Source organism: Stegostoma tigrinum, chromosome 25 (assembly GCF_030684315.1).
Source record: "Stegostoma tigrinum isolate sSteTig4 chromosome 25, sSteTig4.hap1, whole genome shotgun sequence".
In the NCBI taxonomy this organism is placed as follows: Eukaryota; Metazoa; Chordata; class Chondrichthyes; order Orectolobiformes; family Stegostomatidae; genus Stegostoma; species Stegostoma tigrinum.
The window spans coordinates 13,546,874-14,700,306 of record NC_081378.1 but is presented as its reverse complement, the minus strand read 5'-3'; the positions used below and the strand labels follow the sequence as shown (position 1 = coordinate 14,700,306).

Here is a 1,153,433-nt window from a genome sequence, read left to right as displayed (position 1 = left end):
CATTATAGGAGAACTACCTGTACTTTTTTACAATTAGAAAACTACTCGCCTCAATTACAACCTCTAGCAGTACATTTGAGAACGCCACCAGTCTCTGCGTGAAAACGTTTTTCCTCAAATCCTCTCTAAGCCTCTGCTTTTCACTTTCAAAAGTACAGCCCCTTGTTTTTGACCCTTTGGCTAAGGGCAATAGCTGCTTCCTTTTCATTCCTTCAATAACATCACACACCCTCTATCAGGTACCCCTCAACCTTCTGTGCTCCAAAGAAAACCCAAGTTTATCCAGTCTCAGAGATAATGGGAACTGCAGATGCTGGAGAATCCAAAATAATGAAGTGTGGAGCTGGATGAACACAACAGGCCAAGCAGCATCTTAGGAGCACAACAGCTCCTAAGATGCAGCTTGGCCTGCTGTGTTCATCCAGCTCCGCATTTTGTTATCCAGTCTCTCTTGATTGCTTAAAAAGAAGTGTTCCATGCCAGGCATCATCCAGGTGAATCACCTCTGCACCCCTGCTAGTACAATCTCTTCCTGTAAATGGAGACCAATGATACTTATCTGCTGAATATTTTTAGGATTTTGTCAAATCTGAAGTATTTTCATTTTCATCATCCTGAGAGTACCTGAGCCAGTTCTTTATTTCTCATGTTATTTATAACAGGAATCTATTATTGGGTGGGAAGCTGCGGAGGCAATAACATCTGAAGACCATCCAGTTTTCACATCTGTTACAAAAGGAACGGAGGATAAGTCTTCAGTTTTGAACTGTGAACTAGTTAGGAGCAACATTAAAATTCTTATTGCTAACTAAGTGCTCAGATTAATCCCAGTCTATTACAAACATTTGTCTTAGAAAATAGCCCAAGGCATCAAAGGTATGCAGTTATTGTAATGAATTCATTATCAAGCACTGGAATCAAGTATCCCTGAACAAAAAAAATGAACATCACGAATATTTAGAGTCACTGTACCCATTAATTCCACACATTTAAATGCAAATTGTTTTACAGCCCCTGGCAATCCTAAAGTCCCAAGGGAGAAACTAGTCTGCAGAAGAAATTGGTCATCACATCCAAATCTGCAAGAGCTCCGGTTCGTCAAACATGTGCTATGGTGAATTCCAATATGATGTTCTCTAGCAACAAACCCACATTACATAAAATTAAGGCACTTGTCTGCCCTTGAAAACATAATAGTAATAGCTCAAAGAATAATCTTCAAAATTAGTCACGCACTGTGTTTGTCTTCATGTATCTAAACAATTCTTTGTTACAAAAAGAGTGATCTAATAGGATAGCTCAAATCCTGGGTTTCTTTTGGAATTTTTGTGCGACTATAGAGCACTCATTTCTGTAGATATGACTATTGTGAGATTGGCCAGCAATGCCTGTTAAATCAGCATTCTTTATTGCTACAGTCTCTGGGCCAACATGTGAGAAAGGCTCACTAGAGGCAAACAAAAATTTCAGACACTGAAACGCACATAACCTGGGCAGGAAACAAACTCATTTGAGTTATGATGCATTTTTGAATGATCCAAAGTTTTCATAACAAACGAACAATTATGTTAGTCTGCCCAGCAAGTTTCTTAAGTGTATCAATTGCAAGTTTCCAAGTTTAGAACCCCATGGTTTGGTAATAATTGTCACCTCAAATGTTTACCTTTTTCTTTTCAGAAATACTAAATACAAAATGCAGAGTAAACATTACCCAGTAATCTATGAAATGCAAGAATCATGCCTTTTTTTGAGGAAAATTAGCTGTTTCAAAAACTGGTATTGAGCATTATTACAATTATTTGGTTCGTGACACAGAAATCAAATCAAAATATTAAATTGGCACATTTATATCTAGCAAAGTACAATAATGGCAGGCTACACGCCTGCTTTCATATTTGCTAACAGGTCACATTCTTTTATTGCCTTCTAGAAGGGTCACAGAGACATCAGGATGCAAACAGACCTTTAATTGCTACAGAGATAGTAGGAACTGCCAATGCTGGAGAATCTGAGAAAACACGGTGTGAAGCTGGATGAACACAGCAGGGCAAGCAGCAGAGGAGCAGGAAAGCTTGACGTTTCAGGTTGAGACCTTTTTTCAGAAATGGGGGAGGGGAAGGGGATTCTGAAATAAATAGGGAGAGATGGGGAGGCGGATAGAAGATGGATAGAGGACAAGACAGGGTGAGAGGAGACAGACAGGTCAAAGAGGCAGGGTTAGAACCAGTGAATGTGAATGTAGGTGGAAAGTTAGGGAGGGGATAGATCAGTCCAGGGAGGATGGACAAGGAGGCGGGATGAGGTTAGTGGGGAGGAGATGGGAGTGGGGCTGGAGGTGGGAAGAATGGTTAGGGAGGCGGGGGCTAGCTGGGCTGGTTTTGGGATGTGGTCGGGAGAGGGGGAGAATTTGAAGCTTGTCAAGTCCACATTGATACCCTTGGGCTGCAGGGTTCCCAAGCGAAATATGAAATGCTGTTCCTGCATCTTTCAGGTGGCATCATTGTGGCAACGCAGGAGGCCTAGGATGGACATGTCATCTGATGGGGGGGGGGGGTGGTGGGAAGAGAGTTGAAATGGTTTCTGCCTGCTTAGCCACCAGGATACATGAACATCAACTAGCCACAAGACGACAGGACCCACTATCACTCGTATCCTTACATACACATGAGGATGGACACCACTTTGATTGGGACAACACATCCATCCTAGGACAAGCCAAACACAGAAACGCACGAGAATTCCTAGAAGCATGGCATTCCAACGGGAACTCCATCAACAAACACATTGGCTCCAAATCAATCTACCATCCTCTGAGAAGAACAGGAAATGACATCACCAACCCAAGGAAACCTAAACAGATAAATAGAAAGCGGGACATAACACCAGCGCTTCGGAGGCTCACTGATGATGTTACCTAGAATGGTGACGAAACGTCTGAAAACTAACCTTCCAGCTCAGCGAGCAAACTCACATCCAGTTAAAAGGAGTTGTTGTTGAGGGTGAGGATGAGTTTGGATAAGCAGATTAGGGTGTCAGTGGAGGGGGACTGGTGGGGCCTGCAGGACAGTAAGAAGCTGAGGGCTTTTAGGCCATCTGCATGGGGAATGTTGAAGCTTTCTTTGTATGTTGTACATTTAAATTTAGGGGAAGGGTGATGGTTACAGAAGATTTGGATGAATTCTTGTAGTTCTCTTTCTGTGCAAGTCTAAACATCCTCCACATCAACACCGATACACAAGGCCATGTTGTGATGTTACTACGTCAACTAATGGATGAATTAGTAAACAATTTTTTTTAAGAAAAGACTTTTAATTGCCTTATCAATTTGTTCAATCATCCGCATTGTCTGGCTGGAGCGTGCAAGAACAGCCTATTCACACCTCCACAGGAACCTCTCAATATTCGCCGAATTTCAAAAAAAAGCCTCTTCCTGAGATAAGACAGTCTAACCCCAGTACCAAACCGAATGCCAGGGCACACCTGTAACTTCTGGAATCCATTATCTTGGATTGTGTGTCCATTCAAAAAAAAAGAGATTCTTCTACTTTACAAAATATGAATGATAATTTACACAGTTGTGCCAGCAACAAAGCATTCCAATTTTGAAACAGCAGGTAATTCAGTGGCAACAGCCATCAGGGAAAATGATAAATTACTTTTGCTATTGGCTGAAGCATTAACACACAATTGTCATCACCCCACCAAATAAGTACCTTCACAGATATCTGATCATCTTAAGCTCAAACTAAATAAGCATGAAGAATCCCTACAGTGTGGAAACAGGCCCTTTGGCCCAACAAGTCCACACCGACCCTCAGAACATCTCACACAGACCCATCCCCTATAACCCACACATCCCTGAACACTACGGGCAATTTAGCACAGCCAACCCACCCAGCCTGCACATGTTTGGACTGTGGGAGGAAACCAATACTCTGCACAGAAACAAAATATTGCTGACGTGCAACAAATGTGAAAGGACGACAATTGTGCTAACCTTAATTCTGAACACATTTGTCAAAACGCATGTTTTTCACATCAAATCCCGTGGGTTTAGGCCTCAGAGTCTCAGCCCAATATGTAATGCATCACACTTCTTCTCAATTGACATTTAACCTGTACTATTCAGCTGATAGATTGAATCTCGCTGAGTGCCATGAATGGCAAAGTCCAAAGTACCTCACAATGAATAGCAGCAGTTTTAAATGATCAATCTAGTGGAATAGTCTGTTCCAATTTTGGAATCTCAATTGGAGGTTAAAATTGATTAAAATGCATCTGCCATGTGCAGCAGCATTTCACATTTTTCTTTATTTCATTCTTGTCCATCCTCTATTATCATTCAGCAACAAAGAGCTAAACACTGCATTACAGAAGAGATTTCTAAACAGCATCTTACATACTGGAACAAAAGTCAAAATGCACAAAACGAAACCCACTGGAGAGAACGCAGCCATAATAATGCTACACACATGGAAACAAATGAAAAATAATTAATGAAGGAGATTTCTCTGGTAAAACAAAATTTGAAATGTTTTACTCAGAGGGATATCAGCTTGCCCAGTTGAGGTGTTCTGTTCCTTCAATTTTTCACATTTAAGCACTGCTGAGCACATCAAAACAAGTTTTCCTAATTCGTATTGTAAAAGTGTGTTGTTTTTCCAAGTTTAATGTTCATGTTTAACCTGATATACAAGTGAAATTCAGTTTCAGATGATTCAAAGGCAGAATCATTTTGCAGCCTGGTTACTTGTTCAAGTCCAGTCCAGATCTTCTGGCAGGAAGATAGCAAAGACTGAAACTGCAGATTAGGACCATGTGGAAGTCCCAGCATAGTTGACTCTGCTGAAGGTACCCAGCAAGTGTGAAGTTTTGAGTGGTAATCACCTGGTACCTGCAACCCTCTGATGAAGTCAACTCTGTATGAGTCGGAGTTGAGAAGTACTTTCACAGATATCTGATCATCTTAAGCTCAAAAGTTACCCAGAAAATGTCACAGGAATAATGTCTGCTCTTATTCCTGGATGACGATCTAACGCACCATTTATCTCCTGCTCCACTGACATCCGTTGGATACAACTTTGCCATGCCACTCACTCAATCTGACAAATGTCCTCACTCCACCCTCACCCAACAGCCCATTCACCAACAGCTTTATCACTTTAGATATTAAAACAAAACCATTATCTGAACTTACAGCATCTCAACTCAATTCTTCACAGCAAATCTTCCAAGAAGGAAACTCATGTGTACAAAGACCACAAAAGCTGCTACTTGCATACTCTTCACTCAAACTTAACACTGCTAAGTTAGTGCTAACCTTTCTTGACAATTTACTACATTACATATACTAGTTGAGAAAAGCCTACAGGTGACATTCACTTACTGAGAGTTAAGGGTAGTAGCCATGCTTCTGATCAGAAGGCATTGGATTAAGAACCATGGTCAAAGTGGGGTTCAACTGCTTTATAAAAACTGAAAGAACTGCAGATGATGTAAGGCAGAAACAAAAATATAAACTGCTGGAAAAGCTCAGCAGGTCTGGCAGCATCCACGGAGAGAAAGCAGAGTTAACATTTCGGGTTGAGTGACCTTTCCTCAGAACTGTCCACGTAAATGACACTGTAGAAACTCATTCACCTGCATTAAATGCACCATTTCTAGCCATAAAAAGATGGGCTTTGGAAACAAAAAAAATATATACTTTGCAACATTGTGATAAATATTTTCTTGTTTGAAATTCAGTTGATCACAGTGACAAATGGCCACAATACGGCAAATAATGGGAAAGCAAAATACTGTAGATGCTGGATACAGAGAACAACTTCTTTTTCCAGGAGCTATTTTTGATTTTCAGGGATTTTTAAAAACAAAATTTGTTCACTAATTCATCTATTAGGTGATGTAGTCACATCAAAACATGGCCTTGTGTACTGCTGATGATGTGTAGGATATTTAGACTTACACAGAAAGATCTACAAGAAATCATCCAAGACTTCAATAATCATCACCCTTCCCCTAAATTTAAAAGTACAACACACAAAGAGCTTCAACATCCTCGATACAACAATATTTAAATTGGCAAAGACAATAGTCACAAGTTAGCAACAACTCCACCCGCTCCCACAATGACCGACTTTTGCATAAGAGGCCTTTACCCTACATATATGTTTCATTTACTGGTGAGGTCACAGTGATTTCATTTTCATTACATATGCAGAAAGCTAGAAAACATTTACAGTGTAGGTACTGCAACTCAAATATAAATTTAACAATCATAACTTCGTTATAATAGCATCAACTGCTTTTTCCCTTCATTTGTAATTACTGAATGTGAAGCCTTAAGCTAAATATTTCACATTTTTTGCAAGCAATTAATTACAACCGATTTATTACAACCCAATCACTTACAACCATTCCTGTTTAACCGCCAGTATTCCAACCCTCTTGTAGACTCATTTGCTTCACCAAGACTGTGCAACAGCCAACCGACCACCCCCCCCCACCCCCCCACCAACCCCAAAATAAGGTTGGCAAAACTTTGCAATATCAGCTTAGTTGCTGCACCCGAGCAATAAATGACTTCATCTTTTCTCTCAATGTCAGCCCTTCCAGTCCTAATTAGTTGCTGCTCCTCCAACAACATGCTGCTTTTCTTTTGCCCTTAGTGCTGATAAGGTCATTATTAAAAACTTATCAGCAGCAAGTGGTACAACCTATGAACAGAGGAATTGCTCTTTACTGATTCTACATATTTGGGTGACACTTCTCCAATTGGATGCCATCATGCTTGAATTTTCCAGGGCCCTTGCTTGGGATTTTGTATGCTGAATAACTCTATGAAGGCCAGCATCCTGTCACCAGGTCTACCTTTAATTACACGTGCATAGAAGACACAGACCCAGCATGGTCAGAGCCGGTTCAGAGTGAATAGAACCCCTGACATTCCTGTTTATATTGGTCATCCAAGACTCCCTAATTGGACCAGGCTGACAGCCCCAATCAGGGAGCACATTCAATGAGGTCCACTAGCTGACCTCATTCTAATCACTACTTGTGTATTCTGAGCATTGTTGACAGCTCTTGTTCTTTAGTGGATCCACGAATGCTCAACGCTAAGTGCTGCTTAAGGATGGGCTACATTATTAGAATGCATTTTTGCTATCCAAAATATGGCCACAGGGACTTGGAGTCTCAGTCCAGAGCAACTAGAACTTGATTTACAAAGCAGCTCCAACAAGTATGTATTTCTCTGCACATCATGACCGATGAGGGGGAGGGGCCTGGGAAGCCAGAGAACACCTTTAAAAACCACCAAACACAAGATGAAATATGTCAATAAGCAAGCTAATAGTATAAAAACAAGATTGCAAGAGTTTTGTTTTTACAAAAGAGAAAGAGAGAGAAGCAAGAGTGGATATTGGACTACTAGAAAAGAGAGGGAGTAGTAGTAATGGGGAATAAGTACTAAATAGGTACTTTGTATCAGTCTTCACAGTGGAGGACACCAGTCGCAACTAGAATGTCAAGACAGTCATGGGCAGAGGCAAGTGTTGTGTCCATTACTAAGGTGAACGTGCTAGGGAAGCTGAAAAAGGTCTGATAGTGGATAAATCATCCAGATCAGATAGACTACACACCAAAGTTCTCAAAGAGATTACTGAGGAGATCTTTCAGGAATCACTGGAGTCTGAGAGGGTCCCAGAGGACTAGAAAATGCTATTGGAATACCCCAGTTTATGAAGGAACAGGAGGCAGAAGATGGTAAAATGACAGGCCGATTAGCCTGAACTTGGTTATAGGTAGGATGTTAGAGTCCATTATTAAAGATGAGGTTGTGGGGCTCCTGGAGGTGCACGGCAAAATAGGACTGAATCAGCACCGGCTTTTTCAAGGTTAGATCTTGCCTAATAAATCTGTTAGAATATTAAGGAGGTAACAAACAAGTTAGACAAAGGAGCTTGCTAAATCAGATAAGAGCCCATGATTGTGTTAAGGGCAAGGTACTTGCATGGACTGAAGAATGACTGACTGGCAGAAGGTAGAGTGTGTGAATAAAGGCATCTTTTTCAGGATGACAGTTAGTGATTAACAGAGTTCCACAGAGGCCATTATTGGGACCACAATTACCTATATAATATAGAAACAAACAATCTGAACGAAGGAAGTGAGAGCATTGCTGCTAAGTATGCAGATGACAATAGATAGGTGGAGGAACAGGGAGTGTTGAGGAAGTGGGGGAATTGCAGCCTTGTAAAGTGGGAAAAGTAGTGGTAGATGGAATACATTGTGAGAGGTTATGCACTTTGGTAGAAAGGACAGAGACACAGATTATTTTCTAAATGGGGTAAGGCTTCTGAAAACTGAAGCACAATGGGTCTTGGGAGAGATAATGGGAACTGCAGATGCTGGAGATTCCAAGATAATAAAATGTGAGGCTGGATGAACACAGCAGGCCAAGCAGCATCTCAGGAGCACAAAAGCTGACGTTTCGGGCCTAGACCCTTCATCAGAGAGGGGGATGGGGGGAGGGAACTGGAATAAATAGGGAGAGAGGGGGAGGCGGACCGAAGATGGAGAGTAAAGAAGATAGGTGGAGAGGGTGTAGGTGGGGAGGTAGGGAGGGGATAGGTCAGTCCAGGGAAGACGGACAGGTCAAGGAGGTGGGATGAGGTTAGTAGGTAGCTGGGGGTGCGGCTTGGGGTGGGAGGAAGGGATGGGTGAGAGGAAGAACCGGTTCGGGAGGCAGAGACAGGTTGGACTGGTTTTGGGATGCAGTGGGTGGGGGGGAAGAGCTGGGCTGGTTGTGTGGTGCAGTGGGGGGAGGGGATGAACTGGGCTGGTTGAGGGATGCAGTGGGGGAAGGGGAGATTTTGAAACTGGTGAAGTCCACATTGATACCATATGGCTGCAGGGTTCCCAGGCGGAATATGAGTTGCTGTTCCTGCAACCTTCGGGTGGCATCATTGTGGCAGTGCAGGAGGCCCATGATGGACATGTCATCAAGAGAATGGGAGGGGGAGTGGAAATGGTTTGCGACTGGGAGGTGCAGTTGTTTGTTGCGAACTGAGCGGAGGTGTTCTGCATGCTCAAAAGGTTAATCTGCAGCTTTAGTTGGCAGTTAGGAAGGTAAATGCAATTTCAACATTCAGCTTGGGATGGCTAGAATACAAAACAGAGATATACTGCTGAGTTTGTATAAGAGTCTGGTCAGACTGCATTTGGAGTATTAAGAGCAGTATTGGCCCCTCATTGGAGAAAAGATGTGATAGCCTTGCAAAGGGTCCACAGGAAGTTCACAAGAATGATTCCAGGAATGATGGGCTTGTCATATGAGGAGGGGTTGAGGACTCTGGGTCTGTCGAAGGTTATGGGGAGATCCTACTGAAACTTACAGAATACTGAGAGGCCTGGATACAGAGGATTCAGGAAAGATGTTCCCACTAGTAGGGGAGTCTAGGACCCAAGACTGCAACCTCAGACTGAAAGGACGATCCTTTAGAACACAGATGCAGAAGAGTTTCTTCACCTAGAGGATGGTGATTCTGTAGAAATCATTGCTACAGAATTTGTAGGGCAAATCACTGAGTGTTTTTAAGACAGAGATGGACACATTCTTGACGAGTAAGGGGAGCAAGGGATACAGAGGAAAGGCAGGAGAACGGGGTTTTAAAAACCTATTATCCATGATTGAACAGCACAGCAAACTCAATGTCCTTATTCTGTTCCTACCTTGTATGGTCTTCTGGGTGGCACTACACAAGTCTGGTCTCTCCAGAATGGGTGAGCCTTAATTGATCAGCAGTGTAAACAGTCCCCTCTCCTGTGCTCAGACTGGAATTTCCTTATTTCAAAATTGGGCACAGCAAGGTGAATGCTAAAGACGACTCTATTCTTGAACAATAAAGGTAATTTCTCAGCAGAGGAATCCAGCATCCTGCTCAACATTTATTATTCCTTAGCTAACATCACCAAAATGTATGTCATCATTTCCTATTTATTAACATGTTCTTTGGGAGGCTTACTCCATGCAAAGCAGCTGCAGAATCTGCAGACATAATAGTGCCTGTACTATTGAAGTGCAGAAAGGCAGCTGAAGAAGACAAAGCACAAAATGAATGCACATTTTTCTTCTTTCAGAGTAAGGAATGAGACGGGCTGAGGAAAATAAAGGAAGACTGACTCAGTGTACTGCTATTAAATTTCAGACACACACTGACTTCAATAGCAATGATTAAGAATAAGATCCAAGAATGCGGAAAGGAACGCATTTTCCAGGAAAAATATCAGATTTCCTCAGGTTAAACTAGTCAATTCAAAAATCCATATTTTAAAATCCATTTGTTTACTCACATCAGTGGAGTTAATCCATTGTACATTTAGACTAAGTTGGTTAGCTCTAAATTTAGTTAAATACTCTGAGGAAACAACTATATTGCAGAAATAATAGAAACTGTGTCTCTGGGTCCAACAGATTTCCTCTTCCAGCATTTCCTGCACCCTTTCTATAATCAACAGCAAGTCAGCAATATATATTGTCAAGTACATGGTTACTAAAATACACACAAGGAAATTGCAGGCTGGCTCAACCTCATCGGTGCTTGTTTTTGTTCAATGTCTTCCTTATTAACAAAGATAAGCAGCCGACCATATGGGAAATTGTTAGGAATAATGATTCATATTCTACGGCACCAATTTTCTCTGCTACTGTGTCATTCTTGAATATTTTTGACATCTTTGAAACTGCCATTTTTTGATTGGATTTGTACTTTTTTTTAATAAAACACTGACAAAAAATATTGACTTCTAAACACTGAAAAACAATACATTTTTCTCAATCCAACTTTCCTAATTTAGCAGTATATTAAAAGATATATGGTTGCACTTTTCATATTATGAGGTTGAAACCAGAGTATCCAATTTAACATATTAACATTGAAGTATCATTTTCACCAAATCAATTTGCATGACACAAAAGTCAGGTAATTTTGCCTTGGTTAAAAAAAGACAAACACAAACACAGTGTGTCAATAGGGCAGAACCAAAATATCCCGTGTTATGCTTCTCTACGAAGAGGTCTATCATACTAAATGTGCTTGAACTCCATGTCCCTGTCATATGACAGTTACACAGAGTTTCATATGGCCATTATTATTTCAAGCAGAAAGGAAATACGTTCAGGCAACGAATGTAAATGATCATCAAGGTATCTACTGGACTTGTTAAAAATCTTCTAGACATTGCTTGCTTGCTAAAGAAGTGGTCACCATTTTCCTACATTACTTCCCCTTGAAATTGTGATAAATGAAACACTTATGGTGAAATCAATCATGAGAAATACCTCATCTATAAAGATGCTGTGCAAGAAGAACTGAAAAGGTAGCTGAGTATAAAGTTGCCAGTCTCAAGCAAAAATTAAAAGTCGAATGAACTGGACACAAAATTACTTACAGTCGTCGTAATGTGGAATAGCATTCCAAATTACATCCTGAATGATTTAAACGTCTTTAACAAGACATTGATGAATATTTGGGTATAAAGATGAGTTCAAAGTTTGTAGTTCAACATATCTTGAGATTACCACTTGACGTGAAAGAATTGGAGTTCTTGAATGGTGGGTCCATACTGTTCTGTGAAGGAACCCAACTAGCCTAGCTGGTAAAATACAACAGCAAGAATGGAAAGTTCAATGGATACTTTGGAGTTGTTCAAAACACAAAAAGGAGACAAGATAAAAAGATAATACTATTTTATTTGTGAAAACCGAAGAAATGTGAATGTTGTAAATCAGGAACAAAAATAAAGTTGCTGGAAAAGCCCAGCAGGTCTGGCAGCATCTGTGAAGGAGACAGAGTTAATATTTTGGGTCCGGTGACCCTAGCTCAGAACTGATGGCGGCCAGGAAAATGTCAATTTATATGCAGATAATAGGGAGGTGGGCGGGGTAGGGAGTAAAGAGTAATAAAGACAGCTGGTCAGACAAAGGAGTTGCTAACGATCAGGTTGGGAGGGCAAATAGTTGTTAATGGGTTCAGAGATAGTAGGAACTGCAGATGCTGGACAATCCGAGATAACAAGGTGTAGAACTAGATGAACAGAAAAATTTTCTGAAGGGTCTAGACCCGAAGCGTTAGCCTTCCTGTTCCTCTGATGCTGCTCAGTCTGCGGTCTTCATCCAGCTCTACACCTTGTCATCTCTAGCTGTTAATGGGGACTGGTTTTCACCCGGTCTGCCATTACACACTGTTCTGAGGAAGTGTCACCTGACCCAAAACGTTAACTGTTTTCTCCTCTACAGATGGTGCCAAACCTGCTGAGCTTTTCCAGCAACTTCGTTTTTGTTCCTGCCACTCCATATCCCCTATTGTTAGTCACTAACAGTCCCCATTAACAACTATTCACCCTACCAGCCTGATTGTTAGCAACTCCTTTGTCTGTCCAAGATGATAAAATGTGAGGCTGGATGAACACAGCAGGCCAAGCAGCATCTCAGGAGCACAAAAGCTGACGTTTCGGGCCTAGACCCTTCATCAGAGAGTCTAGGCCCGAAACGTCAGCTTTTGTGCTCCTGAGATGCTGCTTGGCCTGCTGTGTTCATCCAGCCTCACATTTTATCATCTTGGAATCTCCAGCATCTGCAGTTCCCATTATCTCTCTCTCCTTTGTCTGTCCAACTAGCTTTCTCTTTCTTTGGGCTCTATCCTATCATTTACTCCCTACCCCACCCACTTCCCTGTTTTCTGCATATAAACTGACGTTTTCCCAGCCACCATCAGTTCTGAGCTAGGGTCACTGGACCCAAAATGTTAACTGATTTTTCCCTTCACAGATGCTACCAGACCTGCTAAGCTTTTCCAGCAACTTTGTTTCTGGTTCTATTTTATCTGTGTCTGTATGCACATATGGGGAAGGGCTTCAGTGATAAGAGGGTTAGAGTTTTAACTAGTAGAGTATTATCAGTGGTTCATAATTATTCATCTGTAGTTAGAATCATTTTTATTGTAATGAACGGCAATTCGTAAAGGACAGAAACTTGGGCTATGCATTCTACCAACCTAGGTTGAAGAGACAGGTAAATTGGGGAATTTTGCATACTTTTAAAATCTTGAAATTTTGTGATAATTCTGGCAGGAATACGGCATGATTTCCAATATGCCTGATGGTATGGTGAAAAAGCAGAAGGAACATCGCTACATCCATTGTTCTGACAGAAAAATGGCAATATGCCAACATCTTGAAGTTTCAGGTGTCCACCAGACTGTTTCCAACAGGAAGGAGTTCTAAAATCTCATTCCAAAAATTGGCTGGTGCTCCTTACCAAAATCACTAACTTCACCAGCCATCCAGTAAATATACAGCCTACAGTTTCAACAGCATCCTTTCATGTTTTAATTTGCTCAAATTCTAGAGTCTGGTATAAACGATTTCAGTGAGAAATACTTGAAGTAACAAGTTCAAAGCTTTCCGTAGAGAAAAGCAAGCAAGCTTAGCACACAAGTAGAAAGTTGATATTTATTTTAAAAAGCTTATATATTGGGTTCCTGATTTTTCAAGCTAAAACAGTATGCACAGGTAATGAGCGTTCCATCTACCAAATAATTTGGAAACTTCATCTCAGTGAAAAGTAATTGTGCAAAGAAGAATGCAATGACTTAGATAATAAAAAAATGAAATACTAAAAATTCAGTCATGGAAGATTAAGAAAACCCAATTAGTTAGATATGACTAAGCACAGTCACTGCAAATACAGTTTATTAGCTTGACTAGTCTGCAGATTCATAAGAGAGATTGTATCACTGAAAATTAACTAAGGTTGAGAGCAAGGCTTTAATCCAACCTTGCATTACTCTAGCAAAATCTTGAACCCTGTTTTAATATCATACCATTTCCATTTATGATTCTTGTTTACCTTTACATCCTTAGCTTCCAAAGCCAAAAATAAATCACAATTAGAGAGTGGGGTGGGGGGGGTCCGCAATTCCAGAGTATTCAATGTTTTTCATCAGAATAGTGCTTCTCATGAAGAAATGAGAGCAAAGAGCTCAATAATTAGAAATACTGTCTTTTCATTTGCAATGTGCCTAGGTTATGTGGAAGATAGTTACTACTCTTCATATACAGCATCTGCTACATGACTGCTTTCCAGCAAGAAAAGCATCTTTAAAAATAAGGCACAAAGCAGAGCGGAGCTGATGTAGTGGATGTGTGAGATTTTGCCAAGGAATACAAAGCTAAAACAAAAGATTTTCAATCAGGATGTTGTGGACAGGCAGCAAATGTGACTCAAATGAATTATGAACTTATGTCAGACAAAATAAGGACAGTTAAGTTTGAACAAATCAGAATTTATGTAGGAATAAACAGGAGAATATTAAGTATTAGAGTGCAGAGGTGAATAAAAGAAAAAGTGAATAGTAACCATGCTTTCAGTAGCAACCCAAGAATGCAATAAAAGTGGTGGAACACAATTGCCTGGACAACATTAAGTGGTTTTGGTTATGGTAAGGACCGTGGGTTTAAAGCACAGGTCTGAGCTTACATAAGGAAGAGGCAGGAGAGGGAGCCATCTCTTGTACCACAGATAGCAGTGCATAATTTCAGGCCTGTAGTATGGGGTCCAAATGAAACTGCTGTGGCTGTCCAACTAAATACATTGGCAATTACCATTGACATGATTTGGCGCTTGCCAACAACGAAGATAAGTAACTGAGCACCTTCTGATCAATCAGGTGAAGGCTGGTATGGCCAGAGGTTTGAATATTTGTGCTATGGAAGACAAAATCAGCCAAGGCTTCTTGGTTCTGATTACCGAGTCTGCTACAGAGCATAAATATACATATTATTTTTCCATAATGATACAATGAATCTCTTGGCAATATCACCAACCCGATAACAGGCTGCACAATTGTGAATAGTCATAAGTACCCGGTGGACTATCAGCCCTTACATACTCATACCTCAGGTTGAAACAGGGTTCCGGTAGAGAAAAGAATAAAAAGAAAGTGCAAAAGCCAAATCAAAATTAGACTGAGACTGATCTTCGGGACATGTTATTCTTCAGTATTTCATTCCGGTAGTGAATATTAAAATAGAGAGTTAACAACATTAGTTGTAGCGATAAACAAATTTGGAGTGTATAAGAAAAAGTGAAAAGATCCTGATCCCTCAGCACTGCACCAGAACAATTCAAGGTATTATGCAGTCGAATAGTTTGTGCGCTCACCTCTAAGGCTCATATACCAAAAGTGATCAGCCAAAAGCCAGATATGCCCATGTATTCTAATCCACTAAGGCAGTGAATTCTGACAAGAGAGGTGGCAAGTCAGGACAGAGAACTGAAGGAGAAAAAAAGAAAGCAGTAACTTAAATATTTAAATCAGTTCCCTTCAAACAGGTCCTCTGAATTACACCTCTGGTTGCAGTCAAAATGGTCTTCACTAATTTGTACCTCGGAGCTACAAATAAAAAAAACACTTAACCATAATAACAATGATGCATTAAAAAAAAATTTAATTTCAGTTTTGAAACAAAAAAACGCCCTGATTGCTCCTATGGGCATTTCTGCAGTGAAAACGTAGAAAGTTTGAGATTATACAGGAAACGCTAACAGCACTTGTTTTCCCCCCAATCTGCTTAGTTTCTGCTACATTTTCTTCCTAAGTGTGCCTCAGCAGTAATGAGAATTAAGTCTGGATGTGAGTAGCCAGTTATCCAAAATATAACATGACACGCAGGTCCTGAGCCAGACTGGACTACTTGTACTATTGAATGAGCAATCAATTTACCAGCTAACACAACATTACTGCACATGCAAATGGTGGCTGGAGATAATTAGTCTAAAATGCATTTTAGCATGAATATTTTAATACACAGAACAAAACTCGTTACCGAGAGAAATGAGTAAGTCAGAATGTCTGAAATAAGCCATTCCAGTGATCAGTCAGAACTTGATAAGCCCTTCCAGAATGAGCATTTACCAATGTTTCAAGACAGTGCTTCCAGTCTGTAATAAAATAAAATGTTCTGCATGTAACACATATTCAGCCTTTCAAGAGGTGAAAACATTTTCAGCCATGAATTTTTTTTTATTTTTTGCCTAAATCAGTCTTCTTTCTCCGATCCTGGCATAATTGATGCTTCAAGTCACTGAAAAAGTCTAAAAGAACCATAGAAAGCAGTTATGGACAAAAGCCACAAGCTCAGAGTGGGGGAGTCGGGCAGGAAATCTGCAATTAACTTCAAACTCAACAGGGTCCAAGTGTGTTCTTAATCAGCTCAAATGAACCATCCTTCCATTCTTTGAAAATTATTCATTTATTACACTTTTGCATTGGAAGACAGCACAAAAATGTCAAGAAAATCATTAACATAACTTGGAACTTAAACATACAATGCCTTTTTCAAGACCTGGCCATAACACATGAACACAAACCACACACTGCAGCATTGTAAACAACATTGGAAAGACACACAGAGGGATAGAGAATCACTTGCAAGGAGCACAAAAGTCAATCCATGGTAACAAATATCATGTCAAATTACTGTTACCAAGGAAAATGATGTCAAACAAGTGTCTCTAAAGAGCAAGATAATAAAATGTGAGGCTGGATGAACACAGCAGGCCAAGCAGCATCTCAGGAGCACTAAAGCTGACGTTTCGGGCCTAGACCCTTCATCAGAGAGGGGGATGGGGGGAGGGAACTGGAATAAATAGGGAGAGAGGGGGAGGCGGACCGAAGATGGAGAGTAAAGAAGATAGGTGGAGAGAGTGTAGGTGGGGAGGTAGGGAGGGGATAGGTCAGTCCAGGGAAGACGGACAGGTCAAGGAGGTGGGATGAGGTTAGTAGGTAGCTGGGGGTGCGGCTTGGGGTGGGAGGAAGGGATGGGTGAGGGGAAGAACCGGTTAGGGACGCAGAGACAGGTTGGACTGGGTTTTGGGATGCAGTGGGTGGGGTGGGGGGGAAAGAGCTGGGCTGGTTGTGTGGTGCAGGGGGGGGGGGGGGGGGAGGGGATGAACTGGGCTGGTTTAGGGATGCAGTAGGGGAAGGGGAGATTTTGAAACTGGTGAAGTCCACATTGATACCATATGGCTGCAGGGTTCCCAGGCGGAATATGAGTTTCTGTTCCTGCAACCTTCGGGTGGCATCATTGTGGCAGTGCAGGAGGCCCACGATGGACATGTCATCAAGAGAATGGGAGGGGGAGTGGAAATGGTTTGCGACTGGGAGGTGCAGTTGTTTGTTGCGAACTGAGCGCAGGTGTTCTGCAAAGCGGTCCCCAAGCCTCCGCTTGGTTTCCCCAATGTAGAGGAAGCCGCACCGGGTACGCTTCCTCTACATTGGGGAAACCAAGCGGAGGCTTGGGGACCGCTTTGCAGAACACCTGCGCTCAGTTCGCAACAAACAACTGCACCTCCCAGTCGCAAACCATTTCCACTCCCCCTCCCATTCTCTTGATGACATGTCCATCATGGGCCTCCTGCACTGCCACAATGATGCCACCCGAAGGTTGCAGGAACAGCAACTCATATTCCGCCTGGGAACCCTGCAGCCATATGGTATCAATGTGGACTTCACCAGTTTCAAAATCTCCCCTTCCCCCACTGCATCCCTAAACCAGCCCAGTTCATCCCCTCCCCCCCACTGCACCACACAACCAGCCCAGCTCTTCCCCCCCCCCACCCACTGCATCCCAAAACCAGTCCAACCTGTCTTTGCCTCCCTAACCGGTTCTTCCTCTCACCCATCCCTTCCTCCCACCCCAAGCCGCACCCCCAGCTACCTACTAACCTCATCCCACCTCCTTGACCTGTCCGTCTTCCCTGGACTGACCTATCCCCTCCCTACCTCCCCACCTACACTCTCTCCACCCATCTTCTTTACTCTCCATCTTCGGTCCGCCTCCCCCTCTCTCCCTATTTATTCCAGTTCCCTCCCCCCATCCCCCTCTCTGATGAAGGGTCTAGGCCCGAAACGTCAGCTTTTGTGCTCCTGAGATGCTGCTTGGCCTGCTGTGTTCATCCAGCCTCACATTTTATTATCTTGGAATCTCCAGCATCTGCAGTTCCCATTATCTCTAAAGAGCAATTCTTTTTCATTTTCTGAGAATAAATATAGTATAAGAGATTCAAGAATTGCCTCATTATTAAGGATTTGTAAAATAATACTCTTGTTCTGTTATAATAGTATCTTAAATATTAATTATTTTGTAAAGGTTGATGCCTTAACATTTGTATGCAATTTGGATTAAATCCCAGCATCTGCAGACTGACTTGAACCAGCATTTTCAGGACATTATACATTCCAAAAAGAATTGTGACACTAATGCAACAGTACTTGCTCAAATTCTTCTGCAGATCTAATTTTAGAATAAGCTGGAAACCGTTCAACATTCACTTCAGACAATTGCTAACAAAATAATTTGTTTTTCTAACTATAATCTTACACAGTCAAAGTTTATCATTTAAACAATATAAAAGAAATTATAAAGCACATTGTACTTAAAGTACAATGAAGTTGGGGAGCCCCAAATACTTGGAAAGGAGTCTGCAGCCTTGAACAGTGCGGAGGGAATAGCCAAATGGGTAAGTGCTGCAAATTTTGCCAGTGTATGTAAAGGTGCCATGGAGGTGTTGGGAATGGAGTAGGAGTGATCTAGTTAAGTCCCAGAGCAATGGCCCCTGTAGAATGCTGACAAGGGGTAGTTTCTATTTCTATTCTCCAGGACCTATCTAAACTCTGTATCAGTGTCTTTTCAAAAGAAGTACCATTTGGAAACAGAAAGCCATTGCCATTTTCACAATCAATGTTTACTTCTCAGAAGCTTTAACATGTGTCTTCTCACTGCTTCCTACAGTAAGCACTGTGTACAGCCAATAATCCTCAATATCTCAATTTCAATTCATTTCTTTCCCATCAATGCAGATGAGTGTGGTTATTTTTGGGAAGATCACCTATTGTTCATTATTGTGCAGATTCTGAGCTGTGCTCCTAAACTAAATATCTTTTGAAATACAACTTTAGCATTTTGATTTTAGAGCTTCCGTGACTGTCTGAAGATGACTTCAAACACAGAAGTAGATATACAGCTATATCACTGTTGTCTCTTCACTGAGCACTACTAATTAGAAAATATTCTCCACAGACATTTCCCTCATCTTGATTCATAACATTTACTGACCCTTCAAACCTTAAAGGATCCTGCATTTCTCCAACTGTGCTTTCTTGTGGATCTCCCACTTCTTCCATCCCAAATTTAAGGGCTTTGCCTAAATACTCCTGAAGAATTAGGAAATTCACTGAAAGCCCCTGCCCTCCTCTCAATCCTGAAGTTGCACTTTAAAACCTATCTTTGTCGCAACATTTTCAGTCACTTGACATATTACCTGCATTTCTAAGTTTGTGCAATATGTCTATTTGATTATGCTCATATCAAGTGTTCTGAAATGCTCTGCTGTGTTCAAAAATGTAAGGCAAATTTAAGTTGTTATTGTATGGCTCAGGAGCCACACGTGTCCTCAGAAATACTTTATAAAAACGTGCTGCTCCTGACGACTTGTACAAAAAATTTAAGCCTTGATACAAAGGTGATTATCTGGGATGTGCGTCTGGCTATCACTGCCATAACCTTCACCATGGCAGAGGCAGAAGCATGAGTGTATGACACACAGACATCAGGAGCAAAGAAAGCACCAAATTATTTATTTGCCCCTGAGCTTCAAATAAATGGGTATAAATGTTCAATACAGCATCTGCATACTGAAACTTCTAATCCGTCAATGACCTAAGGTGAATTGTGAGGGAGATGTTTAATCACATTTTAACATGGGATAAAACGATTATGTTCTCAAAGTCCAACTTATATTGACCTGTCAAATAGAAGCCCATGACCAGGCCACATTCCAGAACTTTAAGATGGGGCAATGATGTTCTTGAGAAGTTTTTTTTTTCCCCATTTGGGAGAAGCAGATTCTACGTTAAGTCTTCAAACCTATTCAATTAATATATAAAAATAATGTGCAACCTTGTTTATGCAAACATTTCCAGCAGTATCCCAGATCTGGATTGAGTTAAATTGAGAACCTGAATTGAGGTTATGCTGCTTTTGCATCCAATTGCACAAGGAAGGGTTTAATTCCTCCAACATGTCTGCCAAAACAGTTTGAAGTTGTGTGGTGGCTGGAGAGATGGTGCAAGGGGGAGGTTTCAGATGCCTGGGGCATTAAGGCTAGTTTCTGGAGAGATAGTACCAGCACAGGTGGACAGGTTGTACTGCACAGGAATGGAACTTATGTCCTTTAGGGAGTGCTTGCTGGTTCAGCTGTGGATAGTTTAAACCAAAGTGGCAGAGGAATGGGAATCTATATAGGGAGATGGAACAGGGAAATAAGGACAAAAACAATTAAGAAATGATAGATAGGGCAAGACTCAAACAGAGCCACTGAGGTAAAATAATGCAAATAGGATTAAGAATGTTAAAAAGAGAAGCATTGAGGTCTCCAGTGCTAATGCATGGAACATTTGTAATAAAGTGGATAAATTCATCAGGCAAATTGATATGAACAGGGATGTTACAGTTGGGATTATTATCACAATAAGAGCTTATCCCAGAAAGGGTATTAGCTCCCATAAAGTAAAATCTGTATGACTAGAGGTTAGAAACAGTAAAAAGGTGCAGAAAATGACAGTGGGGTTTGTACATGGAATCCTGAAAATATAGTAGTAAATTTTGGAAAAGCATTAAACAGGAAATTAGAAATGCCACCTAAAAAACAAACAACGTACAAATCCAATTATGGGGTGATAAATAAAGCTGGCACAGAAGACAAGTTGAGGCATGAGGCAGATCAGCCATGATCTTACTGAATGCACTGTAGACTTCAAAGGCCAAATGGCTTACTTCTCCTCATACTTATGTTCGGATACAAAAGCAGCGAGATCGAGGAAATTAGAACAGGTCACAAAATTAGCAATAAGCAGAAGCAGGATCAAAAACGTTCAATCTATCATGAAGCAGATGGTCTGTATTCATGTTCAAAGGTTAGACACATCAGTACAAAAGGGATTCTCAGGGAAAAAAATGCCAAGTATCATTACAGATTCTCTCAGTGCATAATGTGCCATTTTTTGACAAACTGGATATATACAGAAATGTGGAATTTTGCCACATGAAGATTCTATATGATTGGTTACAAAAGTCTAAAATCATTTGACAATACAAAAAAAATTCTTGAGCTCTGAACACCTGTAACATCATCAACGTAAATCCCAGCCTGTGTATTCTAATATCATGCTCGACAGAACCTTCGCCTACAGAAAACACTTTATTAAAGGGGGCATTGGCATGGTAGGTAGTGTTTAGGCTCCTTAGCCTGTCCACACTCCAGGCTGATGACATCCTTCTCTTTCTTACCTTTTTCGCACTTTTCTCTGTCTTTTTCTTTTCTTCATCTTCTGACATTGCAGGGAAGCCAGAGTGGTGTCAGCAAGGCTTCAGCTGCAGGGGTAGGAATGCCCAGAGCGAGGACTCCTGGCTGAGGGAGACCAAGAGTGTTGACTCAGTAGGTCACTGGCTGCAGCAGTGCTTGGCAAATCATTGGCTAAGACTGTGGTGATTCCACCTAGCAAAGGTTCCTGGATGTGGTAGGTCCGGAGCAGGGGCTCAGGCACTCGGTGGGTCTTTGGCTGTTGTAGTGACAGTGCCTAGGGTGGGGACTCCTGGCTGTGGTATGCCTGAAGGATAGACTCTTGGTAGTGTTGTCATTGCTGTACCTGGAGCTGGGCCTGAGGCTCAGGGCACTGTGCAAAGACCTGTAGAAGCCCTAGAGCAGTGTTTGAAGGTCCCGCATACAGACAATGAACTGTATTTATGTAATTTTTTTAAATTCTTAGTCAAAATGGTGCTGAACTGTGGTGACAAAACACTTTGCACCGTATATTTCTAGATCTACGTCACATAAATAACTCCTATGCATATACAGTCCTCAAACAATTCACCTACCCTGGATCCCTGTATTGAGTAGCATTGCTCCACCAAAACCACACCTATCGTGACGGTATGTGTACGAGGTAAGTTGTTGGAGAAGGTCACCTCCAACACAAGACCATGCATATTCAATGATCTCTTCAACATACCTACTCAAACCTCTCCATATGGTAAAATTCATCATGCCAAAAAGCAATGAACTTTATGCCTTAGTGCAGCGTCCAGAAACCTACCAGAAGCCATTTTCGTTTTGTAGGCACTGCTTATTGTCCACCCAGCCTTAATTCTCTCACAATGAGTCCCTTAACACCCTTTCTTGACTGACAAACGCCTCTGGACATTCACCGAATGTCCGGAGCTGCCACGAGCATCCAAGTTAAAACTGTGATGCAATCCTTAACAGTACCACAAAACATTGAGATGTTCATTGAATAAATTTAAAGACAGACATAAAAAGTGTTCCGTCAAGCCACTGACAAAGCTATTGCTTGGCTCTGTGACTATGCACACACAAATAAATACATGCTACTTAACTAAGTGCACCTGTTTACATCTTAAATTTAATAAAAACTTCAAATACCTGTGCGCTCCAATGTGATTTTCTCAAACTTGAAATGTGGCCTTACGCAATAAACCGTCAATTTCCAAATTCTTGTTTTAACATCCGCACATGTAATCTTTACCGATACTTGCACACACATCTAAAATTTGTTAAATTAAGTATTCTATATTGATATACATACTGAAAAAATTAATATAAAACATACTCACATTTGCTCTATTAAAGTTTAAAAGCCAGAAATATTTGGAAGCTTGTTAACATTATACAACATCTTGTTCTCTTATAAACTACTACAATTTGCTTTTAAAAACAGGTGTCTTGAGCCCAAATGATTACACACAAAACAAGGTCACCACTACGTTTAAATCACCTGCACAGTTTACAACTTTTCACCTGATGTAACGTTAAGATGCATCCAAACAAACAGGCAAATCGAAGAAATCAAATTACAGCAATTTTACAACGTTATGCCCCTGTAGTCTGTAGCAGTATTCCTTCATTAAATGCTGAGATTTTTAGCGTTTTACTGTGATGTCAGTCAGGGATTGGTATATTTCTGTTGATATAAAATAATAATACCTGGCTCTTAAATGTTTTGAGCTAGTCAGTTAAAGCGCTCAGCAGCTAGATTAAACTGGAGTTCACCCAGGGTCAAGTACAGTTAAAAAAATTCCTTGGTACTGGTCTCGGAGAAAAAGCAAATAATAAATTGCCCATAGATAATGGGAACTGCAGATGCTGGAGAATTCCAAGATAATAAAATGTGAGGCTGGATGAACACAGCAGGCCAAGCAGCATCCCAGGAGCACAAAAGCTGACGTTTCGGGCCTAGACCCTTCATCAGAGAGGGGGATGGGGAGAGGGAACTGGAATAAATAGGGAGAGAGGGGGAGGCGGACCGAAGATGGAGAGTAAAGAAGATAGGTGGAGAGAGTGTAGGTGGGGAGGTAGGGAGGGGATAGGTCAGTCCAGGGAAGACGGACAGGTCAAGGAGGTGGGATGAGGTTAGTAGGTAGCTGGGGGTGCGGCTTGGTGTGGGATGAAGGGATGGGTGAGAGGAAGAACTGGATAGGGAGGCAGAGACAGGTTGGACTGGTTTTGGGATGCAGTGGGGGGGGGAAGAGAGAAAGAGCTGGGCCGGTTGTGTGGTGCAGTGGGGGGAGGGGGACGAACTAGGCTGGTTTAGGGATGCAGTAGGGGAAGGGGAGATTGCCCAGTTATGTGCAAGGAGAATCCAACTAAAGTACACTTGCTGAATGACAGTACACAATGATGCCTCAATTAGTAATACAATCCAAGCCAGTTGGTGGGAATTGAAAATCGAGGCCTTATCCATCTTATGGTTAAACAAATTGCTGGAGAGACTCGGGCAGGTCTGGTGATAACTATAGGGACAAAAACAGAGGCAATTCTTCCAGTCTAGTGGCCTTACAGGCCTACTGAGCTTCCCTAGCAATTTGTTTTTACTTCAGATTTCAAACATCTGCACTTCTTCAGTTTCATCATATACATCCTGTCTTTTGTGAAGTCAGTTAATTGATCTCCTCAATCTTATGGCTCATCTAACACAGTGTCACAGCTGTTATTTTTATGCCCTCAGATAATTAACAACCAACACCCCTTTCTCTCAACATTAAATAGCAACATCAACAAAAAAAAACTTACAAACATGGTTAAGTGGACAACAGAGCCCCAGTTTCTTTACATTCAAACTTTTGGTAACAATCTTTCAAAAACTAAGCACGATGCATTTCCTCTCCCTCTCTGTTACGTATTATGAAATAACCAGCAAAGCCCTAAACATCATTCTTGGAATTTGTGTGCATGCATAGAAACAATGCTAAAGCAAAACAAAAACTTGTTATCCATATTCTTTCACACAATCATTCAAGTTCTCATCACTAGATAAGACTTCCTTCTTCAAAACTATGTAATCATTTCCTCCAGTAAACATTACCTCTGTCAAAGTCTGACAATGACTAACTTCAGTCAACCCATTTGACTTTTGAAATGTCTTTTCTTTACAACATTTCCTTCACACAAACAAGGTCAACATCAAACTTTTATTCTGAGATACAGATTTTTTAAAATAAACATTGTTCCACGAAGAAAATGGTTATCCACCTAACATTCTATAGCAAATTATCCTCTGACTGTCTCAAGATTTCTTTTATTTATTAGACAAATACACCACATGAACTCTTGTTTCTGCTAATGCCAATCTTTCAGTAGCAAAAGATACTTTTAAACTTCTCATTTAATTTTCTTGACATTTGAAGCTGATGGATAACATCAAATATTCCCACCAAATGGATGGTATCTGAACAAACAGTAGGCTACTCTACCCTTCAAAGCTGTTCCACCATTCAAAAAGATCTGATCGACAAGCTAAACTGAATTTAACTTCATGTCTACGTGATTGCATATCCTAGACAATTTTTCATCCCCTTGATAATAAATAATACATGTGCCTCTGCCTTAAAAATATTTCAAGATTCTGTATCCACTGTCTTTTAAAAGGAAGGGAATTCCAATGACTCTCAATCCACTAAGAGAAAAAATACCTTCTCATCTCAGTTTCAAATGGACATCCATGATTGCCAACTTGGCAAATTTGTATTACTTCATGAAGTAGCTTGTATTTCTGAACAATATTCAGTTGCCCAAGTTTGCAACAGTCCAGGAACACCCTGGAATTAATTTGGTCTGGAAGAGCAAATACATTGATGCTTTCCAAAGAGATTAATTAAATACTAAAAGTTACAATTTTACATTTTAGGATTCAGAAGAAAATGCCTAATGTGTGATTAAACAAAAGACTATACTTTTAAGCTGCAGTTTGAATTCAAATCTCCCTTCTCTCTTCCAGCTTTTTCAGTTATTATATGGGATTACCACACTGCTGATTGATGATCTTTCTTCGCCTCCATTCATGATCAAGCATCATTTCCAATTTTGGCTGTTTATTTTTAACTGTCAAATTCCTCTTCTGCTGCTTACACACCCTAGCCAGACTACAGTATGGCATGTCAGGTGATAAGTAAAATCAAATTCCTGTTCATTTCAACACCACTCATGGAAATTCAGCACCAGTGGCTGGGTAATGTATTTTTAAGGAAATTGAGGTACTGACACATATCAAGCAGACTTCAGGACATGGGTTGGCAGATTATTGCTTGATTTTTGGTCCTGCAATCTCACACCAAAGCTGCATGCCAAAATAGTGCATCACAAAATTAGTCCTTCTTTCACCACACTACAGTCATAGGTTTTCTAAGCAAACATGAAAGCAGATGGGAGAAAACTGGGCAGTTGGCTATTTGGTGCAAAGTAAGACTGAATAATGTTAATTGAGGTCCCTCACTTGATAATTCCTCAAAGTCATCTTACCACAACAAAGACAAACATGAAATGTTTCATTTAAATATTTTTGAAGTGAATGTAGCCATACATAGTGGAAAGAGAGAGACCAACTACACTCTCCAAAATGGCAAAGTTAAAGTCATCATAGTCCCACTGGGGCAGAGGGCTACCTTCTTATTAGAGAGACATGGCCAGTAGTGGTTTAAACTGGGCGGTCACTCCGTGAAGCAAGGAGAGGGGGGGGGGGGGGGGGGGGGGGGGGGGTTGAGCAGGGTAGTCCTTGGTGGTAACTTTAGCTGATGCAGGATGTGAACCCACACTGTTGCAATTGCTTTGCATTGATAACCAGGTGCCCAGCCACCTAAGTTAACTGAGTCATATCTCCAACGTATTATAATAAATAATCAAATTCTGGCTGTTCTCTGGAACAGAGTTGTTCTCTGAATCATTTCGGTCTTACATGTTTCGTTGTAGTGTAGTTGCAAGACATTTGTCAAAAATGAGAATAAATGTTGCACTGAAGGAGTTCAAACAGGAAGGAAAACAGTTTATTAGCTCAACATAAAAGGTGTCCTGTCAAATCCACATTAACTTGAGCAATGTTTTTGACTGCAGAAAGAGCAGTGATTTTGAATCACTCAGCTAATCAAGAGATGTCAACTAAAAAGGTAAATACAACTTCTGAGTGTGAAATGATAGCTTTTCTTCTTAAGGGCTCAAGACTACTCAGAAACCATAATACCAGACAGAATCTAGTTCAGTAGGTTGTGTCTGCATAATACTGACTTCCTGGTCTTCATTTTTGCTGACATGTTTACCTGGCATGCATAAACTGCCTGCATACCTTTTAATTATTTTCAATGTTCACAAACTTATCAAACAAATTGACAGTTAAACAGATTAACAAACCCTATAAAATTTTATAAAATAATGAGTACAAGTAAGGTGATTGCAGGTGTTCTATACCCTAGGGTGGGTGATATCAAGTCTAGGGGGTCATATTTTTAAAGGTGAGAGGAGAAAGATTGAGAAAAAGACATATGGGGCATTATTGGTCGGGTGACAATAGAGATTGAGATACAGAGAGAACCAGATAAAGATAGAGAGTATTTGAAGGGAAGAGATAAATTAGAAATAATGCCTTATTTAAGAGATATTTGTGCAAAACACAAAACACTAGGTGCATTTTCATTCTGTAAATGTGCATTGTAAAGTGGGACTAATACCATATGATGTATTGAATTTCCATTATTCCTGAAAGCTCCTCAGTTACATGGGAAATGGTCAAGCTTTTAAAGAGGATAACAGTTCCTTCATGTAATCTGATGGGATGTATTAACAGCAACATTAGTACTGGGCGACTGAAGAGGAATAACCTTCTTTTAAATGAGTCCCAGTTGCATAAATTTTAAGGCAATAATTGATCACACCCATTTCTAGCCTGGCACTTCCTCCACAAAGTTCTACATATTCATTTCAGCATTCAAAAAAATTGCAGTAATGTTTCAGTAGCCAAAGCATATTGATTTAAGCATCAAAGTGGCTTATTTTGCATGATTCCCACTAAGTTAGAGGCCATACATTCAAGTCATTTGAATGATTTGAACATGTAGTCCAGAAAGATCATTTCCTAAGTACTATCACACTGCCTTTTAAGTGCTGTATTTTGTAGGATATATTATGGTAAGGCCCCTGCTCTGAGATAAAAATCCAATAGCCAACACTTTCCCTCCGAAAGCTGCTAATCTGGTAAATCAGTTTGTGCTTTAATTGCGTTGCCTTGATACATGCAATCAGATTTTGTTACTTATATCTACATATAATAGTCGGTGCATTTCAAAAATAATTCATAGATTTAAAAATATCTTGCCACAGCTAGACAATATTAAGAAAGTGCAAGGCAAGATTTTCTTTACTGGTAATGTTATCTCTTGCTTTATCTCTAGCTCCTTCACTCAAATAAGATGGTAAATGCTTGCCAAAACACAGCATATTTAACAAAGATTAGAAAAAGTTACATGAATGGTGGGACAAGACCAGTGAATCAAACAATGAACATTGCCTGCTCTTCCAAAAAAGGAAGGCGCTGTAAAAGTGGGCAATAACAAATCAAGGAAGGGAATCTTTTCTTGCCAAATAAGAAAGAGTTAGGAAAGGCAAGGTCATCATTTCCATTTTTTCAAAAAGTGCTCTATAAATTGTTCAGGTCAAATTTTAAGGACAAAAAGGATTAATTCCAACATATGCAATTGAAATTTGAAGTTACAGCATTACACTTGACCAAATATTCTATAAACCTTAAGTATATAATTTACAGCAATAATGTATTCATCAAGGGTTTAAAATAATCCTTATGATAAAATATTTGAAAAACGTTCCCTAAATGTCCTATTTAAAATTGGACATCTGTTCAATCTAATCAGAACTGAATAAGACAGCTGATTTGGAAAGGGGATGAGAGCTGAAGGCAGTGGGATTGCACGAAGTAGACCCAAGATGTTTTCAAGATAACATTCACAGCTTACAAAAAAAAAAATCCAGATTTGATACTGTATAAGCTTTTTGACCTCACTGCAACAAAGGGGCTGTGCTTTCCAATAAAATTTCAGAACAAGATCAATTTTCCTGTACACTTATTTCCTTTCAATATGATTACAGCCGATAGAACTAGTGGATGTCAGATCCTGAAATGAAACTTGGCTTCATAGAAAATTTTTTAAAATTTCATTAGTTGGTAGGGGTTTCACAGTGAAACAATTCATGCAAGGCTGCAGATTTTCTTCAACAGACGATTACTTAATTTTTGTTTTAAAAAGGCAGCTAAATATAGACGGTTATAATGATCTTTTAAATTTCCTACAGTGTGGGAACAGGCCCTTCTGCCCAACAAGTCCACACCGCCCCTTCAAACTTCCCACCCAGACCCATCCCCCTATAACCCACACACCCCCAAACATTACAGGCAATTTAGCGTGGCCGATTCTCCTAGCCTGCACATCTTTGGACTGTGGGAGGAAACCAGGGCACCTGAAGGAAACCCAGGCAGACACGGGGAGAATGTGTAAACTCCACACAGACAGTTGCCCGAGGCTGGAATCGAACCCAGGTTCCTGGCACTGTGAGGCTGCCATGCTAAACACTGAGCCACCATGCCCCTCTTAAAGCGCACAATAGGGCAAAGTTTCAAATTTGTTTCCCCATCACTATCTGATGCACAGACTCATGTTCAAAGAATTACTACTTCTACCTGAACTCAATTCGATGAATCTTTGCTGGTATGAACTTTTACATTAATCAGAGAGCTTAGAAATTCTCAATTCTACAATCTTCAGATTTCTAATCAAATTCTCCAGTTGTAAGTTTAACAAACTAAACCCTTCTGCTGAAGGGTAATAAAGTGTGAAGCTGGATGAACACAGCAGGCCAAGCAGCATCTCAGGAGCACAAAAGCTGATGTTTCGGGCCTAGACCCTTCATCAGAGAGCTCTCTGATGAAGGGTACAGGCCCAAAACGTCAGCTTTTGTGCTCCTGAGATGCTGCTTGGCCTGCTGTGTTCATCCAGCTTCACACTTTATTATCTTGGATTCTCCTGCATCTGCAGTTCCCATTATCCCTTCTGCTTTAGAGACTGGTTCTGTGAACTGTCCTAAATATCATCTGGAAGCGAAACTAAAATTTGGTGTCTTCTGAAATGAATTAAAAACTTGCTCAAATCTAAGGTTCTTCTGAAAGTAGAATAAACCTAGTGGCCTTTGATATTCACCCAACTTGACAGAAGCTTAATGTTATAAGCATCTTTCCATGAAGCCCAGAGGGGACTGGAGTTACCTGCTATCTGATAAAATACTGTTACAGAGGGCTTATGCATTTTTTTTTTACAAGAGGAAAACTATGGGCATGGAAAGCTAAGGCCCATCTGCTTCTACTTTGAAATCCAAAAATTAAGAGTGATATGAAGATCCTCTTCATCACACTTTTATGCTTTGATAGATGCACCAATAAGTTAAGCTTTTATCTGCCAATTAGTTATTCGGTGTTTTGGTGCAACTATTATTTGACAAACAACTTGACAGCTGCTGACTCGATAGTGTCAAACATAAATCTATATTTTCAAGTGTGTGTTGAGAGGAATAGGGCTTGTGGGGCCATTTTACATTTGGTGAACATGAGTAAATCATTGCGAACTGAAGAAAAAATTGGAATAAAAACCTCACTGTTCAATGTTATATTGTCTTGTTTCTCAAATGTACAATTTCCCTGCTTGATGACAGAAAATAATGCACTGGAGTGCAACCGACTTTTCTTGAGTAAAGTAGCAAATGAAAACGACTTTGTCTGAACTTATTTTTTGGGGGTATTAGGAGCCTGACTGTGTTTCAGATCAGTCAACTGCAGTTATCAGTTGTATAAAGAAAAATTTAATTTCACATGGCCAATTTATACACCAGAAGTTCCCTATAAATTTAGAGTGTGTCTCCAGATTGTGTGTCTCTGGTCCTCCATGATCACTGCATCACGTTCTCTCACATTCAAGTTGTTAACTCACAACTACACATAAAACTTCATTTAAAATTTGACAATTCAAATAAAAGTAGTTTCAGTTTTTAGGTATTCTCATATTATACAGGGCTTGAATCCCACTAAGGCAGATGGTGAAATTTGAATTTTAAAAAATCTGGAATGAAGAGTCGAATAAATACCATGAAACCATTGTCAACTGTTGGAAACACCCATTGGGTTCACAGATGTCCTTCAAGGAAGGAAATCTGTCATCCTTACCTGGTCTGGCTTACATGTGACTCTAGGCCCACAATGTGGTTGATCTCAACTGCGCTCTGGGCAATTAGGAATGGCAATAAATGTTGGCCTAGCCAGAGATGCCCATATCCTGTGAATAAATTAAAAAGGAAAGTCCTCTCACTATCGACCTTCATTAGTTTTATGAAGGATTCACATGCCCTTCAGGAACTTAAGAACCAACTTGTTTCTCTCCCACACAGGAAGTTACATCTGCGGAGAGCTGACAACCAATCAGACATCAGTAGCTTTTCAATTTTGGCATTACAGGGCTGCCAACAGTTGGTGAAGACGACAGCAGAGGCACAGGATCTTCAAGGGTCCCCTGGACAAAGGTTAGGGCAGGTCACAGACAACAATGCTCAACAGTCTGATTTTTAAATATGTTGAACTGATTAGCAAAAGACTTCTACTTCCAATAATCCCTTGAAAATTTCATTGGTGATTGATGGGCCCATCCAATGACAGTCAGCTGGATTCAGTCAGTGATTGTTTTTGATATGTCAAACTGAGCTGACATATTCACAAAGTGTAACAGGCAAGCATTCTGATCTCTATCCCATGTTTTCACATCTATGACTATTACTTACTTTAGTTTGGGAATTTAATGAATACTTGCAACTGGGTGCAGTCCTGTCTTTGAATATTTAATACATATATCACATTCTACTAAGTTCTGGTCTACAAAGGGATTCATGTGCATTATTAGAACTGTGGCATCTTTTAACAGTGGCTTCAACACTTTGTCAGCTAGACTCTTATTTGCAGGCATTAAAAACATTTCTTAACCTCATCACAAGAAACCCCTGATTGCCAAAAGAAAATAACTTCCAAATCCTATGAATCGCAAATTTACCACTTCACCAAATACAAAATGTTTTATCAATTTCGGTATCCAAAACAGATATTCGCTTTTATCAGTGCAGATATACTCCGTACTAATGTTATGTCACTCTAGGTGACCTCACTGCTTTTAGAATTACATAGTCCTGTAATTTCAAAGGCCAAGTTTCACCCTTTCAACACAGTAATGAATGATCTTTGCAGAATTTAAAGCAAGTGGAGCTTTTGTCTTCTTTGACCAGGTTTTGTCTGTTTTGTCCAATGCTTCTGAATAACAGTTCAGTCAATCGATGCCACACACTGTTGAATACAGACCTACCTAGATGGCACAATTGAAGTCAGTGATTAAGGCACTCATGGGCCAATGAACACAATATTTTCTTGCTGCTCGTCCTCAGAATTATTATTTCACAACTATTTGAGTCCTAATTCTTAGATAAATCAGGACAATGATAGGTAGACTCACATGGCAACATCTATGAATTCTTCTCCATTGATTCTGGGATCTAATTGTTGTCAGCTATCACCCCAATCCTCCATTTTCCATTGACTATGAAATCTAAGCAAGACTCCCCTCAACATTTTTCATCAATTTCATCCTTTTTCAGGCCCTTGTAATTATGTCCCCTGTGATTTTGAAAGTTTGGAATCAACATCTTTTACTCTCTGTATCGCCACTTCATTTCCTGCAAAAGTATCTGGAAACAACAGATTTGCTTAATGTTTCTTTACAGCAGGAGCCACTTGTTCAGAGTTATTCCCACATAACAGAACACCCCTCGAAACCAAAATTATATCCATCTGATAGTTCAATTACCAGCGTAAAATCCAGACTTTTAGATAGAATTTCTTTAACTTTTTTTTCATAATTGCTCAAAGTACATGGCATATTTTTCCATGGATAACTAGCCATTTTAAATTGATCAATTATTGCCCACAGCTTGTGGACTTTCAAAAACTCATCCTTTTGAAATAGTTGTGCCTAAGTCGTATTGGAATCTACAAATCATTCCTCAGTATTCAGATCAGTTATATGTTCAGTTTCAAAAGTAATAGATTGCTATTTTTACCCCTTCCTGGGTAGGATACAGTCAAACCTTACCCTGCTCTCTCTTAGGTGAGGAAATCATCAAAGTCCACTGTTTCTATTGTGTCAATTTCAAAAACAGAAGTGGATAAATCTACTCTCTGATGAAGGGTCTAGGCCCGAAACGTCAGCTTTTGTGCTCCTGAGATGCTGCTTGGCCTGCTGTGTTCATCCAGCCTCACATTTTATTATCTTGGAATCTCCAGCATCTGCAGTTCCCATTATCTCTGGATAAATCTATTTCTAGTTTCTGTGGTGTGACGCAGTGTTTCATCTCATGTCATCACGGGAACTTTTGCTTCTGCCAAGAAACAAGGAGTCCCTTCTGCTTTAGCTTCTCTTCTGAAAGGACTGAGACTAATCCTCTGCAACCATATTTAACAGATCAATATGTTGAATAATGCAGCAAAAGACTTTGAGATTTGTAAGAATTTATTTTAAGTCTATTGTTTAACGCTAATATCAGTGTCCACCAGCATCATCTGGAAGTTTACCCTATTCAAAAGAACCTGGCAATGGCCAACGGCCAACGGCATGGCTATTGAAAAACACCTGAAAGCCCTTGCGGTATTAGAAATCCTGAAGCAAGTATCCTATTGCAAAAAAAAAGTTTTTTTTTCTCCAATCTCCTTAGATGTGCTGACACAGCTGGGGGGCAGGTGAGACTTCACCCTGAGGCTTCTACCACTGCACCACAAGAGCTAGAACCCAACTTATAAACAAGGTCTCTTAAGCATCACCTGCTCTCAGCCAACTCTGAAGCTAAAATAGGATTTTACTAGGTCCTTTGAACAGGTAGTAAGTGTCTGACAAAGAGGGGCACCTGTTGGAAGCCTCCTAAAGGAGGTGGAAAAACCTTGTAGGTTTGATATAATTCTCAAGCCATCACTAAATTGCAGTGGGCTCAAAGATAATAAGTATCAACAGGCTCATTCAAAGTGGAATCTAGCTGCAGGAGACCAAGAATCCTATATGAACTCCTCCTGCCTTCTGTTTAATCTGCTAAGACTTTATGGCTACCAGAAGACCAGCAGGGGTTTCTCCTGCATTGAACTGAGCCTGGTCACTCCGGTTGCTACTGTTACAGGCTACATTAAATCTCCTCTATTGCAAGTTTGCACAAGTGAATGCAGCTTGACAGGCACTACCATCCAAGCTGCTCAAAGCAAAATCAAACAATCTTGCACCATGGGAAAAGATAGTGCAAAGAGAACCAGAGGACATGGAAGAGCATCTGCTGCAAATCCCAGTAAATCAAAAATGCTCAAGCATATTTTAATTGTGCTCAAGAATTCCTTGCAGTACAACACCACTTTTCTTAAATTCTCAGCTCCATCTGCCTTGAAATCTCACGTTTCTGGTGGTAGCACTGAAGTCATTACCCAAAATGGAACTTTGATTCTTTCCTAAACACTAATTTTTGACTGACAATTTTGCTCTGTTAATTATAATTTATTAACTTGGTATTTCTTAGTATATAATTAAACAGAATGCTGCCAGGACAAAAGGAATTGCATTGATGTTGCTTCTGATCGTGAGCTCAGAGGAAACAACACGCATTTATTAGTACTTTCAACATTAATGGAAATTCCCAGAGGGATAGAGAACAGAGTGCAGAAACATGAAATTTGTGACAGGGTTCACAGAATAGTCTGCTGTAAATATCAATTTTGAGTAGAACAGTTAAAGGTGATGAAAGGTGTTTTGCAACTCTGAAAGATTATAACTGAAACTCTGCACTAACTCAAATACAAAATGACAAAGATTAATTTGAGAATATGGTTAGGGAGCGGGATGAAGTCAGTGGCAAACAAGCATCGCATCAAGGTATCATTATACTCAGATAACCTTATTCAATGGCCCACTACACGTATTTTGGTGTCATCATCTGCAAGCTGCCTAACCCTGCCTTGTATAATCACACATTCAATAATATGAATGATGAAAAGCAGTGAACCCAGCACCAATCCTTGCGGGACACTGCTGGTCACAGGCCTCCAGGCTGAAAAACAACCTTCTACCACCACCATCTATCTCCTACTTTTAGCCAACTGGATTCAAAATTGGCTTCAGTCCCTTTGGATTCCATGTAACCTGACCTTGCTAACCAGTCTACCATGCAGAACCTTGTTGAATGTCTTGCTCTGCCTTCAATCTTCATTACCTCTGAAAAAAAGTTAGTGAGACATGATTTCCCAAACACAAAGCCATGCTGACTATCCCGAATCAGTCTTGCCTTTCCAAATGCACATACATCTATCATTCATTATTGCCTGCAACCATTTAGCCACAGCTGACATAAGGCTCACTGATCAAGAGTTCTTACCTTTTTTCCTCTCCACAACATTAAACAAACAACAGCACCACATTGGCCATAGTCCAGTTTTCCAGCATCTCACCCATGACTGTCACTGATACAAATATCTCAGCAAGTGGTCCAGCAATCTCTTCCTTAGCTTCCCACAAAGGTCTGGGATAGAGATGACCAGATTCTATCTTTAAGCATTTTGAAGACCTATAAGATGGCCACTTTTCACAACATCGCTATATATTTCCCCAAGATCCATAGCTTCCATGTCTTTCTGTACAGTAAATACAAGTGACTCAAAATATTTGTTTAGTATCTCATTTCTCTTGTCGTTCCACACAGACGGTCATGTTGATCTTAAAACGGGCCCTATTCGCTCCTTAGTTAGTCTTTTGCACTTAATGTACTTACAGAATCTCTTTAGATTCTCCTTATACCTATTTGCCAAAGCTATCTCATGTCCCCTTTTTACCGTCCTGATTTCCCTCTGAAGTATACTTGGGCTGCCCGTATACATCTCTAGGGGTTCACTTGATCGCAGCCATCTAGAACATAGAACATAGAACAGTACAGCACAGAACAGGCCCTTCAGCCCACAATATTGTGCCGAACATTGATCCTCATGTATGCACCCTCAAATTTCTGTGACCATATGCATGTCCAGCAGTCTCTTAAATGACCCCAATGACCTTGCTTCCACGACTGCTGCTGGCAATGCATTCCATGCTCCCACAACTCTCTGTGTAAAGAGCCCGCCTCTGACATCCCCTCTATACTTTCCACCAACCAGCTTAAAACTATGACCCCTCGTGCTAGCCATTTCTGCCCTGGGAAATAGTCTCTGGCTATCAACTCTATCTATGCCTCTCATTATCTTGTATACCTCAGTTAGGTCCCCTCTCCTCCTCCTTTTCTCCAATGAAAAGAGACCGAGCTCAGTCAACCTCTCTTCATAAGATAAGCCCTCCAGTCCAGGCAGCATCCTGGTAAACCTCCTCTGAACCCTCTCCAAAGCATCCACATCTTTCCTATAATAGGGCGACCAGAACTGGACGCAGTATTCCAAGTGCGGTCTAACCAAAGTTTTATAGAGCTGCAACAACATCTCACGACTCTTAAACTCAATCCCCCTGTTAATGAAAGCCAAAACACCACATGCTTTCTTAACAACCCTGTCCACTTGGGTGGCCGTTTTAAGGGATCTATGTATCTGCACACCAAGATCCCTCTGTTCCTCCACACTGCCAAGAATCCTATCCTTAATCCTGTACTCAGCTTTCAAATTCGACCTTCCAAAATGCATCACCTTGCATTTATCCAGGTTGAACTCCATCTGCCACCTCTCAGCCCATCTCTGCATCCTGTCAATGTCCTGCTGCAGCCTACAACAGCCCTCTACACTGTCAACGACACCTCCGACCTTTGTGTCGTCTGCAAACTTGCTGACCCATCCTTCAATCCCCTCATCCAAGTCATTAATAAAAATTACAAACAGTAGAGGCCCAAGGACAGAGCCCTGTGGAACCCCACTCACCACTGACTTCCAGGCAGAATATTTTCCTTCTACTACCACTCGCTGTCTTCTGTTGGCCAGCCAATTCTGTATCCAAGCAGCTAAGTTCCCCTGTATCCCATTCCTCCTGACCTTCTGAATGAGCCTACCATGGGGAACCTTATCAAATGCCTTACTGAAGTCCATGCCTATACTGATAAATCCCACCCTTTTTCTTGACCAAAGGGTGGGGCCAATCATGGATCGTAAAGGGAATTTGTGCACTGAGCCTAAACAGATAGGAGAGGTCCTTAATGAATACTTTGCTTTGGTATTCACGACTGAGAGGGGCCTAGTTGTAGAGGAGGTCAATGGGAAACAGGCTGCTAGGCTAGAAGAGGTCGATGTTAGTAAGGAAGATGTACTAGGAATTTTGAGGAATGTGAAAACAGCTAAGTCCCCCAGAACTGATGGGGTTTATCCAAGGATTCTATGGGAAATGAGGAAAGAGTTTGCAGCATCTTTGGCGATGATGTTTTCGTTCTCACTGTCCATAGGTATAATGCTGGAGGATTGGACATTGGCAAACATCATTCTCTTGTTCAAAAAAGGAAATTGGGATCATCCCAGAAATTACAGGCCAGTTAGTCTTACTTCAGTGGTGGGCAAATTATTGTAAAGGGCTCTGAGAGATAGGATTTATGATCACTTGAATAGGCACAGTTTGATTCTTGATAGCCAGCACAGATGTGTGAGGGATAGATGATGACTCACAAACCTTACTGAATTCTTTGAAGAGGTGACCAAATACGTGGATGAAGGTAGAGCAGTGGATATGGTATACAAGGATTTAAGTAATGTGTTTGATAAGGTTTCCCATGGTAGGCTCATGCAGAAACTAAGGAGGCATAGGATAGGGAGAAATGTGGCAGATTGGACTGAGAACTGGCTGACCCTTAGAAGACAAAAAGTGGTAATGGAAGGAAAATATTCAACATGGTGCTCAGTAACGAGTGGTGGGCCACCAGGATCTGTTCTGGGTCCTCTTCTATTTGTGATTTTTGTAAATGATTTGGATGTAGGAGGGGAAGGGTGGATTAGTAAGTTCACAGGTGATACGTAGGTGAGTCAAGTTGTGGGTAGTGCTGAGAGCTGTTCTAGGTTACAAAGGGATAGTGATAGGATGCAGAGCTGGGCTGAGAAGTGGCAGATGGAGTTTCACCCTGAAAAGTGTGAGGTGATTCATTCTGGAAGGACAAATCTGAAAGCAGAATACAGGGTTAATAGAAAGATTCTTGACAGTGTGGAGGAGCAGAGCAGTCTTGGGGTTCAGGTCCACAGTTCCCTAAAAGCTGCCACCCAGGTAGATAGTGTTGTTAAGAAGGCGCATGGTGTGTTAGCTTTCATCAATGGAGGATTGAGTTCGAGTTCAAGAGCCATGAAGTTATCCTCCAGCTGTACAAAAGCCTGGCTCGGTCACATCTGGAGTATCGTGTCCAGATCTGGTTGCCTCATTACAGGGAAGTTGTGGAAGCATTGGAAAAAGGTGCAGAGGAGATTTACCAGGATCCTGCCTGAAATGGAGGCTAGATCTTAACAAAGGTTGGGAGAGCTAGGGCTTTTCTCTTTAGAAAAATGAAGAATGACAGATGACTTGATAGAGGTGTACAGAATGATCAGAGGTATAGATAGTGTGGACAGCCAGAGACTATTTCTTAGGGTGGTGGTAACTATTATGAGGAGGCATAGTTTTAAAGTGAGTGGAGGCAGATACAGGGGAGACAGAGGTAGGCTCTTTACTCAGTAGTCAGAGCGTGGAATGTACTGCCAGAGAGGGTAATGGAGTCGGCCTCATCAGGGGTATTGAAGCGGCTATTAGATAGGCATATGGATGATAGTATAAAGGTAGGGGTGGACGTTAGATAGACCTTAGGATTAGGGCAAGAGTTCGGCACAACATTGTGCACTGAAGGGCCTGTACCGTTCTATGTTCTCGAGCCTTAATTCTTCTCGTCATCCAGCATTCCCATCAACTACCCTTGGCACTAACAGGAATATACTTTCTCTGAACTCCTGTTATCACATTCTTAAAGCCCTACAATATTAGGCTGCCAACCTTGCCCCTCCCTGAGCCACGTTACTACAATAGCCAAGATATCCCAGTCTCAAGTTCCCAACGATGTCCTGAGTTCATGAGCCTTATCTGTTAGGCGTCTTGCATTGAAGCAAATGTAGTTTAATTTCCTACAGTCTTGGCCATGCTCTTGCCTGCCTTGACTATGTAACTTGCTCCTCTGATCTGTTATATGTCCTAGACTTACCTCTTTTCTCATCTCTTTGGATTCCAATACCTCCCCCCAGTACTAGTCAAAAACCTCCCGAGTAACAGTAGCAAATCTCCCCCAAGATGCAGGTCCCCCTCCCAATGTAGATGTAACCCATCCTTCTCATACAGGTCACTTCTACCCCAGAAGACAGTCCAACGGTCAAAAAAGTGAATCCTTGCTCTTACACTAGCTCCTTAGCCACACATTCATTTGTCCTATTCTCCAACTTTTACTTTCACTAGCACAAGATACTGGGAGTAATCCAGATATTACTATCCCTGAGGACTTACTTAAGTCTCCTTCACTATGTAACAATACAGAATTGATGTTTATTCAACTGCATAACGGTCACTGGTTGAAATAAATAGGTTCATTTTAGTCTTTCCCATTTTTCTTGGTTGATAAGATAATGCAACATGCTCAAAACAAAATATTTTGTTACACTTTGTTGCATTCAGATCAGTAGAGGTATTCTGTCATTTTGTTTTACAAAAGGTCTTATAGCTTATGGAATATATTCTACATCCTATTTTGTCAATAGACAAAAGGAATAAATGGACATGAACAATTAAACAATAGAATTTAAACACTGAGCAAACTAAGACTCTGCAGCAGCACTGTAAGAACACTAAATAACTGGAGTGCATCTTGTCAGGCATGTTCACATTTCAAAACTTCAAAACAAAAGAAACGTCAGCGCTTCCCACACCCGAAAGGGGGGAGCGGGAGCGGGGGATTGGGGAGGGGGGGAGCGGGAGGAGTGGGGGGAGCGGGAGAGGGAAGACTAAAAAAAGGACCATACAACCTTCCCTGATAAACCTGCTGCAAAACAGTTCAATGTAAAGAGACAGAGACAGACACCAATAAACAAGCTACAATGTCTGAGAGACAGAATGGTGGGGGGCACATGGAAACGAGAATCCAGATATCAAACAAAAACATGGCCATAAAATTCTGCTGCTTCTCGGAAACATCCTCCAATGCTACAAATAAGCTAGAATATCCTCCTGTACGTCTTTAACACCCTTTGCTCCACTGTGGCAGTTGTGCTTTTGGTTGTACAGTCAAGAGCACTGAAATCCTTTCCTTAAAACGCTGTTCTTTGGCATTTTCTTGTCCATCAAGATCCTATTTAAGATCTTTACTTTATGTAAATTTTGTCAGATACCATTCCTGTGAGACGTCTTGGCACATTTTACTACATGACTGGGACTAAATAAACACACTGTTGTTGCTGTATGGTACAAGAACATATTTGAATCTAATATTTCTGTCTTCAATAATTTCTTTATAAAGTAAATGGGTTAATTCTTCCATGAAAATACTGAAGAAGAATTTTGCACTTCGACCTCACAAAGCAGTTACAGCCTAATGCAAACACAAAGAGTAATGAGAAGACTGTACAAAGGCTTCATGCAGAAATCTAATTCTGCGCTTGCATCTGGTTCTGATCATAATTTTCTGCAATGGCTGAAATGAAAGGGAATTAATATTTTTCTCGTAAATTATGTTTTCTGTTCCCTGAATCAAATCAGAAAAATGTTGCAAAATGAACTGTCAGTCAAAAACATAGCCCTCTGACACACCTGCTTCTTAACTGAAGGCGTGCGAATACCCGTGCATCACATACTAAGCAAGGCACTAATGAAGCCTGAAGCCTCAGACAGTGAATTTGTCCCTGTCCTAATAGCAAGATATGCTGCAAATCAAGTAACAAATCTATTTTACATTCAAACAATTCTGCAGCTGTCAAGTACCTGACCTCTGCCTGATATTATCATTCTCTCAATTCTTCTGATTAAAACAACTGGAGATTGAAGCTCACTACAATATTAATTGCAACCTTGCTCGCTATGAATAATCAAAAAGTTCATGCTTGGCATGAAAATGCTCCAATAATTAATTCATCACCACAACACATTTGGACTTTAATGGCCCTGATTGAAGGATATTCAATGAGAGTTGTTGGACCATCTGTAGAAAAGGCAATGAATTATAAAGAGAAATTAAAGTCCTGCTTTACAGAATCACTACATTAGGACAAAACGTAACTGAAATTTTGACATCTTTACCAAAGCATGACCAACTATCCTGGGAGACATTGGCTATAAAGGCAAGCCCTGTCAGAAACAACAGATTTTAAAGAGTCTCTCCAGTACCTTAGACCATTTTTCCATGCTGAAATAATCATTAGAGGGAGTTACATTGTTGGTGTTCCCCACATGCCCAAAAGTTGTTTTGGATACTAAAATTTTTCAGTTTTACTGCCTATGCGCAATCAACTCTTAATGCCTGTCCAGAGTACTTTCTCTCATTTGCAAGCATGCTACTGAGTGCTTGCTGGGGGTTCATTGTGGGTCTGATCAAACCCACATGCTTCAAATCTGGACTTGAATGTCAAATGAAAGGTTTTTGTTCAGAGAGATGGAGCTGTGGTGGCAGGACATAAGTCAACAACGTGCAGTTGGAAAACGGAAATCTACATTTTGCCAAAATGCACAAATGCAAAGCAAGTGATGCTTTTGCACAGATGGCATTTCCAGAACACCAGGTTTTATTGCTGTTTAAATATGAACCAGAGGAAAAGATTACGTACATCACAAATGTCTGATATGAACAGGAATATCCTCATGACTACAATTTTGGTCCAGTCTTACACAGATTAACAAACATTAAACAGTCAATGACGGATACCAGGGAGCAACTATCAAGCAGCAGCACAAGAAGCTAAAACGATTTAAATAGAAAACGTGACATACTTGTGAGTGATAGTAAGCAGTCATCCAAGTGAAGTTACTTTGAATCCAGACAGAAATGTTTGAGGATCACATATTATTAATATCTTTTCCATTACTCTTGATTCTTAGTTCAGTAGCCTTGTCAGCAATTTTAAAAGTAACAGAAAAAGTTTTAGAAATATAATCAAGAGACAAGACTAAGTTGGACCATAAAAACAGATTTAAATAAAAATTTTAGTGGACAATAATGGAAGAGAACTGATAAGTGAATACTGATCATTGGTTTTTAAAAGTAGAAATATAATATGCTAAGGTTAATAGCAAGATTCTGGAAATAAAACAAAAACTGAATAATAAATAATCCAAGCAGAGTCCATCCAGAGACAAAACTAAAAATCACTTCTCTCATCTACACTTTGAAATAACTCCACGAAGACCAGTATCCTGTCACCAAGTCACCATTTATTTATATAGCACTGATACAGTTAGCTCAGAGCTGGTTCCTTGAGTGAACAGAAACCCTGACTCTCCTGTTTATATCTGTCAGCCACGACTCCCTGGCAGAACTGGGTTTAAAAACCCTTGTCAGGGAACTCAGTCACTGGAGGTCCACCTGGCTGACCTCATACTAGTCATTATATCTCTCCCCCCTCCAAGTCTGGGTACACAAGCCCATTCATTTTCATACCAAGTCTAGTTCCTCTGACTTTGCCGGAATGTAGCTCGTTTCATGCCTAAAGTGCCTGAGCTGAAATTGATCATACCAGATGGTAATGGTATCAAGGCTGTGACATTGGTGTCTTCTCAGGAGATTCCTTCAATGCTAGGTGGAGGAGAGAACCCACGGGGTCTCACAGCCTTGCTGGATTTTCGGATGGGCTGATGGAGTAGGAGCAAAACACAGTTTCCAAGGTTACATCTTTCACATGTTTGCGTGCTTGTTCCAGACTGCCTCTCTTTTCGGCACTTTGTTACTGGATCAGACCTCACATCAACCATGTCTCTTTCATGTTCAGGGCCATTGCCACGGTTTCGACAACAAACTTCATCCCCTTAAGTAAACACCACCTTCTCACGGAGAAGTCTTGTGTCCCATATTGGTGTTTCTGATGCCAGTGCATCGCCCCCACACCTAAGGTCTGGGAAGAACAGATTTAAACTGGCATGGAGGACAGAATCTGTTCCACCACGGTCAGATGTTGTTAGTGGTGGCTGGACGCATGTCCAAAAACAGAATGGACTCATCCAGTAGTGGCACCACTCAGAGTAAGAAGCCAAATACTGAATTTGACCTGAAACTATAGATGATGTGGTTCTATGCTCTTAAACTGCCTTAGCAGGGGTTCATGGTGTGTTACTATTGCAAATTTACATCCGTAAAACACTCGCAGAACTTTCTCACACCACAGATGACGTGAAATCTTCCTTCTCTGACTAGGTGTAGCTTCGTTCAGCATTCGTCAAACTCCAGAAAGTATACACTAGTGTTCCCCGCTGCTAGGCCACCAGTAAGCCGACATTAGCCCAATACCGTATAGGGATGCATTGTACGTCAATGATACATCTTGGTTGGGATATTGATCTGCCGATACCTTAGCTGAGGATAGCTGCTTCTTCACTTCCCTGTAGGCTTACATCTTGGTTACAAGACCATGTTCAAGACTGACCCTTTTTCAATTGCAGATGCAAGCGTGCCAGAATGGAGGATTACTTATGAATTTTCCTTAATAATTCACCAACCCAAGGAAAACATGAGCTCCAGTACAGATGTGGGAGTTGGGGCACCTTCGCTTGCTCTCACTTCAACTTCCAACATGTGTAATCTCCTAAAGCTTACACCAGTCTGAAAGAAACATTTAAAACAATACGTCCGGAGTTATCTAAATGCTCTTTATTGGACTTCCCAGTTACTCATACATCATCCAGATAAATGGTGACTTAGGGTACCCTTGTACGATGCTCTGCATTGCCTACCAGAAAGCGGTACAGGTTGATGATACCTTTTGGGGTATCTTCTACGAGGGTTGGTACCAATATCGGGATTAATTGTAGCACACTAAGAATCCTTACCTAATTGCAATTGCAGGCAAACATGGCTCATCTCCATCTTCACAAAGGATGGCATGGCTACCACCCTGCCAGTTTTGCATATTAAAGTCTGTCCTCAATGTGAGGGATTGGGTATTTATTTATCCAGCTGCAACAAGCGGTTTACTGTTTGCTTAAAATCCCCACAGAGGGAACAGAGCCGTCAGACTTCACAAGTGGTATGACTAGAGCTGCCCATTCCGCAAACTGCGGAGTTTTGATGACTCCTTCACTGTCCAGCCTCCTGACTTCTGCTTCTACTTTTTCCTGTAAGGCAAATGGTACTGGACAGGCATTCTAAAATTGCAGAATGCTTCCTGGTCATTGTGTAAAAGATGGTTTGATCCCTTTGATGGTTCCAAACCTTTCCTGAAATACTCCTGGGTATTTCACTAGGACTTCATTGAGACAGCCATTTTCTAATTGACAAATGTTGAGCCCATCAAGGTGAATCTTCTTCAATCAATTTTGTCCCAGCAGGGTTTGGCCTGTGCCTCTTACTATCACCAGTAGTAACAGCACCAAATGCTCATCATCAGACCAGAACCAAAGTCATACTCTTAATTTGTAACAGATTCCCAGTCTGTTCAGTACAGCCGAGGTCCTGCACAGACTGAAGGCCTGGAGTCTTGAGCAATTCTTGGTAAAGACAGGTTGTGTAACCACAGATACAGCTGTGCTAGTATCGACCTCCATGGGAACTGGGTGATCATTTAACCAAACACTAATTTTAATTGGGGATGATTTGGACATTGCCATGCAATTTAATTGATCCAAGTCACATATAGGGGAACTTTCCAGGGTGTGCACTCTCCTGGGTACCAGCCTATGAGGTTTCTTACTCAAGTCAGGCCTTGTAGGACTCCTTTGTTATCTTGAGTCTGCATACTGGCAGCATCTCCAATGGCTTGTTGGCCTGGATCTTGTAGAACTTTTTTAGCCACTTGGCCGACACTTGGCTTTGTTGTGGAGTTTTGCTGTGGGCTGGCCTAGGGTCTCTCTGTTCAGGATATACCCTGTGAGAGGCTCTGTGGCTGCCTACACTCACAGTGTCGTCCAAGCTCAGTCAGACAGATGAGAGTGTCCACTTCCATTGGGATGCCCTGTAGTTCCCATGCTCTACTTGCCACAATTTCTAATGTCAAATCCAGTCATAGTGCCTGTTTGAAGCCCAGCTGGCTTCAGCTAGTTGGCGCTTCTGCCATCATTAATTCCACATACTAAACAGTCTCTCAGCAGCTGTCAGGGTTAACCCAAAATCATATGCCTCTGCCAGTCATGTTAACCTCACCAAAAATCTCAATTACAGATTCTCCTATTTCTCTAACAGCAGAATTAAACTGATAGTATCTCAGAATTCAAGGATTGGAGTTATAAAGTTCCTTAACCAACTCTTTAACAGTCTGACTGCCTCATGCCTTTGGGGAAATTAAGGCCCTTAAAACGGAAGTGGGTCCGCAAGCAGTCAGAAGGATTACTCATTGCTTTTAATCCACCCTAAATGTTATTAGCCTAGAGAAAAAAAAACACACATTCTCTCAGCATCCTGGGCCCAGTCTGACAGCAGGAACAAATGAGTCAAGCTTCCCGAACAAAAGCATGATGCCAGAAACGTTTACCCCAATTTCAAGACGACTGTTTCAAGCAAACGTTGTTCAGGCATGTACAGTCTCCTTGCATTGTGACTGAAATAACTGCACAGAGATTGGTATCCCGTCACCATTTATTTACTTGTGCACAGTAGACTGGTTTTGGCCATCCAGCTTGGAGGGAGTCCCCTGGACTGAGGAGTTTTTAAAATCTGTTTATGTTGCTCGGCATTTTGATTGACCTGGGTTAAACAACCCCAAATCAAGGACCTCACAGTCAAAGTCCACCTGACTCCAATCACAACAAGACCAGTATCAGTGCAGCCGCCCCTCAGTACTGTTCAGAAACATTCACTTATGTGTTCTGCATTGCAAATTCATTCTTGACCTTGTACCCAAAACACTGACTCAGAGGAAAACGTGAAACCCACTGAGTCAATGCTTACAACTATTAACCTGCAGAACAACTTACTGATACCACTTTATACTGTGTTACATGAAATTGTACATCATTCTCCTGGTGACTTTTTAAGTATGTAATTTGTTCACCCTTCTTAGCAATTTAAATTATCTTCTAGCTCAGTATCATTTGGCGGCACACCTTGAAGCACCAATGATGGGAAGACAAGGTTTGCATTTACAGCAATTAACAAGTTTTCCATCAAACCTTTCCAACTGAATTGCTTTCAACTCTTGTCATTCAATTCATTGGCCATGTAATTAAAAGTTCCAAGCAATATAATGTGTAATAGAACTTAACATAATAAAATTAGTTTGATAAAACAAATGAGGCTTTTATATAATTTTAGTGCAAAAGTATTCATTTATAAAGTTAGCTGATTAACTTCTTCGTAATTGTCATATTACTCATACAGTCCAATTCAATGGACTGTCGTTTTTAAACAGCTGCAAAAGGAGACAATTTTATATGATTAACTGACTTTCTAAGTACTACTAAATTTCGTGTTAGTGAAGTGGTTTCTCAAATTTTCACCAAACTTAAAATTTTCATTCCTGGGATACATCAATCCAATAATTAAAGCAGGATTTGATAACAAAATTCGAAAGGTGATGGTTTAATTAAGGTTGCCTTACTCTGCAATCCGACTGTCACTATGCTGAAGATTTGAGTACTTCGATTTAAGGCTGTAGGTACTTGAAAACTAAATCCCACTGAAGAAACTTGTTGCCTCAATCTTCAAGTTACTTTTCTTGATGAGGTTCAAAGGATTTTATTTGAAACTTCTGACTTATTGCTGTATCCGAAAATAAAAACAAAATATTAAATTCAAACTAAACAACAAAACTATAAATCACTTCTGCCCGATTTAGTTATGATGTTGAATGAGGGGGAATTCAATACTAAATACTGGATAATGAAGGGATAGTGTAGGGGGAGGGGCTTAGATTAGTTCACAGGTTGGTGCAACATTGAGGGCCGAAGTGCCTGTTCTGCGTTGTATTGTTCTATGTTCTAAACAAAAACGTTTTTTATTCTTTTGTTGAAAATACAACTAAATCTGCCTCAATTCATCTGATCAACAAATGCTGTCAATAAAGAGGTAGGCACTGATTAAGAAAAAAAACCTGTCTTGTTTGTACACGCAGTGGTGATTAAACTTAAGTTTCACACTGTGCCTCAGAAGTCATTCTGCTGACAAGTTTATTTTTAAAAGTCTATATGCTGAAGCAGAGTACTGAAGATGACTATATATATATATTTTATGATTCTCTCAGATTGAAAACAAAAATCATTCAAATGTACTTGATTTATAACTGAAGTATTAATAGTGCTGAATCATCATTATTCTTCAATTTTTTTTGGCACCAATGACAATTTTACTTTGGGCTCCTTGAAAGCAAAGTCTAGCCACAAGAAACGAACAATTCAACCAGGCCAAAAAACAAAATTCAGGAATAATTCGAAGTACTCTGTTTGCACGACATGCATGCAAAACATTCAAAATTTTATCTACAATCAAACAGATAAGCGTTTCCTACCTCGTACATTTCAATCACTGAGGGATAAACATTGGCAAGACAGATTAAATTCCTAACCAATATTAAGATATTCTACTCTACCAACCAAAACCTGGCACCAATTTGAGCAACTCAACAAGGCATAAATTTAGATACAACTTAACAAGTTTCTGTACTCCGATCTCCATTATGAAATGTGCAAAATATCAAGTTTTTCCACTAAGTCAATCGTTCGGTAATATTTATGTATAGATTTGTTTCTTGTGGCTAGAGTTTGCTTTCTAAGAGCCCAAAGTAAAATACTTTCAGACACAAGAATCTGACTGATGACTGATTATGATAACCACAGCCTCAAAACTCCGCTAACTCCTCAAACCTGAGGCAGGGACTAAAAGGGAATTATTACAGGCCGAGCTTTAAAATTAGTTCTGCTTTAATATTATTGATCTGGGGCAGTATTCCCACTTCACAGGTTATGTGATGCAATATGTTTAAAAAGAGGCTCTTTGCCGAAGTCTAGAAAAGATTCTTTAATGAAATATATGTTTTTAATAAAATTCTAATTAACTCAGCTGCAGTGTGGTTAAGATAATTAAATCACAAGGGATGGTCTTTACATCTTTTTGATCTTGGTGTGAATTCAATCAATTGGGTACCCATAGACACTCTAAATACTCTTCAGTAGGCAAGAGGAAAGAAATTTGTAATGCGGATAAACATCTGAATGGGGGCTACAAGCACTTTTTTTAAAAAAAATATCAAAAAATGGCTTCCCCCAACTTGCCAAAAAGTGAAAGGGTTGTCAGCTAGTTACTTTAAAGAAATGAGTCTTTAATGTTCCACAAGATAGTGGGCACCGTGAAAGCTGTCAAGTGCATGTGATGCAAATACTGACATCACTAAGAACTGATGAAGGGTCTAGGTCCAAAATGTCAGTTTTTGTGCTCCTAAGATGCTACTTGGCCTGCTGTGTTCATCCAGCTCCACACTTTGTTAGCTCAGATTCTCCAGCATCTGCAGTTCCCATTATTTCATCACTAAGAACCTGTTTTGTTTTGGATATGCCCCACATTAGGTTCTTGGGAATCAACGATAGCATCAAAGACACAGAAATTCAGGACAAACAGATTGTGCCAGCAAGCCCAAGATCAGGCAGCTGCCAACATTTCCATATGAAGCTGGAGGCCCCCTTCAGACTGCACAGGAGGCCCAGCGTCAATCATCCTCAATGTTGTATCTTCCAGATGAGTGACGCACATTCCTGCCAAAGACTGAGGATGTCACAGGACACTGTTGTAAAGCTATGACTTCCCATGGAGCAGAACTTTGTGACCTGAAGGAGGAGGTAGCCATGTTATCTTGATACCTATCGAGGTGACAGCTGTGCTAAATTTTTATATGAGCTGCTTCCAAGGATTCACAGGAAACTGTTGTACAACGCAACTCTCAGCAAACAAGTGCATCAACGCTGTTCTCAAGGTAATTAGTGACAGATCAGGCCATTTCATCTCATATCCACACGAAGTCATCAAACTACAGCCTGGATGGCAGGCTTTCCCAATATAGCTGGTTTTTCCCAGGGCTCTGTTGACAATAAACACGGAGTTCAGAGTGCAACATCAAAAAAAACGGACATTATCAGCAGAAAATCTTCTGCTGTGATCACTGGTATTGCATCCTTGAAGTCTGAACGAAGTACTCTGCAAGTTGCTAAGATGCCTGCACCCCTGAGAATCGCCTTCTGCCCAAAAAGGCCAAATCAAAACCAGCTCATTTGAAAGTTCTGCTTTTTTCTGCATTCTCTTTTGCTGGCTGACCAGCCTAATCCATCCCTGACTAATTCAACAGTTTCCAATGTTGAGCTGAGAACGTGTTATTATTTGTTTATTTATTATTAACTGTTCATTATTACTCAATAAATAAATGTTCATACCTAAGCAAATTGTTAGGTCAAACCTTCGAACTACATTTAACAGAGTCCAAAAAGAACATTTGGATACACTCTGATCCAAGACACCAATCCACCGACCCTGCACATCTTTGGGCTGTGGGAGGAAACTGGCGCACACACAGGAAACCCACGCAAATGTGGGAAAAATGTACAAAATTTCATACAGTCACCCAAGGGTGGAATGGCAGAAGAGCTAACCGCTGACCCACTGTCACCCCAGCATGAAGCAGTTCCTTTATGCTTGTCTCATACACCACCACCGCACCCGCCCCCCCCCCCCTCTACCCCCACCCCCTGCACCGCACAGTGGGTCCAGCCTGGCAACATTTTGCCTGATGCGCAGCTAAGACTTAAAATGTGGTGCCTCAGCAGAAATCCTGGAAGCTCCTGGAAGTGTTGATTATCTTGTACTAATGGGCAGTGAAAATAATGTCATAGCATAGAGGGATGGTACATACATTCAAAAGTGAACAGCAGCTAATTACGAGAGATAACTTCCTGAAAATCAGAGAAAAAACCCTCCTGAAAACAGACACTTAACTGAGTTTTTGCTCAAATTGAGCCACAAAGTTTTTAGTGATAAAAAATATTAGAAATCTTGCTCTGAGCATGTTGAAAAGACTGTTATCACTTTTAATTCACTGCAAACATTCCCTCGTTGGTAAGACTGAACAGCGGCTCAAAGGTTAGTAATGCTGCCTCACAGCACCACACCTAGTCGAATCCAGCCTTCAGTGACTGTATGGAGTTTGCACGTTCGCAGCTGGTTTTCTCCAGGTGCTCAGGTTTCCTGTCACAGTCCAAATGTATCAGAGATAATGGGAACTGCAGATGCTGGAGATTCCAAGATAATAAAACGTGAGGCTGGATGAACACAGCAGGCCAAGCAGCATCTCAGGAGCACAAAAGCTGACGTTTCGGGCCTAGACCCTTCATCAGAGAGGGGGATGGGGGGAGGGAACTGGAATAAATAGGGAGAGAGGGGGAGGCGGACCGAAGATGGAGAGTAAAGAAGATAGGTGGAGAGGGTGTAGGTGGGGAGGTAGGGAGGGGATAGGTCAGTCCAGGGAAGACGGACAGGTCAAGGAGGTGGGATGAGGTTAGTAGGTAGCTGGGGGTGCGGCTTGGGGTGGGAGGAAGGGATGGGTGAGAGGAAGAACCGGTTAGGGAGGCAGAGACAGGTTGGACTGGTTTTGGGATGCAGTGGGTGGGGGGGGGGAAGAGCTGGGCTGGTTGTGTGGTGCAGTGGGGGGAGGGGATGAACTGGGCTGGTTTAGGGATGCAGTGGGGGAAGGGGAGATTTTGAAACTGGTGAAGTCCACATTGATACCATATGGCTGCAGGGTTCCCAGGCGGAATATGAGTTGCTGTTCCTGCAACCTTCGGGTGGCATCATTGTGGCAGTGCAGGAGGCCCATGATGGACATGTCATCAAGAGAATGGGAGGGGGAGTGGAAATGGTTTGCGACTGGGAGGTGCAGTTGTTTGTTGCGAACTGAGCGGAGGTGTTCTGCAAAGCGGTCCCCAAGGCTTGGGGACCGCTTTGCAGAACACCTCCGCTCAGTTCGCAACAAACAACTGCACCTCCCAGTCGAAAACTATTTCCACTCCCCCTCCCATTCTCTTGATGACATGTCCATCATGGGCCTCCTGCACTGCCACAATGATGCCACCCGAAGGTTGCAGGAACAGCAACTCATATTCCGCCTGGGAACCCTGCAGCCATATGGTATCAATGTGGACTTCACCAGTTTCAAAATCTCCCCTTCCCCCACTGCATCCCTAAACCAGCCCAGTTCATCCCCTCCCCCCACTGCACCACACAACCAGCCCAGCTCTTCCCCCCCCCCCCCCCCCCCCCCCACCCACTGCATCCCAAAACCAGTCCAACCTGTCTCTGCCTCCCTAACCGGTTCTTCCTCTCACCCATCCCTTCCTCCCACCCCAAGCCGCACCCCCAGCTACCTACTAACCTCATCCCACCTCCTTGACCTGTCCGTCTTCCCTGGACTGACCTATCCCCTCCCTACCTCCCCACCTATCTTCTTTACTCTCCATCTTCGGTCCGCCTCCCCCTCTCTCCCTATTTATTCCAGTTCCCTCCCCCCATCCCCCTCTCTGATGAAGGGTCTAGGCCCGAAACGTCAGCTTTTGTGCTCCTGAGATGCTGCTTGGCCTGCTGTGTTCATCCAGCCTCACATTTTATTATCACAGTCCAAATGTATGCAGGTTAGGAGGACTGGCTGTGTTAAACCTGTCCAGAGTGTTCAGGGATGTGCAGGCTCGGTGGATTAGCCATGATAAATGCAAGGTTACAGGGATAAGGTGGGAGGTTGGGGGCCGGGGGTGGGGGAGGCGGCGCTCAGGGAAGGGAGACATCTGACTAACATGTTCTTCATAAGGTCGTGCAGAATCTATGGGGCAAAGGGTCTCCTTCCACATCGTACAGGTTCTATACTTGGAGAAACAAGGTTTGAACTGTTTGGCTGATACACAAAAGGGGAAATGCTGATACAATACAATTAGACGTTCTCGGGATTTCTTCCCCCCCCTACCCCCCACCAAAACTAAGACAAATAACTGCAGCACAGGAATATTTTTCATCCATTAATCATGTTCATATTAAATCTGAATTCATGCCATTGCAGTAGTAAAACAGACTGAAGACCAAATGTGGCTTCCATTTAACGTCAATTTATAACAAATTCAGTGAAGATGATAAACTCAACATAGGAAAATCAATCAACTCACATTATGTTGTTATTTCGTTGGAAAATGAACCATGACTCAATGTACTACATAAACAGAGTTAAGTCTTAATTACATTAATGACATGCATGAACATGCAATCAGCAAAACGTACCATTAGATCACTTCATGACAAGTTACAGTTCAACGATGCTGCAATGTACGGCATCATTGGTATTTGCCAGAGAATATTAACTCAAAACTGTAGTACTGTGCAGATAGATAATTTTCTATGCACCGGTATGGTACTTCACTCATCTTTAGCTAGATTAACTGTCTGCAGGGGTCCTTTTTAAAAGATCAACAAGTGACAACTCTGAAGACAATTCAGAGGAAAATACCACTATGGCATCAACAAGTGACAAGTCAAGAAAACAAATGCCACAAGCACAGAAAAGCTTTTGGCAAATCATTTACAATTCTCAGACGAGTTAACGCATATTGTTGAACAGACGTCACCTAAATCTGGTGAAGAAATGCCACTCAGTCAATTCCAATTGCATTGTCAGAGTTTTGCTACAGTGTTTTCATCCCAACTATCATTTGAAATTACGTTTTTTTTTCTACTTCTTGTCATCTGCATAGAAGATTATCTAGTAGTTTATTCCACCAGCAGGAGGAGAGACAAAATGAATCTTGGCATTCTATTGTGTGTAGAAATAAACACAAGGAAAACAGCAGCAAAATAGAGGGACACAGCAGGATAAATAATGTTTCTTCATCCCTTTTGACAGCAACTGTGATGTGCCTTCCGTCGTATAGAATTCTGAGAGTTCAAGCGCCTCCGGAGTTTTTTTTTCAAAAAGCACCTCTTGGGCCAAAGAAGCATCTCCCTTATTTTACAATTGTGGCCTTTGGTTCCAGACTCCCCAACACACAAAACGTCGTCATGCACCTACCCTATCTCTTTAATTTCATTTAAAAAAAAGCTTACAAAATACTTATTTCTCCATCTTAAACTCTAGACAGAATGCTGTAAAGTACAATTGCCGCTTAAGTATTTTATCCTTGAAGATCAATCATAAAGTCATGCACAATTGTAGAGATGTTGACAGTGAATTCAAATTTCAGATCAAATTTAGAGTTACTAATCATCATAAAAATATTTCAAGGCATGGACAAATGTTAGACTTATGACCCTTGCATTGCTCTTTATAAAACAATAACTACAATCATTACTACTCAAAACAACGTACACGTCAGGCATTTAAATTGTGTAAAAGGCAGGCTACGGGTCTTGTGAAACAGTGTCCCAACCTTTGAGTAGGGAGGCTGAGTTCAAGCCTTTCTGTTCCAGGAGGTGCGGAGTAACATAACTGAAGAGGTTGCCTCGAAATTACCCTAAGTAAGGGAAGTTCCTAAGACACATTTTAAGCCTAAAAAGTAAGAGACCCACTTACACACAAGTTATCAACAGAAAACATGGAAATCTGTTTAGGCTTATTGCTATTCACAAATGTGTATCAACAATTTGGTGGCGGTTACCAAATCTAACATGTCTAAATTTGTTGCTCTCCAAACTACATGTGATTGAGAGTAGTAAGGTGGATGTTAAGCCAATTGGGCTTGTGTGCACTGAAGTTAAGAATTAAAGGGGATTTCATTGAAACTTCAGAAGTTCTGCCAGGGCTCGATATACTGGATGCAGAAGGATGTTTCTCTTGTCCAGGGACTGTACAACAAGGGGTCATGGTCTCAGAATACAGGATAGGTCATTTCACACTGATGCGTGGAGTTTTTCCATGTCATGACAACTGCTTTTAAGTCTAAAACTCATTTCACCAAAGGCTCCTCAGCATCACTCCTTTAAAATCTTTACTCAACAAACTCAATGCTGCCTTCAGTGAACTAATCCTCCACACTAGTGTGAAAGGCTTAATTCAAGGAATGACCTGCAAAGATTTTGAGATGAAGCCTGACATTTTCACCTTTCCTAAAATCAATGAATGGAGTGAATAGTGAGCTGTCAGACAATGCATGATGGCTCAACTTCAGGTTCCTTACTGACACAATGTCAAAATTGAATGAATTGAACCTTAAACTGCAGGCAAAAGACAAAGACTTAGTAGCAAGTTGAGAAGGTTTGTAGCTTAGGTTGAGGTTCTGGATGTGAGTTTGCTCGCTGAGCTGGAAGGTTCATTTTCAGATGTTTCACCATTCTAGGTAACATCATCAGTGAGCCTCCGATGAAGCGCTGGTGTTATGTCCCGCTTTCTATTTATCTGTTTAGGTTTCCTTGGGTTGGTAATCTCAAATGACATCACCAATGCAGGAAATGACATCACCAACCCAAGGAAACCTAACCAGATAAATAGAAAGCGGGACATAACACCAGCGCTTCGTCGGAGGCTCACTGATGATGTTACCTAGAATGGTGACGAAACGTCTGAAAACGAACCTTCCAGCTCAAGGAGCAAACTCACATCCAGAACAAAGACTTACATGTGATCAGTGCTGTGAATACATTCTGAATGAAACTAGGTCTGGGTTTGTTCTAATTCAAAGCAAAATGCTGCAGCACTTTGAGAGGAAGAAATTATTAGATCAAAATCAAATACAAAGGAGTAGTAGTCCCATCCAGCCAACTTTGTGCATACCTTAAGAAGCAAGCAGAAGACTGCAACAGGTGATTTCAGCAGTTAGATGTCATGGAAGAAACTGTCATGTTTGCCTTAAATCCATTCCTTCAAGCATACAGTGGGTTAGTTTCCAAATTGATCAAATGTTTGATTTACAAAGTAGTGGAGTTGATATGGAGGCAACAACTATGCAAAATGATAGCGAGGTGAATGCCTGATCAAGGATCAGCAATCTCTGGGGACTCCAGAGAAAAAAAAAATACCCACCTGACATACCTCAGAATTAGCTGCATTTTTTTGGAAGAATGCCAAGTCCAAGTATAATACCTGTCTCTCAGGTATATCATTTGATGAACAATTTTGAGTCAGATTCATACAGAACAGAAACAGACCCTTCAGCCCAACTCATCCATACTGACCAGGTTTCCTAAACTGAAATTGTTCCATTTACCTGCATTTGGCCCATATCTCTCTAGACCTTGCCCATCCACATACCTATCCAAAAAGCTCTTAAAATGTTTTAGCTGTATCTGCATCTAGGACTTCATCTGGTCCTTCACGCCATACACACACTGCCCTGTATCCCAACTGTCTATGCCTGACATACGCCTCCTTCTCTTTCTTGGCCCGAGCCTCAATATTTCTAGTCATCCAATGTTCCCTCCTCCAGTCAGCTTTGCAGGAACATGTCCCCGAACTCTCATTATCTTGCTTTTGAAAAGCTCTCGTTTGCCAGACAGCCTCACCAATCAACTTTTGAAAGGTAATAAAATGTGAGGCTGGATGAATACAGCAGGCCCAGCAGCATCTCAGGAGCACTCCTGAGATGCTGCTGGGCCTGCTGTGTTCATCCAGCCTCACATTTTATTATCTTGGATTCTCCAGCATCTGCAGTTCCCATTATCACTGATACAACTTTTGAAAGGTCCTGTCTAATATCATCACAATAGGCCTAGGCCAAATTCAGAACTTTAATTTGTAGACCAGGTCTATCCTTTTGAATAACTGTTTTAAAACAGATTGAATTACGGTCGCTCATTCCAAAGTGTTCCTCCATTAACACTTCACTCACTGGCCCCTCTTTCCCAAGAGAAGGTCAAAATTTTGCTCCTTCTCTCACAAGGCCATCTACATATTATGAGAAAGTTTTCTTGAGCACATTTAAATCCCTCCCATCCCAGTCCTTAACAATACAGCAGTCCCAGTCGGTGTTTGGGAAGTTGAAATCCCCTTTTATTACAACACTATTATTCTTAGAGAGATGTGCTTGCGTATTTGTTCCTCAATTTCCTGCTACAGGGAACCCAATTGTACAACCCCAAAAAGTATTCACCCGCTTCTCATTTCCCAATTCTCAATTCCACCCAAGTAACTTCAGTGGACAATCCGTCAGAAATAATCTCTCTAACAACTAATGCGATGTTTTCCCCTGATCAAAAATGTCACCCCCTTTCCTGCCCTTCTTTTCTTCCGATCGCATCCAAGATGCGGAATACTGACTTGCTGGTCCTTCCCTTCCTCAGCCATGTTTCTGTAATAGCTATGATATCCCAATTTCGTGTACCCACCCATGCACTGACTTCATCTGCCTTACCTGTCAAGTCTCTTGTCTTGAAATAAATGCAGTTTATTTCATCAGCTTTCCTTTGTTCTCTGCTGTGGTCTTGTCTGACTTGTCTATTCAATTTGATCTTTTGAAACTTCTTTACCTGCCTCAACTTTCGCTCATCTCACTACTGCTGAGGTTCCTCCACACACTTCGGGCTGGACACACCAAACCATTCCCCAGCCACCACCACATGATTAAACCCTCCTGGATAGCACTAAGATGTCTCGCTGCCAGGATATTGGTTCCCCTTGATTTCAAATGTAAACTGTCCCTCTTGTACAAGTCACTTTTCCCCCAGAAGACATCCCACTGATCCAAAAATCTCAACATATGCCCCCTGCACCAGATCCTCAGCCAAGCGTTCATGTGTCCTGCCCTTTTATTCCTACTGTCACTAGCACTTGGCACTGAGTGTAATCCAGAGATCACTACTCTTGATGACTCAGATTCAAAAGTGCAACCCAGATTTCAAGACACTAACAGGCAATGTGCAATGACTGGTGACAGTCCGAGATGAGAGGAATAGAGGACAGAATGAATATTTGTGTAAACTTGGTCATGATTTTTTGCAACACTAAAAACAAATGGTTGATTCTATATTTTCTTCAGGGTAGATCCTTTTAAGCACAAGATCACGTTAAATATAACAACTTTGTGATCCATAACCAACCTCTGTTGTAACTACTGATAATGACAAAAATGCACTACCAATTTTCAGCTTAGATTGTCTGTGATTTATGTACCAGGGACCTTTCATGGGCTAAAATTTTTTTAAGGAAAAGGGAAAACTCTCATTTAAATAAAAAAAAACAAGCAGTCTATGTGAAAAGTTACAATCCTTACAAAAAGGCATTGAAACTCTTGTCTGTATCTGTTAGTTAATTCACACCCTTCTGGAAATTTCAGAGATTGAGATGAAAGTCATCTGAAGATAATCGAACTTGGGGGAAAAAAAACCCAGTGCGATGTGAGGATACAGAAGTAAATTTTATTTCAGATGACTCCTTTTGGGACAGAAGAAGGAAGGAAAATTGATTGGCAATTGCAGAAATAGAAGGCACTCTTCATTTTCCATTTTTCACCACCTACTGGCATTGTCTTCTGAGAAACTAAACTGCAGAAACATTCATTAACAAGAACTCAAGAGATAACTACAAATCTCATAACTGCTGAGACAAGTCATAAATTAATTAATCAACCATTGTCTTAGTTTAAATCTAGCACATCAAGGACTTGTCAAATGCCACACTCTCGAATTTTGTTTTTTTAAAAAAAAATTTCCCCTCTTGACACCTGATACTTACACTTGGGAGCATATCTGATGTTCATGTGTTTTATTACATGTTTCAGGGTTAGTAATATAATTCCTCTGTTTCACCCCAGAAAATCTTGAAATTGGCTTCTTAAATTTGACCAGCACTATATCTTCACTGAAGGGGAATACATTTGCATAATTTTGAAAAAGAGGAGTAAAAGAAAACTTGGTTGCAGCCAACTGAGGGTGTTAAAAAAAAGAGTCAGGAGTCAATTCATCCCTCTTCACTGGCTGCACCAAAACCAACAATATATCTTCCTCCATTCTATGAAAGGTAAAGTACATAATACCTAACAAATTTACCTTGTAGCTCACCACTCTTGCTGTATAACTCCCGTCTTTGCTCACGGAGGTATGCACTCATACTGATAGCATGTGAAGAGGATTCAAACCTGCAAATGGACAAATCTAATTGAAATAGTCAATATTGAGAGTGATTCCTCTGAGCTAATACGAAGCAATCAGCATTAATATGCCTTTGAAAGTGGAATGTTGCAATTCAGGCTCACATAATGCAACTCTAATTATTATGTTAGGAATCCAAATGTGAGAAGGGACATGAAATTCACAATATTTTCACAAGAGTGGAGCAGTCAAAGACTACAATTTTTTAAATGACATTAAAAGGTTTTAAATTGAAGCAAGACAGAGAAGTCATTTCATTAACTTGAAAATGTAGACACTAGTCAGGTGAGAGGGGTGCTGGAGCAAGGAATATTTTGGCACAGGAAGCTATCAGGCGACAGACCATTTCACCTTTTAAGCCACAAATCAAATTTGAAGTGGATGTGGGGAAAACAGGGCCATTGGAAGGTAGTGAAACAAAGGTGGGCATTGAATTACTTTGGCCAAGTAGTAAAAGTGCTGAAGAAGTCAAAGTCTGGCAGCATTAATGGAAAGGCAAAACGTTCCAAAGTAGTCATAGGTGACTTGAAATGTTCCATTTGGCTTCATACCCAGGACTGAGCTTGACAAACATTACATTAGTTTTTGATAAAGCACTTACTTTGTATTTGCTTGTGGTATGTAGCAATCAGCATTTAGTGCTCATCCCGAATTGGCCACAGAACAATTAAAAGTCAACCGCACTACTATACAGCTTTGTGGGCTGAACATGAAGTTTGACAGTGCATTATTCTTTCAGACAGTCATTGATCATGATTCAGATTTTCTAGTTTTCTGTACATTGTGTTTGATCTTTTCACTTATTACCCATTATCACCCTCTTTACTCAGCTATATCCATGTGGGATAATGTAATCTCTCCTGTCTTCTACTCAGTGCTGTTCTTTCCCCTGCATGCTACTGTCTTCATCTCTGCATTTACTAAAAATGTTTACATTTTTAACTTTTGAGTTCTTAAGAAAAGGCCATGTCAATTTCAAATATTAACTCTTCTTCTCTCCACCATTACTGCCTGGCCTTCCAAGTATTTGCAGCATTTTCTGATTTAATTCAGATCTGTAGCTGTCACAGTATTCTGCTATTGTGTTCATCTGCCTTTTCTCTTCTTGTAAATTGATAAGGCTGCTGAGTACTATCTGCATATCACTTTTTTTTTCCCCACATTATCAGCTTGGCACATTTTTTTTACCCCACCCAACTGATGAGGCTTTTATCAACAAAATCATTGCCTGTTCTAAAAAAACAATTGTACGTCCTCTCTAAAACCTTGGGCTGTCGGTACTTAGAATTTGAAAATGAAATTTTGGTTTGATCACATGGAAATGACAAAGCTAACATTTTGATTTCACACAAGCTTTCAGAAACTTGCGAAATTGTTTTAAGCATCAACCGAATAATAGTACCGCTTATGATATCACTCAAAGACCCTTTTGAAGTTATTTTTAATGCATAGTTCCCTTGTTGTAACACTTACTATTGCAATAGACAATGTTTATGATCCCTTGCTGCTGTAACACCACTGCCATGGCAGGACTCAAGCAAAAGAATTTTCAGCATCAATCCCGAACAGTGAATCTACTACACAAACGTAAAATGTGTGCCTTCTCCAAACCAAGATTTCACTATTCATTTCAAGACATGCACTGCCCTATCTGACAGTACTATCAGTGTGTTAAAATCTCGAATGCCAATGGTTCAACGAAAATTAGGTGATGGTCAATAAATGCTGGTCTCACCAATAATGTTCACATCCCAGTAATGAATAACAGACAAACAAACAATTCTCGATCTAGACAAAGCCAAATACAACGGTAAAATTTCAATACAGTTATTCCCAGAAATAAGATGCCACTCTGTGGAACGAGCCTCATGACAGCTAAACTACTGGACCGGAATGCTTTCAGTCATTTTTTTTTAAAAACTCTGATTGACAAGATTAGAAGGTGAAACATGTACCAGTCAGAAAATTACCAGGTAGTTCATATTCATGAACTTGGGTCCCTGCATGGTTCTGTTCCCATTACTCCCTTTAATTAGCAGTATAAGTTACAAGTTTCTTCGTGTTTATCACTGATGCTGCTTCCAGCTTGATCAATGGGAGAAGAAGTTCCAAGCCCTTGGTTAGCCCGACTTAAGATTTCCTTACACCAGTACATAAAAACAACACAAATTTTGAGAGAGTATATACAACTCAATTTCGCTGAAAAAAAAGGTACCCCAATAACTTCTTGCTGTTTAAAACTGAAAGACTATTAAGAAGGCATATTGTTTCTCTTCTAAAACATAACAGAACCTTTGATTCTTACTTAAAAAGAGACATTTTGGGCCTCTGAGGTCTCTTTTTGGCAAAGAATGCTGCAAAGTCACTTCCTGAGCTGGCATAGCTGAGCTGTGAAGAAGGTTCAGAGGCAGTTCGAGTATTCTTCACATCTAAGTATTCTGTCAACAGCATCTGAAATGGTAAAACATTGAAATGAAAAACATAAAACAGACTCACGATATTAAACTTTCCAAAATAATTTTTCTGCACCAAGTCATTGTTCTCACTTACTAAATATAAACCAAAAGAAACTGCAGATATAGAAATCAGAAACAAAAGCAGAAATTGCTGAAAAAAAAAACACACCTCGGCATATCTGGTGACATCTGTGGAAAGAAATCAGAGCCAACATTTCAGGTCCAGCAACCCTTCCTCAGAACCTTACATGGTTATAAACAAGAGATAACAAGGTGTACAGCTGGATGAACAAAGCAGGACAAGCAGCATCAGAGAAGCAAGAAGGCAGATGTTTTGGGCCTAGACCCTTCTTATAAACATCCAATTTTACAAACCCAAAGGGGTGGAGGGGAAATAGGGAAGCCGTTCAGAGCTCTCTGTTCACACAACATACTCGAAGTGTTTGCACTGATCAGAAAACTGCTTTTTGATGTGTTCACTGGTTTACAGGGAGGTACAGGGCACTGAAATCATGCATATTAACTCCATCTGCACTTCCTGCCACTTAATGGAGGGCAAACAATTTAATCAAAGACCCCTCCCATTCACCATTATACTCTCTTACACCCTCTTGAGATAGAAGATGCAGAAGTTTGTAAACATGTACCAACGCATGTAAGAACAGCTTCTTCCCGACTGCTACCAGTCTTATCAGTCTGATGCATTTTGGAAGGTCGAATTTGAAAGCCGAGTACAGGATTAAGGATAGGATTCTTGGCAGTGTGGAGGAACAGAGGGATCTTGGTGTGCAGATACATAGATCCCTTAAAATGCCCACCCAAGTGGACAGGGTTGTTAAGAAAGCATGTGGTGTTTTGGCTTTCATTAACAGGGGGATTGAGTTTAAGAGTCGTGAGATGTTGTTGCAGCTCTATAAAACTTTGGTTAGACCGCACTTGGAATACTGCGTCCAGTTCTGGTCGCCTTATTATAGGAAAGATGTGGATGCTTTGGAGAGGGTTCAGAGGAGGTTTACCAGGATGCTGCCTGGACTGGGGGGCTTGTCTTATGAAGAGAGGTTGACTGAGCTCGGTCTCTTTTCATTGGAGAAAAGGAGGAGGAGAGGGGACCTAATTGAGATATACAAGATAATGAGAGGCATAGATAGAGTTGATAGCCAGAGACTATTTCCCAGGGCAGAAATGGCTAGCACGAGGGGTCATAGTTTTAAGCTGGTTGGTGGAAAGTATAGAGGGGATGTCAGAGGCAGGTTTTTTACACAGAGAGTTGTGAGAGCATGGAATGCGTTGCCAGCAGCAGTCGTGGAAGCAAGGTCATTGGGGTCATTTAAGAGACTGCTGGACATGCATATGGTCACAGAAATTTGAGGGTGCATACATGAGGATCAATGGTCGGCACAACATTGTGGGCTGAAGGGCCTGTTCTGTGCTGTACTGTTCTATGTTCTATTTATGATTAGACCTCTAATATGAGAGTTCATCCTTCTCTTCCCTGCTATTGAAGCACTATATTCTGCATTCTGTTCTCGTACACTGATATACTTACGTAAAATAAGATTTGTCTGGTTAGCATGCAATACATTTCACAGTATCTCAACACATGCAACCTTAATAAATCAAATCAAATGTGTCTAGCACTTCCCCCATTGCTCAAATAAGGCAATATTTTAGGTACAACTCACAGGACTTCAACAGACGCCTTTTTAAAATTCCAACATCATTTTTCACGGCTTCCTTGAACAAAACAAGAATTTCACCCAAACCCAATATAATATACAGTGTAAAAATAAAAGTTAGCTTGACAGTGGAGATGGCCAACTTAAGATAACAGATCATTAGTTGCTAATTTTTGTTAAAAAGGTGAGGGGGTGGTGTTCTTACATGTGTTGATACATGTTTACAAACTTCTGCATCTATCTCAAGAGGGTGTAAGAGAGTATAATGGTGAATGGGAGGGGTCTTCTATGTGACAGAAAGCAGAAGGTTTTAAAAAAAGGAGCTTTATAAATCTAGATAATGCCAAAATTTATGAGCAATGAAATCTTGATTGTTTCCTGTCTTATCATAAATTAGCAGGCTGAAGAAGAATGTTCTATAAATTAATAGCCGTGTAATAATACTTATTATCTAAACAACCTGATGTTCCAGGCACGACTGGGCTTTTAAGAAAAAAAAATCACACAGATAGAAAGTTTTCATACGAATTGCTGGAAAAACCTGCTGCTTACAGTATTTTCAAGTACATATCTGGTCACATTAAACAGACTGGATACTTCTTGCAATGTGCCAAAGTTTGGTGGAAGAATCAGAAATTTTTTTTCCTGCATTAGTCAATAATTCAAGGCTACAACATGCTGAGAAGCACCAGATTTTTGAAACTGATGCGTTTTAGTCAAGGTGCCACATCAAAATCCCTTTCACTGGCTCAAGTAGGTAAGAAAATTCTACTGCCCTACTTTAAATTAACAACATAAAACAGATCATAATTCTAATTTTCTTTTTGGAATCCTGGTGTATGCTATTAGTCATATTCCTTGTGTTCTCTTTATCAAAAGGAATCAAGCGTGGCTTGCATCAATTCTATTTTAATAGGTTCTCAGATGACTGAGAAAATCAAAGCATGTTTTGCAGACTGTTGTTACAGCAAGGTTAGTGCACTTTCATTCATGCCTTCCGTTCACCACCGTGCATTTCTACTGAAGTTTCTCAATCTTCTCCATTTTCATCCGTCACAAGCCAGACTTGGCAGTGTTTGGGGCCCGGGGGAGGGGGAGGGGGAGGGGGAAGGTGGTATATTTGACTTCTTCAGGAATGTTTGGAGGACATCAAGTGTTTCCACTTTTCTCATGAGAGTTTCCTGTCGCAACACAATTCCAAGTAAAGCAGTTGACTCATGACTCTGGTCCTGAGTATACAAACAAAAAACTGCCCGGTCCATGGCACTGATTTGACTTAATAAGCACCTTAAAAGTTGGCTTGGACAAGGACACTGATGTCTCACTTCCTTTCTTGCCACCAAGTTCAGAGGATTTTCCAAGGTATTGTAGGGGGTATCTGGAGTGCTTTGGAGGTGCTTGCTGCAGATGTCCAACTTTCTAAAGCACATGGGAGCACAGGAATGACAATTACTGAGTAAAGCAAAACCTTAGTCTTTGGTTTAAGGTCTTGTTTCTCAAATACCATTTTTCCTGCACTGCAAAAGTGAGTACATTAAAAAAAATACTCTTTGGGCCGTAAAAATACGTCAAAAATGTCCATTGATTATAAAAGGCATTATGTGAATGCAAATTCTTAATGGTTTTTCTTAATGGTTTCTTTCATTGCAACAGTGTAAAGACCATAACAGAAGCACATATTGGATATAAATTAAATGCAATGCCAACTTCAAATCAAAATCTAAAATGAGCCAGAAAAGAGTGAACTAAGTATTAGCTGTTGCCTCTCAAAAATAAACAGAAAAAGAGAAGTTTGGGGCAATTACCCTGAACTTCTGAAGCCTTTAACAACCACTGACAAGGGGCCCCTAACATAAAAAGGGACCTCAGAATTTCTTTAAAAAAAAAAGGGAAAAAATAAAGGAATAAACAAAATAACATGCGAGCAGGAAAAAACAAACTGAAGATAGAATTTGTAAGGAAAATTTCTGGAAGATGTTTTTTCTGCAAGAGGAAAAGCAAAATATATGAAATCTACCTCTGAAGCAGTTATATGGAGTGACGAGATTAGCGAGTACTGACACAGGAAGGTTTCTGATTAAAAATGTCTGAGCATAGCGATCTAATGACAAAAGGAGTCTGCAGAGCACAACTAACATTTAAAGTATTAACGGTGAAGTGACCAAAAAAAAAAGAAAATTTATTATTGCTCCCCAAATACTGTTTGAAACATTAGAGTTATTCACAAGTTCAAAATACATACTGAAATGGAGTTTACTTTTCTATCAACTGCAACTTAGGATTCAAATGAGAGCTAACTTTATCTGAAAACTGTGTCTGGGTGCCAAGGGTCTATTCGATCATCAACTGGAGGATTATTGTCTTGGTTCAATTTGTCATGTCTTCATGAGGCTATCTGCTCAACAATTTCATTAATGATCTAAAAAAGGAGATTTTGTTGAATCTATGGGTGATTTAAGAGTCATAAAACTACATTGTTAGGTTTTGTGTCAACACAGATTTGAGTGGTTAAAATAATGACATTTTGTACTTGAAAATATACAGTCACTAGCACCCAACATAACTAACTTTTTAAGGTCAAGCTTGTCATAATTTCCAAAGTAAAGAAAAATGATGGATTATTGATGAAACACAGAAAAGAGAAATAACAATGACATTTAGTGCATGGCAAACCAATTAAGGTGCATGTTTACTGAGATTCTGCAGAGTTCCGTCCAAGGATCAGAAAATTCCCTCCGGTCCCTACTAATTTAAATCACTTTTTTTTTGACTGTCAGATCAAAAAACCCGAAGATACTACTTCATTTACAAGTACCTTGTCACCACAATAGTCAATGTTTAATTTTGAGATCTATTTTTCGTTATGGAGTCAGAGTCGTATAGCATGGAAACAGACCCTTTGGACCAACAGTCCATGGCTAAGATTTGGATATGCCCTGCTATAAAATATCCACGATATGATCTCAAACTAAAAACTAGTCCCACCTGCCTGTGCTCAGCCCATATCCCTCCAAACCTTTCCTATCCATCATGTATTTGTCCACATGTCTTTTAACCATTGGATTAACCATTGCACAGTTACCTGAATTTTTCTGGCAGCTCATTCCACACAAGAACCACTGTGAAAAGGTTGCCCCTTGTGTATATTTTTACAAATATTTCTCCCCTAACCCTAAAAATATGCCCCTAGTTTTGAATCCCCCCACCCAAGGAAAAAGACACTTGTCATTCACCTGAAACATGCTGCTCATGATTTTTGCAAACCTCGATAGGATCGCTCCTCAATCTCCTACACTCCAGTCAAAAAATTCCCAGACTTTCAAGTTTATTTTTATATCTCAAACCCTCAATTCCCAGCAATTTCCTGGTAAATCTTTTCTGAGACGGCTCCGGTTCAATAATATCCTTCCTACAACAGGGTGCCCAGAATTGTACACAGTAGTCCAGAAGAAGCATCACCAACCTCAAAATGAGATCCCAAAATTTATAACAAACTCAACAAGTTCTGGGAGGTCCATTTGCACAACTCACTTAAGGTAGCGCTGCAAATTGAGAAACGAGGTCCTGGGCTCTTCAGGATGCATAAGGTACAAAAGAAGCAATGAAGAACCTTCACAAAAATCTCTGGTTCTGCTTAAACTGGAAAACTGTGTCATGTTCCGTGCACACCTTAGAAAGGATAGAGGATTTGGAGGAGATGCAGTGACAATCATTTTGTTAATGGGACAGATTGGCTAAAATTTGGATATGCCCCGCTATAAAATATCTACGATGGTAACCTTAACATGCAGGCGCCAGTGTTGGACTGGTGTGGACAAGGTCAGAAGTCACATGATCACCAGGTTGTAGTTCAATAGGTTTATTGGAAATCCCAAGCTTTCGGATCACTGTTCCTTTACCTGACAAAGGAGCACCTCACCAAAGGCTTGTGATTTCAGATAAACCTGTTGGATTATAACCTGATGTTGAGTGATTTCTGAAGTGGTAAACTTGACGTCTTGACAGTACGCAAACTCACTATCTTGCACTTGACCATTACTCTCTGTTCATTAAAATACATTGATTCTCTGCTAAGTAACAGCTCATTTTCAAAATTGTCTTCCATTCTAACAATTCGTTGCAAAACTCTAAAAAGAAAATATATGGAATGGATGCCTCATGGGCTTAGGATGTTCATCCTTGGGCCGAGAGGTGACCTTGAAGAAGTTTGTACGTTCATGAGTGACACGGAAACAGTGAATAGCCAAGGTCTTTTTGTTCCTCCATTATGGATTGTCTCCCTTTTAACTGGTTTCAGCATTTCTTAGTCCTATCTATTACAGATTGCTTCTAATGTTAGAGCTTCACCAGGTTGACACCTTATTTTTTAGTATGCCTGATGCTGCTCAGGACATGCTCTACTGCATTCTTCATTGAATCAGGCTGTTGTGCAGCCTGATGATAATGATAGAGTAGGGAATTTGCCAAGACACGAAGTCACAGATATTGGTCATATACACCATTGTGCTATTGGCCCAGTGTCTCACTGACACTAGGTCTTAAGTTGCTGGACCTGTTCTATGTCCATTTCACTGAGCAAAGTAGTAGTGTCACAAAACATACCTGAATGTGGGACAGGACTCTATCTCCACAATGATTGTGTAGTGTGTACTCCAATTAATACTATTCTGAACAGATGCATCAACAATTCTATGATAAATTCTTTGGACTTCACTGAAATTTAGCTGTTCACAGGCAATTTGATCAATGCTTTCAAAAAGGTATTAGTGGGAGCAGATAAGGTGGATAGAGAAATTGCACAAATTTGTGGAGTTGAGGAACGGGAACAAATTTTTAAAATTATACCCAGATTTTAGAGAAATTGTGCAATTTTCCCATTCAGTGCAGTGCATGTCATCAGGCAGAGATGATGGAAGATTTTGGTACATTTACAACATTTATTAGGCATCTAGATGGTCTACGCATAGGAAGGGTTGAAAAGGGACTAGATTAATTTAAGATAGCTGATCAGCCTGGATGAGTTCGATTAAAGTGTCTGATTCTTTGTGCATATCTCATTTATTACAGTTTGGGCCAAATACAGTCGATTGGTTAGCGTAACTTTTGTCTCCAAATGGCTCATTACTATCTACCAGTGAAGCTCATTGGCAAAATTTGCTAGAGGTCTGCTGGGTCTCACATCTTTGGGCCAAGAAAGGATTGGTTCCCTGAAATTGACACTTGGATACAAAGTTACTGAAAAGAGGCTCAAAAGAAGACAGTCACCAAATTAAAGGAACAATGTGAAATACTCAACATGCTTCTGTATTTCACTGGAAGAGTTGGCTCCACAAATATCCCCATTCACAATGATCGAAGAACCCAGCACATCACTGCAAAAGATTAGGCATCGGGGGGCAAACTCTAATGGTTGCAGTCAAACCTGACACATAGGAAAATGGCTGTGGTTGTTAAACATCAATGTTCTCAGCTCCAGGACATCTCTGCAGGAGTACCTCAGGGTAGTGTACCAGGCCCAGCCATTTTCAGCTGCTTCATCAAGAGTAGGCCAGAAGAAAGCACTGCGGCAAGAAACTCACCTTCTGAGTCCTTAAAGTCTGTCTAACACGTACAAGGCACAAGTCAGGAGTGTGATGGAATACTCCCCATTTGCCTGGATGACTGCAGCCCCAACACCACAAGAAGGTGGACACCATCCAGGACAAAAGCAGCCCACCTGATTGGCACTTCATCCACTCCCGCCTCCACTGATGTTTGGTAGCAGTGTGTACCATCTACAAGATGCATTCCAGAAATTCAAAAGATCCACAGACAGTACCTTCCAAACCCATGTCCTTCCAGATGGAAGTGGTCAAGGGCAGCAGACCACCACCTTCAAGTTTCCCTCTAAGCCACTCATCATCCTGACTTGGATATATATTGCCATTTCTTACTGCCACTGGCTCAAAATCCTGGAATTCCCTCACTAATAGCATTGCGGGTCAACCTACAGCAGGAGGACTGTAGTGGTTCAAGAAGGCAGCTCACTATTACCTTCTGAAGGGCAACTAGGGATGGATGAGAAATGCTGGCCAGCCAGCCACACCAACACCCACAAATGAACAGAAAAGGAAAATTGAAAATTTCAACCATCAGGAGAATCATAGAATCCATACATTGTGACAACAGGTCATTCGGCCTAACAAGTCCACACTGCCCCTCTGAAGAGAATCCCACCCAGTGCTACATTTCCCTTGTCTAACCAATCTAGCCTAAAATATCCCTGGGCACTATGTGCAATTTAGCATAGCCAATCCATCTACCCTGCACATCTTTGGACTGTGGGAGGGAAACCAGAGCACCTGGAGGAAACTCACAGACACAGACAGAACATGCAAACTCCACACAGACAGTTGCCAGAGGTTAGAATTAAACAGGTCCCTGGCGCTGTGAGGGAGCAGTGCAACCCACTGAGCCACCATGCTGCCCTGTAGTATTGCTCGTGTAGTATACTGTGAGAAATTTAACATTCACTCAATTGTTTAGCTTTCCAAACAAAATAGGAGATTGAGATTATGCTGTTTAAGTAGAAGCTAATTTTTACATTTTAGTTTCATAGTTGGTCCATTGGAAGCCAGTTTATTGTGCCTCCATCAGTAACACTACAGATAAAAGTGCACAGGATAATATTGCCAGCTGCAGTGGTGTGTGTAAAACCTCCATTTACATTGCTATTCCAGAGATGAAAATTTCCATTTGATAAATCTGGCAGTTATCAAGGCACTTGTGAAATTTTACAGTGCATTCAACTGATCCAATTTATCCAGCACTATTTTTCTCCAAATCTTAATCAAATACCTTAGATGATTTATGTTCATTAATGTTTGCAGAAGATGGATATTACATGTGATATTTTTTAGAACTGCATTGGCTCGCCAAAATAAATGTCTGAAGAATCCCCAGACAATATCATGCTGCAAGTTGACTAATATGGACAATTAAAAATTGACAATAAACAAAAAAGTGAGGGCAACAATCCAAATGATAATGAGAATCTTCTCAAGAACTTGCACTATGTCACACATTTAGAAAAAGTGAAATTAACAGCAGCACTATTTTAAAGTTTCATCCAGTCCTCCAAAAAATAATTCATGGCACTGAACAGTCCAATTCGAATCGCACTGGATAAAATATAAAAAAGGTAAGAAATAGAAAATCACAGGCAAATTAAATTACAGCCTGTTATTGACATGCTGAATCAAAGAAAAAGCAAAAAAATCACCAATGCAAACAAATTCTCAAAACAAGATTTAAAAGTATATCTAAGTCACGGACCATATTAGTGAAACGGCAGGTTTTTCCCACTAAGCCGTTACTTGTGTACTTAAGTACCGGTTGTGACCAGTGCGCAAATACTAGCTCAGTTCTTCAACTACCTTCAACAAGTTTTAAAAGAATAATGCATGCTACCACACAACATGACTATGTGGAGAGATTTGCCTCCCAGCTGCCTGGTGCCATTAACAGACTGATAGAAACATGACTGGTCAGAGCAATAAAAACTTGTCAAGAATCCATTGACAACAGTCCTTAAACAGAATTTTTATTAAGAAATACTTCAAGGATATCTTAAGAAGGAAGTGCAGTGATAGGTAAGTGCAGCAAAATGTCAACTTGCAAGTATAAAACATATAGATCTTTTAAACTGAAATGAGATAAAACTAAAAAGGTAGATAAAAATCAACTCTGCTTGCTTCAATGGGGTAAACAACTATTTGGTAAGGTTCATTGCCTTGCTTTCATACATATTGTTAGTTTCTTGAATGGTCTTTTCCTTTGTCCATCTTAAACTGTACTTGCAAATCTATTCTTTAAATGCTATTCAACTTCCTGATCTCAAGAATACACATTCCTGATGAAAGTTCAAAAGTGTTCATCTAACATTAAATGCAGATTCACAGTACAAAAGCATGCTCTGATGGATTTGCATTGTAATTTGCGTCTTTTATAAACCACAGAAGGCTTTGCACAAAATAAGTCCATTTGGCCCAAAGTATGAGATAGATCTCAGATAAAGCAACTAGAAGAAAGCATCTGCATCCTTTTGTGTTGGGAGATCTTGGAGTGCCCCAAATGGTTTTCTAATTCCTCCAAAAGTACTTCTGAATTATAGTCAATTAAGGTCACTAAAAGCTTGCTGTGTGTCTAACTGCAGTGAAATAACTGAGTAGATTTCTTGGTTTAGATTGTTGTCCTTGAATAAGTCATACCAGACAAGAACTGCTTCTCTATCCACAGATTCTGACAGACCAGTTGGGTCTCTCCAAGCTTCTTTGTTTGAGATTTCCAGCATCTACAGTATTTAGCATTTACTTGGTTTAGATGCTGGTTGAGGGAGGTCTGTTTGTCAAGATATAACAGAACTCACAGCTCCACTTTAAACAGTGTCTTGCAATATTTTGTTTTCAGCAGAGAACTCAAGTTGTGCATCAGACAGGCCAAGCAATGGTGGCAGACTTCCCTTCTTTAGCAGATGAAGCAGTTGTATTTTTTGTACCGAAGTACAAATTACCAGGCCTATGCAATTCAGCTTCATAACTTGATTTGTTGCGATTTGAAGTCAGATGCATCTCATTGCTCACATCCTCATCGTGCATCAACATCTCCAAAATTATAGTCGCATTTAGCAATCACTCACTTACAAACAGTTATACATTCCCATTCTCTAAATCCATCAGCAGCTTTCCATTGAGTTCATATTTGCATTCCTTTTCTTCCAAAATACAATGCTTGACATTTTTATTCTTTGCCAACCTGACTGTGTCCACCTGAACTCTTCATGTTCATCTTACTTTTGGCAATACATGATGGAATTCTGCCACTACTGGAACCCCTGCAAGGAAATTGCTGCACTCAATTTCTCTTGTCCTCGAGCCTCTATGCAAAGACGGAAAGGATAAACCTGGAAGCTGGTACAACATGGGGCAGCTACTGGCAATAAACTTCTTCATAATAAGCTGTTAATACAGATGTGATACTGGAACTGTCTGTCTAATGGTACTATAGGTTAACCAAAACCGAATGGACTGCAGTGGTTCAAGAAGGCAGCTCACCAACACCTTCACAAGGCTATTCCTGGATGGAAAAATATGTTGGCACAGCCAGCAACGCCCATATCCCATGAACTCTTTTTAAAAAAACCTTTCTATATTAATTTGTGGGCTACAATAAGGCAGCAGACTGTCTATTAACCAGCAAGTGTTGTTTCAGATCTTCAGGAGCCCTTTCTCCAAAAATGATAAAATGCTCGACGGCCCCTGTTCACACAATCTGCTGAAATGGTCCTTCTGGTTTGTTAGGATGTGATAGTCCTTGATTCTCTTACTCCATGTATTTTCAAATGTTTACAGGAGGCATAGTAGGTCTTCTCCGGACTGCCGAGAATGCGACTCCTCTCTTAAGTAATCTACCAAAACTATACATAGTACTCAAGACGTGGTCTCACCAATGCCATACACAGCTGTGGCAAAACCTTTCTTAGCACATACTGAGTTAGAATTGCAATCATAAACAACATTCCAATTACCACCTTAACCACCTGCTTTACCTCGATATAAACTTTTTTGGTTTGTTTCTTAGGATATGTGGATTCCGCCGCATTTTTCTTTTCCCCCCCCCCCCCTCTATTTAAATTATATATCGCTCTTCTATTCTTTGCATTGGTGGGAATGCACATTTATGTATGTAGACTATGTGAAAAAACAGAAATAGTTGAACTGTTTAGACACTTTCTGGATACAAACAGGTTTTCAACCATTTGTTTTCTTTGGAAATGAAATTAACAGTTTAATTGAAGACTGGTTTATCTACTGTAATGGCTAGAAGTTGAGCAAAGCCTTTAAAAGGGCTTTGAGGCAAAGTCTTGGGTGGTATGAGTTGGATGCTTAATGGCCCTTTTGTTCTGGAAAATCTCATCACAGATCAGTCTCTGGCTGTCAGCAATTCAATTTCATCAACAAAAAACCCAAAACACCATGAAGTGTCATCAAATTCTAGACTTGGTTTTCAGGTTCTTGGTCAACAGGGTGGGGGAAGGGGTTTAAAAAATTAAATATTTTAACCACTTCATTGTCTTCCATCATCAGCTCCTCTAAAAAGATTTACACTAGCTTTGGTAATTATTTTCCTATTTAGGTGTGAATAGAAAATCCATTTTTACAATGTTTCTGAGTGTGATGCTAACAGTTTCTTTCAGTTTTGACAACAGTGCATCATACATGGATAAAAAGCTTTTCTTTCTTTCTCACGGGAATACATTTTTGCTGCAAGCTTTTAAATATTTCCATGAAAGCTGACCACTGCATTGCTATGCTCTACTTAAATTTCCCAGCTTACTTTAGTTAGTTCTGTCTTCTTAACATTATAAATGATCATTCTTTAGATTTAGAACACAAGTATTATACCCACATTTCTCTCTTTTAAACTTAATGCAAAACTCATTTCATATCATATTTTCATGTCTAACTGAAGAGGGATTAATTTTAAAAGATAGTGCTGGTAGTTCTGCTGAGTTTATCCAGCACTGTGTTATTATAAACGAATGAGATACATAACACATCACTGTTGTCTGTAAATGACCAACTATCTTTAATTCAGCTACTTATTAAGAAACATCACAGACAATCAAATACTGAAATAGTTAATTAAAATTTCCTTGCATGTAGCAACCAAAGTAAGACCCCTCAAGTAACCAAGTTAAGCCACACAAACCAACTTGGGTGTTACTCGGTTAATGGTAGAATTTAGAGATGATTCCAACCGACAGCAACAGTCTCTACCTACGTCCAGGATTTGGTTCTCTGGAATTCTGCTGCTCAAGAATCCAGAAGTTCTATTCTTCAAGGACTTGCTGCTTGTTAAGTTGTGGTGAGTCATTGTCTACGAACCTTTAAATCCATTCATTCCACGAAATTAGTCATCAAATCTGTAGCTTGCTTTCTTATCAGGAGTAGCTTATCTGTTCCATACTACATTCAGAGTTAGCAGTTTGCTCAAAACAAATCTTTTGTCCTTATGGCACAAGGCAGCCAGTTATCAAGCAGTTTTATATAGTTTCGACTCCTTGCTTTCCCAGGGATGGTTAATTGGCAATCTTGCTTTTAATTCCTTGCAGGAAATAGCCCCATCATGGACTGCTATTAAAGTACTGAAGTTTATAATATCATAGCACCGAGTGGTAGGCTGAGCCTGACATATACAGAGTCAGAGTCAGAGTCAGTCATAAGAAGGAATCCTGCGAAGTTGCTCTCAGTATATCTATTGCTGATTCACAGAGCACACAATCCAGCCCAGACTGCTAAACTTCTAAGATAAAACAAACATGGAACATCAGGTCGAGGTCATTCCTTATGTTGGATAAGGAGTCAAAAAGGTTCTAAGGATGATGTAAAATCAGTCAGAAATTCCACCTACCAATCAATGCAGCCAAAAGCATTGTTTCAGTTTCCAATAGATACTTGAAGTGTCTGTTAGCTTGTCTGATTCCTTATTAGAGAATTTAAGAGTTGATTACAAGTTGAGTATTGCTTTTTGTTCACTAAAAATGGAAAGGAACTTTTCATGCACAACCTTATTTGATTTATTACCTTTATGTGTATTTTGTTACAAATACATTGAAAAGTATATAGTGTCGCCACTCTCCAGCACCATCTTGAAACATGGAAAATAAAGGCAGAAAAGAAAGAAATAGTCTAACTCAGCTTGAAAGCTATGTCATTGTCCGAGATCTCCCACCCTGATGTGAAGACCAACCTAAACACCAAGCAATATAATAAAATGTGAGGCTGGACGAACACAGCAGGCCAAGCAGCATCTCAGGAGCACAAAAGCTGACGTTTCGGGCCTAGACCCTTCATCAGAGAGGGGGATGGGGGGAGGGAACTGGAATTAATAGGGAGAGAGGGGGAGGCGGACCGAAGATGGAGAGTAAAGAAGATAGGTGGAGAGAGTATAGGTGGGGAGGTAGGGAGGGGATAGGTCAGTCCAGGGAAGACGGACAGGTCAAGGAGGTGGGATGAGGTTAGTAGGTAGCGGGGGGTGCGGCTTGGGGTGGGAGGAAGGGATGGGTGAATCATCCCACCTCCTTGACCTGTCCGTCTTCCCTGGACTGACCTATCCCCTCCCTACCTCCCCACCTACACTCTCTCCACCTATCTTCTTTACTCTCCATCTTCGGTCCGCCTCCCCCTCTCTCCCTATTTATTCCAGTTCCCTCCCCCCATCCCCCTCTCTGATGAAGGGTCTAGGCCCGAAACGTCAGCTTTTGTGCTCCTGAGATGGTGCTTGGCCTGCTGTGTTCGTCCAGCCTCACATTTTATTATATTGCTTGGTGTTTAGGTTGGTCTTCACATCAGGGTGGGAGATCTCGGACAATGACATAGCTTTCAAGCTGAGTTAGACTATTTCTTTCTTTTCTGCCTTTATTTTCCATGTTTCAAGATGGTGCTGGAGAGTGGCGACACTATATACTTTTCAATGTATTTGTAACAAAATACACATAAAAAGGTAAAAGGAGTTGGCCTGCCTTGAGTTCCTTCACCACACAGCTGCCATTGAAACAGAATAGCCACATTACCACTATGACTCCTTGCTGGGCTGATCACGCCAATTCCACCACCACTGATGCCACTGGTGCGGCACCAGGCCAAAACTCAACCCCATCACCACTGACTAGAGTCTGTGCTGTGCTCCAACTTCACCAATGCAAACAGCAACACTACTGGGTCTTGGGCTGGGCCACTAGGCCCAAGTTCACCTCCACTGCAGGGAATCCAAAAGCTCGTCATATGTCCGTGCTTGACCCATATTGCCACCACCAACACCACCGTTCTTAATAACAAGGTCAGTTTACATGAAAAACTGAAGCAAAAGATAAAAAGGAAGAAAAGAAAAGTGGATGAAGCCTGGGCTCAGGAGCTCAAATGCTACCTGCTCCTCTACAACCATCTTGAATGGAGTCTCCATGAACTGTTATTCATTTCCCCAGACTGAGCTTTACCCATTGCTTTGTGTGAGCAACCTAAAACACAAGAGTCACAGGCACCCAGTATACATGTAAACAAATTGAGCTTTTGAGGCAGCCTTTTTCATTTGCAGTGCTTGTGAAGGAGCAAAGAGATTTAAGGGCAGCACAGTGGCTCAGTGGTTAGCACTGCAGCTTCACAGCGCCAGGGACCCAACTTCAATTCCAGCCTCGGGCGACTGTCTGTGTGGAGTTTGCACATTGTCCCTGTGTCTGCATGGGTTTCCTCCAGGTCCTCAGGTTTTCTTCCACACTCCAAAGATGTGCAGGTTAGGTGGATCGGCCATGCTAAATTGCCCATAGCGTTCTGGGGTGTGTGGGCTATAAGGGGATGGGGCTTCGTTGGATGCTTTAAGGGGTGGTGTGGACTTGTTGGGCTGAATGGCCTGTTTGCACACTGTAGGGAATCTAATCTAAATTCCACTGCTATTTAGGAGATAAAAATTAACAATGTTCACTGGAATTATTTGTTACACAAATATTCCAGTCAACAGTGGCTTTTCCAGCAAAATTTAAATATTAATATTCCAAATACTTGCCAGTGTTTGAACTAACTGCCTACTGCTCAATGTCTTATTTACTCTATTTAAGCAGATATCTTATAGCAGTTGAATAGGGGGATACTCATAAGAAATATATCCATTTTTCCTAAAAGTTTTAGAAGCTTTTTTTTCTCCCCACAGCACTTCTCAACCTCTCCCATATCCACTCCCATATTGTAATATATGGTTGATGGTTTGGTATATAAAGTCTCTTTAATTAATCTACAAACACATGAATGCTCAAAAAGGAAGTAGATGTATTCAAGCAGCTGTTCATCTTTAAAATGTAGTTTACTTAAAAGCCATCAATAGCAACAAGATGTTCCTGGAAAGTCATCCAAAGCGCAATGGAAAGGAGCAGAACAAAATGCGATTTGACATGAATGAAACTGAAAGAGAACAAATTTGAAACAGTTGCCAAAAGCAGCAAAATGGGACATGATAAAGAAATCACAGACAGTATGAACAGCTGGATGCACTGCCCAAGGGAATGTAGTGGCGGCAGGTTCAATCAAGGCATTCAGAAGGGTATTCAACCAACATCTAAGAAGAAAGAATGTACAGTGTGACATGGAGAAAGTGGGGGCATGATACAGTGGGAGCAGAAGTATCCAAGCAAGATGAAGGAGAACAGCACTGCAGTAATTAGTGATACAGCGTGAACAACGGGCCTACAGACTTACCTGGAGCACACTCTGGATCCGAGCCCAGACTTCTGCCATGTCGTACAGTTTGATCTCACTCACGTTCAAACCAGAAGGCGACACGACCATTTGATGAAGATAGCTGAGAATAATTTTATGGGCAGCAGCTACAGCATAGAACTTTTCAAACAGCAACTCTAGAAGCTCCAGCAGTAACCTAGACAAAAGTCAACGCAAAATTAATAAATAAGCTAGTTGTTAACAAAGTATGAACAGCCAGTTTCTATTTGCCATTATCCAACCCATGCTATTTTTTGCTACAAACATGATGAACACGGTCATCAATCTGGACACTGCAAGAGAAGATTTTCTGAAAAGATGATGATCAAATAGAAATCCTCTGCCCAGTGTCCATTTGCAGTTTTAATAAATGGGTTAAAACAGACCTATTATTTGAACTCAATGACAGAGGTAGACAGGAGACCCTTTAGCAGATAAATTCTGTAGCTTCAAGAGTATGAAAATGCATATTTGGAGAGCAATGCTTATTAGAAAAATTAATTTTAAACTTCCTTCTACAACTGCATGAAAAATCAATACAGCTGGCATAATGTGGTGAACTCATCAACTTGCAGAACTATACAAGTTATATCTGAACGTAAAATTTACTTTCACAATTATTGCCATTACAGTTAATAATGCAATTACTTGAATCATTTCACCATGACACAGCACACCTATGACAAATGAATTTATTACTCAAGTGAATAAAGTCATTAACCAAGAGAAAACAGTTAACCTGTTAGCTCCACAAGTGTTGGTGGTGAAATCAAAGTCTACTCCTGAATCATTCCATGCCACATGACAAACTTGCTCACAAACATTTCTGACTTGGTGTGACAATCATTAGTGAACTTAGCCAATTCCACACGTGTGAAGTAACACCTTAAATAGATGATGCCAGAAGGAGTAAGACTTAAGATTTTAAGGACAAAAGGGCTTTGACAAGAGGATTTTGAAATAAATGGGGAGACGGGGGGAGACGGACCGAAGATGAATAGGAGGAGAAGATAGGTGGAGAGGAGAGTATAGGTGGGGAGGTAGGGAGGGGTTAGGTCAGTCCAGGGAGGCTGGACAAGGGGCCGGGATGAGGTTACTAGGTAGGAAATGGAGTTGCGGCTTGAGGGGTGAGGAGGGGATAGTTGAGAGGAAGAACAGGTTAGGCAGGCTGGGACGAGCTGGGCTGGTTTTGGGATGCGGTGGGGGGGGGGGGGGGGGGAGGAGGGGAGATTTTAAAGCTGGTGAAATCCACATTGATACCATTGGGCTGCAGGGCTCCCAAGGGGACTATGAGTTGCTGTGCTTGCAACCTTCGGGTGGCATCATTATGGCACAGCAGGAGATCCAGGATGGACATGTCGTCTAAGGAATGGGAGGGGGGGCTGAAATGGTTCGCGACTGGGAGGCGCAGGTGTTTAGTGTGAACTGAGCGTGGGTGTTCTGCAAAGCGGCCCCCAAGCCTCTGCTTGGTTTCCCCATTGTAGAGGGAGCCACACCGGGTACAGTGGATGCAGTATACCATATTGGCAGATGTGCAGGTGAACATCTGCTTGATGTGCAAAGTCATCTTGGGGCTTGGGACGCGGGTGAGGGAGGTGTTATGGGGGCAGGTGTAGCACTTCCTGCGGTTGCAGGTCTAAGTGCCAGGTGTGGTGGGGTTGGAGGGGAGTGTGGAGTGGACAAGGGAGTCGCGGAGAGAGTGGTCTCTGGAAGGCAGACAAGGGTGGGGTTGGAAAAATGTCTTTAGTGGTGGGGTCGGATTGTAGATGGCGGAAGTGTCGGAGGGAAGTGTGTGAGGGATAAGGTGCAGGAAACGTGGGAGACCCGGTCGAGGGCATTCTCGACCACCGCGGGGGGGGGGGGGGGGGGGGTACGGAGCGGTAAGAGGAGTTGCAGTCCTTGAAGAAGAACAAGGACGTCTGGGATGTACGGGAGTTGTTAGCCTCATCCTGGGAGCAAATGTGGTGGAAGCAAAAGAATTGGGAATAGGGGATGCAGGAAGGTGGGTGGGAAGAGGCGTATTCCAGGCAGCTGTTGGAGTCGGTGGGCTCGACCAACACATCTCTCACCTTCCTCGACCTTTGTCTCATCTCAGGCAACCACCTATAAACCAATGTGCATTTCAAGCCCACCGACTCCCACAGCTACCTGCTTACCCTGTGAAGTTCTCCAAAGCAATATCTGGGAGTTATGCAGCTAGAGCTATGCCACTGACTAATCAAAATTCTTCATATTGATCTACCACTTTGTTTCTCTAAAATTACTTCAGGAAAAAGTGGGTTTTTCTGGTTGGGCCAGCAGTTATTGCCCATCTCTGGCTGCTCAGGAAGCCTTTAGCAACTGTTGCTGTCCGCTTTGTGAAGCGAACCACAATGCTGTAGGAAGGGAGTTCCAGGACTTCAGACCAGCAATACCCAAGTCAGAACAGAAAATGGCTTGGCAGAAAACCTGTGTGTTTGCAGCCCTTGTCCTCAGAAATGGATATGGTTGGGAATTTGAAAGATGCAGGAGGAGTCTTGGTAAATTTTGACAATGAATCTGACAAACTGTTTACACTACTGGGACTGTGTGTTGATAACAGAAATGAATGTTTCAGAATATGCGAAAAATTAAGTAGACTGCTTTGTCCTGGACACTATCAATCTTCTTTAGTAGCGTTGGATCAGCACTCATCCACGAAGATGGGAAGTATTCCATTAAAACCTTGGACTTGTCCCATGGAATTGGTGAATGGGCTTCAGGGAATCAGGATGATATGAAGAATTCTTAGCCTTTTACCAGTGCTGACACTTTCAGTAGTTTGTAGCCATTCCAGATTACTTTCTGGTTAATGGTAGTACTCGGTCATGGAATCATACCCTCTTGACAAAGTCCCAGACATCATCACAATCCATGTATATGACCTGCCTCTTGGGACAACACACCCAAAGAAGGCAGAAGCATTGTTGTATAATTTGGGGAAGGAGTTATCCTGGGAATCTTCAAAAATGACTCCATACCCCATTAAATGTCATAAGGACAAAATTGGTAAGAAAACTTCTTGCGGATTGCCACTTATTGCCTCCCCACCTTGGGTGAGGGAACAGCACATGATGAAGAACATCACATCAAAATGGCACTGAGGTCAGCAAAGGCACAAATATACTCTGGAGTCAGAAACTTCAACGTCCATCACCAAGACAAGGCTGATCAATCCCATAACTAACAGATCACATCTAAGCTCTGCAGTCCTGCCACATTCAGTTGTGATTTATGATGGGCAACCAGATGACTAAAAAAGGATGAGGGCCTAGAAATATCCAAGTGCGCAACGACGGAGGAGCCCAGCATGTTTAGCTTTTGCACTAAGCTCAATATTTACATCCCTCTTCAATCCGAAATACAAAGTGTATGATCGATCTCGATTTTTGGAGGTGTCAAACATCACTTAATGCTAGTCTTCTACCAACTTCGTTCACTCCATGCGTCATCATGAAACAGTCGAAGGCACTAACTCCTGCAAAGATAATGGGCCCTGACATTCCCATCTAGCTCCACTGGCATCTACCAGACAACGTGAAAAATTGCTGAGTAATACCCTGAGCACAAAAACAAGAAAATCCAACCTGCACAATTACTGCCCTTATGGTGTATGATTGTTCATCAAAATGATTAAAGGGCTTGTCAACAGTGCTATGAAGTGGCAATTGGCAAGGAATAATTTGCTCAATGACACTCAGTTTGGGTTCTACCAGAGGTACCAAACTCCTGACCTTGTTGCAGCCTTGATCCAAGCATGGGCAGAGGAGCTACACTCTAGACAGGAGGTGGCAATTACTGCCCTTAGCACCAACATAATATTTGACAGAGTGTGGCATCAAGGAGCCTCAGAAAAACTGGAGTTAAAACTATTATCATCGATCAAGATCTGCAGGGATGCCAAAATTCTAATGGAACAGGTAAAAGATCTATTCATTTATTTTTAACCAAGTGACAATTTGGTTCTGTAAGTATAGGGAACTAGTAATCTATGATGTGGAAAACGTAGTCAACTGACAAAGACCAAAGAACATAAGCTGAAGTTGGCATTCCATTCATCAAGTCATGGCTGCTCTGACGATCCTCAGCTCTCTTGCCTTTCCCCATAATCCTTGATTCTCAGTGATTTTTTTTTTAATCAGTCAATCAGCTTTGAAAATTTTGAACAATCCAGATTCTACAGCCCTCTGTGATAAAGAATTCCACAGATTCATTGTCTTGAGAAATTTCTTTCCTCATATCTGCCTTTAAATGAGACTTAGTCAGAGATCATGTCCTTTTCCAATTATGCCTCTTTTAACTTCTACTAGTGCCATCAAATGACCCATCCTGTTGCAAATGTTGTGTGCTGTCAGATAGCTTGTTCTTAATTCTGCCTTTTTTTAAAAAAAACAAACCACTAGTCTTGTTTCTTGAGCTTTCTACTTTCCATAATCAGCTTTATATTTATTTTATCTGAAGCTGCTCTCAGGGAGGTTAATTCACACCTCCGCAACAACTTTAGCAATCTTCCGAGTCCTGCTCAGGTTTAACCCATCTTCCTTAGGCAGGTCTTAGTTATTCCAGGACCAGCTCAATGACTTACAAATCTAAAAGCCCTGCCTCTTGCATCATGCATCTTGCATTTAACCATGTGTTCATTTGATCATTCTATATTGACAAACACATAACATTGGAAGTAATCCAGAGATGGCTGCCTTCTATTCTGCTTGCCGGTCTCATGCTAGCACCCAAAATTCTACAACAACTTTATCCCTCTTTCTACTTGTGATATTGGCACTAATGTGGACCACAACCTCTGGTGTTCCACCCTTGACCCAAAAAAAAGGTGTTCTGCAGTCATTTGGTCATATGTTAGCAACTGACAACAGTCTTATACCTCACCTGCTGAAGCAAAAATCACCCCGTCTCCATCTATCAGTTAGGGCTATCTGTTTGCTCAAGGTAATATTATTCTTGCCCAATATCCAAGCACTGCACTTTTCCAGCAGGCAATACAACAGCTTTCAGAAATATGAATTTCAGCCTTCTTACTTCCTTTCTAGTCCACTTCCTTTCATTGCCAAATATTTAAAATCTGATACAAGCCACTGCAACAGCAATTCTAATACTAGATGCAATTTTGAACTTCCATTTTCAAAATCTTTTGCTTTTGACCAGAATTTAGGGCTTCAGATGGTTTTCCTAGCCAACCTGTTCAAAAATACTATTACACACTCCTGGATTAGTTGGGAGTTGAAAATGGGCTTCATGGCTCAGATTTAGGCAGAATACTACTGAACCACAACAGCCTTTACTAACAAACATGTCATACGTCACATTATCAACATCTACCTGGTAGATTGCGGTGTGCTGTCACCAACTATCTTATCTTGATTTTTTTTTAATCCATCTGTTCAGAGGCGTATTAAATACCTCTGGAGCAGGTGGGTCTTGAAAATCAGCTTTTCTGGCTCACAGGAAAGAACACTAATATTGCACCACAAAAGCCCTGAATTTAGGGACTTGGAGAACTTGAACAGATATCAAGGGATGGAGACTAAGAGTCCCATGCTGCAACTCAAGATGTCAAGTTGGAGAAATCAACTAGGTTGCAGAGAGACATAGATAAGCTGCAGAGCTGGGCTGAGAGGTGGCAGATGGAGTTTAATGCAGACAAGTGTGAGGTGATGCACTTTGGTAGGAGTAACCGGAAGGCAAAGTACTGGGCTAATGGTAAGATTCTCAGTAGTGTAGATGAGCAGAGAGATCTCGGTGTCCATGTACACAGATCCTTGAAAGTTACCACCCAGGTTGACAGGGCTGTTAAGAAGGCATACAGTGTTTTAGCTTTTATTAATAGAGGGATCGAGTTCTGGAACCAAGAGGTTATGGTGAAACTGTACGAAACTCTGGTGCAGCCACACTTGCAGTATTGTGTACAGTTCTGGTCACCGCATTATAAAGGAGGATGTGGAAGCTTTGGAAAGGGTGCAGAAGAGATTTACTAGGATGTTGCCTGGTATGGAGGGAAGGTCTTACGAGGAAAGGCTGAGGGACTCGAGGCTGTTTTCATTGGAGAGAAGAAGGTTGAGGTGACTTAATTGAAACATATAAAATAATCAGAGGGTTAGATAGGGAGAGCCTTTTTCCTAGGATGGTGACGGCGAGCACGAGGGGGCATAGCTTTAAATTGAAGGGTGAAAGATATAGGACAGATGTCAGAGGTAGTTTCTTCACTCAGAGTAGTAAGGGAATGGAATGCTTTGCCTGCAACGGTAGTAGATTCGCCAACTTTAGGTACATTTAAGTCGTCATTGGACAAGCATATGGACGTACATGGAATAGTGTAGGTTAGATGGGCTTGAGATCGGTATGACATCGAGGGCCGAAGGGCCTGTACTGTGCTGTAATGTTCTATGTTAAATCAATTAATTAAACTGAGGTCAACGTGCAATTTGCCTGCATCGGAGCTATCAAGCTAAACCAGATTTAGAACAAGATGTTATCCCAGGCTCAAAAACTCGAAATGCCATTTGCTTACACAGTCATAGCCTTTAGGAACATTTTCTGAAAAGCTGCCGGCAGCGGTCAATAATTTCATCAATCGTGACTTAAGTTCTATAGGTTACAGCACGGTGGTCAAACATGTCACTGGGTCAAAGAGATAAGAGAGACACAAATAACAATCCCTACAGGCATTTTATAAAAAGATCAGAACTTAAAACAAAATATTTCGAGTAAAGGTTTGCAAAATGTGCTGAAAACTGACTGAGCTCTTAACAGACTAATGTGTACTGATTTCACTATGTTTCAGTATGATTACTGCCAAAAGTTTATGTGCCTCTTCACACTTCTTAACTGTAGCACTATTACCTCGGTTGATTCTCTTGTGAGACAACTTCACCTCGTTGATAAGCATGATCTGCGATCTGGGTTGTGGACCGTTTCACAATCTGTTCCAGTTCTTGATTGAAGCGTTCCTTGATGGCTTTGATTGTCTCAGGAATCTTCTTCAACTTGGCCAGGGCTTTTACCAGAATGCCCATAAAAAGTATGCTGTTCTCCTCTGGATCGCACTCTGGGTCCTCCTTTATGTCTTGAAGGTTTACCTCTTTCACTGTTAAAACAAAACAAGTTGATTAAATAAAACAAAATAACTTGATTTTCACTTTTTGGAGCTTCTTTAGATGAAAATTATTTGCCTGGAATTGGCAGTCCAGCAGTGGATGAATGGTGTTTGCAACTGTCAAATGGATTGCTGCTCAGAGTATTCAAGGGTTTATGAGTTGTTATTTCTGGCTGACTGATTTTAGAATACCCACTCCAGGGCACTCCTGTCTAGTGCACAGGCCAGGCAAGTGAGAGATGGCTTCTCAACTAGAAATTGAAGAATCCACATTGATGTAGAATGGAGCCTAAATCAAAGTTGATACAAGCAAATAGATACAATTCATTGTGAAATTATGTACAGCAAGCTGATAATACTTTTTCAGTTTATATGTAATTACAGAGCCAAACAATGGCCTTGTCAGTGGATAAGTGAAAATATTTGTGCCCAGCTTCAAATTTAATTCGTAGACAACAACCAATCCTCGAAGTCATTTTTGGGTAGCGCCACAGCTGCAGCTTGGATGGTCTTAATGGCCCAACGGATGCTGGTTGGGTGGTTCAGTGATGTGTTCCAAAATACCCAATGTCACCATGGGGCAAGTCAGAACTGGGTAGAGAAGCAATAAGGTCTACAATGACAATTTTTTTTTTGTGGTGGATATATTCTCCAAGAAACCCATCAATGGCTCTCAGCTCTTAAATAGAGAGGAAAATAAGCATTGGCGTAAGTGAAAAGGAATTCATGAAAAAAGTTAAAGTTCAAATATCCCACATTAATTCAGTTCTGAAGAAATCAGACTCCATACACTTCTAAAGTTAAATTTTAAGGGCAAGAGAGAGAATCTGCTTGGTAACAATTATAATGGCATTGCCAGCAAAAGTTGTTACATCTGAAAGCAACAATCCAAGCCTCACGTGGCACATTTTGTGGTTAACACATGGATTATGACAGCATCTTTACACCTTAACAGACAAAAGGTTAAAACACAGCTTATGAAGAAGCAGGTTGACCCAACTGAAATTACTGGACAATAAAATGTGAGGCTGGATGAACACAGCAGGCCAAGCAGCATCTCAGGAGCACAAAAGCTGACGTTTCGGGCCTAGACCCTTCATCAGAGAGCTTCATCTGAAATGCTGCTTGGCCTGCTGTGTTCATCCAGCCTCACATTTTATTATCTTGGAATTCTCCAGCATCTGCAGTTCCCATTATCTCAGAAATTACTGGACTCCTGCATTTAAAAAAATGTGGACAAACTGAAGAAGCTGCAGACCCACTAACTCCACAATAATGGTGACGTTCTTCACTGCAACTCAACATAGTCCAACACAAAATTCTTGTACAAAATCCAAGGTGATACAGCTCCTTAGATACTACAATATACCAGCCAATCTTTACCACATTTGTATGCCAGAGAGATGCACGCAACAAAATAGAAGCTGAAAAACTGCAGAACAAGTAAATTGAAATCATAAAAATGCCAGAAGATTCAGACAGAAGAGTAAAAAAAAAACTGGTGACAAAGCATACATGAAAACTGAGCCCATCAACAGCCATCCTTCCACAGGAGATACACAACTTGGTCAACTTTTGTCTTATCCATTTCTCTAAAATGGAGAAATGAGAGGCAACCCATGAGGCATTTTCACTTAATTTCAGCATTGATAATTCCTGCACATTTGATGCTCCACTTATGGAGTCTAAACAGCTGGAAGGGGCCATTTTATCAGAAAATACCTCAATAAATGTTTGTTGGTACAGATGACTACAGGTATTCCAAACCTCCTGTGACAAATAACCTTTCATCAGCCACAGAGCTGTACAGCAAGGATACGGACCCTTCAATCCAACTCATGACTACCAACAAGGTATTCTCTATTAATCTAGCCCGTTTTCCAGCATTTGGTCCATATCCCTCTAAACCCACCCATTTGTATGCCCATCCAAATGCCTTTTAAAGGCTGTAATTGTACCAGCCTCCACCATTGCCCCTAGCAACTCATTCTATACACATACCACTCTGTGAAAAAGTTGGGTCCCTTTTAAATTTTTCCCTCTGACCTTAAGCCTATAGCCTCCAGTTTTGCACCCTCCCTACCCTGGGGAAAAGATCTTGGCTATTCAGCCTATCTCCTGCCCCTCACTATTTTATGAACCTCAATAAAGGTCACCCCTACACCTGTGATGCTCGTGGCTAAAAAAACTCAGCCTTTTCAGCCTCCCCCGTAGCTGAAACCCTCCAACGCTGGCAATATCCTTCTAAGTCTTTTCTTAACCCTTTCAAGTTTAATAACATCATTACTATAGTAGGGAGACCAGAACGGCACACGGTGTTCCAAAAGTGGCCTAACCAATGTTCTCTACAGCCACAATGACTTCCCAACTCCTATACTCAATGCACTGACCAATAACAGCAAGCCTACCCAACGCCTTCTTCACTGTTTGGTATACCTGGGACTCCGCCCTCAAGGAACCATGAACCTGCATTTTGTTCGTTCAGCAATGCTTCCCCAGGCCCTTACCTTTAAGTGTATAAGTCCGGCACTGACTCGCCTTCCCAAAACGTAGCAGGTCACATTTATCTAAATTAAGCTCCATCTTCCACTCTTCGGTTCACTGGCCCATCTGATTAATGTCCCATTGTACTCAGCAGTAACCTTCTTCACGGTCCACTGCACCACCTATTTTGTGTCATGTGCAAACTTACTAACCATACCTCCTGTGTTCACATCTAAATCATTTATATTAAATGACAAAAGGCAGTGGTTCCAGCACTGATCCTTGTGGCAGACCGCTGGTCACAGGCCTCTAGCCTGAAAAGCAACTCGACACGACCATCTTCTGTCTCCTATCTTCTCGCCAGTTCTACCTCCAAATGACTAGTTCTCCCTGTATTCTAGATGATCTAACCTCGCTTACCAGTCAACCGTCAAAAACCTTGTCGAACACCTCCCTGAAGTCCATATAGATCATGTCCACCACTAAAACTCAGTCAAAATAGCGAGACAAATTTTCCACACACAAAGCCATGCTGACTATTCTTTATCAGTCCTTTCCTTTCTAAATACATGTAAATCCTGTCCCTCAGGATTTCCTTCAACAACTTGCAATCCATTGTACCTGGTGTGGCTTCCTCTACATTGGGGAAACCAAGCAGAGGGTTGGGGACCGTTTTGCAGAACACCTCTGCTCGGTTCGCAATAACTGCACCTCCCAGTCGTGAACCATTTTAACTCCCTCTCCCATTCCTGACACGACATGTCCATCATGGGTTTCCTGCAGTGCCACAATGATGCCACCGGAAGTTTGCAGGAACAGCAACTCATTCTGCTTGGGAACCCTGCAGCCCAATGGTATCGTTGTGGACTTCACAAGCTTCAAAATCTCCTCTTCCCCCAGCCCAGTTCATCCTCTTCCCCGCCATTGCATCACAAAACCAGCCCAGCCTGTCTCCGCCTCCCTAACCTGTTCTTCCTCTCACCCATCCCTTCCCCACCTCAAGCCACACCTCCATTTCCTACCTACTAACCTCATCCCACCTCCTTGAACTGTCCATCTTCCCTGGGCTGACCTATCCCCTGCCTACCTATACTCTCCTCTGCATCTTTGGTCTGCCTCCCCCTCTCTCCCTATTTATTCCAGAACCCTCTCCCCATCCCCCTCTCTGATGAAGGGACTAGGCCCGAAACATCAGCTTTTGTGCTCCCGAGATGTTGCTTGGCCTGCTGTGTTCATCCAGCTTCACACTTTGTTATCCTTTTCCATCACTGTTTTAAGATTAACAGAATTACGGTCACTGGCCCCAAAGTGCTCTCCCTACTGACACCCTGTCTTATTTTCCAAGATTAGATTAAGTTTTGCACCTTCTTTAGTAGGTACATCCAGATATTGAATCAGAAAATTTTCCCATACACACCGAGATTCCTCTCCATCCAAGTCCTTCATACTATGGCAATCCTAGTGTATGTTTAGACAATTAAAATGCCTGACAAAAACCATCCTATTATTCTTACAGATGACCGCAATCTCCTTATACAGATGCTTCTCAATTTCCTACTGACTGCTGGCATGTCTATAATACAATCCCACCAAGATGGTCACCCTTTTATTATTGCTCAGTTCCATCTAAATAAGTTCCTTGGACATATTCCCAGGAATGCCCCAAGTACAGCCATATTGTTAATCAAGAAATCCACTCCCCCTCCTCTATTACCATCCTTCCTATAGCATCCATACCCGGCACATGAATCTGCCAGTCCTGTCCACCCCTGAGCCACATCTCTGTAATCACTATGATATCCCAGTCCCATGTTCCTATCCATGCTCCTAGTTTATCTGCCTTACCTGTTAGGCCTCTTGCATTGGAATAAATGCAGTTTAGTTTCAGTCCTACTTCATACTCTGCTTTAATTCTTGCTTGATGATTTGACTTGCTCTTTTTCCTAACTGCCTATTCACAACTTTTATTGAATACTCCCATGAAACAGCTCGTTCATCTTTACTTGCAGGTAATGCCATGACACTCTGCACCTTTGTAAAAGGTCTGCACAGAGTCATATGAACATCAAGAGCTTTGGCCTCCAATTTTTTCTCATTTATTGCAGCAATTTTGTTGTCAGTTGTTAAAAGCTGTGACTATCAAAATGCATTAGTTGGTTTTCTAAATAAAGGCTTGAAACTTCATGTTGTAACTTTTCACAAGTACAAGTACATCAACAGCTCTAAAATACTTCAGGATATCCTGATATCTAGTTGAATGTTTATTTACTTAGTGCTGATAAACTAATGGACCTATTGTTAGTCAGAAAATAATACAAACAAACAGTTCAGAAATCAGACACTTAAGTGGCTAGATTACATATAGGCTGTTATCTGTTACTATCTGTCGTATATACACTCTCCAGTCAAATATGCTGCTACAGCATTGGGGATGTACACACTGAAAAAGTGAATGAAGACAGGACGACAAATGTTGCATGAGCACATTTATTTTGATGAAGGCTGATGAGTCAATTTCATCCATTTTAAAACGTCAGAAGTTATTCTAACAGCTTCAAGTGTAACCATTGACATTGCAAATCATATGTATCCTTATAGCAAAACTAATCGGTGGTGATGTTTTGCCATAGATAAAACCGCAGTTTTACTTGAATGGTACTTCCCTAGCCTCGACTTAATAGGATTTGACAATAACAAATCAAAGATTATCCTTGCAATCTGAGTCAAGTCATCTTCATGAAGTGACTACATGCCCTGGCACAAAAAATAAATCCTTCACAAGTAAAAGAACCATGGATATCTTGGAGGAAATTTCAAGCAGGAAAAAGCCTATTTCAGTTTACCGTCAGCCAACTGGGATTCTCCCAGACAAAACTATTCAATGGAAACCTGAGCAGTAACTCACAAAGACTACTTTTCCAGCAAACCCCAAACCCATGACCTTTGCCATCTAGAAAGATAAGGCCATCAAATGTATGGGAATCCCACCACCTGCAAGTTCCCCATGAATCCACACATCATCCTGACTTGGTTCACAATTGCTAGTTCAAAATCCAGGTACTCCGTCCCCAACTGCACTGTGGATGTCCCTACACTCCATGGTGTGCAACATTCAAAAGAAGCAGTGTGGCACCACCTTCCGAGGCCAACTGGGGATGTAAACAGCATCACCCGCACCTCGTGAATGTGACAGCATCTCAGTTTATTTACTTCCTCAAAAAAGGTACCTTATCAATAACTTTTTACAATTAGTGTTTTGAAGCAATATACATTCAAAACTCTTCTGGAGTATGTGGGCAATTGAAGTGACAGGCCAGACAATATTTTAAAGGCAGCTGCAGCAACTGTTGTAAAAAATGCTCGTTTATCCACCACATACTTCAGGGTTTCTGCACAACCAGACGGCAGAGAGAACACATCTAATATTGCTTGGGCATCAAAATAATATTTACTCATTTTTAGACATGGTCATACATGCTAAGCACTACTTAACTTCTCCTGAGTTTAAGAGAATCAGTTTGAGTTGTCAATATTACTACACTATCCTCTTTGAAATCACTTCTCATTTGATAGCCAATGTGACCTAAATAGACACAGCTACACTTCTATGAAAAGTTAAAGAACGTGTGGGCTCTGATTAGGAGGTAAGGAAGCAGTTATTTGTTTCTTGGCAAATGACATCCTTCCATGGAAAAATTTTAGATGCTGTTGCACCTCCCCTACACTACTCTCATTTGAACTGTGCTACAGCAGATTATCGAGACTCTTGACAGCACCTTGCAAAACTTACAACCTTTAGCACAGCAGGACAAAGGCAAATCAGCTTCAGTAGGTTCCCCTATGAGCCCTACACAATCCTGACATTGAATAATATCGCCACTCCATCACTGCTGGGAGTCAGACGTGGACTGCAGTAATTCAAGGAGGGAGCTCATGGCTGTGTGCAAAGAATATAGACACACAATCTGGCCTACAATTTCCCTCACATCCCGTAAGTAACTGAAAAAAAAAATGTTCAGTTTCTGAAAAAAATCTGAAAAATCCTGCTGTTACATGTGATTTCTGAAGACATATTAAAGGCCTGAAGTGTTGTGTAGAAACATAATGTGTGATTCACAGTCTGCTATTCTGGAGAAACTGGTCATGTCAGGTGTGCTATAATGAAAAAAAATGTTAACCACATTTTATCTTCCACTGGACTGTCAGTATCAAGTTGAGACATATCAGTCAAAATCAGATTTACTTTCTCACTGGCACTGGAATACATTACAAAGGGGTAAAATGTCAGCTTTTCTGAGCTCAATACCAAAGAATACATGTCTAAATCCAATCCTGAGTTTGTGTTTATTTTTCTATGACAGACATCTACCATAATATAGACCAAGTCTGCCAAGTCTTGACATTTAATCAATAGACATAAATCACTTAGAATGTTATTAACTGAAAGATATGTCAATGCTGACCAAGTCCTGACAGATTACACAAAAGTAAATGGAAAACTGAAGTCACTTTTAACTGAAGCAATGGCATGCAATTTTAATTTTTTTTGTTATGTTTTGTTTTACTATTTTTATTGAATACGCATTTTAAATTGAATAAATGCATTTTATTCCAATGAGGCTGAAGGTAAGCAGAGCCTATCTTAGATCTTTAATTAATACAACGCTCATTGATATGCCTTGATGGGAGAAGCTTAGTTGCATGATTAAAAATCTTGTAAGTGGATATTGGTATTTTGAAACCACCAAAAAACAGACTTGTACTGTCTTGCAGTGAACTCAAACAGTTTCATAATCAAAACAGAATAATTTGCAAGTCCTGAGTAATCAGGCAGTATCAAAGAAGAGAAACAAAATTGATGTGTCAGGTTGATGACGTTTGGCATGAGTAGTCATGGAATGGAGAATTTAAATGCAACAGCAAAATAACAGTCAGTTCTGAGGTGGAAAAGGTCCTCAATTAGTATTTGATTCAAATTGATGACATGGATCATGCAAAGCTTTTAGCAATGCTGGCTTCAAACAATGCCTAGTCTATAGACATCCTGCATTGGCATCATCTTGAGTTATGATGACCAGAACTTGAACCAAAGTAGACATATGAGTATTCTGATCACTGGCCACAACAGCAACCCAGAGGCTGCGATTCCTGCAGTGAGTAGCTTAACTCCTCACTTACCAAAGCCTCTTCACCTACAAAGACACCAGTCTGGAGCATAATGGGACACTCCAGACGTACCTGGATGTGTGTGGTTCCAACAGCACTCAAGAGGCTTGGCACCATACAGGACAAAGCAGCCCACTGCATTGCCACCACATCCACAAGCATCCATTCCCTCCAATATTGACGCTTTGTAAAGACAACTGCTACTAATAAAGATGGACTACCAAAGTTTACCATTGAATTTTCTTTAGACTGCACCTTTCAAACTTACATGCACTACCATTTAGATGACAAGGGCAGCGTATAAATGGTTACACTAACATGTACAAATTCCCCTCCAAGCTGCAAACCATCCTGACTCGTGTTGCTGGGTGAAAATCCTGCGATTCCCTTCCCAATGGCGCTGTGGGTCTATCTACAGGAAACAAACCATAGCAGTTGAAGAAGGCAGCTCATTATCGCCTTCAAGGGCGCCTAGGGAAGGTCAATAAATGCTGGCATGACGAGAGGCACCCAAATACATGCACAAATAACAATACGATTTTTTCAGAAAACAAAAACGTGTTGCTGTTCTGTTAGCACTGAAATAGCAGGAGTGTTTTTCACTAGCAGCAAATACTGCATTTTCCAAATACTGAAAATAGCAAAACTTAATTGTAAGTTGCAGCTTTGCAGTCCAAACAGAGTTTGAATCACAAATGTAAGTGAAACAAAGAACAATGGATGCTGGAAATCTGAGAATAAAAACAAATTGACAGAGAAACTTAGTAGGTCAGGCAGCATCTGTGGAGAGAAACTCGATTCAAGTGAAATTCTGAAGAAGGGTCACAACTTGATGTTAATTCTGCTTTTTTCTCCACAGATGCTGCCAGGCATGCTCAATGGGCCCAGCAGTTTCTGAATTTATTTGGAAACACAACTTAGGTTTGAGACACAGTTGCATATCACCAGCAAAAACTGCACTCAATGGGGTGGAGAGAAGACGGCGGGGCAAGGAAAGGAACGGAAAAAAAAGGAACTTTCTCCAAGTTCAACAGGCAAGAACAACATAAAAATTAGCAAAACATAATGTTCTTTCTTCGCTCACTTTGTAGAGTGCACTCGACATCTTATTTACCCATTCCTTCCAGACAGCTCATCCAGTCATAAATTACTGAATTTCCCATGTAACAAAAAGTTAACATGTACTGCTGTGTTATGGGCAATTGCCTTAACAAATGAGAAAACAGTGTCACATGCAGTAGCTACTACCATTTTAAAAATAACAAAGCAGTTCACTAACTGATTGCACCTCATTAGACCCTTCAAGCGACGATCATTTCACTTGTTGTGACACTTTGCAGTGTCCACGTTCATACCACTAGCTGAGGACCAACGGTTAAAATTGTATATTCTCAGATAGTAGTTTTATATTTCAATTTATGTGATTAACAGTAAGACAGTAATTAAGGAAAGTGGTTCTGATGATGTCAAAAGAAAAATGCAGATTGAGTTGCTTATCAACCAAATAACCAGCATTTTAATGGTCTCAAATTTAAATTAATAAATCCTGTACTTTTTAATAAAAGAACAGTACATTTCTGACATGAATAATTTGACTGATGTATATTCACTGGAGTCAAGATGGCGCAACAGGCAAAAATGACTTTTTCCCTGATGTAAACTCTGAATGTAAATAAATCCATGGACAGAGAAACTGGCTAAATGGCTAATCTCAGTGAGCAAGGGCATGGGGTGGAGTGGGGTTGGGGTGGCAGGAAGGCAAGTGAACAAAGGGAATGAATGATCGGTGATCAGGTGAAGGGGAGGCCTTCAGGTTAACTGCCAGAAGGTGGTTTCACATTCCAAAAATCACAGGCAGTGATTGGACAAAAAAAAAAGACCAGAGATGTTGTCTCCGTCTAGACACATCATGTGGAGCTGGAGGAACACAGGTCAGGCAGAGTAGGAAAGTCCGTGTTTTGGGTCGACTTGCCTACTCCTCTGCTGCTGCCTGACCCACTGTGTTCCTCCAGCTCCACACAGTTTTGTCTCTGACTCCAGCATCTGCAGTTCTGGCTCTCTTGACGTGTCTGGATGGAGGTGTGAACAGGGCATTAGCGATTTCAAATAGAAAATACAGTGAGAAACACAGGAAGTAGGAGCAGGAGTAGGCTTTTCGGACCTCAAGCCTGCTCTCCCATTTCATTTTATGTCAGTTGATCATCCCACTAAGTAACCGACACTGGCACTCTCCCCATACCCCTTGATCCTTTGACCTCTCAGAACTATAATTACCCCCTTCTTGAAAACATTTAACATTTTGGATTCAGCCACTTTCCGCAGCAAAGTATTCCATGAACTCACCATTCTCTGGGCAAATCCACAAAAATCTACCCCACCTCAAAACTAAATTGCCTACCCCATCTCCTGTACTCCCTGGTCACCGGGAACAAACTTCCTGCATTTATCTTGAATTATCCTTTTAGTATTTTATCAGTTTAAGACCATGAGAAATAGAAACAGGTTTTGGCCATTCAGCTTCTCAAGTCTGATTCGCATTTCAAAAGGATCATGCCTGACCTGCTGTTCCTCATGTTCACTTTTCTACCCTTGTGCATAACCTTTGATTCCCTGACTAATCAGGCACTTATCCAAGACTCTCCCATGAGTGAAACATCCTCAGTATTTATCCTGCCACACCCCTTTATAATCCTTTATGTTTCAATCAGATCACTTCATTCTTCCCAACTCCCATGAGTGGAGTCCCAATTTCTCCAAACGGTTTATGGATCCTTTCAAACTTGAGTCATCCTTGTTGACTTTCTCTGAATGGCCTCCAATAAAATAATAAATTTCTGAAATGGGGCGAGCAAAACTGTTCACAGCACTTCAGTTGGCAGTTAGAGGCAATGGGAAGTTACGAGAGCGAGGCGGGGTGGATGGTTTTGAGGAAGGTGGAGACAAACAGTCAGGTAGATTGCTGACCACAAAAAGTATGATAGGACAGTTGACCAGGTAGTGCAGGAATTTCCTGTGGCTATGTCAATCTCTTAGAGGTAAGCAGTTTTGAATAGTTTTTTTTTGGCAGGGTGGGGGAGTAGGGGGTTCATGGGGTCATATAACACTGACAGTCACATTTCTAATATTGTGATTGGCTCTACTCTAACGAGGGCTATGTCAAATTCCAAGCGATTGACTTGTAACAGGTGTCTCTCTAGTCTGGTGCACAGATGGACATTCCTGCGGCCGTCAGTAAGACATTGGGACAGTGTGTTTACTTCCCTGGTGCGTGTCAAAGACATCAGAAAAACAGTGCAGAATATTCAAAGGGGATAGTGATCAGCAGGAGGTCATTATACAAGTTGGCACAATGACCTAGGTAAGGAAAGGGATGAGACTCTGCCAAAGAAAAGGAGAAGAAACTAGGCAGGAGGTTAGAAAGGTAGGTCTTCAAGGCTATTAATATCTGGACTACTACTGCTGCCACTTACTAAAGGGAGTTGTAATAGAAGGACAGAGCAGAAGGATAAGAATCTGAGAGACTGGGATTCACAATTTTGAACCATTGCAATTTTTCAGGAGTAGAAAAAACCTGTATGAAATGGATAGCTGTTTTAAAAAAAAACCTAGGATTGTAATGATTAGGGATTTTAGCTTTCCAATGATGGACTGGGACTGTGATGGTATAAATGGCTAGCATGGAGAGCAAACTGTCAAGCATGTACAAGAAAATATGTTTTTCACTATGTGGATGTACCAACTAGAGAAGGAGCAATACTTGACCTTCTGTTGAGAAATAAGGCAGGACAAGGTGAATGACTGAGTTGTCAGTGGGCAGGCACATTGGGGCAAGTGATCATAATTCTATTAGTTTTGAAATAGCGATGGAAAAAGGGAAGACCTGATCTAAACATGAAATAGCTAAACTGGAGTAAAGCCAATTTTAATGCTATTAGACAAGAACTTGCAAAAGTTGATTAGAGGAGGCTATTCTCAGGTAAAGGGACAGTTGGGAAGTAGGAGGCCTTTAAGAATGAGATGATCAGAATTCACAGGCAGTATGTTTGATCATGTGAAGTACAAAGCTGGTAGGCAATGCTGGATGACTAGAGAAATTGGAGGTTCTGGTCAAGAAAAAGCTAGTATACATAGACAGCTCGAATTGAGTGACTCCCTGGAAGAGAGTAAAGGCAGTAGGAGTATACCTTGGCAAATAAAGTTAGAGAATCTCTTTGGATCCTCCTTAAGTACAGCAAGAGCAAAAAGAATAACAATGGACACAATAGGGTCCCATAAAAATCAACATAGCGGTCTATGCGTGGTACTACAGGGAGGTGGCTGAGATACTCAAATATTTTGTGTAAGTATTTACTGTAAAGAAGGACGTGAATGCTAAGGACTCGTGGAAATAAGTAGCGAAGTCTTGAAAAGCATTCACATTATACAAGAGGTGCTGGAGGTCTTTAAACATATAAAAAAAGTAGATAAATCCCAAGAACCTAAACAGGTGTTTCCCAGAACTTTGTTCAGCCTTTGCTGAGATGTTTGTATCATCTACAGCAATGAGAGGGGTGCTGGAAGGCTTTAGGGTAGCTAATATGGTGCCAGTATTTCAGAAAGGCTGTAAGAAAAAACTAGGGAACTCTAGACCAGTGAGCTTTACGTCAGTGGTGGTTAAGTTGTTGGCAGGGACTGAGTGACAGGATTTATATGCATTTGAAAGGCAAGGACTGATTAGGGACAGTCAGCATAGCTTTGTGCATGAGAAACCACGTCTCACTAACTTGCCTGAAGTTTTTTGAAGTGGCAAAGAAGACCGATAAAGGAAGTCCGATAGCTGTTACCCATATGGACCTCAGTAAAGCGTTCGACAAGGTTCCGCACGGTAGACGGGTTAGGACACTTGGGATCTGAGGGAGCAAGCCAACTGAATATAAAATTGCTTTAAAAAAGGTAGGAAACGGAGCATGGTAGTAAAGGATTGTTCATCAGACTGGAGGTCCGAGATTAGTAATAATACAACAAGGATCAGTACCAGTTTTTGTCGTTTACTTAAATTATTTAGATGTCAGTAAGAGGTATGGCTAGTAAATTTGCAGGGGAGGCCAAAATAGGTGGTGCAATGGTCAGTGAAGATTATTTCAGAGAACAATTGGCCCAGGTAATCAAGGTCCTATGGGCTGAGGAGGGACACAAAGAGTCTAATTTAGCTAAATGTGAGAAGTTGCATTTTGCTAAGGCAAACCAGGGCAGGACCTTGGTAATGGCAGATCCCGAGGGAGTATTGAAAGTGTATGGTTCCTTGAAAGTGGAGTCATAGGTAGACAGCGTGGTGAAGATAGTGTTTGGCACACTTGCCTTCATTGGTCAGCGCACTGAGTATAGGAGTCAGGAAGTCGTGTTGCAGCACTTTTGGAATACTGTGTTCAATTCTAGTCTCTCTCCTATAAGAAGGATGCTATGAAACCTGAAAAAAAACAAGGTGCAGAAAAGGTTTGGAGGTTGAGTTATGGAGAAAAGCCGAAAGGGATGGATTTTTCTTTTCCTGGAGCATGAGAGAGGGAGGGTTGACCTTATAGAGGTTTATAACATCATGAGAGACATGAATAGGGTGAATAGTCAAGATCTTTTTCCTAGGATGTGTGGGAGTCCAAATCCAGAAGGAAGAAGTTAGGGATGAGGGGAAAGCTTTAAAAAGACAAAAGCAAAAAAAAGGGAGGGACAACATTTTTATGCAGACAGTGGCACACATACGTGACAAACTAACAGAGGAAAATGGTGAAGGCAGGTACAAATACCTTGTTTATGAGACAACTGGTAATACATGAATAGGAAGAGTTTAAGAGTGATATGGGACAAATGTTGGTTGTGTATACCTCAAATATTCAAAAAGAATAAGTGCTCACTGAGAGTTTGACCATCGTGTTCCAATCATGAGAATGGAATACATTTTGTCCTGGAGGCACCTCAGACCCTAACCAAAAATTGCTGGCCTCAGCGCTACAAAGGAAAAGATGCTTAAAAGCAACCCCAAAATCCTCCAAAAAATAAACACGTCCATTTACATCTAACAAAATATAGCAAAAAAAAAAAGGCTTGCAAGACCAGCTGAACAATACAAATGTAATTCTAGGAAAATCAGATAAAATCGAAACTCCCAAAGTTCAGAGAACACTGAACAACAACACAAATTTGAATTTTGTTTTGTTTGATGAAAGCAACAAAGCCCACACTGCATAGGTAATTGATTGAAATGCTCATGTTGCCTGGAGTGATAGTGAATATTTGGGAACTATTCAGATGAAACATAAGACTGTTTACGTCATACCATTTATATCAGAAAATATCCCAAAACATCCCATGGAAGGTATAATAAAAGCTAAATAAAGGCAGAGACAACAAACACATGCAAGGTTGAATATGCCAGAATGAGAGATCATTTTTCTAAGAAAGAAGCATTAAGGTCAAATGCAAGCCCACAAATATTCCTAGATGTCTTCATGAGAGTCAGTAGAAGGTTGATAAAGCTGCACAGAGATCTGCCCAATCTGAGCAACAGCCTGAAAACCTTGTTTCTCGATTTCATACAGTTTCAATCTGGCTGAAAGTTTTATTTGAGTAATATTAAATGACAATAATAATATTTTATCCACAAATAGCTTTCCATTGTAATTAACACCTTTCCAAGAAATTATATCAAAATCTTCCATGCTGAATATCACAATTTTGCACCAAATGGAACCCAGCTAGTGTAGAAGAAAAAAAAAGTTGCAAGAACATATTTTCAAATGATTCAACAGTTGTAGACTAGAACCTAAAAAATTTAATCTTGCAAAATTGTTCCAAGTATCATACTTCCTTCTGTTATATTTTTAAGTGTAGAATAAAGTGAATACAGATACCTAACCCAACCATTGATTTACAAGCTAACTCAACTGTGCACAATGTCCCAGGCAAACGTGGAAGCCAACCTTCCATCCACACACTCCACTTACACAGCTAGCTGCCACGGAAAGGGTGCCATCAAAAACCCATCGCACTCCGGTAACAATCTATAGCCTCTTCAGTCAGAAGGTACAGAAAGCTGAACAGACACACAAGTAGGTTCAGGAACAGCTTCTTCCAGCCATCATCAGACCGATGAATGGACTCTAAATAACACTGATTTCATCTCGCACATGCCCTATGCAAAGTAACCTTCATGCCTCCAAAGTCTTTTTGATCTGTACACCCTTGAACTTACTAAGATCTGCCCATACTGCTTGTAAACAAACCAAAATACCATGAAAAGCTTTATGTGACAATAAATAAATCAATTAATATCACTTTTGAGAGCTTTCAAATGGGATTCATTCTTAAAACTGTTCATGGAAATATGGAACATTTACGTACTTGGGTTGATTGATACAATATACCAGTAACTCGAATTGTTGGCATCCGACAACTTAGACTTGCTGGTACATAAGACAGTTCCCCGATATGTGTTGACACAAAGATTCATCCAATGTAGCTATTCCATACACCCTACAATTGATTTACTAAGTTCCTGTCTAAAGCAGTTTTTAAAACCGAGTACATGTTCACATCATACTTACTGCCAGATCTTAGCAAATGCACATGAACATGAAACTAAAAGTGTCAATAATGTTCTTAAAAGAAAAAAAACGATCAAAAAGTGGCACACTAAGTGTTTCAAATTGTGTAGTGCACAATGACTGACAAAGACAGCAACCTCAGTCACACAGTTGAAAGCCTTCCAATTAAGTGGCATGAAATAGATCAACATCACATTTAGTACAATAATCCGACTGCAATGGTCCTTGAGCAGGCTTTTTCAATTATCCCCAGATTTGCTGCTCAGAGTCATACAGTAATATAGCTTTGGCCCAAACCGGTCTATGTTGACCATGGTGCCCACTCAGCTAGTTCCAATTGAATATATTTCGGTCCATATCTCTCTGAATCTTTCCCATCCATGTGCCTATCCAAATGTTTTTCACATGTTGCTATTGTACATGCCTCACCTACTTTCTCTGGCAGCCTATTCCATACACGCACCATTCTGTTAGTAGGTGTTGCCCTTCAGGTCCTTCTTAAATCTATACCCTCTCACCTTAAACCAATGCCCTGGGGAAAAGACTTTATGCATTCACCCTTTCCATGCCCCTCATGATTTAATACCCCTCAATAAACGAGAAGCCTTTAATTATGCTCTTGGAACAATACACCATGAAAATCACTGAAGTAATCTGGTCAATTTTGTTATTTTGTTTAACTTGGCCCTTTACTGTGTTTGCTTATCTGTCGGTCTTGTATGTGACTAGGGCTGAAGACAAAGGTTTTGGGTTTACAGCATAAACCAGATTATCTTGTCACTTAATTTTTACTCGCTAAAGTTACCATGTTGTTAATAAATCAATAAGTCTTTTGATCAAGATACAAACTGGTATTTGGAATTGATTGCTGGCAAAGTTTGGGATTGGTTATTCAAAAAGTCTGCTTCGGAACCTTGAGGATCAATTTTGAGTATCTTTGAAGCTTTTAATTTTACTCGTGTTGTGACTACAGAGGCAGGAAGGCGGATTTGATTCAGCTGTCTGTCTTCTATCATAGCATCAGTCCATGCTTGCATATTGTCTAGGTTTTGAGGTCAGACATGAACTGCTTTAGAGGGATCACAAATGGTGGTAAATATTATTTGATCAAATACAACACCTTTGACTTGACAATCGAGACAAGGTCCTTGATGAACTAATTGAAGACTGTTGGCATGAGGACACATCTCTGAAGAAACTCCTGCAATAGTAGTCCTGGAACTGACCTCTTAACAACCAACTTCCTATGGATGGTATGAATCCAACCAATGCAGAGCTTTTCCCTTCTGATTCCCACTGATTCTACTTTTACTGATGTTCCTTGATGACAAAAATCAAATAGTGTTTATGTCAAGGTCATTCTCACCCCACCTCTGAAATTCCACTCTTTTGGCCATATTTGAACTAAAGCTCTCATGCAGTCAGGAGCTGGATGCCCATGGCAAAACCTAAACTGAACGTCTAACAGGTTATTGAGAAGCAAGTGCTGCATGATAGCACTGTTAATCACTTTATCTATCCTTTCACCAATGGTCAAGGAGATTGACAGGATAGCTCCTGGCTGAGGTGGAATTGTTCTGCATTTTCTATAGAGGATATACCTGGGCAGTTTTCCATTTGAGCATGTGTTGTAGCTGTACTGAAACAGCTAGGCAAGGGGTGCATTAAATTCTGAACCACACATCTTCAATACCAGTGACAGAATGTTGACAAGGGCCATAGCTTTTGCAGAATCCAATGCCTTTTTGATATTGCATGTAATTAATTAAAATTGGCCGAAGACTAGCTTCTGTGGTGATCTGGATATGCTGAAGATGCATAATCCACATGATACTTCTGGTTGAAGAAGTTTGTTGCAAATGCTTCAACCTCACCTTTTGCAATAATGTGCTCAGCCCCCTCAGCATTTTGAACAGGAATATTTGTGGAGACTGAGTGAGTTGTTTAATTAGACCCATCATTCATAACTATATGTGGCAGGACTGCAGGGCTTAGATCTGATCTTTGGTTGAAGAATTGCTTATTCTTGTGATAATCTGGCATGCAAGTAGTCCCATCTTGTTGCTTCACTGGGTGGTCACCTCATTTTTAGATAAGCCTGGCATTGCAGTTGGCATGCCCTCTCGCACTCTTCATTGAGCCAGGGTTGGTCCTGTGGCTTGATTGTACATGGTACAGTGGGGCTTATGCCAGGCTACAAGATTGCAGGTCATTTTAGACTACAAAATGCTGCTGTTGGCTTGTAACATCCCAAGCATGCCGAATACTGAGTTGTCAGATCTGCTCAAAACCTAGCCTATTTGGCACAATGATATGCTCTCTCTGAAGACTGGACTTCATCTCCCTGAGGACTGAGCTATAGTCACTCCTAATAATACATCATAGACAGATATATTTGCAGCAGGCATGTTTGGCAGGATAAGGTTGAGTAGGATTTTTCCCCTCCTGGTAGTTATCTTAACACCTACCACAGAGACCCAAGTCCAGCCACTGTGTCTACCATGGCTTAACCAGCTAGATGTGCCAGTGACGATGCCAAGCCACTTGTGGTAACTAACAATGCAATTCCAAGCCCAAGTACATTCTGCCACTTAAGTGTTTCCTCCAAATGCTGTTGAATACAGAGAAGTACTGATTCATCCAAGGCGCAAGGGTGGGGGTGTAGGTTGGGGAGGCCAGTGGCAGTATGTGGTGAACAGCTGAAGGTTCCTTGCCCATGCCATAAAAACTTACTATGTCCAGTATCAAAATGTAGATGATTCCCTGGGCACCTCCGTTTTAACCTTACTTCAACCTCCAGCCATTAGCAAAAAGGATTTTGCAGGAGCATCACAGCAGAGTTTGCCATTATCGGTTCTGGTGCTTAGGTCCATGCTACTTGGTCCACCTGATTTAGTTCCTTTCAATAGCGTTTCGAAGTGTTTAAATACAACCGAGTATCTCACTAGGTTCTTTCAGAGGGCCGTTTAGCCAAAACATTGGCTATGTTTGGAGTCGTATTAGGCTAAACTGTCTAAGAACAACATATTTCCCCCTCAGAGATATTCTTGAACTAAATGGGCCTCAATGCCAACGATTCCTTCTAATTCCAGGCTTACAATTCACATTCCACAATGTGCCGTGAACAGATTCAAATCCAGCTCCGCAAGGAAATTTCCCCGGTCTTTGGATTACTAGAACAGCATTAATACCATTACACTATCACCACCCTTGATCTTATTTTAAAGAAAACAAAAGCTACCTACACATGAAAAAACAAAGCTCACCTGTTTATTTTATTTTTAGGAAAAAAAACCAAAGCAAATTCAAAAACTGATATTATACATATTATCACACATGGGCAACAAAACCAGTTACACAGAAAATACCCTTCCCAAGGCTCTCATCCATTTGATTTAAACCATACATTGGAAATGAAACGTTAACTGCAAATCACAAACAAACAAAAAAAAGCAGATAATATAACGTGCAAACAAGCTACTAGTTCAAAAAGAAAGCTCTGCATGTCAGCCGAGAAAAGATTGGAACTAAGAATGCAGAACTGAACCAAGGGAAGGTTTACTCATTGTCGCCAAAGAAAAATACCCTTTGAAAAATGTTGATTAGAAAGCAGCATAAAGGAAACAGTGAATTAAAAAAAAATTCAAACATTCACTACTTCTGATGGCTTAAGAAGCTACTAACCAATCATGATCTTGTGTTAAGACCTTGCACATCAAGGACATCTATAGGACTCTAAATTTTGTTTGTTTTTTTACAACTTCTTTTCGTACTGAATACTAACTTCATAATGACACATGCTTGATGTTACTACTTCATTATGAAATCTTCTTCCTTTAACTCAAGCAAATTTTGTAGTTGGTTACTTATTGAAACAGTAAACTAGTTAACATTATGATAAGTTAGAGAAAGATTTTGTTTCCAGCTTAAAAAAAGTGAACTTGTTGCAATCAATCAAGGGAGGTAGAGAAAAAGGGAACCAACTCACTCATCTTAGCTGAAGTTGCCTTCCTCATGGGCTGACAGGAAATAAGAAACAACTTCATGTATTCTTTTCCCCATTCATACGACTTACTCAAACTGCAAATTGGGAGTTTTCTACAAACTGCTGAAGAGGACATCCCAAGACTGCAAGGCTATAGGAAGATCACTTTCTCATTAGCCATTACGCAAAATTTCAACTGAAGCAATCATTAATTGGCATTAGAGATCAAGGACTCACCAGCTGTGCTTACTGAATTGCTGTACTGAGTGTTATCCATAAATTTCCTAGAAGTAGATCCCAAGTTGGCATCAATAACTGGAATAACAGGAACCAAAGATGCATCTTTGCCAAGTAAGCTGCACAAAAACAAAACACATCCCTGTCAAAATTTAGCCACAAATGAAGCAGCTTAGTAACAAAATCGACAAGAAAACTCAAAAGGCAAGAAAGTAGTGGAACCTCATAAATTAGATAATTCTGGAAACAGCCAACAGGTTAGGCAGCACTTCTGGAGGGAGCAATGAAGTGTTAAACATTTCTGGTCATTGGGTTATCAACAGAATGTGGTTCAAGTACCAAGGGAAGCCTGCTGTAACTTCTGCAAACTACAGGTTTCAACAGCATAGATATTACACAAAAGCAAAATCAAGGGATTGGTTTGTCTTTAATGCTTAAATCAAAATCAGCAGCGGAGGTTCAAGATCAAGCTAATCCAGTCGTTATAGATGTGGTTGACAGGACAATATTACAGCCTGAAGTAGTCATAATTAAATACTGTAATGATGCAGGTCACGACCATTCAGGTTTATAGAGCATGCCCAAGCAAGATTGAATTTAAATCTGGGTGTGACAAACTGGCTATAGAAGAAAAGCGAGGGTTCACACAACTTGGAAAAAAAAAGAGAGAGAAGCATAAAAACAATAGATACTAGATAAATATTACAAAAAGCAGAAAATATTACTCCAGGGACGAAGGAGGAAAGGGGTATAACTAATTGGATAGGTGAGAGGAAAGAGATTTAAAAATGGACCCAAGGGGCAACTTTTGTTTCTTTCAAAAAAAACGTTGGTGTATGTACGGAATGAGATGCCAGAGAAAAAGTGGTGGAGGTGGGTATAAATACAATGTTTTATATAAAAAAAGCAGCTGGATGGGCGTACGAATAAACAAGGTGGGGGGTTGGGGGGGGGGGGGGGGGGGGGGTCGGGGCCAAATGCTAGCAAATGGGATTAGATTAATTTAGGCTATCAGGTCAGCTGAAAACGAGTTGGACCAAAAAGTGTTTATTTCCATACTGTAAAGCTCTATGACAGCTTTACAGACAGTAAAAGGCTATATTCACCCCTGTTGTGCTGTATCAATTTTATCACTATAATTCACAGTATTCAATAATTCTAATTGGGTTTGTCACAACATAAATACATATTAAAGTTTGACTAGCTCAAATTATTAGTATGCCCAAAATTAGACACAAGTGGAAAACGACAACAAAAGATGCAAGACTAAAAAAGTGAAAGCAAAACTGATTCCTTGCATGTTCACAATTACTACTGGCCACAGTAGTTTTATTACTATATTCCTTCTACAAATATGTACTATTACTATGGTATAAACCTGATAAATAACAGGAGAGGTTTTTTTAAAAACTCAAAAATATATGGTTCAACATTAAAACTACACAAACACATTACCCAAGCTTGAACCTTCTTCGTCATAAATCATTCAACAGGTAATTTTCAGTTGACCACTGGGTCTTCATGCATTGGTGTCTGTGAGCTCACGTTCAAAAGAACCAGACGACCAGGATCAGTGAATGGCAAAAATAGCCTCTTTATTGCACATTCACAGCAGTACAATGTAAGGTGAAATAGAATCCCAAAATCATAGCTCAAAAGCAGTCATTTTATACAGAATTCAAGCATACATTAACATTCTAACACTTAAGTGTTAAGCAGTAACTATTGTACAAAAACTGTTTTGCAGGAAATCTGAGATGGTTTGAACATGTTATTGGTTATTGTTGAGTGTTAATGGTTATTTTAATGAGATTAGTGTGTCTGGTTTGACCTTGCATAATTCAATAGGTGTTAGTCTTGTTCTTTTCAAGGTTAGAATTTTAAAGTTAGAAAAAGGCATTTTCTTTAAATTAAAAGTCTGAGCTCCCAACAGTTTTGATTATCTGTGGCTTTTATTTACTATTGCTGGTTTAGTTAGTTTCTTGGTTGCGTCCATCTGTGGGCCCTAATTCCTATCATTCCTTCATGTCGTGGTCACACCTGTTGTAGTAGTGCTGTCAGTTTCTTTCATTCATTCATTCCTTCGTTCCTTCCTTCAAAGGTCACGTGGGTCTGGACATAGCGTATTAGTTTTATTCGTAAATTGAAGACTGCTTACATACACTGGTTACATAATATACAGGAAAAATCTGCAGGGAAGTAACATTAAAAAGGAAGAGGGCTATCCAATTATCACCTTTGACAGATGCTTGGAGCTATTCTAGAGGGAGAAGAGAAACGACTTGGTAATAGCAGCTATTCAGTTGAATTTTAATATCAAATAACACTGTTTTTTGTGTGGGGTGCAAAAAGGTTCCAAGTGTAGTGCCTATGCAGTTTTGTTAGCCATCAAGCCTGACTGCACCTTCAAAAAGGAATGCCGATCTTGTTTAAATGAAGTTGTTTACATAACTCTTGCATAATGTGCTCACTTTCAAGTGGGGTGTAACCACAAATTGAAATGGTTCTAACCTGATATGCTAGCAAGCCCCTGAATGTGGAAATCTGCAGTTAGTTTTATAACCACCAATTAATGGCTTAATAGACATGAATTATGGAGCTATGTGGAAAGTTGTTAACACCTTTGAATTCTGATATATAATGCCCAACTTCACTTTTTTAAAAATATCGGAAATGGCTGCATACAAAAAAACGTAAAGCAATCTTTCAATCCCACTACGAGTGTTGGTGACAGGAGCCAAAAGTAGTTACTTGCAATAGCTGATTGATCCTGCCAGAAAAGCATGTGATTAAGATCAAGCATTATAGCACCCAAAATCTTACAATCTCAGCTGTCAAAAACTTGCATGGACAGAGATTTGCAGCCATCTCTGTTCATTCTCACCACAGATTTTAAGTCATGTGTGAAACACAATTCTGCTCTCTCAGAATGTGCACCATTTAAGAACTGAAAGACACATTTCAACCAGTCTAAGGCTGACAAAATGCCAGTGTTCACATTACACATTTTGTTGGGTCTTGAAGGTACACTCACTGTTGTTGGCTCCCTTATTCAGGATGTCACCACACAACTCATTAATTTGCAATCAGCTGTAGTCTACAAAAAAATTACACCAAAATATTTTGGGCATATCAATATTTTAATTGCAACTCAACTTTTCACTGACCTGCTCACTCTAAAAAGGTGTTACCAAAAATATCCAGTCAAGGTATCTTAGATTGAAACTTAGTATTTTCCAGATATTCCATTATTTCAAAATAAAAACAGATTTTGAAATTAATTTCAGCCAAGTCACACAGCTGAAATTAAGTATACCAAAGAAGTACAAAATATGCAGGAACTGAACATACAAGGTAACTGAAAAGATCCTCATCAAGGTCAATGGTGGTTAATTATTTGGCAGATGGAAACATGAACACTTGGTAGGTATGCGCTTCATGGTGGCTCAGGAGTTAGTACTGCAACCTCATAGCACCAGGGACCTGGATGTGATTCCAGTGTCGGGCGACAGTCTGTGTGGAGTTTGCACGTTCTCCCTGTGTCTGTGTGGGCTTATTCTGGGCACTCTGGGCTTCCTCCCACAGTCCAAAGATGTGCCAGTTAGGTGGACTGGCTGTGCTAAATTGCCCATGGTGCTTGGCAATGTGTCGGCTAGGTAGATTAGCCATGGGAAGTGCAAGGTTACAGGCAAAGGGTAAGGTGAGAGTCTGGGAGGGGTGGGGGGGGGGGGGGGGGGTATGCTCTTCAGAGCCTCAACTCTTGTAATGATTGCAAGTGATGCTCTTCAGGCAACTGAACCGGAAATCTCCAACAACCTACCACGAAAAGTATCAGCGAAATCCATGCATCCTGAATGATATGAGATATCGACTCCCGTGCTTTCATGACAGTTATTTATACCACTACTCCCCATGGAGCACATTAGGATCTATCTTGCAGTGGAAGGAGGGGAGATTTTGAAGCTTGTGAAGTCCATATTGATACCATTGGGCTGCAGGGTTCCCAAGCGAATAGGAGTTGCTGCGAGTCCTCCCCTGACTGACCTATCCCCTCCCCACCTATCTTCTCCTCTATCCATCTTCGGTCCGTCTCCCCCTCTCTCCTTATTTATTTCAGAACCCTCTCCCCATCCCCCTCTCTGATGAAGGGTCTAGCACCAAAACGTCAGCTTTTGTGCTCCTGAGATGCTGCTTGGCCTGCTGTGTTCATCCAGCTTCACACTTTGCTGTCTGAAACTAGTTCTGTTTTGTTGTTACTTTGACTGAACCGAAAATACTGGAACTCAGCCCATTGATGGATAGGTTGTTACTTGACAGACCACAACAGACAAGACAGCAGAAATGTTGAGCAAAGTAGAATAACATCACTTCATTGGAAGCTCCACTGACGATGACACCTGGCACGGCGATGAACGAGAACAAGGCAGCTCGAGGAGCAAGTTCATAAACCCACAGACAAAGGAAATTTTAAGTGAAGCACTTCATATAACTCAAATCCTGACCTTCACAGCGAGACAACATAATGCCCAAGTCTCAGTAAGACAGGACTAGAACGCAAACAGTCAGGCTCTGAAAAGACAGCTCAGATGAAAGTCATCTGATTTGAGATTTCTGATTTTTATATGAAATAGAAAGGGAAAGCTTCACCTACTTGAGAAGAGGTTTTCAAATAATTATAATTACATATTAGAGTACAAACTGGTACAGGAATAAAAGTTTGAATTTATTAGATAATGGGGAATTAAATTTCTGAAAGCAGTTAGCCTTGCATGCAGAGACTAGTTTGCATAAACACAATTTTTTCTCCATCTGCAGGACTAGAACAACAAAAATAAAAGAAGGTACAAACAAAATAACGTCATACAAGAACCAAGAGACAAATGACAAATAACCTGGCAAGGGTCGGGGTTCGGGTGTGGGGGCGGTGGCGCAGAAATAAGTTTAAACCAGAGTTACCATAACCAAGAGAACAACAAATTGTCACTTTGCAAGTCGGATAAGAGGGAAGCTGTTCCTGAAATTGTTAAGCTTTGTCACAGATTCATAGCATAAAATTTTAACAAATTTACAAATAAAAAAAATTTTACCTTAGAGCTGACATTACAAATATTATAACAATTAGTAGAAATTAGCTACTTTATCTTCTGCACTAAGATCAGCAATGGATATATAAATACCCTGTACTTTATTGAGAAAGGAACAGTGTCACTGACCTCCGATCTGAGCTCTATTTAAGACAGCAAGCCACCATGTGAAAGCTAGATTCAGAATGGTCTCTAACCTCTCCCACACATAGTAAAGGAGTTCCAATAAAGATAGATTTTGTACTGTTGAAGGGGGGGCCTCGGTTCCCCTAAAATGCTTCTCTCACACAAACCCTGAAGCCTACTCCAACAGCTAAAAAAGGTAAATCAGTGCTAATCTGTGGTCCTCAACTCCATTTCCCAGTCACCACCTTAAATCCCAGATTCCCTGACACGTTAATAACCTGCCTCAGTGGCCTTAATTCTTTTCTCTATTCTTTACTGGGACTTGACCACCATCGTTAAGGCCAGCATTTATAGTGGCTTGCTGGGCCATTTCAGAAGATGGTTGCATCAACAGACAATTAGGTGCTGGAGTAGGCCATTCGGCCCTTCGAGCCAGCACCACCATTCATTATGATCATGGCTGATCATCCACAATCAATATCCTCTTCCTGCCTTATCCCCATAACCCTTGATTCCACTATCTTTAAGAGCTCTATCCATCTCTTTCTTGAAAGTATCCAGAGAGGTGGCCTCCACTGCCTTCTGGGGCAGAGTATTCCAGATATCCACCACTCTCTGGGTGAAGAAGCTTTTCCTCAACTCTGTTCTAAATGGCCTACCCTTATTTTTAAACTGTGTCCTCTGGTCCTGGACTCACCCATCAGCAGAAACATGCTGCCTGCCTCCAGATTGTCCAATCCCTTAATAATCTTATACGCCTCAATCAGGTCCCCTCTCATCCTTCTAAACTCAACTGTATACAAGCCCAGTCGCTCCAATCTTTAAACATATGATAGTCCCACCATTCCGGGAAATGACCTCGTGAACCTACGCTGCGCTCCCTCAATAGCAAGAGTTTGGAGACCAAAACTGCATACAATACTCCAGGTGCGGTCTCACCAGGGCCTTGTACAGCTGCAGAAGGACCTCTTTGCTCCTATACTCAATTCCTTGTTATGAAGGCCAGCGTGCTATTAGCTTTCTTCACTGCCTGCTGTACCTGCATGCTTGCTTTCATTGACTGATGTACAAGAACACCTAGATCTCGTTGTGCTTCCCCTTTACCTAACTTGACTCCATTGAGATAGTAATCTGCCTTCCTGTTCTTGCCAAAGTGGATAACCGCACATTTATCCACATTAAACTGCATCTGCCATGCATCCGTCCACTCACCTAGCCTGTCCAAGTCACCTTGTATTCCAATAACATCCTCTTCACATTTCACACTGCCACCCAACTTTGTGTCATCAGCAAGTTTGGTAATATTACTTTTAATGCCTTTGTCTATATCATTAATATATATCGTAAACAGCTGCGGTCCCAGCACCGAACCTTGTGGTACCCCACTGGTCACTGCCTGCCATTCCGAAAGGGACCCGTTTATCACTACTCTTCGCTTCAGGCCACTACTGTGGAATTGGAGACACATGTAAGATTTCCTTTACTAAAAACTCATGCATTCACCAATGTCATTCAACAATAATCACCAAGTTTCACGATCATGATTGAGACTTGCTTTGAATTCCAAAAATTTATATCAAATGCCATTGTGGGATTTGAAACCATCTGCTAAATGCACCAAGCCAAAAAGAACAGCACAGCAGATGCTGGAAATCACAAACAAAAACAGAAATTGCTGGAGAAACTCAGCAGGTCTGGCAACATCTGTGCACAGAACAGCAGAGTTAACATTTCAGTTCAGTGACACTTCTTTGGAACTGTCTTTACCTCGGAAAAGGTTGGTGTTTATGCTGGAGCTGTCAGATGGGCCAAGGGAGGGAGAAGTAAATGTTCAGTGGAAGTGGTGCCCAGAGAGCAAGAAGGAAAAAGGAACAATTGGGAATTCTGGAAAGGTCAGCCTGGAGAGAGTCAGCAGCTGCTCATGGGGGCCATAACTGGCTGACATTGGGTTATTTGCGGTAGCACCTCTTCTGCCAACAGATTTGGTGTATGGAGTTTGGTTTAGCGACATGAGAGAAGGTGCTGAAGTCCTAAAATTATTAAATGCAATACTCCATCCAGAAGGCTGCAGGTTCTCCAAGTGGAAAACAAAAAGCTGTTCTTCCAGCCTGCACTAAACTTCGCTGGAGCACTGCTCCAAGCCAGAGTTAAGACACTGGCCAGAGAACACAATATAGTGTGTTCAAATGGCAGACAACAGGAAGCTCAGGTCAATGAGGATGAAATGAAAGTGGTCTGCAAAGGAACTAGCCAGTCTGCATTGCATTTTCCCGATGCAAAGTAACCCACACCACACACAGCAAACATACAGTCAACTAGATCGAGTTAAGTGCAGATAAGTCATTGCTTCATGTGGAAGGTATGTCTGGAGAGTGGAGGCTCGGGTTGGACTGGAGCAAAGTTTTCCACATATACTGCTTCCATGAACACACCTTTGAGCTGACGTAAGTAAAAGGAGTTAGAGAATTTGTTCAAAGTGAGAATGTGCTTGACTGGGCAGAGAAGGGTGGTAAAGGATGAGCATGTTTCTAGTTGTTTTTTCCCTAGAAAGAAGGAGGACAGCCCAGAAACAATTCTATGCAGAATGGGCAAATAAAGTGAGAGATTGCATACTCCTGAAGCATTAGCTTGGGCCTCTGGATTGTTTATCTAGTGACACTATTGTCAAATACATCACTGGAAGAAAACATAAGGCCAACTTAAAGGTGAAGCTCCTTGACTTTTTAAAAAAAGGAACGAATACACAAGATCAACTCATGGAGCTTGCGACAGTTTGGGGATAACTGATATCAATCTACAAAGGTCCAATTAAAAGCTCTTCTGGTGTTAAAAAAAGTTACATTAAATAATCACAGTATAAAATGTCCAACCAGATACAGAACAGTGTGCAAAATGACATTTGGCATATTTAGCATTCTGACCCACTTGATCATCTCACCTGAAGGATTATTTTTCTTATCAGACTGTCAGTTACTGATGATACTGCTTACCACTTAGCTAGTCTTTAACAATTTCGTGAAGAAACGTCACCGAAACATTGTCAATCTTTCAAATAGCTTTTCTTCTTTCAAAATGAAACAAAAAAAGAGTCACATTCACAAAGCCTCACAACACAAGTTCAAAACACACAGAGGTGAATAAACATCAGAAAGAGCAGTCTTTTTCAACGGTGATCCCATAACACCAAAACTACAAACCAAAAGCTGCAAAAAAATGCACCAGAGAAATTCTAACAATTCTTGACTTTTAGTCTTGGGCAGTTGACATTTATGTTGCTGTTCTCACTTATATCTCATTCTTTCTCAAATCACACTCCATACTGACCCAATTTTGTTTTTATCCCGGCTTTGATTGCCCACACGACTTGTGGATTTGATATACAGATGGCGGTGTAACTCATCAATTAACACCAAATGCATGTTCAATTTCTTGCTGTGGAGCTCTAGACGCAGATCGCTCAGTCCTTCCACTTGTAGCAGCTGTCCCTCCAAAGAATCTACTGCAGAGACCTAAGACAGAAAACAAAAAGACAAAACAACACAACTGTGATTTTTGATTCCTATGTTCCATTAGTAACATTAATACTCCAAAGCTTGGGCCACCATGGCACTCAGTCTAAAACCCTGATTTCCCCCAGGCAACACTTTGATTCAGCTCCTCATTATGTAATAAGTACTGACACTCATTAACATTTATGCAGTCCCTCATCTGATTGGACACATTGGGTATTGGGAGACAGGATCAGGATCTATTCACATTTATCAGGTGAATAAACTATTTTAGCTACCAAGCAAGGACCCCAGCATCACAGATAATGGACTTCAAACAATTTGATTCACTCAACATAATATTAAGAAATCACTTAAGTTGGACTCGCAACAATTAGGCAAGTGCAGAGGACTCCTTCACACTCGTAAATTCTACTCTGGACATGGTGAACAGATTTTGGGGAGTTAAGTAGTGAGTGAGTTGCGCACTGCAGAATTCGCAACCTCTGACCTTTTTTTTTTCGGTAGCACAGCATGTATACTGCAATTAATTTTCTGGTCAGTGCTAAGTGGAAGTTCACTTAGCATGTGGAACTTCCTGGGAGTCATACAGCTGCAAGCTGATTACTTCAATAAATATCGCCACTTCAGCATAATGTGTTAATTATGATAAAGGAAAGTAATTGATGATAGTAAGTCAAGTCAATATAAAGCATGTACTTATGTTTGTCACCAAAACAGAGGTAAATTAAAATTTACACAACCCATCCTCAGAACCATGAGCCACGAGAGTTCGTTATGGATGTATTAGTTGGGTAGATTAAAGGTGAGCCAGTAGATGATGTGGTTTGCCTGGATTTTTTTGGCATGGAAATGTATCAGATGGGCATCTGGCAGCATCTGAAGAGAAAGAGTTGGCTTTTCAACTCCTATGACACTTCATGACTACATAAGTTGAAGGATTGTTTGCAGAAGGAAATAAAAAAAAGATCAGGCTTGTCTAGTCCTGAAAAGGCAGGTAAACTGCAACTCAGATAAAAGTAATTCATTGCACCGTTGCAACAAAAGGTCTGTCAGCTCTTTGCAGCCCTGCATGCAGCAAACTGGATAGTCTCACTCTGGTTTAGTACACGTCAAATAAAGTTTAAAGACTAAACAGCCTATACCATTTCTTTTTGACAATTCACTATTGCTTCCATTTGCAGAATCCTTTTCTCAGTCATTGCTCTATTGAAGCCAAAAGAAACCAATTACCTGGCTGATCAGTCTCTTAATATATCTCGTCACCTTCAAAAGATGACTACAGCTGGAATCCCAGGTCTCTGTTCCAAGTCAGAATTTACACCACACGACCAGGTTATAGTCCAACAGATTAATTTGAACACACAAACTTTCAAAGCATAGCCCTTCATGAGGCAAGGTCATGACCTGACAAAGAGGCTACATTCCAAAAGACTGATTTCAAGTAAACCTGTGGGACTTTCATCTGGTGTTCTATGACTTCAGACTTGTTCACCCAAGTCCAACATCGACACCTCCACTTCATGCCTACCAACTGTTACAATACACACTCTTGAACTTGCTATTAAGTTGACATTGCCATGAACCATTTCATTTGACCAAATGGATCACGTTGTGCTTCTCTGTCTGCTGATAATCTATGGATTCTGCTACCCAATCTGCATCATGATACAGGCAACTGATATCACTCCATTTGGAACACCTTCAATTTTGCTATAAAAATTGGGTAATTTTATTTGGCATTCCAGGATTCAAGTCATTTATAGATCACAGAACAAAAAGCAACAGTCCTTGCTTCAGGGAATACCACAATTTGCTATCCTCCCATACAAAGAAACAAAACAAACATTCAGGACGGAGAAGATGACAAGTTTCTTCACATAATTAGACAAATCTTCAATTGTCAACATGTGACGATTGTTGATATTCCAACACCGAGTACATTCAAGGCCTGGTTAGAATTCTGGTGACTCATGAAATCCAAGTATATAGGGAGTCGGGGACTAAGCAGAATTTACAGTCCAAGATTAGATACAATTGCTGTTAATACTGAAGAAGTTCAGTCTACACCCGCTCTTTCACTGGTTTGATGCATTACTAAAACATGGTTATTTAATTGATTTTGCTCTTACAATGCTTTTGGATGTGAGCATCGCTACCAAGGACATCACTTATTGCACATACAAAACTGCCCTTTCAAACGTTGTGTTCAATGGCCTTCTGGAACAAATGTAGCTCATCAACTACAAGTACATCCAATGCTATTTGGAAGTGAGCTCCAGGATGTTAGTGGCACTGAACAAATAGCAATATAGTATCACATCATGAGATATGGCTTTGAGGGGAACTCAGAAATTGTGATGTTCTCTGCTACCTTCATCCTCCCAGGTGGTCGAGGTTGTGGATTAGGAAGGTGCAGTAGAAGGGGCCCTGGTGAGTTACTGCAAAGTTTTGCTTTCTTCTTGGATCTAACGGTGGCCACTGTCCACCATTAGAAAAGGGAGAAAAATGTCGAAAGGATAGATGAGCTGCTGATTAAGAAGTCAACAATGTTCTGGACTCCTAGGTTGGAACGTTGTTGAAGCTGTATTAATCCAATGAAGTGCTGAGTATTCCATCACACTCCTGACTTGTGCATTGTAAATGATAGTCAGGCATTGGGGCAAGTTATCGGTTTCACAATTCTCAGTCTTGGACTTAGTCCTTGTCTGGTTACAAGAGCAAGTCTCTGGTCAATGGTGTCTGGCCAGATGTATACAATGGCTGATTCAGTGATGATAACGCTATTGAATTGGCAAGCTGGAGATGATGAGACTCTTTTTTGGTGCAAACTGGCACGAAATAAGCCAAAACAAAGAACATTTCTGAAACATGGCTGGACCACTTAACATCCACTATGAATGTAATGACTGGAACAACGTCAGGCAGATGACTATCAGAGTATCAGCTGCGCAATTGGGGCATGTTAACTTGATGCAAATCAGGGAGTCCTGGCTGACAAACAGGAGTGTCACGGGCACTGTTCACTCATGGAGCCAGCAAAGTAGCTGAGTCGGTACACTCAACCATGCACGTGTGAATAAAGGGTACCTTGGTGATGGGCTATTGGCATTCATAAAGTTATTCTAGTGGCAACGAGAGAAAAACATGGCCCTGAAGAGTCTCATTCACAACAGTCATTGATTGGAGGTAAACACGTCTGGCATCATGCCAGTATTTGGAAAGCTTGGCTTGATTGATCCTGTCAGAGACTGGGCCCATTTTGCGGAAAAAAAAATGTTGTTTTCCAGGCAACTGGTATTGTGGCAGACAAAAAGAAATGAGTGATTCTCCTGACAGTATGCGGACCAACAGCTTTTATGGTTATTAGGAACCTAACTTTCCTTGAAGCACCAGATACTAAAACCTTCCAAGAATCAACAGATACAGTTAAGGGATCTTACAGCCCCAAAACTCCTCTAATTCAGGGGAATCCGTGTTCGGATTTTGGACCAGGTTGAGACGGCTGGCAGAGGCATGTAATCTTGGTTTAACCCTAAATGAGATGCTGAGACTCAGTTTGCTATGTGGGATTAACGAAATCAGGCAAAAGCACCTACTCGCTGAAGCCCAAGAAGACTGCAAACAGGCACAAGTGATATCAATTGTCAGAAAACGTAGCAAGTGGGGCTTGTGAATTGTACTAATTTTCCAACAGAATTGGCAGCCACACGAGGGCAAACGCTGACTAGAGGAACCCTAGGTTAGCCCACAGTAAAAACCTCAAAACAAAGCCGAGCTTCAACCAAATGGTTAAAATTGGAGGGGATCCAGGCAAGCAGGTTGCTGCTGAAATGCAGACTCAAGACAGCAAGAGTCCCAGTAGGCCTGAAATTGACCAAGAGAATTTATAGGCCACTATCCAGGTGAGTGCACACTGAGAAGTCCACCTACTTCTGTTTTGGTGGAGTGAAATTGCTTAGCAACATCGAAATCAGAACCAAATCAAAATGAACATTTGGTTAAATGGTCACCTGCCTCTGAATGAGGTTGATACCGGTGCAGCTGTATCGGTGACTGCAGTACTAATCTTGACCAGAATTTGCTCTGGACTCCAACCGTTAAGTTTACGCAAGGCCTCAGCCAGGCAGAGAACCCCTACCAGGGAACCCCAACTCAATAAACGTACTACTTCAGTTCCAGTCTCTTAGGAGAACCAGCAGGTTTAGTTACCATTGACTGTAATAAAAGGCTCAGGCCCAAGGTTGCTGGGGCAAAATTGGTGATGATTCAACTTGTTTGGCTCAAATTTTGCCATTAGGAAATGGCTGCCTGAGCAAATTCCTAATTAAATACACAGAAGAGTTTTTCCAGATAGACTCGGGACAATCTGTGGAAAAAGCCCAACATTTTGATTTAACCTTGCCTATTCCTGAGCTCTACCCATACTGCCTCATTGCAAGATTCCTCTCATGTACCCTCCCTCAACCCAGGTGTGATGTGATCCTGATCAGCAACTCAAAATCACCACCCCCCCCCCTCACCCCTTTGTTTTCTATTCTGCCCCGTCTAAAGCAGCGATATCCTGGAATGTTAAGCTGTCAGTCTTGCCCCTCCTTTAACCGTGTCTCTGTAAAAGAAATAACATCATAATGCCATGCGAAAATCCATGCTCTTAGTTCATCGATCTTACTGGTCATACTTGCATTGAAGTAAATGCACTCCAGACTCCAGTCCCTCTGAGCACCCACTACCCACCACCCCCAGCCCCGCCCAACTTCCCTCTGCTTACTCTTACTCTGCACTATGCACACCTCAGTCTCTCCTTTGTCCTGAGTCCCTGCACTTACAGGCCTTTTGTTCTGGTTCACAGCCCCCCGTCACACTCATTTTAAACCCTCCCAAAGAGCTGTAGCAAACCTCCCGCCATGATATCGGTTTCCCCCCAGCTCAGGTGCAACCTGTCTTTGTACAGGTCCCACTTTCCTGAGAAGACATCCCAATGATCAGTATATCTAATGCCCTCTCTCCTGCACCAGTTCTGCAGCCACATGCTCAACTGTACTCTCTTCTGTTCCTTGACCACAGGCAAAGTTCCACAGCACTGGAGATTAGTGAATGTTGTTCCTTTGTTTAAAGAAAGGAAGTAGGGATAATCCAGGAAATTGTAGGCCAGTCAGTCATTTGGCATCTGTGGTGGCAAAGTTCTTAGAGACAGGATATATGCACATTTGGAGCAAAATGGGCTCGTTACCGCAGGCAGCATGCTTTCATATGTGGGAGGGGAAGGTAATGTCTCACCTACCTGATGATTTATCTTTTGTAACCACTTCAAACTAAAAAAAAATTCAAATCGATGAGGCTAGTGCTGTGGATATAGTTTATATGGACTTTAGTAAAGCATTTGATAGAGTCCCACATAGCAGATTGGTATAAAAACTAAAGTCACATGTGATTGCAGGTGGGCTGGTTAGATAGATACAATACTGGCTTGGTCATAGAAGAGAGACGATAGCGGTGGAAGGGTGTTTTTCAGAATGGAGACCGATAACTAGTGGTATTCCACAGGGATCAGTCTTAGGTCCTCTGTTGTTTGTAGCATGTACAAATGATCCGAGTGAAAATGTGGGTGGTCTGATTACTAAGTTTGCAGGTAACACAAAGATTAGTGGAGTTGCCGATTGTGCCAACATTTGTGAAAGGATATGACAAGATAGAGGTAGATTGGTGACTTGGGCACAGAAATGGCAGATGGAGTTTAATCCAGACAAAATGGGAGGTGATGCATGTTGGATGATCAAATTTAGTTGTGAAATTGACTGTAAACTGCAGAACCCTTAGGAATATTAACACACATTCTGATCTGGGGTGCTGGTCCACTAATCCCCCACAAATGGCAACACAGGTAGCCCAGTGATCAAGGCGGCGTATGGCATGCCTTATATCAGCCGGGGCATGGAGTACAAGAGTTGGCAAAACATGTTGCCGTTATATAAAACCCTTGTTAGACCACATTTGGAGTAGTGTGCGCAGATTTGGTCACCACATTATCAGAAGGATGTGGAAGCTTTGGACAGAGGGCAGAGAAGGTTCACCAGGATGTTGCCCAATCAAGGGCACTGCCTCGGAGGAAGGATTAACAACTAAGATTGCTGTCTTTCCAGTGAAAACAGCTGAGAGGAGACCTGATAGAGGTCTACAAAGTTATGGAGAGACATAAGTAGAGTGAATAGTCAGACGCTTTTCCCCCCAAAGGTTGAAGTTTCAATTACAAGGGGACACCGCTTCAAGGCAAGGGGGGAGAAGTTTAAGGGAACTGTGCGAGTAAAGTTCTTCCACGCAGAGAGATTGGCAGAAGCCTGGAATGCACTGCCAGAGGGGGTGGTGAAAGCAGGCACATTATACAACACTTAAGAGGCGTCTGGATGGTTATATGAATAGGGAGGGAATAGAGGGATACAGACCGAATAAAATGGCAGAAGGTTTTTTTTAAAAAGTTTAGTCAGGGCATGATGATCAGCCCTGGCTTTGGAGGGCTGAAGGACCTGTTCCTGTGCCATACTTCCCTTTTGTTCTTTTGGATTGAACAAACAAGTACAGGTCAGCCAACCTTAACAGTGGGAAAAAAAATTACTGATAACAATTCAGAGGAACACGATAAATCTCCATTTAGCAAGGCACGGAGTAAGCAAAGGCAAAGACAGCATTGCAGTTGCTGAAGAGAATTGCTAGTTGTGGCTGCAGTTTCCACACAGTCAAAAAATCATAGCCATCATGTCAAGGATAACCAGACAAGATAATGAAGTGCCTCATGAAAATCTTAGGAGGAAAAAAAAGTGTAGAAGGTAAAGTCTGATCCCTCCATAATCAAAGGCTTAAGTAATTGTCATTACTTGTTGTTACACAGGCAAGTATTCTGAAATTATAAAAGTGCAACAAAAAGAAAAGAATTTAGCTGACTTCTTTTATACAGGTGGCTCTAAGTAGTAGAGAGAAGCTCCCATCCCATCAACAGGAGGGATTAAAGTACAAAATAGTGCAAACACCAAACGATGCATGTCCAACAATACGAATGCCAAGGGCCACATGACATCTAGCCAAGAGTATCAACAGATAGCCTTGTGAAAGGACACTGGAAAACAGCATTCTAACAGGGCAATTGAAAAACATTACTTCGTCATTTTGACATCAGACCAGTGAACCCAGCTTCAAAAGGCAATAAACATGTACTCAGTACGATGCAGCAGGCAAAGGTCTGAGGAGCACAATGGTCAAAAGGAGAGATAGCAAGTGCTGATATCAAAGTTGCAAGTAATCACTATAATGGAGAATGTACAAATATCTGGTACTTTATTAGGAAAGGCCGAACGTCCAACAGACCTCTCCCATGCTGCAAGGCAAGGAACTCTGAACAAAGACAGGTTGCAAATGAACATGAGACTCAAGGCTCCTCTTTAAAGATCCCTCTCCAACAGTCACCATAGATTTATTCGGGGAACATCATAGCTGACTAACATGATTGCATTTCTTGAGAGTTAACAAGAAGAGTCAACCAGGATGCTGCTTTTGTTGGAAACTGTATGCATTTTAAACAACTATTGCTAAATCATGCCTGTATGTTTGCGGGATCTTAAGCACGAGTTGGATATTACAGCCTTTGCCTAAATGGGGTTGCAAGTAAGACAGGAATAGAAGAAGCTGAACATTCTGTTTACAGATCTGATCCAGAAAGTTTTGCAATATGCAAAACAAAATTATAGGGATGAGGAAGAATGATCTGGTAGGAGGAGAGATCATGAAAAGGAGGCTATTTTAGTCAAAACAAAAAGAAAGAATAGTCACTGAAATAAAAGTCATTGTATTCAAGACAAAGTGGCAGGGTGTAAGCAAAACTGGCTGATGAGCAAACTGCAAAGGATAATGATCAATGGGTGCTCATGATGGAGGGTTGTCTCCATTAGGGTGTAACAGGTCTCCATACTCATTCCTTGCTGTTGGTGTACACATTAGATTAATGTATAAGTGATATATTAAGAAAATTGCAAATAATACATTTAAAAAATTACGTGGATAATGAAGGACAAATCTATAGATGGAAAGGCATGAGGTTCATACAGACCCAGAGTTTAAGTTTTGCTTTCAGTTGTTCAAATTGGGGTATTGGAGTTGGAGTTGAAGCTGCTAGATATAGCTCAGTCTCTGCTGCCACAAAAAGCTTGAGTTCTCTTCTGCTGCTAGGTTAATTCTTTCAATTTTTCCTTTTCTTCTTGGTTCAAGAACATCAAAACTGAAGGCAATCTGTTTTGCTGAATTTGCCTTTGTCGAGGGTGTGTTTGTGGGATGCTGCTATATCGGAGCAGTTAATGATTAGTCGTTAAACAATTAGTTTGTAAAGTATTGCAATACAATTAAAGTTTGACCAAATTTTTTTTTGTTTGTAATTTAACGGTAATAAGAATAAACTGACGTTCTGCTTCAAGCCTAGTAATTTGGCCAATAAAGTCACATCCAGAATACAGTACCTTACACTTGCCTTTGAATAAGATAAAAGTTAGGTCCACGCTATCTTGTTGATATATTGTGAGACGGTTTTATTCTCATCCATAACATGGTCCTACATTCCTTTTTAGGAGGAAAGCTTTTTCTCCCCCCGCCCCACCCCCCGACCTGGCCCCAATCAGGTCTCTTCCAAAACTGCCCTAAAAGACATCAATCTATAGATTTCTCAGCTAAATTGTCCTCATGAGAAAATCTTGGAGTGTTGTTTTGGCTAGAATGAAGGAATCTGAAGGTACAAAATGGATAGGAAGAGTCACTAAACAACTTGCAATATTGAGAGGTAGTTTTCTATGATGAGAGCATCGAGAATGAGGGATCACTGAAAGCAAAAGACAACCTATTTAAGTCAGAGATTACATTATTTTCTTTTCTCTGAGCAAGTCATGGAACGCCCTTTCTCAAAAAGGCAATGGAAGCAGGCTTCAAAATCTATTTAAAGGCAGAGGCAGATTGATTCTTGATAAGCAAAAGGTATGAAAGTTTTATTTTTGTTCAGGTATAGATTGCAGTGGGAAACAGGTTCCAAAATCAGATCAGTCTTGATTTTACTCCAAATCAATAAGTTCAAAAGGCAAAGTAACCAACTGCTGCTCCTAACTGATTTATTTGTACAGCTCCGAAAGCATGCTTTTTCAAATAAGTCTGTTGACCTATAGTCTGATGCAGGGTGATTTTTGACTTTATATTCATCTCCAGTAAGCTAACAAAAATAATCCTTGTTATTATGTGCAATGATAACACTTTCAAAACATCTGTACATACTGAATGCAATTTCTCAGGCTGACAGGGGGTTTAAAGGTCAAGCGCAGATGGCAGCAGGTGAGTCAGAAACAAGCAGTAAGCCATTCAAGGATTCAACAATATTGCCCTGCCAGCAATAAGACTATGAGTAGATCAAGTGTCTGAAGTGGAAATTAGCTCTTGTCAAAACACCAAATGACCAAAAGCCACTGTTACATATGTCTAAATTTTTAGCATGCTGTGGCTGTACACTGGATAGTACAAAGAAATTAGAAGGTTATGCTATAGTCATATACAAATGAAGCAACATTATCGAACCACACAAGTGTGTTATCACGTTTCAATAAACACCGTCTCTTTTTAATCACCTGTACAATTAAAACTGGTTTCAGAAGATTCTGATACAATCTTCAGTTGTTACTTTTCTTACTGCACCTGTTCTATGAAAGTAAACAGGCTGCAATGGCTAATCTTCAACAAATCACCAACAGAAAGATTAAGCTGTACAAAAATGCCTCAGGTTGTGAAAGACATAAATGGCGCATGATCTTGGACTGAAAGCAAGAGAATTAGTTTTACAAAAAGGGTGCTGAAACTTCTGTTCACCATGAAGCATGAGGAATCCTAGAGATGCAAAAAAATCGCAATATAAAATCAAAAGGTATTTCACTTTTTGAGTATAACATATTTGCAGCAAATCGGTTTATGCAATGAGATTAGATTTCTATTCCTCTGGGGATCCAGCAATGTCTACTGTACGCACGCACTCAATAAAACAAAAAACTGTCACCATCAAGGATTTCTAAAAGATCTATCTTTCTACACCTTGTACAAGCTCAACAGAACACACTGAAATCATGAATGTCAATAGTCTCCTTTTCATCTCTATGCAACTAAAGGTTCCACACCAAGTTTTATGTGATTCATTTAATGTGCACTGAAGTACAATGAAAAGCTTAGCTTTGAGAGCAGTACAGGCAGATCATAGCAAACAAAGACATACTGATGACAGGGTACTTCAACAGGAGTAAGGTTTCAAAAGGTTATAGCTGCGCAGGAGGTGCACAAAACAAGATCGACATTATTAAATAAAGTTAGTGTCCATTCAGCAGTCTAATAATGGCAGGGACGAAGCTGTCCGTGAATCTGTCAGAGAGAGCGTTCAAGCTTCTATACCTTCTGCCTGACAGAAGAGATTGTAGGAGAGGATTACTGGGCTGGGAGGGGTCTTTGATGATCTTGGCAGCCTTTCTGCAGCCATGAGGAGTGTAAATGGAGTCCATGGATGGGAGGTTAGCTTCAGTGATGGTCGGGGCTGTGATCACAACCTTTTGTAGTTCTCAGCAGCTGTTATGCGCCCAGATAGCACGTTTTCTATGCAGTGTCTGTAAAAGTTGGGAAGAGTCCTTATGCACGTGCTGAATTTCCTAACGACCTCTTCTTCCGCAGATGGCTTGAGCCTTCTTGATCATTGCACCCCTGTGAGAAGTCCTGGGCAGGTCGTTGGTTAGTTATCATCTCTGAGGAGCTTGATGTAGACTGGGGTGTGTGCCTCTCCCTAGCTCCTGAAGTAAATGATCAGTTCTTTTGTTTTGCTGGCATTGAGGGGTTGTTATCATTATACAGCAACACCAAGCCCTCTCTTTCCTGCATTCTGACTCATTGTTGTTTGATCTCTGTCCTCTCAAAGGGGTGGTGTCATCAGCAAACTTTTAGATGATAGTTGTTCAGAATTTGGCTACATAGTCTTTGGTGTACAGAGAGTATGCTGGGACACTAAGATCACATCCTTGTGTGGCACCAATGTTGAGGGTTACCATGGAGGAGGCACTGTTGTCTATCTTCACCGATTGCGTTCTGTGAGCCAGGAAGCTTAGGATGTAGTTGCAGGTGGAGGAGCCGAGACTCAAGTCTCAGAGTTTCCCCCAATCAACCTGGAGGGGATTATGGTGCTGTAGGCACTGAGTAGGAGCTGGGTACAGGTGGTGTCCTTGTTGTCAATGTTCCAGGGAAGAGTTGAGTTTTGGGCTTGGGAAATGACATCTGCTGTGGACCTGTTTTGTCAGTAAGCATACTGCAAGGGATCCAGACAGAGTGGGAGGTTAGACTTGATGTGGGCCATGACCAGCCTCTCAAAGTACTTCACGATTATGGACATCACAGCCACTGTGTAGTAATAATTAAGGCATGTTGCATGTTGTTCCTTTGGTACTGGGATGATGCTGGTTTTCTTGAGGCAGATGGGGAATGGAAGAGGTTGAAGACGTCAGTGAATACCTCTGCCAACTGGTCCACACAGGACCCAAGCGCACAGGCAGGGTCTCCTCTAGGCCATTTGTTTCCTCAGTTTGAGTCTTAGGAAGGCTGATCTGATGTCTGCAATAGTGATAGAAGAAACAGGTGCATCCAGGGCTGCTGGGGCAGACGTCGGACCACTGGCATTCTGCTCGAACCAAGCACACAGCAGATCAGGAAGCGATGTGTAGCATGGATTCCCTCACTAACCTGACTTCGCATGAAGTTAGAGATGGCCAATTTGTGTGCCAGGAAAAATAAACCTGTATGACCAATGGACATCTTTCATTAAATCCATGTCGTAAAATAATAGATACCAGGCAGGAAAGAAAAGGTCATTAACTAGAGTCTCCAATTTCACAACAAAATCATAAAATTGTCCTAAGTCATCAAAAAATGGTTTAGCTGGGGACGACCTCAAATTAGACAAATCCATGCTGGCTTTTGTCTCAGAGTAATGCAGCTGCTTCTATTCCAGACTCTGAAATAAACCTCAGAATATGGCAAGACAACAAACACTTGGACACAGACATCTGCAGTCAGTTTGCATGCAGCCACAAAAAAAAAATCACAGATAAACCATAGCGACACATTTCTTTTTCATAATGAAACAGATCCTCAAAGAAGAAATGTCCATACTGTTTGCCAGTCCTGTACTGGGGTTTAGTAAATATGCGCTAAGCATGAGATTGGGATCATTATTGGATAATGTCAAACTGCCACACTTTGTCAGAAAAAGACAAGAATGAAATGGTCTTAAAAAAAGGAAAAAAAAACAAAAAAAGTGGGCATTGCTTCCCTAACTTTTAAGTGTTGAAAGGCCAGAAAGTTCAGAGGATAGATATCAGCATTTCACAAATGCAAAGAAATGCATTGCATTCATTGCTCACCTTTAATTGCCGAGAGAGAGTACTTAGGAGTCAACCACATTGAAGACCAGGTATGGACAGCGATTTCCTTCTCCAAAAAGGAGATTAGTGAAACAGCAAGGTTTTCCCAACAATCTGCTGACTCATGGTCATCAGTTAGACCCTTAATTCTTTTTATTTAAAAAATTGATTTCAAACCTCGACCCTGTGCCATGGTGGGATTTGAATCGGGATCGCCAGAATATTATCTGGGCCTCTGCGATAATACCATTATGCCACTATCATATTTAGAAGAACAAACATTACAAGAGTGGAGTTCAGTCTTTGTACCAGCGTGCTGATAATTTTTTGACTCATTTCAGGCATTTTGAAGTTAAGTGAATAGTTCATTTGTGACAGAAGACGCAGAAAGTGAGAGAGTAATCCTCTTAAGGATCATTAAACCAAGACAGCCAAAAGAGAGAAGTTTATATTCTGCATGTGTTGCTGGTCGTCCTGAGGAATACCCAACAAAGCAAACACAGATCTTGACAGTGCACAGGTATTAATTTCAACAAGACCTTGGATCTGAAACATTTACTCTGCTTTCTCTGTATCAGACCTGAGCTTTCCCAGCTATTTCTGTTTTTGTTTCTGATGTCCGGGATCCACAGTTCATTGTTAAAATTTCATTTTCTCAGAATGGAATTGTGATCCTGGAACAAATCTCACCACAGGTCTCCATGCCAAAATTTTAACTAGAAATGCCTCAGTTCATGAAGTCATAAAATTATTCGGGCAATGTTATGAAGATAAAAACCAAGGAGAACTGTGGATGCTGTAAATCAGGAACGAAAACAAAGTTACTGGAAAAGCTCAGCAGGTCTGGTAGCATCCGTGGAGGCGAAAACTGAGTTAACGTTTCGGGTCCGGTGACCCTTACTCAGAACTGGGTTCTGAACTCCATTCTGGGGAAGGGTCACCGGACCAGAAACATAAACTCAGTTTTCGCCTCCACAGATGCTGCCAGACCTGCTGAGCTTTTACAGTAACTCTGTTTTCGTTATGACGACAATGTCGGAATTACCGTTTCACAAGTAAAAAATTACTCAAATTAATTTAAGTGGGGAAAAAAAGGAAATTCAAGGATGCAATCCACAAAGTATTATTTGCAATCTTCAGGTGCTTACACAAGTTACCTGTATTCTTTTTGGCAAAGGTAATTTTCCAAGAAAAAAAACACGTTGTTCATAAAAATGCATAAATTCCAGAAGTACCAAAATACAGTTTTGTTTCCCCATCTATTTCACTCAGAACATATTAAAATGCTGACGGTGTACATGTCTGCAATAGAACTTAATTGACTTCATTTCTGAACACTTTTTGTGGCAAATTCCACTTAAAGCACTGTGCAATAAAGAAGCGACTTTGTGAATACTGTACGAAACTTACTTCACAAATACAAAGAACAGTTGCGCTAAAACAAAAGGTATCTGCCTTAATTAAAAGCAGACAAGATTTCCTCCCTCCACTTCCAGTTTCATCATTAGCTGTGAGGCAACAGTGGAAGTACAACAAAGTGCAAAATAAGCAAGTGTGCACAAGAACAAAGTTCTCTTCAAGCATGTCCCTGTTTGGGCCTCAAAACAGATCAATTCTAAGCACAACGCAAAAAAAAAAACTCATTTCAACAGGTGGACTCTCATATTACCCAAAATTCTGCACCTTTTCGGAGCTGCTTTCTGATGCAGTAACAGCAATTTATCAAATTAGAATACCATGCAAGACAGTTTTTCTTTTGGAACTAGCAACTGAATTTGAAGGTTAACTTCTATACCTGGAAATAAAAAAAAACAGGAAAGTTCTTCAAGTTGAAAATAAAGTACTGTACATGCTTGAGATTCTTGTTGAAACAGTGTTTATGCCATAAAGACAGGTAGCCAAAACTAAAAATCAGCCTACCTGTCCCAGTACTTGCAACAATAAAAAGTGACTCTAATATTTCCTAACCATACTTTTTGAATAACAAATACCAGACACCAAGTTTACAGCTTAAAAACAAAAGAATTAACAAAACTACTGCATTATTAGTAACTTAACAGAACAGAAGTTAAATCACAAGATAAATCTAAATGTCAAGGAGTCAAACCCTAACCTCCTTCAATGCTCTCCCACCAACTCACACAAAGGCACACACAGACAATGAAAGGATAAATCAAAAAGGATAAACAAGATGCGCCTGGCCAGTTCACTCAAGTCATTCACATGAACCGTCATCATGTCACAGGCCCATGGGATTGTAACTTGCTTGGTTTCTCAAGACATAGCATATGCCAAAAGCTTCCAGTAGACTGGGAAGAATATTCCATTTAACACTTACTGAAAGTCAGAATAGAAGAATTGGTTCTAAGTTGATAAAGGGAGGATAAACAAGGGTTGGTCATATCTCAGTCCTTTTGCAAAACACAATTCAAAACTATTTCAAACTTTTTTGTTTATCTTTGGTGGACTAATCAGACTCATCTACATCATGACAACTTTCCAATAATCATTTTGTATTATACCAGACCGCTTGGATTTCAACAGTTCTTTCCAAAAAAGCACAGAACTGATTTTTACACTGATTATTTTTTCTTCCTTAAACTCAAGCTTGAACAACAGTTTACACATGATGAATGTTAGAGTCCCTTCTGCGTCCTCCAACGTTGGAAGGAATTATTTGCCAATTGTGCAGCGGCCAGCATTGTTAAAGTAGGTCCACTTAATGATCCAACAATTGCCTGTCATAAACTTATCCCTTAATTAACTGACTATTCTCAAACACTGGGTAGACAAACCGCAGACTGAATTGCTTGCCAGCTGTTAGCCTGTTTGCCTGATATACCTGATGGCAAATGAAATCATATCTCCAGGAGTTACATTTCAAAAGGATTAATAAATTGGATTAGATGGGGATCAAAACTTTGAGCTTTGCCATCATCCAAAATAAAAAAAATGCTGGAAATAGTCAGCAAGGCCTGCGCAGAGAGAAACGAAGTTGGTATTTCAAAGAAATAAGCTCTTTATTGAACTGGGCAAGTTATTCAAATCTTTCCTCATGACTGATGGATGTCATCCTGAGCAGCATTCTTGGCTACCTCTTCTGCACTCTCCTATGCATTGAAATTTTTCCTCAAGTGTGCTGCTCCAGAGCTGTTTAAAAAAAATTCAACCGAGGTATAACCAATGTCCTATACAAATTCAGTGTCACCTCTGTTCATATACAGGCCACATCACTGAAGAAACCTAGAAACTATCCTTGTAGAAGCAGATCTCTTGACGTGCCTATCAGTTTTATTGACTTACACATATATTCATGTAGGTCTCATTGTTCCTGACACTTTTCAAAACAGTACTTATTATTTTTATTGTCTCCAAGTTTCATGTGGACCTACTTTAACAATGCTGGCAGCTGCACAATAGAAATCATTAGAAAACATTTTAGCAAATGTCCAGAAACTTGGTTATCAAGGTAAATTGGCTGGTGCTCCAAAGTGTGGAGCTGGATGAACACAGCAAGCCAAGCAGCATCTTAGGAGCACAAAAGCTGATGTTTTGTGCTTAGACTGTTAATCAGAAAAGGGGGATGGGGAGAGGGCTATGAAATAAATAGGGAGAGAGGGAGAGGCAGACTGAAGAGAGTTGCAGTGGGAGAGAGATCCCCTGAGGTTGGTCCGGAGGGAGGAGGGTAAGTTCTTCAGTTTAGGCATCCCTGGAAGAGGCTTCGCAATGGAGGTTAAAATTGTGATCAGAGATAATGGGAACTGCAGATGCTGGAGAATCCGAGATAACAAAGTGTGCAGCTGGATGAACACAGCAGGCCAAAGACCAACGTAGGAGCACAAAACCTGTCCTTTCGGGCCTGATAACAATACTCTTCCTGTTCTGCTATCAGCACAGTATCTCCCATTCTTCATCTTGCAAAAATGAATGTGCATATACACTAAGTGTGCTTTAAACACATTTCCATACAGATTTTAAATGTAAAAGCTTGCATGTCACTGACTCGGCCAGCATTTACTGTCCCATGCAAATTGCGCTCAAGAGCATAGATGTCCACTGTTTTCTTGAACAGCTGCAGTCCTTGGAGTATAGACAACCACAATGCTGTCTGGAAGTGAATGCCAGGATTTTGGCTGAGCAACAGTGAAGGAAAGATGATATTGTCCCAAACCAATGGTATTGCTTTGAAGGAATTATGGTCCCTATGGTCCCACGCATCTGTTGTCTTTGTCCTTCTAGTTGAACTAGTATATTCTCCAATGCAATGCCTATACCAATCAGCACTGTCCCACAAACAGTATAAATCCTCGTTTTCCTCTATGCTAGTATTCCTACAAATTGTACTGAGGAGCATTTAAAAAAACCTAACAAAATGTGGCTTTTTTCACAAATACTGTGAATGAAATTTCTCTTGTCAATTATATTTCTTCCAGAATATTTGGTTTGCACATTTTATGGTTTCTTATTGAATTGCATTTCTAATTTTCATGAAGTATTTTTCTGTACCCAGACATTTCTTTGCTCTACCACCTAGAGTCACAGATGTAGAGCATGGAAACAGACCCTCCAATCCAATGCATCCAAATATCCTAAGTCAATCCAGTCCCATTTGCCAGCATTTGGCCTATATCCCTCTAAACCTTTCCTATTCATGCACCCATCTAGATGCCTTTTCAATCTTGTCATTGTACCAGCCTCCATCACTTCCCTCTGGCAGCTCAGTCCATGCATGAATTACCCTGTGTGAAAAGGTAGCCCCAGAGGTCCCTTTTAATTTTTTCCCACCTCTCCTTAAACCTGGGTATAAGACCATGGCTATTCACTTTATCCGTGCACTTCATGATTTAATAAACCTTGAAAAGGTCACCACCCAGCCTCTGATGCTCCAGGGAAGGGCAGCATGGTGGCTCAGTGGTTAGCTCTGTTGCCTCACAGTGCCATGGGCCTGCATTTGATACCCTCTCGGGTGACGGTCTGTGTGGAGTTTGCACGTTCTCCCATGTCTGCGAGGATTTCCTCAGGTGCTTTGGTTTCCTCTTATAGTCCAAATATGTGCAGGCTAAGTGGACTGGCCATAGTGTTCAGCCGTGTGTGCATGGAGGTGGGTTTGGGTAATGGGTCTGGGTAGCATGCAACCCTGGCAATATCCTTGTAAATCTTTGCTGAACCGTTTCAAGTTTCATAACATTTGTCATAGAGCAGGGAAACCATAATTGAATGCATTATTCCAAATATATCAGAAGCAAAGTCCTGTACAGCCACAACATGAACACCACCGCCCCCCCCCGCCCCCAACCAACTCCTATACTCAAAATGTACTGACCTTAATTTGAAAATTAAATGCCTAACACTTGACTCAACCTGCTGCACCTATCTACATTGAAACGCATTCAGCACAGGCATGGTCAATTCTGCGAGCCTAAGATCATATCTGTTTCATCGCAGTCCTCAATAACATTTTTAAAATGCTAATCCTTATTTACCATGCCAAAACAAATTTCAGCTCGCTTCGATGGAAAGTTTAACGCTTGCATCAAAATTGAAAAGCCAGTATTTTTACACTACACTTAAAATACAGAAAGAATTAGCTTAACTGTAACTCTTGAAACACTTAACCAAACAAGATTTTTTTTTAAATTAACTAAGTAACTGTTCCAAAATAGTAACATCCCATAAACACACTCATGGCAAAAGCAAAGTCAGTAAAATTGATTGTCTCATATGCAATTCTAGCAGCAAGAAGAGAAGCCCAGCCTTTAGCCATAACAGAGCTAGGAATAAGAGCTTCCACATTCAGCTTCAAGACCCAAACACCTGCAGAAGGCTAAAAAAATCTTGGTTCTATGGGAGTTTGACCCCACCGATTCAGGCTGCTTCTATTATTCCAACATAAAAAATACCAAAGCTCAGAAGCTGTTTACTTTACTAGCTCTGAGCAGACTGCTTGGCACCTCGCGCGTTTCAGGTCTGGTGACCCTTCCTCAGGGAAGAGTTCTGAGGAAGGGTCACCGGATCCAAATGTTAACTCTGATTTTTTTTCTTCACAGATGCAGCCAGGCCTTCTACTCGATGTTCATCTTTAACATCGCAAAGACTGTATCCAACGTCCGAAGTGATTAACGAGAAAACCAAATGGCTGCCAGCAAATACACAGACTGAGACATCAGCTGACTCCAACCATTAAAAGTGCCACTGGCATCATCACACCAAAATGGTGAGCAAATACAGCAAGACGAGCACATCATCAATATAGTTCCAGGGAAGCAGTCAGTCACTTACTCAGTCCTGGAGAGATGGCTGACTGGAGGAAGGTAATAGAGGTGGCCTCGAGCCCTATTTAGTGACTCCACAGAAAACCCAAAATGGGATAGGTGCATTCAATCACTTAGGAAAACTGTGCACACACCCACAGGTGGCAGTGATACAATTCAGCTCTCTCAGCATCAATCTTTGCAGTTAAAAATAAAAGGACCTGTATAAAGAGAGAATGAATTTGTACTAAGGTACGGATAAAAACCTGGCTAGTTTTCTCCAGGAGGCAAGGCAATCAGGCACAATTCTGCAAAACTCTGTACAAAGTTCAGAGCCAAAAGCAACCTTGCTTAAATCTGATATTTTCCAGTCTACCTGAATCCATCAAAAGGAACATGATATGCATTTATAACCAAACATCACTTTGGTTTCAAAAGTAGCAGTTTTTTCAAAAAACCTTTGTCAGTAATTAGAACATGACAGGACAGGCCCTCGATGTTTTGCCGACCTGTCATATCAGTCTGAAGCCCATCTAACCTACACTATTCATGTACGTCCATATGCTTGTCCAGTGATGACTTAAATATACTTAAACTTGGCGAATCTACTACCGTTGCAGGCAAAACGTTCCATTCCCTTACTACTCTGAGTAAAGAAACTACCTCTGACATCTGTCCTATATCTTTCACCCCCCAATTTAAAGCTATGCCCCCTCGTGCTTGCCATCACCATCCTAGAAAAAAGGCTCTCCCTATCCACCCTAACTAACCCTCTGATTATCTTATATGTCTCAATTAAGTCAACTCTCAACCACCTTCTCTCCAAACGAAAACAGTCTCAAGTACCTCAGCCTTTCCTCGTAAGACCTTCCCTCCATACCAGGCAACATCCTAGTAGCTCTCTTCTGCACCCTTTACAAAGCTTCCACATCCTTCTTATAATGCGGTGAACAGAACTGTACACAATACTGCAAGTGCGGCCGCAGAGTTTTGTACAGCTGCAGCATAATCTCATGGTTCTGGAACTCGATCCCTCTATTAATAAAAGCTAAAACACTATGCCCTCTTAACAACCCTGTCAACCTGGGTGGCAACTTTCAAGGATCTGTTTACATGGACACCGAGATCTCTCTGCTCATCTACACTACTAAGAATCTTACCATTAGCCCAGTACTTTGCATTCCGGTTACTCCTACCAAAGTGCATCACCTCACACTTATCCGCATGAAACTCCATTTGCCACCTCTCAGCCCAGCTCTGCAGCTTATCTATGTCTCTCTGTAACCTACAGCATCCTTCGTCACTCTCCACAACTCCACCGACCTTAGTGTCGTCTGCAAATTTACTAACCCATCCTCTACGCCCTCATCCAGGTCATTCATAAAAATGACAAAACAGCAGTGGACCCAACACTGACCCTTGCAGTACACCACTAGTAACTGGTCTCCAGGATGAACATTTCCCATCAACTACCACCCTCCTTCAGCAAGCCAATTTCTAATCCAAACTGCTATATCTCCCACAATCCCATTCCTCCGCATTTTGTACAATAGTGACTGTGGGGAACCTTATCGAACACCTTGCTGAAATCCATATACACCACATCAACCGGTTTACTCTCATCTACCTGTTTGGTCACCTTCTCAAGGAACTCAATAAGGTTTGTGAGGCACGACTTACCCTTCACAAAACCATGCTGACTATCCCTAATCAATTTATTCTTTTCTAGATGATTATAAATCCTATCTCTTACAACCTTTTCCAACACTTAACCAACAACTGTGGTAAGGCTCACTGGTCTATAATTACCAGGGTTGTCTCTACTCCCCTTCTTGAACAGGGGAACCACATTTGCTATCCTCCAATCTTCTGGTACTGTTCCTGTAGACAATGACGAGTTAAAAATCAATGCCAAAGGCTCGGAAATCTCCTCCCTGGCTTCCCAGAGGATACGAGGATAAATCCCATCTGGCCCAGGGGACATCTGTCTTCACCCTCTGTAGGATTTCTAATACCTCTTCCTTGTGAGCCTCAATCCCACCTAGTCTAGTAGCCTGTATCTCAGTATTCTCCTCGACAACATTGTCGTTTTCTAGAGTGAATATTGTCGAAAAATATTCATTTAGTGCTTCCCCTATCTCCTCTGACTCCACACACAACTTACCACTGCTATCCTTGATTGGCCCTAATCTTACTCTCGTCATTCTTTTATTCCTTAAGTACCTATAGAAAGCCTTAGGGTTTACCCTGATCCTATCCACCAAGAACTTCTCATGTCTCCTCTTGGTTCTTCTGAGCTCTCTCTTTAGGTCTTTCCTGGCTACCTTGTAGCCCTCAAGTGCCCTAACTGAGCCTTCACATCTCATCCTAACATAAGCCTTCTTCCTCTTGAAGAGTGATTCCACCTCCTTTATAAACCACTGCTCCCGTGCTCTACAGCTTCCTCCCTGCCTGACAGGTACATACTTATCTTGGACACACAGGAGCTTTTCCTTGAAAAAGCTCCACATTTCTAATGTGCCCATCCCCTGCTGTTTCCTTCCCCATCCTATGCTCCCTAAATCTTGCCTAATCTCGTCGTAATTGCTTTTCCCCCAGCTATAACTCTTGCCCAATGGTATATACCTATCCCTTTCCATCACTCAAGTAAACATAACAGAATTGTGATCACTAACACCAAAGTGCTCACCTACTTCCAAATCTAACACCTGGCTGGGTTCATTACACAGTATCAAATCTAATGTGGCTTCACCCTTGTTGGCCTGCCTACATACTGTGTCAGGAAGCCTTCCTGCACACACTGGACAAAAACTGACCCATCTATAGAACTCGAACTATCGTGCTCCCAGTCAATATTTGGAAAATTGAAGTCCCCCATGACAACTACCCTGTCTCTCTCACTCCTATCGAGAATCATCTTTGCTTTTCTTTCCTCTACATATCTGGGACTATTTGGAGGCCTGTAGAAAACTCCCAACAGGGTGACTTCTCATTTCCTGTTTCTAACCTCGGCCCATACTACCTCAGTTGACGAGTCCCCAAACATCTTTTCTGCAACTGTAATACTGTCCTTGACCAACAATGTCACACCTCCCTCTCTTTTACCACCTTCTCTGTTCTTATGAAACATCTAAATCCCAGAACCTGCAATAACAATTGTTTCTATTCAAATAACAGAACAAGTTCAAGAATCCGGAGGTATACGCCTGCTCACAATACACTTACACAACACAGTTAGCAATTCAGAATCCTTTGCTATCAAGTGTTCCATTTGCAGAGATTACTAAAGCAACTCAAACAAACCTCTGTTCATATTTTAGGCAAGTGTCACAGGGTACCTACCAGCATGTCTGTGGCATGAAGATAATGTTTGCTTGCCATGCATCGCTCCAGCTTTTGTGGCACCTGTTTGATGTTCTCGATTTCATCGAGCAAATTTAGGACATGCTTGTGTTCAATACCTTCAATCCAAAGTTTGCGTAGCTCATCCCTTTTGCAGTGGAGCAGCATTTTGCATGAAAGCAGGTTCTCCTTTACCTGCTTGATTTTGTTACGTGAGCTGGTGATACGTTCTGTGATACTTTGGTACGTCCTGATAGCTGTGGTAAGTTCTGTATAGTGCTGTACAATCAATTCGTCTAAATCACGGTCACATTTCTCATAAGCTTCCTCAAGACGGCCCTTCTCAGCTTCTCGATCATGAATATCATCACTAGTTGACAGAGTCCTATAAAAACAGTAGAATTAAGACCATTTTTGCTGGTGTATCACAGCGAATGACAAAGAACATTTGCCAGTGACACTTCAATCTGACTGAAGTATTCCATCATCAGAACAGTAAATGGGCTTTTTCCATTTTAGATGTTGCAAAAGCTAAAATTTTGCTGTTGACCATGTTCACGAATTATTCTTGATAAGCAGTGTCAGTAATGTACCAAAAAATTTGACTGTCTCACTTTTCTGCATACCCACAAGACAAACAAACTGCACAGTGTATGAAATATTTCTAAAGGACATTGAACGTTTGCATAAACAAGAACTGAACATTTCTACAAACCCATAGTCACGAACCTACAATCACAAGTTGCTGTGCAGAATAATATTATGTCAGACATGTGCATGATCTTCCCCAGAAACTTTCATTTTAAGGGCACAAACTGGACTTTTGTGAAAAAAATTGCCACTGTGCGCTCATTAACTGCTTGTACCCCAACCATACTGCTATTACATTTTCAATTCGAACATATTAACAGAGTTGAACACAAAAAACCAAACAAACCTTTAAGTGTATTTTCTAAATCATGCATGGATACGAACTATAATTTTCAGGTGCCAAAAATGTATATTGCATGCGAAAGAGAAAAAGAAGAAATCACACTGACCATTCTCAAAAGTGGGCTACAATGCTGTAGTTTATTTTAAATTCCTCATCCCATACATCCTGTGAATCAGTGGCACTTGCCAAGCAATCAACTTCCAAATCCAATAAACAAATATTGTTATGAAATTTACCTCAATTGCCACAGACAGCAAGTAACATTCACACCACACAAATGCCAGAGACAGATTAACTACTGACCCTTGATATTTAATGGTGTTACCATCACTGAATCCCCTCATATCGACCTAATGGAAATTACCATTTAACGAAAACAATTGGATTCACTATAATCAAGAGTGGGTCAGATGCTAGGAAAACAGCACCAAGTAACTCACCTCCTTACTCCCCAAAGCCCATATACAAGGCACATGTCAGGTGAAATATTCTCCATTTGCCTGAAGGAGCACAGCTCCAACACATGCATCCTTACATGATTTACAACAAAACAGTCCATTCAATCTGCACCTGGGTGGCATGGTGGCTCGGTGGTTGGCACTGCTGCCTCACAGCATCAGGGACCCAGGTTTGATTCCACCCTCAGATGACTGTGCAGACTCCACACATTCTCCCCATGTCTGGGTGGATTTCCTCCGGGTGCTCCAGTTTCCTCCCACAGTACAACGACGTGCAGGCTCGGTGGATTGGTCATGCCAAATTGCCCACAGTTTTCAGCAATGTGAGGATTAGGTGGGTTATTGGGATAGGTCTTTGATAGGACATGGGGCTTGCTGGGCTAAAGGGCTGACTTCCACACTGTAGGTATTCTATAAATATTTTCTCCCAAATCTACAAATGTCCACCATTAACAAACAAATAAACACTCAGTAGCAGCAGCATAAAGAGTGTCAAAGATCCTCATATAGTCCCAATAAATGACTCCTACCATCTCGAAGGACAGAGGGTACATGAGAGCTGCACGTTCCTCTAAGACATGCACGTCTCAACTTGGAAATATAATCGCTGGTCCTCCACTGTTAAAATCCTGGAATTCCCACCCTCATGGCATTGTCAGTGTATCAGTTCAAGAAGGCAGTCCATCATCACTTTCAATGGCAATTAAGTGGCTGGCTCTGCTGTACAGAAGGGTGGGGAAAAAGAGTGGAAGGGCAATAGTCATTGGGGATTCAATTGCAAGGGGAGTAGATAGGCAGTGCTGCGGTCGAAAACGGGACTCCCGAATGGTACGTTGCCTCCCAGGTGCACAGGTCAGGGATGTCTCCGATCGGCTGCAGAACATTCTGAAGGGTGGGGGGGGTGAACAGCCAGTTGTCGTGGTGCATGTAGGCACCAGCGATATAGGCAGAAAATGGGATGAGGTCCTACAAGCAGAATTTAGGGAGTTAGGAGCCAAGTTAGAAAGTAGGACCTCAAAAAGGTAGTAATCTCAGGATCGCTACCAGTGCCACATGCTAGTCAGTGCAGAAATCAAAGAATAGCCAGGATGAATGCGTGGCTTGAGATGGTGTAGGAAGGAGGGGTTCAGATTTTTGGGACATTGGATCTGGTTCTGGGGAAGGTGGAGCTATTACAAATTGGATGGTCTACACTTGAGCCAGACTGGAACCAATGTCCTTGGGGGTACTTTTGCTAATGTTGTTGGGGAGGGTTTAAACTAATGTGGCAGGGGGATGGGAACCAAATATTGGACAGAACAGAGTAGTAACGAAAGCCTGTTGGGAACTAGATAATGGAGTCAGTGTGACTAAAGGGAATGGTAGTCAGGGAGCAGATGATGAACACAAAGGGACAGGTGGTCTGAGGTGCATTTATTTTAATGCGAGAAGTGTAGTAGATAAGGCAGATGAGCTTAGGGCTTGGATCAGTACCTGGAGGTACGATGTTATTACTATTACTGAGACTTGGTTAATGGAAGGGCATGATTGGCAACTAGTTGTCCCAGGATATCGATGCTTCAGGTGGGATAGAGAGGAAGGTAAAAGGGGTGGAGGAGTTGCAGTACTGGTCAAAGACAATATCACAGCTGCACTAATGCAGTAACAATGTTGGGGCTGTACTACAGGCCTCCCAACAGCGAGCGAGAGATAGAGGTACAAATAAGCAGATAATGGAAAGGTATGGGAAAAACAGGGTGGTGGTGATGGGAGATTTTAATTTTCCCATCATTGACTGGGATTCACTCAGTGTTAGGGGTCAAGACGGAGCAGAATTTGTAAGGTGTGTCCAGGAGGGTTTTCTAGAGCAGTATGTATGTACTCCAACTCGGGAAGGGGCCATACTAGACTTGGTGCTGGGCAATGAACCCAGCTAGGTGGTTGATATTACAGTAAGGGACTACTCTGGAAATAGCAACTACAATTCCCTAAGTTTTACAATACTCATGGACAAGGATGGGAGTGGTCCTAAAGGAAGAGTACTAAACTGGGGGAAGGCCGACTATACCAAGATTCGGCAGGATTTGAGGAATGTAGATTGGGAGAAACTGTTTGAAGGTAAATCCACATTTGATATGTGGGAGGCTTTTAAGGAGAGGTTGATTAGCGTGCAGGAGTGACATGTTCCTGTGAAAATGAGGAATAAAAATGGCAAGATTAGGGAACCATGGATGACAGGTGAAATTGAGAGACCAGCCAAGAGAAAAAGGAAGCATATATGAGGTCTAGGCGACTGAAGACAGACGAAGCTTTGCAAGAATAATCGGGAATGTCGAGCGAATCTGAAACAAGGGATTAAGAGGGCTAAGAGGACATGAGACATTGCTGGCAAACATGGTTGAGGAAAATCCCAAAGTCATTCATTCATATACAAGGAGCAAGAGGGTAACTAGAGAAAGGATTGGCCCACTTAAGGACAAAGAAGGAAAGTTATGCGCTGAGTCAGAGAAAATGGGTGACATTCTTCACAAGTACTTTGCATCAGTATTCTCCAAGGAGAGGGACATGACAGATGTAGAGGTTAGGGATAGATGTTTGCTTACTCTAGGTCAAGTTGACATAAGGAAGGAGGTGGTGTTGGGTATCCTAAAACACATTAAGGTGGACAAGACCCCAGGTCCAGATGGGATCTGTCCCAGGTTGCTGAGGGAAGAGAGAGAGGAAATAACCGGGGCCTTACCAGATATCTTTGCAGCATCCTTAGACATCGGTGAGGTCCCGGAGGACTGGAGACTTGCTAACGTTGTCCCCTTGTTTAAGAAGGGCAGCAAGGATAATCCAGGTAATTACTGACCGGTGAGCCTGACGTCAGTGGTAGGGAAGCTACTGGAAAAGATACTGATAGATAGGCTCTATTTGCATTTGGAAGAAAATGGGCTGATCGGTGATAGGCAACATGGTTTTGTGCAGGGAAGGTCATATCTTACCAACTAGAATTCTTTGAGGACGTGACAAAGTTGATTGATGAGGGAAAGGCTGCAGATGTCATATACATGGACTTCAGTAAGGTGTTTGAGAAGGTTCCCCATGGCAGGCTGATGGAGAAAGTCAAGTCACATGGGATCCAGGGTGTGCTAGCCAGATGGATTAAAAAAAACTGGCGAGGCAACAGGAGACAGACAGCAGCAGTGGAAGGGAGTTTCTCAAATTGGAGATCTGTGACCAGTGGTGTCACAAAGAAACAAAGAAACCTACAGGACAGGAACAGGCCCTTCGGCCCTCCAAGCCTGAGCCGATCAATACCTTACATTTGCCTGGATTGACCTCCATCTGTTATTTATCTGCCCAACTCTCCAGTCTATCTATATTCTGCTGTAATCTCTGACAGTCCCCTTCACTATCTGCTGCTCCACCAATCTTAGTGTCATCTGCAAACTTGCTGATCAGACCACCTACACCTTCCTCCAAGTCATTTACATATATCTCAAACAACAGTGGTCCCAGCACAGATCCTTGCGGAACACTTCAAAGTGAGAGGAGGAAAGTTTAAGGGAGATATGCGTGGAAAGTTCTTTACACAGAGGGTGGTGGGTGCCTGGAACGCGTTGCCAGCGGACGTGGTAGATGCAGACACGTTAGCGTCTTTTAAGATATATTTGGACAGGTACATGGATGGGCAGGGAGCAAATGGACACAGACCGTTACAAAATAGATGACAGGTTAGACTTAGGATCTTGATCGGCACAGGCTTGGAGGGCCAAAGGGCCTGTTCCTGTGCTGTAATTTTCTTTGTTCTTCTTAAGGGCAAGCAAATTAATGCCATCCAGCCAACACCACCAACATCCCACAAGAGATTTTAGAAAAACCAAAGAAGATTGACACCTTTACCACTTCAGATCTGCAGCATTTCCAATATTTTGAGGAAACACAGATCATTGCTACTTTTTAAATCTGTTAGTTAGGGGGAAAATATACAGTGGAGTGTTTTCCATAAACAGAAGTTTGACTTTTCATTGCTATGTTCAGTTTCAAAAATCCCCCACATATGTCCTCAATGAATTTGCAGAATTTCATCCTAAACTTAGCTCAATTACAAATCACCAAGAGGAAATAAAATTAACTGTCTTAATTTGACAATTTTGGAATTTGTGTACTTGTCCTAGCTTTGTCAAATTTGCACAGCAGCACTTTTACAGTGTGGACTGGCCAGGTGCATTCCAAAAAAAATCATACAATCAAGCTAAATTGTTGAAAAACGTATGCTAAAAGGATCTTCAGTTATCAAAACATCTATTCCATGTAGCCAATGATTATCATAAATAGGTCATTTATAGGTACCAAATTGTTGCAACTCGATTGGAGTTTAACTCTATTGGTATTTGTTGTGCACAGGGCCAAATCCAATAATCATTCAAAAGAAATACAAGTGCTGCTCAAACTATACCGAAGAAGCAGCAAGCATTGAGGTTTTCGGAAAAGTGACAAAGAAGCAAAGCAGTCCAAACAAATATTGTCAACAAATACACAAGTGCTGATCTATACACGTTTCATAGTGAAGAAATGATTTGAATTTACTCTTCAAAAATACAAAGTACCCTGTCTAAAAAGAAGACTTTGACTCGAGGTTCAATGAAAATGTAGTGAGTAGTCAGCTTTAATCCTCATCTCTGGAGGTGTTAATAGAGTCACAGAACTGTAATAACATGGAAACAGACCCGTCAGTCCAACTCATCTGTGCTGACCACATATCCTAAATTCATCTACACCCATTTGCCAGCATTTGGCTCACATTCCCTCCAAATCCTTCCAATTCATGTATCCATACAGATGCCTTTTAGAAGTTGTCATTGTCTCAGCCTCCACCGCTTCCTCTGGCAGCTCATTTTGTAACGCACCACCCTCTGTGAAAAAGTTCCCCGAGGTCCCTTTGAAATCTTTCCTGTCTCATCTTAAAAACTTATGCCCTCAAGTTTTGGGCTCCCCCCCCCCCGCCGGCCCCAGGAAAAAGATCTGGCTATTCACCCTATCCGTGCCCCACATTATTTTATGAAAAATCATCCCTTATCCTCTGAAGCTCAAGAGCAGATAGCTAAGCCTATTCCGTCTCTCCTTATGGCTCAAACCCTCTAACCCTGGCCACATGCTCAAATCTTTTCCGAACCCTTTCAAGTTTCACAGCACCCTTCCTATAGCAGAAAGAGGCCAAAACTGAACACAGCATTCCAATAATGGCCTATCCAACGTCCTGTACACCTGCAACATGACCTCCCAACTCTAATACTCAATGCACTGACCAATAAACGCAAGCATACCAAACGCCTTCTTCACTATACTGTCAACCTATGACTCCACTCAAGGAACTATGAGCCTGCACTCTTCATTCAGCAACACTCCACAGGACCTTACCATTAAGTGTATAAGTCCTGCCCTGATTTGCCTTCCCATAATGCAGCACCTCACATTTATCTAAATTAAGCTCCATCCTCCACTCTTCAGTTCACTGGCCCATCTGATCAATGTCCCACTGTGCTCTGAGGTAACTTCCTTCACTGTCCACAATAGCTCCAATTTTGGTGTCACCTGCCAACATTACCTCCAATGCTCACGTCCACATCATTTATGTAAAAATGACAAAAAGCTGTGGTTCCAGCACTGATCCTTGCAGCAAACCACTGGTTACTGGCCTCCAGTCTGAAAATCAACCCTGCACCACCACCCTTGGTCTTCTGCCTTTGAGTCAGTTCTGTATCCAACTGGCTAGTTCTTCCTGTATTCCACAGGAGCTAACCTTCCAACCAGTTTATCATGTGGAACCTTGTCAAACATCTTATTTGAAGTCCATATCGGTCACATCCACCACTTTGCCCTCATCAATCCACTTCACCACTATTTTAAAAAACTCAAGTTAGTGAGACACTATTTCCCACACAAAGCCATGTTGACTATCCTAAACCATTCCTAGCCTTTCCAAATACACGACATTACAGTGGAACATGGATGAATTACATGGTACAATTACAGCCGCAGAATGATATCTATCATTCCAAAATAAAACAGCAGAAGTGGGCATGTTTTAGTTGCACGTTTAAACAAACATGAAAGATTGTGTATAAACATCGTGCTCTAAAGTGCTTTAGAGACAACTGTGAAGATCATTATCATTGCAAGAGCCAATTTGTGTATAGTATACACCTAAAAAACATGATAACAATAGCCTTGTTTTGATTTACAAGTAAAATGCTGATAATGGGATAAAACCACTTGCGGACAAAGGTACAACACAGCTGGCTTTTTTCCCCCCCCACAATTGAGATCTTAGGTCTGCCCTTAAAACAGGCATCTCCCTCACTAATGAATTGTGAGCAGAGACTATGATTTGGGCTGAGAATGTATGTGCAGAATCTTAGAAACTAGGAGGAGTACACTGCTTGCCCTTTTAAGCCTGCTGCACCAACCAAACGATCACATCTGATGCACTCAAAGCCATATTTCAACTTTCTCCCATGCTCAATGATACCTTGAATATCAATTAATTTATTCATGTCTTCCTTGAATGTATTCTGTAAATAGCAGAAAGCCTGCTGTGGTAGTAAATTCCAGAGGTTCACCAGCCTTCAATGAAAAAAAGTGTTTCCTCATCCCAGACCAAAAGAGCCCACCCTATATCAAAAGGCTCATGACCCCCAGGGTGCAGACTCCCCAACCAGGGAAAAAGATCCTCCCTACATCTAGTCTGTCCAGCCCTGAATATTTTATGTTTTAATTTCTCTTCTCATCCTTATAAACTCTAGTGAATACATGATGTGAAGGTGCCAGTGTTGGACTGGAGTGGACAAGGGCTGCTCCTTCACTTGAGGGAAGCTTGAGATTTCAAGTAAAGCTGTTGGACTATAACCTAGTGTTGTATAATTGCTGACATACTGAATACAAACCTATGACAATCACACCCTTCCCAGCATCAGCTTGGTGAACCACCACTGCACTCCCTCATAGCAAGAATATATATCTTCACACAGCTCAGAACGAGACAATTCGGTTCATCATACCACCACTCATTCTATTAATTAGTGCCAATCTCCTGCTATTCCACCGTCCCCCGCTGCCCTGGCCTTTGGTAGGGAGACCAAAACTACAAGCAGTTACCTCAGTTAGTGTCTCACCATGGCCCTACCCAAGATAGGCAACAACTTTCTTACTCCTAGGTGACAACGTTATCAATTGAGCTGAAACTGATACTAGCTTATTTCGCTACAGCACCGATCTGAATGTAAAGCAAAGATAAACTGGCGATGTTTGTAAAATTGAACAAATCAATGGAATTTGTAGAACATATACGGCTATTAGCAAAGTTCACGATAAAGCATAAATAATAACCAATTCCTCACTTTTCTAACCTGTTTCTTTGGAACTGAGCTTATGATGCCAAATGACACTATAATATTCAGGGGTTTGCATCAAAACCAACGATCATGACCAAAACATTTTTTTTTAAAGACACAGATATGGAACACACATTTCCGCAATGCGCTTACCTTATAACAGAAATAAGTAAGCCTGAGGGATCTTTACTTTTGCTGATGGCACTCCTATACTTTCCGGTCTCGCTCGCCATTTTTTTTCTTGTCACTGAACCGCAGCAGTGCGCGTGCACTGACTGACGGTTTGATCACAGCCTTTCAAACCACTCAGCGTTAGGAAAGGGCGGGGCTTCGATTAAATTTGGGGAAATACACCGATATAACTAGAGGGTAGAAGATAATATTTCCAAAGAGTAACGATTTCTGCTGTTTGAAATGTGAGGACAGCCGTTGCTTTTGTTTTATATTTCGAAAAGATCAGGACAAAGAACTACAATTCCCATTTTCCCTTGGGAGTTGACAACAACCATAACTTTATTTGAAGTTTAACCGTGACTGTGATGTGTCTCGGCATTTACCTTCCTCACGGTCGGCCCGCCCCGTCCAATCTATTACTACAGTGGCAGCAAGCCAATCAACGCTCGTATTCAATCACATGCCCTCTTGGTGCGGCAGAGCTAATGCGGCGATTGACCAATCGCACTGGTTGTTACTTTGAGGTAGAATGTTCAGAGGCGTAATGGATTGGGACGTTGTTGGCGTGTGACCGGTTTGCTTGTCCCCAGTCATAACTTCAACGTTTCTGAAAGTTTTTTTCATCTGCGATTTTGCTCCCTGTTTCCTTTTTGTTTCTTTTTAATTAGTGCTGACAGCATGGGAGGTAGTGGGAGTACAAAACGCGTCTCCTTCGAAGCAGATGAAAATGATCAGATCACTGTGGTGAAGGGCGTTAGGGTGAGTGTGTCACTGTCGGCAAACTGGATTAATGTCATCTTTGTAACTTTTCTGTTAACAAATGGCTTGTTATATTTTGCAGTACCTGGTCTCTTCTCAATAAACTAACTAATAGTTATAGCTTCAGAGATAATGGGAACTGCAGATGCTGGAGAATTCCAAGATAATAAAATGTGAGGCTGGATGAACACAGCAGGCCAAGCAGCATCTTAGACCCTGGGGTCTAGGCCCGAAACGTCAGCTTTTGTGCTCCTGAGATGCTGCTTGGCCTGCTGTGTTCATCCAGCCTCACATTTTATTATCTTATAATAGTTATAGCTTATAAAGTATTTGAAAACTTAATTCAAATTTTTAGTGTTTAGGTTGAGGCCTTTTCTTGAACTGAAAACTTTTTCACACACTCTGAACTTAAGAAGGATCTAGACCCGAAACTTCATCCTCCGCCATCATCAAACCGACCCCACCACCCAAGACATTTTTCCATCCCCACCCTCGTCTGCTTTTCGGAGAGACCACTCTCTCCCTGACTCCCTTGTTCGCTCCACACTGCCCTCCAACCCCACCACACCTGGCACCTTCCCCTGCAACCGCAGGAAATGCTACACTTGCCCCCACACCACCTCCCTCACCCCTATCCCAGGCCCCAAGATGACTTTCCATATTAAGCAGAGGTTCACCTGCACATCTGCCAATGTGGTATACTATATCCATTGTATCCGGTGTGGCTACCTCTACATTGGGGTAACCAAGCGGAGGTTTGGGGACCGCTTTGCAGAACACCTCTGCTCGTTTCGCAATAAACAACTGCACCTCCCAGTCGCAAACCATTTCAACTCCCCCTCCCATTCTTTAGATGACATGTCCATCATGGGCCTCCTGCAGTGCCACAATGATGCCACCCGAAGGTTGCAGGAACAGCAACTTAGATTCTGCTTGGGAACCCTGCAGCCCAATGGTATCAATATAGACTTCACCAGCTTCAAAATCTCCCCTTCCCCCACCACATCCCAAAACCAGCCCAGTTTGTCCCCTCCCCCCCACTGCACCACACAAGCAGCCCAGCTCTTCCCCTCCACCCACTGCATCCCAAAACCAGTCCAACCTGTCTCTGCCTCCCTACCCTGTTCTCACCCATCCCTTCCTCCCACCCCAAACCGCACCTCCATTACCTACCTACTAACCTCGTCCCACCTCCTTGACCTGTCCGTCTTCCCTGGACTGACCTATCCCCTCCCCACCTATACTCTCCTCTCCACCTATCTTCTTTTCTCTCCATCTTCGGTCTGCCTCCCTCTCTCTCTCTATTTATTCCAGAACCCTCACCCCATCCCCCTCTCTGAAGGGTCTAGGCCCGAAACGTCAGCTTTTGTGCTCCTGAGATGCTGCTTGGCCTGCTGTGTTCATCCAGCCTCTCGTTTTATTATCTAGACCCGAAATGTCAGCTTTCCTGCACACCTGAAGTTGCTTGGCCTGCTGTGTTCATCCAGCTGTACACATTGTTGTGTCTCCTTTTGTAACCCGTTGCTTTTGGGCCCAAAATAGAGTTTGGTATTATTAGGGTTTCTTTCTGGAGAACAAATCTGTATTATTTTCAATAAATCGTTCTTTTTCTTGTACTTGGAATAAATTCAAGTCTTTCATAATGGACCTCATTACTGTTAAACCATACGACGTAGGCGGCATGAGGGCTGGCACTGTTGCCTCTTGGCGCCTGGGATCGTGTTTGATTTCACCCTCGTGCGATTGACTGTGTGGAGTTTTTCGTCATTGTCAGGTTAGATTAATTAGCCATGCTAAATTGCCCGTCCAGAGGCTTGCAGACATCTCATCATGGATTAGCTACGGGAAATGCAGAGATAGCATATGGGGTAGACTTTGGGCTGAATGGCCTGCTTCCACATTTAAGGGCTTCTATAATTCTGTGTTAGGAGCAGAATTAGGCTATTCAGTAATGGCTAATACATTTCTCAGCCCCATACTCCTGCCTTCTCCCTGTAATCTTTGATCCCCTTAGCAATCAAGAATCTATTTCTTTCTGCTTTGAATACACTCCATGACTTAGCTTCCAAAATCTTCTGTGGCAATAAATTCCACAGACTAACCTTTATGACTGAACTGTTTATAAAGTATTTGTGAAATTTTAGAAGAAATGCCTGTATTTTCATTGTGCCTGTTCATGACCTTGAATACTTGAAGTGCTTTACAGCACTTCATGTACTTTGTCACAAGAAGTACAGTTCAACATAGGAGCTGAGGAAATTTGTGTAAAACAGAATCCCTCAACAAATGATAGAAATAACTGTCTAATCTGATCAAGTGCTGACAGTTGATGGATCAGTTTTAGACCAATGTCCTTTCTCTCTCAAACAGCACTATGGAACTGCGTTAACTTGAGAGCACAAATGGTTTATCTCTGTTCTGATCATGTAACATTCCTTTAACAAAGAACAAAATTCAAAAATAAGACCCAAAATAATGCAAGGCAGTTGATGCTTAGCTTCAACATATTGTGCTAGTGTTGGTTATTGGAAAGGGCTGTGCAATCAACTCGATTGCCTTGCTCTTTCTCCGGAGCTCCACAAATGTGATTGAACCTTCTTACGCCACCCTTTCAGGTAATGTATTTCAGATCGTGTACTTGTCTTCCTCTTAGATGATCTTATCTTTGGTTCTTTTGACATTTAAGTTAAAATTGCTTCCTCTGGAGCAAACCAAATTTCATGATTGTTGTAACAATGAAGTTGCAACTTCATTTGCTTGGTATTAGGAATGTATTAAAACTTGAGGAACATTGATAACCTTGTTCGTTTTGTCATGTGGAAGATTTGGAGATGGATGCCTGAAGTTGAACTTGGGGTGACAGGTAGATGATAGATATGGGAGAAACCAGATAACAGACATAAAGGCTGTGAGGGAACCTTGGTTCCTTGGTAACCCTGACCGAAAATTCATTTTAAAACCTCGAGTCCCTGGAATCAGACTTTACTCGCAGTAAGGTATCTAACTTTTTTCTTTTAAACCCTTCTGTTCACCTGCCCTCCCTAGATGAATTTTCATGTCGACTCTGCTTATTAGAACATAGAACAGTACAGCACAGAACAGAACAGGCCCTTCAGCCCACGATGTTGTGCCGACCATTGATCCTCATGTATGCACCCTCAAATTTCTGTGACCATATGCATGTCCAGCAGTCTCTTAAATGACCCCAATGACCTTGCTTCCACAACTGCTGCTGGCAACGCATTCCATGCTCTCTCAACTCTCTGTGTAAAGAACCTGCCTCTGACATCCCCTCTATACTTTCCTCCAACCAGCTTAAAACTATGACCCCTCGTGTTAGCCATTTCTGCCCTGGGAAATAATCTCTGGCTATCAACTCTATCTATGCCTCTCATTATCTTGTATACCTCAGTTAGGTCCCCTCTTCTCCTCCTTTTCTCCAATGAAACAAGTCTGAGCTCAGTCAACCTCTCTTCATAAGATAAGCCCTCCAGTCCAGGCAGCATCCTGGTAAACCTCCTCTGAACCCTCTCCAAAGCATCCACATCTTTGCTATAATAGGGCGACCAGAACTGGACGCAGTATTCCAAGTGCGGTCTAACCAAAGTTTTATAGAGCTGCAACAACATCTCACGACTCTTAAACACAATCCCCCTGTTAATGAAAGCCAAAACACCATATGCTTTCTTAACAACCCTGTCCACTTGGGTGGCCGTTTTAAGGGATCTATGTATCTGCACACCAAGATCCCTCTGTTCCTCCACACTGCCAAGAATTCTATCCTTAATCCTGTACTCGGCTTTGAAATTCGACCTTCCAAAATGCATCACCTTGCATTTATCCAGGTTGAACTCCATCTGCCACCTCTCAGCCCATCTCTGCATCCTGTCAATGTCCCGCTGCAGCCTACAACAGCCCTCTATACTGTCAACGACACCTCCAACCTTTGTGTCGTCTGCAAACTTGCTGACCCATCCTTCAATCCCCTCATCCAAGTCATTAATAAAAATTACAAACAGTAGAGGCCCAAGGACAGAGCCCTGTGGAACCCCACTCACCACTGACTTTCAGGCAGAATATTTTCCTTCTACTACCACTCGCTGCCTTCGGTTGGCCAGCTAATTCTGTTAGCGAGTTTTGAGAAGATTTGTAGCTCAGGTTAAGGTTCTGGATGTGAGTTTCTCGCTGAGCTGGAAGGTTAGTTTTCAGACGTTTCGTCACCATTCCAGGTAACATCGTAAGTGAGCCTCCGACGAAGCTTCATCAGAGGCTCACTGATGATGTTACCTGGAATGGTGACGAAACGTCTGAAAACTAACCTTCCAGCTCAGCGAGCAAACTCACATCCAGAGCCAATTCTGTATCCAGACAGCTAAGTTCCCCTGTATCACATTCCTCCTGACCTTCTGAATGAGCCTACCATGGGGAACCTTATTAAATGCCTCACTGAAGTCCACATACACCACATCCACAGCTCAACCCTCATCAACTTTTCTAGTCACATCCTCAAAGAACTCGATAAGGTTTGTGACGCTTGACGTGCCCCCCTCAAAGCCGTGTTGACTGCATTTGATCAAGCCATGCTGTTCGTGTGACCTCTCATCCTGATAATTTTCCCCATTTAGTGAGGCTGCAGACCAGTAACAATATCTGCTGGTTTAGGAGCAGTACCGGCTGAGTTCTTTAAAGGCTAGCAAGTCATGGAGTTTATTTTGAGCCCCGGGCCTTCTAACTTGGATGCAAGACTGTAACCATTGATACACATCTACTCTGAAGAAGAAATATCTCCTTCATTCATTTGACCTGTTAGCCTGAAATTATTCCCTGTTTGAGATTCCACAGCCAGCGCAAGCAAGCAATCTCTCTGACTACCCTATCGTAAATATCGAGACCAAAACTACATGCACTGTTTTTCAGATGTGATCTCAATAAAGCTCTGTACAAATGTGCAAGACTACTTTCCTGGACTAAAAAAATAGAGGCCATCATGTCATTTGTCTTCCTATTTGCTTGTAGTACTTGCTTGCAAATTTTGTGTTCGTTTGAGTTCAAGACCACGCACGTGTTTGTAAGTTTCACACCATTGAAAGATATTCTGCAATTCTCCTCCTAGTATCAAAGTGCCGCAGTACAAACTTCACAAAAATAGGCATTGTACTTAATCTGCTGCATTGTTTCCATTCACTTAACCTGCAACATGCACAAAATTCACTTATCTGCAATACCTGTTTTAATTTTAGGAGACCTGGTCAGTAAGTTTGCAGATGACGCCAGAGTTACTGGTAAAGTGGGCAGTGAAGAAAGTTTCTAAGATTACAATGAGATCTTGATAAATTGGGTCAGTGGACTGAGGAGTGGCAGATGGAGTTTAATTTGGATAAAACCAACTAAGGCAGGACTTGTATACTTAATAGTAAGGCCCAGGGTTGTGTTGTCAAAGAGAGAGATCTCGTTGTTCAGGTACATAATTCTGTGAAATTTGCATTGAGTCAACAGGATGGTAAAGAAGGTGGTATGCATGCTTGCCTTCATTGCCCAACCTTGGAGTAAAGGATTTGGGTTGTCATGTTGAGGTTGTAAAGCTCATTGGTGATGCCTCTTCTGGAATACTGTTTACAGTTTTGGTCATGCTGTTATAGGAGGGATTTTTTAAATTGAAGAGGGTTCAGACAAGATTTACCAGGATGTTGCTGGGGATGGAAAGTTCGTATTAGGCTGGGATTTTTCTCATTGGAATGTAGCAGTTGAGGGGTGATGTCAAAGTGGTTTATAAAATCATGAGGGGCATAGATAATGTGATCAGTAGAGGTCTTCTTCCTAGGATGGAGGAATTCAAAACTAGGGGACATATTTTTAAGGTGACAAGAGAAAGATTTAACAAGGACATGAGGGGCATACCCAGTGGTTGATATGTGGAATGAATTGCCAGAGGAAGTGGTGGTGCACGTACAGTTACAACATTTAAAAGACATCTGGATAAGCATGTGAATAGGAAAGGTTTGTAGGGGTATGGGTCAAACACAGGTAAGTGGGACTGGTTTGGTTTGGTAACATGATCAGCATGGACTAGTTGGACTACAGAGTCTGTTGCCATCACGATATCTTGGTATGACTCAGAAGTTTCCAAGCACAGATCAACCAATGGAGTCACCTACATTCTGATAATAACCATACCCAAGATCACATAATAAAAATAGTTTTCATTTCCAGGACAGATAAAGACTTTGTCCACACCTCTTTGCAGGGCCTTTAATGTGTCCTCCTAGCAGCTTGCATTCCTTTTAATGTGTTGTGTCATTAGCTTTCTTGAATTCGTAGGGTCAGATTTTCACAAGAATGGTAATCTCGCAAAGAATGCCACTCCAGCCCTTTTACAAAAGGACAGAGCTCGACATTCCTGACACAAGACTTTGATCAGGGCTCCTTCAGAAATATATAGGGAATAGTAAGAATTGCCGATGTTGGAGTCTGAGATAACAGGCTGTGGAGCTGGAAGAGCACAGCAGGCCAGGCAGTGTCACAGGAGCAGGAAAGTTGATGTTGCAGCTCGGGATCCTTCTTCAGAAATAGGGGAGGGAAAGGGGGCTCTGAAATAGGTAGAGAAGGGGGGGCGGCGATGACAGCAAGTGGATAGTGGAGCAGATAGGAGGGCAAGAAGATGGACAAGTCAAGGAGGCAGGCATGAAGATAGTAAAGGTGAGTGTAGGTAGGAAGTGGGGATGGGGATTGGAGCAGATAGGTGGGAGAGAAAATGGACAGATCAAGGAGGTGAGATGAGGGGGTGTGCAGTCTTGCGATGAGGTCGGGGGTAGCAGGATTTTGAAGCTCATAAAGTCCACATTGAGACCATTGGGTTGTAGGCTTCCAAGGTGGAATATGAGGTGCAGCTCCTCCAGTTTCCAGGTGGCATCATTGTGACACAGGAGGAGGCCCAGGAAGGACGTGTCATCCAGGGAGTGGGAGTGGGATGGGGAGTTGATGTGGTTCACTATTGGGAGGTGTTGACATTTGTTGCGAACCGAATGTAGGTTCCTGCCTTTCACCAGGCCCCACTCCACCGCTGTCACCTCCATCCCAGGCCCAAAACAAAACCTTCCACATTAAACAGATGTTCACCTGCACATCACCTAATGTGGTCTGTTATATTTGCTGTTCCCGATGTGGCCGCCTCTCCGTCGGGGAGATCAAGTGGAGGCTCGGAGACCGTTTTGTGGAGCTCCTACGCTGGCTTCGTGACAAACGACAATGCCTCCTACTCGCTGCTGTCTGCTTTCTGTCCATAACCAATCCTCTATCTGTACTCATGTTTTACCCCCAACACCATGGGCCCTTATCCCATGTATTAACCTTTTAGTGCAGTGCCTTGTCAAATACCTTGTAAATCCAACTGCTCGTTTTCTTATCCTATTCCATCCTCAAAAGAAGTGAACACGTTCGTCGAATGTTATTTTCCTTTTATAAAACCACATCAATGTTGTCTGATCGTCTTTTAATTTTCCAAGTGTTATGAAGATTTCATTGCTAACAAATTGTAGCATTTTGCCAGCAAATGATGTGGACGTGCTGGTGTTGAATTGGGATGGACAAGATCAGAAATGAGATGATGGGAAGTTATAGTCCAACAGGTTGATTTGAAATTACAAGCTTTCAGAGCGTAGCCACTTGGTCAGGTGAGGTGAGAGAGAAGCACACAAATACAGAATTTATAGGCAGAGAGATCAAGGGGAGAGAAGGAAAAAAAAATCATACAAATGGTGTGAATGGACTGTTGAATCATAAGTCTCTGCAACTGATTTGAGGTGTCAGATGGTGTGAGTACAGTGTCGACAGTTGAGTAAGAAGTGAAGGGATGATCTGTAATTGGATTAAATGAGGCAGAGAGATAATTATAAAAAATAGGGTGGAGCTGGAGACAAACCAAATGACTGGAATTACATGATGGTTATAAGAGTCGCATACTAAGGGTCTAACCAAATTAACAAGTAATCCAAAACTATACAAACTAATTAAGGTAGTGAGATCATAACAAACTATCAAGGTGATGGTGTCAAAATAGGATAGAAGATCTTACAGATACTAATCAGTGTGGTGGGGTCAAATGTAGTATGACATGAACCCAAGGTCATAAGTATGCAATTTGGCTATTGGTTTCTGCTTGCCGATTTCTGCATTGTTGTGTACCTGGAAGGTTATCATGGAGGATGCTTACCCGAAGATCAGAGGCTGAAGTGTTCCCTGACTTGGAGGGAACATTGCTGTCTGGCAGTTGTTGTGCATTGTCCATTCATCCGTCGTCGGAGCGTCTGCTTGGTTTTGCCAATGTACCATACCTCGGGGCATCCTTGCCTGCAGCATATGAGGTAGACAGCATTGACTGAGTCACGAGAGTATCTACCATGTTCGTGATGGGTGGTGTTCCCATGTGTGATGGTAGTATCCACGTCAATGATCTGACATGTCCTGCAGAGATTGCCGTGGACTACAACCCTGCCGTGGCTACTGGTGTATCAAGGAGGTATAGTGGAGTGATTACAGAGGGCGAGGAAAATGTTTAAAAACCACAACCTCAACAGTGATGATCTTCAGATTTAATTCCAGTGCCGCGTGCTCATGAGGGTAAACACAGTAGAATATGACAGATGAATGCATGGATAAAGAAATGGTGCAGCGGGAAGGGATGCAGATTCATGGATTATTAGGATCTTTTCTGAGGCAGAGGTAACCTGTTGAAGAGGGACGAGTTGCATCTGAACTGTAGGGGTACCGGTATCCTGGCAGGCAGATTTGCGAATGCTACAAAGAAGGGTTTAAACGAGATTGGCAGGGGTGTGAGGTCCTCAGTAGCAGGAACACGACAGGGAGAAAGGCAAGCCTGCTGGATTATATTACATCTATTTCAATGCAAGAGGGCTGACAGGTAAGGCAGGTCTTTAAGGGCGTGAATAGGTACTTTGGGCTGGGATATTATTGCCATTACAGAAACATGGCTAAAGGAAGGACAGGACTGGCAGCTTAATGACGGATGAATGGAAGTGCTGTAGGTGGAGCAAAGAGGGAAGGGAAGTTTAGGTTTTGATTTGAGGGCAGTATCACAGCATTACTCAGATGAAATAACTGATGGGTCCTCTAGTGAGGCTTGTTGGGTGGAATTCAGAAGTAAGAAGGAGATGGTGATGTTTTTGGGGTTGTACTGTCGGCCCCCAAATAGTCAACAGGAATTAGAGGAACGGTATGCAAGGAGATGGCGGAGACTTAGAGAAGAAATAGGGTTGTCATAGTCGGGGTTTTAATTTTCTTAACATTGATTGGAAATGCCATAGTGTTAAAGGCCTAAATGGGGTGGAATTTATTAAATGTGTTCAGGAAAATTTCCTCGAGCAGTATATAGAGGGTCCTATTTGGAAAGGAGCAAAACTCAGCCTACTACTGCGAAATAGGGCAGGACAGGTGAAGGGGATGGCAGTGGTGGAGCACCTTGGGACCAGCAACCATAGTTCTATTAATTTCAAAAAAGTTATGGAGAAGGACAAAACCGGTCCCTGGTTCAAGTTCTAAATTAAGGCAAGATGAATTTTGATGTAATTAGACAGTAGCTTGCAGGGCTTGTTTGGAGCAGTTTGTTTGCAGTCAAAAGGTCTTCTGACAAATGGGACGCCTTTAAGAGTGTGATAGCTAGAGTTCAAGCTCTATATGTCCCTGTGAAGGTGAAGGGCAAGGTTGGCAGAAGTAGGGAACCTTGCATAACAAGAGATATTGAGGCTTTGACCAGAAAAAAAGGAGGCATAAATCAGGACAGGCAACTGGGATTAAGGGTACTCCCGGAGGTATATAGAGGATACACGAGTTTACTGAAGGAGGAAATCAAGAGGGTGAAAAGGGGGACACAAGATAGCTTTGGTTGAGAAGATTAGCGTGAATGCTAAGAAATTCTTTTAAGTATATAAAAGAAAAAAGAATAACTATAGAGAGAACAGAACCCTCAAGAACCAAAGTGGACATGCATGTGTGGAACTGCAGGGGATAGGTGAAGTCTTCAATGACTGTTTCTTCTCTGTTTACCATGGAGAGAGACATGAAGACTTGGCAACTCGGGCACGTTAGTGGCGAGATGTTTTGGATAATCCATATCACAGTCAGGGAGGTGTTGGAAGTGTTAGAATGTATGAAGGTGGATGAATCTCCTGTATCCAAGAACCCTGCAAGAGGCTAGAGAAGAAATTCTGGGAGCCCTGGCTGACATATTTGCATTACCGTTAGCCACAGGTGAGGTCTCTGAGGACTGAAGGGTAACAAATGACTAGAGTGCATGAGTTTAAGGTAAGAGGGCAAGAATTTTATGGAAACCTAAGGGGCACCTTTTTACACAGAGCATGGTACGCGTACGGAATGAGCTACCAGTGGAAGTGGTTGAGGCGGGTAGATGAACTACATTTAAAAGACATTTGGAAAAATACATGGATAAGAAAGGTTTAAAAGGGTATTGCCAAATGCACGGAAATAGATGGTCATTTTGGTCAACGTGGATCAGTTGAGATTCAAGGCCCTGTCTCTGTGCTGTAGAATTCTATGACTCTGAAAGAATCCGAATGGCTCATGTGTTCTGTTTGTGTACAGTGTAATATGCTGTCTTCTTCATAAACCTAAGCTATAAAATTGAGAGTATCAGAGTAGCACGATTGAAGGGTCCTCTGATTCAGGTTTTTGCAATGATATTCAGAATCACTTGGAAAATTAGGTTTTGAAGGATTTGATGAAATTGCTTTGTGGAAATACCTGGAGGAAGTCGTTGAAAATTGACTTGATCTGGGAGATTTTTTAAACCAGTCTTCTTGAAAATTATGACTGCTGTCTGCTTGCTTTGTTGTGAACCTCTGGAGGGGCTGTCTTGATCACTTACTGGCTTGGAAAGATCCTTGTTGTATCTGCTTCAGTTGGAGGAACACCTGCTCAGAACAAGATGCTTGGAGAAAAGTTTGCCAAGAACAAGCTACCCAGCTGATCTATCTCATGTCTGAAAAAACATCTTCCTGTTGAGTTCAGGTTAAAATTATTTGCTCCTTTGAAAGCGTGAGTAAAGAAGCACCTAAAAATTGCATTTTCTAAGCCAGCTCTATCTGCAAAATTTCAGAGACAACTGTGTATACTTGATAATTTGATCACAGTTGCCAGAATGTCAGAGCCGTGGATTCCAGAATGTTTTAAACTTTATCGTTTTACTTTCAAGGTGAATTCATTGGCTAAAGGTTTGGCTTTCAGAAAGTCAGGCTTTGCTGAGGATTTTTTGTCTTGCCCTTCCTGAACAGCATATGTTCATTTCAAGGATATTTGGATTGAAAAGCATTTATCCTTAGATTTGATTGATTGTGTGTTAGCCATGTATTGCTTTTTATTGAACAAGTTAATGTTTTCAATCAAGAACAGTTGATTAAGATATTTAATTAATAAATCTTGTTTCATGTTACATGGTCATCTTCATAATTAGACAAAGTATGTTAATTTCTCGTGGCTCATGGAATACTGGGTTGAGATTAATGGTGCACTGTTCCAGTGTGTGTCATAATGAGATTGAAAACCAATGACCGCCATGTTTGAGTGATGCCTTTTAAATTTTTCATGAAAGCTGGTATCAGATTGTTCAAGTTGGACTTGATTAACGACTTCAAAGCAACTCCTCATGGACCTCGTATAAACAGCATCCTGGCTGCAAAAAGCATCATGCATATGTGAATTTACTCTGAGTGCAATTTGTGAATTGCCCAACCTCCATATTTGATTTTTGAAGCTAACTTCAATTTTAAAACATAACTTGTATACATGTGATCTTAAAGTAATCTTCATTAAAAGCTGTCTTGGAAGTACCAATATGCTGTACAAGACTTTAAGTTTTAAATCAGTTTTCATGATGGGTGGGAAGAGATTTAGTAATTTGCTTGTTAATTTTTCCTCACTTTTACAAGCCACATGACAAAGTTTGTGTATTTCCTTCGGAATTTGAGAGTTAATCTGAAATTACCTCTCCTGATTGTTCACTCGATTTCAGTTGGTGGATAAGTGTGCAAGGCAAGTTAGCATGAGTAACTTGATATCATGTAGGTATCAGTGAAATGTGACATTCTATATCTCTGCAAGGGAGACTAAGTGGAAAATTCAAAGGCGATAAAACCGGCCTCTCGAATCGAGATATGTATCACATGTTGAAAACATAAATTTGCTGTAAAATTTGGTATTCAGAAGACTCAAGTGTGGAGATATGAAAAATATCTCCACACTTCACAGATCATGTCTGTGGTACGAAATGAGATTTCTGCAACAGAAGTTAACTTTAATATGAAGTCTCTGGGAACAGGGAACAGCGCACAGCTTAAGTTTTCTGAAGAAGTATGGTTAATGCTGTAAAAACATAACACTTCAAAATACTTTGCTAATATTGAACATTTGAGATAATAGAGGTCCTCGAAATTGATATAAACAGATTTCCACTACTTTGTCTGAATAGCTGTCTGACAGTGTTATCAGCCGTATGCGGGATGCTTCTTCGCCAGCTGAAAAACCCCAGGCGTCATCTGCAGGGCCGCCGTCTACTGGAACTTGTCCACCTCCTCCAGTCCAAACAAAAGGTATTGTCTTCCTGCATTGCTAAAGATGATATTAAGTCTGATTAAAATGTTGAAACTACAATCAATTTTGTGCATTGTTGCATCATTGTGTCAAAAGGACTTTGTAGTGTTTAAACGTAGAAGGAATAATAAGAGGTAAAGAGGGATAAAAATTGGTTAAAAATTGTTGGTTGCATTTGAGAGACAAGGAAAGAAACAGAGGATGAATCTGCAAAATATCAAGATATTGTGTAAGCGAGTAAAGCAGAAGGAAATCAAAATGCTGCTCAGCTTACAAGTATTTTCAGTTGGATGATGAATCGTGACATTGAATAAAGGGCAGTATTGGAGAAGATAATTCCCTGGAAAAGCTGATGGATATCTCAAAATGTGCAATGTTTGGATTGTTATGATATCCTCGTGAACAAACTTCTGTTAATTCATGATTTGAAGGTGTCCAGTACAATAGTGCTACCTGACTAAATCTGGATTCAAGTAATTCCAATCCTGCTTTCATGTCAATTTGTGGATGACAATGAGATTAAAATCAGTGACCAGACTAAATTCACTTTTTTTTCCACAAAATCTCCATATCCAGTTCTAGCCGTCGGTAATGCCTGCAGATCTTGTTTATTTTGTCTGTTTATTTCCACTCCTCATTCACTCCAATTGATGTGCATTAATGAGTTTATTATTTTCTAATTTAATTAATCTAACATTCTGTTTGCTTTCTACAGTTGACATAATGCATACCAATTGTTTCTCCCTTTATCAGCCATCGCCAACTTTGATTACCTTACAAATTGGTTTCAGATTTCTTTGCTTAATTTTTACTCCCTAAAACATAGCACCCTGGCATCCACACCTTCCTGCACCTGCGCATCTCTGTTTGTACTGTGAAAACACGATGTAGAGCTGGATGAACACAGCAGGCCAAGCAGCATTGGAGGAGCAGGAAAGCTGGTGTTTCGGGTGGAGACCCTTTTCTGAAGAAGGGTCTCGAACCAAAACGCCAGCTTTCCTGTTCCTCCGTTGCTGCTTGGCCTGCTGTGTTCATCCAGCTCTACACTGGAGGGACAGAAAAGGGTCTTGACCTGAAGCACCAGCTTTCCTGCTCCTCTGATGCTGCTTGGCCTGCTGTGTTCATCCTGGTCTACACCATGTTATTTCTGATTCTCCAGCATCGGCAGTTCCTACTTTTTCTGTTTATACTGTGCTATTTTGACTTTTGAGTTTGAATGCCCAACCTGTTCATTACATAATTCCAAGTTGCTATATCTCTTGTTCAAAGACTTCCTCCAAGTCATCTTCCTAATTCTGCATAAATTCCTCCTTTGAAGTTCAATTTGTATTTCCACCATCGTGTCTTTGGTTCACTACAGCTATGGTGGCACACACGTTGTTGAAGGTAATGTGTTGAAGAAGAGAGACCCAGGCCTTCAGATTCATAGTTCCTTGAAGATGGCATCACAGGGTGGGTGAAGATGACATTTCGCATGCTTGCCTTCATTGGTCAGAACGTTGTGTGTAGGACTTGGAATGCCATGTTTCAGCTGTTCAGAACATTGGTTATGCCACTTCTGGAGTACTGGGTATAGTTCTCACCCCCTGCTACATGAAAGACTTTGTTAAACTTGAAAGGGATCTGAAAAGATTGACCAGGATGTTGCCAGGAATGGGAGGTTTGAGTTATCAGAAGAGTCTGGAGTTACCAGGTAAGCTGCGACTTTTTTGTCTGGCGGTATGGAGGTTGAGGAGTGACCTGACAGAGGTTTGTGAATTTATGAGGGGCACAGATGAAGTGAGTGGCAAAGGTCAGTTTCCTGGTGTTAGGGAGCTCAAAACTAGAGGGCATAGGTTTAAGGTGAGAAGAGAAAAATATTTTGAGGGGCAACTTTTTCCACACAGGGCGCTGTGTGTATAAAATAATTTGCCAGAGGAAGTGGTAGATGCACTTAAAGTTAGAACATTTAAAAGATATTTGCATGGGTTAGAGAATAGTAAAGGTTTAGAGGAATATGAACCAAATGCAGGCGTATTGGACTAGTTATTTTGGGAGACCTCATCAGCATGTACAAGTTGGTCCAAAGGGTCTGTTTCCATGCCATTTGACTCTATAACTACCAAAAGCCCAAAATGCCATTTGTCAGTCAGCCCACAGCTTGGTCAAAGTGGTCTTAACTTTACAGTTAAGGATAAATTAGAATGGGTTATAGGGATTCGACATGCACGCCTTTGAACAACTCCAGGAATTTGAGGTGATAGCACCGGGATGGACAGAGAAAACCTATGGTGCAGGAAATCCAAAAAATTAAATTTGAACTCATTGATTTGAGGTGATGTTGGAAATCATGCTTTGTGCGCATGAATGAAATTCTTGCAAAAGCTAGGAAAATTGAAAATTTCAGAACTGAAATTATTAGGCAATTGTATTAAGGATACCAGCCCTATTAGTGTCCTGTTATAACCGTGGGCATAGTAGATTTCTAACATTATCCTTATTACAGATATAAAGCTAACTGGGCAGTAGTTTGCTACTTTCCACCTCTGTCTTTTTTTCAATAAAGGAGGTATATTGGCCATTTTCCAATCTAAAGGAACGCTCCCCAAAACTAATATTTTTTATTAAATTAAGACAAATGCATCAATTATTTAACGAGCTACTTCTTTTAAGACCAACTTCAAAATTTTTGCCCTCTTACTAACTAATATAAAATCTCCATCATAGTTCGGCAGAACAGTAATATGTTGTTTTTACGGTGTCAAATTTGGGCATATATTTTTTTCGTGGCCAAGTACTCTAATTTACTGCACTGCTGTGCTCTTCCATCTTATGCACAGATTAAAAATGCTTGTTTATCAATATAAAAGCTAATTCTGCACTTTTTGAAAGTTGAATCATTTAGTTCAGCTCAAATGTGAATCAATAGCTCTGAACATCATTTCAATTCCACTTTAAAAGTTACAAGTAAATTAACAGGTATAGGCATTGGACTGGGAAACATGTTACATCCTCAGTAATTGGTATGTAAACAATATGCTGCAGTGTCTTTGACCTCAGCCAGCAACAGTGGATTAAAGGACTGCAGTATAGAGGGACAATATACACCAAATATCACTATTTCACCACATATGAACCAATATTACTCGGCAATTAAGTTTGAAATCAGATTATGTGCGGCTTAGAAAGGAACTTCCAGCACATCTCAAACTTTCTGGATCTTGCCAGAGATGCAATAATCTAGTTAAGTGTGGAGCTCTGCGTCGCAGATATCTAAAATTAATCTAGTCCTATTTGGCCCAGAATCCTTTTAACCCTCCTATTCATATTCATACACACTCCCCAGGACCTGACCATTAAGTGTATAAATCCTGCCCTGATTTGCCTTTGCAAAATGCAGCACCTCACATTTATCTAAATGAAACTCCATCTGCCACTCCGAAGCCCATTGGCTCCATCTGATCAAATCCCGTTGTACTCTGAGGTAACCTCCTTCATTGTCCACGACACGTCCAATTTTGGTTTCGTCTACATTGGTAACATACCTGGGAAGTTCACATCCAAATCATTTATATAAATGGTGGACCCAGCACCGATCCTTGCTGGTCACAGGCCTCCAGTGTGAAAATCAGTACTCCAACACCGACCTCTGTTTCCTACCTTCTAACCAGTTCTGTGTCCAAATGGCTCGTTCTCCTGTATACCATGTGATCTAACTTTACTAACCAGTCTGCCATGCAGAACCTTATCCAACACCTATCTGAAGCCCATATCAATCACATTCATTGCTCTGCCTCCTCAGCAGTCTGCTCAGTTACTTCTTCAAAAACACTCAATCAAGTTAGTGAGACACTATTTCTTTTGCACAAAGCCATGTTGACTATTCCTAATCAGTCCTTGCCTTGCCAAATGCATGTCAACCCTGTCCTTCAGAATTCCTTCCAACAATTTGCCCATCACTGATGTCAGTCTCACTTGTCTGGAGTTCTCTGACTTTTCATTACCATCGTTCTTAAATATTGGCACCGCGTTAGCAAACCTCCAGTCTTCTGGTACTTCAGTAATTGCTGTTGATGATACAAATATCTCGGCAAGTGGCCCACCAATCAATTCCTAGGCTTCCTACAGAGTTCTAGGGTACACTTGATAAGGTTGTCAGGATTTATGCACTTTTGTGCGTTTTAAAACATCCAGCACCACCACCTCTGTAATAGGGATGTTTTGTTACATTTCAAATTCCAGAAGGCATTTGATAATGTGCTTCATCAAATGCTCCTTGCAGAAATTAAAAACCTGATGTTACGGATAATATATCGGCATGGAGAGAAGATTGCTTCCTGTTAGCTAGCCATAGTGTTGGAATAAATGGAAACAATATGCTGCGGATGTCAGCCATTTGAAACAAACACAATGCTGGAAAAACTCTTGGCAGTATCTATAGAAAGGTAAAAATCAGAGTTAGCACTTGAAATCCAGCATGACTCTTTAGAACACAGAACTTATGAAGAAAGCACATACTGGACTCCGGACATTAACTCTGTTTTACTGAGTCCATTGGTGAGACTGTTTGTGGAGAAGCATGTAAAGTACTGGCCACCACGTTTAAGGAAAAAGGTTAATTCATTGGAAGCTGCTCAGAGCAGGTTGACGAAACTACCACCTGAAATGAGCAGATTGCTTTGAGTGTGGACTAGACAGACTCGACCGATTTCATTTGGGGTTCAGAGAGATGGCTTAATTTCAGCAAAGAAGATCCTGAGAGCTTTGATCAGATGGATGCAGAAAGAATATTTTCCTTGTGGGAATATCTAGAAATATTGTGATGTTTAGCAGTGACAAATTGTCAGATTGGGGTATTTGCTGAAGATGGTGTTCAAGGAGGGAGGACTAGCGAGTGATAAGTTGAGATGAGCCCGAGACAGAGAACAAAGAAATGGGTAATGGTTAGCCTGGGCAATTCATTAGCTGTCAATGGGAACCATAAGTAGCAAACTTTGGGTAGCAGCCCAGAGGATGACACTGCCTGGTGTGTGGCAGTTGAGGGAAGGATTTGGATGAAGGTGCTCACGCCCTATAATTATTCAATTCAGTTTTGAGTCCAGAGGGCTGGATGCCCCACAAGCAGAAAATGAGTTGCTGTCCTTCCAGGTTCCAGGGTGAGTGTTACACTTCTGCAATTGCATAGATAGGTGCATGGGGTGTGAAGAAGCATTGCACTTGAAGCAAGAGTGGACCAAAATGTCCTGAAAGGAACAGTGCCTGTGGAAGGCTGACAAGGGGAATATGTAGCTGGTAATTGCAGAAATGGCAATTCATGACCTGTTGCATGTGGCTGCTGGTAATGAGGACAGGTCAACCCTATTGGTGTTGTGGAAGACAAGAGAAGGGTTGATGGCAGAAGTGTGGAAATGGATTGAACACAACTGCAGGCCGACCACAGTAATGGAGATTTCTTGATTGAGGTGAAAAGGTGGACTTCTTGGAGACCCTTTATGGGAAAAGCCAGAACAGACTGATGAAGACAGAGAAACCGAGTCAACAGAATGAAATCTTTCTAAGAAGCGGGTATGAGGATATACATTCCGGATAACTTTGAGTTAGTGGGTTTGTCATGGATGGAGGTGGCCGCCCTATCTGCAGAAATGGCAACAGATGTCAAGGAAGGGAAGGGAGACGTCAGAGGTGGATCAGGTGAAGGTGAGAGCAGGGTGGAAATTTTAAGTGAAATTGAGATGTTTTTCCAATTCTGGATGAGAGGGGGAAACAGCAGTAATGATGTTATTGATTTCCTGGACACAGAATTCTAAGGAAGGAGCTGAGTATGACTACAACAGAGAATGTTGTCCATAGCCCACAGTGGCAGCCAAAACTGGAGACCATGCAGATACCCATGGCTGCACCTTTGGTCTTCCTCCCTCCTCCCCTCACCGTCATTTACTCTTCACCTTCTCCATCCCATCTTCAATATATATAACAACCTTTTCCTAGGTACAATGAATTCTGAAGAAGGGTAACTGGACCCGAAAAGTGACGGCTGCTTTCTGTCTACTGATGTTGCCGCACCTGCAGAATTACTTGAATGCGATACATTTTTGTTTTTATCACTTTTCAAAACTTCTACAAATAAAGTATGCTTTATGCAGAAATCAATTGCAAATATCTTTCACCTTGCATGCTGTTGACGACTACTGCCTGAGAGCTGTGTTCAGCTGCTGCTGAAACACCTGTACCAAAATTGTAACGGTGATCTGCGTTACTTGTGATGTCTTAGCATAAAATGAAGAAAATGAATTGAAATGTTGCAAATCATCTGTCATAACTCTGTCTTATTTCTGGAACTCTGTCACTTTTTTATGATATTGCTGGTATTATAAAATGTCCTCAATGTCCCATAATTGAACATAGAACATTACAGCACAGTACAGGCCCTTCGGCCCTCGATGTTGTGCCGACCTGTCATACCGATCTCAAGCCCATCTAACCTACACTATTCCATGTACGTCCATAAAACATTATCCAATGACGACTTAAGTGTACCTAAAGTTGGCGAATCTACTACCGTTGCAGGCAAAACGTTCCATTCCCTTACTACTCTCTGAGTAAAGAAACTACCTCTGACATCTGTCCTATATCTTTCACCCCTCAATTTAAAGCTATGCCCCCTCGTGCTCGCCGTCACCATCCTAGGAAAAGGCTCTCCCTATCCACCCTATCTAACCCTCTGATTGTTTTATAGGTTTCAATTAAGCCACCTCTCAACCGTCTCCTCTCTAATGAAAACAGCCTCCAGTCCCTCAGCCTTTCCTCATAAGACATTCCCTCCGTACCAGGCAACATCCTAGCAAATCTCCTCTGCACCCTTTCCAAAGCTTCCACATCCTTCTTAAAATGCGGTGATCAGAACTGTACACAATACTCCAAATGCGGCGCACCAGAGTTTTGTACAGCTTCACCATAACCTCTTGGTTCCAGAACTCGATCCCTCTATTAATAAAATCTAGAACACTGTATGCCTTCTTAACAGCCCTGTCACCCTAGGTGGCAACTTTTAAGGATCTGTGTACGTGGACACCGAGATCTCTCTGCTCATCTACACTACTAAGAATCTTACCATTAGCCCAGTACTTTGCCTTCCGGTTACCCCGACTAAAGTGCATCACCTCACACTTGTCTGCATTAAACTCCATTTGCCACCTCTCAGCCCAGCTCTGCAGTTTATCTATGTCTCCCTGTAACCTACAGCATCCTTCGTCACTGTCCACAACCCCATTGCTTTTTTATCAGACGTTAATTTAAGTGTTGTGATAGTGATTATTCCGAAACTCTGGAGTAATACTGCATCCTCCAGATTTGTAGTTTCCTGATTACAGATGCTTTGCAGTATCCTCAGTTTATTTGTTCCAAACTGATTCCATAGTCGTCACGATTCTTTATGGTGGTGCAAAAAAAAATTGGAAAATGTTTTAAGAGATTATGCAATTCTTTGTTTTGCTGGCCATGGATACATGAAAAAATTTAAAGTTGCATAATCTGAACTTATTTTGTTGACTCTTGGGGGAACATTTTTTTTTCTGTTTGTTAGTTACCAAACACTTGTTAAATATTTTGCTTGCAGCTGAATGTTTTTATTTTCTCCTCAGCAGCTTGAGTCTGTCATGGAAATCATGTCAAACATATTATTTGAATGATGTATGAAAGTGATGTTGGTTCTGACAGCTGACCTATAGAGGCATTGATCAACACCCTGTGTTGTGGATGATTGAAAGAATTAAGTCCAACAAACTTCATTCAAAAAGCTGCAATTGAAAACCGTGCATGAGTGTGTGTTCTTGAAAGGTAGACCTGTCTTGACATGAATTAAGAGCCAGAGCTCCGGCAACTAATGTACTTTTGTCCAGTCTTATATACTTCATCTCCCATACGAAGGGTTAATTTTTCCCTGTTCTCCCTTGATAAATATCACCAATTTGCCACCACTGGAGAATCCGTCGCAAAGATTTACATCCAAGGCATCACTAAACGTGATTTTCATCATATTAATGAGATTGCCAAAAGCTGGGAACTTTTTCATATATTTTACCTATTTTCATTTGTGAAAAAAAAAGCTGTGCCCTCAATGTTATCTGTTTCGATATTTTTTCTGGCCAGACTAAGTTGCAGCACTGGCCATAACCAGTTAAGTTGACCAACGAGACTCTTCAGCAGTTCTCTCTCATCCTTGACTGAAGCCTCATCTTTATACCTAGATCTGGTGTGAATAACTGCAATTGGATTTGAGCTTTTCATGAATGACTCTTGGTATACGTTTAGAATTGAATCATTGTTCACTTTCCAAACCCACATACTTGAATCCTCCAGATGTTTATTTGCTAATCTTGAATTACTTGCTCATTCAACTAGTCTTTCAATCAAAGTCATTGGTCCCCGTCATCCCCACAAAAATTGTCAACATGTCATAGAAAGATGCATCATAAAGAGAATGTTGAGTTCACCTTGAGTTCTGAATACGCTTAAAAGAACTGAACTGCCCTTAGCAAAGAAAATAGCATACCCAGGAAACGTCACTTCACCTATTCATGCTTTTGGGTTTTTCTCAAGTCTTTGCTTTGAATCCTGGCATTTCCTTTTGGGGGCTGTGAGAGTACTTCTGTAATGAGAGCATGTTACCTTGGTGGAACACTGCTTTGATTTATAGTTCTGCTTGCTAACAGAACGTTATTGAACTGGCGATAAAGATTTTGAGAATTACCTTCCCAGCAATCAGAGAGTCTACCTCCATCTGTTTCTCCCCACAAACATTGCTCAAAACGAGCTAACAATCTTGCCTAACTCTTATTCATCTTATTTGGTAGACCCTTTTCCATATCCATTCACCTCTATGACAAAGCACATTAACCTCGATCATCAACTTCTGAATATTCTCTGAATTTTTTTCTGATCTGTTACTTGTAGTTTAGTCTGTTTTATCACTGGATCGTCCATTTGACTAGTAGTCACAAACACTTTAGTTTATGGGAGTTGTATTTTGATCCGTCGTCCAAGGATGCTGTCCATTACCCAATGCTACATTGTTGCTATGTCTCAGGGTAGCTTTTTCTCTTGTGGTAAGATCCTATTGGAATGGCTGCTAGAGAACCATCTTGACATGATCTTTCTGCTGAATTAAGATTGCAATTGCATCTTCTAGTTCTCCACTTGCATACACCCCACTGCCAATCCATGGCCCTCACTATTTGATCCTCATTTTGGATATCAAGCCCTTTTTTAAAATACTTTCCTTGTCTGCTTATCCCATTTCTGTGCCCACCCTCAATTATCTGCCTCAGCTAGTTGATCAACTACCAGGTGAATCTACTTTGATCAAACCCCAGGTGACCTTTTCATCACAAGATTAAGGGTAACATATATAAATGCACATAACGTATGAAACAAGGTAACTGAACTTGTAGCACAGATTTAAATTGGAGGAGACAATGTTATTGGCATCAGGAGATCTGGCTGTCCAAGACTACGTTCCCATCAAAGGACAGGCAGCTGGATGGCGGTGGGTTGTTGTCAAGAAATTAAGTTGTTAGTGAGAACTAATTATAGAGTTGGAAGCCTGTGGAGGCCAAATCATTGCATATATTTAACACAGATTGGTTCTTGATTAGTGGGAGGATTCAAGGTTATATGAAGAAAGCAGGAGAATGGCTTAATTCTGCTGCTTATGGTATGCTCTTATTAGTTTACTACTGAGCTGCGTGCAAATTGCATAGGGTAAACAATAGGGTTGAGTACATGCCTTAATCATTGGTGTAGGAGAAATTGCTTTCAGTTCATAAAGCACTGACAGCAATATTGGGGTGCCAAGGAGCTGTATCCATCAGAAGGTTCACTTGAACCATTTTGGGAACAGTGTAGCTGACAAATTGAATAGAATAACTAGGGCTTTAAAATGAGTGGGCATTTGAGATGAGAAAAATGTGGGCTTGCAAACCAAAATGATATGGTGACATGGCAAGGCATGTGTTCTGATAGTTATACCCAGAGTCGGACAGGAAGGGATGGTGTATACAAGCATAAAAGTAACAGATTGGAACAAAGGGAGAACAAACAAGATCAAAGGGCAAAGTGGATGGGTCTTCAGATGAATGTTTGTAGTGTTCAGAGCATAATAGCTCAATTACAGTTGAAATTGAGGTTAATGAGTGTGGCCTTACGGCTGTTACGGAGCTACGTTTACAAGGCAATCAAAGCTGGGAACTGAACCTTCAGGGGCATATGTCCTCTCGAAAAGAAGGGCGAGAAGAAAGGATGGTGGAATGGCCATGCTAGTACAAAATGGAATTTGTACGTAGGTGAGAAATAACCTTTGATTAGATGATGTAGAAACCGTATGGGTGAAGCTAAGAATTAAGAAGGGGAAGAAGACACTGCCGAAGTAGTCTGGCCCCTAGACAGTAGACATTTGGGAGGACAGAATAAAACATGTGAAAAAGGCAGTATATTAACGGGTGATTTAATCTTTATATAAAATTGGAAAATCAAATTGGCAGAGATAGTCAGTAGGAAGAATTCATAGTGCATTCAGGATAGATTCCTGGAACATGGTATGAATCTAACCATGGATCAGGCAGTTTTAGATCTGGTCACGTGTAATGAAGCAGGTTCAATATATGACCTTGGAATAAAAGAACCCCAAGACAGTAGTGGGCATTGCATGATGGGGTTAGGTGTACATTTTGAGAGCAATGAACTTGGGTCAGAAACAGCAGTGTCATTGCCCCATGTCCTCTGTTCAATCCACATTTCTCAGCTGATCTTTGCAGTATGTCATCCTCCTCAGAACTACGATTGCTTCTTTAACCAATGTTGAGAGCTTCCTTGGTTTATCCTCGCCATCCTGTTTGAAATGGGTGTAACTGGAAAGATTGACCTGAGGCCCCTTTTAAGCCGTTTTTAAAATTCTCCATTTAAAAAGTCCAAATTGTCATCTTGTGCTTTCAATACAATCATTCTGCCTTATTTACTGGACTCTGTGCATTAAAGGATATGCTCTCAGAACAGAATTGGTTCTGGCCCTGTTGAGGTATTAACAATCAGATTTGTCCGTTCTCTTCTACCCCAGAATCAGTGTTGATGCTTCAGGAGTTAAAAGGCTTCCCTCTTGCACCCTCCCTCCATCCTGCATTATCTGAGTTATCCTGCTATTTCTGGACTCAGTAGCAGGAATCATCCATTTGAGGACCTGGTTACGTATTTATTTGCTGGTTCTCTCAACTCAGCCCATCAGATCTAAACCCCCTCTGCCAATGACCTCAAGCTGTTTAGCCTTCTATCCTCAGTAATGAAATTTTGCATTGCTGTTCTAATTGCCCACCCCAGTATAGCTGAGCCACTTTGTGTTCTGAACTTGGCCCCTGATGTACTTAATCTCCAGAGAAACTATTGGCATCACTAAGAACTGAATTTTGTTAAGAGAGCAAGATAGCCTTGCATGGGAGGGAATTCCTGCGCTACTTAGTTGGACCTCCATGTACTCTTCGGTTGCTTTCTGAACATCTTCTGACACATGCCATACAATGCAGTCCTCAGCCTCACTGCTGCACTAATGATCCCCGTTGATGCTCAAGTGCTGATATCCAGTGATAAAGGTCCTCCAGCTGACAGCATTTCCAGCATGTTGCCCAGAACTGGAGTGGTATCCATAACATCAGAATTAAACAGATTGAGGCACCCTATGTTATTTGTACTTGGAGTACCAAATTAACTCTTAAGTCATACCGCTTGTGTTATTTAACCTCTCCCTGGCATGAGTGCCCCGTGCAGTGTTTGTAGGGCCATTTTCTGAGATACCCTTCAAATGGCTTTTACTTTTCAGCAAGAACCAGGAGAAAATGGTTAAAGAAAATAATCCATAGGTTGAAAACTTTAAATTGATGGAAGGAAGTGCTCAGCATTTTGATATGAATGCAGAAGGGATTTGAGACTTCAACTTTTGCTGATGAAATTGACAGAAAATCTGTTAAGTAGATTAAAACTTGCAAATAGAAGAGTGGAATTAACGAGCAAGAGTTTATCTGGAGAGTAGTGACTACAGAATTGTTACAGATTCCTTGCTACACGTACAACCACATAAATTGCAGAAGATTGGCACTGCTTTGTGATCAAGCAATGACTGCACAGGAGGTTAGGGGAAGCAATGGCTTATTGGTATTATCGCTGGACAGTGAATCCAGAAACCCAGATAACATTCTGGGGACCCGGGTTCAAATCCTGTTATGGCAGATGGTGGAGTTTGAATTCATTAAAACATCTGGAATTAGGAATCTAATGATGACTATGAATTCATTGCTGATTGTCAGAAAAACCCATCTGGTTCACTCATGCCCTTGAGGGAAGACAACTGCTACCCTTACCTGGTCTAGCCTACATGTGACTCCAGACCCACAGCAATGTGGTTAACTTTTAACTGCCCTCTGGGCAATGAATGCTGCCTAGCCAGCAACGTCCTCATTCCATGAATGAATAAAAAAAATATTGAATTCAGAAGGATTTGGGTCAGTTAAGAACATGAGCTGGGCTAGCAGATGAATTTAATGTGGATAATCTTCTGTTGGGGCAGGAAACCCGAAATGAGGGAACAAAGAGTAATTGCCCCTCAAGGAGGATGAAACGAAACAAAACATGTCTGCTCCCATTTCAAAGTGACCTGTTAAAGTGAAGTTGTTATTGATGTTGAGGAGGTAAGAACATATATCTGCAAAGAAGTTGTAAAGTTGGCTGACGTGGGAATCAGAATTATTCATAAAGATGGCTACCATGAGATGGAATTATCTAAATCGGGGTTTTGGCACTCAGTTTGATAACTTATTATTAAGTGTCATTTATATTAAATTTACCCAGCTTTTTTAACTCCATCAAGTGTCCAAGGTATTGCACAGGGCTGTAATTAAGCAAAACTTGACAGCCAAAGAAGGAGCAGTTTAGGTAAAATGGAAGAGTAGCTTTTAAGAAGCATTCTTCAAGAAAGAGAAATAAGGAAATTTGAAGGAATTGCTAAACTATATGGTGTTGGCAGCTGAAGTCACGTCACTTGTTCTGAAAATTGGAACTGCTCAAAAGGCTGCAGTTGGAGGAACACAAGAGACTAGAGAGGCAGAAAGGCAGACTACAGAAGCATTTGAAGAATGGGATGTTGCTTATCCAGAAAACAGGGTAACGGATGAACACAACTTGGTGCAAGTTAGAACATCGTTAGAAAAGGTTTGGGCAACCTCAAGTTAATAAAGGCTACAATATTAGAACAAAAACAAAGTTGCTGGAAAAGCTCAGCAGGTCTGGCCGCATCTGTGAAGGAGTTAACGTTGCTGGTCCAGTGACCCTTCCTCCAGAGTATTGGAGACTGACCAGGATTATGTTTGAATTGTCAAGTTGAGAGGTATTTATTCCCAGGATGCGGTATTTTATCTAAGACATTGGCACTGCTCTTCGCAGTATTTAAGTGGAAGAAATTTTTATGCATTCAGTACAGGGTGTCACAGAACACATCAGACAATTCAAAGATAAAGTGTGCAGAAGGTGGTAGTGAGGGAGAGTAATGCATTTGCAGGATATGTGTGAAAACGGAAGATTTTTGGAAAATGTTGCTGAGGACTTGTATTTTTATGATTGAAACACGAGGCCAAGAATAAATAATTTGGAACTCCCAGAGGTAACTCCACAAGAGTGGAAAGAGAAGCCATTGCAGGTAATTCTCTGCTTGCTACTGAATACATACGAATCGAATTGAGCAAATACAACCCCACACATTTAAATGTCACAGTACTGTGCCTTTAAGAAGGATTTATTCTGTGCTGTTTCTCTTGCACCAACGTGTTGCCAGTGATGCTGAAATGACTGTTTACCCACTACTTTTGAAGCAGCTTTGAGCTCCCTGAGTCTGTGTTTTTAAATTAGACAAAAAGTTGCAGCAAAAAGTTGAGTCCTCCCTCTGGTGTTGGATTGTTTTCTTTCACCTGTATTGAAGGAGATAGCAAGTGAGATCTGTTTTGCTGAATTTGCCTTTGCCAAGGGTGTGTTATGAGCTGTTGCTATATTGGAATCGTTGATTATTAGTAGTTAGTAATAAACTTATTTAAATATTTGAGAAAAGTTAAAGTTGAACCCATTTTTTGTTTGTAACTTGTATTTTAACTGTGGTGGGAGAATAAAGTATGTTTTGCATAAAACTTAATAATGGACTAATCGAATTACACCTGGAACTCACCAACTTGCATTTACCTTTCTATTATGGACCAGAGCAGACTTCCTCAAAGTATTTTAAGAAGGTAGCTAAGACCCTGACTTGACTTGAGTTTTAAAGGCAAATATGAAGTGCTGTTCCAGATGCAATGCTAAAGAGTTACTGATTCTTGAGTTGAAAAGGTAACATAAAACTGTGAAATACTTCAATTACATCACTTTACTGCATTATAGCTAAAAGAATCACAGTGATTACTTGTTAACTGCACTTCGTTCCAGTTCTGAAACCTGTTTCCCTGCTGTGTTTGTGCCTTATATCATGCCCAATAGCTTTCTTATGCAGTTGTTTGTGATTTCTTACTGTTTAAGAGGGACATAAAAGTCTATGTGCACGTTTTCTTCCTTCTAAATAAATGGAATGGAAACTATTCATGAATCTGTCATAATGAAAGTAGGTTTTTGCCCTGCCTATACTGTCTGATAATACTCAGTAGCATTCCTGATACAATTCTTTGTGTTCTTAAAATGAAAACATCACAATGAAACTGAGGTTTTAAAGTAAAGGTATTCATTTCTCCAATGACATGTTTAGTTCTTTGGCTAATTCTCAAACTGCAAGAGAAAAACAGATAAGCTGTGATAACAGATGATTTAAATACAAAGTATAGATGTGAGTGATGAGAAATTTAACAATAAATGTCAACCAAGTGTTTTTGGTACTTGAGACAAATTCATGAAGTCGGAATCAACATGATAGCGGTGGTTTGTTGTAAAAGGATGTTAAGACTTGTACTTGCATCACTTTTCTCAAACAATGGCATGTCCCAAGGTGTTTGACAGCCTTTACAGTCATCACTGAATAGTGGAACACAACAGTAAATTTGTACACAGCAAGGTTCCACACACAGTAACACACTAATCATCAGTCTGTTATCATGACCTCGAACATGGGATGAACATTGGTCAGACAACCGGTGAGATTTCTCTAATGTTCATGAAGTCATGTCATAGGATCTCTTGCATCCACCAGGAGCCTGGATTTGAAAGGCAATATCTACAACAGGATACCATGATTTGAGTAATGGACTGTAGTGGTGACCAAAATGTTGATACTGACGTTGAAAGAAGGAATCCAAGAATTGATCTGGTAATTTGTACAACTATTCATACTTGCCTAATGATAAACAAAACTAACGTCATTGCCTAAAACATTGGGTTCCACTGGTCGATCATTTGGCTATTGATGCCCTGACAGCCTTGCTCCATGTATGGGAAAAAGAACTGCTCTCCAGAGCTGAGAGGAGAGTGACCACCATAAATAGCAAGACAGCATTTGACTGAGTATTAAGGACTCCTAGCAAAACTGGATTTGATGGGAATTGAGGAAAGCTCGCCACATGCTGTCTAAACTCAATGACTGGTTGGAGTCATAGCGAGCACAAAAGATGGTTATTGTTTTTGGGAGTGAATTATCTACAGAAATTTCATGGGATAGTCTTTGGCCCAGCCGTCTTCAGCTGTTTCATAAATGGCTTTCCTTGCATCCTGAAGTCAGAATGTGGGATTTTTGTCAATCATTCCACAACAACTGCACCACTTGCCACACTTCAGGTGCTAAAATAGTCTAGATAATATCTAGATTTTCTATTCAACCTTTCCAGAGACTACATTGCACACCTTTGGAGCAAGAGGGACTTGAACCCAGAATCCTCGTTCAGAAATAGGGTCATCACCATTGTACCACAAGACCCTAAATGTCAAGATGTTGGCTTGTAAATGATGAGTAATATTCGAACTTGTTGAATGTTGGATCTGTTCTTATCAAGGTGAGTGGGGAGTGTTCCATCATGGTCCCAGCTCACTACTTGAAATGGTGGACAGGCTTTGGGAATCAGGAGGTGAGTTTTTGCTGCAAGATTCCTGGCCCCTGATTTGTTCCTGTGGCCACAGAATTAATTTGGTTAATCCAGTTCAGATTTTGCTCAAGAGTAGAACCCAGGATGTTGCTAGTCAGGAAATTCAGTGATTAGTAATGACTGGGGACTTGAGTTACCCAAACACAAACTAGTCATGTGAGAGGCAGGGAAATGCTGTGTTCCTAGATTGTATTCGAGAGTTTCCTGCAGCACCTGTGTGTTCACTCTAACAAGGGAGGATGTGTTGTTGTACTTGGAAATGAAATGGACTGAGTGGCTCAACTTGTAGTGAGTTGACATTTAAGAGATGACAGTCATTGAATCTTAGAGTTCAGGATGGTGTTGGGGAAGGATATGCAACAGTACAGATTAGGAATAATCAGAGATGCGGAGCTGACTTAAATGAAGTAAGAACAGAGCCGAGGAGGGTTGTTTAGAATAGGCATTGGGAAAATCAGTAACTGAACCTTGAGCTAACTTCAAAGAGCCGTCAAGGTACATTTATTTTCAATGGAAAAGGTAGGACAAATAAACAGAGTTCCCTGGCTATGAAGGAGGTAGAAATTAACATTATAAAGCAGAATAGAATTAAGAACGAACAGAGATTCGAAAGGTTTAGAGGGAGGTCATAAAGCAAATAAGAAAAGCAGAGGAACTGTAAGAAAAGATTGACTATTACAGAAGGAAATCCCAATGTCTTCCATAGATATAAACAGTAAGAGAATGATTAAAGGAAGTAAAGAGCCAAAAAGGGGATCTAACATGAGAAGGATGTTGAATGAGGTGTTAAATGAAGTCTTTGCATCTATCTTTACAGAAAAGGATGCTGAAAGTTAAATTTTTTGATAGATGTTGGTACTCATGACCAGGACTGGATGAGATGCATCCAAGAATTTTGAAACGAGTGAGGGTGGAAATTTTGGGGGAGCTGGCTTTCAGCTTTTAGTCTCCCCTGGACTGAAGGAAGGTGTCCGAGAACGTGGACTGCAAAGATTGCAAATGTTACGTCTTTGCTCGAGAAAGATGGGGAGGGTAATCCCAACAATTACAGACCACTTAATTTAACCTCAGTGGTGGGGGTACTCCAGAAACAATTATTCAGGATAGAATTAGTGGTTGTACAGAAACAGGTAGGTTGATTCAGAAGAAGCAACACAGATTTCTGAAGTGAAATTTTTTTGAAGAGGTAACAGGTTCGAAATGGTAATGCTGTGGGTGTGGTCTGCCGAAACTTTGCAGAAAGCATTTGAAACAGTGCCTTAAGTAGACTTGAGGCAAGTTATAGGTAATGCTTCAAAAGGGACAGTGGGCAATGTGGGTACAAAATCGGCTGACTGATAAGAAACAGGAACTTTTTTTAGGCTGTAGGAAGATTTGGAGTTCCCCGTGTCAGTATTGGGATCTTGCTTTTCACAATATATGTGAATGATCCAGGCCTTGATGTACAAGGGACAATTTCAGAGTTTGCCAATGACACTAAACTTGGAACAGTTGTAAAATGTAGTCAAGACAGTTTGCAACTCCAGAAGGATTTTGCAGTAGGTGGATATGTAGCTGATGAGGTTCTTCAGTGCAAAGGAACATGAGGTGATTCACATGGAAAAACAGTATAAAATGAGGAATACAATTCTCAAGAGGATGCAGGAACAGAGGACCTCGGTGAATATTTGCAAAGATCTTAAGGTGGCAGGACAGGTGGAGAAGACTATTGATAAAACAAAGCATTTCCAGCTTTATAAATAGGGGTATAGAGTCCAAAGCAAATGAGTTGATGCTGAACTCATGCAATATGTTTGTTGGACCTCCACTGGAATGTATTTAATAGTTGTGGAAAAGATGTAAATGCATGGGAAAGATTGCAGAATCTGCTCATAAAAGGGAAAAAGAATGAGTGGGGATAGATTTCAACTCCAGGGCAAATGAAGCAAGAAAGATGTGATAAAATAATCCATTCATATAGGAAAAACTGAAGGGACGCAATGCCCTGCTTGCACGTGCAGTGGAGGTAAGTTCAGTTGAGGCATGGAACAGGGCATTGGATGATTATCTCTATTAGAAATAGTAAGTAGGAATATGGGGATAAGACAGGAGATTGGCATGAGATCATGGAACTGGTGCAGGTGCAAGTTTTTTTCGAAATAGAATCCCCACGTTGTGGAAACTACGAGCCATTTTAGCACAACTAGTCCACACTGACCATCCGAGGAACATCCCGCCCAGATTCTTTCCCCCCCCCCCACCACACCCCCCCCACCAATCCTATCCCTGTAACCCTGCATTTCTCATGGTTTATCCAACTAACCTACACATCCCTGGACACATTGGACAATTTGGCATCGCCAGTCCATCTAACATGCATGTTTTTGGACTTGAAGTTGGAGATGGTTATTGTCTTAGACTTGTGAATGTCACTTGCCATTTGACAGCCCAGTCCTGGATTTTGGTCATGGACTGCCAGAGTATCTGCAAGCGTTGAGGGGTTACATTTGCTGCCCTGTAGTCTGCAAGAATCTTTGTAGAATCAATAACATGGAGGATAATTTCCAATGTATCTGCAATTTCTATTGTTCCTTCCATCAATACTCTGGATTAATCCAGGAGATGTATAAACTAATTTCTAGTTTGCGATCTTGTCAGTAATTATCATTCCTATTAGCTCTGCAGTTACACATTTTGGTCACTCAGTATTTCTGCAGTCTACCCACATGACTTATCTCTGGAACAATTCTAATCATCTCTCCTGTATCCTCTGCATTGCCTTCCCTTCCTTCCTAAAATTTGATCCTCGAATTGGATTGACATTACCAGCTAGGACTGACAAGTTATAGTCATAGAGTGGTACTGAGGAAATTGCAGGCTGGTGAGGTGTGGGTCCTCATACATTTCATCCTCTGATTTTAAAAGAAGTGGCTAGTAGTACAGTTGATCTGTTGATTTTGATGTTCCAAAGCTTCTAAGATTCAAAAAAATTGCATTGATTGGAAAGTAATGAGTATAACTCCTTTATTCAAATTGATGATTTAGAAAGCAGGAAAATACAAGCCAGTTATCTTCAACAACAAGAAAAATAAGTTGCTGGAAAAGTTTAGCAGATCTGGCAGCATCTGTGAAGAGAAATCAGTTAACGCTTCGGATCTGGTGACCCTTTGCCAGAACTAGTTAGAACAGCAATTTACCTTAATGCCTGACATACGGAAGATGTTATGAGCCACAGGTGAACATGTTATGACAGGGCAGTCAGAGAGATTCAAGCAAATCCAAGGAATTCAACATGGTTTGTGTGAAGTAAGTCATGATTAACAAACTAATTGGAGCCCTGGGAGGAAGTCAAATGTCCTGTGGGGAGACGGGAACCAACAAATAAACTGTAATAGAAAATAAAAATTAACAGTCTAGAATGTCACAGATTGGTTTGGATAGAGATCTGACGAGCTAACAGGAAACAGTCATGAATGAGTTGCTTTCTCATCGGAAAGATAGAAACACAGAAACTAGGAACAAGAGTAGGAACTTTGCACTTTCAAATCTGCTTCACCATTCATTATGACTGTGGCTGAAAAATGGTCAATTTTGCAGGTCAGTGGTAGTTAGAGTAGAAACAAGTCCAAACAAATGCGGAGATAACAAGGTGTAGAGCTGGATGAGCACAGCAGACCAAACAGCATCCGAGGAGCAGGAAAGCTGATGTTTTGGGCCTAGAAGGGTCTAGGCCAGATGTGTCTTCCAAGCCATCACGGAAGCTGTATTTGGTTTTTGCTAGACATGAGCAAGAAATCAAGCTTTAATTTGTTAAGCTATTGTGTATTTTCTCCATTTGTAAAATTGTCCATCGCCTTGTCAGTTTTTTTTGACAAACCACCATGGGACTTGAGCGTTATAAATACTGCAAATCCTGATATCAGTTTGAGTCGTTCAGTTTTTAATCAAGGCCTTAAACAGATTCCTGTCAGTACCCCCGCTGTTGTAAATGAGTCTTATCAATCAACTATTGAATGTGACCATGTGTTCATATTCCTTTTTCTGTTAGCTCCTTGTATCAAACCCTGAGTGCAAAATCATAAAATTGACTGACAGAGTTCACTGAGCCTGACTGTTTGAGGGAGTTTGATAAATGCCGTGGGAATTTTATTTCAATGACTAGGCTACTTCATTGGTACTGTCATTGTTATTTACAATGTGACTTTTTAACTCTCCACCCCGACAGGGAGAATAATTTGGTCAGATTCCTTGTTGATGCCAAAAATCAGTGTTCAAACTGAGATATTCAAGAGACCAGAAACAAAACAAAGGAATTTCAGTTCGATGTTGCAGTTTGCTGATAGTTTGACCATGAGAACACTTCTCTGTTCCTATCTACATTGTACTGAATTGGAAGGACTTTAATGTAAAGCACTCCATCTTTTTTACAGCACCGATTAGTGGGAATACTCTACAATCGGTGTAACAAATGTGATAACTGCCATTAGAATTTTGCTGTGCAGACAAACTTCTGTCTTCTAAACATCCTGCTGACTAGTGATAAAGGGAACTGCAGATGCTGGAGAATCCAAGATAACAAAGGGTGGAGCTGGATGAACACAGCAGGCCAAGCAGCATCCCAGGAGCTCCTGAGATGCTGCTTGGCCTGCTGTGTTCATACAGCTCCACACTCTGCTGACTATTATTTGATTTACAGGTATTTTTATACTGCACTGAGCTAACTGAATACAGCGTATGATTAAGTTTGCTTAAGTTTTTAGCAACAATTTATGATGCCTCTTCCGAAGCCAGTCTTTGTTACTGCATTCAAAGATTGTTTATGAAATATAGAACCATTATATGCAAGATGCCAAGCATTAGAAGAAAGCAGAAGGTATTTTCTTTTTCAAGTGTTATTTGAGTTGAGAAGAACCTGAAGTGAACTGAGTGGTCTAATAGACTTTACCTTGGCACAATTATTCTTTGTAACATGCAGAAGTTTAGCCCGCTTACCTTCGCATGTAGGAGTTGGAATGTTGTGTTGAGGTTGTACAGGATGTCGGCGAAGCCTGTTCTGGAGGGCTGTGTCCAGTTCTCGTCTCCCTGTGAGAGGAAGGATATTAGTAAGCTGGAGATGGTGTAGAAAAGATTTGCCAGGAGTAGAGTGTTTGAGTTATAAAGAAAGACTAGATAGGCTGGGACATACTTCCACTGGAGTGTAGGATGTTGAGGATTGACCTTTATAAAATCATGAGGGGTAACTATGAGGTGAATGGCAGGTGTTTTATTTTTCCCTAGGGTGGGGATTTCAAGTCTAGGGGACATACTTTTAAAGTGAGAAGAAAGATTTTACAAAAAATATGAGGGGCATTTTTTTTGCGCTCATGTGCGGAATGAACTTGGAGAGAAATTGGTGAATGTGGGTAAATTGCAATGTTTAAAAGACATTTAGATAAGCATATGGATTGGGAAAGGTTTGGAGGGATATGGGCCAAGCACAGGCAAATAGGACTAATTTAGTTTTGGATTATTGGCAGCATGGACTGGCTGGACCGAAGGATTTGTCTCTATGCTGCATGACTGACTGTAAGCAATGATGAAATGAAGGATAATTTTGAATTGTTTCTGATTTTCAGTGGTATGTATATCAGAGGCAATCGCAGATAACTCTTGCTTCAGATGTGTGGGTCGTTATATTCCAGAACCTGAACCAGCTGCTTGAAAATGACGATAACTGTTTAATTGTGTTTTTAGTTTTTTTTGGAGAAGTCTGATTTCAACAGCCACCCATCCCTCTTTATAGTTTTAGACTCTCTTAGCAAAGGAAACTCCTCTCCAAATCTTAAATGTGTAAGATTTTGGATTCAGATACCCTTTGTTTAACTTATGTTTCTGAAGAAGAAACAATTTCAACGTGATGTTTTAGCTAAATAGACAAAAGTGTACAAGTTGTAACCATTTAATGATTAACTGGTAACAGAATAGGCTGACGGTTGACAGAGTATGTTTTTCTCTGTAACTAGCATCCTCCAGGTGAAATGTTAGGGCATTGTCCCTTGGTTTGCCTCCATCTGTTCTGGTCTACCTTCCCCCTGAAGAAGGCAGTGTTTTGATGAAGATTGCCTTCAGTTTCAAGGCATTTGTAAACATGGGATAAGTTATCAGCCCTAAGAAATAAACTGTCAATTGCCTGTTTTAACTGTTATGGGCTACAGCAAACCCCCTCACCATGTCAAGGAGCTAGCACAGACAGTAGTATTTTCCAGATACAATTCAATCGGTCAAACTACTAGACTTGAAGGAAAACACACTTCATTTGTATACATGAATACAAAAGTAGAAGAAAACACGGCTTAATTGTAACTATCAAATTATTTGACAAAATAGTAATTACTCATTAACTATTCCAATATAGTAACATCCCATAAGTGCGCGCTTAGTAAAAAAGCAAAGTCAGTAAAATTGATTGTCTCACGTGCAATTCTAGCAGCAGGAAAAACCGCAGCTTTTAGCTGTAATAGAGAAGCAAAATGGCTTCCACATCCAGCTTCAAGACCCCGCCAACTGCAGAAAGCTAAAACTCAAAAAATCCTGATTCTGTGGAATCTTGGCCCCACCCATTCAGGTTGCTTCTGCTGTTTCAATATTTTTTAAAAAAAAACCTCAGAGCCCCACAAGCTGTTTACTCTATTGACTTGAAGTAGACCGTTCACAACCTCTATCTCAGCTGTCTTCATAGGAGAAACCAGGACCAAGTATACCTCTTAAAGCTATAGTGTTGTCACAGAACCTTTCGATCCAATTAATACAGGGGACAGGTACCCATGATGCCATGATTGTCTAACTCCCTGAGCATTTTCCAGCTCAAGATCATTCTTTGGCCGTTTTGAAGTAATTGCTTAGGTGAATGGTTATACAGGGCTCTGGCCAGTTCTTACACGCCATTTGGAGATGTGATTAGAGCACTGTCTTTATCACTTTGTTGTGATCAGTCCCTGATTGGTCAGAATTGCTTATGACTTTGCAGAATGTTAAGAGAAAATCAACAATTTATGTCATGTTAGTTGCATATTGGACAAAAAATACTAATTTATTAAGGGCCTGCTTTTCTTTGTTACGTTTCATTAGGATCACCTCTAATTCGAGTTATTGCCGATTTGTCATCCTCAGATAAGCCTTTTATCCCAAGAACTAATCTATAGAAACTCCCTTTCTTTTTCCCTTCAGAAACAAGTATATCATGTCTTTGGTACAGAGATGAGAATTGTATCCAGTGCTCCAATTATACTCTTGTGTCATCTGAAAATTTTGAAATTTTGCCCTTTATATCCATGTCATTAACATATATCAAAAATACATCTTGACACCAAATCTAGTGGAACCCAACAGTCTACAAAGCAACAGTTCATCACCACCCTCAAATTTATGGCCCTAAACCAACTCTGTATCTGAACTGATTTTGCTGCTCTGATCTCACAGGCTTTAGTTTCTCAAGGCTGCCATTCTTTGTCTGGTTAGTTGTGAAGAGATACGTGAAAGTTCATGTTCACATCAACGGTGTTAGAGTCTGTGACTTTCTGAAAAATCTCAATCAAATCATAATGATTTTAAACACAGTGACCATAAATTGTTTTGTTTTACAGCAGAATAGCCACTTTTCTGCTAAGTCACATTCAACAAGGCACCAAGCAAGTGATCGCAGAATTAACTAGTTTTGAGACACTGTTCTAAAGCTTTTTCTTCCCTTCCAGAGTAGATGTACATTCTCAGGACAAAGTGATTCTTTTGGTGAAAAAGAACAATTGAAAATAGTTACATAAAGTACTGAATAATACTTCATAAGCCGTAGTCTTCTTGTGTTCGTGCTTTGGAGACATAAATACCTCCTTTATTGAGAAAAAATGCTCACTGTTTAATAGTTTTCTCAGATTGAATTGCTCCAATGGATTCTTGATGAAAGTGCACATTATTTCATCACACTGAAACAATTCATATTTAGTCCTGATGCCCAGCTTAATTTGAGTTTTACTTTACTGCCTGAAAAGATGGGTGAAAATGAACCGTCACTGACATGGCAAAAGCCTCATTAAATACATTTTTAAATGGAATAATTCCATAGATCATTCTCAAAGTCCATGGTGGTTAAATCTCAGATAATTGAAAGCAAATGTTGTCAGGATTTTTACTTCCAACCAGTGGTTCATAGCACTGTATGAGCCCTTTTACCACAGAAAGAAAAAAGATTGTGTAACATTGATCATTACTTGTTGGCCAGCACGTGAGCTGGCAAATACGAGCAATGAAATTGGCAAGAATTTGCCACAGAAATTCATTCCAGCCTGAAATATTCAATTATTGAAATGAAAGAAAATCATCGCTAACCTTTCAAGGGAACTTTGGGTGAGAATAAAAATGCTCTTGACATTTTAGAAACAGGTCGCACTTTCCTCATTGATGAGAGATAATGGGAACTGCAGATGCTGGAGAATCCAAGACAAGAAAATGTGAGGCTGGATGAACACAGCAGGCCAAGCAGCATCTCGGGAGCACAAAAGCTGACGTTTCGGGCCTAGACCCTTCATCACTTTCTTCATTAATGGGATGAAGACATCGCTGGCTAGGCAGCATTTATTGTCCATCCCAAATTGCCCAGAGGGCAGTTCAGAGTCAACAACATTGCTATGGGTCTGGCGTCACATGCAGGCCAGACCAGGTAAGGATGGCAGTTTCTTTTCCTGAAGGATGTTAGTGAAATTATCTTTTTCTAGGATTCCTTAGGTAGATTCCCACAAAATTCTGACAACTGCAAAATGAAATGTAAAACATCAGCCCTTTGAAATGTGCATGTGGATTGCCACCTCAAGGGCAACTGGGGATGAACAATAAATGCTGGCGAGCCAGCGATGCCCACATCCCATGAGTGAACATAAAAGCCCTGAAGTTGACATAATGTTCAACATATCCTATTTAAGTGATATTATTACAGTTTCTAACTAATGTTACTGCATATATTTAAACTTGTTAAGGTGTATGATTGAAATGTTTTAGAATTGTTTCATTGGCAGTAGTTATCAGAAATTCTGAATCAGTAACCCAATATCTGAAATTGTCTCATTAAAATTACCACCCTTGTTGAACTTGTTTGCTGCTACAATCAGCAATATAGACTTTGTCTGACCTGACATCATTTAATCTCTGGAGTTTGCTTTTGAGTATATCGAAAAGCGTAAACTTCTGAAGAACAGTCTAGACCCAAAACGTCACCTTTCCTGTTCCTCTGACGTTGCCTGGCCTGCTGTGTTCATCCAGCTCTACACCTTGTTATCTCAGGTTGTCCAGAATCTACAGTTCCTACTATCTTTGAAATATGTATCGACAGTTCTTGGAAAAAGAACCATTTTGCTAACTGTGATGAAATCCATAATTTTAGCATTCTCTCGTAATGTGTAAACCAGAATTCTATGAAAATTGTAGCATTTGGGCCACAGAGTTTTAAGGTGTCGCTATCTTTGACTGTCCCAAAGCAAGAGTTCTGTTCAGTCCAGTCTCGGAACAACAACAAAGCTTAATGAGAGTTTCACAATAGGTAATCTAAAACAGTTCAAAAGTCATTGAAGACCCGTCCCATTGTGATAGTCAGTGGAGACAGTGAGCGAGAGAACCGCAAGTAGGTTCCATGCAGAAGAGTGCTTCTGAGAAGGCCACTATTTCTTGTTTGGAATTTGGAGTGAACTTCCAGGAGCGGTTGGAGAGCTGTTTGCAGTTAGAACTTGACGTCCAGGGAGCTCATAGGTGGAACCAAGTGTTGGGAGTTAAGGGTCAGCAAATAAATGAGGCCTTGAGAAGCTTGGAAGAAAAATGTAATTCAGTGCAGCTGACTGTTGGTATTGAAGATCCCACAAGCAGTATTTGCTTGGTGCAATTGAGCAGGTTTAGAGTTGAGGACATAACTCAGAGGCAATACTAACTTGAAGATAGTTAGCTGTGAAAAACTGGACTTAGGCCTGGAAGTGTTTTAGTCCAGTTTCCAGAATCAAGGAGAACACAGATCCTGGAAAGAATTAGAAATCCTTGTGAAGTTTTGACAATGTTTGAAACCCATGATGTCATTCACCACTGGGGTTTGCTGAAAAATATCTGGGGTCAGTCTTGACTTGATTTAATGAGCACCAGAATGTGTGACCATAATGCACCTGTTATGGAGCAGACCAGATCCCCTCAGAAGATTAAGGTCACAACCTGGAGCCTAACTTTTTCTTATGTTAAAGGTGTACGTGAAATGCCGCGTTCTAGGTGCAAAGCGACTGGTCAAACTACTTCGTGTTAAGCAATACACAATTTCTTTAAGTACTATAATTAAAGTACAAGCAAGAGAAAGAAAAAATTATATAACAACTCTATTGGAAAGCTTAACGGAATAATAGAAACAGCAGCTATTACTAATTAACTGTTCCAATATTGTAACATCTGATAAACACACCCCTTGGCAAAAGGGTATATTCAGACATAGGTCTTCACATGCAGTTCTCCAAAGGGGGAGCGGAAGAATATCAAGAGAAAATGCCAAGACAGTAGCAGCCAAGAGACATTTACTGAAGCTTCTAATTCTGAGACCCCTGCAGCCTCTACTGATGCTGAAAAACCAAAGCTCAGAAATTCTGATCTGAGCAAGCTGGCCACTCATTCAGGCTGCTTTTTTAAAAAAAACCCCAAGCCCTCCCTGTCTGTCCACTCAAGTGGTCTTCATTAGCTAGCTTGGCAGACCTCTTGTTCAATCTGTTTCAAAAGAACGTCCTAAAACAGCAGCATTGCCACAATCTCAGGTTTTTTTTGATAGTAGAATATGAATTGCATGTATGCAGGTTAGTTAGTTGATTGTATTGCTTTTCTATCTTGGAATAGTACGATTTATTGTCGGTTTAAAACTGTACAGTTATCTTTGTAAGCCCCTGAGGTGCCATACTGAATCTACTTGTAGAGACAACAGTTACTGAGCCCTAGCCAGACCAAAAGAAATTTGGTGACCTGATTTGGGATCATAACAAAATAATTGAAAGCTGCTTTAATTCTATTTTTGTTTCATCATGTTACTAATATTGTACCCTCTTTTAATATTCTTCTGCCTGGCACATTGATGTTTGCTCTTGTAACCGCTGAAATACCCATTTGTCATTGGAGTAATTTGGCAATGTAATACTGCAGCCCAAAAGAAACAATTTAGCCATGAAATTTTTGAAATTGGCTGTTAAATAATGGTGAAATGCTGACAAACATGAAATGGCTTTGATATTCTAAATCTACAGAAGGTGCACTGTAGTCATTGCTGAGAGGTACCAATGCAGAGGAGTTTATGCTGTCTTTGTCAGTTCACGAGTTAAATAGCATGATTTAGTTTTCAAGGCATCCAGTTGGTGTATGTGATTATATAGTGTGGAGAACGAGGAGCAGAGCAGGTCAGGCAGCATCAGAGGAGCAAGAAAGTTGACTTTTCAGATCGGGCCTCTTCAGAAATGGCACATTTCTGAAGAAGGGTTCCGACCCGAAACGTCAACTTTCTTGCTCCTCTGATGCTGCCTGACCTGCAGTGGTCTTCTAGCTCCTTACTGTGTCACCTCTGACTCCAGCATTGGCGGTTCTTATCTCTGATCCAGTTGCTGTATGTTGGTCATGTTTGTGGACCTGGGTTGGATTGTGCATTCAACACAAGCAGAGATCCATAGGGATTAGCTTGACACTATGTGTACTTCATTAAATGTCACTTTCCTTTTCCACAGTTACTGATGAGGAGGTCAGAAAACGAATGTCTGAAGAGCTGGCACAAGAATCGACCAGACAAGATTTGAAACTACAAAAGAGGTCAGTTGTGTCTGTGTGTATGGCTGTGTATGTGGATTATGACAGGTTTCTTCATTCCAGCGCCTTCCCCGTTTTCCGACATGATAATGTTGGCTACTTGGTCCCACTATGAAGTCACCCCTTGTCATTACAGAATGCACCTCCAAAAAATATGAATTCTACTAATCAATATTTACTATTTCTGCCTTCTATGCCCAATTAAAATGTAATAGTTTATTCGATAATATTGTTTTCCACATTGGTGCCTATCACTTTTGAAAAATGTGTTAAATAATTCAGATGAATAAATGTTAATTTTTACAAAATTTCAATCTGCTTTGTGGTTGTGACACAAGTTCAAAATTGCAATGTTAGCAAGTGCTGAGGGTTGCAATAAATCTATAAAGTTGCTACTTTCTAGTCTATTTGCAAAATTGCATATGTTTGAGGCCACTTTAATGGCACATCTGCTTGTCAAAGATCTTATCCCTTTTATTTGAAAATGATTTGGAATAGTGTTTGATCCGCCAAACACATTGAGGGGAGATTGGCCATCAGTTGTCTAAATACTCATCCCAAGCATCGAATAATTTAATAATTTAAATTTTGCAGCCCACATGATACAATTAACAACGATAATCATGAAATTGTCACTGTTAATCAAGGAAAACATGCTGACAATCATGAAATAATTTTGACGTTCAAAGTCCACAGGAAGTGCATCTCAGTTTTTGCTGTGGGCTACCACTGCAAGAAGTTTGTGATGTTTTCCACTTGATGAAGAAAATAAAACAAGTTAGTTTTTGAGATGTCCAGTTGATACATGGTTGATGTGTTCTGTGGACCTGGTTTGAATTGTGCTTTCAATATATAGAGAGCTATGGAAGTTAGCTTCACACCAACAAATCCATGTTCAATTGATTAGAATGCAAATCTGAATGGTAATTTGATGTTGTCAATCACACAGGATTGATGGCTACTGACGACATAATTGCTGGATTTGTGCTTAAAACATTGTATCCAAAAGCAGCAACTCACATTCTGCTTTAATGTTTATTCAATTCCAGACTTGACTTCCCTGCTGCCTCAGGTCTGGGTTTTGTCCCACAGTCCAAAGATGTGCAGGCTAGGTGGAATAGGAAAATACAGGGCTACAGGGATGGGGCAAGGGGCTGAGTGAGATGCTCTTCAGAGGATTAGTGTGGACTTGATGGGCCAAATGGCCTGCTTCCGCAATGTGGGGATCCTACAATTCTACGAAGTCATAAGGATTGCACTTGAAAGGTGGAATTCCTAATGCTAAAATCAGATAACAAATTGTGCCTCAACTTCAGCCATTGAGCCACAGGTTTGCAGTTATGCCAAATGTTAAATAATAAAGGCAAATCACAAGTACCCGAAACCTGAAATTTAAAAAAAAGGGAATTGATGACAGTAATTAATTTCTGAAAAACAAGTTTCACTTGACACGTTACCTGGATTTTATCCTCAGAATCATTATCAATGGAATAATTTTTTCTTAAGCGTGTCCAAAACATGAGAGTAAATACAAAATCATGACGTCATTGGAACACAAATGCCAATTGACTTTGCACAGATTGCTGATGGTTTTAGTAATGTCAGCAGTGGTGCAGTTGTTTCTGCATCAGAAGATTATGGCTTAAGGTCCCATAAAGATTTGAGCTCAAGACTGTTGGCTGCCCCACCAAAGCAACCCTGGGGGAATGGTGTATTTCAGATGGTATGTTAAACCAAAGCCCATCACGCACACTCGTGTTCGTAGAAGATTTCATGATACTGTTTTCCTTTCGCTATTGGTATAATGTCCACGTATTCCATCTCCCTAGGTAGCCCTTTACAATTGAGGGTGGCTTACCTCCATTTAGCTTGGTTTGAAATAGCTAATAAGTCCAATGCAAAGTCTGTAGACTCTGACACATGCAGGACAGGTAGTGCTTGACAGTTCAGATAAATGACTTCCAGGGTTTATGCTCACACTCTGATACCTCAATTTTGCCTCTCCATGTTTCTGATGAAGTCTCACTACCTGTTCAACACATTCCTGTAATTTTCCCGTGAGTCACTGTGAAGTTCGACCCCTTCAGAGGTGATTTACCAAAAACCCAGAAGTGCTTTTGTTGTCCTCCTGGGAATTTCTTGCCACAAATTTGGAGTTGGGCAGTTGGTTCATGTGTCTCGGGTCTGGCACATGAACTATCTATCCTGCACAGGGAAGGTAGTTTTGAGTGATGAGCATTCAAATGCATAACATGTTGGAAATGACACTATTTGGACTGTCTTCCTTGTGCCACATTTTAAGACCTTGTGAAAGCACTGCTGGCAGTACTGCTTTTACACTTCAAGGTGCATGCTGTTGATTGCCCAGGGAATAGCAGATCTTCTACCTGGTAAAGCATGACCTTAACCATTATAAATTGTTATATAGATTGTATATCTTGGTCTTTTATCAGTTGGCCATTATCATCAATGTCAGAAATCACATGGCAACAGGTTTATTTAAAGTCCCAAGTTTTTGGAGCATCGGTCCTCCTTCAGGTATTAAAAGGACTAATGCTCCAAAAGCTTGTGTTTTCAAATAAACCGGCAGCTTCACATCACGATTATCATCAATGATCATCAAAACAGACAATTGATCATTTTCACAGTGTTATTTGCAGTGGTTATGCACAAATTGCTGACGATGTTTATTGTAATTCAAAAGAACTTTATTGGCTGATTTACCAAAAACCCAGAAGTGCTTTTGTTGTCCTTTTGTTGCTTTGCAACATTTTGAGAGTGCGTAACAGGCATTCAATAAATACAATTTTGAATTTTCTTAATAAAATGTATACTCTGCTGTAGACAGGTCTTAACAAACTCTGCTTTATTTTGGTTTGTGACAAGCTCCATAACAGTAGTAAAAAAAAAACTTGCACTTGAACTGTAGTCCCTCATACTAATTCACTGAATTAATTTAGTTCAACAGCCATTTTCCACAGAGCAGGTTCCTACAACTTGTTGTACATCAGTATTTTTGAACAAGGAGAGGCAACGTAAGCTAATGATTACACGGCTAAACAGAGCACAAGTGAGGGAGGTTGGTGTATGGGTGCTGAAATTGGTGAAAGCTGCAAAGCATGTTGAGTAAGTGGCTAAAATGGCCTACCATATCCTGGGTTGCATAATATTTGGCCTGAACTTGATCCAGTTCTAGACACTACATGTTAGGAAGGATGTGAGGGTTATAAACATGGTGCAGAAGAAATTTATGACATTGGTAGATTTGAGATGCTGGGGTTGTACTCTTGAGAGAAGAGAAGAAGATTTGATTGAAGTGTTCAAAATTGAGGTGCCTCGTCAGAGTAGATAACATTGATTGTCAAATCAACTAAAGGTGACATTGAAAAGGAATGTGGATATACTGTAAAATGTTGTAAATTCTGACGTGGAAAAGTTTGCAAATATGTGGCAAAAGAGGGGACAGCTAAACTAGTTAAATTCCGATCACGATGGCTGAGTGGTTAGCACTGCTGCCTCACAGTGCTGGTGACCCAGGTTTGATATCACCCTCAGGCGACTGTCTGTATGGAGTTTGCGCATTGTCCCTGTGTCTGTGTGGGTTTCCTCCAGGTGCTCCGGTTTCCTCCCACAGTCTAAAGTTGTGCAGGATAGGTAGATTGGCCTTGCTACATTGCCTGCACTGTTCGAGGATGTGTAGATTGTTTGGATTACAGGGGAATGGGTCTGGGTAGGATGCTTTGAGGGTTGGTGTGGACTTGTTGGACTGAGGGGCCTGTTTTCACACTAGGGATGCTATGATTCTTCTATGATTCTATGAACATATAATGATTGATTACAACTCAAAAAAAGTCAATCTGTGACCAATATGGTGAAAACTGAGAACAGAATTATAGCAGATAAGTTAGAAAATTAACACAGAATGGAAGACTTTTTAAAACAGCCTTAGAATTTTTCCCGTCAATCATTGTAGAAGTGGTCAGTTAGTTTAAAGGGTGTTAGATTGCTTGTAAAAGTTGAATATTGAGGAGCAAACAAACAGGTGTTTGCTGTATTAGGTAGTTCTGGAGACAAAACCATGGCTACAGATATGATTAGCTGATCGTTTTTTCTTCGTGTCCAAATGCAAGATTACATTATTTAGTGTTTTCCTGCATGGAATGCCAATTATTGTGGCTTTTTTTCCCCACAAAGCCAGAATACAACATTTTACAAGGGGTACGATCTCCAGGAATGGTAGATTCTCTGTGTACCACTCTGAAGTGTGAGGTTATAATATGTAATTGTGTGACTGAAACCCTCCTAGGCTAACTCAGAAATAAATGTGCCTGATAGTTGACCCCAGCTCATGTTCTAAAACGGATAAAGCTGCCAAAGGCAACTTTGAGTCCAGGAACGACTGAATAATTGGTACTTTCAGATCTTGCATATTAAAAATATTCAGTTAATTGAACAAGATTTAGAAGTGGTCCTCATGATTTGATCATAGCAATAGAATTTGATGAAATGATTTATGATTATGAGGAGTTATGTTTAATTTAAGCAAGATAAGTAGCCTTGTTTGTGTCAAAGCAGGAATAATGGCACATCTTCATATAAGCAGTTAAAAATAGAATCTGTACATTACTGGAAAAAAGAAGTGACTTAGCACTTCAGTAAGCTTGTGAAAATTCCGTTGTGTATAGTGGCAAGTGGAAACAAACCTCATTATTTTGTTCCTGTTGGATATCTCAGAGTAAACTTAAAATATGCGACTAACCTTATTTACTGGTGCAATGTCAGTGAACATTGCTGGCTAGTCCACATTTGTTTCCCTTGAAAAGATGGTCATAAACTGCAACTGTACAAGAGTACAGGCAGAGAGAGAATGAGAGATCATCAGATAATGTTGCACAGGGGTCCTGAGTGTACCATGCTTGCCAATCAGTGTTCCATTTTGGGAACTAATGGAAATTTGGTGATCGTTCCTTAGGAAACACAACTGGGCCCGTAGCCTCAATGGTGTTTCAGCTGCCCAGGAGGGGTACAAAGAAGAGAGGCAATGCAACAGTAATAGCATATTCTATTATCAGGGGATCAGACAGGTACTCCTTTGGCATTAAACATGACTTCATGATTGTGTATTGCTTCTCTGGTGCTGGGATCAAGGATGCTCCCGTCTAGCTGCAGGACATCCTTCGGTGGGGAATATGGAAGTGTGGCCCATGTTAATACCAATAATATAAGTAGGAAGGGCAGTGAGGTCCTGAAAGCAGATTTCAGATTTGGGAAGAAAATTTAAAATGCAGGACCTCAAGCAATAATTTCACAACTACCCCAGAGTCACATGCTCATAAGCATAGGAATAAGAGAGTCAACAGATTGAACTTGTGGCTGCAAAACTGAGTAGAGGGAGGGCTTCAGCTTTGAGGCACGAAGACTAATTCTCGGTCAGGCGGGACTTGTCTAAGCTGGATGGGTTACATCTAAACAGGGATAATGGGAACTGCAAATGCTGGAGAATCCAAGATAAGAAAAGCTCCTCCTAAGCTGCTGCTTGGCCTGCTGTGTTATTCCAGCTTCACACTTTGTTATCTTACATCTAAGCAGGACTGGGACTGCTAGCATCACCAGGTGATTTGCCAGAGATGATGGTGTTAATTAAGCAAGAATGTCAGTGGGAATAGAACCTGAGGGCAAATTCAAATCGGAAGGAAGTAGAGTTGTCAGAGAGCAAAGATGACAGAGGGAATTAAGGCATACATCACAAAACTCAAATATTTGAATGTGAATGATATCAAAAAGACAAAATTAAGGTCACTCCACGTGAATACAGGCAGCATTGACAGCAAAACAGTTCCTGTAAAGATATAGTAGGAACTGCAGGTGCTGGAGAATCTGAGAAGTAGTGCTGGATGAACACAGCAGGCCAAGCAGCATCAGAGGAGCAGGTAAGCTGACATTTCGGCCCTAGACCCATCTTCACAAATGTTGGCCAACACGTGAGCTGGCAAATATGAGCAATGAAATTGGCAAGAATTTGCCACAGAAATTCATTCCAGCCTGAAATATTCAATTATTGAAATGAAAGAAGGTCATCGCTAACCTTTCAAGGGAACTTTGGGTGAGAATAAAAATGCTCTTGACATTTTAGAAACAGGTAGCACTTTCCTCATTGATGAGAGATAATGGGAACTGCAGATGCTGGAGAATCCAAGACAAGAAAATGTGAGGCTGGATGAACACAGCAGGCCAAGCAGCATCTCGGGAGCACAAAAGCTGACGTTTCGGGCCTAGACCCTTCATCACTTTCTTCATTAATGGGATGAAGACATCGCTGGCTAGGCAGCATTTATTGTCCATCCTAAATTGCCCAGAGGGCAGTTCAGAGTCAACAACATTGCTATGGGTCTGGCGTCACATGCAGGCCAGACCAGGTAAGGATGGCAGTTTCTTTTCCTGAAGGATGTTAGTGAAATTATCTTTTTCTAGGATTCCTTAGGTAGATTCCCACAAAATTCTGACAACTGCAAAATGAAATGTAAAACATCAGCCCTTTGAAATGTGCATGTGGATTGCCACCTCAAGGGCAACTGGGGATGAACAATAAATGCTGGCGAGCCAGCGATGCCCACATCCCATGAGTGAACATAAAAGCCCTGAAGTTGACATAATGTTCAACATATCCTATTTAAGTGATATTATTACAGTTTCTAACTAATGTTACTGCATATATTTAAACTTGTTAAGGTGTATGATTGAAATGTTTTAGAATTTAGAATATCTGCTGGTCATTACAGGATCTTAGTTGCATGGTCCCCAGGACTGGAAACTGAATATTCAAATATGTTTCCTGTTCAGGAAGGATAGAGCAAAAGGAAGGGAGGTAGAGTTACATTGACAATGCAAGATGCAATCAGTGCATTAGTAAAGGAGGATCTAGTTCAGAAGGGCATTGTATGAAATCTGCTTGGGTGAAACAGCAAGTAACATGGGTTGGAAATTTTGATAAGCCATAAAGTGGTAATGATAGTGTATGACATGGTATAAATCAGGAGATATGAGAAACCTAGATCATGTGCAATATAATAATTGTGGGTGGCTTCACTTTTCATATAGCTTGTGAAAACAACTTGAGCACTAAAGTAGAGAGTGAGTTCCTCGAGTTTCTTGTGGATGGTTTTCTGAAGCAGCATGTTGAGGAGCCGACTAGACAACAGGCTTTTTAGATGTAGTATTAAATAATAGAATATATGATAGAATAATAGAATATATATTAAATAATAGAATAGAATATATGGACATACATGGAATAGTGTAGGTTAGATGGGCTTGAGATTGGTATGACACGTCGGCACAACATCGAGGGCCGAAGGGCCTGTACTGTGCTGTAATGTTCTATGTAAAAGCTCTTTCATAATGCCTTTACTGTCCCTCATTAGGCCATGTTTTTCCAAATGTGCATAAATCCTTTCCCTAAGAATTCCCTCCAATTAACCTCCCAACTACCAATGTCACACTCACTGGTCTGGAGTTTGCTGGATTATTCCAATTTTGCTTCTTGAATAGAGGAACAACATGAGCTAATCACCAGTCCTCCAGGACCTCTCCAGTCGTTAGGGAGGATACAAAGATCTTGGTCAAGGCCCCAGCAATCAATTCTCTTGTCTCTCTCAATAACCTGGGCAGATACAATTGGGCCCTGGGAACTGAAGCACCTTAATGTTCTTCAAGACATCCAACACCACTTCTTTGTGGATCTCAAAATGCCCTGGTATATTAGCATCTTGCACGCAAATCTCACTCTGCTCCCTGTTTTTTTTTGGGTCAAGTACTCATTTGGGATCTCACCCACATTCTCTGCCTCCAAGCACAAGTTCCTTCCTTTATCTTTGAGTGATCCTACCTTCTCCCTAGTTATCATCCTGTTTTTCATGTGCCTATAGAATGCCTTAGGATTCTCTTTAACCCTACTTGCCAAATCATTTCACGGCCCCTTCTTGCTCTCCTAATTCCCTGCTTGAGTAGTTTGCTGTTTTCCTTATTCATCACAGGCCCTGTCCAATTTTAGCTTCCAAAACCGTCCATATGCTGCTTTTTTTCCATTTTGACAAAATTCACAACCAGGTGATAGCCCAACTCTTATCCTCAAATTCCTGTCAATGAAGGCGAGCATGCCTCTTTCTGCTTTCACGCCTGTGTTTACATGTGACAAAACGTCAAGGAACTATGTACCTGCATCCCTATGTCTCTCTGTTTGATAATATTACCCTGGATCCTGCCCTGGTTTGTCTTTCTAAATTGCAACACTGTGCATTTATTTAAATTAAACTCAATCTGCTGTTATACTGTTTGAAAACCTTCTTCACTGCCCACTATACCACTAATTTTGATGTCATCTGCAAAGTTATTAGCCAGGCTGCGTCTATTCTCATCCAAATCATTTAGATAAATGACAGATGACATTAGACCCAGCACCGCTTCTTGTGGCACACTGTTGTCATAGACCTCCAGTCTGAACAACAATCGTCAGCCACCACCCTCTGTCTCCTATCATCAAGCTAATTTTCTATCCAATTGGCTAGCTCTCCCAGGATCCCATGTAATCCATCCAGTTTTACCATATGGAACCTTGTCGAAGGCCTTGCTAAAATCCATGTAGATGGCATCTGCCTTTGTCTGTAATCTGTGTCTCCTCTTGAAAAACTCAATCAAGTTTGTGAGACACAATTTCACCTGCACAAAGCCAGGCTTGAGTATCCCTGATCAGTCCTTGCCTTTCCAGATGCGTGTAAATCCTGTCTATCAGAAACGTCTCCAACAACTTGCCCACCACCATCATTCGGCTCACCAGTCTCTAGTTCCCTAGCTTTTCATTGCTGTCTTGCTTAAATAATGTCAAAACATTAACCACCCTCCATCTCCTGGTACTACATCTGTGGCTGTTGCTGATACAAATATCTCTGCTCGGTACCTTGCAATTTCTTCCTTTGCTTCCCACAATGTCCTGGGAGAAACTTGATCATGTTTCAGGGATTGAATCCACCTGCGTGTTTTAGGACTTCCAGCGCCGCCTCTGCCAAAGCTATCTCAAAGCCCTTTTTTACCCTCCTGGTTTCTCTATTAGGTCTACCGCTACAGCTCCTGTACTCTAGATTGACTTGAGTCTGTACCTGATATATGCTTCTTCCTTGACCAGAGCCTTACTATCGCTAGTAGTCGAGTGTTCCTTACACCTACCAGTCTTGCCTTTCACATGAACAGGAACAGGCTAGTTGTGAACTCTCGATATCTCACTTTTGAAATCTCCCACTTGGTAGTCTCACTCAGTGAACTTTTGAAAGTCTCTGTCTAATTTTTAAAATTGGCCTTGCCTCAATTTAGAACTTTAACTTGTAGACCAGATCCAGCCTTTTCCTTAAGTATTGTAAAACTAATAAATTTATGGCCTCTGATCCCAAAGTGCTCCCTCATTAACAGCTCAGTCACTTGCCTTACCTTATTTCACAAGACACACTTAACATATTTCTCCCTATCTAAGCCCTTGTCGCTATGGCAGCCCCAGTTGATGTTGGGAAAGTTTAAAATCTCCCACTATTACAACCCTATTATTCTTACTGCTGTCTGCAATTTCTACGTATTTGCATCTCCACTGATCACTCCCTTATTTCTCAGTTCCACCCATATAATTTCATTGGATGTTCCCTCAGGAATATCCTCTCTCAGAAATTGATTGTTTCCCTGAATGAAAATGCCTCTCTTCCCTCCCTTCTATCCTTCCTATTTCATCTATACAATGAAATGTTGAGCTGCCAGCCCTGTCCCTCCCTCTGCCATTTTTTCTGCAATAACGATGATAAACCATTCATGGCCTCAATTAATCTGCCTTACCTGTCGGGCCTCTTGCATTGAAATAAATGCAGTTTAATTCATCAGTCTTCCCTCATTCCCTGCTGTGCTTTGGCTTGCCGTGTGTATTTAACTTGCTGTTTTTAACTCCTGTACCACTCTCAACTTTCCCTTTTGGCTCACTGCAGTTTAGCGCCCCAACCCCCTCCCAAGCTAGTGTAAATCTTCCTTGAGTACCACTAGGATATTGGCCCTGCTCCAATTCAGGTACATCCCATCCCACTTAAACATGTGTCCTTTGTCCCAGAAGAGATTCTAATGATGCAAAAATCTGAATCTCTGCTCTCTGCTCCCTGCACCAGCTATTTGTCATTTGTCCCATCCTCCTATTGCTACTTAATATCTCCAGTAGTCTCGTGTTATCCAGAGATTACTATCCTTGAGGTCCTGCTTTTTGACCTCCTGCCTAACTCCCTATATCCACTGTGCAGAGCCTTAGCCCTTTCTCACCCTTTCAAAACTTTCTCGGCCCTTCACACCTGCTCCACCATTATTTGCAATTATGACTGATCGTCCGACTCAATAGCCTAATCCTGCTTTCCCCCATAACCTTTAATCCCATTCGTCCCAAGTGCTCTATCTAGTCGCTCCTTTAATCCATTCAATGTTTTGGCATCAACTGCTTCCTGTGAAAATGAGTTCCACAGGCTCACCACTCAGGTGAAGAAATGTTTCCTCATCTACATCCTAAATCGTCCACCCCAAGTGCTCAAGCTTTGTCCCCTGGTTCTGGCCTCACACACCATGGGGAACATCCTCCCTGCATCTGCCCTACCCAGTCCTGTTAGAATTTTATAAGTCTCTCAGATCTCCTTTCACCCTGACAGCCACTTCTCCTCTTCCCCAACCACCACCACCAATTCATCTGAACTCTAGCAAAAACAATCCTAACCTCGTCAATTTCCCCTCATATGACAGTCCCAGAATCAGGCTGGTAAACATTCACTGCACTCCCTTGAGACCAAGAGCATCCTTTGCATCCTTCCTCAGAAAAGGAGACAAAAGCTGCCCACAATATGCTAGGTATGGCCTTACCAAGGCCCTGTACAACTGCAACGATGCATCCCTGCTCCTGCAGTCTCTTGCAATTTAAGCCAACATTCCATTTGCTTTCTTTACTGCCTGCTGCCCCTGCATGCTTACCTTCAATGACTGGTGAATGAGGATGACCAAGTCCTGCTGCACACTCCCCTCTCCCAATTTACAGCCATTCAGGCAGTAATCTGCCTTGTTGTTTTAACTTCCAATGTGAACAACAACAATCATGCAAACAATGAAATTCATTGGGAACTTTGGCCAGGACCGTGATGTTGTAAGATGCTACGTCAGAGGAATTTCAACAGGGAATTTTAAAATTAAGTGGAATAGAAATGTGAAGTACTGACATGTTTGAGGATCCGTAAGGGGAAAAGCATATTGGAAATGTCTCAAGAACTTGAGTTAATGGATAAAGTGTGTTGTTTGAAGAGCAGTTAAATTTGCTTGCAGTCCTAAAAGAAGGAGGTCATACTTAGAATGCAAAGGAATGGTCAGTGACAGTCATTTAGTGTCTCGGAACTTAACAATAAAGACATAGTGAGAACTGAAGTCAAGAGAACACCTGTGAGTCAAGGCAAAGAAGCTGACAAAGGGTGAAATTGATGTAATGTGGAAAATACAAACATCCTGAAAAATACTGAGAGTTTAACCCAGGTAAAGAGAAAACCAAAGCAAGGAAGTTGGCATGCAGATTGACGAGTTCATCTGCAATTTAGAGTTGTGAGTAAAAGGTCGAAGGAATGGAAGTTTCCTTAAAAAAGGGATGATGCCGGAGACTTGTGGGTTTATTGTCACACTTGCTGCAAATGGAGTACAGTGCATGATGAAGTGATTCACCAGGTATGGGTCTTCTTTAGGTGGAAAAGCTTGGCACTCGAGCCACATTCCCATCAGTGCCAGATAACAGCCTTTTTCCACGAGCTATCTTATCTTGATCAAACATTTGGAAATATAGGTATTGCCTTTCCAGAAATTGAAGGCTCAGCATTAAGGCAGTGTTCATCACCTTGAAATCCTTCGATCTGCGATAATGTTGCTTTAAACATTTATGAACTTGAAATGTCTTGGAATGTTGGATGTCGTTTGATCCTAGCTACAGACATCTCTTCTTCTGAAGGACAGCAGAAAGAGGGGTCAACTGAGGTGCAGTTGACTAATGGATGTCACAGAGTGCTTTAGAAAAGCTGCAACACGTCCATGAGAGATCAAAACATGCAAGCAATCATGGCATATTTAAAGTATTGGCAAAGATCTGTGGTTCAGGTTGTAGGTGAATTTGTGGACTTGCTTGCCAAGCTGGCATGTTTTTGTTCAGGCGTTTCATCACCATGCTGGGTGACATCATAAGTGGAGCTTCCAATGAAGCAATGTTATTCTACTCCATTTGGAATTTATACCGTCAGGTCCGTTATGGTGAGTGCTATCATTTCTGGGTTGATCTGTATCGGTTTATAGGAGGTCCTTGTTCTTCATCTGGGATGTACGGGAGTGGAATGCCTCATCCTGGGAGCAGATGTGGCGGATGCGAAGAAATTGGGAATGGGGATGAATTTTTGCAGGAAGGTGGGTGGGCAGAGGTGTATTCTAGGTAGCTGTGGGAGTCAGTGGGCTTGAAATGGACATCGGTTTCTAAAGACATTTTTCCATCCCCACCCTTGTCTGCCATCCGGAGAGACCACTCTCTCCACGACTCCCTTGTCTGCTCCACACTCCCCTCCAACCCCACCACACCTGGCACTTTCCCCTGCAACTTCAGGAAGTGCTACACCTGCCCCCGCACCACCTCCCTCACTCCCATCCCAGGCCCCAAGATGACCTTCCACATCAAGCAGATGTTCACCTGCTCATCTGCCAATGTGGTATACTGCATCCGCTGGACCAGACGTGGCTACCTCTACATCGGGGAAACCAAGCGGAGGCTTGGGGACCACTTTGCAGAGCACTTAGACTCGGTTCGCAATAAACAACTGCACCTCCCAGTCACGAGCCGTTTCAACTCCCCCTCCCATTCCTTAGATGACATGTCCATCCTGGACCTCCTGCAGTGCCATAATGATGCCACCCGTAGGTTGCAGGAACAGCAACTCACATTCTGCTTGGGAACCCTGCAGCCCAATGGTATCAATGTGGATTTCACCAGCTTCAAAATCTCCCCTCCCCCCCCACCCCCACTGCATCCAAAAACCAGCCCAGCTCATCCCCGCCTGCCTAACCTGTTCTTCCTCTCACCTATCTGCACCTCCATTTCCTACGTACTAACCTCATCCCACCCCCTTGACCTGTCCGTCCTCCCCGGACTGACCTATTCCCCTCCCTACCTCCCCATTCATACTCTCCTCTCCACCTATCTTCGCCTCTATCCATCTTCAGTTTGCCTCCCCCTCTCTCCCTATTTATTCCAGAACCCTCTCCCCATCCCCCTTTTCTGATGAAGGGCCTAGGTCCGAAACGTCAGCTTTTGTGCTCCTAAGATGCTGCTTGTCCTGTTGTGTTCATCTAGCTCCACACTTTATTATCTATGGTTACTTTATCACAGTTAAAATGATGGCCTTCATTGTCTGAAGTTACAGACGTTAAGGAGAGTTCATCATGCCATTTTGCTGCTAGCTGATGTTCATGTATTTTGATGGCTAATTTACTTAAACGTGGCATATTACGACAGACCACCTGACAGGTGGAGCAACAAGTAGCAGCATTGCTGAAAGCTGATAATAACACATTTATTATGAGAAAAAGTTCAGCGAGCAGGATCCTAAATTCAGAAGTGTTTTTTTTTCTCTGCAAAATGTCAATCAAATAGGAACTTTGCTCCTCCTGAAAGCATTATTAGCTGCTGGCACATTTGTCACACATAACTACAGCGTGATGCATTTCAAGGCAACTCATGGGAAATTTGCAAACAAAATAGTCAGTCGAGCTGATAAGAGGGAGGGTTAGTAAATTAAAACTTGAAATTTTTTGCCTTGAAAACAAGTTTCCTTTTTAATACTCAAAAAACTGACTTTTGTGATGAGCTGAATAATTTCTCATTCAGTAACAATATGCACCTTAAGCAGTAGATCTGTACAGGATAGGTAACTGACCATGTGTAGTTCATATTGTCATAGGAGAGTACTGAAGGGCACTGAAGGTGATGGTGAAATAAATATACAGATGTTTTGGCAGTTGTCTTCATTCTTGCTCTGGGATACATTGAATAACTTTCACAAGATACAGCATTATCCTTTTAGCTTTTAAATATGGATCAAGTTTATTTAAGACAGGAGGGTTCTTGGTAGAAAATTAAATAAGTTTGAATTGCCTCAATTTGACGCAAGTGTCTGTGAACTAGTGGGAGAGTTAGAAATCTGTCATAAATTGGCGATGAAATGTTCCTGCTAGGGTCAGATAATTCAAATGTTTTTACTGATGCAAAGATAGTCATCTTGGACACCTGCTCAAGTATGGAATGTAGAAGGAACTGTGTCCAATGCATCTTAACACATCATATTTGACTTTTGACAATTTTAGTATTTGGAAAGCACTGCAGTTTTGCCTCAGTTCAATTAAATAATCACATTATACAAATAACATCAACTAACAATGAGATAGTAAGGACTATTAATGCTGGAGTGTGAGGCAACACAGTGTGGAGCTGGAGGAACACAGCAGACCGAGCAGGAAAGCTGACGCTTCGGGCCAGACCCCTCTTCAGAAATGAATTCGTCAGATTCCTGAAGAAGGGCCCCAACCTGAATCGTCAGCTTTCCTGCTCCTCTGCTGCCTGGCCTATTGTGTTCCTCCAGCTCCAGTGTGTGTTATCAACTAACAATGTTGGTTTTCTTGATTGTGGATTGCATTCATTTTTGACTCTGTCCTTCAGTATGTTGGATTTTATTTGCTCAAATGTGAGAATGAAGAACTGACTTTTATTGGAGCTCTTCATTTAACTTTCCCCAGAACCCTTCAACTCAAACTTTGTGTTCTCACTAAGCTGCTGAATGTTTGAAGTGATCATATGGGAGCAAGTGAATCAGGTGTTTAGGACATGAGTGAATGAGACTAGCAACTTGAATTCTTGAACCAATCAAGTTGAACAATTTGAGAAGTTAGCGATGGTTGTACAGTGGCTCTGTTAGTACAGTTAGCACTGCTGCCTCAATGCCAGGGATAAAGGTTCAATTCCAGCCTTGGGTGACTGTCAGTGTGGAGTTTGCACATTGTCCCTGTGTCCGCGTGGGTTTCCTCCAGGAGCTTCAGTTTGCTCCCGCAGTCTAAAGATGTGCAGGTTAGGTAGATTTGTGTTTGGGTCAGGATAATCAAGATTCATGGGAAAGAATTGGCTGAACTTGATCATTTAATATCACTGGGACTTTCTCTGGATTATGTAGGAAAACAAGATAAAACATGATTTCACAGAATATTTTTAACATGTTACAAACTGTATTGCACATCCAGATAGCTTGGTTAGTTTTGTTGTTGTAATCTTTTGTGCCATTCAGTTCAGTTGATAAATTCTACAGCTTCATGTGAGTAAGTTTCAATGAATATCACCACCTTAACTAAAATAAAAGTAATATGTGATCTATCAAGCCTGATACTATTCTGGGATCTGACCTGCCCAATGGTACCATCAGTTGGGATGATAATTCAGTGATGTGATAGGGAGAAAAATGTTGTGTTTCCAACACTGATGGCAATGCAACATAGACAGCAACTTGTGGATATTGTATTTTAACTGCACATTTGCTCCTTACCCTGAATTGCTGTAACATTTACCTGCAAGTAAAGGCAGACCTGGCTATTTTTATCAAAAAATCTTCCATAGTTCATTCTGTGGTTGCTGTCCTTAACTTTACACTGCATCTCTGCATTTTTTGTCCTCAACATTTCGTCACGGAAGTATGGCTTGCAAATAGGTCTCTGTGCATAAGTTAGGCAGAGCCGAACATCCCTATCTCCATTCACTGGCATTTGAAGAACTCCCACATACCTAACTCATTAAACTCTCTAACTTTGCTTTTTGAAAGTAAAACCATGCTTTGAGATGATGGCTCTGTGTTGTTTTCTTTTCCTTTTGTCTCCATTTTTGAACCTGTTGTTATGCTGATCAATTATAGAAAAAAAAATCAGAGAAAACCTTGATCCTATTCAGACAGTGGCATTGAGTAACCATTAGATGAGTCTCTTCCCCACTTCTTGGACTGAGAAAGGCTTAACTAACTGCATTTGACTGTACTGTTCCTCTCATGAAAATTAGCAAGCACAGCAGGACTACCTATTTTGAATCACACATTTCCATGTAGTATCCATTCACTAACTTAGTGAAATGTAGTGGATCTATACTGTGCCCTTCTTCACACGTGGGTAGAATGAATAAGTTTTCATATTTTTAATTTCACAGACTGTTTGCAACCTTGGCATCCTGTTAACTCAAAAATTGAAGTTGCTCCCCATTGCTTCACTGCCTGAGACTTTCCAGCTCCACTGTGGCACCTGCATCCACTTACTGGTGCACTGTTTGGAAAAACCCATTCCCATGCCTTTGTCACCTCCAAACTAGATTGCAGTATTTTGATGGCGAGCCCCTGACCGTGCAGGGTCTGTCCACTTCATGTGATATCTCGTTTATCCATCAGTCCTGTCCTTGTAATCTAAAAACCAGTTTTTTTTTAAACCCTTCATGTTATCAAAGCTTGTTGCCTCTGACTATTCCAGACCTGCATGAGCTATGCAATGGAGATAATGGGAACTGCAGATGCTGGAGAATCCAAGATAACAAAGTGTGGAGCTGGATGAACACAGTAGGCCAAGCAGCATCTCAGGAGCATAAAAGCTGACGTTTCGGGCCCAGACCCTTCATCAGAGAGCAGGATGGGGAGAGGGTTCTGGAATAAATAGGGAGAGAGGGGGAGGCGGACCGAAGATGGAGAGAAAAGAAGATAGGTGGAGAAGTGCCATCCTCCGACACTTCCGCCATCTACAATCCGACCCCACCACCAAGACATTTTTCCATCCCCACCCTTATATGCTTTCTGGAGAGACCACCTGAACCTCCGTTACTCCCTTGTTCCCTCCACACTGCCCTCCAACCCCACCACACCCGGCACCTTCCCCTGCAACCGCGGGAAGTGCTACACTTGCCCCCACACCACCTCCCTCACCCCCATCCCAGGCCCCAAGATGACTTTCCATACTAAGCAGAGGTTCACCTGCACATCTGCCAATGTGGTACACTGTATCCATTGTACCCAGTGTGGCTTCCTCTACATTGGGGAAACCAAGCGGAGGCTTGGGGACCGCTTTGCAGAACACCTCCGCTCGGTTCGCAGTAAACAACTGCACCTCCCAGTTGCGAACCATTTCAACTCCCCCTCCCATTCTTTAGATGACATGTCCATCATGGACCTCCTGCAGTGCCACAATGATGCCACCCGCAGTTTGCAGGACCAGCAGCTCATATTCCGCTTGGGAACCCTGCAGCCCAATGGTATCAATGTGGACTTCACCAGCTTCAAAATCGCCCCTTCCCCCACCGCATCCCAAAACCAGCCCAGCCTGTCTCTGCCTCCCTAACCTGTTCTTCCTCTCACCCATCCCTTCCTCCCACCCCAAGCCACACCTCCATTTCCTATCTACTACCCTCATCCTGCCTCTTTGACCTGTCCGTCTTCCCTGGACTGACCTATCCCCTCCCTACCTCCCCACCTATACTCTCCTCTCCACCTATCTTCTTTTCTCTCCATCTTTGGTCCGCCTCCCCCTCTCTCCCTATTTATTCCAGAACCCTCTCCCCATCCCCCTCTCTGATGAAGGGTCTAGGCCCGAAACGTCAGCTTTTGTGCTCCTGAGATGCTGCTGGGCCTGCTGTGTTCATCCAGCTCCACACTTTGTTATCTGACCTATGCAATGGGCTCTTCTTCCTTCCCCATTATCCCAACACAGGAGTTGTGTCTTTAACATTTAACCTCCTCATTCTACACACCATCTATCTCTCCCTCTCTCTTCCCCCTCCCCGGTCTCGCTCGCTCTCTTTCTCGCTCTCTCCCCTCAAAGTTTAATTTGATCCCATCTGATGGATTAAGCTTTTGATTACCCTTCTTAGTGTCTCCCTTAACTTTAGTATTTGTCTGATTGTACCTTTTTGGAGCAGTTGAATGCTTCTCAACTTCAGATGGTGCATTTGTTGAGGACAGATGGGCATGCCTAATATGAGTCACTTCAAATGAGAAGTTGATTTTAAGTAACTTTATATTTTATTGCATATCTTTTAATCTGAAACAATGAAATTAAAACGGAGCAAATAATTTCTTATGCTACAGTAGTTTGCTAAAAATAATTTGACGGCGCATGGTTAGCACCACTGCCTCACAGAGTCAGGGAACTGGATTTGATTCCATCCTCAGGCAACTCTGTTGAGTCCGCACACAGGCCCTGTGTCTGAGTGGATTTCCTCTGGGTATCCAGTTATCTCCTGTAGCCTAAAGATGTGCAGGTTCAATTGACTGTCCATGATATATCGCCTATAGTATCCTGAGATGTGCAGGCTAGGTGAATTAGCCACGGGAAACGTAAGGATACAGGGATATTGTTGGGGGGTAGGTGTGGGTGGGATGCTGTCCAACAAGGTGGTGTGGACTCACTGGGCTGAATGGCCTGTTTCTACACTTGTAAGAATTCTATGATTATATGAATGTTTTTATGTCCCACTTAAGTGACCCCAGCTGCTGTGCTGCATGGCCTTACTGAGACTGAAAACAATTTTTGGCACAAATCTGTGAATAAAGTACCACTGTTATAAAGATTGGTGTCTTCGTCCTGGTCAGTTGCTCATCCCAACTGTGGTTGGTAACCTCCAGCTTTAGTGTGCATTGTTATCATTTCAATCATTGGCCCTTCTTGGGTGGTCAAAATTTTTTAATGTCTATCAGGATTTTATAACAGTAACCTTCTTAGTTGCTGTCTTTAATTGTATTCTCTTAGAAATTTACAGTCAAGCATTCAAACATAATCAAATGGTGAAATTGAGCATTTTTCTTAATGCCCGTTTCATCAGTGCTTTAACTCCATGCTATTTGCTTTCATTCTAAATGTACTGTTTGCTGTTTCCGAATTATGTTTCGGTGTATAAGAAAACTCTAAGCAAGTAATAACCTGGATACAGTGAGGTTGAACAAGTCAATTTTATATTTCACATTATGTAGTTTTGGCAGCCTCCCAGCAGCTGTGCTAAATTACAGTTGATAATTAGCTTGGCTCTTGTCACCCATTAAAAACTCAATGGTACAGTTCATTTCAACCAGTTGTTAGAAGCTTGTGTTTTTAGTGCCTCAACAATTCCCTCTAACCACCTCGAGGAATTGAAGCCACTTTATTGACATTGGTTTTGCAGTCGAGAGCAAAGTGTATCTGCTGATGCTAGCATCACCAGGATCAAGGTGTCACTGAATTGAAGAGACTCCGTTCCCTTGATGAACAACCCAATTAACGGAACAGGCCCCATACTGAAGGGATTAAATTTTTCAGGGACTTATTGCTGTGCAAATGTGTCAGTAAATGATACTTTGTAATCGGCATTCATCTTTGTAGTGAGGAGGTGGCTGTGAAAAGCAGCAGATTGTGCCATGCCTCAGAACTTGAAGATGAGCTTGATATCTGGTTGTTATACTATGGCAGCTTTGAGTTCTGCTGAGGAACACTAGCCCAGTAGAACAGCATGTCTCAACTGGAAAATGTTGCCGCAGAAGGCACACAGTTGAGTTGCTTTGCAGGTGATTGGTGGGGGACTTGAACACTTGGTGTTTTAGTTCTGGGTCAGCAAACTTACATTTCTTGGTCCTTCATCCAAAGTTGCAAGCTATTCTTTACAAAAGTGAGTTAACTTTTCAGAATCAGTTTGTGTTGCTGAAACACATTTTTAAAAAATTCAGCCTTAGGACTTGGGCATCATTGACTGACCAGCATTTTTTGCCCAGCCCTGCTTGGCCGTGAGAAGGCAGAGGTGAGCTGCCTTCTTGAACCATGGCAGCCAACGTTCTGCAGTTAGTCCCACAATGCCCGTAGTAAGCAAATTACCAGGATTTTCATGCAACATCAATAAAATAACAGCAATATATTTCCAAGTCAGGATGGTGAATGTCGTGGAGGGGAATTTGCAGGTGGTGTGTTCCCATGTACTTTCTGTCTTTGCCCTTCCAAATGGAAGTGGCCATGGGTTTGCAAATTGCTGTTGAAGGATCTTTAATGTATATATGTTTCTATGTGGGATATGTTGTAATAAGCTGGAAGGCAATTTTCCGAGCATGGTGATGTTACTTATTTTAATTTGCCTGGGACCAGATACACTGTGTGTCACAAGAAGTGATGCATAAGTTCTGGACTGTTTTTACCTTTTCTGCAATTTCTTAATTGACGTGGGCACAACTGGTTAGGCACCCTTTATTGTCCATCCCCAATTGCCCAAAGGCAGTTAAGTGTTCTGGACCTACAGCCATGTGGTTAAAAATGTGTGGTAAGTGTTAGCAGACCAGGTAGGGATAAAATATTTCCTTCCCTGAAGGACCTGAGCGAGTGGAATGGGTTTTTCCAAGAATTGGCAATAGCCTCAGCACCATCGTTAGATTTGAACCCAGGTTGCCAGGACATTAGCTGAGTTTCTGGATTAATGCCACTAGACCATTGTCTCCCATTTGATGGTAACCATTTTGTTTTGAGTAACTTGGGGATATTGTTCGAAGAAGCCCTGAACCATTTGGTCCTACCTTTAGAGAATTCTAACTTAAAATGCTACCAGTGCAACATTTCACTGCATAATGAGCAAGGTCCTCAGACCTTTGGAGGTTTCCCTTTATCAAACAAGCTTGAAAATGAATGATCTTTGAAAAGTGTGTAACCATCAAGCAAGTACTTCACATTAGCCAAAAGCATGCTGTGTTCTCAAAGATAATGATTTCTCTGTTTCTCTGTGGCAAAGCTTCCCAAAGCTGTGGTACAAGTAAACCCTTGTATTCCTAGGAATCATGTCAGCTGCTACTGCCACCGTCACCCCTTCCACACCCACATGGCCCAGTGCTTTGGTTTTGTACCAATTTTTGTACATTTGGGCATCTTATTGTAAGGCTGAATTTGTTTATTTTCTGTCCTCCCTGTTCATCTGCAGTGAAACTAGTTGTTCTATCTACCTCCTCTCTTTCATTTTCTCATGATCTTTTTTAAACTGGATTTATTTCATCTATTCCCTTTTGTGTTTTCTGACACTCATCTTGCATGACCAACATTTCTCCAGATCCTTCCCTTTCTGACACAAAGAACCAAGGTTTAGCACAAATTTGTACTGTGACCTTCACATAATAAGTATCATGAAGTACGCTGGAAGACATTTTATTATCTTAAAAAGCGTTACTCAAAAAGAAATCAGCATATTCTCAGCATAGTTGTTAGATAAGACTCTTAATTTGAAACCTGTACAGCAATGTGGAGGCGCTGGCCTAGCTGTCTTATTGCTGAACTGTTAATCCATGGACCCAGACACAGTTCTGGGTATCTGGGCTCGAATCCTGCCATGGCAGAGGGTGGAATTTGAATTCAATAAATATCTGGAATTAGGAGTCTAATGACGTCCATGAATCCATTGTCAATTGTAAAACCCAGCTGGTTCACTCATGTCCTTTTAGGGAAGGAAAGTGCCATCCTTTCCTGCTCTTCCCTACGTGTGACTTCAGACCCACAACAATCTGGTTGACTCTTAACTGCCCTCTGGGAAATTAGTGATGGGCAATAAACGCTGACTGGTCAGCCAGGCCCTCATCCTGTGAACAAATTTTTTTTAAAAATGACAGGTGCCGTAAATGAGTTGAGCAGTCATATTTCAGATCTTGTATTATTAGAAAATAACTGTTCAAGGTAAATTGATTATTCCTGTGACATCTCCAGTCTCGAGCCGTCTACTTATAGATAAGCTTAACGTGGCTATGCATCTTTGTGCAATTATAAAACAATCATCAGTAAGATATCTGGATGGCTGGTTTTTGGATGCAGAGTGGCACTAACAGTGTGCATTCACTTCCTGCACTAGCTGAGTTTACTAGCAAGTCCCACTTTCTGAACCTGTTCTTTCCCTCAAGTGTGGTGACCCTTAGGCTGAACTCAGCACTGTGGCCTCTGGGATCGTAGTAACTTTACCTTGAACAGTGAGGTAAACCACAGAAATACAATGTAGAATACAACAGCACAAGAACAGGCATTTCTGTTCACCATGTCTGTGGCACCACCCGATACAGTTCTAAACTAATCTTGTGGTCTGCATCCCGATATTCCCTGTCAGTTCATGTGTCTGTCAAAATGCCTCTTAAGAGTTGCTGTCATAGCAATGTGCAAAGATAGTGTTGCTGGCATTCTCATATCCTTCAAACTCCAATTCAATATAGTCATTGATACGTCAGTAAACGTGTCACCAATTTAAGCACACCAATACCTTATTAGTAACAGCACCAATTAGTGGCCACCTACTCTTTTTGTCTTTTGGTTGAGAAGACAGCTTTCAAAGATACCAAGAAAGCCTTTAGCTGTTCCTTTTCTTGGAATACAGGCTCTCGGATACACATGAATACACTGGAAGGTCATAGATCAGCACAGACTTGATCGATCTTTTCTGTGCTGCGTGACTCCGTCTTAACCAATTTCACTTCCAGCATGTGGCCTTTAACTTAGAATGCTTCTAACATTTCAAGTGTTCATCCAAGTACTTGCTAACAATTGTGTGGATTCATGCTTCTATTGTACTTACCCAGGCATGCTGGTTTTAAAAAAAAAAGTTTCCCCAACTTTCTCTCTGAACTTCCTGCCCTTCACCCTTAAATTATGCCACCTCAGTATTGACGTTGTCAGTCTACTTAGGTGCTCAAGCCAAATTAAAAACAAATAATTATGATTCATGGCTAAGCAGCGACATGACTGCCCCACCAGCTTCCTCAGCACCACTGTTATATCGTAATCTCTCAAATTATGTCATAATTTGGTCACAAAGTGAATGATATGCACTTTGAGTGCTTAATTGTTGGGGCACCTACAGAGTAGTTACATTTGTCGCTTGTTATTGTAAATGTTACCAAGTTTAGAGTTTTTTTTTAAAAAAGGTATAGAACATAGAACAGTACAGCACAGAACAGGCCCTTCAGCCCACGATGTTGTGCTGACCATTGATCCTCAAGTATGCACCCTCAAATTTCTGTGACCATATGCATGTCCAGCAGTCTCTTAAATGACCCCAATGACTTTGCTTCCACAACTGCTGCTGGAAACGCATTCCATGCTCTCACAACTCTGTGTAAAGAACCCGCCTCTGACATCCCTTCTATACTTTGCTCCAACCAGCTTAAAACTATGACCCCTCATGTTAGCCATTTCTGCCCTGGGAAATAGTCTCTGGCTATCAACTCTATCTATGCCTCTCATTATCTTGTATACCTCAATTAGGTCCCCTCTCCTCCTCCTTTTCTCCAATGAAAAAAGTCCGAGCTCAGTCAACCTCTCTTCATAAGATAAGCCCTCCAGTCCAGGCAGCATCCTGGTAAACCTCCTCTGAACCCTCTCCAAAGCATCCACATCTTTCCTATAATAGGGTGACCAGAACTGGACGCAGTATTCCAAGTGCGATCTAACCAAAGTTTTATAGAGCTGCAACAAGATCTCACGACTCTTAAACACAATCCCCCTGTTAATGAAAGCCAAAACACCATATGCTTTCTTAACAACCCTGTCCACTTGGGTGGCCATTTTAAGGGATCTATGTATCTACACACCAAGATCCCTCTGTTCCTCCACACTGCCAAGAATCCTATCCTTAATCCTGTACTCAGCTTTCAAATTCGACCTTCCAAAATGCATCACCTCGCATTTATCCAGGTTGAACTCCATCTGCCACCTCTCAGCCCATCTCTGCATCCTGTCAATGTCCCGCTGCAGCCTACAACAGCCCTCTATACTGTCAACGACACCTCCAACCTTTGTGTCGTCTGCAAACTTGCTGACCCATCCTTCAATCCCCTCAGCCAAGTCATTAATAAAAATTACAAACAGTAGAGGCCCAAGGACAGAGCCCTGTGGAACCCCACTCACCACTGACTTCCAGGCAGAATATTTTCCTTCTACTACCACTCGCTGCCTTCTGTTGGCCAGCCAATTCTGTATCCAGACAGCTAAGTTCCCCTGTATCCCATTCCTCCTGACCTTCTGAATGAGCCTACCATGGGGAACCTTATCAAATGCCTTACTGAAGTCCATATACACCACATCCACAGCTCGACCCTCATCAACTTTTCTAGTCACATCCTCAAAGAACTCGATAAGGTTTGTGAGGCATGACCTGCCCCCCTCAAAGCCGTGTTGACTGCATATGATCAAGCCATGCTCTTCCAGATGGTCATAAATCCTATCCCTCAGAATCCTTTCTAACACCTTGCAGACGACAGACGTGAGACTTACTGGTCTGTAATTGCCGGGGATTTCCCTATTTCCTTTCTTGAAGAGAGGAATTACATTTGCCTCTCTCCAGTCCTCAGGTACGACTCCAGTGGAGAGCATGGATGCAAAGATCCTTGCAAGTGGTGAAGCAATTGCATTTCTCGCTTCCCAAAGCAGCCGAGGACAAATCTGGTCCGGGCCTGGCGACTTGTCAATCTTAATGTTTGACAAAATTTTCAGCACATCAGCTTCCTCTATCCCTATCCATTCCAGCATGCACACCTGCTCTTCAAAGGTTTCATTCACTACAAAGTTCGTTTCTTTCGTAAAGACAGAAGCAAAAGACTCGTTTAGGGCTTCCCCTACCTCCTCAGACTCCACACACAAGTTCCCTATGCTATCCCCGATCTGTGAGGTAAAAGGCCATGAAGAAGAAACAAGTGTCAGCAATTATTGTATTGTCAATAGGATTTAAATGTAATGTTTTCCACATAAAAATTCTTGAAAATCCAAGCAGAAACACTAAATCAGGACCTCCAAAACTTGTATGTTTTGTCCAATAGAACTATGAAAATAAGTACAGCAATTTTTTTTCATAACAAAAACTATCAGTGAGCATTAGATAAGCGCCATGTAATATGCAGTTGAAAAACCACTCATTGCAGCTTTGTGTTTATGGTAATTGTGTGTCAGTTTGGTTTCGGAGTTAACAGTTGTATACATGTTCCACTTTTTTGATTACGTGTCGGCCATTTGGTCTATCGAGCTTGTTCCACCGTTCAGTAAGATCAAAGCACATTGGATTATAGCCTCAGCTCTGCATTAGTAATTGTACCTGTGAGCACCAAATATAAAAGTAATTCCCAAAGTGCAGTTTTTTTCTAGAAGCATAATGGTACTAAACATAAGATTGAACAAATGTTACTATTTTAACTCTCAAAGGTAAGAAGCATGATGTAGTCCAGATCCTGAAGATGACTGACTTGAACATGAGGTTTTATTCAGAGCAGCACTTGGTTATTTCGGAGATGTTTGATAGAAAAAAAATCTTAGTATTCTGCCACTCGTCGATCTTTAGTTGTTCTTGTAAAGTATGGTTTCAGTTTTATTCTCTATTTACAATAAATAGTGTTAACAGCCTAATAGACCTTAGTTTCAGCCAAACGTGGCTTCCCACATTGCCGAGTAGAAACTCAGAAACCTCAGACATATTACAACAATTGTTAACAATATTTGAGAGGGAACAAAAGTCACACTTTCCTCTGTGAATATCTCTGCCTTGAGAAAAAGCTGGTTGATGTGGATAAGACATTATGTGAACATGACAAATGCGCTTCCATGAAATCAGTTGTTTGTCCCATTGATAAGCACATTGAAAGCTTAAGCTGGGGTGAGCAGATGATCTAAGTTCAGAACTTGTTTGCTGGTCTTGACAGAAGATCTTAGACAAGTCTCAGTAACCGAGAAAATGGAGATGTGAGGTACATACTTGTTTGCAGGGCTTTATGCTAGATACCTCTTTGGCATCTGTAGAAATTCTTGCCACTAGGAACCACTTTTGCTTGTTTCTTACAGAAGTAATTCAGCGCAGTTGCAATATAGGGTAGAATACTCAACCACACAATTAAGTTGGGACTCCTTTCCCAAAAATCCCAAGTGTCGAATTTATTCAGTTGCAAGTTTTTTTAAGGTGGGTGTAATTAGAGTGATTTTAATGTAATTATATGAGTGAAGCACAACTTCAGTACGCAAACAAATGTGTGACACTTTCAGTCACAGACTCATTCAATATGAAACCTTAGATAATGAATAGGTATTCTGTTAGATAAAGGAAAAGGCAATTGCTAGAGTAGAATTTAAGTGGGTTCAACTTCATAACAAAGATGTGCTGCTGATTGCTCCGGACTGATAATTTGTAATGATAAACTTCAGAAAGATGACAAACAATGGTGGCAATCAGTGTTGATAAACTGCAAATACGTTTCAAATTTCATAGACCAGCCAACAGAGTTTTAAAAATTGAATGGGAGAGAAACAGCATGGCGATTATTTGAAGAAATTTTTCAAGGGTTCTAAGCGTTCTTTCTGTTTTGAAGGTTTGAAGCTTTCTGCCTCATGTCAGCACATTTCAGAGACTAACGTTGTAGAGTCAAATAGATTAGCTTTTAGAAATTAAGTGGGACTGACTATTGCAAATATCATATCCTTTAGCTATTTATGTGAATTAACGCAGTGCAATTTCATAGAACAGTATAGTCGTCATGAATTCTGACAAATCTGTCATGTGACTTTTTTATTAGTTTGTTCTTTTTATATATTCTCTCTTCCTCAAAATATCTCTGGGCACTGAATGATCCCATGGGTGCTGGCTTCTTGGACCACACCATGCCACCATTCACAGGTGAGCCAAAAAACAATGTTGCACTGTTGTGTTAAATCTTAGCAAACCAAGTTAGATGCACATCTGGAATCAGAAAGGAATCTCCACTACCTTTAACAGCCAGACAACCTGCTGACTGCCCACTCCTTAAAGTGACCTGCTGCCAGGAGATGATGGGAATAGCATCAGCACAAATGGGCTTTGAATGGCTATCTCCTTTGTAGGGAAGTGAGAGAAAGCCAGAGGCTGCTGCCAGTTCTGACTTCTTGTTACGAAGGCAGCCTGGGGCCCACTGGTTTAATGAAAGACTGACTTGCACACTTTAAGACGAGTCATTCTTGGGGCAAATATCCTGCAGTTTAATATTCTGAGTGGTTAGATCAGGACTGGAAAAGTCCAAATTCAATTTTCAGAGCCCATAGCCTGGTTTTTGGCATCATTGCGTATTGATATCCACCCACATCCCAGCCAGCACCATTTCATAATGTCAGTCTACCATTCAGTTGTCCTGGGAGTTTTAAGTGCCTCAATTCTGTTGTCCATCAATATGCACTTCTCAGTAGAGGTATAAGGTAGAACGGAACTAGAATTCAGGCTTTCATGTACATTAAGAGTTAAGACCTATTATTTTCATGCTTAAAAACAAAATCTTTCAATGAGCTTCCTGCTCAGATCTGAGCAATAGTGCATATTGTATTTGGGTGAAATGAACTCTCTTAATATCTTGACAAGTCAACTTGTTGCTGGCTGTGTCCCACACTTAACATTGTATAAGACACATCTTTAATTACCCACGATAATAAAATGTGAGGCTGGATGAACACAGCAGGCCAAGCAGCATCTCAGGAGCACAAAAGCTGACGTTTCGGGCCTAGACCCTTCATCAGAGAGGGGGATGGGGGGAGGGAACTGGAATAAATAGGGAGAGAGGGGGAGGCGGACCGAAGATGGAGAGTAAAGAAGATAGGTGGAGAGAGTGTAGGTGGGGAGGTAGGGAGGGGATAGGTCAGTCCAGGGAAGACGGACAGGTCAAGGAGGTGGGATGAGGTTGGTAGGTAGCGGGGGGTGCGGCTTGGGGTGGGAGGAAGGGATGGGTGAGAGGATGAACCGGTTAGGGAGGCAGAGACAGGTTGGACTGGTTTTGGGATGCAGTGGGTGGGGGGGAAGAGCTGGGCTGGTTGTGTGGTGCAGTGGGGGGAGGGGACGAACTGGGCTGGTTGAGGGATGCATTAGGGGAAGGGGAGATTTTGAAACTGGTGAAGTCCACATTGATACCATATGGCTGCAGGGTTCCCAGGCGGAATATGAGTTGCTGTTCCTGCAACCTTCGGGTGGCATCATTGTGGCACTGCAGGAGGCCCATGACGGACATGTCATCAAGAGAATGGGAGGGGGAGTGGAAATGGTTTGCGACTGGGAGGTGCAGTTGTTTTTTGCGAACTGAGCGGAGGTGTTCTGCAAAGCGGTCCCCAAGCCTCCGCTTGGTTTCCCCAATGTAGAGGAAGCCGCACCGGGTACAGTGGATGCAGTATACCACATTGGCAGATGTGCAGGTGAACCTCTGCTTGATGTGGAATGTCATCTTGGGGCCTGGGATGGGGGTGAGGGAGGAGGTGTGGGGACAAGTGTCGCATTTCCTGCAGTTGCAGGGGAAGGTGCCGGGTGTGGTGGGGTTGGAGGGCAGTGTGGAGCGAACAAGGGAGTCACGGAGAGAGTGGTCTCTCCGGAAAGCAGACAGGGGAGGGGATGGAAAAATGTCTTGGGTGGTGGGGTCGGATTGTAAATGGCGGAAGTGTCGGAGGATAATGCGTTGTATCCGGAGATTGGTAGGGTGGTGTGTGAGAACGAGGGGGATCCTCTTGGGGCGGTTGTGGCGGGGGCGGGGTGTGAGGGATGTGTCGCGGGAAATGCGGGAGACGCGGTCAAGGACTGACCTATCCCCTCCCTACCTCCCCACCTACACTCTCTCCACCTATCTTCTTTACTCTCCATCTTCGGTCCGCCTCCCCCTCTCTCCCTATTTATTCCAGTTCCCTCCCCCCATCCCCCTCTCTGATGAAGGGTCTAGGCCCGAAACGTCAGCTTTTGTGCTCCTGAGATGCTGCTTGGCCTGCTGTGTTCATCCAGCCTCACATTTTATTATCTTGGAATCTCCAGCATCTGCAGTTCCCATTATCTTTAATTACCCACACCATTCAAAGCTTAAAAACAGATCTGTTTTAATTAAGGATCATGGGTCTCTGATTTGAGCATTTATTGTTTGCCCCTTTTAAAAGTTATGGTTCATAGTCGCAACTTTGCAACCCATTTGATCTTTGTAAGGCATTTGGAATGAAATTATCATTTGTGTTCTGCTACTTCTTTGCTCTTTGATGACGACACAATTTTGATGATACATAAATACCTACTTGGCTAACAGATGTGTTCATATTTTTGAATGTAACATTGTAACAGTTCAACTAATGAGGTTCTGACGTTATGTGCGTTGTTCCGAGAAAAATAATCAACATCTTTTTAAATCTGTATGTTGTTTAGGATGTTTATTTTCTCCACTTTGGATTACTAGGTTGAACTCAAATCACGGTGTAGGTCCACAGAGTGAGGAGATCAAATGGCCAATCAGATCAGTGCAGGCTCTTCCATAATTGCTGATACTTAATATATTGACCAAAGGACAGATTGTCTGCGTCCTCCCCTACAGCTTGAGCAAATAAACTGCATTCTTTGGAAAAAAAAAATTGTTTTGTTTATTTAATGCTAATCTTGCCAAAAATGTTTTACAGTCAAGGAATTGGACACTGTTTTGCCAATTTTACCAACAGTGACATGCAAAATTGTAATTGAGACTTGGTTTGACATAATTAAAACTAAACTGAAACAACGGTTTTACCCGGTTAATGCTACACTTTCAGTTTTGGGGCTCCTTCAGACTGAATAACTATGATGGTAGATTACCGCCCGTGGACACTTTGGCCCATTTCCTAAATGGCATATGGTACAGGAGTATTGCAATAAGCTCACTGCTGTGTTGGCAAAAATGACAACCAAGCTTAATGGAATTGAGGTTCTGTTATAAACACTGATTACGTCCATACTTAAAATTTATCAGAAATAGTTCATCTGAATTGAAAATACACAGTCAATAACAGCAGCATATAACGCAAGGTTCTCATTCATGCATATAAATGTTCATTCTGTTCAATATTTTTTAATCGAAATAAAGTTGGGATGAATGAGTCTCATTAAGAAAGAAAGCCCCTTCGGGGGACACTTGTAAAAATGAGATTCTTTCTTTGAATCGATACGGTTTGACCTTTTTTAAACCATGCTCTTTGAAATATTAACATTCATTGATTTTTATGTATGGCTGTATTTACCCGGAATCTGATTATATTAACTGAAATATGAAAACTAAATAAATAGTCCTTGAAAAGCTTAGAACTTAAATGTCTTATTTTACATAGATAAAGGACATGTGGTTACGTTAAGTAATGTGACAAAATACCAATAGAAAATTTCATTTCATGCTGACCGGAAAATTGCCTGTATAGAACTGATTCTAAACATGGGAGCTGCTTCCTCAGTTTGTTCATACGCTGAAATGATTTTTTTCTCTAAGTCTTAGTTGTGGTGAATTTTTTTTAGGGATTCCTCCTGTGAGCCCAAATGAATTTCTTAACGAACTCAGGACATGAACTGCTTACCTATCCCTTGTGGCATCTCTCAAATCTGATTCCAACCCCACCTTCCCACTTGCCCTGTACAAAACAACCCACCACTCAACAGGTGGAGTTCATTGGCATCCCTTATACTGGTGCCATCTTTAAAAGGCTGTGGCGCACCCATAAATACAGTAAAGAGCTGCCCTGTACAGCTTCTGATGTTTGACTCTGACATGGCAAATGGGGAAATGGAGGTCCTGCTGGCTGGGGAGATGAGAAGCAGGACCTCAAGTTGCCCCAGGACCAGCAGTGGAGGCCACAACACTGGACCAGGAAGCTTGTTTGAGGCTGACATATCAGATAGGACATAAACAAAAAAAAAAATCAATCCCTCTTAATTGGCGACTCACCGTTGCCGAGTGAGAAACCAGCTACGCTGCCTAATAGCAAAAGAACAAGGAGCAGTAGTAGGCAATTCAGCCTCTTGAGCCTGCTCTGCCATTCAATACAATCATGGCTGATCTCATCTCAGTTTCAACTCCATTTCCTGTCTGCTCCCATAACCCTTCAACCCATTACTAATTGAAAATATATCTATATACGACTTAAATTTAATTAGTCCTGGCATCCACTGTATGCTGGGTAGTGAGTTTTGCAGATTTGTGATCCTTTGAGAGAAGTGATTGCTTCTTATCTCTGTTTTAGGCAAAGGTGTAGCAAATTTAAAACAAAGAAATTTCATTCTAAATTGCCCCACAAAAAGAAACATCCTTTCTACTTGTACTTTATCAATCCTGTTTAGTATCTAGCACACCTCAATTAAATCTCTGCTCATTCTTCTAAACTCAAAAGTAGAGATCTAAGCTGCTCAATTCGTCTTGATAAGACAAACCCCTTGCCTCGAGTAAATCTGGTAAGTCTCCTGTGAAATGCCTCCAGTGCACCTTCAACCTCCTAAATAAGAGGGCCAAAACCTTTGTGATGCTCCAGGTGCGGCCTCGCTAATGTCTTGCAGTTGCAGTAACATCTGCTTTTGTACTCTACTACTTCAGCATTACGGCCAAAATTCCAATTGCATTCCTATTAGCTGTTGTACTTGCATACTATTTTTCTTTGAATCATTTAAACAAAAAGGATGCCCAGGTCCTTCTGCATCGAAGTACTGTGAAATTTCTCTCTATTTAGACAATAAGTTGCCTTAGAAGCATGAAAGATGGAGCAAGGTGCTGCTGACATCAAGATTGTCCTCACCAGATTTTTTTGTCTGATTCTGCCAAAATTCTTAATAATTGCACACATTGTTCTAAGCCCTGTAAGATTCCACCCTGTTTTGTTTTAGTACTGTTTGCTGAGCCAACCTGAACTGCTTAAGTGGCATAACACTTGATAATATTTCCCATTAATTTCACCAAGGGTGAATGACTGACTTAGTTTTAAGTACCTCCGCAGCTATCTAGATAAAGGGTACAGACAGTTGTGCACAGCAAGCTGCAGCAGTCAACCAGTCTGGTGAATGGCTAGATAAATCAGTTTTACTCGTGTTGGTTACAAGAGCAATCTTGGCCCATTTGATAAAGATTTGCATTTTGTTCTGATGATTAGATAATGACCATAATTATGATAAGACAGAATTCACCCTGCAGTTTGAGAGGGAGAAACTGGAATCAGATGAAATGGTAGTTATAACTAAGTAAAAGTAACTACAAAGACATGGGGGAGGAGCTGGCCAGAGTTGGAAGCTTAGCAGGGAAGACAGTGGAACAGCAATGGCAGGAGTTTCTGGAGTTAATTTAGGATTCACAGCAGAAATTCATCTTAAAGAAGAACAAACCTAGTAAGGGAGGGTGAGGCAACTATGCTGACAAAGGATATCAGGAACACCATAAAAGCAAAAGCTAGCAATGTGGTGAAGATTGTTGAGAAACCTTTAAAAGCCAGAAGACAATAACTTGAAAAATGGGGGGGAGAAAATGAAATATGACAGTAAGCAAGTTAGTAATATAAAAGAAGATTTCAGGAGTTTTTTAGATGTCTAAAACATAAGAGAAAGGTCTGAAGAATGGACATTGGAGGATTGGAAAATGAGACAGGAAAAATAGTCATGTGGAACAAAGAAATGGCAGAGGAACTGAAGAATTTGTATCAATTTTCACAGTGGAAGACACTAACATACCAGAATTTCAACAAAATCTAGGCAGAGGTGAGTGTACAGGCCATCACTAAGGAGAAGGTCCTCGAAAAGCTGAAACGTCTGAAGGTAGATAGTCCAGCTGATTTATCTCCAGAGTTATGAAGATAGCTGAAGGAGGAGTTTGTGAAGCATTGGTGACCATCTTTCAGGAATTAATGGAGTGAAGCAGGGTCCCAAAATAATTAAAATAGCTAATGTAGCCTTGTTTAAGAAGGAAGGGAGGCAGAAGACAGGAAACTATCAGCCAGCTAGGCTGCCCTCTGTCATTGGTAAAATTTGAGAGTCCATTATTAAGCACATTATTGTGGAGTACTGGGAAGTGCATGGTAAAATAGGGCTGAGTCAGCACAGTTTCATCAAGGGGAGGTCAGACCTGACAAATGTGTTAGAATTTTTTGGGGAGGTAATGAGCAAGTTTGGCAAAGGAGAGCCTGTGGACATGATTTATCTGGATTTCCAGAAGACCTTTGACAAGGTGCCACACAGGTGGCTGCTAAATAAGATGAGTCCTGGTGTTTGAGACAAGGTATTATCAACGATAGAGTATTGTCTAACTGGTAGAAAGCAGAGAATATGGATAAAGAGGTATTTTACAGGATAGCAGATGTAACTAGTGGAGTTCTGCAGGAGTTAGTGTTGGGAACTCATGTATTCATGTTATGCCTTAATGATCTGAACAAAGGTACTGAAAGCATTGTTGCTAAGTTTGCATATGACAGCAAGATAGATGGAGGTACAGGTAGTGTTGAGCAAGTGGGAAGGCTACACAAGGATTTGGACGTGCCAGGAGAGTGGGCAAAGAAGTGGCAGATGGAATATGATGTGGAAAATTGTGCTTGTGGACTTTAGTCGGAAGAAAGTGATGTAGACTGTTTTCTAAACTGGGAAGGACTTTGGAAATCTGAAGTACAAAGGGACTTGGGAATCCTAGTTCAAGATTTTCTTAAGGTGAACGTGCAGGTTCAGTTGGTGTTTGAGAAGGCAAATGCAATGTTAGTATTTATTTGAAGAGGACCAGGGTACAAGAACAGACGTACTGTTAAGGCAGACTAAGGCTCTGATCAGAGCACATTTGGAACATTCTGAGCAGTATTGAGCACTGTACCTAAGGAAGGGGGCCAGAGGAGGTTGGCAAGAATGATCCAGGGGACGAAGGACTTGTCATATGAGGGGCAGTTGGGAATTCTGGGTCCGTATTTGATGGCATTTAGAAAGATATGGGGGGATCTGATTTCAATTCGGAGAATACTGAGAGACCTAAATAGATCAGATGTGGAGAAGGTGTTTCCATTTGTCGGATAGAATGAATTTCTAGTTAAGAGATTACTGTGTGGAAGTTGCTCTTGTGAAGTAAAAGCAATTGCCAGATTTGCTATTTTCAGTCAGTGACGCAGGCAACTGTTTCGTGTTAAGCAAATACTGTGTTGAGATTCGACCAGTTATTTTTCCTGCAACTTAACTGTGCAGTTTTGCTTACTTTGAATAACAAAATAAACTCAATTTTTACATTGCTCCCACTTCAGAATCATAACCTGGTTCCGAAAGAAGTGAAATAGTGACTCTCTGCTTTGCCACACTAGAGATACTGATCTGGGAACACACCCAACAACACATTACAGCTGTAGGAATTAATCTTTTTGGATGCATTAAAGGGAATATTTCTAACTTATAAAATTGAAAAGAAGTACTTTTTCCTGATGTAATGCTATCAAAGCTTCATTTATTGTTTATCCTTAAATTCCACAGCCAGAAACTGGTGAAGACCCTTTATAGCTGTGTCATGGTTCTGCTGGAATTTGTTTCTCAAAATGTTTCAGCACCTGTATGGCCTGGAACTTTGTGCCCAGTGCAAGAAACCAATGTGGCACATCTCCAAGAGAAAGACATCAACACCTATTGTTGGTGATAACTTCTGGATTAGCCCAAGCAGAATCATCCACTTGTTTGCCAGAAATTGATTGCAAAAGTTTCTCCATTAGCTTTACTAAAACTAGAATTGGACTTAGGAAAGCCTTCATATTTATTCAGTTATAAGTTGTCATGCATTTTTCTTTGCTTTCTTTCATTTGAAATACAGGCTCGAACATGATAAACAGTACGTTCATGATGAGATTAGCAAGATTCTTCAACGTGAACGAGATACAGCAAGCGATAATCTTATAAAAGCTATTTTGCGAGAGAGAGCACTGACTGAAGAGGAACAAGCGAAAGCTAAGCATGCTGTAAGTAAAATGATGACCTTTGCTTCCTGATGTATCTTTTGGTTTTAAAGTTGTAAACTGTCATCAGATGATTGTCAGTGCTCATAGTCTGATATTTAACATGGCCAAAAATGTGTATCAAGAGTCACCTATGTTAATAAGTCCATTCCACTGAGTCCCCAAAAAATGTCTTTAGTCTGTTGGGTACAATGATCAATATTCAAGTTCGTATTGTGTCTGCAAGTCTTGATTATCATGTAATATTGATTGCTACTGTATCCGTGTTGGCAAACATGCTGCCCTTATCAAATTCCTACCTTGGAATAATAGTTGACCGGCAGTTCAGTGCAAGTCTTTATCTCCAGATAAACCAATATTTTGAGCGTATTGGTTGGATAGAAGTAACATGTTCATGATATTGTCCACTGCTATTCATAACTGACTGTAGCAGGACTGTGGAGCTTTGATTACTGATCATTGGTTTCAGGATCGCTGAGCTCCATTTACCGCATGGTCCATCTCATATTAAGCATGCATGTTATCCCATGCATATAGCTTTCAGGTTGACTCCTGACTCTCTTTGGTAAGCCTAGAACAACTGTTGATACATCTCATTGAAGAGTTGATTTTAAGGGAAGAATGAGAGTTAGATCATGCATGAGGTTTGCGGATTGTGTGAAGTATAATTCTGCAGTTGATGGTCCACAGAGCTTGGCATTATCACATGCTGTCTCTTCTCTTGGATATGCAAGCTATTCGATCAAGCTCACATTCCTCCAAGATATCTGTGCACCTCTAGTTCTCTTGAATTTTCTTTATATTAAGTGTATAACCATTACCAGTCGTGCTAACAGTTGCCTCTGCCTTCAGCTCTGTAATTTTCTCCCCAACCCCCTCTATGTGTCTTTGCTGTTTCTTTTTTAAGACATTTAAAATGTACCCTTAAGAGCAAGAATTTTTTTCTTGGATATAAAATATCTTGATGTTGCTGAGTCTCATTTTGCTTTATAATGCTCTTGTAATCTGCCTTGGGACGTTCTATTACATTAAATTCTCTGTACCAATATCGACTGTAGCTTTTGCACATTAGCTAGTTAGTGTGCCACAATTTCCGCAGTCTTCTAGTCATCCAAGTTCATCACAATGTGGAGTGTACACAGCCAAGCTGAAACATTAATTGTGCCAACTAGACATGAAACTGATCATTGGCAAAAGTCCTTATAGAATCTATTGCCATTAAAAGGAGGCAATGCCTAGTGCTCTTATTCCTAGACTATTAATCCAGAAACTCAGCTAATATTCTGGGGACCCAGGTTTGAATCCCCTGATGGCAGCTGATGGAATTTGGATTAAATAACAAGAAATCTGAAATTAACAATCTGCTGCTGACCATGAAATCGTTGTCGATTTTCACAAAAACCCATCTGGTTTATTGTTATCTGTGACAGAAGAAAATCTGCCATCCTCACCTGGTCTGGTCTGGTGTACATGTAACTGCAGACCCTCAGCAATGTGGTTGACTCTGAATTGCTTTCTGAAAACCTAGCAAGTCATTCAGTTTTATCAACGGCTACGAAGTTTCAAAGAGATGCTACCAGGCAAATCACCAGGTATCAACCTAGATACCAGAAAAGACAACTGCAGGAACAGCCCTGTCAATCCTGCAAAGTCCTCCTCACTAACATCTGGGGGCTCATACCATAATCGGGAGAGATGTCTTGCAGACTAGCCATACTCGTGGAATCATAGGGTGGCATGGTGACTCAGTGGCTCAGTGGTTAGCACTGCTGCCTTACAGCGCTAGGGACTCAGATTCAATTCCAGCCTCGGCAACTGTCTGTGTGGAGTTTGCACATTATCCCAGTGCCTGCCTGGGTTTTCTCATACAGACCAAGGTGTGCAGGTTAAGTAGAATGGCCATACAAAATTGCCCATAGTGTCCAGGGATATGTAGGCGAGGTGGATTAGCCTTGAGAAATGCGGGGCTGTGGGGATTGGGTGGGTCTGGGTGGAAGCTCTTTTAGAGGGGCGGTATGGGCTTGATGGGCCGAATGGTCTGTTCCCACAGTTGACAGATTCTGTGATATACGTCACAGACCATGTCTCAGACACCACCATCACCACCCCTGGATGTGTCCTGTTCCATTGACAGGGCAGACACAACAGAAGTGGTGACAGTGGTAGACAGTTGGGAGGCAGCCACCGTGGGAGTCCTCAGCGTTGACTTTGGGCCTCATGACATCTCTTAGCTTCAGTTTAAACACGGGCAAGGAAACTTTTGACTGATTACCACTTACCGTCCTCCCTTAGCAGATGAATCAATACTCCATGTTGAACAAGACTTGGAGGAAGTACTGAAGATGGCAAAGGCACAAATGTACTCTGGGTGGGAAATTTGTGTTCACCAGTAGTGGCTTGGCAGCAGTACTACTGATTGAGCTGGTCGAGTCCAAAAGGATATTGTTGCTCATCTGGTTCTGCATTAGGTGATGAGGGAACCGGCAACAGCGAAATGCATATTTGATCTCTTTCTTGCCAGTCAGCCAGCTGCAGCTGCATTTGCCCACTAAAATATTGATAAGAATGGCCACCACACAGTCCTTGTGGAAACAGCTTGCCTTCATTATTGAGAATAACCTCCTGTTGTATGGCATTTCCATGGTGCTAAATGAGACAGATTTTGAAGAGATCTTGCAACTCAAGACAGGGCATCCATGAGATGCTGTAGGCCATGAAGAGCAGCAGAATCTGCTCCAGCACAATCTGCCTCCTCATGGCCTGGCATACCCCCCATTCAACCATTCCATTGAACCAGGGTTGATACCCTGGCTTGATGGCAGAGTGCAGAAAGGCTGCCAACATTGTCAAAGACCCCTCCCACCCCAGTCATGCTCACCTACAATCTTTTCTGTCAGGCAAAAGATACAGAAGCTTGAACACGTGATTCTTGAGCCTGTTGGTGCTTCTTCCATCCTGTTATTACTCTAATGAGTGGACTCTCTAACTTGAAATAATGTTGATCTTGTCAATGTTAATTTTGCTCACGCGTGTGCGTGCCTCCTTCTGTCTAAACACCCTATGATCTGTCCTTGCTTACTATGATCTGCCTGTACTGCTCGCAAATAAAGTTTTCAATGTACTTAGGTGTACTTAGGTACAATAAATCAAATCAAATCAGGAAGGCATGCCAGGAGCAGCGCTAGGCATACCTGAAAACCGGGTGTGAACCTGGTGAAGCCACCAAACACAACTACTGACGTGCTAACCTGCTTTGCTGAGTTAAGTTGTTATTAGCCCTTTACAAGTTGGAAAATATCTTTATTGAGTTGCTGAAATTTCAAGCTAACTTGTTTGGAAAACATATTAAGTGTAAGGCTATCAAATGTCAAGTGCAGTTCACTCAATGACACTAAATGTAGCTGAGTCATCGCTCACTTGGGTGATGTGCTGGGAATGAAACCCCACTATTCCAGGAGTTGTCACAAAAGCTTAAGATTTCATCATCAAGTATTCAAAATTCCACCATTTACCTGGTTTTTTAGACCTGGGTTGAAGGAAAGTGTGGACAAGGTTTCTTCTCTTAAGACATTTCTGTTTGTTAGTAATAAATAGATTCCAGCTAAAGGTTAAAACAAAGGAATTGTTGGCTTTTAACTCAACCAGTCAGACTCTAACCCATCCCTTGCAACAGTGTAAATAGCTTTTAGAAGAAGTATATTTTCCCTAAACCCATATACAAAGGTAAGAACAAAGTTAGTGTTATGGGTGGGTGGATAGGGGTGATGCTGGGAAGGCACTTCAATGGCCCCTATCCACAAGATGTACTGTGATGAACTATTTGCTTGACAGGATCTGCTCTTTCTCAATCTTGCCCATGCTTTCTCACCCATTCTCTTGTTCTCTGTCCGTCTTCCACTTCTTTGGATGTGGCCCTGTTAATAGTTGTGTGACTGGTTCACAGCTTATAAAGTTTGTGATTTACAGATAAAGGCCACAATTTGCAGCCACTAGTCACTGATGAGAAGAGGAAGCTACCTCCCCTTCTGGAAGTCCAAAGGTTTTTGGCTATATCATTGACACCCACAAACTGGTCAGCTATATGGGAACCAACCATATAGTTGTTGGCAGGCAGAGAGCCTTTAGTCTGTGTAATGAGAGTCAGTTTTGATATTCACCTATTTTTTTTGGCTGACTCAGTTTTACTTTATGAAGAGTCCTAGGTGCCGGTCTGAAATCACCTACTCCTAGTGCTTGAACAAGCAACAGTGTAAAAAGCGTTTCACAGTATTGGTAGCTTACTTATAAATAATGCAGCAATCCCTCCTACAGTCCTTGGTTTTTAAAAACTAACTTTTTTCCTTTCTGGTCCACAGCAACAGACACTGAAAAATAGAAAGGCATTCTTTCCAACCACATCCAGCTTGTTGAACAGCAATTAAAGGTGGTGAAAAAGGATGTTGACTTTTTGCACTTAAACTACCTTAAATTAGAAGGAAGATAAGCAGAAATCTTGGGTCTTGAGCCAAAGTTTTGAGATAATTGGAGTGATTTGTGGTGGGGGAGCAGTGGAGTTCTTCCAAATGATGTATGGAATGAGAAACTTTGACCATGCAAATGAAGGAGAGGAGGGTTTCCACAGAGAGGGGAGTGGTGAAAATTTTGGATCCTGAGCTCTGAGGCAACAATGGCTGCCATGGAGCTCCAATCAAAGGGTGTCAAAGCACAGGGGCTATTTAAATATTATTTGACGTGGTCTGACTGATCCTTGAGATCTATTTCCTGCTGCAATGAATTGGTGGACCTGGGGAAAATCAGGTTGTACTTCTTCCTCCGGTCTTTGACAGGTCTCCACACTTTCCCACCTATGGCACTCACGAAGAGGCTGCAACAGTTTACAAACCAATGGGAAAATGTTTATGAAGTACAGGATGAGCAAAAGTAAATCGTTGTCCTTAGAGTTGAGAAAGTTAAGGGAAAGAAGAGGTGTTCAAAATATTAAGGATTCTGATAATGTAAGTGATTTTAAAAAAGTCTTTTCACCAATGGTTGGACCAATAACCAGAAGACACATTTAATATAATAAAATGTGAGGCTGGATGAACACAGCAGGCCAAGCAGCATCTCAGGAGCACAAAAGCTGACGTTTCGGGCCTAGACCCTTCATCAGAGAGGCCCGAAACGTCAGCTTTTGTGCTCCTGAGATGCTGCTTGGCCTGCTGTGTTCATCCAGCCTCACATTTTATTATCTTGGAATCTCCAGCATCTGCAGTTCCCATTATCTCTGACACATTTAATATATTTGGCAAAACATTCAGAAGAGCACTGTTTTTTTTTATATTTAAGGTGGTGACTTGTGATCTGTAATGTTCTGCCTGAAAGGATTGCGGAAGCAGATTAAATGGCAGATTTCATTTACTTGAAAAGGAAAGAATTGCAGGGCTCTGCAGCAGAAGTGGAACAAAAGAACTAATTGGATAACTTATGAGGAACCAGCAATGCACAAAGGAAGGGAGAGTTTCTTTTTGTCCTGAAGTTGTGTAAACATTATAAGAATGCAGTGGTTGTCAAGTTAAATTGCAGATAGTGATGGAAAGTTAGTTACCAATATCAGAAAAGCTGCCTAATAACACATGCAAGGCAGAAAAATGTAACATGACTTCAGGGAGCTGCAGATGCATCCAAAAATATTGTCGAAGGGGCATTATTGAACAAACGGCAGAGCTCCATGCCAGTGACCAATCTTATCTGTCATTAACGTATCACATTGAATATATCTTCATTGGTAGGCATGTTCAGAAGGCCACATTAATGTGAAAACATAAGGGTAAAGTTAAATGGTCTGTCTTAGCAAAACTTTGCGGCTTGGTGTGGATGCACTTTTCTTAGCTCACCGAGCCGGCTGTTGCGTAGTGTGTAGGCGTTTGATTACCATTCTAGGCGTCATCATCAGTGTGCCCTCTAATCGAAGTGTTGGTGATCTATTACATTCCAAATTATTTGTATGATCCTCTGGTGCGATAGGTCTTGTCACTTCCACTTTTTTTTTCGATAACAGCAGTGTGTATACAAGGTACGTTTCTGTGTTTCTTAATGGAGTCCTGTGCTGAGAACCAGGCTTCCAGAAATTCCCTTGCATGTCTGTTATTCGTTTGTCCCAGTATAGATATTTTGTCCCAGTTGAAGTGATGGCCTTGCTGACAGTAAAAAGACATGACCAATATTCATTTGTCTCGATACAACCTGACAATGAAGGCCACCAGTTTGACCGGGACTCGATTAACAAACACATAGAAATAGACTGTGGCTAAAAAACAGAACTGGAATTGACAAGACCCACCATACCAGAAGATCATACAAATTTGGAATTGAACGGGACACCAACGCTTCGATTAGAGGTCACTGATGATGTTGCCTAGAATGGTAACAAAATGTCTGCACACCATGGAACAACCAGCTTGGTTGTTAATGAACAATCGCATTAAATGACCTGGCATCACAGAACTGAACAACAAATGCTGAAGTATGTTCAGGACCAAATTCACATGATCTGTTCTTTGGCATTTTAAAGGAGAAGCATTTTCCTTCCCTATGGGCCATTTCTTTGTGTTGCCTGGTCCATAGAGTTTTTGGTTTAATCTGTATACTTGTCCACGTTTCTGTCGTGCATCTCTGAACATGAAATTAACTTGGCCAAGGCTCTTGCATAATCATAGCATACCCAAGACCGAATTTTTTTTTTGTGAGCAGAGTTTTATGCTTTTGTGTTAGGGAAGTAAGACAATGTGGATCTCAGATGATACAAACAAAAAAAAACTTTGGCACTGGGAATCTGTTCAGACCTGCACATTGTCAGACCCCTCTACACTGCACCATGTTCACATTCTGCACATTGCTAATGTGTTCTTAGTCCTCATTGTCTTTGTGAATCAACGGGTTAAAGCCACCTTTGAGTACTTTATGCGAGTAGCAATTTTTACATGTCACTACAGTCAACTGCTTCCAGTTTACAGAGACTGGTAGCGTTTCACATGCAATAATAACCAATTCACTGAGTGTGTTTTTGTTTAAAAATCTTGTTAAGAAAATCGGCATGCTTTCTTGAGTTTTTTTTAATACTGATTAACTTGATACAATAGAGCTGTAGTACAAGCCTACAAATTAGCAGATTTATTTTCAGTTTGTTGACACTTTGATCAAAACCTGTGAAATTTTTTGAATCAAAGGTTAATAGTGGGGATTGATTGAGAAAGCTGCTAAGCAAAATGATCTCACCTGATTCAACTTGGTTAGACTGCAGCCAAACAATAAATGGACAGAGATAATAAAATGTGAGGCTGGATGAACACAGCAGGCCCAGCAGCATCTCAGAGGCACAAAAGCTGACGTTTCGGGCCTAGACACTTCTTCAGCTCTCTGATGAAGGTTCTAGGCCCGAAACGTCAGCTTTTGTGCTCCTGAGATGCTGCTGGGCCTGCTGTGTTCATCCAGCCTCACATTTTATTATCTTGGATTCTCCAGCATCTGCAGTTCCCATTATCACTAATAAACGGACAGAGCTTTCTTTCTATGGGATGATTTGAATCCAGTCTCAAAGATGAATATTGGGTCCACCCTATCACCCAATTTCCCTAAGATGTTTTACTTTCTTTTGACAGACGTGATTGTTATAATTTTCATATGACAAATAAAATTGTTCTGAAACATGAATGTTCCTGTTAAAAAGAAAACTAGTAGCTTCGAAATGGGTACAAGTGCACCTAACTATGCCATCAATACACTAAATTGAATGCAGGATTGCCATTTTTCTCATTCTAGCAAGAAGCTCCATGATGAGCCAATACATATTACTTCACATCAAGATTATACACTAGAGCAGACATTTTGCATCTATGATAATGGGAACTGCAGATGCTGGAGAATCCAAGATAATAAAGTGTGAAGCTGAATGAACACAGCAGGCCAAGCAGCATCTCAGGAGCACAAAAGCTGACGTGTCGGGCCTAGACCCTTCATCAGAGAGGGGGATGGGGTGAGGGTTCTGGAATAAATAGGGAGAGAGGGGGAGGCGGACCGAAGATGGAGAGAAAAGAAGATAGGTGGAGAGGAGAGTGTAGGTGGGGAGGCAGGGAGGGGATAGGTCAGTCCAGGGAAGACGGACAGGTCAAGGAGGTGGGATGAGCTTAGTAGGTAGGGAATGGAGGTGCGGCTTGGGGTGGGAGGAAGGGATGGGTGAGAGGAAGAACAGGTTAGGGAGGCAGAGTCAAGTTGGACTGGTTTTGGGATGCAGTGGGTGGATTGGACAAACTGGGCTGGTTTTGGGATGCGATGGGGGAAGGGGAGATTTTGAAGCTGGTGAAGTCCACATTGATACCATTGGGCTGTAGGGTTCCCAAGCAGAAAATGAGTTGCCGTTCCTGCAACCTTCGGGTGGCATCATTGTGGCACTGCAGGAGGCCCATGATGGACATGTCATCTAAAGAATGGGAGGGGGAGTTGAAATGGTTCACGACTGGGAGGTGCAGTTGTTTATTGCGAACCAAGCGGAGGTGTTCTGCAAGGCGGTCCCCAAGCTTCTGCTTGGTTTCCCGAATGTAGAGGAAGCCACTCTGGGTACAATGGACACAGTATACCACATTGGCAGATGAGCAGGTGAACCTCTGCTTATTATGGAAAGTCATCTTGGGGCCTGGAATGGGGGTGAGGGAGGAGATGTGGGGGCAAGTGTAGCACTTCCTGCGGTTGTAGGGGAAGGTGCCGTGTGTGGTGGGGTTGGAGAGCAGTGTGGAGCGAACAAGGGAGTCAGGGAGACAGTGGTTTCTCCGGAAAGCAGACGAGGGTGGGGATGGAAAAATGTCTTGGGTGGTGGGGTGGGATTGTAGATTGTAGATGGCGGAAGTGTCGGTGGATGATGTGTTGTATCCGGAGGTTGGTGGGGTGGTGTGTGAGAATGAGGGGGATCCTCTTTAGGCGGTTGTGGCGGGGCCGGGGTGTGAGCGATGTGTTGTGGGAAATGCGGGAGACGCGGTCAAAGGCGTTCTCGACCACTGGGGGTGGGGGTGGGTGGTGGGAAGTTGCATTCCTTGAAGAACTTGGACATCTGAGATGTGCGGGAGTGGAATGCCTCATCCTGGGAGCAGATGCGGCGGAGGCGGAGGCATTGGGAATAGGGGATTGAATTTTTGCAGGAGGGTGGGTGGGAGGAGGTGTACCACCCAAGACATTTTTCCATCCCCACCCTTTGTCTGCTTTCCAGAGAGACCACTCTCTCCGTGACTCCCTTGTTCGCTCCACACTGCCCTCCATCCCCACCACACACGGCACCTTCCCCTGCAACCGCAGGAAGTGCTACACTTGCCCCCACACCTCCTCCCTCACCGCCATCCCAGGCCCCAAGATGACTTTCCGTATTAAACAGAGGTTCACCTGCACATCTGCCAATGTGGTATACTGTATCCATTGTACCCAGTGTGGCTTCCTCTACATTGGGGAAACCAAGCGGAGGCTTGGGGACCGCTTTGCAGAACACCTCCGCTCGGTTCGCAATAAACAACTGCACCTCCCAGTCGCGAACCATTTCAACTCCCCCTCCCATTCTTTAGATGACATGTCCATCATGGGCCTCCTGCAGTGCCACATTGCCACCCGAAGGTTGCAGGAACAGCAACTCATATTCTGCTTGGGAACCTGCAGCCCAATGGTATCAATGTGGACTTCACCAGCTTCAAAATCTCCCCTTCCCCCACCGCATCCCAAAACCAGCCCAGTTCGTCCCCTCCCCCCACTGCATCCCAAAACCAGCCCAGCCTGTCTCTGCCTCCCTAACCCGTTCTTCCTCTCACCCATCCCTTCCTCCCACCCCAAGCCGCACCTCCATTTCCTACCTCCTAACCTCATCCCACCTCCCTGACCTGTCCGTCTTCCCTGGACTGACCTATCCCCTCCCTACCTCCCCACCTATACTCTCCTCTCCACCTATCTTCTTTTCTCTCCATCTTCGGTCCGCCTCCCCCTCTCTCCCTATTTATTCCAGAACCCTCACCCCATCCCCGTCTCTGATGAAGGTTCTAGGCCCGAAACATCAGCTTTTGTGCTCCTGAGATGCTGCTTGACCTGCTGTGTTCATCCAGCTTCACACTTTATTATTTTGCATCTATGTATCTGCATAGACGTGAGGCAGTCTTAATACGCTTTCTGGTTTTCTTAAATTGTAAGCAAAACATAAATTTTATTTTTATATCCTATGCAACATTGCCTGCCATTTCACAGAATGTAAGATGCGAATCCCGACTCCATCTCTTTGCATATTCAGATTTATAGGTTTTATTATTTGATGTGGGTAATCTCAGCAATTCCATCTGTCCACCAGAACACAATATGCCTTTAACGTTTGTTTTATGACAGATGTCATTCAGTCCTGGACTTCTGTGGAAGAGAGTATATATTAACAAAAAATGTTGGCAGCACACTGTAATTTCAAACATATGCAAGTGGAAAACCAATTAAAAGCAATGTTTATATGAGTCAATACAATGGCCCAAGTACAGGAAAGTCTTTACGGAGTGAGTTATTCTTAAATTCAAAAATCATTCTTGGAAAGAACTGGATTTCTAATTCCTTGACTAAAAGACATAGAACATAGAACATTACGGCACACTACAGGCTCTTCGGCCTTCGATGTTGTGCCAACCTGTCATACCAACCTGAAGCCCATCTAACCTACACTATTCCATGTACGTCCATATGCTTGTCCAATGACGACTTAAATGTACTTAAAGTTGGAGAATCTACTACCGTTGCAGGCAAAGTATTCCATTCCCTTACTACTCTCTGAGTAAAGAAACTACCTCTGACATCTGTCCCATATCTTTCACCCCTCAATTTAAAGATATGTCCCCTCGTGCTCGCCATCACCATCCTAGGAAAAAGGCTCTCACTATCCACCCTATCTAACCCTCTGATTATTCTATATGTCTCAATTAAGTCAGCTTTCAACATTCCTCTCTCTAATGAAAACAGCCTCAAGTCCCTCAGCCTTTCCTCGTAAGACCTTCCCTCCATACCAGGCAACATCCTAGTAAATCTCCTCTGTACCCTTTCCAAAGTTTCCACATCCTTCTTATAATGCGGTGACCAGAACTGCACGCAATACTCCAAGCGCGGCCGCACCAGAGTTTTGTACAGCTGCAGCATAGCCTCATGGTTCCGGAACTCAATCCCTCTATTAATAAAAGCTAAAACACTGTATGCCTTCTTAACAGCCCTGTCAACCCGGGTGGCAACTTTCAAGGATCTGTGTACGTGGACACCGAGATCTCTCTGCTCATCTACACTACCAAGAATCTTACCATTAGCCCAGTACTTTGCCTTCCGGTTACTCCTACCGAAGTGCATCACCTCACACTTGTCTGCATTAAACTCCATTTGCCACCTCTCAGCCCAGCTCTGCAGCTTATCTATGTCTCTCTGTAACCTACAACATCCTTCTTAACTATCCACAATTCCATCGACCTTAGTGACGTCTGCAAATTTACTAACCCATCCTTCTACGCCCTCATCCAGGTCATTGATAAAAATGACGAACAGCAGTGGACCCAATACCGACCCTTGCAGTACTCCACTAGTAACTGGTCTCCAGGATGAACATTTTCCATTTACCACCACTCTCTGTCTTCTTTCAGCAAGCCAATTTCTGATCCAAACTGCTATATCTCCCACAGTCCCATTCCTCCGCAGTTTGTACCATAGCCTACTGTGGGGAACCTTATCGAACGCCTTGCTGAAATCCATATACACCACATCAACCAGTTTACTCTCATCCACCAGAGATAATGGGAACTGCAGATGCTGGAGAATCCAAGACAACAAAAGTGAGGCTGGATGAACACTGTACTCTCATCTACCTATTTGGTCACCTTCTCAAAGAACTCAATAAGGTTTGTGAGGCACGACCTTCCCTTCACAAAACTGTGCTGATTATCCCGAATAAATTTATTCTTTTCTAGATTATTATAAATCCTATCCCTTATAACCTTTTCCAACACTTTACCAACAACTGAGGTAAGGCTCACTGGTCTATAATTACCAGGGTTGTCTCTACTCCCCTTCTTGAACAGAGGAACCACATTTGCTATCCTCCAGTCGTCTGGCACTATTCCTGTAGACAATGACGAGTTAAAGATCAATGCCAAAGGCTCGGCAATCTCCTCCCTGGCTTCCCAGAGGATACGAGGATAAATCCCATCTGGCCCAGGGGACTTATCTATCTTTACACTCTGTAGGATTTCTAATACCTCTTCCTTGTGAACCTCAATTCCACCAGTCTAGTAGCCTGTATCTCAGTATTCTCCTCGACAACATTGTCGCTTTCTAGAGTGAATACTGTTGAAAAATATTCATTTAGTGCTTCCCCTATCCCCTCTGACTCCACACATAGCTTCCCACTACTATCCTTGATTGGTCCTAATCTTACTCTCGTCATTCTTTTATTCCTTAAATACCTATAGAAAGCCTTAGGGTTTACCCTGATCCTATCAGCCAGCAATTTCTCATGTCTTCTCCTGGCTCTTCTGAGCTCTCTCTTTAGGTCTTTCCTGGCTAACTCATAACCCTCAAGCACCCTAACTGAGCCTTCACATCTCATCCTAACATAAGCTTCTTCTTCCTCTTGACCAGAGATTCCACTCCCTTCGTAAACCACGGCTCCCGTGCTCTACAGCTTCCTTCCTGCCTGACAGGTACATACTTATCTCGGACACACAGGAGCTTTTCCTTGAATAAGCTCCACATTTCTAATGTGCCCATCCCCGGCAGTTTCCTTCCCCATCCTATGCTCCCTAAATCTTGCCTAATCTCATTGTAATTGCCTTTCCCCCAGCTATAACTCTTGCCCAGTGGTATACACCTATCCCTTTCCATCACTAAAGTAAACACAACAGAATTGTGATCGCTATCACCAAAGTGCTCACCTACTTCCAAATCTAACACCTGGCCGGGCTCATTAACATGTTGGAGGTTGAAGTGGCGATTAAAGTATAACTTCCAAATAGTCTGTTTTGAGGAAACATGATAAGTTTATTTGAATGCACACAAGTGCTCAACTAATAAGCCTCTCCTGAGCTCTTGACTGTCATTAGTTCCAAGTTCCAATTTTCCGCAGCTTTTGCGCATGACTCGGCCCATTTTGCCTGGACACACACTCAGCCATGTCCCCAGATCACGTGCACAGGTGTGATCAAATCTTGTTCTTTGAGCTGCTGAGTGCTGTTATTTCTAGCAACAGTGTTGCAATGTTGCACAACGATTGCTTCTGCCTAATACATTCTAACTACAGCCTCAAATGTGACCTTTACTGTTTCCTCAAGTGTACGTTGCTTTCTTGGCACAAATGTGCTAAAACTGTCTATTGATTCTTGTATTCCTAATTCATAATGTGGCATGTATGCTCCACTTAAGTGATTTTGATCAAGATTGTAAATGTTGACTTATTTTGTGCAATTTTTAACTGAAGCATCATAATGTTTGGATGTTCTGTCAATGTGGAGGACGTTGCTTGAGTATATTACACTTGTTTAGGAGGGATACAATGTAATTTTGATTAAAATCAACACTCAAGTTATTAGAAGTAGCAAGAACTACAGATGCCGGAGTCAGAGATGACACCGTATGAAGCTGAAGGAAGACAGCCAGCCAGGCAGCATCGGAGGAGCACGAAAGTTGGTGTTTTGGGTCACAACCCTTCGTATTAAATTCATTCAAGTCAAAAGTGCAAGCCTTTCAGCTGTCGGAAGTAAATAACACTGCATTTTTCATGCATATTTTTCATTAATTTGTGATCATTACAGTATCACTGGCTAGGCCAGCAGTTCCTGCTTGACCTTGATAACTTTGAGTTTAAGAAGGGAACACATTTAGTTCATGTGCTGTAGATACATATGCAGTGCTCTAATGGAGAAGGATGTTCCAAGATTTTCAGCAGCAACATTGAAGAAGAGTCATAGGAGGATGTGTGGCTTGGAGGGAACTTGTTGTAGTGATGATGTCATATGTCTGCTGTCCTTGTCCCTGTATCTGTTAAAAGGTAAAGTCGCCATAGTCCCAGAGAACCACCGAGTTGATCTCTGATTAGTGGAGAGACAGCTGGTGGTGGTTTACTCTGAGGGTCCCCAAGCCTCTGGCGAGGGGTGAGGTTAAGAAGTGGGACTTCAATCTCAGCAAGTATGGGAATTGAACTTAGGTTGTTGGTGTCACTTCGCATCACAAACCAGCCATCCAGCCACGTGAGCCAATCGACTCCTGGTTGTAGATAGTAGGGGTCGCATATATGTACGGTGTTGCGTGATAACCTTTGATCAGTTGTTTTTGCATACAAGCTCTCAACTTAGTGTTTATAATTTCAACTCGTCACCATGACTCAGATTGAGGAAGTCACTACACCTGGAGCTTCAGATAATTGAACAGTGTAATACCCTTATTTTTGGTGGAGAAGTGAATTCTTACTGAATGAATTCAAAGAAAGATATTTGATGCATGACCGTATAAGGTGTAGACAAAATAAATAGAACTTTTAGGAAAGACTGTAGGCTAAATCTTGTAATATTTACAATGCTTATGTGTTAGATTAGTCATTTCTTGTAGACTATTGTAATTACACACTGTTCAAGCCCTTCTAACTAAATAGTTTAAGTATGGCTTAGTTACAGTGCCACAGGACAGATAGCATGAGGAGATGGGAAAAAGAAGCCCTTGTGCCAAGGGAGAAGAAGTGTGTACAACCTACTTATTGTGTTCCTCGTTTGGCCCATCATCATGATGATGGAAAATCCAGTCAGTTCAGAGAAAGACAGGTGCACGACTGATTCAGAAAATGTAGCTTTTCTTGTAATGGGCAACTAATCATCAACATTGCAGCAAAGATCGTGAAAATGGTTTTGCTTTAAGTGAGTTCAATATTGAGCTGCAGCAGTAAGTTTTTTTTTTGTTCTTGGTCATTTTTCCACGCTGTTCTCAAAGTAAAAGTTCCCTCGATGACCATTCCTAATATTTTTAAGACAAATAATATCAGCAAACTTTTTTTTTATTGTGGCTTGTGCCTGAGCTGAGCCTAAATTCCACATAAGGATTATTGGATAAATTGCAAGAGTGGGAGCTCAGCCTGAATTTCTCCCACCTCTCTAACTCATGGCTATTGAGTTAATTCATAAGATGAAGTTTTTGAGCAGTGCTATTCAGGCCTTAGCTCAATGTAATCATTACAGAAAAGAATAGATTTTTTTCTTGTATTTTTAATGCAAAGTCTGTCGTTGTAGACAGCTGAGTGAAGAGGAAAATTGAAGCCCTTGCAGCCACTATGGGTTCCTAATTCTATTTAGCTACATTACATTTCAACCCATAGCTTTGCTCTAAGGACAGAATAACTTGGGTGATGAGAACAGCTGGTTGATTTCATGGTTGCATTGAGGTCGAACTTTGTGGGACAGTCAAGTTCTCCAATAATGGTAATAAGCAATTTCACTTAAGGGAGTCAAGTTAGATCCAAGCATTTATCATTCAATGAAGTACCCTAATGACACACATGCAACAGCTGGACTCTACCTTTCAGCCTGCAGAAATACTTATGGATGCAATCGGAGTATTTCTAAGGGAAGGCAATTATTTTCTTTTTTTCAAAAATTAAAAGCACTTTGATACATTTTCAACTGATCATTAATCCCTTTTCATTGACCAGAATGTAAGCTCTCTGCATTACAAGTACTCCCAGTGACAAAAGGTCAAAAGTATCTAGGATAACAAGGTGTAGAGCTGGATGAACACTGCAGGCCAAGCAGCATCAGAGGAGCAGGAAAGCTGATGTTTCGGGCCTAGACCCTTCTTCAGAAATGGGACCCATAGAACCCATTTCTGAAGAAGGGTCTAGGCCCGAAACGCCAGCTTTCCTGCTGCTTGGCCTGCTGTGTTCGTCCAGCTCTACACCTTGTTAGAACATAGAACATTACAGCGCAGAAGGCCCTTCACCTTGTTATCTCAGATTCTCCAGCATCTGCAGTTCCTACTAACTCCAGGAGTATCTAGGTTGCTTCCTCAAATCCATAAAACTGTTTTGTCAAATAGGTTCACTCTGATAATTGAAGGATTCCCATAGCAAGAGTGTTTGCAGTTAGCTCCTAACCTTCAAGATACCAGCCACGTGAGTTTAACTTTGGAGATACAGCAAGCTGATGAGCCGGAGTCCAAGAATTGGACCTCTGTCTTCTGCAAAGTACACTGCACTGGTCTTTTTAATGGCTTAATTGGAGGTTTGTACAAATGGCATGTGGATTACATTAAGTCCTAAAGAGTTTTTTTTTATTTTGGGTGACCTTTCAAGAGCATAAATTGAGTCTGTACCTCTTCTCTCAAATGAACCAGTTTTATTTTCATACAAGTCTTCAATGTCATAACATCCTTCCTAATGATGACATTTTACTAAGATGTCTCTGTTGTTCAGTAAATCATCCATGATAAAGGGACACAGAGCATTGACTTAGTAGAAATAGAGCAGTTACTTTCAGAAAGTCAATTAATTTGCACTTAACTGGACTTTATCGTACTCTCTTCACCAAAGACAGAGGGAGGAAAGTCATCAGGTCTTTGACTGTCCCCATATACATTCAGATTGATTTGACACATCTCACTCATTCAGCCACTTAAAATGGCTTTCAGGGGTCAAATGGCCGACAGTTCTTCCTACAGGAAACTCTCAGCTGCTAAAAGACATAACTGTTCCCTGCCACAAACTGAGGCGCCAAAGAAGTAACTATGAGGAACTGAATGAGGCAGAAGAGTGTCTGTTTGCGAGAGGATATCAACTCAGGAGATTCATGTCATGAATTTCATTATAGTTCTCCATTTTTGAATGTGCCCTTCATCACTTGAATGTAAAAATGGAATCTGCAGTACACTGATATGCTCCACAAAAAACTTTTGAATTTTCTTAGAGCCAACATCTGTCATGCACAAACAATATCTAGATTCATCACTTTGCTTGTACATATGTCAGTGATTTTACTTGAGGGACCCTTGAAGGTATTAAAGCAGACAGATCTATCAGTGCCCAATAGTGATTAGAAAGAACAAATTTTGAATAACATTCTCCTTTGAAATTCAAGTCAGATTTTTTTTCCCCTTCACTCACTCCAGTTAGACCTTCACAGCTCGTACTTGATTAAGCAGCACAACACAGCCAGCTGAATGAAGAGCTGTCACATTCTGTCCCTGTAAATGACACCATACCAATTCACATGTTGGATTAAACATGTTTGGGTTGACAGAAATCTTTATACAAAATATATTAGGAGCCTTTAGTGGTTATAAAGTCTGCTGGGCGACTGCAGGGTTATTTGGTAGCTGTCAGTCGCACTTGGATATCTGGGGAAACTATTGATTATGTTGTGATAAGCATTCTGTGCGCATTACACATTGACTTCTGTTCTACCTTGTTTGGCCTTTTCTAAGCAGTGAGCAGCTGTGCAGTTAGAGTTTAGATTATGCAAAAGTTAATAAAACGTTAGAACCAATGGAATTTCTGCACTGACTAGGAACAAGACTTTAATTATCACTATTTTTTGGACTCCAAAACTGTTGGAGTTTGGTTCACTAATGTCCTTTTAGGAAGGAAACTGCCATCTTTACCTTGTCTGATCTGCATGTGACTGCAAACCCTCAGCAATGTGGTTAATTCTTAACTGCCTTGTAGGCAATTAGGGGTGGGCAATAAATGCTCGCCTAACCAGTGCTGCCCTCATCCCATGAGCAATTTAACAAAAAGTAAGGGAGAGCAATAGTCAGCCTCAGTTGATAGTCTTAATAGTTATCCTGTTTTGCCTGTTAGGAAATCAGATGAAGGCAAATTCGGATTTCCTGTCATATGGGCAAATGCCCTGATGTCTGTACTACCCTGTCCCAATTCAACAAAACACCACATCATATAAACACTCCTGGAGACCAAAGAAGAAAAGAACTGATATTTTCAGGTAATTGTAAGTTAATGGTTATGGAGTGCAATTGTGATAGTCATCAGACAAATGAAATGTGTGGCAAATTTGAAAACAGTATCAGATGGACAATATTGCATCAGACCTTATCAAATACTGTTAGTTCTCAAATGGAATATTATGTTTAATTCTCAGCAACACACCCCATGTGGGAGTTAATTGTGATTGTGAAAGCACTCCATGAAGTTGCTGGAAACATTTACAGGAGACTTGGATAAATTTTTGAAGTGAAAAGATTTGCAGAGCTATCACAGGAGCAGGGCTCTGAGATGAATGAGATAACTCCACCTAAGAGCTAGCTGTGAGACAGTAGGAAAAATAGCAGCCTCCTGCACTAAATTATTTGATCATTCTATCATCATTGAAGAATTAGTTGCTTGAATAAGTAACACAGACTTTATTGTCTGACTAAACAGATACTTCAGCTGCTGTTACTCACTATAACTTGGATTAAAAGCTGAAGAAAAGAACTAAACTAAAGCTAAACAACCTGTGCAGCAAGATTTATGCAAGTGATTTGAAGATATAACGTGGTATTGAGATGCTTGAGAATTATTTTGAAATCTTCACTGAGATCATTGCCACATAATTATCACAGAGATCCATGTTTCACTGCAAATTAATCTTTAAATATTAATTTTAGGTTTGAGTAAATGTTTTCTACTGTAAGCCAATGACAGTTTTTTTAAAGATTGATTTGTAATTACCTAAGCTACTTTAAATAGAAAAGCTTGACGATTCCTGAAACAAAAACCTGAAACTACAAGAATGAAACCATTGATAGAGGATCATTGAATCGATGTGGAGGGACTTTTGGAATCTGCCGTTTGCCAAAAATCAATTTCAGCCATGTTACAATATTGAGAGTTTTCTGGGTTTGCAGAGTGGATGGTAGCTTCAGAATAATGACTATCACTTGCCTGTTCTCTTTGAGAATTGACCTTCAAGGCAAAGACTGGTAACTAGAATACATTAATTTACATTTCTTGGTTGAAGATAAGCACAACAGTTTGTTGAATCTCGTTGGGAACCAAGAGCTAACTTGGTTCAGAGAAGTAAATGAATGTGACAGCATAAAATTTGCACGTAGTGCTCTCTTATGTTCCACATTATTATGATGCAGTCGAACTATATTTAACATTGTAACATCTATAATATGAAGACCAATTTTACAGTTTCTGAATTAATGTGCTCTGAAAAGAACAAAGGCTACCTTCACCTTTTAAAACGAAGTGTCCTCAGAAGAACTTATAAGCCCCAACATATCAGGCAGCTTGCTCTGTCTGTTATCTGGATGAATGACTGGAACGAGTGAAAAAAGTACATTTTGAGAGGACGATGAGTTCAAGGATGGGAGGATGATGCCGTTCAATGTCGTAGCATTATTGCATATTAACTAATTTTCAATCAGGTGGTCAACTGTCCACAATGTATAGTGATATGTTCCTTCAACAAGCAAAGCAAGATGTCAGTGATAAGAAAGTTACTTTATTGAATTAGTTTGGTGTCAGCAGATCACCTTGGCCACCGTGACACATTTTGAATACCAGTGCAAGGTAATTGTAGAGTTAGGCGATTAAACATGGTCGCTGAGTTGGACATGTTTGACAGTAACTGACTCGTCCCACATCACTACATTTGACATGCTTTTAATGCTCCTTGAGTTATGCGTAGGTTGCGGCCTATATCCCCAATGTGTACGAGTTCTCAATCGTTTAGTATACTTTAAATTTTTCATTTATTGTTTATTTACAAAATGGTGACTTTCCATTGTGGATATGAAAGATTGAATGCAACTTCGTAGAACATGTGCATTAAACTTGGGTTTCCACTGACTTGAGTGTACTTGGTTCTACTTGGGACATAGTACAATGTGTGGCAGGCTGACCCTTAATTCCTTTGGTGTTATAGGCCAGTACCAGGTGGATATCTGTTAATTTTGTTCTATTCTTTGACCCAGACACTGGGTAGAGTGGCCTGCCAAACATTGAGCCTATCAGTTCATTTAAGGGGGTCTTTTAAGGAAGCCAAATGGTGTAAGTGTGAAATGTAGCCATTCAGTATTGTACTCACCGTGAAAACCTTCAATTAACTTTTAGAAATGTGATTAAAATTCCAGTAGTTTGAGATCCGTTAAATCATTGGTTTCACATAGGGCCTGACTTTGGTGATTTTGAGTGTAAAATTGACATTAAAATAAATCAATAAAAAGCTGGATTAGCATGCAGCCCTTCAAGCATGTTTTGCTACTTGATAAGATAAAAGCTGGTCCATTTTCTCCATGTTGCTGCCTAGCCCAATAACCTTTCACCCCTTCTTTCACAAGAATCTATCTACCTCTGCCTTAAAAATATTCAGGAACTTTCCTTCCACCATCTTTTGGTGGAACGGAGTGTCAAAGATGGTCAATTCTGAGAGTAGCAATTTGTCGACTTTGAAGTGTGAGCCTTGATTTTGAAACAATAATCCTTAGTTTTAAATTCTCCTCCAAGGCATATTCTTTTGACATATTTCCTGTCAAGACCACAAAAGATCTTCAATGTTTGTATCAAGTCATAACTTCATCTTGTCAACAATGAAGACAAGCCATTCAACCCATATTTCCATTACCAGATAAGACACAATTCCTGACATTAGTCAATTAAAGTTTCTTTGAGTTGCATTGAATGTCATTGCAACTTTTCTGAAATAAACATAGTGATTCAGATGTGGTCTCAGCAATGTTTCATATAACTGAGGCATAACCTCCCAGTTAGGTATTCAATTCACCTCGTAATTGACAATAAAGTTCTAGTTGCTTTCACGCTTAATCTTAGAGAATGTTAAAGAAGCTGAGCAGGTCTGGAAGCATCTGTGGAGAGAAATAGAGTGAATGTTTTGTGTCTGCTATGATGTATATTGCAAAGTTGTGTAGAGGACTTGTGCATTGAAAGCAAGAAGTCAGAATTTGTTTGTAAAAATGATAAGCAAAGTTGGGGGGCATGGGGAGGGTGAGCACATTGTCCCTTTAAGAGGTGATTTGCTTTTCTAAGCTTAGAGATTTAAACAAAAATGTGTCTAAGCTGCTGAAGAGGTACAGACAATTCTGAAATTGAAACGTGTCAGATGTCTGTGTGACTGGAAACCTTCGGCTTGTTTTGCTGTTTTGGCAACTAGCTTGACGATGTACCCAGAGATTGAAAACTAATCGAATTTAAATCTGATGGTTTTGATAACTTCGGGCCAATTCTATTATCAGAAAATTGACAGGTCATCAGGGGTATGTAAGAAGAGGATTTTTGAAAATTGGTGTAAGAGCAAACTGCCTTCTGAAGGGTAAATATCTGGCTCTCTCTGAAATCTCTTAGCTCTTTGAGAAAGCACCATCTCTTCATAAAGGTATGATGGCACTTCTAGCTAAAAGTTCTCACAGAAGAATTCACCAAGATAACATCCCTGACAGATGGATCAGAAGAAATGTGTGTTTGATTGGACAGACAGCAGGGAAGGCAGAACATTCCAGAAGATGCACTTTGTATGGACTTGAGAGTCCAGGTTTTCATTTGGTTTTCTTATTAGTTGGGTTTATGTAAGTGGGACTTGTGTTTATTGAGATAACATACCCAGTAGAATCATCTTCAGCTGGGGAATTGTTCAATTTGTTAGTAGTTCTGCTAGTTTGTTCACAGTTGAGATTAAATAAATAAATTATAGTTTCTTGCTTATAAGGTGAACATCAGCCATTTTATTTCACTTAACCAATCCTTTTTAATCAGATAAAGCAAGACGAAGTGAACTCTGGGTGTTTCAGGTTTAATTAACAGAAGGAGACCTCAGTACCCATAATAACAGTTTGGGGGCTTGTGTTTCAATTTCAATTATCAGAGGGGTTTGACTTCCCCTTTGTAACATATCTTCAGAACACTTGATTCTTCAGATGGCAGATGCTGTGTTCTGAAGGAATATCATACCAGACTTAAAATATTAACTGCATTTCTTTCCACAGATGTCTCCAACCCCGAGTTTCTTCAGCTTCTCGGTGTTTGTTCCACAAATCAGGCCTCCATATGACATTCAGTTAGACTCTGAACTGTTTAGCTCCCCCTCAAATCATGGCCATGTGTTAGCATGGCCACTTTTGAATATTTTCTTCTATTTTGGAGTTCTCCTGAACTGATGTGACAAGTTATTTATATTTGGAAAATTTCAGCAACCAAGAGAAGAGCCCATCTTGTTTCACTGAGGTGGCCTAACCCAAAATACAAGTTAGTCAGGCAAAGAGGTTCCTGCAACCCCGAAACACTGAAATCAGTAAAATGGGAAGCCTTTTAAAACAGCATTAAAAGATTCTTCCTGAATTATTTATGTTGGCAATATTTACTTATTAAAATGCAATGCTGTGAATTTGAGGACTGTTGTGTTCAGAGAAGAAAGGTAAGGTTAAACTGAATTTGAAGAATGTTTCATAAATTCAGTTTCAGAATCTTCAAGAAAACGAAAGGTATGGATTAAGATCAAGGACGGAAACTTTACGTTGTATTGAACGTTAATTTCTTATTTGTATGTTTGATTCTTGCTTCTTCTGCCCTTTCTTAAAAGAAGAATCTCAGATTTTTGTAGCTTCTTTCACAATATCAGGAAGACCAAAGCACTTTGCAATCAACGAAGGACATTGAAATGTAGTCACTTGTCATACCAAGGACAGCGGCCAACTTGAACACAGCTGGTTTCCATAATGGGCATTTTAGAATGAGTTTCTCTCACTTATGCTGTTTGAGGGCAAAATGTTGGCCAAGACGCTTTGGATCACACCCATTGTTCTTCCGAGGAATGCCATGAGATCTTTTGCATCACCTGATGGAGGAGATGAAATCTCAGTTGAACATCTCAGCTGAAAGGGAACACAGCGCTACAGTGCAGCATTACCATTCCAGTGCAAGACTGAGGCAATGCTCACCTTTTGTGTTCAAGTATCTGAAATAATCTGTCAAGCTTCTGCCTAAAAGCCATAGCGCTACGCTTAGTCATGACAGATGGACTAAAAGTTAGCCGATTGCTGGCAAGGAAGTCTGTGGACCCTGGATATTTTTCAGCATAAATCTTTTTCAAGCAGATTTGATAATGAAAGCTTATCAAAACAGTGTCCAGTTCTGCCTTCGTTCCCATGCCTACACTTCAGCATTTCTCAGCTGGAATGACAGGATTATGTATTCTGCCCAGTGTTTCTTCTCAAGGCCTCCCTCCCAACTAACCAGTAAAAATGGACACCCAGACTATTTATTTCCTTCTGATCCACTGGTGCTGGTGAAATCAGCTGATTTAGTGCAGATAAGCAATGGAACATTTCAGCTGCTAATGTAGATTTATTTCCAGTATAATTCAGCAGCGTAAAAGTAATTGTGCACAATGCAGTTGCTGTTTCAATTTAGTTAATACTTTGCAAATATATACAATATTTGCCACTCACTGAAAAAATTCTTATTAGCAGTGTTACAACTTGATACCGTAGACGTGTTTGTGCAAAATTATATTCAGAACTTTGCTAAATATGTAAGGCAATATGTGCAGGGGAGGAACAATTCGTTTTGAACAACATAGTAATTCCTTTAGGGCTAAACAGCTGGCTTTCCATTAGTCTCAACCATCAGCTATTGATCGTGCACAGATGAAGCATGAGAATATTTCCGTTGCAATGAAAAAAATCCGTAGTATAAAATTTTTAAAGCTGTGCACAAAATATATTCGAAGGGCATTCAGTGGTTGCTATATGACTATATATTGGAATGCGCAATGAATGATTTTGTTCATTTTGAAGTGGCCAACACCAGTTGTAATTGAGATCAGGTTTCGGGACTCTTTGAATCAAAACGCGGGGCTTTTGGGTAAATTACTGCTATTTTGGCTGATGGTCAGTACTAAGACACCGACGTAAACGATTGCAGAATTTGAGAATGAGTGGATGATGCATCTTGATTTGTGAAGGGAAGATACAGAAAATTTTACATTCAAGGTTTTGTTACACAGTTTCTTGAAGGCTGTACTTTGTTGAAGGACACTTACATGTAGGAAGTAATTACCACAATCGTGCAAAGCAGTATTCCATTGAAATTATTTCAGTATCAACGATAAAAAAATGTTCTGTAAACTTGGCTGTTGTCCTTTGTGAAGTTATTTTGGGGAATGTATTGAACAGGAATGTTTTAACATGACACATTTTAGGAATTAAAGAAACGATTTAATAATCAAAAAGAGGACGTGGATTCTGGTCGATGTTTACTGGCATGAGAGTTTGCAGCAATACTCTCCTCTTCTAATTTGGGCATCCACTTTATTCTGATTAGAGATCCCAAAGAATAACTAGTGTACATGTTTAAAATTTACATACTGAAATGCCTGTTATCCTTTAGTGACATTGGAATGATACAATTGCTTTCAAGCTGGTCATAAATATTTATAAAATAAAGGCTAATAGTTAGCAATCTAATCAAATAGATTTTTGGGGAATTTATCAGCATGTCAGCTGAGATTTATTAAATGGGCACCATCTGCGTGCTACTTGGTCCCATTTCATAAAGGCAAAATCCTGCAAATGCTGGAAATCTAAAACAAATGGTGAAAGCCGGAAAAACAGCAAGCCTGACAGCACTTCTAGAGAAAGAGACAGAATTAAGGTTTCAGGTCAGGTATGAATTAATTCTGAAGAAGAGTCACACTGGACTTGGATATATTAGTTCTGTTTCTCTCCACAAATCCTGCTTCAGTTTCTCCAGCATTCTATATGTTTGTCACAATTTGAGTATGGTGGACAAAATGACACACACACTCTGACAGCTTGTGTATCACTTCCAAAGTTAATTTTTGTGCAAAGTTTGGGGAAGTCATTGCATTGGCTTCAATTTTTTTCAACATAATCAAACTTTTACCCTTGGATAGAAACAGAAATTGCTGGAGAAACTGAGCACGTCTGGTAGCATCAGTGAAGATAAAACGGAGTTAGTGTTTTGAGTACAGTGACTCTTATTCAGACCTTTTGATTTTGATTTGATTAAGTTTTAATTTTTGGATGGTTCCAGTTTGAGTGAGAATCTCAAATTTTCAGTAATATTTTGTTTTCTTTCAACTTGCTTTGAAAGCTCTGTTCCACAATAGTAGTATCATCAGTGAGCAAGCCGTACTTAAAAGCATTCATTGCTATGTTTTTAAAAATAACTACAAGTGTAAAAATAGCTAGTGTACCCCAGCCTTAATCGTCTGCAGATTTGTTCAAGACTGAATGTTTTTGTCAATTCCTTAATGGTTAATGTTGGCTTTGTATAGAAAGGGTACAAAACTTTACCAACATTAGAAGTATTATGTTAAGTGTCTTGTAGTGCAAAGGTAATATCCCAATCCCTCTGAGAATTTTACCACTAATACTGGGCGGCACGGTGGCTCAGTGGTTAGCACTGCAGCCTCACAGCACCAGGGACCCAGGTTCGATTCCAGCCTCGGGCAACTGTCTGTGTGGAGCTTGCACATTCTCCCTGTGTCTGTGTGGGTTTCCTCCAGGTGCTCCGGTTTCCTCCCACAGTCCAAAGACGTGCAGGCTAGGTGGATCGGCCTTGCTTAAAAAAAAATTGCCCGTAGTGTTCAGGGGTGTGTGGGTTATAGGGGGATGGGTCTGGGTTGGATGCTTCAAGGGGTGGTGTGGACTTGTTGGGCCGAAGGGCCTGTTTCCACACTGCAGGGAATCTAATCCAAAAAATAATTGCCTCAGGTGAAGAAGAGTAAGACCGCTATTCAAGTACCTTCATTGTGGTGCAGTTCAAACTTGAATTGAAATGTTAATTATCATGATAACAGAATCTAGTCTGGCACCATGGAGCACCAGAAATCTTGGCATGGTAAGAAATCATTCAGTCACTTGAGGCTCCTCTTCCATCCAATTAGGTCATCATGAAGCCATACCTCAACTCTCACCTCTATGCTATACTTCTAACACAATTGTCTGCAAAAGTATAGAAATTTTAACTGTGCTTGGCTTGGAAAATGCTTCTGGACTACTGATTTGAATGTTTTGCCCAGCTATTCTGGATCTGCCCACAACATGAACCAGTTTATCATCATTAAATCCTTTTGTAGTTTTCAAACGTTCTTGTTTTCAGCGGCAGCAGCGTGAGCCAGGGGCCGCTGGGAAGGTAAGGTTTTGAGTTGTTCAGTGGCAGGAGCCCGGGAGAGAGTGCGAGGGCAGCCAGGAAGATAAGCTTTTGTCATAAAAGCCTTATCTCGCGTGACTGCGGCCTTCGGTTGTTCAGCGGAGGAGGAGTCCCAGAGCGGTGTGAGTGATCGTCTGGGTAACGGGTATCTTTCACCCAATAAATTTGGGAAGTAACTGATTAATTTTAAGTAATTAGCTAAGTAGTGATGGCAGGTCAGGTGATGTGTTGAAGCTGTATGATGTGGGAGCTAGCTAATCCCATTGAGAATGGCAGTGACCACATCTGCAGCAAGTGTTGTTTGCTTGAGGAGCTCCGGCTCAAAATTGATGAGCTGGAATCCGAACTCCAAACACTGCGGCACATCGGCAAGGGGAGAGAGCATCTAGATCAGTGGCCAGGGACAGCAGTGTGTGACTGCGAGTCAGGCAAGTAGGGGTACTCTGCAGGTAGGAACAAAGGAGCCGCAGCCCTCGACAGTGTCCCACAGGTATGAGGCACTTGCTCCCTGCGTGGATGAGGACCAGGGCTGCAGGAAGTATGTGTCACCTGACCATGGCACCATGGTTCAGGAAGCCATTCAAGAGGGGACAGTTAAGGGAAAGATTGTAGTTGTAGGGAATTCTATCATCGGGGAATAGACAGTATCCTTTTTCAGCAAGATAGACGGTTCTGCATGCCTGGCCGGTGCCAGGGTGCAAGACAGCTCTGACCGGCTTGGGAGGATACTAGCGAGAGAGGGGGAGGACCCACTTACTGTGGTACATGTAGGGACCAACAACAGAGGCAGGAGTAGGAAAAGAGACCTGTTTCGGAATTATGAAAAGCTAGAAACGAGTCAAAAACAGGCCTTAAAGGGTCATAATATCTGGATTGCTGCCCGAGCCACGTGCACATTGGCACAGGGAGGCGAGGATCAGGGAAGTAAACACATGCTAAAAGAGTTGGGTGGGAAAAAGGGTTTCCTTTTCTTGGGACACCGGCATAAGTTCTTGGACAGGAGGGATCTATACCGCTGGGATGGATTCTACCTGAACAGGGCGGGGTCCAGTGTTCTGGCGAAAAGGGTAAATAGGGCGGTCAATAGGACTATAAACTAGTAAGGACGGGGGAAGGGGAGGAGTGAGCGTACAGGGAGTAAAACAATAAACGGAAGGTAAAGCAGCAGGTTAGCAAGTGACGAGGAAGCTTCAACTCCTCATATAGGACTTGAGTAGGACTTTGGTTCGACCACATTTGGATACTACGTCCAGTTCTGGTCCCCACATTACCAAAAGGATGTGGATGCTTTGGAGAGTGTGCAGAGGAAGTTGACCAGGATGTTGCCTGGTATGTAGGGTGCTAGCTATGAAGAGAGGTTGAGTAGATTAGGATGATTTACATTAGAAAGACTAAGATTGAGGGGGGACCTGATAAAGGTCTACAAAATAAAACGTGTAGACAAGCAAGAAGCTTTTTCCCCAGAGTAGAGGACTCAATTACTCGGGGTCACGATTTCAAGGAGAGAGGGGAAAAGTTTAAGGGAGATATGCGTGGAAAGTTCTTTACACAGAGGGTGGTGGGTGCCTGGAACACGTTGCCATTAGTGGTGGTAGAGGCGGGCACAATAGTGTCATTTAAGATGTATCTAGACAGATACACGAATGGGCAGGGAGCAGAGGAATACAGATCCTTGGAAAAAAGGCCACAGGTTTAGGTAGAGGATCTGGATCGGTGCAGGCTTGGAGGGCCGAAGGGCCTGTTCCTGTGCTGTAATGTTCTTTGTTCTCCATTGAATAATACAAAAACCATTCAAGGGAAGGAAGACTCGAACTGTTAGTAATGGAGGTGATAGGACTCAAACAGAAGCTGCAGAAACTGGCACTTTATCTGAATGCTAGGAGCATCCGAAACAAGGTGGATAAGTTGATGGCACAAATCATGGCTAATGGATATGATTTAGTAGCCATTATATAGACAAGGTTGCAGGATGGTCATGACTGGGAGTTACATATCCAGGGGTATCAAACTGTTCGGAAGGACAGACAGGAAGATAAGGGAAGTGGTGTCGCTCTGATTTTGAAGGATGATATCAAGTCAGTAGTAAGAGATGATCTAGGTGCTACTGAACAAAAGGTTGAAGCCATTTGAGTGGAAATTAGGAATAGCAGAGAGAAGAAGTCACGGCCAGGTGTGGTCTGTAGGCCACCAAATAATTACATCATGGTGGGGCGGGCAATAAACATAGAAATAGCTAATGCATGTAAAAATGGTACAGCAATTATCATGGGGGATTTTAATCTACATATCAGTGGGTCAAACCAGGTTGGTCATGGCAGCCTTAAGCAGGGTTCGTAGAATACATCCGCAGTAATTTCCTTGAACAATGTGTGCTGGAACCTACAAGAGAACAAGCTGTTGTAGATCTAATCCTATGCAATAAGACAGGAATAATTAATGATCTCACAGTTAGGGAACCTCTCAGAAGGACCGATCACAGTATGGTCGAATGTAAAATACAGATTTCAGAATGAGAAGGTTAAATCCAGTACCAATGTCCTGTGCTTACACAAAGGAGATGATGAGTTGAGGGAGGAGTTAGCGAAGGTAGAATGGGAGCAAACACTTCATGTGGGTCAATTGAGGAACAGTGGAGGACTTTCAAAACGATTTTTCACATTGCTGAGCAGAAGTATGTTCCAGTGATAAGGAAGAACTGGAGGAAAAGAGTCAGCCATGGATGTCCAAGGAAATAAAGGCAAGTATCAGATTGGAAATGGAAAAAAAATATATACCAAAAAACAAAGAGCAGTGGCAAACTAGTAGATTTGGAAATGTTTAAAGGCCAACAGAAAGCCACAAAAAAAGTTACCAAGAAAAATAAGATAGATTGTGAGAGTAAACTAGCCCAGAATTTAAAAACAGGCAGCAAAAGTTTCTCTAAATATGTAAATTGGAAAAGAGTGACAAAGGTAAACATTTGTCCTTTAGAAGATGAGAAGGCCAATTTAATAACTGGGAATGAGGAAGCAGCTGAGGCATTAAACAGTTATTTTGTATCAGCCTTCACAGTGGAAGACACAAAGAACATGCCAAAAACTGATGGCGAGAAGGTTATTAGCAGTTGAGGATTGAGGTGATAACTATCGTTATCACTGAGGAGGCAGTGCTGGGCAAGCTAATGGAGCTCAAGATAGTCAAGTCTCCTTGCCCTGATGAAATGCATCCTAGGTTGCTCAAAGAGGTGATGGGGTAAAGAGCAAATGCGTAGTAATTATTTACCAAAATTCCCTGGACACTGAGGTGGTTCCCGCAGATTGGAAAACAGCCAATGTGGCGCCACTGTTTAAAAATGGAAGTCAACAAAAAGCAGGTAACTTTAGGCCAGTTAGCTCAACTTCGGTAGTAAGGAAAATGCTTGAATCTATCATTAAGGATGAAATAGCAAGACATCTGGATATAAGTGGCCCCACTGGGAACGCCCAGCATGGGTTCATGAAGAGTAGGTCATGTTTAACTAAATTGGTGGAATTCTTTGAGGACATTACTTGCATGGTGGACAGTGGGGAACCTGTGGATGTGGTGTATCTGGATTTCCAGAAAGCATTTGACAAGGTGCCACACCAAAGCCTGCAACGTAAGACAAAGTTGAATGTTATTATAGGTAATGTATTGACATGGATAGCGGATTGGTTGACAAGTAGAAAACAAAGAGTAGGGGTAAATGGGTGTTTTTCTGGTTAGTGCTCAGTGGCTAGTGGTGTGCCTTAGAGTTTAGTGTTGACACTGCAATTGTTTACAATTTGCGTAGATGATTTGGAGTTGGGGACTAAGTGTTGTGTGTCAAAATTTGCAGATGACACTAAGATGAGTGATAGAGCAATGTGTCCAGAAGACACTGAAAGCCTGCAGAGGGATATAGATAGTCTGAGTGAGTGGGCAAAGGTCTGGCAGATGGAGTACAATAAGTGTGGGGCCATCTGTTTTGGAGGAATAACAGCAAAATGGACTATGTTTTAAATGGTAAAAAATTGCAGCACGCTGCTGTGCAAAGGGACTTGGGTGTCCTTGTGCACGAATCGCTAGAAGTAGGTGATGTAGGTGCAGCAGGTAATTAAAAAAGCAAATGGAATTTTGTCTGCCATTGCTAAAGGGATGGAGTTTAAAAACAGGAAGGCTATGCTGCATCTGTAGAGAGTCCTGGTGAGGCCACACCTGGAGTACTGTGTGCAGTTTTGGTCCCTTTACTTGAGAACGGATATACCAGCACTGGAAGGGGTGCAGAGGAGATTCACTCGGTTGATTCCAGAGCTGACAGGGTTGGATTACGAGTAGAAACTGAGTAGGCTGGGATTATACTCATTGGAATTCAGATGAATGAGGGGAGATCTTATAGAAACATATAAGATTATGAAGGGAATAGATAACGTGGAGGCAGGGAGGTTGTTTCCACTCGCTGGTGAAACTAGGACTAGGCGGCATAGCCTCAAAATAAAGGGAAGCAGATGTAGGACTGAGGTCAGGAGGAACTTCTTCACCTAAAGGGTTGTGAATCTGTAGAATTCCCTGCCCTGTGAACAGGTTGAAGCTACCTCGCTGAATGTGTTTAAGGCTAGGAAAGATAAACTTTTGAAGAGTAAAGGAATTAAGGCTTATGGTGAGTAGGCGGGTGAATGAACCTGAGTCTCAAAAAAATCAGCCATGATCTTACTGAATGGTGGGGCAGGCTCGAGGGCCAGATGGTCCTGCTCCTAGTTCTTATGTTATTAAATTGACTTTTATCCTTCTAAACACAGGTGAATGCATCTCCTAAACCATCCACAACCTCATCACCTCAGGTGACCTCCCACCCTCAGCCTCCAACCTCATTGTTCCCCAACCCTGCACCACCCGCTTCTATCTCCTTCCCAAAATCTACAAACCCGCCTGCCCTGGCCCACCCATTGTCTCCACCTGCCCCTGCCCCACCGAACTCATCTCCACCTATCTGGACTCCATTTTCTCCCCCTTGGTCCAGGAACTCCCCACCTACGTCCATGACACCACCCATGCCCTCCACCTCCTCCAGAACGTCCAATTCCCCGGTCCCCAACACCTCATTTTCACCATGGATGTCCAGTCCCTATACACCTGCATTCCCCATGCATAAGGCCTAAAGGCCCTCCGCTTCTTCCTGTCCCGCAGGCCCGACCAGTCCCCCTCCACTGACACCCGCATCCGCCGAGCCAAACTCGTCCTCACCTTCAACAACTTCCCTTTCGATTCCTCTCACTTCCTACAGACTAAGGGGGTGACCATGGGTACCCGCATGGGCCCAAGCTATGTCCGCCTCTTTGTAGGTTACGTGGAACAATCCCTCTTCCGTTGCTACAATGGCCCCAAACCCCACCTCTTCCTCTCTTACATTGATGACTGTATCGGCGGCACCTCTTGCTCCCCAGAGGAGCTCATACAGTTCATCCACTTCACCAACACCTTCCACCCCAACCTCAAGTTCACCTGGTCCATCTCCAACACATCCCTTACCTTCCTGGACCTCTCAGTCTCCATCTCAAGCAACCACCTAGAAACCGATATCCATTTGAAGCCCACTGACTCCCACAGCTACCTAGAATACACATCCTCCCACCCACCTTCCTGCAAAAATTCTATCCCCTATTCCCAGTTCCTTCAACTCCACTGCATCTGCTCCCAGGATGAGGCATTCCACTCCCATACATCTCAGATGTCCTTGCTTTTCAAGGACTGCAATTTCCCCGCCAACAGTGGTCGAGAATGCCCTCCACTGTGTCTCCCGCATTTCCCGCACCTCATCCCTCACACCCCATCCTTGCAATATTCGCCAAATGAGAATCCCCCTCGTCCTCACATACCACCCCACCAACCTCCAGATCCAACACATCATCCTCTGACACTTCCGCCATCTACAATCCGACCCCATAACCAAAGACATTTTTCTATCCCCACCCTTGTCTGCTTTCCGGAGGGATGACACTCTCCGTGACTCCCTTGTCCGCTCCGCACTCCCCTCCAACACCACCACACCCAGCACTTTCCCCTGCAACTGCAGGAAGTGCTACATCTGCCCCCACACCACCTCCCTCACCCCCATCCCAGGCCCCAAGAAGACTTCCCACATCAAGCAGAGATTCACCTGCACATCTGCCAATGTGGTATACTGCATCCGCTGTACCGGATGTGGCTACCTCTACATTGGAGAAACCAAGCGGAGGCTTGGGGACCACTTTGCAGAACACCTACGCTTGGTTTGCAATAAACAACTGCACCTCTCAGTCGTGAACCATTTCAAATCCCCCTCTCGTTCCTTCGACAACATGCCCATCCTGGGCCAACTGCAGTGCCACAACGATGCCACCCAAAGATTGCAGGAACAGCAACTCCTATTCCGCTTGGGAACCCTGCAGCCCAATGGTATCAATGTGGATTTCATAAACTTCAAAATCTCCCCTCCCCCCACTGCATCCCAAAACCAGCCCCGCTCATCCCAGACTCCCTCACCTGTTCTTCTTCTCACCTACCCACTCCTCCCACTTCAAGCCGCATCTCCATTTCCTACCTTCTAACCTCATCCTGTCCCCTTGACTTATCCGTCTTCCCTGGACTGACCTATCCCCTCCCAACCTACACTCACCTCTACAGCCTCTATCCCCGCCCCTTCAACTTGTCTGCCCCCTCTCCACCTATCTTCTCGTCTATTCATCTTCGATCTGCCTACCCCTGTCTCCCTATTTATTTCAGAACCCCCTCCCCCTCCCCCATTTCTGATGAAGGGTCCAGGGCCGAAACATCAGCTTTTGTGATCCTAAGATGCTGCTTGGCCTGCTGTGTTCATCCAGCTCCACACTTTGTTCTCTCAAATACATATAGTTGTTTGTTCAAACCGTTGTCACAATTTAGTAGTCATGTAGCAATCCATGTCCAAATGTAGACTGACCTGGAGAATATCCAGGTTCAGGCTAACCAGTGTTTGTTCGAGAACCTTTTTTTCCGTGACATTCCTGCCACATAAGTACCAAGCAATGATCAAGTCCAATAAATGAAGGTCTGTCCATCATCTCACCTTCTTTGGCATAACCATCATATACCCAACTATCAATATACTGTAAATTAACATCGATAAGAAAATGAACTGGATGAACCAGATAAATTTAAGAGCACGTCAGAGGCCAGGAATCCTGCAGCAAGCAACTCTCACCCTGACTCCCCAAAGCCTCTCCACTACTTACAAGGCACGAGTTAGTAGTGTGATAGAATACTTCCCACTTTGCTGGCTCAATGCAGCTCCAAAACACTGAAGAAGCTTGACACCATCTAGGACAAAGTGGCCCACTTAATTAACCCTACATCTACAAAAATGTATTTCCTTGCAACACCAATGCTGAGTTGCAGCAGTGTTTAGCATCTACAAGATGAACTGTAGAAATTCACCAAGGCTCCTCGGACAGTGCATTCAAAACCCATGAGCACTAACATCGAGTCTACAAGAGTAGCGCACGTGTGAGTACCACCATCTGCAAGTTCTCCTCATATCACTGTTCCTTCAGTGTCACTGGAACCAAATCTTAGAATTCCCTCCCTAACAGAATTGTGGGCCTACCATTCAAAATGAATTGCAATCAGGAGGGCAGCACATACCACCCTCTGAAGTGCAGCTGGAGATAAGCGATAAATTCTGGCCCAGCCAGTGAAGCCCACGTCCAATGGGTGAATTAAAAATAAAGCTTTAGGATCTGATCTGATTCTAATTAATCTGAGCAACTCCACTTCCAAGGTTATTGTGTTTTGAAATTTGCCATCCAAAACCTGAAATCAGCACTCCACCTTGGGCGTGACCAAGCCTTGTACAACTGAGACATCTGCTCTCACTTTTTAAATTTAAGTTACACTCATTAAAGTGTCAGTCATCACTGCCTTTGTCATTTTGATTTAATTTTGTGAATTTTCATCATTTTAATGTTTGTTTTTATCCAAATAGCTACATTCCTTAGTTGCTGCATAGCTCTGAGTCCATCACTGTTGAGCCAATTAATCCTTCCAATCATTAGTTAAAGGTCAGCAGGGTCTAGGCCCGAAATGTCAGCTTTTGTGGTCCTCAGATGCTGCTTGGTCTGCTGTGTTCATCCAGCTCCACCTTTGTTATCTCGGATTCTCCAGCATCTGCAGTTCCCATTATCTCTAGATCTTACTCAGTCCTTATTTGTTTGGGAAATCAGTTAATTAATTAATTGTCAGTTTTATTGATGAGAGTTTCAGCCTGTCAATATATATTTTATTGTATGTATATAATACCACCAAATGAGTGATTTCTCCAATCACCTGATGTGTATCAAAAATAACATTTATAAATCTGTGCTTAATATATTTGCATATGAAAAGCATGCAAGCGTCACTGTACTGAGTGACAGTTATGGCAGCATGAATTATATGCATAATGGCACTCGGTACCATTGTCAGTTGACACAAACCTGTGGAACTCTAGTTCATAATTTCCTGTAGTTGGTTATACTTTAACAAATGGAAATTTGATTACAGTAAAGATTGTTGATCACAGACACATCAAACTTTCAGTCAAGCTACTGACCACGTAGACTGCCATTTTCACTAATTTTAAATAAAACTTTTCACAAGTCTTTGACATTTATCCATGTACAAAAGGCATCAGTACTCCCAGTAACTTGCCCAAGTACTCATTCGTCCTATTTTGTTTGTAAATTCTTGATTTTAGGGTACCTTGTGGAGAAGCCAGGTTTTTTAAAATTCTATGTGGGTATTCCATCACACACATCCTATTATTTGGTGGCTAGTCAACAAGCATCAGTAAAAAGCTCAGGCTCTGTGCTCCGAAAGATGGAAATAGAGCTTGTGGTGCAATGGTAGTGTGTCAGACTCCATATCAGAGTGTTGCGTAATTATTCTCATCTGGTTCACTTTAAGGGCTCTTGTGGCATGGTGGTAGTGACCCTACGTTTTGAATCAGCAGGCCTGGGTCAAGTGTGTGACAGCAACTCTGCACAGCAAGACAGCAAATGGAATGCCAAGTTATAACAGCGACATCAATTTATGGGTTCTTGAAGCATAGTGGCAGCGTCTCAAACTCTGAACCAGTAGACCTGGGTTCAAGTGTCAACCTGCTTAAGATGCATAATAATGTCTCTGTACACATCGATTAGAAAATATTTAAAGGCTGAGGGCCACTTGAGGCACCAACTGCTGTGACTTTGATATGTTGGACTTCATGTTGCACCATGCGGTGTACAACTGATAAAATCATTGCTGAGAACTGTCCGAGGAATTAAAAGCTTGAACACCTACGATGATTTTTCACAACCCAGGGTTATTCCACTTTGCATTAGAGCCAAAGAAATAGTTGCAGTTCCTGTTGTAGGAAATGCAGCAATAATTTGCGCACAAAGACCCAGACTCTGCAGTGACATGAATGGCTGAATGATCTGTTCTTGTCATGTTTCATGGGATGAGAATCAGAGCTAATGCAAATATAGTGTTTTGAAATGTAACAAAGTAAATTCTTCTTAATAAGTCACACTTTGCTCTTTGTCAATTCTGGCCTTATTTCTATATTAACTTGAACAGTTGGCAGCTCTAATACTTTTGTCAGTGTTGTTCCACTTCAGTTATTAAAGTTGTAATTGTATTTTGGAAAATTGATTCTGAAATTGTACTTTGTTGAAATTAGGTTGTCACTGGCATTCCATATTGATTTTACTGTGAAAATCTCATTTACTTAACAGATTTCAATATATTGTTGCACATGGGCAAATTGTTGGCTGTCCCCCAAGTTTGTGCTGGGAATGTTTGACAGAAATGTGTACATCTGCTTGTGTTCCATTGAAGAAGTGCGGTTTGTCTTGTTTGTTTGCATTTCAAACCTTAGTAACATTTTCAGATCTTTAGCAAATCATGCTGGATTTCATTTTATTGATTTCTAGTTTACCAAGTGGATTATTATCTCTGAAAGTTTCCCCTCTCTAAGACTGAGTGGGCTATCATGACTGAACTTGCCCTTCTATCTCTCAAAATAGGGATGTGATATTTGCATTCCTTCAGTCCCCGCCAACACTTCTGGAGCTAAAAGACAGTGCCCACAGTCTCTGGACTTTAAATCCTTGCCTCCCATCTGACCACTGACTTTTCTACATAGACAAACATTCTGGCGCTGCCAAATATTTGAGCCGCTGTTTAGCCACTTGTAATTTCCCTTTTTCGTTTGATTTTTACTTGATTAGCAGATCCTCTTCTTTAATGAAGACCTATGCCCAGTCTTCATCCAGGGCCTTAAATATGTTCTTTTCCAAAAGAAGATCATCTTTATGTCCCGAATTAGTCTCTCACATGCCTTAATAACCCACTTTTTATATGCCTATGAAGGAATTGTTGGTTCATTTGGATTTTGCCCTGTAACGTATTTTCATCCAGTTGTTGTCTGATGTGACAATGTGTTCTATCTCCAATATCATAAGGAAATAGGTATGACAATTGTGATATCAAGGAATTCAATAGATATTTATTCCAACTGTTACGTGCAGACATTGCCATCATCAGGCATGTAAATATCTGGGCTAGTTTGAAGCAATTATGTTGCAATGGAGGAGCATGCTTCGAGCAGATGGTGCATGAGATAGACATAGACATAGAACACGACAACGCAGTACAGGCCCTTCGGCCCTCGATGTTGCGCTGACCTGTGAAACCAAACTGAAGCCCACCTAACCTACATTATTCCATTATTATCCACGTTTACCCAATGACCATTTCAATGCCCTTAAACTTGATGAGTCTACTACTGTTGCAGGCAGGGCATTCCATGCCCTTACTACGTTCTGAGTAAAGAACCTACCTCTGACATCTGTCCTATATCTATCTCCCTTCAATTTAAGGTATGTCCCCTCGTGCCAGCCATCTCCATCCAAGGAAAAAGGCTTTCACTGTCCTCTCTACCTAATCCTCTGATCATCTTGTATGTCTCTATTAGGTCACCTCTTAAACTTCTTCTCTCTAACAAAAACAGCCTCAAGTCCTTCAGCCTCACTGGTCCCTCTGTGATATGGTAAGCAAGCCTTTGCAAGATGTACTGAAATACAACACACATTCTCCTTTCTTTTTGTTCACCTCTATCAAAATCTCACAACACTATGTAATAGTCCAACATGTTTGTTTGAAGATTCATGCTTTCGGAGCCTCGCACCTTCAGGTGTCAGTGAGAGAGATGGTATGAGAAACAGAATTTATAAAGAAAAGATCAAAGGGTCATAGAACTGTTGCGAATATGTTGAACAAACCTAAGATGGTTGTTAAAATCTTTTATCAGTTAGAAAGGATTAATATGCAAATTACGTATTTCTTTCAAGTCACTGCCTTGAGATAGCTAAAGGTTTTAATCCTCCAGTATGCCAGTGGTGACATCCCAGGTCAGACAATGCATTTTAGGTGCGAGGCCGTCTTTAGAATCTGGCTGTCTATCAACTTGGAGTCAGACGGATTTTATTTCCGAAGTAGGAATTTATAAAATGCTACATTGACTTTCTACAAATTGTGTACTTTTTGAACAAAATAGAATACTTCTGCAAATGCAAATTCAGCCCATGGATGCGTGAGTGCAAGGGAGACAGTGAGTCTGTGTGTGTGCGTGTGTCAGTGTATAGTATAGCAAAGTCACATGTGGTGCGACATGAACCCATGATCCAGGTTGAGGCCAACCTCATGGATACTGAGCTTGGCTGTCAGCCATTTCTTGGCAACTCTGTGTTGTTGTGTGCCCCGAACTCTGCCTTGGAGGATGTTTACCTGAAAATCCGAGGCAAAATGTTCTTGACCTGATGGGGATATTCCCTCCTAGTGAGTAGGTTGTTGTGTAGTGTCCATTCATCCATTGTCATAGCGTTTGCATGGTTTCACCAATATACCATGCCTCTGGGTATCCTTGCCTGCAGTGTACGAGATAAATTATGCTGGCCAAGCCATATGAGTATTTGCCAAGCACGTGATGGGTGGAGTTTCCACGTGTGATGATAGAATCCATGTCAATGATCTGACATTTGTTTACCTCAGTTCTGTATTAAATTATAAGCATGTATTTATCATAAGCCTCTTTTTTTCAGTTCTTGTTTCGTCTTAATTTTAGTATTTTGAGTAATTCAAGCATTGGGTGCTTTGTCTTCCCACTTAGAGGGCTTTGCCCTGTCTATAATGAAATTATTTCTTCTCTGAGGGCCTCTTATTGCCCATCTAGCACTTTACCTGCCACTCTTGTGATTTCATTATATATGGACCCATTTCAACTCACTGGATTTAGCTCTCCTTTTGTTGAATATTTTCATAGTTGAATTTCATTTTCCATTACCATTCTAAACTAAAGATACCATTTCACAGATGGGGAGAATATTCCACGATTTTGACCTAGCAACAGTGAAGGAACAATAATATATTTCCAAGTCAGAATGGTGAATGGTTTGGAGGCAGATTTCCAGGTGGTCGTGTTTCCATGTAGCTTGTCCTTTTAGATGGAAGTTATCATGGGTTTGGAAGGTGCTGTCTAAGGATCTTTGAATTTCTGCAGTGAATCTTGTCGGTAGCATGCACTGCTACTGAGTGTCAGTGGTGGAGGGAGTGGATGCTCATGGATGTGGTACCAGTCAAGTGGTTGCCTTGTCCTGGGTGGTGTCAAGCTTCCTGAGTGGTGTTCGAGTTGTGCCCACTTATGCAAATGAAGACCATTCCTTCACACTCTTAAATAAAACAGTGTGGAGCTGGAGGAGCACAGCAGGTCAGGCAGCATCAGAGGACCAGGAAAGCTGACGTTTCAGGCCAGAAATTTTTGAAGAAACGTCAGCTTTGCAGCTCTTCTGATGCTGCTAGGCCTGCTGTGTTCCTCCAACTCCACACTCTTTTCTCAGACTCCAGCATTGGTAGTTCTTACTATCTCCTTCACACTCTTGACTTGTGCCTTGTAAATGTGGGACAGACTTTGGTGAGTCTGGACGTGAGTTACTCGCTGCATTATTTCCAGCATCTGATCTGCTTGAGCCACTGTGTTAATTTGGCAAGTCAGTTGAGTTTCTAGTGTATGGTATTGCCAAGCATGTTGATAGTAGGGAATTCAGTGATAGTAATACCATTCAGTGTCAAGGGCAGTTATTTCATTCACTTTTTGGAGACAGACACTGCCTGGTAATTGTGTGGTGCAAATGTTATGTGATTCCCCAGAATTGGATCGAGAGCTGCTGCCTTCCCTGCCGTGCCAGAAACAAATTGATCAAAAAGTTATGTACCTTGCAGGAATTAGTCATCCTCTTTCTCCTTTTTGCTATGAATTTTCAAGTCTACATTCGGACAATTTAAGGACCCATTTATTCCCTGTAATTTCCACATGCACATCCAGAAAGCTAAAGCTTTCCAGTGGGAGTTTAGAATGGACTCTTCATTTTTCAGCAAATTCTTGCTCCAGGCTAGTGTGGACTCGCAATGCTTTTTGTGTTAAGGCTTAAATGCCGGAAAGCTTTTTTAAAATTTGGTGCAAATCAATCTTTAATTTAGTAGAAATCTGAAGTAAAAAGATTTGTCTGGTGCTCACTTAATCAGTTCACTCGATGAATCAGACTGTATTTGTGGGTGAAGCCATTGCAGTTGCTATGGAAACCCTGTCTGTGTAACATTGCTGCATTCCCTTATTTCTTGTGCAATTTTCCTATTCTCATGTATTGATTTCTCAACAAGACACGGCATCACTTTTCATTCGTAAGTGGCAGCGTTTAATGTCTAACATAAATATTTACATAGCATCCAATTTTGTTTTTGACATTATTCTAATTTATCTAATACTGAACAGCAAACCAGGTCCTATTCTGCAAATATCAATCATTAATCCTTGTACATTACAGTGTTCGAAAAATATACAAGGTTGTCAAATAGTGCCTCAGTTGCTGCACCTCCAATCAAAAAAGCAGATTTTTTTTTAACAAGTAAATCTGCAGCATTGCACACAGTGAGTCAAAGGTCATGTTTATGCCATGTTGGAGATGACATCAGGCTAAATGATTTGCAGCGAATTAAGTGAGATGTTCCATTTTTATGAAATTTTGGTTGTGGAATTCTTATTTTACTTCAGTTTTGTTCAACATCATTCTGTCATAGTGCTGTTTGATTTGGAACTCTCAATGGATGGAAACAAATGGAACTGTGATTTTTTTCGGGGGGGCAGTTCATATTACGTTTGTTCCCTGATATCTTGGGCTTTGGTTAGTTTGTTCCTTCAGCTAGCGTTCATTGCAGATTTTAATTTTCTATTTTCCCATGGATTTTTGAAGTAGTTCAGCTTTTAATAAAGCGATGGTCAGCATTTAAAGACAACATTTAAAAAGGCATATTTCTGTTCGGTCATCAGATTTCATTTCTGATGCACTTGAGCTATTTTGCGAGGTGCGGTCTCCTTAAGCAGGTAAAATTCTCCACACAGCATGTACAGATGAAAATAACTGCATTTCAGATGTGTCCAGTTGAAATGTAGTTCCAATAAGTGGCCACGAGGCAGCACTGTGGACTGATCTTCTGAGCAATATCCCAAAACTTTGTTGCCATTTTGTTTCTTGCCTTTGCTGCAGCTTAAAAAGAAATTAGAAATTAAAAATGATACCAGGTAGTTTTTAGCCCTGTGATTACATTTCACCATTGGATATTCAACATCCATCCCATCAGCGTGGTCCTGTATTGCACCAGGCATTTCCCACAAAGATTTTTCTTACTCCCAATAGGTAAGTTGCTGCACTTGGCTTTAGCTGACCGAGGATATTGATTCAACTGATTCCAATTTGTACCTTTTGATACTTCAACTTTTCTCCATTGGTGCCTCAGTTATATACCCAGTTCTACTTGCCCACGGGTTCACCAGAAGACCTCAATCCTGGCTGTTTGCAGCAGGGCTTCCTAGAGCGTTCGTGTAAGTTTGTTTATATTTTGGGTGTTTACAACAGGAGAGAGAAAAGATTGAAACACATGAACTTTCTTTTGACTTTAGAATAATGGAGGATTGGTTTTTGTTTTGTTTTATTCCCTGTTAATGTACTGGTCAGGTCGGATCAAAGAACAAAATCTGACTTAACTTTGTTTTGGTATGATTTTAATCGTGGTCTGTAAGTGAAACACAAAGCACACAGTTTGGCAGATTTTGATTTAACATTAAAACAAATTTATGAAGCAAACAAAATGCTAAAATGGAATAATCCAGTGTTTATTTATAATAAAACTTGAGTTTTTAAACAGAAAGAAGGATTGTAAACCCATTAATCCTAAAACACACTTCTTTTTCATATTCAACAGCAATCCTTCTTTTGTGTTGAAACCAGGATCCTTTCTCGAACACCGTGATGTTTGAAGGTGCTTGTAACCTCAACTCCTAGATTTTGTTCCTCTGATAGCTTACTCCTACAGTTGTCATTCATCTTCAGAGTTTTACATCAATGCTTCTGAACTAAGATTATCAGTAACACCTTACTCTGAGGTCATCTAGTTTTGCTATGCTCTCCCTTCTCTGGAGCACTGCTCCATACGTGTATCTCCATGCAGTGATTTCAAAGAACTCCCTGCACAAAGTAAAACTGAAACAAAAATCTTTCCCCCAAACCATGGATGAATTTTGCGCATCAACTTACAATTTATTGTCATTGTATTTTTCTTGTAAAAATGCACGTGAAAAGTGTTAAAAGTTGCCTTACCATGGCATGTATATTATTGACAGAAGTCATAAGTAAATTCATAAGTAACATTTAAAGGTAAATTAACCACCATGCCAGGGTACTGCTCCGCAGGGCCAATACTACCACGCCAGGGAAAAGACCAGCGCTCCAAACTACCAAAATCCACTGCTTAAGCCGTTAAATGAAGGTATATTGAATTTTAATGTTATAACAATATCTATACTAACTGGAAACATTAAAAACAGAGAATGGATAAAGTTGTAAAAGTGAACTGAGTAGATGAGCTACAAGCTTCTGGGCTGAGGACCCCACATGCTACGTTGTGCAGCTACTCCACTGCCACTACCTTGTACTTCCCCAAGCTTCAAAAAAACTCCCAGTCTGCAAATTTCTCAAAAGAGCTTGAGGTGCAGTTGTCTACCTTGCTAAGTTGTAAAATCCTAAAATAAACAATGAACCCATGGGGTGCCAATGTAGCCTTCAGCTTGAGCAGCATGGTAGGTCCGGCCCAGGATTCCAACGGCCTGGTGTGGTGGCCTGTTTCAGCAGCATCTTCAGTGGCATGCTGGTCTGGCCCGGAATTCCAACAGCCCGAGACTAAATGGTGGAGAATGTGATTCCTGCCTTTTTCTCAACCTTAGGAACCCATGAGCCGTGAATTGAACCAAGGTGGACTTTGTCTTAATGTTTTTAAATACTTCATTTCTCCTCTTAATGTTGGTGCTAGAACATGGCAACTTCAAGACTTTTCGCAACATTTTTTGTAAAAATATAAGTGACAATAAATGACTAATCTACAAATCTATTCTACTTAGAGAAGCCCAGAGCCCAAAGCCCAGAAAAGCTTTCGGAGCATTTGAAAGGAAACCTGACTGGAGACAGATTCAAATGTGGTCTTCAAGAAAAAGAAAATTGTTAACATAATTAAGGGAATGATTCACTTTCGGGAAAGAATTTAGTTTATGAAACTTTCAAACCAGAAACATTTGTTCAGAACTCTGCAGATGGTTATAAATTTGAGAATGTCTGAGATCCCACTTGTGGAACAAATCCTTAGAGAAAGCCTCGCTGCTCGTGGACGGGAACTGAGAAGAAGCAGTTCTTTTTGAATGTTGATTAACTGTAAAGTGATAATGTTGGGTAGTAGATAAGATTTTTTTGCCATGTGTTGAGAAATCTTCCAAATTGAATATTTAAATAGCTTGCTTTGTTTTAGTTTTGCTTGCTTTGTGCAGTGTGGTCTCAATATGTTGTGCATGACCATAACTTGACATTAATGCAGTTTCTTTTAATTCACTCTTGGGGTGTAGGCACCTCTGGCTGACCATCCCTACTTCCTTTGAGAAGGTGGTGGTGAGCTGCCATCTTAAACCACTGAAGTCCATATGCAACAGATTGACCCAATGTGTTATTAGGGAGGGAATTCCAGATTTTGACCCAGTGACAATGAAGCAATGCCAACATAATTCCAAACCCACAATCACTTTCACCTAGAATATCAACAGCAACAGATATTTGGGAACACCACTGTCTACAAGTAGCTTGAAAGTGAAATTGCAAATGGTGGTGTTCCCATGTATCTGCTGCCTTTATCATTCTAGGTCCATGTGGTTGTGGGTTTGGAGGCTGCTGTCTCCGGAGCCTTGGTGAATTTCTGCAGTGTATCATGTAAATAGTGTGCACTGCTGCTACTGCGCATTGGTGGTGAAGGGAATGAAAGCTTCTGAATGTAGAGACAATGAGGTGGGCTGCTTTATCTTTGGTGTCAAGCTTCTTAATTGTTGGAAAAGCACTCATCCAGGTGGTGAGTTGCCTGTGGCCATTTTCCTAGCCTCTGAACTCTGATTTGCTCTTAGCCTCTGTGTTTATTTGGTGAGTCCAGTTGAGATACTGATCAACTCTAAACCCAAGTAAGTAGATAGTTGGGTATTTGGTACCGATAAGACTGAATGTCAAGGCATCATGGTTTGATTGTCTCTTGTTAGAGATGGTGATTGCCTAGCATTTGTGTGGTGCAAATTTTACTTGCCACTTGTCTGCCCAAGCCTGGGTATTGCGCAGATGCTGTTGCATTTGACTGCTTCCGTATCAAGGAATTGCAAATGGGGCTGAATATTGTGCAATTATTAGGAAACATCCCCAGTTCTGACTTTATGGTGGTTGGAAGGCCATTGAAGCAGCTGGAGATGGTTGTACCTAAGACACTATCCTGAGAAACTTGCGCAGAGATGAGCCAAAGCTGTGATGATTGACCTCCAATACCATCTTCTGATGTGCTAAGAATGACTCTAACCTGCAGAGACTTTGCCCAGATTCCTCTTGATTCCAGTTTTGGTAGACCTACTTGATGCCACACTCAATCAAATGCAGCCTTTATGTTAAGGCCTGTCACTCTTCCCTCACCTCTGGAATTCAGTTCTTTTGTCCATGTTTGAACCAAAGCTGTAATGAAGTCAGGAGCTAAGTGGCACTGGCAGAACACAAACTGGGTGTCACTGAGCTAGTGCTGCTTGACTGCGTTGTTGATGATATCTTCCATCGCTTTACTGATGATTGAGAGTAGAATGATGGAGCAGTAATTTACTGAATTAGATTTGCCCTGCTTTCCACAAGCAGGACATGGGCAGTTTTCCACGTTGTTGAGTAGATGCCGGTATTTTAACTGTACTTGAACTGTGCAGGACAATATAAGCATGATGTCCTTAATTTTTGTGTTCAGTTTCACTTGTAATGAAGAATAGCGTCCACTTATTTGTCTCAATTACTTGGTGTGCCTGCACACTCACTTTTTGTGTCTCATGGTCCAAATTACCTGGATCCTACAGCACTTCAGAATTCTTATCATCTTGAATTCAAGTAAAGGGTTGTAGCCTCATAGAATTGTCCAGCACAAAACAGACCCTTGGTCCAACTTAACCATACCCACCACATATCCTAAATTAATAACTTTTTTATTCATTCATGGGATGAGGGTGTCACTAGTTAGGCAGCATTTATTGCCCATCACGAATTGCCCAGAGGGCAGTTAAAAGTCAGCCACATTGCTGTGGGTCTGGAGTCACATGGAGGCCAGACCAGGCAACGATGGCAGTTACCTTCCCTAAGGACATCAGTGAACCAGATGGATTTTTCCAACTGTCGGCAGTGGATTCACAGTCATCATTAGACTCTTAATTCCAGATATTTATTGGATTCAGATTCCACCATCTGCCCTGGAAGGATTCGAACCTGGGTCCTCAAAACGTCATCTGGGTCTCTCGATTAACAGCCCAGTGATAATACCATGAGGCCATCACCTCCCCAATCTTGTCCCATTTGCCAGCATTTGGCTCATATCCCTCTGAAACTTCCCTATTCATGTATCCATCCAGATGCCTTTAAATGTTCTTCTTTATTTAGTCTTTCTCCCAAAATGAACTATTCCTACATTATAATTTATCTGCCAGGGAAGTATTCTCAATCTTCAGTAAAGTATCACCAACATTGCTATCAAGTAGCATTTGCTTAACAATAATCTGTTCGCTGATGCTGAATTTGGGTTTCATTGGGGCCACTCAGCTCTTGATCTCATTACACACTTGATTCAAACATGAACAAAAGGACTGAATTCCAGAGGTGAGGTGAGAGCGACAGCCTTTGATATCATCGGCAACAGTTGGTCGTGGTGTGACAGAGTCTGAGCAAAACTGGAATTGGGAGACTTACCTCTGGTTGGAATCATGCCATACGCAAAGGAAGGCTGTGGTTGTCGGAGATGAGTCATCTCAGCTCCTACACACCCCTACAGGACATTATTCTAATGTCCTTAGCCCAATCATCTCAGCTGCTTTGTCGATGCAAGCTGTCTGTCTCGTGTACGCTTTGTCTCTTTGTTCAACTCCTGACTAGAAGTGGGAATATTTGCTGTTATTTGTTACCATGTTCAGCACTATTCATGACTCTACAGGTAATGAAGCAGTCTGAGTCCAAATACAGCAAGACATTTAGAATATCCATGTTTGGGCTGACAAGTAGCAAGCGACTTGCAGCTGGCAAGTGCCAGGCAGTGATCATCTCAAACAAGACAGAATCTAACTATCTTCCCTTGATATCCAGTGGCATTATCATTGTTGGATCCTCCATGATCAATATCTTGGGAGTTACCATTGTGTAGAAATTGGACTAAACAAATAAATGATCTGGCAGTGAGAACAGATCAAAGACGAAGAATGTTGCAGCAAGGAACTCTCCTGACTCCCCAGAGCCTGTCCACCATCTGTAAGGCACAAGCCAGGAGTCACATACTGGACTCTCCACTTGTCTAGATGAGTGCAGTTCCAACAGCACTCAAAAAGCTTGACATCATTCAGAGCAAAGCGACCTGTATATGATGGTCACCTCAAGTAGTGACCATCCTCAAGCAGCCCTTCTGCTAGCAGTTCTCACAACTAGCACTGTATACTACCTACAAGATCACTGCAGAAACTCGTCAAGGCTTCATAGACAGCACTTTCCAACCACACCTGTAATTACCCTCAGGTGATCAATTCACATATGAAAGGCCTTCGATTTCTGAAGAAGGGCCCAGACCCAAAATGTCAGCTTTCCTGTGTCCTCTGATGCTGCCTGGCCTGCTGTGTTCATCCAGCTATACACCTTGTTATTTAGGACTCCAACATTGGCAGTTCCTACTATCTCTGAAAGGTCTTCTGTTTGGTTCATGCTGCCTGACCCTAGCAGGGACAGGATTTGAGTGCAAAGTTGATATCACTGCCTGTGGTGTTGAGAACAGAAATAACATTGGCCACATTTCTTGTTCTTGTCTGTCATTCATGCCTTCTGCTAATAAATATATGGTTATGATTTTCAGGTGGGCATTGTATGTGATTGGGTTTTGATGTCTTCCCTCGTAATTAGATGCTTGGCAGCATTTGTTGTAATGCTTTACATGAGAATAACTTGGAGGAAGGTACTCAAGTACTAGTGAAACATGAGCAAAGGCCAAATGCGTTCAACAATTAAACAGAAAAAAAATAAAAGGGTTATATAGCTTTCAGTGTCTAGAAATTAGATGTATTGTTTAGTTTAAATAATTTTTTTGTCAATAAAATTTCTTTGTGGCCAATATTTCCTTTTAATAACAAAAATAAAATGTTTGGGAGAACAAAAGTTAAAATATGTAAGAATATCATCATTCATCCACTCATCAGAAACAGCAGGGCTGGGGTTATGGCAAGGAAAGACAACTCCACAGATCTTTAAAAATAGCAGTCAGGGCTATTTTGCACAAATCCCTGTTTTCAACAGAGCCAGTTTTTGTCAAAAAGATGAAAAGAGTAGGTGCTGAGTTCGCTCGAAGATAGCAAGAACTCCAGTTGCCGGAGTCAGTGTCAACACAGTGTGGAGCTGGAGGAACGCAGCAGGTCCTGGCCCGAAATGTCGACTTTCCTGCTCCTCTGATGCTTCCTGACCTGCTGTGTTCCCCCAGCTCCAAACTGTCGACACGCACGTGCTGAGTTCAAACTTTTTGACTGTTCCATGTGTTTTAACCATCAGTGTGAGAGTCACAAATTTATGTCATTGGTATAAATGACCTTGAAAGGTAGATATATTTGGAGCCCTGTCATGAATATGAAGTTTTTTTTAAATGCCTTGCTCTGAAAATTTTTTATTTAAAAAGATGCTTCAGCTGTCACAAAATTGAAAACTCCCTGTGTACTGCTTGAATGAGAGGCCATCTGCTACAGGTTAGAGGAAGGAAATGTAGCATCTGGTTGTGCAGTTACAGAGGAGCTGTTTTGATCTATTTTCAAGGGTATCAGTGTGTCGTTATGAATGCTTGGCGGACTATCGGAATTGTACATTCACCAGAGATTCAAGGTTCGCAGTTTCATTCACAGTTTAAAAAGGTGATGTAAGATTGACCATCTTTGTCATGGGACCTGAATTAAAATTTGTGCATCTTCTGTAAAAGATTAACCACTTGATGTAAAAGTTTGAAAGGGGTTTTTGAGTTGGCATTTTCATCATACATGAAGTGTTTATTTGTGAGAGAAGCACAAGATAGTTCCAAGTTCATTTTTATTCATCAACATGTAGTCCCATGGTGGATTTTTAGTGCATGGCTTGGGGAAGTGACATGGGGTAGGATCATGGAGCCACGTGGAGTGGGTGGAGTGCATTAGTTGGCATGGAGGCTGAGTTAAATTACTGGTCTTCAAATGGTGTTGCATAATCTTCAGTTTCTGTGCAAGCTCCTGAAATGAGTAAATGGAACTTTGAATTAAGATCCCTCCAAAGGATTGAATCTCCTGAAATGACATTTTAATTTGTTGACTTCACTTGGGTGACAGTGCACCCAATTGAGATGAGCTGATATGAGACCACAGGCCAGGAGATCAGAAGTAGCTCGTTCAGCTGATTGAGTCTGCTATGCCAGTCAATATGATCAGGGCATCATTCTTTAATACCCTTTCTCTGCCTATTAGGTAAGCCTAGCATTGAATAATGATCTGTCTAAAGACTGCAAATACTTAAATGTTTTATAACTTCCCAAAACACTCATTGTGTCTCCTTCAGGCAACTGTGTTTGGCAGCATTCTTCCTTGCTATCAATGATTTGGTAAATATCATTGCAAGCAGCTGTTTTTGTTGATAACTACATTCTGAAAATTGAGTCAAGTCGTGGTGTGAAATTGCAAGAACAGCCAAATTGCCTCATGGTGATGTTGAACAAATGAAAATCTATTGTTGCTGAGAATATCACATCTGCAATTAATCTAGCAAAAGATTAATGGTTAAGTTGCTCACCCTACTTTGAAACTGTTCTGAAAGAATAGCATTGATATGGCTGTCATTGAGTATGATGAAATATGCAACACCTCCCTGGTTAGGTGAAGCTGCATCTACAGGTCATGAGTTCATGGTTCACAAGTCTTTTTTATCTGATCCCTTGATTTGTACATAACACCTTTCACCCCGAAGCACTGATGACATGGTTACCAAGCTTACTTCAGCTATACCAAACAGAGAATATGCAGCAATTATGTACAGGGCAGGAACACCACTTCCAAATGACACATCACCATGAGTTGGGCTTATGTCACTGTTCTTTCATTCTTTGAATTCATTCTTTAAAACATTGAACATCCTATACAATGTCATAGCTAGAACAGCTATCCGAGGCACCTGAAATGCACCGTTAAAATATGTCCTCACCACTGTTGTTCACATCCTGGGATCACAGTAAGAAATAGTTGTAAATTCCCAGCTTGGTGATAACATCTGATCTACCCTGATCTTAAAAACTCAAAAAGATGGGAAATAAAGTGATTTACTAGTCCAGTGGAGAAATGAGCAACAGGGGAATCCTAAAAGTCTTATAGTCTATAGCATTAGTCTTGATCCAAGTTGTTTGGCCACGAATAATGAGATTATGTTCACTTAGAGTTATCTATTTTTGTATGAAGGAAGCATGTTTCATTTCATTAGACAAGTTCCACTTAGCACTGGGTTTGCTTGTGAACAGGGTTGCAGGCCTGCAGTGCTTCCAGCAACAAGGAGATTTGGGGTTTTAAGCCCTTTTTTCCCAATAAGTAATTAGGTAATTCTCAATTCATAAGTTGTGAAATTTATTTTAGGTTGATGTAATAATTATGGTGGAGTTGGCCAGTCCAAAGCCATCTAGAGTTGAAATTGGCAGTTTTAACTTTTATTCTTTAATTTGCTGTATCTAGGCGTAACTTCAGTAGATCATTCCTCAACCATAACCTCTTTTGTTAATTTCAAAGAACAGCTGACTTGAAACATTAGTCTGTTTCTTTCTGTATAAATGCTGCCAGACTTGCTAAGTTTAAATAGCTACTTTGCTTTTTATTTCACATAAACCTTTACAATGTCTCTTGTGCTACTTAAAAGCAATAGTAATGTTATCTTTTTGTGAAACAGAGAGATAGACCTTTTATTGTCCTTCACATTATCCATTGCACATACCTACTGTTTAGATTGTGATCCAGCTCCTAGCTGATATGAAGTTAAAATAACCGTATTCTATTTTTGTCAAATTATGTTTCACTCAATGACTGACATTTTTTTTTCCCCACTTGTCTGATCGATGAAATTTTGCTGGCAATGGATATACTAAGTTCCCAAATCATTGTCCTCTAAGCCACTCACTAGCCTGAGCTGAAAATGTGGCCATTCCATTAGTGTTGCCGGATGAAATACTTGGAACTCCCTCCCAAATGACATTTTGCATCTAGCTGCAGCTGACCCCCACCTTTTCAAGAACTACTAGGAATGGGGACCGAATGGTAGCCCATCCAGTAATGTGTATGTTCTGTGAATTAATTTTATTTTAACTCAACCATAAATCCAACTCAAGTAAACAAGTGTGGCTATGGAGTTGAACATTTATGCAGACCATTGCACTATATTCCAAACATGAGCCAATAGAAACTTTTTTCAAAGTCTCTTCTGATTTGTTTCCTAATAATGTGAAAGAAAAATATTCCATCAAAGTTTATTTTGCTGTTTCTCTTCAAAATAAACTATGTTGTTTGTTACAGTCCAATTTTAGTGGATGCAGTGAAACATTCACTGCCCAGAAGTTGAAGAATTTATTTTCCCCCTTTTATTATCTAGGTTCAGTTCACTTCAGGTGGCTGAAAGAAAATCTCAGAAGAGCTAGCTGGAAGAGGCATACATTTGTATTTTTCATTATCAGACCTGCTTTATTCTCTGTTAGCTCCATACATTGCTGTAATTCACACTGGAAAAGGTGAAACATAGCTGCCACTTCCATCTATTATAAATGATTTTCATTTGAACATGTCAAATTGCTTTTCTGTTGCAATGAAGATCAAAGGCCTCTTTCGCCACCATCACACACAGTATTTCAGCTTCTTCCTTTTAAATAATGGGAACAGGATTAATTCACTGCAGTCAGGTATCTCCCTTAGATCTCTGTCATTGTATGTGGCATTTGGATGACTGTTTATTGCAAATTGAGTGGATTTCTGACAAGAGATGTTTTCTTACTTAAGACAGGCAGGTGTTTGAGAGATATTACAGATTATAAAATTCCAGTCTTTCCAAATCTTTGGTGTCTCAGCTTTCTGCTGATGTGTTTCAGATTGTTGAAGGAGGCATAAAGGACAGTACATTTTTATAATATCTTTGGATAAACTTGTGGCACTGCATTATTGTGATCTTGTGTCAATCCACTGTCAGAGGAGCTGATGATCTGTTGAAAATTGCTTTTGCTTTTTGAAATTATGGTTTTCTTTGAATTTCAATTTAACCCATACAGTCCTTTTTGCTATAACACAATACTTGTGCTCTTGTGTGACCTCACGTTACAGAAAATCACACAATGAAACTGACAGGGCTATGGAAAAAAATAAGGTTAGGGACAGACTACCAAAAATATTCCTCAAAATTCCAGTATAAGCCTGCCTCATCCAAATTGAAAATGTGAACTAAGTTGTAGCCTTCTTCCTCAATCAGTTTTTTTCACTGTGGGAGGAAATGTCATCGCATGTTCCTCATCTGCACTGGCAGCTTCAACACTTAACTTTGTTATGAAAAGCATAGCAGTCATTAAAACCAGCCGCTGCCTAGCACTAAAGGCAGGCACATCTGCAGGATTTTCAGCTTCTTCTTCTTTAGGTCTTCATAAATTGATAAGGCTTTCTCTTCTACCGTGAGAAAGCTGATCCAAGATGGCTTTTTATTTGATCTTCTATCCGTACATTTAGAAGACACCCCATCGTTTATTCCTTTGGCCAAGATATCTCAGATTTTCTAGCACTCAGGTTTGATTGAGCAATATAAATTGCTTTAATTTTTTCTGCATTGTCTCTCATTTGCACATATCATAGACTCCTTTATTCATTTCTTTGATTATGTTCAAAATGCTTTATAACTTCTGTTCAAGTGTTCTAGCCTTTCTTTTACATTCACGACCTGCAATGTTATCACCAGAATGCTGCTTGGAAACATTCTTGTTTGTTACTTGTGGGTATTATAGCAAATTTTTCAAAAAAATGAAAATTATGAGTTATCTCTCAAAAAGTGCTTCACAATGAAGCATGGGAGTCAACTGAACATGTGATGTCAACACAGACTCTGGCATAAACATTGCATTCCTCTGTGCACTGCGACACTTAGTGTTGGGAAAGAAATCTCACAATAGCCAACACATAGATTAAAGTTTGCATTTTACAAACAGCATCACATTATAGCCAATTCACATTGACGAATCATGTGGAATAGCAGAAAGGACTGTATACATGTTGTGATGAAGTTGTGAAAAACACAGCGGCTTCCATATCAATAAGCATGCCCAGTGCAGGGAGACAAATCAGTTGACATGAATGACCATTTTCTCCCATTATGCAGAAGCCCAGAGTTGACTATGACATTCCTTAGCAAACAAAATGTATTCTTGAGGTTTTAACCATATTGCAGTCTCGCAGATTGTGTATTGTGAGGATGTTTGCTGGACTGAGCATTTTTGAGTATTGATAGGGTTCCAAGTAATCACCCAGTAGTGTTATGTTTTAATTTGATATGAAAATGCTTGCTCCCTGAGCTACTGATGTTGACATTTCAATAGAGCCACTCTTTTGGTAGATATCAACAGACTAACTCTGGCATATGACCAGAAACCTGAAATTGGACTTTTAGGCTTGGGCTTTAACAGCTGACATGAAATTTAGAATATCTGCCAAGTAGATGAAGTTTATATGATGTTTTTATTACTTCACTGTATTTTCTTCACTGATAAACACAGCAAAACTTGGAGAGACCCCCTACCCTGATGTAATTTTCAAGTAACTACAGCAACTATACAGCAATCCTTTGGACAGCTTGTATTAGTTCATTCAGGCATCATGGTTGATGTATTACAGTCTTTAATATCCTCTCACGGAAAACTATCGGTTTATACGTACATTGCATTGAGCAAGTTTTAGCCCATGTTATTAATGCATAGAAATGAAATTGGAAACAAGTTTCAAGCATTTATTTCATTGTGTTCAATGGTTTCTGTTGATGTAGAACGCATTTGTACATTGGAAATATTTAGTGTAACCCAGTGGGTTTTGGAGACTAAGCTGTGCTGAATGAAGAGATTTTTTTCCTGCTCTGTCAATTTTCAGTGCAAAATCCATAAAGCAACCATTAATTTATTTTTTTTCCCTTCATTGATGGTATTGAAAGAACTGAAAAATTCTGGGCCCTGTGGGTACAGAATCACTTTGAGCGTTGAACAAAATTCCAACTTGAACCAGAGTAAAAATTGGCAACCTGAACAGTGCTTTATCAGAGATAGCAGGAACTGCAGATGCTGTAGAATCTGAGGTAACAAGGTGTAGAGCTGGATGAACACAGCAGGCCCAGCAGCACCAGAGGAGCAGGAAGGCTGACGTTTCGGGCCGGGATCCTTCTAGGCCCGAAATGTCAGCCTTCCTGCTCCACCGATGCTGCTTGGCCTGCTGTATTCATCCAGCTCTACACAGTGTTTTATCAACTTATTTTCAGAAGACATTGCATTGCTGTTGTTGTTTAATTGGTGGTAGAACTGCTATTCGCACTCAAACTTTTTTTCTGATGGAGGTGCACTTTTGGTTGCCACTGGAGAAGAAGGATGTGGAGGCTTTGGAGATGGTACAGAAGACGTTTACCAGGATGTTAGCTGGATTGGAGTGTTTCAGCCATAAGTTTAGGTTGGAAGTTGAATTATTTTCGCGAGAGCATCGGAGGCTGAGGGGGCAACATGATAGAAGTTTTAAATTATGAGGTATGCAAGGGTGGATAGTTTTAAAAGGGTGGAAATGTCAAATATTAGATGGCGTAGGTGGGGGGGAGTTTTAAGGAGATGAGAGCCAAGTTTTTTTTTAATGCAGAGGGTGGTAGTTGCCTGGAACGTGCTGGCAGGGAAGGTGGTAGAGGCGGATACAGCAGCAAAGTTTTAGAGGCATTTATACAGACGTATGAGCAGACAGACAACAGAGAGATAGATGGGATTAATTTAGAATGGCATTGTGGTCATAAGACATGGTGGGGGAGAAAGGGCTTGTTCCTGTGCAGTGCTGGTCTATGTACTAGGATCTATCATCTATTATTACTGTCAAGTTACAGAATGATTTCTTCAAATATGTGGCATGCTCTTATATTCTTCACAAACGGAAATATCGCACTACAAGTCCATATCACTGGCTATGAAACATTTTGGGATATCCTGGAGTTAGTACTGTGGGCTATAAATGATTGTATCTTCTTTCTCTTAATGCTTTCACTTGTTTATTATAGTCTGTCTTCCTTTTACACATGTAAATGTAATTGTATTTGTCACTGTTGGCAGCATGTTATTTAGCCTTGAATAAATTGAAAGACATACAAGTAAATGGTATTATTTTATCTTTTTCAGATTTTAGGTGAATTTTTTTGCAGTTCTCTCAACCCATTGAACATCAAAAGTTTCCATGTCTCAAGTCTACTGTTGTAGCCCCTGAGGCAGAGTTTCTCTCCACCTGTCTCTGATTTCATAATCATTCATTCCTTGAAGATGTTATCCTTTTGAATGTTCGTTGATCTTGCAGAATTGGTCGAAGCTGTCAAACAGAGTCCCTGACACAGGCAACAACAAACATGAACTCTCATTTGTAGAATCTTACCTCAAAAATTGATTTGCTTGCTTTGCCTTGTTATTATCAGATTATCCTGGTTTCCTCAATAATAGCTACCATACATAGTCCCTAACTATGCAGCAATAGAACCAGTAAACATTTATGTTATAAGACACACATACTTGTTGTCAAAATTCTGTTTTAAACTGTGCTTTATAAACTTCAACCTGGAAAAGCTATTCCACTTCCAGGTTTTCAGACTTGACGCAATTTTGTCTGCTTCTAGTTTTTTTTTGTAAAATTTCATCATTCACAGTTTTATTTTCTTGATAAATTCTCTTTGAGTTGTCTGCCTGATACCTTATGCCCAATGTGTAGCCGTTTATGCGTTCTTGGCACAATTATAATTGGGATCTTTTGTACTCAACTTATGCACCCATTTTGTGTTCCTTTATTTTACACTTAAACTGAAGCCAAAATGTCTGCTGCAGAGACTTAACACTTAAATATAGGAAATTCTTTGTATCCGCAAAATCGCAAATTTGCCAATCTGTGTCTTAAAACTAGTAATAAAAATAAACTTCTGTGAGCAAAGATGACATATCCATGATATTTATAACTGCTTTAACTAAATTTTAATAAGCTCTGCACTCACAAATTTCATCATTCGCAAGAGCTTTCAGGAATGGATCTAGCTGTAATCGTGGAACCCTTACTGAGATGAGAGCTGAAGATGACCTTTGCACCATAAGCAACAGCTTTGTTTTAAAAGGGGAGAACAAACAAACTGAGACAGCAAAGTGTGAAGCTGGATGAACACAGCAGGCCAAGCAGCATCTCAGGAGCACAAAAGCTGACGTTTCAGGCCTAAACCCTTCATCAGAGAGGGGGATGGGCAGCGGGTTCTGGAATAAATAGGGAGAGAGGGGGAGGCAGACCGAAGATGGAGAGAAAAGAAGATAGGTGAAACCACAGGATTAATAGAATTAATTGGGCAACTTGACCAAAGAACCAACACAGTGGATCAAATTACCTGCTTCGCCTCTGTGTCATTTTATAATCGTTGCAAGACAATTTTGGGAGCGTTGATATTTGGAAATTTATCCCAACTACACCATCAGTCCTTCCTTCCCTCATCTGTGCACACAAGGTGTACAGGCTGTTTGAATTTTGCCGTACTTTCCACAGACAATCATTCCAAATCTGCACCTCAGCAGTAAGCTTCCAGCACAAAGGCTGTACTCATAAGAAATCTGTCCTTTCACAAAGGTCATTGAGCACAGATAAAGACTGAGGAGACCCTGCTGATATCAGATTTTAAATAAGCATTTTTTGCCAAGGTGACCTCAGTGGCAGAATGCAGCAGATTCACAGTGGAACTTTGCATATTCCATGCCTTCCAGGGAAACAATTGATAACCAGCCCTTGAATTAAACAAAAGTTTCTATTTCAACCTGCTTTATCCCTTCAATAACACAAAGCACTCCATATGTAATGTCTTGAATTATTGCCAACTGTTTTGGAGGAAAAATCAGCTTTTTGCATATAGGAAGGTCTCTGAGTATGAGTGATAGAAATTATCAGTTTCTTTTGGGATGTGGTCACTGAGGAATACAGGTAACATCACTGCTGACATAAAATTATAGGATTAGGAGTTGTCCATTGTGCTACTAGCACAGGTTGACAAGGTTTAAGATTTCACGTTTCAGTGCTCCACTTGGGCAAATCATGTTCCTGAGTGTGATTCAGACCTCAAATTTCTGACTCGTCAAAACTAAACTTCTTCATATAATGCATCTTTCAAGTTACTTTCCTCCCCATTTATTCATTTAGGGAACAGATAAAATGTTGCTTTGGAGACAAAATATAGCAAGTAAATAAGTATCTTCTGTTAGCAACCAAGTGAACCATTCCAGTAAGCTTAGTTGCAGTTGTTCGTTAGTTTGCTGGCCAGCTCTTATGTGGCGTACAAACGTTTTATTATCTATCGAGGCAACATCAGTGCGACCTCTAATCAAAGCTTCGATTAGAGGTCACACTGATGATGTTGCCAAGAGGGGTAATGAATTGTCTGCATGCCACAGAACAACTGCATCCACAACTTGAGCTATGAATTTTTGCTCAGATACTCAGCTTAGTTGTATGCATAGAATGATTGTTCGCAGATACAAAATATTAGATGAACACCGAACTTGTTATAATTACATTTTACTTCTAACACAGAAGTAATATACTCTCAAATCTTGAGGGAATGCTTTTAATACAAAAGTGATCAGTCACCAGTTTCTGGCAGTATATATTCATAACCTGTTTCTTCCTCTTGGTGCCAGTGTAAATTACTTCTCATTAGTTGGTCTCTAAGGAAGAATTTCACTATCAATCAGTAAAAGATTATATTTTGTACCTGTTCAAATTTGAATTTCTATGATTTGCTGGACAGATCCTTTATTTTGTGTGATTCTGGCACTGTGTGGTACAGGGAAAGAAAGACACTAATTTGATTCTGCTTTTTTCCACAATCTTCATGCACCCTAGGGTCTACAGTTGCACTAAGCAGTCTTGGATAATAATGGGAAAATATCAATCAAGTTTCTCACTCTTGATCAATGTCTGATGGTCCTTTTTGGAAAGTATGCCGAATATTGATAGGACAAAATCTGTTTTGGTTATGGTGCTAAAAAGTTGATGAGACACTCTATATTGCATTTGGATGTGGAAATTAAGTTTTGGACTTGTCAAAAGCGCCTTGGCACATGCATATGACTGGGTAGGCCAGCGTTTAATGCTCATTCTTTGTTGGACCATGGAATAAGCTGCCGCCTTGTACCACTGCTTTTTAGGTTAAGTAGGGATACCAAAGAATGCTATGTTGTTTTTGATCAGGATGATGTGTAGCTTGGAGGGATATTTACAGGTGGCAATGTTCCCATGCATCTGGCACACGCCTCTTTCGAGATGATAAAGTTCAATTTGAAGATACTGACTGAGGAACCGCCAACAATGGCAATTCTCTTAAAGACAAAATACTGCAGATGCTGGAAATATAAAAGAAAAGGAGAAAGTGCTGGAGAAGCTCAAAGTCTGAAGAGAAACTGAGTTAATATTTCAAATCTGAAGTAACTTCCTCTGAATTGTGCCTCTTTTTCCAGATGCTGCCAGATTTAATGGGTTTCTCCATTTTCTGATTGTACTGACCACAGTTGTCTTCCTTTGTTTTCAGTATGATTTAGCATAGAGTTTTCCCCAATTCAGTTTTGCTCCTTCATGACCCCTCTAGTTCAGGTCATTTATCACTATTTAGGCCAAGCTGTGATGAGTTCTGGCTGAATGACCCTGGCGTATTCCAAACTGAGTGTCAGTGAATGGATTAAGTTAGCTAAGTGTTGCTTGAAAGCACCACCAACAAGGCTTCCACTCACCTTGATGATTGAGAGTAGTTTAGTGTAGTTATTGGTCCGATTGAATTTGTCCTGCTTATTGTGGTTAGGCCATAACTTCAGCAATGAGCTGTTTTGCACGTTTTTGGTTGCACGTCCGTGTTGTACTGTTTTGGAGCACTTGGCTAGGAGCGTGCTTGATCCTGGAGCACAGTCCTGTTGTCACAATGTTATTAGGGCTGATCACTTTTATTATGCCCAATGCCTTCAACTGTTTCAGATAAAGTGAATAGAATTACCTGAAGGTTGACATCTAATGCTGGGCACCTCAGCAAGAGGCTGAGCTGAATTGTTCAGTTGGTTTGTTTGACTGAAGATGTTTGCAAATGCTTCAGTTTTATCAGTTAATTATGTCTAGTGCTGCTCCTGGAATGTCTTCCTGTTCTTGCAGAGTTGATCCCCCAGGTGGGTGATAATTGCAGAGTGGGATTTATGCTGGCCCATCAGTTTACATACCACAATTAAATAAATGTCTGCTGCTGTTGACCTCTCTCAATCTTCAAAAGAGGATATCCTCAATATGAAGGTGGAACTTAAGACTCCACAACGACTGCGGAAAGGTTGCTTCTCCAAGCACTCTTGTGAACACAAGCATTTGCAACAGGTGCATGGGAAGGTGAGGGTAAAATACATTTTTCCATCATCTTGGTTCTCTCAATATGTGCTACACAATCAGTCTAGTAAGTAAATAATAAAATGTGAGGCTGGATGAACACAGCAGGCCAAGCAGCATCTCAGGAGCACAAAAGCTGACGTTTCGGGCCTAGACCCTTCATCAGAGAGGGGGATGGGGGGAGGGAACTGGAATAAATAGGGAGAGAGGGGGAGGCGGACCGAAGATGGAGAGTAAAGAAGATAGGTGGAGAGGGTGTAGGTGGGGAGGTAGGGAGGGGATAGGTCAGTCCAGGGAAGACGGACAGGTCAAGGAGGTGGGATGAGGTTAGTAGGTAGCTGGGGGTGCGGCTTGGGGTGGGAGGAAGGGATGGGTGAGAGGAAGAACCGGTTAGGGAGGCAGAGACAGGTTGGACTGGTTTTGGGATGCAGTGGGTAGAGGGGAAGAGCTGGGCTGGTTGTGTGGTGCAGTGGGGGGAGGGGATGAACTGGGCTGGTTGAGGGATGCAGTGGGGGAAGGGGAGATTTTGAAACTGGTGAAGTCCACATTGATACCATATGGCTGCAGGGTTCCCAGGCGGAATATGAGTTGCTGTTCCTGCAACCTTCGGGTGGCATCATTGTGGCAGTGCAGGAGGCCCATGATGGACATGTCGTCAAGAGAATGGGAGGGGGAGTGGAAATGGTTTGCGACTGGGAGGTGCAGTTGTTTGTTGCGAACTGAGCGGAGGTGTTCTGCAAAGCGGTCCCCAAGCCTCCGCTTGGTTTCCCCAATGTAGAGAAAGCCGCACCGGGTACAGTGGATGCAGTATACCACATTGGCAGATGTGCAGGTGAACCTCTGCTTAATGTGGAATGTCATCTTGGGGCCTGGGATGGGGGTGAGGGAGGAGGTGTGGGGACAAGTGTAGCATTTCCTGCGGTTGCAGGGGAAGGTGCCGGGTGTGGTGGGGTTGGAGGGCAGTGTGGAGCGAACAAGGGAGTCACGGAGAGAGTGGTCTCTCCGGAAAGCAGACAGGGGTGGGGATGGAAAAATGTCTTGGGTGGTGGGGTCGGATTGTAAATGGCGGAAGTGTCGGAGGATAATGCGTTGTATCCGGAGGTTGGTAGGGTGGTGTGTGAGAACGAGGGGGATCCTCTTGGGGCGGTTGTGGCGGGGGCGGGGTGTGAGGGATGTGTCGCGGGAAATGCGGGAGACGCGGTCAAGGGCGTTCTCAATCACCGTGGGGGGGAAGTTGCGGTCCTTAAAGAACTTGGACATCTGGGATGTGCGGGAGTGGAATGTCTTATCGTGGGAGCAGATGCGGCGGAGGCGGAGGAATTGGGAATAGGGGATGGAATTTTTGCAGGAGGGTGGGTGGGAGGAGGTGTATTCTAGGTAGCTGTGGGAGTCGGTGGGCTTGTAATGGACATCAGTTACAAGCTGATTGCCTGAGATGGAGACTGAGAGGTCCAGGAAGGTGAGGGATGTGCTGGAGATGGCCCAGGTGAACTGAAGGTTGGGGTGGAAGGTGTTGGTGAAGTGGATGAACTGTTCGAGCTCCTCGCATTTCCCGCGACACATCCCTCACACCCCGCCCCCGCCACAACCGCCCCAAGAGGATCCCCCTCGTTCTCACACACCACCCTACCAACCTCCGGATACAACGCATTATCCTCCGACACTTCCGCCATTTACAATCCGACCCCACCACCCAAGACATTTTTCCATCCCCACCCCTGTCTGCTTTCCGGAGAGACCACTCTCTCCGTGACTCCCTTGTTCGCTCCACACTGCCCTCCAACCCCACCACACCCGGCACCTTCCCCTGCAACCGCAGGAAATGCTACACTTGTCCCCACACCTCCTCCCTCACCCCCATCCCAGGCCCCAAGATGACATTCCACATTAAGCAGAGGTTCACCTGCACATCTGCCAATGTGGTATACTGCATCCACTGTACCCGGTGCGGCTTTCTCTACATTGGGGAAACCAAGCGGAGGCTTGGGGACCGCTTTGCAGAACACCTCCGCTCAGTTCGCAACAAACAACTGCACCTCCCAGTCGCAAACCATTTCCACTCCCCCTCCCATTCTCTTGATGACATGTCCATCATGGGCCTCCTGCACTGCCACAATGATGCCACCCGAAGGTTGCAGGAACAGCAACTCATATTCCGCCTGGGAACCCTGCAGCCATATGGTATCAATGTGGACTTCACCAGTTTCAAAATCTCCCCTTCCCCCACTGCATCCCTCAACCAGCCCAGTTCATCCCCTCCCCCCACTGCACCACACAACCAGCCCAGCTCTTCCCCTCTACCCACTGCATCCCAAAACCAGTCCAACCTGTCTCTGCCTCCCTAACCGGTTCTTCCTCTCACCCATCCCTTCCTCCCACCCCAAGCCGCACCCCCAGCTACCTACTAACCTCATCCCACCTCCTTGACCTGTCCGTCTTCCCTGGACTGACCTATCCCCTCCCTACCTCCCCACCTACACCCTCTCCACCTATCTTCTTTACTCTCCATCTTCGGTCCGCCTCCCCCTCTCTCCCTATTTATTCCAGTTCCCTCCCCCCATCCCCCTCTCTGATGAAGGGTCTAGGCCCGAAACGTCAGCTTTTGTGCTCCTGAGATGCTGCTTGGCCTGCTGTGTTCATCCAGCCTCACATTTTATTATCTTGGAATCTCCAGCATCTGCAGTTCCCATTATCTCTCCCAGTCTAGTAAGTATGCTCTTTAGGACTTGGCCAGTGTGATGAATTGTAGACTAACAAAAACAGAAGTTATTGGAAGAGCTGAGCGGGCCTGGCAGCATCTGTGAAGAGAAATCAAAGTTTAATATTTCGGGTCAGGCGACCCTTCTTCGGAAAGTGAATTGTAGTGCTGCCGAGCCAAGTGGCATCGGCAAGATATTGCTTGCCCATGAGACTTCATGGGGTCTGGTGTCTACTTAGTGACTCCCAGAGTAACTCCCGATGTTTCCCCTTGTGCCTCCACCTCTCATCACTGTGTCATACAGTGAAAGGAAAGGCAATTGTGTTTTAAAATAGTAATTCTCATGAAATCATACCTTACAGATCATGTTGGGTTGTTAACAAAGTGTGGAGCTGGATGAACACAGCAGGCCAAGCAGCATCTTAGGAGCACAAAAACTGATGTTTCGGGGTTGTTATGTGGCTGATCTGTGGGTCACCTCTCCAGATTTTGTCACAAGTTCCTAGATTTCACTGTGGAGGGCTTTACAGGGTCGACAGGACTATATTTACCATTGACCTTGCCGATTCCTTGTCAGATGGTCTGCTGTCTAGAGTCAAAGATCCAAACGGTTCATGCCGACCATAATCCCAAACTAAAGTAGTTCCACCTGCCTGCGTTCAACCTATGCCCCGCCAAACATTTCTTATTCATGTACTTAACTAAATGAATTTTAAACGTAACTATACCCGCAACCATCACTTCCTCTGGAAGTTCATTCCCCAGATGAATCACTCTGGGTGGTGGGGGAGACAAAAAGTTTCCCCTCGTGTCTTTCAGGTGAGAGGAGAAAGATTTTAAAAATGTGTCCCTTAGTCTTGAAATCCCCCATCCTAGGAGAAAAACACCTGTCATTCTCCTTAGCTGTGCCCCTCAGGATTTTATACATGTCTTTAAGGTCACCCCGCAATGTCCTACGCTCCAGTGAAAATAAATTCCAGCCTCTCCTTAAAACTCAAGCTCTCCATTCTTGGCCGCACCCTGGTAAATCTTTTATGAATCCTCTCCAGCATAATAACATCCTTCCTTTAAAGGGGGTCCAGAACAGGACACAGTACTCCAGACAAGGCCTCACGAAAGTCCTTTGCAACCTCACCATGATGTACCAACTCTTAAGCAATGAAGGCAAGCATGCTAAACAGTTTAGTAATCACCCCTTCTTTATGTGACCCAAACTTCAAAAATTTATCTGCTTTAACCCTTAGGTCCTTCTGCTCGACAACGCTATCCAAGGCCCTGCTTTTAATTGTATAAGCCCTGCCCTTGTTTTACCAAAATACAATATCTGGCATTGATCCAAATTGAACTCTATCTGCCGCTGTTCAGCCCATTGACCCAACTAATCAAGACCTCTTTGTCATCTTAGATAACCTAAGGTTAATTAAAATTAATCAATGAATTAATTTTCAATCCTTAGATTAACAGTTTGATGCAACTGAAAGGCTTGCTGAACCATTCAGAAAGCCTTCAAGAGCCAACTATTTTGCTGCAATCTGGATTCATACACTGGCCAGAAATTGAGTGCAGATTTTCCGTCCCTACAGGACATCAGTGAATTGCACGGTCTTGCTTACCAACAGTAGACAATGTATTTGTCTTTACCATTAAACTAACTTTTAATTCCTGTTTCATCACATGAATTCAAACTTCACTATCACAAGTTCTTGGCATTCAATGGGCTGTAACCCATTTAGAGATAGTAAGAACTGCCGATGCTGGAGTCAGAGATAACTCAGTGTGGAGCTAGAGGAGCATAACTGGCCAGGCAGCATCAGAGGAGCAGGAAAATTGATGTTTCGGGTTGGGACGCTTCAGAAAAATGAAGAAGGGTTCCAACCCAAAACGTCAACTTTCTTGCTCCTCTACTGCTTCCTGGGCTGCTGTACTGCTCCAGCTCCACAGCTGTAGCCCATGTTCCCCATTAGCAGCTATTGATTCCCCCAGGCTGACCTTCACCGATTTCTTTGTCTTCCCAATTGTATTTCTGTCTCTCTTGGCTCTATCTCCACCAATTGTTATCTCCTCCCACATTCTATCTTCAGCACGTATGCCCACTTTTTCATTGCTAAAATCTGTTCAGAGGAAGGGTCACTGGACCCAAAGTGTCAGAACAAAACAAAGAACAATACAGCACAGGAACAGGCCCTGGGGCACTCCACCCCTGCGTCACCACATTTTACCCTTCCATGCTTAAGACTGTCTTCAGTTACGGGATTTGTATTCCTCTATTCCCTTTTCTGTATTACGTCTGCTTCCACCATCTCTGGCAGTGCATCCCAGGCACTCACCACCCTTGGTATGAAATACTTGCCTAGCACATCTGTTTTAAACTCTGTTCGCCCCACCCTTGCACATTGAACCTGTATCCCCTAATAATTGACCCCTCAACCGTGAGGAAAAAGTCTCATACTTTCCACTCTGTCCATGCCACTCTCAATCTTAGAAACGTCTGTTCGGTTGCCTCACGTTCCAGTGGGAAAAAACCCAGCCTATCCAACCTTTCTTCATGACTAAAATCCCCCATACCAGGCAACATCCTCGTCAAACTTTTCCCTACTCTCGCCAAAGCATCGACCTACTTATGGTAATGTGGTGACCAGTACTGTATGCAGTCTTCCAAGTGCAGCCTAACTAACCAGTCTATCCCGATTATGAGTGCCCTTCCAATGAAAGCAAGCATGCCATAGCCTTTTTGTTTGAAACTACCTTATCTACCCATGCTGCCCCTTTGAGTGATCTGTAGACCTATATACCCAGATCCCTCTGCATATCGATACTGTTTAAGTGTTTTGCCATTCACTGTGTATTTTCCACCTGTACTTGACCTTCTAAAATGAATCACCTCACATTTGTCTAGATTAAACTACATCTGCCTTTTTTTTAACCCATATCTTCAACTGATCTACATCCTACTGTATCCCATGACAATCCTCCTTACTGCCGGCAACTCCGCCAATCTTCATAGCGTCTGCAAAATTACTAATTAGACCAGTTATGTTTTCCTCCAAATTATTTATGTCGATTACCAACAGCAGAGGTCTCAGCACTAATCCCTGTAGAGCATTACTAGTCACAACTCTCCATTCTGAAAAGCATCCTGCTTTCTGTCTACAAATGTTGCTAGACCTGCTATGTTTTTGCAGCAAGATAACGAAGTGTGCAGCTGGATGAACGCAGCAGGCCAAGCAGCATCTCAGGAGCACAAAAGCTGACGATTCACGCCAGACCCTTCATCAGAGAGGAGGATGGGGAGAGGGTTCTGAAATAAATAGGGAGAGAGGGGGAGGCGGACCAAAGATGGATAGTAAAGAAGATAGGTGGGGAGGTAGGGAGGGGATAGGTCAGTCCAGGGAGGGCAGACAGGTCAAGGAGGAGGGATGAGGTTAGTAGGTAGGACATGGAGGTGCGGCTTGAGGTGGGAGTAGGGGATAGGTGAGAGGAAGAACAGGTTAGGGAGGCGGGGACAAGCTGGGCTGGTTTTGGGATGCAGTGGGAGGAGGGGATAAGCTGGGCTGGTTTTGGGATGCATGGGGGAAGGGGAGATTTTGAAGCTTGCGAAGTCCACATTGATACCATTGGGCTGCAGGGTTCTCAAGCGGAATATGAGTTACTGTTCCTGCAACCTTCGGGTGGCATCATTGTGGCACTGCAGGAGGCCCGTGATGGACATGTTGTCTGAGGAATGGGAGGGGGAGTTAATGTGGTTCGCGACTGGGAGGTGCAGTTGTTTATTGCGAACCGAGTGGAGGTGTTCTGCAAAGTGGTCCCCAAGCCTCTGCTTGGTTTCCCCAATGTAGAGGAAGCCACAACGGGTACAGTGGATACAGTATACCACCTGGGCATGTGTGCAGGTGAACATCTGTTTAACATGGAAAATCATCCTGGAGCCTGGGATAGGGGTGAGAGAGGAGGTGTGGGGCCAAGTGTAGCAGTTCCTGTGGTTGCAGGGGAATGTGCTGGGTGTGGTGGGGTTGGAGGGCAGTGTGGGGTGGAAAAGGGAGTCGCGGAGAGAGTGGTCTCTCCAGAAGGCAGACAAGTCTGGGGATGGAAAAATGTCTTAGATGGCGGGGTCAGATTGTAGATGGCGGAAGTGTCGGAGGATGATGCGTTGTATCCAGAGATTGGTGGGGTGGTATGTGAGGACGAGGGGGATCCTCTTAGGGCGATTGTTGCGGGTGCGGGGTGTGAGGGATGTGTTGCGGGAGACGCGGTCAAGGGCATCCTCGACCACTGCGGGGCGGGGGGAAGTTGTGGTCCTTGAAGAACACGGACATCTGGTATGTGCGGGAGTGGAATGCCTCATCCTGGGAGCAGATGTGGCGGAGGCGAAGGAATTGGGAATAGGGGATAGAATTTTTGCAGGGGGATGGGTGGGAGGAGGTGCATTCTAGGTAGCTGTGGGAGTTGGTGGGCTTGAAGTGGACATCACTTTCTAGCTGGTTACCTGAGATGGAGACAGAGGGGTCCAGGAACGTGAGGGATGTGTATTTCACAATGTGGACTTCACAAGCTTCAAAATCTCCCCTCCCCCCCACTGCATCCCAAAACCAGCCCAGCCTGTCTCCGCTTCCCTAACCTATTCTTCCCCTCACCCATCCCTTCCTCCCACCTCAAGCCGCACCTCCATTTCCTACCTACCACCTCATCCCGCCTCCTTGACCTGTCCGTCTTCCCTGGACTGACCTATCCCCCCCACCTCCCCTCCTATACTCTCCTCTCTACCTATCTTCTTTTCTCTCCATCTTTGGTCCCCCTCTCCCTCTCTCCCTATTTATTCCAGTTCCCTCTCCCCAACCCCCTCTCTGAAGGGTCTAGGCCTGAAACGTCAGCTTTTATGGTCCTGAGATGCTACTTGGCCTGCTGTGTTCATCCAGCCCAACACTTTGTTATCTTGGATTCTCCAGCATCTGCAGTTCCCACTGATACAATATTCACGGTTATGTTGCTCATGTTTAAAGGACTCTTCCCCACCCCCCCATCCCCGTTAAATTGTTGTTCATGTTTTTCCATCTCATGATAACAATCTTGCTCTATGATTCACTCATCATTGCTATTATGCAAATTGGACTTAATCTTTTATCTCTGTAATGGCTAAATGGCAAGATAATGAAATTGAAGTTAATTCAGTGTTAAGCTTGTCCTGACAGGCACAACAGGCTGAAAGAGCTCCTTTATTGCTGAAATTGCTGCGATCATCATTAGGATAATTCTGTTGAATTTCTGAAACGTTACAAATGGCACTCTTAACTTTATAGACGTAAAATAATGTTTATAAATACATGCTGGAGACAAATAACAGTCAAACTTTAAAAATAATCTCTTTATAATGTGCTAACAGTTCACAAATATTGACATCCACTAATTTCAAGAGAAGGGATATGTTGTAGTGTTCAGGTGTCCTTCAGATGGACAATTTGGAAATTACTGTAGTAATCAGTAAAACAGGCAGGTTTTTGCTGTCATATTTGATCAGATTGTTCAGCTAATAGAAGATGAGAAGGAAAAACCAAATGCAGGAAAATGGAATCTCAGGATTCAGCCTTTGGTTTCAGAATGTGGTGAAATAAACTACATTTTCCATACCATTTGATTCTTACTCAGACCGTGAATTTTTTTTCCTCTGGTATGGCTCAATGGTTGCAATTTTCTTACTAAATCAGGTGGTTACCTAAATGTTGTGTATAATTCTTAGAGTAACATGCTTTGTATGTAGTCCTAAACCTAATCCTAGAGATGAGACATGAAGTTAAGGCTTTGTCTATTTTGCTGTTCCAGATGGGCAGGATATAATTCAAAAAACAAGGAGTTTCTCCAATAAATTTGAGTGCCATGCACATTTTGACTGTATGCATGACATTGTACACCCAGTTGAACCTTATTGAAAAGTGTGGTTATGTCGACGTTGAGAACCTGCTGTATGATTATGGACAAGTACTTGAGATGTCAAAATTACTGCTGTATGCATCTTATTTAGCACGTGGTATTTCCTGTGATGAATATCTGGGTATCAGGTACTTATTATACATATTCATTGATTACTGAACTTTTTATTTGGTAGCAGAGGTTTATTGCACCAAGGTGTTTAATCATGAAATGGAAGGAACTGGAAATACTTAGGTCAGGCAGCATTTCTGCAGACAAAAACTGGGTTAACGTTTCAGGTTGATGACTTTTAATTGGATGGTTTTTATTACAGATTTTCAATCCATGCAGTATCTTGTAAACTGGAGAAACAACACCTGATATTTTGCCTTGGAAGCTTATAGCCCAATGGCCTTAACATTGACTTGACCAGCTTCAAAATCCCTGCACCCCCAGCCTTATCCCATGTCCAGCCCTCTTTCTCCCCCCGCCGCCGCACCTGACATGACCTAACCTGTCCGTCTTCCTACTCCCCTTTCTGCAGACCAATCACAATAATCCCTTACCTCCATCCATCTATCACCATCACTCTTAGTCTTCTTCTCTCCCCACCAGTCCCATTTAACTCTGGACTCCTCTCCCCCTCCCCACCCCAGGCGAAGGGTTTTGGCCGAAAATGTTGACTTTCTTGCTCCTCAAATGCTGTCTGACTTGCTGTGCCTTTCCAGCCTCTCACCTTTAGACTCTGGCTTCCAGCATCTGTAGTTCTCATTGTCTCCCAGTATCTTGTTTTGAAGTTGGTTAGTTACTGCATCCATTGAGAGATTTTCATTTTTGGAAGTGGATGTTATGTTTAAAGTAAGGTACTACTATATCACACAACATAACATGCTATTGCAATCTTTTATGTACAGGTCCTTTTTGCAACCTTTTCGGTACAGTCACTTCTCCCTGGAAAAATTACTTGACCAGAGATTGTTCTCCTTAGCATCCTTGTATACAGGTGCAAGAGTTTTATGCAGCACGAACCTCAAGCCAGGCGTCTTGAATCGCAAAGAATGACCGTCATGTATTTGAATCATTTTGCTATTACTATACATCTCACTGTGCATAATTTTCAGAAAATGCGGATTGTTTATTATGGATTTTGCTGTAATAAGTGCTTTTATAGCATATGGGGTAACAAGCCATTTTGCTGTCATTGTACTATTATTTGAATCAAGATTACAGTCATAAAGATCATAAAGTAGCCTCTGCCTATTAAAGATCTTACAGTTTTCAATAATAAGATTTGAGATATCTGGATTTTGAATGTTTATGCTGCTAATGAGAGCATTTGTTGATACTCGGTGTGTCTTTGCTTATGTGAAGTTAAGATCCCTTCTACCATATAGCAATAACATTAAATGAGTTAAGAGTAGGCCAAGTGTTTTAATATATCTCAGAACTTGAATTCTCTATATGGATAGATAATGTAAGGATTGCCTTCTCCGGACAATCATAGTCTTTTTTTTATACTGTGCTGAAGTTGGAGAAATAAGCCAAATAGCAAACCCATTAACAGCTGCTTCCTCCGATACCAAATGTTATTTATACATTTTACGTTTTGGGTGTCATGTGAAGTAATATTTACTTGTCATATTCTTCTTCTCCTCAATGGGCACCAAAAGTTTGCATCTTCTGTTAAAATGTATAATTTCCTTCAATTTCCTTTGGTAGTGACACTTAACCAACTGACTGCTAGGTTTTGAACATGGACAGACAAGTGTTTTTTGAACAGTCATTAAGTAATTGAACTTCATATTAAGATAAATGGAACCCAATGTAAAAACAATTGTCCGGAAAACAGGATTGAGTTGTACAGACATGAATGTCGTATATATGGTTTTACGTCAATATAGCCAAGTCGATGGTGTACTGAAATAATTTTAAAATGTAACTAGCTGTACATCATGATGTAGTTTGTTGTGCAATTTGTGCTTGAAGAAAGTGACGGTTGTACAATGGAATGTGCCAATCTCGCTGCTAACCAGTGAGAAGTCAAGTCCGCTAGGCTGAATCAAGTTTCACAAATTAAATTAAACTTAGTAGTCCATTGTATAAATACACTATGAATACATCAGTAGAAATGTAGTACAGTGAAACAGCTTACACAGTAAGTAGTTTTCAATGTGAAGTTACTTCCCATCAGTTGAACATAAAGAAATATCTCAATTACTTCGGGGAGGCATTGGTAGAAGTGGTGTTCGCTAGACTATTAATCTCGAAACCAAATTAACTACTGGGACCTAGGTTAAAATTCCATCATAGCAGATGGTGGATATTGGATTCAAAAACCAAATCTGGAATTAACAATCTAATGATAAACAATCAATGAAAAGCAGTTGCTGATTGTTTGGAAAAATCCATCTGATTCACTCATGCTTTTTAGAGAGGACAATCTGCCATCCTTACCTGATCTGCCTACAGTGTGGTTGATTCTTAACTTCCATCAGGGGCAATTACGGATGGACAGTAAATGTTGACACAGGTAGTAAATGTTGATGCAGGCAACGACATCTACATCCCATGAATGATTTTTAAAACTTTTCTTTGATTCAGGTCATATGATTCTGATGCTTAAATATTTATATGAAATTTCTGTCAATAATTTTTTGAAACAATCAATCTGATGAATTTAAATTAGAATGCAAAACTGGATGAGAATTAATAAATGGCTGGGGGGTGAAACAGAGAGCAAAAGCTTAAAAGCAGGTTTTGAGTAGATAGATGTGGCCAGTAGTGTTTCTAGAGATTCCATTATGGAACCACTTCTAATTACTGTGTCAACAAATGATTTGGACATTGATCTTGACACAGTTGTATAACAAAATAAGAGGCTGACTTTTCTTTTAGACCTTAGAAAGCTGTAGAGTGCTATTGATGGTGTCGAAGGGAATTTGCCATCTCTGAGTGAGTTGTAACACATTTTCGAGAAAACAGTCGAAAGCAATACTTTGTGTCAACACTGAGAGATTTGTTCACAGGATGTTGAAGCAGCAATTTAGATGGATAAGTTTCGAAAAAGAAGCTAATACAATTCTAAAATTTATTGTGACTTAAAGAACATGAAAGCCAAGCAATAATAATAGGCCTGTACAAAACATGAATAAGACTTCAGTTGGAGTACTTGGTGTAGTGATGGGTCAGCACACTATGGGAAGGATGTTGACACTGTTGAAAGGCTACTGTGCAGATTCATACTTGAGGAAATTAAAATATGATGGGAAGTATCAAAAAAATTGTATCATATTTTTATTAGACCAATGCAGATTAACAGAGTGCTATGATAGTACATTAGATAATGAAATCTTGGTTAATCTTGATAAAATATTGCTAGTACTTGATAGGTCTAAAATGAGGAGTCGTTGATGCAAGATTAGCCTAAGAGATTTGAAATCAAAAGAAAGATGAGCATCTTGATACAGGGAATAGAGAGGCTGTGAAGGACCCTTCCAGGGATAATTGTTGCAGCAATTGTCAGTATGTAAAATTATTATGGATAAGTATTTGAACGAAAGGGAAGATCCAATACTGTGTCTCATGATAAATCCTCAAAGTCACAGGATCACTGAATTGTCATGATGCAGAAAGAGGCCATTCAGCCCATCATGCCTGCAGTGGTTTAGTTGCCTAGCGCCAATCTCCTGCCTTTTCTTCATATCCCTGGCATGCCATTTCTGTGTAAGTAGTATCTAATGCTCTCTTGAATGTCTCAGTTGAAAGTGCCTGCCAGCCATTGTCAGGCTGTGTATCCCATGCTGTAACTGCTTGCTGTGTAAAAACGTTATTTTCCTCGTATCACCCTTGCTTCATTGGCACATAGCTTTAAATCTGTGCTGTCTCATTGTTTATTTCTTTTACAAGGCCAGATAGCTGTTCCCTGTCCATTAGCTCTCTTTCTCATCGACCTGACGTGCCACCTTGTAATGTTCTGTGAATCTGCTGCTGCCACCACCCTTAACTTAGATGAGCGCAGATAGCATTGTTCAACCTTACGTAACACAAGTGTGCAGTTACTGTTTCAGTTCTGAAAAGATGCAATTTTCCACTCACAAGTAGTGATTTTTCAATCTGGAAAGAGATTAGGTAAATATAATTGGCACTGTTTCATGCTGACTGACCAGGTAATGTATCCCGATTGTGTCTGTGATTGGCATGTACTTCACGTGTTAGCATGTCAGCATATCATGCTAAGAGTCTTTGCCACTATCCTCAAAACTGACTGGAAAATTTCAGAATGCATGTCAAAGCAGCATGAAAGAAAAAAGTAAGATTTTCACGTTCAGTTTCCAAAAAAAAAGAAATATCCATTTGGAAACATTGGCTGTCTTTCTGATATTTAGCCAATTATTCCTGTCCAAGCAATTTGTCCTACTCTTGAACTCGGCCATGTTCAGAATCCTCTGGGCCCTGGTCCCCACTCATTTAAACATAAAGCTCACATTTATAGTAAAATGCATCAAAATTGTTTATAATAAAGCAAATGATAATATAATGTGCAAAAAACAAGTACACTGATAGGATTCCAGTTTAAGATATCAGCAGGGCCCTTGAGGCTTTTGTTTTAAAAAGGATCATAATGTATCTTGGATGTAGAACAACCAGATTTTAAATGTTTTCCATCTTCCGTATATACAGCAGATACAATATTCAACATCTTTCATATGTCATCTTGATAAATCAGACGTGCGATGTAAGAAATGGAAGCTATTTCCTTATCGTTAATAGCCAACCAAACCTTCAATAGCCCAGTTTACATGTGGAGTCTAAGGCATGGGTAATCTCTTAACAACTGAATTTCACCTGAATTAACCGGAGGGGTGCGGTGCAGGGATTTAAATTTGCAACATTTGTAGTTAGTGAAAGAGTGAAAGAATTATTTATTTATAGCTCACAGATAGTAAGAACTGCCGATGCTGGAGTCAGAGAGTCAGATGCTGGAGGCTTCTTCATTAGAAGGGTCCTGACCCGAAACATCAGCTGTCCTGCTGTTCCGATGCTGCCTAGCCTGCTGTGTTCCTCAAGCTCCACATTGTGCTATTTACCTATAGCTGTTCTCTTTTGCTAGGTTAGAATTTTATTGAGCCCAGCAATCATTTGGATACCTTTGCTTGAGACTGCTCTTTATTTGTGATCCTGGAGAGTGAACGTGGACTTAAAGCTTACGTCCAATCTTCTTATTCAACATCTCTTTTCCAACAGTGTCAGTACATAATAAGGACCAAGACCCTGAGATTTTTATTTCACTACCAAGCTCAGACAGACCATTGTGCTTTTGCTACTGTGCCCTTGCTGACATGCGTGACTCGGCACAGACTGCAAATTGGAGACCAGCATCTTATCTGTATGGGTCAGTGCTAATAGGAAAAAAATTCATTTTGAACAGAACGTAAGCTTCAGAAGAAAGCAGTGACAGGTGGGAGAATTATTCAATTAAATAACTATTCCTGGATATATGCATTGTAGATAACTTCATTGACCTGCGTTGATTTTGTCTTGATCATGTATGGCCCTAATTTGGCTTTTGTTAATTTGTGCAGACCAAGCGTCAAATTGTATTCATGTAGCAACGTTTGTGCGATACAAAGAAGGCTGCAGTCGCAATTCTACATTGCTGAGTTTTTCAACTCTGCTTTCCCCACAGCAGTTCTACAATGTGCAGGTCACAATGGGAGAACCGAAAGGATGGATGTCAAGAATAAACTTATGACTTAGTAACAGCACAGCAGTAGTTCATGCTGAGCCTATTAGATCAACATAATTAGTAGAAAATTAGAGGCAAAGTTTCTTAACAAAAATGTTATTCCACCTTGTGGTGATGTGTCATAGAATCCCTACAGTGTAGAAACAGGCCACTCAACCCAACAAGTCCCCATGGATCACCAAAAAGCATCCCACTCTATCCTGTAGCCTGCATTTCCCATGGCTCATCTACCTATCCTACACATCCCTGGACACTATAGGCAAATTAGCATAGCCAATCCACCAAATTTGCACTCCTTTGGACTGTGGGAGGAAACAGGAGCACCTGGAGGAAACCCATGCAGGCGCAGGGAGAATGTGCAAACTCCACATAGACAGTTGGTCAAAGCTGGAATTAAACCCGAGTCCCTGAAGCTGTGAGGCAGCAATGCTAACCACTGAGCCACAGTGCTTCCCTTCTACAATGCTCCAGCTGGGAATGATTTTTGTTTTAATCCTTTGAGTATTTGATCTGTTTGTGAATCCCTCATGTGAAATGTTCATGCAGTTACATTGCTACCACGTTTTTCCTAGAACTTCAGTGATGTATAATGCTTGGTGTTTGTTTAACTGAAAACCACTCTACAGTTGATTACAGACTCTGTTCCTTTGAAACATGAACTTTTTTTGGAAAGATCCTTTGAGACACGTAAATCAAAACTCAGGCTTTCCAGCTTATAGATGGTAGGCTTAGGTAAAAATTCAGATAGTAAATTAGAGCTAGGTTCCAAGCAATACCTTGCATGATATAAATTTGACTTCAGTGTCATATTTTTCCCAAGATTCCACTACAGATTAATTTTGGTGATAATACAATTATGTTTTGTAGACTCTCAAGTAGGGAAAAAAAACAGAAAATGCAGTCGAGACAGCATTTATGGAAGGCAAAACAGAGTCCATGTTTTAGATCTATGACTTTTCTTCAGATGTTGCCAGACCCGCTAAGCATTTACAGAGGTGAATTTGTAAGCAGGGATGCTCTACTGGGAGCCAACACAACTTAGCGATCAAAGGGAATGGGAGATGATGATAACAGCAGAGTTTAGGATCTTCTCAAACTTTGGGAAGGTAAAATGTGCCAGAAGACCAGCCAGAAGTCTGCTGGGATATTCAATCCAGTGATACAAAAATGTGAACAGCAATTTCAACAGACGAGTTGAGATTGGAGACAAATATGCCAGTGCTAATAGGTGGATATGGGAGTCTTGGTGATGACACACATGTAAGTTGGGAATGTTAATCTGTGAATTAAATATGATTGCCGGATTGGGAACAAAATGTTGTCAGGGAGAGAGATCTGTTTACAAGGGACAGGAGTCTGTAGTGGGTACCAAAACAACGGCTTTTGTCTTTTAAGTATTTAATTTGAAATTTTTGCTCATCTTGTATTCGATCTTAGATAGTATTGGCAATGGCGGAGGAGTCCAGAGAAATAGTGGAGAGGTGTAATTTGGCATAGTGAGCATTCTTGTAAAAACTAATGCTGTGCTTTTGGATGAGTCTGCTGACAGGCAAAATGTAAATGAGAAATGAGAGGGGACAAGGATAGATCATCTGGAGACATGAGTGTTTTACCATGTGCATCCTTTTCTGAATACATTCAATGACTCATAGAATCCCTGCAGTGTGGAAGCAGGCCATTCAGTCTATCGAGTCGACACCACTGCTCTGAAGAGCATCCCACCCAGACTCACCCCCTACTGGACCCTGTCCCTATAATCTTGCATTTCCCATGGCCAATTCACCCCAACTTTGGACTGTGGAAGGAAACCCACGAAGACATAGAGAATAATGTTAAAATTAAAAATAATTGATTACCATCAAGGACCTAGGCATTGTGCTCTTTTGCTATCACTGTTTTTGGTCAATATTTCACCTGGTCATTAATTTTCAGTATTTAGCCATGAGATTATTACTGAATGGCTAAAATGAAGCCATCTCGCTTCCATAGGACCAAACGTGGATAACAATTATTAAGAGGAATTGACCGTGAAGTTTACTGGGATATTTTGAGATCATAAATGATGTGATATAAATGCAAGTCTTTCTTTCAACATTAAATAATGACCCTTGTGAAAGAAGTCATGAAAACAAAGATGAACCATCAATGTCATTTTTCTCATCCATTCTTTCATTTTATACCTAATTTTCTATTAGTAATGAACCCTGTTGCAATCAACTTCATGGTTGTCTAATTTTTAAAAGCCACAACATCACAGTGCAAATACAAAAAAGCAGGAATTAACAAACAAAAGGCAGTAATTCCCTACCGTTTCAATTTAGAATGACTCGTTTCAGACTCTATTTCAGAGACTTTTGGCAGTCAAATTATCAATTCTCCATAGTTATGAGATTGCTGCACATTACCAGGCCATGAAGAAGGTGCAAGAAGAAAACAAAAAAATGAACTTTTTCCATAAATGGGCCAAACTCAGTTGACAATCAACTTAAATTCATAAATAACATTGTATACTCCAGTAGGGCCTTGAATATACCTGACAAGCCAAGGTCTTCACAGGCAAAAAATGAAAAATAATAGTCAGAACAATGTTTTTCAAGTCATGCATTAATTGCATTAGGTTAAACAGAACTTCGAATTAAGATAAATCTATGCCGTGTTCAACATATACAAAATAGTCTGTAATATTGGTTAACTGACCAGCAGCGGAGTCATTTGAGGGCAACTAGCAATGGACAAGAATTGCTGAACTTCCCAAAAATACTAGATGCTGATAACAAATGTTTGACAATGTATATATTGTGTCATGTTAACTGTACAAACCAGTACTGTTGAATAAGTATACAAATGGAGATGTTCTTTCCCAGAGTCATCGGTGGGTCCATATCAACTATGTCTCTCTGGCTGAAGAGCACTTGCTTCAACACAGTATAGTGCAGAAGCAGTTGCGTAATTTGTTGCAAAATTACAGAATAAAGATATTACATGGTATTATCTATATTATAAAGCTACTCTTTTTTTAGCGCTTCAAATCGATTTACTTCCCATCATGTAGCAAAGTAAAACATTGCTGCTTAATGGTGTAATTTAGGCCAATTGGTTGCTTTGAGACACAATCACCCTGTAAATGGAATGGCAGATTGCAAGCTTTGCAATGCTTTCAACATGCTTATTCATCCACTTCACCAAAGCTAGTATAAATTATTTTCTTGATTTATGATTGGTTCATCCTGTAACACTTAATTCTTATTGCAAATCTCACACTAGTGACTTAAGTGCCAATTTCAGATCATTTAAACACTCAGTATTACCTAATTTTTTTGAAAGTAATTTTTATGTTTGTGGAAAATGTGATCAAGCTTGAATTCTTTTTATTAAATTGACACTTGAGCTTCATTTATATTTGGATTTTGGATGGTGAAATAAAACCACTGCAGTTTCTTTTCCAAAGTTCAACATTTGTTGTCTTCAATTTGAGATGGAAATAGTGATTTTGGTGAGTAGGTTCACTTATGCTGTGCTGTTCAACGCAGACAGTCCAAACCTTTCTGACGTAGCCAACACCGTCTTGAGGATTGTCTCAGTGAGCTAGGGAGCCAAATAAATAGTTTGTATTTCTGATCAGTAACTAATGACTGCTGCCAGGAAACAGGCTTGTTTCCTTTAATGCAAGTGGGAACAGCTCCAAGTTTAGCTGTAATTTACACCACACTTTTAAAAATTCCCAGATGAGATATAGCCACTTTTGAGTGAAGAATAAAATCGCTCCTGACCCTGAACTGGAAAAGCCTATCAACTTTGCTTTGAATTTCCGCCTTGACCTACTTAATATGCCCGGTCTCTATACTTTGTTTAAAAACAAATCAGGCTCTCATTTGGTGCTTTCAGGAGACAAATACAAGAAAAAAATCATTTATTGTCATGTGTGTTCAATGTAAAAATAATGAAAAGTTTGGATCTTCACCGTACACACATGGCGCCATCCACATTAACTCATAATAAGACAAGGAAACAAATTACTTAAGAATGTCCAACTTTCCTTTCCACTGCCACAGTCCCACTTTGGGCTTTCCACCCCTCCCATGCCTCTGCCAGAGTCCTGCTCCAGGCTTGGCAGCTCATGCCATTCCACTGCTGGCATCCTGCTCTAGGCTGCTTCACTGGCCTGGTTTCGCCGCTGCTGCCTCATTGGCCTACTGTCGCTACCCCATGCTTGATCTGTCACTGCAAGACACAACCCACATGTTCACCTCAACCCACGTGGTTCCTGGTCGCCACTCAGCTCCTTCCCAATTCCTTAGGTAGGTAGTTAAAAGGTGGAGAGAAAGAGAAGAAGGAAGGCAAAAAAAAGGACAAAGAAAGAAAGAGAATTTGTAAGCAGGGTGGAGCTCCGAATGGAGTGACTTACCCTGCCGCTATCTTGCTGGAATGTGATTGGCCAAGGAGGAACTAAGTGTGTTTTTGCTCATTGCTAATTAGTTCTCTTACTCTTTGGGTTATCTTAGACCTATAATGATAATCTAGATTCAGAAACAGTATGTTATAATCAATTCCAGACATTTAAGTAAAAGCAAATTATAGAGGATGCTGGAAATCTGAAGTAAAGCAAAGTACAGAAGAAACTCAGCAGGTCAGGTTGAATATGTGGTTGAGACAGATGCTATCAACTCTGCTGAATTTCTCTGGCATTTTATGATTTTATTCCAAACCTTTAAACATTTTTATTGACCTTTCTGATCATTCAGAAAATGTTGAGGTGATTTTCCTTCCTCCAGTAGGTCTGACAACATCTGAGAAGACACTACATTTAACATTTCAGATCCGGTGACCCTTCCTCAGAACTGATAGTAGTTAGGAAAATGTCAGTTTATATGCAGAAGATGGGTTGAAAGGAAGAGAGAAAGGAGTTAATGATTCATAGGGAAATAACCCAGAGAGAGAGAGAGAGAGAGAAGAACAGTTGGATGAGCAAAGGAGTGAATAATGATCTGGCTAGGAGACTGAGTAGATGTTAATGGAGACGGTTCGTGGCTAACGATGGGTAGTGGTGTATTGGGAATCTATGTGATCACAAAGCTCGGTGTGGTGGCATTGAGGACTAGGACTGGGGAGTGTTCAGGTCCTAAAATTATTTACCTTGATATTTGAATATAGTGCATTAAAGTGGCAGGCAACTGGAAGCTCAGGGTCTGTTTTTGCAGGCAGAATGTGGGTGTTCTGCGAAGCGGTCACCCAGTCCATACTTTGTTTCTCCAATGTACAGGAGACCACATTGTGAGCAGCAAATGCAGTAGACTAGATAGTGTGTCCAAGTCAAGTGCTGCTTCCTCTAGAAGATATGTTTCGGCCCTTGGAGGGAGGAAATAAATGGGCTGGTGTTACATCTTTGGCAGTTGCAGGGAAAGGGTGCCATAGGGGTATTTGGGAGTGTTGGGAGTGAAGGAAGAGTAGACCAGGGTGTGCTGGAGGGAATGGTTCCTGCCAAAAGTGGACAAGGGAGGGGGAGGGAATGTGACTGGTGGCTAGAGGTAGCAGCTGAGGTTCTTCTGGATGTGGATCCTGGTGGGATGGTAGGTAAGAGCAAGGCAAACCCTATCACTGTTGCAGGGGCAAGGGAAGGGGTGAAAGTGGAAGTGCGGAAGATGGGTCGGACCCACTTGAGCGCCCTGTCGACAACAGTGCTGTGGAATCCTTGATTGAAGACGAAGGTGGTCATTTTGGAGGCTCCCTTGTCAACCCCGCTCTCTTCTCCCAGTTCCTGCATCAAATTCCAGGTGATGCAGCACTTTGACCTAAAGTCAACACAATCTGATCTACTGTATTCACTGCTCACAGTGTGGTCTCCTGTACATTTGGGAAACCAGCACAGACTGGGTGACCTCTTTTACAGATATTCTGATGAAGCCAACTTTTCTGTCTTTGGGTTCTGTCCCCACCTATCATTTACTCCTTAACCCCTCCCCCCCACCCTATCTCGTGCTTATAATCCAACATTATCTTAGCGACAGTCAGTTCTGAGGAATGGTCACTGGACCTGAAACATTATCTCTGCTTTCTCTTCACAGATGCTGCGAGACCTACTGAGTTTTTCCAGCAATGCTGTTCTTATTGCTATTTAAATAGAACTCGGTCATTTCTGTTTTCTGTATCACTACAACTTCATATTCATCAATATATACTAGACCTGCACTTTCTCACCCACTATACTTTAGTCAGTACCTTTAGTTTGTGTCAATGTCTCCCACTAGTTTTTGAGGCTTATGCCCTCTCATGTCCAGTGTTTGAGGCTGCATGGTACCATAATTTTGTGGCAGCATACTAGGCGTCCAGGGGTTTTAAGTTCAAATCTCATCATGACAAGATATGAAATTGATTAAATCTGATTAGTGACAGTTTGTTTTGGGGAGCAAATCGTGCTAAACCAGTGCATTTGTCTTGTGATAGATGATTGACTGAAGGACCATAAGAAATAAGAACAGGAGTAGACCGTTTGTCCCCTCGCGTGTGCGCTGCCATTCAGTAGGATTATGGCTGAATCCAGTATTCATCACATCGGTTTGCCTGTCCTTTCCATGTAACCCTTGATTCCCCTGTTGATCAAGAATCTATCTCAGCCATAAATATAAACTAAGGCTGTGCCCCATAACTGTCTGTGGCAAGCAGTTTCAGAGAGTTTCAACCCTCAGAAGAAATTCCTCCTTGTTGCAGTCTTAAATTATGCCTTCTAGTCCTAGATTCTTCCATGAGTGGAAACACCCTCTCCGAAATACCCTCTCACGCCTCTTAAGAATCCTGTGTGTTTCAGTAAAACCACCTCTCTCTCTTGTAAAGTCTTAGGAATCTTATGAAACTGATTCTGCCTTTCTCTCATTAGAGTGGACAATAAATGTACTTTATCCAGTCGTGTCTAGATCTGGTGAATTTCTTGAACTATCATTTGATAATTGCCTGAGTTTATCTTTGACGAGAAAAGTGGAAAGCACAAGACTGTTCATGTTAGTCCGAAGAAAAATACATCAAATGTCACAGACGTGGGAGTGCAGAATTGGGCTTTGCCATGATTCACAATCTTCCTCTGCATCCTATTTTCTTTCAGGGTATATCAGAACAAGCATTTTGGTGAAGGTGCTGCAAGCTTTTTACCATCCTTGGACTAAATGCCAGTCCATTTGTGCCATTACCAGAGATAGTGAGGCTATTGAAAAACAACTAAAGCCTTAGGGTAAAATTCTGCAGTTGTTGATAATGTGACATGAAAACTGAGAATGCTAGAAATACCCAAGTTTTGTGTGAAGCATCAATAGCAAAAGGAACAATTTACATTGCATGTTTTAGTTCTAGAAAATGTGTGAGGTAAACTGTTCATTCGAGTCAGAGCAAGTGGAAAGCACTGTGTGTTCCCTACATCGTTAAGAACTGTAACAGTTCAAAAAATGACTACTACTTTATCCAGGATGATTTGGAATGGACAATAAATGCTGTCCGAGTGAGCAACAGTCAATTCCACAATTGAAGAAAAGATGCTGGAGATCTTGCAAAAGGAGGTAAAAGTTTGGAATTGCTGTTACTAGTGTCCTTTTTTTTGGAAACAAAAACAGAAATTGCAAGAAAATCACAGCAAGTCTTGCAACATCTGTGGAGAGAGATCAAAATTAATGTTTCGGGTCCAGTGATGCTTGTATTTGAAGGATGTGCTAAACCATTTTTGATTTCAGCATGTTTTATCAAATATGTGTGGTATGCGTATTTCAGATTTAACTAGGAGGAGTCACTGCTCAGTTGTATGTAGTTTAGCTGAGTTATTAAGCACACGATGAATTAAATGATCATAGAAGTAAAGTAGATCACTGGCTGCATCTGTATGGATGTTAACTCGCCTATATTTCACTGTCAAGCTCAGTCATTTGTCCAGTCTGTTTTTCTAATTTTCTTGTCATCACTTGATGTTTAACAATAAGATTTTGCCGCTCTGGCAATTGAACATAAAACGTTTCTCACTTGTGATTCCCTTGTGGGCCATTGTAATGGGATCTGACTTTAATCTTCCTTTCAGGATTCAGTTTGAATGTAAGTGCTGGCTGGTACTTGTGCTAGCCAAGGTGCATAGTATTGAATTAATATATCCTACTCTGTTCTCAGGAAAATAGAGCTATTCATGGTGTTCTCTGATAGTGAAATCCTAATCTTATCAAAGAGTGATTGTCAAAAAATTAACAATAACTTCAATGTAGTAAATGGACGTACATGGAATAGTGTAGGTTAGACGGGCTTGAGATCGGTATGACAGGTCGGCACAACATCGAGGGCCGAAGGGCCTGTACTGTGCTGTAGTGTTCTATGTTCTTTACAGTGAGTCTTGTGTATCTACACTACAAATAAATCTGTGCAAACTGTACTTTATCCATGCAATTTAAAAGCACCCAAGCTTTTTAACCATAGGGGTTCAGAAGAGATTTACCAGGATGTTGCTGGGTATGGAAGGTTTCAGTTATAACAAAAGGCTGGGTAGGCTGGAACTTCTTGCACTGGAGTGTAGGACATGGAGAGGTGACCTGGTAGAAGTTTGTAAAATAATGAGTGGTATAGATTTGATGATAGTTGTCTTTCCCGTAGGATGGGGGATTTCAGGACAAAGGGGGCACATTTTTAAGGTGAGAGGAGAGAGCTGTAAAAAAGACATGGGGCGCTGATTTTTTACACGGAGGGTAGTTTGCATGTGGAATGAACTTTGAGGAAGTGGTGGATGTGGGTACAATTACAATCTTTAAAAAACAGTTGGATACATACATGATTCAGAAAGGTTTAGAGGGATATGGGCCAGGAGCAGGGATTTGGGACTAGTTTAGTTTGGCATTATGTTTGAATGGACTGGTTGGACCAAAGGATCTGTTTGTGGTATATGACTCTGATTCTATGACTGTATGAATTTGTTTACTACCTGAGTTGCAAATAACGATCTTCTTTTTACTTTCAGGCTAAACAGTTGGAGGAAAAGGAGAAAGAGTTGCAAAAGCTCAATGCCTATTACAAGGAGCAAGTGACCAGACTTGAAGAAAGGGTAAGAAGGGCATTTATTTGACTAAGGTTTTTTTTCACGAAGTTGAGGGAAGGAAAAACAAACATTGGTAAATGCTGACAGTCAAACAATGTCCCCAAGGATGTTCTAAAGGACTGTCTTTTTGTATAAATTGTGCATATTTCAAATAATTACCTAAAATCTAACCGAATTATACTTGCTAGCCACCTCATTTTCACTTTTTGAAATGTGATGGGGTGAATAAATTAAGCAATAGCGAGTTTTGAGAAGATTTGTAGCTCAGGTTGGGGTTCTGGATGTGAGTTTGCTCGCTGAGGTGGAAGATTAGTTTTCAGATGTTTCGTCACCATTTTAGGTAACATCATCAGTGAGCCTCCGACGAAGCGCTGGTGTTATGTCCCGCTTTCTATTTATTTGTTTAGGTTTCCTTGGGTTGGTGATGTCATTTCCTGTTCTTTTTCTCAGTGGATGGTAGATTGATTTGGGGCCAGTGTGTTTGTTGATGGAATTCCGGTTGGAATGCCATGCTTCCATGAATTCTCGTACATGTCTCTGTTTGGCTTGTCCTAGGATGGATGTGTTGTCCCAATCAAAGTGGTGTCCTTCCTTATCTGTATGTAAGGATACGAGTGATAGTGGGTCATGTCGTTTTGTGGCTAGTTGATGTTCATGTATCCTGGTGGCTAGCTTCCTGCCAGTTTGTCCAATGTACAAACACTACATTGGACAAACTGGCAGGAAGCTAGCCACAAAACGACATGACCCACCATCACTAGTATCCTTACATACAGATGAGGAAGGACGCCACTTTGGGACAAAACATCCATCCTAGGACAAGTCAAACAGAGACATGAGAATTCCTAGAAGCATGGCATTCCAACTGGAACTCCATCAACAAACACATTGACTTGGAGCCAATCTACCATCCCCTGAGAAAAAGAACAGGAAATGGCATCACCAATGCAGGAAATGACATCACCAACCCAAGGAAACCTAACCAGATAAATAGAAAGCTGGACATAACACCAGCGCTTCGTTGGAGGCTCACTGATGATGTTACCTAGAATGGTGACGAAACGTCTGAAAACTAACCTTCCAGCTCAGCGAGCAAACTCACATCCAAATTAAGCAATTTTAAAAAGTAACATTAACTAAATTGCAGTCAATATTCTCTTCTTAAAATCTCACTTACTTTCTCCTGATGGATTGTCAACCAGTTTTTGGGAAGTTTAATCACAATAGTACCGAACATGCGTAGGGCATTTAGTTGTGATCTAGTCAGGCACAAGCTTATTTTTCAAGGAATGTTTCCATTCTCAAATCTTTGTGTTATTGAGATTACAGTGTTACTATATTCACATTTTTACATATCTTCATAAAATTGTATTATGCAATGATCTCACAAAGTGTTAGTCATTCAAGTTCCTTTTTTGTTAGTGTTTAAAGCCATTTGATATGGTACAACTCTGCACTTCCACTGTTGGTTCTTGTGTTGCGCCTCAACTATTTTCACAGCTTGGAATATTTCAAAATAACTACACTAAGTCATTCAGAAATGAACATATACATAATATAATTTCTAATACTTGAATTCTTTTATTGGTAGGCAACCTAGAAACTCTGTCATTTTCATTTTCTGTACTACCTTGAAACTCCTGGAAGCTAAACACTAGCTTAGCCCAAGTGGTTTATTCATTTCTGTACACCAAGTGCTGAAGCGGACAGTCTTCTGCTGTCGGTAGGGAGCATTGTTCACAGGATACACACCTCTGAACCACAGGTGACATGACTCTCCTAGAGCAAGATTTCAGTCATGTCTTAAATTTATTTTTCAAAATAGCAATATTAATTCTTAACGTAAGAACATGAAAAATACAAAGAGATGTACATTTGGTATTTCATAGCTACTCCACCATTCATTAATGATATGACCTTCCAATTCAATTCCATCTTTCCACACTCTTCCAGTATCTTTTGATTCAACTCATGTGCTGACATCTATAAATTTCAGTCTTCACTGTACTTAGAAAATAAATATCCCCAGCCTCTGGACATAGTAAATTCTAAAAATTATCAAGTGTTTTAACAAAGAAATTTCTCATCATTTCAGTCCCAAATGACCAGACCTTTGTTCTGAGATTACACTCAGCCTTCACAGCCTGATGAAACATTCTGCTCGCGTTATTGCTGTCAAACCACTTAAGAATTTTATACACGTCAATACAATCACCTTTTAGTCCTCATAACTGTGGAAAATATAAGCCTCATCCTCTCAATCTTTCATTACTGGGTGTTTGCTGCCCCCTCACCATCTCAGCAATCAGTCGAGTGAACTTTTTTTTTTACACGTTTTATGGCAAATGTCTTATTCCTAATGTATGGTGGTCAAAAATGTACTCTGTTCTGCAGGTGTAATTTCTGTAAAGCCTTATGTACTTAGAGTAAGACTTCCTTGTTATGAAGGATAACACGCCAGTTGTTTTCCAAAACACATGCTGTGCCTGCATTGCAATTTTGCTTTGTGCATGAGGATACCCAGGTTTCTCTGCATATCACCATTTCTTTAAAAAAAAATTGCATGAAACTGAATGCAATCACTTATTGGCATTTATTTCACATCTATTCATCAGGATGCCTCAAAGTGCTCAATGTATTACATGGCGAGGGGTATCCTGCTCCTAAAAATGTGGAAAATAGCTTGTCTTGACTGTACGTACTTTCTTCCCTTGCTATGTTATTTAATTTTTGCAGGGCAGAGGGCATTGTGCATTGAGCATAATAAGTGAATCCTCCGAGAGAGGACTTGATTTTATTTCCATCCGTGATGCCAAAAATCTTCTGCAGTCCACTAGTTTAAGCTGTATTAATTGTGCTTGGCTCAAAAGGCCATAAAATGTGTTTTTTTATATATGCCTTTCTACTTACAGAGCCTCTAACTGTTTTCACTTTTTTTGCTTGCTCTCCTCCCAAGCCCAGTGAAAACTCTTGGAGCAGTTGAGTTGGAGGGATTCTCATCCATCATGGCGAGGCATTTTAAACTTTGATCTATACACTGTTCCTAAAGCAGTGTGGTACACTGATTTTCAGTTCCATTTTTTGGAGATGTAGCCTCTGTGTTACACAAACGTTTTGCATTGCTTTTCAAATTACAGAACTTTGGCATAAGTATTTCAATGAGGGTCCAGCAAAGTGCTGCAATTGACAGCCCCTAAATCCTTATTTCAGCCTTTTTCCAGACATATTGACATTTGTGCATTGTTTCCATATTGCTTTCTTTTATCAGCATGCAATGTTTGTGCTTGCCGTGCTTTTTAAACACTTATTATGCAAGCTTGATTGTGCCTTTGCCATAACCTGTAGGGGAAGAAAATCTCAGCACAGTGAATGCTAGAAGTTATAAATGTTATAATATGCTCGGGGACAGCTTAACTATCCATTTTGTCAATGATGCCTCAAGTATTGACAAGCTGAAGCTGTTCTATTGTTAGTCAAGATAATGTTGTATATGTTTGTTGATGAAAATTGGAATTAGTTGAAGTACAGAGATGAATTAACAACCAAACAATAGGGAAAATGTGTACTCTGCCGAAAAACAGGCTTTGTTTCCCATGCTTTCTCAATTGTACTGGCAGCAGCAAATCCACAGAAAGATAAATGGTTTTTCACACATTTTATTAAATCTCATCTCGAGCTATGATATGCAACAGCGTCTTCAATGTTGGTCAGATGTATTCAAAAATAATTCAGATGACCCTTCACAACTTGCCTTTCACTAATCATTACAAACTAGTTACTTAATAATCAGCCTGTTCAGAAATCTTATTACACACTTGAGATCAGGTAAGACTTGAACTGTCCTGGTTCAGAGTTAACCACTACTACTGCACCACAAGAGTCCTCTGATTAAACATTACTTTTATTTTAATATTTGACCTATTTTACTAATTCACCTGGTTCAGAGATGTTATTACACAATTCTGGAGCAAACGGAATTTGAACCCAAGCCTCTTGATCCAGAGATGGGGACGTTACCACTATGCCACAAGAGGGCCCCCAGTGTCTACTGCACTAGGCATTCCCTGACAGTCTCCCGCCCAAGTATTAATCAGGCCTGAATGTGCTTAGCTACTGAGATCAGAGGAGAGTGGGCTTTTTCAGACAAGGCACTTAAACTGTTAATAACATTCCGCAGCTGTAATTAAACTATGGGCTGATCTGTTATTTCAGTCCTTACCAGACATTGGGTCACAACCCTTTGTGTGTAAAATCTGTCATGTAGCACTAAAGATTGCACACAAATCCTACTCTTTCTGAGCACCACAATCAACACTAATGCCCCTTTCCAGTTTAGCAAGGCTGACCTTATCTTTGTGAGTACAATCCCTACAGAAAGTATGGCTGAATCCACAAACAGAAGTCCATGTAAATCAAGCTGTTTATGTCCTGAGAACATACAGGTTAGAGACATGGATCTGAATCAATCTCACAGTTGCTCTTAGTACTTAAGATTACTGACAATCACATGCAGAATAGGGTGGGTAATGTTGTCCTAAATACTAATTGGAATTTAGACCACTGTCAAAATGGAATGATGAGTTGTTTAGATTCTTGGTTATTAAATTCCCTAAACTATTTTCCAGAGCTGCAGTCCTGACATGGTAACAAAGATGGGCAGGCAAGAACAGAAATAAAATATACTCTTGAAGACTGCTTTTAAAATCTTGCTTTATTAACTCAATACAAACATGCCTACAATACTAATTTATCTACCAGAGATAATGGGAACTACAGATGCTGGAGAATCCAAGATAACAAAGTGTGCAACTGGATGAACACAGCAGGCCAAGCAGCATCTTAGGAGCACAAAAGCTGATGTTTCAGGCCTAGATCCTTCATCAGAGAGGGGGATAGGGAGAGGGTTCTGAAATAAATAGGGAGAGAGGCGGAGGCAGACCGAAGATGGACAGAGGAAAAGATAGGTGGAGAGGAGAGTATAGGTGGGCAGGTAGGGAGGGGATAGGTCAGTCCGGGGAGGACTCAAACAGCTTGGGAACCCTGCAGCCCAATGGTATCAATGTGGACTTCACAAGCTTCAAAATCTCCCCTCCCCCCACTGCATCCCGGAACCAGCCCAGCTCGTCCCCGCCTCCCTAACCTGTTCTTCCTCTCACCTACCTCCTCCTTCTACCTCAAGCCGCACCTCCATTTCCTACCTACTAACCTCATCCCACCCCCTTGACCTGTCCATCCTCCCCCTGTGTAAGAGCCAACTACAACAGGTACGGACTTTCCAAGTAAGGCACACTTCTACAGTATCTCACCGACTCTGCTTATGAGGGCCTAGATGTACTAATGTTATCTTAAAGGAACAGAAACAGGTGCAGCAAACGTACAATAGTCTATTCTCAGTTTCTGTTTCGAGACGGTCTTTGGTATACCTGTAATGTATCCTGGGATTGTACAAACTCTGGCTGTGTCTTATTATTTGGCATCAACCAGTTTCAGTCCCCAGAAATAACACGGTGTGAAGCTGAACAAACACAGCAGGCCAAGCAGCATCAGATGAGCAGGAAAGTTTGACATTTCGGGTTGGGACCCTTCTTCCTCCTTTCTCTGAAGAAGGGTCCCTACCTGAAACATCAAACTTTCCTGCTCCCCTGATACTGCTTGGCCTGCTGTGTTTGCCCAGCTTCACAGTGTTATTTCTGGGGACTGAAACTGGCTGATGCCAAATAATAAGACACAGCCATCAGAGTTTGTACAATCCCAGGATACGTTACAGGTACACAGAAACTGAGAATAGACCATTGTACGTTTGCTGCACCTGTTTCTGTTACTTTAAGATAACATTAGTACATCTCGGCCCTCATAAGCATAATCGGTGAGATTCTGTAGAAGTGTGCCTTACTTGGAAAGTCTGTACCTGTCGTAGTTAGCTGTTTGTCTGCTGCTGTTGGCAGAGGATTTGGCTGCATCCTTTAAGAGGAGAGTTGAATCCCATTGCAAGGAAGATGAGTTTTGAAGAACTTTACAGTTGGTTTTGATTATGCATATGCTATATAGACTGTCGAGCCAATTTCTAAGACCTGTCCTTGTTGTGTCTGCCATTTAATGCATAATTTATGTTACTGCAATTTGCTGTTCGTATTTGAAATGTATTAGTTCTGGGTTTTGGAGTATAACTGGTTACAATGATAGTATCTAGTGTCTGCTTTGTTTGACACTTGCGCAGTAATGATTCATTTGTTTTAAACTGGAATTTCCTGGCTTGTTTTTTTGAGTAAATAACTGGATGTTTTCTGTGTCTTTTAAGAAAAAATGCTGCTGGTCTCAACCAAGATGATGATAAAGCCAGTGTGTCCTGGATTGCACTTATCCATTGCCTTCATGGCTTCCTTTTTTAAAAAAAAGCTAATTTTAATTTGGTCATCATACTTTATTTTTCAAAAAATGTATTGTGAATTTCTAGTGTGCACTTCTATGCCCCACTTATTTGTAAACAGCATTTTTTATGATCCCTTCTAGCAACTTCGCAAAATGAATGTCAGGCTGAGAGGCCTGTGGTAGCCTGGTTTTGATTCATCTCTTCAGGTAGCTTCCAGTTTAAGTAACTAGCCCTGATTCTATTCGACTATTGAAGGATCAGGGTCACAAAGACCATTTTTTTAAAAATCCTCCTTGAATGGATTTTTTTGTTTGGTTCTTACAAATTTGAGCACCCCTAACAATCCAAAACTAAATGATTGTCTTTTTATTAATTTACACATCATTACATATATATCTGTAACATGAGTATTGTCCAGAAGAATTATTGACTAGTGTAAAATTGTAACTCCAACTCTGCTAAAACCTGAGTCAGTTGGTATCTGCCCTGCTGTATCTTTAGTAGCTCCATGTATTTTTCATTGTCTTTTGATTTTTAGCACTGGTTTATAATTTAACAAGTGCAGTGATTATGCGGTGGTCTTTTGGACATACTAAATCAAATAATAATGAGTTGAATGACCAGATAATTTTTATTCAAGGATGTTGATTTAAGCAAGAATGCTGGCTAAGAAACTGGACTAAGACCTTGCTCGACTTCAGATATTACCACAAGACTCTAACTACCCACCTGAAGTAATCAAATGCAGATTGCTTTTAATAATTGTAGGGCTTTTTGTACTGAAAATGAATGACTGATAACCTGAATTAAGACACAAAAGTATCAATGGGACATTGACATTTCTTCCTTTAAAAAATATAATTTGGTCACATGACTAATTGAATTTGAGTAACTAATAAAGAGAGATGAATTAAGTTTTGATTTAATTTGCAGCCCAAGAAACCCATCGATATTAATTCAGTGTTCCCTTATTACTGCACAGATATTTCACTCCAGAATATGTGCTCAAGTATTGTCTTGGGGCTTGAACCTTCATGACACAAATCTGAGTGAACATAAGAATATAAGGAGGAACAGTCATAGGCCATTTGGCTCCTCAACCATGCCTGCCATTCAAAAAGATCATGGCTGATCTGCCCCAGATTCAGATCCTTTTTGCTGACAGCTCCTCTTAACCCTTGCTCCACAATATTTAAAAAAAATCTAACAACCTCATCATTATTATACTTATCTTGCCTCCATGGCTTTCTGGTAAAGAATTACAGACACTTGCTATCCTCTAGGAGAAGAAATTCCTTCCCATCTCAGTTTGCAATTAGATTCTGTAACTAGGTCTCTAGGTTTGAAACTCCCCCATTTGAGGAAACATCTTTTCAAAGTCCACCCTGCCCTCTCAGAATCTTGTATATCACCCCACATTGTCTAACCGGTCATGGATAAAGTCTAACCTGTTCAGTCTTTCTTGATAAGTCAGTCCCTTCATCCCAGGAATCAGTGTGTTGAAACTCTCTTGAACTGCCTCCTGTGCCTTTTACTAATTTGTTAAATATGGCGATAAGAATTGTACATAGGATTCAAGGATCGCCTCACTAACACACTCTATCGTTGTTATAAAACTTCACTATTTTTAAACTCAAATTCTCAAACAATAGAGGCAAAAATTCAATTTGCTGCTTTAATTATTTGATGGGGACTGCATATGCTAACATCTTGTTTCATGCACAAAGCACCTAAATCCTTCTACGTTGCATTTTTCTTGAGTCTCTTTCTATTCAAATGATTGTCTGCCTTTTGATTCATTTTGCCAAAGTGCATGATCTCATACTTGACGATATTAAACTCAATCTTCCACGATTTTGCCGACTCACTGAATGAATCTGGATCAACCTGTAGATCTCTTGTGTCCTCATAGCAGCATATCCTTCTCCCAATTTTTGTAAACTCAGCAAATTTGGTTGAATGCTCCCGCAAACACGTTCTGGATAATTGATCAAATAACATAGATTTGAAGTTCAAATTTCCACGTGCGTTATCAGCACTTAGTTGACGAACACAGAAAATGCTAATTGTACTGCATGTTTTGTGTTGATTGTTAGACTTTATTTTCTTTGCAGATTTTGTAAAGTTACACAGATATCTCAAACATTTAATTATCATCCGAACCCTTGTACAGAATTTAGTTACATACAAATAAGATCATGTACAGATTATTTTTAGAATTGTAGAAGAAGCTAAGAAATTTCTCTTGTACGGAAAATTTTAATTTTCGCCTGCAGGTTCAAGACTGCATTAACTTGAGTCTCTTGTGACAGCTAAGTGACTAGATGCTGGGTGATGTGGCTTTTAGCTATGTGGGTAAACCAGTTTTGTCTTCAATCCTTCAGCTGAGAGAGTTTATTTCGTTCAAAATGGAGGAGAGCCTTGTGTATTCGATTCTTACATCCATGGCATTATCGAAAAAAAATCAATTAAAATTTCTGTTCATGAATGATATCCAGCAACTCTTACATGCAATATCAGTGTTAAACTCATTGCTTATGATGAGACAGATGATTTCATGTTTGCCAATACCATGCATCATGAATCTTTGAGTTTGTGTGATTCAACATAACATTTGAGTGAGGTACAAGCAAACGTGCTGCTGTCTCAAATTGTATCCTAGCTGATGTCACAAAGTTTGGAAAAGAAGTGAAGGAAGAACTATAAAGTAAAGGAAAATATTGGCGAATTGTTCAACTCCATGCCTTGTGAACTAAATTGTTGACAGCATAATTTCTCACAATAATGTTTGACATGTCACAATGTATCCCATTGCATGACAACAATTCCAAAATGAACTTCCACATGTATGCCAATGGCACATTGTACTCTTACCACTGGCCTTAAGGTGTGGCAGTACTAACTAGTAGCTTCCCCCACGTCAACTCCTCGATGAACTGCAACTTACTATTGTTCAGCAAAATGAAAGTTATTTGACCAGAGTCTGTCTACTCTCGAATATTGCATGTAAACTCGCTACTTGACTCTCAATGCTGCTGAAGCTCCAGCAGCTCCTTTTCCGTTATATTATAAAACCACTGAAACATTTGCCTTGCTGCTTTTCCTGTTTCCACATATCACAAACCTCAAACAGTTCATAGCACTCCACCTTCTCTACTGCTCCATCGTCAACCCAAGCGCAGCAATTCCACATGCAGCAGTGAACACTATTGCTCTTGGTATTCCAATGTTCGTGGCCTCACTCCAACCTGAATGGAAAATTGTCTTCAACATTATCCTTGCTCTTGCACCCTTGGTCCACTGTCTCTGGATTACACCCTCCTGCCCCATAGGTTCCAGCATCCGAGCTATCCTCTGAAAGTAACCTGACATAACAGCTTCTACTTATTGCTGGTCTCAGTACTTTTGAAAATCCTCCATTAAAAAGAAAAACTTTGACCTTGACATCGGCACCTCTTAGCTTTCCCCCTCATTTGCTAATAATCCACTTCTGACCTTGTGATATCCTGTGAAGAATGCATGTTCTTTGGGAATGATGGAAGGATAATTTGCTACTGATATATAGGTAACTATTTAACTCTCAAAAACTACTCTTTTGTGAATACTTATTGTTTTCCTTGGGTGATAATTCAAAAATTATTTATACCTGACGATTTAAAGAGAAAAGACATTGAAGTATATTTCAGCCCAGTAGAAAATGAGAGCCTGTGACTTTGAATGATTAGCTTGGTAATCTGTGATTTATGTGAAGTATTCTCTTCATATTTTAGAACATGAGGTACACTGTTCTGCAGTTCATCATTGATGAGCAAGATGTCCTTTCCATAAAGATACATTTTGTATTCTAATCCATCAGCAGACCCTCTGGAGAACATTAGTTGATAGGTTTGTGGAGAGTGGTTCAATTGTAAACTAAAAAGCACCATAAATGCATGACAGCCATGTGTATTCTCCTTACCAAAACTAAACTAATTTTATTGCAAAACCAATTCAAGTGAAGCCCATCCTATACTCTAAACTACAAAGTGAATCATACTCCAAAACTAATGATATTTCTAAACTACTTTATGGCAATAATTTTCTAAGGCAGCATTGACTAGCATCGCACTGTGAGGCTTGTTGAGGACAAAGACTATTTAAAAAAATATTTAATGGAATGTTAGTGACGTTTGCATGAGAAGGCAGTTAAGAGCCAACCCCATTTCGTTAAACCTGGAATCAAATTTAGGACAGACCAGATAGGGATGGCAAATTTTGTTTTCTAAAGGACACTCGTGAACCAGTTGGGATCCTATGACTATTGATACTTTCACTAACAATGTTAGATTTTAATTCCCTGATTTATGAATTGAATTTAAATTGCCTGAAGCTGTGCCATAGGGTGATTTGAACCCATGTCTCTTGTGCGTTAGCCTGGACCTCTGGATTACTCTTGCAATGGCAGTTACATGTTGCTGCTAACATCCTGAATAACGTAGTGGTCTTAATAACTAGCACTCGTACTAGCCACATGGTAGAAGTCCTGTCAAGTATAGCTCTGCACTGGCATGTTGCAAGTTTTTATTTTGTCTTTGCAAATTGTGTAGCTGCATGCACTCATCTTTTGTGCACAACATAGTCATTTCAGAGTATAATGCCTTTTGTTTTGTCTGGCTACAAATAGACAAGTGTCTTAAATTAAGTATCTTATCAGTGACCCACCAGGTAGCTTAGCTTTCTGGTTGTTGCACAGTCAGCCATGTGTACAGCTGAATAGGATGTTGTTACATTTTAAGAAACCCCACCTTAGTAGAGGACTGGAATGTAAATTCCAGAAAGCCAATGAAATGTAGTACCAAGGGAATACCATCTTTGGAGTATAGCGTTAAATCAATTTTCTGCCTGACCAGGTGAGTATTAAAGATTCCATATGATTATTCAACACCATATAAGGAGTCTTCCCAATGTTTTAGAGTTAGTAGGAACTGTATATGCTGGAGAATCTGAGATAACAAGGTGCAGAGCTGGATGAACACAGCATGCCGAGCAGGAAAGCTGATGTTTTGGGCCTAGACCCCCCGCCCTCCAGAAAAGGGTCTAGGCCCAAAAAGTCAGCTTTCCTGCTCCTCTGATGCTGATTGGCCCGCTGTTTTCATCCACTTTGCACCTTGTTATCTTGTCCTCCCAACGTCTTGGCCAATATACATTTTGCAATCAGTACAATGAGAACATGCCTATTATTTAAGTCATCATTGTTTATGATACTTTTCTTTGTACAATTTCTTTGTTATTCATTTAAATAACAACAACCAAATATTTCAAATGTATTTCTTTTGTCTGTGAAGGACTTTGAAATGCCCTTTAAGTGTGTAACATGCTGCAGAAATATAAGAAAGAACCATAAATCATGTCATAAATTCATATTTCCATAGTTTTGCATTGATTTTAAGAGGCTGAGATTAGTGAGTTTTGGTGCTTTGATTTTGAATATATCCACCAAGTTGACCAGAATTTTCACACATGTAGGCACAAGCGGTGCCCACAAAGCAAAGCAATCAAGTAGCTTCAGGGAGTACGTGTGTGTGTGTGTGTGTGTGTGTGTGTGTGTGTGTGTGTGTGTGTGTGTGCGCGCGCGTGTGTGTTGGGGGAGGTAAATTAACTTGTTGTGTTGGATTGGCAGAAAAATATTCTGCAACACTGCGAAAGTTCAATATTGACTGTTAGCATATTTGAGCCTTTGGATCAAAGGTTACTTTTCTGAACATTAAAAAACATCCAGCAAACTCTGGAGAGAGGGACGAGTACTTGATTGTGCTAATCTGAAACTTAAGTAATATTTAAGATTTCTCTTGAGAAACCGTGATGCCTTGGCAATTCAGAATACTCAAACAAGTTGCAGCAATAATAAAATAATTTGTAACTCTAGAAAGCAGAAGTGCAAAAATTAGTGAAAGGGATAATATACGTATGCAAAAAAGTCAGCAATGAAAATACAAATACCTAGGAATGTAATGCCAACCTATCACCAGTTACAAAGAAATGTTAATGTTTAGAATGATATCTTTCAGTAGAACTGGAAAATCAAAAGTCAAGTAGTTCTCAAATAGGGCTGAATTGGTGAGAAGACGAAAAGAGAGCAACAAGTAAAAGTTGTGGGTTAGGTACGCCAATTATTTTTGGAAGCAGTAGGTTTAATGGCCTATGAATATTTATTTTAAAAAGCTGTAAAGCGTAAAGATATACCATTTAGCTATGTTAAAAAATTCATTTAACTAAAATGAAAAGTTTTACACCATTTGAAACTGTAAGTTATTCTGTGAGCAGCGCTTTGACACTTTTGTCTCTGTTCCTCTGCACAAAGGGCTAGAGTGTCAATATCAGTGAGTGAAGTTTGCAAAAGTATCCCATTGAATTCGATATTGAATCACACTTGAGTTTTCAGGGCCTTGTCATGAACGGAATTTTTTTGGAAACCATTGCTCATCAGTGTGTATTCTATTGCTGATGATATATGCAAGAGGCTCAATGACTTGAGAACAAGCACAACAAAAAAAAAATTCATTCTCACATAATGGATATCTCATTGTGATCGCTTGTATAATAGCTATGGAAGAAACAGGCCTGAGCAAAAAAAATACTTCTGCAATAGCAACCAACCCAGATCCAAATTGGAGGTGACTTTTACACGTTGTTGAATTTCTTTCTCTCTCCTCTTCCTTCTTGAGATTTGTAGGTTTGATTTTTCGAGTACTGGAAGCCAGGTAGCACCTCACACAAATGACCAGTTGAGTCTACATGCTGTGTAGCCATCAATAGTACTTAATCCCAGCTTGATCCTCATTTGACACAGTGTGCACACAGTCCACATGTAGCAAAGACAAAGGTCGGTTACTAACATCATTCTAGCACAAAACTACAGCCCCACCTCAGCTAAATAATTCAGCACGAACCCGGAATTCAGAAATGTCTCTGGTTTAGTATTTCATTGAGTGATCCTTTTACCCACTGTGCGACCTCTAATCTGAATGACAGTTGAAGTTAAGCCATGTATTACAGATCATATTGAAAATGTGGGTTAAATGTTATAGATTTGACTTTGTGCATGAGCATTGTGCCACACTCCAGATAGTTATCTGTTTGGTATGCTACTAGAAAAATATGCTGTTTTACATAATCTGCTTAAAATGCACAATTGCGCAGATAAAACTCCATTTCATGTTGCCATAATGTATAAAATGCCCCGAAATCTTACAAGACACGAAGTTTTACATTTGAATGAATAGTGTTGAAATCCACAAATACTTTTTGTGTGTCACATCGCTTAGTATAATAAGCTTTTAGTTTAACACTCATTTCTGGCATAGAGATGTTATTACTTTGTTAATTAAAAGGAATATTTGTAAATGTGCCAACACGAATGCAGATAAATTTTTCCCACAGCAGACTTTATTCTTTGAAAATAATGTGATTAATTCCTGTTTTAAAAACATAAGGTATACTGTTTCAAATAAATTTTGTTTTCTTTTAATTGCTTTGCAATCTTGGACTTGATTCGTTTGGAGATAATGGGAACTGCAGATGCTGGAGAATCCAAAGTGTGGAGCTGGATGAACGGAGCAGGCCAAACAGCATCTTTGTGCTCCTAAGATGTCTCTTGATTAGGTTAGAGTTTTTTCGTGACATTGACTTTACATGCAAATTTCATGGGACTAATAGAATATTCCCAAAACAGCTGAAATGCCACCAATAGCACCTCATCAGAAAATTGTGCACTCATAATTTTATCTTGATATTTTATGATGCCATCACAACCCTTGATGCAGTTGCTGCTTTATGCCCCGTCTCTAATCATCTGCAATCCTACAGGCTTCCAAACTGCAACAGTGAACTCTAGAAATCCTGCCCGTAGACTCTGACAAATTACTTTTCCTTCAGTTTATTACTACCCAGTTTGACAGTAGTGAACCTAGAGATTTTAGCACTATATTTTCACAAATGAAGAATAAACCCTAAACATTAACTCTGAACAAAAACTGACAGAAGTGTGCATGCTGTAAATCAGGAACAAAAACAGAAGTTGCTGGCATACTTCAGCAGGTTTGGCAGCATCTGAGAAGAGAAATGAGTTAATGTTTTGTGTCCGGTGACTCTCTTTCAGAACTGAGTTCTGAAGAAGGGTCACTGGACCCAAAACATTAACACTGATTTTCGCTTCACAGATGCTGCCACACATCCTGAGCTTTACCAGCCACTGAGATAACAAAGCGTGGAGCTGGGTGAACACAGCAGGCCAAGCAGCATCAGAAAATTTTCTGAAGATGGGTCTAGGCCCAAACTGTCAGCTTTCCTGCTCCTCTGATGCTACTTGGCCTGCTGTGTTCACCCAGCTCTACACCTTGTTATCTCAGATTCTCCAACATCTGCAGTTTCTACTGTCTCCTTACCAGTAACTTCTGGTTTTGTTAAGTCCTAACAGTGATGGTTTTTGGCAAATTAATGAAGTCCATATGACTCCATAATAGTCTTTGGGCAACCTTGTGCCACACTAAGTACAGTATGCGGTTGATTACCAAGAGTCAAATTATTTGCCATTTAGTGGCTGACTTATGATGTTGCTTGGTGCATCTTCAGATCCTATATATCAATTAAATTCACAAGGCCTCAGCACTCCTAAAATGCAAAGCTTGCAGCATGATGAGTAGCAAATGGTCATTTTTTTAAAAATTACCATAAATAGGTAGAGTGAGCAAGTGTCCAAAAACAAGTTGTTCCATCAACCATTGTTTGTATTTGGTTAAAATCATTGATTTAGAAATATAAAGCACAATTTTTTAATTCTAAATTTGACTCACTGCATAAGTACAATGCACATTTATAAGTAAAACAAAGGTTAGTTGCAAATTGCTGTCTAATTTGCCTGTTAATTTCATATTCTGTCTGAACTGAATGAATATTAGTTTCACAATTTTCAGAGTTTGAGTTAGTTATAACTACAGATAACTAGTGAGGTATTTTAATATTATCTACGTTTTACACTTGTCTAATCATGTTGTAGAAGCAAAAATGCATTATTTTAATGAAAACATTGATTCACAGATGGTTATATTCCAAGTCGTCTTTGCCCATTCTCCCATACCTTTTTAAAATCAAAGTGCACATACTTAAAGATAAAAGATTAAAGGTGTAAGTATAGCATTCATGACTTTGAAATCTAAACAAGATAGTGAGCAGAATTTCTGCATCAGACAGCATGTTTGAACATAAAAGTGGGATTTCTATTTTATTGAGCATAAATTTGGCAAGATTAAAAGATTATACAACAGGTTTGGTAAACAAGACCAACTTAACCAACTTGCCACTGCAGCAGCTAACTGCTTTAAAAACTAACCTCATGTCTATGAATGAACTACATTTACTAGCAAACCATTCTCATTGTTAATAAACTGATACTACTAAACCTTAACTTCTCAACCTTGCTAAAATTGTTCTTTTAGCTTTCTAAATATATTTGGAAATATTTTTTAGATTTGCATGCTTATAAATGTATATAGATTACAAAGCTTCTTCTGAGACATCTCACTCCCAAGCTTGTTGATCAAGTTGCTGCTTATCATTCGTCCTTCTGACATGAGTGATGAACTGAGTTGCACTCTGCTAGACAGCTTCTAAAACCTAAATGGTCTACTGTGACAGCCATCTATCACTTCACTGTGCATTATTGGACTTGCACGTGACTTTGCCCTGCACATACAGCATGGGATTATTCCTGGTTTGTTATGCCATATTAGAAGTGGGCCAAGACATGTTTACCTTAAGTTTAATACTACTGTTGAGACCAGCTTTTATTGCCTGTCTCTAATTGCCCTTGCAAAGTTCACAGCAAACTGCTGTTATGAATAACTACTATCCCATGTGAAAGTAGTCTCTCAGTGTGAATGGGGTGGAACTATGTCATGCATTTTAAAATGGCCAATGAAGGTTTATTCAGCAAAATTCTGATTTATTACTGGGAAGCCCTTTGTCTAATCTACTTTTGTGATCTTCATAATCCGTCAAGTTTGTCTCCTTGGTTCTCTTGGTAGAAAGTTTGCATCTGCATCAGGACATTATGGCTTTCAAGCCTCATTCTAGGACTAGAGCAACTTGATACGCGAATATAGTGTGACATTGTTAGAGGTACAGTCAATCAGATGAGATGTTAAACTCGGGCTGTGTCTTGCTTTCAATGAGTACCATAGATTGCATATTAAATTTTGAAGGGCAAAGAAACATCTGTTTTACCAAAATGTAACTTTCAGGTCATAATGCTGTTCTTCCCATTTTTGACTTTAAATGTTTGCAGGTGGACATAAGTTGTTTCTGCATTTCTTTTTAAAGAGGACGGAATTAGGCATATTTTGAAACTGCTTCAACACCAGTCATTCAGTCTTGCCAGGTGGTGGAGTTATTGAATAGCATACAATTGAAAATGTTTGATAATTGAGCCTCCCAAGCATATATAGTACTTGGATGCCAAGCAAATGATTGAATATGCTTGAAAGTAAGTTTGTGCACCATTCTCTTAACGAGTTCTAATTTTAAAGACTCAGAAAAGCAGCGAGGGAGTTAATGATAAATATTACCTCTTCTAAGCTTGCTTTAGTTCCCTGTTAGTCAGGATTAGTGTAACAATGATGGACAGTAAAATTCATAAATAGGAATTGTTAATTTAAAGGAATTTATCAAACACATCATACAGTCATATAAATTGTGAAGTTGTCTAATTTAAATGAGACAAAGTTAAATTAGCTGTTGTCACCATTGTAGGTGGCACCTTATCCTTCGCATCTCTTCTGAGATGTTCATCATGCCGGCCTTCATCTGTGTGATTAATTGGCTTTATGATTGTTTCAGTATCTTCAGTGTTAGGACTTCCATTTTCTGCTCTATCTTTTGGTGATTGAGTAAACACACAAATCAGCTTTGTATTAAGGTCACTGGCTGACTTTGGATTAGTGGGGGCTCAGTGTGCTCTTTATGAAGAACGATTATCACAAATATCTCCTGTCAGATGATATTTTAATAATTTAGAGCACAGAGTGTGGTGAATGTGCTCTCTCTCCTCCTAGGAGGGGAGAACAGAGATCACAAGTTGAATCATCACATGATTCTGTAGCACAGATAAACAAGCCTTTTAGAGTGCAAAACTATTGTATTCAACGTTCCTGCCATGGAATACTGGATTTTAGCATGACTGTTAGGATTTATTTGATATCCAATTTACCAGAAATTAAATTCCAATTCAACTGTGGTAAACCAACTTCATTGCTAATCGCGTTAATTTTTTTTGACTCCTCCAGCTGCGTCAATGTAGTTTAATAGATTTTCAAAGTTTCCTTTATCTTTTCTCTCCTTCCTCCCCCTCACAAAAACCACCTTACTCCAATTTTGCCGTTTCTTTTGGAACTAGAATAGATTACAAAGTTATGAGCTGATGGCCTCTGAGAAATTAACATTCAATTCAACTTTGAACTTGTATCTTCGATGCACCAAGTTGTTTAAGTTTCAGCCTAGCAGTTCCTGTTATGGCAGCCTTAACATTTAAAATTCCAACTGCCTCTGTTTTAGTCCTATATCCTGCTATTCAGCTAACTCCCCATTGCACAAAAATGAAAATTGCTTTCCTTAAGCTTCAAATCTTCTCTGATTTTACCCCACATAAACTCTCTGCCTTTCTACAGTTATCTATCCAATCCTTCCAGTTCTCTGACTTTGGCCATCTGTGGTAATGAGAATGACCTCACTTGGAACAAACATTGGTAGTGGATGTTTCAGCCACTTGAGCATTTACTATCTGATCCTATTCTTCTGATCTCAATAGTTTTGCCATTTTTCTCCCTGTCTTCATAAATCTTTGTAAAGCCCGTGTTCTCAACAAAGCTTCTGGCCATCTCCCGATTCTTTCCCACTATGGTTCATCCTTTAATTCCCTCCATACCCTGTAAAATGTCTTCAGATAATTGTTTTACCTGAAGGATACTATATGAACTGTAGGTCATAAAGAACAGAGGCTGCGTTGTTACACTACTTAGTTTTCCAGAGACAGCAACTGATGATCTGCAGGCATGAATTCAAGTCTCTCAACAGCTCAGGAATTTAAATTCAATTCATTTTAGTAAACCTGGAATGAGAATCTATTATTAATAATGGTGACCCTGAAACAACCTAGTTGTCATCTGAAACATTTGGTGTACTACTTGACTTTAGGGAAGAAAGTCTGATGTTGTTACCCAGTTTGACGTGCATATGATTGCAGACCAACAGCCATGTGGTTGACTCTTTACTCCCTTCTGCAATGGCTTGGTTAAGGCATTGTTAATAAATGGTGGCCTCGCCAAAGACATTGTTGTTCATGTTTTTCAGGCAGCTCAGATCACAAGAACAGGTATTCTTTAGAAAACGCTTTGGATTTTAATTAGCTTCATAGAACACTACAGTGCAGTACAGGATCTTCGGCCCTCGATGTTTCACCGACCTGTGAAACTAAACTGAAGCCCATCTAACCTACACTATTCCATTAATATCCATATGTTTATCCAAAGACCATTTAAATGCCCTTAAACTTGGTGAGACTACTAATGTTGCAGGCAGGATATTCCACGCCCTTGCTACTCTCTGAGTCTAGGGACTAAATTGTGACAGATGCACTTGTTTTCACTTGTGATCCTCCAATATCACTGGGCTGGAGAAGCTGTAGAAATGGATGTAATGGATAAATGACAGAAAGTAAAGATTGATGTCTTATGAAATTGGAACGACCTCTGGACCCTGGGGCTACTTGGTCATTTCCCACAGAAAAGACAAGAAGGAGTGTAGCGTTCTTTTGCAGCAGTGTTTCAACATCGTGCAACAATGCAATTGACTTAAAATATTGTTGAAACATTAGTCTCTGTCTGTATTTGGGATTGTTGGGGGTGAGGGAAAGGAGTGATATCCAATGAATTAGGAAATACATTGCATTGAAGGTGCAAATTATTCCTACTAACTCAACCAAACGCCAGTAGTAGGCCTGCCATATGTAATACAGCTATAGGTATCATGTCGAAGAACACCATTTCCTACCATTTTGATGGCTCTTGGTGTTTCTTCTGCTGGACCAACCTTGTGTGAAGTGTACCTACTTTAAAAGTGCACATGTCCAGTCAGGAGAGAATCGATCTTAACTTTGATGGGTGTCACATTCTCTTGGTCCACCAACACTTAAGCTCTGTTTTGTTTTTTGAGAAGTGACCAAATAGGCAGGTATTTGAAGGTTTCTGGCACCTGCACACTTGTACTTTGGCAAAAATCACTGGACCTCAGAAATTTTGATTTAGTGTTAATAATCAGGGAGGATTTTAAGAGAACCCATTGCCAGTGGCTGAACGGTTGATATTAGCAAGCACTGATTTTAAGATGACAGAATAAAGATCCAGAGGCAACATAAACATTTTTGCTCATATAGTGATCAAGATTTGAAATGCACAGCCTTCAAAAGCCAGTGGAATGAATACTTGATTGGCTGCGGTGGGGGTGTGGTTAATATTGTAGGGATGTGTGTAAAGAGTTGAAGAATGGACAAATTGAATTGCTGTTGGAAAGAACTAATGGGATGTAGTCAGTTAAGTGGATTTTGTCTGTGCTGAACAGTCCCATGATTCAATGAGGGAAGGAATAAAGAAAGCACAGAAGCTGGAATGAGTGAAGAAGGAAAAAAAAGTACATGTTCAATGAATGGAAAGTATTCAAAGTTGCTGGATCAGTAAAAGAGCTTGCAGCTGTAAGCTTCTATGAGGCATGTTTCTAATTTCACGCTTGTATCTATCTCACTGCCTAAACCTTGGTTGATGATCTGCTCACAATTTCAGTTTGTATCTATTTTGTTGAAGAGTGCACTTTCATAAATGATTCCAAGCATTTTCTGGATAGCTATTTTGGTTTGGATAAATGTGCCATACTGATGAGCATAAAGCCTTAATATATTATGTGCTGTGCTATTAATTTGAGCCTGTCCCACAGGTTTGTCCATCAGGAGTGTAGTCTGTACCTTCAACTTGTGCAAAGTTTTGCATTTTAAAATAGCATCTCTGCAATATCCAAGTTAGTTCACTTAAATGCCATATTCCATATAGCACTTGATGCATATGTAGTCTAAAATGTTCACTTCAGGAATCTGCTACAGAGCTTCTTTGGCTCTTAAAGTCAAAACAATTCCTTAAGGATGGAAATGATGTGGAGGTGCCGGCTTTGGACTGAGGTGGACAAGGTCAGAAATCACATGACACGAAGTTATAGTCCAACAGGTTTCATTGAAAACACATGCTTTTGGAGCCTCATTTCTCCTTCAGGTGTCGGTGAGAGAGGTAGCATCAGACATGGAATTTATAAGGAAAAGATCAAATGGTCACACCACCGATGAGAATGTCTTAAACAAACCGAAGATGATGTTAAATCCTCAATCAGATGGAAGGTTTTAATCGATCAACATGTTTATGTAAATCCCTGAATTCCTTTCAAGTTATTGTCCTGACCGAGCTAAACATTTTATCAGTGTAAAGAAGGGGTGGCATTTTGGGTCAGACGATGCATGTTAGGTGTGAGGCCTTGTTGAGGAATCTGTTTTATTTTGGAGTCAGACTGGTTTTATTCCTAAAGTTGGAATTTATAAAATGCCACATTGACTGTGTCTATAAATTGTGTACTTTTGGAACAAAACAAATTCACTCCATAGATATGTGTATGTGTGTACGTACGTGTGCGTGTGCACATGCATGTGTATGAGAGAGAGAGCGCGAGTGTGCATGCAGTGTTGTGGGACCACCTGTCGTGCAACATGATTTCAAGGTCCTGGTTAAGGCCATCCTCATGGGGACCGAACTTGGCTTTCAGCCTCTGCTTGGTGACTCTGCATTTTTATGTATCCCACGATCTGCCAGTGGAGGCTGTTTACCTGAAGATCTGAGGCCGAACATTTGAGAAGCACCATTTACTGAGATTTCTGAAAAGAGGGCACACTCAACTGTGTGCAGGCCTATAATTTTGGTCTGTTGGCTGCGGACTGTGATTAGTCCCCTGATGTGAATCCAAGAGTCGGTGTATCTGTCTTTTCTTTTAGTGGGAAAGGAACTCCAAACCAGAATAAGATTTAACATTTTTCATCTCCTGCCCCGTTATTTGTTAACAGCACAGCAAGGTCTGATATTTGCAATAATTTGCCATCCACTTTTGTTGTAACCAGAAGGAACCATTCAGAATGGCTTATGTTTATTATATCCATTTTTATAACATTAATGCAACTGCTGTGTGGAATTTAATAGCAGAAGCAAGATTCTTCAGAAAACAACATGAATGATATGCCATTTTATGATGTATTCTTAACATCTGTTGTTCATAAAATCTCAGTGTTGGCACAGCAGGAGACTGTTTACTGATTGGATAGTTCAAGTTTGATGTAATCAGACTTCTTTGTCATTTGTTCCATGTGCAAATGAAATGGATTTCACAGATATCATTTGGTACCTGTCCTTTATTGTTTACAACTTAGAAGGAGGCCATTGAACCATCAAATTTATTCTGGCTGTCTGTTAAGCAAATTAGTCGGTTCTGCTCAACATGGTAGCTCAGTGGTTAACACTGCTGCCTCACAACACCAGGGATCTGGGTTCGATTGCAGCCTTGGGCAACTATCTGTGTGGAGTTTGTACATTCTCCCCATGTCTGAGAGTTTCCTCCCCATGCTCTGATTTCCTCCCATAGTCCAAAGTTGAGCACGGTAAGTGGTTTGGCTATGCTAAATGCCCATAGTGTTCAGGGATGTTTAGGTTAGGTGGGTTAGACAAGGGAAATGTCAGGGTAGGAGAAGGGGTCTTTGTGGGTTGCTCTTCCGAGGGGTGGTATGGACCTGTTGGGCCGAAAGATCTGTTTCCACACTGTAGGGATTTGATGATTTCATTTTTCCTCTTACCATCCCTTTTGCTGTGCAAATTCATTTCTTCTAAGTGTCTAAGATAAGAAAGTGTAGAGCTGGATGAACGCAGCAGACCAAGCAGAATCTTAGGACGACAAAAGCTGATGTTTTGGGCCCAGACCCTCCTTCAGAAAAGGGGGAGGGGAAGAGGGTTCTGAAATAAATCGGGAGAGATGGGGAGGTGGATCGAAGGTGGGTAGAGGACAACATAGATGGAGAGGAGACAGACAATTTAAAGAGGCGGGGATGGAGCCAGTAAAGGTGCGTGGAGGTAGGGAGGGGATAGGTCAGTCTGAGGAGGATGGACAAGTCAAGGGGGCTGGATGAGGTTAGCAGGAAGGACTTGAGGTGGGAGGAGGGGATGGGTGAGAGGAAGAACAGGTGAGGGAAGTGGGGATGAGTTGGGCTGGTTTTAGGATGCGGTTGGGAGAGGGGAGATTTTGGTATACTGTGGTATACTGCATCCACTGTACCCATTGTGGCCTCCTCTACATTGGGGAAACCAAGCAGAGGCTTGGGGACCGCTTTGCAGAACACCTACGCTCAGTTCGCAATAAACAACTGCACCTTCCAGTCGCGAACCATTTCAACTTCCCTCCCATTCCTTAGACGACATGCCTATCCTGAGCCTCCTGCAGTGCCACAACGATGCCACCTGAGGGTTGCAGGAACAGCAACTCATTCTGCTTGGGATCCCTGCAGCCCAATGGTATCAATGTGGATTTCACAAGTTTCAAAATCTCCCCTCCCTCCACTGCATCCCAAAACTAGCCCAGTTCGTCCCCGCCTCCCTCAACTGTTCTTCCTCTCCTCTACCCCCTCCTCCCATCTCAAGCTGCACCTCCATTTCTTTCCTACTAACCTCATCCTGCCCCCTTAACCTGTCCATCCTTTCTGGACAGACCTAGCCCCTTCCTACCTCCCCACCTGCACTCACCTCTACTGGCTCCATCCCCACCTCTTTAACTTGTCTGTCTCCTCTCCACCTATCTTCTCCTCTATCCATCTTCGATCTGCCTCCCCCTCTCTCCCTATTTACTTCAGAACCCCCTTCCCTTCCCCCATTTCTGATGAAGGGCCTAGGCCTGAAACGCCAGCTTTTGTGATCCTAAGATGCTGCTTGGCCTGCTGTGTTCGTCCAGCTCTACACTTTGTTATCTTGGATTCTCCAGCATCTGCAGTTCCCATTATCTCTTCTAAGTGTCTATTCAGTTTTCTTGCGAAATAATGATTCATATTTGCTTCCATCGCCCTGGGGGCAATGAGTTTGAGCCACTACCAGTTGCTGTTTGAAACTGTGATTCCTCCAATCTGCACTGCATCTCCTGATTGAAACCAAATCTGCATATTCTTCTCCTTGTATCATCAGCTAACGAGAACACTTGTTCTTCATTTCCGGACCAATCGTGTCATCATCTTGTACGTTTATCAGATCTCCCTTCAACTTACTTTGCTGTCAGGAGAAAAATCCCAGATCCTTTAACCTAATCTTGTACTTAAAATCCCTCATCCCTACAACCATTTGGCAAAGCTTCTGACCTTCTCAAGGACCCAAACATCTTAACTAAAATATGACAACCAGAACACATCACTCCAGTTGTGACCTAACTGAAGCTTGATCACCACCCCATCCTGTAGTTATCTCCTTGCCGTTCCCTTTCCTACATACCAACAAGTAGTTCCATTCTGCTCTCATTCAACACCGTTTTGCCTGTTGGTTGATCCGCACATGTATATTGAAGGCCATGGTTTTCATTTATATAATTAGTTGCTCCTAAATGCAAAGACAGAAACTTACAATGAAGTGGAAAATGGCACATTATGGAGGTAAGTAGGATAACTAATTTGCACATAACAGAATCCCACAAACTTTATTGTGATGAATGAACATAACAGTATGATGCTGCTAATTTGTGTAACACAAATAAGATCTAAACTCAGTGGAGCTTGTGACCTTTTATACATTATTTGCAAAAGGTTTTGTTTTCTTTTAAACCAAATCCTGAATTATGGTTTTGATCCTTCACATGCTGTAAATATATTTACAAAATATTGTGAAGCTAGATTGCATTAGTAATAAGGCATGGCTGGAAAAAAATGAGCAGTGTATTCACTTTTGAAATGATTGTTTGTGCCCAGTATGATGGATTCCGAACACTTGCTTGCTCTTTTGAAGCAGATAATTTACGCAAGATCATGCCTGCCTGAGGGACTCTGTGTCGCATTCTGTATTTCCCTTTTCTATCACAATAAAAGCAGGTGGTAATAAATGTCTTCAAACATCAGGGCTGAGTGTGTAATGAGTAAATGATGGTAGAAGAGGAGTGTACGAAACAAATGATGAATCCTGTCTCTGCTGACAAATGACTTTTTGATAAGTTGGCTTGCAATCAAATTAGAAAAGCCTTTCTTTATATTGAAACCCCAACTGAGCTATTGAACAGCAACCAAAACAGCGAATAAACGATTCAAACTATCGTGCCTAAACAAAAATGAGCCTTCAAGCTGAAATAATCAAAAATTGCTATTGATTCCTAGAACTGTTGTGTTCATCTTTATTGATTCAATAACGAAAGATAAATCTGGTCCCAAATGAGATTACAGTACGTCAGTGCGTCAGACAACAAGACTGGTTTTGAGCCATTCATCACCCTGTGCAATGACCCATGCACCCCAACCAGTTGCGCTTCTGTCTAATCACATTGCCATTGATTTGTATCTAATACAGAAAACCTGGGACTGACAATCATTTGCATCCTAAGACTGTTTTGTTGGAGGGGGTGGTGAAACAAAGGCTCATCTCAGTATAATTTTTATCTGTTTTTTAATCGCTTTTATTTTCCCCCTAGAGTGCCCAATTCTACAAGCTGACTGCTGAGCAATATCAGAAGGCTGTTAGTGAAGTGGAGACCAAGTTCAAGTAAGATCTCATGTTGTAACTTATCTTTTTTGTTGAGCCTCTTCTTTCTTTAAAACAGAAGAAATCTAATGGTGCCTTTCAATGTTGTCTGTACATCTCAGTTCATCCAGCAAACATCATGATAGTTGCATCATTTCTCATTATATTGATCATTTTCATCTGAAATGAAGCAGCTCAGTTAGCAGCATGAGAGTGTGCACCACTGCTGGGATTCGCTGCTCATGCTGTAGAACCATGGGGAGGTAATGAGATAGAACTTGCAGAGCACACTATCATTTTATTTCTTTTTCCAATGATGATTCAGAAAAATGATACTTAACATTCTAAGGTTAAAGCAGAAATACTGGAAATATGTAGCAGATCATTCAGCATGTTAAACAGACTGAGTACTCCACTTCAATGTGAGGGGCATGGTCCCGGTCATTATGAAAGTGTCCCAAAAATATGTTTCTTCCTTCCCCCCCAAAAAAAAATTACTATCTTTTGTGTCATGATGACAGCTGGTGTGTTTCCAACAATGTCTGCTTTGATTTCAGACATCAGGCATTCACTTTTGCTCTTAAAATTTTTGGAGCAGTTTGTCCAAGTAAACAAACTGTCATTCAGCTGTGTTCTTGTTGATGTCAGAACTTTGAGTTATGCCCAAAACTAATGATGTGATTAAAGCTGACTCACAGTAGCTCTCCTTCTCAGAGGTAGCATTCTATCAATAGTAGTTGACTTGTAGTTGTTTGAGGTAACGGAGTAGCTTTTTTTGACTATTTCAGAAAGCAGTTAAGTGTCACCAACAAAATTAGGTGTCTGGAATCGCATGCAGACCAGAATTGTTTGTTCATTCTTGCCTGGCACAAAAACCAAAGAATTGTGACCCAAGCATGGCTGATGGGGAAAATTAGAAGAAATATTTGATCGAAGGAAGGAGTATACGTAATATGTCAAGAAAAGCAGCAGACCTGAGGATTGGGAATACCTTAGATTTCAACAAAGGACAACGGTATTAATTAAGAGATGGAAAATAGAATACCAGTGTCATCATACAGGGAATATACAAGCTTCTGTAGCTTTGTGAAGATCAAATGATTAGTCAAGACATGTGTAGGTACATTACAGTCAGAATACAAGGAAGTTACAACTGGCACCCAAGAGATAGTGATCAAGTAAGTCCAGATTGTAGCCCTGCTTTCGCAAAGGAAGGAGCAGTTAACGTCCCAAAAATGTTGGGAATGCAGGATCTAGTGAGAGGAAGGATCTGAAGGAGATCAGTATAAATAAGGACATGATGTTGGCGAGCTCGATGGGATTAAAGGATGATAACTTGCGCAAGACCCAGTAATCCACATCCCAGAGTATCTCAGGAAGTGGCCCCAGAAATAGTGGCTACATTGATCATAATCTGTCCAGATGCTGTGAACAGTCCGTGTAGAAGGCTAACTAATGCAACCCCACTAATTAGCAAGGAGGTTGAGAGAAGGGAATTCTAGATGGGTTAGCCTGATACTGGTGGTCAGGAAAATGCCAGAACACTGTAAAGGGTTTAAATGCAGTGTACTCTGAGTCTGGTCACACAACAGGCAGAATCAGCATGCATTTATGACAAGGAAATTGTGCTTGACAAATCGACTGGAACGTTTTTTGAGGATGTAATTAGAGTTGATAAAGGAAAGCTTGTGCACGTGGTTTATGTGGACTCTCAGAAGGCTTTTGATAAGGTACCACATGAGAGATTAGTGTGCAAAGTTAAAATATATGGTATTAGGGTAGTGTACTGCATGGGTAGAAAACTGGTTGACAGGAAACAAAGGTTGAAAATAAATGTCTTTTTCCCAGTGGCAAATAGTGCTGAGTGGAAGCCTGCAAGGATGGGTGCTAGGAATGTAGCTTTTGAGTTGCTCGTCGGCTCACTGAGCCGATTATCCCATGGTGTGCAGACATTTTGTTACCATTCTAGGCACCATCATCAGTGTGACCTCTAATCAAAGCATTGGTGTTCTGTTGCATTCCAAATTATTTGTATGATCCTCTGGCTTGTTGGGTCCTGTCACTTCCAGTTCTGTTTTTTTAGCAGAGGTCTATTGTTTTTTGTTTGTTTTGTAGGCATGCCTAAATGTCAGAGGACGTGGTACAAAAGAAGATTCTAGTAATGCTGCAGCAAAAATTTAGCAGAAATGACCAGACTCCTTAACCCACATGATTGCACACAAATCTACATCAACACTGCGTCAAATGTTATCAACGACTAAAGACCCCATACTGACAGTAAACACGACTAACATGATATACAGAATCCCATGCAGCAAGTGCAATAAACATCACACTGGACAAACTGAGTAAACTGATGACCAGGATATATGAACACCAGCTGGCAGTAAAAAGACATGAGCAATATTCACTTGTCTCAATACATACAGACAATGAGGGCCATCAGTTTGACTGGGACAAATGAGTAACAGACATGCAAGCGAATTTCTGGAAGCCTAGCTCTAAACTTAGGACTCCATTAACAAACACACAGACATGCTGCAACTGTACAAAATACTAGAGCGGCCTCACTTGGAATATTGCATAGAGTTCTGGTCGCCCCATTACAGGAAGGATGTAGAAGCATTGGGAAAGGTGCAGAGGAGATTTAACAGGATGTTGCCTGGTCTGGAGCGAAGGCCTTATGAAGAAAGGCTGAGGGACTTGTGTCTTTTGTCATTGGAGAGAAGAATGCTAAGAGGGGATTTAATAGAGACATACAAGATGATCAGAGGATTAGATAGGGTGGACAGTGACAGTCTTTTTCCTAGGATGATGACGTCAGCTTGTACGAGGGGGCATAGCTGCATGTTGAGGAGTTATAGATTTAAGACAGAGGCAGGTTCTTTATTCAGAGAGTGGTAAGGGCGTGGAATGCCCTGCCTACCAATGTAGTTAACTCAGCCACATTAGGGGCATTTAAACAGCCCTTGGATAAGCATATGTAGCGTCGTTGGAGATTATGCTTCCCAGGTACGTGAAGCGTTTGACCGTGTTGAGGGGGTGGCCGTCGATTGAGATTCGAGGTTGGTTGTATGTGCTGCATGGTGGCTTCTGGCACAGGATCTCCGTCTTCTTCAGACTGATTGTTAGCCCGAAATCCTTTGCAGCTTCAGAGAAGCGTGTCATTGCAGTCTGTAGTGCATCTTCTGTGTGTGTGAGTAAGGCACAGTTGTCCGCATACAGCAGCTCCATGATGGGCTCCCATGTTGTCTTCGTGCGAGCGAGGAAGCGGCGCAGATTGAAGATTTTGCCGTCCGGGCGGAAGCGAATGTAGATGATGTTCATGAAGCCCTCCTTCGCTTCCTGCAGCATCATGTTGAAGAAGATGGCGAAGAGCGTTGGTGCCAAGACGCAGCCCTGCTTCACGCTGTTGCTGATGGGGAACGGGTGTGATAGGTCCCTGTTGTATTTCACCTTGCCGCTTCGACCTTCATGATGTTGCTGTAGGATGGTTAAGAACTTAAGAGGGCATCCGAGCTTCCCCAGGATTTTCCATGGACCGTCGCGGCTGACAGTATCGAAGGCTTTGGTGAGGTCAATGAATGCCACGTACAGTCGAACGTTCTGCTCATGACGTTTCTCCTGAAGTTGGCATAGTGCGAAAATCATGTCAGATGTGCCTCTGTTCGCTCTAAAACCACATTGACTTTCTGTCAGATTGTCCTCTGCAATGGTGGGGATCAATCTGCCCAAGAGGATTCTGGAGAGAATCTTCCCGGCCGTAGACAGCAGAGTGACACCTCCGTAGTTCGAACAGTCCGATTTCTCACCCTTCGTCTCCCTGTGTAAGAACATCAGAGTCACGTAGATCAGCTGGCACCTCACCTTGTTCCCAACAGAGTGCAAATAGGTTGGTGAGTTCGTTCAGGAGCAAAGCTCCGCTTAATTTGTATACTTCTGCAGGGATTCCGTCGATGCCGGGGGCTTTGTGGAGTTTCAGCTTAGAGATGGCGGATTGAATCTCATCCAGCGTTGGTGGACTGTCGAGTTCAGATCTGATGTCCTGCTGCGGGATTCTCCCGATGGACGCTGTTTGTACTTGGCAATTGTCCTTGAAGAGGTTCTCGTAGTGTTCTGTCCATCGCTCCATTATGGCCTCTTTGTCCGTAAGCAAACTGGCACCGTTAGCAGAGCGCAAATGGGCCTGAAGTTGGCGGGTCGGTCCATTCATCGTGCGTAGAGACTCATAATAAGCTCTGGTGTTGCCAGTGTCTGCATACTGCTGTGTTTGTTCTGCCAGTTTTGACCACCAGTTGTTTTGCATTGTTCTGAGATTGGCTTGCAGGGTACTGCATGCAGCTCTGTATTCTGCTTTGGCTGTTTTGTCATCAGATCTGGAGAGCAAGGTCTGATGGGCAGAGCGTTTCTTCTGGAGTCGAGTGTGTATCTCAGTGTCATTTTCGTCAAACCAGTCTCTGTTCCTCCTAGAAGTGTGTCCAGCCACCTGAACAGCTGTATCTCGCATTGCAGACTTCAGGTGATCCCATGTCTTTCCTGTGTTGCCATCTGTGTCTGATGAGTCCTTGGATTTCAGTCTCTCCTCTAGACACAGGCGACGTCGACAATCGCCTTGCGAAAGCAAGTAGTGCCTTCGGGCGACTGCGAAAGCGTGTGCGGGGAAACCACTCGATAAGCATGTCGACGAAAATCCAGGTTTACAAGGCCGCGGTAGTCACCACACTGCTCTACGGCTCCGAAGCCTGGGTTCTGTATTGGTAGCAGATGCGGCTGCTGGAACGAATCCACCAACGTTGCCTGCACTCTATATTGGGTGTCACCTGGCAGGAACGCATCTCTAACAACGAAGTGCTGGAAAAGGCCCGGCTCCCCAGCATCGAAGCGACCCTTCTCCTGAAGCAACTTCAATGGTCGGGTCACGTATCGTGGATGGACAACACCAGAATACCCAAGACAGTGTTCTTCGGGGAACTCTGCAACGACAAAAGAAACCGCGGTGCCCCGCGCAAGCGCTACAAGGACCAACTGAAGCAACAGCTGTCTCAGGCCGGCATCGCCTCAACGGAATGGCAAAAGCTGGCGTCTGACAGGGACGCATGGCGGAAGAAAATTACGTCGGTGATGGAGCAATTCGAATGTTCGAGGAGAGCAGCGGCAGAGGACAGACGGAAACGCAGGAAGGAGCCCTCACCTCAAGCCCCGTTGTCCGGAGCATTCCCCTGCCCACACTGCCCCAGGATCTGCAGGTCCAGGATAGGACTTTGCAGCCACCAATGGTTGTGTCAACGCAATTGCTAACGAATCTCCTCCCAACTGATCTTTGCAAGCGAAGAATCTGCCATCTATTGGATAACCGTGTGGATGATGATGGGATAGTGTTGGGGATGGGCTTAGATTAGTTCACAGGTCAGTGCAACATTGAGGGCCGAAAGGCCTTTTCTGCTCTGTATTGTTCAATGTAAATAGACCCCATATACAGACTACTGCTAAGAAACAGAACTGGAGGTCACAAGATCCACCACACCACACAGTCATATAAATTTGAAGTGGAGCAGAACGCACAGCTTCAATTAGAGGTCGCACTGATGATGTTGCTGAGACTGATAACGAAATGTCTGCACACCACGGACAACAGACTCGGCGAGCCAACAAACAGCTGCACCCACGACCTAAGCTATAAGTTTTCACTAAGACCTTAAAAATGCAGCTTTTGACAACAATGTCATTGTAATTTAGATGAGGGAACTAAATGTAAAATCTGATCAGAGATAATGTGAACTGCAGATGGTGGAGAATCCAAGATAACAAAGTGCGAAGCTGCATGAACACAGCAGGCCAAGCAGCATCTCAGGAGCACAAAAGCTGATGTTTTGGGCCTTACCCCTGGTTAGGCCCAAAATGTCAGCTTTTGAGCTCCTGAGATGCTGCTTGGCCTGCTGTGTTCATCCAGCTTCACACTTTGTTATCTTAATGTAAAATCTCCCAAGTTTGCACTCGCACAAAGCTGGGTAGAAGGGTAAGTTATGATAATGCAGAGGTATCTCATGGTGATTTGGACAAGTTGGGTTACTGGGAAAATACATGGTAGATCAAGTACAAAAACTGGAAGGTCTATTATGATTTGAATGGCGACAGATTGGTAAAGGAAGAGGTGCAATGACACTTGGGTATCCGTGTGCACTTGTTGCAGAAAGTAAGCATGCGGGTGCAGCAGGTGGTTGTAGTGAGATGATTTGATTACAGGAACAGTACTTTCTTGCTGCCAATGTATACGGCTTTGATGAGACCATACCTAGAATACTGAATTTTATATCTGAGAAAGGATGTCGCATTATTGAGGACGTGCAGTGAAGATTTATCAGACTAGTTCGAAGGATGTCAAGATTGATGTTTGAACAGTGTTTGAATCAGTTAAGACTACATTTACTGAGGTATAGAATAATGAGGTAGAATGTAATAGAAAATTCTAATAGGACTAGATGAGGTGAATGTAGTAAGGATGTACCTGATGACTGGGGAGTCCAAAGTCAGGAATTAAAGTTGAAGGATACAAGGTAAGCCATTTAGGACAGAGATGACAGGAAATTTCTTGATGCAGAGTGTGGAGAGCCTCTGGATGTCTCTATCACAGACAGCGATTGAGCCCAGAACATTGAATGTCTTCAATGTTGATAAGTGTGAGGTCATCCATTTTGGTAGGAATAACAGCAAAATGGACTATGTTTTAAAATAGTAAAAAATTGCAGCACTCTGCGGTGCAGACAGATGGAAGTGTCCTTGTGCTTGAATCGCTAAAAGTAGGATTGCAGGTGCAGCAGTTAATTAAAAAGGCAAATGGAATTTTGTCTGTCATTGCAGAAGGGATAGAGTTTAAAAACAGTGAGGCTATGCTGCAGCTGTATAGAGCCCTGCTGAGGCCACACCAGGAGTACTGTGTGCAGTTTTGGTCTGCTTACTTGACAAGGGTTGTCACTGGAGGGGGTGCAGAGGCGATTCACTCGGTTGATTCCAGAATTGAGAGCGTTGGATTATGAGAAGAGACTGAGTAGATTGGGGTTATACTCATTGGAATTCAGAAGAATGAGGGGAGATCTTGTAGAAACATATAAGATTATGAAGGGAATAGATAAGGTGGAGGCAGGGAGGTTGTTTCCACTAGCAGGTGAAACTAGGACGAGGGAGCATAGCCTCAAAATAAAGGGAAGCAGATGTAGGACTGAGATCAGGAGGAACTTCTTCACCCAAAGGGTTGTGAATCTGTGGAATTCCCTGCCCTGTGAAGTGGCTGAAGCTACCTCGCTGAATGTTTCTAAGGGAAGGCTAGATAGATTTTTGAACAGTAAAGGAATTGAGGGTTATGGTGAACGGGCGGGGAGGTGAAGCTGAGTCTCAAAAAGATAATCTGACTGAATGGCGGGGCAGGCTCGAGGGGCCAGATGACCTTCTACTGCTCCTAGCTCTTATGTTCAAGCAAGAGATTAATGTACTTCTTAATGCTAAATGGATCAAACGGTATGTGGAGAAAGTGGGAACAAGGTACTGAGTCAGCTGATCAACTAAGAATGGTGGAATCAGCTCAAAGGGCTGAATAGCTTGCTCCTTCTAGTTGGTGTGTTTTTGTATAATAGTTAAGAGTGTCAGATTTCCTTCCGATGGGTTTTTATGGTAATCAATAGGGATTAGATGGTTACCATTAAATTAGTTTTTTCCAAGTTTTTTTTGAAACCAGATTTCACAATCCACCAAGATGGAGTTCACACTCATGTCCCCAGACATAAGTTTGGGTTTGAAGATTACTAGCCCAGTATCATTACCACTGCACCATCATCTCTGTTGGCTATTCTACACAATTTAAAATGTTCTTATGTTGTAGAATCTATAACATATGAGGTCATCAAACCCAAATAGCCTTGCTCGTGTTTATACTGGAAACGAGCACCTCCCATCTTCCTCCATCTCATCTTGTCAACGTATTCTTCCAATCCTTTCTCCCTCAGGTTTTTATGTAGCTTATCCTTAAATGCATCTAACAGTTGATGCACAGTAGATGATACACAGGAAAGTAGCAAATACAATGCACCTTCTTGCTCTTTATCAGCTGAGAGGGAGAAAAATGTAAGCACAGAAAAGACATCTGTATGGGCACAGTAAATATGACGAGCGAATGGAGCAGGCTCGTAATTCGAACAAAGACTTCTAATGGCACCTTGATTTATGAGAGCAAAACTGAAGCCATTTGTGAATGTCAGCATGATCCCAAGGTAGAGTTATTGATCTGCCATAGTATTTATTCTTATCATATTAAGTCTACTATTTATATACATCCAGGTGAACAACCAAGGCCTATAGTGCAGGACACGTACGAGATTGAAAAATATAAGAGAAGATGAGTTAAATCAAGTAGCAGTTTGGGTTTAAAAGCTTGCGAAGTGGAACAGGAAGGAGAGACTGAAAAAGATGCCGAACTCCACTTCTTTGAGGTCCTAGGAAAAGAAAGAGTGAGTTAGAGACAGTGCAATGGATCTCGATTTTAACACAATAAGCTCATTGGAGGAACAAGAACATGTAGGGGTGTGTATTCAAAGTTCAGTCAAAGCCAGAGAGCGAAGAAAATTTCTGAAGCACATAATTGGTAAGTGTTCTCATACGCCTTGAATAAGGAGCTACTGTCTTTTTCCTCCTCTAAAATGTGTTATGTTGTGCAATACCCTTGATTATATTTGTTTAAAAATCAAGACTGTATCACCTATCCAGAGACGTATGCTTGATCATTAAGTACGACTACATTGATAGAATTTGATATATTGTGAATTATCACTGGCAATAATGTGCATTTCAATCTTAAGAAGTCAGACCTCCAGAAATGAAGTGGGTCATTCTGTGCACATAAAAACATTTTCATTGTACAAAAGGTCAATTAGCTGTCTGGACCAGCTGTCTGAAGTAAACTCCTTAATGTAAATCCATCATCTTTAGTGCCATTTAGACCTCTCTTTTATGAGATAATATGTACAATTGCAACTCTTGGAATAATAAAAGCACTATTAGGAATTCTGATGTTTGTTATCTATCAGGGTTTCCAAAGATGTTCCTGATGTGATCCAAGCAGTTTTCATTGAAGTAGAAATTTCACAAAGAACAGTGTTTGCCCAATATGACTTGACAATAGCTCTATGAAGTAGACTAAAGAGGAGGGAACAGTAGAGAATGGTCCATTGGACAAGGCTCCTATTTCAAATAAACACATGTACTGTTGTCTTTTGATTGTTTTGCAAATATTGTAAATTTCCACTATTTTCTGAAATTGAGTTGTGAAAAGATCATTTTATATCAAATGTACTTAACTGTACACTATTTAGTATATCTTTCCATTATGTCAAATTCTTGCTTTTGTTTCAGAATCTGCAGAGTAAAGGTTAGACACTTAAGGGGAAAAGGACGAATCTGACATACATACATTCCTGATCTAGATACAGATACCTATTTATTGAAGAGCCAGTAGAGCAAAAAAATCTATGCAGAATTCAGACTGCTCTTTCCACCAGCAGTACTTGGCCCTGTGCATTTCAAACATTTTCTATTACAGATATCTAACATCTGCAGACTTTTACTTGTTGTAATTTTTGCAGAATTCTCAAACTAGTCTCAGTAGTTTTTAGGTATAATTATTACAAACTCGCAAAATAAAAGGCTGGTTTTGAAGGTGCAAAGGTTGGGTTAGGCAGTCAATTTTGAAGTATTTCAAGATACTGTAAAAATCAGAAAATTTACTGGAAGAGTTGGTCTGAAAGCCAGGTGCATCCACCAGATAAGTAAATGGAACTGAGTGAATGTAGTCCGATGACAACAGCAAAAGGTTTTGATCTGCTGGTTACATCTGCAGTTGACAGCTTCTGCTGAAGAATGAAATACTTGACTTCTTTTCATCCTGTTTGACTCCATTGACACTGGATTACAGGACAGAATGTGATCCCATGATTCCTAGCAAGAACTGTCATGCTTTTTTTTCCCCATTCCTTGGTCTTTTCCTGAGAAATGTTTTTCAAAAGCAAAAAGGAAACATTCAGAAATCTCTTTGATTTCAGAAATTCCTGGAGAGTATGGGTGGAGGATGAGATGATGGATTATGCTGCTTCTAATTTTTCCTGCTGTTGTGTTGGCCCCCAAGAGCCGTGCACAGCAGTGGCTTATGGTACTGGAAGTTAATGCATTTGCATGCTGACAGATGTGCGTGGACTCTCTGGCTGTGTAACCTCATGGCTTAGAGGGAACATTGATAATGGATTGATAATTGATACAATATTGCCTCTGATACTAATTGTGGCAAAATAGTTCCAAACAAAAAATATTCCTTTGATACTTCATATTTAGCAAAGGAGACTGTCAATCAAATGCAAATATCATAGCTCATGACAAATACATAGGGGAACACTGATCAATCATGCCAAAAGCTGAAATTGGAAGTTTAGTTTGAATACATCTTGCTTTTGAGCAAACAATTGATGCCAGTTACAATAACCTCTGCTCATTCAAAGATTGAAGTTGGATATGAAATATTAACTTGTTGCATTTATGTTGATTATGGAATTGAATTGTGAGCAAAACCCAGTGAGTGGCATCAACCGTCATGGCCTATTCAATTCAATTTTATAAATGATGATTGGAAATAATGTCACAAGATCAGCTAAATGTAAGTTAACATATAGCATTATGTCTCCTGTTTCTCTCAAATACAGTGCAGCCATTACAAATTCAAATTATTTATTGAACTCAGTGTTTCAATATTTTAAACAATGGCAGGGAAATATTTTTAAAAGGTAATGGATTAATACGTTGCTTTCAACTTTCTGTTCATTATTCCTTTACACAATTGTATATAAACAATGTAATTCCTCTTTGAATAAAAATAAGTGGTTAGGAAATTGTGTATGCAGAAGTGTGTAGAGTTCAAATGTTTGGCTTAATGCTGCCATTCTTTAAAGGCTTGTTTATTGTGAATATGCAAAGCATGATGATGATAGCAACGCACACAAAGACACCCTGTGTATTGTCATGGCCAGCCCACATCACGTGAGATATTTCAGCATTTGGAGTAATCCATTTTTGCTACGATGATTGTCTGTAATTAAAATGCAATACTTGTGAAGTGAGTTAGTTGAAACGCATCAGCTTGACATGAAACAGATTTATTTTTTAAAATTTTGGTTTACTCAATTAAAGTTGAACAAATTATCTTAAGATTTGGCCTTTCAAATGGTAGTTAAAGCAATTTTAGGGACCTGAGTATTTTCATCAAGAACTTGTCATGGAGTCATCTTGCTTTCAATGCACTCCATTTTGAACAAACAATGTGGATTTCCCAGTAGTTTGGTTACAATTTCTCATGAACATGGTGATGACATTCCACAGATATCAAAATCACAACTAATTGAAAATAAATGACTTCAACTTACAAATACTGCTGAAACCATGCTTGTGCTATCAGCAGCAAAAACAAAGTTGCTGGAAAAGCTCAGCAGGTCTGGCAGCATCTGTGGAGAAAACAGAGTTACCATTTCGGGTCCGGTGACCCTTCCTCAGAATTTGTTTCTCATAATAATAATCATAATCATAATCATCATCATCATCATCAAAATTAATTAAAACATAATAAAAGGATGCTTTTCTTTTGTGGCTTTTTAATTCTTCTGTAAAAGAGTTTCAGTGAGTCTATTTGAAAAACTTAAGTATATTCTCCAATCATTTCTTAGGACAGTTTATTAGAATTTGATATGTGTATAAGATCCCAGGCCATCTAAAAATTAGCTGCGATCAATAGAAAATGTGGATTGGTTTTTAAAAATGACCCCATGCACTATTGCAGTGAAAATCCCCGGCTTTCAGCAGGAAGCTTAATGAACAAGAAAAGCCATCAAATCTAAGAGTAGATGCAAAGTGTGCTGGATCCTGGCATTTGAATCCTGAGAGAGCTGTTACTGCACACAGGCCATCGTGATTTCATTTCCTGCACTTTATTGCTGTATTTTATAGGGGAATAAAATAGTCAAGTGCATTGTGTTTCATACACTATGAATGATAGAGTACTAGGGTGTATTATAGTTACCAGCATTGACCAGCAGATAGGAATACCTGAGAGTCATTGTGTGGCAGTGAATTATGTCACGCAGTGCAAAAATTAGGTGGAGCTTCTCTTCGGGAACATCTGCTCATGACGTTACATTACAACTTGCAAGAATCCCTCAATATCCAGACACTAGGCTTTTCACTGTAATTTTATTTTCATTTACAACTAAGTCTGTTATAGTTTTTAAGTTTACTTTTAGCTGTTTTGAATATTAATTGCATTCTGCAAAGCATGAAAGTGATACCAAAGTAAAAGAAAAGGTTGTAGTTCTTTGAATAAATTTGTTCAATATATGTTGTGGAAGCTTGGAGGTTTATTTGTACACTGAAAGGTAAAAGGTTTAGGTTTAAAACAACTATGTTAATGACAAATTGTGAGGCAAGCATTTTATGCTTTGCATTGAAGGTGTTGACCTACTGCTAGTTGTGCAACCATTGGCAAACCCAAGCTAGTCTTCATTTCGGGTCTTAAACATTGAAAGGGGTATTCGACCATGCGAGCATCATAATTGTCAGTTTCTGTTCTCAACTTTCTCACAATGGAGTAATCAAACTCAGAAATCCTAACCAGTTGTGCCATTCCTCCATGACGCTTGTTGATATCAGTAGACCTGTCATCTAATCTCAGGGCCGCAATCCGCTTGGTTCAACTCATTAGTTCTTTAATCAGCTGACCGACTGAACTAGACCGAATAGGCTGATCTGATAAAAATGCCTGCAAGATACACGTTCTGTTGGCCTGAGACAACAGGAAGTGCAGATTCCTAGAGATAACAAGGTGCAGGTGCAGAGCTGGATGAACACAGCAGGCCAAGCAGCATCAAAGGAGCAGGAAGGCTGATGTTTCGGGCCCAGACCCTCCTTCAGAAATGGGATCCTTCTGAAGAAGGATCTCGGCCTGAAACATTGGCCTTCCTTGCTCCTCTGATGCTGCATGGCCTGCTGTGTTCATCCAGCTCTGCACCATACTGTTGGCCTGCTTTTGTTTAAACAATTTGTTATACTTCTCTTTAGTTTAAAAAATAGCTAATTTCATTTCTTCCAGCTGCATTTGCTTCTTGTCCGCCTTCGCTTGCTAAGTCCTTAGTCTAACCTGTGCATGGCCTCTTGCGACCATGGGGCGAAGACGGCCATCACCTTTCAGGGCTTTTGACAATGCCATTGTTAACAAGTACCAGAAGGCTTGTTAAAACCCCCTGTTCCTCAGCCTGTGATTAGCACTTGGAAGATTGATAAGTTAGCAGAGGGAGAAGAAAGTCAGGCATTCCACCATTGTAGTTCTGTATGTTTCCATTCTTTAAAGAGTTAATTGGTTTAAGCAATGACATGGTAAACTAAAAGATTCTTTTCCAATCTCTGAACATGAACTTTATTAAGATGTTATTTGGCACCCAACAGTAGCAATGAACAAATTTGCGTTGTTAGATTAAGTGCTAAAGCGTTAGATTGAAATAGTCACGTTTCGTAAATGTATTGGAAAGTTCACACAGAACACTGGATAAGACATAATGGCACGCAAGAAAGGCGGGTCTGGTGCAGGTTTCAGCTTTTAGTGATTGATCAGATTCAAAGTTCCTGACCTCTTTTTTTTTTCTCTTGAGTAATTGGTGAAATGGCTGCTACCAGAAAGGAAAGCTGATTTAAAGGTTTTGCAGCACCCTAGACCTTAGCAACATTCTGATAATTGCTTTTCAGAAAGAATCTGTTTAATATAATTAAACTACTGATGCCTTTAAGTTCCCTACCACCCATCAAATTAACTGTTGCAACAAGCTTTCTTCAATTACAGTCAATATGATTTGTGAGGGATGCTTGTTATTTTCAAATAATAAAGTAATGTATTTTGTTTTTTTAACTCTGACTTTGTGGACTTGTACTGCTCCAGTAATGTGCCTTTGTAACTACTTCTTCCAAATCCATTAAATTAAATTTATAGGTATGGACAGACTTTAATTGTAAATACCATACATGAAAATATTGCACTTTTTGAAGTGATTAAGAAATTGTTCCTGTTGTCTGAAATGTGACTTCCCTAGTAATTATTTAGTCATTATCATTATTGATCAGTGCAACTTGCAGAGGAATAATAAGAACTCACCACTTTCCAGGCCCCATTTGAATGTTACTCGTTTCAATTACTCCTCTTCAGGTGATTTGTCAGCCACATTTCTTTGAAGCTGTAAGGGACTACATTACATCTTCTGTACCAGAATGCATCTTTATTACCTTTAATGTTTCTGTGATAGGAAGATCCAAGCAAGAACATGACCACAATCTTCACAAGTTAATGAAAGCAGACCACATTGAAGGCCTGGTGTTCAACAGTCACTACGGAGGGTGCAAAGCAGATTCACCTGCATGTTGCCTGCTGGAGCATTTTAGTTATGAAGAGAGACTATTTCAGCTCAGATAACACTGTGTGAAGCTGGACGAACACAGCACGCCGAGCAGGAAAGCTTGATGTTTCGGGTTGGGACCCTTCAGAAAGATTTTTCTGAAGAAGGGTCCCGACCCAAAATGTCAAGCTTTCCTGCTCCTCTGTTGCTGCTTGGCCGATCGTCCAGCTTCACACCGTATTCTCTCAGATTCTCCAGCATTGGCAGTTCCTACTATCTTATTTTAGCTCAGGCTGCTTTCCTTTGAACAGACCATGTTGAGAGGTGACCTGATTAAGAAGTACAAAATTATGAGAGGCATAGAGAGTGGGAGACAGAGGGCTTGGTGATAGGATACAATGAGAACAATCTGTCTCTAAATGTCAGCAAAACTAAAGAAATGATCATTGACTTAGGAAAGAAAAAAGGAGAACACACCCCCATCCACATCAACGGAATTGAAATTGAGAGGGTGAAGTGTATCAATTTCCTCGAGTGACGATAACCGACGACCCTGTCCTGGACTTCCCATGTAAATACAACAGTCAAGAAAGCACAACAATGCCTCCTCTTCCTCAGGCAGCTCAGGAAATTTATCATGTCCGTAGGGTCCCTCACCAACTTCTACAGATGCACCATTGAAGGAATACTGTCTAGGTGCGTAATGGCGTGGTATGGCAACTGCTCTGCCCAAGACTGTAAGAAACTAGAGACAGTGGTCTGCATAGACCAGGACATCACAGAAGCCAACCTTCCATCCATGGACTCTGTTCACACAGCTCACTGCTGAACATTGGCACAAACCCATGGCACCCTGGTGATGACCTCCTACAACCTCTTCCATCAGGCAGAAAATACAGAAGCCTGAAAACGTGGACAGGCAGGTTCAGGATAACAAAGTGTGAGGCTGGATGAACACAGCAGGCCAAACAGCATCTCAGGAGCACAAAAGCTGATGTTTCGGACCTAGGCCCTTCATCAGAGAGGGGGATGGGGAGAGGGAACTGGAATAAATAGGGAGAGAGGGGGAGGTGGACCGGAGATAGATAGAGGAGAAGATAGGTGGGCAGGCAGGGAGGGGATAGGTCAGTCCAGGGAGGATGGACAGGTCAAGGAGGCGGGATGAGGTTGGTAGGTGGGAAATGGAGGAGCGGCTTGAGGTGGGAGGAGGGGATAGGTAAGAGGAAGAACAGGTTAGGGAGGCGGGGATGAGCTGGGCTGGTTGTGTGGTGCAGTGGGGGGAGGGGACGAACTGGGCTGGTTTTGGGATGCAGTAGGGGAAGGGGAGATTTTGAAGCTTGCGAAGTCCACATTGATACCATTGGGCTGCAGGGTTCCCTAGCGGAATATGAGTTACTGTTCCTGCAACCTTCGGGTGGCATCATTGTGGCACTGCAGGAGGCCCATGATGGACATGTTGTCTGAGGAATGGGAGGGGGAGTTCAAATGGTTCACGACTGGGAGGTGCAGTTGTTTATTGCGAACTGAGCGGAGGTGTTCTGCAAAGCGGTCCCCAAGCCTCCGCTTGGTTTCCCCAATGTAGAGGAAGCCACACCGGGTACAATGGATACAGGAGCAGCTTTCTGGCCGCTATCAGACAGTTGACTGGACTCTAGTCTCAAATAATGTAACCTCCAAGCCTCTAAGTCTTTTTGATCTGAATATCCTTTGCTTGCTGTGATCTGCCTGTACCGCATGTGAACAAAGCTTTTCACTGTATTTTGGTACACGTGACAATCAAAATCAATCAAAGTCAATCAAGTGAAGAAAGTGTTCCCCTTTGTAGAGGGTTAGCAGTAGGGGACATAGATTGAAGGTATAGGGCAGGATATTTAGAAGAGATATCAGGATTTTCTTTTCCATCCAGCAGGTGATTAGGAATCTAGAACTCACTGCCTGAGAGTGTGGTAGAGGTGGGAACTGTTGTAACATTGAAGAAGTGTTTAAATAATCATTTGAAGCACCATAGCATTCAAGTAACAGGCCGAGTGTAGACAGGTGGTCGATGACCAGTGTGGACACAGTAGGCCGAAGGGGCTCGTCTGATGCCATAAGACTCTGCCCCAATGTCTATGGAAATAACTGGATCATCATCTTGGAGACTTCATCAAGTACCCCATCGTATGCCAATTTACAGTACATTAAGCACAACTGTTGCACATACTCTGAACTCCATCTTTCTTAATTTGATGTCCCCAGAGAGATCATTACAGACAGTGGTCCTCAATTTATTTGTAAGCCATTGCAGATTACATTCGAACTGCTGATTTTCCACATTATCCCAGTTTACAGTTTACCTGAACACGTTACATTTGGGAGCAGTACCTCAGTGCAGTTATTTCCTCACTGGCACAGCTAGTGTTTGGCAGATCAGTACTTAGCAGATTACCAACTTGTGCAAACAGTGCTGTTTTTGGACCTCGAGCAGCTTTTAAAATTACAGCAGAAGATGACCCATATGCGTGATACTGTGCAGGTACAGGAATTGCCAGTTAGAGCTGAGACAAAACGTCCACATTCAGAATTCCACAGAAGACACATGGTAGCTCGCTGACGTGGAACAAACATGATTAGAATAGAGATCCTCTGAGGTCTGCTTACATGATGGTGTCGTGGTGAGGCAGAATGAAGGACAAATCAGGTCTACTCCAAATTTTCGTGTCACTTCTCAGTCCTGATGTGTCATATGCAAGATCTCAAATGTGAACAGGTATGACGGATAATATGACTGATGACAATCACCACCGTCTCCAGACAGTCACCATTACAATTTACTGACATATGACCTAAATGTTATCAAGACTAAGGCTCACCTTTTATTGAAAGTAGTAAATCTCAATATCAGATATAGAAGTAACGGGTGATCTAAATACACAGCAACATGACTATCAGGAAAATGTTACGCAGTTAATATTTTTCCATAGTTTAGCTCATTGTTTTCTTTGCTGTGCACTTCACACACATTTTTTGTGAATTGGCAAGTGAAATCCTGCCCTATGATTTAATGCACCTTCTGGCAATGCTTCGTAAAGTTAGCGAAATCCCTTGTCACGAATGCCTACTTTTCAACATCAACAGTTTTAATATTCATACAGCACCTTTTAACACAGCGAAATGTTCCAAGCCACTTCACAGAAACAGTAAAGTGTAGAAGTTGACTGATCCTTAGTGGCGAAACTAGCCCACATGGCCAAAAGTTCCAAACAAGTCATAGCCATATGGCACAGAAACAGACTCTTCGGCCCAACTAGTCCACACTGACCATGTTCTCAAACTAAATTAGTCCTATTTGCTTGAGTTTGGCCCTAAACCTTTCTATTCATGTACTCAACCAAATGTCTTTTAAATTTTGTAACTCTACCTGCGTCCGACTCTACCTACTTCTGAAGGAGGAAAGAAAGGTAGAAAGGCATTGATTAAACAGGGACCAGTGTAGATCAGAAGGCATAGGATGATAGTGAGCAGGATATATTGAGTGTTAGGACAGGCGATAAGGTGTTGGATGACTTAAATTTTACTGATTATATAAAGTGGGAGATTGGTTAAGAAGACAGTCACATTGCAATTTGACATAAAGATTTTAGCAACAGATTAGGTCAGGCAAGTGTGGAATCGGGTCATGTTTTTGGAGGTGGAAATAGGTTAAATTAGAGTTGCCGTGACTCTGTGGTCAGATGCTCATCTTGGGATCATGTAAACAAATGCATGAACATCTAGTTCAGCCTCATAGTTGCACGGTAGAGAATGAGTTTGGTGTCTGGGAGAGCAGGGTTTTTGGCAGAAGCCAAAGTCTTCAGTTTTCCCAGTATTTATTTAGAGCAACTCTGTTCACCCAGTACTGGATGTTGAACCAGCAGCCTGACAACTTAGACAGGTTAGGAGAGACAGCAGTGAGACAAAACTGGATATCATCAGTGCGTCTGTGGCAACTAATGCCATTTCCAGAATGTATTTGCTTCGGGTCATCATGGTGAGAATTACAAGATGACCAAAATTGTCTTAGGTAATAAGCAGGGGCAGGAAGAGAAGCCATTGCAGGTTAATGCCTGCATGCCAAAAAATGGATGATTGCAGCCATCAGGGATAAATGAAGTTTGTAAGGTAATTTGCATCGTGTGTGTAACATTGCATTTTATCTGACCCACTTAGGCAAGGTATTTGAGTGTGACAGATTCAGTTTGGATAGATGAAGGTTATTCATGATTTACATATGTTTGCTGGGATAGGTCTAAGGAGCTGAAAGGCTTATTGACTACAAGTAAAATAAGTTCAGCTAATGTTCACATGTTCAAAACTACCAAACATTTGAACTGAGGCTTTGTTATCAGTAAAGATGTGGTCGCCTGACTGAAATTGCATTCTGCTGCCATTACGGTGTACCATTGTGCATAATATTCCTTATAACAAATTTACATTAACTGGCTTGCAATAAGCTGTGCTACCATAGCCTAACCAGTAAATTAAAAATGATACTCTTTATGAAAGGTTGTCTAGGGTCTGGAGGGAGAGGTTATAGTAGTTTCGGTCATGAATGTAGCAAGGTGTCTGTTTCAATTGCATTTAACACCCGTGGGCAATAGTCACAATGCTTAGTTTCAATTGGTATACCAACATGTGTCCACATGTGGTAAGTTGTTGCTGTAGAGTCTTTGGGATTGGATAAGTTGACATGTTAGCTGTCCTCATTCAGTAAAATGAGCATGATACCTTGATCTGTCGAAGTGACAGGCAAAAATGGCTTTTCAAATAAATCTGTATGGGAAGCTTTCAGGGGTAGGAAACTTGAAAGGGAGAAGATAAAGATATTATGTAGGGTCACAAAGTTCATATGGCTGTGAAAACTGAGAAGAATAGCAGTTCCAAGATCAGAACTAAGGAAAAGGAGACTGGAGACCAAAGTTAGTAAACGTATGGTGTCATTTAGTATCAGAGATAATGGGAACTGCAGATGCTGGAGAATTCCAAGATAATAAAATGTGAGGCTGGATGAACACAGCAGGCCAAGCAGCATCTCAGGAGCACAAAAGCTTTTGACGTTTCGGGCCTAGACCCTTCATCAGAGAGGGGGATGGGGAGAGGGAGCTGGAATAAATAGGGAGAGAGGGGGAGGCGGACCGAAGATGGAGAGTAAAGAAGATAGGTGGAGAGAGTATAGGTGGGGAGGTAGGGAGGGGATAGGTCAGTCCAGGGAAGACGGACAGGTCAAGGGGGTGGGATGAGGTTAGTAGGTAGCTGGGGGTGCGGCTTGGGGTGGGAGGAAGGGATGGGTGAGAGGAAGAACCGGTTAGGGAGGCAGAGACAGGTTGGACTGGTTTTGGGATGCAGTGGGTGGTGGGGAAGAGCTGGGCTGGTTGTGTGGTGCAGTGGGGGGAGGGGACGAACTAGGCTGGTTTAGGGATGCAGTAGGGGAAGGGGAGATTTTGAAACTGGTGAAGTCCACATTGATACCATATGGCTGCAGGGTTCCCAGGCGGAATATGAGTTGCTGTTCCTGCAACCTTCGGGTGGCATCATTGTGGCAGTGCAGGAGGCCCATGATGGACATGTCATCTAGAGAATGGGAGGGGGAGTGGAAATGGTTTGCGACTGGGAGGTGCAGTTGTTTGTTGCGAACTGAGCGGAGGTGTTCTGCTTTTGTGCTCCTGAGATGCTGCTTGGCCTGCTGTGTTCATCCAGCCTCACATTTTATTATCGTGTCATTTAGTAGGTGGCTATATTAAGTTTTTTTTTGTTTTGCAGTATTAACTGCTGTGTTTATTGTTATTTGTGGGGATTGTATGGGGAGCAACTGAGATATAATACAGTTGCCTGTAGAACCTGTTCCTGTCTGTGTTGCTGGACGTCATGTTGTTTCATGAACTGAGTAGATAAGTGACAGTTCCTGTGTGTGCTACAGAAACATTTGAAGCACAGCTTAATTTGGTACCTCAGCACTTGTATTGCCACGCAGTGTGTCATTGGGTCATTGTTCACCCTGCAACCTGACACATTATGCTGCGATGCATTTCTTGTATTTTGGCTTTGTCCTATTCTCCCCTAACTTACAGCTACTGTTATAGAAGTCCAATGCAAGTCCGATACTGACAAACACCATGGCTACCACACATCACTGTAAATAAGCAGGAGCAATAAGTGCACAGCAACTATGCATTCCTCAAGCAAACACTGTGAGCCAATAGTTTATCCAAAGAAATGGTACAGAAATATAATTCTTTTGAAGGCATATAAGATTAATCAAATACAAAGATTTCCATTAGTACTTAGATAAGAGAATACTGCATATTTTAATCTAACAGCATTAGATAGATGTAAGAACTGTGAGAGCAAGACCATTCTATGATGGCTTTGAAAGGAGCCATGAGCATGTATTTTCTTCACTTTTTAAGTCAATGATTGCAATCCTTGTTTGAAAACATCTTAATTGATGTAGAGAGATAATGGGAACTGCAGATGCGGGAGAATCCAAGATAACAAAGTGTGAGGCTGGATGAACACAGCAGGCCAAGCAGCATCTCAGGAGCACAAAAGCTGACATTTCGGGCTCTGATGAAGGGTCTAGGCCTGAAACATCAGCTTTTGTGCTCCTGAGATGCTGCTTGGCCTGCTGTGTTCATCCAGCTCCACACTTTGTTATGTTTGATGTATATTTTGAATATACAGAAGATTCATCCTGGCTGATGATGGGGCATATTATTGCGGGGACAGGTTTACAGAGGAATTTGTGATTGCAAAAAGTTGAAGCAAAGTAACTGATGAGTTAAGCAGTACAGTCAGGGTACGTATATGGATGTAAGGTTTTCTGAATAATAAATATCAAGCTGAACAGTAATCAATGGGTTAGTCATAAAAACTTTTTTCATGTTTAATAAGGTAGGAACAGGAATTTGTCTCTCCCACCAATGGATCGTGGCTGATTTGATCTTTTAGTTCTAAAGAACTGCAGGTGCTGGAGTCAGAGATAACAAAGCATGGAGCGGGAGGAATGCAGCAGGCCAGCAACGTCAGAGGAACAGCTCTCCCAGATACCATTTGTGAAGAATGGTCCTGACCCGAAACGTCAGTTTTTCCTGTTCCTCTGCTGCCTGGCCTGCTGTGTTCCTCCAGCTCCATACTTAGTTATCTTTGTTTTAGTTCTTTTGTCTTTGGAATTGGATAGCAGAGCATGTAACACAGGTGTAAACATAGACCTAATATTACAAATGCCAATAAAGAGACATACATTTCTCCTGTCCTGCCATCCTGGTGCTTCATTCTTCAAACCACTGCAAGCAGGTGCCAGAACTGCTAGGTAGGTTTGCCAGAGTCAAGAAAATAACTTGAGTGGGAGGATCTGAGATAACAAGGTGTAGAGCTGGATGAACACAGCAGGCCAAGCAGCATCAGAGGAGCAGGAAAGCTGACGTTTCGGGCCTAGACCCTTCACATTTTCTGAAGAAGGGTCTAGGCCCGAAATGTCAGCTTTTGTGCTCCTGAGATGCTGCTGGGCCTGCTGCGTTCATCCAGCCTCACATTTTATTATCTTGGATTCTCCAGCATCTGCAGTTCCCATTATCACTGATAAATCAATTCATATCCTTTGTGAAACCCCAAATATTAAGTTGTTCCTGTGAAATTAGCTTCCTAGTCACCATCAGCTTTGTCTCCTGAGAGGCATTGTTGTCTATTTATGATAATGCTGGAAACCACTTGAGTTTTCGTGGCATGAAACACAAAGTTATCTTCCTTTTCTCCTTTAAGCTGAAAATTTTCCTTTCTTCATCCCAGACAGAAGTCTGGTTCAAGTCTATATCTTGATGATTCTGAGTGATTGCTGGATGTAGTTCCTGACTGGGGTAGATTTGCATTATTGAACAAAGACCCAAACAAAGTCATCTTTTTATTTCCTCAATCTTATTAAGATGAGTTCTCTCTTAATAGTTTATAAATAATAACAATTCTTTGAGAGCTAGAAACACAACCTGGACAGGATACCTTTGTGTAAATTTGAAGTAAATAGCATTAGTCTTTTTTTTGAATCCAGCTAAGTGTGGAGTGCTTCTTTCTGGCTATAACCAGTAACCTTCTCAGGGCCACATCAGATTCAATATATTTGCAAGCCAGCTTTGTGATTTTTTTTTTAAAAAGTACAAAACTCCTGCATAAATCAGTTTTCTGTGATTCCCCCTGAGGACTTTCAACACATGGCAAATGGGCAGTGCAAAAGAAATAAAGGGGCCTTTATCATGATAACTGACTTGACTTCATTCTGTGACATGCATCACAAAACAGGGGAGCCAAACACTCAGTATCTTAATAGTTGGTGTTGAAACATTAGCAAATCCTTTGGGAGAAAGTCATTCCACTAGCCCCAGGTTTTCCCAGCAGACAACTACAGATGATGAAGCGATCAACGCAGGATGCCAGTACATCATCAGAACCTCATTACACACCATTGTGCATATACAGCTGCTGCAACAGCATTAGGAAACTTTGATTTAAATTCATTAGAGCTCCCATTTGACTTTCTTTGCAACTATTCCTTCCTCCCCGTGCTGGCTATAATACCATCCATTTAACGGACCATTTTTAAAAGCCTCATCAAGTCTCCAGGGTCAGTCCTTTCGTGTGCATTAGGGGCTGACATGCTATAATGTTGAGCTGGTTGTGATTTCATGGACATGTTTATGAAGATTGATATAACCAAGGTTCAGTGTTAACTTTTTACTGTCACATTTTACATTAGAATGCTTACATATTGGTTTTAGCGTTGATTTATGAGAAGATGGCTCCAAGGCAGATTATCGTTCCAGCCCTGTTGCTGTTTTACACAAACATTATACAACTGCCATAAGTGTATCAAGCAATAACTGTTATCATGTTCGTACTCATCTTCCTTCTGTGCTCCCCATTGATGTGTTATGTCTTCAGAGTTCATGAGAAAATGCCTGCAACAATGAGCCATTCCAGTGATTTTTCATTGAAGGCAGTTGGTTTAAGGGTTGCCACTCGGAATTAATAATGTTTATCACATGTCCATACTGCACTCCTCAGCAAGATACTGAGATATCTGAAGTTCTGTTAAACTGTAGATGAATGGATTCAGAATTGAACACAAGTGGATGTGATGAGCATGCGTTAAAAAATTTAGGTATGTACAGCTGGCTAATATTTGAATTTTGAACAGGCGAATGTGTCAATCACTCCTCCTCCCTCCCCACCCCTTTCACTGCCACTTTAGCATTGTTGAAATAGTGTGAGAACTTAATTCTGATGATGTTATTGATGTTTTCACAGCTCAAAGAAGTGTTGGCTAATCAAAGGAAACATCCAAAGTAAAAGATTATTGATTATTCCGAACCTAGCACTAATAAAACGTGATTAAACGTAGGATCCTCCACCCCTTAAGATTGCGCCACCATGATGCAATGATGCCTTAGTTTGTGGATTAATTTGGTTTCAGTAAAGAATGCTATGTCTGATTGTGTGTTGTTCTAAGTTTTTTTTTAATCTGTTGGGGTTTGACAATGTCAGACATTTTGGGTGATCCTTGGGTCTGAATTCTTCGAATTATTGACTTTTAAGGCTTAAAGACTAAATCCATAATGGATATTTTTTAAAGGGCTTTTGCCAATTTAATGGTGCTCTTCATGGCGAAGAGATCTTATTTGAATATGAAAAAAGTTGCTTTTGTTTTTCAGCACTTAATTTCGCAAACTTTGCCAGTGTCACTTGACTCTGTGCTAATATGGAGGACATTGTCGCTTATCTTGTTACTGTTACAGTTTTGATTCTAGCCCCCTCTGCCTCTTGTCAAAGTCTGATGTAGTTTTTACTGGCAGATGTGTTCTCTGTTTGCTGTTCATGAAACTTTTTTTGAATGACCTGTTTGAATGGAGCATATGCTGGACCATAAAGTTGTAGATTGTGCTGAACCTATTGTCTTCATGACTGCATTTTGTTTTGATACCCAAAACGACAGCTGCTACATACACTCGTGACTTAACTGGGATGTATGTGCTGATCATGGTGCACCCCACTGTTCAGTAAGCTGTTACAAAATGCAAATGACCCGAAAATGCTCGATTGACTGCCATACAAGACAAAAGCAATTCATCCCGGGTTTTGATATTAACATGCTTAAATTCAACAAATGGTAGAGCAAAGAATGGATTCATATTCTATTACTATGCAACTTAAACTACACCTCCTTTAAAAATTTAGAATACGCACACTTGTTTACAGTTGAAACAGATAAAAGACTGAGAGTTTGACTCATTATGGATGGGAAAAGAACATACGCAGGGTATATAAAATTCTGAAGATCAGAAGTTGAGATCTCAAGGATAAGCAGAATTATCTCTTGTTTTGTTTCAGTTCGGAGGATCTGCTGTTCTCTACAATGTGATGGTTGTTTTTCACTTTGATAGGTCTGCTGGATCTGCTTTCTTGAGGGAGAGAGAGGCATTCAGTTTGCAAGCTCTGGACATTTCTACTGCCACTGCACTTCCAGTTTTGTTTGAACTGCAGTTTGCTATAATCAAGGGCTGTCGCCAGACAGAATTTCTCAAACTGTGGCACTCAGTCCCCATATTTCCTTCACAAGAGGGAAGAGGTGTGTTCTCGAAAGGGTGGAATGAAAAGTAACTGGGAGAAACAGGCATTCATTTCTCCACAAGGTAGAATGGTTAGCAAGTTAGGTTACATGGAATATAGGGAGAACTAGACATATAGAACTGGCTTGAAGGAAGGAGACAGAGGGTGGTGGTGGAGGGTTGCTTTTTAGACTGGAGACCGGTGGTAAGTGGTGTGTCATAAGGATTGGTCCACTGCTTTTTGTCATTAATATAAATGATTTGGATGTGAATTTAGGAGATATGGTTAGTAAATTATCAGATTACACTGCAACTGGTGATGCAGTGGACAGCAAAGAAGTTTACGACTGAGTACAACAGAACCTTGATCAGATGGGCTAATGGGCCAAGGATGGCAGATGGAGCTTAATTTAGATAAATGTGGGGTGCTGCATTTTGGAAAGACAGATCAGGGCAGGACTTGCACACTTGACGATAAGGTCTTAGGAAATTAGGTTCATACTTTGTTGAAAGTAGAGTTGCAGGCAGACAGGATAGTGAAGGAGGTTTTTGGTAGGCTTACGTTTATTGGCCAGTACGTTGAGTATGGGAGTTGGGAGGTCATGTTGAGGCTGTGCATGACATTGGTTAGGCCACTTTTAGAATACTGCCTGCAATTCTGGTCTCCCTGCCATAGAAAGGGTGTTGTGAAACTTGAAACAATTTCAAAAAAGATTTACAAGGATGTTGCCAGGGTTGGATGGTTTGAGCTTTAGGGAGAGGCTGAATAAACAGGGTCTATTTTCCCTGGACCATCAGAGGCTGAGGGGTGACCTTATAGAAGTGTATAAAATCATGAGGGCATAGATAGTGTCGAGAGCCAGGGTCTTTTCCCCAGGGCAGGAGAGTCCAAAACTTGACGGTATTGAATTAAGGTGAGAGGGGCAAGATTTAAAAAGGACCTAAGCAGAAACTTTTTCACGCAGAGCGTGGTGCCTCTATGAAATGAACAGCTAGAGGAAGTGGTGGAGGCTGGTACAACCAGGACATTTAAAAAGCATCAGATAGGTATACAAATATGAAGGGTTTAGAGTGATATGGGCCAAATGCTAGCAAAGGGGTCTGGATTAATTTAACCTATTTGGTCGGCATATACGAGTTGCACCAAAGGGTCTGTTTCCAAACCGTATAACTTCATGACTCTACTTCTGACTTTTACTGCTTGACGTATATTAGTCTATGGCACATTTTTAAAGAGCTGTCCTGTATTACATGGAACATCGCAATCTAAGTTTTAGCCATCCATGAAAATAGCTGTTATTAATCATTTTTCATATTTTTTTCAGATGTGCATATTATCTTGCAAAATCAGTTCATAAAAGTACAACTACAATGTTTGTCTATCATGTAAAAGTTACCAAGTATACTTTTTTAGGGCAACCTTTACTCCTATGCAAGTCCGCAAACATGTTGTGATTCCATTCAATTACCTTGATTTATTGTTTAAAGATAACTTTTCCCACTAAATTGTTCTGTCTGCTTCATGTTTGCTTATTTGGCTGAAGTGGTGCATGCCTGCCTCCAGATAGTAGTTCAATAAGTGGCTTACCAGGCTACTTATAAAGTCATAGAGTTTCAAAATCATAGAAGCAAAACCTCGAATCCAACTCATCTGCGCCAACCAGCTATTCTAAACTGATCTGGTCCCACTAGCCGGCAGTTGGCCCATATCCCGCTAAACCCTTCTTTTTTGTGTATCCATCCAGATGCCTTTTAAATGTTGTAATTATACCTGCCTTCACCACCTCTTCTGGCAGCTGATTTATATATTCACACCACCCTCTTTGTGGAAAAAGTTACCCCTCACCTCCCTTTTAAATCTTTCCCCGCATACCTCAAACCTGTGCCCTCTAGTTTTGATTCCCCAACCCTGAGAAAAACATTTCAGAGGACTGATGAAAATCAACCACATCGGTGACAGAGGAAATCACCTATAAACCAGATTAGGTAAAGACAGCACATTTCTGTCCCTGAAGGACCTTGGAGAACCAAATTTGTCCATTGTTGCAGAAATCATGTTTGAATAATCAGAGTATTGAAATTAGCTTTTAGTTCCAGCTTACTGTTTCATTAGTTGAATTTAAAGTGCACTCTGCTGCCGCCTTCTCTTGACTGCTCAAGGCACCTTCACTAGCGCCTTTTTAAAACCTCAACCTCAGTCACCCAGAAACACAGGGATAGCAGATACGTGACGATATTGCCATTCTGTCACTGGGTCAAAATCCTGCAAGTCCTTCCCAATCAGTACTGTGTGTGTACCCACATCACATGGCCTGAACTAGCTCAAGAACGTGACTCTCATCATCTCATTGGAGAAGATGTTAGCTTCAGGGTCATATCACTGGGCTAGTAATCCAGAGGCCCAATGTCATGGTTTTGAGACATGAGTTTAAATGTGGGTAATGAATTAGGAACAGTATTCTAATCTCAATCATGATGACCATGGCAACCACAATCAATTCTTACAAAAAATTATCTAGTTCACTGAAGCCTTTTCGGGAAGGAAATCTGTCATCTTTACTTGGTCTGGTGTACATGTGACTCCACACCCACAGCATTGTAATTGACTCTTGATTTCCCTCAGTCTGGGAGAAATTTGGGATGAGCAATAAATCCTAGTCTTGCCACCAACGCCCACATCCTACAAAAGGTTTTAAAAAGGGCATTATTTTTCACTGGCGCCCAATTTGCGTACCACCAGGGCCACTTAACTCCTGACCTCACTACAAATATGGGCAAAAGAACTGATCAGTTTCTCCAGCAGTTTCTGAAATTTTCGATGTTCTAAAGCATTACCTTGACTACCACTCCTACCCTCAAAATCTTGCAACTTACCATTGAGCAAAAACATAAATAGACTAGCCACATAAACACTGACCACAACAGATTAGAGACTTGGAATTTCAGAATGTGTACTCATGTCCCAACTCTCTAAGTCTGCCTATCATCTATAATGCACAAATATGGAGTTTAATGAAACTTTTCAAGGTGAATGTAACTGCAATAGCATCTCAGAAGCGCAGATCATTCAGGTAAAGACAGTGTGCTTGATTTGCATCCAATTCATCCTTTACCATTCACTCCCTCCACCACTAGCATTAGTGATGAGTAATATACAGCAGCTTGCCAAGCCTCCTTGCAAACCAGGGACCTCCATGATGAGGTTAAGAGATGCATGGGACCACCACAACCCACAATATGCCCCTCCAAGCCATCCACCCCCCCACACTCCTGTCTCAGAACTATGTCGTTGCCTTTTCACTGTGTCTTGGATAAATCTTGAAACTTACTTCCTAATAGCATATGTATACCTATGCGATGTGACTGTACTCTACAAGGAATGAGTCAGCATTCTGATGCAATACTCCCCACTAATGCTCGTAGCTCACTGAAGCAAGTATTCAGACTGTGTATGCTTTGCTCCTAAATGCCTGTAGTTTGTGTGACCATGGGAGACCATCAGAGTTGAAGCCAATCCTATCCCAACCCATTCAACTATCACTGATCAATAGATTTCAACAGTTGAGGTTGGTGTAATCAGAGGCAAGAGCTCTGGCTTGTTTATTTTTGAACCAACCAAACCCCGGGGAACTGAGGCCTTATTATTAAACACTGCCCAACTCAGGCGCCCTAATTTGTCAGTTCAATCTGATTAACCTCTAACTTTCCTGGCCCATATCGTTCAGTCAAACACTAGGCAGTGTCTTATCCACAAGCTACCCAGAAAGCAGGACCAATTTTGATTTTATTTTTAAATGCTTTCTTTTTGCTAAGGAAGTGAAACTGTGCCTGTCCACTGACATGCAATCAACCAGTACCTGCAGTGAAATTATGCATCAAAACATCAATAACTACAGACAGCCTTACATCTTAAATACAACATTTAATGCTGTTCAGTAAATCCCACTAATCTTATTAAGAAACTAGCAGGACAAATGGTATTTGGAGCTTTTTGTAAGTAATCCATTTTTGTCCTGTATGATTTAATTTATTTAACATTATAAATACTAATACCTGAGTCACGCAGATTAGATTTCCTGTTTTCTTTCCTGAACTGCTGATGTAAGTGATTTATGTTAACTCATGGGAAACTTTGTTAAGAAATTTGTGCTTTTTTTGTGCATATGGTGATTCACAATACCTTCAGGACTTGAATAAGTTGCAGGAAGATGCTCAATAAAATTAAAGTACTGCAAATCTGAAATAAAAACTCAAAGTGCCAGAGAAACCTTGAACAGCTGCCCTGTGGTTTACAGTAGACAGGAGTTAGCTTCATAATTACAATACATGTTTGAGAGAACAAAACCTTGTCAAAATAACCTGCCTGCTTTTAATTTTGCCACCAAATGCCTTCTTTTCTTTTTTCCTCCCTCTCGCCCCTCCCCACCACATATCCCAATTTCTTTCCCTCCTTGTATGATAAGGTTCCGTGTGTGAGACAAGTACAATTACAACATTTGAAAGGAATCTTGATGGATACACAAATAGGAAGACCTTACAGTTATATGGGTCATATGCTGGCAAAGGGGGCTAGGTCAACTTGGGATGTCTGGCCGGTGCAGTTGAGTTAGACCGAAGGATCTGTTTCTGTGCTGTATGACTTCATGACTCCATGTTAGGCTTCTTTATAAGAGCCAATGTTGTTGTGGTAATATGTTAACACTATTAGAACTTTGATTAACTAATAGGAATTAGATAATTGGAATGGGGATGCAGTTATTTCACAGAAGTACGAATGACTTGCATGAGGAGAATTGATGTACTACAGCCAAGCTTGTTGCAGATGACACCAAGATAGGTAGCAAAGCAAATGGTGAGGATGGCAATCTTCTCTTTGAGGGTAGTGAATCTGGAATTCTACATCGCAGAGATTTGCAGAGCCTGATCCATCAAGTATATTCAAGGCTGAGATTGATTCCCAGTTAGTAATGGAATCATGGGTTATTGAGAAAAGGCTGGAAAATGGAGTTGAGGTTTATCAGATCAGCCATAGTTTCATTGAATGGTGAAACAGGATCAATGGGCAGAATGGCCTGCTTCTACATTTTATGGTTTCTTTTTTGCAGGCTGACACATGGTGAGATGCTGTTCCACAAGCATCTGTTGGCGATATTTTATTACATTGTGTTACTTAGCATGTACAGGTTGGAACTATGCCATTTGACACATGTCCATGTTGTTATTCCACACCAGCGTTATCCCATCATTGTTCATTTAATCCAATCAATATATTTTGCTTTTCCTCCCTTTCCCAGACATTGACCTAGATTTTTGTGCAGCATTGCGTTTTCTTCTCAGCCACTCCATGTGATTGAAAATTCCATATTATAATGAGCTCAGCTTCAAAAATATTATTTTCTGAATTCTTGATTAGATTTGTGCCTGACTATCTTGTATTCATAGTGCCTGGTTTTGGATTCTTCAACAAGTGAAAATAATTCTTCTATATCTTCCCAGAGAAGACGGTGAGACAGTGGCAGTGTTACCGGACTAATACTCCGAAGTTCATGTTCAGGTACACAGGCTTGAATCCCTCCAAGGCAGATGGTGAAATCTGAATTTAATAAGAATCTGGAATTAAAACATTGTCAAATTAAGACAGTGCCACCGCTGTCGATTGCCGCAAACACCCATCTGATTAATGTCCTTTAGGAAAGGAAATCTACAGACCTTACCTGATCTGGTTTACTTGTGGCTCCAGACCACAACAACATGGTTGCTTTTCACTGCCCTCTGAAATAGCTTGACAAGCCACTCAGTTCAAGTGCAGTAAGGAAGAAGAAAAAAATAATGACCCAGCTGCGATGCCCATTTCCTATGGGCAATAACTGTAAAAGATTAATAAATCTGAAATTAAATGCTGGACTCAATAATAGTGAATACAAAAACATTGATTGTCATGAAAATCCGTTTTGAGAAGGAAATCCTCTGCAGTTACCCACTCAGCCCTGCATGAGACTCCAAAGTTTTAACCATGTGGTTGACACTTAAATGTCATCTGAAATAGCCTGAAAGCCACATAGTTGTGTCAAACATTGCAAAGTCATAGGGAATGAACTCAATTCCTAACAGGACTGAGGGTGTATCACTCCATATGGATTGGAGTGGTTCATGAAGGTGGCTTACCTTCTCAAGGGCAATTAGGCATGGAAATCATCCCTGGCTTAGCCATTGCACCCATATCCAGTGAACAAATCTGAATGAAAGCTCCCAAAACTGCTGTTAATGTTGAAGATACCAAAAAACACACTCTTCAGTCTTTTTTATTCTAGAGGAAGAACCCAACTTGTCCGGTCTTTCCTGGTGATTACAAAATTTCAGTTCTGGTACCATCCCTGAAAATATTTGTTGTACCTTCCTTTGTGCCTCATTGTTATCACAATATGGGAGCCAAAACTATGCCCAGCATTCCCAAATTTAATGTAACCAAAGTTCATACATAATTAATTTAACTTCACAGTTTATTAGACAAAGCAGATATCTAATAAGAACCTGAGCTTCTAGACCTATCAAAGAGATCTCTCTCGGATCTTTAAATTGCCCATAGTCTCCAGGGATGAGTAGATTAAATGGACGAGCTATGGCAAATACCGGGTTACAGAGATGGGGAAGGGATGTAAGTTTGGGTCAAATGTCTTTGGGAGAGTTGTTGGGCTGAATGGCCTGTTTCCACACTTGCAGGGATTGTATGAAAGAGGTACACTGGGTATTTTTGCAAAGATAGCAGCCACAGCAGTAGCCTTTTGAGAGATTCATAAACAGGTCAACAGCCTGCTTTAACAGTTGAAGAACAACTGACAGGGTTGCTCACAAGCAGCTAAGGTTTTGATCACAGTTCTGTCATCTAACCCACATTTTAAAACAAAATGTTGTTTGTCAACCCAAGTAATCGGAATTAACATCCAGTAGGCTAGTTGCAGATTAGTAAATAGCTTGTAAGTTTTTAACTTTGGAGTAAAGTGCATAGACACTCTTTCTTGTAGATTGCTTTGCATCAATGATGTGTGGACTGCATTGCACGTGTAAACTGCACACCTGTTATGCAAACAAGACAGTGCGAGAGAGGAAGGAGCTGCATTAAAGCAGAACCAAGTGAGGCTGAGATTGAGGCTGGAGGCGAAAAAGATGCCATTCTGTACATATTTTTAACTAATCCTGCTTTGACAGCCATGACTTTGTTTTTGTAAACCTGTGCTTCCAAACATGTCAAGAACTGGGGATTGATGCAAATCCTGTTAGAGACGCATCATTTCTTGATAATATTTTTGAGACTGCAAAGTAATTTTGAGAACTAAGTTATCCTATGAATCGTGTAGCAATGATGTTGTACTATTGATATGACATTGACGTCTAGATATTAAAGTGGTAAATCCTCGACATGAAATCACATTGAACTGTCTTTTTAAACTTAACCAGGGTGTATTAGTTTATGTTCGTCCTCTTGTCTCCACCCTGACCCCTACCCACCCTTCTCAGGATTAGCTTGTGTTATGTTCATGCTTCTTGTGCTTCACTGGCTCCAGTATCATAGCCAAATGAGTGTCGTTCACTCATGAGCCTTGATGCTATGTGCACGTCAGCCATCTGAGCTGAGCCTGATTCTGTACTTATACAGCAAATGCACTGACTTTTTATTATTATTTTTATTACTAGAGATTATTACTAGGTTATGTTATTCAGGAACAACTAATTCCTTTTTTCTTCTTACTAGTATTGGAGCCCTCAGATGGAAATCCACTTTATCGTTTAATCACAGATGGCCCTAAGTGAACATGAGGGCTATAATTTAATCACTGCATTCAGATGATGCTGTAATCAACTACTGCCTTATTCCTGCCATTTTTAAGATCATATGAATCCCCAATTAAATTACAGCCTTGTTACATGCTTCTTCGCCATCAATAATATCCTTCCATATCCACGCAGCCTTTCAAATGAAAGGATTAGCCTCAGTGATTGACAAGTAATCCAAGATACTCTGTCTACATTCTTATTACTCTTGTTAAAATTTAATTTGTCATGAATGCACCTACACCCCGTATAAATAAAAATAACTTAACCTTGAATCCTGGAACTTTAAGCGCCTTCATTCGATGTGCACAGCAGCATCTGAAATGATCCTGGATCTCACATTGCTATTTTGTATTCTGTGTCTTTTCCTTTATAGTTTTTGTTGATGCAGAGGTAAAGGTTAATGCCTTTCAAATGGCGTACAGTGTATGCTGTATCGTGATTGCCAATACAATCAGATTTGATCTTTGTACTGTCTAATGATAAATGCAAGCAGAAACATTTGGAGCTGAAAAAGGAATGCAGCAGTTCCATTTTTAGAAGAAAAACCAGACATAAGAACGTGCTGATTGCTTATTGAAACATTGTACTTACCAGAAATATCCATTTCCATTCTCCTGCAAGTTATCCTGTGCATTATGACTTGGATAGCAAGTGGATGGGATCAATATCTCTTGTACTCCTAGTGTAGTTCTTCTGAATAATAGAGGAGTTTGCCGGAAGAAGGTGCAGAATGAATAATTTGCTGACTCTTTTAGCAATAATTGGTTTGAGTTTGATGGTGGAAAGTGGTTATGGACATATGGTGTAAGTGGATAAATCATGCCCAAAGGGAATGTATGGCACATTAAGTAACTACTGTTTTCTGGAAGCCTGTTTTTGCAGACCTGAGTCCTGCCTAGTGTCTGATTCAAATAAGTTTTTTAATTTTTTTTCGAAATGTTCAATTTACTTGGAAGGCTGAGGTGACCACAGCCTAGTAGTGGTGGTGGTCTTTGTTCATAGAGTGCAACGTGGGTTGATTGTGATTGGGTAGAGGGGTAGGCAGTAATACCTCAAGCTGAAAAACTTTTTGAACTTATTCTGGTATCACTGCAATTGAACATTTTTAATGTAGTTTGAAAGAGATTAACTGAAGCTGACAATTAGCTAGTTAGCAGAATGTCCCTTCTGTGAAGGAAAGCAAACTTCTACAAAATATTATATAATAAAGTAGGAAAATACAGTCTCGTCGAAGACTGAATGATATTTCTGCTGCCTGTTAAACAAAAGTCAGTATTTCAAACTTCTCTTGCTCCTGCCATCTTTGAACGAAACTTGTTGCCACCCGGCCACCATTTCGTAATTTGCTCAAAATCCATTCATCTTTCGTTTCCTGCACAGTGCATCACATCCTTTCACTTAAATTAATGAATGAAATTAAATCAGGATTTTCAACTCTCCCCCAACTTCCCCACTTCACCCAACCACCAGAGCCTCAGCAAGTTATCCAAGAGCTAGATGACCCTGACTACTTCAAGATTCCATCAGCAGTCCCCAATCAGTGCTTGGTGATTGATTTCTTCCTATGGTACCGTTAGGACAATAGAAACCGAGCCAAGTTTCTCCACTCCTGATCAACATCTCAGCAAAGTCTATTGGAAGTGTTTTTATGTGGGCATCCAAAGACCACAGCAGTTAAATAGGCCATTGAAGTCCACTTACTGGACTCATGAGTGGAAGGTTACCAAAATGAAACAACAGCAACAACTGAAGGAAGTGGAATGGGTGGGAAAATGCTTTAAAACATGTGAAGATAGCAAATAACAAAAGTTGTACAATCATACTTCGTAGCTTCTTTTGCAAACCAGAAGCCCATGTGTTGGCAGCTTTTGTTGGGCTTAGATTAGGTATTAATAATTAGACAGTTCACTCCTTTAATGCTGACTTTTACATACTTTTATACAATTCTACACCAGTACATCCTAGGCAAAGAACAGAATAAGTCTAGCCTGTCTGAGGAATGATAAGGGAGCACTAATTGCACCATCAAGTGATAACATGCAGCAGTTTTCATGCCAATACACAGTTCAGACACAAGCTAATACTCCACTTCTCATCACAGCCTTGATCCAGACATGAAGCAGGACCAGTGGAATGGGGTCAGGAGCTGATCTTGATATCAGGCTGGTAGTCAACAGTATGGCTCTGAGCAGCACTGGAAAACTGAGGAAAATGTTGGTCTAAGGGAAAATATTCACTGACTGGAATCGTATGCTGACATAGAAATAGACATTGTGGAAATCTGTTGTTTTTGAATCCTAAGAATGTAACTGCAGAGTTCATGAGGAATGTGTTATTGGCCCAACATTTTGAACTGTTTCATCATTATTCGCTCTATCATCGGGTCAGTTCACTTAATTTTTCATCATGTTCAAACACCATTCATAGCTTCAGTTAATGAAACAGATCATTCCAGCTTACAACAGTGCCTAAACAATATTCAAGTTTGAATGTCTGAAGTATCTTTTGCTCCATGTAAAGGGCAGATAATGTCAAAATCAAGCTGCAGAAAGTCCTTATAATACCCGCTGACATTCTATGGCACCACCACAATGATTCTAGTTATCATTTAACCATATTAACTATGTGAACACTAGCTACAATAGCAGTGGCAGGCATCAAATATTCAGGGATGAATGGTTGGCTTTCACCTCTCAAAACCTCCCCACCATTGCCAAGGCCATCAGTCAGGAGTGTGAGGAAGCTTCACTCCTTGCCTGGATGGCTGCAGCCATACTAGCACTGAAGTTCAACATCATGCAGATAAAGCAATTTCTTGTGTGTCCAACCCCTTCTCCACCAGAATAGTATGGCTGCAAGATGTACAGGAAGAGATGTGATAGCTCAATGAGATTATTTCAGTCGTTCTCCTACAGCTAACACAAAGAAGGATGAGATCTGATTGTCAAATGGGAGTGCCATCACCTTTGTATGCCAGCCTGACTTGAATACACATCTTAGTTAGTTTGGGGGAGAATATCTTCCATTCACCCAAATTAATGAAAGTGCAATCAAAATTTTTGTGGTTAGTCAAGATTCTGAGTGACCCTGGATTCCACCAGGGCCACTCAGCTCCTGACTTCATACAGCCTTGGTCCAAACATGGTCAAAATGGCTGAATTCCAGAGGTGAGCTGAGAGTGACTGCAGTTGATGTCAATGGTGCATTTGGCCAAGGGTGTGTCATCAAGGGGTCCAGCAAAACTGGAGCCATTGGAAATCAGGGGTAAACTCTCAACTGGTTGGAGTTGTACCTAAGGAAGATAGTCATGGTTACTAGAGGTCAGGCATCTCAGCTCCAGGACATCTCTGCTGAGGTTCCTTGGGATAATATCCTTGGCCCACTTAACTTCAACTGCTTTATCAACGACCTTCCCTCCATCATTCGGTCAAAAGTGGGGATGTTTGCCAATGATAGCTTAATGTTCAGCACTGTTGAAGACTCCTCAGATACTAATGCAGTCTATGCCTCAGTGCAGCAAGATCTGGACAATTTCCAGACTTGGTCTGACGAGGCAAATAACAGTCACTTTACACACATGCCAGAAAATGACTACCTAAATAAGAAACAATCTAACCACCATCCCTTGACATTCAATGACATAACCATCACTGAATTTCCCACTATCAACTTCCTGACTGTTACAATGACCAGAAACGTAACTGGACCTGCCACATAAATACAGTGGCTACAATAGCTGGTCAGAGGCTAGCAATCCTGAGCAAGTAACACGCCTCCTGACTCCCCAAAGCCTATCCACTATCTGCAAGGCACAAATCAGGAGTGTGATGGCATTCTGCATACTTGTCTTATAGGTGCATCTCAAACAACTAAAAAACTTGATACTGTCCAGGACAGTGCAGCCTCATTGATTGGCACCACATCCATAAACATGCACTGCTCCCATCACCAGTAGAACAGTGTGAATCTTGTACAAGATGCATTTCAGAAATGCTCCAAGGTTTCTTGGACACTGCCTTCCAAACCCTTGACCACTTCCATCTCAAAAAATAAGGATAGTAGATGTTTGGGAACACGAACTGCCAAATCCCTCCAAGTCATTTACCATCCAGTCTTATGAATATATCACTATTCCTTCAGTGTCATTGAGACAAAATCCTGGAACACCCTACCTAATGGCATTATGGACCTACCTGCAACAAGCGTACTGTAGCCGTTCAAGAAGTCAACTCACCACCACCTTCTTGAGGGCAAAAAGGGATGAGCAACAAATGCTGGCCTACCCATAGGCACCCACATTGTTTGGGTGAAATTACTCGTTGGAGAGTGACACAACATAATTTTTGCAAATTATGAAAAAAGAAGTGGAATTCTATCTCTTTTTGTTTTAAAGAGATTTCACTGCAATCTCTTCATTTACAGGCTGTAGCATTTCATTGGATATCACCCAGTCCAGGCTAATATTTAAGCCTCCGGGATCTTCCTTTGATGCTGTGGCTTGGCATTTTATTGTAATTGTTTTGAATTCCTAACACATGCATTTTGATGTCAAGTCCCTTTTTTTCTTATAAAAAATGTAAATTGACCAGCAGCACGCACAAGAATATCAGTTCAGTTACACTAGCAAGGAATTCAGAATTACACAAACCAAATAAATGCAATTAATTTTATCAGCTTGGGGCAGTGGTGGGGATGGGAGAATCCAAGATTGAATTTCGTAAGAAGAAGCCAATTATTAAGCTGAACATGATGGTCATGCAGTGCGTTGGAGCCTAGTTAGATAACACAGTGGATTGAGTGGTAGCGTGAGGGTGGAAGAAGTATTTATTTAACCATTTCACTCTCTGACTGCCATTGGAAAGAGTGCGTGTAGAGTCATTAATTCCCCACAAGAGTTGGGGTTAGTGGAAGAGTGAGGGACATTGTGGCCTAAGGAAGGGAATTGAAATAGATTCTTTGCTGTATTTTTTAGATGCAATTAACATGAGACAATGGAAAAGATAACAGGAAGGTGGGGAAGGGTATGCCTTTTCACTTTTGTGGAATTTGGAAATTGAAATTCAACTAACCCTAAAGTACTGTTGACAGCAACAACCTCCTCATAGAGTCACAGCAGTCTGTAGCACATAAAAAGACCCATCGACAAATCACATTTGCATTGGTCAGAAACAACAACCTAATTATTGTTGTTCCATTTTCAGCACTTGGTCAATAGCCTTGTATGCCTAGGGATCGCAAGTGTACATCTGAATCGTATGTAAACGTTATGAGGGTTTCCACCTCTGCCAGCCTCACAAGCAGGAAGTTCCAGATTCTCATCACCTTCTGAGTGGGCGGAGAAATATCTTCACATCCCCTCTAAGCCTCCTGCGCCTTACTATAAATCTATGTCCCCTGGTCATTGATCCCAACATTAAGGGAAATACTTCTTTCCTGTCTACCCAGCTGCTGCACTTGATAATTTCATGCTTCTCAATCATGTCTCATCTGCTCCAAAGAAAACAACCCCTGTCTTTCTAATCTGTTTTCACCACTGAAGTTCTCCAACCCAGGCATTATCTTGGTAATTCTTGTCTGCACCCTCTATAGTTCAAACATGACTGTCCTATAATCTGGATACCAGAACTGTATACAGTACTCAAATTTTTATACAGTTCCAGCATAATCCCCCTGCCCTAAAACTGTATGCCTTGACTAAAACAGCAAGTGTCCCATATGTCCTGACCACTTTACCTGCCTGTCCCATTTCGTAAATGAGCAGGTGGGCACGCAGACTACAGTCCTTCTGAACCTGATTTCATCCCAGGGTCCTGTTGTTCATCATGCGTTCCTTTGCCTTGTTTGTCCTGCTCAAGTGCATCACCTCACACTTCTCTGGATTGAATTCTGTATGTCACTGACCAGCCCATCTATGTCCTCTTCACTGTTTATCACACCACCAATTTTCATATCATCCACAAGTGTATTGACAATCCACCTATATTCAAGTGTAAACCAGTTATATATACCACAAACACCAAGAGTTCAACAGTAAGCTGTGCAAAATTCCACTGGATCTGGACTGCCAGTCACAAAAAACACCCCTTGACTAAACCCTCTGCTTCCTGTCACTTGGCCAAATCTGCATCCAGTTTGCAAAATTTCTTTCATCCAATGTACTATTACCTTCACTATCAGTCTCCCATATGGAACCTTATCAACAGCCTTGCTGAAGTCTAAGTAGACTGTATCTAATTCTTTACTCTTATCTATTCTCCCACTTGGACACCTCTTCAAAAAATTCAGTCAAATTGCTCTCCTTCGAACAAAACAATGTTAATTATTGTTGATTAATCCCTGTCTCTCCAAATTAAGATTAATTCTGTTTCTCAGAATTGCTTCCAAAAGTTTGAGGTTAGATTGGCTAACCTGTAGTTTCCTGGTTTATCCTTTACTCCTTTCTTGAATAATAGTACCACAGTGGCTGTCCTTCAGTCCTCGAGTACTTCAGTGGCCAGAGAGCAACTGAAAACTATTACAAGCATCCTTGCTACTTCTGTTCTTCCTTCGCACAACAGCCTCCATAAAATTTCACCCAGCCCTGAAGATTTTACCTACTTCTATGCCTGCCAGATCAGCCTTGAATCTGTTCTCTGTCTATGCTGATTTCTTGCAGTATGGGGCAGCAGCAGTGCGCTGGGCATATAACCTAGAGGCCAATGGAACAAAACCATCCTTTGCTATTTAAACATACCTATTATCAGCATAAACATGTTATCACATACTGTGGTAACATCCCTATTCCTTGGTGAGGAGGCCTGGCTTCAGTCCCAACTGCTCCAGAGGTGTGTAATAATGTCTCTAAACACGTTGATTTCAAAGTATGTATTAATCACATTACTCCTTGATTTCTATATCCAAATCATCCCTCTCATTCATCAACACTGACACAAGGTATTAATTTAGAATCATACCTACATTCTCTCAGTCTGTGCATAAATTACTTACAATGCCTTCCAAATTCTGGCTTGAAAAGCTGTCCTGGACACATTTTAAGAATTCTGCTCCCTTTAAACCTTTCATGATGTGACTATCCCAGTTAATGTTCAGGAAGTTGAAATTCCTTCTTATCACTACCCTATTATTTTCACACTTCTCTGAAATTTATCTACATCTGCTGCCTTATTTGTCTTGGGTGATTAGGGGGCTTAAACTTGACTCCCAGCAAAGTGATTGCTCATTTCTGGTCCTCAAGCTCTTCTCATATCGTGTCATTTAGGAGCCATCTGAACTGTCATCCCTCCTTACTGTTGTAATTGATTCACTAGCCATTATTATGACTGCACTCCCCCTTACTTTCTTACCTGTCCCACCTCAAGACCCCATATCCTTGAATGTTGAGCTGCCAGTTTGCCCCTTTCTGTCATGTCTCAGTGACAGCAATGACATCAAACCATAGAATTTTACAGTGCAGAAGGAGGCTATTTGGCTCCTGTGTCTCTTCCAGCTCCAGCTACCCAGCTGTTTAGCCCTCTAAGTTCATCACTTCCAAATATGTATCACATTCTAATTTGGTAAAGACAGAAGCAACATATTAATTTAGTACCTCTGCCATATCATTTGCTTCAGTAAACAACTTATTGTTCTTGTTACTTATTAGCCTCAATCTGCCCTTCTCCAATCCTTTAGATTTGAAAGACATCAAACCCCTTTCCCCCCATTGTCTTAATATGCACCCTCAACTCATCTGCTTTGTTTGTCAGACTCGTTGCATTAAAATAAATTCCATCCAACCGTGCCAAAGTCCCTTGTGCCTTAACTGCCCTATAAATTCTGTGCCTTCTTGACTCACTTGCTGTCTCTCCTAATTTTGGCCGTTCATCTCCACCTGCTGAACATTGTGCCTGGATCCCAACCCCTGCTTGTAGCATGTATAAAGAATTGGTTAATGGACAGGAAGCATACAGCACGTATAAATGTACCATTTTCAGATTTATATGTTGTAGCCAGTAGGCTGCCACAAGCATCAGTCTACACTAATGCTCTGATGAAGATAACAGCGAGTCCACCTACTACACAAAGCTAAATGGAAATGCAAGACAAAGTCTGTAGAGGAAAATAGGTTGTAAATGTCATATATAGCATAACGTGGCTAAGTGTGACAACATTCACATTCATGGTAAGAAACAATTCTTTTAAAAGGGTGTGAAATTTTGATCAGAGGGACTTGGGTGTACTGGCGTAGTGCAAAGTTAGCATGCTAGTACAGCAAATCAATTTGGACTGGAAGCAGTAAGCTGGCCTTTATTGCAAATAGTTTGGAATACAAAAATAAAGAATTCTTGCTACAGTTCTGTAGGTTTAGTGAGACTATACATAAAATAATACTGTCTCCACAGTTTCACTCTCCGTATTTAAGGAGAGACTTGCATTGGAGGCTGTGCAGGCAAACCTCATTTGATTAGTCCTTGCGATGAGAGGCTTATTCTGCGATGACATGCAAAGTAAATTACATCTGTACCCTCTGGGATTTAGAAGGAGAACCAGCCTGTTAAACCATTAAAATTCAGAAAATGTTTTGTCAACAAATCCTATCTCTTCATACAAATTTCCAATGTGGATTGTAAGTGAAACAAAGAACTGTGATGTTGAAAAGTCTGAAACACAAACAGAAATTGCTGATGACATTCAGCAAGGCTGACAGTACTTGAGAAGAGAAAGCAGAATAAATATTTCGAGTCCAGTGACCCGTCCTGAAGAAGAATCGCTGGACCTAAAACATTAATTCTGTTTCTTTCTACAGATACTGTCAGACCTGCTAAGTTTATGCAACAATTTCTGTAGATCGTAAATAGCTGGGGCCCAGCACCAGCAGTAGTTGCCCGTGGCAGACAAGTGTAGAGCGTGGGACACGGTCTCAGGGTAAATGATAATGTAGACAGTTAAGATCAAGATAAGGTGAAATTGCTTCAAAGTGTTAGGAATAAGAACTCTCCAGCCCAGAAGATGAGGCTGCTTTGACATTGAATATTTTTCAGACTGAAACACAGAACCTTGATCTCTCAGGGAAGCGAGGAATGTGGGAAAATGGGCCAATCTGTCTAATTGCTCAAACAAGATATTTCTCACTTCATATTTTTTTGCTTCCTTCCAATGTGACTAAGACTTTGCACTAGCAAACGTATGGTTTTTCTGATGGTCATTATTTAAACATTCATCTTGTTTAGGCATGTTCCTGACCCTTCTCCTGAGCAAGGACTCTATTTTTCTGCAATTAATTATTTTCATGCCATGTGACTTGTTTTCACTTCCCTTTCTGTGCATCCCCACATCTGCCTGTTTCAAAGCATGCAACATGTGCAAATGCATGGCATCACTTCTGGCTTATAGAGCAGTTCAACATAAATTTTTGCCTTTTTCTTTCCAACTATGTATCCACTTCCCTTTAAAACTGTACCCTGGATTGTGCTGCAGCTTGGTGTGGCGCATTCTATCTCCTTAACATCAAATTAAGTATTCTTAGCTTACTCTATTCCCCATTCAACTCTTGTTTTAGATCCATTTCAAACAGATGGAGAAAAGAATTAAATAAAACTCAATGTTTAAATTTTTCAGAAGTCATTATGATATAACAGTGTTTAAGGATACTATTGATCATGTCTCCTGGTGGTCTTTTATAGGATGAAACTATAGAAATATTGCTTTCCAAAGTGCTTTGGAAGTGCTGACTCTTGCAGCCACTGATTAATGAGTGAGAATTGACAGTCTGTTTGTTGCCTTGCTACTTTTGAATATTGGAAAACAGCTGATAACTATAAGTGACTCGTGCATGCGTGTAGTTCACATCCACCTGGGACTGAACTGACGCCAATTTTGGTGTTTCTGGGCATTTGTTCTGATTGCTGGATTGAACTTGTTTCCACATGTGGACAAACAGATGGAACTATTTATTATTAAGCATCACGATGGGAATTCAGACGTTTTGAGCCTAATACCCTGTTTAAACTGGAGCTGTAAATTCACATTTGTGCTGAAATCACAACTTAATGGCAATAACTAGAGATGTATGAAGAGTGGGAGAGCTGCTCTCTCTGCCTGGATTAAATTTTCCACCTTTTCTTTTCCCTGTGGGGCTACACAGCAGGCAACTGGCATTGGACTAATTATAATTAGCATTGCTTGGTGAAATGCCCAATTCTCATTTGCACATACCACTATAAATGAGAGATAAATGTTTGTCTGTTGTTTATACTGAAGTTAAGGATATTTGTGCACTGTGAGGAGGATGCTAAGAGGCTGCGGGGTTACTTGGCTGAGTGAACAAATACTTCACAATTGCAAAAGAATGCGGATAAATGTGAGGTTATCCACTTTTGTCGCAAAAACAGGATTATTATCTGAATGGTGGCAGATTAGGAAAAAAGGTGTCATGATGGAACAGTTGCTAAAGGTTGGCATGCAGGTGCAGCAGGCGGTGAGGAAAGCTAATGGCATGCTGGCCTTTGGATGTGGATTTGAGCATCTGAGTAGGGATGCCTTCCTGCAGTTATACAGGGCTGTGGTGAGGCCACACCTTGAGTATTGTGTGCAGTTTTGGTCACCTCGTCTGAGGAAGGACATTGTTGCTATCGAGCGAGTCCAACAAAGGTTCACCATCCTGATTCCTGAGATGATAGGATTGACGCGAGGAAAGACTGGATCAACTGGGCTTGAATTTGCTGAAATTTAGAAGAATGAGGAGGATCTCCTAGAAACACACAAAATCCTGATGGAACTGGACAGGCTAGAAGTGTAAAAAATGTTTCCAATGTTGAAGTCCAGAGCTAGGGGTCACAATCTATGAATAAGGGATAAGCCATTCAGAACGTCGAGGTGCTGATGTTGTACTGGGGTGGACAAAGTCAGAAGTCAGCAATACCAGGTTATAGCCCAACAGGTTTATTTGAAACCTCAATCTTTTGGAGTGGAGACGCTTTGTCTGGTGAAGTGAGAGAGAAGCACACAGGCACGGAATTTATGGGCAGAGAGATCAAAAGACCATACAAATAGTATGAGTGGAGTGCAGAATAATAAGTCCCAGCAGGTGATAGGAAGCATTCGATGGTGTGAATAATGTCAACAGCTGAATAACAAGCACAGGGATGAGTAATAATCTGATTAGATGAGGCAGAAAGATAAACACAAAAAAAATAAAAATAGGGACAGGTTAAGACTTTTTTCTTTAGAGTTTAGAGTATAGGAGACTGAAGGGAGATCTTAGAAGTGTTTAAGATCATGAGAGACATGGACAGGATGAATGCACTCTGTCTTTTTCCTAGGGTTAGGGAATCGAGCCATAGAGGAAATGAGTTTAAGGTAAGAGGGGAAAGAATATATGAGAACCTGAGGGGCAACTTTTTTACACAGACACTGGTATGCATATGGAATGAGCTGCCAGTGGAAGCGATAGAGGCAGGTACGTTAACAGCATTTAAAAGGCATTTAGACAAATACATGGATACAAAAGGTTTAACAGCATACAGGCTAAGTGCAGGGAAATGGGGTTAGAGTGGGTAGGCATTTTGGTCAGCATGGACCAGTTTGAGCGTAAGGGCCTGTCTTTTTTTAAAAAAAAGTGAAGCTGGAAATAAACCAAATGACTGGACCAACATGGTCATTATAAGAGTGTGAGCCAAGATTCAACTGAAGTCATAAGTAATCCAAAACTGTACAAACTAATTAATGTCGGGAGATCATAACAAGATCATCCTTATGCCTCCACTTCTCAGCTTCAGACAACCACTAAACCTTAAACAGACCATTGTTCTCAGCAAACTACCCAGCCTTCAGGAGAACATCAACCACAACCTTGCTGTGGTAACTTCTGCAAGATATGTTACATCATCAACATGGATACTATCATCACACATGGGAACACCACCCACCATGTACGCAGCAGAAACTCATGTGACTCAGCCAATTTTGTCTACCTCATATGCTGCAGGCAAGGATGGCCCCAGGCATGGTGTATTGGTGAGACCGTGTAGTTGCTGCAACAATGGATGTCTGTTCCACAGGAAGCTGTTGAGGCCAGTTCATTAGATATATTCACGACAGGGCTGGATATGGCCCCTGTAGTTAAAGGGATCAAGGGTATGGAGAGAAAGTGGGAATGGGATACTGAGATTACATGATCAACCATGAGAGATTACTGCACTGTAAATCACTGCAGGATATCAGACCACAATGTGTTAAACAAATAAATACATGTGTGGACCTTACTTCTTAGAGGCAAGAGTTTGAGTAATAATTGATTTTCATTTCCCTGATAGCTTCTTTGCTGGGCCTGCCTTAAACAAATTGTATCATCCCTACTTTATTACAACTCAGATCTTATTTAGAGCAGCCTAGTGACAAACTTAGTATTTGCAGTAAAAATTTAATCAGGTGATAATTGCTTGCTGAAGCCTGGATGAAAGAGAATTGCCACATGTTTGGCCTAAAGATTTTATCCTCATGAACTGACCACTGTAATGCTGTGCCTAACTGTAATCACAAGAGCACATTTTCAAGGTGTTGAATTTTAAACTGGCATGAGTTCCTTACTCAGTGCCCAAATGCAAAGTTAGATACTTTATTGGTATGAGGCTACATCAAGTGAATGTCATGTCTTTGCATATCCGATGGCTTCAAATGAGTTGACAATGTGTGATCTGATATTCAAACACTTGTGTTAATTCTTTTGTTTGCTTTAACCTCTCCTTCACTTGTTTCTTTCCCCAGGAAGTACGATTCGCAACCCATCTGTGCTGAACTCCAAGGGGAAGTCCTCCGCTGCTATCAGAAGAACCCACAGCAGACTCTCAGCTGTTCTGCATTGGCTAAGCAGTACATTCACTGTATTAACTATGCTAAACAAGTAAGTGCTGTAATGTTAGTCTCAAAACTGTACACAGGCATGAAAGAATTAAACCAGTAGAGTACTGGTATTTAAGCCTCAATAAACTGAACTTCAGTTTTCTGCGTTTTTAAAAAAATATTCATTTATCTTTAAGACTTGAGAGCTTTTAGCTTTATCACTTCACCATCCAAACTCTCTTTTTAAGTCTTTGTATAAGCCTGAATTAACACAAAAAAAGGTCAGCATGCAAGTTTTCCCTGATGACCTGCTGTGTAAATTCACAGGATAAGATCTGGTGTGGTTGTCCCACTTTCCATGGTAAGCTATCTCTTTGCTGATGCTCAATCTGTCTTTGAAGAATAGACTTATGAACAGCAGCGGAGGATTCTGATTCCAAATGGGAAAGAATTGGTGTCTTTGTGACAGAATGAATTAATAAAATATTTTTAAACCTAATTTTCAGCACATCAGTGGGCCATTTGGTCCAACTTGGCTGTGCTGGAATTTACAATCCATACATTGTGCTTCCTACATTATTTCCTCTAACCCCAGAAGTATATCTGACTTTTTTTGTCCTGGTACACTAACTTCCTCTCCTAGCACTAATGCCAATATATTTAATAGAGATCTCAATGTGATACAAGGTGCATTGAGCAGTTATATTGCTCTTTGTGTACCTATGCAGACAAAGACGTACAATTTTATTTGAATTAATTTGTGGAATCTGGGTTTTACTGACTAGGCTAGCATTAATTGTTCTTGAGATGGTGGTGGGCTGCCTTCTTGAACCGCAGCCAAACATTGGAGTGTTGATACACCAGCAGCGTTGTTACGAAAGAAGCTCCAAGGTTTTGACCCAGTGATGATAATGGAACCATGTCATAGTTCCAGGTCAGGATGATGCATGGCTTAGAGGTGAACTTGCAAATGGTAGTACTCCCATACATCGTCTCCCCTTTTGTATCCAGGTTGTAGAGGTTGCCGGTTATGGACAGTGCTATCGAGGAAGGCTTAGAGAGTTAGTATAGGCATTATTGTAGATGGTGTACACTGCTGCTTCTGCATTGGTGATGAACATTGAAGCTGGGAGATGGAGTGCCAATCAGATGGGCAGCTTTGAATTAGATGGTGTTAAGTTTTTTGAGCGTTGATGAGGTTGCACCCATCCAGACAAGTTGTGGGGTATTCCTTCAGTCCTGGCTTGTGCATTGTGGATTGTGGGCAAACTTTGGGAGTCAGGAGGGAGCTACTTGCTGCAAAAGTCTTAGCCTCTGACTCCTTGTGTAGACACAATATTTATTATAGCCCATGTATTTCAATTTCTGGTCAACAACAACCCTTCTTCTCCCCTCCACCCCCCCCCCCACCCCCATCCCATAATATTGAAAGTGGAGAATTCAGTGATGGTAATGTCATTGAAGGTGTATCTCTTTTCTGAGATGGTCATGGCCTGGCAAAGTGACATGAATATTACTTAACACTTATCAGTCCACGCCTGGATATTGGCCACGCTTTGGATACCAGCTGCTTCAAAGGAATCTCAAATGGTACTGAACATCCCTACTTGTGATTTCATGATGGGAAAAGTACATTGATGAAGTAGCTGTTGGGCCTAGGACACTACCCAGAGGAATGATAATTACTGTATTCAACTAGTTTTCAACAACGTTAATTTAGAACTTTCAACGTGACTCATTGCATTGACTATGGTGACATTGGAAAGGTATAAGTAAGTACAATAATGAATTGCCTGTGACCTGAGTAACTGAATATGTCAACATGTAATTGCAGTTGAAGATTATAGAAGCCATTCGCTGGGAAATAACTACATGCATACTCAAATAAAAGTAGAAAATCAAAAATGTAGAGTTCATTAGTCGTTACCTGTAAAGGATTTGTGTCATTTATCTGTCAGGGATGTATCTTTTCTCTTGGGCAATATATTTTTTGAAAAGCAAAAGTGGAAAGAGAACAAATTATAATTCAATTTATTACTGGCCCAGATCTTGCAGCAAAAATTACAGTGAGATGTTTGCACGCTCTCGCTGTCTATGTCTCAGGGACGATTTTCAATCTAGCTGGTTTCAGGAGCTGCACCATGAGCGAGAGGGACTGTAGCCCTTGTACAGAAACCTTGCTATTCTGAAACCCAAATGCTGTACAGCAGGCTGTATTGCAAAAGCCAAGGGAAGTTCATGAAATTGTGTTGAACAGCCCATGCCGTTCATTTGCTGTTGATCACAAGATCCAGCCAGTTGCTATACTTGGTTTTGTCCTAGTCTGTATGTTATTCTTGGCAGTAAAATACACATATTATTCAAAACAACATAAACAGTGGAATATCTGGCTCCATACATCAGGTTAAATGCAACAATACACTTGAGAAACTTCATAAATTGAATCAATACTGAAAGAAACAATGAATAATACACTTGAAAAGATGTGGCTTTAAGTCATTTGGTACAGCAGATCACTCCAGCTTTTTGCTGTCATGATAACTGTTTCTCTGTTTAGGTCGATCCTCTTTGTCTGTTCTCTTTCTTTCTGCCTTAACTTTCAGATGAGATCCTAAGCTGAGGACTCATCTGCCGACTCAGTTTTGTGACTGTTTCCTACTTCACCAATCAAATTAGAGTAGGAAACCTCCCAGTGTTTCAGTTAAAATTTCCCTAAACCAACACCACCAAAATCACTGCTTATTCAGTCATTTGCTGATGGTGGATTTTGAACTCAATAAGAAGAAAATGTGGAATTAAGAATCAAATGATGTCGATAGTCATGAAAAACCCATCTGCTTTAGGGAACAAAACTGGCATCCTTTCCTGTTCTGGCATAGATGTGACTCTAGACTCACAGCAATGCGGTTGCTTCTTAACTGCCCTCTGGGCAATTAGAAGTGGACAATAAATACTGGCTAAGCTGGGATGTCCACATCCCAGGCACACACAAAAGTAACTTTACGCCTGTGATGCAGGGAGTGAATTTTGATACCATTAAAGTTGCCACCTTCACTCTAGCTGGTGTCCAGCTAGATAAGTGCTATTGGAACTGCACTCAACCAAATAAGTATGTGAAGAATATCCTGAAGTTTCTCTTAACAGCTTTATTCCCTTACAATTAATTCATGCTTATCCAGAAAGGAGAGTCATTCCTGGTATGCCTTTTGGAATTACCTTAATTTTAAATATCCGCATCAGATTACTCCTTAATCTCTTTATCTCAAGTAAATATTACTCAAACATACCAACGGTTATTATCCTGACATCACTAGATCACACTGACGATTCATCTCCAGGATTTGGCAAAAATCAACGTCCCTTTTCGTAAGTGGAGCTTCCAAAACTAAACATAATAGTCCCTAACATTTTGTTTAATATTCCTGTTATTTTAGGCAAATGATTTAGCACAGCATTCCACCTGCTTTTAATTGCTGCACATGCTGTGTATGGTGTAATTTTCTACCTGAATGTTATTACAAAATGCTGGAATCAGGGTGGAAGTTGGTTCCAGAATGATGACAAATAGCACACTCTTGCTTGATCTGTATTTTGTCATAATTTTGTTTCAAGTTTACCTATAAAAAAAGTCCCAAAATGAAGTATAAGGACAGTAAAAGCATGAAATGAGAAATAGTCATTCTACCCAGGAAGCCTGCAGCTTGTGCGAACCTACTGTGATCTCCCTTGCCTGTCACAGTCTACAGACATTCAAAGCCCAGGAAAATGGGATACAATATTGTGGTTAATAATGTTCAATATCTAGCAGCAGCTCATACCAACCTAGAGGTAGCTGTCACTTTTCTCTTTTGCCTCATGACTCCCTGCTCTGCTGCATTCATGCAACGAGCACAAGAGAATCTGGAGTTTTAAAAAATAGTTAGTTGGCCCATAAACTTTGTCATTGCATTTTCATTTTCACATTTGAAGATATCTCAATGGTTATAGCACACAAATTCATTGTAAATATAATTTCACCATGTTCACTTACACTTTTATGGTCCTGTATTGTATTGTAGAGCACAGCTCCTCCTCTTGAAGGAGCATGGTATATGTTAGTCCTCATTAAGTTGATTGGTATAATAGGCTTATGAGTGAATGTATTATATTGATAAGATCTGTTATGTTAATGGAAGTTTGAAGAGAAGAATAAACTGCGAATTAATATATTCCTGAAAAACCAAACAATTGGTTCAAAACTACATCAAAGCCTTTAGCTTATTCTTTTGCTGTTTTAAAATCTTATGTTTTCTCACTTTAGAACCTGCTGAGCAAAGGAGGTTAACACAACCCACCATCACATCAAAAAGCCCTCATCATCAACTTCAACAGCAGAATGTCTTTCAGGAGCACTCGAGGAAGCTCAGCAAAGTATCGGGACAATATGGGAAAGAAGAAACAAAAGGCTGTTGTCACCACGGCAACAGCAACAGCAAGCACCTTAATTTAATCAGTGGGGATATGTTCAGCAGGGTTGTGAATGTCTTGACAACCTGTCATGCTTGTAGTCCCACCATGAAAATGTTCAGCTTTTCTCTAATTGTTCTGACCTGTGACATTAAATGAAATATCTCTGTTTAGTTTTGTATGAGGCCTTTAAAACATTCTAACAATAATGCAATTAAATCTATCTTTGAAAGATCAAACTGCAAACCTGTCCTTAGCTTTGTGATTTTGTTGAGTGTAATTGGGAATTGGCTATGCAACGTGTCTTGAGTTATTTTGAATGTATTTCATAGGCCAAATTCAATTATTTTGTATGTATTTCATTGGCCAAATTCAATGCTTTTGTTTAATCTGTAAAGCCACTTGTCAGTCAGCGTGCCAAACACTCTTTCAATCCTGTGATTTCATGGAAATGAACTAGAAAATGTCTATTCTGATGGTTTGTCTTTTCTTCCGTCCTCATTTCTGAGAGTTGAGCAACAGACTTCTGCTGGATTGGCCCACCCTTACAGGCAAAGCACAGAAGTGGTTTGCCGTTACCTTCTGTGGAATGGCTGACCAGAAGTCTCTCCCATTCCTGTCAACTACCGTCAGCACATTGGATGGATTTACAGCCTGATAATCAACCTGTTTGGCCATGTTACAAATGCACCTTCTATAGCCAACGGATCCAGTCCTAGAGCTCAAACCCAGAGCTTCCGATCCAGAGATGGTGCTGCCACTATTATGCCCTAAGGTCTCCTAAAGGTCATTAAGTCCATTAAATCTTGGGCTGTGGCTGAACTGCACAATTCACAATTCAAATCATTGCCCTTTTGTGTGGGAATCTGGGTCCGGTGAAAAAGAAGAACCAATTATCTGGTTCAGAGTGCCCCCGAGTTCTTCTGATTATCCTTATACAGAGCTGTTTTAGCTGCAGTCTGATATGAAATTTGTTGAGGTTAATGTGGGAATCATGGAGTAGAAGGACTGTGCTTCCTAAACGAACCCTTGCTTTTCTGTGCCATTTTGAAGGCTAGAGACAGGTCAAGGATCTTGAGGAGTGATATTTCACCAAAACTGCAATAACAGGATGTTAACTGTGGCTTTGACAACATTTTGACCCAGAGTATTCCTTAAGCCAGAATTGACACTGCATCCTGCTTATTAGGTTGGGAAAAGAGGGAGAAACTGATATCTGGGTGTCTACCCCTTGTGTGCGTGATAATTGATTCCTAGGGAGATGTGAAGAAAGTTTACCCACTGAAATAATCTAAGATACAAACATACTAGTGTGGAATTATAGCATGGCTTCCATTTCTGTCTGACCTTTAGACTGGGTTCATGTTATCCTGAAAAGTTTCCCATGTTAGGTGGGTGAATAGTGTGGCTGGAAACTACAGTCATTCAAGAATCATTTATGGGAGCTTGTCTTTTGTTCACCACTGTCGCTGCCTCAGTTCTCATGGGCCTGAGGGCCAGCAGTCATCATTTGTTTGCATTTCTCCCGTTACAATAAAAATCCCTGCACTAGGGATCCATGTATCTGTAATCAAAGATGTGAAGAGGGATTTCAGACAGCTCAAGCTGCCCAGTGTGTGCCTGCCTTCATCTGCAGACCAGTAAACAGGATTATGTGCAGCTCTGAGATTGATTGTACATGTAGGCATGATGGCCTCAGTATTGTTTGATGTTGCAAACAGCCAAGGCCAGCATACCTGTTCTCCATCGTGTTGAATGTACAAATGCTTATCAGTGCATTCCCTCTCACTACTATCTTTTCAATCTTTGTCTCAGCTACCTGGCAACAGATAATGGGCCACTCTTTCGTGCTAGCTAGGTCAGTAAAAAGCTACTACTTAGCGCAAGCATGCATCACGGAGTCAGCAAGGTAGTCGGTATATTGAGTCACTTGCAATATCAAGTGTGTTCTCAAGCCCTACAAAGACAATGTAATACTTGTTTATGCTGTGGTGCTATTGTTATGGACCAGACCAAACTCCCTCAAAATACATCGAGGAGATAACCTAGACCATAACTACTACTAATTTAAAGTCATGTTCGAGATGTGTTTCGATTGGTCCACCACCGAGCTTTCAACAAAACACACTTTGTACTTTAACTGTGTTGAAAGAAAAAGGAATAAACAAACAAAAGCAGAAATAGAGCTAGAAAGGCTCAGCAGGTCTGGCAGCATCTTTGGAGAGAGATCAGTGTCAACATGTTGAGTTCAGTAACCCTTCTTCAGAATTTTTGGTAGTTAGGAAGAAGTTACTTTTAATGCAGATAATAGGGTGGGGAATAGGGTAAGGGGTAATCGATAGGTCGAGGTAGAGCCCAAAGAGAGAGAACCGTTGGACCGACAAAGGAGTGGATAACAATCAGCCTGGGAGAATGAATAGCTTTTAGTGGATTTATTCTCAACAAATAAATGATATAGCTTTAACTCATTTGAAATACTTAAAAAATTATTATTTAATGACTGATGATTAACTGCTGCAGTATAGCAGCATCCCATAAGCACACCCTTGTCAAAGGCAAATTCAGCGAAACAGATTTTCTCACCTGCTATCTCCTCCAATCCAGGAGAAAGGAGCACTGAAAGGAAAATGTAGCAGCGGAGACAGAACTCAAGGTTTCTGCTGCAACAGAGACAGAGTTGTGTCTATCATCCTCAACTCCAAAAAACCCAGCTTAAACTGAAGGCACAATCAAAAGTAAAACCCTGGGTCTGTTTGAACCTGACTCCACCCACTCATGCTTCTTTTGTCTAATTTTTTAAAAAAACACTCAGAGCTCAAAGCTGTTTGTCCAGCATTTCTAAAGCAGTCATTCCAGTATCTCTGGCAACATCCCTCTGCAAGTGAAATAGCACAGAACAAATCATTCTTAAAGGCACGGTACGGTCACAACATCAAGTTGCAGGCTAGAATCATCTTAGCCTCTGGTATGACTCCTGTGGTGCAACTATAGTGTTGTTCCCTCTGAGCCAGCAGGCTTGGGTTCAAGTCCCATGTGCTCCAGAGGTGTGTAATGACATTTCTGAACAGGTTGATGAGAAAACATTGAGCGGCCTCTGGTTGCTGTGCTACCAAACGGGTCACTTAATGCAGTAATACTTCAAAAGTTGCCTGCAGTTGTGAAGTTTCTTTCCATTTGTTGCTTTCAGTCTCCTTTCTTAAGAACCAGGCTTTTTAGCCTGAGCAAAAGTGCTAATGAATTTTATACTTTTCAAAAGGGTCTCATTACTCCTGTCGCCCCTTTGTGACACTTGATTTTAATTGCTCACATTACTTCAAAGCTTTTGCTTCCAGTTCTGCTCCAGTTTCTGTTCCCAGATGCAGTGTGAACATTACATTTCACAAACCTGCAAATAAGTGTATAAATGGGATGATCCAAGATATTTAATTACGATTAATTCTGGCAGATCAACCCGAGATTATAAAAATTTACACCAGTAGACAAATACCAGCCCCATTTTCTTCTGTAAGTAATTAATGTTCAGTTTTCTAATCTGCATTCTTGGTACCTCTTACAACTTTTTGGAAGATTAAAATTGTGAAAGAATCTGTACGGTGTGCTTCTGTCTGATGTGTGCTACTGACCCTCTTTTTATGTTGTTTTATATTTAATCAGATGGTGAAGAATCCAATCCAGTAGGGTGGTCTGTTTAGGTGATTTTAATTATTCAGTTTGGATCCATGCATCAACTTTGGCAAAATAAGTTTCCTTAATCCAAAAAGAGGGAACCCTAACATTATTACTACCAGGGTAAGAAAAACTGGCGAGAAAAAGTAGGCCGAGCGCCTGCATTTTTGCATTTTCTGTCAGAATTTCAGATTTACAGTTTTTCTTTTATTTCGATTTTTATTTCCTATGTGAACAGCAAAATGCAAGCACACTGAAAACAGGGTGTAAAATCAATTAATCCTCATCTACCTCCATTGTGTAACAAAGCGTGTCCAAGGCCTCGATCATTCAGAACCCCCTTGAGCTCTAATTTCTTGCTGTTTATTCTTCAGCACCTGTCCAATCACTCTCTGCTGAACCTATGTGTTTATCACAAATTATGTAAATTTATTTGACCCATGCTACAGATAATTTAAACAGCACTTTTAAAAAGTATGAATTTGTGAGCACACTAAGGGTATGGCCAAGTGGTATTATTGCTGGATTGTTAATCCAAAGACCCGAGTTCGATTCCTGCTGCAGAAGGTAGTGAAATTTGAATTCGATAAAATATCTGGAATTAGGAGGCTAATGGTGACCATGAATCAATTGGTGATTTTCAGAAAAACCCATCTGATTCACTAATGTCCTTGAGAGAAGGAAACTGCCATCCTTACCTGGCCTGGGCCTACATGTGCGTGCTGACCCAAAGCAATGTGATTGAGTCATAATTGATGTCTGGGTAATTAGGACAATAAATGTTGGCCTAGCCATTGATGCCCTCATCTGTGAATGAATAATAAGCAAAATGTTAGACCCATTGAAAATGTTAATTAGGTAAGCTATTATTAAGTTCTCCTCTGTAAGCAGTATCCCTGTAGTGATTTTAACGAGGTCAACCAGGTAGACTTCAGAGAATATGAGTTCCTTAATTGGGGTTGTTAATCTGGTCCAATCAGGGAGGCCTAGCTGACATAGGAATTTCAGGGGTTCTGTTCACTCTGAAAGCTAAGGGAGCTGAATCAGTGCCATGCACTCTGTGTGTAAGTAAAGGATGACTTGGTGACAGGATACAGGCTTCTATGGAGTTATCTCAAGCCCCAGTCAAAATTTTGGCTTTGTTAATCTCGCAATCACATGCACAGGATTTTCAAGTGTTCTAAGATAATAGTATCACAGATCATCATTTTAGGTGCAGAACTGCTTTCACACATCTTATTGCAAACAGAAATGAGATTCCACCTTGACACTCCCAAATGTAAAATCACACTCCCTTACGTTAAAATGTATGCTGTAGTGTGTCCACCCTGAGAGGCATTATATGTTTCCATAATGAGTAACATCTTTCTTGCAAAACAACAAAGCCAGCAACTTTTCCAGCAATTTCTATTATTGTAAGATTTTTTTGAGTGGTTGGTTTCACTATCCCTTTCCAATGTGAGCAATTAAAATCAAGTGTCATAAAAGGGCACCGGGAACAACAAAACCCTTTAGAGGTACAAGATTCACCTCATAACTCATTAACAGCCTTTGCTTAAGTGAAAAAAAGCCTGGGTCTTAAGAAATGAAAGTGAAAGCACCAAATGGAAAAAAATGTAACAACTGCTGGCAACTATTAGAAGTAGCCCAGCATTAAATCATCCATTTATCAAATTCTCTCCCTGAGCTGGGAGACGTAGTAGTGATGTGTAAAACTTCACAAATTCCTCCAAAAGGCTGAATTTTACAATATTTTGGTTGCCAATTTTGTCAGGTTTCACAGAGGGCTTTTCTCCATGAGGCTGAGTGAGATTTCTTGCCACAAACCTGCCTCCCCAAGTACCTACCACACCCCAGTGGTGAGCCACTTATCTGATGCTAGCTAGGCTTTACCACTAACTGCAAGATGTGGCTATTATCAGGATTTCTCTCAATAGACTGGCACCCCTAACACCAGAGCCATCTTTAAAAGACCACTGTACACCATGACAAGTGCGGTCCATAGTGTCCACGCACAGTCCATGGAATTTGTCCCAGACGTGGCCGATACGGGGAAATTAGTGCCCCTCTTTGCAGTCAGACCCCTGGAGGATTGGACGGATAGGGTGGTGCTAAACAGCGCCATCCTTTTCCAATGGACCACCAGATGCTGTCACACCATCTGACCCTGCCAACCTCATTCACGGTCACTGACTGGGTCATTGTGATGATAAGCTTCCTGGCTTTGTGACAGTGTTAAACAGCAAGGAAAGACAGCAGTACTGAATAAAGTTTTGGCAAAGATCTGTAGCTCAGGTTGTGGACGAGGTTGTTGACTTGCTCACCGAGCTGGCTTGTTCTCAATTAGATGTTTCATCACTCTGCTAGTTGACATTATGAGTGGAGCCTCTGATGAAGCGATGTTATTCTACCCTGCTTGGAATTTGTACTGTCCGGTCCGTTATGGTGAGTACTGTCATTTCCAGTTTTGATCTGTACAGGTTTGTATATGGGGTCCAATTCTGTGGGTTTGTTTATTGCATTACAGGTGGAGAACCACGTCTCTAGGAATTCCCGTGCGTGTTTATGTTAGGCTTGGGCTACTACAGTTGCCTTGTCCCAGTTAAACTGATGGCCTTCGTTGTCCGAGTGTACTGATATTAAGGAGAGTGCCGTTTTGCTGCTAGTTGATGTTCATCTATTTTGATGGCTAGTTTCCTTTCTGTCTGTCTGATGTAATGTTTGTAGCAGCCGTTGCATTGTATTTTGTAAACTACGTTTGTTCTACATGTTGTGGGAATGGGGTCTTGAATCCTTGTGAGTGTTTGTCGTGGAGTGTCTGTGGACTTATGGGCTACCATGATTTCTAGTGGTCTTAGGAGTCTCGTTGTCAGTTCCAATATGTTCTTGATGTAGGGCAGTGTGGCCAGTGTGTTAGGGCATGCTGTATTCTCCTGTTGTTGTCTGTTCGTTAGGCATCTGCGAATGAAGTTGTGGGGAGAGACCTAGGGATTCAGGCACATAGTTCTTTGAAAGTTTTATCACAGGTAGACAGGGTGGTTAAGATGTTGCTCAGCACGCTTGCCTTCATGTCTCAGACCTTTGAGTACAGGAGTTGGGATGTCATATTGAGGTAGTAAAAGACATTGGTCAGACCATTTTTGGAGTATTCTGTACAGTTTAGTTGCCCTGCTGTAGGAAAGATATTGTAAAATTGGAGAGCATTCAAAAACAATTTACGAGGATATTGCCAGGACTGGAATGTTTGTGTTGTTAAAATAGGCTGGGACTTTTTTTCACTGCAGCGTAGGTGGTTGAGGGGTGACCGAGCAGAGGTTTATAAACTCGTGAGGGGGGGGTGCATAGATAAGGTAAATACCAAAAACATTTTTCCCTAGAGTGGGTGGAGGGGTTTCAAAACTCTGAGCCATATTTTGAAGTTGAGAGGAGGGACCTTAACTTAAAAGGGACCTGAAGGGGTAACTTTTTCACACAGAGTTTAGTTTATATGTGGAATGAATTGCCAGAGGAAGTGGTAGATGCAGATAGTTACAACATTTGAAAGACATTTGGACAGGTACATGAGTAGGAAAAGTTTAAAAGGATGTGGGCCAAATGCAGGCAAGTGGAACTAGTTTTTGTTTGGGATTGTGGTTGGCACAGATGACTTGGTCCAAAGGGTCTGTTTCCATGCTGTATTGCTCTATGACTCCCTGTTGGGAATTGTTAACATGTAGTTTCCTCACAGCACATAGTAGGGTAGGAAAGCTGCCTGTTAAGGAGTGAGGTATGCAGTCAATGGAGCTGATTACAAACAGTAATCCCTGTTAATTGGCATCTCATTGCTGCCCAGTGAGAATTACATATCGACACCCAGAACTCTGTTTGAAAATGCAACAGTTTTCTCCCGGTGTTGAGAAAGGCCTAGACTGACTCATCTCCGAATTCTCCTAGATGTCACACCATCACTCATGTTGCCCAATCCTGTGTAAGGTTGTGCTGTATGTATTATTCCAGTTCTGCAGGCCACGCTCAAACTTACAATGTTTTAGGCCAAACACTTCAGTTATTCTGAGATAATGGGAACTGCAGATGCTGGAGATTCCAAGATAATAAAATGTGAGGCTGGATGAACACAGCAGGCCAAGCAGCATCTCAGGAGCACAAAAGCTGACGTTTCGGGCCTAGACCCTTCATCAGAGAGGGGGATGGGGGGAGGGAACTGGAATAAATAGGGAGAGAGGGGGAGGCGGACCGAAGATGGAGAGTAAAGAAGATAGGTGGAGAGGGTGTAGGTGGGGAGGTAGGGAGGGGATAGGTCAGTCCAGGGAAGACGGACAGGTCAAGGAGGTGGGATGAGGTTAGTAGGTAGCTGGGGGTGCGGCTTGGGGTGGGAGGAAGGGATGGGTGAGAGGAAGAACCGGTTAGGGAGGCAGAGACAGGTTGGACTGGTTTTGGGGTGGCCATGGGCACCCGCATGGGCCCCAGCTATGCCTGCCTCTTTGTAGGTTACGTGGAACAGTCCATCTTCCGCACCTACACAGGCCCCAAACCCCACCTCTTCCTCCGGTACATTGATGACTGTATCGGCGCCGCCTCTTGCTCCCCAGAGGAGCTCGAACAGTTCATCCACTTCACCAACACCTTCCACCCCAACCTTCAGTTCACCTGGGCCATCTCCAGCACATCCCTCACCTTCCTGGACCTCTCAGTCTCCATCTCAGGCAACCAGCTTGTAACTGATGTCCATTTCAAGCCCACCGACTCCCACAGCTACCTAGAATACACCTCCTCCCACCCACCCTCCTGCAAAAATTCCATCCCCTATTCCCAATTCCTCCGCCTCCGCCGCATCTGCTCCCACGATAAGACATTCCACTCCCGCACATCCCAGATGTCCAAGTTCTTTAAGGACCGCAACTTCCCCCCCACGGTGATTGAGAACGCCCTTGACCGCGTCTCCCGTATTTCCCGCGACACATCCCTCACACCCCGCCCCCGCCACAACCGCCCCAAGAGGATCCCCCTCGTTCTCACACACCACCCTACCAACCTCCGGATACAACGCATTATCCTCCGACACTTCCGCCATTTACAATCCGACCCCACCACCCAAGACATTTTTCCATCCCCACCCCTGTCTGCTTTCCGGAGAGACCACTCTCTCCGTGACTCCCTTGTTCGCTCCACACTGCCCTCCAACCCCACCACACCCGGCACCTTCCCCTGCAACCGCAGGAAATGCTACACTTGCCCCCACACCTCCTCCGTCACCCCTATCCCAGGCCCCAAGATGACATTCCACATTAAGCAGAGGTTCACCTGCACATCTGCCAATGTGGTATACTGCATCCACTGTACCCGGTGCGGCTTCCTCTACATTGGGGAAACCAAGCGGAGGCTTGGGGACCGCTTTGCAGAACACCTCCGCTCAGTTCGCAACAAACAACTGCACCTCCCAGTCGCAAACCATTTCCACTCCCCCTCCCATTCTCTTGATGACATGTCCATCATGGGCCTCCTGCACTGCCACAATGATGCCACCCGAAGGTTAGGAACAGCAACTCATATTCCGCCTGGGAACCCTGCAGCCATATGGTATCAATGTGGACTTCACCAGTTTCAAAATCTCCCCTTCCCCCACTGCATCCCTAAACCAGCCCAGTTCATCCCCTCCCCCCACTGCACCACACAACCAGCCCAGCTCTTCCCCCCCACCCACTGCATCCCAAAACCAGTCCAACCTGTCTCTGCCTCCCTAACCGGTTCTCCCTCTCACCCATCCCTTCCTCCCACCCCAAGCCGCACCCCCAGCTACCTACTAACCTCATCCCACCTCCTTGACCTGTCCGTCTTCCCTGGACTGACCTATCCCCTCCCTACCTCCCCACCTACACCCTCTCCACCTATCTTCTTTACTCTCCATCTTCGGTCCGCCTCCCCTCTCTCGCTATTTATTCCAGTTCCCTCTCCCCATCCCCCTCTCTGATGAAGGGTCTAGGCCCGAAACGTCAGCTTTTGTGCTCCTGAGATGCTGCTTGGCCTGCTGTGTTCATCCAGCCTCACATTTTATTAACTTCAGTTATTCTACTAGGAAATGTTAGTCAGCATTTTCTAATTTTATTTCAGATTTCCTGCTTTGAATTTAATTCTCTCGACTTACTGGAATGGCAGATGTAATTGAGTTTTGGGGTTTTGTGCATTGTGTGAGTGACAGCTGTGACTCAGGTAGTCAACAAACACAACAAATCCTGGAGTGGTTGATGACAAAGTGTGGAGCTGGATGAACACAGCAGGCCAAGCAGCATCTCAGGAGCACAAAAGCTGACGTTTTGGGCCTAGACCCTTTCTGATGAAAGCTGTGTTCATCCAGCTACATACTTTGTTATCTTGGATTCTCCAGCATCTGCAGTTTCCATTATCTCAAATCCTCAAGTGGGTTGGCAGCAGCTGTGGAGAGAGAAACAGTCATATTTTGAGTCCAGTATGCTTCTTTGGTTAATAGACTTATGCCTCTGAATTCGAGGGCATGGATTCATTTATAATTATTGAATAAACTTTCTGCTTCCTCCAATGATGCCATAAAGATACCAAGTTCAGTCCCGGCCGTGATGTGAATTGACCAGTGCCACCGTCTCTAACCTGAACCTCCGACCTGTGACTGTGTGGGTGAAAACAGATTTGGACTTGAACCCAAAGTCTGAAATAACTTACCTCAAGAGCAGCAGCTTTTACCTTCCCACCTGCACTCCACTTTTCTCTGAAACTCCTCTCATCAAAGTTTTTCAATCGAAACCCCACTGGAATGCATCATTATCACATGTGGAAAGTTCTTAAGGAGAATTTCAAGTCTACAATATTGTTTCCAGAGATATTCAATTCAAATTTTACTGCATGGCCTCAGAACAAAAATGAAGGCTGTTAGATATAGAATCCCTGCAGTGTGGAAACGGGCCCTTTGGCCCAACAAGTCCACACCGAACCTCGGAGCATCCCGCCTAGACCCATCCACTCTATAACCCACCTAATCTACACCTCCCTGAACACTATGGGCAATTTAACATGGCCAGTCCTGCTACCCTGCACATCTTTGGGACTGTGGGAGGAAACCGGAACAAACCCACCAGACGCAGGGAGAATGTACAAACTCCACACAGTCGCCCAAGACTGGAATCGAACCCGTGTCCCTGGCGCTGTGAGGAAGCAGTGCTAACCACTGAGCCACCGTGCCGTCCGAAGGCTGATCCTTCAGTTCTCCACTGAGGGACCTGAGCATGGCTGGAGATGCTGCCTTTTGGATGAGACATTAAACCAGTTTGCCTGCTTGGCTGGTTGTTTTATCTTTGTTGCCCTGGCTGATACTTTTCACTCAATCAATTGGGTGGCAGGTCATTTTCACAAAGCTGTTTGTGGGAGTTTGCTGTGTGCATTTTGGCTGCTCTGTTTCCTGCGCAGCATCCATGATTACACTTCAGAAACAAAATTCATTCCATTTTAAAGCGCTTTGAGAAATCTGGTGAAAAGTGCAATGTCAATCCAAGCCTTTGTTTGTGTAACGAGATGGTGCTCCACTGTCAGTCTAACCTCACTTCCAGCCAACAGTAAATTCCTGTTTTAAATTGCCTCATTCAGGGTCATTCCAATATCTGCGCTATGAATATGTCAGGACCAGTGTCTGCCCTTAGCATCAGCACTTTCACCTTTAGCGCTGTTTCATGCTGGGCCCTTCAGAGCAAATATGACTCAATCGTGCCATGATAATGCAACTTACCCCACGCCATCAGATCTTCTCCTGCTACTGGAGATGCACTTCTTCATGCCACTGTCTCTTCTTGCCTCTTCCCTGCTCAATCCCCTCACTGACTGCTTCCGTGGCTGGGTCTTTTGTTTGTCATCATCCTGACTGAGCCCCACTGACCAATACCCTTATAACCTTCACAGTGAGTGAGCAAGTTGGGCAAGGAATTGGTGAGAGACAGGAAAGTGTCAGCCTGGAAGAGGTTGTCAGACATCAGGAAACAAGGAGCAAGTTAGCATCTTTCTTATATTTTTTTTCACCAACTTTTAAAGTTAATTTATTTTTGGAAATAGGAATGTACTAAGGTACAGTATTTCATCTTGCAGTGTATAATAATTTATTTTCTGACAGGGAAGGCCCTACGGAACATAACTACAGCTTTTACATTGATTTCTACATGCTGAACTTTCAGGAATATACATCCTTAAGCAAAGACTCACTGTACTGGATTTTACCAGAATAAAGCAAGGTCAACTCTAATCGAAACTAAATCCATTTCTTTTCACAGGTAGAAGCTCAATATTAATTTCCAGATGCGTACATCAGTTTTCTGTATGCATTACTAATTTGAAATAACTGTACTTAAGTTCTCATCAGTCTGTCTCATTGAAAAACATTTGACATTTAAATGCTGGAGGAAGCCACGGAATGAATTCCTTGGTATCAGATCCCTGAGTAGTGGAAACTGAAGAAACTAAAACTTCTCAGCTCTGAAGGATTGAGAGGCAATCCAATTAACAATGGTAAGTTTTGTGGACAAAGTAAATCCAAGCAATTGCATTTAAATTATGAGACTAATAGAAGGAGACAAAGGCTCAAACTAATAAAATTTAAGGATGTTAAGTTCTATTTTGAACAAAGATGGGGAAGGGACTCTTCAACAGAACCATGCAGATGAAAACCTTGATCTTTTAGGAACCTTTAGATATAATATTAGTGACTTTACCATCATTCTTTTTCATTGTAGGATGTGGGTGTCCCTGGCTGGCCAACATTTATTGCTTATCAGGAGCAAAAACAGAGTTGCTGGAAAAGCTCAGCAGGTCTAGCAGCATCTGTGGAGGAGAAAACAGAGTTAATGTTTCGGGTCTGGTGACCCAAAACATTAACTCTGTTTTCTTCTCCACAGATGCTGCCAGACCTGCTGAGCTTTTCCAGCAACTCTGTTTTTGTTCCTGATTTGCAGCATTAACAGTTCTTTTGATTTTTATTTATGGCCTACCCTGGGTGCCCGTCAGAAGGTAGTGGGGGGCTGCCTCCTTGAACTGCTGCAGAAGATGTGCCATGGGTTAACCCATAATAGCATGAGGGAAGGAAGTACAGGATTTTAACCCAGTAACATTGAAAGAATGGTGGTATATTTTCAAGTCAAGGTAGTGAATGGCTTAGAGGGGAACTTGCAGCATTCCCATGTACCTCCTGTTTTTGTCCTCCCAGATGGAAGTGGCTGTGTGTATGGATGATATTGAGTAAGGTTCTTTGGGTGAATATCTGCAGTACAACTTGCAGATAGCAGTATCTACTACTGAGCATCGGGAGTGGACGTTTGTGGATGTAGGGCTAATCAAGCGGACTGCTTTGTCCTGGACGGTGTTAAACCTCTTCAGTGTTGTTGCAGCTGTACCCATCCAGGCAAGTGGGGTGTGTTTCATCACACTCCTGACTTGTGCTTTGTACATGGTGGACAGGCTTTGGGGAATCAGGAGATGAGTTAACACAGTATTCCTAGATTCTGACCTGCTCCTGTAGCGACTGTGTTTATGTAGTGAGTCAGTTTTTCAATATGTATCAGGGATCAAATTCTCCATTCCCCACGATTGGATTCATACTTGAAAGATAGGAAGGTAATTCTTGGAGGCCAGTCAGCTCAGCTCCAGGACATCTCTGCAGCAGTTCATCAGGGTAATATCCTAGACCCAACCATTCTGAGCGGACAAATTAAGTTGGTTTTCCTCAATCGTAGCTAACTAGTGCCCTATTTATGAATCATGGGGCTGCATAGTCTTTAAGCCTTTCTGATTGTGTATGTCTTGTAAGAAGGCCTTTGATTTGGGAACATATTCCAACAAAGTGTACTTTGAGAGGTAATCCTCATTTATAATTATTGAATAAACTTTCTGCTTCCTCCAATGATGCCATAAAGATACCAAGTTCAGTCCCGGCCGTGATGTGAATTGACCAGTGCCACCGTCTCTAACCTGAACCTCCGACCTGTGACTGTGTGGGTGAAAACAGATTTGGACTTGAACCCAAAGTCTGAAATAACTTACCTCAAGAGCAGCAGCTTTTACCTTCCCACCTGCACTCCACTTTTCTCTGAAACTCCTCTCATCAAAGTTTTTCAATCGAAACCCCACTGGAATGCATCATTATCACATGTGGAAAGTTCTTAAGGAGAATTTCAAGTCTACAATATTGTTTCCAGAGATATTCAATTCAGGCAGCTAGAACTGATCCAGCAAGAAATCCAGCCAATGTGGAAAGTGACTTCAGTTGAAGTTCAGCATTTGAGACAATTGATGAACAATTCTTTTCTTCCTGATTTGAATTATTATTTGTCTAAGTATTCCAGGCTGGGAGGTTCTGTTTGTTGTCTTGTGTTTTCAAGAAGGGTACTTGTGTATATTCGCACCGTTAAAAATTTGTGTGAACAAACTATTACATCTTTGAACATGTTTGTCTGCAATAAGCTAGTTTTTAGTTGGTTAATTTAGGGAACCTAGCTAACTTATTTTATGAGACTGAGCCATATACAGCATGATTTATACATCACCTCACTTTTAAAATTCTAACATTGTTGTGATCAGTGGACGTATAGAATAGGAAACAAATCTGATCACCCCTATTGACTCGGGCATAACAGTTACAGTGCTTTGCATCAAGAAGAAACCAATAAGACATCTAATCGCAGAGGCGACGGCCTCATGTTTTTATCACTGGACTGTTAATCCAGAGACCCAGATAATGACCTGGGTTCAAATCCTGCCATGGCAGATGGTGGCAATTGAATTCATTAAATATCTGGAATGAAGAGCCTGATGATAACCATAAATCCATTGCTGATGGTCCGGAAAATCCCATCTGGTTCACTAATGTCCTTTAGGGAAGGAAACTGCCATCCTGACCTGGTCTGACCTACACGTAACTCTAGACCCACAGCAATGTGATTTACTTTTAACTGCCCTCTGGGCAATTCGGGATGGGCAATGAATGCCAGCAATGCCCTCATCCCATTAATGAATTTTAAAAAAAACTGGTTATACATTTCCACACCTCCCATAGGAATCTCTAATGATAAATCAGATAATTTGGTGTGTTGTGAGAACCATTGCATGCCGTGCAATATAGAAATATTATTCTACTGGCATTACAGCACTGTGATCTTTTAATGACCAAGTCAAGTTTACATTAAGTAATTATTAGGTGATGTGAGGGCATGATTATTCTTCAGGCTGTAATTCACAATATTTCTTTTAAATGTTTTGGTAAGGTCACTCAGTAAGCAATGAGTGACTGCCTTTTGTTCTTTATATTTTTCTTTTGAAGTGCAATTGAAATGTGAATGTGACACTTGCAAAGTGATAGTGTATTTTTGTCATGTATAAAACAATGAATTGTTCAGAATGAATTGAGGTTGGTATTGCATTGACTTGCTCCACAGATTGTGGCATTGTGGCCCACAACAGCAATTGAGGTACATGGTCTGGTTTGATATTTTGGTGCAGGATTAAGAGAGATGCTGTCCTTTAAATACAAAACTGATATCTGGTGGGTACTAAGAACACAAACAACAAAAAGACACCTGGTATTGAGAAGACTAAAACTTTCATGTGGCAAAAACCATTTTTCATTTGACCTTGTGATCTCAATTTTGTCATGGATGCTGTGTTGATAAGGAAAATAGTTTTAAACAGAGCACAATGATGTAGTTTCAATGCGGATCCACAAGAAAGCACATTAATACTGCCCTAACTTGTAACTTGGATCATTGCACCTGATGAAATAAACAGACTTTCAGCCCAAGCGTCTGATTTAGAATCAAATCCAAGTTCCAGTGTTTAAAATATCACATGCAAATTTATCATGCCACTCAAACCTTTAATGTTTGACATTTCTGTTGCTAACGTGCCAAACATTTTTAAGAGCTAATACTTTAGAACTCTAAATGCCTTCATAATTACTGAACATGGTGCACACAGCTTTAATCTGCAGAGTTTTAATCACCTAAATTAAGAATTGTAATTAACAGCTCCAGCATTCCCCTGGAAGGGAGCCATTGTCAAGTTCCACAACATCTAAATATATTAACTGCAGAGTTCTGCATTAATTACTGTATGCAAATTGAGTTTTCCACTTTTGTAGTTTGTCTGACATGACATCTGTACCGTACCAAGCACTACCTTTAATGCAGGAAAACAACCCAAAATGATTTCACAGGAATATAATTTGGTGAAAGTCCACGTGAAGCCAGAGAAGGAGATGTTGGGGTATGTTATCAAAAGTTTGGTCACAGCAGTAAGTTTTAATAAAGCTCTTGAATGAAGTGGAGAGAAGAAAAGGTTTGCAGTTCCAGAATCCACGTTATAGATGAGATGTGACAGCAGAGAAGATGTCCCAGGATGGTGCCTGGGCTGGAGAGTTTTAATTTTGAATAAAGTTTGGACAGACTGCTATTGTTTTCCTTAGAACAGAAGAGCTTGAGACAGAACGTGATTAAGACATATAACATTAGGAGGGTGGACATGAAGAATGTTTTCCACTTGATGGAGGGATCAATGACTAGGGAGCAGAGATTTAACCTAAGGAGCAGAAGGTTTGGAGGAGATGTAAGGAAAAGCTGTTTCACCCAGAAGGTGGTGTGAATCTGGAACTCATTGCCTGTAAGGATGGTAGAGACAGAAACCCTCATACCATTTAAGAAGTATTTAGGTGTACACTTGCAATGCCAAGGCACACAAAGCTGTGGGCCAAAGGACTGGAAAAATGCATCAGAATTGTTGGGTGGTATTTTGTTTCTGATCAGCATGCATGTGGTGGACTAACAGACGTTTTATCTGAGTTATCGGCCTTTATGATTCTTTGACCATGCTATTAGGGATGAAATGCCATAATATAGATGTTGCTCACAGTAAGAAGAAAATGCTGAGGCAGTATGTAGTAAAGAGCTTGAGGAATGCAAGGGTCATGGATGTAATATGGTAGCAAGAGAAATAGGGAGTGGTTGGGCCGTGTCAATATTTAAACTCTGGGATTAAATCCTTAAAATTGGAGAGTGGAAGGGCAAGGAAACAATTTAGGTCAGAATGCACAGGTATGATGGATGCTTGGAACTTGGAATAAAGGCATTGTAATTTTGGATAAGGCGAGGTTTATGGTGAATGGGAAATGGAAGGGTATCCGGGAGAATATCATCAACAGGAGTGATATCGGAAGGCAACTGTGGCGCTGGCAAGAGTTTCAGAAACAGATAAGCTGAGTTGATGCCAAAGATCAGCAATTTTCAGGGATGGAAATAGTCCATCTTTGTGATTCGGAGGATATGAGTTTGTCAGCTTGGCTTCAGATCGGATAGAATGCCAGGTTTATGAATTTTCAAGTTCACCCTAGGACAGTGGACAAAGAAATGTTGGAATCAGTGCAAGTGATTTTAGTTTGTGACAGGGCTGAAGACGCTTTGACCCTGCCAATTTGCAATTGGAATAGTTTACAGTTCATACGGAATGGGATATTTGACAAGCAGTCTGCTAAAACACGTTGCAGGGTTTCTAAAAGAGGTATATTTTAAAGACACCGCTGAGGGACAACATATATGTAAGAAGTAAGAACAGGATAAAGACAGATACTTTAAGGAATCCAGAGGATGAGGGTCAGAGCAGACTTTGAAAAGAAGCCATTACCAGCTGAGACTGAGTAGTTAAGACAGTAATTATTTGATTTGATTTTATATGATTTATTGACAAGTGTATTTTGTTTCAAAATTCAATGAAAAGTGTAGTATAGTGTTGCTTTGCTCCAGCACCATCTTAAAGCATGGAAACATAAATCAAAGCATAGACTTTAAAGGCAGAAGACTAAAGTAAAGAAAAGGTGTTCGGCCTTACAGTCCTACTTGTTAAGTGCTCCGCGACGGGCCGTGGGCCTGGTGTCAGGCAAGAGTCCCTTCACAATGCCATTGCCGCAAAGATAGGCCCATTGAACTGAACAATGGGAGAGAGGTGTTGGAAGTGTTTAGTGTGGTCAACCACATCAAATTCTGCACAGTTTAAAAATATTAAGGGAGCAGGGCACCCTGGTTACAATCATCGATGTCGTGTATGACCTGAGTTGCAGCTGATGATTAAACCAAACTTGAAAATTGGAGAAATTCAAACATAATGCTGTGGGGGACATGAGCTCAGATTTACGAAGCAACAGAGTCAAGAATGTTGAGGAATAGAGTTTGGGAGATGGGACAGTAGGACAAGAGGAGCAGAGTCAGCCTTTTGACAATGCAAGGGTTAATGATGGAAAAGATCAAAGGGTCGAATCGTACCATATTGATGGAGAAGAAAGAGTTTTAACTTGAGCGTGTACAAGGAAAGAAGGCTGACGTGAGGAGTTTGAACTTGTTAATACAGAATTTTTGGTGCCTGCTAACACAGAGAACTAAGTAAAGCTGGTGGGTCAGCAGCTGTCAAAATGATATGGCAGAGTAAAAACTTTGTTCCAACAGAAGAATGCAACGAAGATAAAACGAAATTACTCCAGGAATAATTATTATGTAGAAAGAATCAGATGTGGCATATAGTGAGGCCATACTGAAATGTTTAAAAGGACAGGGAATTGCTTGAAAATTAGGATTTAGAAAGAAAGAGTAAAGGCAGAGATTAAGTGGATGAAATGGATGACACTTAAAAAAACGAGTTGAGAAAGTTCACTGCGGTTTTTGATAAAACAAACAAAGGCAGGACTTATACAATTAATGGTGGGGCCCTGGGTAGTGTTGTACAACATAGAGATCTATGGGTTCAGGTACATAATTCTTTAAAATTTGCATCACAGAGTTGTTAAAGAAGACATTTAGCATGTTGCCTTCATTACTCAGACCATTGAGTAATGGGAATTGAGATGTCATGTTGAGGTTGTACAGAATGTTGGTGAGGCCTCTTCTTGAGTACTGTGTATAGTTCTGGTCACTCTGCTATGAGAAGAATGTTACTAAATTAAAAATGGATCACAAAACATTTACTGGGATGTTGCCAGAAATGAAGGGTTTGAGTTATAAAAATAGGATGGATAGGCTGGGACATTTTTCAATGGATCGTAGGAGGTTGCAGAGTGACCTTTATAAAATCATGAGGGGCATAGATAAGGTGAATAGCCAGGGCCTCTAAACTAGGATGGGAGATTTCAAAACTGGAAAGGATATTTTTAAAGTGAGAGGAGAAAGTTTTGTAAAGTACATGAAAGGCAATCTTTTTATACAGAGAGTGATTCATGTGTGAAATGAACTGCCAGAGGAAGTAGTAAATGCAGCTACAGTTAGAGCACGTGAAAGACATTTGGATAAGTACATGGATAGGATAGTTCGGGAACGTGGTCAGTATTGACTAGTCAGACTGAAGGGTCTGTTTCCATGTTGTATGACTCTATGATAAAATTACTATACCTGTTTCTGTGTGGTTCTGTGGATTAATTTCTTACCTCACAGCCAAGTTTCTTGGAACATTTCTTGTGGCAATTTGTATTAATGCAGATTTGGTCTTTGAAATTCATAAACTCTCTGATAATTTCCAATTATAGACCCCACCAAACCCTCCCCCACCCTAAAAAAATGTTAAGAAGATAATGCAGACCCTAAATTTTTCCGATTTTAAAGGCAAATGTAAAGTGTTGCACTCCAGATGAAATTCAATTGGTCAAACTACTCCAAGCAAAACATACTTTTGTATTTTAAATGTAGTGTAAAAATAGACAAAATAAAAATAAAAGAAAGGAATTGGCTTAACTAACTCTATCGAAATGTTTAACAAAATATTATGTATATTAACTATTCTCTCATTGATTGTTCTAATGTAGTAACATCCCATAAATGCACCCTTGGCAAAGGCAAATTCAGTAAAATAGATTGTCTCACATGGAATTCTAGCAGCATGAAGAGAACTCCAGCTTTTAGCCGTAAGTGAGAGAGGAATAAGGGCTAACACATCGCAATTTCAAGACCCTAGAAAGTGCAGAAAGCTAAAACTAAAACTCCTGGATCTGTGGGAGCTTGACCCCAACCATTCAGTCAGCTTCTATTGTTCCAAACATGTTAAAAAAAAAGGCTTTACAAGCGGTTTACTTAATTGGCTTTGAGCAGATCAATCATCACCTCTGTCTCAATATTTCTTCATTTAAAAAAAGGACAAAATTCACCTCTTAAAGCCAAAGTATTATTACACTCCCAATGGACTTGGCATTAATTTGAGAAAGGCCAGCTTTCTACACTCTAAAGAATTATCCTGACAGCAGCTACAGGAATAAAAGTGAGCAAAGAAATTCCAACACTGATGCCAAGAATTCACCACACTCCCAAAAATGAGTCATGGAAACCCCACAGTCAGGAGGCCAAAAAACTTGTAGCAAATCGACTAATAGTTCATGGTCACAAAGAAACCTGTTTAAGAGAGATAACTGGTCATATTTTCATAAAGATGGAACAATGACAACTTGCATTTATAGAGCATTTTAACATAATAAATGCCCTGAGCTGCTTCACAGGAGCATTGTCAAAAATATTGTCACGGAGCCACATAAGGGGATATTAGGACTGATAGCCAAAGACTTGATCAAGAGGGTAGGTTTTAATTAATTTCAAGGCGGGGGGGGGGAGAGAGAGAGAGAGAAATGCAGGTTTAGAGAAGAGATTCAAGAGTACAGGTTGCAGACTGCAAAATTAATGATGGAGAGAGTATGGTCAATGATGTGTGAGAATTCAAAAATGAAGAAGTGCAGAGTCTGCAGAGTATTTTTAAGCCTGGAGGTGCCCACTGAGACACAGAGAGGGGAAAACTGAAGATGGGTTTGAATATAGGGATGAGAAAGTTTAAAATTGATGCATTGTCAGATGAGTAACCAATGTCGGTCAATGAGCATGGAACAGTGTGGGTAAAGATTGGGGCAGTGATAGGTAAACATAACCTGGTGAAAGTTATGTGGCAGGTGGCAGCATTTTCAATGAGCTCAAATTTGCATAGGGTAGAAGATCAGAGGCTGATAAGGTGATCATTACAATAATCAAGTGCCAAGGAAACAGAGATATGGATGAGCAGCAGATAAGTTGATGTAGGGATGGCTTTAGAAAATGTCCCAAAGGTGGAAGTTGGTGATGGAGTGGAGATGTGTTTGGAATTCACACCTGTGTCAAATACAACAGTAAAGTTAGGAACTGTCTGTTTTAGCCTTGGGAGAATTGCCAAAGAGAGGGTTTCAGTTGCTGTCAGGAACTGAGGGCAGTAGCTTTGGTCCTTCCAATATTTAGTTGGGATAAATTTCTATTTGTCAGGAAGAACAGTCTAACAAAACAGTGGAGGAGTTAGAGAGAAATGATTGGTGAAACTGAGGACAGTGTCATCACCATACACAAGGCTGATGTTAAGGAGCAGCAAGCAATGTAAGTTTTCCTCCAGCAGAGTGTATGCCTGATGGAGCAACACTTAACTTATCCCCTCATAACATAAACCAAGTGAGAATGTCATGATATTGAAGAATCTAACTATGTTCAAATGTGTCTGTGCTGCCATTAAACTACTATTGAGTAGCATGCTTCCAGTAGAGTGACTTGTTTCAAGTGACCTGAGGTAAGATGGAGTCTGAGACCTTTATAACTTCACAGCACTTGCTATGATGCATTAATGAGATCATGAACATGTCTCTTAAAGGTATACTGACAGTGTAACAACACACAACAGTGCCGGTGAAAAATGGGAGCAGTGGTATCCACAATAGTTTCTTGGAGTTTCGAAATAACTGTGCATGAGCAGTTGTTGCATGCAATTTTCAGGCTATACATAGATAGATAAATATGGAACCAGCCAAGTGCATTCCCACACAACTTAATGATGTAGAAAAATGGTAGAGGAGGACAGGATGGTCCAGTGGACTCAGAGAAGGAAGGTAAGCAGCAGTAGCAACCAAACAGATAAGAGTGCAGCAAAGCAGTCATGTGGGTTGGACATCTTTCACCAGCTTTACCTACATAATATCCTGAGCATCAGAGAGAGAGAGCACCAGCCACGAGGGGAGAAAGCAAAATAGAGTACTGAGTTGGATGATCAGCCTACATCATATTGAATGGCAGAGCAGGTTCAAATGGCTTATGCCTGCCCCGGTAATCTACATTTCTGTAAAGAAGAGCTGCAGGGTGCTGGCCAGAGGTGCCTGAGGGATATTGCCCTGAGAGACAGGTATTTCACGATCCAGGCACATTTAGCTGGCAGAGTGATGTTAGAACGGGCACCACCAGACAGGAAAAGAAGGTGTGCTCAGCCAAAAAAGACCTGTCAAAATACACATCAAGAGGCTTTCCCAGGATGGGACACTACCTGGGCTGGGGGTGAGGAAATTGTGATAGACCAGGACTGGACTGATGGCAGACGCCTGCTTCATATTTTCAGCATGAGACCCGAGGAACTAAATCAAAGTTTAAGATTTTTGCATATAAATGAACAATCCTCAGTCTATGTTTGTTTCACTTTTAATTGAGTGGCTAGTATGTTTCTTAGGTGGACAAAAACAAAGCAGGAACATGATTCTGAATGCAGTTAAGTTTTAACTTCTTTGTCATTGGCATTGTTCATCTAGCTTTAGCTTTGTAGTGGCTTCACACTTGCTACTGTATCCTTTTGTGGTAAATTTGCCTCACTGCAAATTTTTCACTGTAATCACATGCAGCCTGTGATTTTCTCAGCAATGCCAGCTCTCACAGGGTAGCTAGTAGTAAGAGATCTGTTCAAATGGATAGGGTGTAATTATTTACTCAGGAGGAACTACTCAACATTTGTCGAAACTGTGAATTCATCACCAAGACACTGCATCTATCGTGCTAGCTTTGATTGTACGGTGCAGTGGATTATTGATGGGTGTTGCCTGTTCAGTGGATGTGAGGAGAGCAAGGTAGCACCCAAAGCAATAATTTCTTTGTATGATGTCTATGATTTCTATGTAAGTTATCAGTTGGCTAGTTGTGTGGTTTCTTATCCCTGCCTCGTCTCCTCTACCATTCAGCTCTCATTGTCCATTTTAAAGATTGAAAAACTGTAATGATATGTTGGTAAAGAAAGACAGCTTTGCATTTATATAGCACTATATGTGACTTTCCAAGGCACTTCTCAGCCAGTGGGATATTTTTTGAACTGTAATCATGTTACAACCTAAGAAACACGGCAGCCCATTTTCTCCTTAAATAGCAATGTGATAGTAAGCAGATAAGATGTTCTTCTGTGATGTTCATTGAGGGATGAGTTTTTTTCAGATCTGAAAGGCTACCAACTCTCCATATTATTACCGAATCATTTGACACACATTTTTGCACTCAAGTGGAACATGAAACCACAATCTTCTGATTAGAAGCTCAACCAATTGAGCCCCAGCTCACTGTAGTTTTGCATCTGAAGGAATGCATATGTCCCGAAGTCTCGGCAAATCAACTCCTGCAGTTTGACAGCTCCCAAATGGAAAAACTAGTCAATGATGCTTGAAGGCTGAGCATTATAAATATAATAACTCTATCCTCGGCATCATAGTTTATTACAGTAGTGTTCATATCACCGCATGATATGAAATGATGAGCCACTGTGTATAGAGTTATCTATGGCTGCTGGCACTATAAGGGTTAACATTTTGTTATGCATCCTTGGCCAGTATATGATAGTGGTTGAAAGCTGGACTGCCACTGAGACAAATGATTAAAATATAGTGCTCCCAGAGTACAAGCAGAGGATTTTTCTGGGTTCTGGAGTCAGAGATTAGCTATGTGCTCCTGGTCCTGCATAAATCAAAGCAGGAAGCAATGCAATGGTGTCCGTTCTTGCACAAATGGAATAAATGATAAATTTTTCTACTAGCAGGGCTGGGTATGTGTCATACAACTTTGTCTGTGAACTCATCACTGTGAAGATATTTATCGAGTGTCATGAGTGTCCTTCACATTCATTCATAAATTCATCAATGTTGTCGACTCATTCTCTCTGTCTCTCTCCATATCAATGCATGCATTAATTTGCCTCCATGAAAAGTCATGTGTACTGCCCTTATTTCTACATGGTACTTTGATTTTATGTTATGGTTTAGAATTAAATGAGCAACTTGTGACAATTTGGAGTTCAGAGTGGTAGAGTAAGTTGCAGAGAATTCTGGAGGCTGAGGAATGGGAGTTGCCACACCGATGTACAACAGCACTGCCACTGATGGGTGGATGAAAGTGCAGTGTGACAAGTTTACATTGATAATTTCTGTTACAAATGCACGTAAGTATAATTTCTAATGGAAAAGCAGTCGATAGAAAATGTGTGCAGATTTAAAATTATTCATACCTTCTGGAGGATAAAGATTTTATTTGCAGATCTGTGGCAATGTTGATGTAAGTCAACAGAAATGCATTTCTGTAAAACAAATGGTGTGTAAATATAAAATGTAATGGGAAATGGTCTTGAGGAATTGTTACATGCAATAAGCATGGCATTTACAAAGTGCATGTTCATCTCAAGAGAAATCCAGACAGCTATTTCATTTCCTATATAAGAACAGCACTTCAATGACTGTAAAACATTTTGAGATGTCATATGGTCTTGACAGTGCCCTACCCTATAAATACAATTTAGTTTCTACATGTAGTGGAAGATGGATGTTATAAATGATATATAAAATACATATTATGCATCAACACAGCTAGATGAACTCAACCAAACTGAGTGTCACAGACTCCTAGACCAGGTAAGACGCAGGTAGCTATTAGTGCTTTGTGTATTATATCTTCCAGAGCACTAACAAAAAAAAAATCAACTGTGGCAAAAGTCTTCTTGCCTGAATGCAAACCTTGGCTTTAATTTTTGGTATTAATATCCATTTTCATAAAGTTGTGGGCATTATATGTGCTCAGTCAGTTCTGAATTTTGGAAGAGAAGCATAGATTAACAATATTGCTTTTGCAGTAAGCGGTTACAGGCCCAAAATTGAATATTATAAACTGACCCAGAGCTGGATAACTCAGGCCTGACAGAAAATCAGCCAAACTAAATTAAACAGCAGCCAGCAGTGACAGAGAATGTTGGAAGCCAAAGTCAAGGAGATCACAAAGGTTCAGGGGAAACCACTTACAACCAACCCATGGTTGTGTATTAGAAAAGCATTGATCAGACATCTTGGCACCTTGATATCAAGCCAGTGCTCTTGACAGTGGCTTGGCAATAGTGAATGGCTCCATTGGATGAACCTGCTCATGGCCTCATTGGCCAAGGGCCAACAAACATTCAGGAAGGTATGGGACAGACGGAATGAAAACACACACCTAGAAGATACATCCTCAGTGAATACTCGCAGCAAGATTAATGGCAGAAGACCATACAGCAATGGATAAGATCCAGGAGATGATCCACCCTCACCTGTGAAACCCACCATCCTGGAGAAGAGCCAGCTCTATGACAGAGAGGAAGGGGATTCTAATAGTTCAGTTAAAGCACATAGATTATTGACTGTCCTTTCTGAGACAGAGCTGGATGGAAAATAAATATTCTGGAAATTTTTGAAATGTTCACATGGTGTTTTTAATAAAGAATACTTTGTTCATAAATTCAAGTTGAACCACAGACCGTATTATGTACCCCCTCGTCCAACTCACCAACAAGGGCACTTGGGTAAGTGTATTCAAATAGAAGCTGGTCAGGCTATACAAAGCATGGCCGGAGCATGGTGCCTCACACTGCTGCCTCTCAGCACCAAGGACCTGGGTTTGCTTCCACCCTCGGGCACCTGACTGTGTGGAGTTTGCACATTCTCCCTGTGTCTGCATGGGTTTCCTCCAGGTGCTCCGATTTCCTCCCACAGTCCAAAGATGTGCAGGCTAGGTGGATTGGCCATGCTAAATTGTCCGTTGTGCCCAGGGATGTGCAGGTTAAGAGGATTAGCCATGGGAAATGCAGGGTTATGTGGATGGGATGGGTCTAGAAGGGATGCTTTTCAGAGGTTCAGTCTGGACTTAATGGGCCGAGTTGCCTGCTTTGACATTGCAGGGATTCTATGATTCCCTGTCAACATATTTTATCGTCAATTTTCAAGTTGTCCTGCAATGATTAAGTTGCTCACTTTAGGTTTGTCAAGCAAATGCCTGCCTCCAACACACGCTGCCCCCACCACAAGCTACCCAACACAGCCAATATCTGTAAGTGATAATTCAGCGGCAAATATCTTCCATCACTAACTGTTTTTATTTTGGATAGTCAGTCTCAACAGAATTTCTCTTTTGCCTCATTGGAGTTGCCTGGAGCCTCCAAGAATTTAAAATAATGCTACAGGGCGGCACGGTGGCTCAGTGATTAGCACTGAAGCCTCACAGTGCCAGGGACCTGGGTTCAATTCCCGCCTCGGGCAACTGTCTGTGTGGAGTTTGCACATTCTCCCCATGTCTGCATGGGTTTCCTCCAAGTGCTGTGGTTTCCTCCCACAGCCCAAAGATGTGCAGGCTAGGTGGATTGGCCATGCTAAATTGCCCGTAGTGTTCAGGGGTGTGTGGGTTATAAGGGGATGGGTCTGGGTGGGAAGCTTCAAGGGGCGGCCAAAGGGCCTGTTTCCACACTGTGGGGGGTCTAGTCTACAAGCAACCCAAGAGAAACTTAAACTGGCAATGAAAATATTGAACAGTTCTTTTCTATCTATACAGCCATAGAGTCACTTACGGAGTGTACTGAAAGAGGTCATTCACCCATTAAATCTGTGCTGACTATTCACCTAAAGATAGCAGACCTGGTGGAAATCCAGTACAATTTGGATATCAGAGTCCAAAATTTGAGACCACTCTCTAACTAGAACACGTTAATAAGAAAACTATTATTACCTATTATTTTTATGTAACAAGTTGTAGTTTTAAAGAAATCGTTACCTCTTTTAGGAGTCAGGATAAACTTTGCTATATAAGTTAATTTCACAGCATGTTGAACCTTGTTACAACTGATATTCACTGTTTGGGGCAAAAGACTGCTTGGATCATTCTCAAGTGTTATTAAAGTAAGTAGACTATGCATTATGAAATTAACATGTCAGGAACTAATGGTGAGAGAGTGAGTAGAGACAATCAATTGATGGTCCTTTCATGTTATATCCATCCAGAATTGGTGATTCTGTGCTGTATAATGTTAGTAAATAATACCACATAATGTCCAAATCACTTTAGTACATGTAAACTCTCCCATTGGCAAACAATGGCTCTGGAAATAACAAATAAAGCAGATTAAGGAACTGAATGTACACAAGGTCAGCTTGAAGCTATGTTTCCCCAAATATATAAAATCCTATTTCCTTTGTAAACATGTTATCTGGATGAAGGGACTGGGGGCATTCTGGCAAAGTTTGCTGATGATACGAAGATAGGTGGACAGGCAGGTAGTACTGAGGAGGTGGGAAGGCTACAGAAAGATTTAGACAGTTTAGGAGAGTGGTCCAGGAAATAGCTGATGAAATTCAACGTGATCAAATGCGAGGTTTTGCATTTTGGGAAAAAGAATACAGGCATGGACTATTTTCTAAATGGTGAGAAAATTCGCAAAGCAGAAGTACAAAGGGATCTGGGAGTGTTGGTCCAGGATTCTCTAAAAGTTAACTTGGAGGTAGAGTCTGTGATTAAGAAAGCGAATGTAATGTTGTCGTTTATCTCAAGAGGGTTGGAACATAAAAGCAGTGATGTTCTTCCGAGACTTTATAAAGCTCTAGTTTAGCCACATTTAGAATACAGCGTCCAATTTTGGGCCCCACACCTCAAGAAGGACATACTAGCCCCGGAGCGTGTCCAGCGGAGATTCACACGGATGATCCCTGGAATGGTAGGTTTAACATATGATGAACAGCTAAGGATTCTGGAATTGTATTCATTAGAGTTTAGAAGGTTGAGGAGAGATCTAATAGAAACTTAGAAGATAATGTATGGCTTAGAAAGGGTGGATGCTGGGAAGTTGTTTCCGTTAGGTGTGGAGACTAGGACCCGTGGGCACAGCCTTAGAATTAGAGGGGGTAAATTTAAAATAGAAATGAGGAGACGTTTCTTCAGCCAGAGAGTGGAGGGCTTGTGGAATTCATCGCCATGGAGTGCAGTGGAGGCTGGGACGTTAAATGCCTTCAAGGCAGAGATCGATAAATTCTTGATCTCACAAGGAATCAAGGGCTACGGGGAGAGTGCAGGGAAGTGGAGATGAAATGCCCATCAGCCATGATTTAAATGGTGGAATGGACTCGATGGGCCAAATGGCCTTACTTCCACTCCTATGCCTTATGGTCTTATGGTCTTATGTTTTTCAGTATCTGCAAAGTGGGTGGGACCTTCAAAGTAATTGTGGTATTCCATCCAGGGTTTACATAACTGGAAGTTGCAAACATGCAAAATGTTAAGAACATTAAATTGACATCTTGTTGAACTAGTTGTTCATTCAAACAGAAATTATTTATAGCTGATTGCTAATTTGCACATTTGTAAAGCATATATAGACATGCATATCTACTAGATTTATCTACTACCTCTTGCAGGAAGCTTGAAATGCACTCACACTTTAGGGACTTAGCTTGTACTGTGATAAGCCTTAAAATTACTATGAGCATTGTTATCAGTGAGCACTTAATGTGCTTATGTTAAATTTCTCTCTGACTATTTTAAATGAGTTAATGTGCCTTTTAAAAGCAGACTGAGAAATTTAATAAGAGTGCACCACATGGTTGTACATTTGGATTACTCGAGGTAATTTCCAGATACTAACCAGTAAACCAGCAATGCTTTTGTTAGTCAATGCAGTGCAATTTGTTTGCAGTATTGAGCCAAGTACGTCAGAAGATCCCAGATCTGACCCAACAATCTATGCTGTGTGCCCCCAGAAAGAGTGCTGCAACTGACAGCATCCCTAAAGCAGGGAGTTTAAAAAAAGACTCCCATCATGAGCGCCACTGAGGGGTTTGAAATTCATGAAACTTTCTCCCAGCAAGAGTCAGCATCAGGAGAAGCTGAACTGGGAAAGAAAACATGAATATGGCCTGCATTAGTTGCAGCTATTCTATATTCCAACCACTAAAATAATATGTTTGGATGTTGCCATCACAGCAGTACAATTGATAAAGGTTTATGAAAAATTCATTAATTCATCACCTTTAACATGCACTCCATTTAAACAAATATTGTCATGCTTAACCTGACCACATTTTGAGACTTGGGAAAAGGTAATACCTTTATTAGAGTGATGGAGTGTACTTTGTGATGGACATTGTAGTCTTGGTGCTTTCGTCATTAAACTCTGAATGCCAATGTCAGAAATGTTATGGAAGGAACAATGCACCAGCGTGGAAATAAAGTGGAATAAACATTGTGCACAGTTTCCGTGGAGATGGATAAGCTTTCGCTTGAACTGATTACCTTGTCATGTTTGGACCGTATAATAATGATTAATCAATAGATCGTACATTACAAAGTGCATTCCATTTTATTTCACAGTCTTTTTGATTTTTTTTGTGTTATTATCATTGTTCTTCCTCTATGGCAAGAGGGTCAATATCAAGGGTTATTGATTTAAGATAATTAGCAAATGATCTACATCATCTCTAGATAAGAAATGTTGACACTCAGAGAATTGTAGTGATCTGAAATATTACCTGAAAGGATGGTGGAATAATTTGAAAGGAAGTTGAAAAGGTACTTGAGGTGCGAAACTTAGTTTATGTAGATTTGCAGACTTACAGATAGAAAGCAGGGATGTGGGATTAAGCATGTCTACTCTTTCAAAGAGCAACTCAATTGCCATGGAACTAGTGGGCTATTCTGTGCCATAGGTTTATCTAATTCCAGCTCAAAGAAGGGAATGTGAAGTCTCTCTAAAGATATGTAGAAGTGTAGAAATAAATGACCTTTTCTCATGAAATAAGATATAAGTATTACCGTGCCACTAGCCTATTCATTTTATTAAAATTGCTTCCTCTCTCCTTTGAAACCCTGCAGAAAACCCAGTTCTTTTGCCAAACTCTCTCTTCAGCTCTGTCCTATTCCCCAGGCCTCTGCGAAGCATCTTGAGATGTGTTTCTACATTATAGGCACTTTATAAATGTTACATAGTGGGTAGAATAAAGTCTTATGACCATATTATGGTTCTGTCCTTGAATATTGCCAACAGAAATTTCTGTTTTTAATTCATTGACTTTCTTCATAACATGCTTCCAAGATTGTGATACTGTAATTTTTTGTTATTTACAGTGGCTGGCTAGGTCATTTAACTGTCCGAGATGGAAATATGAAGTTTGTTATTCCCAGCAATACCTTTTTCATGGCTCAACCCCATCAACTGTGTGAACAAATAATGTGGGAATTGATCACAATCTTTATTTGTGGAGACAGTTCTGATGAACTTGTTTAATGCATCAATCATTTCCTGATCCTCTTTAATATGTTCCACAACTTATCCTTTAAGTGAACCATCTGGTCTTTTGTTCATCTGCCTAGCGCTCATTTAGCTAACAGGGCAATTTCTTAAGTCACTTTCAATGCCTGCAAACAACCTTGACACTTGAGAGGTTTCCTATATCACTTTCTCTTGATGTTTTTGTGACACCCAATGCTCTGGTTTTTCTTCCTTTTTTACTTCCTAAACACAATCATTTTGGGCTTCAGGTTCATTTTGGCCATTGCTTCATGTTTCTATTTTTAACTGTAGCCAAATATATTTTCTTTGCACATCCCGAAGGAAATAAGAATTGGCAGGAAAGTATTTTAGTCACTTCAAAGCACTTCCTAAGAGCTGGTTCAAGAGTGACAATGGCAAAAGCTTCATGGTAGTTAACCCCTTCATGTTGTTGGGTGGAAGATGTCTCATGACATTTGTGAAATGCGCTTAGAGAAAAACTATGAATAAAATACTTTTTTAAATGGGAAGGGGTGGAGGAAATAATGTAATGAACAGATGGCTGCAAACATTCCTGGCTGCTAAGCTGTCATGGATAAATGGTAGAGCCAGCATTCATGGCCAGATGGTGAGACAAAAGCGACATGGAAGGTGTCTGGATAGTTGTGGTTTTGAAGGAAACTTTATGTCAATGCCAGAAAATGTACAAGAGAAGAATTTTCTTTTGTAAACAAAATCTGGAATATATGAATCTCCAGAATATATGGTGAAGCATTTGTCAGATGAAATTTTAGAGGAAGACAGTTCTTTTGTCAGTGCCTGTGAATGGAGCCAATGTCTATCAGCAGTTATAATGCAAATCCTTTGACTTGTTGTGTTTTGTTAAGATTACATAGTTGTGGAATGGTAATTTTGAGGAGAAAACTGTTAAAAGCTGCTGCATTTTGGAGGTGAATCTGACTGTAACTGAGCAAGCAACAAAAAACACGCCCGTTGCAAATTACGTGACCAATTCTTCATGGATTACAGAGAGATGGGTCCAAGCATGTACAAACTCTTACCCAAGAGTAAACAATATTCTTTGATGGCTCTTTGTGAGAATGTAAATTGGACCAGGACAAGGTTTAGAACAGGTAGAGAATGAGCAATCTCCAGAATACCAATGCTTTTAAAAAAAAGACTATTTTAGCTCGCTTGCCAAGTGAGGTTCAAAAAGAGGCAAGAGATAATAGGAACTGCAGATGCTGGAAAATCTGAGATAACAAGGTGTAGAGCTGGATGAACACAGCAGGCCAAACAGCATCTTAGGAGCAGGAAAGCTGACGTTTTGAGCCTAGATCCTTTATCAGAAATGGGGGAGGGGAAGGGGGTTCTGAAATAAATAGGGAGAGGGGGGAGGCAGATCAAAGATGGATAGAGGAGAAGATAACGGGGGAGGTGTTAGAGATAGTCCAGGTGAACTTAAGGTTATGTGGAACAATCCCTCTTCCGCACCCACACTGGCCTTAAACCCTACCTCTACCTGTATTACATTGATGACTGTATCGGTGCCGCCTCGTCCTCCCACGAAGAGCTTGAACAGTTCATCCACTTCACGAACATCTTCCACCCCAACATTTAGTTCACCTGGACTATCTTTAACACTTCTCTCACCCTCCTGGACTTCTCTGTCTCCATCTTGGGCTACCACCTAGAAACCAACATCCATTTCAAGCCCACCGACTCCCATGGCTACCTAGAATACACCTCCTCGCACCCATCTTGCTGCAAACATACCATACAGTATTCCCAATTCCTTCGCCTCCACCGCATCTGCTCCCAGGATGAGGCATTCTACTTCCGTACATGTCAGATGTCCTCGTTTTTCAAGGACCACAACACCACCCTCCCAACCCCCGCAGTGGTCAAGAATGCCCTCGACCGTGTCTCCCGCATTTCCCGCAACTCATCCCTCACACCCCGTCCCGCAATAACAACCAAAAAAGAATCTCCCTTGTCCTCACATACCATCCCACCAACCTGCGGACCCAATGCATCATCCTCCGACACGTCGGCATCTACAATCCGACCCCACCACCAAAGACATTTTTCCATTCCCACCCCTGTCTGCTTTCCAGAGAGACCACTCTCTCCGTGACTCCCTTGTCCGCTCCACACTGCCCTCCAGCCCCACCACACCCGGCACTTTCCCCTGCAACAACACCAAGTGCTTCACCAGCCCCCACACCTCCTCCCTCACCCCCATCCCAGGCCCCAAGATGACTTTCCACATCAAGCAGATGTTCACCTGCACATCTGCCAATGTGGTATACTGCATCCACTGCACCCGGTGTGGCCTCCTCTACATTGGGGTACCAAGCTTTGCAGAACACCTCCGCTTTGTTAGCAATAAACAGCTGCACGTCCCAGTTGAGAATCATTTCAACTCCTCCTCCCATTCCTCAGACGACATGTCCATCATGGGCCTCCTGCAGTGCCACAATGATGCCACTCGAAGTTTGCAGGAACAGCAGCTCATATTCCGCTTGGGAACCCTGCAGACCAATGGCATCAATGTGGATTTCACAAGCTTCAAAATCTCCCCTTCCCCTACCGCATGCCAAAACCAGCCCAGCTCATCCCTGCCTCCCTAACCTGTTCTTCCTCTCACCTATCCCCTTCTCCCACCTCAAGCCACATCCCCATTTCCTACCTACTAACCTCATCCCACCCCCTTGACCTGTCTATCCTCCCTGGACTGACCTATCTCCTCCCTACCTCCCCACCTGCACTCACCTTTACTGGCTCCATCCCCGCCTCTTTAACTTGTCTGTCTCCTCTCCACCTATCTTCTCCTCTATCCATCTTTGATCCGCCTTCCCCCGCTCTCTATTTATTTCAGAACCCCCTTCCCCTCCCCCATTTCTAATGAAGAGTCTAGGCCCGAAACGTCAGCCTTCCTGCTCCTCTGATGCTGCTTGGCCTGCTGTGTTCATCCAGCTCTACAACTTGTTATCTTAAAAAGAGACAAGTTGGCTAGACAATGAGATTCCACCTTGCACCATCCAGGAGAAAACATGTACCAACAGAGAGGATGAGTGATGAAGAGAGATGAGGAGAAAGGCATCTTGAAACAGCTAGCAACCTACTGTAATGTAACTGCGCTGGTGAAACTGCAACAACTGCAGAGCCAAGAGTCTTCTCTCCTCTCCTCAAAATCTGCTGGGCTGCGGGTTCATTTGTGCAAGAAAACATCAGCTATCCAACTACAGAAGCCATCACAGCTGCTGGATCTGACTTCACGTATTTACCTCTTCACTTCAGCAACAAGGAATGCATGCACTAGACCACAATCAAATACCATAGAGAATAGTAATAGAACATAGAACATAGAACAGTACAGCACAGAACAGGCCCTTCAGCCCACGATGTTGTGCCGAACATTGATCCTCATGTATGCACCCTCAAATTTCTGTGACCATTTGCATGTCCAGCAGTCTCTTAAATGTCCCCAATGACCTTGCTTCCACAACTGCTGCTGGCAACGCATTCCATGCTCTCACAACTCTCTGTGTAAAGAACCCGCCTCTGACATCCCCTCTATACTTTCCTCCAACCAGCTTAAAACTATGACCCCTCGTGTTAGCCATTTCTGCCCTGGGAAATAGTCTCTGGCTATCAACTCTGTCTATGCCTCTCATTATCTTGTATACCTCAATTAGGTCCCCTCTCCTCCTCCTTTTCTTTTCATCTTTACATCTGTCTATTTCCTAGCTGGCAACAATCTCTCATGCATCTTTTGGGTGACATCACTGATACTGAAGGACTTGGTATCAGGAGCCTCATTTTCTCATCTCCGAGTGCTCTGCAGCCATTCACTGGTTATCAGCGGAAGGGAGGCAACCCATCATCCTGGATCTACACCTCTGACCACAAAAACACCTGCATGTTCCCTGACAAAGGTTGATGATGCAGAAAGAGGACGTTTGGCCAATCATGCTCATACCAACTCATTAAAATGAGCATGATTACTAATACTAATTTCCAGCATTTTCTCCATATCTTTGTGCATTTTTTGATGCAAGTAACCATCCAATGCCCTCTTGAATGCCTCAATTGAACCAATCATCATTATATTTGTAGGCAGTGCATTTCATACCCAACTACTCGCTAAGTGAGAGTTTTTTTTTCCTCATATCTCCCCTGCTTCATTTTCACATCTTTGGCCTCTCATTCTTGATGTGTTAACAGATTCTCCCCATCAACTTTATCCATCCATTCAGGGTTTTGGAAACCTCAAATAAGATCTCCTCTCAGCCTTCTTCTCTTCAAGAAGAACAGTCCCGATTTCTTCAATCTATCCTCCTCACTGAAGTTTCTCATTCCTGGAAGCATTCTTGTTAATTGCTTTTGTACTCTGTCCAATGCATTTATATCTTTTCTGTAATGTGGTGCCTATCACTGTACTCAAAATGCTGGCTGAGGTCCTACAAGTGTCTTGTACAACATGATCATTATCAAGCATGAAATACACCTGATGATCTCTTCAATACTTTTCATATCCTCCCTGACTGGCAAGCATCAATATCTTCTCTGTAATAATTCCTTTATGTAAGTGTTGTTTTGTATTTTTGTTTTCACCTATTTACATGTAATTTCTTGAAATAACCTCGTCTTTATCTCTAAGGAACCTTCATTAATAATTTTCAGTAAACTAACCTTCAATCTATTTCAACAAAATGCTTGATTACTGATCTATTTTAACTTGAATCATTACAAATTAAAAAGAAATTACATAAAATATATTAATCTACAGTTCTATGATCAAATGGACAATTTTATGAAGTTTCTAAAATCCTATCTTTTAGACCAAACTTATGGTCTCCTGTCCTAATGTCTCCCAATGTGGCTCAGTGTCATAATTTATTTGATATTTGCTCCTACTGTCCTGGGATGCTTTACTACATTAAGAATGCTACGTAACTGCAGACTTGGTTTGAATGTTGACATTTGTCATTCTCACGATATTGTTCATAGACAGATCCAGAAGGTTGTTCTGGTAAATCAGATTAGCGTGAATTGCCATGGAAGGTGATTTTGGATTCCTGTGTCCATAAATAATGCCCAAACGGTCACCTTGGCTTGGGTAAAGAGGCAGACACCACTGTAGATCCATTCATTTCAGGTGCTGCTGAAGTGAATATTGGTTAAATTGAAAGATATGAGTACAAAACAGCAATTGGAAGTTTATGGAGGAACAGGAACTAGATAGCCTGAAGGCAGGGCAAGTCTTCCTTTAGTTGATATGCATAAAGATTTGATACCAGTTGGCCATGTGTAGAAGAGAAGGTCTGATATCGATTTGTCACAGTTTTGTGCAGTCATTGATACCGTGCCACACTGAATGGCGGTCTCAGGCAGAGTGTGCACTTTTTAAAAAAAAGTAAAAGGGGGTGAAAGTGGTCAATGTCGCAATGCAAGATGAGCTAATAGCAAATCCACAGCCAATTTGTTACTATCTTCTTTCCACTGATGATAGCTCAGACTCTTTTTATGGTTTGAAATTAAAGAAATGTGGACATCATAAATTTCAAAATCAGCAGTAAAAAGAAAAAATCAGTTTGGCTCTGAGCCAGCTTTGCATGGCTGGATCAGTCTCGTTTCACATCCAGAGAGTCATGAGAACATCTTGACAGAGGACTGGGTGCAATTCTCTATCTACTATCTCAGTCATTGTGCATGACCCAAAGAGACAAGCAAGAAGTGAATTCAATTACGAGGTTCGATGTTGAGTACTACCTGACACATTAAGCTGCTTTTCTTTTACAGATATTGACTGACCTGCTGTGCATCTCCATCACTTTCTGTTCTGGCTTCAGAATTCCATTATTTGTGGTTTTTCCTTAAATCTGCACATTGCATACTGTTTGGTTAGTGGGACTGAGAAAATCGAGAACAATTGGGCATTGTATATGAGTGTTGCCATTAACAGGAAAAGGCATTCTACTGTAATGTCTATTGATGTATTTAAAACTGTCAGACAAATCACTTTTCCAGGGGGATTATTGAGTTATAAGAGATCATCCTTTACTAATGACCTCCTCCACTCCATCTCAAGGCACAACGGCAGTTTGATTTTGCTTAGAGTGGGCTAAAACATAATATCTGTGAGACTGTGTGTGGCTCTACCGTAGGCTGTTCTTCAGAATTTATATAATTTCTTTGACACAACCTCATCTATTTTTTTTCTAGCATTGAGTTTGTGGAGTTTTAGAAATGAGGGATATTTTGTGGATGAGATTATGTTTGGGGAGAAACATTTGAAAGACATTGAAGGTGCTGGAAATGTGCGAAAAAGTGACACTGTATTAAATACATCAATTAGATTTTATAACATAAAATTTGAAGGATTGATGGCCCGGCCATTTTATGCAATGTGATGTGTTATGACTGAGGTGGGAGGAGAACTTTTCTCTGGCCCTACTGCTCCACAGATTACAAAGTAAATTGAATTGTTTTGCTGGGTTCCCGATATGACTAGCTGAATTCTTTCTCTATTTTAGATATTTAAAAAAAATATTAACCAGGTTTTTTTTAATGAACACAGAATTATTGTATAGATTTCGTTTTGCAATATATCAAAGATACAAAGATTAGTTAGTGCACAATTTGTCAAATGAAAATATATTTGTTCTCCACTCTTAAGTAAACAAAAATAAACCCACTACGTAAGAGAAAACAAACAAACAAACCAATTTCTCCCTCCATAGCAATTAGTCGACATATCTGGGGAAAATAAAACTGTGTCGGGTAGCTGCAAACTGCCAGCATTTGTCTGGGTACATAGTTGGGCTTTAAAGATGGCCCCAGTGCAAGTAATCCTTGGAAGTCCCAGCATCATCCAATATTTCTGCCTTTGGTGAGTGGGAGAATAGGACAAATGGGCTGCTACAAAACATAGTGCATTGGTAATGAGGTGAGTTTGGGAAGATAGCATGAGAAAACACATGCAGATTCACAAGAGAAATCCTCCACGAAACTTAACCAATCTCTGGTAAAATTCAGCCCAACTTAATTCAGTGGAGTACTTTGATCTTAATGCAAGAAAGCACAATGCACTTCTTATTAAATCCATAAGATCGCAATGTATTTAGATTGATCCTTAAATAAAACAACCCTATTTAACTGAAGTGTTGCCTGGCATTTTTCTACATCCAAACATTGCACTTACAAGGAACACAAAAACATGTGTTATGGGACATGAATTAAAAAGATTTTTGTGTGGACAGATCTGATGGAATTCCCTCTGAACTCCTCCTTTTGCATAAAGCAGCTCAGCTTTGATCTTGGAACATTCCCCAGGCATAAACATCAATACAGGCACATTGATACAATAATTGATATCCTGTGCATTTCTTCCAGCTGGGTGCTGAGGTGGCTTACAGTAACAGTGTGAATAGAAATAAGAAGATGCTCAATTCGCCTTTTCACGTCTTTGAAGTTGGTCATAATTGCTCTTCAGAGCAATGCTCAATGGACACATGGATTGGTTACAAACAGCTGCTTATCAACCTTTACAGAATGGGACAGCATGATTAATCAAACAGCAGCCCGAGTCCACCATCCATGTGATCAAAGGCAAAAATGGGACATTTTTACTAAACCACATAACCACATATCAGGAAAGACTCACATCGATACATAATCAGGTACCGACTTGTGATGCAGTTCACAAGTAATTCATCAGATATGAAGTGTATTGGTTCATACTGAACGTAGTTAGAACACTATACAAAGCCGATATCTTACCCCAGTATGTCGCTTTAATTATTGAACACAGCATTTATTCAGCAGGTTTTTGATTTTCCTCAGTATTTTAAATAATTATCTCAGTTTTCTACACAGCTCTTTGAGAAGTGCAGGTTTGTGCAATGGTCTGGTTTCAGAGCAGCCTATTGGTAGGTCAATATCCCGAATGAGGTCACTTCATGCTTGGATATGACCACGAAGATAGCGGATGTAGGTAAGCTATTCAACTACAGATTGCATCAGAATCTACCCCAATCCTGTCTTGGAGATTAAGAATCCTAATTGATTATTCCCATTCACTACTAACATTGTGTCTGAGATAATAAAATGTGAGACTGGATGAACACAGCAGGCCAAGCAGCATCTCAGGAGCACAAAAGCTGACGTTTCGGGCCTAGACCCTTCATCAGAGAGGGGGATGGGGGGAGGGAACTGGAATAAATAGGGAGAGAGGGGGAGGCGGACCGAAGATGGAGAGTAAAGAAGATAGGTGGAGAGGGTGTAGGTGGGGAGGTAGGGAGGGGATAGGTCAGTCCAGGGAAGACGGACAGGTCAAGGAGGTGGGATGAGGTTAGTAGGTACAGTGGATGCAGTATACCACATTGGCAGATGTGCAGGTGAACCTCTGCTTAATGTGGAATGTCATCTTGGGGCCTGGGATAGGGGTGAGGGAGGAGGTGTGGGGACAAGTGTAGCATTTCCTGCGGTTGCAGGGGAAGGTGCCGGGTATGGTGGGGTTGGAGGGCAGTGTGGAGCGAACAAGGGAGTCACGGAGAGAGTGGTCTCTCCGGAAAGCAGACAGGGGAGGGGATGGAAAAATGTCTTGGGTGGTGGGGTCGGATTGTAAATGGCGGAAGTGTCGGAGGATAATGCGTTGTATCCGGAGGCTGGTAGGGTGGTGTGTGAGAACAAGGGGGATCCTCTTGGGGCGGTTGTGGCGGGGGCGGGGTGTGAGGGATGTGTCGCGGGAGATGCGGGAGACGCGGTCAAGGGCGTTCTCGACCACTGTGGGGGGAAAGTTGCGGTCCTTAAAGAACTTGGACATCTGGGATGTGCGGGAGTGGAATGTCTTATCGTGGGAGCAGATGCGGCGGAGGCGGAGGAATTGGGAATAGGGGATGGAATTTTTGCAGGAGGGTGGGTGGGAGGAGATGTATTCTAGGTAGCTGTGGGAGTCGGTGGGCTTGAAATGGACATCAGTTACAAGCTGGTTGCCTGAGATGGAGACTGAGAGGTCCAGGAAGGTGAGGGATGTGCTGGAGATGGCCCAGGTGAACTGAAGGTTGGGGTGGAAGGTGTTGGTGAAGTGGATGAACTGTTCGAGCTCCTCTGGGGAGCAAGAGGCGGCGCCGATACAGTCATCAATGTAACGGAGGAAGAGGTGGGGTTTGGGGCCTGTGTAGGTGCGGAAGATGGACTGTTCCACGTAACCTACAAAGAGGCAGGCATAGCTGGGGCCCATGCGGGTGCCCATGGCCACCCCCTTAGTCTGTAGGAAGTGGGAGGAGTCAAAAGAGAAGTTGTTGAGTGTGAGGACGAGTTCGGCTAGGCGGATGAGAGTGTCGGTGGAGGGGGCCTGGTCGGGCCTGCGGGACAGGAAGAAGCGGAGGGCCTTGAGGCCATCTCCATGCGGAATGCAGGTGTACAGGGACTGGACGTCCATGGTGAATATGAGGTGTTGGGGGCCAGGGAATTGGAAGTCCTGGAGGAGGTGACGGCCGACGGCACCCCGCCCACGGTCGACGCCGACGGCACCCCGCCCACGGTCGACGCCGACGGAACCCCGCCCACGGTCGACGCCGACGGAACCCCGCCCACGGCCGACGGAACCCCGCCCACGGCCGACGGAACCCCGCCCACGGCCGACGACATCATCGCTCCGCCCACAACCTCCACAGCCTGCAACCCCAGAGAAGACAGCCACACTGAGCCCTGCCGAATCTTCACCATCCCCCCAGACCTCCCACTGACTGAGGACGAACGGTCAGTCCTTAGTAAGGGGCTCACCTTTGTCCCCCTACAACCACACATCAACGAATACCAGTCACGGTCGGACATAGAGCAGTTTTTCCGCCGTCTTCGCCTGCATGCCTACTTCTTCAACCGGGAACCCAACCCACCTTCCACTGACCCCTTCACCCGCTTCCAACACAAGTCCTCCTCCTGGACACCACCTCCAGGCCTCCTACCCTCCCTCGACCTCTTCATCTCCAACTGCCGTCGAGACATCAACCGCCTCAACCTCTCCACCCCTCTCACCCACTCCAACCTCTCCCCCGCAGAACGGGCAGCCCTCCGCTCCCTCCGCTCCAACCCCAACCTCACCATCAAACCCGCAGACAAGGGTGGCGCAGTGGTAGTATGGCGTACTGACCTCTACATCGCCGAGGCCAGACGCCAACTCTCCGACACCACCTCCTACCGCCTCCTCGATCATGACCCCACACCCGAGCACCAAACCATCATCTCCAACACCATTCATGACCTTATCACCTCAGGGGACCTCCCACCCACAGCCTCCCACCTTATTGTTCCCCAACCCCGCACGGCCCGTTTCTATCTCCTTCCCAAAATCCACAAACCTGCCTGCCCCGGTCGACCCATCGTCTCAGCCTGCTCCTGCCCCACCGAACTCATCTCCACCTATCTGGACTCCATTTTCTCCCCTTTGGTCCAGGAACTCCCCACCTATGTCCGTGACACCACCCACGCCCTCCACCTCCTCCAGGACTTCCAATTCCCTGGCCCCCAACACCTCATATTCACCATGGACGTCCAGTCCCTGTACACCTGCATTCCGCATGGAGATGGCCTCAAGGCCCTCCGCTTCTTCCTGTCCCGCAGGCCCGACCAGGCCCCCTCCACCGACACTCTCATCCGCCTAGCGGAACTCGTCCTCACACTCAACAACTTCTCTTTTGACTCCTCCCACTTCCTACAGACTAAGGGGGTGGCCATGGGCACCCGCATGGGCCCCAGCTATGCCTGCCTCTTTGTAGGTTACGTGGAACAGTCCATCTTCCGCACCTACACAGGCCCCAAACCCCACCTCTTCCTCCGCTACATTGATGACTGTATCAGCGCCGCCTCTTGCTCCCCAGAGGAGCTCGAACAGTTCATCCACTTCACCAACACCTTCCACCCCCACCTTCAGTTCACCTGGGCCATCTCCAGCACATCCCTCACCTTCCTGGACCTCTCAGTCTCCATCTCAGGCAACCAGCTTGTAACTGATGTCCATTTCAAGCCCACCGACTCCCACAGCTACCTAGAATACACCTCCTCCCACCCACCCTCCTGCAAAAATTCCATCCCCTATTCCCAATTCCTCCGCCTCCGCCGCATCTGCTCCCACGATAAGACATTCCACTCCCGCACATCCCAGATGTCCAAGTTCTTTAAGGACCGCAACTTTCCCCCCACGGTGATTGAGAACGCCCTTGACCGCGTCTCCCGCATCTCCCGCGACACATCCCTCACACCCCGCCCCCGCCACAACCGCCCCAAGAGGATCCCCCTCGTTCTCACACACCACCCTACCAACCTCCGGATACAACGCATTATCCTCCGACACTTCCGCCATTTACAATCCGACCCCACCACCCAAGACATTTTTCCATCCCCTCCCCTGTCTGCTTTCCGGAGAGACCACTCTCTCCGTGACTCCCTTGTTCGCTCCACACTGCCCTCCAACCCCACCATACCCGGCACCTTCCCCTGCAACCGCAGGAAATGCTACACTTGTCCCCACACCTCCTCCCTCACCCCCATCCCAGGCCCCAAGATGACATTCCACATTAAGCAGAGGTTCACCTGCACATCTGCCAATGTGGTATACTGCATCCACTGTACCTACTAACCTCATCCCACCTCCTTGACCTGTCCGTCTTCCCTGGACTGACCTATCCCCTCCCTACCTCCCCACCTATACTCTCCTCTCCACCTATCTTCTTTACTCTCCATCTTCGGTCCGCCTCCCCCTCTCTCCCTATTTATTCCAGTTCCCTCCCCCCATCCCCCTCTCTGATGAAGGGTCCAGGCCCGAAACGTCAGCTTTTGTGCTCCTGAGATGCTGCTTGGCCTGCTGTGTTCATCCAGCCTCACATTTTATTATCTTGGAATCTCCAGCATCTGCAGTTCCCATTATCTCTGATAACATTGTGTCTGAGCTTGGTTTGTTGCACACAGTCATCTTGTTGCACAGAACAATTCCTTTAGGCTTTACCATGATTGCACACAGATTCAGTTGAAAAATTGCTGCTTGTATGTGGCTTGTTTCTAACCCCAATGCACAATCATGCAGCTTGAAGGAGATTTTGCTCCCCTGCTCCATTTTCTAGCCATGGTGACACTGAATCAAAAAGCAGAATTTAATGCCCCCTCTATCATGCACAGGAAAATGATGTATGGAATGAGCTGCCAGAAAAAAGTAGTTGAACCTGGTACAATTCTTTGAGAAGGTGACCAAACAGGTAGATGAGAGTAAACCGGTTGATGTGGTGTATATGGATTTCAGCAAGGCATTCGATAAGGTTCCCCACAATAGGCTGTTGTACAAAATGCGGAGGAATGGAATTGTGGGAGATATAGCAGTTTGGATCAGAAATTGGCTTGCTGAAAGAAGACAGAGGGTGGTAGTTGATGGGAAATGTTCATCCTGGAGATCAGTTACTAGTGGTGTGCCGCAAGGGTCGGTGTTGGGTCCACTGCTGTTTGTCATTTTTATAAATGACCTGGATGAGGGCGTAGAAGGATGGGTTAGTAAATTTGCAGATGACACTAAGGTTGGTGGAGTTGTGGATAGTGACGAAGGATGCTGTAGGTTGCAGAGAGACATAGATAAGCTGCAGAGCTGGGCTGAGAGGTAGCAAATGGAGTTTAATGCAGACAAGTGTGAGGTGATGCACTTTGGTAGAAGTAACCAGAAGGCAAAGTACAGGGCTAATGGTCAGATTCTTAGTAGTGTAGATGAGCAGAGAGATCTCGGTGTCCATGTACACAGATCCTTGAAAGTTGCCACCCAGGTTGACAGGGCTGTTAAGAAGGCATACAGTGTTTTAGCTTTTATTAATAGTGGGATCGAGTTCTGGAACCAAGAGGTTATGGTGAAGCTGTACAAAACTCTGGTGCGGCCGCACTTGGAGTATTGTGTACAGTTCTGGTCACCGCATTATAAGAAGGATGTGGAAGCTTTGTAAAGGGTGCAGAGGAGATTTACTAGGATGTTGCCTGGTATGGAGGGAAGGTCTTACGAGGAAAGGCTGAGGGACTTGAGGCTGTTTTCATTAGAGAGAAGAAGGTTGAGAGGTGACTTAATTGAAACATATAAAATAATCAGAGGGTTAGATAGGGTGGATCGGGAGAGCCTTTTTCCTAGGATGGTGACGGCGAGCACGAGGGGGCATAGCTTTAAATTGAGGGGTGAAAGATATCGGACAGATGTCAGAGGCAGTTTCTTTACTCAGAGTAGTAAGGGAATGGAACGCTTTGCCTGCAACGGTAGTAGATTCGCCAACTTTAGGTACATTTAAGTCATCATTGGATAAGCATATGGTCGTACATGGAATAGTGTAGCTTAGATGGGCTTCAGATCGGTATGACAGGTCAGCACAACATCGAGGGCCGAAGGGCCTGTACTGTCCTGTAATGTTCTATGTTCTAATTACAACATTTAAAAATCATCTGGATGGGTACACGAATAGAAGGGGGTTAAAGGGACAAATGTTAGTAAATGGAGCTGGATTAATTAAAGATATTCTGGCCAGCATGGATGAGTTGGACCGAAGGGTCTGTGTTGTACATTCCTATGACTCTATGATTCTGGCGGTGAGGTTGGATGTGGGAAAAAGTGAACATTTAATGGGATGGGAAGTTTCAGAGTGGTGACACCCCTGCCCCGACCGAATTAAATCCACGCAATGGGGAACGACGTTCCCACAGAGAAGCTCACTGAAGACCTTAAATGGGCAACTCAGGGTTTCATCTCACTGCCACTGGACCATAATAAGTAGGGGGTGGAAAAATCATTATTATCCTGGTCAATTTTGCTTTGGAGTGGGCCAGCGATTCCCCTTTCAAAGACACTCAGTACGTGCTCAAGGGACCTGTGCATTAGCAATTTGCACAAGGGTATTGGTGCAGAGAAACCCACCCTGTCCCTGCTGCAGAGAGACCCACCCTGCTCCTGCTGCAGGGAGACCCACCCTTCCCCTACTACAGAGAGACCCACCCTGCTCCTGCTACAGAGAGACCCACCCTGCTCCTGCTGCAGAGAGACCCACCCTTCCCCTACTACAGAGAGACCCACCCTGTCCCTGCTGCAGAGAGACCCACCCTTCCCCTGATACAGAGACCCACCCTTCCCCTGCTGCAGAGAGACCCACCCTTCTCCTGCTACAGAGAGACCCACCCTTCCCCTGCTACAGAGAGACCACCCTGTCCCTGCTGCAGAGAGACCCACCCTCCCCCTACTACAGAGAGACCCACCCTGCTCCTGCTGCAGAGAGACCCACCCTTCCCCTACTACAGAGAGACCCGCCCTGTCCCTGCTGCAGAGAGACCCACCCTTCCCCTGCTACAGAGAGACCACCCTGTCCCTGCTGCAGAGAGACCCACCCTCCCCCTACTACAGAGAGACCCACCCTGTCCCTGCTGCAGAGAGACCCACCCTGCTCCTGCTGCAGAGAGACCCACCCTCCCCCTACTACAGAGAGACCCACCCTGCCCCTACTACAGAGAGACCCACCCTCCCCCTGCTGCAGACAGACCACCCTCCCCCTGCTACAGAGAGACCCACCCTGGCCCTGCTACAGAGAGACCACCTTGTCCCTGCTGCAGAGAAACCCACCCTCCCCCTGCTACAGACAGACCACCCTGTCCCTGCTGCAGAGAGACCCACCCTTCCCCTGCTACAGAGAGACCACCCTGTCCCTGCTGCAGAGAGACCCACCCTCCCCCTACTACAGAGAGACCCACCCTGTCCCTGCTACAGAGACCCACCCTGTCCCTGCTGCAGAGAGACCCACCCTGCTCCTGCTGCAGAGAGACCCACCCTCCCCCTACTACAGAGAGACCCACCCTGTCCCTGCTACAGAGACCCACCCTGTCCCTGCTGCAGAGAGACCCACCCTGCTCCTGCTGCAGAGAGACCCACCCTCCCCCTACTACAGAGAGACCCACCCTGCCCCTACTACAGAGAGACCCACCCTCCCCCTGCTACAGACAGACCACCCTCCCCCTGCTACAGAGAGACCCACCCTGGCCCTGCTACAGAGAGACCACCTTGTCCCTGCTGCAGAGAAACCCACCCTCCCCCTGCTACAGACAGACCACCCTGTCCCTGCTGCAGAGAGACCCACCCTCCCCCTGCTACAGAGAGACCCACCCTTCCACTGCTGCAGAGAGAACCACCCTCCTCCTGCTACAGAGAGACCCACCCTGACCCTGCTACAGAGAGACCCACCCTGTCCTTGCTGCAGGGACCCACCCTGTCCCTGCTGCAGAGACCCACTCTGCTCCTACTGCAGAGAGACCCACCCTGCTCCAGCTACCGAAAGACCCACCCTGTCCCTTCTGCAGAGAGACCCACCCCGGCCCGCCTGCAGACACCCACCCTCCCCCTGCTGTAGAGTCTCACCCTTCCCCTACTATAGAGAGACCCACCCTGCTCCTGCTACCAAGACCCACCCTCCCCCTGCTACAGAGAGACCCACCCTGTTCCTGCTACAGAGAGACCCACCCCATCGCTCCTGCAGAGACACCCACCCTCCCCCTGCTGTAGAGACTCACCCTTCCCCTACTATAGAGAGACCCACCCTGCCCCTGCTACCGAGAGACCCACTCTGTCCCTCCTGCAGAGACCCACCCTCCCCCTGCTGCAGAGAGATACATCCTGCTCCTGCTTCAGAGAGACACATCCTGACCCTGCTGCAGAGAGACCCAGCCTGCTCCTGCTGCAGAGAGACCAAACCTCCCCTGCTGCAGAGAGACACATCCTGCTCCTGCTGCAGAGAGACACACCCTGCTCCTGCTGCACAGAGACCCACCCTCCCCTACTGCAGAGAGAACCACCCTTCCCTTGGTGCCGAGAGACCCACCCTGTCCCTGCTGTAGACATTGTTCCACAGCAATTGGATTCTACTTCTCTGTGGTCATCACACGATACTTGACGTTTCTCCTTCCAATCAATTTGACCAGTAAAATTTAATATTTCAAACGTCATCATTCAGGTCTTATATCAGCAGCAAGGGTGGAAGGGTGGGTAAGTTGGTGGCAGGGTGGGTGGGGTGAATATAAGTGAAATCCCAGAATAACTATTCCATTACTCGTGTTCTGAAGAGGGGAACTTATAGAGAGGTTTTATTGGGCTTTACTCGATATCAAAATTAACAGAAATATTTGAAAGACAATATCAGCATTTGGAAAATCATTCCTGGTGTAAGACTTTGAGGTTATTCACATGAGATGTGATAAATATATTCTGCAAATTAACTGTGGGAGCAGTCTGCAAATGTCAAGCTTAACTGCTGCATGATACGTTCCCTTTCACTTCTGTGTTGCAGGGTGTGAAGGATCTGAATCCAGATTTCAACAATTTACTGACCCCATGAGCTCTGTACAGCCCTGCCAGCTACCAGTGTGTGGCGTTACATCAGCAATGATAGAGTATGCAAGGCAGTCTAGATTTCAGCAACAGTTCAAGCCAGATATTAGGATAACGATAATTCATCCCTATATTGCCCTGTATTCTCTAAGACCAAACTTCCCTAGTGAATCTGCAGGAGTACAGAATCACTAACAAAAGCTCTTAAACCTGATTTAATCTGTTGCATGGCAATATTTCCTAATATGGGCTGCAGCTAAATTAAAATATCCTCTGGAATTCAATGATATTGTTCCATACATATGTTTATTCTGATTATATGCAACTTGAGACGTATATCTAATTCTTCCCTTTTTCTCTTAGCAAAATTGGGTTCAAGGATGATGATGTGTTTCTGGTGTTCAATGTGTCTCCATGTTTCAAATTTATTGTTGGAAGCCAAAAAATTTATAAACTTTCCTTCCTTCCTTCCATTACTGAAGGGACAAGCGTCAATTTAAAGAGGAAAACAATTTATTTCAAGTTTTTCTCCAAGTTACAAACTATACATGCCAACATTCCCTCATCATCAGTGGGTTAATATTCTGGAATTCACCAGTAAACTCCACCAGTGCAGGAAGGCTAATGGTTCAAGTAGAAGGCCTGCAGCTAACAATGCAAAACATCTGCAAAAATCTCAGGTTGTAGCAGCCACTCCTGTAAATCTCCTTCATCCTCTTGTAGACTTGCTCTCAGAAGAGCAGGAACATTCTCAGTTGTAGAAATAATATTACTAAATATGCAGATGAACCTCTGGGATATGATGCTCATTGGCTACATACAAGCACTCTGCTAGGAGGTCAGAACCTGTAAAACACAGAAGGTGTGATCAGAGATAATGGGAACTGCAGATGCTGGAGATTCCAAGATAACAAAGTGTGGAGCTGGATGAACACAGCAGGCCAAGCAGCATCTCAGGAGCACAAAAGCTGACATTTCGGGCCTAGACCCTTCATCAGAGAGGGGGATGGGGAGAGGGTTCTGGAATAAATAGGGAGAGAGGAGGAGGCGGACCGAAGATGGAGAGAAAAGAAGATAGGTGGAGAGAGTGTAGGTGGGGAGGTAGGGAGGGGATAGGTCAGTCCGGGGAGGACGGACAGGTCAAGGAGGCGGGATGAGGTTAGTAGGTGGGAAATGGAGGTGCGGCTTGAGGTGGAAGGATGGGGTAGGTGAGAGGAAGAACAGGTTAGGGAGGTGGGGATGGGCTGGGCTGGTTTTGGGATGCAGTGGGGGGAGGGGACGAACTGGGCTGGTTTTGGGATGCAGTGGGGGAAGGGGAGATTTTGAAGCTTGTGAAGTCCACATTGATAACATTGGGCTGCAGGGTTCCCAAGCGGAATATGAGTCGCTGTTCCTGCAACCTTCGGGTGGCATCATTGTGGCAGTGCAGGAGGCCCATGATGGACATGTCGTCTGAGGAATGGGAGGGGGAGTGGAAATGGTTCGCGACTGGGAGGTGCAGTTGTTTATTGCGAACCGAGCAGAGGTGTTCTGCAAAGCGGTCCCCAAGCCTCCGCTTGGTTTCCCCAATGTAGAGGAAGCCACACCAGGTACAGTGGATACAGTATACCACATTGGCAGTTGCGCAGGTGAACATCTGCTTAATATGGAAAGTCATCTTGGGGCCTGGGATAGGGGTGAGGGAGGAGGTGTGGGGGCAAGTGTAGCATTTCCTGCAGTTGCAGGGGAAGGTGCCGGGTGTGGTGGGGTTGGAGGGGAGTGTGGAGCCAACCATCTCATCATCATGAACAATTTCTCAATAAACACTGTTTAACAGAAATTTCTCAGTCTGCTCTTTGCTTGTCTGAAGTTGAAAGAACTTAACATGTTGCAACATCAATCTTCAAAAGATGTTGTGTATTTCTTGATTTTGAACATATATAGTAAACTCCCTTTGTGTGGAATGTATGGGGAATCAGGCTTGCTGGTTACAAGAATCTACTGATTGAATTTTAGAAAGCTACTAATAATAAACTTTGTTTTTCCTTGAATTAGAAGACTTAAATCTACATTTCAAAAGAGCAGTGCAATTTACTTTTTGGGTTCTGGAAACTCTGACAGTGTTTCATTAGGGCCATCAACAGAATGAGCCCTTATACTGTGGCCAGTAGATGATGTTGAGAAAATGGGGATTTAGCCCTCGAATAAATTTCTTATATCTGTCTGCTTGCATGCTTGCCTTATCTCAAGCAAGAAATGGAAATTCAGGAGGTGAAGTTGCATTGCAGCTTGTGCAGTAAAGGAGTTTTGCTGCTCAGCAAGTTTTAGAACATTTTCAAATCCTTCAGCATCAGTCTGCCATGAAATTATATCAACTCGCTCCCTCTCTTCATCACTTTCCTCTTCTTAAACTGTAGGTTTGTCACAATTCAAGGTAATGTCTATAATTTCTTCTGCATTTAATGTTATTGTAACAAGAGCATGTTGGTCAGCATCCGGCCAGTTCCTATCTGGAAATCTTAGTCCTCACATTACCACCCTACCAATCTCCAAATACAACATATCATCCTCCGATATTTCCATCACCTACAGTCAGACCCCACCATCAAAAAGATACTTCCCTTCCCATCCCACTTTGCTTTCTGCATGGACCATTCACTCTGCAATTACCTCATCAGCAGCTCCACACTCCCCACCAACCCCTCCACCACACCCACTACCTTACCCTGCAACCACAGGATATACTAAACCTGGCCTTACACCTCCCCTCTCACCTCTGTGCAAGGCCCCAAACAACCCTTCCAAATCTGGCAGCGATTCACCTGCACTTCATCCAACCTCATCTACTGTATCCATTGGTCCTGATGTGGTCTCCTCTATATCAGAGAGACCAAACACAGACTCAGGGACCGGTTCACAGAGTACCTGCACTCTGCACACACCAACTAACACAACCTTCCAGTTGCCATCCACTTTAGCTCCCCCTCCCACTCCACTGGTGACATGTCCATCCTTGGCCCCACTGTCAGAGTGAGTGAGGCCAAACATAAACTGGAGGAACAACACCTCATATTTCACCTTGGGAGCTAACAGCCCATTGGCCTGAATATTGACTTCACCAGCTTCAAGATCTCTCCTCCTCCAACTTGTCCATCTTCTAACTCACCTATCCTCTCCACGCTTCGCACTGACCAACCACAATAACGCCTTCCTGCATCCACCTGCCTCCATCTCATTTATCTTTCCCCCCGCCCACTTGCCTCCCTCTGTTTATTTCTCGGCTCCCCCATCCTGCCCGAGGCCTGATGAAGGGTTTTAGACTGAAATGACTCTCCTACTCCTCAGATGCTGTCTGAGCTGCTGTGCTTTTCCAGCTCCAAATCTTTTGACTGTGGTAACCTTTTTCATTGGATTTACAGCACTTACATAGTCAACCAATTCCATGATTTCTTTCAGGCACAGGACCTCCTTCACAAGTGTCTTCCTTGATAGAGGGATCCTTCTTCAAGCATGACATACAGCATCTTCACAGAGTTTCACTTTTCACCTGGCTCCACGCCTATGACACGTTAAAAATGGCATTATTCATAGAATACTCTGACCGAAAGTCATGTATGTTTCCTTCATGAAATGTCATAAATTCACCTGAGTGAAACATTTTCAAATTTTAGTTTACACCCTTATCCATTGGCTGAGTCAACTCTTCACATTAGAAGGGAGAAAACACACAAAGATATTACCATTAATGAGTTTCAAAGATAGTAGGAACTGCTGATGCTGGAGAATTTGAGGTAACAAGGTGTAGGGCTGAATGAACACAGCAGGCCAAGCAGCATCAGAGGTGTGTTCATACGCCATTAATGAGTTGTTGTGCAGGGGGAGTGAATGCAATAATAATCAATAGTAAACAATAGGATAGAGCCCAAAGAGAGAGAAAGACAGTTGTCAGACAAAGGAGTTGCTAACGATCAGGAGGGGAGGGTGAATAGCTGTTAATGGGGACTGTTAGTGACTAACAACAGGGGGTGTAGTGGCAGGCTATGTGGTAACAAGGCCTGGTGTGTGGGTTGGTGGTGATGGGGTGATGGGGGGCTGGGACATGGGAGAGTTTAGGCCCGAAAATAATTGAACTCAATATTGAGTCCGGAGGGCTGTATGGTCCCCAAGCGGAAAATGAGGTGTTGTTCCTCCAGCTTGCACTGGGCTTCACTGGAACACAGTAGCAAGCTGGAGACAAACATGTTGGTCAGGGAGCAGGGTAGTGCATTGAAGTGGCAGGCAACAGGTATTTCAGGGTCTTTTTTGTGAACAGAATGTAGATGTTCTACGAAGTGGTCGCCAAGTCTATGCTTTGCCTCCCCAGTGTAGAGGGGACCACATTGTGAGCAGCGAATGCAGTAGACTAGATTCTTGGAAGTGCAGGTGAAGAGTTGCTTTACCTGGAAGTTATGTATGCGCCTTTGGATACTGGGGAGGGAGGAGGTAAATGCACAGGTGTTGCACCTTCGCTGGTTACAGGGGAAGATGCCCTAGGGCTGTGGGGAGGTGTTGGGGGTGAAGTAAGTATGTACCAGGGTGTTCTGGAGGGAACGGTCCCTGTGGAAGGTGGACAAGGGAGGGGAGGGGAATATGTGTCTGGTGGTGGCATCTTGCTGGAGGTGGTGGAAATGGCATCTGATGACCTTCTGGATATGTATGCTGGTGGGATAGTAGGTGAGGATAAGGGGAACCCTATCGCTGTTGCGGGAGGGAAGGGAAGGGTTGAGGGCGGAAGTACAGAAAATGGGTCATCCCGATTGAGGCCCCCATCAACAGTGTTAACTCTGTTTTCTCCTCCACAGATGCTGCCAGACCTGTTGAACTTTTCCAGCAAATTTGTTTTTGTTCCTGATTTACAGCATCCGCAGTTCTTTCAGTTTTTATGTTAGGTGTGAGGTCTTGTTTAGAATGTGTTTATGTTTTGGTTTGGAGTCAAACTGTTTTTATTTCTAAAGTAGGAATTTATAAAACACCACATTGACTGACTGTCTATAAATTGTGTGCTTTTTGAACAAAGTAGAATGTATCTGCAAATACAAATTCACCCCATAGATTCAAGTGTGTATGTGTGTTTGTGATTGAGAGAGAAAGAAAGAGCGTGTTTGTGTGTGTGTGTGTGTGTTGAGGGGCGATGTGGGATTGTGTACTTGAGTGAGCTCCTGTGTGACAGTATGTGTACATGCATGTGTGTGTGTGTGTGTGTGTGTGCGCGTGCGCGCACATGTGCACATATGCACACTCTCACACACATTCTCTCTCAAACACACACACACACAGACAGTCTCTCTCTCTCTCTCCTTTACACACACATTCTCACACACTCTCTCTCTCACACACACACACACACACACACACACACACACACACACACACACAATCCGAACTTCGTGTTTGCAGATACATTCTGTTTTGTTCAAAAAGCACACAATTTATGGACAGTCAGTCAATGTGACATTTTATAAATTTCTACTTTAGAAATAAAATCAGTCTGACTCCAAAACAAAAGACAAACAGATTCTAAACAAGGCCTCACACCTAACATATATTGTCTGACCTAAAATGTCACCTCTTCTTTACATCGAAAAAACCTTTATTTCTCTCTGGACAGAAACTTGAGCGGTATTTGAGTATTTACCTGCATATGTTATTCGATTAAAACCTTCTAACTGATTAAAAATTTAATAGCACCGTAGGTTTGTTTAGTACCTCCTTATGAATAGTGTGATTCTTTGATCTTTTACTTATAAATTCTGTTTCTGATACTACATCTCTCACTGACACCTGAAAAAGGAACAAGGCTCCGAAAGTTTGGGTTTTCAAATAAACTTGTTGGACTGTAACCTGGTGTCGTGTGATTTCTGACCTTGCTGTCTTCAGGCATTTCTTCTAAAAATGTTCTTTCACATTCAGCACAAAACATGATGAAATCACCAAGTAAAAATTTCTGTTTCCATCTAAGCATTGCTTTGTGCTTTATAATCAACAGGAAGGTGAATTATGCTTTTGAAATATCTTGGTTTTATATATTTTCCGATAAGAGTCAATTTCACCCTACGCATTCCCATGGCATTTGCAAACACAAGCACAGCTACACAATTTTTATTTTGATTAAAACCATGAGCAACCTTTTCATCAGCACCAGCTAAGGTTGTGCTTGGAAGGCCATCTCATCAGCATTATAGATTTACTCTGCAATCAGGTCATGTTCAATCACAAGTTTATTAAGATTTTCACAAAAATCTTCAGCTCATTTCATATCCACAGATTTCTGTTCACCTGATACATCAACCCTTCAGATCCCATGCCATATCTTAAAATGACTGAGCCACCCTTGAGAAAAGGTACATCTCTGTGATTTGCATCTTTTCATAAATTTCCTTTCTCACTAGCATTGATTTAGAGATACATGCATCTTCTGACCTCTTTAATGAAAACCATTTTTACAATGCAATATCTCTGCCTTTAAGCTTAGGAGTATCAAATGTATGATGCCTCTATTCGCTGTTACCGCTCCCAGATTTCACAAAGAACTCTTTAACCTCTACAGTTTGTGCTTTAATGTCATAGATCATTGTGGAACCACCATAAAATTCCTGCATAAGGCCTTAAGATATTAGAGCAGAATTAGGCCATTCACTCCATCGAGTCTGCTCCACCATTCGATCATAGCTGATATGTTTCTCAAGCCCATTCTTCTGCCTTCTCACTGTAACCTTTGGTCCCTTTATTAATCAAGAACATATCTATCTCTGCCATAAAGACACTAAATGACCTTCTGCAGCAATGAATTCTACAGATTCACCACCGTCTGGCTGAAGAAATTCATCCTCATCTGAGTTCTAAACGGTTGTCCCTTCACTTTGAAGCTGTGCTCTTGCATCAAAGTATCTTCTACAAGTGGACACATCTTCTTGATGTTTACTCTATCCAGGCCTCTTGATATTCTGTAAATTTCAACCAGTTCCCCACTCATCCCGCTAAACTCCATTGAGTACAGATTCAGAGTCCTCAACCACTCCTCATATGACAAGCCCTTCATCCCGCGATTATTCTTGTGAGCCACTTCTGGAAGTCATCCAAAGCCAGCACATCCTACCTTAGACAAAAGGCTCAAAACTCCTCACAATATCTCAAATGTAGTCTGATTAGAGCCTTATACTCAGCTGTATATCCCTACTTTTATATTTTAGCCCACTCAAAATGAATGCTAAGACTGCATTTACCTTCCAAAAAACTATCTGAACCTGCATGCTCACCTTAGGAGAATCCTGATCTGGGACTTCTAAGTCCCTTTGTGCTTCAGATGTTCCAAAGCCTTTCTGCACTTAGAAAATAGTCTATGCCTCTATTCTTCCTACCTAAGTACATAACCTCAAACTTTCCCACATTGTATTCCATCTGCCACTTCTTTGTCCACTCTCCAAGCCTATCCAAGTCCTTCGGCATCCTCCCTGCTTCCTCAACACTACCTGCCCGTCCACCTATCTTTGTGTCATCTGCAAACTTAGCAAAAATGCTTTCACTTCCTTTGACAGATTGCTATTGCACATCGTGAATAGTTGTGGTCGCAATACTGACCCCCTGTGGAACTCCATTAGTCACCAGCTGCCGTACTGAGAAAGACACCCCCATCCCCTCTCTCTGCCTTCTGCCTGTCAGCCAATGTTCTCTCCATGCCAGTACCTTGTCCCTAACACCATTGGCTCTTATTTGATTTTGCAGCCTCTTGTGCATCACCTTGTCAAAAGCCTTTTAGAAATCCAAACAGATCATGTCCACTGGATGCCCTTTACCTAACTTTCTCGTTAGCTCCTCAAAGAATTCAAGCAGATTTATCAGGTATGACCTCTCGATGACAAAGCCATGCTGACTTGGCCCTATTTTGATGTGCGTTTCCAAGCATTTTGCAATCTCATCCTTAGTAATGGATTTGAAAATTTTACTAACAACCAAGGTGTATGAGCGACCTATAATTTTTCATCTTCTGCTTCCCTCCCTCCTTAAACACTGGTGGTACATTACCCAAAAACACATTGCGAATTTCTTCCAGTTTTTCACATACTTCAATTTCCATTTTGAAGTCAAAACAACATGTTTTCACTTTAGTCTTTGCATGCAAGTATTCTTAGGCGTCATAGCGGGTGGATTGGTGAGAGATTTCAGACATCATGCGACCACAAATTCAACTATCTTCGACAGTATTGGTGCCTGTGGCAGGATGGGGCGTGGGGGGGCAGTGGTTGGGGGGTGGGGGGACAATAAACAGCGCTACTAGTGGCAGCTGGGTGAACTACTGGTAACAGGCAATTTGCATGTCATAGAGTCCCTACAGTGTAGAAACAGGCTACCCAGCCCAATAAGTTAACACTGACTCTCCAAATGGCATCACACACAGACCCATGCCCTGCCCAATATTTCCCATGGCTAACACATCTAACCTACACATCCCTGGCCACTATGAAGCTATTTAGCATGGCCAATCCATCTAGCTTGCACATTTTTGGACTGTGGGAGGAAGGCCCACAGAGCAAGCCCACACAGACAGACGGAGAGGCGGTGGCCTAGTGGTATTATTGATGGGCAGTTAATCCAAAGATCCAGATAATGTTCGGAGGACCTGGGTTCGAATCCTGCCATGGCAGATAGTGGAATTTGAATTCAATAAATATCTGGAATTAAGAGTCTAATGATGACCAAGAATCCATTGTCAATTGTCGGAAAAACCCATCTGATTCACTAATGCCCTTCAGGGAAGGAAATTGCCATCCTTACCTGGTCCGGCCTACAAGTGACTCCAAACCCACAGCAACGTGTTTGACTCTGAGCTGCACTCTGGGCAATTAGGGATGGGCAATAGATGCTGCCTGGTCAGTGACACCCTCATCCCGTGAATAAATAAAGGAAACAAAGACAGGGGAAGAATATGTGAACTCCATGCAGATAGTCACCCGAAGCTGGAATCCAACCCAGGTCCCTAGTGCTATGTAGCAGCAGTTCTAACCACTAAGCCACCGTGCCACCCCAACATGAATATTTGTGTCCTACTGCCCTATTTCTTAAAAAAAAGACAATCACTTCCAAACTCTACACTTGCATTTGAGGGAGTCACAAACCATGTAGAACTGTTTCAGATCACTTTGTGTTAAACCCTGAAACACAACAACAGAGAATATGAGACATGAAAATCTATATGTCAAACCAAGACAACAAATTCAAAATGCCACCGTTTAAGCCTTTATGTAAAATTAGCAGAAACAAAGTGCCTCAGCACCTAATTAAATACCTCAAACAGCTGAATATCCTTCTTAATTTTTCAACTGATTTATGATATCTGACTCTTGCTAAGTGAATCATATGTGGTGTCTGTAATGTAATTAATTCATTGCCCTTCCTGTTTAAACTGTTAGAACACAGAATAGAGTATGCTGTCCTTTGAGCATTTGGGACAAAGGCAAAATATGCCTTTAAAATTATCCCTTGGGTTATGAATGAAAACTTATGAGACGGTGCCCAAATATAACGCCTCTAAAGTTTCCCTGCTCTGTAATTGCAGCCCACCAGCTTCTACCCTATGTACTTACAGGAACAATATTCCACAAATTAATATTTCCATTTCTACCTTGGTTATGTGGTGGGACGGTATCTTTCAAAGTTAATTTATTCATAGGATGTAGGCGTCGTTGGCAAGGTCAGAATTTATTGCCCATCCCTAATTGCCCACAAGATGGATAAGAGTCAACCTTACTGCTGAGATTAAAATTGATGTAACAGCAAGAATAAATCACTGAAAAAAGCAGAGAGAACAGGATGAGGGCTAAGTAAGTGAGATTAAAAATATAAGGTCATTAAATAGATATACAAGATGACATAGCAAGCACAATAGGGCTGAACTGGTTACTCCAGTTCATATTTTCCTGACAGCAGGGAGGAGAGGGAAGAAGACAAGACATGTTCACTCTTGTAGTGATAGTGTTCCCTATCCCTGGACTGGAAGGCCTGGGTTCAAATCCCACCTGCTCCAGAGGCATGTAATAATGTCTCTGAATTTTATTAGAAAAATAAGTTAAATGTTTTTTAAAAATATTGTTTTTCAATGGGATGTGAATACCACTGGAAAGGCAAATGTTTATTACCCTTGAGAAGATGGCAGTAAACCACCTTCTGGAAATATTGCAGACCCTGTCATGTAAATGCACCCACACAAAAGATGTTCCAGGACTTTGTGACCCAGCGACGATGAAGATTTTCTTTCCCCCACAGTGGTGTGAACTGTTTGTAAAACCTCAACCTGTCCAAGAACTGAACAGTGGCTTTGATCTTCTCAATATCAAACTTCTGTCTAAGGTAAAGAGAAGAGTTGGTCATCTGACTGGTAAGCGAAATAAAATCAAGTATTCTGAATCTGAAGTAAAAGTGGAACGTGCTGGAAACACCGAACAGGTCAGTCTGCATTTTTTGACCAAGAGCTAAAGAGTTTGTGTCACAGGTCAATGATGTTTCTTCGAGGAAATGTAGGTCACCCAATACCAAGTCTAAAGCTTGAGGTAATAGGAGATAAGGAACGGTTCAGAGTGCCAGAAAAGTTTTGGATATTCCATAGACTGCCTTCACGGTGACATTACTTCCTAGCTGATACAGTCCAAGTTGGCTTGGCACAGTTACTTGAGCAGGTTGGCTCTGTCGTCTATCATCTGCTGATTACACTAGTCAGCCACCTGCCACCCTCTGCACAACTGAAAGACATTGCCAATCAACGCCTACTTTATGTCTTCTGGAGCCAGCATGACATTGCTATTGAGGAAGCCATCATGGCTGCTCTTCTCAAAAATGTCAAAGAAAATTATTGCAATAACAATTCCTTCCAAAGTCCAACTTTAAATAGTGCCTTACATTTTATATAGAGTGGAAAATAACCGAAAACTTTTTATTTCTGTCTTTAAAACTATAAATATTATTAATCTTTTGTTTAAATGAGGTAAAGAAAAATATTATTTCTAATTGCTTTTACCTCGAGCCTTTTACTTGGACAGAAAAGGAAGTTATGAGGAGATTACCTACTCCACATGTTCACTTTTTGTAATGTCTGAATTAGACTGCATCTTTATCGTTATTTCTTTCCCAGTGAAGAACCTGGCCTATCATTTAACTACTAACATGAAAACACTCGGGTGTGTTGACCCTGGACCTAGGAGATGGTAAAACTGTGCAGGGACTGAGTGGCAAACAAAGGCCACTTGGGTTCCACCTGTTGTTTTATGTTACCTCACCAGTGATTAAGAGCGATTAAAGATGATCTTGACAGTGATGCTCATAGCTCAAGAAAGAATAAGCAGCTCACCACTGCATCAAGAACATCATTAATGCTCACACCATGAGGTCTGCATAATTTGTTTCTCCCCTAGTGAAGAGGAAATGAAGCAAAGAGAGACCCCAACTGATTGCCTGGCTGGTGTTCCACACATACTGCAGGGGCTCGAGCCACGTACAGCCTCTCCATTTTATGAATAGAGAAAGCTTCTATCAATGTGTAGCCAGCGTACAATGCTGATCCTATGATCATAATCAAGTGCATTTTTTTGGGACAAGTCATCAGTCAAAGGCTGTAGGTCATTTATCAGGTAGTTTATTGGTGACCAGGACTACCATGTCCCCAAACATCCCCAGCTTCCCCCAGACTCTGTTCATAGTTGATGGCTTTAGTGATGATGGTTGGAAAAAAAATGATAAAATGATGTGCATTAAACCATATGAAGTGATAGAGATATGTATAATAAACACATAAAGTTCTTATATGATGTGGCAAGGTGGATGTGTCCTCTAGCTGGTGACTCTAGAATTCAGGCGTATAATCTCAGGATAATGGCCAGGACATTTAAACTGAGACTGGGGGGCATTTCTTTATTTGGAGGATGGTGAATCTTTAGAATTCTCTACCTAGGGAACTGTGGAAACTCAGAAAACATAGATTTTGTTTTGAAAATCTAGTAGAAAACTATAATATTATTGTCATCTTAGGTTTTTAAGGTTCTTGCAGCATGTTTGATGCTTCACAATTGGCGACAGGGAAATGTGTAGCTGCTGGAACCTGAAGACAAGATTGATTAGGATAAGTGTCAGAAAGTGCAAACATCAAGTAGAAGATATAGGTCACAGAGGAAAAGAACACGATAATGAGTGGTGTGAGCTACAAGCTGATAGCATTGTTCCTAAAAGGTTGATTCAAAAATTAAGTCATTTCACTGATCTCTTTAACCCCCACACCCATGTTTCCATTCTTACAAAGGCTCAGTATATAGCTGGTGACAGGTCTTCAACACATTTGGGCGACTCCTCATGAGTGAGAGAGCCTGTTGGGCACATGCACAGGTAAAATATTCTAACAGAGGGAGTGTTTGGAATAGCAGATGTTTGATTAGCAGTGACTGCCTCCCTATACATGCTGTTCTGGTTGTTACTAGAGAGAACTTGTACTGAATGTCTTCCCTTTGCTGTCTTTGAGATGTCCATTAGGATGGACTCTGGGGTGTTATCCCTTCCTCAGCTAAATTCACCTGTCTAGCCTAGGGCTGAGTCGTTGTACTATCTGGGAAATCCCACAAACTTCTTTCTGCAGCAGCTCGCCTTATCGTTTCCCTGTTTTAGGATTGTGGAGCACTGTTTCTACCTTACTATCAGCACCATGCCTCCTAAGCTAGGAATATATCCCTGCCTTTGGAAGCTCAGAGACAATCCTTACAGCAACTAATTTCTGGAAGGGGTCATTCATTGGTGAACCCAATGAGAAGAGTCAATATTAACCTCCTCCAACTCCTCCAATTAGCACCTTGGACATTTTTTTATTCATTCACGGGGTGAAGACATCACTGACCAGGCAGCATTTATTGCCCATCCCCAATTGCCCAGAGGGCTGTTCAGAGTCAACCACATTGCTGTGGGTCTGGAGTCACATGTTGGCCAGACCAGGTAAGGATGGCAGTTTCCTTCCCTGAAGGGCATTAGTGAACCAAAGGGGTTTTTCCAACAATCAACAATGGATTCATAGTCATCCAGCTTCGTGGATGTTCATCTTGAGAATATTGTCAGGCGTTGCCAGACACAAGGTGATATGGCCTGAGGGACTGATACCTACAATTAGGATAGTATCAGAGATAATGGGAACTGCAGATGCTGGAGATTCCAAGATAATAAAATGTGAGGCTGGATGAACACAGCAGGCCAAGCAGCATCTCAGGAGCACAAAAGCTGACGTTTCGGGCCTAGACCCTTCATCAGAGAGGGGGATGGGGGGAGGGAACTGGAATAAATAGGGAGAGAGGGGGAGGCGGACCGAAGATGGAGAGTAAAGAAGATAGGTGGAGAGAGTATAGGTGGGGAGGTAGGGAGGGGATAGGTCAGTCCAGGGAAGACGGACAGGTCAAGGAGGTGGGATGAGGTTAGTAGGTAGCTGGGGGTGCGGCTTGGGGTGGGAGGAAGGGATGGGTGAGAGGAAGAACCGGTCAGGGAGGCAGAGACAGGTTGGACTGGTTTTGGGATGCAGTGGGTGGGGGGGAAGAGCTGGGCTGGTTGTGTGGTGCAGTGGGGGGAGGGGATGAACTGGGCTGGTTTAGGGATGCAGTGGGGGAAGGGGAGATTTTGAAACTGGTGAAGTCCACATTGATACCATATGGCTGCAGGGTTCCCAGGCGGAATATGAGTTGCTGTTCCTGCAACCTTCGGGTGGCATCATTGTGGCAGTGCAGGAGGCCCATGATGGACATGTCATCAAGAGAATGGGAGGGGGAGTGGAAATGGTTTGCGACTGGGAGGTGCAGTTGTTTGTTGCGAACTGAGCGACACCCACCCACTGCATCCCAAAACCAGTCCAACCTGTCTCTGCCTCCCTAACCGGTTCTTCCTCTCACCCATCCCTTCCTCCCACCCCAAGCCGCACCCCCAGCTACCTACTAACCTCATCCCACCTCCTTGACCTGTCCGTCTTCCCTGGACTGACCTATCCCCTCCCTACCTCCCCACCTATACTCTCTCCACCTATCTTCTTTACTCTCCATCTTCGGTCCGCCTCCCCCTCTCTCCCTATTTATTCCAGTTCCCTCCCCCCATCCCCCTCTCTGATGAAGGGTCTAGGCCCGAAACGTCAGCTTTTGTGCTCCTGAGATGCTGCTTGGCCTGCTGTGTTCATCCAGCCTCACATTTTATTATCCTACAATTAGGATGGCTGCCTGATCCACTATGCCATGTGCAGGAACATTAATCTCAGAACTAAGCTAATGGATTCCAATGAGATCCATAAGCTTTCCCTTGAATTTCCAGTAGGAAGTTCTGATAAGGGCTTTCGTCTCTTTTCAGCTCCCAATGCATATTCTTTGGACTTGGAGAAGATATTTGACATCTTCATTTATTTTCTTTATTAAGGCTGTTCCACCTTTTGTCATAATACACTTTCTTATCATTCCAAAGTTTCTGGGAGTTATTAGGGATGGGTCTGCCTGGGTTTCCAAGCTTACACATGAGCTCATATTCATTGGTGAGGGTGGCAGCCATTTTGTCCATTCAGGCTCTGCTCCTCGATGTGAAATTTGAAGATGGGTGGGATGCTAGTTTATAAACTCCTCAAACAAAATTGTCACCGTAGGTCTGTCTAGGCCTTACACCCAGTGGCCAAACACTGGCTGTTTAATTCCTTCAAATTGGAGAAAGGTTTGATTGGTCATTTTCTAAGACTTCTGGAATTGTTAATGCTGGTGTGAACTCATAGGCATTTAGGATAGCAGCCTTTGTATGTCACAATTTGCAGAACAGTTGATGGGCATTCAGGAATAAACTCTGTAAGCCTTCCCTCTTAAGGGATCATGCATCAGGAGAATCCAATCTTTCCCTGATCATTTTAATCTGTCAGTAAAATATTCAAGTTTTTATATTATCTCGTCAAATATTAGTTGTGCACCTTAAAGTGCTTTGGAAAATCAATACTTCTTTCTAAACTTGTGTCATTTGAATCACTGACCTGAGAAAGGGTCACCAGATGCAAAATGTTAACTTTGATTTCTCTCATGCCGCCAGACCTGCTGAGATTTTCCAGCAATTTCTGTTCTTGTTTCTGATTTGTTCTTTCGGTTTTTATTTGAATCACTAACTCTTTTTTGCTTGCATAGAAACATGCCCTTGCCTTGCTAATTTAACTTGCAGCTTTCTTTATTTGCCTAAAGTTAGTTTTAGATTAGATTCCCTACACTGTGGAAACAGGCCCTTTGGCCCAACAAGTCCACACCGCCCCTTGAAACATCCCACTCAGACTCATCCCCATATAATCCATACACCCCTGAACACTACGGGCAATTTAGCATGGCCGATCCATCTAGCCTGCACATCTTTAGACTGTGGGAGGAAACCGGAGCACCTGGAGGAAACCCATGCAGACACGGGGAGAACATACAAACTCCACACAGCCAGACACCCGAGGCTGGAATCGAACCCGGGTCCCTGGTGCTGTGAGGCTGCAGTGCTAACCACTGAGCCACCGTGCCGCCCTTAGTTCTTTCTATGGCTTTTTTACCTGGAAGGTTTGCTCCTTCTCTCATCTCTCTCTCTGTCCATCATTCTCTTCTTTCTCTATTTATCTTTTTCTTGTTTATCTCTCTCTTTCTCTTCTGTTTTCTTTTCTCTCTCTCTCCATCTCCCTCTCTCTCTCTCTTTCTCCTTTTTCTGGAATTCTAATCCTAGCCCAAGGTCATTAGGTGAAGTTCTGTTGAGATAACCTGGTCTGGGGCTCAGGCTCTGGATCCTCTTCTAGTTATGACCCTGGTTTGGGGGAGAGATGTTCATCCAGTATATTCAAAACCTTTGGCTTTCACATTTGATGATACACTGTGCATTATGTTCTATCTGTTTAGCTATAGCTTCTAGTTGCTCTGTAGTTGCAAATGTTAACCTAACCCAAGTTAAGTTCCTCTGTTGCATCCAGCTTTCACATTGAAATCAGATATCTTACTTTCTGTTAGTATTTACAATCATGCTACTGTAATTCATTTTGTTATGTGTCAATGTTTGGATCCAGAACTGGCTGCAAATAGGTCATAGCCTTCATTAGCAAACTGTCAACTATTTTCCGATATGACATCAGGGTTACCATAGTGTGCAAATATCTCCTGCAAGACCCTGAAAACTAATGATAATGACGCACAGAAACAGAAATTGCTGGAGAAACTCAGCACGTCTGGCAGCATCTGTGGAGAGAAGGCAGAGTCAGTGTTTCAGATTCAGTAATCCTTCTTCAGAAGAAGGGTCACAGGGTTCAAAGCATTTCTGAAGAAGGGTCTAGAACCGAAATGCCAGCTTTCCTGCTCCTCTGATGCTGCTTGGCCAGCTGTGTTCATCCAGCTCTACACCTTGTTATTTCAAATCAATATCTCTGTTTCTCTCTCACAGTTGCTGCTGGACCTGCCGAATTTCTGTGTTTGTTTCAGATTTCCAGCATGTGCAGTTCTTTACTTAAATGAGAATTCCTATTTATTTCAAAGTTTTCCTGAATGATTCCCTCTACCTGGGGGTGCAGTAGATGGTGTTTAATAAATGATTCCCACCTTTATCATTGCTTAATAACTGTCACCTATCTCTTCTATGGCCTTATTAATATCACCTAACTTTTTGCGTCGATTGGACCTTGTTTGCTTAAGCTCCAAATAGGCCCCGTTATTGCTTCAGTTCTGGCTTTGTCATGTTTCTGGGTCTGAGACTTTTGTTTGAATTACTTCTATCTCCCTCGATTTCCCTTATTGTAATTGTGACTCATGGTGCCTGTTCACTCCGGAAGCATCTCTCAATTTGAGCTGTCAGCACTATACTTTCTGCTTTCCCAGCCTATAATTCTGAGCCATAGTTTGCGATTTTCTTTGCTCACCAGGGGTTTTAACTTTACTCATGGATCCTTGCATAGCCCAGCTGGTCCCCAGTGTCGGACTGCTCCTATAACTGGGGAAGGCATGGTGGCTCAATGGTTAGCACTGCTGCCTCACAGCTCCAGGGACCCGGTTTCCAATACAGCTCTGGGTGATTGTCTGTGTGGAGTTTGCACATCCTCCTCATGTCTGCGTGGGTTTCCTCTGGGTGCTCTGGTTTCCTCCCACAATCCAAAGATGAGCAGGTTAGGTGCACTGGCAATGCTAAAATTGCTCGTAGTATCCAGGGATGTGAAGGCCAGGTGGATTAGCCATGGACCATGTAAGGTTACAGGGATAGCATAGACAGTGGGTCTGGGTGGGATGCTCCTTGTAGGGTTGGTATAGACCTGATGGGCCGTATAGGCTGCAGGCATTCTATGCCAAATAACCAGCACTCAATGCAACCTGTAACTGCCTTGGAGTGACCAATACTCTAGCTTCAGGGTAATAAAATGTGAAGCTGGATGAACACAGCAGGCCAAGCAGCATCTCAGGAGCACAAAAGCTGACGTTTCGGGCCTGGACCCTTCATCAGAGAGGGGGATGGGGAGAGGGAACTGGAATAAATAGGGAGAGAGGGGGAGGCAGACCGAAGATGGAGAGTAAAGAAGATAGGTGGAGAGGGTGTAGGTGGGGAGGTAGGGAGGGGATAGGTCAGTCCAGGGAAGACGGACAGGTCAAGGAGGTGGGATGAGGTTAGTAGGTAGATGGGGGTGCGGCTTGGGGTGGGAGGAAGGGATGGGTGAGAGGAAGAACCGGTTAGGGAGGCAGAGACAGGTTGGACTGGTTTTGGGATGCAGTGGGTGGGGGGGAGGAGCTGGGCTGGTTGTGTGGCACAGTCGGGGGAGGGAACGTACTGGGCTGGTTTAGGGATGCAGTAGGGCAAGGGGAGATTTTGAAACTGGTGAAGTCCACATTGATACCATATGGCTGCAGGGTTCCCAGGCAGAATATGAGTTGCTGTTCCTGCAACCTTCGGGTGGCATCATTGTGGCAGTGCAGGAGGCCCATGATGGACATGTCATCTAAAGAATGGGAGGGGGAGTGGAAATGGTTTGCGACTGGGAGGTGCAGTTGTCTGTTGCGAACTGAGCGGAGGTGTTCTGCAAAGCGGTCCCCAAGCCTCTGTTTGGTTTCCCCAATGTAGAGGAAGCCGCACCGGGTACAGTGGATGCAGTATACCACATTGGCAGCCGACGGAACCCCGCCCACGGCCGTCGCCGACAGAACCCCGCCCAGGGCCGTCGCCGACGGAACCCCGCCCACGGCCGTCGCCGACGGAACCCCGCCCACGGCTGACGGAACCCCGCCCACGGCCGACGACCTCATCGCTCCACCCACAACCTTCACAGCCAGCAACCCCAGAGCAGACAGCCACACTGAGCCCTGCCACATCTTCACCATCCCCCCAGACCTCCCACTGACTGAGGACGAACGGTCACTCCTCAGTAAGGGGCTCACCTTTGTCCCCCTACAACCACACATCAACGAATACCAGTCACGGTTGGACATAGAGCAGTTTTTCCGCTGCCTTCGCCTCCATGCCTACTTCTTCAACCAGGAACCTAACCCTCCCTCCACTGACCCCTTCACCCGCTTCCAACACAAGTCCTCCTCCTGGACACCACCCCCAGGCCTCCTACCCTCCCTCGACCTCTTCATCTCCAACTGCCGTCGAGACATCAACCGCCTCAACATCTCCACCCCTCTCACCCACTCCAACCTCTCCCCCACAGAACGGGCAGCCCTCCGCTCCCTCCGCTCCAACCCCAACCTCACCATCAAACCCGCAGACAAGGGTGGCGCAGTGGTAGTATGGCGCACTGACCTCTACATCGCTGAGGCCAGACGCCAACTCTCCGACACCACCTCCTACCGCCCCCTCGATCATGACCCCACACCCGAGCACCAAACCATCATCTCCAATACCATTCACGACCTCATCACCTCAGGGGACCTCCCACCCACAGCCTCCAACCTCATTGTTCCCCAACCCCGCATGGCCCGTTTCTATCTCCTTCCCAAAATCCACAAACCTGCCTGCCCTGGTCGACCCATCGTCTCAGCCTGCTCCTGCCCCACCGAACTCATCTCCACCTATCTGGACTCCATTTTCTCCCCTTTGGTCCAGGAACTCCCCACCTACGTCCGTGACACCACCCACGCCTTCCACCTCCTCCAGGACTTCCAATTCCCTGGCCCCCAACACCTCATATTCACCATGGACGTCCAGTCCCTGTACACCTGCATTCCGCATGGAGATGGCCTCAAGGCCCTCCACTTCTTCCTGTCCCGCAGGCCCGACCAGTCCCCCTCCACCGACACTCTCATCCGCCTAGCTGAACTCATCCTCACACTCAACAACTTCTCTTTTGACTCCTCCCACTTCCTACAGACTAAGGGGGTGGCCATGGGCACCCGCATGGGCCCCAGCTATGCCTGCCTCTTTGTAGGTTACGTGGAACAGTCCCTCTTCCGCACCTACACAGGCCCCAAACCCCACCTCTTCCTCCGGTACATTGATGACTGTATCGGCGCCGCCTCTTGCTCCCCAGAGGAGCTCGAACAGTTCATCCACTTCAGCAACACCTTCCACCCCAACCTCAAGTTCACCTGGGCCATCTCCAGCACATCCCTCACCTTCCTGGACCTCTCAGTCTCCATCTCAGGCAACCAGCTTGTAACTGATGTCCATTTCAAGCCCACTGACTCCCACAGCTACCTAGAATACACCTCCTCCCACCCACCCTCCTGCAAAAATTCCATCCCCTATTCCCAATTCCTCCGCCTCCGCCGCATCTGCTCCCACGATAAGACATTCCACTCCCGCACATCCCAGATGTCCAAGTTCTTTAAGGACCGCAACTTTCCCCCCACAGTGATCGAGACCGCCCTTGACCGCGTCTCCCGTATTTCCCGCAACACATCCCTCACACCCCGCCCCCGCCACAACTGCCCCAAGAGGATCCCCCTCGTTCTCAAACACCACCGTACCAACCTCCGGATACAACGCATCATCCTCCGACACTTCCGCCATTTACAATCCGACCCCACCACCCAAGACATTTTTCCATCCCCACCCCTGTCTGCTTTCCGGAGAGACCACTCTCTCCGTGACTCCCTTGTTCGCTCCACACTGCCCTCCAACCCCACCACACCCGGCACCTTCCCCTGCAACCGCAGGAAATGCTACACTTGCCCCCACACCTCCTCCCTCACCCCTATCCCAGGCCCCAAGATGACATTCCACATTAAGCAGAGGTTCACCTGCACATCTGCCAATGTGGTATACTGCATCCACTGTACCCGGTGCGGCTTCCTCTACACTGGGGAAACCAAACGGAGGCTTGGGGACCGCTTTGCAGAACACCTCCGCTCAGTTCGCAACAAACAACTGCACCTCCCAGTCGCAAACCATTTCCACTCCCCCTCCCATTCTCTAGATGACATGTCCATCATGGGCCTCCTGCACTGCCACAATGATGCCACCCGAAGGTTGCTGGAACAGCAACTCATATTCCGCCTGGGAACCCTGCAGCCATATGGTATCAATGTGGACTTCACCAGTTTCAAAATCTCCCCTTCCCCTACTGCATCCCTAAACCAGCCCAGTTCGACCCCTCCCCCCACTGCACCACACAACCAGCCCAGCTCCTCCCCCCCACCCACTGCATCCCAAAACCAGTCCAACCTGTCTCTGCCTCCCTAACCGGTTCTTCCTCTCACCCATCCCTTCCTCCCACCCCAAGCCGCACCCCCATCTACCTACTAACCTCATCCCACCTCCTATCCCCTCCCTACCTCCCCACCTATACTCTCTCCACCTATCTTCTTTACTCTCCATCTTCGGTCCGCCTCCCCCTCTCTCCCTATTTATTCCAGTTCCCTCTCCCCATCCCCCTCTCTGATGAAGGGTCTAGGCCCGAAACGTCAGCTTTTGTGCTCCTGAGATGCTGCTTGGCCTGCTGTGTTCATCCAGCTTCACATTTTATTATCTTGGAATTCTCCAGCATCTGCAGTTCCCATCATCTCTAGCTTCAGGGAGTTGCTAACTCTCTCACTGTACCAGATCTGATACTGCAATTTATTGTATATAGTGCTTTTTTGAACCTTGCCATGAGGTTTTGTTCTGTAGGATTCTTGAATGTTCAGTTCTTCCTGCTGCTGACTGTTGACATGAGCAGGATTCTTATAGCTGCATCTGAAGAAATTTTCAGACATCTTCCATTGCTAACGTGTGGTCTGAGGCAGCTAAGTAAAATTTGCACTGCTGCTCACCATGTTGTATGAACAATCTGACTGCTGGTTGCTGGGTTGTACGAGGCTTTCTTGCAGGTAAGTACACTATTGTTCCTATCTAGGAATCTCACTTGCGGAAAATGTCACATTGGTGTACAAGGGGTCTGACATTCAGAATGGAATTGAAGTACATTCATGGGATAAGGTTGTCTTTGCATCTGACTGGAATGAAATTTGACATGTAAACCTTGTCTATTGAAATTGGCTTTAGAAACAACAATGATTTTTTTACACCTTTAAGTTTGTGATGTTTCTCAAGATGCTTCACAGGGTTTTTGAGAAGATTTGTAGGTCGGGTTGTGGATGAGTTTGTAGACCAAGCTGGTGCGTTTGGTTGCAGATGTTTCGCCAGCCTGCTAGGTAACATTGTTAGGGCGCCTCTGGTGAAACGTTGGTGTTCTGTCCCTCTTGGTATATACCTCAGTTTGGTTGGCAAAACCCGAAGTAATACCAACGACCCCAGCAAAGCGAGGCATATAAATAACAAGCAGGACCGAACATCAACTCTTCACCGGAGACACGCTGACAATGTTACGTAGCAGGCTGATGAAGCGCCTGCAATCAAACACACCAGCTCGGCGAGCAAGTCTGCAACCTTATGCTTCACAGGGGTCTAATCAGGCAAAAAGATGCTGCTGAGCACAAGAAAATGGCATTGTTAGGTGACCAAAGATCGAGTTAAAGAAAACCAAGTGTGGGGCTGGATGAACACAGCAGTCCAAGCAGCATCTTAGGAGCACAAAAGATGACGTTTTGGGCCTAAACCCTTCATCTGATGAAGGGTCTAGGCCCAAAACGTCAGCTTTTGTGCTCCTAAGATGGTGCTTGGCCTGCTGTGTTCATCCAGCCCCACACTTTGTTATCTTGGATTCTCCGCATCTGCAGTTTCCATTATCCCTGATCTAGTTAAAGAACATAGAACATAGAACATTACAGCACAGTACAGGCCCTTCGGTCTTCGATGTTGTGCCGACCTGTCATACCGATCTCAAGCCCAACTAACTTACACTATTCCATGTACGTCCATATGATTATCCAATGACAACTTAAATGTACCTAAAGTTGGCGAATCTACTACCGTTGCAGGCAAAGCGTTCCATTCCCTTACTACTCTCTGAGTAAAGAAACTACCTCTGACATCTGTCCTATCTCTTTCACCCCTCAATTTAAAGCTATGCCCCCTCGTGCTCGCCGTCACCATCCTAGGAAAAAGGCTCTCCTTATCCACCCTATCTAACCCTCTGATTATTTTATATGTTTCAATTAAGTCACCTCTCAACCTTCTTCTCACTAATGAAAACAGCCTCAAGTCCCTCAGCCTTTCCTCGTAAGACCTTCCCTCCATACCAGGCAACATCCTAGTAAATCTCCTCTGCACCCTTTCCAAAGCTTCCACATCCTTCTTATAATGCGGTGACCAGAACTGTACACGATACTCCAAGTGCGGCCGCACCAGAGTTTTGTACAGCTTCACCATAACCTCTTGGTTCCGGAACTCGATCCCACTATTAATAAAAACTAAAACACTGTATGCCTTCTTAACAGCCCTGTCAACCTGGGTGGCAACTTTCAAGGATCTGTGTACATGGACACCGAGATCTCTCTGCTCATCTACACTACTAAGAATCTTACCATTAGCCCAGTACTTTGCCTTCCGGTTACTCCGACCAAAGTGCATCACCTCACACTTGTCTGCATTAAACTCCATTTGCCACCTCTCAGCCCAGCTCTGCAGCTTATCTATGTCTCTCTGCAACCTACAGCATCCTTCGTCACTATCCACAACTCCACCGACCTTAGTGTCGTCTGCAAATTTACTAACCCATCCTTCTACGCCCTCATCCAGGTCATTTATAAAAATGACAAACAGCAGTGGACCCAACACCGACCCTTGCGGTACACCACTAGTAACTGGTCTCCAGGATGAACATTTCCCATCAACTACCACTCTCTGTCTTCTTTCAGCAAGCCAATTTCCGATCCAAACTGCTATATCTCCCACAATCCCATTCCTCCGCATTTTGTACAATAGCCTATTGTGGGGAACCTTATCGAATGCCTTGTGAAATCCATATACACCACATCAACCGGTTTACTCTCATCTACCTGTTTGGTCACCTTCTCAAAGAACTCAATAAGGTTTGTGAGGCACGACCTACCCTTCACAAAACCGTGCTGACTATCCCGAATCAATTTATTCTTTTCAGGATGATTATAAATCCTATCCCTTATAACCTTTTCCAACACTTTACCAACAACTGAGGTAAGGCTCACTGGTCTACAATTATCAGGGTTGCCCCTGCTCCCCTTCTTGAACAGGGGAAACACATTTGCTATCTTCCAGTCGTCTGGCACTATTCCTGTAGACAATGACGAGTTAAAGATCAATGCCAAAGGCTCGGCAATCTCCTCCCTGGTTTCCCAGAGGATCCTAGGATAAATCCCATCCGGCCCAGGGGACTTATCTATCTTCATCTTCTGTAGGATTTCTAATACCTCTTCCTTGTGCACCTCAATCCCACCTAGTCTAGTAGCCTGTATCTCAGTATTCTCCTCGACAACATTGTCGTTTTCTGGAGTGAATACTGTCTAAAAATATTCATTTAGTGCTTCCCCTATCTCCTCTGACTCCACACACAACTTACCACTGCTATCCTTGATTGGCCCTAATCTTACTTTCGTCATTCTTTTATTCCTTAAATACCTATAGAAAGCTTTAAGGTTTACCGTGATCCTATCCACCAACAACTTCTCATGTCTCCTCCTGGCTCTTCTGAGCTCTCTCTTTAGGTCTTTCCTGGCTACCTCGTAGCCCTCAAGCGCCCTAACTGAGCCTTCACATCTCATCCTAACATAAGCCTTCTTCTTCCTCTTGACCAGAGATTCCACCTCCTTCGTAAACCATGGCTCCCATGCTCTACAGCTTCCTCCCTGCCTGACAGGTACACACTTGTCTAGGACACACAGGGGCTTTTTCTTGAATAAGCTCCACATTTCTAATGTGCCCATCCCCTGCTGTTTCCTTCCCCATCCTATGCTCTCTAAATCTTGCCTAATCTCATTGTAATTGCCTTTCCCCCAGCTATAACTCTTGCCCAGTGGTATACACCTATCCCTTTCCATCACTAAATTTAACATAACAGAATTGTGATCGCTATCACCAAAGTGCTCACTTACTTCCAAATCTAACACCTGGCCAGGGTCATTACCCAGTACCAAATCTAATGTGGCTTCGCCCCTTGTTGGCCTGTCTACATACTGTGTCAGGAAGCCCTCCTGCACACTCTGGACAAAAACTGACCCATCTATAGTGCTCGAACTATAGTGCTCCCAGTCAATATTTGGAAAGTTGAAGTCCCCCATGACAACTACCCTGTCTCTCTCACTCCTATCGAGAATCATCTTTGCTATCCTTTCCTCTACATATCTGGGACTATTCGGAGGCCGGTAGAAAACTCCCAACAGGGTGACCTCGCATTTCCTGTTTCTAACCTCGACCCATACTACCTCAGTTGACGAGTCCCCAAACATGCTTTCTGCAACTGTAATACTGTCCTTGACCAACAATGCCACACCTCCCCCTCTTTTACCACCTTCTCTGTTCTTACTGAAATATCTAAATCCCGGAACCTGCAACAACCATTCCTGTCCCTGCTCTATCCATGTCTCCGAAATGGCCACAACATCGAAATCCCAGGTACTAACCCATGCTGCAAGTTCACCCACCTTATTCCAGACGCTCCGGGCGTTGAAGTAGACACACTTCAAACCAACTTCTTGCTTGCCGGTGCCATCTTGCGTCCCTGAAACTTTATTTCGGACCACCCTACTCTCAACCTTTTCTACAGTCGAACTACAATTTTGGTCCCATCCCCCTGCTGAATTCGTTTAAACCCACCCGAATAGCCTTAGCAAATTTCCTCCCCAGCATATCGGTACCCCTCTGGTTCAGGTGAAGACCATCTTGCTTGTAGAGGTCCCACCTACCCCAGAAAGAGCCCAATTATCCAAGAATCCAAAACCCTCCCTCCTGCACCATCCCTGTAGCCACGTATTCAACTCCTCTCTGTCTCTATTCCTCGCCTCACTAGCACGTGGCATGGGCAACAAACCAGAGTCAACAACAAGAAGTAGCTTTTCAAAAGATTTTTGAAGATGGTGGGAGAGCTGGAGTGGTTTAGAAAGGGATTATAGAATCTTGGGATTAGGCTGAGCAAAGCAGATATGGTGAAGGGAATTAGAGGCCAAAATTTGAGGAATGTAGAAATTTTGGAGGGCTGTGGAGCTGAAAGAAGTGACAGAGATAAGGAGGGCTGAGTGAGCCCATGGAACATTTTGAAAAACAAGGATGAAAGTGTTAAAATCGAGGTGTTCGGAGAACTTAAGACAGTGAAGGTCAATGAACAAATGCTCCATTTCTGTGCACTGACAACATATGTAAATGTCTTCATGACTCAAAGAAAAGCCTCTCCAGCATGAAACAAGGTGCATACCTGATCTCTGCCTGGTGTTTGAGGGAATTACCTGAGATGATCCCTCATGATGAAATGAAAAGACTGGATTTTGTAACCTCACAGAGGCTATTAAATCCATTGGAGGTTTCGATGGAGTCAACACATTGGGAATGTTTCCATTTGTAAGGGAGAGGGCATCAATATAAGATAGCTATTAAGAAATCAGAAGAAATTGCCTAGAGAGCGGTGAGAAAGTGAAAATCAGTATTGGGAGTGTAGTGGAGGCAGGGGAAGGTTAGATAACCACATAAGGGAGAAAGGAGGAGTGGTCAATTCTAATTGAGTTAGATGATGAATGAGGGGTGGAGCTTAAGACATGGCATGAACTGTTTGGGGCAAATGGCCTGTTTCTATACTGTCTATCCCATGTAAGTTAGGCTCTCCATTAAGGAAAGTAATAGATGTGAATGATTGTGGCATGGGTGGCAATGGTTCAAATTATTTTTGTAAGATCCAGACATGCTTCTCCAGGATCCATAAAAGATTATGTAATAACACATTGACCTTGGTCAGGCATTTTATTAAGGTGCTCTGATAATTTACAACTGAAATGTTCCTGGGTCTATTTATATACTAAAATGGGGTCTGCCACCATAAAAATTCTTAAGTGTGATCATGTGTAGTCTCATCGGCCATTTACCCAACCAAAAATAATCTGGAGATGAACAGATGCTTGGCTTGCTGTGTATATGCAACATATTTAGCTTCCCATTGTCTGGAATTCCCCTTTTTATCACTACCATATTGTCTGTCCTGGAATTTTTGACCTGTGTTCCATTTTCGTCTTGTTAACTCTTCAAGATAAGTCGCAGATGAAGTCAGCAATATTACAGATATTATATCTCATCATGTCACTGCCATTTCTTTCACTTCAGATCCCATAAAATCCTCGGCCAAACAGGTTATCACAGATTTAGGCGCACACGTTCGAATTGTCAAATTAAATAAAATGTCCCAATCACAGTTGTCAGCTTTCAGCTTTTCACCTCGTGCACTTTTGAGATTCAATTACTTCAAGTCATTTTCTATCAATTGATCTTTATCTATCTGTCTTCCCAATCTTGATTTAGACGTGAACATTATATTCATCTGGTCTCAAAACTATTTTGTTGAGATCGCTTTATCTGCCTCCAAAGAATTTCTGCTTCTTACATCAAAAGGGATTTATTCAATTAATCTTCTTATCTATTAAAATTCTGAATGTCACACTTCTTAATTTTGATTAATTGATTTCTCAGATTAATTCAGCATTCATGTTTTGTGTGAAATTCTTCCAGGGTCATTTGATTCAACTTTTAATTGGTTTTCAGTCAACCCACTGGTGCATGCTCTACAGTTAGGTAGGCCTCACCAATGACAAAACACATATTGGGCTAAGCTAAAACAGTAGGTCCCAGTTAAATGCACCTCTGTCTGAATGTGGTTGGTGATCTCAGTTGGGACCGCAGCAGGGATACTGAAATTGACTACAGAGTCGTGCAACTTGATGAGGAATATTCAAAAATATTGCAAAATGGTGTAAAAACTCAGTAGAATAAAGTGATAATCTCTAGTCAGAATGGCTCTGGGCGTCAGTTTGAAATTATGACTTTGCTACTCTCCTTACATATGCTGCCAAACCTACTGAGCATCACCAATATTCTGTGCTTTTATTTTGGACTTCCAGTATCTGCAGTTTTATTTGCTTTGGCAGCTGGAAATGAATCAGGATCATTTATGATGCCTTTGGTATCTGGGTCAATGTGGGTCTCTCAACCAATATCACTGGAAAAGATTAATATAAACAGGACTTCAATTGATCAAGCACCTTTCACAGAACCACCGAATCTCAGAATTATTAGGGCACAGAAAGAGGCCATTTTATTCACTGTGCCTACACTGATCCTATTGTCGAAACCAGCTCTACCATCTAGTCCCAATCTCCTGACTTTCCCCCATATCTCTGCACACCATTACTATCTAAAAAACCATCTAACGCCCTCCTGAATATGTCAATTCAACCTGTCTCCACATATTTCTAGGCAATGCACCCATATGAGAACAACTTACTGTGTGAAAAAGTTTGTTCTCACACCACGCTCGCTTCATTTACATATCACTTTAAATCTTCTTGTTGTTTCTTTTACAAGGAGGAACAGTTTCTATCTATCTACTCTGTCTAAAGCCTCTATCAGACTTCCTCTCAGCCTTCTTCTCTTCAGGAAGAACAGACACAACTTCTTCAATCTATCCTCATACCTGGAGTTTCTCATGCCTGGAACCATTCTAGTAAATTGCCTCTGCATTCTCTCCAGTACTTTTGCATCCTTGTCTTTATTTACTGCTCTCTCCATCTGTCCTGCCAATTTCAATGATCTGTGTATGTGCACATCCAGATCCCTCTACTGCCACACCCCCTTTAGAATTGCGCTCCCATTTTGTATCTTTTTCAGAGTTTGACCAAAGCACATCACCTCACACTTCTCTGTATTGAATCTCATCTGCCACCTGTCTGCCCACTCCACCAACATGTCAATGTCCATTTGGAGTTCCATGCTGTTGTCCTCACATTTACAATTCCTCCAGGTTTAGTGGCACTGGCAAACTTAGTAATTGCCCCTCGCACACCTAGATCCAGACCAATAACATACATCATTAAAATTAAGGGTCCTTATATTAATCTCTGAGGAACTCCACTACAAACCTTTTGTAAACACAGGACATCCCAAAGCACTTTATCATCAATTAAATATTTTTGAAGTGTAATCACCATTGTAACAGAGAAAACTCAGAACGTAATTTGTACCAACCAAAATCTCACAACTAGCAACGTGTTATTGACCAGATAATTTCTTTTAGAAATGTTATTAACAAATAAACAACAGTCAGGGCCAATAGCATAACTGCACTGAACTTGTTGAAGTGTCATGGGATTTTTTACATCTGCCTGAGAGGGCAGACAGGACCATGGTTAGTCTCAAAACTGACTGCGTAGCACCCCTTCAGCCCTGCACTGGGAAGTCAACCTTGATTTTTACATTCACCTTCTGGAACAAGATCTCCTGATTTAAAGGTGATAGTGCTACCCATTAAGCCACAATAAGTGATACTGCTGTGAGCTGATTTGCTGTGATCTTTCTCTACTTTACAACAACAGCTACACTTCAAATAACACCTTGCATTCAATCAACACCTTTGAGATAGCAAAGCCTCCTAAAATGTTTGGCAGGAACACAATCAGATCCAAAGGAGGAGATATTACGAAGGGTGACTGGAATTATATGTTTTAAGAGGTGATAAATGAGAAAGGTGTAGAGGTTTAGCAACAGAACTTCAGTGTTCCAGGCTTAGGTAATTGAAAACACTGCATTGAGTAGGGGAGGAGGAGAAAGCAGTAATCTGAGAGGGTAGTAGGGCTGGAGGACGTTACAGAGACAGAACAAGGCAAGACCATGGAGAGATTTCAACGCCAGGATTAGTATTTTAAATCAGAAGTATTAATTGTCTGTGCAGCTCTCTTTAACTTTGAGACTGTGAAAAGAAAGTTACAAGTACAGAACACCTTCTACTTTTCTTTCTTTTGGATACCCTGAGTGTTACATTACACAAGAACAAAGGACATTTTGTATCTGGTTTTAGAGATACCTGGCTAAAACGAGGGGTGGAACACTGACCACACAAAATCATCCTGATTGATTGTTTTCCACTTGGCAACTAGGATTTTGTACATCAAGGTGTACAAAAGATCCTCAGACAAGACCTTCCAAACTCACAGACACATCTGTCTATAAGGACAAGGGCAGCAGATACATGGGAACACCACTATCTGCAAGTTCCCCTCCAAGTCACTCACCATCCTGACTTGGAAATATATCACCGCTCCTTCACTCAGAGATAGTAAGAACTGCCGATGCTGGAGTCAGAGATAACACAGTGTGGAACTGGAGGAGCACATCAGGCTGGGCAGCATCAGACGAACAGGAAAGTTGACGTTTTGGGTTGAGGCCCTTCTTCCGAAATGATTTTTTTTAGGGAAGGAGATAGAAATGGGCAATGTGGGGTTGGGGAATGATGAGGTTGGAGGCTGTGGGCAGGAGGTCACCTGAGGTAATATGGGCATAGATATTTCTGAAGAAATGTCCCGACCCGAAATGCCAACTTTCCTGCTCCTCTGATGCTGCCTGGCCTGCTGCGTTCCTCCAGATCCACACTGTGTTACACCTTTCCTTTACCGTTGCTGGGTCAAAAACCCTGGCCTTCCCTCTCTAAGGGCAGTGTGGGTTTACCGACAACACATGGACTGCAGTGGTTCGATAAGTCTGCAGTGGTTCACTACCACCTTCTCAAGGGCAATTAGGGATGGACAATAAATGCTGGCTCAGGGAATGACAATGATGTCTCACAAGCAAATTTTAAAAAAAGCATGAAGGCTCTATTTAATGGGGAAGCTGAATGTTCTGCTGGTAATTTTTACACCAGCTGAGCACTCACAGAGAAATAGCAGCGTCTGTGCCTGTGCGAACATCAAGTTATGTTCTGAAATTTCTGCTTAGCACAGTGCTTCTGTTAGTTTAAGAAACAAACCAAGTCAGCCAATTGTTAGTTGGATGGATCCAATCAGCTGTATTTTGGAATCCATTGTGGATTATTATAAAGCAATCAAACCCTTTAGAGTAATAAAATGTGAGGCTGGATGAACACATTTAGGGCCTGCTGTGTTCATCCAGCCTCACATTTTATTATCTTGAATTCTCCAGCATCTGCAGTTCCCATTATCACTGATACAATTTTAACCTCACTGCGAAGCCTCTTCCAGGGATGCCTAACCTGAAGAAGTTACCCTCCCCCCTCCGGACCAACCTCAGGGAATCTCTCTTCTTTTCTCTCCATCTTCGGTCCGCCTCCCCCTCTCTCCCTATTTATTCCAGAACCGTCACCTCATCCCCCCTCTCTGATGAAGGGTCTAGGCCCGAAACGTCAGCTTTTATGCTCCTGAGATGCTGCTGGGCCTGCTGTGTTCATCCAGCCTCACATTTTATTATCTTGGATTCTCCAGCATCTGCAGTTCCCATTATCACTGACACAAACCCTTTAGGGAACAGTTTAGCTCTGACCAGCTCTTGAAAACACAACAATGGTTCATTTTGGAGTTCTGCCCAAAATCAGCATAATGTTGGTGTCCACCCTAAAGGCTCAGAGCTACTTGATTGTATTTTAAAAATACCAGTTTGAGGATTGTCAGTTACATGGAGTGTCAAAGTTACAAAGTCTAGAGATATTCTCATGAACATGGTAAGTTAAGGTAGGAATTAATAAAAGGGTTTAATATCATGAAGGATGTTTGTACACTAAATAAGGAGAATGTTTCCCAAAGGTATAGTGTTTGGGAACTAGAGGATACAAACCAAAGGAACTAAATGAAGCAGTTTGGGAGAAATTGTATATGGTTTTGGTCTGGAATGTATTATCTCAAAGGGGAACAGAAGGAATAACTTTTAAGAGGGAATTAGATGAAGGCTTGAAGGAAGATAATTTTCAGGGCATTGAGAATCAGACTAATTTTCAAGCTGCTTAGAAGAATGGCAAAGGTACATTGTGCCAAATGGCCTTCTTCTCTGCTGTATCATTTTATGACTTTACAACTGAGATCCAAAGCATTTTCTGGTATAGCCTTATTTGCCACTCACAGGTGAAATGTGGAACTGGACTCATGGGAAACCAGAATACCTTACAGAAATTGTACCAGAGATAGTGGGAACTGCAGATGCTGGAGAATCCAAGAATACAAAGTGTGGAGCTGGATGAACACAGCAGGCCAAGCAGCATCTTCTGAGAATCCTTATATTAACTTAACAAAATCCGAAGCCATACTTGACAAGAAGGACTGTAAGGTTTAACATTATTTCTTATTTTTATATTGCCTTCATATTTTTCTGTCAATCGAACAGAAGATGAAATGTGGACACCAAGCAGGTGTGCCCCCTTGTGGCTGACCAGTTGACAGGAAAACCAGCTGGGAGAAGTTAAAATTTTAGAGGAAAGGGCATTGGGACTGCAAAGTTGAATTGATAGATAAACAACGTGGTTGAGCCAATCAATAATCATCACCCATGGAGTTAATCTTTCTTTAATTCATTCACGTGATGTAGACATTGCTAGAACTATCAGGGTTTATTTTTTAATCCCAGTTGCCCCAAGGAGATGCTAGTGATTTGCCTTCTTGATTTGCTGAAGTCCATTGGGGAAAATTGACACACGTTTCCTGCCAGGGGACAGCCCAGGATTCTGAACCACCAATAATGTAGGAATGACAATATAGTTTCAAGTGAGAATGGCGTGTTATCAGGAGGGAGAAATTGTGGGTTGCTGTGTCCCCAATTATCCACTGCTCTTACCCAGTCTAGGTGGTAGATATTGGTGTGGATCAGCTTGGTGTCAATAGCATGGGGTTCAGGAGGATTTGGGAAATGTCTGCTTGTCCTGTATGCGATGGAGATCGTGGTGCTAGGGATCAGATTGGCAAGGCATCAGCCGCAGTTTTGGCTGCATGGTGGATTGGGACTCCTAGCAATGTCAGCGAGGTGACAGCAGCTAGGGACTCCTGGGATATTGGCTGGATCTGGAACTGGACTCATGGGAAACCAGAATACCTTACAGAAATTGTATCAGAGATGGTGGGAACTGCAGATGCTGGAGAATCCAAGATAACAAAGTGTGGAGCTGGATGAACACAGCAGCATCTTCTGAAAATCCTTACATTAACTTAGCAAAACCCGAAGCCATACTTGACAAGAAGGATTGTAAAGTTTAACATTATTTCTTATTTTCATATTGCCTTCATATTTTTCTGTCAATCAAACAGAAGATGAAGCTCTGTTTATGTAATTTCTTTTTAATCATTTTGTAATCCAAAATAGCACCGGATTTTGCAAGAAAATAGTTTATACTGTAGTTTCCCAAATACACATGAGAATAAAATTACTCATTCATTCATTCATTCTTTGGCAAAAAACTCGTGAAGAGAAGATAGACAAGTCAACACCCAGCACAAAAAATTCAAATGTATAAATTGTGTTTATCACTGAGATTTGCATAAGGGCCTTAATACGAACGAGTGATATTTAATTATCTTGATGCACTCATTTTCTCATCTTTATGATGCAGATCAGTTTGAAGACATTAAAAGGATCACGAATCAGAAAGCAATAATTTCACTGGAGAATGGTTGACTGTCATAACAAGGAATCTGACACAATATGTACTGTAGAGCTGGTGGACATTTTTATCTTGCTTTAACCTCTGATTAGTGGTTCAGTGATATAACGGAGCACTTGGTCTGCAGTTACTTAACTGAATTATTCCAAACACTAAATTACATACATAAGATACACACAAACAACACGGATCGTGTTTCAATCCAATAGCACATTGAAGGCTTGAGGTAAGATCTTAAACAATCGGGACCAAACTTGACTTGTTCATCAGCATCATTCCTGCCCTGAGTTGTGCTTGTAGTGTGAATGTTAATTGTCTCTGGTGTTTGGAAAAAGACACCTTCTTCCTTTCTGAATTTTGGTGCATTAATTCTGAGAGGAGTTTTACATGATGTGTAGGTTGCAATCTGTGGTTTTTGGCAACATCCTTAACTTTGTCACATTTTCCTCCTGCAGGATGCTGCTTAAACCTGTCGTTTTGACCAAGAATTCTATCATCTGCTGTAATATCTCATTGAGGTTCAGTGTTGAATTTTATTTGATAATTCTCCTGTGAAGTATCTTCGGATGTTATGCTCTGTTAATTGTGCTATATAAATGCAATCTGTAATTTTTGTAGACTAGCAGTGTTTTATAGAATTTGCTGGATTTCCTAACATTTATTTCAGTACAGGTTTGAGAAGAAGGTAAGTGTTGATATGTGCAAGGTGATGGACTTTGAAAAGCCTAATAAGGGAAGATTATATCAATGGTAGATCGCCAGGGAGCACCAAGGAACAAAGGGTCCTTGGTGTCCAAGCTCATAGGCCTGTGAAAGTGCCAACACAGTTAGACAGGATGATGAAGAAGGCAAACAAGATTCTTGCCTTCACTAACTGGAGCACAGAATTTAGGTGCAAGAAAATCTTTGTACAACTTTATAGAACACTGGTTAGGCCACAGGTGGAATACTGTGAGCAGTTGTGTTCGCCACATTATTGGAAAGACATGATTGCATTAGAGAGAGTGCAGAGGAGATTCACCAGGTTGTTGCCTGGGATGGAAAGAGTCAGTTAGGAAGAGAGGCTAGATAAGCTGGGCTTGTTTTCCTTGGAGCAGTGGAGAATGAGGGTGAATCTGATTGAGGTATATAAAATTATAGAACATAGAACAAAGAACATAGAACAATACAGCACAGAACAGGCCCTTCGGCCCTCGATGTTGCGCCGACCTGTGAACTAATCTAAGCCCATCCCCTATACTATCCCATCATCATCCATTATGAGAAGTACAGACAGACTTGATTGTCAGAAACTCTTGCCCATGGCAGCTGAGTTGAAAACCAGAGGCCATAAGTGTAAGGTGAGGAGCAAATGGTTTAGAGGCGATTTGAGAAAGAATTTTTCACCCAGACGGTGGTAGAGAAATGGAAGTTGCTACCTGAGAGGATCGTGTAGGCAAATACTGTTGCAACATTTAAGAAGCATTTGGATGAGCTCTTAAAATGCTATAGTAGTCTATGGGCCAAATACAGGTAAATGGGTTTAATGCAGTTTGGGCTTTGTTAATGTGTGTGGGCTGAAGGGCCTGTTTCGCTACTGTATGACTCTATGGCTATGGCTTTACAATACTATTGTGGGCAGGAATGAGGGGTCTGCCCCACATTACTATCTTGCTTTCAATCAAACAGCCCCCTGACAAGATTTCACAGGATTGGAAGTCAACAATCTGACCCCACCGAAGGTCATTGCTGGGAGTCGCCTCCAGCATCAGCTGCAGATTGTTCCTGCCTGTCAACCAGGCTGACTTCAACTACAACACAAGGTGAAACCTGGATTTCTGAGTTCAGAATCCCCACTCTCTCCTGATGCCTGTATGTGCCCTGCAACTTCCTTCAGGAAACAGGAGGTGACTTAAAGCCCCACAGAGTTGTGTACTCTTTGTGACACTGGGCTGGGTGGAGGTGGGAACAAATCTCACAATCGACATCCAAACACTGTATCTACCAACAAAAATAAAGAAGTGCAGTGGCAGTAGTTTTACAGGAAAACATATTCAGAAAAAAATTCTATAAACAGAAAAAAAGTCAAATTTCGAGAGAGAATTCTTGAAGCATTCAACCTCCGCCACGCAGTCAGGGGTTTCCAACGCAGCAGCCCCTAAAGGCAGTGGTCAGAACTACAGTGCAAAGCTATACTTAGCTCACCGTTCAGCAGGAACATTTTCATGCCAGTTAATCACTGGCATCAGATGTCAAAGTTGTTAATTCGTGACAGGACAGAATGTCTCACTGAAATTATATTTAAGGATGGAATAGGAAAGTCAGAAAAGGAAATAGAGTGAACTAAAACAAAAGACAATAAAGAGGAGGGCAAGCAAGATTAAGAGAAAGAAGACAAATGGAAAGCAAATTTCATAAAAATAAATCTCTAGGAACAAGCTATAGCTCGTTGGATTAAAACCTCTGGACAGTCTCAAAGTGGGAGGGGGCCTGGGGGGTGTGGGGAACAGAGTAGAAATGGATGCTGCCATTGAACTCGGAGAAAGCCAAGAACAAATATTTCCTTAAAGGAAAGTCACACTTTTAGCAAACAGTGAACTCTATAATGTTATAAAAATTTTATAATGTAAGATAAAACATAAAATAAAGTATCTTTAGCTAAAACAGAACTCTCTGAGAATGAGAAAGATTTGAGTACAAAAATTGGTTCAAGTTCAGTGTGTAGGTTTTTGATAATTTTTTTCAGGATAGGGATGGAAGGGCATCATATAGGTATATAGAGCGGAAATATATAGAGATGGTGCCAAACGTACCTCTGGCTCATACCTACTTCACGTGTAACAAGGCATTTTGAAAAGAATAGCCGAAGAGAATTTTATTTCCATTGGTGGAAGGGTTGGTAATCTGAGATCACAGATTGAAGATAATTATCAAAGTATCTAGATGGAGATGATGCAAAAATTTTTCTCAGTGTGTGGCTATAATTGCGAATGTTTTGCCTAAAGAAGGTTCATTAGTGACTTTCACAAAGGAATTGAGAGAACACAATAATTGAAAAGGGAAATTCTGCAGTGCTGTTGTGGGCATGGCACTAAATGTGTAGCCCAGGCATGAAGGCTATCTTTGGTGTTGTATGATATAATGACTTCTATGACCTCAGGAAGTCAAATGTAATTTTCCCTTGATGGACAGCACAAGAAGAAATGCTTTACCTCATTGAGTTTCATGGTATGCAGACAGTGCATTTAAGCTCAGTGTTACTTGTAATACGGTCAACCTCCATTCAAACAATAGTTTCTTTCATTCTAAATTAGAGATCTGCAGCTCTTAGATACAAAAAGAAAACTGTCCAGTGGGCTGTACCAATGGACGCTGATTTAGTCTACCTCAGATCATCAGAAGTCCACACTGCTGTCCATTAACTGAAAGAAGCCTGCTTTACAAAGCAGCAAACGACAAGTTGGGTCTGTGAAAGGGAGCAACTATTTGCGTCGTCAGGCCACAACTTCTACTCAAAGATGTCCTTGAGCTCATTTTCTTTCCACCCAGTGCAGCCTTGCACAAATTTAAGTTATTATGAAATGCATGTAGAAGTGGATTTAATGCCACAAATATGTAGAATAATTGATTTCTGCTCCCCACCCAAAAAGTGTCAAATTTCTAATCTGCCAGAAGAGAGAAGTCAGAGTATTTTAAAACTCTATGCTTTACTGCTGTAATGATGGATTTCAATTATTTTTGGAATAATCCATTTTTTTTACTTCTATTATTAATACACCACTGAATTATGAACAGAATTAATCTGTTCAGTATTATAAGACCAGCTCAGTATAGTGTCACTTGTAGTGTAATCCTCTGTCAGACTCTATCACACACTTAATATGAAATTCGGGATGGAATTATACAGTCTCTGAAATAACTATGCATTCTGTAAGGACTTACATTGCCAATGATATAGTGTTAGCATTGTTCTGTCAGTATAATGCAGATTACTCTGTAAAGGCGTATAATAAGTTTCATGATCATTTGGCAAGATGACTTTCTCATTAAGATAATGAGGTCAACACAACTCTCTGGGCATACAACGTTTTGTTCAAATGATTCTTTAATTCTACATACAGGAAACTCTGACAGGACTTAACTTGGCCCTAATGTTGCCAAAACAAAATTCACTTATGGGCTCTTATCTGGCCACTACAAATATTCCACCTCATGCATATTGAAAGAGACTCTGGAAAATGTTGAGCACTTCCCATGCTTGGCAGCCAACCCTCAACAGGCCATCATTGTTGAGATGATCCAACAGTGGATAAGCTGCTCCAGTATTGCTTTCTATAAACTACAGAAGTGAGTGTTTGATAACAAAAACTTGAGCAAGTTAACCAGAATCCTTGTGCAAAGAACAGTTGTCATCACCACTCTGCAGTGAGACCAGGGCTGTGTATCAGCAATACAAAAATGTGCATGAGAAATTCCACCAGCAATGCCTGCACTTTATTCTTGAGATTCAATATAAAGGCTGTTGGAAAAACACCAACGTTCTTCTTGAAGCCAGATTCACAAGCATTCAGGCAAAAACACCTGAAAAATTGACTACAATGGATTGATCACTCTGCCTATCTTCTTTGCCAGGTCCAGTTTTCCCAACTCTAATATGACCTACATTTCGGGGGAGGACAAAGAAAATTCTTCAAAGACATTCTGAAACTCTCCTTAAAGTACAGCAGCATTGATATTAATGAGTGGGAAAGACTTGTTGCCAATTCTTCAGAATTGTGCAAGCTTATCCATCAAGTTGCATCACTTTGCGTCACAGTATTTTAAATGAGGTAGAGCAACAAGAGAGAAAGAAGTGAACGGAAGAAAACCCTGTGCTACGGATCTGAATATGTTGTGGGTCATCCTGTCCCGTGTGTCCTTAGATCAGCCAGTCAAGAATTGGCCTGCTAAAGATGCACATGAAGTCACATAAAGATGCATGACAGAAATTTGCAACCTGAGAAGATACCATCTTTTTATCAAGAAAAAGCTGTGACATCAGTACAGTCCAGACTAACTCTATAGGGATAGCACAGTATTCCTCTCTGAATCATCTCCCTGGTACAATTTGGGTCAAAATATTAATGCCTTGTACAAACTAATAACCATTTTTCATACAAATTGCAAAATGTGTCCTCTTGGCCATATATAAATTTTCTTGCTAGAGAACAGAGCATTTACTTCAATACAACTCACTGAATATGCACAAATTACTCTCACTGTTTTTCATAAGACTTCAGTACAGTTCTCAATCTATTGTTCATAATATTATTCTTTCCAGTCAATCCACCGTTGTTGTCATTATTGTTTTTCCAGTTGTTCTTTTAGTAATATTCACTCTGAATAATATGTATAATATAATCATACATTAACGTTTGATGTTTAATGTATTGTCTCAATATTTGCAAGTATCTCTAAAATAACAGGATATTATTCTCTGTCCAATTAATATGTTTTGCATGCAGTTAGTAATAAAATTTCTCAGTGGTAGTTTACTAGTCTGCTTTGTATTACAAGCTTCATACAATGTCACCAATATGGTTAGATATTGTACTACCAAACAGTATGAGAGAATGATACAGATTATTAACATCATCATATACTGAAAGTTCACCATTGTACAATATAATAAAGATTAATGCTGTGATATACAAAATGCATGAATCTTGTACTGTTTAAAAGAGTAACATAAAGGTAGTGATGAGAGGAATAATGTAAGCTATGACTCATATATCAAGATAATTGCATGAATTCCAAGATACTGTACTGTGTGAGTCATATTGATTCATTAATAAACTACCACTGCCTGATACAGGACATGTCTTTGGAGGACATAGCAACATTTCATGTCATTTGGTAGTATCTGCGCTGGAAAAGGAGCATGAAGACCTCTAGACTCTATTTTTCCACCTGTTTCCTATATGGCTGTAAATTATTGGTGGTGCTGTATTGCAACGTGGCTTATAACATTGTTGATGTGATTCCCTTTTATTTGTTTTAGTTATTCAACAATTGTAGCCACAGTAAATTTCCATAAGGACACTGAGAACATATTGAGTGTTGAGTAATACTACATTTTACAGACAGAATGGTGGTGAGAGAAAATTTCAAGACTGAGATCAATAAAATGTTATTGGTAATATTACAAATGGAGTGAGGTGTGATCAGTCCTGATCTGACTGAATGGTGAAACAATATTAAGGGCCAAATGTCCTACTCCAGAGTATTGTATCAGAGAATCCCGCAACACATCCCTCACACCCCAGCCCCGCCCCGCAACACATCCCTCACACCCCGCCCCCTCCACAACCGCCAAAAGAGGATCCCCCTCGTTCTCACACACCACCCCACCAACCTCCGGATACAACGCATTATCCTCCGACACTTCCGCCATCTACAATCCGACCCCACCACCCAAGACATTTTTCCATCCCCAACCCTGTCTGCTTTCCGGAGAGACCACTCTCTCCGTGGCTCCCTTGTTTGCTCCACACTGCCCTCCAACCCCACCACACCCGGCACCTTCCCCTGCAACCGCAGGAAATGCTACACTTGCCCCCACACCTCCTCCGTCACCCCTATCCCAGGCCCCAAGATGACATTCCACATTAAGCAGAGGTTCACCTGCACATCTGCCAATGTGGTATACTGCATCCACTGTACCCGGTGTGGCTTCCTCTACATTGGGGAAACCAAGCGGAGGCTTGGGGACCGCTTTGCAGAACACCTCCGCTCAGTTCGCAACAAACAACTGCACCTCCCAGTCGCAAACCATTTCCACACCGCCTCCCATTCTTTAGATGACATGTCCATCATGGGCCTCCTGCAGTGCCACAATGATGCCACCCGAAGGTTGCAGGAACAGCAACTCATATTCCGCCTGGGAACCTTGCAGCCTAATGGTATCAATGTGGACTTCACCAGTTTCAAAATCTCCCTTTCCCCCACCGCATCCCTAAACCAGCCCAGTTCGTCCCATCCCCCCACTGCACCACACAACCAGCCCAGCTCTTCCCCTCCACCCACTGCATCCCAAAACCAGTCCAACCTGTCTCTGCCTCCCTAACCTGTTCTTCCTCTCACCCATCCCTTCCTCCCACCCCAAGCCGCACCTCCATCTACCTACTAACCTCATCCGACCTCCTTGACCTGTCCGTCTTCCCTGGACTGACCTATCCCCTCCCTACCTCCCCACCTATACTCTTTCCACCTATCTTCTTTTCTCTCCATCTTTGGTCCGCCTCCCTCTCTCTCACTATTTATTCCAGACGCCTCACCCCATCCCCCTCTCTGATGAAGGGTCTAGGCCCGAAACGTCAGCTTTTGTGCTCCTGAGATGCTGCTTGGCCTGCTGTGTTCATCCAGCCTCACATTTTATTATCCAGAGTATTGTATGTTGTGATCAAGCTGTAAAGTTGCCGTGTTACTCTAGTGCACAGGTCACAATATATAACAACAAACAGATAATCCAGTTGCTAAATTCAGGAAAAGAGAATGGAAAAACAGACTTTGCTGCAGAAACTGGATTTCTGAAAAGTACTCTATGGCCAAGGGGTTATTCTCGAAATCAGAAAGATAACGAGCAGAGTTTTCCACAGTCTTTGGCACATGTGGTCAAGTCATTATTCAAGCATGTTTGTCTTTGGAGTTTCTGCAAACATTGCTTATTCAGGAAATACAATATTAAGATATTTCTTTGTTCCATTTTTGAAGAACCAATAGGCTTCAGCATGAACTCAAGCTGGGTCTTTCAGAAATGGGAGAGATTGGCTGGGTAACTCTTGTCCTCCAACTGAAGATCTGATAAATCAAGAATATTTGTGACTGACAGAGAGATAATACATCAATCTGTCTACTTTTTTTGGCTGTCAGTGAATCAACAGTAACAATCCTGTGATTTCTGGGAGTGATCTTGTATGTTTCCACATCCATTTTGAAACATTAACCTTCTTTACACAACATTTCATATTATAATTGCACAATCATGATATGATTAATATTTATATGATGTGATAATCATGATATGATCATTTTAAGCTTGCACAATTAAATATTAATATTTAACACTCTGTTCCAATGAAAGTTTCAAGTTTTTTTTTAACTTCGTAATACATGGTCTATGTCTCACCAGAAATCACACAACACTGGGTTGTAGTCCAATGGGTTTATTTGAAAGCATAAGCTTTTGGAGCACAGCCCCTTCGAAATATGCAGTAACATCTTCGAACTGGTTGATTAGTAAATACCACAGAAGCATCAAAAGTTTCTTGTGGTGCAGAGGTTGTGTCCCTGTCTCTGAGCCAGAAGGCTTGGGTTCAGGTCCCATCTGCACAAGATGTGTATGATGACATCTCTGAACAGATTGAACAGTGTCCATGTACATAGATCCCAGAAAGCTGCCACCCAGGTTGATAGGGTTGTTAAGAAGGTATACGGTGTGTTAGGATTTATTGGTAGAGGGATTGAGTTTCGGAGCGATGAGGTCATGTTGCAGCTGTACAAAACTCTGGTGCAGCTGCACTTAGAGCATTGCGCACAGTTCTGGTCGCCTCATTATAGGAAGGATGTGGAAGCATTGGAAAGGGTGCAGAGGAGATTTACTAGGATGCTTCCTGGTATGGAGGGAAGGTCTTACGAGGAAAGGCTGAGGGACTTAAGGCTGTTTTCATTAGAGAGAAGAAGGTTAAGAGGTGACCTAATAGAGACATACAAGATGATCAGAGGATTAGATAGGGTGGACAGTGAAAGCCATTTTCCTCAGCTTTAAATTGAGAGGTGATAGATATAGGACAGATGTCAGAGGTAGTTCTTTACTCAGAGAGTGGTAAGGGTGTGGAATGCGCTGCCTGTAGCAGTAGTAGACTCGCCAAGTGTAAGGGCATTTAAATGGTCATTGGATAAACATATGGATGATAATGGAATAGTGTAGGTTAGATGGGCTTCAGTTTGGTTTCACAGATCGGCGCAACATCGAGGGCCGAAGGGCCTGTACTGTGCTGCAGTGTTCTATGTTCTATGTTCTATGTTCTATGGCAACATCCTAATAAATCTCTGCTCTACTCTCTCAGTTGCCTCAACATCTTCCCTATTGTGTGGGACCAAAATGATCAACAATAATCTTCCTAAGATTTTATGTACATTCTCTATTACTTCTTGGCTTTTATATTCTCTACCTTGTGGTGAAATGCTGTGTTCCATTATCTGTTCATTCATAGTGTTATTGTTATGGACCAGACCAGACCCCTCAAACTATTTTCAGAAGGCTTCTTATTTTAAGGAAATATGAAGTGCTACATTCCAGATACAATTCAACTGGTCAAACTGCTTGATGTAAAGCAGAAGTCGATTTATTTAAACACTATAGTAAAATACAACAAAAGAAAGAGGAATTTAGAATAACAACTCTATCAGAAAACTGAACAAAATAGCAGATGTGGTAACAATTACTAATTAACTGTTCCAATATAGTAACACCCAATATACACACACATCACTCGACAAAAGGAAAATTCAGAAATTGGATTTTCGCACAAGCAATGCCTGCAGTAGAAAAAAGAAACCCCAGCTTCCAGCTGTAATGGAGAGAGTGGAAGAATAATTTCTATTTCTTCAAAACTCCAGCGGCTTCTGAAAGCTAACTAAAAATCTTTAAGAGCCAGTAGGAACTGCTGATGCTGGGGAATCTGAGATAACAAGGTGTAGAGCTGGATGAACACAGCAGGCCAAGCAGCATCAGAGGAGCAGGAAAGCTAATGTTTCTATGAGAGCTTGACCACACCCACCCAGGTTGCTTTTATCTTCCAACTTTAAAAAAAACCCCCAAGGCCTCACCCATTGTTTATCTTGTCATTGACTGCTCCGTGCCTGTCCACCCCCCACCACCCCAATCCCTTTCTAAAATAAACCAGGACAAAACATGCCTCTTAAAGCACAGCATCATCACATTATCTATTTGTGGAGTTGCTTTTAAGATTGTAAGAACAAAAGAAATAGGAACAGAAGTAGGTTATTCAGCGCTTTCAGCCTGTTCCACCATTCACTATGACGATGGTAGATTGCAACATTATTTCTCTGCCTGTGATAGTGGTAAAAATGCACTATCAATTTTCAACATCCATCATCTGATTTTAATATCTGAAATCTTTCACGGATTAAAATTATTTTTAAAAGATAACAACGCTGACTTATGATGGCTACAGTGGTGACTGGTCAGATTGAGCCAAACTTATGAAACCATCAATAGAAATTCACATGTCATTAAAATAGATATAACTAGTTACTCGGATCTGTGACTTCTGGTTTATTTATACATTTCAGGAAGCTATACAGAATGGAAAAAAAATCATGAAGCCAGACACAGGAATACATGAAGGAACTGTATTTTAGACAACAACTTTGGAGCAGAGCAGAGACAAAATGAAAGATTTGTCCAACAGAACAAAAAGGCTTTCTCTCTCTGTCTCTCCTTATCTTTTTCTCTCAGTCTCTTGAAGAACAAAGCCTGATGATAAAAGCAAAATAGAGAAACATCTATCTACTGAGAACTCAAATCTATCTACTACTGTCACTACTGCTGGTGACACGAGTCATCAATTAAACAACCATGGTCTCAGTTTAGACAAATCCCCAAAGGGCTTTTGGGACCCTATCAAGTCCACACAGCATTTTATATTTTTTCATATGATCGTCACTCATTCTTTTAAATTGTAATGAGTAGAGGCCTAAACTGTTTAACCTTTCCTCATAAGGCAACAGCTATATCCCAGGAATCCTAGTGAATCTTCCATGAACTGTATCTAATGACAGCATATTTCTCCTTTAGTAAGACTTGTGCAACTGAACACAGTGTTCAAGGGGTGGTCTCACTATGTTCTGAACAGTAGTAGTAAGATCTATTTTCATTCAACCCTCCATATAGTGAAGGCTGACACTTCATTTTCTTTCCTAAACATACGCTGTGCCTTTTCATTCACTTTTTGTGATTCATGCATGAGCAGCCCTCTGATCCCTGTGTTTCATAGTATTCTGCAACCTTTCTCTACTTAAATAATATTCTACTTTTCTATTACTCCTGCCAACGTGGGCAAACTCACATTTTCTCAGATTAGATCCCAATTGCCAGATTTACTGCCATTCCTCACAACTTACTTTCTAACCTGTTTTTAATCATTAACAAATTTGGCTACAATACGAACAGTCATTTCATGCAAGTCATTGATGTAGATCATAAATTGTTGAGCCCCCAGCACTGATCCCTGTGGCTCTCCGTGAGATAAATTTACTAAGTTGACAAGTTTTAATGTGTTACTAACCTGATCCTTTCTCCCACTCCAATGTATGTCTCTGGTCTTTCTCATTACACAGCTTCTCCCTACTCAAGATATAATTAGTGGCTTACATTTTTAACTACAAAGTGCCCTTACTGTTATTGAAATCTTCATTTGCCTATTCTACCATTTTGTCAATAATTGCTTGTAGCTATCTATTCTACTTCCAATGAAATTACATCTACTGATGTGGACACCATTCTATCTAGTCCTTTCTCCATGATGTTATTTTCCCATTGTGAACAGAAGCAATTTCAGGTGAGAGTCCTTTGGGACATTGCCACCCACTTCAAGCTACCTGTGAAATAGTCCTTTAATTTATATTCTCCATTTCTGACTTGGGATCATAGAATCTCTATAGTGTGGAAGGGCCAAATGAGTCCACACCGATTCTCTGAAGAGCATCCCACCCAGACTCAGCCCCCTACCGTATTCCTGTAAACCTGCATTTCCCATGGCTAATCCACCCAGCCTGCACATCGTTGGACCATGGCAAGAAACTGGAGCACCTGGAGGAAACCTGTGCAGATGTGGTGAGAATCTCAAGGCTGGAATCGAATCCAGGTCCCTGGTGCTAACCACTGAGCGACCATGTTGCCCTATTCATGGACTTCTAATCAGTCTTTAATCCAACTTGCTACTATTTCTTAACTGTTCATGGGCTTTCTGAGAGTCCATGTACACAGCATTCACTGTATTTCCCCATCAACCACAACTGCTACTGTCTCAAACATCCCTCAGGATTACTATTACATTGCATGAGAGCAATGTTACTAAATGAGAATACGTTGCAGCTGTGCAATGTGTCATGGAATGAACTGTCAGAAGAGTTGGTGGAGTCTGGTATAGTTACAATAGTTAAAAGGTATCTAGATGGGTATACGAATAGCAAGAATTTAGAGGGATATGTGTCAAATGCTCGTAAATGGGACTAGATTAATTTAGGATATCTGGTCAGCACGGACAAGTTGGACTGAAGAATCTGTTTCCATATTGTTCATTTCAATGAGTCTATGACTCTCGTGACTCATCATTGGTATCCTTTGACCCAGAATGTTTTGGTTTCAGGTCTCACTCCAGAATTTACCACACAAACTTACAGTCCAGTGTTGAACAGAGGGGATAAAGCATTGTCAGAGATGCTCTTGTTTGAATAAAATGTTTAATAGAGGATCTGACAACCCTATCCACTTAAATGTAAAGAAATCCCGTGAATTTCTGTCGAATGTAAAGAAATTTTTCTGAATAAAGGCAGTGCCAATATTTATCTCTGAATCAACATGGTCCATCATTTTGCAAATTGTGGGAACTTTCTGTGCTCAGTTTGGTGGCTGCATTTCCTGTAACAGTGACTGCATTTAATTGGTTGTAAAGAGCTTTGGGATGTCAGATGATCATGACCGGTGTGATGTGTAATTTTTGTTTTACATAATACTGGTCTAACTGAGGGTGGAGTGATTATGAGAGCTATAGTTTACATTGAGAAAAATACATTGTCAATGACACCAAGAAATTTGCTTTTGGGAATAATATTGAAAGAATAACCCTGTAATATGTAAAGCAATTTGGAATGGAAGAGCTTTGGACTAGAATGAGAAAGTAATGTGGCACCATGTTGAGTTAAACGCTCATTGTGTCATAGGTCCATTTTGTCAGCAGCACCATCTCAGAGAGGATAATAAATTAGTTTAATTCTGTGGCACAGCAGAGATAAAAAGAACCGTGAATCTTGAAAATCTGAACTGCAAACAGAAAATGCTGGAAATGTACACACGCTTGTCAGAACTGGAAATGTAAAAGACAAATTAACACCTCAACATCACTTTCCAACCTTCTCATGCTATCCTTCAATCCCAACTCGCTCTCAAAATGCAACCCCCTTTTAATGGGGCACACACAACAAAAACCCAAAAGATACAAAAGAAATAAATCAAACCAAATTATTATTACAAAATAAAAATACTGTGGAACCTGGAAATCTGAATTAAAAACAGAAAGTGCTAGGCAATTGCAGCAGAAATAGTGGCATCTGTGGAGAGAGAAGTAAATTTCAAGTCTAATATGACCTAACTTCAAAGTGTTATATTATTAATCCATGTCAACTGTGTCTTCCAGTTCAGAACACAGTTGACTCTTAACCAACTCGGGACTTTCCCCCGGTAATGTTTTCCACGTGTTTTCTTTGTTCATTCATTGGTCGTGGGTGTCGCTGGCTGTAGGGAGACCCATGATGCCCTTTGGGAGGGAATTTCAGGATTTTGACCCAGATATTTTGAAGGAACGGCAATATATTTCCAAGTCAGAATGATGTGTGGCTTGGAGGGGAACTTGCATATGGTGCTGTTCCCATGTATCTGCTGTCCTTGCCCTTCTAGGTGGAAATAGACCCGGATTTGGATTTGGATTTGGGATGAAGGGTCTAGGCCCAAAACGTCAGCTTTTGTGCTCCTGAGATGCTGTTTGGCCTGCTGTGTTCAGCCAGCTCCACACTTTGTTATCTTGGATTCTCCAGCATCTGCAGTTCCTATTACCTCTGATCACAATTTTAACCTCACTGCGAAGCCTCTTCCAGGGATGCCTAACCTGAAGAAGTTACCATCCTCCGTCCGGACCAACCTCAGGGAATCTCTCTCCCACTGCAACTCTCTTGTAATCTCTTCGGCCTTGAAACTGCTAGAACCGGGTAAAAAAGGATGAAGGGTCTTGGCCTGAAACATCAGCTTCTGTGCTCCTGAGATGCTGCTTGGCCTGCTGTGTTCATCCAGCTTCACACTTTGTTATCTTGGATTCTCCAGCATCTGCAGTTCCCATCATCTCTGGATTTGGAAAGTGCTGTCTAAGGATCTTTGGTCAATTTCTTCCAGTGCATCTTGTAGATGGTACATGCTGCTAATACTGATGTTGGTGGTAGAGGGAGTGGATGATTGTGGTTATGATGCTAATCAAGCAGACTGCTGTGTTCTTGATAGTGTGAAACTTCTTGAGTGTTTTTGGAGCTGCACTCATCCAGGCAAGTAGGGAATATTTCATCACACTCTTGATTTCTGCCTTATAAGTTGGTGATCAGGTTTTGGGAAAGTCAGGAGGTGAGTTACTCACTGCAGCATTTTTAGCCTCTGACCTGCTCTTGTAGCTTGATAAAGTGTGGAGCCGGAGAAACAGAGCAGGTCAGACAGCATTGGAGGAGCAGGAAAGTCAACGTTTCGGATCTGGATTTTTATTCAGGCCGGATGGACTTGTAGCTGCTGCGTTTATGAGGCAAGTCCAGCTGAGTTTCTGTTCAATGATAACCTCTGTGATTTTGGTAGTGGGGAATTCAGTGATGACAGCACTACAGAATGTCAAGGGGTAGTGATTAGATTGTGTCCTGTTGGAAATGGTCATAGCCTGGCATTTGTGAGGCGCAAACGTTACTTGCCACTCGTCAGCTCGCGCCTGGATATCGGAACAAAAACAAATTGCTGGTGAGACTCAGCAGATCATGGAATCAAGCCTGGATATTATCCAGATCTCCAGGGACCTTTGGAGGGAACAACTGTTCATTCCCGACGTGGAAAATGAATACTTGACTGAATGCCGGGATACAAGCGTGAAGTTTGGCTGATGCAGATTCCAACAACCCGTTCAATTCATTCTGTCACAATGGCGAATCTAGTGCAGTTCTACCACGCTCGCCGAGTGTCCTGTGTTGGGAAATATTTGTCTTTCCGTTCTGTGAACGCTTACAGACGTCTGCAGGGATAAAGCGAGTTCGAGTTGCACGCTCGCATTTGATACTCTAACGTTTTGTGTTGCTGCGCCTCTTTGAAAAGTGACGCTGTCGTTTTATTCAAGATTTTCATTGGCCTCATAGTGCACAGGTGTCAATTAAACACGAGGAGCGGATCAAATATCATTCCCCAACATGTGTTATGTGTCCGCTTTACCCTGCGCCGTGATGTTTTGCTGGTTCAACTCTATTAGACCCTTCCCTGCCTGGTGCAAGGGCAGGATGTCAGGAATGACTACGTTGGCTGTGAGGGTTGGCCGCTATCTTCAGCAGGGCTGGAGAGCTGGACCCTTTTTTTTTATCGGTCGAGCCATTTCTGTGTTAGCCTTTCCCCAGTGTCGACAGGTCGCTCGGAAGTGACAGACACGAATGAGTGAATTTCCCTTGGCCCCCTCCAAAGGAGCACCCTTTTCTGCTGAGGTTGCAAGCTACATATTGCCTCTAGGTGTCGTTGCAATGCAGGAATTCAGCGAGACAGCCTTTACCCCTCTCACAAACAGACACAGTCTGTCGCGTTCTTCCATACAAACGCTGCATTATCTCCAATGCAATCGCTGCGTTTCCTCACACGTGTTTTTCCGCAACGCATTTTTTTTCCGGGGGAGTTCCTTAAAACATGTTGGCAGGGAGCGAACGTGGAATTTAGCGATGGAAGAAACGCTGTTTTAAAGTTTGGGGAGTCTCAGAAGGTTGACACGCGCGCAAGTTGTTCCAAGTGCCCAAGACGCCCGTCTCTTTCTCCCAATGTGTAGGGCTGTCTTAAGTTGAGAGCTCAAACGGTTTGGTGACCGTGCAAGGACAGCGGAACCGGCGGTGTTGGAGATCAACACTGAATCACTGGGACTGGGCGTCTCTCAGCCCTGAAAACAGGGACTTTCCCCCTCCTTCTAACTGTATCTTCAAGTGTGCCAGTACCCATTAATATTGAGATATGTAGTCTGTGATTTATCAGCATCAATCAGTAATTTGACTCACATATTTAATACTCTAAAGGCTTTTTCTCTTGCATGGAGAGACGGGCATTGGGACAGTTCCAAACGGCCAGCATAGCACAATGGGCCGAATGTCTTCCTTTGGTTCTGTCTCAATCCATGGCTTTATTCTTCCTGGAAGAAGGGTTAACTTCCCAGAAAAAAATCGAACGTAATAGCATGCCTTGAGGATCTCGTTGTTGATTCTTTAAAGAGATAGTCATGATGGCCTCATAAAGCCCTAGGTCTTTACAGCTCCTTCGGCCCATCGTGCAGTGATGGGTGATTTTCTCTCACGGGAAACGGGATTAAGAGTGAGTGGTCCAGAAAGTTTATTTCGAAAAAAATCGATGTAGGAAGTCGCCGGATCTTAAAGCCCACAGTCTCGGGTCATTCGTTGTTAAACAAAGAATTGCGAGCGCTATGATGTGCAAATGCTAGTCACTGGGTAATTCATAATTGCAGATACTATTTCTGAAAAAAATCACCTTTTTTTCCACTGTGAAGCAGAGTTGGAAATAGCACAATTAGCAGAATAGCTAGTGGGAACGGTACGTCACTGTCGTGTGACAACAGCATTGATAGACTGAAAGTAGGTAAACACTACTTGCTCACTGCGCCCTTGGCAGTGGCTAAATGCAAATAGGTTCCACACTTGTACACTGGGCTTTTACATATTCTACACAAAGTTGGAGTCTGCAATTGATTCCCAGCTGTCCCCACCCCCCCGCCCATCTTCGGTGCATGACCCTGAGCCAGCAACACCAGTCCAAAGACGGTCCGCTCCCTACGTTACACTGGCATTGCTGTTGCTGCCGCTGTTCCAGCTACTGGAAGGCAGGCAGACGGAGCAGTGGGTACGGGAGGGGGGGCGGGTTTGGGGGTGGTTTGAAGGGCGAAACCGCTACCTGGCCAGAGACCCTGGGGGAAGCCTCGATTACACTCTCTCCTCTCCCCCACCTCTTCCAAAATGCACTGAAGTGTTCAAGTGTTAGAATGGTACTGCCGAGTGGATCACTGAGGAGGCTACAAGAGAGCTGATGACACTCTCCCTTCGTTTCCTGCCTTCACTCGGACCTGCTTTAAGTAGGCGAAGACCAAAAAGAAAAGGTTTTTCTCAATGTTTCTGTTATGGGGGTGTGGGGGAAGCGGAATATTTCTGAAGTGTTGCCCTGCATTCAGTAGCGATGTCTCAGCGGCTTGGCAGTGTGTGTGTGTGTGTGTGTGTGTGTGTGTGTGTGTGTGTGTCACTGCGGCGGTCTGCGAAAGCAAACCAGGCAGCCAGCGCAGAGTGAACTGTTACAGCCCTGTAACAGGAAGTTTGGCTTCTCCAATAGTGTCGGCTTCAAGCTCATTTGCAACTAATGGAATAATAATATTAAACAACCCACACCCCGTCAGTTCTGAAACAAAACACACACACACACCGAAAATGTAACGCGGTCGGATTCACCGAGATGTGAGCAATGCAGACGGTAGTCTCTTGGTAAGGTATATTTGGTTCCTCCTGCCCGCCCCCTTCAATCTTGCTGTTACAGAGGTATTTGTTGTGAGGAATGAGGTATTTGTGTGGTGTCAGCCGTTTGTTGCGAGTACCTTTCTGCAGGTGGCATTGTGGGCTCAGTGTGCTTTCCCTCTCTCTCTCTCTCTCTGCCATCCACAAATACACTCTCAGCTTCCCACTGCAGGAGATTGGCTACTGACTGTCACATACTTCCCCCGATATTTAAGAGCCGCGACGTATGTGTGTGTGTGCATGTGCATGGGGGCTACGGCAGGCTTCCTGAAGCGACAGTATCCTGGCTGCAGATACCTGAGCTCCATGCCTCCGTCTATCTCCTGGATGACTGTTTTATCTCACTCTGTCTAAGATGTGGGATTTCCCCGGGTTAGTTACAGGTACAAATCTCTGACCGCCCCTCGTGCCGCAGCAGAGAGACCCTGGAGGCGGCTCAGATCAATCTTGGGGGAAGCATATTTGAGGAGGAAGGGGGGGGGGGGTAAAAATGCGGAATGGAAGCTTTCTAACCAACCCCGCCCCCCCCCCACCCCGTATCCTCCTCCCAATAAAACTAAAAAACCGCGGTTTGCAAGAGCACGGACCCTATGCGGAAAAGGATTGTAGCTATCCACGTTCCCTTTCACCTGCTCAATGTGTTTACAGCGTGTACTTACACACCCAGTGTGAGGCGGGGAGGGGGGGGGTTGTTGTTGGGGAGGGGGAGTGTTCTCCTACTCGCGGACTTGTATGTTCACCCCAGGGGCTTGCACGCTGTCTGAGGCGAGCGGCGCTGTGTTATCGGTTGTCCCTGTTCAGTTTGTGAATGCTGATGGTACAGCCCCCGCTAAGTCCCTTCCCAGACACGTTTCTGCTCACTTCAGTGGGCTCCCCGTTCACCGAACAGTTCGACTGTGGACGCCGTTACCCGGTCATTGAACACTTCCCACTTCACGTTTGTTGGAATATCGTGATTGTAACCAAGGTGGGTGATACGGGGTGAAAAGCGATTGCGGGAATAAGGCAGGTGAGTGCTATTCAATTGGACCAGTGTTGTGCTGTTAAATGGGAAAAGGGGAAACCGGGAAGAGCCTGTGAACGTGTTAATCACTGCAGAGGGAACCGTTTGCCAAGGATAGGGTGAAGAATACATGGATTTATTTAAGAATGAAGGAGCGTTAGCCAAGCATTTGTGCAATATGTCCGTCAGTATGTTTGATGTAGGGGTGGTCATTGAGATTGTGTGTGTGTGTGTGTGAGAGAGAGATGATCAGATCGATTTGTACATTCCCCTCTTCCCCTCCCTGTCTGACAATTACCTGAACTCCTTCATGAGGATCGGGCATTTTCCAGACACTCCTCGCTCCTCGTTAAAGCCAATCCGGTATTCATCCGAGTTTAGCAACGATTTTCTTTTCCTTTCTCGCGTGCTGAAGGTTAGAGCTGCATCGCGCCTCTCAGAAACCTGTGACAGCTTTCCATCCAGTGGAAGGAAGTGTAGTGGCTGTCACACGTGTAGCAGAACTCGGGCTCGGTTTCTGGGAGAAGGCAGTGTGAGCTGTTCTCTACAAAACTACCTTCATCACGATGGCCGTAAAGTAAACTCGATTCTTTGCTAGATAACATTGCAACAGAGGGTGAGGACAAATATCTGCTGTTAAACCTGTCCTATTACCGAGATGAAAGGGCAATTTTCCACGTTGAGGTAATTAGGACGATTAGTGGTAATGGGAGTATCATATACTCCAAACCCTACCTTATTTTAATACATCGCTAACTTTGCATCTTACAACTGACTTTCAGTGAACTTTTGTTTTGATAACGAGGGCAGATTCCCCTTTGATAACGCTCGGGTGATCTGTTGTGTGGTTCTCTCCTGAGGAACCAGATTTCCCCCTCGTCCATAAAGTAACGTTTGGCTGGGTGGTCAGCACACTGGATGTACGGTCGGGGTGGATGCAAACTTTGTTTAAATTTCCCTTTTTTTTAAAACAATGGTGCATTAACCACGCTCCTCTGAACTGAAAGGGGATAATTTTGTTCAAATTGTAACTGATGACACCAGTATAACTCAGTGTCCTTTGTTGCAAAGGAGATAACCTGGACCCAGAGGGATGGTCAGTGGGTGTGTTCGGGTCGGTTTGGACGGTGCTCTGTTTTGCCGTTGAGTGTGAGATTGGGGAAGGAGCGGGTACACGGTTTGAGTAAAAAGAGGAGTTTCCCACTCCCCCCCCCCCCCGCGAAGCTTTTGAAGGGATGCGGGTAATTCCAACAGTTGACTGGGAGTGTGAGGAAGTGGCATCGAGCTTTTTGTACTGATCCTGGCTGCTATCCCGAACTGACTGGAGAGGACAGCCTGCCCTTGACCTTAAATTTAGCTTTCTGCAAAGTCAGAAGTGGTTGGGAGTTTGAGAGAGCCTTACAACGATGGCCAGTGCAAGGACAAATGTTTTTGTGTTGTTTATAATCAGTGAATTCCAAAGAGTGTTGCCTATGAGAATCATCGGATTTTACTGTAATGTTTACGTAAAAAGAGCCGCGTGTAACTGTTGCCAGATTTTTATCTTTTTTTTAAAAAAAGACATGCTAAACAATTGGCATCAAATGACGTGCTCGACGGCACTAGGACCCAAAAGATCCTCTCCTCGCCCTGCTCCAGTTTCTTCCTTCTCTGTGAAGAATGAACCTGTTACAGGAGGTAGTAGTGAGAATAGTCTCCAGATCTCCCACTGGCCAGCGGTAGTCCGGCGTGAGCATTGGCCGGCTCGCTTCAACCAGCTCCCTACCCCAGCCTGTCTTCCGCCGATCCCTAGCGCCCCGGGTTGGAAAAGGCGGTAGATAGAATTGATGTTTTGGCCATTCGATGCACGGCGGCGAAATTTAAAACGCACCCGTCCCTGAGGAGTTAGATTGATCGAAATGCCACCTTTCCCCCTTCCCCTGCTAATCCACATCAGGTTAACATGGGCAGAATTAAACCAAGGACCAGAATAGTTCAAGATTTATCGCGATTTGTGAGGATTTAGCTTTTCTTTAAAAGAAAACGTTGTTGGTCAGGGACACTTTGCTGAACAATTAGCAGTAAGTAAAGGGATTGATTGCTGTATGCTGTAACTGCAGTGAGAGCTGAGGACTGGATTTATGAGCCAGGTCGTTTTTTTTCTGAAGGATGCTAATTCCCAGGCTTGGTCGTGTAGGGATGGGGTAGCTTTTTCAATACTTTATGTACACTCTTGTTAGAAAATTCTCAACAATTGTTCGGCTGACACAAGATTCACCGCACGGAGAGTAACATTGTGTGCTGACAGATTGGAATCACTTATATAATCTTATTTCCCCTCTTTTTTAGAAAAAAAACCATCTCCTTGAGCAACCCTTTAGTCACCTCTCTCTCTCTCTCTCTCTCTCCTATCTTGTCTTGGAGCTATTCTCTCTGACAACCTGTTCATAGGTGTTATTGTGCACTTCTGGATCAGGTGGGACTTGAACCTGGGTCCCCTGGATCAGGTGTAGGGACGCTACAACGGTGAGCTTAACTTCATGACCAAATGCCTTTTATTTGCGATGGTGGGTGTTTGTTGGGAGGTGGTGGTCGGGAGTAGGAGCCAAACGCAGGCAAATGGGACTATTTCGGTTTAGGAAATCTAGTCGAGTTGGAGACTATTTCAGTGCTGTATGGCTCTATAAGGCGCAAATAAGTTGTTAAACCATTTTAAAATGAATGCCTTTCGTCGAACTCACGAGGAGGATAATTCCACTGTACTCCTCATTAGACAATCTTGGCATTTAAAAGAATTCGGTCCAAATTGCGCGCCATTGTTAAAGATGTGGTCAATCCGTCCTCTAATTTCACCGAATAGGTTACGAAATGAATTTGCTCAGTTTAAGGACTCTCGTCCCCCTCCCCTCATTCCTGAAGATCCTCGCGTTTACGGCGAGCAAGGTATAAAATCATTGCTCTTTCGCGCAATGCGCCGAATGATCCGATTTGTGAAACGAGTGGCTTTAGTCGCGAGAATGCAGGAAAATCTTTCATGAACAGGACATAGACAAACATGGTGTAACCACGGACTAGATAATGCATGGCTTCTTAAATCGTCTTTGAATATGTGATCTTTCAAAACATGCTCTTGTTTATAATGAACCGTAGCGAACTTCTCTCACTGTGCTTAGCTCAGATTTAGAATCGGAGATCGTTGCCGATCCCTGATTCCGGTAGAATTGGATTGATTGATTCATCTACAGAGAGATACGGAGGGGGGAAGGGAAAGGGAAAGGGAAAGGGAAAGGGAGAGAGAGAGAGAGAGAGAGAGAGAGAAAGAAAGTACTTGGATTGATTTAGAGTGGGAGGATGGATCAACAAACACCCAATTTGTTTAATTACCTAATAGGCAATTACAGTACCTCCAAGTCAATTAGATGAAATTCCAATTATAAGCAAGTCTTTCCTCGTGAGATCCATATAACGAGACCAGCGCGAGCAATAAAGAGCCAGTAAATCGCCCCAAAAGCAGGAAATTGGGAAAGTTCAATATTTAGTTTCATTTTATTTTAAGTAAAATGAACGTGCGTCGTTAGAATAGCTTCATAGAAACCCCTACACCGTGGAAGCAGGCCATTCGAGTCCACACCGACTCTTTTGAAGTGCATCCTATTCCCTACCCTAAGTATTTCACTCTAGACACTATGGGCTATTTAGCATAACCAACCCACCTAATCTGCACATCGTTAGACTGTGGGAGGAAAACCCTGACAGACACGGGGAGAGTGTGCAAACTGCACACAAACAGTTAACACGAAGCTAGGATCGAACTCACGTCCCTACCCATGTGATGTCGCAGTGCTAACCACCCGAGCCACCACGTCACCCCTATTCTTGTGGCTTGACCGACATGATTCAGTAACAGTGATAGGCTACAGATAAATACATACAACCCTTCCCATCTGTATACTTTGGGCACTATGACTGTCAATGCCATGACTTAGTGAAGGGGTTTGAGGAAGAAAAGGCACTGGGTGTAGGTAGGAGGCGGTCACAGATAACGTACCACACCCAGAGGCTGGATTGTTAGCGAGTGAGTACTGCACCCTGAAAATAAAAAAATGCTGGAGTTCACAGCAGGTCAGGCATCATTCGTGGAGGGAGTGCGAACTACCATTTCGAGGCTAGATGATTCTTCACTGCTCGTTATTACCACACTTCAACGGGCGAGAAATTTTCGCCTCTCCCGGTGACTTATCCTACAATATTGGTTCTTAAAACTGAATCTTCATCAGTCACTATTAGCTTAACAAGGACAGGAACCATATTGGGAATTAAGTTGATAAGTGATTGGGAGCTGGTTTATAATTGGAGCAGGAGTAAGTGATAGCCATTCCAACTTCTTCTTCAGTTGAAGATTTGTTCGTGACTTAATTTCCTAGCCATCGCCTTTTCAACGATAGCCTTAACATTACTAAAGAGTACACATTGAAGATCCCTGTCTCTTCCTCCTCCTCCTCCTCCAGACCGTGTGCTGTCAGTCAGGCAAAGATCATTGGAAGTTGTTCTGTGAGCTGTTGCTCACATTGAGAGACGGAGTTTAAAACTCTAGAAGTTTCAAACAATTAGACATTTGAACATTATTCAAGTAAAACATTGTTTAAAAAGTCAAGTCCTAGTGTGAAATTAGGCCGCATCTCTTGGAATCTATAACTTTCCCCGATCTGCTCCTTAGGGGCAGAGGGAGAGGTAATATTATTGGATAGAGATTTGTACTGGCTCTCAGACATACAAGGAGAATGAGATGAAGAGAAACAGATGGAGATACTCGGCAGGTCAGGCATCCACTGTGAAGCAAGTGGTGCTCCTCTGTTGCTGGATTTATTTCCAGCGGTTCCCGTTCACATTTCGGAATTCAAGTTGGGACAGGGTTTCTATTGCAAAGGGTGGGAGGAAGTGCAAAAGCGCGCATTGGTTTCTGACCACGTGCTCAGGAAGATACACCTCGTCCACGTTTGTGAAGGGGTAGCCCTAGCCCAGTGATTGGTACGTGGGCGAGTTAAGAATTCGTGGTTTCAGGTCTTCCTTGAGAGTAGGGAGTGGTGAGGAAGAGTTGATCTGAGAATATTTCCCCACTTGGTGTTTGCTTTGGAATTCAGATGAAAGGACGAATAGAAAGATAAGGAATTTCTTCTGTCGTTAGCGAATTCATGGAATTCCACTTCAGGGGGCTGTAGATGGGGGTCCGAAAGAATATTCAAGTCCTGGGCTGGCAGGCAGGTTTTTAAACTAATAAGAGGATTCAGCTATGGTGAGAAGACAGGGAAATGGAGTTGAGGATTCTCACGTCAGCTGTGATCTCATTGAACGGCTCAGAAGACTCGATGGGCCGAATGGTCTACTTCTACATCTAACTCTTCAAGGAGGCAGGAGTTAAGAGCCTGCCTGACTGCTCACCCTGCGGCCAGGCCCCACAGTGAAAATGTGCGTTCATCTTTGTCAGAAATCCTAATATCTCAGTGTGAAAGAGCCAGTCAACGTGACCCTCAGAAGTTCCAATTTCTCGGTTAAAATACAGAAGTTGGGAGGAGGAGGGTCTCGGCCCGAAACATCAGCTTTCCCACCCCTCTGATGCTGCTTGGCCTGCTATGTTTATCCAGCTCTATACCTTACCTCAGAGATAATGGGAACTGCAGATGCTGGAGAATTCCAAGATAATAAATAATAGCCTCCTGCACTGCCACAATGATGCCACCCGAATGTTGCAGGAACAGCAACTCATATTCCACCTGGGAACCCTGCAGCCTAATGGTATCAATGTGGACTTCACCAGTTTCAAAATCTCCCCTTCCCCCACCGCATCCCAAAACCAGCCTAGTTCGTCCCTCCCCCCACTGCACCACACAACCAGCCCAGCTCTTCCCCCCCACCCACTGCATCCCAAAACCAGTCCAACCTGTCTCTGCCTCCCTAACCTGTTCTTCCTCTCACCCATCCCTTCCTCCCACCCCAAGCCGCACCCCCATCTACCTACTAACCTCATCCCACCTCCTTGACCTGTCTGTCTTCCCTGGACTGACCTATCCCCTCCCTACCTCCCCCACCTATACTCTCCTCTCCACCTATCTTCTTTACTCTCCATCTTCGGTCCGCCTCCCCCTCTCTCCCTATTTATTCCAGTTCCCCCTCCCCATCCCCCTCTCTGATGAAGGGTCTAGGCCTGAAACGTCAGCTTTTGTGCTCCTGAGATGCTGCTTGGCCTGCTGTGTTCATCCAGCCTCACATTTTATTATCTATACCTTACCTCATTCTCCAGGATCCGCAGTTCCTACTATCTCAGAAACTAGGAGGAACTTGGATGCCTACAACGTAGGTCTGCTTTTTCTAATTTTGATGTGGGCAGAGGCGAGGCTAGGATTTGTTGTCCATCCATAATTATCCTCGAACTGAGTGACTTCCTAGGCCAGTTAATAGTCAACTATACTGCTTTGAGAGTCTGGAGTCACATGTAGGCCAGACCAGGTATAGATGGCAAATTTCCTTCCCTGAAGGACGATTTAGCTTTTAATTATTCACGCGATTAAAATGCAGTCTGTATATCAAATTAAATCACTTTACAATTCAGGTCAGGCATTGCTGAGATTTTCATGAATATATAATTAATGCTATTATAATTCTTAAATAAAATGCGGCGGTACTTTGAGAATTAATGGGTTTAAATCGTTCCTAAGATCTAGATTTTAGAGACACCTGGTGGAAGATGCTCTGACCTCCCATTTCAGGGATATCAGTTGGTCGCCTTTTGGAGAGGAGGGCTAGGGGACGGTTCTCTCCTTTTCGGGCTTCCTTTAAAGAGCAGGTCTTGTCTCGGTTCTTGCAGGCGATTGGCTTGACTTCAGTGCCCCGGGAATGAGCCCATGGAGCGCTTGGGAAGCCTGTGCTGTGCCGCGAGCCAGTTATTCCCCACCCCACCCCTTCGATAGCACACGTTACTCCCGGGAACGGGAATTGGAGGGAAGGGTTTCTTCTGGGGCTGAGGGAGTGTAAGGTGAAATTTTTGCTCGGCCCTGTGAGGGGGGCGGATTTGGGGATGGGGATTGCCTCAGAACGGTGGTCGGAGTGAGTGCTCAGAGAGAGGCGCCTCTACAATAGCAGCACACCCTCATTGCTGTCTGCCCCCTCCGCCCATTACTATCATTTTATTGATTTAATTCCAGATATTATTTGCAATGTTTCCTTTTTATCCTATTTGGATGAAAATTGTTCTTCCGGCTAACTTTTTTTTGGTTTATTGAAGTCCTGATTATTAAAATATTTACAGAAAGAAGGAACTGCTGATGCTGGAGAATGAGATAACAAGGTGTAAAGCTGGGCGAACACAGGAGGCCAAGCAGCATCAGAGGAGCCGGAAGGCTGACGTTTCGGGCCTAGACCTTATCTTCGTTTACACATTACTTAAATCAACTGGCTCTTTTGGGCGTGACCAATTGTTTGATTAATGAAACCTAGAAGAAGGGTCTAGGCCCGAAACGTCAGCTTTCCTACTCCTCTGCTGCTGCTTGGCCTGCTGTGTTCACCCAGCTCCACACCTTGTTATCTCATTCTCCAGCATCTGTAGTTCCTACTATCTCGTTGAGAAGCCAACCGGGCTGCTTGCTCTTGTGTTTTTTTTAAAAAAATCCCGAGGTTCTTTTGGGAGGTGGGGGAAGTTCTGCTCAGGGGGACCAATAACAGATTCCTAACCCTCATGACAAAGGGAAGGGGGCTGAAGGGACCAGAGCCTATAAAACTCAAGTGGACCCCACAGATTTGTTTGGACTAGTTATGCTTACTCAATCTGTTAAGAGAGGCTATTACACACGTCTAGCGCTAGTGGGGCTTGAACCCAGGTCTCCATGCTCAGACGTAGGGCACTACCACTGTACCACAGCGCAGAAACCCCCTTATATACACAAAGTTCACCATTCTGCATGTTATTCTTGCGCAAGGCCCATTCTAATCTCCTCTGTCCTGTTCCATGGGGCGGGGAATTTGTCAGCGGCAATTGTTATACAGAGACACAATGACCTCCTCCTCCCGGCACTGATCACGGCCGATCCTGGTTTTCAGGAGGATTTTAGTTCTAAGAAAAATCGGATGGGTTAAAATGCAAATAAGCAATAGGCTTAATGTAACCAGTGTTTAGTAACTGTACAGATAACTCAGACTTGCCTGATTATTGTTTAAATTGTCCCTCCAGGAGATTTCATTTCATGTAACGAGCGTCATAAAACGAATTGTTAAAGTTTTTATTCCTCTGTCGCTGTTGGGGTTGAGCTGACGATTCCTGCTTCTTGGACAGCTGCTATTGGATGTGAAGCTGTCAGCTTTCTGACGTGTTCGGCAGAAAATAAATACTCCAAACAACAGCAGCGAGAACCGGCCAAAATCATAGAGCATGGAAATAGACCCTTCCGTCTAACCAGTCCACTCCGACCATGTTCCTAAACGAAACTAGTCGCCCCTACCTGCGTTTGGCCCATATCCCTCAAATCTTCTCCTATTCATGTACTTATCCAAATGTCTTTTAAATGTTCTATCTGTATTTAAATTAGATTCCCTACAGTGTGGAAACAGGCCCTTCGGCCTAACAAGTCCACACCGCCCCTTGAAGCATCCCAACCAGACCCACTCCCCTATAACACACACACACCCCTGAACACCAGGGGCAATTTAGCATGGCCAATCCACCTAACCTGCACATCTTTGGGCTGTGGGAGGAAACCGGAGCACCCGGAGGAATCCCACGCAGACACGAGGAGAACGTGCAAATTCCAGACAGACAGTCGCCCGAGGCTAGAATCGAACCCGGGTCCCTGGCGCTGAGAGGCTGCAGTGCTAACCACTGAGCCGCCCCTACATTTACACCCACCACTTCCTCTTGATACTTCATCCACACAGGAACAACTCCGTGGGTGTAAAAAAAGTTACCATATGTCCTTTTTTTAAAAAAAAACCTTTCTCCTCTCACCTTAAAAATATGCCCCCTAAATTAGAACTCCCCTGAGCTATGGGTAAGCCCCTTGCCCTTCAACTTATCTATGCCCCCGCTGGTTTTATAAACCTTCATAAGATCAATCCTCAACCTCCTGTACTCCAGTGAAAGATGTCCCAGCCTATTTTAGTAACCCAAACGCTCCATTTCCAGCGGCATCCTGGTAAATCTCTTCTGAACCCTCTCCAGTTTAAATAATATCATTCCTATCTGCAGAACGACGAGAACTGGACATAATACCCCAGAAGAGGCCTCTGCACTGTCCTGTACAACCTTAACATGATGTCCCAACTCCCTGACTCAAGTGGTTTGACAATGAAGGCCAGAGTGCCAAACGCTTGCTGAATCACCCCGTCTATCTGTGGCTTAAATTTCAAAGAATTATGAACCCGAACCCCCAGGTCTCTCTATTCTACAACAGTACCCAGAGCCGTACCATTAATCATATAAGTTCTGCCGTGTTTGTTTTACCAAAATGCAATACGGCACATTTATCTAAATTAAATATATCACCACTCCTCAGACCATTGACCCTATTGATCAAAGATAACAAGAACTGCCGATATCGGAGTCAGAGAGAACACATTGTGGAGCTGGAGGAACACAGCAGGTCAGGCAGCATCAGAGGAGCAGGAAAGTCAACGTTTCGGGTCGGGACTCTTCTTCAGAAAACCCAATTGATCAAGATCTCTTTGTGACCTGAGATACCCTTCCCCAATGTCCACGAGAACTGGACTTGAAAGGGGCAAGTCATCTCGCAGTGCCCTACCAAAATATTGAGCTGCTCTCTCAAGGGAAAGAACTGGTGGTTGCTCAACAGGGTGTTAGGGAAAGGGGAATCCTTCATGGTAACCTCACCCAGTAGGGGGAATTATATCCACACCCTTGACATCACGCAATAGTGCAAACCAAACATCCAGCTAACTGAGCGAATCTAGCCCCTAGCTCATGTGCTGGGATAATAGGAACTGCAGATGCTGGAGAATCCAAGATAACAAAGTGTGGAGCTGGATGAACACAGCAGGCCAAGCAGCATCTCAGGAGCACAAAAGCTGACGTTTCGGGCCTAGACCCTTCATCAGAGAGGGCCTGAAACGTCAGCTTTTGTGCTCCTGAGATGCTGCTTGGCCTGCTGTGTTCATCCAGCTCCACACTTTGTTAGCTCATGTGCTGATGTGTGAACGAAAGAAGGTGGGGACAAAAGAGAGAGAGAAGCAATAGGGGTGAATTGACGGGAGAGAGGAACAGCTTAGTGTTCCAGAGACAGAAAGGGAACCCCCTCGTCCTCCGGGCAATCTGTGACCTAGCTGCTTCGTGACTTTTATCTCTTCCCTTTCAGACTTAACGATGCTAAGGACCGGACGTGGGTAGATCAGTAGCCGAATATCTATCTTCAGTTGGGATTTAAAAATTAAAACAAGAGGAGCCGGACCATAAACAACATCGGCCTTGCCCCTCTTCCCCCAGAAGAATGGCGGTGGGGAGATACTGCCTCTCCTTTCACCTGCTCCTCAGCCTCGCCTCTTGCTGCCGTGGGGGGTCAGTGGTTAACCAGGAGTACCGGGCTTTTAAAACGGACAACCCAGACTGGGGGTTCAACCACCTGGTCGTGGACCAAAGAACGGGCAGCGTGTACCTGGGCGCGGTCAATAGGATCTACAAACTGTCGAGTGACTTGCAGCCCCTGATCACCCACCAGACAGGGCCGGATGAGGACAACCCAAACTGTTACCCTCCCCGCATCGTGCAGCCCTGCAACGAGCCGCTGCGGCTGACCGACAACGTCAACAAGATGCTGCTGATCGACCAGGGGGAGCGGCGCTTGATTGCGTGCGGAAGCCTGTACCAGGGCATCTGCAAGCTGCTGCGGCTGGAGGATCTCTTCAAGCTGGGGGAACCCTTCCACAAGAAGGAGCACTACCTGTCCGGGGTCAACGACAGCGGCTCCGTCTTCGGGGTCATCGTCTCGGACCAGGGCTCGGACGCTAAACTCTTCGTGGCCACGGCGGTGGATGGTAAACCGGAATATTTCCCCACCATCTCAAGCCGCCTGCTCGCCAGCAACGCCGAGGCGGATGAGATGTTCTCTTTCGTCTTCCACGACGAGTTTGTGGCTTCCCTCATCAAGATCCCATCCGACACCTTCACGGTGATCCCTGACTTCGATATCTACTACATCTACGGGTTCAGCAGCGGCGCCTTTGTCTACTTCCTGACCCTGCAGCCCGAGCTGATCAACACAGGGCCAGGCTCCAGCCGCCAGCAGGTCTACACTTCCAAGCTGGTACGCCTCTGCCAGGCCGACACCACCTTCAACTCCTATGTGGAGATGCCCATCGGCTGTGTCCGGGACGGTGTGGAATACCGGTTGCTGCAAGCCGCTCACCTGGCGAAGGCTGGCCCCGTTCTGGCCAGGTCTCTGGGCATTCAGGCCGATCATGACGACGTGCTGTTCGCTGTCTTCTCCAAGGGCCAGAAGAGGCGCAGTAAAGCCCCCGATGAATCCGTCCTCTGCATGTTTGTGCTGAGCTCCATCAACGAGCGCATCAAGGACCGCCTGCAGTCCTGCTACAGAGGGGAGGGCTTCCTCGATCTGGCCTGGCTCAAAGTGAAGGACATCCCGTGCGTGCCCGCGGTAAGGCTGGCTTCTCTCTGTGTGTTTTGTGGGGCTGGGGGCGGGTGGGTGTTTAGTTGTGTACACAGAACAAAATGAAACCCCAAAGTTGCTGGAAATCAGAAACAAGAACAGCGAAAAACTCAGCAGCGTCCGTAAGAGAGAAAACAGGTAACATTTTCGACCTAGATAATAAAATGTGAGGCTGGATGAACACAGCAGGCCCAGCAGCATCTCAGGAGCACAAAAGCTGACGTTTCGGGCCTAGACCCTTCATCAGAGAGGGGGATGGGGTGAGGGTTCTGGAATAAATAGGGAGAGAGGGGGAGGCAGACCGAAGATGGAGAGAAAAGAAGATAGGTGGAGAGGAGAGTATAGGTGTGGAGGTAGGGAGGGGATAGGTCAGTCCAGGGAAGACGGACAGGTCAAGGAGGTGGGATGAGGTTAGTAGGTAGGAAATGGAGGTGCGGCTTGAGGTGGGAGGAAGGGATGGGTGAGAGGAAGAACAGGTTAGGGAAGCAGAGACAGGCTGGGCTGGTTTTGGGATGCAGTGGGTGGGGGGGAAGAGCTGGGCTGGTTGTGTGGTGCAGTGGGGGGAGGGGTGAACTGGGCTGGTTTTGGGATGCGGTGGGGGAAGAGGAGATTTTGAAGCTGGTGAAGTCCACATTGATACCATTAGGCTGCAGGGTTCCCAAGCGGAATATGAGTTGCTGTTCCTGCAACCTTTGGGTGGCATCATTGTGGCACTGCAGGAGGCCCATGATGGACATGTCATCTAAAGAATGGGAGGGGGAGTGGAAATGGTTTTGCGACTGGGAGGTGCAGTTGTTTATTGCGAACCGAGCGGAGGTGTTCTGCAAAGCGGTCCCCAAGCCTCCACTTGGTTTCCCCAATGTAGAGGAAGCCACACCGGGTACAATGGATGCAGTATACCACATTGGCAGATGTGCAGGTGAACCTCTGCTTAATATGGAAAGTCATCTTGGGGCCTGGGATAGGGGTGAAGGAGGAGGTGTGGGGACAAGTGTAGCACTTCCTGCGGTTGCAGGGGAAGGTGCCGGGTGTGGTGGGGTTGGAGGGCAGTGTGGACCGAACAAGGGAGTCACGGAGAGAGTGGTCTTTCCGGAAAGCACATGATAAGATATTAGGTTAGGTGATTAAAAGCTTGAACAGAGGCTAAATAAAAGCCAAAAGAACTGAGGATGCTATAAATCAGGAACAGAAGAAAAAAAAAGTTTCTGGAAAAGCTCAGTAGGTCTGGCAGCATCTGCGAATGAAAGAGCAGAGTTAACGTTTCAGGTCTGGTGACCCTTCTCCTGAAACGTTAACAGTTGTTTTTTCATTCACAGATGCTGCCAGACCCGCTGAACTTTTCCAGCAACTTTGTTTTTGCTTTTGATATGGTTTAAGGAGCACCCCTAAAACTGGAATATATGTTGTGACGTAACAAGTTGTAGAGCTGGATGAACACAGCAGGCCAAGCAGCATCATAGGAGCAGGAAAGCTGACGTTCATGCCTAGACCTTCATCAGGCCCTTTCTGCTGAAGGGCCTAGGCCTGAAACGTCAGCCTTCCTGCTTGGCCTGCTGTGTTCATCCAGCTCTACACCTTGTCATCTCGGATTCCGCAGCATCTGCAGTTCCTACTATCTCTGATACAATATATGTTGTGACAAACAGAGAGCTTTAGGAAGAATAATCCAAGGTGCTCAAAGATTAAAAACTACTGGCATATTCTCAGGATCTGCACAATACACTTTGTTCAATAATGACATAGTCCATTCAATGGTTCCATATACATGCCACTCGCTAGTCCCTGTGAGGATGGGGAACGTAGGCAGATCAGAGGACCTCCTTGTGGGCCTGCCCATTACAAGACTGGTTGTGGAGAAGGCTAATGAATTCAATTGCCTGCCTCTTCTGTGATTATGTCTATGCTGGTCCCAGAGAAGGAGCACCTGATTTCCCATAGGTATGCGTTAGGCATTCTGAAAAGCTCAGCTCAGTTGGCTGGATGGTAAGTTTATGATGCTGAGAATGTAGGTTCGATCTCTGTAGGGGCTGAGGTTACCATGAATGATGCTCTTTCTCAACCTCACCTAAGACTCAATGACCCTCAGGCTAAAGCACCACCAGCTACCTCATTCTGTAATAGGGCAGCAGCCCTGGGTTCCAGGAGGATTATAGTGCTTTCATGGGGCAGCATTGCAGGGATTGGAGTGTATGGTATACTCCAAAATTGGAGATTTCCATTTGCCAAGTTTCCCTTCAGGATTTGATTTCAGTTACAACACGCCTTCGAGGAAATGCCAAAATACTTGATTGATCTACTGGGTTATTGGTTTTCAAAATAGTACATACTTAACACAGGCTACATTTCCCTAAGAATACGTTAATGTGAACGAGCCTGGCACTTTAAGCTGGAACAAGTCCTGTGAACACTAGGCATGCTCCGATCTCCAGTATTTATCCCAAACTTTTCCCTACAATTAGTTCTGAAGGAGGGTCACGGGGGACCGCTTTGCAGAACACCTCCGCTCGGTTCGCAATAAACTGCACCTCCCAGTCGCAAACCATTTCCACTCCCCCTCCCATTCTTTAGATGACATGTGCATCATAGGCCTCCTGCACTGCCACAATGATGCCACCCAAAGGTTGCAGGAACAGCAACTCATATTCCGCTTGGGAACCCTGCAGCCATATGGTATCAATGTGGACTTCACCAGCTTCAAAATCTCCCCTTCCCCTACTGCATCCCAAAACCAGCCCAGTTCACCCCTCCCCCCACTGCACCACACAACCAGCCCAGCTCTTCCCCTCCACCCACTGCATCCCAAAACCAGCCCAGCCTGTCTCTGCTTCCCTAACCTGTTCTTCCTCTCACCCATCCCTTCCTCCCACCTCAAGCCGCACCTGCATTTCCTACCTACTAACCTCATCCGACCTCCTTGACCTGTCCGTCTTCCCTGGACTGACCTATCCCCTCCCTACCTCCACACCTATACTCTCCTCTCCACCTATCTTCTTTTCTCTCCATCTTTGGTCTGCCTCCCCCTCTCTCCCTATTTATTCCAGAACCCTCACCCCATCCCCCTCTCTGATGAAGGGTCTAGGCCCGAAACGTCAGCTTTTGTGCTCCTGAGATGCTGCTGGGCCTGCTGTGTTCATCCAGCCTCACATTTCATTATCTTATCATGTGGCTTTGTGTTGTAAGTTTTTATTTGCTCTGTCAAACACTTTAGGATGTTCTAAGAGTGTTACAAAGAATTTCACTAATCTAACAGTGTAAAAGTGCTGAAATAACTCAAGTGCCACATTCAAAGGTTTTGTCGGAAGAGGATGAAATGTAAAACCATTTTTAAAAAAAGACCTCTGAGACCCATTCTGACCTGGTTGGCCACGCTATCATTTGGAGTTTGGCCACTTGGATCTTTTCAGCCTGATTTGCTGCTTCTGATCTCCATGCAATGAGCTCCAGTTGAAATTGTTCATGAGTCTCTGGGAACGGGCTCAGATGATGGCAGAGCTAAATAGCCTGCCACCATTTGTTTTTGAAGAACATGTTTCTTTTTCATTCACTTGTGGGATGTGAGTATTTCTGGCTGGCCAGAATTTTATGCCTGTCCCTAGTTGCCCTTGAGAAGATGTTTATCTTCTTGAACTGCTGCAGTCTAAGTGCTGTGAGTAGATCCACAATACCATTAGGCATGGAGTTCCAGGATTTTGACCCAATGACAGTGAAGGAACAGCAATATATTTCCAAGACAGAATGGTGATTTGATTGGAAAGGGACATGTAGGTGATGGTGTTCCCATGTATTTGTTGCCCTTATCCTTCCAATAGTCATGGGTTTGGAAAGTGCTGTCTAGGGGTTCTGAGTGAATATCTGCAGTGCACCTTGTAGATAGTACATGCTACTGCTATTGAGGGTAGGTGGTGAACAGATTAGATGCTTGTGGGTGTAGTGCTAATCAAGCCGGCTGCTTCAACTTGGGTAGTATCAAACTTTATGTAGTTGGAACTGCACCCGTCCGGGCAAGTGGGGAGTAAGCTTTCACACCCCTGACTTGTGCCTTCTCAATGGTGAACAGGCTTTGGGGAGGCAGGAGGTGAGTTACTCACTGCAGTATCCAAAGCTCTGACCTGGTCTTATAGCTATTGTATTTACATGGCAAGTCCAGTTGAGTTTCTGGTCAATGGTAACCCCAAAGATGTTGATAGTAGTGGGATTCAGTGACGGTGATAGATCCATCATTGAAAGTCAACCGGCAGTGATTAGATTGTCTCTTATTGGACATGATTTTTGCTTGGCATTTGTGTGGCATTCATGTCACTTGCCACTTGTCAGCCCAACCCTGGATAATTGGTGCATTTGAACAGGGACTGCTTCAGCACCTGAGGAGTTGTGAACGGTGCTGAAATTTGAATAATCATTGGAAAACCTCACTACTTCTAACTTTATGATGGAGAGCAGGTCATTGAAGCAGCTGAAGATGGTTGGGCTTAGGACACTAGCCCAAGGAGATGTAGGACCTGAGATGACTGACCTCTAACAACCACGACCATCTTCCTATGTGTCAGGTATGACTCCAATCGGTGTGAAGAGCTCTCTCTTGGATGAAGCATTGGATCATTTTGTAATGATCCCTGCACTGATTCTTGGAGAGAGATTGAAAGCTTTTAAAACAACCAATAGAAACTAGAAGCAGGAGTTGACAATTCAGCCCATTGAGTCTGCTCTGCCATTTAATACAATCATAGCTGGCTACATCTTGGCCTCAACTCCACTTTCCTGCCTGATGTCTAACTCTTCAACCCGTTACTAATTTAAAAACTTATGTTCTCCCTAAATTTACTCAAAGTCCTAGCATCCACCACACTCTGTGATAGTGAATTCCATAGATTCATGACTTTTTGAGAGAAGTGACTTCACCTCGTATCAGTTTTAGCCTAAGAGATACCATTTAAAACAATGACCTCATGTTCTAGATTGCCCCACATGGGGAAAATCTTTTCCATGTCTCTTTTGTCAATTCCCTTCAGATTCTTGTATACCTCAAACTGATATCCTCACATTCTTCTAAACTCCAGAAAGTATATGCTTAAACCGCTCAATCTCTCAATAACACAAACCCCTCGTTTCTGCAGTCAACCCAGTGAACTTATTCTGAGCTGCTTCCAATACAATTCCATCCCTTTTCCTTTAAGCGGACCAAAAACTGTACACAATATTCTAAGTGTGATCTCACTAATGTATTGCACATGTCATGACTGACTGAGAAAACTGTCCTTTGAAGTAGTGTACATACTCTGGATACCCTATTGTAGAATGATTGATTTACTTTTGAATCACATTTTTTGCAGTTTCATTCAATTCCAACACTGGCTGAGGTCATTGTGAAGGTCTCACCTTCTCAACCTTGTCCGTTCCCTGAGGTGTTGTGACCTTCGGGTTAAACTCTCCACCGGTTGTCTCTACCAAGAAACCAGCCCTGTGGCAACTAAACTAAGAAAAGATTTTAAAAAACACAAGAATTTCTCTTTCTTGCAAGAAAGAATGACCAAGTAATTGATGTTAGCTGGCAGGATCGTTGGGTCAAAATCATGGAATTCTCTTCCTAAGGGTATTATGTGTCTACCTATAGCAAATGGACTGCAGCGGCTCAAGAAGGCAGCTCACCACCTTCTCAAGGGCGACCAGGGACAGGCAATAGATGTAAACCTAGCCAACAAAGCCATTGTCCACTGACTGGATTTTTTAAAAATTGAAAATCTGCTCAAAATACTTCCTGTTGTCCTTCAAATAGTCCTTTTCAGCAAGCATTTGAGTCTAATGACTTAATACTTAATTCAAAAGTAAGCACCTCCAGTTTTTTTAAATAAGATTATTATGAATTATAGTAGGTAATTCTACCTCAGTTGGTCTGTGCCAATGTTTATAATTTAACTCGCTCATTGTAATTTCTCTCATTATATCAACATATTCTTCCACTGCTTTTTGTTCCCACATTATCATCATATTCCCCGCCATTTTTAAATAATGGAATTGCAAGTGAGTTAGTTGACCGTCATGGAGCCCTCAGTTAAATACTCAAGTCCTCAATGGTGTTTGAATCCATGGCTTTCTGATTCTAGAGTCAGCTGGTTGTGAAGTGTGCACAGCAAGCTCTTCAGATGATGGGTAGTGCTCATTTACATTGATATGTGACCTCATTTGTACAGCAATAAAATAGTACAGTTATCTTTTAATAGCCACTTGGCATTTTACTGATTCATTTTTCTCATTTGTGAAGAAATCAGAAACCTTATTAATTTTATCATATTTGAAACTTGAAAGAGATAAATTGAAAGCCTGTGAATTTTTTTTTATAAAGCTCTACTTGTGTGGTGGATGGTGACTCATTTGTGACTTTAGGGCTTATGAATTATGCTCTTAGTATCAGGCATGGAAATTAAATGGCATGCTGGGTGTTCTGATGACTCAAGGGGGATAGATGAACCCAGTGGAGTAGAGTCAAGTTAATAGATCAGGATGAGAATGGTGACAAATCACTGTCTTGTATTAAGTTAACACACCTGTCTAATTTTATTTGATTACTTCCAATTAACTCCGCTCTGGTGTAGCTTTGCTGTTGTAGCTACTATACTTCATTGTCATCACAAGATTGTTTAGTGGTTGGCACAGTAGGCCTGAGCACCTGTACCTTTTCTCTTTGTCAGATTTATTTAACTTACCTGCACCCACTCAGACCACCCACTTTACCCTCTGCCATATTATGTGACGTTACTCCAGTTAACTTATATCCTGCCATCATCCTTTTGCATTCAGCTCATCTGGTCCAGCTAAAGGACAACTTCTGCTTTTGCTCCAACTTGTGTGCTATTTCTCCCATTAGCTGGATCATGCTGTTAACTCTGATGTTGCTTTTGTACTCTTCTTCTGGCTCCCAGTCTACTCGCCAGTTACTTCCCACTTTTCATGTTCTTCCCTCTGTTGGATCCTGGATAGTCACCCAAGCTCTCTGCTTTACCAAAGTTGCCTTTTCATAATTAAGCCGGATATTGTATAGTTGTTCTGGTTTGATTGGCAAGTTCAACCAGGGATGTGTTTTGCTACCTTTGACAATAGCTGCATTATCTGGAGTACAAATACAGTCTAAGGCTCCTCTTGATCACTGCTAATTTACGACTCCATCTTTTTACTATCTTCATTTGAGATTTTTTTTAACATACAAGAAACCTGTGGGAACATTTGTTTTCCAAATCAAGGCCATGAACTGGGATGCCCCTGCTTCCTTCAATCTTCTTGCTAAGTTTCCATCTCCACTCTTCACAAACTGTATTAAAGCATGACCTTCCAGCCTCACTACCGCCTGTTTCTAACACTGATTCTGCTTTACTCCAACAGATTGACTTCAAGGTCTGTGTCCCCATTTCTAAGTCCTGAACACTCTCCATATCCCTATTTGGATTACTGCTTTATGTTGCAATTTACTTCTGTATCCTACCTTATCCAGATCAATGAAAAATCTATCTGTTTGTGCCCTTTGTTATTTTCTTTCCCGGTTGCAGACTTGTGACGTATTCAGACATTTTTTTAAGCTAGGAATGTTACATAAATATTCTGGCCGATACAGTTGGGGTACTAAACTAGTAAGGTAATGAATTAGAAAGCAGTGTCCCGCTGATCGTAAACCAGTGGTAGTGGATATCACATTAGAGCTGGTTTTGGGTCAGTTGTGATCTTTGTGATGAAATAATTTGCCCAATGCTCTCTGACTTTCTCAATACAGAGAAAGATGAAGGAGAGTTTCTGGTGGTTAAGAAACTGCAACCACTCAATGAACTTTAGGAGAAATGAGTGTAAACTTCCTTTTGAGTAAAATGAAAATTTACGATGTACCAACAAACCTCATGTTACAACCAAGAACATTAGTGTGAAGCTTCCTTATTTCTGATTTAAAACAATGGTCAGTGCTTAAAACTTCCACTCTACTAAAACTCCAATCTTACTCGAGCTGTTAAAGGAAATGTAAGTGTTTGCCCTTCTCTGCTGGCCTCAGTTGTCCAATGGCTTCGTTGTGCTGACAGTGAGGTTACCTTTACCTATACTAGGAAACTTCCAGCCACAGGGAGTGAGAAGTTAACCTCCATCCCAGTTGGATTTAAAATTGGTTAACTGGCTGATCATTGTGTTAACCTATGCTTTACCAAGCTGTACTCCAGTGAGACCTTTCATTGCTTCTGTCATTGATATGAGTTATAGAAAGTCTAGTTTGTTTTATTTACACTTGTTTTTTTTGATTGAGCTTACAGAGGAAATAAGACTTGGCAACTATCTTTTGATTTTATTTCTCCCTTTTTTATCTACTTTATTTTCTTGCTTTTCCAGGATGTGTTTCTGACATTCAATAAATATGCAAGTTGTTTCATTTCATAATTTGTAAGGGAAAACAATAACATCTCCGAGCTACCAACCTTGTGGTGCCCTTCACTGCTATTAGTGCTGGCCCCTTGTGCATTCATCGCTGTCTAAATAAAGGCAGTGCAGACATAAATGGAAGTGAAACGTATCAATCACTATATGGTCAGCATGTGTTGGATAATTCTTTTGATTGGTCAATGAGCACATAGCAGTGCCCTGTCCCAGTAAATGAACTAAGGTCTAGAACCAAACTGGTGTCCCTTTAGTTCTTTGGGAACAAAATAGTTTTTCATTCAGTACTGTGAAAGGAATGCTGGCTTCATTCCTGGCTTGATGCCCTGTACTTCTACACCAGGCATGGATCACAACGCCTTCAGTTTGAACTGTTCCTTACTTTGCAGTTACCAAGTATTTCATCTTGGAAGGGAAATGTGACCATTTCCTAGCCCATGCTAATAGCAATAATATTTGGAATGGAAAGGCTTGAAACGTATTTTATTTCTCCTTTTATCCATGAAAAACCAGTTGGCTCTGCAGTATCTTGATTCTTTTTGAAAAAAGAAAGGCTTGTATTTTTCACCTCCAGATATCCCAAAGCATTTTACAGACAAAGAAATACTTTTTGAATTGTAATCGCTGTTGTGAAGAAAGGAATATGGCAGCATATTTGCAAACCGCAAGTTCACACGAGCAGCAATGTGATAATGGGCAGATCATCTAATCGAGATATAAGTGCAAACCTGTATTCGCAATGCCATACCAATGTCATGCCCATCTGAGAGGCTGTTTGGGACCTTTGTTGGTTCCACCTTCAACCATGCCAATTCATTCAGTTCTGCAGTGGACTGATGAGCGATTCATTTTATCTGCTGTAATCCCGATGTACAAATTAATTCCACAAAATGGCCACAGTGAGAGGAAAGTTAGTCTCTGTAATGTTTAAAGATACTTCGCCCACACAGTTAATTAACTGAGTAGGATTATTTTTAAGAGAACGATTTGCCCTTTGTATGGTGGTAATATCGCCCATCAAGCACACTGAAATGGATAAGCCTATTCAAATTATTGATTAGTATTGTGAAGTAAAATTGAAGGCCATTTCCATAAGTATGTATGGCCTCAAGTTGCACTTCAAGCTGCTAATCTAATTATAACTTCCAGCGGTTTAGTTTAGCAACCAATTCGTGTTAGTCACTCTTTGTTTTTAAAGAAAAAGTTTGGACAGTTGACATTTCAGTTGAGTACTAAAGGTGCGCTGCACTGTCTGGTGCTGTTTTTTAAGATAAAACATTGAACTGATTCCTCATCTGCATATTAGTGAATGTAATGAGCCTTCTGTCTTCCACCTTTTGAGCCAGTTCTTCATCCAAATAGCTAGTTCTAAGGACCTTTGGTGAATTTCTGCAGTGCATTGTGTAGATCGTACACACTGCTGCTAATATGTCTCAGTAATGGAAGGAGTGCATGGTTGTGAGACTGGTGCCAGTCAAGCAGATAGCTTTATCCTGGATGAGTCAAGCTTCTTGATTGTTGTTGGAGCTGCACTCATCCAGGCAAGTGGGCAAGTAACCTTCAGTGCATTGTTTTGTCGCATATTCCCTATTTCAAGGGGAGTATTTATGGAGATTTTGGGGGAAGGAAGATGCAATGATGAATGCCAAATCAAAGTATTTGATTCCATTCTGGTGCAACAAATTAAAAGAAATGACTTTTCTGAAACAAATGTTATTAGACTCAGCATAATGTTGTGGGGTCATATAGGAGGATTTATGGCCTACCTGCTGAAGGGGACAAAAATGTCATACATCATCTATAAAGATAAATATTTCATCGGGTGAATCCTACTGGCACTTCACCCAAAAAAAAACACCATTGGAATGAAAATCATCCGAGGGACAGGTTTTGTTCGGCCAATGGGATAGGCTCACATTGTCATCTATTCCATTTCCAATGGCTGATGAACATAGATTTAACATTGTTTATTGCTGAGAAACCTTTGTTTTAACAACTGTTCCTCTATTTTCTTTGCAGCCTGTTCCCATTGATGACAGCTTTTGCGGACTGGACATTAACGCTCCATTAGGTGGCTCAACTCTCATGCAGGGCATCGCCCTGTTCTTTGAGGACCGAGACCGAATGAGCTCAGTGATTTCATACGTTTATAATGACCACTCACTGGTGTTTGTGGGGACTAAGAGTGGCAAGCTGAAAAAGGTAGGAGGAGCTGGCTTTCCCTGGGGAGGTCGAGTTGATGATGTGCAAGGCAATGTGCGCATCCAAGTAGTTTAGTGCTTTTATTGCTTGTTGTTCCAAGGTGACCTTTTGTGAAGATGCACTTTCAAGGTGGTTTCTATATGGTACAAGTTCTTTTACTATAACCAGCAATTCTGTTCAGAATTTGTGAAAAAGTTAGTGTTTGTAGACTGGGAAATGGATTTTGTTGCTCACTAAAATAAAACAAGTTTTGTTGGGGCAGGATTCACACTCTACTGAGATGTTGTCCATTAGTGGGTTAGTGACTAAAGGGTCAAACGTAGATATTTTTAATTACTGTGCTCAGTTGCATTATAATACAAGTTTGGAATAGGTGAAATGTGACAGGGTAAACTGATCAGTGATATGCTACCATTCCTCAATCAACTTGGGTGAAATCTCCGTTTCAACAATTTGAAAGGTAGCCCCTCAGGGAAGCTGAATGGACAATTCCTTGGGTAGGTTTCTTTGCATGTCTCAGCTTGCTTTGCTTAGAGTTGCCACTGCAGCTTGCTGTTTGAATGGGTGGAAAGGAATTGAACAATGGAATTGCTGTTGGGTTGGGTGTGTGGGGTGCATGGGTGTTGCCCCTGGCTCCAGAGGGAGTATGGTGCTGTATTGTATTGAGTCCAAGCTAAGAGAGTGTTGGCTGCTACAATATCAGTGAGTGCTGCCCCACTCCAGCTGCTGGTTACTGATCTTGGCCCCACTCTGCAGAAATGCTCATTTTGTTTGTGAGCAGGTTATAGTTCACTGTGTATTCAAGTTGTACACAGCGCAGTGATTATCTTTAAAGCAGCCTGATACTTCCCACAAGGGTTTAGATGCCCTCCAGTCCTCGTGCAAGTAACTTGGCAAGGAGGTAACCTGGATTTCAGACAGGATTTATGTGTCAGAAGCTGAATAGCTCATGCATAGTACAGAAGAAGTAGTTAAAATTGATAACCCTGTGTACATCTTAGTCAAGTTAATGCTTGCGCTTGTACTATTCACGGATAACTGTACATGTGGAAAAACAAGCTTGAGATAAGACCCTGGGTCCGAGGGCAGAAATTGGAATTTCCCACAATTCTGATGGTCTGCAAAATCTGAGCAAAAAACTAAAGTACAGCTGTAGAGCCAACACAGTGTGGAGCCTGGCCTGCTGTGTTCCTCCAACTCTATACTGTGTTGTCTCTGACTCCAGCATCTGCAGCTCTTACTACCTCTAAAGTGTAGCTGTAACCAGGCAAGTTGAGATAGAAATTCAAAGTGATTAACTACAGGTAATGTATCATTTTTATTGTGCAGAATTGAGTTAATCTTCAGTGGGCCTGAGCCAAATGACTTGATTTTGGAAAGGGGACGTTATCCTAAAAGGTTTATATGCTCAATTGGAGTGCAACCCTAAATTAATCCCTTTGTTGTATTTTCTCTGATTACTGAGTGATAGCTAGATTCTGCTTCTAAGTCAAGTAACAAATATTTAATTTTGAGCTAATTTTAATGACTCTCAAGTGTCGGGATTAATTGTGTTTTGAGATTTCATTGACAGCATCTCTTTTATGGTGATTAATGTCAGGAGGTTTCCATCATTTGATCTACATATTAAATAGAGACTCATGAAAAAACACAGGATTGTTAAAGCAGGACAGTTCCTCAGCTCGGATTGGCCAGCCTACCAGCAGGTGGAATAAGTTCTTTCTTGAATGAGATTTTTGAGTTGGGAAAGGATGGAATAGGTTAGAGGAATCTTTGTGTAGTGTACCACAATGCTGATTGTGTGGTGAGATGTAACATTAGGTAACATTTACAGGAGAAAACCGTCCCTGCTCCGCAGCCTGTTACCAATCACGTTGCTTTGTACTTCAAGTCTTGTCACGGTAGATAAATGTTTTCTTGACCCCACGTAAGTGAACTTGTCAACCACACAGATAAAAGTGGGTACACACTTGTCCTGAAGCTAAGATTGCAGGGTGATAAGGGAAGAGCAGGGGTCTTGGTGTAACTGGATTAGCGGTTTTAAAACAACTGGCACAGACTTCATGGGCTGAAATGATCCTGTATTGCATGATTGTGTACAAAAAAACCACACAGGTTCCTCTGCTTGTCATCTAACCTCATGCCTGGGAACTTCCATCATCACTCCATAGCAGTAACTTAAGAAATACGCTGACTGTGTAACAGCAATGCTTTTAAATATGCTTTCCATCTCTTGCTCAACAATTAGGAAGCTCCTTCAGCTGCTACTAATTGGTGCTAGTGATTAGTATGCTTTGTAAACTTAAAAAAAATGCCTTGTCGGGGGCAATAAAGCCTCACTGAAAATTAATGCAGCAGAAACACAGCTCAGATTTACACAAGGTGTTTCAGCAAATAAGTCATCCATGTAACTCTGTTTATATGGTACATATCATGCACCTGACCGTGATGCTTGTTGACTTTTTGAAAAAGCTGATGGCATATTTGTACAGGTGCTTGACTGGGTAGTGTTGACTCGGCTTTCAAACCTTGTGTCTACTCTTCTTTCTCCCAGAGGTCCAACTTATGGAGCAAATAGAAATAGAAACAACCTTTTTGAAATACTTAGGCCAATGATCTGTTTTGAAACTAATGCCAAATGGCCTTCGTTTCTTTGCCTTCTCCACTTTTCCTGATGATTTCTAAGGCTTTTTGGGGTATTCAGTCAGGGACACAGAATCACAGGAATGTTACAGTGGCGAAGGCATCCATTTGGCACATCATGCTTGCACACATATAAAGTCATACAATCCCTACAGGTCCACACCAATCCTCAGAACATCCAACATACCGACCTAATTACACATCCCTGAACATAAATTGCCCTTGTGTTTGTTGCATTACAGGCAATTTTCCATGGCCAATCCACCTACCCTGCACATCTTTGGACTGTGGCAGGAAGCCAAAGCACCCAAAGGAAACTCATGCAGATGCAGGGAGAATGTGCAAACTCCACACAGTCGCCTGAGGCTGGAATCAAACCTGGGTTCCTGGCGCTGTGAGGCTGCAGTGTTAACCACTAAGTCGCCATGCCGTTCTCGAAACAAGCATCATTATTTAGTGTCAATCTCCCTTCTCCTCTTGCACACAATTTCTTTCCATATAATCAAGAGAGGATTGCTTGTATGAGGGAACGTGTCTCTTCGAAGTTTCCATAACTTTCCAAGTTGTGCCTCTGGTGCCCAGTACCTGTGCATCACTTGTTTCGCTTAGGAAATGGTTAATGGCATTGAGTTAAAACCTGCAACATGCAGCTGGATGTTGTTCTATAGTCCATTGCTATTTTCCATTTTCAGCGCTAACCTAGTTAGCAGGCTTTGATTGTAGGGGCGCTATAGTTGAGCCACATTTGTGTTGGCCTTTTTCCAGCAGCAGTTACTTGGTGACCTCAACTGGAACAGTTGCATTTCCTAGACTCATTGTCCACCCACTCACACCACCCCTCCCTCACCCTTTCAAGAGGGCAACTTAAATTCAAATGTAGCATCCTCATCATTGCCTGACAAATATTTAACTTACCTGGGACCTTAGACTCTTTATGGCACTGTTTCAAATCAAATCTTGCTTTGTGTTGCTTAGTGATCCTTGATCAAAGGCCATATTGCATAAGGTTATTGTGAGAATGGGAGTCAATTAGCCAGTTGGCACTTGTCTGAGCTTTAAAGCACAGTTACTTACATTGTGCATCCTCTTAAGAATGCATTTTTTTAACTGAATGTTTTTGAAATCTACGATGGGTCATTGGGCAAGACTGATAAGCTGGGTCATCCTATTTTGGTTTGGAAAAAGAATCAAATCGTCACTTAAATTTTGAGAGAGTGGAGGATGAAAAGGCCTACTGACTGCCCATTCCCTAAAAGAAGAGACATTTTGTTCTCCCGAGGCCAGCTATGATTGAAATTCCCTTAGGACCTGATGGAATAGCTTGTTAAAATCTTGAAGAGGGAAAGGAGAGGTGGGAAATGTTTCAATTTTCACTTGGGCATGAAGAAAAATTGGAGATATTTGAGCTTCTCAATCTTTTAAAGGAAGTGGCTGAGAGGTGATTTTGTTTTCTTAAAGAAGTGATTTTTGTGAAGATATACAAAATAATGAGGTTAATAGAAGAGGGAGATCTGGAATGCCACTCTGATTTAAGCTGTGACAATAGGATCAGGGGATGCAGAAACAATGTAGAAAAAGGCCTTTCTCGAGGGCACTCTGCAATTGGGAACAAATGACCTTGGTGAAGCATAGTTCCCATTTTTAAAAAACATCTGATATTTGTTCTGTTACACTGTGTAGCTAACTGAATTATAAAATCGCACGTACTGTTAACAAACTGTGAATGTCACAACAATAACATTTTCATTTTTTAAATGCCTGGTGCTGAACAGTCATTCAGCAACATGATTGCGATTTGATTAAAGGACAATGACAGTGGGAGTGTGTTTATGTTTGCTATTAAATTCCCTTGGTATAAAACAAAGCAAAAATACTGTAAGGCTGGTTGTATTTTCCTTGTTCCTAACCAGCTCATCCATGCAGATGTGTACTCACACGGCAGACAAAAATAGTTGATGGTATTAAATAAATTGATAAGGGACACCAATGCAGGGTATTGTTTCCTGTAATCGCTCCATTTGGAAAGGGAGCATGTGGTATCTTTTGAAATGTCAGAAGGCTGCTGTGATCAGTGTACAATATAATACTATAAAACCAAACTTTAATTTGGCTTAGTTTCTAAGTTTGCTTTTTAAGGGGATATTTTGCTTAATTTGTTTCATGGGTTTTTCTAAAGTGCTGCGAATGAAGACTATCTGCCGCTCTTCAATGGTAAGCTCTGTGCCCAGAAGATGTTCCTTGGAGAACGAATGTACAGTGTCCACTGGAATACTTAAGGCCATTTATTTTATCATTAAGAAGTGTTGTGACAAGGCCCGAACACCTGCTTGGATACCGGAGAACCATTGACGAGATGAAAGTAATTGGGACACTGAAGGATTTGGGAGCACATTCGTATTTCCTGATTTTACGCTTCAGGGATATGAGATCCTCTGATGGAAGTACACGGTTAAAATCAGCCCTTTGGTGCAAAGTAAGATGACCACATGGGCCCAATATTTTATAATGGGGGAGGTCATTGCTCTGGAAGCTTTCAAGAGGGTTTGGTGGAGGGGAGTGGGGAAAGAGTTTTACTCTTGCTTTCATCCTCCTCTGCCTCGCGCCCCTCATTCAAGCCAGGATTCCCCAATCAGCCTCATTGCTGAATCTAGTGCAGAGTACAGTGCCGATCCCTGAGCAATGCTTGGGTAAATGCCTTACTGAGCTTGATCAGGTGATTACTGTACCATCAGATGCACAGCAGCGAGGTTTAAGACTTAATCTGCTTGTTCTACATCGCTTGATCTTGTGGAGCTTGTGACTATTTCTGCAGTTTTGCTGACCCGGTCGTGCCCAATTTATTTGTTCAACACCTGCGTTGAGATATGTATGTGTCTGCATTGGATGCTGTGCTTCCAGTAATGGAGTACATCATTGGGGCTTGATGTGACCTATATCTGAAGTTTTTCTAACTTCCAGACCTGTTTTTGTATGTGTATGAGTGGTGATCAGGTGCTGTCTTGCTCAAATTTACCATTGGAACTGACGGAAGGCATGTAAGCCCCAGATAGTAGCAACGAGCACTTATAAAACACCTTTCTTGAGTAAAACATTTCCAGGAACTTTAAAAATGGTTATTACTAAATCATAATTACTCACCAATGCTCAAAGCATGACACCGTCCAGGCCAATGCGGCCACTTGATGGGCCAAAATCTTGGAACACCTTCCCTAAAGGAATTATGGTAGTACCTAAACCAAAATGACTGTAACAGTTCAAGATGACAGTTCACTGCCACCTTCACAAGGGCAATTGCGGATGGGCAGTAAATTCTAGACCAGTCAGCAACACTCACATCTCCAATGAATGAACAAAGAAAAAATTAGGATGGGTGACAAAAAAAAACTTCATCAAGTGTTAACTTCTAAGAAGCATCCTTTATAAAAGGGAGAGATGTTATGAGGGTATTCTGGAGCTTGAGACCTACATTTCTGTTTATCACTTGGCCAGTTGATGTACCAAGAGTGAATGTAGTCCCCCTGGAACTGGACATCAGGCTGAAATCCATGCCTCCAGGAGAAAATGTGCCAAATGCCTGGAGAGGAATTTGGTGCAAGAACACTTTTTTTTACCTCCCAGAAGCAGTGGATTTTCAGGGTGAATGAAAATTTTCAATATTGAAGTGAGCATTGTTTTGTTAGGCTTGTGCTTTGAGGGAACCAAGGCTGGCAGGTACATAAAATTGAAGACAATCAAATAGCAGAATCAGCTTGAGAGGCTGAATGGCCAATTCCCGTTGTGTCCTCAGCTACTGCTGCCACTTTGCCTGGAGGAGACAACGGAATTGAGGGTCTTTCACACGATCTGATGAAGTGATGATAGACACTGAGACAGCAGACAATTGAGTTTTGCCAGTGCAAATGAAACTTCAAAATGTGAAGGAATAATGGGAACTGCAGATGCTGGAGAATCCGAGATAACAAGGCTTGGAGCTGGATGAACACAGCAGGCCAAGCAGCATCTTAGGGACAGGAAAGCTGATGTTTCGGAAGGGTCTAGGCTTGAAACATCAGTTTTCCTGTTCCTCTGGTGCTGCTTGGCCTGCTGAGTTCATCCAGCTCCACACCTTGTTATTTCAAAATGTGAAGTTTGACCTGTAATTTTGAATACCCCACAGAACAATTTTTAGCAACATTTACAAGAATATTTCACATTTAAACAGCCTGATTGCCAATTATAACCCAAAATGGAAAGTGAGAAAACAGTATTCCAACAAGGACCTAATAAATTATTTATATCAAGCAATTCATGTACGTGAGGAAAAGTGATGCCTTATTGCAGCGTAGATGAGTGAGAAGGAATATTTTCTACTTGTGGGGCTGATCTGCCTATCCAAACCTGAGAAATATTTGATTTTCTAAGGGCAAAATTCATCAAGAGGTAAGTTTAGATCCAAGGTTCCCTGCTGTGAGCGAAGTGCAGAAGTTCATATCTGCTTAGACAGATAGTTAGCCCCTCATTCCAATCAGCCTCTCTGTGACAGAAATGATTTTGTTTTAGGAGAGACTGTAGAAAAATATTGCTTCTTCAGCACTTGAGAAGTGATCTTGTACTAAAAGGATTAAGGCAGGTAAATCCTGAGCATATTTTCCAAATTGAACGTTGACTTCCAAACGACAGGATGTAGGTACCAATTGATATGAGACATGTCAGTCACTGGTGTTACTCAGACCGAAGGAATGCAACTTTAACTTGAATCATTTATAAACAGGAGACTATCCTTTTCAGAAAAGGCTGAACAAAATGGGCTTCTTTTTTTCCAGAGAAGAGGGCATTGATGTGTCCTGCTAAAGGTGTTTAGAATAATTGAAGTGTTTGATATGGTAGAAATAAAGAGATTGCTTCAACCTGTGGGTGAGCCTCGAACTAGGGGTCGTAGATTTAAGGTACGTAACTTATATATCCAAAAATGACATCAGGAAAACAAAATGTGGGGCTGGATGAACACAGCAGGCCAAGCAGCATCTCAGGAGCACAAAAGCTGACGTTTCGGGCCTAGACCCTTCATCAGAGAGGGTCTAGGCCCGAAACGTCAGCTTTTGTGCTCCTGAGATGCTGCTTGGCCTGCTGTGTTCATCCAGCCCCACATTTTGTTATCTTGGAATCTCCAGCATCTGCAGTTCCCATTATCTATGACATCAGGAAAATCCTGTTTATGTGGAGAATATGGAAATCACTGTCTCAAAGCATTGTAGCGCTAAATAGCATGGAGGGAATCAGGAAGCCATGCTGGGGAAAGGAACAGAAAGGCCTGTTATTAGCATTGGATGAAATGGGACTGGGAGGAGGCTTGCGTTGAGCACACAATCCATATGCAATGGTTTGAATGCCCTGTTTCTGTGTTGTCTGCTTACTATTCCTAAATTTAGTAATAATGCTGGTGAGCTAACGTAGGCTGGATTGGTTCATGACTTGGTGTCAGTCTTTTTTTTGTGCAAGAAGGTTTAGTCCTTCTACCTGTTTTGCAGGTAGACATACTCCCTGACTTCACTTTTGAAAGTTTGTCTCTAACCTTTTATAGATTATGTCCCTTGACCTACTCTCCTCAACTCGCAACAGTTTCTGTCTAACTTGCCTATTTGTTCCCTTGAAAGTTGTGAAAACTTTGATTAAAATCATCCCTCCACTGGATTTCAGGGAATACTAACCTTGTTTGTCCAATCTCTTTGTAATTTAACCCTTGGAGTCCAAAGCCCACTATCCTACCTACGAGGGCCCAGACTGTTCACTATACTACAGTTGCGATCTAATCATAGCTTCATATGACTTTGCATAATTTCCACCTCATTGCACTCCAGTTCAATAGACATTAAGACCAGCATTCCATCAGGTTTTTTTTGAACTGGTTCGTGAAATTTCAATGATCTATGTACCTGGTCTCCTACGTCTTTTTATGCATTTCCATCATTTGGGAAATATTCTGATTTCTCTGCTTAATGCTTAAGGTGCTCATCACATTGACCTACATTAAAATCCAGTTGTCACAGTTTTTCCCATGTGATTAATTTATTAAAAACTGCTTTGTAATTTTATGCTTCCATTCACACATTTTACAATACTACCTTTTAGTTTGATTTATGGGTTTCTGTCATATGTCATAGTCATTAATCAATGTCGTAATTAGCTGGGGTCCCAATACAGATGCCTGCATGACACCACCAAACCCACAAAGAAAGGAGAAGCAGCAAGACTTATATTTTAAATTTTGAAGGCATCTATATTGCCATGAGCAAGCTGAAGTGATCTGTCGTACTAGGCTAGGGAATAGTCAATAGCAGCAGACATTAAAGGGAATATTTCAGAACATGTGGTATAAATATATTCCAGCTATAAAGAAACATCCTAAAGGGAGGGCTCACTATCCAAGGCCAACTAGAGAAGCTGGGAAAAGCACCAAACTTGAACAAAATGTGCAAAGACGAGTTGCAGGATCACTGGACCCGAAACATTAACTCCGTTTTTGCCTTCACAGATGTTACCAGACCTGCTGGGCTTTTCCAGCAACTTTGTTTTTGTTCCAGAGTATATTGTTGTTCTCCTTGTTTAAGGAAGGAAGCAAATGAGTTGGAGGCATTTCAGAGGAGGCTCACTGGATTGATATTGGGAATGAAAGGGGTTTTCTGATGAGGATTGTTTGGACAAGTTGGACTTGTTTCCACTGGAGTTTCATAGAGAGATGACTTGATTGAAGTGCATAGGGTCCTGGAAGGTTTTGACCAGGTGAATATGGAATGATGTTTTGTCTTGTGGATGAGCCTGGAAATATGGCCACTGTTTAAAAATTAGGAGTCACCATTTTAGGGCAGAGGAGAAATATTTCTGCAGATTGTGTAACTTTGGAATTTCACCTCAGGTGAAGCTAGGGGAATCAGTGAATATTTTTAAGACAGGTGGATGATTCTAGTTAGATTGAGGAATTAAAGAGTATTGGAGTCAATTAGAATGTGGCATTCAAAACCCAAAAAGATCAGCCATGACTTTATTGAATGGCAGAGCAAGTTAGAGAGGCTATATGTTCTACTTATGCTCTCATTATTTGTATCCTGGCACAAGAGGACCTGTGCAGTAGCTCTTGTCTCCTGCTGTTTGGTCCATTTCCTAACCAGCCTGGAGTGATTTTATCAAATGCCTCCTGAATATACATTTAAATAACCTCTGTAGACATCCCCCATCCATAACTTCAGTCACGTCTTCAAAAGAAAATTCAATCATGCTCATCAGCCATGACGTACTTGTTATAATTTCAGTCAGGCTTCATCTTTTCAATGTTTTCGGTCATTCTGTCCTAAATCCAGACTCCCTGATAAGATTTGTTAGACTACCTGGCTCTAATTCCCTGGATTTTCCCCTCCCTTGCCTTTCTTAAATAGTAGAATGCAATGTGACTTTCTGATCCAAAGGAAAAGCTGCTGAATTTAAGTCTTTTGGAACATCACAGTTGGGACATCTATAATATTGTCACCCCTACCTTCCTTTAACATCTTGAAATAGAAGACATCTGTGTCTGAGCATTTGACACCTGTTAACACCATTACATTCACCTTTATTACTTGGTTTGTTTTGAGTTCCTGTCCTGATTCAGTATAATTTCCACCGCATACCCTTCCTCTTCTGTAAATATTGTGCAAAATAATTATTCAACATGTCAACCATTTTTTTTGTGGCACAGTGGCTCAGTAGTTAGCACTGCTGCCCCCCCGCCCAGTGCCAGGGACCTGGGTTCGATTCTGCCCTCAGGCGACTGCGTGATGTTTGCACATTCTACTTGTGTCTATATGGTTTTCCTCTGGGTGCTCTAGTTTCCTCCAGCAGTCTAAAGATGTGTAGGTTAGGTGGCTTGGCCATGCTAAGTTGCCTATAGTGTCCAGGGATGCGCAGGTTAGATGGATTGGCTAAGGGAAATGCAAGGCGACAGGGATTGGACAGGGGAGTGGGTCTGGGTGGGATGTACTTTGGCGGGTTAACATGGTCCAGATAGGCTGAATGGCCCACTTCCACATGCAGGATTCTGTGATTTTGTTTTTTACTATTTTAATTTAGTGTCATAATTCAGTTTCCATTGGGCAAACACAACTTCTTACACTTACTTCTCTCCTTTTGAGTACAATTTTCTACGCTGATTTTGATGCCCCTTAAAGTGTTTTGTGTAGCTCTAGTTTTGTGGTTCTTGGTAAAAGTTATTATTTTTTTCCTTGGCATTTTCCACTGGAATCAGTTTTTGTAACTTGGAATTCTTTTACTTTCAATAATGTCTTGCCCTTTGTGTTTAGATTTCCATGCTTTTTGTTTAAAGCACCCTTTGGCAAGCAGAGTATTTGCTTCTTAAGGATGTAAACAAGTTCTGAATCTTAATTTTTGCTTTTAAACACATCCCACCATTGGATAAATGTTTATGCACTGTTAAACATTGAGCTAAATCTGGCTCATTACTTTTTATTCTACTAAGTTTCCATGGGATGAGAATATCATTGGCAAGGCTGATTTTTATTATTCATCCCCAATTGCCCTTGTATTGAATGGTTTGGTAGGCTATTTCAGAGGGCAGTTCAATCAGTCATATTACTGTGGATCTGGAATCACATGTAGGCCAGACTGGGTAAGGATGGCAGAATTTTTCTCTAAAGGGCGTTAAACAAACCAGAGGAGCTTTTTAAAACAATAACTGATATTGATCGTGATAAATAAACTGTGATGAGCTTTCTCTTCCAAATTTTGTTTCATGAGTTTCTGAGGAAGCGTCACTGGATCCGAAACGTTAACTCTGTTTTCTCCTTCACAGATGTTGCCAGACCTGCTAAGCTTTTCCAGCAACTTTGTTTTTGTTCTTGATTTACAGCATCTGCAGTTCTTTTTGGTTTTTATTTTGCTGAGAACATTAGGCTGGGTCTTTGGGTTATTAGTCCACTGACATTACTGCTGTTCCACCATCATCCCGTGTGACCTTTCCCTTGTTTAGGTCATAAAAGCTATCCTGCTCAGGTGTTCAGATACTCAACACTACACATCCAATTCTATTGCAGCAAATTAAATTCCTTCACTAAAACTAAACCTTTGCTTCATGTTTCTTTAAGCTCTGCACTTGTGTTCTACTACAACACAATTGTTTCTACTGAATCTGTACAACATTACAGTCTTAAATCCCCTTTCAGTTTATTTAATTCTACCCATTGCTTGCCTCTTGTTATTGCCAACTGTGACATTTTGTATAACTGGAATACCAGGTTTTCTTGACAAGGTATGGAGACCTTGACAGGTACAGGAATAGGCAGGGAATAGAAGGACATGGCCCATGTAGATGCAAGGCGTTTTAGATTAGAAAGGCATCATGTGCCAGCACAGACTTGCTGGGCTGAAAGGCCTTTTCTTATGCTGTTCTATTCATTGTTCTTTTTATTGCTTGATTGGTAATAGGAGAAATGCAAACATCTCTGGAGTCTGACAGTTGAGACGATGACATTTATTGGGAGGCAATATGGGAGAAGGTTTGCTGCATCTTGCTGCCCCACATCTTGTTCCAGGAATGTCCAATTTGACACTCTGAGGATTAAGCGTGGGGGTGTGGTGGGTTGAGATTTGCTGCTGTCTCTTGGACAACTGTTACTGACTGCAATAACCTTCTACCTCTGAACACAAAATGTAAACTAAACTGTGCAATGGCATTTTTTAACTTGATTGCAACATTATTATGGTAGATCCTCATATGACCTCGTGCCCTGGGGATCCTCTAATGTTCCCCAATGTTTGAGGAAGGAGTATCCAGCTTATGAAACTGAATGCACAACGACATTACCCTTTTTAAAACACAATATTTCTTTATTAATCAACTTCAAAGTATAGACTGTTTTAGAAATCTCTGCCAACACACTGGCTGCTGTTCTACATGCATGTTTTCAATTTTTTTTGAAGCTCTGGCTCCCGTCTGAATCTACAGTTCTGAGAATTAACCCTTTCTCTCCCCGAGTGAATGGATTTATTCCTTCCATCTCCCTTCGCAGCAAATTGGCAACATTGTCTCTTGCTCCAATCACCTCCATATCCAAGATAGTAGGCAATGCCATTGTTGGATGAATATTTATTCCTCTGAGATTTAAATGTTTGACTTCATCCCTTTACCCAACCTGAAGCAAATTTGACTTCCTGCTGTCTGAAGTGATCAGTAGAGTATTTTGAATCTTAGGGAAGTATTTGAATCATTCCTAGTGTATCTTATGTTGCATTATCTACACAGCCTCTGTTATTGTAGTTTTTGTCAAACGGAGTAATGAAAATTGTGCGAAATCACCCCTCATGTTAGGGCAGGAAATAGGCGACAGTTTCTGAGAAGCTGTCACATGATGGCTTGATCATTTTGCAGCCTTCTGAAGTTCGTGTAGGTTTGTTGAATGTGAGCAGGATCAGCTGGTGCTTTCTCCCATTTGTTGCTCAGTGGGAACCATCTCTGAGTCAGGAGGTTCCGAGTTTGGGAGTTGCTCTAGTCACTTGAGCCCATGATCCAGGCTGGTCCTTCTGAGCTGCACTCAGAAGTGCTCTCCTTTAGGTCAGACATCAATCTGGGATCTTGGCAGTCTTCCTGGTATTTTTCCAATGTTTACAAACAAGCATCAATTCAAAGAAGCCCCAATAATCATGTGGTTGTGGTCTTATTATTGGTGCAGTGTACAACCTTGATGCTTTTTTTGTTTGAGAATGACCATGGTATCTATACTTCAAAAGTCCATCATTACTGAAAAGTAATAACTGAAAGAACTGTGGATGCTGTAAATCAGGAACAAAAACAAAGTTGCTGCAAAAGCTCAGCAGGTCTGGCAGCATCTGTGAAAGATAAAAGAGCTAAACCTTCCTCAGAACCAGCGCGAAACGTTAACTTTGCTTTTCCCTTCATAAGTGTTGCCAGACCTGCTGAGCTTTTCCAGAAACTTTGTTTTTGTTCTTGACTTACAGCATCCACATTTCTTTCAGTTTTTACTGAAAAGTACTTGGGGTTCTGCTGGAAATTCTGGAAAAATTTTCATGATGCATGTCTTTCAGGGGATTAATAGAAATGGCAAGAAAAGGGCAGTGAGTTTTCAAAATGTATATCTACTGTATCAAATGCCTTCATAGAGTTAAAAATAGCAAGGTGGGTTAGCCATGATTAAAAACCAATGAGGGTTCGGTGGAGGGTCAAAGTGGAATGCTATTTGGAGGGTTGGTGCACACTCGATGGGCCGAATGACTCTTTTCTGCACTGTAGGGATTCTGTGACTCTAACTGCATCAACCCTTGAGTCACTCAATTTTTAGAGGACAAATTCCATCCTAATAGTTCTTCCCTGAGTTATGGGTTTTCTTTTTCCCAGTGCTTCCAATCATTTTGAAATAAGTTCTAAGTGCGGCCGAACCGAAGTTCGAAACAGGGTTAATGTGGCTACTCTTTCTTTGTATTTCTAAACTTACAGGGCTCGGTGTGTGATTTTTTTTTAATGTCCTTGTTGACCTTTGTTGCTCCCTTCAGTGATTTATATATCCGCTTTTCCCGATAAGTTTCACCTCAGTTCTCATATCCTTCTTTGTAAAGGTAGCAGCTATTACAGGGGTTACATCCTTTGCTGATCACTGGGCTGCTTGTGTCTTCTTTTGATGGGTCATCTGTCGTTCCTCTTGTGATATGTGCAGTTCTGTGGCGTGACTAAAATGAGGGGCCCCCTTCAGGATGAGCTGCAGCCCCCTAGCACTGAATGGAAGACTTTGTTGGAACACATGCCTCCAGTGAAGTAATTAAAAAATGTAACTGTAACAAAAAACTTTTTTGTCATCTCTTGAGCCGAGGCTTCCCAGCGGCCAAAATACTTTGTCAGTGATATCACAGTGGGAGAGGGTTTGGGGGTTGGTTCAAAGATCAGGGGCATGATGTGGCACAAAGGTCGAGGGGCATTTTGGGACTGAGCGGCAAGATGACATCCAGGCTGTTGGCACGTGCGAAACCAAGGACAGCTGGTGGGGGCCACAGAGTGTTTAAGAGCATCAAATGCAGTTCAAGTGATCCATTGTGCAGTTAATTATCCATTACCTCAAGTGTTCAATCTCTCTCTTATTGGCCGCTTCCCATTCCCAAGCCTGCCTCAAATCTTAGAGTCAGAGATGTACAGCGCAGAAACAGTCCCTTTTGGTCCAATTTGTCCATGCCGACTGTCACATTTGCCAGCATTTGGCCCAGACCCCACTAAACCCTTCCTACTCATATATCCATCCAGATGACTTTTAAATTTGATAGTTGTACCAGCCTCCACCATCTCCTGTGGTAGCTTCTTCCATACACGCACCAGCCTTTGTGTGAAAACATTGCCTCTTAGGTCCCTTTTGAAATGTTTCACCTCTCTCCTTAAACCTATGCCTTCTAGTTTTATACTCCCCAGTCCTTGGGAAAATACTGGCTATTTGTCCTATCCATGACCCCTCATGCTTTTGTAAAACTCCATTATGTCATCTCCTGATTCTCCAGGGAAAATTGCCCCAGCCTTTTCAATTGCTCCCTTAAGCTCAAACTCTCCAACCCTGGCAACATCCTTGTAAATCTTTTCTGATCCCTTTCAAGTTTCACAACATCTTTCCTAAAGCAGGGAGACTTGAACTGAACACAGTATTCCAAAGTTGGCCTAACCAATGTCCTGTACAGCCACAACTTGACCTCCCAAATCCTAATCAGAGATAATGGGAACTGCAGATGCTGGAGAATCCAAAATAATAAAGTGTGGAGCTGGATGAACACAGCAGGCCAAGCAGCATCCTAGGAGCACAAAAGCTGACACAACTCAGTGCACTGACCAAGCAGACCAAATGTCTTCTTTACTACCCTGTCTGCCTGCGACTTCACTTCCAAGGAACTATGAAACTGCTCTCCAAGGTCTCTTTGCTCAGTAACACTCCCGAGGACTTTACCATTGAGTGTATGAATTCTGCTTGTATTTCATGCAATGAGGCATAGACGGCATCAGATATCAAAACTCCCAAGTCTTTGTTCTCATGGAAACATTGAAAACAGCTTGCTTCAACTTCAAAATGTTCAGAGATGTTGGTTCAACTTTGTCGTTCGGTGACCCTTCCTCAGAAGGGTGACCTACCGTCAGTTCTGAGGAAGGGTCACCAGACCTGAAATGTTAGCTCTGATTTTTTTTCCTTCACAGATGCTGCCAGAGCTGCTGAGCTTTTCCAGCAACTTTGTTTTTGTTCCTGATGTACAGCATCCATAGTTCTTCCATCCAACCCTGCACCCTGTTCCTGCTTTCTCCCATATACTTTAGCCCTCTCCTTTTTGTTGTGCCAATTGTATTGACGGGATGAATCAAGGAGGGTCAGAGTTGGAGGGGAGAGGGGTTTGGTGTGGAGGCAGACCATTCTTTTTCATGCTGGAACATTTGTCCTTTCCCTTCGATCTGTGAAGTCTGCAGGAGACTTTGGGTAAGACTTTGGGACTTCTCCAGGAAATTGAAAGGTCTCACCCCTCTCTCTTGTTCTCGTGCTGCTGATTCCTGTCATACTGCCACAGCCACAGAGTCACTCCACTCACTAGCCATTGTCACCAAATCTCACCACCTTCCACCCCCATAAGAACACACCCCCACTTGTCTGATTCAGGGTAGGCTTCACAGGGGGCAAATCTGAAATGGAATGAACAATGGTTCACCCAAAGTTTCAGGTGTCTGGGGAGAAAATGGGCAGAACGTGATGACTCCTGTAGCCAATCAGCTTTTGCCGTTTGTGTACTGTAATCATTTGAACGACGAAAATAGCACCAAAGCAGGAAAGGAGCACTGTAGCAGAAAGTTAGCAACAAACTAAAGGTTTGGGTGGGGGAAGAAGCTGGGGATGGTGAGGAAGGGCTTCTTGGCATGGGGTCGGTATTTCAGAATGTTCCAGACGTTTTAATATGGCAGGTTTAATAGAGCTCCATCTGGTTAGGGGTGAATTGATTCCCTGAAGTACTTTGTGTGGATGATGATGTGGAATTTTTGGCAGAATGAACCCGATGGGAATAAAGAAACATCTTGCAATACTCCAGGTCACAAGACCACCCCCACTCTCCCAATGTGTGGAACAAAAATCTTAAGCCAGCGTGTAGTCCGACATATTTCTTTCCAATGATCAAGTCAGGAAGCTGATTCATTGCTCCCAACTCAGCTTCTTTTGTAATCTTAGCCTGGGACTGAAATGAATGCCTGAGTGACTGAGAACACATTAATGAAGTTTCATGTCTCACATAGAAGGGGTCATAGAGCAATAACCATTAAGAAAAGCTGCAGGTAGCAGTTGTGTGGTGAGGGAAAACACTTTATAATGATACAGTGAAACTCAACAAATCAACACCCCATCCAGCAAGGCATTCTAGAAATAGATTGGCAGCTAAATAGTTACTTAATGTCAACTGTGGCCAGAGCACTTACATTAATCAATGATTTTATTTTGGTGTGACGTCCCAAAGTTAGTATCTTTGTTCTCATTAGTACGCTGTAGTCAATTGTTTGACATAGGAAGACTCTGGTATGGTTACATGATGGCTTCATATGCCTTTAATACTGACAAAGGAAGAGAAGCCATTGATGTGGAGGTGCTGGGGTAGGACTGAGGTGGACAAAGTCAGAAGTCACACTACACCAAGTTACACTCCAATAGGTTTATTCAAAATCACAAGCTTTCAGAGCAGGTGACCTGACAAAGGGGCTATGCTCCGAAAGCTTATGATTTCAAATAAACCTGTTGGAGTATAACTTGGTGTTGTGTTACTTCTGACTTTGAAAGAATAGAAGGAGTTAAGTTTGTTCGGCTTATTGAATCTGAATCTGTGTTAGATTCGCCAAGAAGAATTCAATCAGTCTCATTCTGCTATACTCTCTCTTTCCCATTGCTTCTTTCCCTCAAGCGCTCATTGAAATCATTGAGTTAGAAATGTCCCCTCCCTGGAAGTGATGAGAAGGGATGGCAATTGAATGAGAAGGCCCTGGGTTGTGTGGTGAGAACGGGTGTTGATGGTGGAGAGGGAGAGATAGCAATATAACAAGAGAGGGACAGATAGCGACAGTCTATTTTCTCCCTCTCCCTATTCCCACCAAACACAACTGCCACCTCACCAGTTAACTTCTGGGTAAGGAAGTCCTGTGCAAACCACTTTGATTCATCATCAGTTAAGAGTCTTAAAGGCAACTATTGGCCACTTAAGGGTCACAACTAATGGCCACTTAAGGGTCCTAACTCATCAATTCCCCATCTACCTCAGAGGGGAGGAAAGGTGGCTTATTTCACAAGCTGCCTGCTGGATTAAGGGAGACCCCCAACTCTCTGGGAGCAATTGGATGGTCAACATTGATGGTGGGCAGGAATTGGCACCTCAAAGATTGCCCGCCTTCACTTCTGATTTCCCTGTATCTCACGGTCCCCTCACAGGGTGATTTAAAAATAAAACTTACCTTTTCATTGCAGCATTCCCTGAACAGTCAGCCTCAACTCACGGCCCTTGGACCCCGATAGCTGCTGACCTTTGAATCGGCAGCATCTTCTGGCAACCTGCCACAGCAATATCAAGACTTGTGATAGGTTGAGAAACTCAACCCAGGCAACTTGCCTGTCAACTCCGAATGAGTTGATTAACATGCGTGGCTGTGTTAGTCACCATGTAAGATGCTCGCTAGTGGCAAAAAAGGGAAAATTATGTCTAAGTTGTTTCTGTTGTGTACTTGTGAGGAAAAACTTGTGAAGCACTGACCTTTCCTTCCCTGAGCATAACTAGTCAGACTTGTCTGCAGAGGGACTGCCTGGCTTAAAGCGGTGCTTAAAGTGCTATTCTACTCTGTGCAGTCCTTCTGAATGCAAGTCCGACTTCAATTGTTTTTTAAGATTTATCGTGTTTTACTTGCCTGCCCTCATTGAATTACACTGGCTCCTGGTCCAGCAATGGCTCAACTTTTCAAACTTCTTGAACTCACCTTCAAATCTTCCAAGGCCCTTACCCTTTCTTTTCTCCCTCTTTCTCTCTCTCTGTTTCTGTCAATCTGTGAGTTTCTGTCTCTCTGTGTGTGTGGGAGTCTCATAAGACACTTTAAAACCTATCTCTGACCAAGCTTTGTCACTTACCTTCTTATGACTTGGTGTTAAATCTTATGTGACCCACTGTGTAGGCCTGTGGAATATTTTAATTTTTAACACACACTATGTCCAAATGCAGGTGGTTGCTTTTGGGACACTTCTGAGCTGGCTTGAGATCAGACAGTGGCACTTGGGAGAAAGAAAAGCCTTTTCATCTTGTGATTCTAAGAGGAGTATTGTTTACCCTTAAGGCTCGCTAGTCCCCATGTGACACAACTTCGCTAAGTTAAATCCAAATAAACAGGCAACCCCTTTGCAGACTGACTTTGTCACTGCATTCAGAAGCTTGGATAAGTTGTTATTTTTTTCAAAAATCGACTACTTTTGCAGCATTTATGTTGTACGTCAAGTGTTCGGTAAGTACTGGCAGATTGGGAGAGCCTTGACAGAAGACAGTTGAATAAAATTGAAGAAAACAAAAAATGGCAATGATGTGAGCATTTTAAAACACTGTAGCTTGTTTGATGGAGAGATTGACTGACAGAGGAAAGGAGTTGCGTTGTGATGAGTTCCATGAAGTTGCCTAGCATTCCCAATTCCATCACTGCATGACTAAAACCCTCCCCTCCACCTTTTGTCATTCAATCTTGACCATTGTAACTCACTAGTAGCCAGCCTCTCAAGACATACGTTTTATATAAGCAGGAGTTATCCAAAATTTTGCTCTTATTATCTGAAGGATTCACCCATCACTGTCTGTGCTCACTGGTCTGCAAAGTCTTCTGCTTCACTTCACCCAACATTTCTTAAAAACAAATCTCACTTTCAGATATGCTGGCATTTTCTAATCCATGGGGAACTTAGAATTTCTTGAGGAGAGCTCTAAATTTATTTTACTGCTTCTTCTCAACACTCTCTTGGTGCTGTTGGTTTGGAAGAAGGTCACCATTTTTGCTGAGGGACAGTTTTTCTCTCAATAGTTGGATTTATCTCAGCTCTCTGAGCAGCTGGCATTGTCCAGAGGCCGCTACACTCAGCTTGTGGCTGTATGCTTGGCTGTATGTATTCTTCCCTGGTGTAATTAAAAATTAGTCACAGGCTATATTTGACTGGGGCTTATTGAATGCTGGAACTGATGCTCTAGAATTATTCGGGATAGGAGCTGTGTTGACACTTGGTAATGAATTGTTAGACCCAAGACTAGTGTATTTTACTGGTGTAACATTAACCTAAATATTAAACTGGCTGCTGTCACAATCGGCACAGACCATTGCCTGCCTCTGAATTGCATTGAGATTACACAGCTGACACTCCAGCCTAATGTGCAGGCAAGAAATTTTTGGGTAACGCTGAATTTCTGTCTCCCGCTGACCTTGAATATTACACCCTGCTTGAGGGATAACAAAAGCAGTGTGATGTAAAAACTGTATTTCCCAGTTTGCATCAGTGTCCTGTGGCAGGTTAACTTGGACATAATCCTCTTGGATCTAATTATCTAACCAGCAGAAGCTGCTTGAGGACTCCAAATGTGGAGGCTGAAATTAAAACCTAGCAGTGAACTCAGAGACTTCATTTTCCTAGAACAGGAGCTCTTGGGGTGTTCTGAAAAGATTTGCCAGGAAATGGCCAAGAATGGAGGGCTTGAATTATAGGAAGAGGCTGGATAGGCTAGTGCATTTTTCACTGGAGTGTAAGAGGTAGAGGGGTGATTTTATAGAAATTTTATAAAATCATGAGTGGTTTAGGTAAGGTGAATAGCATGTGTCTTTTCCTGAGGGTGGGTGATTTCAAAGCTGGGGCCATGTTTTTAAGGTGTGATCGATTGTGATCTTTAGTGGAGGAGCAGGCTTAATGGGACATATGGTCCACTCCTGGTCCTAGGTTTAGTATCAGTGAATACTTGGAGAGGTTTACATAGATTGTAAGAGAGCTGTAGTCAGTGGTAGACTACCTGTTATTTTATGTTCAAGCTGTAAATGATTTCAAAGGTCACTGAAATAACTCCACAAAGGTTCATATCTCGTCACCAAGTCACCCTTTATTTATATGTGGAGTGTCCTTGACACTGATCCAACTCCCTCAGAGCCAGCTTTCAGAGTGAACAGAAACTTTTGATAATGATCCAGCTTTCCCAGAGCCAGCTCTCAGAATGACAGGATGTTTGACACTCCTGTTTATATCTCCCAGCCAGGGCTCCCTCATTAACTGCCCCAATCAGGGAACTTGAATTCTATGAAGGCCACCTGGCTGACCTTGTTACGATCGCTACCATCATACTTTACAGTTAAACTTATGTTAAGGAATTTGGTTATAGCAGAGAGAGGACGTGTGCTACTATCTTGGCGAACTGTTTTGCATGAGCCTTTTGAAGTTGCCTTTTGCTCTGGTTGTGTCAGCATCAGAGGCTAACATCTGCATTCCACCAATATTAATATGGTCTTTGCTGGGTAAACCAACATGGGGGGGCAGCGTTGTGGCTCAGTATTTAGAACTGCGGCCTCACAGCACCAGGGATCCGGGTCAATTCCAACCTCAGGCAACTGTCTGTGTGGAGTTAGCACATTCTCCCCGTGTCTGTGTGGGTTTCCTCTGGGTGCTCCGGTTTCCTCCCACAGTCCAAAAATATGCAGGGTAGGTGGATTGGTCATGCTAAATTGCCCGTAGTGCCAGGGATGTTTAGATTAGGGAAATGCAGGGGTAGGGGAATGGGTCTGGGTGGGATGCTTTTCAGAGCGGCGGAGTGGACTTGCTGGGCCAAATGGCCTGCTTCCACACTGTAGGGATTCAATAACTCACCAATGTGGCTGTCTGGCTAATGATAATCTCATGGAAAAAAAAATCTAAAGATGGGTCTTGAAGATTTGAAATGATGGGGCTCAGAATGTCTCCTTCGACAACTCATTCCAATGTAAAAGTGTCCAATGGAAGAAAGATTGGGGAGAAACTGTGCTGAAAATAATTTATTCTTTAACTTTATAGTTTGTACATGACTATCCCTTGTTTTGTTATTGCCAGAGGGCACGGATGCTCGTTTCTAGTGAATTTCCACTGGTCCGTTCCATATTTTTCGCCCCATTTTGCTGTAAATCTTTAGAATCAAACATCATTGTCCTATGGGGATACTTGGAAGTGAGGATGTCCTGTCGTCTTTGTATGAAATTAAGCCTCCTGCTCTGCTGGTGCTGGATGATCCCAACCTTGAAGAGAGTTCAAGGATGACTCTATGACTAAACAGGTTTATGAAGACAGTGACATTTCTAGGAAGGGCTTTGTGTGAGACTGTCCCCTGTGATTTTTTGTGGATAGTAAAGCACAGGATGTACACCTGCAGTTTGAGGTTCTTTCAGAAAGCATTGATCCCCTCTGGGAGAATGGGTGGTGAGGTTGTTCCTTCTCATATTTTTTTTAACTCAGTCTATCTGTCGCACACTTTCCTTCAACCTGTTGTTAGTGGCTGTTCATTCAGCTGCCCTGACATTCCTTCCCTGACCTGTGTCTCTCCAATTCCCGCTGACTAAGCTTTTGATCAGTTCTTCCACCCTGCAATGATTCAGTATGACTCTTGCATCAAAACATTATCAGATGTTATCTGCCTGTGAAGTAACTTGGAAAGTCTTGCTATCTTTGTAAAAATATTATATAAATACTAGTTGTTGATGTTAAATCGGTGATTAGAGATACTGCTGTGACCCTGCTGGGAAGCCCCACTATTTTGAATACTTACAAATATGAAATCTAACCAATTTCACCTCTGTGATGATTAATGACTAATGACTGTCTGAAATAGAGTCAGGTTTCATCAACGAACTAGAAAATCAAAACCTTAATAATCATAACAAACCTATCCTCTAATCTGTGGCATAAACAGATAATTGATTACTTATATGCAAACTCCAGTTATCCCACCATTTTTATAATCCAACAACACACATTCATTGGCACACAGAACGGACAGGACAGATGAGACACAGTTTTGGTTGGAAATGTGATCAACCAGGTACACAATCTGTGCAACAAGTGTCCATGTCAAAAGCGGGAATGAGGTAACTTTCTCACTATTCTTGTTTTGGGTGATGGTATTAGTTTGCTGACCACGGCAATCTTTGATTTTGTTTTTTAAGAGGCTGGTCAGTTGGACGTAAGTCTTGCCTTGAGTTAAAACTTTTCTTTCTTTTGTAGACTCTTTTCAGTTTTATATATTTTGTATTCCAAGAGGGAGAATGATCTCATTCGCTTGAAGGTCTTTGGAGGTCTCAATCCAGCTGCTCTCTCCCTCATCTGTTCTGTGCCAACTGCCACTTAAAACCAATCTAAAAGCTATTGCTGGACAATTTATTTTCAACCCAAAGAATCCTGTGCCAGCTTATCTCCCAAAAGTATCAAATCTAGCTTCTGGGGAAAAAATACACATTTATGTCTAACATGTGACCACACTGTTCACTTTTGCTTTGAGCTATTCAGAAAAAAAATTGGTTTATTCTCAGCAATAAAGCAGTTCAAACTTCTATTTTCCAGCTTTTTAAAATAAAATCTTTGTAATCCTTGAAATGTAGAAGACTAATTTGTACTTGTACATCTGTGTTCCGCTCGACTGAGCAACCAACTGTTCTCTTAGAGTTTCCTTTTCAGGGAGTCATTTGCTGGACCAGTTATTAGTCTTGAATCTAAGACTAACAGATTCTTTGTTAAGAAAAATGGATGAAAAAGAAAGTGAATATTGCAATACAGTGGTAACAAGAGTGGGTCAGAGACTAAGAATCATGCAACGAGTATTTTACCTCATGACTCCCCAAAGCCTGTTCACCATCTACAAGACAAGGTTAGGAGTATGATGGCATACTCCCATTTCCCTGGATGGATGCTGTTCCAACAACACAAGAAACTTGACACCATCCAAGGCAAAGCAACCCACTTAATTGGCACCATCCAACATCCACTCCCTTCGCTGATGATCGGTCACAGCAGTGTGTATCATTGGCAATAGCTCTGCAGAACTTCATCGAACATTCTGAGATAGCACTTCTAAGCCAATGACCATAATAATTCAAAAGGATAAAGATAGCAGCTATGTGGAAAGATCACTTCTAAGTTCCCGTCCAAGCCACATACCATCCTGACTTGGAAATATATCACCGAAACTTCACTGTCGCTGAGTCAAAATCCTGGAACACCCCCTCGAATTGCATTGTGGTTTTACCTACAGCACATGGACTGTAGTGGTGCAAGAAGGCAAGACGCCACCACTTCCTTAGGCAATTAAGGACAGCCAGCCAGTAATGCCCACATTCCAAGACTAAATAATAAAGTATGGTATGGTGTTTAAGATGAGTGCTGGTCTCTTGAAGTGATAGAGATCATTTAGCTCCTAGAACGTGTTCTATTAGTTCAAATGTTTCCTGTCTATTCTCTTACATTGCATTGAAACTAACGTGACGTAAAAGAATAGACAGGAGACATATGAACTAGTAGAAACCATGTAGCTCCTAGAGCCTGCTCTATCATTTAAAGAATCTGGGGTCATCTTAAACTATCTGATACCTTCTTAAAAGGATAAGGATATTACTTTAGTTTCAACAGTGAGAGGCCAATTTACTGAGTGACTCTAATTGGCAGCCATACCCTGCATTGCCTCACTCCACCTGCCCCATACCAACCTATACGGCATACATCACTATATCTCAAGCCTAACACCAAACCAGCTGTTTAATACCAAAACCAAGTAGCTTTTAAGGAAAATTTGAGCAGCCGGGCTCTGTTTTTATTGACTTTAAGAATCAACGCACGAGGGTTGAAATGATAGAACGTAAATTAAATCTTGCGGCTTGCTATTGAATTTCAGTCTAGACGAGTGCTACTGCACATCTGTGTGAGCCCGAACAGTAATGGCTAAACAGAATGAGGTAATAAAAGATCATAACGTCTGCATTTTAACCTTGTGCCCTCGATGTATCTAAAATGTTCTGTTCAGTATAAAGCGAAGACAGTTTTCAGCTGAATTGTCCCTTTGTTTTTTGCATACTGTGCTCTGATGCCTATTGATGTGATGTGTTTGTTGACTTGTTTTATTTTTTACATTTATGTGCACGTGCCATAGTTTCAGTTTCCCCCCCACAAGCAGAAATATTTCTTCTACATCCAGCCTAAGCCAGCAGTTCTTTACATGCAAAAATATTATCTGCTTTTCCTGTGTGTATTACTCATAATATATTCCACACTGGCTTATTCATTACATTCCCTGAACCATGCAGAGAATTCTGTAACAGACAATTTTAATTTAATGCTATGCAGAAGAAACAGATTAGAAAGAAGTGAGCTTTACAGTTGATCCTGATTTGCAGTGAGAAGGAGCTGGGGTGTAGGGCAGCACTGATCTGTAGCGAGGCACATGACATTTTAAGAAATTGTGGCTCAGTGATTGGAGAATGTTTCAAGACTGGAGATGGTAGCGATACTAAAGGGACTGTGTCCTTTTGCCCCGTGCTTTGATAACAGATGCCTGTAATCGCCACCTCCAGAACATGCAAAGTTGACCAACTGGGGGATGTTGGTGCTGCATCATGTGTTGAGCACTGTTAAGATTCTGCATTATGTTACTTGCCTTTTCTTCCCCTCCTTCCCTTCCCTTTTGTTTTCTCCCTAAACACAGGTGACAGAGACTGATATTGAAAAGTTATATTTCATAGAATCATAGAATCCCCACAGTGTCGAACCCGGCTGAATAGCCCATACAGATCCTCTGAAGAGACACCCTCTACCCTATCCCTGTACCCCTACATTCCCCATCGCTCATCCACCTAACCTGCACATCTTTGGACTGTGGGAGGAAACCGGAGCATGTGAAGGCAACCCACACCGTCACCGGAAGAACTTGCAAACTGCACAGTGACGGTCACCTGAGGGTAGAATCGAACCCAGGTCCCTGACAGTGCGAGGCAGTAGTGCTAACCACTGAGCCACCGTATCGGCCCCTTTCATTTAAACATGTCATGATGATCCCACCATTTCAAGCTCTCCAAAATTGCTGCTTGGTTTTACAAAAATAAAATTGCTCATTGATTTGATGTGCCTGCTGTAGTGATTATAATGAGGGCAGCCAGCTGTACCTCATGGAACAAGTTCCCTGATTTGTGCCGTTAATCTGGCTCAATCAGGGAGCCCTGGCTGACATAAAAAGTTGTGTGTCAGGGATGTTGACACTGTGGTGCCTGACCCTGTGTATGAGGCAGTACTGTAGTTAAGGAATATTCATGTGTACGTAAAGAGTGACTTGGTGATAGAATACTGGCCACTGTAGAGTTATTTCACCTGCCACGTTTCTCACGGGTGTATGAGAAGTCAGGATGCAATGCAAAAGCTGGGAAAGCATAGGCAGATTGTTTTGAGTTTGTTGCTGTGAGAGACGGGCAAGTAGGATGGTGGTGCCTTCATTTTGTTGTTGTGGCATTTCAAGTTGGGTTGCACCGTGAGGTTGTTGGCCCTCCAAAATTGCCCTCAAGTCTCCAGGAATTGATAGACCATTGCTGCAAGCAACCCAGCAGTGAGGTGTCTCCCCTTTTACAATTGTTAACAATATTATTCTGTGATAATTCAAAGTGGACACTCATCAACCCTTTACATTCACTCTGTCCTGGCTTCCCCCTCTGAGCGTCTACATTACTTCACTTGATTTTAAGCTGAGAATTGTGTTCAAACATGGCTCAATTGCTGCAGATCTCCATCATTATCAAACTCTTTGAAGTGGTGGACCACTCCCTTATCCGAAATTTTGTGTTTGAGGAGTACATGAAGAGAAAGGTCAAAGGTTGAGTAGATTAGGATTATTTTCATTAGAAAGACGGAGATTGAGGGGGGACCTGATTGAGGTCTACAAAATCATGAGGGGTATAGACAAGGTGGATAGAAAGAAGCTTTTTCCCAGAGTGGGGGTCTCAGTTACTTGGGGTCTTGAGTTCAAAATGAGAGGAGGAAAGTTTATGGGACATTTGCGTGGAAAGTTCTTTACGCAGAGGGTGGTGGGTGCCTGGAATGCGTTGCTAGTGGAGGTGGTACACGCAGACATGATGGTGTCTTTTAACGTATATCTGGACAGGTACATGGATGGGCAGGGAGCAAAGGGAGACAGACTGTTAGAAAATAGATGACAGGTTTAGACAGAGGATCTGGATTGGCGCAGGCTTGGAGGGCCAAAGGGCCTGTTTCTGTGCTGTAATTTTCTTTGTTCTTTGTTGTACTGTGGGACACCATTCTGACTGGCAAAGTGTAGGAATTGCAGAAGAGATGAATCAAAAAGTAAGCTTATTGATGACACTGGCTAGTAAAGGCCATGCTTAATGCACAGTCTGTGAGTCCCTGAGAAAATATTGGTTGCCTTTCTCTTTGAACCTCTGCAGTCTACATGCTGCTGGTGCTCTGACAGTTGAGAGGTCAAGACAGTTTGTTCTATGGTTTTCAAAGACAGAATAGTCATTTGGTTCTGACAGAAATAGTAACCCTGGTGAACACATCAGGACTTTGGGACAGTAGGAATGTTTAGAAAAGGTTCAAAACGAGAAGCAGAATAACGCCTTAATAAATTCAGTAAATCCTTTTAACATATTTATTTCAGATCCTTGAATACGTAGCTCCAAATGAGTGTTTTGGTAATTGGTGATTATTTAGATTCTGAAGTTAACTTTCTTTTTGTCAGCTGCCGTGGGGGGAGTCATTGCTCTCTGACTTCCTGGAATCTTCTACGTCAAACTGTCGAAATCTTGGTTTACATATCCTTGAAACTGCAGATTAGTGACCTGTGAAAACTCAATTGTCTTGCATTACCCAGTCCTAAATCTCTTCTCTTCAAACCTATCACTTTTACCAAGTCATTGGTTACCTGTCATAATATCTCCTCGCACATTGTCAGATTTTACTCCTGTTAAGCACATTAGGACATTTTGCCACATTTAAAAATGATGTCCTAATGTTCGTTGTTTGAATAGGGACATTACGGTTTGAGGTTGTAACTTTGGTAGAAAAGTCCTTCATCCAATTAATTTGATCATCTATTGGTGATGAGAACTTGCTAATTCTACAAGCCACTCTCAATCACTTTGAATTAGGACCATTGAGTGTCTGAATGCTGCTCTGGGATAGTGCCCTGACTTTCTATTGGAGACTTTGTACAATTCACCCGGAATGATCACTTTCCTTTGTGGATAAGGCCAGATGTGAAATTTATTTGCACTGACAGCCAAGGCGATGTGGCTGCATAACTCAGTAACAATTGCCTTTAAATTGTTTTCAGTCCAAGAATGAAGGTTCTTGTTGTATGAACCATGTTTCTGTGGGTCTGTTGTGATCTTGCTAAACCAATATAAGATTTAAGCACAATGCCGGAGTAGTGCAGAGATGCCGTTTATCCTGCACTTACTAGAGCTCTTGTTGGTGTTTCTTTGCTTGTCTGGGTTTCATTCGTCCACTATCACTGCTACCACCGGCCCCCAACACTGCCAATTAGTTGACGATCTAGGCCACACCTTGTCACTTTAACCCTCTGCTTTCTATTCTTCAGTTTCCTACAACGTGTGTGCTGGACTAGGAAGCAGCCCCAAGACGTGCACACCTCAGAAACTCAGCATTAATTGGGAGATTCACCTCCAGAACACATTCTTCTGGGAATAATAACTCCAACCTTGCTCTCAAAGTCCTTTCCCAGATTGTCATCAACCCTATTTCTTCCTCTTTGTGGTCAGTTAGCTCCTCTTGTGTAAATCAGGCAATGAATTTCAATCAACTGCTCCACAGCATGTGACACAACACACAATTTCTTCTTAATAAAATGTGAGGCTGGATGAACACAGCAGGCCCAGCAGCATCTCAGGAGCACAAAAGCTGCTGTTTCGGGCCTAGATAGACCCTCTGATGAAGGGTCTAGGCCCGAAACGTCAGCTTTTGTGCTCCTGAGATGCTGCTGGGCCTGCTGTGTTCATCCAGCCTCACATTTTATTATCTTGGATTCTCCAGCATCTGCAGTTCCCATTATCACTGATACAATTTCTTCTTAATAACCTGTTTGGTGCTTCCACTTTGGAGGGTGAGAGGCCAGTTCTCTCATACACAATCATGAAAACTCTGCTTAATATCTCTCCTCCCCCGTAAGATGTCCCGAGTAGGATAATTCCCAATGATCAACCAATGAAACATAGACTGAGTATCACGTATAGCTGCATTCGTGGTTAGTACCAAAGTCTGCACCACATCAGATTGACCACTCATCCTCTGAGCCATCACTGGGAAGTTTTAAACCATGACCTTTTCACCTTACCTCTAGCCTCTTCCATTACTACCAGAGAGTAAAGGTATCCAAATTTAGCCTTAGCGCATTAAAGAAACAAATCCGTTTGGTCTTTTGCCTAAACCTATTAAATGAGACAAAGATTAGTTGTTCTAACAGTTGTCACTGCTCCTTGCACATGTTAGAAGCCAAAGCTATCCACAAATTAAGCTGTTTGAGTTCCAGTGAAAATGTTATTACAGAGAAAGTATCAGCCAACTGATGGGAGGGAATTTAATTAAAGAACGTTAGAGGAATTTACCCGAGACGCACTTAGGGAGGCTGAAGTGTTTGAACAGACTACAGAGTAAAATCAATTTGTCACAGTGTTGTGATTTTATTGATGGTTAGTTTCTCCTCCCTTCCCTAAGAGGATTGGGAATGGTGCAAGTGTTTCTTTTAAATAAGTTATTAGAAATTAGTGATTGAAATCAAAGCTGCTCACATGACTCATGTACCTGGGTTTTGAATCCAATATTCAATGCCCTGATCCACCCCCAGTGATGTTACAAGATCACTTGCACTTGTTCTGTACCAGTTGAGTTGGAATGATCTTTTGACACTGCACAGAAAGAGAAAAAACTTACCTATGTGAGCAATTTAAAATGGTTAGATGTCCTATGTTCGGCTCATCCTCCATGTTACTTCATAGCCTTTTGTCGCCTTGATCTTTTCTCCCACAGCATCTTGATTTTGTAGGTGACTTCAGCTCCCATTATTTCAGTTCCCCCCCCTTTTCTACTGCATCCAGGTTGTTCAACTTTTTTTTTGCCATCTATCCACTACATCATTACTTACCTCCATAACATCTCCTTCTCCAATGTCAGTGGTGCTCTGCATTCTTGGCCTCTAGCCTTTTTTCTCCTTGATTTGCCGATAGTTTATTCAATAAACTTGCTCTGTATTGCAGCTGTGAGCCATACAGACTGAGACCATTCCTAAGCTAGGCTTTGAGTGTAGTTAACTAATCTGTACAAGTAGTCAAGGGAAAAGGGGTTGAATTAGAGCAGGGGAGAAATAGAATTGGACTGATGATTCACTTGGTGGCTGAGATAAGAGAAATTGAAATTTAACAGGGAGTCATATTAGGGAACCAAAGACACGGCAGACCCATTAACTACACACTTTGGTTCCGCATTCACAGAGGAGCATGCAAATAACATCCCAAAATGTTGGGGAACACGGGATCTAGTGAGAGGGAGACACTGAAGGAAATCCATATTAGTGGGGAATTCCCAGATCAATCCCCAGAGCCCAGTAATCACATTCCAGAGTCCTTACTGAAGTGGTCCTAGAAATATTATTATACATTGGTGGTCACTTTTAAGATTTTATTGACTCTGGACCAGGTCCGATGGATTGGAGAGTAGTTAACGTAATCCCACAATTCTAAGAAAGATGGAAGGGAGCAAATAGAATTATAGACTGGTCAGTCTGACATCAGTAGTGGGGGAAAATGGTAGAGTCCATTCCAAGAGCTGTGACAGCTGTGCTGTTGTAAAACAGTGATGGGATCAGACTAAGTCAACATGGATTTAAATCTTCTGGATAAATCTGCTAGAATTTTCCAAGGATGCATGTATTGGAGTTGATGAGGGGGAATCCAGTGGATATGTTTTACTTGATTTGTCCCGTCAGAGTGCTGTCGTAAGGTCCCACGTAAGAGATTAGTATGTAAATTTAAAGTATATGGGATTGGGGGTAGTATTTTGACATGGGCAGAGAAGTGTTAGCAGACAAGAAGCAGTTGGATCATTTTTTCCAAGCGGTAGCCAGTGGTTAGGGGTGGGTGGGGGGAGGCGTGGTACAGCAGGTATTTGTTCTTGGACCCTGGCTATTCATAATTTATATTAATGACTTAAATGAGGGAACTAAATCAGATTTGCAGATGCTACAAAATGTGGGAGGGTGAGCTGTGAGGAGGATGTGGAGATGTTTTTCAGTGTGATTTGGACCAGTTGAGGGAGCGGGACGACATGGCAGATGAAGTATAATGTGGATAAATGTGAGGTTGTCCATTTTGGCAGGAAGAAGCAGGAAGGCAGGTTATTATCTGAATGCCAATAGATTGGGGAACAGGGACGTGCAACAAGACTTGGGTGCCCTTGTATATCTGTCACTGAATGTAAGTGTGCAAGTGCAGTAAATGTTATGTTGGTTTTCACTGTGAGAGGATTTGATTACAGGAGCAGGGATGTCTTGCTGTAATTGTATCGAGTCTTAGTGAAGTTTATGCAGTTTTGGTCTCCTTATCTGAGGATGGATGTTCTTGCAGTGAAGGGAATGTAATGAAAGTTTACCAAAGTGATCGATTGATTCTTGGACAAGCAGGACTGATGTACGAAGAGAGACTGTGTTGGTTGGGACAATATTCAACTGGGTTTTGGAGAATGTTGGGGAATCTCATAGAAACCAACAAAATTCTAAATGCAGTAAGGATGTCTTCAATGATTGGGAGAAGGTGGGGGGTGGGGGGGGGGCACCAAAACCAGAAGTCACAGTTTAAAGTTACGGTAGGCCACTTAGGACTGAGATGAGGAGAAATTTCTTCACCCAGGGAGCGGTGAGCCTCCTCACAGCTCACCCTCCCACATTTTATAGCATCTGCAAATCTGATCTAGTTGTATTCTTTGCCATAGCAAGCAGTTGAGGGTAGAACATTGAATGTTTTCCAGAAGATGTTAGATATAGTTCTTAGGGGTAAAGAGAACAAAGGATAGGGGGAGAAAGTGGGAACAAGGTACTGAGTTGGATGGTCAGCAATGATCATATTGAAAAATGGAATGAGTCCAAATAGCTAAATGGCCTGCTCCTGCTCCTATCCTCTATGTTTCCAAATCTATGAAATTTGTCCCCGTTTTGGTGGGTGGAGGAATATAAAGTGAGATAGAAATTCCTACCTGGAGCTATTTGAATCACTTCCATAGAATGGCAGTGAAATTCTTGCGTGGGTCCCAAGTGAGGATTTTAAGGATTGTGATTATCAGCTCAAGGTAGTTTGTTTGCATTATCTGCAAAGTCTTGAAAAACATTGTTTATGCAATGATGTATGAACTACAGTGTTAGTTTGGTCTGGACAGACTACACTTTAGTTGTTATGTCCAACTTCACCATTCCACTTTGATAAGTGGTAAAGAGGAACAACAGCGATCCTGAGTTTGAGGAAATTTTTAAAAATGTGCTAAGTGGCATGAATAAGATAAAGCCAGGGAATATCAAGTTGAAAATGCAAAAGAGTAATATAAAATGAATTTTGACAGAATTTCATTAACTCTGAGTGATAAACAATTGGAGTAATCTATCACCCAGGATAATATTATTTCAAATGTAGCTAGAGGATATAATTGTGCAGGTATAATAGCTCTCCAATGAGCTTCCTTAGTCAAATGGCCATTACTCACCTTTCATTTTACTCATGTAGATGCAAACATCATTGAATTACTGATTTACAGCTGGCATTAAAAAAACAATTTTCATATCCTTTCTACTTCTTGATCATTTCTTTTTATAATGCTTGAACAGTGTCCACAACTGCTCTTCTCAGGAATGATCTGTTTCCTAATTTAAGAACTTTGACTTTTCAATGATCAATTTGAAAGTAATATCCAAAGCTCTTTAATGCCATCAGTTTCACATACGAGACCACATTGAAACCACACAGTATTGTGTAGCCTTGGGAATTGTGCTCAACATAATCATGAGATGCAAAGGACATTACATCTGATGATCACAATACCCTGAAGGAAATGCTCCTCCAGTGAATTTTCCTATTAATCATCTCCTTTCTATACTGTGGAGACCTAATATCTCTGTTCTTATCACCCTCGATCACCCCGACACTCTCCGAACCTTGTTCAAACTTTGGAGAGGCATGGTGACAAATAATTGGACACTGCATCCAAAATATTATCAGTTCACCATTGTCTTATAAAAGCAAAATGCTGCAGATTCGGAAAATCTGAAACAAAAGCAGAAATTGCTAGAAAAGCTCAGCAGGCCTGGCAGCATCCATGGAGAGAGAAATACAGTAAATGTTTTGAGTCTGATATAACTCTTCTTTGGAACTTGTTTCCTGGCTTGCTGTAGCGTTGCATGAATGAAGGAGAGTGCTTTTCAAAACCTTTTTGCCGGGGACACATTGCTTCCTTAAGATCGCTAGAAAATTGGTAAATAAGTAAATAGGAGCCTTTTTGTTTTGGGACCATCAACTTGGTCACATGTGCAACCACATGTGATGATACCACACAATAACTGGGAGCCTTGGGAGTTGTGATGAACACAAGCTAACTGTGCAATGCCAAACATGTTCTATCTGATGACCCACCATCACCCTTAAGGAAATACTGCTATTTAAAGAAGGAAAGCTAAAATGATCAACTACTGTGTCCAAGAGATTATGCACAGGTTAACTGTAGCCAAATCCTTTGGGCTAAAATCTTGTTTGGTTCAGGCTGCGTATTAAACTTTATTGTAAAAATTGTTCTCAATTGCAAACAATGTGAGTGTTATGTTAGGTGGCTCCAGATTGAATATTGGTTATTGACTCTTAAAAGGTGGCAATTGGTGCATAATATACATCCAAACACCGAAGGTTAGCGTGATTCAGAAGACAAGCGAAGAAGTCACATGACGGAAATAAAGGGCCCAGCTAGAATTTGGGGATGTCAGTCAAATAAATTTGTTGGGAGAATGGGGCAGGGAATCCAGCTGGAGTTTGGCAAGAGTTGGGGATGTGACTCAGTTAGGGTTAGAGGAATTGGGAGGGGGAGTTAGGAAATAGCATAGATTGGAGACTTCAGAAGTTAATGTTGAAGCTGAGACAATAAAAATTAAAGACTGGAATTTATAAAGTGCTTTACATGACCACTGGACTCTCGAAGCACTTTATAGCCAATATACTTTGTGAAGTGTAGTCATTAGCATCATGTTGGAAACAGCAGCTAACTTGCACATAGCAAACTGAAATAAACAACAAAAAAAAATTTGTTGATCCATGATAATAAATTTATGACCCTTTCATATGATATTAATTGAGGAATACATATTGGTCAGGATGGAAGGCATAGCTCCCCTTCTTTGAAATAGTGCTGCTTTATGTCCAAATGATCAGTCAGATCGCATCTCAGTTTAACATGTTGTCCGAAAGACACCACCTCTGTCAGTGTAACACTTGACAGTTATGATCTTTGCACTCATTCCTTGTAATGTGAATTGAACCTAGAGTGCCCGAGTGTTTCCAACTGAGCCGCAGGTCAAAAGGTTTAAGGAGGCAGTGGTTTATTTAAGTAGAGCCACTTCGCAAATTTATCTACTGTAATGTGTAATATTGAAAATGCAACAGCCAGTTTGCATACAGAAAGCTCCTACAAATAGCGTATGATGACCAGTTAATCTGACGATTTTGATGTTGATTTAAGGGATTAATATTGTTCCGGGTGTAGTGACCGGGGTTGTTAACCTGGACCAATTGGGGAGACCTGACTGATATTAAAGGATAAATGTCAGCTGAATGCCTGACTCAGTGAGATGAAGCTATGTCAAAGGCTATGCATTTTGTCAATCAAAGATGATTGGTGATTGGATGCTGGACTCTGAAGAATTATTTTATAGGATATCCAAGAAAAACTCCTCCACTCTTCTTCAAGGTAATATCATGGGATCTTTTACATCAACTCAAACAATAGGGTCTTGGCTATTTTAAATCTTAGGATGTGAGTGTTACCAATGAGGTTAGCTTTTGTTGTCCATAGCTAATTTCACTTGATGATGGTGGTGAGCCATTTGGTATATGTGTTTTTGGGAAGGGAATTTCATGAATTTTAACCCAGTGACAATGAAGGAGTAGTGATAATATTCTAAGTCAGGATAGTGTTTGATTGGAGAGGAGCTAAAATATCTGCTTCTCTTGTCATTGCAGATGGTAGAGTTTTGGTTTTGGCGTGTGCTGTTGAAGGATCCTTGGTGCATTGCTGCTCTGAATCGTAGATTGCCCAATACTGCCATTCTGGTGGTGGAGGGCATGAATACTGAAGGCGGGGATGGGGTTTCAATCAAGTGAGCTACTTTGTCCTGGATGGTGTCAGCTTCTTGGGTGTTGTTGGAGCTGCACTCATCCAGGCAAGTGGAGAGTATTCCATTACGTTACTGATTTATGTGTTGTCAGTCATTGATAGGGATTGGGGAGTCAGGAGATGCACCTACCACTCCGGAATTTCCAGTGTCTAACCTGTTCTTTTAGCCACAGTAGTTGTATGATTGGTCCAATTAGTGAAAGAAAGAAAGTGCCACATCTAGGGCAGCTTTCCCTCATTCTCCATTAGAAGGGTGGTTTGTGGTTTCATGTTTTAAGTCTTTGGAATTTGATTTGATCTCTCAACCTTGTTGCTGAATTTACTCCCAACTCAGTTGAGTAGGCATCCAGTTTCTCTATGGATGGGAATCATTTTGTTTCATTAATTTGGCTCTTAAGTTCTTGTGACCATCTTCCTGGACCATCTTGGATACGTTGAGTAGATGCATATCTACCCATCCTCTGGCTAATAACCAACTGACATGGTGATGGAAACATGTCCATATAAAGTCTTTGACATAAAATTGGCTTAAGCTTGACAAATAAGAAATATTTTATTACATACTGCTAAATATCCAGTTACATTACATCTGAGATACATGATCATCTCTTGTGAGACATCTGGCCCAACTTAAGAGTAGGTTAACATTACTAAGACATTCTTTCACAGTATTGGTGATGTAAGGACTTTTATTTTTCTGTATTTTTGATTGTGGACTGAAATAGGAAAAGGACCTCGTTCAATAAAAATTGTTGGGGTTTGTTGCACTTGGGTATCATAACGTATTATAATTACTGTTTACACTCCTTGTTCAACGTGGAGGAATATTGGCAGGAGACTAATTGGCATCAAGGGGTGTGTACAAAGTGGGATTTGACTGGCAACGAGTTGCTGATAGGTCTGCTGAGCGGTGAATGGTTGTTGATGGCAAAAACTTTTTGCTTGCCAACAACTATGATTGACTCCCAAGTAGCTGAACAGCTAATGTCATATCTAGGCTCCTTCAGACCCCTGGAAGGCAAAGTAGTGCCCATTTCTTTGCAGTAAAATAAAAGACCTAAAGAAAGCCAAATTATTTTCCCCTCACCAATTGCTGTAAACTGTGGCTTTTAACCAATAAGTTGGAGACTTTATAAATTGTGAGCCTGTTACTTAGTGCCTGTTGTAAGCAAATGAAGAAAACCTGGAGAAGAGATTGAAGGCTACCAATAAAAAGGACAATCTGAGCAAACACTGTGTGGGCAAGGCTATCCAAGTACCTTCTATGTTTTTCCCTCCGCCCATAATATCAATGTGTTTGCAGCCTGTCTGTTGCCTGTGTGTAGGGGTGCAGTTATAAGGAGATTTGAGTTTCAACTAGTAGAGCTACATGAAAAACAGTACATAGTTGCTTACCTATAGTTAGAATCTATTTCTCTATAATATATGGTAATTGTTGTTAGGTTCAGAAACATGATCAATGTTTTCCATTAACATGGGTGTGAATAGACAGGTAAATTGGAGATTTTACATGCCTTGAAAAATTTTTTAAACTTTTTAACAGGACTGGAAGATCTTTGATTTCCAGTGCTCTACACCAGTGAGATATAACAGTGACAAGCACAGAACACTTGTTGGCTCCTCTCTGGAACAGCCTGTGGGATTCTGAAGGGCAGGAAGGTTATTTCATAATGACATTTAACCCTTTCAATGTACTAACTGCTTAATGCAGCAATAGCAGCCCCCAAACTGTTCTTACCATGACCTGTGTCCTGAGACATCTGGAACACCTGCTTGTTACTATAGCCAAGGTGAGCCATCACTCATGACTAATCTACAAACAAAAAGAAGTGCACTCGTTATACATTGTGACTGATTTTACAGTCCCTACTGCTAATTTCTCAGAAATTCCATATTTGACATCCTAATGGAGATACTTGTGCAGTGTGACTGAGGAGCTTGCTGGTCATTAATCTTAGTTGATTCTCTCTATCAGCCTGGACTGGAACAGAAATAATCAATTTTGAATGTAATCAAGTAAATATAAATCGATTTGTTCCACTGCTGTTTTGGGCACAAAGAAAGAAATCAAATCGGAACCTTGAAATTGTTCTCCAGTATTAGATTACATTTATCAAAAAGACCCTGTGGGAGTGCAATCCAGGGCTTAGTCTGTTGGTTGCTGTTTTCAAAACAACAAGCCAGCCTACTTTTCTGAGGAGGCCGGGTATAATTATTAGTTTTTGTGAGTGAAGGAGCAACTCAGTCAATTGCTTTAGTGACTATATGTATTTAAATATGGCTTGAGAAGGCTCCCCTAGTCGAGTAGCTGAACCACATAGACTTTGAAGGCTGTCAGAGGAGGGTGAGGTGCAGTTTTGGAGTTTGGGGTTTGTTGCCCTGTCTTTCTGAAGAGTTATGGTGACTAGTTTAGGTGTCTGGATTACTGGTTTAGAGCCACACCTCACCACCTTCCTCACTTTAGCTGAGTAGATAAACATAAGACTGTGTGGTTTTATGTTTTTCATGTTAAGGGGAACCTGTTGATCTAATTACGTGAGAAATGCTTGCAGTGTGTGAGACACACCGGCAATTGGGGATGATGTGCTGTGCTGATGGTTGAAGATGTCTCTGCATTGACCTTTTCTCCCCACATCCTTCCTTCTCAGCTGCGGACTGGCTACAATTACTCGGCACTGGCTTGACATGTGCTCGAGGCTCTTGTGTCATGTTAAAGCTCAGATTGCATCAATTAGCAGGACCCCTGCCTGATGTTCCCCTTCATGGCAGAGTCTGGGACCAGAGAGCATAGTCTCAGAATAAAGAAGTGCCAATTTAAGACTGAGATGTGGAGGAATTTCTTCTCTGAAGGCTGGAGCTCTTGGCCACAGACAGATGTGCAGGCAGAATCCTTGTGTATGTTTCAGGCTGCGATATATAGATTCTTGATCAGTTGGGGAATCAAAGGTTATGGGGAAAGGGCAGGGAATTAACGTGACAAGTATCAGATCAGCCATGATCTGACTGAATGGTGGAGCAGGTTCAAAGGACTGAATGGCCTACTTCTGTTCTGGTTTCTTTCAGTATTAGACTGGAGCCTCATTTGCCTGTAGGTGGGAAGGATGGCAGGAAAATGTTAAGATTGCTATGGAAAATGTTGTTGGTTTTGACTGTCTGCCCACATTTTCACCCAAGTTGGGCCAGACCATTCAATGGCCAATATTTAAAACAAACATCTAACATTATGTCTCATTACTGCCTCTTATGAGATGTCAGGCTCAACATGTGATTAAGTACATATTACAGCTGGCTACATGGAGTTAGCTCAAGAATTACTTAGAGCCTGGAACCTCCCAGGAACAGACCTTTTGTATCCCAATGCATGGAGTATATCTGATGATATCAGTTCACCTTTTCTGGTACCAGTTGTCTTATACAAAACAAGCCACTGCTCCATTCTAAAACAAAACTTCTGCTAAGCAGGTCAGATTTTTAAATTACCAATCTCTATACAGCCTGCTTTTGCCAGAAGAGAGAATGAGGGGATTGTCAGAAATCCAGTATCAGCCTGTGGCTTATTTCCAGATTCCTCAAACCGCTTCCAGCCTTTCAGTTCTCCAAAGATTCCAAATCTGGAGTCCTGCACATTACACTGATAATAGTGGAATGAGTACTTACAGGTGTTCAACTCTGGAATTCCCTTCCTAAGCTTTTCTACTGTTTTGTCGTCTTTTAAGATGTTCATTCAAACCTTCTTCCTCTTTGACCAAATCTGTATTCCTAGCATCTCGTGTGCCTAACTCTCACACTTTTTTCCTGAGTGCCCACCTGCAAAGTTGTTGTATCCACTTTACTACATTCACGGTGCTAAGTAAATACACAGTGATGGCAGCTGCACTCCCTCTTCAGAGTCGGGTGGTGAACTTCTAAAATTATAGATTCTACAGTGAAGAAGAGGCCCTTTGGACCTTCAAGTCTGTACCACCAAAAATAGACTACTACCGAGTCCCAAGATAATAAAATGTGAGGCTGGATGAACACAGCAGGCCAAGCAGCATCTCAGGAGCACAAAAGCTGACGTTTCGGGCCTAGACCCTTCATCAGATGAAGGGTCTAGGCCCGAAACGTCAGCTTTTGTGCTCCTGAGATGCTGCTTGGCCTGCTGTGTTCATCCAGCCTCACATTTTATTATCTTGGAATTCTCCAGCATCTGCAGTTCCCATTATCTCTGATACTACCGAGTCCCAGTTACTTCAGGAAATCCTGGCTACAGGTTGGCATCCATAGGATACCTGTATCAAGTGGGTGCGGATGGTTCCAAAACCCTCTTTCTAAGCCCACCACGACCACCTCCCCTGCCTCCCATCCCAGAGGAAGCTCTCTATTGGGCTGACAAACAGCCACTGTAGCTGTCATGGAAAGAGGGTTCACGTCATGGCATCCCTTAAATCACCCTGTGATTCCTCCTCACTATTTTATGCCATTTGTCCAAAAGAAAGGAGCTTGAAATTTTTAATTTAAAAAATCACTGAATTTGAGTACACTTTTTTAAAATGATAGATAGATAGACAGAACATTACAGCACGGTACAGGCCCTTTGGCCCTCGATGTTGTGCCGACCTGCCATACCAATCTGAAGCCCATCTAACCTACACTATTCCATGTACGCCCATGATATTCAATTTTGCTGAACAGGTTTATTACCTAGTGTCTAACGATTACTTAAGTTGCATCTTCAACCAGAACCTTTGGGCATCCTTACCCACCAAGTGGAATCAGTAACTTCAATGAACCCCAAATACTGGATTGATAGCAATGAATGCGCCAGAGACTCTAATCAGCCCATTATAACATAATGGCTTCTGAAGTTATACCATTTTGTATGACCCCTTCCCTTATTCCATCTATTATGGGGGTTGGGATCTATGTTTGTCTGGAATGTCCCCTGCCCATTTCAAAAACGGTATTGATTCCAATTTGATACTCTTATCCGTCTCCACTGTTCACGATTCCCAAGATCTGAACAAGACAACATCTTACCTAGCTAACTGCCTCCCAGATAATTCCTAGGGATGAAGTGAGACTCTCCTCTTGAGCAACAATGCAGTACCAAGCTCCGGATGAAGTGGTAATGGACCTCTTGCAATCAAATGCTGATTAAATAATATCTTGGGGATAGAGATAATGGGAACTGCAGATGCTGGAGATTCCAAGATAATAAAATGTGAGGCTGGATGAACACAGCAGGCCAAGCAGCATCTCAGGAGCACAAAAGCTGACGTTTCGGGCCTAGACCCTGAAGGGTCTAGGCCCGAAACGTCAGCTTTTGTGCTCCTGAGATGCTGCTTGGCCTGCTGTGTTCATCCAGCCTCACATTTTATTATCTTAAATAATATCTTGGTCTGTTAGTGGCTTTCTAGTTTTTGCCAAGTGGAATCTGACTGGATAATCACCGAGAGCGGTCATTGCATCATGTGTAATTGGACAAAGTCAGTGAGTAGCCATGTTTTAACTAACTGATTACTAAAAATGTTAATTTTCAGTTAACTGATGCTGTCTTTGGCGTGGCAATTACTCCGCACTTAACGGTTTAGGCCCGAAACGTCAGCTTTTGTGCTCCTGAGATGCTGCTTGGCCTGCTGTGTTCATCCAGCCTCACATTTTATTATCTTGGAATGCCATCTACTTTCTTTTTAAAGCATTGTTTTTTCCTCCTGTTATTCTTACTTAAAAGAAGGAAGTACAAGGGCCACAATTAAAGGTTTTTTTTGCTTTCAATTAGAATTTATTCATGAATTAAAGCAGCTTGCAGAGTTTTGCAAGATGAAAGCTGTTGGTTTTCAAACATAAAGATGGTTTAAATAGAAAGGCTCCCCTTTTCACCTTCTATTTGTTTGACCACGACAAGGTCTTTTTAAACTGAAGATGTGCTTGCCAATTTAGTGAATGTTTGTGTGCTGTAAATATAAAAGACATAGATTCCTTGACTTATTAAAGAAAGAGAGCATCGTATTTATGCTTCAACCTTCTCAATCAAACTTCCACACTCGTCTCTTGTGCACACTAATAAGTTAGAGTGGCAAGATAAATTATGATACTTTGAACTTCAATAAATATTTCATGTTCTCCAGCTCCATAAGTGATTGGTTTAGATGGATCCAGGCTGAACATTTTCTTCCCTAGTTTGGTGATGTAGCAGTTTAAAGATGTAAATGAAAAAATTATTTATACTTCTGGAGATGGTTGGGTTAAATTATTTGTTGAAATGCAAAAATTAGTAAACAGAATTCAAACTGGTAAGTTGGAGAGAAAAAGCGGGAGAAGCACTGTGCTGGTCCACTTGGAAGTACTACGGGTGCTTAAATACAGAGGTAACTATCATGTCTCACATTGTCTCCAACTGCCCAGTCACTAAATAAGGCCATGACATGTGGATTCCAGTTGCTTGGCTTTCATGATTAGAATTTTCCTGGACAAATCCCTTTCACTGTCCAAGAGATTACCTCCAGAAGGTTGCTTTTTACTACAATTGAGTACCTGGGTGATTGGATGCTTTGCAAATGGGTTAGGGATAACCCTATTCATTCTCCTTCAAGAGAATTGTTCCTGGGCAACTTTCTAGATGAACCAATTCTACTTGAAAGACTTTGGTATATAGCTTGTAGTTATACCAGTTCTTAGCCATCTTAGAAGCTGTAGTTTCACGTCACTAGAACGTAGTTTCAGTCCTTTTAGAATCTAACCAGTAGTTCCCAGCTAATAAATTCATTGTTGTCTTTTAACATAAAACATTGCTTTGTAGCCATTGCTTTTCCATGACTTAAGATGTCTTTATAACCAATGAAGTGCTTTTGAAGAGTGAATATTTCAATGCAGACTCTCTGTGAGACAAGGAACAGCTAAGACGTTGTGGATGGTGCATTTCTGGAAATAAGAGCAAAAGATGCTGGGGGTGCTTGGGTCAGACAGCATTTGTGAGGACTGGTACATAGTGTTTTAAATCTGTATCTTTATCATAGTCTGGAATTGAATGCTCTTTGTGAATAATTGTACGGCTGGTCTAAATGGTCATGCTCAGCAAGTTGTTACAGACTCGAGCAGAGAGTGGAGTTTTGGATAACAGGGGATGTAGGAAGGAAACAGGGATTGGGGTATGTCTTTTGGAGCATTTAATTATCTTGAGGGCCCTTAGTTACATCAAACATTAGTAATTCACCCATATGCAGAGATGGATACCTGAACTATAAATCATACAGTTTAGATCTATTAATCTCGTCTGCATGACACGTGTTTTTGTTTTAATCTTATTGAAAGAACTGGTGAACATCTATTTGTGAAATGGGCAATCGCTTTGTCTTGCTCTTTCACCTTGCAAATAACTTGCATCCTTCCAAATTGTACAACTTGCCCTTTTCTTCAGATGCTGATTTACAAAGAAACAGGTTTACGTTAAGATTGCCTTGTCTTAATAATGATTTTTCACAAGTAATATTTGGAAACATGCTAATATGTTACTTGACTCTGCAAGGCAGTGCATACAAGTCCAAATCAATTCTCATTTGCAAAGATGGAAGTATGTAAACTCTAATTTTTCAAATTTAGTTTTGTGCTTTTTTTTCTTGGCGCACAGTCCGTTCAAGTTCTTTGTGTGATTTCACACACCTTAAACTGTCATGGAACAAAACCTTCCAGACCGTAATATATTTAACACATTTTAGTGAGAACATTGGTATCTACTTTTTCCTCTGCCTGTTTCTTTCTCTCTCTCTGTCTGCCTGTGTGTGTCTCTGTCAATCTCTCTGTCTCTCTCTCTCTCTCTGTCCACCTGTTACTCTCTCTGTCTGCCTCTCTCTGTCTATCGCTCTCTAGGTGCATCTCTCTCTTTCTGTCTGCCTCTCTCCTTGTCCACCTGCATCACTAACTTCTCTGTCTGCCTGTCTCTCTCTCTCTCGATCTGCCTGTGTGCATCTGTCAATCTCTCTTTCTCTCTTTATCTGACACCTGTCTCTCTCTGTGTGCCCCTCTCTCTCTGTCTGTCCACTTGTCTGTCTCTCTGTCCATCTCTCTGTCTCCGTGCACCTCTCTGTCTATGTCCATCTGTTTGCCTCTGTCTGCCTGTCTTTCTCTCTCTGCCTACCTGTCTCTGTCTGTGTCTGACTCTCTCACTCTCGCTCTCGCTCTCTGTATGTCTCACACCCACATTATTCTCCATCCTGGCTCTGGTCTCTAGCTCTGCATGAACCAGGGATCCAAGCTTGAGCTTTTGGTGCTTTGTATAACTGCAGTGTTGCGTTTACTTAAGTAAACAACTAATATTTGTGTCAAAACTGTCAGCTTGCACCTTGTTGATCCTTCTGCAGAGAAGTCTGAAGTCCTTTAAAATCTGTTTTTAGTTACCAAAATAGCGTCATGAGTCAGTTCAATGTGATGGTGCTGGGTAGTGGGGCGTTGAAAGTCCATTGTAAGTCTCCTGATAGGAGAGGCTCTGAACAATGAATACCACAGGGATGCATGGCTGGATATCTGTCCTTTCTTTATAAAGAAAAAGGAAACAATTTGGGTAAAATAGTTTGAAACAACTCAAAGCATCACTTTCCTCAGATTATAACTCAATTTGCTAAATCATTCCAAAAGGTGGATGCATGAATTTTACTGTTGTCACTAGGGTGATGTTTCACAGGAAAGAAAGTATTAATTCATTTAATGTACAACTTTTCCAGACCCAGACTTCCACTAAGGAGAATTAGGGGTTTGCCTGTTGGTTTAGTTTCAACTGCCTTTATTCTGTTGTTCTTGGCCACATGTGTCATATGTGTATGAATCTTATTGATCAGCTGTGAACATTAAACATGGTGCAGTTTCTTCACTGAGACCTTGAGTATAATGAAAATAGGAATTTTTCATAAGCTGTACTTTAAAAAAAATCATCATGTAGTGTTCCATATCATAGAATTACAGAAAGCTGTTGCACATGATAAGGTCATTTCAGTATATTATGTCTACTGATCTTGCAAACCTTTCTCACTCAAGTAATTATCAAATTGCATTTTGGAAGTTACTAGTGAATCTGCTCCCACTGTCCTTTCAAGAAGTGCATTCCAGATCATGATGGTTTTCTGTGTTTGCTCTCTTAAAAGTCTCCTCTTCATTTTCTTCTCTGGCACAGTTCCCAATTACATGAAACATGCTGAGCAGATCTAAAGTGGAAAGAAATGCTTGCATTTGAAAGGACTACTTAATCTAAACTCTCTGCCTGCTTAATGGTTAGTGTTTGAGGCATGTTAAAACGGGAAATATAGTCTTCCTGTAACATTTTCAGGACAATTGCACCCTCTTAAAGGCATCTACAACTCCACTTTGACAGCTGAATAATATTTTCTGTGTTACACTGTTGAATCTTCCTGTAAAACAGCACTTGACTTACTGATACAAGAAAATCTCACTGGGCAATTTCTTCTTGGAAAAGCAATGTGAAAGTAGACCTATTGAATCTTCCACAACACAGTTCCTGTGTCACATGTTTTCATTGGCTTACATTTCACATTAAAAGATCCGCTAACTGATCCATGAAGTAAATGTGTCAACTGTACGAAATAACTGCTTGCAATAGATCTGTCACACACAAACAGCAAACCATTTTTACGCTGCTGACTGAAATTTGAAATGTCAAAAATCAAAGTTTACAATGTAATCGAGACTCAAATTATATATTTCACGATAGCATGTTCAAATCCAGCTCTCGGGTTCTGAGTATGGTTGTCTTTATTGTGGCTTTATGCCAATTTGTTTTTTAATAATTAGATTTCAAGCTAAGAAGCACATAATTATTCCTGATTAAGGTATTGATCCAACTGGACTTCCTTGACATGTGAGCCAATGTAGTCCATGTCCGCAAGCTATTCAACTATGTGTAGCATCAGAGCAGAGCTATTTCCTATCATATTTAACTGGCAACCAGCATGGACTGCTGGAAGCAGTCACCAGAGACTCTTGTTCTGTTCCTGGGAATTGAGAGTTGGAAGTTCATGTCAGCATTCCAGTTCAAACAGTGCAAGCAGCTCAATGAAGGGAAAGAACACACTGGAGAAGATTAATCCACTTTAAGGGTGTAGTCACTTCTTTACCCACTGGGGGAGCTCTTTTTTATACACCAATTTTGCAGAGTCGTTTGTGTTGTTCTTTTTTTATGATGAATTTACATGTGGAATAGTGTTCAGTTTATCAGACTGTGAGTTTTATTCTCCTTTCACGAGACGTGGCCATCATAAACTAGCATTTATTGCCCATCCTGCTTAAGGGTCAGCCATATTGCTGTGGATTTGGAGTCACATTTAGGCCAGACCAGGGAAAGACAGCAATTAACTTCCTTTTCCAGGGAATTAGAGAACCTGACAGGGTCTTCTGGTGGTTTCATGTTTAATCATTAGGCTCTTAATTCCAGATTTCTTTCCTTGAATTCAAAACTCTACCATCTGCCATGGCAAGATTCAAACACAGATAACAAAGTGTGAGGCTGGATGAACACAGCAGGCCAAGCAGCATCTCAGGAGCACAAAAGCTGACGTTTCGGGCCTAGACCCTTCATCAGAGAGGGGGATGGGGAGAGGGAACTGGAATAAATAGGGAGAGAGGGGGAGGCGGACCGAAGATGGAGAGAAAAGAAGATAGGTGGAGAGAGTGTAGGTGGGGAGGCAGGGAGGGGATAGGTCAGTCCAGGGAAGACGGACAGGTCAAGGAGGTGGGATGAGGTTAGTAGGTAGATGGGGGTGCGGCTTGGGGTGGGAGGAAGGGATGGGTGAGAGGAAGAACCGGTTAGGGAGGCAGAGACAGGTTGGACTGGTTTTGGGATGCAGTGGGTGGGGGGGAAGAGCTGGGCTGGTTGTGTGGTGCAGTGGGGGGAGCGGACGAACTGGGCTGGTTTAGGGATGCAGTCGGGGAAGGGGAGATTTTGAAACTGGTGAAGTCCACATTGATACCATATGGCTGCAGGGTTTCCAAGCGGAATATGAGTTGCTGTTCCTGCAACCTTCGGGTGGCATCATTGTGGCAGTGCAGGAGGCCCATGATGGACATGTCATCAAGAGAATGGGAGGGGGAGTGGAAATGGTTTGCGACTGGGAGGTGCAGTTGTTTATCCCGAGCGGAATGTGAGTTGCTGTTCCTGCAACCTTCATGACCGCACCTCCCAGTTCTTCCTCTCACCTATCCCCCTCCTCCCACCTCAAGCTGCACCTCCATTTCCTACCTACTAACCTCATCCCGCCCCTTGACCTGTCCGTCGTCCCCGGACTGACCTATCCCCTCCCCACCTCCCCACCTATACTCTCCTCCCCACATATCTTCTCCTCCATTCATCTTCGATCCACCTCCCTCTTTCTCCCTATTTAGTTCAGAACACTCTCCCCATGACCCTCTCTGAGGGTCGAGGCCTGAAACGTCATCTTTTGTGCTCCTGAGATGCTGCTTGGCCTGCTGTGTTCATCCAGCTTCACACTTTGTTATCATGGATTCTCCAGCATCTGCAGTTCCCATTATCTCTGATCCCAAGATTCAAACACAGGTTGCCAGAACAATATTCAACAACATACAACAGCAATGATGTTCCTGCACTGAGCTGTAGTGATGATGTTCCTGCACTGAGCAGTAGTGATGATGTACCTGCACTGTGCAGTAGTGATGATGTTCCTGCACTGAGCTGTAGTGATGATGTACCTGCACTGAGCTGTAGTGATGATGTTCCTGCACTGAGCAGTAGTGATGATGTACCTGCACTGAGCTGTAGTGATGATGTACCTGCACTGAGCAGTAGTGATGATGTACCTGCACTGAGCAGTAGTGATGATGTTCCTGCACTGAGCTGTAGTGATGATGTTCCTGCACTGAGCAGTAGTGATGATGTACCTGCACTGAGCTGTAGTGATGATGTTCCTGCACTGAGCTGTAGTGATGATGTACCTGCACTGAGCTGTAGTGATGATGTTCCTGCACTGAGCTGTAGTGATGATGTACCTGCACTGAGCTGTAGTGATGATGTACCTGCACTGAGCAGTAGTGATGATGTTCCTGCACTGAGCTGTAGTGATGATGTTACTGCACTGAGCAGTAGTGATGATGTTCCTGCACTGAGCAGTAGTGATGATGTACCTGCACTGAGCAGTCGTGATGATGTACCTGCACTGAGCTGTAGTGATGATGTACCTGCACTGAGCAGTAGTGATGATGTTCCTGCACTGAGCAGTAGTGATGATGTTCCTGCACTGAGTAGTAGTGATGATGTTCCTGCACTGAGCTGTAGTGATGATGTACCTGCACTGAGCTGTAGTGATGATGTACCTGCACTGAGCTGTAGTGATGATGTTCCTGCACTGAGCAGTAGTGATGATGTACCTGCACTGAGCTGTAGTGATGATGTTCCTGCACTGAGCTGTAGTGATGATGTACCTGCACTGAGCAGTAGTGATGATGTACCTGCACTGAGCAGTAGTGATGATGTTCCTGCACTGAGCTGTAGTGATGATGTACCTGCACTGAGCAGTAGTGATGTTGTACCTGCACTGAGCAGTAGTGATGATGTACCTGCACTGAGCTGTAGTGATGATGTTCCTGCACTGAGCTGTAGTGATGATGTACCTGCACTGAGCTGTAGTGATGATGTACCTGCACTGAGCAGTAGTGATGATGTACCTGCACTGAGCTGTAGTGATGATGTTCCTGCACTGAGCTGTAGTGATGATGTTCCTGCACTGAGCAGTAGTGATGATGTACCTGCACTGAGCAGTAGTGATGATGTACCTGCACTGAGCTGTAGTGATGATGTACCTGCACTGAGCAGTAGTGATGATGTACCTGCACTGAGCAGTAGTGATGATGTTCCTGCACTGAGCAGTAGTGATGATGTACCTGCACTGAGCTGTAGTGATGATGTTCCTGCACTGAGCAGTAGTGATGATGTACCTGCACTGAGCTGTAGTGATGATGTACCTGCACTGAGCTGTAGTGATGATGTACCTGCACTGAGCTGTAGTGATGATGTACCTGCTCTGAGCTGTAGTGATGATGTACCTGCACTGAGCAGTAGTGATGATGTACCTGCACTGAGCAGTAGTGATGATGTACCTGCACTGAGCAGTAGTGATGATGTACCTGCACTGAGCAGTAGTGATGATGTTCCTGCACTGAGCAGTAGTGATGATGTACCTGCACTGAGCAGTAGTGATGATGTTCCTGCACTGAGCTGTAGTGATGATGTACCTGCACTGAGCTGTAGTGATGATGTTCCTGCACTGAGCTGTAGTGATGATGTACCTGCACTGAGCAGTAGTGATGATGTACCTGCACTGAGCTGTAGTGATGATGTACCTGCACTGAGCTGTAGTGATGATGTACCTGCACTGAGCAGTAGTGATGATGTACCTGCACTGAGCTGTAGTGATGATGTACCTGCACTGAGCTGTAGTGATGATGTACCTGCACTGAGCTGTAGTGATGATGTACCTGCACTGAGCAGTAGTGATGATGTACCTGCACTGAGCTGTAGTGATGATGTACCTGCACTGAGCTGTAGTGATGATGTACCTGCACTGAGCTGTAGTGATGATGTACCTGCACTGAGCTGTAGTGATGATGTACCTGCACTGAGCAGTAGTGATGATGTACCTGCACTGAGCTGTAGTGATGATGTACCTGCACTGAGCAGTAGTGATGATGTACCTGCACTGAGCTGTAGTGATGATGTTCCTGCACTGAGCTGTAGTGATGATGTACCTGCACTGAGCAGTAGTGATGATGTACCTGCACTGAGCAGTAGTGATGATGTTCCTGCACTGAGCAGTAGTGATGATGTACCTGCACTGAGCTGTAGTGATGATGTACCTGCACTGAGCTGTAGTGATGATGTTCCTGCACTGAGCTGTAGTGATGATTTACCTGCACTGAGCTGTAGTGATGATGTACCTGCACTGAGCTGTAGTGATGATGTACCTGCACTGAGCTGTAGTGATGATGTTCCTGCACTGAGCTGTAGTGATGATGTACCTGCACTGAGCTGTAGTGATGATGTTCCTGCACTGAGCAGTAGTGATGATGTACCTGCACTGAGCAGTAGTGATGATGTTCCTGCCCTGAGCAGTAGTGATGATGTACCTGCACTGAGCTGTAGTGATGATGTTCCTGCACTGAGCAGTAGTGATGATGTACCTGCACTGAGCAGTAGTGATGATGTTCCTGCCCTGAGCAGTAGTGATGATGTACCTGCACTGAGCTGTAGTGATGATGTTCCTGCACTGAGCTGTAGTGATGATGTTCCTGCACTGAGCTGTAGTGATGATGTACCTGCACTGAGCAGTAGTGATGATGTTCCTGCACTGAGCTGTAGTGATGATGTTCCTGCACTGAGCAGTAGTGATGATGTACCTGCACTGAGCTGTAGTGATGATGTCCCTGCACTGAGCAGTAGTGATGATGTTCCTGCACTGAGCTGTAGTGATGATGTACCTGCACTGAGCAGTAGTGATGATGTACCTGCACTTAGCAGTAGTGATGATGTACCTGCACTGAGCTGTAGTGATGATGTTCCTGCACTGAGCTGTAGTGATGATGTACCTGCACTGAGCTGTAGTGATGATGTACCTGCACTGAGCTGTAGTGATGATGTTCCTGCACTGAGCTGTAGTGATGATGTTCCTGCACTGAGCAGTAGTGATGATGTACCTGCACTGAGCAGTAGTGATGATGTTCCTGCACTGAGCTGTAGTGATGATGTACCTGCACTGAGCTGTAGTGATGATGTTCCTGCACTGAGCTGTAGTGATGATGTTCCTGCACTGAGCAGTAGTGATGATGTACCTGCACTGAGCAGTAGTGATGATGTTCCTGCACTGAGCTGTAGTGATGATGTACCTGCACTGAGCTGTAGTGATGATGTTCCTGCACTGAGCTGTAGTGATGATGTTCCTGCACTGAGCAGTAGTGATGATGTTCCTGCACTGAGCTGTAGTGATGATGTACCTGCACTGAGCAGTAGTGATGATGTACCTGCACTGAGCTGTAGTGATGATGTACCTGCACTGAGCAGTAGTGATGAAGTACCTGCACTGAGCTGTAGTGATGATGTACCTGCACTGAGCTGTAGTGATGATGTACCTGCACTGAGCTGTAGTGATGATGTACCTGCACTGAGCTGTAGTGATGATGTACCTGCACTGAGCTGTAGTGATGATGTTCCTGCACTGAGCTGTAGTGATGATGTACCTGCACTGAGCAGTAGTGAAGATGTTCCTGCACTGAGCAGTAGTGATGATGTACCTGCACTGAGCTGTAGTGATGATGTTCCTGCACTGTGCAGTAGTGATGATGTACCTGCACTGAGCTGTAGTGATGATGTACCTGCACTGAGCAGTAGTGATGATGTACCTGCACTGAGCTGTAGTGATGATGTTCCTGCACTGAGCTGTAGTGATGATGTACCTGCACTGAGCAGTAGTGATGATGTACCTGCACTGAGCTGTAGTGATGATGTTCCTGCACTGAGCTGTAGTGATGATGTACCTGCACTGAGCAGTAGTGATGATGTACCTGCACTGAGCAGTAGTGATGATGTTCCTGCACTGAGCTGTCGTGATGATGTACCTGCACTGAGCAGTAGTGATGATGTACCTGCACTGAGCAGTAGTGATGATGTTCCTGCACTGAGCTGTAGTGATGATGTACCTGCACTGAGCAGTAGTGATGATGTTCCTGCACTGAGCTGTGGTGATGATGTTCCTGCACTGAGCAGTAGTGATGATGTACCTGCACTGAGCAGTAGTGATGATGTACCTGCACTGAGCAGTAGTGATGATGTACCTGCACTGAGCAGTAGTGATGATGTACCTGCACTGAGCAGTAGTGATGATGTTTCTGCACTGAGCTGTAGTGATGATGTACCTGCACTGAGCTGTAGTGATGATGTACCTGCACTGAGCAGTAGTGATGATGTACCTGCACTGAGCTGTAGTGATGATGTTCCTGCACTGAGCTGTCGAGATGATGTACCTGCACTGAGCAGTAGTGATGATGTACCTGCACTGAGCAGTAGTGATGATGTACCTGCACTGAGCTGTAGTGATGATGTACCTGCACTGAGCTGTAGTGATGATGTACCTGCACTGAGCAGTAGTGATGATGTACCTGCACTGAGCTGTAGTGATGATGTACCTGCACTGAGCAGTAGTGATGATGTACCTGCACTGAGCTGTAGTGATGATGTACCTGCACTGAGCTGTAGTGATGATGTACCTGCACTGAGCAGTAGTGATGATGTTCCTGCACTGAGCTGTAGTGATGATGTTCCTGCACTGAGCAGTAGTGATGATGTACCTGCACTGAGCTGTAGTGATGATGTTCCTGCACTGAGCTGTAGTGATGATGTACCTGCACTGAGCTGTAGTGATGATGTACCTGCACTGAGCTGTAGTGATGATGTACCTGCACTGAGCAGTAGTGATGATGTTCCTGCACTGAGCTGTAGTGATGATGTTCCTGGACTGAGCTGTAGTGATGATGTACCTGCACTGAGCGGTAGTGATGATGTACCTGCACTGAGCTGTAGTGATGATGTTCCTGCACTGAGCAGTAGTGATGATGTACCTGCACTGAGCAGTTGTGATGATGTTCCTGCACTGAGCAGTAGTGATGATGTACCTGCACTGAGCAGTAGTGATGATGTACCTGCACTGAGCAGTAGTGATGATGTACCTGCACTGAGCAGTAGTGATGATGTACCTGCACTGAGCTGTAGTGATGATGTTCCTGCACTGAGCAGTAGTGATGATGTACCTGCACTGAGCAGTAGTGATGATGTACCTGCACTGAGCTGTAGTGATGATGTTCCTGCACTGAGCTGTAGTGATGATGTTCCTGCACTGAGCTGTAGTGATGATGTACCTGCACTGAGCAGTAGTGATGATGTACCTGCACTGAGCTGTAGTGATGATGTACCTGCACTGAGCAGTAGTGATGATGCACCTGCACTGAGCTGTAGTGATGATGTTCCTGCACTGAGCTGTAGTGATGATGTTCCTGCACTGAGCAGTAGTGATGATGTACCTGCACTGAGCAGTAGTGATGATGTACCTGCACTGAGCTGTAGTGATGATGTTCCTGCACTGAGCAGTAGTGATGATGTACCTGCACTGAGCTGTAGTGATGATGTTCCTGCACTGAGCAGTCGTGATGATGTTCCTGCACTGAGCTGTAGTGATGATGTACCTGCACTGAGCTGTAGTGATGATGTTCCTGCACTGAGCTGTAGTGATGATGTACCTGCACTGAGCAGTAGTGATGATGTACCTGCACTGAGCTGTAGTGATGATGTACCTGCACTGAGCAGTAGTGATGATGTACCTGCACTGAGCTGTAGTGATGTTGTACCTGCACTGAACTGTAGTGATGATGTACCTGCACTGAGCTGTAGTGATGATGTTCCTGCACTGAGCTGTAGTGATGATGTTCCTGCACTGAGCTGTAGTGATGATGTTCCTGCACTGAGCTGTAGTGATGATGTTCCTGCACTGAGCTGTAGTGATGATGTTCCTGCACTGAGCAGTAGTGATGATGTACCTGCACTGAGCTGTAGTGATGATGTTCCTGCACTGAGCTGTAGTGATGATGTACCTGCACTGAGCTGTAGTGATGATGTTCCTGCACTGAGCTGTAGTGATGATGTTCCTGCACTGAGCTGTAGTGATGATGTTCCTGCACTGACCAGTAGTGATGATGTTCCTGCACTGAGCTGTAGTGATGATGTACCTGCACTGAGCTGTAGTGATGATGTACCTGCACTGAGCAGTAGTGATGATGTTCCTGCACTGAGCTGTAGTGATGATGTTCCTGCACTGAGCAGTAGTGATGATGTTCCTGCACTGAGCTGTAGTGATGATGTTCCTGCACTGAGCTGTAGTGATGATGTTCCTGCACTGAGCTGTAGTGATGATGTACCTGCACTGAGCAGTAGTGATGATGTACCTGCACTGAGCAGTAGTGATGATGTACCTGCACTGAGCAGTAGTGATGATGTTCCTGCACTGAGCTGTAGTGATGATGTTCCTGCACTGAGCTGTAGTGATGATGTTCCTGCACTGAGCTGTAGTGATGATGTACCTGCACTGAGCTGTAGTGATGATGTACCTGCACTGAGCAGTAGTGATGATGTTCCTGCACTGAGCTGTAGTGATGATGTACCTGCACTGAGCAGTAGTGATGATGTTCCTGCACTGAGCTGTAGTGATGATGTTCCTGCACTGAGCAGTAGTGATGATGTACCTGCACTGAGCTGTAGTGATGATGTACCTGCACTGAGCTGTAGTGATGATGTACCTGCACTGAGCAGTAGTGATGATGTTCCTGCACTGAGCAGTAGTGATGATGTACCTGCACTGAGCTGTAGTGATGATGTACCTGCACTGAGATGTAGTGATGATGTTCCTGCACTGAGCAGTAGTGATGATGTTCCTGTACTGAGCAGTAGTGATGATGTACCTGCACTGAGCAGTAGTGATGATGTACCTGCACTGAGCTGTAGTGATGATGTACCTGCACTGAGCAGTAGTGATGATGTTCCTGCACTGAGCAGTAGTGATGATGTACCTGCACTGAGCTGTAGTGATGATGTACCTGCACTGAGCTGTAGTGATGATGTTCCTGCACTGAGCTGTAGTGATGATGTACCTGCACTGAGCAGTAGTGATGATGTACCTGCACTGAGCAGTAGTGATGATGTTCCTGCACTGAGCTGTAGTGATGATGTTTCTGCACTGAGCAGTAGTGATGATGTACCTGCACTGAGCAGTAGTGATGATGTTCCTGCACTGAGCTGTAGTGATGATGTACCTGCACTGAGCAGTAGTGATGATGTACCTGCCCTGAGCAGTAGTGATGATGTTCCTGCACTGAGCTGTAGTGATGATGTTTCTGCACTGAGCAGTAGTGATGATGTACCTGCACTGAGCAGTAGTGATGATGTTCCTGCACTGAGCTGTAGTGATGATGTACCTGCACTGAGCTGTAGTGATGATGTACCTGCCCTGAGCAGTAGTGATGATGTTCCTGCACTGAGTAGTTGTGATGATGCACCTGCACTGAGCAGTAGTGATGATGTACCTGCACTGAGCTGTAGTGATGATGTTCCTGCACTGAGCTGTAGTGATGATGTACCTGCACTGAGCAGTAGTGATGATGTACCTGCACTGAGCAGTAGTGATGATGTACCTGCACTGAGCAGTAGTGATGATGTACCTGCACTGAGCTGTAGTGATGATGTACCTGCACTGAGTAGTTGTGATGATGTACCTGCACTGAGCTGTAGTGATGATGTACCTGCACTGAGCAGTAGTGATGATGTACCTGCACTGAGCAGTAGTGATGATGTACCTGCACTGAGCTATAGTGATGATGTACCTGCACTGAGCAGTAGTGATGATATACCTGCACTGAGCTGTAGTGATGATGTACCTGCACTGTGCAGTAGTGATAATGTACCTGCACTGAGCAGTAGTGATGATGTACCTGCACTGAGCAGTAGTGATGAAGTACCTGCACTGAGCTGTAGTGATGATGTACCTGCACTGAGCTGTAGTGATGATGTTCCTGCACTGAGCAGTAGTGATGATGTTCCTGCACTGAGCTGTAGTGATGATGTACCTGCACTGAGCAGTTGTGATGATGTACCTGCACTTAGCAGTTGTGATGATGTTCCTGCACTGAGCAGTAGTGATGATGTACCTGCACTGAGCAGTAGTGATGATGTTCGTGCACTGAGCAGTAGTGATGATGTTCGTGCACTGAGCAGTAGTGATGATGTTCCTGCACTGAGCAGTAGTGATGATGTTCCTGCACTGAGCTGTAGTGATGATGTTCCTGCACTGAGCAGTAGTGATGATGTACCTGCACTGAGCAGTAGTGATGATGTACCTGCACTGAGCTGTAGTGATGATGTACCTGCACTGAGCTGTAGTGATGATGTTCCTGCACTGAGCAGTAGTGATGATGTACCTGCACTGAGCTGTAGTGATGATGTACCTGCACTGAGCTGTAGTGATGATGTTCGTGCACTGAGCAGTAGTGATGATGTTCCTGCACTGAGCAGTAGTGATGATGTTCCTGCACTGAGCTGTAGTGATGATGTTCCTGCACTGAGCAGTAGTGATGATGTACCTGCACTGAGCAGTAGTGATGATGTACCTGCACTGAGCAGTAGTGATGATGTACCTGCACTGAGCAGTAGTGATGATGTTCGTGCACTGAGCAGTAGTGATGATGTTCCTGCACTGAGCTGTAGTGATGATGTTCCTGCACTGAGCTGTAGTGATGATGTACCTGCACTGAGCAGTAGTGATGATGTACCTGCACTGAGCAGTAGTGATGATGTACCTGCACTGAGCAGTAGTGATGATGTACCTGCACTGAGCTGTAGTGATGATGTACCTGCACTGAGCTGTAGTGATGATGTACCTGCACTGAGCTGTAGTGATGATGTACCTGCACTGAGCAGTAGTGATGATGTTCCTGCACTGAGCAGTAGTGATGATGTACCTGCACTGAGCTGTAGTGATGATGTACCTGCACTGAGCAGTAGTGATGATGTTCCTGCACTGAGCAGTAGTGATGATGTACCTGCACTGAGCAGTAGTGATGATGTACCTGCACTGAGCAGTAGTGATGATGTTCCTGCACTGAGCTGTAGTGATGATGTTCCTGCACTGAGCTGTAGAGATGATGTACCTGCGCTGAGCTGTAGTGATGATGTTCCTGCACTGAGCTGTAGTGATGATGTTCCTGCACTGAGCAGTAGTGATGATGTACCTGCACTGAGCTGTAGTGATGATGTACCTGCACTGAGCAGTAGTGATGATGTACCTGCACTGAGCAGTAGTGATGATGTTCCTGCACTGAGCTGTAGTGATGATGTACCTGCACTGAGCTGTAGTGATGATGTACCTGCACTGAGCTGTAGTGATGATGTTCCTGCACTGAGCAGTAGTGATGATGTACCTGCACTGAGCAGTAGTGATGATGTACCTGCACTGAGCTGTAGTGATGATGTACCTGCACTGAGCTGTAGTGATGATGTACCTGCACTGAGCAGTAGTGATGATGTTCCTGCACTGAGCTGTAGTGATGATGTACCTGCACTGAGCTGTCGTGACGATGTACCTGCACTGAGCTGTAGTGATGATGTACCTGCACTGAGCAGTAGTGATGATGTACCTGCACTGAGCTGTAGTGATGATGTTCCTGCACTGAGTAGTTGTGATGATGTACCTGCACTGAGCTGTAGTGATGATGTTCCTGCACTGAGCTGTAGTGATGATGGTCCTGCACTGAGCTGTAGTGATGATGTACCTGCACTGAGCTGTAGTGATGATGTTCCTGCACTGAGCTGTAGTGATGATGTACCTGCACTGAGCAGTTGTGATGATTTACCTGCACTTAGCTGTAGTGAAGATGTACCTGCACTGAGCTGTAGTGATGATGTACCTGCACTGAGCTGTAGTGATGATGTACCTGCACTGAGCTGTAGTGATGATGTTCCTGCACTGAGCTGTAGTGATGATGTACCTGCACTGAGCTGTAGTGATGATGTTCCTGCACTGAGCAGTAGTGATGATGTTCCTCCACTGAGCAGTAGTGATGATGTTCCTGCACTGAGCTGTAGTGATGATGTACCTGCACTGAGCAGTTGTGATGATGTACCTGCACTGAGCTGTAGTGATGATGTACCTGCACTGAGCTGTAGTGATGATGTACCTGCGCTGAGCAGTAGTGATGATGTACCTGCACTGAGCAGTTGTGATGATGTTCCTGCACTGAGCTGTAGTGATGATGTACCTGCACTGAGCAGTTGTGATGATGTTCCTGCACTGAGCTGTAGTGATGATGTTCCTGCACTGAGCTGTAGTGATGATGTACCTGCACTGAGCAGTTGTGATGATGTTCCTGCACTGAGCTGTAGTGATGATGTACCTGCACTGAGCTGTAGTGATGATGTTCCTGCACTGAGCAGTAGTGATGATGTTCCTCCACTGAGCAGTAGTGATGATGTTCCTGCACTGAGCTGTAGTGATGATGTACCTGCACTGAGCAGTTGTGATGATGTACCTGCACTTAGCAGTAGTGATGATGTACCTGCACTGAGCTGTAGTGAAGATGTACCTGCACTGAGCTGTAGTGATGATGTACCTGCACTGAGCTGTAGTGATGATGTACCTGCACTGAGCTGTAGTGATGATGTTCCTGCACTGAGCTGTAGTGATGATGTACCTGCACTGAGCAGTAGTGATGATGTTCCTGCACTGAGCTGTAGTGATGATGTACCTGCACTGAGCTGTAGTGATGATGTACCTGCACTGAGCTGTAGTGATGATGTTCCTGCACTGAGCTGTAGTGATGATGTTCCTGCACTGAGCAGTCGTGATGATGTACCTGCACTGAGCTGTAGTGATGATGTACCTGCACTGAGCTGTAGTGATGATGTTCCTGCACTGAGCTGTAGTGATGATGTTCCTGCACTGAGCAGTAGTGATGATGTTCCTGCACTGAGCAGTAGTGATGATGCACCTGCACTGAGCTGTAGTGATGATGTACCTGCACTGAGCTGTAGTGATGATGTACCTGCACTGAGCGGTAGTGATGATGTTCCTGCACTGAGCAGTAGTGATGATGTACCTGCACTGAGCAGTAGTGATGATGTACCTGCACTGAGCTGTAGTGATGATGTTCCTGCACTGAGCAGTAGTGATGATGTACCTGCACTGAGCTGTAGTGATGATGTACCTGCACTGAGCAGTTGTGATGATGTACCTGCACTTAGCAGTAGTGATGATGTACCTGCACTGAGCTGTAGTGAAGATGTACCTGCACTGAGCTGTAGTGATGATGTTCCTGCACTGAGCTGTAGTGATGATGTACCTGCACTGAGCTGTAGTGATGATGTACCTGCACTGAGCTGTAGTGATGATGTTCCTGCACTGAGCAGTAGTGATGATGTACCTGCACTGAGCTGTAGTGATGATGTACCTGCACTGAGCAGTAGTGATGATGTTCCTGCACTGAGCTGTAGTGATGATGTACCTGCACTGAGCTGTAGTGATGATGTTCCTGCACTGAGCTGTAGTGATGATGTACCTGCACTGAGCAGTAGTGATGATGTTCCTGCACTGAGCTGTAGTGATGATGTACCTGCACTGAGCAGTAGTGATGATGTACCTGCACTGAGCTGTAGTGATGATGTTCCTGCACTGAGCTGTAGTGATGATGTTCCTGCACTGAGCAGTAGTGATGATGTACCTGCACTGAGCAGTCGTGATGATGTACCTGCACTGAGCAGTCGTGATGATGTTCCTGCACTGAGCTGTAGTGATGATGTTCCTGCACTGAGCTGTAGTGATGATGTTCCTGCACTGAGCTGTAGTGATGATGTACCTGCACTGAGCAGTCGTGATGATGTTCCTGCACTGAGCAGTAGTGATGATGTTCCTGCACTGAGCTGTAGTGATGATGTACCTGCACTGAGCAGTCGTGATGATGTTCCTGCACTGAGCTGTAGTGATGATGTTCCTGCACTGAGCTGTAGTGATGATGTTCCTGCACTGAGCTGTAGTGATGATGTACCTGCACTGAGCAGTCGTGATGATGTTCCTGCACTGAGCAGTCGTGATGATGTTCCTGCACTGAGCTGTAGTGATGATGTACCTGCACTGAGCTGTAGTGATGATGTACCTGCACTGAGCTGTAGTGATGATGTACCTGCACTGAGCAGTAGTGATGATGTACCTGCACTGAGCTGTAGTGATGATGTTCCTGCACTGAGCTGTAGTGATGATGTACCTGCACTGAGCTGTAGTGATGATGTACCTGCACTGAGCTGTAGTGATGATGTACCTGCACTGAGCTGTAGTGATGATGTACCTGCACTGAGCAGTAGTGATGATGTACCTGCACTGAGCTGTAGTGATGATGTTCCTGCACTGAGCTGTAGTGATGATGTACCTGCACTGAGCAGTAGTGATGATGTACCTGCACTGAGCTGTAGTGATGATGTACCTGCGCTGACCAGTAGTGATGATGTTCCTGCACTGAGCAGTAGTGATGATGTACCTGCACTGAGCAGTAGTGATGATGTACCTGCACTGAGCAGTAGTGATGATGTTCCTGCACTGAGCTGTAGTGATGATGTACCTGCACTGGCTGTAGTGATGATGTTCCTGCACTGAGCAGTAGTGATGATGTACCTGCACTGAGCAGTAGTGATGATGTTCCTGCACTGAGCTTTAGTGATGAAGTTCCTGCACTGAGCAGTAGTGATGATGTACCTGCACTGAGCAGTAGTGATGATGTACCTGCACTGAGCTGTAGTGATGATGTTCCTGCACTGAGCAGTAGTGATGATGTTCCTGCACTGAGCAGTAGTGATGATGTTCCTGCACTGAGCTGTAGTGATGATGTTCCTGCACTGAGCAGTAGTGATGATGTTCCTGCACTGAGCTGTATTGATGATGTACCTGCACTGAGCTGTAGTGATGATGTTCCTGCACTGAGCAGTAGTGATGATGTTCCTGCACTGAGCTGTAGTGATGATGTACCTGCACTGAGCAGTAGTGATGATGTTCCTGCACTGAGCTGTAGTGATGATGTACCTGCACTGAGCTGTAGTGATGATGTTCCTGCACTGAGCTGTAGTGATGATGTTCCTGCACTGAGCTGTAGTGATGATGTTCCTGCACTGAGCTGTAGTGATGATGTTCCTGCACTGAGCTGTAGTGATGATGTTCCTGCACTGAGCAGTAGTGATGATGTTCCTGCACTGAGCAGTAGTGATGATGTAACTGCACTGAGCAGTAGTGATGATGTACCTGCACTGAGCTGTAGTGATGATGTTCCTGCACTGAGCTGTAGTGATGATGTACCTGCACTGAGTAGTTGTGATGATGCACTTGCACTGAGCAGTAGTTATGATGTACCTGCACTGAGCTGTAGTGATGATGTTCCTGCACTGAGTAGTTGTGATGATGCACTTGCACTGAGCAGTAGTGATGATGTTCCTGCACTGAGCTGTAGTGATGATGTACCTGCACTGAGCAGTAGTGATGATGTACCTGCACTGAGCAGTAGTGATGATGTACCTGCACTGAGCTGTAGTGATGATGTACCTGCACTGAGCTGTAGTGATGATGTACCTGCACTGAGCTGTAGTGATGATGTACCTGCACTGAGCTGTAGTGATGATGTTCCTGCACTGAGCAGTAGTGATGATGTACCTGCACTGAGCTGTAGTGATGATGTACCTGCACTGAGCTGTAGTGATGATGTACCTGCACTGAGCAGTAGTGATGATGTTCCTGCACTGAGCAGTAGTGATGATGTACCTCCGCTGAGCTGTAGTGATGATGTACCTGCACTGAGCAGTAGTGATGATGTTCCTGCACTGAGCAGTAGTGATGATGTACCTGCACTGAGCTGTAGTGATGATGTTCCTGCACTGAGCTGTAGTGATGATGTACCTGCACTGAGCAGTAGTGATGATGTGCCTGCACTGGGCAGTAGTGATGATGTACCTGCACTGAGCTGTAGTGATGATGTACCTGCGCTGAGCTATAGTGATGATGTTCCTGCACTGAGCAGTAGTGACGATGTACCTGCGCTGAGCTATAGTGATGATGTTCCTGCACTGAGCAGTAGTGATGATGTACCTGCACTGAGCAGTCGTGATGAAGTTCCTGCACTCAGCAGTAGTGATGATGTTCCTGCACTGAGCAGTAGTGATGATGTTACTGCACTGAGCTGTAGTGATGATGGACCTGCACTGAGCTGTAGTGATGATGTTCCTGCACTGAGCTGTAGTGATGATGTTCCTGCACTGAGCTGTAGTGATGATGTTCCTGCACTGAGCTGTAGTGATGATGGACCTGCACTGATCTGTAGTGATGATGTACCTGCACTGAGCTGTAGTGATGATGTTCCTGCACTGAGCTGTAGTGATGATGTTCCTGCACTGAGCAGTAGTGATGATGTACCTGCACTGAGCTGTAGTGATGATGTACCTGCACTGAGCTGTAGTGATGATGTACCTGCACTGAGCAGTAGTGATGATGTACCTGCACTGAGCTGTAGTCATGATGTACCTGCACTGAGCAGTAGTGATGATGTTCCTGCACTGAGCTGTAGTGATGATGTACCTGCTCTGAGCTGTAGTGATGATGTTCCTGCACTGAGCTGTAGTGATGATGTACCTGCACTGAGCTGAAGTGATGATGTACCTGCACTGAGCAGTAGTGATGATGTACCTGCTCTGAGCTGTAGTGATGATGTTCCTGCACTGAGCAGTAGTGATGATGTACCTGCACTGAGCTGTCGTGATTATGTTCCTGCACTGAGCTGTAGTGATGATGTACCTGCACTGAGCTGTAGTGATGATGTTCCTGCACTGAGCTGTAGTGATGATGTACCTGCACTGAGCAGTAGTGATGATGTTCCTGCACTGAGCTGTAGTGATGATGTACCTGCACTGAGCTGTAGTGATGATGTACCTGCACTGAGCAGTAGTGATGATGTACCTACACTGAGCAGTAGTGATGATTTACATGCTCTGAGCAGTAGCGATGATGTACCTGCACTGAGCAGTAGTGATGATGTACCTGCACTGAGCAGTAGTGATGATGTACCTGCACTGAGCTGTAGTGATGATGTTCCTGCACTGAGCAGTAGTGATGATGTTCCTGCACTCAGCAGTAGTGATGATGTTCCTGCACTGAGGAGTAGTGATGATGTACCTGCACTGAGCAGTAGTCATGATGTTCCTGCACTGAGGAGTAGTGATGAAGTACCTGCACTGAGCAGTAGTGATGATGTACCTGCACTGAGCTGTAGTGATGATGTTCCTGCACTGAGCAGTAGTGAAGATGTTCCTGCACTGAGCAGTAGTGATGATGTACCTGCACTGAGCTGTAGTGATGATGTTCCTGCACTGAGCTGTAGTGATGATGTACCTGCACTGAGCAGTAGTGATGATGTTCCTGCACTGAGCTGTAGTGATGATGTTCCTGCACTGAGCAGTAGTGATGATGTTCCTGCACTGAGCTGTAGTGATGATGTACCTGCACTGAGCAGTAGTGATGATGTTCCTGCACTGAGCTGTAGTGATGATGTACCTGCACTGAGCAGTAGTGATGATGTTCCTGCACTGAGCTGTAGTGATGATGTTCCTGCACTGAGCTGTAGTGATGATGTTCCTGCACTGAGCTGTAGTGATGATGTACCTGCACTGAGCAGTAGTGATGATGTTCCTGCACTGAGCTGTAGTGATGATGTTCCTGCACTGAGCTGTAGTGATGATGTACCTGCACTGAGCAGTAGTGATGATGTACCTGCACTGAGCTGTAGTGATGATGTACCTGCACTGAGCAGTAGTGATGATGTTCCTGCACTGAGCAGTAGTGATGATGTACCTGCACTGAGCTGTAGTGATGATGTACCTGCACTGAGCAGTAGTGATGATGTACCTGCACTGAGCTGTAGTGATGATGTTCCTGCACTGAGCTGTAGTGATGATGTACCTGCACTGAGCAGTAGTGATGATGTTCCTGCACTGAGCCGTAGTGATGATGTACCTGCACTGAGCTGTAGTGATGATGTACCTGGACTGAGCTGTAGTGATGATGTACCTGCACTGAGCTGTAGTGATGATGTTCCTGCACTGAGCAGTAGTGATGATGTACCTGCACTGAGCAGTAGTGATGATGTACCTGCACTGAGCTGTAGTGATGTACCTGCACTGAGCTGTAGTGAAGATGTTCCTGCACTGAGCTGTAGTGATGATGTACCTGCACTGAACTGTAGTGATGATGTTCCTGCACTGAGCGGTAGTGATGATGTACCTGCACTGAGCAGTAGTGATGATGTTCCTGCACTGAGCTGTAGTGATGATGTACCTGCACTGAGTAGTAGTGATGATGTTCCTGCACTGAGCTATAGTGATGATGTTCCTGCACTGAGCAGTCGTGATGATGTCCCTGCACTGAGCTGTAGTGATGATGTTCCTGCACTGAGCGGTAGTGATGATGTACCTGCACTGAGCAGTAGTGATGATGTTCCTGCACTGAGCTGTAGTGATGATGTACCTGCACTGAGTAGTAGTGATGATGTTCCTGCACTGAGCTATAGTGATGATGTACCTGCACTGAGCTGTAGTGATGATGTACCTGCACTGAGCTGTAGTGATGATGTTCCTGCACTGAGCTGTAGTGATGATGTACCTGCACTGAGCTGTAGTGATGATGTTCCTGCACTGAGCAGTAGTGATGATGTATCTGCACTGAGCTGTAGTGATGATGTACCTGCACTGAGCTGGAGTGATGATGTACCTGCACTGAGCAGAAGTGATGATGTACCTGCACTGAGCTGTAGTGATGATGTACCTGCACTGAACTGTAGTGATGATGTTCCTGCACTGAGCAGTCGTGATGATGTACCTGCACTGAGCTGTAGTGATGGTGTACCTGCACTGAGCTGTAGTGATGATGTACCTGCACTGAGCTGTAGTGATGATGTACCTGCACTGAGCAGTAGTGAAGATGTACCTGCCCTGAGCTGTAGTGATGATTTACCTGCACTGAGCAGTAGTGATGATGTACCTGCACTGAGCTGTAGTGATGATGTACCTGCACTGAGCTGTAGTGATGATGTTCCTGCACTGAGCTGTAGTGATGATGTACCTGCACTGAGCTGTAGTGATGATGTTCCTGCATTGAGCTGTAGTGATGATTTACCTGCACTGAGCTGTAGTGATGATGTACCTGCACTGAGCTGTAGTGATGATGTTCCTGCACTGAGCAGTAGTGATGATGTACCTGCACTGAGCAGTAGTGATGATGTACCTGCACTGAGCTGTAGTGATGATGTACCTGCACTGAGCTGTAGTGATGATGTACCTGCACTGAGCTGTAGTGATGATGTACCTGCACTGAGCAGTAGTGATGATGTACCTGCACTGAGCTGTAGTGATGATGTACCTGCACTGAGCTGTAGTGATGATGTACCTGCACTGAGCAGTAGTGATGATGTACCTGCACTGAGCAGTAGTGATGATGTTCCTGCACTGAGCTGTAGTGATGATGTTCCTGCACTGAGCTGTAGTGATGATGTTCCTGCACTGAGCTGTAGTGATGATGTTCCTACACTGAGCTGTAGTGATGATGTTCCTGCACTGAGCTGTAGTGATGATGTTCCTACACTGAGCAGTAGTGATGATGTACCTGCACTGAGCTGTAGTGATGATGTTCCTACACTGAGCTGTAGTGATGATGTTCCTGCACTGAGCTGTAGTGATGATGTACCTGCACTGAGCAGTAGTGATGATGTTCCTGCACTGAGCAGTAGTGATGATGTACCAGCACTGAGCTGTAGTGATGATGTTCCTGCACTGAGCTGTAGTGATGATGTACCTGCACTGAGCAGTAGTGATGATGTTCCTGCACTGAGCAGTAGTGATGATGTACCTGCACTGAGCTGTAGTGATGATGTTCCTGCACTGAGCAGTAGTGATGATGTTCCTGCACTGAGCTGTAGTGATGATGTTCCTGCACTGAGCTGTAGTGATGATGTACCTGCACTGAGTAGTAGTGATGATGTTCCTGCACTGAGCTATAGTGATGATGTACCTGCACTGAGCTGTAGTGATGATGTACCTGCACTGAGCTGTAGTGATGATGTTCCTGCACTGAGCTGTAGTGATGATGTACCTGCACTGAGCTGTAGTGATGATGTTCCTGCACTGAGCAGTAGTGATGATGTATCTGCACTGAGCTGTAGTGATGATGTACCTGCACTGAGCTGGAGTGATGATGTACCTGCACTGAGCAGAAGTGATGATGTACCTGCACTGAGCTGTAGTGATGATGTACCTGCACTGAACTGTAGTGATGATGTTCCTGCACTGAGCAGTCGTGATGATGTCCCTGCACTGAGCTGTAGTGATGATGTTCCTGCACTGAGCAGTAGTGATGATGTACCTGCACTGAGCTGTAGTGATGGTGTACCTGCACTGAGCTGTAGTGATGATGTACCTGCACTGAGCTGTAGTGATGATGTACCTGCACTGAGCAGTAGTGAAGATGTACCTGCCCTGAGCTGTAGTGATGATTTACCTGCACTGAGCAGTAGTGATGATGTACCTGCACTGAGCTGTAGTGATGAAGTACCTGCACTGAGCAGTAGTGATGATGTACCTGCACTGAGCTGTAGTGATGATGTTCCTGCACTGAGCTGTAGTGATGATGTACCTGCACTGAGCTGTAGTGATGATGTTCCTGCATTGAGCTGTAGTGATGATTTACCTGCACTGAGCTGTAGTGATGATGTACCTGCACTGAGCTGTAGTGATGATGTTCCTGCACTGAGCAGTAGTGATGATGTACCTGCACTGAGCAGTAGTGATGATGTACCTGCACTGAGCTGTAGTGATGATGTACCTGCACTGAGCTGTAGTGATGATGTACCTGCACTGAGCTGTAGTGATGATGTTCCTGCACTGAGCAGTAGTGATGATGTACCTGCACTGAGCTGTAGTGATGATGTACCTGCACTGAGCAGTAGTGATGATGTACCTGCACTGAGCAGTAGTGATGATGTACCTGCACTGAGCTGTAGTGATGATGTACCTGCACTGAGCAGTAGTGATGATGTACCTGCACTGAGCAGTAGTGATGATGTTCCTGCACTGAGCTGTAGTGATGATGTTCCTGCACTGAGCTGTAGTGATGATGTACCTGCACTGAGCTGTAGTGATGATGTACCTGCACTGAGCTGTAGTGATGATGTACCTGCACTGAGCTGTAGTGATGATGTTCCTGCACTGAGCGGTAGTGATGATGTTCCTGCACTGAGCAGTAGTGATGATGTACCTGCACTGAGCAGTAGTGATGATGTACCTGCACTGAGCAGTAGTGATGATGTACCTGCACTGAGCTGTAGTGATGATGTTCCTGCACTGAGCGGTAGTGATGATGTTCCTGCACTGAGCAGTAGTGATGATGTACCTGCACTGAGCAGTAGTGATGATGCACCTGCACTGAGCTGTAGTGATGATGTACCTGCACTGAGCAGTAGTGATGATGTACCTGCACTGAGCAGTAGTGATGATGTACCTGCACTGAGCTGTAGTGATGATGTTCCTGCACTGAGCGGTAGTGATGATGTTCCTGCACTGAGCAGTAGTGATGATGTACCTGCACTGAGCAGTAGTGATGATGTACCTGCACTGAGCTGTAGTGATGATGTTCCTGCACTGAGCAGTAGTGATGATGTACCTGCACTGAGCTGTAGTGATGATGTACCTGCACTGAGCTGTAGTGATGATGTTCCTGCACTGAGCAGTAGTGATGATGTACCTGCACTGAGCAGTAGTGATGATGTACCTGCACTGAGCTGTAGTGATGATGTACCTGCACTGAGCTGTAGTGATGATGTACCTGCACTGAGCAGTAGTGATGATGTACCTGCACTGAGCTGTAGTGATGATGTTCCTGCACTGAGCAGTAGTGATGATGTACCTGCACTGAGCAGTAGTGATGATGTTCCTGCACTGAGCTGTAGTGATGATGTACCTGCACTGAGATGTAGTGATGATGTTCCTGCACTGAGCAGTAGTGATGATGTACCTGCACTGAGCAGTAGTGATGATGTTCCTGCACTGAGCAGTAGTGATGATGTACCTGCAGTGAACTGTAGTGATGATGTCCCTGCACTGAGCTGTAGTGATGATGTACCTGCACTGAGCTGTAGTGATGATGTTCCTGCACTGAGCAGTAGTGATGATGTACCTGCACTGAGCAGTAGTGATGATGTCCCTGCACTGAGCTGTAGTGATGATGTACCTGCACTGAACTGTAGTGATGATGTACCTGCACTGAGCAGTAGTGATGATGTCCCTGCACTGAGCTGTAGTGATGATGTACCTGCACTGAGCTGTAGTGATGATGTTCCTGCACTGAGCAGTAGTGATGATGTACCTGCACTGAGCAGTAGTGATGATGTCCCTGCACTGAGCTGTAGTGATGATGTACCTGCACTGAACTGTAGTGATGATGTTCCTGCACTGAGCTGTAGTGATGATGTCCCTGCACTGAGCTGTAGTGATGATGTCCCTGCACTGAGCTGTAGTGATGATGTCCCTGCACTGAGCTGTAGTGATGATGTACCTGCACTGAACTGTAGTGATGATGTTCCTGCACTGAGCTGTAGTGATGATGTACCTGCACTGAACTGTAGTGATGATGTTCCTGCACTGAGCTGTAGTGATGATGTCCCTGCACTGAGCTGTAGTGATGATGTTCCTGCACTGAGCAGTAGTGATGATGTTCCTGCACTGAGCAGTAGTGATGATGTCCCTGCACTGAGCTGTAGTGATGATGTACCTGCACTGAACTGTAGTGATGATGTTCCTGCACTGAGCAGTAGTGATGATGTCCCTGCACTGAGCTGTAGTGATGATGTCCCTGCACTGAGCAGTAGTGATGATGTTCCTGCACTGAGCTGTAGTGATGATGTCCCTGCACGGAGCTGTAGTGATGATGTTCCTGCACTGAGCAGTAGTGATGATGTTCCTGCACTGAGCTGTAGTGATGATGTACCTGCACTGAGCAGTAGTGATGATGTACCTGCACTGAGCTGTAGTGATGATGTTCCTGCACTGAGCAGTAGTGATGATGTCCCTGCACTGAGCTGTAGTGATGATGTTCCTGCACTGAGCTGTAGTGATGATGTCCCTGCACGGAGCTGTAGTGATGATGTTCCTGCACTGAGCAGTAGTGATGATGTTCCTGCATTGAGCTGTAGTGATGATGTACCTGCACTGAGCAGTAGTGATGATGTTCCTGCACTGAGCAGTAGTGATGATGTTCCTGCACTGAGCAGTAGTGATGATGTTCCTGCACTGAGCAGTAGTGATGATGTTCCTGCACTGAGCAGTAGTGATGATGTACCTGCACTGAGCTGTAGTGATGATGTTCCTGCACTGAGCAGTAGTGATGATGTTCCTGCACTGAGCAGTAGTGATGATGTACCTGCGCTGAGCAGTAGTGATGATGTTCCTGCACTGAGCAGTAGTGATGATGTCCCTGCACTGAGCTGTAGTGATGATGTACCTGCACTGAGCTGTAGTGATGATGTACCGGCACTGAGCATTAGTGATGATGCACCTGCACTGAGCTGTAGTGATGATGGACCTGCACTGAGCTGTAGTGATGATGGACCTGCACTGAGCTGTAGTGATGATGTACCTGCACTGAGCAGTAGTGACGATGTACCTGCACTGAGCTGTAGTGACGATGTTCCTGCACTGAGCAGTAGTGACGATGTACCTGCACTGAGCTGTAGTGATGATGTTCCTGCACTGCGCAGTAGTGATGATGTTCCTGCACTCAGCAGTAGTGATGATGTTCCTGCACTGAGCAGTAGTGATGATGTACCTGCACTGAGCTGTAGTGATGATGTACCTGCACTGAGCTGTAGTGATGATGTTCCTGCACTGAGCTGTAGTGATGATGTTCCTGCACTGAGCTGTAGTGATGATGTTCCTGCACTGAGCTGTAGTGATGATGTTCCTGCACTGAGCTGTAGTGATGATGTACCTGCACTGAGCAGTAGTGATGATGTTCCTGCACTGAGCTGTAGTGATGATGTTCCTGCACTGAGCAGTAGTGATGATGTTCCTGCACTGAGCTGTAGTGATGATGTTCCTGCACTGAGCTGTAGTGATGATGTACCTGCACTGAGCTGTAGTGATGATGTACCTGCACTGAGCTGTAGTGATGATGTACCTGCACTGAGCTGTAGTGATGATGTACCTGCACTGAGCAGTAGTGATGATGTACCTGCACTGAGCTGTAGTGATGATGTACCTGCACTGAGCTGTAGTGATGATGTTCCTGCATTGAGCTGTAGTGATGATGTTCCTGCACTGAGCAGTAGTGATGATGTTCCTGCACTGAGCTGTAGTGATGATGTACCTGCACTGAGCTGTAGTGATGATGTACCTGCACTGAGCTGTAGTGATGATGTTCCTGCACTGAGCTGTAGTGATGATGTACCTGCACTGAGCTGTAGTGATGATGTACCTGCACTGAGCAGTAGTGATGATGTTCCTGCACTGAGCTGTACTGATGATGTACCTGCACTGAGCAGTAGTGATAATTTACCTGCACTGAGCAGTTGTGATGATGTACCTGCACTGAGCTGTAGTGATGATGTACCTGCACTGAGCTGTAGTGATGAGGTTCCTGCACTGAGCAGTAGTGATGATGTTCCTGCCCTGAGCAGTAGTGATGATGATCCTGCACTGAGCTGTAGTGATGATGATCCTGCACTGAGCTGTAGTGATGATGTTCCTGCACTGAGCTGTAGTGATGATGTACCTGCACTGAGCAGTAGTGATGATGTTCCTGCACTGAGCTGTGGTGATGATGTTCCTGCACTGAGCAGTAGAGATGATGTTCCTGCCCTGAGCAGTAGTGATGATGTATCTGCACTGAGCAGTAGTGATGATGTACCTGCACTGAGCTGTAGTGATGATGTACCTGCACTGAGCTGTAGTGATGATGTTACTGCACTGAGCTGTAGTGATGATGTACCTGCACTGAGCTGTAGTGATGATGTTACTGCACTGAGCAGTAGTGATGATGTCCCTGCACTGAGCTGTAGTGATGATGTACCTGCACTGAGCTGTAGTGATGATGTTCCTGCACTGAGCTGTAGTGATGATGTACCTCCACTGAGCTGTAGTGATGATGTACCTGCACTGAGCAGTAGTGATGATGTACCTGCACTGAGCAGTTGTGATGATGTTCCTGCACTGAGCTGTTGTGATGATGTTCCTGCATTGAGCTCTAGTGATGATTTTCCTGCACTGAGCTGTAGTGATGATGTTCCTGCATTGAGCAGTAGTGATGATGTTCCTGCATTGAGCTGTAGTGATGATGTTCCTGCACTGAGCAGTAGTGATGATGTTCCTGCATTGAGCTGCAGTGATGATGTTCCTGCATTGAGCTGTAGTGATGATGTACCTGCACTGAGCTGTAGTGATGATGTTCCTGCACTGAGCTGTAGTGATGATGTTCCTGCACTGAGCAGTAGTGATGATGTTCCTGCACTGAGCTGTAGTGATGATGTTCCTGCATTGAGCTGTAGTGATGATGTTCCTGCACTGAGCAGTAGTGATGATGTTCCTGCACTGAGCTGTAGTGATGATGTTCCTGCATTGAGCTCTAGTGATGATTTTCCTGCACTGAGCAGTAGTGATGATGTTCCTGCACTGAGCAGTAGTGATGATGTACCTGCACTGAGCTGTAGTGATGATGTTCCTGCATTGAGCTGCAGTGATGATGTACCTGCACTGAGCTGCAGTGATGATGTTCCTGCACTGAGCTGTAGTGATGATGTTCCTGCATTGAGCTGCAGTGATGATGTACCTGCACTGAGCTGTAGTGATGATGTTCCTGCACTGAGCAGTAGTGATGATGTACCTGCACTGAGCTGTAGTGATGATGTACCTGCACTGATCTGTAGTGATGATGTACCTGCACTGAGCTGTAGTGATGATGTACCTGCACTGAGCTGTAGTGATGATGTACCTGCACTGAGCAGTAGTGATGATGTACCTGCACTGAGCAGTAGTGATGATGTTCCTGCACTGAGCTGTAGTGATGATGTACCTGCACTGAGCTGTAGTGATGATGTTCCTCCACTGAGCAGTAGTGATGATGTACCTGCACTGAGCTGTAGTGATGATGTACCTGCACTGAGCTGTAGTGATGATGTACCTGCACTGAGCAGTAGTGATGATGTTCCTGCACTGAGCAGTAGTGATGATGTACCTGCACTGAGCAGTAGTGATGATGTACCTGCACTGAGCAGTAGTGATGATGTTCCTGCACTGAGCTGTAGTGATGATGTTCCTGCACTGAGCTGTAGTGATGATGTTCCTGCACTGAGCTGTAGTGATGATGTTCCTGCACTGAGCTGTAGTGATGATGTTCCTGCACTGAGCTGTAGTGATGATGTACCTGCACTGATCTGTAGTGATGATGTTCCTGCACTGAGCAGTAGTGATGATGTTCCTGCACTGAGCTGTCGAGATGATGTACCTGCACTGAGCTGTAGTGATGATGTTCCTGCACTGAGCAGTAGTGATGATGTACCTGCACTGAGCTGTAGTGATGATGTACCTGCACTGAGCAGTAGTGATGATGTACCTGCACTGAGCTGTAGTGATGATGTACCTGCACTGAGCAGTAGTGATGATGTTCCTGCACTGAGCTGTAGTGATGATGTTCCTGCACTGAGCAGTAGTGATGATGTACCTGCACTGAGCTGTAGTGATGATGTACCTGCACTGAGCAGTAGTGATGATGTACCTGCACTGAGCTGTAGTGATGATGTACCTGCACTGTGCAGTAGTGATGATGTACCTGCACTGAGCTGTAGTGATGATGTTCCTGCACTGAGCAGTAGTGATGATGTACCAGCACTGAGCAGTAGTGATGATGTACCTGCACTGAGCTGTAGTGATGATGTACCTGCACTGAGCTGTAGTGATGATGTACCTGCACTGAGCAGTAGTGATGATGTTCCTGCACTGAGCAGTAGTGATGATGTTCCTGCACTGAGCTGTAGTGATGATGTTCCTGCACTGAGCTGTAGTGATGATGTTCCTGCACTGAGCTGTAGTGATGATGTTCCTGCACTGAGCTGTAGTGATGATGTACCTGCACTGAGCAGTAGTGATGATGTACCTGCACTGATCTGTAGTGATGATGTTCCTGCACTGAGCAGTTGTGATGATGTTCCTGCACTGAGCTGTCGAGATGATGTACCTGCACTGAGCTGTAGTGATGATGTTCCTGCACTGAGCAGTAGTGATGATGTACCTGCACTGAGCTGTAGTGATGATGTACCTGCACTGAGCAGTAGTGATGATGTACCTGCACTGAGCTGTAGTGATGATGTACCTGCACTGAGCAGTAGTGATGATGTACCTGCACTGTGCAGTAGTGATGATGTACCTGCACTGAGCTGTAGTGATGATGTTCCTGCACTGAGCAGTAGTGATGATGTACCAGCACTGAGCAGTAGTGATGATGTTCCTGCACTGAGCAGTTGTGATGATGTTCCTGCACTGAGCTGTCGAGATGATGTACCTGCACTGAGCTGTAGTGATGATGTTCCTGCACTGAGCAGTAGTGATGATGTACCTGCACTGAGCTGTAGTGATGATGTACCTGCACTGAGCAGTAGTGATGATGTACCTGCACTGAGCTGTAGTGATGATGTACCTGCACTGAGCTGTAGTGATGATGTTCCTGCACTGAGCAGTAGTGATGATGTACCTGCACTGAGCAGTAGTGATGATGTACCTGCACTGTGCAGTAGTGATGATGTACCTGCACTGAGCTGTAGTGATGATGTTCCTGCACTGAGCAGTAGTGATGATGTACCTGCACTGAGCTGTAGTGATGATGTACCTGCACTGAGCAGTAGTGATGATGTACCTGCACTGAGCTGTAGTGATGATGTTCCTGCACTGAGCTGTAGTGATGATGTACCTGCACTGAGCAGTAGTGATGATGTTCGTGCACTGAGCTGTAGTGATGATGTACCTGCACTGAGCTGTAGTGATGATGTACCTGCACTGAGCTGTAGTGATGATGTACCTGCACTGAGCTGTAGTGATGATGTTCCTGCACTGAGCTGTAGTGATGATGTACCTGCACTGAGCAGTAGTGATGATGTACCTGCACTGAGCTGTAGTGATGATGTACCTGCACTGAGCAGTAGTGATGATGTTCCTGCACTGAGCAGTAGTGATGATGTACCTGCACTGAGCTGTAGTGATGATGTTCCTGCACTGAGCTGTAGTGATGATGTACCTGCACTGAGCAGTAGTGATGATGTACCTGCACTGAGCTGTAGTGATGATGTACCTGCACTGAGCAGTAGTGATGATGTTCCTGCACTGAGCAGTAGTGATGATGTTCCTGCACTGAGCAGTAGTGATGATGTACCTGCACTGAGCTGTAGTGATGATGTACCTGCACTGAGCAGTAGTGATGATGTACCTGCGCTGAGCTATAGTGATGATGTTCCTGCACTGAGCAGTAGTGATGATGTTCCTGCACTGAGCTGTAGTGATGATTTACCTGCACTGAGCAGTAGTGATGATGTTCCTGCACTGAGCTGTAGTGATGATGTTCCTGCACTGAGCTGTAGTGATGATGTACCTGCACTGAGCAGTAGTGATGATGTACCTGCACTGAGCAGTAGTGATGATGTACCTGCGCTGAGCTATAGTGATGATGTTCCTGCACTGAGCAGTAGTGACGATGTACCTGCACTGAGCTGTAGTGATGATGTTCCTGCACTGAGCAGTAGTGATGATGTACCTGCACTGAGCTGGAGTGATGATGGACCTGCACTGAGCTGTAGTGATGATGTTCCTGCACTGAGCAGTAGTGATGATGTACCTGCACTGAGCTGTAGTGATGAAGTTCCTGCACTGAGCTGTAGTGATGATGTACCTGCTCTGAGCTGTAGTGATGATGTTCCTGCACTGAGCTGTAGTGATGATGTACCTGCTCTGAGCTGTAGTGATGATGTTCCTGCACTGAGCAGTAGTGATGATGTTCCTGCACTGAGCTGTAGTGATGATGTACCTGCACTGAGCTGTAGTGATGATGTACCTGCACTGAGCTGTAGTGATGATGTACCTGCACTGGGCAGTAGTGATGATGTACCTGCACTGAGCTGTAGTGATGATGTACCTGCACTGAGCTGTAGTGATGATGTTCCTGCACTGAGCTGTAGTGATGATGTACCTGCACTGAGCTGTAGTCATGATGTACCTGCACTGAGCAGTAGTGATGATGTACCTGCACTGAGCAGTAGTGATGATGTTCCTGCACTGAGCTGTAGTGATGATGTACCTGCTCTGAGCTGTAGTGATGATGTTCCTGCACTGAGCTGTAGTGATGATGTACCTGCACTGAGCTGAAGTGATGATGTACCTGCACTGAGCAGTAGTGATGATGTACCTGCTCTGAGCTGTAGTGATGATGTACCTGCACTGAGCAGTAGTGATGATGTACCTGCACTGAGCAGTAGTGATGATGTACCTGCACTGAGCAGTAGTGATGATGTACCTGCACTGAGCTGTCGTGATGATGTACCTGCACTGAGCAGTAGTGATGATGTACCTGCACTGAGCTGTAGTGATGATGTACCTGCACTGAGCAGTAGTGATGATGTACCTGCACTGAGCTGTCGTGATGATGTACCTGCACTGAGCTGTAGTGATGATGTACCTGCACTGAGCTGTAGTGATGATGTACCTGCACTGAGCTGTCGTGATGATGATCCTGCACTGAGCTGTAGTGATGATGTACCTGCACTGAGCAGTAGTGATGATGTACCTGCACTGAGCTGAAGTGATGATGTACCTGCACTGAGCAGTAGTGATGATGTACCTGCACTGAGCTGTAATGATGATGTTCCTGCACTGAGCAGTAGTGATGATGTACCTGCTCTGAGCAGTAGTGATGATGTACCTGCACTGAGCTGTAGTGATGATGTACCTGCGCTGAGCAGTAGTGATGATGTACCTGCACTGAGCAGTAGTGATGATGTACCTGCTCTGAGCAGTAGCGATGATGTACCTGCACTGAGCAGTAGTGATGATGTACCTGCACTGAGCAGTAGTGATGATGTTCCTGCACTGAGCTGTAGTGATGATGTACCTGCACTGAGCTGTAGTGATGATGTTCCTGCACTGAGCAGTAGAGATGATGTTCCTGCCCTGAGCAGTAGTGATGATGTATCTGCACAGAGCAGTAGTGATGATGTACCTGCACTGAGCTGTAGTGATGATGTACCTGCACTGAGCTGTAGTGATGATGTTACTGCACTGAGCTGTAGTGATGATGTACCTGCACTGAGCTGTAGTGATGATGTTACTGCACTGAGCAGTAGCGATGATGTCCCTGCACTGAGCTGTAGTGATGATGTACCTGCACTGAGCTGTAGTGATGATGTTCCTGCACTGAGCTGTAGTGATGATGTACCTCCACTGAGCTGTAGTGATGATGTTCCTGCACTGAGCAGTAGTGATGATGTACCTGCACTGAGCAGTTGTGATGATGTTCCTGCACTGAGCTGTTGTGATGATGTTCCTGCATTGAGCTCTAGTGATGATTTTCCTGCACTGAGCTGTAGTGATGATGTTCCTGCATTGAGCAGTAGTGATGATGTTCCTGCATTGAGCTGTAGTGATGATGTTCCTGCACTGAGCAGTAGTGATGATGTTCCTGCATTGAGCTGCAGTGATGATGTTCCTGCATTGAGCTGTAGTGATGATGTACCTGCACTGAGCTGTAGTGATGATGTTCCTGCACTGAGCTGTAGTGATGATGTTCCTGCACTGAGCAGTAGTGATGATGTTCCTGCACTGAGCTGTAGTGATGATGTTCCTGCATTGAGCTGTAGTGATGATGTTCCTGCACTGAGCAGTAGTGATGATGTTCCTGCACTGAGCTGTAGTGATGATGTTCCTGCATTGAGCTCTAGTGATGATTTTCCTGCACTGAGCTGTAGTGATGATGTTCCTGCACTGAGCAGTAGTGATGATGTACCTGCACTGAGCTGTAGTGATGATGTTCCTGCATTGAGCTGCAGTGATGATGTACCTGCACTGAGCTGCAGTGATGATGTTCCTGCACTGAGCTGTAGTGATGATGTTCCTGCATTGAGCTGCAGTGATGATGTACCTGCACTGAGCTGTAGTGATGATGTTCCTGCACTGAGCAGTAGTGATGATGTACCTGCACTGAGCTGTAGTGATGATGTACCTGCACTGATCTGTAGTGATGATGTACCTGCACTGAGCAGTAGTGATGATGTTCCTGCACTGAGCTGTAGTGATGATGTACCTGCACTGAGCTGTAGTGATGATGTTCCTCCACTGAGCAGTAGTGATGATGTACCTGCACTGAGCAGTAGTGATGATGTACCTGCACTGAGCTGTAGTGATGATGTTCCTGCACTGAGCAGTAGTGATGATGTTCCTGCACTGAGCAGTAGTGATGATGTACCTGCACTGAGCTGTAGTGATGATGTTCCTGCACTGAGCAGTAGTGATGATTTTCCTGCACTGAGCAGTAGTGATGATGTACCTGCACTGAGCAGTAGTGATGATGTACCTGCACTGAGCAGTAGTGATGATGTTCCTGCACTGAGCTGTAGTGATGATGTTCCTGCACTGAGCTGTAGTGATGATGTTCCTGCACTGAGCTGTAGTGATGATGTTCCTGCACTGAGCTGTAGTGATGATGTACCTGCACTGATCTGTAGTGATGATGTTCCTGCACTGAGCAGTAGTGATGATGTTCCTGCACTGAGCTGTCGAGATGATGTACCTGCACTGAGCTGTAGTGATGATGTTCCTGCACTGAGCAGTAGTGATGATGTACCTGCACTGAGCTGTAGTGATGATGTACCTGCACTGAGCAGTAGTGATGATGTACCTGCACTGAGCTGTAGTGATGATGTACCTGCACTGAGCAGTAGTGATGATGTACCTGCACTGTGCAGTAGTGATGATGTACCTGCACTGAGCTGTAGTGATGATGTTCCTGCACTGAGCAGTAGTGATGATGTACCAGCACTGAGCAGTAGTGATGATGTACCTGCACTGAGCTGTAGTGATGATGTACCTGCACTGAGCTGTAGTGATGATGTACCTGCACTGAGCAGTAGTGATGATGTTCCTGCACTGAGCAGTAGTGATGATGTTCCTGCACTGAGCAGTAGTGATGATGTACCTGCACTGATCTGTAGTGATGATGTTCCTGCACTGAGCTGTCGAGATGATGTACCTGCACTGAGCTGTAGTGATGATGTTCCTGCACTGAGCAGTAGTGATGATGTACCTGCACTGAGCTGTAGTGATGATGTACCTGCACTGAGCAGTAGTGATGATGTACCTGCACTGAGCTGTAGTGATGATGTACCTGCACTGAGCAGTAGTGATGATGTACCTGCACTGTGCAGTAGTGATGATGTACCTGCACTGAGCTGTAGTGATGATGTTCCTGCACTGAGCAGTAGTGATGATGTACCAGCACTGAGCAGTAGTGATGATGTACCTGCACTGAGCTGTAGTGATGATGTTCCTGCACTGAGCAGTAGTGATGATGTTCGTGCACTGAGCAGTAGTGATGATGTACCTGCACTGAGCTGGAGTGATGATGTACCTGCACTGAGCTGTCGAGATGATGTACCTGCACTGAGCTGTAGTGATGATGTTCCTGCACTGAGCTGTAGTGATGATGTACCTGCACTGAGCAGTAGTGATGATGTTCCTGCACTGAGCAGTAGTGATGATGTACCTGCACTGAGCTGTCGAGATGATGTTCCTGCACTGAGCTGTAGTGATGATGTTCCTGCACTGAGCTGTAGTGATGATGTACCTGCGCTGAGCTATAGTGATGATGTTCCTGCACTGAGCAGTAGTGACGATGTACCTGCACTGAGCTGTAGTGATGATGTTCCTGCACTGAGCAGTAGTGATGATGTACCTGCACTGAGCTGGAGTGATGATGGACCTGCACTGAGCTGTAGTGATGATGTTCCTGCACTGAGCAGTAGTGATGATGTTCCTGCACTGAGCTGTAGTGATGATGTACCTGCACTGAGCTGTAGTGATGATGTTCCTGCACTGAGCTGTAGTGATGATGTACCTGCACTGAGCTGTAGTGATGATGTACCTGCACTGAGCTGTAGTGATGATGTTCCTGCACTGAGCTGTAGTGATGATGTACCTGCACTGAGCTGTAGTCATGATGTACCTGCACTGAGCAGTAGTGATGATGTACCTGCACTGAGCAGTAGTGATGATGTTCCTGCACTGAGCTGTAGTGATGATGTACCTGCTCTGAGCTGTAGTGATGATGTTCCTGCACTGAGCTGTAGTGATGATGTACCTGCACTGAGCTGTAGTGATGATGTTCCTGCACTGAGCAGTAGTGATGATGTACCTGCACTGAGCAGTAGTGATGATGTACCTGCACTGAGCAGTAGTGATGATGTTCCTGCACTGAGCTGTAGTGATGATGTACCTGCTCTGAGCTGTAGTGATGATGTTCCTGCACTGAGCTGTAGTGATGATGTACCTGCACTGAGCTGAAGTGATGATGTACCTGCACTGAGCAGTAGTGATGATGTACCTGCTCTGAGCTGTAGTGATGATGTACCTGCACTGAGCAGTAGTGATGATGTACCTGCACTGAGCAGTAGTGATGATGTACCTGCACTGAGCAGTAGTGATGATGTACCTGCACTGAGCTGTCGTGATGATGTACCTGCACTGAGCAGTAGTGATGATGTACCTGCACTGAGCTGTAGTGATGATGTACCTGCACTGAGCAGTAGTGATGATGTACCTGCACTGAGCTGTCGTGATGATGTACCTGCACTGAGCTGTAGTGATGATGTACCTGCATTGAGCAGTAGTGATGATGTACCTGCACTGAGCTGTAGTGATGATGTACCTGCACTGAGCAGTAGTGATGATGTACCTGCACTGAGCTGAAGTGATGATGTACCTGCACTGAGCAGTAGTGATGATGTACCTGCACTGAGCTGTAGTGATGATGTACCTGCACTGAGCTGTAATGATGATGTTCCTGCACTGAGCAGTAGTGATGATGTTCCTGCACTGAGCTGTAGTGATGATGTACCTGCTCTGAGCAGTAGTGATGATGTACCTGCACTGAGCTGTAGTGATGATGTACCTGCGCTGAGCAGTAGTGATGATGTACCTGCACTGAGCAGTAGTGATGATGTACCTGCTCTGAGCAGTAGCGATGATGTACCTGCACTGAGCAGTAGTGATGATGTTCCTGCACTGAACTGTAGTGATGATGTACCTGCACTGAGCTGTAGTGATGATGTTCCTGCACTGAGCAGTAGTGATGATGTACCTGCACTGAGCAGTAGTGATGATGATCCTGCACTGAGCAGTAGTGATGATGTACCTGCACTGAGCAGTAGTGATGATGTTCCTGCACTGAGCTGTAGTGATGATGTACCTGCACTGAGCTGTAGTGATGATGTTCCTGCACTGAACTGTAGTGATGATGTTCCTGCACTGAGCAGTAGTGATGATGTACCTGCACTGAGCAGTAGTGATGATGATCCTGCACTGAGCAGTAGTGATGATGTACCTGCACTGAGCAGTAGTGATGATGTCCCTGCACTGAGCTGTAGTGTTGATGTACCTGCACTGAGCAGTAGTGATGATGTACCTGCACTGAGCAGTAGTGATGATGTACCTGCACTGAGCTGTAGTGATGATGTACCTGCACTGAGCAGTAGTGATGATGTTCCTGCACTGAGCTGTAGTGATGATGTTCCTGCACTGAGCTGTAGTGATGATGTCCCTGCACTGAGCTGTAGTGTTGATGTACCTGCACTGAGCAGTAGTGATGATGTACCTGCACTGAGCAGTAGTGATGATGTACCTGCACTGAGCTGTAGTGATGATGTACCTGCACTGAGCAGTAGTGATGATGTTCCTGCACTGAGCTGTAGTGATGATGTACCTGCACTGAGCAGTAGTGATGATGTCCCTGCACTGAGCTGTAGTGATGATGTACCTGCACTGAACTGTAGTGATGATGTTCCTGCACTGAGCTGTAGTGATGATGTCCCTGCACTGAGCTGTAGTGATGATGTCCCTGCACTGAGCTGTAGTGATGATGTCCCTGCACTGAGCTGTAGTGATGATGTACCTGCACTGAGCAGTAGTGATGATGTACCTGCACTGAGCAGTCGTGATGATGTCCCTGCACTGAGCTGTAATGATGATGTTCCTGCACTGAGCTGTAGTGATGATGTACCTGCACTGAGCAGTAGTGATGATGTACCTGCACTGAGCTGTAGTGATGATGTACCTGCACTGAGCAGTAGTGATGATGTACCTGCACTGATCAGTAGTGATGATGTTCCTGCACTGAGCTGTAGTGATGATGTACCTGCACTGAGCTGTAGTGATGATGTACCTGCACTGAGCTGTAGTGATGATGTCCCTGCACTGAGCTGTAGTGATGATGTTCCTGCACTGAGCAGTAGTGATGATGTTCCTGCACTGAGCTGTAGTGATGATGTACCTGCACTGAACTGTAGTGATGATGTCCCTGCACTGAGCTGTAGTGATGATGTTCCTGCACTGAGCAGTAGTGATGATGTTCCTGCACTGAGCAGTAGTGATGATGTACCTGCACTGAGCAGTAGTGATGATGTTCCTGCACTGAGCTGTAGTGATGATGCACCTGCACTGAGCGGTAGTGATGATGTACCTGCACTGAGCAGTAGTGACGATGTACCTGCACTGAGCAGTAGTGATGATGTTCCTGCACTGAGCTGTAGTGATGATGGACCTGCACTGAGCTGTAGTGATGATGGACCTGCACTGAGCTGTAGTGATGATGTACCTGCACTGAGCAGTAGTGACGATGTACCTGCACTGAGCTGTAGTGATGATGTTCCTGCACTGAGCAGTAGTGACGATGTACCTGCACTGAGCTGTAGTGATGATGTTCCTGCACTGCGCAGTAGTGATGATGTTCCTGCACTCAGCAGTAGTGATGATGTTCCTGCACTGAGCAGTAGTGATGATGTACCTGCACTGAGCTGTAGTGATGATGTTCCTGCACTGAGCAGTCGTGATGATGTACCTGCACTGAGCAGTAGTGATGATGTTCCTGCACTGAGCAGTAGTGATGATGTACCTGCACTGATCTGTAGTGATGATGTTCCTGCACTGAGCAGTAGTGATGATGTTCCTGCACTGAGCTGTAGTGATGATGTACCTGGACTGAGCAGTAGTGATGATGTACCTGCACTGAGCTGTAGTGATGATGTACCTGCACTGATCTGTAGTGATGATGTTCCTGCACTGAGCAGTAGTGATGATGTTCCTGCACTGAGCTGTAGTGATGATGTACCTGCACTGAGCTGTAGTGATGATGTACCTGCACTGAGCTGTAGTGATGATGTACCTGCACTGAGCAGTAGTGATGATGTACCTGCACTGAGCTGTAGTGATGATGTACCTGCACTGAGCTGTAGTGATGATGTTCCTGCACTGAGCTGTAGTGATGATGTTCCTGCACTGAGCTGTCGAGATGATGTACCTGCACTGAGCTGTAGTGATGATGTTCCTGCACTGAGCAGTAGTGATGATGTTCCTGCACTGAGCTGTTGAGATGATGTACCTGCACTGAGCTGTAGTGATGATGTTCCTGCACTGAGCAGTAGTGATGATGTACCTGCACTGAGCAGTAGTGATGATGTACCTGCACTGAGCTGTAGTGATGATGTACCTGCACTGAGCTGTAGTGATGATGTACCTGCACTGAGCAGTAGTGATGATGTACCTGCACTGAGCTGTAGTGATGATGTACCTGCACTGAGCAGTAGTGATGATGTACCTGCACTGTGCAGTAGTGATGATGTACCTGCACTGAGCTGTAGTGATGATGTTCCTGCACTGAGCAGTAGTGATGATGTACCTGCACTGAGCTGTAGTGATGATGTACCTGCACTGAGCTGTAGTGATGATGTACCTGCACTGAGCAGTAGTGATGATGTTCCTGCACTGAGCAGTAGTGATGATGTTCCTGCACTGAGCAGTAGTGATGATGTACCTGCACTGATCTGTAGTGATGATGTTCCTGCACTGAGCAGTAGTGATGATGTACCTGCACTGAGCAGTAGTGATGATGTACCTGCACTGAGCTGTAGTGATGATGTTCCTGCACTGAGCAGTAGTGATGATGTACCTGCACTGATCTGTAGTGATGATGTTCCTGCACTGAGCAGTAGTGATGATGTACCTGCACTGATCTGTAGTGATGATGTTCCTGCACTGAGCAGTAGTGATGATGTACCTGCACTGAGCAGTAGTGATGATGTACCTGCACTGAGCTGTAGTGATGATGTTCCTGCACTGAGCTGTCGAGATGATGTACCTGCACTGAGCTGTAGTGATGATGTTCCTGCACTGAGCAGTTGTGATGATGTACCTGCACTGAGCTGTAGTGATGATGTTCCTGCACTGAGCAGTAGTGATGATGTACCAGCACTGAGCAGTAGTGATGATGTACCTGCACTGAGCAGTAGTGATGATGTACCAGCACTGAGCAGTAGTGATGATGTACCTGCACTGAGCTGTAGTGATGATGTACCTGCACTGAGCAGTAGTGATGATGTACCTGCGCTGAGCTATAGTGATGATGTTCCTGCACTGAGCAGTAGTGATGATGTTCCTGCACTGAGCTGTAGTGATGATGTACCTGCACTGAGCAGTAGTGATGATGTTCCTGCACTGAGCAGTAGTGATGATGTTCCTGCACTGAGCTGTAGTGATGATGTACCTGCACTGAGCTGTAGTGATGATGTACCTGCACTGAGCAGTAGTGATGATGTTCCTGCACTGAGCTGTAGTGATGATGTACCTGCACTGAGCAGTAGTGATGATGTACCTGCGCTGAGCTATAGTGATGATGTTCCTGCACTGAGCTGTAGTGATGATGTTCCTGCACTGAGCTGCAGTGATGATGTACCTGCACTGAGCAGTAGTGATGATGTACCTGCGCTGAGCTATAGTGATGATGTTCCTGCACTGAGCTGTAGTGATGATGTACCTGCACTGAGCTGTAGTGATGATGTACCTGCACTGAGCAGTAGTGATGATGTACCTGCGCTGAGCTATAGTGATGATGTTCCTGCACTGAGCAGTAGTGATGATGTTCCTGCACTGAGCTGTAGTGATGATGTACCTGCACTGAGCAGTAGTGATGATGTTCCTGCACTGAGCTGTAGTGATGATGTTCCTGCACTGAGCTGTAGTGATGATGTTCCTGCACTGAGCTGTAGTGATGATGTACCTGCACTGAGCTGTAGTGATGATGTTCCTGCACTGAGCTGTAGTGATGATGTACCTGCACTGAGCTGTAGTGATGATGTTCCTGCACTGAGCAGTAGTGATGATGTTCCTGCACTGAGCTGTAGTGATGATGTACCTGCACTGAGCTGTAGTGATGATGTTCCTGCACTGAGCTGTAGTGATGATGTTCCTGCACTGAGCTGTAGTGATGATGTTCCTGCACTGAGCTGTAGTGATGATGTACCTGCACTGAGCTGTAGTGATGATGTACCTGCACTGAGCTGTAGTGATGATGTACCTGCACTGAGCAGTAGTGATGATGTTCCTGCACTGAGCTGTAGTGATGATGTTCCTGCACTGAGCTGTAGTGATGATGTTCCTGCACTGAGCTGTAGTGATGATGTTCCTGCACTGAGCTGTAGTGATGATGTACCTGCACTGAGCTGTAGTGATGATGTACCTGCACTGAGCTGTAGTGATGATGTACCTGCACTGAGCTGTAGTGATGATGTACCTGCACTGAGCAGTAGTGATGATGTACCTGCACTGAGCTGTAGTGATGATGTACCTGCACTGAGCAGTAGTGATGATGTACCTGCGCTGAGCTATAGTGATGATGTTCCTGCACTGAGCAGTAGTGACGATGTACCTGCACTGAGCTGTAGTGATGATGTTCCTGCACTGAGCAGTAGTGATGAAGTTCCTGCACTGATCAGTAGTGATGATGTTCCTGCACTGAGCAGTAGTGATGATGTACCTGCACTGAGCTGTAGTGATGATGGACCTGCACTGAGCTGTAGTGATGATGTTCCTGCACTGAGCAGTCGTGATGATGTTCCTGCACTGAGCAGTAGTGATGATGTACCTGCACTGAGCAGTAGTTATGATGTACCTGCACTGAGCTGTAGTGATGAAGTTCCTGCACTGAGCTGTAGTGATGATGTACCTGCTCTGAGCTGTAGTGATGATGTTCCTGCACTGAGCAGTAGTGATGATGTACCTGCACTGGGCAGTAGTGATGATGTACCTGCACTGAGCTGTAGTGATGATGTACCTGCACTGAGCTGTAGTGATGATGTTCCTGCACTGAGCTGTAGTGATGATGTACCTGCACTGAGCTGTAGTGATGATGTTCCTGCACTGAGCAGTAGTGATGATGTACCTGCACTGAGCAGTAGTGATGATGTACCTGCACTGAGCTCTAGTGATGATGTTCCTGCACTGAGCTGTAGTGATGATGTTCCTGCACTGAGCAGTAGTGAAGATGTACCTGCACTGAGCTGTAGTGATGATGTTCCTGCACTGAGCTGTAGTGATGATGTTCCTGCACTGAGCAGTAGTGATGATGTTCCTGCACTGAGCTGCAGTGATGATGTTACTGCACTGAGCAGTAGTGATGATGTTCCTGCACTGAGCAGTAGTGATGATGTACCTGCACTGAGCTGTAGTGATGATGTTCCTGCACTGAGCTGTAGTGATGATGTCCCTGCACTGAGCTGTTCTGATGATGTACCTGCACTGAGCTGTAGTGATGATGTACCTGCACTGAGCTGTAGTGATGTTGTACCTGCACTGAGCAGTAGTGATGATGTACCTGCACTGAGCTGTAGTGATGATGTACCTGCACTGAGCTGTAGTGATGATGTACCTGCCCTGATCTGTAGTGATGTTGTACCTGCACTGAGCAGTAGTGATGATGTACCTGCACTGAGCTGTAGTGATGATGTTCCTGCACTGATCAGTAGTGATGATGTACCTGCACTGAGCTGTAGTGATGATGTTCCTGCACTGAGCAGTAGTGATGATGTACCTGCACTGAGCTGTAGTGATGATGTTCCTGCACTGAGCTGTAGTGATGATGTACCTGCACTGAGCTGTAGTGATGATGTTCCTGCACTGAGCAGTAGTGATGTTGTACCTGCACTGAGCTGTAGTGATGTTGTACCTGCACTGAGCAGTAGTGATGATGTACCTGCACTGAGCAGTAGTGATGATGTTCCTGCACTGAGCAGTAGTGATGTTGTACCTGCACTGAGCTGTAGTGATGATGTTCCTGCACTGAGCAGTAGTGATGTTGTACCTGCACTGAGCAGTAGTGATGATGTTCCTGCACTGAGCTGTAGTGATGATGTTCCTGCACTGAGCAGTAGTGATGATGTTCCTGCACTGAGCTGCAGTGATGATGTTACTGCACTGAGCAGAAGTGATGATGTTCCTGCACTGAGCAGTAGTGATGATGTCCCTGCACTGAGCTGTTCTGATGATGTACCTGCACTGAGCTGTAGTGATGATGTACCTGCACTGAGCTGTAGTGATGTTGTACCTGCACTGAGCAGTAGTGATGATGTACCTGCACTGAGCTGTAGTGATGATGTACCTGCACTGAGCTGTAGTGATGATGTACCTGCACTGAGCTGTAGTGATGATGTACCTGCACTGAGCTGTAGTGATGATGTACCTGCACTGAGCTGTAGTGATGATGTACCTGCACTGAGCTGTAGTGATTATGTACCTGCACTGAGCAGTAGTGATGATGTTCCTGCACTGAGCAGTAGTGATGATGTACCTGCACTGAGCAGTAGTGATGATGTTCCTGCACTGAGCAGTAGTGATGTTGTACCTGCACTGAGCTGTAGTGATGATGTTCCTGCACTGAGCAGTAGTGATGTTGTACCTGCACTGAGCAGTAGTGATGATGTACCTGCACTGAGCTGTAGTGATGATGTTCCTGCACTGAGCAGTAGTGATGATGTTCCTGCACTGAGCTGTAGTGATGATGTTCCTGCACTGAGCAGTAGTGATGATGTTCCTGCACTGAGCTGCAGTGATGATGTTACTGCACTGAGCAGTAGTGATGATGTTCCTGCACTGAGCAGTAGTGATGATGTCCCTGCACTGAGCTGTTCTGATGATGTACCTGCACTGAGCTGTAGTGATGATGTACCTGCACTGAGCTGTAGTGATGTTGTACCTGCACTGAGCAGTAGTGATGATGTACCTGCACTGAGCTGTAGTGATGATGTACCTGCACTGAGCTGTAGTGATGATGTACCTGCACTGAGCTGTAGTGATGATGTACCTGCACTGAGCAGTAGTGATGATGTTCCTGCACTGAGCTGTGGTGATGATGTACCTGCACTGAGCAGTAGTGATGATGTTCCTGCACTGAGCTGTAGTGATGATGTACCTGCACTGAGCTGTAGTGATGATGTACCTGCACTGAGCTGTAGTGATTATGTACCTGCACTGAGCAGTAGTGATGATGTTCCTGCACTGAGCAGTAGTGATGATGTACCTGCACTGAGCAGTAGTGATGATGTTCCTGCACTGAGCAGTAGTGATGTTGTACCTGCACTGAGCTGCAGTGATGTTGTACCTGCACTGAGCAGTAGTGATTATGTACCTGCACTGAGCAGTAGTGATGATGTACCTGCACTGAGCAGTAGTGATGATGTACCTGCACTGAGCAGTAGTGATGATGTACCTGCACTGAGCAGTAGTGATGATGTACCTGCACTGAGCAGTAGTGATGATGTTCCTGCACTGAGCAGTAGTGATGATGTTCCTGCACTGAGCAGTAGTGATGATGTACCTGCACTGAGCAGTAGTGATGATGTACCTGCACTGAGCTGTAGTGATGATGTTCCTGCACTGAGCAGTAGTGATGATGTACCTGCACTGAGCTGTAGTGATGATGTACCTGCACTGAGCAGTAGTGATGATGTACCTGCACTGAGCTGTAGTGATGATGTTCCTGCACTGAGCTGTAGTGATGATGTTCCTGCACTGAGCAGCAGTGATGTTTTACCTGCACTGAGCAGTAGTGATGATGCACCTGCACTGAGCTGTAGTGATGATGTACCTGCACTGAGCAGTAGTGATGATGTTCCTGCACTGAGCAGCAGTTTTGTTGTACCTGCACTGAGCTGTAGTGATGATGTTCCTGCACTGAGCAGCAGTGATGTTGTACCTGCACTGAGCTGTAGTGAGGATGTACCTGCACTGAGCAGTAGTGATGATGTTCCTGCACTGAGCAGCAGTGATGTTGTACCTGCACTGAGCAGTAGTGATGATGTACCTGCACTGAGCAGTAGTGATGATGCACCTGCACTGAGCTGTAGTGATGATGTACCTGCACTGAGCAGTAGTGATGATGTACCTGCACTGAGCAGTAGTGATGATGCACCTGCACTGAGCTGTAGTGATGATGTACCTGCACTGAGCTGTAGTGATGATGTACCTGCACTGAGCAGTAGTGATGATGTACCTGCACTGAGCAGTAGTGATGATGTACCTGCACTGAGCTGTAGTGATGATGTTCCTGCACTGAGCGGTAGTGATGATGTACCTGCACTGAGCTGTAGTGATGATGTACCTGCACTGAGCAGTAGTGATGATGTACCTGCACTGAGCTGTAGTGATGATGTTCCTGCACTGAGCGGTAGTGATGATGTACCTGCACTGAGCTGTAGTGATGATGTACCTGCACTGAGCTGTAGTGATGATGTACCTGCACTGAGCTGTAGTGATGATGTACCTGCACTGAGCAGTAGTGATGATGTACCTGCACTGAGCTGTAGTGATGATGTTCCTGCACTGAGCTGCAGTGATGTTGTACCTGCACTGAGCAGTAGTGATGATGTTCCTGCACTGAGCTGTAGTGATGATGTACCTGCACTGAGCAGTAGTGATGATGTTCCTGCACTGAGCAGTAGTGATGATGTACCTGCACTGAGCTGTAGTGATGATGTTCCTGCACTGAGCAGTAGTGATGATGTACCTGCACTGAGCTGTAGTGATGATGTTCCTGCACTGAGCAGTAGTGATGATGTACCTGCACTGAGCAGTAGTGATGATGTACCTGCACTGAGCTGTAGTGATGATGTTCCTGCACTGAGCAGTAGTGATGATGTACCTGCACTGAGCTGTAGTGATGATGTACCTGCACTGAGCTGTTCTGATGATGTACCTGCACTGAGCAGTAGTGATGATGTACCTGCACTGAGCTGTTCTGATGATGTACCTGCACTGAGCAGTAGTGATGATGTTCCTGCACTGAGCTGTAGTGATGATGTACCTGCACTGAGCAGTAGTGATGATATTCCTGCACTGAGGTGTAGTGATGATGTTCCTGCACTGAGCAGTAGTGATGATGTACCTGCACTGAGCAGTAGTGATGATGTACCTGCACTGAGCTGTAGTGATGATGTTCCTGCACTGAGCTGTAGTGATGATGTTCCTGCACTGAGCAGTAGTGATGATGTACCTGCACTGAGCAGTAGTGATGATGTACCTGCACTGAGCTGTAGTGATGATGTACCTGCACTGAGCAGTAGTGATGATGTACCTGCACTTAATAGTAGTGATGATGTACCTGCACTGAGCTGTAGTGATGATGTACCTGCACTGAGCAGTAGTGATGATGTTCCTGCACTGAGCAGTAGTGATGATGTACCTGCACTTAATAGTAGTGATGATGTACCTGCACTGAGCTGTAGTGATGATGTACCTGCACTGAGCTGTAGTGATGATGTTCCTGCACTGAGCTGCAGTGATGATGTACCTGCACTTAATAGTAGTGATGATGTACCTGCACTGAGCTGTAGTGATGATGTACCTGCACTGAGCTGCAGTGATGATGTACCTGCACTGAGCTGTAGTGATGATGTACCTGCACTGAGCAGTAGTGATGATGTACCTGCACTGAGCAGTAGTGATGATGTACCTGCACTGAGCAGCAGTGATGATGTACCTGCACTGAGCAGTAGTGATGATGTACATGCACTGAGCAGTAGTGATGATGTTCCTGCGCTGAGCAGTAGTGATGATGTACCTGCACTGAGCTGTAGTGATGATGTTCCTGCACTGAGCTGTAGTGATGATGTACCTGCACTGAGCTGTAGTGATGATGTACCTGCACTGAGCTGTAGTGATGATGTACCTGCCCTGAGCTGTAGTGATGATGTTCCTGCACTGAGCAGTAGTGATGATGTACCTGCACTGAGCAGTAGTGATGATGTTCCTGCACTGAGCTGTAGTGATGATGTACCTGCACTGAGCGGTAGTGATGATGTACCTGCACTGAGCTGTAGTGATGATGTACCTGCACTGAGCAGTAGTGATGATGTACCTGCACTGAGCTGTAGTGATGATGTACCTGCACTGAGCAGTAGTGATGATGTTCCTGCACTGAGCTGTAGTGATGATGTACCTGCACTGAGCTGTAGTGATGATGTACCTGCACTGCGCTGTAGTGATGATGTTCCTGCACTGAGCTGTAGTGATGATGTACCTGCACTGAGCAGTAGTGATGATGTTCCTGCACTGAGCTGTAGTGATGATGTACCTGCACTGAGCAGTAGTGATGATGTTCCTGCACTGAGCTGTAGTGATGATGTACCTGCACTGAGCTGTAGTGATGATGTACCTGCACTGAGCTGTAGTGATGATGTTCCTGCACTGAGCTGTAGTGATGATGTTCCTGCACTGAGCAGTAGTGATGATGTTCCTGCACTGAGCAGTAGTGATGATGCACCTGCACTGAGCAGTAGTGATGATGTACCTGCACTGAGCTGTAGTGATGATGTTCCTGCACTGAGCAGTAGTGATGATGCACCTGCACTGAGCTGTAGTGATGATGTACCTGCACTGAGCTGTAGTGATGATGTTCCTGCACTGAGCAGTAGTGATGATGTACCTGCACTGAGCAGTAGTGATGATGTACCTGCACTGAGCTGTAGTGATGATGTTCCTGCACTGAGCTGTAGTGATGATGTTCCTGCACTGAGCTGTAGTGATGATGTACCTGCACTGAGCAGTAGTGATGATGTTCCTGCACTGAGCTGTAGTGATGATGTTCCTGCACTGAGCTGTAGTGATGATGTTCCTGCGCTGAGCTGTAGTGATGATGTTCCTGCGCTGAGCTGTAGTGATGATGTACCTGCACTGAGCTGTAGTGATGATGTACCTGCACTGAGCTGTAGTGATGATGTTCCTGCACTGAGCAGTAGTGATGATGTTCCTGCACTGAGCTGTAGTGATGATGTACCTGCACTGAGCAGTAGTGATGATGTACCTGCACTGAGCTGTAGTGATGATGTACCTGCACTGAGCTGTAGTGATGATGTACCTGCACTGAGCTGTAGTGATGATGTTCCTGCACTGAGAAGTAGTGATGATGTTCCTGCACTGAGCAGTAGTGATGATGTACCTGCACTGAGCAGTAGTGATGATGTACCTGCACTGAGCTGTAGTGATGATGTACCTGCACTGAGCTGTAGTGATGATGTTCCTGCACTGAGAAGTAGTGATGATGTACCTGCACTGAGCTGTAGTGATGATGTACCTGCACTGAGCTGTAGTGATGATGTACCTGCACTGAGCTGTAGTGATGATGTTCCTGCACTGAGCTGTAGTGATGATGTTCCTGCACTGAGCTGTAGTGATGATGTACCTGCACTGAGCAGTAGTGATGATGTTCCTGCACTGAGCTGTAGTGATGATGTACCTGCACTGAGCAGTAGTGATGATGTTCCTGCACTGAGCTGTAGTGATGATGTACCTGCACTGAGCTGTAGTGATGATGTACCTGCACTGAGCTGTAGTGATGATGTACCTGCACTGAGCAGTAGTGACGATGTACCTGCACTGAGCTGTAGTGACGATGTACCTGCACTGAGCAGTAGTGATGATGTACCTGCACTGAGCAGTAGTGATGATGTTCCTGCACTGAGCTGTAGTGATGATGTTCCTGCACTGAGCTGTAGTGATGATGTACCTGCACTGAGCTGTAGTGATGATGTACCTGCACTGAGCTGTAGTGATGATGTACCTGCACTGAGCAGTAGTGATGATGTTCCTGCACTGAGCAGTAGTGATGAGGTTCCTGCACTGAGCAGTAGTGATGATGTACCTGCACTGAGCAGTAGTGATGATGTTCCTGCACTGAGCAGTAGTGATGATGTACCTGCACTGAGCTGTAGTGATGATGTTCCTGCACTGAGCTGTAGTGATGATGTACCTGCACTGAGCTGTAGTGATGATGTTCCTGCACTGAGCAGTAGTGATGATGTAACTGCACTGAGCTGTAGTGATGATGTTCCTGCACTGAGCAGTAGTGATGATGTAACTGCACTGAGCTGTAGTGATGATGTTCCTGCACTGAGCTGTAGTGATGATGTTCCTGCACTGAGCAGTAGTGATGATGTAACTGCACTGAGCTGTAGTGATGATGTTCCTGCACTGAGCTGTAGTGATGATGTTCCTGCACTGAGCTGTAGTGATGATGTACCTGCACTGAGCAGTAGTGATGATGTTCCTGCACTGAGCTGTAGTGATGATGTACCTGCACTGAGCAGTAGTGATGATGTTCCTGCACTGAGCTGTAGTGATGATGTACCTGCACTGAGCAGTAGTGATGATGTTCCTGCACTGAGCAGTAGTGATGATGTACCTGCACTGAGCAGTAGTGATGATGTACCTGCACTGAGCTGTAGTGATGATGTACCTGCACTGAGCAGTAGTGATGATGTACCTGCACTGAGCAGTAGTGATGATGTTCCTGCACTGAGCTGTAGTGATGATGTTCCTGCACTGAGCAGTTGTGATGATGTACCTGCACTGAGCTGTAGTGATGATGTTCCTGCACTGAGCAGTAGTGATGATGTACCTGCACTGAGCAGTAGTGATGATGTACCTGCACTGAGCTGTAGTGATGATGTACCTGCACTGAGCGGTAGTGATGATGTACCTGCACTGAGCTGTAGTGATGATGTACCTGCACTGAGCTGTAGTGATGATGTACCTGCACTGAGCTGTAGTGATGATGTACCTGCACTGGCTGTAGTGATGATGTACCTGCACTGGCTGTAGTGATGATGTTCCTGCACTGAGCTGTAGTGATGATGTACCTGCACTGAGCAGTAGTGATGATGTACCTGCACTGAGCTGTAGTGATGATGTACCTGCACTGGCTGTAGTGATGATGTACCTGCACTGAGCAGTAGTGATGATGTTCCTGCACTGAGCTGTAGTGATGATGTACCTGCACTGAGCTGTAGTGATGATGTACCTGCACTGAGCTGTAGTGATGATGTTCCTGCACTGGCTGTAGTGATGATGTACCTGCACTGAGCTGTAGTGATGATGTACCTGCACTGAGCTGTAGTGATGATGTACCTGCACTGAGCTGTAGTGATGATGTACCTGCACTGAGCAGTAGTGATGATGTACCTGCACTGAGCAGTAGTGATGATGTACCTGCACTGAGCTGTAGTGATGATGTACCTGCACTGAGCTGTAGTGATGATGTACCTGCACTGAGCAGTAGTGATGATGTACCTGCACTGAGCAGGAGTGATGATGTACCTGCACTGAGCTGTAGTGATGATGTACCTGCACTGAGCTGTAGTGATGATGTACCTGCACTGAGCTGTAGTGATGATGTTCCTGCACTGAGCTGTAGTGATGATGTACCTGCACTGAGCTGTAGTGATGATGTTCCTGCACTGAGCAGTAGTGATGATGTACCTGCACTGAGCTGTAGTGATGATGTACCTGCACTGAGCAGTAGTGATGATGTTCCTGCACTGAGCTGTATTGATGATGTACCTGCACTGAGCTGTAGTGATGATGTTCCTGCACTGAGCAGTAGTGATGATGTACCTGCACTGAGCTGTAGTGATGATGTACCTGCACTGAGCTGTAGTGATGATGTACCTGCACTGAGCTGTAGTGATGATGTACCTGCACTGAGCTGTAGTGATGATGTTCCTGCACTGAGCTGTATTGATGATGTACCTGCACTGAGCTGTAGTGATGATGTTCCTGCACTGAGCAGTAGTGATGATGTACCTGCACTGAGCTGTAGTGATGATGTTCCTGCACTGAGCAGTAGTGATGATGTACCTGCACTGAGCTGTAGTGATGATGTACCTGCACTGAGCTGTAGTGATGATGTTCCTGCACTGAGCAGTAGTGATGATGTACCTGCACTGAGCTGTAGTGATGATGTTCCTGCACTGAGCTGTAGTGATGATGTTCCTGCACTGAGCTGTAGTGATGATGTACCTGCACTGAGCTGTAGTGATGATGTTCCTGCACTGAGCAGTAGTGATGATGTTCCTGCACTGAGCTGTAGTGATGATGTTCCTGCACTGAGCTGTAGTGATGATGTTCCTGCACTGAGCTGTATTGATGATGTACCTGCACTGAGCTGTAGTGATGATGTTCCTGCACTGAGCAGTAGTGATGATGTACCTGCACTGAGCTGTAGTGATGATGTTCCTGCACTGAGCTGTATTGATGATGTACCTGCACTGAGCTGTAGTGATGATGTTCCTGCACTGAGCTGTAGTGATGATGTTCCTGCACTGAGCAGTAGTGATGATGTACCTGCACTGAGCTGTAGTGATGATGTTCCTGCACTGAGCTGTAGTGATGATGTTCCTGCACTGAGCTGTAGTGATGATGTACCTGCACTGAGCTGTAGTGATGATGTTCCTGCACTGAGCAGTAGTGATGATGTACCTGCACTGAGCTGTAGTGATGATGTACCTGCACTGAGCTGTAGTGATGATGTTCCTGCACTGAGCAGTAGTGATGATGTACCTGCACTGAGCTGTAGTGATGATGTACCTGCACTGAGCAGTAGTGATGATGTACCTGCACTGAGCTGTAGTGATGATGTTCCTGCACTGAGCTGTCGTGATGATGTACCTGCACTGAGCAGTAGTGATGATGTACCTGCACTGAGCTGTAGTGATGATGTACCTGCACTGATCTGTAGTGATGATGTTCCTGCACTGAGCAGTAGTGATGATGTACCTGCACTGAGCTGTAGTGATGATGTACCTGCACTGAGCTGTAGTGATGATGTACCTGCACTGAGCAGTAGTGATGATGTACCTGCACTGAGCTGTAGTGATGATGTACCTGCACTGAGCAGTAGTGATGATGTTCCTGCACTGAGCTGTAGTGATGATATACCTGCACTGAGCTGTAGTGATGATGTACCTGCACTGAGCAGTAGTGATGATGTCCCTGCACTGAGCTGTAGTGATGATGTACCTGCACTGAGCTGTAGTGATGATGTTCCTGCACTGAGCAGTAGTGATGATGTACCTGCACTGAGCTGTAGTGATGATGTTCCTGCACTGAGCTGTAGTGATGATGTTCCTGCACTGAGCAGTCGTGATGACGTACCTGCACTGAGCTGTAGTGATGATGTACCTGCACTGAGCTGTAGTGATGATGTTCCTGCACTGAGCTGTAGTGATGATGTACCTGCACTGAGCTGTAGTGATTATGTACCTGCACTGAGCAGTAGTGATGATGTACCTGCACTGAGCTGTAGTGATGATGTTCCTGCACTGAGCAGTAGTGATGATGTTCCTGCACTGAGCAGTAGTGATGATGTACCTGCACTGAGCTGTAGTGATGATGTTCCTGCACTGAGCTGTAGTGATGATGTACCTGCACTGAGCTGTAGTGATGATGTACCTGCACTGAGCTGTAGTGGTGATGTACCTGCACTGAGCAGTAGTGATGATGTTCCTGCACTGAGCTGTAGTGATGATGTACCTGCACTGAGCTGTAGTGATGATGTACCTGCACTGAGCAGTAGTGATGATGTTCCTGCACTGAGCAGTAGTGATGATGTACCTGCACTGAGCAGTAGTGATGATGTACCTGCACTGAGCAGTAGTGATGATGTTCCTGCACTGAGCTGTAGTGATGATGTTCCTGCACTGAGCAGTAGTGATGATGTACCTGCACTGAGCTGTAGTGATGATGTACCTGCACTGAGCTGTAGTGATGATGTTCCTGCACTGAGCAGTAGTGATGATGTTCCTGCACTGAGCTGTAGTGATGATGTTCCTGCACTGAGCAGTAGTGATGATGTACCTGCACTGAGCTGTAGTGATGATGTTCCTGCACTGAGCTGTAGTGATGATGTACCTGCACTGAGCTGTAGTGATGATGTTCCTGCACTGAGCAGTAGTGATGATGTACCTGCACTGAGCTGTAGTGATGATGTACCTGCACTGAGCAGTAGTGATGATGTACCTGCACTGAGCAGTAGTGATGATGTACCTGCACTGAGCTGTAGTGATGATGTTCCTGCACTGAGCTGTAGTGATGATGTACCTGCACTGAGCTGTAGTGATGATGTTCCTGCACTGAGCTGTAGTGATGATGTACCTGCACTGAGCTGTAGTGATGATGTACCTGCACTGAGCTGTAGTGATGATGTACCTGCACTGAGCTGTAGTGATGATGTTCCTGCACTGAGCTGTAGTGATGATGTACCTGCACTGAGCTGTAGTGATGATGTTCCTGCACTGAGCTGTAGTGATGATGTACCTGCACTGAGCAGTAGTGATGATGTACCTGCACTGAGCTGTAGTGATGATGTTCCTGCACTGAGCTGTAGTGATGATGTTCCTGCACTGAGCTGTAGTGATGATGTTCCTGCACTGAGCAGTAGTGATGATGTACCTGCACTGAGCAGTAGTGATGATGTACCTGCACTGAGCAGTAGTGATGATGTACCTGCACTGAGCAGTAGTGATGATGTACCTGCACTGAGCTGTAGTGATGATGTTCCTGCACTGAGCTGTAGTGATGATGTTCCTGCACTGAGCAGTAGTGATGATGTACCTGCACTGAGCAGTAGTGATGATGTACCTGCACTGAGCAGTAGTGATGATGTTCCTGCACTGAGCTGTAGTGATGATGTTCCTGCACTGAGCTGTAGTGATGATGTACCTGCACTGGCTGTAGTGGTGACGTAACAACACTGAGCTGTAGTGATGATTTTCCGTGATAATACCGCTAGGCATCATTTCTTGTTTTTAATACAAGCAGAAAGTAGATCGCAGATTTCTGATTGTGTAGCAGTATGTGTTCTTACCTTTTGGTCAGAAGCTCTGCTTCAAAGGGGTTTTGAGAGAAATGGACCAAATGCTTGCAAATGGGACCAGATTAATTTAGGATATCTGGTCACCATGGACGGTTTGGACAAAGTGTCTGATTCTGTGTTGTACAACTCAATGTGCTCATAACGTGGCCAACCACGCTGACTCTCAGTCTGCATTTCCTTCCAATGCAACTGATGACTGACCATAAAAGTGGGAATGTTTCCAGGTCAGGCTGATCACTGTAGTATTTTACCAAGTGTAACCTTGGACCAATGTAAATCCAATGGAAATCCTCATGGGGCATCATGCTACCTGCAGTGTGAAAGTATAGATGGGAAGTAAATATTTGCCATTGTATAGCGTCTCTAATGATCACATGATGAGTCCCACAACGCTACGCTGACAATGAAGTACTTTGGAAGTATGGATCCTGCAACAATGGAGGGAAACATGATCATAACTGCTACTGTGCACAGCAACTTCCCACAAACAACAGTGCTTTCATCAGAGATAGTAGGAACTGCAGATGCTGGAGAATCTGAGATAACAAGGTGTAGAGCTGGATGAACACAGCAGGCCAAGCAGCATCAGAGGAGCAGGAAAGCTGATGTTTTGGCCTGGACCCTTCAGTGTTTTCATCAGCATTGTTTGAGGAATAAATATTGGTCAGGGCACCAGGACTTCTCCCCTATTCTTCAAATCATTGAGATCTTTAATGTTAGTCTGAGAATCTCGTCAAGGTCATTGGTGTAAACTGATAGCGTCACCAACATGATGGCATTTCCTCAATCAGCCAAGATTTTTACCGCTCAAATCTCCTGGAGTGGGAATTGAACCAAGGACCTTTGAGGTCCAAGGTGATTGCTAGCCACCGAGCTGCAATTGGCCAATGCAACTGTCACATCTGCCCCATATTTCTGTTCCTGATGGGAGGAGTTGGTGGCTACAAGCCCAATTGGTTTAGTCTTGTGGCACTTCACTACTAGCCTGCTGTCTTAATTAATTTAATGGATTCTGTTTGTATCAGGCAAGCAATTGATGTGGTTTACTGTCTGCTTCCTGAATTGCTGTCAGAGTGCTGCAATGTGTCAATATTTCCCTGAGTGAGCTTTTTTTTCAAAAGTGAAGCAGTCATTCTAAATGTGCTCCCTAATTTATTTATGAGTGAGGATCACAAATGTTGATGGGCAGGCATGAGTTGATGCATTTTCTTAAACTGCTGTGCCTCGCCTCACCAGCTGTCTTTGTTTAGACCAGTTCACTGTTGTGGAAATGATGTGCTTGTTGTCCCTGATTAGGAGCGCATCAGGTATGAAAAGCTTCCGTTTGCATTCCGAATTCTCCTTCCAAGGGAGTGGAATGTTCCAGAGAAATGGTTGCCAAGGTTTGAACCTGTATTCGCTGAAGAATGAACTTTTTTTTATTATTTGGAGTTATCAGTTCAGTTCAGGGATGGGCTGTCAATTGTGTTAACTACCCCCACCGCTTTGGGGGCGGGGGGTGGGATCAGCTATTAAACTTGGCGGGAGCAGACATATTATTAATACAAAAGACTAACTGTCTGCAAAAGCCATTGTTTACTCATTGATGTTCATTGCATTAAAAGCCTGGAGGGCAGTGCTAAAGTTGGTGAACTTTAAATGTTGGGGCATTGCCATACTTTGGAATTTACCTGCAAAGCGGGCATCTCCATTGAGTTAGTTTGGTGAATGCATTACGTTAACCTGGAGTGATCTTTGGGTCACCATCTAGAGCTCAGTAACCATGTAAGCCCCCTATACAGAAGACCTGCTTGTTCTAAAACTGATCTCCATCAACAACCCAAAAAATGGGGTCACCCTTGCAGGCATTTGATAGAGTTGGGAAGGAACAGCTAATGCTGCCTCTGGCTGGTGCCATTCCCTTAACCAGCTGCAAACATAACTTGGTGACCCGAGCATCATATTTCAGCTGCCAGTGTGACAGAGGACCTCTGGACTCTGACTTTAATTGGGTTTCATTGCCATTTACCATAATTCCCAAAGCATGTTTGGAACCAACAACTTGTTTTTGATACCTATTGAAGATTTCACTGATGATCAAGGATGTCTCTGTTACATCGACACATAAAATTATTTTAAAATGTGTAATTCCAAGAGCACTTACATTTGAGAAACATTCCACCTCCAGTTAACTTCCTGTTTGGTGAGGTGTCACACAAAGATTTATAGATTAACACCTTTTGCAGATGTTGTGCTGAAAGCTCTTATCTTTGAAAAATGTGAAGGGTATTCATTACTCAGAAGATTCCTCACTACTGCTCTGTATCTATAGCAACCATCGCTTTCTTTCATTTGGTTTCTTATCACACTCTAGTCATCAACTTAACTCTTTCTCTCTCTGTCTCCCTCTGCCCTTTTTTCTCTTTGACCCATGCTGATGAATTAAGAAATTTTTTCTGTTTTATTCATCTGTTTTATGACAGACGTTTGTCATTTTGGGCCATGTTCCCTACGGACTGTGCAGATGGGCAGGAACCCACAAGTTGTGTGTGTGTGTGTGTGCGTGTGTGTGTGTGTGTGTGTGTGTGTGTGTGTGTGTGTGTGTGTGTGTGTGTGTGTGTGTGTGTGTGTGTGTGTGTGTGTGTACTGAAAGCATCCACATGCATAAACAAGTCCCCTGAGCACTCAAAAACATGAAAAGTTCTGTGATAATGGGAGCTGCAGATGCTGGAGAATCCAAGATGATCCAAGATAACGAAGTGTGGAGCTGGATGAACACAGCAGGCCAAGCAGCATCTCAGGAGCACAAAAGCTGACGTTTTGGGCCTAGACCCTTCATCAGAGAGGGGGATGGGGAGAGGGAACTGGAATAAATAGGGAGGGAGGGGGAGGCGGACGGAAGATGGAGAGAAAACAAGATAGGTAGAGAGGAGAGTATAGATGAGGAGGTAGGGAGGGGATAGGTCAGTCCAGGGAAGACGGACAGGTCAAGGAGGTGGCATGAGGTGGTAGGTAGGAAATGGAGGTGCGGCTTGAAGTGGGAGGAAGGGATGGGTGAGAGGAAGAACAGGTTGGGGAAGCAGAGACAGGCTGGGCTGGTTTTGGGATGCAGTGGGGGGAAGGGACGAGCTGGGCTGGTTTCTCTCCATCTTCGGTCCGCCTCCCCCTCTCTCCCTATTTATTCCAGTTCCCTCACCCCATCCCCCTCTCTGATGAAGGGTCTAGGCCCGAAACGTCAGCTTTTGTGCTCATGAAAAGTTCTGTTCTTTTTGGGATTGTTGAGGAACTGTGGGATAGGGTGGTGATGACGTGTGCAGGTTTTCTGGGAAGAGAGTGTTGGAGCTTTGTGTCCACTGATCTATAAAAGTTCAGTTGCTTTGATGATCAGCCTGTGTCCTGCTCTCATTGACACAGGTTTGACTCAGTTCACAAAATGCTTTATTCACTCCCGTTACCTTCTGTCACATAATTTACAACTTTACATTATTTACAGCTTTGTTTGGGTAAAAATGTCAATGTGAGCTTCAGGAGGTTAAACATCTAATATTTTACTGTAAAAGGTTATTATGCTAATGGCAAGGAGCAAGGGATAGGGTTCACAGGGCACTGCGGTAAGGGATGAAATAATCAAACAGTATTAGTCACAAGCCAAGCCCGAGGACAAATCTGAACGGGGCTGTGATGTTCCCTGCTCTTGCTCCCATCCTTGGATTTTCTGTGCGAACCCTCATTACCAATCAATGAGTGAGGTTAAAGGCACAACTTCCTTGCAACACCCACTTTGAGTTGGCAGGGGATACCTTTGGAACAAAGAATCTCTGGCTTTACATCAAGCAGATGGTAAAGTGCAAGGCAGGATGGTGAGTTGAAGTGACTCTCTACGGGACAGTAGAGTGGGAGGCGTGATCCAGGAATTTGAGATCCATGCTGCAACTCAGCTGCCCCACAAGGGGTTTAAAGGCGTCATCAATGGCTAGACTGGATTGCTTGCTCTATTAAATCCCAAGCCCGAACTGATTTTGCAACATCACCATTGGTGGAACATTAGTGAGCTCTCTGAAAACTCCTTCTGACTAGATTGGCATCAGGGTAGTCAAAGCTCTGTTTATATTTGAGTGTATGTGTAAAGTATTTGCTGGCACATCTGTCGTTGTCCCTCATACATGAGGTGAGACTGAAAGAAGCTTCTTAAAATTATGAAGTTTGTGATGGAGAAGACACCAGTGTTCCCATTTGTGCAAAGAAGTAAAATAGAGAATATCACTTTAAGATGGTGAATCAGTAATTTGGAAAACAATTCAACAAGGAGCTGATTTACCAAGGGAATGATTGAGGTTTAGGCATAGATGCACTTATGGGGAGTCCAGATAATCATGTGAGAGAGAAGAAAATCATGGTTTATGTTGATAGATGAAGTGGAAAGGGATCAGATTGGATTGGAGTATAAATGCTGGCATGGACTGTTTGGGCTGAATGGCCTGTTTCTGCACAGTATATTCAACGAATAAAATACCATGCCCTGTTGTCAAGTGTATTTTTATACTGACTTGTAAAAAGTGGATTTACTGAAAGTTGATTAGAGAATAATTCCAGAATTTGAAGGGTCTGACACCTATTGGTATCATCTCCCTGGCCCTGTGGGTATCATTCTAAACAATTGTGTAACATAAGTTGCAGAGGTGATGCACTCAGCTGGTATTTTAATAGCTTGTCATCTTAAATTGACCTGCACACTAACTGAACAAACTGCTGCTTGAGTGTGGCAATTATCATTATTGTGAAGCATGAGTTTGAGCCCTGTTTGGATATGGTATTTCTCTCAAGAGGTGTGAGCAGGAATAGGAAAATGCATCTTGGGCAAATCCCAAACCAGTTAGTTTGTCCTCACTGAGCTATTCCAGCTGCAGCACTTTAACTTCCCATCGCCTGGAACCTCAAGGTCAAATTAGAACATAGAGACCATAGAACAGTGCTGGCCCTTCGGCCCACAATGTTGTGCCGAGCTTCTACTGTAATTCTCAGACAAATCACCTTCCTTCCATTTTGGGGTTATCCTCCACCTAAGTCCTCTGTTTCTGTGCCGAAAATCCTTTCCAATCATTTCTTGGCTGTGTTTTTTAAATATTATACCACAGGATCTGGCCAATTTCAGCATTTGTTGCCCATTCCTAATTGCCCTTGAGAAAGCGCTGAGGTGCTGCCACCTTGAATTAGAACATAGAACATAGAACAGTACAGCACAGAACAGGCCCTTCAGCCCACGATGTTGTGCTGACCATTGATCCTCATGTATGCACCCTCAAATTTCTGCGACCATATGCATGTCCAGCAGTCTCTTAAATGACCCCAATGACCTTGCTTCCACAACTGCTGCTGGCAACGCATTCCATGCTCTCACAACTCTCTGTGTAAAGAACCCGCCTCTGACATCCACTCTATACTTTCCTCCAACCAGCTTAAAACTATGACCCCTCGTGTTAGCCATTTCTGCCCTGGAATTGCTGCAGTTCATGTGATGTAGACAAACCCGCAGTGGTGTTGGAGAGGGAACTGAAAACGGCACCGAAGAACGGCATGGCTGATTCTGGAGTACAGGTTTTCAGTACCATTGACAGAATGTTCCAGGGCCCAAAGCTGTTACAATACCCTGCAGCCATATGGTATCAATGTGGACTTCACCAGTTTCAAAATCTCCCCTTCCCCTACTGCATCCCTAAACCAGCCCAGTTCGTCCCCTCCCCCCACTGCACCACACAACCAGCCCAGCTCTTCCCCCCCACCCACTGCATCCCAAAACCAGTCCAACCTGTCTCTGCCTCCCTAACCGGCTCTTCCTCTCACCCATCCCTTCCTCCCACCCCAAGCCGCACCCCCAGCTACCTACTAACCTCATCCCACCTCCTTGACCTGTTCGTCTTCCCTGGACTGACCTATCCCCTCCCTACCTCCCCATCTATATTCTCCTCTCCACCTATCTTCTTTACTCTCCATCTTCGGTCCGCCTCCCCCTCTCTCCCTATTTATTCCAGTTCCCTCTCCCCATCCCCCTCTCTGATGAAGGGTCTAGGCCCGAAACGTCAGCTTTTGTGCTCCTGAGATGCTGCTTGGCCTGCTGTGTTCATCCAGCCTCACATTTTATTATCTTACAATATCCAATGCACCCAGTTGTTTACTGGTGTCACGTGAAGTGAATTATACTGGCCGAAGACTGACATCGATGTTGCTGGGGACCTCTGAAGGATGATGATTTTAGACCGAGTGTACTAAACCCAGGCTCAATGGGAGACTGAGGTGCTAAGTGATTTCACCTAAGTGACTTCAGGGCTGAGCTCGGAGAACTGATAAAGGTTGTGAGCTGATCTGAGATGTTTCTGAAACTGATCACAATCATGGTCATTTCATAGAATCATTGCAACATCACAGTGTGGAGAGAGGCCATTTGGCCTATTGAGTTAGCACTGACCCTCCAAAGAGCAATTCACCCAGGTGCCGATGCTATCCCTGTAACCCCTCATTTACCTGGTTGACCCACCCAGCCTGCATTTCTTTAGACACCAGGGCAAGTTAGCATGGCCAATTCACCTAACCTGCACATCTTTGGACTGTGGGAGGAAACCAGAGCACCTGGAGGAAACCCATACAGACATGGGGAGAATGTGCAAACTACACAGAGATGGTCAGGTCCCTGGCAGTATGAGGCAGAAACCTTAATCATGTATAAATCTGATATAAGGAGAACACCATCTAATTTCCTAATAGTTGTGGTGAGCTATTTCTGTTGCAGTAAATGAGGTTTTTGAAGAAAAATGTTGCATAAGAACTCCTGAAAGTTAATATTTTCACAGAACCTTGGGCCAGCCATACCTTTTGGAGGCCAATTAATTGTTTTAAAATTTTTTCCTGTCTGGTACATTTGGCAGCCTGCAACCTGGGGATTAGGACATTACAAATATCCACTAATTTTCCATAACAGCAGATTTGTAGTCACACTGCCCACTGAAAGTTTCTGTCTAACTTGCTCACCATTCTACCTTGGAAAATATGGTGCTGCTCCTTCATTGTTGCTGACTGTGAATCCCTACATCGCATCGGGCCAATTCAGGATTAGCAAGAAATGCTGGCGAAGTCCACATCCCGTATGAATTGTTTTTTCAATGACCAAGTCTACTTTGAGCAGACGTGATGACACAGGTGAGTTAGAAGCAGTCAGCGTGAGTAGAATAGGAAGTGTAAAGTAATAAATGGTTAATAAAAGACAGTCATCCCTCATATTAATAAGTGCTCATGTGGACAGAAAAAACCTGCTCTTATTTGCTTATCTGAATTGAGCTCATCAGCTCTTCCCTTCAATTAATTTAAGGTCAGTGTTATAAGCCCAGGAGCTTGCTGCTTCTGTTTTCTTAAAAATAGGAATGCAGCTATATTGAGCTCCGTGGACTCTTTGCCAGTGTTGCTTGGATTATTTTAAAGTAATTTCCAAGTACAATTGGCTGGTCAGGTATGAGTAAGCCTCAGGGCACTAAAGCCAATTTTCTCTCCTCCTCCATCCCTAGGGCTACCAATCCTCCAGACTGTCCCAGAACCTCAAGGAATTAAATATTAATCTCTCAGATGCTGCTGTGAAAACAAAAGAAATTCTTCTGAGGGTCAGCTGTAGAATTCTTGCTTCTTGAGTACTAAGATTTTGGATTCCACTTCAACAGTAATATTTGAGTACCACAGTTTCAGTTCACATTCTGACGCAGTGCTGGAGGAGTGCTGCACTGTGAGGCTTCTGTACTTTGGATGTGGTGCTAAATATGAGGATGAATCTACCTGTTCAGGTGGATGGAAGAGTTTCCATGGCACTGTGTTGGTAAGAGTGGAGAAACTGTGGCTGGTGTGCTGGCCAATATTTATCCCCTAACGAAAAGCTCAAAAGAACTGATAATCTAGTCCTTATGATATTACTGTGTGGTCCATTAAGCTGCCACATTTTTTACCTTTAGCTGTGAAGTGCTTTGAAACATTTGTTTGTGTATACACCACAGGCCATTCGTTAATTTTTCTGAAAAACATGTCAGTTAAAATGTTGGCGCTTGGAGAAAGGATCTTTGACTAACGTTCAATAATCCAATGAAGAAATAGAAAAAAATTGTTTGATTTCCAGTTTGTCACAGAAAGATATAAGAGTGGAGAAATTGTGGCTGGTGTGCTGGCCAATACTTTCTCTTTCCCTCTCTCTCTCTTTCTCCCTCCTTTCTCTTTCTCTATCTCTTTCCATCTTTCTTGCTTTCCTTCTCTCGCCCTCCTTCTTAGTTTCTCCCTCTCTTTCTCACTCACACTCCTTTTTCTCTACAGATGCTGCCAGGTCTGATGACTATTTTATTGTAGAAACCTGAAACTCTTATACCTCTCTCACACCCTCATTTCTGAGTGCACAGAGAGAGTTAGAACTTTCAGTTTGGAGATTGTTTATCATTAAATTTGCAAGGATATGGAAAAAAACAGTCATTTTGATGAGACAGAACTTGAATACTGCTGGAAAATGAAACATTTTATCGAAGTTGTTTACCTCCTCAGGACATTGCACAAGAATATCAATAAAGGGGGAACCCAACATTTCTGCTGTATTTTGGGGGTGTAGCTCAATGGTAGAGGAATGACCATTGGAGAATGTAGCAATTAATGACTGACAGTTAACTGCTGAGCAATGTTTAGATTTTAAACCAGGCTGCCTACTGCTGAGTGGTCACAGCACTTCCTGAGAAATGAACTGGCTACCAAATGTTTTGTTGAGTTAAAATAGATGTAATGTGTGCACATGCCTTTTCTCTCGGCTGCACATAAGGACCAGTGTCAATAAAATGTAACATTGTGTGGAGCTGGATGAACACAGCAGGTCAAGCAGCATCAGAGGACCAGGAAAGATGATGTTTTAGGGTGAGACCCTTCTTCAGAAATGGGGGAGGGGAAGGGGGATTCTGAAATAAATAGGAAGAGAGTGGGAGGTGGATAGAAGATGGATAAAAGAGAAGATAGTTGGAGAGTAGATGGACAGGCCAAAGAGGCAGGGTTGGAGTTAGTGAAGGTGATTGTAGGTGGGGAGTTGGGGGAGGGCATAGGTCGGTCCAGGGAGAATGGACAGATCAAGGAGGCAAGATAAGGTTGGTGGCCAGGAGATTGGCCGGGGGGGTGCCTTGAGGTGGGAGGACAGTTTAGGGAGGCGGGGACGAGCTGGGCTGGTTTTGGGATGCGGTCAGGGGAGGGGAGATTTTGAAGCTTGTGAAGTCCACATTGATACCATTGGGCTGCAGGGTTCCTAAGCGGAATACGAGTTGTTGTTCGTGCAACTTTCGGGTGGTGTCATTATGGCAGTGCAGGAGGCCCAGGATGGACATGTTGTCCCAGGAGTGGGCGGAGGAGTTGAAATGGTTCGTGACTGGGAGGTGTAGTTGTTTACTGCGACCCAGCGTAGGTGTTCTGCAAAGCGGCCCCCAAGCCTCTCCTTAGTTTCCCTGATGTAGAGGGGGACACGACAAGAGCAGCGGATACAGTATATCACATTAACAGATGTGCAGGTGAACATCTGTTTGATGTGAGAGGTCTTCTTAGGGCCTGGGATGGGGGTGTGGGGGGAGGTGTAGGGACAGGTGTAGCACTTGCTTCAGTTGCAGGGAAAAGTGCTGGGGGTGGTGGGGCAGGAGGGGAGTATGGAGCAGATAAGGGAGTCACGGAGAGAGTGCTCCCTCTGGAAAACAGATAAGGGTGGGGAGGGAAAAATGACTTTGGTAGAGGAGTCAGATTGCAGATGGCAGAAATGTCGGAGGATGACGAGTTGGATTCGGATGTTGGTGGGGCGGTATGTGAGGACGAGGGGGATTCTGTTTTGATTATTATTGCTGGGAGGGGGTGCGAGGAATGAGTTGTGGGAAATGCAGGAGACGTGATCAAGGGCATTTTCAACCACTGTGGAGGGGAAGTTGCAGTCCTTGAAAGTCAAGGACATCTGGGATGTCCAGGAGTGGAATGCTTCATCTCAGAAGCAGGTGCGGCGGAGGCGAAGGAATTGGAAATAGGGGATGACATTTTTGCAGGAAGGTGGGTGGGAGGAAGTATATTGTAGGTAGTTGTGGGAGTCGGTAGGTTTGAACTGGATATTGGTTTCCATGTGGATGCCAGAGATGGAGATAGGGGTCCAGGAAAGAGAGAGAGGCATGAGAGATGATCCAGGTGAACGTAAGGTTGGGATGGGAGGTGTTGGTGAAGTGGATGAACTGTTCGAGCTCCTCGTGGGAGCATGAGGTGGCGCTGATATAGTCATCAATGTAACAGAGGAAGAAGTGAGGGTTAGGGCCAGTGTAGCTTTGCAAGAGGTATTGTTCCATGTATCCTACAAAGAGGCAGGCGTAGCTTGGGCCCATGTGGGTGCCCATGGCCACCCCCTTTGTCTGTAGGAAGTGGGACGAATTAAAGGAGAAGTTGTTGAGTATGAGGATGTGTTTAGCTAAGCAGATGAGCGTGTCAGTGGAGGGGGACTGGTCGGGCCTGCGACACAGGAAGAAGCGGAGGGCCTTTAGGCCATCTGTATGGGAAATGCAGGTGTTTAGGGACTGGATGTCCAGGGTAAAGATGAGGTGTTGCGGACTGGGGAATTGGAAGTTCTGGAGGAGGTGAAGAGTATGAGTAGCGTCACGGATGTAGGTAGAGAGTTCCTGGACCAAGCGGGGGGGGGGGGGGGGGGGGGGGGGGGGGTGGGAAATGGTGTCGAGATAGGTAGAGATGAGTTTGGTGGGGCAGGAGCAGGCGGAGACAATGGGTGGACCAGGGCAGTCAGGTTTGTGGATTTTGGGAGGGAGATTGAAGCGGGTGGTGTGGGGTTGGGGAGTGATGAGGTTAGAGGCTGTGGATGGGAGGTCACCTAACGTGATGAGGTTGTGGATGGTTTGGGAGATGATAGTTTGGTGCTCGGGGGTGAGGACATGATCAAGGGGGTGATAGTAGGAGGTGTCAGAGAGCGGGCGTCTGGCCTCAGCGATGTAGGAGTCAATGCGTCATACTAAAACTGCGCCTCCCTTGTCCGTGGGTTTTCTGGTCTGGTTGGGATTGGAGCGGAGGGAGTGGAGGCCTGCACGTTCCATGGGGTGACAGGGGTGGAGAGGTTGAGGCAATTGATGTCACGATGGTACTTGGAGATGAAGAGGTTGCAGGAGGGTAGTGGAGGCCTTGGGGTGGTGTCCAGGAGAGGGGAGGGTGTTCGTTGGAGATGGGAGAAGGTGTCAGTGGAGGGAGGGTTAGGCTCACGGTCGAAGAAGTAAATTTGGAGGTGGTGGAAAAACTGCACAATGTCCAAACGAGAGTTGTATTCGTTGATGTGTGGCTGGAGGGGGACAAAGATGAGTCCTTTACTGAGGACGGATGGTCAGTCCTCAGTAAGGGGGAGGTCTGTGGGCATGGTGAAGACTTGGCAGAGCTGAGTGCTATTGTCTTACCTGGAGATGCTGGCTGCAGAGGTGGTGGGCGGAACGAGGTCGACGGTGGGCGGAACGAGGTCGACGGTGGGCGGAGCAATAAATGTAGTTTCCAGTACAGCATGCTGCATGTGGAGAGTAGGTGCAGATCAAATATGAATAAATGAAATGTCACAGTGGTTTCCAGGATCTGAATTTCCTGTTCCTGGTGCTAATGGGGTCCTGACATTCATTAGAGAGTTGCCCTTCTGTTTAATCATTCACTGTGGTAACACATTCAGACATTCTGCTTGACTCAGTATCTCTCTTTTTTTGTACCTTTTTCCTTGAGAAATGTTTCAGTTAGAATGGCAGAGTACAGTGATGCAGTAGCGATAATAACTGACAGAGTAAGAAGTGTCAGCACAGTCTTGAACTGGTTGGAAAAGCCAGTCAATGTGGATTTAAAGAGGGAGGTATAGCTTGACCAGTCTGTGAGAACTCTTTTGAAGGTTTAACTTAGTTACGGGGGAATCTCAGTAGATTTAATATACTTACACTTCAGCAAAGCCTTTCTGAAAACAGTCTTCTATTTCCAATCTTCTGTATGATATAGAATAGAGCCAAGCTTTAGAAAAGGATAGCCAGCTGGATATTAAAGGACTGATACCATTGTGTAAAGAGATTGAAACAGGAGTAGAGAGTGAGCTCCTCAAAGACTTTCTCACCACGCAGTTAGATCGTGACTGATCCATCTCTTATCTTTAACCTTTAGACTTCATTCTGTGTCATTTTAATACCGACCAAACAAAATCTGTTATCAATCTCTGCTTTGTAATCCTGGGCTGGAACAGCTTTCTGGGGAATGTGTTCCAGACTTCCAGCACCTTTAGCATGAAGAAGTGTTTCTTACCCTCTCCTAAACTCTTAGTCTTGAATTTTAAAAATCAGGACTTTCATGGCAGGGGCAATGTCTCCTCAAATTCTTAAACATGTTAAACTCCTACATCCCCTATTCTCAGGGGAATGCTAAGCCAGGCAACCCAGCGTCTAAATTTAACATTTTTTTAACCTTGCCATATTTCTGGTGAATTTATGCTATACACATCCTTAAAGGCCAATATAATGTTGCAAATGTGCTGTGACTAGAATTAATAGTTGTTTTCTAAATGCAATGTGGAATGCCACAGGGTTTGGGGCTGATATGCGGAATGATTAGGAAGAAGAGAACTGTCTTTGAGTTTGCCAATAATGTAAAAGCAGTTGAAACAAATGGACCATTCACAGAACAATTTAGAGCCACTGGCAAGAAAACTGGATGCAACAGGTTCCCAGTAACCAGCAGCTGATCCATACTGTCCCAACAAGACTCTATGACTGAAGCTTGAAGTGTGTCCTCACCTAAACCCCTCACTGTCCCATTGCTTGATCACTTTTTGGGAAGAATATCATTTCTTCCTGAAATAGTTGGCAATGGGCTTGTCAGTATAACCTCCTCTAATGCTTGGAAACGTGGCTGAGGAGAGAGGGAGGGGGAAAACTGTGGGGCCGTGTAAAGAAATAATCGTCCAATGCATTTATTGAAGTTTAAAAAAAATCACAAAGCTTCAGGAAGGTCTAAGGTTGGGATAAAAACAAAAAGAATGGCGGGTGCTGGAAATCAGCAACAAAAACAAAAGTTGCTGGAATAGCTCAGCAGATCTGGCAGCATCTGTGGAGAGAAATCAGTTAACATTTTGGGTGGAGTGACCTGTCCTCAGAACTAAGTTTGGGGATAGTTGGACAGGGAACTGAAGATGATGAGTCTAAGTTGGTCAAGTATCTGGCCAAAGGAGCCCATGATAGCCCCTTGAATTTATTGCGTGTCTTTTTTTTATTGTAAGAAAATGGTTGTACTTGCTCTCTTTCCTTTGATCTGTATCACTGGCCCTTTTCAACTTGGGACTCCCTGTAACTGCCACCACCTCCCTCCATCAGCAGCCTTCTTCAATCTGCCTAAATATCTGAACAATTATATAAATGTGGCTACATCAGCAGAGCTGAAAAACACATCTTACTGAAGAATTCAACTTGAAACCCGACCAATTGAGAGCATGTCTGACAGGCAGAAAAATTGAGCTGCTGAAGTAGAGGCAGAGGTTTCTTGCAGGGGCCACACTGGGCCACAGTGCAGAACTGACCTCAAAACTGTCTGAGCAGGAACAGCCAGTGCAGGAGATTAGTGGCTCCTGGTCTCTGATGTGTGGGAAACAAAAGGATACATACTGTCTTCTAGAAGTGAGGAAAGTAGGACAGACTTCTGTTAGCTTGTGTTCTCACATCTTCCCGTGGGTGTGAAATAAAGATTTGATTGAACTGCTGTTCAGTAGTTAAAGAAGTTTATTATAACAAATGCTGTGAAAGGATACTAAACCCATTCTCATTCTCTCTAAAATCTCCTCCAGCCTTACAACTCTACCAGACCTCTGCACATTTCTAACTTTGTCTTCACACATACCTCTGATTCTTATTTCTCCACTGTGAAGGCACAGATTCACGTTAAAACTGCATACCTTGTAAACACTCTACCTCCCCTTTTAAGATGCTCTAAAGTCTCCTTTATGAGCAAACCTTAGTAATCTGTACTTACCTCGCTGTTTTTTGGCTTGGTATCCAAATTGGCGTGCTAAATGCCCCGTGAAACACTTAGTGTGTGTTAATGGATGATACGAATGCAACTTCTTGCATATTATGCTCTTTTGGTAAATAAGTAACTAATGAGTATGGAGACAGTGCTGCAGAAGTGCTGGCATAGGACTCCTAATCTGGAAGCCCAGGCTACTGTCCCATCACAAACCTGGAATCGAAAGGTAATTTCAGTACTGATGACTCTTAAGCACTCATGGATGGTCTGCAAAAGCTGCTTGATCGCAATAAATGTCTGTCTTTTTCAAAGCCAGCAGAATTTGTCACCACCCAGTGTCTGAACTGTGCTGCTGGGTGGACCTATGTTCTGTCAGGTGTAACTTTTCAAACTGTGATTGTTGAAGCAATCCCTACAATATGGGAGGCCCACCATCACTTTCACAGGGCATTTGAGGATTGGCAACAAATGCAGTCCATACTTGAGAACTAAGGGACAAAACAGAATTCAACTCACTCTTTATTGCCCTGGCCATCGGAACTTTGACTCTGTGTTGGTTCTTGTGTTAGTCCCATTTCTCCACTTGGTTTTTCTTGGCTCTGGAAATATTTCACGTTGAGAAGAAGGTGTTTAAAAAACAATTAAAGGACAAATCTCCATGATGCCCCAATTCCTATCTCCAGCCTACCCTACTACTAGGAGATGGCCTAGTGGTATTATTGCTAGAATGTTAATCCCAAGATCCAGGTAACGTTCTGGGAACCTGAGTTCAAATCCTGCCACTAAATTCAATAAATATTTTCACTTATGAGTCTAATGATGACCATGAATCCATTGTCAATTGTTGTGAAAACCCATCTGGTTAACTAATGTCCTTTAAGGAAGGAAACTGCCATCCTTACCTGGTCTGGCCTACATGTGACACAGCAATGTGGTTGACTTTTAACTGCCCTTTGAGCAATTAGAGATGGGTAATATATGCTGCCTAGCCAGCGATGCCTTAATCCTGTGAATGAATAAGAAAAAGTTGGTTTGGATTGACTTGTCTTTACAGCCATGTCACTGGCTACTGATGAAGTCATAGAGTTATACAGCATGGAAACAGACTCTTTGGTCTATCTTGTCCATGCTGACCAAGTTTCTCAAGCTAAAGTTGTCCCACTTTCCTGCGCTTGGCCCATATTCCTATCAACCTTTCTTATTCATATGCTTATTCAAATGTCTTTTAAATGTTGCAACTGTATGCGCACCTGCCACTTCCTCTGGCAGTTCGTTCCACACATGAGCCACCCTCTGTGGAAAAAGTTGCCTCTCAGGCCCCTTTTTTTTTCTCTCACCTTAAAAAAAAAAATGCCCCCTTGTTTTGAACTCCCCCACCCTAGGGTAAAGCCTTTGCTAGTCACCTTATCTATGCCCCTCGTAATTTTATAAACTGTTATAAGGTCACCTATCCATTTTCTATGCTGGAGGGAACAAAATCCCAGTCTACGATGCTATTCCTTACAACTCAAAACCTCCAATCCTGGCAATATTTTGGTAAATCTGTTCTGAACTCTCTCCAGTTTAACAATATCTTTCCTGTAGCAGGATGACCAGAATAGTACAGAGTGCTCCAAACGTGGCCCCACCAACGCCCAGTACAACATCAGGATGACATCCCAGCACCGACATTCAATGGTCTGGGCAATGAAGGCAAGTATGCTAAATGCCTTCATAACCACTCTGCCTACCTGTGATGCAACTTTAAAGGAATTACACACCTGAACCCAAGTCTGTGCGCAGAATTGGCTGCACAATGGGTCAATGCACCGTGAGCTACAGTCAGGTCTTGACTTGACCAGGTTGTGATCCTAGGCTGTGCTTCAAAGCTGAAAGACCCAATTCATTGCCATTGATCAAGGCTAGGAAGTGGGGTTGTTTGAGGTTCAAGGGAAGCAGCATTGTCAAGCTCAAGGGAGTAATTGTCCTGGGGCTACTGTTCATGAGATTCCCCATTGCCCCCCTCCATGGTGGAATTTAGTGGGATTTATAGGCATCAGAAGATGACAATATTGATGATGCCCACCCTGGTTTGCCAGTCAGGATATGAGTGTTGATTTCATTGCTCCAGATTGCATATGCATGAAATAAAATCCATTAAGAATATTAGCATTCTGCCTGTGTGTGCTAAGAATTGTTTGTGAGTTTGACAGCAAAGACTTGCTGAGTAGTTACTTAATATGAGTGTAATATGAAATTTGTAATTTGCAGCCTGTTAATGGTGATCTGTGACAGACCAATGAACTGTGATTGATTAGGCAGCTTCCTTCATGGGAAGGAAAGGCTCACATTATTAGACTTGACCTGCCGAAAGGAAGTAGCATCAACTTACTTTAATAACTTCTGCATTTATGTGCAAAAGAAAAGCAGTTTATTACCCACTTGTTATGGAAGGGTGTGAGCAGTGCAGAATTTTATTTGACAAATAATTTATGTAGGAGCACATTTTGATCATGGATGCTATCTGCTTCTGGTGGAGCTTATGAGCGTTTCATCACTGTCTTCAGAAGTTGGACAGAACTTGAACATTTTAATGACACTGACATGGGAAAGTGTAGCCAATGATTTTTTTTTTGTTTGACTTAAATTGTAATGACTGATGTAATGTCAAAACATGAAGAAGCCAACTTGCACACAGCAAATTTCACAAACAGCAGTGGTGACCCAGGCAGTATTTTTAATAGAGTAATATTGGGAACAGCCGATGCTCGAGAATCTGAGATAACAAGGTGTAGAGCTGGATGCACACAGCAGGACAAGCAGCATCAAAGGAGCAGGAAAGCTGATGTTTCTGGTCTAGAGCGTTCTTCGATTTTTCTGAAGAAAAGTCCAGACCCAAAACGTCAGCCTTCCTGCTCCTCTGATGCTGCTTGGCCTGCTGTGTTCATCCAGCTCTACACCTTGTTATCTGACATTTTGAATAGTTTGATTAATAGTTAGATCTTAATTTGGATACTGGGGAGGAGACCCTGCTTTTCTTGGAATCGTGCCATGGAATTTTGGAGTCTAATGTTTTAGTCTCTTAATGTTCGGGCTGCACCTCATTCAATGCAGCACGCCCTGGTATGGGGCGGGGTGGTATTTGATTCTGTGCTGGGCTTTCTGAAGTGGGACTCCGGCCCTTTGACTCGAGGTGAGAACCCTACCCAATATAGTGAAAATGAGCTGGGATTGAGAACGGCTCGGGGTCGGCGACTGGCAGTGTGCCAGGCACAGCAGAATCTCAGTGTCAAGTGCTAATTGAGACGTCATTCCCTAATGAGCACTTGGTATAAACAAGGCATTGCAGTACTCTGCACCCGTCTCCTCTGGATTGTTTACACGGAGATATGACGTTCTTTGGCAGCCTCGGGCTAAGCTTGGTCTTGAGAAACAGCGGCAGAGCAGTAGGCTGAGTCCATACAACTCTAGCACAGTAGCAGCTGCGTGCTGCAGTGAAGTAACAAGTCCTGATAGCGAGGCTGCACTGAAACAGGGCTCTGTCTGCCTTGCATTACAATGAACTGTCTTCTCAGCGAGAACTGGAGGGGAGAGCAGTGATTCCTAGCACCAAGCAGTTTGCTTGCGTGAGAACCAATTTGCTAGTGTTTTGGAGTGGAGCAACGTATTGAGAATGAATGTTTAATAGCTGCGGATACCGTTTGAAACTGCAGCCCGCACAGCGGGGAGGGGATGGGCAATATTAGCAGTTGTCAGGTTGCTAAAGTAGGATGATTCCAGCAGGGTTAAATCTCAATTCAAATAAAAATCGACATCCAAGATCAAATAAACCGGTGATTCGTAGAGAACATTCCGAGGAACAGCTCTTGGTTTTAACATTTATACTTGGAATGAGGTCATCCAACACTCATTTTACGATCTGTTTCCCTAATTACTATTCTCTGAAAAAGGTGAATTGCCAAATTAAAGTAATTGCCGCATCTTAAACATGTCTGTTGGAACAGAGCCATCTAGTGTACAGGTCGAAGAGATCAGTGTGTGTGTGTGTGTGTGTGTGTGTGCGCGCGCGCGCGCCCCCTTGGGTCTCTCAGCAATTAAGACCACAATTTTAGACATGGAGTAGGTAGTTCCTTTTGTGGGGCAATCTCGGCTGAAAGGTCATCATTATAGGCTAATGGGTGGCAGAGTTGAAATGGAGGTGAGGAGGAATCACTTCTGTCAAAGGGTCATGAATCTGTGGAATTCACTGGGGCCTTGAATAAATTTCAGGAGAGAGACAGATTTTTAGGGTTAAAGCGTTACGATGAAGGTGGAGTTGAAGCCAAGATGAAATTAGCCATGATTGTAGTGAATGGCGGAATTGGGTCAGAGCTGATTTGTCTCCTCCTGCCCCCAGGTCTTATGTTCTAATCAGATCTTCTGGGTTGGCAGAGTAGACCTTTCGGCTCCAAGTCCTAAATTCCTGGGTCTGCGTGCCCCTCTCTGCTCTCTCAATGTAGACATGTAACCAGTGTCAGGCTGGGATCTACAGTCAGCATGGATTTGCTAACTTCAGAGTAGATGGATTTGATGAGAATTAGATTCATCTATAGGCCTCTGCTCAAACCTCTGGGGAAGGTTTCAGTGCAGTCTGAATCAATGCAAGTTTATTTGTTCTTTCATAAGCAGCTTGTCTGTTATCTGACTGCAGTGGTACACAAATCAGGGAGCTTCATCGTAGATGTAGGAGATAGATTTCACCTGCAAGAATAGCAGCCATTTATGTGGGAAAATTCAACAGCCATTCTTCACACAGCAAGATCCCATAAGCATCAAATAATGTCAGTGACAAGTTAAGTTGATTTTACCTTTTGTGTGAAGAAAACTTGGTCTGAGTATCAGGAAAGCCTGTCATTACATAGAGGAAGTGGAATATTTCCATATTCACTATGTCAGAGAGGCGAGAAACTCTGTTTAACATCTCATCCAAACAAGAACACATTGTGGTATAAGCCAAAATTTTATGTGAAAGTTCTGGACTGTGATTCCAAAATGAGTGAGGGATCTGTGATGGCAGCTAATATACTGTAGAAGTAATTGCATTGTACATCACCAATCAGGTTATTGTTCACTGAGAAACCTGGTTCTCAGGAGTTTGAAATTCAAAATTATGCTCCAGGACAGTGCTGCAGCCAATCCTAGAGAAGTGCAATGCAGAAACAGAAATGTTAAAAGTTGCTTTTCAAAAACAGAATAAATATTCCATTGCTTTGAATCAGGGAGAAAACATTTTTAAAATGCTGGACAAAATGCAGCTTGACTGATTCCCAATCTATTCGGTTGGATAATGCAGTCCACTTGCTAATATTAAAACAAAAAAAACTGCAGATGCTGGGAACCTGAAATACAAACAAAGTGCTCGAGAAATTCACCAAGTCTGACAGCATCTTTGCAGAGAGAAGCAATAGTCAATTCTGGTGACTTTTGTTTTGGAACCATGTGCTTCAGTCCTTCTGCTCCTGAATAGATGCTGGGAGCTGCTAGCCTGGAAGGTTGGGTTGTTAAACAAAAGTGGGAGGCTGAGGGTGGGGCAGTTGGAGATGGGAGGTCATGTCTTTAGGTGTATCTTCAACTCAAGTTGGCAACTCCGCAGTGTTTAAGTTATCACTGTGACTGCAAAGGCAGTTTCCCAAATCAGACCACCCCCGTTCTTAAGGAGCAAACATAAGCCAATGGTTTGGGTTCAGAAATCTCAAGAAAATAAAACTTTTTCTTCATCTTTGGAGTCCAGTGTTTTGTTGATGTCCTGAATCAACGTCTGGTATGGAATTGGGCTGACAGTGTTTGTTTGGATAATTTTGTACAATTTTAAGCTGCAGTATAGATCGGTATCTCACTTTAAGTTCCTCAGAGAGAGAGAGAGGTACTAAAATTACACACCTTACCTCTGCCCACTTGCCACAGCCTTGAGAGCAACAAATAAAGTTGTCTTGTGTAAACCATTAGCTGACTGAAAAAGGCTATACAAGACATTGAAGCATGAAACCTTTGTGACATTTGACCTACACAATCCCTAACAATCCAGTATGAATCATGACATTAAAAAAAATCCTGGATTGGCGTGTTTGCACAACAGGTCCCTAGACTGGTCATTATGACACGATTTTTCAGAAGCTTCAAATATCACCGGTGTTTATGTTTCCCATTTGACAAGTGCATCTGTGACCCGGAGAGACCTTATTAGAGATAAGGGGCATTGAAAGGATCTGCCTGAGCTTGTGGGAATTGTTTTTTTTCCTCTTTACTGTGACAGTGTGGATGCACTGCCACTTCAGCTCATCACTTTATTAAATGTGGATGTGATTGGCTCAACAACATCCTTTTCCTACATCAACAGACCTTTAAACCTTGAAGTAATGAGTTTCCTGATGTTTGATTCGCTGGAGTTGATTCTCTCTTGGTTTGCTCTCATTGTGGAGTATTGCGGGATAAGACTGTCTGTGTAACCGTGTACGTTTCCTTTCCATGCTTCGCCCCTTTATAGTCAACTCCTGATTTAAATTAGAGTCATGAGTTCTTCAAGTGATCACATTTCAGGCTGGTATCTCACATTGTCTGTCTGTCTGTCTCTCTCTCTCTCTCTCTCTTTCACAACCTCTTTTTCTCTCACACTATCTCTTTTTCTCTTTCTCACACACTCACCGTCTCTCTCTCTCTCTCTCACACACACACTGTCTCTCACTCTCTCACACCCACTCGGCTGCTCTTATTTAGTTTCTAGCTGAAAGGATTTTGTTGAGGTTTTGGTGAACCGTTTTAGTAGTTTCTGGAGTGCGGGTGTTTAAGAAACTAGAATGAGACTGTTCAGGGAACCAGAACTCTATGTACAATCCTTGAGTTTTGTATCCTTGAAATCTGGTGTGCTGAAGAGTCAGGTAAGAAACGTTGTTTTGATTTGAAGATTGCCCGTGGGACCCTGAGTTGTGACAAACTGTCTGAACGAAGGTGCTATCAGGATTCGTGAAACCGTTTGATTGCCAAGCATCACAATCTTATTGAATGACAGCCACTGGTTTGAGGAGCTGATTGGTCCAATCCTGTTACAATCCTCCTGCACTAAGCTGAATGTATTATACACGATGACGAACAGGTTTGAGGGAGGGGTAGAGGGTGACAGCTGAACATAATAGTCATAAATAAACTTAAGAATAAAATATGACCTTAGGTTTATTGTCCTGAATTTAGCCACTGGGCAAATGAGGGAGATATGCTTGTCAAGCATTACTTTCCAGAATGCTGCATTGTCAAAGGTGCCATCCTTCAGATAGGAGGCTTAACTGAACAGCTGTACCTCTGCTTCAGATGGATGCTGAAGACCTTGTGGCAATGAAGAATCTCAGTGGCTCAGTCTATATGTTTTTTTTAAACGAAGAAGACAGTGCCACCTGATACTGAGATATAAACAAGAAATGCTAGAATATAGCTGGTCTGGGTCAGGGGTGGGGGGAGAGAACTGATGTTAAAATATCAGATCAATGACCTTTTCATTGGAACCTCATCCTGTGCTAACTACATCTATCTCTGTTTATTATTTTAAGATGTTTCTAGGAGATATGGTGAGGGGCAGCAGTGGGAATTTGTTTTAAGCTTTTTTGTAGTTTTGGTGCTGTGATGTACCTGGACTGTTTTGCGCTTAAACATTTAGGAACACAGCAAGGCCCTTCATCTTCTTGAGTCTTAATTGTTCAAACAGATTATGGCTCATCAACACTTCAAACCCATCTAACTTCCAGGGCTCCATAACGGGACTAACAACCTAAATGATCTCTGTTTTGAAATTTTCTTTGCGTTTCACCCCATCATCCTCAATAGTTCATTCTGTGGGAGAGAGTTCCAGATTTCAGTTAGTTTTCTGTGTTGATCTCTTTCCCGTCTTTGCCCCGCAATGGCCTAACCTCAGTTTCCAGAAGTGAATGTTTGCAGCTGTTTCTAAGAATATCTATCACTCCTGTACTTGCTCCCTGCTCCTTTTCCCCTTGTGCTTTCACCTTCATTCCCTTCCCTATTCCTGCGCTTTTCATCTCGTATCCACTCTTACTCGCTCATCTGCTTTCCCCCCTCTCTATTTCTCTTTTTTGCCCTATTACCTTTCTTTGTCCACTGTGGCTTTAGCTTCTGCTTGTCTCTGTCTCCAGTACATTATTTCTGTTGAAGGAGACTGTGAAGGAGGATAAAATGGAGAGAGGGTTTTGACAGGGTACAGGCAATAAGCCAGAAGAAGACAGAGCATTTAGTGCATTATTGATGTGTATCAAGCCCTTTGAGTACCCATGATAATAATGCGAGAAGTGATGCCTAGTTAGCTTGGTAAGGTCTTCACCTCTACCTAAATGATTGCATGCAAAGGAGGAGAATGACAGACAGCAAGGTCAAACTCCAATTCTTTCCTGCTCTCTCAGTCTTCTTTCTGCTTGTTTACCGGTTCGACAGATCTTCTGAGCATTGGGCAGACACCAGGGGAGCTATGTCAATTTCCATATCCACATTTAACAACAAGTGTGGGCAGGAGGAGCTTTCTCACAGATCCTGTGGGGAGAGAACACCCCCCGGCTGGGCTGGAAATTTTAGACTGCAGTTTATTTTTGGAAATTGCTTTGAAATACAAAGGGCTGAGACGAAACATTGTTTCTTGGTGAATCTGTGCTTTGACTTCACCCGGTGCTACATGGTAAAACTGTGCAGAGTAATCTTAGTTAATTAAAAGTTCCCTTGTTATATTCTCCCTTCCTTACTTGTTCAACCTTTGATTGTCTAAGGTGTAAACTCCAGAATCTGTCCTCGAACCTCTGCACCCCTCTGTCCACCTCATAAGATGTTCCTCTTTGACCTAGTTTTAGGTGTGAATATCTCCTGGTACAGCTCCATCTCATGCTTTGTTTTGTAATGTCTCTCAGACCTTTAGCATATTTGGTTTATGTAAAAATGCTATATGAATGCAGGCACTGATTGTTGTTATTTCTGTCTCTTGTTGGCTGAAAAGAAGCAAGTCCCAAAAATAAGGGTCCCAAGCCTTCTGATCTTTGAGCCATTACCTGGGAAGTTGCCACCTCTGAACTTCACCTTTAATAAACAGAACAGCGGAAGTCCCGTCTCAGTGGTGCATGCTAGTGGGAACTCCTAAGGCTCTCAATCAAGTTGTTTCTTCCTAGGTTTTGCTGTGTTACTGACGTGTGCAACGCCTGTGTGTATGCACATTTGGTTACGCAAGATGCTTTTTCCCACTGTCACTGACAGAGCTTCTGTTTAATTGCCACTTACTTATGCCTCCAAGGGGAAAGGAAAGCACTTGTAGCTGCCATTTCTTCATTAACTGCTGCTGAGCGATATTCTTCGCCCTTTCTCTGAGGTTTTTTTGACCTCCTCTGATGCTCTGCTACCAGGGGCTTCCCTAAATAAGTGGAATGCAGGTGGCAAAGGGCTGATATCCAGGTAACAAGGGGCACAAAACCACTCTGAAAGCAGCAGCAGTATCTCTGCAACACCACAAGACGTAGGAGCAGAGATAATAGGAACTGCTGGTCCTGGAGAATCTGAGATAACAAGGTGTAGAGCTGGATGAACGCAGCAGGCCAAGCAGCATCGGAGGAGCAGGAAGGCTGACGTTTCGGCTTCTTCAGAAATGGCAGCGGGGAAGGGGATTCTGAAATAAATAGGGAAAGAGGGGGAGGCGGATCGGAGATGGATAAAGAAGAAGATAGGTGGAGAGGGGACAGATAGGTCAAAGAGGCGGGGATGGAGCCAGTAAAGGTGAGTATAGGTGTGGAGGTAGGGAAGGGATAGGTCAGTCCAGGGAGGACGGACAAGTCAAGAGGGCAGGATGAGGCTGGTAGGTAGGAGATGGGGGTGAAGCTTGAGGTAGGAGGAGGGGATAGTGGGAGGAAGGACTGGTTAGGGAGGCGGGGACGAGCTGGGCTGGTTTTGAGATGCAGTGGGGGGAGGGGAGATTTTGAAGCATGTGAAATCCACATTGATACCATTGAGCTGCAGGATTCCCAAGCAGAATATGAGTTGCTGTTCCTGCAACCTTCGGGTGGCATCATTGTGGCACTGCAGGAGGCCCAGGATGGACATGTTGTCCAAGGAGTGGGAGGGGGAGTTGCAATGGTTCGCGACAGGGAGGTGTAGTCATTTGTCGCGACCTGAGCGTAGGTGTTCCACAAAGCAGTCCCCAAGCATCCGCTTGGTTTTCCCGATGTATAGGAGGCCACAACAGGAACAGCGGATGCAGTATACCACATTAGCAGATGTGTAGGTGAACATCTGTTTGATGTGGAAGGTCTTTGGGGCCTGGTATGTGGGTGAGGGGGGAGGAGTAGGGGCAGGTGTAGCACTCCCTGCAGTCGCAGTGAAAAGTGCCGCTGGTGGTGGGGCTGGTGGGGAGTGTGGATCAGACAAGGGAGTCACGGAGAGACTGACTGAGAGCAGAGTGAGTGTTGCCATTTTTCAATTACCAGCAAATGGCTGTGATTCCATCGAATGTAATGTGGTCATCAGTAAAGCAATATAAGATTAAACTGATTTATTGTATAGTACACAGTTTGGTAGTGTGCATTTGAAGACCAGTTGAGCTCAGAGTGCTTTGCAATACCCTTAGTGAGCAAAACATATTTTGTACTTGGCTAGCTTTCATGGCAAGAAAGCACAATTATTGATAGTAACTAAGTAACTCAGAGGTAGTTCTCTCTCCGATAGCAACAACCCTGGACTATTGTGTCGCTGTTGGCTGTGATTAATGGAGTTGCTGTGATGCCCAGTGAGATCCCAGTACCTTGTTTCCTTCCTTGGTGCCTGTTGTGATCACCTGCCACCCAACAATGAAGATACCGGTGAAGAAACTCTCAGGCCAGACTTGGGCTTATGATGGGTGCCCTGCATGCTGACTCTGCTAAACAGTAACGTTGTTCAACTATACAGCCGTATGGCACCTATGTCAGCCAAGGCTCAGTTGGCGGCACACACTCCCCAGCTGACTTAGAGGGCTGTAGGGTCAGATCCAGCTGCAGTGTACCACCGAGGAGTGCAGGAGGGTTGGAGTTGCCAAAGGCAAGGCAAAATGTTTATCAAAGTGCCAACTTATCTATCTTTTGGTGCTCCTTGTAGTTTGGCAATGAGTGTTGCATTGGCACCTTACCTGGTAAATACATGCAACTAATGAGAGACTGCCTTTTGGGGAGTCTTTGTTTTCCTCTTTCCTTCCCATCCTTCTTTCCCTGTCTCACTGTGGCTGTTTCTATCTCTCACTCACCCACACACACACATGAAATGATTATCATTTCGTAGCTAACAGTGATTGTCATAAGCAATTTACGTATTATTAATTTGCCTCTATATTGTTGAAACATGAATGTACTGTTGGACCAATATTGGAAGCTGAAACTTCATATGCAAGTAACCACAATCACTTCGTTGATCAATTAAGAATACGGGCATGAGCCCTTGATATCCAATTCAGAGAATCCTGACTATTTCAGCTGTTTTTGGTCCTTGAAGCTATGATCAATCATGCATTAAAGCAGAAGCATCTCTTTCCTCACTGTCTACTTGTCGTTTTTGGTTCAATTCCATCAATTCATCAACTATTCAGTCATCTTTGTTTGTGCTGATATAGATTGTGAAAATCCTTGTTAAATGCATTCCCCTGCCATATGGGAATTTAAAGCAATATTTGCTGTTGCCTTGAAGTGGCTTTTGTTTTTCAAAAAAAGTTAACCCCAAAAAGCTCAAGTCTTTTCAAGATTCAAATCCAGCTCCCAAATCTTGGGATATGTCCTTCGACCACCTGCACATCACGTGCCTGGCCAGGACAGAATAAAGTACCTCTTCGTATCTGTTGAGTTTTGCTGTTGCTGACTATAGCCACAAACCCTTCTCTTTCCATCAGAATAGTTTATTGATTTTTTTTTATTCACTTGTGGGATCTGGGTGTTGCTGCTTGGGTCAGTACTTATTGTCCGTACCTAATTGCTCCTGAGAAACTGGAGGTGAGCTGAACTGCTACAAGTACACCCACAATACCCTTAGCGAGGCAATTCCAGGATTTTGACCCAGCAACACTGAAGGAGCGGTGATACATTTCCAAGTCAGGGTGGTGAGTGGCTTGAAGGGGAAATTGCAGGTGGTGGTATTCCCATGTATCTGCTCCCCTTGCCTTCCTAGAATGGAAGCAGTTGTGGGTTTGGAAAGTGCTGTCTGAGGATCTTTGGTGAATTTCTGCAGTGCATCTAGAAGAGAATACACACTGCTGCTACTGAGTGGATGTGGTTCCAGTCAAGAGGGGTGCTTTGTTCGGCATAGTGTCAAGCTTCTTGTGTTGTTGAAGCTGCACCCTTCCACTCCTGACTTGTGCCTTGTAAATTTTGGTGAGTTACTTGCCCTCTGTAGCCGCTGTATTTATATAATGAATCCTGTTTGTTGTTCCATCTAATTCCTTTGGATTCAAATACACCATATACATATATGCACTTGCACCTCCCTTAAATTTTTGGCCTGGCTGTTGTCAGCAACCTGACTAACAATGAGGGATAAAACCGGATACTAACACACAGTCCTGTGTCATTTTGTCACTTGTGCCCACTTACTGTTCAGTTTGATTTCATCTAGCTGCTTGATTTCACCCTGAGCCTGCCAGTGTTGATGAACTTGGCCGTTCCACATTGAAGGTTTAATGACCGATTGGTAAAGGTGATTCAGTGACAGTCTTAATGAGTTTATCAAAACCATACTGCTCATTTCTTAACATGCACTAGCAGTGTAATTTTGGGGCCTGTCCCAACAAAGCCTCTTGAACATTTTCACCATTGTGTTGAATTTCTGCTCAGCCACCTCGACCTCAACAAAATTTTCTTTATCCTTGTAACCCTCCCCACGTCATTCACAGTTGATGGGATAGGAGGGAACAGTTTCTAAGACCAATATCTAGAGATCACAGACTTATGATTGCCAAATGAGTCAGAGGGGAGCTGAAGAAGGTGATAGGTGTGTGGAGAACATTTGAGCAAAGAGTCAGAAGAGACTACAGCAATGAGATTTGATAGGCCAGAGGACCTCCGGTTAGGATATTCAATTCTGACTAGCATGGGTTCAATGGGCTGAACGATCTCTTTTTGTGCTGTAATGACTGTACATGTGCAGAGTGCTGATCTTAGTCAGACTGGTGGTAGGTGCTGAAATTGGTATCCATGATCCATAAAGGAAGTTCAGATATTCTACAAGTCGAGGATCAGATGTGACTGTTGTGTGTGAAGCTAATTGTCCATCAGCTTACTCTCATGAGTTCCAGTATACTTGTGAATGAATGGTCACTGAGTTGAGACAACACAAAGTCCCCTGCTTCGAGGGTTGGAACCTCCGGGAGAACACAAAATTAGGCAAGGTGAATATTTTGTAAAAGGAAAGGGAATCCGGGCATTCCTCCTGAGGAAAGAAAGTCACTTGGTGTGGGATAATTATGAAAGTCTTTCCTTTCAAATGCCTCTTGCAACCATCCTATAATTTTTGCACTTAGCTCATTGTCACTGAATCCAGTCATACTGACAAGAATGATCATTTAATGTTGAAAAGCTATGGATTCCATGTCATCAATTAGCTGACAGGGCATCAAGTGTAGGAGATAAGCTAGCAAATGGAATTGTGACCAGATTAATTGTAAGCTTTTGTTTTATAATCATGAATTATACCCCCTATTTGTGTTAGCTAATTAGGAAAGCAGTATTTTTATGTGGAGGTTTGCCAAGTCACGTGTACCAAATTGTATTTTAATTGCAGTTTTATTCATCAAGTGAACTAGTTAAAGGTGCCAGTGTGATTCAGTGGATAATACCCTTGCCTTAGAGTCAGAGATTTGGGTACAATCCCCACACCAAGCTGACATTTCTATTGTGGGAGTGCTGCCCTGTCAGAGATTTATGGTCTTTCAGATGAAACATTAAACTGAAGTTCCATCTTGCCCTCTGGATGTCCTGTATCTTGTGGCAGTCTTTAGAAGAGCAGGGGCATTTTTCCTGGTGTCCTGGTAAATGTATACAGCTCAAACAGTAGTGCACGATAGATTATCAAGTTGCTGTTTGTGGGGGTTCGCTGTATATTGGCTATCATGTTTCTTACATTGTAACTGTTAATATGTTTCAAGTATTTAATTGGTTATAAATGGCTTTGAGATATGTTAAGAAAAGTGGTAGACAATTGCAAGACATTTTTCTTCTTTATTTAACAAATAACTTAAGCACTAGCTAAAGGAAAATCATGTTGGGATTTATGGCCAACAGGTATAATGCACACCCTTGGTTGCAATAATAGCACCATTGCTGAGCTGCATCATCGGGACTACAGTCATATCAGGCAGGTCATGTGTGGGTTCTCATTTCCCCACGCCGGAGGAAGCTGCTGCACCTTTTTTTTTTAAATGGTAAGCCAGTAGTATATTAAATCCTATGATAATTTTCCATAGATTTCCATGGAATCCCTACAGTGTGGAAACTGGCCCTTCAGCCCAACAAGTCCATACTCAGACCCATTCCACAAACCCACCTAACACACGCATGAAAACTATAGAACAATTTACCATGGCCAATCCACCTCGCCTGCACATCTTTGGACTGAAGGGAGGGGAGCTCATGGGAAGAAACCAGAGCACCCAGAGGAAACCCACATAGACAGTTGCTCAAGGAGGGATTGAACTCTGGCTCCTGATGCTGTGAGGGAGCAGTTCTAAGCACTGAGCCACTGTTCCGCCCCACAATCATGGCCCCAATCCACATGGTGCCAGATTGAATACCAGTTTACAATTTGTCTTGTGAGATGTTACTTCATGATTGAAGCCAATTCAGTTTCATAACTGTGAGGCCAGGCAGCCTGTCCAACAAACTGCATTAGCCTTTCATACTCCACGTCTTATTGATGAAGCACAGTGGTGGCACAGAGGAAGAGAAAAGGAAACCAATCCTGCTCTCCAGTGACTGCAGCGGTTCAAAAAGGCAGCTCACCCATCAATTCTTAAGGGCAGCCGAGGGGCAGGCAATAAATGCTGTCCTCACAAGTGACACCCACATTCCATGAGTGAGAACAAATACAGGACTCTGATACAATGACTGTCCCGAGCGTTGAGAGCCCTGACAAAGACTCCATGTTGTTTAGGGTGTCCAACCATGTCCCGTTGTTAGAGAGACTAGATTGGCTGAGTAAAAACCGAAAGAGCCTAAATCAGGAACAAAAACTGTTCTGAGGAAGGGCGACCTGAGCTGAAACGTTAACTCTTGTTTTCTTTCCTTCACAGATGCTGCCAGACCTGCTGATCTTTTCCAGCAACTTTGTTTTTGGTCCTAGATAGGCTGAGTTTGTGGAGTTGGTGAGAACCTGATTGAATTTTGTAAAGTACTGCTGGGTGTAGATGTGGAGAAATGTTTCCCCTTTTAGTAGGGGGCATGGACTTAAAGGGAGAGCAGAAGGTTTTGTGAGGCATTGAGAAAAACATTTTTACCCAGGGAAGATGTGGGTATCTGGACCTCACTGTCCAAATGAGTGGTAGATGTGAGAAAGCTCAAGACTTTGCAAGAACTGTTCAGGTGAACACTTGCAACACCAGAACACGCAAGGCTGTGGGCTAAGTACTGAAGAATGGGATTGGAATAGATTGATGTTTGACAACTGACATGAATATGGTGGGCGAAAGGACCACTGTCTGTGCTTTACAAACATCTATAACAGACGAGTCCTCTCAGCCTGAGAGAATGGAGTTGCATCGAATGTACAGCTCAGGAACAACCGAACATCCTGCCTCCTCCTCCTCTAACGTTTTCAGCATGACCTTCTAACCCTTTGACCTTAATGAGTTTTTACCTAGATTCCTTTTAATAACACTAGCACTCTTTGCCCCAAGTGTTCATCTGTAGTAGCAGTTGCTAACTTCTAACCACTCTTCAGGTGACAAATTTGGATAAAGGATCCCTCATTTGGTTTATTCTGGGCCATCTTAAGTTTACAGCTCCTAGTTTTGGACTCCCTCACAAGTGGATGTCTCTTTACCACCTTATCGAATGCTTTCATTATTTTAAAGACCTGCGTTGAGCCATTTCTTGGACTTCTCTTTTCTAAAGGTGCAAACCCCAACCTGTTCAATCTCTCCTGCTAACTTTATTTTTAATACTATAGGATATAAAAGCTCTTTTTCAATCACCTATCCTGTTCCCAGTTGTTTTTTAAAAAATTGTACTTGTGTGCATTGCGAATGGGCTAAAATTGAGTGAAGTTCTCTTTAAAGTCACAAATGTTTCTTGGACTTTTTTGGCCAAGATTTTTTTTTTGGAAGCTTTATCACTTAATGTGACAGGAAGCTCAGTTGCTGCCAGTTTACTTTGCTTGGGAGGTAATTCATGGGACTGTTTTGGTTACGTGGGGCCAGTATAAATATAGATTGTTTGTCAGTGTTTTGGCAGCTCCTGATTCCTTCCACTTGTGAGGTGCTGTTATTGATTGCACTCACACTGTTCCAATGTGGCCTGGGGAATTGACTGTGGAATCACCAGGGCGGGAGGGGAAGACTGATTATTTCAGTCACGCCAAGGAACAGAGAGGTCTGGATGTGAGAATTCTGAGGAATACGTTCTGGGGAAAGCATTTGGTTAGTCATGACTCAAGATAGTGCCCTTGTCCATAAAGTGTAGTAGTTTCAGCCCTTCCTTTTCAAAGCAAACAATACTTAAATGATTCCGAAATAAAGGTCTGTGAACACAGGAAATCTGCAAAGGGAAGAAAAAATGCCACAAATACACAACCCATCAATCATGATCTGAAAGATTAACGACTGTACTACCACATTTCTGGCCTTTTGTTCATCCCTCAACTCCCTTTGCTACATCATTGGCAACTGTGATCCCTGCACCCTTTTGTACTCATCTCTGTCCCCTTAAAGACCATGCGTAGTATCTTTTTCGATCAAGTTCATTCTCCTTTAATCAAATAACCCCTTATGTGGCTCAGTGTCAGATTTTGTTCTATGCCCCAGTTGAACCTTGTTGTGCCTAATGTTGCAAAGGTGCTATGTAAATGTCATTTTTGACGAATTACATTGATGAAGGAATGGGACAGACTTGACAATTTAAGCAGATTTGTTTCCGAGTGATTTAAGGCACCTCGAATCACTAGGCATAACCCCATGATGAAATGCTAGGGATTTACAAAAGTAAACAAAAATATTAGGACTTAATAGCAGGAGTGGGGAATTCAAACACTCCAGCCATTCTACAAGATCATGGCTGATCTGCCCCTAGACTCAACTCCTCTTTCATACCAACTCCTCAATAGCCCTCATCTCTCTGATAGTTTGCAAATGTATCTATTTCCTCTTTAAATACCTTCAATGATCTAGCCTCTACAACAGTCTTGGGTAGAGAATTCCAGATATTCACAACTGAGAAGAAAATTCTTTGCATCCCCAATTTTAAATGAGTGCCCCCTTATTCCATAACTATTTACCGAGACTGAGATTCTCTGAGATAGTGGAAACATCACAACATCAACCCCGTCGAGCTGTCTTAAAACCTTTGTATGATTCAATTAGATCACACCTCACTCTTCTAAACTGTAATAAATAAAGGCTATCAGAGATAGTAGGAACTGCAGATGCTGGAGAATCTGAGATAACAAGGTGTAGAGCTGGATGAACACAGCAGGCGAAGCAGCATCAGAGAAGCAGTAAAGCTGACATTTCGGGCCTAGACCCTTTCTGATGAAGGATCTAGGCCCGAAACGTCAGCTAGCTTTCCTGCTCCTAAGATGCTGCTTGGCCTGCTGTATTCATCCAGCTCCACACCTTGTTATCATTAATAAAGGCTACCCTGTTTAGCTGTTCTTGATGAGCCTACCCCTTCATTGCAATAATCAGCCAAGTGAATCTGTTTTGAACTGCAGCCGGTAGCAGCACATCCTTTCTTAAATGTGTCAAAGAATTGTGGATGCTGGAAATCTGAAACAAAAGCAGAAATTTCGGGAGAAACTCAGCGGGTCTGGCAGCAACTGTGAGAGAGAAAGTGGAAGTAATGTTTTGGGTCTAGTGACTTTTCTTTAGAGTAGACCCTTCTGAAGAAGGGTCACTGGAGCTGAAATATTAACCATTCCTTTCTTAAATATAAGAATCTAAACTGTAAACAGTGCTCCTGGTCTGGTTACACTGCCACCCCGTACAGTTGTGACAAGAGCTCCCTTTTTTGAATTCCACCACCCCTTGCGATAAAGGCCAAAATTCTATTGTTTGTTCTGGGGGAGGAAGGGGTGGATTTGAGAAGTTGGAGAATGCACTGACCGTTCGTATTAAATGTGGAATTTTAAGAATCTTAGGTGTATGACGTAAAAGGGAATAAACATATATGGGAAATGTGTGGGTTGTGGGATTAGGATGTTTGATTATGTGTTGTCCTCCTTTCCCCATTTGTAATCCTGAAGGAGTTTTAGCTACATGAACCAGAACTCTGCAGCCTCTCCTCTATCCGTATCTCTACCCCTCTCTCTTCAGAATTGCACTGTGGCCACATTTGAGTTAATAGTCGAGCTGATAAAGGAAATGACACTGGTTGATGAAAACTAACCTTGCTGTGACCCAACCACTTTGATGTAGCTCAACTCATTATTATAATAGTTTGTATAACAGTCTGTGTCAAGGATAATAAAATAAAGAAATATTTACGGAGCACCTGATGACGCTGTATTAGAAGCTAACCCGGTGTCCAGGATTAAACTCGGGCTAATTTTTGACCACCCTATGGAAATAACGCTAAGAAAAATGCATCTTGGGACTTAAGTACAAGATGAGTTGAGTATTTCAATCATAAGCACAGGAAATGCAGGGAAAACTCAACAGGTCTAGCAGCATTTGTGGAAGGAGAAACAGAGGTTACATTTTGCGTCAGAGAATTCTTAGAAGTTGCCAACTTTCTGCTGAAGCAGCGTGTGCCTGGTTATCTTTATTCACCAGAATCTTGGAAGAACTTGCTACTGTATGGTGGCTGTTAGAACCTCCAGACTTCCAAAAGCACCGGACAGCTAGTGCAGTATTTTGGAAGTACTTCAGTAATGGGGGAAATGTGACAGTCAAATATCACACAGCAACGTCCCTTAAACCATACCTCAGCTTTATTAGCTGAGAAAATAGGTACACTCTTGATCTTACTTTGCAAATACAGGCAGCACCTCCAACAGTGCACCACGCCTCCAGATGGTTGACATCGACTTTTTTTGCTCAGGGCTTTGTGAGGGATCTTAAACTCTCGATCTCCTGAAAGGCACAAGTGTTGCACATTGAGCCACAGCTGATGTCTATTCACAGGGGTAGGTATTGTGCCCAAATGGGAGTAAATAACAAGCCCCCATCAAAAATGAGCATCTATCACAGAGACGATGAGTTCTTGAGGGGTGGGGAGAGAGAAAGACCTATTTATGTCTGTTAGCTTCTCAGGTATTATAGATGTTAAACATCTGGTTCCCTGTTGGTCAGGAACATCTGGAAATGCTTTCTACCACTGATTGCAAGAAATGGAAATGGTAACAGTGTGTTGGATTTGGGAGGTTCCGGTTCTGTTTGGTTGATCACTGGTAAGTGGAGAGGTAATCACTGCAGGGCCTCATTTTCAATTAAGCTCATCATGCTGCCCAGAATTCGGTGCAGGGTTTGGACCAGGGAAGCCTTATTGACAATTTGTGTTAGCTCACGTTTGCTTTGTCTCGGGTTACAGGCTTGAATTCCCATCAGATGAGATTCATTTGATCCGTGATCTAGTTTCAAATCTTCACCCTTTAGGTGGCCATTAACCTGTTTAGAATCAGGGAAATTGGTGTTGTTTAAATATACGTCATGTCATCTGTGTGAGATTGAGACCATATTACCTGTGTTCTTCTTGGTGCTCTGAAAACCTGAAGTTAATTCTGCTGTTAAAATCTTCTTTTGTGAAGCTCTTCTCTTTCCCAAGTCCATTTGTTTCTAATGTTTTCAGCTGTTGGTTCACCTTCTGCTTAAAACCATTCTTTCCCGTTCATTTTTTTCTTAATTAAGTTCGCTGTTTGTTTTCCTCAGAGTTCAGCTTGACAGCATTGCTGGACTATTCAACCATCGCATGCAGCATTCACAGAAAAAACAGGAATTGCTGGAGAAAGTTAGCAGGTCTGGCAGCACCGTGAGAGAAAGCAGAGTAAATGTCTTAGGTTCAGTGACTTTTCATAGTCAGCACAGACAAGAAACTAGTCTTAAAGCACAGAACTCTAAACTTAAACTAAGGTATCGTGAGTGCAGCACAAGGGAGATTAACCTTTCAAACTTGAGCCAAACCAGCCAGAGTTGATATCAAGAGCATTTCTTCATGTACAAGCTGATGAAGGTCTGTGAAACTCTACCTGAAAATATTGTGAAGAGTTTGCAAGGGTGATGGGTCTGGATGAAGTTCTGGAACTGGGGAGAATTTGAAGGGACAGTTAGCTATAAATTTGAGGCATTGGGATAAGGGGATTCTAAATGGCAAGGTGGGTCTCTGAGAGCAGACAAGGGACAGTGGTGGTGTAGGATGGATTATAGAGTGGAAGCAGAGTATTGGAGAAAGGAAAAAAAGAGGGTATGAAAAGAAAGTAAGCTTGTAATGATAGAGCCTGAAGCTTATAAAAGCACGCATAAGTATTTTGATGGAAAGGGAAGTGAGATGAGAGCAGAGGAATGGGCAGTTTTAAAGAGGGAAGCCTGGCTAGTGTTAATAACATTTGTTTATGCCCTTGAACAAGTGACCTTTTTGACTTGGAGGCAAAGGGTCCCATCAGTGCAACAAACTTCACACTGAGACAGACGTGTTGGCTTAATAACCTTTTCACAGCATTTTGTAGTCTTGTGTTCTAAATATACTTCATTGTTTTGGGAAATACTCTGTTTTCATTGCCACTAGAGGTTATATTTCCCAATAATCTTGTGTTTCTATGTAGCAGAAAGGGAAAGACTGTGCCCAGAGGAATTCAGAACCAGCAATAAACAAAACTCTGCAGTTGATTTATTAAAAATAATTCCACTTTCCACACAGTAGCAAATTAGATTTGGATCAGTGAGGCGTAAACTTGACACAGCAGGTTTATGTAAAGTGTTAATGAGAAATGGTCCCTGCTAATTACGCTTGCAAAACCTTCCTCCTTTCATTGACTATTTTGTGATAGGCTTTGCCCACATTCTACGTGCATCAATGTTTATATTTTGAACTCTTGTTGGACAAAAGCAAACATAGCCTTCTGGAGCTGACATTTTTGTGTGGAATTAAACATCCTGTACAGGTTGTTAATTTAAACCTTTATGCTAAGATGTTGGAAATAGTTGATAAAACGAGTGTGTATTTCCTCTGTTGACGGTTAATCATATTAAAATTACGGCTGAACTCTTCAGGAGTGATATCAGGAGGTACCTCATCGTTGGATGTAAGAAATCTGGAGATCTTTTTCCCCAAAACATTGTTGAGGCTAGCAGTCAAATATCAAACCTGACATTTATTATTTTTGCTAGGTAAGGGATAGGGATCCCTAATGAATAATTGGAGTTCAGATACAGAACTGTAATGATCCAGCTGAATGGCAGAACATACTCAAGGGGCTGAATGGCTTCCTTTGGTGCCTGTGCAGGTGTTATCCATATTCATAGATCAGGTGAGACTTTCTTGCTGTGCCTTGCAGATCAAGTAGCATTACTGAATCTGGAGGCTGTGATTTCCCCCTCTTGTTTCTTGTCATCTGCAAGAATAGCAGAAGTGAAAGAAGAAGAAAGAGATCTCCCAATGTCTCAGCTAAGCATTCCTCCCTCAACCTATATCTTCAAAAACTCAATGAAGTGGTCTTTCATCTCATGGCAGTGGGCCCATTGGCCATCGCATTTGCCTGTCAGTGCTCTGAGACCATCTTGACACATTTAAGGGGAAACTAGACATATTCCTCACATGTCCATCTAGGGTTATGCTGGTGAGAAGAAGCTTGTGCGAAGTGTATACTCAAACATAGATCATTATGACTAGAGATAGTAAGAACTGCTGATGCTGGAGTCATAGATAACACAGTATAGAGCTGGAGGAACACAGAAGGCCAGGAAGTATCAGAGCAGCAGAAAAGCTGACGTTTCAGGTCGGGACCCTGCTTCAGAAATCTTCAAAAATTTCTGAAGAAGGGTCCTGACCCAAAACTTTAGCTTTCCAGCTCCTCTGATGCTGCCTGGCCTGTTGTGTTCCTCCAGCTCCACACTGTGTGACCATTATGACTAGATGGTTTCAGTGCTATTCATTTTATAGGATTTCTAAGTCACAGGATGTTCAACAAATGGACATTGAATAAGGAATGAGTAGAATTCAGGGATTGAGATCTGTCAACACTTGGATCTGAATGTGGATGGATTAGCACCGCAACTGAAGCCACTAGATTATTTGGATGCTAGCTCTAAATGGTGTTGATGAATGGGAGCGTACATAACAGAACAGGGAGAGGTCAAATGAGTTCAGTGCTTTTTCTAAAATCACCCATGTCTTGCAGAAGTTTAGATAATCTCTGATTTGTAAATTTAACTTCCAGTACAAACGTAATCATCAATTGTAAAATCTTGATTGATTATGTCAGACTTTAATCACTTCCTGTTTTTTGCCCAGCTGCCAACTTGATACAAATCCCAACATTTATATTATGTTTCACTCCCAGAGGTTTGCATTAAAGCATTGATAGACAGCTAGATGTAATTGAACTGTTAGGCCAACATTTAGAAAAAAATCTTGAAACAATTATAATGTTACTCAATGATATCAATGAGTTGAATGACCATTTCTGATTCCTGAATATTTATAATATTAATTGAGGAGTTTTTTAAGAAAAATCACTGTGTTTTACTCTAATGTTCAATTCTGGACCTGACCATTTTAATGTCAAGCCTTTGGCCATGCTTAATGTGTTGATGGCTAGTAGTCCGTTGGTCTGTAAAGTGTTTTGAGATGCCTTAAGGATACAATAAAATGCTTGGAAAGAAACCTTCTGTCTCACATTTTAATGGAATAACTGAAAGTAGATATAACTCTGGTTGGCTGCCGTGGGGCACTTCTAGAGAGGCCAGAGGTCACTTGCTTTCTAATTTTCCCTTTTGTCAGTCTTCACTGCAGGGCGCGTTGCTACTGCAGTAAGCTGACTAGAATCAACTAGGTTAGGAGGTCAGGCAGCAACTGTGGAGTCAGATACAGTGTTAACTTTCACATCTGCAATAAAAGCAAAGCACTGAGGATGCTGGGAGTTCTGATCTACAGACAGAAGATGCTGGAGAAACTCAGCATCTGTGAAAAGAGAACAGTTAGTTATTATAATCCACGATGATTTTTTTCAACAAGCTGAAGGGTCCAAGCAGAAATTCTGTCTGAGGTAAGACCTGAACTTTTCAAGTTGTCAATTCCAAGCTGTTGAACTTTTGTCAATACTGACATAAGTTAGAATTGCAATGGATTTTGGGTGAGTTTACCTAGCTGGAGTGTTGGCAAGCACTTTTGACACAATTGAACAGAACTTTTTCCTCAAAAAATTAGTAGATTTGCTTGAGTGGCGTATTGAAGTGTAGGATCATACTTCTAGGTCAGATGTCATGGGTTGAGTTTTGATTTGGGTAATAAATGATAGGTAGGTCACTTGTGAATGCCCCCCTTATTCTCCATAAGGGAGCTGAAGATCTTGATTTGATTTCTTCCTCAAAAAGCAGCATCCATAACCACTTTGTCCCTAGCTGGAGAGGCAAATCCATGTTATGTGCTCTAGCCTGAGATCCTGTGACTCCAGTATCATGAGTGAGCTAAGCTGACCACTGCTTTGGTTGCTGAGATGAAGGAAAAGCCCCTGTTATGGGAAACACTGAAGACCATTGATCCAAAGCCACCTGCACCATTCGTGGCATGGTGGCTCAGTGGTTAGCACTGCTAACTCACGACACTACGGACCGAGGTTTGATTCCACCCCTGGGCAACTGTCTTTGTGGAGTACATTCTCCCTGTATCTGTGTAGGTTTCCTCTCAAAGTTCAAAGATATGCAGGTTAGGTGGATTGGCCATACTAAATTGCCCATCATGTCTAGGAATGTGCAGCCTAAGAGCATTAGCCATGGGAAATGCAGGGATAGGGGAGGTGGGATGCTTCTCAGAGGGTAGGTGTGAACTTGATGGGCTGAATAACCTGCTCCCAAATTGTAGGGATTCTATGATCCTTCTCCCAAACATGTGACACTTATCACATACAATGTCTGAAATTACTTGTGTACTGTAGTATATCTCAAAATATGATTTTCTGCAAGAGATCCATCTCATTTGCACTTCAATGCATCAATACTAACTGTTTCTACCATCTCCCTAGGGAGCCACTTCCTCGCTGGATATTATATCCACAGATTAATTTGTATCTACACTCTCTTTAAACACAGGCTGTCTCATTTTCATTCTACTGTTCTGGGCAATATGAAATAGCTTGTCATTGTCTACATTACCTACCTATTGCGATCTGAAATTAGATATCTTGTTACCCCTCAAACTTCTCTTTTCCCATGTCTAATTTAGACTTGGCGAAATTATTCTGGTCAACACCAGAGAAGAGTGTTTTCAAAGTGTGAAAAAATACTTTAGTAACTCTAGCTTGGAAAGCAAAGACTAACTCTATATTCAAATTGCTTCACACAGCTGACAGTTCCATAGACAGATAAGTGATGCTGAGTGAAGCTACTAAGTGCCAATATTTAGACTGTTAAGGGAATGAGGAGATGGTTACAGCGTCTTAGCAAGAGGAAATTTGGAAACCAGATGATTCTCTGTGCAACCAGGGCCCGGTTGCAATGGCTTCAGATGAAATAGAAGAATTTCTGTAGCACCTTCTTGTCCCCTCAAGATGTTCCAAAGCTAACAATGTGCTTTTGAAGCAGTCACTTTAGTAGTTGTGGAAGATGTGGCAGTCAGCTTGTGCATTTAAACCACGTGATAGACAACACAATCATTTGTTTTGAGTTATTGGGCCACAGAAGATGCAGTTGGCTGCTTTTGGCTTGACTAGCAGCATTCTTATTAAATACAGTGTTCCCAAACCCAGTAGCTGAAAAAAAGTCCAAACTTGCACTGTGTCTTTGGTTGAATAACATGCTTCTGTTTGAGGCTTGAGTAGCTTGATGACTGGGCTTCATTCCACTGTTGAGTCTCTGATGAAGTTAGGCTGTAGAATTTTTGGGATATTGGAAGTTTCTGGCCCCTGTGGTCTGTAATCCAGTCTGGGTTTGTACAACTGGGAGGGGACAAGAGCATTGGCAGGTGAAACTGATGTATAAGAAAAGTGTGAAGCACTTGAGCCTGCCTACATGATTGTTGTGCCTGAAGCATTATGATTAGACACCTCTCTGTCTGCTGCTACTGTTGCAATCCAGAAGATTCTTCTCGAACACCCTTAGGTGATGACAAGAGGATTGAGGAGCTCACATTGATAATGTTTATGTTATTGCATTTCATCCACCTTTCGGAAAATGTGATCTCCCCAGCCAGAAATTGGTGCAGCAGAGTCAGCATTTTTGTCATGCACTGTTGCAGATCTACTACACCCTCAAAGAAACATTAAGCCAGATGCCCCCTACCTTTGTGTAAACTTGACCTTTTATAGAATCAGTGGGAGCATGGTTTAGCCCTTAAGCCAACATTTGTTACCCATTCCTAATTGTCCTTGGACTGAATGACTTACGAGACTATTTTCAGAACCAGATCTTTAAAATAAATATTTAATTGAGAATGGTTTCATAATCCTCACCTCTGACATGAGCTTTAAATTCCAGATCATTCCACCAGCTACCACGGTGGGATTTGAACACACGAAGCATTAACTTAGGCCTCCGCCTTAATAATCCAATGACCTTGCCGCAGTGCCATTGCTTCCCCACTGTTTTTGGTGCCTTCATCAAATCAGACTAAAGTCTATCTGGTTACAAACATACGGACATACAAATTCGGAGAGGGAGTAGGGCACTTAGCTCCTTGAGCCTTCTAGAACATAGAACAGTACAGCACAGTAGAGGCCCTGCGACCACAATGTTGTGCCAACCTCTTGGCCCATTCTAAGATCAAAACTAACCTGCATATCCTTTATTTTCCTATCATCCATGTGCCTATCCAAGAGTCACTTAAATGTCCCTAATGTATCTGACTCCACTACCACCACAGGCAGCGCATTCCACACACTCACCACTCTTTATGTAAAGAACCTACCTCTGACATCTCCTCTATACCTTCCTCCAATCACTTTAAAATTATGTCCCCTCGTAATAGTCATTTCCACCCTGGGAAAAAGCCTCTGGCTATGCACTCTATCTATGCCTCTCATCATCTTGTACACCTCTATCAAGTTACCGCTCATCCTTCTTCACTCCAATGAGAAAAGCCCTAGCTCTCTCAACCTTTCCTCATAAAAGCTGTCTTCCATTCCAGGCAGCATCCTGATAAATCTCCTCTGCACCTTCTCTAAAACTTCCACATCCTTCCTACAATGAGGCAACCAGAACTGAACACAATACTCCAAGTGTGGTCTAACCAGGGTTTTACAGAGTTGCCGCATAATTTCATAGCTCTTAAACTCAGTCCCACTGCCAATGAAAGCCAACGCACCACACATCATCTTAACAATCCTATTCCCCTGCCATTCTGTAAAATTATGGATGATCTGGTGACTCAATTCCCACCTACGTATGCTAATTTCTCTACCTCCACTTATCAAGTAACGATCTTCTTCTGTCTTAATGAAATTTGAAGATTCTGCTTTCACTGCCTTTTGAAGAAGAGCTCCAAAAACACTCAACTCTTTCAGAAAAAAGTATTCAACTAATCTGTCATAAATAGACTACCTCTTATTTTTCAGCCCCGAGCCCTTCATTTTAGAAATTCCCACAAGAGGAAACACACTCCTGGAATCACCTCTGTTGAGACCCCTCAGGATCTTTTGCTTTGTTTTTGAGTTTCTATCCCACCCCACCCCCACCCATTCTATAAATAATCAACAGATTTGAGAATGTCGAGATCTTTAGGCAAAAATCACTGAGCAGGGCCATAATCAAGCTCAACATCAAAGCCCTCAAATGAAATGAAGACCTGAAATTGCTGGCAATCTGAAACAAGAACTGAAATATGCTGGTGACATGCAGTGAGTTAAAAACTATCTGCAGACTGAGTGGTCAAGTTTATGCTTTGTATATGCAGTCCTCATCAGGACTGGAAAAAAATTATGAAAGAACTGTATTTATTCTAGTATGATTTAGGAACTACATTGTCATGTGTACAAATGCAAGTGTATCCAAGGTGTCACATCATTCATATGCTAAAATCAATGTACTAAAGGAACAATAGAATGTGACGCTAGATGAACACAGCAGGCCCAGCAGCATCTCAGGAGCACAAAAGCTGATGTTTTGGGCCTAGACCCTTCATCGGGGAGGGGGATGGGGTGAGGGTTCTGGAATAAATAGGGAGAGAGGGGGAGGCGGACCGAAGATGGAGAGAAAAGAAGATAGGTGGAGAGGAGAGTATAGGTGGGGAGGTAGGGAGGGGATAGACCAGTCCAGGGAAGATGGACAGTTCAAGGAGGTGGGATGAGGTTAGAAGGTAGGAAATGGAGGTGCGGCTTGGGGTGGGGGGAAGGGATGGGTGAGAGGAAGAACAGGTTAGGGAGGCAGAGACAGGCTGGGCTGGTTTTGGGATGCAGTGGGTGGAGGGGAAGAGCTGGGCTGGTTGTGTGGTGCAGTGGGGGGAGGGGACGAACTGGGCTGGTTTTGGGATGCGGTGGGGGAAGGGGAGATTTTGAAGCTGGTGAAGTCCACATTGATGCCATTGGGCTGCAGGGTTCCCAAGCGGAATATGAGTTGCTGTTCCTGCAACCTTCGGGTGGCATCATTGTGGCACTGCAGGAGGCCCATGATGGACATGTCATCTAAAGAATGGGAGGGGGAGTTGAAATGGTTTGTGACTGGGAGGTGCAGTTGTTTATTGCGAACCGAGCGGAGGTGTTCTGCAAAGCGATCCCCAAGCCTCCGCTTGGTTTCCCCAATGTAGAGGAAGCCACACTGGGTACAATGGACGCAGTATACCACATTGGCAGATGTGCAGGTGAACCTCTGCTTAATATGGAAGGTCATCTTGGGGCCTGGGATAGGGGTGAGGGAGGTGGTGTGGGGGCAAGTGTAGCATTTCCTGCGGTTGCAGGGGAAGGTGCCGGGTGTGGTGGGGTTGCAGGGCAGTGTGGAGCGAACAAGGGAGTCACGGAGAGAGTGGTCTCTCCGGAAAGCAGACAAGGGTGGGGATGGAAAAATGTCTTGGGTGGTGGGGTCAGATTGTAGATGGCGGAAGTGTCGGAGGATGATGCGTTGTATCCGGAGGTTAGTGGGGTGGTGTGTGAGAATGAGGGGGATCCTCTTTGGGCGGTTGTGGCAGGGGCGGGGTGTGAGGGATGTGTTGCGGGAAATACGGGAGATGCGGTCAAGAGCGTTCTTGACCACTGTGGGGGGAAAGTTGCGGTCCTTGAAGAACTTGGACATCTGGGATGTGTGGGAGTGGAATGCCACATCTTGGGAGCAGATGCGGCGGAGGCGGAGGAATTGGGAATAGGGGATGGAATTTTTGCATCCCCCTCTCCGATGAAGGGTCTAGGCCCAAAACATCAGCTTTTGTGCTCCTGAGATGCTGCTGGGCCTGCTGTGTTCATCCAGCCTCACATTTTATTATCTTGGATTCTCCAGCATCTGCAGTTCCCATTATCACTTACTAAAGGAACAATGTCTCATTCTGTAGCACATAGTACAAATCAGAGAAAGTAGGCTGCATAAAAACAAGCTCCAGTATTTGGTTTTCAATTTCTGGAGCATTTGTGGCATGGGTAAGGGAGGTTGTGAATGTGAATAGAGAGGGCACGACACAGTTGTGAACAATTGGTGTAACAACTTACCGGTGCTGAAAAGTGGCAAAATGTAATTTTACATATCCTAGGAAAGCAGAAGACTAGATCTTTTTGAGTTAATATATCTGTGATAAATTGGAGATATTTTATTGTGCTAAGTTTAAACAGCACATAGCTCATGCAGTAGAGAAAGCAGAAGGTTAATTATTTAAGTGGGTACTGACTTAATTAAGTTGATAAACTTGGTCAATTGCCCTCATTTCTGATTTGCAGTAATGGACACATGCGCCCATTAAACTGCATTAGTTCCTCTTTTCCCTAATGCAAAAGGGTGTCACCTCTCTTAATGTTATTTGCTGCAGTTTGGACCTGAACTGTCTTATTCCCTGCAATTGAAGTCTGTACAATTGATTCAGTGTGTAGTTCTTGCCCCTTCATGAATATTACTCACAGAAAACCACAATGTACTTTTGAGCAGTAGTGATACTGTGATTATTATTAACAGTTCTGCCAACGAAAAGCCTTAGAATAGTGGGTATAATGCGAGAATTTCAGACTTATTTATACATACTGATTTACAGTAATTACTTTGACTTGCTAATCCTACTTTTGTGTCAGCCTTGAAAATATGCCACATTGTGCATGTGTGGGTAAATTAAGCTTGTAAATTCAGCAAGCAGAATCGAACCTCTCTATTCACGAGTGCCAAATATGGTACAATTGCTTAATCACTGTGGTCTATAACCCGTGTCTTTAGTTTGCAATCTCCCTGCCTGAGGGCATTGAATTTTTCTGGAGCACTGGCAGCTTTCCATTTCCGTCCGTTGTTTACATTCGAACCCAAATAATGATTGTTGACGCGCTGTTCACCGTTGACGTTGCAGGTATCCCTGATCCAGAGAGAAGCCAATAATGTCCACTTATTTTCTTTCATTGGCTAATATTTGCTAAGGTACAAGCGTCATTTTGGTGGCAGCTTACTTCGATTGGTCACTCATACATGACAGAGTTCCAAGAACTTGGTTTCTGAGTCAGCTTTCCAAGTGTATGGTTTACTCTCAGCTTGAGAAAGCATCCCTTTGTGTTTACAGTTCACTTACATTCAATCCTTACTCATTCATGGAGGAGGAAAAGATGACCTGGTACTGAAGTAGCTTTTTGGTCATTATTGTGCACATGCTAAAATGGTTAGGGCAGATTTTTGGACAGATGTTCCTCTGATTTGGAGCAGGATCGGATGCCAGAATGGAAGCTTGTCCAATTTACCATCCATTCATTTAAATGGCTGGCCAATGAAGCAATGATCCATTTCACATGCCACAATCCATCTCTCTCAAAGTGAATATGTGTCCTTTGCTAGTACATTCTCGCCTTGGAAGCTCAAAAAAAGGCCATTCATTGTCTGTTTGCCCTTCCACCTGCTACCTGTGGGTTTCTGAGCTCGTGTTTTAAAGCTTTTCTTGAATTACTTTGGTGAGAACCTCGGTGAGACTTCTAAGACCTCTACCTCTCTCCGTTTGTGTTTGGTTGTAGCTGAAGTCAATGCTGAAATGTGCTATTGAAGCACTTTGAATTACCACCTACTGAATGTAATTTTATTTGTCACGAGTACAGTTATTTTTCCATCTTGTCCAATCTCTTTACTCTGCCTGTGCTGAGATAGCTATCTGTTGACCGAGAGGAGGAATTGTCCAGGTCTACTTATCTTGCATCAAATCTAATTGCTGCTGGAAATTTGCTGTTGCATTTGGGATGTTGTATAATTTCTTTGAATTGTTCTCACTGTTTTAATGTTGCAAAATAATATCTTGATTCCATCTTGGTTTAAGATGTCCTAAGGTTGTGAAATGCTCCAGTCATGGGTAATCAGCGGGTAACACCTCGGAGTCAAAATGTTATTGAATCAAATTGGTTTCCAGAGATATAAACGGAATCCAGGCTGGACAATTCCACCTCTCGGTCAACAGATAGCTATCTCAGCACAGCCAGAATAAACAGACTGGACAGGATGGAAAGATAACTGTGCTCGTGACAAGTAAAATTACCTTCAGTAGCTGTCCTTGAAGGTGCTTCAATAGCACATTTCAGCATTGACTCCAGCTACAACCAAACACAAGTGGAGAGGGAAAAATCTCAAAGGTCTCCAGGCTACCAATTTCACTGGAGTAGTGAACGAGTGCTGCCTTTCAAGTAGAATGTTAAATCCAGGTCCTCCCACTTGGACATCAAATAGAGTGGTGCCACTATTTGGAAAACAGGAGAGCAATCCTTGCTTTCTTTATTTTGCAACTATTTATCCTGCAACTGCTTCGCTGTAGCAGTGGCTGTTCAGTTTTGCATTGTTAATTTTGGGATCTAGCTGTGTACAAATTGGCTCAATGTTTCCCCACATTTCAAGAGTGACTACAGTTCGGAGATTATTTACAGTTGACTTTAAAGCACTTTTTAGGATATCCTCTGGCCATGAAAGGTACTACTTAAATGCAAGCTTTTGTTGATGAAGAATCTTATTGAATTTACCGTCCACGTATTTTGACAAGCAAAGAGCTCAGTGTGATGGGTGACACTTGAGATTAATCCTTGTGTGGGGAAGGGCAGAAGAATTTTATAGTTCTGTGCGTATTAAGTTTGAGACAGTTGTGTGATCATCCATTTAAATGCTGTCAACTTATGAGCTGCCTGAACACTTTTGGGAAGTGTGCTAGATAAAACTGCATGAAAAGTGGTACATATAAATCATCATAAACATCATGAACTTTTTGTTGTGGTTATTGAATTATGCTGATTTCACACCCTGCTGTATCTCAGTGTGACAGGGATCAAGGCCTCATTGATTTCGCCCAGAATGAAAGAAGGAGCTTAGAAAGCCTGGAAGTCAGGAATAATACTTTCCACAAAGAGAGAATTTGGTTATACTCAAAGCGTGCTGGAAAATGGGGTTAGAATGAATAGTGATAACACAGTGTGAAGCTGGAGGAACACAGCAGGCCAGGCAGCATCAGAAGAACAGGAAAGCTGATGTTTCGGGTCGAGACCCTTGTTCAGAAATGGTGTCCGGGAGAGCTGTTTCTCTGATGCTGCCTAACTTGCTGTGTTCCTCCAGCTCTAGATTTTGTTATCTCTGACTCTACCATTGTTGTTCTTGCTATCTTAGAATAGATAGATGCTTGATGCCATGTACAGACATGGTTAAAGGACCTTTTTCCTTGCTGCAAGAACTCCTGGCTCTAACTTCAGGTTCCTGTTCTACTTGCCAAACAATGACTCCTAGTGGGAAGGATGACCATGTGAGCTTCATAGTTGAAGTCCAGTTTATTATCCTGACGCTGTAGATAACGTACTTTTCCTTTTCCTGACAAAAAGGGTCTTGTGTAGTTTCTTCCACGAGCTCATAATATCCCCAAGTGCTTGGAAACCTGTTGTAACATAGGAAATGTAGCTGGCAGTTTGTGCACAGCAAGTTCCCACAAGTAGCAATGTGACTGGTGTCCTCGTTATCTGCTTCAGATGCAATTATTGGCCAATACAGGAGTCCAGCTCCTCTCTGAACAATGCCATGGAATGGTTTATGTCCAAATTGACAGCAGGGCCCAGGATAGAAGATAATCAGAATCTAATAAGTGGGTCCTGAAGCTCTAAGTCAGCCCTCTGTACTCAGGTGGGAGGGGGACAGGGCCATTGTACTTGGGCTGGGGCATAGCACCGGGCCCTGTGATTTCTGTTCATGGCCCTGCCTGAGAGGGGAAACAAGGCTTTGCTTTGACATCTCATCTGGAAGGCAACATCATCTGTGTCGCATTTGCTCCAAACTTCATTCTTCCCTTTGTGTTTGACCTTTGCTGACAAAGTAACATTGACTGAAACCTCAAACCCAAGGGATAAATGAGCCTGACCTTGTTGCCTGTGCTGTGGACAAGTTTGACTCAAATTTTAGTGCCATTTGTTTTGTTATCTAACCCTCTCTCACAATTTTGTGAGGTCTGTTACAGAATAATGCTGGCTAAGACTTGGCTGCAGGTTGCTGGCAGACCCCTTTTGTTTGTTAAAACTTTCCTTGATTTCTTTATGTCATGCACTAGTTCACTCTTGGTTCAATCTAGTGGATTTCCAAATAGCTACGGTATAAAGATGGGTCAAAATGTAAATTCTGAGCTCTTCTCATCAATGGTGACCAGAAACCGAAATAGACCCAGCCACAAAAATACTGTGGCTTTTAGGTCAGGTCAGCAACAAGAGTGTTCTGCAGTGCATTGTCTTAGAGTCATAGAGCCATACTTCGCTCCAACATGTCCTAACCCCAAACTAAACTATTCCCACCTTCCTGCACTTGACCCATATCCCTCCAAACATTTCCATTTCATCTACTTATCTAAATGTCTTCTAAATGTTGTTACTGTACCTGCTTTCACCACTTCCTCTGGAGGTTCATTCTACACACGAGCCACTCTCTTTGTAAAGAAAATTGCTCTGCATGACTTTCAAAATTTTTCTCCTGTAACCTTCCAAAGATTTCCCAGAGATTGCACCACTTTGGAGGCCCTGGTAGAGAAGGTGGGCGGGATATACTGTGTTTTCCAGATGGATGCAGCAACACTCGAGATGCTTTCACCCATTTCTACAGAAAGCAGTTTGCTTAGCCCCCCCTTACCTTCAGGGCCCACTTCCTCTGTTTACTACCTTCAGGTTTCACTGATATTTCAACAACTGTCAAATTGCACCAGCACTCGGAAGGATGGGGGTATCCAAAACATCAGATCACAAGCACCTTCAAATTCTTCTGTAAGATGCATGCCATCTTGAATTAGTTTCACATTGACTGTTCCTTCTCTGACACTGGATCAACTTTCTGGAACTCCCTATCTAACAGTATGAACCGTCTGTATGAGATGCAGAGATTCAAACAGCAGGCCCATCACCATCTTTCTGAAGGCAACCAGAGGTGGGTGAGAAATGCCAGATTTCCCATACGGATGCCCTTATTCCAAAAGTGAAGAATTAAATTAAGTCAAACAAAATCCTCAGATAAGGAAAGAAAGATCAGAGCTATTGCTTCTGAGTTCTGCAACCTTAGAGACAGATAACACTTTTATTTTGTAAACTAAGTGAAAACATACAATACAGCATTCTTCATTTTTAAAAAATTTCTCTCCCTCCCACCTCAAAAGAAAATCCATTCAGGTGTCATTATTATTGATTTGGTTGTGTTCAGTCATGCAGGTGGTCTCTGGGCCTTTTGATATTCATTGAGTGAAGCTAATTATGTTCACCCAGATAGTTTAATCAGTGCATATTCAGGCACAACACACTGCATCCCATTGATCTGCTGAAATAGCAGAGCACTCGTTGAATTATAATTAAGAAAGCTTGCAAATAATATGCAGTGAATCTTCCTCTGTAAGGAAATCAAATTTATTCCTGTCTTCGCATCTGCTTAATGTCCTGTACCCCCTGTAACTTGGTTTTGCTTTCACAAAACTGTGTTCCCCCACCCCCATGGATCCTCACTCTCTGAAGTTAAGACTCATTACATTGTTTCCTACTTTAATTCACTTCTCTCACTTTGCTATGCTGCTGAACTCCTTCAGGCATCTCTTCCTCCTACCATCATTGGCCTTGACCTCTTGATCATGTGTCAGCTGTAGCTTAATTGGTAGCACACACTCTCATAAGTTTTGGGTTTCAAGTCCCACTCCAGCATTTCAGTGCAATGACCAAAGCTGATACTCCAGTCCAATACTGAAGGAGCTCTTCACTGTAAGAGGTGTTGTTTTTCAAAGGAGGAGACAAAGCTTAGGATGCACCTAACAAGTGCCTTCTATAAACTTAACATCACTTTGCTCTTGTACACTGCCCCTATTAATAAATCCATGAATATTTATGTTTTACTTCTCTCTTCAACCATTCTGCCAACTTGAATCTTTCAAGTACAGATGCACCTAGGTCCTGCAGCCCCCTTAGAATTCTAACCCAATTTCTGTTGTCTTTAAATAACCTTCCTTCCCAAATCCATCGCTTGACACCTGAGCAGCGCAGTGGTTCAGTGGTTAGCACTGCTGCTTCTCAGCACCAGGGGCCCAGTTTTGATTCCAGCCGACTGTGTGGAGTTTGCACATTCTGTCCTGTCTGTGCGGGTTAGCTCCCACAGTTCAAAGATATGCAGGTTGGGTGGATTGACCATGCTAAATTGCCATAGTTTCCAGGGATGTGTAGAGTAGGTGGACTAGCCATGGAAAATGTAGGGTTACAGTATGGGGTGGGTCTGGGTGTGATGCTTTTCAAAGGGTGTGGACTCGATGGGCTGAATGGCCTGCTTGCACACTGCAGGGATTCTATGATTCTATGACTCTTCTCTGTATTGAAACTCATGTATCTGCCTCCTCTGTTGACTTGTCTAAATAATTTTGGAGTTGTGCACCATCCTTCTCACCATTTACAATTCTTCCAAATTTCTTGTCATCTGCAAACTTTGAAATTGTTCCTAGCACACCAGGAACTTGATCAGGACAAGGAAGGGTCCCAACATCAATCACCTCGAAACTCCTTGCAAACCTCCCTCCAGCCTGAAAATATTGATTGACCATTACTGTTTCTGTTTCATGTTGCTCAGCAAACTGTATCAATGTAAGTGCTGATGGTTTTATTCCTTGACCTATAACTTTCCTTGCAAGTCCGTTGCGTGCACTGTAGCAAACATCTTCTGGAAACCCATGTACACCCCTTTAACAGCGTTACCCTCATCAGGCCTTTCTGTTATGTCTTCAATAAAGTCCAGCAAGTTGTTTAAGCAGGATTTCCCCTTTTGAAATCTATGCTGATTCTTCCTAACCAACTGAACCTTTTCCATGTGACTAATTCTGAAGTTTCCTTATGACTGAAGTTAAACAGACTGCACTGTGGGTACCCACACAAATCAAAATCAAGTTGAAATGGGCCATGCACACAAACTTTGTTTCGAGGAGAGCACTGCGTCCAAAAAGTGAGGCATTCCTTTTCTATTAAGTATCAACCAGATTGCGTGTGTAAATTCCTGAGATGGAACTCGAACCTTCTTGCTCTTGAGTGTTTTCCAACTGAGTGAAGGCTGAAGCTTAATGTTATGAAACAAAACAATTATTTTAGAATGGCACTTGGCCACAGTCTTCATACATATAAAACATGCTATGCACATTCCAATACGACTTAAAATGAGCCCTTTAAAAACGCTCAACACTTGTACTCTAACATTTCTCTCTGAACAAGAATAAGTGGGGCATCCACACTATCAGTGCAGCTGGAAGGAAAGTGACGCATTCTAGCACTTAGGGTGGTTGCTAATATCTGGCATATTTTTAGCAGTGATCCAATTAAAATGCAGTGCAGTATACATATTTATTACCAACACTGTAGGTTGCCATTAATCATTCAGACACGTTAAATCATCATTCCTGCTTTTTCTCGCTCTCTCACTCTCACACTTGCTTTACTTCTTCCTTTGTCTTTATCAGGCTCCTGGCTGACTGGGCGCAGACAGTTGTGGTAAAATATGTGACACTTTGTTTAATTGAAAAGCACTGTTTGAACCCAGAGGTTGCTAGCGTAATTAAACAGTAAATAACACTACCAGCCCCGAGGCCGCGGGTCAAGTTTCCGCGAGTTGTCTACAGCTCCACTGGTTAGGCACTGACCCCTGCAGTGTCTGGGTCACTTGTGATCTGTTGATCCTTCAGCTTGTCATTATAGGAGTGATGCCAGACTTAGAGGTTATGCTTACTGGGGATGACATATTCGGGCCTGCAGCTCTTTACTCCAGGAGAGAAAAAGGTTGTGAGATGGGAGGTCTCTAAAATGATGAAAGGGTTTAATAGGGTCATGTGGGAGAGACCAGCTTTAGGGACCATTAATGTTGGCTAGCCAGTAATGAATCCAGTAAGTAAGACTTGTCCACCAGACTGTGCTTATAAAGTGAAGCTTGCTACCATAAGGAATAATTGAGGCAAATACTATCAATGCTTTTTAAAGAGAAGCCAGGTAAGTACATGAGGGAGAAAAGGATAAAGTCAGACAGTTTGAATTAGTTTTATTGTCACATGTGCTCACATCAGGACAGTGAAAAGTTTACAAGTTGCCACTTACAATGTCATTTGAGGTGCAAAGGTACCTAGGTACAGATTCTTAAGTATAAATTCTAAGGGAAAAGCATTAGAAAAATTAAGGAATAATAAGTAGGCTCACGTGGAAGTTAAAATAGACCAGCCAGGTTGAATTGTCTTGATTCTGTGCTGCAAAATTGCATGTAATTTGATGAGAGGTTGGTTGATCTTTAGAGTGGGAGGGGTAAATCTGTCTGTGTTTGATTGTCCTACTGTATTAGATTATTAGAATAATGGATGTCTCTGATAATGTCACTAACACACACTTGTTTTGCTGCTATAATAGGTTATTACTGCAGTCATTCAGCTGTTTAATATTGAAAATAATACTTCTGTATCACAATGTCCTGTTATGAGTTTTCAAAATGAGACCGAGATTGAATGTCAGAGACAGACAAGAAAGCAAAAGAAGAAGACGTACACAATGAACAAAAGAGATTAAAGTCTTTTCTAAACAAAAAAATGCAAACAGCTGGGTACAGTCATTATATGTGAGATATGGCATAGTGACAAAGGAATTAGAAAGCAAGACTAAATTTAAACATTTTTGCAGAAAATCCATGGAAATCAGCTTCAATAAAGTAGAAGTTGGTGGTATCATCAGGTTTTGAAGCAAAATAACTGTGCTGGTTTATGGGGATGTACAGAACGTGGAAAGCATTTTGACTCCTGATCCTTATTATGTACCACTGGCTGTGATGCCACCGGCGTAAATGATTAGATTTTTCTAATTTTTCATTGGAAGCTATTGAAGAGGCTATCACTTGTTGCTCATGAGCTACCTTGTCAAGTTATTACTGGGGATAGTTAAGAGTAGACCAGACTGGGTAAGGGTGGCAGATTGGTTCCCTTAAAGGACATTGGTGAACCCGCGAGATGGGCTTTTACTAGAAACAATAATGGCTGTCATGGCCACCAATACTGTGGTTAATTATAAATTCCACAGTCATTCATTGAAGTTAAACTCTACTAGCTGCCATGGTAGAGTTTAGACTCATTTTCCTAGAGCATAGGTTGGCTTGGGCCTTTTGGACTACTGGTCCAGTGATATGTCCACTATGCCACCAGCTCCCAATTTTTGGTGGAGATCAATGTAAGTCTTGATCAAATTAATTGTGTAGAAATTTCCGAGTCCCATAAGTAGGAACCATAACTGTCAATTGAATCCTAATTTTTCTCATACTTGAAAAATTGTCTTTTCTGATCTCAGTCAGACAGCTTTCTGGAAAAACAAATTGGTATCCTACTCTTTTACCAGCAGTTGTATTGCACTTTACTATGTATTTTCAGTGTGATCAGATTTGATCAAAAAGATGCTTTGACTGACAACTCTATAAGGCTGGTTACAGTGTAATAGCTGCAGATTTGATCTTTGGTACATAACGTTCGGTGACTTTGGTCAGAGTATCCATAGCAGTCACTTTGGATTAGAAATGTAAATCGGTCAGTGTTCCCTCTCCTGGCTTTAAATGATGTATTTTCCTTTGGTAAAGGTAGTATCAGTTAGCTTTGGTTGTTGGATGCAATAGTATGCAGTTAACCTGCAAGAAACACACACGAAGAAGTGCCACATGATGAATGTTTTAAATTTCATTTTTCTTAGAATCTTTTGTAAGTTGGCTTATTTTGACTCATTGCGTCTGTGCAAATGGTTTTGCCCACATAGGCACCTATGCTAATGCTACTCTCCTACTCAAACCTTGTACCCTTTAATGTTTCTCTTATCAAAGTGACTGTGTAATTCTCTTGCAGAATAATTTATGGGCTCTGTATCAGTATTTGTGGTAGAGGATTCCACACTCGAACAAATTTCTGTACAAACACATTTGTACCTTCCCTTTCATCCTTTCTCTGGTTTGCCTCTCATCTGTTAGCTGGTGAGGCACTATCTGCTGTATCATAACAGTCTCTTTCTTTCCAATAGGCCAGTGAATCTGTCCTGCACCTTTTGCAGATTGACATCATTTCAAGATATTTCTCATCTTTGCTTTTGATTTGGGATTTTGAACAATATTTTGAGGGTAATATTCTCCAATTGTATTAATTTTTCTACCAATCAATAGCCCAACATCCTTACTGACTTGCTATGAAAAAATGCAGCTGGCATTTTAAGTTGCCCCTTTCAAAGATCTTCACTTGTCCTTTCTCAAAGTGTTATTCATATAGGAATGTGGGGAAGCCGTGAGAGTCGACCTGTGTGTAGTACGGTCCCTGAAGCAGAAATGAGAGAAATGACCAATTTAAACCAACTTCAGTAATGCTGCTTTGGGGAGTAAGTGGTGGTGAAAGATTCCAGCTGGCTGAGCTGCAGTGTGTCAAACCATTTCTAAAAAAAATTTTTAGTGGGGGCATTTTTAAGCTTGCAGCTCAAATATAAACATAAAAGCTAGATGTTGAATTGGGATAGATTGGTGTTCATTCGGACTATCGATTTAAATACGGAATGCTTATTTATTTATGACCATTAACAGTGATTGAAACTGTGTGGGGGGCAGTGTTATAAACTGTGATTTTATAATTTTGATGTGTTGGCAGGTTAATGGTGTCCGATGCCCTAGCCCAGCAGGTTTTGTTCGAAAAAAAAACTGATTAATATCTGTTTTAAAAAGAACTTATCTCACTCACCAGAACAGCAAAGCAAAAATGACATTTATACCAAGGCAGTAGATGAGTTGAAGACAACCAAGAGGTGGACCCTTGACTTTCTGCCACAACCTGGGGCCATAGAAGTATGAGAGACTCAATAATAAAGACAATAAAGAATGAAGGATAAATATACTTACCAACAGAGTAGTTAGGTGGAGAAACCTATTACCACAAGGAGCTGTTGAGGGGCTGATCATAGATGCGTTGAAAAGGAAGCTCAGAAAACAGAGGGAGCAAAGAATGCAAAGATGTACAATTGCATAACAGTGCAGAAAGCTGGGGGAAACTCACATAGGCATAAACAACGTGTAGACCAATTGCCCTGCAGTTCCCATTATCGCTTAGCCCTGAATGGAACCTCCTTCCCCCACCCTAGGACCCCAGATGGGTTCAAGTGGACCTTTCAGTACTGGGATCTATAGGTTTTTATTTGACTGGATGATATGGAGCCATAAAGTGGTAGAGGTTGTCTGTGAACTTTGCCCTAAATGTGTGGAAATTGCTGGAAGTGCCAAGTAGAACTGAGCCAGAAAAGTCTGATAAATGTAGCACTTGTTATGATTCATGGTGTGGTATTTTTCACTAGCCGTTGTCCAACAGTTTTACAGTCCATTAACACCCTATTTGATAATTTTTAAACAACTTTACAGATCTGACAAAATCTGACCACAAGCATGCACACAATCTCATTTGTGCAGTTCCATTAGGATTGTTGACAATTCATCATTACTTCTATTTAAAAGGATCATTTTTATGACAATGGAAACTTTCTGCTTATGTCTCAGTCAATAGGATACATTATTTATTGGCAAATTTGATTCAACAGTCTTATTTTTTCCACTGTGATATATTTTTTGGGGGGTGGGGGGTGGTGTGTGTGTGTGTGTGTGTCTGTGTCTGTGTGTGTGTGTGCGCGCGCGCATGTGCGCACATGCAAGTGATATTATTTGCTTGGATTGTGTCCCAAGGTAATGAGTTAAATTTAGTCGTCAGGCATGTTACCCAGGGCTCAGACAGCTCATGTCACAGCCCCAGATGCAGTATATGAACTAGAGCTTATTGAATAACTCTCAACAAAGTCAAACAAGCAGAAGGCAGTAGGCTGAGGGTCCAGGACTGTTACTTGAATGCCACTGGAAAGAGCAAGGTTCTTGAAGTCGCTGCACTGGAGGATACTGAGCTACGACAGGTAGACATCCTCTGGTGTGGTGGTGGGAGGAATGTCAGATTTAATCTGGGATAGGTCCACAGCTCTGAAACAATTTGAAGTGAAGCAGCAAACCATTTCACTACTTTGCTTTTCTCTTTTTTTTGACATGCCTGAAATAAATTTGAACAAAATAATAAATCAGTCACATTTCTCATTGTTACAGTACAGGAAGCCATTCAGCCCACCAGCTCCCCAAATGAGTAATTCACATAATGCCATTCTCTTGCTTTCTCCCCATAACCTTGCACATTGCGCCCTTCCAAATAACCAGTTAACTTCCTTTTGAATGTGTCGATTGAACGTGCTTCTGACTCATTCTCAGGCAGTGCAATCCAGACTTTGTGTGAAAGTTACTTTCTGATTTTGTTTATTTTTGTTTCTTTTGCCAATTATTTAAGTGGATTACTTTAAGCTGTGAAGTAAACTTCTTGGGAGGAGGGTATGGAGGAAGGGAGGGTTGTTAAGTTGGCGGGATGTAGTCAGTAGTGTGTGGAGGAGGACCCTTTGGTATAAGGTATAAAAACCGAAAGAACTGCAGATGCTGAAAATCAGGAACAGGGTTCTGAGGAAGGGTCACTGGACCCGAAACGTTAACTCTGTTTCTTCCTTCACAGATGTTGCCAGACCTGCTGAGCTTCTCCAGCAACTTTGTTATTTGGTATAACGTGTTTGGGTCTGATAGAGTTACTGGTGAGGAGTGCCTTAAATGCCACCCACTATATTAATATTGTATGGACTTGTTGCGAGAACAGTTTAAGATCTTAGGAGATGAAGATCTATCATCTGAGTGTTCCTGAAAGTCTGTAGTCATGGTCTATCATGTTAGTGCAATATCTACCTCAATGCTATCATTGCAACAAAGTACATTTTGTTTAAGCTAAGTGCTTCTTCCCATTAAACTAAGTAGATTTCCTCAGCTACACTAGTCCATGCAAGCCTTTTGGATCCAACAATGAAAAAAGGTGGTGGTAGCGAATCTGCCTTATAGTGAGTAGTTGTATAGACAGTTCGTGTAACATGAGGGGAAATGATATGAATTGCTGATACATAGCATCACCACCGATAGCGCAAAGTCAGAAAAATGCAATTCTTCTCCAAACCCATGGATTGTATTTTATTTAATAAATTCCTTGAAACCCTGAAGAAATTGCAGAGGAACCGAATCAATAAATGTTCAACTTTTGTCTAATGGTAGAAAACGGATTGATGGGCTGTTCTAGTAAAGTCATCCTGGCAGTTAATTTTGTTGTTGCAAACAAATCCATCAATACTACTCTCTGCTGATCAGTAGACAAAGTATTTGTATGGACGTTAGATACAAGCAATCCCATTAATGAGACCTGTGATGGAGAAGGCCAATACTGAAAGCAGAATGCTTTAACATGCAGTGGGCGCTGTAGAATGATACTTTATAATCTGATGCATCAAATACAGCCACTTACAATTCTGTGGTGCATCCCAAAGGAGCTAGGAGAGAAGGAAAGAAAGAAGCATTTTCACAAACACAAGACGTTCCCAAAAGCAATCCAACCAAATTTATTTGTCAAGACCGAAACATGGCAGACAACGTGTGTACAACAAGGTCTGAGTAAAGCAATACTTCTAATCTGTTTTAGTGATGATGGTTGAGGGGCAAATATTGGGCTGAGATTCTCTGTACTTCAGTGAAATAATGCCATAAGTCTTTTACGGCCAGGCAAGAGATCTCAGTTTATTGTCCCGTAGACAAAATGGCAACACTGATCTTGTCAGCGGTACTCTATCAGCCTGGGTCGTGCTCCAACTTGTGACATTGTGACACCAAGAAAAGACAACTTCCCACTGCGCCATGGCCAGCAAAGGAATCCGTCTCTTTCTGGTCTGCTTCGTTCTTGCACCGAGATTGGAAAGGATATTATCATATTAGCAAACTTTATTTTGCTTTCATCTATTTTGACAGGGCAGTGTTTTGTCTGTCCAGATATTTTCTCACCCAGCAATCTGAAATATTTCACCATTAAAACTCGGCCCCCCTATTTCTTCAGCCATCTTCTTACTTCCTATTTTTTTAGTTTCATTCAGCGATGCATTAAAGATGGTGATCATGATCATGATGCCCATCATCTCTTTGCCCAAATGAGCTAACCATTTTATCCTGCTCCCCTGCTCTTTGCCTTTTCATCCTGAAACTTGCTGGTCTGCAGTATCATCTAATTCCTGTTAGAAAACTTGGGATTGGATCTGCTTTTCCCATCTTCATGGGCAATTAATACCCAGCAACTTGTTGCATTAAAAATCCTCCTCATCCCTCCTCTGATTCTTTTACTAGTCATCTTAAATCAGTTTCCTCAGATTTCTACCTCCCGGCCAATGGAATGGGTTTATCCTTATTTAATCTTATCAAAGCTCTTCTGTTCTGTGGGACCTTATTTCCTGATTTCTTTTTGTGTTTGAGGAGCCCCTGTTGAGGCAGTGAACAGTTGCTTGTGAGCATGGGTACATACTATGGAGAGATGTGTTGAATTAATCCGCTATATTAACAAAGAGTGGTATGAAATAGCAATGTTGTTTTCCATGGTCATTGGTCAACCAGGTTGCACATTGGCTTTTCCTAAAGGAAACCAGAGTTCAAATTCAGGCCTAGTGATAGAACACGAGTTCTGTTGGTCTTCATGCTATCCTTGATCTCTGAGTAACTTGTCTAACTCCTGGTGAATATTGCGACAGAACCTACTCCACCTCCTGAGTGCTTTATTTACTTGGTTAATTTAGTGAACACAAAATCTTCCATTTTCCCCAACAATCTGGTCTTGAGTAAAATGCAGGGGGTGTCAGTCAAGGGAATCATTAATGCTTTGAGCCAGCACCTTCTTAGAATGGCCAGCTGGGGCAGAGCCAAGTTTTATATCGTTGGTTTTACATTGTCTCAATATGAGGGAAAAAAATGGAGCTTTGCTTACCTGTGCCAATGCACATGCCCATTGCTTCTGCCACTGGCACCTAACTGCTCGTTAAATTTTAATGGTAACAAAAAGCCTTTCAGTTTTGTTTACCTTGGAGACTCCAAAATGACTGGTCAATGGAATGCCTGGGAACTTGATGCCAGTCACACTTTTGCTGCTGTCCAGGTGAAATCAAAGGGAGAAATGACCACTTCTTGGTTGTCTGATGCTGGGAAATTTACCTAGAATAAATGGAATGATGACTGGCATGCAGACAGGCCATTTAGCCCAAAATTGGTCCGTGCTGAGCTTTGTGCTTTACATCAGTTCCCTCTCACCCCACTTCATCTAAACCCCATCAAAATTTCAATTTCTCCCTCGCGTATTTATCTATGTTCTCGATAAATGTACCTGCTATTTGCCTCAGCTTCACCATGTGGTAGTGAGTTCCACATTGTGATTACGTTCTGGAGAGAGTAACTAAGGAGAAATTGTTTACACTGTGGATCTGTCGGTAATTCAGATTTAAGGCATTGAGTAAATGAATCAGCGGAAAAAAGACTTTTTTTAGAACAGTGATTTTAATCTGAAATACACTGCTTGATAATGAGGTCAAGATACATTCAATACTTTCTTTCAAAGCGAATTGAATATATTTAAGAACAGAACAAAACGCAGTATAAGAGTTGAGGACTGGTGCCTAAAACGGTTAGATATACTCCACCCATCAGGAATGACTGGACTGTTCCTTCAAGTAGCTAACCAGCGTTTGTTATCAGAACAGTTCAAGTTGTATGTGTGTCAAGTCTGATGAAACTGACAGTAATGTATACTTAATCAGAGGTAGGGACACTACCACTGTGCCACAAGGCTTCTTTCAAGCTCTCATTACATGCACTCAAATTGCAACCCGCTCAATGACCTTTGTCATACAATGCACATACAGTGAGCAGCTGATAGGTACCTAGTTTACAATTAATGCATGGTTACGTGGGCAATTCTTGGGTGCCCACAGAAAATGTGCTTGAGTAAGAACTGATGTCTTCAGGAGCAATATGCAGCAGGCACCATCCTTGTATTCACACCAAGACAGGTTTAGTAATTGCTTTGTTTTTGTTTCCCATGCTGCTGCTGAATCCTGATAACCTCATAATTGGGTTTGACAAGACATTTTCAAGATTTTTATAAACTGCAGATAAAAATGATCAATTGACAAATCCTTACAGTGCAGCCTATTTAATCATGCATTTTCAATGCTTTCAGTCTGAGCACAAATACCATAAAACACAAAAGCATATTTTGCAAAGCACTGATTAGACGTTGAAAATGCGCTGCTCTCTGAATGTATGGGATAGATTGCAGTCAATGCACTGAGCATTCAAAAGGCACATAATTGGGAAATATTTTCATTTTTGGATTTAGGCGCTGAATACAATGGAAGTTGAAGAGATGAAGAAAGCTGCGTCTTTGATTGCACTAACGGGAAGAGGAGGATTAAGGACTTGGTGTTTTGGGATTCTGTTTAACAGGAGCAAATAGAATTTGTTTTAGTCCATTATGATTCCATATAGTCAGACAGAATAGGAATTAATTTGCAATCATATACAATGAGAGGAAATGGGAATACACAAGATGCTTTCTAATTTCAAGCAGTGGATTGAATGGGAAAATATTTGGTTCATAGTAATTCCATGTGATGGCTGTGTGGGGTTTGATTCATTGGAATCAGATTCATAGCTATATTGTGTTGACTAAAATAGCCACCTTATCTCATGTGCTTTGAAAATTAATGTTTGAAGATTGAATGGGTGTGAAATGAATGTTTTTGCTATAGGTGAGCACAAACCTAGAGCAGGGAAATGGGAACAGTGAGCATGGACAGATTAAAACTGGTAAGGGATATGAGAATATACATCAATGTCTATATGAGGGTAAAACTTGTTTGCAATTTGTACCGTCGTTCTTTTCTCACTGCAAGATCTGTGCTGCAAACTCCTTAAGATATGAGAGCTATTGCATTACCAGCATCAAACTTGTTGCTGTTAGATCCAGTCTGGAGATTATGTTCATGAACCCATGCTATGATGAAAGTGAAAAAGCCATTTCTTTGAACATCTGTGATAGGAAGTTCTCATTTGAAAAATGTCGCAGTTGGAAGCGGACATGATGGCCTATTGGAACTACCTGCTTTCATGTTGATTCCAAAATATAATTAGGCAATGATCATTTTTGATATTTTGTTTGTGTGGGGGAATCTGGGAGTATTCCTCTAACTGTGCTTCTCATCTGAGACTGTAGATTGTGATGAGAAAACTGAATATATTCAGGGCATAAGCATATTTTTTTTTCCTGATCAATGAGCTATTGGATTGGCAGAACTACGGGAACTTGACCCTTAAAGAGGAAAAAGATGATTCTGCTGGTGGATCTTTGTTGGAATCACGTGTAGACCAGATTAGGTAAGGATGACTTTGGCAAACTCTTTCATTCTGCCTTGTCTTTGTTCTCTTGTGAATTTTGGATTTAAATTATTATGGATTCTTTGTAGTGTGCCGGGAGATCTAGCTATGGCGAGGAATTATTTTGGGGCATTTAAGCTCAAAGAAGATGGAGTAAGGAGTGAATTACAATGATGAAACCACACCTGAAGTACAGCGTACAGTTTTGGCTACCTTACCTGTAAAACTATGTGTACTGTTGAGGCAAGTCTGCGAAAGTTCAATAGGTTGATTCTTTCAATGAAGAAAAGTTGAGCAGATATGTCTGTACTTATTTGGAGTTTTGTGAAATGATTGCTGATCTTATAAAAGTCACAATTCTGAGGAGACTAGAAGGGGTAGATGTTGAGGGGATGTTGCCCATCGTGGAGGTTTCTAAATCAGGGGTTTCTCATTTAAAGTAGTGATGAGGAGGGTTGTCCTCTCTGCTGTCTTTTATGCCTTACAATTCTCTTCTCCACAAACTAATGGAGGCTGATTCATTGAATATGTTGAAGTCTGAGTTAGACAAAGTTATCATGCATGAGGGAATGAAGGGTTACATGGGAATGGCAGGAGAGTGGAGATAGGGCCTGTTAAGTGATGGAGGAGGCTCAAGAGCTTGGATGGAAGAATTGGGTTCTTCTTCGTGAGTTCTTCTGTTGCAGTGGTAGTGCCTGTACTGATCCAGGCCTCGTTCAGATCTTGTCCACTCTGGAGATACTATAATATTATCATAATATTGAAGAACAGGGTGATTCAAAAATATCACAGACTGGGTTCTTGCCTCAAAGCTTTTAGAGGGGCATTGGCATTACTGAGGTGGCAGTGCTTTATCGTCTCCTCATTTGCATTTTTATTCAACCTTCTCCCTTGTTTTCTCCAGCATTCTGTTTTTGTTGCACAGCCCCCGGTGAGCAGTGATTGAATTATTGCTCTCTAGTTCAATTTGGTGGTAGCTACTCTGAAAAGGAGCTGAGTTCTTCCCTAGTAGGGGCATTTGCTTTGTTTCGCAGAGTGGGTCCTGGAGGGAAGGGTGGAAACTGATGTTTGTGCTAAACTATAGATTTGCAATAAATTGCTTGTCAGTTTCTGTAAGTCTTTTGCTATCTAATTCAACATATGGATATCTGTTTGTTAGATTGTACATACCGTAACCATGACAGGCTGTTAAAGGAGGAGAGTAAATACTTTAATGAGTATGAGGCTGATTTGTTGAATATGTGGTGATTATAAGAAATTGTAAAATATGGGCAAACTGCAAGGATGATTTCATATATGGTAAGTGAGAGGCTAGTTAAGTAACATACAAGTGTGTTTTATATTACATGTAGGATTGCAAACCCCCAGGAGTCTTAGATATATGGCATTCAGTTGAAATCTCTGATTTGCACTCTCTGTAGGATCCAAATCACTCTGACACTTTTGGGGCACTATCTAAACAGTGGACTTGGGCTCTGTTACTTGGAGTGAGAGGGGGCAGAAAATAATCAGTAAGGTGGGGATTATCCCAGCATCTGAGTGACAGTAAAGATCTTTCATTGAAAAGAAAAAGGCTGTGTGGTTTTAATAGAGGGATTTCACTGCTACAGTGAATGTGAGCTAGCTGCCTAGCTAACATAGAAAAATAGCAAGACAGGTAAAGAAAGACTTAGAAATAAAAGCAAGCTGTTATGACTTATTCATCATCTTTAAAAGCAATTGTGAGCAAAGATGATACAACTTTATGCTCATCTTCTGGCGATTAATGGTAGCATGATTGTTTGACTCTGTGGGCTGTTTTGCAGTTTTCAGAAGATACCTGAAATCTCCAGAATGTTGGGTTTAAATTATCTTCCTGGAACCTGAGCGAACACAGGTATTTGGCTCCTGGGACGTGTTAAATTAGGGGCCTTGCGTCTGTTCCAAGGCCTTTCATGAATGAATGTGAACTTTGTAGCTCTGGAGAGCTCCTGTGTAGGATCCTGGTCTGTGCCAAGTACTTGTAATGAGTACAGGAGCTGGAAGGATAGCAATGGTGGTGGCGTTTCATAGTCCACCCAGGGACACAGCATACAGCTTTACTATCTGGAACTACAGGTAGCATTGATTGATGCCACAACTTTCTTCCCATCACATGGCTGACTAGGAATTTCTCCCGTTCTTACTATCTGCATTGGCGCAATTTGGAAGGATTTACTGGGTGATACCCAATCTGGTTGCTGTGTTCTGAGCATGGCTCCCTTGGCCATCAAATCCTGGAGTAGGACTCGAAGCCAGAGTCTCTGGTTCAGAGACATGGACTCTACCCACTGAGCCACAGTACCGCAGAGCGGGAATAGGATCATTGTGACCCCACCCCCGAGCACCAAACCATCATCTCCAACACCCCACCCCCGAGCACCAAACCATCATCTCCAACACCATTCATGACCTCATCACCTCAGGGGACCTCCCACCCACAGCCTCCAATCTTATTATTCCCCAACCCTGCACGGCCAGTTTCTATCTCCTTCCCAAAATCCACAAACCTGCCTGCCCTGGTCGACCCATTGTCTCAGCCTGTTCCTGCCCCACCGAACTCATCTCCACCTATCTGGACTCCATTTTCTCCCCTTTGGTCCAGGAACTCCCCACCTATGTCCATGACACCACCCACGCCCTCCACCTCCTCCAGAACTTCCAATTCCCTGGCCCCCAACGCCACATTTTCACCATGGATGTCCAGTCCCTATACACCTGTATCCCTCATGCAAGTGGCCTCAAAGCCCTCCGCTTCTTCCTGTCCCACAGGCCCGACCAGTCCCCCTCCACCGACACCCTCATCCGCCGACCTCGTCCTCACGCTCAACAACTTCTCTTTCGATTCCTCCCACTTCCTACAGACAAAGGGGGTGGCCGTGGGCACCCGCATGGGCCCCAGCTATGCCTGCCTCTTTGTAGGTTATGTGGAACAGTCCCTCTTCCGCACCTACACAGGCCCCAAACCCCACCTCTTCCTCTGTTACATTGATGACTGTATTGGTGCCGCCTCTTGCTCCCCAGAGGAGCTCGAACAGTTCATCCACTTCAGCAACACCTTCCACCCCAACCTCAAGTTCACCTGGGCCATCTCCAGCACATCCCTCACCTTCCTGGACCTCTCAGTCTCCATCTCAGGCAACCAGCTTGTAGCTGATGTCCATTTCAAGCCCACCGACTCCCACAGCTACCTAGAATACATCTCCTCCCACCCACCCTCCTGCAAAAATTCCATCCCCTATTCCCAATTCCTCCGCCTCCGCCGCATCTGCTCCCAGGATGAGGCATTCCACTCCCGCACATCCCAGATGTCCAAGTTCTTCAAGGACCGCAAGTTTCCCCCCACAGTGGTCGAGAACGCCCTTGACCGCGTCTCCCGCATTTCCCGCAACACATCCCTCACACCCCACCCCGCCACAACCGCCCAAAGAGGATCCCCCTCGTTCTCACACACCGCCCCACCAACCTCCGGATACAACGCATCATCCTCTGACACTTCCGCCATCTACAATCCGACCCCACCACCCAAGACATTTTTCCGTTCCCACCCTTGTCTGCCTTCCGGAGAGACCACTCTCTCTGTGACTCCCTTGTTTGCTCCACACTCCCCTCCAACCCCACCACACCCGGCACCTTGCCCTGCAACTGCAGGAAATGCTACACTTGCCCCCACATCTCCTCCCTCACCCCTATCCCAGGCCCCAAGATGACCTTCCATATTAAGCAGATGTTCGCCTGCAAATCTGCCAGTGTGGTATACTGTATCCATTGTACCCAGTGTGGCTTCCTCTACATTGGGGAAACCAAGCGGAGGCTTGGGGACCACTTTGCAGAACACCTCCGCTCGGTTCGCAATAAACAACTGCACCTCCCAGTCGCAAACCATTTCCACTCCCCCTCCCATTCTTTAGATGACATGTCCATCATGGGCCTCCTGCAGTGCCACAATGATGCCACCCGAAGGTTGCAGGAACAGCAACTCATATTCTGCTTGGGAACCCTGCAGCCCAATGGTATCAATGTGGACTTCACCAGTTTCAAAATCTCCCCTTCCCCCACCGCATCCCAAAACCAGTCCAGTTCGTCCACTCCCCCCACTGCATCACACAACCAGCCCAGCTCTTTCCCTCCCCCCACTGAATCCCAAAACCAGCCCAGCCTGTCTCTGCCTCCCTAACCTGTTTTTCCTCTCACCCATTCCTTCCTCCCACCCCAAGCCGCACCTCCATTTCCTACCTACTAACCTCATCCCACCTCCTTGACCTGTCCATCTTCCCTGGACTGATCTATCCCCTCCCTACCTCCCCACCTATACTCTCCTCTCCACCTATCTTCTTTTCTCTCCATCTTCGGACCGCCTCCCCCTCTCTCCCTATTTATTCCAGAACCCTCTCCCCATCCCCTTCTCTAATGAAGGTTCTAGGCCTGAAACGTCAGCTTTTGTGCTCCTGAGATGCTGCTGGGCCTGCTGTGTTCATCCAGCTTCACACTTTATTATCTTATATAGGATCATTGTGATTGGCCTCAAGATCTTTGAACCACAAAGAGGGAATGAATGTTTTGTTTCCCAGACCAATCACAAAGAATTGACTGTAAAGCATGAGGTTGTGTGAACAACCGTTCAGTATCACGGACTTACTCCATTTCTTTGTTATTTGTAAAGGAATGTTCACAACCTTGGCACTGGCATGAAGTTGCTGTTTAACAGGCTGATATCCGTTTAAAGAATTAGGCAGCAAAAGACTTTGCGATTTATGAGGATTTTCTTGCAAATCTACAGTTTAACACAAGCATGAGATTTTCCACCACTCCCCTCTGGACCCTTTCCCCATCCAGATGCCAACTCCCTCGCTCGGGAAGCAACGCTCCCTTATATTTTCTGATCAACCTCTTCAGAGATGCTATTACACACCTCTGGGACAGCTAGAGTTTGAACCTGCATCTCCTGGCTCAGAGGTGGAGACACTGCAACTGCACCACAAGAGCCCTCATGAAACCTTCATCTTAAATGCAAAGTCCAGCAACTGTAGAACCATTCTGGCTTATCCTTTAAGGGACCACATTTCGGACAGTTCTTGCATTTATAGCGTGTCTTTTACAATGTTATAACTTCCACAGGAAATTGCCAACCAATAGAACTTTTCTGAGTTGTAGTCACTGTCGTATTGTGGGAAGGAAGATAACCCATGTGTGCACGGCCACTTACCACAAACAGCAGTGAGGTAAACAACAGGGAGATCTACTTCACTCATACTGGATGAGGGTGGAATATCAGCTAGGGTCCTCTAAAAATTTACCTGCTTCTATCTGAATTGTGCAGTGTGTTACAAGTTTACTGGAAAGGACAGCCTGGGTTACGACTTAACATTACATTTGAAATATGCATACTCTGCTGCTCCAGCACTTTTTCAGTAATAAACTTCAGTGTAACACAAATTTCCATATTTGGTCTCTGTGTTGTAACAATTCTGTAAGTGTGGTGTGAACCCACAACCTTCAGATTTAGAGGTGCCTGGAGATGTGAATGGAGAATGTCTGGAAACCTGTAAGTCCATAAGGCATAAGAGCAGAAGAAGTTAATTCAGCTTGATGAGTGTGCTCTGCCGTGCAGTGAAATCATGGCTGATGTGACAATCCTCAACTCCACTTTGCTGCTTTACCCCCCATAATCCCTGATTCCCTCAACTGGTTAAAAATGCTTCCCTGTCACCTGAATGAAGAATGTCACACTTGTATGAACTACTGGGACCCCTAGCAGTTACCATTGCCTTTTACGGGTGAGCACAGTCTAGGAATAATGTGAGCTGTAATTTTGTGATTAAGGATGATCTGCAATGTGATTATGTTTCCTGAGATATCCACCCTTTTGAGGTAACCCTAGTGCAAATGAAGTGGTGAAAACAGTGCTAGAGTTGGAATGAGTCATACAACACTGAAATAACACTTTATTTAATGGAGGAAAAGTGTGATGCTGAGAAGGGTATTCTTTAAGAACAGGTGAAATTTTTGTCTCAGTATGCATGGAACCAGTGTCAGACATGGTAAGGCTCACCAGCCTATGCATAGCCACCAGAGCCATGAGCTAGCTATTTGCCTTAAACGGGAGAGTGGTATCTTTGTGAGCACAGTGGTTCAGGTCCCCAGTCAGGCTGGGAAGGGGTGGTTCAGCTACTTTCACAGGACACTTGTGACCACTTCACTGTGAAATTGCTTCACCTATCAGCAGGCATACACTTCCTCGGGTTTTGCATTGGAATCTTATATTGTCATTCAGTTGATTGTGTTAGAGAGGAGAATTTCTGTTTTGTGTGCGTTAATAATTGAAACAGGGAAGCTTTCCTGTTCAAGACAATAAAATGTGAGGCTGGACGAACACAGCAGGCCAAGCAGCATCTCAGGAGCACAAAAGCTGACGTTTCGGGCCTAGACCCTTCATCAGAGAGGGGGATGGGGAGAGGGAACTGGAATAAATAGGGAGAGAGGGGGAGGCGGACCGAAGATGGAGAGTAAAGAAGATAGGTGGAGAGAGTATAGGTGGGGAGGTAGGCAGGGGATAGGTCAGTCCAGGGAAGACGGACAGGTCAAGGAGGTGGGATGAGGTTAGTAGGTAGATGGGGGTGCGGCTTGGGGTGGGAGGAAGGGATGGGTGAGAGGAAGAACCGGTTAGGGAGGCAGAGACAGGTTGGACTGGTTTTGGGATGCAGTGGGTGGGGGGGAAGAGCTGGGCTGGTTGTGTGGTGCAGTGGGGGGAGGGGACGAACTGGGCTGGTTTAGGGATGCAGTAGGGGAAGGGGAGATTTTGAAACAGTTTCAAAATCTCCCCTTCCCCTACTGCATCCCTAAACCAGCCCAGTTCGTCCCCTCCCCCCACTGCACCACACAACCAGCCCAGCTCTTCCCCCCCACCCACTGCATCCCAAAACCAGTCCAACCTGTCTCTGCCTCCCTAACCGGTTCTTCCTCTCACCCATCTCTTCCTCCCACCCCAAGCCGCACCCCCATCTACCTACTAACCTCATCCCACCTCCTTGACCTGTCCGTCTTCCCTGGACTGACCTATCCCCTGCCTACCTCCCCACCTATACTCTCTCCACCTATCTTCTTTACTCTCCATCTTCGGTCCGCCTCCCCCCCTCTCCCTATTTATTCCAGTTCCCTCTCCCCATCCCCCTCTCTGATGAAGGGTCTAGGCCCGAAACGTCAACTTTTGTGCTCCTGAGATGCTGCTTGGCCTGCTGTGTTCGTCCAGCCTCACATTTTATTGTCTTGGAATTCTCCAGCATCTGCAGTTCCCATTATCTCTGAAGCTTTCCTGTTGGCAGGTTGTGAATGTATGTGCCCTATGGTACAGTCAGTCAACACTACAGGTACCTGCAATGGTTACAGATGTGGGCCAGAAGAAACAGTGAGGCTCCACATGGGAACACAGCACAGGACAGGGTGTGTCAGAGTGTCAGAGTGTTCGTGTGTGTCAGTGAGGATAGCTCAGAGTAGAGCATGTGTGTGTGTGAGAGAGAGAGAGAGAGAGAGAGAGAGAAAACATGTGTATGGATGGCATAGGACAGAGTGTGTGTGTGTGTGTGTGTGTGTGTGTGTGTGAGAGAGAGAGACAGAGAGAGGGAGGGAGGACAGCACAAGGCAAAGTGAATGAGAGAGATATGGAAACAGAAATTCGAATGGTGCAATATATTGCTTCCAGCTATTGTGAAGCTTGGCACAATATAAAATTGTGCCACCCAATAATGCATGGGATTACTTTGCGCTACTGTGTTAAATAACTCCTGCCAACATGTTGGCAATGAATTGATATGTATTGACATACGTGGGTATGATTGCAGGATGGTACAATGAAATAATTGTTATAACAGCACAACAACAAACTGCCCACCATTCTGACTTCAGCTGGGTTTCTGCAGACTCTCGTCTTGAAGATTTTAGGAATTGAAGGGCTTGGCATATGTTTCTCAGTTGCCAGTTTTGAGATTGCCTTTATTTGGCTGGAAGTCTTGCATTGTGTTGGTGTGGTACCTTTTCTCTGCCACTCTGTCTTCTCTCACTGATAACCTATGGAGCTCAGTACCAGCTGGAGCCCACTGCTACAGGCCCTGACAGCGTGATGGATGGGGGTGCCTCTGCATTGATGCCTGCTTCTTTTTTCCTTGCCTTGCTGACACGGCACTCGCTCATTAATTAGTTTGCATCTGTTTGCTGTTGGCAATCCAGCTTCCTTGGAGCTCTGTTACATTTAAAAGAAATGCAGTAAGAGCAGAGTGAAAATTGCACAGAAGGTGCCAAGTCATTAGGTGGCCCAGCCTTCAATTGTGTCACAGGATTGAGTTTTAATGGGACTGCCCTCTGGAATGCCGGTCCAGTGTCTGGCCATGCTAATTACTGTACCCTGTTAGAAATGTATTCCCTCCCCAATTACAGGGAAGTTTTATTTTAATGATGTCATCTAAACTTTGAGTCACAAACTCTGCATGGGTCAAATGTCAAATTTTCGCTCCCTTTATCCACTCAGCCCCCCAATACATTCTGTATGGTTCAAGGACTGATCCCTCCTCGTTGACTCAGGACTACGTAACTTTAAACTTGACTCCAGGACTTGAATGTAACTTTATCGAATCTCTGACTTTGTGGCATTGACCTAAATTCACCTTTGCCTGGGAATCTTTCTTTGCTATCTCCATGCTGAATTCTCCAGTAAGTTGTGATTTTTATTTGTTCGCTTGCAGGATGTGGGCATCTTTGGCTAGGCCAGCATTTATTGCCCATCCTTAACTGCCCAGAGAGAAGTTAAGAGGTAACCACATTGCTGTGGGTCTGGAATCACAGGTAAGCCAGACCAAGTTAGGAGGACAGATTTCCTTCCCTGAAGGACATTAGTGAACCACATGGATTTTTTTTTGACAATTGACAATGGTTTCATTATCATCATTAATCTCTTTAATTCCAGATTCGTTATTAAATTTAAAATCCCACCATCTACCATGGTGCTATTTGAACTCATGTCCCCCAGAACTTGGCTGAGTTTCTGGAATAATTGTCTTGCAATAATATCACAAGTTCTTTTTTTGATATAAAGGAGTGATTATCACACTGTCCAAATCTTCCTGTTTCCTTTGTAAACTGGAGTAATTTTTCCCAGAGCAGGATTTCAACTCCATATTGGCACTTGTCCACTGTTGCATAAGTGCTTTAAGACCCTGCAAAAAAGCCATGGAGTTGTTGCTCACAGGGCTGAAGTAGCCAAGACTGAAGAGAGTTCTTCATCTTGCTTTCTCTTTGACCAAGCTGTCTTGAGCCTTAACCCCTAGATGTGGGCATACAACCACATGACAAAAGATCCACTGTGAGGAGATTGCATGGCAATGCAATCAAAAACTTGCGGATGCTGGATGTTTGAAGAAACACAGAGAATGCTGGAGCAACTCAGCAGGTGTGGCAGCATCTGTGGAGAGAGAGAGAAACCGAGTTGAGGTTTTGAGTCTGGTATGACTTCTTCAGAGCTCAGAGTTGTGGAAATATAGGGACAGTGCTTCTGCCACTTTACTTTAAATGGACAATAAGACCTTATCAAAATTAACCCTCTTTCAACTTCTTTCGTTAAAAAAAATGTAGTTTTCATTCTGCGGGAAGCTGCTCCATCTTGGCTCTCTTCTTCCTAAAAATGCTTTCTCACTGTTGCTACCAATAGAACTGAACTTGATGAGTGCTCTATGCCTGTGGAACTAATCACCCAGAGCTATTGGTTAGGATAGAATACTGCCAACTAACCCCTTTCTCTTGGGTCCAAGGGCCTATTCAGTTCATAATGGTATGGGATGTATCACTATTATCTTAGCAACAAGATACAGTTGCTTGCATGGTAGCAGTAGGTATGAGCCATGTAATCACTAATACTATGTCTAACTAACCATTCAGGAACCAAGGATAATGCATCAGCCTGGATTGGGATTTTGAGTTGGACTCCCCAGTTCTACACCTAGGATTGTGGCTCAATCAGATTGGGTGGAGCTTAATGTAATCTCCATCATTAACAATTAGCCTATTTGCCTTTGTCCATAACTGGATCAATATGTACGCCTTGGCCTTCAGAATGTTGTTTTTTTTTCCACTTTTGGTTTAAATTAACTTGCCTGCACGTTAACATTTTCAGAGCCATTACCTTATCCAGTGATGCATGTTTGTCTGTTCGAAAGAAGGGTCACTGGACGCGAAACATTTTTTTCTCCACAGATTCTGCCAGACCTGTTGAGTTTTTCCAGCAATTTCTGTTTTTGTTTCAGACTTCCAGCATCCACTGTTCTTTGTTTTAGTCTCACGATTGTCATCCCTGGAGAGGTAATCACGTGATCAGCTATGATCCTGCCTTTGGTCTGTCTCACACCCATTCTTATGAGGCCCTGCCTTCCTTTGGTCATTGATTCTGACTGTCAGTCAAACAGCATTTGCTATTCCAAGTCCAACATTTTATAACTAATAAACTATAGTTTGAAAATAATTATTTAAGTGCCTGTGATAATTCTCCATGATTTAGCTCAATGCAACATCCAGGAGATAAATATAAATCCTTGAAGGTTGGCAATAGTAGCTGACATTATGGTCTTAAACAGTTTCATTGGTAAACTGGCAGCTGATGCAAGCAAATTCTAGGAAAACATTTCTTCTTGACATCCCCTTTCTCAGAATTGAATTATAGAATAGATCTGGTCCCCACATCCATAATAGGTGATTCCCATAATGGAGTGAAGCATCTTGGTCAAGTATGGACAGAAACAGAATTTCATGGATATTACTGACATTTTCCAGCAAGGATCAAGGATGTCATTGGTCACTGTGTACACACACTGCAGTGGCCTTTAGCTTTTCCGCAAACTTACAAGATTGACTTCTAATACAGAGGGGCAAAGATCAGTGCTGTTAGTACATACTGTGTGCTCACTGAAAGTGCCTTTGGCTCGCTTTAGGTAATTTTGCCTATTTGCCTTTGTCCATAACTGGAACAAAAATCGGAGGTCACTGACACAATACGTAAAACCTGGCCTCAAGAATGATGTCCTTTTTTTCCACTTTTGGTTTAAATTAACTTGCCTGCCCGTTGCTGCCAGCCTGCTTCAGTCTTTCTCCTTAGATATTGATCAGAATTCCAGAATTCCATCTTTTGGTTTTGGTGCTAATGGTATCCTTGAAATGTGGAATAGGGCCAGTAAAATTTTACAATGACTTACCCCCCACCACCACTGCACAACCCTTCCATCACCAAAGAAATTGGCAATGGCAAAATCTCAAATTATGTGTGGCTTTTCCACAACTTGGGTATTATTGAAGAATTTAGTATTTATTGCATATCCTGGATTTGTCTACACAACAACTGAATTGTTGGCTAGGATGCTTCATGTGTGAGTGAGACAGGAATCACTTGCAGACCCAGAATTGGTAAGGAAGGCATGATGTTGCCCAGCAGGATATCAGAGATCCAGGACAGCCTTGGAGACCTGACAGATCCACAGATCAGCTTTGCCAACTCTTGCGATGGCTTGCTGGGATAAATTCGCCTCCTCGTTTAGTCCTGAACCACAAGGGTTAGCAAAACCCCAAGCTCGTGCTTGATCGTGCATTCAGTTTGCTGACCAAAACTGCACGAATGAAGGAAAAGGTGTAAAATATGTTCCCATCAGGAGTTGTCACTCCTAATAGTCATCCAGCAATTGTTGCTGGACTGTGTGGGTTCCCAGAGGCAGGTGTTAAATTCCTCTGGCGTTGAATAATGGGGGGAGGGGGCTGGTGGGGTTTGGGGTTTGGAAGATGCAGCCCAAGCAAAAGACAGGGAATTTTCAGTTTGACTCTTACGTTAAAATTATCAAAAGAAATTACTTACGCAACCAGGAAAGGAGGGTAAAGGGATATCAGTTGTTCCTGAGCTCTCATGAGGATAAGGGGAAAGAGGTAAAGTCAAACAGTTGTTAGATGTTGCAAAACACTTTACAGCCAGTTGTAAGTAAGTGCAGCTTCTGCTGCAACGGAGAAGATGGGGCTGGCAGTCACTTTGTAGACGGCAAGATTCCACATGCAGTACACCATTGATAGCCAGACAGTCCATTTTTGAAATGTTGGTTTAGTGATTAATGTGGATCTGGACGCAGGGAAAGGACTTTGCTTCTGTTCTTTGAGGAAGGGGCTTTGGATCTTGTACTCCCATCTGAGTGGGCAGTCAGGCACTTGGACTAACCTCTCATTGGAAGGAAGAATTTCAGACTGTAAGGTGAATCCTCACCTCAGCTCATGATGATGGAATATCAGAATGGTTGGTTTTCTGTGACCATCCACCCTTAGGGTAGAGAATTTTTTTATTGGGATGAAGGTGTCGCTAGCTAGGCCAGCGTTTATTGCCTGCCTCTTATTTGCCCAGAGGGCATTTAACAGTCAGCCACATTGCTCTGGGTCTGGAGTCACATGTCGGCCTTCCCAGGTAAGGATGGCAGTTTCCTTCCTTAAAGGACATTAGTGAACCAAATGGGTATTTCCTGACAATATATAGTGGATTCATTTCTTAAAACATTTAATTCAAATTCGACCATCCACCATGGCAGGGTTCAAACCCACATTCCCAGAACAGTCCTGGGTCTTCTGGATCAACAGTCCAGTGATAATTCCACTCATCCATTGCCTCTCCTTACCACAGGCCATTGCCTGGTATAGTGCGGTAAGAAGAAACCATTTAATGGATAAACAATACTGGGGCTATTGCAAGACAGCAACTGTGTATAAGTTGCACTGGTGTGGTAAGGACTTATGTGGCGCAGGGGTAGTGACTCTACCTCTGAGCCAGAAGGTCTGAGTTCAAGTCCTACCTGTTCCAGAGCTATGTTATAACACACCTGAACAGATTGATTGGAAGTATCTATTCTGGTGTGATCAACCTTTCTACTGAAATTGAGGAAGACCTTGATGTTAGGTTGTAGTCCTCGAATATCCAAAGCTGTTGTCCTGCTGGGACATCATCATGTTGAGTGTTACTTAATGCTATCCTCAGTATTAACCCTTTTGGACCCCTGTACAACAGTTTCAATAAAGCTGCCCTCTCCAAGTACAATGTCTGAGCATCAGCCTGGCTTTTGCCTCTGCTGTGAGATTTGAACTTGACTGTGGAGGATGGAGAGCACTGAATTATAGCTGGGTGAATGAAGACTAATTGTAGCTGCCAACAAGTGGTGGGGAGATGACCAAATATGGAAGCAAGCCTGGAAAAACTTTGAAGATGTGGTTCTTGATTCTCTTTGTAATGTATAATCTGCGATACGAATGAGGAAGATTTGGTGCATGGCATGTTTTTACTGTCAGTTGTTTCGAGTGTGTGATGGATTGCACCAATTATTTATTATATCAGATGATTGACCTCCCAGAACAGACTCGTGCTGGGATGTGCTGATTAGTGACCTTGCCTGCATCCTCTCAGAAACCCTGTGCAATTGCAATCAATCTGGTATTACTGCGTTTCAGGCAAATACACATCTGGACTAAATAGACTGGAATTCCAGGAGTGATATGAAGGGAATCTGTAAAACATCAGTCTGCACCTGTCACTAATACCTGCTCATGGAGTTGGGAATAAGAATGGAAGGGGTTTGTGGATATGCACAGAAGGCATCAAACTTCAGCCAACGATGAAAAGTTTCTGTTTGGGATGAGCCGTTTTGGGGATAATTGACCAGAAGGGGAATCTAAGTTGCTTTTTATCCCTCCCACATTTCTACCTTCTTTCTCCAATTCCCACTGAGGTTGCTTTCCATTTACCCACTGCTCTCTCTGACTTCCTCCAAATGGAGAGTTGCAGTGATGAGCCCCAGTCAAACTGGAGCAGGGTCCACTACCAACCCTGTATTTGAGCATGAGGGGGCTTCACCAATTTGTCACAAACCATGACCATCACCACCAAGAAGAATACGAGCAGCTGGTGTATGGGGGTACACTTCCCAAATTCTCCCCCACTATCCTGTCCGGGGAATGCCTCACTGTAACCTTCACTATCACTGGATCTCCTCCCTCCTCTAAAGCATGGTGGAAACATCTTTGCCACAGACACTGTAGCTGCTCAGGAGGGCAACTGGGGATGGGTAATAATTAAGTGGGAGAATGTGTGCGCTCAGACCCCAGCTTTGTACAGATATGTATGTACATCTAGACATGTGCACAGACACGCATGCTGGGTGTACACATAAAGGCATGGGCTCATAGTTGCACATCCTCCTGGACATAGACAACATTCCCAGCTTTGCTAATGTTTTGGGATTGCCGGATTTGGAGGGAACACTTGCTGTCGAGCAGCGTCTGAAAAATGACTCTGAGCAGTGTTTCAGTGAAATGGTAATGCAATGCACCAGTCTGGCTTACTTGTAGAGATTGTAGCCAGCAATCTGTTTGTTTTTATTTGAACCTCTTCAATCTTTGTGTGCTGTTAATTTTGCTGGATATCTACTCCAGTCTGCAGAATTGAACATGTATGTTTCTGGTCTCTGCTTCTGTTTCTTTCTGATGTTTTCAAATGCAAAATGAAAAGTTAAGATTTTAAATATGCAACATTTTGAATGCGTATAATCTGAGTTTTAAACAGAATGCCTGTGCTTTTGTTTTGCCTGCGGTAAAAACAAGGGAATCTCTATGAAAAAAAAGATGATCAATTATGGAATGGGGGTGGGGGGTGGGGGCGGTATGCATGCAACGCTCTCTTTTAGCCAGTAGCTTTCTCAGGTTAGATGTTGTGGACAGCCCCTGATATCAGGGAATGGTCTCGGTCCCAGCTAGAGCAAAAGTTTCGCCTCAGTAGACAAACTACTCTCTCAACCAAACAAACTGCTTGCAGACCCAGTTAGCGGCATTGTTTTTAACTTCTCTCACACCAGCCTCGAGTGTAGCCTTTCAAAGTAACTACTGAGTTTGCACCAAGCTGTGCTGAGATGTGGTTGGGTTCAGATTGCTAAAACTTCTTTCAAGATGTTTGTGATGCCATGATCCCAATCTCATTCTCAATCACAGTCCAAATGTCCTCTTGCTTGCTGCAGGAATCCTTTCTTTGAGCCACCTCTTACTGCCACAATGGGCACGTGGTGACTGAATTTTAATGCCCATTGTCACTGCTGGATATAATTGGCCAAGCAGCAGGGATGAACTATCGAGTCTGGTAGATTTGGCCTTGAGAAACATCAGGAGGGGCATTCGATGCAACGTATAATTCATCCAATGGAGCAACAAAACCAAGAGAAAGCAATTAACAAAATTCAATAGCCCAAGCACCGTTGGGTTTTTCAAAATTTTATTTCAAGGTGGACTTTAATGTGTATAAAATGATGGGGAGTTTTCAAAATGATGACTGGAGTCAATAGGGAGAAGTTGTAACCCTCATAATAGAAATAAAAAGAACAAGAGGGCACAGATTTAAAGTGATGTGCAAACGAAACAAGGGAGATATGAGGAAAAAAAGGACCCTTTTTCACACAGCGAGTTGCTAGGGTCTAAAATGCACTGACTGGAAATGTAGTGGAAGCCAGGTCAATCAAGGCGTTCAAGAGGGCATGGTTAAAAATGGTGTGCAAGGATATGGTGAAAAGGCAGGAAATTGGCAAAAAGGAATAGAATTGGTGCAGGCACAATGGGCCGAGTGGCCTATTTGTGCGCTAGAGCAATTCCAGGAAACCAAAATTAAGAGTGGGAATTGGATGCAGATTTCAGCTCTATCGTGGTTTGGATTCATTAACATTCTTTGACCTCCTCTGATGCTGACTGATTAGTTTGATGAGGACTGGTGCTCATTAGTAGCCTTCACCTCGCAGGCTCAAGTGATGCCAGTCAGCAAGCCAGCTGTTTGCGAGTCTGAAGTGGGTTTGTAGGATGTTACGTCACGGCCCAGGTAACCCACCCTCCCCACCAGCTTGTGGCTGCAGATGTTCAACTGTCCCCAGATGCTGGCCCTTGTCACTGCTGATTGGCTTCTACTAGCAAGCAAGCAGCCTTCGCAGGCAAAATCGAACCTTTCCAGAAGGGAGTTGTGGTTAAATGCTTTTGATATTCAGAAATTAAGGCATGATCATGTCTTCTGTTGCCAGGGTTACTGATTTTGTGGCTGAGCCTACTTATGGGATTGTGGAGCAAATAATGACACACTGGGATTGGAAGGGTGGGGGATAGCAAGTGTGTGTTATGCATTGCAATTCGACTTATCAGTTGGAATTTTAAAAATACATAAATACGTGACAGCAGAGGTTAAGACACTCGTGTTATTTTTCTGCTTTTGCTTTATCTGTTTTTATTGCTGAGCTAAGCAAGTATCAGGCAATTTATTCAGACGAGGCAGCACCTTCTGTGATGTATTTAACCTCAGTATGAATTCAGGTTGTGCTGGGATCTGATGTATTACCTCCCCTTTTATTTCTTACACGATGTTGATGTATTGCTTTCTTTATGCTTCCTGTATGATCCAAGCAGATATACAGCAATGAAGAGCTGAGCTCCAGTCTACAAATATAGCCAGGCTGCTCCCTCTTGGTCCCCGTGCTTCTGCTGTAGCATTTAATTCGTTGATAACACAGAGCACGGAAACAGCCCCTTCAGCCCATCTGACCACGTTGATGTTCCGCACAGCCTCCCTCTCAGCCGTTGTTCCCTTCACAATATCAGAAAAGTATTGTGGATGCTCGAGGTCTGAAATAAAAACAAAGGGCTGGAGAGATCAGCAGGCCTGGCAGCATATGGGGAGAGAGAAACATAGTTTACATTTCTAACCCCATATGATTCTTCATATTGGCCATCAACTCTGCTTCTCCCTCCATAGATGCTGCCAGTTTGGCGAAGTTTCTCCAGCACTTCATGTTTTTATTGTTGATTTATGAGAGCTGACAGTATATTTCTAATGCTATTATCACTGACCACTGCCCTTACCCCAGTGAAGTCTTGTGTATGAGCCAGAAGGATGAACAGTGGTAGTTGATTCATGGAAGGCATTTTGACAGAGGCATTCAGAGGTCTTGTAAGGGCTCACTGGCCAGCACCCAGGTATGGCTGTTTATCTGCCTGGAGTGCACTAGTATGGTCAGCTAATGGTCACGGCACTGGACAGACAACTCAAAGGCTGTAAATTCATATTGAAATTCATAATGTGAAAGTGAACTGAATACATGTGGCTTTTTGCAGTCATAGCCCCATTATATAAGAATGAAAACATCCAGATGGTAGTTATCACTTTGAAAGAAAGGTTTACTTGGCTTAATGTTTCGTTGGAAAGATATAACCTTAGACAAGAAAGCAATGCTCCATCAGCATTGAACTACAGTTGTCAGCCTAGTTTTATTCTCCTTCAATACTTAAGAGTAATCTTTCTCTCCATTTGGGGAAACCAGTGCTCTATAATCTGTCTGGTATTTGGCCCCACAATTTAGAAAGGACATTGAGAAGATTTACCAGAATGTAGGGATTTGATTACCTAGAGAGCCTGGAGAAGGTGGGATTGGCAGAGTAGAAACGTCCGTGGAGAGATGTAACATGCTGTTCAAAATTTGGACTGGCACGGTGACTCAATGGTTAGCACTGCAGCCTCACAGCGCCAGGGACCCGGGTTCAATTCCAGCCTCGGCTAACTGTCTGTGTGGAGTTTGCACATTCTCCCCGTGTCTGTGTGGGTTTTCTCCGGGTGCTCCGGTTTCCTCCCACAGTCCAAAGATGTGCTTGCTAGGTGGATTGGCCATGCTAAATTGCCTGTAATGTTCAGGGGTGTGTGGGTTATAGGGGGATGGATCTAGGTGGGATGCTCCAAGAGGCAGTGTGGACTTGTTGGGTTAAAGAGCCTGTTTCCACACTGTAGAGAATCTAATCTAAAAAAAAAATTTGGAGGAATTTTAAGAATCAATCAAAAAAACCTGATTCCACCAGCAAAAGGATTGGTAACCAGAGAAGATAAATTAAAAATAAGCGAGAAAAATACAGAGTTAGATTGGGGAGAAATGTTTTTTAAAATTCTTGAAAGACTTATAGTCCAGAAAGTTCTGTCAAAATTCACAGAAGAAGCAGATGGAACAATAACTTCTACAAAGAAATTGGATGATCACTGGAAATAAATTTTCAAGGTTATTGGGAGAGTGCAGAGAGTGTAATGTTAATTGGCAAACCCTCTTTCAAGTGGCCAGTATTGACATGGATCAAATGGCCTCCTTCTGTACTATATGATACCGAAACTTCTGGGCCCCATATCCTACTCACCTTGAGGCACGATGGCTATCAGGAGATTTGAACTTGTGAGCCTAGCCGTGTTGTATTTGCCCCACTCGTTTGCTTTCAGTCTCCTGCAACAGAGGTTGATGTAGGGCCAGACATCATGTAGCTACAGTTTGGATTCTGGTTGCTAAGTGGACGAGACTCGAGCCTGTTTTCTCCAGATGTTTTGCAGAAGTGAAAATGGGGAGATGGAACTTCAGACTGTTCATGGGGAACACTCTATTTCAGTCAGAGCAGAAGTAAACCTCACTCATCCTGAACTGCTGCCATCGACTTCTGCATTTACAATGCTACCAGCTGCACTGTTGCCAAGGCCCAGGGGACACGACTGCTGAGGAGTAATCTTCCAAGCAGAATTTTGAATATCAATAAGGCAGGGAGCTGACAAAGAAATTTTGACTGCTGATTTTAGTACTTCAGTCTGCACTGAATGTGGTAAAGCAGAAGACTGATTCTACCATAACAAATCTCCCGCTTGTCCCTCCCTCAGACTATTGCATGCGAAAGAAAACCAATAACGGAGAATCAACTCTCTGTTCTGTTCATTAAGCAAAAAGAGATTAACATTTGTCAGTTGCAAATATATACTCGTTCAGTGAGTGTATAAAATTCTACAGTTGAGATGCTTATGCTGCTTATTTACTTATCAGAGTCAGATAGCGAGAGACGGAGAGTGCCCTGGGTGAAGGCCTGGGGCAGGATGGGGGGGTGCAGAGAGAGAGAGAGAGGTGGGAAGGAGGGAGTGATGCGGCAGGATTGTGATATTGCTATCTGAAAGGTTCTGCACACTGAGAGAAATGAACGGTACTGGCTTATGTTGGAGGAGCAGGGCAGTGTGAGAGGGGGTAGCTGGGAAGAAGAGCTGTTCTGCATCAGGAAAATTTGGGGCCTAGCAACAAGATATCCAGTTGGTGAAGCCGCTGACAATGGCGTCTAGACTTGCCATGTCATGATGAATGTGAGTGACAATGATGATAAAGAAAGAAAGATGTTCATTTGTATAGCATCTTCCATAACCTCAATGTCCCAAAGTGTTTTGCAGACACATAATATTAGGAAATCCAGCCAGTTATTTTGTGCACAGCACTCTCCTGCAAATGCCTGTGTGACAATGATGATATAATCTATATTTTGGTGTCGGCTGAGGGCTAAAAGTTGATTGGGATATCATGGAGAATTCCTTTTTGTTTGAAGTAGTGCCATTGAATCTGCAAGAGCAGAAGGCACTTTGTTTTGATGCCCTATTAAAAATAAAAGCTCATCTAGCAGTGCAGCACCCCCACAGCACTGCACTGCATGTGTCAGTGTTTACCACATCCGCAATTCTCAGGAGTGGTAACAGTAGGAATCAGAGCTCCTGCCCATTTAGCAAACCCAAGATAAAATCTGAGACCCTTGATTTGTTCAAATGTGGGCAGATCATTTGAGCAGTCTAAATGTTAACCCCCACCATCTCTCTTTCACTTGTTATTATCATAGTATTGTTTTCTGTTTTCTAATGCGTGTGGTCTGACACAAACGTGAAACTTTGATGCCATTAACATTGTGTTCTCCCCAGTGAATTGCTTAGGTTTCTGTGTGCTGGGAATTGTCTGCCACAAGACAGATAATATCTTAGATAACAAGGCATAGAGCTGGATGAACACAGCAGGCCCAGCAGCATCTGAGATAATGTCTTAGTTTTGTTTTCTCTTGGTTTTGGTCCATTCGCAGCTCTGTGGCTTGCATATTTTTCCCAGCTGGACTATTGGGAAGACAGCCCTGAGTTACTGTTGAGCTGGGATGCTTCCTCTGAAAGATGCTGCACATGGAACTAAAAGATACAGCCTTTTGAAAACTATCAAGATCAGACATAAGGATTCGCAAGAAACATTCGGTCTTCTGGCATGGATAGCACGTTGTGCCCAGCTTAGTAGATTTTCAATCGTTGAATTCAATCTTTGAACATGAGTGTAGCTGATTAAGTCAGAATTTGTTACTTGTTTCTGACCATCTTTAAGAGTGAGTTGGCTACAGATGAGTGGCTTTAACAGGACAAAATGAGTCTGGGAAAAGTGTCATATTGGACTCAAAACATTTTCTCTCTCCATAGATGCTGCCAGACCTGCTGAGTTTCTCCAGCACATTTTTTTTCCAGCTTTCCAGCATCTGTAGTGTTTTGATTTTATATTTCAGAGGGCAGTTGTGTCAATAGGTTGCAATGGGCCAGGACAGGCCAAACTAGGTAAGAACAGTGGATTCCATTCCCTAAATGGTATTAAATGCATTTTTATGATAATCTTGTAGTTACATGATTATTATTCACGAGGCTGATAATTTATACTCGATTTATTAATTACAATTAAATTACTCCAGCTGCTGTGATGGGATTTGAACTCATGACTCTGGCATTTGTCCAAATCTCTGGATTACTACTCTGGTAAAATTACCACCGTGATGGAAAAAGCGGACAGTTCTCTGCCCAAGTCCTTTTGCTCGAGAAAGTTCAGAATGATTGGATCGCTGGCGTTGTTGTATCTGAATTTCTCGGAGTTTTTCTTGCTTACATTTAGTATATATTTTATCAGAGAATTTGTGTCTCTCTGGCCTCACCAGCACTTCTTGCCCATCCCTAATTTCCCTGGAGAAGGTTCTGGTGAATTGCCTTCCTGAACTGCTGCAGTGTTTTGGGTATAGGTACAGCCACAGTGCTGCTAGGGAGCGAGTTCCAAGATTTTGCAACAGTGAAGGAAAGGCGAGATAGATGTGAACGTCTATGTTGCCCATGATTACTTGACTGGAGAACGTGTTTGGAGGAGGAGAGACCAACCTTGCATTTATTTAGCACCTTTTACTACATCAAGGGGTTCCAAAGCACTTTCCAGCCAATGAATTGCCTTTTGAAAGTAGTTAACGTTGCACTGAAGGAAAACATTGAAGACAACCTGTGTTCGACAAATTTCCATGAACAGCAACGTGAGCACTTCAGGTGATGCAGCATGCTGTTCGCTGTTTTAACTTCAGCAGAACAGTGAAAGCCCTGTTATAATTCACTCCCCTAAAGTTTGTTGTATGCCAGTGGACTCTGTGTTAGTAGAAATGAGTTAGGCAGTAAGTTCAAGCCACATTTGGGGGTTTGTTCATCCAGCCTAAGATGTGTGGTACATTGGATCAGATTTTCAAGGTGTCTGCCTGAACTATCACATGTCTGTACCAGAAGCAGGAGAATTCCCCTGGTGTCTTGGCCAAATTCACCCAAAAAACAATAACACAGAAGTTGATTAACTCACTCTTTTTACCCTAGGAGCAGATAGTGTTGTTAAAACAGAAAATGTGCAGAAAAAGTCAGAGTTAACATTTCAGATCTGGTGACCCTTCCTCAGAACAGTTTTGAGGAGCTGAAATGTTAACAATGATTTTTTTTTTTCTTCATGGTTGGTGCCAGACCTGCTGAGCTTTTCCAGCAACTTCTGCTTTTGTTCCTAATATACAACAAGCGCAGTTCTTCCAGTTTACTTAAAACAGAAAACATTGAATTAAAGGTCAATAAATGTAAAGGCCCTCCATCTGAAGTGACATATTTGGGGACATAGAAGGGAAGCGAAGACATAATAGTAATGACACTGCTCTAATAATCCAGAACAAACTAAAACAGAAATTGCTGGTGAAGCTCAACAAGTCTAGCAGCATCTGTGGGAAGAAAGCAGAATTAATATTGCGTGTCTGATGACTCTTCTTCAGTCAGAAGTCACATGAGACTAGGTTATAGTCCAACAGGTTTATTTGACATCGCTGACTAAGGAGCAGTGCTTCGAAAGCTTGCGATTTCAAGTAAACCTATTGGACCATAACCTGATAATGAGTGATTTCTGACTTGTCCACCCCAAGTCCAACATTTACTTCATTATAGGCTGCCAAATTTAAATGACCAAATATATTTCAGTTGAAATCTATTAAATTAACAGGCCATTCTTCATTACAGATACTTGAAGCTGTTTCAGTGATGATTGAAGCTTCATATGAGGAAAAAACATTTCTAGTGTTGGTCTCTGGTTTAAAATGTTTTTCTGAAATTGCAGATTTGAGTGAGAGCAAAATGTCCTGAGGGCATCACGTTAGCAGCAAATGGTGGCATGTCTTCTCCATCCTCCTGCCTGCTGTAAACGTTGGAAGATATCAATATGTGAAGAGTTCTCATTCTGTTTTTAATAGCCAGGATAGACATTTTAAACCCCCTTTCTTGCTGGCTGCCTTACCCAGCTCCCCATATTTCTGGTTTAGGTAGGAGGTCTAATAACCCACCCTATCCGAGTGAATGGGATGACACACAGTTAAAACGGTTGTGCAAATGCTTCCTGTTGCAGTCACACCCAATTTGCAGCCACGGCCATCTTGTTGGAGCCTTTTCAAACATTTGTATTCTTTAGGTGGTGTCTACCTGTGACCAGTTTCTTGGGAGCCTTGTGGGGAAATGATCATTTCAAGTGCTCTGTTGTCCCAAGAACGCTAGTACAATTTTAGCACATTACTGAGTGAGATCTACCCAAATCAATAAACCCTGCACTGGGAGAAGAGGAGGCTGTCTTCTCGAAGCTGAAAGGTCTCTTTTTTGGCAAAGCGGAGCGACTTTAGGTATTTTCTAATCAGCGTGTTCAGAAATATTATTACAGATCTCTGGATCACGTGGGACCTGAACCCAGGACTCCTGGTTCAGAGGTGGGGACCCTATGGCTGCTCCACAAGAGCCCTTTTGAAGTAACTTTGATTGTAATGGATGTGCACCCAATTAACGAAAGCCTAATTACCAGCCTCCAGCTCTGCTCAGTCGCTGTGTCAGGGTTGAGGTTGGTAGATGTTGAAGTCGGCTGTGCTCTGGGGTTACGTGCTGAGGAGTGCACTGCAGTTTGGAACAGCCACTGCAGAGGGGCAATGAGGAAGGGCCATTCTCTGAAAGCTGTTAGCCATAGGGGCTGGAAACAGTGTAGAAACCCTTGTAGTGTACATTGTAAACATCAGCATTATTGAAATTGCATTGAGGCAACTCAGAGTGGAGTGGGGAAAAATTGAACTCTGTCACACTTAGTGTCATCTTCAATTTGAAATATTTTCAGGGAAAAGGTCCAGCCAGTTGAGTGACAAATACCACAGGTCTGGGAATTTACATTTGGAAGCAGAGTGCGGGAAAACACTTAGCAGTTTGTATACAGTGTGTACAGAGAGAAGCAAAGTTCATGTGTCAGCACAAAGTCCTTTCATAGCAACTTTTTAGATCCCGTCCATGTTAAGCACCGCAACAGAAGACAAGTCTATTCAGGGAAGACATCATCACTGAGGAGAATAAAACTCCTTATCAGTGTACCAAGAAACTGCAGATAGGGAGTTTGTCAGTTTAACAAATACTACTTATTAAAAGTACGGCATGCGGGGAAGAAAATAATAATGTGGCTTGGTGAAAACTATTCATTTCACTACATGTCCAATCAGAAAGCTGATATCGTTCTGAAGATGAATAATTGACCAGATATGTTTGGCTCTGCTTTCCATAGAATGAAGCTTCTTTAAGGATCTTGATGATAAGGAATTGAATATCATAGAATTCCCCTCATTTTGCAAAAAGGTATTACAAATCATTCAGAGAATTGGCCAGATCAATGATGTTAGATCTCTTAAATGACATCCAGGCCTTTGTGCAGCTACAAAGTCAAATGTGTAACCAGTGGGTGTTATATTTCAGTCTCACTTTCCTGCTAATTAGCATAATTCATTACCAATAGTGTGGAAAGCTTCTTTTCTGTCTCCAAATTTCCAATCCCACAATAATGCTGTTGAACTTACAGTTGGATTTTTTCCAGGAGCCAGTTCATCAAGCTTGTGTGTGCTGCAAACTGGCCTTGAGGTCATAAATCAAACACTCCTGAGCTAGTTCAGAATTTTACTCCTCTCCGTTGCAATAGATTTGTTCAAACCCGAGTGATTTGGCTAAAGTGGTAAGAGAAAAGAAATATATCCATGGCTTCGTGAATCAGTAATTTTGCTGAAGATTCTACTAACCCACAGAAAAGCCACACAGTGGTGTGGTGGCTCAGTGGTTAGCACTGCTGCCTCACAGCACAGGGACCTCAGGTGATTGCCTGTGTGGAGTTTGCACATCCTCCCTTTGTCTCCATGGGTTTCCTCTAGAGGCTCTGGTTTCCTCCCACAGTCCAAAGATGTGTAGATTAGGTGGATTGGCCATGCAAAAAAAGCCCAGGGGTGCACTGGCTACGTGGATTAGCCATGGGAAATAAGGAGATTGGGTAGGTGTGGGTCTTGGTGGGACCCACTTCATATGGTTGATGTAGACTTGATAGGCTAAATGGCCACTTTCTAAACTTAGGGATTCTCTGTTCAATATTCCATTCACCTGCTTTAGACATCTGACTTGTGCATTAAAAATGCTATTCAATCTAGTATTGTAGAATTCCAGATATTCTGAAGATCTTGCTTTTTGTTGTCAGACTAATCTTTGTATTTTGAATTATACACAAGCGATTACAACAATCACTGTTAGTTTTCTTGTGTATTGCTGGAAGGAACACTTGAATGCAATAGAATCTCACATCCTTCTCCCATGGGGAGTGTATGCAGGGAATGTTTTACAAAATGTGCTAACAACCTGAAGACTCCCTAAGTCTCTCTCCTCCTTTAAGATGCTCATTAAAACGAAATATAATCTTCTTTGGCTCAGTATCAATGTGCCTAATTATGCTTCTGTGAGATCCTTACATTAAAGCTCTATATAAATGCAATTTGTTGAGTACTAAGAGAAAGCTTGTCGAAATGGTTGTTCCACAATTCGTCAAATAGCTTTATTCTCTAAATCCATCTTATTACTAGAAAGGTTCAATTGAATATAGTTAATAAATATCTTAAACGTACTTTAGGTATTGACTACATGCAGCATTGATGATTAACAATAGGCTGGATGGCATTATTATGTTATGGTTGATGAATCATTGCAATCCAGGCTTGATTTCTTTCTGTAGGATTTCTGTGAACAGAAGAAAGAGGAGCAGGAAAAGGCCATTTTAAATTTTCTTTTTAATTTTCTTTTAAATTTGTGGGCATCACTGACCGGTCAGCATTTATCGTCCAGCTGCCCTTGAACTGAATGGCCCGTTAGGCCATTTCAGAGGGCAGTTGAGAATAAACCTCATTGCTGTGGGTTTGGAGTCCCATGAAGTCCTGACTGGGTGAGGATGGCAGATTTCCTTCCCTGAAGGACATTACTGAGCCAGACTAGGGGGCTTCAGTCCCTCACACCTACTCCGCCATCCAATAATATCTCAGCTGATCTGACCCTTTCGTGTCAACCCCTTTATTTTAAGCATCTAGTTATATTTACTGTGGCTCAGTTCGTAGAGGTCGCTCCTCTGAGTTAGAACTTTGAGAGATCAGGTTCCACGCCAGGACTCTGTGAAAATGCTTAATTTAGGGTGGAAACGTATTATTAGTTAGTAATGGGATGAAAGGCTCTGGACTGTGGGCAGGAAAATTGGAATTGAGGCTGTGATGTGATCAATCATGATCATATTAAATAGTGGAGCAGGTCAGAAGGGCTGAATTACCTACTCCTGCTCCTACTTCTTATGTTCTCTTTGAGCCGGTCCCTTTTTCCCAGTTACTTGGGTGAGCAGATGATTGGCTTCCATTCTCAGGAATTACCCATCCCACAATTAATCTCGAGTATGGTGTACTATGGGGGTTGGAGATAAAAATGTTATCTGATAAATAGTTGCACAATTGAGATACACAAAAGACAATGAGCGCTCCACAGAATCCTCTCCCCTGGGTAAATCATGGACGAGGAAAGTATTGTGAGCTTGAAAAGTGAGCCATTGATGTTTAGTTTTACATGGATTTCTTCTGAATGACTGCTGGGGAGATTACCAAATGTTGAGTATCTTTAGGGAAGTAAACTTATACTGATATAGCACCTTCCACAACATCAGGATGTTCCCAAAGTTTATAATTTTTTTTACAAAATCAACAAAGTGCTTTTGAAATGTAATCATTGTGATAATGGAAAAAGAGGAACTGACATACTGAAGATGGACAGAACCAGAACAAATTGGGTTACTGCCCACAAAATGTACCACAAGGAAAATAAAATTGTACATCAGTCAGGTGACTCAGTCTCCCCATCCAAGAGGGACATGTGCTAGTTAATCAGTGATTTGCAATTTCTGCATTCACAATACAATGTCATGAGAATTTTATTTTCCCCTTGAAATCCATGACTGATAAACAGGAAATCCACACATGAAAGGATAATGATGAACAGCCTTCTTTTATTGAATTGATTTTCTTCTCTTCTTATTTAATTAAGAATGCTTGTGTGACTGGTAGCAATCGATGATTGCCATCCTATAATTTGTGAAAGGGTTTTGCTACCCCCTCCCCCATCACGTTTGCACTTCAACAATTGCCCAGTGCATTGCATCATCACACTAGCCATGGGCCTTCAGTCATTATTAGTCACTGCATCAAATAATTCTTGATAGAGTCATAGTCATGGAGCACAGAAACAGACCCTTTGGTCCAACTAGTCCACACTGAACATAATTCCAAACTAAACTAGTCTCAGTTGTCTGCTCCAAGCCCACCAGACTTTTGCTATTCATGTACTTATCCAAATGTGTTTTAAACATTGTAATAGTATCCTCAGAAAGTTCATTCCACACGCGAACCACCCTCTGTGTAAACAATTTGCCTCATCTTTTTAAAGTCTGTCTCCTCTCACCTTAAAAAGTGTCCCCAAGCCTTGACATCTCCCATCCTAGCAAAATGACAACTATCATTAACTCTGTCTATGCCTCTTGTTGTTTTGTAAACTTCAACCAGGTCACCTCTCTACCTCCTACACTCCAGTGAAAAATGTCCCAGCCTATCCAGCCTTTCCTTATAACTCAAATCTTCCATTCCTGGTAATAGCCTGATAGGACTCTTCTGAAACCTGAGCCATCAGCTCAATAATATGAGTTAACTAGATGTGGAGATGGATGAACACAGCAGGCCAAGCACCATCTTAGGAGCAGGAAAGCTGATGTTTCAAGGTCTAGGCCCGAAACGTCAGCTTTCCTGCTCCTAAGATGCTGCTTGGCCTGCTGTGTTCATCCAGCTCCACACCTTGTTATCTCGGATTCTCCAGCATCTGCAGTTACTATTATCTCTGAGTTCGATAATATGCTTCCCATAACTGGACGACCAGAACTGGACACAGTATTCCAGAAGAGGCCTCACTAACGGCCTGTACAATCTCAACATAACTTCCCAACTCCTATACTCAAAGGACTGAGCAATGAAGGCAAATATGCCAAACATCCTTTTAATCACCAACGTGTACCAAAATATAATACCTCACATTTATCCAGATTAAACACCATCTGCTATTTTTCAGCCCACTGACCCATTTGATCACAATCTCTCTGTAATCCTAGAAAACCTTAATCACTGTCCGCTATGCCACCCATTTTGGTGTCATCTGCAAACATACTGACTATGCCTTCTATATTCTCACCCAAATCATTTATATAAATGACGAACAAAAGAGGACCCAGAACTTATCCCTGTGGAACTCTGCTGGTCACAGGCCCCCTGTGAAAAGCAACTGTCCATCATTACTCTCTGCCTCCTGCTATTAAGCCTATCATGTATCCAATTGGCAAGCTCACCCTTAATTCCATGTGACCTAACTTTACTAATTAGCCTACCATGTGCAACGTTATCAAAAGCTTGACTAAAATCCAAATAAACAATGTACTTCTCTGCCATCATTAATCTTTATAGAACTTCCTCAAAAAACTCAATCAGTTTGCAATTTCTGCATTCACACTGCCTTCTCAGAATTTTATTTTCCCCTTGAAATCCATGACTGATAAACAGGACATTCACTCGTGAAAGGATAACAATGAACAGCCTTCTTTATTGAATTGATTCCCATCTCCTCTTATTTAATTAAGAATGCTGCGTGACTGGTAGCAGTGATATTAAGGCTGTACTACTTGACGTGTGGAACTTCACTCCCTTTGTATTCTCATCACTGGAGAATGGTAACTTTCTCCAATAATAATTTATATTTGTGAATTTTAGAATGTAAGTACTTGCAGAAGATTCAACTATGTAACAGATTTTAGCCAATTTAGTTCATAACCTCACACATGTCACTCTTTCACTGTTGCGGGGTCAAAATGCTGAAAATTTCTTCCTAAAATCACTTACACCCCAAGCACTCAGGGGTTCAAAAGCATAGGTCCCCACAGCCTTCTCAAGGGTAATTAGGAAAGAGCAATAAATGCTACATTAGTCAGCAACACCCACATCCTCTGAATGGATTATTAAAAAAAAATTGGAAGTATTTCCATTTACTGCCTGTAGTGGGATCACTAGCCTGAGTTGCAACAAACATGCATTAAAATCCTCAGCTGACAACTCTTTGCTAGTTTTTAAACAGTGGAAAATAATTTGCACTCTCAGAAAATTGCTATTAATATGTTAATGGTTCATTAGAGGGGTGGGGCAGCAAATTAAACTCTGTTTCAAATAAGGTTGAAGGTGATAATCAGAGGTAATTGAAGAATCCTGGGCCATGCCTTTCAGCAGTGGAATCTGAATTCTAAGAAATTGTTTGTCAGGGTTTTAAGTTTGGGTTGCTGCTGTATTTTCAAAAGAGATGGGGAGAGCTTCGCAAAAATTTTGTTGGCGATTCACTTACTTCCTCCTCCAAGGCTGGACTCATTCTGGCCACTGAGACGTTTGGAAAATTTGGACAAATTGACATCGGGAAGATGACAGAGCAATTGATTAACTTTGAAACAGCTGGTTACTGTGACTGACTATATTAATTGCCTGTTAACCAAACCATGCAAACTCCTGAAGTAAAGAGATACCTGGAAGTCAATCTCCAGCAAGATCTCACAAAATCATAATAAATACGAGTAGGCCATTTAGCTCCTCAAGCCTGTCCTGCCATTCAACAAGATCATGCCTGATGTGCTCCAGGCCTCAATTCCTTACAGCCACAAACTCAGTGCTATTTCAAAAATCAACCTGCCTCCTCTTTAAATACTTTCAGTGATCTAACATTCGCAACACTCTGGTAGAGATTTCTAGGCATTCATTATTGTCTGAGAGAAGTAATTCCTCCACATCTCAGTTTTAAATGAGTGTGCTCTGATTCTAGAACTATAGAGTCATATAGCATGGAAGCAGACCTTTCGGTCCATCGAATTCATGCCGACCATAATTCCAAACTAAACTAGTCTCACCTGCCTACCCCTGTCTCTAGTTTGAGATTCTCCTACAAGTACAAACATCATGTCAACATCTATCGTGTCACCCCCCTCAGAACCTTTTATATATCAGTCAATTACGCCTAATTCTTCTAAACGCCAATGATAAAGGATTAACCTGTTTAGCCATTTTTGATAAACCAACCTCCTCATCCCAAGAATCATTCAAGAGAATCTCTTCTGAACTGCCTTTAATGCCTACATATCATTTATAAATACAAAGATTCAATCTGTACACAGTTCCAGGTTCGTCTCACCAACGTCCTGTGCAGTTGTAACAAAACCTACCTCTCTTTCAACTCCAACCCATAGCAGGAAAGGCCCCAATTCTATTCATCTTCTTTATCACTTGCTGCACCTGCATGCTAATTTCCTTTGTTCCATACACAAGAACACTCAGATCCCTCTGCACTGCACTTTTCTTGGAATCTCTCTCCCCTTGAGTACAGTAAACATTTTATTAACCAGCACCTATGGGCCCTGAAACGTGCTGGTTGATCAAATATTCCAGTTGATCATGAGCTCCACATAATCAATGTTTAAACAGTCACTTATGTAATTGAAACGTAATGCAGTGAGTATATACATTGCTGTTATACTTTAGTTATACCATAAATCACTTATATAATAATGCAACTTTGCCTTAAATAAAACTTGCCATCAGAGAGCCTTCTTACTCACATCCTCAACTGACCGCTCGGACTACTGTATTGTGATAATACAGTAGACTTTCACTATTTGTATATAATTTTTGCTGGTTTATCGAGAATGCTGGTTGAAAAAGTGCTGGTTAAAACAAAGTTTGCTGTAATATTCTGCCTTTTGAATCTTCCTACCAAAGTGCATGACCTCACACTTTCCTACATTAAACTCTGCCAAGTTTTGCCCACTCATTTGACTTATCTACCACCGCTTGCAGATTCCTTATTTTAATATCATTAGCAAACTTGGAAACATTACACTCTTTCTTTTTTTCCAAGTCATTAAATAATTGAAGCTCAAGGACTGATTCTTGTGGCATTCCACTATTTCCATTTTCTCTTAACTTGAAAAAACACTTTTTAATCCTGACTGTCTTCTGTGTATTAACCTATCCTCATCCATGCTATACATTACTCCTAATAAGATGAGGTGCTATCTTGTGCAAAATCCTTGTATGTGGCACTTTACCAAATGACCTCTGAAAATCCAAACCCACCTTTATTAACAGCTTTTTATCTCCTTAAAGATGTCGACAGAACAAATTTGTCAACCGTAATTTCCCTTTCACAAAACAGTGTTGACTCTAATCGCATTAACACTTTTTAAATATCTTTCTGTTTCTCCTTAATAATGGATACTAACATTTCCCCAATGACAGATATCTGCTAACTTAGCCTATAGCTTATTGTTTTCTATCTCCCTCCCTTCTTGAACATGAGTGTTGCAATTTTCCAATCCATTGGAACCCTCCAGGAATTCCTTTTAGGGAAATCACCGGCATTGACCACAAAACTATAATGTGATTTTAAAAATAGTTATTGTGTAGATTCAACAGTTGGATATTTTCCTGTTTGAATGAGCTGGAATTGTTCATTTGGAATCTTGTGCAACTTGTGTTACATGCACTTACATCTTGTGTAAAAAGGCATTGATGTGGCGCACTAAGTGACATTTCCTTTTGTTTCCAATCTGGTTAAGACCAGATAAAGGACAGAAAAGGAAGGGTTCAAAATTATTCTCACATATACAGGTAAATTGGAGATATTTGAACGACTCTTGGATAGGCATATGGATGATAGTTAAATGTATGGTATGCAGGGTAGTTTGATCTTAGAGTAGGATAATAGGTCGGCACACAGTTGTCGGCCGAAGGGCCTGTACTGTTCTATGTTCTTTGTTCTACATATATGGCAGATGTCATAAGCTTCAGTTTGTTGAAAAATGAATACCATAGATTTTCATTTCTATAGCCCTTCAGAAGACCACAAAGTACTCCATAGGCAAAGAAATGGTTTAGAAATAGCGTCACAGTTGTAAAATTGAAAGCCCCATCAACTAGCTCATTGCTTTGTGATAATACTTGCCATGTACTAATAGCCAGGCCACCATTTTAGCAATATTGGTTAAATAGTAAGTATTGGTCCAGGCCACCAACAAGAAGCCCTTTCCTCTTTCTTGATTTGTGCATTAAGATTGTTTACTCCCACTTGAGAGGGTAGATGAGGCCTTGGCTTTACTGACAATGCAGTACACCCTCACTGCTGCATTAGGAATGTCAGCCTGGATTTACCTCTCCGTCCAAGTATCCTACAGATGTAGCTTAAAACCAATAGCTTGATACAGTTCAAATGCTAGCAAATCAGAAAAAAAAAACACTTTGCTTTTCAAGGGGCAGCCCTTGTGGCCTCAGGAACTCGCAAAATTGTTCCCAACCAATGAAGTATTGTTCAGGTGAAGCCACTCTTCAGCATCAGGAGCAAATCCCACACAGTTTGCTCATGCTTTTGAGGTAAGGGTGATAGATTGCCTTACCTGATCTGACTCACATGTGACTTCAGATCCACAGCAATATGTTGGATGCTTAACTGTCCTCTGGGCAATTAGGGATGGGCAATAAATTTTGGTCTAGCCAACAGCATCCTCATCCAATGAAAAACAATTTGTGAAAACAATGAGATAAGTGATGATTAAATGATGTATGTTGGTCAAGACACTGAGAGAGCTCCCAGCAATTCTCCTGTGTTTGGCTGATCATGTTCTCAGTACTGATGTTGAAATGTCAACCTTGATATGTTCAAGTGTCTGATGTGGAGTTTGAACCAACAATTTCCGGACTAGAGATGAGAGTCTTTGTGAGATTGAGCACACTACTTGACTCTGCAAAAGCGTGTGTGTTCCTTCACCATGGTGCCAACAATTTTACATTCCAATCTTAACAAGTGGCAATTGTCAATGTTTTATTTGGTGAGGCAAATGTAAGTTTTCAGTCATACCTTAACAATAGCTCATTCACCTTGGAGTTAGGAAGCTGTGGGTTAAAGCCTCTCTCTGGGGAGTTCAGGGTGGTACTCTGTGTTGCACATTTAGACGTTCTACCTTTTGCATGAGTATTAAGCCTAGATTCTGCCTGTTGCAAAATGTTAGAGTAGTGGAGCTCTTCTCTTTATCCTAATTAAGTTTAACCCTCTTCTGATATCTTCCCAGTTTAAAAAAAATGTCATTGAGTCATCCCTTTGCTGTTAAACCTTGCTTTGTGGAGATCAGCAGCCACATTTCCTACATGATATTTCAGTGATGCCCCATTGGTTGTTGAAATAACTCTATGAAGTCCAGTATCCCATCACCAAATCACCCTTTATTTACATGTGTACAGTACTTGGACTCTGGTCAGGTAGCTCAGAGCCAGTGCCAAGAGTCAGGAGAATCCTTGAGACTGTTGTTTATAACTGCCTGCTAGGAATCCGTGATTGGCCCAGGTTTATTGGTTCCCAATTTGGGTGCTCATACTCAATGAGATCCACCCGGCCAACCTCATTGGGGAAGCAATGGTCTAGTGGTATTATTGCTGGTCTGTTAATCCAGAGATCCAGATGATGTTCTGAAGACCCTGGTTCAAATCCCGCCATGGCCGACTGTGGAATTTGAATTCAATAAAATATCTGGAATTAGGAGTCGAATGATGACCATGAATCCGTTGTCGATTGTCATGAAAAACCCATCTGTTTCACTAATGTCCTTTAGGGAAGGAAACTGTCATCCTTACCTGGTCTGGTCAACATTTACTCCAGAATCTCAGCAATGTGGTTGACGTTAAACTGCTACTGGGCAATCAGGGATGGATAATAAATGTTGTTTAGCTCGTGACAGCCTCATCCCATGAATGAGTAAAGAGAAAAAAATCACTGCAGTTGTGAAGTATTTCAGGCCATTCTGAGGTCACACAAATGTCATATAAATATAAGATTGCCTTTCTTTTAAAATTGGCTTCAGAACATGTAATGACAGGGTTAAGGTTTGAAAATTACATTGCCAGCCTCTCGAATCTTCCTTCCTTCTTCGTCTTGCATCATTTTTAGTGAGTTGTGACAAAGAATCGAATATAAGCTACTCCTCCATCTCTCTGGAGCAGAGATTGATAACAGGTAGCAATGTCTCACCCAAACAGAAATATTCTGGCTGAATGTGAAGGTATAGTGGAAGCAACTCAGTATGAAAATATTGCAGCAACGACACTGAGAGCTTCATATTTGTAAAAGCTCTGGGCTGTTAACAACCATCCATTGTCACAATGATGCGAGCAGATCTGAAAATAAATGGCCTGTTGGAGGTGAGGCGCTCAGGGTGATCACTGCAGCCTTACTACCTAGATCATATGAGTTGTACCTGCTGGCTGTCACACATTTGACGATGGAGAACATATTCTAAGTTGTATGGGCAGGTAAAGGGGATTGAAGAGTAGTTGAGTGTTTTTAAAATTGATGTGAGAAGGGGTGAAATGTATTAATAGTGAGATGACAGTCCATGGCTGGAGGAACAGAATGAATTATCGCTAAGTTAACAGTGGCTGCAGATGATACAGTGTAGAGGGAAAACCACTGCGTATAAAGAGATTCAACCAAATGTGACTATTGCCAGTTCTTTGTAGGGAATTAGCTAGTTAATCTCTCTTCCCCCCCGCCCCCAACTTCGCACCCCACCCACACCAAAGCTCTTTCCTTAGCGTCCACATTGATAAGAGAAAGAAGATGCTAGAAATGCTCTGGTGAGAGCAATTGAGTTGATACTTCAGGGCGATGACCTTGTATCACTATTGATTAGTGACTAGGCCTGCTTTAACTGTTACCAGTTAACAAGGCAACCTCTGCCTGTATTGCTGGCCAACTTGTTTTCATGGAAGGCACAGTCTCAATTTCACTGGAGCCAGTGCTTCATGATTCCATTGAGCACTGCCTGCTTTAATCTTTCAGTAGCTTGTTCATCAACAGATATATGCTCATCATCCCCCACCTTTGTTGACTCAGTAACTTGGTTATCCTTTGGGCTAATGTCTGGATTTTTGATCCCCCTTCTGTATTTTTTGTCTCCTTTCAATGACTCATCAAGACTGCTGAGAGGTTACATTTCAAATGGATTGGGAGGCAAGTCTTTATTGATCAGTGGCAGGTTCTGTTCATCGGCCAGACTCAACCTCTCTCACTCTCCATTGTCATGGACCTGATCTGTGTTGGACTGAACTGATCTTTTGAGCTGTGAACGTCTGAGCTGTAATCTTGTGCTGTCCTCTCTGACTCCTGTACTTTCCACCATCTTCATCTTCCCTCTTTACTCATCGAGCTGCAATCTCTTTCCTACTCTTCAACTCGTTTGTTTTCTCAAGTGTGGAGTCTGGTGACCTCTTCCCACCCACCCGACCATGAGCCACAAGATCTTGAGCTGTCACTCACTGGAGCAACATTTCCTGATATTTTCTTTATTTGGCTGCCTAACCACTTTAAGTTTGACTGTCATTTTAAAAACGAACAATTAACATTCACGGCACCATCTTCAGGCACAATAAAAAATAAGCTCTTTGTAAACATCCCGTTCAAAGATGAAACATCACTACGAGTGAAGATTTTGATTTTAGCTTGCGTGAGGATTTGATGCATTTTCTCCTCCACCTTCCCTGGTTAAGAATGCAGGCCGTGCGGAATTCTGAAAGGTCTCCCAGGGATTTTAGTCCCAGTGCCGAATAATTCTCACTGCTGCCCTGATTTAACCTTTTCTGTGGTGCATTGACTGATTGTGAGCAGTGCAACAGCAGTAGGCACAGAGGTTTGCTAAAAGTGGCAATCAAAAGCTGACAGCCCAGACTCATTCCAACAATAGTTTAAAATTATTCAAGGCTTTTAATAGACTGAGTTTTATTGTGTTCCCATGAGCCGCTGTTTGTTGCCATCATTTCTCCTTCCCAAATTAGAACATAGAACATAGAAAAGTACAGCACAGTACAGGCCCTTCGGCCCACGATGTTGTGCCATGGAATAATCCTTATCCAAAAATAACCTAGCCTACATTCCCCTCAATTCACTGCTGTCCATGTGCATGGCCAGCAGTCACTTAAATGTCACTAATGAGTCCGCTTCCACGACTACCACTGGTAAACTATTCCATGTTTTATATTTTTGGTCTGTTTCCCCATCAGATTGTGTGCCAATTAATAATGGGTAGGATTTTCAAGTCAATTGCAAATTATGCCCATTCTTTATCTTGCTTGCAGACAACCGTGAACTGGCTTTCTCTGGGCTTTTGGGCAATGATCTGTGGTGTTGAGTTTATTTCCTACAGAGCCCGCCAATGAATGAGATCAGGGATAGCAATGATGGTTCTTCTGCAGTTGAAGAATTTGAGATACTGAGGCTCACAGCTACTAAATCAGAGATATAAATTAGATTATTTAATTAATCAGCAAACAAAGCAAAATAAAAAATTAGGGTGGCACAGTGGTTAGCGCTGCTGCCTCACAGTGCCAGGGACCTGGGTTCGATTCCTGCCTTGAGCGATTGTCTGTGTGGAGTTTGCACATTCTCCCCATGTCTGCTTGGGTTTCCTCCAGGTTCCTTCCCCAGACCAAAGATGTGCAGGTTAGGTGGATTGGCCAGTGCCAAATTTCCTGTAGTGTTCAGGGAGGTGTCTGTTAGGTGGGTTATAGTGGGATGGGTCTGGGTGGGATGCTCTGAGGTTTCGTGTGGACTTCTTGGGCCAAAGGGCCTGTTTCCACACTGTAGGGATTCTATGATTGAAAAGAGCGGAAAGATAAGAGTAAAATAAACAGCTTATTGTTCCTTTTTTAGAATCTCCAACATTAATTTGGAAATTGAAGGAAGAATACTGCACGACTATAAAATTAAATTTTTGGTTGGACTTAATTAAGATGTAGACTCTGTTAAGCGTTCACTTTCACCTGTAAACACCAGCCTTGACGTTTTCTGGAGTGCTTTTTTTAACTTCATTTATGGGATGTGCAGTTTTCAGGCTGGTGAGCGTTTGATGCATGTTTCTTATTGCCCTTGAGAGGGTGATGGTGGTGGAGGTGAGCTGGCTTGAACTGTTGTAGTCCGTATGCTGTAGGTACATCAACAGTATTGAAAAAATGGGACTCCGGGACTTTGACTCAGTGACAGTGAAGTAAAGGTGATTGTATTTCCAAGTCAGGATGGTGGGTGGCTTGGAGGGAAACTTGCAGGTGGAAGTGTCCTCATGCATCTACTGCTCTTGCCCTTTGAGCTGAGTTGCTGCAGTTCCACTTGTTGGTGCTACGCACTGCTGCTACTGTGTAGTGGTGGTGGATGGAGTGATTGTTAGGCAGGGTTTCAGTCAATTGGCCTGCCTTGTTCTGGATAGTGTCGAGCTTCTTGAGTGCAGTTGGAGCTGTGTTTAATCCAGGCAAATGCCGAATACTCCATCACACTCTTGACATGCAGATTGTAGATAGCCGACAAGTTTTGAGGAGTCAGAATGTAAGCTACGCTCTGCAGAATTCCTAGTCTCTGACCTTCTTGTATAGCCAACATATTAATGTGATGAACCCAGTCAATTTCTGGTCAATAGTTACTCCTTGGATGTTGCCAATGGCTGATTCAGAGATGGTAATGCCATTGTATGTCGAGGGGTATTGACTAGATTCTCTCATGTTTGAGGTCATCATTACCTGACATTTGTGGGTGCAAATGTTAGCTGCAGCTTGTCAACCCAAACCTAGATATTGTCCAGGTTTAGTTGTATTTGGCCATGTACTGTTTCATTATAAAAACAAAAAGAACTGTGGATGCTGCAAATCAGGAGCAAAAACATAGTTGCTGGCAAAGTTCAGCAGGTCTGGCTGCTTCTGTGAAGGAGAAAACAGAGTTAACATTTTGGGTCCGGTGTTCTGAGGAAGGGTCACCAGACCTGAAACATTAACTCTGTTTTCTCCTTCACAGATGTTGCCAGACCTGCTGAGCTTTTCCAGCAACTTTCTTTTTGTTACTGTTTCATTATCTCGGGTGGTGTGAATGTTTTTGAATAATCTTCAATTTCACCCAACGTCTGTACTTCCAACATTATGATGGGGTATCGATGAATTAATTGATGGTGGTTAAGCCTAAGGCACTACCATAGGGAACTCTTACAAAGATGTCCTGGAGCTGAGATTATTGACCTCCAACATCCAAAATCATCTTTTCATGCTAGGTGTGAGTCTAATTAGCAGAGTGATTTCTCTGATTCCCTTTGATGCCAATTTTGCTAGGCTCCTTGATGCCACCATCAATCAAATGCTGCCTTGATTTCAATTGCAGTCACCCTCACTTAGTTACTAAGTACTGCAAATTTATGTCCTGTAGTGCTGATTCTCTTGTGTAAATTGACAGAGCTGGAAGAGATGGACAAATCAGACAGTGAGTCCCTGATTGCTGTATTTGAGTTTACATCCACAGCTCCACAATATTGTGGTCTGATTACTCCATGACAGTGAGTGCTGATGGCCTCCCTATTTCTCCTCCTCCACCATGAGATGTAAGTGTTATGGAACTGAGGAGCATCGGAACACCAGCCCTGTGTCAACTGAGGTTCAGTAAAATTGAAAAGGAGCCATTCCCAGGAGAATGGTCTTGATTTGTTGATCTTCAAGTATCAGCAAGGAGACTTGACAAATGAAACATTAACCTCCAGCTCTCGGTACCCTCTGTTGGGTGTGAATACAGTTACACCTCAGGCTAATATAACCTGCAGTGTTTGTTACATTCTCATATATGACAGTTTTAATGTGTTCGTACCATATTTGCAAGTATTGCATGTGTGGATCAATTAAAGCTCACTGCCGGGCTTCTTATTAATCATTTTTATCATTTTACACAGTTTGGAAAGAAAAATAATGAAAAATGTTGGATTTTGCTTAGAATTGATTGTATTCACACACAATCTGAGGTACAAGATAGATGGTAATGATTGAAATATTTATGAGCTAAGCTTTAATATTATTCTTTGGTAGACTGTAAATGTTGCACAATTCCTTAGCTTGTCTTGGCAACTGATAAACTCTAAAGTTCTTTGGGTCACTCTGCCTGTGAAGTTTCAGTCCACAAGTGCAAAGTTGTGTGATCAGACTCTGAAGGAGAAAATTGGGAGTTTGTTGGAGGTTTAATTTGTTTAAGTGAAATAAAACCCAGTCGAGAAAGGAAGTGTAACAATATATGAAGGGAATTTTTTTTTATTAGGTGAGATTATGTTTGTGTTGATGGAACAAAGTCAGTTGAATTATAATGTGTCCCTTTGTATTCTTACAGACTGTGATTGTAGAACAGTTCAATGATTCAGGAATGACTTGGTCTGAACAAATGTTTGTTCAGTCTGTATCTGAAGTGTTCATAGAGAATCTCTCCATTTAGCTTCCCATTGACTTCAGTTAAACCAAACTTCAAAAAGATAACATAGCAATAGCTCAAATTGCCTGGCATTCAGAAGAATGAAATAACTGATAACTTTTATGATAATTGATATTAATAATCAATTAGCATAAAAATCCATCTGGTTCACAAATGTCCTTCAGGGAAGGAAATCTACCCTTACCTGGTCTGGCCTACATGTGACTCTGAGCTGCCCTCTGAAATAGTCCCATTGGAAAAGGTGCAGAGAAGATTTACCAGGATGTTGCCTGGTTTGGAGCGCAGGCCCTATGAAGAAAGGCTGAGGAACTTGGGTCTGTTCTCATTGGAGAGAAGGAGGCTAAGAGGGGATTTAATAGAGACATACGAGATGATCAGAGGATTAGATAGGGTGGACAGTGAGAGTCTTTTTCTGAGGGTGATGACTTCAGCTTGTACAAGGGGGCATAGCTACAAATTGAGGGATGGTAGATTTAAGACAGATGTCATAGGCAGGTTCTTTATTCAGAGAGTGGTAAGGCGTGGAACGCCCTGCCTGCCAATGTAGTTAACTCAGCCACATTAGGGGCATTTAAACTGTCCTTGGATAAGCATATGGAGAATGATGGGATAGTGTAGGGGGAGGAGCTTAGATTAGTTCACAGGTCGGCACAACATTGAGGGCCGAAGGGCCTGTTCTGCGCTGTAATGTTCTATGTTACAAATGGACAAGAAATACTGGCTCTACCAGCAAAACCCACAATTTGTGAGCAAATAAGAAAAACATCATTTGGATCATGGTAAGGGGTCAGACATTGAAGACTGAGGACCGATGAGAAATTTTGATGGGTTTATGAAATTTTGAGATTTTCCTTTCCCGGAAGTCTTGGGAGGTTGAATGGTTGTTGTATTGATCTCAGTTTTGAATGTGCTTGTTTTTGGAAGGATATAGGGATTGTGTGGGAGTTGAGGTGAAGAACAACCATGATCTTATTGAATTTCAGGTTCAATTTGAAGGATTGAACATTCCTGTTGTTTTTTCACTTTTGCTTCTATGTGATCTTCGAGAACAGATCAGGTGACACTTCTGTTCGAATCCCGTGAGATGGGTATATTGGACAAGTCAGATCCCAGAATGAAACTTCAGAGGTAGCAAGAACTGCCAATGCTGGAGTCAGAGATAACACTGTGTGGAGTTGGAGGAACACAGCAGGCCAGTCAGCATCAGAGGAGCAGGAGAGTTGACATTTTGGGTTGGGACCCTTCTTCAGAAAGACTCTCTCCCATTTCATGGTGGTTAGTCAATGAAACCTATTCGTATCAGGCTGCAGATGTTGACACCAGAATGTAAGTTTATTAGACAAAAGAAATAGACAAAGCTAGAGGACAGTTAGAAGGATCTTAGCACAGACATCAAAACCAGGTTTCAACCTTTTCCCCAACACCATCCATCACAGAGACTCGATCTCGGAGAAATATCACTCCCATCTCAGCTTCTTAAGTCTTAACTGATGCTTCTCAGTATGACAATAATGGGCAGGCCATTTCAACTGATATTTGAAGAAATTTCTTCAGTCACCTTTGAAATTCTCCACCTCAGAGGGTTGAGAAGGTTTAAACATTTAATGTATTCAAGACAGAGATGTACAGATTTTTCGATATTGAATGCATTATGTGGATAGTGCAGAAAATGATGTTGTTGAGGTAGAAGATCATGCAGTAGTTGAATGCGGGAGATGTTTGAGAGACCAAAAGGCTTACTTCTACTCCGATTGTCGATGTTTCTGTGATTGACTATGCTGGTTTCAAAGAGCTCAAACAGGAGGAATCAAAAATCAAGTAGGAAACAGGCAGACAGGTGGGGTGGAGCAGAGAACAATTGGATGTGTTTTAAACTATTGAGAAGTATGAACCTGAAGTTACAACCCTGAATCTGACCTGAGTTCAGCTTCAAGACATAAAAATGGAAAAACGATGGGTGGTCATCGCGTAGATGCTGATTTACTTTGGAACATATGGGCAGGGCAGGAGATTCAATCAAGCTGAAACCTAAGCCTACTGAATCCGTGTCAGTGTAACACATGCAGCACTTACTGCAAAGTGATAATAGCAATCTTGGGAAATGTTCTGAGGGTGCATTCACACTGCACAGTGATCAATCAGTTGCCTGCTCTCAAATTTGCTGCAGGGTTAGAGAAGTGATGTGCAATGACTCTTCCAAACGCAATCCATCTTTCCGCGCCTAAAATTCCCTTCCAGGCTCTCTGATACTCTAATCTCAGCATCTGACGAGACTGTCACGGGGGCAGTGTGGAACCAAAACTGCTGAAGATGGTGATTATTCTGCAGTTAGGGATCTGGCTCAGTATCGCTCAGATGCTGAGAGTTTTGCTTTAGTGAGGTCCAAGGCCAAGAGGGAATTTGATTGTGTTTTGGTTTTGATACTCTACCTTCAGTACCATTATTCATTTCAAGCTTGTTTTTTGTACAAAATAAAGTTGCAATTGACAGAGCAATTGAATAATCCCGTAAGTGTCACATGCTCGGGATGAACATGAGACATTGGACCCATGAATCTCAAACTCTCCACAGCTAGTCTTTTCTCTCATTGAGAATAAAGTCAATAAATTTGTGTTTGTGCACTCCCCTTCTCTTATAAAGGTAGGGATGGAAGAAAAAGTGAGAGAAAGAGAGGAACCTGATTCCATGTCCACATAACAGAACAGTACAACACAGAAGCAGGCCCTTCAGCCCACCAAGACTGTGCCGACACATGATGCCTTTAAACTAAAAACCTTTTGCCTCTATGCAGTCTGTATACCTCTACTCATTGGCTATTCATATATCTGTAAAAATGCCTCTTAAACATTGTTATTGTATCTGCCTCCACCAGCTCCTCTGAAAGCACACAACCTAACACTAACCCTAACTATAATTTACCATCCTCCATGCAAAAAACTTGCGTCTCACATCTCCTTCAAATGTACTTCCTTTTACATTAAACCCAAGTCCCCTAGTAACTGACTTTTCTACACTGGCAAAAGGTCTCCCATACCTTTTGTATCTGTGGCTCACGTACTTTGTAAACTTCTTTTGTAAAATTTGTGAACCTTTGTAAAAAAAAAATTTGAGTCACTACTCACCCTTCGATGTTCAAGGGCAAACAAACATAGTTTGCGCAGTCTCTTCATACCTAATTCCGTCCACACCAGGCAACATCGTAGTAAACCATTTCTGTTCCTTCTTCAAAGCTTCAGCATCCTTCTGATAGTGCAGTGACCAGCACTGTAAGCAATATTCCAAATATGGCCTTACTAAAATTCTCTACAGCTGTAACATGATTTGTGAAACAGCACTTTGGGATACAACATGAAGCAGAGGAAGATAGCGGATAAAGACACATTCCTCCCTGATGCGCTCAATGCTTTCAATGCTTGGTTTGAGCAGAACACCAACGGTGTGGTGACACCTACCACAACAGCCTTAGGCATACCTGTTCTCTCCATCACCGCTGCAGACATCAGATCAGTCTCCCTGGGAGTCAACCCAAGGAAAGCGATGGGCCTGGACTGTGTCCCTGGCTGAGCACTGGGATCCTGTGCCCACCAACTGGTGGGAGTATTCACCGGCATCTTCAACCTCTCCCTCCTACAAATCAAAGTCCCCAGGGGCTTTAAGAAGACCATGGCCATCCCCATACCTTAGGAAACCATGCAGCCTACCTTAATGACTACCACCCAATAGCTCTGACTTCAATAATCATGAAGTGCTTCAAGAGGCTGGTCATGGTCCACATCACCTCCAGTCTCCCAGCCTGCCATGTTACCCCACAGTTTGCCTACCGACATAACTGTTCCACGGCGGATGCCAAATCCATAGCCCTCACATCGCACTGGACTATCTGGAAAACGAAGACAACTACATCAGACTCCTCTTAGTTGACTACAGCTCCGCCTTCAACACCGTTATCCCCTCCAAACTGATCTCAGGAACAGCTTCTTCCCAGCTGTTATTAGACTGATGAATGGATAACACTGATCTTGCTAACGTTGATCTCGCCTAGTGCACGCCCTGTGCAATGTAACCTGTATGCCTCCGCCTAAGTCTCTTTGTTCAGTTCATCCTTACTTGCCATGATCTGCCTGGACTGCTTGTAAACAAAGCTTTTCACTGTACTTCAGCACACGTGACAATAAATCAATAAATCAAACAATCAATGAAGGCAATCTTGACATATGCCTTCTTGACCACCTTGTTTACTTATGTTGCACCTTTCAGGGAACTGCAGACCCGTGTGTCTAGATTCCTCTGTATGTTGAAGCTACTAAGGGTTCTGCCATTTAAGGTATATGCTGTGAGGATGACCAGATAGTCTGTTTTTAATGATATTGATTGAGGGCTCAGTATTGGCCTGGAGATTGCAGAAATTCCCCTAAGCTGCTTTGAATTGTGATCTTCTAATCATTCCTGGAGGGCTACATAGAGCCACATCTAACATTTCAAACTAAAAGGAGAATGGTTTGGAGGTGGGGAGAAGGAGAATAGTTAACCAATAAAGGATCAGAAGGAAAACAGATTACATACAGGAATCTCCATCCTTGTTCCTGTTTGGAGGAAGTGATTCTGTTATTAGAAATAAAAAAAATTAGCATTTTAATCTAAATTAAATATTTTGTTATAATTGAGAAATTTGTAAAGGCCCACAAGGGAGGAAAATCTGATGGAGATTTTTTGTGTCTCCAACAAAAAAAAACTCAGAGGTTTGAGCATTGGAGTAGAAAACCCATTCCTACAAATGAAACAGCTGGGAGGGTGAGATTAAAAGTCTTAAGTACAGATAACAGCAAGAGCTTAAATCAGAATTTGTTTCAATCCCAGCATTTATTTAAAAGACCTGAACTTGTCTAATTTTCTTGTTGGGTTGTCTGTTTATTATTTGTTGTGTCTGAATGAGAGCTAGTTTTTCTGACAGCTGGATGATTGGTTTTCAGTTAATTCGGAATGAACAGCAAATATCACAGTGAGGTTTGCTCGGGCTGAGGTAAACCAGTGAGGGGCAAAAAGTATAAGGGCAAGAGGTCCTTCAGTGAGCTCATGAACTGTAACAGCTGACTTGCAAATATTCCAAGCTAGATGGGCGTATGCTAGATTTCTTTGACGTTTGACCCAATTCATTATGACTTGAAATCCAAGGTTGCCAACTATGACTTGAAATATTCCTGGGGGTGTTTACATCAGGTGACCTCCTCCTGCCTCTCTCTGCCATCCGCTTAGATGCCCTTACACCCTATCTCCGAGTTTGCCAGATGTGTCCGGTAGATTAATTGTTGAGACTTCAGGGTGGGCCATGAGGTTTGACAACCACACTGAAACTGCTTGCCTCAACACTGGTGTGTTGACTGGAGCCAGAATTTCTCCTACCAATGAGAGAGAAAACTCCAAACAGTTCTTGCGTGTTTCTGCTCATCCAATTCGAAGCAAGTTGGAGGTGTTTCTCTTGCCTGCTAAGCTGGCATCGGCCCTGACGAATGATGCTGAGGGGCTTTTTCTGATTTGCTTTTTACCCATTGGTGCTATGGGCCATTTGCGCATCATTATACGAGCATCTTTAAAGTCTCAGCTGCCAAGTATTAGCCACTGGGTAGGTTAGCTTTTTGTGGCTGAGTTTTCTTCCTCCGCTACTCTGAAAGCTGTCTGGTTTAACAATGCAATTCTTGACCACAATAAACTGCCGCTGAGGGGGCTAGGTTTTGTTTCTGATTTGCAGTGGTCCTGTTTACCAGTTCCTTGCCAGATTGAAAAGGATTTTGTTGTTTCATGTTTCTATAGTGATAGGGATTTCAAAACAAATGGCTTCATCAATGACCACTCGAAGCTTTCTCAATTAGTCCGTGTATCTCCCCACTACCCCCCTCTACGTGCCCTGTACTAAGCCTTGAATGTGCATGTACTCAATTGCACACAAAGGAAGCATCATCTCAAGCTAATTTGAATGGAAGGTTATTCGAAAACATACAGATGCCTCTTTTTGAACTGGGAGATGTAGCTAAAGGGTCAAAACTTGGCAGCAAGTTAGGGCTTGAAAAGCCTGCAGGAGGCTTGGGAATCCTGAGGCAGAAGGTGGCTCAGTGGTTAACACTGCTGCCTCACAGCACCAGGTCCCAAGTTTGATTCCACTCTCTGGTGACTGTCTGTGTGGAGTTAGCATGTCCTCATGTCTGTGTGGGTTTACTCCCACTGTCCAAAGATGTGCAGGTTAGTTGGAAAGGCCATGCTAACTGGCCATAGTGTCCAGGGATGTGTAGATTGGCTGGTTACAGGGATAGGGTAGAGTGTTGGTCTGGATTGGATGCTGTCCAGAGGAATGGTGTGACCTGCTTCCACACCATAGGGATTCTATGATTTAGCAAAATATAAGATGCCATGCTGAAGTCCACACGTAACATGAGATGGTCTGAGTGAACCACTGAATTGTAGTTTCACTATAATAACGAGCATGAGCCCAGGCTGTGTTTTACCTCACAGGCCTGAATGAACTCTGGCTGCTTGAACTGTTTTTTGGCTTCTCCATCTCCAATCCCCCAACTTTCACTGAGCCAAATAATTCTGGCTTCTTCCATTTGTGCATGTAACCAACGACCCTGAACTTTTCCACTCCTCAAAAAATTTACCATCTGTTTTAAGTAATGGTGCCAGAATTAGAGGCAGTGCTCCAGTTGAGGCCAAACTAGAATCTTATTAAGATTCTTCATAAACTTCTTGTTTACTGCTTTCTTTTATTCATTTGCATCACTGGCTAAGTCAACATTTATTGTCCATATGGAAGGCAGTTAAGTATCAGCCACATTGCTGTGAGTCTGGAGTCACATGTAGGCCAAACCCCTAAGGACATTAGAGACCCAAGATAACAAAGTGTGAAGCTGGATGAACACAACAGGCCAAGCAGCATCTCAGGAGCACAAAAGCTGACGTTTCGGGCCTAGACCCTTCATCAGAGAGATGAAGGGTCTAGGCCCGACATGCCAGCTTTTGTGCTCCTGAGATGCTGCTTGGCCTGCTGTGTTCATCCAGCTCCACACTTTGTTATCTTGGATTCTCCAGCATTTGCAGTTCCCATATAACTTTAGAGACCCAGATGCGTTTTTCTGCTAATGGATTCATGGTCATCATTAGATGTTTATTGAATTCAACTTCCATCATCTGTCGTGGTGGAATTCAAACCCTGGTCCCCAGAATGTCACCGGGGTTCACTGTATTAACAGCGCCGTGGTAACCACTAGTCTGTCGTCTCCCCGAACTATTCCTACCACTTTCAGCAGTTTGGTTGCATCAATCCTTGGTCCCTCTGTTGCCCCTTTTGAGACTTATATTGCTTCAGCCTCCTTGATTTTCCTGACCAAAATGTATCTTTTCACAATTCTTTGCATTAAATTTCAACTGATTGTTTGCCCATTCCATTGCTAACGTTAGAATGGCTCCAAGTTAAAAAATACAAAGGCCCAATCACCCTGAATCAGTGCCGACCACTTAATGTGACAATGAGCATGTCAGGATTAAGCAACAAACTCGTCACCACCCATATTACACAAGAATAAACACTTGTGTTAGTTTCAAAAAGAGCAAGGAATAGTGTTTACTTGGTGACTACAAGCAGGTGACCCACCATTTCACATCTGTTTAATAGCAGCCATTTTGAAAAGTTTTGTTTTCCCTTCTTCATCTTCATTACTGTGACTTGCAATATGAGGTCAACTGCTTGTTTCCACAATGAGATTTCCTTTTCCCATTCTTGGACATCTCCCTAGCTTGACATGCAGCTCACTCCCAGGCAGTGCAGGCTGTTTTCTGTGGGCAGGAGTCTACATGCCTCTCTCATTCAATGTTAATTCCTCAATGGATGCCAACACAGTAGCCAGAAACCTCCATGCATTGTGCTAAAGCCAAAATTACTGACAAACGCTCGTTTTTTTTTGCAAGCCTCAGGTTACAGAGTCTATGACTCTACTGGAGAGTATTTTAACGAAAGCTGTCTTCCAGTTTGTGCAGCTTTGTATTGTCTTCACAACAGGGACACATTCACTTTCCCATGGACAGGGTCAATAGCAATGTGCAGTAACCATAAACTCCTTTATTTTAAAAAAATATGCAGCAGAACTTTGACACAGTTAAATGTTGGAATGCTGACTGACATATTTTCTTGCCCCCCTCTTTGCTGCTGTACCCCATGAATGAATCTGTAAATTGTTGAAAGTTCACAACTCTGTTGAAGGAACCTCTGGTCTTCTGAAATTTATTTGCCTGTCTCTTCGTGCCTGAGGTCTGAAGGAACTGAAAGTTGCAGAAACTGCTGAAATGTCATGCCCTTTACCCAAACAGTAAATATTATCTTGGCTGGTAGAGGGAATAGAAAGTATAATGAAAAAAACATGCAGCACTGCTGAATACAGAGTTTTTGTCACTCACTTTCTGAGAGTGATAGGAGGCTGTGGACAAGCAGTGGATTGAAATCACTGAGAATATATTACACATTGGAAAAAATATGAAACAAAAGATTGGGTCTGTATTGATTTTATTCATATTTTGAAATGTCAGTGTTTTGTTTGGGGCAGTGGTGTGGTTGATTTTCAAGGTTCTAAGGAACATACTTTTCAAAGCTTTTGAAGTTTTACATTTTGTGAAAAGCTCAAGCTCACTATTGGTAAAAGAATATTTTCAGTTATTCCTTTTGAACAGTGGAATTGATTTTTTGTTTGTTTTCATCTGTACCTGGATATATTTGGGAAGGTATAGGTTTGTCAATTCTGGCAGGTTGATTTCTTGAAGGGTGCATGGCATGACCTCTCACCTTGACCTTTCACACTCATCCCATTGATCACTTCTCCAGTTTGCTACTTTCATACAGCCAACTAAATAGGGAACAGAATCTTTCATAAACGATTAAATTATTCCTGACCCATTGAAGCAATTTCTGCATCAGCCTCGTCACCAGTATTTTAATTATTAATAAATACATGTGTTCAAAGGGCATGAAAATTATACAGTTTAGTTTTAAGGCTCCCCTGATTTTGCTTTAATCCTGGATGCTGCTTGAACCAACATTCTGGAGGTTAAGTTTTAATTCCTGGAGAGAGCAGGTTTGTCCTGAAGGGTTGGCAACACTATTTGGAAGAACGTTGCCCAGAGGTCTGCCTGGCATTGAATGTCCTTGTGGTGGGAACACTTGTCAATCATCACTCTTCAAATTCTCGTTATTGCTCCCCAGTCTTTAACAGGCCTGCTGTGTTCATTTCACTGAAATTAACTAGATTGGGACAACATGGCTTTGCAGATGTAAAAGCCGATCAGTCCTGCATGCACTGAACTACATTGAATCTCAGTCCACAAAAACGTCTATTTCAAAAACCTTGCTTATTTTTGATTTTCTTCTGTGTTCTTAACTCTCCTTTTGCTGAATGATAGCCATCAGTGAAGTGCCAGAAGATTAGAGTTTGGCCAATGTGGTGCCTTTACTTAAGAAAGGCTGAAAGGAAAAGCCAGGCAATTATAGACCGATGGCTAGACCTTATGTCAGTGGTGGGTAAGTTATTGGCAGGGATTCTAAGGAACAGGCCTTATGTGTATTTGGAAATGCAGGGACTGATTAGGGAAAGCCAACATGGTTTTGTGAATGGGAAACTGTGCCTCACTAACTTGATTCTGTTTCCTGAAGAAAAGACAAAGAAGATTGATGGAGGTAGAATGGTAGATGTTGTCCATATGGGCTTCAGCAAAGCGTTCAACAAGGTTCCACATGGTAGACTGGTTAGTAAAGTTAGGTCACATGGAATCTAAGTGGAGCTAATTGATAGGACACAAAATTGGCTTGAAAGTAGGAGACTGAGTGCCACAGGGTTGCTTTTTGGACTGGAGGCCTGTGACCACTGGTGTGCCTCAAAGATCAGGGCTGGGTCCATTGCTTTTTGTCATTTATAGAAATGTTTTGGATGTGAATATAAGAGGTGGGGTTAGTAAATTTGCAGATGCAGTGGTCAGTGAAGAAGATTAACTCAGAGTACAATTGGATCTTGATCACCTGGGCCAATGGGCTGAGTTGTGGCAGGTGGAGTTTAATTTAGGTAAATACAAGATACTGCATTTTGATAAGGCGAACCAAGGCAGGAATTACACAATAAATGGAAGGGCCCCGGGGAGTTTGTCAAACAAAAAATCTAGGAGTGCAGGTACATAGTTCCTTGAAAGCAGAGCCAGACGTAGACAGGGTGGTGAAGAAGGCATATGGCACGCTTATCTTCATCAGTCAGAGCGATGAGTTTGCAAGTTGGAATGTCATGTTGCAGCCGTACAGGACATTGGTGAGACCTCTTTTAGAATACTGTGTACAATTCCGATTGCTCCCCTATCGGAAAGATGAAACTTGAGAGGGTGCAGAAGGATGTTGCTGGGACTGGATGGTTAGAGTTATAGGGAAAGGCCAAATAGACAGGGGCTTTTCTTCCTGGAGCATCGAAGCTGGAGTAAGACCTTATAGACTTTCATAAAATTATGAAGGGCATTAATAGGATGAATAGCCAAGGTCTTTCTCCTAGGATGGGGCTGTTCAAAACTGATGGATAGGTTTAAAATGAGAGGAGAAAGATTTAAAAAGGACCTGAGGACTAACTTTTTAATACCAAGGGTGGTGCTATTCTGAATGAGATGCCAGAGGAAATGGTGGAGGTGGGCACAATTACAATATTTAAGAGGCATCTGGATGGCATATGAATAGGAAGGATTTAAAGGAATTTTGGGCTAAGTATTGACAAATGGGTCTAGGTCAGACTGGGATGTCTCGTTGGCGTGGGAGTTTGACTGAAGTGTCTGTTTCAAAAACAGAAGTTGCTGGAAAATCTCACCATCCGTGGACAGAGGTCAGAGTTAACATTTCAGGTCTGGTGACCCTTCCTGAGAACTATCCAATTTCAGGTCCTGTGATGCTTCTTGATAACTGGGCTTTTCTCAGGAAGGGTCACCAGACCTGAATCTGGACAGTTCTCAGGAAGGGTCACCGGACCTGAATCTGGACAGTTCTCAGGAAGGGTCACCGGACCTGAAACATTAACTCTGACCTCACTCCACAGATGCTGCCAGACCTGCTGAGCTTTTCCAGCAACTTCTGTTTTTGCTTTTGATTTACAGGGCCTGCAGTTCTTTCAGTTTTCTTTTGAAGGGTCTGTTTCCCTACTGAGAGCTCTATGACTCTATTTGAGACCTCCATACAATTCCAATTCTAGCCTCTTAGGTATTCCAAGTTTTGTTTGTTCTACCAATGGTGGCTGCATCATCATCTATTCATGCCTTAAACACTGAAAATACCTCCCCAAAATCCCTCTACCTCTTCACCTATGTCTAATCCTGTACGACACTTCCTAAAACCACAAATTTTGTTGCTGTCCTGATAGCTCCTTACGTAACTTGGTATCAATTTCTTTCGCTAGTGCTCCTACAAAATGCCTTGACCATTTTACTATGTCACAGTGCTCTGTAAATACAAGCTATTGCTGATTGATGATGACCTCAACCTGGACCTTCTTTCATATTTTGACCTGGTGAGCATTGCAAAGTTATGGAAAAATTTATTTTTGCTATCAACAAATGATTCAGCCTGTCACGCATTGATTTGCCATTATGTCTGGAGGATTGCATCTGGCATAGTGCAGCAGTGAAGACTGTGACTATTGTTTGAGAAATTGTGGCAAAGTTAGTGCAAAGGTATTATCAGAAATCATGTTTTGAGATCAGAGATAATGGGAACTGCAGATGCTGGAGAATCCAAGATAACAAAGTGTGAAGCTGGATGAACACAGCAGGCCAAGCAGCATCTCAGGAGCGCAAAAGCTGACGTTTTGGGCCTAGACGCTTCATCAGAGAAGTGATGAAGGGTCTAGGCCTGAAACATCAGCTTTTGCGCTCCTGAGATGCTGCGTGGCCTGCTGTGTTCATCCAGCTTCACACTTTGTTATCATGTTTTCAGAACCCATTTTAAAATTCATGGAACATTGAGGGTGTTCTGCAAGCACATGTGTTTAAGGGTAAGAAATTAACACTGTCTCTAATACAATACAATGCAATGACAAGCAATCTTTCCTGTTGCTAAGTCCCGATGGAATGGAGAAGGTCTGTCAAGCCAGTTCTGCCATGCACTGAGATGGTAGGTGTGCAGTAGTGTAGTGTTGTCTTACTGGAGTTATGATTCAGACAGACAAATTCAAATGTCAGTGTTGTTAGAGCTGCACACATCTAGACAGTGGGAGCTTACTCCATCACATCCTGGCTTATGCCTTAAAGATGAGGGACAGCCTTTGGGGAACAGAAGGCTAGTTACTTGCAACAGAATTCATAGCCTCTGACCTGCTCTTGTGGCCACAGTATTCATACTTAAATTGTAAGAAGGATTCTAGGGGAAGCTAGACAAGCATATGGAGGAGACAGGTTATTGTCACATGATGATAAAAATAAGAGCCTTCAGTAAAGCATAAATACCAGCATGGGGCTAGTTGGAACAAATGTTCTCTGCATTCTAAGTAATCCTGTGTGACTATAATTTACCTTTTTTGTTACCATTCTAAATTTCATCTCTGTTTGCCCGGTAGATATTTTAATCAATCTGTTCACATAGCATGTCTGGAGCAGGAAGGACTTGAATCTGAACCTTCTGCCCAAGAAGTGGAGAGACTACCATTGTGCCATAAGAAGCCCCTTACTTTGTGATCTAACATAGATTTCAGATTGACTTTACTTGATTGAATAATTCATAATTTTGATAGGTATATAGAATTTCTTGATAGAATATTGTAGAATACAGGGTAAACTTTATTGAACGGTCATCACAGCACCGATAACTAAACACAAAATCAGCAGTCCCTCTAAAATGTAACCTCATTGTTCTCACTTGCTGTAAATAACTGGAACAAGCTTTATTACTGTGTAGAAAGGAGTCCTGCGTGAGACACTGTGCATGATAGAGAAGGATCAATTTTCCCTTGTAAGACCCACTGGTCCCTTTGTCAAAGCACTTACAGTATTCATTACCTTACTCATTGTACTTCTATTGCAACTTGTATCAAATTGTTGGCTGCTGCTGGAATGTTGAGATTATTCAGCTCTTGGAGTGGATATACAGCAGGAAATGAGAAGATTGGAGCCTGGGTGTACAGAGGAGATTGCTTACTTGATCAGGAGGCTATGCTGAGACTGTGTTGAGAGTCTGCAACATAATAGATTTCTATCATGTACTATTTAAGTGTTAGTGGTGCATGAGAGCAGAACTTGAATTTGGTAAGAACAATTTACATCTTTATGACGCCTTTAATATGATAAAACATCCAGAGATACTTCACACGTATTACTGAGTACTTTGATACGAAAGCAGGTGAAGGTAAAAGAGGTGGGTTTTAAGGGGTACCTTACAGGAGGAGAGTGAGGTAGAGAGGTTTAGGGAGGAGGGAATTGACAGGGTTCAGTGTGTGTGTTGAAAATTGTTGATACACAAGAGGCCAAAGTTGGAGGAGCACAGAGATTTGTGGGTTCACATTGCAGTCACTCAGAGCTGTAAATGAGTTGGAATCCAATTAAAGCCTGTCTCCCAAAGTGAACCACCTCCTTGTTTTCCCATGGATAGAAGTGTGTGCTGGTCAAGTAGAAATATTTGGCATGTTGGCACTGCTGCTTCACAGTACCAGGGACCTTGGTATCATTCCAGTTTTTGGTGACTAGGGTTTTCATGTTACTCCTGTGTCTGTGTGGGTTTCCTCTCGGTGCTCCAGTTTCCTCCCACAGTCCAAAAGAAATGCAGGTTAGGTGGATAGGGGTAAATGTAGGGTGGATCTGGGTGCAATGTGCTTTGGCACCTTGGTACAGTTTGAATGGTGTCAATGTGCACTGTACAGATTTGATGAAAAAAAATGTGGTACTTCAAGGACAATCCATTGGGGTCAATTTTGGGATTGTTCAATTATAGCCATTGCCTACCCACTTTCATCCTGCTATTTAAGAAAAACCAGATCACGTTTATTTACTCGCTGAAAATGATCTTAGTGCACTTTATATTCTCTAAACTGTTAACCACTCAAGTGATAGCAATTGTTCTCACTTTTAAAGATATTAATTAACTCTGAATCAACCCTGTGTATCACACTGGGTTTTAATCATCTCCTTCAACCCCTGGGACCTGAATATGTGTCTAATCTTGATGTACAGGATATAAGTTCCTTGTTAACTCTCTAAATCTTAGACAGAAGTCTTCAAATATAAGATTTCCTCCACTGGAGCTGATCTGGTGTTAGGAGTATGAAAGGTTGAAGTAATGCTCTGATACAATGGTGTTGCTTCTTTGAATATGCTCACGTTTGAGAAGAGGAACCAGGAATTCCATCTAACAGTTATCCTCATTATAAGAGGTTTGAGATCATAGAATCCCTACAGTGTGGGAACAGGTCCTTCGGCCCAATACGTCCACACTGACCCTCGAAGCATCCCATCCAGACCCATCCCACGTAACCTCCCTAGTCTGCACATCCCTGAACACTATGGGCAATTTAGCACGACCAATCCACCCTAACCTGAACACCTTTGGACTGTGGAGGGAAAGGCAAGCAGCCACAGGGAGAATGTGCAGACTCCACACAGACAGTCGTCCGAGGGCAGAATCGAACTCTGGTCCCTGGTGCTGTGAGGCAGCAGTGCTAACCACTGAGCCACTGTGCCACACTGGAGAGACGAGATTGTGTTTTGTTGATGTTTCCTCTCTCACCTGTCACTTGGCTCTTTCAGGGCTTGGTCAGCTCTGAAGCATTAATGACCTGGAGTGAACATTTTCACCATTGTACTCTCAGTGTCCTGGATTAACTTCTTTAATGCACCAACAATGGTGTGACAACAATACAGAAATCCAGTGCAAGAAAGAAAGACTTGCATTTAAATAGCAGCTTTCACAAGTCCAGGAAGCTCCAAAACACTTACAATCAATGAAGTACCTTCACAAGGTGGGCGCTGTTACAATGTATGGTGGCCAAATGGTGCACAGCAAGATCCTATAAACAACAATGGAATAAATGACCAGATTGATTTTGAATGTATTATCTGAGCATTAAATGGTGATCGTAAGTCTGAGATATTACATTTTAGATTCTGTGAAATGGGGTCTTCCAGTCCATCTTTCAGGGCCTTGGTTTAACAAATCACCCGACAGATGACAGTACTGATGGTGCAGTGCTCCCTTCTGAAAATATCGACCTAGATTTAGTGCTCATGTCCTTGGACTGGGAGTGACAATGTACAGAATCAGAGATGGGAATGCTTTCCACTGAACTATAGTAATATTGTGTTAGATCATCAACATGGAATCTTAGAATCTGTCCAGTACAGAAAGAGGCCATTCAGCCTATCGAGCCTGCACTGACCCTCTGAAGAGCATCCCACCTGGACACACCCCTCCACCCTATCCCTTAAGCCTGCATGGGGTTTTTAACCATGACCAACTCACCTAACCTTCATATCCCTGGATCCTGTGGTAGTTTGTGCAAGCAGCCACAGGAAGAATGTGCAGACTCCAAACCACCTAAATTGCACATCTTTGGGCTGTGGGAGGAACATGGTACAAACACCCAGGCAGTTAATAATTGTGCACAGGAATAAGGATAGTCAGATCTCAATGGGATAACTTGCTGAATCTATATCTGGTACTTTTGATACGTGCCTCAAATAGAGCACTATATAATTGGTACCACTAGACCAGCCATGTACTGATGGAACTGTAGGGATGGAGGTAGCTTAACTATCACCACCATCATGCCATTGGCCATACATTCAGCTAAGGATACAGCCATTCTTGGCTCAGTACAACATCAGTTGTGGGTATGACAGGGCACAATGCAACTTGCCCCCAGCCAGGCTCAGAAAGCTGACTGACAGCAGGCAGAGTGGGCAGACAATCTAAAGGAGAGATGGGAAGGTTAAGATGAGGGAGGGAAGAAAGTGAACTTGTCTAATTTATGTGCAGTTTCCACTGGCCTGGCATATCTGGGATAATTCCGCAGCTCAGGGTCACTGTCACTTGATACAAGCCAGGTAAATCAGAGAAGTGGAACACACCAGAGACACGCTTAGTGCTGCAATTACCGTAGCATTATGCCAATGCTGAGGAAATGAATATTCAATTTGCAAGTTCTTTACGCAGCACTAAAGAGTGAAGAGCATTGTGACAAGAACACTTCCTACATTTGAGGAAAATAAATATTCCCGAATTTTTCTTGCATTTTGTAGGTTGGGGTCAACTCAGGATTGGCTTAAACTATAAACTATTATGGCAGGGTAAAGCATAATAGTTTTTCCTGCATCTTTTTGTGGGTGGTGGGCTGGGAAATTGAAATTGTTCTGTATGATAATTAACCTTAAGTGCCACATGGCTTCAAGTCATTCCAGAATCTAGCCCGGTCCCATTGGTGAAATTGTTATTATATTTCAATAATACATTTAATTATACACAGCGGTGCTGAATGATAAGGTCAAGCTCCCAAGGTTCTTTTGCATATGTGTTGCCCTGACCGGCATTGTGCAGTGAAATTAAAAAAAAATTATTAAATCTGCACGAATATTCCCTCCATGTACACGTGCATGACTTATTAAATACCATATATTTACATGGAGTAGAGGTTTGTTACAACATTATTGTTCCCAGTGTGGCACTAAAACGAATAGCAGATCCAGGCAGGAATCTGGCTCTTTAATCAGCAGATTCAGCTAAACCAACAAAAACTTGGAAAATTAGCAGTGGTGGGCATTTTAATTGGAATGTAATGTAGCCATTTTCCTTTCCACCAAATTAAGGGTTTGCATTATGTCTGCTATAATTTGTCAAATTTAATATACACTAATAAGGTCTTGGACTGTATCACTGGTGAGCTGTTTTATTTCTCCTCTTCCTGCTTGAATGCGTTAAGCTGTGGCTCAGTTGGTAGCGTGCTTGCCACTGAGCCAGAGGTTGTAGGTTCAAATCCCAACTCAGACACTTTGCCTCCAAAACTCCTGCATTATTCTGTCAGAGGTGCCTTCTTTCACACGAGATGTTAACCTAAAACTCTTTTTTTCTCTCTTGGATGTGAAAAATTCCCCGGCACTATTTTGAAGGGGCATTCTTTTTCATGTCAAACTGACAGCTAAATGACCTCCTCTGAGTACAACATCTTACTTTTCAAGCAAACTAACTGGGTCTGTATGCTTTTGAAGTATAGTTTTGTACATTAACATTCACACCACACAAATGCTAGGCAGTGACCACCTCCAACTGTAGAAAATGTAACCATCTTCCCTTGATATTCATTGGCACTACCCATTGCTAAATCCCCACTGCCCACATCCAGGGACTTACGATTGATCAGCAACTGAGCTGGAGTAGTTACGTAAATATTGCGGCAAACTCTGCATAGACATTCGCCTGAGGCTGGAATCAAACCCGAGTCCTCGGCGCTGTAAGGCTACAGTGCTAACCACTGAACCACTGTGCTGTCCAATGAGAAACTAGTTCATCTGGTGGGGAATTCAGAACAATGAGACTTAGTGTTAAAATTAGAGCTTGGACATTCTGAAGTGAAATCAGGAAGCACTTAGTCTGATAGTTTTTTCCTCAAGAAGACAGTGGTTGTGGATGAGATCAAGACTGAGATTGATGGATCTTTGTTAGGATATCAAAGAACAAAAGCAGGTAAATGGAGGCAAGAAACAGTCACAGCCATAACCCAACAGAATGACCAAACAGATGAGTGAGATTGAATGGTCTTTGCTTCTATTTCACAAATCTCAAACAATTTGAGTTGATTTCTAGATTAAAAGCAGGTGACAAAAGTTATCGAATAGTAACCCAACATTTTAGTTTGGTGCTCTCATACATCTGGGAAGACCCATATCTTTCAAACAAGCCCGTGTTTCTCTGTCTCTTCTATTCTTCTGCCATGTCCCTGCTGCATAGCCTTCCAGCAATCCTGTCTTCGCCTTCAACCTTCTTTGAACTTTTCTGGATGTGAGATATGCCTCTCTATTTAACTCCTTTTGACTCTCAATGCTGAGTCACTTAATCATATTATGATCACTACTGCCTAATTTGAAATATGAGAAAACCTTTCCTGTGTGACACTTCAATGGAATTTGAATTACATTCTTGGCTCATTTTGCGAAGTGCCCTGCTCTGGGTGGCACTCAAACTGCTTGGTTCCCAAACCAACGAAAACAACTACTGATTTTTGTTGAGCCATAAGGATTACCAATCCTTCAGGATTGTCTTGACTAGTCAATTTAAGATTAATCTCCAACATGGCTGCTAACAGCCCACAAGAACAATTGTGGGCTAATTAAAAACAAGTTGGCGCACAAATCCTCTGAACATTTATTAGTCAAAGTCTTGATAATAGCACGAAAGGGCAGTTTGACTGATAATCTAACATCCTCCAATAGGGCGAGAAATGGGCCACTTACTTACCAATGGCTGTGGCAAGGTGGAGTATGGTCAGGATAGACATGACAGACAGAATCAGAGAATTATTACAGTACAACAAGAGACCATTCAGCCTGTCACCTCTGCGCAGGCTCACTGAAAGATCAGTTCACCTCTGGTCATTCACAGCTCTACACATGCTTCCTTTTCAGATAAGAATGGAATTCCCTTTTGAATGCCTTGCCTCAACCATACATTCAGTTGGCGCATTCCGGATTCTAACCAATAGCTGTGTCAAAAAGCATTGCCCTGTTTTTTCTTAATCAATTATCTTAACTTTCTGCTCATTGTTCTTGATCCTTCCACCAATGCGAACATATTTTGTCCCCATTTTCTGTGTTCAGATCCCTCATGATTTTAAATAGCGCTGTCAACTTTTCTTCTAAGTTTCTCCGAGGTGAACAACGCCAACTTTTGTAATCTGTCCATGTAACTGAAGTTTCTCTACCTTGGAACCATACTTGTCAATCTTTTCTTTTCACACTCTGATTTCTTTGTGTCTTTCCTGAAGTGTGGCACTGATAAGGCCCAGGATTGTGCCACTCTCTCAAACTATACCGCCACCTTCAATAATTATACAAGAGTATGTCCAGGTCTCTCTGTTTCTTCACCTCCTTTTAGAATTGTACCTTCATTTTATATTGCCTCTCTGTGTTCTTCTGACCTGCATGAATCACTTTACACTTTCTTCACCAAATTTCATCTGATTCTCTGTGCTTTTGAAGCTATACTTCTACACTGTTAGTGCAAATATTTTGAACCATCTGCAGATTTTGTAACTGTGCCCTGTGAACCAAGGTCTAGGCCATGTATTACGTATCAGAAAGAGCATGGGCCCTAACATTGGCTCCGGGGAACTGCTCTCCAAATCTTTCCCCGTCTGAAAAAAAATGATTAAACACAGGCTGAGTGATGGGAAAGAGCAATGTTGTACCCACGTCGGTGCTGTCCCTGTGCTGGGTGACCAATAACAGGATTGTGGGCTTCAGATGAGGCAGGAGATCAAAATATGATGACATGTCCGTGGGTGTGGTCGGAGCTGGAAAACACTCTGGGCATCAAGATTGTAAAAGAATCAGAAAATGCTACAAATACTCGGGTCTTGCGATACGTATGCAGATGTACCTATGCAGAACTGATATGCCATTTTTGTTGTTAAAAATGACTTAGTATGTAGATATTCCTGTGAATTTACTTTCTTTGTGAGTTTAAGTAATAATGTCCTGAGAACCTTGAGCTATTTTTGGTCATTGTTCAGAAAACTCTTTGCTGAACTAACCTTATCATAGAACCCAGGTTCCAGGCACTGTGAGGCAGCAATGCTAACTACTGAGCCATCATGCCTCCCTTTTTATTAGTATGAGGTAGTTTACTCCTGTGTCTTTGTTCCTCACATTCTGTAGGTTCACCTGCAGGACTGAAGGAACAGGCAGCAACAAAGAAAGGGTTAATTTATGAATTGCTCATGGATGGGAAAAGTGATCAAAGGTTTCGGAATGGCGTAATATTGCTACTTTGTTTGGTAATGGAACTTAAGAGCAGCATGTGGAGGGAGGATGATAGTAATCTCTAGCCCAGTGAGCTTGATGGGCCGAACAGACACTGAAGCCTTGTTTGGGTTCTGCTCTTTCTGTCTTTTGCTGTTTGATGATAAAGGCAGTGAACAACTTCAAGAATTCAGTGCAAAAAGTCAAAGTCAAAGGGTCACTGTGTGGGTGCAGTTTCTTTCGTTTTTTGTGGGTTTTTATTGCAGGCACAGTTATTATGTAGATTCAGAGGAAGCAACTATCCCACGAGTGCATGCCAGCCAATTTTGGGTGGCATTCAGAGTCAGGTTGCCAACTTTGATCAAAGCCACAAAGTGATAGAGAGTAGAATCATCGTTGAAATTCCTGGCTTCGCTGATGATAAATTCCTGTTCAGTGATTAAATGGACCTTTTCTTAAATAAAAGCCGTAATTCAGGTTAAGTACTCGAAACATCTTGACCCTTTCAGCCCCAAATACAAGTAGATGTCCACTCTGATTCTGAGGGCGTTGGATGATTAGTTAAGTTGGAAGCAATGTGTTGGGCTAAGGGGGGAAGGCAGGAGGAAATGCTCAGAGAAAAACTAAGGGAAAGTGCTCAGAATATCAGTGCAGAACAGGATGGGCCAAATCGCGGCCTTCTGCACCATAACAATCCTGCTGTGGCTCAGTTGTAACTAGAACTCAGATACCGAGAGGTTCACCACCTGAATGCTTAACCTAAGTTGGACTCCATTTGACTGCAGCTGTTACCTCTGACCTTTGCCTGCTGACCTCTCTTGTACATGTTTATTGAGAAGAACATCACCTACCTGTTCCATTGTCATGAGTGTCACATGGCAGTTCAGCACTGAACCCTTATGCCATTGTTCCCCTAAATGAACTGGAGCCTTAACTTCTCCAGCCCCAGTTCCCACACCAGTCATGTTGATTTGAGCATCTCTGATGGCCTTGTGTTTGGAAGTCTCATCACAGAACCTCCTGCCTCAAATTGTCTCGGTCATTCACCAAATATGTTCATCCTAGTGATAAAACAACTCATTATGCCCATCAAGCAAACTCGATCGACAATTGAATGATTCCTGACAGTCAGCCAAACAGCACTTTTCCCTCATATTCATTTCATTTACATCAAAACCAAATGTTTTCAAAGGCATATTTAATTTTGTTACTGCCCTTAAAGTTTCTCTCTTGTGTTGCTCGCAGCAGTGGTCTGGAGATTAGTCTTTAATTCCTGGAGATTCCCCGTCTACACTGGAAGGCTGACTCTGAGCAGGCTCAACGAATGTAACTCAAACTGAAGGGAATCGACCTGGAACCTTCCTGTCCTGTGTGGCTCTGTTGCTCACTGATAAACTCCATGAATTATTGAGCAAAAATTTGCTAAATCAACTGGCAGCTGGTTTAGATTAGATCACACAGCGTTGAGTTTGACTACATTTGATTCCTATCAATATTGCATCAACTTAAGGAAAGTACTGTTACTCATGATCCTGTAACTTCAAATCTGTTCTGTTGTACATGGCTGCTTATGGTATTTTACAGTGTGGTTGCATATTTGCAGCGGGGTCGGTTTTATATGTTAAATACTGTTGTTTGCAGATGGAAAATTACACTGTTTGATCCCTTGAATGTTCACTGTTCCTCACTGATCAAACTGATTGGAATGCTTTCTTAAATATCTCACTTGGAAACTTTCTTTGTTGCTGCAATGATCATTTTTCCCCACTCCCCCTCCAAGCTTTTTAGTTTTTTTGAAAAGCTTCTCCAATGTGAGGGGATTCTGAAAGAGCCCTTATTCCTTCTTCAATTGTAGTGAAGCTTGAGGCACAGTGTAGTAAGGTTTACCAGATGCTTTGCCCTTTTTCACATTAATAGTTTTCTGATGTTCAAGGCAATAAAAATATCAGCTGCAGCGGAGGGGGTTGGGTCTTGTATCTGCAGATAAACACCCATTTCATTTGCTCCAGTCTACTGCTTTATTGGATGTTGAAATCAAAACCTCAGTTGTAGAACCTTAGACTGTCCCAAACTGCTTTAAAAACAATGGGATACTTTCAAAGTGTGGTCCTTGTTGTAAAGTAGAATTTGTTGCAGTTACTTGCTCAGAACAAGGTGATGAAGATGGCACAGTCTGTTGGAGTGGTATTTGAGGGGCACAAATTGACCAGGGCGCCATGCAGACCTTCTCCAAACTGTTTTGAATGGGCAGGCAGAAACAGTGCTGTATTTAACAAAGGATGCACCCCTGACAATACAGCTCTCCCTCAGTACTTTAGTAATGTGCCAATCTAGATTGTGCACACAGACTGCATAAATCCATGGTCTTCTTAGCCACAGTGCCACCCTGTGCCAGGATAATTGGTCTGATAGCTTCAAAAAATTAGCCGCCAAAAGAATCTGACGTGAGTCTGAAAAAATTTCACAATGGCCAGCATCCTGCCACCAAGTCATTCTTTATTTATATGTGCATGGCACATGTCATTGAACTAGGTAGTTCAGAGCCAGCTCCTAGAGTGGGCAGACCCCTTGTCGCTTCAGTTTATATGTGTCAACCAGGTCCAGGTTAACCACTCCAATCAGGGAGCTCCTTTTCCAAGAGATCAACCTGGCTGACTTTGTTCCAATCACAACAGGTCCATTCTGGGTTTGTGGGAAGCCACCATTATCTGCACTCCCAGACTGAACTAATCCTAAGGAGCTGTTTCTGGCATTCGAATGCGAGTTTGCATCTAAAAAGAACCTATTCTTGCTCTATTGCTTCCACATCAAAGGTTTGCATTTCATACCTTTCAAAAAATTCTGCACTATTGTCAAAGTTTTCCACGAGAAAGAGATTGAATTTTTTTTTGACCTTCAGAGCTTTGAAAATATAGGAGTCAATAGGCTGGGAAATAGATGGGAAAACTGCAATGTTCCCAAGTTGATAGTATCTGATAGGCTCGATTTGGTTTCTGCTGATATAAGGTGGCCATTTGTCTCTGTTACCCTGGATATATTGATGAGTTTACCAATGAAGAGCAGACTTTGATCCTCAGACTATTAGGGTTCAACTATCTCAGCATTCTGAAAAGGCTATGCTCAGGAGTGTGCATTCTTGACAGCAAAGTCTCTGAAATAAATTGAAACAAAAAGTGACAAAAATCTCAGAAACATCTATTATTTTTTTTAAAAATGAGAAGTATATTGGTGAAGAGGAAAAAGATGTTGAGCAAATGAAAAAAAAGTTGTAAAAATAGGCATTATATTTCACACCTGCAGTCTGATTAAAATGGAGGTGAGCAGGTGCTGTTATCATAGGTGTCAATGAGCATTCAGTTTCAAAATGGACCTTTCATTATTGTTTTGTGGTGACAGACGGATCCACATACAATAAGGAAGCTTTTTCATAGATTCATAAAATGATGCAACATCAAAGGAGGTCAATCTGTCCATCATATTGGGGCTGGCTCTTTTAAAGATTGAACCAATTGATCCCTCTTCTGAGATGCTGCTGGGCCTGCTGTGTTCATCCAGCCTCACATTTTATTATCTTGGTCCCTCTTCCCTGCTCTTTTCCCAAAGCCCTGTAGGCTTTCCACTACAAGCATTTATTCAATTTCTTTTTGAATGTGATGTCAACATCACAACTCACTATATTAAAATAATGCTCAATTTGCCTCTGGTTCCTTTGCCAATTTCCTTAAAAATATACCTTCTGGTTACTTACCCTTCACTTAAAACAGATTCTTAAACATCTTTTCTGGAATGCCTCCTTAACGCTCTCAAAAACCTTTTGCTTCAATTCACTTGAACATGTTGACACCAACAACCTTTTCATTTCAGGTCTATTCTTTTAGCTTCAGATATTGACTTTTTATAGTGGAAGAATTACCTCAGTTTCTCTCGTTTGTCCATGTAACTGAAGTCCTGTATTCCTTGTACCACTCTGCGCTATCTCCAAGATCTTCTCCTGCTACCAAAAGCATTGATCACAGTACTCCAGTTGGACCTATACTGTGCTTTTGAAGGGTACAACACATATTGTTTTTGCTGTGGTGCTTTTCTCTGTTTATAAAGCCAAGAATGCCACTTGCTTTTATAACAGCCTGTCAATTTGTCCTGTCAGCTTCAAAGAATTGTGTACGTATGTTTGCAGATCTTTTTGTTCCTGCACTTGTGTAGAATTGTAGCTTTTCTTTTGTAATATGTCTCCTCATTCTTCCTTCCAAAATGCTAAACTTTACATTTTTCTGCATGAGATTGCATCTGCCATGTGTCAGCCAATTTCACCAGTTTATGTCCTCCTGAGGTTTGCCACTGTGTCACTGTTTCTTACTCTAGTTTACTGTCAGGACGCATGTCTCACTTTTTATTACTTCTAATAGAGTTTCTTGTCATTTTCAAGTGTTGAATTTAAGTCCTCTATACCCAACAATAAATCCTGGGAAACACCATTGCATTTTTTTTCCCAATTTTCAAAACAGCCTTTCAACACTATTCTTTGAATTTATCCCGAGCCAATTTCATATTTCACTGTCCATTTAATCTGATGTGCATCAATTTTGCTAGCTGTATATGTTATATGGTATTTGATCAAATTCTCAAATCCACATACTGAGCTACAGCTACACAACTCTTATCAATGCTCCCTGCTACTTCATCAAAGTAGATACTCTCACTTTGATATGTGTGCAAATGTGAGAACTGCATGCGGCACTTCTCAGTGTTATTGTGCAATCCAAATAATATATACTTCCATTCCCCTCACCATCAACATAATTGAAGTCGGTGGATGAGCAGATTTTGCTCTCGAACATCTGATGCATCAACCTCCTGGCGTGAGTATGAAGTCAAGTGAGATGCAGATAACATGAGCTGAGTTTAATCTTTCTTGAGTTTAAGATTGATTTATACAGCAGAGATTAGCACTGATGCGCTGTGCAGCGAAATGTCTTACAGACGTTCTGGTGGCTAATCAGCAAGATAAGTTTTTGGATGCTGGAGGTTTCACAATATATTTGGATGTAAAAGTTCTTATTTGTTTTGGATTCCCAGTCTTCCTGCTTTTTGAAGTAATTGACTTGTGATACAAAACAGTTCCATTGCCTTTAATTGCTCCCTGGTAAATGTTTTGTTCATGTCTATTATATGGGCACTGCTGACTTGGGCATCATTTATTGCCCACCTCGAGACACCCTGGAGAAGGTTGTTTTCATGGTAACAGATTGCTTTCATGATCTGCTGCAGCCCATGTTTTGAAGTTGCTTGTTCACTGCTGTTAGGAGGTAGGGAGTTTCACAATTTTGACCCAACAACAATGAAGAAATGGTTAATGGATCACCAGGGCTGGGATGGCACATGACTCGTGGAGTGGAACTTGGAGGGAATGGTTTCTGTGCAGCTGCTGCCCTTCAGCTTTGAGCCACTGAATGTTGCAAATTTGTTGTCAAGGAAGTACGTAAGTGAGATGATCTGCCAAAGACAATCTACAGTCGAAGCAAATATAAAATATTGGCCAGGTTAAAGTGTGTGATTCGAAGGAAACAGAATGAAGAAGTATCTTTCCATTCAGTGACCCCTGCTGCCCATTCAGCAGCTGCTTGCAGTCACTCAGACCCACAAAAGCACTTTGCATTAGGAACTACAATAGAATAGTGCAACTTCAAGATTAGATTCCCTACAGTGCAGAAACAGGCCCTTCAGCCCAACAAGTCCACACCGTCCCTTGGAGCATCCCACCCAAACCCATACCCCTATAACCCACACACCCCTGAACACTATGAGCAATTTAGCATGGCCAATCCACCAAGCCTGCACATCTTTGGACTGTGGGAGGAAACGGGAGCACCCAGAGGAAACCCACGCAGACATGGGGAGAATGTCCAAACTCCACACAGACAGTTACCCGAGGCTGGAATCGAACCTGGGTCCCTGGTGCTGTGAGGCTACAGTGCTAACCACTGAGCCACTGTGCCACCCTTCACTCTTTAGTGCTTTTCCTGAATGTTATGATTACAGAGAGGCTCATGTGTGCCAACAGCAGATTCATAGCTAATGCTTTCAGCCATATTTCAGCCCACAGAACTTTTGTTATCATCTGCGTTATGCGAATAAACTACTTGGCGATTAATGAGCTTTGTGATTTTTTTTTCCTGACATATCCATTCTCCCCTGTGTCAAAGCACAGTTCTGATTTAAGTGTCAGGGAATGATTAAAGTGGGTTTGAATTTCTGTCAGCTGAATGTTTAGGAAATTAACTTGCAGGAATCGTGGACCTTTGAGTAGAACTTGAAAAGTCAGACAGTGAAGAATAGAACACTGGAGCTTAGTCTTCAACTGTTTAAAAGCTTTCATTTGTCGGAATGCTTTCTGGAATTTTGTGCACCTTTCAACCACACCCACACACATATAAATACCACAGATGAGTCTCCAGATAATAGCCACCACTTAAAATAGAAGGAATTTTTAATGAATCCATGTAGTGAATAATTTCTTATGGCTCATTGGCGCTGAGTTTAATTGGAACGAAAATTCACCTCATCAAAAAGATACAACAAATAAACAGCAAGAATTTTATGAGGTTTGTTTGAGAGTAGGTGCAGATATTCAGTATTTACAGCTCAGTTTGAATGAAAGGAGATTATCAATTGAAAGTATGATCAAGGAGAATTGTACATTTTGTGTTTGGTTACCCGTGTCTGGAAATGCGTGTGCGTGCATGTGTGTGCGCGCGCGCTGCGGGGTAGAGAGGGACTGTGTTGGGAGAGAGGACTTTGACCCCTGTCCACACTCAGGGAGTGGGTGTTTTTATATTTTACTTCAGAGGCCATAGACTTCGCAGGTAAGGTTGACTTTACTTGCCCTGGAGAAAGTTGTGTGAGATGCCACCTTGTATATAATGGTGTCGCTGGCTTGTCCATTTCAGCGGACGGGCAAGAGTCAACCACACGATGTGACTCCAAATTCACAGCAAAGGCCAAGCTGGGTAAAGTTGACAAATTTACTTCCCTCAGAGGCAGGAGTAAGCCAGATGAGATTTTACAGACATCTGATATTGTCATGGCCATTATTCCAGATTTTTTTTCATTACCTGAATTTAGTTACCCACTTGCTATGTGGAAACTTCTGTCACTGATCATGAGTCCAGGCCTGTGGACTAATAGTGTAGTAACATAAAAACTCTGCATCTGTCCCCTACCGAATCCCACTGTGACCGTTTGAGAATTTGTTTGTGTTTTTTGAAATAAAATGGAAAAAGCTGTTGTTGGTAAATGTGACGAAACCACTCCGATTATCATAACCACATCACCAGTGTCTCCGCCACTACCCCCCAGCGCGCGTGCACACTCGCACGCATGCCACACGCGCACACACAGACACACGCACGCACACACACATACACACGCGCACTCACACATGCTCGCACGCACGCATGCACACACACTTGCACGCACACATACACACACACACACGCGCACGCGTACACACGCGCACTCGCACGTGAACGCACATGTGCATGCACACGTGCACACACACACACACACACACACGCTGACCTTGAGAAAAGAAATTTGACTTCTTTATAATTTCCCAGCCTGGATACATGTGATTCCAATCCCACACCAATGAGGTTAATGCTTCACTGCCCTCTCTACTGGTTAATTTTGACTTCCAGGCTGACACTGAGGAACATACTTCATTCAGTAAATTTCCCAGAACCAAGGGAGGGATGAACTCTGATCTCAGCCCTGCTTTGTTTCAAAGCCTTTGAGGAACACACCTACTTTGACTGTTGGGTCATTTTACTCAACTCGTTTTGATGTGTTTTGACACATTCCTGGAACAGATAGACTTGAACGTGTGCCTCCTGGATGAGAGGCAGGGATACTACTATTGCACAACAAGAGCCGCTGAGAATTTGCCTGTTACACTTTTTGTAATATTTCTGACTTAGTATGAGCAATACTACATGATACCTATTGCTCAGTGACAGAAACTGAGCAGGATGAGAGATAAATGTTTTGCGGGTAGTCTAGTTGGGTCATACCGGAAAATCAAGATGGTCTATAGGCTGGGCTTTGTCGGTTAGCCTTCCTCAGCTTGAAAAGTCAGAGGGGAGCCTGCCCACGGTCTCCACGCTGTCCACGGTCTCCGCACTGCCCATGGTCACTGCCCACGGCCTCCGCGCTGTCCACGGTCTCTGCGCTGTCCACGGTCTCTGCGCTATCCATGGTCTCCGCGCTGCCCACGGTCTCTGTATTGCCCATGGTCACTGCCCTGTCCATAATCTACACTGCCCATGGTCTTGAAGTGTAATGCCGAAAACAATGGGTTTGTTTATGGGTTGAAAATTAGATTTCTGCCTCCTCCATGGGAGAACGTCCTGCCTTTGAGAGCTGCCTTCAATTGGATGATTGGACCATAGTGCTCCAAGGAATGACCACTGTTAGAAACATCAGTCAACATTACTGAGGAACGCAGGCACGGGTGGCTGGGTGGACTCATGGATGGGGGTGTTAAAGGAAATGATGACTGTCTTTGGGAATGACTGCTGCCCTTTGACATAGGTGTGACGTGATTGGGAAGGACTCTTTAGGTCTGGGTGAAAGTTCCACTCCAGGGACTTGAGCAGACAATCCAGGCTGCCACAGCAGGGCGGAGGTGGTGGTGTGTTGCATTGTGAGATGTACTACCTTTTAATTAAAATTGAAGCTTTATCTGCTTCCTTTGTGACTATAAAATGTCTCCTGGCTCTATTTCAAAGGAGAGCAGGGCACTGATCCCCAATAATTGTCTCTTAATTGACATCGCTGTAAATCAAACCACCCAATTATCATTACATTGCTGCCTGTGGTAGCTTGCTGTATGTAAATTGGCTCCCATATTTCCAAAATACCGCAGTAACTTCTAACTGCTTTTGAGCTCCCTGCTTGACCTCAACCCAAGGCAGATCTAAATCCACCCCACCCAGACAGGGATGGGGAAGGGATAAGGGGATGTCATACCCTGTGCGATTGACACCCGCCTGATCCACACCAGCCCACAGCTCACTGACTCCCTCAAGGTTCCAGTGACCACATCCACTTTCATGTTCATGTGGTAGCCTGGAGCCATGGTCAGTGATGGTGGAGTCTCCAATTTCTTTCCATTGAAATTCTGAGCAGGAAACTCTCCTGCTGTTAATTACTTGCCATCAGTGTCTGCTGTAAGGATTTAGAAGTCAATTTTCAATTTGCGCCTTCTTTGGTCATCAAGGCCAGGAGTGAGACAGAGGTTCTGGTTGAAAGGAATGCACCACAAGATATCTGCAACAGTGAGTACGCACTGAAAATATTTCATTGGTTACAAAGCCCTGCCAGATGTCCTAATGTTGTTATTTCACTTAAATGTTAAACGTATTTTCAAAGAATGCTTTAATTTACACGTGAAAAAGAAATATAAGCAATTATTCCAGAACAAATTAAATCTGCAGTGATAGGTGGTGTGTTTAGCGACAGGTGTAAGCTGACTTCTTGGTGTATTAGGTTCTTAGTGCACTGTGCAGTTTTTAAGATAGGGCCCTACCCAGTCAGCCTGTGTTATTTATCTCAGCCAGACCTGGATAGTGTCTTTACTCTGATGTCTTGTGAAGGTCTGGTCTTTGTCAGTGCTGGCTGTCTTTTGCTGCTTCTGATGAGACTGTGCACTTGGTTTTAAAGGTACTAAATATTTGGCTTCAGGAAATCTTTCAGATCTGTGGAACAAGGTAGCACTGTCCATCTGTAATGTTCGGTATGAGAAATGTTAGCACTAGTCATGGGTGGGGGTGAGCTCAGTAACAGGAGGAGAAAATGTGCCTGTGATTCCATACATCTGTAATGGTCCCTTCTCCCCACTGGCTGTTTGTTGTACTCAATGCAAATGATCATTTGTCATGGCTGAGCCTGTAGACTAAATGCTTGGTATATATCTCGCCATGAGGTAACTTAATGACCTTGCCTTCTCTGAAATTGCATTTGTTCTCGATTCCTATTCCCCCACCATCCACAGGCATGACACACGCTCACTCACACCTGCATACATATACATTCTCCCTCTCACATCCTCCATCTCACACTCAGACACACTCACATTCTGTCTCTCTCACACTCTCTCAGTTTCACTGTCAGTCTCCCTATCTCTCATTCTCTCTCTCTCTCACGCTCTATCTCTCTATCTCTCTCTCTCCCTCTCTCTCGCTGTCTCTCTCTCACCCTTTCATTCTCTTTTGCTCTCTGTGTCTCTCTCTCTCACTCCCACTCCCTCTCTCCCAATCTCTGTATTCTATTGGTTTGCTTACAAAATCTTGGAAAATAGTCTGTTTCAGTTAACTGTCTGGAATATGTGTCTCTTATTGCAGGCTGTAAGGCAATAATTTACACTGAAGAATATTTAGATTAGATTAGATTCCCTACAGTGTGGAAATAGACCCTTCGGCCCAACAAATCCACACCGCCTCTTGGATCATCCCACCCAGACCCAATTCCCTATAACCCACACACCCCGGAACACTACAGGCAATTTGGCATGGCCAATCCACCTAGCCTGCACATCTTTGGACTGTGGAAGGAAACCGGACCACCCGGAGGAAACCCACGCAGACACGGGGAGAATGTGCAAACTCCATACAGACAGCTGCCCGAGGTTGGAATCAAACCCAGGTCACTGGTGCTGTGAGGTTGCAATGCTAACCACTGAGCCACCGTGCCGCCTGCCACCATGCCGTTATTGTTAGTAACAACTTGCATTTATAAAGGAACTTTTTAAATGTAACTCAACCAATGGGACAGGCGCACAGAACGGTCACATTACATGAGGCCATTTTGGCTGGAGTGTCTGCATCAGCTCTGAATGAGCTGTACAACTTGTGCCATGCCTGTCCTTTACCCTGCATGTTCTTCACTTCCAAATAACCCAATGTGATACCTCTGATAAGGCAGTGCTCCCTTAGCACAGCACTGGGATAATGCACTCTGGTGTAGCTTTTGAGCCCACATCCTTCTGACTCCAAATGAAGATGTTGAGGATCAGAACAACTAACATGCCATAGATGGTAAGGTTCAATGTTTGGAGGTCAAGCTGTTCTGCACCAGCACTGCGAAAGATTTCTGTGTTCATGGTTACCAGGTGGATAGTTTAGTTTCCGATCATTTAGTTATGTGATTGAAAGAGAGTCCATGATGTTAGTAGAAGAAGCCTGTCTGTGAGCAGCTATCAAATGTTCCCTTTTATTAGCAATTGGCTTGGGTATCTGTGAGAAGCTTATAGCAACAGCCTCAAGTTGACATCCCAAGACAGACGTGAATGTTAGCAAGGGGTAAATTGGGACCAATGCCTCCCAAATATATTTTTAGTAATTGAAAGATTGAACAATCCTAACTGTGTACGTGGAACCAACCAGCAATGTAACAGTGCACGTTTTTGCCACCCAGTTTCTTTACTTTCTCCTAAGATTGAAAGCCCTTGAATAAACATGATTCTGGTGGACTTATTGCAGCAGACATGGTTATGCATTTTCCTTTTTGAAAAGATGTGTGACCTACAAAAGGGAGTGGTCTTATTAAAATGTTAAGCTCCTGATCCCTGTCTGCCTGTCAGGCATGTTGATGCTTGCCTTAATGAATACGAGTGTTTGAATTTATTGTTGGAATATAAGGGAGCATCTGAGCTGTAGTTTTGTTTGCTGCTTTTTTTCTCTTGTGGGTGAAACCATGCCTCGTTAAGTCACAGATACCAGAGATGCAGAGCATCATTGTAACAATGTATGTTACATTCATCTGAGATTATTTTGTTTTCCTAATTCCTAGTTTCCTGTATTTCCCTCAAAATGCCAGTACACAGACAGTGGTCCACCCTTTCACAAAAACATGCTCCATGTTATTGAGATAACACAGTGTGAAGCTGGATTAACACAGCAGGCCAAGCAGTATCAGAGGAGCAGGAAAGCTTGACTTTTCGGGCCTGGGCTCTTCTTCAGAAATCATGTTATTAATCCATGTTGGCTCTTGATTCATGCAACTGCAGTCAGCTATTCACCTGGAGTCCATAGTTTATCAGGAAATGTCTAGTAGATATTCTGAAGGGTGCTTATAAGCAAAAACAGTTTGCAATTCTGTAGCACCTTCAAGACAGTAAAACATCACAAGGCATTTTATAGGAGTGTTATTGAACAGAAACTTTCCACCAACCTGCAAAAAGTGGGTTAAGTGACTGAAAGCTGGGTCAAAGAGAAAAGTTTTTTAGAAGAGACTTTCAGGAGGGAAGAGAGTAGAGACGTTTTCAGTGGTAATTCTAGAGTGTGGGGTCTCGGCCGTTGAATGCTTGGCTACTAATAGCAGGAAAAGGTGAGAGATCAGAGTGACTGGTCTCTGTTGACTATAAACTTCACTCTGTGAAGGCGAACAGTATTGGATGTGAAATACGTAGTGTCTTCAATGCTCTTGCTCTCAATTGCCCATCAGGACCTTAGTGAGATGTTAGGTTCTTGCCCGATCAGGTAGTCCCAGACTCCAACTAACACAAATCAGCATCACACTCGTGGGAGATTAATATACTTCCATTTGGCTTGACTGCATTTTTGAGCTAGAGTTAATGTTGTGTTAACAACAACCCATATTAATATTGGCATTTGAATCAAAATGCCCCAAAGGTATCATGGAAATGTATTTAAGAATATTGATGCTGAGTCACACAAGATGCAATTGAGGAAGAAAGTACCTCAATTTATCATGACACTTTCCATAATCCTAGCAGGCTGTAAATTGTATCGTTTGATTGGTGAGTGACCAGTACCTTGACCCGAGTTCTGGTTTATAACAAGGACAGAGAGGTGCAGGAGCAGAGGATTTGAAAAAGGCCAATGTGATTTTAGGACACACACAACTAAAGATAAAGCCAGTTGCCAATGGTGAAGGGAAGGGCCAGAGAAAACTTAGAGGGGCAGACTCAGAAGAACTGAGAGTCATGGGGATGGAGAGGGGGTTGCATGCCAGTTGTAAACTTGACAGGGAGTGGGAGGATTATATAAGGAGGCTGATTCTGAGAGGGATAACTCTATGGAACAGCTTGACACACTGATATATAAATAGCTATTTCTGGGAGGAGTTAGTCAGCCCTGGTTTGTTGCTGGTCAGTTCTACCATTTATAGCCATGTAACATTGGCCTAGAAGCGATCTCTTTGAAAATAACAATATCTCTTATCCACTGTTAATGTGGCTAACAATCCTTAAGCTCATGTAATATAATGTCACCATAGACCCAGCAGACTATAGGACTGGTCTCTCACTGGGGAGAGATGACTGGTTGTGAGTTTAGCTGAGGGTCACCATGCCTCAGGCAAGGGAGAAGTTGAGAAGGAGAAATCCTCCATGGTCAGCTCAGCTGGTGTGAGAATTGAACCCACACATCACTCCTCATTGCAAGCCAACCGAACTAACCAATCCTCTAAGCTGTCATCACCTGCTACCATACTATTATACAATAAACTACTATTTGCACAACTGAAGACATTTTTATGGTTAATCCTTTGCCCCTGAATATTAGTATCATGTCTAGTAGTTGGCATAAGAAGTCTGCCCAAAGCAGTCTCTATCACAACCAGTGCCAGCTGCAGGCATCTCTTCCAATGAGGTGGGCGATACTGGCATTGGTGGGATAATATCATATAGTACTGCTTTTCTATGTTTGTTTAAAAAAACACTAAACTGTAAAGATTCTCTGAAGCAGTTAACGCTTGGAATAGCAGCCAGAGAAATTCTGCTAGATTTGTAATGTTGGCCATGCATATCGACCATGGCAAACCCTTCCCACCTCTAGCACCGAGCCCTGTCTGGTTCTTATACAGTGCTCCCAGCAGTCAGCGTGCTCCTTTAACACATGTTAGCAGCAGCTGGGAAATGCTAACAGCAGGTTTGTTATTGGTCCCATCCATCAAGCCTGATCCTGTTACTTAGAGATAGGCCATGCTTCCTTGGCTGGGAAGTGATGAACAGTGCCCTGTATGCCCTCCTCATCCTCCCCAAAGACCTGAGTCAGCAGCTTTGCCATCTTCATTCTGCTCATTTTGAAGAAAAAATAAATTTGGTGCCAGCAAAATGCCAGTGAGTCAGCAGAACTGAGCTTCATTTCCCTTGGACCCTGACATTCCAACTGTATGGATGTAAGGACCTCTCAATCACAACACAATACATAGGCAATGCTTGCAAGGAATTCTATAAAACAAGGATACCACCGTTTGTTAAGACCTTTTATTAAAACTGTACCTTTTTAAAAATTAAATTAAACCCTGGCCATTTAGTTTATTTAATTAACAAGGTTTCTATTGCATGTACTGGTCTTCAGTGTGTATACAGGCTGTGAACATTTGGGAGACCACGAACAGGATAATGTCATGGTTTCTTGCAGAGTAAAGCAGCTTTTGTTAATTAATTGATTTGCCAGATTCTGAGTTTCTGCCTCTCAGCTGTGACTGAAGAGTAGGAGTATTGTTGAAAGCAAGCTTTCTACTGTTCTCGTTTGGTGGCTACTTCAAGAATAGTGATGGCTCGGAGCACAATTACTCACCTGTCACAATATCTGCAACATCTCCACCCCACTCTTTAAATAACTGCTTTCTTATACACTCACTCTTTTTAAATGATGTATGAGGAGGCCTTGAGACTGTGACTCCAAATTACCTAGGCTTTAGTCCTTCACCCAGAGCCAACAAGTCAATCCTACTGTCCTGCTCATGGCCTAATATCTAATTTCCTTATGATTTTTTTTAATTGTTCCCATTCCTACCATCTTTGATGAGCCATCAATCCCAGGACGTTAGCACTCGCTGTACAACAAATGTTCTTCCTTCTATTCTGCTTGATTTCTTAATCATAATCTCAACTGTTTATTCCCCATTCCTTCTGCCTTCAGCTGGTGAAATGGAGTTTTCCTTGTTGACCTTTTTCTAAGCTGATCGTGGTCCTGTGCACCTCCGCGGAATCTTGCCTCAATCTCCTTTGCTCCAAACAGAACAACCTAACCTTTCCGATTCAACCTTGCATCTTAATGCCCAGAACCATTCTGATAAATCTCCTTTGCACCTTGAAAAGAACCCATATTTCCTAAAGTTTAGTGACAAGAACTGGACACAATACTGTGACTAGAGCTTGACAAAAATTCAACATGACTTCCTTCCTTTGGTATTCAATACCTCTGTTTATGAAGCTCCAGATCCCATATTGCTGACCACTCGCTCAGTATGTTTTGCCGCCTTTAAAGATTGATGCACATGTACCCAAGCTTCCTCCATGTTAAAATGCATCATCTCAGATAGAATCACAGAAGTATCACAGCACGGAAGGTGACCGTTCAGCCCATTGTGTCTGCACTGGTTCTTTAAATAAGCATCATTACCTACTGCCAACCTCTTGCGTTTCCCTGTAACCTTGCGCATTAGCTCCATCCAAATTATCATCCGATGCCCTTTTGAATGCCTCAATTGAAGCTGCCTGCTACACACTTTGAAGGTCCAGGAAGAAAAGGTGTGAGGGGCAGGGCAAATCAATTACATGCAACAAAGAGGTTACTGTTTGCAAGTAGTTGGTGATGCATTTTCCAATATCAGTTCAGTGAATGAAGCCATGGCAGAACTGTGGATGGGGACCTGATTGAAGACAATTTAGCAGGCTGTGTATAGGATTGTGTCAAGTCCACGTGAAGCACAGTGATACTGCCCATCCTTCAGATGAGATATTAAAGATTTTGCAGCACTATTTCGGACAAGAGTAGTGGAGTAGCTTTGCCTAATAGCTAATCCTCACCCACACTGCATAATTAAATAGGAATGCTACCTGACTGTTATCACATTGCTGCTTGTGCTGTGTATGTGTTGTGTGCTGCATTTCCCACAATGTGACAGTGAATATATGTCAAAAGAAACATTTCATTGCTTTTGGGATCTCCCATGATTGTGAATGGCACTGCATTAAAAGCGAGTCATTCTTTTTTAGGATTGAACAGGTTACCAGCATTAAACTGACGGAGAGTGAGAGTCGGTTGTGATTCATACACAGGGGAACAACACACTTCATTGTTTGATTCTTTCTCTGCTGTGCAGTGTGACTTTTATTAAATTAGCTGCCAAGGGAGTGCACTCACAGCACAATGGTGCCAATGTTTCAGCTGGCATTGGGGGTGTAGTGAGCTTAGAGTCAGTGTCTGACACTTGGAGTGTGTAAATTTACTTAAAAATTTTGGAGATTTGGCTCTTTTTTAGAAGAAAAGAAGCTGGATAAGATTTTTAAAACCAATCCTGTCCTGTCCTGCCTGAGTCTTGGTTTTTCTTCACATTTCAAAAGTGCTTTTGACCAGATGTGAACTGATGTCATTGCTATTGGCACCCAAGGCTTTTTGGAGCTTAGTAGTGTTAGTTGTTCACAGATGATGCTGAATCAGTCAGCAGTGTCTGACTCAAACCGCTACAAAGAACCTTATTCCTGCCCCCATGTACATGAGTGCTGTAAAGCCAATGCTGAGAAGTTTGGATCGAAACATACAGAGGAGAAAGAGATTGTAACTTCTGTGCTGACTGCTTTGAAAGAACAATTCAATCAGTTTCCACTTTCCTGTTGTTCTTTTCCTTATTGCCCAACTGTTTTTTTTTCACTTTTTCAAGTATTTATGTGATTGCCTTTTGAAAGCTACCAATTGAATCATTTTTCCGATTTTCATCACACTCTTGAGGCTGTCCATATGTGCTATAATAGATACATTGTGGTAATAACTGCCATAGTCTCAGAGGGCCGTAGGGCTGCTCTCTCATTAAAGAAAGCATTAGGGTGGCACAGTGGCTGACACTGCTGACTCATAGCACCCAGGTTTGATTCCACCATCAAGCGACTGTCTGTGTGGAGTTTGCACATTCTCCCCATGTCACCGTGGGTTTCTGCTGGGTGCTCTGGTCTCCCCTAGCAAAGGCAGTCCAAAGATGTGTAAGTTAGGTGGACTGGCCATACTAGATTACCCGTCAGTGTCAGGTTAGGTGGATTAGCCATGGGAAATGGATGGGTTATGGGGATAGGTTGGGATGCTCTTCAGAGGGTCCATGCAGACTCGATGGGCCAAATAGCCTCTATCTCCACTGTAGGGATTCCATGACTGGTGATGGTACAATCTGAGGGTCATCACAGCTCAGGCAAGCAGCGAGTTTGAGAAGGCAGGACCTACATTATAGCCTCAGCTGGTGTGGGAATTGAACCAATGCTGTTGCTGCTTTGCAGATCAGTCATCCAGCTAACTGAGCTCAGGTAAGCTAGTATGAGGAGATGCAACAATACTTGTGATTTTGTAGCGTCATTGAGATCAAAGCTGTTTGGTGAAGCTTTATTTGTGAAATACAGTGATTCTTTTATTTCCTTACAAACTCGTGCTTTTTTCGTTCAGTGAATTTACACAGGCCAGGTCAACATTTCGGTCATGCATTTAGTTCCTCAGTTAGGTTATGGGTCCTCTGGATCGCAGCTATCTTGTTCCACAACCCTTCATTTCCCTTAATATCCTCACCTAATGACAATACCCAAAGAGTTAAAACAAAATCACGCTTGGAAACGAATGCACTGATCAACGACTGCTGTACTGCTCAATACTATAAGTAATACTGGTTAAGTGCCTCCTGCATTTTAAAGTATAAAGATAAATCAGACCGGCCTCTCTCATTGCCACTTTTAGTGCTTTGTCTTTCTGTGCATTAAGGGATCGTGTTGATCTCAGTTTCTAGCTTTTCAGTTGATCCCCAAATGTGTCTGTTTCTCTCTCAGAAAAATATTCCAAGTTGCACCTACCCTTAGCATGAAAGAATGCCTCCTGATGTCTCTGCTGAATGGCCTAGCTCTCAGTCTGGACTCCATCACCAAAAATGAGATATATGTGGCCTATTGAATCATCGACTCTCATTGAGGTCACCCCTCAAAATTCTACCTTCCATGCGACTTGTCCTCCTAACTTGGCACAGAGTATGACTTATGCCTTGTTTGCCACCTTGGGGAGGTGACAATGAAATGCCATCCTGAAACTGTATTGTCAGTGTGATGTAGGTGTGCCCACATGGTGGGAAGTCCTGGATTCTTACTCTGACATGGCAACAATTATGAGCCTTGTAGAGTATGTTCAAGTGTCATGTCCTTTTGACTCAGTTCTGCATTGGGCACCCGTTGTATATTTTGCATTTAACTTGAATGTTAATTTTATTAATGTTAATCTTATTGAATGTGGAACAGGAGATGAATGGCTGAAGGAATATTCACCTCCTCATTTGGGGAAAACCCATATAAAGGATCAAGTGAAAGATACCAGGAATGTTAAAGAGATCAGAGAATTGAGGAAGTGATGATGCAGCCTTTCTCAGTTAGTTATATTTAGGGATAACACAGTGTGGAGCTGGAGGAATACAGCAGACCAGGCAGCATCAGAGGAGCAGGAATGTCAATGTTTTGGGTCGAGACCCAAGTCTCTTTACTATCTCTTTCTCAGTTAGTTGTTCTTTTAAGGACATTTGTACCCAATAGGTACAAAGGAAAAAAGTTGGTTAGCTCAATTAGCTGAATGGCTGATTTACAATTCAATAGTGAGCTTTCAATTCCTCTTCAACCCCTTGGGATAAACCACTACCAGTCATCTCACTAAAGGAGAGCCGTTCAGTGGTCTTTATCTTTACCGTGTGGAGAAAGTGAAGACTGGGAGCAGAAGAGTAAAACTAAGTAATAAACTAGGTGGAATTTTCAGGGAGAGGCAGCGGGTATAAAAATGTTAATTAGATCATGAGAAGTGGTGCGAAAAGGTGGTGCATTTGATGGTTCAGTACAATTGCTGTAATAGTAGAATATATGTGCAATATTACAGCGTTAAATTGCTCAAAGAGCTAAAATACTCCTGTGGCCTTTACTTTCTATTTGACATTTATCCTGTCTATGCAGACATATGCACTTTGTAAAGAGAGCTTTATGTATTATTCAGACAAGTGGTTTATACTCAGAGTGCTGAAATTCTCTGGGTGCACCTGAGATTTATGAAACATGCATCTGCAGCCTCCTTCTTGTACCACTTTATAATTACTCCCTGCAGTTGGTTGCCAACCCAAGACACTGGTTGACAATGATTTACAGGGAGAAGTTGTGTTGACATTTTAGAGAATTAAACAGTCCAGAAATATCACAATGCTCTTTATCAAATGGCTTGGTTATAGTTGTCTTGGTTTATCTTGTGAGGCAGCTGGAGACGTGAAGTCTTCTGGCTCTGGTTTAAGTTGAAATGGGGTAGCCTGAAACATGACCCATTAGCTGGACTAATTGGTGCGTATTTAGGTTTTAAAACATTTCTATTTAGTGATGTTGGCAGTGTGAGCTGCTAATGGCATCCTGCAATTACATCAGGAGCTCTGGCGAATCGAGGAACCAACAAGACGGTCTCTTAACCATTGAGGTTGAAGGATAGAGATAGAAAGAACCAGAGGCACAATTTTAATTGGTAAATGAGATAGAGAAAGAGAAACTACGTGGAGGTATCAGGCGGTTAAATGTGTCTCAAGCCAGATGAAGATGTATAAATGTAGACATATGTTCTTTACTAAATAGTCAGTTTATTTAAAATACAGCATTACACTACCATCTAAGGCAGTGTACTATTTTATACTATTTTTGTGGAAAAACCCGTAATCATATGGATACAATGGGCTAGATTGGAGAACATTGTGTAAACTGACTGGAAGGCTGATTGCTTTTGACCAAAACTGAAATCAGTGGGAATTGAAGGGGACAGCTCCCCATTGGCTGGAGTCATACATGACACTAGGAATGATGATTATCGTTTCTGGAGGCCGATCACTTCAGTCCCAAGGCCTCATGGCAGGAGTTTCTCAGGGTAATGTCCTAGGTCATTCATCTTCAGCTGCTTTAGTGATGACCTTCCCTTCTTCAGAATTGGGGATGCTCACTAATTATTGCACAGCATTCAGCATCATTCATAACTCTTCACAGACTGAAGCAGTCTGTGTCCAAATACAAGAAGACCTGAACAGCATTTATTGCAGGCTGGTAAGTGGCAAGTAACACTCATGCTGGATGAGTGCTGGGCAATTGCCATTTTCAACAAGACCAAATCTAACAATTGCCCCTTAATGTTCAATGGCATTATTATAATTGAATCCCCCATTGTCAACATCCTGCAGGTTACCATTGAGGAGCCACGCGAATAGGATGACTGCACAACCAGACCAGAGGTTGGGAATTCTGAGATGAGTAATTCACCTGATTTTCCAAGGCTTATCCATCATCTACATGGCACAAGTTGGGAATGTGATGGAATGCTTTCCAAATGCTTGGACAAGTGTAGCTTCAGCAGCACTTGAAAAGTTTGATGCTATCCAGGACAAAGCAACCCAGCTGACTGCACTCCACCCAACAAATTCAATCCCTCCACCATCGATGCTTAGCTGCAGCATTGAGTGTGCCACTTACAAAGCACACTGTAGCAACTCAGAAAGCTCATTGACAGCAACCTATAGCTATTTACAATCCACTCAGTATCTCTGCTGGCTGGAGGTTTCTGGCCGGGTTATACAATATTTTCCATTCTGGCTCAAGCTGTTAATATTTTGTGGGAGGCTTAATAATCAGAGGAGACTGATTTAAGATGATTGACAAAAAATTTAGCAGGGAAATGAATTCTTTTTAGAGAAACTGTAAGTTGCTCAGGGCTGGAAGGCATTCCTGAAAGGCATGATGAAAGCAGATTTGGTGATAACACGCAAAAGGAAATTGGATGTCGATTTGAAAGGAAACATCTAGATAATGTTATGAAGAAAGAGAAGGTGAAGTGGGATTAATTGGATGGCTCTTCTGAAGAGCTCACGTGATAGGTGACCGGTCTCGTGCTGTGCTGCAAGAATCTACTATTCTGACTGGAGGGCTCTGTTTTGGCTCTTGGCTAAAAGCTTGGATAACATGTTGAAGTGTGTGAGAGGAACGCTTGTGTAAAAACAAACATAAACCAAGTTAAAATGATGCAGTGAGTGTGCCCCTACTTACTTTTATTGGGGGCTGGGGTGGAGTCGAGTGGGGAGGAGGAGGAGGTGGGGGAGGGGAACCACAGGACCTGGCATCAATTCGGTGGCTGCTATATGGGCGGAGGTGACATTGGTGAGGTAGGCCTGGTGGCGAAAGATGGCACTTGAGGATTGGTGACTTCATTGTTGGCTGGTCCGGCACTGGCAGCAGCAGAGTGGTGGCAGAAGGGCATCACAGCGACATCAAAGAGATAGACCCAGTGGCGCGAGATGTGAAGCTGACGGTTGCGGGTCTGGCGCAGGCAGCAGGGGGTGGGGGGTGGTGTGGCGAGGCTGTGGTGGAGGAGAATGAGCCCAGCTCTGAAAGAGTGGTGACTTCAATGTTGGTTGGGTCTGGTGTATATAGCGGTGAGACAGTGAAAGAGGGATAGTGGTGCAGCGTCACTGATGATGAGCTGGCTCAGGACTAGTGGACTCTCTTTAAGCTGTATCTTTCTCTTTCTTTTTTATTCTAAAAACTATTTAAAATGGCACCAGATCATGGTGACAGTGGAAAAACTCCCTGTTGTATTTTACTGTTTTTTTATCTGTAAAATACGCATGACAATAAAATCATTCGGTCGTTGATGATGCACAGCGTGCAGGCAACTGAGCATTTCATTTGGTCAGACTCTAGTGCAGGAGGCCATCAAGAGAACGTCAAAGCAGTAGCAAGTTGAGAAGCTAAATGATGGTGAATTGTAGTTTAGAGGAGGTATTTGCTGCCTTGGTACGTCAAGTTAGAATCGGAAGAAATGGAGAGAAGCTGGGAACAATTAAGCTTCAGAGGAAGAGGAATGAAAGGTTTTCCACTTCTGTGCGTCATCACGATTACCAAACAATACCTTTGCACAGTATGTGCCATTTTGATGTGTAGTTCACGTGTCCCTGAGGCTGGTTAGCTCAGTACGCTGGCTTACAATGCAGACTGATACAAATGGTGCGGGTTCAATTGCTGTCTGGGGCTGAGCTCACCATGAAGTTCCTTTTTTCTCAAACTCGCCCCTTGCCTGAGACATTGTGACCTTCAGGTTAAAGTCATCACCAGCTGTCTGTCACTCATGAGGGAGCAGCCCATTGGGACTACGGTGACTTTACCCTTTTACCTCTACCTTTAGGGAACCTTTCTGGTTTGACCTACCTGTGACTCTAGATCCATGAAGATATGGAGACTCTCATCTGCCTTCTGTAATGGTATTGTAAGGCCCTCAGTTGCATTCACAAAGATGATACATCACCACTTTCTCAATGGTAATCAGGGCAGGGCACTGTGGCCCTGCCAGCATTGCCCACATCTCCTGAATGATTTAGCAAACAAAAGTCATTTTAAACAGGATGCTGACTGTACAGATCTCTCCTATTTATTGGTAGACAGTTTATAAGCCATAATTGCTGTAAGAATGACTTGGCTTTGGTGGCTAACAGCATTGATTGCTTCTGGCATTGAGCCACATAGACCAATAAGACTCCAGATTTAATCTTTGGAGGATGTGATCGGGACACTATGACTGGCTTCAAATATGGAAACTGGAGTTGAGGTGAAATCAGCCAGGAAATTCAATCTCAATGGTGATCTATATTCCTTTAGATTATAGTCAATGAACCATGATAGAAGATGGGATCAGAATTGGTGACGAGGTCTTTCACAGTCAAATAGCCTGGCAATATTCAATCTCTGGACTAAAGCCTAAATAGCAAGTTGGGATACGAGAGTGCACAGTGGCAGTATTGTAACTGAAGAGGTTAAACTGAGGCGTGATTATTGCTTACTGAAAGCCTTTCACCAGTTCCTGGCGACGCACAATCCAATATCGTCAGGAAGGAGGAGGTGAGAATTAGAGGACTGTTGTTATTGTTTTGCTTTTCCAGACAGAACAAAGTTCCCAACAGATACAGTCTGAGCAGCCGATATTATGTCTGGGTTGGTGCAATTGAGTTTCATTCACTTTCAAATGTGGTAAGGAACTTGACCAAGTCATCGGAAGATGTATTTGTTGCAGACTGTCAGAAATGGTAAGCTGGTTATCAGCAGCTTGATTCAACATCTCAAGCATTTGCCCTCAGTTGCAGGGAGTGTAGATCTAATGTCCCATGTACAGTTGGACATAATGAAAGTGATCTTTAACTTCTCAACTGGGACGATGGAGGAAAGGTGAAAAGGATTGCCCAGTCTTAATGGAATCTTTCTCATTTTCATCAATGCTGTCAATGAGTTAACGATTTGATCGATTCTACTTGGGGCCAGGAAGGCCTCTCTTCAGGTTTCCCGCTGGGAGGCACACTGAAAACTGACTGGTAATGAGTCTTTGTTTGCTGTCAATCAGTGTTTGCCTTGTTCACAGTAGAAGGTGAATCTGAAAGTTGTGATGACACTGCAACACTTCAGACAGCAGACACAAAGAGGGAGGCTGTGCCAGTTTAACACTTGCTTTGCCAGTTTGAACACATGCTGGGCATCTTGTGAGAGTGATTTTTGTAAGTCTGATATAATACTGTTGTTGAATCTGTGTAAAAAGGCTTAGAGGTGTTTGAAATAACAAGGTGTAGAGCTGGATGAATACAGCAGGCCAAGCAGCATCAGAGGAGCAGGAAAGCCGACGTTTCAGGCCTAAACCCTTCTTCAGAAGAAGGGCTTTCTGAAAAAGGGTCTAGACCCAAAACGCCAGTCTTCCTCTTCCTCTGATGCTGCTTGGCCTGCTGTGTTCATCCAGCTCCACACCTTGTTATCTCAGATTCTCCAGCATCTGCAGTTCCTGCTATCTCTAGAGGTCTTTGAAGTCTGCTAATCTGTCTGTGTAAAATGTAGCCAGTACTATCCTTAGATATCCTTTGTGACCTTTTTGCTTTATGTCTTTTATCTCTGCCCTGTGTTACCATGTAATGGAATATGGTGATGTACCTGGTTTTATTCTGTGCCCCTGCATTGTGCCAGCAACCATGAATAGACTGTAAGATAAAGGAAGTCAAAGGGACACAATGTGGAATCAGTTCCAATGTATATATAAAATCCTGCTGTCAGATCTGAGCTCATACTTTGTCTGCCTTCTGTTTTCTATTATTAGTTTTGGGAAGTGTTTGTCAGACTGTGAAATCCATCTGCAATCTTTCTATTTCTCTGTAACTCATTCTAATCGGAAGTAGCAAACTCTTTAGTTCTTTGTGACCTAATTAGAATCATTTAGGGAGTAGGGGAAGACAGCATGGAAAGTGATTTAGTCGGGGGTGACAGTGAAAGAGAAGACAGGCTGACTGGCACACTAACCAAAGATGAGGAAAGAGGTACTAAAGGAGGGGAAGGTAACAATCTGAAGGAGGGAGAGAAAAATATGTCCTCAGAACATAGCAACAGGAAGGGAAGGAGGTCAGGGTTCAGACAAGGAAGCAAGGTACAAGGTTGGCAAAAATAGATAGAAGAATAACAGAGATAACACAGTGTGGAGCCGGAGGAACACAGCAGGCCAGGTAGCATCAGAGGAGCAGGAAAGTTGACGTTTGGGTCAGAACCCTTCTTCTCCTCATCCTCTGATCCTGCCTGGCCTGCTGTGTTCCTCCAGCTCTACACTGTGTTATCTCTGACTCCAGCATCTGCAGTTCTTGTTATCTCTAGAGGAAGATTAAAGTGGGGAAGGGAAACAAAAATGAAAATATGGGGAGGGAGGACTAGCTGACTTAAAAGCTATTGACTACTATAAACCATATGTAAGTGGTTTATCTCATTGTTGAACTGCCGTCAGATCGGTTGAGATTTTGGAAGTCTTGTCTTCTCCGCTTGTCGGATTATATACTGATGCTAGCTACGTATTACATTCCAAAACCTACTGAAATGAAGTACTCTCTTTCTTGCAATAGCCCAATTTGTCAGTAGAAGATAGATGAGCCATTTTTCTATTCTGTTAACAACTGAATAGCGATAGACAACATGGTTTTGTGCAGGGCACATGCCTCACTAACATGATCATGTGTTTTGAGGAGGTGACAATGATGATTGATGAGGGAAAAGCAGTTGATATTAACGACATGGACTTCAGTAAAGCCTTTGACAAGGTCTCTCATGGCAGGCTGGTACAACAATCACATAGTACTGGGGTGAGCTGGCAAGATGGATTCAGAACTGGCTTAGTCATAGAAAATAGAGGGTAACGGTAGGAGTATGCTTTTCAGAATGGAGAGTTGTGACTAGTGGTGATCCACAGGGATCAGTGCTGGGACCTGTGCGATTCAGGATCTACGTAAATGTTTTCAAGGAAAACGTAGCTAGTCTAATTATTAAGTTTGCTGACAATTCAAAAATTGGCAGAATTGCAGATAGTGAGGAGGATTGTCAAAGGATACAACAAGGTATAGATTGGTTGCAAGCATGGGCAGAAAAATGGCAGATGGAGTTTAATCCAGACAAATGTGAGGTGATGCATTTTGGAAGGTCAAATACAGGTGGAAATTGTACAGTGAATGCAGAGCCCTTAGGGCTGTTGATATGCAGAGGGATCTGGGTGTACAGGTCCATAGATCACTGCAGGTGATAAGGTAGTCAAAAAGGCTTATGGCATATTTGCCTTCATTGGATGGGGCATTGAGTGTAAGGATAGACAAGTTGTGCTGCAGCTTTATAGAACTTCAGTTAGGCCATACTTGGAATATTACATACAGTCCTGGTCGCCACACTACCAGAAGGATGTGGATGCTTTGAAGAGGGTACAGAAAATGTTTACCAGCATGTTAGCTGGTTTGGGGGATTTTAGCCATGAAGAAAAATTGGATAGACTTGGTTTGTTTTTACTGGAACACAGGTGGTTGAGGGTCGACTTAATAGAAGTCTCTAAGAGTGTGAATGGCATGAATCAAGTGGAAAAGATCAGGCTTTTTTCACAGGGTGGAGGACTCAATTACTAGGGGACACAGGTTAAGGTGCAGGGGCTGTAATGTTTAAAAGAGATGTGCAAGGCAAATGTTTCACACCAAGGACGATGAGTGCCTGGAATGCACTGCCTGAGGAGGTGGTGGAAGCAGACACAGTAGCAGCATTTAAGAAGCACCTAGACAAATACATGAAAAAGAATGGAATAGAGGGATATGGATCCTGTGAGTAAAGACAGTTTTAATATGGAAAGGTACATTGTGTACATGCTTGGAGGGTTGAAGGGCTTATTCCGGTGTTGTTCCTTGTTCTTTGTTCTAACGGGTCCTTTAAGTGGCATTGATCATGAAGTATGATTCCAACTTGTGTTGCTGAAAAAGGAAAAAGATTCATTTTGCAAAGGTTGTAATGGTCTCTCCAGGTAGACCTGACCGTAATATTTTTAATTTAATGGTGCATCACTGTGAATGGACAGGTTTTGAGATACAGTCCGTGGCATCCCTATCTCTGAGTCAGAAATCCATCTTTGTGTCCATCCCAGGGCCTGACGGCCAAGGGAGTGCATGCACATTGTGTCCAGATGGGTGAAGTATCAACCTACAGATCCTTCTGACAGAGGCCAGTGGCAATTTGATAACAGCGGGAGAGATTCCAACTCAGTCACCCAGCTGATGGAAAGAATTCTAGATCTTTACCTTCACTATCCATAGCTCCAGACTACAAAGGCATAAAAAAGAGCAGGTTGCCACAGCAACTCAGACTGATCTGTAACACACCACCACACCATTCTGTATCATCCATTTGTTGTGATTATAGTGATAACTAGATTCTTTCACAGCTCTCCATGTAGCATCTGGAGGGTATGATTTCCCAGGCTAAGGCTGATTGAGCGACCTCACTTGTCAAATAGGGCTGTCACGAAGAGAGAAGGGAAGACCCCTGGATATGACTGTGAGACTGAGGGTACCCTAACCCATTTCACTTAGGGCTCTCAACCAATTCTGACCCACAAGAAATAATTTAAACCAGTTAGGTTGGAGTTGGAGGGTCTACAAACATCCTGAACCTTAATAATGGGGGAGCCCAGCATTTGAGTAATGTTAAAACATTCTCAGCAATCTTTATTCAGAAGTAGGAAGTGGATGATCCATCTTGTCCTGCACCTGACATCCCTAGTTCCACAGATACCAATCTTCAGCCAATTCAGTTTACTCCACTTGATGTCAAGGAATGGTTGGAGGCACTGGATATGGCAAAGGCAATGGGTTCTGACAACATTCTGCCGGTAGCACTGATGGCTTATGCTCCAGAACTTGCCACTCTGCTAGCTCAACTGTTTCAATGCAGCTCCAAGACTGGCATGTATCCAACAATGTGGAAAATTGCCCAGACGTGTTCTGTACCCAAAAAGCTGGACAAATCTAACCCATTCAATTATTACCCTATGAGCCGACTCTCAATCAACAACAAAATGATGGAAAGGGCCATTGATAGTGCTATGGTGTGACACACACAAAGGAATAACCTCACTGACTTTGGATTGTACCACTCAACTCCTAATCTCATTACAGCCTTGCTCTAAATATGGACCAAAGAGCTGAAGTCCAGATATGAGGTGAGAGTGACTACCCTTGATATCAATACAGCATTTGTTAATATGGCATCCAAGGGTGTGTGTGTTGTGTGTGTGTGTGTGTGTGTGTGTGTGTGTGTGTGTGTGTGTGCCTGTGCATCTGTCTGTTGGGGCTTAGGGTAGGCAGAATGTGAAGCCATGTGAAGCACAAAGGAAGATGATTGTCGTTTGTTGGAGGTCAGTCATCTGCTTTTCAAGATATCTCTGCAGGAGTTTCTCAAGGTGGTGTCCTAGGTCCAACCATCTTCAGTTGCCTCATCAATGACCTTTTCTCCATTGTAAGGACAGACATGTGAATGGTTGCTGATGGTTTGATGACAATGATCCGTCAGATAATATACACCTAGATATTAACAATTTAGGCAGGGGCTAATAAGTGGTAAATAACATTTACACGGCACACGTGCCAAGCATTGACCATCTCTAACAAGACAGAATTTAATCAACACCTGTTGATATTCAATGGCATTACCATTGCTGATCCTCCACTGTCCATTTCCTGGAGGTTATCATTGACCAGAAACTGAATTGGAGTAGCTAAGTAAATACCATGACTACAAGAGCAGGCCAGAGGCTAGGAATCTTGCAGTATGCCATTCACCCCCTGTTTCCTGGCCACTGTCTGCCATCTACAAGGCACAGTTAAGAAGTTGATGGAATCCACTCCACTTGCCTGGATGATTGCAGCTCCAACACCATACAAGAAGCTTGATCCTTGTCAAAGCAGCCAGCTGATTGGGACTTAATCCAACAGGTTCGGCTTTCACTCGCTCTATTACTGATGCACAGTGTCAGCAGTGCGTACTGTCAACAAGATGCATTGCAATATCTTACTAGGACTCTTCTGATAACACCTTCCTAACACTTATTCTGCACCAGCAAGATGGACAAAGACAGGTGATATATGGCAACATCGTCACTTGCAAGTTCCCCTCCAAACTACAGGCCACCCTGACTTGGAACTTTATGGCCATTCATTCATTGCTGTTGAGTCAAAATTTTCAAATTGCCTTCCCAGCAGCATTGGAGATGTCCCTACCCCACAATGATTGTGCCAGTTCAATGAAGTGACCCATCCCCACCTTCTTCAGTGTAGTTAGGGATAGGCAACATAAGCTGATCCGAGGCAAGGGACTTCATATTCTGTGAGCATACTGAATAAAAAATTATTCAGTATGAAAATAACATACAAAACTCACACTTAATGGCAATGAGCCTTACGTTTGATAATTCCTGCTTTCAACCACATTGGGGCGTGGTCTTTTCTTGCTTTCTGTAGGCTGTCTTTTTTCCTGTCTTCCAGATGTGCGTCAACAATGTGGTATAATCTTTCTTATATACTCATTGACAGCCTCCTACACTATCACACTTGGCCATTGTTTGCTTTGGTCAATGTTATTAGATCAAGTTGACCTCAATAATAATCCCTGGTCTCCCTATGCCTCAAAAAATAGGCATTTATAGGTGCTGAGACAACAAGGTGTAGAGCTGGACGAACACAGCAGGCCAAGCAACATCAGTGGAGCTGACATTTCAGGGCTAGACCCTTCTTCAGAAATTTAAACCTCAGTGGATGCGAAGCCTCATTTACAGGTGCTTCCTGTTTTCCCAAAAAGTTCAAAGATTCACTTTTTTATATTTGACTCAACCTCTGCAAATCTGTAGTTTCAACATTTATCCTTTGTTTTCAGTGAAAAAGCATTAAATTTTCTTTTCTGGATTACGGTGTGTAATCTCATAAAATTGTTTAAGAATAAAGCAAGAGTATCTATAAAGAACTTCAGTTTTTGAGGGCACATAATATGTAATTAGTTTTGTGGTTCATAAGCATAAAATAGACTTTAAATGGCAAAATCTGCCTGAACTTCAATATTTCAGATGTTAGTCATTCCCCCATTTTCAGTGTGAGCAGTTTTGTGCAAATTCACCCTTTCATAGAGCCATACAGTATGGAAACAGACCTTCCAGTCCAACTCGTCCATGCTGACCACGTACACTAAACTGAAGTCATCCCATTTGCCTGCATTTGGCCTTTATCTCTCCAAATCCTTTCTAATTGTGTACCTATCAAAATGCCTTTTAAATATTGTAATTGTAGCCGCCACTGCCACTTCTTCTGGCAACCTGTTCTATATATGCACCACCCTCTATGTGAAATGATTGCCCCTCATGTCCCTTTTAAATCTTTCCCCTCTCACCTTACTTGTGGAATCCCTCACCCTGGAGAAAAGACCTTAGCTATTCACCTTACCTATGTTCCCCATGATTTTATAAACCTCTATAAGGTCACCCCTCCACCTCCAATGTTTTAGGGGAAAATGTCCCAGTCTTTCCAGCCTTTCCCTATAATTGAAACCCTCTAGCCCCAGCAACACTCTCTTAATTTTTTTTTTCTGCAGCCTTTCCAGTTTAACAACATCCTTCCTGAAACAGGATGACCAGAATTGTATACAGTGTTCTGGAAGTGGCCTTATAAATCAAGATGTTTGAGCATATAATCTCGTCTGACCATCCAGTGTAGTTCAGAGGGATGCTGCACTGTTGCAGGGGCTGTGTCACATTGATTCCTCATGACAACAGCTCAGCTCTGAGCACAGGGAAGATTCAGATCCAACGTGAATATACATAAAGCATTGACTTCAAACTCAAAATTACAAATGAACAATATCCTAAACGATTATCTTATTTTTTTCTGAGAATCTAACCACCACCCCCTGACATTCAATGGTATTACCATCACTGATTCCCCTCTATCACTGTTCTTTGAGTTACCATTGACCAGAAATTCAACTCGACTCGCCATGTAAACACAATGGATACAAGATGAGTTCGCAGGCTAGGAATACTGCAGCGAGTAACTCACTGCCCGACTCCCCAGACCAAGCGCTTCATTGATAAGGCACAAGCTGGTACAGTGATGGAACGCTCCCCATTTTCCTGGATAAGTGCAACTCCAACAACACACTCGGCGCCATCCAGGACATAGTTGCCCACTTATTGGCATCACATCCACAAACATCCATTCTGCCTATCACTAATGTACAGTGGCAGCAGTGTGTACTATCTACAAGATACACACTATAGAAATTCATCAAAGATCCTCAGATAGCATCTTCCAAGCCCACAACCATTTCAGTCTAGAAGGACAAGGGCAACAAATAAATGGGAACATCCCCGGCTGCGGGTTCCTCTCCAAACCACTCACCATCCCAACTTTGAAATGTATTGCCCATTTCAAAAGATAAAAATCGACATTTTTCAGTGAAGCTAGCCGTCATGCCTTGCAATGAATCCTTGACGTTACAGTTCCTTGAGAATATTACAGAATAATTAATACAGACAAACCAGAAAAATCTACTACTCTCAACAGTGTAAGTGTAAATGGACAATACAATTGTCCAATCTCATCATGGGTACTGGGTGAGGTCTCTCATCCCTTGGGTAATAGGTCAAAATCTTACTCACCTGGCATACCGTAGGCCTTCCTAGGTCTCTTGTTAATAGTCCAGGCCCAGTAAAAAATTAGGCTGAAGACTATATCTTTGAATGTTCTCCATTATATAGCTGAATTGAAAATTGTGGATAACATCATACCTGTTGGATAATATTGTTTGAAAGGATATGACCATGTCATTGACTGATGTCTGTACAGTTAAATTGACTTGCAATGTCAGCTCCTTCATAAAGGCATACCGGAGTGCTACTGATGCCTGTAAACCTTTCCTCCTGGAAAGTATTGGCCAAAGGAAACATGATAAATTAGAAACATTTGTGGGAATGTCTGCAAAATGAATCTAAGTAAAATTGATGCTAGAAGACAGTGTAATGTGCTGTGAAACTCTCCAAACTGCCTTGAACTTGGCAGAAAACATCTTAAATTGTCATTCAGGGATTATAATAATGAAGAAAATATGTTGCCTGGGGTTGCAGTGAGATTCTGCTGGTCTGTGGGTGATGTGTTCTTGTCCAAAATGAAAGCACACACGCAGGGTTTCCTGAGCCAGAAGATGATACAACTGTGATAGACACTAGACTAAGAGTTGGGTTGATATCCAACTGTGTTCCAAAGAAGAGTCACACAGGCCTCAATATTAACCCTCTTTCTATCTCCACAGATGCTGCTAGACCTGTCGAGTTTCTCTACTTCCCTTTTTTTTATTTCCAGTATCCACAGTATTTTGCATTGATTTGAGTAGCCAAGTAGATTTGACCTGTTTCATAATGGTGACCAATGGCAGCTTGTTTATTTGAGCCTTCTAGAAATGACATAAATTTAAATGCGCAGACACATTCTCTACAAATGAAAGGAATATTTTATTCCATTTCTGAAGAAGGGTCCTGACCTGACATGTCAACTTTCCTGCTCTTCTGATGGTGCCTGGCCTGCTGTGTTCCTCCAGCTCTATACTGTGTTATCTCTGACTCCAGCATTGGCAGTTCTTACTATCTCTTTTGAAATCTTGCATCTATTTTTGAATTACTCAGGAATGTGGGGAGCCTATTGCATTCTCCAACTCAGTGCCTCAACCAATCAATACTTGTATTTCCTGAAATGTGTCTTGTCGTGACCAGTCGAAATTTGGTATTCTTGTGTTTGTTCTGACATGTGTAAGACGATAAACTTTGAAAACATGTCTCTCTTTTCAACAGCACTCATAACAGAACGTAACTTGGATATATTAATGGACAACCTAGATAAATACATGAAGGGGAAAGGAGTAGGGGATAAGGTGAAATAATGGTGTGAGAAATTTCACACAGGATGTTAGTGGCTTAATTGACTTGCTGCACTGAATAAAAGCTTTCCAGCTCCTCTGATGCTGCTTGGCCTGCTGTGTTCATCCAGCTCTACACCTTGTTATCTCAGATTCTCCAGCATCTGCAGTTCCTATTATTTCTGATACAATTTTAACCTCACTGTGAAGCCTCTTTTAAGGATGCCTACACTGAAGAAGTTACCTTCCTCCCTCCGGACAAGCCTCAGGGGATCTCTCTCCCACTGCAACTCTTTTGTCCCTGTCTGTCTCCTCTCCCCCATCTTTTCCTCTCCCCCATCTTTTCCTCTATCCATCTTCGATCCATCTCCCCCTCTCTCCCTATTTATTTCAGAACCCCCTTCCCCTCCCCCATTTCTGATGAAGGGTCTAGGCCCAAATCGTTTCCTGCTCCTAAGATGCTGCTTGGCCTGCTGTGTTCATCCAGCTCTACACCTTGTTATTTCGGATTTTCCAGCATCTGCAGTTCCTATTATCTCTGCTGAGCTGAATAGCCTGTTTCCGTGCTATAGATTTCATGTGATAGGTCGAAAGAAGAACAAGTATCTGAAATAAGAAAGAGGAAGCAAAAAAAAACTACTTTCTATGGTTGCCTAGTGTTTGTGTCAGCATAGATTTATACTGCCAAAACACTGCCATTCAGTAGAGTTTATGTACAAACTGAACACACAGTAGATTGAAGTGAACTGAACAGAGTAGTGGCTGATGTGATTGTGGCTTTCTATATGTTTGCCCACTTAATGTGGCTGGTTCTTATTGAGACAGATATCTGGAAGTTCATTCAGGACAAACACTAATAAAACATCTAAGACTTACATATACAATGAGGAAATGGATTGAATTTTGATTTAAACCTAAATGAACATCTTTGTGATCTGTAAAACAGAAGCAGACATTTACAGAAAATAATTAGTAGCACATTTATAGGAGAAATAGCCTACTATGCCAGGCTTTTTTTACAAACAAGACAAAGAGCATTGGTAGTTGTCAAAGGTTATGTGAGGGTGTACTCCCAGACACTTGTTCCTGATTATGTGTATCTCCACAAGCTTTACAGAGTGTCAAGTGTAGTCTTCTTGATGGCCTAGTTCTTTCAGAATCTACGCTGTAACTTGACTCTTTGGGTACCAACTTTTATTATTGATTTTAAATCCTATAATATTTTTAACATAATGACTTGTGGCCTGCAATGTATTAACTGAAAGGGTCATGAAAGCTTACTTAGTCATAAGCTTCAAAAGGGAATCGAAGGGAAAGACAATTCCGAAGCTGGGATGGTGTGCCAGAGAAGATAGGCAGGTGGTAAGGTGGCATGGGGCTAATCAAATAAACATTTCACAGAATTGACAGTGACCATGATTTTTGTCTTGGAGTTCGAGTTTCACAAGAAAATTGGATCGTCATATCCTAACTATTATATCCAAAGTTGTCTCAATACCATATTTTTCAACCCTTCTCTGTTTTCCTTTATAAATCCGGAACAAAGAATTTTCCAAGCTCTCCATGCAGAAGTTACAATAAACAATGCATATTAGTGACATTTGTAAAGCTTAGTTAGTGGTTAGATTTTTTTAAATTTCAAAAATATATTTATTCATAAAAAATAGATATGCGTAGTCATGAATGCAGTCTGGTTTTGTATACAGTGGCAGCATATCAAGGAAACAAAATAATTGGAGTTTGACTCTATCCAACAAACCAAAGACATCTTTTACACATTCAAGACCATAATCGTATGCATAAGAAGCACTGGGAGAGTTAACTATCAGAACATTTGTGACTTCTGAAAACTGCTATATTGTGCTTGTTGATATGACTGAAAGCTCCAGTGGGGTCAAGGATATTCCTGGGCTTCAGGGAGACGGTGGTGAATTGCATTAATTATTTGAGCAGAATGTGACTGGATGTTGTTTGTGTTGGCCATTGCCGATGGTGATGTGATGTGAGACTGTGAACATTTACGAAATGCACTGAGTTCAGTTGAGATTTTTGTTCACTACTTGAGTCAAATAACTATAAAATTAAATGGTAATGAGCAATGTATCCACCTCCACCCCTGATTGGGAGCAAAAAGAAAGAAGGACCTTGCAACCGACAATGAGAGAGTGGGAAGATTATAGGTGATTTTACTATTCACAAGTATTCTTTTGTGAAGGATGATCTTGAACCGGTGCTTGCATTTGGAAAGAGGCTGGGAGAGCTATGGACTATGCACATGATAGCCAAGGTGGTGTACAATATATCAAACAGTATTAACAGAGCAGCTGTTACTACTTGCAAGCTGGGAAATGTGAAACGCCTCTATAACCAGCTCCAATTTTATTCTTCTAAATATACACCCTGACATCACTTTCACTGATATCATTGTGGTTTTCAAGATCAATGTATTGGCCATCTGAGCCAACTGGTTCTTTGCAAATCAGATATAGACATCAGTCTCTGAATAAGTTCTGTTGCAACTGATTAGATGGAGGTGCAAAAGCAACAAGATTTTTTACGTCACAATTTAAACACTTTTGTTTCAGCCACTTCCTCTATTTCTGCATTAACCTTAACAGTGATTTCAATCTATCATTGAAGCCACGGGAAGGATTGAAGTATCCTTTCCAGTTAATTTTATATGGATGAGTTGCATATAGGAATGCAGCAAAAGTTGCCAAATTATATAAATCCATGACTTGGCAATCACTTGAATGGCACTGTCTCCCCAGCAATATTGGCCAGTACCCCACAGCAATATTACTGAGAGGAATGTGCACAGTCCATAAATAAATCAGGTTGGACAGCTCATATTAAGATCATGCCCAGGACTGTAGCCAAGGCACGTTAGGAATGCACTCACAAGACCCATTAAGTTGTGATCCATTCTAACTGTGTTGAATGTCCATTGTGACTTCTGTAACAGAAGGTGAACACACTATTGTATGCCAGCTTTGTCTGTAGTTCTGAGTAAATCAAACAGAAAATAATCTGAGAATGTAATAGTTATTTCTGTCTTTCGTACTTGAGTCCAAATTCAAATCCAGAGCAGACTGTGTGTAAAAGTCATGTTTATGAAGGAAGAACTAGACTCTGTGTAAAGCTTTCACGACCTCAGGGCACCATAAAGACCTTTCTTTTGAAGAAGCCCTGTCTCTGTTGTACTGTGGCAGCCAATTTCTGCACAGCAAGCTTCCATAAACAGCACTGAAATTAATCAGTACCTTTTTTAAAAAGAGAAATTGCCACAGTCCACAAAGGACTGCAGACATCGCTGTCCAATAGGGAAGAGTAACTGGTTATAAGACAAGAGGGATACCACACTCTAAGTAGGAGGCAAAGTGAGGAGGTAGGTCTGTAATGAACTACTGCCATACAATATGTTGTTTCAATAATGTCAGTTGAGGGCTAAATGTTGGTCAGCACACTGAGGAGAAGGTAACTTCTCTTCATCAAAAAGCACCATGGGCGTTAGTGTATCCATCCATCCCAGGAAGGCTTTGTTTAACACGTGCTCTCAAAATAATGCCTCTGTCTGGTAGCATTCCCATTGAACTTTGCTAGAGTGTCATCCTAGGCTTCCTGCTCAGTTCATTGGACTGTAGCTTGAACCCACAGCTTCTTTCGCTGGAGTAAGCCTGCTAACCACCAAATCACAATCGACAGCACGGTGGCTCAGTGGTCAGCACCGCTGCCTTACAGCTCCAGGTACTCGGGTTCGATTCTAGCCTCGGACAACTGTTGGTGTTGAGTTTGCACGTTCTCCCCATGTTTGTATGGGCTTCCTCCAGGTGCTCTGGTTTCCCCCCACAGTCCTAAGATGCACAGGTTAGGTGAATTGGCCATGCTAATTTGTCCATGGTGTTCAGGCTAGGTGGATTGGCATGGGGGAATGCATGGACAGGGAAGTGGTGTTGAGATGCTCTTCGGAGGGTTGATGTGGATATAATGGGCCAAATGGCCTGTGTTCACACTGTAGGGATTCTATTCTAGCCCTGAATTTAGCTATGCCGTTGTGAATCCACAACTCAAGACACTCTCCAGTTGGGCATGGATATCTTCCGTATTGGTTTCCCTTGGATCAGGGTAGCTGGGTGGAAAATGAACCTGTTACACTGATCTCTTCACTGATTAGCTGAAACTTGACGCTGTCACCTTCTGAGGTGCCTGAGGTGTACATCCTGCAGAGTCAGCATACACAAAGTGTGCATGAGATTGGTATTTCTGGGACTGGCTGGTTCAGTGATGAAGAAGTTATTTAAGTGTTGCTGCATGTTGCGGACTGCATGTCATTTCTGCGGAAGTGGTCACAATTTCCTCTTTCTATCAAGTTGTGCTTCTGAAAATACATATGAACAGGTGAGATGCTTCCCTGTGGAGCCAGTCACATGAAAACGCAATGTATTGTGCATGCAATGTGGGTGTGTATGCACGTTTGGATGTGTGTGTAGAGACTTTCCTGAAAGCAAGCGCAACAATTGAGTAACTTCACTCATGTGAAATAGCTCTGTAATGGCTGTAAAGGGTAATTGAGGGCCCGCGTTATTAGCTGCAGTCAGAATGATCATGCAGCTTATTTACTTCACACAGCTGGAGTGCTACTGAACTTTTGACCCTGCGCCGGTCCGCTATGTCTCCTGCAAAATGCTCCGACGTATAGAGTTTCACCTGAGCTGGTTGACTGAAAGCCGAGGGTGGAGAGGAGAAGGGAAGGCTGAATTACACTCAAATGCCTGTGCTGTTGTTACAGTGATCAATAAGATGAAGGGGATGACATTACACCTGGTGAGGGAAGGCCAGAACAATGCGAAGCTTTCAATGGTCTTCAATTGGCTGATTAGGCTACACTGTTTCACTTTCCAAGTTCCATCCTTTAGCTTTCCTTCACTTCGATCGACAGAATATTTTTATTATCTAACACACGCCACCCTCTTCACTCCTCCGGCAGGTTGTACCAGGCAGATTATATTTCCCACTTTTACATGCATTTTTTGTGTCATTCTCAATATGCTGCCTGCTGTATGAACTGCTGGCTTTGACATCATGTTCCATCAGTATGATGTTTCCTCATGGAGAACAGTGGAGAGGAACATAAAACCGGTTTGATTGACTGATTGTAATGCTGGGCTGGAGTGCTGGGACTTGACATAGCACGGTAATCAGATCTACTTGTAATATGCATCTGCTCCCAAAAAAAACAACCAAATTGATCAAATGATCATTGTTCTATTGTTTATTAACCCTCAGATGATCAAAGGCAACCGGCATAATTTTGCCGAAAAGAGCCCAAATAAATGGCAGAGGCTGTTTTTGCCAAACCTAGTTCACTTAAAAAGAAAATCCACGTCTAGTTGCACAATCTATTTACATTTTTGTTGCCCAGTGCCAGTTTAACGCCATGCAGTTGAGGTTACATCAGGTAGAGTGGGAGAAGGTTTGATGTCGAACCTAGAAACTGGCATGGAGCAGTTGGGCTGAATGGCCTGTTTCCCTTATGTAATTTTTACTTCATTATTATAGACACTTGTGGCACAGAGGGAAACTATCCAGTCCATCCTGCCTGTCATGGCTTTTCGAAAAGGCTAACTAATTAATCTCACTTCCCTGCCTCTGACCCCATTTCCCTTTTTCTTCCCAAGGCACATTAACCCAATTATTTTTTGAAAGTTGTTGAATTTGCTTTAGTCATGATCTCCAACGTTGTACTCTAGATCGTAACAACACATTGGGTGAAATAAAAAGTTCCCCACCACTACGTAGTTTATTTGTGCCCTGAGCATATTATGCAGTTAGATTGAAAGAGGTACAGGTGAGCATAGGACCAGTACCCTATATATTTCAGGGTGAGGGCTTTGAACAGCATAAAGGAACTTTAAGGAGCTTGTGCTCCCAAGTGTTTGTAGAGTTTGGGTAGTTCCTGGATTGACTCCATCATCCTTGTCCCCAGCCTGGCCACACTGTCTAGTATTGTGTTCAGGATAATGGTGGGGCAGGATGTTGCACTGTCAGCATAAAATGCTAGGGGAGGTGAGGGTGTCATGGTAACCTCACTGGACTTGTAAACCCAGAACCAGACGAATGCTGTCACATGTTTAAATCCCGCTATGGCAGCTGGCAGACTTTAAAAAGAGGACTCTTGTGGTGCAGTGGTAGTGTCTCTGCCGCTGAACCAGGAGGCCTGGGGTCAACTTTCACCTGCCCCAGAGGTGTGTCCTACTATCCCTGGGCAGGTTGGGTGTTTAAAGAAAGCCCGGAATGGGAAAGATTGCAGTTTTTTGAATGAAGTGAATTTTGGGGAATCTGGGTGGAGAGGTTTGGACAAAAAGTGGATTTTAATGAACAGGAGAGTTTCTTGAAATTGACCCTGCTCAGCATCCTGATACTGGCAGAAACTTAACATTTGCACCAGGTATCATGGTGGAGCAGGGATAGGCCTGAGGAAATTATCCCTGAATTTTGAGAGTACTGACTCAAGTTCCTAACTTGTTGGCGTTTTATTTGCAAATGCCAGGGCTAGAAACAAAAGTCCATAGTTTTAACTTTAGTTTATTTACTTAGAAAATTTAATGTTGCCGCTAGAATGATGGGCAGGAAACTTTCACAAATTCTGCTGAGTATTTCTGCATTAGCTATCTCTAGTTAATTCAAAGATTTCTTGTTGAAGATGCCGGTGCTGCTTTTATTTCAGTGAAGAAAGCTGATAGGATGATCTTGTTGATATTTTTAAAGGTTACAAAGGTAGAAGTAAAGGAGAAGTCACCATTTGAGGGACTAATCCAAAATTCGGGGCTGTAGCCTAAGGCAAGCTAAATCCATCGCTTAATGTACAGAGAAATCTCACAGCAACATTACCTGCTCATATTGCAGCACATCTTCATTACCTTGTACGTCATGTGGCAGTCAGGAACTTTTGCCCCTTCATTCCCCAAACCACGACTCCTCACGCAACATTCACCCAATCAAAAGCTCGGCTGGCAATGTTGCTCTTTGAGGCTGGCATGCTCCTTTAAACCTTGTCAGTCAGTGGTTCATGTTCCTCTGTGGCCCTTGGGATCAGTCTGCTGAAAATAAAGAACTGTCATGTTTCAGTGATACAATCCCCCAGAATGTTCAAATAATTTTTAAAAATAGCTGCTTATTTATTTTGGGGGAATAATGCCACTAAACCTTGGAAAGCTGAAATGGCTGAAAAAAAAGCTGTAGAAACCTATGATTTCAAAGATAAATAATTTGTGCTTAATTTCACAGCCCTTCCTCATTGATTATTTCTTGAAAAAAAATCATGAAACACCATTCCATCTTTTCACCATACTGTGCTTTTCCAGCTGTTTATATTTCATTTTTTAACTGCAGTGGCTAGTTATATATTGAATTCTTCAAAATTTCCCAAGGAAAAGGTGTACATTAGATTGAGATAACGGACTCTCTGATGTTTAGCTCATGGGGTGTGTATACTGGGCTGAAATGATGTATTCACTGTTGTCTCCCATGTACAGAATGTGAGAATGCACTCTCCCAAGCTATCTATCTATATCTCACACTGTACAAAATTTTTGTTTCATATTAATCTACTAATTTAAGGAGGAAGGATAATGCAATTCTACAAGTAATGTCCCCCTTAGACATCATGTTTTACTTGTGTACTGTTGGACACAGAGTCATTTTTCTGAAGGTTAAATCGAGATTAGAGGTCCTACAAAGAGACACACAGTGAAGTTTATCTGTCTTCTTGTCCTGAGAGGTCACCTCTGCAGAATGGCTTTGGGAGGTTCCCAGTGGCAGGATTTGTGGTATTTGAATCAGGTTAACCTTTGAAAGCAGCAGCCCTCCACAATGTTCCTTATCCTCTGGGCCCTGTGATACATGTCTGCTAGTCTGCCCTTCACACCGAAATTACCCCAGGAGGATCCGAGGAAGCTGAACTAATTAGACAAATCTCTGGCGTTGATATCCATTGCATCACTTTATAAGCCATTAATTTCTGTGAGAAGGGAGAGAAAGGAAACACTTTAACTGATTGTGTGTTGGTGAACTTCAAGCGTAAACCAATATTTTCTGTTTACTGCAAGCAGCTTGTGGTGCCACTTAGCATATTGGTGTTTTAATAGAGTTAACTTTTTAAATATAAATATGTTTTGAAGCTATTAAAAGGGAATAATATAATAAAAGAATTTTTACTCCAAATAATTATTGTCTTATTTATATCACCACTCATGTTGTCATTACATTACCACTTCCAGCTGATAGTGCAATTTTGGCAATTTTACTGTTGCAAGAAAAGGTAGTTTTTGTATAAATTAGTGAACTGCTTTTAATTAAGTACACTTTTATTGAACTGCCACTTGCTGGCGCATGTAGATACACACACACATCAAACACTCTTCCTCTCTTTCAGTCACACAGGTAATATTCCTCTCTCTGTCACATTCTGGCTTCTGCACAGGATTGAGGCTCCATGCTGTGGTGCAGTCTTGTACTTAGACATTGCTCCACCATTCTTCATATGTCAGCCTGGGAACAGATTTTTGGAGTCAGGATTTCTCAGGTTGGCTGGCAGGACCCAAATGCAGAGGTCCCACTCCAATTCTGATGGGTCTCATTTTGCAGTTGGGGGCAGGGGTGATGTGTGACCCATAGAGGAAGGAAAGACAAATTTCACTTTGGCTGGTGTAGGGGTCTTAATCACCAATGTGTGAGTCACACAATAATTGATTAGACTTCAAATTATGACACTCCTATAGTCCTTTTTCGCCCTTCAAGAATTTTAAGTTCCCTGTTGGAAGAACAGTTTAAAGAAGCTATTAAATGATTAATATTTTGTGGGACTTGAATAGAAAGTTTTATATTAGATTATTCCAAATTTTAAAGATTTAAATGGATTCTGTGATGCAGTATTTTTTTCATTATGAAGTCTGTAAGCGTGTGAAGTGCATTACATTTCTAGCAGTTTGTTATTTTCATCTCCACATGGTTCCTAACATGCACAGAGACAGCAAAAACTGCAGAAGCTGGAGCCAGAATCAATACAGTACAGAGCTGGAGGAACATAGCAGGCCAGGCAGCATCAAAGGGGCAGGAAAGTTTGCGTTTCGGGCCTCGACCCTTCATCAGGGTCTCGGCCCAAAACATCAACTCTTCAGAGATAATGGGAACTGCAGATGCTGGAGAATCCAAGATAACAAAGTGTGGAGCTGGATGAACACAGCAGGCCAAGCAGAATCTCAGGAGCACAAAAGCTGACGTTTCAGGCCTAGACCCTTCATCAGAAAAGGGGGATGGGGAGAGGATTCTGAAATAAATAGAGAGAAAGGGGGAGGCAGACTGAAGATGGATTATAGGAGAAGATAGGTGGGGAGGAGAGTATGGGTGGTGAGGTAGGGAGGGGGTAGGTCAGTCCGGGGAGGACGGACAGGTCAAGGGGGTGGGATGAGGTTAGTAGGTAGGAAATGGAGGTGCGGCCTGAGGTGGGAGAAGGGAATAGGTGAGAGGAAGAACAGGTTAGGCAGGCTGGGACAAGCTGGACTGGTTTTGGGATGCAGTGGGGGGAGGGGAGATTTTGAAGCTTGTGAAGTCCACATTGATACCATTGGGCCGCAGGGTTCCCAAGCGGAATATGAGTTGCTGTTCCTGCAACCTTTGGGGGGCACCATTATGGCACTGCAGGAGGCCCAGGATGGACATGTCGTCTGAGGAATGGGAGGGGGCGTTGAAATGGTTCGCGACTGGGAGGTGCAGTTGTTTACTGCGAACCGAGCGTAGGTGTTCTGCAAAGCGGTCCCTAAGCCTCCGCTTGGTTTCCCCAATGTAGAGGAAGCCACACCGTGTACAGCGGATGCAGTATACCACATTGGCAGATGTGCAGGTGAAATCAACTCTTCGTCTTGTGCACTTCTGGTTGATATTGATAGAGGGAGGATGGAGAGTATTGAGCCCATCAGGTGATGGCACAGGGTGAGGTCTAGAGGGCCTAACAGCCTCTGAAACAATTAGAACAATGTCCAAGAGAACTGTGGTGAGGCTTCTAACAAGACAATCCCATCACTCATTTGTTCCCTATGGATGGTTGCGTTCTGCATCTGGTCTCAGCTGGCTTTTGCATGCTACTGGAATTTCCTGACTCTCACTCCCTGTCTGTGTCATGAACAATTCAGCACTTCAGTGAGTAAGTTATTGATCTGGATGGGGTGAGAAGAGGGAGCACTTCAGCCAAATTATATTCTCACAATCTAACACACATTGAAACAATCAAGAATATGCAGACATTTTTCTAAACTGAAGAGAGCACTGTAGTCATAGAGTCAGACAGTACAAAGACAGACCCTTCGGTATATTCTACAAAATTCTATATTCTGAGCAATCAGTTAGTTCCAGAAAGAAACTAGGGCTTTTATTTACTCATTTTATTTACAGAATGAAATCTTACGGGTACGTATCTGCTGACTCCACTTGACTCTGCCAGTTGGATCTTCATGTGTCCTTTTGAAAAAGCCCACACTTCCTTATTCATTCAAATGAACTAATTTTAAATATCATTGAGCCATGAATCCTCAAAAAAAATCCTCATTGTCATGAAGGTGCTTCCATGATATGATCAGGTGGAAAGCTTCATCCTCCACCTGTTTGGAATTAGCCTTGATTGACACAATGAACACACAAATTTTGCTCCCTTCCACTGCCCAGTCTAATTGTTTAACAAAATAGAGATTTTGGCCTGGGACTTTTAGGTGCTTATCAGTAAATCAGGTCAAATGTTGGGGCCAGTCAGAGTGTGGGTGATGTGTACTGGCAATTTTCACCCACTGATTTCTGTCACTGCACAGTTAGCAGCCATGCTTTCTCAGCTTGCTGGGTCATGAGCTCTCAAGTTCCCTCCCTAAGCCTGTTGGTGTCTTTACCTCTGTGTCTTCTTTAAGAGGCTTCTTAAAAATCTGCCTCCCCTATCCTAATATTGCCTTATGTGCATTGGTTTGATAACATTTCTGTGAATGTCTCGGGACAGTTTACAAACTTGAATTTGGTACATAAGTGCAATTTGTATTGTATTTCAGTTATTTTCCTCTTTTACATTAGATTCAAGACTCAACACACCTCCTCAAGTAACCCTTCATTTCCCAGAACCTCAAAGATGTTAACTTCCTTGCCTCCCTTTTTCTTTCCTTGTATCTTGCAATCTACAGGGTTTTAAAACCTAAGCTTGGTGTCAGCACGTTGATTCTGATGAGGCTGCATTGACTGATGTTAAGACAAAGGTCCCACTTTTTCAACCTCACCGTTTGTGTGATGACTCTCAGGCTAAGCACACCACAACTCCATTATAAATGCATCCACCACAACTCAACTCTCTCTCTAATGAAGGAGTAGCCCAATGTCCTTTGGTCTCATGCGACTTTACCTTTACTTTGACTGACAAACCTAGTCTTTAGTTTTAATTGAGTCTGCAGTGACAGTTCACCCACCTTTCAAAATATCTCATGTACAATTGTTTTGAGATGTTTGCCCTCTTTGCATTTCTTTGTCTTTTCCAGTTGTGGATCTTGGAATCTGATTTGACTGATATCTCCAAGGCATCTGTTCTGCATCAGGCCCTGAGAGCTGCAGCTCGAACCTTGGTCCCTATATCTATTTCCTCAGTCATTTACCAGCTGGTCAGTTTGTCAATACTCTGCGCAGGACTTGGGCAGGAGGCTGATGTAATATGTCGGAGGATGGAGAAACAGAATGCAAGCACAATCCCCTACTCAAACTCAACACTGCTTCATGCAACTGTACATTTGCGTAATTGTTTTGATGTAGTCACCCAGGCCAAGGACCTTCACAGCAGCATTACCAAACAAACTTTGACACCAAGACATGGGCTATGAGGAGCCGTAATCAAGAGCTTTCTGAAAGAGAGAGGTTTTAAACAGAGTGAGATGGGTAAGGGATAACAGAGTTTTGATGGCTGAAGGCACAGTTGGCAATGGTGGACCAGTTAAATTCAGGGATGCATGAAAGGCTACACTTGGTTGAGAGTGGAGATCTTGGGGGATTAGCTTGGAAGAGGTTGCGGTGATTTGGTGAGGCCATGGCTATGCAACGAAGAATGAGAAAGTTAAAATTGAGGTGTTGCCTGACTGCAAGCCAGTGTGGGCCATTAAAGTAGTTGTTGCCTTGGACACAGCAATGTTTCACATCAGATTTAACAGCACACTGAGAGGTGGCTGCTATTCTTTACAAAATGATCAAATAGTCTGGACAAACCTGATTAAATTCAGAATTCAGGTCGCACAGTCACAACGAGGGACAGTTCAAACACAAAAGGCCCCTCAGCTCCTTATCGGTCTCTGTGCTTTCACACAATTAAACAGTATCAGGCAGTGCCATTGGTCCTCATATGAAAGGCCGAGTTGTGTTGTGGTAAATATCAGAAGATAATGGGAATGGATGCATGGAGAAGGAAGACATAGAGTGGTTCCAGCAAGGTCAGTATAGAAGGGTCACTTGCCTTGCACATCAGAATGCTTTCAATTATTTCCTATCCATCAAGCTAAGCAAATGCTTCATTTCTGCCTGCCACTCCGATGGGTGACGGGTTTGGCCTGGCAATGGAGGGAGCAATAAATGGTTAATTTGTAAGCCTCTCCTGATAGGCCAGACCGTGTGAATGAATTATGAGGTGACAGGGAAAGCAAACACTGGATGCCTGTTTATTTCCTCTCTCTTTAGCAATTTTTCATCCCCTGTAAACAGTGCAAATCAATCTGCCCTGATTACACGGCCACCACCTGAACAGGGAATGCTGTTACCTTAATGATTTTTTTTTGCTGTTTTATTGATCTGCACTGGGGGAGAAATAATACTGTGTGAAGTCCAAGCTTCAACAGGCAACCCTGGGCTGGCTGTCACTTTGGTTTTGTTGTGCTGTCAATTTAGACAGGCATAGACCAGGCATCTCGTGGGTTCATGCTCACCAGTACGACAGTTGTATAAGGTAGAAACAGTGGCAGACTGATGGAAATTGTTGCTTTAATTCCACGTGGAATTTTTTTTTGTGTGTGTGCTGTTTCGCGACCAGGAATATCCGGTCGAAGAATGAAATTTGTGCAATAATCAAGAAACATTTAAAAACAAAATGTCCTGTTGCCTGATGCTGATTGCCCCAAGGTGGGGTTGGGAGTCGGGAACAACTGACCCCTCAGGGCAGTGTTGTCTTTTGCAAGCTCCAATTTCTAACGCAATCTTGGAACAAGGATTCGCTAGAGTACAAATGTGGCCCTTCAATTTTCTCTAGCGATCAATTTTTATTTCAAAAATGTACTTTATTTATAAAAATACCTTCATGTATACACATAGTCACTTAAGCAGTTTGGTTCTGTACAGTAGTATATGAAGAAGTGAGCATTGGAGTTTGATTCTATCCAGCAAACAAACCAAAGGCATTTCTTGTTAGAACAAGGCTATATTTTCATATATTTGAGGCACCAGGAGGGTCCAATAACTGAACAGGCTCCTATTTAACTTCAGCAGGAAGACCTTAGGTGGTGGTCTTTCCCCATTGCATCTTAGCAGCAGCTGCCCCAAACTCAGCACATAGTCCTGGACCTTGGAATATGCCGACACTCCTTGGACCTTGGAGTCTGCAACTCGGTTGAGGTCAACTTCTTCCTCTGGAAGATCAACAAGTTTCGGGCAAACCAAGGAGTGTCTTTCACCAAGTTGATGGTCCTCCAGGTGCAGTCGATGTTTGTCTCACCGTGCTTCCTGGAGAACAGGACTTGGAGCATAGAGTCCTGTGCAATCATTGTCTCAGAGCAAATGGGAATTGACAGGCCCATTACCCGAGATTTTCTAAAAGCTTTGTATCCATTTGGAACTAGATAACACAATTCAGCAACAGGGGCTGACATTTACAGGCAGTCCCTGGGGTGTGGAATGCCGAGTCCGTTCGCAAGTCAAAACACAATACAGGACCGTATATAGCAGCCTTTTGTAAAGACAGGAAATGTTCATATTTTGGATATTTAAAATTATATAGCCAGGACGGAATCGAGTTTGTCAGGACACTTGACAGGAACCGCTGTATATAGCTCCTCAATGTAATAAAGTACCCCAAACACTTCACAGGAACAAAATATGACAACCATGTCACATAAGGAACTAATACATTCTCTGACCAAAGGCTTCACCAGCTAAGGCATGTTTCAACAACCCCTTGGAGAGATGCGTGAAGAGGTTTGAGGAGGGAGCTCCAAGGCTTATGATGACTAATGGATTCACCAATTGTGGTGGAGGGGCTAAAATCAGGGGTGCACAACAGGTCAGAATTTAAGCCATGCATAGATTTGCCCTATCTATGTTGTCCATGGGCTCGACACCACTCCCTGCCAAAAGCCTGAGGTGAAATTAAGCCAGTATGTTAGCAGTCTTGGCGTCACAACTGATCCCAGAGAAGCTTCCAATCTCAAATTCCTGACATCACCAAGCCCACCTATTTGTGAATTTGCTTAACTTCACCCATTGTTTTCACTGATCTGTTCTGTGATCTACTTTCTTGTCCTTTCTTTTGTTCATTTCTGTGGGGTGTGGGCAGTGCTGGCATCCAGCTAATAATTGCATGTCCCTAGTTGCCCTTGAGAAGGTAGTGGTGAACTGTCTTCTTGAAGCACCGCAGTCCATTTGACCCACAATGCCACTAGGGTGGGAATTCCAGGATATTGACCCAGTGACAGTGAAGGAACTGATATATTTCCAAGTCAAGGTGGTGAGTGACTTGGAGGGGAACTTGGAGGTGGTGGTGTTCCCATGTATCTGCTACCCTTGTCCTTCCAGATGGACGTGGTCATGGATTTGGAAGATGCTGTCTGAGGATCTTGGGTGAATTTCAACTGTGTGTTTTAATTTCAACTGTGGTACTGAGCAGTGGTAATGGAAGAGTGGAAGCTTGTCGATGTAGTACCAATTAAGTGTGCGTGATTTCCCTTACAGATTAAAAATCTGTTTACCTCAGCCTTTGATATACTTAATGACTCAGCTTCTACAGTCCTCAGTAGTTTAAAAAAATTCCACGGATTCGACATTCTGGAGGGATAAAGCTATAGAGGGATTTTAATAAATAAATAAATTCATTTCAAATCAGACCCTTACAGCCTTTTGATAGAGGACAGTGTTCTCCATTGGTTTGAGTAAGGTTTAGAATTGAGTTGGAAAATTGAAAGGATAATATGAGGCTTCATACCGCCAGTCAGTACCGTCCGAGGGGCACATTATCTCAGTTTAGATACTGAGATTTCATTTCACGACAATTCCATTGAGTGAGCACTGTAACATGCTTCTGTGTCAAATTTATCGCAAAATGAAATTTTACCCTGCCCCTTGCCTATCATAATTAAACAACGAGTGTATTTTAGGAGCGAAAGTCTTACTTTATCAAGAACACTTACATCAGAACTACTGACCAATCTCGTCCAGAGATTGATCTGTCACTGGGGATGGAAATTGTCTACTCTCTGACACCATCATCTTGAATAGATTAATGGCTAGATAATTATGGCCTTGATCCACAAATTAATTGCAAAACCTTGGAAAACACCACCATATTCATATTTACAGAAAATAAATCAATTTCCTAGTTTGAAGATAAAGTATTGGACCATTAATAAATACTATTTATGAGCCATATGAAGTGATATATGGAGGTGTCTCTTGCTTTCTGTGAGAAAGATATGTTGGTATTGCTGTGGATTACAAAAAGAGCATGAACATGGGAGACCTTTGCAAGCTATTGGAGATTTGGTTTGTGTGCTGTATTACATGTTGTGCATAAACAAATGTGGAAATCCAGGCAAATGTCGTGATGTTCGTAATAAATGCATTATGAACGTAAGGATGCACAACAAGCAGTAAGCTAAAAATGCTTGTATTTTTATACAGGAGGAGATAACATTCTTTTCAAAAAATGCAGGAATTAAATATTTGCCCTGTTCACTTCCATGCTGAGCTAATCGATTTTCACATTAACACTTGGTCTATGCAATCTCCTTCTCTGAACATTTCCTCTTTGTCCCTTCTAAGCTCTACATATCTAGTCCCCTGGGCTGTTCTCGCTCCACGTATTCCAGGTTTGTTAAAATAAACAGCAAGTTGTATTCATAAAGCACTTTTACATAAAACCAAACTTCCCAAGGCATCTTTCAAGGGCATTATTGGATAAATCTTGACGTTGAGTCATTCAAGAAGATCTTAGGGCAGACCGCACAACCTTGGCCAAATAAGTTGATTTTAAGGAGTCGCTAGTAGGTGTAGAGATTTAACGCGTGAATTTTGGAACTTTGGCCCTAAATATTTGACAATGTAACTGCCGATGGAAGAGTGAATGCAATTAAACATTGCAAGATCCTATATTTGTAGACCTTTCAAGAAGCTGCATACTATTTATTTTTGATGTATTGCTGGACCAGTGGGCAATGTAGTTGGGCAAGTATAGTAGTTGAACATAAAAACTGCAAACTCCTTTGGCTGAGCTATCTACTGGTTTGTTGGAAAGGGCGAGGATGTAAAATAGCTGCAGTGGGCAGCTTGGGTTTTCAAATCTGTTGAAAAGAAGAGAAGGTTGGTGAACTGCATTTCTCTGAGACTCAACGAGATTGTGAAATAGAATGACAGATCGAACAATATTAATTTTAACACATGTGGAGGTAGTGTTTGATGGTGGTAGTGGAGCATTTTTGATGGCCGATTTGGAAATTGAATGGAGAAGAGTATCAAAAGGAACACCACATCGTAATACTGACACAACCAAAGAAGGACATAAGGATCAAAACCTGCTTAAGATTAGAGAGGAGAAGTGATGGGCATCTTTTTCTAACAACTATTTTGAATCTGGATGTGAGTTTGCTCGCTGAGCTGGAAGGTTAGTTTTCAGACGTTTCGTCACTTTGTTTTATTTGAAAAGATATACTTTATTCATAAGATGTACAAAAAATAAAACATATTTATACATCTACCCAGTCATGCAAGCCGCTCCAGGTTACCTGGGGGTACGTACACCAACTAAAAGGAAGAAAAACAAAACAAAGAAGAAAAAAAAACAAAGCAAAGAAAATACCCCGGCAGTCGGCACCCCGCACAGTCCCAGTTGGCCCCTGACCAGTTGGGGAAGGCGCCAGCTGGGCTCAGTTACCAGATAGGGGCCTTTTTTCCATTCTGGACAAGGGGTTTCATACGGTGGTCTTTCCCCACCGCGCCTTGGCGGCGGCTGCCCCAAGCTTTAGCGCGTCCCTCAGCGCATAGTCCTGGACCTTGGAGTGCGCCAGTCTGCAACACTCGGTCGGGGTCAGTTCTTTCAGCTGGCAGACCAGCAAGTTGCGGGCAGACCAAAGAGCGTCTTTCACCGCATTGATGGCCCTCCAGGCGCAGTCGATGTTGGTCTCGGTGTGTGTCCCGGGAAACAGCCCGTAGAGCACGGAGTCCTGCGTCACGGAGCTGCTCGGGATGAACCTTGACAAATACCACTGCATCCCTCTCCAGACCTCCTGCGCATAGGCACACTCCAGAAGGAGGTGATCGACAGTCTCGTCCCCCCCACAGCCACCTCGAGGGCGGCGTGCGGTGGCGCAGAGATTCCGGGCATGCGTAAAGGATCTCACTGGCAGAGCCCCTCTCACCGCCAGCCAAGCAATGTCCTTGTGCTTGTTTGAAAGTTCTGGCGATGAGGCATTCTGCCAAATGACTTTGGCAGTCTGCGCGGGGAACCACACAACAGGATCCACCCTCTCCTTTTCCCAAAGGGTCTCAAGGATACTATGTGCTGACCACTGCCTGACGGCCTTGTGGTCAAAGGTGTTTCCCTTCAAAAATTTCTCCACGAAGGACAGGTGGTACGGATGGTCCAACTACTCGGAGCGTTCCGCGGCAATGAGGCCAGGCCCATCCTTCGCAACACCGGGGACAGGTAGAACCTCAGTAAGTAGTGACACTTGGTGTTTGCATACTGGGGATCTACACACAGCTTGATGCAGCCGCACTCAAAGGTAGCCATCAGGGCGAGGGTGGCGTTCGGTATGCCCTTTCCCCCATTTTCCAGGTCTTTTTACATGGTGTCCCTGTGGACCCGGTCCATCCTCGACCCCCAAATGAAGTAGAAGATGGCCCGGGTGACTGCAGCGGCACAGGTCCAGGGAAGAGGCCAGGCCTGCGCCACATACAACAGTACCGAAAGCCCCTCGCACCTGACAGCCAGGTTCTTAACCGCGATGGACGGGGACCGGAGCGTCCACCTGCCCAGCTTCTTCTTCAGTTTGGTGATACGCTCTCCCTAGTCTTAGTGCACGCCCCAGCTCCACCGAACCAAACACCCAGCACCTTCAGGTAGTCTGTCCTGACGGTGAAGGGGATGAAGGGGCGGTCGTCCCAGTTCCTGAAGAACATGACCTCGCTCTTACCCCTATTGACTTTGGCACCCCAGGCCAGTTCAAACTGGCCGCAGACGTCCAACAGCCTACTCACCGACCGACGATCGGTGCAGAAGACGGCAACGTCGTCCATGTACAGGGAGGTCTCGACCTGAAGGCCTCCGCTGCCTGGGATAGTCATGCCCTTCAGGCTCATGTCCTTCCTGATGGATGCGGCGAAGGGCTCCACACAGCACATGAACAAGGCAGGAAAGAGCAGGCAGCCCTGCCTGACTCCAGATCTGACGGGAAAACTGTCCGATTCCCACCCGTTGATCGAGACTGCGCTAATGATGTTGGTGTAGAGCAGCCAGATCCAATTGCGGATGCCCTCCTCGAACCCCAGTTTGGAGAGGACGTCCCTCATGTAAGCATGAGAGACCCTGTCAAAGGCCTTCTCCTGGTCCAGGCTGACGAGGCAGGTGGCCCCCGCCTGTCCTGCATGTAGGCAATTGTATCCCTGATGAGCACGAGGCTCTCAGCGATCTTCCTGCCCGGCACAGCACAGGTTTGGTCAGGGTGAATCACCGACTCCAGGACAGACCTGACCCGATTCCGGTTGACTATGACCTTGGTCAGGATTTTGTAGTCCATGTTCAATAGTGAAATGGGATGCCAATTCTTAATTTCTTCCCTCTCCCCCAAGAGGTCCGAGTAGTCTGGCAGTCATTTCGGAAATGTCTGTGATGTAGCGGGGAGTGGTTCTGGTTTCTGGGCCCGTTTTGTCTGTTTGTTTGGCAACAAACTGCCATTCCTACATGTCACAGTAGAGTGAAAAGTCAATGGGGAACTTCAAACCAGCATCCACAGGAAAACAACACAAATGGACCAAATACTGAACTACAGGAGCAACCATCCCAACACCCACAAACGAAGCTGCATTAGAACATTATTCCAACGAGCCACCACACACTGCAGCACAGAGGAACTACGCAGAGCAGAGGAAAATCACCTATACAGCGTATTCAAAAAGAATGGGTACCCTATGAACACAGTCCACCGATTTCTCAGCAACAAACCCAAACAAACAGACAAAACGGGCCCAGAAACCATAACCACTCTCCCCTACATCAAAGACATTTCCGAAAAGACTGCCAGACTACTCAGACCTCTTGGCAACAGGGTAGCCCACAAACCCACCAACACACTAAAACAGCAGCTCATGAACTTAAAAGACCCGATACAGACAACAAGCAAAATGAACGTCATCTACAAAATACCTTGCAAGAACTGTGACAAACACTACATTGGACAAACTGGCAGAAAGCTAGCCACCAGGATACATGAACATCAACTAGCCACAAAACGACATGACCCACCATCACTCGTATCCTTACACACAGATGAGGAAGGACACCACTTTGATTGGGACAACACATCCATCCCTGGACAAGCCAAACAGAGACACGCACGAGAATTCCTAGAAGCATGGCATTCCAACTGGAACTCCATCAACAAACACATTGATTTGGAGCCAATCTAACATCCTCTGAGAAAAAGAACAGGAAATGACATCGCCACTGCAGGAAATGACATCACCAACCCAAGGAAACCTAAACAGATAAATAGAAAGCGGGACATAACACCAGCACTTCATCGGAGGCTCACGATGATGTTACCTAGAATGGTGATGAAACATCTGGGAACGAACCTTCCAGCTCAGTGACCCAGCTTACATCCGGAACAAAATAAAGACCCACTCCCTTGTGGACCGAGAGGAGGAGAGTCCTGTCTTGGAGGTGAAAAGAGGACGTCGGGTTGGCTGTGCACCCTTGCAACCAGTGGATCTTAATGCTGGCTTCAGCCTAACGCTGGTTCAGGGGAGCAGCCAACCTGCAACGATGGCTGCGGCGAGTGCTCGTGCCCCAGGTCAGGGGGTCTGGAACACCATCCGCGTTTCTGTAAAGAAGGTGGATGAAGGTGCACCTGTGGACCACATCTTCTTCGTGAAGAGGGTCCTATTTGACTGTTGTGGGTTCGCTCCTGCGGACATTTACTGCCTGCAGGATTTCCCCAGAGGAGGTTTCTACGATGTAACCTCAGGAGTGCCAAGCTTTGTGAGCGCTTCCTGGAGGTTTTCAAGGAGAAAGGAGGTGAGGGCCCCCTCTCTGTACTGACCGCTGTCCCGTTCTTCGTGATGCTGGTGCAGAGGAGCCGTATGGTGACTGTACACATGTACAACCGGCATGTGCCAGCAGTTGATGTCCTGACCTTCCTTGGAAGGTACGTGAAGGTGGAAGGGGACCTAACCGACATCATGGACCCCTTCGGCATCTGGACCAGTAAGAGGCAGGCGAAGGTGACACTAAGGACGGATGCAGACAGGAATATCGTACACCCACTGTCCAGCTTCGCGATCGGCGGGAGCAAGGGCTACCTGACCTATGCAGGGCAACCTAAAGTCTGCCATGCCTGTGGTAGGTCAGGTCATGTTGCGGCCGACTGCAAAGCCACCATCTGCAGGAACTGCAGGGAGGAGGGACACCTTGCAAAGGATTGCCCACAAGAAAAAAGCTGCAACCTTTGTGGGGAAGCGGGCCACCTCTATAGGGCATGCCCGTGGCGGGGGACCACCTACGCCCAGGTCGCCGGCAGGGGCAATGTGGGGCAAGCCCCCCCCCCCCACCCCCAGAGGAGAGGAAGGCACCAGGGCCCTGCAAGGACCCCCCTAATGTGCAGGAGGGCCAGGTCATGCAGGAGAGCCCAGCCCCGCAGGATGGGCCCGAGGCCAGCAAAGTGCCCCTGCAGGCTCCACTCCCCCCCCCCCCCCCCCCCCCCCCACACCCCCGGCCCCGCCTACCCCGACAACCCGGAGTCGATGGAGGAGGTGACAGGTGACCCAGGGGAGTGGACAACTGTCCGGAAAGCGAGGGGGAAGGCGTGCCAGCGGGCCCAGGCACCGCAGCCATCAGGCGGGAAGAGGCAGCTACAGCGGGGCTATAAGACCTCGGCTGACAAGGGAGATTCGGAGGAGGCCCGTCCAAAACAGAAGATAAAGATCTCAAGGGAAAAGGAAAGCAGCACCCCGCTTCCAGGTGATGGGAGGTGTCCTGAGGCTCCCTCCGACACCTAGCTACGCGCAGCTGGGGGCCCCCCGGATATTTCAAGCGGGAAGGAGGAAACAGCATGTCCCCAGCCTGACCCAGAGCCGGACTTTCCTGCCTCCGTACCCCTGACGGGGGGATGCCACCCGGAAGGCAGCACGGACAGTTTCCTGAGCCCGGAGAGCGTCCAGCAGTTAGCCCCGGCAATGGGCATGAAGGGGCAGATGGACGGGCTGGACCTTGGACTTGGGGAGAGTACTGCGGTCACTGCCCACAATGGGGATACGAGTTGTGAGCGTTAATGTGCGCAGCGTCAAGTCCACCGCAAGATGTGTGTCCACGTTGGCCTACCTGACCACCATCAAGGCAGACCTCCTGTTTCTGCAGGAGTGCGGGATACCGCACCTCAGCAGGTACGGGAAATGGTCCGGCGCTTGGACCTGTGGGCCTTCAATCTGGTCAGGGGGTAACGACTGTCGCTTCTCAGGCCTGGCTATTCTGCTGTGCGGGCGCAACGTCACCATCTCTCAAGTTCAGGAGGTGGTGCGGGGGAGGGGAGGGGGGCCTCCGAGTGGCTGATGTCACCTACAGGGATGCTCCCCGAGGCTGATCAACGCGTACGCCCCAGCGGTACGGAGTGAGCGGTTGGCCGTCCTGCAGCGGTTTCCACCCCTGCTGGCTACGTCCAGGCCGGTCATCCTAGGCGGAGACTTCAACTGCATCATTGATGCAGATGGAAGATCCGGCGTGGGGACAGCGGGTGGGGGGAGTCAACTGGACGTCACGTCCAGATTCCTGATGGGCACGGTGAAGGACGCCAAGCTGCTCGACGTCTTCAGCACCCCTGCAGACGGAGCGCAGCAGAGGTACACCTGGTCGCGGCCAGACAGGTCTATTCGCTCAAGGATAGACTTCCTGTTTGTGTCACGGGCGTTCTCGGTCATGTCCACTGGTGTCGAGCCGGTGTTCTTCTCTGACCACTGCCTCCTGCTGGCCGACTGTCACTTACAGGACGACCAGCCGGCCGGCAAGGGGACGTGGAAGCTCAATACGACTCTGTTGACCCCAGAGAACGTCGAGCAGTTAAGGGGGAGTACGCCGGTTGGAGAAGCGTGAAACCCCTCTTTGAGTCTCCGGGCGACTGGTGGGAGACGGTGAAGGAGAACATCAAGAAGTTCTTTGTCCTCAAGGGTGTTCGGAAGGTGAGAGAGAGGCGGGGAAAGCTGTTGCGACTCCAGAAAAGGGTACAGAACCGCTCCTTCTGCAGGCGATGGGGGTCAATGTCACGGAGGACCTCCGCGAGGTGAGGGGCCAGCAGGCCTCGCTCTTCGCCGCGGAGGCCTACAGGATAATCTTCCGGTCTGGGGTCCACTCCGTGGAGCAGGACGAGACGTGCTCGCGTTTCTTCTTTCAGAAGGTGCACAAAGAGAGCTCTGTGCTTAGCCGGCTGAAGGAGGACGATGGCTCGGTGATGTCGTCTCGGCCCGACATTTTGAGGATCTGCAGATCCTTCTATGCCGGACTGTACGCGCGAAGCCCACGGACAGCATGGCCTCCCAGTCGTTCCTGTCGTCTGTCACGGAGGTCTTAGACGATGGCACGGGGGAGTGGCTGGACTGGCCGATATCCCTGGACGAGCTGACCAGAGCCCTCAAGTCCTTGGAGAGGAATAAGACTCCCGGGAGCGACAGCTTACCGGTCGAGCTGTATTCCGCTCTGTGGGACCTGGTCGGCCAGGACCTGCTGGAGGTGTACGATAGTGCGCTTCGGGCAGGGGAAATGTGCAAGTCCATGAGGAAGGGCATCTCACCTTCATTTACAAGAGGAAGGGGGAGAGGGAAGAAATTAAGAATTGGCGTCCCATTTCACTATTGAACGTGGACTACAAAATCCTGACCAAGGTCATAGCCAACCGGAATCGGGTCAGGTCTATCCTGAAGTTGGTGATTCACCCTGACCAAACCTGTGCTGTGCCGGGCAGGAAGATCGCTAAGAGCCTCATGGTCATCAGGGATACAATTGCCTACATGCAGGACAGGCGGGGGACACCTGCCTCGTCAGCCTGGACCAGGAGAAGGCCTTTGACAGGGTCTCTCATGCTTACATGAGGGACGTCCTCTCCAAATTGGGGTTCGAGGAGGGCATCCGCAATTGGATCTGGCTGCTCTACACCAACATCATTAGCGCAGTCTCGATCAACGGGTGGGAATCGGACAGTTTTCCCGTCAGATCTGGAGTCAGGCAGGGCTGCCTGCTCTTTCCTGCCTTGTTCGTGTGCTGTGTGGAGCCCTTCGCTGCATCCATCAGGAAGGACGTGAGCCTGAAGGGCATGATTATCCTAGGCAGCGGAGGCCTTCAGGTCGAGACCTCCCTGTACATGGACGACGTTGCCGTCTTCTGCACCGATCGTCGGTCGGTGAGTAGGCTGTTGGACGTCTGCGGCCAGTTTGAACTGGCCTGGGGTGCCAAAGTCAATAGGGGTAAGAGCGAGGTCATGTTCTTTGGGAACTTGGACAACCGCCCCTTCTTCCCATTCACCGTCAGGACAGACTACCTGAAGGTGCTGGGTGTTTGGTTCGGTGGAGCTGGGGCGTGCACTAAGACTAGGGAGGAGCGTATCACCAAACTGAAGAAGAAGCTGGGCAGGTGGACGCTCCGGTCCCTCTCCATCGCGGTTAAGAACCTGGTTGTCAGGTGCGAGGGGCTTTCGGTACTGTTGTATGTGGCGCAGGCCTGGCCTCTTCCCTGGACCTGCGCCACTGCAGTCACCCGGGCCATCTTCCACTTCATTTGGGGGTCGAGGATGGACCGGGTCCACAGGGAAACCATGTAAAAAGACGTGAAAAATGGGGGAAGGGCATACCGAACGCCACCCTCGCCCTGATGGCTACCTTTGTGTGCGGCTGCATCAAGCTGTGTGTAGATCCTCAGTACACAAACACCATGTGTCACTACTTACTGAGGTTCTACCTGTCCCCGGTGTTGCGAAGGATGGGCCTGTCCTCATTGCCGCGGAACGCTCCGAGTAGTTGGACCGTCCCGTACCACCTGTCCTTCGTGGAGAAATTTTTGAAGGGAAACACCTTTGACCACAAGGCCGTCAGGTAGTGGTCAGCACATAGTATCCTCGAGACCCTTTGGGAAAAGGAGAGGGTGGATCCTGTTGTGTGGTTCCCCGCGCAGACTGCCAAAGTCGTTTGGCAGAATGCCTCATCGCCAGAACTTTCAAACAAGCACAAGGACATTGCTTGGCTGGCGGTGAGAGGGGCTCTGCCAGTGAGATCCTTTACGCATGCCCGGAATCTCTGCGCCACCGCACGCCGCCCTCGAGGTGGCTGCGGGGGGGACGAGACTGTCGATCACCTCCTTCTGGAGTGTGCCTATGCGCAGGAGGTCTGGAGAGGGATGCAGTGGTATTTGTCGAGCTTCGCCCCGAGCAGCTCCGTGACGTGGGACTCCGTGCTCTACGGGCTGTTTCCCGGGACACACACCGAGACCAACATCGACTGCGCGGACCATCAATGCGGTGAAAGACGCTCTTTGGTCTGCTCGCAACTTGCTGGTCTGCCAGCTGAAAGAACTGACCCCAACCGAGTGTTGCAGACTGGCGCACTCCAAGGTCCAGGACCATGTGCTGAGGGACGCGCTAAAGCTTGGGGCAGCCGCCACCAAGGCGCGGTGGGGAAAAACCACCGTATGAAACCCCTTGTCCAGAATAGAAAAAAGGCCCCTATCTGGTAACTGGGCCCAGCTGGCGCCTTCCCCAACTGGTCAGGGGCCAACTGGGACTGTGCGGGGTGCCGACTGCCGGGGTATTTTCTTTGCTTTGTTTTTTTTTCTTCTTTGTTTTGTTTTTTCTTCCTTTTAGTTGGAGTACGTACCCCCAGGTAACCTGGAGCGGCTTGCATGACTGGGTAGATGTATAAATATGTTTTATTTTTTGTACATCTTATGAATAAAGTATATTTTTTCAAATAAAAATAGGTGATGAGAAGTCTGAAAACTAACTTTCCAGCTCAGCGAGCAATCTTACATCCAGAACCTCAACCTGAGCTACAAATCTTCTCACAACTCGCTAACTGTTTTGAATCTTACATGAAACAGGTGAGCAGGAACCGTCTGTGGGTATGAGAAGGATGTGATACAGTGAATGAAAGAGTATAATCTTAAAACATGCTATTGGTCCATGTTGCCCACATATACTCTATACAATGAAAGACATCACTGCTTTTCAGCTGAACTTTGTGTATGATTGATCACAAAAATATCACACCTGTTTATCAGACAACATTTCACCCATCACTCAGTGAGTGCATATAGAGTGGAAAATTAATACATAGGAGAGAGGATGTGATTCATCTTTTAAAGGCGGGAGGTTTGAGTAAAAGGGTTCTGTCTGACTCATTCCTTTCAGAGTATTAGAATTGTGTATAATTCACCTTGTTTGTTACTGTTGTCCTTCAAGATCTATACCTTCACATGCATACACATTGCCTGCTCCTTGCTTCAACTTCTCATAAACCCAAAAATTGGCAGGTGACTAGCAATGAGATTTGAAATATTAAAGGTTTTAATAGCTAACCTGACTCCCTGCTTAATAGAAATCTTTAATGTTGCATTTCAACCTCTGGGGATGGGCCTGGAGACAGGCAGCCAACTTTCTCACTCTCTCTATCTCTCATAATCACACTCTTACTCACACAGAATAACTGGTACCGGTGAACTTTATCTTATATAAGTATATTTAGCTTTTGAAAAAGAAGTGTGAAAGTGACCTTATCTAATTCAGCTGGCTTATTGAGAAATAATACGGGAAAGTCCCAGGCAGGAGATTGTGTCGCTGGCCTGGCAAGGTGGTTTTGTTAAAGATTTTGGTGCACCATGTTGATGCAAACATTTATTTTTCTCCTATGCGTGTATCCATTATGTTTGACATCCTAAACTACAGACCTGGACTTTGGTGTCAGATCATGACCTTTTCTCGCTCGTGAAATTTTTCTTTCTTCTCTTTAAAGCAGTCTAAACTGCTTAGGTCCTGAATTGTCTGAATTGTTTGGAGATTGGCTGTATGTGTTTGTGTAACCCTGACTGTTTTCCTGCTTTATGTGCTTTTCATTCTAAAATTGAATGTACATAGTAGTACATTGTAATATGATACTAAATTAATCCTCTGCAATATTGATGTTCTCTTGGAAGATGGTTGCCAAAAGAAACAGCTGTTTGCTTTGGAGCAGATTGGGTGTCACAGCAACAAATGTTTTGGTTTATTGAGTTGAATCATTCACAGTTCCCAAGATAATCATTTTTTTTCCCTTTTGACCATCAGATCATTATTGATTTCCTGTGCAATTAAGGGTGACACCAAGTCAATAGGACACTTCCCATGGCCTTCACATGAGTTAAACATAATAGCGAAGGTTATCTTTTGAGAGTTAGATACAGGCCTTGTTTCGATAGTACAGTCAAAGAAGTTCATCCAATGCATGAAAACTTTGTGCATTGATGACAAGAATTGATAGGTTCTTGTTTATACTTCAGTGGAATGTGGGTATCACTGGCAAAGCCGACATTGAGCGCCTATCTGTATTTTCACTTGAACTGAGCAGTTTGCTGAGTCTTTTAAGAAATCAGTTAGGAGTCAGTCACACTGCTACATATTTGTAGTTGCCTGGAGGCCAGGCAGAGTGAAAACAGCAGATTTCTTTCCTTACAGGGACATGAGTGAACTAGTTGAGTTTTTTTTAGTGACAATTGGTTATAGTTTCACGGTAACCATCATTGAAACAGACCTTTAATTCCAGGTTTTTTGATGAATTAAATGAGCTTATTAATGAACTTAAATTCAACCAGTTGCTATGGTGAGATTTATACCTGTGTCCTCAGAGCTAAATGCCTGGTCATCTGGATTTTTAGAAGTCCAGCGATTAAACACAGCTCTAGTCCATTATCCTTGGACTTCCGCTCAGGCCTAATAGGCTGCGAGATGTTGCCAAGAATTTACATTTGGTGTTTCCTCATGTTTGGGTGTTGATGTGAAACTTTGGGCACATAACATGGTTTTGTAAAGTCCGAAACATTTTATTGGTCTCTTAGCCATGTTAGTTTTTATTCATCATGGATTTCTTATGGACAAATGTTTACGATGTAATTGGCAACTGCTCAAAGTGGAATAATTGAAATTGGGAGCACACTGTTAATCACCTGATATTTAGAGCACAGAAACAGGCCACTTTGCCCATCTTCTCTATATTTGCGTTTGTACTCCATCCAAGCCTTCTCTCATCTATTATGCCAAATTCTATCACCAGTTCCTTCACTTACTACTTAGATTCCCTATAAGTGCATTTCTGCTACCAATCTCAGTGATAGTACCATGAAGTTGTGTGTTTGTTAGTGATTACCTTTTACTTCTAGCCCTTAGTTTTGTGAAAACAGCCTCCCTCCACATTGGATCCCTTTGTAATTTTGCAAATCTCCATCAGGTCAGCCCCTCAGCTTTGTCTGTTCTAGAGAAAGGACCCTCAGACTTTCAGGCATTGCTGCATCATGCACAGGCACTGTGCAATCACTGTGCTGCAACATGAGAGAGTGTGGTGTTCAGCAAATCCATTTTGGGATTGTAACTGTTTACAAGTGAGAAACACGATTCATTCTTAGAATTGGGAAACCAAGTTTGCAGAATAAAAATAATAGGAAATTAAGACAGTTTTCAAAATTTGTTTGTGAGCTTGGGTCCCTAGACAGGATTCGGCTGTTCAGAAAGTCATTACATTTCTGTGCTTCCATAGTCAAATGTTAGGGTGTGATTGGGAATGCACCTTAGTAATAGAATGAAGTATTCTGGGGGTGTGTCTGTATTTTTCTGGAGGTTTCTGGCAGTGTGACAATGTTTTTGGGGAGTCTCTGGGAGTGTGTCTGTATTTACAAGTGGGTCTCTGGAAGTCTGTGTATTTTAGGGGGTTCTCAAGGAGTGTGTCAGTATTTACAAAGGGGTTTCTGGAAGTGTGTCAACACTTTTTTCTAGCTAAATGGGGATCCAGGGTGTTGGTGGTCACATCTGTGAATAAAACTAAAACTTTGTAATCTGTAATAAAAAGAAAGGTTTGATGTATATCACCTTCACAATCTCAGTATGATCCATAGTGTTTTGCAGCCTCTGAAGTTCTTTTGAAATGTCGTCACCATTGGGAGATGCCCAATTTGTCTAACTGACAGAGAAAGAATAAATAGGGCTTTGTTTTAATGTCTCATTTCAGCCTACTGTGTTCCAAGATAGATTAAAGTAAAGAATTCAGATCCTTTGAAAATGTGCTCTCTCTCTCGCTGTCTACCTCATGGATCCAGAAAAAAGTGATTACGGTAAACCCTGCGCAATATTGATGGGAAATTTGCACCTTTTATAGTTTTTGTCCATCTGCCATTTTTGTGAGACATCTTGAAGGGAAATGAGGGTTGGGAGGCTGGAGGATGGTTTAGATATAGGGAGGCACAAGATCGTGATGGGATTTGAACAGGAGAATTTGAACGTTGAGATGTTGTTGGTCTGGGAGCCAATATGGGGGAAGGCAGCTGTTAAGTGCTATTATCAGCGGACTTGTAAACCAGAGGTCCAGGTTAATACTTTGAAGAAAAGAGTTTGAATCCAACCATAACTGTGGTGGAAATTTTAATTCAGTGCATAAATCTGGAACTCAAAGTTAGTTCAATTTATCATAAAACCCTTGTTGATTAAAACTTCACCTAGTTTACTCATGCCTTTTTGGAATGGATTAGGATGGTCCAATTTTGAATAACTGATGGTATAAATGGTGGTTTCATATGTTAGCAGGTTCGCGACGGGTGGATTTTGCATTGGAGCATTTGTGGGGTGAACAATCAGCCAAGAATCAAATTAAACAACATACTGTAAAAGCTCAATGGTAATATATAAAGAACAGGGTCTACATTGTTGGGGAAGTGATGTAAAATCATACAGCGATTACGAGATTGCTCTCTCTTGCAGCCTCATGGTCTTGTCACTATCATTTTAAACAGATTAAATAAATGCTTGCCAGGGGCAAAAGCCTCTTGCATCCTTTAGACATTGCTCTCCAAAACCCAAAGTATAATAGCAGACAGACTGAGGGTGTAAGCTTTCTACAAACTTATCCTTGGTTGTATGACCTTACTTGGAACTGCCAGTAGCTGTCCATTGACTTTGTCCCCAGTGCTGCGAGATGAATATTCAATGTTTTAAAATCAATTCAGACAAACTGGAGGAATGGAGTTATAGATTGTAGTATATAAAGATGTTGTAAAAACAAGACAGAAAATATAATAAAATGGATCTATCGACTAGGTGGTGCCATGCTTGGACATTCAAAATTTGTAGATGACAGGAGGAAGGAAGGAACTAAGCAATTGAACAAGGGCCAGCAAATGTTTATTTCTAATCAAATATGAAGGATTTCTTTTTATATCAGTTCTCATACATAGTTGGACTCTGATCCTAAATTTAAAAATGCCCATTCTTGGCTTCAATTCCATGACCTTGTTTCTCCCTATCTCTGTAACTTCCTGCAGTCCTTCAAGATGCTTCAGTATATCTGCTCAAGTCCAAATCTGACTTATGTATACTGAATTTTTAATGCTCCACCATTGCTAGACTGGTCTTCATTGGCCTTGGCCTACAATTCTGGAGTGTTCTCCCTAAACTTCTCTGCATTTCTCACCCTAAGTCTCTCTGCCTTTCTTTCCCTATGTCTCTTAGCCTTTCTTTCCTTAAGTCTGCCTGTCTTTCCTTCCCCAAGTCTCTCTGCCTTTCTCTCCCTAAATTTTTCTACTTCCTTTAAAATATGGATCTTAAGACAATTCTAATTGACCAAGCTTCTGGTTACCTGCCCTGCTATCTCTTTCTGTGGCTCAGTGTCAATTTTAATTGAGAACAACCGTGGGACATTTTGTTACATTAAAGATGCTATATAAATGTCATGTTGAGCCCTCACTACCTCCAAATGGGCTTTCCCATCATTTCACTTGCCATCCCATATTAATATCATGTTGAACCCTTCTGCTGGGAACATGAGAACTAGAAGTGTTTTGTAATTTGGTTGTTGCATAGATTTTATATCTTGCCAAACATTTCTGGAACAATTTATAACCTCCATCTCACAAATCCATGGCACAAAAACGGAGTAGAATTTTGTCTGATAATGCTTCACTGATACCTTTGTGCTTATGAGAACAACCTTTCAACTTGGTGTTTGATCACACTGATGTGATCACTTGGAACACAATGTCACTGTATTTACACATGAGCCTCAGAGCATAGGGATATATTTATACTGCTGCTGTCCCTATTAAATAATGCCATTGATGTGTGGATATGGCAATGGATGTGACAGTTTTCCACCATCCCCTATGTTCTGTTCAGCATTAAGCACTGAGAAATCATGCATGGCAAAGATTAAGTATAAGGCAAAACGCCTTTTCTACCCCCAAAATTGTGCCTCAGCACTGAATTCTTTAAGGACTGTTTCTAATTCTGGAATCATTCAGTAAGTTAGGCTATTAGACCCTTTTAAGGAAGGGTCACTGCACCCGAAATGTTAACTCCGGTTTTCCTTCACAGACGCTGCGAGAATTGCTGAGCTTGTCCAGCAAATTTGTTTTTATTCCCACCTTTAATGCCAATTTGTAATAAATAATGTCTTCTTTTATTGCATACAGTACAAGATGCAAATTAAGGAATCTTTATAATTGGCAGGATAGCAAACTTGTCAACCTATTATTTTGAGCTGGATGTAAAGCTTGACCCCCGGGGAACTGTGAGACCTACTTGGGCAGAAGCAGATGTTTTGCTATATTGGCTTCTTGTACACTTACTCATTTTCTCTGATTTAATCCTTTGCCTCACAATGGGATACTGTTTCTCTGAAAAATGTTTAAAAAAATCTTTAAATTAAAATTGAAAATTTCAAAGCTTTTAAAAATAAGTTTGGAGAGGGAAAGTGACGAGAGAGAGGACGGAGAATTTTGTGACAATGGTGTTATGTACCTGTGAGAGGGAATAATGGCATTCAGGCTGATGTGTTGTATGGCTGTCAAGAAATAAAAAGGCTCATAATCCTCTGAATTCTCTGCAGTCACCAGTGTTGGCCCCTTGCACACTCCTGATTTCCAAGGCTGTATTATTGGAGGAATGTGCTGTCAATTGATTAGACTTAAGTGATGATACCTCCACCTCCCCACCTCTTTTAACTCCTTAAAACCTCCATGTTTGACCAATGTTTGGAACGGGGCTCTGACAGGTCCTTTGTGATTCAGTGTCAATATTTGTTATGATTACATTTCTATGAAGCACCTTGGTTGATTTGACAGATTAAAGATGCTGTATAAATAGAAATTGATGTTCACTAGAACATTTTTCACACGATAGATACATTCTGAAAGGAGAACAGAAACTAGATTGATGGTTATGATTCACAGATACATAACCGTTCAAGTGAGGACCTGCATCATCTCATTGTAAGAATCCTCAAGTTAATACTGATTAGAAGGAATGATCTTGGAACTCTAAGGGTTTCTTGGAATATGTGAAACCAGGCTTGGGTGCTTTCCCTGGCTCAGTGAGGAGCACCTTTGTCTTAGTCACTGCCAGCTTGTTCCAGCTTCATGTCTCACTCCAGAGACTTGAATTTAAAATTTAAGCCGTTAGTCCAGTGCAGTACTGAGGAAATGCTGCACCATCAGTGGTATGACCCAGATGTGATGGCAAACTCTTTATGCCGACTGTAGCTATGTGAAAGATCAGGTGGCACTATTTTAGGGAAGAGCATGGTGTCCTGATTCATAACTATCCTCAAACCAACATCACTGAGAACGAGCTTTGCTATTTATGAATGTTGCTGAGCGTAAGTCGTTCACCACATTCCTGATGTTAAACCATTCTGCTTCAAAAAGTCCTTGATCAGCCGTTAAGAGCTAAGGAATATCCTGAGCTTGTGAAAGTCACAATATAAACATAAGTCTTTCTTTTTGAGAATAGATATTTGATGATTAGTTGATGCTAGCTGAGTAACATTTTTTTTCAGAGAATCTTGAATTGTCATCAGTGTATTGGTACTTGCATTTCTGCCTATATTTGCACTTTTTTTAAAAAACAAACAATCTTTGCCTTTGTTTTGTGATCATGCTTTTATGAAGAGTTTGGGCTAATTTACGGTGCTGTTGATGCTAGGTAAATGCATGTTGAAGCTGTTGGCACATTAACCTGCTTGCATAAACCATCCCCAGGAACTGAATCATTGTGAAACTCGTTGGAGACGGAAAGTGAACAGTCTGTATGGCGAAGGTTATTCGATTTCTTCCTGCAGTGGAGAACACATCAAAAACAGCTGACATTAAAAGTCTGCTGTTGGGATCATGTCAAAATCTGTCTCTTACCCTTCCCTGACGATGGGGTGCTCACTGCATGTTGTTGAATGCAATCCTGTCAATAATTAATATTTAATTACAAAGACAAGCTTGATTGCGATTTGAAGCTGAGAGCACACTTTTATCTTTTATCTTTTATCTTCTCCTTAGTAACCACATTTGTAACTTGAAAGAAACACAAAATACTTACAGAAATCCACTCAGTTAAATGTCAAGCCCAGTTTATGCAGGGTATGCCATGTTTGTCTGCTGATTCCTACCTTCTGGAAGAGCTGTCGTACAGAATCTTATTTCAATCATTTAAAAAGGTCACTGACTATTGCAAGCTGCGACGTTGTTGTGTGCTGAACTTGTATAGTTGTATAAGTCTCTATGCCAGAAATTTGCTGATACGAGTGAAGTATTGTTTTGTGCAATGTCTTATAATTTGTACTATCTTGACATTTCACTCAGAGAGCTGCATGGAGCATGATAGAATGATTAACAGGCTATAATCTTATTCAGGGGTCCTGACAACATCATAAGCTGAGAGATGCCTTTGCAATCTTGAAATCTTGCCAAGGAAAATGTTTATTTCATAACGTCCACTTTTTATGCTTGCTTTTATTCAGCTTTGATACCAATTATAAACGCCTTCTGCATTCCTGATGCACATTGTTTACACTGAATGGCTAATGATTGTGACAGTACTGTAAGCTCATTGAGGCACAATTCTCATTTGATAACTGTATTTTTATGTTGCCTATATATATATATTCCCACACTGTAAATACGGCTAATTTCTAAAGTCTCGTCTATAGTTGAGGTCAGGTATTTTGTAATGCCGTGTAATTTTATAGCTTATGTTTTATCTCATGTTCATAAACATATATTTAAAAGTCAGACTTACATTTTTATACTGCCTTTCATAATCTCAAGATATTCTATCAAGCCACCTAATAATTTTTGACAAGTGGTTACTCATGTAATGTCAGAAACACACATCCAGAATCATATAATTGTGGAATATTACAGCATAGAAGAGGATTATTTGGCCTATTATGCTAGCTATTTTAGAGATTTCCACTTGCTCCTGTGCTTCTCATCTTTCTGCATAACCCTGTAAATCGTTCACTTCAAATATTTATCCAGTTTGCTTTTGAAGTAAATTATTGAAGTTTTTCTCACACTTTCAGGTCATGTTTTCCAGATATCATCATTTTTTATTTGTTTCTTGCTGTATTCAGTTCTTTAGCCAATTGTCTTAAATCTGTGTCTCTGATTATCAGTGCTACAGCTGGTGAAAACTGTTTTTACCCTTCTGCTCATATCAAAACCTACCAAGATTTTAGCTACCTTTATTAAATCTCCCATTTGCTTTCTCTGCTCAAAGAACCACATCCCAGTGTGTCTCTATCAGCTCCACATGGATTTGTTCAGCTGGCTAATCTCCTCCTTTTTCCTGTAATGGTTACAGGATCCTAAAACTGCAGTATTCCTTCAGCAGGAGCTGAGTGCACTATTAGGATTGACATAAGCCACTTTATAGAGAGATCCTTCACTTGACTAACAAGCAAGTTATTAGTAATCTGTCTGGGTGAGAGGGTGTCCAGTCTATTCATATATATTGTGCCTGCTTCATAAGAAATTTTAAATCTCCAACAGGTGTGAGCTAAAACTGATGAACAGATGAAGTTTTCTTTTTGTCACTTGGTGTCAAAGTTATTAGCAGTATTATGTTGTGCTGTAACATCAGTAGGAGCTGGATTAAAGTGAAGTTTACCTCAATTTGTGCGAGACTGAAGGTGGAAAGAAGGAACTTTTATCCTGTCAATTTGTCAATGTGGGAAAACACTGGGATCTGAAGGTCATGGGGTTACGTCCCATTTCAGATTCGTGACCATCCTCTCTAGGTTGGTGCCCCATTGTAGATGGAAGTTGCACTGTTGGAGGTACCATCTTTTGCGTAAGGTATTGGATTAAAGTCTGTCTTCCCACTCGGGTGAACATGCAAAATCCTGTGGTTCTAGTCAAATAAAAGCAAGGCGGTTCTTAAAGTATCCTGGGCAATGCCTGTCCCTCATCTGACTTCAAAAATAGGTAATCTGGTAATTTATCTCATTGCTGTTTATGAGAGCTTGCTGTACATAAATTGGTGCCACATTTCCTACATTCTGTAAATGTTTGTAGTTTTGAACAACGACGCTCCATGTAAAATGTTTTGTGATATCCAAAAGCTATGAAAGATGATGTGTAAGAAAGCAGCTGTCTTCCTTTCTACCCAATCTCTGATAAAAAGACGCTAACCTGACATCCCACCCAGTTACTCTGCTGATGTCCTGAAACAATTAAATCTGCAGCAACTGAATCCTTGCTGACAACTATTACCCTGGGACGAGACATATTAGACTTTTGAGTTTCTTAATTGTGTTTCGTGGAAAGGAGCATTGAATATTTATTGCAATAGATCATTGGCCTCTACATTCAACAATGAGAACTGACTATTATCTCGGCAGACAGAAAAACAAACACTGCAGTGCACTAAAAATCAATCAAACTACATAATGCAACTAAAAGGCCTGGGCTTATAGAACCAAATCATTGGAACATCCTGACATCATATATTAGCCACTATGTACTTTAGTAGGTGCCAAATACAGCTAACAATCTCAGTTTTATTGGTAAAGGGGTTTAGTGTTCATTGCGCAATGGAACATGCTTATGTCAAAATGATGGAAGGGTGAATTGTGGGAAGGACAGTAGGATAAAAAACTTGTCACTCAGCTTGTGGATTGTGAGAGGCATTGTTGAATATATTTCAAATGGACTGACAAACAGAATGTTATACCAATCTCACCCTTTTCCTGTTTTTCCTGTGCCCAATGGGTGAGGCAGCAAAAGGTGGCCTGATACTCCCTCATTGAGGGTGTTGCAATGGATGGTGAGCCATGTTAGCTCATTTCTATCTCTTGTCAGAGAGTCACAACCCAAGCAATGATCCTCCATTTGTTATCAGATTCTCACAGACAGCAGCCTTGGAGCCATTTATTGTGACTTTGTTTTGAAGGGACTGCACACCCAAACTATTTCATTATCTCTGAAGTGTTTTGGGACATCCCGAAAAAATGAAAGGTGCTATTTAAATGGAAGTCTGTCCTTTATTATTGTCCAGCCCTAATTGTTCTGACAACTCAGTGACTCGTTTTGAATTACATTAGAGAACATTAACAACCAACCATATAGTCCTTTTTAGGACTTCATTGACCTGGTGGGGTTTTTTCAAAAGGCATTTTTTTTTCTGGCACCTGCCTACGAGTGACTAGATCTAGTGGATTCTCGCTAGTCTTGATGGGATTATAAATCTCAGGTTCTGCATCATTATAGCAGCAGGGTAACCACTGTGCAACCACACTCAGTAACATTGGTCCTTGAGCCATGGTCCGTATTGGCCACAGCAAAATGCTTGGCTCAGGGAGAACTTGGGAGTGAATTTCTCTCAGGGCTGTTCTTGGCCCCTGTTGTAGCATCAGCAGGATGCCCAGTTTCCATACCTGAATAGAACTTATCCCAAAGGTGGGAGGAAGGGACCACAGGAACTCAAAGGAACTCTGTTCCCTTGAGATAATGAGACCGGGGAAAGCTAAAAATAGAGATAAATAACCACTGAAAGTGTGTATAACCCAGAGAAATGCAATGTCCTTCTGAGTTAACTGACCAATCAAAATGATCAGAGAGGGACCAATTAATGAGGATTTATATTTGTATTGGTAAGAAGGGCACATTTCTAATCGTTAATATTCACAGCAAGATGACAGGTGTATCATCACTTACCATCAATATTTAAAATGATGTGCATTAACATTCATAAATTTGCAATACTGATTAGATCGATCAAATTGCCTGTAACTGAGAAGGTTCTTATTTTAGTCCCACTCCAGGACAAGGCTGATGGTGTAAATACTGCATAGTTGTAACCACTTTGTACAGTACAGGGCATTAAGCACACCATTGGTTTAGGTCGATGTTAAAGATTGCATGGATCTAATCCAGGAATATTGCCCTGTTCTCTGGTCAGCATTTCCTCCCACATTCATCACTGCCAAAACCAGATTAACTGGCCGTTTTTCATTTTTGTATGTGATCCTGAGAAGTGCAGATCAGTTGCTATGTGACAATACAATGGACAACAATTTGCATTAATATAGCACTTTTAATGTGGTGAACCATCCTGAGGCGCATCTCAGGATTGCTGCCAACAGAATTTTGCCACATTATATGACATTAAAACAAGTGACCAAAAGGTTGTACAAAGTGGCAGATTTTAGGGAATAGTGAAATGGCAGGGCCTAGGGCTCAGGAAGCTGAAAGTTGTGAATCCAGAATTGAAGAAGCACAGAGATCTCAGTGTTGAAAGGTTGGAAGAGGTTGGAGATACAAAGTGGGATTTAAAAACGAGGATGAGAATTTCAAAAATAAATTCTGAATGTTGTGACAATGCTCAATATTAACTGGAATATTAATTAAGATGACTTTCTAATTGCTAATGTATGAAACAACATCGCTGCCATGGTTATGCAGGATCAGATCACTGCTGTGGTCACTGCATTGGAGAAGCACCAATTATCCATGTGTAAAGTAAAACACATTGAGAATAGACTGATGGAAGTCATGACCTAATGTCACCCTAGTTGCAAATTTTACACACACTGCAGAACTTTCTCTTGTTTGCTCAGGGTGATTTCTGCTACTGAGATACCCTCCAATTGTGTGAATGGATCCTGTGCTTTACCAATAGGTCATGGATCCTACAGCCAGGATTTATCAACTCCTCACAATATATTAATGCAAAGCATTTCATGGCATTCCACTAAGCTGCAGAAGATATGCCAAGCTAAAAGAGAAGGTTGTATGAAGTGTGACACATACATTAGACCTCTATGTTGCTTTCAAAGGCTAAAAGGCAAGATAAAGTACCGTGAACTGACAGGCTGTAGTGAGCTATCTACAAGAAAAACTTGGATTTCTATAGAGCCTTTGATGGTGTTGCAAGGCATTTAGCAGGTACTTAATCAAAATAAGATTTGATATCAGACCAGATATTAAGACAGGATGGGTGTAAGCTTTCAGAAGTGCGTTAAGGGAGAAATGACATATTAGGAACTGCCAATGCTGGTGTTTGAGATAACAAGGTATGGAGCTAGATAAACACAGCAGACCAGGCAGCATTATAGCTTCCGATGCTGCCTGGCCTGCTGTGTTCATCCGGCTTCACACCTTGTTATCTATTAAAGGGGAAATGAGTTGTTTAGGGAGAGAATTCCAGAGCTTAGCATCTTGGCAGTTCAAGGCATAAGCAGCGATAGAAATCAAGGCACATTCAGGAGTTGGCTTTAAGTGGAGGCTATTCAACTCCATTCAATTAGATTGTAACTTTAGGCACTTGTGGTAGTGTCTCTACCTTTGAGCCAGGAGGCCTAGTTTCAAGTGTCACCATCTCCAGTGGTGAGTAATAACATACCTGTATATGTTGATTAGAAAGCACCTTTTTAGAGTATGGATTTAGAGTTTTTGTGGCACAGTGATAGTGTCCCTACCTCAGGGCCAGGAGACCTGGATTCAAGTTCCACCTGCTCCAGGGGTATGTATTAATATCTCTGTATAGGCTGGTTAGACAATGTCATGGATTGTGGATAAATATGAATAACCCACCTTAGCTACTTACCCATTGCCACTCTCATCTAACAAAAATCCATCATGATCTTGTAAGTATCCATTGTACCTCAGCACCAATTACCCTTTAGGACCAAGAATTGCAGATGAGCAGATTATTTATGTGAGAAAGTTCCTCCTGAACTTTCCAGCCCCTGGCCTCATAAATCCCCGAGACCTCTTGTACTCCAAACCTGGCGATGTGCACACCCTTGATTCTAGTACCTCCACTGTTGTTTGGTGTCCCTTCAGCGCCTTAGTCTGTTGGCTCTGAATCTCCTCTTCCATCCTCATCAGCTCTCTATCTGTCTCTGGCTTTCTTTTCTCCTTTAAGACATTCATTGAAATTTACCCCTTTATCTGAAACTTACTTCTTTATCTAAATCTTTGGACACATTGCCCAGTTTTACTTAAATTGTAGCTTTTATGAAATTTAACAGCAGCTTGTACCTACTGAGCAGTGTTAACACTGGAGAAGGTTCCGCACAGCTTTGCAATGCTGCAAGGATCTGTGAATAGAGGCAGTAAGTGTTCTGAGCAATTCATTTCAATATTCCTTGTTGCATTTAATTTCCTCTGGTTAAGACTGCTAGAAAGTCTGGAGCTATTGCAATTAAGATAGATATCAATTCCTGCCTCTCTAAGGATTGTTGTGGGTACCCCCTTAAGGGTAGTGGGAAAGTGCAGAATTAAAAAGCAATGGATGCTATCTCAATTAACACTTTTAAATCTAAGATTGATGGCTCTATTTCCTGACTAAGCATGTTGAAGTATTAGAGCCAAGGGTGGAAGAAGTTGGAGTATTGATCAGACCATATCTCACTGAAAGATAAAACAGATTTGACAGGCTGAATGGTCTACTGCTGTTCTTCTGTAAATACACAAGGAAGCATGTCAGCGTTAATGCACTCAGAGGGTTACAGACTAAAATACTAATTACTCATTTAGGTAGAGATTGCAGGGATGGAGCTGGCCAAGACACTTAGCAAGAGCATCTGTTTATTGCTGGGAGGGTTGTTTATTGTGTTAGATTGAAATGAATACAGATAAAGAGACAGAACTGTGATAATGTGTATCAACAGCTGGGGGAGATGTGCCCCGATAACCAACCTTTTGCAAGCCATTGCAGGAAGTTTCAACACAAAGCACTGTTAATCAAAAAAAACTATTGGCTTTTGCCAGAGGGAATTATTGGTCATAATCCCCTCAGCTGATATTTTATTGGTTTGGTTTAATGAAACATTACTTTGTCACTGTGATCCAGAATCAACCCTTGGAATGAGCCTCCCAACCATTGTCACTGGACAAGTACACTTCTGTGACTTATTTAAATAGAACAAAATGTGCACATTTTAAAAAATAAAAGCAGTATGAGGCATGTGAGAATTCGGGACAATCTCACAGCCCAGCTTGCTACAACAGATGCTATTCACCATCTGAGGGAAAAGCAAGTGAAGAAAACAAATAAATTTGGGATAGTGCGAGAGGCACTGAACTGCACACAAACAGCTACAGAGACAGGCACACAAGAAAGATACAGCTACAAAGACAGCTACAGAGACAGGCACACAAAACCTACAGCTACAGAGAGAGCTGTACAGACAGAGACAGGCACATAGGCAATGATAGCTCCAGATACAGATACACACAGGCACAATTGAGGAGGTGCAGAGGCATCTACAGAGACAGATGCACAGACAGATGCAGTTACAGAGATGTGTGCATGAGACAGAGAGAGAGAGAGACAGAGAGAGACAGCTGCATCTAGATTAAGCAGCCACTATGGACACAGATTTGTGGAGAGAGAGAGCCAGTCGTATATATATACGCAGACACATTCTGCCTCTCCCTTTCTCTCTCACTCACTCACTCACTTACTCACTCACTCACTCACTCACTCACTCACTCACTCACTCTCTCACACACATGCACACGTACCCACACAAACATACAATCCCTTGTACTCTCTCACATTTGGTATCGCATGTTGATGAACTTACAATTTGCTGACATAGAGCTGATGTAGAGAAATGAGGGAAACTGCACAAGAGGAAGGAGGGTGAAGATGCAAATAATGAGAGAAGAGGGTCAGTCACAGGGGATAGGAAAATATAAAACAGTACAAGGAGAAACTAGTGATAGGCAGAAAACAGTGAGAATGCAAAGATCAAGAGGAACACAAAGCAAGTATCACAGCAACTAATGATGGAGCAAAGAACTTATTTAGAGGAGACAGCAAAACAGAAGTAGCAAATACTGTCAGAAGATAATTCTTCTGAGAGGGAGAAATTCAAAATCTGTGTCTAAAACCTGAGCTGAGTAATCTTCCGAGTACAGCTGAAGTACAGACACCAGGTTGATTTTTTTTATCGTCTTGACTGTGTGGGTAGCAACAGGAAGCATATCTTCAGCTGCAGATCCTTTTCCTGATTGTGGAGCTAATAATTATTTAACATGCATGTTCAGATTTTTAAATTAAAATGAAATATTCATTTACATCATCTGTATGCAACAAACAGTTTGTCTTTTTGCAAAGCGTGTGATGATTAATAAAGCATAGCTTGTGTACAGGGGCACGGATTTCAGTGCACACACATTGGCAATTAAACTAATGCCACCAGTTCATGCAGCATTTGAGGCTCAGTTGAAAATTGAGATTTTCACCTTTCTGATGAGATTTCTAGATGAATGTTCCTGGTTCAGGGTGTAGATATTGGCTTGTATTGTTAAGCCCTAACCCCTAATCAGTGGAATCCCTTCCCAAATCTTGCCTCTTTTTAGACAATTCTTAAGAAACTTGATTTCTTCACAAAGCTGTTGGACTCTTGTGCTAATATCCTTCTCTGTAATTCATTTTGGCTGATTTAACTCCTAACGAACCTTACGACACATTACTAAGTTAGAGATGATATCTAAATGTAGACTACTTGATAACTTTAATGGGATACAGTGTTTTACTGTTGGGTTTATGTTTTGCATCCTGTAGCTTCGGTTTTTGCATTAAGGATGGCTGTTGTCTCAGCTGAGTAGATCTCAAATGAGCCCTTACTGTGAGTTCCATCTTTTTCAAATGATGCTTTTCCTTCAAACATGATTGAGTTTAGCAACTTCTGAACTTCACTGCTCCTAGCAACAGCATTTCCCGGGGAAACTTTGCTGGGTTGTGATCATTCTAGTAACTGTGTCAAGGGGCTTGTATTTGGGATTGTTACTTGTGCACGGCTTGTTGATGCTCAGAGGGAAACTGAGTTGCAAAGGCTGACTCTCCCATGTTTGTCACTCGTTCTCCCTGGCTCTAAACAACATGAAAGCAGTGTAGTTCTGGATCAAGGTGTTGCATCTAATCACACTAAATAACACCTCACTGGAAGTGGTTGGCAAAATCTGCTTGCCTGTAGTCCACAGTCACCATCTGTACCCACACACACGCACGCGCACACACACACAATGGCTACCACCTTTGGCCAATTCAGTACATGTACACGGAATAACAATAAGCTCGTCCTCAGGACTACGAGGATGGTTTATAAGGTTTCTGTTCTCAACACCTCACTATCTAACTGTGAAAGATTAACACCTCATAGCTATCGAGAAAAGAAGCTCAACATTTTCCATCTTCACTGTCTCTGGCACAATGTGTGTATATCCTGTGCAGTGAGGTAACCTGAGCCAGACAACCAGTAGAATGGCCAAAATTCTGCTTCATAAGTGTTTGCAAGCATGGCATGGAGACCCTGGACCTCAAGTATCTTGATAGTCACTGTAATCAATATAAGGAAAATGGCAAGACTTATCTAAAACTAGGTCCTCATTTGAAATGGACTTGAAAGCTATTTCTTCTGTCATCTTTTCAAGATGGAAGGATGTTTACGATGTTGCTTAACTATGATGATTCTTAAGTGGGGGTGGGGTAAGTTTTTTAGCATTCTGTTTGAATAATTTCTGCTGGTGACCTGGTTGAGAAGTGGAGTCTATGTTGACCAGCTGGGCAATCTTAATTGAAGAATGGATACGTTAATCAACCATGGCTACCACTATTGACTTTGAGTCAGTAAGTTGTGAGTTTCAGCCTCATCTGGAAGCTGGAAGCTGGGATCCAGGCTAAAACTTTGGTCAAGTATGAAGCGAGTATTGTTCTGAAGCAACCAATATCTTTCCGACGAAACATAAAAACAAGGCTGTCTCTGCCCCCTCAGGTCAACATCAAAACATCTCATGGCACCATTTAAGAGAGAGGATGAGGCGTTATTCCTCGCTCTGCTTCAAGGTATATCCCCCTGTCAACCTTATGAAAATCCCTGATCTAGTTGTTAATGGGATCTTGTGCACAAATCAGCTTCTGGCTTTCCCAGTGTTGTACCAGTGACTACGCTTCTTATTCGTTCATAAAATGTGGTCATTGCTATTAGTTCATTGCATATTACCCATCTCTAATTGCCTGGAAGGCAGTTACATTGCTGTGAGTCTGGAGTCACATGTGAGTCAGACTAGGTAAGGATGGCAGATTTTCTTCCTGATGGGGAATTGATGAGCCAAATGGGATTTTGTAGCAATCAACAGTGGTTACACAGTCACCATGCTTTGTATTCCAGGCTTTTTTTAAAAACTGAGTTCAAGTTTCACCATATGCCATAGTGGGATTTGAACCCACGCCCTCAGAACATTAGCAAAAATAGAAATTGCTGGAAAAGCTCGGCAAGTGTGGCAGCATCTGTGAAGAGAAATCAGAGTTAACATTTTGGGTCCAGTGACCCTTCCTGTTCATGTGCCCATCCAGATGCCTTTTAAATGGTGTAATTGTACTCACTTGCACCACTTCCTTTGGCAGCTCAGTCCACGTGTGCACTACCCTCTTCATGAAGAAGTTATTGTTCAGGTCCTTTTTAAATCTTTCTTCTCTCACCCTAAACCTATGCCCTCCAGTTTTGGATTCTCCCACCCTGGGCAAAGGCCTTGGCTATTCACCCTATCCATGTGTCTGATAGTTTTCTAAATCTCTACAAGGTTACCCTTCAGTCTCCTACACTCCAGGGAAACAAGACCCAGCCTAACTCAAACTCTCCAGTCCCAGCAACATCCTTGTAAATCTTTTCCACATCCTGCCAGGTCTAACAGCATCCTTCCTATATATTCTTGTGATGTGCTGGTGGTGTCCCTCCCTCTTAGCCAATAGATCCAGGTTCAAGTTCCAAATGCTCCAGAAATGTATAATAACATCTTTCAGTAGGTTCATTAGAAGACATCTATAATCTATACAAGGTTCTTTAGTTAGACATGAATAGGTTAAGTTCTGACAATATACTGATAGCTGAGAGGCTGATAACTAACTGGAAGTTTGTCACAAAGGGTTAATTCATTTGGGGTTCGGTGGGGGTTGGTGGATGGGTAAGTCAAAGGGAATGAAGTCAAGAACAGACTGAATCCTTCAGAATGAATTAAATCAACATCACTAGGCATAATGTTCAATGATTTCTTACAGATTTCAACAGAAGCCCAAGAACGTCAAAGAGGAAAGAAGAATAGCTTAAAATGGAAATCTACTATGAGACATTTGATTTATGCTTTGATCTCAGTAACAAAAATCAGATCTGCCTTACAAGGATTTAAACTTTGTTCTATGAATAAGCTGTATGATTAAGGTTCAATGAAAGGAACGTTTGCAGTGAAAGAGTTGAGAGTGTCTCACTTACACATTCTGTGATGTGCCTAGTGTGCTAATTAACTCAAAGGCAGTCATGAATACTGATTCATAAACACTGAATGCCTCCTGCAGTATATAAAAGACCTGTGAATTTCTTGGGGAGGTCAGAACTGTTTTGACCCATCGCTTTCTGAATTGTTGCCCAGTCCCTGTGTTTCTGCATGTGCCCTCCATACGTGTAGCCCTCCTTCTAATTCAGAGCATGCTTCATAGTGTTCAATTGCCCCATGACACTGGCAAACAAACATTTTGTGCTGAGCCCCTGAACACAGTCCGCTGTGTTTTTGAAAGATTCAGAAGGAGCTCACAGGACGATGCTCCTTGGCCGAAGTACTTCGTATTCTCAAAAAAAAACAAACTCAAGAGCATTGAAGCCAGTAAGTGAGGTACCAGAAACAAAGCCCTACATTTTAAAAGCCTTCAACTTGGAAAAGGAGAAAGCACTAAGCTCCATGGAATGTGGGAGAGGGAGAAATATTCAATGCAATCAGATTTCAACACCAAGAATAAAGCTGATCGGAAGAGCATGCGCGATAGCCTAGTTGACATTTTGGCAGAAGAAGAAAGGCTGGAAGTTTTGCAAGAGAGCAGTTAGGGTCTAGAAGTGCTTCAGTTCTCAAATGAAACTATCTCCTAATTATGTGTAAAAATGAGGCCCAGTGCCGGTGTTGTGCTCTGCTGATCCATCAGTGACCTTGCAACTAGAATTTCCAATCCTCGAAAGGCATGGAATTTGGTTACACAGAAGACCATTCGGCCTATTGTGACAGTACAGGCTTCTTGAGAGGTGGTCTAATTAATCCCACTCCCTTCTGCTTAGGGAGCTAATGCCACAAGGGTGGCACAGTGGCTCAGTGTTTATCACTGCTGCTTCACATCACCAGGGACCTGGGTTCAATTCCACCCTCAGGTGACTGTCTGTGTGGAGTTTGCACATTCTCCCTGTGTTTGTGTGGGTTTCCTCTGGGTGCTTCAGGTTCCTTCCACAGTCCAAAGATGTACAGGTTAGGTGGACTGGCCATGCTAAATTGCCCGTAGCGTCCAGGGATGTGCGGGCTTGATGGGTTAGCCACAGGAATGCAGGGTTGTGGGGAGCTGGGTCTGAGTGGAATGATGTTTGGACAGTTGGTGCAGACTTGATGGGCCAAATGGCCCTTTTCTGCACTGTCGGGATTCTCTTCCTCTAAACCCCCTTTTGTATGTAGTTTTGAACATTTTGCATCCTCTCAGGCAATGAAATCTAGATTGCAGCATTTTACGTGGAGAAAAAGTATCTTCTCCCCTTTCTTATTCTTTTGGCAAATGGGTCCAGGAGGAAATATATTAATGATACACATTCAATGCCCTTGTGACACTTTGTTCAATAAGCCGGGCATTAACTTCCACTTTCAGTACAGTCCCTTCAAAACTGCTGAGTGACAATCCCACTCTGTATAATTGATTAAAAGGGATATGGGAAAATGCAGCAATGAGATTGCAGGTCAGACTTGACCTTATTGAATGGCAGAACAGGCTTGAAGCACAAACTCTGTTCCTTCCTGTAAGAATTTTTTGTGATGCAATCTTCCAAGCATCAGACCGTCTCCTGAGACACAGGACAATTTGGTACAAAGCTTGATCCTTAGATATAAGTGCAATTTCAACTACAGTTGTTGGTGTGCCTGAGGTCAAAAGAAAGAAGCAATGGGAATAATTGACAGTTTCTGGAATCAGTTTTCCTTGCTGGACATCAAGTTTGTATCAATTTAAAGTGAGAACTGGATTAGAATCTTTACTGATCCTCTTACTGAACAAGTTTCCAGTGGCTGACAAACAATCACATGGGGTCATTTGGGATTAAATATCAAATCTGCTGAAATGATCTCCCAGCATAAGTGAGCAGATAGTAACATTATTTTAAAAGAGTCTTGTATCTAGATTGCACAGTAGATATGGAAGATCCCATAGCAGCTACTTTGAAGAAAATACAGGAAGTTATCCCTTGTGCCCTGGGCAATGTTTATCCCTCAAGCGACACCAGTAGTAATTGATTATTTGGCCATTATCGCATTAATGTTTACTGAAGCTAATAATGCGCAAATTGGCTGCCACATTTCTCACATTAGAATGGTGACTGTTTCAAAACTGACTAAGTTATTTTGGGACAACCTGAAGTCCTGAAAGATGCTTCAGAAATACAACAAAAGCAAATGACTAAGATGCTGGAGACCTGAAATAAAAACAAAGTGCTATAAAATCTCAGTAGGTGTGGCAGCATCTGTGGAGAGAGAAGCAGAATTAACGTTTCGAGTCCAATCTGAACCTTCTTTGGAACTCAAATGCAAATGCATTCTTTATTTTGTAATGAACTGAATTTGCTTTCAGTTGAAGGCTATTTTAAACAAAAGCATTTCCTCATCTGAATCCTGAAGACATGGAATAAAAAGGTTCTTTTGAATAGGTTGAAATATTTCAAGTCCATCCCTTGCATTTAGTTGAATCTGGCTGCACAGTGATGGCTAACTAAGTATGACACGCAGTAATTGAAAATTTCAGTAACTCCTCATCTGATGAACAGGCATAATAACCAGCACTGACAAGGAATGAGGTGCAGGCTTTACATCACTTGTCAACAGCATCAGATTTGCTTTCCCCCATGTGTGGGAGATCAGTTTGAGAGGTTGGAAATGAACTAAAAGGTTTGATCATTTCTCTCCCGTTACCCTATTTCCTGTGGTGGGTGAGTCTGGAGGAAGGTTCCTGAGATGATGGATTTTGGCATGAAAGATCATGGAGCCACGGTTACCCTATTTTCTGTGGTGGGAGAATCTGGAGGAAGGTTCCATAATCTTGAAGTCAGAGCCAGATTCATGGGTATGGACAGGAAGTATTTCATCTGAAATATCAAAAATCAAGAACTCTCTTGAAAAGCTGTTGGAGCTAGGGAATCAAGTGGAAATTTTGATACTGAGATGATAGATTTTGGTATGAAAGATCATGGAACCACGGTGGATAGATGGAGTTAAGATATGGTTCAACCATGGAATGGTGGAACGTGCTTGAAGGGCTAACAGCTTATACCTGTTCCTCTGTGTTATCTTGTAGCTTTGCTTTATCGTGTCTCGATTGGATGGAAAATGGACCCAGTGCTAGAAAGAGATTGGTGCCTTTCTCATCATCTCATAATTCTCATTCTTGTTTGGCTCCCACTGTGCTGCTCTGTTGACACTTCGCCGATGGAAAACGGCTCTAACCTTATTCAATATAGTGAATTCAGAAAAAAAAATGCAAATTTAATCCTTTCCTTTGTGTCCTGTTTCCTTTTCCTTATGTTCCTAAAGATCAGCATGCTTTGAGGGGTGACCATCTCTTTAGAGCTACACGTAGTTCTCTCTGTGATGTGATAGTTGAGTTCTTGCGTGATCTTGCACGATAGAAAATCATACTATAGAAAACCACCGCAGAAAATTGGGTTATAGGGAAATCGCTGTAGAAAATTGCTATACCTGTACAGTAGAAAGATCACGCTATCCAAACAGCGTTACGGCCATTTGCATTAATGAAACATGCATCATATCAAAACTACCTGTAAAAATAGAATGCTGAGTGGTGCCAGAGCCAGGGGCAGCGCGGTGACTCAGTGGTTAGCACTGCTGCCTCACAGAACTCGGGGGCCCAGGTTTGATTCCAGCCTCCGGTGACTGTCTGTGTGGAGTTTGCTCATTCTCCCTGTGTCTGTGTGGGTTTCTCCGGGTGTTCCGGTTTCCTCCCACAGTCCAAAAATGTCCAGATTAGGTGGATTGGCCATGCTAAATTGCCCATAGTGTTTGGGGATGTATAGATTAGGTGGGTTACAGTGGGGTAGGTCTGGGTGGGATGCTCTGAGGGTTGGCGTGGACTTGTTGGGCTGAAGGGCTTGTTTCTACACTCTAGGGGTTCTGAAAAAAAGCCATCAATGTTATGGAAGTGAATAGATATGCTAAAGAGTTTCATTAGGAGACAATTTGATGCTTGGTTTGCAACAAGTTGCATATATACAGGTATCTCACAACTATAATATTTTCTGATAATAGCATGTTTTTGAGTGATTTTCACATTAGGGAATTTTTTCAAATAATGCTGCCACCACAACCTCAAATTTTGTTTTAGCACATTTAGTATGTTTTGCCTGATCAATGTTTTTTAAATATATTTCTCTTTCTCCAGTATGCATTTTTCATATAAATTTTCTCTCAAATGTATACTGTTATTCAACCATTTATGATTTATCCAATACTGTATAGGGCAATATATTATATGTAACATACTGTGTATATGACGGTACGCCATGCCAATATATGAAAATGTTTCCAAAACAATTGCCCACGAGTGTAAGTTAGAAGTTTGTCAAACTGTATTTCAAAGATTAGGTGTAATTATGTATTACCTAACATGGTAAGAAATGCACAAATACTTAGTTTTCTTCTCAGTTCGCTGTTGAGTCAGAGAGTAAAGGGTCTTCTGCAGCCCAGCAATTAATATTCAATCTCCTCCTACTTTAAATGCCAGTTTCACTAACAAGGTTTTCCCCATTTTGTAGGTGAGTTGAGATAACAATGTTCTGAACATTGTTATTTATTCATGGGTCTGCATTTAATTAATATATAAAATTGTTTTTAATCCAGAAATTACAGGCGCACAATGGATGGTTATTCCAGTTCTTGTTTGGGAAAATTATTAGGCTATAAGATACAGGAACAGAAGTGGGCCATTCAGCCCATCAGGTTTACTGTAGCAGTCAATGAGATCATGGCTGATCTGATAATCCTCATCTGTACTCTTCTGCCCTTTCCCCATGACCACCCTCACTGATGAAAAATCTGTCTGTATAAGCCTTGAACCTATATAGTCAAGACAACCCTCTACAATAAGGAATTCCACACGCTCACTACTCCCTGAGAGAAGGAATTCCTCCACATCTCTGTCTTAAATGGATGACAGCCTACGCTGAGATTATACCCTCTGGTTCTAGGCTGTTCCACAAGGGGAAACAATCAGCATTCATGCTTCCAAGCTCTGTTCGAAACGTACATGTTTCAATGAGGTCTCCTCCATTCTTCTAAATTCCAGTGAGTACAGGCACAGCCTAAAATAATTCCGTAGAGGCTGATATCCTATCACCCTTTATTCACATGTGGCGAGCCTGTGACACCGCAACTCCTTCACAGCGAGCTCCCAGTTTGAAAAGGATGTCTGACACTCCTGTAATTACCCTTATATATGCCCAGCACAGCTGTTTCTGACCCAGGTTTCTCACTCTCAAACTCAGTGCTAAATTCTAGTATGTTACGGTCAGTGTTTCTTAGGGGATCTTTCATTTAGATCATTTATTAAACCTGCCCCGTTACACATTACCAGAGCAAAAGTACCTGATTTCACAGTGTTGTTGTCGGAAATTGTGTCAAAAACTCTGCATGTGTGGATCCTCCAGGTGACCACTACAGTTTGATTTTCAAACTACAAGAAATCTGAAGTCACCCATGTAAATGTATTGCCTTACCTACATGGTTTCATTGTCTCCTGATGTATTCTGTCTCCTGTAGTAAAACTAGTATTAGGGGAACCTATAGATTACTCCCACAAAATGTTGTTTTCCCCTTGTTATTTCTTACCTCCACCCTGACAGATTCTATACCGTCCAATCCATGATCAATTCTTGCTATCATGCTTGTTTGACATGAACTAACAGAGCTACCCTTCCACCCTTTCCTTCCAGTCTGTCCTTTTGACTGTTAACATACCCGTACATATTTAATTTCCGGCTTTAATTTCCTTGTAATCATCCCCGTAATAACAATAAATTGATACTCATTAACTTGTATTTTTGCCATTATTTCGTTTATTCTGTTTCAAGTTTCACATCCCTCTAAGTAATGATCCATTAATTTTACATTGTTATCATTGCTCCCTCTTTTGATCCTATTTGCTGCTATTTTTTATGCTTGTACACTTGTCTCTTTCCTGTTAACAGCTGGCCTGCCATGCCATCAGATTGTTTTGCTTTATAAGCTGACATATTCTCTCTCTGAAACTTCCCTGCCTTAGCTTATTTTAAAACACTATACCTAAGTAATTGAGTTCATCTGGCCACTGATCCCAATGTGGTTCAAATCCCAGCTCCTTTCTACTGCAGTGTCCCTGGAACTAAAACCATTCTCATCACAGTAAACCTTGAGCCACACATTCAATTCCTTGACTTTATTTACCTGACGCCAGTTTGCCTATGACTCAATTACTAATCCCAAATTTCAAAGTCTTTAGCAGATGCTCCTGCCTTATATCATATCAATGTTGTTAACATGGCAATTACTACATCCATCCCCTCCCTCTTCAAGTTCCTCTCCAGTGCTGAGGGAATTTCCCGACCCTCGACAACTTTAGGAACTTTGGTTCACAGATTCAGAGAAGGGTGTCTCTCCCGAGATTTATACTGTTCCCATCTGTTATCACATTCCTGTTTTCCCCCTCACTTGAACGGCTCCCAGTACCATGACCAGTTTGCTTATCCTTTCTGTAGATCCTGCTCGCATCCATATGACTTTCAAGAGCCTCATAACTATTGGACAGTTGCAGGACCTGAGGCTCCTTGAATGATACTTCTAGGAACCCACATCTGCCTCACCTGCAGTCATGCCCTTCTGTTCTTGATCTCACACCAAGTTAGAATTGCCCAATCTATGAGCTGTGGCCACTTCCTGGAGCTAATTGTCCAGTTAACTTTCCTCTTCCCTGCTGTGGTACATTTCAGACTCTAATTCTTCAATTCAGACCCAAAGTTCCTTGATCTGCCAACAGTTCCTATAGACATGTTCACATTGAATAACCATGGTGTCCAGGAGCTTCCAGATATTGCTGCAGTGACATATCACCTCTTCTGCTGTCACCATTGCGTTCCAATAAATTAATCGATTACTCTAGTATTGCAGGTCTTTACACTTGAAGAATCATCCAATCTTTACACATTATTGTGGTGAATAATTTTATACCAGTGTAAATCTGAGATTTAATTAACTAATTTTGAGTAGGGAGAAAAACAGACTAGAAAGTTGAACACAAACTAAAGACCGTAATTTTAGTTTAAAGACTAAAATGCTCAGTAATCCTACTCACCAATCTGCTGCTTTCCCTGCATTCATGTTGTATTGTGATTTTTGACATCTCACTGCCACTGGTCTCAGTATGGGTAGGATTCTGGCATCACACCTTTTATCATTTCCAACTCACATATATTATCTTCCACTTACTTCTTTTTAAATATATACTAATTTAAGGAATCGAAGAAGCCTTAACCAGTTACCAGATATTCGCTAATTAACCAACTTCATTCTCTGTAGCAGGACGAGTATCAGTTCTTTGAGGCTAAAGCAACCAAAAAAAACACACTTTCTCTCCTTCCCCTGAACTCCCTGAAGCACAGTCTTGTAAGTTTACAGTTGTGAGCTAAATTAGCTGTTTGTAAGTGCTCCAAACAGAAAAGGCTTTCGCGTCACTAAGGAGCCAGTATCAGTTCGTTCTTAATTAAGCTGCTCTTTCACTGGAGCTCTTGAAACAAAGAACCCTGCTTAAGACTGGAAACTACAAAATTTAAACTGTACGTTTGTTTATTACAGGCATTACAGTCTGCAAATTAAATTGGGTTTGGACAAAGTAAAATGAAGATTTGGGCACTCTTCTTCAACAAAGCATGTACAAAGTCCTATTTTAGTTTTGTACATCTTCATTGAAGGCAACATTTTTCAGAATCAGACAGGTACATAAGCTTTTAATTTTACACAAGGTTGGGAGCATCGTATGAAAAATTTGAGCCTCAGTCACATAAGCAAATGGCTAATAGCTCGTTCAAAAAGGATAGGTTTTAGGTCATGTCTTAAACAAAGAAAGAGGAGTGAACATCAGAGACCTGCAGACAAATAGTATTCAAGAAACCCAGACACGTTGAACTGTTGTATAAGGTAATGGTTCTGAAAGAGTTAATATTGGAAACTACAGCAAGCGCTACCTAAACTGATGATGTGATAGAATCTTGGATAGGGACAAAAAGAGTGCAAACTTGAGATTCCGCTGGAGTCAGATGTGTCATCACTGATTTCTGATAGTCTTAATGTTTGACCCGCCAATTTAAGCTGTACCTGTTGCTATCATGCAAGAAACTCCACCTTGTTTAGACAAGTGCCTCTTCTTGTTCAGACTCGTCACTGGCACACCCTCTACCGCCATTAACCAAATCAGCACTTACATCCAGTCTAACAAAGAAGATTGGAGTGTCTTATAGCAGAATAGTAGTGTCCCTCTCCCTGGGCCAGAAGACACGGTCCAAACCCTGAGGCATGTCCCAAACAGATTGCTTAAAAATAGTTAGAAATGAGGATTGGTGGTGGTGCTCCCCAAACATCAGCTGGTAACAGTTAATTTTACAGTGCTAACAATAAAGAGACACCGCTTATAAGCTTTTCCTTAGAGCTTCTGTTTGTTTGCTCTGCAGGGTCAGCTGAGGTTAGGGCCCCAGTTGTACACAGGAGGGGAGAAACTGAGGATCCGTACCCCTTTTGTTTTTCATGGTGCTGGGAAGAGAACTGATCTGATGAAATACAAAATAGAGTAGCTGGGGCTCGATATCACTGAACAATGAGGCAGTAAATGGGCCATTAGGCTGGCTTCCCGCAGGCTGTTCCTTTGAAAAGCAACTTGAGAATGTTTCCAAGGAGTGTAGAACAGCTGCACATTGTATTATTTCTTGCGTTGGATTCTTCGAGTGAGAGCTGCTTGTATGAGCCCGTCTGTGGCCCTCGGTGCTGACTCAGCTCCTGAATTCAGGGCTCTGAGACACATCATTGCCTCATTCCCTTGTGGCTTTGTCCTACTGACCAATAAAGGATGTAAACATGCTTTTCCAGTTGTAAGAGAGTTTTTTTTGTGTGGAGATTTATATTTGGGTGAATTAATTGAACACGGACTGCTAACCCCGTGGACACAAATGTGGGGTTTCTGAAATCTGAATTCTGAGGATTTTTACGTTTGTGTTTGAATTATTACCTCACCCAGGAGAGTATACATGTGGGAGGTGCTGTGAGGTAGAGGGAAGACATGTCTTGTTCCAATGCTTTAGCCACCATGTGTATGCAAGAGGTTTAATGGACCAGCCGTTAAATCATGACAAGGGAGAACTGAATGAATCGATGATATGTTGCTGAGACACAGTGGCCAAGAAGGATTTGAGTTTGACTCTGAACCTGTGCCAATTTTGCTAATCTTAGACCTAGAAGCAGGATTAGTCAAATAATTGGTATCATTTCTCCAGAATGATGCAAAGCAAAGTTTGGATGAAATTCCAGGCCTGAGTCACTATTTGGAGATGCATAGAACTGCAGAAAACAGAAGCAGGAGTAGGCCATTCACCTTTTTGAGTTTGTTCCACCAATTGTTATCATGGCCGATCATCAAAGCCAATAGCGAGCTCCTTGTTCTCTCCACTATCTACATGCCACGAGTGAAAGCATTGTTGGTCTCGGATGTAATGGACTTCCCTATTTTATTAGTGACCTCTTGGGGTGAGCTAAGAATGTTGAGTAACTCAAATAGAGAGCCAACACACATTTGTGGTGTCTGCTGTGGGTTACACACTCACCTCAGAGTCAGGGTGTTGGGCTTAGATACAACTGCAGAGATTTAGGTTGACTGTCTGAGGTTGTAAGTGCTGCCTTTAAGGATGAGAAACATCCTGTCTGTAAAGGATCCCATGGTAATGTGAATAAGAATTGTAATGGAATTCTCTTCAATTACTTGGTCAATATTTATACTTATCTTCTTCGTTGCATGTTATGACACACCTCTGGCACAGATGAGACTTTAACCTTCTGGCCCATGGTTAGAATGTTACCCCTTCCCCCACTGGCAATATTTGTCCATAGCCAGCACTTTTAATAAATACCTGGGCATAATCCTATTGCTGTGCTCATGATTTGGATGCTGCATCTCTTATACAGCAATACTTCAAAAGTATGTACTTCAAAAGAATGATGTTAAAATCCCTGGGCCCTGTGTTGAATAATGGCCTATGTATTTACAAGCCCTTCCAATTGAAGAAGAAAAATGGATCTGTGGAAAATTCTTTTTTAAAAGAGAACACTAAAAAGATTTATTTCCTATCCCACCCCTCAGTTGTACAGAGAGACACACTTGTCTGAGCTTGATGAGGCTCAAACACAGGTTTGCACTGAATCTGCTCACCCCATGCTCACACAGCAAGGTTTCTACTGTAATTCAGTCATTTATCATGAGATGGTTTTAATCCTCTGCTTCCATATCCATCTTCAGTTTATTAGTTGCCATTCAAGGTTTGGGCACTGCAGAGTGATTCCTACTTATTATTCACCCTAGCAAGAAAGGTGAGACTTGCTTGCTTTGAAATGATCTTTGAGTACTCAGGAAGTGTTAGAGACACTCTGATCTTTTCTGAATGTTCACTGAACATCCGTACCTTCTCTCCCTTCCTGTCACCCTTTTCTACTTCCTGGCCTGAGGCACAACAGCTACCAAATATTGATGTGCACGTCAAACAGGGGAAGAAGGGTCTAGGCCCGAAATGTCAGCCTTCCTGCTCCTCTGATGCTGCTTGGCCTGCTGAGTTCATCCAGCTCTACACCTTGTCATCTCAGATTCTCCAGCATCTGCATTCCTACTATCAGGGGAAGAGTAACATCACGTCTTCAAACTTTGCAGTTCCCGCTTGAGATCCCTTGTATTTCTATGATGTATTCTTTCTTCTCCTGTATTCTCCTGTTCACTTTTGACCTACCTGAGCCCTATTGTATTTGTTTGCTGTCAAGTATCTTCCAGTGTATTCATTTGCATTGCCTTGTACTCCACTGTGTATTCTGATTTTCTTTTTTATTGTTTGTGCTCTGTACCACTCCTTTCTGTTGTAGGAGGTCAGGTCAACCCAATGTATACAGAAAGTACTCTGAATAAGCATTAGAATTGGAGGTGCTGGAGGTGGGTATTGGTTAGCACTGATAGAGCAGCATTTGGATGAGAGAGGATCAGAGAATACACAATCTTACTTGAAAATATTCAGGTGGAGTAGGATAGGTCACAACCATTGTGGAATACCTCCTTGAGCTTGTTACACCACTAGAATGTGAGGTTGGTAAGGGAGTTAATGGAAGTCTAAATCAATTGACATGAGTTAGAGTTAGAGAGGAAATTGTTACCCTTTTGGAGCAATATCAAAATGGTGAAAGGATACACAATGATAAGAGCTGTTTCAAAGTTTAAAAAAAAATCTCAGAATTGTTATGCTGCAGACGGAGGCCATTCAGCCCACCCAGAAAAATTGACTTACTCCCGCAAAATGTTTTGCTTCATGATTGTACAAAAACAGAAGTTGCTGGAAAAACTCAGCAGGTCTGGCAGCATCTGTGAAGAAAAGAAAAATCAGAGTGACCCTTCCTGAGAACTGCCTGAGAATTTCTGAGGAAAGGCCACTGGATTTAAAACATTAATTCTGATAGTTTTCTTCACAGATGCTGCCAGACCTGCTGAGTTTTTCCAGCAACTTCTGTTTTTGTTCCTGATTTACAGCATCTGCAGCTCTTTTGGTTTTGGTTCATGATTGTGTGTGTGTTTTTTTGCAATTTAAGTTTAGTCTAAATATTACCTGAGACGCTAACGAGTAATCTCCTGCTCTTTTTACAAATACTGCTTTGGGCTGCTTTATATCCACTTGAGAGGGTAGGCAGGGTGTTGTTTTTGTCATTTTGAGATAGCTGGGATTGAGAAGGTTTTGCTTCCTCTTGAACTGATGCTTTTGGAAATGGCTGATAATGTCTACATGAGATTTGCAGACTCTTGCCACATGCAGGGCTGGTGATACTTGGTGGGTTGAATGGATAAGTTGTTTGAAGTGTTTTTGTGCCTTCTCCGATGCCTCAATTTCATCTGTGCGCGTTCCGATGAAGTCTCAACAGTCTGCTGTCATCTCAAGTAAACTTTCTCCATTTTGGTTGGTCACAAACCAGAGTCGCCCAGGAGTTGTTGGGGATGTTTGACCACCTTGCAAATACTTTGACAGCGTTCCAAAGCTGTTTCTCCTGTTTTCCTGGGCATCTCCAGTGGAGACTGAGTGTCAGGTTGGGTAGATGCTTCAAGTGTTTAGTGCAAGGCGCACAAATAATGGATCCTGGCCAACTATGCTGACTTTTTTTTCCCCCCCATTTATTCATTAACATGAGAGCATCACTGACCATGCAGCATTCATTGACCATCCCTAATTGCCCAGAGGGCAGTTAAGGCTCGACCACCTTGCTGTGGGTCTGTAGTCATATGTAGGCCCAGACAAGGTAAGGATGGCAGTTTCCTTCCCTAAAGGACATTAATGAACCAGATGGGTTTTTCCCGACAATCAACAATGGATTCATAGTCATCGTTAGATTCTTATTTCCAGATATTTTATTGGATTCAAATTCCACCATCTGCCATGGTGGGATTCGAACCTAGGTCCCCAGAACATTATCTGGGTCTCTGGATTTACAGTCCAGTGATAATACTACTTGGCCATCGCCTCCCTGCTTCAAGAGATTATCACGTCAAAGGGGTACTGGGTACTTTGGCTCAAGATTGGATAGTGCAGTTGGAATGCATTTTTCATGAAGGCACTGCTAGTGGTTCATTTTGCGGCAGATGTTTTATGTCATCCAAGTTTCTGAAGCATTCAGGAGATTGGGATCTCCGCGGCCCAGTGAACCCTTCCCTTAGAGTTTGTTTTGAGATTGCAGTCTTCAAATGCTCTTCTCCTCAGTTAGTCAAAGGATGAGGAGGTGATTATGAATTTAGCAGTCTATGTCTGTCTTTGTTGAAAAAGGAGATTCCCAAGATACGGAAAATGGTCCATACTTTCCAGGATATCCATGTTGTTTGTAGTCTTCACTGAGAAGTGGTTTAATGTTTCATTGGAAAGCTGACCCTTCTGACAGTCCCAGCCTTAAGTGGAGAGAGCCATCAACTCTCACAGCCTTCTGACTCACAGGAGAAGATGCTACCCAATCAACCACCACTAAAAGGCCATACTTAATTAAAACCTAGCATGTTTCTCAAGCTGCCAAAACACTGAGGGAGTTATTTGTTAGTGTTGCAACAACTATTTGATCCACTGGGATTTCACATAGAGAGAGAGAGAGAGAGAGAGAGAAGGAAGATTTTACTCCACTGGGACTTTGTAAAATAGATGCAAACTACAAGAGATTTAACCCTTTGAGATTCTATCTAATGGAAATGAATAGGAAAATGTTGATTGAGATTTTTTATTTTTGGACCATTTAATTTCAATATATTAGGAATGAAGGGGAAATGCTATTGTCTTTTCACATCTGGACAATGAGAATGACATGCCAGTTTAAGTACTGTGTAGGACCCCTTTAATGACATGCATGTGCATATTGAGTCAATTCCAGACAGCAGGAGTACATGATCAAAACGATTCAGCGCATCTTAACAAACATGAAAGTAAAATAGAAGAGAAAAGCGAGATCTTGCATTTATAAAACCATTTTAATATTTCCTGAATATTCCAAAGCATTTGACAACAAAGAATTTGCTGGTGGAGCGGCCTCGTATATGCTTTGGGGGTAAAAATAACAGCCATGTGTGCACAGCAAGATGCCATAAACAGCAATGGAAAAAAATAATTGATACAAATCTGTTCTTGGTGGTATTGGTTGAGGGGCCAAAGGTTGATCAGATCAGTCCCTGAATAGGGATCAAAACTTTATTTCTGAGCGAAGTGGATCTTCCACACACAAGTGTATTCGCCACCCACTGTGATGTGTCAATCTCTGGTAACTCCTGGCTCTACAATCTGGAGCAAGTGGCATTAGGAAGATTGTGGTCACAGTGGGGCATATGCCAGTAAATGAAGAACGTGCCAAGTGCTATTGGTAACTGATTCCTTTAATTCTCACCTCTCAGTAGGAAACAGTCACAGACCTGAGGAAGAGAGACATTGAATACAGTAATTTCCTGCTTCACTAATTACCTGACGTTCAGCTAAACGTGTTGGATTGCGAAATGTTTCATTTTCTTCTTAAATACGTAAACCTACCCCTGTTGGTACATAACAACCATAATTAGCATGAGCTGTATCCCTACAAGTTGATCATCATAGTTTACATAAATAAATAGCTTGCATTTTGTACAGCAGGAATGGAAACATTACTGAGAGTGAATGAAAGCTCATGGATTGTTATAATGCTCAAGGTTCTCCAAACTGAAGAAAGGCTTAGTGAGCATGAAGGGGTAACTTTATCTGATACCATGCTGTTCCTGGTTAGAGAATGACAAACTGCACTTTCAGATAAGAATTGTAATATCGTCCTCTCACTTGGCAGGGAAGAAAAGAGAGAATTTGGACAGCACTGTTCATCACCTCAGGATGTTGAGAATGTTTTGCAATTAAACTTTGCAAATGTACTTATTGTTGAAATTAAATAGGCTTCGCAGATCATGGGCTGCTGTCTAGTTAGCAATGACTGGCATTGGTTTATCCTGAAGGCCACCGTGCCTCAGGTGAGGGGAAAGGTTATGAAGGAGATTCTTTAGTGGTAACCTTGGGGTGGGTGGGGAGATGGAATCCTACAGAGGTCAGTGTAATAATAACCAGATGGCCTGCTTTTTGTTGGTAATGTTCATTGAAGGCTAAATGTTGGCCAAGACACCAAGGAAATTTCCCAAATGTCTTTTTTAAAATAATTTGTTGGAATCACTTATGCCTACTTGTGGAGATAAGCTGGATCTTGGTTGAATGCCTTATTGGAATGATGGTGTCTCCCATTGCCCAGTGCTCTTTTAGAATTCCACTGGGGGGGGGGGGGGGGGTGGGGGGGTGGGGGGGAGTTGGTGGTGGTGGTGGACTGAGACTTTTATGTTCAACTCCGTTCACTGGTACCTGAATCCTCAATCTTCTGATTCAGAGATTAGGCTGTTGCTAATTGTGGGAAGAAGCAAACTGAAATGTTAAATTTATTTGTTCATCTCAATGTTGGATCGATCATCACAGAATATTTAGGCATGTATTCTAACATCGCAATGTCCTGGAAAACTTTATGAATAAAGGGAATTCAAAGCAATTGCAAGTGAATTAGGAATTTTCTGCTTTATTGAAAATATTGCTGAGAGTTTGTATGTTCTGATATGGCTCTCAACATTGCTGTATGATATCATATTTGGTAGAAGGCATGCTGGATGAAGCATTGGTGCCTCAGGCTTGATGTTCCCCAAGTCTGGAGGCTGCATTTGACTTTAGTTCAAACCTCTGTCTTGCTGAGCTGTCACATCCTTCCCCATTTGTGCGACGTCAATAATTCTGAGCAGATTACAGCATGTAGAGAATATATTTTTCCAAATTAGAGGTGTTTTTCAATGAGGATGGCAATGGAACACTCGATTAAAAGTGTTTGCTAAAGGAAGAGCGATTCAGTGCCACCACCATCTGTGTACCTGAGTCTTATGTATCCCTAGTTAGTGTAGAATTAACTGGTCTCAGTCAGGGATCAATGTAGCCTCAACATGGCTACCATGTGACATTATTCAGTGACTTTTACTGGAAGTGCATCGTCAGAAAGCTCGTCTGGAACTTGGCATCAAAATTTATTCTTCAATTCCCAAAGGGGCCAGGAAATGCTTAGATTCCATCAAACTTGTTTTTCTTTCTGTAGAATCCAGAGGAAATTGGCTGATACTAAACAAAAGCAATGCTGCTGAACACTGGGAACAGTCTACTTGAGACCACATAAATGTCTAATAAGTACAAGCTTGAGGAAATGTAGATGATGAATAATACAGCAGCTTTAAAAGTTGAAAGATGTTCAGTAAGTGATCTCTCTGTCTCTCTGTTGCTCGTAGATCCGAGTAGACGGGCCTTCCCATGGTGCACTGCAGTATGAAACCATTCAGGTTGTGGAGAGTGGTGCCATTCTGCGAGACATGTCATTGTCTGTGGATCGTCAATATCTGTATGTCATGTCAGAAAAGCAGGTAAGACTCAGCCTTGGAATGTTTACAAGCTGGCGACATGACACTGCTGTGTCACTGTATAAATGGAACTGAAAGTTGCCAAAATTTGAATTCCAGCGGGCACCACTATCAATCAACAAGCTCAGTTTGGTGTCACATGAGATTCTGAATGGGGCAGTACAGCACTTAGCACTGCTACCTCAGCAAGGTTTAATTTCAACCTCGGGTGACTATCTGTGTGGAGTTTGCACATCCTCCCAGTGTCTGTGTGGGTTTCCTCTGGGTGCTCTGGTTTCTTCCCACAGCTCAAGATGTGCAGTGAGGTGGATTGGCCATGCTAAATCACCATAGTATCCAGGAATGTGCAGGCTAGGTGGTTCAGCCAGAGGAAATGTGGAATTTCAAAGAAAGGGTGGGGGGAATGGGTCTGGATGGGATTCTGTTTGGAGAATCAGTGTGGAGTTGATGGGCTGATAGGTCTGCTTCCACTCTTTAGGGATTCAATGATTCTGTATGTGTGTGTGTGTGTGTGTGTGTGTGTGTGTGTGTGTGTGTGTGTGTGTGTGTGTGTGTGTGTTTATTTTGAAACAGATGGCATGGCAGAGGATAAGGATTTTGAGGTCACTTTAACTTAAGGATGCAGTGGCCAATAAGAAAAACGCATTTATAGGTGAGAACAGTTGAGTGCGGAATAGATTGTGGGCGGTGTGTTCTCACCAAGTTGGAAATCAACAATGATTTGAGAGATTGGAAGCCGTGATGTGTTTCCAAAATGCCCTGATGGAATGCCAAAGCAGCTTTTATTTGTTCTTTTCCTGTGAGAAACATTCTCCTCATAACAGCCTATTTTATAAACATACATTTGCTTGGCATGTCCTTTCAATTTCAATGTGGAATCTCTTTGTAGTTGCAAGGTTTGGCCTTTCCAAGCAGGGCCTCTCGATTGAGCATGTTAATCCAAGGGTACAGCAGTTCGATGTGGTTGGAGCTGTCATGCTTTGAACACTGCTGAGTCATGAAGTGTAGTGTGACCTTTTCTCTGATAGATCACCACTGACAACTCACACTCCTGTCACACTGTCTTGCTGAAAGGAATTTACTAGCTGCTTCACTCAGGGGCCAGTGACAAGGGCAGTCACCAATCCTGTCTGAATGGGCCTGGATTTCCGGGTCACTTTCAAGAGTATTTTTAACCAAGTCACCTTTGGTAGAGTGCTTAGCTTTGATAACACAGCATGTAATGTCAAAGTGGAGTTGTCAGTATGCTGTAAATACCAGGATATGAAACGGAATGAGTCAGTGGAGCTTTACATTCGGCGTATGTCAGGGTTTTGCAAGAGTACAAGCTCTTAATGAAGCTCATAAGATCTCTCTGGATCAGCAACCACTGTGACCCAATTCCTCAATTACTACACAATTATATCTGATGTAATTGACGGAAATTCTGTCGAGGAGAGGTAGGGTCATGCTCCAGTTAATCCTGAGCTCATTAAAATGGAGAGCAGTAACAACATAAATATCTTTGTAATAAAAAGGGGAGAGATAACATTAAACTCGTTGCAGTGGGGAGGAAGGGATTGAATCACGCAACATAATGGTGGGGTGAAATACAACTGCGATTGCCCAAGGCAGCTCTCTCAACATGTGAGCCCAATCACCTGCAAGGACAAGGATAGCAGGGGCATGGAAACACTGCCAGTCAAGAATTTATCCTCCCCTGTATCACCGCCCATGCCCTCACTCCCCAACTAAGTCTCCTACTATCCAGACTTGGAGTTACATCACTGTTCCTCGTCATCAGTGGATCAAAATCCTGGAATCCTCTCCTTAACAACAGTGTGGATGTATCTGTATTAGTTGGATTGTAGAAACTCAGCGCTATCTTTTCAAGATGGTTGTGTATTGATTATGTTGCTGGCCTAATAGTCCAGAAACCAGGATATGAAACGGAATGAGTCAGTGGAGCTGACATGGATTCATATCCAAAAGCAGATGAAATTTGAATTCGGTAAAATTTAGAGTCAAAACATATCCCAGTGATGACCATGTAACCATAAAAAAACCCACTTTGTTTTCTAATGCCCTTTAGAGAGAGAAATCTGCTGTCCTTACCTGGTCTGGCCTACATGTGACTTCAGACCCATAGCAATGTGCTTGGCTCTTAATTTCCCTCTGAAATGGCCTGTCAGTCCAAGAGAAACTAGGACAGAAAGCCAGCTGGCCTTACTTGTGATGCCCACATCTCATGCAAGAATAAAAAAATTAGGGATGGCTAATAGATACTAACCTCTCCAATTCCTGTAAATAAAGAAAGAAAGAATTCAGATGATCCATAGCACCAGCAAATCGGACCATACTAGAGATAAAATACAACAGGTCATCTTTACAAAGTGACCTGTTTTTCCAAACAATGCTGTTACTTTTTTCTCCATCATGCATAGCTGAAAAATGGAACAAAAATGTCTGCTGTGACATTTATTTTGGCTCTGATTGGCTGAACATATCAGCATAAGTCCTTTCCAGCCTCATCCTGTAAAGCCTAACAGGTAAAAAAAAACTGTTAAAATCCTGAGTTTTGGCTCCACAGATGTAAACAGGTTTCCCTCAGGCAGTTCACTAGTCCAGGCACCTTATGTGGTTTGATTTTTCTTGTGTAGGAGCAGGGCAGCCAAGACCAATCAAATGGCTGAATAAGACGTCATACCTTTTCATGATTCTGGTTTCACTGCATCTTCACAAACTGAACTGTGTGTCTTCTGGGCCTGTCCTAAAGAATGCTCCCAAAAGTGAAGGTTTTTTTTTGTTTTTGTTGTTGCATTATGCCTTTGAATAATTAATTCTGTGTCTGTCATGAAAGGAAAGGCAGTTGCATTTTGTTATGGTTGACAACAACTGCAAGTACAGCCAACATGCCAGAGCAGACTGCTGGCTTGCAAATTCAATCATGTCGAGTGATTCACCTCGCTCGTCTGAATCAGACTGAATTAATTGAGATGAGACATGCATGTGTCTCATAGCACAATGGGAAACAGGCAATTATCGCTTTTGCTGTGACTTGGTCAACATTCCACCCTCAGCTGATATTACCCTACAGCAGGCATTTACCGTATTGTTCAAGAGGGGTCAATGCTATTGGAAATTGGATGCCACACTCTGCTATACCCCAGCAATCTCTGCATTTCATGTGGAAAGTGTAGAGATATATTTTGAAGTGAAAAACACAATGGGCAAATTAGGGTTTACAGGTAGAATATACATGTACGCTGTGGGTTTAGAGTCGGGAATGGGGATGAACGGTTCTCCACGTGCATCTCCATGGGCAGCACAGTGTCTCAGCGGTCAGCACTGCTGCCACACAACGCCAGGGACCCGGGTTCGATTCCAGCCTTGGGCAACTGTCTGTGTGGTGTTTGCACATTCTCCCCGTGTCGTGTGGGTTTCTCTCGGTGCTCCAGTTTCCTCCCAAAGTCCAAAGACGTGCAGGCTAGGTGGATTGGCCATGCTCAATTGCCCATAGTGTGCAGGGACGTGTCGATCAGGGGGCTTAGAGGGATAGAGGTCTGGGTGGGATGCCCCAAGGGTCAGTGTGGACTTGTTGGGCCAAAGGGCCTGTTTCCACACTGTGGGGATTCTATGAACATCTATGAACAATTATAGAGGGACAGGTCTGGGTGGGATGCTCTGAGGGTTGGTATAGACTTGTTGGGCCAAAGGGCCTGTTTCCACACCATGGGGATTATATTAAAAAAAAGTTGGTTACGTTACCAATCCATGTCTTATTCCTGTAGGTTCTCACATGAGCTAGCATCTCTAATGACCTCATTCAACCTGAAAACTCTCTCTCCTCTGCTTATTTACAGCAGCACTGTTGGCCCCATGTTGCATCAGCATGTGTGGTCATTACACAGTATCAGCTGCTCATCATGCTGGATGTTGCTACCTGATTTACTATAGGAAACTGCTTCATCAAGTGTGATGGTGTCTGTTATAACTAGAAGAGTCATTTGGAGTTGACAAAATATAATTTATTACATGTTAATAAATATCTACATATTCTATCAAAATGATAGACATTTGAGACTTTAATGAAGTGCATGTTAGGTTTCATATTTTCCAGGTCCTAATCTGTTTTGCTCAGAAGTCCATTTACATCATCGCAATGAATCGTGCTTATGACTGTGCTTAGTGTTAATCCTTTCAGAATCACATGTAACATTGTCCACTTCTGTATTATTTGTAACACCAAGACACAAATACTGCTCAAAGAAAATGGGAACATTATCATCATTTTTCTTATGTGTTCCATGGTTTGATTCCTAGTTTTGACCACAGCAGTCTTCTGGAAGTTCATCCCCCATTCCCAAAGACCCAATATTTGGTGTCAATGAACTTTGTTCGCCATGAGCACATGTTGGGAAAGTATCCACTGGTGCTTGCAGGGTTATTTCTTATGATTATCTCCTAAAACTTACATTTAAAAAAAAATACACTTGGTACTACCCACTGGTCATTTTCCAGTGATTATGTTTGACCTACAGTCCTGATGACTCTACTTTGGCAATGTGATGTTGTGAAATTACAAACACAAAGTTCTAGAGATCTGAAATAAAATCAAAAGTACTGGAGAAACCCGTCAGATCTGGCAGCAATTAAGGAGACATAAGCAGAATTAACGTTTCAACTTCAACCTGACTCTTCTTCAAAATTGTCAAAGTTATATTGATTCTGGAATTGAGAGGGTTGGAATTCCCTGCCCAGTGAAGCAATTGAGGTTATCTCGTTGAATGATCTTTTTGAATAGTGGGCCAGATGGCCGACTACTGCGCCTATTACTTATGTTAGGATACTGTTTATTCCTTATTATTCCTCTTTATTTATTTGTGTGGGAGCCTGAAGGAAAACCAATGTTTATTGGCTGTCCCTATTTGTTGTTGAGAAATTTGTGGTGAGTTGTTGCCTTAGACTAAGGCAGTTGCCCAGTGCAGGGTTGCCCACAGTGCTGATTGGTAAGGGACTTTCCAGGAGTTTGACACAGTGACAGTGAAAGAATGGTAATATGGTTCCAAGTCAGGAAGACAAGTGACTTGAACAGAAACCTGCTATGATGATATTCCCATCCATCTGCTGCCCTTGGTCTTAAAGCTCGGAAGGTGCTGTCAAAAGCGTTGTTGCAGTGCATCCTGGAGACTTTCAACACTGCTGTGACAAAGCACAGTGATAGAAGCATTGAATGCTTAAAATGATCATTGTTGTGCTCTCAAATGGGCTGCTTCGTCCTGGTTTCTGTCCAGTCTATTTGAGTATTAGTGCTGCTCTCATCCAGACAAATCAGGAGCATTCCAACCTACACCTGACTTGTGCCTAATGGGTTGTGGGAGGGCTTTCAGGAGTTGAGAAGTGAGTTACTTACTGTTGAATATGATAGATGCAGTGTCAAATCCACTCAGTGGGAGAGCTGTAACAGCTCTTAAGATGCTTAAGGTGGGGCAGTTGTTGAGGGTCTTTCAGACAGTGATGGTCTGGAGCAAAAACAACCAAGCCTTTTACTCCAAGATAATAAAATGTGAGACTGGATGAACACAGCAGGCCCAGCAGCATCTCAGGAGCACAAAAGCTGACGTTTTGGGCCTAGACCCTTCATCAGAGCTCTGATGAAGGGTCTAGGCCCGAAACATCAGCTTTTGTGCTCCTGAGATGCTGCTGGGCCTGCTGTGTTCATCCAGCCTCACATTTTATTATCTTGGATTCTCCAGCATCTGCAGTTCCCATTATCACAAGCCTTTTACTCCAGATCTGGTAATCCCTGCATGATGTGTGAATCAGAAAGGAACCACACAGAATGCTAATGGCCATTGTCGAAGACAAATGCATGGTCAATTAAGCAAGACGGTGGGTAGATATATCAGACAGTATGGAAGGACAGTGTTGGAGATTCTCATTTGGAAACATATCTCCACAGAAAGATCTATTGAAACTCAGTGCATTCAGGGAAATTCAGAGAAGCATTGAAAACTTAGATCTTATGAGTTCAGACTGGCTTCTGATGTGGTGAAAGAATCAATGAAAACAAGTGCTTAGTGCCCTTTTTTGGATCAGAAGAGTGAACATCTGAATTCAATAATGAACTAATTTTCTTAGGGTCTTCAAAATGTGATTCCAAGAGGAATATTTAAGATCATCTATTGTTTTGAGGCTGGGGAAGAGTAATAAGACTCTCAGAGTATTGTAAACAGGCTGATAGAAACACTATAGGTTTGTGACTCAATGGTACAGCAGAGATGCAGCAGCACACAATCATTGATGGTCATTTAAATATGCTGATGTTTATGACCTTTTCACTTTAACATTCCAAGTAGCCATGGTGACACAAGTCAATTACCTTCAAAAGAAGGTAGGATCTGGTTAGAAAACATTAAAGGTACAGAACAAATCTGAGTGATAAGATTGCTGAATAACTTGCAAAGAACAATAAGACATTTTGGCAGTGGTGCACAGTACAGGAATGCAAAAACTGAAGAAGATGAGATGGCTAAAATAGCTAAGTGTATGTTTCCTATGACATATTTACTAATAAGGAGGACACTAGCTGTATCAAATATTCTCAAGGTTAATGAGGCAAGGTATTTGACAAATCAGATGAAGGATTGGCAGATAGAGTTTAATTTAGACGAATGTGAGGTGCTGCTTTTTGAGAAGGCAAATCAGGGCAGGTCTCATGCACTTCATAGTAAGATCCTGGGGAGTGTTGCTAAACAGAGACCTTGAAGTGCAGGCTCATAGTTCCTTGAAAGTGGAACCCCAGGTATACAGGGTAGTGATGAAAGCATTTGGTACTCTTGTCTTTATTAGTCAGTGCATTGAGTATAGGAGTTGGGAGGTCATGTTGCAGTTGTACAGGACATTGGTTATGCCACTTTTGGAATATTGTGTGTAATTCTGGTCTCCTGCTATAGGAAGGATTTTGTGAAACTTAAAAGAGTTCAGAAAAGATTTACAAGGATGTTGCCGGGTTTGGAGGGCTTGTGCTAAATGGAGAGGCTGAATAGGCTGGGGCTATTTCCTCTGGAGTGTCAGAGGCTGACGGGTGACCTTACAGAGGTTTATAAAACCATGAAGGGCATGGATAGGGTAAATAGAAGATCTCTTTTCCCCAGAGTGGGGATGTCAAAAATTAGAGTGCATTGATTTAAGGTGAGAGGGGAAAGATTTAAAAGAGACCTAAGGGGCAACCTTTCCACACAGAGGGTGGTGCATGTATGGAATGAGTTGCCAGAGGAAGTGGTGGGGGTTGGGGATTGGCGATTGGTACAATTGCATCATATAAAAGACATCTAGATGGGTATATGAATATGAAAGGGTTTAGAAGGATATGGGCCAAATGCTGGCGAAAGGGATTCGATTTATCTAGGATATCAGCTTGGCATGAGAGATAATGGGAACTGCAGATGCTGGAGAATTCCAAGATAATAAAATGTGAGGCTGGATGAACACAGCAGGCCCAGCAGCATCTCAGGAGCACAAAAGCTGATGTTTCGGGCCTAGACCCTTCATCAGAGAGGGGGATGGGGAGAGGGAACTGGAATAAATAGGGAGAGAGGGGAAGGCGGACCGAAGATGGAGAGTAAAGAAGATAGGTGGAGAGAGTATAGGTGGGGAGGTAGGGAGGGGATAGGTCAGTCCAGGGAAGACGGACAGGTCAAGGAGGTGGGATGAGGTTAGTAGGTAGATGGGGGTGCGGCTTGGGGTGGGAGGAAGGGATAGGTGAGAGGAAGAACAGGTTAGGGAGGCAGAGACAGGTTGGACTGGTTTTGGGATGCAGTGGGTGGAGGGGAAGAGCTGGGCTGGTTGTGTGGTGCAGTGGGGGGAGGGGACGAACTGGGCTGGTTTAGGGATGCAGTAGGGGAAGGGGAGATTTTGAAACTGGTGAAGTCCACATTGATACCATTAGGCTGCAGGGTTCCCAGGCGGAATATGAGTTGCTGTTCCTGCAACCTTCGGGTGGCATCATTGTGGCAGTGCAGGGGGCCCATGATGGACATGTCATTTAAAGAATGGGAGGGGGAGTAGAAATGGTTCGCGACTGGGAGGTGCAGTTGTTTGTTGCGAAATGAGCGGAGGTGCTCTGCAAAGTGGTCTCCAAGCCTCTGCTTGGTTTCCCCAATGTAGAGGAAGCCACACCGGGTACAGTGGATGCAGTATACCACATTGGCAGATGTGCAGATGAACCTCTGCTTAATGTGGAATGTCATCTTGGGGCCTGGGATAGGGGTGAGGGAGGAGGTGTGGGGGCAAGTGTAGCATTTCCTGCGGTTTCAGGGGAAGGTGCCGGGTGTGGTGGGGTTGGAGGGCAGTGTGGAGCGAACAAGGGAGTCACGGAGAGAGTGGTCTCCCCGGAAAGCAGACAGGGGTGGGGATGGAAAAATGTCTTGGGTGGTGGGGTCGGATTGTACATGGCGGAAGTGTCGGAGGATGATGCGTTGTATCCGGAGGTTGGTAGGGTGGTGTGTGAGAACAAGGGCATCGTCTTTGGGCGGTTGTGGCGGGGGCGGGGTGTGAGGGATGTGTTGCGGGAAATACGGGAGACGCGGTCAAGGGCGTTCTCTACCGCTGTGGGGGGAAAGTTGCGGTCCTTGAAGAACTTGGACATCTGGGATGTGCGGGAGTGGAATGTCTTATCGTGGGAGCAGATGCGGCGGAGGTGGAGGAATTGGGAATAGGGGATGGAATTTTTGCAGGAGGGTGGGTGGGAGGAGGTGTATTCTAGGTAGCTGTGGGAGTCGGTGGGCTTGAAATGGACATCAGTTACAAGCTGGTTGCCTGAGATGGAGACTGAGAGGTCCAGGAAGGTGAGGGATGTGCTGGCGATGGCCCAGGTGAACTGAAGGTTGGGGTGGAAGGTGTTGGTGAAGTGGATGAACTGTTCAAGATCCTCTGGGGAGCAAGAGGCGACGCCGATACAGTCATCAATGTACCGGAGGAAGAGGTGGGGTTTGGGGCCTGTGTAGGTGCGGAAGAGGGACTGTTCCACGTAACCTACAAAGAGGCAGGCATAGCTGGGGCCCATGCGGGTGCCCATAAGCAGAGGTTCACCTGCACATCTGCCAATGTGGTATACTGCATCCACTGTACCCGGTGTGGCTTCCTGTACATTGAGGAAACCAAGCGGAGGCTTGGAGACCGCTTTGCAGAACTCCTCCGCTCAGTTCGCAACAAACAACTGCACCTCCCAGTCGCCAACCATTTCCACTCCCCCTGCCATTCTTTAGATGACATGTCCATCATGGGCCTCCTGCAGTGCCACAATGATGCCACCCGAAGGTTGCAGGAACAGCAACTCATATTCCGCCTGGGAACCCTGCAGCCTAATGGTATCAATGTGGACTTCACCAGTTTCAAAATCTCCCCTTCCCCAACTGCATCCCTAAACCAGCCCAGTTCGTCCCCTCCCCCCACTGCACCACACAACCAGCCCAGCTCTTCCCCTCCACCCACTGCATCCCAAAACCAGTCCAACCTGTCTCTGCCTCCCTAACCTGTTCTTCCTCTCACCCATCCCTTCCTCCCACCCCAAGCCGCACCCCCATCTACCTACTAACCTCATCCCACCTCCTTGACCTGTCCGTCTTCCCTGGACTGACCTATCCCCTCCCTACCTCCCCACCTATACTCTCTCCACCTATCTTCTTTACTCTCCATCTTCGGTCCGCCTCCCCCTCTCTCCCTATTTATTCCAGTTCCCTCTCCCCATCCATCTCTCTGATGAAGGGTCTAGGCCCGAAACATCAGCTTTTGTGCTCCTGAGATGCTGTTTAGCCTGCTGTGTTCATCCAGCCTCACATTTTATTATCTGCTTGGCATGGATGTGCGGGACTGAAGGGTCTGTTTTCATGCTGTACCTCTCTACGACTCTATGATTAACAAGTATTTTTGCGTTAGTTGTGATGAATTGTAATGAAGGCAACAGGAAATTTTGTGGAACTGGCTGTGGTTGTTAAACGACCATTGGCCCGGGGAATGTATCACACAACTTGACGCAACTGAAAAGGTTCAAAGTGGATGAAATATTGGAATTGGACAAACACAGTGACTGATGGCCAGGATCAATAATGGAAGCTATTTGACAGACTAGGCTGTAGGACACATCAACAATTGAATAAGAAGTAGAATTTTGGAGAAATGGAATATAAAAATGGCCTTTTTAGCATTTATTGCTAAAAGTAGGGAAATATTGATGCAATTGTACAAGGCATTGGTGAGACTGCAACTAGACTGCAACTATATAGTTTTGGTCCCTATATGTGATGAAGGACGAATTTACATTGGAGGCAGTTCAGAGAAGGTTCAATTGATTAATTCGAGAGGTAAAAGGCTTGTTTTATGAGGACAAGTTGAGCAGTTTAGGCTTTTACATGTCAGAGTTTAAAAGAATGTTATGTTAAGTTTATGTCTAACACAAGAGCTAATACATTTAAGCTAAGAGGGGGAAAGTTCAAAGGAGATGTGAAGAGCACATCTTTTACACAAAGAGTGGTAGGTGCCTGGAACATACTGCCAGGAGTAATGGTGGAGACAGGCACAACAGGGGTGTCTTTAATGGGCCTTTTAAATAAGCACACAAATAAACAAGGAATGGAGGGATATAAACCATGGGCAAGCAGCAGGAATTCATTTAATTTGGCATCATGTTGTGCACAACATCATGGGCTGAAGGGCCTGTTCCATGTTCCATGTCCTATGAATGATTCAAGATCTGATTGAAGTACATAGGTTGCTGAAGTAGACATTGAACAGATGGGGTCATTTAGAATGAGAGTTCATAGTTTTAGGCTGAAGGGTGGTATATTTAAAACAGAGGTAGGGAGGAATTATTTCTAGCAAGGGATTGTGGACGTCTGGAATTTACTACCCCAGAGTGCAGTGGATTTTGGGACACAGAATTAATTTGAGGAGGAGCTAGATTCTTAATTAGTAATGAGTTAAAGGCTTGTGGGCAGTACACAGGAAAGTGGATTTGAAGCGTGGATAAGGTCAGCCATGATTATATTAAACGGGCTTGAGGACCTGAATTGACTGCCCCGACCCTAGTTGTCAGGTTCATAAATGGAAATTTTGAAGGGGGATATTTGGCCTTTTCTTAATTTCTTTCAGCAATATTACAGTAAAACAGATGTTGCTACTCTTTTATGGTTCATCAGAATATTCAGGTTTTTTACAAGTCTCACATAGAAGACCTCTAATTCAATTAAATGCCAGAGAAATCAAAGTTAAGATGCAAAATTAGATCAGAAATTAACTGCTAAGTCTGAACACTTGACATTAAGCAGTAAATACAGAAAAAGCTAGAAAGAATCTCTGAGGAATGATGTTAGAATGGCAGGAGAAGTAAATTAGGGTCTTATATGGATGCATGTTATTTTCAGTTTACTGCCACATCCCCCACTCTCCTATTCAATGGTTATTCTTTCTGAAACCAGCTAACTCAGTGCAGGCCAGGGATTACATCAGTGCCTGGGTCTTTCCTGCTATCTACATATTCTGATCTATGTGGCTCAATGCCACACCATCTGGTCTGTTTACTGAGCCATTGTGGAGCAATCCAATTTCATATTCTCATTAAACGGAATTGTTGTGTTTGGTGCAATTTTACAGGCTGGAGTTTTTTTGCTTGTGAGGAAGTGATCTATTGACATCACAATAAGTTGTTTCTAGTTCAAAAGTCACATTTGGCAGCCCAGTAAGTGAAGGCCAGCCTGATCTCCTTGGGAACTATTTTGAGAAAGTGCAGGTATTTCACTATTGCGAGGCTGGTTAGCTTCTGGAATGCTCAGAGTCACCGCTGTGCTGGAGCTTGCCTTGCAGACTGGAGTGATGAAGAGAAAAGAAGCTGTGTTGTACTGTTGTGAGCAGCTGAATGTGAAGGCCTGGCTTTGTGCTGCACCCTCCCATGTCCCTGGTGCTGAAACCCAAATGAACATCCTCTGTCAAAACCTCATTGAGAAATGGTAGCAAGTAGACTATAAATAACAGACTCACTCTCTGTTTGTTCGTTCTTACCCTAACACAGAGTTGCCTTGACAAGCAGCAAGCTCATAAAGTGCACTGTGAAACATGGAGTGGCCCAGGTGGTGATACTTTGGATTTAAATAAGTGACCCACTGTCATTGGACTATTGCTTAATTTAGCGGAAGTAAATAAAGAACTAGTGAAAGGGTGGTTGATGTTGATGGTTGTTTATGATGTGCGCTCACACACGGTAGAGTTAGGCCTCACTAAACCATGCTCTGGGTTTTAAACAGCAGCCCACTGGATCTTGCTTGCCTCCCACATCTGGTGGATCAACAGCAGCGCGGTCTCCCACATCTTCTCTCCATGTACCAGAGAGGAGTTGAAATTGTCTTGGGGAACATTATAAAAGCTGGTGGATTACATGAGATCAGAGAAATATTTCTGTCCCCATGACGGGGGCTGTGTATTTGCAGAACTGACTGCTTCGCCTGTTGAAGCTCAGACCCAGAGGGAAGGGGTGAGGAGATGTCAGTCTGAAGTCGTGGATCTTGGAGGGTTCAATGCTTTTCCTCCGTCATCTGAAAGGGTGGTGGGAGGAATATTCAACAGTAACTTTGAAAAGGACATTAGAAATATTCTTGAAAAGATAAAACAGAAATGGCAGAGCTGCATTGAAAGAAGTAGGTAACAGGGCTCATTATAGAGCTCTTTGAAAGAGCTGGCACATGAATGATGGGCCAAATGGCCTGTTATTCCATGTGATCCTATACAGTGTCTGTTAAGTGAACTCTCTCCAATTGAAAAACAGTTAAACCGTGGAAAAGTAGATGCTTTGTTTTATAACATTATGACACAGCACAGAACACATGCATTACGCATCTCACAACATTGGATCTTGCTTAAGTAAATGTTAAGAACTGTGAGGTTAGGCAGCAGGTCAGTGAGGGACTACAGTAGAGCTAAATTAATAAGATTTCTTCCCTCTACGTCCTACATACTATTACTGCCCTTGTCTGGTGGGATTATATGATTCGGAGAATCTTAGTTTTGGTCTAAAATATGCGTCTTTTCTGGACAGTGAAAAGTGAGATCTATACAGTTGGGGAGATTTCTTTTGCTATCCAACTGTGGAGCTTAACCTTTGGATTTAATATGCCACAGAAGTCTTGTGTCTTTGATCAGACATGACATCAGAACTTTGAGAAGGTCAGATGTGACTACCTGGTTTTAGTCAGGTTGGACTTTTTGAGGGGGATCGGGTGATGGTACTGGGGTGGGATTGGTGTTGAAAGTAGGGTGATTTGAGAGGCATTAGGACTATTTGTTTTGGAGCATTAAAAACCATGTAATTAGCCAGCTGGATTTTATAGCAGTCACGTCTGATAAAACCTCAAGGTCAGAGAATGTGTAAAGCCTGACTAAAGCCTTGGTGCCATGCGGCTGAGGGGAGACTTGTGGGGGGCATGTAAGTGGAAGGTTAACAGGCAACAGCATTTCTTGGCCCTCAGCTGTTTGTAGGGGCTGTGCATTTTGGATTCCTCTAATTAGAAATGAGCCCACAGAGATCCATTTAGAACTGGCTAGTTCTTAAAAGCTTATGATTTAAAATTGTGACAACCTCTCTATTGATTATTATAGTTGATTAGTCAGTTCATTGAATAAAAGGAGTGCAAAATATAATTACAGGAACATTCAGAGGAAGAGCTGTATACTTTCATCCGTTGTATCATTCAGTGCATGTGTATGTACTGCACTTAGATTTTGTGTTAACATTTAACAAGTCATTAGGCAGGACAATAAACACTAAGATAATCTGACAGTCTCCAAGTGGTCATCATAAAGGAATTGTGAAGTCCTCTGGCACAATCTGAAACATGGTTGTGAAAATTTGAGTTCATACAAAAGGAAAATTTCAAAATGCACCCCCCACTCCCGCCCCAACTCCTCCCCTCTTGTCTACTGATTCCCCACTGAGTAATTCGGTTTGCAGCAAACAACTGCACCTTCCAGTCGCAAAACATTTCAACTCCCCCTCCCATTCCTCAGAGGACATGTCCATCATGGGCCTCCTGCAGTGCCACAATGATGCCACCCGAAGGTTGCAGGAACAGCAACTCATATTCCGCTTGGGAACCCTGAAGCCCAATGGTATCAATGTGGACTTCGCAAGCTTCAAAATCTTCCCTCCCCCCACTGCATCCCAAAGCCATCCCAGCCTGTCTCTGCTTCCCTAACCTGTTCTTCCTCTCACCCATCCCTTCCTCCCACCCCAAGCCGCACCTCCATTTCCTACCTACTAACCTCATCCCACCTCCTTGACCTGTCCGTCTTCCCTGGACTGACCTATCCCCTCCCTACCTCCTCACCTATACTCTCCTCTCTACCTACATTCTTTTCTCTCCATCTTTGGTCTTCCTCCCCCTCTCTCCCTATTTATTCCAGTTCCCTCTCCCCATCCCCCTCTCTGATGAAGGGTCTAGGCCCAAAACATCAGCTTTTGTGCTCCTGAGATGCTGCTTGGCCTGCTGTGTTCATCCAGCTTCACACTCTGTTATCTTGGATTCTCCAGCATCTGCAGTTCCCATTATCACCCCACTGAGTAAGTGCTGTGTCTCAGAGACAGCATTCTGGGTTCACATCTCACTGTGGGGTTCAGAACACCATTCCCAGCAGCACCTCAAGTCCTTTACTGAGGGTGTGCTATTTGTTGCCATGTTCAGGAATTAATTGATCTGCCCTCCCAAATGATCGCAAATGGATTCCGTGGCACTATTTCAAGGTCAGCTGTGCAGTTCTCTCATGACAGAGTCAACATTTTTCAACAAATGCAGTTATCTGGTCATATGTTTACCTATTACTTGTGGGAGCTTATTATGGACCAAGTGACTTTTGCCTGTTTAACAGCAGTCAATAGAGTTCAAAGAGAACCGTTGGCTATAAAGTGCTTTGAGAAGCTCTGAGAGCGCCGTACTTTGCTGTGATAATAAACTGCAAATAAAACCAAGTTCCCTTTTCATTTGTGTTTGGAGTCGACAGCCATCTAATGCCTTGGCCAAGGGAAATGTTCTTCATAGGTGATTTTTGGCAGGTTATTAGACTGAAATATTGGATCACACTAATGAAGGATATGATGGGAGAGTGAGGTTGAAGTAGGAAGACCACTTCTTCATAGCGCATCCTTACACTTTGTATTTTTTGTGGGGCAGATCGGAAAAGGGTAGAAGGATTGATTATTCCCCTGATGAAACACCTCATGAAGTTACCTTCCATGGCCAACAAATCCTGGTAAGGACTTGAACCCAGAACTCTTGGCTCAGAGGTTAGGAACTGCTGCAAAGATCTCCTGTTGAACGGTGGGCCAGCTTGACGAGGTGTATGACCACATTCTCAATGAATACTCAGTGGGAGTATGTAATGAATGACATTGGGGTGCTTGTTGACAGAGCCCTGAAAGTGGCGGAACAGATTAATAGAGTAGTTAAACAGGCATGCAGGACACTTGTCTTTATCAACTGTGGCATGAATTATAAAAGCAGGGAGGTCACGTTGGAACCATAAAGAACTTCGGTTGGCCTGAGATCGCACTGGAGGATGTGCAGAGATGATTCACCAGGATATTGCCTGGTACGAAGCATTTTCACAGTGAAAAGAGACAAGAGTTCTTGCTATCTCTCAGGATAAAGGTGGGTTGTTTTCTTCAGTGCTGCTCTTGGAGCACTGTGCTTTCCAATGAGAAGCTAAACCAGGGTCAATCTGCCTGCTTAGGTACATGTCAAAGATCTCTTGGCACTATTTTGAAGAAGATTGTGGAGTTTTTCCCCACATCCTGGTCAATATTTACCCTTTAGCCAACACCACACGTCATTACACAGCTGGGTGTGGCAACTTTCAATGTCCAAGTTGACTGCTGTGTTTCCTACATTGCAATATTGATTTAACTTTCTAAATGACTTTATTGGCTGTCAAGTGCTATGAAACACCCTGTTAGTTGTCGACAGTGTGATATAAATGCAAGTCTTCCCTGTTGTTGAGGAATTTGCTTTCTAAATTTTCATTCTCCTGCCCAAAGTATTGAAATAAACCATAGTCTCTAAAACACTGATCTGGCAAATCCAGTACACACAGGGAATTGACTGATCCAACCTTGTCACTCAGAAACTGACTTGATCTCTCAGGGAGTCACTGTTGCATTTATTTTAAGATTAAAAAAAAAACTTTTGCTTCTTTATTCATTCACGGGATGCGGGCATCACTGACCAGGCAGCATTCATTGCCCATCCCTAATTGCCCAGAGGGCAGTTGAGAGTCAACCACATTACTGTGGGTCTGGAGTCACTTGGAGGCCAGACCAGGTAAGGATGGCAGTTTCCTTCTCTAAAGGACATTAGTGAACCAGATGGGTTTTTCCAACAATCGACAATGGATTCATGGTCATCATTAGATTCTTAATTACAGATATTTTATTGAATTCACATTTCACCATCTGCCATGGTAGGATTTGAGCCTGGGTCCCCAAAATATTATCTGGTCTCTGGATTAACAGTCCAATGAAAACACCATTAGACGATTGCTGCTCCATAATTTAAAACAAATTATTGTGAAAGATTGGGGTCGGTTAGCTTATTTGGCTGAATAGCTGCTTTGCAATGTAGACTGATGCCAACAACATCAGTTCAATTACCATGAAGCTTCTACCTTCTCAACCTCTCCCCTTACCCTTAGGTTAAACCACCACCAAATAGTCTCTGTCTCTAAAGAGAGAGCAGCTCTATGGTCTTGTAAGACTATGGCGATTTTAGGAAAGGCTTTTCCACGCATCATATATGTCCCAATTTCTTTGCAGATTTTTTGTTGTCTACATTGCATAAGTTGATGGTTCTAAAAGGGCTAATATTGGAAATTGCATTTACAACTCAGAGATTTTACCATTTTTGGATCACAAATGCTTTTAAGAATGAAAAGCAAACAAATTTAACTACCTAGTTAGAGCCGTTTGTTCTTGGTGTACGTGCAACTCTTTCTCAAACTATTATCAAGCACTTCTCAGAGCATTCCCAAATGCTGCCACTCAATCTTCCTTTGTTGATATAATGCTTTGACGTTATTGTATATTCTTTTATCTCAGATATAGTCAGAGATGATGCACCAGTTTCTATTTTTTAAAGTAATATTTAAAGTGCCAACTCCACATTTACAGTTCTTTGCTGCCAGAAGCTGCTGTCGTTTAATTACTTTTGTTGCGTGCACACCCAGGCTTAAGCTGGATAGGCCTCTGCAGTGTTGTAACCTGCAAGGCAGGTGCTAGAAGGTGGGATTAGAATGGAGACTAGTTTATTTTCCTTTCCCATTTCTTTTTTGACAGGCACAGTCATGATGGCTTGAATGATCTCATTCTGTATTGTAACATTCAATGTTTCAAAGCACATTGAGCATCACCAATACATAGACTCATGTAATCAAGCACAGAATGATTGAACAATTGAACTCTGTGGTTGTCTTCCATGTTCTCTTACACCCTTCAAACTTCTCAACCATTTGTAACTCTCCTTTATCTAATTTTATCTTCTTCATCATTTCCCTTCCTACAAATTCCATTTCATTTCCCTTCTCTCTTAAGCTGTTGCATATTTCTGTCCCATTTCTCATTTCTCACAGACAAAGCAGTCCTCTCTACTGTCCTGAACCAGCCACTAGCCAAACCTATTTATGACGAATTGCCACCCTGTTGCACTCCCTCGCCCTCCACAATATCCCACCATTCCCGGCCACCACTCATAAAAGCCAGACTCGTAGATTCTTTAAGAATGGAAGTTGAGGATAGACTGACTACCTCCCAATTGCCCTCAAGCTTTAAAGGGTTAACAGAAATTTTACTTCCATTAGAATTTCAATCTATAGCACATCAATAATATTGCAGCAGAAAAATGGGTTTACTGCTCCTGCAAAGAAATGGTTGTGTTGTGAAAGGGCTGGGAGGCTTGATGAAACATGTTCTTGAATTAGTTTTGATCTGTTTATGTGCCTTCCAACATAACAGTAGAGTAGAAGCAAATCCAGTTAAAACAGGAGATGAGTTCACGTGATGGATGTAATTGCATTTGCTTGATAGCCTCAGGCCCTAAGTAGACTGCACTCCCTGCCATGTATCTTGTTGAATTGGTGTAAAATTCAGTTAAAGTATCTGTCCAGGCCTGAAACAGGAGCATAAATTGTATAGAGTTTCCCTTGCGGAATCTGTTATCCATTTTACGGTCGAAGGGAACAAAGTTAGTCATATTTCATGGGAGTTCTCCTTTCTCCAGGCGTCACTGGCCTGGGCCTGAATGTTGTCAGTATCCTGTAGCAACAGACATTGAATCCCTTTTGGCTGAGTTTTCGTAAGCTTCATATCTAACAAGAACTAACATTTATATCCTGTCTTTGACCTGTCCTCCTATTATGCAAGCCCCATTTTTATCAGTCTACTGTCGCCGCTTGTGCCTTCAGTAGACAGTACCCTAAGCTCTGCAATTCTTTTCCTAAACCCCTCCAAATATCTAAACTCCTTTAACTTGCTCCTTGAAACTTATTCACTTACGGAGCTTTTGTTCGTCTTCCCTGCTGGTTTTTAATTTGTTCCTTAATCAATTTCAGTGTCAACCCATTGTCAGACCCACCGTTGGACACTATTTCATTGTTTGCAGGTGCTGAATAAGTACGAGATGTTGGCCAAGATGCCAATTTTAACATGAATACAGAGGAAAGTAGTAAATTTTGAGCGTTTAGTTTGTTTTCTCCTGTTGTGGACTTAATGGACTCTGCTATGTACACTACTTGGTTCTGAATATGCTCAAATCTGTTCATTTACAATGTGAATGGGTTTTGCCCTGGAATCTCTAGGCATTAAAAAGAAAATTAACCTCCAGGCTGAGAGCGATACCAGAGAGAAAAGTCAAATGTTTTCTTGAAAAGAAATGCTTTTCTTCTTTGATTACTTCTCCTTGTTGGTTAACAAAATTTTTTTCGAAAGGGAAGGAAAGAGTGTTTGATGCTCAAGCATCTTCCAATTGAATGACTTGTTGGATTGAAAGACCTATGTGCTAAGGCAAAAGAATCAGAGAGGAATTGAGACATTTTCTGGCAAACGAGTTGTGGGCTAAAATGCGCTGCTTAACGGGAGGATAGAAGCAGCTTTACAGTAACTTTCGATAGGGCACTGGGTAAATACTTGGAGGAGAAAAATTTGCTTGGGAATTAGCAGAAAAGTAGGATTAATCAGATAGCTCATCAAAGAGTTGGGATAGGGAGGATGGATCCCATATTACCACCCATGTTCTATGACACTGCAATATTATTAATATTATTATCTTAACTAGATAACACAGTGTGGAACTGGAGGAACACAGCAGGCCAGGCAGCATCAGAGGAGCAGGTAAGCTAACATTTTGGGTCGGGACCCTTCTGATTTTTTTCTGAGGAAGGGCCCTGACCCGAAATGTCAGCTTTCCCACACCTCTGATGCTGCCTGGTCTCCTGTGTTTCTCCAGCTCCACACTGAGTCATCTCCCACTCCAGCACCGGCAGTTCTTACTATCTCCGGGTGTTCTTAACTGTTTGTCTCAACCTCCCTGTTCTATGTTTCTGTTTATTTGGAATACAGCATTCAGTTTTGGTTGCACTGCTGTAGGAAAGACGTTGTAAAACATGGAAGGGATCAGAAAAGAGTTACAAGGATGTTGCTCAGCTTCGAGGCTTTGAGCTATAGGAAGAGGCTGATTAGGCCGGAGCTATTTTCCCTGGGCCATTGGGGGATGGGTAACCGTATGGAGTTTTATAAAATCATGAGGGGCATGGAAAGGGTGTATAGCCAAGGTCTTTTTCCCTATCAATGAGTCCAAAACTAGGGGGCATAGATTTAAGGTAAGAGGGAAAGATTTAAAAGGGACCCAAGGTCAACCTTTTCATACAGAAGGTGATGCCTGTATGGAATGAGCTGCCAGAGGAAGGGGTGGAGGCAGTACAATTTAAAAGTCATTAGTATGGGGACTTGAATAAGAAGGGTCTAGATGGATACAGGCCAAATGCTGGCATATGGAACCAGATTAATTTAGGATATTAGGTCAGCATGGACAAGTTGGGCCGAAGGGTCTGTTTCCTTGCTGCATAACTCTATAAATCACAGGATCCCATGTCCGTTTTTGTTAAATAACATGTCTTTCAAATTTTATGTGTCTCCACTCCCACTGTGTGAAGACAGGAGCAGCAGTATAACTTGGGTCATTTGGGCTCTGAGTTTGACAAGCTGGCGTGCGCTGTGTAACTACCCCCTTGGCTTTTTGTTTCCATTCTCCACATCCATTATTTTCTTTTCTCTCTCCATGAAACTTGAGGCAAACTGTGTATTTTCATTTTATTGTTTGGAGGAAGTCTTTGCTGTAATAAAAAAAATAATAAATCCAAGATCCCTGCAACTTTCAAAGGAGTGAATGGTACTAATTGGCATTCTTACAGCAAGAGTTTCCCGAAGTGGCGTGTGTGACAGATGGAAAGGTCAACTGGAGCAGCAGGGATGTTTTTCTGAAGCTTCTTATCAAGACAACATGAAGGTGTCTTATGCCTGGTTTATAACAGCACTGAGCATAAACCCTTGCGATGAACTTGATTGTCAAAGTGGGAAAGATGTCTTCCATCCAGTGTGATTCCTCAATGAAGTGTGCACATAGAGTGAAAAGTGTTGAATTCTCTGCTAATTTAATTGAACTTCTTCAAAGCTGGCTGGATGTTGCACCAGGAACTTGTGGCAGGAGTCATTTTACAACCTGAAGAATTGAGAGAAATTGTTCTGAATAAAGAACTTGTTAACATTTCAAAGAGAACAATATTTCACCAATTTACTCTGTTAAGATGTTCATATATTTTGTAGATTAGCCATATAAATTAGCTTGACTAAACGAAAGCAAAATATTGCAGATATTAGAAATCTGAGATAAACATAGGAAATGCTGGAAAAACTCATCATCTGTGGAGAGTGAAACAAAGTTAACATTTTGAGTCCAGTATGACTCCCCTTCAGATGAGTCTTGTCTCATGCATTATAATCTTGTCTCATGTCGTGTATGTTGGAGTTGAGTTGGTTCTGAGATGAGGAGCCTGTGAGAGAGGTTGGAATCCAGTCAATGCTGTGTTACAGACTCTCCAATCTGATACTTGAGCTAAGCAAGGTTGCAATGCTCCATGAGAGTTTAGGTCAATGACCTACCAGCGTGAGGATGAAGTGTTTCTGATTCAGCGTTTGTCTTGTTTGAGGCAAGCCAGTTACACATCAAAGCAACAGGAAGCAGAGCCCTAACCACGCCAATTACAGGAAGATTATTGGTATTTTTTCTGATCTTTGCGAGTTAATTCCCAACAGTACTCCTTCATACAGCAGGGATGTTAGTTCTTGCTGATTTGTCCCTAGGTCTTTGGATTTTATTTCAAAGGAAATGAAATATAAAAAGAGGAAGATTTTGCTAAATCTACAAAAGACACTAGTCAGATCACAATTGAAGTACTGTAATCAGTTTTGGTTCCCTTACCCAAGGTAGTCCAGAGAAGGCTCACTCGGCTGATACCAGATATGGAGGGGCTGTCTTGTGAGGAGAGGTTGAGTAGATTCAGCCTGCGCTATTTAAAACATAAAAGAATGAGAGGTGGCCTTATATATCAAGGTCCCTAGGAATCTTGTACAAGGTAGAACTTGTTCCCTCTTTTGGGGGAATCTATGACCAGAGAGAAAATGGGATGTACATTTGATATAGAGATGAAGTGGAATTTCTTCTCTGAGGGTTAGTGAATCTGTAAAATTCTTTACAAAAAGAGAGCTATCAAAGTTGGGTTGTTAAATATATTGAAGATTGAAATAGACAGACATTTAATCAGTAATGGTATTAAAGGTAACAGGGAACCGGCAGGAGAGTGGAATTTAGTCTATCAGATCAACCAGGATCTCATTCAATGATGGAGTAAACTCTTATGGTCTTATGGCCTAAGCCTACTGTTAATATTGGTTTGTATCTTTTAGTAGCTTGGCTTGGAAATCTTTCTTTAAGTAGCTCAACATAAAATCGCGCTTACTTATTGGCGATCTCAGCTCCACTCTGGAAAGGGCAGTGATCCAGAAATGTTGCAGATGCATATATCCTGCTGGTTATTTGTAAATGAAGAGCTCTTCCAGATTGACTAACTAGTTGTGCAAGGAAAACAAGTGTCAAACTTCACCACTACAATCTCAATTTAGGAAATAATTATAAAAAAAATTCTTGAATCCATTGTGTCATAGAAAGGAATATCGCTGATCCTTTTTATTTTGCCATAACAGGCCGGACCAGCATTGGGGGGAGGCACTGGCCTAGGGTTATTATCGTTGGACTGTTAATCCAAAGATCCAGATAACGTTCTGGTAATCTGGGTTCGAATCCTGCCATGGCAGATGGTGGAATTTGAATTCAATAAATATCTGAGATTAAGATTCTAATGATGACTGTGAATCCATTATCGATTGTCAGGAAAAACCCATCTGGTTCACTAATGTCTTTCAAGGTAGGAAACTGCCATCCTTACCTGGTCTGGCCTACATGTGACTCCAGACCCACCGCAATGCTCCTAAGATTCGCCTGCTGTGTTCATCCAGCTCCACACTTTGTTATCTCGGATTCTCCAGCATCTGTAGTTCCCATTGTCTTGAGTGTAGTTGACTCTCAACTGCCCTCTGGGCAATTGGGGATGGACAATAAATGCTGCCTCGCCAGTGATGCCCTCATCCTGTGAATGAGTAAAATTTTTGTTTTAAAAAGTCAAATTCGACTTGTGAGGTTTGCATTGCTGCTAGGCTGATGATCTATCTTTAAATGAATTGGAATCCAGCTTTCTTACTTTCCCTCTCCTATCTGTGTCCTTTGTTCTGTCAAACTGCTGCTCTGGTGCTAAAAGTCCAAATGTACACTTTTCCCTGGAAAAGTATGAAGGTGACCTGATGGAGGTTTTCAGAGTTAGATAATAATTTGACAGAGTAGACGTTTGAGACTAATTTCCAATTGTGGCCCAAAACTTAATGTCATCATATAGGTGCGTCACTATAGCCCTACCACACCATAGGACTGCTCTACCACTAGTGAGAGATTACTGGCAGTGGTTTAACCTGAGGGTCACCACACCTCAGGTAAGAGGAGAGGTTGAGATATGTCACTCAGTGTCACAAACCAGCAGTCCAACCAACTGACCTAACTGATGTGTGGTCACAGTTGAAGCAATGAGGAATTTGAGAGAAACTTGCTGAGAATGTGTAACTTGCTAGCACGTGGAATTGAGATGAAGAAGGTAGATGCATTCATGTGGCAGCTAGATGAGTACATGAGGCCTTTGGGAATAAATGACTTGTCAAAGTGGCCAGTTGAGGTAGGGTGAGAAGAAAGTAATATGGGAGTAAATATCAGCAGAATGGCCAGATTCTATGATATAAAGTACATGTTAAGTTGAGAACGAATGTTTTTTTTGAAGATTTGTTGTGGTTTTGTTTGTAAAAGTAACAAGAACAATAGTGCATAGATCCAAAGTGATGTGCAAAAAGAAGTCTAGCAGATGTGAGAATATATTTTTCACACAGCGAGCAGGTTATGAAATACCCTGCCTCAAAAAATGGTAGAAGCACTTTCAACTGAAGGATTCCAGAGGCCATTGGATGATTATCTTGAGGAATAGTGTGCAAGGCTATGGAGAAAAGGCAGGAGATTGGCACCAGGCAATGATGATTATTTGAAGAATTGGTGTAGACATGATTGGCTGACTGGCCTCTTTCTGTCCCGTAACGATTCTGAGGAGAGAAAGATCAGGCTCACCAAAACATTCCTTCCCTTGTCGCTGATTGTATCTCCATTGCTGGCTGCTTGTTCAGGCAAAACTAGGTTGTGCACACCCAAGACATCTTACTTGACCCAAAACTCAACTTTAATCCCCATAACTTACCTCTGAAGAACATTAATAATACATCATTGTTGTCACCTAAGGCAGACAGATTGATTGATGGATCTACCTGTGGTTTCAAGTCTTAATTAGCTGATGTCTGTTTGGAAGACCATAGTTATTCAGAAATATGCGCAGTAGCTGGATAATTAACATCACTTGAGGCTAAAAGATTTCATGCCGTCAAAAAGCTTGGAACTAGTTCTGTCGCAGCTTTGATAAGCAAGAAGCACAAATTCCTCACCAGCCTTTATACCAGTTACTTATTTTCCACCTCATTTCTGATTTTATTCTTTGATTCTTTTGGCACACCAGAGCTCCTGGGACTTGTGGTCACTGCATGCTGCTCTCCTCCATGGGCAAATTTTGTTCTGTATTTAAAGAAATTTATTTTGGCTCTTGTTTGACTCTCTGGTCTAGCTTCAAGCCTTTAAAGGATGAATCTGCTCCAGTACTCCAAACCTTGGAAAAGCTAAGGTCCACTTGGATTCCAGCTCTGAATTCTCCAGAGATCTAACCTCTTGCAAAGGCTCTCAGAGCCAAGTTGGTATAAGTTCATTTCAGGCACTAATAGGTTAGCTTCGCTTGACCTTTGTCCATTAGTGCTGTCAGCCAAACAAAACACCAGACAATGAGATTGTTTTTACTCTGCAGTAGCAATAGTGTGTAGGACTTCCAGCTTTAACACGAATGTATGCATTGCCGATATTAATGCACTTTGCCTGCGACTATCAAAGTGGATGAAAGTGAGTGGAGCAGTCCTGACGAAGGGTCCCGACCTGAGACATTGACTTTCCTGCTCCTCTGATGCTGTCTGACCTGCTGAGTATGCCCAGCTCCACGTTTATTGACATTGAATGGAGGTTTTGCTTTGTTTAGTCAAAGGAACGGCCTTGGCTATATTTGTATGCACTTTATTTATTCAAAAGAAATGTAGCATTTCTTTTGTTTTTAGATAATGTGAATGATTCTAATTTAAACTCTCAACACTGTTTTCTGATCAAATGATAATGTTGTAATGGGGTGCTGGAATGCAAACACCTCAATGAAATCTTGAGAAGAAAACAGAATTTCTTCGTGGCTATTGAAGTTTCTAGAGCACCTGTCAATCTGTGTGGGTGACTGGTAGATTTATCTGCACCTTGCATCTTCTTCTGTGGATCCAGTAATTTTTCTTGGACTTTCATGAGAAAATTAAGTGCCGTATGATGTTTGGCGACCTTTCCTGCATTCATTTCTCTGACAAATGTCACACAAGGCATGGGATCTCAGCAAAAATTACAGGTTCCTAAAGGTATATAGTTTAAGTTCAACATCTAGCAGTTACATATGTAAGGAGGCAATCATGTTTCTTTAAGAGAAAGTGGAAATGTTCAAGGCACGCAGCAGGGAATGGGTTTTTGTGGTGGCTGAAAAAGGTGGTTTGATCTTCACACTGGAGCAAATTGCATAGTTCAAACTCTTAATTTCATGTTTTTGAAATTATGGAAAAGATTGCAAATTTTAGGCACTGCATTTACACAACTTGCTCATCCAGGAATTCTCTTTTGTCTCCCGTAGATGTCTTTATGAAAGCTGTTGTCAGTCCTTCTTTCTTGTCTCTTCAGTGACTCCCAAACTGTCCTGTGTGACTGATTGACTGTGTTTCAGTGAGCCCCCTCCACAATTGAAAATGATCACCAAGCAACTGTTGGAACTGCCTGCTCAGTAAATGTTACCAGTCATACAGTTTGCTGGCTTGCTTTGAAAAATGGATACGAATAAAGGATTTGATCACAAACATTAGAGTTAGATCTTGCCCTTACTTAATGTTCAAACCCTTACAATTTCTGAGGTTGTATTTCCAATTGAGAGTCATGACCCATTCCCTCCCACCTGCTGAAAGGTGGCCTCGTGTCACAGAAACCAAATTTCAACATCTGCTTAATTTAGGTTGCGCCTTCTAACCTAATAAAGTACTCCAAGATGGAGCACAGGGACATCAGCAAATAGAAATTAACTTATTAGGATGATGACCAAAAGCTTAGTTAAAAAGTTAAGGTTTAAGGAGCATTTAGGAGGTAGAAACTGAGGCGAAGTCACCCATTCCAGAACATGGGATGGGCAGAGGTGACTGATGCCGTGACCAGTGATGATGGCAGCCTGTTTATAATCAGGGATACACGAGCTGACAGAATTGGACAGTACTGATATCGCTGAGAGTGGCAGGGCTGAAGGGGTAGGAGAGAGGGGAGGATACTGTGAGGTTATGGAGACGCATGTAAACAAGGGTCATACCTTTAAAATGTAGGTGCTGTCACATTAGACTTGGTACACATCTAGAATTGAGCAATCTCTGTGGCCTTCATCTGTGGCAGTCACTTCATCAGGCTGAGAAAATTCAGCACAACGAGTGGTTTGAGACAGGCTGGTGTATTTTTATCTATCCCGCAAGGCTGCCTGAAAGAACACGTACATGTGAAGTCCCTGGAGTATGTAACAATCTGGTGTATCTGCTGCTTCAAGGGTTTGTCGCCTTTGTTCCCAATCTCTCTCAAGTTTTGAAGTGAGATGAAATAACTGAAGGCCAAAACAAACAACATCTGTATTTATTGTCGTGGGCCATATTGCACCTCGTCATGTGATACATGAAGGCCCCATCAAATTTGATCTTTTTGATAGATGTTGTGTGATGTCTGCAACAATTGTTGCTTTTCTTGCTTTAAAACCGAAAAAAAAAGCAGATTCACCATAAACTGTGGATTACAGATAAATGGATTCGACATGAGAAGCAAGGTAACCAACAAAGGCAAAAATACACCAAACTCCTCAGGGGCTGTTGTCATCAGTAGCAATAGGTAATTCTGTTTGAATTGGATAGTTTAGGTTCATCTTTTCGTTTCCCTTTCTAATTTCCTCTCATCCTGATGTTGAGTCACAAAGACACTGGCTTCCACAGGTGTTAGAAAGCCTGTTGGGTACTTCATCTGTATATATCTGTGTCTGAGGTTTGATATAGGTGCTTGGAAAATTATAAGAGAAAAATACTTCTTTTTATATAGTGATAACAAGGTGTAGAGCTGGATGAATGCAGCAGGCCAGGCAGCATCAGAGGAGCAGGAAAGCTGACGTTTTGGGTCAGGACCCTTCTTCAGAAATGTTTATATGATCCCTTCCACAACCTCAGCAAGTGGCAAAGTACTGCTCAGCCAATGAAGAAATTAGTTGACCGCATGTAATGCAGGAAATACAGCAACCAGTTTGAACACAGCGAGCTCTCACAAACGGCAATCAGTAAATACAAGATTTATCCCTTTAAAAAAGTAGGGCATATATTGCATTCCCTTCCCTTGTTCGAAAGTGGATCTTTTATCCACGTATTGAGAGGGGTTCCTATTGACTTAGGTGACAATGTGTTTACTCTTCTGGAAGGAGGATCTCCTGTGCCAGTGGCAAATATTTATATTTTCAATTTGTTCATGGGATGTGTCTGCCTAGGCCAGCATTTATTGTCTACCCTTAACTGCGCAGAGAGTAAGAGTCAACTACACTGCTGGAGCCATGTCTGGATGGCAGATTGTCTTGCCGAAAGAACGTTACCGAGCCAGTTGGGTTTTTATGACAATTTACAATTGGCTACGTGCTTGCCAGCTCTTTATTCCAGACTCTCTTTTTGTATTGAATTCAATCTGCCATAGTGAGATCTGAACCTGGAACCTTAGCCTGGAGTTCTGAATTGCTGATCCATTGCCATGATCACTACACTGCCACGTCTGCCAATGCTAGCACTGTTGACAGCCAACAATTGGATGAAATGATTGAACATGATTCTGGTAAGTAGCTTGGAGGAGATGAGGTCACTGAATGAAGAACGCTTCCCCTCAAAATCTCTGGATGTTCAGACAAGGGTCCGTTTATTAATTGTTTTGCGTCATGTTTTTGCTGAATCTCTTCTGGGAATTACTAATAGCAGGAATAATTACTATCTACAGACCAATTCGTTCTCCTCATGAAATCCAGAAAATTGACATTTCCCACTCTAATGTTCAATGTTGTATTTTTGCCCCTCCATTTTCAAGGTTAATGAGCTGCACTCTTTAGACACAGAAAATGTCCCTGGAAACACTTCTGCATAGATCTGAGTTCTGCAATGTTTCTGGGGAGCTCAGTTCAAACCTCTGTAGGTGGCAAGTGGGAATGGGGACTGGGAAAGCCATTCATAATGTGCTTGCTTAGGCTCAAATGCTGTACAAATTAAACAAACCCCATAGACCAGGGGGCAGCTCTTCTGTAGGTTTCCAGACTGACAGTGCCAGACATGGAAGATATATAACAATTGCAGCATTTACAAGTTGGACACATTTGTCCTCGTGTCCTTCACCAGTCAATGCCTGTTAATGCCCATAATTACCTGAGTATGTTGCCATGTCAAACTGTATCTTTCTGCCTACAATGTCAGGGTAAAAGCAATTACATCCTGACATTGTCTTGCAAGGTGTATAAATACACTGAGCATGCAACCAGGAGTCCCTAGGGTAAGATGGGCACTGATAATTTCAATTAGGAATTCAGAAGAAAGACTCAGAGAATGTGGAATTCAAAAGTGAGCGAACTCTGTCAGGTAGAAAGGGACAGAAAATGTTGAATGTGATGAGGTAGGTGAGGAAAGACTTGTGCAGCATGTTTGCTAGCATTGACCACTGTGTAGGGCCAAAGGGCCTGTTTCTAAGCTGTGGATTTTGAGCACTAACTTTTACCAAAGATTGGCTAAATGTCAGTTTCAGGTGTTTCATGGAGGATTTCTCTCCATGAGCCCTGAGAAATGATCTCATGCATTTCTCTATTGCTAACTTCATTAGGTCTCCATGATGCCTTGCTTCCACTACTGTGTAAAAGCTACCATCAGAGTTGTATGCTCCAAGTGACTGATGCTGTCCAGGCTCCTGGACTTAGATTAGAAGCTGCCCTTGATTGACTGTGACATTGCATCTTGACTTGACTGACAGCTACCCCTCACCACCAGCGCACCCCCCCCCCCCCCACCCCCACCACCCAGCTTAGACTTTGAACCATGTTCAGTTGAGTCATTCAGTCTGGTTGCCTCAAAGGATCTGGGAAGTGTTGTCAGTGCGATATTGCTAGAAGGCTACTCTATGGCAACATGCTTCCCCTCTTGACTGGTGACAACTGACAGTTGTGACAAGATGCTTGACATTATGCCTGTACTGAAAGACAAGGCAAGGTTGAATTTTTGAGAGTTTGTAAATTCTGAATGAGGTGGCAAAATGCAAGAATACAAAGCTAGGCAGACATGCTGTGAACATCCAAGTAGGTGTAAAGTGAGTGAGCACCAATAAAGTAAGTGAGAAACCTTAAGGTGCACCCTGCTCTGATAGGGCGGGCAATGGCTCCCATCTTGTGAATAGTGGTCTAGCAGCAGCATTGCAATGAAAGGTGTAGCTGAGCTCCAAGGTGCAATATTGAAGTGAATTGCTGTATTCTGGGTGAGTTGGAGATGTGCCATGATGTGGTCAGGTTGGTGCATCTCTGACGCCAACCTCTGAATGGGGTTGGATGTTGAGGGGGTTGGGGGGCAGCAGGAAGTGGGTACAGGCATTGGAGACTGCTGGCCAAGATGGACACCCAGAGAAGCAAGTTGTGAGCTGGATCTGCTAGGAACCTGTTCCAACTTTCATGTCAGGAATGGTCATCATCTAGTAAGAAAATAGCAAATTACATCTAAGTGAGGCAAGAGTAGGTAATGAGATATTAGCACATGTAAATGGGTCTCTCACCACTCAACTGCAAGATTCTCATTTCTTCGTTTAAATCTCGGATGTAAAAATTGGACTTCTTTTCTCAATGCTAAGAACCACATTTTTCCAATCTCTCAATATTGCCCCCAACCAACACATTTATACCCAGGGCCCCTGTTGGTTCTATGCTGTTTGAGGATTTTGCTGAGTCATTGGATTAAATCGGACATGGCATCTCATGTGAGTTTAAAATTTGCTAATCTTGAGGACAGAGCCTAATGCTGCAGGACAGCATAGTCTGACATTTCTCTCCTATCTCAAACTGCCTTTTGCAGCTCATGCAGTTGGTCATTGCGAAGAAAGCCATTTTGTTGTCTGCCATCTGACAATATGGTTTTCACAAAGCATTTTCCTTTCCTCTGAAATACACCATGGTTAGCGATCATAGCAATTTACAGACACTTGTTCCACATTCTTTCATAGAAGTTTGACCAGGGAAAAAGATTTTAGAGCTTTATATTTGCTCTGAGTCAGGGGATTTAAAAAAAACACAAAGGTGGCAATTTTCATGTAGCATTTTGAAAGAAAATTATTTTACGTTTTTTTTCTGGCAACTTTAACCTTTGATGACAAATTACAACTAAGGGGTAAAATCACTTGTCAGAAAGCACAATGGGGCTAATTAAACTTCTTTAGAGTTTCTTCCCTTAATCCCTCTGTCTCTATCTCACTTTAGGAGAAACATAATTTGCTGGAGAGACTCAGAGACGCAGGGTTAATGTTATGGCTCTAATATGACTCACCAGCATTCTCTGAGTTTGTTTCAGATTTCCAGCATCTGCAGTATTTTGCTTCTCTTCTAATGTCTCTTTAAGTGACTCAGTGATGTTTTGTTCAAAGATTTTCCTGGGAAATACCTTGGGATGTTTTATTGTGTTAAAAGTGCTATATAAGTGCAGTCTAGTTTGTATCTGTATGTATGAATGAATGTGCAGGGAACCAGGCATAACTATTTGTATTTTTCTCTCCGCCAGCAGAAAAATCCACAATTATAATCGTGCCCCCTTCAAATAAACACTTTGGATTACCCAATAACACATGACAGCACTTGTTTTGAATTGATTTATGCTGACAGACTATGTGCACATCAACCTACAATGAACAATTTTCAAACACTTTCTTGAAAACATGCACCCCACCTTAATAAGCACGTGCAGTGTTTTTTAATCCTTTGCCTAATCTGACCAGGAGAAAAGCTCAAGATAAGGCTACAATGAGAAGTTTGGCTGATGTAAGTCCCATCCTCTAATAATAGCAGGGGTTTTGTTAAACATGTTTATTTTTGTGTAAATAAAACATTGACCATTAAGTGTGTCAAATGAGTTTGGCAAAATTGTCAGACTGTCACCTGTTGTGGCATTGAATTATTCAAGTCATTAATATTTTCTTCTGCAATTGACCTGTAAATGCCTGCATTTTTCTGGCATTCCTGCACGACATTAACAACCTCAGGACATGCTAAAGCACTTTACTAAGAGTTAGGTCTTTTCGAAACAATGACTGATAGAACCAATTTCCACACAGACAGACCTCATTGATAGGTAATGACCAGATCACCTGATCTTAGTGATGTTGGTTAAGGGAGAAATATAGACTAGTACTTTGGAAAGAACTGTCTTTCTCTTCAGAGTCAGAAATGGCAGCGTGGCTCTCCTTATGCCTTCCAAAGTGATGTGTCAGGGGTCGGGCTTGCTTTTTAGTGAGCAACAGTCAGTCACTAAATGAACCCAGTTCTGAGTGAGTGGTAATTTACAGCCTCCATATAATTTTGTTTTCCGTGAGAAATTTGGGTGAAGAACCAATCTGTAGAACAGCGAGTTGGAGAGGCGGAAGCAAGCATTCTCCAAGCAGTTGCAAAAACAATGAAAACACACAATGAATTCCTACATTTAATATCTTGTACAGATCTTATTGTTCAACAGTCAACTTTCCCTCTCTTTACAACGCTTCAAAGTAAGCAGCAATAAAATATGCAGAGTAGAGACAGAACTCAAGATTAATTTTATATAGAAAAAAGTAATGAAAAGTGGAGCTGCTTCATAAGTAGATTAAATGGAAATCAGAAAAAATACGTGATTATAACCTGCCTTCATCAAGTAAGCACTTTGGATGAGCTGTCAATAATCCAAACAATTTAATTCCACTCTAATATATATCAGTGTCATTTAATCCAATTTTACGATGAATTTTAAGACAATTAGATTCTTATCTTCAAACAGGCTCCAACAATCCGTAGCCTGATTATTTGACACAGAGGTGCGCTGAGGTATTTAAGTGTGCAGTGAACTAACTGATTTTATGTAGAAACCCTTGTTTAAATTCTCCCCTTTTCCATATGGATAATTTCAAAAAGACATCAACCTTTTCTCCCAGCAATTCTCAAACTACCCTTCACTATGTACAGAAATGAGGTTGTTGCCTTCAGTTGCAATCATGCATGATAGAAACGCTTCTGAATTAGGGACCCAGAATAATGACTTAGAGACATAACTTAAAGTCCCCACCATGGAAGCTGGGGGAATTCAAGTTCAGTTAACTAAATACATTTGAATGAAAAGCTTGTGTCAGTGATAGTGATGAAACTACCAGAAGCATCTGGTTCACAATCGTCACTGCCTTTATCCATTTTGCCCTTTTCAGGGCATCAGAATCTCAATAATGCATTGACACTTAATGACCACCTTGAATGGCCCTTCAAACCACTCCTTTAGCAAGAAACTCACTCCCTCTACCTGAGAATCTATAGGCATATAAAATAAATGCTGGCTTTACAATTGAGGCTCACATCCTGTGAAGGAATATATCTAACCCTTGCATGTGAGCACACTATGAAACAAACAGAAATTGAAATGGCTGGAGAAACCCAGATCTGGCAGCAACTGTGGAGAGAAACCAAAGTTAATGTTTCATGTCAGAAGAAGTTGCAGGGATGTCTGCTCACAGCGAGGATTTTGTACTGGTGTTCTTCAGCTTTCCTGCGTAAGTCTGGGGTGTTGCAGTATGCCATGGCCTGTTTAAATGGGCAGCACGGTGGCTCAGTGGTTAGCACTGCAGCCTCACAGCACCAAGGACCCGGGTTCAGTTCCCACCTTGGGCGACTGTCTGTCTGGAGTTTGCACATTCTCCCTGTGTCTGTGTGGGTTTCCTCCGGGTTCTCCAGTTTCCTCCCACAGTTCAAAGATGTGCAGGCTAGGTGGATTGACCATGCTAAATTGCCCGTAGTGTTCAGGGGTGTGTGGGTTATAGGGGGATGGGTCTGGGTGGGATGCTTCAAGGGGCGGTGTGGACTTGTTGGGCCGAAGGGCCTGTTTCCACAGTGTAGGGAATCTAATCTAATGTCCAGTGACTCTTCTTCAGAACTGCACATTACTGATCTTGCTGCTATGTATAAAATGAGGAATTTATGAAAGATTTGTGATTACCCAGACCTTCTGCTCCTAAAGCAGCCCCTCAATTCCAACACCTTTGGCTGTATATTTGTTGGTTTTATTGTTGGGTAGAATATTTTGTTGGAAGTTTAGTGGCACACCACAGCAACATTCTCCTTAAAATTCCTGACATCTCAACAACCCGAATGTCATCATGTGGGATGGTGCCTGAATCAGCACCCTTTGCATTCAGGAACAAAATCAAAGTTTCTGAAAAAGCTCAGCAAGTCTGGCAGCATCTGTGAAGGAAAAGATTCAGTGTTAACATTTCAGGTCCGGTGACCTTCCTCAGAACCGTTTCTTTGCATTTGCCTAGCTATGGAAAGAGATTAACAGAGACCACTCAGAGAGACTGTTGCCCCTCAGTTCCCATCACCAACTACACATTCCCTTTTCACACAACATCTCCCCACATCATCAACATTGTGTAACACCACAATGTCTCTTCCTCACTCCACACCATACAATACCTCACTACCCTCTCTGCACCACGCAATGCACCTGCATAACAGGGTAACAGTGGGAATGGTTTTAAGACTCCAGTAACACTCTGGGAGGTTTGACTCCTTTGAGGAGCATCCAATGTTGGCTTCACTTGGTTCTCTGTTGGTTGTAACAGGTTGGACAGCAGCTCCCTGTGCAAGGATATGGCTCCACTCATGTGCACGCCCCTCGCTTGTGGCTTCACACGTGGGGCGACTGTATTAATCCATCAATCCTGAACACCATCACCTGAATTGTGGTTTTTGTTTTAAGTTTCAAGAATATACTTTATCCATAAGTTATAAGAAAAAGGCAACAAGTACAACATAGGTGTGTACAGACCTTTCAGAAAATACGGTGGAATTTTGACATTCATTGTTAAAACTTCAATCCAGTTACAAAAAATAATTTCTAATTATGCCAGGAAGTTATTTGCATTCCTTTAAGGCAAATGACGGGGTCGTGGATCTTTACAGACCCTTGTTGTACTTTGGCAGGAAGATCTTAGACAATAATCTTTCCCCACTGCATCTTGGCAGCAGCTGCCCCAAGCTTTAGTGCTTCCCTCAGCACATAGTCCTGGACCTTAGAATACACCAGTCTGCAACACTCAGTTGAGGTCAACTGTTTGAACTGGAAGACCAGCAAGTTTCAGGCAGACGAAAGAGTGTCTTTCACCAAGTTGATGGTCCTCGAGGCATAGTTGATGATCTGAATAATTGGTTCATGTACTTATTCAAGTTGTCATTCCATTCTTGCATCTAGGCCTGAGCTGAGCTGCCATGTTTTCCTTCTGGCTACTGACATTTCACTCATGAGGCCTTGTAGATGATTAATAGTCACCTATATAAGGCACTGGAGGACACAACGTAAGGAAGAACATTAGGGAGTGAGAGAGAGGAAGATACATTGCAAATTGTCTTGGATGTGATTAGTGAATAAGCTGGTAGGTATGGTGATTAATGTGCTAATTTATTCATAAGGCTAATGATGGACTAATTTTTACTTTGATTGGACTAAGGAAGTCCAGGTTTGTTTGACTGCTGGGGAGTCAGGGTAATGCGCCATTAATTAGTTCCAGTTGCGTGTTGAAGTGAACAGGGCATGAGGCTTTTATGTGGGCAGGCATTTTAAATGTGCTTCTCTTTATTCCTTTGGAACACCTTTTTAAATCACCCTACTTTTCTCTGGTTGAGGATTGCCAACCTTCTAGAATCATTCTGGAGGCTTTGGTAATGAAAAATTAGACTCCCAAAACAAGCAGGACGTGTACACACTTAATGGTAAGGTCCTGGGGAGTGTTGCCGAACAAAGTGACGTTGGAGTGAAATTTCTTGAAAGTGGAACCCCAGGTATACAGGGTAGTGATGAAGACATTTGGTACGCTTGTCTTTATTAGTCAGTGCATTGAGTATAGGAGTTGGTACGTCATGTTGCAGCTGTACAGGACATTTGGCCAGCCAACTTTGGAATCCTGCATTCAATCCTGGTCTCCCAGCTGCAGAAAAGATGTTGTTAAACTTGAATGGGGTTCAGAAATGATTTACAAGAATTTAAAGTTTTGGCAAAGATCTGTAGCTCGGGTTGTGGATGAGGTTGTTGACTTGCTCACCGAGCTGACTTGTTCTTGTTCAGATGTTTTTTCACTCAGGTGACATCATCAGTGAAGCCTCCGATGAAGTGATGTTGTTCACAGCTTTATTCACATCAATCGACATGTCACTAGCCAAAGAAACAGCAGCCACATTACTAGAGGAAACAGCAACACAGACCAGCAGCTCCACCAACAAGGAAAACATACTTAAACTCCGAGGCCTGTGCCACTCCATACACTTTGTCTTTAATGGTCAAGTATACAAACAGATTAACGGTGCACCAATAGGGTCACCCATCTCAGAACTCATTGCAGAAGTGGTCATGCAAAGACTAGAACACACCACCCTCCCCTGCATTCAACCTAAACTATGGATCCGGTAATGCTACACTTGCCCCCACACCTCCTCCCTCACCCCTATCCCAGGCCCCAAGATGACTTTCCCTATTAAGCAGAGGTTCACCTGCACATCTGCCAATGTGGTATACTGTATCCATTGTACCCAGTGTGGCTTCCTCTACATTGGGGAAACCAAGCGGAGGCTTGGGGACCGCTTTGCAGAACACCTCTGCTTGGTTCGCAATAAACAACTGCACCTCCCAGTTGCGAACCATTTCAACTCCCCCTCCCATTCTTTAGATGACATGTCCATCATGGGCCTCCTGCAGTGCCACAATGATGCCACCCGAAGGTTGCAGGAACAGCAACTCATATTCCGCTTGGGAACCCTGCAGCCCAATGGTATCAATGTGGACTTCACCAGTTTCAAAATCTCCCCTTCCCCCACCGCATCCCAAAACCAGCCCAGTTCATCCCCTCCCCCCACTGCACCACGCAACCAGCCCAGCTCTTCCCCTCCCTCCACTGCATCCCAAAACCAGCCCAGTCTGTCTCTGCCTCCCTAACCTGTTCTTCCTCTCACCCATCCCTTCCTCCCACCCCAAGCCGCACCTCCATTTCCTACCTACTAACGTCATGCCACCTCCTTGACCTGTCCATCTTCCCTGGACTGACCTATCCTCTCCCTACCTCCCCACCTATACTCTCCTCTCCACCTATCTTTTCTCTCCATCTTTGGTCCGCCTCCCCCTCTCTCCCTATTTATTCCGGAACCCTCTCCCCATCCCCCTCTCTGATGAAGGGTCTAGGCCCGAAACGTCAGCTGTGTTCATTCAGCTTCACACTTTATTATTATGGATTCGGTACATAGACGACACATTTATCATTATTAAATGCAACAAATTAGAAGAGACCTACCACCTCATGGGGATTAAATTCATAAGGGAAGAAAAAAGTAACAGTGAACTTCCATTTCTGGACAACAGAGTTGAGCGTATGACCAACGGGGAGTTCCATATCTCCGTATATAGGAAAGCAGCCTGTACTAACCAAATCCTCAACTTCTACAGCAACAGCCCAATGTCCACAAACAAAGCTGTTTTAGGACCCTATTTAAACAGGCCAGGACATACTGAAACACTTACGCAGGGAAGCAGTAGAGCACCGGTACAAAATCTTCGTTATGAACAGATATCCTTGCAACTTCTTCTGTAGGTGCCTACTAAACAGACAACAACAAGAGGAAACAGTACGCCCGAACATACTGGCCACACTGCCGTACATCAACAACATATCTGAACTGACACCAAGGCTCCTAAGACCACTAGAAATCTTGGCAGCCCACAAGCTCACAGCTACTCTATGACATACACTTAGAAGGAATAAAGACCCCATTCCCACAATATGCAGAACCAACATAGTTTACAAAATACCATGCAATGACTGCCACAAACATTACATCAGACAGACAGGAAGGAAACTAGCCATCAGAATATGCGCATATCAACTAGCAGCAAAATAGCACAGTGAATTCTCCTTAATATAGGTACATTCAGATAATGAAGGCCATGGGAAGTTGTAACCGTAGTAGCCCAAGCCTAACATAGAAATGCATGGCAATTCCAAGAGACATGGCTCTCCATCCGTAATGCAATCAACAAACATACAGAATTGGACCCCATATACAAACCCACACAGATCAAACTGGAAATGATACTACTCACCGTAATGGACTGGACAGTATAAATTCTGAGCAGAGTAGAACAATATCTCTTCATCGGAGGCCTCACTGATGATGTTACCTAGCATGATGAAGAAACATCCAAACGAAAACAAGCCAGCTTGGCAAGCAATCCAACAACCTCATGATTTACAAGGATGTTGCCAGGCTTGAAGGTTTTAAGCTGTCGGGAGAGGCTGGACAGGCTGGGGCCATTTTCCATGGAGCATCGGAGGCTGAGAAGCGACCTTATAGAGGCTTATAAAACCATGAGGGGCATGGATACGGTCCTTTCCCCTGAGGAGAGGAGTCTAAAGCTAGAGGCCATGGGTTTAAGATGAGACGTGAAAGGTTCGAAAGGGACCTAAGGGGCAACACAGAGTGTGGTGTGTGGAATGAGCTGCCAGAGGAAGTGGTGGAGGCTGGTACCATTACAACATTTAAAAGGCATCTGGATGGGTACATGAATAGGAAAGATTTAGAGGGATATGGACCAAATGCTGGCAAATGGGACTAGATCGGATTGAGATGTCTGGTCATCACGGACGAGGTGGACCAAAAAGTCTGTTTCCGTGCTGTACATCTCTGTGACACTAAAATTTGCGACATGGAAGGTAAATAATAGGGATATTTCAAATAAAAAGGAAGAACAACAGGTTTCTAACCATGATTTCATGGAACAAAAGGCTGCAGCCACAGAATGTGATCTGGAAAGACTGTTTGGAATCCAGAATTTTGCACAATTTGATTATTCTGCCCCAATAAACCAAACAAAGAAAGCAGCCTGCGTTTGGGTAACGTCTTGGTGTAGCTTTCCCAAGTAGTCCTCTGCTTGCAGTTAATTACATTGAAGGCTATTGTTAGCTTTACATGGGCAGGCAGAGAACCCTGTTTGCACACAGCCAGATCCCAGAAACAATGATCCTAGAATAGCTACAACACAAGAAGCACTTTCTTCTTCATCCGGTATATTAGGTGAGCTAGCAACAGGACCCAGGGCCTCTCCCTCTTAACTTCATGTAAAACTACTCCCATAAGCTGCACAGGTCATTAATAACTATGTGTCATTGAAGAGGAAGGAGAGTCTTTTGAGAGTTCAATTCTATTCAAGCTATTTCTCCAGTGGCTGATGGATGGAAACGATGAGAAGAAATGTGTGTGCTACTTTTCTATATATAAGCGAGTTGTCTTTCATGGCTCAAGGTAAACCTGCTGTTTTGTGCCATTTTCCTTCCAGAGCCTCTGCTGTGATACCACGCACAGGGAGATTGTTTGAGATTTATAATGCTTCTAGTTATTTTAATGGAGAGGAGGACTGGCCTGTGGCATAGAAGTCTGAAAGCATAGGGAGGTACATTTCCAGGGCTTGCTTAAATGCACTTTGCAGCATGCTATGGTTCTCGATTGTCAGCAAGTTAGGCAGCGCCTCGGTTCTGATGTAAGGTCACAGACCTCAGAAGGTAACCCTCCTTTCAGCCAGATCAGCTGAGTATTTCCAGCGGTATTTTTTTTAAAAACTCCTTTGTTTGCTTCTCTGGCTCCTGGAGTTGTGGAATCCATTTAAAATGCACGGGTAATGGAGGCATCTCACCAACAAGGTGAAAGCAGTGGACCTGAAATGTGAGGACTGTCATTAAAGTAGGGGACATCAACTATTTCTGTTCAAAGATAAAGGCACCTTTCAAGATGATGAAAGGTTTGGACAGAGTAGGAAAGTAAAAACCATTCCCTTTGTCAAATGGGTCCATAAATGAAAGCCTAGACTGAAAGACATTAACACAAGTTCGAAAGGGAAGTTTCCTCATTCAGACATTTTCTACCTATTAGTGGTCACATTCTGCCAGTGAAGGTTTGTGAGGGTGAGGAAGTTATGAGGCTACGAACAAAAAACAAGGATGTAGGACTAACCACAGCCAGTGTTTCAAAGAGCTAGCACCATTATGAAGGGATGAATTGCCAATTCCTTTACTGTAACTTTCCATGATTTTTGATGATCCATCCTTTCCATCCAGGAGCTGAGGGACTGCTCTCAAAATAGAAAACACCTTCGGTAGACTTCTTTGTGGAGCATTCTCATTATAATTGTCAGAGAAGGAGAGAGAATACGACAGTCTACTGTCTTCGTTCCCATTAATAAATCATTGACTGGGCGCACTCCTTTGTGTGCCAGAATGCAGAATAGTGCAGCACATTATCCATTCATAATCCAGAAAAATTCATTTGTTAAGGTGGGGGTGTGAGTTTACAAAATCATTGAAAATTATGCAAATAGCATATGAAGACCATTGTATCATCAGACTTCCAAGAGTTGCTTTTTTTTTGAAGAAAAAGCACTAAGCTCCCCTTATGTACATGATGTGTAACTAATATTAATTGGATTAAGAGGCGATAAATTGGGTATCTGTTGCTGCAGGGCTAAGAGACAAGGATTACCTATAAACTAGTGAAAAATAAAACGAAAGATATCAGCTTTCACCATCTCTTGTATATAGCACATGTACTTAATTCATGTTGTTCATGTTTACTGATGTCAGTGTAGACACCCCAAACATGCTCTTACTCTACTTTCATCTTCTACTTTCAAATGCTATTTGGGGTTGAAAGAAAATGTGAACATTTGATGATCACTTCCTACTGAGCAGCTCAGTTTCCCTGAATCATTAAACCTTAGTGTCTTAGATTAACACTATAGCTTTTCGATTTTAACCTGTTCAGAGTTGTTATTACACACTTGTATAGCAGGTGGATTATGAAGTAACGCTATATCAAGCACAGCTCTCTAACTTCACCTGTGGTCTTGTCACCTTAATTAACTTAATTAACTTCCATTTTAAAATGAATTCAGGAGGCAAGAAGAAGAAACCTGCATTGATATGTAACCTTAGAATTGATCATGTGAGGCCCAACTTACTTCATTTTCAATGGTTACTATTTAATGGATGCAGCAGGAGTCTTGTCCACAAACAGGTTATCTCTTCACTGTGTACTAAGTACAGGCACTTAAGTGGACACTGCTGGGTTGGGGGATGTTTGGCAGCAAGTGTAAGAACATAGCTCTGTGGCTGCTGGTCTTCCCAATGCCAAGTCCCTTGATCAGGTACTGAATATCTAAGTAGGTTGTGCACCTCTGGGACCCTGCAGAGGTTTACTCCCTCAATAGGAAGTCTCCTATCTGCAGTTGGGTTCATACCCTTACACAGGCATTAGATCCAGTGGTGAGAGAAAGAAAACACCTGGCCGTGAGCCTTCCTGCCCCATACTGATTCAGGTTGTACAAAAACTGAAGTTGCTGGAAAAGCTCAGCAGGTCTGGCAACACCTGCAAAGAAGAAAAGTAGAGTTAACGTTTTGGATCCGGTGACTTAGTTAACTCAGAATTTTTTTTTCTTCACAGATGCTGAGCTTTTCCAGAAAATTCTGGTTTTTGTTCCTGATTTACAGCATCTGTAGTTCTTTTGGTTTTTAATCAGGTTGTCGATAGTTGGGTTCTCATTTGCCATCCTCCTGCCTGATTAAATGATCTCTGCTGCTGGGCTTACCATGGGACAATTCTACCTAATAATCTATTCGGTGGCTCGGTGATTGTTGTTGGTCAGGAACCTGCCAGCACCACCTCTCGCACTGAGAGACCCTTGAAATGACCAAGTTAAAAAACAATTACTCAACTTCCTTGTTTTGGTGGTGTGGTTCGAATGAGGGACACTAAGTCTGTATGCTGCCCAGGGATCTGCCTGCCCATTTTCACATATTACCATCGGCCTGGCTGTAGTCACCCAAAGAGGAAAATGTTCGGGCATCTCTGGCAATATGGCATTGTTGGCCGTTTAGCATCTCTGGCAATGCAGCGTCTCTGGCAATGCAGCATCTCTGACAATGCAGCATTGTTGGCAATAGGATATCTCTGACAATGCAACATCGTTGGCAATGCGGTAGCTCTGACCATGCAGTATGTCTGACAATGCAGCATCTCGTCAGCATTGCATTAAACTTCTAGAAGAGAGTAAGTGCTCCAGTGCCTTGGTGGAGCCTGACCCTGTAATCTTCTGACTCAGAAATAAGAGCCATGTTCCTAAGAGGGAAGCACTTCACACACAAAAGCTGACACAAATCAAAACACAAGTTTTCTTGGTTTTTCAGGACTGCTGGCTGCAAAGATGGAGAATTGGAAGACCAATGAGGACCCTCATTAATATGTTCTTTGTTCTCTTGCTTTCTGAATGGTTAAATGTTGAACAAAATGTTTTCTTCCTTCTCCATACAATGCCTTGGTAGTATTTATTATTCTTTTCAACTCTTCTCTCCCACCCTCTGTTGGAAGTTGTATGATATCATTCTGCAGGAAACGCACGCCACCTGGACAGTCCCTGCAATTGGCAGTTCTGTAACTTGCTACTATCCAGTGGCCGCCACTTAGCCCCTTGATTTATTCCACGATTCAGAGACGGTAGAAGTTTGTCTATATCCTAACTCCATCTACTCAACTTCCATAAGCTTAATAGTCTTGCAGAAGGCTATTAACTAGGGGGCTAAGTGAGCAGAACTGTGAGTCATAGCCTCAAGATAAGGGGGAGCAGATTTAGGACTGAGTTGAGGAAGAGCTTCTCCCAAAGGGTAATGAACCTGTGGATTTCCCTGCCCAGTGAAGCAGTTGAGGCTACATCATTGAATGTTTTTAAGGTAAAGAAAGATTTTTGAACAGTAAAGGAATTAAGGGTTATGGTGCATGGGCAGGTAAGTGGAGCTGAGTCCACGAAAAGATCAGCATGATCTTATTGAATGGCAGAGCAGACTCAATGGGCCAAAAATCACCATTGCTCCTAGTTCTTATGTTCTTAAAATTCTGTCAATCAACATCACTCAAAAAAAAATCTGTTTCATCATGTGCTTGTGGGACCTTGCTTTATTCAAAATGACTTTTATTTCCTGTATTACAAAACGGCTATGCTTCAGAAGTTACTTAATTACCTGCAAAGCATTGAATGGAATATCCTCTGGTCATGAAATACACGTTAAAAATGCAAATCTTCTTCGCCTTTGTCACCATTTTCCACATGAACATCACCACCAGGGGTCACTCTCATCCAAAAATATCTCAAGGCTCAATGAAGACCAAAAAATGTCTTGAGGTCCGGTAGATATTTTTCTGGCAAAGCTATCAAGGCAGACAAATGGTCTAAAAGGATAGATCACCCATGATCTAGTTAAATGGTAGAGTTGGCTGGTGGAGTTGATTGGCAACTTTTTGGGGAGAAGAATATCGCACTTCTGACATTAAGACTGCCACATTCCTAGTTTGGCGACTAGAATTGCACCATTTCTGACTTGGGAACATAGTGTATTCCATCCCTCTACATTGGATCACACTTGCATGTACAAGTCCAGTTGTCATCCTGTCCCTGCTGAACTCACCAGTGAGGGTGCTGGTCTCTTAATTACTCTTTTAGACAGTGTTTGGTGAAGGCATTTGTGTCATGCTTTTGAAAATTGCAGAAATTTCTCTGGAATTCCCAGTTGGATTTTTTCATGACTTTTTTCTTAAATTTGTTATCCCTAGTTATGTGACCTCCACAAAACTAGTAATATGTTCTTTGTATCTATCCTGTTGAATTCCTTTATGGTTTTAAACACTTTTATCAGGTCACCTCTCAGCTTTCCCTTTCCGAGAGAAAAGCATCCCAACCTGTTCAGTCTTTGCTGTTGGGTATTTGCAGAACAGAAGGATCACGAGACTTGAAATGTTAACTCTGTTTCTCCATCCACAGATGCTGCTAGATCTGCTGAGTTTCTCCAGAAATGTGTGCTTTCCTTTTAGATTTCCAGCATCTGGAGTTCTTCATTTTATATTTAAATAAAAAACTACCCTTGCCATAAGTACATGAGTCTTCAGATGCCATTGTGTCAAAAAAGACAAAAATTTCATTAAAATTAAAAATGAAATTTGTCATAAAAGATGTCATATAAAATGACAAGTAGATGACTGATTGCGCGCTCATCTTGTTGATTTAAATGTCAAATCCCTTTGGAATAATGTGATCTAACTTCTCTAACAAGGTGGCTCAGTGGTTAGCACTGCGGCCTCACAGCACCAGGGATGCGGGTTCAATTTCCGCCTCGGATGACTGTATGTGGGGGTTTGCACATTCTCCCCGTGTCTGCGGGAGTTTCCTCCGGGTGCTCCGGTTTCCTCCCACAGTCCAAACATGTGCAGGTTGGATGCATTGCCCATAGTGTCTAGGGTGGGAAGCGCAAGGATAATGTATGGGTTGGGTCTGAGTGGGATACTCTTTTGAGATCGGTGTGGGCTTGGTGGGCCAAATAGCCTGCTTCCACACTGTGGGAATTCTATGAAAATTACCTGATCAGAATATTGTGTGCATGTATAAGTTTTAATTCTGTTTGTGGACATATGTATATATAAAAATATATGAACATGATTGCATATGTGAATGTAAACTTGCATTTGTTGTTATTCACAAGAAACAGCAGCCACTTTTTTGCAATACATGATCATTTCTGACATGTTGCACATGAAGTAATTAGCCTACCTAACGCTTTCTCTATTTCAGTCAGTGTTCTTTCAAAGCATCGTTTCACCCCCTGTAGCCTGAGCTCTAATCTTCCTTGCTGTGGCATGTATAAACATTGCAACAAAACCAAAATAGTTTAAAAATAATATAATTTCTTTATTAAGCTGTGCCCTGAATTCAAAGGATTTATCTGCAGTAGGGACAAAGTGTTGTAAGTCCTCATTGGTATATCACATGCAAGAAAGCACATCTGTTCCTGTAGCACTACGCACACACCCATTGATACGGATAAGTGAAGAACATTTCGTGGCTAGCAGCTCATTTCCATTGTTGGAATGTACAGCTTTATCGCTTCAAGGGAGTTCCCTGTATGCCTACAGAGTATGGGAGTCTGCAAAATATAACTCAACAGCACCAGGGATGTCTAAAGGGTGACAAAAAGCATTCATGCAACTGAACACAGGGCGTAGAGTTGACCACTCAGCTCCGTTAACTTGCTCTGGCATTCAATTTGATCATGGTCAATCTATATTTTAAAACTTTGTTGCACTTAATTGCATTTTAAAAAAAAGCATTTTAATTGCATTTTGCTTAGGTTCCTTTTCCTGAAAAGAGGGACCACCTCAGTAATGAGAAATTTACAGCAAGTTGTTTGTCAAGCGGGGTCTTGTCAGCCAGATGATGATTGAGGAAGGCTTTTCTGTAATAATTTTACAGTTCACTGGTGTGAAATGGACTTCAGTAAATAAGATGCGTTGAGTCACATGCTGATGCCCAGTATAAATCTTCCAAGGTGGGGTGTAGGATTGTAATCTGACCTAAACTCAGGCTTTATTCTCCATTACAATAGATATGTTCTTCAGGACATAGTTGAATTCAGCAGACATGGCAATGCAGGCAATTAACATGGAATTTTATAATCGAGAATTAGGTCAATGGTGGCCACCAAGCCACCACCTATATTTATCCTGTATACAAGTTCCAATACACCTCTCTAACTAATCTATCAACGTATCCTCTCTTCCTGCACTAATATAGCCTTCTTCTAACTGCACCTATACCATTTACCTCAACTACATGTGGCAGAGAATTCCACATTGTCACTACTCTTGAACAGAAACATTTCTCCTGAATTCCCAATTGGATTTATTAGTGACTTTCTCATGTTTATGACACCTAATTGTGCGAACTCCATAAAACTGGAGATGTATTCTTTGTGATTGTTGGAGTTGCCCATTGCTGAAGAGAATTGTTAACTGAGGGAACAGTTTCCACAGTCTGAATCATAGCCTTCATGCTCATGGTAACCAGGTAAGATAATGAAGTGCCTCATGGAAATTTTACTGGGAAAGAGAAAAACTTGTTACTTAGTAAACTGTAGAAGGGAAAGCCTGATCCTACCATCATCAAAGACTTTTTGTAAGGTAGGTCTACTGAAATTATAAATACTATTAAAAAAATTAATGTTAAGGAATTTAGGTGAATTCTTTTTAGACAAATAGGAGTAGATTGTAGAGAGAAGCTATCAGCACAGGGGACTGAAGGACAAATAGAGCAAACACAAAGGACCCAAAGACGTTAAATGGAAGGTATAAACAGTTAACCTCGCGAAAGGATGCCGGAAAACAGATAGCATTGTAAGGACGCAATTGCAAAATATTACTTAATCACTTGACCTTGGGAAAATGGCCACAGATCCACAAGATAATAAATGACACCCGCTCAGTATGATGCAGCTAGCAAATGTCTAGGAAGAGACAAAGCAGTCAATGTGGAATGTGGTCAATAAGATGTATTGTAAGGGGTCAAGGACAGGTGACAGGGGACCTGGCAAACATCACAAGATGATTGGAGGACCTAGAGTGGATCTTGAAGTTGTCCATCATTGTTCATGTATTCACAGGGTTGGATGTATAGGTCAGAAGGGATGTAGCAAGCATTGATGTCAATGTGTCATATAACCGTAGTAATGCGGTATGTATGAACAGCTTGTAATTTATTGGGAAAGATAGTGTGACACTGGCCTCTGATCTGAGCTGTATTTAAGAGGTCAAGTATGCCCCATGTGAAAGCTAGATTCAAAGTGGTCTCAGGCCTCTCCCACACACAGTAAAGGAGCTCCGAATAAGCATCACTTGTATTGCTGAACACAGAACTGGAGTTTCCTCTTTGACGTTGCTTCCCAACAGTGTCTAATCTGTTGAACTCCTTTTATAACTTTAAAGACTTCTTTCAGGGCATCTTGCAACCTTCTCTTTCCAAGAGAAAAACATCCCAATCTGCTCAGTTTTTGCTGTTAAGTATATGTTGTCAGTTCTGGCATGATCTTGTAAATCCTTTACATTTTCTCAGTGTTTTGCTACTCTTCCCAGCTGGAGAACAGTGATTGACCTCTAACATGTTGTATCGAGCAACATTATATATTTATCCATTCAACTGATAAAAGATGATGTTAACACCTCTGGAGATGGAGGAACTTGAACCCAAGTCTCCTGGTCCACAGATAGGGGCATAAGCATTATGCCGCAAGAACCCACCTGGTTGCTATGTACGAAACCATGGCTTTTGCAATGCAAGTCCAAAAAAGGGTCAGTATTTTCCCTGAAAAGCATTGCTGAATTGCAACTAGACTTTATGTAGGGACCTATAGGTGCTGACTCATTCTGAGGGGGGGTCAACTTCTGAGCCTTGGATCGGGGAATACATTACAAAAGCAAATCTCATTGAGCACTAAAACTTGCTGAGCCCAATAAGTTGGGCCTGTTTCCTGCTTTCCTCACAACCACCCCCTCCCCTAATCATCCATGTTTACACTGGGGAGCTGATAACTCTGCTGGAATGACAATTGGAGAAGGGCAGGATCAGGCTAAGGCTGTATCTCAAACCTCCACTCAATCTGCATTGACTTGAGTGAGGTACCAGAGGGTGCCCCCAAAGAATCAAACACCTTCAGGCGCAGATACAGGTTGTTTAGAAAAAGTAGAAACAGCAGGGACTTTTCTATGTCTTTAAATGGTTAAGGCTTTTTTTTTGAACAAAAGCTGTTGAGATTGAAGAGACCTGCATAAAGCCAGCAAAAAAAAGGGGGACAATTATACTGTCAAAGAATTAGACTTTAGTATTGATATAAACTGTAGGAAAAGTGACAATTCCATTCTGTCAGGCACATCTTGCCAGACTTTTGCTGTCATTAAAGGCAATGATTTTTCCTCTTTGACAGCTCCATATAACGGTCGGGCGTCTGCACCCTTCAGCTGACTGTTGCTGTCAATAAACCGGGAGAGATGAAGGGTTACAGCAGATGACTGTCTAATACCGCTCAGCATCCCAAAGCTGAGCTGCTCACAATGTAATTCGCTGGAGCTAGGAACTGGCTTTACATCACACTCTGCCTTTCTGTCTGTCTCTTGCTCTCTCTCTCTCTTTCTCCCTCCCCCTTTCTCTCCATCTTTCTCCCTCTGTTCTTCTCACTCCCTAGCTGTTTGATTCCACATCACCATCCAGAGAATTCCTCGCAAGAATCTCATTTAATTGTTTTGCACAAGTCCCAGGAATGTGCATATGTGTGTGTGCATATATATTCTGTCTCTATCTCCTAGTGTATATGCTTACTGTATAAACTAACCAACATCAGAGCAAAGCCCGGAGTCTGATTCTTCCTTTTATTGTTGTGACCAAGGTCCCAGTATTCCTGCAAGCAGTGACTTGAAAATGGTTTTACTTTAAATCGGAGATTTTATTTTATCTCCCACTTTTACCAGGAGGAATTGTTGTGTACTCTGGTACTTCGCTCAGTTTGGTCCTGTTCTAGCAGTAATATTCCAGCAATCAGTATCATCTGCTTCAGGAGTGGTTAGAATGTACAGCTCACTGTCACAGGGGAAGCTGAAGTGAATCATGTGGAGGTTTTTAAGGGAAGTTACATAAACACAAGGGAGAAAGGCTGAGAAAACTGTGTTAATTGGATGGAAGAAAGCTTGTGCATCAAATGGTGCGAATGGCCTGTTTCATGACTGTAAATACTATCTAATTGTACGTGAAATCTAATCCTCTAGGAACTTAATGTGTGCGCGCGCAAGAGAGTACCTCTGTGTGCTCACGTGTTTTAGCTGGTGTGTCTGCAAGTACCTTCACTAAGAGCTAAAGTGCCATGCATTTGCTTAGGAGCAGCAATGGGTCTGAATGAATTCAATCCATTTCAGGTTCTAATTAGCCTTGTCTTGTCAGTCTTCTGGTAAAATCTCCACATAGACATCTATATGCTTCAGAGTGAGGTAAGAATCACAGGCTTTCAATAAGTGAGTGGGAAGGAAGATAAGAACACGAAGGATGTATTTAGAATGCCCTGGCACATATCAAGCAGGCAGCTATCTTACTTTGGGATAATTTCCTTCCTGGCATTCTCCAGCTGTCCCTCCCCTATCTCCTAAGGATGTCTGGAAACGGTATTCCTGCTGAGATTGTTGCATTTAGCACAAAGTTGGCAAAAAAACCAAAACCTGATCAGTTCAGTTCCTCCTTCAGTCATCCATAGGGGTAGAACCTGACCTAGCCCGTGAGATACTGTATTGCTGGTGTCGATAGTGAGCAAAAATTAACACTGGGATATGTTTGTTTCCCACTGCTCACTGAAGATGTGGAACTGACTGACTGACACGGTCTACACTGGAAGGCTAGGGCAAGTTCGGATGTGGCTTGCCTGAGTTAGAGGGTTGTGGGTTCAGGCTCCACTTCAAAGACCAAGTCTAGGCTGACAGTCTGGTGCAGTATTGAGGAAGGTACTGGACAGCTGGAGGTACTGTCCAGGCAAGACATTAAACTGAAACCTTACCTGCTCCATCAGTTAGCGCTAATTTGCAGCAGATATTTTGCTGATGTATCCCACCAAAACTTAAAAAAAATTCTCTAGACGTTCATTTGGTTTCTTTTTTATTTGCTGTCTTGATATCTACAAACTGGGCTCATTGTTTACAGCCTTATAGCACTTTGAGATATCGTGGGTTTGAAAATATGCTACTTAAATATAAAGTTGTCTCTTCAAATTTGACTCAAGAGCTTTTGAGATTTTACCAAGGAAATGGAAAGGACAAGCTGGGGTCAAGAGGTTCTGAAGTACAGAGAAACTATTTATTTGTTAATCCTGGCAGGATAGAGAGGCGTGTACTTTGGGAGATTGGCCAAAGAGTTCTTCACATCAAGAGATGGCAGTTCCTTTTGGCTGGGAACTGGGTGTGTAGATGTCTGAGCGTAGATTTATGAAGCGAGCACCCAATATGTAAAACACTGTACTGAAAGCGTCCATAAAATTTTCTTCAAGCTTGTTTGAAGGCCAGAGAGCAGACTTTTAAGAAGATCCAATCTCAAAGCATCGGGGTCCCGCAAAAGGCTGACATTTATTTTACATAATGTCAATGATCATTTAGAAGCTATTGGTAACTTTCTTCTCGCGTGACTGCAGAAACATGAAATTACCTTTTGAAATGGGTGGGTCATTACTGTTATAGAGGAGACTGAAAGCTCCACTTCCTGGGCATGACCCAGGGGTGATGGTACCTGCACGACATTGTGGCAGCTGCACAGGTTCAGTCTGAGTTTTCCCAGTCATTGCTTCAGGTTGGTCTGGAAATGACCATTCTGAATCTTGCTTTGTAAAAACTGGCAGGAATAGGAGGTCACAGGACCATAGCACTATGAAAGAGCAGCCCATGAGACCAACTGACTTAGAGGCAGTCATAGTTGATGTTTGCTCCCTTCAGCCGTGGGTCAGTCAGGTGGGTACAAATAGAGGGAAGAGTCTCCAGGCAGCAGAGGTGCTGTTGTATGCAATCTCCAGGGAGAGGTCCTGAGTAGCTGAGAAGATAGCGGAAGGTCAGTGGCTCTGTGTTTGGAAAAAAAGGAGCAAACTTCCAGCTAAAGTGTTGCTGCTGGTTTTGAGGATCTGGAGGTTCACTAATCACTAGGAGCTGATTGGTAGCTGAAAGTACACTCAATTTAGCCCACAAGCAGTAGCTGCTGAGTGCAGCCTGGGAGAATGGAGTTCAGAGATAATCCAATAGCCATGCCAGTTTAGTGAAGCTCACTGTCTGAAAAAGATCAAGAGTAGTGTTGTGAGTAGGCACTGAAGTTCAGCATCCCAAACATTGTAGTTCCAGGCAAAGAGACTGAACCACTTGCAGGAGAGTAACCTTTGAGCTAGTCTGGGTCACAATTGCTTTTTGGGAAATTTAGAGGCTAGATTTTGACACTAGCAGCGAAGGCAGCAGCAGTTAATGAAAACCCAGAGAACTAGGGATGCTGGAAATCAGAAACAAAATCAGAAATTGCTGGAAAAACTCTGACAGCATCTGTGGAGAGAAAGCAGAATTAATGCTTCTGGTCCAGTCATCCTTCTTCAGAACTTATTGTAGCTAGGAAGAGGATTGGGATATTTATACTAGAGAAGGAGTGTGAGAGGAAGGGGTAAACAGTAAACAGTAAGTGGAGATGGAGCGCAGAGAGAGAGAAAAAAATGATCAGACAAGCGAAACTTCTGAATTTTGTCTACTTTAAATTAAAAAGTTACCTGCCCTTAACAGATCGTAACTTAAGTTTGGCAAACTTCTCTCAGATTACAGTGATAATTTGGGGGACTTGTCTGAGATTGCACTGAAACAGTGCAGTGGCAGTGCTCTTGCTGTACTGTTAGGTATTTTGACCCAGTGACTTCAGAAAATGGCTAATTATGCTCCACTCAGGATGGTGCATGATGTGAAAAGCGGCAGTATTCCCAGGCCCTTGATTTGATTTATTGTAGTCATGTGTACCTATATACAGTGAAAATCTTTGTCTGCGAGCAGTACAAGCAGGTTATTATAAGCAAGGACATACAGATCATAGCGAGCGGTCCTTGTCCTTCTAGGTGATAGAAGTCATAGGTTTGGGAGTCGTGGAAGAAGCTTTGGCATGTTACTGCAGTATATCTTGTAAATGATTCATGGCAATGGAGGGAATGAATGCATAAGGTGGTTACGTCTAGATCAGCATCAGAGAAAATATCCAGGAAAATGGGATCTGACAGCAAATCTATTGCAAACTAAAGACAATTTGCAAGAATGGACAAAAGCTTTAAGTTTGTTGTGAAGAAGCTTCTACTATGCTCAAAGAACCAGAGTTTGGGCCTTCTGCACTCCCCAGCCACAGGGAGGCAATCTCTTTAGATTTATTTGATTCATATATGTGCAGGAATCAGAAATGATGGGGAATGGTTTGCCTAGTCTAATGCTGATCTAAATCTAGGGCCTGGTCACCATGTAAAGAATATCAAAGCCTCATCCTGGCAATGAAGTCACTGATGCTCTTTGTTGACTTGCTGTGGATTTTGGAGAGTAGCGCCTCATGGCTGAGTTCAGCACAACACCTCCCTATTCAGTATGAACCTTGCAATTGCTGTCTCCCACAGTGACAATGGTGGGGGAGCTAGGTTTGGATTTGGGAGTTGAAGGGATTGAAGTCAGATTTGAGTTTTTGCTTGTAAATATCCAGTCGACAAGGGAATTTTTTATTTTGAAAGCGTCACCAACATGTTCAGCCAAGAGTTATAGAGCAGAAGGGCCCACAAAGGCCAAAACAATGGAAGGGAATGCTGCATTTCCTGATCCTATAAATTCCAATGTCACTTGACCAGGCTTCAAGGAAGAGTCAGCAATTCTCAACCTTAATCCTCTAACTGATTTGCTTTGCTGTGCCACAGGTAAGCCAGCAGCTGGTGGCAGCCCTAATTTTACTTTGGAACCAACCATTCCAAATGTTCATCGTGCTCTGATGTGTCCACTCTTCTTCACTCTTTAATATCAGTCTGAGACCTGGTGTCTATCTACTGAGGAAGATGTTAAGGATCTCAATGATATTTGAAGAAGGGCAGGAGGTTTCTATCAACCCCCCGGTCACTACCAAAAACAGAAGTTCATGTCATTTAGCCCCATTTATCACTTGTGAGGTCTTGCTGTGCATACTTTGATTGTTGTAGTTATCCTTTGTTACAGTGCATGTTCAATGCATTTCATTCGCTATGATTTGTTTTGGAAGAGTTCTGAGTTAGTTAAAGGTGCTATGTGAATGCATGTTCTTCCCTTTGATCTGAATCTGATCCCCTCTGGATGGGTTTCAACTCACCCTTCCTGTTCATGACCCTATTCCCCGGAGATTACCCCCAGATTTGCTACAGCAGCAAATTTTCACCCTGCGTGCTCGAGTTCTTGTATTCAGCAGTGGTCTCAAGGGAAAACGAGACATATGTCATGGTTAGATAAAGTGTTTAATTGATAGCATTTAACAGGATGAGATGACGACAGACACAGAAGAGACAATATGGCGTTGCAGTCTGAAAAATTAAAGGATTTGGGGAAGGAACACAGAATTTTGCAAGTCTTGATTTCAGCCAGCGACACTAATGATGATGCTCAGAGGTTTTTGCCCCAGGAGCCCTGGGCAATATTTCAGTCATCTCACAGTTCCCGAGGGAGCTGAAGCAAATACACACCCAATTCCCAGAGCTTGTCAGGAGAAGTGTTCCCATCATCGGTGCCTTTGAAGCCGAGGGACGGTTGCATTGGGTGGTAATGGCTTTTTGATAGCAGTAATTATTGAAATTTGCCTCACAGATGTGGCAAAGCAGCTTGACAACACTTCAGCGTGGGTAATAACTGTTTCATGCAGGATTGCCAGTTCACCCGTCACATTTAGAGACTGAGGATTGTACTTATTTCTTTCTTCTGAGAGGAGATGCCCTCTCTGCAGCTAGATTACACACTATCAACAATAACCCGATGGAAATGGAAAATGGAAAGCCAGTCAAATAGTTAACATTCAATATCTTTGGTTTATTTCTGTAGCTTTTCATTATTTTCTTGTTGGGCTGTTATTCTTTGGACATTTTGCTTCTCATTTGCTTAGCTCTATGTTGGCACTCTCCTCTCAGTCAAAAGTCCTCTCAGACATGGGCACAAAATATTGTACTGCTGGCTTTTGTGGTGCAGTGTCAGTGTCTCTACCTCTGGGTCAGACGATCTGGCTTCAATTCTACCTGCCTCGGATGTGTGTCATAACATATTTGAACAGGTTAATTAAATATATCTTTATTGAGGGATGACTGCAATGGTGAGCTGAAGAAGCGCGAGGTTATGTGGTACTTTCAGATAAGATCAGGAAGTTTATCTTCATATTTGGGCCAACGTTTATCCTTTGCAGGCCCAAAATAGAATGAACTTGTCCATTGTCTCATTACTGCTTGTAGGAGTGCGCTGTGGGTGCAGGTTTACTGTCAGTACTACAACAGTGACTGCATTGAAAACACTGGGAGTGGAGCTCTCCTGAAGTCATGGAGAGCCAGCCTACATTTTATACTGCAGCTTCCAGACTCTGACCTGAAGGGAAAGAGGTGGAAGAAATCATCTGCACAACTCATGGAAAAAGGAGAAATACAAGCAATGGCAAATGGAAAAAGACGCTTCTGTCTATCCAGCATAACCTGAGCAGCTGTAGCACCTCTGCAGAGCTCAGGTGTTTTGATTGGCCCAAGAGTGCCACAACTCCACTGGGACACTGCAGTGTTGTGAAGGAATTGGGAACTCTACTCTGAATAACAACACAATGGGAGATTGTTCTACAGGGAAAGCTGAAGTTTTCTTCACTGATTTCCCCACACTTGCCACCCGTCCTTGGGTTTATTTCTAAAGCTTTTTGCTCTGTTTTATTTTGTCACTTCTGCCGGTTGTAACTGCTGTTGCTCCATTCTGTCTGGAAGTTATTAATTCCTTGTTTACATGAGGTCACAAGGGATCGATGATCCCCTGATAGTTTGCTAAGCAATGGGCAACACTGCAAACAATGGGCAATATTGCAGACAATGAGCAATATTGCAGACAAAACCCATCCACCCGTAATGTGGCTTTGAAATGTGCTCTTGCTGAGAAATTTACACAGCATTTTGCAAGTGGAATTTTGCTATTTATTGCTAAAGGAATGGAGTTTAAAAGTAGAGATGTGTTGCAGCATCTGTACAACAGCGCATTGCTGAGACTGTAGCTGGAGTACAGAGCATAGGTTTCTTTGCCTTACTTGATGAAGAATGTAATTATCTTGGAGGCATTTCGGAGAAGGTTCATGAGATTATTTCTAGAGATGAAAATTTTGTCTCGTGCAGAGATTGACCAGGTTAGGCCTATATTCATTTGAGTTTAGAAGGATGAGAGGAGATCTAATGGAGGTATATAAGATGCAAAAGGGGATTGACAAAGTAGGCATAGAATGGACATTTCCCCTTGTGGGACAATCTAAATTGAGAGGGCATAGTTTAGACTAAAGGGTGACAGATTTAAAACTGATGATGAGGAAGAATTAATTCTCTCAAGGGTTGCAAATCTGTAGCATTCACAACCTCACATTATGATGGATACCAGGACTGTGGATAAGTTTAAGAAGGAGATGGCCAGATTATTAATTCACAATGAGTTAAAGAGTTATGGGGAGCGGGTAGGACAGTGGAGTTGAGGCAAAGTTGAGATCAGCCATGCTTGCATCAAATGGCAGAGCAGGCTTGTGAGGCTGATTGCTGCCCCTAGTTCATAGAATCCCTACGGTGTGGGAACAGGCCCTTCGGCCCATGAAGTCTCACTGAACCTCAAAGCATCTCACCCAGACTCATCCCCCTATAACCCACCTCATCTACACATCCCTGAACAATACGGGCAATTTCCCATGGCCAATCCCCCTACCCTGCACATCTTTGGACTGTGGGAGGAAACACATGCAGACACAGGGAGAATGTGCAAACTCCACACAGTCGCCCGAGGCTGGAATCAAACCAAGGTTCTTGGCGCTGTTAGGCAGCAGTGCTAACCACTGAGCCGCCATCTTCTGTTCCTAAGTGACTTATTCTGTCTTAAAACACTTCACAGCCAATGAAGGTTCTGAAGTCTAGTTACTGTCCTAACATAGGAAATATGACATACTGTGTGCTCTGATAGGATCCAGCTCCGCAGCTACAAAGTGCTCATCACTATCTTACGCAATAATATTGCTGTGTTAGAATCAGCGGGCTGTGAAACCGAGTTGTGACAGATCATTGTTGAGAAATTTAACCCTATTCCTGTATAACATCCACACATTTCCTCTTCATTAGAGGAACAGCATTCGGGGACTGGAATCCTGGCTGATGGCTGCCCTTTCTCTTTCCAATACACAAGGTGCTGTGGTCACTCATGGCAACTCAGCTGAGACCAGGTTGATGGAGCCTGACATTTTTCTCGTTGGTGTGACTCAGTTTGACACACATTAAAGCAGCCTCAGTAATTGCTACCCTTTTTTTTAACCAAGCAGTTACTCTAACTATCTCTAGAAATGTGCTTCACATATTTTGTGAGTGGTTTCTTGCTTAATTAGTGTTATCAAACCTCCAGGACTGTCCAGGAATTAAATTGATCTTCTCAATAGTGCCATAAATAAATTGGGAGAAAAATTACTTTCTCATTTTCTTCACATGCCTTTAATTTATTTGCACCAATTATATTGCACACTGGCTTGCTTGACCAAAAATGGAGGGGATGGTCCAATTAGGCAGGAAGCAACCTGCTTGCTTAGTAATTTGGCTCAGGAGGGCAGAGGGACATGAGGATGTACAAATGGTGGAAGAGAGTTGGGAGGAGTGGCGTGTTTGGAGATAGCCAGCCAGGGGGACATGCCGAACCAGAGTTAACAAACACTTCTTGTTTGGTCAGGAAGGCAGACTCAATCCTAAACATTATTGGGACAATATTCCCGTAGGATGAATGTCTGTGTTCAGTTGAAGATATTGCTCACTCGCTGGTTTTATCTGTGGTAATCATTACTGTAAAGTAATGAACCTTAGTGTTTACTGTGGAGCGAGTTCCCCTGTGGGAAATTCGGAGACACGGACTTTTCATGCATTTGTTCCCAGAATTGATTTTTGATTTTTTTTTCCCCCTCTCTGTTTTTGCACTTTTCTAAAATAAAAAGCTTCTGTTCACTGTAAATGAAAAGGAAGAAGAATACTTCTCTCCAGTCTTTCCAGAACATTCTAAGCAATCATCTCCATACATCTAGTGCTAACGGTGCCACAGTTTTGCTGACGTCTTCGATAACAGACATTGGTTGCGACTAAAACAGAGAGGATGAATGAAATAATCGGCTCGCACAACATTGAGTATTGATCTTCATTTTTATTTTCAAGCTGATGTATATTTGTACCTCTCCGCCTTCCCCCCCACCACCCACCTTGTGTGTGCACACTGCGTATAAAAATTATTACAGGAGAAATTCAGTTTGCAAATTATTCCCCCCACCCCCCCCACTCCCCGCCACCAACACCCCTGCTCCCATATCCTCTGAACTTCACAGAACACACAATGCAGTATGGAGCATGTGCATTCACTGTTTATTAGCTCGGTAAAGACAACAATAATGTTCCACAATGCAGGATCCCATAAACATAAATTGGGTTGATATTTGGTAAATGTATCTTCTTATGGTGATATTGGGTAAGTATGGAATATTGACCAGAATAACAGGTAAATCCCCTTCCGTATCTGTGACTAGTGCCATGCCATCTTCTACAGCCACCTGAAGAAGGCTTAATGGCTCAAATGGATAATGGCACCCAACACATCTTCAGTGCCACATGAGGTCAGTCTGGATCCGTGTTCCATGTCCTGGAGTGAGGCTGGAATCAGATTCAGCTGCCTACATGCCGAGCCTTCAAGAACTTGTTTCCAATAATGAATCTAAAGAAGCTAAGAATAAACTTTAGAAACCTCCCAGAAGAATAATAAGGATATACACAGCCCATGAGTGGCCTGAGAGATTCGCAATGTGTGCATCTGAAGCCTCAAAAGTTGTATGTCAAGAACAAATGGTCTGGATGGCATTTCCAAAACAATTGTTATGAATATAGTGGTTTTGATGTAGTAAAATTTCTCAGACTACTTTGCAAGAGCTTAACTTCCAAGCATTATTTGATAATTCACCTAATCAGGAAATGCTGGGTCAGATGACCAAAGCTTTGGTCAAGGAGCTGGGTTTTAATCAATCCTAGTAGGAGCAACTTGCTACAGATGCTGGAATCTGTACTGAAAAGAAAAAAATGCTAGAAATCACAGCGGGTCAAGCAGCATCCAAGGAGAGACAGCAAGTTAACATTTTGAGTCTAGATGACTCTGATGAAGAGTCGACAATAAATTTAAGATCGTCAGTTATAGTTCACAGTGTGGTGCACTTACGTGTACTTGAGGCTACATATATTAGTACACAGGGGTCTGTTCTTTGCAGACAGAACACGTACACAAGCTGCTCCTGCTTAGACTCGACAAAATAGGTCACAGCCATTTGCTGATTCATTTTTCAAAGCAATGCCTTGACCAAACGGACTTGACTAGCCCAGTTCAAAATGTAAACACGGCTTGGTAATTAACTGTAAATCATCATTAACTGGTGCATTCTGAGCCAATCAGACACTGTTTGCCAACCAGTCAGTACTTTTCTCTTGTACTGTATAAATGTTACTTTCTCGCTACAATGGTATTCTTGCAAATTGTCCTGATTAGTGCAAGATGAACAGTTTTGACAAATGGCGTCTTTCTGACATTAATCAAATATGTAATATTATAATTAGACAGTTGCAGCAAATGTGATGCAAGACTTTCAATATGATGCTGACAAAATGAACCGTATTTTGAACAGAATAGATAGGGAATGGAGCATTTGTATATGGTAGCTGTAAACAGTGAATGTGAAGTGAGACTGAACAGTCTGACACATGCTTCTGGTTCTACTCCAACTAAAAGCGCTGTCTCTGTTTTGGCTTAAAATGGCCCAATTTCTCAAGGAAGTGCCAATGAGGGAAAGTGTAAAAAATACTTATTGAGTTTCAAATGTAGGCACCCTACTGAGACAAGATGTAGAAGAAACTTATCAGTATCTGAGCCAAGCTGTGTTTGACATGACAAAGTGCTCAACGCTGGATGACAGAGTGAAAAAGTGCTTTGTTCACCTCTGAGCTCATTCACAAGAAAAAAGCCCACATGTAAAGGCTATGAAATTTACAAATATAGATTGCAGGCATTATAGAACCTAGTGAAAGATGGAGATCAGTGTTTAAGAGACCACAGTACCTTTGGAATAACAATATAAAGTCGCCGTTATTCTACCCAGACCATGGGCCTGCTCTGTTGTTAGAGCTAGTGGTTTAACCTGAGGATCACTATGCCTCAGGGAAGGGGAGTGGTTGATAAGAAGGACAACATATTGCCCATGCTGGAAAAGTTGGAATAATACCACATTTTAAAAGTGAAAAAAGAGATAAATGTTTGTGACAGAGATCTTTCACTGAATCACACAGTGGTTCTAAAGAAGAGTTATACCCAAAGCATTAATCTGTCCTTTCTTATTTATGAATTTCCATCATTTTCAGTTTTGCTATCTTAAGCGTTGTTTATCCAACATCTCTTAATATATTACAGCCATATAGTCAGCACTGAGAATGGCTGTTTGGCCCATTGCAGCCATATCAGTCAGAATCAATCACCTATTCTAATTCTATTTTCTAGCACCTAGCCTATGGCCTTGTTATGCAATTATATTATTGCAAACTATACACCATAAATTGAGCACCACAAATCAATTGCCAAGTATTATATCACAAATCATGTATCAGTGGTTCCACATCACTATTTGTATATTATACAAGCAACAGTTAACATCACAATGCAATTTGACAGTCTGTGCTATGGACATTTAGCTTCTAATTTCTCAATCTACAAGAGCTTAATGACCCGATGACACTGGGCTAATTGTGTCCTTTCTCTCTGCACTTGCAGGTGACCAGAGTTCCCGTGGAGGCATGTGGACAGTACCAGACGTGCAGCGAATGTTTAGGTTCTGGAGATCCTCACTGTGGTTGGTGTGTGCTCCATAACATGTGAGTACAGGCCCACTAGCTCTTTGTACCACTGTTGGTAACCATAGCAGCCAGGTGTTACTTAGCAAAAGGAGTAGTAATTCTGAGCACTTTCGACAAATATTTGTTGACAAAGCAATGTTCTTTTGCACTTGGTTTGAAACGGCTGGTGATGCTAAATATATCTTCTGAGGAAAAACACTAATTGATAATTAGTTTCCTTAGATCAATTTAGAAGACTAGTGTTTTGAATTTGGGTGCATGGGCATCTATGAGTCAGGCTGGTTCTTGAGTCTGTCAGAAAACCTATATAATCTTTATCTCAGGACATAGAACAGACAATACGGACATAGGTTCGACACTTGGCTCATCAATTCTGCTCTGTCCTTCAACATGATCATGACTGATCCTCCATTTTGACACTATATTCCTGCTCTCTACCAATAGCCCTTGACACCTTTGGCCTCAAAATCCGTCTGCTTCTTTCAAAAACATATTCAGTGAATTGGTCTCCACAGCCTTCTGTGACAGAGAATTCTATCACGGTGTGAATGAAGCGATTTCTCTGAAATGGCCTGTTGCATTCCCTGAAACTATGATCCCTTGTTTTGTATTTCCCATTGAGGGGAAACAACATTCCGATGATGAGTCTATTCATTCCTGTTAGAGCTTTATACATTTCAATGAACATCCCTCTCATTCTTCAAAAATCCAGTGAAGATAGGCCCAGTTGTCCCCATGGGATAATTTTTACAAGGGCCAGGGAGTCTGCCCCTTCTAATTATAGAGTCACGGAGACACACAGCATGGATTAAACAGACCCTTCGGTCCAACTTGCCTATGCTGACCAGATATCCTGAATTAATCTGGTCCCATTTGCCAGCATTTGGCCCATATTCCTCTAAACCCCTCCTATTCATTTACTCATCTAGATGCGTTTTAAGCTGCCAGTTTATTTCCTACATAGAACATAGAACATAGAACATAGAACATAGAACATAGAACAGTACAGCACAGAACAGGCCCTTCAGCCCACAATGTTGTGCCGACCATTGATCCTCATGTATGCACCCTCAAATTTCTGTGACCATATGCATGTCCAGCAGTCTCTTAAATGACCCCAATGACCTTGCTTCCACAACTGCTGCTGGCAACGCATTCCATGCTCTCACAACTCTCTGTGTAAAGAACTCGCCTCTGACATCCCCTCTATACTTTCCTCCAACCAGCTTAAAACTATGACCCCTCTTGCTAGCCGTTTCTGCCCTGGGAAATAGTCTCTGGCTATCAACTCTATCTATGCCTCTCATTATCTTGTATACCTCACTTAGGTGCCCTCTCCTCCTCCTTTTCTCCAATGAAAAGAGACCGAGCTCAGTCAACCTCTCTTCATAAGATAAGCCCTCCAGTCCAGGCAGCATCCTGGTAAACCTCCTCTGAACCCTCTCCAAAGCATCCACATCTTTCCTATAATACGGCGACCAGAACTGGACGCAGTATTCCAAGTGCGGTCTAACCAAAGCTTTATAGAGCTGCAACAAGATCTCACGACTCTTAAACTTAATCCCCCTGTTAATGAAAGCCAAAACACCATATGCTTTCTTAACAACCCTGTCCACTTGGGTGGCCATTTTAAGGGATCTATGTATCTGCACACCAAGATCCCTCTGTTCCTCCACACTGCCAAGAATCCTATCCTTAATCCTGTACTCAGCTTTCAAATTCGACCTTCCAAAATGCGACACCCTCTGTGTGAAAATGTTGCCCCTTAGGTCCCCTTTAAATCTTTTCCCTCTTACCTTAAACCGATGTCCTCTAGTTTTGGATTCATCTATCCTGGGAAAAAGACCTTGGCTGTTTACCTTGTCCATTCACCTCACAGGATTCCAAAAGTCGCTTACTCAATGTCTTATACAGCTGCAACATGGCCTCCCAACACCTACACTCAGACTATTAACCAATAAAGGCCAGCGCACCAAATATGTAATCGAAAATGCGGTGCATTGTTAATTTTCTTCTCTAAGTCTCCTCCTATTTCATTTTCAAGTTGAGATTAACTGGAATCAGTCAGGGATCCAGTGGCCATTTATCATAGAGTGGACTATCATGACTCAATAGCAGGAACGTGAGTTCATTTTACTCACTGACCCCTTACTTTCTCCCAGCCGACCCCATCCCACCCCAGTCCCTTCTTTGCTCAGGGGGCACTGAACCCTCTTGCAAGTATATTTCTGTCATCTGACCTTTGAGTTGCATTCAGACACACTGCTCAAGGAGGATGTGACCTTATTTCAATCGTGCGAGTGAAGTATTTCCTCTGATTTGTCACCATTAGCTGCCACTGATCTTTAGCCTCTGCCACCAGCTCAGCCTAATAAAGAAGAAAGTCCTGTGAAAATGCAATGACTTTCCTGCCATCCATTCTGAACCAAATTGGGGTTTCAAACCCAGCAAAAGAAAAGTTACTTTTGTGCTATCTAAGCCTAAAACGGCAAAGATCTGGCCTGCAGAGCTGATTTTGAACCCCTTGCCAGGGTGGGGTTAAGGGGCAGGAGCTGGTGGAGGGGGCTGCGTAAATCTCTTTTCCCCACAAGTGGAGAGTTAGATGAAGCAGATAGTCAGCTGTTTGTAACACTCATCATTTCCCACCATCTCCACTGGAAAGAGGAATCAGAAACAGAAAATGTCGGCACAGGAGATGTATAATCACAAGGGAGAGGCCGTATGTAAAAAAAAATACTCTGCAACTGCAACATCAACTGAACCAATTGAATAATACCTGGACTGTTCCTCAGTTGCATGACATCGAGTGGCTGTAGACCAACAGACAAGACCTTGCAACCCTGTGAATTAAACAGTCTGCTGCAAGGCCACACTATTTGTTAAATAGTTGATGCTATATACAAAAACAGATTTTCATAAAGGGTTGGATGAATGTCTGAACGGGAGAAAGCAGAAGCGAGAGTTGATAAAATATGGAACACAGTGCTCCCTGAATTATTAGGAAAATGTCGAGAATCTAAGATCAAGTCAGTAACCTGGAGTTTTACTTCACTGATATTTGGAGGTAAAATGAAGTGGAGGAAACAGAGACCATCTTCTGGAGATTAATGGACTGATTTGTAGAAGGAATGCAGTTGATGGGCTCAATGTTTTCTGTTATTTCAATTCCTTATTCCTTATAGTTATGTTTTAAATCAAATACAAAGTCATGGTATCACTATAGGAGCCATTGTACTCTGAATGCTGCTTCCCTGCCCATGTTACTGCTTGAGCCCACTCTCCCCCTCTTTCTTTTCAAAGCAGTTTATGACAATTGTTGTTAATCTATTTCTTACTGGAAGAAAATGTTATAAGTTCACTTTAAATTCTGTTGAACCCTTGATTCTGAAGGTGTACATGTTTTGGACACATTTTTGCTGAGAACGTTTTCATTATCAATTTGTGGCAGTGAATTTTGCTTGCAGAGTTTGGCAAAATAACACAATAGCTTACACAGCCGATCAACATCTCTAAAGTTTTTGTAAAGAGTCACTGAGAGGAGATGAGGGCAGTGAGTTTTGTGTCAAGAACCAGCTTTGAAAGGTTGTGTGGGAAGCACACATTGTGCAGGAATGCATACATGAGCTCCAGTATAAGGTTTGTGAAAAGGCTTCTTGAACATTCGAAGAAATGGAGAAAGGCCCAGCAAATATTTTCATGGGGTCTTGGGTGTTTATGGTAATGGAAGATTAACCACTCATGGTGTGGATTGAGGTGTGATCAGGACACCCAGCTAGAAAAATGGTTCAAATAAAGTTGGGACAAGACTATTGAAGGATCTGAAAAAGAAAAGGGCTTGCAAAGTTGCGACTCACATTGTCCAGCCTTCTGTTTTTGTCAACGCGTTACTGTACTCTTCTAAAGGAGAAACACCATGAGGCAGTGAAAACTGTTACAAACTGTTATTGTTAGCATGAAAAGAAATCTAACCACCTGCTTCTTTACACTGATAAACAGGCATTCTACTCGTAAAATATTTTCCATTAATGCGCCATGGAGTCTGAGGACTGTAAATTGTGTACACTGGGTGATTAACTATAGAGGATATATAAGGGGGGCATAGAGATGGCTTGTGTGGCCTGAGGAAGCATAGGGAGTACCTGGAGGGGGCATGGGCTGGCATTGGGATTTGTTGGATTGGTTGTAAGACTTGGAGATTTTTTCAATTCTGCTGAGTGTGGGGATACACGTGAAGCACCAAAGTGGGCCTTTAGAATGGCTCACCTACACACCCTGACTTCATGCGTGTTCCAGAGCATCTCACAAACTGCACTGAAAACCCAAGCCAGAAAACATATGATTCAGAGGTGCAGTTTCTGAAATCATGCAGGCTGTGTTTTCCAGAGCTCGGGACAAGATTCAGCCCTTTGTGTCAAAGAAAATGTTGCTCGCTGTTGCCTTGGAAGAATGAAGGCAGATGGGCAGAAGAAAGGTGTTTAACTGTCAGGGAAGGCAGAGATTCACAAAGAGCTTGATCCAATGTTACGGTTAGATTGTAGTGTTAAATTCTTGGCCTTAGGCCCGGTGCCAAGGCTTGAAGATGGATTTCATAAGGTCCCTGTCCTAGTTTCTGTAATTGGGAATTTGACACCAGCAGCTGAGCTTCAGAGAGCATCGATTGGGTTGTGTGCCAGGGAACTCAGCCAGGCTGAGAAGATCAGGTTCCCATCTCATCCCTCGATCCAGGGCTGCTGTCTGTGCAGAGTGGAAGGTTCTTTTGGCTTGATAAATCATTTAGACTGAGCAAAGTGAAAACATAGCTCTCTACCACTCAGCCTCCAGGGGTAAGAGAAACCTGGTGAGAAAACAGAGAACCCTCTCAGAGTGAAGTGTGGTGATCAGGTCTAGGTTGGCTGCACACACTCTCCTGAGGTCATCCTGGAGGTCACCAGCTTCGACAATCTGAGCAATTAAGAAATCTGAACAAGGAAGGAAAATGATGTTGGGGGGTGGGGAATGTTTGAAAATTGCATTTCAATAGCTTACCGTAGTTTGCTGTAACTATGAGAGGGAGCTTGCTAGGGAGTATTTTGTGAGCTCCTTGTCCCCGTCAGCCCTTTGCTCTTTTGTAAATGCAATAAAAATCAATTTAACTGACTGTATAATTGAAATAATTGTATGTGTCTGACTTTTTTATGGTGATGAATTACAGTTGTAGGAAGTACACTTTGGGCAGAGGAAGTAGATGTGAGTCTGAATGTCCCAATGAGCTGAACTTTTCTGGCTAAACAATCCAGTCGCTCCATATGCTGTTTGTTTATTTTGATCTGTGCCAACTCTCGCCTGTTAATGTTAATACTAACCTCTCCTTTTATCTACCATTCTTTCCGTTTACCTGCCTGTCTTTTCTCATTTGCCTATCTATCTAATTTACAATGGAAATTCTGAGTCCATTGCATTCCTACAAGCAGAGCCATCGTTTAGAACTAAGCAAAGTAACCTCGGCAAGAAAAGTGCCAAAAGAAAATTAGCAAAGTTTAAAAAAATCCCATTGCTCCAACTGTTGACCTCAGGGCATGTCTATTCAGCAAAACTATAATTTCCATTTACATAGCATCTTTATCGTAGTATTCCCTCCGTGAAAATGTCCTTAGGTTATCTGTTCATGGGCGAGATGCAAAAAAGAAAAACAGTGATAGTGGATATTTGAATTAAAATCCTGAGGTTGTGGAATTGCACAGTGGGTCAGCCTGGATGAAAGGATAAATGTTTTCAGTATGAAATGCATGTGCTCCAGTTTTAGAAAAACCTGCGTAACACTCCTTAGACCTTTAAGAGACCAGACCTCTGTCCTTCGAGTAGTGGGGCCTCGGACGCTGTGCTAACCTCATGTGTGGTGCTAAGCAATTAGGATGGAGCTCTCCCTCTGAATTGGAGAAATGCAGCTATGTTACTGGCTCACCACCTTACCACAGTGATTTCACTGTAATCTCACTGAGTGAAATTAGTGCTTTATCGTTCAGGAGAAGTGCTGGCTCCAAATCCTGCCGTTGCTCTGTGAGTTGACCCCACAAGTTCGGGGTTCACATTTCAGACAATTAACGATGCTTTGGGCAGGGCATGTGCAAACTGAAGAAACACCCAGGTGTGAAGTTTTAGGCAGTCTTTGTTAAAATTCACTTGTGGGATGTGGGCGTCTCTGGCCATGCCAGCATTTATTGTCCATCCCTAGTTGCTATGGTGGTGAGCTGCCTTCTTTAACTGCTGTGGTATTTAGACCTCCAATACTTTGAAGGAGGGTGTTCCTTGATTTTGATCTAGCAACAGTGAAGGAATGGCGATATATTTCAAGGTCAGGACGGTGAGAGATTTGGAAGGGAACTTTCAGGTAGTAACAAGGTGTGGAGCTGGAGGAACACAGCAGGCCAGGCAGCATTAGAGGAGCAGGAAAGCTGATATTTTAGGTCTGGATCCTTCTTCAGAAATTTGAGAAGGGTCCAGACCCGAAACATCGGCTTTCCCGCTCCTCTGATGCTGCTTGGCCTGCTGTGTTCCTTCAGTTCCACACCTTGTTGATTCAGACTCCAGAATCGGCAGTTCCTATTATCTCCAACATGCAGGTGGTGATGTTTCCTGTGTGTCTGCTGCCCTTGTCCTTTTAGATGGAAATGGTCATGGTATGGAAGTTGCTATCTAAGGATCTTGTCAATGATGCTCCTGAGCGTCGGTGGTGGAGGAAGATGATGTTTGTGGATGTGATGCCAATCAGGGTGTTGTTTTGTTCTGGATGGTGCAAAGCTTTTTGAGTGTTGTTGGAGCTCTACTCATTCAGGAAAGTGGGGAGTAATTCCATCATATATCTGACTTGTGCCTTGTAGATGGTGGGGAGTCAGGCTATGAGTTACTTGGCGCAGTATTCCCAGCTTCCAACCTGCTGTTATAGCCACTGTGTTTGTGTGGTGAACCCAGCTAGTTTCTTGTGAATGGTCACCCCAAGGATGTTGATAGTGGGGGATTCAGCAATGATACTACCATTCAATGTCAAGGTGCAGTAGCTTTTTAGGCTTTTACTAGAGATGGTCATAGCATGGCATTTGTGTGAATGTTACAGGAAGGGTGTGGAAGCATTGGAAAAGGTACAGAGGAGATTTACCAGGATGTTGCCTGGTCTGGAGTGCAGGCCCTATGAAGAAAGGCTGAGGGACTTGGGTCTGTTCTCATTGGAGAGAAGAAGGTTCAGAGGGGATTTAACAGATACATACAAGATGATCAGAGGATTAGATAGGGTGGACAGTGAGAGTCTTTTTCCGAGAATGATGACTTCAGCTTGTACAAGGGGGCATAGCTACAAATTGAGGGGTGATAGATTTAGGACAGATGTCAGAGGCAGGTTCTTTACACAGAGTTGTAAGGGCATGGAATGCCCTGCCTGCCAATGTAGTTAACTCAGCCACATTAGGGGCATTTAAACAGTCCTTGGATAAGCAAGATAATGAAATGTGAGGCTGGATGAACACAGCAGGCCCAACAGCATCCCAGGAGCACAAAAGCTGACATTTTGGGCCTAGATCCCTCATCAGAGAGGAGGATGGGGTGAGGGTTCTGGAATAAATAGGGAGAGAGGGGGAGGCGGACTGAAGATGGAGAGAAAAGAAGATAGGTGGAGAGGAGAGTATAGGTGGGGAGGTAGGGAGGGGATAGGTCAGACCAGGGAAGATGGACAAGTCAAGGAGGTGGGATGAGGTTAGTAGGTAGGAGATGGAGGTGCGGCTTCGGGTGGGAGGAAGGGATGGGTGAGAGAAAGAACAAGTTAGGGAGGTAGAGACAGGTTGGACTGGTTTTGGGATGCAGTGGGTGGAGGGGAAGAGCTGGGCTGGTTGTGTGGTGCAGTGGGGGGAGGGGACGAACTGGGCTGGTTTAGGGATGCGGTGGGGGAAGGGGAGATTTTGAAGCTGGTGAAGTCCACATTGATACCATTGGGCTGCTGTTCCTGCAACCTTCGGGTGGCATCATTGTGGCACTGCAGGAGGCCCATGATGGACATGTCATCGAAAGAATGGGAGGGGGAGTGGAAATGGTTTGCGACTGGGAGGTGCAGTTGTTTATTGCGAACCGAGCGGAGGTGTTCTGCAAAGCGGACTTCACCAGCTTCAAAATCTCCCCTTCCCCCATCGCATCCCAAAACCAGCCCAGTTCGTCCCCTCCGCCCACTGTGCCACACAACCAGCCCAGCTCTTCCCCTCCACCCACTGCATCCCAAAACCAGTCCAACCTGTCTCTGCTTCCCTAACCTGTTCTTCCTCTCACCCATCCCTTCCTCCCACCCCAAGCCGCACCTCCATCTCCTACCTACTAACCTCATCCCACTTCCTTGACCTGTCTGTCTTCCCTGGACTGACCTATCCCCTCCCTACCTCCCCACCTATACTCTCCTCTCCACCTATCTTCTTTTCTCTCCATCTTCGGTCCGCCTCCCCCTCTCTCCCTATTTATTCCAGAACTCTCCCCTCATCCCCCTCTCTGATGAAGGGTCTAGTCCCGAAACGTCAGCTTTTGTGCTCCTGGGATGCTGCTGGGTCTGCTGTGTTCATCCAGCCTCACATTTCATTATTTGGATTCTCCAGCATCTGCAGTTCCCATTATCCTTGGATAAGTATATGGATAATGATGGGATCGTGTAGGGGGAGGGGCTTAGATTAGCTCATAGGTCGGCGCAACATCGAGGACCGAAGGGCCTGTTCTGCACTGTATTGTTCTATGTCACTTGTCACTTGTCAGCCCAAGCCTGGATATTGTCCATATCTTGTTGTTTGTGAACTTCTTCAGTATCTGAGGAGTCACGAATGGTGCTGAACATTGTGCAATCATCGACGAACATCCCCACTTCTAATCTTAAGATGGAGGGAGGGTCATTGATGAAGCAGCTGAAGATGATTGGGCCTAGGACACTGCCCTGAGGAACTCCTGCAGAGATGACCTGGAGCCGAGATGATTGACCTCCCACAACCACAACCGCAGCCATATTCCTCTGTGTCAGGTATGACTCCAACCATCGGAACTTTTGCTCCCCAATACCCGCTGATTCCAGTTCTTCTAGGGCTACTCAATGCTACACTCGATCAAATGCAGCCTTGATATCAAGGGCTGTCACTCTCACCTCACCTCTGGAATTCAGCTCTTTTGTCCATGTTTGAACCAAGCCTGTAATGAGATCAGGAGCTGAGTGGCCCTGGCAGAACCCAAACTGGGCGTCGCTGAGCTGGTTATTGCTGAGCAGGCGCTGCTTGATAGTAACGTGATGGAACAGTGCTAATGGCTCCTCTGATGGGGCGGGAATTGGCCGTGTTGGATTTGTCCTGCTTTATGTGTACAGGACATACCTGGGCAATTTTCCACATTGTCGGGTAGATACCAGTGTTGTAACTATACTGGAACAGCTTGGCTAGGGGAATGGCAAGTTCTGGAGCACAAGTCTTCAGTACTGTTGCTGGAATGTTGTCAGGGCCCATTGCCTTTGCAGTATCCAATGTCCCCAACCGTTCCTTGATATCACATGGAGTGAATCAAATTGGCTGAAGACTGGTACCTGTAATGTTGGGACCAATGGAGGAGGCCGAGGTGGATCATCCATTTAGCACATCTGACTGACAATGGCTGTGAATTCTTCAGCCTTATCTTTTGCACTAATGTGCTTGGCTCTTCCATCATTGAGGATGGGGATATTTGTGAGCATGACCACCTCCAGTGAGCTGTTAAATTATCCAGCACCATTCCTGACACGGTGCAGGTAGTCCTGTTTGCTCACTTCACCAGGTTGACACTTCATTTTTGGGTATGCCTGGTGCTATTCCTGGCATGCCCTTGTGCACTGTCCACTGAGCCAGGGTTGATTCCCTGGTTTGAGGTAATGGTTGAGTGAGGGACATGCTGGGCCACGAGGTTGCAAATTGTGCTGGAGTACAATTCTGCAGCTGTTAGTGAGGAGGTTGCAACCAGGTTGGAATTCTGCTGCTTTGACCATATCTGACATCACGAAACTGGTGTAACCTGCTCTGTGGGACCCGTGATCTTTGCACACACAGTCGGTCTCACCTAGAAGGTGATACCGACGAGCACTGCTATAAGGTAACTGTATGCAGACTGATGTTAGTTCCCACAATATGCCCCATGAGCCAAACTGGCATCCATGTTTCTCAACCACTTGGCCAACTTTGTTAAGAGAGCAGTGTCAAGTTTTATTAACTCGATCCATGTGAGGTGATGGAACTAGTACATTGGCCCCAAGGCACTTTGTAAAATTGCCCAACAGATCCTGAGCTCCACCCAAGGCTGCCCAATCAATTACATCATTGGCACCAATCCATTAAATGAATGAACACCCATCCCTGATCATCACTATTTATAATCAACTCCCTTTCTGTGATCGTGTTACCATAGAAATCATTGCAGCCATTCATATCAGTGTCTATTTCTTTCAACCTTCCAAGAACTGATGTTGATTTTTTCCTGATATAATATACAAAAAAGAGAGAGACTTTTAGTGTGGTTTTGCCTTGCAGTAATTCCAGAGAGAACAAGATATTCAATGACAGAGATTTTACTCTTTTGCAAATGGCTGGATGTGTGAGGGAGGAAGAATCGAGTCTTGACTGCTACATGGCTCTCTGCCCGGGGCTGGGAATAGCTGTCAGCTCTCGAGGCAGAACATGATACAGGCAAGTCTCGGTCTAATTGATTTGTGTAAAACTTACTTGCTTGGAGTTGTGAGAAGACCTGGGTTCACCTCTGTTGTGGCAATCACATCAGCACTGTGACTGTGAGAATTAACTGTTTCAAAAACAACTTGGATTTCTCTAACACCTTTGAAGCTGCAGAGGGGTGCCGTGATGTTTGCTTCACTATCACAAGGCTGATCCTAACCTTTTCATTAATCCTTCACCTCCTCTGAATACACCGGCTAATGCTAGGTTGTTGATCCACTAATGATTCCAGGCCAGATGGACACGCGTTTCAATAGCAGCAGTGTGCAGCAATCCGTGGATGTATGTGTGCCAATCCTCGTGATATAGAAGATCCACTCCATATTCTGCTGAGGATCCAGCACACCACCCAGCCCCACCCCACCCCCCAAAGTGGAGTGGAAGTGCACACGTGACACACACGTTTGCTCACACTAACTGGCAGGGAAATGGGGAACCGTTATGAAATAGGCCTCCACTGTGTTGCCCAGGCTGTGAGACAGTGAAGTGCAGTAAGAATCATTTGGCATTGTAATCTTCTAAGGGTCTTAGTTTGGCATAAATTGTTGGTGGGTGGCAAGTGCTTATTGAGATTCATCGATTAAATAGCCAGTTTCAGGGGTCTGTTTCTTTTTAGCCAGCATTTCCTCATTGGCATCCCTGTGAAGCACGCTGAATTAATTGTAACAAGGGCCATTCTTTCTTAAGTGCTCAGTTCCACAGTCGATACACATACTTGTACAGTTAATAGTCCCAGTTTCCGTCATTGTTCATTTCACGCTATTAAAATAAGAGTACATTATTTTCTCATTACCTATGCCAAGCTGGTATAATTGTCTTTAAGCTGTCATAAATAAATTACTTTTTGTGCTCTACAGTGCGCTTGGAGGGATTCTTATTAGCTGCATATTTTCCAGACAAATCCATAAATTGCCTCAATGAGATCATTTATTTCCTCAATGAGGCCTCCTGTCCTCCTCCTCCTCCTCCTCCTCCTCAGTAGGTACACAGGTGTGGGAGAGCACAGGCTCCCTCTCTCAGGTCTCGGTGTATCCTGGTGGGAGACACTCCGTGAATCGGATAATCAGGTGTCAGTAAGTATGAGAGTGAGGAGTTCATTCCCATTGCAGAACCATCATTCCCATGTAGACTTCTGCCATCTCTCTAAGTTTAGAAATGATTCAGCATTGTCTCCTTTCCTCCCCCCTCCCAGACCGTAAACGGCTCTTAACTCTTAACCACCCAGTGAAATGGCCCAGCAAGCCACTCATTTCAGGGGCAATCAGGGATGGGCAGCAAATGCTGTGCTTAGTATTTAGGTCCCAAGAGTGGATCAAGAGAAATCAAAATTACGAGAAATAAAAATTTGCATCGTTAAGGACAATGTAAGAAAGGGACAGTGTTTAGTTTTAGTTTAGATTAGTTATGAAATAGGTGGTGGAATTGTGAAATTTTTTTTGTTCACATGCATTTTAATGATGTTTTACATTCTTCACTTGAAGAACTGGGGAGGTTAACAGTGCAGTGCATTAAAACAAACTCTTGCTGAGTGACAAGAATCCCAGAAGTGTTCAGTTTCTTTACTTGTCCATGGAATGTGACCATCACTGGCTAAGTCAACAATTTTTTGCCCATCCCTAATTGCTCAAGGGGTAGTTAAGAGTCAACAATGTTGCTATGGGTCTGAATCACATGTGCACTAGTCTAGCTAAGCTGACAGATTTCCATTCCTGCAGGGCATTGGGGAATCAGGTAGGACTTTCTTAAAAAAAAACAACCGTCAACAATAATTACAGAGATAATAGGAACTGCAGATGCTGGAAAATTTGAGATAACAAGGTGCAGAGCTGGATGAACACAGCATCAGAGGAGCAGGAAAGCTGCCGTTCCAGATCTGGACCCTTCTTCAGAGAAAAAAAATCTAAAGAAGGGCCCAGACCTTTCTCTTTTCTGATATCCGTAATAAAATCTTTTCAACCTTTACTTTGGCTAGTGTCATTTGGTTCATGTGCTTTGACATTTAATAAATGATTTTTCTTTTGAGTTAAAAGTACATCAGCAGTGCTTTGGGAATTGAGGCCTCTCACTGACGGCCGCAGTTAAAACAGATACAAAGTTAGGATTTAACAATCCCTCTTCGTACCTACATTGGCTCTAAACCCCACCTCTTCCTCCGTTACATTGATGACTGTATCATCGCCGCCTCGTGCTCCCACGAGGAGCTCAAACAGTTCATCCACTTCACTAACACCTTCCACCACAACCTTAAGTTCACCTGGACCATCTCTAATACTTCTCTCTCCTTCCTGGACCTCTCTGCCTCCATCTCTGGCAACCACCTAGAAACTGATATCCATTTCAAGCCCACCGACTCCCTGAAGCTACCTAAAATGCACCTCCTTTCCACCCGCCTTCCTGCAAAAATGCCATCCCCTATTCCCAATTCCTTCACCTCCACCGCATCTGCTCCCAGGATGAGGCATTCCACTCCCGTACTTCTCAGATGTCCTAGTTTTTCAATGACCGCAACATCCCCCCCTCAGTGGTTGAGAATGCCCTCGACCGTGTCTCCCGCATTTCCCACAACTCATCCCTCACACCCCATTCCTGCAATAACAACCAAAACAGAATCCTCCTCGACCTTACATATCACCCCACCAACCTCCGGATCCAATGCATCATCCTCCGACACTTCTGCCATCTGCAATCCGACCCCACCACCAAAGACACTTTTCCCTCCCACCCTTATCTGCTTTCCGGAGGGACTATTCTCTCCGTGAATCTCTTGCCCACTCCACACTCCCCTCCAGCCACACGTCACCCGGCACCTTCCCCTGCAACCGCAGGAAGTGCTACACCTGCATCTACACCTCCTCCCTCACCCCCATCCCAGGCTCCAAGAAGACTTTCCACATCAAGTAGATGTTCACCTGCATATCTGCCAATGTGGTATACTGCATCCGCTGTTCATGTTGTGGCCTCCTCTACATTGGGGACCGCTTTGCAGAACACCTACTCTCGGTTCGCAATAAACAACTGCGCCTCCCAGTCTCGAACCATTTCAACTCCCCCTCCCACTCCGCAGACGACATGTCCATCCTGAGCTTCCTGCAGTGCCACAATGATGCCACCCAAAGGTTGCAGGAACAGTAACTCATATTCAGCTTGGGAACCCTGCAGCCCAATGGTATCAATGTGGACTTCACAAGCTTCAAAATCTCCCCTCCCTCGACTGCATCCCAAAACCAGCCCAGCTCGTCCCTGCCTCCCTAACTTGTCCTTCCTCCCACCTCAAGCCCCACCTCCATATCCTACCTACTAACCTCATCCCGCCCCCTTGACCTGTCCGTCCTCCCTGGACTGACTTACCCCCTCCTTACCTCCCCACCTGCACTCACCTTTACTGGCTCCATCCCTGCCTCCTTGACCTGTCTGCCTCCTCTCCATCTATCTTCTTCTCTATCCATCTTCTACCTGCCTCTCCCTCTCTCCCTATTTATTTCAGAACCCCCTTCCCCTTGGCTATTTCTGAGGAAGGGTCTAGGCCCAAAACATCAGCCTTCCTGCTCCTCTGATGATGCTTGGCCTGCTGTGTTCATCCAGCTCCACATCTTGTTATCTAGGATTTAACAAGCCAGGATTGATTCTGGAATCTCACTTGTTCAGTATTAGCATAAGCTGAGATTCTGACAACATTTATATTGCTCTGTTCATAATCTGAAGTACTTCTTGAAGTGCAGCCACAGTTTTAATAAATGTAGCTGGTAACATGCACACAGCAAGATCCCACAAGCAACAATATGATATTTCCAAGTGCCTGTTTTTTGGACTGGTTCGAATCAGTATTCCTGCATTTGTGCTGATAAATTTCTCTGTCTGTCTGTGTCTGTGTGTTTGTTTGTTTGTGAGTGTCTGTGTGTTTGTATGTGTACGTTTCTCTGTGTGTGTGTCTGTGTGTGTGTGTGTGTGTGTGTGTGTGTGTGTGTGTATGAATGACTGATGGGTGAGGGGTTGGGTTAAAGACAGTAGCTGGCATTTATTTGTTCGTCACCAATCTGCTGTGGGTGTAGGCACTCTTGAAAGAATTGATAGGTGCAGGACAGGTACCATTGCCCATGAAATCACATGCCTTATTTAATTAGAAGCTCCAGAAAATGCGGTGTAATTCAATGCAGAAACATTTGGCTGCCGTTAGTATTATTGCATGTTGGAATTGTAGAGAAGCAGTGAGACAGGGAAATGCTGTCCGCGCACAGTATTGGAAAGGACCAAGGTCTCCGTAAACACGTTTCCTCTGCGGAGATCAAACTGAATCCCTTTTGTCAAGGCCTTTGAATCACGTTCTGTATTAAAGTAAAATAAAAGCTTGCAAACCTTCTCTGACCAGTCATTATTAAACAATTCCAGCTTGATCCAGTGACTCACATAATATATGTGCTGTTATTCAATATTTGAGCGTTGCATTAATACCATATTGATTTTTGTCATATTATTGAGACTATAGCAAACAGCACTCTTTTTTTCAGCAAAACCCACCAGGACCAGAGAGTTTTGCTTCCCAGACAGCGGTGACTCATGTCAGATTGAATTGTGCATACAATCCACTTAACTCTCTCTTAGCCAGAGTTATCTAAAGGCCAGTTATGCCTTTCTGTCGATCTTATTTTCTCTTGAACCTCGGTCAGAAGAAAGGCAAAAGAAAGATTTACATTTATGTAATGCCTTTCACCGTGTCTCAAAGTGTTTCACAACCGATGAAATATGTTTAGTTTAGTCACTACTGCAATCTTGGAAAGGTAGCCACCAAATTGATCACAGCAAGCTCACTCAAAGGGCAATTCGATAATAAAAGTGAAATGCCGCAGATGTTGGAAATCTGAAACAATCATGGAGGATGCTGGAGAAACTCTGAGGGCCTGGCAGCATTTGTGGGGAGAGAAACAGAGTTAATGTTTTGAGTCCAAAATTTTTTCAGAACTATTTCTTCTTCATCTTCTTTTCATGATCTAATCATTGGTATTTAATGCCCATGCTTTGTTAGATGGTTAAATATTGGTCCAGACACCATGGAGAACTCTCCTATTGTTTGTTAAAACGGTACCTTGGAATATTTTATACTCACTGAAGGGTTGATTGAGAATTACATTTGTACCTTGGTATTTCACTGTAGGGTCATCCTGGATTTTATATTCCAGTCACTGCACTGAAACATAACCTTAAACTCAAAACCTCTTGACTTAGATTTCTCCCAGCTGAGAGAGCTATTAGAACAGTGAACAATTTTTATCAAATCCTTCCAAAATCAAATAGATCAACTCACAGGAGAACAAGCCTAAAATAACCTAAGTTTCTAATTCCTGGAATGATTTCTGTATTCTCTCAGGACCAATAATATCCTTCCTATGTTCAGTTGACCAGTGTCCTCTTAGTCTTTTTAATGAATTTAAAAGTATGGGGGAAATGCATACCTCTCCTTTGGATAACACTGGCTAAAAGACAGTTAAGCATGTTGGGATGTGGTCATCAAACATTTATTGACAATTCCCCCATGAGGAGATGTCAGTTGAAGGTTTAGAGGAAGTACCATATATGGTGGATTGGGGTGGGGTTGAATTGAGGCCAAGAAGGGATTCAAATGCGATGAGAATTTAAGATTTACGGCATTAATGGCATTCCAAGCCATTAGGCAGTAAGTACGGAGGATGGTGGGTGAAGTCAGACCTGAGTGAGCTCAGAAAGAAGCAGCAAAGTTTGTGAATGAAATGATGTGAATTAATATATCATCACCACAGAAAGACACCGCACTGTTTGTTACAGGAATGACAATGAGTCATTGGAAGGAGACTGGAGTCCATACTCTGTACCAAGTCAGAGGAATATTTGTATGGTAGGAAAACTAATTCGGACTCTGTGTGGCTTTTGCAAAATCTTAAATTGGGACTGAAATTATTTTCAGTCATTACCTGATGTACACAGCAGGTACTGAAGAGAGAAATTTCCACAACGAGAATGGTGGGGGCAGGCCAGTCATGGAGATGGATTTTTAAAGGCTAAAATCACAACAAAATTTGATCTTCACTTTGATCAATTTAATCAGTCATTTAATTAATCAATCATTTCATAATCCTGTTCTAGTGGGTGGCCATTAAAATGGAACTATTCATAAAAATTCACATTTTAACCCGTATTATACTGCCCAATGATAGTCATTTGTGTCTGCTAAAGTTCTGTTTGAACCACTTATCATAGATATTCCTTAAAAGGCAGCTTTCCTTTTGTGCATAGGTTTCATAATGGATTTCAGATTTGGTTCAGATGTAATCGGCCTGCAATGAATAGAGTGTCAACACTTTGAGCTTCTCAATGTCAACAGCTCATAGTTTGTGGCTTCTGGCCAAAGTGAAGTGGGAGATGTTTTGGTTGTGTCTAATTTGGTTTTGCCAGGGCTTGATTCTGAGACTGGAAGGATGGCAGATGGGATGAGAAGGGAAGGAGCATCCACTACTGGCACTGCATCACATCCTGGATGAAAGGGCATTCTTCTTTAAAGAATTTTATGCTTTCTTTCCTAGTTGATGCTGATAGGGGGCAGCTTCTGTCCTTTGGTGGTTGAGAGGGAGTGAAAGACTCTGCTTTCGGAGCTGTGTCAGTGTTTCACAGGCTAGCCACAAGGAGGCGCAGACCAGTGTCTCTCATGTGTTTGAGCTGGCTGTGTGATGGTATCTGATGAAGGATCTAGGCTCGAAACATCAGCTTTTGTGCTCCTGAGATGCTGCTTGGCCTGCTGTGTTCATCCAGCTCCACACTTTGTTATCTATGTGTGATAGTATGGATGGTTCATTTTTTTTTCAAATGCAACAAAGGACTGATGTTTCCAATGTTAGTGTTTGGGGTTGATTAATTAGGGAGTGTTTCTGGATTTTCCCACTCAATAGCCTGATGGAGGTTGGTGGAATTTATTTGCCAACATATTTTAAAAAATGCAGGCAAGAGTGGGGCAACCCTAATCGCCATGGCAGCAGCCAATGACTGGGGAGGTAGAAAGGACCTGAGCAACTTTCACACTCCCAGCAGAAGTTTTATTTCTAGGTTGCTCTGTGCTGAGAGACATTTTGATGTTTTAATTGAGATAACATGGTGTAGAGCTGGATGTACACAGGAGGCCAAACAGCATCAGAGTAGCAGGAAAGCTGATGTTTCGGGCCTAGACCCTTTCTTCAGAAAGACCCTTCTGAAGAAAGTGTCTAGGCCCAAAACATCAGCTTTTGTGCTCCTCTGATGCTGCTTGGCCTGCTGTGTTCATCCAGCTAATACACCTTGTTATCTCAGATTCTCCAGCATCTGCAGTTCCTGCTATCTCTTGATGTTTTAATCACTTGTTTCTGTGGAGGTTCCTTTCTGAGTCCGAGAATTACAAAGCCCTGAACCTTCTTTTCTGCAGCCTGCACGTTGATTCTGTTTCCATTTGAACTTCATGGGGCTGTGACGGGAAAAGCAATCAGTGAAGATTGGAATCCAGGAACTACGGGAACTAGTTAAAAAAAATTTGCTGGAGAAGGGTACGAGAAGATTAAATTCCCTGTAAAGACATGCGGTTGCAGCCAGACCCTGTGCTGAGCATGGCTCCACACTCTTATTCTAAAACCTGGGACTATCGGATTTTAATAAGCTTTCTCAAGGAAAACCTCCATCTCGTGATCGCTATGTTTTCAACATAGATGAGCGTAGAGTTGTCCAGGAAAGAATCTTCAAGCACTTTTTCAGTTATGGTTTTTCTTTGTCTGGTCTTCTCTGAAAGCGACTGGTTTGTTGAGAAGAGACAACTTTGTCTCTCAATTGTTTGAGCTGCCGTTCCACAACGATTGAGCACAGGACAAAATGTACTTTGAGATTTTTAGTTTTATTGATGATCTCAGCATGCTGGCATGGGGAAGGCCAAAGTTTATTTGCTAATCCTTGTACAACTAAATAGTTTGTTCAGGCTGTTTCAGAAGTAAGTTATGAGTCAGGATGGTGGAGGTAGCTTTGATGAGGAGGCATAGTTTTAAAGTGAGTGAAGGTGGATATAGGGGAGACGTCAAAGGCAGGTTCTTTACTCAGGGAGAGGTCAGGGCATGGAATGCATTGCCAGAGAAGGTAGTGGAGTCAGCCTCATGAAGTGCATTTGAGCGGCTATTAGATAGGCATATGGATGATAGTCTCAGGTGGGGGTAGAGGTTAGATAGACCTTAGGTTTAGGGTAAAAGTTCAGCAGAACATTATGGGCCGAAGGGCCTGTACTGTGCTGCACTGTTCTGTGTTCTAATCAGTCACGTTACTGTGTGGATGTAGAGTTGCATGTAGGATACTGGGTAGTATCAACAGATTTCCTTCACAAAATAACATTGATGAACCAGTGGGGTTTTAATGACAATTGGTTGTTTAACCATCGCAAGAAGGACGCTACAAGTTGAAGCTTTTCATTTTGCACTCATCAGGACTAGGATGCAAGAAACCGACTGTGAAATGGTGTCTCTTATCTTATGTTTGTTTCTTGTGTCCTCATTCTGATGAGTCCACAATGAAGAGCTCCTTTTACCAAGCTTAAAGTCAATATTTTCATAATCGCTGTCACAGAAACAAGCATTTTATTCCAAATTAATTATATTAACAAATTTTAAATTCCTCAACCGCTGTGGTGAGATTTGCGTTTGCGTTGCCAGATCATTAATGCAGCTATATAGATAAGGACAGTGACTTTGCTACCATTTTGCTAGGGAACACTTGAATTTAGGCAAAATGCTGAGGATGCTGGAAATCTGAAACAACCACAGAGAATGCTGGAGAAACACAGCAGACCTAACAGCATCTGTGGAGAGAGAAAGAGTTAATGTTGTAAGTCTGGTATGACTCTTCTTTAGAAATGGGAAGTTCTTCACTATTATTTCTCCCATCTCTTACATTTTCTCCTTAGCTGGTTTCAACCTACTCTCTGCATTGCTTACTTCAATTCTGACCCACTTCAGTTTTTATGTTGAGCCAAACAACAGTATGCGTTGGCGATTGTGAAATGGGATTTTAAAAAAACCTTGTAAGAGGAGCAAGACCATTTGGCACGCTTCCAACCCATACTCGAGATCCAGTGAAGTGTCTCACACTGTTGAATGTGCAGAACAATCATAAGAGAAAAGAACTTGAAACCATGCTTCAGTCATTCTTATGGGTTTTCTGAGCTTGTAAATCTGCTTATGCCCCCAAACGTGGAGATGGTGGATTGTTTGCCTTGTGGGTGACTCCAACTTGCCTTCAGAAGTAGCCCATCTGAATTAATGGTACTTTCAGTGCGATCACATCTGTCCTGGCCTGTGTAAGCAGGTCAGGGTTAGTACAGCCACAATCATTTTTCAGAATTTTGAACAAATCAGCTCCACTAATTGTCCTGAACTACTTTTATTGAATTTTGTGACCACACTGGCTCTCAGTGAGACTTTGTCGGTAGAAGACCATCAGATTTCATGTGGGATTACTGCAGCAAGGTCTGATTAAGGGCCAGCTTGTTTTGCAAGAGATGTGCAACATCAGCACCATTCAGGGATTGATGCCAATATGACTGATAGTTTTAATGTGGGATGGTCTTTGAATGATTATTGGCAAATCTCTGCCAGTATTCATTCAGATTCTCAGTCTACAAGGTAGTTTCTATATTTGATTTAGTCAGGCTGTTTACCCATCCACTGGCCTCGATCTCACCTCTCTCCCCACCTCTGGCTCTCCACGCACTTTTTCTCTTTCTGTACCTTGCTCATTCATTCTTTTTCTTTCAACTTCCACTTTTGCGCTCCGTATGTTTTGAGGTCATCAAGGTGGAGAGACATCTATGATATCATCAGGAGCTCCTTGTGCCTGGTAGGGCCTACCTGTGGTGAAAAGGCTCAAGGGCAGGTACTAAAGTACAGTACAACTAGTCCTCAAGAGGGGGGCAGGCAGGAAACTTCTGTGTTTTACCAGCTGCACAGGCAGAAGTAGGCCGCAGTGGCAAGGTGCTCCCTGTCATCTGGTTAGTTGCCACATTCTGACTGCCAATGGATGGACAATGGTGACACCCTAGGGTCCCCACACTAACCAAAGTCATATACAGCTTCTGCTAGGGTCCATTTCCCAGGTCCTCTGGCAACAGAATATCAATCAGATCCCGTTCCAAGGAAGGACAAAGGAAATGCTTGAACGACACCCTCCTTGAAGAATTGACATTATTGACTGGAGATGCTGCCAAATCTGAAAGAATAGCCGTGCCTAGCCCATCAAACTGCATCATACTTTGAATCTCAAAGTCTTAATAATATGGCAGAACACTGGCAAAGAAGGAAAGAAAAGAAAACAAATTATGATCCCTAGTTCCATCTCCCTCTCGGCTGAGAAAGAGTCTGCTCAGTCACGAGAAGATGCTGCTGGCACAGATGTTACTTCCTCGAATCGATAGAGGCAATGGCTCTCAATGTTTCCTTTGCCTTTCCCTTCTCTTCCTTAGTTTTATTTCCAGCTGCCTTTCTGTTTCTTCTGTCCCTGTCCACTGCACTTTCTCTGCTCATCCCTTCCTTAATCCACTTACTGACAGGTGTCTAATACATTAATGTCATTCTAGCCCATGCTTATTCCCCTCAGCCATTTCCTTCCATCCAGGCTTCATTGTACCTTTGAATCTACAGTCTGTCCAGCAGACAGTGTGCCAATTTCTGGTTATAACGAGAGATACTTGCAAGCACTGAATGGCCTCCTATCTTCGTGGCCTGCCTGTTGGGAACCTCACCTCGAAAAGCAATGCAGCAGAACTCTGAGCCAAGCTTAATGCCTCCCATTAACAGAAACTGGATCTCACTGAGCTGCTCACTTGCACTGTACTTCAACACTGGTTGTAATTAACATGAGAGTTTTATTAAAAAAAATTCTAATCTGCACAGTGCAGACATTTTGGAAAATACCTAAGTAACCAAATATATCACAAAATATGTCTGTTCAATAACTTAATAGTATTCAAGTAATTGAAAGCTTTGTGCAGTAATTCACTTCAAGCCCAGCATGTGTGCTGATGTTATTGTGACTCATCTTACTCTTTGTCCTCGTATTTTCAGTTTGTTTTTTTCTCTACCTTATGTATTTCATTCTCTCTGCAAACAACAGTTCACTCAAAAATGCTGTTCCCACTTTGTCTATAAATATAACAGTCCCTGTATCAGTCTTCCTGTGGAGTAGACCTGATGGGCTGAATGGCCTACTTCTGCTTCTGTGACTAATGATGTTCTATCACCCCTCATGCTTGTCGCTTTCAGCCCAGCTTTATTTGTCGCCAAGGTAAATTTATCATGTGAACCTGCCCTCCAACACCCAGATGATTGGCTGTCAGTTCCAAACTCTGCTTACATGTACCTTATGTTACAAAAGAGCTGTCCTCTGGAAGTAGGCATTGCCAATGAGACCAGAGTTTGTAGCCATTCCTTTATTGTCTTTGAGAAAGTTGTGCTGCAGTCCAGGTGGTGTATAGAATCCCCACGGTGTGGAAACAGGCCCTTTTGGCCCAACGAGTTCACACCAACTCTCAGAGCATCCCACCCAGACCCATCCCCACCCCACCCCCCTGTAACCCATCTAATTTACACATCCCTGAACACTACGGGCAATTTAACATGGCCAATCCACCTAGCTGTACATCTTTGGGCTGTGGGAGAAAACTAGAACACCCGGAGAAAACCCGCACAGACACAGAGAGAATGTGCAAACTCACACCTGAGGTTGGGAATTGAACACGGGTCTCTGGTTCTGTGAGGCAGCAGTGCTAACCAGTGAGCCACTGTGTCGCCCCACTTTCTTTCTATGGCATTTTGCTGCAAATGAGTGACTTGCTAGTTCGTTTCCGAGGGAAGTCCAAAAGTCAGTCACATTGTTGTGAGCTTGGAGTCATGTATAGGCCAGGCTGGGTAAAGATAGCATGTTTCCTCCTCTGAAGGGCATCAGTGAACCCGATAAGTCTTTGTGACCATTCATAATTTCTTGATATTGTTCATGAAACATAACATTTTATTCCATGTTTCACTGATTAATGTGAATTTCTCCATGTAGGAATGGAACTTCTATCCCCAGAGTATTAGACTAGGCCTCAGCATTACCTAATCCATGACATTACCCCTATGCTGCTGTTCTTTTCAATCAGGATGGAAAGCAACATTGGAGATCAGTAAGTCATCTATTCCCCGTGTTGCCAGTAGCCATGGTAAATTGGATGCCACTCCTGGCATCGGATGACCATAATGACTCTGGTAGCTTCTTCAGCTGAGCTCTGGACCCAGTTGTACAGACCAGGAGTCAGCAATCAGTGCTGCGTTTTGTTCTGTCCCTCTGACATGCCATGTTCCCTGTCATTGCAACATTTAGATCTCGACTTTCAGCAGCAACTTGCGTAGTGAGACATGTGTAGGTTCTCGGTCGCACTGTTGTGTACAGCAGAGACATGTTGAATAGAAGCAATTCTGCAATGCAAATTCAGTGTAAGTGCTTCTGTGGGTTGGAGGATACTTTGTAAAACCTAGCACTGCTAGTGATGTCCCATGTGTATCTTGGTAACAGGCTTGATCATTTTATAAGCTATCTGCACTATTTATATGGGGAAGTAGAATGTGCGCGTGTATAGACTGATTGTATTTACACAGGAGACCTTTGATATTGTCTACAGAGGAGAGCTACATTGTTTAGACAGAACATGCACATCATTTATGCAGATAAATTTAATGGGACTGCTTTGGAGAGAAAAGTTGCATTGTTTATGTAGGACATATAAAATCATTTGTCCAATTATCAATTGGATGAGAAAGGTACAGCGCTTTTATGTTTATGCCGAGATGAGTTGCCAGGCAACTCAATAATGGCTTTTCCTACTGTACAATAGCTCCTTTCTACCTGTTTATATAGTTCAAATATGAGCGTATGTGCTGGCCAACAGCAAGCATTGAGATTGATATCTATTGCTTACTAGTGTGTACTCAGTGCACAAGACCCAAATGACTGAATTCCTCACAGTTAGCCAGTGTGTAAAGGTAAAGTCACCATTGTTTTATGAGACAATAGGTCTACTCACTTTCATTAGGAAGAGATGACTGGTGGAAGGTTAATCTGAGGGTTACCATTCCTCAGGCGAGGGGAAAGATTGAGAAGGTAAATCCTTCATGGTAACCTCAATTAGTGCAGGAATTCAACCCATGTTGTTGGGATCACTCTGCCTTACAAACCAAACACCAAAGCTAACTGACCCCCCTGTCAGTGAGTACAGTCATTACGTAGGAGAAAGGGAAAGAGAAAAACTGCTGTTTGCCAAAGTGGAATAAGACATCAAAAAAAAATTGGAAATACCAATGTAGATTCACCATTCTTGGCTTGTTAATCCAGAATCATAAACCAATCTGCATCCGGGACAGCTTTATGTTATAGTCAGATGCTCAGGAGGATTTGGGTTGGGATTCTCTTTCAGGTTCCTTGCTGAGTAAGTCAGAGGGGTCAAGGTGTTAAATTGAAGCCTGTCTGCCTTCTCATTTGGATGTGAAAGATCCCATGGTATACTGGTCTTTTGAAAAAGGGCAAGGATTTCTTCCCAATGCCCTCGTCAACTTTTAGCACTCAACCAAGATCACTACAAACTACATTATGAGCCATTCTCACATTATTGTTAGTGAGAGTTGCGTTGCTAACATTGCAATTGTCACAATTTGCTAAAGAGAGCATTACTACCTCCAAACATTGACCTTATTTAAATGAAACTATTAAGAGAGGTTTGGTGCTTTAAGGCAGGATAGAGTCTTGGCAGGAGGATAGGGAAACTGGAATTGGCGTAAGTTATGCCAGGGCAGCAGAGCTATCTAAGGTTTGATGAGAATAGCATGTGGCATGTCTGATGGCAAGATAGAGCTGGGTGTCACAACTGCACAAATGGAAAATGGTGTATCATTTTAGAATAGTGTCAAGAAGGCGCACTGTGCAGATAAGAAAATGGAGGTGTGCTTGAGCACTGAGCCTGGAGGATACTGAATGTACGGAGGCAGGAACAGGGTAAGTGTGATCTTCATCCAATAACCGCACACACATCATTCTGAGGATGGTCAGATGGTGAAATATAGCCCAAATCCAAACGGGATCAGGTTCTGTCTGCTCCCTGCAACCTCCCGAGACTAAGCAGAATACTGGATACAGTGAACCTTTAAAAGGCTTTCAGAGGCAGTCAGTGATTGATTTGACGTCCCACTATGTCACTGTCCCATTTTTACCCTTCTGTGGGGGTATGCACCCAGTTCCTGTGACTGCCTCAACATTGGCTTCCAAGGATGAACCTTGACAGGTCCGAGTCTGGGTTTTTAATGATCGATTACAGAGCCTCCCCGTGAAGATCGCCAACATGTTTGTACAATATCCATCCCATTATAGAATTGTTCCGATTGAGCAGACTGCTGGAGCTGAGCACGTAGTTTGCCTCAAGCACTGTGTAATGGAAATTCATTCTGGTTCCCCTGACGGGGTTCAGCGGTTTGACTGTCCATGTAATTATAATGCACTGTGTACTTATTCTGTGAGGAATACAGCTAGGAGAGCAGGAGTGACATTCATTTGTTTGCACTGCAGGGATAGGCAGTTGCAGTGAATGGAACCAGTCCTGTCGCATCAGGGATGTTAGTTTAGTGTTAAATTAATGGCCTCATCATCTGGAGGGCTAGGCTCATCATCCAGGAAACATGAGTTCAAATCCCAGAAAGGCAGGTTGAGAATTTGTATTTGATTCCATCATTCCAACCACTCTAGATGAAAAGGTTTCTCCTGAATTCCTTATCGGGTGTGTTCTCAACAATCCGTTGTTTGGACTGGTGTTCCAAACAGCCTCCTTGTTATAGCTTAGAAAATTGGAATATTCGAAGGAGTTTTCAGGCTCTGAATTGCTAATGATTAATTTTAACAGTATGAGCTGCAGTGGTTTATGTTTCTGAACTGTTTATATGAATACTGAAGTTCAGCATATTCACTTCAAGTCTGATAATTACATTAGACCAGGCGGTGCTCCATAGACTTAGAAAAATGATAATTGCCAAGAAATACGAAACAAACTGATAGAGCTGTGGGATGATGAGTCAACAGATCTAGACGAACTCCATCCTAGTTTTAAAAGAGGTTGCTAATGAACTTGTAGATGCATTGGTGTTAATTTTCCAAAATTCCCTCGATACAGGGAAGATCCCATCAGACTGCAAACTGGCAATATAAGGCCTCTAATCAAGAATAGAGTGCAGCAGAAGACCTGAAGCTAAAGGCCAGTTAGCTTGATGTCTGATATGAGGAAGGTGTTATAATTGATAATTAGATAGATTATAGCTACACTCTTTGAAAGACTCCAAAGTTATCAGAAAGAATCAGCATATTTTCATCAAAGGGAAATCTTGATGAACAAATTTAGTGGAATTCTTCAAGGGGGTAACATGTGCGATGGATTAATAGGTACCTGTAAACATATTACACTTGGATTTCCAGTGGATATTTGGTAAAGTATCACATCAAATTTTACTATGGGAAATAAAAACAAATAGGTGTTGGGGGGTAATATATTAGCATACATGGAAGATTGGCTGGCTTGCAGAAAACTGAGTGTGTTCATAAATGTGTCTTTGTCAGTTTTACACAATGTGACAACTGGAGTCCCACAGTGGCCTGTGTTATTGTCTCAACGTTTTACAATCTACATCAATGATTAGATGAGGGCAGTGAGGATGTGGCAGTTCAATTTGCAGACCACACAAAGATAGGTAGCAAAATGTGTGAAGAGGATAGAGGGGAGTTGCAGACAGATGTAAATAGGTTGAATGAGTGTGCAAAAATATGGCAGATGGGATATAATGTGCTAAAATGAGGAGTTGTTCACTCTAGCATGAGGAATGAAAAGCAGATTACTTAAACAAAGAATGACTGCAGAAATCCAGGGTGCGGAAGGATTGAGGTATTCTGGTGCATGAGTCACAGTAAGTTTGTATTCAGGGACAGCATGAAAGGGATTTTGTCCTGAGCAACTGACCATAAAATTAGGAATGTTAGACTTCAGTTATATGTGGAGAAGGTGAGGCCACGTTTTGTATATTGTGTTCAGCTTTGGTCTCCTTGTCTAATGAGGGATGGAAATGCATTGGAGATGATTCAGGGGTGGTTTACAAGATTGGTAGAGTCATTTTCAAAGAATCATAGAGGTCCACAGCACAGAAGAAGACTCTTCAGCCCGTGGATATTTGGAATGAATGGATTGTCTTATGAGAAAAGGATGGCAAAAGTGAGGGTTAACTTGATTGAAGTGCTTAAGATTGTGAATGGTCATGACCAGCTGGATGTGAAAGTATGTTTCCTCTTGGAGGAGAGTCGAGAACTGGGGGCCACGTTTTAAAGTTAAGGATCACCCTTTCATGATAGAGAAGAGGAGAAAAAGATTCTTTCAGAGGATTGGAACTGTCTGCCTCAGAAGGTGGTGGTGGCGAGGTCATTGAATTCTTTTAAGGCAGTGGTGCCTGAGTTAATATTCAGGTACAGCATGATGGAGGATGGGATGCTATCTTTTACTATGAGAAACTGAACATAAAAGTAAGGATTTAATATTAAGGATTCTTGCTAAGTGGGGAAGTCAAGGGTGATTGGGGAGAGATGGGATTGTTGAATTCAAAACATTGACAGATCAACCATAATATTACTGAATGGCAGAATCGGCCTGAAGGATCAAATAGACTATTTTTGTTCTTATTTTGGCGGTTTATCAGTCTGGCCCTGTATATACAGCATCTTTCATGCGCTACATAAAGGATCATGGGAAGCTCTGAGTCAACAATTGGATCATGTTGGAAAGGGAAAGGGTGAAGAGTGTGACGAATAAAAGCATAATTTCAGCTCCCTCCCAACCCAAGTAGCTCAGCAGGAGGTCAGCTCTTTACATACAGATGGCAAATGAGGGCCAGCGTGTATTTGGTTCTCGTGGTTTAAACGGCTCTTGACAATTAATGAAAGGCCCCAGGGCGAGATACTGAAAAGCTGCTGGAAGCTGTGATACAGCCTTATGACCTGCTCCCCTCCATCCATCACTGTACTTCAACGTCCTTAAAGGAGGCCAGAACAAAAGTGAGTGTTTGCTATGGCTGTGTGCTTTTTAAATGGCATTTCTGTGTCAGAAACACCTGACTTCCAGCCATGTCCTACACAATCCGTGCTGACACGGGGGGGGAGTGCTGCACTGTCAGATGTATTGTTCGGATAAAATTTACAACAGAGGTGCTGTCTGCTTGTTCGGGTGAGTGTGTGAAAGATGCCGTTGTGTCATTGCCAAGAAGCACAGGGATCAGAGAGGGGTGGGAGCTGATGGCCAACCTTTATCCTTCATCTAACGTCGCCAAAAAATGATTAACACCACATGAATCTCACTGGAACCTTGCTAGAAGCAAATTGGCTATGGAGCTTGCCTATGTGATCACGTTGACTGAATTTGAAAAGTCCTTCATTGGGATGCATTTTGGGTGCTTTAAATCTTGAAAGGTGTTAGATTTCCTCTCCTCTCACTGATAAGTTGTTGAATGGTACGTTAATGTACGCTGTCATCAATGATGATCTGTGTTTGTGATGGCTGGTCCCTTTAAGGGGACAAAGTCTAATTGTGGTACATGAGAATATCATGAAGTCATTCAGGGTTTAATTACTCTCAGGCGAGGGAAGCACACAAATTGGCCTTTGCTGATAAATTTGCTGGCAGAGAATGAGGTGGAACCAGAACCAAACAACTGCTCCGTGTTGCAGTTTTTGGTGACTTTTAAGTCGGAGAATGACTGGCTTCGTAGCAGAATTATACTTGCAGAGGTAGATGGGCTTCTCACTGCTATTGTGCAATGAACCTACTTTAGCTTAAAATGACACTGGGCCTCCTTATATTGATTACACAGGGGACCATCAAATATAAATTAGTGCCAGTTTTTGTAGCATGCATTTTTTCTTGGCAAATCAGCGAATGTTAACAGCAGATGTAATGCAAGGAAGCCTCATACCCTGAGAATTCCTTTGAAATGCTCTGGGCATTGGGCCATCTCAGCCTTTCTCTGCTCTTTCTCAACCTTGCTGGTGTCCTGGACAATGGGCATTGGCCCTTTGCCCGGAATTCTCAATAATTCCAACAACTACAAAAAACCTGACTGTTATCACCAGTTAATAAAAGCTGGCAGACTGGAACAGGTCCCAGTTTGGCCTGAAAGGCATTCTGTGAGCATTAGGAGTGAGTGACTGAAGACAGCTAGTGTTGTTGCTGTAACTACCAATCTCTCAAGAAGAAAGTAGAATAACAGTTTCTGTCAGCAGCTCTGATATAAACTGATGCATTTCTTCCATAGATTTCCTTCTGCTCCCAAGTCCTGACTCAATGATATTTCTTTATAACAAGGTTATAAAGGTATGAAGTCCTTTCTTCCATCATAAGGTCAGATGAGGGGGGGAATGTTTGCTAATGCTTATGCAGCATCATTTGCGATTCCTCAGAAACTGAAGCAGTCCATTTTCAAATGCAACAAAATCTGGACAATATCCAGGCTTGGGCGAACAGTTGGCAAGCAATATTTGCACCACACAAACGCCATTACAACCATTTCCAAAAAGAGACAATCTAACTATCATTCCTTGGTATTCAATGGTGTTACTAGCACTGACTCTATTGTCAACAACCTTGGGGATACCATTGACCAGAAGCTGAAGTGGACTCATCACATAAACACGTTGGCTATAAGAGCAAGTCATAGCTAAGAATACTGTAGCAAGTAAGTCACCTTCTGACTTCTCAAAACCAGCCCACCATCCACGAGATACTAGTTCAGAGTGTGATTCAATACTCCCCACTTGCCTGGATGGGTGCAGCTCCAAAAACACTCAAGAAGTTTGACACCGTCCTGGATATAACAGCCTGCTTGATTGACACCCCATCCCCACACATGCACTCCCTTCACCGCTGATGCTCAGTTGCAGCAGTGTGTACTATTTACAAGATGCACTGCAGAATTTAACCAACGATGCTCAGACAGCAGCTTCCAAACCCACGACCACTTCCATCTAGAAGGACATGGGCATCAGACATTTGGTTCCTGCAAGAGATAATGGGAACTGCAGATGCAGGAGAATCCAAGATAACTAAGTGTGAAGCTGGATGAACACAGCAGGCCAAGCAGCATCTTAGGAGCACAAAAGCTGATGTTTCAGGCCGAGACCCTTCATCAGAAAAGGGGGATGGAGAGAGGATTCTAGAATAAATAGGGAGAGAGGGGGAGGTGGACTGAAGATAGATAGAGGAGAAGATAGGTGCAGAGGAGAGTATGGGTGGGGAGGTAGGGAGGGGATAGGTCAGTCTGGGGAGAATGGACAGGTCAAGGGGGCGGGATGAGTTTAGTAGGTGGGTGATGGAGGTGCGGCTTGAGGTGGGAGGAGGGGATAGTTGAGAGGACGAACAGGTTAGGCAGGCGGGGACGAGCTGGGCTGGTTTTGGGATGTAGTTGGGGGAGGGAACTTCAAAACCTCCCCTCCCCCCACTGCATCCCAAAACCAGCCCTGTTCATCCTCTCACTTATCCCCCCCTCCCGCCTCTAGCCACACCACCACTTCCTACCTACTAAACTCATCCCGCCCCCTTGACCTGTCCATCCTCCCCGGACTGACCTATCCCCTCCCTACCTCCCCACCCATACTTTCCTCTGCACCTATTTTCTTCTTTATCCATCTTCGGTCTGCCTCAGCCCTCTCCCTATTTATTCCAGTTCCCTCTCCCCATCCCCCTTTTCTGATGAAGGGTCTAGGCCCGAAACGTCAGCTTTTGTGCTCCTGAGATGCTGCTTGGCCTGCTGTGTTCATCCAGCCCCACACTTAGTTATCTAACACCACCTGCAAGGTCCTCTCCAAATCATTCACCATCCTGACGTGCAAACATGTTGTAGTTCCTTCAGTGTCGCTGGGTCAAAATCCTGAAATTCCCTCCCTAGTGACATTGTGGGTCAACCCACTGCACATGGACTACAGCAATTCAAGAAGGCAGCTTATCCTGAAAATAAAAACAATTAGGCCACGATTCTCCAGTTTTCAAAGCTAAGAATGGAGATGGGTGCATTCAGTAGTCATTGACCCTTCACTCCTCCCTAATCACTTAGATTACTTGCAGGATCAACTGGTGACCATCAACCAGCGACCAAGCATCTCGGTGACTTTTGGGCCTTGACTGTGTGGAGTTGCACCTTGCCAGAAGCTCCCAACCAATTGGAGGTTGACAACCTCAAGATCCAAAAGACGCTGACAGTATTTCACAATTACCCTTTAGGGGATCCAACTGTGAAAAAGAAAGTAGCTTTCTTTTGCTGCTTATGGGATGGCAGTCACAGAAGAGACGGTCAGGGGAATCAGAGAACAGGACTGAAAGTTCCCTTCTGTCTCCCATCTCTAACCCCTATTGCCCCCGCCCTCTCGCCCTGATTGGGCCAAATGGAAGCCCTCCCCAAACAGCAGGCAAGTTGCCCTGGTTTTTCAGGTTTCTCACCCACAGGATAGGCAGATAAGCTGTTAACTGGATGTCAATTGACCCCTTAAAGGGTCTTATTTGCTGCTGAGTCAAAAACGTCTCCCAGTGAACCTTCTTGGAGTAGCAAGAAAAGTGCGATTATATCTCCAGAGTCATCTTGCCCAGTTACTACCCCATAACATCACCTGCAAGGAGAGGAATATTTTATCTTTTGGTTCCCATGGTGATAAGTGATGCAACAGTTTGGTTCCTTGGAGGCCATGCTTCAGAATGACAGCCCTGCCACTGCTGGGGCGAATGGATTTTTGTTTGTAGATATTACTGTATTTTTTCAAGCTTATTTTTTTTAAATCAATGACCAGAAACCAGACCAATTACCTCTTTATGATATATTAGGCCTATAAAGGCATCTAGCAAACTCTCTTTCTGTACCAAGTTGGCTCATGTCAATAGTCTCCTGTTCACAGTTAAGTGCCATCTAGGAAAGGATTTTGGAGCATTTCCAGTCAAGAACTTAAGCGTGTATGGGATTGAAGCACAAACTTACCATCCCTCAGCCCAGTACGATGTGTTAGTCTGACTGACAGAAGATGCATAGTGGCTGTTCTTTAAGCGAGTGGTTCTGAAGGAGTTAATACTCACGCTAGATTGAGCTTTACCAAAACCATGATGTGACACTATGTTGAGTGGACACAGTTGAGATCCATACAAATTCCTGAGAGGAACAGAAATTTTCTGCATGGCTCCTGATAATCCTGAGTAACTGGTCCAGAAACAAGTCATTGCTGACCCACTGGGAAAACAACAACCAGTGGAAGATCTGTTGAGCTTCCTGCACTCGTGGCAGAACCCACAGAGGAGAAGTAATCTACAGAGAATACCAACAACGGCATAACAATGTTTGTTGTGACTGCAATGTAACAATGGCCAGCAGGCCAAGAGATGCTCAGTTAAATTTGACAGAAACAGGAGCATTTCAATTCACCAGTTTTATATTGAAGAATGGCCAGTCAAGTGTTGGCTGAGACCTCTGGTGCTGACAGTATTTCACAATCATAGATGTCTTATTAATATATGACAGAAGATTACTTATTTCAGCTTTCCTTTGGGAATACATATTGGAAAGGGATATAATTGCAAATGCTTACACATCGTTGAATGTACAGCCAGGGCTTAGCCAGCAGTGTGGTGGCAGAGATTTCATAACCTATGAGTAATACAAAAATTGCCAGGTCTTGAAAATACTCCTGCCATCACTGAAGAAAGATCAGAAGACTATAAGTTGCTGCATTTGACCAGGAGTTGCATCAGGAAGCCCCAGGAAAAGTGCAGTCAATGAGAATCAGGGCAAAACTCTGTGCTTGTTGGAGTTATACCTGTCTGGTAGGAAAATGGTGGTTGGAGATCATCCCAGCTCCAGGACATCTCTGCAGGAGTTCCTCAGGGTACTGTCCTTGGCCCAACCATCTTCAGCTCCTTCTTCAATGACCTTTCTTCTATTATAAAGTCAGCAGTGGGGATGTTCACCAATGATTACACCATGTTGAGCATCGTTTCTGACTCCTCAGATACTGAAGCAGTCCATGTCCAAATGGACAATCAAGGATTTGGACAATACCCAGCCTTGGGCTGACAAGTGACAAGTAATATTTGCATCACATAAATGCAAGGTAATGGCCGTCTCCAATAACAGATAATCTAACCATCATACAGTGACATTCAATTATGTTACTATCACTGAATCCCCATTGTCAACATCCTGGGGATCACCATTGATCAGAAACTCAACTCGGTTAGCCATGTAAATACAATGGCTATAAGAGCAGGTCAGCGCTAGCGAGTAACTCAGCTCTTGACTCCTCAAACCTGTCCATCATCTACAAGGCACAAGTTAGGAGCATGATCGAATACTCCTTGCTTGCCTGGATGAGCGCAGCTCCAACAATACTCAAGAAGCTTGACACGACCCAAGACAAAGTTTGACAACAACTTCCAAACTCATGATCACTACCATCCAGAAAGACAATGGCAGCAGAAATGTGGAACACCAGCATCTGCAAGTTCCCATCCAAGCCTTTTATCATTCCTGATGTGGAGATTTATTGCTGTTCCTTCACAGTTAAAATTTTGGATTCCTTCTGCAATGCATTGTGGGTTGACCTACAGCACATGAACTGCAGTAGTTTGTGAAGGCAACTCACCAGCACCTTCTCAAAAGAACATAGGGATGGGGAGTAAATGTCAGCCTGGCCAGCAATGCCCACATCACCTCAAAGAACAAGAAAAGTTGCTGACAAAATTTGCTCTTATTCAAAACTGACTTTCATCTTCTGTTGCAATTAAAGACAGCTGCTAACCGTGACGGTCCTCCTTATCAATCTTTCCCTTGCTTGATGTATGGTGACCCTTGGGTTAAACCACCATCAGTCATCCTGCTGTAATGAGAGAGAAGCCCTGTGATCCTCTTGGACTATGCTGACTTGACTTATCTTTTTTTGCAGTAAAAACCTTAAAACGTGAGACCCAGTTGCGCTATCTCTTCAGCTATTAATTGGAAATTCAAGCTTACTTTTTGAAGTTATCAGTCTGTAATATAATTGTAATGCTGTTGGGTCTTTAATGTCCATCTGAGGTGGTAGCTGAGGCCCTGTGCGAAAGCCAGGATCCCCAGCACTGCACACTCTCTCAGTTCTGCACTGAAGAAGTCAGTCTAGATGGTATGCTCAAGTCCCTAACATGGTTTGAGTTCATGACCTTCAGCACCAAGCAAGAGTGAACCTTAATAGTTCGGCAGAGGTCTGAATAGTGATCAGGATGCAGCATTTTGTCTTCTAAGCTGCAGCATAAAGAAGACTGGCTAATATTTTAAAAATTAATACAGCCAATGTCCCGTGCCTCGACGTGAGTCCAGCTTGAACAAATCTGTTGTGTGAGCTTTGGGTTCAGACTGGGTCTGTAGCCGCCCAGTCACCATGGTCAAATAGCATGCTGACACTGCGCAAGTAACCAAGTGAGGCAGCAAAGTTTGATCATGACCCTGTAACCATGGTTTCAACATGAAGCAAGGCCTTCAGGAAAAGAAGAAAAGAGAGCGTGGCCCGGTTCCTCTGCAGTGCACTGTCAATACTTCTTTAACTCAATCCTTTCCTTGGCTACCGTGAAGGAAGGGATTATTAAACTCAATCATCAGCTTTACAACAGATACTGCAGCACGAATTTTAACAAATCCCAACACAGGACTCTTTATAAATCAGATTTGGCTGGAGATGAATTTGCAAATCATTTTACTCGACTATTTACAAATCATTACCATTTTAAATCTTTGTGCTTTAGAACCTGGGACATTTAATCATTATTCACAAAGCCATTTATTAAATCAGATCCTTTATAAGTTCAAAACCTCCTTCTCATCTGTTGTATTATGCAAGTCTCCAATTGCGATTCATTCTTCCCTCCTGCTGCCTGCAAGTTGATTTCGATATCATTTGCTTATTCTAATGGTTCTGGTGCGTTAGGCAACTCAGGACAAAATACTTGAAAAATGGGGATTTCTACCAGTGTCCTGGGCAATATCCCTCAGTTCCTCAGTCAAAACCCCCAAATCAGCTTGTCAGGCCAATCACCTTGTTGCTGTTTGCCAATGTAACAACAGCGACTGCACATCAAAGTAATGATGCAAATTCATTTAAATTAGGTAAAGTGTTTGAAACATTTCTGAGAGACCTGATGAAGATGAATGTTAACTATTTAAGATCTGAGTGAAACTTTGGCTTTGTGTTGGCTGGGTTCAGAAAGCGCAGCAAGCTTCAAATCCTGAACAGGGGAGATGGACGTTCTGACTTGGAGTTCTAGATTGATGCTTTGTGGGATATTCGCAACCTGGTTAAACCTGGTTAGATATTTTTTCTGAAGAAGGGTCTAGGCCTGAAACATCAGCCTTCCTGCTCCTCTGATGCTGCTTGGCCTGCTGTGTTCATCCAGCTCTACACCTTGTTATCTCAGATTCTGCAGCATCTGCAGTTCCTACTATATCTGGTTCAACCCTTGTTCTGTACAGGAACAATCCATTCCATTGGTTAGAATTCAGAGGGTTCGGGCCATGGAGGGAACATTCAGAGTTAATAGTGTTAATCAGTTTGCAAATCCTTCCCAGACTTCACACTTATTCTCCAAGCGAAAAGCATGAAGATACAAAACAGCATCTGTTTAAGATTAGAAACATGTGTATGTACATATATATGAGAACATAAATTAATTCTAACATTAATATTCATTGGTACTATTTTATTGGAAATCTAAGTTGCTTAAATTCTTTGCAATATTCACTGTCCCCGAACTCTGACTGCTGATGTATTCGGCAATTCCTGATTTATATCTTGTCTTTGTTCGGATTCAAGATTAACAAATTGTGAGCTTATGCTCATTTTTATTCTCCCCAAGCTGTTTCGCTGCAGTTTTCCTTTTTCTCTTCCAATTCTGAACTCATGATTGTTCTCCCACTTATGCATTCTCTCTATATTTCACACATGATCCCTGTAAACTTAAAAAAAAATTAGTGTCCATATTTACTCTCAGTCTTTGGCTTTCTTGTAGTTTCTCTCCTTGTGTCTCTCCTGTTCTGTTACTGACTTTCTCAAAGTCTCCCCATCTTGAGGATTCTATTTTTGTGTCTCTCTCTGTCTTTGTCCTTCTCTCTCTCTATGTTTAATAGCATCTCTCACTTTCTATCTCTCTCATGAGTTACATCAGTTTAGCCTGAAAGATTGGTTGACTGAGATTAGTGGTTGATTCTAGAATTTCTCTGACTGCTGCAGGTGCGAACAAAAATCCTGTCAATCCTGCCACTGACCAGAATGTTACCGATGGTCGCTACCCATTTATACCTGGCCCGTAGTTCAGCCATTGAGTCATACAGCATGGAAACAGACCATTCCGTCCAACAAGTCCACACAGACCATGTTCCCAAACTAAACTAGTCCCACCTGCCTGCACTTAGCCCATATCTCTCCAGACCTTTCTGATTAAAGAGCTTATTCAAAGTTTTTTAAATGTTGTAACTATATGTGCATCCATTCCACACACTAACCACTCTGTGTAAAAATATTGCCCCTCAAGTCCTTTTAAATATTTTTTCCTCTCACCTTAAAAATCTCCTGCCAGGTTTTGAACTCCCCCACCCTCGGGAAAAGACTGTTCACTCACTTTACCTGCACCCCCTCATGGTTTTATAAGCCATAGGTTCTTGTGCAAGTTCCGCCGCTAACATGGTGGGTGCATGTGATTTTATTCCCAGGCTGTTTTAACACTCCGAGACAAAATGTCACTTGCAAGATTGTCCACTAAATGATAGTTTTACAAATAAATACAACATATTTGAACAAGTGATCAAGTTGCAAAGGTTTTGGGCAAGGAGTACAAACAGAACTTAGTTGATGGACACGGGACTCTTGTTTTCTTGAATATCTACTTCATTGATCTTTCTGTAACCAGTCGTGAAAATCCACGATTAAAAGTACTAGCTGGTTCTGCGCTGAAGAGAAGCATCTTACCTTTCAGAAATAGTAGGAGCTGCAGATGCTGGAGAATCTGAGATAACAAGATGTAGAGCTGGATGAACGCAGCAGGCCAAGCAGCACCAGAGGAGCAGGAAGGGTGACGTTTTCTGAAGAAGGGTCTAGGCCCGAAACGTCAGCCTTCCTGCTCCTCTGGTGCTGCTTGGCCTGCTGCTTTCATCCAGCTCCAAACCTTGTTATCTCAGATTCTCCAGCATCTGCAGCTCATACTGTCTCTGAAAGGTAAGATGCTTTTCTTCAGCTCTGAACCAGCTAGTACTTTTAATCGTGGATTTTCACGACTGGTTACAGAAAGATCAATGAAGTAGATATTCAAGAAAACAAGAGTCCCGTGTCCATCAACTAAGTTCTGTTTGTACTCCTTGCCCAAAACCTTTGCAACTTGATCACTTGTTCAAATATGTTGTATTTATTTGTAAAACTATCATTTAGTGGACAATCTTGCAAGTGACCATTTTGTCTCGGAGTGTTAAAACAGCCTGGGAATAAAATCACATGCACCTACCATGTTAGCGGGGGAACTTGCACAAGAACCTACGGCTTATACAACCATGAGGGGGTGCAGGTAAAGTGAGTGAACAGTCTTTTCCCGAGGGTGGGGGAGTTCAAAACCTGGCAGGAGATTTTAAAGGTGAGAGGAAAAAATGTTTAAAAGGACCTGAGGGGCAACACTTAGCTTTCACCTTGTTTTTGGTCTGAAACATCAGCTTTTGTGCTCCTAAGATGCTGCTTGGCCTGCTGTGTTCGTCCAACCCCACACTTTGTTATCTTCTATTAAATAATTGCTGTCTGAGTCATCATTCCCCTATGCCCCCAACCTCCATTTTGCAATGGGGACAATTATGAGAGACCAGCTTGGAAAAAGAAATGCATAAATCAGTGGCAGAAAGCAGAGGTGCATTTTAAAAAATCTTGCACTTTTACGCAATCACAGACATTGAAATTGCATCTGCGCATGTGAAGGAAACACTCCCCCTAGTGTTCGGGCACAGACCAACACAGCCCAACAACAAATGGATGAACACCTGTATTGAAACCATGAGCAGAGGACTGACATGAGATTGCACTAAACACACTCTCAATAATCTTAATCACAACAAGTTCACACATTATATCACCCTGTTGCTTTCCTTCCTTCGCTTCACCCTTTTCCAGACTTCTTATAGATACGGGCCAGAAGTATCATCAGAAATGTTGCAACTGCAGCTTTTTCTCAAAATGAGTAAGTGAGATTTTGCACTACACTTCTGCCAAGGTTACAACAGGAGCAGCTGTAAAGATATTCTTATCCACCATTTGACTCTTCATCAGCACACCCCAATAAATTCACTCAGAGATGGCAAGTTTGATGGGAGCTTTTGTGTCCAAAGAGCCTTGGTGAGTTGCTTCAGTAGATCTTGAAACAGTAAACACTGCTCTGTCTGTGGGCTGCGTCAAGATGGTGGATGCGAGTTCCATTTGTCCTGGATGGCGTTGAGCTTTCTCAGCATTGTTGGGGCTGCGCTCATCTGGGCAAGTGGAGTGTACTCTATCATTCTCTTGAATTGTAGATATTGGAAAGGCTTTGTAACTCAGAGGGCTGAGTTACTTGCCACAAAATTCTTAGTCTCTGACCTGCTTTTGTGCCACAGTATTTAAATGGCTGGTCCAGACAAGTCCAGTTTTAATGGTAACCCCAGAATGCTGATAGTGGGGCTTCAGCAATACTCATGCTGTTGAAGATTATGGAGATTCTCGATGATGTTTTCTGCATGGCATTTGTATAATGTAGATGTCAACTGCCACTTAAAAGTTTAGCCCAAAGTAGAAAGTGGCCCAGGTCTTGCCATATGTTAAAGCTGACCTTCCAATAAGTGTGATGTTGTTGGAATGGAGTATCTGTGTCCGCAGGCTTAAAAAAATCAAAATCAATGACAGAACTTCCCACATTGCAAGTTTTAATTTGTAGGCTTTTCTTTTTTGAAGGTCTAATATATTCGGTGCTGACTATAGACACAATCTATTCAGATTTAAAAGAGAGCAGGTGCTCAGTGGGAGAGATTTGATCTAACAGAGTGAGATTATGTGCGGAATAATTGGACTGTGAGATTTAGACTTTTAATCCCCCAGATTTGTAAATAGGTCAGTAAATAATGAAAGGATTTGCTCAATTGAATCTAGCAAAATCTGATTTCACCTTGAATAGATTTGAAAATCTTTATTTTTTAGAAGAAATATTGGAAGAAGTGTTTTTTTATGACTGGCATCTCGTAGTTAATAACCAGGGTTCAGGGCAACTTTCTGAAGAAGGGTCCTGACCCGAAACGGCAGCTTTCCTGCTTCAGAGAGAGAGAGAGATTGGAGGAAGGAGAGGTAGGTTAAGAGAATGAGAACGTTAGACCATGGAGAAAAGAAGGAGAGAGAAGAGAGAGGGAGGATTGAGGAGAGAGTGAGTCCACAGAGGATCGACAGTGAAGAAGAGCCTTCCCTTCCTGCCCCTCTGATGCAGCTTGGCCTGCTGTGATCATCCAGCCATACATCTTGTTATCACAGAGAAAGGAGAGACTGGTGTTGGAAGAGAGAAAAAGAGAGATAAACCACTTGATGTATTTTGGTTCTAGCTTTGGCGCAGGCCTGGTTTTGCTGTGGGATTTCTGGGCTGCTGTCAGAGTCCACTACTCTCCTTCATGGACAGTCGGGACCATATGGAGCTCAACCTGGGAGCTCCTTCACACTCAGAAACTCCAGCTGTTGCATCAGTAGGCCACAACCATGGGCCTCCAGATGCAGTCAGTCAGGCTGATGGACACCAAAGATGGGAGAGATAAAGCAAAGTGTAGGGGGAAGAAGCTAGCGCCACTGAAGTCCGGAAGCTCCCTTAAACCTTACCACAAGATCCAAATGCTTTTAATCTGAGGAGAGGGGTTGCACTTCCAAAGGATTTGATTGTCCTGTGACAGGAAACAATTTGTTAATATTGATTTTACTCTAATCTAATCTGTCAATAGATAATGGCTTTCATTCACTTCCATCACTGTCTGTGCAACTGTTAATGGTTATGTCCCATTGAGACATAGTGGTGACTTGTCATTATTAGCCAAATTTCATCAATATTTGACATCTCCTTTATTGCATTAAGTTCCTGGTAGGAACATCTTGGGCTCCCAGTGAATTTGATTCATGACTTCACATGAACCTACACCTTAGCTCTCTACGCAGTACCACAGCAGCGCTGAATTATAGGAGATGCTACTTTCTGAAAGAGATATTAAACCGAGATTCTATCAGTCCCCCATAATCCGCATGGAGGATTGCATGGTATTACTTCAAAGTGAGCATTCTCCCACCCTGCCCAAGCCAATACGTGAAGCCATCAACCATCATCACAAAAGCAGATGATCCAGTTATTGTTGCATTGGGGCCTGTGGGATCTTGCTGTGTGCAAAACGACCACTCCTTTGCCTGCGCTATGACACCGACAGCACTCCAAAATGTACCTCATTAGCTATAACCAGATCCTCTGCACTTGTGATTGATACTGGATTAATTTTTACCCAACTATCTGCAAATCAGTGGACACCGATTACTATAGCTACTAAATGCTGCATTTTTTGACATTATAAAGTTCAGATTTCTCTCAAATTCTGTTGACTTGCTGTAAACCATGCATGAAAGGGTCCCTAAGGAGGCACTCTGGCAATACTGGAGATGGCTGAAGGTATCTATACTGAGGTGCTGAGTGAAATGTAATGAAAAAGTGCTTGTTTGGCTGACTGATGGATGGGTTCATTCCATAGGAAGGGCGGAGATCTGTATCCCTGGTTAGTCACGGCCTGGAAAGTGCTCAGTATTGAAGCTTAATTTCCTTCTCCCATCTCGAAGATGGTAACCCCTCTCTGAGACCAGCTTTGGAAAGAGCTCCTTGCTGATGTCAGTTTGCAGACCTGGTGCTGCCATTAAATCAGCCAGCTTACCGCACATGGTGGGAAATGAGGAATCCGGGCAGAAGGATGGGCTGAGAGCAGGAGGAACCAGTAAATATTGCCCTGCCTCTTTTACATGTGTAAAGAACAGGCAGCACCTCCCATAGCACAAGGAAGAGGCCATTCAGCCCATTATACTTTGAATAGGATATCTATTTTGAGTAATTTACAGCACAGAAAGAGGCCATTAAGCCCATTGAACACATGCTAATTTACTTAATACTGCATGTGTTCCATGAGATGGTGAGGAAAAGGACTTTTGATTTTAAAAGCAGGACCCCAACAGGGACTTGAACTTTGCATTTGCATCCTAACGATGCAATACTGTGCCAATGGAGCTACCTGACCCAGCAAATCACTGATTCTGTTTATGCTCCGCGTGACTTTCTTCTCATCCTGTATCCTCTCACCCACTTTCTCCCTTACTTATTTATCTACCTTACCCTTTGTGTGCCTCTTTGTTGCAACAAATCTATGTGGCAGCAAGTTCCATCATTTTAGCCACTCTTAGGAAATGTTCAAATGAAGCATAAATTCCAGATTGCTGTCCTCAGATGGTTCAAGCATAATTGGCATTGTGTACAGTGTTACTTGCTCACGTAGCTGCTATTTTATAGATGTATATAAAAGAAATGGTGCTGGAGGAACTCATCAGGTCTGGCAGCATTTGAGGAGATCCCACATACCCCACATCTGCTCAACATGTTTCTTTTCCCCAATTTCCAACAGTGGAAGCCTCTAAAATGTGCAGTAGGGTTTTAATCCAAATCTTTCCAGAGCAGAACAACTGGGTGATGTCAGGCCATGGTCCTTTGATACAGCAGTGACTTTGTTGTTAGGTTCATTAGCTTTGTTGCACATGAAGGTGCAGTGGCACATTTACAGCATGTTAGCGAATGAATGAGACTGAGGGGTTGAGTGGGTGAGATGACCCACCAATGGGTTGGACAGTCAAACAAAAGCAAAATGCTGCTGGAAGTGTGAAATAAAAAGAGGCCTTGCTGGAGAAGTCAGATGATTGGCAGCATTAGTAGGAACTGCTGATGCTGGAGAATCTGAGACAACAAGGTGTAGAGCTGGATGAACACAGCAGGCCAAGCAGCATCAGAGGAGCAGGAAGGCTGGGCGTCTTTGGAGAACAATTCAGATTTAATATAACTTATATAACTTTAAATTATGTAACTTATTTACTATAACTATATAAGTTTGATATAACTCTTCCTCAGTTCTGAAGAAGAGTCGCATCTGATTTAAAATGTTAACTCTGTTTCCATCTCCTCAAATGCTGCCAGGCCTGATGAGTTCCTCCAGCACTGTTTCTCTTAATTTCAAGGAATTGGAGTCAGGTCTGGATTGAGGAGGAGAGGTCGGGATCGGGTTAGTTGGGTCCAGATTGGACTGAGAGGATGCAAGGGTGAAGTTGTATTGTTGCGGCATGGAGGTAGATGGGGGTATGTTGAGATGAGCAGGATCAGGAGGGTAAGAGATTAACACGGTGGGGTAGAGTGAGAAGAATGAATGGAGGGAGCATTGAGTCTGGCCCTTGAAGGGTCAAAACTGCTCTGAGTTTGGTTTGGGGGTTGAGGGTGTCAGGTTGAGCCCAGACACAGGATGATAGGATGTGGTCTGGGATTGGGAGGAATTGGCGATGGGATGGGGGTTTTCATTGTGGGGGTGGGGGTGTCACATTGTCGGGGAGGGTGCACCAGAGTGTGAGGGGGTGTCAGTGTGAGAGGGGGTCTGTGTGAGGGAGGTCATAGTGTGTGGCTGTTTCAGTGTGAGGTGGGTCAGGAAGGTTCTGTGTGGAAACGTGTCGGTGTGGTCAGTGTTAGGAGGGGTGGGAGGTGTCAGCTTATAATGAGGTAGGAGCTGGAGCAGGTCAGAAATGTCTCTATGATTTCCTGGTGAACTATTGAGGTGAGTTGGAACTTCCAAAGTCTCAGACTCCAACCCTGAGGTTGGGGACATCTTTTGAGGGTTTCAGATGCTGGATAATTGCCTTTTGAAGTTGGAAGACACTGTTTTTCAGCATACATCCAGTCTTTGGCTATTTAGAGCTAGGAAGACCTTGGTGAGATGTATTTGTTTTTTAAAAACATATCTCCTCATCAACTTCCTCTGAATTTTATGCCAATTACCTCAAATCTGCGTCCTCTGTTTTCTCTGGCTTTGCCACGAGAAGCAAGTTCTCCTCATTGACTTAACCAAAACTCCTCAGTTTTGAGAAACTTATTAAATCACTCCTTAACTTTGTTGTTCCGTGTACAGCAGTCCTAAATTCTCCCAGCCTCTCCAAGTAACTGAAGCCCGTCAATCCTGCTCCCTGACTAGCCAATTTCAGAATGCATAATTGTCACGAAAATGTTTTAAAGCTTTATTTGTTGATTTCTCACTCTTCCTACTCTTGTAACTGTCTCCCTGAGTTTTTTATTTCCACTTTTCCTTCAGCCATTTATTTTTCATTTCATCTCTTGTTTTCTCTCTGAATTGACCTTTCCAACAACCTGTAGTAAAGGGAGGAGTTAATATTCTTGCTGCTGAATCAGGTGGTTTCGTCCGCAGCTCTCTATAGCTAATTCTGCCATTACAACATAATTTTTTTGGAAATTTAATGTAATCAGCATTATTAATATCCACTTATTAATGTCATTCTCCATCCAGCAGAGGTGGACGGAATTATATTTTTGGTGACAATGTAACTTGGACCAGTGTGGATCACAAGGATTGCCTGCAATATATGGACCTGACATATTTTGATGGTGTACTGACCCCCAGAAATGATTGACCAGCAAAGTGGAACATGGGAACAGGAGGAGACTGTTCAATATTTGTTCCACTATTCAATTAGTTCATTGATGATCCATTTTTCATCCATCATATCCATTGTTGTCTTTACCTGTTGTGAATCCACATGAATTTCTCAATCACAACACTCCAAAAGTACTTCATCGCCTTTGGACACTCTGAGCTAGTGAAAGACACTATATAAATAGAAAATTCTTCTTTTGTTCTTCATATAATCACGGATTGTCATGATGTAGTAGGAAGTCATTCGACCCATCAGGCTCCATTGGCTACCTGAATGTTAATTAGGTCTTATTGCTATTCTCCATCCTTTTGTCTGTAGCCCCTACATATTTATTCTTATCAGAATACCCATTCGATTATTTCCCCTTCAATGCATTGCTTGAATATATCTCCACCACACTCCCAGGCACTGCAGTCAGGTCTTAACAACTCACTATGTGAAAAAGTTTTTATTCTTACTGCATTTGCTTCCTTTGCAAATTACTTGAAATTGTATTGTTGATCCTTTTATGAGTGGACTGTTACTTGGCTGTGTGATTGGAGAGGCTTTGATGCTTCTGGAGATGCTGCTGGGCCTGCTGTGTTCATCCAGCCTCACATTTTATTACCTCATAGCTAGAGTTGGCATTTTCAAAGAGAAGGAGAAGAAGAAACAGTTAAGCCAACGGTCTGCATGGTAGGCATAAGAACATTGCCCCTAACTGAGTGGCAGTGTCCTTTCATCCTGGGCCGAGCTGTTTGGGTTGCAATCAGATACAACTGAAACCGATGAGGTGGATCTGATGGCCATGTGGGAAATAAAAGGCTCATATACAGTATGTGAACACTGCGTTCAATCAAGATGAGACTCCCTCATGCAGTGATAATGGGAAAGTAGTTTCACTTAAAAGGGCTTTTGTCTCCCTGATTGTATTGTGAAGATAGGCTAGCGGTAGCACGAATGTATTTTTTAACTGCACCCCCAAGAGCTCTCAGCCTCTGAATCCTTTTCTTCACATGCTGACACGCATGCAATGGGTCCCTTTGGTTTTGAGCTCTTTTAGCCAAAAGGAACATTTTGTGTTTCCTTCCTCTATCCTTCCTACACAGATTTCAACCCACCCTCCTCCTACAGAAGGCATTAGCTTCCTGCTTGAGCAGTGCTTCATGAGCACAAACATCCACCAGACACTGATTAACAAAGTGCTCATAGAACTCACCAACAAAAGTCATTCGACAGTCTCTTAGAATGTAAGGACATGTGGGCTGGTAGGCTCCTTGAACCTGTTCTGCTATTCTACAAGACTAATCAGAGTCCAGACGAACCCTGAATAATGTAAATCTGCATAAATTGGAAGCTCTGATGTTCTGACCATGTGCCAGGCAATGACCAATTTCAGTGGAAGAGAACTTAACCATCACCCCTTGACATTCAATAGCATTACCATCGCTGAATCAATATCCTGGGTGTTACCATTGACCAAGACCTGAACTGGCTAGAATAGGCTGGGAATATTGCTGTGAGTAACTCACCTCCTGACTCCCCAAAGCCTGTCCACCATCTACAAGGTGCATGTTAGGAGTGTGATGGAATTTTCTGCATTTGCTTGGATGCCTGCAGCTCCGACAACACTCAAGAAGTTTGGCACCATCCGGGACAAAGCAGCCTGCTGATTGGCACCACATACATAAGCATCGACTCCCTCCGCCACTGACACTAGGTAGCAGCAGTGTGTACTATCTACAAGATGCACTGAGAATTTCACCAAAGATCCTTGGACAGTACACCTTAAAAACCCACAGGACAGGGGTAAGAGGTACAGGGGAACACCACCATATGCAAGTTACCCTTCAAACCACTCACTGCTCTGTCTTGGGAATATATTGCTGTTTGTTCTTTGATGTTGGGTCAAAATCCTAGAATTCCCTCCCTAAGGTCATTCCCTAAGGCTGGGAATATTGCTGTGAGTAACTCACCTCCTGACTCCCCAAAGCCTGTCCACCATCTACAAGGTGCATGTTAGGAGTGTGATGGAATTGTGGGTATACCTATAGCATGTGGACTGCAGTGATTCAAGAAGGCAGCTCATCACCACCTTCTCAAGGGCAACTGGTGATTGGCATTACATGGTATCCCAGCCTGTAACGCCCACATCCCACGAATGAATGAATTAAAAAAGTTCAGGGAGAGAATTTTAGGACATAATCTGCTTTGGTAGATATTCCTAATTTTCACATCCTTAGGCCGTCCCAGAATGTTTTGCAGCCAGCCATGTACTTTTGAAGTGTATTCACTGTTCCAATCTAGGAAAAGCTCACTGGTTGCTTTGTGCACAGCAAGCTCCCACAAAGAGCAATGAGAGATTGACCTCAATCATGAGAAGAACTTCCTGCTATACATTGAATATAATCTTTTATAGCCACCTGAGAAGGTAGCTGGGGCCCTAGTTTCACGTTTCATCTAAAAGCTGCCCCCTGTATTGATGTAGCACTCCGTCAGCAATGGACTAGAAACATCAGTATAGATTTTGTGCTTCAGTCTCTTGAGTGGGCTCTGAACCCACAATCTTTTTGCTCCTTTTGAATCAATTTTTCAACCTTATTGGATGCATGACTTTGGACAACTGCAAATAATTCTTGTCAATGAATTCTGGTGCTCGCAAGTCCTTGCATCCATTTTGCCATTAATGGTTACAGACCATCCTCAAATTCCTAACAGCATGCCAAAACTGACCTGTGGAAAACAGAGTTATCGAGATTACAGCATGGGAAGAGGCTCTTCGGCCCACCGTTATTACACCAGTCATTGAGTACCAATCTATTCCAGTAGAGTCGGATCCACCTGTAGAGTATAAGAGCGTGGAGGTGATGTTGAATTTATATATGACCCTCTGTTAGGCCTCAGTATTGTATACAGTTCTGGGTTCCACGTTCTAGGAAGAATGGGAATACTTTGGACCAAGTACAGAAACAGTTTACAAGAATGAGGAACTTCAGGGCTGAGGATAGTCTGAAGGAATTGGGACTGTTCCCCCTGGAGAGAAGAAGGCTAAGAGGAGATCTGAGAAAGATTTCAAAATCCTGAGTGGGGGCTGGATACGGTAGACATTGAGAAACTGTTTCTGCTTCTCAAAGGAGCAAAAGCCAAGAGGCTACAGATTTAAAGTGATGTGCAAAATGAAGAAAGGTGAAGCAAGGGGCAACTTTTTCACATGGCGAGTAGTTAGTGAATGAAATGTACTGCATAGAAATGTGGTGGAAAGCGTGTTTAATTGAGGGATTCAGCAGGTATTGGATGACTATTTGGAAAAAGCAGGAGATGCACACCAGGTAATAGTGCTCATTTAATGAGCCAGTACAGACATTAATGGGCCAAATGGCCGCCTTCTGCATCTAAACAGTTCTGTGATTCAGTGCTTCCTGCAATCCCATTCTCCAGCACTTGGCCTGTAGTTTTTATTTAACAAGTGGTGTTTCAAGCTGGCATCTAAATATTTAAATATTGCGTTTACTTGCTGAACTTTTTTATGTTCCCGTGTGCAGCAAGTGCAGAAACCTCATGACTTGATCAGAATGATGTGGGGCCCCCCAATCACTGAAGCAGGATGGTCCATATAGAAGGCAGCAGCCTTCCTTTCCTACCTTCAGCAGTCCCTCTGCCAAGTTTCCTGCCCTATTTATCAAATCCCACTCCATCACACAAAGTGACCATTAATTGATCACACCAAATCGAGGCAAGGTGGAGGGAGGAACCCTCTGCATTTTATGGTCCCTCCTCCATCTACAATCTACCCTCATGATGCTGTAAAGCCTCAACATGGCCGCGGTCTTTGCCTTCCCTGCAAACTTTTTCAGTGATGGCCAGATTGGATTCAATGGGCCAAAGGGCCTCTTCTGTGCGATGTGACTCGTTGGCTGTACAGATCAGCAAAGTATTTTTACCACTCCAGTATGGCACTTCTCTGCATTCCCTGATTGAATCACAGCACCATTGGCTGCCCTGCCTTCAGCTGCCTGGGCCCTGAGCTCTGAAATACCCTGTGTGAATCCTGTTCCCCTCATGACACTCCCCCCTCGTTTAAATCACTGTTTGAAATCTTAACTGTGATCAAACTTTTGACACCTGGTTATGTTATCTCTCATGTGGCTCAGTTTCAAGTTTCAGTTGGTAACAGCCTGTGTTTTACTATCTGAAAGGTGCTGTGTTAATGAATGTTAATGTTGTTGTTGAGGAACTCAGTAAAGTGCTCAAAGGAAAATCTTTTCTCTTCATCAAATTCAGAGTGAATCTTTGCACGTTGACATCCACAAGAGGAGTCTGGCTTGAGGAATGCTTGTGACTTCATTGAGTTTGGGTCTGTGACTTCTATTTAATTGTTTCCTTTTTCTCTCTGCATTTTCTTTCTGTTTATTGTTTCTGAGATTGTGGAAGGAAGGCTATCATTTGTGGCCCATTCCTCAATGCCCTGGTTTGCTAGAGCCATTTTAGAGGGGAGTTAACAGTCAGCCGCATTGATTTGGACCTGGAGTCACATATAGGCCACGAGGTAAGGACAGCAGATTTCCCTCCCTAAGGGACATCACTGAGATGGTGATGGTGACCAGGAAACTGAGACTAGTATTCAATTCCAGAGCTACTAATTGAATTCAAATTGCCCTGAACATTATTCTGGGTCTCTGGATTACTAGTCATTGATGTGACTATGATGCCACTGTCTTTCCCACTGTGTATAACCCAAGGTTTCAGGAGATGGATGTCAGCTTAGGCCCAGGGTCTGCGGGCTTTCAAACTCAATTCCCTCCTTTTTTTAATTGCAGGTGTACAAGGAAAGATAAGTGTAAACGTTCTACAGAGCTCCGAAGATTTGCATCCAACATCAAGCAATGTGTCACTCTCACAGTGAGCCCGAGCAACATCTCTGTGTCACAGTATAGTGTGCCGGTGAGTTGCAATGGACCAGCTGTTCGTCAAGTGTGGGGAGGTGGGTAGGTGGGTGGCGTGTGGACCTGGGGTCCGGTGGTAGGTTGGTGAGGGAACAGGAGGCCATACACTTCTTTTGTATTCTGTTTTCCTTGGATTCTTGCAAAAACATGTTTCTTAATAGTGCCGTGGGGTTGATGTGCGACGGTTCAAGGGTGATTTCTATTTTAAGAATGAGAGGGATGTTTCTGTCTCAGATTGTTTTGCAATAAAAGCTCATTAGGATGCTACCTGGAATGAAGGATTTGTTTTTTTTCAGAGATAATGGGAACTGCAGATGCTGGAGAATCCAAGACAACAAAGTGTGAAGCTGGATGAACACAGCAGGCCAAGCAGCATCTCAGGAACACAAAAGTTGGCATTTCGGGCCTAGACCCTTATCTGATGAAGGGTCTAGGCCCGGAACGTCAGCTTTTGTGCTCCTGAGATGCTGCTTGGCCTGCTGTGTTCATCCAGCTTCACACTTTGTTATCTTATTTGTTTTTTTTGTTGTTTTTCTGTTAATGGGTTGTGGGCATCACTGGCTAGCCAAACATTTACTACCCATTACTAATGGACCAGAGTCCCATAAAGAGTCAATTGTATTGCTGTGGGTCTGGAGTCACATTGTAGGCCAGACCTGGTAAGGATGGCAGATTTAGTTTTCTGAAGGGCATAGGGATTCAGATGGCTTTTATGATATTTGACAACAGTCATTATTATTTATTAAATTCCAATTTACACCACCTGCCTTGGTGGGATTCGATTTTAAGTCCTTAGTGTGTCAACTGTGAGGTCTAGATTATGAGTCCATTTTTTTTTCTTTATTCATTCATGGGATGAGGGCATCGCTGACCAGGCAGCATTTATTGCCCATCCCTAATTGCCCTGAAGGCAGTTAAGAGTCACCCACATTGCTGTGGGTCTGGATTCACATGTAGGCCTAAATCAGGTAAGGATGGCAGTTGCCTTCCCTAAAGGACATTAGGGAACCAGATGGGTTTTTTGGACAGTTGACAATGGATTCTTGGTCATCATTAGACTCTTAATTCCCGATATTTATTGAATTCAAATTCCATCATCTGCCATGGCAGCATTTGAACCTGGGATCCCCAGAACATTATCCGTGTCTCTGGATTTGTGATAATACCACTAGGCCATCGCCTCCAGCAAATACAAATACGAAGGAAGATGTCATTTATGTAACAATATTCAAAGCTTCAGACATCTCGAAGTGATTTACAGCCATTTCACTGTGTCTTTGATATATAACCCACTATTGTGAAGCAGAACAAACAGCAGAGAGTTTTCATAAACAGCATTACTATCAATGTGATAATGACCAGACAATCTGTTTACCTGGTGTTTGAGCAATTAATGTTTGCCAGGACAGTGGCAATAATTCTCAAGTGCCCTTCACTCAATAGTGCCATGGGATGTTTCATATCCACTGATAGGAACTTGCACATCCTGCTTCACCTCCCTCACATTTTCCTCTTCAATTCCCTGTTCTTTCCCCCACTGTACCCTCAACCATCTTCTCATAGAACCCCCGGCCACATTCTTCCCCTCACTTCACATGTTCCTTCCCCTCTCTCATCTCTCCCTCCCTCCCTTCCACCTCAGCTCCTCCCTCCCTTCCCCTTGATATCCTGCCTTCCCCTGCACCTTCTCCTTTTCCTCCTTCCCTTTGCACCCTCTCTTTCTCCCCTTCCTGTCCTTAGACATCCCCTATTCTTCCTATGCTGCCAAACCCCTGCTGGCCCTCTGTTTCATCCCCTTAGCCTCCACCTATCCAGCCTATCGCCTCCACCCCTTCCCCCTCACCTCCCTACATTCCCCTCATTCCCTCCATGTCTAACTCCTCGCTGTCCATCCCCTTCCCCATCCCTCTCCTCCTCCCTGTCCTCCATGGCTATCTCCTCCTCCACCCATTGTATCCAGCACCATCTCTTTGGAAAACTGGTCTCTCTGTGAGTTACCAAAGTTGTTCAATAACCACCAAGTCCCGTCCAAGTAATCTTCTTGCTGTCGGGCAGTAACTACCTGTTCCAGAGCTGAGCGTAACCCTGGCCTTTTTAATCTTGTCTGCTGCAGTACATCAAATTACCCTTGTTGAAAGCAAACCAATTATTCCCATGTTTCAGTTGTAACACTACATATGTTTAAATTGCTGTGTGCTAACATTTGACACTTGGTATTTGGAGGCTTCATTTCTTCGCTTGCCAATGTGAAAGATATCCTGTATTCCCAACGGCACCCTCAGATTCAGTTAGACAAGATCTATTCCAGGTGGTCACATGCCTGTAGTATCCTTTCTATTCTGAATAATGGAGACTCTGGGGGCAAGGGGTTTGAGGTTAGTTATTTTGGAGAACCGAGAGACTAAGTGGGCCTGTTGTGTGACCATATAATTCATTGGACCTGATATCGAGCTATATGTAATTTCAGCAGGAAATGGGAAAAGAGAAAGTGTATTATTTTAAAACATAGGTTATGAAATTACACCTTGCCAACTTCCATTTGCTGATAAAAAATGACAGGTTTTGTATTCCAACAGCAAATTATTTTTCAGCTCAGCCTGCCAACATCACTTGCTCTGAAATGTAATTTGGACCCTTGGAAAAAAAAGCATCTCCATTTTGTGGTGGAAATTGCAAGCGACAGGTTATTATTTTGTGGCCTTGAATTCAAGCCACACTTTCTGATTAAAAAAAAAACCTGTCAGGACAGGCAAGGGTGTGTGGGGAGTCAGGAAGAGAAGAGAGAAAAAAGTATACCTCTGTACCTGAGCCTGTCTTTGAGAAAATCAACCTGTGATTTTGTATGGGCCTAGTCCAAAGGCTGTTACACTTTAGATGTAACACATTGGAATGCCACCAGTCCAAAATTGGGAAGTGGTTTTATTTCTACTGCTCCATTGCAAGGCAATTTGAGGAAAGTGAGTCTCCGTGTATGTGTTGTAACAGCTGGAATGTTCTGGGACAAACAGCTGCAAGGTTCTGGAGGAACAAGTTGTAAAATTACAGCCTTTCATACGCTTCATTTTCCCCGTTATTCAAGGACTATTTCTGTTTTGCCATAGTTTTGACATCAGAATTGGGATATGTGTTAATTCACAGAGCAGCATGGTCATCCTATTGTATTTGTGACCAATACTGCCTTGGGTTCATCCTCTTGGGAAGGTGGGTAAGAACAGGGTGGAATTAGAATTGGGTGTTACAGTGGTTAAAGTGTTGATTTTTTCATGGCTGTGACTCAGACTCAAGTCGGTCCACAATAACGAGTTGGAAGTGTCTGTCGGCTGATTTAGAGCGATCAGACGGTCCGTTTTTCATCCGGTGTCCTGGCCCCTTTACAATTCCTTTGAAGTTTTCAAATGTTATGGCTTTCATCTTTATCCTTTTTGTAACATACATTTGCAGGGCCCTGATGGGAGATAATCTGTGAAAAATTCCGTCCTAGTTCCTGTAAACATGCATCACATTGTACTGCATTACAGTATCCCTCCGTCTATCACCCATTTGACATCTCTCAGGGAGTTCTTACTCACTTCTTCTGTGTGTTGATGGCTGCGTTGCTGGTTATACCTTTTATAAGATTGACAGAATAGCATTGCCAGCTCCAGCTGGGCATATTCTGGGTAACGTTCTCACATATCCTCCCTCTCACCTTCAGTGGGTTCACCCCAGACCTCCGCCATTGGTTGCCAAACATGTCCATCATGACAAAGCTTTGCCATTTGACTTTGGAAAATCTGACAACCCTTCGCTGACCAAACTTTGAAATTCTCTCCCTGAGACTGGCTGTGTCTCTCTTTCCTCCCTTCAAGATGCCTATGATCAAACTGTTTTAAATTAATAGTTGTGCATCCTAACCTGTTTGGGCATCTCCATGGCCGTGCCTGTCCTGATGTGAGAGTTGAACCTGACCTTTGTGGCCCAGAGGTAGGGACACTACCATTGCACCTATTGATCACGTCAGTGTTCACCTATTCTGATGACTCCTTCAGTGGTGAATTGTCCAATCATGTCTGGCAATACTCCAGTGAAGCAACTTGTTGTGCTATTTTTAATACGCTCCATAAATACAAGTTCCTCCAGCACACACATTGTTCCTAATCGATCATCTTAATCAAGAATTATAGGAAAAAGGCAGGAAAGTGGACATGAGGAAGATTGAAATCAGCCATGATCCCATTGAATCGTGTGGCAGGCTCAAAGGGCCGAATGGCCTACTCCTGTTCCTATTTCTTATGGTCTTATTCAGAGGCTACAGCATGGTTGGGGTGGAAAATTAAGAAAAAATGTCCATCTCACTCCAGATATTTTTTATCAGTTTATGATATATGGCATTGCTTCTAGACCAGCATTTATTGCCCTGCCCTAATTTTCCCAGAGAGCTGTTAAGAGTCAACCAAACTGCTATGGGCCTGGAGTCACATGTAGCTCAGGTTAAGTAAGGATGGCAGAACTTCTTCCCTAAAGACAATCGGTGAACCAGATTTTTTTTAAAACAGCAATCAACAGAGCTGACATGGCCATCATAAAGCTAGAATTTTGCTCCAGATTTTCAAGTTTCACCATGTGCCTATGGTGGGCTTCAAGTCCATGTCCTCAGAACATTAATCTAGTCCAATGAAAGAACCACTATACCACCTTCTGAGGCCAGAGCCAAGATATATGCTTGAGCAGTATTGAGGGAGATTTGTACTGTATTGGGCTGTGCTGCAGTTGGTCAGGGAAATTACTAAAGTGGGAGTATTTATTTTCCTTAGCGTAAACTTTCCTTTTTTGATGTACTTTATTACTAAAAAATACTGGGGAAAAGATATAAACGTGCAATTGTAAACATCTGTAGGGGGCAAGGGAGGTATGTGTTGTCTATGGTAAACAGGATTGCCATGGCTGTGCCAAAGATTGTCTGTCTGTCAGAGATTTCTCCATGAGGCAAGGCCATCACTTTAAACCGCTGAGCTGAGATGTTTCTATGGTTACCCAATACCCTGCATTGGTCAGAACTGGAATGAGGGAACATTTGCTTCTGGAAGAGTCAGGGGAGGGTTTGTGGTTTCAAATATTAACAGGATGAGATAGAGTCAGTGCAGCAGAGATGTCCCTGATGACCAGGGAGGCTAGTAACAGGTGTAGCTACATGTAGAGCTGGATGAACACAGCAGGCTAAGCAGCATCAGAGGAGCAGGAAAGTTGATGTTTCGGGCCTCGACCCTTCTTCAGAAGTGGGGGAGGGGAAAGGGGATCTGATATAAGTAGGGAGAGGGGGAGGCGGATAGAAGATGGATAGAGGAGAGGATAAGTGGAGAGGAGGGGATGGAGCCAGTAAAGGTGAGTGTAGGTGGGGAGTTAGGGAGGAGATAGGTTAGTCCAAGGAGGACGGTAGGTCAAGGGGCGGGATGAGGTTGGTAGGTAGGACATGGGGGTGGGATTTGGGGTGGGAGGAAGGACAGGTTAGGACGAGCTGGGCTGGTTTTGGGATGCAGTAGGGGGGAAGGAAATTTTGAAGCTTGTGAAGTCCGCATTGATACCATTGGGCTGCAGGGTTCCCAAGCAGAATATGAGTTGCTGTTCTTGCAACCTTCAGGTGGCATCATTGTGGCACTGCAGGAGGCCCATGATGGACTTGTCATCTAAAGAATGGGAGGGGAAGTTGAAATGGTTCGCGACTGGGAGGTGCAGTTGTTTATTGCGAACCAAGCGGAGGTGTTCTGCAAAGTGGTCCCCAAGCCTCTGCTTGGTTTCCCCAATGCAGAGGAGGCCACAACTGGAACAGCGGATGCAGTATACCACATTGGCAGATGTGTAGGTGAACATCTGCTTGATGTAGAATGTCTTCTTGGGGTCTGGGAAGGGAGTGAGGGGGGTGTTGTAGGGGCAGGTGTAGCACTTCCTGCGGTTGCAGGGAAAAGTGCCGGGTGAGGTGTGGCTGGAAGGGAGTGTGGAACGGACAGGAGATTCACGGAGAGTGTGGTCTCTCCAGAAAGCAGATTAGGGTGGGGAGGGAAAAATGTCTTTGGTAGTGGGGTCAGATTGCAGGTGGTGGAAGTGTCGGAGGATGATGTGTTGGATTCGGAGGTTGGTGAGATGGTACGTGAGGATGAGGGGGATTGTTTTTTGGTTGATATTGTGGGGACGGGGTGTGAGGGATGAGTTGCGGGAAATGCGGGAGACACGGTCGAAGGCATTCTCGACCACTGCAGGGGGGGATGTTGCTGTTCTTGAAAAATGACAACATCTGAGATGGATGGGAGTGGAATGCCTCATCCTGGGAGCAGATGCGATGGAGGCAAAGGAATTGGGAATAGGGGGTGGCAGTTTTGCAGGAAGGTGGGTGGGAGGAGGTGTATTCTAGGTAGCTGTGGGAGTCAGTGGGCTTGAAATGGATATCGGTTTCTAGGTGGTTGCCGGAAATGGAGACAGAGAGGTCCAGGAAGGAGAGAGAGGTGTCAGAGATGGTCCAGGTAAACTTAAGGTTGGGGTGGAAGGTGTTGATGAAGTGGATGAACTGTTCGAACTCCTCCTGGGTGCACGAGGCAGTGCCAATACAGTGATTGGAGGAAGAGGTGGGGTTTCGGGCCAGTATAGCTATAGAAGAGGGACAGTTCCACGTAACCTACAAAGAGGCAGGCATAGCCTGGGCCCATGCGGGTACCCAGGGTGACCCCCTTTGTCTGTAGGAAGTGGGAGGAATTGAAAGAGAAGTTGTTGAGGGTGAGGACGAGTTCGACTAGACGGATGAGGGTGTCAGCGGAGGGAGGGGTATAGTCGGGCCTGTGGGACAGGAAGAAGCGGTGGGCCTTTAGGCCATCTGCGTGGGGAATGCAGGTGTATAGGGACTGGATGTCCATCGTAAAAATGAGGTGTTGGGGACCTGGGAATTGGAAGTTCTGTAGGAGGTGGAGGGTGTGGGTAGTGTCACGGATGTAGGTCGGGAGTTCGTGGACCAAGGGGGAGAAAATGGAGTTGAGATAGTTGGACATAAGTTTGGTTGGGCAGGAGCAGGCGGAGACAATGGGTCAACCAGGGCAGGCACGTTTGTGGATTTTGGGAAGCAGATAGAAGCGGGCAGTGCGGGGTTGGGGAACAGCGAGGTTGGAGGCAGTGGGTGGGAGGCCACCTGAGGTGATGAGGTTGTGGATGGTTTGGGAGATGATGGTTTGGTGCTTGGGGGTGGTGTCGTGATCAAGGGGGTGGTAAGAGCAGGTGTCGGAGAGTTGGCGTCTGGCCTCAGCGATGTAGAGGTCAGTGCGCGATACCACATCTGCGCCTCCCTTGTCCGTGGGTTTTATGGTGAGGTTGTGATTGGAGCAGAGGGAGTGGAGGGCTGCACATTCTGTGAGGGAGAGGTTGGAGTGGGTGAAAGGGGTGGAGAGGTTGAGGCGATTGATGCCACGATGGTAGTTGGAGATGAAGAGGTCGACAGAGGGGAGGATGCCTTGATGTGGTGGCCAGGAGTCTGCGGGTTTTATGATGCCAGCCTCTTTGTAGGTTACGTGGAACAATCCCTCTTCGTACCTACACTGGCCCTAAGCCCCACCTCTTCCTCTGTTACATTGATGACTGCATCGGCGCCGCCTCATGCTCCCGTGAGGAGCTCGAACAGTTCATCCACTTCATCAACACTTTCCACCCCAACCTTAAGTTCAACTGGACCATCTCTGACACCTCTGTCTTCTTCCTGGACTTCTCCGCCTCCATCTTTGGCAACCACCTAGAAACCGATGTCCATTTCAAGCCCACTGACTCCCATAGCTACCTAGAATACACCTCTTCCCACCCACCTTCCTGCAAAAATTCCATCCCCTATTCCCAATTCCTTCGCCTCCACCGCATCTGCTCCCAGGATGAGGCATTCCACTCCTGTACATCTCAGATGCCCTCGTTTTTCAAACTTTCCCCCCCTCAGTGGTCGAGAACGCCCTTGACCGTGTCTCCCGCATTTTCCGCAACTCATCCCTCACACCCCCATGCCCGCAATAACAACTGAGAAAGATCCCCCTTGTCCTCATATACCACCCCGCCACCCTTCGGATCCAATGCATCATCCTCCACCACTTTCGCCATCTGCAACCCAACCCCACCACCAAAGGTATTTTTCTGTCCCCACCCTTATCTGCTTTCTGGAGGGATCACTCTCTCCATAACTCCCTTTTCCGCTCCACACTCCCCTCCAGCCACACCACACCCAGCACTTATCCCTGCAACGTTAGGAAGAGCTACACCTGCCCCAACGCCTCCCCCCTCACCCCCATCCCAGACCCCAAGAAGACTTTCCACATCAAGCAGATGTTCACGTGCACATCCGCCAATGTGGTATACTGCATCTGCTGTACCTGTTGTTGCCTCCTGTACAGCAGGGAAACCAAGCGGAGGCTTGGGGACCGAGACCGTTTTGCATAATGCCTACACTCAGTTTGTACTAAACAACTGCACCTCCCAGTCGCGAGCCATTTTATCTCCCCCCTCCCATTCCTTAGATGACATGTCCATTCTGGGCCTCCTGCAGTGCCACAATGATGCCACCCTAAGGTTGCAGGAACTGCAACTCATATTCCGCTTGGGAACCCTGCAGCCCAGTGGTATCAATGTGAACTTCACAAGTCATCAATGTAAGGGATGAACAGGTGGGGTTTAGGGCCAGTGTCGGTATGGAAGAGGGATTGTTCCACGTGACCTGCAAAGAGGCAGGCATCATAAAACCTGCAGACTCCTGGCTACCACACCAAGGCTTCCTACCCTCCCTCGACCTCTTCGTCTCCAACTACCATCGTGACATCGATCGCCTCAACCTCTTCACCCCTCTCACCCACTTCAACCTCTCCCCCACAGAACATGCAGCCTCCGCTCCCTCTGCTCCAATCCCAACCTCACCAGTAGACTTCAGAATCTTCCCTCCCACTACCACATCCCACAACCAGCCCAGCTTGTCCCCGCCTCTCTAACCTGTCCTCCTCCCATCTCAAGCCCCACCCTCATTTCCGACCAGTAACCTCATTCCACCCCCTTGACCTGTCCATCCTCCTTGGACGGATGTATCTCTTCCCTACCTCCCTACCTACACTCACCTTTACTGGCTCCATCCTCGCCTCATTGACCAGTATGTGTCCTCTCTACCTATCTTCTCCTCTATCCATCTTCTATCCGCCTCCCCCTCTCTCCCTATTTATTTCAGATCCCCCTTCCCCTCCCCCATTTCTGAAGAAGGGTCTGGGCCTAAAACGTCAGCCTTCCTGCTCCTCTGATGCTGCTTGACGTGCTCAGTTCATCCAGCTCTACACCTTGTTATCTCAGATTCTCCAGCATCTGCAGTTCCTATTATCTCTAGTGACAGGGGTCACAGTTTAAGGATGCAGGCTTGGAGGACTGAGATGAGGAGAAATATCTTCACCCAGGGAGTGGTGAATCTGTGAAATCCTCTGCCACAGAAAGTTGTTGAGGCAAAAACAGTTGAAAGTTTTCAAGAGCAAGAATAATGTAGTTGACAGTGTTCAAAGGATCAAAGGGTTTGAGAGAAAGCATACTTGAGTTGGCTAATCAGAAATGATAATTTTGAATATTAGAGGAGGCCTATTACCCTACTCCTGCTCCTATTTTCTATGCTTCTATATTTCCCAACTAAATGCAGAGATTCTCACTGTTCCCGCTTCTTCACTCTTGTTCTGAAATGTTAAATTCACATTTGTGTATCTTTCCACACCAATCGGAAGATGTGGACATTAGCTTAGTGGGTAACACTCTCGATCAATCCAATTTCAGAGGCTTGAGCATATAATCAACCAGATATCCTTGTATTGCACTGAGAGACCATTGGACTGTCCGAGGTGCTGACTTCTTGTGAGGTATGAAGTTGGGAAATGTCACTGGATGGGATATTGATGTGTTTGTATGGACGTAAGATATCCAAGTAGGAAAATTTTACTACTGCTGATTAGGACCCTTCTGAGACCACATCTGGGGTACTGTATTTAAAATGATATAATTACACTGGAAGCAATGCAGAGCAAGTGTATTAGAGTGTAAGGGCTTTGAGACCCTGGAGCAACTTTCTGATGATGTCACATAGTTGCGCATCACTGGGAATAAATAGTACAGTGTGGGCAGGGTTGCAACATACTGGAAGGAGCACTTTTGAAGACACAGAGTGAGAGTCTTTTCAGGAAACAAAGACATGATCACACAAAGATGGGTTTGTCCATACATGATAGAATATAGAGCATAGAACAGCAGAGCACAGTATAGGCCGCTCGGCCCACGATGTTGTGCCACCTATTATCCTACTCCCAGATCAACTATCATCCATGTGCCTAAAAGTTGCTTGTGTCTCTAAAGTATCTGATTCCACTGCCACCGCTGACATCGCATTCCACGTACCCACCACTCTCTGCATAAAGAACCTAGCTCTGACATCTCCCCTCTACTTTTCTCCAATCACGTTAAAATTATGCCCCCTCATAATAGTCATTCCTGGCCTGGCAAAAAAGCCTCTGGCTATCCAGTGATGTGACTATAAGTCAGAGCTAGGTATATCCATGATTACCTGTACAGCAGCGTTTAGTAAGAAATAATAGAATAGTTCATGTTATTTTGAAGCTTAAGTCTGAAGATAGTTCTTGACTTTGCTTTCTCCTCAACCAGTCTGTCTTCAATCATAGCTCATTGTGTATCATCAAGCCACACAATAAAAGATATATTGCATTGGAAGATAAATGTCGGTACATGGACAGAGCTGGTTGGGGGCAAATAGAAATGTGATTCAGTTGCAAACTGAGAGTTTTGTTTGCATTGTCACTTTGTGTTTATACTAACTAAAAGCTACAAGAATAACTTTTTGACTTTTTGTTGACTGTCTTTTCCCAGCTGGTGCTGGAAGCTCACAATGTGCCGGAGCTGTCTGTGGGCGTCAACTGTACATTTGAAGACTTTGCAGAAATGGATGGCCTGGTGATCGGGAACATGATCCAGTGCATTTCACCAGCAGAGAAGGAAGTGCCTCGAATCCTGACAGACAAAGGTAGGAGGTTGACCCTGAAGTGTGTTCATTCAGACACTAGAGGGGAAGGTACTGGGAGATCATTGTTAGAACAAAATCTATTGTTCTGACGGGTTTGCTAGTTTCAGCTTTGCCTCAAACATGACTCTTTACATTTGCTACTCAACTCCTGAAATTGGGCACAGTTTTTCATGCAAACTTTCAGCACAGGAAATGAGAAATAGTTGTCTGTCACTCCTCTGCTTTTAGTTTTAAAGTAAAATGATGCATTGAATAGCTCCTTTAATTAATAGTCCATGGACCTGGGAGAGGTGATAGCTGGTTGTGTTATTACTGGATTGTTACTCCAGAGACCCAGGGAATGTTTTGGGTTCTGGGTTCTGAGTTCTGATGAAGGGTCACGGACCCGAAATGTTAACTCTGTTTTCTTCTTCACAGATGCTGCCAGACCTGCTGAGCTTTTCCAGCAACTTTGTTTTTGTTCCTGATTTACAGCATCCGCAGCTTTTTTGGTTATTATTTAATGTTTTGGGAACATGAGTTCAAATCGAACTATGGCGGGTGTTGGAATTTGAATTCAATAAAAATCTGGAATTAAGAGCCTAATGATGATCATGAATTGATTGTTGGAAAAATCTCGTCTTTGGTTCACTTACGTCCTTAGGGAAGGAAACTGCCATCCTTACTTGGCCTCGCCAACATGTGACTCCAGACCCACGGCAACGTGGTTGACTCTTAATTGCCCTCTGGGATGGGCAATAAATGCTGACCAAGTCAGCAATATCCTCATCCTGTGCATGAAAAAAAAGCCACATTAATGTGCAATGTCAGGATAAAGTAAATTTCTCAGTGTACGTCAGTGATGCTGTGGGAATAACTCAGAGAATGGGTAACTTTGAGAAGATACAAAGCTCTGCCTGGTGGGAGCCCTACAATTTGTAGAACAGCTTAAAAATTTTCCTTTTTAAACTCCTATGATTACGTTGAGACTGGAAGCGCAATAAACATAACCTGTAATTATAGTCTCTTTGAGAGGAAGAGTTACATCTGAGAGAATGTAATTACACCATGACATGTTCACAACTGGAGGGAAAAAAATATCAAGGAAATGGCCATTCTGAACATGAGTGTGCAGATTTTTCTTAGACATGCAAAAATAGGAGCAGAATATTTCAGAGAATTTACCATGGATAGAATTATGTGCATGGACCAAAATGTTCCTTGAACTCTTAGCCTCCTTTGTTGGGATTTGACTCTGACACTAGCTGATACTTCTTGCATCGTGTTGCATATTCCTTCTTTGGAAAATGATATTCTGTGGTGCACAAACATGTCTGCAGCTGCAGTATTTTACCCTAGAAAGAAGCTTTGCATCCTTGGGAAGCTGTTGCTCTCCAAGGCTAAACCCACAACAAGACTATCGTGCTTCAAAGAATTTCCTGATATTCTGTGTTGAAGCCATGGCTAGGAATAGTGAAACAAAATTTTGTTTCATTCTTGCAAGCTCTCCACTTTCTACTGCTCATCCCTTTCAGTCTGTTGAGTCTTTAAAGGAGATTTGTTCCCATGAGGACTCCGACCCATGACCCATGCCTGAATTCCTCAGTGGTCTGTGTTGCACTAGGTCGCTACATGGCATCCAGCAGTTAGGTATTGCAACCTTCTTACTCAAAACCTCTCAACTTTCACTGAGGAGCCGTTCTGAGTTGAATGTTATGTTCAGGAAAAAAAACTGCAACAAACTGAAATTTTTACAAGAAAATTGCACTTAAGACAAACTGTGTCCATTAAAATAAATGGGGAGAAAATGAGTACCTGGGGATACAGTCTCGACAGAAGGACAAGATGTTTGGAGGAGTAACCTGCATTAAACCTAATAGAAAAATCAATTGCTACTGAAACAGTGTTTGACAGTTCAAGTGTTCACTGATGTGCCTAAGTACTGCTTAGATCAATAAAAGAGGAACTTTGCAAAATTTAGGACTATTTTTGTTGTGCGTAACTCAGTTGGAATCCCTCTGTATCCTTTCAGTTCGAGAACAACACAGTCTGAACTGTGAGTCGGTACCTTGACCCTGGCAAGATTGAAATACTGAGACGAAGAATCCACCAATGTTTTTCTGTACCTCTAGCCTTGGTTATTAAGCTCCTGTTCATTCAGAAAAATGTCAGTTTCTCTAGATTTAATAACTGGATTTATTTGTTTTCTGAATTCTATTTTAGCTTCAGTTTCTTGCCAATTCTAAATAATCTTTGTTTGTGCATTCTTTCAGTTTTGTGCTTGTGTCTTCTGATCATTGAATTTCTTATGTTTGCTCACCCCTTTACTCCCTCCTGCATACCTGCCCACCCCTGATCTCCCTCCTGCATACCTGCCCATACCCTAACTCCTGCCTGCACATCTGCTCACCCCTTTACTCCCTCCTGCATGCCTGCCCACGCCACAACTCCCTCCTGCATGCCTGCCCACGCCCTAACTCCCTCTAGCTCTCCTGCAGACCCCCTAACTCCCTTCAGCATGCTGCTTACTCCCTAACTCCTTCATGCATGTGAGCTCACCCCCTACCTCCCTCCTGCACGCCTGCTCACCCCTACCTCCCTCCTGCACGCCTGCTCACACCCTACCTCCTTCCTGCATGCCTGCTCACCCCCTACCTCCCTCCTGCACGCCTGCTCACCCCTTACCTCCCTCCTGCACGCCTGCTCACACCTTAATCTAACTATTATGCCTCATCTGCCATTGCTTTGATATTCATACTCAACTAAAGTCTTAAAAGCTCGAATTGACTCCTAGTTTTTTTTGGGGAAGTGAGATCTAGATTTCCACCAGATTTGGTGAGTGAAAATGCTCTTTGTGATTTTCCACTTGAATGGCTCACTGCAATTTTAAGGTGATGCCCCTTTCTCTCACTGGAGGAAACAGTCTCTTGTAATGATCCTCTGTGCCAGATGTTCCTGTCAAAAGTGTCAGATTATGTTATTAATGCCAAAGGGAGAGACAGTTGGAACATTGCAAGTTGTTTAACTGCCACTAATTGAGATCTGAAATTTTATAACCAGGTACCAGTTGGCTTGAGTAGGGCTCTTAAAGGGAAATGACTGGTTAGTACATTAACACTGAGTCTGCTCTGAAGAAGCATTGGAGGAGATCTCATGCTGTATACACTGTGAGGTCATCTCCCTATTTGGATGTTGTCACAATTCGGGTGAAAATTGCATCAAGGAGCTTCTTTTTCCTCTCTGCCTCATCCAGGTACGACCTGCGTGTTGTCGAGGGCAAAACTCCTCAACCAGCCAGCAATCTAAAACAAAAAACCAAAAGAACTGTGGGGGCTGTGTTTGAAATTTTACTTTCAATATTGCTCCTTGATTAAATTCAACCTGGAACAATCGAAATAACATGACTGAAAAAGCGTAAACAGAACAATTTCAGGATACCTTATGGTCTATTTCTTAGTAACTTTGTTCTGTTCATGAGTCGTTAAGTTCTGTCACTTTGCCGAGATGAACTAATTTCATACTTCGAGCATTTTTGAATTAATGCCTTCAAACATACAGCAGTTGATGATCTGTTGTTTACTTTAAATTTGAGAATGATCATTTCTTTTGTTAAACGCAGGATTAAAGGCCAAAGGCAGGTATATGGAGTTAGGTCACAGGTCAGCCATGATCTCATTGAATGGTTGAACAGGCCAGTGGGGCTGAATGGCCCACTCCTGTTCTTATTCCTAAGGTGATTCAACCTGGGGTTGCAGCCAGTTTTTAGGATGATGTTTATTAAATTTGCACAGCAGGTCACAGAAATTTCATTCACATTGGAAATATTTTGTCCTCGCTTCTGTGATTGTGTGGGTAATTTCTTTTTTGGGTGAACTGCTTAGATTAAACTAATACGACCAAACCCAAACACACTCCTACTCCCTGGTCATGGTTCACTTTGTCAGAATCAGAATAATTCAAATTGATATGGTTTCTCAGTGCCGTTTACCACTTCATCGTGGTTAATGAGAAAAATAATATTAATTTTCAGCCCACCCTATCTGCCAGTATTTTAATTACATTTTAAATTAGGCGACCAGTTTGACTCTCAGGCTAGCTGATGTGCTCTGAATGCAGGTCAGAATTGCATTAAAACATAAAGACGTGCAAATAAATATGTGTAATTAAACAGAGAAAAACAAATGTTGATGGATACTCACATTACATGGTAAATTTCTTGAATTTCTTAAAACTGTGCATTTTAACAAATTTATGATTTTATTTAAAGAAAGGGATGTTTAGCTATTCACAGGAAAATTAATGTTGAATGTGCTCTGAAATAGTGAGTCCAAGTTGAAGATATTAATGGGCTGTTGCTGTTTATTCCCACCCATGGCACCTGATCAGTTTCAGCACTTCCACTTATGAATTGAAAGATTTTGGGTTCAAGAACTGCTGTAGCCCAAGATCCACACTGACAACTAAAGTGCTCCATAGTCAGAAATGCTGACTTTCAGATGAGGTGTTAAACCATCTGACCCCTCAGGTGGAAATAGAAGGCATTATTTGAAGAGCAGGAGGGATTTCCCCCGTTGTTCATCTCATGATAAACATTACTAAAACAGTGTAAGATAATAAAATGTGAGGCTGGATGAACACAGCAGGCCCAGCAGCATCTCAGGAGCACAAAAGCTGACGTTTCGGGCCTAGACCCTTCATCAGAGAGGGGGATGGGGTGAGGGTTCTGGAATAAATAGGGAGAGAGGGGGAGGCGGACCAAAGATGGAGAGAAAAGAAGATAGGTGGAGAGGAGAGTATAGGTGGGGAGGTGGGGAGGGGATAGGTCAGTCCAGGGAAGACGGACAGGTCAAGGAGGTGGGATGAGGTTAGTAGATAGGAGATGGAGGTGCGGCTTGGGGTGGGAGGAAGGGATGGGTGAGAGGAAGAACAGGTTAGGGAAGCAGAGACAGGTTGGACTGGTCATAACCATAACTGGTTATGACCAGTCCAACCTGTCTCTGCTTCCCTAAACTGTTCTTCCTCTCACCCATCCCTTCCTCCCACCCGAAGCCGCACCTCCATCTCCTATCTACTAACCTCATCCCACCTCCTTGACCTGTCCGTCTTCCCTGGACTGACCTATCCCCTCCCTACCTCCCCAACTATACTCTCCTTTCCACCTATCTTCTTTTCTCTCCATCTTCGGTCCGCCTCCCCCTCTCTCCCTATTTATTCCAGCTCCCTCTCCCCATCCCCCTCTCTGATGAAGGGTCTAGGCCCGAAACGTCAGCTTTTGTGCTCCTGAGATGCTGCTGGGCCTGTTGTGTTCATCCAGCCTCACATTTTATTATCTTGGATTCTCCAGCATCTGCAGTTCCCATTATCACCATTACAAAAGCAGTGTTTAGCAATAGACAATAGACAATAGGTGCTGGAGTAGGCCATTTGGCCCTCCGAGCCAGCACCACTATTCATTATGATCATGGCTGATCATCCACAATCAATATCCTGTTCCTGTCTTATCCCCATAACCCTTGATTCCACTATCTTTAAGAGCTCTATCCATCTCTTTCTTGAAAGTATTCAGAGAGGTAGCCTCCACTGCCTTCTGGGGCAGAGTATTCCATATATCCACCACTCTCTGGGTGAAGAAGCTTTTCCTCAATTCTGTTCTAAATGGCCTACCCCTTATTTTTAAACTGTGTCCTCTGGTCCTGGACTCACCCATCAGTGGAAACATGCTTCCTGCCTCCAGATTGTCCAATCCCTTAATAATCTATAACGCCTCAATCAGATCCCCTTTCATCCTCCTAAACTCAACTGTATACAAGCCCAGTCACTCCAATCTTTCAACATATGATAGTCTCGCCATTCTGGGAATTGACCTTGTGAACCTACGCTGCACTCCCTCAATAGCAAGAATGTCCTTCCTCAAATTGGGAGACCAAAACTGCACACAATACTCCAGGCGCGGTCTCACCAGGGCCCTGTACAGCTGCAGAAGGACCTCTTTGCTCCTATACTCAATTCCTCTGGCCAGCATGCTATTAGCTTTCTTCACGACCTGCTGTACCTGCATGCTTGCTTTCATTGACTGATGTACAAGAACACCTAGATCTCGTTGTGCCTCCCCTTTACCTAACTTGACTCCATTGAGATAGTAATCTGCCTTCCTGTTCTTGCCACCAAAGTGTATAACCACACATTTATCCACATTAAACTCCATCTGCCATGCATCCGCCTGTCCAAGTCACCCTGTATTCTAATAACATTCTCCTCACATTTCACACTGCCATCCAACTTTGTGTCATCAGCAAATTTGCTAATATTACTTTTAATGCCTTCGTCTATATCATTAATATATATCGTAAACAGCTGCGGTCCCAGCACCGACCCTTGTGGTACCGCACTGGTCACTGCCTGCCATTCCGAAAGGGACCCGTTTATCACTACTCTTTGCTTCCTGTCAGCCAGCCAATTTTCAGTCCAACTTAGTATTTTGCCCCCAATACCATGTGCCCTAATTTTGTTCACCAATCTCCTATGCAGGACTTTATCAAAGGCTTTCTGAAAGTACAGAGCGCCAGGGACCCGGGATTGGATCCACCCTCGGGCGACTGTCTGTTTGGACTTTGCGCATTCTCCCTGTGTCTGTGTGGGTTTCCTCCGGGTGCTCTGGTTTCTTCCCACAGTCCAAAGATATTCAGGCTAGGTGATTTGGCCATGTTAAATTATCCATGGTGTTGAGGGATGTGTAGATTAGAGGGATTATAGGGGGATGGGTTTGGGTGGAATGCTCTGAGGGTCGGTGTGCATTTGTTGGGCCAAAGGGCCTCTCTCCACACTGTAGGGATTCTATGATTCCAAGGGCCATATTTTGTTTTAACATTTTGTCCTGCACTCATCAATACAATTCAGAAGAAATACCAATGCAAGGAGTTAAAAAAACAACATTTATGCTTTATGAGAGAAGTGGGCTCACTGGGTGGGAAACAGACTCTAACTGTTACATAGCTACTGACAATTAGCTGCCAGGCTTTGTTTAAGTTGTTAAAAAAGGCAGGTTGACTCTCACTATTCAAAGCATTGTTGTTAGAGCTTGACCTGAAAATGGCAATCACCTGCTTTGTTGGCGTGTAGTGTGTATGCATGTTCCTTTTGTCTGCAAAAGACAGCATCCTGTGTGTTCATATATGAAGATTCAAATATGTATGTGTACCATCTTGTAAGCCTGACTGATAATTCTAAATTGCTTTTCAGCAAATTTGGTGCATGCACAGATAATTTCACAAATATTGTCCACTTGCAAAATAACATCTAATATAGCTGTATTTTAAGGTATGAAAGTATCAGCTGGCTGCTTACACTCAATACCTTACATCTTAGGAACATCTAAAGGGATATGTGTTTAGTATGATCTTCCAGTCTTTGTTATATATAGCCTACATACAAAGCTCGGCAATTAACTGTCAGTCGTCATGCAATTGATGTATTCTCCATGGCAATGCCTCATCATCAGATTTCACTTGCCAACTAATTAGCATTTTCCTCCCATACAGTTGTTCTCCCTTTACATTGGCATTAGTTGCAAATTGGCCCATTGTGTGTAAAATGTCACGTTTTAACAAAATGTGGGTTTTTTAAAGTCATGATCGAATGCTGTAATGCCAAAGAATGATCAGATAATCTGTCTGTAGTGTTTACTCCCAATGAAGAAGATGGGGTGCTGCCATTAATAGTGGTGATCACTCTGGATAAATGAATGCGGCATTCTACAGCACTATGTTTCTTCTTTATGCTTTTTCTGTGGGTGCTCTGGCTTCCTCCCACAGTCCAAAGATTAACTGTGTTGGTCATGCTGAAATCGCCACAGTGTCCAGGCATATGTAGGTCAAATGCATTAGCTGTGGGAAATGCAGGGTTACAGGGATGGGGTAGGGGGCTAGGTCCTTGTGACTCCTTTGTAAGAGTTTTTTCCTTACAGACCCTCTGATCAATGCACATTTATTTGTGTAGATTGGACTCCCTGTAATGGTGCAAAGTATTGTGGTCATTTCTGTGTAAAACCTAGGATGAGGTCATTGCTTGATCTGGATGGGAGTTTAAAATCATCACACTAACTTTATGCATACCCATACATGGTTCTCAAATTCATAATGATGCTGACCATAATTGCAGTTCTATCTATCGTTATCACATCACTACCATGCACCCTCACTACACACATTTTGCTGCTATGTTTTGTGTCACCTTATTGGCATAAGGTCCTTTAATAAGTCTTGAGACATTGAAAAGCAAGTTTATTTTTTTGTTTCCCGGAAACTTTGACAAGCCAAGCAATTTCTTATCATTTGAGAAATTTTAATTCAGTAACACACTGGAATTAAGGTAAATATTGGCTTAATGATGATTGTGTAAATTGTAGATTGGTATTTAAAAATAAAATTCTGGTTCTCTAATGTCTTATAAGGGAAGGAAATCTGTCTTCCTTGCTCTGTCTGATTTAGAAATCAAGGATAAACATATCACATCCAACCAAGGCATGCGGAATATGCTGATGTCACAATTTAACTGGGAAGAGTGAGCTGATAATTGTACCTCTGTGTTCCACAAGCCATCATAAAATGTATAAAATCTCAATGAGACCATCAAATTACCAATTTTCATGAGTGACTGCCACTCAGGACAGTTTAAACAAAACCTCTATTTATTGTGCCATGCAACTCTAATGAGAGCAGTGAAAAGAAAGGATTTTTAATCTAATACGTGAGCATCATGATTAAGCCAGACAAAAGACAAACTTTTTAACACACATACCATTGATGCAAAAATAAATATAGACAGAATAAGCAAAACTTTGAAAATCAAAAGTCCAAAGTGGAAAGTTAGTTTTCTCGCAGCTTTTTAAATTTTTGCAAAGGTGACATACTGCTGTTTGTACATTGACAGTAGTCTTTTAATTCAGCATTGTTCAGGTGAACTTGGGGAGTTTTCTCATGTGAATTATTTATTTTAAGCTTTCTTAGATTGCGTGGCTTCTTCCCACAATGTTGGGGAGGGGAGTGTGGTGGTGGTGGTCGTGAGGGAGAAATGCAGAGAGAAGAGTGAGTGAGAGAGAGAGAGAGAGAGATGGATACTTTCTATTGGCAAACTCTGGATGTTTCTTCACTCTACTTCACTTGGCACTTACAGCTTTTTAACAGGCTGCAACTCAACAAATTAGAGGGCTGTTGTCAGGTAGAATTTCCATCAGACAAAAGATTCTCAGTGCCACTCAGTTTTGAATTCTCCCTGTCATTGCTTCCAAACAGCAACGTTGTATTGCACAGCACAACAATGTGCAACACTTGATTTACAAATTGCAAAGCATTCTGGTTATAATAGTCCAACGTCAATTTCAGTTTATAACTATAAAAATGAAAAATAGGTACAAAACTTTATATATAAAATGTGCACGCTTCTGGTCACCATACTACAGGAAGGATGGTGGGGGCTTTGGGGATGGTGCAAAAGATGTTTACCAGCATGTTGCCTGCATAGGAATGTATTAGTTATAAGGAGAGGTTGGACAAGTTTGGGTTGTTTTTGCTTGAGTGTCAGAGGTTGAGGGGTGACCTAACAGAAGGATATAGTATGATGAAAGTCATGGGTAGGGTTGAAGTTTTTTTTTCCCAGTATGGAAATATCAAATATTAGGGAGCATTTGTCTAAATTGGGAGGAGAAAAATTTAAAGGAGATGAGGGAGACAAGTGTTTTACACAAGAGATAGTAGGTCCCTGGAACCTGTTGCCAGTTGTGGTCGAAACAGAAGTGATAGCAAAGTTTAAGAGGCATTTAGACAGGCAAACAATCAGATGGAGAATAAAGGAATGTGGACCATGTGCAGGCAAATGTGACTAGTTAGAATAGCATCATGGCCAGCACTGACACGGTGGGCTGAACGGCCTGTTCCTGTGCTTTACTGATTTATGTTCTATGTCATCTCTGACACTGAGCTATCATCGAGTTGCCTAGCTATGGATGAGAAAAATTTTCAGCACTGAAAATGTTGGTGTGAGGTAAGAATCATCTTTGGCCGCGACATTTCCTCCTCAGAATATTGGAACAGTAATAGATCACTCAGTCTCTCGAGTCTGACCTATCATTCAAGTTTGTTTTTCTAATCCTTAACTTAACTTCACTGGGTTCTCACCCTTTAATACCATTGTCTAAAAAAAGATCTAGCAGTCCTGATCTCAGGTCCAATTCTAAGCAGCTCTATTTTTGAGGAGGTTATTTTTTACAGTTACTCCAGTTATTGGACAATTTTATGACTGTAATGCTCGTATTTGTTCTGAAACACAATGTATTTGCTGAAAACCATTTAAGCCAGAAAAGGAAAATCCTTTGACCATTGGAAATCTGCAGTGAAAACTGTTAAAACTGTCATAATCCAAGAGGGTGCTGTAGAAATGTATTTGTTGCTTGTCTATTGACCATTTTGATTATGGGCGGCTGACATCTGATGGCAATGTAGAGATAACAAGGCGCAGAGCTGGATGAACACAGCAGGCCAAGCAGCATCAGAGGAGCAGGAAAGCTGACGTTTCGGGTAGGGACCCTTCTTCAGAAATGGGGGAGGGGAAGGGGTTTCTGAAATAAAGAGAGAGAGAGGGGGAGGCGGATGGAAGATGGATAAAGGAGCAGACAGGTGGAGAGGAGATGGGCAGGTCAAGGTGGTGGGAATGCAGCTAAAAATGGTGAGTGTAGGTGGGGAATTAGGGTGGGGGTTGGTCAGTCAAGGGAAGATAGACAGGTCAAGGAGGCGGGGATGAGGCTGGTAGATGGGGGATGGGGGTGGGGCTGGGGCTGGAGGTGGAAGAGGGTAGGTGGGAGAAAGGATGGATAGGTTAGAGAGGCAGGGACAAGCTGGGCTGGTTTTGGGATGCAGTCGAGGGTGGGGTGATCTTGAAGCTTGAGAAGCACATTGGGCTGCAGAGTTTCCAAGTGAAATATGAGATTCTGTTTCTGCTACCTCTCATGACAATGTAGGCTTTCAATGTGCCTAGTCAGGGAGGAAGAGGAAGACAAATATGGGTGCATTATTTATGTTGGGCATGTGGATCTTGAGGTGCCAGTGGTATTGTCCCTACGTCTGGCCCAGAATGCCTGGGTTCAAGTACCACCTGCCCAGGAGATGTATTATAGCTTGTCTGAACAGCCTGATTAAACTAACAAGGGAAAAAAAAATATGCTGGGCTCTTAAAGGAGCTATTTCTGTCAAACCATGCTCAGTAAAAATTGCGGCATGGTGGCTCAGTGATTAGCACTGCAGCCTCACAGCACCAGGGACCCGGGTTCGATTCCAACCTCGGGCGACTGTCTGTGCGGAGTTTGCACATTCTCCCCGTGTCTGCGTGGGTTTCCTCTGGGTGCTCCGGTTTCCTCCCACAGTCCAAAGATGTGCAGGCTAGGTGGATCGATCATGCTAAATTGCCCATAGTGTTCAGGGGTGTGTGGGTTATAGGGGGATGGGTTGGGGTGGAATGCTTCAAGGGGCGGTGTGGATTTGTTGGGCCGAAGGGCCTGTTTCCACACTGTAGAGAACCTAATCTAAGCTATTTTTTTGAAAGTAGATAGAATATGTAAGGAGTCTCATTGCTTTGTTGTAATAGTTATTGTCTTCCATCAAAATAAATGTTGAACCCCCTTCAAATCTATCTACGTAATTCCCCTTCAGATACTAGTACATTGGATCTTTCTGACATTGAGGTGAAAGTGGCTATGGACTGATTTCAAAACCTTCCTGGGGCAGAAGGTGTCGAGAGATGGAAATAAATTTCTGACGTGGCCAATAGATGACACTGCCATACGATTCTGGGGCTGAAGACGAGGCAGCACATTCTAAAATGCACTCCCTCGCCCCGATTTCCAAACCTGGTGCTCAGCACACGGCTGTACAGGCTGAGTGCAGGAATAATCTCCTTTCTGAGCTGGCATCAGGAGGCCTAGCTCTGGGTGTTGTTCAGTCGACCATTAAAATGAAGTATTTAACAAGCCTGTCAAAACAATCAGGAACAGATGGTTAACAATGAGCAGTGCTAACAGGAAATATATTATGTAAAATTTAGATAGATTAATTGTCAGCCATGATTTGTGTGGATTGATTTATCTCTCTTTCAGCTGCCAGGGAGGCAGCTCAGCTCAGTAAAAAAAGACGAAGGATGGTTTGTGTGCCAGTGCTGTGGTCACGGAGCCTCACCCAAGGGGTTGGCACTTTGCAGAGAAGGTGGGCCCACCTGATGCATGCGCCTCTTGATTTTCCACTGATTCATTTAGCTAGGAATAGGGCTGTGGAATATGGACAGCAGAGTTGACCTGGGAAATGATGTCCTGGTTGTGGAGGGAGTGCGACAAAGGTTTACCAGTCTCATTCCGGGGATGGCAGGACTGACGTATGAAGACAGACTGGATTGGCTGGGACTATATTCATTGGAATTTAGAAGGATGCCGTCAGAGGGAATGGTGTTGCACAGTGACCTTTAAAACTCGAACACGGTCTTAAAGATGTTCCCAAAGACCGGAAAATCCAGAACCAGACGTCACGTGGGATTGGCCATTTAGGATTCTGATGTGGAAAAATGTCTTCACCCAGAGAGCGGTGAGCCTGTGGAATTCTCAGCCATAGAAAACAGTTGAGGCCTAAACATTGAAAGGTTTCCAGGTGGAGTTAGGTATAGTCCTTTTGGGCTAAAGGGATCAAAGGCTATGAGGAGAAAATGTGTACAGGGTACTGAGTTCAGTGATCAGCCACGATCATATTGAATATGAGAGCAGACTTGAAGGGCTGAATGACCTACTTCCACTCCCATTTTCTGTGTTTCCGTACTATTGAGCTGTCAGCCCTCCATCTGATGACCTACTGGTATTATCCAAAGCACCGGGTAATGTTCTGAGGACCCGGGTTCCAATTTTCCAAGACGAATGGTGGAATTCAAATTCAATAACAAAACCTGGAATTAACAGCCCAATGATGACCATGAATCCATTTTCAATCGTCAGAAAAACCCATCTAGTTCACTAATGTCCTTTCAGGAGGGAAACTGCTGTCCATATGCCGTCTGGTCTACATGTGACTACAGACCCACAGCAATGTGGTTGACGGTTAACTGCCCTCTGGGCAGTTAGGGATTGGCAATAAATGCTGGCCTAGGCAGCAGCACCTGCACACTGTAAATGAACAATCTTTTAAAGAATCCAGGTTGTCTCCTCTTGTTGAAGTGCATTTCAGTTCATGAGCCCTGCTTTGTGACATTTACTTGTCGGGGTAGCTCATGCATTGTGAATGCTTCTGCCATGTCCTGACGGGTATTTTTGCTGGATGTAGCCTTGCAATAGTGTCCTCTTCCTGATCACCCTTACAGGAGCTAGCTTGAGAACCAACGGAAGGATGTGGATAAAATTTCCACGCTGACCTTCTCCAAACTTGGTGTGAGAACCCCATTGGCCAGTAGTGGTGATGGCTGTAATCATGACGATGCTGCTGCTGTTTGCGGTTGGTTGCTCTTTATTTTGGCGTTGTTGGCAGTTTGCCACCGGTTTGGATAGCACCCAGCGTGGGTGGTCTCCAGTAGCCCTGGAGCAAGGATATTTATTGGCAGTGATGACCCTCCTCAGTCCAATGAGATAAACGTTGTTAAACCTACATCTTCAACTTTCACTGCATTAAGAGCCAGCCGAGGTTAACTCCTTTTCCCATCCATTCCATTCAACGCACTTGACTGGGGAAATCCAATTCCACGGTTCGCATCTCCTGTATAAAGCCAGTAAATGGCACAATCAATGCGATAAAGGATGCTAATTATATAGTCGATGAGGTAAGGGACAGTAATTACCTAATCAATGAGACAGGAGCGAAAACACAATACCAAGGTAGGACAAAGACAATAAACAGCTTAAGTCATCAATCTGGGAATAATAATCAAAACTTAAAGTATAAGCATTGCTCAACATACAGATGATCTGGACTGAGACAGCAGTTTCAGCTGATCTTAAATAACAATATTACAACCAAGTCCATCCGTACAGTGTCAGCTCTGGCATAGGGGTAAACGCTTCTGCCTCTCAGTTGAAAGATTTTGGATTCAGGTCCTCTCCCAGACACAAGGCCAAAAGATTCCATTGACATTGCAGTACAGTATAACACAAATGCAGCATTATCAGAGGTGCCAGCTCTCAGGTGAACATTAGACCAGGACTCTGCTCAAGGGGAGGTAATTGCAGCTATCTCAGAAGGTTGTGAGGCTGCAGGAGATGATAGTGATGGGAGAGATAAGGCCACAAGGAATTAGAAAATAAGTATGAGAATTTAATTTGGATAGATTAGCAAGCACATGAGTAATGGTTGGACAGAATTTGGTGCAAGTTGATAGGGTTTTAAATAAAGTCAAAATTGTGGAGCGTGTGGGATGAAAGGTCAACCAGAAGTGCATTTGAATAGTCCTGACTGGGTGAGAACAGCAGGGTTTCAAGATAGTTAAGCTGAAAGAGGAGCTGGAGGCCAACAATGTTATAGAGATGGATGTATAGGTGATGGAGTACATTTGGATTTGGAAACCCAGGGTCAAATATGATGCCAGGGTTGAGAGGCACAATCTGTGCCAGTGATGGAATGGGTGACGATGCCAGACCAGGAACTAACAGCAGTCAGGGAGCACAGGGCTAAATGATGTACAGACACTTAAGGCACTTTCCTCCCCTTCCTGGAGGTAATGATGAAGACTGTAAGACCAAAGAGTAGCCATTCAGCCCATTGAGTCTGCTCTACCATTCAGTGAGATCGTGGCTGATTTGATAATCCTTAACTGCATTTTCCTGCCATTTCCCCACAACCCATGATCCCATTGCTGCCTTAAAAATCTCTCTATCTCAGCCTTGAATATACTCAATGGCACTCAATGAATATACCCAACCTCAACAGCTGCCTGGGAAAGAATGCCACAGATTCACAACCCTCTGAGGGAAGAAAATTCCTCCTCATTTCAGAATTAAAACAGCAATCCCCTTTTCTAAGATTATGTCCTTTGCACATAGACTTTCCCACAAATTGAATAGACCTCTTCACATCTACTCTGTAAGGTCCCCTAAGAATCTTACATGTAGCAGTAAGGTCATGTCTCATTTCTTTAAACTCTACTGCAAAAGGGGACAGTGTGGAAGGTGGCCCTGGATAGACACCCACCTCTACAAAGAAGTGCTATCTGACGAAGCTCATTGAGAACTTGCTTGATTTGTCAACAACAAAGGCATTTGTATCCAATCATCTCCACTTTCAGGCCACAACTCCCCAGAGTCCTGATTGCCTGGTTTCCCAGCAGGTGAAAAACTAAACTGCAAAACTAGGGCAACCTATCAGCTGGGTTTATGTTGGACAGGGTTTTGATTTGATCCAATTCCAACCCCACAACCCTGTGAGAAGTAAAAGAAAAAGATTGCCTTCCATGCAGTTGGATCAGACTTGATCATTGTTATTTAGGACCCAGAATATTTCTGGGGCGGTGTGACTTTATTTTCAACACCCACTGTTGGCCCTTACAAAAAAAGCAGGTAGGAGTCAATCTGGCGAGCTTTCTTATTGGTGGAGCCAGAGAGTCAGTCACTAGTGAATGCACTCGCGCCCACATTTAGATTTCAAATTGGAGAATTGCGGTCTCGGTGTGAGTCAGGAAGTGGGCTGTAGATCTCTGGGCGAATTTGTGTTTATGGAAGGTAAGCAACAAAAAGAAGGACTTGCATCTGCATAGCACCTTTCACAATGTGATGACATCTGCAAAAGCACTTTACAGCCTATGCAGAGTCATTACAATTGTAACGTAGGAAACGTGCCAGCCAATTTACACAGAAAGCTGCAATAAACAATATGACAATAACCAGATAACGTGTTTGTTGTTCTGGTGGCAGAATCTTCCAGTCATCCCTTTGGCTCCCTGTAGTTTGCGGAATTAGGCTGGCTGCCTTCCAATGGCAGCTGGGAGACATTGTGCCAACTAGTCTGAGAGTCTCATAGTGCATCTTTCTGGACACATGGGCTCTCCCTCTCTCCACTATGGTGGCCTGAAGGCTGTAGCCACATTTAAAAAATAAACTTAAAGATTTGAAAAGTTGCTAAGCGGAATGTGCGTCACTCTCATGTGAAACAAGCTTTCCTTCTCAGCTGGATGGAAAGTTTTGTGAATCTATCCACTGTGTCCTCACTGGATGGAAAGCCACCATTTGGCCAATTTGGAAGATTACTGTTTGGTGAGTGTTTCTTATTTAGTGCAGAATCATGACCCCCATTTGGTCGTGCTGACAGGGTTCTTAATCAAAATCCAAATTCCTGCCCCTTCAGTCTACAAAGCTACCAGCATCAGATGAGATCAGACATTTTCAGGCTAGCATGGATGAGGCCTGTTATAGATATATCTGATTACCTTGTTATTATGCTCTGGAGCAGAAGGGTCTTGAGGCGAGCCCTCTGGTTCAGAGGTAGGGACACTATCATTGCATTACAAGACCCCCAGCTCCTTCAGGCAGCTATCTCTGAATAGCTAGTCATTCATTCTGTCCTATTCAACCAACGGCTTCACTTTGAAGTCTTTCAGTTCAAATAACCAGAAATAATAACTTCCTAAGTAAGATGGCCAGATTGTTTTTCAGCTTGGCTTAAATTGCCCATGTTTCAAATAAATCTTGTGTGTAGTCACAAATCTCAATCTACAATATTGCTATATGCATATAGTCACAAAGGAGGCAACGATTAATGATTTGTCAATTGTCAATTACATTTGCAATATTTACAGATTGTTTCATTAATTCATATTCATTAGCAAATTTTGATTGTTCCAAACAGCCGTTTGATTACAGAAATTTTAGATGAGGACTGTGCAATTAATTATTTATGCTTGCTATCTAAAGAATGGCCAGCTATTACCTTTTCCTTTGCAAACATGACATTATTCAAACACTTGTAACAAACACCGTTTAAAATTAGGAATAAATGCAACATATAATGAAAAGCTGATTACAAAATTTCAATTGTTGAATATTTATTAAATGTAATCCCATTTACTATTCTAACATAATGTAGTAGAGCCATGGGTTTTAAAATTAAACATTTTACAAGGATTCTTCATGTAATGCTCCCAAAATGCCTTCTACCTTTTTCATAGACTCCCTACAGTGTGGAAACAGACCCTTCGGCCCACCAAGTCCACACCGACCCTCAGAGCATCCTACCCAGACCCATCACCCTGTACCTCACTTAATCTACACATCCCTGAACACTATGCGGCAATTTAGCATGGCTAATCCACCTAACCTGCACATCTTTGGACTGTGGGAGGAAACCAGAGCATCCAGAGAAACCCATGCAGACAGTTGCCTGAGGTTGGAATTGAACCTGGGTCCCTGGTGCTGTGAGACAGCAGCGCTAACCACTGAGCCACTGTGCTGCCAAATTCTTTCTTATACTTAAATGGATGCCTGCCTATATTTCTGTTCCATAGGAAGGAACAGACTAGGAAAGGTTTGTTTGCAAAGTGGGTGGATGAGAGAATGATCATTAAGGCTTTCTTGGCTCAACTGTGCTGAAATCACCAGTAGTCTTCCCATTGCGATACATGATAGGACCCTAAGTGATTCTAAGGCTTTTCCTAGAAATCCCACACACCATCTTTTCACTGCTTTTAAGGCTGCCATTTCTTCTCCTCTGCCAATTAACAGTTTTGTTTAGCGTTGTGTTTGATTACTCACCTTTGTAGCATCCCATTTATGTTACCAGTTTTTGTGTTCGTGTCCTCTCAAGCTTCCTCCACATGAGCAGTCAGCCTCTTAATTTTGTATTGCCCTTCAATTTAACTGTTAAGCTCAGAATCCCAGGCATTCCTCTGGGTTTGTCTCCTTTGTGCTAATGTCCCAGCAGACTGCACTCAATCTGTCCTTCCTTGAACCTTAAACTGACATAGATTTGACTCCAGTGGATTTGATCCCCTAAACAATGGTGCTTTTCTAAAAAAAGGTTTATGGGATGTGGGTGCCATTAGCTCAGCCAGTATTTACTTCCCATCCCTCATTGTCCAAAGGCAGTTAAGTGATAAGCACATCACTATGGGTCTGGATTTGACATGTAGGCCAGAGCAGGTGAGGATGGAAGACTTCCTTCCCTAAAGGACATTAACAAGCCAATTTTCTTTTAAGGTAATCAACAGCAGTTATGTAGTCATTATTAAGCTAACTTCTTGATCCAGTTGTTTTTAATTGAATTCACATTTCAGTAGCATTATCTCCAGAACGTTGACCCAATTCCACTGCTTCCTGACCATCCAGTGTTATCGAGCAGCCCTTCAGAGTTTTATCCTACCTCAATCACCTGTAATCCTCACCCAGACATTCCTTCCCCAACTCTACTGCACTAATGATAATGGGAACTGCAGATGCTGGAGAATCCAAGATAACAGAGTGTGAAGCTGGATGAACACAGCAGGCCAAGCAGCATCTCAGGAGCATAAAAGCTTTTGTGCTCCTGAGATGCTGCTTGGCCTGCTGTGTTCATCCAGCTCCACACTGTTATCTACTGCATTAATACCTTCCTGTAGAGGATTCAGTATGCCACTTGACCTTGTTGAATTGACAGCAGTGGGATTGGAGAAACAAAAACAATATGAGGAAAAAGATATTTTTAAACAATGTTATACCTTATTGGGTCAGCAAGCTGGAAATCATGCCCCACTGTTCCTGATTTGTCTCAAAAGCCAAAGATTTTGAAAAATACACACAATGTATTTGCTTCCCAGATTCAGGTAGACACAAAGCATGGTCCAGATTTCTTTACTTAACAGGGATGACTGTTCATTGCAAATAAATAGATTCTAACAACAGATAGACAATTATGAATTGCCAACATATAACTGTACAGAAGTCTAACCCCCTTTGAAATACCCCTATTGTTTGCGTATACACACACACACACACACACACACACACACACACACACACACACACACACACACACACACACACATTGTTAAAGGTGAAAAATAAAGACCAGGAAGGCTTGACAGGACATGCTGCTCTCTGATGCTCCTTCTCTCAATACTTCCACTTGCGTGTAGAAGGTGGCTGGTTCACCCTTACAACGGTCTATGGTTTATCTAGTAAATGTCACATCTTAGAGAAACTGGAAAGGGGAAATAAACTCACTGTCCTTCATCTTGAGATGCTTTTTACTACAAAGCAGGAATAGCTCATTCTCCTCCAAATATCCAATGGCCTCTCCCAAACATTTACACCACAAAGCTAGAATAAGATTGAAATACTGCCAATTCTGGAAATCCAAAACAAGCACAGAGAACAATGGAGAAACTCTGCAGCTCTGGCAGCATCTGTTTAGAGAGAAACAGAACTAACACTTCAAGTCCAATATGCCTCTTCTGAAGAGGTCATACCAGACTCAAAACTTTCTCTATTTCTCTCTCCATGGATACTGCCATGGACCTGCTGAGTTTCCCCAATGTGCTCTGTATTTGTTTCACACTATGAAGCTGTTCAACTGTGTGGAAGCCAATCACATAGTTGTTGGCAGACAGAAGGCCTATATATCAACAAATGGTTACTAGTCCATAGACCAATCAGCTATTTGTTTGTAACTAAGGTTCCATTTTTACACACCCTTAATTCTGGCTTATCAGTAATTAGGCTTCCTCTGCTGCTTGAGCAAGCAGTTGTGTAAACAATCCATACAGTGAGTGCCAGGTTACTTGTTTTTTAAAAAAAGAGCCATCAATGCTTGATATTAAAATGGTTATTTTCTGATATCAGTCTATAATCAAAACATGTTGAAAAATAATAAAGATAGATGCTTTATGGATGCTGCCCGAGTGTGTGCTAGGGGTGTGCTCAGTCATGGCTTCCAGAATGGAACTAGTTTGTTATGACAATGTGCAGAGTTAAGGGGAGAAAGCATTAAGTGAAGCATTCAGCCTGTGAGCTGATGCAGACACAATGGTTCAATTGGCCTCTTCCTGCTGCAATGGTTCGGAGATTTATCTAATTCCTCTTTGAAGGGATTAACTCAACTGATGTTACATTCTGCTTTTTTCCTTTCTTTTCTGCACAGGAACAGGTTTTGTTCAATTTCTGTCCTCTCTAGAGTCTTGTTAAATCTCAAAGTGTGCACTCCAGTTCAAGAATCACAGCTGAAATCAAACGTAGTTGAACTCAAAGAGCCTGCTTTTTACTTTCATCACTTTGAGTTACGCTGGCAGCAGTCACTTCGTGAATAATTTGTACGTGACATCAATTAGCAATGATCTCCCCGAGCTGGGTTATAGAGGATGCCCCGGTTACCCACCTTGATATGGGCTGTGCTGTTTTATCAAGATCGTTTTTCACTTTGCACTTCCCTTTGCCTTTTTCTGGAACACACAGGGAAAATGAAGCAAATTATCTGCTGAACCAGACACTGCAATGCAACTGAAATGTTGACCAGTAAATGCCAATCAATCATGTTGGGTATCTTGATTTAATTCCTTTCACACACCAATGTGGGCCTTGTGTGCTTGTCCAATTGTCCAAAATCCAGTCTGCACTTGATGAAAATTGACTGATGATGTGTATTTCACTTGTCATGGTTAAAGCTACATGCATTTCAAGGACAGAATTCATTTCATTTCTGATTGAATGGATGCCCAGGTCGAAAATAGACCCAGCAAGCATAGAGTTAGGAGGAGGCCTTTCAAGGCTATTCCATTAAATCGTGACTGATCTGGATCTCAGCTCTGTTTATCTGCTTTTGCCCCATACCTGGCACACATAACTGAATAATAAAATTGTTCAATCTCAGCTTTGAGATTTTCCATCAATCACTAGTCCAGTAGCTTTCCACAGGGGAGGGTTCCAGACCCTCTCTTTATGTGAGGAATTGTTTCTTGATATCACCCAGTTCCAATTTTAGATATTTCTAATTAGGACAATTGTGACACATCTCTGGAACAGATGGGAATTGAACCCAGGTCTCCTGGCTCAGAGGTAAGGACACTGCCACTATGCCCCAAGACCCTTCAAGTTCCAATTTTAAAGGTATGACCCCTTGTCTGGACTACCCTCCATCACATTCCTATAATCATCCAATGCCCTCTTGAAGTCCTCAACTGAACCTGCCTTCCATGCAGTACATTCCATGCTCCAACTATTTGGTCGTGAAAATGTTGCCCTTCACTTGCTTTTCTTTTGCACATCGCTTCAAACCCATGTCCCCTTTTCCTTTTATAGAATCATAGAGTTGTACAGCAAGGAAACAAATCCTTCAGTCCAACGTATTCATGCTGAACTGATATCCTAAATTCATTTATTCCAATTTTTCAACATTTGGCTTATATCCTCTAAACCCTTCTTATTCAGAAACCCATCCAGATGCCTTCTAAATGCTATAATTGTACCAGCCTCCACCACTTTCTCTGGCAGTTCATTCCACCCATGCATCACACTCTGTGTGAAAAAGTTGTTCCTTAGGCCCCTTTTAAAGCTTTCCTCTCTCACCTTAAACCAAGGCCCTCTAGTTTTGCATTTCCGTACCCAGGTGAAAAGACCATGGCTGTTCACCCTATCCATGCCCTTCATGATTTTATAAAACTCTATAAGGTCACCCCTCAGCCTCCAATGCTCCAGGAGTCACAACCCCAGCCTATTCAGCCTACTGCTCAAACCATCCAATCCTGGCAATGTCCTTGTAAATCTTTTCTGAACCCTTTCAAGTTTAACAACATTTTTCCTATAGCAGTGAAACCAGAATTGAAAGCACCTGAGCAGGAATAGTTTCTCCTATCTACTCTTTCCGGGTCGCTCATGAGTTTGAAAACTTCTATCAAATCTCCTCTCAGCTAACTCTCCAAGGAAAATAGTCCCAACGTCTTCAATCCGCCCTCATCACTGAAATACTTCATCCCTGGGGCCATTCTTATGAAGCACTTCAGCACTCTTTCCAAAGCATTTGCATCCTCTAAACCCCACAAATCACAGAATCCCTACACTGTGGAAGCAGGTGATTCTGCCCATCAAGTCCACATTACGAAGCACCCCAACCAGACCCAACCCTGTATTCTTCACGGCTGGTCCACCTAACCGGCACATCACTGGGCTCTACAGTCAGTTCAGTTCACCTAACCTGAATGCCTTTGGACCGTGGAGGTGGGGGGTGGAAAAATGGGAAGATCCTGAGGAAATCCGCACGGAGACAGGGAGAACATGCAAACTCCTCACAGACAGTTACCTGAGGGTAGAATCAAACCTGGGTTTCTGGTGCTAAGAGGCAACAGTGCTAACCCCTGAGCCACAAGTGGTGGCACTGAAAATCACATCAAATCTTTCACCCTACATAGGCTCAGGCACCCCTGAATCAAAACTCACTCACAAAATGTGGGCATCACTGGCTAGGCTGACATTTATAGCCCAGCTTTAGTTACCCTACAGCCGGTTTTGGTGAGTCATTTTCTTGAACGGCTGAATCCTTAGGGTGTGGGGATAATCTAAAGGTGTTGCTAGGAAGGGAGTTCAGGATCTTGACAAGAGACAGTGAAAAGACTCCAGCTGTTGTCACTCTGTAGCCTAGGAAATCAATCTCAGATGCTGTATGTGTGGAATTTATCCTCATTGAGCATGAAATTGTACCTTGTCAGTTGAGTGAAGATCTCTAAAACAAGGCAGGCTTGGAGCTTCCAATTTCAATTGATACAGGAGTCTCCAGTAATACGTTATTCACCCCAATAATCACAACCAACATTTTAATTCCAACTCTGCCTCTTTGAACAATTCACCTGCACTTGTGAAATTTAATCTCACTGAATTAGATAATTATAAATATATTTATTTATGATCAATCACCTGCAAGTTATTATGATTCTGAGATATCTCCCATGAGTGAAATTAACCTGCCAGTGGAGCAATTTGTTTTGTACATTGATAAATTCTTCATTTTTTTTTGAAAAGGAGATTAGTTTTCTGCTTGATTACTCAAATACCATTGCAGCTTTCAGAACAAGAAGTAATTTTCCATTGTACAGAAAATCTGCCCAATTGATTTAGCTTCTTCAGAAGTGTGAATAGTTTGCTGCTTGGTGCATTGTGCACTTTGTTGATAAAGTAGCCCATGGGTTCTTTTTAACCCCCGTGTCGTGGTGTAATTACTGCGGTGTGAGCTAGCAATTTGGCTTCATGTGTTGCGGGTGCTATATCATTAAACTGAATAAAGAATCTGCATGATCAAAGAAAACCTTATGCTTTCTAAGAATTTCAGTGTGATACAAGTGAATAGTGAATGGACCAAACTTTCTTCCACCTGGAAATACCAATAAACCTTACTAAATAGAGACAAAAACAGTTGCTTAGATAGCACTTTTCACCTTGCCTTTACCAATAATGCAGTATGTTTTGATGTTCAGCAATTGGTGTAATTTAGAAAATGCAGGAGTCACTTTAGTCTTTGTGGGAACGAGCTGTGCAACATGTGACAATCAAATACCATGCATCGATGTCATGCTGATTGAGGGATCACCATTGGCATAGATGCTGGGGATAATTTATCTGCTTTTCTTGAAAATAGTTGTATGGCGATTTTTACATCCCCCTCGAAAGTACCATGAGCAGTGCAGCACTCCCCACTCAATCTGTTTGGAATTGATCATGCAGAGTATAATTTGAACTGGGATAATTCTGACGCAGAGGTGAGACTGTGCTACAGACTGATAGACGTAAGGATTGTGATTATACCCTTCTAAGAAATTAATCAGAAGCTATTTGAACACCTCAATTTCCCTTGCATTGATATTCAATCAATGAACTCACACGTTAAGATGTTTGATAAATGTCTGGTTCACAATGGATTGGGCAAAAGAAGGATTGGCTTGGGTTCTGTTGGGTAAGACCTTTAGGATCCTGGAGCAAACTTGTGACAATGTAACTAGCTGCTGTCCAGTGGGCCATGCATAATGCAGAGAACATCAAACATCAGTCAAGACAGGAACAGGCCTTTCAGCCCACCATTGATATGCTGACCATGAAGCCATTCTAAACCAATCCCATCTGCCTACATATGGTCCATATCTCTCAGTTCCTTGCCTGTTCTTGTTTCTGGCTAAATGCCTCTTAGACATTCCTATCATTTCTGCTTCTAGCACCTCCCCTGGTGGTGCATTCCAAGCACCTTACCACCCTCTGCAGGAAAACAAGTTGTCCCTCACACATCTCCTTTAAACTTTCCCTCTCTCACCTTTGCCACTGGGTACTTGACATTTCCAGAGTAGGTAGAATGAAGAAAAGAAGCAAATGGAGAGCTAGGCAGAAGCACGACATCTAGCCATGCGAATGTTAGCTATGTGCAGAGAAGCATATATTTTCTAATCAATGTTATTACACATTTCTGAAGCAGGAGAAATTTGAATCTGAGTCTGTTGGTTCAGAGGTGGGGACTCTATCATTGCAACACGAGAGTCCCCAATGTGCAGAGAAGCATAGAGAATGCAACTGATTTGCGTTAGTTGATGTATTTTATGGAAGAGGCATTCAGTAATATAACTGTAAGATCAGAGACATGTTGTGGTGTTTAGAGTTAATTTGTAAACAACAGAGTTTTAAAATAGATCAAGCCTGAAGCACCAGCCTCTGGATACAACGCATCATCCTCCGACACTTCTGCCATCTACAATCCGACCCCACCACCCAAGACATTTTTCCATCCCCACCCTTTCTGCCTTCCAGAGAGACCACTCTCTCCATGACTCCCTTGTCCGCTCCACACTTCCCTCCAACCCCACCACACCCGGCACCCTCCCCTGCAACCGCAGGAAGTGCTACACTTGCCCCCCACACCTCCTCCCTCACCCCCATCCCAGGCCCCAAGATGACTTTCCATATTAAGCAGATGTTCACCTGCACATCCACCAATGTGGTATACTGCATCTGCTGTACCCGGTGTGGCTTCCTCTACATTGGGGAAACCAAGTGGAGGCTTGGGGACTGCTTAACAGAACACTCCGCTCGGTTTGCAATAAACAACTGCACCTCCCAGTCACGAACCATTTTAACTCCCCCTCCCATTCCTTAGACGGCATGTCCATCGTGGGCCTCCTGCAGTGCGACAATGATGCCACCCGAAAGTTGCAGGAACAGCAACTCATATTCTGCTTGGGAACCCTGCAGCTCAATGGTATCAATGTGGACTTCACAACCCTCAAAATCTCCCCTTCCCCCACTGCATCCCAAAACCAGCCCAGCCCATCCCTACCTCCCTAACCTGTTCTTCCTCTCACCTATCTCCGCCTCCCACCTCAAGCCGCACCTCCATTTCCCACCTGCTAACCTCATCCTGCCTCCTTGACCTCCCCGGACTGAACTATCCCCTCCCCACCTATACTCTCCTCTCCACCTATCTTCTCTATCCATCTTCGGTCCGCCTCCCCGTGTGTCCCTATTTATTTCAAAACCCTCTCCCCATCCCCCTCTCTGATGAAGGACCTAGGCCCAAAATGTCAGCTTTTGTGCTCCTGAGATGCTGCTTGGCCTGCTGTGTTCATCCAGCTCCACACTTTGTTATCTTGGATTCTCCAGCATCTGCAGTTCCCATTATTTCTGATCACAGTCCTGGACCTTCCCTTTTTGACCAGTCTGCCTGGAAACCAAACTCTTGGACACGGGCTTTAAAAAAATTCACCACCTCTGGTGATATGAATTGACAGCAGCACACTTTCTATGAATAAATGCCTTTAAATGAAGCTTTCGATATGAACAAAATTCCACAATGCTTTACAGAAAGGAGAGGTAAAGAACTGAAACCCCAACCATGAAGTGGTTCTCCGAGAGACCATAAATATTTGGTCAGCTAGATGGGTTTCTGGGATGTTTCTCAAGGGCAAAGGGGAAGGAATGAGGGAAGAAGCTTGAAGCTATAGTTGGTTCAAAGTTTTGCAACTGATGGTGGACCCAAGGAATTGTGACCCATATAGTTGCAGAATTAGGTTGATGGATGGGGGGGGAGGAAGCAATATGGAAGAGGACATATTTGTTTTGTATCGGGGTTGGAAAGGAATTGAACGACAAGTCTGTAAAAGAGAGTTGGAGTGGAAGAACTATGATTGACATGGTCATAGACAATGCAAGGTGGGGGGAGGCTGAAATGTGAAATAACGTTTCTCCAATGGAAACAAAAACAGAAGTTGCTAGAGAAGCTCAACAAGTCTGGCAGCATCTGTGAAGAGAAATCAGAATTCATGTTTCGAGTTTGGTGACCATACCTTGAACCTGCTGAGCTTTTCCAGCAACTTCTGTTTTTGTTTTTTTGATATACAGCATCCTACACTTCTTTAAGATTTTCTCCAATAAAAGTTTTGTTAAAGCATAAATGGAAAAGAAATCAACTATGCCTTGGTTTGTTCACAGCTGGGATTAAAAGGGGAGGTTGATGCCTATAGTATGCAGGGTATCCTGTTCCCTGGCCAACACCTCAGTCTTGCTGCAGTGTTCCAGCTAACACCTCATTATCCGCTTGGGGACCCTGCAGTTCTCCGGACTAAATATCGAGCTCAATAATTTTAGGGCCTAAACTCTCCCATGTCCTAGCCCCTTACTCCACACACCAAGCCTTAGAACATAGAACATTACAGCAAAGTATAGGCACTTCGGCCCTCGATGTTGTGCCATCCTGTCATACAGATCTCAAGCCCATCTAACCAAAACTATTCCATGTACGTCCATATGCTTGTCCAGTGACGACTTAAATGTACCTAAAGTTGGTGAATCTACTACCGTTGCAAGCAAAGCGTTCCATTCCCTTACTACTCTGAGTAAAGAAACTGCCTCTGACATCTGTCCGATATCTTTCACCCCTCAATTTAAAGCTATGCCCCCCATGCTCGCCATCACCATCCTAGGAAAAAGGCTCTCACTATCCACCCTATCTAACCCTCTGATTATTTTATATGTTTCAATAAAGTCACCTCTCAACCTTCTTCTCTGTAATGAAAACAGCCTCAAGTCCCTCAGCCTTTCCTCGTAAGACCTTCCCTCCATACCAGGCAACATCCTAGTAAATCTCCTCTGCACCCTTTCCAAAGCTTCCACATCCTTCTTACAATGCAGTGACCAGAACTGTACACTATACTCCAAGTGCGGCCGCACCAGAGTTTTAGAACATAGAACATAGAACATAGAACAGTACAGCACAGAACAGGCCCTTCAGCCCACAATGTTGTGCCGACCATTGATCCTCATGTATGCACCCTCAAATTTCTGTGACCATATACATGTCCAGCAGTCTCTTAAATGACCCCAATGACCTTGCTTCCACAACTGCTGCTGGCAACGCATTCCATGCTCTCACAACTCTCTGCGTAAAGAACCTGCCTCTGACATCCCCTCTATACTTTCCACCAACCAGCTTAAAACTATGACCCCTCGTGCTAGCCATTTCTGCCCTGGGAAATAGTCTCTGGCTATCAACTCTATCTATGCCTCTCATTATCTTGTATACCTCAATTAGGTCCCCTCTCCTCCTCCTTTTCTCCAATGAAAAGAGACCGAGCTCAGTCAACCTCTCTTCATAAGATAAGCCCTCCAGTCCAGGCAGCATCCTGGTAAACCTCCTCTGAACCCTCTCCAAAGCATCCACATCTTTCCTATAATAGGGCGCCCAGAACTGGACGCAGTATTCCAAGTGCGGTCTAACCAAAGTTTTATAGAGCTGCAACAAGATCTCACGACTCTTAAACTCAATCCCCCTGTTAATGAAAGCCAAAACACCATATGCTTTCTTAACAACCCTGTCCACTTGGGTGGCCATTTTAAGGGATCTATGTATCTGCACACCAAGATCCCTCTGTTCCTCCATGCTGCCAAGAATCCTATCCTTAATCCTGTACTCAGCTTTCAAATTCGACCTTCCAAAATGCATCACCTCGCATTTATCCAGGTTGAACTCCATCTGCCACCTCTCAGCCCATCTCTGCATCCTGTCAATGTCCCGCTGCAGCCTACAACAGCCCTCTACACTGTCAACGACACCTCCTACCTTGGTGTCGTCTGCAAACTTGCTGACCCATCCTTCAATCCCCTCGTCCAAGTCATTAATAAAAATTACAAACAGTAGAGGCCCAAGGACAGAGCCCTGTGGAACTCCACTCACCACTGACTTCCAGGCAGAATATTTTCCTTCTACAACCACTCGCTGTCTTCTGTTGGCCAGCCAATTCTGTATCCAAGCAGCTAAGTTCCCCTGTATCCCATTCCTCCTGACCTTCTGAATGAGCCTACCATGGGGAACCTTATCAAATGCCTTACTGAAGTCCATATACACCACATCCACAGCTCGACCCTCATCAACTTTTCTAGTCACATCCTCAAAAAACTCGATAAGGTTTGTAAGGCATGACCTACCCCTCACAAAGTTTTGTACAGCTTCACCATAACCTCTTGGTTCTGGAACTCGATCCCTCTATTAATAAAAGCTAAAACACTGTATGCCTTCTTAACAGCCCTGTCAACCTGGGTGGCAACTTTCAAGGCTCTGTGTACATGGATTGCCATGACACACTCCCTATTATTAGTCACTAATGGTCCCCATTAATAGCTATACACCCTCCCAACCAAGTCTTTCTCAACTCCTTTGTCTGTCCAACTGCTGTTCTCTCTCTTTGGGCTCTATCCATTATCCTATTGTTGACTCCCTACTCCATCCCCTTCCCTACTTTCTGCATAAAACTGATTCCGGGACACCATCCGTTCTGAGGAAGGGTCACCGGCCTCTGATTTTTTTTTCTTCTTCATATGATGCTGCCGGACCTGCTGAGTTTTCCCAGAAACTCCTGCTTTTGTTCCTGTAGTAGGCAGTATGGCTAATGCAGATGTAAGTGCAGATGAATATTGCTTTGGAATGCTTCAGAATATTTGTACTGTTTTTGCTTTGGTGGGATGGTTGGGGGGTGGCGGGGTGGGGTGGTGTCCATGATGGAGTCACATATCCTGCCAACAGTAGAATCTTGGTGATTTTTTTGTGGCTGTTTCCCATTCCCCTCCTCCTCCAGTCTTCCCAGGCTCCATTCAATCACAAAAAGCTGTTTAATTGTCAAGACCCATCAATTAGACTCTTCAAACTGCAGTGAAGAATGTTTTATTTGAAATACATTAAATAATGAACAAATAGTGTGGGGGAGGGATGGGGAAGAAAAATAGCTTAATCCTGAGTTAATAATCTGGAATCAAATATATGATAAAATAAGAGTAATTGTCATGTCCTTTACAGCTAAGTGCACTTAGGGGCTTTCATCACTTTAATATTAAGTGTCATGTTAATGGGGCTGTCAATCACAGTCTTTTGCAAAGACACTTAGATCAGCTGCTGAGGTGTAGTAACAATCATTAGCTATTGTGTTAGCACGGGGCTGTATGACTGTCTGTCCTTTTAAAACTGGGGGGAGCTGGAGGGAGATATCCAAAACTGACTTTCAGATTGCTGGATAATTACCGACAATCGCTTTCCCATTACCAGTTGAATCGTTTCTTTTGTTACTGCCTTTTAGTCAGTTGGCTCTCAATTATCAAATCTGGTAACGAAAGAAAGGCTTACATTTGGATCACGCCACTTACAACCTTGGGACGTCCCAAAGCACTTTACAGCAAATTGAGGTACCATACTTTCTGAAATGCTGTTGCTGCTGTGATGCAGATACTGTTAGTGGTTGAGTAGGTGGTGATCTGTCTGAGAGGTGCCTTAGCAAATTTGTGGTGTGCAGCTTGTCGATGTTACAGTTGGAAACTCCTTCCCTGACTTATACTTGAAATCACATATCGGTTTACTTTCAATAATTTCCAGCCCCTACAACTGAAATGTCAGCCAATAAGAAACACATATAGAGCTAACTCAAAGGCTGGTAGCTCGTGACCACCAAGGAATGAGGGATGTCCTTAGTTTAGGTGCCATGGACCTGTGTTTAATTCCAGCCTTGGGCAATTGTCTGTATGGAGTTTACACATTGTCTGTGTGTGTTTTCTCTGGGTGCTCTGGTTTCCTCCCACAGTCCAAAGATGTTCAGACTAGGTGGATTAGCCATGGGAAATGCAGGGTTACAGGGATAGGGGGGTCTAGGTGGGATGCTCTTCAGAAGGTCAATTGATGGGCTGAATGGCCTGGTTCTGCACTGTAGAGATTCTATGATTTGGATAGCGTCCAGTCTGCACAGACAAACGGTAACTTGCTGCCTTGACTGAATCTTCCTGCTGGCTTTGTGCAACCCTAGCTCTAGAATCTTATCCAGTCTTCAGCAAACAGTTCTCTTTGCTAAGTCTGGACATCCATGTATACTGCCCCTTATCAGTGGTCACAAAATGTGTTCTTTAGGCCCCACTTTTGCTGGCCACCTCGATCCATACCTTCAGAAGCCTCTACAAATCTACTTCATCTTATGCAGGCCTCCCGAGTATCTTTGCATGTTTGATAATGTGCCTAGTAATTATTCTTCCGTGTAACATTTCCACTGTCCCCGCATTCTCTGCTCCTTCCCTGACATTCTCCCACCCCAATATATTCCGCAATTTGTTTAATCCCGATTTTCCACACCTCAGACCAACACCGTCTGTGATTATTATTTTCTGTACCTCTCCTGAAGATGATTGGGTGTGGTTCCAGACTCTGCAAATGTACAATAGCACTCATCTGACCTACCTCAGGCAGCCTTTCCTTTTAGGTGATCTTAGACTGTGATTAGTGGGAGCATTCTACGTGAGAGAACCCTCTTGTGGAAATTTCTCAATGTCTTCTGAAGCAAAAGCAATGGTTAGTTGAACAAGATAAAGTCACTTTAGTCAATCTTGCAGCAGGGAAACTGAAGCATTTTTACCAGGAGAAGAATCCATGCAGTTTCCTGCTTAATGTGAGCCAGGAAATTCATGGCAATGAATTGTAAAATCACACCATACAAAAAGAGACCATTCTGCCCATTTATGCCTGTGCCAGCTCTTTGAAAGAATTTTCTAATTAATTTTTTTTGTTTCAAACCCTCATGTAATTTTCCTTCGAAAACCAATATTAAAATCTCTTCCACCACCCTTTCTGGCATTTTGATGTAGATCATTAAGTTTTCTGTGTGGGAAAACCAAAATTGTCCGTCTTTGCCAATAATGAAGCTTGAAAGTCATCATTCCCAGTGAGCATTCCACAGGAGGCCATTACTCAAGCCATGATGAGCAGCAGAGTAACTGTGGATTGCAGTATTGTAGTTGTTACACTGTTCATCCTGGTTGTTGTATGTGGAAGGATGTGGCTGGGAAATGGAGTTATAGCTATTTTTTCTCACCAGTGATGTGTGATGGATATCTCACAGGGGAGGCAGTGGCCTAGTGGTATTATCGCTAGACTGCTAATCCAGGAGACCTAGTAATGTTCTGGGAACCTGAGTTTAAACCCTGCCATGGCAGGTAGTGGCACTTGAATTCTGTTTTTTAAAAAAACAGTCTGGAATGAAAGATCAAATGATGACCCTGATTCCATCGTGTGGGGGAAAAACTCATCTGGTTCCCAGTGACTAGGAGACTGACGGACCAAGTGAAAGGTGAGCCCTCCTGATTCCTTCCCCCACACCCTGTAACAATGTTCTGACTACCCTCTTAGATCTCGTTTTATCCTCTTCCTCACCCCCTCTTCATGCTCCCACTCTCTTTTCTTTTACCCTTCTTTTCTGTCTTCTCCAGCCTTGGAAAATCACGGCCTCATAGCGCCCGACCTCCGACTTGGTTGCCTCAAAGCTCTCGACCTTGGAACTTTTGGCCTTAAAACAGATCCACTGAGGCAGTCTCCCAGCCCAGCGAGGTGGCTTTAAGCTGTTGTATGGCAGTCTCTTGGCCTGGCATGCTCTTGGTATAGATGTCCAGTCTTGAGGTGATACCAGAGCAAACTCCTGGCCTCGTGAGCCCTGAGGTGAAGGCAGGTGCGGTCTGGATCAAGGCCCAGTATGGACTGGAGCCTTGGTTTCAACAAGGATTGGGTCAGAAGACCGTTTGTCTGTATATTTTTTCTCCGTTTTGTAATTTATTTCTAAATCTGCAATGCTGGATTGTTTTTACTTTGTTTTTCCAAGAACTGTAATTGACAGAGCTCTGTTTAGGGACCTTTGTGCCTAAAATGGCACCGTAAATGGCGACTTGCACACTTTCAACTGTCCTCATTTGAGTACATGTGACAGTAAAGTTAATCCATTCATTTATTCACCTTTTAGGGGAGGAAACTGCTATTCTTACTTGGTCTGGCTGACATGTGACTCCAGGTTCTTAACAATGTAGTTGACTCTTAACTGTCCCCTGAGCAATTAGGGATGGGCAATAAATGCTGGCCTGGCCAGTGACTGTCTCATCCTTTGAATGATTTTAAAAGCACGCTGACCAGGGAATGATCTTCAACTCTGGGGTGGTGCCACAGTCAAAGTATAGAGTTGTTTATAAAATCTAGCCAACATCAACGGGCGTAATTAATTCATTTTTCTTATATTTCTAACTATTCCACATTGTTGACTGAAAAGAAAGGTATTTCTAAAGAAAAACATGTTTTTTTTCTATTTGGCTCACTGAGGACCACGTGTTCAGCTGTCCGCTCTAAGCTCTAGAATTCACTTCTTACATGTCTCTGCTTTTCCATTTTGTTTCCCTTCCTTCAAAACTCTTTGAAGCTTACCTCTTTGATTAAGCATTTAGTCATGAGGCTCAACACCTTCTTTTGTGATTCAGCTTCAGATTTTGTGACATTTTACCACCTTAAAAGGTGCAGGTTGTATTTTTGACACTAGTCTGAATAAATCAACACAATTTAACAGAGCAATAAATTAATGCTGTCATTTTGTAATAAGTATATCCTGCTATCTTGCCTCTGTTTTCTGTCCTTCAGAAACCTCTCCTATATAATGGGACACTGCTCCATGTGAGCCAGGCTCCCTCTGTGCCTTGCCCATGTGGCCACACTTCAGCTGTGTAACCAAACTCTCCTTTCTTAGGCAGACCCTCAATATTGAGGGTGACTTGCTTCCACTCTGAATTGATGTGCTGTGAGATGACTGACAAATCCAGTGAGTGACCTGTAGCAGGTGTTGTCCAACAGCTGGGGGGTAGATGGGACATTTGGGGGTCTGTGTGCTCCCATGACCTCTCGACCTCTTGTCTGTATAATTCCCGACAGTCTCTAGGTCCCACCCAAATGAGCCCTCTCCGATTTGGCAGCTCATGAACCAGCATGTCCTATGTGTCTTCGGGGAATGCCTGACCTATCCAAGGATGCCTTGAGAACATCCCTGACACATTTCTGCTGCCCTCCCAGGAGTCTCCTGCTGTGGCTCAGTTCTGAGTGGAGCAGTTACATTGGGAATCTGGTGTCAGGCTGCTACCCATTGGAGCTGGTTTTGAGTGGTCTGTGGGAGCTGATGGGTGTAGTGGTGTTAATGCAGACATCCAAGTAATGTTCTGTGAGCGTGATTTTGAATCCTGCCAAGACAGGTGGAATTTGAAATCAATAACTATTTGGAACAGTGACCCTGGAACCATTGCCAGACCATGGGGGTGGTACAGTAGTCCAGTAGTTAGTACTGCTGCCTCACAACACTAAGGACCCATGTTCGATTTCAGCCTCAGGTGACTGTGTGGAGTTTGTATAATCTACCCGTGTCTGTGTGGGTTTTCTCCGGGTGCTCTGGTTTCTTCCCATATCCAACGATGTACAGGTTAGGTGGATTGGCCATGCTAAGTTGCCTATAGTGTCCAGGGATGTGCAGGCTAGGTGGGTTAGACATGGTAAATGCAGGGTCATGTGGATGGTGTAGGGGGCTGGGATGCTGTTCAGTGCAGACTTGGTTGGCCAAATGGCCTCTTTCTGCATGGTAAGGATTCTATGATTCTATTGCTGATTGTCAGAAAAACCCATCTGGTTCCCTAATGTCCTTCGGGGAACGAAACTGCCACCCTTACCTGGTGTGACCTACATGTGACTCAAGACCCACAGCAACGTCATTGATTCTTAGCTGCTCTCTGGGCAATTGAGGATGGACAATAAATGTTGGCCAAGTCAGTGGCAGCACTAATCCCACTAATAAGTAAAACAGAAATAATTTTTTAAAATTACATGATTGTAGGAACTGCAGATGCTGGAGAATCTGAGATAACAAGGTGTGAAGCTGGATGAACACAGCAGGCCAAGCAGCATCAGAGGAGCAGGAAAGTTGACGTTTTGGGTCTGGACCCTTCTTCAGAATTTCTGCATTTCTGAAGAAGGGTCCAGACCCGAGACGTCAGCTTTGCTGCTGCTCAGTTGCTGCTTGGCCTGCGGTGTTCGTCTAGCTCCACACCTTGTTATCCTAAAAAAATGTGTTGTTGTTGGGCAAGTTGGCTTGTGAAAGTATTACCTCACATGCCACTAGATTTGGAGAACCTGGTGATGGCACCACTGGAAATGCATCTCCAATGAAACCTGAACAATGCACTGTAGATATTGGAGCCAAACACTGAACTGCTTGGACCAGGAATCACTAATTCCAATTATGTACTTACCCACATCCGTGTAAGTGTGCTGTTGACTTCTGAGTGAGGATTGAAATGCTTTTCTCTCTTGCTTTTTGTCATCAAATTCAACTACGATGTCCCCAGTTCATCATGGTCAGCTAACTCTGGGTAGTATGACTATGTAGAACTTAGTATGTTTCTGTTCCTTTTGGATCAGGAGGATGGGAAAGGTTTTTAAAGTTAAGATGTAAAATAAACTCAAAAACCAAATGCAGCTTCAAAGGTACAAATAAGAGGGAACAAAACTGGATGAAAGGGTAGCTTGCATTTTGAATTAATTTTCAGGTTTTTCTCCTTAAGTGGAAGAAAAGGGTGCCTCTTTAGTTAAACGGAGACAAGAGGAAAGGAAATAAATAATTGGAAGCTGTACGATAACATTTGGCAACTCAAAATTGGCGATCCTTCAGTAATTGCCCCCAACTGACGCTTTGATAAATGAGACAGTCAGAGAGCTGGAGAGCTGTAGCTGGATTCTGAGAAGCAGCAGTATGTTCATGATGAATGTTGTCCCCAACATCATCCCAGTCATTGCTTTATCCCAGGGGTTCAGAGCAGCCTGTTTTTCCTGGACTACAGCCATGATGCTGCTGCTGTCCTTTGCATCTTGTAGAAACTGCTTTTTGTACAGCTTCCTGGATCACCTGTATTCGATTGGCTAGTTGGTGGTAGCCATTGTGCCATGCAGTTTGGAATTGGCTCCTGCAAGTCCTTAGCACGGACGCACATTAGCATCAGTGGGGCTGTTCTGTCAGGTGTGGCGGTTAATGCCACATCCTTGGGAAATCCTGAAACAAAGATGTCACAATTAAAACCAGTCTCTTGTGAGTTCAGTGATAATGGGAACTGCAGATGCTGGAGATTCCAAGATAATAAAATGTGAGGCTGGATGAACACAGCAGGCCAAGCAGCATCTCAGGAGCACAAAAGCTGACGTTTCGGGCCTAGACCCTTCTTCAGAGAGGGGGATGGGGGGAGGGAACTGGAATAAATAGGGAGAGAGGGGGAGGCGGACCGAAGATGGAGAGCAAAGAAGATAGGTGGAGAGGGTGTAGGTGGGGAGGTAGGGAGGGGATAGGTCAGTCCAGGGAAGACGGACAGGTCAAGGAGGTGGGATGAGGTTAGTAGGTAGCTGGGGGTGCGGCTGGGGGTGGGAGGAAGGGATGGGTGAGAGGAAGAACCGGTTAGGGAGGCAGAGACAGGTTGGACTGGTTTTGGGATGCAGTGGGTGGGGGGGAAGAGCTGGGCTGGTTGTGTGGTGCAGTGGGGGGAGGGGATGAACTGGGCTGGTTTAGGGATGCAGTGGGGGAAGGGGAGATTTTGAAACTGGTGAAGTCCACATTGATACCATATGGCCGCCTGGGAACCCTGCAGCCATATGGTATCAATGTGGACTTCACCAGTTTCAAAATCTCCCCTTCCCCCACTGCATCCCTAAACCAGCCCAGTTCATCCCCTCCCCCCACTGCACCACACAACCAGCCCAGCTCTTCCCCCCCACCCACTGCATCCCAAAACCAGTCCAACCTGTCTCTGCCTCCCTAACCGGTTCTTCCTCTCACCCATCCCTTCCTCCCACCCCCAGCCGCACCCCCAGCTACCTACTAACCTCATCCCACCTCCTTGACCTGTCCGTCTTCCCTGGACTGACCTATCCCCTCCCTACCTCCCCACCTACACCCTCTCCACCTATCTTCTTTGCTCTCCATCTTCGGTCCGCCTCCCCCTCTCTCCCTATTTATTCCAGTTCCCTCCCCCCATCCCCCTCTCTGAAGAAGGGTCTAGGCCCGAAACGTCAGCTTTTGTGCTCCTGAGATGCTGCTTGGCCTGCTGTGTTCATCCAGCCTCACATTTTATTATCTTGTGAGTTCAGTAATGATTTTCCTGGCAAGTTAGCACGAGTGTCAAATGCTTCCATAGCCTCACATCTGCCTATCTGTGTAATCTCCTCCAGCTTTATATCTTGGTCCTCTAAGACCTGGGTATCTCTCCAATTTGACCTTTTGAACATCACTGATTCCATTGATTTGCCATTCCTGGCCATACTATCATCTGCTTTGGCCACAAAATCTGGAAATCTCTCCCTAAACCTCTCTGCCTGTCTAGCTAGAACTCTGCTGTTAAAACTTTCTCCTTCGATCAAGCATTTTAATTGCTAAGATTTCTGTGAAAAGACTTTGTGACATAAAGCATGCTATAAAATGCAAGTTATCACAGCTATTACAGTTTGTGATCTGTCGATGAGCTTGTTTGAAGGCAGTACTTTTGAATTTTCATTTATTAAGAATGTGATTTGTTAAAGGGTTGGGAGTCAAGGAGAAAATAAGGCATTCCCTTACTTTTCTTTCAGGGAAGAATTTCATTCCCTTGACAATGTGTGGTCCGTGTCTTACCTGGTTCAAAATGGTGAATGCTGTGGCTAATGATGTGCAACAGGGTGTGAGTGTTTGAGGGACTGTCTTTGCTGACTGTTTAACTAACTGAAAATTGTGGTTTCATTCTGATAGGAGACCATCAAGTGGTGAAACTTCACTTGAAGTCCAAGGAGACAGGCATGACCTTTGCCAGCACCAGCTTTGTCTTCTACAACTGCAGTGTTCACCACTCGTAAGTTTGCCCAGATCTTACTTCTAGTTGTTCCTCCTTCAACAACAATGCATCACTGCAATGGGTCATTGGAGCACTATGCTTAGGATCATGGTTCACTCTAGTTCACACTGACTAACGAAATGAAGACAAAAGAAAGACTTGGAATTAAATCTCCTCAGCCTCTTCTTTTCAGGTGATATAATACTAAATACTCTGTTGATATAAGGATTGTTATTTCTACAGTGGAGTGGGAGAGTTCATACTGATTAAGCTGTGAATCAGAGAAACCGTACAGTGTGGAACTGTGCATGGCACAATGGCAAATAAACAGGACATTCAGGTTCACACTGACACTCTGAAGAGCATCCCACCCACACTTACCCCTCTACACTATCCCTGCAGCACTGCATTTCCCAAAGCTAATCCACCCAGCCTGCACGTCCCTGGACACCATGGGCAATTTACCATGGCCAATCCACCTACCTGCTTATCTTCAGGCTCTAGTGGGGAAACCAGAGCACCTGGAGGAAACCCACACAGACACAGGGAGTGTGTGGAACCATCACACAGACAGTCATCTGAGGGTGTAATTGAGTCTGGGTCCCTGGCACTGTGAGGAAGCAGTGCTAACCATTGAGCCACTCTCCAGACCAATCTTTCACTTCATTCATCCTATTTTAAGGAAAGAGTGCAAAAATGGGAAAACAAGCTGACAAGGGGCGGTACGGTGGCACAGTGGTTAGCACTGCAGCCTCACAGTACCAGGGACCCGGGTTCAATTCTAGCCTCGGGCGACTGTCTCTGTGGAGTTTGCACATTCTTCCTGTGTCTGCGTGGGTTTCCTCCGGGTGCTCCAGTTTCCTCCCACAGTCCAAAGGTGTGCGGGTTAGGTGGATTGGCCATGCTAAATTGTCCGTAGTGTTCAGGAGTGTGTGGGTTATAGGGAGATGGGTCTGGGTGGGATGCTTCAAGGGGCGGTGTGAACTTGTTGGGCCGAAGGGTCTGTTTCCACACTGTAGGGAATCTAATCTAAACTTGATAGAGCTACACTTTTAGGTTCAATCAAGCATAAGCTTAATTCACATCAGATATTTTGAAGTACTTACTTTCCTGATGGAAACTCAATGGTTATGAGGGACTACAATTGAGATTGGTAACAGCTATCCTTCCTCATATAGATTTTGAGGTTGATTCAGCAGCTGAAAATCAACTCCAAAATATTTCTTTGTTTTTCTCATTTTTAATCAAATAAATCAGTCCTGGAAAAAAAAGAAAATATTTCAATAAAATATTTATTGCCAGGAAATTAATTTTACTTTCACATAGCAGTTGATCGTTAAAAAGAGTATTGCAGAAAATGATTAATTGTTTATTGCTGTGCTAGTACTGCAACAGTTTTTAATGATTGAGTTGGTCTATAAAGCGTTGAATAAAAGATTAAATAAATACACCGTAATTACTGATGTCAACTTATTAAAACAGGCAGAGCCTGAAATTCTGCAGTTTCCTTTCTCTTTCTCCCTCCCATTCTGTTGCAGGCATTCCCTGTGGGAACTCCCTGGGCTTCATAAATAGACAAATTGAATAAAGCAAGGCATGGGGTGGACCTTTATGAAACACCCAACTGGGCTCTAATTCTGGGCACTGCACTTCAGGAAGAATGTGAGGCTGTTTAACTGTTGAAGCCCATCACTGGAGTGGACAGACTATGGAATGGTTACAATACAGGAGACCATTTGAGCCATTGTGCTGAATTTTCAACTCACCTGATCCCAGTTTCCTGCCCTTTCCCCATGGTCCTGTAAATATATTCTCTTGAGGCAGATATCCAGATTCTTTTGAAGTTCATGCTTGAATCTGCCTTCAAATTCTCAAGCACTGCATTCCAAATCCCAACCGCTAGCTTCAGGAAAAAAAGAACACATACCTTTGGTCCCCACAGCTTCTTTAAATCGGTACCCTCAGCTTCATATCCCCTCTGTCAATGGGAACAGTTTCTCCCTTATCTTCTATGTTCAGTATGCTGTAGAACAGAGAGACCTTAGGGGTTCAGGTGTGTAATTCTTTGGAATTTCCATCACATGTAGGCAGGATGCTTAAGAAAGTGTTTAGCACTCTTCTCTTTGTTGCTCAGACCTTAGAGTTTCGGAGCTGGAATGTCATGTTGAGGTTATATAGAACGTTGGTGAGAAATCTTCTAGAGTACTGTGCACAGTTCTGGTCCTTCTGCTTTAGGTAGGATATTATTAAGCTAGAGAGGGTTCAGGAACGATTGAGCAGGACATTGCTGGGAATGGAGGGTTTGATTAGGAGGAGAGGCTGGGTACACTGGGACTTTTTTTGTTGGAGCTTAGGAGATTGAGGAGTGACCTGATGGAGGTTTATTAAACCATGAGTAGCATAGATGAGGTGAGTGGCAGGTGTCTTTTCCCTAGGGTGGGGGATTTCAAAACAAGGGGGTATATTTTTAAAATGACAAGAGAAAGATTTAAAAAAGGAATGGGGGGCAACTTTTATATGCAGAGAATGATTCATGTGTGGAATGACTTCCAGAGGACGTGGTAGATGTGGGCACAGTTCTAATGTTTAAAAGACATTGGATAAGCAAATGGATAAGAAATGTTTGGAAGAATATGGGCCAAGTGCAGCCAAATGGGACTAATTTAATTTGGGATTAGGGTCGGCATGGACTAGTCTAACCAAAGGACCTGTTTCTGTGCTGTATGACTCTATGACCACCCCCTCACGATTTTGAAAACTGTTCAATCTCCTCTTAACGTTCTGTAAAGAGAACAGCCCTGGCATCTCCAACCTACCCAACTAACTTAAATTGCTCCTTCCCGAGAACCAAATCTTTTGCAACCTCACATCCTTTCTAAAGTATGGTGCTCAGAATTAGACTCCAGTTGAGGCCAAACCAATATTTTATAAAGCTTCACCATGCCTCGCTCTGTTCTAGTTGTCTATTTATGAAATCCAGGACCCTGTATTGTGTTCAGTTCTGGAAGGATGTGGAAGCTGTAGTGAGGGTGCAGAGGAGATTTACCAGGATGCTGCCTGGACTGGAAGGCAGGTCTTATGAGGAAAGGTTGTGGGATCCCGAGCCTTTTTCACTGGAGCGAAGAAGCATGAGAGGTGACTTGATAGAGGTGTACAAGCTGATGAGAGGCATAGATAGACTGGATAGCCAGAGACTTTTTCCCAGGGAAGAAATAACTATTACAACAGTACATAATTTTAAGGTGATTGGAGGAGGGTATCGGGGAGATGTCAGAGGTAGGTTCTTCACACAGTGAGTGGTGGGTGTGTGGAATGCACTGCCAGCAGTGGTAGTGGAGTGAGGTACTTTAGAGACTTTTAAGAGACTCTCGGATAGGCACATAGATGATAGAATAATGTAGGGTATGCAGGGTAGTTTGATCTTAGTAGGATAAGAGGACAACACAGCATTGTGGACTGAAGGGCCTGTACCATGCTGTACTGCTCTATGCTCTACATTCCGTGATCTATGTTCTGTTTGCTTTGTAGTACTCTCTCAACACACTGTGCCACCTGCAATTACTGCACATAAAACCTACTGTTTCTTACTTCTGCTTCCTTTTGGACCAGAAATGTGATTGTGACATTGAGCATATTGGTGGAACTGTGGGCTGACTCGTTCCCTAGTCCAGATCGTTTCCATCATCAGGTCTTAAAAGAAGTGGGTGTTGAGACAGTCGATGCATTGGTTTTAATTTTCCAAAATTCACGAAAGGATCCATTAGATTTAAAATTAATGAATGTAACTGCTTTATTCCAAAAAAAAGGAGCCAGCAAACAGGAACCTCCAGGCCAATTGGCTTAACTTCTATCATAGAGAAGATGTTAGAACCTACTATTTAAGAAATTACAGTAAGACATTTACATCATTTCAAGATAATCAAGCACAGCTAACAAGGTTTTTAAAAGAGAAATTGTATTGAAACAATTTATATTAGTTCTTTGAGAACATAGTGTGCTGCGGATAAAGTGGTAGATACAAAATGCTTAAATTTCTAAAAGGCATTTGATAAGATGCCAAAGCAAAGGTTACTGCAGAAAATAAGAGCCCGTGATGTAGGCGGTTTCATATTGGCATGGACAGAAGATTGGCTCACAAATAGGAAACAGTCAGTAGACATAAATGGATCAGTTGGTCATTGGCAAGATTAACAAGTAATATGCCGGGACCTTGACTTTTTACATAAATTACTTGGGTGATGGAGCCAAAGATGCAGCTGCCAAATGTACCGATGATACAAAGTCAGACAGGAAAGTAAGTTGTGAAGAGGGCAAAACAGGCTACAGAAAGATATAGAAAGGCTAATTAAATAGGCAAAGGTCTGGCAAATCGGCCACAATGTGGAAAAATGTGAAATCAACCATTTTGGCAGGAACTGTTTTGAAAAAGCATTTTATTTAGATAGTGAGAGGTTGCAGAGCTTTGAGAGTTAGAGGGATGTGGAAAGCACAAAAGATTAGTGTACTGATTGAGCAAGAATTTAGGAAAGCAAATCGAGCAGTGTAAGTTTTTTGGGGAATTGAATACAAAAATAGGGAGATTACGCTTCACTGACACAGGGCACTGGAGAGATCATATCTGAAGGACTGTGTTATATATAGATCACCTTGTTTTAGGAAGAATATAAATGTGTCTGAGATGATAATGGCTCAGAATCTAATTTATTTGATGTAAGAGGCAGTGCTTTGCTTTCGGGCAACAAATGGGTTTTTGTTTTATTTTAATCACTGAATCACTGTATCATGTAGTGCAGCACAGAATGAGACCATCCAGGGCATCATGCCCATGTCAGCTTTCCCTGCTTTCTCTCAAGATGCATACAATCATTCTCTTCACTTTTAACTATTTACTCAATTCCCTTTTGAAAGCTGCTACTATCACTATCCTGTCACGGAATCTGTTCCAGATCCTAACCACTTTGAAAAAAACTTTTCTTTATCCCACCTCTGATTCTTGTGCCAACCACTTTAACTCTGTGCTCTGTTGCTATTAGCCATTCAGCCATTTGAAATTGTTTCTCTTTCTCTAGTAAATCTAAATCCTTCATGATTTTAAATGCATCCACCAAATCTCCTTTTAGCCTTCTCTATTATGTGGAGAATGCCACAAATTTAGGGGACAAGTGCAGGAAGCATTTTACATGCTGAGGTTGGTGGTTTCCTGGAACACACTGCCAGCAGAGGTGCTAGAAGCAGGCACATTAGCAACATTTAAGGCTTATCCCGATAGACACATGAACAGAAAGCGAAACGAGAGATAGAAACCACGCATGCGCAATAATACTGGGTCGAAATGCGGATTAGAACTGGCTTGGTCAGCTAAAGAACCTGACTCAGTGCTGTATTGAATTGGATTGTATTGTATAAGCTCTCTGGTGCGGACCTCATCTAAAATAGGGAGGTCCTTTAAATTTTAATTAGTATTGTGAAGTTCTTGAGATGGGAATGCTTATAGATATAGCATAACCAGCCTGTTCAAAGATGTTATTATGCAGCTCTGGAGCAGGAAGAGTTTGAACCCAGGTCTCCTGGCTGTGAGATAGGGGCACTACCACTGCACCACAAGAACCCCATTCAGAAACACATATATACTTAGCCTGTGATATTTAGAATGCAGATGACATGAGTGATTGGGAATTGGGTCTTTTATTACCTTTTCCCACTTGACTCCCTTTGCTGGTACATTCGTGTATGGAAGCATCAAGTGGATAAAGGGCTCAACACAATTTTCAACGTGGTGCAAGACTGGAAATTGTTGAATTCAATGGGCAGTTTTCAACACAGGAAGAAGCTGTGCAGTCCATCAAGCCTGTTCTTTGAACAGTAGTTATGTCTACTCCAACAGCCTCTTTTATTAATTGTCTGTAACCTAAAAAATTCCTCATTCTTGTTTAATTCTCTATGGAATCAGCTTCTGGCAACTTATCAAACAGAGCATTCCAGATGCCAACAATTCTCTTAGTGAAAAACACTCTCCTCATTTCCCCTCTTGATCTGATGCTGATTACTTTATATTTATGACTTCTGGTAAACTACCCACTTGCCAGAATGAATAGATTTTCTCCTTCTGCTCCGTCAAAAGCTCTCATAACTTGAGAGTGGGTTAGAATGTTAATCAGAGTTTAACTTCTATTTGCTGAGGGAGTGCACTGTATTTGTGACCTTTGACTTTGCAGCCAGCAGAAGCCAGCTTGAATAACTAGGTTGTCTCTAGACATCTTGAAGTGTGAAGGCTTAACATTTTGATTTAGCTATAGTCAGGTTCTCCTTACTTAGAATTAGCCTGAATATTTGTACAAAGTGAGAAGTCACACAACATCAGTTTATAATCCAACAGATTTGTTTGAAATCACTAGGCGGTGCCCCAGTGGTATTATCGCTGGACTGTTAATCCAGTGTTCTGGGGAGCTGGATTCGAATCCTGACATGGCAGATGATGGAATTTGAATTCAATAAATATCTGGAATTAAGAGTCTAATGATGTCCATGAATCCATTGTCAATTGTTGGAAAAACCCATCTGGTTCACTAATGCCCTTTAGGCAAGGAAACTGCCATCCTCACCTGGTCTGGCCTGCATGTGACTACAGTCCCACAGTAATGTGGTTGACTCGTAGCTGCCCTCTGGGCAATTAGGGATAGGCAATAAATGCTGGCTAGCCAGTGATGTCCTCATCTCATGAATGAATAAAGGAGAAAAAAACAAGCTTTTGGAGTGCTGCTCCTTTGTCAGATAACCTGTTGGCCTCTAACCTGGTGTCATGTGACTTCTGACTTTGTCCACCGCAGTCCAACATCGGCACCGCCACATCATGAATATTTGTAGATTGTGCAACCTGCTATGAAGCATCACCTGATTGTGTATTTTGTCAAACCAGGTGCCTGTCCTGCGTGAACAGCCCCTATCGATGCCATTGGTGCAAATATCGGCACGTGTGTACACATGACCCAAGGACATGCTCCTTCCAGGAAGGGAGGGTTAATGTTTCAGAGGTAAGGACATTTCCCATCTTTTTTCATTCTTCTCACCCACGCAGATGGCAGAACCAACTTGGCTTTGACAGCCCAAAAGCTATAAGCACACAAGAATGGGGAGTTGAAATGAGGATAATTGACATATCCCAGTTTGCTCTGCAACCTTTCTCCTTGCAAGTAGCAGTTTGAGGTTTGGCCAGTTGACATTTTCAAGATGGAGATTCATTTAGTTAGGTGAACATAGTGGACAAATGGAGTTGAAACAGAAATCATCCATGATCTAATTGGATCTTGGAACAGGTTCTTGGGGCCTGAAAAATTGTGACTTGTTAGAATGTTCCTTACCATTTGTTTTTGGCTCATTCACAGTTTTGGTGACAGAGAACTCGCCCAGCACTGTGGAGGTCATGATATTGAGAACGTTGGATGGAAGGCCAGAGCTGGAAGTCTCCAGCAATAAGTAGCATTGAAATGTATTGATTTGTCAGTTGCATGTGGCATTTGGATAAAATGTGACAATTAAAGCAGATAATCTCGACTGGTGTTTCAGAACTCCGTCAAGGAGGCCTTGCCAAAGATCTTTGAGCTGAAATGTTAAATTGAGATCTGAACTGTGTAAAAGAGAACAAACAACTGTGAATGCTGGAGATCTGAAACTAAAACAGAAAGTGCTATTTAAACTCAGCAGACCTGGCAGCATCTATAGAGAGAGAAACAGCCAAGGTTTTGAGTCCAGTGGCACATTGTCAGAACTGCTTCATCATTTGTTCTGTTGCAAGTTCACTGGACTTGGAAGATTGGCTCTGCTATTCCCTCTAAAGATGCTGTTAGACCTGTTGAGCTAGTCCAGCTCTTTCTGTTATAGTTTCTGAATTGCACATTCTGTTGATTCAGTTGGAGATTCTATTCATTCACAAGATGAGGGCATCTCTGGCTAGCCAACATTTATTGCCCATCCGTAATGACCCAGAATGTAGTTATGAACCAACCACATTGCTGTGAGTCTGAAGCCACATGTAGGTCATTATTGGGTAAGGATAGCTGTTCCCTTCCCTAATGGACATTATCAATCAGATGGATTTTTTTGACGATCAACAATATATTCATGTTCAGTATCCAACTCTTCATTTCAGATTTTTATTGAATTCAAGTCCATCTGGATTTGTACCTGGGTCCCCAAAATATTGCCTGGGTCTCTGGATTAATTGTGATAATAGCATGAGGCCATCACCTCTGAATCTGATTAAGGATTCCTACCCCACTGTTCTCCCAAGATTTCAAACAATGTCACAACCCTCCATTGACAGCACCAGAAATCCAATGAAGTCCCTTTTTAAAAAAAATTACTATTTATGGGAGGAGCAGGAAAGCTGATGTTTCAGGGCTAGACCCTTCTTCAGAAATTTCTGAAGAAGGGTCTAGACCTGAAACGTCAGCTTTCCTGCTCCTCTGATGCTGCTTGGCCTGATGTGTTCATCCAGCTGTACACCTTGTTATCTCAGATTCTCCAGCATCTGCAGCTCCTACCATTTCCGTAACTGTTTATGGGAATATTGCAATCGTTATTGGATGTGAATGTCTCCGATATGTCTTGGAGGAATTCTTTCCCTCTTTTCTCATCACCTTCTCTTATAACTCTGAAACAAGGCAGGTGATTTCTGAAGAATGGTCGAGGCCCGAAACGTCAGCTTCCCTCCTCCTATGATGCTGCTTGGCCTGCTGTGTTCATCCAGCTCTACACCTTGTTATCTCAATTCTCCAGCATCTGCAGTTCCTACTAGCTCTGAAACAGCCCTCCACAACATTATACTCTTGGCCAGTATGCCTCTGTTGAGCCTGTTTTGTGATTGATTGCATGCTGTGTGAAAACAGAAATACATCGGCAAATAAGTTTTGCTCCCTTATTTTCAGCCCTTACTGTAATCACAATGGTGTTTGGCTGACTACATTGCTTAGTGAGCAGTTTTAAGTTCTGTAGCCCCAATAACCCAGCCCTGCTCATTTCTCATTGTCGCATGATAATGAAGCTGGAAATAAATGTAGAAATGTCATTTGAACTAAAGGACATTGGCCCAGATTTTGCTCTCAGAGACCAGTCTAGGGCTTTCACCACCCTCCTTGTTGAAAACAGCCGGAAGGCAGGCTTATCAGTGGAGATTTCTATTAATTTGTGCCCTACTCAGCAAATCCCTCCGACCACAGGGCATTCAATGGAGTACAAGAGGTGATTTACATTTTTAAGATGATGCAACATTATCTGTGATTTTTTTAATGAACTGTTTTTCTAATCAACCTGCTCAGAGATGTTATTACACATCTCTGAAGCTGGGGGGACTCAAATGTGTGCTTCTTACTGCAGGGTTAAAGATGCTTCCGCTGTGGTACAAGAGGGCTCAATATTCTCCATCAGAGAAAATAGTCTCTATTTACGCTATCGAACCTTTACAGCACTTTGCTTAGATCGCCACTCAATGCTCAACGCTCAGGGGAATGACTAAGCTTATGTAACCCCTCTGGCACAGTTTGACCCTCTCACCCAGGTATTGTTCTGGAGAATGTGCACTACAACCATCCCAGTGTTTCCTTTGTGAGGTAAACCACTCAGAAGTGCCTTTGTTTTTCACAACTGTCCAAAACTCTGAGAAATGGAAAAATTGCAATGTTCTGTTTTATTTTGTTTTGCAAAGGCTCTGCAGGGACCCTACAGATATGATTTAGCACCTTTGTATGTATTTAGAGGTGATTTTTATGAATAAAAATACCTCAGAACTGAGGTATTAAATAAAATTTAAATAAAATTTAAATAAAGAATTTAAATAAAAACACCTCAGAACTGAGTCTACCAAGAACAGTCTGTCCAAAGCTTTGCACAATTGCAGCATTACATCCCTCCCTTTATATCACCATCTCCATAAGGCAAGGGTTAACATTACTTTACCCTTTTTGGTTCCTTCGCTGGCTTGAATACATTTGCATACTTGTAATTTAGCTTTGAGCCATCCAAATCATGGACACTCTCTTTTCTGTTTTTGAGGCAGATAAATTTTTGCGGGTTCTTTAAGTATTCTTGCTTTTACAAGGAAATATGAAAACACATTTTTGCTTTGAGGATTTAATGATGGAGGAGGTTAGAATGTTATTTGACCTTGGGCGAATTTAAACTGCAGCTGTTTGCAACAAGATAATTTTGGTTTTGAGGTCAAGTTGTGTAGACCTAGATTCTGGATTGAATCTGCAGGGATGTTAATCAAATTCCCTGGTGAAATTACTGATGGCCTGCTCCGGTTTTCCCTAACAAGGATTGGGAGCCCTCTGTGATTGCACTGGAGTCACCAGTAATGAAAAATTAATCCATGGAAAAAAAAGTGTGTGTTATTTTGCTTTCTGCTTCAATATGTTAGTTCTTAAGAATATTGGAAATGGCAGAAAAAAAAGCTGTTTGAATGACAGCCAGATTTGCCCAGTTAAAAACATTCTTGCTTGCCAACTGGCTGGGTGAGAGTACCATTGCCAAGATTGAACCAATGACAGGAGCAGGAGGGTGGGTCAGTTGGTTGCTGGGAACTTTGTGAAGAAATCTCCAGGCAGATGTCCAACAACAGTTCATAATCTAGGTGTTAGTTTAACCAGAAGCCTGTGGTGAGAACATCTTTAGATCTACCCAGAATTAATTGTGACTAGCTAGAAGACTGGGAATGCTGCCACATGTTTGTTTATATTTGTTGATGGGATGTGGGTGTCACTGTCTAGTCCAGCATTTATTGCCAATCACTAATTACCTACAGGGCAGTTTAAGGTCAACCACAATTTTGTCACATGTCGTTCAGATGAGATAAGGATGGCATGATCTTGATTAATGTCAAAGCTTTCTCATTTTCTTGCGCTTTCGACTTGCAATGTTATTTCAATACACTCCTGTCTGGTCACCCATTTTCTATCCCATGCATTCAAGTTCAACCAAAGGTCTGCAACCCATTTCTTAACTCACACCACAGACTCATAGAGTCTGGTGCAGAATGGTGACTGTTTTGCCATCGTATTACAATGGCTCTCTGAGCTTTTAAACCGAGAGCCAATCTCCTGCACTTTCCCCCAACCCTGCAGATTGTTTCTTTTTAACTCATTTTCTAATGTCTTCTGGAATGTCTTGTTTGAAACTACCTCCACTGCACTGTCAAGCAGATCTTCTATATCCAACTACTCGCTATGTGAACTTTTTTCTCACCGAGAGTCATTGCATCTTCCAGCCAAAGCCCTGTGATTCCCGGATGCAGTGACCAATGTTGGCTCCCAGTCCAACAACACCTTGATTTTAAAGATCTCATCTTTGTTTTCAAATCCATCTGGGACCAAGTCATAGAAATCCAATGGCGCAGAAAGGCGCCATTTGGCCCATCGGGGTTTGCATTGGAAAGTTTAGCATGGCCAATCCACCTAACCTGTGCATCTTTGGACTGCGGGAAGAAACTGGAGCACCCAGAGGAAACTCACACAGACACAGGGAGAACATGCAAACTCCACATAGACAGTCACCAGAGGCTGGAATTAAACCCCGGGTCCCTGGCGCTGTGAGGGACCAGGGCTGACCACTGACCCACCATGCCACCTTTTTATGATCTCTTCCAGAGTCACGACTTTCCAAGCTGTTTATGTTCCCCTCCTTCTGACCTTTTGTGCTTCCCTGATTTAACTCAGTTCCAACATTGTCAACCCCTCCCGACACCTCTCCACCTCACTTTCCCCGTTTAAGCCCTTACTTTAAATTTACTTTTTTGACTAAGCCTTTGGTAATTGGACCTCATCTTTTTTTTGTTCTTGGCACGATGCTATACTTTGTTCTGTACTCCTCCAGTGAAATCCCTTGGGCAGTTTCATTACACTGGAGCTGCAATATATGTATGTATTGTTGTTTCGGTATTTATTAAGAGGCTGGGAATGAAACAAGAAGCTGAGCACTTAATAAGATCACCGTTCTGGACATTGTGTCTGGGAACCTTTGCCCCTTTGGACCACTGGCATAAATAAATAAAATATAAACAGGATATGTGGACTTCCTGTGATAGGGCAATGACTGGTTGGAGACAGATTTGGAGAGTTTAACTTCAAAGATGACAAGAATCTGTGTTCGGAAATGATGCGTTTGTGTTAAAAGAAAATACGTAACTTTATTTTTTTCTTGACAGTGACAGGAATGCGATAAAAGCGCTTTGTTTATACATTGTCACTTGGACAACTAATGCACTGCTAACTTATTGATGGGCAGTTATTCATATTTGGTGGAAAAGACAAGAAAGATTTTGCCAATAGCATTTGGAAAGCCATCTTAATTAACGAAAAACATGTCAACAACTCCCATGATTTTTGGACAACAAACGAAGGATAGGGAACTGAGTCAAACAAGTCAGGAAGAGCCCAGGTTTGATCCTGCCTCCGGTCTGATCTCAGCCAGGATTTTAATTGATCAATTCTTGGGAATCATTGGTGAGGCTGGCATTTCATACCAACCTCCAGATGGACTTGTCACCATGTTGCTGGGCTTTCTTCCTGATCTGTGCCATTAAAATGCATCCATGGTGGTGTTTGGGGGGTGGGTGAGTTTCCAGAGTTATGACTCAGTAACGATGAAGCAACAACCAACATATTTCCAAGGCAGGATGGTGTTTGGTGTGTTCTCATCCAACCTTTATCCTTGGTCTTCTGGCTAGTGCAAGCTGTGGTTGGCGGGGGACACTGCTAAAGAACCCTTGGCAAATATCTGGAGTTAAGAGTGATGACCCTGTACAGTGTAGAATAAAGAAGAAACCAAGACATACACGTCTATTGTCAAATAATGGGAGTAACGTTACACATAAAAATTATGCATTTTGGCAAAGTTATGGACTGTGACTTACGCCTTCATAAAAATATATACCTAAAGGTGAGAGATTTTGTTTAGAAATACGTATGGAAGTTGGTGATTTTAGTAGATAACAGCAATAAGTTGCAAGTCAGGCTAGCATGTATCTTGGAAGTGGTGGTGTTCTCCGCATGCCTGTTGCTATTCTCCTTCAAGAGAGGTTGTGGGTTTGGGAGGAGGTGACAATTGAGAGATGAGATTGGCTTCAGCATCTGAGGGTGAGGTGCAGGTATAGGTCAGCCAAGTGAATAGATTGGGATGGAAAATCAGAACTGATTCTTACACCTGATGAATAACCACTGCTCCCAACCGCAATGTGCATATTGGTACGTTCAGTGAAGAAATAGTCAAATCTTTTCTGTGAAGCCCTAAGTTCCGATAGCTTTCCAAGGTAACAGAACATTCAGAAGGCCCTTGAAATCTGTGTTGGCTACAAAGCTATAACATTATTGCCCAGGACCCTGCTCCATATTTCAGCTGAATGAAGCTATGTGTTGACACCTCAGCCCTGTTGAATGTTTTGGGATGAGGTATCAGCAATAGATTGCACTTACCTTGTGTCCTTGAGATAGAAGGATACAGAGAAGGCAAACTTTAGCCAGTTGTCATTTAAGAGAAGGGCAGCATCTTTCAACGTAAGCAGAAATAAAGTCTATAATCAGTTGCTCCTACAATGACTGTTTTGCTTCAGCTTTCCATCAGTAAGCTGTAGTGATTGACAAACCTAATTAATACACATGGGTTTTATATCTGAACTGAAGACAGTAATAAGGTTATTGTTCATTCAAAGATGTTAGCGCAGTCTGACTATTCAATAGCTTTGGATCTTCTTTCTGCTGTTTTGGGAATCTGCCCACATTTGAACAGAGATTGGAATATGAAACAAGTTAAATTAAATTGCAGACCAGCAGCAGGTATCGTAATGGGTGTTAGTGATTCTCCCTGAAAGTGTTTAGGTATCCCAGGGCCCAATAAAGCCCTAAGTTCTGTTGTAACTATACAAAGAACGTTAGAAGTAGTTTGGCCAAGTTATGTTTAACTGAGATTATTTAGTTAGAATTAGGATTCTTACTGTGCCAGCATTATAGTTGAAGTTTTGAATTCTGAACAATAGACACAGTGCTCTGACAGAGATTTTTCTCATAGGAGGTGGCTATCTTTCTTCCCACTTGTTTGCCCTCAGTGAAGTCCAAACCTGGGAGTGTTGGTGCACAGTCCATGCAGTGGGGAAAGCCCACCACCTAAAGTCTTTCTGCCACTACAAAACAAGAGTCTGTTCAGTTATCAGACTCACTCATTGCCTCAATATATGTGAATAGTGTCTTGCATGAATAAGAAATGCCTTCGGTTTTTGCAACTGCAAGGAATATCAAATTCTCATGTTTATTTTTCTTGATAGTCAAAGATAGCACAGAACTGCTTTAGTACCTGTGAACGTAGATAAATATATTTTTATGAATTGAAGTATATTTTTGAAATAAAAAAGTCTGTGTGTTTTCCTAAATTACGTTTTGTATTAGGACAGTGCAAATGCTCAGGTTTAGATTTGACATCTCGTCTCATCAGAGTTTTTGAAAAATCAAATGAGCATTTTTGCAAATGGAATACAGGAATAGAAATGGGCCATTTGGCTCCTCGATCCTGCTTAGCCACAGAGGTAAATAATGGTCATTGGAATTGTAATAGAACATTCCATGTTTCCACTGCCCTTTGAAATTAAAGAGGAAGTCACATGACACCAGGTGAACTTCACCTAATGAAGGGGCAGTGCTACGAAAACTTGTGTGATTTCACATAAACCTGTTGGACTATAACCTGGTGTCGTGTGACTTCTGAATTTGTCCACCCCAGTCCAACACCAGCACCTCCACATCAAGATTAAAATAGGACAGTGGAAATCATGGAGCAGGCTAACACCACTTTGGTTTGGAGCGTGACTTCGGTGTTGTGCTAAAAAGTAAAAGATTAGGCACACCCAACTCGTCCAGAAACGCCGTTTAGGGAACTTTCCTTATCTGGTGTGTAACTCCATTTCCACTGCACCTGACTGATTCTCTAAAGCAGCGCAGTTAGTTATAATGGACTCACTTCGAGATGGCCTCATGCTGCTTTGTCAGGGCAGCTTACAGTGGTGGGAAATAAATAAATCTTTGCTGGTTCGTATTTTGTTTTAATTCTTGTGATAACCAAGGCCAGTGAGGCATCCAGTAGCTCCAAAAATATTTGCATTTGGCAAACGTCTGCTTAATCTGTGACATCCCTTTGTTGATTAGGAAATGTATTATATTCATTCAATAAGCAAGACCCCTTGTGTGCTGCTCACTGTCTTATCATACGTTGTTAATGCTCAGAAAACCTTGAGTCTGAGGACAGAATGGGTCAGATACGAAAGGCCTTGAAATTTCAAACATTTTTTATTCCCCACAGTTTTCTTCAGTTGGCCCACTGTAACGGCAGGACATGTTTCTCTCTCTGAGGTTGTCTATTGTGTACTTTTTTCTTGGTCTTTGACCCTAGCAGATGCTTGATAATAACATTGAAGACTTTGACTCAGCCTCATATCTAATCAAAAGAAAGCTGGGAGGTCTGTGGCATCCTTGCATTTCCTTTGTAATCACTTCTAACATTTCAAGCTATGTTATTTGTGATAAATGTGAGTACAGCTGGTTGTGTCAGGCAGGGAATCGCAGCCGATTCGTGGTGCCTGTGAAATGGGCCCCATACCATAAGCAAGCCATTACTTTTATATAAGATAATAAAATGTGAGGCTGGATGAACACAGCAGGCCCAGCAGCATCTCAGGAGCACAAAAGCAGACGTTTCGGGCCTAGACCCTTCATCAGAGAGGGGAATGGGGTGAGGGAACTGGAATAAATAGGGAGAGAGCGGGAGGCGGACCGAAGATGGAGAGAAAAGAAGATAGGTGGAGAGGAGAGTATAGGTGGGGAGGTAGGGAGGGGATAGGTCAGTCCAGGGAAGACGGACAAGTCAAGGAGGTGGGATGAGGTTAGTAGGTAGGAGATGGAGGTGCGGCTTGGGGTGGGAGGAAGGGATGGGTGAGAGGAAGAACAGGTTAGGGAGGCAGAGACAGGTTGGACTGGTTTTGGGATGCAGTGGGTGGAGGGAAAGAGCTGGGCTGGTTGTGTGGTGCAGTGGGGGGAGGGGACGAACTGGGCTGGTTTAGGGATGCGATGGGGGAAGGGGAGATTTTCAAACTGGTGAAGTCCACATTGATACCATTAGGCTGCAGGGTTCCCAGGCGGAATATGAGTTGCTGTTCCTGCAACCTTCAGGTGGCATCATTGTGGCACTGCAGGAGGCCCATGATGGACATGTCATCCAAAGAATGGGAGGGGGAGTGGAAATGGTTTGCGACTGGGAGGCGCAGTTGTTTGTTGCGAACTGAGCGGAGGTGTTCTCCCACTTCCTACAGACTAAGGGGGTGGCCATGGGCACCCGCATGGGCCCCAGCTATGCCTGCCTCTTTGTAGGTTACGTGGAACAGTCCCTCTTCCGCACCTACACAGGCCCCAAACCCCACCTCTTCCTCCGGTACATTGATGACTGTATCGGCGCCGCCTCTTGCTCCCCAGAGGAGCTCAAACAGTTCATCCACTTCACCAACACCTTCCACCCCAACCTTCAGTTCACCTGGGCCATCGCCAGCACATCCCTCACCTTCCTGGACCTCTCAGTCTCCATCTCAGGCAACCAGCTTGTAACTGATGTCCATTTCAAGCCCACCGACTCTCACAGCTGCCTAGAATACACTTCCTCCCACCCACCCTCCTGCAAAAATTCCATCCCCTATTCCCAATTCCTCCACCTCCGCCGCATCTGCTCCCACGACAAGACATTCCACTCCCGCACATCCCAGATGTTCAAGTTCTTCAAGGACCGCAACTTTCCCCCCACAGTGATCGAGAACGCTCTTGACCGCGTCTCCCGTATTTCCCGCAACACATCCCTCACACCCCACCCCCGCCACAACCGCCCAAAGAGGATCCCCCTCGTTCTCACACACCACCCCACCAACCTCCGGATACAACGCATCATCCTCCGACACTTCCGCCATCTACAATCCAACCCCACCACCGAAGACATCTTTCCATCCCCACCCCTGTCTGCTTTCCAGAGAGACCACTCTCTCCGTGACTCCCTTGTTCGCTACACACTGCCCTCCAACCCCACCACACCCGGCACCTTCCCCTGCAACCGCAGGAAATGCTATACTTGCCCCCACACCTCCTCCCTCACCCCTATCCCAGGCCCCAAGATGACATTAAGCAGAGGTTCACCTGCACATCTGCCGATGTGGTATACTGCATCCACTGCACCCGGTGTGGCTTCCTCTACATTGGGGAAACCAAGCGGAGGCTTGGGGACCACTTTGCAGAACACCTCCGCTCAGTTCGCAACAAACAACTGCGCCTCCCAGTCGCAAACCATTTCCACTCCCCCTCCCATTCTTTAGATGACATGTCCATCATGGGCCTCCTGCAGTGCCACAATGATGCCACCCGAAGGTTGCAGGAACAGCAACTCATATTCCGCCTGGGAACCCTGCAGCCTAATGGTATCAATGTGGACTTCACCAGTTTGAAAATCTCCCCTTCCCCCATCGCATCCCTAAACCAGCCCAGTTCGTCCCCTCCCCCCACTGCACCACACAACCAGCCCAGCTCTTCCCCTCCACCCACTGCATCCCAAAACCAGTCCAACCTGTCTCTGCTTCCCTAACCTGTTCTTCCTCTCACCCATCCCTTCCTCCCACCCCAAGCCGCACCCCCATCTACCTACTAACCTCATCCCACCTCCTTGACCTGTTCGTCTTCCCTGGACTGACCTATCCCCTCCCTACCTCCCCACCTATACTCTCTCCACCTATCTTCTTTTCTCTCCATCTTCGGTCCGCCTCCCCCTCTCTCCCTATTTATTCCAGTTCCCTCACCCCATCCCCCTCTCTGATGAAGCGTCTAGGCCCGAAACGTCAGCTTTTGTGCTCCTGAGATGCTGCTGGGCCTGCTGTGTTCATCCAGCCTCACATTTTATTACCTTGGATTCTCCAGCATCTGCAGTTCCCATTATCTCTGATACTTTTATATAAGCTCACCTGTAACCTTGGGCTGAGATCTTGAATGTAATACAAGGAAGCTGTATGTTGTTACAGGAGCTGTCCCTTGTCTTTGACAGGCCTCACCTCAGTTCATAGATCATAGTATCTCTACAGTGTGGGAACAGACCCTTCAGCCCAACAAGTCCACACTGACCCCCAGAGCATCCTGCCGTCCCCAAAAACCCACCTAATCCACACATCCCTGAGCACTACAGTCAATTTAGCATGACCAACCCACTTAGCCTGCACATCTTTGGACTGTGAGAGGAAACCGGATCAAACCCACGCAGACACGGGGAGAATGTGCAAACTCTACACAGACACTCGCCCAAGGCTGGAATCGAACCTGGGTCTCTGCTGCAGTGAGGCAGCAGTGCTAACCACCATGCCACCCATTCAGGTGAATGTTAAAGATCTTAGGACACCATTTGAAGCATGGGGGTATTTCCCTGATATCTTGATCAACACTTACCTCCAATTCAAATTATTTGATTACTTAGTTCATTGTTGTTTGTTGGTGCTTTTTGGTACAAATTATCACCACTTACAAAAGCCATTGGCTATAAAAACATTGGAACGTCCCCAAGTCATGAAAGGATTGTTAACAAGAAACATTGTTGTTAACCAATCATAAATGCTTTTTAAAATAATTTCAGAGTCATTATACCGACCTATCAGATGCCAGGGCAAGTATAGTTGCTGAATTGATGTCACTTGTACCAATCATGTTCCAATGGCCATACAGAGCAGGGACAATGACCTGCCATCAGTGAGTTAGGTGTAGAGTAGGGCAACAACGTGAGTCTTCAGTGGTGTAAGGAATGAAATAACTCCTGCTGGATGGTTGAAAATCTCTTTCAGACTTAGATTTGATGCCCAGTACCTGGATAATCTGTAGCATTTCTGTCTTTGGGGGTTTGAGGGGTGACCTTATAGAGGTTTATAAAATCGTGAGGGTCATGGATGAGGCGAATTGCCAAAGTCTTTTGTTCAGGACAGGGAAGTCCAAAACAAGGGAGCATAAGTTTAAGGTGAGAGGGAAAGATTTAAAAGGGAACTACGGGGCAATTTTCACACAGAGGTTGGTGCATGTTTGGCATGAGCTGCCAGAGGAACTGTAGAGGTTGATACAATTACAACATTTAAAAGGTATCTGGACGGGTATATGGTTAGAAAGGGTTTGCAGGGATGTGGGCCAAATGCTGGCAAATGTGAGTAGATTAATTTAGGATATCCGGTCAGCATGAATGAATTAGATTGAAGGGTTGTTTCTATACTGCACATCTCTATGACTGTATATCTCCTTTACTCATTCATGGGATGAGGGTGTCATTGGCTGGGGCAGCATTTATTGTCCACCCCTAATTGCCCAGAGGTCAGCTGTGAGTCAACCACATCGCTGTGGGTCTGGAGTCACATGTAGGCAAGACCAGGTAAGGATGGCAGTTTCCTTCCCGAAAGGATATTGGTGATCCAGATGGGGTTTTCTGACAATTGACAAAGGATTCACTGTGTATCATGTGATGTGGCATTGAGGGGGAGGATCAACCTCCTTGAGATAATATATCAGTGCAGTGGGCGAGTCAACACTTTTGGGATGAGTTTGGCAAAAGGAAAGAAATTGTCGAGAGAATCCTCCACTCTCTTGACCCCAGTATTAATAAACAGAAGGAATGGAGTTATAACCCCCAAAATATGAATAGATTGAGGTTGGGTGCATTTTAAAAATTCCAAACCCAAGTGCAACCTTTCAAGTTCTGGGTTTGACTAGGATATCCATTTATCCAAGGTTTAGAGCATTCTCTCCACTGTTTGGTATTGGATATTTTGATGTCTGGCATTCTCACTCACAAAGGTTATCCTGATGGATGATGATGTTGTCTCTGTGCACTGCCATGCCATTTTTCCTGCTGTATTGCATGGTTTGGTGTCTGTTATTCTTGACCCCTGGTTTGACAGAGATGGGACATTGCTATATTGACGCTGGTTGTCAATTGAAATATTATGGGGCGTGTCGCTTCCGATATAGATGTAATAATAGCCAGCTGTGTTTTCAGGTCAGCTCAAGGTAAATGAGGACTTATTCAGGAAGAAAGCAGTGTCTTTACATTGCAGCTTGTGGACCAGAAGGACCAAATATGTTTCTCCCGGAAAGGTCAATTATTCCTTGACATTGGGCTATACTAGTTCCCATCAAACACCCCGTTTCCTCCACAGTGCTTCAACAAGCTCCCCTCTGAAGTTCCCTACCTTAAAATGGAGCCTTCTCCTGATAGGGCTGATTTCCCGTACTCAAGCACCTCAGAGCTGGAAAGCCGCAGGTGCAAATCCCATTCCCAGACTTGGTAGCCACAGGTGGAGTGTTCATGCAGCTCAAAACAGGTTGTCGGTCGGTCTGCTCGATTCTTCCAACTCGCAGCGTCATTCTCTGAGGGCGTAACGTGTGTGAAAATTTACCCCAACAAATGATTCCCAACCAAAGGGGGCAAAAGACAGTAATGCTTGGAAATTAACATGTTGCCTGTGCTGGGGCTGATTTGGGCACAGAGTTTTACTGCGTTTTCCTGTGAGCTGTGTGATGTCTATGTTACAAAGTAAAACAGACTTCCTCCACCAGCATGTACCTCTGCTCCCCTGCCTCCTCCTCAGAAAAACACCCTGGGCCAGAGACGTTCCTGTGTGCTATAAGGATTTCAGATTGTGTTTTGAGTGAAGGGCATTTATGCACCTTAATGAAGACCCGATAATCACTAAAGGTAATGTAACAGCTCTTTGGAAATCATCTTTAGTCGACACTGCAATAAAACAAGCCAGTTGCTCAATTATTTTGCAGTTTATTCTCCTCTTAGGATCTGTAAGTCTAATTCCCTCTGGAATCCATCAACATGTAACTGACCCACTAGCCATAAAAAGAAATGAGTATTGCAGTAAGCGTGGGCACTAAAGGGACGACGATCAGTGTTTAGGCATGGTATTGATATGCCTTTTAAATTAATGATCCAAATAAGGTAACTGAAGTCAGACAATGGGTAAACACGGCAGAATTACCACCAGAGTCAAATGTTGAAGTCGTTTGCTGCTGGCAAAGAATTACTTCCTTCCTGCCCATCTCTCTCACTTTGTTTCGAATCTCAGATGTAAAGGGATTTTCCTCGTCAGGTTTTATTGTCCATCAAGATCAGATAGGGCAAGTATGGGCTTCATGACCCTAGGTGATTGCTGTGTGTTATTGGAGAGGAAGTTCTCAGAAGTACTCCCCCCCCGACCATCTTTCCCTGAAATTGATTGCAGTGTTGTCTTCCTTCAGATTTTCTCGCCTCATCAATAATGTTCACCTGTGATTTGGGAGTTGGAGCCTCGTGCACCCCCCTTTTTTCACATGTCCACTTTCTAATACCGGGAGATTAAACCTTTCCTGTTTAGGGCATTGATTGCCAGCATTATGCACTCCCAGGTCCAGTACTCATTCCTCATTGTGGCAATATCTGGCATTTAACCATTCTTTGAGTTCTCATTCCTTAGATGAGTCTCTGATTTATAAAGCATATCAACATTATCCCTAACCAGTAATTGTTGCCCCTTGTAGTTGCTGAGATACTGAGAAAATAAAGACTTGCAAGTCGACTGCTCCTCTGATAACCCAAAGCGTCACGGAGGCAAGGCAGGATATGGGGAAGTCAACCTGCTATACCCGCATAGACTCAACATTGTCACTCAATAGCTCCAACAGTATTGCTATATCTTGCACTAATGAAATGTCTCAAGGTAGTTTGTGTTAAGGATCAAAATTTTGTGCCAAGTTAATGCAAGGAGGTATTAGGACAGATTGGCAAAACATGGTCAAACCATTTGGTTTTGAATAGAATATTAACAGAGGGGAGAAAGACAGAGATGTTAAGGAACAGAGTTCCGTAGCTTAGAATCTATGCAGCTGAAGGTATAACCACCGATGTGGGATGATCAAAATTGGGTTGCACAAGAGTCTGCTTTGAGTAGAGCACAGAAATCTGGGAACATCGTAGGGCTGCAGGAAGCTATAGAGATGGTGAGGGGAGAGGGTTTTCTCTGTCACCACCGGTTATCGATATGTGATGCTTTGATTGATACCCATCTCATAATTCTAGTAAATAAAAATTTGACAAACTTTCGTTGCAATGAAGATACCATCGCTTTAAACTATTCATGCAGAGTTCCCACTGCCATGGTCTAAACAGATGTTTCTTTAATGTAGATGAATGTACACTGATTCATACTGGAGCAGCGAGCAGCAGATGTGTGTGCATGATGAAGGGCCATCCATTCGCAGTGAAAGGGAAGGGAGAACTTTGGGGTGTGATTATTGATCATTCACTTTAAAGTGCCAGTCGATGTGAAATTATTGTAATTTCAAGTAAAAGTGAAGTAAAAACAAGGCTTCATCTCAGGGGCATTTGACTGTACAGGGAAGGAAGATAGCTTGAGCTTGTATGGATTATTGGTGAAAAAATATTTGGAATATAATATGTGCCTCAGAGTTGCGCACTGACTTTGACCTCATAATGTCCCTACTCCTTCACTGGAGTTATCAACCTAATCTCCATAACGGGAGCACCATTACTACCAGGCCCTGAAGTTCTAGTTGAAGGCCTTTCATCAGTATATCTCAGGTTATCTAGGGCTGCACAATCAATGTAATCTTGTCTTTGTTGCTCACTGACGGGAACAAAATTTAAAGTTTGTTTTTTAATATCTATATATATATATATATATATATCTATCTATCTATCTTTCAGATGACATGAAACTTATGTGAATTGTATACTGTGAGGAGGATGGTATAGAACTCCAAAAGGACATGGACCTGTGAAAGGAGTCTCTGGATAGGTAACCTGTCAGATGGGGCTCAAGACTGAGTATTGTGGGTGAGGCATTTTGGCCAGAAGAATATTGATGGACAATATAAAGTAGGGTGGGCAGGTGTATATATTTCTAAAGGGACTACAGAAGCAAAGGGGCCTGGACACATATGAGCACTCTTTCGCACTTACACTGGCCCTAAACCCAACCTCTTCCTCCATTACATTGATGACTGTATCGGTGCCGCCTCTTGCTCCCAAGAGGAGCTCGAATAGTTCATTCATTTCACCAACACCTTCCACCCCAACCTTAAGTTCACCTGGACCATCTCCAACACATCCCTCACCTTCCAGGACCTTTCTGTCTCCATCTCAGGCAACCACCTCCAAACCAAAATCCATTTCAAGCCCACCGACTCACCAAAGCTACCTAGAATACACCTCCTCCCAAACACCTTCTTGCAAAAATGCCATCCCCTATTCCCAATTCCTTCACGTCTGCCGCATCTGCTCCCAGGATGAGGCATTCCACTCCTGGACATCCAAGACGCCCTCGTTCTTCAAGGACCGCAACATCCCCCCCCCACCGAGTTGTTGAGAATGCCGTTGACCATGTCTCCTGTATTTCCCGCACCTCATCCCTCACACCCCGCCCCCGCAAAAACTGTCAAAAGCGAATCTCTCTAGTTCTCATATACCACCCCACCAACTTCCGCCATCTACAATCCGACCCCACCACTAAAGACATTTTTCCATCCCCACCCTTGTCTGCCTTCTGGAAAGACCACTCTCTCCGCGACTCCCTTGTCTGCTCCACGCTCCCCTTCAACCCCACCACACCCGGCACCTTCCCCTGCAACAGCAGGAAGTGCTACACCAGCCCCTACACCTCCTCCCTCACCCCCAGGCCCGAAGATGACTTTCCACATCAAGCAGATGTTCACGGGCACATCCGCCAATGTGGTATACTGCATCCGCTGTACCCATTGTGGCTCCCTCTACATTCGGGAAACCAAGCGGAGGCTTGGGGACCACTTTGCAGAGCACCTACGCTCGGTTCGCAATAAACAACTGCGCCTCCCAGTCGTGAACTCCTCCTCCCATTCCTTAGACGACATGTCCATCCTGGGCCTCCTGCAGTGCCATAATGATGCCACCCATAGGCAGCAGGAACAGCAACTCAATGTTCCGCTTGGGAACCCTGCAGCCCAATCGTATCAATGCGGATTTCACCAGCTTCAAAATCTCCCCTCCCCCCACTGCATCCCAAAACCAGCCAGCTCGTCCCCGCCTTCCTAACCTGTTCTTCCTCCCACCTATCCTCTCCTCCCACCTCAAGCCACACCTCCATTTCCTACCTACTAACCTCATCCCACCCCCTTGACCTGTCTGTCCTCCCCGGACTGACCTATCCTCTCCCTACCTTCCCACCCATATTCTCCTCTCCACCTATCTTCTCCTCTATCCATCTTCGGTCTGCATCCACCTCTCTTCCTATTTATTTCAGAATCCTCTCCCCACCCCCCTTTTCTGATGAAGGGTCTAGGCCCGAAACGTCAGCTTTTGTGCTCCTGAGATGCTGCTTGGCCGGCTTTGTTCATCCAGCTCCACACTTTATTATCTCACATATGTGCACAGATCACTAATGGTGGCAGGTTCGATGGAGAGTTAATAAAGTATCCAGTGTTCCCACCTTTTATTAAGGGAGACATAAGTGGACATTTGCAAGGAGGTGATTTGAACTTGCAGAAGACACTTGTTGGACCTCAGTTGGAGTATTTTGTACAGTTGTGGGCATCACATTCTAGGCAGAATGTGAGCACTTTGGAGAGAGTCCAAAAGCAATTTACAAGGATGGTTCCAAGGATAAGACATTTCACTGATGAGGATAGATTGAAGAAGTGGTGATTGTTCTCTTTAGAGAGAAGAAGGCTGATAGGTGTTTGGCTAGAGGTTTTCATAATGATGAGTCGGTTTGGGTAGATTAGATAGGGAGAAATTGTTCTTGCTTGTAAAAGAAACAAGAATGAGAGGGCACAGATATAAAGTGATGTGCAAAAGAACCAGGGGTGATGTGAGGAAAAAGCCTTTTTTTAAAACACAGCGAGTGGTCAGGGTATGGGATATGCTACATGAAGTGAGGTGCAGGCAGATTCACTGGATGATTATTTTGATAGGAATGATGATCAAGGTTATGGGGATACAATAGGAGATTGTTACCAGGCAATGATGCCTTTTTGAAGTGCCAATGCAAGCACAATGAGCTGAAATGTATCTTTCAGTGCCTTGACAATTCTGTGATTCTATATTTTGGGATGACTACCTTTCAAAAGGTGGACTTCAAAGCAAAAACCTAAACTGCGAAGAGAGACCACAAAAAGTAGTTTGAAAGAACTCAGATCATGGAAAATGCTCAGAAGAATTGACCAAACTATCAGATGTGGAATTCTATTTTTTTTTATTTAGCTAAGCCTCTCTCCCTTCCCGTATCCTCCTCATGGCCTGAGCATTGCTGATCATGGCTCAATGTTACCATGGTATCACTGTGGGGCAGTAGATGAGGTCAGCTCAAACAACTCCACCTATTTGGGGACTGAGCTCATGCGCTCGGTGTTATACAAACTGGCTCTACTTTTTGTTAAGCAGGTGATATCAACCGGTGGAATTGTATTACTTACGGGAGGGTATCCTGGGGCTTGAACCTAAAGGTTTCTGAGTCAGTGTTGGGAGTGTAGCTGCTGAATCTTACATATTAAAAGCCGGAAATCTGAAGGTCGCATGCAGCATCTGAGAGATAGGTAAAGGTTTTAGATGAAGTGCTAAACTGGACTTCAGGCTTCCTTGAGCCATTTCTCCGAGCTTCCTTACACCTACAATGGAGATAACCTCCTGAAGGTAGATTACAATCCTGATCCTGGGGTGAAAGACTGGTGCGCTAATCGCCTTTACTACACAGTCCCCTCTTAATACCAGCTTCACTGGAGCAAAATATCTCCTTTGGGACTGAGGCTGCAGAATTATAATAAAATGACTCGCTTTATCTTCCTGCCTTGTAAAGCGTTTTATTGCCACAACATTTCCCTGGCTGCCTTTGTCCTTGTACACTCAGGAGAGAAGAAGATGAAACAAATTTTAATGAAAGGGAATTAAAAAAAAACAGATGAGAAGAATCCAGTGGATTTACAGATATGTTGAGCCGCAGCAATGTGTGTTCACCAGCCTGACCTTAGAAAAAAACCTTGATCTATATATAAAACATATGAGAGACAAAAATGGTTTTTGTAAATTTTATTTTCCATCCGTCTTACGGGGTCACTGTGTGAACCCACTGGAAGAAATAAAGTCTCATTAAATTTCAATTACTTAAAAAGACAGGCATGTGAAGCTGATAAAAACCTAATGTTGTGCATAGTTGTCAGTTCCTCATTCGGGCTCTTCAGACCTATCTGTGATGGTCGTTTCTCTCTGTTCTTAGCCTTTTCATATGCAAAGTGGGCCCCATCTTTGGGAAAGTGTAGAATTTAGTCAAGTTAATGAACTTCAAGTCATGTCTTATCGTGACACTTATTTTGCAACATAATTCGCTCGAAGTAGCCATGAGACAAAATGCACTCAAGCATTTGATTTTCAAGAAGCATTCTTTCATATCACAGCTGCTCCCTTGCTTTGAGTTTGTCATATGTTACTGTGTGTCCCCATTAGCTACAATCGGGACAGTGACCTGGTTTGTCCTGCCAGGGGCTAGTCCTCAAGGAATGTGTCGAATTGTACGGATTTAGCCATCTCCTTTCTTAAATTTATTTTCACTATGGAGGTATTATGTTGGACTATCCAAACACTTCATAGCTCCTTTGTAAAATTAGGAGCACAAGACTGGAATAGCCGCATTGTTGAGTGACTAGATTCTAAAGCCATGAATGAACTACAAAGAGTTTTTTCACTATGGCAATGGCCCTGCTAGCCAACTGTTGCTTTTAATTAGATGTTGCTTTACAAGTGAGAAGTTAAGATTGATTTATCTTTTTTCTTCTCCCCCGTTTTTAACCCTTGCGTCCACATCACCCTATTTACTCCATGAGGGTATAGTTCCCACCACTGGTAGCATTGTGGAACAGTTTCCTTTACAGCTGTTAATGGCACCTCTGGTTATAGGGTGTCATTAAAGGGCCACAATTTAGCAGAAGCAATGTCTCTTACAGAGGTGAACATTGGAACACTTTATGGTAGGAGCTGCCATTCTTGTGCCACCATTGGCTGTAAAGTATAATTGTGCATGTCAGATCTAGATAGGCAGCTTGCCATACAAACAGCAATATTTTGTTTTTGTATTGCCCTCTAAAGTAATGAAATATCCTTAGGGTCTTCCCAGGAATGTTGTCAGTCAGAATTTAACACTGACCCATGTAATGAGATAGTAAGAACTGCAGATGCTGGAGACAGAGATAACACAGTATGGAGCTGGAAGGACACAGCAGGCCAGGCTGCATCAGAGGAGCTGGAGAGTCGACATTTTGAGTCGAGACCCTTCCTCAGAAATTTCCTGCTCCTCTGACGCTGCCTGGTTTGCTGTTCTCCTCCAGCTCCACACTGCATTATTACCAAGTAATGGGATATGCGGAGTGGATGACCAAAAGGTTGGTCAGCCAGACAGGATTCAGAGAGTGTCCATAGAGGAGGAAATTGAGTTCATGAAGGTGAAGAGGTTTAAGGCTTTGGCAGAGCTACAAATTGTGGGGCAATTAAATTCAAGGATGCTCAGGCAAAATTAAATTTGCAAAACTTGGAGATCTCTGAATGTTGGAGGGGGTGGAGAATGTTACAGAGATGGGGAGGAGCAAGACCATACACTAATAAGAGAACTAACAGGAGAATTTTGAAACCATGGTGTTGTTTAATCAAGAGTAAATTCTTGCCCTTTGTGGTTCCCATTCCTCTAGGGAAGGAGATAGTTGTATTGGAGGTAGTACAGCATTGGTGCTAACTTGCTCCCCAGAACAAGGGAGTTGCCTGATAATGAGAGGCTGAGTAAATTGAGCTTACTTTTAGAAGAATGAGAGGCGATCTCATTGAAACACACCTGAAGCTGAAGGGTCTTGAAAGATGCTAAGAAATTGTTTCCAGAGGTCAGTGAATCTAAAACACAGGGAGGTACAGATTTAGAATTGAGGAGTTGACAGCAGTACTGAGGAACGGTCACTGGACCTGAAACGTTAACTCTGTTTTTATCTTCACAGATGCTGCCAGACCTGCTGAGCTCTTCCAGCAAATTTTGTCTTTGTTCCTGATTTACAGCATCCGCAGTTCTTTCGGAATTCTCTTTCATACTGTTCTAGGAACCCAGTCTCCATTGCTAACCCACTCCCCACTGCCATCACCAAAGGAAAATGAAGTTCTTCCAACTCCCTGAGTGACTGCATCTTCTCTTTTCCTCCATAATTGCATTCTGGGCCTGGGCCCTGACCTAGGAAGATGTTTATAATGACAATCGTATCATCTTGAACTTTCCCTTGCCTTTGCTTTCCAGGACTGTCCACAGCTGCTCGCTGCCGAGAAGGTCCTGGTGCCTGTTGGAGTGGTGAAGCCCATTACCCTAAAGTCAAAAAACCTCCCACAGCCACAGTCAGGCCAGCGAGGTTACGAATGTATCCTGAACATCTATGGGGTGGAGCAGCGAGTTCCAGCCCTGCGATTCAACAGCTCCAGCGTACAGTGTCAGAACACATCGGTAAGTAGTAGTTTGTGGTCATTCCAGTTGGAACTGAATGGCAGCCTACTTGCCTTTGAGCCAACAGACCTGTGCCTGACTCCAGGAATTACAGCACTAGTTGAGGCCTACACTCACAACGTCCCAGTCTGGTATGGAGTAAGTTTGATGAGATGTCGAACCAGGCCCCTTCGTAAGTGGAGAAAATATCTCCAAACATCCCTTACCATCAGCATAATAAAATGTGAGGCTGGATGAACACAGCAGGCCAAGCAGCATCTCAGGAGCACAAAAGCTGACGTTTCGGGCCTAGACCCTTCATCAGAGAGGGTGATGGGGAGAGGGAACTGGAATAAATAGGGAGAGAGGGGGAGGCGGACCGAAGATGGAGAGTAAAGAAGATAGGTGGAGAGAGTGTAGGTGGGGAGGTAGGGAGGGAATAGGTCAGTCCAGGGAAGACGGACGGGTCAAGGAGGTGGGATGAGGTTAGTAGGTAGCTGGGGGTGCGGCTTGGGGTGGGAGGAAGGGATGGGTGAGAGGAAGAACCGGTTAGGGAGGCAGAGACAGGTTGGACTGGTTTTGGGATGCAGTGGGTGGGGGGGAAGAGTTGGGCTGGTTGTGTGGTGCAGTGGGGGGAGGGGACGAACTGGGCTGGTTTAGGGATGCAGTAGGGGAAGGGGAGATTTTGAAACTGGTGAAGTCCACATTGATACCATATGGCTGCAGGGTTCCCAGGCGGAATATGAGTTGCTGTTCCTGCAACCTTCGGGTGGCATCATTGTGGCACTGCAGGAGGCCCATGATGGATATGTCATCTAGAGAATGGGAGGGGGAGTGGAAATGGTTTGCGACTGGGAGGTGCAGTTGTTTGTTGCGAACTGAGCGGAGGTGTTCTGCAAAGCGGTCCCCAAGCCTCCGCTTGGTTTCCCCAATGTAGAGGAAGCCGCACCGGGTACAGTGGATGCAGTATACCACATTGGCAGATGTGCAGGTGAACCTCTGCTTAATGTGGAATGTCATCTTGGGGCCTGGGATGGGGGTGAGGGAGGAGGTGTGGGGACAGGTGTAGCATTTCCTGCGGTTGCAGGGGAAGGTGCCGGGTGTGGTGGGGTTGGAGGGCAGTGTGGAGCGAACAAGGGAGTCACGGAGAGAGTGGTCTCTCCGGAAAGCTGACAGGGGAGGGGTTGGAAAAATGTCTTGGGTGGTGGGGTCGGATTGTAAATGGCGGAAGTGTCGGAGGATAATGCGTTGTATCCGGAGGTTGGTAGGGTGGTGTGTGAGAACGAGGGGGGTCCTCTTGGGGCGGTTGTGGCGGGAGCGGGGTGTGAGGGATGTGTTGCGGGAAATACAGGAGACGCGGTCAAGGGCGTTCTCGATCACTGTGGGGGGAAAGTTGCAGTCCTTAAAGAACTTGGACATCTGGGATGTGCGGGAGTGGAATGTCTTATCATGGGAGCAGATACGGCGGAGGTGGAGGAATTGGGAATAGGGGATGGAATTTTTGCAGGAGGGTGGGTGGGAGGAGGTGTATTCTAGGTAGCTGTTACATCTACATTGGGGAAACCAAGCGGAGGCTTGGGGACCGCTTTGCAGAACACCTCCGCTCAGTTCGCAACAAACAACTGCACCTCCCAGTCGCAAACCATTTCCACTCCCCCTCCCATTCTCTAGATGACATGTCCATCATGGGCCTCCTGCAGTGCCACAATGATGCCACCCGAAGGTTGCAGGAACAGCAACTCATATTCCGCCTGGGAACCCTGCAGCCATATGGTATCAATGTGGACTTCACCAGCTTCAAAATCTCCCCTTCCCCCACTGCATCCCTAAACCAGCCCAGTTCGTCCCCTCCCCCCACTGCACCACACAACCAGCCCAGCTCTTCCCCCCCATCCACTGCATCCCAAAACCAGTCCAACCTGTCTCTGCCTCCCTAACCGGTTCTTCCTCTCACCCATCCCTTCCTCCCACCCCAAGCCGCACCCCCAGCTACCTACTAACCTTATCCCACCTCCTTGACCTGTCCGTCTTCCCTGGACTGACCTATCCCCTCCCTACCTCCCCACCTATACTCTCTCCACCTATCTTCTTTACTCTCCATCTTCAGTCCGCCTCCCCCTCTCTCCCTATTTATTCCAGTTCCCTCTCCCCATCCCCCTCTCTGATGAAGGGTCTAGGCCCGAAACGTCAGCTTTTGTGCTCCTGAGATGTTGCTTGGCCTGCTGTGTTCATCCAGCCTCACATTTTATTATCTTGGAATTCTCCAGCATCTGCAGTTCCCATTATCTCTGATACTATTTTAACCCCCTTACCATCAGCAAATTGCATTACATTGAATTAAGAATGTGCCATGGACAACAGGCCCTTTGCCTCCTTTAAAGGACAAGCCTCAGTTGAACGCCATGTCCTGGCAGATGAATAACACGTTATTCTTCCTTTATTCCTATGTTTATAAAGCAAAATAATCTCCTACACTTTCCTTGTTGAGTGCAACCCCTACAGAACTTAAGTACCTTGACACAATCCAGGGCAAAGCAGCCCACTGAATTGGTGACATACCTAACAGCTTCACAATTCATCGTGTCCACCGCTAACAACCAGTAGCAGCAGGGTGTAGTCCAGAACATGCAGTGACTCACTGAGGCTCATTCAGCAATGCTTTCCAAGCACACCATCTCTATCATCTAGAAGGACAAAAGTGGCAGAACACCACCACCTGCAAGATCCCTTTCAGGTCAAACACCGTTCTGACTTGGAGCTACAATATCATTCTTTCACTGTCACTGAGTCAAGATCCTGAAACTCCCTTCCTTCCAGCTGTTTGGTTATCCCTTTAAAGCAAGGACTACAGCACTTCAAGAAGGCACTATCATCATCATCTCCAGAGCAGTTAGGGATGAGAAATAACTGCTGGCCCAGACTGTAACACTGATACCCTGTGAATTAATTAAAACCGAATATACTTGAGTAAAGAGATAACAAGGTGTAGAGCTGGATGAACACAACAGGCCATGCAGCATCAGAGGAACAGGAAGGCTGACGTTTTGGACCTAGACTCTTCTTCAGAAATCTGATGAAGGGTCTAGGCCCGAAACATCAGCCTTCCTGCTCCTCTGATGCTGCATGGCCTGCTGTGTTCATCCAGCTCTACACCTTGTTATCTCAGATTCTCCAGCACCTGCAGTTCCTGCTATATTTGAGTAAACTCCTTTTTAACGAAGCGTTTGAGGTTTCTGTGAAACGTAAAATTGTGCACAAATCGTCTAACCCAGGAACATCTCAACTTGCTTCTTTTCTTGTTCCAGTTTAAAACTACAAAGTATTCTGAAAATGAAAGGACCAAGTATTGTTTCAGAGCCCATTTGTTTTCTTCAGAAAATTCAAAAGGCTCAAGTATCAAGTGTAACAAAGCACATTTTTGTTTTTAATTTCAGAATGGCCTGCTAATTACAGCTATTCCAGCTGCCTCTGAAATACAGTGCACCTATTACAACCTAATTTAAATGCACAATGGAGCTATTCAGGCACAACACAGATACTGCTTTGTACAACAGCACTGTCTCACTTTACCAACACATATCTCCGTAGGTAATTCTTAAAGGTACATTATCTCTGAGAGACAGGCACTCGTTGGTCAAAGAGAAATTGAGATACTTGTATTTATATAGTGCCATGCTGAATACTTCATAAAAATGCTTTCAGCAGTTAATTTGTTTCTTCAACTTCAATGATGGCTCATATGGAAGCAATATTTGGCAACTAGGATGCTGTAGGACCATGTCATAAATGATACTGAAATGAATAAACACAATTACATTGGCCCTGACCTCCAGTTCTTCACTGAAAAGTGTCACAGAACCTGTAAGTGACTGTAATGAAGTCAGCCAGGTGGATCTCATAGAATATGAGTTCCCTGACTGGGCCTGTTAACCTGCTCCAATCAGGGAGCCCTGGCTGACAGATATAAACAGGAGTTTCGGAGGCCCTGTTCATTCTGAGAGCTGGCTTGGAGAGAGCTGGATCAGTGTCAAGGATTCTCCTCATGTAAATAAAGGGTGACTCGGTGATTGAATACCGGCCTCTGTAGAGTTATTTCAGAAACCTCTCCGCCCTTCTGAGCATTCAGTGAAACCTCCGTTGAGAAGAGAATCTGTAACAATTCCCTGGACTAGCAGTGTGCAATGTGTTTGAATCCATAATTTTCTGGCTCTGTGGCTTTTGGGCTCCAAACCGGGCTGACCTAACAGCTAATAAGATTTAGCATTATGGTTTTATGTGAATTTTGACAGCGAGTGTGTCAGTGATAGAGTAGCTTCTTGACCATGTGGAAACAGGTCAGCATCTATTTTTCACAAGAAATTCCTCTTTAGAATATTGAGAATTTTTTTTGGAGCAGGAGCAGTTGTAATTTAAGGCAGAGACATTTACTAATAGATTCCTGTAAACTGTTTGACATAGTTCCTTTGTTATCTCTTCTCAGCAGACTCCATCTGCTGGTACATATGTGTATGGTAACCCCAATGGACAAAATTCACAATGTAATTTTCAGTACATTACAAACATTTTCAGCTAATAAGTCATTCAGTAGCCACTTATGGAGGCTGAGACCTCTGTAGAGAATTTGAACGTGGATGTACAAATCTTAAAACCGAGTTTTAGGGATGTGGAGAGCTTGGATGAGTTATGAGCCAAGTGTACTGAAAACATGCGTAAAGACAATCCGAGATAACAAGGTGTGGGGCTGGATGAACACAGCAGGCCCAGCAGCATCTCAGGAGCACAAAAGCTGACGTTTCGGGCCTAGACCCTTCATCAGAGAGGGGGTTGGGGTGAGGGTTCTGGAATAAATAGGGAGAGAGGGGGAGGAGGACCGAAGATGGATAAGAGACCACAAGAGAGTTGTAGTGGGAGATAGATCCCCTGAGATTGGTCCGGAGGGAGGAGGGTAACTTCTTCAGCTCAGGCATCCTGGAAGAGGCTTTGCAGTGAGGTTAAAATTGTGATCAGAGATAATGGGAAGTGCCCCACACTTTGTTATCTTGGATTCTCCAGCATCTGCAGTTCCCATTGTCTCTGATCGCAAAGACAATCTGCATAATTTGTAGATTTGGGAGAGCCGAGGGTAGGGAAGGTGGCCAATCTCATTTTGAGACATGATGGGAGTGGCGGCAGAGAAAGGGAATGAAGTGGAAGGGATGACACTTGAATTCTGCCACAACCTTTTCTCATGGTACACGAGGATATGAGAAAGCATTGAAGAAAAAAGGCAATGAATCTCATAATTCTACAGATCATGTGATATATCCCGTTACTGAATTTTGAGTTCAAAAATTTCAAATTCCAAAGGAAATATTGGAAGATTTCAGATTCCATAGATTGTCCCATTCTTCTCATTCAGGTTTGCATCGTTACCCTCAACAACTTCTCAGCTCATGGATGCTAATGTCCCAAAGAACATCCTTATCTCAGTCTGCACCTACCTCTGTAACCACCATTCATTCCCCAATCAATTACTTTCCCCGCCTTTTTTTGCTACCCTGCTCTGAAGTTATTAGGAGTGTTGTCTTGTCATAATGTCTAGTGATTAGATTAGATTCCCTACAGTGTGAAACAGGTCCTTCGGCCCAACAAGTCCACACCACCCCTTGAAGCATCCCACCCAGACCCATCCCCCTATAACCCACACACCCAAAACACTACAGGCAATTTAGCATGGCCGATCCACCTAGCCTGCACATCTTTGGACTGCACATTAATTATAACCTTTATACACATTGCCGATACATCCGTGATACACATTAATTATAACCTGTGATCAATTATAACCTTGTTTTATTGTCAGTTTTCTTGGAGCAACATTAACAATTCCAGTCATTCAGAGAACCCTTAATCTCCCTTAATCCTCAACTGTAAGAGACTCGAGAGGGTTGGCTGTGTTTGCCTGGAGCAGTTCTTCAGCACTGTCTTCATGTCAGTCGTAATGCTCATAAACACATTGATCTCCATTGATTCACAGAGGAGCTGTTCATAGTTGAATGTTGTTGTCGATCACCCATCAATCCCTGAGCAAAGGTCAGGACAGAAAGTTGCAGACACAACTTTTTCTTTCATTGAACAGGTGTTTCCATCTTTCTTGTTAAGCCTTTCTGTTATCATTAGTTTAACTGTGACAGAAAACAGCAGCTCGGTCGGGAACTTCATGTGTGGGCAGGCTACAGGCCGGAATCTGGGAACTAGGCCCAAACTGTCATGGCAGCCTTTGAGAGACAATGGTTCAAACATGTGAGGTGAGCACAGCCTGGGTGCTCAATGCTAGTATTATATTCAAGTAACTACCACAAATTATTGTTCAGATTGTGTACTGAGCTGTTTTTGTTGTATGCAAGATACAAAATATGTCCCTTGTGAGACACTTTAACAGGAACTCGGATTTAAAGTTTTAGAAAAGATCTGTAGCTTGGGTTATGGGTGAGTTTGTTGACTTGCTCGCCGAGCTGGCTTGTTTTCGTTCACACATTTAGCCACCATGCTAAGTAACAATATCAATGAGGCCTCCAAGGAAGCCTTGAACTTATACTGTCTGGTCTGCTAAGGTGAGTTGTGCCATTTCTGCTTTTGACCTGTATTGATTTGTAAATGGGGTCCAATTCTATGTGTTTGTTGATTGCGTTACGGGTTGAGAACCATGCCTCTAGGAATTCCCGTGTGTGTCCGTGTTTAGCTTGGCCTACTACAGTTACAATGTCGCAGTTAAACTGATGGCCTTCATTGTCCAAGTTATTACTGTGCGCCATAACGGACCCAATAGGACAAATTCCAAGCGGAGTAGAACATTGCTTCATTGGAAGGCTCACTGTGATGCCACTTCGCATGGTGACGAAATGATGGCGAACGAAAACAAGCCAGCTCGGCGAGCAAGTCAACAACTTGGAATAGATAGAGGAAGAAGAGGCCATTGGTGGCAGAGGCTTAGATAGAGGAGGGTCAGGTAGATGGTGGGGGAGGATTAGAAAGAAAAATTAAGAACCTTTGGCCCTAGCAAAGGCAAAGCTGTACTGGAAGTGTGGAGGCTACACAAGAAACTGGAAATGGAGGAACTCAAATAAGTGTGGAGTGTTATGTGGTTGGAGGAGGTTACAGAGGTGGAAAGGTGAGAGAGGTACGTGTGGGGCAAGTGACTTTGGAAGAAGTTGACATGAGGATAAGAATTTTCAAACTGAGATGTTGCTTAAGTAGCTAGTTACATCAATCAAATAAGAAGCAGACATTGTTGAAGAAACTCAGCAGCATCTGTGAAGGGAAAACAAAGGTGATGTTTTGGGAGTTCTAAAGAAGAGTCACTGTTCTCAAAATGTCACCCTGCTTTCTCTTCATAGATGCTACCAGAGTACTGAGTTTCTCCGGAAACCTCTGTTTTTCAGATCCAGCATCCACAGTTCTTTGCTTTATTACAGTGACATCAATTACTTTGATAGAATGGACTGAAGTGGAGGCATATCAGTGCTGGGGTAGGTCTCATCTGTCTAGATGACTGTAAGTGAAGGTTCTACAGCAGAGTCACTGCACGTCATCCTGGAATTAAAGTCGAACCTGAGTTTACAGCCTATAACTTAACATATGGGAACAGCCTCCAGTTCAAACCCACAATGGGATCAAAATAGTCCATGGATTGAGAGATTAACTGTGTCCCATATATATTGGTGCAGTAATTTACAATAGGTGGCCAGCTCTTGCCACGCTTTCCCACGTTTCATCCTATGCGTAACACACACCTGGCCCCACAGCCCAGCTGGAGACCAAGTACATGACTGTCAGCAGCTCCTGAGAGATGCCTGAAATTCCCAAAAAGATCCAGTGCAGAAGGAGGTCATGCCGCTTTGTGTTTGTGCTGACTCTCATCTCAGTGAGTCACTCGTCAGCTGTTTCTCAAATGACCTGCCAGTGCTTGCTTTTCAAATATTTTTCCAATTCCCTTTTTGAATCTAAACTCTGAACCCAGTTGCACTGTCCTTTCAGATAGTGCTATCCTGATTGTAGGAACTGACTGCATTAAAGGAAGTTCTCCTCACCTCTCCTCTGACAAATCGTTTGAAATCTGAGTCCTCTCTTTCCTGAATCTCCAACCAGAGGAACCAGTTTCTCCATATGTACTGTTGAAATGGAATTAACTGATTAATCTTCACAGAGGCTAGCACAGACCTGAATGGCCTCTTTGATGTTCTACCATTCTATAACACCATAGTAAAATGCCTCAAAGGTTAAACATCTCAGTTATATCTTTCAATCGTCTGTGCTCTGGAGATCCATTCTAGTCTCTTCTAGTCTTGTAGTTTCTCATTCTAGTCTTTTCTGTATAATTCAGCCTGTGTACAGCTCCAGTAGGTTGCCTCTGCACGCTATCCATGGCTTTGCTGTCTCTCCTGCTCCCATGCATCGAATTCACTTTACAGCGAGGAGCAAAGGTGGCGTCAGAGCCACCCCAATGGTGAATGGTTGATGAAACCTTTTGACATGTCGCTGGTAACTTTCTCGTTTCAGTACTCGTACGAAGGGACGACAATCAACAACCTGCCTGTCGATCTCTCTGTGGTCTGGAATGGAGACTTCAGCATTGACAACCCAGCGCACAATCAAGGTGAGCTCATGGCACTGCCCATAGCTGTGCTAAGCAGAGGTGCAGATGATGTAACCGTGAGGCCAGGGTGTGGGGAGGAGCAGACCATACCTTCACAGCTCAGCAGGGTTTATCCTTCCTGCAAAGCATGGGCATATGATTTTGCACGGTACCTGCTCCCTACCAGAATGGACTTTGTGCTAGGATATCAGTGCTAGGATGATCAACTCTGATGGGGCACATCCCTGTTATTACATTCACTTCCAACAACCCTATTGACCTCTAATACATTTTCAAACTGTAAAATGAACATGTGCAAAGAAAATACGTATTTGATCTTCGAATGCTCCATTCACTTTCTACCTAGATATTTCCTGCAACAGATTAGTCTTTAATCCCCCAGAGACCTAGGGGTTGATCTTGGAGTGTGGGCAGGCACTGCAACCCCCATCCTGATCCCGAAGGAATGGGGGTGTGGGTCAATGAGAGGTGACATGTGGGTTTCACATGAGGCATCTTGACAGTGACCCATCTAAGCAACCATTGCCTCAGTATTGGTGTTAAATTATATTTAGGGGATTTGGTGAGTCCATTGAGTTGGAACCCCAGTCTAACTTTCCAGAGACATGGGTTCAAATCTCACCATGGCAAACGGTGAAATTTCAATTCAGTAAGAATGTGAAATAAAAAGCAAGGCTGTTGGTGACCATGTAGTTACTGTTGATTGTCGTACAAACCAAACTGGCTCACTGATGTTGCTCAGGAAATGAAACCTGTCCTCTTTACCTAGTCTGGCCTGCATGTGACTCCAGGCCCACAGCAATATGGTTAATCTCAGCTACTCTCTGAAACAGTGTAGCAGCTGAGACTGGGCCTATCGTGGTTAATCTAGATTGTCCAACACAAGAAATGAGATGTGGTCAGCAACGGGAGCTGTCTTTTTCTCTGCCTTCTCCTGGCTCCATTCAGTTCACATCCTTCTACTAATGGATATGTTCCTGTCCCTTCGTACTTTTGTATCATACCGAGTATATGTCACGGACTAATGTTCAATCCCAACAGGCAGTTGGTGGAGTTTAAGGTCAGTGAATAAATGTGGAATTTAGGGCTGGTCTTAGTAATGGTCACCATGAAGCTATCAATGTCACTCCTGTCCTTTTGAGAAGGAAGCCTACCACTTTTATCCAGTCTGGCTGACATGTGAATGCACAGCTCTGACTTTTAACCTTTCCCTTGCAATGGCAGAACTCAGCGCAAGGGCAATTGAGAATGTGTAACAAATGTTGGCCTTGCAAGTGACAACGACATCCTGCAGAGAAATAGAGAAATCCTGTTGATATGAGTGCAAATTCAATCTGGGAATTTTCCTGCACTTTATCACCTATTGTGCCCCAGTGGCACAGGATTTCATTTACCCACTGTGACATGCAGCGAGCTGGGTTAAAATGCCCAGGAATAGGGTATACTAAGAGTGCATAGTGGCATATGCAATGTACAGCTGCACATTTGAGATTGTTCCTTGTTGGTGGAGAGAGAAGAGTTTTATCATGGAGTCATTTGGACTGGATCCCAGCTGAAAGTATAGAACATATGTAATGCCAGTCAGCTCACTGTCTGGTCTCTCCAAAATCAGTCATCAATTTATTGTTGAGGTGCTTTCAAAAGTCGTACCAAATTCTTTTTGAAATGGGTTGCAATTTATTTGCATCTTGTCTTTTCCTTCTGAGTTAATTCTCTGTTGTTTTGCTGATTCCTTCCACTCCTCTGGCAGTTCACCTGTACAAGTGCGGTGTGATGCGGGAGAGCTGTGGCCTGTGCCTGAAGGCAGACCCTGATTTCGAATGTGGCTGGTGCAGGGCTGGTGGACGGTGCACACTCAGGCAGGACTGCCCTGCCTTGGATGAGCAATGGTTGGAGCCATCGGGAACGAACAGGAAATGTACCAACCCTCGGATCACTGAGGTACCTCAAGTGCAAGGTGGGAGAGGGGCTTGTCCAAGAGGGTGTGACAAGCCAGGGAGGAGTAGGGTTCGTCAAATCCAATCCTTGTGCTCACTGATGGGCATGGGTTCCCGATCCTGCAACAGATCTGTTTACAAAGTGTCATCGTTGTTTTTTTAAATTCCTCCTCATAACCTCCTTTCTGTTTTTGGAGTTGCCTTCAGCATTACAACTCTCGGATATATCCGTGGTCCTCCAATTCTAGACTCACGGGCGCTCTTGATTTCAATCACTCTATCATTGATGGTCAGGGTATTTGTTACCACAGACTCGAGGTTCTTGACTTCCGTCAGTAAATCTCCCCTCCTCTCCATCTTCTTACCTGTTCCCTTTAAAGAGCTGCTTGAAATCTAACTGTTTGATCAAACTATTGGTCACATGTCCTAATATCTTTTCTGTGATTTGATGTCAAGATTTGCTCAGTTGTGCTCCGACGAAGTGCTTAGAGGCATTTTACTGCATTAAAGGTGCTGTATGAATTCAAGTCATTGTTGATGAGTCTGGATCAATCCCTATGAGAGCAGAAAGGACACTATAAAATGTCATAATCCTAGTGAAAGCCAGCCCATGTCATCCATCTTCAATGCAGGGTTTCCTGAATCTTGTGTCCCTATTGTTTCCTAGTAGTTCAGAATCCCTCAGCCTTTCCCTCCTGTAAACAATCTGTAAAACCGAAGCTTGGTGTCATATTTTCACTGCTTCCTGTCTCTCTTTCTGTTCTGCTCTTTTCAAGTTTAATGCCTTGACCTTTTATTTTGGATGTCAATGTGTAATTCAGTTAATAAGAGACAATGGTGGCATATTGGTAATATCATTCAACTCATCATCCCAGGACTAGGATAGTGGGCTAGGGGTATGTATGCAAATCTTATCGAAGCAACTAGTTCGACTTAAACCTACTTAATAGAAATCGAACTGAACGGTGGGTTATCAATAGTGGCGGCTGTAACAACTATTACAGATTGTTGTAAAAATTTACTTCATCATAAATGACAGCCAGGGAAGGAGATCTGCTACTCAGCAGGTCTGGCAGCATCTGTGAAGAGAAATCAGAGTTAACATTTTGGGTCGCATGACCCTTCCTGAGGCTAAGCTAACACTTCAGTGCAGGTCTGAGAATGTGCCACTCTGTAGCTGGTGCTATCTTTCAGATGGAGCTGAGAGCTCTAACAGCTTAGCTATTTGACTAAGGTGAGGTAAAGGATCCCACACCCATGCGTTAAAGAACGGTGGTGCCTTGGACAACATTTAGCCTTTATACAACTCCACCAAGGCACGCTTTCTGATCATGCATCTTGTGGGACCTTGCTGTATAAAACTTGTTTTCCTATTCAGTGATGCATATATTACAACAGTTGCATAACGGTGCTATATAAATGCAAGTTTTCCTTTATTTTAACTTCTACAATCGAGAAATGGAGATTTCCTCATTGCTCTGGTTTGAAGCTGATGAGAATACCCCAATCTGCACTACATTTTCCAATATTCCTGACATCTTGTTGCTGGCTCTACTAAGCTAGTTGAAGCGGAGGGAGTTACTTACTAACCCAGGTGCTATATCTCTGTCATGTTTGGATATGGCACCATAGAAGCATTTGTTTATGTTAAGAACGCACATTCTGAAACCAGCTAAAAGTTTAAAATCTGTTGCAAATCTGTGCAATGTTGGCCTGTGAAATATCATCATGTATTATTCATTAATATTTTCTTGAAAGGCTCTTTTCACCACTGTTAGCACTGAGGAATCCCTCCACAGTTTATCTATAATGCAACATCAAAATCCCTAGTTGGCAGAGTGCCAGAGGAACCATCAGAAATCCGATCCACTTGGAATAATTCGATACGATTGGGTGTTGTCCAGACTGGCAAGGTAGCAGTTTGCTGGGTACTGCAAACCAACTCAACTGGGATTAAAAATGGACAATTTGTGCGGCTAGAATAGCACTAACAGACAGAAGAAAGAGAGACCTGCAATTATATAGCACCTCTCATGACCTTAGGAAGCCCAAATGTATTTTACAGCTAATTAAATAGGTTTTTGAAGCATAGCCACCATGATAATGGAGGAAAAGTGACAGCTATTTTGCCTCACTGCTTGATTCTACACACAACAATGTGGTAATGGCCAGCTCGTGTTGGATGATAAATAAAAATTGGCCGGGGTTTTGTGGAGATCTCCCCTGCCTTTCTTCAGTATAGTGCTTTGAGATCTTCAAGGTTCAACTGAGTAGAAGGCAAGGGCTATGTTTAAACACTTCATCTAAAAGATGGTACCTTTGCCAATGCAGCACTCTCTCAGTCCTCCACTGGAAATGAATGTACAGGGTGGGGTGCTCGCGGGTGGAGTGGCGGATGCTGGTGGAGTTGGCGGGGGCGCAACTTGCCCCATTTGGTCACTCTAAGGGATGCTTCCTGCCTCTCAATTTTGAGGCTGGGGGGGGGGGGGGTGCGCGGGGTGACATTCCCAGTAGATGCCCCTCCTTGCGTGGGAAGGATGAGGTGCCGCCTTGCTTAAGGACCACATTTCCACACCGGGCATCACTGCCCTGGATCTACTTCTTGCAAGTACTTTTGCTCCCAACCCCCGCTTCAAGGTCTCATGTTCCCCTCACTCGTGTGTGCTCTGAAGCATGTCCTAGACTCTGGCATTTAAAATTGGGGACTGCTTGTAGTTTCAGTCCTAGTCACTGCTGGCTAGGAAGGGGCTGAGCGCACGGAATGTTGTGGATGTGCACAAAATAAGGGAGCAGAGCAATTCTGGGTAGATGAAGACGAGGCTGAGGATCAGGACATTAACTGGGATGGCCGTTTCCAAGAAGGAGGACAGAGCAAGCAGCATTGCCAGCTGCTGATGCAATAAGATCGCAGTGCAGGGGAGGCTTGGAGAAAGTGTAAGCTCTGAGGCAATGTTCATGAACTGGGGCTGCATGTACTTTGAAAACATTGAGATACTGCCATGGACTTGTTGGACATGAGAGGTGTTCTCCTGTGTACAATAACTTTGTGATCTAACCAAAGTTTGCAATCTTAAGAAGGAGAAGCAACAAGGCAATGAATTTAGAGTTAATTTGTTTATTAGAAGTCTTAAAAAATATTGAATGAATCTGTGTATGTGGAATTTAGTCACAGGTTCGTTGGCACCTCATTGTTTGTTGGAATGGGTGTGAATGATGACATTGATCAGGGCTTTGGGAGATCTCCCAGGCCCTTCTTATGACCCTTATGTTTCTTGCGATTCTGAAAATGCTCAGGGACTACAGTCTCCTGTAGCAATGCTTAATTTCCTGAAGCAGTTGGAGAAATTAGGAGTTGAGGTCAGCGTGTCGCCGTTTATTCCAGTTATGGAATGGGGTGTTGTTTCCAGGGACCGGAATGCCTGCGCACCCCTCCCCCCACCTAGGCCTCGTTAAGGTAAACTATTCCAGGTTCCAACAGGATTAGGTCTTCACACTGAGGGGCAGGGGAAAAAAAATCCTCAGAGATGTTTCCTTTGATAAAAATAGAATAAGTGATATATTAATTCAGATTAATAAGGACATAGAGCGCATATGTGTATACATACGCTGACACATGTAAATGTACACACACATACACATACATAGAGTGCATGAGCAAAAAGGTGATATTTTGCTTGTATAAGACTCTTGTTAGACCTCAGCTGGAGTATTGCGTGCAATTCTAGGAGCCACATTATAGGAAGGATCTGAGCACATTGGATTTAATGTAGTTAAATGTCTCAAGGAGCTTCACAGAAGTTTCTGCCAACTAAACTTGACATGGAGTCATCGGAGATTCTGGGACTGATCACCAAAAGCTCAGTCAAGAGGAAGACGCTGAAAGGTTTAGGGAGAGAGAATTAAATACACACACAGACACAGATACACACGTACATGTGTACACATAGTCAGTCTCTCTCTCTCTCTCTCTCTCTGTCACACACACATACACACACACACACACACACACACACACATATATACACGTATATACACACAAATGTAGACAGGTACATACAAACGTGCACATACACATATACATGCGTACATGCAGACATCCACATACACACACGTAGATACACATGTACACATATGCACACAAACACTGGCATACACATGTACACGCACATATATAACATGCATATACATGCTGTCACAAATACACACGTACACACACTCACCCACACACACACATTAACATACAGGTACACCATACACGTACACATGCTCAAACACAAGTACACGCATATACATGCTCACACACGTGTACGCACACTTACACATGTACACACATAAACACGTATACACACACACACACACACAAATAGGTACACACGTACCTGTGCACACACATACACACACTCACACATGTACACACATGCATACTTTAACACATGTACACATACATGTATACATGACATACACACACATACATGTACACGTGCACACATGTACAGACATGTATCTACACATGCATACTCACATGTATACACATGCTCACACAGGTACACATGCACACACCCACACATACATGTGCGTATACACATATGCACATGTATACATACGCTCACAAATGTAAATGTACACACACGTACACATACACACATTCACATGCTCACATGTACATATACATACATACACATACAGACACATGAACATACACATACACGTATGTATTTGTATATACACATCCACATGTACACACATGTACACGTACAGGCATACACACACACGCATATATATACACACATGCTCATACAGATACACCCAGGCATACATGTGGAAACACGTGCACACATACATGTATGCATGAACACACATACATGCACGTACACACATGCATACACATACACACACACATGTACATGTATACACCCCCCCATATGTACATACACAGATTCATGTACAAACATGTACACACACACCTTCTGATTTACACTTAACACTGTGAAGCTTAAATGAACGTACACTTAAAGTGTAATTTATGGTGTTTCAGAATTCTAGTGAGACTTTGCTTGATTGATTATGTATTCATCTGTTTTTATATGTCTGCAGATAACGCCAATACGAGGACCCAGGGAAGGTGGGACTAAAGTGACAATCTACGGGGAGAACTTGGGGCTGAGTTTCTGGGAGATTGAGAGCTCTGTGCGTGTGGCTGGAGTTGATTGTGTCCCATTGCCAGACGGCTACATTCCAGCTGAACAGTAAGCCACATTTAAAGCTGACTTGTTTGGACGGCTGACGGATTAAATCTTTGGCAGGGTGGCTAGGCTGGAGCATTTGAACTGAAGAGCCATGCGGTGTCCAATTATTTATTATCCTATCCTCCCACGGAGATCTCATGCCCTGCCTTCCCTTGGGCAACCTATCACATTTGGTGCTTTCACCCACAATCCGAACAAAACAAAGCTCTCTGCAAGGATGTTCATTGAGAAAGCTGTTCAACAGCAGGTAAAATGTTAATGCTGTACCTTTACGGGTTAGGTTGTTGCTGTCAAAACCACCCTGTTATTGTGTCACTATGGCAACAGTGACATGGAGTGTGCAGCACAGAAACAAAGCAGTGACTGTGTTTTATTCTGATCTTACTGCTCCAGCCAACCTTCTCTTACCCAGTTTATTGATGCTATCCATATGTCTTCCCCTTTCTTTCTCCCTTGTATTTTTTTTTCTATCTTCTCCTTACTTTGATGCTCATTATCTCACTACTTTGTGCCCGTGAGTTCCACATTCAAAACACTCCCCAGGTGAAAAAGTTTTTCCTGAATTCACTAATGATTAGCTTATATTTACGGTCTCTAATTTTGATTGTCTTTATCAGTGAAAATGCCTTTTCCATCTTCTCCTTACCAATCTCCTTCTTAATTGTGAAGGACCACCTAAAGAACAGTTCAGAGACTGTCACATTTCTAGGTGATGTGTGAGAAACAAAACACAAAAAAAGTTACACAGTATCGTTTTCACTTGCGAGTTATCTCATATGCGTGGTTGTAAAGAAAGTTATAATTCATTAATTCAATTTCTGAACATAATTTGCATGCATTGGTTTTAATCATTTAAGCTCTTAATGGTACATGTATGCATTGTCATTGGCTGTTCCTTTGGTACTTGCTCATTCCCAGGGGTGACCTGAGGAGTATCATTCATAGGGGGGACCTGATGAGTATCATTCCTAGGGGTGACCTGAGGAGTATCATTCCTTTGGTGACTGCTTTTGTTCTTGCTAACCGTTGTTGATAAGCCATTTCTGTTAGTGGGGGAGCAATGGATGCTTAGGACTGAAGGTTATTTTGTCCTCTGCTGGTTGTGACATTCACTATCTGCAATGAAACAAACAACTGTTCCAGGTGTACATAGATGTCTGTGAGTGTGAAAGTCCATATGGTCATTAACCATGTGCAATGAAATTTCAACTACTGTACACTGGTCTGAGACATGATCTGATTTTTGTTGATCGTACTGAGTGTTTCTCACTACCCAATGCTCAGCTCAGTTCTGGCAATGGCAAGGCAGTTTTATCAATGTTAATTTTTTTTCTTATTATTTCACCTGGATTTTGCTCCTCACTCCTGTTATAACGTCTGACTGCAGTACTTTCTTTCATTACTAGAAAAGTAGCTTGGGTATGGTGTGACATTACTTTTTGGACGGGACCAGGATCTGTCTTTCAGTCAGTGTGTTTCTCCACTCAGGCATAGCCTTCTACAAATCTGCGTGTGAATTCCTTGATTTCTTTATGACCCCCCCTTGGTGAATGTTGCTGCTGCCTCAGCCATTCTATTTGAGGGCTGCTGTGTATTGTTGAATTTCCTAACAGTTTATGAATTGGCTGAAGTCTCTCACTGGTGCACTGAGGGACATCAGCACTTATCCCAATGTCTGGATTGTTGAAGTGTGCTTTCAGCCATTCTACAATCTGTGGTGTCAGCTGGTCTAACTCCCATTAGTCCAAATGGTAATCAACTGTGAAGGGTTCATGGGTTTCTGTGAAAGTGAGGAGATCTGCTCCAGAACTTCTAAATGATTTGTCTGTCATGTCATACACCATTCATAGTTCATGAGTTCCCGTAGCTTGGCATTTGTTCCAATTGCTGCCCTGGTCCTGAAGCTCATTGCTCATGTTTGGTCAGTAGAGTGCTTCTCATGCCTTCCTCAGATTAGACTGAATTCTTTGATATCTGGCAAAGATGCACTTCATCTCTTTTTCTTATCTCCTTCTGGATAATGACACTATTTTCATTGTGAAAGATGCCACCTTGGGCCATCACTTCATCTCTGCACATTCAATACTGTCTCACAGCAACAGGTTTGTCTTTGGTAATTTCAGAGCATCCTTTCACTACTAATCCTACAGCACTTAGCATGTTGTTGCAATGTTCATTTGATTTAAGCAAGGTACGTGTTTTTCAGATTCTGGTGGATGTCAAAATGTTGTTTGACATTGAATCAGAAGATTTCACACACTGTCTTAGCCTCCTAAAGTTCCTTCATAGGGAGTGCTGTTCTTGACAGCTTGTCAACTGTGTATATCTATTTCTCTTATGTGTATGTCATATCCAGATGATATCTTTTCAAACAAAGTAACATTTGTTGGAGTTGTTTTCGAGCAAATAGAAGTAGATTGGGAAGGACACTATGCAATGGTTATGGTTGGACTCCACATCATTCATTGGTCCAATGCAGGTATTGATTAAATTGCTCACCAGCAAAGATAATAGCTAGGCACACTTTCTCAATCTGAGCGTAGCATCATTCAGTTTGTGCTAATGGTTGATTTTGCTGCATAAAGGTTGCTCCATATCCTGTCTCCCTACAAGCTCATTTCATTATTGGCATTATTGTAGAATGTATGGTGATGCTGTTACTAATTTCTTTGATTCTAGTGAATTTTATGGCTTGTTTTTGTCACCATTACCATCTCAGTGAGAGCTTCACATTTCTAATAAGAAATTAGGCAAGAGCTTTGCTAAGTAACTCAAAATCTAACCAATCTTCGTGCTGCTTTCACATCAGTTGGCTGCTGCATCCCTGCCACAGCTCTCACCTTGTTAAGGTCTGGGTGAAGTCCTTTTCACTGTCACTATGTGATGTTTGTATTTGACTTCAGGGATCTTCAATTGCATGTTTTTCCTCTTCAGCTTTAGGCTTATCTGGTGAGCTGTCTCTCACAATTGCACCAGATTGTGGTCTGCAATACTGTCTTTAACTGTATCTCTTTAACCATTGACTAGCAGATTATCCACAATGGTTTCCAGTCTGGGGAGATCACTGACTGATTTATGCTGTCTGTACTCAGAAGCAGTGGAAATGCCAAATGGCATGCGTAGTCATCCATATCTCTTGAATAACATCCAGAATGTTGTTAGAAAACTATTGCTTTCATCCAGCTCTACTTGCCAGCAACCATCCTTCCTGTCAAGTGTAGTAAAGACCTTTGCTGTGTAAGTTATGGCAAAATCTCTTCAATAATTGGCATGGGATAGTGAGATCACTTTAAAGCTTTACTAAGATCCTATGGATTTATGCATACAGTTCATTAGAACTCCAGATCTTCATTCTTCCAATTGCTTTGGATCTCAGTTGAAATCAGTTGAAGTTGTCCTCCTGGGATCAGTATCATTCCAGTATTCAGCTTTAGCCTTCCTTATGAAGGTTTCATTTATGTCACCACCTTCAGCTGCTTGGTACAGGTCAGCACAATGCTGCTGAAAGCAGTGGTGCTTGTCAATCATTTCACATTCACTTGATGCACTGCTTCTGCAGCCATCATTCTAGCTGTCACAAACCATTCATCACCTTCAGACATGACAATGCCAAATTGTTCTTTGGTATAAAGTGATTTTGTCAGAATCATGACCTGATATCCCTTTAGCACTATCTTTATAAGCTTGTTTTGCTTCTTTCTAGATAAGCACTTGTGTGCAGAGTTATTCAACTTCTTGTCATTGTCATCTTTCCCAAATTGGTTGTGTCCTCTGCAACATTTTCTGCAAATATTATTCCTTTTTTCCCCTTAATCTGTTGTTTTCATTTGGCTTTAATTGTTTCTCAGTATTATGCAAAGCCTCATCTATTCAGCCTTTAGTACACTCTCTTGCTACTGATTGATGACTCAGGGCTTCTTCATATATTCATGGCTTGTTTGACAGGAAGCTTCTCCAATCTCAGAAGACGTACCTGCACAACAGATTCTCTTGCACCAGAGACAGTCTTATCCCTGAGATCATATTTCAGTCGTTTGAACTCTGAGGATACAGCTACATATATTGGTACGATCTGGTCATTGCATCAGTATGGCCATGCACTGATCCACATCTCTCTCCTCTCCAAGCTCTGACATTGAACACCTACAGATCATACATAACATTAATATGAGGTTCAACGTGTGTCTTCAAAGCTTTCAAAATCTCTGCAGTCTGACTGCTGCTTCTCAATAAGGTCGAGGCTGCAAGAGAGTTTGTAGAACTCTTACCTCAGGAACATTAGCAGGTTTGCTACTCTTAATTGCTCAGATTTTTAAAGTTAATTCTATGGCCATTTCCGTGGTTTGCTGCGGAGAATGGAAGAAAGATCAATTCTGCCTAAATCTGTTTCATTTCCATAACTTAAGGGATTGGAAAAATGCATCATGACTTGCTCATGTAATTCAAAGCTGTTTATTTGACTTGTTGCTCTTTCTTTCAGTAGTTGGCTCTCTTATAACTTTTAAAATCCCTCCCATTTCACCTGCATTCCTCCGACAAGATTTCCACGTGACATATGTTTACAGCCACAAACTGCATGGAGGGGTGCTTACAGCAGAGATCGAGGTCACAAGATAATGGCAAACCAGCCAGGACACTAATAGCACATTTTGCATTTCTCCAAACAGATTTTCTGTTCTGCCTACAACCTGGACTGCCAAGGGGGCCATGTGTGAAAATCCCCAGACCCAGACTTCCTATCCTCTTCCTTGTCCTTATGGGAGGACCATGCAGTCTCCCCCCTTCAGCAAACAAGTCAATGGAAACTGGAGTCCTGTGCTAACTCCAAGAATACTGCCACCTTGTGAATAGGATGAATACATAATTATACATACATGTTGGTTGATCACACCAGTGACTGTAGAACTGAGAAAGCAGCGACTCAACAAACAAAAATAATGAGGCAATATATCAAATAGGTTAGGTTTTGAAACACAGATCAAAATCTGATCTGCCTTACTGATTAAAAGAATCAAAAATATACAACAAGGGGAGCAAACGAATAACGCATTCTATTCACACGCTGCTTAAACTTCTGTCCTGATGTTGCTTCATTCTAAAGCATCTATTTAGAATTGTAATAAATATGTCTTTGAAGGCTGATATATCTGCAGCTACATTTTAAAAATGGGATTTAACTGCCCTAAAAATAAATTTCTGCAGATGCTAAAAATCCGAAACTATTAAAAGGGAGAGAATTAGAAATTCTGTTAGGACAGGCCACAGTTGTGGAGAGAGAAAGGCAGCTAATGTTTCAGGTCAATGATACATGAAACAAGTATTTCCCAGGCTCTATTTGCAAAGAACTGTTTCCAAACTCTCGGTTATTTATGTTCTTCCCATCGTCACTCATTCGGCCCTTGGGCATTGTGCTGCATGATTTGGGGTACTGTGATGGGTCAGTGATTGGCTGGACAGTGTTAATTCAGCCTCTGTTTTCTCAAAAGGATCATGTGTGAGATGGGAGTGGCCCGACATAATCAGCACACTGGCTTTGTGGAGGTCTGTGTGGAGGAATGTAAGCAAGAGTTCATGGCAAAGTCAACACAGCTGTACAGCTTTGTGGTGAGTGAGCTGCAGAATGGAAGAGGAGGATTACTTCCACGCTAAACGTGTTAAGTAGTGTAATGCGTGACAGATAATACTTAGCAGTGAACCATGTCATACAGTACAGCATGCTGGGCTAGCCTGTCTACAGATTATCTCCTTTGAGTAGAAATGGAATTCGACCAAGAGGTAGTTGATGAATCAATATGCCTCTTTCCAGTTGTTAGGTGTTAGATGTAGCTTTATGATAACACAGTCAGCTTTGCATCTGTAGGTTTGGCTTCAAGTACCACTCGAGGGCCTTCAACACAGAGCTGAAGCTGGCAAGCCAACGTATTACTAAGGTGATGCTTTATTGTCAGCGATTACTTTTTAAATGAGATGTTAAACCAAGGACCCGTCTGCCTTAGAATCATAGAACCGCTACGGTGCAGATAGAGAACATTTGCCCCATCGAGTCTGACTGACCCTCAAAGGGGATTCCCCCCCATTGCTGTATCCCCACAATTACTATATTAATCCACGCAGTCTGCTCATTCCAGAACACCAAGGGGCAATTTAACATGGCCAGTCCACCTGACCTGCACATCATTGGACTGTGGGTGGAAACTGGAACACCCGACAGAAACCCATGCAAGACAGGGGGAGCATGTGTGCAAATTCCTCACAGACATCCAACCGAGGCTGTAATTAAACGTAGGTTGCTGGCACTGTGAGGCAGCAGGGCTAACCACTGAGCCACTGTGTCACCTCAGATCGTTGAATAAAATTCCTTGATACTACTCTGAGAAACAGCAGGTGACTTCTCCCACAGCGTCTGCTTGATGTTTATCCCTCAATTACCATCACTAAAAACAGTTTCTCATTATTATCATATTTATGGGCTGCTCTTGGGCAACTTGACTGGCATTTTTCTGACATCAGTAACTAAAATTTAAATGCTTTGTGGACTGCGAATGGCTTTTGGGTGTGCTGACGTTGTGGAAGAAGCACCAACAGTTTAGGTCTTCCCGGTCTTTATCTCTTCTAGTAGGCTTTGTGAAAAGGCCTCCATACCCTTGGGGCATTGCCAACAAAGCTTTGTTTTTAGGTTTGTAATTTTCAGCCTTTGCCTCTGTTTGCCAAACCCTATGTATCCTGGGCCGGTAAAGCCTGGTGAAGCATCCACTTCCAAGCCTTTGGCCAAGATACTGGAGACAAACGGGAACAGTCGACCCTTCCTCTGAGAAACTGAATGGAATCCATTAGCTAGCTGTCTACCCATGAGCTGTTGTGGTAATCAGGGCCCAAGAGTGGGTTAGTCTGCAGTATTTAATATTTGCATTGAAATCAAACAGAAAGGAGTTTTCCTGGTGTGCCATGAGGAATATGTCAAAACAAAACTCTGTAAATGATGGAACTGATCTTGTGAACTTTCACTAAGTTATAACTCAGTCATTATTGAGGTGACACTGGATCCTCAATTCATCAGTGCTAACAGAATAATTTGCAGCTCTAAGAATTCAATTGCAGTAAAGTTTCTATAGTCCCAGAGGACCTTAGGGCTGCTGTCTCATTTAAGAGAGATGACTGGTCGTGGTTTAACCTGAGGGTCACCATGCATCAGGCGAGGGGAGAGGTTGAAAAGATTGGACTGTTGTGGCAACCTCAGCCGGTGTGGGAAGTGAACCCGTGCTGCTGACGTCACCCTATATTGATAATCAAGAACCTACCTATCTCAGTCCTAAATGTACTCAGTGACCTGGCCTCCACAGCCTTCTGTGGCAGTGAATTCCTTAGATTCACCACTCTCTGGCTAAAGCGATTTCTCCTTATCCCTGTTCTAAAAGGTCTTCCCTGTACTCTAAGGCTGTGCCCTCGGGTCCTAGAATCTGTTACCAATGGAAGCATCTTCCCAACATCCACTCTGCCCAGGCCATTCAGTTAATCAGCCATTCAGCTGAAGGAACTGTGATACATAAATAACATCCCAACCCAAAAGGGATTCATGAAGTTGTGCCTTGGAAACCAGCGGTGCAACATAATTTAAGTGACATGAGTTTAGCCCATCAGGTGTAAAAGTTGTGCCACTGTCCTGCAGCCTCTACTAATTTCTGGTGGGTTCAGTGATGATGAGTGTCAGTTGGGTCAATAATTAGTCTAACCAAGAACCCGCTATGAGCTGGGCACTTCCCCTCCAAGTGCCAATTCCCATTTCCAAACTTAATTGTGGGAGGCTTTCTTGTCATTGGGAGACTGATGGGCAATGTATCCCATACTTTAAGTGGGAACAGCTCCTATTTTTCCTACCGGGATGGGATTACACCAATATGATTCATTTGGCCTTTGCTGATGAATATCAAAGACAAATGTTCCTTGTTTGAAAAGTGGAAAAATCTAATGGTTAAAACTGTTATGAAAAGAAGCCCAATCAGAAATAAAATGCCAGAATTCAGCCTGCAAAAGATCTGTCTGAGAATAAGAATGAACATGGGGCTGCCGAGGTTATTGTGATTGAAGCCCATTCTTGATTTTGCCTGTTCCATTCTCTCACACTCATCCAGCTCATTACATTTAGTTTTTGAAGCAGCCATTCATCTTACAGTATCTCAGCAAGGTGAGTACCTATTGCTCAAGTAGATTGATTGTACCTTACACCTGTATAATTCAGATTTGAATTTATTTTAGCTCCCAACTCTAACTAACCTGACACCAAGCAAAGGTCCAGTGTCTGGGGGAACAATGGTTACTATTCGGGGCAGAAACCTGGATGCTGGAAGCAATGTCTCGGTAATGTTTGAAGAACAGCCTTGTGTGTTTGACAGGTATGGACTATCGGAGAAGAAATAAAAATTAGTCAGTCAGTCCTAAAGTTGTTGATGTGTTAAATTAGAGTGCAATTTATTTGATAATAGGCAAACATTGTTAAATTTGGTTCAAAGTTCTGGAGGAAGTCACCTTTTGTTGAAGTGATTTTGTGTGTCTGTGTGTTATATACATACATACACAGTATTGTATAATAAATTATAATTTGAAGGAATCTTGTATGTGTGTTATATACATACATACCCAGTATTGTGTAATAAATTATAATTTGAAGGAATCTGTGACCCTTTGTGTGACCGACTTTCAATATATTATTTAATCATTTGTGATTAATTGATCTTGAGAATGGAGGATTGTAGGAAAGAATGTCTCCTCTTCAGATAATCGGGTAAACTCTTATTAAAGGCAGAAAGTGTAACTCTCACTGTTGTTTTAATCTCAATTTTAATTCCTTACCCTTGTTAACAACCTTACCTCTCACTACAGCTGTAACTTCCTTCAGTCTTATAATGCTCCCATATTTTTGTTTTCCTCTATTTCTATCCTTCTGATCTCCCCTGATTTTAACCATTCCATCTTTGGTTGTCATAACTTCAGCTGCCAAAGTCTGGTTTTCTTGAATTCCCTCCCAAAACATCCCAGCCTCTCTGTCTCGCTCTCCTTTAATCCCATATTTTAAGACATTTGTCATAATATTTCCTTATGAGCCACAGCATCACAGGTTCTTTGGCCTGTCGAGTCTGTGCCAGCATGAGGCTTGATGGTATTTGGCTTTTTTTGAGACAACAATACTCCTGTGAAGTGCCTTGAGTCATTTTGCTGCAATAAAGGTTGTTGTTGTTTAATCGTGTTCCTGTTTCTCTGCGCAACAGGAGGTTTACTGGGGGAATTATCTGTAATTCCACCTCTGCACCACGCAAGGGGAACTTCACTGTGGTGGTCAGGGTAGACAAGGCAAGGATCGAGAAGGAACTATTGTTTGAGTATGTGGATGACCCCACCATTGTTAAGATTGAACCAGAGTGGAGTATAGTTAGGTAAGTAAAGCCCACCAATGTATATCACTGAGAAAATCACTGAAAATTAAAGAGAGTCTGTAATGGGAACAGAAAATGCAGGAATCATCATCTGTAAAAGAACTGATTGATTATTGGGTACAATCCTTTGTTAGTGTGATACACTAATAGATAGGCAAGGATTTTAAGAAATAATTTGCAGTCTGTTTCTGTTCTTCCACTTTGTTTCTCAACTTTTCCTTCTTGCTCCCCTTCTCTCTTTCCCCTTCCCCCCACCAACCCTCTCAACCTCCTCACCCCTCTCTTTCGTCAGCCCTCTGCCCGCACCCCTCTCCCCGCACCCTTCTCCCCGCACCCCTCTCTCCGCAACCCCCTCTCTGCACCCCTCTCTCCCCTCTCCCATTCCTCCCTCTCTCCCTATTCATCCCTCATCTCCCCCTTCTCTCTGCCCCTTTCTCTCCCCCTTCGCTCTGCCCCTTCTCTCCCCCCTTCTCTCTGCCCCTTTCTCTCCCCCTTCTCTCTGCCCCTTTCTCTCCCCCTTCTCTCTGCCCCTTTCTCTCCCCCCTTCTCTCTGCCCCTTTCTCTCCCCCTTCTCTCTGCCCCTTTCTCTCCCCCTTCTCTCTGCCCCTTTCTCTCCCCCTTCTCTCTGCCCCTTTCTCTCCCCCCTTCTCTCTGCCCCTTTTTCTCCCCCTTCTCTCTGCCCCTTTCTCTCCCCCTTCTCTCTGCCCCTTTCTCTCCCCCTTCTCTCTGCCTCTTTTGGTGCCCTCCCCTCTCTTTCTTCTACTCTCTTCCCTGTCCCATCTCTGCCTCCTCCTTTCGCTACCTCTTTCTCTCTCTCCCCCTGCCCACTTCTTGCTGCCTCTCTCATTCTCTCCCTGCCCATCCCAATATCTGTTAACTACCAGGATTGCCTAGTATATGCAATGATGATATCAGAGCCATATGAGTAGGTCACAGAAGCTCCGACCTTCGGTGAAAAGAATGGATCTAAAGATGTATCCGTAAATAAAGAACTCTTGCATAAAATGATTATAAATTAATCAGCACATTTCTGAGAGACTAAACAGTCCCAAGCTAAATGTGTAGCCAAAAGATATTTATCTCTTTAATATTGTCACACTAGTTTTTAATTTCCTTCCTGTTTCTCAGCCTCATCTGTTCTTTCTTCCCATCTCTCTCCGTCAAAATACTTCAGAATTTTGTCTCCTGATATCTTTGCAATAAGTCTTTTAAAATTAACCGCACACTGTCTGTTCGTTGTCTTCTCAAACTGAAGTTTCATCCTAATTATGTTCAAACACCAGTGAATCTCACCAGTCTTGACAACTGCTTCATCAGGCTCCCTGTACCAACCTTTCAACTGATCCTCTGTCTGGTTCACCTCTCTCTGAAAGTGATGGGCTGCCTCACAATGTGAAGGGTTTACCTTGTACCACTGAATGTAACAATCCAGGATGTCCCACTGATTGGATGACATTCATGGTGGCTTCAATAACCTTTTGCAGCTTGAGACCTTAAATCACAACTGTCAAAGTAAAGTTCACCAGTATTGATGGATCTACCTCTATGTCAATGAGATTTGATGTCCTGTTAAGAGAGCCTTCTCTTGCTTCCCTAAATTATTACGTCCAATGATCTTCGTTTTTCACTCGACTCTGATAATAATAGGGATGTGCAGTCTGGATATAGTGGCTGGGTTGGTTTATAAAGATTTGAAATGGCCCTGTCCTGGGGATGGAGTGGAGATGTGTTCTGTTTCCTGCGTTGCATACTACGTGAAACAGTACAGCACAGGAACAGGCCCTTCAGCCCACTATGTCTGTGCTGATTATGATGCCGTTCTAAACTAATCCCATCTGCTTGCATACGGTTGCATCCCACCACACCCTACCTGATCATATGTCTGTCTAAATGCCTCTTCAGAAATTGCTATCGTATCTGTTTCTATCACCTCCTTTGGCAGTGTGTTCCAGGCACCTACTGCAATATGTGTTTAAAAAAAAGCTTGCCTCTCATGTCCCCTTTAAACTTTTCCCCGCTCATTTTAAACCTGTGCCCCCAAGCATTTGCCATTTCCCAAGAAAAAGGCTCCAACTATCCACCCTATACATGCCTCTCATAATGTCACCTACTTCTATCTGTTACCCATGAGCCTTCCTTATGGCTAATATGGCCCAATTCAAGTGACATCCTGATGAACCTCGTTTTGGACCATCTCTAAAGCCTCTATATAAAGCTTCCTATAGTGTGGCAACCAGAACTGCACACATTATTCCAAATGTGGCCTAATGAAAGTTTTATACAGCTGCAGTGGTGGTACAAAAGTTGTCAGCACTAGTGCCTCACACGGGTTCAATGTGTAGAGTTTGAGCATTCTGCCTGTGTCTGCCGGGTGCTCCTGTTTCCTCCCACAGCCCAAAGCTGAGCAGATTTGTTGGACTGGCCGTGCTAAATTGCACATGGTATCCAGGGTTATGCAGACTAGGTGGATTAGCCATGGAAAATGCAGGGTTACAAGGATGAGGTGGGATGCTGTTCAGACAGCAGGTTCAGATTGATGAGCTGAATGGCCTGTACACTCACTGTCGGGATTCTGTGATTCTACGAACATGAGGAAGGGTCACCAGACCTGAAACATTTCCCTTCACACGTGCTGCCAGACCCACGGAACTTTTCCAGGAATTTCTGTGTTTTTTTTAATATTCTGTATCCTGATCAGTGAAGGCAAGCATGCCGCCTGCTGCCTGAGCACCTTATCAATTTCAGAGGTCATATGACTGTAATCTCAGTGTCTCAAATTGTTTCCTTGGCAGCATTTTCCCAAACCCGTACCCACCTGTCACCTCTAGTTACCCCTCCACGTCACACAGCATCCTGGTTTTGATGTTTGCTGTCACCTCTGGGTCAAGCATTGTAGGGACACCTTCATCACACGGACTGTAACTTACCACCAATGTCTTCTCAGCAATCTCTTGGAATTGGCACTAAATGCTGGCCTTCCTAGTGATGCACATGTTTTTGAGAATGAATGTAATGATGATTTTGTTGTCTATTAATGGAAGATTTAAGCTTTTTTATTCTGTTTCCCTTTCCCAGTGGGAGTACACCTGTGATGGTATGGGGAACAAACCTGGACATTATCCAGCATCCTAAGATTCGGGCTAAGCACAATGGGGTGGAAACAGTTAATGTACGTATTTACCTCTTCTCAAGTGGTTACTTGCTATTTAGTTGTCAAATAGAGGTGCCAAACTCACCTCAGTGCATTGCATACTGACTTGTGTTGTGGCCATTACTGTCAGGGGTATGCAAGGCTTCAGTGAGTGTTCCATGAAGATTGGTAGACTGTGACCATAGTTGTTTGTAATATACATTTATGATTTAGACCTAAGATTCAGTAACGTGATATCCGTGTTTATGGATTATTCCAAACCTGGTGGCTAAACCTGAGAACAATGCACCATTAAGGCTCTACAACACCCCCACCCTATGGACGTGTGTTCAAGTCCTGTTTGATAAATTTGTGGACAAATTCTGCTGAATGAGTGCTGCATTGCCATTGTGGCATGGCATTCTGTCAGGTAAACATAAAAGATCTTATGGTATTGCTTTAAAGAACACCTGGGAAGTCTTCCTAAGTGCCCTTTACACATTTGTCTCTCAACTACCATAACGTTTTCAAATAAAATATAATCTGGTCACTATCGCATTAGTTGGGTGGCACAGAGGTTAGCACTGCTGCCAAGGACCAGGGTTCAATTCTACACTCAGGAACAGTCTGTCTGTGTGGGGTTTGCTCATTCTCCCTGTGTCTGTGTGGGTTTCCTCCGGGTGCTTCGGTCTCCTCCCACAGTCCAAAGATGTGCAGGTTAGCTGGACTGGCCATGATAGATTGCCAATAGTGTCTAAACATGTGCAGGCTAGCTTGGTTAGCCATGGGAAATGCAGAGTTACAGGAATAGGGCCAGGAGGTTGGTCTGGGTGTAATGCTGTTCGGATGGTTCCTACTTTACATCATTAACTGCAAAGCTCTTTGGAATGTTGAAAGTTTGTAAAAGCTACAATATAAATTCAAATCTTGATTCATAGCAACTAAATTTGATTGTCCACTCCTATTGACAAATACATAAGCAGTTAAAGCCAGTTCTGCAGTCTGTATTCAGGCTGTATTTAGTAAAAATGTTTCACGAGGGAACAAACAATCCGTGGCTAAAGGTTCCAAAAGGGGGAAATTGCAAGTGAATACCAGTGAGTTAATTGGAGTATTCTTAAGCTGTTTTGCAGTGAACTCTGAGTTAATCATAGAATCGTGAAGTGGTAGCAACCAGTTTCAGTTCATCAGTTTTGTCCAGTGTTCCTTTCTATGGGAGTTATCCAATTCCACTCTCCTGCTCCCTCCCGCTTCCTTTATTTATTCCTCTTCCTCAAGCATCCACCTAATGTTATGCCTGAAAATAAGTAGACACTCTATGACAATACAGCTTGGTGACAGGCATCACCACACAAGGGAGTCATTTTTTTACTGCAACATATCAGCTCTATCCCAGAAATAAAATATATTGGCCAAATCTCCCTTCTTGGGGCCAGCAATGTGTCAGAGTCTGAAGCAGACCTTGAATCACTGAATGATTCTCTCAGTGGCAGGATTATCATGTCAATATTATAGGTACAGTGCTCATCAAATGTGAAGACACATCTCTCAGGGGTTTGGCTACCAGTCAGTGTATTTTTACCCAGCATTCCCTGGAATTAATGGACTGTTCTTCCCAGTAGCTTGCATATTAACTTGCAACACCAGTAACCCATACAGACCAAAAAAGCCTCAGGCTAAGACTTTGATTCTGTTACTAGTGAGGACCATTTTTCATTTTGTCATTCTGGCCATCTTTTACAAGGGCTGCCAGTCAGCCTCCGAGATCCGCTGCTTCGGGCCTCTTGTTCATCCGTGATTTAATCTCACCAGCTGCCTAAACCCTACTCTCTAGAAATTTCCCCCTCCCCAATCTCTCCTTCTTTAAGATGCTCCTTAAGGCTTGTATCTTTAACCAAACATTTGGTTCTGTTCTACAGTTTCCTCAGGTGGGATTGTTGTCAAATGTTTATTTTGCGGACACCTCTATGAACTGCTTTGGAACGTTTTGCTCTGCGTCAAAGGCTCTATGTAAATGCAGATCGTTCTTAATATGACCATGTTGAAAAGGCTGTGTCGTTCTTGAATGATCTCAGCAAGCAGGGAATATTGTGTTCCAAGTGAAGACCCAGACACACAACCTTCAGTTTTTTATCCACCAATGCTAGGAGCTTTTCACTGGGGCTTTTCGTTGGAGCTGTGGAAATTATCACCTGATTTTATTGCAAAAGATGAAGACTGTGGTGATTAGGTGGTGACTTTATCAAACTGGGCTGCATTAGAGTGAGGAACAAAAAAATAACTTGGGGAATTTTAACCCTCACCAGTGGGTGGAAACCAAGACTGGGTGGGCAGTGGCCCCTCACAATGTTCCCTTTTAGCTACACGGAATGGAAAGAATTGCAAATCCCAAGTGCTATTGCATGAGGTTGTGCTGGAAAGGATGTATTTGTCGTGAACATCAAACCTCCTGAGCTGTAATTCTGTCATTGGCTAAATAGGAGAGACAGTGGCTAGTAGTGTTACTGCTGGAAGATTAATCTATCGATGCAGGTAATGTTCTAGGGACCTGGGTTCAAATCCCGTGGCAAATCTGGAATTGGGAATCCAATGAAACTGTTGTTTTTGTCAGGTAAATCTCATCTGGTTCTCTAATATCCTTTAGGGAAGGAAACTGCCATCCTTACCTGGTCTGGCCTGCATGTGACTCCAGACCCACAGCAATGTGGTTGACTCTTAACTGTCCTCTGGGCAATTAGGGATGGGCAATAAATGCTGCCCCAGCCAATGACACACTCACCCCGTGAACAAATAAAAAAGAAGACTCTCACTGTCTGTGCTGACACTGTCCGGGCCCCCACTGCCAGAGCGCCCACAGTCCGCTGTCTGGGCTCTTACTGACCATGCTGATACTCAAAGGGCAGAGCATCAGCTGGTTCTAGAAGTTTGCACTGTCATTCAGAGCCAAAAGCAAAAGACAGAGAGGCTTGCATTTTTGTAGCGTCTTTTACAACTGTAAGGAATTCCATGGTGGTTTACAGCCAAGGATTGAAGTGTAGTTGTTGTTGCCATGTATGAAACGCGACAGTCATTTGACAAAGAGTAAGCTCCCACATGCAGCAACATAATAATGACCAGACAGTCCTTTTGTGCCCCTGGAAGAGGAATTAATTGGACAGCTGTTCCTGAGAGCCAAGACAAGCATGATGGGCCGAATGCCTCCTTCGGCTGTTGGATGAGCCCCTTCCCCGACCCTGAGCGCCTGACAGACGAATAAGAGCCTGCTGCAAACAGTGAGAGATAAATAGCTGCAACTAATGTTGTAAAGTTATTGAACAGCTAAGATGACCATCCACACAATTTCCCAAATTAGTTGTTAATAGCCTGTAAGATTACAGAGCAGTATTACATTTGGCAGAGTGGAAAGCTCCAACCCAGGCCCCTGATGACTTTCTCCAGTGCAATTCTCTGTAACAGCAGGCAAGCAGGGTTAGGGGCCTGTGATTGGCTCTGCCTCGGAACCCTGGATGAATCGATTCAAATTAAGCACGGAACATTTCATCTGAGAAAATGATAGACGCGTTATAAAGAAAGAGGAAAAAAATCAATGTCGGCTTTTGTTTACAGAAACTGTTTTTGTAAATCATTCCTGTTGAATTCTAATATTTTTAAATAATCCAGCCTCCAAGGATGTAGCTTTAGGGTAAGGGGCAGGGAATTCAGAAGGCATTTGGGGAAATGAACTTTTCAACTTGGCAAGTGGTGTGAATCTGGACAGCACTGCCTGGAGGCTGGAAACCTTACAACATTGAAAAAAAATTCGAATGGGCACTTGACATATCGTAACATTCAAGGATATGGGACAAGTACAGTTTTGGCGGCAGTTATGTCGCTGCAGACTCGATGGGCCAAATGGCTTTTTCTGTGCTGTATGAATCTATGCATCTGGGTAACGCGTCCTTTATGTTGAGTCTGATCGTCAGATTTTTCTGGCAGTTTTCTTTTGCAATTGCCTAGGTATCAGTGCAGTGATGAGGGTGCTTCCTCGTTATCATGCTGTCAGAGCTGAACAGCCTCGCAGCCAGGATGACAGAGTCTAACTCCAGCACAAGACCTGCCCCCAAGTCCACGCTCAGTCCGGGGGGGTGGGGGGGAGGGGCTTCTCTTTAAGTCACCTGTACCAGCATAATCCTCCTCATACTCGAGGCTTCACTGAGCAAGAGTTGTTGTTTTGATTGCTGATTGCTGGCAATTAAGAGTTGCCAATTAACAATTAGCAGTTTTGGCTCTGAATGTGTGCTTGTTGCAAACTAAATTCGTCGAATCTCTACAGTGCAGGAAGAGGCCATCTATAGAACATAGAACATTACAGCACAGTACAGGCCCTTCGGCCCTCGATGTTGTGCCGACCGTCATACCGATCTGAAGCCCATCTAACCTACACTATTCCATGCACGTCCATATGCTTATCCAATGACGACTTAAATGTACCTAAAGTTGGCGAATCTACTGCCGTTCCAGGCAAAGCGTTCCATTCCCTTACTACTCTCTGAGTAGTGAAACTACCTCTGACATCTGTCCTATATCTTTCACCCCTCAATTTAAAGCTATGCCCCCTCGTGCTCGCCGTCACCATCCTAGGAAAAAGGTTCTCCCTATCCACCCTGTCTAACCCTCTGATTATTTTATATGTTTCAATTAAGTCACCTCTCAACCTTCTCTCTAATGAAAACAGCCTCAAGTCCCTCAGCCTTTCCTCGTAAGACCTTCCCTCCATACCAGGCAACATCCTAGTAAATCTCCTCTGGACCCTTTCCAAAGCTTCCACATCCTTCTTACAATGCAGTGACCAGAACTGTATGCAATACTCCAAGTGCGGCCGCACCAGAGTTTTGTACAGCTGCAGCATAACCTCTTGGAACTCGATCCCTCTATTAATAAAGGCTAAAACACTGTATGCCTTCTTAAGAGCCCTGTCACCCTGGGTGGCAACTTTCAAGGATCTGTGTATATGGACACTGAGATCTCTCTGCTCATCTACACTACTAAGAATCTTACCATTAGCCCTGTACTTTACCTTCCGGTTACTCCTACCAAAGTGCATCACCTCACACTTGTCTGCATTAAACTCCATTTGCCACCTCTCAGCCCAGCTCTGCAGCTTACCTATGTCTCTCTTAGCATACAACATCCTTCGTCACTATCCACAACTCCACCGACCTTAGTGCCGTCTGCAAATTTACTAACCCATCCTTCTACGCCCTCATCCAGGTTGTTTATTAAAATGACAAACAGCAGTGGACCCAACACCGACCTTTGCGGTACACCACTAGTAACTGATCTCCAGGATGAACATTTCCCATCAACTACAACCCTCTGCCTTCTTTCAGCAAGCCAATTTCCGATCCAAACTGCTATATCTCCCACAATTCCATTCCTCTGCATTTTGTACAATAGCCTATTGTGGAGAACCTTATCGAATGCCTTGTGAAATCCATATACACCACATCAACCGGTTTACTCTCATCTACCTGTTTGGTCACCTTCTGCCAGGTTCTGCCATTTAATCCATCTATCGAGTCTGCACCAATCACCTGAAGAGCATTCCACTCAGACCCACCACTTGTGTGGGGTTTTTAAACTGAAGCTAATCCACCTAGTCTGCATGTCCCTCGATACCACAGGACAAATTAGCATGGTTAATCCGATTACCCTGCACATCCTTGGACTGTGGGTGGAAACCGGAGCACCTGGCAGAAATCCGCACAGACACGGGGAGAACATGCAAACTCCACACAGATATTCACCTGATGGTGGAACCGAACCCAGGTCCCCGAGACCACAGTGCTAACCACTGAGACACCATGCCACCCTTAACATAGTGTGCTCTGACCGTAGGTGGTCATCTTGCTTGGCTAAGAATCCAGTGAGTTTAAATCCCACAATTGGCAAATTGGAGAATTTTGTAGTCGATGCATTGTGGAGCTGAAGGAAAACAGCAGGTCAGGCATCATCAGAGGAGCAGGAAAATTGACTTGTCCTGATGAAGGGCCCTGACCCGAAACGTCCACTTTCCTGCTCCTCTGATGCTGCCTGGCCCGCTGTGTTCATCCAGCTCCACACTGTTGTCTCTGACTCAAGCATCGGCAGTTCTTGCTATCTGTGAGAAATTTGTATTGTATGTGTCTTTTCTACAGAAGTGGAAAAGGAAAAATTTGGGTTCTTGGCAAAAGATGGCTACAGAAATTCTGTCTAAAATTCTAACTGGTTCACTGGAATCCTTGGGGGAAGTGAACCAACTGTTGTCACCTTGTTTGTCTTGCATATGTCAGTCATTTCACAATCATTGAGATTGACCTTTTACAAATGACTATTGTCCTATTGTAGGACAAGTTAGGATAGTCAATAAACGCTCGCCTTGCTAGTAATACCAGTGCCCCAACAGCAGGAATGTATCTTTTAAATCCTGGAATGAATTAAAGCACCTTGTGCATTTTACCATGTTAAAGGCACTATATAAATGCAAGTTGCTGTTGTTAGCAAGTGTGCAATCAAACTGCCAGTGGCTGGGCCAAATTTACGTTCTTGATCTGTACACCTGGAGAGGGAATATTGGCCTGACCAGACCTGGTCTCACTCAAGAAGTCTCCTAGTAGAGCTTAGTTTTCCAATCAGCATTTGGTGCCAGGATTCATTTTCGTTGAAGGCTTAGAAAAGTAGAGAAAAGGCACAGCATACAGCAGGCCAGTCAGCCCATTGAACCTGTGCTGCATCTTGGATAAAGCAGTTTTGCCTCGTCCATAACTCTCATATTTTTCTCTCAAAGTTCCTCATCCTCAAATCCTGTTCAATGTCCTCACAAAATTATTCGTAGAATTGACAGCTTTTGTCAATACAAAGAGAGTGTTCCGGATGACAACAAGCTCAGAACTTGTGGTGTGATTAAGTGCTATCAATTTTCAAATAAATGTGCTGCTATTGCCCAGCTCGCTTATGGTTTTAAGTAGATTACATTGGCTCTATGTTTGCGCTGATGGATGCAGTTTGATATAAAGCCTGGCATCTATTATCTGTGTAGAGTCTGTCCAAGACATTTATGGATTGATCTGAGTTCATCACCGTGCGTGGGACCTAACTGTACTTCCAGAAATTGCAACGTCTACATGCCCTGTTTGCTGCTCCTGCCCTGTTCATCCCATTGTGACCTCTGCTGAGAGAGGCAGTCTTTGTATCAAGTGTAATTGCACTGTTGCACATGTAATATTACATGATGAAAGAAATAGATTTTACTTTAGATTTTAAAAGCATCAAGGGATTTGGGGAGAAAGCAGGAAGGTAATATTCAGATAGAAGATGAAATGATTTATTGATGGACCAAAGTCAAAGGACCAAATGACCTCCTCCTCCTAGTTTCTGTGTAAATACAACTGTTAGATAAAAGGAAACAAATGATGCAGGTATCTTCCTGGCTGCCTTTGCATTGAAATCGATTCCTCCCTCATTTGTCCCGCACCTCTGTTCAATCATTAACAATATATTCTGGAATCCATTTATATTCTAAAGGCCTATTGGGAGGGAGGAGAGCAGCCACTGTCCTAATTCAGTCACTGTCAGTGTGATAGAAATGATGCTTCTGTTACTAGTGAAGGTTTCTGTGCTAATTGTTCGGCCCATCAGGAGCAGTCAATGTGCTGCACTGATACAGTGGAAACAGTGATTGACAAGTCACTTCCATATCTGGCTGTGTATTGACTGATTTGCCATTTGTACTTGTGTTCAAGCAATTACTTTCAGACAACAGCCTCCCCATCTGCTGTCTCGAGGATATTGATTCATGGAAGGCCTGGAACCGCTGGATGCTATCTCTATCCTAATTCATGGGATGTGAGTGCCATCGACTGAACTAGCATTTATTGCCCATTCTTAGCTGCCCTCTGGGTAATTAATAATTGACCACGTTGCTGTGGTCCTGGAGTCACATGTAGGCCAGGACAGGTCGGGATGGCAGATTCCATCCCTGAAGGACACTGTTGAGCCAGATGGATTTTTATGACAATTGGCAACAGTTTCACGCTCATTTTTTAGACTCTTACTTCCAGATTATAATTGAATTCAATCTTACCGAGTAGGATTTGAATCCAAAACCTCAGAACCTTTCCTGGATCTCTGGGTCAATAGTCCAGTGATAACACCACCAGGCCATCACTGACCCCCTTGTTTCTTAACATTCTTAACCTCTCAACCCCACACCCGATGACATTCAGCATCAACAGATTGTCAACGGCTATTATATCCAAATCCAGCACTGCCCAGGCCCAGGTCAACAAATAGAAGCAGCGACCTCAGCTTTTCTGTTCTGTATTATTTGTGAATGATTGTGAGTCTGTGTGCCATGGGTTGCGTGTACTGACACATTTCCACACTAGCCACCTGCAGACCAGATACCAGTGAGCTTTTACACTGCATGGGGAGCAACTTGTAGCTATGTAGTGCCTGATGCAATCTCATGATATCCTAAAAGGCTTTGCAGGTACTGAAGTATTTTTGGCATGTAATGTCTGGTGTAATGCTGAAAGCCCCGAAGCCAATTTGTGCTCAGAAATGTGATCATTATTGGATTATCCTTCATTTTTAAAAAGAGTCTTGACAAATGAGGGATAAATGTTATTCAGAAAATCAGGAAGAACTCACTTCTTCTTTGAACTCGAGACTATATGAACACTTGATGTGGTGGCCGTGGTTTAAAAACACATCTCTGGAGTACCGCAGAGGGTCAGTGGTTAGCACTGCTGCCACACGGTGTCAGGGATCCCGGTTTGATTCCAGCCTCGGCAACTGTCTGTGTGGAGTTTGCACATTCTCCCCGTGTCTGCGTGGGTTTTGTCCGTGTGTTCCAGTTTCCCCCGACAGTCTGATGATGTACAGGCTAGGGGGATTGGCCATGCTCAATTGTCGTATAATGCCCAGGGACCTGCAGGTTAAAGGGCTAGCCATGTGAAATGTAGGGTTACAGGGACAGGGTAAAGGGGTGGGTCTGGTTTGAATTCTCTTCAGAGGGTAGGTGTGGACTTGATGGACCGAATGGACAGCTTCCACACTGTAAGGATTCTATGATTCTAAAAAATGCTTCCTTCAGTGCAGAGAATAGGAAGGTCAAGAGAATTTCTCTTGCACTGTTCCCTCTGAGGTACAACACATGATGCTTCATGAGAGTCAGCCTTAATGAGCATCACAGGAGAATGACAAACATGTGCATAAATAACAAATCAAATATAATGAACTCTAAGGGGCCAAGTTGCCAAACTTCTAATATTTACAATTGATAGTGTGGTTCCCCAGGATTTCTCAAAGTACTTTGTCGTGATGAGAAAGCAAGTCGATCCATGTTGTTTTGTAGATTAATCGTTGTTTTACATTGTAATTTGTCACCATTGATATGAAGGTTAATTCTGCAAGGCAAAACTTCCCCGAAGCTGTTCTTCTTGGCCATTAAATAAGAGAAACTGCAAAGATCAAGCTCACAAACAGCACGACTAACCTGTCAATGTCATGACAGCGTAAAGAGATTTTCGCCAAATTGAGAACCCTTGTTGACTGCTAGCTGTGGTTGACAGTAGGACCCTTCAAATGGGCATCTTTGTAATAATCAGCGTGTTTAAGAAGTAGACTGAAGTTATGGTGGGTATTTTGCTAGAGGTCAGGCAGCAGTTGAGGTACAGGTTGCTCAGACCCACAGTGGATTGTACAGGCAGAGGACAATCTCTGGTGACCCTTCATTAGAATATTGCAAATTGTGTGCAATTTTATGGCTGTTATTTCAATGGCTAAAAGTTGCTGCAGACCTTTATGTACTGCAGCATCGCAAATATCTACCAAGCACATTAGTGAGTTTTAAATGTTAGACACTTCCTTCTGCTGCCTGGACCCTATTTGAGCTATGGACAGCATACTGCCTATTACAGTGGGACGTGTGCTCTGGGCACTAAGGTGGGGAGGTAGGGAGTCAGTAGGTGGGTGTTGAGAAATCTCAGTCCATCCTACTTGGGTGTAAATGTGAACCTGTAGAAAATTGAATCTATTCTCTGTAATTTTATTAAAATACCACAAGAGTCTCTGAGACTATCATTAGTTCTATGGATTCATATCCACTACACAATACAAGAAGAAAAGCTGAAGGATAGGAAGCAAGTTTTCTTATTGTTGTTCCCTTTCTTTCCCCAGACATGCATGGTACAAAACTCAACCACGATGATCTGCCAGGCTCCTGCCCTGGCTATCAGTCCCAGCCAACAGACCGATAACACAGAGCGTCCTGATGAATTTGGATTTATCTTGGACAATGTGCAAATGTTGCTAATCTACAACAACACAAATTTCATATATTACCCCAACCCTGTGTTTGAACCATTGAGCACCTCTGGAGTTTTGGAACTGAAACCTGGGTCTCCCATTATCCTGAAGGTAAGCAAGGACGAGATATTTTTTAAAAGACATTTCATGGGATGTGAGAGTCACTGATTGGGCCAACATTTATTGCCCATCCCTGATTTCCATGAAGAATGTGGTGATGATTTGCTTCCTTAGACTGCTGCAGCCTTTTGGAAATGCAGAATGCCTCTTTTCTTCCCTGTGATTAGATACAATTAGCCTTGTTTGCTCAGACATTGCTGAAGGTAATTGAGAGTCAGCTGTGGGTCTATAGACATTTGTTGTCAAGACCAGGCTATTTCTTCCATGAATAACGTTGGGGAGCCATGAGAAGCGTCATATTGGACTAAAATGTTAACTCTGTTTCTCTCTCCACAGGTGCTGCCAGACCTGCTGAGATTTTCCAGCAGTTTTGATTTTTTCAACAGCCTGGTTGTTTCATGATTATTGTTAATGAATTGAGCACTTTATTTCAGATTTATAGATTAATTTAAATTCCCCAGCTCCTGTAGTGGGATTTGAACTGATGTCCAGCATTTGTCCAAGTGTCTGGATTCCTAGTTCAGTAACATTACTGCGCTGATTCAAAAAACCTGCTTCTGAACACTACCAATGTTGAATAAAGACGAACAGTGAAATTAATGCTCTCTATCTTCAATGTTCTGAAATTCAGACTAATTGTGCCCTGTGCCATTTTGCTGAAGCTGACCAGGCTGGGTGTCCCAGTCTGGGTTTTATTAGCTGATGGATCATTGGAAGGATGAGCTATTAAGAATGTTGAGTCTTAATTTCATTGCAAGACCACAAAGTGACAGATGATGCACTCCAAAAAGTTTGATCCTTGGCCTCTGTTGCTTTCTGCTGCTTATAAAACTGCAGCAGAAGTAAGCCACTCATTCCCTCAAACTTGCTCCACCACTCGCTAAGATCGTGACCAATCTGATTGCTCCACTTTCTCCTGATAACCTCTTCTTCCTTTGGGAGGCCAAAAATCTACCCACCTCTTCCTTAACGAAGATAACTCCATGACTCTGTTTCTTCTACCTTTTAAGGAAGAGAGCTCCAAAGACTCAGGACCCCATGTGAGGAAAATAAATAGAATCCCTATTTTCTTAAACAGATAGCACCTTAGTTTTAAACTGTGAAATCCCAGTCAAGACTAGTTTTCTCAAAACCAGGCTAATTTCCTCTGCTTTTACTCTCCTTACACATCACAGGGCCGGAACCTCATCCCTTCTGTTGCTGCTGGTAATATGAAGCTGAATTATACCGTTCTGATTGGAGAGAAACTGTGTTCTGTTACAGTATCAGACACTCAGCTCCTTTGTGAGTCACCAAATCTCACTGGACGGCACAGAATACTGGTGAGTAGGGGTTTATAGTGGAAGAGATCGGATCTGAAAGCTTGGAATGTATTCGTGTGCTGATTGAAACACGTAAATGTTTTCTGGTCTTGTGAATTCCAGTTATCAGCTTCATTTCAACATGTGTGTTTGTTGTGCCTTCTCTAGAGTCATACAGCAAGGGAACAGACCCTTTGACCCAACTCGTCCATGCCGAACAGTTTTCCTAAACTGATTGAGTCCCATTGCCTGCATTTGGCTCATGTCTTTCTAAACCTTTCCTACCCCTATACCTGTCCAAATGTGTTTTAAATATTATAGTGGCACTCACCTCTACCACTTCCTCCATCTGCTCGTTCCATATACATACTACCCTCTTTGTGAAAAATTTGCCACTCAGGTCCTTTTTAAATTTTTCCCCCTCACTTTAAACCTATGCTCTCTAGTTTTAGATTCCCGTACTCTGGGGAAAAGTCCTTGGCTCGTCACTTTATCTTTGTCCCTCATGGATTTATAAACTTCAGTAAGGTCACTCCTTAACCTCCTGCATCCAGGGAAAAAGCCCCAGCATCCCCGTGTAACTCATCCTTCTAGTTTTCACTGTTCCTGTCATATCATGAATGGCATTATATTGGGTAACTGAGTCATACAGAGTAAACAGGCCTCCAGACCTGATTCCTCAACACAATCAAGGCAGTGATGGAATATTCCACATGGTCTCAATGTTCTGAGGTTGGTGTTTGGGAAACTGGTAGGGAACCTGTGAATATTGTGTGAATGCTGGGTGAACATAGAGGTTAGGCTAGATTGTAAAACCACGAGAGGAATTGCCTGCATGCTATACATGGGTCCTCATGTGGAGAATTTGGTGATAAAATATATGTTTTTCATCCATTTGTACTGTGTAAAGCAGCAATCTGTAAATACTGTAACTTTCAGGGAACAGGAACAAGAGTGGGGCTTGTTCTGTGGTTTACGTAATAGGTCTCATTGAAACAGTTCAAGGTTCACTGAACAGTCAAGTGGCCAGAAGCAGTTGAAGCAGACAGTTGCTATCTTTGGATAACAAAGTGTAGAGTTGGATGAACACAGCAGACCATGCAGCATCATAGGAGCAGGAAAGCTGACATTTCGGGCCTAGACCATTCTTCAGAAAATTCCTGTACTCTGGGGAAAAGTCCTTGGCTATTCACCTTACCTATGTCCCTCTATGGGCTTTTAAACCTCAATAAGGTCACTCCTTAGCCTCCTGCATCCAGGGAAAAAGCCCCAGCTCCCCTTATAGCTCATCCCTCTGGTTTGCACTGTTCCTGTCATATCATGAATGGCATTATATTGGGTAACTGAGTCATACAGAGTTTTCTCCTCACATGCTGCTTGGCCTGCTGTGTTCATCCAGCTCTACACCTTGTTATCTCAGATTCTCCAGCATCGGCAGTTCCTACTATCTCCGAAACAGTTGCTATCTTTCGGCTGTTGGTCCGTCAGCTACTTAGGAGCAGTGGAAGTGGCTCCATGCTGAAAATGGTATTTCTATAACAGGTTCCATAGACTCCAGGAAAATAATCCTGGGATCCAGCAGACACAGCTTAGAGTTAGGTTAGGGCTTTAAAAAAAGCTTTGGAAACTGTGGACCCCTGTAAGAAGCCCATTGATGGTTCTATGCAGTTGAGTCCTGTTTTTTTAAAACCCAATTCATATTTTATTCATGGGATGTGGGTGTTGCTGACCAGCCCAGCATTTTGCCTAAAACTCTGCCCGGAGTGCATTTAATAGTCAACCACGTTGCTGTGGATCTGGACTCACGTATAGGTCAGACTAGGTAAGGATGGTAGACTTTCTTTTCTAACGGACGTTGGATAGTGTTTTGCAGCGATTCACAATGGTTACATGGTTGCCATTTTTTGACCTTTGTTTTTAAATTGCAATTAATATTGAATTCAAATTTCACCTTCTGTCATGATGGGATTTGAACAAACACCCAAGCATTTGCAATACATATAAATGATTTGGACAAAAATACAGGTGGTTTGATTAGTAAGTTTGCAGATGGCACAAATTTTGGTGTTGTGGATAGTGAGGAAGGTTATCAAAGGATACAGCAGGATATAGATTAGTTGGAAAGTTCGCAGATGGAGTTTAATCCAGACAAGTTGTGAGGTATTACGTTTTGGGAAGTCAAATGCAAAAAGAAAGTATACCGTAAATGGTAGGACCCTTCAAGGGATCTTAGGGTGCAATTCCATAGCTCCCTAAAAATGGCAACATAAGTGGATAAAGTCATCAAGAAGGCATGTAGCATGCTTGCCTTCATTGGTCAAGACATTGAGTATAAGAGTTGACAAGTCATTTTGCAACTATATAAGACTTCAGTTAGGCCACATTTGGAGTAGTGTGCATAGTTCTGGTTACCACACAATAAGAAGGATGTGGAGGCTTTGGACAGGGTGCAAAAGATTACCCGGGATTTTGCCATGAATCGGAGTGCGTTAGCTATAAGGAGAGGTTATGCAAACACAATAGAAAGTTTCAGATGCTGTTAATCAGAGATCAAAACAGAAGTTGCTGGAAAAGCTCCACAGGTCTGGTAGCATCTGTGAAGAGCAATCAGAGTTAACATTTCAGGTCTGGTGACCCTTCCTCTGAAGTGGGGTTGCTGGACCCGAAATGTTAACTCTGACTTCTTGTCACAGATGCTGCCAGACCTGCTGAGCTTTTCCAGCAACTTCTGCTTGGGTTGTACAGACTCAGACTGTTTCCATTAATGTGTCACACTCTGAGATACGGTCCTGTTAGGAGTACATAAAATTATGAGTGATATGGATACGGTGGATAGTTAGTCTTTTTCCCAGGGTGGAAATGTCGAATTCCAGGAGGCACAGGTTAAAGCTGAGAGGGGGTTTGTTTAGAGGAGATATGCAAAGCAAATTTTTTATGCAGGGGATGGTAGGTTCCTGGAACACACTGCTATAGGAAGTGTTAGAAGCAGATATGATAGCAACAGTTAAGAGACATTTTGACAGACAAATGAACAGGCAGGGAATGGAGCAATATGGATCATGTGCAGGCAAACAGGATTAGCTTAGAATGGCATCATGGTGAGCATGACATGATGGGCCAAAGGGCCTGTTCCTGTGCTGTGCTGTTATATGTTCTTTGTTCTGTGGGATGGACCTAAATGAAAGATGATGATCAAGAAATCTAATAGGGAATTCAGGAGACACCTCTGTGGCCAGAATGTCAATTTCGTTGCCTCAATAAATAGCTGATGTGAATATTATTGATGCATTAAAGGCACCTTAACCACAAGAGGGAGAAGGGATTAAAAGGAAACAGTGATGAGGTGAGTGAAATAGGGTGAGAGGAGGCTTGAGTGGATCATAAACACTTGTATAGGTGAATTCAGCTGAATGGACTGCTTCTGTGCTGGAGAGTAAAATACATAGTGAGGTAGAGAGACCCAGACAGCTAATCTCCAGACAGAAGGATCTGGGCAGTACACTGCTCTTACAGGAAGGAGTGCTGGAGGTAGGTGCATAGTTGATAGTCAGATAAACTGCCAGGGCTGAAGTGGTTAGATTTATTTTTACTGACGGGCCCTAAGGATAAATAACATCAATTCCATGTCATTAAAAACAATGTATTCACAGTGATATATTATGATAACCACATTCATTAATTATTATTTACGTTGTGGAATAATTTAAGGAACATATTAGATGTGCGGCATTTATTAGTTTTACAGAATGATTGAGTGAAGCTGTTCTAGACAGAAATTTGCTTTATTCTCTGCTATATCTCTCAAACCATTCAACATTGAAAAGTACGTATAACTTTCTGTCACCAGTCTGTGCCCCCAGTATCTTTTTGTTTAATCTATCTGGATGTCTATTCTTTCCCTCTGTCTGTCTGTCTTTTTCTATCTACCTAGCAATTAAAGAATCATCGACCATCAAAAAATCATACACACCTTTGTCTCAGTTGCTGCCCACTTCAGTTATTCTCCTTGAGATGGGTCTCAGTATTTAAAAGTAATGAACTGATATTTTCTCTCTTAGGCACGGGTCGGAGGCCTGGAGTATTCCCCTGGGACGGTGCACATTTTCCCAGACAGCCCACTGAGCTTCCCAGCCATTATCAGCATTGGAGCGGCTGGGGGTCTTCTCATCATCTTTATCATAGTGGTACTGGTCGCCTACAAGAGGAAATCCCGGGAGAGTGACTTGACGCTGAAGAGATTACAGATGCAGATGGACAACCTGGAGTCCAGGGTAGCTCTGGAATGTAAAGAAGGTAAATTGAGTAGTTATCTCAAAGTCTCTCTAAATCCTTTCAGACAGCAATCAATATGGCTGTCTAGTACTCTTAATAGATGGCACACCATACATGTAGGCCCGAAACATCAGCTTTCCTGCTCCTATGATGCTGCTTGGCCTGCTGTGCTCATCCAGCTCTCCACATTGTTATCTGATACCATTACATGGCTGGTTGCAAACTAGCTATAAACCAAAGATGACTCAAAATGTTTCTGTCTCCAATAATGATGCCAAGCATGCTGAGCTTTTCTTGCACTTTCTGTAACTATGAAGCACTCTTACTTTAAATGTTATAAGTAACTCAGTAAATAAGAAATCCATTTAGCAAAAAAGTATACAGTAGTATTCAAGATAATAAAATGTGAGGCTGGATGAACACAGCAGGCCAAGCAGCATCTCAGGAGCACAAGAGCTGACGTTTCGGGCCTAGACCCTTCATCAGAGAGGGGGATGGGGTGAGGGTTCTGGAATAAATAGGGAGAGAGGGGGAGGCGGACCGAAGATGGAGAGAAAAGAAGATAGGTGGAGAGAGTATAGGTGGGGAGGTAGGGAGAGGATAGGTCAGTCCAGGGAAGACGGACAGGTCAAGGAGGTGGGATGAGGTTAGTAGGTAGATGGGGGTGCGGCTTGGGGTGGGAGGAAGGGATGGGTGAGAGGAAGAACAGGTTAGGGAGGCAGAGACAGGTTGGACTGGTTTTGGGATGCAGTGGGTGGAGGGGAAGAGCTGGGCTGGTTGTGTGGTGCAGTGGGGGGAGGGGACGAACTGGACCTCTCAGTCTCCATCTCAGGCAACCAGCTTGTAACTGATGTCCATTTCAAGCCCACCGACTCCCACAGCTACCTAGAATACACCTCCTCCCACCCACCCTCCTGCAAAAATTCCATCCTCTATTCCCAATTCCTCTGCCTCCGCCGCATCTGCTCCCACGATAAGACATTCCACTCCCGCACATCCCAGATGTCCAAGTTCTTCAAGGACCGCAACTTTCCCCCCACAGTGATCGAGAACGCCCTTGACCGCGTCTCCCGTATTTCTCGCAACACATCCCTCACACCCCGCCCCTGCCACAACCGCCCAAAGAGGATCCCCCTCATTCTCACACACCACCCCACCAACCTCCGGATACAACGCATCATCCTCCAACACTTCCGCCATCTACAATCCGACTCCACCACCCAAGACATTTTTCCATCCACACCCCTGTCTGCTTTCTGGAGAGACCACTCTCTCCGTGACTCCCTTGTTCGCTACACACTGCCCTCCAACCCCACCACACCCGGCACCTTCCCCTGCAACCGCAGGAAATGCTACACTTGCCCCCACACCTCCTCCCTTACCCCTATCCCAGGCCCCAAGATGACATTCCACATTAAGCAGAGGTTCACCTGCACATCTGCCAATGTGGTATACTGCATCCACTGTACCCGGTGTGGCTACCTCTACATTGGGGAAACCAAGCGGAGGCTTGGGGACCGCTTTGCAGAACACCTCCGCTCAGTTCGCAACAAACAACTGCACCTCCCAGTCGCAAACCATTTCCACTCCCCCTCCCATTCTTTAGATGACATGTCCATCATGGGCCTCCTGCAGTGCCACAATGATGCCACCCGAAGGTTGCAGGAACAGCAACTCATATTCCGCCTGGGAACCCTGCAGCCTAATGGTATCAATGTGGACTTCACCAGTTTCAAAATCTCCCCTTCCCCAACTGCATCCCTACACCAGCCCAGTTCGTCCCCTCCCCCCACTGCACTACACAACCAGCCCAGCTCTTCCCCTCTACCCACTGCATCCCAAAACCAGTCCAACCTGTCTCTGCCTCCCTAACCTGTTCTTCCTCTCACCCATCCCTTCCTCCCACCCCAAGCCGCACCCCCATCTACCTACTAACCTCATCCCACCTCCTTGACCTGTCTGTCTTCCCTGGACTGACCTATCCCCTCCCTACCTCCCCACCTATACTCTCTCCACCTATTTTCTTTACTCTCCATCTTCGGTCCGCCTCCCCCTCTCTCCCTATTTATTCCAGAACCCTCACCCCATCCCCCTCTCTGATGAAGGGTGTAGGCCCGAAACGTCAGCTTTTGTGCTCCTGAGATGCTGCTTGGCCTGCTGTGTTCATCCAGCCTCACATTTTATTATCTTGGATTCTCCAGCATCTGCAGTTCCCATTATCTCTGATACAGTAGTATTCACCCAGGATTCGGATTAGGATAGGACCACAGCTTGTCTCGATATGTGACTGTGATCTGGACTTGGATACAAAGGACGTAATTCCAAAATTTAGAGATGACACAAAAATCAACAATGTAATAAGCAGGGAAGTGGTGAGTGAGGGGCTTTAGGAGGACATTCACTGGTGTAGTTGGCACGCACATGGTAAATGAACATTGGCACAAAGTGAAGTGCTTCAATAAAAAGAGAGGCAAAATAAATTAAGATGTATTTTTAACAGGGTTCAGGAACAGACCTGAGGATGCATTTACAAAAAATCATTGGAAGTATCAGAGGAAGTTGGAAAAGCTGTTTAACATGTGGTGTTCTTGGCTTTAACAACAGACACCTCAGTACAAAAGCAAGGAAAATAAACCAAGCTTTTATAAACTGCTGGTTAGGACTCAGAGTGAGTATTATGTTCAGTCCTGAACAGTTGGAGTGTTGGAGAAGATGCAGAAGAGAGTGACTGAAATGGTACCTGTATTTTATGGAGAGACTGGATAAGCTGAGGTTGCTCTCCTTAGAGAAGAGTAAGAGGAAATTTTCTAAAACTGTTCAACATCAGGAATACTTTTGATAAGGAAAATATGAATAACATCTTCCATAAGCAGAATAGTCAGTGACAAAAGGGAATAGTATCCACGTCAAGATAACAAAGTGTGGAGCTGGATGAACACAGCAGGCCAAGCAGCATCTCAGGAGCACAAAAGCTGACGTTTCGGGCCTAGACCCTTCATCAGAGAGGGGGATGGGGAGAGGGAACTGGAATAAATAGGGACAGAGGGGGAGGCGGACCGAAAATGGAGAGAAAAGAAGATAGGTGGAGAGGAGAATATAGGTGAGGAGGTAGGGAGGGGATAGGTCAGTCCAGGGAAGACGGACAGGTCAAGGAGGTGGCATGAGGCGGTAGGTAGGAAATGGAGGTGTGGCTTGAGGTGGGAGGAAGGGATGGGTGAGAAGAAGGACAGTTTAGGGAAGTGGAGACAGGCTGAGCTGGTTTTGGGATGCAGTGGTGGGAGGGGACGAGCTGGGCTGGTTTTGGGATGCAGTGGGGGAAGGGGAGATTTTGACGCTTGTGAAGCCCACATTGATACCATTGGGCCGCAGGGTTCCCAAGCGGAATATGAGTTGCTGTTCTTGCAACCTTCGGATGGCATCATTGTGGCACTGCAGGCGGCCCATGATGGACATGTCGTCTGAGGATGGGAGGAGGAGTTAAAATGGTTCGCGACTGGGAGGTGCAGTTGTTTGTTGCGAACCGAGCGGAGGTGTTCTGCAAAGCAGTCCCCAAGCCTCCGCTTGGTTTCCCCAATGTAGAGGGAGCCACAATGGGTACAATGGATACAATATACCACATTGGAAGATGTGCAGGTGAACATCTGCTTGAAATGGAAGGTCATCTTGGGGCCTGGGATGGGGGTGAGGGAGGAGGTGTTGGGGCAAGTGTAGCACTTCCTGCGGTTGCAGGGGAAGGTGCCGGGTGTGGTGGGGTTGGAGGGGAGTGTGGAGTGAGGGAGTCGCGGAGAGAGTGGTCTCTCCGGAAGGCAAACAAGGGTGGGGATGGAAAAATAACCAAAACCAGCCCAGCCTCTCTCTGCTTCTCTAACCTGTTCTTCCTCTCACCCAGCCCTTCCTCCCACCTCAAGCCGCACCTCCATTTCCTACCTACCACCTCATCCCGCCTCCTCGACCTTTCCGTCTTCCCTGGACTGAGCTATCCCCTCCCTACCTCCTCACCTATATTCTCCTCTCTCTACCTATCTTCTTTTCTCTCCATCTTCGGTCTGCCTCCCACTCTCTCTCCCTATTTATTCCAGTTCCCTTACCCCCTCCCCCTCTCTGATGAAGGGTCTAGGCCCGAAACGTCAGCTTTTGTGCTCCTGAGATGCTGCTTGACTTGATCTGTTCATCCAGCTCCACATTTTGTTATCTTGGATTTTCCAGCATCTGGAGTTTCTGTTATCACATCACATCACAGTATCCACCTCAGTTTCTTTTTGAAGTCTCTGGCATCACAGTTGCCAAACTCCAGTCAATTTCATTCATTCCTTGTCATATCAAGAAAATGCACACATTCACCACATTAAGCATTCATTCCCCCATTGCTAATACACAGCAGCTGTACTTTGGTAGTGCACACGAGAGGCCCTGTATCAACTCAACAAGACTTCTCCAACATTACCTTTCAAAACATCCAGAAGGACAAAGGAAGCAGGTGAATGGGAATGCTATCACCTCTTCAAGTTCCACTCCAAACTACACACCATCCTGACTTGGAGCTATATTGCTGCTCCTTCATTGTCACCAGGTCAAAATCCAGAAATTCTCCTTTGAATAACATAGAGAGTGTGACACGCCAGATGAACTGCAGTTTTTTTTTCGAATTCAGTTCACCACCACCTTCTTGAGGACAATTAGAGAATGGAAATGAAAGCTGGCCTTGCCAGTGATGGCTACATCCCTGAAAAGAATAACAAAAAATGTAGAGATAACAAGGTGTGGAGCTGGATGAACACAGCAGGCCAAGCAGCATCTTAGGGGCAGGAAGGCTGACGTTTCGGGTCTGGACCCTTCTTCAGAAATGGGGGATGGGGAGAGGGTCCTGAAATAAATAGGGAGAGCGGGGGGAGGCGGATCGAAGATGGAAAGAGGAGAAGATAGGTGGAGAGGAGACAGACAGGTTAATGAGGTGGGGATGGTGCAGTGGGAGACAGATCCCATGAGGTTTGTCCGGAGGGAGGAGGGTAACTTCTTCAGGTTAGGCATCCCTGGAAGAGGCTTCACAGTGAGGTTAAAACTGTATCAAAAAATGTCGGTTTGTGAAAATTGACAAGCAGACCAGAGGCAACACTAGGAAACATTTTTTTGGGTTTGTGATACATTCCCTGAAAGGATAATGGAAACAGATTCAATAATAACTTTCAAAAGGGCAACGGGTAATTACTTGAATGGAAAACATCTACTGTTACAGGGAAAGAATAGTGGAGTAGTACTAACGGAAGAGCCAGTGCTGGCTGAGTGACCTTCATCTGTGCTCCATGATTTCAATAATGATGCCAATCTATTTATTACACTTGTCTCTAAGTGAGAAAGTTGTGGGTTCAAATTCCACTCCTCAGGGAGTTAAGGACATCATTAAGACTCAGCATCCAGAGTGACACCATGGGAGTGCTGCAATGTCTGAGGTGCTATCTTCCCAACTTAGTTATTGCACACTGTTCTTGTTTTGTACTCTATTACTCTATCTATGAACCCAAGGAAAACTTAATAGTAGCCCAGCTGACTTATCAACTTACTCCAGCATCATTAATGAAAAATATGTACATTAAGCCTCAAGCATTTCTGTTCCTGCATTCCCTTAAATATTGTAGAAGATAGGGTAGAACAAGACACTCTGGTTCATGAAACTCCTGGTATTTTGGTACAGAGCTCAGACTTTACAGTGTTGATGGGTGAGGCTAAAATAAAATAATTTCTACTTACTTTTAGTTGACAAGCCATCATTATCCCATCAGCATGTTTCATTGTGGTGTTCATTTTGTTAATAGCTTTGTAATTAATTGGGTCGCCCTGTGTGCTTTGCCAAGCCATTTTCATTCTGTGGTATTCTTTTTTGGCAGCCTTCGCAGAGTTACAGACGGATATCAATGAACTGACCAGTGATTTAGATGCTACAGGGATCCCCTTCCTGGATTACCGGGCCTATACCATGCGGGTTCTCTTCCCGGGAATTGAAGACCACCCCGTTCTCCGAGAGTTGGAGGTAAGAGGGTGCTAGAAACAGCTATTCTGGGTCCTGTGGTTCTCTATAAAAAGCCTGGCATTCACAGGGCCTGTGATCTTTTACCTTCTCAACATCTGTTGGGCATACTGGCTCCTTCTGTGAGGCCATCTTCCCAGGTACCATATATGCAGACAGAGGAAACTGAAGAGAGAAGGGAGTTGGGGGTAAGGGAACTGAATGTCTGGGGTAGGGAGGTACGAGAGAGAGATGGGGAGATTGAGTAAGGTGAGGGAAAGAAAGGGATAGAAAAGAGAAGTGATGCAAGGAAAGGTTCAGGTTTATTTTCTGTTTATCACAACCTCAGGACTTGCATTACAGACAATAAAGTGCTTTTGAACTGATAGGGGAAACATGGCGACTAGTTTGTACATAACTAACTCCCACAAGCGACAAAGCGGTAGTGACCAGATAAGCTGCGTTTTTGAGGTATAGATTTGGTCAGGAAGTACAGGTGAACTCTGCTTTTCTTGGAATATAGCCTTTGACATCCACCAAAAAGGGTGGGCAGGAGCCTTGGACAAATGCATCATTTGGAAGATAAGACTTCTGACAGTATGGCAGTTCTGCAGACCTGCTTCAAATTGTCGACTTAGATTGTGCGCTCAAGTCCGAAGAATGCAATGTGTACCCATTAGTTCTGGACTTGGAACTGGGTGCTATTAGCTGAGACTGAATTGGAGTCATACTTGGCATATACAAAGATGGTTGTTGTTGTTAGAGGTCTGTCATCTTAGCTCCAGGGCACCTTTGCAGGAATTTTTCAGGGTAGTGCCCTTGGTCCAACCACCATCAATGACCTTCACTCTGTGTAGGGAGGTTCACTGATGATTGCACAATGTTCAGCATGATTGCAACTCGTCAGACACCGAAGCCGTCCATGTTCAAATGCAACAAGATCTGGACAATATCCAGGCTTGGGCTGATAAGTGAAAAGTAACATTTGCACCACATAAATGCCAGGTAATGACCATTACCAGTAAGACGGAATCTAACCATTATCCCTTGACTTTCAATGGTGCTACCATAATTGAATTCCTGATTATCATTCCTAGCCATTACCATTGACCAGAAACTGAACTGGTAGTCATATAAATGAAGTGGCGACAAGAACAGATCAGATTCTAGGAATCCTGCAGGGAGTAATTAACTTGACTTCTGAAAGCCTCCCACCATCTACAAGACACGAGTCAGGATTGTGATGTGATACTCCCCACTTGCCTGGATGAGTGTACCTCCAACAATATTTGAGAAGCTTGGCACTATCAAGGACAAAGCAGCCCACTTGATTGGCACCACATCCATAAACATCCACTCTTTCCAACACTGGCACTCAGTCATAGGAGTGTCTCCAAGATGAATTTCAGAAATTCACTAAGGGTCCTTAGACAGCACCGTCCAATCTAAAAGGATAAGGAAAGCTGTTACATGGAACACCACTATCTGCAAGTTCCCCTCCAAGCCACTCGCCATCCTGACTTGGAAATATATCATCATTCCTTCACTGGAGTTGGGTCAAAACTCTGGAATTTCCTCTCTAACAGAATTTTGGATTAACCCACAGCACGTGGACTGCAACAGTTCAAGTAGCAGCTCACCACCACATTCTCAAGGGCAACGAGGGATGGACAATAAATGCTGGCCAGCCAGCATCACTCCATCCCATAAATTAATTTTAAAGAAAGACAGGATTAGCAGTCATAGAATCCCTACAGTATGGGAGCAGGCCAGTTGGGCCATCGAGTACACACTGATCATCTGAAGAGCATCCCACCCTTACCTTATCACTGAGTATGTCCCATGGCTAAACCACCAAGCCTGCACACCCCTGGATATTATGGGCAATTTATCATGGCTAATCTGCCTCACCTCTCCATCTTGGGACTGTGGTAGGAAATTAGAATACCCAGAGGAAGCCTACACTGACATAATGAGAATGTGCAAATTCCACACAGACAGTCATCCAAGGTGGGACTTGAACCCAGGTCCCTGGTGTTGTGAGGCAGCTTTTTCTATTTCTGGCAATGTTTAAATGTAAATAATCTGAAAGATACTGCAGACTTGTGCACTCGTATCCTCATACTGACTTCATTTTGGAAGCCATTGCATGCAAAATGCTCTAGAGTAACCTTTCTCTTGTTCTTTAAGTGGGATCTGTCAGTGGGACAGGAAAGCTGCCCTTACAATATCCAACTACTGAAGCTTGCCATGATATCAGATTGGCAGAGGTTCAGATTACTCTTTCCTAACGTTGGATGGAGAGAGATTCACATTGTTAATCAATTAACATTGTGACTCTGCATTACTCACCCTGTATTCTGTCTTGTTATGAAGGATTACATAATATTATTGTTGTTGGTGAGTTGGGTTCTGAAGGGAAGGAAAATGGATAATAGTTTTCAGTTCCATCAAGATCTTGTGTTTAAAAAGTCAGAAGGGCATCTTGACTATTGAACTCAAAACTGTACTTACAAGAAATAATATGATTTCAGTTCAATGACCAGCAAGCTATGGGGGGAGGTGATTGTTCAGGTGTTTGCTGACCTGAGTGTTATGAACACCAGAGAGAAGGAGAAGGAGCCAGAAGCAAATTGTATAGTGAAGAGACCTATAACAGCAGAGGTGCTGTTAATCACATTCTCTAGGCAGTCAGGGCTGCGGAGAAATCTTGAAGTGCTTAGGTGCCACTGAAAAATGTTCCGGAAGCAGAATACCTTTGAGGGCTCAGGGAAGAAGACATCCTACAAGGACTGTTCAAGGTGTGAGTTTATCACGTTAAGCTTCAGTGGACAGAATCAACTGTTTGTTTGAACAGGGAGACATGTTGACTATGATAATAGCATTAATTAAAGAACAGAAATTTTGTCAGAAGAGAACTGATCTCAACAATATAAACTGATCAAGGAGTTTTAGTAGGGAGAAAAAAGGTGATTCTTCACTGAGGTTTGACTGCTGGTAAGGGTACTGTTGTGTTAAAATAGTTTTATTTCTTTCTGATGTTTGTAATGCGATTGTTCCAATAATTCTTATCTAATGTAATTTTTTGTGTAATAAGGTTCTTTTTTGTTAAAAGTACATTGGCAGTGTTTTGTGAATATATTGAGTGACTGACTTCCATGATGAAGAGAAATAAAACTGATGGTCCATCAAGACAGCATTCAGTGTGGGATCTGATTAATCTAGTGTTACCATCAGCTGGCTTCGTAGCAGTTTACAGAGTCCAGTCAGTTTTATTTTAACCCAACAATACCGTTACTCAATACTAGTCTAGTATTACCATCACCTGGGGTCATAATAATTTACTGATTCCAGTCAGTCTTATTTTAGTGATCATTCCATTGGGAATTTGTCTTGTAACTTCTGCTATCCTTTAGAAATAATGTGTTAACACAAAGGAGACCAAAGTACTTAGAAACATTAGCTGTACATAATTTAGCAAGTAAATGCCACTGGCTGCTATTCTATTCAGATTGTAATGAAAGAAAACTTTCTGCTTAATCAAACAGGCCTCAACTCTGCTCGGGCCTACTCCTGAGTCCGTGCAGCTCATACTCTTGGCCCAGAATGTAGCTAAGCAGGCATGAAACACCACAGCGATTTCATTTGCTGTAAACAATGACCATTCATAAAATCAGCTCATTTTCTAACTTCCCATTAGTTTCTGTTCTTGTTCAGCATTTTGCCCTCTATCCCTGTGATTTACAGTAAGGTTAGAAGGAGCGATAAGATTTACCTAGCCATGGGAGAGTCAGGGGCATTGTGATAAAATCACTAGGTTAATAACCCAGAGACTGCAGGTTAATGGTGTGATGACATGGGTTCACATCCCACCATGGCAGATTGTGAAATTTCCATTCAGTGTAAATCTGGAATAAAAAGCTTAATGGTGACGATTGTTGTAAAAAAATCTATCTGGTTCATAAATGTGCTTCAGGTGAGGAAATCTGCTGTCCTTACCTGCTGACTCCAGACTCGTGGGTTGACTCTTGAATATGGGCAATAAATACTGGACAGGCCAATGGTGTTCACATCAGATGAATGAATAAAATAAAGCCATGAGAGAATGGAACTTGGTGATGCAGTTCGCAATCCCAATTGGCTGGGCCAGACTGGTCTGTACAACACCAAGGAGCTATAAATGGTTCAGCATTCAATAATAACAAGCTTTAAAAAATAACCTTCTGGTCCATCTGACCATTCAGCACCACTGTGATTTTGTGTACATCAGAATACAGAGATTGTCTAGCTCTCCTGAAGGAGGCAATAAAAGCAGCAAAATCAGAAGGCTAGTTGAGAGTAACAACTTATATTTATGTGGCTTTTCATGTAGTTAAACTATAATTTAAGATGCTTCAGAGAAGTATTTTAAAACAAAATATGCCATTCAGTCTCAGAAGGACCTATTCAGATAAGTGACCAAAAACCTGTTCAAATAGAATTTAACAGTGGAAAGTGAAGGAGATAAGTGTATTCTGAAAATTAAGGCCTACAATCTGAAGGAATCACCATCAATGGTGCATGCTCAGGAGGTCAGAATTAGAGGAACACTGATAGCTTGGAAAATTGTGGGGCCGGAGAAGATCGGCGATCAGGAAGGGTTGAGGCCACAAGGATTTTGAAAAATGGGTGCAAAATTTAAAGTTAAGACATGGCAGACCAGGAGCCAATTATAATCCCATAAAAATTCTTTGAGTAAAGGAGAAGCCAGTCTATTTTTCCACATAAGGCTACTTCCTCTCCCCAGTCCAGTATAAATGCAGGTCTCTACTTTCTTCTGTAGATCTGCCCTTTGCGAGGTGTAAATCCAGCCAGAGGCTTTTTCCTAGGTTGAGGTAGCTATTACAAGGGGGCATGATTTTAAAGTGAGTGGAGGTAGCTGTAGGGGAGACATCAGAGCTAGGTTCTTTACTCAGAAAGTGGTCGGGTGTGAAATGCATTGCCGCAGAGAGTCGTGGAGTCGGCCTCATTAAGGGCATTTAAGCTGCAATTAGATAGGCATAAGGATGATAGTATAGGATAGGGGCGGAGGCTAGATAGACTTTAGGATTAGGGTAAAAGTCTGGCACAACATCATGGGCTGTACAGTTCTATGTTCTTAATCAGTTCTTTGTTTTCAAACGTGGTTTTATTTCAATCATTCAACCTATTCAGATATATTAAGACACATTTGAAGCAGGTGGGACTTGACCCACCTCAAGTCACACCCCCATTTCCTACCTACTAACCTCATCCCGCCCCCTTGACCTGTCCGTCTTCCCTGGACTGACCTATCCCCTCCCCACCTACAGTCACCTCTACTGGCTCCATCCCCACCTCTCTAACTTGTCTGTCTCCTCTCCACCTATCTTCTCCTCTATCCGTCTTCGGTCCGCCTCCCCCTCTCTCCCTATTTATTTCAGAACCCTCTTCCCAGCCCCCTCTCTGATGAAGGGTCTAGGCCTGTAATGTCAGCTTTTGTGCTCCTGAGATGCTGCTTGGCCTGCTGTGTTCATCCAGCTGTACACTTTGTGAACTAGAGCCTTCTGGCTTTTAGGGCTAATCTATTATCATTGTGTCACCACACCCAGGCAACCAGTTCTTGTTTATTTCTTTCATCCCACAGCTAAGTTAACAAATCTCCCTGTCAAATAAAGTAAGTACTCTGCCCACCAGTGGCAATCCTGATTATCTGAGCCAGCTTGGTTTGCATGATAGCAGTGGGACTGTGTCCCAGCAGGGACAATATTATAAAAGCTGAAATCCAAATGCGGGGGAAGGAACAAGGCAGGCGGCTTAATTAAAGTGGTGTTAATGGGGGAAATAATATGCCTAGCCCCTATTGAGGAAACCAGCTCTTTTTGTTTAGATCTTACAGATTCAGTTTTTTAATCAACTTGTTCAGATATGTTATGGCATACTTCTGGAATAAGTAGCATTCAAAACCAGGCCTTCTGGAACTTGTCTCAGACGTAGCAACATTATCAGTGTGCTATAAGAGTGCTCTCAAATAGCAGAGAATGGTTTTGATCTATTGACTTCAGGGTTATAGGCTCAGTACACTCCTACTGCCGGACTACACTCTCTTGGGAAGTGGGGGATTTTTTTTGTTCTTGGAATTTCAAGTGATCAAGTTTAATTCAAATTGTATCACTCCATTCACATCTGTCCACAATTGATGAGGTCAACAATATGCATAGTTTAGTCATTTTCACTGCCCAATTTCTCCATCTTTCTACAGTGTCATAGCCCTGTACAGCTTTACCATATACAAAATGATTTCCATCCAGCTATGTTGTATTTGCAGTGCACTTAAAGAACTGGGTTCCACTTGTATTTGGCCCGGTATTGGCCATAAACAGGGTACCGGTTCCTTTGTGTTTCAACTGGAAGTTTTCATCAGCTCACTGTGGATGGGCTACCCACCAGTGCCATTGTCCTTTGTGAAGTCACAACCCTGGCATACGAAGCTGGGAATGATTGGGTGGAGTGTCAGATTCTTGTAGCCAAATCCCTACCCGCACGTGCCATCCCCCACCCGCAAAGTATGCAAATTTCCTGCAGTGTGCTCCAATTAATATTGACTGCTCCAGGAGCAAGCACATATCCCCACTCACTTAGCTCAACATTTGCAACTTTAGCAGTCACTTTAGGTCAGTGACCACAGGGCAATAGGGAACAGGACTTGGTGCAAGCTCAGATGCAGGCAACAGTTGTGGGGAACACTCATTAAGTGTTCAAAATTTATTCAGGAGACCAGCCTGCCTCATACTAACTTCACACAGTACCTAATTCAGTATAAGCTGACATCGTACGGAAATAGGAGCAGCTCTCACTTAGAAGATTCACCAAGCCATAGAATTCCTAGATAATAAAATGTGAGGCTGGATGAACACAGCAGGCCAAGCAGCATCTCAGGAGCACAAAAGCTGACGTTTCGGGCCTAGACCCTTCATCAGAATTCTCCAGCATCTGCAGTTCCCATTATCCATAGAATTCCTACTGTGTGGAAGCGGCCATTGAGCCCATCGAGTCCATACTGACCCTCCACCACCCTTTCCCTGTAACCCTTCATTTTCCATGGCTAATCCTCCCAGCCTGCTCATCCCTGGACACTAAGGGCGATTTAGCATGACCAATCCACCTATTCTGCACACCTCTGGATTCTGCAAGGAAAGTGAACCACCCAGAGTATACCCACACAGTCATGGGGAGAATGTGCAACCTCTACACAGACAGTGGAATCAAAAACCTAGGTCCCTGGCGCTGTGAGCCCCTGTGCTGTCCCAGAGTACCCTGTTCTGTAGGTCACTTATTCACTTGGAAAGGTAAGAAGTCTTGTATCTAAGAATATTCTGAACTTAGATAAGTTGATATTGTGGTCCTTAGTTTTCATGTAAAAATATTCATTCATGGGATGTAGATGTCGCTGGCTCAGACAGCATTTATTACTCATCCTTAATTGCCCAGAGGGCAGTTTAAAGAGCCAACCATAATGCTTTGGGTCTGGAGTCACATGTAGGCCAGAGCAGGTAAGGACAGCGGTTTCCTTCCCTAAAGAACATGAGTGAGGCAGATAGACTTTCGTCAACAATCAACAATAGACTCTTAGTCAACATTAGATTTTCAGTTGGAATTAACTGTCCACAAAAACACAAATATCCTCTTCATTAATCTTACAAGCCTCAAACAAATCATCTGCAAATCTATACTTTTTGAAATGGTTCCATCTTTTTGAACCAATCTGAGTTAGTATTTGGGATTCTTCAAACTGTAAACTTGGTCCTCCTCTGCACCTTCTCAAAGCCTCAAAGGCGAGACAACTCTGAATGCTGTTCACAGTTCAGATCTTAATATAAAAAGAGATATTGAAGATGATGTGAAATACGTTCACATCAGGATGATACCAGAATTGAGAGGGTAAGCCTATCATTAAAGGTCTAACTATCTGAAGCTCTTTTTGCTAGACAAGTGGAGGCTTGAGGGAAAACCATTTGGAGGGCTTTAATTCATGAGGATTTTGAGAGTTTAGATATAGGCAAGATGTTTCCATTGTGGAATTGAAGCTGTAGATGGAAACATTCTTAGTTGGAAGAAAAATTTCAATTTACCAAAATTCACTGGACTTTGGGGTGGTTCCCATAGATTGGAAAACAGCCAATGTGACGCCACTGTTTAAAAAAGGAAGTAGAGAAAAATCAGGTAATTTTAGGCCAGTTAGCATAAGTTTGGTAGTGAGGAAAATGCTTGAATCTATCATTAAGGAAGAAATAGCAAGACATCTGGATATAAATGGTCCCATTGTGAACACCCAGCATGGGTTCATGAAGAGTAGGTCATGTTTAACTAAATTGGTGGAATTATTTGAGGACATTACTTGCATGGTGGACAATGGGGAACCTGTGGATGTAGTGTATCTGGATTTCCAGAAAGCATTTGACAAGGTGCCACACCAAAGGCTGCAACATAAGACAAAGTTGAATGTTATTATAGGTAATGTATTGACTTGGATAGCGGATTGGTTGACAAGTAGAAAACAAAGAGTAGGGGTAAATGGGTGTTTTCTGGTTAGTGCTCAGTGGCTAGTGGAGTGCCTCAGGGATCAGTGTTGGGACTGCAATTGTTTACAATTTGCGTTGATGATTTGGAGTTGGGGACTAAGTGTGGTATGTCAAAATTTGCAGATGACAGTAAGATGAGTGGTAGAGCAAAGTGTGCAGAAGACACTGAAAGCCTGCACAGGGATATAGATAATCTGAGTGAGTAGGCAATGGTCTGGCAGATGGAGTACAATGTCATCCATTTTGGTAAGAATAACATCAAAATGGACTATGTTTTAAATGGTAAAAAACTGCAGCATGCGGCTGTGCAAAGGGACTTGTGTGTCCTTGTGCATGAATCGCTGAAGGTGGGATTGCAGGTGCAGCAGGTAATTAAAAAAGCAAATGGAATTTTGTCTGCCATTGCTAGAGGGATGGAGTTTAAAAACAGGGAGGCTATGCTGGCAGCTGTATAGGGTCCTGGTGAGGCCACCCCTGGAGTACTGTGTGCAGCTTGGTCTCCTTAATTGAGAAGAGATATACCAGCCCTGGAAGGGGTGCAGAGGAGATTCACTCAGTTGATTCCAGAGTTGAGAGGGTTGGATTATGAGAAGAGACTGAGTAGATTGGGGTTATACTCATTGGAATTCAGAAGAATGAAGGGAGATCCTATGGAAACATAAGATTGTGAAGGAATAGGTAAGGTGGAGGCAGGGAGGTTGTTTCCACCAGTGGGTAAAACTAGGACTAGAGGGCATCGCCTCAAAATAAAGGGAAGCAGATGTAGGACTGAAGTCAAGAGGAACTTCTTCACCCAAAGGGTTGTGAATCTGTAGAATTCCCTGCCCAGTGAAGCAGTTGAAGGTACCTCACTGAATGTTTTTAAGGCAAGGCTAGATAAATTTTTGCACAGTAAAGGAATGAAGGGTTATATTGAGCGGGCGGGTACGTGGAGCTGAGTCTTAAAGATATGCCATGATCTTATTAAATGGCGGGGCAGGCTCGGGGGGCCAGATGGCCTACACCTGCTCCTAGTTCTTATGTTCTTATGTGTGCTCAAACTCCATTCCAGGAGATGGATACAAAACCTCAGGCTGACACTCCGATGAAAAAATGCACTGATAGAATTACTGTCTTTCAAATGTTTAAACCAAGGCCCAATCTGCCCCTTCAGTTGGACGCACAAAATCCCATGGCACAGTTTGGAAAAAGAGATGGGGTTGGGGGGTGTTCCTGACCTTCTGGTTGATATTTATCCCTCAGTCAACCTTGAAGTACACATTATCTGACTATTATCGGATCGCTGTTTGTGGAAGCCTGCAGTGCGTACATTGTCGGCTATGGTTCATGTATTAAAGCAGTGACAACACCTGAAAATGACTTTAAAGCAGTTTGGGGTGTGTAATACAGTGCAAGGTGTTATGTAAATGCATGTTTTTATTTTAGTATTTGATGGAGAGACAACAATTGTGGCTCCTAAATGTTTAACAGTCATTAATAAATCCAACAGGGAATTTGGAATTTTTTTTAAATCTAAAGACTGATTTGAATTGGGGACTTGCTGTTACAAAAAATAACTTAGGTGAACAGCATAAATGGAAGCCAGATGTAGACATGGGGAATAAACGAAAAAGATATAGTTTTAGACAGGTCGGAGGAGTGTTGACTGGAGTAAGGAAAGGAAACCAGAACAGATACTGTTTCTAATTGAGGTCAGTCACCCTCACTCATTGATGAGATTTGGTGGGACTAGGCTTCCATTGAAAGTGGGATGCTGCATTAACCTGTTCCTTGAACTTCTTGCACTGTCGATTTTAACCTCAGATTTCCTGCAACACATTCCTGTCTCTAAATCAGCAAATTGCAACCCACTGGAGGAAGCTGCCATTTGGAATGGTTTTGAGTGACAATTTGGTGCATTGGGCACAGACGCTCTTCAATTTATCTTAGTGCTCCTCTATTGCCTATCTCTGAACCAACGTGAAAGTTACCTGCACAACTGCAGAATCAAATCAGGCCCCAGACGCTGTCCATTTCTGAATTGCTTTCCGAATTAACTCCAGTCAAACAAGATTAGCAATAAAACTTTTCTGATATATTTAGCCCAGGGCTTTGGGCACGGGTTTGTTGCACCAAAGCAGAAAATATGGTTTGCAATTATTTATAAATGACTTCCCTTCTATTAAGATAATACCTTGTCTTATTTACTACCATAAAGGGCTTTAAACGTCACAAGTCGTCAGTTTGTTAATGACGCTATAAGGATGTGGAAGTAATTGTAACTCCAAGTGTTTCAATAGTGAATTGAGCTCATTTTAAATTCTACAGCTCTAACCTGCCCCAGGCATTCATAGGAAGTTCTTCATAAGGTATTATGTAGCTAATGTTAGTCTTTCTGAATTTGCCCCTCATTGAATTCTCTCCATGATCAAGTTTATAAAACTGGTATTAAGTAACTGCAGTCATTCAACACTGCAAGATGCAATTTTAAGGGAGAATGGGTGATGCAGGGAATTGGGCACTGATGTTTCCTCTTCTGGGGTTTGTATTCACGTCTGACTCAGACTGAGGTAAGGGAAGTGCTTTTTAGTCTGTTGGCCCTATGTCCTCTATAGCTCAGTATGAGGTGGCACTGAGAGGAAATGGCATGATCTGTCACAGACAACTCCACACTCGCAGGGAGGAAGTGTGTTCTTCAACCCTGAATGGAAGTGACTAATGGCGACTTCTCAAAACTTATCTGTGATGGTAAATAATGCATAAAATTGGACTGCAACTTAACCATCAAGAAAATAGATGGGAGATTTCAACAATAAAAGGCAAGCTTCAGGCTGGTGCCACAAAATTCGGCCTCACGCTGCAAGTGACAGACATTTAGAATGGCTTTGTGGACAAGTTATTTGAGACAGAAAAGATTGGACTCAAATAAGATGTTTAAGAATGCAGGGGCAGAGGTGGCTGGGATGATGGTTCTATTGGATATGGGGGAAGAAAGAGAGAGCGAGAGAGAGAAAGAGAGTACAGGATACAGATCTGTCCTCTGTTAAATGCTGTGCTAACATTGGTGAAGACAAAAGTAATTCACAAAAACATTTAAAGGACAATTTCATCTTTGTCAACAGAAAGCGTTGGAGAAACTCAGCAGGTATGGCAGCGTCTGTGGAGAAAGACAGAGTTAATGTTTCAAGTTTGGTATAATTTTTTCAGAATGTGTGTTCTGAAGAAGAGTCATATTGGGCTAGTTCTGAGGAAGGGTCAAGGGACTCAAAACGTTAACTCTGATTTTTTTTTCTTCACAGATGCTGCCAGACCTACTGAGCTTTTCCAGCAACTCCTGTTTTTGTTCATATTGGACTTGAATCATTTAAATCCAGACACAGGCCAGGAGATAAGAGTGCAATTTTAGAAGTCTATGTATACAATGAGTAAAATATCTAGAGATGATCTGCAAAAGGGACAATTAATGTCAACATGTAATGCAGCTTTATTATAGTTTTTTCTTTGTCATGCTGTGAGAGTGGAGGTGCTGGATTTGAGTTGGTTGTACAAGTCAAACAGCTGGCAAAGGCACAATGGGCCGAATGGCCTCCTTAGCTGCGATCATGAAGTTATGCCGTAAGCTTACAGGGAGGTCTTGAAGCAAACATTATAACCATTCCTTTGTAAATCATAAGCATCCTTCAAACTATTCTCGAGTATTAACATTTCATCACGTGACCTTTGCCATCTCCAATGATTTTATTGCCAACGAACTATAAACGTTCAAAGAAGGTGAGCACTCGTCAACACTCCAAGGGTTTTTCTGCTGTAATTTGCTCACAGCAACGTCCAGGAGATTGATCGCTAAGTCCAGGGAGTTCCGGGGCAATGTAACCTTTTCCTCTTCTCTCTCTGGGTGTGGTAGTCAGAGGCTAGGTCAGCAAACAGTGCTAATTTCTAATTTCTTGACCTGTCCATCTTCCCTGGACTGACCTAACCCCTCCCTACCTCCTCATCTATACTCTCCTCTCTACCTATCTTCCTTTCTCTCCATCTTCGGTCCGCCTCCCCCTCTCTCCCTATTTATTCCAGTTTCCTCTCCCTATCCCCCTCTCTGATGAAGGGTCTAGGCCTGAAATGTCAGCTTTTGTGCTCCTGAGATGCTGCTTGGCCTGCTGTGTTCATCCAGCTCCACGCTTTGTTATCTCTAATTTCTAATTATACTTGAAAAGGTGTTGGTGAGTCACGACCTCAAATTACCGCAGACTGTGTGGCAGAGGTTTGCTGTCATGGGGGAGTTCAGGGATTTAACTCAACAACGATTACTGAACAACAATATGTTTCCAAATCATAAGTGTTTGCGACTTAAAATCATAGAGATGTTACAGAATGAGAGGGGGCTATCGGTCCATTGAGTCCATGTCAGGCCTCTGTAGAACAACTTAACTGATCCCATCCCCCTGCTCTATTTCCATGGCCCTGCAATTTTATTTTCGTCAAATTCCCATTTAATGCTCCTCATTTTCGTCAATACATCAATATGTTGTAAAGGATAGACGTTAACTATTCAATGGGCTCAATGGCCCTCACCCAGGCCGTGTTTTTCACCCGGTTTTCCTTTTGGTAGATTATAGTCTTTAAAATTTAACATTGGCTTGCATGTTTTGCTGAAAGGAATAGACAAGGTACACGCAGGCCCCTCATTTGGGACTCTTAAAATTGGGCTCACAGTTTCATAATCAGGAGGGCTGCCGCAGAGGTTGCAGCTGAGTAGACATTATTTTACTCAGAGGGTTGTGAATCTTTGGTATTCTCTAACACAGGCTCAGTCTTTGAATAACTTTAAGGAAGTGATTGATATAGTGGCATATAGGGTTATGGGGGTATGGTGAGTAAAAAGAATTGAGTCAATCATCCATGATCATATTGAATAGTGTGATAGAATTGATGGACTGAATGGCCTACTCGCGTTTCTGTGATCCTATGTTTTACTTCCTGCATATAGACATTGCATCTGCTGTAAATATAGATGGTATGGTGTGACTGCATGTATTGTTGGTGCTAATGTGTCACGTACAGATGTGGTGATTTGGGGTGTTGAGGGAATTGGTGACATTGGAGAAAGTTGAAGTTGAACAGGAACAAGAACAAGAAGAGCTCGCTGATGATTCCTCCAGGGACTTCATTATTGATTTGATATCTGTTTGTCCCCAAGGTTCCTGGCTACAGACAGGAGCGAGTGGAGAAGGGCTTGACGCTGTTTGGCCAGCTGATCAATAACAAAATCTTCTTATTGACCTTCATTCGGACACTGGAGTCCCAGCGAAGTTTCTCCATGCGGGACAGAGGCAATGTGGCTTCACTGATCATGACTGTCCTGCAGACGAAACTGGAGTATGCCACCGATGTCCTGAAGCAGCTGCTTTCTGACCTTATTGACAAGAACCTGGAAAGCAAGAACCACCCCAAGCTTCTGCTGAGGAGGTAAGTCTTTGTGGAATGGGTCCCCAGCTCTGTTTTAATAGAGGTCAGCATTAGATTCGCAAATAGGGCTGAACAGCTCTTGGTGATCCATCATTGACTGAGGCAACATGTTCAAATACCATGGGGCACAAGGTAAAGAGCGAAGAAGCAAGCAGAATTTGTTGGCGAGATAGAGAGAGAGCTTTGCTGAAAATGCAGGCGAGTCAAGTTATGAAGGGATTGACTTGGACCTCTTCCAGCTCAGCATTTTTAAAAAATACTGTTCAGGTAATGTTGCACATGCATCTCTTTAAGCAGATGCCTTGCTTCCTGCCAGGAATAACTGTGATCCCGATCAAAAGGTGTCTCTTCTTCCTTCCATATGAGGCAGACTTTCACTAAAAAATTGACAACAACAAGACATCTGAGGCATGAAATTCACCTGCGCAGTGGAGCCCCTGGACGACTTAGCTGAGTGTAGTTCCCTGCCAGCCTGTGTGGCCCAGATCTTTGAGATGAGTGCCCACACCGGTGACCCCAACATGTGCTGGTGGCCAGTGAGAAAACTCGACCCTGAGGTCATGAACTCACACCAGCTGAGGCAGCACTGAGATACTCCCCTCGCTGCAAACAAGTCCAGGACACAAATTTGGACATTGCTTTGAGTAGAAACCGGCCCCGAAGTTTCAAGATGGGCTCTGCCCGAGAGGTACCTAAGGCACTGGGACCTCAATTGCGGATCAGCGCATTATAAGGTGATTTTGAGATTGAAAGGTGTCTAGAAAGCCTCCAGCATGTTTTTGGACTGGAATAGTGAGTTCCTGGATTCAACAAAGTATGGCGCTACACCTTGGTCGACCTGTCCCCACTACGACTGCACCAGGTATAGTGACAGCATTTACAGTATCCCTGATCTGAGGCAAATTAGGAAGAAAGCATAGAGGCTGTGAGGCGGGCATGCACCCCAATCATGCTCTCTGTCAGCTTGGAACTGGATCACTCTTCCATCCGTACACTTAGCAGTGACAGGGAGGTCTCTGATAGATAAGGCAAAGCACCCAATATACCCTCACTCAGTGTACACCCGCATTCTCTTTGCATACTGTCCCAATGAAGCCCTCATCTGAGTTCTTTGGAGCAGAATTTATGTGCCACCTCGCCCTTTGCTCCACTGGCAAATCCTTGACACCCAAACTGGCGGCATCCCACTCTGGCCTAGTGCTTTACTGTGCTGACCCCAACTGTACTTTAGCCTCCAAGTTATATGCAGTGCCAGTATCTGGGTGGGTGACTGTTAAAGGGTCTGTTTGTCAGTGCTGTGCTGTGTTCCCTTCCCTTTGGACCACAGAGCAGGGTGGGAGTCTGAAAGCAGCAATCCAGGAGGAAAGGTTTCTGGGCATGAAGGCACTGGGAGGCTTAAGGTGAGAAAAAAGAGGTCTAGGGTCACACCGTCAGCATCTTGATGCCAGATAGCTGGATGGGGAGGCGCTAGGAACTGGAAAAGGTCCTGGGACAGGAAGATTTTGACATCCTTAAAACTCTCAATGACATTGGAGAATAAGGGTGCAACTGTAGTTATCCTCTTGGTGTAGAGAACTATGTCTTCTACTGGGAATGATTCGATTAGATTAGATTCCCTACAGTGTGGAAACAGGCCCTTCGGCCCAACAAGTCCACACCGCCCCTTGGAGCATCCCACCCAGAACCATCCCACTATAACCCACACACCCCTGAACACTACGGGCAATTTAGCATGGACAATCCACCTAACCTGCACATCTTTGGACTGTGGGAGGAAACCGGAGCACCCGGAGGAAACCCATGCAGATACGGGGAGAATATGCAAACTCCATACGGACAGTTGCCCGAGGCGGGAATCGAACCCGGGTCCCTGGCGCTGTGAGGCTGCAGTGCTAACCACTGAGCCACCATGCCGCCCCACGGTGAAGAGAAATGAGAAATGGAGTTACTTTTGTCCCAGTCAATTCTGTTCTTCTCCTTTCTATTGTGTTGTCACCCTATCCTGCAGAGAGGCAGGGAGTGCCAGCAAGATGTTGGGGCTTGTGTAGCGATGTGTTTGGCTGATCTACCTGCAACTTCCAAACTGAGTGATACTGTGTGGTGCAGAGGAATCTTAGTATCCTGACACCAGAATCACATCAAGTTTGGATGCAGATGCAGCAAGTCATTGTGAAGGCAAATGAAATGTTATCATTCATTGGCAGGGGACTAGAGTTCAAAAATAGGGATGTTTTACTGCAGAGCACTGTAAGACAACATTTGGACTATTGACTTTAATTTTAGTTTCACTTGAAAAAACATATATTTGCTTGAGAAGCAGTTCAGAGGAGGGTCACTCAACTCACTCCAAGGATGAAGGGGTTCTCTTTTGAGCAAAAGTTGAAAAGGTTAAGCCAATATCCATTGGAGATGAGAAGAATAAGAGGTGACTTCATTGAAACATGTAAGGTATTGAAAAGACTGAATAGGTTGGACACCAGGAAGACATTTGCTGTATGGGTAAGACTAAAACTAGGGGATCATGCTTTAAGGGAAGGCAATGACTTAGTGATATTATCACAAGACTATTAACTCTCAGAGACCCTTGTAATATTCTGAGGACCTGGGATTAAACCCAGCCAAGGCAGATGGTGGAATCTGAAGTCAGTAAACAATCTGAAATTAAAAGCCTAGTGCCCATCAAGAAAATGCCAACTGTCAGGAAAAACCCATCTGGTTCACTAATGCCTGTAAGGGAGGGGAACTGTCACCCTTCCCTCGTTTGACCTACATGTGACTCCAGAGCCACTCTAACTTGGCTGACTGTCAACTACCCTCTGGGCAATTAGAGATGAACAATTAATGCTGGCCTAGCCAGTGATCCCCCCATCTTCTGAATGAATAAAAAGAATGAGAATTTCCCCTCATAAGACTCAGATGAAAAAAGTTTCTTACTCTCACAAGGTCATTCGATTGCTAAATGCTCTTCCCGGAAGGTACTGTTGGCTGGGTCTTAAAATAAATTCAACTCTGATTTACTTCATTGTGGACAGGCTACGAGGTGGTGATGGGAATGTGAAGATTAGACCACAACTAGATCAGCCATGGTTTGGTTGCATTCTGAAGGAAACTTGCAGAGCCAAATGGCTTGTTCCTGCTCAGATGTTCTCAGATATTTGTAGAAGTAGTGAGAGATGGAGGTAGTGAGACGTGGACACATTGAAAAGTAGCAGCAGATGAGCCGAGCAGCATTGACAGATTTCAGAAGATAAGGTGGATTATCTGCATGTGCAACATGAGCCCTGAATGCGGTTAGTCCAGCAGAGTGAAAGATTGGTGTTGTCATGTGTGTAAGATGTGAGATGCTAAATTCACTGATGTTCACCATACTTCTCAGGTCATTAGGCTATTCTTAATTCATGCATGGGATATGGCTGTCACTGGCTAGGCCAACATTTATTGCCCATCCCTAATTGCCCAGTGGTATTTACTAGTCACCCACATTGCTGTGGGTCAGAAGTCACATGTAGGCCAGATTGTGTAAGGAAGGCAGATTTGCTTCCTTGAAGGGGATTAGTAGGTTTTTAAGACTGCTGCCAAGTGCCCAGTTTTAGAGGCTGGGAATTAACGTCTCACAGCTAACATCTCCCACGCCCTACCGAAGGTGATCCTTGTGGATATCCTGGCTTCCCAAACCCCTCCAACACTGTTCCCCACAATGCTTTGTCCACCATCGCTGGCGTTCCTTTGCTGTGCTGCAGTCTACAGTCATGATCACAAGGTGGAAGCACCAAAATTTTCGGAACTGTTGACCTCTAGTGAAACTGACGTGGCAAGTTGAGAATGAAGTCACAATACTCATAACCGATAAAACAGGGGCGATGACAATGAAGTATCAACCCAGGAAATCAATATGCTGGCGGGAAAGATGGGAAACAGTGTATGAAGCTGAATTGTATATGTTATGTATTTATCACAATCAAAGTTAAAATCTTTACAGACTTGTATATAAATCCAACTGTCCCTTAACTTGTGATGTCCTTCACTAGATCTAATTGACCAATTGCATTTAAGTCCATAAGACTTTGGTGCAGATATAGGCCATTCAGCCCATTGAGTCTGCTCCACCATTCAATGAGATTGTGGCTGATCAGATATTCCTCAAAACCACTTCCCTGCCATTATGTCATGAAATATCCCCAGGTTCAGTCATTGGATCAAAATTAATGCTGATCCAAAGAAGGATACATTGGGACAGATGACCAGGACTAGGCTTTGAGGAATGGATTACAGGAGGAAGGGAGAGAACTCCAGAGATAAAAGCCAAGCCTGGGGTGTGAATTCCAGAAAGGACAGGCTGCATAAGTGGGGTGAAGAAAGTGAAGGGCTGTGAGGGATTCCTGTTTGCAACCTAGTGTCCATGCCTTAGCCCGACTCTCAGTAATTGGAACAGGAGTTGCGACCAGTGGATATATTGGGGAATGCACACGTCTTCAAATTCTGCCTCGCTAATTGATGCACCCCCATCATTGCATGGTGTGGGGGAAGGGGCGAAGTGGATTTACGCCTGCTTGCGCCCCTCAGGACAGCACCTACAATAACCTTACCATTGGACATCCGTGAATGATGAAACACGGCAGTAGATCTGGGCTCCTTGCACAGCTTCCAGGTAATGAAAGCTTGCAGAAACAGCAGAAGGCCTGGGACGTGTTTCTCATATAACAGACGGAGAGTGCTTTCATCTAATACAAGTGTTTCTCCATGGCGTTTCAACTGGAGTGATTGTCAGTAGATCACAGTTGAATGATGAAGGAATGGCTAATTTCCATGCCCAGCTCTCATTGTTGTTTTGGAGCTGTGAAGTGTGCTTTAATTGATGATTGCATATGGAAAGCTGAGGGCATACTGCAGGTCAGATTTGCATGTCCCATTGAAGTGGGTAGCTCCTGTATTTCCTGCAGGGCAGCAGTGAGGCTGAATGCACACCCTGATGAAGGCTCTGACTGAACATCACCTGAAGCTCCTTGATTGTCCCCTCTCAGAATACCAGAGAGGTGGCTTCATTGCCTGACTGGCCATAGTGGGACTGGTCACATTTAGATTAGACTCCTTCCAGAGCCAGAACGTAATTGGCTGGGGTGAAAAGCATTCCAGAAGACACAGGTCAACAGAGAAGAGGAAGGCATGGGGTCCCTCGTGTTCATTTCATGAAAAATATCAGCGCAGATTTCCAGTCTCCTAACCATGTTAACTGTTGTTGTGCTAAAATGGTTGAATTTTACTATCTCCCTGCCCCCTCCCCTCTGTCTCTCAACAGTCTGTGTAGAAAAGCTGCGGCTCACAGCACACTTGCCACTTCAACGGGAGTCATCAGCCACACTATCGCTGCATATTGAACCATCTGGTACAAGCTGGGGAACCTGCTGTCTCCCAAACTGAATTAGCTTCACAATCACTTCCCTCACCGTTTGTTAGAGAAGGTGTCTTGTTAAAATAAGGATCAATTTCCACTCTGTACTGAAGACGAACATTCACCTCTGTGTGAGCTTCAGCATCAACTTACGCGCCTCTTAACATCTGAATCCCATTTAATTAATCCACAAACCTCCATTCAATATCTCTGTAAACTGGATAAACACACCTGGAAGGAAATACCCAACCTGTGTTTATTTAAGTGCCTTATCACGCAACAAAAATGCAACCTGAAGCACTTCAGTGAATCATATTTTTCTCCTGGTGCAGTCGCAGTTATCATGAGGGAGATGTGGCCACTGTTTTATGCAACGTACCATTCTACAAACAGCACTGAAATGAACGGCTATTTTATGACTTTGATTTGGAAACATTGATCAATCGTAAATTTAGCCAGGACACTGTCACCTTCTTCAAAATGTTCCAGAGAGTTTTAACCCACAGCTGAATAGGAAAGGGCTTGGGTTTCTGAAGGATGGCACTTCCAATAATGCAGTGATAATAATAACTTTGTATTTGAGTAGCTTATGTATTTGAAGCCCTGGTGTGAGGATTGAACCTTGCATGTCTGAAACAATGACGAGAGAGATACCACTGAGTCAAATTGATAGAAGCCTATATATATTAGGAGGATAAACTCTCCTGGTGATAGAAGGATTGGTATTAATTAAAAGCAACACCTTCAACATACTATTTCAGCAGTAATTACATCTTCAGCCTTAATATTTCACAGCTTATGAGTGATAACTTTGTGATTCTTGTATGACCATCATCTCATTAAATGTAATAAGTTTAAGTTAAGTTCTGTCACCAGTAAGCCTATTGATAATTTGCCACTCCTAATCTCTTCTCCCCGTGCACCCCTGTCACATTTGTTACCGAAACACTGTATTGCTGATTAAAATCATGCAGAACATAGATTGCATTTGGGCGTCGCTGTCACTCATCTTCTTTACAAGGTTAGACAACTTAACGATAGATGTGGATAATTAATTGGGTGTATGATTGAATTGAGCTGGTAGGCATTAACTCGAGATTCACCTGTGGTTCTGTTTGAAAGTGCATAATGCATAATATGCATCTCTGGAAATGAAAACCCTCTAAGCCTACAAGGAATAGATTCCAGTTTTATCCTTTGCTGTCTGGTTACTCTAGCTGCAACATAGACAGTGCTGGCAGGAGCAGATTTATCACCCATCCCTGAGTTGTCCTGAGAAAGGTGGGATTGGGTCACCTTCAGTGGTTGAACACACACCAAGTGTGGTAGTTGTCTTTGTCCAAATCTATCAATTAAAGTCATCTCCAAATTTCTATTTCATTCCATCACCATTGGAGGCTACTTAATACACACATCCAGTCAGACTTGCATTTTATACATCCATTTCTGATCACTGGGCATCACAAAACTCTCTCTCACTACTCTTGAAGTACTTCATTGTTGTAATCTAGGAAGTACACCAGCCAATTTATGCATAGCAAGCTTCCATGAATGGTAATGTTATAAGGGTCAAATATTCTGTTTATCTGTGATGCCATTTGAAGAATATGGTTTGGGAGCCCAGGGATAACTGCCCTGGTGGTCTTTGAAATCATTTCTACTGATAATTTCCGTCCACGTGAGAGGGAGCCTTGGTTTAATGCCTCATGCAAAATCAGCACCCTCAGGGGTGCAGAGCTCTCTGTCACTGGCGGATCAGTTTGATATCAATGCTGAAACTCTGGAGTGGGTCTTGAGCCCACAATCTTCCATTTTATATAGAAAAATGCACTAACTGAGCCACAGCCAGCAGATGAGCACATGCTTCCAGCTGTAAGTGTTTATAATGTTATGAAATCATTGGGTGGTATAACTGTATGGAAGATATTTCCACATATATGGGCAGCAAAGTCACATGCCGAAATAACTGCAAGGAGGCCAGTATCCTGTCACAAAGTCTCCCTTTATTTTCATGTGCACAGTACATAGGCCTTGACCAGCTGGCTCAAAGTCAGTCCCTAGAATTGAGAATCTCTGATTTTCCTGTTTGGATCTGTGAGCCAGGGCTCCCTGATTGGCCCAGGTTAACAATCCCATCCAGGATCTCAATCAATGAGATTCACCTGGCTTTCATTGCAGTCAATACACATACCATGAATAGTTACATGTAAATTCAATAAAGGAGAAATGTCTTTCACCAAAAAGGTGGTTAGAATGTGGAGATTGCTACCATCAAGGGTGGTTGAGATAAATGCTTAGGTGTAGGGAAGGTTTGATAAACATGAAAAAGAGAAATTGATAGCAAGTTGTTTTGTGATAAGGAACAAACACACAGAATGCTGGAGAAACTCGGCAGCTCTCCCAGCAACTGTGGCGAGAGTAACAGAGTTAATGTTTCAAGTCCGGTTGGACTTCATCAGATGCTGCCAGATCTGCTGAGTTCTCCAGTGTTTTCTGTATTTGTTTCAGATTTCCAGCTTCCACAGCATTTTGCTTTTATTTGTGTTGTGAAAGGGTCTGTCATAAAGGGACAAATTCCTGTGGAGCAAATCGCAAGCATAGATCATTTAGGCTGACTGATCTCTTTCCTTGGCATACATTCTATGTAACACATATACTGGCATTGTTTTTAACACGGTACTTTTTGTATATCACCAATATTTACTAGCTCTTGTTGCCTGATTGAAAGCAAAGGATGCAGTTGATTTACCATTTAAGAAATAGGTTATTTCATTTGCCTCATGAATGGGTTTGGGCTGCAGGTGCTTCAGTTGACTTTTTTTTATTTTACCCACTTGATATTCTTCCCCCCTCCCTCTCTCAGCTCATGTCTGAGACACAGGCTCTGACCAGCTTCTGAAATCCCACTGAAGTGGTGTGTGTAGAAAGGTGATAAACCCATAACTGCAGTTTTGTAATTGAGTCTGGTCTCCATATTGCAAAAGGATATTGGAACAGGTGCAAAAAGAAAATTGTTAGAATGATATTAAAAGTAAGGTTGAAACTAAAAGGAAAGATTGGACAGGTTACTACTGTGTAGGTTAGGAACAGGAGCAGGCCATTTTAACCTTTGTGCCTACTCCGCCATTCAGTAACGTCATTGCCGGTCAACTCGTAGCCATACCCCACAGGCCCACTTAACTCTGCTTACCATTAACTCCCTCGTTAGCCAACAATCCATCTCCCTCTGCCTTAAAAATATTCAACCAGTCTACCTCCTCTGTTCTCTGAATGGGGAACATGTATGTTGTTTCCATTTGTAGCTGAGACCGGAGCCAGGGGCTATGAAATGTACAACATTCACTAATAAATCCAACTGGAAAATCAGTAGAAACTTGATCATGGTTAGGAAGGGAACTTGTTAACAGAGGGAGTAGCTGAGGTGACTATATAGATGTATTTAAAGGAAGGTTAGATAAACTCCAGAGGGAGAATGGAATATGCGGATATGTTGATTTGATTAGTGGATAAAGATGCTGTAATGTCATTATATCAACTGATATTATTGGACAAGTAAGACCACAGTTAGAACATAGTTTGTTCTTTTATTGTTCTGAAGAGGCTGTCTTTCACTGAAGCATAAGCATACAATGTTACAAATTTGATTTTAACAATGCAACAGAAGTTTAAACAAAAGAAATGAAGATAAAACAGAATAAACCAAACTATTTATGTACAAGTTTAAAGATTTTGACACACATAGTAAAATACAATTAATCCTAACAGCACTTCTTTACAGTGTTGACATTAGAGAAAATTTTCTTTTCTATCAAGGTTTAATTTAGCTGCGGCTTCAATTCTCCACCTCTTCCTTGAATCTTCAAACAGTCAAGCTTATACTTTCTCAGCTTCTGATAACCCCTTTGGGTTTGAACTAAACATTTCCGGTTTGGAGCTCTAAAGTAATATTTTCCACAGGGTAGCTATTTCTTAACGGCTCTAAACTATCGCCTTTCTTTAGGAGTAACTACTTCCCATATCCAGTTTCAGTTAAAATGTCTGCCTAAGCCTAAAAGTTTTCTTTCCCCAAGTTATGCGTGTTTCCCCTAATTAGAAGAAAATAAATCAATCTCTGGCCTTTTAAACTATAAGCTTAATGCGCAACAGTTTATTTTGTTTGCTTGTAAAAACTCTCCCAATGAAAATAAAACCCTATTACATACCAGGATGTCTCTCACTATTTTAAATCAAAATCACCATGGCTACAGAAATGCTTACAAGTTAATCATCAAACCCTTTCAGACACACAGACCAAAGCCCACATGCCACTGAGCACTGAACATATTCCCTGTCTAATACTAACTGAGGTCATGAAAGTTTCTGGAGAAATGTAAGTCCCTTTCATCCTTTCAGGGACACTTGCTGGCAAGTGCACATTTCAGATGTGGACAGGGATAAGCATACCATAATCAAAAAGATGGGCAACATCTGGGTAACTGTGAAACAGTTTCTGAGACAAAAAAAGGCTGTGAGGTAACCTTCTCCTGAGAAAACCCAGGCTAGAGGAGGACAGTACATAAAATAATAGCTTTAAGGACTATTTGTGAATCAAAATAGATAGCTTAATACTTTGTGTTAACTTAAACAAAGACTCATTTGACTCTCAAGCTTGCTTCTCGTCTGCCAAGAGACTGGGAGATAGTGAACAGTCAATGGCATTGATATAAGCTCGATTTAATTAATACTGTAAGACAGGCTTGTTTTTGTGACTGCATTAAAATGCAATTCACTCCATATTTTAATTGGAAGTCACACTTGCAGTGGAATGACTTGCACCTACTGTTAGGGATTCTGACAGGATGTAATTGTACAGGTCAGTCTTCAAGAAGCTTAAAATTATGTTGTTAGTAATGAAATAATTAGAAATGTTCTGGTGTCACAGCGCCATATTGTCAAGATGATTTTGCCTTTGAGGGGCCTTTGGTGAGTAAGCTCTGAGGGTCCCATAGGTATTGGGGTCCAGGTTGCCATAGTTTACTCAGTATTAAGGCAAAATAGACCTTTTATTTGTGAAGGGGGTGAGCTTTCTCCATGCCCAAATGGTAGACCATATTGTTCCTGCTCATGTTAATGATGGAATAGTCGGAAGGGTCAAGGGGTGGGTGACCTGACCTCACTGCATTCGCTTGGCTGCCTTGCTGTTTTTATCCATTCACGTAATGAAAGCATCACGAACAAACCAAATTTCTTTTATCTGTTCCCTCATTTCCCTTCAGACATTGATGCTGAGGCACAAACCTGAATGCAATGGGGCTACAGGGCGAATATATCTCAACCACATTGCTGTGGGCTGGGAATCACATATCAGCCAGACCGGGTGAGAACAGCAGGTTTTTCATCTCCAAAGGACTTTGGTGAACCAGATGGATTTTCGTGCTGGTATTTCCACAGTCGTGATGACAGAGACGAGCTTTTTAAAATTGACTGAATTTAAATTCCTGGTTGCTGTGATGGGAATTGAACTAATGCTGCCAGGCCTTTGGATTATTGTTCACTAATGTAACCACCACACAATCAACCCCATTAAAGGAACCATGAACAGTGGATGCACATAGACTGGCACAAATCTGTCTGCTTTTCTCAGTATCTCCCTATCTTTCTTTATTTTCCTCTCTTGTCTATTTATCTGTCTCACAATTGCTTTCTCTCCATAGCACCTAACTCTTTATCTCACTCTGGCTTTCTCTCTCCATCTCTTTCTATCAATTACTCATTCTACCGTCTGTCTGTCCATCTCGATCTCTCTCTGCTTATCTCTGCATCTGACTCTCTCTCTCTCTCTCCCTCTGTGCCTACCTAACGTTTTAATTCCCTCCATCTTTGTCGCTCCTTCAATTTCTTGGGTTGACAGCACCATTAAATATCACACTTTAAACTGCTAAAGATATTTCAAAAATACAGATCTAAAATCAGTCATTTCCGGCTGGGTTTTAATTAGTTTAGTGGAGGGAAATTTGCCTGTTGACCTGCAGTGGAAATTGACGAACAGCCTAGAATCTGCAAACCTGCCTCACCCATAGTAATTAACCTGCAATTAACACGAGGACGTTTATAGCAAAAGAATCCATCACCTTAAAGAGACGTGGCAGGTTAAACACAGCTCTGCCATAGCAGCAGAAGTGTACATTGTGGGTTGCAATGTTTAACATGCCTGTCATTATTAAACAGTCTGTCACCTGACTTGTCATGAGAAATGCTGAGAGAGATTTGCTAGCAGCTTTGAAAGCGGACTGTTTTCAGAATAGCGCGCTTCTTTTTACTCATTCTTGGGATGTGGGCACCTCTGGCTAGACCAGCATTTATTGCCTGATCCCAATTGCCCTGAGGGTAGTTAAGAGTCAGCCATGTTGCTATGGGTCTGGAATCACGTAGACCAGATCAGGTAAATATGGTAGATATCCCTCCCTAAAAGACAGCAGTGAGCAAGATGAATTTCTATAACAAACAGCAGAGTTTATTTGGTCACTATCAGTCTAGCTTTTTATTCCAGATTTCTGTTGAATTCAGATTTTGCTGCCCGCCCTGGAACAATTTGAACCCATATCCCCAGAACATTATCCTTAGTTTCTGGATTATTAGTTCAATATTACCATAATACCACTGCTTCCATGCAATGTCACAGAGCTTTCAGGGAGAATGGATATTTTACAGCCCTTCCATTATGGACGAGTTGCTGAATGAGATCAGTGGCATGCAGTGAGGGAATCACCAACAGGAAAAAAAGCTACATGAGTTCATCCCTCAGACCTACCTGTCATAGGTACCTGTCCATAACAGTATTGGTTGGAATGAGCAATGTGCAGTTCTTATCAGGACAAAGTCGGTCTTTACCCTCTCCAATGTGTTGTGTGGCACTATCAGTGTGCTGGATTGGATAAATTTTGAACAAATCCCACAAATTCAAAGAGCCACCACCAGCAGCACAATTCTATTCAACTTCAAGCTGTGACCTGATTACTTAGCGTTTCCTAAACTCTACAGTTACCGTCAAGTCAGCAGACCAACCCTGGTCCAATGTAATGTGCTAGTAGGGCACACAGGAGCAAAGCCAGGTATATCTAAAAATAAGGTACTGACCTGGCGCAGCTACAAAACAAGGCTATTTGTATGCAAGACATAGTCAGCAATAATTAATCCCATATAAACAGCATTACATCCTCGGATCCTTAAAGAGGTAGTTTCATAGATAGTGGATGCATTAGTTCCAGTTTTCCAAAACTTGTTGGATTCTGGAGAAGTACCAGAGGTTTGGAAAACATCTAATGTGAAACCCCGATTCAAAAAGGAAGGGAGGGAAAAAGTGGGTAACCATAGGCTGATTAGCCTAACATCTAGTGTTGGAAAAGTATTAGAATCAATTGTTAAAGAGGTGATAGCAGAGCATTTGGAAAATCATAACCTAAACAAGCAGAATCAGCATGGCTTCATGAAATTAAAATTGTGTCAGACTGCAGATGCTGGAGAATCCAAGATAACAAAGTATGGAGCTGGATGAACACAACAGGCCAAGCAGCATCTCAGGAGCACAAAAGCTGACGTTTCGGGCCTAGACCCTTCATCAGAGACCTTTTTTTTTACTTTTGCTCCTCTCTGATGAAGGGTCTAGGCCTGAAACATCAGCTTTTGTGCTCCTGAGATGCTGCTTGGCCTGCTGTGTTCATCCAGCTCCACACTTAATTATTTTTTAGAGTGCTTTTGAGGACGTCTCAACTAGAGTCGATAGAGAGGAACCAGTAGATATGTTATATTTAGATTTCCATCGGCATTCAAGAAGGTACCTCACAAAACGCTAAGTCATAACCCACAGTGTTAGAGAGGAAACAGTGCGTGAGGATAGGGGGTTTCTTTTTGAGGTTGGCACTGGTGGGGTTCCACTGCTAGGACCACAACAGTTTACAAAATATATTAATGATTTGGAGGAAGGAAGTGAATGTACTGTAGCTAAATTTGCAGACAACACTGGTTGTGGGAGGGATCAAACAGTTTTCAGAGAAATATTGATAGGTTAAGTAAGTGTGCAAAAAATTGGCAAATGGACTATAAGGTGGGGAATTGCAAAGTTGTTCCTTTTTGAAAGAAGAACAAAAGAATAGAGTATTATTTGGGGAAAAGCTGGAACACAAAGGGACTTGGGGACACCGATTTACAAAACACAGAAAACTGGCACACAGGCAACAGGTAATCAGGTAGGCTAATAGAAGGGTGGCCCATATTTCAAGGGGGTTGGAATATAACGGTAGGGAAGTTCTACTCCTGAAGTATGAAATGCTGGTGAGACCACAGGTGGAGTACTGTCAGCAGTTTTCGTGACTTTATTTAAGGAAAGATAGCATTTAATTGGAGGAAGCTCGGGGAAGGTTCACTAGGATAATTCCTGGTAAGGAGGGATTTTCTGATGAGCAGCAAGTCCCCAGGTTAGGACTGTACTTGCTGAAGTTCAGAAGAATGAGAGGTAGCCTCATTGAAACATCTAGGACTCCTTGCTCAACAGGATAAATGCTGAGAAATGGCTCCCCTAATGTGAAAGTCAGGGGCCAGAGGGAAGAATAAAGGGTCACCAATTTAAGACTGAGACAAGGAGGAATTTCTTCTTTCAGAGGGCTGAGAGTCTCTGAAACTGTTTGCCACAGAGAGCTGTCAGGCAGACTCCTTGTGCTTATTTAAGACTGAGATAAATAGATTCTTGATCAGTCGGGGTACCAAGAGTTACGGGGAAAGGGCAGGAAAGTCGATGTGAGGAATGTTGGATTAGCCATGATCCTAGTGAATGGCACAAGAGGTTTGAGGGGCCTAATGGCCTATTCCTGGTCCAATTTCTTATGGTCTTAATCTCTCAGATATAAGCTCTGCAGACTTGCCACTTCCAATTACAAATGGTAGTGGACAATTCATTGATGTTCAGGCTCCACAAACATCACACTTTTAATGACATGACAGTCGAGCTCATCCATGCAAAAACAAGGTTGAAGAAGTTGCAACCAATTTTAGTAAAAGTGCCAAATGGGTGATCCATTTCGGCATCCTCCTGAGGTCCCCAGTCTTACAGATGACTGTCTTCAGCCAATTTGGTTCATTCTATGTAACATCAAGAAATGGCTGAAGACACTGGAGATTTCAAAATCTGTGGGACCTGACAACATTCTGGTAATAGTACTGAACACTTGTTCTCCAGAGCCAGCCTGAGCCCCTAGCCAAGCTATTCCAGAACATCTGTAACAGCCACATCTCCCTAAGATTGTGGAAAATTGCTCAAGTAAGCCCTGAGCACTAATACGGGATGAATTAACCCAGCAATTACTGCACAGTTAGCCTACCTTTGATTATGAGCAGGGATGGAAGGTGTTGGCAACAGTGCTATCATGTGTCATTCAGCAATAGCCAGCTCATTGATGTTCATTCTGGGTACTGCCAGGGTCATTTACCTCCTGTCCTCATTACAGCCTTGGTCCAAGCATAGGCAAAACAGTAGAATGCCAGAGATCAGGTGAGGGTGACTGTCTTTGACAAGGAAGCATTAGACTGACTGTGGTATCACGGAGCCCTAGTGAAACTGGAATCAATGAGAATTGGGGAAATCTCTCTGCTGCTTGGAGTCATGCAAAGGAAAATGGCTGCTGTTAATCAAGATCAATCATTTCAGTCCCAGGATATCACTGCAGGAGTTCCTCAGGGCAGTGTCTTGGATCTAACCATCTTCAGTTGCTTCTTTACTGCTCTATCCTCAAGCATTATGTCAGAAATGAAATGTTCCCTGATGGTTGCAGAATGCTCAGTACTATTTACAACTCTTCAGATGCTAAACAGTCTATGTCCCCATGCTTCAAGACTCCTGGACAGTGTTAGAGCTTAGGCTGATAAGTGGCATGTAATATTTGGGCCAGATAAATGTCAGGCAATAACTATCTCTAACTAGAGCGAGTATAACCGTCCTCCCTTGGTACTCAACAGTATTTTTATTGCTGAACTCACTGTCAACAGTGGGGTTATCATTAACTAGAAACTGAACTGGGCCAGCTATATACATTTTGTGGCTACAGGAGCAGGTCAGAAGCGAGGAATTCTTCAGCATGTAACTCACCTCCTGACTCGCAGTATCCACCTACCATCTACAAGGTGTACATCAGAAGTTTGATGGAATATTCCCCACTTGACTGGGAGGATGCAACTCCAATGATACACAAGAAGCTTGACACTAGACGGGACAAAGCAGCCCAATTGTTTGGTATCACATTGAATATTCACCACAATGCACTATGCAGCTATGTGCATCATTGACAAGATACACTGCATTAACTCACCAAGGCTCCATTGAGAACTTCTGTGAAATGCACAGCCTCCACCAGACGCGACAAAGGCAACAGAGAGATTAAAAACAGCAACATCTGCAAGTTCCTCTCCAAGCCACAAACCATCCTGCCTTTGAACTATGTAGACCATTTCCTCACTGTCGTAGGATCAAAATCATGGAACTCCTTCCCTAGCAGTACTGTAGGAGTGCCTACACAATGTGGGCTACAGTGGTTCAAGCAGCAGCTCACTTCCACTTTCCCAGGGGTGTTTGAAGTCGGGTGGTAAATGTTTGCGTAGCCTGTGAAGCCCAGATCCCGTGAAATAATTTTCAAGAATACACACTGCCCAGGCTGGAATCAAGCTTTTCAGGTCTCAAAGCCCCTGCTTTTCTTTCCAATGGGTTTGCACCAATCAAGACCAGCTGAGTCCCAGGAGGGGAGTACCATTTCACCTCTGGGCTGAAAATATCAACCAGGACACTGAATCCTGCCCAAAAAGTGCACTTACAGACCCTCAACAATGTGGTTGACCTTTAACTGCTCTCTGGACAATTAGGGATAGGTAGTAAATGCTGTCCTAAACAGCAATGGCCAATTTCCATGAATAAATAAAAATAAACCCACTGGGATCCAGGCAAATATCCACAGGCACAAGTGGAAAATGCAAGTGAAAGATCATTTTCCCTCTGTGACTTTACGATGAGAACAATCTTACCTTGGAAATTTTCAACTATTCATGAAACATGCTTCACTGGTTTTCTTGAAACTGAATGAATTAATAGGAAACGGGATAATATCTCTTGCTGAGATTTTCAACACTTCTGATTTTTAGAGGACAAGCGAGTAAGTTTTCTTCTTTAACCTATTGGACAGAGTACCACAAGCCCTCATCGACTAGGCACAGGGCTGCCCCCAAAGCCCCTGCTTGCTGAGACTGAAAGAACACATCAACAACAATAACCTGTGTGTATATAGTTTTCTTAGCACCAGGTCTCAGGATTCTTAACATGTGGAAAATCAGTCACAAATTGGTGCTGAATCACAGCAGGAGATATCAGATTAGCTGGGTAAGGGGTTTGCCTATCTGTTAACTTTCTTGTGAATTGCCTCAAGACATTTTACGCCATTAAAGGTGCTATATAAATGCAAGTCTCTGTTCTTGTAGTCACTTGCCCTTGATGATTGCATTGTCTTGTGACTGCTTTCAGCTCCCAATGTGTTATCAATGTGGCAGCCTCGACATTGTTCCCTACTTGTAATTTGATAAAACTTGCCTAAGAATGAGTTTTAAAATCTTCTTTCTTTTTTTTCATTCTAGGACTGAATCTGTGGCAGAAAAGATGCTCACCAACTGGTTTACATTCCTCCTGTACAAATTTCTGAAGGTAAGGTTATAAAATGATCTCTCCTCAGTCTGCTTTCCCCCTTTTCTCCCCCCCTTCCCTTTATTCCATGAGCTGCAGCCTGAATATTACTCTGAGACGAAGCAAATGGAAATAACGCTTGATTTCTTAAAAAAAAATCATGCAGCTTCAAGATAAACTAATTAACCAAGTGCCATCTGTCGCTATTCTTTTCTAAATTGCAGGTTATGTATCTTTACTATGCTGTTTTCTTTTTTTTGTGATTTTATATTCAAGGAGCATAAACCTTAAATATTCACTTCTTCCAACACCAGTGCACAGCGGTAGCAGGGTGTGCTATCTACAAAACCCACTATAGCAACTCGCCAAGCCCCTTTCATCTGTGCTTACTGAACACACAAGCTCTACCACCTAGAATGACAAGGAGTAGTTCATTAACAGGAACCAGCACCTTCTGGCTCAGTGGTTAGCACTGCTGCCTCGCAGTCCCAGGAACCCGGGTTTGATTCCACCCTTGAGTGGCTGTCTGTGTGGGGTTTGCACATTCTCCCCGTGTCTGCGTGGGTTTACTCCGGGTGCTCTGGTTTCCTCCCACAGTCCAAAGATGTTCAGGCTAGGTGGGTTGGCCATGCTAAATTGTACATACTGACTAGGTATGTGCAGGCCAGATGGATTGGCCATGGGAATTGCTGGGCCACAGGGATCAAGTGGGGGGTGGTCGGATGCTCTTCAGAGGGTTGGTGTAGGCTTAATGGGTCGGGTGGCTTTCTTCCACGCTGTAGGGATTCAGTGGTTCTCCACAGCCCCTCCAACCCAAGTCATACATCATCCTGACTTGGATGTATCTGAGTGATACCTTACTGGGTCATATCCTGGAACTCCTTACCTAACAGAACTTATACTCCTAAGGTGCTGCTTGGACTGCTGTGTTCATCCAGCTCCACACTTTGTTATCCCGGATTCTCCAGCATCTGCAGGTCCCATTGTCTCTTATATTCTGTGCACTACAGTAAGTGGAGAAAATGACATGCCATCCTCTTTTCAAAGATAAAGCCTGGGTACTTTCCAGTGATGTTCATGTACTCAGAATGAATATGCTCTCAAATTATGTTGTCCTTTGGCGACATAGATTCACAAGGAAGTGTCAAGTTATACAGGGTTTTACAAGTAATCAAGTTTATTATTTTAAGTGACTCCTATAATGTGGTTGTGTCCTTGTGTAGACTAAGTGTACAGCCAAACAAAGCCTTAGGTTTCCGTCATGCTGAGTTGGCTGAACTGAGCACAGCAAATGCTCATGGCAATTGAGCTCCACGTTCATTTGCCTTAAGGAAGATAAAAATGTCACACAAGGTTGCCTGCCAAAAACATGAAATAACACACAAACTTTGGCTGACAACAGGATTGGCCTCCAAAATAATACCACCTGGGGCAACTGGCCTGCTGACATTCACGGTCAGTTCTTGCATTGGGTGCATTAAGCATGATACATGAGCAAGCATCTTGCAGAAAGGAAAATGGAATGGAACAAACATGCAAACAAGGAGCAGGACTGTATAACCGATAGAGATTGGTGGTCCATATTACTAAGACGGAATGACTAAGTTTAAAGATTAATAGATATAATGGTAATTTATACATTCAGCCACTTTATTTGCAGTAGTATTGGAGGTGCTGACTTTTGGATGATAATTTAAACCGAGGTTTCTGTCTATTTTGTCGAGCCAACATAAAGTCTGTTGTCAATTTTTGGAAGACAGGGACACAGTTCTACCCAGGGTCCCAGATGAAATATATCATTTTCTGAAATAGATTTTATGTTCATTCTCACCTTACTGTTTGAGGGATCTTGCATGTAATTTGGCTGCTGTCTTTTCTACATTGCACCCAGAGAGCGGAAGTGAGATTTTGATGCATCCAACACCCATCTATTTAAATGGAATTGGAACCAAGAACCAAATATTGAAGGAAACTACACTGGCTTTTAAACACTTTCGGATATTGATGTTGTGACAGGGGCTTAATAATTTGCAAATCTTTACTCTGTTCTTCTTTTCCATTGTTAATTGGTTCAGATCAAGTCAGAGTGGGAGAGGTACAGCTGTACAGAATTAGTCCACAGTGGACATTGTTAATTGTTTCCCTGAGTCAAGATGATATCTGAAGAGGCCACTTTAAAGGAATATTTGACTTTTGTGAACGGATGTCGGTGACAAAGCGACAGGAAGGCTTCTGTTTTCTGCAGCCAGGGTTGACATTTGAACCTCTTTAATTTTGAATGCGGAACAATTAAGATTGGAGAGTTGTCATCTGTTCACAGCTTGACACTCAGCCTGCTGAGCGTAACTCACAGAGAGACCAGCTCGTCTTTCTCCATCCTTCTAGTTTCCTTTCTCAAAAATCATTGGCCCCTCATGGGATTTATTGAAACCCTGTTTGGTTATGGTCTGGTGAGATTTCTTGGCACGTTTTGTGACTATAAAGGCTGCTATACAAGTGCAGTTTGTTGTTAGTAGGGTGCCATGAGCATCAGCTGCCTTCTCTTTGTTGCTTTTGGACATTGGCGATAGGTATGAACAGGCTTTAGGACTGTGTCCAGCGGCTGAGTGAGATTGGGAGCGGGAAGCTTGTTCATTCCTTTCCCACAGTGGCACTGTGCCTAAACCATTTGTAGCTGGTGTGCGGTGTGGGTGTGTGTGCAGGGCGGAGTGTGAGTGAGGGGCCAGATTGTGGATGCGGGGCTAAGCATGAATAAAGGGCCAGATTGTGGGTGAGGAGCTACATTGCGAGCAAGGGACTGGATGGGTGAGGAGCTGAAGGAGGGTCTGTGTGCGGATGAGGGTCTGGAGGAGGGTCTGTGCGCGGGTGAGGGTCTGTGCGCAGGTGAGAGGCAGGTTGAGGTTCTGGGTGTGGGTCAGGATATGGGGGAGGGTCTGGGTGTAAGGGTGGGTTTTAGATGGGTCTGGATGGATTATACTGTTCTTCATTTCTCTGCATTGACTCCTGTAATGGTTGTCCTGAAGATGAGGCTGCATTAACACTTGCATCTTTCATTTTGTCCCATTGTTCAGGAATGTGCAGGTGAGCCTTTGTTCATGCTGTTCTGTGCCATCAAGCAGCAGATGGAGAAGGGGCCGATTGACTCAATCACTGGAGAGGCCCGGTACTCCCTCAGCGAGGACAAGCTCATCAGGCAGCAGATAGATTACAAAACACTGGTAAGTTCAGAATCTGGGCATGAAACGAGATACAAAGGTGGGGGATTTTGATGGGTGGGGGGGCGTGTAGGGGAGAGTGTGAATGGGTCAGGGGATAATTGGGTTAACTTGTGCAGCTCACAGGAACAGTGTATTCCTGTTGAGATGGGGTGTCTGCAAATATGGCCTGGTGTTAATTGCCTCCATGCTGCTGAGCAGCAGTGAAGCTCTTCCACTGTGGAGCTGTCAGTGTGCCAAGTAGAGGTGTGCAATTGGCCCAAGAAGCTTATGCTGGCAGTCAGAATAGCTCTCCCCCTCCAGCAGAATCGCTGCGGGTGGTGGCAATGTGTGCGCTCGCTTCATTTTATTTTACATTCCTTCTGGCCTTGAGGGGTGGGATTAAGGAGTGTTGAAGGCGTAATTCCAACAGAGTTTGGCTCACCGTAGTCTTTGCAATCAACCATTGCGTGAGCCGCTGCTGTCAACGCTGGCAACAGTTCCACCACAAAGACGTTCAGACTGCGATCGGTACCGTTCTCACCGCAAACCGAATGTGCACTGTTCAACAAGAAAGTTCAAAATGAGGAACTAGAATAGGCCATTTTGGTTTCTCCAGCTTGCTGAGCCATTCATTAATTTCATGGCTGATCAGATCGTAATCTCAAATCTAATTTAAAATCTACCATCAATAATCTTTCACCCCCTTGCTTAAATCTATCTGCCTCTACCTCATTAACAATTTAAAAACTCTGCTTACACCACTTTTTGAGGAAACGAACTCCAAAACTCATGACTTTCTGAGAGAGAAAAGAAATTTTCCTTATCTCTGTCTTAAATTGGATAATAATAAATTGGATCCCCTGCCTCTGCAAGGCTAGATGGAGCAAAGCTCTAAAATCATTGCAAATGCTGGAACAAAATACAGAAGAACATTGGAAACACTGGGATCCAGTAAAGATCAGCGTTCGAAACCTTTCCTGTCATCAGAGCTTGATTAAGGGTCAGAATCAGGAACAATAACCTGTCTTTTCCAACCATTTCTGATACTTCTTCCAAACTCAAGATGCTTGCTTTCCTGCCAGAACCCACTGACGCAGAGGGAGAGTCAAGTCACTTTTGATAAGACCCCGTTTCTCACCATGATCGCCTAGCTCCATACAATTAGGCAACTTTGTAGCCTCCATTGGATTAAAGTGAATGAGTGAGGCAGAAAGGAGAAACAAAATCAAGTACTTTTGAAGTCACTAATTGTGTGTGGGAACAGAGAGTTGAATAAGGGGAAATCAGTGTGTTAATAATGCTAATGTAAGTGATGATGCTACTCTTACAGAGCAAAGAGAAATGTAATTGAAAAGGGCCAGAAGAGAAACACTGGACCAGCATACTGTACATTTTCATGTACATGCAGAGTTACCGTATTACTGAAAAGTGAAAGAGAATTACTATAAAGGGCAGTTGGGGATGGGCAATAAATTCTGGCCAGCCATGCAATGCCATGAGTGAAATTTAAAAAAAAAATCAGAGCAACATCCCATTAACCCTCAAAGTGTGCAGTACAGATACACAATGCACAAGGGACTAAGCCAGTATAGAATTCAGGAAGGAGCATAATTGTAGCAGCCCAAGACATGATAACAGCTGAGCTGTCACAAAGCACCGAGAACAAATGGTACAAAGGTGTCATGGCAGGGCTATCTGCAGAACTTATGGAAGCCTAACTTACCAAATGCTTCCAAATTTACAATAAGTAATCTACTGCGACATGGGAATAATATTGCTCTAAGTGATAAATTCTCTGTACTGGTCGTGTAATATTGCCATACAGGAACCCTCACAGTAATGAGTGTGTAATATTGGTCAAAGGCCTAGTGGTGTGATCATTAGGCTATTAATCCAGAGACTCGAGTAATATTCTAGGGGCCATGGCAAATGGTGGCATTTGAATTCATCAAAAAAATCTGGGATTAAGACTCTAAGGATGATCGTGTAACCACTGTCAGTTATCAGAAAAGCCCATTAGATTCAGTAGTGCCCTATAGGAAGGAAAGTGTTGTCCTTACCTAGTCTGACCTACAACATTGCAGTTGACTTTTAACTGCCATCTGGGCAGTTAGTGATGGGCAATAAATGCTGGTCTAGCATATACTGTGAATGAATAAAAATAAAAGATGTGGTGCACAATAGTACATAAATTACAGTAGATCAGTTGAATGAGGCTGTCCATCAGTGGCAATGCTTTAGCTTCCCATTTTATATTCAGTCAACAGCCAAGTCAGTTCTCAAAATCGAGGCCTAACATCTAAAACATTGACTACCAGATACTAAAGTGGGCAAGTTGCCAGTACAATCCACCAATGGGCCAGAGGACACTTTCTCCCTTTGTTCTTTACTCAAATGGACTTGAGAAAAGTTGTTAAATGGGCTGAAGTCAGATAACTCTGTACAAACACCAGGGATCAAAGCTGAGTCACCTGAAAGCTGAGTCAACACCCCTTCTTCACTGTCAGATCGAGGCAAAGCACTCCATGATAACTATTACCAAGAGCTGAAAGTGAATAATGGCCCATGTCCTGGCCGATCTTTATCCCAGACAATATCATGAAAACAGAAATAAAAACAGGGATTGATGGGAAAACTCAGCAGGTCTGGCAGCATCTGTGGAGGGAAAGCAGAGTTAATGTTGAGGCTCCAGTAACCCTTCTTCAGAACTATTTTTAGCAAGGAAAGGGTTAGTATTCATGCTTAAAATGGGGAGCGGTTAGGACTAAACAATAGGTGGAGATGAAGATCAGAGAGCAAGAACAGACAAACAAGTGGGTAAAGATCAGTCTAGGAGGATAAATAGTTGCTAATGGGGACTGTTAGTTGTTGACAATGGTTTGGTTGAGGTAGCACTCCATATGATGTCAAGGCTTGGTGTGCGGAGGTTGGGGTAAGGACATCAGTGAAAACAGATTATCTAGTCATTATAATAAAGTGTGAGGCTGGATGAACACCGCAGGCACAAAAGCTGACGTTTCGGGCCTAGACCCTTCATCAGAGAGGGGGATGGGGTGAGGGTTCTGGAATAAATAGGGAGAGAGGGGGAGGCGGACCGAAGATGGAGAGAAAAGAAGATAGGTAGAGAGGAGAGTATAGGTGGGGAAGTAGGGAGGGGATAGGTCAGTCCAGGGAAGATGGACTGGTCGAGGAGGTGGGATGTTCCCGGTGTGGCTTCCTCTACATTGGGGAAACCAAGTGGAGGCTTGCGGACCGCTTTGCAGAACACCTCCGCTCGGTTCGCAATAAACAACTGCACCTCGCAGTCGCGAACCATTTCGACTCCCCTTCCCATTCTTTAGATGACATGTCCATCATGGGCCTCCTGCAGTGCCACAATGATGCCAGCCGAAGGTTGCAGGAACAGCAACTCATATTCCGCCTGGGAACCCTGCAGCCCAATGGTATCAATGTGGACTTCACCAGCTTCAAAATCTCCCCTTCCCCCACCGCATCCCAAAACCAACCCAGTTCATCCCCTCCCCCCACTGCACCACACTACCAGCCCAGCTCTTCCCCTCCCCCCACTGCATCCCAAAATCAGCCCAGCCTGTCTCTGCCACCCTAATCTGTTCTTCCTCTCACCCATCCCTTCCTCCCACCCCAAGCCGCACCTCCATTTTCTACCTACTAACCTCATGCCACCTCCTTGACCTGTCCATCTTCCCTGGACTGACCTATCCCCTCCCTACCTCCCCACCTATACTCTCCTCTCCACCCATCTCCTTTTCTCTCCATCTTTGGTCCGCCTCCCCCTCTCTTCCTATTTATTCAAGAACCCTCACCCCATCCCCCTCTCTGATGAAGGTCTAGGCCCGTATCGTCAGCTTTTGTGCTCCTGAGATGCTGCTTGGCCTCCTGTGTTCATCCAGCTTCACACTTTATTATCTTGGATTCTCCAGCATCTGCAGTTCCCATTATCTAGTCATTATGTCAGTTCTGTGCCCAAACTTGCTGCTGTGTTCCTGACGTTACAGCAGTGACTAGACTTCAAGCATAGTTCATTTACTGTAAAACATTTTGGGATATGCTGAGATCAAGAACTTCGTATTTAGAAAGAAAGAATTGCGCATTTTTAACTACATTTTGTGGTTCATGCAATCGCCAACTGGACAACCAGTTGTATGATAGTGTTGCATGGAGGATCACTGATGCTACAAATGTTTTAACAGGGACTTCACTGGATAAGAGACCTGCAAATGACCTGGTAATTTATTTGTAGCCTGTATAAATAATTAAGGAAAGAAACATGACAGTTTCAAGGATACGGTAATCCACTGAATGTTCACCCTCTTGGGCTGATTACATTTCAAATTGAACAAGAAATTGGAGTCCTAGTGAATGAAATAAAATACAATGACAAATTCTCACGCCACTGAAAGCCATCAATGGGGCTTGGCTGGCCTTACATAAGAGTTCACTTGCAGGACAGTTTTGGAAGTAGGATTGGTAATGTTGGATATATTCTGAAGGTTGATCCCACCTTCCTTCAGTTATTCCCCTCCCTTTAGTATTAACATTGGTCACCCAACATATCCAACTCGGAGCATTTTTTTTTGGTTAATAAGAAGATAATAAAGCTCTTTATCATCTGATTAGATGATTCTTGATTCTAACACATGATTATTCATGATTGTGGCAAAAATATGCAAAAATGAAAAGCATGAAGATGTTGCCTTTTTAAAAAATCAACTCCATTCTTTGATTGGTTTCTCTGATATGGTTTGGAGCACTGACCAAGGAATTAATTTTATTCCTGGAGAATCTAAGATTCCTGATGAGTTGGTAACCCAGATTTCCAAAACTGGGATGAGAGATGGGAAAACCAAAACCAGCAAAGAGCGAGAGTCTGGGAAGAAATGTAAGAGGAAGCGATGGACTTCCATTCATGGCTCAACCAATAAAGCAGGATCTACCTGAGTTTGATCCTTTGATCTTTATTGAGCTAATACATTCCAACAGTTGTTTTTAATGCTTCAGAGCAATGAAGGGACAATATCGGGCCAATGTTCCCAAGTCCTGGTCTCCGGGTCTCCCTGCAAAATCTTTGTGGGTAGAGCTTGACTGAGATGTTCTCTCCTTGCCCACTGATTCTTTACTGTGTTGGCCCAAGTGGACCAAGTTGTTTGACTGATGATTCATGCAAACTCCACAATGAAATAGTTTGGTTTCTTTATGACAGGCAGACAGCTTTTCCCCCCACCTCTGTTAATTTAATAACCCTAGGTGTTCAGAAATGCTATTTTATAGAACCCCTACCGTGTGAAAGCAGGCTGTTTGACCCATTGAGTTCACACTGACCCTCCAAAGAGCATCCCACCCAGGTCCATGCATCTACCCTATCCCTGTAACCCTGCATTTCCCATGGCTATTCCACCTAGCCTGCACATCCCTGGACACTATGGGCAATTTGGTGTGGCCAGTTTACCTAACCTCGTGCATCTTTGGTATGTGGGAGGGAACCGGAGGAAACCAGACATTAGGGAGAATGTGCAAACTCCGCACAGACAGTCATCCACAAGGGGAATTGAACCCAGGTCCCTGGCACCCTGAGGCAGCAGTGTTAATCAATGAGCCACCACATTGCCTTTTGTCCACCCTCCAATGCTTGTTCCCCTGTGTTTGCTTGCCGAAAAGTAATTTTGAATTTTTGGAGTATGCAGGACTGTCGTGAAGGATTAGTAGGTTTGAGGCAGTGTTGGTAGGGCTGGAGGGGAGAAGGAAAGGATGGAAGGGACGAATCTCTTAAATTAGACTCACCTTGTAGTCTCCCAAATTAACTGTACCTTGTTTTAATAATTTAGACAACTGCAGGAATTGTCAGGAATTACAGATGGAAGATTGTGATAATCTGATATCAGAATTTACTGCTCTGCTACCCAACAGTGCTATGGATGAGTGAACTGCTCAGTTTAACTTGTCTCGTGCAAGGCTACTCCTGCAGTTTATTCAAATCAAATAATCTCACTTTTGGATGCCTTTGAATCAGGTGAAATGTAAAGATTGAAGCATGCAAATCTCACCTGCATGGTTTAATGAAGTAAAAATTAGGAAGTGCTGGGAGCGCGGAGCAGGTGAGTTAGCATCCGGAGGAGAAAAGACAGTTGAAAGTTTTGGACACAGACTATTTTAACTGCACCATGACCCAACAAAATAGTAACCTTCTTATGTATATGCACGCTTTGTTGTGCGAATTGAAGACTCTGGGTCTGTCCTCAATGGAATTTAGAAGGACGAGGGGGAATCTGACAGAAACTTACAGAATACTGAGAGGCCCTGGATAGAGTGGCCAGGGAGAAGATGTTTTCACTGGTAGGACAAACTAGGACCCGGAACACAGCCTCGGAGAGAAGGGACCACCCTTTGGAACTAAGACAGGGAGGAATTTCTTCAGCTAGAGAGTGGTGAACCTGTGGAACTCATTGGCTTAGAAGATTGTGGAGGCCAAGTTATTGTGTGTCTTTAAGACTGAGATAGATAGGTTCTTGATTGGTAAGGGGGCCAAGAGTTACATATCAGAATATATTACATATCAAACATGTAAGCCATGATCAAATGGCAGAGCAGACTCAGTCGGTTTTAATGGCATAATTCTGCTCTGATGTCACATAGTCTTATAACCCTGTTGCCAATTTGTACCCGTTTTTGTTTCAATCTCCTTTGATGACCCCTCACTCAACAATTCTGCTGCTCTTGTCCTAACTGTCCACTGCACCTCACTTTGCTCACTGATCTGTGTTGCTTCCTGGTTGGGAAATGGTTCAGTTTTGAAATTTCTTTCAGTTTTTTTCAAAATCTTCCCATGGTTCTGCCATTCTGTATCTCGAATCTCCTTCAACACAACAAATCTCGAGATTGCTGTATTCCACCCCCCCCCCCAAACCCCGTCCCCCCCAATGAAAAATGTTTAAACCTCCTGATTTTCCCTGGTGTGCCATTGGCAGCCTGGACTCCAATCTCTGGAGCCCCCTGCCTTAACCTCCCCATGTCTTTACCCATTCCTCTCCGTAGTCTACTCCTTAAAATACTACCTCTTCAATGCAAAATTCAGTTACCTGCCCGACCACCCCTACTGGTGTCAGATTTTATTTACTAATGCAAACATATGAAATAGGAGCCAAAGTAGGCTGTACGGCCCTTTGAATGTGCTTTGCCATTTAATAAGGTCACTGCAATGGCTTGTGTTCCAAATTCTACATTCCTGTCTATACCATAACGTTTGATCTGCCTGTCAAACAAGAATGTACCTACTCGCACCTTAATATTATTTATGACCTAGCTCCTGTGCCTTCTGAGCGTGGGGTTCCAAAAGTCCGGGAGGAAAGGAAATTTTCATTTGACCTAAATGGTCGAGTCCTAACTTTAAAGCAATGCCCTAGTTCTGAACTGATCCACAAGAGGTAACATATTTTTCATATCCACTGTGACAAAACCATTCAGGATCTTATACGCTTCAATCAAGTCACCCCTCACTCTTCTAAAATCCAATGGAAACAAGCTCAGTCTGTTCAAACTCTCCTCATAAGACAAGCCACTTAACACAACTATCTAGCTAATAAACCTTCTCTGAACTCTGTCCTGTATTTGAGATGTCGGCTCGCTGATGCTCGATTTAACTGAATAACATACTAACTTTCATGTTCAAATCTTCTAATAGTAAAGGATAGCACCCTATAAGCCTTCTTGATTATGTGGTGTGTCTGTACACTAACTTGTGTGATGTAATATTTTATGATGTTAAGGGTGCTCCATACATATAGGTTATTGTTGTTCGCTCATTTTTGATTAAGGTCTAAAGGTGTGATCTTGTGCTGTGCAAAGGCAGAGAATAAATGCTCAATGTGTAAGTGTGCAGTTCCAATCTCTGCAATGTTTCAGCCTGTCTGAAATGGTGTAAGGGGTTTATGTGCAACTGTCCCACTGCATTCTGTCCATGGCTATGTTTAGATAAAATTTACATCAGCTCAAAACCTAAAAGATAGAGAGGAGTGTTGACTAATTGTATCAGAAATAATAGGAACTGCAGATACTGGAGAATCCGAGATAACAAGTGTGGAGCTGGATGAACACAGCATTCCAAGTAGCATCTTAGGAGCACAAAAGCTGATGTTTTGGACATAGACCCTTCATCAGAAATGGGGGAGGGGGAGAGGGCTCTGAAATAAACAGGGAGAGAGGGGGAGGCGGATCGAAGATAGGTAGAGGAGAAAACCCTCGACCTGTCCATCCTCCCTGGACTGACCTATCTCCTCCCTATCTCCCCACCTACACTCACCTATACTGGCTCCATCCCCGCCTCTTTAATTTGTCTATCTCCTCTCCCACCTATCATCTCCTCTATCCATATTCGATCCACCTCCCCCTCTCCCTATTTATTTCAGAATCCTCTTCCCCTCCCCATTTCTGATGAAGGGTCTAGGGCTGAAACGCCAGCTTTTCTGCTCCTAAGATGCTGCTTGGCCTGCTGTGTTCATCCAGCTCCACACTTTGTTATCTCTAGTGTTGCCTAATTCTTGTGACCCTCAGTGGCCGTAAGATTCACATTATGAGAGCTCAGTATTTATCTGCTAGCTCCCTGTATTCACACCAGCAAAACTGGCTCCATAATCCCAAGAGAAAGTTAAAAAAAACTTACATTTTAGTCCTGTCTTTCGCTAACTTAGGGCAAACCAACATGTCCCAGAACTGGTTATGTACTTTTGAATCATATCCGCTGTAGTAATGTGGGAAATGCAGCACTGGGAGAACCAACCGTGAAATCTCATTTAGTTGCTTAAACGTTGACTAAGCCTCTAGGGAGACCTCTTCTGTTCTTCAATCCTTTGTGCTTGTCTGTATAAGCAAAGAGACAAATAGTTCAACATTTCCTCCATCCCAACTTTTGACGGTGCGGCACCTTTGATACTGCACTGAAATATCAGTCTATATGATATGCTTACCTTTCTCGAGTGGAGTTTGAACTTTCAGACCAAGAAATGAAAGCATTACCACCGAGCTACATTCTGATAGTCCACGTCTCACTTGTATGATATCCCTTGCTTGATACTCTGCAGTGAGAAAGAAAAGGAAGCATCAGGCAGAGAACACAGATAAAAAATGGGGAATGCGTGGTGCAGTTGAAGGGAGACATATTTCAGAAACCCTTTGAAAGCTGGATATGAAATAAGTATAAGAGCAGTGAAGGGCTCTGAAAGTAGGTGAAGGCGATGCAATGTGTGGGAGAGATTTCAAAACCAGAATAACTGCAAACACGTGGAAAAGGTACAGCACCTTCCAACAACCTCAGAATATCCCAGAGCCCTTTAAAGGCAAATGAAGTACTTTTGAAGTAGAATCACTTAATAATGTGGTTGACTCTTAATTGCCTTCTGGATAATGAGGGGCAGGCAATAAATACTGTCCAAACCCGTGATGCTGTAATCCCATGAATGAATATTTATAAAAAGCCAACTTGAACACAGCAAGTTGCTGCAAACAACAATGTGACTAGGACAGATAACCTTTGCTTGCAGGATAACCACCAGCCCGAATGAGGGAGTGCCCCCTCTTCAAAATGATGTCTTGGGATCTTTGAGGGGCCAGGCACAGTCTTGGCTTAGTAACTCATTGAAGAATGTGCATCAGTCCTGCACTTAGGAATATGCAGCAAGAATTTGTGTGTTCAAGGCACTTGAGTAAGGACTCAAGCCTTTGACCTTTTGACTGTGAACGGCAGTGTTTCTTATTAAGCCACGCCTGCCAACAGGGTAAGGGAGCCAGGATTAGCATTGTAAATAAGATCCCAGAGTACAAATGCCATTTGAGCACCTCCTGGACTGAAAAATAATTATTACAGAATAAAATATAGAGTCCACACGCTAAATTAACTACTGGAAACCTTTATGTTACCTCCCTGTTTCCTGAGCTGGAACTAAAGCCTGCTTAATGCTCCTGGTTTTACTCCACAGGGTTTTGTTTTCTCTTATTATGTCTATTTTCTTTGTTTCTTTGGGGGGGAGAGAAAAGAACTCCGATAAATTTGTCAGATGAAAGCAGCTAGGACACATGTAAAAGCAGCAGGCTTGCAAAGTGCATCTGCTCCTCAATTTACAGCCATCAGATCATTTACAAAGGAACTGGAGCATTTACACTTTGATTTCTGATGGGAAGCCTGAGCTGACCTGCTGAGAGTTGCATTTGATGTTTTCTTAAATGCTTTGTGATGCAGATTCATTTGGGGTGGGGGAGTGGGAGTGTGGGCGGGGGTGGTAGAGCGACAGACAGGTTATAGAGGTCCTGGTTCTGCAATCTCTCAGATGCTCAAGATTGGTTCAGCGCAGTGACAATTTAATTAACACCTGGCCGGATAATGCATCCTAATGACTGTAATGTTGTTCGTATTTTATCCTTGTGAGATGCTTGGAACCTAATGGCTGTTCTTATGGTCAGGGATTAGCAGTGATGACTGAATGCCAGGCTGAAATTGATAGGTGGCTATGGTTTCAACGAATATTAATGTGGAGTTTGTGCCGATCTGCACCATTGAATGATAAATGTTAATGATGTTTTCTTTTTAATAGCTTTGCATTTGAAAGACAGTGTATATGTGTTAACAAAGCAGACAGCTAGGGTTTGGACTTTTCTTTACTCTTTCCACCCCATTGGCCTTTTAAAATTGAAATCCTCTCCCCAGTTTGGGGTTGACCTGCGATTTCAAGTTCAAATCTCTTTCACAATCAGTGTGAACCAGAACACAAAATGCCAGGAATAAGGTGGATCTCTTCAGCACTTCAAGAATGATAGGTCCTGAAGAATGAGTAAAAGAGGTTGAACTGAATGAGGTTTATAGTCATGTGCACTCACACAGGGACAGTAAACAGCTTAGAAGTCACTACTTATGGTGCCAGTTTAGGTATCAAAGTACTTTGTACATGTTCTTGAGCACAAAAAAATGAAGTTGTGCTTCAATGGTGGAAGTTCAGATACGTGGAGAGGTGAGAGAAACTGGGATTGTTCACTTCAGATTCGGGAGTAGTAAGGGGAATTACTGGGTTTTGATAGAAGAATTGGGATGAACTCCTCCCACTGCTGGAAGGATCAGTAACCAGAGAATGCAGATCTAAGGTAAAAACTGGAATGAAATGAGTTTCTTTCATTTTATACAGAGTTGTTATGATCTGGAATTTGCAGCCAGAACAGTGAGATTGAAACCTATTCCGGAAAAGTGGTTTAGTTCTAATGTCATGGACTTCAAAGGCCTGGGATAAGTACTCGAGGGAAGTGGGAAAATTCCATAGTGAACTTGAATGAAATTGGCAACTGAAAGCTAATCTCAGCCACGATAACCGTCCCAATCGTTAATCATTGTCATTTAAAAAATAAACCCATCTGGTTCACTACTGCCCATTCAGGAAAGAGTGCAGCCATACTTAACTGGTCTGGTCTACATTTGACTCCAGACCTACACTAATGTGATTAATTCTTATTTGCCCTTTGAAGTGGTCCAGCTGTCATTGAGTTTGAGGACCCATTAGGAGTGGCAGCATACACTGGCCTAGGTAGCAATGTTCACATCCCATGAAAGAATATAGGAGAAAAGTTTTGAAAAGGATTTGAGATAAATAAGAGAGATAAAGAACAGGGGATTGACAGCTTATTGAAAGGAGCTGATACAGTCATGATGGATCCCTTGACCTCTTCCAGTAATATCATTTTAATATCTGAGAAGACTAAGACAGACAGTTTTAGTTTGGGTTTTGGCTTTTTGTCAGTTCATCCATATATTGATGTCTGGGCAGGATATCTGTTTGCTTTTTAAACTCTTCATTTTCATCATAGTTGCCCCTCACAGCAAATATTTGCACCTCTGCTGCTGAGGCTTGCACTCCCAGCTTCCATCAGTGATAGCCGTCACTGATCCTCTTCTTCTACCAGATTGTTTCTCTTAGCGGTGACTGCACCGAATTGGGACCAGTACTAACACACGAGGAGCCTTTGTTCTTTGAATGGATAGGTGATACTGACATATCTCTGGAGCATGTAGGATGAGACAGGATGAATTGGCACTTCATGTTGGCATGGCCTTGCACACAGCTTGGGGCACTCAGAAGCACTTCATTTATAATTGACTAAACTGAGCTGATAAGCATGACAGAGATAACACAGTGTGGAGCTGGAGGAACACAGCAGGCCAGGCAGCATCAGGGGAAGAGGAAAGCTGACGTTCCGGTTGGGACCCCCGAGCTGCAACATCAGCTTTCCTGCTCCTCTGATGCTGCCTGGCCTGCTGTGTTCATCCAGCTCTACACTGTGTTATCTCTGATTCCAGCATTGGCAGTTCTTAATATCTCTGATAAGCATAACAGAAGTGCTTTAGCAATCTTGTTTATTTGCTATTAGTCCTATTGGCCCTTTCAATGCATTTGCAGAGGAGGAGGATGAGTAGACATGGGATGTGCAGAATCTGTGCAGGAATTTACTCCTGGTGGAAATGGTGGCACTATGCAAACTGGAAAAGATTTTATTTAACAGTAACTGTGACTGAGCATGCTCAATCATCTTAGCACTTCCAAAATAGACGGGTTTTCTTTTCTGACTGCAAACAACAGTAAATCACATACTCACGAGGACCAATCAGCATAGGATCTTGTTACAGCCTTGGTCAGGCAGCCATGAATAAGCCAGCTAAATTCCAAAAGAGACATGAGAGTGACTAACCTTGTCATCAAGAAAGCATTTGACTGAGCGTGGCATCGAGGAGTTCCAGCAAAATGGTAGTCAGTGGGAACTAGAGAAAAACTCTCTGCTGGTTAGAGTCATAACTAACCAAGGGAATTTGTTTGTTGTTATTGGAGGCTGATCATCTCCGCATCAGAGCATCTCTTCTGTAGGAGTTCCTCAGTGTGGTGTTCTAGGTCTCACCATCATCAGCAGATACATGAGACCACTTTCCTCCATCATGAGGACAGAAGAAGAACGTTGGTTGGTAATTTACTGGGGAGGTGCTGGTATCGTGGCAGTGTCAATGTAGGAGTAATCCAGAGTCCCAGGCTAATGTTCTGGGCACAATAGTTCAAATCCCACCATGGCCGACGGTGGAACTTGAATTCAGTAAAAATATGGAAATAAAAAGAGCTAGCCTAATGATAACCACATGATAACAACCACTGTCAGTTGTCGTAAAAGTGCATTTGGTCCACTCCCTTGCTTCAGGCAATAAATCTGCCATCCTTACAAATAACAGTAACCACAGCAATGTGACTGGCTCTTCGACAATTATGGAAGGCAATAAAAACAATAACACCCGCAACCCCGTGGAAAAAAATATATCTAAAGGAAAAATGTTGTGCAATATTCAGTCTTAGTTTTGCTTTCTCTGACACTGATGCTTTCTGTCATCATATTGAACAAAGCCTGGGCAACATTCAGGCTTGAGTTGACAAGTAGCATCTAACATTGGCAGCGACCACCTCTTATAAGAACAAATCTTATGTCTCATCAAGACATATTCAATAATATTACCATATTCTCCCTCGCCCCACTCCCAGCCCCCATCACTGCTATCAACGTTTTCATCGGCTAGAAACTGAACCAGACCAGTAATACAAATATTTTGTTAAAATACTGGGACTCTGTGCTAAATAACTCTCCTGACTCTCCAAAGCCTGTCCGTCATCTACAGGCATAAATCAGAAGTGTGATAGTTAGTTCCCCTCTAGTTAGGCCCCATTTAGAAAACTGTATCCAATTTTGGGCCCCACACCTCAGGAAGGACATACTGGCCCTGGAGCGTGTCCAGCGGAGATTCACACGGATGATCTCTGGAATGGTAGGTTTAACGTACGATGAATGGCTAAGGATCCTGGGACTGTGTTCATCGGAGTTTAGAAGGTTGAGGAGAGATCTAATAGAAACTTACAAGATAATGTATGGCTTAGAAAGGGTGGATGCTGGGAAGTTGTTTCCGTGAGGTGGGGAGACTAGGACTCGTGGGCACAGCCTTAGAATTAGAGGGGGTAAATTTAAAACGGAAATGAGGAGACATTTCTTCAGCCAGAGAGTAGTGGGCCTGTGGAATTCATTACCATGGAGTGCAGTGGAGGCCAGGACGTTAGATGCCTTCAAGGCAGAGATCGATAAATTCTTGATCTCACAAGGAATTAAGGGCTACAGGGAGAGTGCAGGGAAGTGGAGTTGAAATGCCCATCAGCCATGATTTAAATGACGGAGTGGACTCGATGGGCTGAATGGCCTTACTTCCACTCCTATGCCTTACGGTCTTATGGTCTTATATATACAGACATATATATATGTCCCCATTGTTTAGATAAGCTTGTCTCCTACAGCAGTCAAGAAGCTTGACACCATTCATGACAAAGCAGTCTGCCTGATGGCACTATAGTCACTGTCTTCATCATTCACTCCCTCCACCATAGTGCACCATGGATATAACAGGTGATATTTAACAGGTATACTTGACAAGGCTTTATGAACAGAACCCAAAATTTGGTGACCCCGACCATTCCAAGTGATGGGGTAGCAGGAAGTGTCATCTTTTCTTGTCCAAATTTTACACCATCTTCACCTGGGTGGATACATTTATTGTGTCATCATCAGTAGGACTAGGCAGCTCTCATTGCTTAGAGGGCAGTTCGGAGTCAACCACATTGTTGTCGGTCTGGAGTCACATCAAACGGCATTGTGGGAATGAATTACATCACTGCATGGACTCCATTGATGTTGAGGTGCCAGGGTGGACAAGGTCAGAAGCCACATGACTCCAGGTTCTAGTCTAACAGGTTTATTTGAAATCATAAACTTTCAAAGCACTGCTCCTTAGTCAGGTGAAGTGAGGAGAGGTACGCAGACTCAGAATTTATAATCAAAGAGATCAAAAGATCATACAAATTGTGTGAGTGGACTATCGAATAATAAGTCTCTGCAGATGATCATGAGTATCAGACGGTGTGAGTAAAGTGTCAACATCCGAATCTTAAGTGAAGGGATGACCTATAATCTGATGAATTGAGACAGAGAGATCATACTTTTTATTTATTTGTGGGATGTGGGCATCGCTGACTGGCCAGCATTTATTGCCCGTCCTTAGTTGCCCTTGAAAAGGTGATGGTGAGCTGCCTTGTTGAACTGCTACAGTCCACCTACCATAGGTTAACCTATAATGCTATTAGAGAGGAAATTCAGGATTTTGACCCAAAAACAGTGAAGGCGATGTGATTTATTTCCAAGTCAGAATGATGAGTGGCTTGGAGGGGAACTTGAAGGTTGTGGTGTTCCCATGTATTGGCTGCCCTTGTCCTTCTAGATGGAAGTGGTCACAGGTTTGGAAGAGGCTGTCTGAGGATCTTTGGTGAATTTTGAAGTTAAATTACAAAGAATTAAAACTCAGGTGGTGCTCTGACAAATGAAATGACTGGAATAACAGGATGGGCATAAGAGTCTCATGCTGAGAGTCTAACCAAAGTAACAAGTAATCAAAAACTGTTCAAATTTAATAAGGTAGAGAGATCATAACAAGTTATCAAGATGATAGTGTTAAAATACGACAGTAAGGAAGATTTTACAGATACAGAACAGTGTGGTGAGGTCACATGTAGCATGATATAAGCCCAAGATAATGGTTAATTTTTATTCATTCATGGGATGAGGGCATTGCTAGCTAGGCAGCATTTATTGCACAGAGGGCAGTTCAGAGTCAACCACATTAATGTGGGTCTGGAGTCACATGTAGGCCAGATCAGATAAGGATAGCAGTTTCCTTCCTTAAAGGATGTTAGTGAACCATACGGATTTTTCCAACAATCGGCAATGGATTCATGGTCTTCATTATATTGTTATTTCCAGATATTTATTGAATTCAAATTCCACCATCTGCCATGGTGGGATTCAAACCCAGGTCCCCAGAATGTTGTGTGGGTCTCTGGATTTACAGAACAGCAATAATACCACTAGGCTGCCACCTCCCCTGTTGAGGCTGTGCTCATGGGTACGGAACATGGCTGCCAGTTTCTGCTTGGCAATTCTTTGTTGTTGTGTAACTCAAAGGCCACTTTGGAGGACACTTACCTGATGATCGGAGACTGGACATCTTTGGCAGTTGAAGTGTTCCCCAACTGGGAGGGAATATCCCTGCCTGACCATTGTTGCACGGTGTCCAATCATCCCTTATCATAGCACCTGCATGGTCTTGCGTTGTACCACGCCTGAGAACGTCCTTGCTTGCAAAGTATGAGGTAGACAAAATTGGCTAAGTCGCATGAGTATCTGCAGTTTACATGGTGGGGCGGTGTTCCTACATATGATGGTATTCCATGTAGAAGATCTGCATGGTTCAACAATGCTCAGCTAACAAGTGCCTTCTCAGGGATGATTAAGGATAGCTGGAAAATAAAGGCCTTACAAATGTTGTGCATGACCCAAGAATAAGTTCGGGAGAGCAGCCTGATAGTGTTCTAACCTCCTGTAATTTAACTTCATATTCTCTGTTTGTTTTGTGTCTCTTTAGGTTCTATATTGTGTGAACCCAGATAATGAGAACAGTCCTGAAATTTCCACCAAGACACTGAACTGTGACACGATCACCCAGGTCAAGGAAAAGATTTTAGACGCTATCTTCAAGAATTTACCTTGTTCACACAGACCCAAAGCGGCCGACATGGATTTGGGTAAGAATTATCACTGAGGATAGCAACTCTCAACTCTACTATTCTTTGGCTGGGTGTGGTTTGGGCTCTTATATTGACTGACAGTATTTGAGTGAATTTTAGTGTATTAACTGTAGCTTCAGCTTCAAATCAAGGCTCACCAGGAGCATAATCGTGATTACCCCAGACTAATATCACACTTGACTTGTTATTTTTGCTCTCACCCAAATCCCCTTTAAAATGAAACCAGGGTTCAGAGCTCAGTGTACCAAGGTTGTGTTTGCATTGCCATAAGTTTCTTACCTGTCTGGCTTTTCACTGTGGGATAATTGGATACAGATTGTCAAAGGAGCAGGTTTCATGGTTAAGTAGCCTTTATTAGCTCCGGATTTCCTCATTCAAAACAACACTATGTTAGCTTTAACAAAAAAGCACAAATACTTCCTGCAAAGCCCAAATGCTTCAAATCTACTTGAATAGGAAAATGGAGCACCCAATCAATCCTCTCACTGATGTCTCAGTCCTAAGACGTTACTCGAATTTCTGAAGTGGGACTTGAACTTTCTAACTCAGAAGCAAGAGAGCAACCCACTGAGCCACAGCTGGCAGCGTTTTATAGATATGGTTTTGGAAAGCTTGTTCTCTGAGATAGGATTAGAAAAGATAGGACCTTCAAAACAGCAGTCAGCTCAATAAAAGCACAACAACTTTCCAGAAGGAAACTACGGAAAATTGTTCAGAGCTGGTAAGCTCATGACCTTTGTCAGACGCTGCTTTCAAAGTAAAAGTCAATGGGACTTTGATAATAAACACACTACCTAGTGCAGACTAGCACTGTGCACGTAGAAATGATCTCAGCTTTGACCCTTGCTCTGCACCGATGTGACCAATTTCAGTAAAGGGTCAGTTAGCCTTAGCTCCCTTGGCAAGGATGGAAAGAAGTTCAGCCTGAGTTATCACTCTCTGTGTTTTGACTTTGGTTGAGATTGCACATTCACTTTGCTGTCCCTTAAAAATAACAGGGGAGTGGTTGATGTGAACATTTAAGGAGTAGCCAGACAAATATATCAGAGAGAAAGAGGTCGAGGGTGAAGGTAATAAATTTTAGATGTGAAAAGCTAGGACGAGTTTCAGGAAGAGCATAAACATTGCTAAGACAAGTTAGGCCAAATTGCCTGTTCTTTCCTATATCCCCCATCTAATCTTGCTTGCATTTACATTGGGAGATGGTGGTAGAGGAGTTTTGTCACTGGACGAGTAACACAGAGATTCAGGACAATGCACTAGAGAACGTGGGTTCAGATCGCACCGTAGCATCTAGTAGAATTTGAATTTAGTTAATAAATATAAGGTATAACACTATTGTCATTATTGGTGATGATGGCAGCCATTATTGATTGTTGAAAGATCCCATCTGGTTCACTTTTGTCTGTTAGGGGAGGCAATCTGCCATCTTACCTAATCTAGCCGACATGTCACTCCAGACTCTCAGTACCATGGTTGACTCTTAATTGTCCTCTGACATGGCCTTAGCAAGCTTTTCAGCTCAAAGGTGGTGAGGAATGAGCAACAGATACAGGCTTTACTTGCAATGTCACACATCCCAGGAAAGAATAAAGAAAAAAAATAGTCTCAAAGAGCTTCACAAGAATGTTACTGATCAAATTTTGACTCTGAGTCATGTAAAGAGACATTAGGACAGGCTTAGTCAAAAATAGTTAGGTATTAATCCACGGTTTAAAGGAAGAAAAGGAAATGGTAAGGTATAGAGAGAGGGAGTTTCTGTGCTGACAATGAAGGAAACTGAACGTACAGCTACCAAAGGTGTGATTACTATATGTTGGGATGTGCAAGTAGTCAGAATTAGAGGAGCGCAGAAACATTGAAGGCTGGAAAAGTTAATGTGGATGGGGGAAGGGTGAAATTGCCGTGGTCTTTGGAAACGATGATGAAGATGCACCCGAATAATATGCTGCTGATAAAGGTCTGTGTTGAAATGTGAAAAAAAACGAGCATTTGGTGAGAGACTGGGAATCACGAAACAGTGCGAGTTTTTACCACTTGGGTGACAATGAGGAGGTGGGCAACAAAGGTGGCACAAGGAGGGCAATTACATTAAACCTCACACCCCAACAAAATAGACTGCTGCTGATTTCATCCACCTACATACTAGTGGAAAGAGATGATACATCTTGAACGACCTCCAGAGGAAAAAAGTGATAAGGTTAACTTTCTAGTCAGAGTCGATTAAACCATTTACAGGCAGCTTTTGAGCTGAAAAGGATTTCCTCCTTATCTTTACGTAGTTGTGACTTCCTCCCCTATTGAATGAAGTGCTTGTTTTCTTTAGATAATGAAGCCCCATTGATCCATGATGTGAAGCCGAATAGACTTTGCAATTTCATTGACTTTTTTAAAAATGTTCTCTTCCCCTTGCTGCTCCATCTGTTAACTTGCACTCCACAGAGTGGCGACAGGGAAGGATGGCCAGGGTGATCCTGCAGGACGAAGATATCACTACAAAGATAGAGAATGACTGGAAGAGGTTGAACACACTGGCGCATTATCAGGTGAGATGGGGGGGGGATGGTGTGATTGGCTCTGCTGGGGCAGCTGTCAATCACCGCTCTTGAGAGAGAGGGAGAGAGAGAGAGAGAGAAAGCAGAATTAGATTGGTCAGACTAATTCCTTGTGCTGATGTAAACGGTAGATTGTTTCCTCTGATAGAAATGTCCTTTCTTCATTAATGTGCAAATAATTTGGGAGATAAGCCATCAACTGCTAAATTAGGGATTTGACTTTGGTCCACATTGGTGTTAAATTAAATGTCACAATGTTGACTCTCAACACGGAGGTGGGAAGGAAAAACAGATGAGAAATTGATTGGATCGGAGATGAGATAATGAAGACAGGAGTTAATTCTTTCACCGGAAAGGGCAAGTTATCCTTGACAAATCGTGTCAAAATTTCCAAAGCTGTTAGCACTCTGGCAGCACAGGTGGATCCTCTATTGAAAATGATAGATATTTGTTGCTGTTCGGTGATTTTAATGCTTGCCTGTGTAAATAAGCATGAAAGTTTCCGTGTTGTAACAATCTAAGGTTTGCAAATAAAGAACAAATTGGAAGCAAGATATTTGTGGAAGCTGATAACCTGAAATAAAACAAAATGCTGGAGAATCTCAGCAGATCTGGGAGCATTTGTGGGGAAAGAATTAAAGTTAACGTTTGGAGTTTAATGTGAGTCTCCTTTGGAACTCAGTTCTGAACTTTGTTTCAGTCTCCCCAAAAGCAGCCAGACCTGCTGAGTCTCTCCAGCACTTTTTTTATTTCAGATCTCCAGCAATATGCTTTTAGTTCAGAAGCTAATCTTTGTGCTTTAAAAACACTGAGAGAGAGTGCAAAGCTAATATCTTCAATCAAGGAACCCCCCCACCCCACCCCACCCATTCCTGTCAAGGTTTCTCCAGCATATTCTATGTTTTTATACAAAAATTACTTTGATAATCATGTCCACATGTTTTCTATTGGGGTATAATCAATTTAAGTGAAGAGACAACACTTGAATTCTGGTAAAAGTGTGAAACGAATGATGTTACCTGACTTCTGCTGTGAGTCAGTGCATTCAAGAAGCAATAGCACATAGCGGCTGGGCTGAACTTCATGTCTATGATTGCACTCCCCTAAAACCTGACCATTTTATTTCATTCTTTTTGCGCTGGGTGTGGTCGATGCAGTGAAGATATCATGCTGCATCTGCATTCTTGATGTGCTGCTTTACACTGACATCAGACAAGTGGAGGTCGTGTCTTCCATTTCCGGACGTGAAGCATTTGGACAAGACCAATCGCAATGTTAAAACATCCTGTGATATGGCGCAGGTTGTAAATCAGATGGTAGCTTAAGGCATGGTGTTGCAACAGACCATAGACAACTTCACTCTGCTTCTGGACTGTGCAGTGGTCAACATGAGAGTTCCTTCTGAAAAAATTGAACACCAAAAGTAGAACTGTATCATTCCCCATGAATGATACACTCTCCTCAATGAGCACAAAAAATGAGATAAAAATATATGATCCAATTATTGCATGAAATGCAAGGCAAAGGAAAAATCACCATCTCCAACTATTCCTCCATCCAAACATTGTAAGATTTTAATATATACGAGCGGAATTAGACCATTTGACTCATCAAATCTGCTGCACCATTTGATCATGGTTGATATGCTTCTCAAGTCCAGTGTCCTGCCTTCTCCCTGTAACCCTTGATTCCCTTACTAATCAAGAACCTATCTCTCTATCCCTTAAGAACATGCAGTGATGTGGCCTCCATAGCCTTTTGAGGTAATGAGCTTCACAGACTCACCACCCTCTGGCTGAAGAAATTCCTCCTCATCTCAGTTCTAATTAACTGTGAGGCTGTACCCTTGGGTTGTAGTCTCTCTTACTAGTGAAAACATCTTCTCCACATTCCATTCTCTCTGGGCCTCTCAGTATTCTGTAAATTTCAATCAGATTCCACTTCCCCCAATTATACTTCTCAGCTCCATTGAGTACAGACCTGTAGTCTTCAACCTCTCTGCATATGACAAGCCCTTCAGCCCCAGCATCATTCTTGTAAACCTCTTCTGGGGCCCCACCAAATGCCAGCACATCCTTCCTTAGAAATGGGGCCCAAGACTGGTTACAGTATTCGAAATGTGGTCTAACCAGAGCCTTATACAGCCTGAGCACTGCATCTTTGCTGTTGTATTGCCTTCTTGAAATGAATGCTAACATTGCATTTGCCTTTCTAACTGCCAGCTAAACCTGTTAACCCAAAGGGAGACCTGAACTAAGACTTGTAACTTGCTTTGTGATTCACAGATCTGAAGCCTTGCCCCATTTAGAATATAATATATTTTTCCCACCAAGGTGTGTAAGCACACAATATCCCACATTGCATTCCATCTGCTAGCCACTCTCCTAGCCCATCCAAGTCCTTCTGCAGCCTCCCTACTTCATCATAACCAGTCCCTCCACCTTACACTGTGTCATCTGCACATGGAGAAACAATGACCTCAGCTTCTCGGCACTGGTAATTAATGTATAATGTGAATAGTGGTGGTCCAAACACTGAACCTGTGGAATTCCTCCAGTCACTGGCTGCCATTCTGAAAAGATCCCTTTTATCTGCCTTCCACTAGCCAGCCAATCCTCTGTCCATGCCAGTACCTTTCCCCTAACACTGTGGGCTCTTACCTTTGTTTTCAAATTCAAGGGATGTGGACATCACTGGCTAGACCAGCATTTACTGCCCATCCCTAATGGCCTAGAGGGCAGTTAAGAATCAGCCATATTGCTGTGGGTCTGGAGTCACATATGGACCAGACCTAAATGAGATTAGTAAACCAGATGGGTTTTTCCGGACAATTGCCAATGATTTTATGGTTATCGCTGGACTCTTCATTCTGTATTATTATTGGATTCAAATTTCACTATCAGCTCCCCAGAACATTACCTGGGTCTCTGGGTTAATAGCCTAGCAATAATATCACTAGACTGTCGCCTACCCTTATTTAGCAGCCTTCTGTGCAGCACCTTGCGAAAATGCCTTCTGGAAATCCAAATAGATTACATCCACTGGCTTTCCTTTGTCTAGTTACCTCCTCAAAGAATTCTATCAGATTTGTAAGGCATGACCTTCCCTTGATAAAGCCTGTACATAACTCTCCCTCAGGATATTTATTTCCTTTGCATAGCCTCAACTGGACCTGACTCTACATCACAGCTTGCTATTGACTTAATTTCATTTCTCACTAACAAGGCAAATCCACCCTCTCTGTCCATCTGCCTGTCCTTTCAGTAGAATGTTTATCTTTGGAGAATAAGTGCTGAGTCCTGATCCCCCACAGCCATATGTCTGTGATACCTACAATATCGTACTGCCAAATTCAAATTGAGCTACAAACTAATTTACCTTGTTACACATGCTGCACGCATTTAATGCACCCCCAGTCCTGCATTGGCTGTCCCCTTTCTCATAGTTGTTCCTTTATCTGCTCTGCTGGAAGTTAGATTCCTGAACCTTTTCATATCCTACATGTTATTACTTGCTCTGGAAAATTTAATAGCCACTGCTGAGCCCTCCCGAGCTTTAATTTTGTCCATGGTTTTCTATGTGATGGAACCACCCCTCCCCTCCAGCCATCCCTCACTATTTAGTTCTTAAGAACTTAAGCAAAGGCTACATTGAAGGAAAAAGATTAATTGTAGACTGGTAAACCAGATGGTGTCAATAAAGTTAACATTTTGTTAGAATTGTTTTGTGCTTAGTCAAAGGAATAAAGCTCTTCTATTGGGAATGTGTTTATGTGATATTATTGAAGGCAATGTTGAGGCCAAAATTTTGCTGCCAGGAAATACGGTGGTGAGCATTGATGGTCAAGATTATTTGCCATGTAGTTGTTGTATGATGATATCCAAACATGAAGGTGAATAATGATATGTTTGCAAAGAAAATCTACGTGAGCGCACAGGGGCAAAGGAATGGAAGTAAATAAAAGGACAATTAGTTGAAGAGGGGAGAGACATGTGTTAACACCAGCATAGATTATTTTGCTTAAGGGCCCATTGCTGTAAACTAAGTGTGATATCAGAAATGTTAGATAATAAAATGTGAGGCTGGATGAACACAGCAGGCCAAGCAGCATCTCAGGAGCACAAAAGCTGACGTTTCGGGCCTGGACCCTTCATCAGAGAGGGGAGTGGGGAGAGGGAACTGGAATAAATAGGGAGAGAGGGGGAGGCGGACCGAAGATGGAGAGTAAAGAAGATAGGTGGAGAGAGTATAGGTGGGGAGGTAGGGAGGGGATAGGTCAGTCCAGGGAAGACGGACAGGTCAAGGAGGTGGGATGAGGTTAGTAGGTAGATGGGGGTGCGGCTTGGGGTGGGAGGAAGGGATGGGTGAGAGGAAGAACAGGTTAGGGAGGCAGAGACAGGTTGGACTGGTTTTGGGATACAGTGGGTGGGGGGGAAGAGCTGGTCTGGTTGTGTGGTGCAGTGGGGGGAGGGGACGAACTGGGCTGGTTTAGGGATGCAGTTGGGGAAGGGGAGATTTTGAAACTGGTGAAGTCCACATTGATACCATTAGGCTGCAGGGTTCCCAGGCAGAATATGAGTTGCTGTTCCTGCAACCTTCGGGTGGCATCATTGTGGCAGTGCAGGAGGCCCATGATGGACATGTCATCTAGAGAATGGGAGGGGGAGTGGAATTGGTTCGCGACTGGGAGGTGCAGTTGTTTATTGCGAACCGAGTGGAGGTGTTCTGCAAAGCGGTCTCCAAGCCTCCGCTTGGTTTCCCCAATGTAGAGGAAGCCGCACCGGGTACAGTGGATGCAGTATACCACATTGGCAGATGTGCAGGTGAACCTCTGCTTAATGTGGAATGTCATCTTGGGGCCTGGGATAGGGGTGAGGGAGGAGGTGTGGGGGCGAGTGTAGCATTTCCTGCAGTTGCAGGGGAAGGTGCCGGGTTTGGTGGGGTTGGAGGGCAGTGTGGAGCGAACAAGGGAGTCACGGAGAGAGTGGTCTCTCCGGAAAGCAGATAGGGGTGTGGATGGAAAAATGTCTTGGGTGGTGGGGTCGGATTGTAAATGGCGAAAGTGTCGGAGGATGATGCGTTGTATCCGGAGGTTGGTAGGGTGGTGTGTGAGAATGAGGGGGATCCTCTTAGGGTGGTTGTGGCGGGGGCGGGGTGTGAGGGATGTGTCGCGGGAAATACGGAAGACGCGGTCAAGGGCGTTCTCGATCACTGTGGGGGGAAAGTTGCAGTCCTTAAAGAACTTGGACATTTGGGATGTGCGGGAGTGGAATGTCTTATCATGGGAGCAGATGCGGCGGAGGCGGAGGAATTGGGAATAGGGGATGGAATTTTTGCAGGAGGGTGGGTGGGAAGAGGTGTATTCTAGGTAGCTGTGGGAGTCGGTGGGCTTGAAATGGACATCAGTTACAAGCTGGTTGCCTGAGATGGAGACTGAGAGGTCCAGGAAAGTGAGGGATGTGCTGGAGATGGCCCAGGTGAACTGAAGGTTGGGGTGGAAGGTGTTGGTGAAGTGGATGAACTGTTCGAGCTCCAACTTTCCCCCCACAGTGATCGAGAACGCCCTTGACCGCGTCTCCCGTATTTCCCGCAACACATCCCTCACACCCCGCCCCCGCCACAACCGCCCTAAGAGGATCCCCCTCATTCTCACACACCACACTACCAACCTCCGGATACAACGCATCATCCTCCGACACTTTTGCCATTTACAATCCGACCCCACCACCCAAGACATTTTTCCATCCCCACCCCTGTCTGCTTTCCAGAGAGACCACTCTCTCCGTGACTCCCTTGTTCGCTCCACACTGCCCTCCAACCCCACCACACCCGGCACCTTCCCCTGCAACTGCAGGAAATGCTACACTTGCCCCCACACCTCCTCCCTCACCCCTATCCCAGGCCCCAAGATGACATTCCACATTAAGCAGAGGTTCACCTGCACATCTGCCAATGTGGTATACTGCATCCACTGTACCCGGTGCGGCTTCCTCTACATTGGGGAAACCAAGCGGAGGCTTGGAGACCGCTTTGCAGAACACCTCTGCTCAGTTCGCAACAAACAACTGCACCTCCCAGTCGCAAACCATTTCCACTCCCCCTCCCATTCTCTAGATGACATGTCCATCATGGGCCTCCTGCACTGCCACAATGATGCCACCCGAAGGTTGCAGGAACAGCAACTCATATTCCGCCTGGGAACCCTGCAGCCTAATGGTATCAATGTGGACTTCACCAGTTTCAAAATCTCCCCTTCCCCAACTGCATCCCTAAACCAGCCCAGTTCGTCCCCTCCCCCCACTGCACCACACAACCAGCCCAGCTCTTCCCCCCCACCCACTGCATCCCAAAACCAGTCCAACCTGTCTCTGCCTCCCTAACCGGTTCTTCCTCTCACCCATCCCTTCCTCCCACCCCAAGCCGCACCCCCATCTACCTACTAACCTCATCCCACCTCCTTGACCTGTCCGTCTTCCCTGGACTGACCTATCCCCTCCCTACCTCCCCACCTATACTCTCTCCACCTATCTTCTTTACTCTCCATCTTCGGTCCGCCTCCCCCTCTCTCCCTATTTATTCCAGAACCCTCTCCACATCCCCCTCTCTGATGAAGGGTCCAGGCCTGAAACGTCAGCTTTTGTGCTCCTGAGATGCTGCTTGGCCTGCTGTGTTCATCCAGCCTCAAATTTTATTATCTTGGATTCTCCAGCATCTGCAGTTCCCATTATCTCTGCTTATCAGAAATGTTACATGGAATATCCACTACACAGGCAGTGCATAATATATGCAAGACTTTCAATGTAATCCCGTCACCCAATAATCTTCCATGATCCTCCCGTGCGCTTTGTGATGTTTCATCATATAATCCAAAAAAGGTGGAAGGATCTGAGTGATTCCTATATCACAGCGCTACCAATGCTGGAGGACTGAATGCCAGGCAAAAGTGTTTCTGATGAAAAACAATGAACAATAAAGTTACTGCCTTGAACATTTTAAGACTTCCATTTCCACTGCCACAAAATTATGGCAGCAAGCAATATAAATTGTTGCTGTGTGTGTGTGTGTGTGTGTGTGTGTGTGTGTGTGTGTGTGTGTGTGTGTGTGTTGAGACAGAGGAAAATAGTCTTTCCTGGACGTAAATTCAGAATCAGCAGTGTAAGACAAAAGTCCTTGATGTCTTTGGTTGTTTTTTGTTGTTCTGCCAACTAATGATAAGATGGAACATACTACTGAAAGCCTTCGGAATCCTTGGTTGTAATCCTTCCGGGAGTATCCAATGTTTGTCTGTTCAAACTATCTCAATCCCCTGATTAGGCTGCTGACTGGTAATCACTCCAAATGTGTGTTACTTTACATGTAATTTAAAAAAAAGCAAAGTCTTTGAGTTGCTTAATGAGTTTTCCATATTTTCTGTTTAATTCCCAAAAAAAAAACCCAATTCTCTGCAGGTGACAGATGGCTCTGTGGTTGCCCTGGTGCCCAAACAAACAACAGCATACAATGCTGCCAATAATTCAACTGTGTCTCGGACCTCAGCCAGCAAATACGGTGAGTTCTGTTCTCCCCACCTCATTTCAAAAGACCCTCTGTTTTTTACTGAGAAGTCCTTGCACTCCCATAATCTTCCTCTGCAATTTCATTCCATTCATCTATTCACTGGCACAGGAAAGTGAAATCCCATGAAGATTAAATGCTGTGATGAGTTTTGAGTTGGGACAGCAGAGGTAGATGGCAGAATGTTAATTAACACGTACAGTTACACAGAATTTACAACACAGAAATAGGCCATTTGGTTCAAAGGGTCCAAATCACTGTTTACAAGCCACATAACCTTGCTTGAACAGAAATTGCTGGTAAAGCTCAGCAAGTCTGGCTGCATCAGTGGGAAGAAATCAGAGTTAATGTTTCGGGTCGAGTAGCAGTTCCTCAGAACTGTTTCTGAGGTAATTTTATTTCTGATATACAGCATCCGCAGTTCTTTCCTTTACATAACTTGGCACGCTCATCTCATACTATCAGTGAGTCTTTCTCTTCCTTTCTCCCTCATGCACTTATCATGCTGTCCCTTAAATGCATTTACACTTTCCCATTGATATCCATCCTCTTCACCTTGAGACGATGGCTATTGATAAAGTAATGGTTCTATCGACACAGATATACTTCCAATACTTTGCTTGTGGGCCCAGTCCTGATGTCTGGCTCCAGTGACTACCACCAGCAGATTTGACTATGGGTTCACAATGGCTCTGCCATCCTCCACTGATCATGTGCACACATGTGAAGTCTACAGCAGGGGATGACTATTTGATGATCAGAGGGTGAAGGCACTGGGCTGTGATCGGGAACAGGTGCCCTGGATAGTTTTCGGGAGTGATTGGATCAAATCCACCTTGCATATAATTGGAATAAATCATCCATTTGTGCACCCCCACAGCTGATGCCATGGAATTAAATCTGTTTAGCACATAAACAAAGACAGAATTTGCTGGAAAAGCTCAGCAGGTCTGGCAGCACCTATGAAGAAAAATCAGAATTAACGTTTCCCGCCTGGTGACCCTTCCTCAGAATGGATGGTAGCTAAGAAAATGTCTGTTTATGTGTAGAAGATAGGGTGGGGGGAGGGGTAAGGGGTAAACGATAGGTGAGGATAGTGCCCAAAGACAGAGAAGAACAGTTGGACAGAGAAAGGAGTGGATAATGATCTGGCCAGGAGGGTGAATAGCTGTTAATGGAGACTTTTATCGGTTAATGATAGGTGGTCTGTGTGGTGACAAGGGCTGGTGTGTAGGATAGGAGGCTAGGACATGGGAGAGTTCAGGCCTTAAAATTATTGAACTTGATATTGAGTCTGGAGGGCTGCAGGGTCCCCAGGTAGAAAATGAGGATTTGTATCCCAGCTTGCGCTGAGCTTTGCTGGAACACTGTGGTTTTTCAGTTCTTTTCTCTGCCTAGCGCAGAGCTGGATTAAATTTGGGGAATTGACAGTGTTGGTAATACAGCCCAGCCCATTGATTTTAGGGGGCTTGTGATCACAGTTGCCTATCTCAGGCAGTTGATGATTTGTAGCTAGTTTTTGACAATTTATCGAGTTTATTAAGCAGCAGTTTAAATATTAGATAAAGGAAGCATACGACATTGACAGTGGGGGGTGGCTCACTGATATTAGAGAACACACAGTATGTCAGCACAGAATGTTTTGGTCCTGTTTAAGATGATAGGGACCACATTTTGCTCTCTCGTTGAGGTGTTAGGAAACATTCTCTGGGTCTTTCTCCTCCTATTCTGGTCCATCTATCTCAGGAGCTATCTCACGACTGCCTGACAAGAAGTCTGTCCTTGGACACTTAACCGTCATGTCATATTTCTAGGACCAGGCTAATTGTCTGAACTCTTTGGCCACTGGCCACGGGACAGCTCTTTATGACATCATGTGACCATTGTCCCTTTGAAGGTTAGTTTTCATTCCTTCTGACAACAAATCCTTCTAACTTTCAAAGACAGGACACTGATAAAAGGATACAGTTGGCACCAAATAAACTGTTGATACTAGTATCAAAAACAAAGTTGCTGGAAAAGCTCAGCAGATGTGGCAGCATCTGTGAAGGAGAAAACAAAGTTAACATTTTAGGGTCCGGTGACTCTTCCTCAGAACTGACCCGAAACGTTAACTGTTTTTTTTCCTTCACAGATGCTGCTCGACCTGCTGAACTTTACCAGCAACTTTGTTTTTGTTCCTGATTTACAGCATCCACAGTTTTTACAGTTTTTATTTTGTTGATGGGAGTATAATGTGCATCATGACCTCTGTGTTGTTTTGAAATTCTTCCCTTTATTTTTATGTTCTGCTATTTTAGAAGGTTAATTAATGCAATAATACGTGTCAAATGCAATCTTATGCTGCACAGTAAATACTAAGAAGATCCACGTTTTAATAGTCTCCAATTTCCGGCAAACAGCCACATTAGGCCCAGAAGAAAATTACCCTCCTCTGCCCTTCATCCATTGCATTGGTTAATTACCTTTCTCCTGGAACAATTGGTATTTTGCAAGGTCAGAAGCCTTCAGGGGTCATGAAAGTCACTACATGAATGCAAGTCTGTCTTTTTTTTGTAGAAACTATGATCCGGTATACGGGCAGTCCTGACAGTTTGCGCTCTCGCACTCCGATGATCACACCCGACTTGGAGACAGGGGTCAAGGTCTGGCACCTGGTCAAGAACCATGAGCACGGAGACCAGAAGGAGGGAGATCGGGGCAGTAAGATGGTGTCTGAGATCTACCTGACTCGGCTACTCGCTACAAAGGTAATGTTAGCAATGGAAAATTTGGGAAAGCGTAGATCTGTGTTAACCCCATTCTTCAATACAGGCTGTGAAATCACTCCAGGAAGAGTATTCTTCTGTTCTCGTTGGGAGCCCTTGCCAGTAAATTTCCCCCTCAGGTAGATGGAGGGGTATGTAAGATGGCCAGTAAACCAAGTGATAATTCCCTGTGGCAAAGGAAATGTGCTGTCCGTTCTTGGTCTGTGTGATGGCAGACTCGCAGCAACGTGATTGACTCTCAATAATCCTCTAAAATAGTCTACCAAGACGTTCAGTTCTATCAACTGCTAGAAAGTCTCAATAAAGGAATGAAACTACGCAGATCACGTGGCATCAACAAAGGCACTGAAGATGACAATGGCAAGGTAATCCTTAACATCTGGGGGCTAGTCCCAATATGGGTAGTGTTTGCTCACAGATTGGTCCAGCATTAGCTTGACAATGGTATGATTCCATGAGGATGACTTGCACACTGTCACAAACAACACCATCACGATCTCTGGATATATGTCCTGTCCCACCAACAGGACTCAGACAGTAGCATAGTGGTATACAGTCAGAAGGGAGCTATCCTAAAGGTCGTCAATATTGACTCTGGCACCCCTGGATTCACAGGGCATCAAGTCAAACATTGTCAAGGAAACCTTGTTGATTATCTGCCCACTTGACTAATGAATCAGCACTCTTCCATATTGAACATCACTTGGAGGTGTTGTTAAGGCTGGGAAGGGCACAGATGCACTCAGGGTGGGAGATTTCAACATCCACCACCAGCAGCCTATCAGCATCACCACTCATGACCAAACTGGTTGAGTCCTAACAGGATATAGCTGCTAGGTTAGTTCTGCAGGAGTTAGGGAGGAACCAACAAGAGGGGAAAATATATTTGACCCCATTCCTCAACAGTTTGCCTTCTGTAGAAGTATCTGTCCATTATAGGATTGGGGATACAATGTGTTTTGTGGCACACTCACCACGCTTAATGGGATAGACTTTGAACTGATATTGCCACTAGAGACCATGCATCCATGAGGCACTGTGAACCATCAACAGCAGCAGAATTGTACACCGCATGATCTGCTACCTCATGTCCTGGCATCTCCCCCACTCTGCTATTGCTATCAAGCCAGGGGATCAACCCTGATTCAATGAAGAGTGCAGGAGGGCATGTCAGGAGCAGCACAGGGCATAGTAAAAATAAAGTGTCAACCTGGTGAAGCTATGGCAAACAGCATAAGCAGCAACTGATAGAACTAAGCAAATCAACAACAACGGATCAGATCTAAACTCCGCAGCCCTGCCACAGCTGGTTGTGGCTGATGGTGGACAATTAAACAATTCATTGGATTCACTGCACAAATATCCCCATCCTCAACAAAAGGTAGAAGCCAGCACATCATTAAAAAAAAAGCTGAAGCGTTTGCAATGGTCTTAGCCTCCTGCAGTGGTCCCCAGCATTTCATCTCAGATACTGGCCTTTAGCTAATTCAATTTGCTGTATGTGATATTAAGAAATGGCTGCAAGAATTGGATCATGCAAAGGCTATGGGCCCAGACAACATTCCAGCAATAGTACTGAAGACTTGTGCTTCAGAATTTGCTGTTCCCCAACCTGACATGTTCTAGAACAGCTCCAACACTGGCATCTACCCAAGAATGTGGAAAATTGCCTACGTACGTCCTTTACACAAAAAGCAGGAGAAATCCAAGTAGCCAATTACTGCCCAGTCATGACAGTATGACGGAATGCTCCCCACTTACTTGGCTGAGTTCAGCTTCAATCAAGAAGCTTGACACTATCCAGGTAAAATCCGGGCCATTTGATTGGTACCATATCCGCAAACATCCATCCACTCCCTCTACCACCAGTGCACATTTGCAGCAGCGTGTACTGTTTACACAATGTAGTGCAGAAATTCTTCAGAAGCATTTTCCAAAACCGTGACCACTACCATCTAGAAGGACAAGGGCTGCAGATACAGGGAAACATCACCATCTGCAAGTTCCCTTCAACTTTTGACTTGGAAATATGTCGCTGTTCCTTCAGTGTCACTGGGTCATAAATCCTGGAACTTCTTCCCTAATGACAAAGTTAATCCACTTAGGAAAAATGGATGGCAGTGATTAAAGGAGGCACCTTACCTTCTCAAAGGGCAACTTGGATTTGGTAATAAAAACTGGCCCAGCCAACATCTCATGAATGAATTTAAAGTATTTGAAGCAGTAGATTAGGGTCGGAAAGCAAAGCAATTTTGGATTGCTCTGGGAGAGACCCCTCACAGGGATGATGGCCTGAAAATCCCTCAAACCTCATTGGGTCTTGGTGCAGTGAACCCATTCTTCCCTCTCTGTTAACTGAAGGCAATTATGCACAGTGCTAGCAGAAAATCCCAAGACTATTCACTTCTTTTGCAACCTCCTCCAGTCAAAAAATGGAACCTGGGAATTAAATATTTAAATAGGGACTTTCCACAGTAAGCCCTTGTGCTGCCACATTTAAAAGCAACCTTACTTTAAGTGGGTGCCGGCTAGGACATCTGATACACTCTTCCAATCTGCATGTGAATGATATTTTTTAGTTTGTGTGGGTGGGTGGTGTTGGATGCATATTCATCTCTGCAAGGAGAGAGCCAGGTGTGTTCAGTACCTTATGATAAATGAAGCGTGATAATTTGAACCAGGGAGCAGGAGATCTGCCCAGTCAATTTTTGTGATGCTCAATCTATTTTATTTCCAAGTTAATGAAGAAGTGAAGATTTCTTCTGTTAACCATTTGTGATGAAATGCACGCCACATAGAGGCAATCTCCCCCTCCCAGGGAGGCTCTCTCTATTTCATACACACACACACACACACACACACACACACACACACACAGCCACAGAGGGGAGGGATCTCCTTTTAGAAGACCACAATATAGTTTCTGTTGGCCCGCAAAGAGCGAGGGCTGGGTTCCTTCTGCCTCTCTGAAGGAGAATTAATTGATTGAAAAACCCTCAATTTGGGCAATTGCAGAATTATTATGACAATACAAAGGCAAGTGATCATGGCTCCAAACACAGTTATAGATAATCATTAAAATGAAAGTAAAATACCAAATAATAAAAAAAATTATGTGAATATGAACATTTCAATATGCAAAAAATTGTAATACATTACAAATACAGGACTCCTTAATTAATGTAATAGTTTACAGAATGGATGAGAAATGTCCCTAATAAAGCAGAAAGGTAGAGTGCATCCTTTCATTTCACCCACACCTGCTATGGCTTTGAATCCAGCAGTATGATAGGCCTAGGCCAAACTAATACTCTACCACATTGCTGAGACTAACACATACTCACACAAATACATCCAGGTGCACACGTTCTCACACAACAACATGGTTGAATGTGTCCAAGTAGGTACGTTAGATTATACTTGGAAATAAAAAAATGATTTTAAACAATAGAAGTGTGTGCAGAGTGGGAAAGCAGAATACATAGATGCTATTAGAAATAGTGATAGATACAGAGAGAGAGAGAGAGATTAAGGGAGGAAGATACAGAGAAACAGATAATTCAGTATGTAGAGAATGTAAGGTGGAGACAGGCAAAGATTAGCGAGAAGAAAACAAAACAAAACAATATACAGTGGTGACCATGGAAGTTCATAGCCTGAGACTCAAGGAATTGCTTGTGTTGCTGAAACACCCTGACCTGTTTCAGTCATTGTTGGCGCCCATGCCAATGTGCCATTTCAATGAGACAAAGCTGACAACCCAGCACTTCCTGCCACTGCTCAACCAACTTGTTCAAACACACTATCACACACCCGCAGGGCAGCTGGGACTGGAGGTCAGGCCCTCTGGCCCAGAAGTAGGGATGTTTCTGTCACTGTGTCATACAACTGCCATGTTAATTGAAGCTAGACTCCAGGAGTTGCCCCGGTGGGGTTTGAACCCATGTAATGCAGAGTACTCATCCAGTGACATTACCTCCCTATTCGACCACCATTCCTGCTTTGTACTGGAGCTGCTCAAGCGAACCAGACTGCAGTGCTGGGATTTACAGCTGAACAGTTTTATCCTCACTGCAGATTCTGCACAAGTCTGATGCAAGCAGCAAGGCTTGGAACAGTCCCTGCCAGGATTTGTAAATGCACACAGTGGTCAGTCCTCCAGTTTTGGGAACATGGTGAGGGTGGAAACTGATGGCTAGTCCTGAGCACAGACGCGCCTCACCGTCTTCATGCTTCATTCAGAGGTCAATGAACAGGCATCCAATCGCGTGATCCTATTAATAGAGTTGAAGTACCCTCCCTGATTACAGCAATTACGTCTATGATTGGGACATTAGTTTAATTGCCCATATAAAGCCATTAACTTTGACACAGCCAATGTAAATCCTCTTGACCTGCGTTTGTGCTCAGTGTGCCTCATCCAACTCCCAGTACAATGCTTTCCATGATCACAAAGACAGCTGACTTGAAATTACAATGTCGCTGCTCAGGATTCAGGAGGTGCTGGCTGGAGGCAATTGTTTCTCTGTGATTTTCATGGTTCAGTGAACAGGACTCTCACCTCCCTTCTCACTCAATACTCCCTTTAAGTCCTGTAAATAAAACGACTAACAATAATATACAGTCCCTTTGATGCAGTAAAATGTAACAAACTTTTAATAGGAGTGTGAATCAGACCAAAAATTAGCACCAGGTCAAAGGAGGCACTATTTGGATAGGTGGTGATTGAAGGAGGGTAAGAGGAGTGAACAAATTTGAGCGATTCCAGACTAAAGGCCAGGCTGTGGTGATGGACCTGCAGAAAGTCAGGAAACAAAATAGCCAGAATTGGAGAACTGCATCAATGTGTTGCAGGCATCTCTCCTTCTCATAGATTCTAAATTCATAGAATCCCTACAGTGTGTAAAGAGGCCTTTCAGTCCATCGAATTTGCACCAATTCTCCAAAGGACATCCCATCCGGACCTAGCACCCCTACCCTATCATCAGAACCTCACAATTTCCGTGGCTATTCCACCTAGCCTGCACATCTTTGGACTATGGGAGGAAGCCGTTGCACCCTGAGGAAACCCCTCAGATATGGGGAAAATGTGCAAACTCCACACAGACAGTCACCGGAGGCTGCAATCGACTCTGGGTCCCTGGCGCTGTGAGGCAGCAGTGCTGACCACTGAGGCACTGTGCCACCAAGGTTTCTGTTTGTTGTGTGCTGCTGGCTTCAAGCTCTGAGCATTCCTTTTGGGGTTGCTGTGAAATCATTTATCCATGCATCTTACTAGGAGCATGCCCTTTGTTTGGGGCCCCTTTTCTTCCTGTGTGGGATATTCCAAGTAGTTTTGTGACCATGCACTTGTACAATTTGCAGGGAATCTTGATTATTCAAAGGCAGTGCACGGGAACTGTGTTTAATGGTGTGTACCCAATTTCATTTTTCGATAATCATGTTTACCTGGTCAAAATATCAAGGATTTTTTTTTTAAAAAGTAAGAATATTTTCTAGAAGGTAGCCAGTCTACATTGGTTCATGGTAAATTTTGCATTCAGTGATATGCAAATTAGTGAGTGAAAGTTGCTTAAAAATGCGTTTCAAAACAGCTAAACCTTTGGCCACTAAATGAACACAAGACAGAAACTCTGCTCCTGTGAGCGCCAAGTGAAGGAAGTCGCTAAATTATCACTTTTTATTGGAGTTCTTTCAAGGAGTATCATGCTCTGTGGATAAAATGGACCCTGTAGGTATAATGTATTTGGATTCTTGGAAAGCATTTGATAAGGTGCCACAAAAGATCTTATTGTGAGAAGTAAGAACTCATGGTGTTGGGCGTAACACTAGCATGGATAGAAGATTGGCTGGCTGATAGAAAACAGAGTATGCACGAATGGAACTTTGTCTGATTGCCAAGAAGAAACGCATGGAGTCATGCCGAGCCTTGCAGCTGAATGTCAGCTTTTTGTAATTCACAGCAAAGACTTTGATGAGGGGAGCAAAGGCATAGACTCCAAGTTTGCAGGAGACACAACATTAGTAGGAAAGTATTTTGTAAATAAGATGTAAGGAACTTGGAGACATAGGTTAAATGATTGGGAAAAATGTGGCACGCAGAATATAACAGGGAAAATATGAAGTTGTTTACTTTGGGAGTAAGATTGAAAAAGCAGAATATTATTTGGGATGGTACGGTGGCTCAATAGTTAACACTACTGCCTCACAGTTACTCGGGACATGGGTTCGATTCCATCCTTGGGTGACTGTCGTGTGGAGTTTGTACATTCTCCCTGTATCTGCATGAGGTTTCTGTGGGTGCTGCAGTTTCCTCCTACAGTCCAAAGATATGCAGGCTAGGTGGAACATCCCCAGGATTTGCAGGGTTACAGGAATGAGTTTGAGTGGGATGGTCTTCAGATGGCCAGTATGGACCTGATGGACCAAACAGCCTGCTTTCACACTGTAGGGATTCTATAATTTAAACAGAGAACCACTATAGAATTCCAGCGTGAAGAAGGATCTAAATGATCTGGCACATAGACCACGAAAAGCTAAGATGCAGCATGAAATCAAGGAGATAAATGAGACTTGATCCTTTATTGTGATGGGAAATGAACATGAATGGTATGGATGTTATGCTTCAGTTATAGAGAGCATGGTAAGACCACATCTCGAATACTGGTTTCTGTTTGGGTTGCTGATTTATGGAAGGATACGATTGTGTTGGAGCTAATTTAGTGGGCGTCCACTAGCTTGATATCTGGAATGAGTGGGTTGTCTTATGAGGAACAGTTGGACAAACTGGGCATATTTCCTTTTGTCGGCATGTCTGGAGGGAGTGGGGGCTACACTGCATAAAAATTAGAGATCACTGTTTTAAGACAGAAAGGAGGAGAATTTTTTTTTACGAGCTGTGTGACAATGAAACTCTGCCTCAGAAGATGATGGAGATGGGCAGGGAGTCATTGAATGTTATGAAGATGGAGGTGGATAAACTCTCGTTAGGCTGGAGAATTAAGGGTTATTAGTGGTAGATGTGAATATGGAATTTGAAACACAACAAATCAACTATGACCTTATTGAGCAGGCTCAAGGGGCTGAATAGCCTACTCCTGTCCTATTTGTTTTGTTAGTAACTCATTTATCCTAAACATAACTTTATCTGTACTATTTGTTGGCCTTTGAAATGGGAAAGTGGGTCATTCAACTTGTGCTTTAGGGAAAGGTGCTAAGTATAGTTCAGTCAACATCCCTCACATTCATGAAACAAAAATTATTTTAAAAATTCAAGTACATTCACTCCAAATGGAATCAATGGGCCCTCAATATTACAGGTCCTGGAGGCGTTGTAGAAGAGCTGCATCAATATCTATTAGGAGTAGAGGGTTTAGGGAACCACAGAACTATCAATACTGCTGCTTGATTTTCTTTCTTGAAGTTGCCACGAAAGAAAATTTCTGCCCCATGAAATAAGTGAAGAACAGTTTGGGGAAGGGAATGAAGGGGATGGAATAGGTCTTCAATTGATTCCAAATTCCTTATAAAAATTGACTATATTTGGTGGGGATGAAAGCATATTTTATTCTCAGACATAAAAGCAGAAAATGCTGGAGAAACTCAGCAGGTGTGGCAGCATCTGTGGAGAGAGAAACGGAGTTAAAATGTCATATCAGACTCAGATGTTAACTCCGTTTCTCTCTCCACAGATGCTGCCAGACCTGCTGGGTTTCTCCAGCATTCTCTGTGTTTGATTCACATTTCCAGCATCCACAGTCCTCTACTCTTTGTATTTTCTCCTAGGGTCCTGATGCCAACTTTAAACATCTTAAACAATTGCCTTTTTGATCTGCATTATTCCAAACACTGCAGTCGCTTGCTAATGCATTAAACTTGTCCCATTCTCCACTCCATACAAGCAGCCCATACCTTTATTCTTCCTGAATCCAGTGAGTTCACGATAGACTAGTCATTGTGAATATCAAATATAACAAGGTGTGGGGATAGAAGAACACAGCCAAGCCTTTTCAGCCTTTTCTGAAGAAGGGTCCAGACCCAAGACGTCAGCCTTTCTGCACCTCTGATGCTGCTTTGGCCTGCTGTGTTCAACCAGCTCTACACCTTGTTATCTCAGATTCTCCAGCATCAGCAGTTCCTACTGTCTACAATTAAGTTACTTTTGTTTGGGATGTTAGTATCGATGGCTGAGTCAGTATTTATTGTCCATTCTAATTGTCCTTGAGAAGATGGCACACCACCTTCTGAAACCATTACAATCTGTCACAGAGATAATGGGAACTGCAGATGCTGGAGATTCCAAGATAATAAAATGTGAGGCTGGATGCCTGCTGTGTTCATCCAGCCTCACATTTTACACTCTGTCACAGTTGTGCTAGGGGGACAATGGGAGCATTGCAGTATTTTGATCTAGCAACAAATGAGGATGGTGTGTGAGTTGGAGAGGAGCTGCCCACATGCCTGCTGACATTGGGACAGTAGCCACAGTTGCAAAAGATGGCGTTGAGAACAACTGGTGAGTTACTGCAGTGCTCTCTGGCTCTCTTACGCATCAGTGAGGAAAGACACTCAACATGGCAGATCTCAATTGCAGGGGAACTTTCAAAGTTTTCTCTCATTTGGAAGGGAATATATTTCCATGGATCTGAAAAAATGTCATGCAGGTATGAATAATTGGAAAATAAAAACCATAAAACCAGGTATTGGAAATCTGGAACTAAACCAGAAATTGCTGGAATGGCTCAGCAGGTCTGATAGCATCTATGAAGAGAAGTCAGAATTAACATTTTTGGTTCAGTGACCCTTCCTCAGAACTGATGGTAGCTAGGAAAAAGTTTTTTAGTCAGGAGCAGAAAAGCCAACTTTTTCTTAGCTATCATCTGAGGAAGGGTCACTGAACCCAAAACATTAACTCTATTTTCTCTTCATAGATGCTGCCAGACCTGCTGAGCCATTCTACCAATTTCTGTTTCTGTATAATTCAAAGTGTATTTAAGCGTACTTCATGCTCTTCCTAGAATTTCCAACTCGAAGCACAAACATTCTTAGGCTAAGAAATAATTTTGTCTTGCAAGCCATGATGAATTTGCATCAGAACTTGCTTTGAGGTCTGAAAAATTCAACTAGAAACATCAACTCTGTCTCTCCATCCTCAGTTGGTGCCAGAAGCTGCATTTTTGCAGCATTTCCAGTTTTTATTTCAAATTTCGAGCTCTGCAGCTTTTGCTTTCATGTAATTTACTGTGTTTGGCCTTTGGCTGCATCCTAGGAATGTTTATGTCAGTAACTTATACATTGGGCCCATCAGTGCCGATTACAAGAGGCAATTCTTTCGACAAAATTGATTCCTCTTGGCATGTTTAATGTCCTGAAATTTGTAAGCAAGCGTCACCTCATTTTCGTAACTGGCATAACATTTTTCTTCCAAAATAAATCTGAGGAAAAGCGATGCTTGAGGCCTATCGAACAGATGAAGCCTGACACAATTTCATTAATATTGCTGCCACCCTGAGCAGCTGCTCGGTACAGAGAATGCTATTTTGTTTGTCTCTGGCTACCTTCCCCCATCCCCCCCACCCCCCAACTCCTTGTATGCCAAGATAAGCTGTCACCAGTCCTGGACACGCTAGAAATATTATGATTGTCAGCAACACGATTCTTCCACGGTGTTTGAGCAGAATGAGAATTTGCTGCTTTTGACCGGCCACACCATTCATCTTTATCAGTGCACCAAGCGTTCACCTCAAGTGTTAACCCTGTCGTGAACTTGTATGTTGTTCACCAGTAGTTTCACTCTATTAGCATCAGAGTCTTTTTGTTTCTCCAAATAATTACTCCTTATAATTGGTTAAATAAATTTGAGGACACCGTTATGTGTAAGGGAATCGCAACTGTTTTATTCACACACATCTGCCACTCCCCTGTGGCATAATGGACCAAAATGAGATGCTGTTGGGGTAACATATTCTTTGATAACATGACTTATTTGGAGAGTTTGGCAGAGGTGTTTGTGCTAGTGGTAAGGATTGCAGTACTGGACAAGCATTGTTTCCACATTGGTGATTTCCAGTTTAGCTGATAACATCACCGCGTCCCGTCTGTTATGGCCACTTGGACATTTTTTTTTCTCTTCCCTTTGCTGCAGGGGACCCTGCAGAAATTTGTGGACGACCTCTTTGAGACCATCTTCAGCACGGCTCACCGAGGGAGCGCGCTGCCTCTTGCCATCAAGTACATGTTTGATTTTCTGGATGAGCAGGCAGACAAGCATCAGATCCATGACCCCCATGTCAGACATACGTGGAAGAGCAACTGGTGAGTACTGAAGGGACTGTGTGTAGGGTGGGCAGGAGAGCTCATGTGTGGACCAAGCCAGCAAGTGTAAATGGATGGAAATTATCAGCAATGGTGGGAAATTTGGAGGCCTCAATTCAGCTTTCAGTGTTAAAATGATGACTTGAAGTGTCCAAAGTTTGTATGACAGTGACAGCATCCGTATTGTGGATATTTTTACTCAACCTGCTCCAATGTGTTATGACACTCCACTGTAGCTGGTGGGAATTGAACCCAGACCTCAGAGGCAGGGACACTACCACTGCGCCTCCTTTCTATCTAGTGAAATTATGCTTTGCACCATGGTGGCCAATTCTGCACTAAACATCAGGTTCAGGAGATCAGCTTTGGCATGGCAGCCTATGCTGCATTTACTGCAAAGGACAACAGGGCTGGGGAGCTGAAAGCCTCTGGTTTCTCTGGGTCCTTCTCTTGCCAATCTACTTGTGTGTTTACAAAGACTGGTGGAGTTACAGATAATGAGGAGGATTGTCAGACGATACAGCAGGTTATAAATCGGTTGGAGGCATGGGCAGAAAACTCCCAGATGGAGTTTAATGTGAGATGATGCAATTTGGAAGGTCAAGTACAGGTGGAAATTATATAGTGAATGGCAGAGCCCTTAGGAGCATTGAATAACAGAGGGATCTGGGTGTGCAGGTCCACAGATCATTGAGGTATCGGTGTGGGTAGATATGTTATTTAAAAAGGCCTTATGGCATGCTTGCCTTCATTGGAAGGGGCATTGAGTATAAGGGTGGATGAGTTATGCTGCATCCTTATAGACTTTTAGTTAGGCCACACTTAGAATATTGTATATAGTTCTGGTCGCCACACTACCAGAAGAATGTAGATGCTTTTGAGGGGGTACAGAAAAGGTTTACCAGCATGTTACCTGGTGTGGGGGATTTTAGCCATGAAGAAAGGTCGGATAGACTGGGTTTGTTTTTAGTGGAACACAGGAGGTTGAGGTGCGATCTGAAGAAGTTTATAAGATTGTGAATGGCATGGATAGAGTGGAAGGTATGAGGCATTTTCCCAGGGTGGAGGGGTCAATTACTGGGGAACACAGGTTCAAGGTGCAAGGGTGGGGGAGTTTAAAAGAGATGTGCGAGGCAGGTTTTTCACACAAAAAGTGGTGAGTGGCTGAAATACAATGCCAGAGGAGGTGGTGGAAGCAGACACAATTGCAGCATTTGAGGAGCATTTGGACAAATTCATGAATAGGAAGGGAATAGAGAGATACAGATCCTGTCAGTGAAGACAGTTTTATTATGGAAGGGGAAAATGTGTCGGTGCAAGCTTGGAGGGCCAAAGGGCCTGTTCCTATACTGTATTGTTCTTTGTCCAGGCTGTTACCCCTAAGAGATCATGACTGTTAGCGACTGCATCCCAGGTGCCCGTGCCCATGCCCATGGCCTTCATGTCTCAGTTGCACATATGTCCTGTTGTAAAGGGGTGGACACCCAAGAGGTTGTAACTGAGCTCCCAGTTAAGGGTGAAGACACTTTTTGGGTGCACAGCCATTTCTGTATGATGACCATGACTGATTCAGTGCCAATGCCACTGACTTAACAGTGAATACATGCTGATGAAATTAACACCGTCCAGCATATGAGCCGATGGCGTTTCATTCATACAGTTCAATGACAGAGAGAGAATTATGAAGCATTGACATAGGAAAAGGGATTGGATAGTTAAATGGTTTGTTTCCATGTTTTGACACTGGAATTCTGGGCAATTTTTTTACTGTGGCAGTAATTGGGAAGTGAGCTGGTTTGTTGAGATTCATGGTGTTTTTCAAGAATGTTACCCCCAGATATGTACAGTTTATTTGAGTTAACTGGTTGAGATTGTGCATTAACAAGAGGTCTCATTGGTTATGCGCAATGACAACTTGCATTGAGACAGCGCCTTTGACATCATTAATAGTCCTAAGGCACTGCAGAGGACTATTGTTCTTCAATAATTGACTCCAGCCAAAGGTTAAGACCTTGGGTGAAACACAGTAATGGTTACAGTGCCAGATAAGAAATCTTAGAGACTAACCAAAACATTCAGACATAATTAATAAATGAATGCTGTGGGGATTATGAGCTCTATGTTCTGTGTAGTTTACCTATTCTGAACTGGGTTAAGATATGAACAAGACTTTGCAGGCCTCACTTGGTTGGAAAAATAAGAAACTCCATTTTTTAAAATCTTTCAAGTGTCTCCAGTGTAATGTGTTGAAATGGCTGATGTGAGTGAGGACAGACTGTAGAATCTTCCTTATTGCTTCATACCCCTCATTGATTAAACTGCTGGAAGATTAAGTACTCATTTAAAAGTAATAAAAAATAAAGCAGATGCTTACTTTCTACAAAGCATAATGTCCTTAATTGTGTGGAAGTTGCTCCATTCATCACACATGAGAGAGGGCAAGATATGCACAACTGCAGTCTGCTGTTCCTGTGACACCAGAATGTGGGCAAGAACATATTTATTTTGAATTAACAGATCCCTTCCATTCCCCCGCACCCCGCCTCACCCTTCAATTCCTCGGTTTAAGGTTCTCCCCCTTTTTCCTGAATGTTTTCCTTGTATGTTGATCGATAGGGCTAATAGCTGTGTATTCCAGAAACAAGAGAAATTGCAATGAAAGTTAAAACTAACAGTCTTCATTAACTATTTACACTCAGAGAGGCTTAAACAGGGCATTGCTAGACCATTCCACACTTGGTTTCCAGTTTCACACGACATGACATAATTGTTGATACTGTCTAGCTATTAACATCCGGTTGATTATTAAACATGAACAGAAATTGCTGGAAAAGCTCCACAGGTCTGGCAACATCTGTTGAGAGAAATCAGAGTTAATGTTTTGGTCTGAGTGACCCTTCCTCAATGTTGATTCTTGCTTGGAGATAGTTCCCATGGTACCATCAGAACCCTGGTACCTCACCCAGGTAGACATTCTGTGTGCAAATGACAGGATTGGTCAGGGAGATACCTGACCACGTGGTGAATCCAGGCCAAGTCCAAAGTGATAATGTAAAAGGTGGTGGGGTGCATTTTTGGAAGGGTTCTTGGAAGCAGAGGGTCATCAATAATAGGAAGGCTGCCAATACTGGGGTATGTAGAGGAGGGAAAACATACAAATGCTGGAGTCAAGTGAACAAAGAACTCGAGATTAGAAGAGGATATCAAGAAATGCATTTAAATACAAGGTTGGGAGTGTTACTTTGGAAGCATGGGAGGGAGGTTGATGCCATCAGTGGGTGCCACTGCATGTCAGGGTGGGCAAGAGGTGATCACTTTGCAAAATCCATGGTATCCCTCAACAGCCCCATCCTAAGATGCATGAAAAACATGGGACTCTATGAGCTAGTAACCTTGGTAAGAATTGGAAAGATGTTTTACTTTTTGGCTGAGCAGAAGCATTCACACTCAGATAATTGGCCTCAACTAAGGATGGGGTGGGGAAGCACCCAGCCACCTTGAGACAACAGGGACCAGGGCTCAGATCTAATCAGAGCCTTTCTGCACTCCCCTGCAACACGCGCGCACATACACGCACATACACATACACACACACACATGCGCACACACACACATCTACACACATCTACACACACACACACGCACACACACACGCACACGCACATATATACAACAATGGTGGTCTGGCATCTTTGGCTGCTTTCTTTAATTCAAAAAGCTCAGGTGCTAAGAGGCGCATCAAGATGAACAAGCCCTGTATCCTTCTTGGCTATATCGAAGGACACAGCTCCTTCAGATTAGCACCTTGTGCTCCTGGAGGGAGAGTGCAACCAGACGAGCTATGGACTAACACAGTTAGGGACTTTTATTTTTCATTTTTGTGAATTCCCCATCCTAGTTGCCATGGAGAAGATGGTGATGAGCTGCTGCCTTGGACTGCACCAGTTCAATCACGTGGCAGCTCATCACCACCACATCCAGGGTAAATGGGGATGGGCAATAAATGTTAGCCAACCTATGATGGTCATGTCTCATGAATTAGTTAAGGAGAAGCTTTGGAGTGGCATGGTGGCACAGTGGTTAGCACTGCTGCTTCACAGCACCAGGGGCCCGGGTTCAATTCCACCCTCAAGCGACTGTCAGTATGGAGTTTATACATTCTCCATGTGTCTGTGTGGGTTTCCTCCAGGTGCTCTGGTTTCCTCCCACAGTCCAAAGGTGTTTAGGTCAGATGGATTGGCCATGCTAAATTGCCTGTAGTGTTCAGGGATGTGTGAATTACGTGGGTTATCGGGGGATGGGTCTGGGTGGAATGTTGTGAGGTTCAGTGTGGACTTGTTGGGCTGAAGAGCCTGTTTCCACACTGTAAGGGTTCTATGACAAGGTACCACATAATGGGCTAGCTAACAACAGTGAAGCCTGTGTGATTAAAAGGGATTAAAGAGCATTTCCAGCAGCTTGCATTTTGACTGCAGGTTTCCAGTGTCAGCAGCATTTCACTTTTGATTAAATGCAGTAGTTGTGTGGATAGAAAATTAGCCAAGGGACAAGAAACAGAAAGTAGTGGTGAATGGTAATCCTGCAGCTTGGAGAGCAGTGCATAGTGGCTCCAGACATGATGTTGGGATCTCTGTTCTCTTCTATATATATGAATAACATGGGTTATTGGAGCATGGAGCATAGTCTCTGTTAGAGCAGAGAAGGGTATGGAGGGTTTCTAACTGAGGTGCAGAAAGATCTAAGGGGCATAGACAGGGCAGATCAGGAGAATCTTTTACCTTTAGTAGAGGGGATCAGTAATCAGGGGACATGGTTTTAAAGAAAGGGGTGGGAAGTTTAAAGGGGATGTGAGACTTTTCAGCTGGGTCTCTGGTTATCACTGCCTAAAAAGGTAATAGAGGTGGAAATCCTCAAGACATTTAGGAATTATTTTTGAATGATTGAAAGGCTCAGTGCTGGGAATTGGAATTAGAAAAGAAAGATGTTTGATGACCTACCATGTGCATGATGGGCTGAAGGGCCTCTTTCCAAGCTGTAAAAATTCTATTGCTCTTCTGTGACATCATTTTTAAAGTTTGCAGATGGCACAAAACTCAGAAACACCGTCTGGACCTTAATGCCAGTCATTGCTGCCAGTAGGTGGTGACAGTGCAACAGGGATGTAGTGGAAAACTGAGACTATAGGTGGGTGAAGGGATAATGGGAATTGAGGAGTTAGAGCTTATGGGAGAGATGGATGCAGGGGTTCAGAGACAAAGACAGGGAACTGATGTTCCCTGGTCCTTCCCCCACCTAAGATTGGTTCCATGGTTGGGCACAAAAGAGCAGATGACAAGGATCACCTCCTCCCCTGGAAAGTCATTGGTAAACTCAATGGGGTTATGCCTTGGAAGGGAGAAAGAATGGCTTTTGACCCCTCAACCAAATTTACATGTAGTGGTTTCAGGGACACAGTTGGTGTCAATGTCCTCATTCATGTCCCAAGCTGGCATTCCATTGCCAGTGACTGGCAATCCTACAGCAACCCCTTCCCAGTCTGACTTGACTGAGAGAGGTTCTCCCACCATTGGGAAACTGTGGCAGGATGTCACCCACAATCAAATGGGCCGAGCAGCCATTGGTTCCCGTGGTAATGAGTTGCCTTCGATACAGCCCATAGAGTGTAACAGTAAGGGAGTTATGCTAAACCTCAAAATCAATTTTGTTTAGGTCACACCTGGATCCTGTGACCACAAATAAAAGAACTGTGAATGTATAAATCAACAACTTTAACGCTTGAGGTCTCCCAAGTCTTAACCCCAAGCCCCATACAACAGACTTTGTGGACTTCACAAACTTCAAAGTTTCCCCTCCCCCTACCTTTTGGGTTTCCCCATCCGAAAATCAGCCCAGCTCGTCCCCGCCTCTCTAACCTGTCCTTCCTCCCATCTATCCCCTCCTCCCACCTCAAGCCCCACCCCCATTTCCTATCTAATAACCTCATCCCACCCCCTTGACCTGTTCATCCTCCCTGGGCTGACCTACCCCCTCCCGAACTCCCCACCTACACTCACCAGGCTCCACCCCGCCTCTTTGACCTGTCTGTCTCCTCTCCACCTATCTTCTCCTCTATCCATCTTCTATCCGCCTCCCCCTGCCCCTCCCACATTTTTGATGCAGGGTCTAGCCCCGAAACATCAGCTTTCCTGCTCCTCAGATGCTGCTTGGCCTGCTGTGTTCATCCAGTTCTACACCTTGTTATCTCAGATTCTCCAGCATCTGCAGTTCCTACTATCTCTCCCCCATACAGCAGGCCTTGTTATCACTTGGTATGCTATTATACAAAATCCATTGTCCGCCACCAATGGTGTCTATTAACAGCTATTCACCCTACTAGCCAGATCGTTATCCACTCTTTTGTCTGTCCAACTGCACTTCTCTCTCTTTAGGCTCTATCCCCACCTATTATTTACTCCTTACCACCTCATCCTATCTTATCTTCTGCACATAAACCAATATTTACCTAGCTGCCATCAGTTCTGAAGAAGAGTCATTCAACCCGAAACGATAACTCTGCTTTCTTTCCACAGATGCTGTCAGACCTGCTGAACTTTTCTTGAAATTCCTGTAATCAAAGATGGAAATCACAGTTTAGGATGGGAATGGGGTCAAGGGAGGCAGGGTCTTTGTGACATATTTGCTTCAGCAGCAACTGAAGTGAGAAAACAGGAGATTGAGAGGGAGGTAAAGGATACAGGGAATGTTTGTAAGGAGCTGGAACCATTGGTAAGCAGCTCATTGAGAGTATGTTTAATTACAGTTTCCCAAATAATTGATAAGAGCCAAGATTCATCTCTGAGCTAATTTCATCTGACCGTGTAGAAATCATTTCATCAGTTCAAGTGTACCCACTGTTTATTACAGAGCTGCTGTGCAGTCAGGTCCTGATTAATAATGCAGTCAAAATTGTACGAATGCCCACTAGGGTGAACCCTAGGAAGCCCTGGATATAACATGCTAACATGTGGCGTCACAGCTAAAATCGAAGGATGTTGCCTGTTGGAAAGATTAAATCATGAAAACCAAGAAAGTCAATTGGTTTGAATCAGCTGCAGCTGCTTGCTACATGCCTGAGAATTTATTTTTGAAATCTTATTCATTCATAGGGTTTGTGTATCACTGACAAGGACAGTATTTCTTGCCCATCCCTAATTGCCCTAAGTGGCTTTCTCAACCATTTCAGTTTAGAATCAACCACATTCCTATCAGTCTTGAGTCGCATATAGGCCAGACCAGGTGCATATGGCAAAACTCCTTGAATGATAATTTTGTTTCGGTAAGGGTGACATTAAATTCCACCAATTTTCATGGTGATGGGATTTGAACCCAATGGTATTAGACATTACTACTCCAGTACTGTCTCTCCTGTGCTAAAGGAACAGATAGCCGTTGTCGTGGAAAGAGAGTGGGCCAGCGTTTGGAAAGGGTGAGATCTGACAGGTGAAGACCTTCTTTGTTGAAACTTACCCTGCGCATTCTGCTATAAAGCTGAACCTCAGTTGTCAACTCCGGTTGTACATATTCCTGGATATTTCACGCCATGACCTCTTGCCGTGAATTACCCCAACCCCTTGCCTTCCTATTGGCCACTCAAAGTGCCCAATTTCATGGTGCACCACCTTCCTACACAAATGGCAAAACAAATTGAACCTTCATTACCTGATTAAATTACTCTCGACTCTCCATCAAACTGCACGTTCTCTATCATGAACTGAAACCTACAAAGAATTTTTTTGTTTTGTTACTCTGGTTGTTGTCTCTTGGGCTGAAGGCAGCAGAGTTTTAGAGATTGGTTCTTGATTCCTGGGGACTGCGGCACAATTCTAAGAGATTCGGTGAATACAATGGTAGCTGGTGGAATAATTGGCCATATTTAGCCCTGTCTTCCTTTCCTCCTTACAGCTTGCCACTGAGGTTCTGGGTGAATGTGATCAAGAATCCTCAGTTTGTCTTTGACATTCACAAGAGCAGCATCACGGATGCCTGCCTCTCGGTGGTGGCCCAGACCTTCATGGATTCCTGCTCAACGTCCGAGCACAGATTGGGCAAAGACTCACCATCCAACAAGCTGCTCTACGCCAAGGACATTCCCAACTATAAAAGCTGGGTGGAAAGGTTAGTGCTGAGCATTGAAATCAGTGTTGCCGACTCTTTTTGCCTATTTGCCTGGAAGATCCAGTACAGGACCCTCCTGCCTGTTATCAATGCACCGCCCCCCTCCTACATTCATACCATTGATTGCCTGACATGCCCATCCTAGGTGATGCACCACTTTCGCCCAATGGGCAAACAGATAGACACATTAATATCCAATTGGATCAGTGTTGGCTATCAGCCAAACACATACCATGTCCAAGAGATAGTAGGAGCTGCTGAAGCTGGAGTCTGAGTTCATCTGGAGGCTGTGTGCATCCAGTTCTACACCTTGTTATCAGGTACAGTGTCCAAAATCTTTTAAAACCAACAGACAAAGTATTGAGAGATAGTAAGAACTGCTGATACTGGAGTCAGAATTGACACAGTGTAGAGCTGGCCAGGCAGCATCAGAGGAGCAGGAAAACTGACGTTTCAGGTCGGGACCCTTCTTCAGAAATGGTATTGAATTTTATTTTGTGTATACCTTTTTGTTAGTGCCCCAACAGTTTTTATCCCCCAGTTCTTTTTTTTTAATCATTGCAGCAGCATGCAGGAGATTAATCTTTATTTTATGAAAGCTTGAGGAATCTAGAGAGTAAGCAATCGCACCTGGATCACTGATGAATGCGTGGGCAATAGGGATGGAGCAATGGAGAGATGGAATCAAGTAATTCTTCAGTCAGTGCCAATAAGGTGGAGACAAGTTTCAATTAAGTTGAACTGTTATGAATTGCCAGTCACTGATGCTCCAGCTCTGATGAGTTGTCTGCCTGCCTGTCAATCCAACCAAGAATTCCTGACAGAGGTGTGCAGATGGCTTTTGCCTGATTCAACACTTGTGACGCTCTTACTGTCAGTATTGATAGTGACATGTTGATTTAAAAAAATAATGCGAGCTAAGGAGGGAGAGAGACCATTAGCAATCTCTCAAGAGAATAATTCCTTTATTACTTCATAATAGCACCTTAGAGTCCCCTCAAGCAATAAGTTGTTATAGACAATTAGATTTCTCTGTATTTCAACCAAATTAAAGTAAATTGTAAAATTATTCGAAGTGGCATTTTTATAGAAGGGAGTATTCAATATTGTTGAGTATTTATACAGAAACATTTGACCTGCACGGAGTTGTTTATACTGTGTCCAGGTCTCCGCCCACTCTGCTTCATTGAGCTTGATCTCCGTACACTTATAACATCTTTTTTTCCTTTCGTTTTTAGGTAGTATCTTTTCTATATACCTTAAATATGGGCTATGGAAGCAAGTTACAGATTCTTGTTATTCAATGAGCCAGCAAATGTCACCTTAATCCCCTGTTGGACTTATTAGTAACTATCTCATATCTCTAGCCTTTTAGTGGAACTGCCATAAGTGGAAGAGCCTTCCGTATGTTTTATTTATTAGCATTCTGCTAGTTCGTCACCGAATCTTCCACAGCGTTACAGTTCAACAAACAAGCTGTTCTGGCTTTTCTACATTTCTGAAAAATTTACGGAGGAGCGTTTCTTCAATTATGTATACCAGTCGCTCAGCCTATAGGTTAGCAGAAAAATATATATCGCAATGATATTTTTCACAGGAAATAGGCAAACATTTTGCTTTTCTTCCTAATTAGAGGACCTCCAATGAAATCATGCAAATGTGTGAATCCTAGAGGTTGCAATTCTGATTCACATCGAAGTATAAACATTGCAGAAGGAAAGTATTCATGCCATTGCACACTTGAAGTTTGGTCTGTTGTGAATCTCTGAGATGAGGAGAGATTTCCCTGTTTTCCATCCAGAGTTATCACTTTCCTCACCATCCTACACCATACTCCCACTAGGTTTAGCGTTTTTCACTCATTCATGGGAATGTGGGCATCACTGGCAAGACCAGCGTTTATTGCCCATCCCAAATAGCCCGGAGTAGGATGGTGAGCTGCCTTCTTGCACCACTGCAGTCCATCTACTCAAGGTACACCCACAGTTATGTGAGGGAGGGAATTCCCCAAGACTTTGACTCGGTGGCAATGAAGGACCGTGATATGTTTCCACATGAGTATGGTGCGTGGCTTGCTGGAAAGCTTACAACTGGTTTGTATTGTGTCTGCTGCCCTTGCCCTTGTAGGTTGTAGTGGCCACAGTGTTAGAAGCCACTGGTGAAGCAACTTTGGTGAGATGCTGCCACGCATCTTGTAACTGGTATACACTGTCGCTATGTCAACAGCTTGAATGGTTAAATTGGTGGATAGAGTGCTGGCCAAACCTCGTCCTATATTGTGTTAAACTTCTTGAGTGTTCTTGGAGATCCAGCAAACTGCAAGTACTCCATCAAACTCCTTACTTGTAGATACAAGGCAGGCCTTGGAAAGTCAGGCAGTGAGAATCCCCAGAATTCCCAATCTTTGACTTACCTGTGTCACCATAGGTTTATACGGTTAGTTCAGTTTCTGGCCAATGGTAACTCCGAGGATATTGATTGTGTGGGATTCATCAATGATCATGCCATTGACTGTCAAAGGGGGAAAGTTAGATTCTCAATTGTCGGAGATTTGTATTATTTCACATTTGTATGATGTTGATTGGGACTTGCCATATATCAGCCCAAGCCTGAATGTTATCAAGTTCGTGGCGCATATAGACATGAAACTGCTTCAGTATTTGATGAGTTGTGAATGGCATTGATTACTGTGCAGTCATCAGCAAAACATTCCCACTGCTGATAACAAAGTGTGGAGCTGGATGAACACAGCAGGCCAAGCAGCATCTCAGGAGCACAAAAGCTGACATTGCCCGAAACGTCAGCTTTTGTGCTCCTGAGATGCTGCTTGGCCTGCTGTGTTCATCCAGCTCCACACTTTGTTATCTTGGATTCTCCAGCATCTGCAGTTCCCATTATCTCTGATACAATTCCCACTGCTGACTTTAGTATGGGAAAACATTTAATGAAGCAAATGGTCAAAATTTTCTGATGGATAAAAACAATAAATTAATGCTTCATTTGCGTATTACGTGGATGAAAAATGTCCAGTGGTACTATTTCAAAGAAAAGTCTTGGAATGCTGGCCAATAACTATCGCTTGGCCACGAAAGAACAGGTTATCTGGTTATTTTTCTCATTGCTGTTTATGGAAGCTTCCTGTGTACACTGGGCTGCTGCATTCCCCCACATTATAACAGTGACCATATTTGAAGAAGGACTTCATTTGCTATGTGGTGCTTAAGGGCACTATGTGACTATGCACAAGGATTCTTTGAGTCTGTGTTCAAGTTCCTGGTGTGGCACTTCACCTTCCAGTTCAACGACAACATTGAAATCCGTTGGACCACAGCTGACTCCAAATGACAGTTGTATGACAGACCAGATTGATAGAATCAAACATGACACTCCCTTTCCCAGCAGTGCCCTGTGGGCCTATACCTGGCTTAGAAAAATAACAAGACAGGGAGAGGCACACAGAAATAAAGGAGGACCTGAGGTTTGTTTTATTTGTTGATGGGATATGGGCATCGCTGGCAAGAAAAGCATTTGGTGCCCATCTGTAATTACCCTTGAACTGGGTAGCTTGATGGGCCATTTTAGAAGGCAGTTAGGAAGCATCCACCTCTGGGGTCTGGAGTCACATGTTGGCCAGATCATGTAACTTTTGGTTTCAGATTTTAGTTAAAATCCAATTTTGCCGTCTGTTGTGGTGGGATTTGAGCCCATGTTTCCAAAACATTAATAGATTTCCAGTGTGGTGACATTATTACTACGTCACCCTCTTAAAAGCACTTTTCACAGCCACCGAACTCAAAGAACTTTCTAACCAATGAAGTACAGTTGCTGATTAATATAGGAAATGAAGCAACCTGTTTGCATACTGCAAGCTCCCATGAATGAAAATGTACAGTGACGACCTGGTAATCTGATTTTGCAAATCTTTTTCCTATTCATTTGTGGATGTGGGCATCGCTGGCTGGCCAGCATTTTTTGCCCATCCCTAATTGCCCTTGAGAAGGTGGGGGTGAGCTGCCTTTTTGGACCGCTGCAGTCCTCCTGTTGTGTGTTGACCCACAATGTTATCCGGGAGGGAATTCCAGGATTTTGACCCAGCGACTGTAAAGGAATGGTGATATATTTCCAGGCCAGGATTGTGAGTGATTTGGAAAGGAACTTGGAGGTGGTGGTGTTCCCATATATCTACTGCCCTCGTCCTTCTAGATGAAAGTGGTTATGGGATTGGAAGGTATTGTCTGAGGACCTTGTGGGTAGTACACACTGCTGCTACTGAGCACCAGCGGTATTGTTAAGGGACAAAATTGTCCAGGACACAGGACATAACTTGCTTGCTTTTCTTCATTGCTCCTGAGATGTTGCTTGGCCTGCTGTGTTCATTCAGCTTCACACTTTATTATCTTGGATTCTCCAGCATCTGCAGTTCCCATTATCACTGCTTTACTTCATTATAGTGCCACAGGATGTTTTATGCTCATCTAAGAGAGTAGAGGGGATGTTATTTTATCATTGAACCCCACACAGTTCATCTCAAACAGTGTAGCACTTCCTCGGAACTGCATTAGATTGTCAGCCTGGAATTTTGCATTTCAACTCTGGACTGTGACTTGAAGCCATGAACTTCTGGCTCAGAGTTGAGGGTGCTATCACCGAAGTCATGGCTGTCCCTAAATAATGGAGTAAATAAAAGGCAAAAATAAGTTAAAAACAAAACAAAAGCCTCTTAAATCCAATAATGAATATTTGTCCCAGTAGACAAGAATTGGACATGTGTATAGTAATGTGTTAAAAGCTCGGCACCAGTAGAATGGATCCCATTGACAATGATTAATGCCCCTGCTGTATTTCATGTCCTTTGATTAATTCCAATGCAGACTCTGAAGGGGGAAAGCAGTGCCAAGTGTGAAAATCAAATTGGAGAGCTTCCCTCATTGTGAACCCAATAAGAAAGCCAAAAAAATGAGAATTGTGTTGCTTTGATCTTAACCCTTAATGTACTTGCCACAAATTAACTCATCTAGTAGCTAGCTGGTGAGCTGATTTCAATGGTTTTTAAATGTTTCTGTGTGGACAACATTAAGTAAGTATTGTCACATTTCTGAGGAATCTCTATAATGTTGACCTGGTCTAGGTGTCTCCAATTAAGTATCCCCAATGCTGGCATACTACTGGGGGTTATCTGCTAAAGTTGACACTCTATAATGGATTACCTGAAAGCAATAACACATTCCTAAGGAGTACCTGCAACTATGGAATGCCTTCCCAGGAATTATCCAAATATGTGGTCTCACTCCCAAAGACCCCTGGTAAATGTTACCAGACCCTGAGGATATTTGCAAACATTGGCAGTCTCTGTATAATAAACTCCATTGCCTCTCTCAGTGGGGCTGCCAATAACAGTACAGATTTTTACAGAGATTTTGAAATTTCAAAACAAGTTATAAATGTTCATTTTTCGGCCTACAGTTTGGTGAGCAGTTGCACAGCACAGCCATGATGTTGTTACCCTACCCACAGCTATATCATTTAAAAGAGAGGCATTATGATTGGGGGAGTAAAAAAAATGGGAGAGCTCAATGTTTTACATTCTATTTGGATGCGATGTTGCCCCTTCTCCACTTTTAACTGTCAGGTAGGGTTTGCGAAGAAACATAACTTGACTGGGTTGTTTATTTGTCTGTCTTCTGTACAGGTACTATGCAGACATCGGAAAAATGCCTGCTATCAGTGACCAGGACATGAATGCGTATCTTGCAGAGCAATCCCGTATGCACATGACTGAATTCAATGCGATGAGTGCCCTCAGTGAAATCTACTGCTACGTTAGCAAATACAGCGAGGAGGTAATTGTTCTGTTGACTGAGATGCCAGAGATAGCAGGTACCAAACACTGGCATCGTCTGTCTTGTTTGTTACAACATCAGAAATGGGACTTGGCCTTCAGGACAGCTCAGACATTGAATTAGGCCACAGCTGATTTGCAACTCCATTCCATTTCCTGACCTTTGTACTTCACCACCTTTATAACTTTATCTGAAGGAAACCTGCCCCAGTCTTGGCAGTCCCAATTCTTCCCCTGTAATTCATACCCTTTTCGGGAAGAAAGTTCCAAATATTAATGATAAAGCATTTCCTGATTTCCTTTCTGAATGATTGGATCTAATTTTTATCCTGTTGTGCTTGATTTCCTCATTGAAGGAAATGGTTCATCAACACGTGCCCTACAATACCCTTTACTAGGTTACCCCACTCAGTCTCCTATACTCAAAGGAATATCTGCCAAGTTTATGCTACCTGCTTTCATAATTTAACCCTTGAAGGCCCAGTGTCATTTTGTCTTATTTTTCTATAACTCAAGACAATATGCAAGTGTTGCAAATTGAATAGGACACATCTAGAATTTGAGAACCTAATTGAACATAAGAGTGAGCAGGAGGATTATGAGATCTGTTCCATTGAGTTTGCTCCACCAATTAATAAGATCATGGCCATTTGGCCCATCGAACCTGCTCCACTTAGCAACATGATCATGGAAGATATGATGGACCATGGTCATGCTGCCCTCTTCCTGTCTGCTCCTTTACGCATGCCTCCCTGAGAACAAACTGGCACACATTGTGCAAAACATTTCCTCCAGAGATTCATATGGTGGATCCTTCTATATGGCTTCATTCATACAATCCCTACAGTGTGGAAAGAGGCCATTTGAGCCATCGGGCCTGCACACACCCTTCGAAGAGCATCCAACTCAGATCCACGCCCGCATGTACACCATCCCCATAACCCTGCACTTACCATGACTAACCCACTTAGCATGCACATCCCTGCACACTACAAGATAATTTAGCATGGCCAATCCACCTAACCTACAGATCTTTGGACTGTGGGAGGAAACTGGAGCACCTCGATTGAAACCCACAGAGACAGAGGGAGAATGTGGGATTGAACCTGGGTCCCTGGAGCTGTGAGATAGCGGTGCTAACCATCAAGTCACTGTGTCACCCCCATCTTTCAAGAGAAGATTGTGAACATGCAAAAACATAGGCCTGCTTTATTATCCCACCTCTACTGGGGTGGAAGGTGTTGGGGTTGGGGAGAAGAGAGGTTGCGAACAGTGTTGAGATAATTACATTTACTTGCTGTTGCACTGTTACTGTTCTTGATCTCCCGGACCGCACTAGATATTCGTCTGGAGTTGGGGAGGAAATTCCCAAAGTTTCCTGAATTATCCAATTCACTCCGCAGTTCTTCCCATTTTCACTGCCTTGTAACGTTACAAAAGTTAGGGAAGAGTAGTGTAGTCTAATGGATACAACAGCATTGATAGACCTGTTAAGGCTTTTATCATAGTTGGGTCTTTTATTGCAGTTGGGTTCATGTGCCCAGAACAGAGTTGCAGGGTGGCACAGGTTTGAAAGGAGCCAGAGGGGAGCACTGACTGTGGCGATCTTAACAAGAAGTTTGAGATGAAGCAACACTCACTAGACTAATCATTAGCTTTTGTATATGGAAGAAACTGTATTGGAAATGCATTTACCATCTAACTATGGCAAATTACATAGTACAGCCAGCACAGAATAGACTATTTAGCCCTGTGTTCCTGTGCTGTTATGTTCTTGGTTCTGAAATGGGTGGTTAGATCAATCTCCCACAATCTGTGCTGCCTCGCACCCTACCAATGGCTATATCCCACACTTTTAATCAGATGTGCCTTAAAGCATTTAGTAATGGCCAACTTGGAACTACTCCCCCACAAACAAGCCAGAGTGTAACATGCTCGCCACCGAGATCAGCTAACTCAATACAGTGCACTATAAACCAGGCGCAGGGACAGAAATCACAGGGCCCAGTTGTTGGGCCCATATGTACTCACCTGCCCAGGGCCCTGTTACTGATATATCCCCATTGAATATGTAGGAATTTTATGCTTTTGTAAAACATTGTTGAACTCAATACTAACATTCCTCTTTCTGTGCCCACATCCACAGGTAGTTAATGCACTAGAATGTGAAGATCAGTCTAGGAGACAGCGATTAGCATACAAACTTGAACAGGTGATTGCCCTCATGTCCATAGAAAGCTGAGTGGCACAACCAAGGGACGCTGGGTAAAAGAAGCCAAGCTGTGCCTGACTAAAGATGGTCGCCTTTCAAGTGCAAGTTATGATTGGTTACAAAGTCACCGTGATCATCTATCTTTTACCATTATCTCTATCTGTTCATCTTCTCTTCTCTCTTGTACTCTCTCTCTCTCTCTCTCTCTCTCACCAAGAATATTATTGGATATATCAAAAGGTCAGTGAAAGGTTGAAACTACGCAAATCACCTCATGATTTTTTTAAGAAGTAAAGCAGACAACACTCATATAGAAAACAAAATTGGCGAGGGACTAAGACACACAGTGGTTTTCTCAGCCATCATCTGCAGAGGAACTTGACAGTCTTCATTCTTGCTGTTGAAGTCCAAGGAACCAGGAAAGACAGAAAATCTTCACATTTTGTGGGAGATTGCCAGCAATTTCCTTTGGTCCAGATTGATATCCATATGGCTTCAGCCAAGCATTTGCCTTGCAGTATTTTGCTGGGGTAGTTTGGGGGAGGGGATGTGGTGGGGTGGGAAGATCTTTGATCGAAATATGATCCATAAGACAATAGTATAGTTTCTTATTCAGTTGACTTCATGGTGAGAGGTGGCAGGGCCTATGAGAAATAAAAATGTATGCATGAGTATTGCAATTTATCTGGTGTAAGACTGCAGGGGAGGGGAAATAAATTCTCTAAAAATGGTGGAGGGCTGATCTCAACAAGGGGGTTGGGGTTGAACTTATTCCAGATCTGTATAGGGGCAATGGTGCAGGGAGAGGAACAATCACACACAAACAAATAAAGGTACTATAAATCCGAACCCTTGTACTCGGCATTGAGGAAAAAACTTGGAGGTGATCATGTGCAACCAATTCCAACAAATGGACGCATTCAATTTTCACCGGATTCTGGCGGCATTCCAGAACTCTGGGCCTAATGGAGAATGAGAAAAGGACTTTTGGTTTGGAAACAATGGATTTTCCCAGCCAGCAAAGACCAAAGGATTTCAGTGCTGTTCAAAAATAAGTGCCACTGTGGAATAAAAAAAGAACAATTTATTTATAGACGTCTACCTAATGTGTGAGGCTCCATGAGAAAAAAGTATGAAACAAAAACCACATATGACAAGCTGGCTTCAAACGAACATTCCTCTTTATTTGCACAGGAAGACTCACAGATTGACAAACTGTGAATTTTATTTATAGCAGAACAAGATGAAAAAGAAATTATAAAAGCGCCGACATGATTTGCACGTGTTAGATGTAGGAGGAGCCAGAAACTCAAGGAGGGGTGGTGGGGGTAGGGGAGAGAGTCAAAGTCAGGTCTTGAGTCATCCATTGGTTGGTACTGAAATACTCTAACACAGGAGCCTCAACCTCTCCCTCCCACAAGGATGTGTATCAGATGGACATGAATATCATATTATTGTGACATCTGAAGCTGCCACCGAATCTTTCAGCTCCGATAAAGATTTAAAGGGAATAAAATAAAAAGAAGCTTTTTCTTTTGCCTTGAACTGTGCCAGACTTGTGATGTGAATGTGATTGGTCAGCCTTGGCAATAACCCGGGCTGCCTGGCTACTAGTTTTCTTTTCAATAATTTTTGTTTTTTATTTAAAACAAGAAACGCATGTAATATGATTTTGCGGCAACAGAGAACAGCAATGCCATGATTGTGAATGTGTCAGTTTTGAATTTTTAAAAAGTTTCCTTTTTGCTCGAGAATAGCGTGCCCAACCTGAATGGGTTGTATTGCAAACATCTCTCCATTAAAATCGGCAACATCAGAATAGAAGATTTGTAACAACCTACCCTTAGAAATCAGTGTTAGGAAACATCAAGACAAAGCGACATAGGTTTTTATCCTAATTAATGACTGTCATTAAATATACTACTTAAACAAAGAAATCAAATGACTTGATAAAGACAAGCTTCAGAACTTTGTTATATCAATTGTATACCTGTGTATGTAAATATGATGCACTCCTATTTTGCAGTTCAGAACAAAAGTTTACTATTTGTAATATAGAATAAAGTTTATTAAAAAAATGTGTTTATAACCTCCTACTGTTTCATAGACACCCCATGGCATTACCCATATTCAGCCAGTTACATTGAGTCTGCAATGCAACATCCATAGTCAGGGAGACTGATTAGACGTGACTTAATGAGTCACATTTTGTTCAGTCAGATTTTCACAGTGCTATCTTTGGATCTAGCATGATAGATCATTTAAAGAACAAAACGTGTAGAAAAACCAAGGGTAAGAAAATAAAAGGCATGACCCCAGAGTTGAACTGAAACACTTGTATAAACTTTAAAAAAACCACAAACGTAGGCAGTAATGACTAAGGAGATACACTAAACAAGTAAAAATCATTCAGTACCATTTACATGGTATATATGATTTGATGTTAATGATTTAACATGAAGTTAATTTGAGTTCACAGACAAACTGCGTTTGATTAGCCTGTGGACTGTACATTAAGTGGTCAGTGCAGTTAAGCAGATTTCATCCAGATGTTCATGATACCGTGGATCACAAAATTTCGTTAAAACCTTGTATGTTTTACAAGGGGTTCTAATTCTTCACTTTCAGAGGTATTGACTTGAAATGCCCTCAGCCTCAGTCTCAGACAATGTCAATGACTGCTCATTTCCAGTAGCTGAACCTCTTCTCCTGAGACTGAGTTCTTCAGAACTTGGAAGGCTACTCCCAAGCATTTAATTATGGGGACAATTTCAGCTTTTGTCAAACAGCTAGCTTTGCTGAGCTGGCACTGTATCTCTTTAAACTCCAACCTTTTTCAGCGAAATGAAGTAAGTAGTGTTGTAGTATTCCTTCACCCCATTCTCAGCTTCACTGAACAATCAGTGCAGCATAGTGACATCTCCTGCACTAGCTGCCTGTAATCTGATAACAGATTCTAGTGCTTCTTAGCCACTCTTATTCAGGCCTCTCTCAGTTTCAAATTGCAACTAATGTCTCCCAGCAAGTGATAAATTTGATCCAGAGAAATTGTTAAAATTCCTTCACTCATCTCTGTGGTGACCTTCCCTCCTGTGGGCCATCTTTGACCTGATGTTTGAGGCTTATTGAATGTTTTAAACTAACTTAGCTGTAACACCTTCTGGACTGCTATTACTGCATACTTGTCAGCTACTACATCTTTAGCTAAGTAAGCCATGTCGTTTTTATAGCTCCAGTTTTTCTACTCTAATTCATGAAAGAAACATGGGTGTCCCTCGAAACTGCTATTTGTTTTAGGCATTAATTTAATTAATTTAAATTAGCTTACCTCCCCAACTGTTTTCCTTTCAAAGCAATATAACCCCAACCTTTTAAGTGTTCCAGAGTTAGAAGTGTTTTAATCCCATTTATCCCAACTTTTGCAGATAAATTTAAGTTCCTAAAACTAAAAGAAGGACAATACAACACCTGAACCATGAACTACATTTTCACAACCAGAATATGCTGGGAGATTATGTGATGCTCATAGCAAGTCGGCTCAATAGTGGAGGGTTTACAACCATCAGGTATTTCCCTTTGGTTTCCAACTTGTCTGAGCTGATTTTCTGGTGCCATCTCTGTCTCTGCTCCACTGGTCGAACCTTTCCATTCTTCTACTTTCCTCCACGTAATTCCCCCCATTCACTCCCCATCTCAGTGTTTTCCTTAAATCCTTTCAGCACAGGGTGATGTGAGTTGATGTATTGAATAAAGGAGCCAGCTGAGGTTACAAGCTGCTTTTAGGGTGGAGTTTACAGGATAGGTGTGACCTTTAGGGTTACTTTTCATTTCCCGTATAATACATTCATGCTTTGCCTACCCTTTTCCTGTCAATGATTTTCTAACTTTCCAATTTCCCCAAAACCTGTTCCCTTTCCTACTATCTGCCTGTCCAACTCACAAACAAAGCTTTTCACTGTACTAGATACATGTGACTACAGTAAATCAAAGCAAATGAAATCAAACCTACCAGGCCCTCACTATGAATGCTACCCCTGCCTTCCATCTCGTTGGACTGTCACTTACTTGACCCTTATCTTTCCATCTACACCCATTTAGAGATCCAAATTGAGTTGGTGAGACAATGAAATCACAGCTGTTTCTCAAAGGCTGCATTTTGTGCCAGCCATGATCACACCACCATTAAATTATCTAAGGTCATGATGCCCCATAGCAAGCATGGAAACCCAGCAACTCTGGCTGAGGGCTGGGGTTGGGCAAGTAGGAAGGGGGTTTATTTGCAGGCCTCCTGGACTCAATTGAGACACAAACCAAAATTCAGAATCCACTCACTTCAACCCTCCTACATCTTGCCTCCTGACTCCAGCACCCTCTTTGCTCACCCCCCAAAACCCTCCACCTCTCTCTTCATTCCCAGACTTACCCGAACTCCTCAGTGTGGTGAGACTGATGTGGTGTCCTTCTCAAATAACAAGGTGTAGAGCCTGATGAACACAGTAGGCCTGATGTTTCAGAATTCTGATGAAGGGTCTAGGCCCGAAACATCAGATTTCCTGCTCCGAAGATGCTGCTTGGCCTGCTGTATTCATCTAGCTCTACACCTTGTTATCTTGGATTCTCCAGCATCTGTAGTTCCTATTATCTCTGATGTCCATCTCGCTCCAGTTGTTAGAGCTGCTAGCCATTCAGATTGCCAGATCTTATGCAGAACATCCCCCAGGAAAGAAGGTGGAAAATATTGCCTTAAATCAACTACTGTTACTCCCAGCAGGGCAGCTTTCAGTCCTGTGGATGGAGCTCTTTCCACACCCTATTACAACAAATGACTTTTTAAACTCTGGGTGGGTGGGAACAGCAATGTTCCTAAAATACAGCGTGTAATTTGTTTCAAATAAGTTAACTTAGAATGAGAGGGAAAACGGTCCATCTCCATTTCTCTTCCTTTTTGCTATCAATCCATCTCTCAAAGCAATTAGAATTGAACTGTATTTTGAAAGTGTACAATATTATTTTTGCCCGGTGATGTTGTTAATATTCTCCATCTTCTGCTGAAAGTTCAGATACCTATGGAGTAAAATGTTTGCAGTTAAATTCGGAAACCCAGAAATTATTGTCAATGATTTTACATTTCTTCAGAGGGGATACTGTTGAGTTCCTTCCAGTCTGTAATCAATTAGAAATCACTGAGCTGAAGAGAATTTCCTCTGTTATATTATTAGTCTCAATGCAAAAATCCTTGGGAAAAGTTATAGATTGATAAATGGCTTGTAACTTGATATTTAAACAGTGTATTAAATTCATAGTGAATGGTGAACACCCTCACTCTGGGTAAACTGCTCTTGTTTTTAAAATTTTTAAACGTAGTTTCTTTATGGTGTAATAACAGCTTCTTTTATCCCATGTGGAGTTGGTTAGCTTGGATGACTGGTTTGTAATGCAGAGTGATACTAACAGTTTGGGTTCAAGTCTCACACCAGCTGAGGTTATCATTAAAGGGACTGTCCTTAACTTCTCAGGTTGAAACCACCACTCGTCATCACTCTCCAATGAGAGAGCAGCCCAATGGCCTGGTCAAACTAGGCTGATGTTGCCTTTTAACCAAGCCCACATGTATTTCCCAATTGTCTATTGCAGTAAACATAAACTTTGAAATGAAGGTTGAGAATTAGAAGTCGAAATAAGTTTTATTTTTCCAGGGGTCCTTTTGAGGTTTTCTTGGGCGACCTCTGATTTCCAGTGGCTATTTTTGATTTATGAGATACTGCAATTGTTTCTGTATTTATGTTGCCAGATGGAGTAATTGGACCCTCACAGAGTCAAAATTAGAAGTATTCACAAATATTTTCAATAATGAAAAACACTTCAGTTAATTTAAAGCCAAAACACACATGTAGAGCATTAATTTCCTTTACATGACAGTATTCATAGAACAGAAAGGCATATGTTAATATAGGCTTTTCATTTCAAAATAACTGACACACTTCCACATATGATAAAGCATCACCCTTAATACATCTTACACAGATTTTTGGAGTCATAGCGAATATATTTGTTCATCACGTGCATATAGCTGGAAAATTTTAACCAGGTATTTGCAACTTGGATGTCAATCTCAGTTTTAAATCTAACAATTGATAGTGTTTGTTACCATAGGATATGTTTTTACAACTATAGTATTTCCCAAACCTGCACAACCCCAAACCAAAGATTCCATATTCGTTTGCAAAAAACAGATCATGACCTCAGTGGTTTCAAGTTTTCTTGGATTTCAATCGGTTGAGAATTCCCTTGTTGACAAGTTTAAAATACTCTCCTTTACAGCCTTCCTCTCCCATCCCCAAACCTTCTTGCATTCTTACTATCCCTGCTCCCTCATGCAGCCCCCTTCTCTCCTTACATCTTGAATTGAGTATCCTTTATTGTCACGTGTATTCAATATAAGTACAGTGAAAAGTGTTACCGTCGCTTTGCATAAGTGCCATTCACATTAACTTCGAATAAAGTAGAAAAAAAGGATAACTTAAAGAAATTCCAAACTTTCCTTCTTCACTGCTACAGCATGCCACTGTCAGAGTTCTGCTCCAGGCTTCCCAGCCCATGCCATGCCACCAAGAAGGTCCCTTGGCCCCTCCATTGCTCCAGGACTTGGCTCCTCTGATGGTCCAGCGACACGACCCCTCCATTGCTCCAGAACTTACTCCCTCTGACGGTCCAGCGATGCGGCCCCTCTGTTGCTCTGGGGGCGTGCCCCCCCCAAACTATGTTTGCATTTACTTCCTCCACTCCACAACCATCTTACATTGTTCTTCTCCAATTCAAACTCCTGAACCTACCTCCTTCATTTTTACACTTCCTGAAGGCATTTTCTCTCCCCAACCTTTCTCCTGTCTACTCTACCCTCACATACCTCTTCGAGCCTCCTTTATGCCTACATCCATCTTACCGCCTACATTTTCTCCCACCCCCTTCTTGTTGCCTGTTTCTCCTTTTCCAAACACCCTTACTGCCAACACCACCTCCCCCCACCCCCTCCTCTCCCCTAGCTCTCCTAGCATGTTTTATTTGCTGGATTACTGTAGTTGAGAATACTTAAAATTGATTGACTGCTTATCCTGGTGACATTGCTGCTCTGATAAGTTGGAGATTTCCTTGACTTGGCTCAAGATTCAAACTGACTTTGGGAAAAGGGATATCCACATCACCTGGATTGTTAGATTTATTTGTGGGATCATTCCTTTTAAGTCAGTGATGAGCATCTTTGCTTGATGACTGACTGAGAAATACAACCTGTTCTCATGAGATGTTTCAAACTGGCAACAGAACTAATTGGCTTCAAAATTCAATTGGTACTTTTTCAAACTGACATCACAAAAAGAATTATAGATGTTTTCTACCCTCTATTCCTTTCTAATGGGCTCAATTCTTCTCTCTTGCCACCTCCAATCCCGGTCACTTTCTCAAACCTTCTCTCTCTGATGCAGTCTCTCTCTCTCTCTCTCTCTCACACACTCTCTCTGACAGCTTCTCTGAAATCAATTTCTTCATCTAATTTCCTCAAATGCATATACACAAACAAAGGTGACAACAGATTTGTTGGTATTACATCAAAACAATCTTCATTCTTGCAATGTGGGCATTTCTGGCATGACCAACATTTATTGCTCCTTTTCTAATTGCCCTTGAGAGGGCGGTGCACCTTCTTACAGCCCTGCAGCCCATGTGGCATTGATGCACAGACAGAACTGTTACAAAGGGAGTTCCAGAATTTTGACCCAAGTTCTAAGTCTGGACGGTATGTGACTTATAGCGTCATGGAGTCAGAGATATACAGCATGGAAACAGACCCTTCAGGCCAACCTGCCCATGCCAACCAGATATCCTGCATACGTCTAGTCCTATTTGTTAGCATTTGGTCCATTTCCCATAAGCCCTTTCTAGTCATTTACCCATTCAGATGTCTTTTAAATGGTGTAATTATTCCAGCCTCCACCACTTCCTCTGGCAGCTCATTTCATACATGCACCAACATCTATGTGAAAAAGTGGCTCCTTAGGTCCCTTTTAAGTCTTTCCCCGCTCACCTTAAACCTATGCCCTCTAGTGTTGGACTCGTCCACCTCAGGGAAAAGACCTGGTCTATTTACCCTATCCATGCTCCTCTTCATTTTATAAACTTCTATAAGGTCACCCCACAGCCTCCAATGCTCCAGAGAAAATAGCCCCAGTCTGTTCAGCCTCTCCCTATAGCTCAAACCATCCAACCCCGGCAACAGCCTTGTAAATCTCTTCTGAACTCCTTCAAATTTCACAACATCCTTCTTATAGCAGTAAGTCCAGAATTGCATGCAGTGTTCCAATAGTGGTCTAACCAATGTCCTGTACAATAAAGACAAGCATACTAAACACCTTCTTCACCATCTTATCTACCTGCAACTCCACTTTCAATGAACTATGAACAACATGAGTCGGAACTTGCAGAGGTACACATTATTGAAACCATTAATCCTTAAAGTGATGGATGGTGACCAATGACACTGAATGTGCAATCATTAGTGAACTTCCCCATTTCCAACCTTACGATGCAGTGAAGGTCAGCAATGAAGTAGGTGAAGATGGTTAGGTCTCAGACACCACTGTGATGACCCACAACTGAGATGATTGAGCTCCAACAACTACAACCATTTTCTTCTATGTTAGGTAATGACTCCAGTCATTAGAGAGCCTGACCCCGATTCCCATTGACTTTAATAATCTTTCCAAGTCTCCTTGTTGCCTCATTATTTCGAATGCCAGCTTACTATGTTGGGCTGCCGCTACCAACCGTTTCATCAACATCGAGCTATTTTGTTCATGCTTGAGCCAAAGCTGTAAGTATTTTCTAACTAAACATGTTCAACAATGTTATGACACACCTCTGAAGTGGGTGGGATTTGAATGCAGGTCTTCTGGCCCAGAGGTAGAGACACAAGAGTCTTTGAGCCAAGGTTGTAATAGATCAAAAGCTATCAGGCTCTGATGGAACCTAAACTGAGAACTGGTGAATAGGTTATTGAGTGAGTGCTGCTTGATAGTGTTATTGACAGGCTCCTCTACCACTTTACTGATGGTTGAGAGTGGTCTGGAAATGCAATTTGCCTGGTTCAATTTTTCCTGCTTTTTGTGAGTGGGTCATACCTGGGCAATTTTCCACCTTGTTGACTTGATGCCAGTATTGTAAACACATCAGATCTGTTTGGATAGGAGTGTGGCTAGTTCTGGAGGGCAAGTCTTCAACACACGGCCAAGATGTTGCCAACATTCATAAATTTTGCTATATAAAGTACTGTAACCATTATTGAAGGTGGAGATGTTCATTGTTCATATTTTTATCAATTGTTCACAACCTGTCATTGTTGAAGTTGGTTGGCACACCGAGCTGGTTTGTTGTTCTGCAGACGTTTCATTACCATGTAGGGTAACATCCTCAATGCAGTCTCTGATGAAGCGTCGCTGTGTTTTCCCACCAGGTTTTTAAACTCTGGTGTCCGTGGCGATGGATTGCCTTACTTCTGGGCTTTCTCTGTAGTATACGGGGTTGAGTTCAATCTGTTTATTAATAGCATGCTTCATGGAGTGCCATGCGTCCAGGAATTCTTGTCCTTGTCTCCGCCTAGCCTGTCCCAGGATCTTGGTGTTGTCCCAGTCGAAGTTGTGGTTCTCCTTATCCATGTGGATTGAGATGAGTGAGTATTGATCGGGTCTTTTTGTCACCAGTTGGTGTTCATGTTCTCTTGTTGTTAGTTTCCTTCCTGTTTGCCCGATGCAGTGTTTCCCACAGTCTCTGCAGGGGATCTTGAGATGACATTGGTCCTGTCCATGGCAGGGAGTGGGTCTTTAGTTCGGGTGAGCACTTGTCGTGGGGTTGATGTGGGCTTGTGTGCCACTCTGATGCCCAGCGGTTGTAGAAGTTTTGTGGTGAGTTCTGACGTGTACCTGATGTAGGGTAATGTGATGAGTGTGTCAGGACGTGTAGAGTCTTTCTGATGCTGTTCCTTTAGGCATCTCCTGAGCCAGATCTTTGGATATCCATTATCCTTGAATACTTGGAAGAGGTATTCCTCCTCTTCTTGGCGTAGTTCTGTGTTGCTGCAGTGTGGCCTCTGGAGGCCTGGCAAAATTGAAGTCAATGAGAATCAGAAGGAAAACTGTCCACTGGTTGGAGTAAAAACTAGCACATCTTCTTTTGTGGTAGTTATAACTGTAACCAGTGAAGAATTTTTGGATTTGAAGCTCTCAGTCCCAGGACACCACTGTTGGAGTTTCATAGGGGAGCACCCTATATCTAACTATTGCAGCTGCTTTGTAAATGACCTTATTTCCATCATAAGGACTGAAGTGAGGATGTTAGCCGATTACTGGACCATGTTCAGCTCCATTCCACAGACACTGAAACATTTCCATATGTTTTCAGGAGAAAGCGGGAACGGGGTACTGAGTTAGCTGATCCGCCAAGATTGTAATGAATTGCAGAGCATGTTTGACAGGCCGAATTAAAATAAAGAACAGAATGAAAGACGCTCCATGTGCAAAAGCTATTTAACAGTCAGAGCAAGTTAACATTCTTGCACATTTCAAGCAAATCAAACTGCATCAATATTGTGAGAGGTAGAATTGCGCAAAAATGAATGAGCTTTTGATTTCAATGATATATTAATAGGTGCTCTGATTAATTCCCATGAAATCATACCACTCGCTTCGCCCACTGAGACAACATTTCACAATACTTCAGTGCTTTGTAGAGGGAATTATGGAATAGGAGAAGACTATTTGCCTCCTCAAGTCTGTGCTGGTTCCTATGAAGAGCAACCCATTTACTCACTGCTATCTTTCCCCCCTTCCATGTATGCATCCACTATCCCACTGGCAGCAACAATTAAATTGATATCCATCACTCTATCAGACAGTGGCAGTCCAAATGCTAATCAGTCAGCATATTTTCTATGCTTCTATGTACGCCAAAAGACCTAAAAAACATTTAAGCTTGGGCTGAAAAGTGGCAAGTAACATTCATACCAGACAAGTGTCATGCAATGACCATTTCCAATGAGAATATAACTGTCACCTTTGACATCCAATGATGCCCCATTATTAACAATTTGAGGAATGACCATGCAGTTGAAAGATTGAAAATTCACTGACAGGTAACTCATTTCCTGACTCCAAAAAACATGTCCACCATCTACAAGGTGCATGTATGAAGTATAATAGAACCCGTGCCTGGATGAGTGAGGCTCCACAATACTCAGGGAACTTGACACGAGTCAACAATCCACTTGATTGGCCCTCCATCCAACTCCTTCAAGGATCACTCCTTCCATCAGTGATGCACAGAGTCAGGATACACTTCATACAAGATGCACTGCAGTAACTTACCAAGACCTCTTCAACTGTAACTTCTAACCTTGTAACCCCTGCTATTCGGATGGACAAGAACAACAGATGCATGGAGACACCACCACTTTCAAGTTCCCCTCCAAGCCACAAACCTTCCTGACTTGGAACTATCCTATCCTACCGTTCCATCACTGTTGTTAAGTCCAAAACTCGAAGGCTCCCTTCCTGACATCTCTGTGGATAGAACGCACATGGACTACAGCAGCTATTCAAGAAGGCAACTCATCGACCACTTCTCTAGACCAATTATAACTGGAAACAAATGCTGGTCTTGCCAGTGAATTCTGTATCCCATGACAGAATTTGATCTCAGATAATTTTCTTGACACCTATTTATTGCTGGTATAAATATTATCTAAACTTTGTTGCAGATTCCTTCTGAACATATTACCACTTGCCAAGTGGTTTGCAGAATGTACATAATCCCAACTACATTGTATAGCTTGCCTCTGCATAGCTGCAAAACACCACTGGCCTACGCTGTGTGTGACACAGAAAAATAATTACCTGTAATTATACGACTTAGCAACTCATAAATCCAGCAAAGCTACAATCATTCAGTGTTGATTAGTGTTAGGCTCTAAGCAAATAACAGTATCACAGGGAGATTGATTGAGACACACAGGCGCGGTGGAACACAATGGAGGCAGCATAGATGATGTGCCAGTGATGGATTGGTCAATTGGACCTTGCGTAAAATGTAGGATGTGCACGGAATCTTAATATAGATTCATTCTCCAAAGATTTGGCACTAGAACTGATGGGCCTTAAAACCCACCAGAAGGATTTAATGGCCTTGACTCTCTGTAGGTGTTTGGAAGACAATCACAGGGGAATCATCCTGATCAGACCCCAACTATTTCTGATAGTTCTTTGCTTCTTTCACATTTTGACAAATGTTGACATTCAGACACATCCCTTGAAAGATTATTTTCTTCCTAGATAACAAGAACATAAGATATAGAGCTGAATTAGGCCATTTGGCCCATCAAGTCTACTCCGCCATTCAATCCTGGCTGATGTTTCTCAACTCCATCCTCCAGACGTCTCCCCATTCAACCCATTTGATCTGATGGAAGCTGAATGCTCTGTTGCTTTCAGCTTTCACCAATGGATCCTGTGAAGTGATCAAGAGCAAGATTCTTGGCTGATGGTACCAATTCCTTGTCCAACGACAATGAGGACATCTGGTGACATTCCTATTGTCACTCCATTCAAGGTAAGTTAGCTCAGGGTTCAGTCTTCAGGGGCCACATTTGTATATTTCACTCTGTATTCACTTTCCTCTTCAATCGTTCAAAACAATTCGAGAATTGTGATTGGTCATGAACAGATTGGGAGGCAAGTTGAGAGTTGAAATTGGCTAAGATAACAAAGTGTGGAGCTGGATGAACACAGCAGGCCAAGCAGCATCTCAGGAGTGCTGCTTGGCCTGCTGTGTTCATCCAGCTCCACACTTTGTTATCTTGGATTCTCCAGCATCTGCAGTTCCCATTATCAGTTGAAATTGGCTGTTGCCCACCTTAGGGGAAGTAAAAAACCACAAGAAAGGACAATTGATCAGACAGCTGTCAAAACCAGGGCACACGAAAACAATCCCATTGGATCACTACAGTATCTGCAGAACTTGGAGATTCTCAATAACAAAATGGGGGGTCAGAAGGTGAACTGAAATTGTTTTTTCAAATTAATGAGGAGCCAGGTTAATTTTGTCCTTTGAATCCAGGACTTAAGGTAACAGAAATTTCCAGTTTATCTGATTTTTCAAATGGTACACAGTTTAATGAGATGAAAGCTGGTGCCAAGTTTAATGAAATTCATTTGAAAAAGTTGAGACTTAAGTTATCGAGTAAAAGACCAAAGTTTAAGGAGATAAGTACAGATTGCAAATTCTAGCTGAATGTACTGTCTTTTGAAAGGCGTGGAGTTTTTTAAAATTTTATTCACTCTCAATGTGCCTCAATATTTTTTCAACCAGCTTCAAAAACATTTGCAGGGCAGCTGGCCTTATCTAACAGTCAAGAAGTGATGCTCAAAGAGGTTCAGCTCCTCTGAGAACAATTGTCCAGTCCCTTTTATCTGTTCAATTCTATTCCACTTCTGAAATCTTTCAGGCAGAATATGCATTTTAAGTTAAGTATGTAGACTTACTGGCAAAGTAACAAGGAAAAATAGAACAATTCCAGAATATCCTTAAAGACATATTACCCAGATGTGGAAATTACGTGAGTCTTTGGAGTCAGGATATTTGTGGCTGGGTGATCTAAGGGCATTAAAACTCAATGCGTGTGAAATATATAAATGGTACATAAATATAATTCCTGGTTAGAAATTATTGCTGAAGATATCACAGAGTGGTTCAGGTGCAGAAGAAGACTATCAGAGAAAATCGTTGACACTAAGACAGTGGAGATGCTGGTATTAAACTGGGCTGGACAAAGTCAGAAGTCACATAACACCAGGATATAGTCCTTCGTCAGGCAAAGTGTGGTAAGACAGGTAAGGTGACAGCAGAGTGAGCAAATCTTTGGTCAAAGAGGCAAGAACTAAGGAGTGCAGTAAAGGTCGAAAGATGAAGTAGAGATACGGGGAGTTTTTGGGCTTGGTTGTTCATTAACATTGAAGATGTACAAAGGGCAGAATTCAAGCAGCGCAGATTTCTTTGAGAGCTGGAGATGGTGACAGGAGATCGAAAAGCATGAAGCCAGGCTGGGATTTGAAAACATGGATGAGAATTTTACAATCTTTACTTCTTGGCTTCCAATAACTATGGCGGCTATTCAATGCAAATAATTAGAGGAGGGATGATTTGCCACTCACTCATGGTAATTTTGATCTCATGTAGAAGTTTAAAATGGATGACAATGAATGGATGATAAGAAAATAACACCAAGGAAGTGTATTTTACAGCTGTCTTCTGACCTGGCAATCATGGACACAATCATTGGGCAGTACCGTGGCTCAGTGACAAACACTGCTGGCTCACAGCACCAGGTTCCATTCCAGCCTCAGGCGACCATCTGTGTGGAGTTTGCACATTCTCCCCGTGTCTGCGTGGGTTTCTGCGAGGTTCCCTTTTACAGTCCAAAGATCTGTGGGTGAGATGGATTGGCTGTGCTAAATTGCCCAGCGTGTCCAGGGATGCAGAGGGATTAGCTACGGTAAATGTGGCATTATGGGGATAGGTGGGATGTTCTTTGGAGGGTTGGTGCAGTCTTGATGGGCCAAATGGCCTCTATCTCTGCTGTAGGCCTCTATGATTCTATGCCAGGTGGGATATTACAGGGGTCTAAGTGACATAACCAGTGGTGAGATGTGTTACAGAATCAGACCTGAAGATTTACCTCAACAGTGGGAGTATTTTGCTATTATACATTTAGCGAGTGGTGAGGCAACATTTTTCACCAGGCAGCAGTAAGTTGCCAGTTAAGGGAGTTATCGCTTCTTAAATACCTCGTTAATGCCACAACTCAACACGTTGGTATTCATGTTCCCTGTACTCCAAAAAACACAATGCCATTCACACTTACCCAAAACAATGTAAGATTTAGCCTCTCGATTTGTTAATGCTTTACACTTGCTTTGTGATCCCAAGCTCTTGCCATATTTTCTGAATGGTTGCCACTCTTATCAATGTTTATTGTATTCCTCATACAATAATGCTAAAGGAAAATTGCAACGGAGAATCTTAAGGAACTGGGAATAGGTCAGTTATTTCAACAACGTCGTTCCTACACATTATACAGTCTCATTTCATTTACCCCACTCTCCAGAAAAGCTGGAATGTTGAAGTAAAATCAATTATGCCTTATTTTTGACACATAACCAGCAACACAAATGAAACTCATGTCCCAATCATGACAATAGAAATCGAGGCGTTGTGACTGATTTTTGTTTCACTTCTTTGTGCGATTAAAAAGGGTCAAAGTGTACTTGTGGGTAAGGAACAATTGGTCTGGGTTATGCTGTCTGCCAGGATTTGCCAATGTCCGCTGACTCGGCCCAAAACATCAGGAATTGCTACTTAGACAAGGCACAGGAGGGTTATTGGAACCCCGGAGCCTTTATCACAGCATAAAATAGCATGTTCAGGGAAGATGAACTGAAAATGGATAGGGAGAAAGGAAATATTCAATCAAGTGTCACTTTAGAATGACTTAGAGCTTGCCTGTCACTGCACAGGAAAGATAGGCCAATTTTAAAGCAATGAGAGCTCTGTCCTACCCTGTAATAACTGATGAGGCTACAATGAGAGGTGTCACTGAGATGCACGCCTCAATCAAAAGCATTCAAATAGCTCAAAAATGCTGCAACGCCAGCAGCAATAACATGAAGTCAAATGATGCTAGAGGAAGCCAGTGTTGGAAAAAGGAAAAGAAATGCAAGCCTGCAGATCTGGAAGGCTGGGTTCATATCCACTAGACATTTCAAACCTATGAACATTAATCCGTCCGTATCTGATGTTTGCATACCAACAATGATGATGTCTCGTGTTTTAACAAGATAAGGAATTCTGAAACAGGAGCTATTAAACACTAGAAAATCTGCATGGCTTTGAGGAAAGAGAAGGGAAAGCACAATTAATCAAGTTTGTGAGAGTTGTTGCAGATATGCTAATCCACGTGGCTGTTTTCTGTGCTGTGCACAAAGGCCATTTGGCCCCTGAGGGTTACTGTATCTGATATCAACACATGGTACAGCATAGGTGGCATGGTGGCTCAGAGGTTAGCAATGCTGTCTCACAGCGCCAGGGCCCCAGGTTTGATTCCACCCTTGGTTGACTGTATAGAGCTTGCATATTCTTCCTGTGTCTGCATGGGTTTCCTTTGAGTGCTCTGGTTTCCTCCAACAGTCCAAAGATGTTCAGGTTAGGTGGACTGGTCCTGTTAAATGGTCTATAGTGTTTAGGGATGTGCAAGCAGGGTGGATTGGCCATGGAAAATGTAGGCTCACAAGGATAGGGAAGTGGGTCTGGGTGGGATGCTTTTCAGAGGCTCAATGTGGACTCAATGGGCTGAATAGCCTGATTTCACACTGTAGGGATTCTATGGTTATTTCTGCTGTGCCACCTGCTGAGCTTTGTGAGGGTGTGCAACCCATTCATTTTCCCACTATTTCCAAGGACCAGTGTACCTTTAAAAGTGGGTTTGCAATGCCAGGCAGAACAACTTCAGTTGATGGGGCATTGTTTTAGGTTGAAAGGCAAGAGGGTTAGAGGGGATTTGAGGAAACAGTTTTTTTCACCCAGAGTTTGGTGGGATCTGTATTGCACTGCCTGCAGGGTAGTAGAGGCATGAAACCTCACAACCTTTAATGGGCCGAGCACTGGAAAGTGGGGTTACTATAGATAGGTTGGCACAGACTTGATGGGTCAAAGGGCCTCTTCTGTACTGTATGCCTCTTCTGGTCTGGGTAAAATCATGTATTGTTACTTGTATTGCTAACGTCCTCAAACTCTTTCTTAAGAAATATCAATCAGGCTGTCTTTGAAAAACATAGAATCCTTACAGAGTGGAAGCAGGCCATTTGGTCCATTGAGTCCACACTGACGTTCCGAAGAGCATTCTACCCAGACCCAACTCCATCCACCCACAACTTATTCCTGCATTTCCCATGGCTAGTCCCATGGCTAATCAGCTTAGCCTGCACATCTATGGAAACCAGAGAAACTGCAAGAAAACCCATGCAGACACAGGGAGAATGTGCAAATTCTTCAAGGACAGTAGGCCCGGGCTGGAATCTAATGCAGGCCCCTGGCACTGTAAGGCGCCAATGCTAATCACTGAGCCACCATACCGTCCATTCATTACTTCCAAATCAACTTTTCCACATCCAGCATACATGGTTTGTTAATGCCCCAGAGAACTTTCCATTGATTGACCATGTAAAAGCACTTTGTATCTTTAAATTTCTTTTAGCCCAGAAGCACTAGAGTTAATACTTTACGACGTTGCTACCATAATGTTCTGCGACTGAGAAGGATTCAGTTCCACTGATCAAAACAATCTTCCTTTGTGACTGCAGCAGCAGAGTCTTGCCCTTGATTTTTATTGACTTTTACCAGGGCTTGTTGATGCCACGCTTGATGAAAGGTTACCTTGATGAGTCAAGGGTGGTCACTCTGATACCCTGCCCTCAGGTTCAGGTCTTTTGGCCATGTTTGGTACAAGTCTGTCATAAGATAAAGGACCAAGTGGCCTTGACAGAGCCTAAAACTGAGCTTCGGAGAGAACATTATTGCCGAGTAAGTGCTGCTTGTTTTCTCTGCTGATGGTACCTCCTGTCGCATTTTTAATGATCAAGGATAGACTGATGGGGTGATTATTGGTTGGGTTGGATTTGTTCTGCTTTTGCACCCAGGACATACCTGGGCAGCTTTACCCATTGCCAGGTAGGTGTCAGTGATGCAGCTGTACTGGATCAGTTTGGGCAGGGCTAGTGTAAGGAAAAGGGCCCTTAATAAACTAATATAGAATAAAATCAGAGATAATGGGAACTGCAGATGCTGGAGAATTCCAAGATAATAAAATGTGAGGCTGGATGAACACAGCAGGCCAAGCAGCATCTCAGGAGCACAAAAGCTGACGTTTCGGGCCTAGACCCTTCATCAGAGAGGGGGATGGGGAGAGGGAACTGGAATAAATAGGGAGAGAGGGGGAGGCGGACCGAAGATGGAGAGAAAAGAAGATAGGTGGAGAGAGCATAGGTGGGGAGGTAGGGAGGGGATAGGTCAGTCCAGGGAAGACGGACAGGTCAAGGAGGTGGGATGAGGTTAGTAGGTAGGAGATGGGGGTGCGGCTTGGTGTGGGAGGAAGGGATGGGTGAGAGGAAGAACCGGTTAGGGAGGCAGAGACCGGTTGGACTGGTTTTGGGATGCAGTGGGTGGGGGGGAAGAGCTGGGCTGGTTGTGTGGTGCAGTGGGGGGAGGGGACGAACTGGGCTGGTTTAGGGATGCAGTAGGGGAAGGGGAGATTTTGAAACAGGTGAAGTCCACATTGATACCATATGGCTGCAGGGTTCCCAGGCGGAATATGAGTTGCTGTTCCTGCAACCTTCGGGTGGCATCATTGTGGCAGTGCAGGAGGCCCATGATGGACATGTCATCTAAAGAATGGGAGGGGGAGTAGAAATGGTTCGCGACTGGGAGGTGCAGTTGTTTGTTGCGAACTGAGCAGAGGTGTTCTGCAAAGCGGTCTCCAAGCCTCCGCTTGGTTTCCCCAATGTAGAGGAAGCCGCACCGGGTACAGTGGATACAGTATACCACATTGGCAGATGTGCAGGTGAACCTCTGCTTAATGTGGAATGTCATCTTGGGGCCTGCGATAGGGGTGAGGGAGGAGGTGTGGGGACAAGTGTAGCATTTCCTGCGGTTGCAGGGGAAGGTGCCGGGTGTGGTGGGGTTGGAGGGCAGTGTGGACCACACAGTGCACCACACAACCAGCCCAGCTCTTCCCCCCCACCCACTGCATCCCAAAACCAGTCCAACCTGTCTCTGCCTCCCTAACCGGTTCTTCCTCTCACCCATCCCTTCCTCCCACACCAAGCCGCACCCCCAGCTACCTACTAACCTCATCCCACCTCCTTGACCTGTCTGTCTTCCTTGGACTGACCTATCCCCTCCCTACCTCCCCACCTATACTCTCTCCACCTATCTTCTTTACTCTCCATCTTCGGTCCGCCTCCCCCTCTCTCCCTATTTATTCCAGCTCCCTCTCCCCATCCCCCTCTCTGATGAAGGGTCTAGGCCCGAAACGTCAGCTTTTGTGCTCCTGAGATGCTGCTTGGCCTGCTGTGTTCATCTAGCCTCACATTTTATTATCATAGAATAAAATCACATGAGATTTACTAATTCAGTGTTGACTTTGTCTCTTTAAAAAGGTTTGAACAATTCTAAATAGTCCCTAGTAATGTCAGAGTCCATTTGTACAGATGTGCATGTTGATATTTCTAAAATGGTGGGGTCCACCTTGTGTATCTCCTTTTCTATATCAGTATTTAAAAAGAGCGAGGCGATGACTCTCAGCAGAGTGTAAATTAAATTGCTGGACTTGAGTTGGAGGACAGCAGTGTCCATCCTAAACCTGTCCTTTATTCATTGGTTAGGAAGGGTCAAATGGATGATTGATAGAGTGCAAACTGTCACAAAGTAATGGTAAGGTGTATTAACCTGCCCTTGGAGACAGGGAATGTGGTCCTTCTCGGACACAATGCTCTTCAGGCAGCAGTCTTCCTCAGTGGAAGCTGGGTCAGGAAAGATAGAGGAGAAAGATTTCCTCACGCATCAACTAGAGAGCAGTGTCTGCCATCACAAGCTACCGAGATGAACACATTCTGTGCCAGTTGTCTGTTTGTCCCCCTGTTATCAGTCAATGACCCTCAATTGTCACAGGTTATGTACTTTATCTGTCGACTTTGCTAATGCATTGAGCTGCACTGCTGCTTCTTAAGAAACTATTTTAAAATTACCATACAATCAATTGCTTCTTAGGGATGTGAGGACCCAAGTACAAAACCTTCCACTAGTTCTGAAGCACAAGTTTTCAGTACTATTACCAGAACTCATAGCCTTTGCAGTATCCAGTGTCAAGTTTCTTGTTGCCACAGAGAGACAATTGGATTGGCTGAAGACTGGGAGCTGTGATGTTTGGGACTTAAAAAAGGATGCCAACTTGGGTTATCCACTTGGCAATTCTGGCTGAATATGAATGTAAATGCTTCATCTGTATCTTTTGCACTGATATTTTGGGCTCCCCAGTTAAGGATGAGAATATTTGTGGAGCTGCCACCTCCAGTGAGTTGTTTAATTATCCACCACTGTTAATGACTGGATGTGGCAAGATTGCAGAGCTTAGGTCTGATCTGTTACATGGAATCACTTGGTTCTGTCTATCATCTGCTGTTGTTTAGCACACAGGCAGTCCTGTTTGGCAGATTCACCAGCTTAACCTTATTTTTAGGTATGCCCAGTGTTGCTTTTGGCATGCCCGCCTGCACTCTTCATTGAGCTAGGGTTGAGGTATGGACATGATTTAAAGGTAAAGTGGGGCCATGCCAACCCATGAGGTTACAGATTATAAAAAGAACTGTGGATGCTGTAAATCAGAAGCAAAAACGTAAATTGCTGGAAAATCTCAGGAGTCCTGGCAGCATCTGTGGAAAGAAATCAGAGTTAATGTTTAGGGTCTGGTGAACCTTCCTCAGAACTCGGGAAGGGTCACTCAACCCAAAATATTAACTCGGATTTCTTTCCACAGATTACAGATTGCAGTTGGATACAATTCTACCGCTGATGGCCCACAGTATCTCATGGATGTCTAGATATCAGCTTCTAAGCCCTTTCTGAATCTATTCCATCCGGCATATTAGTGGTGACACCAAACAGATGCCCTTAATGTGGAAGTGGGGCTTTGCATTTACCAGGATTGTGTGGATGCAGCCTTATAAGTACATTCATGGTATCTAGCATCAATGGCTGGTAGTTTGCTGAGGATGAGGTTTAGTGTGTTTTTCCCTCTTGTTGACTCCTTTATCACTTGCCACAGCTCCAGACTAGCTGCAATGGCCATCTGGATTTAGCCAGCCTTGTTGGTACAAGTGCGATACCTCTTGTGTTATATCTCATAGTCGGTCTGATGGCATATCTTTAATAAACAAGCTCATGACATCACCACACATATCATTGCATGTGGCCTCAATGTATTAAGATCTCTTATAGTGTCATAGAGCCATACAGCACAGAAACAGACCCTTCAGTCCAATCAGTCCATGCCAAACATAATCCCAAACTAAGCTAGACCCGCCTACCTGCTCCTGGCCCATACCCCTCCAAACCTTTCTTATTCATGTACTTAAGCAAATTTTTTTTAAACATTGTAACTGTACCCACATTCACCACTTCCTCAGCAAGAGTCCTTCCATATCCTCTGTGTAAAATATTTGCTTCTTATGTCTTTTTAAAACCTCTCTCCTCTCACCTTTAAAATGTGTCAACTAGTATTACTTACTCCATTTTACTTTCGACCACATAACGGGTGACACTCTACTGAAAGCATGTGGCTCTGTGTACTCTAATAAGTAGATGTGAACCCATGTATTTCCATACCTCAAGAGTGTAATATTTGTACATAATCATTAGCTGTAATTAGTGTTTCTTGGTTACGTCAACATCACAATGTTGACAAGATAACAAAGTGTGGAGCTGGATGAACACAGCAGGCCAAGCAGCATCTCAGGAGCACAAAAGCTGACATTTCAGGCCTAGACCCGTGTGTTCATCCAGCTCTACACTTGGTTATCTTGGATTCTCCAGCATCTGCAGTTCCCATTATCTTTGATCACAATGTTGACACCCAGTTTCTTGTATTATGAAGGGTAACATAAGTATTGCTGTACCACCTAATGCATCCTGGTGGAGGCAAGCATGTAACATTGTGGCAGCTCTGGGCAGTTATTAATGACTCTAATACTTTAGTGGCAGACATTTAGAAAGCTAATTAAAGATCAATCAGTGAAAAAAAAATCTGGACAATAGCGAATTCAGGCAAAGGGAGACTATGCTAGAAGTCAATAGCTCAAGTGATAATTGAGAAATTAAAGCACAAAATCGAGATTGAAATTATAACAACATTTTAAAGGAGTTCTCTACTTCGATGGTGCTACCATGTGGAAAGATAAGGTGGAGGTGCTGGTGTTGGACTAAGGTGGACAAAATCAGAAGTCAGATGACAGCAAGTCATAGTCCAACAGATTTATTTGAAATCGCAAGCTTTTGGAGCTCTGCTCTGAAAGCTTGTGATTTTAAATTAACCTGTTGGACTGTAACCTATTATAATGTGACTTCTGACCATGTGGAAAGATGATCAATTTTTTGAAGCAGTTTCCATCAGCAAAGTCATGCTCGCTATGATGCTATGACCCCAAGAACTCACAATCCTCGAGATAGATGCATTACAGAGAGACTCAGCATGTATCTTTTGTAAGATGATAGACAGGGTTCGAAAACCCCGTCAGATGTGCAAAGCAACAATGCATTATATAAGGGCCCAGACATCAACTCTAGAATTTGGCTACATGTCATTCTAAACACATTTATTTGGCAGGAAATTTAACTCTGAAACAGTTCATAAGCCACTACAATGATCTCCACAATCCGTTAATGAGTGCACTGGCACATTTGTAGCATTTCTTTGTCAAGATTCAAGAATATGAATTTTCAAGTGAAATGTAAGCCAGGTGCCAGGATGATTTCATCTCACTCTTTGAGTTGGTTACACTACCTTAGCAAAAAAACTAAGATATGATTCTTGATTTGCAAATTGATGCTCTGGGCTATGAAGTTGAAGATTTCTCAAGGCTGATTGATTACATTTTGGCTAGGGCGAGTGTGAACAGTTACAATTGTTAACTGCTGAAGATGAGCAACTACAAGGTTGTGAAACTTCATTATCCAGGGATGATCTGACAGTGTTGAAGAAGTATTTGAGAACGTTTGTTCATATATCCATATGTAGGTGAACTCGATGTATCATGCCAAGTTATTTTCAGGGGCAAACAAGTCTTAATACTGATAGCATTACACTAGGACACCAGGTCTGTATTCCATCAGGGACTTATAGCTGTTGAACACACAGGACAGATAGCGCAAACACTTGCGTATTGGCAGGAATGAATCATGGTGTACATAACTTGGTAGAGCATGCGAGGTTTGCTAAACCTGTCAAGCCCAACAGCAGATCCACACAATAATACATCCACCTCTTGGCTGAAAGCAGCAACATTTTGCACAGGGCTGATGCATGTTCTCCATGACTGAGTGGGTTTCCTCCAAGTACACTGGTTTCCTCCCACAGTCCAAAGATATGCAGGTTCCGTAGATTGACCAAGGGAAATTGCCCTTAGTATCCAGAGATTTGCTGGCTAGGTAGATTAGCCATGGGATATGAAGGGTTACAGGCATAGGGTTCGGGCTGTGTCTGGGTGAGATGCTGTTGGGATGTTCAGTGTGGACTTGTTGGGCCAAACAACCTGCTTCCACACTGTAGTATTCTATAATTTTAGTGATTCAATGAGATTGCAGTTTCCCAGGATTGTGTGGATAGTCTGCATTTGCCCATCTGCTGATGGTATGGAGTGTGATGGCTGGGAGAGAGCCCCAATGGAAGAAAGCCTCAGAACCCTGGAGGGTAGGCACCTCGGTTACCAGACATAGTACTGGGGATGCAGAAGGTATGGGGGCTGGGGGAGCAATTCAGCTCACCCTTGTTACCCTCTCCCTCATGCAGTGTCTGGCACTACTCCGCCTGCATCTTCTCCTCTGCTCTTGCTACAGACTCTGAGAGAATTCAGAGCAAGGTGGCAATGGCCAGGAATTTCCATTCTCCTGATGTCTCCTGCAATAATATGGAGATATTGGCACCACGTTATAGCTCTTTATAAGCCCAGTCATCAGAGTGTTTCCAGAATAAATGTTGATGGAGTGTTGATGAAGGCCTGTTGATGTGTATCAAAAATCCACAACAGAGATAATGTGCCGATATAGGCAGGAACAGGCCATGCTCTGCTGCGATCTCATGACTGTGTGTGCAATTACCCCAACTCTCAGCAAGGTTCCTTATCCAGGGAGATGCATATTGGAGGGTGATATGGCAAAGGGCTAATGCTAGTGCCAACAGAAAAGTACCTTAGGAGCAGATAAAACAGTGGTAGATGCAGAAATATTGCTAGCAGCTTGTACGAATATTGGTAGCAGATTCCAGGAGTTTGAGACAGAAGAGGATATAACATAATGATGGTGCAGGCTATGAAGATGAATTAATTATACGCATGGTAGTGCAGGGTAGCACAGAGTTTTGTGTATGCCTTCTTTAATTAGGTATCAGTCCCATGTGATCTGACAACATCA

General features: G+C 42.8%; 3 protein-coding genes and 1 long non-coding RNA gene across 12 annotated transcripts in view; 2 read left to right on the top strand and 2 right to left on the bottom strand.

Moving 5' to 3' along the window:
- The window catches only part of exoc4 (exocyst complex component 4), a 449,005-nt gene extending 306,421 nt beyond the window's left edge, over positions 1–142,584 (bottom strand). The window contains exons 1-8 of one of the 2 annotated variants that reach the window (XM_059654495.1): positions 142,456–142,584; positions 133,553–133,937; positions 111,311–111,495; positions 102,777–102,895; positions 83,078–83,321; positions 76,184–76,361; positions 60,072–60,217; positions 57,665–57,753 (exon numbers count right to left, since the gene is read on the bottom strand). In XM_059654495.1, the coding sequence (XP_059510478.1) occupies positions 57,665–57,753; positions 60,072–60,217; positions 76,184–76,361; positions 83,078–83,321; positions 102,777–102,895; positions 111,311–111,495; positions 133,553–133,937; positions 142,456–142,535 (1,426 nt within the window). In that variant the 5' untranslated portion in view covers positions 142,536–142,584. The remainder of the gene's footprint in view (positions 1–57,664; positions 57,754–60,071; positions 60,218–76,183; positions 76,362–83,077; positions 83,322–102,776; positions 102,896–111,310; positions 111,496–133,552; positions 133,938–142,455) is intronic. The other variant, XM_059654496.1, reaches the window with a different exon arrangement.
- A 390-nt stretch (positions 142,585–142,974) lies between these two features.
- chchd3a (coiled-coil-helix-coiled-coil-helix domain containing 3a) lies at positions 142,975–376,193 on the top strand. Its single transcript, XM_048553803.2, has 8 exons — positions 142,975–143,235; positions 155,732–155,852; positions 183,707–183,788; positions 218,462–218,606; positions 300,473–300,556; positions 325,734–325,804; positions 371,427–371,562; positions 375,802–376,193. Exons 1-8 carry the CDS (start codon positions 143,155–143,157, stop codon positions 375,823–375,825), a joined length of 744 nt encoding a protein of 247 aa, XP_048409760.1. The 5' UTR covers positions 142,975–143,154; the 3' UTR covers positions 375,826–376,193.
- Positions 376,194–422,946: 46,753 nt separating this feature from the next.
- Positions 422,947–474,492, bottom strand: LOC132210951 (uncharacterized). Its single transcript, XR_009447205.1, has 3 exons — positions 474,244–474,492; positions 425,785–425,917; positions 422,947–423,225 (listed from the first exon to the last, which is right to left on the bottom strand). It is a non-coding gene; the product is annotated as an uncharacterized LOC132210951 (long non-coding RNA).
- plxna4 (plexin A4) lies at positions 472,408–1,131,128 on the top strand. 8 transcript variants are annotated; one of them, XM_059654487.1, is made up of 32 exons: positions 472,408–472,536; positions 484,280–485,575; positions 496,010–496,192; positions 804,077–804,208; positions 862,925–863,025; positions 911,432–911,555; positions 922,448–922,601; positions 959,658–959,757; positions 966,656–966,770; positions 988,124–988,324; positions 996,842–996,938; positions 998,689–998,879; positions 1,003,970–1,004,121; positions 1,009,608–1,009,725; positions 1,012,375–1,012,511; positions 1,013,385–1,013,549; positions 1,016,625–1,016,718; positions 1,026,880–1,027,119; positions 1,028,304–1,028,450; positions 1,032,488–1,032,722; positions 1,038,584–1,038,726; positions 1,052,455–1,052,723; positions 1,069,759–1,069,825; positions 1,072,876–1,073,022; positions 1,089,542–1,089,701; positions 1,092,147–1,092,250; positions 1,099,708–1,099,807; positions 1,102,373–1,102,563; positions 1,112,726–1,112,895; positions 1,120,837–1,121,049; positions 1,126,739–1,126,889; positions 1,129,035–1,131,128. In XM_059654487.1, the coding sequence occupies exons 2-32, from the start codon at positions 484,412–484,414 to the stop codon at positions 1,129,128–1,129,130; spliced, it is 5,661 nt and encodes a 1,886-aa protein (XP_059510470.1). In that variant the 5' UTR covers positions 472,408–472,536; positions 484,280–484,411; the 3' UTR covers positions 1,129,131–1,131,128. The 8 variants fall into 8 exon arrangements, with proteins under 8 accessions (XP_059510470.1, XP_059510474.1, XP_059510471.1 ...); XM_059654491.1 differs by lacking the exon at positions 472,408–472,536 and adding an exon at positions 472,840–472,912; XM_059654488.1 differs by lacking the exon at positions 472,408–472,536 and adding an exon at positions 473,170–473,314.
- Positions 1,131,129–1,153,433: the final 22,305 nt, after the last annotated feature.

Coding starts and splice junctions, on each gene's coding strand:
- chchd3a (XM_048553803.2), top strand. CDS start 143,155: ATGGGAGGTAGTGGGAGTACAAAACGCGTCTCCTTCGAAGCAGATGAA. Junction 155,853..183,706: donor TCCTCCAGTCCAAACAAAAG/GTATTGTCTTCC, acceptor CCTTTTCCACAG/TTACTGATGAGGAGGTCAGA. Junction 371,563..375,801: donor GTATTAACTATGCTAAACAA/GTAAGTGCTGTA, acceptor TTCTCACTTTAG/AACCTGCTGAGCAAAGGAGG.
- plxna4 (XM_059654487.1), top strand. CDS start 484,412: ATGGCGGTGGGGAGATACTGCCTCTCCTTTCACCTGCTCCTCAGCCTC. Junction 966,771..988,123: donor GGAGGGTTAATGTTTCAGAG/GTAAGGACATTT, acceptor TTTGCTTTCCAG/GACTGTCCACAGCTGCTCGC. Junction 1,052,724..1,069,758: donor CCCAAGCTTCTGCTGAGGAG/GTAAGTCTTTGT, acceptor TTTTCATTCTAG/GACTGAATCTGTGGCAGAAA.